Below are 1,068,049 nucleotides of genomic sequence, written 5' to 3'. Positions count from 1 at the left end.
GGAAAAGTAGCAGAAAAAAGTAGATACTGGACACGGTTGCACTTATAATGTAAAGGATTCCATGAATATATGAACATCCAGAAAAGCAATGGACTACTACATTCCCCCGACTCTTCTAGTTAGGAAATCACACATTATTTGTAATGTTTCACGAAACAAGCAGTGCCATGACGCAAAAACCAAGCCATGGTAGACAGTAGTTTTATGCAGATGCCCTAAACTGACATATTTATCATTTGAAAATAATGAAAAGCAATGTGGTTGAAGAATGCCAAGCATACATTTTTTGAAAGCGTACTGGCTGATCTTTTGAAGAATAGGTGACATGTGCAGGTCACACAAGCATACAGTGCCTAAAGCAGCAACTACATGTAGGACACATTTGGGAAATGAAAGTGTTGTGTAACAAACCGCAGTAGGAAATATATGAAAACGTTATCACAACCAAGAGAAAACAACAAACGTCCTACCTTCCCACAGTTGTCCCGATAAAAATGGACCTCGCATGTGGGTGCACTGACCTGGGTGCAAGCTGAAAAGGGTAAACCATTGGTACACCAAATGCCCTAGGAAGAGTGGATTAGACCTTGTGGACAACACACACATTTGGGCCTGGGGTGTTGCAGCCACCAAGGAAAACAGGGAACCCATGCATTTATGAAAAGAAGACACCTGTGGGAATCCAAACAGGTCTCACTTTCATGAATCGCGCTACAATGTATTACCCAATTTGCCCAGCAAAGTGCAACATGTAGGGGAAAAAGCACAATTTTGAGACATTTGCAACCAGGAAAACACTGAAACACGAGGCAACATCACATGTCCTACCTTCCCACATTCCAAAAGTCATTCCAATGAAAACGGTACCTCATGTGTGTGGGTACACTGACCTGGGTGCAATGGGAAAAGGCTAAACCACTGGTACACCAAACGCCCTCGAAAGACTGGATTTGGCCTTGTGGACAACACACACATTTAGGCCTGGGGTGTTGCAGCCACCAAGGAAAACAGGAAACTTCATCTTTTTCTTAAAAGAAGACTCCCGTGGGAATCTAAAGAGGTCTCACATGTGTGAATGACGCTACAATATATTGGTTGGTGAGACCCTATACATGGCCACCCTGCTCCAAAGGGGATGCCAGGCCATTGGTCCCAGCCCAGTCCGTTCATCTTCCTTCACATGGGCGATGTTCATCCGTCATCAGTGCGAAGCGGAAATAATGAGCATATATTCGCAAAACTAAACGATGCATCTCTACCTCCGTAATAGTGCACCTGGGTCAAGCAGACAGGGGCCGAGGGGGAAAACTGAGGTCACAGCAACTCACACACTTCACTCACTCCCAGGCGGGCAGGCTCATCTCCAAGGTCTTCCACCCTCATTTTTGGCTATATTGTCATCCCTCCCTGCACCTCGCAGCACAAATCACGTGACCTAGAAGTGAAGGCAGGCGGCCCTGCATTCTGATCTTTTTGATCGATTGGGGGGTTCTAACAGGTTTATAGACAGTGGTCTGGGGATGGCTGGTACCTTGAAATTCAGGGGTCCTAATGTTGGGGCATTGCAGTGCTATTACTTAGTATTGGGACTGGTGGGGTTCGGAGGCCTGTGCCTGCCTTCTTGTGGGATTGTAACATGCAGAGATGAGCAGCCCTCTTCCTGTGGCCTTGCAGGGAACATTCTTCCCAGGCCATAGCAGCAACATTTTAGAACAATTAACGGTTTATAGAACTGTGTGGCTCTGGCCTCTCATCAGTGTCTGGGATACAACCTGGTATTTTCCTCATGTTTGCGGCCTACGCCTGGGATGCTCACTGCCGCACTGTGTTTTAGGCCTTGTGTTCGAGTATTGCTACTAATTCTAAGATAGCAATTGTTCCAGTGTGTGTACTACATCTAAAAAGCATGCAATAATATGATTGTGTCAAGTCCTTAAGGGCACCCCCTATGGTCTCTTATATTGGCTTTTATGGTCATCTGTTTGGGCAGCACTATCTTTTGTACCCCAAGGTGAATTTGAACCCGCAACCGAGACTATAATCATGGCACTCTGAGGTACTTCTTTGGCACAGCATCTAAGTCCCAGTTGGCAGGCGCAAAAAGGAGAATGCGCTACAAAAGAGCTAGGTGGTTCTCTTTTTTTCGGGGGCTGTGTGGATGAGGACCAAATAATAATCGTATATACACAGGTTCTCCAAAGCAGCTTCCCTCCTTCAAAGTGATGTGTACCAACAGAGAACAAATTGAAAAAACACATAATTCATCAAAACCTTTCATATCATTTTAGAATGGGAGTGAAGTTAGTACAGGAAGGTGCTGGGATTTTGTAATCATCGACCCCTTAAACAATTCTTCCCAAACTTGATGCTTGTATTTCTATTTGTCAACACTTAATCGTGTTTCTAGGTCCACCATAAAGAACGTGTCTGGATTGATCTCAATCATGTAGTTTAATGGACCCGTCTTCAGGACGTTTCTTGTTTGTACAACTGATTCAAGACAATGGGCCTCATTACGGGTCGGGCGGTCCGGAATTAACAGTGGCGGTAAACCCGCCACCACTGTTAATTCCGGACCGCCCGATCCCGACCCCTGCAGGCGGAAGGTGATCTTCCCGCCAGGTCTGACCTGGCGGGTTGAACACCTCCCGCCTGCAGGTGGACGTGGAAACACCAGCACCATCATGAGATGGTGCCGGTGTTTCCACTTCCCCATTCCCATTGAGTCCTATCGGACTCAATGGGAATGGGGATTATAGGACTCAATGGGAATGGGGATTAACACCATTCCGCCTCCGTGACTCCTGGGACACCGGGGCTGTAATGCCCTTGTAATTCCGGGAGTCACGGAGGCGGAATGGTAATACGAGTCCGGCGGTAACCAGGTGGTTTTACCGCCGCGGTTACCGCCGGACTTGTAATGAAGCCCAATGTTACATAACATCTGTCCTTGTTCGTGTGATAGATTATAAAAAACAAAGATACAATATTGGTTACTAAAAACTAAAAAAGCATGAACATCTCCCTATCGTGTGCGTGATGGATATGTCACTAACCTTTTATTTCTTGAGTGGCATGTGAGGAACCTTTTCTGAACACGCTGCCTGCACAGTAGGCAGCATCTCATCTTTTCTAAAAAAGGTCTTAGGAAGATATCTACATAGATCGACAAAGGTTCGGGAAGTGCACCTATAGCAGCCACAGTAGGGCATCCTGGTGGGACACTTGCATTTTCGTGCATTTTTGGGAGGAAGAAAGAAAGAAAGAAAGAAAGAAAGAAAGAAAGAAAGAAAGAAAGAAAGAAAGAAAGAAAGAAAGAAAGAAAGAAAGAAAGAAAGAAAGAAAGGGATCTGGACTGAGGGGGATCCAGGGTGAATAGTGAATCACCTGAATTGAGTACTTGTATGAGGAAAATAACTGTCAGTTTGTTTTGTTGCATCAGGCCCTCTGAATCAAGAGACTTTGATAGTCGAAAGAGACTTGGGCACAGAAGGCCCTGATGCTAGTGATTGAACTGTATCCTCATGCCAAAGAAGCCAGAGATTGTGCTACACTCAAGTTAACTACCTTGTCCTTTGCTGAAACGTGGGGAAGGCAGGCCAATGGCCTCAGCATTCTGACATATCATTTTTGTGAACACCTCTTTCTTTTTTTTAAGAACACTACCCTCACACTATTTGTACTTAGGGGTAAGGATTGGCAAACTTTTTTTAACATAGGCCCTTTTATTTTGACAAGACACCACTAGGACTGCGTTATTATTATTTGATGGTCGTAGCTTACTCCCATCTGAAGATTTTGGATTAGATAGGCGTTTATCAAATCCTTTTTAAGTCAATAAACACCCTTGAACTGTGATCACTTGTGTCTGTCATCCTACTGTTGATACCATGGTTTCTTTACACCCCCTAGATGCTGACACCAGAAAAAATTCGACGCACTAGATAAAAACGCAAAAAAAACACCTTGTGGAAGGATAACAAGGTTTATTGCCACAAAAACGGATGTTCCAACAAGGAATTCTTCTGCTGCAGAACGCTCTGGCAAAATCTGCACAAGCAGAACCTTGCAAAGATACAAACCGTCAAAAGTGATGTAATTTCATGCACTGAAAACCTGCATGGCTGGTTGGTGAGACACTATAAATGGCCAGCCTGCTCCATAGGGGATGCCAGGCCATTGGTGCCAGCCAAGACCGTCCATCTTCCTTCACGTGGGTGATGTTCCTCAGTCATCAATGTGAAGCTGGATAATGAGGAGATATTCGCAAAACTAAACAATAAATCTCCATCTCTGTAATAGTGCATCTGGGCCAAGCAGACTGGGGACCGGGGGATGGGGTGTGGGGGGGACTGAGGACCCACTAACTCACACACTTCACTCGCTCCCAGGCAGGCAGGCACATCTCCAAGTTCTTCCACCCTCCCTTTTGGCTATAATTGTATTCCTCCCTGAACCTTGCAGCACAAATCACGTGACCTATAAGTGAAGGCAGGAAGGCCCTGCTTTCTGATCTTTTTGACCGATTGGGGTGGGGTTCTAACAGGATTATGGTCAGTGGTCTGGGCTGGCTGGTACCTTGGAAATTTAGGGGGGCTAAGGGTGGGGCATTGGAGTGCTATAACTTAGAATTTGGACTGGTGGAGGCTGGAGGCCTGTGCCCGCCATCTTGTGGGATTGTAAGCAGAGACGTGCACCCTCCCCCGTGGACAACAACATTTTAGTACAATGAAGGGTTTATAGATCTGCATGGCTCTGGCCTCTCTCATCAGTGTTGGGGATACAACCTAGTATTTTCATCATGTTCACAGATTACGCCTGGGATGATGGCTGCCGCGCTGAATTTTAGGCCTTGTGTTCCAGTATGGCTGCTAATATCTAAGATGACGATTGTGTGTACTACATCTAAAAAGGATGCAATAATATAATTGTGTCCAGTCCTTAAGGGCACCCCCCTAACCTCTGGTCTCTTAAATTAGCTTAAATGGTATTTGCCTTTTTTCTAAAGTGCTTGGGGTTGTGAGAAGATCGTGTCCCCTTCCTAACAACATGCGGGCAACAACACTTTATATGGTATATATCATTTATAACATGCCTGTACATAAGTGTTGCTAGGCACGACAAGACAAGGTAGGGAACAGAGGAAGGACACGATAAACGATCCTACTAGGAATTATGTAATTCAGATCGTGCAGGGGGAAGGGAAAGGTGGAAGTGCAAGGGAGAGGGAAGGGAAGTGCAATCAGGGCAGAATTGCTCTGAGTAAATGCAGTCAGGGCAACGCAGCTCTGGATATGTTCAAGGAGGCAGGGGACTGTAGAGTTTACAATTACAACCTGTAAGTGTGTGGCAGGCCTGGAGGCAGTGTGAGGGAGACTGATCATGAGGGAACTTGGTACCCAGTGAGACTCTGAGGGTAGCCAAGAGACCAGTCAGTGCAGCAGACAGGTAGGTCAGCAGGGGAGGTAGAGAGAGAAAGCAGAGGAGAAAAGGAATGTATTGAGTTGCTTACAGAACTTCAGGTGGTCCGGCTCAAGAATGAGAGGGGCAGGGAGGCCAGAACAGATGGAGGCAGCTGCAGTGGTGAGAGATCTACCCTCTATTCTCTGCCTGGAGAAGTATCTGACCCTCAGAGTGTTGGAGGTAGCTAAGTGACAGGCTTGAGTAGGAAGGTTGGATGTAGTGCAGGCCCCGGCTCCAGAAAGCCTTGTGGATGATGCAAAGGGTCTTTGATCCTTGCAGCCACTGGGAGCCAGTGGAGAGATTTCAGGGCTGGACAGATATGGTCCCTGGCTTGAGGCCAAGGATAAGTCTTGCAGTCCTGTTCTGGATTAGTTTCAGAGGGCAGAGAGCAGAGGATGGCAGATTGAGAAAGAGGCTATTGCAGTAGTCCAGCCTAGAGAAAACCAGGGCTCTGGAGACAGTGAGCTTCTGGGGGAACGTGAGAAAAGGAAGAATACCTCTGAAGTTGTGCAGCTGGTAGTGGACCTCCCTGCACAGTCTGTGATGTGAGCAGAGAAGGAGAGAGAAAGATTTTTTGCTTCACAGGAAGGCCAAGGAAGAGGGCCCAGGGAGGGTGGCCAGATTGAGAGAAGGAAAGTGGGAGCAAGGGTCCCAATGAGAAGGATCTCTGTCTTACTGGCATTAAGGCAGAGATTGTGTGATGTGCTACAATCCCAAATCGAAGACAGACAGTCAGGAATGAGCGAGAGAGTAGAGGAGGCTGGGGGAGACTAAAAGAGAGCTGAGTGCCATTCATATTAAAAACACTGAAAATGAGAGCAAAAGGTAGAGATCATATGGGCCAATGGGGCCACGTAGACATTAAAGAGCCAGGGTGAGAGGATAGAGCCCTGGGGGCACACCACATGTGAGAGAGGTGGTGGAGAGAAAGGACCCAAGTTCGACCTGGTAGGGTCAGTCCAGGAGGTCAACCACTACAGGGCCTGATCCATGATGCCCAGGTTCTCACAGAGTCGATTAATCAGGATGGTGTGATTGACCATGTCAAAAGCAGAGGAAAGTTCAAGGAGGATGAGGAGAGGAAGGCTGGAGTCAAGATTATAGAGCAGAATTTCACAGGTGTTCAGGAGAGCAGTTTCCATGTGTCTGGCTGCTCTGAAGCCAGACTGATGGTCATGGAGATAACCAACAGATTCACTCTGGAGAGTAAGCTTGGAGATGGGCAGCTTTTCCAGGCGTTTGCCCAGGAAAGGAGTAATAGAGATCGGGCAATAGTTTACCGGTCAGGTAGGATCAGAAGAGGGGGGTGCACAAGGGAGTGTTTGAGGAGAGAGGGGAAAGATCCAGTGGCAAAAGAGTGATTGCAGAAATCGTCCTAGGCTGGAGCGAGGGCATCAATGTGGTCTTTGATGGTTCTGGAGCATCAGGGGAGAACCTGTTTGGATGACACTCCCATAGATCAGACCTGTCTAGAAACATCATCTGGTGTTGTATGGTGTTGTCAGAGAGAAAGAGGAGAAAGGAGGAAGAGAGGGAGAGGAAGCCAGAGAGTGATATCCTGGGTTTTAATGGTGAAATGAGAAGCCAGAGCTGTACACAGGGTCTCAGAGGGAACAGGAGAGGTGAAGATTGCAGAAGGATTGGCCAGCTCCTTGCAGATTTTAAAGAGTTTGACTGTGTTGTTAGAGGACGCAGGCTTGGATGCAGACTCTCTTCTTGGACAGGACAGAGACTCTGTATTGCCTTTAGAGCAGTCGGCAGGTCAGTTTGTCAGAGGATGCCCCTGAAGTCCTCAACTTCCTCTCAGCCACCCTGCAATTGCGTTTCAGGACGGTGAGGTGATGAGAGGGTTAGAGAGGGGAATGTCTGAGGAGATGAGAACATCCAAGGTGTGTCCACCAGAGTGTGACAGACCAGAGGGTAGAATGGAGAGAGAGAGAGAGAGATAGAGAGAGAGAGAGTATTTCAGAGGTTGCGGAAGAGCCCAGAGGAGGGATTTTAAGCATCCCTGTGGATGTTGAGGTTTATGAGGAGTAGAAGATGAGAGGTAGAGGCAAGGAGAGAAGAGGGGAGCCTGGCCCGGTGGCGTGCATACTATGGCCACAGTGAGAGAGAGGCCACGTGAGATAGAGAGCCTGCACCAGGCATTCAAAGGAGGTGTAGGTCGGCAAAGGAATGGCTTTAGCAGACGCCCACTCCAGAAAGATCAGAACTACTCCACCTCCGGGTCGGTTGCTTCTGGGGCAGAGAGGATCTTGTAGCCATCAGGGAGGATAGTGTCAAAACTTGTGACAGATCTGGCGATCAACCATGTCTCAGTGAAAGCAAGGACATTCAGCTCAAGTATTTTGAGGAGGTGTCAGATGTCAGAGGAGTGTTTGACAGTAGAGCAAGAGTTGAGAGTGGAAACTTGGAGCTGTTTGCCACATTTGAAAGACTTGCGGGGTGGGGTACAGGCTTTAGGTACACCCAGCGGAAGTGGTAGAGGGGCCCGAGAGTGGGCAGAGGTAGAAGCAGGAGGTGACATAGTAGCTAGAGATGAGGAGGAAGGTGCCAAAGAGGTGGTGAAAGAAGGAGGTGGTGGCATAGGGCCCAGAGAGGTGCAGGTAGGCGTGGCGGGAGATGAACAGAAGTTGATAAGACACGGGAGACTACAATCAAAATGGGGGTGGATTTGGCTGAGGGTACTGGACCAAGATAGTTCCATTCATATAGACCTTAATGATGGTCTTGGAGGAGTGGAAGAAGGCCAAGAGGACCGGCCATCTAGTGCCACATTAATGTGAGAGAAGCAGTTAGTCGAAAGAGCCGATATCATATGTGGGGTCCATAGGTCTGGTGAGGGAACAACAAAGTATGTTGGTTAGAGTCTATCCTACCTTCCCACATTCCCAAAGGTGTCCCAATGAAAATGGTACCTCACATGTGTGGGTGTACTGACATGGATGCGAAGGGAACTTGCTAAAACACTGGTACACAAAACGCCTTGGGAAGACTGGATTTGGCTTTGTGGACAACCAACCAATTTGAACCTGGGGTGTCACAGCCACCAAGGAAAACAGGGAACCCCATACATTAATGAAATGAAGACACCCATAGGAATCCAAAGAGGTCTCACTTGCATGAATCACAATTTATTACCCAGAATGGCCAGCAAAGTCCTAAATGTAGGAAAAGAAACACAATTTTCTGATATATGCAACCAGGAAACCAACAAAACAAGTGGGGAACAACATATGGCCTACCGTCCCACGTTCCCACAGGTGTCTTGATGAAAACTGTACCTCATATGAGTGGGCATACTAACCTGTGTGCAAAGGTAAAAGGCTAAACCACTGGTACCCCAAACGCCCTGGGAAGACAGAATGCGTAGTGGATTTGGCATTCTGGACAACCCACATATTTGGGTCTGGGGTGTCACAGCCACCAAGGAAAATGGGACCCCATGCATTTCTGGAAAGAAGGCACCCTTGGAAATCCAAAGAGGTCTCCCTTGCGTGAATTGCGTTACAAATTATTGCCCAGAATGCCCAGCGAAGTCCAAAATGTAAGGGGAAAAAAAAACATTTTTAGATATTTGCCAATAGCAACAAACCGGAAAACGCAGGCAACAACACATTTCCTGCCTTCCAATGTTGCCACGGGTGTTCTGATGAAAATGGTACCCCACATGTATGTGTGCACTGACCTGGGCCCAATGGGAAAAGGCTAAACCACCAGTACATCAAATGCCACGGGAAGGCATAATGTATAGTGGATTTGGACCTGGGGTGTCGCAGCAACCGAGGAAAACAGGGAACCTCATGCATTACTGAAAATAGGACACACATGAGAATCCAAAGAGGTCTCAGTTGTGTGATTCGCTCTACAATGTATTACCCAGAATGCCCAGTAAATTCCATAATGTTGGGAAAGAAACACAATTTTAGATATTTGCGACCATGAAACCACAGAAACACATGGGCAACAACAGATGGGCTACCGTCCCACATTCCCACAGGTGCCCCGATGAAAACGGTACCACATATGTGTGGGTGCACTGACCTGGGCACATATGAAAAATGCTAAACCACTGGTACACCAAACGTCCTGGGAAGACCACACTTATAGTGGATTTCGACTTATGGACAACCCACAGATTTTGGCCTGGGGTGTCGCAGCCACCAAGGAAACCAGGGAACTCTGTGCATTTCTGAAAAAAAGACACACATGGAAATGCAAAGAGCTCTCACTTGCGTGAATTGTGCTACAATGTATTGCCCAGAATGACAAGTGATGACAGGAATGATGGGGAAAGAAATACAATTGTGAGAGATTTGCCACCAGGAAACCACCGAAACATGTGGCCAACAACAGATGTCCTAACTTTCCCACATTCCCACAGGTGTCCCAATAAAAATGGCAGCTCAGCTGTGTGGGTGCAATGACCTGGATGCAAAGGGAATATGCTAAACCACTGGTACACCAAATGCCCTGGGAAGACAGAATGTATAGTGGATTTGGCCTACTGGACAACCCGCAGATTTGGGCAAGGAAAACAGGGAGCCCCGTACATTTCTGAAAAGAAGATAGCCGTGGGAATACAAAGAGGTCTCACATGGATGAATTGTGCTACTATTTATTTCCCAGAATGCCCAGCATTGTCCCAAATGTAAGGAAAAAACAAAATGTTGAGATATTTGTGACCAGGACCCAACTGAAACATGTGGGCGCCTGTCTCTCATGAGGGACAATCGCCCCCCACTCCCAGCACAGACCGGGGTGCCTAGGCGGAGACACCATCCCTCCCTGGAGGGAAAAGATCCAACACGACCCAGCCAGAGCTCCAGGATGGCTGGGGATGGTACCCCCGGTTTAAGGCACCTGTCTCCCATGTGAGTCGACCGTACACAAGCCCAGCAGCAATCCCGTGGGGGTTACGACGGGGTCCCTATCCCTCCCCAAAAAAGCTCTAATGTGGCATGGCCACAGCTCCAGGTCAGCATGGGGGTGCTGCGCATGACCTTGGGTGCTGTCTCCAAACTGTGCCAACCATCCCCAAACCCTGCGGCAGTCCCAGGTAGCCCTGGCGGGGTCCCCATGCCTCCATGGAGGGAAAAGCTGTAATGCAGACGAGCCAGAGCTCTAGGATGCCTGGGGCTGCTTCCCCCGGCCTTGGGTGTCTGACTCACATGTGGGTCGACCACCCCCTGCCTACTGGTGGTCATGGGCACCCCGGCTAGGACCCAGTCCCTGACCGGAGGAAGAAGCTCTTATGCGGTATGGCCAGCAGTCCAGGACGACTGGGGGTGATGCCCCTGGCCTTAGCCACCTGTCTCTCATATGGGTCAACTGTACTCAAGCCCAGCAGCAATCACAGGGAGCACTGGCATGGTTCCAGTCGCTCCCCGGAGGGAAAAGCTGTGACATGGCCCGGCCAGAACTCTAGGATGGCTGGAGGTGCCGCCCCCAGCCTTCCGCATATGACTCGCATGTGGGTCGACAGCCCCCCAGCCCAGAGGTGTTCATGGGGAATCCATGCGCAGTCCCCATCTGTCCCCAGAGGGAAAGTCTGTAATGCAGCCCGGCCAGAGCTCTAGGCCTGCAGGGGGTGCTGCCCCCGACCTTGGGTGTCTGACTCATGTGGGTCGACTGCCCCTCAGCCAGTGTTGATCATGGGGCACCTCGGGTGGGACACATCCGTCCCAGGAGGGAAAAGCTCTAATCTAGTATGGCTGGAACTCCAGGATAGCTGTGGGTGCTGCCCTGGCCTTACAAGGCACTTGTCTCCCATGTGATCAACCGTACCCAGGCACAGCAGCGATCCTGGGGAGCATGGGCATGGTCCCAGTCCCTCCCCGGATGGAAAATCTCTTACATGACCTGGCCAGAGATCTAAGACTGCCAGGGGTGCTGCCCCCACCTTAGGCACCTGTCTGTCTCCCATGTGGGTCGACCATATCCAAGCCCATTGGCAAACCCTGCGAACCCTGGCATGGTCCTAGTCCCACCTGTAAGGAACCGATGGTGGCAACAATAAAGAGAGACACAAGTGATCACAGTTCAAGGGTGTTTATTAAACTGTATAATGGGTGAGAAAAATGCCTTATCTAAACCTAAATCTAAGATGGGTGCAAGCTATGACTATCAAATAATAACTAGGTAGTCCTAGTGGTGTCTTGTCAAATAAAAAGGGCCTATACTAAAAAAAGAACTATTGCCAATCCTTACTGCTAAGTTACAAAATAGTGTGGGGTAATGTTATTAAAAAAAAAAGAAGTGTTCCCAAAATGATAAGTCAGAAAGGTACGGCTGGGGACTCCCTTCCCCACGTTTTAAGCACAGGACAAGGCGGGACTTCTGAGCACAACACACTTCTGGGCCTCTCCAGCACAAGGTTCACAATTCCATTCAATGATACCAGAACTTTCAGGGGCCAAGACACTTTTCTACAAAGTCTCTTGCTTTAGAAGGCCTGCTGGGCCAAAAACAACAAACAAACAAAAGTTCCTTCGGTGATCTTGCACCTTGATTGATTTCTCCTTCTTGCAACGTGGGCCTCCCTCTGTCGGGTTCACTATGGTCTTTCACTCTGAATATCAAGACACTGTTCTCAGGTGTATCATGCTTCACCCTGCTTCACAGGCATCCCTCAACCGGGTTCACATTTGCCAATTCAAAAATTTTCTTTGCTTTATTATGATGCAGGACTTACTTCTCCTAGCTATTCCCTTGGCAATGGGTCAGAGACCTTCGATTGTACAAGAGATTGGACGTGACTCTTGTAGGACCCCTCTGACACCTCACGCCACACTTTTTTAGGGCCTTCTAGTACTTGTAGTTTCAATACAAAACAAAAACGGCCCAGCCAGATTCCTTGAATTAGCACTCCTGCAGTGCATGAGCACTCTTCAGCTGGCTCTTCTCTGGGCTCTTCCAATGATTCAAACAAACACACAAGTTCTTTGTTAACAAGTTCCTTGCGTTCATAGGATGTTGCCAATAGCAACCTTGGCCTCAACACAGTTCGGTTTGCTATCAGCTTTCTCTGACCCACCGGCTGTGCTGAACCCTTTGGCTTCATTTGCTTCTGGAGTCAATAACGGTACCACGGTAGCCAGCGTGCCTTCCTGCCTGTGCTATAATGCAGGAGGAGACCATGCACTGTTGACATCTGTTACTCATGATGTCATCTGTAAAGCCTGGTCTCATGTTTCCTTTTATGTTTCCTTTTTCGGAGCCTTCACGGGTCTGGGTTGAAAATGGCACGGGAAGTTCCCTCCTTGTTGTTCTTTCAGCTTTCGCTACCTTTCTTCTCTGTTTAAACTGCTGTCCTGGAATAGCTGCTTCCTCATGCCGTTGGCCATCTGTCTACCATGTAGGTCGACCGTCCCCAAGCCCAGTGGTGGACCTGGTGATCCCCGGTGGGGACCCCATCCTTCCCTGGAGATAAAACCTCTAATGCGGCCCAGCCAGAGCTCCAGTGTGGCCATATCAAATTGTACCCTCTCTAGGGGCAGATTATCCCGCTGATCTTCCCCCAGGGAGGGAAAAAATTGTATGCCATATCCCTTTTGCATCCAGAGGGGGGGGGCTGCTTATCTGCTAAGTGGCTCCCTCCCCCTCCCCTAAAAGTAATCTCTGGAGGTCTACTGGCCATTGCTGCTCCCCAGGGGTGTCAAAATGTTGGAAAATACTCACAATTGTGCCCCCTTTGGGAGGATTCCTGGGAGGGCTGTCCCACAGGCATGAGTTTGCCAATCTTTATACACAGATATGTTGTTTTGCCTTGCAAATCATCACAAAACAGCACCCACCTGCCCCCAAAAAAGGGAAAGCATCATTTTGCCACCTTTGTGGCAATTTTCAGGGTACGGGTGGGGTCTGTTTAGCCTTGTGGGGCCCAACCCCTAAAATCCTTTCCCTGGTGGACAAGTGGTCCTTTCTGCTTTCATGGGGTGGCAAAATTGGGGCAGACTCTCAATTGTGCCCCCCCAGGGAAGCAGCAAGGATCTGCCCCTTCTTTGGGGGATTTCTGAGAGGGCTGTTCAGTGGAAAAAATATCAATTCAGCTTCTACTAGTGCTAATTCGGTCTTTTCATTAGTTAATGCAATATGCAACACATATGTCTCCTCTTCTAAAACACCAACACAAAATGTAGCAGCTCAAATAGCCTCTGCCTTCTAAGACAAAATTAAAAAAATTAGGAATGATCGGTACTAATTAACTCTCAAAATTGTGACTTGAACAATACACAGTTCCCTCGAGAGTCCTTTACTCTATTTCTGAACTGGACAGTAATCATTTTACATGTTTTTTTTTTTCATCTGCTAAATGCTTTCAGTCGCCAGCCCAGAGGTGTTCATGGGGAATCCATGCGCAGTCCCCATCTGTCCCCAGAGGGAAAGGCTGTAATGCAGCCCGGCCAGAGCTCTAGGCCTGCAGGGGGTGCTGCCCCCGACCTTGGGTGTCTGACTCATGTGGGTCGACTGCCCCTCAGCCAGTGTTGATCATGGGGCACCTCGGGTGGGACACATCCGTCCCAGGAGGGAAAAGCTCTAATCTAGTATGGCTGGAACTCCAGGATAGCTGTGGGTGCTGCCCTGGCCTTACAAGGCACTTGTCTCCCATGTGATCAACCGTACCCAGGCACAGCAGCGATCCTGGGGAGCATGGGCATGGTCCCAGTCCCTCCCCGGATGGAAAATCTCTTACATGACCTGGCCAGAGATCTAAGACTGCCAGGGGTGCTGCCCCCACCTTAGGCACCTGTCTGTCTCCCATGTGGGTCGACCATATCCAAGCCCATTGGCAAACCCTGCGAACCCTGGCATGGTCCTAGTCCCACCTGTAAGGAACCGATGGTGGCAACAATAAAGAGAGACACAAGTGATCACAGTTCAAGGGTGTTTATTAAACTGTATAATGGGTGAGAAAAATGCCTTATCTAAACCTAAATCTAAGATGGGTGCAAGCTATGACTATCAAATAATAACTAGGTAGTCCTAGTGGTGTCTTGTCAAATAAAAAGGGCCTATACTAAAAAAAGAACTATTGCCTATCCTTACTGCTAAGTTACAAAATAGTGTGGGGTAATGTTATTAAAAAAAAAAGAAGTGTTCCCAAAATGATAAGTCAGAAAGATACGGCTGGGGACTCCCTTCCCCACGTTTTAAGCACAGGACAAGGCGGGACTTCTGAGCACAACACACTTCTGGGCCTCTCCAGCACAAGGTTCACAATTCCATTCAATGATACCAGAACTTTCAGGGGCCAAGACACTTTTCTACAAAGTCTCTTGCTTTAGAAGGCCTGCTGGGCCAAAAACAACAAACAAACAAAAGTTCCTTCGGTGATCTTGCACCTTGATTGATTTCTCCTTCTTGCAACGTGGGCCTCCCTCTGTCGGGTTCACTATGGTCTTTCACTCTGAATATCAAGACACTGTTCTCAGGTGTATCATGCTTCACCCTGCTTCACAGGCATCCCTCAACCGGGTTCACATTTGCCAATTCAAAAATTTTCTTTGCTTTATTATGATGCAGGACTTACTTCTCCTAGCTATTCCCTTGGCAATGGGTCAGAGACCTTCGATTGTACAAGAGATTGGACGTGACTCTTGTAGGACCCCTCTGACACCTCACGCCACACTTTTCTAGGGCCTTCTAGTACTTGTAGTTTCAATACAAAACAAAAACGGCCCAGCCAGATTCCTTGAATTAGCACTCCTGCAGTGCATGAGCACTCTTCAGCTGGCTCTTCTCTGGGCTCTTCCAATGATTCAAACAAACACACAAGTTCTTTGTTAACAAGTTCCTTGCGTTCATAGGATGTTGCCAATAGCAACCTTGGCCTCAACACAGTTCGGTTTGCTAGCAGCTTTCTCTGACCCACCGGCTGTGCTGAACCCTTTGGCTTCATTTGCTTCTGGAGTCAATAACGGTACCACGGTAGCCAGCGTGCCTTCCTGCCTGTGCTATAATGCAGGAGGAGACCATGCACTGTTGACATCTGTTACTCATGATGTCATCTGTAAAGCCTGGTCTCATGTTTCCTTTTATGTTTCCTTTTTCGGAGCCTTCACGGGTCTGGGTTGAAAATGGCACGGGAAGTTCCCTCCTTGTTGTTCTTTCAGCTTTCGCTACCTTTCTTCTCTGTTTAAACTGCTGTCCTGGAATAGCTGCTTCCTCATGCCGTTGGCCATCTGTCTACCATGTAGGTCGACCGTCCCCAAGCCCAGTGGTGGACCTGGTGATCCCCGGTGGGGACCCCATCCTTCCCTGGAGATAAAACCTCTAATGCGGCCCAGCCAGAGCTCCAGTGTGGCCATATCAAATTGTACCCTCTCTAGGGGCAGATTATCCCGCTGATCTTCCCCCAGGGAGGGAAAAAATTGTATGCCATATCCCTTTTGCATCCAGAGGGGGGGGGCTGCTTATCTGCTAAGTGGCTCCCTCCCCCTCCCCTAAAAGTAATCTCTGGAGGTCTACTGGCCATTGCTGCTCCCCAGGGGTGTCAAAATGTTGGAAAATACTCACAATTGTGCCCCCTTTGGGAGGATTCCTGGGAGGGCTGTCCCACAGGCACGAGTTTGCCAATCTTTATACACAGATATGTTGTTTTGCCTTGCAAATCATCACAAAACAGCACCCACCTGCCCCCAAAAAAGGGAAAGCATCATTTTGCCACCTTTGTGGCAATTTTCAGGGTACGGGTGGGGTCTGTTTAGCCTTGTGGGGCCCAACCCCTAAAATCCTTTCCCTGGTGGACAAGTGGTCCTTTCTGCTTTCATGGGGTGGCAAAATTGGGGCAGACTCTCAATTGTGCCCCCCCAGGGAAGCAGCAAGGATCTGCCCCTTCTTTGGGGGATTTCTGAGAGGGCTGTTCAGTGGAAAAAATATCAATTCAGCTTCTACTAGTGCTAATTCGGTCTTTTCATTAGTTAATGCAATATGCAACACATATGTCTCCTCTTCTAAAACACCAACACAAAATGTAGCAGCTCAAATAGCCTCTGCCTTCTAAGACAAAATTAAAAAAATTAGGAATGATCGGTACTAATTAACTCTCAAAATTGTGACTTGAACAATACACAGTTCCCTCGAGAGTCCTTGACTCTATTTCTGAACTGGACAGTAATCATTTTACATGTTTTTTTTTTTCATCTGCTAAATGCTTTCAGTCGCCACTCGGCATTCTTCCCCCTAGAATTGCACAAAACAGTGTTCCCCTTTTCTTCAAGAATATATTTCACCTTTTGAATTCTTTTCTTCCCACTGGAATTTTTCTGAATCTGTGGAAACAATCCATTATTAAGCACTTATTAAAGAAACCATCTTTAGACTCTTCAGACCTTAATAATGTTCATCCTGTGTCTCATTTGCCCTTCCTAGCTAAACAACTTGAAAACTTTGTTGTGATCCGGTAAAGGCCGGTAAAATAGCTCAGCGGGTTTAGGGCGTGCTGCTGCAATCTGAGCGTGATCTGCAGGTCACAGGTTCGAATCCTGGCAAGGCCAACTCAGCCTTTCATCCTTCTGAGGTCAATAAATGAGTACCAATTTAGGTTGGGTGTTATTGTATGTAAATATGTGCTCTGTAAAGTGCTTTGGATTAAGGAGCTATATAAATAACAGATCATTATCCAGGTCCAGATTTATTTCGAGAACAGAGCCCTTTTGGACAACACACAAATGTGTTTTAGGCCCTTGTGCACTACTGAACTAATCATTACTTATGTACGTGATCACCTACAAGAACATTCTGGCACAGGGGACATAAGCACACTGATCCGATTGGATCTATCGTCCACATTTGAGCAAAGTCAACCATTCAATCCAACTTAACAGATTTTACAGTATGTGGATCCAGCATTCTTAAAAAAATTTCCAACAAGTCTGACCTGCAATTTTTTATTCTGATTCTAAGCTATTACTGTCTGGGTTTACCCAAGATTCAGTGATATTGCCAAATCATTTTTATCTGTATCTCCTCCCTTTAATGTATATTTTACACCACTCTGGAGTATAATTTTTTAAGTACGAGTAGGATACCCAGATTTTGGTAGATTTAAATGAAGAATGAGACATTTGGCCACAATGATTATAAACTGTCTTCTATCTATAAAACATTGGATGGTTTAAAACCAGTTAAAAATTAATCCTGATAAAACAGAAATTCTTTTAGTGAATCAAAATCCTCTTTCTTGGCTGCACTCTTTCTGGCCTGATTCCTTTAGACATTGCCCAGAATATAAGGCAGAAGGTAAGAATTTAAGAATCCTAGTTGATAACAAACACAGAATAGTCAAGTAGCCTTGGTTATAAAATCATGATTTTTCACGATACCGTCAAAGTGACCAAATCTAATGTTTTCGAGGAAGAAGTTACCAAATTGATTTTTAAATTTTCTATAAAAAAACACTTTTTAAATAAAATAAATGGGGGGGTAAGGGATAGTAATAAAGGAAGGGGGAAGGAGGAGGGGGTGTGGGGAGTCTCCCCCGCAATAAAAATAATAATATTGAATAACATGGATTAGATCAAATCACCTACATCAGATTTTTCATGATAAGAAAATTAAAAGATGTTATTCTCTTCCTATACTTTCCACATCACTTTCTAGTAATGAACTCTCTGATATCACCTAGGTTAGATTTTAATAACAACATATACCTAGGAGTGCCTAACCATCTCATTACTTGTCTCCAGAGAATGCAATATACTGTGGCTAGAATGTTTACCAAAAAAAGAAATACAACCATATTGCTAAAGCTCTGTGTTCACTAAACTGGCTTCTGATTAGAAATCAGATTATAATTACAAGCATATGCCTGGTATTTAAGCGCCCTTAACATCCTGTTTCCAAGCCTTTTTACATAGAATTAGACTATACACTCTGCTCCAAATGCAAAGATCTAATTGAGATAGGAAATTGATCATGCCTAGGTATTGGGAGGAAAGACAAGTAGGACACTCATTTGCAGTGCATGCCCCCAGACTCTCCCTGCCCCCTTAAAACATAAGAAAATCTCTTGTGTTTCCAAAAACTTCTCAAGACGTTTCTTTTCAATAAACCTTAACAATGTTCACATATTACATCTCCCTGTTTGATGCTTATCTCAGTAAGACTGTATCTTACTATGTACTCTACAGTGCCTTGGCACCTACGAGTATTGGTTGTGCATTATAAAACAATATTAACATAACATAACAAAATAAAAATAGTGATAACATGTTGGAATAATTAGAGTAACAGGGAAAAAGATCTTGATAAATAGTCTTATAATTGAAGCAAATACATTGACAACTTTAAAATAGAAACTATGAACAAAAAAACAGAACAAACTCCACAGAGATATAGAAGAATATAACAAATAAGTAATCTATGCATATTTATATTCGGACTATGCTCAAAACATTTAGCCTAATTTCCAGTACAAAACGGTAAACAGCAAAAGAAATGGTTTACCTTTTCTGAAACATTGAAAAGGAGAGGAAGAACAATTGCCAAAAAAACAAAGATCAGAGGCAGAGTCTAATTTAGGGGTTGATCATTCAGCCCAGGAATACACTACCCTAATTATAGAACCCAGGGTCAATTCAGTGTAAATCACAGATCTTATCACAGATGAATAATGTTGACATATTTAATTTGCTGTCTATTAAATTGAAAGATCTTTAAAGATATTGGTCACAAGAATAACAAGGATTATCTTTCATACGTACTCAAAGTTCATCTATTATGTATATTGAGATAGAGCTGAGACAGAAAAATTAGGCACCAAACGTTTTTCTTGATAAAGAATACACTGGAGTAGAACGCGTAACTGGGTTGAAATTCCCATCTATGTTTATGCACACAGTGTTAGTAGATTGTTAGTACCTCATGTGGTATGATGCCACATGAGGTACTAACATTTGTATGAAGAGTCCTTCCATGAGTTCAACAGACAGTGAAGAAGAATATATCAGTTCCAAACAATCTATTTAAACATAATGGATCTGCGGTTAAACAACTGAAGATGCATGTCTACCTCATCAATGCAGACAAATGAGGGGGAATACAATTAATAGACAGTGAACAACACGATTGGGCAGTATGCAATTGCAATTAATAAAGCTATCGAGACCCTGGCTCCTGAAAAAGTCAAAGTCATTAAACATTCAAAGAAATGCCTGGTTCAATGAAGCTGTGCTTACGTTTAGACTACAGAAGAGGACTTGCGAAAGAAACTGGCATACATTTCCTTCCTCTGAAAACCACTTCCAATATAAAGACTCAGTTAACAACTATACAAAAGTTATTATTACAGGGAAGTCAAGATACTTTGACCAAAGAATATGAAATGCTAAATCAAGATCCCCGAGAACTCTTCAAAGTCCTAAAAGTGTTTGAAGGGAAAAGTAAAACCCTCAATGTCATGTCACAAGAGTCTAGATGTGCCAATCCATCCAAGATAAGTTTGCAAACAAAAACCTTGGTCATTAGAAGAAAATCCAAATGAAACAGCAACTTTCATCTGAAATTAATATTCTTACCTCTGATCCCCCTATGAACACCTGTACATCAGAGTTTAATTTTAAACTGTGCACAGAAACTGAGATATGAAAATTCATGAATCATGACCGATCTGAAACCCACCCCTTGCAGGGTTGATATTTACCCTGCAATCATCATTAAGGAATCCATGTAATTTTTTACCCCATGGATTTCTAAAATTGTCAATTTATCATTTCTGGAGGGAGTGGTTCCATCTAAACATAATGAAGTCTGGATAACTCCTCTGCTGAAGAAAAGCTCATTGGACCCAGTCCTAGCCAAAAATGATCCGCCTATTACAAATGTCCCCTTTCTCCTCAAGATCCTGGATATAGTGGCTTATCTTCAATTCCAGGATTTTGTGGAGCATAATAAAATCTTGGGATTATACCAGTCAGGCTTTAGGGAAAGTCATGGGACACAGACAGCCTTGGTAGTTCTGAAAACCACACAGGCAGGTATAGTGAATGGGGACCAACCAGCTTTGTTGATTCTGCTAGACCTTTCAGCGGCCTTCGACCTTGTTGACCATTCCAGTCTTGTCGACAGGTTGAAGGATATAGCTGGCAGCTCTAAAAGGACTCGCCCCTCGAATATAAAGAGTGGCAGTTGAGGAGGCTCAATCGGGCCCAGATGTCCTTAATGCAGGAGAACCTCAAGGCTCCTGCATTTCTCCATCTCTATTCAATGTCTATATACAACCTCTCTTTGACATGCTTTTTGACCTGCTTGAACATCTAGGTGTCTGGTATACCAACTATGCTGATGATACCCAGGTGGTCTTTGAGCTATCCAGGGACTTTGCACAGTACTCTGCAAGTATTAATGCAGTTTATATGGTCATTCAGTCATGGATGATTGCCAATGTGTTGGTCCTCAATTACACTAAAACAGAGCTACTTATAGTAGCTACTTCGCAATGGCTGAACAAACTTGACTCTTCCTATGGAAGCTTTAAGATTGCTGAATCCTTTATACCAGTGTCTACCAGCATAAAAAAAAAAACTGGGGATACATTTGGACCATTTGGACTCAGAGCTCAACATGAAAGCCCATATCCCTCACACCCGAGCAGCTTGTAGATATGTGATCAAACTTCTTAATCAGATTAGGCCATTTATTTCATTTGCTAATAGATCCATTGTGGCATCAGCCTTGATTAAGGCTTGATTATTGCAACAGCCTACTGTCAGGTGCTACTAAAACTAACATACAATTGTTACAACTTGTTCAGAATAGTGCTATTTGCGCTGTCCTTGGCCTATGTAAATTTGATCATCTCTCCAATTCCAGGAAGGCACTGCACTGTGGTACACCGCATATGACACAAGGTCATATCTATGGCTTATAAATGTTGGTGCTCCACCGCCCCAGTCTAACTGAAGAAACCACTGTCTGTTGATCTTCCTGCCTGTCACCTACGCTCGGGAGATTCCCACAAACTCAAACAACCCCGCTTTAAGTGGGCAAAATTCGTGGGCTGTAGTTTCCCGATGAGGGCTCCAAGTCATTGGGATTCCCCCCCCACTTGCAATAAGGACCATCAGCACACATTCAAGATTCAAAACAGCTTTGAAAACCCATCTCTTTGGGCTAATTACTGGTTAATGCTTGATACTACCAGCTCTCTCTGCGTCAACAACTAACTCTTTCTACTGATTTGACCATGGACCATTTGCTGACTTTATCTTTGCCCCATCTTACATCATACCTTTATGTTTTGTCTGTATTGTCCGTGTGTCCAAATCTTGCTTCCGCATTGAGGCCCATCGGCATGTGGTACCATACAAGAAATAAACCAAATAAAAAAGTATAAAAACTCCTAAATAATTATGAAGTCTATCAACTTCCTTCAACAGACCAGTAATAAGATTAAAAATTAAAGATAGAAGACATGAAAACTATTACTGAAAAAGAGCATGAATTTCTCTTAATACTATCTCACCCATGACTGACTCCAGTTTTGTACATTCTTCTGAAATTGCAATCACACTCCAGTCATCGCTGGGATTAGCCACACAAAGCTTACTATCCCGTAGGCTGCTGATGTAGCTGTGGTTATTCATTTATATTTATAAAATCATTCATTTCTTTACATATGTATACAAGTGATTATTTACTGCCCTTGGATTTTGTATTTTCAGATGTATACAGTATAATAGAAAATGGCAGAACAGTACAGAAACATGAATACATTCTGAAGTGGAAGAGTGGGCGGGTAGTGGTCAAAAGAGTGAAGGTAGGCTACATGAGGCTACATAAAGTGTGGGTAGAGTGTATGGATAGACAAAGTCATGGTGAGGGTACAATAGTAATACTAAAGCTGCAAATAGGGTGAGTACATGGGGAGAATCACGGTTAGGTATCAATAGTGAGAATAAAGAGAGAGCGAGTATAGTGTGTGGTTCAGGTAGTAAGGATGAGGGGACATTAGGTGAATGTACATATGTGAAACCGTAAATGCAATTGCATAGCCCGAATAGTATGAATAATATGTTGGGAAGAAGCGAATCGCATCATGTGACAAACATAGCAAACCATGAAACCTGAATGTGACCATTGGGAGTCAATTTTGTAATTGCCTGCCATTTTCTTTCTGTAAAGCTTTGCAAATATATGCTGTGCTTCAGATTCTCACATGGTGCGATGCCACAGCTTGAACTCTGAATACTAACATAGACAGGAATGTGAAACTCTGCAGAAATACTTTGTTTTTCTTATTCGGTAAAGCATTGAAGCTTTGCAAAAGCAGCGACTAATCAGCAGCCCAGGTACCAGCCTGTCTTGAAGGCGCTGTTGTAAAAGGCAATTAAATGAGAATTATATGCAACTTAGAGTGCTCCATCATGAAAGATAGTATTTTCTCTGCTTCAGAAATGGCTGACCCTTGGCCCATGAGCGCAGTGAACAGATAACGTTAGTTGGAATGTCTCCCTGGCAGAACATGATATACTTCCCTGTGCTGATGCCCGTGTTCCCCATAACAGAAAACTGTCTCTGCAGCCTCGGCTAGAAATACTAATGTTTAGACTGAATGAAGTTACATGCATAACTGTCAATTACCAAACCCAGGCTTGTATGTCACGTATAGGGGTGGACCGAATAATGCTGTAGAATGATGATGTATTATGCATATATATTACTGCTTTACCGCTGTTCGCTCTCTCTCATCTCACAGTGTCTTTGAACACACGTCGTGAGGTGTTGAGACCCGGTCGGCCGACTGAGACACTCTGAAAATAAACCAGACTTGTTTGGGAAATGAACCTCACGACTGGCGTGTCATTAGTATATGGTTATTGTGCCTTTATTCCATATATGTTCTTACAAAAATGGCACGCAAATAGGGACCCTGCGTGTGATGCTCCATCGCATACGTTTAAGGCATGGACGAGTCGAGGATGAAGCTGTCGGACCGGGATCGGAAGGTGTTCGGGGTGCCCCTGCAGAAGTGATTAGAGACTCCTCCACAGATCTGCACACAGCCGATCCCTGATTGATGAGCGGCGCCCAAAGGGCATCAAGGCGAGGGTCCTGGAAGCGATGCAAATTGTGCCAGACGCGTGGTTGTGATGATCCTTACTTGCGCCTGTATACGGGCAAATTGCATCCTGAGAGACAAATTGATTGATCAGGTGAGTCGTGCCCCGATTCTTAAACGTCCTGATATTGATTGATCGTTGCACTTGGCATTACAAACGCCCAGGTGAAAGAGGTAAGAGTTAACCATGCCTGAGACATTGTCTTCCTGTCTAGTGAGATTCTTTCACTGCGGTAGACAGTCTTTGGAACCTGGCCAGGCCGCGCCACCCAAGGGGTCGTCGGCATATGAAATGTACATTAAATACGGTATAGGGGCATTAGTGTTTAATGCGATTTGGCATAGGCAGACCAGAAGTGTATTAGACCTTCAGTGGCCGAATAATGGGAACTTTGAATTAGCGCGTATGGAACATTTGGAATCAATGTTGCTACAGAAAAAGGCCAGACCTGCAGAGTTCAACGTTGTAAGGGACTGGAGGAAGGAAGCAAATCAACGCTTGAAAAGTAGAGAGAAACACGCACGTAGACATATGTCAAATATAGAGAAAGATCTAGAGCATGATCAACAGAAGCAGACAGATGCCTTTAGGAACATGGATAGGGCCTTCCAATTAGACATACAGAAAATATATCCTTCACAAGATTTTCATACATCAGACAAATTGATAAATAAGATACCGAATGAGCGAAGGAATGATCATCTAGTACTGACCCAGTTGCACCAACTCCCTATGTATCTCCTCCTGCTGCTATTCCCACTCTTGCATCTGCACCTGCAGTAACCGTCCCATCTGCGCCAATTACATCATTTCCTCCACCTCCTACAGAGAATGAGTTATATGCTTTAGCTGGCAGTTCTGCATCAATGGGGCCTGAAAGAGGAAGTATTAGAATGACTCCTCGTATGATTAGTAAGGAACGAAAAGACAAACTAAAACAGTGGGCTAAGAAGTATATTGATGATGGCAATGAAGTGGCTGTGCAAAGTTCCATAGCTGATCAAAGTGGCCTTGGTGGTGAACAACAGGCATTGTTAGAATATATGGGAGATTTTCTTGTTAAGGTATGGAGTGACTAGACTGATACAGTGATACCGCAAGAGTTACGTGATTTGATTGTCCTTTCCAATTTACAAGATAATGCAATGAAAATACGAGAACATGTAGGGCGAATATTTGTGTTTAAGCGAGAACTTGATCGATTGCATAGAGATATGAGTAAGCGTGAACTGCATATGTCACATGTCCAGAAACGATTTCTTCCATGGTTGAAACCTGTTAGTGAAGAGATGCAAATTTGTACGCGAGATGCGCTTAGATGGATTACGGATGTTGCCATTTCCCCCATTGAAGTGCATGATATGTTAAGTCAATACACACCAGAAATGCAGAGAAAGGTGTTACAGGTTATGGTGGAATATTTACAGAATGAATGCATGAAGAAGGTTTGTTGTCCTGCTGATTTGATGACAATTTATAAAAGAGGACTGTTTCCCTGACACCAGAACTGCTGCTTTAGGAGTTGCTGCCGTAGGACAAACTCCAGCACGAACGATAGAAGCCCATGATATCGCACAGTTTGTACATAGCTCCTTTTCTAGACAAGAAGTGAATACTATTAAACAGAAGGTCCCTGATATTAGGAAAACTCCTGCTGGTTTTTATAAGGAAATTTAATCTGTTCTAAATGCATCTGTTTTTACACTGAGTGACATTGATTTATTGTTCCCTGTGATTCTTCCTGCTGACAGATGGAAACAAATTAGAGGTATAAATGATCTACCGATGCTAGGCGATACATGGGAAACTTTGATCAGAGTTGATAGTGAGAGAAAGGCTGGGGAGAACCCTCTGCAAGTAATTTTAACTTTACCCGCACGGATAGTAGCGAAATTGAAAACTTTAGTGCCTGAAAAGAGAATAGTTTGGGATAAATTAACTGCTTGCCTACAAGGCAAATCGGAAGGAGCAGTGGATTTTTTTAACCGGTTTGAAGATGTATTTGCAGATTTTAGTGGTGATGATCTAAGTTCCTAACCTGGGAAGAGATTATTTGTTGATACATTTGTGCAAGGATTGTTACCGGGAATTCAGACATTGATAATTACATCTGAAAGTGCATGGCAAGCAAACTCACAAAGTGAAGTATTACATATGGCCCAATATTATGAGAACCGAGTAAATTCAGAAAAGGATAAGGAAATAAGGAAGAAAGGAGATTTCAAAACAAGAGTGCTACTGCAGCAGGTAGCCAAAGGTAAAAGAGGTGGTGGAAACGCACCGTCTAGAGTCCAATTTGCATTATCATCCAACATGCAAGGGGGTCCGATAGGTATAAATCAATGTGCCTATTGCAGACAAGAAGACCATTGGCGAGCACAGTGCCCACAATTGCAGAGTTAAATGGGACTATTTTGAGAAGACAGTTTAGAGGTCGTCCAGGAATAGCGGGCCAGAACAGAAGTCAGATGCAGCCACAATTTCAGGATAATCAAGTTAATCAGAATCAACAACAGAACAACACCATGAATGGTGCAAATGTTTTTGATAATCTGGAGACTTTACATGTGATGATGTACTGTTCCACTAGGACAGTCCGAAGCAGGGTCTGGAACCAGTGCCTATTCCCATTGATCAGAAAGGGCCCTACGTAGAAATGAAGGTTGGGAATAGGGAGCACATTTTTCTCGTGGGCACAGGTGCACAGAAATGTTCGATCGACCATCAGCAGGTTCCAAATATACCACTGTCAGGGCATAGAAATGTTTCAGTAGGGTTTACAGGTACACCAGTAATTAGTCGAGTTTCACAAGCAGTGTCAATCACACTAGGTTCATTCACTGAATCTTGTCCATTTCCTTTGACGACAAACTGCGGCAAGAATTTGTTGGGATTGAATGCAGTAATTTATTGATCTCCTGATGGAGTGTGCTTGATGATTTCACCACAACAAACTCCTGTATCGCAATTTGTGTCTCTGCCATTACCGACTGAATTGAGTGAAGTACCGACTCATATATGGGCAGTAAATGATAACGATGTAGGATGTTTGAAAGTGGAACCAGTACAAATTGTTTTAAAAGAAGGAATTACATTACTGTGTATTCCGCAATACAAAATCTCGACTGAAGGTGAGCATGCTTTGAAATGCATTGTGTCTGAGTTAATTTCCAGAAATGTAATTGAGAAGATTTCTGGTAGTATTTGCAATAGCCCGATTCTTCCAGTATACAAGAAAGGAGGGAATTAAATCCCTTACTGTTTTATAATTGATTTACGCGCGGTGAACAAAATTGTTGCTCCACAATTCTCACTGGTCCCCGATGTCACCTCAATTGTGACTATGATTCCAGCTTCTGCATCACATTTTAGTGTAGGTGATTTGAAGAACGCATTCTTTAGTATTCCTGTTCATCTAGACAGTTGATATTTGTTTGCATTTACATTAGGAGGGTGCTCATTCACATTCACATGTATTCCACAATGTTACACTGAAGGTCCAAGTATTTACAGTAGAGCATTAAAGGAGCAGCTAGATATGCTTGAGCTAGCGACAGGCTGTATATTGTTTCAGTATATTGACGATCTGCTTATAGCAGCAGATTCAGAAGACATTTGCAAAGAAGGCACTGTCTTACTATTGACACATTTAGCGGCACATGGTCACAAGGCTTCGCTGAAGAAATTCTTATTGTGGAGAGGAGGTGGCCTATTCGGGCTACCTCCTATAGAAGGAGGGAAGAAGATTGACACCAGAACGTATAGAAAGCATCTCTGGTATGCCTACTCCAAATACGCAGAAGGAAGCCAGGGCTTTAATTGGCATGGCTTCATTTTGTAGGCAATGGATTCCAAATGTCTCTATGATTGTGAAACCCATAGTGGCATTGACAAGGAAGGATGTTACCTTAACTTTTCCATGGAACATGGAGTGTCAAAAAGCTTTTGACCTGCTCAGAGCTGCGTTATGCTCAGCTCCGGCTTTGGGCACGTCAAATTATGAGAAGTGTTTTATGTTGTTCGCACATGAGAATGATGGATGTGCTTTGGCTGTTTTGACTCAGGAACACAGGGGCAGAAACAGACCATGCAGTTATTTTTCTTACATGTTGGATCCTGTTGCATGTGCTTTGCCACGTTGCTTGTGAGCTGTTGCTGCTGCTGCCACGTCAGTGAAACAAACTAAGGGGATGGTTTTAGGTCACTCTTTAACCGTGATGATACCCCATTCAGTAGACATTCGTTTAAATAGAACAGACACAACATTTCACATCCGCCCGACTAACAAGGTATGAATTAATCCTATTTGCACCGCATTTTCAAATTAAGAGATGTTGCTCTTTGAATCCGACTGAGTTATTTCCTCCTCCAAGTGAAAAAGGAAGGCAAGAAAAATTATCACATGATTGCTTAATTATTACTGAGCAAGAGACGAAAGGAAGAATTGATTTAACTGATATACCCCTGAAAGAGCCAGATGGAGAATTGTTTTGTGATGGCTCTTGTTTTAAATTACAGAATGGCCTATCAATTGCTGCTTATGCCATTACTACACTGAAAACTATTGCAGCGAGCCAACAACTTCCACATAACTCAGCACAAGCTGCAGAAATAATAGCATTAGCCAGAGCATGTGAATTTTCTGAAAACCTTAGTGTGAACACACACTGACAGTCAATATGCTTTCGAGGTGGTCCACAATTTTGGCCGATTATGGGCTGAAAGGGGTTTTCTGACATCACATGGAACCAAGATTCAACATGGCACTTAAATAGTGAGACTGCTGTCAGCACTTGCGCTTCCCAAGCGATTAGCAATAATGAAATGCAACACTCATAAAAAGGTAATGTGTTACGTTGGAAAGGGAAATGCATTTGCGGACGGAATCACGAAACAAACTGCTGCTGATTTGCACACAAAAATGTATGCAGAAACAACAGATGGAGTGTCCTGCATGTTAGAGGATGGAATTGGGCCTGTTAAAGAAATACAAGCGAAGGCCATTCCTGAGGAAATAAAACAATGCTCCGAGGGTCCAGCAGAATTAGATCCCGATGGTTGTTGGGTAGACAAAGAAAACAGTAGATGGATGTTGGTGAATGCATATGTAATGCCAATGGTTACTATGTCCCATGGGCTAACACATACATGTGCAAAAAAGATTGATCAGCACCTTGATGTATGGTACAATGACGACATGCATGCAAAGACTGGTTGTCAGTCTGAAAAAAAAAAACCTAACCGTCGTCTGACTTGCCCCTCCCCCCCCCGGGCAAGCTCGCTCCGGTCTCAGACAATCTTTGACAACCTCCTAGGGGGTTATGGATCACTATACCCCCCCTTGCTGCATTCGTATCTCAGGCCCTATGTGCACTATGTTACTCCTAGATTACTACTTGTAACAGAATAACAAATAACATAAAACACAACACAAAGAAAACACAAAGAATCGATTCAATTTATAACAATGGGATACATTTGTTTATATACACACAGAATGCAAAGCATAACAATGCAAGCAATCCTAATGCTATGTCTAATTTGCACCTTTTATACTTCTGGTGCAAAGCAAATCTACCATGCAATATTTATTAGCCTTACCGGTTCCAAATGCATGTGTTTCTAATGCAGTCTAAAATACAAGCCTATCATGCAAGCGTCAAACATCCAACAATCCTCTCCTTCAGACAGAATCAAACCTCTCTTCAATCCACACCAATCCACACCATGCTTCACACTCTCACTCTACACAATCCCTGTCTTGGTCCCCTTCTCCTCTTATGTGAGTGTCTGTTCTAATCAATCAGTCAGTCCATACAGAACCATACTTCCAATTTGCATGTGTTTCCAGCTCTGTCTTTGCCAGGTCAGTCAATGACAGCCTCTCAAGATCTGGTAACTGCCAACTGCCAAGCTCTCGATCTCATCAGAGCCTCATCAGGTTCTGCTGCACCAAGACACCTCTCTCTCTCTCTCTCATCGCATCTCGTCTTGCACCATCTCCAGCCAACTCTCTGCAACTCTCTCGAACTCCCCTTCAGCAACCAACAACTTCGCAACTCCTCAGCAACTCTCTCTGTGGCTCTCTCCAACTCTCTCTGTTTCACTCTAGCCAGTCTCCACTCACCACTCAGTTATAGTCTCCCATGACACAAATATCTCTATGGTTACATACATTCTATAAGCCTAAAGAATGTCTCTCCCTTCATGTCAGAATTTAACAATGCCTGCCAGTCTGCTTGTGTGTTCCTGTTCTCGTGTCCTGTCACTACGTGTGCTGGCAGTGTGACATTTGAACATCACATCTTCTTTCATGGCCATCTGTGTCTGGTGCAAAACGCCATCTATTTCACCCTATTTCTCCTCTCCTGCACTGTAGGCTTCACAAAATTCTCTCTCTGTCCAGTCTCTCTCTCATGTAAAAGCACTCCCTCCATGTGTCCATGTCGCTCCCTGGCACAGCCCCCTCCCTCGTGTTGTCTCCGCGAAGCTCAGAGCCCAAGCTGATAAGCTTCCTTCTCGGACAAGGGTTCATGTTATCTGTCTGCCAAGCAAATGTTTACAAATTCCTTCTTTCAGTGTTAATTCAAAACAATCTTCGCACAGAGTGGCGCTTCTGTGTCTCCATGAGAAATGGCTTTCATAGGCCTCGTGTTAAATGCTTCCTAGCGTTTATCGTAAATCAAAGCACTATAATGCAAACTCATTCTAAGTGCATACTCAACATACATGCATACATGTCAGTCTCTAAATGTGTCTCTACAAAGCATACAATGTGTACTAAATGGCTCTTCATGTCATTTCAAATATGCCTGTGTATGTCATTCCAGGCCTAATTCGTTCTGCTCTCCTGCAAACAATATGTTTTTCTCAGCCTAAGCGCTATTTCTAATGCAAACATAAATGCATAGCATATCCTGGTGCAAATATATTGTGTCTCTAAAGCACTACCATGGCATTTCAAATATGTGCAAGTTTCATTCCATTGCAAATGGCAAAGTGTCTAGCATGTGTCTCTCCTATTGGAGCACTATAATACATAACATGTCATTCTAAAAGCATCTCTTTCTGTCATAACATAACTAAGCAAACCCTTCATATAACAAGGCAACTCTTCAAATGCATAACATGTCAATCTATAAGCAAATTGCAAATGCATACAAAGATGGTAGTCTAATAATGTGGATAGTGTCTACTTCAGCAATGTACTAATCAGAACTAAACAGAATGCAATAATGGAATGATTCCATAGCAAGGTAATGATGATTCTAATGATTCTCTAACAGTGAGTCTAATAATGGGCAATGGTTCTCTACAGAGAGTACTGATGGTTCTAATAATGGGTCTTATGATTCTTCTAATGAAAACAATCCCAGGATCCTCATTTTCACCAATTCCACAATTATCCCCTTTTATCATTAGATAAATCATAACATAACAAAACATATGTCATACATAACATAGCAAAAGTGGTATGCTAATACTAAGCAATATTACTGAAGGGAAAAAGCATATATTTCATGATGCAGAAAAAACCCTTCTAAAATGCAAGCATTTCACTCTATCAGTGGCAAGCTAAAATATCAAATGCAAAACGGCAAAAGTGTCAGAAATCAGAATAGCATAGCCAAATGCCAAAGGTCAAAAGTGTCTACAAGCCAAAGGTGTGAACGTGTCTCTACAAGCAGAAATTTCAAAATGAAAATGCAATGCATACAATCAATGCACAAGTACTGTGTATACAGGTGTTTCCATCTTTCAATGTTTCAAGCACAAAATATGACAATCGCTTTCACAGGTGTCAAAGGTCAGTACAGATGTCAGTAGCCAAACAGGCGAAACATTCCATAGATCAATGCATACATATCAGTGTATACATGCAGTGTTGGCCATATAGGCCAATTCAGTTGAATTCCAGTCCAAGGTATTTCCAGGTCACTCATGAGGTATGTGTGTCCTCACAACCGTGCACAGTTCCATGTCAGAACAAATCAAGTCTAATGCAAAAGGTTCAGCCAAGGAATGTCAACAAAGATGCAATGTCAACGAACCAAGTGTTCACAAATCGGATAATGTGTTCACTAAGCAAAGTTCAGATAGCAAGTTCTCCTCAGCAACAAAGTGTGAAAACAGCAAAGTGTTCAAGCCAATCAATGTTCAGATAGCAGAAGCGTGTACAAGCCATTTCAGGTCAGCCTGCTTGATAAATGTCAGCAAGCTAAATGAGATTTTCGCACAGGGCTCCAAAAAAAAAAACAGGAGCAAGCAAGTGTCTGTACCATATGTGCCCCACTTGTCCCCATGGGGTGATCAACATATAACCTTTCACTTTAAAGGTAGCACCGAGAAAAACTGTGTGTCAGAACTTTCAATTGATGCCAATTGATGCATACGCTCCCTTTTTCCCTAGGCCTTAAGCACAGGTGTACTCATTCAGAGTGTTTGCAAAACATGCCAATGCAGGTGGTTACTCTCCAGTGCAATTTCATGCACATTGCAATTTCATGCACATTGGCCCTTCTCCATAGGCCCATCTCCAGCTTCAAATCTCTCCTTCCTCGCCAGGTCATGCTGTTGCCATGCTGTTGCCATGCCAGCCAGTCCCATGCTCTTCAAATGAGGGACAGCCAGCGTTGAATACAAGTGCAAATTTCAAAAGCTTCACTGCTTTCAAACATTGATCAGGCAAGAAATGCTTTCAGAGCGTGTATCTTCCTGCTCATTGCTGCATTTTTCTCTTTCTCTGCTCAGGCACAAACTTGTCTGGTGCTGCTTCACAAAGTAATTCAAATTTATCTCTTCTCTCTGCCTAACAATTTTTTTTACTGCTCTTTCACTCTCACTTGGCACAGGATGCTGCAAGGTGTATTCTCTCTGCACAGTTGGTCACGATCTTCACTCTCCATGGCAATAGGTGTCATGCCACAAAGTTTCTTTAGTCTGGGTAGCAAGCAGAGTTTCTGGGTACATTCTCAGAGCACAGCCATTGGACAAGGCCACACCCTAAGGCCTCAAATCGGACGGTCGGCATTCCCCAAAAGTGCTGCTGCAAAGCATCAAATGGTCAGATGCGAGGGTCTCAGCATTGCTGCAAACAAACAGCCATGATGCAAAGTCACTTTACGAGGTGACAAAAGCCAGTCTCTTCCTGGTGCTGCTTCAAAACAGCCATGCAAAGTCACAAGGTGTCAGCCATCATCAAAGTCTGGTCATTTGATCTGGTCATTTCGGTCATCGGACATGCTGCTCTCAGGCGTCATGCTGCTCCAAATCATGGTCTGGTCATTTCATGCAGCGATGCCATCTGGTCTGGTCATCAATGCGATCTTGGTCTGGTCAAGGTGTCTCTCCAGATTTTATGCAAAGAAACAAAAGTGCAAGTATCAGTCTTATTCTGTTTCAGGTGTTTTCAAAGCCAAAAAATAAAACAGCATTTCTCATTGTGTGTTAAAGTGCACATCTATTCCTCTACCCTCTGTGCCTCATCAAAGGACATCCATGCTATCTCCCCTGTGGTCTAGCAATGTGTCAGTGCCTCTAACTACTGTTGTCTCTCCTGGCCTCATAATGCATGCATGCTTAATGCATGACTCCTGCCTCCATCCCTATCCTTTTCAAAACAAAACGAAACAACCAGTTTCACATGCTCCAAATTCTGCACATTCAAAAATGTCACAACTGCATTCCCTGTGTCACTTCCATGTCTTCTAGCCACAACACTCTCCCCATTTTTCATCACTGAGAATTCACAACATTGAATAATTCCATGCTGAAAAATCAAATCAGTTTCATTCAAACAGGCTCTCTCATATACAATGCAATTAACATTCAAACTACATTCCTGCAATCCTGGGAGAGATGCCCTGCTAACTCGTGCTTCAAATACACTTTCTGCCAGTACCGCGAGATCTCCAATGTCAACAAACTTTTTTTCCATGCACACATTCAAACTACAAAAATTCCAGGCTTTCAATCTTTTCAAACATCCAAATTTAGCACGATTCCCTTTATCAACGTTCTCTTGCAATGTTGTCAAAATATCTATGTCATTCGACAATATTTTTTTCTCATTGTCAAAATATCTATGTCATTCGACAATATTTTTTTCTCACTCGAAAACGTAGGAATCAAAATACTGATGTTACCACTGCTGCAAAAACTGTCATTATTCCTGTTCAAATCAAAGATCTTCACATAACTACCTTCATGCACATAACTCTTCTCATGCAAAAGTGTCTTCAATGCACAATGCCTCAAATATTCATAGGCAAACTCTCTATGCATTCCCCATGCCAATTCTCTAGGCTCACTGCACATGTCTATCAAATCTGTATTATCTCTCCCATCGTTCTGAGGTAACTCTTTCTCCCCATGAACAATATGCATTTATATAGGAACTATATTCCTGCCCATCACTGCTAATGAAATTGAATTCAATGGGTCTGATTCTGCTTTCAATGTGACATTTTCCCAGTTACTATTCATATCTCTGAGACGATATATTACTGAGTGCATATCAACAATATATGGGCTCCCCTCTCTCATAGCTATGTCACTTTTCACTTTCAATACAGTTGATTCCTGTGATACATCCCAGGCCTCAAGCATATTTTTAAGCCAATTTCTTATTGCCTTCAGGTCACTAAGAAATGAACTAATTCTGCAGTTTCAATTATTTCTAGTACCACAAGCGTCTTCAAGAAAAGAAAACTGTTTCTCTCACTCGGTGAATCAATGTACATTTATTCATAAAACATTGCCAGTCATGAAATACTGCTCTCGGTCAATGTCAATCAAATGTGACTAATGTCAACCAATTCCGGCAAATCAAGGTCAAACAATTACGTTCCCCTTCCTACGACGAACGAAATTGCAGACAGCATGCTCAATAACAATAACATAACATCCCCAAGACAGACAAAACATGAAACAAAACAAATCTCTATTCCCACGACGAACTAACAGAAAAAAAAACACAGTTGCACAAGATGTACAAACTTTGACCACTGCAAAACCCGATAAGTATACTAACAGACGAGCTGCAATCTATCTGTTATCAGTCCGCATTTAGTGAAGAACCGGGTATCCCCTCCATTTGTCAGTCTGAAAAAAACAAAACCCCTAACCGTCATCTTGCCCCCCCCCAGGGCAAGCTCGCAACCTCCTAGGGGGTTATGGATCACTATACCCCCCTTGCTGCATTCGTATCTCAGGCCCTATGTGCACTGTGTTACTCCTAGATTACTACTTGTAACAGAATAACAAATAACATAAAGCACAACACAAAGAAAACACAAATAATCGATTCAATTTATAACAATGGGATACATTTATTTATATACACACAGAATGCAAAGCATAACGATGCAGGCAATCCTAATGCTATGTCTAATTTGCACCTTTTATACTTCTAGTGCAAAGCAAATCTACCATGCAATATTTATAAGCCTTACAGGTTCCTAATGCATGTGTTTCTAATGCAGTCTAAAATACAAGCCTATCGTGCAAGCGTCAAACATCCAACAATCCTCCCCTTCAGACAGAATGAAACGTCTCTTCAATCCACACCATGCTTTACACTCTCACTCTACACAATCCCTGTCTGGTTTCCCCTTCTCCCCTTATGTGAGTGTCTGTTCTAATCAATCAGTCAGTCCATACAGAACCATACTATCCATTTGCAGGTGTTTCCAGCTCTGTCTTTGCTAGGTCAGTCAATGGCAGCCTCTCAAGATCTGGTAACTGCCAACTGCCAAGCTCTCGATCTCATCAGAGCCTCATCAGGTTCTGCTGCACCAAGACACCTCTCTCTCTCTCTCATCGCATCTCATCTTGCACCATCTCCATCCAACTCTCTGCAACTCTCTCGAACTCCCCTTCAGCACCAACAACTTTGCAACTCCTCAGCAACTCTCTCTATGGCTCTCTCCAACTCTCTCTGTCTCACTCTAGCCAGTCTCCTTTCCCCACTCGGTTATAGTCACTCATGACGCACATATCTCTATGGTTATATGCATTCTATAAGCTTAAAGAATGTCTCTCCCTCCGTGTCAGCATTTAACAATGCCTGCCAGTCTGCTTGCGTGTTCCTGTTCTCGTGTCCTGTCACTGCGTGTGCTGTCAGGGTGACATTTGAACATCACATCTTCTTTCATGGCCATCTGTGTCTGGTGCAAAACACCATCTATTTCCCCCTATTTCTCCTCTCCTGCACTGTAGGCATCACAAAATGCTCTCTCTGTCGAGTCTCTCTCTCATGCAAAGCACTCCCTCCATGTGCCCCTGTCGCTCCCTGGTGCAGCCCCCACCCTCGTGTTTTCTTCGAGAAGCTCAGAGCCCAAGCTGATAAGCTTCCTTCTCGGACAAGGGTTCATGTTATCTGTCTGCCAAGCAAATGTTTACAAATTCCTTCTTTCAGTGTTAATTCAAAACAATCTTCTCACAGAGTGGCGCTTCTGTGTCTCCATGAGAAATGGCTTTCATAGGCCTCGTGTTAAATGCTTCTAAGTGCATACTCAACATACATGCATACATGTCAGTCTCTAAATGTGTCTCTACAAAGCATACAATGTGTACTAAATGGCTCTTCATGTCATTTCAAATATGCCTGTGTGTGTCATTCCAGGCCTAATTTGTTCTGCTCTCCTGCAAACAATAAGTTTATCTCAGCCAAAGCGCTATTTCTAATGCAAACATAAATGCATAGCATATAATGGTGCAAATATACTGTGTCTCTAAAGCACTACCATGGCACTTCAAATATGTTCAAGTGTCATTCCATTGCAAATGGCAAAGTGTCTAGCATGTGTCTCTCCTATTGGAGCACTACATTGCATAACATGTAATTCTAAAATCATCTCTTTCTGTCATAACATAACTAAGCAAACCCTTCATATAACAGGGCAACTCTCTTCAAATGCATAACATGTCAATCTATAAGCAAATTGCAAATGCATACAAAGCTGGTAGTCTAATAATGTGTATAGTGTCTACTTCAGCAACGTACTAATCAGAACTAAAGAGAATGCAATAATGGAATGATTCCATAGCAAGGTAATGATGATTTTAATGATTCTCTAACAGTGAGTCTAATAATGGGTAATGGTTCTCTACAGAGAGTACTGATTGTTCTAATAATGGGTTTTATGATCCTTCTAATGATAACAATCCCAGGCTCCTCATTTTCACCAATTCCACATGATCTCTCCCCCTATGAAATCATTATGGGAAAACCAGCCAATGTATGGAATGTGGCACGTCCAAAAAGGTTGAAAGATCCACTACTTACTGAATATTGTAAAAAGCTGACACAAAACTTGCGTTTGATTCATCAGCAGGTGCAGGAGGCTCTTCCTGTCAGATACACGTACCGAGGCCATTGTCTGCAACTGGGGACTGGGTCCTAGTGAAGAACTTTGAGAGAAAATCTTTGCTTGCACCATGGTGGAAGGGACCGTACCAGATGCTCCTGGCCATACAGACTGTGGTACGAGTAAATATTTGAAAGCATTGGATTCATGCAACGCACATGAAAAGAATCCTGATTCCTTTGCCACATGAGAAAGAGACCGAGGATCCTAACTTCCAGAGTAAATCAGCCCCGATTGATCACAAAGACATCACCGAAATTCAGTCGGAACTACTTCCTGAGCCCAAGAAGGGGCCTAGGGAGATTGCAACGAAATTTGAAACATCAGTGTTATCTCAACCTTGTTTGTCTGCTGCCTCATCATCACCAATTGCATCGCCGATTGGCACTGTTTCTGCATCTGCTGCAAACAACGATAGTGCATTTTTCATTGATCACACTGTACCTGGAGCTTTAAGGTACGAACTGCGTCCACGAATTCGGAAGGACCATGGATGGAGCTGGAAATGGAGGCCTAGGGAAAAGGAGCCTATGAGCTGTATCGGATGAGAGCTCTGACATTCGATTTCCCGGTGCTATCATTGAAAGAGAAGGGCTTTGCAACCTAGCGTGGACAAGCAGGGGCAAAGGTACCGACTCTATGAAAAATTGATATTGGTACTTGCTCCTGCCTTTCGGAGCCTTTTAGGTAAATACCAGCATGCTGCCATCTTAAGCAGGCCGAACTAAACTTGCTTGAACTCTGCTGATTAAACGTGTGTTGCAGTGGGAGACATTTTCTTTCAACGAAGGTTGAGAAACTTTTGAAATAAGACTTTATATTTCATGCCTGCATTCGCTCCTGCTGCCGCTTGCGCTGATGAAGACATTAATAGAACTATAGACATTGACATTGAATCTGCTCCGAGAAAGACTTGGCCTACGAAGACTAAACTGCTCCTGGTAATCATACCTATCTGTATCGTATCTACAATAATTCCAATGTTTTGGTACTTAGAAGCTATACATCTCATGAACACCCTATTGCCTACTGTCAATCTCCCACTATGAAGATCCCAGCTCATGTGCTTTCTTACACTCTTCCTACACCAGAAGTTTAACAAAGAAAAGGTTATGATAACAATACTCTATTACTGATTATGAATATGACGCATGCAATCTTGAATTCATTCACTTGCTGGGTGTGTTCCCATTTACCGAAGCATTGGGAAAGAGGAATGGGTTGGTATATACATCCTCTACCCCTTAGTACTGCCTGTTATGCATCATTAAAAGCTCTATTTTTCAGGAGATGGAATGATAGTGTCACTGGAAGCTTTGGTGGAACCAACATAAATGAATTTGAAAGATTGGTATTGACACCTTTGGGTTATTCTGTGTTTACAAATATAAGCAAAATGAACACTGTATCAACCAGTCCCATTGATAGACTCTCTAGGCCTTACCAGTCCTTAATTACTTTCAAAATGGCTCTGGTAAGAAACAAATATGCCATGCCTCTCTCCTACCATAGTCCACATTATGTTCCATTTTGCTTGCGGGAAAAAGGTTCCCACCCGGTGGGAACGTTTACTAGATGTATGAATACTGCTGCACTTGAGCACGAAGAGAAACCATTATATATAGGAGGTTCTGTCTATTTTGTGTGTGGGGACCAAGCTTATCCATGGTTACCTAGAAACTGGGAAGGTACCTGTTATTTAGGGATACTTTTACCTGGTGTATTTCTCACCACACCCTCTTAAATAGCAAAAATATCCAGATCTCCGCCACAACGAGATGATACTGCTGGGCAAATTATTGGGGACATAGCTAAATCCTTTATACCTTTTTGGGGACAGGCAATACATTCATGGAATTTTAGAAAACTGTCCAGGGTGTTAGAAAAAACAATTAATGGAACCACTGGCATACTATACAATATGACACTGGAACAAAAGGCAATCAGGCTAGTTGCAATTCAGAATAGAATGGTTCTTGACATTATTTTGGCTGACCATGGAGGTGTATGCAAATTAGTGGGATCAGCGTGCTGTGTTTTTGTAAGTGACTACTCCCCTACAATATTTGAAGCAATTAAGAAATTATATGTCCTAAATTCTGAACTCCATGTTCCCACATGTGGCTGGAATCTAAATTTGAGTACATGATTCTGGTAACTGTTATGATCCTGGGGATGGAAATTGATCGTAATTTTGAACATGATATTTAGTATCCTCATATTCTGCTGTTGTTGCATACAATGTTTGCCAGCCATTTGCTCCATAATTACAAATGAATGTGCACAGTTATTTTGTACAAAGTTTGTGAAGCCCACACCTCATTTGATAAATGGTAGTCTCAGACATGAAAATGACATAATCAAAGACTTTATGGCAATCAATATTTCTGATAATGATTATGATAGTGACATGGGTAGTTCGAAAAATGACACTTGGTCTAATGAGGATGCAATGTTCGGATGGATGATGATACTATTGTCGTAAGGCCAAAAGGAGGGTCTGTGAAACCTTAAATGCAATTGCATAGCCCAAATAGTATGAATAATATGTTGGCCAGAAGCGAATTGCATCATGTGACAAACATTGCAAACCATGAAAACTGAATGTGACCATTGGGAGTCCATTTTGTAATTGCCTGCCATTTTCTTTCTGTAACGCTTTGCAAATGTATTCTGTGCTTCAGATCCACACACGGTGTGAGGCCACAGCTTGAACTCTGAATACTAACGTAGACAGGAATGTGAAACTCTGCAGAAATAAATTGTTTTCTTATTCAGTAAAACCTTGAAGCTGTGCAAAAGCTGCGACTAATGAGCAGCCCAGGTGGCAGCCTGTTTTGAAGGCGCTGTTGTAAAAGACAGTTAAATGAGAATTATATGCAACTAACGGTGCTCCTTCACGAAGGATGGTATTTTCTCTGCTTCAGATTTGTCTGACCCTTAGCCCATGAGCGCAGGAAACTGATAACGTTAGTTGGAATGTCTCCCAGCTAGAAAATGATATCCTTCCCTGTGCTGATGCCCGTGTTCCTCATAATAGGAAACTGTCTATGCAGCCTCGGCTAGAAATACAAATGTTTAGACTGAATGAAGTTACATGCATAACTGTCAATTACCGAACCCTAGCTTGTATGTCACATATAGGGGCGGACTGAATAATGCTGTAGAATGATGATGTATTATGTATATATATATATTACTGCTTTACCACTGTTCACTCTCTCTCATCTCACGGTGTCTGTGAACACACGTCGTGAGGCGTTGAGACCCAGTCGGCCGACTGAGACACTCTGAAAATAAACCAGACTTGTTTGGGAAACAAACCTCACGACTGGCATGTCATTAGTATATGGTTATTGTGCCTTTATTCCATATATGGTCTTACACATAAAGTATATGCGCATTGGTACAGACACCAGTCATGTCCATGGTAATATGTTCAGTGGTACGGGCATTATCTACCTCAACAGTAATATGTGCACAGTAATTATGTTATAATATGCACTTTTCAGTCTGTAAAAAAGAAACTATAATTACCTAGAAAACATACTTTATGAAACACAGTAGGTTACAGTTCTACACATGTTTCATTTTTCTGACCCTCATAAGTAGACATACTCCATTGAAAAGTTGCACTGAAAGTTTACAATAAGTGCAGACAAATGCACCTTTAACCTCAGTCACCTATGTACAAAAGGTAAATATTTAAGTGTAAATCATGTTATATGAAGCATATCTCTAAAATAACTTGTGCTAATTTTTTAGTCAACATACCCCGAGGTAGCCGGCTGCTTTCTCACAACTAGGCAGAGTCAGTCCTACTTACTTCATGGATAAGAATCCCAAATGCATGTCGCGTCAGTGGCCATGACCGATGTCCAGTGGTTTTTTACCTGCAAAATCACTATAGATGTAAATATATCTTTAAAAACAAAACCTGTAACCGCAGGTACTGCTCTACACATACCCTTGGCTATCATCTTATCGGTCTTATGAAACCCTGGTTATCGGGAAAAATTATTGTAGAAAAAAAGCTTCCATGCCCCTCCAGGCCCTCGCCAATTGTCCCCCTACTAAGTGCCTGCTGGCCACACACCCGCTGTGGCCTCCTCACCTCCCCTGCCCTCTCCCATTCCCCCATAACATACAGGGTTTCTGTGACACAGTTTGCTTTCAAATGCCGGCTATTTGTGACTATAGCCGAGGCTACAGAAAGCTTTGTGTTGCAAACTCAGTGCCCAGACAGCCTCCAGCTCCCCATTTTCACTTGGTCTCTTCTAGCCAGCCCTCCACGTCTAGCCTAATGACATTTGCATATTTTCTTAACTTGAAATTGCTTTTTTCCTGCATCTATTTTTCCAATATCCTCAGCTATAGCCAGAGCTATCTCTCGCATTGAGACAAAAAAAAGATGAGGCTGTCTCAATTCTAAAAAAAAAAACGGTTTTGGCAAATTACCAGCCATGTAGCTATTTATTTTGGAGAAGGGGTCACCCGTCTCGGTCTAATATTTAAAAAATGACTGCACGCAATAACCCCAACCTATAAAAAGTCCTCCAGTAAATGTTTTGTGCCCAAGTTGTTTTGGACCTGGTCCAAATCCGTCCAGCAGCTTGGGCTGTGCGGTCTAGCAAAAATGGACCTTGCTTGTCTATGGGAAAATGAATGCGAATTAGGACGCAACTGTGAATTATTTGTTGCTGTTTTCTGAATAACCTTTGACATTTTAAAAAATCTTTACCAAACTTTGCAGTTTGGGGGGGGCACGTGTTCCTAATTGACTTCAAAATGTCAGACAAATCTGTCACACAAGTCAAAAGTTATTAACAATATAATTTGTTGAGGTTCTTATGGGAGTCTGACACACCTGAACAATAAGGTGGCATCCGCTGCTCTATAATATATATATAATATATAATATAAATATATATATCCACGTGATCAAGCGAAACGCATCATTGCCTGCATATTTTACTCTTTCCACTGCATAACTAATAAAGTCTATTTTTGGAGTGATTTTGTAATGACTTTGTAGATGTTCCTTTTTGCAGCCTGTTAATCCTTTTCAGGCAGCTGCTCTCTGGAGTGCTATCCACCTCCTCATACTGTGGTAGTCTGGTTTTGTTTCAAATAGATATATTACACGACCTGCGGTAGCGGGCATGTAGTTATGGTTAAGTTGAGGTCTCATGAAGGGGGCAAAGTTGTAGGGGGGTCTCAAAACATAGTTTTTTTCCATCGACTTAATGGAAACATTTTTTGCTCACGCCTACAGTCCAACAGGCTGGACAAATTTTCACCAAATTTGCGGCAGGGGCAGCAGCTTAGTCCCGAAAGCATACTTTTGTAAATTTGTTGTAAATCCATTTTTATTTTCTTTTTAAAACAGGCAAAATGTAGGTCCCCAAAAATGTGTGATATCTGGGACCACGAAACAGGACTCTGATTGGTGCGCAGGCCGCGTGATATCAGCGGACGCGCCCGCTGTTTGGCTGGAGGGAAGCGTGAGGTGCATCATATTTTTCCAACACGCCCGCCATGTTGTATCTGTGGATATCTGCAGATAGCGATGTGGGGAACAGGGCTGGGAAACATGTTTTGTGGTGTTTGGTGTTGGGAAGAAGGTGCGGGAGTGAAAGATGGTTGATATGATGTATTTGTTTAGGTGGAAGAGACCATGTTGTATGCGCGGCAGTTCGCGGACAACGCGGTAGATCGCGGACAGGGTCTCAGGCAGCTGGCTTATCTGGTGACTGCAGGCAGGCTTCATTAGGGTAGGGGAGTGGAATGTAGATGATATGAGCATGTTTGCATAGGTTGCTTTATGCTGTGATGGTTGTGGCCTGCCCCTAGACTGTTGGGTGCATGATTGTCTGCCTACTGGTTGCACGAACTGCAATAGTATGTGTACAGAAGTGGACAGGACATCTGGTGGCTGCATTATATGTGTGAGTTGTGCCCACTGGCCAGATTCTTGGGTGCATGGCTATATTATGCTGTAGTGGTTGTGGCTAGCCACTAGCTTCCTTGTGTGTGTGGGTTGCGGCCATTGGCCAGATTCTTGAGTGCATGGTTGTATTATGCTGGGGTGGTTGTGGCCTGCCCCTACACTCTTGGGTGCATGGCTGGAGGCCATGCACCAAGAGTCTGCCCACTGGTTGCAAGTAATGCAGTAGTATGTGCACAGAAGTGAGCACAGCCTCTGGTAGCTGTTTTATGTGTGTGGGGTTTGGGTACTGGCCAGGTGGTTGGGTGCATGGCTGTATTATGCTGTGATGGTTGTGGCCTGCCCCTATACTGTGGGGTGCTTGAGAGCCTGCCCACTGGGTGCAAGCACTGCAATAGTATGTTTACAGAAGTGGTAGGGGGTCGGGCACCTCGATTATGTGTGTAGGCTGTGCGCACTGGCCAGATTCTTGGGTGCATGGTTGTATAATTTTGTGTTGGTTGTGGCCAGCCACTAGACTCTTGGGTGCATGGCCAGTCTGCCAACTGGCTGCAAGTATTTCAATAGTATGTGTATAGAAGTGGACAGGGCCTCAAGTACTGCAATAGTATGTGTACAGAAGTGGACCAGGCCTGTTGTGGTTGTGGCCAGCCACTAGACACTTGGGCCAGGCACCTAATAGCCTGGCCACTGGTTGCAAGTATTGCAGTAGTACTTGTATAGAAGTGGTCCAGGACTCTGGCGGCTGGCTTATGTGTGTGGGTTGTGGGCACTGGCCAGATTCTTGGGTGCATGGCTGTATTATGCTGTGATGTTTGGGGCCTTCTCCTTGACTTTTGGGTGCATGAGTATCTTCCCACTGGTAGTAAGAAGAATAATAGTATGTGTACAGAAATGGACAGGGCCTCGGGTGCCTGGATTATGTTTGTGGGTTGTAGCCACTGGCCAGATTGCTGGGTGCATAGCCATATTATGCTGTGGTGGTTGTGGCCAGACCCTAGACACTTGGGTGCATGGCCGGTGGCCAGCCCCTAGACTCTTGGGTGCATGTCCACAGGCGATAGGCCGTAGGCCATGCACCCAAGTGTCAAGGGGCTGGCCACAACCACCACAACATAATACGGCCATGCACCCAAGAATGTGCACACTGGCATAAGGATTGCACAAACATGTGTATAGAAATGCAATGTTCCCATTACAAAAAAGCATGACACCAATAAGTGTATAGTCACTGTACATATTGTTGAGGCACTGCATACTATTTGGAACACAGTGACACAATACCATTGAAGAGTAAATAGCACATTTCTGTATTATTACACTGCAGGAATACATTTTCTTTGTTGCATGTGGAAATGCAGGTGCAATCTTTGTTTCATTGTCTGTGAGAATAAATAAACATAACATGTTAGGAAAGGCAATTCATAATGTCGTATTGTACACAATTTCAGACATTCATGTACTTTGTGGACCTTCATAATTGGTACCTTACAAGTACTATGTTTCAAACCAGTGTACTTTGCAATGTGCTCAGTTCCTGTGTTTGGTTGCATAATCATTGGGTCTGTGGGAAAAAAAATCCATGGAGGATTAAACAAAAAAAACAAGTACATTTATTTGATGTTACATGTTACACTATATTTCATTGGCGTGTGCAGTACTTACAGGAATGCTTACGGTGCATATCTATGTGGTCCTGCTGTTACAAGTACTGTTGCAGTAGGAGGATATTGAATTGGTGTATGTGTTGTGATTTTTGGAAGTGGTGGTGGTATGGTTGCAGTTAGATACCAGTTGGCATATTCTAACTGTTTATCCGTTTCCACATTTTAACACTATCTGTTTATGCACCTTGATTCCTGTTGCTGTTTTGTAAGCGCTGTACTATGGAAAACTAATATTGCAGTATTGTGGGGCCATTTAGATACCTGTTGGGCGTATTCTAACTGTTGCTAGTTTGACAGTTCTTGAGATTATCTTTTGAAGCAGTTTCATTCTTGAAGGTGGACGTTAGCAGTTTGGCTGCTGGAAGTAACATTGTAGTATGGTGGGTGTACTGACATACCAATTGGTGTATTCTCCCTGTTGACACTTTATGAGTCTTGAAAGAATTCTTCAGAAGAAGTTTCATTTTTGCAGGTGGATTTTAACTTTTGTAGTAATGGGAAGTAGTATTGCAGTATTACGGTTGCAGTTAGATAACAGTTGGCGTATTCTAACTGTTCACAATTTTACAGTTGTGTAGGGTAAGTTTTGAAGCACCTTTATTCCTGTTGGCAGATTTAAGTGTTCCACTATTGCCAAGTGACATTGTAGTATTATGGGTTCCGTTAGATGGCAGTTGCCATATTCATTGCAGTGATATGGGCACATGTAACAGTTGATCATTTTACAGGTTAGTGAGCATAGCTAGTAGACTCTCATACTGCATACATTTTAAGTACTATGGGTGAAACAATATTAGTGTGTGTGTTTCCACAGATGTTGTTTATGTGTGTATAATCATTGGGTCATTGGGGAGAAAACAGTACAGCAGCGCAACTGGTGTAATCAAGGGCCAGTGGTGTATGCTAAGTTTTTACAGTTTACAGGTTAGAATGGTATTTTTGCTTTGCATTTACATTCCTGTTGGTGGCTATCAGGCTGTAGGCTATGCTAATTCTATAGGTCAGTGATTACATTTTGGTTTCAGGAATATTAAGTAGGCATTTACTAGATTTGCTGGTAAGCTCTGCTTCAGAGTAATGGAAGTATCATTGCATTCAAACCACCCCCATTTATTTTTAATGTATGCAGTATAGTGACCTGCACTGGTTGTGGCACCTGTGTGGTAGATTATGCCTACTCTTGTGAAGGTTTTCTTGCCAAGTGATACTTGCCTGTGTACGAAGCTAGTAAGCTTGCAGTTGTTTTTGGTACCATCTGCGTTGTATCTTGAACGCATTACTATGACATATTGGCTATGTGTGTTTATGTGTTTGATCGAACGATTGTCTAAATTGCAAACAGTGCATAATATGCCATGATTTGCATTTTGCAGTAGCTAATGAAATGGAATGGATTCACAATTGGCTATAGATACATACACACAGTGCTCATTAGGGAATTGCTCCTGCACCACATGGCTGCAGTGAGTGCATGTATATTTCCGCATATATGGAACCTGGCAGATTTCATTCATAGTTATCTTTTTACTTTCCAGCACTTGTAGTAAGTACATAAGATATTCTTGTGGATCTTCTTGTATGTTTATGGTGAATCTCATCATTGCCGCACAGTAGTTCAATTCCTGCCTTATTCCTGAGACAATGTAAATGTTGTCAGGATTGTTTGTTGCATTTCTATGAATGAGTAGCATTTGCAAACACAACTGGTCTGCGCCGTTCAAGTAAATATTTTCCACAATTGGTGGCAATTGCAACAAAATATTAATTGCTACATTTGCATAGCAATTTACACTAGTTGTGTTCGAAAATTTGAATGGACCTGACAGTTCTGTGTTTGAGTCATTTGTTGGAGTTCCACTTGACATGCTTCTCTTTGGTTGTGCTGTTGGATGTGCATTTGTTTCATTACATTGTTTTGTGATTGTGCTATTTGATGGAGTAGCAGCTGTTTTCAATTTCTTTGCTGGTACTGTTGGGAGATCTGTTTGCATTAATTTTCCTTTAACAAGTATTCCTTTTTGAGGAACAGGGTGCATATCGAGACGGGGTGTGTAGAGTGCACATAGTTTCTTGTACTCTATGATGCAAGGAATGTGAGCTTTGAATTTGTTTGCATCAGAATTGACCAAATATAGTCCTTCAAGTGTACATAGCCGTGTCAGTGCCACGTAACTCATAACTTATTTAAAGACTGTGCTGCCAATGTCTATCAATGACAGATCCAGGGTTAGACCATGCGATTTATGCATTTTATTGCATATGCAAGAGACAGGGAAAACTGTTCTCTGCGTACATACATGTCTTTAAAAGGAAGGAATGTGGCTGTTGAGCGTGCTATCCTATGAACTTCTGGAAGTTTGTCAAATTGGATGTTGACAAAATGAATGTTGTTGTCTAGTGGATATGTTTGGAAGCAAACAACTGTACCAAGTGCACCATTAACTAAACCTTATTCCACGTCAAGGTTATGTTTTAGCATTACTCTACAGTTCAAACACAATGTGAACATTTTCTCTGAAACAGCTATTTAATCATGCTGTGGCTTGTTGACACATAGGCAGTGTCATACCATGCACTTCCAGTCTGTCTGTGGAGTTAATTTGCACTATTGGTTGCATTTCTTTTTTTGAAAATTATTATTTATTTAATTATTGTACATATAACCGATTGGTTTTGTATATACAATATCAAACATTAGACATGAGTTATAAACATTATGTAAGAAGTGAACAAAGTTTTGCACATCTGTGATATCCATACAGTTAGTTCCCTTGATACAATCTAGTTATATTAATCTCTATTTACAGGACACTTTCAGATAATTGATTTAAAGTCTCAACACATTTCCAATAAAATATTGTAAACACATATATAAAATGTATATCCTGTCCCTCCATAAAAAGATCCCAACAATGTAGAATATTAGCACAATTGAACTGTTTATCATATGATTTTAAATATGATGTTCTAAGTCCATTCAGGCTTTCAGTGGTTTCAATAGCAAGTTGCCACAAAGGCGACACCACCTGATAGATCTCAGAACACCATAGAAGGCAACCCTCAGCTCCCAAGTTTCATAAAATTAACAAATACTGATGACTTACTTTTGGAGACCGGTAGACTTTGATGTATATAGGGGGCAATTTACGATTCAATCGGTACTCTAAATAGATGCCACTGTATTTAAGAGTCACCAGATTTACAAAATGTGCTTTAAGACTGCATTCCTTAATCTTCTTTTTTAACCATGTTTTAAAACTTTCTAGAACACTCCTCGAATTTGTGTTGGCACATTTATCACTCCATATTTTATGGGAGCACATCATCTTGCCCAGACATCCGATATTCAAACAATTGTCAACACCCCTAAACGCAGCTAAGAAGGGAACTCCAATTGTATTATTGTCCAGTAGTGACATTTTCTGATAACTCATCGTTCTTCTGCTATTAACATCAGCAGAGATACTCTTTAGATCAAACTCAAGAATGATATATTCTATTGAAACTTGTTGAGGGAGACACAACAATTTCCGCAATACTGTGCTTCTAATCTTTTCAGTTGGAGTAGATATTTATAACCCCAAATGTCCACACCATAGAGTTTTATAGATTTAACTCTGGCATTGTATAGGAGTAATATTGCCTCAATAGAAAAGGCCCTACTTTTGCCAATAAGACTACTAATTGTTCTAGTTACTTTTAAACATTTACATTTAAGATCAGTCCAGTGTGATTTCCAATTCAATCGTGCATCCACAAGCAGCCCAAGATATTTATAAGTCTCTACTTGTTCTAGGATCTTGCCATCAAGAGTCCAAACATTTTTTCTGCCTCAAGCGATTTTTAGCAAACACCATGATTTTGGCAAAATCTCCTAAGGTATTTAACAATGTCTGCAGTCCGTGTGGTGTGTGATCCAATAAATGCAAATCATCCACGTAAGCCAGCCAGTTTTAACATTGTTTCATTGAATTGTGCACAGCTTGCTAGGGTTGGCATTAAAGACATACACTTCACATTTGTGTGTGCTAATTGTTACATGACATCAGTAGCAGATGTGTTATGCCCATATAGCTCATGGAAGATAGACTTTGCAACCTTAGAAAGGACACCAATGCAAATGATTTTCAAAATGTTTGCATAGGTGAGGTCTGCAGACTGATGCATGTTTTCAGTTAGTTTTCTGTATTGGAAATGTTGTGCGAGATTTACATTTCCTATGCTGCCAACTGTGTTATCCTGCTCTTGTTGGGTGCAGTGTTAATATTCACACTTTTCTGCATGATCCTAAAAATGGCCTTGCAATCAGGAAGCTGCTTGTGGCAATAGTTGAACAGATCCTGCAGTTGCCTGACCATTTAACCGAGTTGCCTGATTAAAAAGTTTTTTCCTTCCTTAAAGCAGTATACAGGTACAATGAGGAACGTGGAACATAATACAGTTTTTGAAAGTGAGTAAACCCAACAGCGTGTGGAGAATAATAATTGGTAGGGATTCATGTATTGGTGCATAATATATGCATGCTCAGCATTTATTGTTGTTTTCCTGATTCTTTTGGTTCACGCTGTTTATTTCATTGGTCCATGCAAGATAGAAATCCCTTTGATTCTTCCCATTCAAGTGACTCACGCTGAGCTGTCCATTAGTGAAAGACCAAGATCATTTGTAATTTGTCCCACACCAGTAGCTCATGTAAGGTTGCCTCTTGCTAAATCGAATGTACTGATGAGCTCCCCTATAGGTAGGACCATAACTGATGTGCTTCTGAAAAAGTATGCAAACACTAATTTTTCAAGAGGGAGATACAAGAGAAGCACAGAAGAAGATAATAATGGGATTCACACATACTTAGTACAGCACACCTGGGCAACAGCATGTGGTATCAACACATAAAAAAGATGAGAGAGAGACATCTAAAGAGAGTTGCTACATTGTGCTCCCATACCTTGTGCCATGACTGCAGCCCGACCTTTCATTGTTAAAGAAATTCTGGAGTATGATGCCAGATGTCTTGTTCACCTTGCAGCATGCATGACAAGCGGCCAGTTTCAAGGGAATTGGGCCACTTTGCGATAGAGATCGAGATGGTTGTTCCCATTCCAGGATGATTATATCAAGACTACACAAATGAAAAAGTGCCTCCATGGAAAAACAAGATGCTTAAATATTCAGTGTCAGGACAGGATAAAGTGGCCATAGAGGAAATTAAGAGAATGGACTGTCCCGACAAGGAAGAAAGGCCTTGGACGCCTGGATACTGGGAACGAAGTCCGACGTTAGTCTACGGAAGAGTGAAAACAAAGAACGGATGGGGAGAGGGATTGATGTCCTGTCCATCTCATCTATTGAAGTCAGAATGCGTGCAAGAAGTACAGAAGGTGAATTATGAGTGTTTAAAGTCATAGGCTGAACATGCTAAATTACTGACATCGGTAGAAGATGAATCAGGTCCAATGACAGTGATCCCGATACTGGTTCTGTGGATCTAGAGCCTATATGAAGTTGTCCGAGTATTGGGGAGGAACATGCTCCATAGTACTTGTTCATGTTCCAGAATTGGTTATTCCGAAGAGTTACCTGAACATTGGAGAATTCCCAAAAGCAGATGCTCATGTGAGGAAGAGAAGATCAGCTGGATATCTCAATCGAACAAAAAGGGATAATTACCTTTCAGCTAAATCCATGGAAACCTTTGATTCTATTCTGTATGAACACAGGTTTTTCAGTCAAACTGTTGCACTATTCACGACTATCATCATGCCAGGGATCCAGACGATGGTGAATGCAAAGTGGTTGCAAATCACTCGCTGTGAGCTCCTGCAAATGATCAACACTACCATAAAGGGATTCAACTCTATCAAGGAAGAATTGAGAGCCATAAAACTGATGACCCTGCAGAACAGATATGTCCTGTACATGATTACGGCAATGGATGGAGGTGTTTGTGCCAAAATCAGAGAATCATGTTGCACATTCATACGTTCTCATGATGAAGAGAATGGGACCTTGACAGAGGCAATAACACTGCTAATGAATTTGCATACCAAGATGGAAGATGAAGTGGAAGATATTGCAGATGACAGCTGGTTTGCATCGATCTTCTCATGGGTTCCACAATGGATGTTAAATATCTTCAAGTTTCTCGGAGCGCTATTGGTGATGATCATGTTTGGATACTGTGTGATAATAATAATAATCACACAGTGCAAGAAGACAGCAAAGAAAGCAGTAGGAATGAAGACCATGATCGATGTCGAGTCTGGGTTTGGACGCAGGGAGCTGACAAATGAAGAAATCAGAAAATACATAGAAGCAATCATCCTAGCACATGAGGGAACAAAGTTCCTGTATCCATGGAACCACAAGATGTATGTGGGACAATGAATCTAATGCAGCACGAATGGACAATGTAGTCACATGACTTGGAGAATTGATAACCATGTAAAATCAGCAGGATCTCTGAATGGAGTAGGGAAGTTATAAACTCCAAAGAAGCACATTTTCAAGAGAGGATGTCTAAATGTGGAAGAAAGCGAAGGAGTGGTCAATGAATCAACCAGAGGGGGGACTGTTCAGGAGGAGCCAAATGCCTCCACCGGAAATCCCACCACGTCTTGCCTATATGTTGGGAATCCGAAATCATGACAAGCAAAACACCAGTGAAGATGGATAAAACAAGGAATCCATTGAGAAAACCGTTCTTCATGTATCCTCTTAGAGCTGACGGCGTCTTAGGAGAAGTTTTGGAAGAAGTGTAAAGATGAATGAAAGAGGAGATTGGTGATGTCACATGAAGCAAAGACGACGCGCCAAGAAGAGATGCCAAGAGAGAGGGTGAATAGACCTTATAGAATCTGATGATGAAATAAAGAGTCGAGTAACATTTCATGTACGGAATGAAGATTGCACGTGTGAAGAGCACTGAAGAAAATATAAGTGGCTTTATAACTGTACAGATGCTGTAACGCAAGTAGACTAAGTAACCACAAAGGCTGGCTACAGTGCAGGCTTTAAAGCCAAAATATATATGTTTATAGAATCGGGATGTTCCACTTCACATTTTAGCAAACCAGGACCTCAGTAACAAAAAGGCTGAAAGTGTGGCACAGCAGAAAAAAGCATGTGAAGATGGAGGAAAAATCAAGAAGGCTTGTCTGGCACAGTGACAAGGGTTGAGGCAGCCAAGAAACGGATTATCTATTCGAGAAGATACAATGAATGCGAGAAGCGAGGCATGCTCGTGTAGAGATGCAATAGAAAAACACTATGAGTGCCAAGTTTTATCCATTTAATAGTATTAAATGCGAGCAAGAATCTAAAACATGGTCTCCTGTCACATGGGGAAGATGGAAATAGACTTTGGGCAAGCTATATCGAGACTGAAGATAAGAATGTGCTTGCACTCCCTTCTATTCTTAGGCGCAGTGATACTTTGCAAGTCTGAGTTCAAAGACAAATTCGAATGGCAGGCAGCAGGAGTGATGGGCTAATTGTGTGGGGAGGCATTGTCAAGTCCATCCACAAGCACCTGGGGTACCAGCTTGCGTGCTGCTAGTGAGTGGAATATTCCAGAAGGGTACAAGTGTGCCAACCAATTATAGAGGGCCGTGTAGCAAAGAACCCTATAGTTTGAGAGCCAATCAAACGTTGTGTATTTGCTGACAGTGAAGATGACTTGCTAGGGGTGGGCATAGTTGTCAACCTGACTATAGAGACCCAACCATAATCCTATCACCCATAGAAAGTATACTTCGATGTTCCCCGTAGACCAACCACAACCCCAGATAGGTTTTCTTATTTTGCCACATAGTATGACATCAATGATGATGGGTTTTTACTACAAATGTGTATTTTTTCATGTAAAACTTTGAGAGATATGCTGTGAGACGTCTGTTGATGTGGTACTCCCTGTTTTAAACAATTGCTAATAAAACAGCTAACCTTTGCCAACTTCCTGAGGCAGTATTATTGTTTGTGTAAGAGTAAATTCTGCTTCCCCCTGCATCCAATAAAGCGCTACCTCGGTTAAAGGGCCTACGGGTTCAGAACCTTACAAAGCACTCGAAGGCAAGCATTGATTACCATTATCATGAAGAAAGACAAATCACCATCAGGTTGTGAAAATTACAGTCGCATTAGCCTGATTAATATGGATTGTGAGCTAATGGCTAAGTTACGAACAGAGATTAGAAAAGGTAATAACCTTGTTGATCCACCATAATCAATTAGGATTTGTCCCAGGGAGATTTTCGGTGGATATTATGAGGAAACAGCGGCTAACCATGGAAAGATAATGTACGAGTGCAGGCCCAGTGGCAGCTTTCCCCCTCAGTGCTGAGAAAGTGTTTGACAGGATTGAATGCATATATATCTTTGAGACCCTGTGGATGATTGGGTTTGGATCCAACTTCATCTGTTGTGTTGAAATGCTTTTTTATGGATCCTACTTCTATCTTTCTCACTAATGGTCTAGTATTGGATTTCTTCTAATTATGAGAAATAAGGAAGGGATGTCTGCTCTCTCCCTTGCTGTTCATTTTTGCTATGGAGCCATTGGCCATTCTGTTGTGAACAAATGAAGGAATTCAAGGAGTTGGACACAGAGGTTGCTTAGGCAAGATATGGCTGCATGTAGATGATTTTCTGGTGGTTGTGGAGGAACTTGATTAGAGTATTGCCTCCCTGATGCTGGTAATCAATGCCTTTTCCAGGGTCTATGGATATAAGGTTAACTAAAATAAATCTGAAATCCTTATTTTCTCTGCCTCCTGCACAAAGCATATGTTTGAGCACTACCAAAATGAGGTACTTATGAAAATTAGATTGGCACGGTTGTTGAACTTGTGAAACCTTTAAGGCCTACTGCCCAAATTCAAATCAGTCATGGATCGGTGGTCTCTCTTGAAAGGTTCCTTATGCGGAAAAGTCAATTGTATCAAGATGAATATGGCAACCATGGCTAACTATATTCTCTGCATGCTGCTGCTCAGAATGCTGAAACACATCTTCAAGGAGATAAATGCTCTTATGCACACATTCCTCTGGGATGGGGAACCTCCTAGACTTGCGCTCTGGAAAGTACAACTTCAATGAATGTTGGTTTGCATCAATCTACCAAACATTTTGGAATATGAATTGGCTTTATCTTTGTGGCATTATTATACACGGTCTCAGAGTATTTACGGATGAATAACCCTCTTACAGAATATTTGAGTGACTGTTGGTGCAAAATGGCCCATCAGTTAGGTTATGGCCTGTTTCTGTTCTCTGACAGGTCTGTATGGCTTAATCCTGCATTTTCAGTACAGGGGAATCCTGTCTTCTGGCTGTCTGGTACTTTGGAGGTGTTCAATATGTTATGGATCTGATTGACAAAGATGGATGAATACCTTTTGCCGATTATGTACGGAGCATGATATGCGAGACTGCTCCTGTACAGAGTATAGAAAGTTGAGAGGAGTAATTTCACAACCCTGCCATTTTATTAGAATGCGGCCTGGTCACAATTGGAATTATGTGCATGCACAACCCATGTGGCCGCGATGTTGTACTGGTTCTGTCTTCTGTGAGGAGGGTGACGCAGAGCTTGTACCCATATGGACCAGATAGGTGGGACAATACCTGGACCCTGGCTGCTGGAAGAAATGCTGCAATAACATTTGCCTGTCCAACATGTACTTGGGTCTGGGGGACTCACAGATTAAGTTGCTCTACAGACTTTATTGGTCTCCAGAGCGAATGTTCCAGAGGCACCTGTCTGATGATGACCTCTGCGGAAGTGCAGAAAGGAAAATGTAATGCTGAGCCATTTATTCTTGTCTTGCTGCAAAACTAAGGATCTCTAGAAGAGTGTGATGGAGGGACTGAGTCTGGTGCCTCGACTTGCTATGCCCGTGAAGGCTTGCCAGCTTGTTCTTGAATACATTGAACTGGTGGATGATTTGAGTTATGCACATAAATCCTGGCTCCTCCGCGGATGCATGCTGGCCAAGAAAATGACCCTGGGTGCTTGGAAATCTCCAAATTACTTTTGCATTTATGACTGGATGCATGAGCTATTGACTCGCGCAACCTACAAGCAGGTCAATTACAAAAATAAGGGTGAATTTGACATGTTTGATGAGATATGTGGTATGTTTTTGGACATGTACAACTAATATGGTCGTGAATTGAGGACATTACACCTTTCATTTTACCTGATGTACCTAACTGCTAAATATAGTGGCTTTGGTTTTGTGAACTTCTACTTGCCATGCGTGTTAAATGATTTTTTTTCTTGTCTTATGTTGCTTCTCTAGAGGTTGGATTTCCATGCTCATCAACTAATGTAATATGGTAGCATTTCTGAAGTGATGCACCTTTGTATTTTTGCACTCTATTATATAGCCCTTCATATATAGTTTTGAATGCTGTTATTTGTATTAAATTTGCATTTACACTATAAAAAATGACATAGTGATTAAAAAACGAATTTGAGGTTGGGCCAGTGTTCCTTGTGTGATGCCAGACCCCTGATACCAATGTTCGATTGTGTGCATGTCATGGAATTTTGGTGTTGTGGTGTTCCATGTCTGATGGTTGTCTTTGGCAGTTGGAAGGGCAGGCTGGTTAGCTGAATGGTGTGGGTGTACCAGTGTTCCAGGGACCACCTTAGTAAGGACCATAAAGCCTGTACTTACCTTGGCACTTGCCTGTGTGATGTGTCCTCAAGAAGGAGACGACCTTAAGACTTTTTGGCGACGAGTTGGTTTCATGACCCGTTGTGGAAGTCTCAAGTGCTGCTGGTGAACACTGCCCCCGAACAGGTACCCACATTTAGCAGGCAGACCAGTGATTGCAGCGCCGGGCCGACAGCATCTGCTAGCCCAGCAGAGCAGACGGCTGGAAGGGCTGACAGGAGTTGCGGTCAAAAGGGAGAAGGGGACGGCTTTGCAGATTTGTCACAGCACTATAAGTGGGTTACATTTGTGTGTTGTTTAAAATGGTAGCACCATAACAAGAACCATGGCAGGAATTTAATTAGTAATAGGAATGAATATCAATGATTTTGAAGCACAAACTTTGGAGTTGCAATTTTTCTTGGTTTGCAGAACTTGAAACTTGGGAGACATATATCAGCCTGGGAGATTCCCCAAAAGTGAAGGACGGAATGTCAGATGATATTAATTTAATTGTATTTTGCGAACTCATCTAAAAGAAGCTAGTTGAAGAATGGAAAAGAGCATAGGTATAATCTTGGCAGAACCAAACCTTGGCACCTTCACAGAGTGTGGGGCCTGTTCGTCTAACACATGATATGATATGATATGATATCGCATTTGTAACGCGCCTATACACAAGTGTTTCAAGGCGCGACGAGGCGGGGGGGGTGGGGGAACAAGGGGAGACAGACAACGATCCTACTAGGCCAGGTGTCATTCAGATCGCGCAAGTGCAAGGGTAGAGGGGAGGGGAAAAGTGCAAAGGGGAGGTGGAAAGGGGAGAGTGCACTACAGGGTTAAGAGCATACAGGATAAATAACAAGGGCCAGCTAGTGGCAAGTGCGAGATAAGTGCAGAAAAGTGCTGGGAAGGGGGGCTGTAGGGATACAGACACAGTCCCGTGGTGCGAGATAAGTGCAGAAAAGTGCTGGGAAGGGGAGCTGTAGGGATACAGACACAGTCCCACGGTGCATGGGGTTGCCAGGGAGGCAGTGCAGGGGAGAGTGGCTGGGGCAAGGACCGAGAGCGGTAAGTGGCCCAGTTACATATTCAGTGCAATTTCAGTAAGTTTAGCAGGGGAGAGGGGGAGAGAAGGCGGAGGCAAAGAGGAAGGTTTTGAGGTGCTTCCGGAACCGGAGATGGTTCCCCTCGAGTTTCAGGGAGGCAGGAAGGCTGTTCCAGAGGGAGGCCCCTGCAGCGGGGAGAGATCTGCCCCCAACTCTTTGTTTGGAGAAGCGGATGACCCTGAGGGAGTTGGAGGCGGATGAGCGAAGAGCTCGAGAAGGAAGATATTTAGGAAGAGAGAGTTGAAGGTATTTTGGCCCAAGGCCCCAGAAGGCCTTGTGGACAATGCAGAGGGTTTTGAACTTGATCCTCGCAGTCACTGGGAGCCAGTGTAGTGATTTCAGTCCTGGAGAGATACGGTCCCTGGGCTTGAGGCCAATGACAAGTCTCACAGTCCTGTTCTGAATGATTTGCAAAGGGCGGAGAGTAGAGGCGGGCAGATTTAGGTAGAGGCTGTTACAGTAGTCCAGCTTAGAGAGAATCAGGGCTCTAGCGACAGTGAGCTTCTGGGGGAAGGAGAGGAAAGGAAGGATACCTCGGAGGAGGTGGAACTGGTAGTGTGACTTCTTAGAGACGTCGGATATGTGAGGAACAAGGAGAGTGTGGAGCCGAAAATGACCCTGAGGTTTTTTGCCTTGCATGTAGGAGCAGGAAGAGGGCCAAGAGAGGCCGGCCAGAGAGCTGCAGGGAAGGAACTTTATTGGAGGGTGTTGACATCCAGTGCCTGACAAGTGGGGGTCTTCTGTTGCTCCAAGTCCTGCAGCAAGTCACAATTTAGTAAAGTCTGTATTGCAGAAGGCAAAGGAGGGAATCAAAAAGTGTCTGATGCACGGGAGCCTATATATTCTTCCCATTATTAATATTTGAAGCAATTATCTTGAATGTTGTTTAAAAATGTGTATTTATTTTATGACCTTTTGCAATCACGGCCTGCTGAACATTTTCATACCTGATGAACCCATGGAAGAGGGCTGGGAAGCTCCAAATATATTGGGCCTCATTACACGGACGCCGGTAAGGGTTAACGGTCACCGTTAACCCTTACCGCCTTACTACTAGGTCCCTTTGCGGGTTGGAGAATTTAACGCCTGCTTTTTGCAGGCGTTAAAAATCAACCCGCAAAGGGACCAGGGAGCTAATTACGGTACCGCAATTTGCGGTGCCGTAATTAGCACCTTCCCCATTCCCATTATGAACTATGGGGCAAAAATTGGAATGGGGAAGGGCAATAGGGGGAAGGGGGAATTACCGCCCCACCAACCTTGGAATAGGGCGGTAATTCCCTTTTCCACCAAGGCGGTGCAAGTATTTTACCGGCACGGACCAAGGTGCTAATAGCACCTTGGTCCACTGCCGTCCGTGTAATGAGGCCCATTATCTTTAATTTTGACTCACTGGGCACAATGTAAAGGTTCATGTATGAGCAAAAGAAATGGATGTTGGCTGGAAGGTTTAGAATTAATATTAACCTCTGGCATTGCTCTGGACAACCCTCCAGACCATTGTTTGTTGCCTGCCAAGTCATTTCAAAAGGGGAAAAACCATTTGCAAATCAGGCTTGATCTCACCCCAAAAAGGACAGTCCAGCCCGAACAGGTTGGTCATATCCCTGCTGAATGAGACCACAAGCATCCCCGAACATGTTTAGCTTGGGTCTCTTGGCCCAGCAAGCACAGTATCCACATCTGGACACACCCGTCCCACTCGGGGTGAACACAGCAAAACAAAAGAGATGATGGCTGGAAGGTTTAGAATTAATTTTAAAATCTGGCATTGCTCTGGAACGGTGGTCTGGAGGTCTCTCAGCTCGCTGAACTCTTCAACTTCAACTCTGTGTGCTTTCCCTCTGTTTTAAAAACAGCCATGGTCATCCCTCTCCTAAAAAGCAAGTGGCTGACCCGAACGTACCGGCTTACTTTCCCCCTGTGTCTCTCCTTCTGCATTACTACAAAGTGCTTGAAAGGTTATTTTCAACCGTCTTACCAGTTTCTTAGACATCCACATCCTTTGAGACCCCATACAAGTAGGTTTCCACTACTGTCACTCCACAAAAACAACTCTCTTGAATGTGCCCAACTTCTTTGCCTTTGCAAAGCATTCCAACCGAACCAACCTCTTTTCTAATTCGCCTAGACCGACTTGTTGCCGTTGACATGGTCATTCACATTGATCTCCTTAATACACTCTTTCGTCTTGGGATTCATGATCAATACTTGCCTGGATTGAATCATATCTTGCACCTCGTCAATTGTCTGTCTCCTTGAGCAACAACACCTCTCAACTCACTCCTCTAACTGTTGGCTTTCCACAAAGCTTTGTCTGGGGTCTGCTCCACCTTACACATTAAACCTCTGTTCTTGGGGCACTAATCTTCTCCTTTGGGTTCTTGTACCAACTCTTCACAGATGACACCCAAATCTTCTTCTCTTTTCCTGAAGTCTACTCTGATCTCTCTATCAACATTCCCAACTGTCTTTCTGCCATTAAATATTGGATGGCTTTGCACTCTCTGATGTTAAACTAATCCAAAACAGAGGTGTTATTCTTCCCTAGTATCTCATCTTTTCCTCTGCCTATCCAATTCCCATCTGACACTCCTCCCTACTCTTCTTCAGCTAGAAACCTCAGGGTCATCTATACCTCTTCTACACCTTCTCGACTTTCATCTCCAAAACTGGAGCAGCAGTTCCCATAGACCTTATAAATATTAGGAAAATCAGGCGCCTCCTTCCTTTCAACACTGCAAAGCATCTCATAACCATTCTTGTATTCTCTATACTGGACACTGTACCAGCATCCTCCTCGGTCACCCCAACTATGCTTTCTGTCCTCTCAAGAAGATCATTTACTTTGTTACCAGGACTCTTTTTGAACCCTCTCAATTCACTCCTACTTCCTCATACGGTCAGCAGGCTGTATGGCTGATGATGCAAAACAGGGCCAGAATTAGATTATTTCTCCTGGGTCACAAATGTGTCCATGGTAATGGACCACTGTATCTGCCCTCTTCTATCCAACTCTACAATCCTTATCGTAATCTATGCTCAGCCTCTTTGACTACACTTGTGGGTCCTCACCCTCATTGTGCTTCCTCTCATCTCCGTGCCTTCTCTCTTCTTGCTCCACTTGCTTGAATTCTCTTTCACTGTATATCCGAGAAACAGTCCACACATATTTATTTATTTATTTATTTATTGTTGTGAAGCTCCAATTCACCCATGGGCCTCAGAGTGATACAATAAATAGACAATTAAACCTAAAACATGAGAGTATAAAAAAATCCGGTATAAGACAAGAGAAATCAGTCAATTACAGTCTGAGCGATCCCAGACCACTCCTTGATTTGGACTCTTTGCAAGAATATGAGGTCCACAGTTCAAATACAAGTTTCTCCAAATTTAGATCGTAGCCAGGCCAGCACTTTCTTCTGCAAAGCTTCTCTCGCCCCTGGTTTTTCTGATTTGTTAACATTCACAATGATCACAAAAAATGGATCCATAATCTCAGGTATTGAAGATTTGCTAATATGTAAATCCCTGCTCAGTGAAGGACAGGACAATTTATTCATGGACTTCCAGGCTTCCAAGGGTTTAGAAGAGTCTACGGTCACATCACGAGTTGGGGTGATGGAACCATCAGATGTAACTGTACTGAGGAAACATGAAGAACTTGATTAGCATCCAATAAAAGTGTAGCATGTGTCAAATCAGTTTGGCAGCTTGCCTCCACCTTATTATTAATAGCAAACTGTATTTTACAGTTATCTGTTTGACACAATCTATCCCAACTAACTAAGGAATTGATTTATCAAAAGTCTACCCATACCCAAAAATCCACAACATTTTCACATGTACCCAAATCACAAATGATTCTCTCCTTTAAAGACTACCAGTCATGATTGACGTTTGTTCCCTGTACACCCCACTTTGGATTATAACAGGCTTCTGTTATAACATCATCCACATTTTTAGAATTGAAATTCATTGCATCATACAATGCAGAAGTCTAGGAAAGTTTGATTTCTGGAGAATGGTGAAATTGAGAGAACTCTGGGATCAACTGTTGTCACTTTGTTATCCCATGGCAGCCGTACAATCATTTTTTACAACTTGTCTAATAGTCGGCGAGACATAAAATTGACAGGGAACATCGAGCAATAATCCCCTTCTCTCATTTTGTACTCAGTCTTCTTAGGTTGCTTCTAACCGAATAAATCCAAAACACCGCCATCACCCATCATTAAAGAGACAACTAGCCCATCCCGTGAATACTGGGATGGGAATTGTACTACATTGCTGGCATTTTTAGGTGCATCAACAGCCCCAGACTGACCTGATTCCTGGAAAGCACACCATACATCTACTGATCTCTGTGCAACTTTGTGCATGCCTGCTCTGGTACCAGGTATTTTTAATGAATGAAAAGTGAATACACACAAGTGCCACAGGCAAGCAAACCGCCACAACACACTGTATCGTGTATGTGCATTTGTCCCTGCTCTATTCTATAATCTGTGTCCTGTATTATGAGGCACAGCGAAGAGGACTCACCAGGATTCTTGCTGGGTCATTCTCTCAGATCTGCCAGCGGCCTCTTGCCGAAGGCAGACAATTCCACTAGCAACCATTGCTTGGCCTTGCCATAGCTCCCGGTCCAGGCTCCACTGCAATTTCAAGGCACCAAAGACAGAGTTCCAAGGTTGATACTACGAGAGCTCTGGCAACAGCCACACACAGGTTGCTTCCTTATTTTAATGTGAGAAAAGTGAATATAATCACGCTTAGTAGGGCTCTACAAACCCCTGTCTCCACATACCAGGGAGGGGACGATAGATGGGTGGGGTAACAAATACAAGTTCGGCTGACTGCAGTTATCACTAAAGCAAGGAAAATGAATAACCCCAAGTGCCACAAGCACGCAACCTGCCAGAAAAAACTGCTTCATGTATGCACACTTGTTCCTGCTCTATTCTAATCCTAGCCCTGTATTATGTGGTACAGTGAAGAGGAATCACCAGGACTGTTGCTGGGTCAATCTCTTGGATCTGCCGCCGGCCTCTTGCCCAGGGCTGACAATCCCGCTAGCAACCACTGCATGACCTGGCCATAGCTCCCGGTTCAGGCTCCACTGCAATTTCAAGGCTCTGAGGTCGATACTCCGAGAGCTCCGGCAACAGTCACACGTGAGTTGCTTCCTGGAGGGTTAGAAGAAGGGACCCAGAGTGTTCAAGCTGCATCACCTAGAGGTTGCGACTGACTGCTCAGTGATCATTTGCAACAGAATGTTTTTCAAAACCGAACTAAAAGTTTACTTTCTCACCTCTGAGCAACCCTCTTAACCTATCTCTCATCTGCTTGCTAGCTAACATTTATGCCTCACCTCTAACCTGCCTCTGCCCCTCACTTCCTCAGCCTCCACTCCAAGACATCACCCATCATGGTCACGTTCCAAGCACAGCTGTCCTTACTGCGTGCCTGCACTTAAAAATATCCAATGTTCATTGTCCTCAATCTGTTCATGTCGACCTATGGATTGTCCCCAGTGACTGTTACACTTACTCCTCTCAACATCCTTTTCAAATTTTCACTCAAACTCACCCCTGTGTAAGATCCTCACCACTTCCTGCCAAGTCTGATTTCCTATCTATTGTACGTTGTTTTGTGATCAAAAGAGCCTTGTTCTTCCTGTATATAAATATAAATAAATAAATACATAGATATACTGTCAGCCATACTGCCAAAGGGTAATGTAATTTTTTCACTGCATGACTGATCCATCGATACATCAACCAAATCTCGCTAACACAGAGACAGCAGTGGGGATGATGATGACCTCTTCCCAAGACATAAAAGACCACGACAGATGCCATTTAAAAAAGAATCCTACAAAAGCGATGCATAGAAAATGCAACTGTTTCTGGCCAACACGTTTTAAAAATGACACGCAATTTGCAAGATGGGGCATATTTAGAGACTTCCATGCAGTACCTTATTGGCTGCAAGCAGTATCAAATAGATAATATTGTTGGGATGTGTTAAGGCAGCTGATACAAATCAAGGAAACATTGGCTGCCAGCATAACGTGAAAGGAGCTATGCTGCAGCTCAAACATTACTTGTGTGAGCAGGGACAAGCAAACTGTGGAGTTTTGACTTTCAACAATTTTGTGAAATTATGCATCTTTACGAAATTATTCGCCATCTTCATGAAATTGGCAAAGATTTTCAAAATTAAACAAATACCAACAGTAAATTTGAAGTAAATAAATAGAGCATACTAGATTTTACAGTTTTAAAGTCTGAACATGTCATACAAGCTAAGTCAAGAAAGTGCACAAGGGGTACATATGCAGAAAAATTGTATCCTCAGCTTTATTCTACAAAAAGGATGTGAACCCTTAAGAGAAACATTCGTTTTTTCAATGTTCTCTCCTGGGATAAAGTGCCCTCTACCACATAGTATAAGGATTTTGGAAGTCAATGAGCTGTTCTGTGACCAAGTAGAAGAACGAGGCTGAAGGGTGATCTTGAGGTGAATTGCAATATCCTTATAGAGCACTATAGGATGTATTGTATTCCTTATAATACTTGGCCATACACTGTCTTCCCATTGTGTACCTGGCCTCTTGCTTAATGTAATGCAACACATTTTCCATTTGCTGATATAAAAAATCTATGTAGTATGTTTTCATTTTAAAAATAAAACAACAAACATGCAGCTGTGTTGCAGAAAAATAATGTAAGCACTTTAATAAAATGCATGTAAAAGCTTTTTCGATTTAAGAAATAACATGCAGGTTCTTGCACTAATCTGTTGAACACTAGCAGTGCACACAATAACTCTACGCCCATAAACAGTTCCTTATCAGTTAATGTCAGTAAAGTGTTACAGACAGCTGTATTTGTTTCGTAAACAATTGCCAGTTGTTGATCTACTCTTAACCTGTTCTTTACCTATGTGTATTATATATTGAAATTTTGCGCACACTCAGCCGTTCACGGAATGGATGAGGTTTTGCTGTTTGCAACGGTCATTGATCAAGTGATCGCTGGGCTCCCCTCCCCGTCACTCTGTGTCCTTTGTTTCTTTGTCGCCTCCTGGAGTGTATGTCATCACGCTGTAGGGTTCGTGGTAGCTCTGTGTGTGCATTGTGCCTGTGTGGACCTTGATCTAAGGAAAACACTGCCAATTTTTGGCAGGCTCAGTAATCATTGCTCTACTCAACCCCTCTCCAGTGTGCCCTGATCTCACGACTGTGCATGCCCCTTTTGCACTTACCTGAAGTCAGTGGTCGAAGTGGGTGGGAGCAGTTGGGAGTGGCACTGCTCTAATTTTAAGAATTACGTGTTACTGTTCCTATACTTTTATTTTAAAAAGAAATTGTTTGGAATGTCATCATTTTAAAATCAAAGTGTAGGAAGAAGTTGAAACTTGCACTTTCAGTGCACATTCCCTTAAAGGGGTTTGTATGGCTCGTGGGAGGGGGCGTGGTGATGGGGTTTGTGGGCAGTGGGGACAGGCCAGCAGGCAACATAGTTCAACTATTTCTTTTCGTACACTTTGATGACTGCCTGCAGCGCGAAACGGAGCCACCCCAACATCATTTCATCCCTTCCCACCACCATCCTCTCTCGACGCGACCACTTAGTGCATGGTACTGTATAAGTGCCCTTTGCACTAACAACCAATCAGACCAGAGACTTGGGGTCTCAGGCAAAGCAACCAATGGCCACCTCAGAATTATGGCAATGGCTAAAGGAACAGTGTAGAGAGTCCAGGAATAACCCATTCACATCTAGACCACTCACACTTCGGGCTGTGCACGTTGTGCCCACCATCCTGTTGTGATGTGCGTTCAGCTTACTTTTAAGAGTGAGTGAGGGGAATGGTGTGTTGTTATTTACCTGAGCGAGGTGAGGGTGGGATGTCTCTTCTTCCTTATTCAATGTGACCAGCTTTAAAAGATGATCTTACAGGACCCCTTATATATTTGCCAATGGGAGCCATCACAGGTGCACTGTCTAGACAGCTGGACTCCACCATCGGACTAGCATCTACACAGCTGTTAGTGTGCCCTCCCTGTTTATACAGCAATGCTGTGGTTGGATATGACTATTGTGATGTTCCGCTAATCGGATTTCACCCAATTGAGGCCTTAGAAGCTGGCCTTAGAAGCTGCAATATTGATAGCCCCTTGTTGATGTCACAGAATATATGTGGACTGTGTGTGCTGTGGATGTCATGTCTCTGGAATCACATCCACTATGCTACCAATGTGCTCTTGATGTTTCCAAGAGCATGCTTATGATTCATTGAACACTTGTTCATTGAGATTACTTGGAAAGTGGGTTGTATCGGGCATATGGAATCCAATCTTTTATGCTCAAAGGACGGATAGAGTCAACAAGAGAGGTATTGGGTTCCTTACCTTATTGATATATGAGACATCGTTATTACCTATCATCAAACCACAATGCTGTCTTGTATGCGTGTTTGGTTGTTGTGCACATGAGTGGATGTTTACATCTCAGGAGAGGGACTTATATTTTCGCTTACGTCATTGGATCAGGACTCGCATGCAAATAAAACCTGGCTCATCCGTGGATGCATGTTGGCCAGGAAAATGACCCTGGGTGCCTGGAAATCTCCAAATTGCTTTTTCATTGATTACTGGATTCATGAGATACTGACCCTCTTGACCTATGAGTAGGTCAGTTAAAAACATGAGGGTGAATTTGACAAGTTTGATGAGATCTGTGTTCTGTTCCTGGACATGTACATCTAACATGGTTGTGAATTGAGGAGATTACACCTTTCATTTTACCTGATGTACCTATCTGTTACATATAGTGGCTTTGGTTTTGTGAACTTCTACATGATGATGTTTTTTCGTGTCTTCTTTTGCTTCTCTACAGGTTGGATTTCCATGCTCATCACCTAACTAATGTGTTATGGTAGCATTTCTGAAGTGCTGCACCTATGTATTTATGCACTCTATTATATGGCTTTTCAAATATAGTTTTGAATGCTGTTATTTGTATTCCGTTTGCATTTACACAATACAAAATTGCATATTGAGTAAAAAAAAGGAATTTGAAAGATGTGGTTTTCAGGTTGGGGGTTGCGCCTGTATCCTTGTGTTATGTCAGACCCCTGATACCACTGTTTGAATCTCTTACCCTGCACCGTGCAGGAAAGGAACTTGAGACGCCGAGCAAGACTGCCCCGAATCTACGAACCAAAAACCAATAGCAGCAGATCATCAGCCTCTAATCTTAGGCACACTAGCCACACCACTGCTCATAATCTTGCACCCACAAATGCACCTACCACCAAAACACCTCCTAAACTACAGACCCACATCTTTGCCCATTTTCAGTGCAATCACCCAGCGCAATCCCCCTTCTCCATGGACAAAACAAAATGACAACTATTTCAGGAGCACTTATCAACGCTAGATCGATTATGGCGCATATCACCAAAATTGCTGACATACTCACTAGCGACGCTCCAGACATCTTGGTTGTCACGGAAACCTGGCTACATGATGCACCAGGCCCAGCCCTCATGTTAGCTATACCAGACAACTATCACATACTCAGGGTTGATAGACCTCATTCCAAAGGTGGCGGCCTTGCTGTCATAGCTAAAACTAATCTGGCACTAAGGCTAACCACTCCCCCGAAAATTAAATCTTGTGAACTGCTCATAGCGAAACTCACTATCTCCAATAATAGCACAATTACTATCCTTTTAACATACAGACCTCCAGGCCCAATAGGGACATTTGAGGAAGACCTCTCCAGCCTTCTTTCCAACGACATCAAGGACACCTCACAAATCCTGATATTAGGAGACTTCAACCTGGGCTTCAATGACCCTAAGGACAAACAGTCCCATTCCATTGCAACGATTTTGTCTGAACACGGCCTGACCCAAAAAGTACTTACTCCTACGCACATGAAAGGACAGACCTTAGAATGGGTAGCCAATCTTAACTGCTCTATGACTATCACTAAAATAACCCCTCAACACTAGACTGACCATTACCTTATTGGTTTCTCGTCTGAAATTGAGCCCTTTAAACTGAAAAACATTAATATAGATCCACCCCTACCAACTAGAAGTAAAAAAGACGTTACAGTTGAAAAGCTACTCCCACTCCTCCTACCTACCCTTTCTATAACTGCCAATAATTCCAACCCTAGAGTACTTGTAGAAAGATTCAATAAGACCATGACTAAGGCCCTTGACACAATTGCACCTGTCAAAATACGCAAAAGCAAATAAAAGTCACATCTCAACTCCTGTTTCACTCCCCAGTTAAAAGAATTACAACTTCAAAAAAGGAAACTCCAGGCCACCTAGAGACACTCCCCCACAGCCGAAAACAAAACCCTACTCACTAATATTGCTAACCTGTACAAGAAAGAAATTGTCCGTATGGAAAAGAACACTTTCAATGAAAGAATTACCCAGGCCAACTCTAATTCCAAAGAGCTCTTCACCATTCTGCTTCAAATGGAAAACCCTATCCCACCAGTAGATAATATTTCAAAAGATAAACATTGGTGCACTGGCGTCCAAAAGGCCTTAGCCAACAAAATAACTACTCTGCAAACCAAAATAGCCAACAAAAAAGCCTCCCTACGCTCTACTGAGATGCACCTCACTCCTCCTATTGCCACCCCAACTAATGCCATACCATTCCGATTTACCATCATCTCAATACTGGAAACCGAAAAGGTCATACTTTCTCTGAAGCGCTCTAACTGCCAGGGTGACAGCTGCCCAGAACAAATAATCATGGGTGCAGCTAGAGACTTATCACCTTTTATCTCCAAGCTTATCAACACATCTTTCAACTCATGCACTGTCCCAATAAACCTCAAACAATCCTGGGTGCTACCACTTCTCAAAAAACAAACTCTAGACCCGGCCATCCCCACTAATTACAGACCCATCACCACAGTCCATTTCCTACTCAAATTCATTGACAGGGTAGCCTACCTCCAAATCCAAAGCTACCTTGAGGCCAACCTCCTACTCGGCTCGCGCCAATCTGGTTTCAGACCACAACATGGTAATGAAATAGCCCTAATTGACCTCAAGACACAAATCGACGAGCTGAAGGACAAAGGTAAAACAGCTATGCTACTCCTCCTCGACCTATCAGCAGCTTTTGACTTGGTGGATCATGTAGTGTCATGCGATCACCTAGCATCAGCTGCACATTTCTCGAGTGATGCTATAGACTGAATACAATCCTTCATAGCTAACCGTACAATGAGAGTGTTCTCCCCTTCAGCCTCAGCAGACCCAATCCAAATTACCTGCGGTGTACCACAAGGTTCCTGCGTCTCACCAACATTGTATAATATATTTACCAAGCCACTCTTCGACAAACCTGATAGGCTAGGTGTCACATACACTAACTATGCTGATGACACCCAGATCCTTATACCTCTGTCAGGCAACTTTGTCGAAGAGACAGCTCTGGTAAATAAAATATACCTCCTCATTCAGGCATGGATGGCCTCACATGGTCTCTGTTTGAATGACGACAAAACTGAGATTCTGATTCTGGATTCTGACTCCAACCCAAAGAAACTAAGCCCTGCGTACGTCACCTTCAATATTGACGACAATATAATCAAAGTAGTAACTGAGGTGAAGACCTTAGGTTTCTACCTTGACTCCACACTCACACTAAAAAAACAAGTTGGCTCTATGGCCTCATCAACAGCCTATACTTGTAAATTGATTAGGGCCTGCTGACCTTTTCTATCTATAGCCAGCTGCATCACGCTCGCTAATGCATTAATAATGTCTAAGGTAGACTATTTTAATGCCCTCTACATAGGCGCCAACAAAAAAACATAAACAAAATACAAATCCTCCAAAACAATGCCTTGAGAGCAGCTCTGAACATACCACACAGTGAACACATATCTAGCATTATAAGAGACCAGAACTGGTTAAAAGTAAGTGACAGGATACTCCTGAAAACGGTATCTCTCACTTTCAAATGCCTCAACAATGCCGCTCCACCCTATCTCTCTGCAAGACTAACCAGAAAACAATCCACTCACCACACTCAATCGTCTGACCACACATGCCTCGAAACCCCAAGATTTAGGCTTGCCAAAGCCGGCAGAGGCAGCTTCCCAGTTAAAGCGGCCCTTCTCTGGAAGCGCTCCCAGCCACCCTGAGAGTAGGACATCCATATTCCAGGTTTAGACGCAATTCACTGAACTGGATTTGCTCCAAGGACACTTAGAAATTGCCTCTCACCCTGGTCTCCTAGTAATCCGAGTACCCTCTCTATTTAACTGTACTCATGACTGCTGACCTGTACCCTCGACTTCCAATTATCATGTATTCTGTGACCCTGTTGCACTGTACCATCTACCTGTACATATATATTTTATAATGCTGTCCCCATATCTGTTTCCTCACCAGCACCAATCTACTATGCTGTGCATACCTAATGAACACACTGTAATTGCTTATGATATGTACTTACCTTTATGTTGTAACTAATGTTTGAATATCCTTGCAAATGCTGCGCCCAGCCACCTGAGGGTTTGGTGCGCATTATCAAATAAATACACAAACAAACAAACAATGTGTGCATGTCATGGAACGTTGGTGCGGTGGTGTTCCAATTCTGACAGTTGGTTGGGCAGTTGGAAGCACAGGCTGAATGGCGTGGGTGTACTAGTGTTCCTCAGACCACCTTACTAAGGACAATAAAGCCTGCACTTAGCTATGTGATGTGTCCTCAATAAGGAGACAACCCTACAACATTTTGACGACAAGTTGGTTTCATGACCCTTGTGAAAGAATCAAGTGCTGCTGGCGGGGTGGAACAGCATGGCCGGTGTGAACACTGCCATCCCCCCCCCCCCGAAGCAGTAACCACATCCGACAAGAAGACTAGTGATCGCAGCGTTGGGCTCACAGAATCTTATAGCCCAGCAGAGCAGACGGCTGGAATGGCTGACAGGAGTTGCGGTCAAACAGGAGCAGGGATGGCTTCACAGATTTCAGGGCTAATTGGCACACACCGGAAGGAGATAGTGAAGTTCCTGCTGTGCCGACAGGTAAAGATTGTCCCTGCAACAGCATCCAGTTGAATGAGGGGGCCGACAAACACACCAGTGAAAGAATTTGCTGCGAGAATCGGGGGAGTCATGGATCATAGCTGAGCTCCTCCTCCACAGCATCCAGTTCAATACAGGGCATTGTGGATTACAAGGGTGCAGGCAATCACTTCACTGGGAGAACCTCAAGGGAGATATGAATCATAGCAGGGCTCCTCCTCTGGCAGCAGTAGAGGCATAGTGATAACGTTCAACGGCGAGTGTCTGAGGACTCTGTCTCATGTGCCCGAATGTTGTGCTGTGATTGTTCACAGCATCACCAGTGGAATGGAACGATCCAATCTGGTGACTGGAGAGGGTCGCAGATTGATCGAGCCGGTGGTTGTGCCTGGGGCAGGGGAGAGGTTGGCTTTGAGGGCTTTCCAGCAGTCAAGGGGAGATTTGTGGAGATGGCGAGTGTGAGGAGCATGGTGGTGCAGGAAGTACACGCGTATCAGACAGAGCAGGCGTCCTCTCTATGTTGTGGTGTGTGTTTAATGGGAGATTGGATTGCTGGGGAGATCTGTTCCAGATGCCGACAGATCTCTGAGAATATGAGGCTTTTGGACCGTGATCTTTGGGCATGGTTCGTGGATCCAAACAGGTTTCATTGCGATGGAGAGGTGTAGCAGGTCAGTTGTTGAGGTGGGGCAAGTGTTTCAATTGCTGTTGTGGTATGTGTTGTGGCCCATTTTTGTGGGTTTAGGTCAGGTGTCCCGGGGTGGTATTGGGATTATATTTAGTTGTTACCAGCCTTGTTTACCACATTGTTGGTGCCATGTTCATGTTGATGCCTTTGTGGTCATTTGTGGGGTTTGTTCGCCTTGTTGGTGGTTTTTCCAGTATGGACATGAAGATGCAGGGTCTGCACAGAGGCTTTGGTGTATCACCATGGACATTGAGGTTGTTATGTTGTGGATTTTCTATTTTCCCTTACAGATTTGGACAGGAGCGACTTGTGGGTTTTTCTTGCGGGTTGCATTTAGGGTATGGGCAAATCGGACATGTGAGCATAGGGTGATGTGCATACAAATTGTGGTGAGGACTTTTAATGTTAAGGGCTCGGCATCGACATCATGCTACACCTTGGGGGAATCAGTCTTATGGGTGTGGGGTGATGAGGATGTTGGGAAACAATGTTTTTTTTTGTCCTTTTTCATGTTTCATGTGTGACATGTGAAACTCTTAGTTAGTGTTGTATTTGACACATGTGTTGGGGTTTTGGGAATGCCAGGCGGGTTTCAGTATTTTGGGCATGGTACTAGTCTCGGTTTTGACTGGGTGTCCGATGTTCGGGATCTTGGTCATGTGCAGGGGTGTAACATGTGCCAGGGTTCTATTGATATTCCTGGTTTGGTGGATTTCTGGTCACGGTGCAGGGATGTGCCATGTACTGGGATTTTACTTGACATTTCAGCTGTCGATTTTGGCCATAGTGCAATGACATGCCGTGTGCCAGGGTTTCAAGTGCTATTCCAGGTTTTGGGGATTTTTGATCATGGTGCAGGAACGTTCCATGTGCCGAGGTTTAAAGTGATATTATTGGCATTGTTTCTCCAAGTTGGATTGGCAACATTGCTTTCGTGTCAAGGTTGGGGTTCTGGGCCATTGTTTGTGGCTTGGGGCCCATCTATTCTGCGTTTGTGATGTGTTGGGTCGGAGCTGTGGCTTGGCGAATTTTCCTTTTGCTCTATGATGGAGCAGATATTTTCTACTGTCTGCATTGGTTGTGTTTATTTTTGGCAGGTGGTTGTACTTGCTTCGTTGGATGTTATGACAGGTCTCAGTTCGGATGTTAGCTTTCGTCTGGGCACTATGGCTATTTATTTTCTGGTACAAAAATAAATTGGAAGAATATGTATTTTTCACAAGGGTAATTTTTGAATCAATGCTAAATTGCACTTGTACTAATGAGGTGTCTTTAATATGGCTCATGTGTTTTTGTAAGTGAATAATGAACATGCCTTTGCTGTAGTTGACAGCTGTCTGGGTTGCCTGCCACAACCAGAGCGGATTCTGTGCAGTGTGAAATGTGTAATCTGAGTGACTGGTGAGCCACTTTCGAACTATCATACCTATAACCTACGGAAAAATAACAGCCACACCACAATCTATACGGAGAAGAACTCTTGTGTCATCACCATGAATGCAAGAAGACAACTCTGGAAGAAAACACAACATGGAGCTGCACAAATATGCATGATATGATATGATGTGACATTTATAAAGCACCTGTATACTAGTGTTTCTCAGCACAACAAGACAAGGGGGCAAGAAAGGGAGGGCAAAATAAGGATCTTACTAGGCCTTGTGTTATTCAGATCATGTAAGTGTGGGGAAGAGGGAAGGGAAGAGGTGCCAGGGTGGAGGGGAAGGGAGAAGTGCAGTTAACTCACACGTTCAGCAAGCGGGGGGCTCACAGGTGCAGATAGAAGGGACAGTAGGGTTGAAGATACAGACCCTTAAGTGCTGGGGAGCCCGGAGGCAGTGTGAGGGCAACTGGTCATGCAGGAGCATGGGCCAGAGTTCAGAGGGTGACCAGTTGACTAGTTTGATGAAAGGTGCATTAGCTGGGGAGAGGAAGAGAGAAAGCGGAAGTGAAAAGGAAGGTCTTGAGTTGCTTCCAGACCCGGGGGTGGTTCTGTTCAAGTTTGAGCGAGGCTGTTCCAGGGGGAGGCCTCAGCCGAGGAGATAGATCTGCCCCAAACTCTCTGATTGGACAAGCGTCTGACCCCCAGAGAGTTGGAGGTGGATAAGCAGAGAGCTCGAGAAGGAAGAGGTTTGGGAAGATAAAGTTGGGGGTAGAGAGTTCCCAGGCCCCAGAAATCCTTGTGGATGATGCAGAGGGTCTTGAACTTGACCCTAGAAGCCACAGGGAGTCAGTGAAGACCTTTCAGAGCTGGAGAGATGCGATCCTTGGGCTTGAGGCCAAGGACAAGTCTTGCAGTCCTGTTCTGGATAAGTTGTAAAGGTAACAGAGTAGGGGAAGAAAGATTTAGAAAGTGGCTGTTGCAAAAGTCCAGCCTAGAGAGGACCAGTGCTCTGGAGAAAGTGAGCGTCTGGGGGAAAATGAGAAAAAGAAGAGTTCCTCTGAGGAGGTGCAGCTGATAGTTTGACTTCTTAGAGACATCAGAGATGTGAGGAAAGAAGGAGAGCGTGGAGTCGAAGATGACACCAAGGTTCTTAGCCTCACAGGAAGGAGCATGAAGAGGGCCCAGAGTGGGTGTCCAGAGAGAGGAAAGGAGGGAGCGGGTCTCCCAAAGAGGAGGATCTCAGTCTTACTGCCATTAAGGCAGAGGTCACTGGAGACACACCATTGCTGAATTGAGTCCGACAGTCTGGTATGAGAGAAGAAGCAGAGGTGGCTGAGGGGAGCATGAAAGAGAACCAAGTGTGATCCACATAGCATTGAAAATTGGAGGATAAAGTAGTGATGCGATGGGCCAGGGTGCCAGGTAGTGGTGGAAGAGCCCGGGAGAGAGGTTAGACCCCTGGGTAACACAAGACCAGGGCCTGATCAGTAATACCAAGGTTGTCGCAGGTATTATAGGGTCAATGTGCTCTCAAATTTCTTGTTAAGGGTATTGATAGCAACTAGGGTTCTTCAGTAGAAGGGGGGGACGACTTTTTCAATATGGATCTTTTTAGTGTGGCTCCATACTAAGAGGGATATGGTGTTTTTTTAGCTTTGACTCAAGAGTTAACAATGGGCGCATGTGGAAAAAAACTGTAGGTAGTCTGTACTTACGTGGGCATGGTCCTTTCTGGCATTTTATTGGAGGTACACTCGCTAGTAGAAAATTCTATTTGATCTGAATTCTTGTCACATTCAGTTGATTGAAAAGTAATTTAGTAATTTCTATGAAAGGCAACATGCTAATTGAAGTTATTCAAAAGCTTCTTTGGTGTAATTCACTAAGAGCACCTTCAGCCACTTGCTCTCTAAGCAATGTAGCACCCCAACACAACCCTGAATAAATGTTCTTAGCTGGTCTAATTTTCATGTAGAAAGAGTAACCCAAGTAGTAAGAGGTTACTGCTTTGTCATGTAAAGAATAAGTTAACCCCAGCGGTAACAGGTTATTAATTTAATTGGGATGTGTACAACACTAATATGCAAAAGCGGAAATGTTAAAACTATAAAATGGGACGGGGGTGGTGTAGCCCTCCATGCTGTCTACTCTCCTCTGGCACTCCGACTGTAGCGGCTCTTTCTGGAGCTTCTACAGGGGTCCAGAGGCTGCGATAAGCTGTGGTAAGGGCTGTAAATTGTGACATGGGCGACAGTGGAAGTGCCCTCCGTTTTCTATGAGATGGGGGCTGATTCCCAGGTTTTCATCTACAATAACAACGGCACAGGATAATCAGTTTGCAGCGCTGCTGGGCTCGCAAGCTGTGACACCAGGCAGACACTGAGGAGCAGAGCACAATGGGGCAGCGCGCCAGGGCTGTGATACATTGGTTGTCAGGCCGTACTGTGTGAGTGATGGAGAGCAGACAGAGAGGAAATAGCTGGACTTGGAGGTGGTCACAACTTTCCCAAGTGAGTCACTTGAATAAACAATGGAGCCTAATAGACTGAGGGAAAGCACCTGCCAGCCCACTGGAGGAGTTTCCTAAACCTCGCAACCAGCCACCAGGTGGAGCAAAGGAGAAAGGAGAGAGTGGCACCTCTGGGCAACAACTAGCACTTAGTGAGAGTGTCTCAAGGATCATGGACATCCCCGAATGGCTTTTAGGACAAGGTGGAGATTAAGCTAGATGACACTGAAATGCCTTTGGGGAAAGCAGGGGTAGTATGCAAACATTACCTCACTGGAAACCTTGGCGGCTGAGAAAGATGAGGGAGCTATCAAAAGGCTAAAGGAACTAGGTGAGGGAATGAGGTTTAACACATGTGTGGGGAAGGTGATGCTTCCTGAAGGTCCGGGTGAGTTGTGCAGAGTGGTGCGCACTTTTCAGTTGCCAACTGGGGGTGGGTTCACTAGATCCTCCAGGGGCAGAGGTACCGCAATTACAGTGCTCAGTTACCCAGATGCCAGAGACGCTTAGTTACATACAGCAACCAGGAGGACATCTCTTGAAATTGATGTCATGGTAATCTCTGAGCACAGCCCTGCAGGTATTTAACCTGCTAATCTGACAGGAGTCGATGAAGATACAGTACGTCTTTTCTATTTATTCATTCCTAGAGTACGGGTAGTTACCTTTTCTTCGGATGGAGTTTTGTCCACAACATGGCCCAAATACTGAACCCTAAAAACAGCCCAGGTGGCAGCGCAACATCGCACTAGTGTTGGCAGGTCTCATGCTTCCAGCCACCTTTTTTTGGCATCACTGTTTCAGTGACAGGTGCGAGGTGGATTTGTTCTTTTGTTTTTATATTGTGAGAGGTTCACAAAACACAGGCATGACTTGGAGCTGAGTGATGGGGTGACAGAAAGGGTTAGGTGTTGCTTATTAGTTTGGAAATAGGCTTCTACATCCTCTGCCTAGGGAACTTTGTATTCCGTAGTGGTTTGATAAAACAAATGATTTAAGCCACAACTACCTTGAAAGGGGTGGAGGGGCACATGTGACTGTTGACCTTACCAAGGCTGGTTTCATAATTCAGGGGCAGGCAGCATTTCAAATTGGACAATCAGTGCAGGAACTCACTAATTTAGGATTTGCGTGGGCAGGGGACTCAGCCTCAGCATGGACCAAAAATGACTCCCAATCCAAGGCTCCCCGCACCATTTATATTTATTTGTGAAGTTCTCCATCGTTCTCAATTCCAAAGCATGTCTTCTTCCCTGTGTCTCCATCCCAACCCTCACTCTAATGAAATTATTACAGGGAAGATTTCTGCTTTCTAATATCCTTCTCAGTCCCACACTACTATTAAACCAGCACAGATCTCATTCCTAAAGTTGAAACTGGAAGACACCGAGATGTATGCCTATTTAATACCACTAGTATGGGCAAAGGGCAGTTTCGACTCTTCAAGACCGTGTGCGAAATGCAATGAAGCATCCAAAGCAACAATACTACTATTGTACCCAAATAAATGAAACGTCCAATCAAGGTTCTATACAAAACAATACAACTTTAATTGCATTTAAAGGACACATTATTACAAAACCAAGCAATCCACCCCTGTAAAGAAAATGCACAGATAATGCAGACGTTTGGTGAAACTGAGACTCTGGTTAGTGAAGAACAGGGTTATGCAGGAAAATATTATATGTGGTATGTTAGAGGCGGGGGAGATTTTGACAGTGGTAATGTGAACAAGTCACATGAGCTTTGTCTGCAAGAGGCGAGTGGTAAGAGCAGAGCTAAGATTCAGGGTTATTTGGACTCGTTTGGGACTTTTTTAAACGTGTTTCTACGACTCGTGCTTTGTGGGGCCTTTCATGCCTGCGGTGCCATTTATGAAATGCTCCATGCAGTTTTAGGATTGTCTGTGGCCCTCCCAACCTAAGTGTCGAGGTTATAGATTGTTGCCTGCACTAACACATTGACATCTTACATTCCAAGATACAACACTGTTAGAGAGAATTCTCATAAATGTGCTAATTCCCCCTTACCTTTAATTTTCACCTAGGAAGATGTACCCTGTTTTCCCCCACTCTTTCGTGTATTTTGATGTGTGTTTTACTTTTGTGTTCTTTGGATATGGAGTTTTAGACAACTCCATAGGCATCATCTTTTTCTTATGTGTCACACAGCACCCTCAGTGCAGTGGCACAGGAATGTCTTTCAGACTTCCCAAGGTTTAAATACCTTCTCTGGGACTGACTGCTGTCTCCCAGTGAATGTAAAGTCAAATTGACTTTGCTAGCCTTACAGCAGAGTGCTGGAGGGAATACCTAGTATAACCTATGCCTAGAAAACTTATGTAGCCCTCAAAAGCTACCTGGCTGGTGGCAGTAGTATTACCATGATTTTCCCGACCGTGACCGTTTAAATGCTCCGGTAGCTAAAATCTACCAGAGCCATGTTTTTCAAGATGGCGTGGGAGCCCCGTCTGTAAAAACAGGTTCTGATCGACTTTTTTTGACATTTCTTTTTGGAAAGGTCCTTCTAGTTTTTTTCTCTGCGCGCCAAACCATCTTTGGTCCATTTGTTTGTTTGCCTTTGGCGAACTTCAGTGCTGAAGCCTCCCTTTGGCGCCTGAGTATTTGGGGTGGACAGGATGTGAGGGAGGTGCCCGAAACTCCCTGTCTTCTAGGAGACCTGATTGCACTGTGGCATGATTGGCTGGCTGACCGTCCAGCAAGGACAGCCACCCTGCTGGGTGAGTGGCAGCTGGGCTGGAATGAATGGGAGAAAACTGTTTAAAAGCAGGTTTCTGGGACTTGGAATGCAGAGTCGACCACTGTAACAAAAGAACCGAAGATGAGCTGAAGGAAGGCAACTGCTGCAACTCCTCGACTGTTGGTTTGCCCGGTGAAGCCCTGCTGCAGGTCTGAATGGCCTGAAACTCCCTCGACAGAGAAGCCCCTTCAAGGACGACTTATTCCCTTGAGCTGGGTGGAACAACCAACTCACAAGCCACCTGGAAACTATCTCGATACTGGTCGAATTTTCTTCAGAGTGCTGTTGAAAACTGGATAGCCAGTGAGAAGGATACCAGTTTGTGGACTTTAGGGCACTCACAACTTAAAACAACGTTTTGGCAAGCTTGCAGATCCGTCCCCGTGCAGTGCAGGAGCCTCCCGACGTCCTCCCTCCTGTCCCTACGACTGAGGCTCAGGAACAGCGAGATCTGCAGGAACAACTGCCTCAGCTACAGCTTTTCTTCCTTCAAAAGGTACTGTGCAAATGCGGTTGAGAAATCCTCTCTGCCACAGTAAAAGTTTGTGAAACTTTCCCAACTTTGGAGTTTTGCTCGCTCCTATTCCGAGATATAACTCTTTTTCGTGCAAACTACTTCTAATAACATTGGCAAAGACTTAACCGTTTACTTACAGAGCTGTGCTATCCTATCCAAGACACTGATCCATTTACTTTTGCCCAGGCCTATTGAATTGAACTGCCACTTGTAGTGAACTGAGACTATTTGCCCTGACTAAGAAAGTAATTGTGTTTGATTCTTATAGCCTTTGTCTTTTTAGCCCCCTTTTTGAAAGTTAGTGAAGTGCCATTTTGCTCCCACTTCAGGGGAGCCTAACTTGTTCAGAAACGTATTGGTTTAGTATTGTAGTGCATTATAGTGTGATATCTAGCTGCTTATTACTAGTGGAATGTTTTCTAACTAACTGTGTACATAAATTAATATTGCTTTACCAAAAAACCTTGAGTAAGTGTTTGTTTGAACCACTGTGTCTGCAAGTCTATGTGTAACACCTTGTACTGCTCACATCCCTCTTGAGATAAGCCTGGATGCTCAGCCCTGCTACCACAAAACGGTGCAGTACAGACTTATACCAAAGGTGAGATTGTGCTTACACCTGTAGTCTTAATTATGTGTAGTGTTCATAAAGGGTACTACATGTAATTTTGCCTAACAAACACATATACCAGCTATGCTATCCACACATGGCAGCTGAACGCCCATCCATAAATCATTAAACATCACAATGTTACACCCCTGCACTCACATATAGCATCCTTGGCCTGTGCTTCCTAGCAGCACAGGCGCACAAGTCTCCCATCCAGGCACAAATGCCTCTGTGCTCGCAGCACAGAACACCTAGAAACTGACAGACACGTGACGCTGAAGGTACTCGCCTCCAGCACCCATCAACCTACCAGAGAAACTAGCTTGCATTTTCCTCTCTGATCCACACCCTCTTTTTTAATTTCCACCCGGGCACACGAAGACTATGCAAATGGCCCTTCCCAGTGAAAAGATAGGTTTCTTCCTATATTGTTCACATCACATGTGTGTTCTATTGCCTGGGTAAATCCTGTTGATTATAGGTGAAGCGTAAACATCAAACGTAGCTCAAAGGCGCTCTCTATATTCCAGATTATTGACAAAAAAGAGGGGACTTAAACTTTACTTCTGAAAAGTAGTTCATAAATATTCCTGTTCTATAAAAGGGTCGACGTGTAAAAACTAACAAATGCGGTCTCTAGTTATACAAATATACATACACTATTCAGGCAGGTGCAAAGATAGTAGAAAAAAAAAGAACAATGTAGTTCGCTTTACCTTTGGCTCATTATGTAACCCGGAAACGATCTACAGCCCGAGGTGGAGAAGGGTGCACAATTAAAAAGAGCCAATTGGTGAGGGCCACAGTCCGCTTTCCTTCATGGTTAGCGCTGACTTGCCAAAAATACTTTTTTAGAGATAGGAAATCAGCCACTGACTGCACTATTAACTGAATGTGTGGTGCTGAACCAGCCAAAAAGATAAGGTGGAATCGAAAGCACTGGAGTTTTTGGCCGGGACATGGAACTCTAGCCTCATCCTGATTCCATAGACTCCATCCACCATTGCTAGATATTTGTGTTTTTGTTTTCTTTTGCCAGTCATGGAGTTCTTGTCTGTTCAATGTTGTGCCCCTTTTGAGTCTGGCGCTTGGGCAGCATTGTGGGCCGCACATTGAACTGGGGATGGGTCTGAGGGCCCTTTTTCTGATGAGGCGACTATAAATTTGTCTGAATTCTCGAGTGAATACTAAGCCTAAGTTTGCCTTTTCATCTTTGAGGTATTTTTATCAATTGTACGGTTCGTGGGAAGGGTGGCTACTTTATTTGCACTTAAGTTGAGCATCAGAGGAGGGTACTGTTGGCATGACACAGGGGAGTTTTCACTTTATTCAGTATATGCATATTTTTTATTTCATGGCACTATAGGTGTGCCGCATGTCGGTGTTGTTTTAAAAGGTAACACTATAACAGGGACAATGGTGCGCTTCTCATTAGAAATAGGAATGAATTCCAATGAACTTGAAGCACATACTTTGGCGTGGCAACCTTTTGCTGTTTGCAGAACTTGCAACAGATCCTGTTCGGAAGATAAATACCAGCCTGGGAGATTCTCCAGAAGCGAAGGACGGAATGTCAGATGATGTTGTGTTTACTCATCTAAAAGCAGCCTGTTCGAATATAGCCAGCGGAAGAATGTTAAAGAACACGGGTATAAGCTTGGCAAAGCCAAATCTTGGCACCCTGTGATAGTGCGTGGCCCGTTCCTCTGACACAGGTGACTTTATTGGAGGGTGGCGGCACGCTGTGTCTGACAACTGGGGGTCTTGTGTTGCTCCAAAGCCTTGTAGCAATTCAGGATTTAGAAATGTCCGTGTTCGCAGAAGGCAAAGGAGGAAATCAAGACTTTTCGGATGCAGGGCAGCCTATAGAGTCTTCCCTTTTAAAAAATGTGCATTTATTTTATGCACCTTTGCAATCACAGGCATGCTGTACATTGTCCTACCTAATACATCCATAGAAGAGGGCTGGGAGTCTCCAAATATATTCTTATACATGTTGGCTCTCTGGACACAAGGTAAAGGTTCGTATATTGCCAGTGATACTGCCAAAGGGTAATGTATTTTTTTTCACTGCATGATTGATCCATCGATACATCAACCAAATCTCGCTAACACAGAGACAGCAGTGGGGATGATGATGACCTCTTTCCAAGACATAAAAGACCACGGCAGATGCCATTTAAAAAAGAATCCTACAAAAGCAATGGGTAGAAAAGGCAACTGTTTCCAGCCAACATGGATTAAAAATGACACGCCATTTGCAAGATGGGGCATATTTAGAGACGTCCATGCAGTACCTTATTTGTTGGAAACAGTATCAAATAGATAAAATTGTTGGGATGTGTTAAGCCACCTGACACAAATAAAGGAAACATTGGCTGCCAGCATAACGTGAAAGGATCTATGCTGCAGCACACATATTATTTGTGTGAGCAGGGACAAGCACAATTTTGAGTTTTGACTTTCGACAACTTTGTGAAATTATGCACTAAATTCACCATCTTCTAGAAATTGGCAAAGATTTTCAGAATTACAAAAATGCCAGCAGTACATTTGAAGTAAATAAGTAGTGCAAAATAGATTTCACAGTTTTAAAATCTGAAAACTTCATACAAGCTAAGTCTAGAAAGACAACAAGGGGAACATATACAGAAACATTTTATTTAATAATTTGTTGTTTTTAATGTTCTATCCTGGGATAAAGTTCCCTCTACCATATATTATAAAGATTTTGGAAGTCAACGAGGAGTTGTGTGACCAACTACAGAAATGAGGTGAATTGCAATATCCTTATAATGTACAGTAGGAGATATTTTATTCCTTGTAATATGTACAGTGGGTTGCATCCGAACTCCGCAATACAAAATTACAAAAGTAATCCAAACAGGAATGTACACCAAGCAAGAGGTAAAACTATTTATTCTGGGTCGAGTCACAGCTGGAACTGCAATATTCATACAGAATGCGGAACAGAACTGCATGAAAGGCGCTGTCAAAGATACACCCCTAACACTGAAGCTTTTATAATCGTACAAACTAATTAGAATGAAAACACATTGCAACATTAGGTTAGTCCTCCAAATGAGGCTTATTGGTAGCACTATGTCATTCCCCTATGCCATTCCCCTATAATGTCACATACATTATCCTAAAATGATTGGGTCCTGCACACCTTGCCACTCCACCCTCGACCAGCTCTGTCCCGTTGTCCCGTCATGGTCCAACCCACAATTCCCACATCATTGTGCCAAAACATTGAGACATCCGTTTCTCAGGGGAATACAACCGATCATGACAATGCAAGAGCCTTGAACCATTGACAAGTTGCCATTTTAATGTTGCATCTCAGGAACTATTTGAACCTCTTCCTAGGCTGAGATGTGCAAAGTGGCAATTTAAAACCCTGATGGGACATTTTGAAACCGTCAGTAGACCAGTTTCATTAAACTAATATGCCGAATTTTAAAATGTTTGTGCATTCCCTGTCTTTCCCCACACCCATGAACTTCGCTTCCTGACCTTGAAAGTATCAACGGCTGTTAAGTTCTTACCACCAGCATCTGTGTCTACTAAGCAAGTTAAGCAAGTTAATAAAATGTGGTGCGAGTTATGGTTGCTTAGCTTACCATAACTGGCACATTTCTGAGGTTTTTCGGTTTTACTTGTAACCATAACGTCCTTTTAACAACGTTTTTTCATTGAATTCCATAGGTTTTTATAGTGCAACTTAACCATAACATCCCTTTAACACATTTTTTTCATTGAATTTCATAGGTTTTTATTAGTGCAACTTAACCATAATGTCCCTTCAACAAAGTTTTTTTCAGTGAATAATATAGTTTTTTATTGATGTAACTTAACCATAATGTCCCTTTAAAAAAGTTTTTTTCAGAGAATCAATCTATATATATAAAACAGAAAATCTTATTTTTTTTCCTTATGCAATTCCACACTGTTTTGCCCATCTGCAACAAATTATGCATAGTTACCTCCGGACATTACTGGCTACATAACATTTGAACACCACACCCCTTTCCTTGTATTTCAGCCCCTTCACACATGCAGCGGTTGCCTGAAATTGGCGAAACATCAATGTGGTTGTAGAAAGACTGGACAAAGCTATTTTTATACCACTATGAGACCTCATGTTTCAAGGCCCTAGTGTGCACCGTTTCCAAGATATTTGCACCACAACACATTGCACCGCACCAGGTTGAGGTGACAAGTGGGTAGAACGCACAGAAGTCCCAGTATGCTGCAGCATGCCAACTCTCACCTCCCTACAACGTCTACTCTGGGATATGTCAGCGAGCCACACACGCCCATTCTCAGTTCAGTTTACTTCAGATTCCAAAGCACATCAAGTGATAAGTGATTCAGAACAGCGAACAACATGGTCTTTGATTTTTAACATTTAATAAGAGTGTTATCATATCTGTCTACATGAACCTGTGCAAAGTATAGGTACATTTCTCTAATATAATATATATAAAATAAAGAACCCCCTACTATATGCTATAAGGATATTACAAGTCACTGAGTAGTTCCTTGATGAAAGAGCTGAACAAGGCTGAGGGCCGTTTACTTTTATATGGTCAAATAACTCTGGGGTGATTTGCAATACATGTTTTAAAACAGCAGGAGATATTTTATACTTTATAATACATGCACATACACTATAATCCGCTTTACCAAAGTACCAGGGGACCTCCATCAGAAATAATCCCAAGGGAGAAGAAGTAATCCAAAAGGAGCATACACCAAGCAAGAAGTAATGCAATTTTGTTGGATCCAAAAATCTAAGAGACACAGTTCAGACAGCCCTGTGGAAATGAACTGAATGAAATGGGCTCTTGATGCCACCCACTGCGGCTAAACAATTTATTAACAAATTGCAGAATTACTGTACAACATTTTACTTGCATTTTTTGGGCAGGTCACAAGAGTTAATTGGTGGAACTGTGTAAAACTCCTACAGGAATATGTACCATAGCTGAACCTTATTAGGTTAACTAGTTCTTGGAACAAAATCACATTACCACCCTCTGTGACATAACAAACCTTCCCACAAACCTCGTAATTATGTCAGTTAAAAACATGTTTGCCACTGGTTGGCAATGCCCAATACACAAATGTATAAACTGCTGCATACTCATTGGACATGGTATCTTTAGATGGCAAGAGGTGAGACATTGATCTCTGCTCTTTTCCTTTGTTATCCATATCCTAGTTACCCTAGGCTCCCCCCTTGTGTCTTATACTCTTCTGGGGAGCGATCCAATATCAAACAGGCCTCCTCCTCAGCTGAACAATCTACCCAGAAGGCCTCGTGATTATCTACATCCAGGGCTTTCATTGTAAACAATCATGAGGCAATATTCAGGCAGTTCTGTTTGTGTTTGTGTGTATTATATGTGGGGTATCATTTCCCTTGCCTTGTCAACATTCAGTGGCAACATATATGTCCCCCCACCCCTGCTGCCCTTACAAATTCTTAACCCTAATTGACATGCAAAAAAAGAGATGAGTACCAAAATGAGGATTGGGACTGTTATCTTAAAAATGTTAGACAAACACATGGACACCCATGAGAACAGGCTGTCCAGACAGTTGTCAGGTGTTGTTGGGTGTTTCATTTGCCCTTCTCTGTTGAAATCGCCAACTGTAATACTTGACAGTGCATAATTTGAACCCAGTTCGAGTTTCCCGCTGCCTGAACTCCTGGAAGCAACAGAGATGAGAAAAACATTGACATCTTAGTAAACAGATGAAACTATGGTGGAATGGTGGTCAGTCTATCAGATGATTTCTGAGACCACTAATTACTGTCCCTGCATATTCTGTTAAGGTCCAGAGATCAGGTCGATCATATGTGCCCCCTTCTCGATGCTTTATTAGTGTGTTCATTTTTATTTAATAGTGCAGCAGGATGGCCCATTGGAATGAGCACTGAGTGCGGCACCATAAGGGCTGACTGTGCAAAAATACTAGGGAACGAGATTCTCTCCAGTCTGGAGGAAGCTGGAGTATGCCTGGGTCCCACATGCCTGCCATGTGTCCATTATATTATAACGGCAGTCCGGCTCCACAGTGACAGCGACATCATCACATTTTTGCAGACTGTGTTGGTCCCAAATATATTGAGCCATTACATCTGAAGCACAAACAAAAGTGTGTGAGTTTCCTTATGTGTAAAGGTTGTTTTTTCCCATCTATCCATGTTAGAGCATGAACATGCTTATTCCAAATTATGTAACAGCTATCATTCATCTTTCGTACCACATTTTCTTCAGACCCTACCAGTCCCTCTGCCCTACATTGCAACATTGCCCTTTTCCATCCCCCATAATGGAAAACTGACTTCTCAATGCTCATTATTGGTCTGGTACGGCACCACAGAATACTATGCCCTGTGGCATGGGGAACACTCTAATCTGCTGTGGGGTGTGAACAGTTGCTCCCCCCTTCCCATCTCCTCTGTTACATATTCTAATATAATGTGTGTTGTGGCCTCTACATTCGCCATCTTTGTGAGATTCATATAATTGCCAGTGAACATTCTCCCTCCCCTCGACTGTCTGTGGTTGGTCCTGTGTTGATTGTTGTTATGTGTTGTGGCCCCATTTAGTGGGTTTAGGTCAGGTGTCCCGGGGTGGTATTGGGATTATGTTTAGTTGTTACAAGCCCTGTTTACCATATTGTTGGTGTTGTGTTTATGATGATACCTTTGTGGTAATTTGTGGGGTGTGTTCCACTTGCTCATAGGTTTTCCAGTATGGACATGAATATGCAGGGCCTGCACAGAAGTTTTAGTTCATCACCATGGACATCGAAAGTGCTATATCATTGTGGATTTTCTATTTTCTCAAGCCACACTTTGGGGGAATCGGACTTGTGTGTGCGGGGTGATGAGGATGTTGGGAAACAATGTTTTGTAATCCTTTTTCACGTTTCATGTGGGACATGTGAATCTCTTTCTTTGTGTTGTCTTCATCACATTTGTTGGGGTTTTGGGAATGCAAGGCAGGTGTCAGTATTTTGAGCATGGTACTAGCCTCGGTTTTGACTGGGTGTTCGATGTTCGGGATATTGGTCATGGTGCAGGGATGTGCCATGTGCCGGGGTTTTAGGTGATATTTCAGTTGTGGATTTTGGCCATGGGGCAGGGATTTGCCATGTGCCAGGGTTTCAAGTGATATTCCTGGTTTTGGGGATTTGGTCATGGTGAGGGAATGTGCCATGTCACGAGGTGTAAAGTGATATTACTGGCTTTGTTTCTCCAAGTTGGATTGGAAACATAGTTTTCGTGTCAAGGTTAGGGTATTTCTGGGCCATTGTTTGTGGCTTGGGGCCCATTTACTCTGCATTTGTGATGTGTTGGGTCAGAGCTGTGGCATGGGGGCATATTCCTTTTGCTCTGTGATGGAGCAGATATTTTCTGCAGTTGTCCATTCTAATGCCTGCATTGGTTGTGTTTATTTTTGGCAGGTGGTTGCACTTGTTTCTTTGGATGTTCTGACAGGTCTCAGTTAGGGTTTTAGCTTTTGCTCAAGGAAGAGCGGGGTTTGTGCTTGGACTTGGAAGGTCTGAGGCTCTGGGAGTAGCATCCCAAGCAGAAAGAGGTTTGGTTTTCTTTGATGGCAAGGTTTGTGGATTGTTTCTTTGCTCGGCTGAGGGTAAAGGTTTGTACTTGGATGTGGCAGATTTGACGCCCTGTGGTGGCAACCACAGGCAAATGGTGTGGTGTTCCCTTTTGTTTGTTGAAATCCTGTTGAGTGGCAGGGGCGGCATTTTGTTTAGGGGCCCTTATGTTATTTCAGTGGGTGCCATGTTGCCTTTGTCTCTTATTGGTCAGGAGGGAGTTCTGTGGTTGGTCCTGTGTTGGCTTTGTTCGGGGAGGCATTAGCACGAGTGGAGGAGTGTGCTCATTGTTTATATTCTTGTTTTGAGCTTCTTGGAAGAATACGCTCACTGTTTATTCTTTGCTGTGAGCATTTTTACTTTGGTGGGAATTGTTACATGTGGAGTGCTTCATATTTCACGTTTTCTTTGTGGCAACTGTTGAGTTTAGCACTGTTGCGCTTGGCTCTTGTTGCAGGTAGGTTTTCTTCCCTGATGTTTCCCTGTCATGGGTCGTGGGCTTTTCCCTACTTTGGTGGCCACTTTGAGGGGAGGCCTTTGTGGTGGTGTAATGTGCCTGACGAAGAGTTTGAGGGGCTGGTCATCTTGGTTTTTTGTTCTTTTTGATTGTTGTAACGGCAACAGGGGAAGAGCTGTGGTATTCTGGTTGCGGGTTGTAACTTTTTTCCTTGTGTTATGTGAGACTGCTGAGACCACTGTTGGAATGTGTGCATCTCATGGAACGTTGGTGGGGAGGGATGCCAGGTCTGATGGTTGGCAGGGCAGTTGAAGCAGATTGGTTAGCCAAAGGGTGTGGGTGTACCAGTGTTCTCCAGACCATCTTACTAAGGACAATGCAGCCTGCACTTACCTTGGAACTTACCAGTGTGACGTGTCCTAAATAAGGCGGCCACCCTAAAACAAAATGCTTGTCACTGATTACGTGCTGCAGACAGCTGGAATCCTGCTCTCTGCTGACTCAAGCAGCTGGCATTGTGCTGTCACAAATTAAGCATAACAACTGATTACAGAGCGGTAGTGAAGTCCTCTTCCTTTTACACATCCGTAGTGATTTCCGAATTCGCCTGCAATAAGAACATTATTGGCAGGGTTTTATATGACTATTGAGGGTTACCATGTTTGAAAACATAATATTATACCACGTAATATATTATAATATATGGGTTAAAGTATCCCATACTATATTTTATAAGGATAGTCCCTAAGGAGTTCAATGAGCAAAGCACAGAACAAGGCCAAAGGCTGATTAACTTTCACTCAACTCAGGGGTGACTTGAATACATTGTTTACATATGGTAGGATGTTTTTTATTCTTTATAATATGTGGCCATATACTGTAATCCCCCTTACTACCTTACCTTGTGCTTAATGTAATGCAAGAGATCTTCCATTTGCTGATACAGATATTGTATTATCTGTTTGTATTACAAAAACAAAGATCATGCTTGTAACGTGTTTCAAAGAAATAGTTAAACCAGTTTAATAAAATGGTAAAAATCTTCATTTTGTTCTTTAAAATTAACAATAACATGCAGATTCTTGCTCTCATGTATTAAACTCTAGCAGTGCACACAATAAAGATACTACATTGAAAATGTGCTTATCAATTAATGGCTTTAAAGTGTCACAGAAAACTGGAACACAGTTTGAAAAGCTCTACGTGGTTTTTACTGCTGCAGTTCAGAGAGAGGTGGAATTCTGCTCTGTGATGGCTCACGCAGCAGGCATTGTGGTGTCACGACTGAAGCAAAATTGATTATATAGCAGTGCAATGTCATTTTCTTATAGAGGTCAATAACCTGTTATAAGAAAAGTATGCACAGGTTTTTGTGGAATATGTTATGCTGTCATGATAATAACATGTATCTTTTTGTGGGCTTTGTTTTCAGCAAACTAAGTGAAAAGAATGTACAGAAGTGTCTTACTTATTTTTCTGATAACACATTTCCCAAGATCATTTTTGCTGGATGTTCATGAGGGGCAATAGCAAAAACATTTAATAATGACTCATTTCTATTTTTCCCACCCTTTAGGGTGAGCAAGGTTACCTACTTTTCCTTCCATTGTGAAAAATCCACTGTTGTAATGTATGTCTTGTTCTGGTCCTATCCTGCTGGCCATGAAAGCATGTGGGTAGAATGTTGGTGAGCGTTATAATTGGCAGCTCAGGAGAATGTTAGGTTAGTGTTGTGTCTGAATGCTCCATGTGTGTCAGTTGGGGGCCTGAGCTGGTGATATGAGGATAGTGATGTGTCAGAACTCCACGCTCCCTGTTTTTATGGTTTTTGCCCTTATATGCCAGGCCTGCCAAAGATTGTTTGCCACAAAGCATACCACATTTATACCATCACAACTCTTAAAGAGCTGGAGTGCATTGCTTATTTGACGTGTACCATACGTATTACATAATGTTTTTAAAATCATGCATCGTGCTACGCGATAACTCTGGCAGAAAAAAAGAAAATGGTTCAAAGATTCTTTGGCATATCCACAAACTGGAAATATCTTGTTTCTATCGGATAACAATTTTTTTGTGTGGCATGCCAGGTTCAGGTGAGAAAATCTAAACCCCAATGAGAGGCTACATGCAACTGGGGTTCTGCGGAAGTCTAGATATTGATGTTGGCCAGGTACATGGGCGTAATTTTAGGGGGGGGACAGGGGTGTTTGTCCCCTCCAACTTTGATGGTACAGCATGCTGTCCCCATTCATTTGGCTGTGGCACTTTTTCGTCAGATGTTATGTCCCCCCACAACATTTTCAGCAAAGTTACTCCACTGGCCAGGTAGGTAATTCCTAGCGATAGGCCCATTCAACAATTGGCCAAGTCTACCTCAATCAGTCTCTGTGAGATGTTTTTAGCTTTTGGGAGATCTCCTGGGAAGATCTCCTGGGGTTATACCCTGGGGATTAAACCATAGGTCTCCCAACATGCTGAAACCAAGGCAAGGATCTACCACCCTCGGTCTCCAGTAAATAAATAGTGGCTTCACGATAGGTTTTCAACTCTGGAACTGACCACAACCTCAACCAGTAAAATACTGGTCTAATTGAGACTTTTTTCTGGATTGGTCTAAGGCCCAATACGAAATAGATTGAGGTACTCAGGCATGATTTTGGCAACCCTAAAGGTTTTTTTTTTTTCATAAAGGATCATTCTACCCTACTGTAATGCTCACGTGGTATCCACGGGGACGTCACTCAGCCTGTTCTGACCTCTTACGACTTTAAACCCTTCCCTGGAGTCTATTCGACTGGAGACTGGGCCTGAAACACAGGATTGGTAGGGTTTAACTCCCTATTGTCTCTGTGTGCTTGAACCCCTTCTTCCCCTGGGTCCAACCCTTCCCTTTGATCCACAGCTCACCTTGTTTTCTTAGAAAGTGTGCTCTCCGTCCTGCTTTCAGCGCAGGGGCGTGTTGATTGATGCGGGCTCGTTGCTGTCTAGTTACTTCACTGACAAGAGTCCAACAGTTAAGTATAATGAATCTTTTGAACAGTTCTCTAACTTCGTTCCTTTCCTTCCCTAGATGATGGCCGGTGTCCCCGATGGCGACGTGCTGCTGAGATGAGTAGCGCTGAAGGTGAGTGAGAGCGCGGTGCGCGATGCGACCCTTTCGTATTTGTATTGAACAGAGTTATTTTTCTGTGTCTTTTAGGTGCCGCGACGTTTTCAGCGTGGATGCCGGTTATGAAGAAGAAATGCGGTGAGTAAGCACGGTATGCAGCGCCTCTAAATGTTTCCACGCTAACCTGGAGTGTCTTTTCACTCTTGCAGATGGATGAGAAGTTCCGGAGACAGAGTTCCCCCAGAGTGGCTGGGATTCAGGTAAGCGTTTGAAGCTCGTACAGTCTTTAAAAATAAGCGAAGATTTGCTGAATGCTTACTAATGCCTTTTTTCTGTTCTTTTCCCTTTTCCTTAGGAAGTGGCATGCCGTGAGGGGAATGAAACCTCTGAAGAATCCCGCAGAACAGAAGAAGCGATGAATGATGGGCAGAAGCGCGGCAAGGTAAGGCTGATCCTAACGGTGTTCTTGTTCTTGCAGGAGCTGAGCGCAGAAGAAAGATGGAGGCCTACTGGAGACTGATCCGAACACAGTGAGTGTCACGCTGCAGGTGCAGAAAACACAAAGCATGTTTTTCATCATGGGCGTGGCTTAAATAGTCTCTGGGTATCCCAGGTGTCTCTGGGCTGAACCACACCCAAAAGACTAGACTGCACGTGCAGTTTTGGGAACCAAAATATGTGGGGGCATCCACCCTGTCCCCATCAATGCACTTCAAGTCCAATCCCCAATGTTATTCTATGGGAGTGAGTGAGTGTGGTGCCACAAGTGCCAAGTCTGACTCCAAGTGGGTCTTTGGAGGGATGGAGAGGCCCTTGAGGGCCATGTAGGTGATCGTGGCCTGGCTCCAGCCTGACATCTTGGAGGGCTGGGGACATGAGGGGCAGGAATCATGACACCTACCCACATTGTTGTTTGCCAAATTGCCCCAAATCGCAGCCCCATATATGACTGCTGCCTTAGCCTGGGCTATGTACATTGTGATGGCAGGTGCAATGGGGCATTGGCCATCTGTGTAAAAGAATTTCAGTACTGCTTCCCCTCCCCCATATTTTTCCAAGGCCGGACTATATTTTGAAATCTGCAATGGCCAGTTACTTTGGTCATTAAATCTCACACCTAGTTAATCATATTGTTTCACATACTCAAGCAGGGAGTTATTAATAGCTATCCTATGTTTCACAAATGAACTGAATTTTTGGCGAAAAACCAATAGTTTGCTTTTTTCATGTTGGTCTTTAGGTGGATTTCCAAGCATTTCTCTGCGAAAGCCTCACGGGCAGTCATGAGCCCATTTACAGATGTTGATAAGAGAACTGCATCATCTGCGAAGAAAAGTATTGGGGAGGCCTCTTGGCCCAACTTCGGGCAATCAAGGCATTTCATCCTGACATGGCAAACTACTTTGTCAATATATATCAGAAAGAGGAGGCGGGACAAGGATACATACCTGCCTCACTTCTGTAGTTAACCTGAATGTTTCTGTGAGTTCTCCCTCACCCCCCAGCAGACTGAGACAGAATTGTTGGAATAAAGTTGAATTATTATCCGTGGGAAATCCACAGGGACCCCTCTTTCTGTCAATGTAGCCCACAATGTCTCCTGTGAAATGCTGTCAAACACGGTCCTGAGGTCGACAAACGCAGATAATGCCTTCATCTTTTACAGGGACGCATATTTCTGTGTAATCATGTGAAGGCGAAAGACCTGGTCCATTGTATTTATCTTAGGGAGGAACCCAGCCTGCAGTAGAAAAATCACATTTCCCTTTATTGCCCAGTCTGCTCATAGATGGCTCTTGCAAAAACTTTCCCCACTCCATCTATTACAGAAATCGTCCCGAAATATACTGGGTTCTCCCTCCCTCCCTTCTTATGAATCAGGATTATTATTGCATTTTGCCAGGAGTGAGGAACTCTATTCAGCTTAAGGCTTGTATTGAAAGAAGCCATAGAATGGGAGCCCATAACATTGGTTAATTTTTAATTAAATCAATGTGGATTAGATCTGGGACAGGTGCCTTCTCCCACTTCTGGGTTGATATAGCATTTCAGACCTCCCATAACTCTAATGGATTGGGCCGATGTCCTTCCCTCTATCGTGGTTTTGTTGGTCAGTGCACTGCTCAGCTGGAAAGTCTCACCTACCATAGAGTTCCTGGAAATGTGTCTTACAGGTGTTAGGGCTTATTTTGGCCACCACACCTCTATCATGCCCCTCTTTATTCCCACTCACTAGCCTCCAAAACTTACCAGAGTCTCCAGCTTGTGAGGCTTCCTGCATTTTATCCCATTGATGATGCACATAACCTTCTTCCTTTGCTTTTATCAGGGATTTGTAGGATGCATGAGCAATCTCAACTCTGCCTTATCTGGGCCCTGGCGTCTTTTTAAACAGATCTGGATGATGGACTACGCTGACCTACAATCCTCGTCAAACCAAGGATGAGGTTTTGTTGCATGTTATTTTTACACTTTTGGTTGATTTAGTAACCCAAGTTTGAATAGACTGTACCACATTGTCAAAAGCAGGAAAGATATCGACGTCACCCAGTTTCATCTGGGAAAGGTACTCTAGAGGCATCAGAATGTTGTCATAGATGTGTGGTCTTAATTGTATCAGATCCAGGTCACACCATTTTATCCGCTCTTTATATTAGCCCTGCAGGTGGACAGGATAGCTGTGATTACTACAAGAATCATTCTTGTGGCCACCCATTCTAGAGAGCTTCCAAGAGAGTGGCTTATGATTACTCCCCTGTGTACTCATGCCTTCAAAGACTTTTGCACTACCCCGTAGATACATTGATAGAAGAATATAATCTATGTGTGAGGAACCACTGTTCCTCTCAAAAGTTGATTTTGACGACTGGTCCTTTTTAAACGGCCATTACAGGCCCTAAACCCCATACCCAATAATATGGGGGCACAGTTGAGGGCCATTGGATGAGCCCTACCCATCTGTGGGGATTCCAGTGAATATATATCCCATTCCTCGTCCAGGTCATCCCATGACCCCTCTAAGTCCAAGAGTGGCTTTATTTGGAGGTTTGTATGATTTGATGTTCCAGTTTGTCATGGTTCCGTCTTGTCACTACAAGATTCCTAACCAATTGCATTAGTTGGAGATTTATTGACGACCCGATTATACACATTGCAATGTGATATTGATTGAGTTGCCAGGAGCACCAAGTACTGAGCATCTGAGGAGCAAGATTCGATATTGGATATTTGAAAATTAAGGGCAGCACTAATCCATAGGCCCATCCCACCAAAGGGTCTGCCCTTTGGTCCCTTTGAGGCTGGCACCCGAAAGACCTCATAACCCTGGAAGGTGGTCGAATCAAATCCCTTGTTTCCTGGAAACATATCACATCATATTCTCAGACAAAGTTGCACCAATCTGGATCTACCGGGTGTTTGCCGAGGCCGGCTATGTACCATGAGATCAAACTAATGTCTCTCTGGATGGTCTGCTTCTTTTGTCCGGGGGCAGCAGTGTGTCAATCTACCACTTTGCGATTCCTAGTGGCCTAAGTGTTGAATGTGTTCATCATTCTCCTGTTTGCTGTTATAGGTGCACGGATGGGAAGCAGGTAATTAATCGTCCGCGTATGAAACAGCTGGAAGTCATCTGTCAGCCTGATTGAAATTATTTTGCCTATCAGGGGATATTATCATGATTCTATGGAAAGTAGGTCGTTCATCAGCCAATCATTTTTAAGAGGACCACAATCATATTGTCACCACTACTAGGCATAAGCTGCCTTACACACTTCACAATTTCACTTCTAATGACAGTTTTGCAACCTCTTGTAAATCTAAAGTAATGGATGACCTTATTTGTGAGGGACTCGTGTGTTTCATGTGACCCAAACGTCGCTGTCCCCAAATTTTAGAGTGTGACAGATGGCCACTTCCGCTGGCCCCTTGTGCTAGGGAATGTTGGTGGATAATTGGGGGGTGCCCCGCCCTGATCATAGGAATGGCTTCCCGTTATCCTGGTTGCAAGGGGTGTAGTGTTTGGTGCTATGATCCATTGCGGGAAATCATTTTGGGAGCGCAGGTTTTAAAATTGTATATTACCCGATTGACTGTCTGCATGCTCACCCCATTCCTTCTTGGGCCCTCCATGGGTGAAACTAGGCACATTCCTTTGTCCTCTCGGGATAATTGGGCAGCCTACCCACACCCCTATTATGCACCAGGCCACCCCCACAATTTTCATTGGTTTATCCATTATTCTGTTTTCCGATGTTTGGCATGTGAGCTGGTTGGGCGGTCTCTTAGCTGGGTGGCTTTAGGTGGTTGTTCAGTAGGACGGTCCCTAGCAGTCATATTCCCATTTAAGCTGCATGTGGACAACCTCTCTTTGATATATTCTATGTCAGATGCAAGGAGTCTACACTGGTCCCTAATGACTTTCTCCAATGTTTCATACACGTGTTCCATTGAACTAGGGACTCCCCATTATGATTCCACTTGACAGACTTATGATCTGGGGTACCCTGTGATGTTCTTGGAGCCCCTTGTGTGTGTATTTTGACAACACCAATCTCTTTGGGGGAAGTTGCTTTTCCTCCCTTTGGGGCTCTTACTCCAGAACCTGGTACCGGTTAGATGGTGTAACCATAACTTCCATCTCACCTTCTCTCTCTTCAATATTGAACATTGTGCCCCACTCTTTCCTCCACCCTGCCATTTTGTTGATCTAAATTACCTCCTATGTCATTTTTGCCAATTGGACTGGATGGGGTTAAGAGATCCTTGCTAGTCTTCTGGATTTCTATTACCTGGGCTCCTGCGTCTCCTTACGAATTGATAGGCAGGGCATCATTGCCCCCCTCCTGCCCCTCAAAAGCCTTATTTCATAAGCAAACATGTGATCTTTTTGCTTACCCTGTTGCCTAGAGATATGCATGTGTAATGTTGGCTTTAGAACAGGATCCACACTTTCAGATAGAATTTCAGTGTCTTCAATTACAGATATACAGTTTGGGGCTGCCACAGCTTTCCTGTTTGGTGGCTTTCTTCTTCTCTTGCTACTTGGACCTTCAATATCATGCAGGAGATCTTTTATTTCTGTGATAAGGACATTAACATCATTGATCGGTTGAAGCAATTTGGGTGCCCTTTTGCTAAAACCCGGCGAGATGGAGTCTACTGCCTTGCGTTTTAATATATTGTAAAATGAGTCAAGTTAAGGTATTTGTATATTCAGGTTGAAGGACACAAGTGAAAAATGTCTGCTGTGCAATTAAAAAGGACCTCTCTAAAAGTAAAATTAAAAATACACTCCTTTGTAGTTACTCAAATTGAAAACCAAGTGAGGCAAAGTAGAGAGGGCAATTCAATTGCTTCCTCAGTTCGGGAGATGCAGGGAGTAATGCAAGATCTACGTATGGGGCTCTCTAGCTGAAGATTGTAGAGCCAACAATGTTGTCAAACAAAACATTTCAGGCTTCTCAAAAGTTGCCCACTACAGTTGCCAAGAAATGTTCCCAGTTACAGGGGTTTCAGGGCATAAAAGGCAATCAGTGGTTAGCCCACATACTCTAAGGTTAGGGAGGTACGCCCAACAGCTCGAGGTGCACGCCTAGTCTGAGGCTCCCCCCTATGCCCAGGGTAATCGATCTACCTTCTCTTCCCAGGGAGTTTGATGTCTCCTTTGCCTGCAGAAATACAGTTCAAGGCCAACATCCTTTAAAAAGCCTGTACAGTGGAGGATGCAGGAGCAGATTCAGTTTCCATATAGGCCGTGAGGTGCTATAAAATCTTTCGGTTTAGCAATTGCGGGTGCCCCTTAGCATGCAGAAACTCGCAGCAGGATCAAACTGCTGCACCCTTGATCCACAAAGGCTTCATCCCTCGTGAGGACAGCCACAGAATTTATTGCATTAGTGGGCATGGCTTGGGTACAGAAGCTCACAGCATTCAGCGGGCTCTCGCAGGCACTACCAGCGGGATGAAACTCCTCTAGCATAGACCTCTTGAGAAACAATCAGGGATTCTGGTGCTTGTAAACTCCATTCGTCAGGCATTGCCTGATGAATAAGATTTGCTGCTTGAACTGGTGTTGTCCAGTGGGCAAAAGTGGCAGCTGCCCAGTGAGCAGAGTACCTAAGTTAGTAAGAGTGTGGTTTCTGGTGCCTCTCAGCCTGTCAGCTAATATATTAACAAACATGAAATGGTTGCCTCCCATATCTCTTAGCATGTAGCTAATGATAATAAATTGAGTCTCCAGACCTCTGTGATGCAATGAAGACTCCTTCTCGCATTGGCACAGATAAGTTTATTGTATGATAAACACGGCCCCTGCCTGCATCCGCCGCCAACCAGCCAACTCTCTCAACCTCCACTCAACGCTCTCTCTCATCCGAACCCTCTCCACATTCAACTCCAAACATTCTAGGCATGCGCATGCAAACAGGACGGACTACCTCACAATACACATAGGCAACAAAGACAGTAATAACAAGAAGCTTACCACGTAATAACATGAAGCTTACTACACTATCCCCCTACCTCAGAAATAAAAGAACAAAACAAACACAAAATTACAAAATTTAAAATTATAACTATAGAAGAAAAGAGAATTCAAAATGTATGCAACTTAATAATGTTCACAAAAGTGCAATTAACAACTCAATTCAGAATGTAGTCTTTGGACCACACTGGAAGCTTCTTGACTCTCATGCTCTGCACTGCTCTCTCATCTCTCTCATCATTCACATCATCAACTGCTGGAAATCTTCTCATTCCCTGCACTGCTCTCTCAGCATTCACATTGTCATCCAATTGAACATCTTCCCTCTTTAAATCGACATGAGCATCTTCATCAGATAACTCAATTGCCCTTCTGTTCTTCTTCCTAGCCACTCACTGAACTGCCCCACCACCCATCCAGTTCCACTTGCTGATGCAGTCTTCATTCCACACTGTACCAGAATGAATTCTAACAGCACGTCTAAATACCTCTAGCACTTTCACAGGGTCAGAGTATTTGGATTCTCCTTTTCTCACAGCACATCCTTTCTGTATCCACACAAAATCACCCAGGACAAGCTTCAAATTGTTCTCCTCTAACTGCCCATAGCTTCTTTTTATGAATACTTCTACCTTTCTTTTGTTGACTCAAACAGGGGTTAACAATGTGCTAGGTTCTCTACATTTCATTAATTAGAAAGGAGATTTGCCTGTGTCTCTCCTGACTGAAACCCTACTGCTCCAAATGTTTTCCTTGAGTGCTTCCTTCCTCTACAGACATATTGTTTCTCAAAGCTTGCTCAATTGCTTCCCCCACTACTCTATTACTGTTACGCTCACCTGATATCCACGGGGGCGACACACAACACCCGATGAGAGGTTGTGCACTATCCTGGACCACTTCTGCTTGTTTGTATGTTGGCTGGTGGACAGATCCTATGACAGGAGAATGGAGATTAGGTACCGAGTCTGTGATGAGGACCCCCACCTCCCACTGATCAAACCCCTTCCCTTTGAGGTTCTGCCTCACCTTGGTTTCTAGTATGTTCAGCTCTCCGTCCTGCGTCTCTGCGCAGCGGCGCATGCTAGTTGTGGGCTTTCAGAGGGCCTAGTTACTTCACTGGTCCTGTGCCCTTGTGTCGGGTCCAGTCCAGCTGTGACACAGACTCTGCTTATAGAGGTCAGGTAAGTCTTTTAGTTCAGTTTCTTCTCCTGTCTTTTCTTCGTTCCCTGTCTTTTCGATGTTGCTCAAAGTCTCTTTCTGTCTTCCACAGGAGTTATTGCATGCGGAGCTGCTGCACCGGATGAATAATGTTGAGGTAAGTAGTTTAGCATGAAGCGCCGCGCTGCTCAATGTGACTTAGTTGCTAACCTGCCTTTCTGTCTTTCTCGTCTTTTGTTTCATGATACAGTGTGCCGACGATCCGGAATGAAGTAACCAACGACCGTGTTATTCAGGTCAGTACATTTTGGTGTTTTTAGCTTGTCACCGTTGCAGAAAGCATTGCACGATGTAGGACCCGTTGCTTGACGAGTACGGTTATTAATCTGCTGTCCTTTTATTTTGCAGGTTGCAGAGCAATCTGGAGATGGTGAAAATGCCAAGTGCTGATGTAAGTGCGGATGTTCGTAGGAACTACTACTCACAGGTAAGCTCCCTTTGGTAATGCTGTTTGTGTTCTTGCAGGCTGCAAAGCACTCAGGAGATGGCGAGACTGCCGAGCCCTGATGGAAGTCCGTATGGAGTATCACAGGTAAGCTTCCTTTAATGCTGTTCTTGCAAGTTCCCGATGGGATCAAAGGTGATGACTCCAGGGAATTACCCAAACTGACCACAGTCGAATTGACCGCGGCTGAATTGACCATTTGTTTCTCAGCCAAACTGATCGAATATATATGTGGGGGGGTGGGTTTGGGTATTAAATAATGTAGGTGGATTTGGTGGGAGTTCCGGGGGGGTGTTCCCCCGCATATATTTTCGGCCAATTCGGACGCAAAATAAAAGGTCAATTCAGCCGCGGTCAGTTGTATTCGAACAATTCGTATACAACGGACTCCAGACGTACCCACCGGAAGAAGCTGATGAGCTGGAGCTGGACACGGTGAGCGTTACACTGCAGGAGTGAAGAATAACGCGAAGCATGAATCCCAGTTTGGGTGTGGCTTATAGAGCCAGCCACACCTGAAGATCGACCACACCCAAAACACTAGACTGCCAAAGTCACCAGGACTAACTCCATGTCCTCTGCAGATGGGTCTTTAAGGCCCTTGGAGTCTTTTGGGGAGGGGGGGGGTGTAGCCTCACGGCTGTCAGGGGGCTGTTGCCTCTGAGGTGGTCATGGATAGAGATCGTGACAATTACACCTTTCAACTTTTCAATTTGTCTGGGGATGATAATGGGATGAGAACTTCCACTCGACCCCAATTCATGGAATTAATTTTCAGCGCAAGCGTGCAAAAGCATGCGAATCGCAGTGCCAGTGCGAAAATCGCAGCGAAACCCGCGCACAGCGATTCATGGAAGTCTGTGTGCGTGTAAATTCCAGGATGTGCGCCAAAATTCTGTGTGGCGCACGCTGGCGCACACGTTTCCAAACAGCGTGCGCTACGCGCACAGCGAAATCGCACATAGCGTGGCGCACACAACAAAAGTAGGAGGAACAGGGGGAGTGACACGCGGAATGGGGAACAACTCTTGAAAATGTGGGCGTCACGGGGGAAGTACAGGAGGCAAGTGCGCGGAACGCCCACACGCACGTTCAAAACACGTATTCATGGACTCGAACGGGGCTAAGGTGTGTGCCAAAAAAGACACGCTAATCAGGAAACACGTACGCCAGCAGGAAGCAGGCGTACGTGGACCCGCGCAGCATAAAAGTGCACGCAAACAACAAACAAGCACAGACGCCAGGATGAATATACCGTTTCTAGCAGCAGTGGTCATGGGATACCGCAGGAGGAGGAGGAGGATAGTCAGGCCCAGAATTTTTATACCCAGAACCAGCCTTTTTGGGATGCCTGATGACCAGGTGTATGGGAGGTACAGGTTTCCACCTCACATAATACTCGACCTGGTCAGTGAGTGGGAGGATGACCTCACATCACCCACCCTGTGCTCCCAAGCACTCAGCCCCCTGAATAAGGTCCTAAATGTACTGCACTTCTTGGCCACTGGATCATTTCAGCGGACAAGTGCTATAGTGGGGGGGGTCACAGGCCACACAGTCACGCTGCCTACACCAGGTCTTGGCCATCATAACTGCACGCCCATCAGTCCGCAGGCACATATACCTGCCCAGAACACCTGCAGAAAGGCAGGCTGTCGTCCAGGATTTTTACGGGGTGGCACACTTCCCCAAAGGGCCAGGTGCCATTGACTACACCCATGTTGCTCTACGTCCTCCCAGGGCATCTGAGCACATCTACAGAAACCGCAAGCACTGGCATTCCATCAACATTCAGGTAATATGCGATGCGAAGAGAATCATCACCTCAGTATATGCCAACTATCCAGGGTCCACCCACAACAGTTTTATTTACAGAATGTCAACCCTAAACCGGGACCTAGAAGCTGGGCGGCATGGCGATACATGGCTGCTCGGTGAGTATAAATGCCACAGCACATGCATGCATGTCAGATACTGAGCAATGTCACAACCCCACTAATGATACCCATTACCACCTCCCCAGGGGACAGTGCCTACCCTCTGAGCACCCACATGATGATGCTAATTCAGAACCCCACCACGCCACCCGAGGTAAGATACAACACAGCCCGCATTGCAACCCAGGGCATAGTGGAGCGCACATTCGGAGTGCTCAAGTAACGCTTTCGCTCCCTTGAACGTTCTGGCGGGCAGCTGTTATACGCTCCCCCAGTAGTGTGCAGGATCATAGTACCAGCATGTATCCTGCACAATGTTGCAACACGCCGGGGCCTGCCCGTGGACATGGTGGTGCCCCCACATCCCCAACCACATGCACGCGTGCTGCGCATGGGAGGGGAAAGGGCACAGGGTGAGGCAGCCCGTACGCAGCTGGTGGCTAATTACTTCACCTAAAATCACACCCCTGTGGAGTGCACACAGCCCTGGCACATACCAGCTGACAATCAATGATGATGACATAAGGGACAGTCAACTGTCACAACCATACCAGCCTGAGATTGGTCACCTGGAAGTGTTATATTGTGTGCATCCCTACCTACACAAACACCACCAATGCTGTGTCATCAAAAGACACACTTCTATGCTGCTAAAATCATTACTCCCTTGCAAAATACAACATGACAACAGTGTCATGTCACCCAACCCCTCCTCAGCACCGCCATCCAACACCCCATGGCATGTCATGCTATGTGAGAGCAAACAAAGCAATCCCCAAAACATGACACAAGTGGCAAAGTACAGTGTCCCTAATGGAAACTGCCCACACACAATATGCTCCCAGTAATGTAGAACTAACAACACACATGACCAAATACTTACCAACAATACAATGCAGCTACACAACCTCAAACATAGCTTAAACATGAAAGTACTAAGTTAAAGTAGTGGTAGTCTTACAACCTGATCATGCCAGCACATCGGCCACTTCCAACTGTACAGTGCTGCTGCCACGCAAATGTCTAAGTGCACTGCTTACAACATGAACTCCATCTCCAAAGTAGACGGCCTTGTGAAGACATGAGGAAATAACCTGCAAATTAGGAGAAAGACATGGATGCACAAGCACATAGCAATACACCATGCAGTGTATAATTCAACAACAATATCCATTAGGAATGTATACACAGTATTGACTATAGACTGCCCACACAGCTCATGGGAGTCCTACGTCACCGTGTAAGTCACTGTCACTTGGGCACACCCTTTGCAAGCCCATGGAAAAAGGAAGCAGGAGGGGTGTGTGTCTCACGAACCCAAGCATCTAACCCAAACTCAGGCAAGCCTGCATGTGACCAGCCGGAATACAGTGGATGCCCATGGGAGCCTCACAAGGCAACACACTGTAAAAAAAAATCAAAAATCAAAAATGGCCATGTGCGGGCCGGGGGGGGGGAGGCGACCCAGGAGGTCCGAGGACAGGGTGCGCACCAACAGCCACCTGTGTGGATGTTGGGAAAAAAAAACATCTCCATGCGCTCATGGCCTGCACGGCTATGCCATTGTGGGAGAACTGCTGCTGTCGCTCTCATCACCCTCTGCTGCTGCCACAGGAGGTGGTGCTTCCACAGGAGGTGGTGGTGCTATGGGAGCCCACGCAAAGCCCTGGTATGGTCCTCCATGGCAGCAAGCATGCGGGTGTGGAAGGTCTCGTTCTGGAGGATTATGGTGCGGAGATCCCCATGCAGCACCTGACGTGATGCCCGGATCTCCTCCCGAGTTGCCTGCATCTCAGCTGCGAGTGAACGTGTGAGCCGCTCCAGCTGCTGTTCTGTCCTCAAGTTAGTGGAAGCCTCAAGGTCAAGAAGAGTCTCCGTGAGGTGATGGAGTTCTACCCTGAGGACTTCCCTGTGGCCCTGGGACTCTATTGATATCGATTGGCGTAGAGTCTCCAGTGCCGCCCATCTGTCCCTCTTGGACGCCAACATGTCCTCCCTGTGTGATTGGCAAATGGAGTCTGTTGCCTGCTGTAGTTGCTCCATCTGCCTTTCAGGGGGGACAATGGAAGTGGCCACCCTCTCCATTGCTTGAGCCATCATCTCAACTGATGCTGCCTGTTGGGTTGCCACACCGTACATGGATTGTTCCCATGCGGTATTGCCTGGTGGCGTTCAGCCACCACGTCGGCGGGCACCACACCTGTTTTGGGCAAGGCGATCTGCGCCTTGCTGTGCCGGCACTGTCTGAGGCTGTAGGACTGCATTCCCCCTCTGATCTGCTGGCCCAGGAACAGGATCAGATGTTGTGGAGTGTGACCCTGCATCTGTAACCGCCAAAGGCAGACTTACCAACACTGACATCCCCATAGAGGGTTCTACCCCTGTACAGGTGGGTTGGACAGAACAGAATCCCTGCCAGAAACACTTACCTGCAACGGCACATAGGTCTCATCATCCGAATCAGCACCTGAATAGAGGTCTGGGGAGGTGCATCCAGAGGCACCCCTCGACAGAATGTTCTGCAGCAAGATTGGGTTCTCACCCACCACCACACCACGTCCCCCACTGGTGCCCGGTCGTGCCTGAGATTCCTCCTGGGTCTGCACCATCTCCTCAACCTCAACAGCATCAAGTGCGTCATCCCCTGCAAAAACATGAAAGACAAAAAATGGAAACGGGCATTAGCACCATAGCACACAAATAGGCCTGACAAGCTACAGAACCAGTACATGATTTACACATGCCCCACATGACTATAACCCTCCCATGCATGCACTGTCACTGAGTTGGAATGGGAGACAAAAGGCAGACACTGATGACACCAAGATGGAAGAGCAACACATTTGATGCATGCTGGGTAGCACTGCCATCACACATTGGCCTGTGAGTGGCATGTCCAATACACATACATGACACATGCCATCACACAGATGGCATGTACATTCCACAAGTACATCCATATGTCAGTGAATGAATACTGTCAGCCATCCATGTGAGATGGACATGATGACACATCCAGTGTACAAAAATACAGTGATTGCAGGCCGAAGTACACATCAATGGTTGTGCACTTCAACATGACAGGAAACAACTATCATGTTCCACATTCAAACAGGCCCCAAAAATTCCTGTGATCAGGCCAGTACTCAATTAGCCTGAATGGTCAAATCATTCACCTAACAAGGTAACACATGTGGGCCAATGTGGGGTTCATCAATGACATAAGCATGTCACAAATGTGACAATAGAGCTGAGGAATGCGTAGCAAAACTGGTAGAATTGAAACAATCAGCCTGAACGAACACTGAAAAATACAAACAATGTTGTTGCAAGATGCCACTTCAAGGGCAACAGCCGTAATGTTGAGCAAAATTACTAATGTGGGCAGAAGGGATACTGGTCCATCCAAATCCAAGGCCGCTGAATGTTTTGGATGAAGCACATGGGTGACCCATACCACTCAGGCACACACACCCTCACCTGGCACTCAATCAGAACCCATCACCCAAACAACATACACATGCATTACACACACATGCATGGGCACTCACCGGACAATGCATCATAATCAGGTAGTCCTCCCACACCTTGGATCTGTTCCTCTGTGATGAAGGCCCTAGCAACAGACTCATGTTCAGTGAGTTCGTTGTCCTCTTGTGGAGACCCACCGCCAGTCACCAGAGTAGCGGCATGATTTGAGGCCAGCTTGTTCTTTGCTCTGCGTTTCAGGTCATTCCACCGCTTGTAGCAATCATCAGCTGTGCGCCTCACAAATCCAAGGGCACTTCTGCGGTCGGTGATGGTCTGCCAGTGTGCCTTACATTGACCAGGTGCGGTCTTGCACCCTGCAGTCACCAGCATTTCGTGGCTATGTGCCGACACATAGCCCACAAGTGCATCAAGTTCCTGATCATTAAAGCAAGTCTTCCTTGAGGTACCGGGGTGTGTAGCCGTGTCTGAGGTCTCAGCTTTTCGTGCCAGAGCACCCTTCTTCCTCTTCTTTAAAGGTGGAGCAGAGCCAGAGTGGCTTACGCCGCTCTGGTCAGTAGGGGCAGAATCACCGGTGGACTGGGTAGTAGGAGTGTGGGAATGCACAATGACCATAGGTCTTGATGCAGGCATTGGTTGCAGGGTAATGTTGGCAGGGGGAACGTCAGTTTGATGGACCGGGACTAACACTGTCCTGGCTGGGAGAGTCAGAGCTGGGGCGGATGGAGGTGCAGCTGCCCCTGCAGCCTCCCCACCCTGCATACTTGGGGCAGCAGATGACATAGCTGTCCCAGATCCACGTGGATTGGTGACAACAACTTGCACCGCCACACGTGGCCCAGACTTGCTGACCTGGAAGTCAGCCAGGGAGTCATCCTGTGCCAGGTCAGGTGCCACAATGGGCTGGTCCAACAGGGGCTGAGCTTGGATGGTGTCAGCCATGTTTCCCTCAACCATGGGGGGGGGGGAATGGGTGTCCCTGATTGTTCCTCCACACATGGGGGTATAGGGGCACCCTGCAAATCCCGGCCAAGTCCCCTACCGCGCCCACCACGCCCACCTTTTGAGTGTCAGCCACCTTTGCCTCCCTTACTGCTTGGTCGCCTCCCAACCATGGCACTGATGTTGTTGTGCGTATGGGAGTTGCAGTAAACTATTGTCCTGGGCAATTGGGGGTCAAAGGGGTAGGATACCAGATGGAATTCGTACCCTAGTGCTCTAACAAGGCTGTCTGTGACCTCTGGGGGAAGATGACTGGTCACGCAACGCACAGGCAGCCCAAAATCAAAAATTAACGTGCATGCAACCCCTCGTAGACCATGTGCATGAAAAAATGAACCCGCACTACGCTGTGGCACCCAGAAACACAAAAATAAGCGTACGCGTAATACACACAGCCTACAATGACCTCTGAAAGGGAACGCGACACACGGGGCAAGCACAGTTGCTAAGCACATGCGGAACTCACCGTCTGCCTGGAAAAAGAACGTGAAAAATACACGCGTGTGCATGCTGGCAACACCCCCGCCCAAAGAATTGTATGCTGTCTGAGGAGACAGGACAAAAGGAGACGTGAACTCTGTTTGAGGAAACAGGCCCAACAAAAATTCAGAAAAGAGCTGTCAGAGGTAACAGGGAGTACGAACTATAAATGCTGTGAAGTAATCACGTGTGAACCGACAAGAAGTACAGATTTCACCCACTCACTCTCCACGAAAAGCACGTACAAGGAAATGGCATCCTACACGTAGCTTTTAAACCGGCCCACACGTACACGTCAGATACGCGTGTATGCAGGCGCTCTCCTCCAATTAAACGCGATGACACTCGAACGTGCAGTTTTTCCACGTGTGCTCTGTCATCACGTGCTATTAGGGAAACGCCTGCGCGCGTAATGTAACTTACACGCTTACGCGCTAAGGGCCTTTGGTCCAATGGAATCATGTGCGTGTGCTGACGCACTTACGTGCTAAGGCCCTTTCCTCAAACTACACGCTGATGTGCAATTTTTTCACGTGCCAAATCACTCCGTATCAAGCTGGCCACGCGAAAACACACAGAAGACCACGCTCCTGCCCAGAAGGCTGAATTACTGCCCCCCAGAGCCCCGAGCACGCTCCCACCTGCCATCTGCTGCTGCCTGATGCCTGCTGCCCACTAGCCCTGCCATTTGCTGCCTGCACGTCAGCCAGGGGTGTAGTTGCTGTGACCACACCTGCTGGAACCGAAGACTCCCGACTGGGATTCCATCGCTCCACAGCCCAGCCCCAGGACCCAGTTACCCACCCACTCCTGCCTCTGGGGTTGCCATATCCGGCACAACACCATCTGGCAGCACTGGCAACCCCCAGCCAGAGAGGCAGAGGGCCACCAGCTTCACTGCCACCGAAGTTGGTGTCCTGGTGGAGCAAGTCCTGGGGCAGTATGATGCCCTCTTTGGTAGTTTGCGCGCCGAAAATGAAGGACGGACCAGGATCTGGATGGACATCGTGACTGCCAATAATGCGGAGGGGGTGGCAGTCCGCGACTTACATCATGTCAAGAAGCGCTGGGAGGACTTCAGGTCCAGGACCCTCAACAGGGCCCGACGACTAGCTAAGGCAGCGGACGCCAACGGGCGCCGGGGCCAGCTGTCGAACCATCAAATGAGAGTCCTGGAACGCATATGCCCAGCGCTCTACGTCCAGATCCTTGAGAGGCAGACCCGTCTGGAGTCGAGCGATAAGTGCACATGCATGTGTATAGTACGCTGTGCGTGTCGTGGTGTGCCAGTAGTGTGCAGGTTGCACATTTGTTCATGTAGGGGCATGAAGGGATGTGTATGAACAAGGGAGTGAGGCAGCCACATGTGAGTCCTCTCAGTTTTGAGACACATTGATGGTGTATGTGTTGGTAAGCATGCTGGGCAAATGCAGGTGTGGGTGCACACATGTTTGAATTTCTGTGTATGTACATTGCCATGGTTGTGGCATGGATGGTGGTTCATAATGCATGTATCTGCACTGTGTACATGTGCATGTATGTGTATCTGACAAGTGTGCATGTGTGATGCAACAAGGATGCACGTGACACTGATATGTAGAAGGATGAATGGCAGATGTGACATGTATGGCGATCTCATCACTGCAACAGTTGGAGGAGATGTAGACATGCATGTAGGTGTGGTGGCGTGTATGCATGTCTAGTGCACTCCTTGTGTTTCATGTGATGTCAGTCTCACCTTTGGCTGTTCATGCTGTTGTATGTGTATGGATGGTGCTGCCTGGTGCAATGTTGCTGTTGAAATGTTCATGTGTGTGAGTTAAAATGACATTTGTGTCGTGGAGTGTGATGCTGTGTCTGTAGTTAAACAATGCCAGTCTTGTGCAACTGTCATGTGTGTATCAGTCCATCGTACAGTGCTCTGATGCCTGTGTTTTATCTCTCTCTGTCTGCAGCATCAACTGAAAAAGAGGGCGGAGAGGGTCCTGTGGAGCACAGCGGCAGGGATCATCCCGCCAGCCGGAGACGCAAGGCCCGGCTCCCCTCCCAGGTTGTCATCTTGTCGGGGAGTGAGGAGTCCGGTGCCGCGTCCCAGGCCGCAGCTGCCAAGGGAAGGTCCAAGAGGCAGAGGTCAGAGTTGGACTCATCGGCAGCAGAAGGGGCAGCTGAGACCCCACAGGGTCCGGTGGAGGAAGATGGCACGGAGTCATCCAGGTTGGTGGGGGGTTTGGTGGAGGAGGAGGCCGTGCAAAAGGGACAGAGATGGGGTCTGGAGATGGGAATTCCACTGGTGCCAGTGGTGCAGTGCAGGGGCAGGGACAGGAGGCAGCACAGGGCACCGCGGAGGTGCCTGTGTGTAATCCTGTCCCCGATCCTGTGACTGCATCATCCTGCACCAGCAGGGGTGCCTACGTCCAGACCCGTTTTCAGGGAGGGGATCCACTTACAACAATTGGCCTTCCTTTCCCTGCGGACGTGGCTATCCGGGACCGCGTTGAGCCTGTCCTGGGTGGGGTGGCGTTGCGTCAACGGGCTATGCGAGCTGACCTGCAGTCTTTTCATGAGGAGACTGCACATCTTCTCGGATGGCTCGTTGACCACGTAGACCTACTGGGACAGCTCACCAGGGCCGGATTCCTCTGTTTTCTGGACCTTGTTCCGACCCCCTCCTCAACTGAACCCCCTATACCCCAGTCGTCCTCCATGCCATCTTCCCACCCATGTATCACCTGGGTACCCTGTGGAGCTGCCTCTGACCCTGCGGCCAGGCTGGTGGAGGACACATCCCTGCCACAGTCGTGAGTCGGACATCCAGCAGGGGTGGCCACCTCAACAACTGCACCCCAGCCGGAAGAGGATGTGCAGGCAGCAAGAGCCAGGGCACAGGCAGAGGCACAGCAGCAGCAGCAACAAGATGGGAGCCATCATGGCTCTGGGCCTTCGACATCGGAGGGGCAGGCATCGGCCAGAGGGCAGGAGGACCCAGGACTGGAAGTGTCTTCCGTGTGGCAGCGGTTAGGCCATGCTATAGATGCGGAGTGGCAGCGGGCAGAAGAGGCACGGCTCACGATGGTCAGGGTGGAGAACTCCATGCGGAGGGCCCTGAGGCAGGCCAAGTTCCTCGAGGCCATTCGCAGGGAGTTGGAGGAGAACATGTCGTCGTCCCTGCGAACCCTCGGGGCCATGGAAGAGGACCACCTCCAGGACATTGAGCAGGAGTTCGATGAAGCCCTGGCACGGGACACCCAAAAGTGAGCCGTCGGACTAGCCCGCTGCCCTTGTAAATAGTTTTTAGTGTTAGGGTTCCTTTACGTTTTCCTTTTATTTGTGGCCAATGGATAATGCCACCCAAATTTGTATATAGTTATATTTTTAGGTAGTTAGTTTGGTAGCTTTAATTTTTTGTTGGGATCATGGACCCTTTACATCCTTCGACAATGGATTGTATATAGTTTCATCATGTATTCATTATTTTTTTTTTTTGCATTATGGACATGGTGCAATGGATTTATTTTTTCCGGACAATGGATTGTAAATAGTAGTACTATAGATTGATTTCTCTTTTTTTTTATTATGAACATGAAATTATGGATTTTATTATTTACATTTCCTTTGGATTTGCGTTGCTGGAGGGTGACTTTGGACTGTTTTTCTTTCAAATTTATATGGATTGGTTATCATTTTCATTCAATCATCCTGCTGCCACACGGAAGACACTTCCAGTCCTGGGTCCTCCTGCCCTCTGGCCGATGCCTGCCCCTCCGATGTTGATGTCCCCGAGCCATCATTGCTCCCACCTAGAGCCTGCTCCTGCTGCTGCTGTCCATGTGCCTTGTCTGATGGTGCCTGCACATCCTCCATCAGCTGGTCTCCAGTTGTGGTGTCCACCCCTGCTGGGCCGCCGACTCCCGACTGTGGCAGGGATGTGTGCTCCACCAAGCTTGCTGTGTTGGTCGGGCCAGGTCCACAGGGGGCCCTGGTGGAATCTGGGCCGGAAGACGGTGTGGAGGACGACTGACGCATAGTCTCCACAGAGGAGGAGAGGTCCGCCAGATGTGCGACACATGTAGGGACCCACCAACCAGAATGGAGCCCATATGTTCGTTGGACCCCTCGTCCACAGGTAGTTGAGAGGCAGATGACATGGCACTCTCCCTTACCTGTGAACGGGCCTGGGACGGGGCCTCCCTGCTGGTGCATGGTGGTGCAGTCACAGGTTCAGGGACAGCGACATGCACAGGCCCCTCCGCGATGACCTGTGCTGCCTCCTGACCCTGGCCCTGGACTGCACCACCTGCACCAGTGGTACTACCCCCACCAGGCCCCACGTGCGGCTCAGTAGCGGGCTTCTCCTCCTCTGTGGAGACCACCAACCTGGATGTCTCCACACCGTCTTTCGCCATTGGAAGCCCCTGTGGGGACTCACCCGGCTCTTCCGCCACAGCCGTTGTGACAGACACAGCACCAGCCCCCTCGGTCCGGATGATGGTAATTCCTGGGAGGGTGGCTGGGCCTTGCGTCGCTGCCCAGTGGAGGCATCCCCGCCGCTTGGCTCCACAGCGCCATCTCCGCCCTCTTCTTCACTTGCCGCTGCGTAGAGGGAGACATAGAACACAAGCATCAGGGTACAGTACAAAATACCCTAGGCAGGAAGCAATAACACATGAGTGTCACTTTCAAATGTCACTTCCATCCTGTCATTCCACAACACATGGGTGAATGCACACAACACACATGCAGAAACAGTCCTGGCGCCTGCAATCAACATCAACATCCATGTAGAAGGGCCCCTGTAAACCAAGATGTTGCCTTCAAAGTCACATGCAGCTATGGCGTTTCAAAGTCACACACACACTTCTCTGGCACACACACACACATGTGCACCATACATGTACATGACATCAGCACCCATTCCTCAGCCCCCCTTCATGTCCAGGAACAGAGACAGCCATGCTTTCATGTGTGCATTCCGCATAGCGCTCCCCATGTTGCATTAAAACACATGCATCAACCATGTGGTTCACACATAACTGGTCTCACATGCATGACCATGATGTCCCTAAACCAACACATCCATACATGGCCTATGTCACACATACAGGCAAGCATCAGACTACCAGCACACTGCAACATCCCCTTGTTTCACACAGCAATGCCTGGCCACTTACCGCTCAACTGCGGACGGGTCTGCCTCCAAAGGATCTGGGCGTGGAGTGCTGGGCCTACGCGTTCCAGGACCCTCATCTGGATGTTACTCATGCATGCCCGGCCCCCCTCCGCGAGGTGCCAGGCCTTGTGGAGGGTCCTGGTCCTGAAGTCCTCCCAGCGCTTCTTGACGTGCTTGATGTCGTGGGTTGCCACCCCCTCCGCGTTGATGGCAACCACTACGTCATCCCAGATCCTCTCCCGTCCTTCCTTGTTGGCGCGTGATGTTCCGAAGAGGGCATAATAATGCCCCAGGACATGCTCCACCAGGACACCAACTTCGGTGGCAGTGAAGCTGGTGACGCTCTGCCTCTCTGTCTGGGGGTTGCCAGTGGTGCCAGATGGAGATGTGCCCGACATGGCAACCCCAGAGGCAGGAGTGGGTGGGCAACTCGGTCCTGGGGCTGGGCTATGGAGCGATGGTATCCCAGTTGGGAATCTTCTGTTCCAGCAGGGGGGACACAGCAACTGGACCCCTGCAGATGGCTGATGTGCAGGCACCAAATAGTAGGGCACATGGGCAGCAGACAGTCGGACAGCAGCAGATGGTAGGTGGGAGTGTGCTCGGGGCTCTGTGGGGCAGGTAAATGGCCTTCAGGGCAGGAGCGTGGTCTTCCGTGTGTGTATGCGTTGCCAGCTTGATACGGAGTGATTCGGCAACGTGAAAAATGTGCACGTCAGCGTGTAATTCGAGGAAAGGCCCTTAGCACGTAAGCGGGTCAGCACACGTACGCGTTTCATTGGACCAAAGGCCCTTAGCGCGTAAGCGCATCTGTGACGTATCGCGCACGGGCGTTGCTCTTTCACGAGTCAAACTTCACGCGAACCCCCGTAATACACGTACTCTGCTGAAATCGCGTGTGAAACTTCGCGCAAACCCCAGTAATACACATACCCCGCTCGCACAGGGCCCTTTCGCGTGTGAAACTTCACGTGAACCCCAGTAATACACATACCCCGCTCGCATAGGCCCTTTCGTGTGTGAAACTTCACACGAACCCAGGTATACGCGTACCCCGCTTGCACAGGGCCCTTTCGCGTGTGAAACTTTCCGCAAGCCCTTTGCGCTGGATTGGGGATTTTGATGGCTTTTCCTTGCGCTAGGGGCGTTCTTGGTGGCGTAACTGGCTCTGCTGCAGGGTCGCTGCACCACTCTGCGCCATGGCTGGTTTTGGAGGCTAAAATCCATTAATACGCTGTGCACGGAAATCGATTTTAGCGCACGCGGCTGGCACAGACATTTGCACGTGCACACTGTGCGCCATCCGCGTGTGCCACTTTTGTGCGAAATTCTATGTTTTGCAAAATCCATCATTTCCTTACTTTTAAATTGGACTCCATTGTGACTCAATATGGTTTTGGGATAACCCTTCCTTCTGAAAACTTCTAGTAAGAATTTGATTACTTCAGTGGTGTCGATTTTGTTCACTAATTTGACTTCCATCCACATGGAGCAATAATCTACAAGTACAATCACATATCTCTTCTCATGCATTAGATTTCCATACGGTCCCGCAATGTCAATGCCTAATTTTTCCCAAGGACATTCAACTTCAGACATGCTAATGGGTACATTTTTGAAACTCTTGCAACTCTTACCGCAATTTTGGCAAGGCCAACAATCTCTCACAAATCTCACAACTATTATATCCACTCCTGGCCACCAATACTTAGCTCATGTTTTGTACCTGATTACCTGGGTGCCCCTGATGAGCTTTTTCAACCAATTCCATTTGCAATGTATGTTGAGGAATCAGATTGTCTCCTCTAAGCAGTAACTGATATTCTACTGAGCACTTATCCCTGACTTCCCAGAATTTCAAACATTCATCATCCAAATTCTATTTTTCTGCCCATCCACTCCTAGTGTAATCAATGTCTATTTATAGAACTTGATCTTTTCTGAGTTCTTCTAACCACTATTCCTTAGAAGTCGCCTCAAAGGCAGCCGCTACTACCTCAATTTCTTCATTAGTATCTCTATTTGATTCAACTAAAGGTAACCTCACTAAAAAATCTTTCACCTGGTTCCTTTTCCCTGGGACATATGTCACTGCAAAATTGTAATCTTGTAATTTAAGACTTAAGGTGGGCAATCTCATAGATGCTTTGCACATACCGCGCACAGATAATAGCTCTACCAACGGTTTATGGTCAGTATGTGCAATGAATTTGTTTCCCCATAAGTACTTTCTAAAGTAGCCAATCACCCAAGCATTTCCCTTTCTGTTACTGAGTATTGTCTCTCCGTATCAGTAATTGCTCTGGAAGCATGGCTTATAATATTTTCTTGCCCAATTTCTGAAACTTGAGATAGTATGCCACCTAAACTGATTCGCATAGCATCTACTGTGAGTTTAGTTTGTCTCCCAAACAATACAAAACCTCCCAGTTTTACCGTCTCACAAATACTTTTCTTGATGTATTCAACTGCAGTCTTACATTCATCATCCCAAGTGAAATTCACATCTTTTCTCAATAATGTTCTCAATGGTTCCGTATAACTAGTAACATTTTCTATGAATCTATTGTAATACTCACATAAGCCTAAAAATGACCTCAGCTCATCTTTAGTGGTGGGATCTGGTGTAATCCATGATCGCCTTCATGGCTTCTACCTTGGGTTTGTAACCTTTACCATTCACATGTCCTAAATACTCGACTTCCTCAACTTTGAACTTAAATTTGCTACGTTCAACTTTCAAACCTTTAGGACTCAACCTAGTTAATACATTATTCAGTCTCCGATCATGCTCGTCAGAAACTTTGCCAAAAACAATGATATCATCTTGATATACCAAAGTCCCAACCAGTCCCTTCAAAGGGTGTGCCATAATCCTCTGGAACACATCTGCTGCAGATGCCAGTCCAAAAGGCATTTGTTTATAACAATATAAACCAAATGGTGTAATGAAAGCTGTGATGTCTCTGCAATCTTCAGTTAAAGATATTTGATGGTAAGCATTTGATAGGTCCAGAGTGGAGAAGGTGTCTGCACTTTCAATGCAGTTCAGCATTTCAGAAAGGATTGGTAAAGGATACATGTCTACAATGATATTCCTATTTATGTCTCTTAAGTCTACGCATAGCCTCAGTTTCCCATTCTTCTTCATGGCTACCACAACGGGGCTTACCCATTGCGAGGATTCAATTTTCTTGATGATGTCTCCCTCTTCAAGTCTGTGCAGTTCTTGTTCTACTTTGTCTATCAAAGCAATTGGTATAGGCCTGTCCTTTTTGTGAACCACTGGTTTGATCCTCGTTTTAATCTTATCCTGTGCGCAAAAGTCTTTAGTAACCCTAATTTTGTCTGGAACACATCTTCCGGATTTATTTCAGTCTTGTTCATCTGTTCACAGTTGCTCTTTACTAACAGAATGGGCTCCTCCTCACAAGGATCTAACTTGATCCACAACGCCGCTTGGTCTCTCCATCCAATTACATTCACTCCTTTCTCTGCTCTGTATACCTTTACTTGAACCTAGCGATCTTTGAATTGTATGATGCTCGTAATCCACCCTTTGATTTGAATTTTAGAACCTTCAAACCCTCCTGGGTTCTTTATGTTAGGTGTTTTTAAGGTACATTTCAGGCCCTCGCCAATAAGTCTCTGCCAAGTTTTCCTCATGATGATGGTGTAAGGTGAACAAATGTCCACCATGACTACCAACTTCCAGTTATCCAAGGTGATCTTGCATCGGGAACACTTTAGTACTTCTCCAGGGAATTTGCAAATCACTATAACTCTTTCTTCATCAGACTCTTCTTCCTCTTGCACCATTGACACTCTCTTCTTACATCTGCATGTTCCACAGTTCACACATTTCTGCCCAATTGCTGGGCAATTTCTAGAGTTTCCATAATGTCCTAACTTGCCACAGTTGAAACATCTGTCTCCATCTCTGGTTTGTGGTGAGTATGTTCTTGAATCACCTCTTGCCCAAAGCGTTTTGAAACTTCCTCTCACCTCTTTGTAGTCAGATCCTTTGGCTCTGTTGCTTCTGATCGTGACCTCATCTGCTCTTTCCTTGATGCTTACTGCATTTATTAATCCTTGTTCCACCACTACTTGTACCTGCCTACTGCTGTTTTGCAAAATATTCTGAGAGGCTTCTAGCTTCTTAGCTTTCATTTTCTTCGAACGTAAGTGGCTATATTCCACCCTTTTTGCTATTGCAATCATCTCAGGCAAGGACGGATTCCCCACCATCCATAGCCTTGAATTAAAGAATCCCTAGTGTGGATTATTATTTGGTCCCTTATCAACTTATCGAGAGTAATGCCATTTTCAAAATGACATGCCCGGGATAACATTCTTAAAGCTGACACATACTCTTCAAAGCTCTCTTGCTCCTTCTGTGCTCTAGTATAGAAGTTTATGGCCACATTGATCTCTGGTGTATAATATTTATCTAACTGCCTCAAAGCTCTTTCATGTTAATCGCTGTCTCCCGCTTCATCAACAGGTAGTTCAGGAGGCTCCCTATACTTCCTTTGACCTTCCAAACATAAAGCGTGTAACAATAACAATTTTTTCTTCTGTGGTGTTAAACCCTCCTGTTCAACAGTTGTGGTGTAATTAACCCAAAATTATCTCCATTCTCACCACGTTACGACTGGTTGGCCTGGGCCAGGTAAAAAACTTGCAGGTGGATGGATGCTGATGCCCTGCATATTCTACTTCTGCTCCTTGTTTCTTCCTGGTAATCCTTTACCACTATCCTACTATACCAAACTTCCTATTTGTCAAATAGGAAAGGCTTCCCAGCATTTCTTTGAGCCTTTTCTTGTGTGATTTCTTTTTGTGAAGGATTTGCGATGAATATGGAAAAAAAATATTTTTTTTTTAATGTGACGAGAAAGAGCTGCACCAGCTCGAATACAACAGTGATTACCGCCTGACTTCTTTATTCGAGACAAAATGGAGTCACACAATGAGAGGTCTTTATGTCCTTTCCTCTAATGTACCTTTACTTCGTAGTGTGATTGCCTTTCTGTTATCCCGACGTCCACACCGATAACAGTATAACATTGCCACAATAGCGATTAGCTCTGCCCTTCCCTCCTCACAGCCTCCAGGAATAACGATCTATCTGCACGGATGAACGAAATAACGTTCCTCAGAAGTTTCTGCTCTCTTCAATGTGGGTTCCTTGTATGCGCGCCGAGTTATCCTCATCGCCAAGTGATGCAATGAAGACTCCTTTTCGCATGGGCACAGGTAAGATTATTGTATGATAAACCCAGCGCCCTGCCTGCATCTGCCGCCAACCAGCCAGCTCTCTCAAACTCACCTCAATGCTCTCACTCTCATCCAAACCCTCTCCACATTCAACTCCAAACATTTTAGGTATGCAAATGCAAACAGGACTGCCTATCTGACAATACACATAGGCCACAAAGACGGTAATAACAAGAAGCTTACCACGTAATAACATGAAGCTTACTACACTCTGCTTCCCTCATATGCCAATTCCCAGCATCTTGTTGCACATGTGGTAAATGTAACTAGAGATGTGAAGTACGAAAGGGAGATAGAAATAGATAGCAAAAGACAGAGGCCCTCATTACGACCCTGGCGGAAATCGAAAAACGATGGCGGAAATGCAATACCGCCATCGAATAGCGCTCGGTGCGATTATGACCCGTCACCGTAAAGTACGATGCCATTAGCGACACCGTAGTGAACGCCAACGCTAACTGCACCAAGTACGCGCACGCGCGCCATGCCAAACCGTAATTACCACCATGGCGCAACGGTACGCAAATTCCGATCCAAGCGGACATGTACCTAACGCCATCAAGCATGGCGGAAAGTACCATTCCGCCATGGTGAGAAGTACGGCTTCGCGAATCAACCGTAAACGGCCCTACTGAGTGCCTGTACACCACTCCCTGGCCACATTGCACAACTCCTCGTAGGTGCAATGAAGACACAAATGCAACCAGTGAAATGTACAAGCCACCCATGCATGCCAACGAACAAATGAATCTAGGGGCTCCAAGTGCCTTGTGAGTGGCCATCCATTTATGCCATGGCACCATTGCCGCACTGATGCAGCACAGGCATGTGAAGGTTCAAGTACAGCAACATGAGCAGAAAAATGAGACAAACAAAAACAGGCCCCCCCATCGACTGACACCAGTGTAAGGCAACATACAAAGCAGTATCCTGAGGGAGACTGCACCAGCCCTGTACTCCTGCCAGTAAACCAACCAACCATCAGCATAAGCATGGACCACACAAGTTGGCAGAGTGACTGAGCAGCCAGGCACATCTCAAGAGGGGCCAATGGGAGCTGCAGGGCACAGATGGCACGAATACAGAAGCTATTCCAATGGACATGACCTCAGTCTCCCTCCAAGAAACGCACGCAAACACAGGCACCTGTGACCAGCCATATTCAGATAATCACATCATTCCAGCAATCCACCTGGCTGACCGGCATCTGTTACACAAAAGCAAATCCCCCGCCCATGAGCAGGACATCATTAAAACAGTCACAATGGTAGCCCCTATCCCTGACCACACTGGGCTTCGTAGGCAAACGCGGCCAGTACAGTACCACGCAACTATACTCAGAAGCCGGAACCCAATGCAGATCTTCTCACAAAACATCGCACCACAAATAGGAATATGCTACATTACTTGCAAAGAAGAACGCTACACGGTTAAAATCAGAATAGACATTTAATGCACCACAAAATCACCAAGCCCATACAGCCATTAGGTCATGAACCCCAAAATACATTTCATCATTGTGGGCTGCATCCGCAATAAATGACCAGCTTCTTCTTGTGTGACGCCCTGTTCCTTCATGGTACACAGGGGCTACATTCACGTTCAAAAAGGCAACATGGAAGCGCCTAGAACCGCAGGGCCGTCCCATTAGGTAGGCACTAGTCCAGCTGAAAGCTCAAAATGTTTCTCCTAGCCACTAGTACTGCGTAAGGGCATGTGGCCCATTGGCGATCGTCCCATAAGATCGTAATGGTGCTCCACTGATTAACTCGAAGCAGCAGGTGCCGGGAGTAAAAGCCATCTGCAGGAGTGGCATACAGATGGCAGCGGCAAAAGGGGAGGAGATACCTGTCACCCAAATGAAATGAAAAAGAATAGTAGGCCATCAGAACTTGATTCGTATTACTCACTTCAATGATCACACTAAATCTACAGCCATATGCATGCTAGCCCACTCCAAAGGATTATTCCCACCCAAAAATCACTTGCGAATCATAACTATAAAAATCGAGCTGGAAACACTATTACACACGAGTGCTTGTGTGCATGCGTCTGTCAAAACAGAATCCATTCGATGGGATTAGTAACGTGCATAGACACAAGTGTATGAAGGCGCGTCGAGACAGGGAGGGTACAACAAGGGCAGATAGACGATGGTCCCACTATGGCAGCTCTGCATCACATAGCGCAGGGGAGGTGGATAGATTCCAAAAAGCCCTGTACATGGCAAACTCTCCATTAAATCATCTGTCCATGCATCCATACATCATTTCCTCATCCCGGTATGAAAACGCCTGATTATTTACTCACATCACATGTGAAATTTCCATTGAGTCTGTGCGTAATGCAGTCTGCAAAATCCACTGTGCTCCAGGCCGGGATTCCAGTGTTGTGAAGTAAAATGTATTTGGGAACGTCCTGCCTCATCGTCCACTACGCTATTGCGCATCCCATACTATTCATATCAATCATTGCATTCTCGCCATGGCCCCTGTCCCAAGGACACTAAACAATAGAACGTTATATTTGCAGTCAGACCTGTGGGCGTCTCCTCGCCGCTAGCTGAAGACCGAAAGCGCCGTCCTTCGAATACCTCATTTGCAACATCACGTCGAAAAGGCATCTGTGACCGCTTGAAATCACAAATCCATCCATGTAGTGCGGCATTGTGTGTAAATGCAAACTGGCTTCACTCACAAATGGGACGCCCCGCCCGTCGGTGAACCGCGGTACAGTGCTGCATGAGGGTCCACCGTTAATCGAGTACTACATTCCACTGACCCTTCACAAGTTTGTTCGCGACTGCAAAGATAGTATGTGAAACAATGGGACCATAGCAAAATGAACATATGAACCAATATTTCACTGCCATCGGGATCATATACATGATTGTAATAGCAAGATGCCATGCGTCGAATTGCAGCGTTGTGTGCGGGACGTGCTCGCCCAAAGGGGATTGCAGCTTGCACAGGTGGAATGAATCACCACAGGTGGAGGCAATACAGCTTGAAAACACATAAATTGCACACCCAACCCCCTCCCACACCCACACCAAAATGCTACCGGCAGGACTAGCGATGTTGGCCCTGGGGGACCTGATTGCACTGCAAGTACTCCAACTTCAAGAAGAAGACGAACAGCAACTACTACAACAACCGGCCGCACAGAGGAGACGCAGGAGGAGGAGGAGGGCAAGGCAGGGCCAGCAAGGCCCGCCAGCACAGCCACTACCACCACGCAGGCAGCCCGCAATCCCACGCCTCCGAGCACATCCGTTCGACCTCACGGATGAGCAGATCCACACCCTCTACCGTTTGGACCGGGACACCATAACCGCCATTGTGGATATGACACAGGCTGACCTTGTCAGCATGATAGATAGCCCAACCGCCATTCCACCCCTACTGAAGGTGGTGTCTGTACTCCACTTCCTGGCCACAGGCACCTACCAGCACACAGTCGGACAGTTGCATGGCATTTCACAGCCAGTGTTCTCACAGACACTATTGCAAGTGCTCGATGCCCTCCTGAAGCACGCAGACGACTACATCTCTCTACCACGCTCGGAGCAGGAAATTACGAACACAAAAGTGGGATTCCATGCACTTGGCGGCATACCGGGTTGCATTGGTGCCATCGACTGCACCCATGTGGAATTGGTCGTCCCGCATGCCATGGAGGCCCAGTAACGCAACCGAAAACAATTTCATTCTCTGAATGTACAAATGGTGTGTGACTCCAACAGGATCATTACACATTGTTGTGCACGATTTCCTGGATCAACCCATGATTCTATGGTTTTGAGGAACTCTACAATACCACGCTACATGGAGCGACACGCAGGGAACAGATCCTGGCTACTCGGTGAGTCTCATTTCATGCATGATAATGTGGGGTATGTGATGCGGCAATGACCTGGCAGGAAGGGGGGGGGGCCGTACGTAGCAATGTCATTCCACAAACATCCTTTATTGTCCACATACAGGTGATGCCGGGTATCCACTGAAGAGATGGCTCCTTACACCACTCCGGAACCCACAGAACCAGCATGAGGAGGACTACAACCATGCCCACTCACGTACCCGTGTAGTCATAGAGCAGGCATTCGGCCTACTGAAGACTTGTTTCCGCTGCCTCAGCAGGTCTGGCGGGGCACTCCTGTACCGCCATGTGAAGGTGGCAAAGATGGTCATGGCATGTGTCATGCTACACAACATGTGCGTACGTAGAAATGTGCCCATGCCCCCTGACGCAGAACTGCAAGCACCTGTAGATGGTCATGATGAGGGTGGGGATGTGGCAGCACCTCAAGGAGTCCGCGAGGCACAGGAGGGCCGAGACATTCGTCAGATTCTCATAGATTCATGCTTCTAGCACTCACGCCTGGTGGCTGATACATGGACATGGGACTTGTGGCACTGTGTGTGTCTGGAACATGCACAATATGGACTGTACGCCTATAATGGCCTCGTACACAAAGATCAATGTCCACACATCTCATTGGATGATAGTGAAATGTTTATCGCATATGTGAAATTATGTTACACACCCCATCGACCCGCCACCCAAGTAAGCCCAACACACCACCTCCACCCTCCTACCTCCCCCCCGAACACCAGTGTCCAAAGATGCTCATTGTCAGTGGGCAGACGCTATTGCAAGCCCCCTCTCCGGGTATCAGGGGCACCCCTGCCTGTGGAGCGCAGGTTCCTCCCAGATCTACGTTGGGGGCTGCCCTGGACGGAACTTGCAACGGATGATGTCTCTGCCTGCTCACGTCCATGCATGTCCCTAAGGGTTTGTGAGAGCTCAGTGAGCACACGGCGCACAGCGGCAAGTTCAGCACATACGTCTTTGGACGTCGCATGCAGTTCCCCCCTCAGGCTCTCAGTGCTTCTCTCCATTTGTACTCTCAGGCTCTCGGTGCTTCTCTCCATTTGTACTCTCAGGCTCTCGGTGCTTCTCTCCATTTGTGCCCTTAGTGTCTCTGTACTTCTCTCCATTTCTGCCCTAAGTGTCTCAGTAGATGTTTCTATGGCTGACTTAGTACCCCCACATTCATCAGCATGGTCCTTGAGGAGCGTGGCCAGTTGCTGCTGTTGCACGATCACCTGGTCGAGGGACTGTTGCCTCTGCTGGGCCATGGCCATTTGCGGTGGTGTCACAGAGGGGCTGGTCACCTCATGTTGCCTTGCCACAGGGCTTGTGGGGGATGGCCAGTCGTCGTCTTGTGGGTGCCCCTGCGTGGTATCCTCATGGTGTACGGGATGGAACAAACAGGGGGATTGAGACAGGTCATGGATGGATCTTACTTCGACATCCCGTTTTCTGTGTCGGAGCATGCTGCCATTAATGCAGTGTCACCTATGGTGCTGCTGCCACCAGAAGCAGTGCCTTCTGTGGCATCCATTGGGGGGACCTGTGGTGGTGCTGTTGTGGGCATGCTGGCTGCTGGGGTGCCTGTTGAAGTTCCCTCCTGTGTGCTGTCACTTGATTTGTGCTGCTGCCGTGTCTTGATGCGTGCAGCTGAGGTGGAGGGTCTTTGGCCGTTGGTCTTGGCCCTCTTTGCAGGTGTGCTGGTAGGGGTGTCCTGGAGCTCGTCGTTTGAATCGGACCCTGTGGTGGAGTAAAGGAGGGCGAGCGTTATTAATGGGTCTGTTGAAATTGGAATGGCAATGTATCACATGCATTGGGGTGGTACCTGAGGGTGATTTGGGTCGGGGCCTTGGAGGTGGTTTCATTTTTGTGTGGATTGAGGATGCAGTTTTTTTGCAGCCTGCAGTTAGGGTGTGCATGCTGCACGTGTAGAGGGTGTTTTTAGGGTTTTTAATTATTTATGTATTTATTGTGAGTATTGTAGTGCGCTATCAGGCCGATGTATGTGGACGTTCTCCTGGACATGTGTTACTGTTGGACTATGTGGACACATGGTACTTCACATGATTGGACATTGTGGATTTAGCATTGTTTTATTTGGCCCACCTACCTGATTCTTCGGATGTCTGCACTCCTTTCTCCATCCCTCCGACTCCCTCTAGACTCTCCATTCCAATGGTGGAGGCACAGATTTCTTCCCAGGGGGTCAACTTGATGGGTGATTCCGATCCTCCCCCGGTAGCTGTGGCAATGTTTCGGTTGGCAGAAAGTATGCTCCGGACGCGTATCCGCAGGTCGTCCCATCGCTTTCTGCATTGCTGTGGGTTGCGGGGTGCGGTCCCCACCGCACTTACCCGCTGTGCCACCAGGGCCCATATGGCCTTCTTGTTCGCAAGTGCCGTCCTGGTCATTTGCGTCGAGAAGACGACGGCAGCATTCTCCTGGAGGGTCTCTGTGAGCACGGTGAGTTCCTCACGGGAGAAGTGGACCTGCCGCTTGCGGTCGCACGCTTTTTTCGCTACTTTTCCCATTGTTATTGTTTTCACTAGGGTGGATGACGGGTTGTGATGTGTCTCAGGGTAGTATTTTTAATAGTTGTGTGGGAATTCTGATTTTATAGGTGTACGGCGTGCTGTTTCCCGTTCCGGGACCATGTTTTTACATCCGTTTCCATATATTTACGGTCACCGTACTTTCCGATTGCCGCTCATTACGGTGACCGCTAAGATGGGTGGCGGAATTGCACCTAGGGCGCCGTACGACGGCGGTGGGGGGCGTTTTGGGGACATTTCCGCCATCGCGGACATTGCACTTCCGCCATGGAGTAGTGCTCGTGCCCGATGGGTCGGAATTAGCCGCACTTTGCTCCGTCGTGCAATGGCGGAAACGCTATTTACGCTGTGGCGGTCAGGTCAGTCACTTTCCGCCAGGGTCGTAATGTGGGCCAGAGAGTGATAAAGTGTGAGAGATAAAAAAAGAACGAGAGAGAGAGAAAGAACAGATTTTCATTGGTAATGTGGGGCAGTGAAATGGGACCTGTCTGCAAGAGGTCAGCAGTAGGAGTGCCTGGAAGACACCGGGATTGTTTGCCTCTTAAGGCCTGTTCACCTCTAAAATCGTATGCCACTTTACTTCCCACACAAATCCCCCACAGATGGCTGCCACAGGCCTAGCTCTTTTACAGTTACATTAATCAATCTGTGACAAAATTCTACTTTTCGTCCTGTAACACACCTCCACATCAGTAACTAATCACATCCTAAGCACTTCACCTTATCAGATTGTACATGCACCTTTTTGTAAAGCTACCGCAAGTGTACTCGTCGAACCACTAGAATCTGATCGACCTGGGTATTTCCAACCTCAACGCATCAACAACACAGGTTTTACATCAGCCTTTCCCACTTTCCCACTAACAAACCTCCTCATGCTTACAAATAAATAGGCTGCAAACTCAACTATAACGGCACAAAGGTGTTATTTAAGACAACTTTCTATAACATTAAATTACATCAGTATGTTGACCTCTGCATATGTTACACGTGTGTGTATGAGAGAACATGCATATTACACATTGCACACCTTTCTTTATTTCTTTTGCATAAATGCAATGCACAGACACTAATCATGATTTGCAAATACTTGTTCAAGGTAGGCTGGTGCCCAATTAAAGTATGGCATCAGATTGTGCTAAACTGGCTGCCATTTTGCATAATTTCAACCCATTGCCATTTCCAGAGACTTTAAAGCAGAGCAAGTACAATAAGCACCAAACAAGGAGTGTCCTAGTCAGATCACTGAGGCAGATTCTAAACAATGTAATTGACGTAGGTGATGAGCGCATCCCATTAGTTGCACCAATGCAGAGCATGGAAAATCGGTGCTGGAAGTGTGAGGAATCACCATCTGGCAAAGGTGCAACACTCTGTCTTTTTTTATTTGTATTCATACATATAATGTTGCGGGTGATTCTATTTCTCAAAAGGTACTCTGCTTACCAGATTCCCCTTTTAATGACCTCCATGCTAAAAGCATAGTATACTTGTGCCATCCTCCATCAGTAGCCTGCACACAGTGCCTGCTCTGAGGCAATGAGCAGGTTTGAAGGTCGAAAGATATGCACTCGACATCTGCTGCGCAGCCAAGTTTCTGTGGCATGGTGGCAGCATTTAAGATATGCCCCTGTACCAAAACTACAATGATCATAAGAACCCAATGCTTTTGGCATGGTTAACTCTAAAACAAATCTATGCACGAGTTTAGACATTGTGCATGGCAATGCTTATGATCATGATCATGACCACCACATCCCAATTGACAGCGCACCTGTGGCAGGTCCTGCAAGGTGATGTTTATTGTGGTCAGCCAGGTGTAGGATGCCAAATGACAGGGCAGGAGCTTGAACGCCAGGCCTCCTCTTTGATCTCTTTGTGAGGGCATGTAGCACCCTCTGCCTGAGACAGCTGCACAGCAGACAGCTGTCTTGGTCCTAATCATCAAAGTAGGAATTCCATTCAAAAGGAGAAGCCTCACACCAGGATGCTGCATCTCTCATGGCCTTCATTCTTAGTGAGAGGGGAAGGGGCTGGGAATATGATAGACAGCAGTATTCTGGTCAATAAAAGGAGACTTCCAAGGTTTTGTTTCTCTGTGTCTCCCTCTCTCTTTCCTGTTCCCTCAACGTCCTCTGGAGCAAAGCATTTTGGGTGCGACCGTTAGGTATGTTTTCTAAAGTCCAATTGGGAGTGGACTCTACAAGTCATATCTGTTGGTTTTAGGGCCGCAACTTATAATATTGGCCTGTACTACCTAAGGTTCGTAGAGTGGCAGAGTAGCAAAGCTTATTTTAGAAATAGGTATGTGAGCTATAAATTAGTACACAGAAATCAGAACATATATAAACCCAGCGAAACACTTACACACTTGTAGTTATATCAACAAAGGTGATTTATTTTATATATACAAAAGACAATTATAAACTACAGTAATATTGTACAAGTAGCAACATCAGACGTAAATCAGGAAAATAAGGAGAACTAAAAGAGGTGAATGAAGTGTTATGTACTTTTCCTATTCCCACACAGAGTGTCTTCAGTCACATAAGTAAAAGCACATATTTGAATTAACAATGCTTTATTAGGTTATAAGCAAGTTCAAGAATATAAAGAGAAACAATCACAGGTAAGCAATATTATAGCAACACGATATAGGCAGTCTTTTCCCTAACTAGAAAGGAGATCTTCTATTGAGGTTTGGGTGGTAAACAAGCATGGCCAAAGCCATGAGGTTCAGAAGATTTACTTTAAGGGAACCAGCAATGGCAAAGTCAAAAGGAATGCAACAGTTCTGGTGAAAATCTTCTTATTACAGGTATGTAGCAAGATAGTTGTTCTCTGTAAATGTACAGGAACTTAGTAGAAGCCTTCGTGTATGGGCACAAGCTGTTAGGCATGGCTGACTGAAAATGGGTGAACACCCAAACAATAGAAACAGTGCTCCAAAAACAAAGGAGAGACACAAATTGCTTAAGCTAAGTTTACCAAGATCTCCACAGTACCTTGAGAGTGAAGAAGATGATACAGCTGGGTGCCTCCCGGATGCACAGCTGCAAACCCGGTCTCCTAGTTCTTGGTCGCGATGATGAAATCCGGAGGGGCTACTGCAACAGTGGTAAAAGAGAGGGACTTGCCAGCAAAGAATTCTTCTTACTCCCCTGTAGGTTTGCGGTTTTGGTGCCTTGTTCTCAGCACCAGGAGCAAACGATCAATGGCGGTTACAATACTCTTCTTTCCTCGGTCCTGCACTCTGGGACACTGAGGAGAGGATTCATGTTTGTGGAGCTTTTCACGGATGACACCGAATTTCCAGCGAGATTCGTGAACGGAAAGGGAATGCACTTCAAAATGGTTGAGGTACTCCAGGTATTAGGATTATGTAGCCCTGGAAGGTCACAGGACGTCTGGGGGGCAGCTTAATTTTTTATTTTTTGTATTTAATTTGGATTGTTTAATAGCTCTTTAAACCAAAGCACTGTACATATGATCAATCGGTACACTAAATGATAATTAGCAAAACATACTGTCACATTTAGCCGGACTTCAGTAAATAGGATCTCAAAGAGTCATGAAATACAGAGTAAACAGAAATTGAAGAGTGTCTTGAGGCTGGTTATGCCTACTAGCCTGAAGGAGCAAGTTGTCCTTGGCGCAGCTTCCCTGTCAACTCAAACACGGGGTCAGGACAGCAGTGGTACTTCAGTGGCGCTTGTGTGGTTACTGGTGGTGCTGCAAGTGTGTCTGGTCCTCTTCTTTGAAGCTTCAGTTCCAGGGTCAACTTAGCCTTCTGTCCCAAAAGCCTTCCCTTTAATGCAGGAACCCATTCATTCAGTCCTATAGACCTGTCAATCACCTGTGGGTGGCTCTCCTTACAGAACAGGCAGTCGTCCAGTTCAAATAGATTCCAGCCAGGCATACCAAATGACAAAGGCCAGAGACGTTTCAGGCTCCTCCCTCACTTCCTGACTCAACAAACTGGAGCCTTGGCTGGCTTCACAAAGGGATCCTGCCAAAGGCAAAGCTTAAAGACGACTCACCCCCACCTGGAATGGTAGAAGAAGGCCCAAGAAGGAACCCACAAATGAGACATTGTGTTACAAGAAGACTGGGTCCATTTTAGGGAAATGGTCACCTATGAACGCTTTACTGCAGGTGTTAGAACAGCTTGTGAGTAGCTAACACACAAATACAGAAACGTATCCACTGGCACCAGCCACTTAAGTTTGTCTGTTAAATCAACTATAGACATTACAGGTGCAGTGGAAAAGGAGTTAGAGTATGCCACCTCTGCAAACCACATAAGGTGGTGTGTGCTGATCCCACAAAAATAAATGTAAGTGAGATATATGTATCCTACCATCTGTGAGAATAGTTGTTCCCATGGAAAAGTAATAAGAAATAAAAAAGAAAGACCAAAGGACCCTCAAAAACACTGCATATAGGTGCTGTGTTCTGCAACATTCCATGAGATATGCCTGTAGGTAAATACATGGAGGAAAGCTTTACTCTATTAAAAGGAAAAAGAATACCCGTCCCAGGTCATAGCAAACAGAATGAGTACAAAAAACTCAGATGTCCAGCAAAACAATAGAACATGTGCCAAGTCCTCCAAACCAGCCCCAAAAATAGGACAACCATCATGTATACTCAGTTCTGTTCTTTTTGCTACTACTTCCACCAAGGGCAGGGCCGTCACGAGAGGGGTCCAGGGGGGGCAAACTGCCCCGGGCCTCGCACTTGCAGGGGGCCTCGCGTCCCCCTCTCCTAAGTGGAAGGCAGCACAGTCTCCTGTGTCCATTATTCACACGGGGGACTGTGCTGTCTGCTCTCTGCCCCTGCAATGATTTTGCTTTTTGTTGCAAAGCCGTTTGGCTCCGCAACAAACAGCAAAATAATGGGAGACAGCAGGGCTCAGAAGTGGGCTCTGCTGCCTCCGTCATTCAGCTGACAACGTGGACATGCTGAATGACAAGAGGGGACTCCTCTCCTATCAGTCAGTGTGTTCACGTTGCTCAGCATGACCACGCTGACGGATAGGAGAGTTCTCTCTTGTCAGTCAGTGTGTTCATGTTGCTCAGCATGACCACGCTGACTGATAGGAGAGTTCTCTCTTGTCAGTCAGTGTGTTCATGTTGTCAGCGTAATCACGCTGACTGATGGGAGAGGAGTTCTCTCTTGTCAGTCAGTGTGTTCACGTTGCTCAGCATGACCACGCTGACTGATAGGAGAGTTCTCTCTTGTCAGTCAGTGTGTTCATGTTGTCAGCGTAATCACCCTGACTAATAGGAGAGTTCTCTCTTGTCAGTCAGTGTCTTCATGTTGTCAGTGTAATCACGCTGACTGATGGAAGAGGAGTTCTCTCTTGTCAGTCAGTGTGTTCACGTTGCTCAGCATGACCACGCTGTCTGATGGGACAGTAGTTCTCTCTTGTCAATCAGTGTGTTCACATTGCTCAGCATGACCACGCTGACTGATAGGAGAGTTCTCTCTTGTCAGTCAGTGTGTTCATGTTGTCAACGTAATCACGCTGACTAATAGGAGAGTTCTCTCTTGTCAGTCAGTGTGTTCATGTTGTCAGCGTAATCACACTGACTGATGGGAGAGGAGTTCTCTCTTGTCAGTCAGTGTGTTCACGTTGCTCAGCATGACCACGCTGTCTGATGGGAGAGTAGTTCTCTCTTGTCAATCAGTGTGTTCACGTTGCTCAGCATGACCACGCTGACTGATAGGAGAGGACTCTTCTCCTGTCAGTCAGTGTGTTCATGTTGTCAGTGTGATCACACTAACTGATGGGAGAGGAGTTCTCTCTTGTCAGTCAGTGTGTTCATGTTGTCAGCGTGGTCACGCTAACTGATGGGAGAGGAGTTCTCTCTTGTCAGTCAGTGTGTTCACGTTGCTCAGCATGATCACGCTGACAGGAGAAGGCTCCTCTCCTGTCTGTCAGTGGGTTCATGTTGTCAGCGTAATCACGCTGACTGACAGGAGAGGAGTTCTCTCTTGTGAATCAGTGTGTTCATGTTGTCAGCGTGATCACGCTGACTGATGGGAGAGGAGTTCTCTCTTGTCAGTCAGTGTGCTCACGTTGCTCAGCGTGACCACACTGACTGACAGGAGAGGAGTTCTCTCTTGTCAATCACTGTGTTCATGTTGTCAGGGTGGTCACACTGACTGATGGGAGAGGAGTTCGCTCTTGTCAGTCAGTGTGCTCACATTGCTCAGTGTGACCACTCTGACTGATGGGAGAGGAGTTCTCTCTTGTCAGTCAGTGTGTTCACATTGCTCAGCATGACCACGCTGACTGACAGGAGAGGGGTTCTCCCTTGTCAGTCATTGTGTTCATGTTGTCAGCGTGATCACGCTGACTGATGGGAGAGGAGCTCTCTCGTCAGTCAGTGTGTTCACGTTGCTCAGCAGGACCACGCTGACTGACAGGAGAGGAGTTCTCTCTTGTCAGTCAGTGTGTTCATGTTGTCAGCGTGATCACGCTGACTGATGGGAGAGGAGTTCTCTCTTGTCAGTCAGTGTGCTCACGTTGCTCAGCGTGACCACACTGACTGACAGGAGAGGAGTTCTCTCTTGTCAATCAGTGTGTTCATGTTGTCAGGGTGGTCACACTGACTGATGGGAGAGGAGTTCGCTATTGTCAGTCAGTGTGCTCACATTGCTCAGTGTGACCACTCTGACTGATGGGAGAGGAGTTCTCTCTTGTCAGTCAGTGTGTTCACATTGCTCAGCATGACCACGCTGACTGACAGGAGAGGAGTTCTCCCTTGTCAGTCATTGTGTTCATGTTGTCAGTGTGATCACACTAACTGATGGGAGAGGAGTTCTCTCTTGTCAGTCACTGTGTTCAGGTTGCTCAAAATGACCACGCTGACTGACAGGAGAGGAGTTCTCTCTTGTCAGTCATTGTGTTCATGTTGTCAGCGTGATCACGCTAACTGATGGGAGAGGAGTTCTCTCTTGTCTGTCAGTGTGTTCATGATGTCAGCGTAATCACGCTGACTGACAGAAGAGGAGTTCTCTCTTGTCAATCAGTGTGTTCATGTTGTCAGTGTGATCACGCTGACTGATGGGAGAGGAGTTCTCTCTTGTCAATCAGTGTGTTCACGTTGGGAGAGGAGTTCTCTCTTGTCAGTCAGTGTGTTCACGTTGCTCAACATGACCACACTGACTGACAGGAGAGGAGTTCTCTCTTGTCAATCAGTGTGTTCATGTTGTCAGCGTGGTAACACTGACTCATGGGAGAGGAGTTCTCTCTTGTCAGTCAGTGTGTTCACGTTGCTCAGCGTGACCACGCTGACTGACAGGAGTGGACTCCTCTGCTGTCAGTCAATGTGTTCATGTTGTCAGCCTGATCACGCTGACTGATGCGAAAGGAGTTCTCTCTTGTCAGTCAGTGTGTTCACATTGCTCAGCATGACCACACTGACTGACAGGAGAGGAGTTCTCCCTTGTCAGTCACTGTGTTCATGTTGTCAGCGTGATCACGCTGACTGATGGGGGAGGAGTTCTCTCGTCAGTCACTGTGGTCACATTGCTCAGTGTGACTACGCTGACTGATGGGAGAGGAGTTCTCTCTTGTCAGTCATTGTGTTCATGTTGTCAGCGTGATCACGCCGACTGATGGGAGAGGAGTTCTCTTGTTAGTCAGTGTGTTCACGTTGCTCAGCAGGACCACGCTGACTGACAGAAGAGGAGTTCTCTCTTGTCAGTCAGTGTGTTCATGTCAGCGTGATCACGCTGACTGATGGGAGAGGAGTCCTCTCTTGTCAGTCAGTGTGTTCACGTTGCTCAGCGTGACCACCCTAACTGATGGGAGAGGAGTTCTCTCTTGTCAGTCAGTGTGTTGACGTTGCTCAGCATGATCACGCTGACTGACGGGAGGAGTTCTCTCTTGTCTGTCAGTGTGTTCATGTTGTCAGCGTAATCACGCTGACTGACGGGAGAGGAGTTCTCTCTTGTCAATCAGTGTGTTCACGTTGCTCAGCATGATCACGCTGACTGACAGGGGAGGAGTTCTCTCCTGTCAGCCAGTGTGTTCACATTGCTCAGCATGACCACGCTGACTGACAGGAGAGGAGTTCTCCCTTGTCAGTCATTGTGTTCATGTTGTCAGCGTGATCACGCTGATTGATGGGAGAGGAGTTCTCTCGTCAGTCAGTGTGGTCACGTTGCTCAGTGTGACTACGCTTACTGATGGTACAGGAGTTCTCTCTTGTCAGTCATTGTGTTCATGTCAGCGTGATCACGCTGACTGATGGGAGAGGAGTTCTCTCGTCAGTCAGTGTGTTCACGTTGCTCAGCAGGACCACGCTGACTGACAGGAGAGGAGTTCTCTCTTGTCAGTCAGTGTGTTCATGTTGTCAGCGTGATCACGCTGACTGATGGGAGAGGAGTACTCTCTTGTCAGTCAGTGTGTTCACGTTGCTCAGCGTGACCACACTAACTGATGGGAGAGGAGTTCTCTCTTGTCAGTCAGTGTGTTCACGTTGCTCAGCATGATCACGCTGACTGACAGGAGAGGAGTTCTCTCTTGTCTGTCAGTGTGTTCATGTTGTCAGCGTAATCACGCTGACTGACGGGAGAGGAGTTCTCTCTTGTCAATCAGTCTGTTCACGTTGCTCAGTGTGACCACGCTGACTGATGGGAGAGGAGTTCTCTCTTGTCAGGCAGTGTGTTCACGTTGCTCAGCGTGACCACGCTGACTGATGGGAGAGGAGTTCCCTCTTGTCAGGCAGTGTGTTCACGTTGCTCAGCATGACCACGCTGACTGATAGGAGTGGACTCCTCTCCTGTCAGCCAGTGTGTTCATGTTGTCAGCGTGATCACGCTGAACGATGGGAGAGGAGTTCTCTCTTGTCAGGCAGCATGTCTACGTGTCGGCTCCGTGGATGCTTTTTAAGGGTGCATGGAGGTAAGGTAAGTATTTTTATTTTAAATTAAAAGTGTATATGTGTATTTAAATTAAATTAGTATGTATATGTGTATGTATGAATGCATGCGTGCATGTTGGTGTTTGTGTCAATGCTGTGTTTGGTTTTTTGTATACATGCATGTATGGAGTTGTGTAAGTGGTGGATGAATGCATGGGTCAAAGTGTTTTTTGTGAGTGTGTGTTCAGCACCACGCCTAAATGTAGCCGCCCTGGGGGCAACTTCATTAAGGGGTGGGTCCATGGCATCAGAGGTGCACCTAGGCTAAAATGTCAGGGGGGAAAGGGGACTAACACTTCAAATGTTGGGAGAGGCGCTAACGTCAGAGGCTGTGAGGAAGGTGCAAACTTCCTTGTGTGGGGGTGCCTAACATTTTTCCAAATTTCGAATGAGACTACTCTGCTGAAGCTTCAATGTTACAAGCAGCTACCTCTTGCCTTCATTTCTGAAACGTCACACTTAAGGACTGCTGTGAGAATGAGGTGTCTCATGTCACCACTTCCCTTCTAATTACTCCCCTAGCATGCAAGTGCTAACCCCACATCACGATTTCAATTACTTAAAAATGTATGGATATGAATGCAGGTGCTAACAGTGAAATTACTTCTCATGGCCATGCTAATCCCTATGGCAATTCTCACCCAGTTCCTGGCCTCCCCACTCAAAACACCTCCTCACTGGAACTCTTTGAGCTAGCTTTAAACATCCCTTGCCATCAAACTTTGCCCTCAATGTGCCTGCAAGTGTTCCTCAAAGGAGTCTTCTGAGGGTTCATGACTTCATTGGAGTTGTAAACACGCAACTGGTGTAATATAAATGTCTTAATCAGGTCTGCCTTCGGCCACTCAATTTAAAAACACCCTGCGTGTCTTTCACTGAAGTTCTTTTTAAAAAGAGCATTGGCAAAGCCAACAGTTTTGGCTTGTGTATAAGTATTAGGCATTTACCAGGCACTGCTATTGGCTGCGCAGGTACTCAAACCATTTTGCACCGGCACTATCAATGGCCAGCTAATACCAATAGAGAAGTGCCTTTCCCATGCCTACACGAATGCCCAAACTGTTGGCATTGCCAGTGCTCTTTTTGCTTTCCCTTGATGCACAGGACTATGCATGAAGGTTTAAGCAAACATACTACTTGGCTAAATTGGCCCACTTTGAATGTAGGCCATTCTAGCCAGTAATAACACTTATGGTACACAGTCAGCCTGGATATACTTTCTGTGGCTTGGCATTTTTACTGGCTGGGAGTCCTTACATGCTAATAATGGCATATAATGATGCAGCCTGCATGGACATAATTAGAACAACCAGCATGAATATATTTTTATACTAGCATATCTCGTGTGGAAAGGCGGCATGAAATGTGTTGGAAAATGCTCCTATGGACAATGTGTGATTTGCAACTATTGGGAATTTCCATGTGCTTCCATACAAAACCAATTGCAAATTGTATGAATTTGTACCCAATTTTGCAAAGCAAGTGCTCTAAAATGAATACTTTTAGCCCAATGTTTCAAACATTTTCTTGGGTGTGAGAACCCCCCTCAAGCCACCCTTATTTGGTTTGGGCTCCCTCACTGTGCTCTGTTGATCCTGCCTAATTGGCACAAACATTTAAGCCTCTTAAGTTCAGAAATGTACCAGCCTCCACTCTATATCATTTGTCACTGTGTATGATGTGTGTTTTAATGCACACACAGGGGCGGGGTGCTCCTTAATGATATATGGCATTTATAACGTGCCTGTACACAAGTGTTTGAAGGCACGACAAGGCAAGGAGGGAGAAACAAAACAGTAGGACAAAACACAGATCTTACTAGGCCTTGTGTCATTCAGATCGCGCAAGAACAGGGAAGGGGGGAGGGGAGAAGTGCCGAGGGTGGGGCAGGATGAAGAAGTGCAGTAACAAAGGAGAAATAAGAGTGCAGCCAACGGGTGGCAAGTGTGGGTACTCATAAGTGCAGCCAAGGGTGGAGAATAAGAGCTAGAGCGGGGAGTGTAGGGTTACAGATACAGACCACAAGTGCAGGGGAGCCAAGCGGCAGTGCAGGATTGCAACAGGACAGGCAGGGACCTGGGCCCGAATTCAGAGCTTGACCAGGTGACCAGTGCATGGATCAGGCAGGTGATCAGCAAGGGAGAGGAAGAGAGAAGGCAGAAGCAAAGAGACAGTTCTTGAGTTGCTTCCGGAACCAGAGATGGTTCTCCTCAAGTTTCAGCGAGGCCGGGAGGCTGTTTGCAGGGGAGGCACCAGCCGAAGAAAGAGATCTGCCCTCAACTCTTTGCTTGGAAAAGTGACTGACACTCAGAGAATTGGAGGTGGTGCAGTGGAGAGCTCATGCCTTCTTATATATATTTATTCATATGATAAAAAAGTTAGTCTGGCATGAACCTTTCTTCAGTAGAGAAATCTAACTTTGCTGTAGTTGATTTGGAGTTGTAGTAATAAACCATATTTGGGATCCTGCACACAAACTCAAGAGTAGATTTCTCGAGTCTCCTGTTTGCGGATGTGTCGCCGCTGCCGAGTGCAAAAAAATTCTAAGGGGGCCTCACCAAATGTTTTGCCCCGGGCCTCACCACATCTTCTGACAGCCCTGACCAAGGGTAAGCAATTAAAATGGGCTCTTGTAATGTGACATCTTTGGGATTTCTTAGACCAGACCAAATAATCCTTGAGTTCATTTGTTGCCAGTAACATAAAGTGTCTATTCAAGGGTTTTGTAATCTTACATTTGTCCTTTTCATCAGAGATCCAAGCTGTCACTCTCTTTTTCAAAACGCAGCTCATTGCCGTGGTCAATAAGCTTGGCTTCTCAAATTGCCCACCAAGGCACGTCATTTGGGGGTGGCCAGGGGTCTCACCTGCGACCTTTGAAGACTCCCCTACTTCACCTATGGTCTTCCCTGCTACCCCTAAAAAATATATCTTTTAAATTAAATTGAAGCTCCTGGGCTGTCGGCAGCACCATGTAGCTGTTTGTTTCCGGAGTGCCCGGCTTTCTTGTTCAGGCCTCTTAAAAACAGGGGGTTCCACAAGTTTAACACTTTGAGCAGTGACCAAAAATAAGAACAAATAAGAATAACAAATAATTTGACTTTCTGAAATTCTATACAATAATTGCTAGACACATTAAAGGTTTATTTCAGGGGTGAGTCACTGATTTAGTCTGTTCTTAAACAACTGAAGTTCACAATGCAGACAAAAACCTTCATAAAGCATTTAGAGTAGAATAAGCATCCATTTTGGACTATGTATTTTGCTTTTCCAAGTTGCAGATGGTGGCTCTGTTAAGATCATCACAAGACGTTCCATCTCGGTGTCCTTGGTCATTTGACAAAGTTCTTGCACATAAAAGCTTGTGCACAGTGTAGAAACGTTTGACCATAGCACACGAAGTGGCCCTTGATTCCATTGCTTTGTTATAATGTGTCTATCATTCCTATCTTCATGACATGCTGTTCAGGACGCTTGTTGCATGTATGAGGCAACAAGTGTCCAGAGTACATTATGCTGTGTGAGTGCGATGCTTTCCCTGCACTACTCTAAATTCTTTAATACACAGTTATGAACCCTGCCAATTGTATGTAGTTTGAAGCCTCTGAAGCCTGAAAAGTAGATCCATGCAGGCTTGACATGTGGCCAAATTTGCACCAGACCTGCAGAAGAACTGTCCTGCTGTTAGAGCTCATTTACCAGTTTAATTTTATCCACTACAGAGTGTAATTTGCTTTCTGACTTTCAGAACATTCAGGCATGTAATTGCTGATTTTACTGATGCCGGTAACATAGCTATAGCCGGTAAAATAGCTCAGTGAATTGAGCACTCGCTGCTGCGATGTGTGTATGATATGCAGGTTCGATTCCCGGCAAGGCCAACTCAGACTTTCATTCTCCTGACATTGATAAATGAGTGCAGTGCAGCACAGGTCGGGTGATATTGTATGTATATTTTTTTCTATATGACGCACTTAAGAGTAAGTGCTTTATAATAACACATCACTATCATTTGGCCTTGGACATCTGCTTGCATTCACAATAATGTGGTAATATGGGCCTATACACTGATATTAATGATACATATGGTGATCCATTCTTTTATGAAATATATATCACATTACAGTGATATTGTAACCATATTTTTCGTAGTGTACTTAGGAACAATGCTATGTGATGCCACTTCCTGTTTTGTGAAAAGTCGTGCTCCATCGCTTCCCGTGATGTCACGTCAGGGTGGGGTCAAATGACATCACTTACTGTGATGTCATCAGAGGTCAAGCGTAAAACACCACTGGCATTTTGGTGAAATGGGGTCCATGTGACCACCCAAATTTATATTCTGTAACATTTGTTTAATGTAGGAAAGCTATTTGATGTGCTTTGCGCCATTATACCTTTTCATATTTCTTATTAAATTCTAAGATAAGGAAGCATTAGGATTTGCGCAAACCCTGAGCCATAATGAAATCGGTTCTCTTGCTGCCTCATCTGCAATATAAGTCAATCCCTCTTCATTATGGACAGCAAAGTATGGGGCCAATAGTGGTAGGGCCAGCAACTTTTTAAAAAAGGCATTGGGGTCATTCTGACCCTAGCGGTAGGGGGTTAATGGCACCGGAAAGGATGCCGGTGCCGTTAACCCCCTACCGCCCTATTACGAGGTCCCTTAGCGAGTTCCACCAGGGCCGGCTGGTTTTACCAGCCGGCCTTAGCGGGACCCGTTAAGGGGCCATGGAGCTAATAACAGGCCCGCAATTTGTGGGCCCGTCATTAGCTCCTTCCCCATTCCCCTTGAGCCCTATAGGGGCTCAAATGGGAATGGGGAATGGTTTTCGAAATGGGGACTTTCCGGGTCCGCATAGGTCGGAATGTCCCGGTAAGTCTACATTCTGACACCACGGCCCGGGCCCGAGTTTGGAGGCAGCCATGGTGTGCCATGGTGCTAATAGCACCATGGCTGCCTCCAAACTCGGAACGACCCCCATTTTCTTCGTATTGAATAGCCTATTGGTTCACATAGCCCCAAATAGCATCACCATGTTGTACTATTCCTCTAGTCCTAGCCATGTAGATCGTTCTAATTATCTTCAATGGCTGCTACATGTGCTGCCCCATGAAGCGAATAATTCCCCTACAGACTGCCTCATGCCACACAATTGTTTTTTAAAGTGAGCCTCTGGAAAAAAGCCCCTGATAATTCGGACTCCCAAATATTCAAGTGAGTCGACCCGTGGAATTGGTTCTGCCTTAGACCACATGGTCCTAACCTTTCCCTTCTTCCTAGTCAAACCACAATACATGACTGCAGACTTTTTTTTATTAACCTGCGGATCTAGCACATCTAGCACTCCCATAAATGAAATAATAACAGATTCATCTGTGTGAACTAAAATTGTCAGTGACATTCCTCCTATTTTAGGAACTTGACAATCTATCAGGGCCTTGTACAACTTGTTAGTATACAAAGAAAACAGGATAGGGGCAAACACGCACACTTGCCTAACCCTGGTCTGAATTGGGATCCAAGGAGTACAATGAGCCTCAGACCCTGATGTTACACATGGCGCAATCATCTCATGCAGAGAAATAAGAAGGGGCAAAACACCTTATGAAAACTCATAAGACCTCAGTGCCTGCCATAACTTACTTCTGGTAACTTAATCAAAAGCAGTGCTAGGTGCACTGGCTCTTTTTTTATGTTTAACGAATGTGCAATTATCAGGTAAAGATTAAGGCTTTGGTCAATAGGACCCAGTGATGGATGGAACCCAAGTTGAATTGGGGATAGAATTGAATTTGCTAACACCCAGTGACATCAGAAAGGCATAGTTCACTCTGTTCAAGAGTAGGGTTTGGACCACTTATGCAAGCTAGATTTCGTCCAATCATCTGGGAACATGTGCTTTTAAAAGAAGCGTTCTTCCACCCCTTCAGATGTTCTCCCAGATCCTCTCCGATCCTCTTAAGGCCACAGATTTTCTCTGAAGATTCCAATGGACTTCCTTTGGGAAAGCTAAACTTTCCAAAGCACTCAGCCTAAGGTGAAGATGGAGCCATCCAAGGCAGATGGAAGATCTGTTGCCTAACCACTCCCATGGCACATCAGGAGTGTCATTTGCCGTGGACTAGGACATACCACTATGCACTGGCATCTCCTAAAGCTGGGAGAGCAGGACCTGAACTGAACAATCCTGTCCTCAAGTCGCCTTGTAGGGCCAGGCCATCAGAAGCTCCCAGTTTTACCGCACCAAACCGGTTGCTTCATGTTCATGGCAACTTTTCTGTGATCAGATTCTGAAGAAGAGTACACCAGGATGTCGTCAATGTAAACAATGACGCAGACATCGATAAGTTCCCGAAGAACATTATTCATAAAGTACTGAAAGGCGGCAGGTGCATTGCACAAACCGAAGGGCATCACCTGATATTCGAAGAGCCCAAATTTGGTGCGGAATGCAGTCTTCCATTCGTCGCCTTCTTTTATGCGCACCAGGTGATAAGCTCCTCGGAGATCTAACTTGGTGTACACACAAGCGTCTTTCACCTGGTCGATAAGCTCAGGGATCAAGGGCAGAGGATAACGATTCTTAATCGTTATTTGATTTAGGGCGCGATAGTCTATACACGTTCTAAGGTCGCCTTCTTTTTTTGGCACGAAGAACAGAGCTGAAGAGACAGGAGACTTGGACGGGCGAATAAAACCATTGGCTAGGTACTGATCTAAATACTGACGCAAATGCAGGTTCTCAGGTTCCATAAGAGCATAAATCCTACTACAAGGTAGTTGAGCATTGGGTACCAGATCGATCTGGCAATCATAAGACCTATGGGGAGGTAACGTGTTAGCCTGTTCTTTCTGAAAAACGTCTTGGAATTCTTGGTATTCTGACGGTAGCTGTACAGGGGTGGAAGTTGCTGTGGCTAGACCCATAGCTGGATTTCTTGGATAACAAGTTGGTTCACAATCAGGAAAACTTATCTTCTTTGCTCGCCAGTCAATTCTGGGATTGTGTTTCTAACCAAGGAATTCCAAGAATTACTTGAAATTGTGGGGCCTTGATCACATCAAACACGATTGCTTCCCGATGTCCATCCTGACCCACCAGTGTCACTTCAACAGTGGAATGCGTTACAGGCCCTGAGGCTATTTCGGTTCCATCTACTGTAGTAATGACATCTTGGGTTACTTTCGGGCGGAGAGGAAGCTTAATCCTGGAAGCCAATTCACGGTCTATGTAATTTCCAATAGCTCCACTGTCGATGTATGCTTTTATAGCATGCAACTGCTGAGGCTGTTTTGGGTCCACGAGCACCATTGGCATGACGAAATGCGAGGTCAAAGAGTTAGTTTTCAAGCTCGGCAAGCGGACCCCTACGCTTGCCGGGCTAGGTCGTTTCCCGAATCAGGTGTCACTAATTCGTTATCAGTAGCTCCAACCACCTTCTTAAGTGGTTTAACTGGACAATTTCGAAGAAAGTGACCGGAAGTCCCGCAAGACAGACAAAGTTGCATTTGCCGCCTTCTCTCTCGTTCTTTCTGCGTTAATGGTCCTTTAACACCACCGATTTGCATAGGTTCAGATACGTCGGTACTCTTGGAGGTAGCGTGGGTTTTGATCGGTGTTCGGTTTTCATACTTGAACCGATCTGCTTTTCTATTTTGAAGTCTGTGATCAAGTTGAACCACCAAGTCAATGTAGTCTGCGCAGACCTGGGGTGGGTTTACTATCTGAGCTAGAACATCCTTAAGCTCTCCGCGCAGGCCTCGATGAAACAATGTGATCCTTTTGCTTTCTGGCCATCCAGTTTCCACAACCAGTCTGTTAAAGACTAAAGAGTAGTAAGAGGTTCCTGCTTTGTCGTGTAAAGAAAAATGTAACACCAGTGGCAACAGTTTATTAATTTAATTGGGATGTGTACAACACTGTAATATGCGAAACCAGGAATTTTAAAACTATCAGATGGGACGGGGGTGGTGTAGCTCTCCATGCTATCTGCTGTTATCTGGCACTCCAGCTGTAGCGGCTCTTTCTGGAGCTTCTACAGGGGTCCAGAGGCTGTGATAACCTGTGGTGGGGGCTGTAAAGTGTGACAGGGTTGGCAATGGAAGTGCCCTGCATCTCTTATGAGTTGGGGGACTGTTTCCCAGTTTTTCATCTAAAAAAATATCGGCACAGGATAATCAGTTTGCAACGCTGCTAGACTCAGAAGCTTTGACACCAGGCAGACACTGAAGAGCAGAGCACAATGGGGCAGGGCTGTGAGACATTGTTTGCCAGCCTGCACTGTGTGAGTGATGGAGAGCAGACAGAAAGGAAATAGCTGGCCGTGGACGTGGTCACAACTTTCCCCAGTGAGTGACTGGAATAAACAATGGAGCCCAAGAGACCGAGGGAAAGCACCTGCCAGCCCACTGGAGGAGATTCTTATACCTCGCAACCAGCCACCAGGAGGAGCAAAGGAGGAAGGAGAGGTTGGCACCTCTGACCAAAAACCAGCACTTACTGTGAGTGTCTCATGGATCATGGTGTTACGATCTGGCGCTCGCCGATACACCCGCTTCGGCACCCACATCATGCCACTCTGACCCCCCATGCATAGAGGGCTGACTGGAAGCCTATAGTGACCCCAACCACAAAGAATAAGAAGGTTATAGCATTGCATAAAGGGTTACGGCGCTGTTATTCTCCCTTCTATTCCCAATGGAAGCTGCCGCGGAGAATTGTGTCTACTAACTACATTTCCCAGAAAACCTCAGGCTATATTGTAGTTTGAATGCAAACTACATTTCACAGAAAACCAGAGGCCATATTGTAGTTTGGATACATTGGCTGGAGCCTCGGTTTCCTGTGATACCGCCCTCTAGTTGTTTTAAGCAACCTTGGGATTCAAAACCCTGCTTCTGTTTAAAGTCAAAACAGGCAATTCTGAAGTTACGTCTGCTGTTCCTTATTCTTTACCTCTGTGTACCGACCTGGATTGTTTTCACAGACTTCTTTGGACACGTGTTTTTGCCTTTGTTACTGCCCGTCTGTGCATCAGAAAAACGTGCCTGTTTCACGGATTCCTTAGGACACGTTTTGCCTTTGTTACCGCCCGCCTGTGCATCAGAAAAACTCACCTGTTTCATGGACTCCTTTTGACACGTTTTTGTCACAGCTGCCAACAGCCTCTGCATCAGAGTATTCACCTGCCTCACGGACTCCTCTGGTAACGTTTTGTATTTGAACTAAAACACCCCCCCGCTCTCTTCCCCTGTCTACCAGTGCTGTCATTAACTACGGATCTTACCCATCTCTTCTGGTATTGTCCTCTGCTACCATCACCTAACAATTTCAACTACCTTCAACCTAATCTCCCAGTGAACACTGCTAAGACTCCTCTGCACCTTAAAATGGACTCTTACCTGACGGGTTTCTGCCACCTTGGAGTGAATAGTGCACTCAAGGACGCTCTGCTGCCAGTGTACCACCCCGAAACCAGTGCGATCCTCGTGCCGCCCGGGTGTAGCTTCCCTACTAATCATTTGTTTTTATTATTTTATACCTTACGTTGTGTTCTGTACTGAAATCCACAGTTCCACTTTAGGTCCAGTGGTAAAATCAAGCCTCTTCATCTTTTTACTTCATATCCCCTGTCTGTCTAGACTAGAGACTTATTATCTTTCTGTTCTTTAGGTCATTTCCAGTCTTGTCACTGGAAATAGGGAGACTTCTAAGGTATTTCGAGTCAGATAGAGGAAGTCCAGGGGAAGGGGGGTTTGTCTGAGCTCATACTCACCTCTTGTCTTTTCTTTGCAGCTGGGTCCGTGGCGGTGCATTCTCCCCGCTCTTTTGGAGATCAGTCCCCTTGTCTGGCCCAACTTCCAGCAAGTGGTCATATCACAAAAAACAGTTCTAATCCCTCACAGAGAAGAGACTTGGGTGGGGGCTCCAACCCGAGTTCTTCAAGCAACTGTCCTACCTCACACTGCTGGTCTCCTGTCTCACGTACTCTCCCGACCAGTGAGTAACAAAAACAGAAGCCATGGAAGAAGCGGATCCGCTGAACACTTTGGTGTCCGAACTTCGAGCCGATATGACAACGGCACATGAGGCCATCCATCACAGGATCGACAGTTTACGGACCTTTCCGACTCCCCAAAATCTGGGGATAGACACGTCCGCCGCCACCGCTTCAGGGTACAGTACCTCGTCAGCCTCTGCCTCGGGCTTCACTGAATCCCCGGTCCTTATGGCCACACAGTTTCCATTGGCCTCCCCAGAGCACTTCACCGGAGACCCCAAACAATATCGGACGTTCATAAATCAGTGCAAGTTGCATTTCCTGTGCCGCCCCACTGCCTTCCCTAATTCTACTACAAAGGCTGCCTTTGTTCTTTCTCATCTTGGGGGAACAGCAGCGGCTTGGACCAATCCTCTACTCGAATCCAATAGTTATGTCCTCTATGACTGTGATGCGCTCATCACAGCCATGAACAGGGTCTTTGATACCCGCTATAAGTCTCAGGCTACGGATTTAGAATTTCTGAACCTGCGTCAGGGCACTTCCTCTGTGTTCATGTATCTAACCAGGTTTAATCAACTTGCGGCCGTGACGGACTGGCCCAAAGAGAAAAAAATCTGCCGTGTTCTACAAGGGACTATCAGAAGAATTGAAAGACATTCTAGCTACGGTCCCTGTGGTTCCTACCACATTTGGTCAGTTATTGGAGCTGGTGTTGTAAATAGACGCAAGAAGGGCAGAGAGAAAGGGGGAATGTAAAACACCCATTCGAGTACCTTCCTCATTAGACTGTGTCGGTCCTTCCACGTTGGCTCCAGAACCTATGCAGGTTGGATCAGACTGAGGCCCCTTGACCCCAGCACAATGTGGGTATCGTAGATGACATAACCTTTGTATGTACTGTGGGTCGGCTGAACACCAGTTGAAGGACTGCCCTAAGAAACCTGTAAAGAAGGTGGGAAACGCCAGTACCCGGCGATAGACAGAGTCCCTAAGCCGGGGGTGCATTCGTTGGACTCACAAGGTGCTGCTTCTGCTCCCCTAAGTCTGCCAGTGTTTTTTTCCACTGCTCCCAACATCTCCTTCTCCTCTTTTGCCATAATTGATTCGGGAGCTCCCGGAAACTATATGGACTATGATTACGCCACCAGTAACAACATATCTCTGCTGAATAAAGTGCAACCCGAGACAGTTCATGCAGTAGACGGCACATCTTTAATATCTGGCCTGGTTACTCAAACCACGTCCCCTATCCGAATGCAAACGGAGGATGGACACACAGAGTCTATCTCTTTTGATTTAATCGAGGCTCCACAATTCCAGATCATTTTGGGTATTACGTGGTTGCAACACCACAATCCTGCCATTGATTGGGCAAAAAAAGCGTACAGTTCCCTTGTTCTGAGTGTAATGACAATTGTTTCCAGGACACCAGTGTGTGCCTGGGGTCTTCCTGCCAGGCTTTGGCTGCCTCCTTGTCCGTAATCAGAGCCATTACACATGTCAGTGAAGTCGACATCTCTACAGAATACTGTTCTTTTCGAGACGTGTTCGATAAAGGGGGGGCCGACTAGCTACCACCCCATAGGCCCCATGAGTGCTTCATAGACCTCTTACCGGGAGCTAAGATACCATCTGGCAGGGTCTATTCTCTTACTTTACCAGAGGACAAAGTGCAGAAAGAGTATATAGATAAGGCCCTGGCCACAGGATTTATTAGACCGTCTAGGTCTCCAGCGCCATCCCCTCTCTTCTTTGTGCCAAAGAAGGAGGGGGATCTCCGCCCAGGTATCGACTACAGGGCATTGAATGCCGTTACTGTGAACAATCAGTACCCCCTCCCTCTGATCTCAGTACTTTTGGACCAACTACGTTCTTCTGTACTTTTCACCAAGCTTGACCTCCGGGGTGCTTATAACCTCGTCTGGATTAGAAAAGGTGACAAATGGAAGGTCACCTTTAAAACCCGGTACGGGTTGTATGAATATCTTGTGGTGCCATTCGGTCTGTGCAATGCCCCTGCCACATTCAAGGCATTTATGAATGGCATCTTTCATGACTATTTGGATCAGTTTGTCGTGGTTTACCTAGACAACATACTGATATACTCCTCCACTAAAGAAGAGCATATAATACATGTACTTATGGTGTTGCAGAGATTAAGAGACCATCATTTATTCGTAAAGGCAGAAAAGTGCATATTCAATTCCAACCAGGTTTAGTTCCTTGGCTATGATTTAACCAGTCAAGGTATCAGAATGAGTCATTCTAAGATGAAGGCTATATTGGAATGGCCTGTGCCTACCTCGACTAAAGCCTTGCAGTCTTTTTTGGGGTTTCCAAACTTTTACAGGTGCTTCATCCATTCTTTTTCAGCCATATCTGCTCCTTTGAAGGCACTGACCAGCTTAAAAAAACCCTACGTTTGGAATCCGGAGGCACAAACGGCTTTTGAGACACTGAAGGCCGCCTTTTCAACTGCCCCGGTATTGCAACATCCGAATCCTCTGCTTTCCTTTCTTGTGGAAGCTGATAATTCTGGCTCAGCAATTGGAGCAGTGCTGTCACATAAATGTCTCAACTCGGGTGAGATACACCCAGTCGCGTACTTTTCAAGAAAGTTAAATCCGTATGAACGCAATTACCCTATCACAGAGCGCGATTTGCTGGCCATTAAGGAGGCCTTTCTGAATGGTGACATCACCTTCTGGGTGCTAGGCACCCTGTTTCAGTATTCTCAGACCATCAAAGCCTCCTTGCATTCAAGTCCATGAAATGCCTCTCGGCTCGGCATGCTCGTTGGCATATTTCTTTTCCCCTCCCCAGTTCCATTTTTCAATTACTTATCGGACAGCCCACCTCAACAAGTGCGCTGACGCTCTGTTGCACCACTCTACCAATCCTTGCAGTACCACGATCGAGCGCCCTCTCTTGCTACCTAACAGTGTGGTCTGTGCCTGCACACTTCAGCCCTCCCTTCGTACCCTAATTTTGGACTGGGTCTCTTCTCATGAGGAGGATTGTATGTCGCTTAACCTCAATATTGTGCAAGGATTGCCTTACATCCAAGGTCGATTGTTCGTACCTCCTTGGATGGCACGTCTTTATGCCCTTGCTTGGTCCCACGATTCGTTGATGGCAGCCCATCCAGGCCAACAAAAGACACTAGAAGCATTACATCACTGGGCTTGGTGGCCTACTATATCTATAGACGTGATTGACTATGTGGCATCGTGTTCAGTTTGTGCGCAGTGTAAAGTAACTCTATCCAAGCCTGTGGGTCTATTGCAGCCATTCCCTGTGCCTCACAAGCCGTGGTACATGATTTCCATGGATTTTATTGTGGATTTGCCTCCTGTGAACTGATTTCACAAAATCTGGGTGGTCATAGATTACTTCACCAAAATGGCATTGTTCATCCCATGTTCGGGATTACCTCCAGCTCCCGTCCTCGCTTCTCTCTTTCTCACAAATGTTTTCCAGTTTTTTGGTCTACCCTCCATCCTGGTTTTAGACCGTGGCCCTCAATTCACCTCCCGATTTTGGAAGGCATTGACCACGTCCCTTCGCATCGATGATCGGTTTAGTTCTGCCTACCATCCTCAGACTGATGGGCAGACTGAGAGAGCAAACGCTACTCTGGAGCAGTTCCTTCGATGTCTTTGCCTGCGTTTTCAGACATCCTGGTCAAAGGTATTGCCACCCACTGAATTCGCCTACAACAATTCCTTGCATACATCTTCAGGGTGTCTCCTTTTTACGCTCTGTACGGCTACCATCCTAGGTCTCTGCCTTTGGATACAGCACTTCCTATTGATAAAACGCTGCTCAGGATTGTGTTAGAGAACTGAGGTCCACCCGCAAGATGGTCCGGTGTCACCTTTTGTGTGCTCAGGAGAAGGCCAAGAAATATGCAGATCGGCATAGGGCTCCGGCGCCTGTTTATAAAGTGGGCATGAAAGTTTGGTTGACTACCCGAAACCTACACATTCCCGGCAAACGCCTTCTATTGCCAAAGTATGTGGGTCCTTTTGCCATCACTGGCATTGTGAATTCAGTGGCTCTGCACGTTTCCTTACCTGCCTCTTGGAAACATCATCCTGTGTTTCATGTCTGTCTTTTGAAGCCTTGTCCGCCTTCCATGCACCTGCCTGCCCATCCTGCCCCTGTCTGTGTGGATGGAGGTGTGGAATACGAGGTGGCCAATATTCTGGATTTCTGACTCTGCAGGGGTCGTACTTTCTATCTTGTTGGTTGGAAGGGCTATGGTCCCAAGGACAGGTCATGGGAACCTTTATGCAACCTGCGGTCTCCGGCACTTCTACATCACTTCCACGCCTTGAGGGGGTTGACGCCACCTTTGTGGGTGAATGCTGTTACGTTCTGGCGCTCGCCGTGCCACCCGCTTCGGTGCCCACATCATGCCACTCTGACCCCCCATGCACAGAGGGCTGACTGGAAGCCTATAGTGACCCCAACCACAAAGAATAAGAAGGTTATAGCATTGCATAAAGGGTTACAGCACTGTCATTCTCCCTTCTATTCCCAATGGAAGCTGCCGTGGAGAATTGCGTCTACTAACTACATTTCCCAGAAAACCTCAGGCTATATTGTAGTTTGAATACAAACTACATTTCCCAGAAAACCTGAGGCCATATTGTAGTTTGGATACATTGGCTGGGGCCTCGGTTTCCTGTGATACTGCTCTCTTGTTGTTTTAAGCAGCCATTGGATTCAAAATGCTGCTTCTGTTTAAAGTCAAAATCGGCAATTCTGAAGTTATGTCTTCATTGCTCTTCCTTATTCTTTACCTGCTGTGTACCGACCTAGATTGTTTTCACGGACTTCTTTGGACACGTGTTTTTGCCATTGTTACTGCCTGCCTGTGCATCAGAAAAACTTGCCTGTTTCACGGATTCCTTAGGACACGTTTGGCCTTTGTTACCGCCTGCCTGTGCATCAGAAAAACTCGCCTGTTTCACAGGCTCCTTTTGACACGTTTTTGTCACTGCTGCCAACCGCCTCTGCATCAGAGTATTCACCTGCCTCACGGACTCCTCTGGTAACGTTTTGTATTTTAACTAAAGCACCCACCTTTCCCCTGTCTACCAGTGCAGTCATTAATTACGGATCTTAACCATCTCTTCTGGTATTGTCCTCTGCTACCATCTCCTAACAATTTGAACTACCTTCAACCTAATCTCCCAGTGAACACTGCTAAGACTCCTCTGCACCTTGAAATGGACTCTTACCTGACGGATTTCTGCCATCTTGGAGTGAATAGTATACTCAAGGATGCTCTGCTGCCAGTGCACCACCCTGAAACGAGTGCGATACTCGTGCCGCCCGGGTGTAGCTTCCCTACTAATCATTCCTTTTTATTATTTTATACATTACGTTGTGTTCTGTACTGAAATCCGCAGTTCCACTTTAGGTCCAGTGGTAAGATCAAGCCTCTTTATCTTTTTACTTCATATACCCTGTCTGTCTAGACTAGAGCCCTATTATAGTTCTGTTCTTTAGGTCATTTCCAGTCTTGTCACTGAAAATAGGGAGACTGCTAAGGTATTTCGAGTCAGATAGAGGAAGTCCAGGGGAAGGGGGGTTTGTCTGAGCTCATACTCACCTCTTGTCTTTTCTTTGCAGCTGGGTCTGTGGCAGTGCATTCTCCCCGCTCTTTTTGTTGATCAGTGCCCTTGTCTGTCCCAACTTCCAGCAAGTGGTCATATCACCAAAAAGAGTTCTAATCCCTCACAGAGAGGAGACTCGGGTGGAGGCTCCAACCTGAGTTCTTCAAGCAACTGTCATACTTCACACTCCTGGTCTCCTGTATCACGTACTGTCCCGACCGGTCAGTAACACATGGACACCTCCCAGTGCAGGGTTGGACTCGGAAAAGAAATAGGTCCAGTCACCCAAAAATAAGTGGCCCACCGATCGCCTCAAAAAAGTGGCATACCCCTCACCTCACGACACCTGACCTCTGATGACATCACTGGAAATGATGTCATTTGACCCCACCCCAAAGTGACATCTCGGGAAGCGATGAAATATGACCTTTCACCACTTGACAAAACAGGAAGTGACATCAAATAGCATTGTCCCTAAGTACACTAAATTACTGTGATTCCAAGCAGATGTCCTATGCCAAATGATTATATGTTATTGTATTGCACTAACGCTTAAGCTCTTTTTTATAGAACAAATATGCACACAATATCACCCAACCTGTGCTGGTACTCATTTATCGACCTAAGAAGGATAAAAGGCTTTTTGAAAAAAGAAAAGAAAATGGACACAAAAAATATATTTTTCAATGTATTTTTCTTCCAAACCGGCCCAGGCATGGCCAGAAACCAGCCCCCACTCTCCAGGGACGATTTCGGCCCAGCCACGGCCCGAAAGGCCAAGGGGCCAATCCTACCCTGTCACAGTGGCATTTAGGACAAGATGATGAGTAAGCTGGATTACATTGCAATTCCTTTGGTGAAAGCAGGGCTAGTATGCCATGGGCATGTAGGCAAATATTATCTCACTGGAAACCTTGGCGGCTGAAAAAGATGAGGAGCAGAAAGATGCAAGGAGCTATCGAAAGTCTACAGGAACAAGGTGAGGGAGTGTTAGGCAGAATCATATGCAGTACCCTTTGGGAACACCACACACAATTAAGACTACAAGTACAAATTCACCTTGGGTAGAAGCCTGTACTACACAGTAAAGTGGTAGCGATGGGTGAGCAGCCAGACTTATCTCAAGAGTAAAGTGAGCAGTATCAGAAGTTACACAAAGGACAGCAATTACTATGGTTCAAACAAACACTGATTGAAGGTTTCTGAGTAAAAGAATATACATTTATTTACACATCAGTTGTAAAACAGTTCACTAAATAAAGCAGCAGAAAAATCAAACTCTTAATATACTACACAACCCCCCATGAATTCTGGACAAGTAAAGCTCAAAATGAAGTGTGAGCAAAATGGCACTCCAGCAATTAAAAAGGGAGGGAAAGACAAGGTTATACAAAATTAGGGGGGCGTGGCTACGAGAGCCATGTAAGGGGATGAGTTCTGGAGGAGCTCTCGAGATCCTGCAACGATCCGAGCAAATAAGTGCGTTAAGACGGACCGCCGACCACTGATAAAACACATGCCGGTGTGTGAAGGATTGGGCTACGCATGGTGAACTTCTGGATGGTGCAGAGTGACAGCGGCGGAGATCGGTGCGGTCGAGATAAAGAACACCGGAGACGGAGGACGACACAAAATGGCCGGCCAGGGTCCGGAACAAAGGAAGAAGTGAGCGCACGGTGACCCAGCAGAGGCGGCGCACTGCGTGCACATTTGTCACTTGAGCAAACTACAGGTTCCCTGGGTCATGTCGAATAGGACGGTGAGGCCGAAGGCGAAACAGCCCACCCTGGACGACTTCACTAAGACGTCCCCGGGTCAGGACATCACCAAGAGCAGGGACAAGCTGGCTGCGAGCGGCACGATGACTTCGGGCGCCAACCAAGAAATCCTGGCGGCGATTGCAGACCTAAGGGCGGCCTGGGAATCTAAGCTCGAACTAGCCGTCAACGAACTAAAAACGGCGCTGGACCTCAAGGTCGGAGAGGTTCAAGAGGACGTTAACCTACTCCGACAGGATGTCAGGGCCTTGGCGGAGCGCACGGAGTCCCTTGAGAAGGAAGTCGGCCCGAACACTGCGGATTGCACCTCCCATAAAGCCGAATTGCACGCCCTGATACAAAGAGTGGGCAACCTGGAGAGCAGAGCGGAGGAGGCAGAAGGACGAGCCCGTCGCAATAACATCCGCATCGTGGGCCTGCCGGAGGGGATGGAGGGCCGTGATCCCACGGAATTCATTGAATCCATGTTATTACAAGAGATACCCGGAGGAGCCCTATCCCAAGGATTTGCAGTAGAAAGGGCACACAGAGCCCTAATGAGGAGGCCGCCGCCCGGTAACCCGCCTTGGCCTATGATTGCCAAAATTCTCAATTACCGCGACCGGGAGAGGATACTGGAACACTTTCGTAAGGGAGGAACGATCACACGAGGAGCGGCAAACATCACGGCTTACCCGGATTATACCCTGACTGTGCAGCGTAACCGCATGAATTTTGGGTCAGTAAAGCGGAGATTGAGGGAGGCGGGCCACAAATATATGTTACTTTATCCCGCAAAATTGAAAGTCATTCATGCACATAAAACTCTGTTTTTTGAGACCCCGGAGGATGCCTTGGGATGGCTCGATGCACAAGGATGCCCCCAGGAGTCAGAAGTTCGGACGAGAAAGAGCTCGGAAGAGATACGTGAGGCATGAAGATGGCGCCGCAAGATGGCGTGGCACGTGGGACTTGAATATAGTTGTTTACGCAGCCTTCGATAGAGAAGGTCAGATGATTGTTTGTCATGAGCACTGTGGTTAATGTTTACTTAACGGGAGCCTTACGGAATGATTCTCTTTACCCCATGATAGTTTTAGTTGGGTGGCCATTAGGGCAACCTCACCCTACTGAGCTTTGTGCATCGGGCGGTGCTCGCAGGGCTAGATGTGGGGGTGCCTGAGCTCCGAGGCTGGAGCTGGGCAGCAGTTGGGGTGTGTGATGTTGGGGAAGGGACGGGGGGAGGGGAGGGAAGTTGGGGTTTTGCTGTGTACATAGTTAAAGGGGGTTTGAGCTGGCACGAGAAGCTACTAGAACGAGATGCTATCTGTATCACGTGGGCAAAGGGGAGTCGCTACATGGGAAGCAAGAAGATACTCATGAGCCATGGGAGACCTTAATATCATAACATGGAATGTCAGGGGACTTAACAGCTATTTAAAAAGGAAAAAGGTTATGATGTACCTTAAAAGACAGAGGATTGATATTGCGCTGCTGCAGGAAACACCCCTGACCCAACAAAAATTGGAACTGGTGGGGAAAAAGTGGAGAGGCACAGTAGTGGGCTCTCCGTACTCTGCCTATGCTAGGGGAGTGCTGATCTGGGTGGCACCGCATGTTCCGCTCCGACTCATACAGGAGGTGGTGGACACGGAGGGCAGGCTGGTCATGCTGAGGGCCTTGGTAGAGAATAGGGAGGTGTGCATTATAAATACATATGCCCCCAACCAAAACACTGCCACGTACTTCAAAACCCTATGTGCTCGCCTGGGCACGTGTGTGGGGGGAGCGGTTATTTGGGGAGGGGACTTTAACTGCTTGCTCGACCCAAAGGCAGACAGGTCTGATGAGAAGATTGATCGGCCCACCCCGGCGGCCAGGGTATTACAGGCATTGCTAGAGGACTTTGGGCTGGCGGATGTTTGGAGACTGAAACACCCTAATGACACGCAGTACTCTCACTACTCTGCTCCGCAGCACTTACATACGAGGTAGGATTATTTTTTTGCCACGCCAAATTTGGTGATAGAGACCACCCAAATAGAATATAGAGCAAGGGTCCTGTCGGACCACTCGCCCCTGGTGCTGACCTGGCAGTACTCACGCCCTAGGGCGCGGATACCGACGTGGCGCCTCCGTGCGGAGGCGCTTAGAGACTCAGTCTTCAGGGAAGACATCAGGGATGCGATCTTGCAGTACTTTGAGGTGAACACGGGCAGTGTGGATTCAGCGAGTACACTCTGGGAGGCTTTTAAGGTTGTGTTGCGGGGTACTGCCATTTCTAAGTCAAAAGGCCTGCAGGGTGGGGTCCTAATGGAACAAGAAGAGGCGGAGAAGCAACTGGAGCGCGAAAGCGACAGGGCAGGAGGGGACGCAGAACTTGTACTCGAGTTGCAGCAGAGGTGTGCATAGCTTTGGGAAAGGCTCTGCAACCTTAACTACAAAAATATGTCTAGAGACAACATGCAGGTGGGGACAAAACTGGCCGCTTGTTGGCGTGGTTATATAAGCGCGAAACCCCCAGCCCCCCGATTAGGATAATAACTAGAGAGGACGGGGAGGTGGTTGACACCCAGGAAGGAGTCAACGGGGCATTTTTTGACTACTATAGAATACTATATGAGGGCAGAGGAGGGGAAAATCAGGAGGAGATTAGAGAAATATTGAATGATATGGAACTACCCAAGATTAGTGATGAGGAAAGGGAGGAACTAGACGCACCTTTTACCCTGGATGAATTAGAGGAGGTGGTGAAACAGCTGCCCACCTGCAAGACCCCGGGCACGGACGGATTCCCTGGCAAGTTTTATAAAGTATATAGGGCAGAGGTACTCCCCCCTATGCTAGAGATGTTTAATGAGTCTTTTGAGAAGGGTCGGCTACCGGATACGCTTAGAGAAGCACTAATCGTACCGCTCCCCAAGCCCAACAAGCCAGGGCATTGCTGCGGCTCGTATAGGCCGCTGTCAATGTTGAACCAGGACAGCAAGATCCTGACGGCGGTCCTGGCTAATAGGCTATGAAGGGTCATCAGTAAACTGATACACCCAGATCAGGCAGGCTATGTCCCCAATAGAAATATAACTCATAACCACAGGCGACTCCACCGGGTGATTGAAGAGGGGAACAGAAGCGATGAGGAAATGGTGGTGGTGTCCCTAGATGCAGTCAAGGCTTTTGATTCGGTGAGGTGGCCATGCTTGCTGGCGGCCCTGGAACAATACGGGATGGGGCCGGGTTACGTTAGGTGGGCGGAATTGTTGTACAGCGAACCGCTGGCCAGAGTATCCATGGGATCAGTGATATCTAAGAGGTGGCAACTCAGTAGGGGCACTAGACAAGGGTGCCCCTGGTCCCCGATGTTATACATTCTAGCCCTGGAGCCCTTAGCAGTGTACCTCAGACAACAATATGACTTGGTTGGCATTGAAGTGGGGGGAGAGAAACACCTGATATCCCTATATGCTGACGATTTGTTACTGTACTTGAAATATCCGGAGGAAAATCTTCAGTATATTTTAGAGGTCATGGAAAAGTATGCGGAACTGTCCGGCATAGCGGTAAACCCCCAAAAATCGAGCATGTTTCCATTGGGGAGCTACATAGGAGCCCCTCTGGAGCAGTTGCCAGTGTTGTCCGTACCTTGGGCAGCTGATTCTTTCTGCTACCTCGGAATAGATGTATATCATACTATGGAGGGGGAACACTTGCACAATACCGAGGTGGCTGTGAAGAAAATCCGCATGAATATGAAGTTTTGGGAGAAGCTGCCGCTGGCGATGATGGGGCGGGGGGCGATGCTCAAGATGGTGGTCCTGCCTAGGCTGCTGCATTTCTTCGGTAATATACCACACCTGATACCCAAGAAGTTCTTTGCCAAACTAAACAGCATGTGTAGGGACTTCCTGTGGCAGGGCACCCGCAATAGAGTGGCGCTATGGAAGCTACAGAACTTCCATGATAGAGGGGGCATCAAGCTGCCGAACTTTGAGGCCTATTATGTAGCCAGCCAATTGCAATATGTAACCAAATGGCTTTCTGATGAAGAAACTCCTGAATCTAGGCTGTTTGGGCAGGACTGCGCCCCATTTTACCTAAAAGAGATCATCTGGGTTCCTAGACTTGAAATGAACGAACGCCCGAGTGTGTTGTTGCTTAGGTGGAAGATGTGGCACAGAGCATGCCAATTGATGGAGAGTCCATGCCCGTGTTCCCCACAGGTGCCGCTAATTGCCTTAACTAAGGGAGAAAGCCAGCTTAGGATGATAATCAGGACCTATTGGGAATCGGTTGGGCTAGCCACATTGGGAGACATATGGCAAGAAGGGGCTATTAAAGAATTCGAAGACCTGGGAGAAGAGACAGGGTTGCATGGGGGCCAATATGTTACGTATCTTAGGCTAGTGCAGACCATCCGTAAAACCTGGCCGGAGACTGTGCTGGCGGAAGAACCAGACGCTCTAATTGGAACGATATATGACATATCGGAGGGAGGGCACGAGATCTCCAGGTTATACGAGGTGGTGATGACCCGGGTGGGGAAGGACTTGATTGAATTGAGGCTGGACTAGGAAGCGGAGGTGGGGGCGCAGTTGACCGATGAGATGTGGGAACAGGCCATGGGATACCATAAGAAAGTGTCCAGAAATGCTAGATTGCAGCAAATACAGCTATATACAACGCATAGAGCCTATATGACCCCGAAAAGAATATCTAAGTTTGCGAACGCAGGAAGACAAGCATGTCCGAAATGCGATGAGGAAGATGCGGATATGGCACACATGTTCTGGTCTTGCCCAGTGATCAAAGCTTTTTGGGGGGAAGTGGCACGGAAACTAGCAGACAAAGGGGTCCCGTTACACATAGATACGGCCTGGGCCTGCCTGCTGGGAGGGTTCCCCAGACCACGGAACACTAAACACCTTGGGAAACTGAGGGACTTGGCATATGTGCTTGCTAAAAGAAGGATAGCCATGAGCTGGAAGCAATGCCACAAGCCACGGATAGAGGTATGGTGGCGGGACTTTCAGAAATGGGCGGAGGCTGAAACGGTGGTATGGCAGGAGGCATGTTGCAATTGCGGGGAGGAAGATGTAGGTAACCTGACGGCTTGGAGGATGTTAATTACAGGACTGTTTGGCACAGTGGTGGACCCTGCAGCTTCGGAAGGAAGCGATACCCAGCCACACGCAGTGGATACAGAACCGAAATGTTGATAAGCTCTTGAGCGGGGGGGGGGATTGGGGTGCAGTAACGAGTGTTAATTGATGTTTACGAGTCTATTATAATTAATGCTGCAAGTTTGATTTGTGTTGTTTATTTTCAAAAGAAAAATTAAAAAAAAAAAAAAAAAAGGTTATACAAAATTAAGCAGCACCAACAAGTAAGTAGGAAGGGAAATTTAGAAAAGGCTTGCTACAATGAGGTTTCAAATCAATAGGCCTGGGCCTATGTTAATGGTACAGAGTCTTTGCAGAGGATCACATAGTTCAGAGTAGTTTGCGGTTAAGTCTTTGCCAAGAGTTCGAAACAAAGTTGGTTGAAGGAAAAGTTATTTAAAATAGAAGAGAAGGACAAGCCCTTGGATTGGTGAAAGGTTTCAAACACTTTCATCACGGTCGGACAGAACCAACAACCGGGTTAGAATAGTACCTTAATTGAAGAAGGCTGTAGCTGAGGCAGAAGTTCCTGGCAGATCCTGCAGTCTCACGGTTCCTGAAGCGAATGTCAGACTGACATGAAGTAGGAAGACTTGAGTGTCCTGCACTGCCCATGGAAGAAACCAGCAGCAGAGCAAAGCAACGAATAAAAGGTGCGCTCCTTAAAACCCAAACAGGGTCCGAGCCTCCTGGCTATCCGGTTCACTGCAGCGATGCACAGCAAACTCGACCAGGGGAGGGAGGCCTTGCTTGGTGTTTGTTGAACTGGTTGGTCCCATCAGCTCTATGGAAGAAGATTACTTGCAGATCTTCTCTGTCATCGAAGTGTGGCAATTCGGACCCGCAGCAGATCTTCACCGGGAAGTTCAATCATGGTAGTGGTCCTCTTCTTTCAGCTTCTCTTCGGTTCTCTTGATCCAGTGGCTACTCTGCCTTCCAAGTCCCAGAGACCTGCTTTTTATGCAGTTTTGCCCCATTCACACAGCCTGGCTGTGAATCAAACAGCAGGGAGGCTGTCCTGGTGGGATAGTCACCACAGCCAATCATACAGAGTGTGACATGGTTCTCCAAGGAGACGCTGTGCAGGGAGTCTCAAACCCCTCCCTCACATCCTGTCCCCCTCAGACATTCAGGTGCCTAAGGGGTGCTTCTGTGCAGATGCCCACCAAAGGACGGCGAACAAAGAAACCAAACCTGGAGTTAAACACAAGAAAGACCTTTACAAAAAGATATGGCAAATGACCCAGCCGGACCCAAATAAAAGTAAATGGGGTCCAGCGGATTTAAGTTTGAGGCTACTAAGATAGCCTAAAACAGTACCAGGGCTATTTACATAGACCGTGGTAGGAAGAATACGGTAGATACCACTGCCACCAGCCAAATCTTAAAGAAAGGGGAACGAAATAATGTTCCATGAGAGACAGACAAAAAGGGATAACGATTAACCCTTTCCAGTACTCTATGGTTGTAATGGGTCTGTGAATTTGAAAAGACTAATAAAGTCAATGGCAACTTTACATGTTCAGGGAGACAGTAGTCAGTCCCAGAAAATGGTGTTTAGAATGGGAAATCTGAAAAAGACAACCCTGTGTCACTGCACTAACGGTGCTGTGTAACACACAGTAAAAAGATGATGCCTATGGAGTAGGTGAAGCTCCACAATCTATGAACACAAACATGTTAAACACACACAGCAAAACACATATAAGAGTGGGAAAAAAGGCTCACACTCTTACCAGGTGAAAAAAATAAACACTAGGAATCCAGCAAAGCTGCTGAGGGACTCAGTAGGTAATGGAAATGAGCCATTCTGGAGAATTCTCCCTAAGAGGGAATGAGGCTTAAAACATGTGTGGGGAAGGTAATGCTTCCTGAAGGTCCGGGTGAGTTTTACAGAGTGGTGCACACTTTTCTGTTGCTAACTGGGGGTGGGTCCTCTAGATCCTCCAGGGCAGGGGTATCGCAATTACAGTGCTTATTTACCCAGATGCCAGACAAGCGTTGTTACACACAGCAACCAGGAGGGAATCACTTGAAATTGAGGGGCGGGGGGAGAGTTCAATTTTCTGATGTCAAGGTAATCTCTGATCTCAGCCCTGCAGGTATTTAACCTGCTAAACTGACAGTAATCCATGAAGATACAGTACTTCTTTTCTATTCATTCATTCCTAGAGTATGGGTAGTTACCTTTTCTTGGAAAGAAGTTTTGTCCACAACATGGCCCAAATACTGAACGCTAACAACAGCCCAGGTGGCAGCGCAACATCGCACTAGTGTTGGCAGGTCTCATGCTTCCAGCCACCTTTTTTTGGCATCACTGTTTCAGTGACAGGTGCGAGGTGGATTTGTTCTTTTGTTTTTATATTGTGAGAGGTTCACAAAACACAGGCATGACTTGGAGCTGAGTGATGGGGTGACAGGATGGGTTAGGTGTTGCTTATTAGTTTGGAAATAGGCTTCTACATCCTCTGCCTAGGGAACTTTGTATTCCGTAGTGGTTTGATAAAACAAATGATTTAAGGCACAGCTACCTTGAGAGGGGTGGAGGGGCACATGTGACTGTTGACCTTACCAATGCTGGTTTCATAATTCAGGGGCAGGCAGCATTTCAAATGGGACAATCAGTGCAGGAACTCACTAATTTAGGATTTGCGTGGGCAGGGGAAGTTCTCCATCGTTCTCAATTCCAAGGCATGTCCTCTTCCCTGTATCTCCATCCCAACCCTCACTCTGATGAAATTATTACATGGAAGATTTCTGCTTTCTAATATCCTTCTCAGTCCCACACTACTATTAAACCAGCACAGATCTCATTCCTAAAGTTGAAACTGGAAGACATCGAGATGTATGCCTATTTAATACCACTAGTATGGGCAAAGGGCAGTTAACAAGAGCGTGTAATCAATGCAAGGAAGCATCCAAAGCAACAATACTACTATTGTACCAAAATAAATGAAACGTCCAATCAAGGTTCTATACAAAAAAATACAACTTTAATTGCTTTAAAAGGACAAATTATTACAAAACCAAGCAATCCACCCCTGTAAAGAAATTCACAAATAATGCAGAATTTTGGTGAAACAGAGACTCTGGTTAGTGAAGAACAGGGTTATACAGGAAAATATTATTTGTGGCATGTTCAGGACATCTATAATATAGCGGCAGGGGGAGATGTTGACTTTGGTAATGTGAAAAAGTGACATGAGACTTGTCTGCTAGAGGCAAGTGGTAAGAGCAGAGCTAGGATTCAGCGTTATTTGGCCTCGTTTGGGACCTTTTAACGTGTTGCTACGACTGGTGCATTGTGGGGCCATTCATGCCTTGCTGTGCCATGTTATGAAATGCTTCATGTGGATTTAGGATTGTCTGTGGCCCTCCCAACCTGACCATAGAGGTTATAGACTGTTGCCTGCACCAACACATTCAAATCTTACATTCCAAGATACAACACTGCTATTCACACATGGCCGCTGAACGCCCCTTCATAACTCATTAAGCATCACAATGTTACACCCCTGCAGTCGACTCACATATCGCATCCTTAGCCAATGCTTCCTAGCAGCACAGGCGCACAAGTCTCCCATTCAATGCCTCTGTGCTCGCAGCACAGCACACCTAGAAACTGACGGACACGTGAAGCTCAAGGTGCTCGCCTCCAGCACCCATCAATCTAACAGAAAAACAAGCTTGCATGTTCCTCTCTGATCCACACCCACATTTTCATTTCCACCCAGGAACACAAAGGGCCTCATTGCACGATAGGCGGTAAGGGTTTACCGGTACCGGTATTTTACTGGTACCGGTAAACCCTTACCGCCTTACTACAAGGTCCCTTTGCAGGTTGGGGAATTTAACGCCAGCTTTTTGCAGGTGTTAAAAAACAACCCACAAAGGGACCAGGGCGATACCGTAATTAGCGCCTTCCCCATTCCCATAGAGCCCTATGGGGCAAAAATGGGAATGGGGAAGGGCAATGGGGGAAGGGGGAATTACCGCCCCACCAACCTTGGAATAGGGCGGTAATTCCCCTTTCCACCAAGGCGGTGCCGGTATTTTACCGGCATGGACCAAGGTGCTAACAGCACCTTGGTCCACCGCCATCTGTGTAATGAGGCCCAAAGACTATACAAATGGCCGTTACCAGTGAAAAGATCCTTTTCGTCCTATATTGTTCACGTGTGTGTTCTATTGCCTGGCTAAATCCTGTTGTTTATAGATGAAGTGTAAACATCAAACGTAGATGAAAAGAGCTTTTTTATTCCAGATTATTGGCAAAAAAAATGGCGACTTAAACTTTACTTCTGAAGAGTAGCTTCTAAATGTTCCTGTTCTAAAAAAGGGTTGATGTGTGAAACCTCACAAATGAGGTCTCTAGTAATACAAATATGCACACACGATTCAGGGAGTTGCAAAGGTAGTAGGAGAAAAAGAACAATGTAGTTCACTTTACCTTTGGCTCAATATGTAACCCGGCCATTATCAAAAGCCCTGAGGTGCAGAAGGGGGCAAAATTAAAAAGAGCCATTGGTGAGGGCCACAGTCCGCTTTCCTTCGTGGCTGCCGCTTACATTCCAAAAATACTTTTTTAGAGATAGGAAATCAGCCACCCACTGTAATGTTAACTGAAGGTTCTGCGCTGAACCAGCCCAGTGTCTAAAGCATCAAGATAAGGCGGGATAGAAGGCACTGGAGATTGTGGCCAAGAAATGAAACTCTAGCCTCATCCTGATTCCATGCAAAACATCCGTCATTGCTAGATATTTGTGTTTTTGTTTTCTTTTGCCTGTCATGGAGTTCTTGACTATTCAGTGTTCTTCCCCTTTTGAGTCTGGCCCTTGGGCAGCATTGTGGGCCGCACATTGCACTGGGGATGGGTCTGAGGGCCCTTTTTCTGATGAGGCGACTATAAATTTGTCTGAATTCTCGAGTGAATACTAAACCTATATCTGCCTTTTCATCTTTGTGGCCTTTTTATCAATTGTACGGTTCGTGGGAAGGGTGGCTACTTTATTTGCACTTAAGTTGAGCATCAGAGGAGGGTACTGTTGGCATGACACAGGGGAGTTTTCACTTTCTTCAGTATATGCATATTTTTTATTTCATGGCACTATAGGTGTGCCGCATGTCGGTGTTGTTTTAAAAGGTAACACTATAACAGGGACAATGGTGCGCTTCTCATTAGAAATAGGAATGAATTCCAATGAACTTGAAGCACATACTTTGGCGTGGCAACCTTTTGCTGTTTGCAGAACTTGCAACAGATCCTGTTTGGAAGATAAATACCAGCCTGGGAGATTCTCCAGAAGCGAAGGACGGAATGTCAGATGATGTTGTGTTTACTCATCTAAAAGCAGCCTGTTCGAATATAGCCAGCGGAAGAATGGTAAAGAACACGGGTCTAAGCTTGGCAAAGCCAAATCTTGGCACCCTGTGACAGTGCGCGGCCCGTTCCTCTGACACAGGTGACTTTATTGGAGGGTGGCGGCACGGTGTGTCTGACAACTGGGGGTCTTGTGTTGCTCCAAAGCCTTGTAGCAATTCAGGATTTAGAAATGTCCGTGTTCGCAGAAGGCAAAGGAGGAAATCAAGACTTTTCGGATGCAGGGCAGCCTATAGAGTCTTCCCTTTTAAAAAATGTGCATTTATTTTATGCACCTTTGCAATCACAGGCATGCTGTACATTGTCCTACCTAATACATCCATAGAAGAGGGCTTGGAGTCTCCAAATATATTCTTATACATGTTGGCTCACTGGACACAAGGTAAAGGTTCGTATATTGCCAGTGATACTGCCAAAGGGTAATGTAATTTTTTCACTGCATGATTGATCCATCGATACATCAACCACATTTCGCTAACACAGAGACAGCAGTGGGGATGATGATGACCTCTTCCCAAGACATAATAAAAGACCACGACAGATGTCATTTCACAAAGATTCCTACAAAAACGATGGGTAGAAAAAGCTACTGTTTCTGGCCAACACGGATTAAAAACAACACACCATTTGCAAGTTGGGCATATTTAGAGACGTCCATGCAGTACCTTATTTGTTGGAAACAGTATCAAATAGATAACATTTTTGGGATGTGTTAAGCCACCTGACACAAATAAGGGAAACGTTTGCTGCCAGCATAACGTGAAAGGATCTATGCTGCAGCAGAAGCATTATTTGTGTGAGCAGGGACATGCACAATTTTGAGTTTTGACTTTCAACAATTTTGTGAAATTATGCACTAAATTTGCTATCTTCTCAAAATTGGCAAAGATTTTCAGAATTTCAAAAATGCCAGCAGTACATTTGAAGTAAATAAATAGAGCAACATAGATTTCACAGTTTTAAAATCTGAATACGTCATACAAGTTAAGTCAAGAAAGACAACAAGTGTTACATATACAGAGACATTTTATTTGCAGATTTTTTCTAGAAAAAGAAGTTGAACCCTCAAGTGAGAATTCATTTTTTTTCAATTTTCTCTCCTGGGATAAAGTACCCTCTACCATAGATTATAAGGATTTTGGAAGTCAACAAGGAGACTGTGACCAACTACAGAATTGAGGCTAAAGGGCAAGTTCCTTTATAGGGACACAACAATCTTGAGGTGAATTGCAATACAATATATATAATGTACAGTAAGAGATATTTTAATCCTTATAATATGTACAGAGGGTTTCCTCAGAACTCACCAATACAAAATTACAAATGTAATCCAAATGGGAGTGTACACCAAGCAAGAAGTAACGTAATTTATTTTGGGTCCAGTCACAGCTGTGAATGCAATATTCATACGGAATGCGGATCAGAACTGCATGAAAGGCCCTGTCAAAGATACACCCCTAAAACTAAAGCTTTTATAATCGTACAAACTAATTGGCATGAAACCACATTGCAACATTAGGTTAGTCCTCCAAATGAGGCTTATTGCTAAAACTACGTCATCCCCCTATAGTGAGACATACATTTTCCTAAAATGATTGGGTCCTGCAAACCCTGTCACACCACCCTCGACCACCTCTGTGATATCACAATCCAATGCACTATTCCCACATCATAGTGCCAAACCATTGAGATATTTGAGCTGACCAGCAGATGTTTATTCATCTGCAGCTGGTCATCTCAATCCATTTCTCATGGGAGTACAACCAATCATGACAATGCAAGAGCGTTGAACCATTGACAGGTTACAGTTTTAATGTTTCATTTTAGGAACTCTTTGAACCTCTTCCCAGGCTGAGATGTGCAAAGTGGCAATTTGAAACCACCATGGGAAATTTTCAAAACCGTCAGTAGACCAGTTTCATTAAACTAATATGACAAAGTATAAAATGTTTCTGCATTCACTGCCTTTCCCCGTTCGCTTCCTGACCTTGAAAGTATCAAAGGCTGTTAAATTCTTACCGCCAGCCTCTGCGGGTACTAAGCAAGTTAATAAAATGTGATTTTGTTTCTCGTGAAAAGCATACTCTGAGGCCTCTTTGATACTCTGAGGCCTCTTTGCAGTGCCTTAGTTGAATGTTCAGCCCTGTATACTTAACTGTAACCCAACTTTATCACCTATATGTTACTTGCTTGAATCATACATTCTAAGGGCATTCTCCAGCCTAGTGCATAGAACTGCGTGGCTATCAACAAAGCCTCCTCTGCGTTTAGTGGGTTACCCCAGCAGCTGATAAGTTCATGCCCTTTTAACATGCTGAACTTGGATTTTCACCACAAATACATGCCCATACACTGCTATTCATTTGAATACCCGAATACCAACATCCTGCTTAATGTAATGCAATATATCTTCCATTTGTTGATATATGATCAATGTAGGCTGTTCACATTATACAAAACAACTAACATGCAGCTGTGCTGCCAAAAAATAATGTGCACATTTTAATAAAAAGTATATACAACCTTTCAAAGTAAGAAATAACATTCAGATTCTTGCACTGATTTGTTAAACAATAGTGGTGCACAAAATAGACTACTATTACTACCATAAACAGTTCCCATTCAGTTAATGTCAGTAAAGTGTCCCAGAAAGCTTGATTTGTTACTTATACCATTGCCTGGCTGATCTACTTATAATCTGTTATTTAACTATGTGTATTATTGAAATGTGTGCACACTCAGCGGTTCACAGAATGGTTGATGTTTGGCCGTTTGTAACAATCGTGTTCTGCATGATCGCTGGTCTTTCGCCCTGTCCCCTCCCCCTCACTCTTTGTGGCTTGGTTTCTTTGTCGCATCATGATATATATACATTCACGCCATGGGGTGTGTCTCTCCTTGTCCATGCTTTGTACCTGCATGGATCTTGGTCAAAAGCAAATACTTTCAATTTTCATCAAGCTTGTGTAAGCAGCATTGGCAAGGACATTAATGCATGGTTTTGCAAATGTGCCTGTGTTTTATTTTTTGACAAGTGTCATAATGTAGGTACAAAAAATTGTGATATACCTTTGGTGACTGAGGTATAGCCTGTGGCCATGGGTAGCGTCCAGATTGTCCAGGTCATGGTATAAGGTCATGACCCAGACAATCTGCCTACTGGCCATGACTGTGAGGGATGAAAAATGGGGTTAAGGTGGCCATGTTCACCTGGGACCGGCTATGTGGTAAAGTTATTCGAATATGCTCATGGTAATCTAGTCATAAGGTTCTGTCTTTGCCTTATGCAGGCTGCCATGGAAAGGGAAGTGGGGCTATGTACAGAGCCCCACCTTCCCTTTCCATGGTGGCATTTTGGAAAAGGATTGTCCTTCCTACAGTGGGACACTGCGCTGTAGGAAGTCAAATCTATTTTTTAGTACCACAGGTTCCCGCTTCGGGAACCTGGGGTGCTAACGGCCTTTATCCCCCATTGCAGGGGCTGCAATGGAGGACAATGGCCCTGCGGCCCTTGTTATTTATTTATTTATTTATTTATAATGCGCCAAAGCCCGCAGGCATCAGGGCGCACACAGACACACTTCGCTTGGGCCGATAACTTGGGCTGCCGGGCCTTTATCCCTGTTCCTGTCCCTGGAACGGGGAATGAACACCACATTATTCCAATTAGCATAACACAAAATGCTAATGGAAATGATGAAAATTGTATTGAGTTGAGTCTATGGGCCTCATTACATGGTAGGCGGTGGACCAAGGTGCTTTTAGCACCTTGGTCCATGCCGGTAAAATACCGGCACCGCCTTGGAGGAAAGGGGAATTACCGCCCTATTCCAAGGTTGGCGGGGCGGTAATTCCCCCTTCCCGAATTGCCCTTCCCCATTCCCATTTTTGCCCCATAGGGCATAATGGGAATGGGGAAGTTGCTAATTACGGTACCGCAAATTGCGGTACCGTAATTAGCACCCTGGTCCCTTTGCGGGTTGGTTTTTAACGCCTGCTAAAAAGCAGGCGTTAAAGTACCAACCCGCAAAGGGACCTCGTAGTAAGGCGGTAGGGTTAACGGTCACCGGTACCATTACCGGTGACTGTTAACCCTTACCGCCTTCCGTGTAATGAGGCCCTATGTGTTTTACTGAGAAATGTAAAGAAGATGGAGTCTATAAGATTTTCTTTTCTTCTATTTTTTAACTGTGAAAGGTGGTTCCTAAATGAACCTTTCTTTTGCAGGAGAGGTTAGAACGTATGGTGAGGAGGGAAATGAGGGAAGAGGCACCAAGCACTAATATCTAGGGGCAGGTGGACATGGGAAGATGTTGCACGTGTGTTAATCCCAAGGTGGTGGGCAGTGTTTCTCATGATCCTTGACACAGCTTCAAAAGCACTTCGAAATTGCTTCCCCCTCTAGAGTGGTGTGTTACAGTATATACAGAGGAAAGATATGGATCAACAGCCTCTTTTTTTAGTTGCAAAGTAGCTGGTGGGATTTGGTGTCCCACAGAAGTAATCTGTGTGGTTACAGTATTGGTTGAGAAATATGATGTGGAGGAAAACAGCCTACTACTTGCTAAGGCAGGAACAATCTTTTTGAGAGCATTGCGGTAGTTGTATTTGGTGTGGTGGTGCATGGAGGTGGTCCCGTAGGAGTAATGACCAGTTAGTTTGCGACTGAGTGCAAAGTTGCACTTTTGTAGCTTTAGCCTTTGGTACATTCCCAACAGTGGTAAAGAACTGCCACACCCATGATTCTCTCGGGTTGCCAAAGGTAAGCACTTCGTCTACCTTATCTTCTTGGTCCTCTTCATTGACTTTGGAAATACTGTGCTTTCTTTGTTGTGTAGGTCCTCCTGCTGGTGGTGTTGGTGGCTCTTGGGGAGGAGGGATGGCAATAGCTGATGCCATTTTTAAGATAAATAGCTAGTATTCTTCCAGGTCTGTGCTTTTTACTAGATTGTTAATGGATAATGAGTAAGAATAGGTGTAAGAGCTGTGCAAGGGTACATTTTGAGCTTGAAAGTTCCTAGATTAGTAGAAGATGCAGTTCTGAACTGTCCTCGAAGCAAATACTCGAACGTGAAGTGCAAACACGTTCATGGACACGTCATCATGCCACGCATGAAACCATGGTCACGTGGCATTGTCCGGAAGGTTCGCGCAGATGTCGACAGAGGCAAAAACTGGAAAAAGTTGCTAAAAGTGCATAGAAGTGTTAAAAATGATGCTAGAAGGTGAGAAATTGCAGTGTTTTACAGTGAAAATTTGTAAGTTGGACAACAATGTTGCTATATTGGGTTAAGTATGGTATTAGTAAGTTGTAGGAAAATATCATGCACTGGTAAAAACCCATGAAATTATCTGAAAAATGTTGTTAAAGGGACGTTATAGTTAAGTTGCACCAATAAAAATCTACAAAATTCAAAGAAAAAACTTTGCTAAATGGACATTATGGTTAAGTTGCACTAATAAAAGCCTATGAAATTCAATGAAAAAACTTTGTTAAAAGGATGTTATGTATAAGTTGTACTAATAAAAACTTAGAAAATCAATGAAAAAACGTTGTTAAAGAGACGTTAAAAAGACATTATGGTTACAAGTAAAACCGAACAACCTCAGCAATTCACCAGTTATGGTAAGCTAAGCAACCTTAACTAGCGCCACCACCATGCAATGCTAAGACTAACACCCAGGACAATATCCAAGATATTTTCACCACAACACATTGCAGGGCGCCAGGGTGAGGCAACAGGTGGGGAGAATGCACAGAAGGTCCTTGCATGCTGCAGCATGCCAACTCTCACCTCCCTACAACGTCTGGTCTGGGATATGTCATCCAGCCACAGGCGCCCATTCTCAGTTCAGTTTTCTTCAGATACCAAAGCACAGCAAGCGATAAGCGACTCAGAACAGCAAACAACATGGTCTTCGATTTTTAACAATGAATGAGAGTGTTATCATGTCTGTCTACAAAACCTGTGCAAAGTATGGGTACTTTTTTCTAGTATAATATATATAGAATAAAGAACCCCCTTCTATATGCAATAAGGATATTACAAGTCACTGAGGAGTTCCTTGATGAAAGAGCGGAACAAGGCTGAAGGCTTTGTACTTTTATATGGTCAAACAACTCTGGGGTGACTTGCAATACATGTTTTGCATAGAGCAGGAGATATTTTATTCTTTATAATATATGGACATACACTATTATCCCCTTTACCAAAGTACCAGGGACCTCGATCAGAAATCATCCCAATGAAGAAGAAGTAATCCAAAAGGAGCGTACACCAAGCAAGAAGTAATGTCATTTTTTTGGACCCAAAAATCAAGGAGACGCAGTTCAGACAGCCCTGTGGAACTGAACTGAATGAAATGGACTCTCGACGCCACCAACTGCAGCTAAACATTTTATTAACAAATTGCAGAATTACTGTACAACATTTTAGCATTTTTTTAGCAAGTCACAAGAGCTAATTGGTGGAACTGCATAAAACTCTACAGGAATATGTACAATAGCTGACACTTATTAGGTGAACCAGTTCTTGGAACAAAATCACTTTACCACCCTCCGTGACATCACAAACCTTCCCACACAGCCCCGTAATTAAATAATTACGTGATTGTGTTGATCAGTCAAAAACATTTGTTTGCCTTTGCTTGGCAATGGCCAATACACAAATGTATAAACAGGTGCATACTCATTGGACATGGTATCTTGAGATGGCAAGGGGTGAGACTTTGATAAGTGTGACCAATATTGTGCCCTGCAGAGATCAGCAAGGACATTTTAGAATGTTTCACCCTAGGGACACTATATCATCTCTCCACTGATTGGCTCCTTGTCGCAGGCCTTAAACCCCTACCCCAGGGCTCTGGCCCCCCAGCACCCTTCTCAAGCATTTGCTGCCAAGAGTAATCTGAAAAAAACTGTACCAAACCGTCGGCTGGATTTTAATTAACTGTTTGTGATTTCTATTTCTCTGCCAATTCTTCTTGGACACTCAGGTGCCTAGCTCATTGGCCTTGAAAGTATCTCTTAGAAGTGATTTTGATGGGACTGCGTTCTCCTGCAAAGCTTCAGTCTTGCAAAATTTTGGCTGACTGTTTCTGCTGAATGTTCAAAAAATAGATACTGCTGTGACAGAAAGACTGCAGCCCTTTTCTTATAAACTGTCTGTGAGAATGCTTTCCTGACATGGGGCTACAAGAAAATGGCTTCCCTACTGTTCACATATTGCTCAACAGACCCCCTACCACATTACCCCTGAAGGCAGCTTGCATGCCTGCCCGGTGCCTGCGCTGTGCAAACTATCCCATTACTACAACAAATCAAAAAGCCCCCGATTGTGTTCCCCCACAGGACTTCTCTTGCTGTGCCTGCTCCTGTGTCTTAACACACTGCACAATGCCTATGCAACCTGCTCCACGTTCAATGACTACACCAGCCCCGATGTCACGCACCACATCACTACATCACTCTCAATATCATCACACCACTTGTGATATGATATATGATATGATATGGCATTTGTAACGTGCCTATACACAAGTGTTTCAAGGCCCGACGAGGCAGGGAGGGGGGACAAAGGGAAGACAGACAACGATCTTACTAGGCCAGGTGTCATTTAGATCGCACAAGTGCATGGGCAGAGGGGAAGGGAAAGTGCAAGGGGAAAGGGAGAGGGGAAAGTGCAGTACAGAGGTAGTAGAATAACAAGATAAATAATAAGGGGCAGCTGGTGGCAAGTGCAAGGTAAGTGCAGGCAAGTGCTGGGAAGGGGGGCTGTAGGGATACAGAGACAGTCCCGCAGTGCAGGGGTTTCCAGGGAGGCAGTGCAAGGGGAGAGTGGCTGGGCCAGGGACCGAGATCGGTGGGAGTGGCCCAGTTGCAGATTCAGTGCAGTTTCAGTCAGGAATTTAGCACGGGAGAGGGGGACAGAAAGCAGAAGTAAAGAGGAAGGTTTTGAGGTGCTTTCAGAACCGGAGATGGATCTCCTCAAGTTTCAGGGAGGCAGGAGGGCTGTTCCAGAGGGAGGCCCCTACCGCGGAGAGAAATCTACCCCAAACTCGTTGCTTGGAGAAGTGGCTGACCCTGAGGGAGTTGGAGACGGATGAGCGAAGAGCTCGAGAAGGAAGCTATTTAGGAAGAGAGAGAGTTGAAGGTATTTTGGCCCCAGGCCCCAGAAGGCCTAGTGGACAATGCAGAGGGTTTTGAACTTAATCCTCGCAGCCACTGGGAGCCAGTGCAGAGATTTCAGTCCTGGAGAGATACGGTCCCTGGGCTTGAGGCCAAGGACAAGTCTTACAGTCCTGTTCTGGATGAGTTGCAGAGGGCGGAGAGTAGAGGCAGGCAGATTTAGATAGAGGCTGTTACAGTAGTCCAGCTTCGAGAGAACCAGGGCTCTGGAGACAGTGAGCTTTTGGCGGAAGGAGAGGAAAGGAAGAATATCTCTGAGGAGGTGCAGCTGGTAGTGTGACTTCTTAGAGATGTCAGATATATGAGGAGAGAAGGAGAGTGTGGAGTCGAAGATGACCCTGAGGTTTTTTGCCTTGCAGGTAGGAGCAGGAAGAGGGCCAAGAGAGGCCGGCCAGAGAGCTGCAGGGAAGGAGGGAGTGGGTGTGCCGATGAGTAGAATCTCAGTCTTACTGGCATTAAGGCAAAGTTCATTGGCGGCACCCCATTCCTGGATAGCGGACAGACAGAGATGAGGGATGGAGAGGAGGAGGCCGAGGGTAGCCTGAAAATGAGCTGGGTATCATCCGCATAGCACTGAAAGTTGGGGGTAGAGAGCGCCGATGCGGTGGGCAAGGAGTGCCAGATATTGGTTGAACAGCCAGGGAGAGAGGTTAGATCCCTGGGGGACACCACAGGTAGAGAAAAATATGTCAGAGAGGAAGGACCCCAGTTGGACCTGGGAGGGTTGATTGGAGAGGAAAGAGGTCAGCCACGCCAGACCCTGACCAGTGATACCCAGGTTATCATGGAGGTTATCATGGAGACGGTTGAGCAGGTTGAGCAGGATGGCATGGTTGACAGTATCAAAGGCAGAAGAGAGATCGAGCAAAATGAGAACACGTGGAGTGTTACAGTCAAGGTTGGAGAGCAGGTCTTCATGGATGTTCAGGAGAGCAGTTTCCGTGCTTCTGGCAGCTCTGAAGCCAGACAGATGGTCATGAAGACAACCAACAGATTCAGCATGGAGATTAAGCTGGGAGATGGCCAGTTTCTCCAGGAGTTTGCCCAGGGAGGGAATGATGGAGATTGGGCGACAGTTAGCCGGGCAGGAGGGGTCGGAAGAGGGTTTCTTAAGAAGAGGATGCAAAAGGGAGTGCTTAAGGGGGGATGGGAAGACTCCAGAGGCAAAGGAGTGATTGGAGAAGTCAGCCAGGGCAGGAGCCAGGGAGTCGATGTCGTCCTTGATAGTTTTGGAGGAACAGGGGTGAACCTGTTTTGACGAGACTTTCATAGATCGGACTTGTCTGGAAACCTCGTCAGCAGAGAAAAGGGGAAAGGCAGAGAAGGAGGGAGGAGGGTGGCTGCAGTAGGGACAGAGGAAGAGCAGGGAATAGAGGGAGGGAGGTGACAGGAGGAGAGTGAGGACAGGATGTCCTGAGTTTTTGAAATGAAGTGAGAAGCCAGTGCCGTGCAGAGGACCTGGGAGGGGACAGGAGAGGTAGAAATTGCAGCAGGGTTGGCCAGTTCCTTGCAGATTTTAAAGAGTTCAGCCGAGTTGTTAGATGCCGCAGAGATGCGGGCTTGGATAAGGACTCTCTTCTTGGTGAGAACGGAGAGCCAGTATTGCCTTTGGAGCAGGCAGCAGAGGATGAACATGAAGCACGCCATTTCCTCTCTGCCAACCTGCACTTGCGTTTTAGGGTGGCGAGATCCGAGTCATACCAGGAGTTACATTTGGCTTTGGGCTTCAGGCGGATTCTCATGACAGAGGCAAGGATATCAAGAGTATCAGATGTAGCAGAGTGGAGAGTGGAGAGGGCTGTGTCAGTGTGGGAGTCAGCCGAAGGGGGAGGGGGGATGAGAAGGTGGCAGCGAAAGCCTCAACTGACACGCGCTTCATGGGTCGGATGACCGAGAAGGATAGTGGCAGTGATGAAGGTGGCTTTGCCTGAGGGGTAAGGAGGGTGAGGTGGGAGGATAGGAGAAAGTGATCACTCCAGGAGAGAGGAGTGGAGAGAGGGACAGAGAGGGGAAGGTCAGAAGAGATCAGAGCATCAAGAGTGTGCCCTGTAGAATGAGTCGGCCCACACGGGAAAATAGAGAGTGAGAGAGAGTTGCAGAGGTCATGAAAGTGACCAGAGGGGGGGGCAGGAGGCATCCAGGTGGATGTTGAAGTCTCCAGGAAAGAGGAGTTGAGTGGTTGAGGACAGGAGTGAGGAGGAGAGGTCCACCCACTCGGAGAGGAAGGAGCAAATTTGACAGGGTGGCCGATAGATAGTAGCCACAGTAAGGGAATGGCTAGGAGAGAGAGAGCGTCGGCAGACAAGGCATTCAAAAGAGGAGTAGATCTGCGTAGCAGTGACAGTGGCAGGAATCCACTCAGGGAAGATAAGGGCAACACCCCCACAGCACGGTTGGGCCTGGGCACAGAGAGGATCTTGTAGCCGTCAGGTAGGAGTGTGTCAAAGCTGGTGACAGAGCTGGCCATGAACCATGTCTCAGTAAGACTGAGGACATCAAGGTCCAGTTCCTCAAGAAGGCGACAGATATCAGAGGAATGTTGGACAGCAGAGCGAGAGTTAAGAGTGACAATGTGGAGAAGGTTGCCATCCTTGAAGGACTTCCGGGGAGGGGTACAGATCAGAGGTACCCCCTGCTGAGATGAAGAAGGAGCACAAGGTGGGGCAGGGAGGGAGGGGGAAGGCAAGGTGGCCGAGGACAAAGGAGGGGGGACAGCAGGAGAGGAAAAGAAGTTGATGAGGCGCGGGAGGCGTCTAGTAAAGAGGTGAAGGTTGGCCTGAGGGCCTTGGACCAAGACGGTCCCGTTAGAGTAGACATTAATGATGACCTTAGAGGAGTGGAAGAGCCAAGAGGGCATCCCAACGGGTGCCACCATTAATGGGAGAAGAGGAGAAAGGAGAGAGCACAGAGACCATATGAAGGGTCCTTAGGTTAGGTGAAGGCACGAAAAATAGGATGTCTGTGAGAGTTTCCTTGGAGGAGGCACTAGTGTAGGTGTCAGCGATAGGGAGGCCTGGGTTGGAGACCAGGATGTCCTTTTTAAACTTTTTCCTACCAGATTTAGTGAGGAGAGCAGGATAGTCAATGGAGAAGCAGTTAGAGAAGATAGGCGAGATAGAGAGCACCATAGAATAGGAGGGAGGGGGGTAGACAGACCAGAGCAAGCGGACAAGATAGCGAGCGGCAAGCCAGTAGTGCAGTAGGACGGATCCTCAGTGTTAAAGATCTCACATTGCTCAATAAGGAACCAGGGAGAAGCCACCTAAGATTGAGAATCCTGAGAGGGGAGGAAAAGGCCTAGTTTACCACAGTGCAGAACAACAGTAATGCGTATTAGGTAACCGGTGGAGAGGCCACCTAAGTTTGAGAATCTTGAGAGGGGAGGAAAAGGCCTAGTTTACCACAGTGCAGAAACAACAGTAATGCGTATTAGGTAACCGGTGGAGAAGCCACCTAAGTTTGAGAATACTGAGAGGGGAGGAAAAGGCCTAGTTTACCACAGTGCAGAAACAACAGTAAGTATTGGCAGAATGCGTAGTTAAGTGACACGGGTGTAGGAGGGGTAGCCCGGGAGAGCAGGTGGAGCTAACAAGGATGATAACTGGTGCCTGGCGTTCCCTGCGGACACCTGCAGACACAAGGGAGCCGAAACCTGAAGGAGCCGCCGTTTGCATAAGGGGCCCTTAGCCGAGGGGGCTGCCGGGCAGGGGGGGGGCTGGCCAGGAGGGTCAGTTTTAAGGCAGAAGGAGGTGAGGAAGGGGAGGGGTGTGGGCGGGTAGGTAGGCGGGAAGGGAGAGGAGGACCAGGAAGTGGCTGCAGGGGGAGGGGGCAGGGAGCAGTACAACGCGCTCGGAGCGCGAACAAAACAATTATTTTTAAAATTACACAAACAACTCACTGGAGGCCCACGGGACCTGGCAGGGCTTGACCTGCAGTCTTGGCACACAGGGCTACCAGCGACTGCTCGCACCCGCTCTGCTCTTCAAAGAAGCAAGCGGGGAGAGCAGCCGTCGAGAAGTCTCAGAGGGACTAGCAAGGCACCAATCAGAGGGGGGTGGGTGGACAGGGAGGCGGGAAGGGAGAGGAGGACCAGGAGGTGGCTGCAACTGGTACGTGCATCCCACTTGGCATTGTTGAACCTGGTCCTTTACAATATTCCCCCACACTTCTTTTACTAGCAGCTCTCTGCTTTTTTCCTTTGGTATCCATATCCTAGTTACCCTAGGCTCCACCCTTGTGCCTGATACTTCTACTGGAGTGCAATCCAATATCAAACAGGCCTCCTCCTCAGCTGAACAATCTACCCAGAAGGCCTCATGATTATCTATATCCAGAGCTTTCATTGTAAACAATCATGGGGGCAATATTCAGGCAGTTCTGTGTGTATTTATGTGTGTTATATGCAGGGTATCGTTTCCCTTTGCCGGTCAACATTCAGTGGCAACATATATGTCCCCACACCCCTGCTACCCTTACACCTAATTAATGTGCACAAAAGGAGATGAGTGCCAAAATGAAGATTGGGGCAGTTATCTTAAAAATGTTAGAAAAACACATGGACACCCAGGATAACAGGCTGTGGAGCCAGTTGTCAGGTGTTGTTGGGTGTTTCTTTTATCATAGACCCATGGAATGTGTGCAGATGTTCAATAGCCTCAGACAAAGTTCCATTTGCTGCATCATTTGCAGGCACGAAGGTACAACAGCTGCCTCCTATCTTCTTTCATACAACACCCTCCATTGCAGTTAACAAATCCAAAATACACCAGTTTTGAAGTGCAATCAGTCTTACCGCCCTTAGCTCCTCCTCACTGCATTCAGGCGCTTCTCCCTTGAATTCGCCAACTGTAATACTTCATAGTGGATAGTTTGAACCCACTTCGAGTTTCCCGCTGCCTGAACTCCTGGAAGAAACAGAGATGAGGAAAACGTTGACGTCTTAGTAAACAGATGAAACCATAGTGGAATGGTGGTCAGTCTATCAGATGATTTCTGAGACCACTAATTACTGTCCCTGCTTTTTCTGTTAAGGTTCAGAGATCCTGTCGATCATGTGTGCCCCCTTCTCAAAGATTTATTAGTGTGTACATCTTTATTCAATAGTGCAGGATGATGGGGAAATGGAATGAGCTCTGAGCGGGGCACCACAAGGGCTGGGCTGTGCAAAGAGTCAAGGGAGCAAGTTTTTCTCCAGTCTGGAGGAAGCTGGGAGTATGCCTGGGTCCCACATGGGTCCCACATGCCCTCCACGGGGACGGCGACTTCATCACATTTCTGCAGCCTGTGTTGGTCCCAAATATATTGAGCCATTACATATGAAGCACAAACAAAAGTATGTGAGTTACTTTATGTGTAAAGGTTGTTTTTTCCAATCTATCCATGTTAGAACTTGAACATGCTTATTCCACATTATGTGGCAGCTATCATTCATCTTTTGTACCACATTGTATTCAGACCCTACCAGTCCCTCTGCCCTACATTGAAAGATTGCCCTTTCCCATTCCCCATCATGCAAAACTGACCTGTCAGTGCTCATTACTGGTCTTGTATGGCACCACAGAATACTATGCTCTGTTGCATTGGAACACACTAATCTGCTGTGGGGTGTGAACAGTTGCTCCCCCCTTCCCCCCCCATTACATATTCTAATATTATGTCTTTTGTGACCTCTACATTCGCCATCTTTGTGAGCTTCATTTAATTGTCACTGTACAATCCCCATCCCCTCGTCTATCTGTGGTTGGTCCTGTGTTGATTGCCCCTTTTAGTGGATTTAGGTAAGGTGTCCCGGGGTATTATTGGATTATGTTTAGTTGTTACAAGCCCTGTTTACCATATTATTGGTGCCGTGTTTCTGTTGATGCCTTTGTAGTAAATTGTGGGGTGTGTTCCCCTTGCTCGTGGGTTTTCCAGTATGGACATGAAGATGCAGGGTCTGCACAGAGGCTTTGGTTTATCACCATGGACATTGATGTTGCTATTTCATTGTGGATTTTTTATTTTCATCAAGCCACACTTTGGGGGAATCAGACTTGTGGGTGTGGGGTGATGAGGATGTTGGGAAACAATGTTTTGTAGTCCTTTTTCACATTTCATGTGTGACATGTGAAACTCTTTGTTTGTGTTGTCTTCATCACATTTTTTGGGGCAGATTTCAGTATTTTGGGCATGGTTCTAGTCTCGGTTTTCACTGGGTGTTCGATGTTCGGGATATTGGTCATGGTGCAGGGATGTGCCATGTGCTGGGCCATTTAAGACATGGTTGTTTTGTTTGGTTATGGGTTTTTGCCAATGGTGCAGGGCGTGCCATGTGCCGGGGTTCTAATGATATTCCTGGTTTGGTGGATTTTGGTCATGGTGCAGGGATGTGCTATGTGCTAGGGTTTCAAGTGATACCCTGGTTTTGGGGATTTTTGACCATGGTACAGGAACGTGCCATGTCACAAGGTTTAAAGTGATATGACTGGCTTTGTTTCTCCAAGTTGGATAGGAAACCTCATTTTTGTGTCAAGGTTGGGGTATTTCTGGGCCGTTGTTTGTGGCTCGGGCCCATCTATTCTGCATTTGTGATGTGTTGGGCGGAGCTGTGGCTTGGCGAATTTTCCTTTTGCTCTATTATGGCATAGATATTTTCTGCAGTGGTTCATTCGAATCCGAGTGATTTGCCTGCGGCTGAAAGTACCGTTCGCTGAGAAAGGTGCGAACTACCAAAGGTTTGCACCTTTCTCATGCGAACACATATACATTCTCACACAACATAAACAAACCCCACTTACCGTCATCTTCATGCTGGGTTCCCTGCAGCTCCAGTTCCCTTTCACTTCCGTGATCGGGAACCGGCGCTGCAGGGTCCTTTTCTTTTCTTTTTTTTTTGTAATGGAAGGCTGCGGGGGTGTCCCCCGCAGCCCTCGCTCACTATACCATAAAGTATAGTGAGCGGGGCGATGCGGGGGACACCCCTGCAGCCCCTGTTTTTTTTTGGGTGGTAGCATTTTTAGAACTTTTGGTCAGTGCAACCATTTGTTTTAGGTAATTTCGACCTAAACCGTCCATTCTAATGCCTGCATTGGTTGTGTTCGGCTGAGGGCAAAGATTTGTGCTTGGATGTGGCAGATTTGATGCCCTGCTGTGGCAACCCAAGGCAAATGGAGTGTTGTTCCCTTTTGTTTGTTGAAATCCTGTTGAGTGACAGGGGCAGCATTTTGTTTAGGGGCCCTTATGTTATTTCAGTGGGTGCCATGTTGCTTGTGTCTCTTGTTGGTCAGGAGGGAGTGCTGTGGTTGGTCCTGTGTTGATTTTGTTGGGGGCGGCATTATCATGAGTGGAGGAGTGTGCTCATAGTTTATATTCTTGTTTTGAGCGTCTTGGGAGAATACGCTCACTATTTATATTTTGCTGTGAGCATTTTTACTTTGGTGGGCATTGTTACATGTGGAGTGCTTCATATTTCACGTTTTCTTTGTGGCAACTGTTGACTTTAGCACTGTTGCGCTTGGCTCTTGTTGCAGGTAGGTTTTCTTTCCTGATGTTTCCCTGTCAAGGGTCCTGGGGTTTTTCCTACTTTGGTGGCCACTTTGTGGAGAGGCCTTTGGGGTGCTGTAGTGTGCAGGATGAAGAGTTTGAGATGCTGGTCATCTTGGGCTTTTGTTCTTTTTGATTGTTGTAACAGCAACAGGGGGAGAGGGGTGGTATTTTGGTTGGGGGTTGTGACTTTGTTCCTTGTGTGATGTGAGACTGCTGAGACAACTGTTAGAATGTGTGCATGTCATGGAACATTGGTGTGGAGGGTTGCCAGGTCTGATGGTTGGCTAGGCAGTTGGAAGCAGACTGTTTAGCCGAAGGTTGTGGGTGTACCAGTGTTCTCTGGACCATCTTACTAAGAACAATGCAGCCTGCACTTACCTTGGCACTTACCTGAGCCACGTGTCCCCAGTAAGGCGGTAACCCTACAACAAAATGCTTGGCACTGATTAAGTGCTGCAGAGACAGCTGGAATTCTGCTCTGTGCTGACTCAAGCAGCTGGCATTGTGCTGCCACAAATGAAGCATAATAAATGATCACAGAGCGGTAGTGATGTCCTCGTCCTTTTACAGCTCAGTAGTGATTTCCCAACTAGCCTGTAATAAGAACATTATTGACAGGATATCTTATGGCTATTGAGGGTTACCAAGTTTGAAAACATAATATTATACAATATAATATAATATAATATAATATAATATAATATAATATAATATAATATATGGGCTAAAGTATTCCCTACTATATTTTATAAGGATGTTGGAAGTCCCTGAGGAGTTCCATGAGCAAAGCAAGGAACAAGGCCAATGGCTGATTACCTTTATAAGTTCACTCAACACAGGGGTGACTTGAATACATTGTTTACATATGGTAGGATGTATTTCATTCTTTATAATATGTGGACATACACTGTAATCCCCTTTACTTCCTAAGCCTTTGCTTAATGTAATGCAGGAGATCTTCCATTTGCTGATACAGATATTGTATTATCTGTTTGTATTACAAAAACAAACATAATGCTTGTAACGTGTTTCAATAAAATAGTTCAACCAGTTTAATAAAATGCTAAAATATCTTCATTTTGTTCTTTAAAATAAACAATAACATGCAGATTCTTGCTCTCATATATTAAACTCTAGCAGTGCACACAATAAAGATACTACATCGAAGATTTGCTTATCAATTAATACCTTCAGAGTGTCACAGAAAGCTACTTTACTGGAACACAGTTTGAAAAGCTCTCCATGGTTTTAAGTGCTGCAGTGCAGAGACAGGTGGAATTCTGCTCTGTGCTTGCTCACACAGCAGGCATTGTGGTGTCAAGACTGAAGCAAAATTGATTATATAGCAGTGTGATGTCATTTTCTTATTAGAGGTCAATAACCTGTTGCAAGAACATTATTTACAGGTTTTTGTGGCATATGTTATGCTGTCATGATAATAACATATATCTTTTTGAGGGCTTTGTGTTCAGCAAACTAAGTGAAAAGAATGTACAGAAGTTTCTTACTTATTTTTTGATAGCTCATCTCCCAAGATCATGTTTGCTGGATTTTCATGAGGGGTAATGGCAAAAAACACATGATAATTACTAATTACTGTTTTGCCCACCCATAAGAGTGAGCAAGGTTACCTACTTTTCCTCCATTGTGAAAAAGCCACTGTTGTAATGTATGTCTTGTTCTGGTCGTATACTGCTGGCCATGAATGCATGTGGGTAGAATGTTATTGAGTGTTATGATTGGCAGCTCAGGAGAATGTTGGGTGAGTGTTGAGTTGAATGTTCCATGTGTGTCAGTTGGGGCCTGAGCTGGTGATGTGAGGATAGCCGCTGGGTGTACTGCGTGTCTACTTACCTGTGATATGACTGTGAGTAACTGGAACTGTGTGAGCCCTACACTGCAAATTCCTTATTACAACAGCCACTTCAGGGTTTCATCATCATTCTGAACCAGAAGTTATGGAGCTGATTCATAACCAGGTGAGTGGGGCGGGTAGGACATGCTATCTTGGCCTTTGGTTGTGGGCATTATGAGTGAGAGAGGAGATTCAGCATGTTGCATACACAAGCAATTCAATTCAATTCAACTGGCTTTTATTCGGCAGTGTTGTCATTTGCCATAAACACAAAAAAGACATGGGGAAAAAACAAAATAGTTCAAAAGTCAATATTCATTACAATCCAATACAAGAGGTAAAATACAGAATACATTGTTAAAACCTAAAATTAGTTTCAGAATTCATGATACTCAAGTTCAATGAGCACAATTATGACACAATTGGCATATCATTTGATAGTCTTGTAAAGTGCATACAAGTAATAAAGTGCTTATGTGTCATAACTCCACGCTGCCTGTTTTTATGGTTATTGCCCTTATACTCTAGGCCTGCGCAAGATAGTTTGCCACAAAAAATACCACATTTATACAATCACTACTCTTAAAGAGCTGGAGCGCATTGCTTATTTGATGTGTCCCATACGTATTGCATAAGGGTTTTAAAAACGTGCATCGCGCTACGAGATAACCCTGGCAGAAAAAAGGAAATGGTTCAAGGATTCTTTGGCCTACCCACAAACTGGACATATCTCGTTTCCATCTGATGACAATTTTGTTGTGTGGCATGCCAGGTTCAGATGAGAAAGTCTAAACCTCAAATAGAGGCTGCGTGCACCTGGGGATATGATGAGGTCAAGATATTTTTTAAACCCCATTTTAGGCGTTTTTGGCCAGGCATGTAGTTCCTAGCTATAGGCCCATGCAACAATTGGCCAATTCTACCTCAATCCGTATCTGTGAGATGTTTTTAGCTTTTGAGAAATCTCCTGGGTGTATACCCTGGTGATTAAACCATAGGTCTCCTAACATGCTGAACCCAAGGCAAGGATCTACCACCCTTGGCCTCCAGTAAATGAATAGTGGCTTCACAATAGGTTTTCAATTCTGGAACTGACCACAACCTCAACCAGTAAAATACTGATCTAAATGAGACTTCTTTCTGGATTTGTGTAAGGCCCAATTCTAAAGAGATTGCGGTACTCAGGCATGATTTTGGCAACCAGCAAAGTTTTTTCTTAAAGAATCTTTCTACCATACCGAAATTGTTGTTTGCTGAATGGCCCCACATTTTAGCCCCATTTATGGCTGCTGCCTTAGCCTGGGCTGTGTAAATTGTGATGGCACGTGCAATGGGGCCTTGGCCATGTGTGTACACGAATCTCAGTATTGCCCCCCCCATATTTCTCTAAGGCTAGACTAGATTTTGTCTTCTACAATGACCAGTTACATTGTCATTAAATTTCACACCTATTTCATCATATTGTTTCACATATTCGAGCAGGGAGTTGTTAATAGCTATCCTATGTTTCACAAATGTACTGAGTTTTGGGCAAAAAAACAATAGTTTAGCTTTTTTCCATGTTGATCTCTACGTGGGGATCTAAGCATTTCTCCACGAAAGCCTCAATTGTAGTCATGAGCCCCTTTACAGATGTTGATAAGAGAAATGCATAATCTACCAAGAGTAGTATTGGGCAGGCTTCTTGGCCCAACTTCAAACAATCAGGGCATGTCGTCCTGACATGGCAAACTACTTTGTCAATATATTTCAGAAAGAGGAGGGTGGCAAGTATTCACCCCTGCCTCACTCCTCTAGTTGCCCTGAATGATTCTGTGAGTTTTCCCCCAGCGGACTGAGGCAGAATTGTTGGAATAAAGTTGAATTATTATCCGTCGGAGACCCGCAGGGATCCATCTTTCTGTCAATATAGGCCGCAATGTCCCCTGTGAAATGCTATCAAACACAGTCTTGAGGTTGACAAAGGGAGTGAATACTTTCATCTTTTATAGGGCTGCATATTTCTGTGTGATCATGTGGAGGTGAAAGGCCTGGTCCATTGTACTTATCTTAGAGAAGAACCCAGCCTGCAGTTGATAATCACATGTCCCTGCATTGCCCACTTTGCTCATAGGTGGCTCTTGCAAAAACATTCCACCCTCCATCTGGTAGAGAAATTGGCCTGAAATGTACTGGGTCCTCCCTCCCTTCTTATACCTCGGGATTATTATTGTATTTTGCCGGGAGTGGGGAACCCTATTCAGCTTAAGGTTTGTATTGAAATGAAGGCATAGAATGGGCGCCCATACCACTGGTTAATTTGTAATTAAATTGTTGGGGATAAGATCTGGGCCAGGTGCCTCCCCCAACATCTTGGTTGATATTGAACTGCAGACCGTCCATAACTCTAAGTGGATTGGGTCAATGTCCTTCCCTCTAGCCTGGATTTGTTGGTCAGTGCATTGGTCAGACTCAAAGGTCTCCCCTACCATAGAGGTCCTGGAAATGTTTCTTCCAGGTGTTAGGGCTTATGTCGGCCGCCACACCTCTATCATGCCTGTCTTTATTGCAGCTCACTAACCTCCAAAACTTGCCAGAGTCTCCGACTTGTGAGGCTTCCTGCATTTTATCCCATTGATGATGCATATAAACTTCTTTCTTTGCTTTTATCAGGGATTATTGGCATGCCTGAGCGATCTCATCTCAGCCTTATCTGGGCCCTGGCGTCTTTTTAAACAGATCAGGATGTCGGACTACGCTATCCTACAATCCTCGTCAAACCAAAGATGAGGTTTTGTTGCGTGTTCTTTTTACACTTTTGGTTGATTTAGTAACCAAAGTTTGAATGGACTGTCCTACATTGTTATAAGCAGTAAAGGTATCAACGCGTCCCGGTTTCATCTGGGGAAAGGTGTTCTAGAAGGGGCAGAATGGTGTCATAGTTGTGTGGTCTTAATTGTATCAGGTCCAGGTCGGACCATCTTATCCGCTCTTTAGATTATACCTGCATGTGGACGGGGTAGCTGTGATCACTGCAAGAATCATTCTTGTCTCCACCCATTCTAGAAAGCTTTAAAGAGAGTGGATTATGATCACTCACCTTTGTACTCATGACTTAAAAGTCTTTTGCACTACCCCATAGATTCGTTGATAGAAGAAGATAATCTATGTTTGAGGAGCCACTGTTCCCTTCAAAAGTTGGTTTTGACGGCTGGTCTTTTTTAAATGGCCATTACAGGCCCTAAGCCCCATACCCAATAATATGATGGCACAGTTGAGCGCTATCGGATGAGCCCTACCCATCAGTGGGGATTCCAGTGGAGGTATATTCCATGCCTTGTCCACGTCATCCATGCCCCCTCTGAGTCCAAGAGTGGTTTTATTTGGAGGTTTAGGTTGCCTACAAGTTTGATTTGATGTTCCAGTTTGTCATGGCTCTGTCTTGTCTCTGCATGATTCCTGACCAATTGCATTATTTGGAGATTTATTGACTACCCAATTATACACATTGCAAAGTGATATTGATTGAGTTCCCAGGGAGCTCAGCACCAAGTACTGAGCATCTGGCGAGCCAGATTCGATATTGGATATTTGAAAATCAAGGGCAGTGCTAATCCATAGGGCCATCCCACCAAAGGGCCTGCCCTTTGGTCCATTTGAGTCTGGCACCCGGAAGACCTCATAACCCTGGAAGGTGGATAAATCTAAATCCTTTGTTTCCTGGAAACATATCATATCATATCCCCGGACAAAGCTGCACCAATCTGGGTCTTCCAGGTTTTTCCTGAGGCCGACTATGTTCCATGAGATCAAACTAATGTCTCTCTCGATGGTCTGCTTCTTTTATTCGGGGGCAGCAGTCTGTTAATCTACCGCTTCAAGATCCTTAATAGCCCAAGTGTTTTTGATGTGTTCATCATTCTTCTGTATGCTGTTATATGTGCACTGATGGAAAGCAGGTTATTGATTGCCCGGGTATGAAACAGCTGGATATCAACTGTCAACCTGATTGAAATTCTTGAGCCTACTGGGGGAAATTATTGTGATTCTACGGAAAGTAGGCCATTCATCAGCCAATCATTTTTAAGAGAACCACAATCATATTGTCACCACTACCAGGCATAGGCTGCCTTACTCACTTCACAATTTCACTTCTGAGGACAGTTTTGCAACCTTTTGTAAATCTAAAGTAATCAATGACCTTATTTGTGAGGGACTCGTGTGTTTGCTGTGCCCCAAACGTCTCTGTACCTGCATTTTGGAGTTTGACAGATGGCCACTTTCGCTGGACCCTTTTGCTAGGGAATGTTGTTGGATAATTGGGGTGTGCCCCACCCTGATTGCAGGAATGACTTCCTGTCCCCAGGGGTCTAGTGTTTGGTGCTGTGATTAATTGTGGGATATAATTTTGGGAGCGCATGTTTTGAAATTGTATATTACCCGCTCGACTGTATACATGCCCACCCCAGTCCTTCCTGGCCACTCCATGGGTGAAACTGAGCACATTCCTTTGTCCTCCCGGGATATGTGGGCAGCCTACAGACACTCACATCACACACCTGACCACCCCACTATTTTCATTCGTTTCTCCATTATTCTGTTTTCCCATGTTTGGCTTGTGGGCTGGTGGGCGGCCTCTTAGCTGGGTGGCTTTAAGTGGTTGTTCAGTAGGACGGTTGTTCGCAGTCATATTCCCATTTAGGATGCATGTGGACAACCTCTCCTTGATATATTCTATATCAGATACAAGGAGTCTAAACTGGTCCCCAATGACTTTCTCCAATTTTTCATACATGTGTTCCATTGAACTACGGACTCCACATTATGATTCCACTTGACATACACCCCACCCCATATCAGGGGGGTTCTGCATACTGGTACCATCTGTTTAAGTCCCTATATCAATACCAATATTGGCAACCTTATGGTCTGGGGAACTTGTGATGTTCTTGGAGTCCGTCGAGTGTGTATTTTGACAACACCGATCTCTTTGGGGACAGCTGCTTTTCCTCCCTTGGGGGGGCTCTTCCTCCCGAAACTTGTACCGGTTAGATGTTGTAACGATAACTTCAATCTCCCTTTTTCTCTCTTCAATATTGGGTATTGTGCCCCCCTCTTTCCTCCACCCTGCCATTCTGTTGATCAAAATTACCTCCTATGTCAATTTTGCCAATTGGACTTGATGGGATTAGGAGATCCTTGCTGGTCATCTCGAGTTCTATTACAAGGGTTCCTGCATCTCCTTGCGCAATGATAGGGAGGGCATCATTTCCCCCTACTGACCCTCAAAAAGCCATATTTCATAGGCAACCACGTGATCTTTTTGTTTCCCCCGTTGCCTAGAGATATTCACTTGTAATGTTGGCTTTCGAACAGGAGACACACTTTCAGATAGAATTTCAGTGTCAGGGGCATGGCTTAGCACCCGGCAGTATGGCCACTTGACCGTATCTCTCTGGACCATAATTCCTTACTGTTAATGAAATAACTATTCAACACCCTTCTTTCTTGCTTACCTTCCTAGACTTACTCTTGAGCTGCACGCCTCCATGCTCTGCCGTGCTCCGGTGGCCCTGACAAGTCTTTTTGGCAGACTCCATTGATGAGGGAAGGCAAGCGCCCTCTCTGCCTTTCACCTGCCGCCTCACGTGAGGAAACGTTGGGCACGACGCAAGGAGCCGGCTCGGGCCTTGTCGGCTCATTGGATTGTGCTTGAAGTGTGCGCCACACCTGCCTCATTCGGTTGCTGTGGCTGAAGTTCAATTCATGCCATGAGCTAAGTGCTTTCTTTATTTTTCTTATTTCTTTTCTTTATTATATATGTGAATGACTGTTGCCACGCATGCTTCCTTGCCCTATTGTGACAATTTTTTCACAGAAAACACATTATATTTTTACTGCTTCTTGTCAAGATTCTGCTGGCCCATCCCTGATGAATTTTACTGCTGTTCATGACCAGTTTCTTTACACCTCGTTTACATTCACCTTTCACTGGATACCTTTCCGATGTTCTGGAGCCATTCTTCTGATACTGTACTATTCTTTGCGCCTTACCTGCTGTTGTGGCTGCTGTTACTTTTTTTTCTTCTTTTTTTTAATAATCCCTGCAAATATTGGGTACCGATCTTAAGAGTCTTGCTTTATTTCATCAAAGCTTTCCATTCTCATTTTTCTTTATCTTTGGATGCTACATTACTGGTGCTGCTTGCATATATCATTCTGATTACTCATATTGGTTTGGGTCTCAACACCTTTAAAGGTCAGATCTCTACTGCTGGCTGCTTGGTGGTTTGTCCTGCATTTGTGTTTTTTCACTGATTAGATTTTGGTCTCCTTCTACCGCAGAATCCCCTTACCTCGCAAGGAAGCAAAATCCATATTTCGCAAGACATGGCTAAAATCACTGCTCAATGTTGTAAAGAATTTCTGTCCTTTCGCCCAGCTCTGAAGCAGCTTAATGTAAGATATATCCTTTTTAATCCATGCTCCTTCAAGATTACTCATGATGGGTGTACTGCCATTTTTGTGAACCCGCCGATCTGAGGGCCTATATTCACACCATCAAAAATGAGGGCATGGACACATTGCTTCCCTTGGATTCTCCCTCCACTTCGAGACCATGATCCTCCTCTACACTTGGCGGTGCTATTCAACTAATTTTTATGCATTATTGCTACCAACTCTTGTTCTATATTATTGATTGTTTGTCTCCTGTTGAGGACTGTCCGTGTCAGGGTGAGGGTCCTGGTGGTGTCAGCTGCTCCTGATACTTTTTTCCAGATTTTTTCAATTGTTTTGACAGACCCTATTGCTTCATTTATTTGTATTGTTCTTTACCATTTGGAATAGTATATTTTTTTTCTCCCCATTACGCGTAAACACCCCTTGTTCATGGTCTGGCTTCCCTTTCCTTCCCCTTTACCCTCATGTTTATTCCCTCCATGTCTGGTCTTTGTTCCAAAGCCATATATCTTATTATTGCATGTGTTGAATTTTGCACACAAATTATTGGTGCTCTTCTCTCTTGATTACTTTCATTTTGTAATGTGTTTTGGTCCATATGGTGTAGATCTCTTTACCCACACTCATGTTTTATCATGGTTTTTAAGTGCATAACCTGGAACATCAAAGGGTACAACAACCCTATTAAGAGACACAAGATCACCTCCCACCTTAATATATTCAAACCATCTGTATCTTATATACAGGAGACTCACTTGTATCTTCCCGAAGCCATGAAGCTTAAATAATTCTGGATTAAAGATGTTATTGCTAGCCCTGCCGTCCGTAAGAAGAATGGTGTTGCTATACTCATCAGCAAAAAACTGTCCTTCAAAATATTATCAAATGATGCTGACACAAATGGACGCTGGGCTTGGGTTAAACTTTTGATCGGCTCTGACACTCTATCCATTATGAATGTGTATGGCCACACTCTCCCTGATCCTGGGTTTTGGGATTTTATTAAACAAATTATTCTTAGTTCTGGCCTCAGTAACTTCATTTTATGGGGATATGTTAATCAGGTACAGTATTCCTTTTAAGACAGTAAACCCAAGTGCATTTTCCAAAGCTCTAGCTCTCATAAGGCCTCTACATGTTGTTTAGCTGAGACTGGTCTTGTTGACACCTGGAGGCTTTCTCACCCTATTCTCTTGGATTATATCTTTTATTCTTCCCCTCATTATACTCTCTCACATCTCGATTATATTTTTTCATTAATGCCACTCACTGGTACTATATTTGACTCCTCTATTTCGAACATCATCATCTCTGATGATACCCCGGTCTCTACCACGTTTAGCCTTGCTGATATTAAAAAGCCACCTTCTCCCTGGAGATTTAACAATAGCGTGCTTCTTAATCAACAGTTCATCTAGTCATTTAATTCCTTCCATCAACAGTATTTTGCTAAGAACCTCTACTGTGACACTTCCCATTATTACCAACTGTGATGCCTTTAACACGATGTTACCAGGTCATGTCTTTGCTTGCTACTGTAAGAAAAGGAAATTACATAAAGCTCACCTTGATGACTTATACCTTCAGTTTACTGATGCGCTACTAAAATATAAAACTAAAATGTATCAGACTTCTAACCAGGCTAGCAGAGCCCTCACCTCATACCTTAAGTCCAAGAAGGAAAATACATTTATATTGTGCATCAGAGATAAATCTGCCATTCTCAATCTGGATGACATTCTCAACTGTTTTTAAACAATTCTGCTCTTAGTTAGATACCCCAGACACCTCCATTTCTCCTAATCATATTGACTCTTTTATAAATGAAATTAGTAGGGCATCATATCCTCAAACAGATCTCACCCATTTAGAGGGAGAGATCACACTTTTGGAGATCAATCGTGCTATTAAAGGATTAGGTAAAGGGAAGGCCCCAGGTCCCAATGGACTTTCCATTGATTTTCTCAATCACTTTTCTAGCTCCCTTTCCCCCAGATTAAAGACACTTTTTTCTTATTTTGCATCTCAGCAAGGATCATCTGGGTCCTTCTTCGAAGCACTTCTTATTCTTTTTCCCAAGGCTGACAAAGACCCCGATCTTCCCAAAAAGTATAAACCAATCCCTCTCATTAATGCAGAAAGCAAAATTTTTGCCAAAAGTGTGGCCAACAAGATTAAATCATCCCTTCCTGCCTTGATCAAGTCTGACCAATTTGGTTTTGTTAAGGGTAGGAACATATCTGCGAATGCCAGGCTTCTTTTGAATGCTGTGCACTTGGTGTCCAAGAACAGAAAAAGATCATCTAGGACAACTTGAGGAAAACCATCTCCAGTTCTGGAAGCTCCTCAAGACCCTCCACTTTGCTTCTGCTTTTGCCCCTTTCCTCTGCTGCTGATCTTCTTTCTCTTGGCACCATGCACCTGACCACTATCTGTCGTTCGGGTCTAGGTACCTGCTCATGCTGCCACCCTCCTGCACTGCCTCTGTGCCACCACTTGCAATGGGGTCTTTGTCTGTGCCCATACAGTCCCCCACCCACTTATCTTCTGCACTTATCAGATTTACCCTATTTGACTAACCTAGCACTCTCCACTTGCTGGCTGCCCTACCATTGTTCATCACCTTTGTTTAATTATTTATTTTATTTATTAATATTTATTCTGTTCTCTCCTCTGTTCAACACTTTCCACTTCTCCCCCCTCTATGCACTTTCCCCTTTTCCCTTCCCCATGCTATTGCGTGCTCTTAACGTCACTGGGCCTAGTAGGATCGTTGTTTGGTTTTTTCTCCATTGTTTCCCCTCCCTTTGCCTGGTCGTGCTCTGAAACCCTTGTGTATGAACGCAATATAATTAAAATGTCATTTCATTTCATATGCCACTATTGCACTGGATGCTGAAAAAGTCTTCGATCGGGTCAACTGGGATTTTATGTTTCAAACTTTACGATGGCATGGGTGTGGGGAAAATTTTATCTCTCTTACAAAACTTCTCTATACCTGCCCTAAATCTTCTATCTGTATTGAATGTCTACCCTCATCCTTGTTCCCTTTACTAAGAGGCACCAGGCAGGGCTGCCCTCTCTCCCCTATTCTTTACATTCTCTCTCTAGAGCCTCTGTTAGAACTCATCAGATCTGACGTAAACATCCGTGGAATCCCACATGGCACTTCCAGTAGGGAAATTGCTACGTATGCCGATTATATCTTGATTCTAATTAAAAACCCCAAGCTTCTTCTTCCTTTCTTGCTAGACAGGCTACAACAGTTTTCCTTGATCTCCGGTTATAAGCTTAACAGAGATAAGTCTGAAATTCTTCCCCTTAACTCCTTTTGCATTAAGAATGACTTAGATGCGTATGGATTTAAATGGTATCAGAACTCAATTAAATAGTAAGGTCTACAATTTTCTTCTACAGTGGCCAATACTTTAAAAATTGATGCTGAGTTACTAATCAATAGACTCAAAGAACTCACATTGAGTTTGCCACCCCTTTACCTTTCCTGGTGGGGTCGTCTTGATACCATCTGAAACCATATGAAATTTATACTGCCTTGACTTTGCCTCCTCCAGAACTATGGGTTAGTTCCCTCCTTATGGACTCGCTCCTACCGCCTCTGACTATCACTGTTCTTTCTGCTTGTTACTCCCATGTTGTCATCCTGATGCGCAGTGCTTCCTAATACCCTTTGCTAACATCTGATTCCAAGATTGAAAAGTCAAATCTTGCTGTTTTTGCTTTGTGCTAAAAAGTCAAATTTTGCTGTTTTTGCTTTGTTCTAAAAAGTCAAATCTTGCTGTTTTTGCTTTGTGCTAAAACTTCAAATCTTGTTGTTTTTGCTTTGTTCTAAAAAGTCACATCTTGATGTTTTTGCTTTGTTCCATAAAGTCAAATCTTGCTGGCCATTGCGGAATTCTCTGTATTTTGCTTGTATACTGTTTTTTCTCTGTAACTTGCTAGCCCAGTGACCTCACCACTCTCTTTTGTCCCACACCTACCTGCCTTAGCCCCCCCAGTATCTCCATCCTCTCCTCGCTTCCACCCCAATGGCACTTTCTGTTTCTCCTATCTTTTCCAACTGCTTTTCCATTGACTATCCTTCCCTTCTCACTAAGTCTGGTAGGAAGAAGTTCAAAAAGGATATCTTGGCCTCTAACCCTGGTCTTCCTATCGACACCTACTCCAATGCTTCCGCCAGACAGACCCTGACCGACATCCTCTTTGTCGTTCCATCGACAGATCTGTGGACTCCTCATTTGGACTCTGTGCTCTGCCCTAACTCCTCCTCTCTCATTAATGATGGCACTCGCTGGGTAGTTCTCATGGCTTCCTTCGACTCCTCTAAAGTCATCATTAATGTCTACCTAAATAGCACTGTCATGGTCCAAGGCCCTAAGGCCAATCTCCTCCTCTTTGATAGGAGCTTCCCTTGCCTCATCAATTTCCTTCCATCTCCTGCTGTCCCCTCCTCTCCCCCCTTGGCTACCTTTCCCTCTCTCTCCTCCTCCTCCTCTACCCCTCCTAGGGCTATTTCTCCTCTGCAGGGCGTACCTCTGATCTGTACCCCTCTCCGGAAGGTCTTTAAGGCTGGCAAGCTTCTTCATATTGCCACTCTCAACTCTCGCTCTGCTGTCAAACACTCCTCTGACATCTGCCACCTCCTTGAAGAACTAGACCTTGACATCCTTGGTTTTAATGAGACATGGTTCACGGCCAGCTTTGTCACAAGCTTTGACACTCTCCTCCCTCATGGCTACAAGATCCTCTCAGCACCCAGATCCTCCTGGTCCGGTGGTGGGGTAGCCCTGATCTTTCCTGAGTGGATTCCTACCTCTATCATTCCCACTCAGACCTACTCCTCTTTTGAATGCTTTGTCTGTAGCCTTTCTCGCTCGCCTACCCATTCTCTTACTGTGGTTACCATCTATCGGCCTCCTGGTCAAATCATCTCATTTCTCTCTGAGTGGGCAGACCTCTCCTCCTCCCTCCTGGCCTCTACCACTCAACTCCTCCTCCTTGCTGACCTCAATATACATTTAGACCTCTGCGACTCCCTCTCCATGTCCATCCTCCCCTCTGGCCTGACTCACTCTGCAGGGCACACACTCGATGTCTTGATCTCCTCTGACCTCCCCTTCGCCATCCCTCTGACCACTCCTCTCTTCTGGAGCGATCACTCCCTCCTCTCCTCTCATCTCTCCCTCTGTTCCCCCCAAGCCAAGCCTACCCCAACACTACCACCTACCTTCTCGGACATCCGCCCAATGAATCGTGTGTCAGTGGAGGCTTTTGCCGCCACTTTCTCCCCCCCCCCTCCACCTTTGGCTGTCTCACATCCTGACACAGCCCTGTCTCTGCTCTACTCTTCAATTTCTGATATGCTTGATGCTCTTGCCCCTGTCATGAGGATCCGTTTGAAGTCCAAAGCCAAGTGCAATTCCTGGTATGACTCTGACCTAGCTACACTTAAACGTAAGTGTAGGGCGGCTGAGAGGAAATGGAGGACTTCCTGTTCATCCTCTGACAAACTGGCCTGTCGGCTGCAACAAAGGCAATACCGACTCTTTGTCCTCACCAAGAAGAGAGTCCACATTCAAGCTTGTGTCTCTGTGGCATCTAACAACTCGGCCAAACTCTTTAAGATCTGGAAGGAGCTGGCAAACCCTGCTGCAGTCTCTACCCATCCTGTTACCACCCAGGCTCTTTGCAATGCCCTTGCCTCTCACTTCATTTAAAAAACCCAGGACATCCTGTCCATCCTCTCCACCCACACCCCTTCTCTCCCCTCTCCATCTGTGCTTGCTGACCCTCCTTTAGCCACCCCCCCACCATCCTTCTCGTCCTTTCCTCTTTTCTCCCTTGACAAGGTCGCTAGAAAAGTCCGATCTATGAAAGCCTCATCAAAACAGGTTCATCCCTGTTCCTCTAAAACCATCAAGGACCACATTGACACCGTCGCTCCGTCCCGTGCTGATTTTTGCAACCACTCCTTTGCCTTGGGATACTTCCCTTCCACTCTGAAGCACTCCTTTGTGCATCCTCTTGTCAAGAAACCCACAGCTGATCCTTCTTGTCCAGCTAACTATCGCCCCAATTTCCATTACTCCCTTTCTGGGCAAACTCCTGGAAAAGTTGGCCATCTCTCAGCTTAACCTTCATTCCAATTCTGTTGGCTGTCTGCGTGACCACCAGTCTGGCTTCAGAGCTGCCAGAAGCATGGAAACTGCTCTACTGAACATCCGTGAAGAGCTGCTCTCCAATCTTGACTCTAATATTCCCTTTGTCCTCATCCTCCTCGATCTCTCTTCTACCTTCAGCACGGTCAACCATACCATCCTGCTCAACCGTCTCTGTGAAAACCTGGGTATCACTGATCAGGCCTGGCTGACCTCTTTCCTCTCAGATCGACCCTCCCAGGTCCAACTTGGGTCCTTCATTTCATCTATCTTCCTCTCTACCTGTGGTGTTCCCCAAGGGTCTAACTTCTCGCCCTGGCTTTTCAACCAATACCTGGCAACTCTCACCCACTGCATTGCCACTTTCTGTTCAAATTTCCAGTGCAACGCTGATGACACTCAACTCATTTTCAGGCTGCCCTTTGCCACCTCCTCTCCCTCTCTCATCTCTGATTGCCTAACTGTCATTCAAGATTGGTGTGCCACCAATGATCTTTGTCTGAATGCCAGCAAGACGGAGATTCTCCTCATTGGCACACCTTCACCATCCTTTCCCCCTCACTCTCTGGTTGGCCTCCCTTGGCCCTCCTCCTACCCCCACCTGCGAGGCTAAAAACCTCGGGGTCATCTTTGACTCCACCCTTTACTTCTCCGCCCACATCTCCGAGGTCTCTAAAAAGTCAAATTTCCTACTGCACCTCCTCAGAGGTACTCTGCCTTTCCTCTCCTTCCCCCAGAAGCTTATGGTTTCCCAAGCTCTGGGTCTCTCTAGTTTGGACTATTGTAATAGCCTTTTTCTAAATCTACCTGCCTCTACTCTCCGTCCTCTGCAACTAATCCAGAACAGGACTGCAAGACTTGTCCTTGGCCTCAAGCCCGGGGATTGGTATCTCTCCAGCTCTGAAATCTCTCTATTGGCTCCCAGTGGATGAAAGGATTAAATTCAAAACCCTCTGCATTGTCCACAAGGCTTTCTGGGGCCTGTGTCCAAAATACCTTCAGCTATCCCTCAGCAAATACCTCCCCTCTCGAGCTCTTCGCTCCTCTACGTCCAACTCCCTCAGGGTCAGTCGTTTTTCAAAGAAACGAGCTGGGGGTAGATCTCTGTCTTCGGCTAGGGCCTCCCTCTGGAACAGCCTCCCTGCCACTCTAAAACTTGAGGAGAACCATCTCCGGTTCCGGAAGCACCTCAAGACCTTCCTCTTTTCTTCTGCCTTTGCTCTCACTCTCCCCTGCTGATCTGTTCTCTCTTGGCACTGTGCACCTGCCACCCTCTGTCCTCCGGGCCCAGGTACCTGCTCACCCTGCCTCCCTCCTGCACTGCCTCCGGGCCACCCCTTGCACTGGGGTCTGTATCTGTACCCATACAGCCCCCCCTTTTTCTTCTTGCACTTATCAGACCTACCCTGTCTGCTGCCTTAAACCTAGCACTTGCAAATTGATGGCTGCACTACCACTGTTTTTTGCCTTTATTATGTATTTATTGTTATTTATCTGTTTCTTCTCTGCTTCGCACTTTCCACTTCTCCCCCCTTCCATGCACTTTTCCCCTCCCCCTCTCCCATGCACTTGCACGTTCTCAATGTCACTGGGCCTAGTAAGATCGCTGTTTTGTTCTCCCCTGTTCCCCTCCCTTGCCTTGTTGAGCTCGGAAACACTTATGTACGAGCGCTATAGAAATAAAATATCAATATCAATATCAATACCATTAAAATGATGCTGTCCCCTATTGTTCTATATTATCTGCAACTACTTCTGACCTCACTACCTGCCTCATTTTTTATGTCCATTAACTCTTTTTTTCTCAACTTTCTTTAGGGGGCAGGGAAATGTAAAATAATTGCTATTAGGGAAGTAAGAGCCTTGTATGATGATGGGGGGTCAGATTTACCAACTTCAAACTCCATCACTCTGCCTTTTTACTCAAACAAACTAGTTGCTGGTTCACCTCTTCTCCTTCTCACACCCTCGCTTGGTGTATACTGGAAACAATCTGGTACTTCCACATAACATTACTGATTTAATTTACATCTTCAGTCATATCTCCTCTTCATTATCAGGCCCCACTAAGGCTTCTATTTCGGCCTTAATAATGTTTCTCTTTCCCCATTGTAGATCTCCTGTCCAGAACCTCTCTCCATTTTTGTGGCACAATAAAGCTATTACGATAATGGCAGGGCTCTTCACTGCATGTCCTGGTTAAATGAATATATCAGATTTTTCTATCAGATTATTGATAATGACTCCCCTCTATCATTTCAACAATTAAAATGTCAGTTTCCCATTCCCAATTCAGACTTAAATGTTTACATTCAATTGGTAAATGTGTGTTTGGATGGTCTGCTGAGCTCACCAAACTGTACTCTCTTACTTGATGCCTCTAGACTTCTGCCCTTAACCATGGCTTCCATTGCCCCTGCGGCTAAATTTTACAAAATCCTGTGCATTACGGCTCATCCTACCACCAAATGGTCCATGCAGTCCAATTGGGAACTGGACTTTGGTGATTCTTTGGACGATAAAACTTGGTCTCTACTATTCGCAAAGATTAAGGGTGTCTCCACCACTGCTAACATTATGCAACATTTGTATTTTTTTACTCATAGAGCTTTCATTACTCTGCTGAAAATATCCAAATCTAAATCTGGAGCTGATGACAAATGTTGGTCCAGTGGCAATGCCCCCGCCTCCTATAAACATATGTTTTATGACTGCCCCCATGTCCTCAAGTTCTGGAAAGAGGTGTGGCGATTCCTTCACTTAACTTTTTATGGCAATGTTCCCCTCTCCTTTCTCAATGTTTTTCTGGGTAGTCTTGCCATTATTACTATTGACTTACTGGAATCAGCTAAACTCCACGACCTTTTCATTGCTCTCACCCTCAATCTTGTCACTACCAATTGGAAAAATGTGCAAAATGCTTCTGTTAAAGGATGGTGGAGCAATATATGTCATATGCATGTATGGCCATTTACCTTGATACTATTCCCAAATATAATGCAAAATTGACTTTTTTTATTCGATACTTGGATCACTTCAGCCTGACCTCCCACGGTTCTTAAATCATCCTTTAATGTGCATTTGGCTGTTGCTGCACCATCCTTTCTTCCTCAAACTTAAGTGCACATTTACTATCGCTGACTTTTGCCTTAACTCAACTTCACAGTTTATAATGTTTTAATGTTATATGCTCCTTTCCCTCCCTTCCTTCGACTTGTTCTCGTGTTGCTTCTCTTGTCTGCTCCCCTGTTTGTCTATGATTTATTGTTTTGTATTTTAGATACAGAGTTTGTTGCATTTGGCTGGTTCTTGACATTTCTAGAACAATAATCTTTTGTTTTTCTCCAGCACTATTTGACAGTTTTGCTCAATTGTTGTTTATAATATATTTGCACATTCTATGTCTATATGATTACCTGTATGTTTTTGATTATAATGATATTGACACTCTCTATAACCTTAATAAAGAATATTATACTAGAGAATGTCAGTGTCATCAATTACAGATATACAATTTGGGGCTGCCACAGGTTTCCTGTTTGGTGGCTTTCTTCTTCTCTTGTTTCTTGGACCTTCAATATCACGCAGGAGATCTTTTATTTCTGCAATAAGGACATTAACGTCATTGATTGGTTCAAGCAATGTGTGCCCCTTTGCCACTCCCCCTGGCGAGATGAAGTGTACTGCCTTGCATTTTCATTTACTGCAAAATGAGTCAAGTTAAGGTATTTGTATGTACAGGTGAAAAGACACAAGTGAAAAATGTCTGCTGTGAAACTTAAAAGGGCCTCTATGAAAGTAAAATTAAAAATAGACTTCTTTGTAGTTAATCGAATTGAAAGCCAAGCGACGTGAAGTGCAGAGGGCAATTCAATTGTTTCCTCAGTTCGGGAGTAGCAGGGAGTAATGCAAGATCTACTTATGGGGCTCTCGAGCTGAAGATTATAGAGCCAAACAATGTCGTCAAACATAACATTTCCGGGTACTCAAAAGGGGGCCCCTGCAGTTGCTGAGAAATTCTCACAGTTGTAGGGGTTTCAGGGCATAAAAGTCAATCAGTGGTTACCCCACATACCCTAAGGCTAGGGAGGTACGCATCACAGCCCGAGGTGCACACTTAGTCTGAGGGTCCCCCCTATGCCCACGGTAATGGATTAACCTTCTCTCCCCAGGCAGTGTGATGTCTCCTTTGCTTGCAGTTATCCAGTTCAAGGCCAACCTCCTTTAAAACGCATGTAGAGTGTAGATGCAGGAGCAGATTCAGTTTCCATACAGGCCGTGAGTTGCTACAAGATATGTTGGTGTATCAATTGCAGGTGCACTGCAGCATGGTCGAACTTGCAGTGGGATCAAACTCCTGCGACCTTGATCCCCGCAGGAACAGACATAGAGTTTATTGCAGTACTGGGCATGGGTTGGGTACGGCAGTTCAGGGCACTCAGCAGGGTCTGCCAGGCACTCCCAGCGGGATGAAACTCCTCTAGCATAGACCTCTTGAGAAACAATTCCGGGATTCTGGTGCCTGCAAACACCATTTGTCAGGCATTGCCTGATGAATAAGGTTTTCTGCTTCAACTGGTGCAGTCCAGTGGGCAAAAGCAGCAGCTGCACAGTCAGCACAGTACCTAAGCTAGTCAGACTGTGGTTTCTGGTGCCTCTCCGCCTGTCAGCTAATATATTAACAAACGTGAAATGGGTGCCTCCCATATCTCTTAGCATGTAGCTTATGGTTATAAATTGAGTCTCCAGACGCTCCCTCATATGCCAATTCCCTGAATCTTTTTGCACTTGTGGTAAAATGTAACTAGAGATGTGAAGTGAGAGAGATAGAAACAGATAGAGATAGACAGAGAGAGATAAAGTGTGAGAGATAAAAAAAGAACAATAGAGAGAGAGTGAGATCGAGAGAGAGAAAGAATTTTCATTGGTAACGTGAGACAGTGAAATGGGACCTGTCTGCAAGAGGTCAGTAGTAGGAGTGCATGGAAGGCACCAGGATTGTTTGCCTCTTAAGGCCTTGTTCACCTCTAAAATCTTATGCCACGTTACACTTCCCACACAAATCCCCCACAGATGTCTGCCACATGCCTAGCTATTTTCGAGTTACATTAATCAAGCTGTGACACAATTCTACTTTTCGTCCTGTAACACACCTCCACATCAGTAACTAACCACATCCTAAGCACTTCACCTTATCAGATTGTACATGCACCTTTTTGTAAAGCTACCGCAAGTGTACTCGTCAAACCACTAGAATCTGATCGACCTGGGTATTTCCAACCTCAACGCATCAACAACACAGGTTTTACATCTGCCTTTCCCACTTTCCCACTAACAAACCTCCTCCTGCTTACAAAGAAATATGCAGCAAACACAACAATAACGGCACAAAGGTGTTATTTAAGACAGCTTTCCATAACGTTAAATTACATCAGTATGTTGACCTCTGCATATGTTACACGTGTGTGTATGAGAGAACATGCATATTACACATAGCACACCTTTCTTTATTTCTTTTGCATAAATCCAATGCACAGACACTAATCATGATTTGCAAATACTTGTTCAAGGTCGACTATTCAGTTGGTGCCCAATTAAAGTATGGCATCAGGTTTTGCTACACTGGCTGCAAATGTTGCATACTTTCAGCTCTTTTTCCCTTTTCCAGAGACTTTAAATCAGAGCAAGTAGAATAAGCACTAATCAAGCAGTGTCCTTGTCTGATCACTAGGGCAGATTCTAAAAAATGTAAATGACGCAAGTGATGAGTGCATCACATTAGTTGCACCAATGCACCATATGGACAAATGGTGCTGGGAGTGTGAGGAATCACACTCTGGCAAAGGTGCAACACCCTGTCTTTTTTTTTATTTGTATTCATACATATAATGATGCTGGAAATTCTATTTCTCAAAAGGTACTCTGCTTAGCAGATTACCCTTTTAATGAACTCCATTCCAAAGGCATAGTGTACCTCTGCCATCCCCCATCAGTAGCCTGCTCACAGTTCCTACTTTGTGGCACAGAGAAGGTTCGAAGGTCACAAGATGTGCACTCGACAAGTGCTGCACAGCCAAGTTTCTGTGGCATAGGGGCAGCATATAAGATATGCCCCTGTACCAAAACTACGATGATCATAGGAACCCAATGCTGTTGAAAGGGTTAACTCTAAAATAAATCTATCCTCGAATTTAGGCATTGTTCATGGCAGTGCTTAAGATCTTGACCACTGCATGCCAATTGACAGCGCACCTGTGTCAGGTCCTGCAAGGTGATGTGTATTCTGGTCAGCCAGGAGTAGTCTGCGAAATGACAGGGCAGGAGCTTGAGCGCCGGGCCTCCTCTTTGATCTCTTTGTGATAACTAAAACATGTGAGTACATTGTTATGTACTTTCCCTATACCCACCCAGAGTGACTTCCGTCACATAAGTAAAGGCACATATTTGAATTAACAATGCTTTATTAGGTTATAAGCAAGTTCAAGAATATAAAGAGAAACAATCACAGGTAAGCAATACTGTAGTAACAAGATATAGGCAGTCTTTTCCCTAACTAGAAAGGAGATATTCTATTCAGGTTTGGGTGGGAAACAGACATGGCCAAAGCCATGAGGTTTAGAAGATTTACTTTAAGGGAACCAGCACTGGCAAAGTCAAAAGGAATGCAACAGTTCTGGTGAAATTCTTCTTAGTACAGGTATGTAGCAAGATAGTTGTTCTTTGTAAATGTACAGGAACTTAGTAGAAACCTTCCTGTATGGGCACAAGCTGTTAGGCATTGGTGACTGAAAATGGGTGAACACCTAAACAATAGAAACAATGCTCCAAAAGCAGTTTACCAAGATCTCAACAGTACCTTGAGAGTGAAGAAGATGATGCAGCTGGGCGCCTCCCGGATGCACAGCTTCAAACCTGGACTCCTAGTCCTTGGTCGTGGTGATGAAATCTGGAGGGGCTCCTGCAGCAGTGATAGAAAGAGAGGGACTTGCCAGCAAAGAATTCTTCTTACTCCCACGTCGGTTTGCGGTTTGGGTGCCTTTTTCTCAGCACCACGAGCAAACAGTCAATGCCGGTTACAATACTCTTCTTTCCTCGGTCCTGCACTCCGGTGAAGGGACACTGAGGAGAGGATTCATGTTTCTGGAGCTTTGCATGGATGCCACCGAATTTCCATCGAGAATCGTGAACGGAAAAGCAATGCACTTCAAGGTGGTTGAGGTACTCCAGGTTTTAGGATTATGTAGCCCTGGAAGGTCACAGGACGTCGGAGGGGGCAGCTGCATTTTTTTATATTCAGTATTTTAATTGGATTATATATAGCGCTTTAAACCAAAGCACTGTACATATGATCAATCAGTACAATAAATGGTAATTAGCAAAACATACTGTCAAATTTATACAGACTTAAGTAAATAGGATCTCAAAGAATCATGAAATACAGAGTAAACAGAAATGGAATGAAGGGAAAGGGGAAGAACAAATTGAAGAGTGTCTTCAGGCTGGTTATGCCTACTAGTCTAGAGGAACAAGTTGTCCTTGGCAGAGCTTCCCTGTCAAATCAAACACGGGGTCAGGACAGCAGTGGTACTCCAGCAGCGCTTCTGCGGTTACTGGTGGTGCTGCAAGTGTGTCTGGTCATCTTCTTTGAAGCTTCAGTTCCGGGGTCAACTTAGCCTTCTGTCTCAAAAGCCTTGCCTTTAATGCAGGAACCCATTCATTCAGTCCCATAGACCTGTCAATCACCTGTGGGTGGCTGTCCTTATAGAACAGCCAGCTGTCCAGTTCAAATAGGTTCCAGCCAGGCATACACTATGACAAAGGCCAGAGACATGTCATGCTCCTCCCTCACTTCCTGACTCAACAAACAAACTGGTTCCTTGTGTGGCTTCACAAAGGGAACCTGCCAAAGGCAAAGTTCAAAGACAACTCACCTCCACCTGGAATGGTAGAAGAAGGCCCAAGAAGGAACCCACAAATGAAAAATTGCGTTACAAGAAGACTGGGTCCATTTTAGGGAAATGGTCACCTATGAGCGCTTTACTGCAGGTATGAAAACAGCTTGCGAGTAACTAACGCACAAATGTAAAAACGTATCCACTGGCACCAACCACTTAAGTTTGTCTGTTACATCAACTATAGCCATTACAGGAGCAGTAGGAAAGGAGTTAGAGTGTGGCACCTCACCAAACCACATAATATGGTGTGTGCTGATCCCACAAAAAGAAAGGTGAGTAAGATACACATATCCTACCATCCGTGAGAACGGTTGTTCTCATGGAAAAGTAATAAGAATTAAAAAAGGAAGACAAAGGAACCCCCAAAAACGCTGCACATAGGTGCTGTGTTCTGCAACAATCCATGACATATGCCTGTAGGGAAATACATGGAGGAAAGCATTACTCCATTAAAAGGAAAAAGAATGCTAGTCCCAGGTCATAGCAAAAAGAATGAGTACAAAAAAACAGATGTCCAGCAAAACAACAAAACATATGCCAAGTCCTCCAAACCGGCCCCACAAATAGGACAACCATCATGTATACTCAGTTCTGTTCTTTTTGCTACTACTTCCACCAAGGGTAAGCAATTAAAATGGGCTCTTGTAATGTGACATCTTTGGGATTTCTTAGACCAGACCAAATAATCCATGAGTTCATGTGTTGCCATTAACACAAAGTGTCTATTCAAGGGTTTTGTAATCTTACATGTTTCCCTTTCATCATAGATCCAAGCTGTCACTCTCTTTTTCAAAAGGCAGCTCATGGCCCTGGTCATTAAGCTTGGCTTCTCAAAGTGCCCACCCAGGCACGTCATTTGGGGGTGGCCAGGGGTCTCACCTGCGACCCCTGAAGTCTCCTTTACTACCCCTATGGTCTCCTCTGCTACCCCTTAAAAAAAATGTTTTTAATTAAATTGAAGCTCCTGGGCTGTCGCCAGCACCATGTAGCTGTTTGTTTCCGGAGTGCCCGGCTTTCTGATTCAGAACTGTTCTGCTGTTAGACCTCATTTGCCAGTTTAATGTTATCCACCACAGAGTGTAATTTGCTTTCTGACTTTGAGAACATTCAGGCATGTAATTGCTCATTTTCTGACTTTCAGAACATTCAGGCATGTAATTGCTCATTTTACTATAGCCGGTAAGATAGCTCAGTGGATTGAGCGCTCGCTGCTGCGATGTGTGTGTTATCTGCAGGTTGCAGGTTCGATTTCTGGCAAGGCCAACTCAGATTTTCATTCTCCTGACATTGATAAATGAGTGCCAGCACAGGTTGGGTCATATTATATGTATAATTTTTCTATATGAAGGACTTAAGCGTAAGTGCTTTATAGTAACACATCACTATCATTTGTCCTTGGGCATCTGCTTGCATTCACAATAATGTGGTAATATGGGCCTATACACATTGATATTAATGATACATATGGTGATCCATTATTTTATGAAATGTATATCACATTATAGTGATATTGTAACCATATTTTTCGTAGTGTACTTAGGAACAATGCTGTGTGATGCCACTTCCTGTTTTGTGAAGGGGTGAAAAGTCATGTTCCATCGCTTCCAGTGATGTCACATCAGGGTGGGGTCAAATGAGGTCAAAGGTAAAATACCACTGGCATTTTGGTGAAATGGGTCCATGTGACCCCCAATTTTATATTCTGTAACATTTGTTTTATGTAGGAAAGCTATTTAATGTGCTTTGCGCCATTATACCTTTTAATATTTCTTATTAAATGCAGAGATAAGGAAGCATTAGGATTTACACAAACCCTGAGCCATAATGAAATTGGTTCTCTTGCTATCTCATCTGCAATATAAGTCAATCCCACTTCATTATGGAAAGCAAAGTTTGGGGCCAATAGTGGTAGGGCCAACAACTTTTTCAAAAAGGCATTTTCTTCGTATTGAATAGCCTATTGGTTCACATAGCCCCAAATAGCATCACCATGTTTTACTATTCTTCTAGTCCTAGCCATGTAGATCGTTCTAATTATCTTCAATGGCTGCTACATGTGCTGCACCATGAAGCGAAAAATTCCCCTACAGACTGCCTCATGCCACACAATTGTTTTTTAAAGTGAGCCTCTGGACAAAAGCCCCTGATAATTCAGACTCCCAAATTTTAAAGTGAGTCGACCCGTGGAATTGGTTCTGCCTTACACTACATGGTCCTAACCTTCCCCTTCTTCCTAGTCAGACCACAATACATGACTGCAGACTTTTTTTTTAATTAACCTGTGGATCTAGCACTCCCATAAATGCAATAATAACAGATTCATCCATATGAACTAAAATTGGCAGTGACATTCCCCCTGTGTTATCAGGGCCTTGATAGTATACAAAGAAAACAGGATAGGGGCAAGCACGCACACTTGCCTAACCCCGGCCTTAATTGGGAACCAAGCCGTAAAATGAGCCTCAGACCCTGATGTTACACATGCCGCAATCTTCTCATGCAGAGAAATAAGAAGAGGCAAAACACCTTATGAAAACTCATAAGACCTCAACGCCTGCCATAACTTACTTCTGGTAACCTAATCAAAAGCAGTGCTGAGGTCCATAAATGCTAGGTGCACTGGCTCTGAATGTGCAATTATCAGGTAAAGATTGAGGTTTTGGTCAATAGAGTCCACTGATGGATGTAACCCAAGTTAAATTGGGGATAGATTTGAATTTGCTAACACCCAGTGGCATCAGAAAGGCAAGGTTCACTCTGTTCAAGAGCAGGGATTGGACCACTTATGCAAACTAGATTTAGTCCAATCACCTGGGACCATGTGCTTTTAAAAGAAGCGTTCTTCCACCCCTTCAAATTTTCTCTCAGATCCTCTCCGATCTTCTTAAGGCCACAGATTTGCTCTGAAGATTCCAGTGACTTCCTTTGGGAAAGCTGTACTGTTCAAAGCACTCAGCCTAAGGTGAAGATCGAGCCATCCAAGGCAGATGGAAGATCTGTTGCCTAACCACTCCCATGACACATCAGGAGTGTCCTTTGTTGTGAACCAAGACATACCACTATGCATAGGCATCTCCTAAAGCTGGAGTGCAGGCCTTGAATAGAACAGAAATACCCTGTCCTCAAGTCCCTCTTATTGGGCCCCACAACAACTGTAAGGCCAGGCCAGCAGAAGCTCAAAGTTCTACCGCACCAAACCGGTTGGTCCATGTTTATGGCACCAGAGGGAAGGTGCCAGTACTGGCTTTTGCGATGCTCCATCAAACCAAACTAGTGCTTGCACTTTGAACCAGCTCAACTGTGCATCGTGCCCTAGCTAAGCTCATCATCTGCTAGGCTAAATGTGACTGCTCGACAGCAGGACCTGAACCGTAAGTCACACGCCTACTGTGACTGTGGTTACAACCATGGCTCATCCCAGCTAGTCCTGGAACAGACACTTCATTGACATGCGCATTGACGCACCCAATATCACCACTTTGGTGACCATCGCCCACCTCCTTGACTGCTGGACTGTCACTTCTTGACACGTTCCCAGTGGCTAACGCGCGTCTCAGCCTGGCTCAACTGCAAAGCGGTCCTGGGAAAGCCCTGACCTGCATCTTTGTACCACACAGAGCTACTGCATTCACCCCTACTTGACGCCCGCTTACTGCTTGGGCCTACATGAACCTACACAATCCAATGTACCCGGGCTTATAAAGCCCCAAAGGGTAGCCCAAGGACTTCCTGGACTCAGTCCTGGCGCTGTTGGCACCAGGCTCATAATTTTCCATCTGGTAATGCACTACATGGGACTTCATACAGCCCAGTCAAAGGGGGCTGAATCATCTGGCTTATCCTGGGTGTGGCTGTGGGACTACTTTACCTGTGATTGCAGAATGAGGCTGGAGGGACTATTTTATTGGAACTACTTACAAGGCTATTTAAACCACACCCTACCGACAGAACACGCTTCGCATTATTCTGCACTCCTGCAGCGTAACGCTCACCGTGTCTGCTTAGCTCCAGTACCTGAACGCCAGCAGCCACGCCCGTTCTGGAACTTCCATCCATCAGAACCTGAGAACAGAAGAAGAGAAGAAAGAAACAAGAATTAATACTGAGTTTTCGACCTTACCTGAAGGATTGCATCCGAGCGGCCGCTCCTTCAGCTGCTCTTCAGTTCGCCGCACCTGCAGAAAAGAAAGCATCTGCAAGAACAGCTGATACTCACCCAGAGACCGCTTCCCTTGGGATTCCTCTGCAGCGGTTCCTCCGATCGCCGCTCCGGAGGCATGCTGCACCTGTTTGCAGGAAAGAAAAGAACACAGCAGGTTAGTCGCGCACGGGAAGAAACCATTATAGAGACATTCGGCGCCACTCACAAACGCTATACTCACCCGCATAGAATCTGCTCAGCGTTGAAGGACGAGTCAAAACTTCATTAAAGAACTGCTCAAGACCGCGCCTGAAAGAATGGTGAATACAAGGTTAAAACCTGGGTAATAAAGACATTTAAGCAACTATTACAAGCATCTATTGGTATAGAGACTTACCTGCTGAGTCAATCAATTCAAGACTCCGCTACACCCCCGCAGGATAAGTGAAGGAACTTGATCCAGGGAGAGACTGTCATATTGCGCCCCTGCAAGAGATCGCAGGACGGAGAGTCCACCACCAAACAAACCAAGGTGAGGCTGAAGCAGAGAGGGGGGCATTAGGAGATTACGGGAGGTGGGAACTCAACCCCGCTCCTCACGGTGCTAACATCCTATTTCGACCTTGTAGGCAAAAGCATTCGGGGAAGTGACAGGGAAGGAGAAGTCGCGTGCAAATTTCTCCATCCAGCCGTGTAACGCCAGGGCAGACATCATTCCTGCATCTTCGAACGACGCCCCCGAGGAGACCAGGTGAGCGTGACACCTGAATCCAGGTACTGTTTACCCTGAACTGTCCGTCAGTCCAACTGGGCTCTAGAGACTGGTAAGTCATATTCGCTCCTGGTTTTATCAACAACATATCCTTTTTGTACTTCCTTATTTACCTACCACCCTTGGAATTATGCTCAGAGTGCTACTTTCCCCAGTTTGTCCCATCTTCTTTATTCTTCTTTCGGAGTGGAGTTTTTGTACAGTAATTTCTAGTTCCCCTATTGCAGATGGTGTGTTTAATTAAAGTGTACATATTTATATGCAATCTTTATTGGACATTCCCTTTATTTTTAACTGTGAAACTGTGTTGTTTGGATCACTACTGGCTCACCCTCACAACTCTCTTGAGAACCAAGTCATCCCTCGGCCGACATTACCACAAAAGGCAAAGGAGGTATATCTCTTAATACTCCATTTTTTAACCTTTATAATTGATTTGTGTTTTGGTTAGTAGAAGTGTGAAGGTTGAGTGGCCCATTTTCCTACCATTTTCCCCAACTCATCTTTGCAGAGCAGAATTCAGTTTGTCAAAGGGAGCCCCCAATAAATGAGTGATACAATAGCGTGATGCCGATATTACTCTATGCAAGTGAGCTGGTCAGTGCAACTGTATCCAGCCCCACTGAAATGAACAGGTCAGACCAGAGAATATGGTCACAGGGGCACTTTTGCAAAGGAGTGCAATTGAAAAAACTGCATCATCTGCTCTTTTTAAATGTTCACTTGTTTATGAGAATGTGCCCCAACATTTTTCGTCAATGTATTTTTGCACCTTTGTCCGTGCACTATGGCTGATTTTTTTCCTGGTACAAAATAAATTGGAAGAATATGTACTTTTCACAGGGGTAGTTTTTTAACCAATGCTAAATTGCACTTGTACTGATGAAGTGTCTGTACTATGGTTGAAGTGTTTTTGTAAGTGAATAATTAACATGCCTTTGCTGTAGGTGTACTTGACAGCTGTCTGGCTTGCCTGCCACCACCAGTGGGGATTCTGTGCAGTGTGAAACGTGTAATCTGAGAGACTGGTGAGCCACTTACCTACTATCATTCCTAGAACCCACAGAAAAATAACAGCCACACCACAATCTAGACAGAGAAGAACTCTTGTGACATCACCATTCATGCAAGAAGACAACTCAGGAAGAAAGCACGACACAACATGGAGCTGCACAAATATGCATGATATGATATGATATGATATGATATATGATATGATATGATGTGGAATTTATAACGTGCCTGTACACAAGTGTTTCTCGGTGCAACAAAACACGGAGAGGGAAACAAAGGGAGGACAAAATGACAATTGTATGAGCCTTGTGTCATTCAGATCACATAAGTGTGGGGAAGAGGGAAGGGAAGAGGTTCCAGGGGGGAGGAGAAGAGGGAAGTGCAGTTAACTCACAAGTGCAGCCAGCGGGTGGCTCACAGGTGCAGAGAGAAGGGATTGTAGGGTTGCAGATACAGACCCTTAAGTGCTGGGGAGCACAGAGGCAGTGTGAGTGCAACTGGACATGAAGGAGCATGGGCCAGAGTTCAGAGGGTGACCAGGTGACCAGTTTGATGACAAGGTGCATCAGCAGGGAAGAGCAAGAGAGAAGGCGGAAGCAAAAAGGACAGTCTTGACTTGCTTCTGGAACTGGGGGTGGTTCTGCTATAGTTTGAGGGAGCAGGGAGGCAGTTCCAGAGGGAGACCCCAGCAGAGGTGATAGATCTGCCCCCAACTCTTGGCTAGGAGAAGCGCCTGACCCTGGAGGTGGATGAGCAGAGAGCTTGAGAAGGAAGAGGTTTGGGAAGAGAAAGTTGGAGGTAGAGTGTTCCCAGACCCCAGAAATCCTTATGGATGATGCAGAGGGTATTGAACTTGACCCCAGCAGCCACGTGGAGCCAGTGAAGAGCTTTCAGAGCTGGAGAGATACGATCCCTTGGCTTGAGGCCAAAGACAATCTCGAGGTCCTGTTCTGGATAAGTTGTAAAGGTTGAAGAATAGAGGCAGGAAGATTTAGAAAGAGGCTGTTGCAATAGTCCAGCCTAGAGGGGACTAGTGCTCTGGAGAAAGTTTGCTTCTGTGGGAAGGTGAGAAAAGGAAGAAAACCTCTGAGGGGGTGCAGCTGATAGTTTGATTCTTAGAGATGTGAGGAGAGGTGGTGGAGTGGAAATTGGCACCAAGGTTCTTAGCCTCACAGGAAGGAGCAGGAAGAGGTCCCAGAGTGGGTGGCCAGAGAGAGAAAGAGAGGAAGGGAGGTAGTGGGTCTCCCAAAGAGGAGGATCTCAGTCTTACTGGGATTAAGGCAGAGGTCATTGGCGGCACACCATTCCTCAATTGCAGCCAGGCCGTCTGGTATGAGAGAAGAAGCCGAGGTGGCTAAGGGGAGCATGAAAGAGAGCCGAGTGTCATCCGTATAGCATTAAAAATTGGAGGCGAAAGTAGCAATACGATGAGCTAGAGGGGCCAGGTAGTGGTTGAAGAGCCAGGGAGAGAGGTTAGACCCCTGGAGAACACCACAAGTAGAGATAGGGATAGAAGAGAGGAAGAACCCAGTTGGACCTGAGAGGGTCAGTCGGTTTCAAAGGATGTCAACAAGACCAGGGCCGGATCAGTAATGCCAAGGTTGTTGCGGGTATTATTGGGTCAATGTGCTCTCAAATTCCTTGTTAAGGGTATTGATACCCACCAGTGATTCTTTACTACAAGGGGGCGGGGAGACCACTCTTTCACTATGGATCTTTTTAGTGTGGCTCCATACTAAGAGGGATGTGTTCTTTTTTTTTAGCTTTGACTCTAGACTTGGGCACATGTGGGAAAAATATATAGGTATAGTTGGTACATACGTGGGCATGGCCCTTTCTGGCATTGTTTTGGAGGCACACTCGCTAGTAGAAATCTCTGTTTTATCTAAATTCTTGTCACATTCAGTTGATTGAACAGTAATTTCAATGAAAGGCCTATCCAAAAGCTATCCAACAGCTTCTTTGATGTAATTCACCATGTGCACCTTCAGCCATTCTCTCTCTAAGCAATATAGCACCTCAACACAACCCTGAATAAAAGTTCTTAGCTGGTCTAATTTTCTAATTTTCATGTAGAAAGAGTAACCCAAGTAGTAAGAGGTTCCTGCTTTATAACAGGTTATTAATTTAATTGGGATGTGTACAACACTGTAATATGCAAAAGCGGGAATGTTAAAACTATTAAATGGGACGGGGGTGGTGTAGCTCTCCGTGCTGTCTGCTCGCCTCTGGCAATCCAGCTGTAGCAGATCTTTCTGGAGCTTCTACAGGGGTCCAGAGGCTGTGATGACCTGTGGTGGGGGCTGTAAAGTGTGACAGGGGCGGCAATGGAAGTGTCCTGCGTCTCTTATGAGTTGGGGGCCGGTTTCCCAGTTTTTCATCTACAAAATCAACGGCACAGGATAATTAGTTTGCAGTGCTGCTGGACTCCGAAGCTTGACACCAGGCAGACACTGAAGAGCAGAGCACAATGGGGCAGGGCTGTGAGACACTGGTTGCCAGGCCGCACTGTGTGAGTGATGGAGAGCGGACAGAGAGGAGATAGCTGCTGGCCGTGGAGGTGGCCACAACTTTCACAAGTGAGTGACTGGAATAAACAATGGAGCCTAAGCGACCGAGGGAAAGCACCTGCCAGCCCACTGGAGGAGTTTCCTAAACCTCGCAACCAGCCACCAGGTGGAGCAAAGGAGGAAGGAGAGGGTGGCACCTCTGGGCAACAACCAGTACTTACTGAGAGCGTCTCAAGGATCATGGACATCCCCGAATGGCTTTTAGGACAAGGTGGAGAGTAAGCTAGATGACACTGCAATGCCTAAGGTGAAAGCAGGGGTAGTATGTCTGGGTATGTAGGCAAATATTACCGCACTGGAAACCTTGGTGGCTGATAAAGATGAGGAGCAGAAAGATGCAAGGAGCTATGGAAAGGCTAGAGGAACTAGGTGAGGGAATGAGGTTTAACACATGTGTGGGGGAGGTGATGCTTCCTGAAGGTCCGGGTGAGTTGTGCAGAGTGGTGCGCACTTTTCAGTTGCCAACTGGGGGTGGGTTCACTAGATCCTCCAGGGGCAGGGGTACCACAATTACAGTGCTCAGTTACCCAGATGCCAGAGACGCTTAGTTACATACAGCAACCAGGAGGACATCTCTTGAAATTGGGGGGATTGGGTGGGAGGGTGGAAGTTTCATTTTCTGATGTCAAGGTAATCACTCAGAGCAGCCCTGCGGGTATTTAACCTGCTAAGCTGACAGTTGAAGATACAGTACTTCTTTTCTATTTATTAATTCCTAGAGTATGGGTAGTTATCTTTTCTTGGGATGGAGTTTTGTCCACAACATGGCCCAAATACTGAACCCTAACAACAGCCCAGGTGGCAGCGCAACATCGCACTAGTGTTGGCAGGTCTCATGCTTCCAGCCACCTTTTTTTGGCATCACTGTTTCAGTGACAGGTGCGAGGTGGATTTGTTCTTTTGTTTTTATATTGTGAGAGGTTCACAAAACACAGGCATGACTTGGAGCTGAGTGATGGGGTGACAGGATGGGTTAGGTGTTGCTTATTAGTTTGGAAATAGGCTTCTACATCCTCTGCCTAGGGAACTTTGTATTCCGTAGTGGTTTGATAAAACAAATGATTTAAGGCACAGCTACCTTGAGAGGGGTGGAGGGGCACATGTGACTGTTGACCTTACCAATGCTGGTTTCATAATTCAGGGGCAGGCAGCATTTCAAATGGGACAATCAGTGCAGGAACTCACTAATTTAGGATTTGCGTGGGCAGGGGACTCAGCCTCAGCATGGACCAAAAATGACTCCCAATCCAAGGCTCCCCACACCATTTATATTTATTTGTGAAGTTCTCCATCGTTCTCAATTCCAAGGCATGTCTTCTTCCCTGTGTCTCCATCCCAACCCTCACTCTGATGAAATTATTACAGGGAAGATTTCTGCTTTCTAATATCCTTCTCAGTCCCACACTACCACTAAACCAGCACAGATCTCATTCCTAAAGTTGAAACTGGAAGACACCGAGATGTATGCCTATTTAATACCACTAGTTTGGGCAAAGGGCAGTTTCTACTCTTCAAGAGGGTGTAAGCAATGCAAGGAAGCATACAAAGCAACAATACTACTATTGTACCCAAATAAATGAAACGTCCAATCAAAAATCTATACAAAAAAATAGAACTTTAATTGCATTAAAAGGACAAATTATTATAAAACCAAGCAATCCACCCCTGTAACGAAAAATGCACAGATAATGCAGACTTTTGGTGAAACTGAGACTCTGGTTAGTGAAGAAAAGGGTTGTACAGGAAAATATGATTTGCGGCATGTTCAGGACAGGTACAATATAGGAGGCAGAGGGGGATTTTGACAGTGGTAATGTGAAAAAGTGACATGAGATCTGTCTGCAAGAGGCGAGTGGTAAGAGCTGAGTGTTAGGCAGAATCCCGTGCAGTGCCCTTAGGGACCACTACACACAATTAAGACTACAGGTGGCAATACAAGTTTTACCTTTGGTACAAGCATGTATGACTAGGTTATAGTGGTAGCAGTAGCGGAGCAGCCAGGCTTATCTCAAGAGTATATGAGCAGTAGCAGGGATTACACAAAGGGACACAATTACTGTGGCTCAAGCAAACACTGACTCAAGGTTTCAGGTAAAAAATATAAGTACATTTATTTTTAAACCATTTGTTATTAACACAACACTTCTATTAAAATTTAAAACCACACTTTAAATACACTACCCCTGACCAATTCACTTTGTATGGTATAAATCAAGGTAAGTACCCTGTGTTTGAGAGAACTGGCATTACGAAATAAAACACGTTACCTTGAATACGATTGCGATCACTTTTTGACAGTTCGTCTACTAAATAAACGCGTATCTGCGGCAAGAAATGCTACCGGGGCAAAAACACACTTAGCACCTGAGATGCCCAGAGAGAGTTGGGGGCAAAAATCATAGGCAATATGTTAGATAGGCAGACAGAATCGAAGAACACTCATAGACAAAAATACAAGAGTTAAGAGGCCGGAGCAAGTGTCAATTGGAACAGGGTTCTTGTGTCGAGAATCAATCGTCGGATAGTTCGGGATTCAAAGTTGACAAGAGTACTTTAGATATTGTCAAATGTTCGGAAGCAAAAGTTATAAGAAGGAGGGAAATATAAGGGCAGCCTTATAAGCGAGAAATAGGGATTTCACCCAAAATTCCTCAACCAGGACACAGTACCTTTTCAAAGAAGAAGCTGGTGCCAAGGCAGTTGTTCCTGGTAGTTTCCCATAGACCCACGATTCCTGGCTTTGGCACGAAGAAGGACGATGAAGGGGATCTACACCACACAGGGATGAGGCCGGCAGCAGCGACAATGATTAAAAGGTTTGCTCCTTAAAAACAGGAGAGGCTCTTCAGGTGGCTATGCGGACCACTACAGCAGTGTGCAGCGATTTCGACCACGAAGGCGACCTCTGGCTGAAAAAGACAAGCTGGTTATCCCCACCAGGCTCAAGGGAAGAAGACTCCGGACTGGATCTCCTCTTAGTTGAAGGTTAGATAGCTCAGGACTGCAGCAGGGCTTCACCGATACAGGATAGTTGCAGCAGTCGGCCTCTCCTCCGCTTCTCTTCGGTTCCTTGTAGTTCCAGTGACGACTCTCTGACTTCCAACACAAGAGACCTGCCTTTTGTGCGAAAATCCCCCATTCACACTGCCTGGCTGTCAATCACACAGCAGGGGGGTTGTCCAGCCCGGACAACCACCTCAGCCAATCATGAAAAAGTGCGACTTGGGTTTCCTAGGATACCCTGTGCAGGGGGTGACTACACCCCTCCCTCACATTCAGCCCACCTAGACACCCAGGCGCCTTGAGGAGGGCTTCTTGGCAGAATCCCGCCAAAAGACAGTGAACAAAGAAGGCAAACCTGGTTTGCCGTACAAAGTAAAACACAAGAAGGATTTTAACAAAAGGAAATGGCGAATAAACCGCACCGGAGCCAAAAGAAAAAGTATTTAGTCGAGCGGGTTTAAGTTCGAGGCTAACACAATAGCCTACAATATTACCACGGTTATATAAGTTAACCGCGGTAGAAAATTAGGGTAGATACCACTGCCACTAGCCATGTCTAAATGTTAAAAGAGAGAAACAATGCTCTACGAGGTACAGATAAAAAGGGCTAAGAGTTAACCCTTCCGGTACTCCATGTAAGATGGGGTGTACCGGATCTGTGGTTAATTTTAAGTAAAGTAAATGGTAACTTTACCCTTTTCTGGGGGACAGTAGTCAGCCTCAGAAATGGAGACGTGGGGAAGTCTGAACGACAACCCTGTGTCACTGCACAGAAGGTGCTGTGTGACACACAAAAGAAGAGGGCTACTGAAGTGGTGTCCTCCAGAGTCCACAATCATAAAAATAGGTAAAAACGCATAGCAAAACACAAGTAAGAGTGGTGAAAAGCTCACACTCTTACCAAGTGGAAAGAAATAACTCCAGAGATCCAGCAAAGCTGCTGAGGGACTCACTAGATAAGGGAAATTAGCCATGAAATGAGAATTCTCCCTAACAATGAGCTAAAATTCAAGGTTATTTGGCCTTGTTTGGGACTTTTTAACGTGTGGCTACGACTGGTGCATTGTGGGGCCTTTCATGCCTTGCGGTGCCATTTTATGAAATGCTTCATGTGGTTTTAGGATTGTCTGTGGCCCTCTCAACCTGACCGTGGAGGTTATAGACTGTTACCCGCACCAATATGTTGACATTTTACGTTCCAAGATACAGCACACATACCAGCTATGCTATCCACACATGGCAGCTGGACGCCCCTTCATAACTCATTAAGCATCACAATGTTACACCCCTGCAGTCGACTCACACATCGCATCCTTAGCCAATGCTTCCTAGCAGCACAGGCGCGCAAGTCTCCCATTCAATGCCTCTGTGCTCGCAGCACAGCTCACCTAGAAACTGACGGACACGTGAAGCTCAAGGTGCTCGCCTCCAGCACCCATCAATCTAACAGAAAAACAAGCTTGCATGTTCCTCTCTGATCCACACCCACATTTTCATTTCCACCCGGGCAAACAAAGACTATGCAAACGGCCGTTCCCAGTGAAAAGATCCTTTTCGTCCTATATTGTTCACGTGTGTGTTCTATTGCCTGGCTAAATCCTGTTGTTTATAGATGAAGTGTAAACATCAAACAAAGCTGAAAAGCGCTTTTTATATTCCAGATTATTGGCAAAAAAAATGGCGAATTAAACTTTACTTCTGAAGAGTAGCTTCTAAATATTCCTGTTCTAAAAAAGGGTCCACGTGTGAAACCTCACAAATGAGGTCTCTAGTAATACAAATATGCACCCACGATTCAGGGAGTTGCAAAGGTAGTAGGAGAAAAAGAACAATGTAGGTCACTTTGCCTTGGGCTCAATATGTAACCCGGCCATGATCAAAAGCCCTGAGGTGCAGAAGGGGGCAAGAATTAAAAAGAGCCAATTGGTGAAGGCCACAGTCCGCTTTCCTTCGTGGTTAGCGCTGACATTCCAAAAATACTTTTTTAGAGATAGGAAATCAGCCACCCACTGCAATGTTAACTGAAGGTTCTGCGCTGAACCAGCCCAGTGTCTAAAGCATCAAGATAAGGCGGGATAGAAGGCACTGGAGATTGTGGCCAAGAAATGAAACTCTAGCCTCATCCTGATTCCATGCAAAACATCCGTCATTGCTAGATAATTGTGTTTTTGTTTTCTTTTGCCTGTCATGGAGTTCTTGACTATTCAGTGTTCTTCCCCTTTTGAGTCTGGCCCTTGGGCAGCATTGTGGGCCGCACATTGCACTGGGGATGGGTCTGAGGGCCCCTTATCTGATGATGTGACTATAAGTTTGTCTAAATTCTCGAGTGAATACTAAACCTACATCTGCCTTTTCATCTTTGTGGCCTTTTTATCAATTGTACGGTGCGTGGGAAGGGTGGCTACTTTATTTATACTTGTGTTGGGCATCAGAGGAGGGTACTGTTTGCATGACACAGGGGAGTTTTCATTTTCGTCAGTTATGTGCATATTTATTTTTCATAGCACTTTAAGTGGGCCACATTTCCGTGTTGTTTAAAATGTTAACACTAAAACAGGGACAATGGTGTGCTTTTCCTTAGTAATAGGAATGAATTCCAATGAACTTGAAGCACATACTTTGGCGTGGCAACCTTTTGCTGTTTGCAGAACTTTAAACAGATCCTGTTTGAAAGACAAATACCAGCCTGGGAGATTCACCAGAAGTGAAGGACGGAATGTCAGATGATGTTAATTAAATTGTATTGTGTTTACTCATCTGAAAGCAGACTGTTCGAATAGAGCCAGTGGAAGAATGGTAAAGAAAATAGGTATCATCTTGGCAGAGCCAAACATCGGCACCTTCTGAGAGTGTGGGGCCTGTTATTCTAACTCAGGTGACTTTATTGAAGGGTGGTGGCCCTCTGTGTCTGACAACTGGGGGGCTTCTGTTGTTCCAAATCCTTGTAGCAATTCAGGATTTAGAAATATCCGTGTTTGCAGAACGCAAATGAGGGAATCAAGAATTGTCTGATGCAGGGCAGCCTGTAGATTCTTCCCATTAAAAAATGTGTATTTGTGTTATGAACCTTTTCAATCACAGGCATGCTTTAAATTGTCCTACCTAATAACTCCGTGGAAGAGGGCTGGGAATCTCTAAATATATTCTTATGAATGTTGGTTCACTAGACAGAAGGTTCGTATCCTGTCAGCAATACTGCCAAAGTGTAATGTATGTCTGACTGATCCATCCACACATCAACCAAATCTTGCTAACACAGAGACAGCAGTTGGGCTGATGATAACTTCTTTCCAAGATATAAAAGACCACGACAGATCTCATTTAAAAAAAGATTCCTACAAATGCGAGGGGATTAAAAATGACACGCCATTTGCAAGATGGGGCATATTTAGAGACGTCCATGCAGTACCTTATTGGTTGGAAACAGTATCAAATAGATAATATTGTTGGGATGTGTTAAACCAGCTGACACAAATCAAGGAAACATTGGCTGCCAGCATAACGTGAAAGGATCTATGCTGCAGCACAAACATTACTTGTGTGAGCAGGGACATGCGCTATTTTGAGTTTTGACTTTCGACAACTTTGTGAAATTATGCACTACATTCACCATCTTCTAGAAATTGGCAAAGATTTTCAGAATTACAAAAATGCCAGCAGTACATTTGAAGTAAATAAATAGAGCAACATAGATTTCACAGTTTTAAAATCTGAAAACGTCATACAAGTTAAGTCAAGAAAGACAACAAGGGGAACATATACAGAAACATTTTATTTGCAGCATTTTTCTAGAACAGGAAGTTGAACCCTCAAGTGAATCATTTGTTTTTTTTCAAATTTCTCTCCTGGGATAAAGTACCCTCTTCCATATATTATAAGTATTTTGGAAGTCAATGGCTAGATCTGTGACCAACTACAGAAATGAGGCTAAAGGGCAAGTTCTTTTATAGGGACAAAAAAATCGTGGGGTGAATTGCAATATCCTTATAATATACAGTAAGCAACATTTTATTCCTTCTAATATGTACAGCAAGTTGCCTCAGAACTCACCAATAAAGAATTACAAAAATAATCCAAACAGGAGTGTACACCAAGCAAGAAGTTACGCATATTATTCTGGGTCCAGTCACAGCTGCGAAAGCAATATTCATACAGAATGTGGAACAGAACTGCATGAAAGGCCCTGTCAAAGATACACCCCTAAAACTAAAGCTTTTATAATCGTACAAACTAATTAGCATGAAAACTCATTGCAGCATTGGGATATTTGTCAAAATAGGCTTATTTTTAGAACTATGTCTTTCCCCTATCTTATTCCCCGATAGTGAGACATACATTATCCTAAAGTGATTGGGTCCTGCAAACCTTGCCACACCACCCTCGAGCACCTCTATGACGTCACTGTCCAATGCACAATCATGTCATAGTGCCAAAACATTGAGACATTTGAGATGACCAGCAGATCTTTGTTCATCTGCAGCTGGTCATCTCCATCCGTTTCTCATTGGAATACAACTGATCATGACAATGCAAGAGCCTTGAACCATTGACAAGTTACCGTTTTAATGTTGCATCTCAGGAACTCTTTGAACCTCTTCCCAGGCTGAAATGTGCAAAGTGGCAATTTGAAACCGTCAGGGGACATTTTGAAACCGTTAGTAGACCAGTTTAATTAAATGAATATGCCAAATTATAAAATGCTTGTGCATTCACTGCCTTTCTCGGCACCCATGAGCTTTGCTTCCTGACCTCGAAAGTATCAGAGGCTGTTAAGTTCTTACCACCAGCCTCTGCGGCTACTAAGCTAGTTAATAACATGTGATTTTGTTTCTAGTGAAAAGCATACTCTGAGGCCTGTTTACAGTGCCTCAGTTGAATGTTAAGCCCTGTATACTTATCTGTAACCCAACTTTATTGCCTATATGTTACTTGCTTGAAACATACACTTTTAGGGCCTTCTCAAGCCTAGATAAATACATGGCCATACAGTGCTATCCCTTTGAATACCTGAATACCTGCCTCCTGCTTAATGTATTGCAAAATATCTTCCATGTGTTGATGCATATAATCAATGTAGGCTGTTCACATTATAAAAAACAACCAACATGCAGCTGTGTTGCCGAAAAATAATGTATGCATTTTAAAAAAAGCATATAAAACCTTCAAAAGTAAGAAATAACATTAATCTTCTTTCACTGATTTGTTAAGCTCTAGTAATGCACAAAAAAGACACCTACAACCATAAACAATTCCCTTTCAGTTAATGTCAGTAAAGTTTCACAGAAAGCTTGATTTGTTAGTTATACCATTGCGTGGCCGATCTACTCTTAATCTGTTATTTACCTATGTGTATTACTGAATTGTGTACACACTCAGTGGTTCAGAGAATGGCTGAGGTTTGGCCGTTTGTAATGGTCATGGTCTGCATGATCGCTGTTCTTTCACCCTGTCCCCTCCCCCTCACTCTCTGTGCCTTGGGTTCGTTGTCGCATCATGATATATACACCATCACGCCATGGGGTTTGTGGTATCCGTGTGCATGCATTGTCTCTGTGTGGATCTTGGTCAAAAGCAAATGCTTTCAATTTTCATCAAGAATGAGGAATCCATTACATTTCTCGTCTGTTCTCCAGTTTTTCCTGATCTCACCACTGCCTGCCCCAGCACACTCTCCATTATTTCTGTGCGTGCCCCTGCTGCTCTTTCCTGCAATACGAAACTGAGCCACCCCTGACATAATTTCATCCCTTTCTGCAGCCGTCCTCTCTCAACACAACCACTTAGCGCATGTTATAAGTAAGTGCCCTTTGCACTAACAACCGATCAAACCAGGGGCTCTTGGTCACAGGCAAAGCAACACTTGACTACCTCAGAATCACAGAAATGGCTAAAAGAACAGGGTAGACAGCCCAGGGCTCCCCCATTCACATCTAGACCACTCAATTGTCTTTTGGGTTCTGTGCGATGTGACCGCCATGATGCTGAGATATGTGTTAAGCTTAATTTTAATACTACATGAGTGAGGAGGATGGTTTGTTGTTATCTACACGAGCAAGGCAAGGATGGGATGTCTCTTCCTTATTTAGGGTGACCAGCTTTATAAGATGATCTAACAGGATCCCTAATATGTGTGCTAAAGTGAGCCATCACGGGCACCCTGTCTGAAATGCTGGACCCCCACCATTCGACCAGCACCGTCACGTAGGTTAGTGTGTCTTCAGCTGTTTACACAGCGATGCTGCGGTTGGCTATGACAAGTGTGATGGTCTGCTAATCTGATTTTACACAATTGAGGCCTTAGAAGGTGCGATATTGATAGCTACTAGTGGGTCTCACAGAATATATGTGGACTGTGTGTGCTGTGGATGTCATGTCTCTGGAATCACATCCCACAATGTTACCAATGTGTTCTTGATGTTTCCCAGAGCATGCTTACGATTCCTTGATCACTTGCTCATTGAAGTTACTTGGGAAGTGGGTTGAATGTGGGTTATGGAATGCAATGTTTATATGCTTAAAGGGATGGCTAGAATCAACCAGGGAGGTGTTGGGTCCCTTACCTTATTGCTAAATGACCAATCTTGATTATCTTTCATCAAACCACTATGCCATCTTTGCCCTTTGCCTTGTTCGTATGCTGGAAGTTAAGTTCAGACTCGCGAAGGGGGCACTGAGCCATTTCATCTGGTCTTGCTGCAAAATTAAGGAGCTCTTGAAGGGTGTGACTGAGAGTCTGAGTCTGGTGCTCCGAAATGTTATACCCATGAAGACTTCCTCACTTGTTCTCGAAGACGTTCGATTGGTGGATGATTTGAGTTATGCAAATAAATCCTGGCCCCTCCGTGGAGACATGATAGCCATGAAAAAAGATCCTGGGTGCCTGCTAATCTCCAAATTGCTATAGCTGTATTGATGAGATTCTGACCCTCTCGACCTATGAGAAGGTAATTTACAAGCATATGGGTGAATTTGACAGGTTTGATGAGATCTTTCCATTCCTGGACATGAACGGGTAATATGGTTGCGAATTAAGGACAATTAGTGGCTGTGGTTTCATGAACTTCTGGCTGCCAGGCATTATACATGATGTGTTTTTTCTTTACTTCTTCTCTGGTGGTTGGATGTCAATGCTCATTGTTTACCTAAAAGTGTATGGTGTTTTTTTGATGTGCTGTGCCTATGTATGTTTGCCCTCGAATGCTGTAATTTGTGTTCTGCGTCTATATAATACAATATAATGTAATCTATTTTCCATCTATATTACACGGCCTGCGGTAGTGGTGGTGTGGTTATGGTTAAGGTGCTCAACTTATAGGAAGAGCACTTTTTCTGCGGCTTATAACTTCACTCTGCCTGGACGAATCCTTACCAAACTTAGCAAAAAAAAGTGTATGGCATGCTCTGAATTCTTTTGGCAAGTGTGGTAAGGTATCGTGAAGGGGAGGTAAAGTTATGAGGTGTCCCAAAAACATTTTTTTTTCCATCGACACAATGGAAAAAGATTTTGCTCACACCTACAGCCCAAACCGCTGGATGAATTTTCACTTAATTTGTGGCGGCGTGATTCCGAAAGCATGCTTTTGTAAATTTGGTGTAAATCCATCCAGTATTTTTTTTTTTTAATTACCAAGAAGTAGGTCAAAAAAATTAGTGATATCTGGGTTCGGCTGCAGACTCATTTCCGTGTTCAGTTTGCGGACAGGCATACGATTGGCCTAGAGTGCGACGTGATGTCCGCGGACATCGGACGCGCCCCCTGATCGGATGGTGAAAAGCGTGAAGTGCGTCAGATTTTTTGGAAACACCCGCCATGTCTGATTCGCGGACATCCGCCGGTGTCCGCGGATATCGCGGTAAAACATATAAAAAAACACAACATTGCCCTTGTCAAACTTATCAAACAATCTTTGGGGAGTTGAGGGTTGATGAGGATGCGATGGGATATTACCATAAGAAGCCAAGAAACGGGTGTCTTTCACCCCAGAAGATATTTTGGGGTAGTCCTGTGATGTTTATTTATTTATTTATTTATTCGCATTTGTATAGCGCACTTGCAGCCCATGGGCATCGAGGCGCTGTTGCAAGTAGGTGTTGGATTCTTAATTCAGCAGATATGCATGAGACCGGAGGTCTTATGGATACACAATTACAGGCATAGTTGCAGGTGAAGCATGATATTCATAATACAGTGACAGAATGCCGTCAGGTATGTTTCATACAAAGAGCTTGGTTTTAACAGCTTTGCGGAAGGCTTGGTGGGATTCAATCATTCTGATGTGGGGTGGCAGTGCGTTCCAGTGGGTGGCGGCCCGAGTGGGAAAGCTGGCACCACCGGCGCGCACTTTGCGTGATTTGGGCGTGACAATCGTGTTGGAATAGCACATTCTTAATGGTCTGGTGGCGGAGTGCTTGGTGATTCTTTGGGTCAAGTAGGGTGGAGCAAGTTCATGGAGGCATTTGTGGGTAAGGGCGAGTGTTTTGAAAACAATCCTCTCTTTCACCGGGAGCCAGTGTGCCTGTCTTCTGACTTCTGAGATGTGGTCTTTTCTGGCGGTGCCTGTGGCCGCCCTAAGTGCATTATTTTGAACTAGCTGAAGTTTGGCCAGGTTCTTATTGGAGGTCCCAACGAGTAGGGCATTACAGTAGTCCAGCCTAGATCCAATTATTGCCCTAGCAATGGTGAGGCAATTCTGGCGAGACAGGAAAGGTCTGGCAGCGTTGAGGACTTTCGAGTAATAGGCTGAGGAGGAGGCGATGGCATTGACCTGTCTATCCATTGACAAGTCGGAGTCTAGGTAGACTCCGAGTGTCTTCACATGATTGGAGACCTTGATGGGAATGTTGTCAATAGTGAAGGTAGTGTACTGTTCACCGAGGTTCCCCAGCGTGGAGGGTGCTCCTATGAGGAGGAGTTCGATTTTTTCGCTATTGAGGCATAGCCAGTTATCTGCCATCCATGATTGGATAGTGGAGTAGATGGTGGTAAGGGTTTTAGTATCCGCCAGGTAGTCGCCTGTGAGTGGGATGAGGACCTGGGTGTCATCCGCATAGTTTGTATACGAGATGCCCAGGGAGTCAAGGATGCTGAACAGTGGCCTCGTGAAGAGGTTGTAAAGCGTGGGCGCGATACATGAGCCCTGAGGCACACCGCAGGTGATGTGGCTGGGTGTGGCACAGGCTGAGTCAGAGAAGACTTTCATGGCCCTTTCTTGGAGGAAGGAGGTAATCCATTCGCAAGCTTTGGGGGAAAAGTTAGCTTGGGTAGCTAGATGGTGACACAAGGTGTTGTGGTCCACCAGGTCAAAGGCGGCGGATAGATCCAGGAGCAGAAGGAGAGCAGGTTTCCCTGCGTCTCTTAGATCGTCCATTTGGTTCTTTAGGTCCAGGAGAGCCGTTTCGGTACCGTGTCGTGGGCGGAAGCCAGATTGCCGCAGGCCGAGGAGACGGTTTTCTTCAAGGAACTTTTGGACTTGCAGGTAAGCTGCTTTGTCCAGGATTTTCAGCAGGAAGGGTACAGTGGTGATAGGTCGATAATTCCCCGGGATCGTTGGGTCCAGCGAGGGTTTTTTGAGGAGTGGGCGTACCCAGGCCTCCTTAAGTCCAGTTGGAACGTGGCCAGACTGGAAGGATGAATTAATGAATGCTGTGAGGAATGGAGCTAGGATCTGTGCTGAGTCTTTAATGAGACTAGCTGGGCAGGCATCTCCCTTACAGTTGGAGGGTTTGATGGACTTGAGCAAGGCGATGACCTCGTGCTCAGTAATATCTTTGAAGTCAAAAGATGGAGAGGGATTAGTGGTGGAGGGCGTGGTGGGTTGACTATGCAGGTTAGCTATGAGGCGGGAAAGGGCTTTTTGGTGGCCACGAATTTTAGTTTGGAGAGTGTTGAGCTTGTCTAGCATTGCGGATTGAATGCTATTGCACCAGTTGTCATCTTTGATGAGAGCAGGAGGAGGGGAGGATGGTTTTTCCAGTTCCCTGAATATGGTGAAGATTTCCTTTGACCCCGATTTGGCGTCATAGATCCTAGCGTTGAAGGAAGCAGCTTTAGCTAGGGTGATGTTAGTTTTGTAGGATTTGGAGATGGCTTTGAACGCATTTTTGGTGGTTTCTGATGGGTTAGCTTTCCAGGTGGAGAGGGCAGTCCTCTTTTGCGCACGTTGTTCAAGGAGTTCTTTGGAGAACCATGAGTTAGCGTGTTTGGTTTTCTTGGCTTTTTTGAGGGTCAGTGGCGCAACGGCGTCAACTGCTTGGGTGATGACTTCTTTGAATGTGTTGGCTAGGGTTTCTGGGTTGTTGGAGAATGGGGCCTGCAAGGCCGGGTTGCGGAGGTAGGGTGCTAAATTCTCGACTGTGAGCTGGCGGGAGCTCCTGGCGAGAGTAGCTGGGCAGGGGGTGGGAGGTGAGTTGGTCTCTTTTTTGGTGCGAAGGTTGAATTGGATGTAATGGTGGTCAGACCATGGGATGGGCGTGTTTTCCGTGACAAGTAGTGAGCAGCTATGTTGACTGATCCAGTCGAGGGTGCGCCCTTTGATGTGGGTGGAGTCAGAGACAGATTGTGCAAAGCCCAGGGTGGATAGGGCGTTCTTGAGGGTTTTGGCATGGGGGTCCTTAGGGTCATTAAGCCCCAGGTTGAGGTCGCCCAAGAGTATGAGCTGGGAGGTCTTTTTGATGTTGTTGGACAGTGCGAAGATGAGGGTGTCATGGAAGTCAGTGCAAGGACCCGGAGGTCTGTAGACAATGTGCACAGTTATGGTGCAGTTAGGAGAAACATTAATTTTGAGTGGGAGGTAGTCACTATTGTGGTCAAGTTGCCCTGCCATTTCCCTTATAGCAAAGGTTTCCCTGGCGATGAGGGCCACGCCACCACCTCTCTGAAAGGTGCGGTCCTTCCTGAATATGGAGTACCCCGACGGAATAGCCAGAGATAGTGCCGGGCCTGAACTTTCGTTGAGCCAGGTTTCAGTGAGGAATAGGAGGTCAAGATTGTCCTTAATGATCAGGTCGTTGATGTCGAGGGCGTGGGCAGGTACGGAGCGAGCGTTGAGCAGGACGCAACTAAGGGTGTGGAACACTTCAGATGTTCAGGGACATCTGAGCCTATTTCTGCATTGCAGGGTTGGTGAAAAGCAGTTCTTGGATGGCTTCTAACTTTGGCGCCACTCAATGAAACAGCATGAAATTTTGGAATGTTATTTTTTTATTTTTTTTATTTTATGGATCTGTTACAAACCTTTAAAACATTACAACGAGAAACAAACAAAACAACCAGAAAACCAAATAACAGGCAGAAACGAACAAACAACCATCATGTGGCATAAGCTTAGTGCATGTAATTTTAGGTTAGTTACACATTCACCATGAGCTTCAAGTAATGTTGCATGACATGTGATAAGGCGTATTTTCCACACGTGCTGATTTAACTGGCCACCACTAATGGCTTTAACTACTAGTGTTCTAAATTAGTCTCTGCCTTTATAAGTTTTTCCATCATTGAATCCAGGAAGAAAGTTAGTTCTATTGTTAGACTGCGGTCTGAGTCTTGGAAGAGTTGTCTCCACAATGGAAAGGAAGGTTTTGCCAGTATGAATCTTCCAAAATGCTTTGTGCGTTCCTGTGTAAGATTGGAGCATACTAGCGTTAGGTGTTTCAGTGTTTCATTGTCTTCTCCACAAAGTCGACACATGGTGGGGCTTGATTCCGCACCGTTCCATATATTCATGTTTTCTCGTTTCGGAAATTGGTTGAGCCGGTATTTCATAAAAATCGCTCAACGATTTTTGTTAGGAAATCTATGCAGATATGGCTGAGACTCATTCAATTTTCTCTCACCAATAGGCATCAGCTTCATTATTCGATGTTTTCTGCACATGTCACCAGTGTCTATCCAATCTTGTGTCCACAACAATGGTTTTACTTTATTTGGATTTTCCTGTAGCATATTTTTGTCCGCTCCTATGTCACTCAGGATTTTTTCGCATCGTTGAACCCACATAGAAAGAATAGTATCATCCTTTTCTTTAGATGACACTTTTAGAATATTATATTTTGGGGTTGGATTTTCAGCAGATGCTTTGCGAAATTTGTTTAGTGAGTTCCACGTAATCCTCCCATTGATGGATAGGAGACTCAGTTCATGTCTTATACAGGCGGTTGGTACACCAGGAGGTAGATGTAAGACTTTGGACCAAAAAGAGTGCTCCAAGGAGGCCCATACTTCCGCTGGGCATCCGAAGGCACAGTCAGCACCATGGATTAAGACCGGTATGACTTTCGACTTGTAGAAGGTCAAGACAGGTGTTAATGAGTGCTTTCCATATTTCGTATTCACAATACATGCTTGCGCTGTCTGTTGTTTACATTTGGATTTGACTTTTTCTACCCATGGGGCATCATTGATACTTGCGCTCAGCAGCATACATAGATACGTTGATTGCTTTTTTAGCTCAATTGTACCACCAGCCAGTTTCCATGTGAACTTTTTTTTTCGAACAGGTTTTTTGTTCTTTTGAAGGTCTTGCAGGATTAAGATCTCTGATTTTTGCGTGTTTACATTTAGTCCATTTAAATTGATGTATTGAGCTAGAATTCCGAGTTTACGCTGCAGGCCTATTGGAGTCAGATCTAGGTGAACCAGGTCGTCTGCGTACAATAGCCAGTGAACGTATTTTCCATTCACTTTTGGTGAGAAGGTGTTGGCATTTGTATAGGCATCGCCCAGATCTGAAATGAAGAGATTGAAAATGATCGAAGCCAGTGGGCACCCTTGTTTTACTCCTCGATATGTTTTTATTGGAGCTGATAGGGTGCCCCTTTTGTCTAGTCTTATTTTTATCTCTGTGTTGGTATGCAATCCATTTATTGCTAGAAGCAAGCAATTTGGGCATTTCCAATCCTTCATTTTCTTCCAAAGTAGCTCTCTGTCAATACTATCAAAGGCCTGTGACAGGTCCACGAATGCCAGGTAGATCTTTTTTGTTTCTTTTTAAGGCATTCATCTTGAGTATGTTCAACAGAAGGAGATTTAGTCCACAACCTACCCCTTTGACAAAACCTGCTTGTCGGCAATCCAGGTGGTTTGAGTTTTGTATCCATTCAAGGAGTTGTTTCTGTAATTGGGTTGCGAATATTTTTCCCAATACGTCCAATAAGGCAATAGGCCTATAGTTTTTGGGTTCAGCTCTATTGCCTTTTTTAAATATTGGGATAACAATTGCTGTTTTCCAACTAGTTTGTACTTTTCCTTCACTGGCGATTGTAGCAAACAATTTTGATAGGAAATTGGCCCACTCTTCAGGGTTTTGTTTAAGTGTAAAGTTCGTTAGACCATCAGGTCCAGGTGCCCTAGAAGAGGAGCTTCTTTGGATACTCCATAGAATGTCTTCTCTATCAAATTGCAAATCCCATTTTGGAAGCTCAGGCAAGTTCGGATCCTCGGTGGTACTTTTTTTCTCATACACAGTATTGTAGTGCTTGATCCAGTCTCTTTCGCACACCATGCTTAATTGAATAGCATCTTGCGTGCAGTCAATGCTATTTATTAACTTCCAAAACTCAGCGGAATTTTTATTATCAAGGCTGGCAAACATCAGTTCACTGTCATTTTGGTACATAATTGCTTTATGTGAAATTTTTTGTGAAATTTTTTGTTTGCTCATTTTTATCGCCTGCTTTTGTTGTTCATCTTTAAGGAATCTATGTTGCCTCAATTCTTTTCGAAGTTGTTGCTTTCTTTCGCGAACTTGTTTGTCAAAATGGTGTTTCGGTTGAAAGGATGGTCTTCTCGTTCTGTTATCTACAGTCATAAACTGCTCAAGAAGGCAGTTGTATTCAACTCTCGTTTGTGTCGCATTCGTTGCATACCTGTCATAAGACTCTGTTAAGATCTTAACTTCTGGAGGTTTTATTCTCAATCGGGATCTACTAGGTTCAACAGTCACCTGGTTGTGCCATTGTTGAGGCTTCTTAATTTTCGCCATTTTTAACAACAATTTTAGTTGACTATGGTCACTAGTCGAGTTAGCTGTAATTACCAGAGACATTGTTTGTTGATGTAGACTATCAGATAGAAAAAAATAGTCTATGGTGGAAGACTGCTTCATGCCTCTCCAAGTTTTTTTTGGTGGAATATCGCTCGCGATGATCCCATTTAAAATGGTGACGTTTCTTTCCTCAAGATCAACCATTTTTTAGCCAATTTTTGTATTGGTGTCTTCGGTCCAGGTGTCTTCACTTCATTCACACAGTCTAAACTCAGGTCACCACAGCAGATAATGTTCGGATTGTGATGAGCGCTATTTATTTCATCGATCAAATTACACACCATTACTGTAAATTTGTATTTTCCCGCATTTTTATGATGCCAATATACATTAATGATGTGAATTTGTTTTATGGTATTATTCATCTCATTTTTTGTGGCAATAACGGAATACTGTATGAATGGAGATAGATTTGATGATTTCACTAGATTCCAGCCAGAATTTTTCTTGATCATAGTCAGTAGTCCAGATGACGGGCGACCCTTAGCTCTTGTTATGGCAGGGTTGAATGCTAGCTCATAAGCATCTGACAATGGACATTTTGCCATCCATGTTTCTTGCAAGCAGATGGCAGTTAAGTCTTCGCTCCAATTTTCTGTGTCATTGAATAAGTGTACAAAACCTCTTGTGTTCCAGGATAAGATGTTTGTAATCGGGCCATCTGGCTCTTGTTGGCATTAGCTTGAGTTTTCACCTAGAACACCAGCCAACCAGTTCCAATTTGAAATCTTATTTGGCTTCTCAGTGTCTTCTACTGCATTATTTTCGTTTGTTGCAGTATTGACATTTCCATTTATCGTGATTTTAATTTGTTCACTTAGCATAAAGCGTGAGTGCTTTTATCGTCACTCTCTTTTTCGAACTGAAGTATTTCCGACAGCTCGTCTGATTTTTTTGTCGTCGTTGCTGTTTGGGCCACATCAGTTTTGACAGCGTTTTTTTCTTGACCTTTAGTTGCTTCCGCACCTCCCTTTGTGTTGTCGCCGCAAACTACATGTATGTCAGGCGCGGCACGCTCTTCATGAATATCAAACCCCAGGGTCAGCAAAAAATGGATCGCGTTAGTAAGTAGATCACATATTGATCTGGAGTCAATGTGAAGTCGGACTTTATCATTTCGGTGGTCGTTTACAAATTCGACAGTTTGAATGTCATTTGATTCTATGGAGCGAAGGCCAGGCACATGGTGCAATAAGCGTAATAGATGATTTCTATTTAGTATTAAACAATCCTTTGTGTCCAAGATTCGTTCCAAAATCAACACATGTGTTTCAGGTTTTTTGTGTTTCTCAGGTCGGGGACTATTTTTTTGGATAGAATGTCTCTTTGTTCCATCATTTTTATTGGCAGTTGTTCTTATATTGAGATCCCTCGGACACGCTTTGTTTGACAGTTCACCAGATGGAATATGAAACCTGTGATTTTCACCGGGATCTTTCCCCTTCACTAGATCCAATGAAGGCCTTGTATGGATTCTGTCATGCAATGTTTCATCCACTCTGCTAGCAGCTCCTTGCCGTTTTCTTTTTTCATCCATAATCTCAAACTTAATCTCTTGTTGAGATGGCTTTGAGGCTTTTGTGTTTTCAATGAGTAAATTTAATTGACAGAATCTTCCACTTTTTACGGGATCTAGATTAGGCTTTACCACTGGATTATCCTCAGGTTGTGCAGGGGATGGTTTTGCACTCTCCTCAGCAGTTTGGTCGTCAATGTCTTCATAACAAGATTCCTCTTCACAAGTGGAGAAGCTAACTCTGAGGGCTTTCCGCACTTTCATCCACAATGATTGTTTCTTCAGTGATTGTTTTTTCATTTATTTTTGTATTTAAAGGTGCTTTTTTGTGATTTTCAGTCAACTGTTCAGTGTTTACGAAGACAATCACTGCCTTCAAATTTCTTAGGAATTTCCTGGACCCCAAATTATTTCATTTTCTTTTACATTTTTGGTTTTTAGGCTTTTTTCCCATATCTTGGTTTGAACTAGCCAATTCTGGTTTATGAAATATGTCATAGGTTTTATCCTTACTAGGGTTTTGATCAGATGAGTTTCCCGCACTTGATCCGATGCAGCCCACTTTGTTTACCACAACTGGGGTAGATGTGTCGGTCCCAGTTAGTTCTCTAGGGACATTTGCGGTCTTTTCCTTTTCACATTGTTCGAGAGGAATCCGATTGACTTGTTGGCCTTGCAAATGGGCATCACCAGACCCAATGATTCCGTCTGCATTGGCAGAAGTAGTTGGGATCACCTCAAATTGAGGAGCTCTACTGTGATCGACCACATTCCTCTCCTTTTCAGTATGATTGGAAATAATTGATTGCGATGATACAGGATAACAAGGATAGACTTTGTTCGTAACGTAAGGGGGTGGGCAAGACACGACTGTAGGTTGCTTCAAAGTAGGACATAAAATTCCTGAATTAGATTGATCCGTACCGTCCATTATTTCTGTCTGAGCATGCACCGTGACCTTGTCTGTTTGTCTGGCTGGTGTTAATATTTGGGTGATGGTAGATCTCACTGGTTGTTGAATCATTTCATCAGTATTTAGCTTTTGGGTGGCGTCTGACTTTGATGGGGGGGGCAGAATTGGAATCATTGCTGCTTCTACTTCATCTCTTCTCAGTTTTTGACTTTGTTTCAATAGTCCCAAAGCTTCTCTTGTCACTTCAGCTAGTACTCTCTTGTCTTCAGTATTGCTTCTCTTTTGATCTGCTAAGTCCTTTATGGACTGATCTATTCTTTGGATTTTTGCCCATAGTTTGTCAGTTGCCATAGCTCCTTGGGGATCAGTCAAAGGCAATTTTGAGTTCATCAAGGCGGACAGCGTTGAGAGATCTTTTATGTTCTCGCTGATTTGCTCATACAACTTAAGCATAGGAGCTATCGCTATTGTCAAAGAGGACATGACAAAAGGTCTTAAGTCATTTAGCGCCTCCTTGATTAATTTCTGAACATGAGCATCGCCCCTACTTTGATTTAATGGAACTCTATTGGGCATACATTTTGATTTTGAACTATTCCGTTCTTTCTCTGGTGAATTCATGAGAGATTCATCGTTGCTAGAAAACCCTGACCTCTTCTCAGCACTCGGACTAACAAGGTTCTTGGGAGAAGTGCTTTTCTCTTGGTCATTGCGGTTTGATTTTGGGGGGAGTTCTTGTCAGTTTGCCTGACTCTATTTTGTGAGCATTCAAACGGGGGTGACAGGCTTGATGCCACACGTCTTCTTTTTCTGACACCCAACAGCCATTGATACCGTGGAGTGGATTCCTTGACTGAGACCATTGGTGATTGCTGTGATGTACAGGATTCACCTTTTGAAGCCTCTAGGTTTGGTTTCATTTTGTTAGCTGCCAGAGTTTTTAAATTTAGAGACCCATTTAATTCAGTCAAATCTAGCAACAGTTTGTTTACAATGGCCAGCGAGTTTCGCCTTTTTGCGGGAGGTAGTCAGATTTCTCTCGAAGTATTGTTCTTTGTGGGGGAAGATGGATCATTGTCTTGTGCAACGTGACTCGGTGCATCCTCTTTACATTTTTCCGTTTTTTTCATGATTGAATTATTGATTATTATTGAATTATTGGTTTTTATGATTTGCGTCTGTCATTTCTGACATTAAGAGGTCTTCCATGCTCTCTTTGTTTACTTCAAACTTCCCTGTAAGGTCTGTGTTAATTTCACACAGCACTGAAGTGAGCGTGGAGCGTGGCGCAGGAGAGGTCTGCAACAAGACTTTTATGGGTACTCGCAAAGCCTCCAGGACAGACCATAGCGCATTCCAGCCAATTACCCGTGCACTCCGATGTCAAACGCCTCTCTCTCGGCACATCCACCCCACTCAATGGGTCAGCAACCAATCCTACGGGCAACGCCACGTGCACGGCCAGAACACGCAGCGGCAACAAAGCGAGCACGGCGTCATCTCCCTCAAGAGCCGCAAGCGGGTCAGCCACCTTAACCCGCCCCCGCGCGCTCAGCTCACGCTGCTCGCCTAGAACGCAACCAGGTGATTCAACTCCCGGCGCCTCCACTCCAGTACACCGGCAACCAGCCGCAGCAACAACACACATATCGTTATCGCCCACCATCGCCACCCCCAAAGCTGAGACCTCTTATAAGGGACTACACCCACAGTTTTTATGTGCGGGGTGCATTTGGGGTCGGCTGTCACTTGTGTGTAGCGTTTGTTTACCCCCGCTCGCTTTATCATTAGCATTTTCAATAACACTCATGTTCGAGTAACATTCCTGCGGCTCAAATGATGTGTGACGTGGTAAGGAGATTATGCGAGGGGCCGGGGAGGAGACGCCACATGGTTTGCTTACTTGGAGAGCCGCTGAGTCAACGTCATGTCGGCTCGTAGTGTCAGTCATTTTCAAGGATTCGCCACGCTCGGTGCGATGCAGCTGTAGATGAGTTAGAGGATGGTGAATTATTCGATTTGGATAATTCTCGCGGTTCATGTTGGTGCGCTGTGCCACGTACAGGAAGATGCCTCGCAAGCCTTGTGAGCCTCACGAGACTCACAAGACTCTGCACCGACTCCGCGCCGCTCCGCGGATAGCAGGGGGGTTTAAAGTCCACACGCCTCTCTCAGTTAGTGGAAACAGAAGAAGGCCAAATTCCACCAGCAGGAACTCCAGGAAAAGCACTCGGTCAGAGACTCACGAGACTCTGCACCGACTCCGTGCCACTCCGCGGATAGCAGGGGGTTTTAAAGTCCACACCCCTCTCTCAGTTAGTGGAAACAGAAGAAGGCCAAATTCCACCAGCAGGAACTCCAGGAAAAGCACTCGGTCAGAGACGCACGAGACTCTGCACCGACTCCGCTCCGCTCCGCGGATAGCAGGGGGTTTTAAAGTCCACACCCCTCTCTGAGTTAGTGGAAACAGAAGAAGGCCAAATTCCACCAGCAGGAACTCCAGGAAAAGCACTCGGTCAGAGACTCATGAGACTCTGCACCGACTCTGCGCCGCTCCGCGGATAGCAGGGGGTTTTAAAGTCCACACCCCTCTCTCAGTTAGTAGAAACAGAAGAAGGCCAAATTCCACCAGCAGGAACTCCAGGAAAAGCACTAGGTCAGAGACTCACAAGTCTGTTATTCTAAACTTGATTCCGAATGGTTTTGGAAAGTGTGCATCTGTTTTGTTAAGAGGGAACAAATTTAGAGGGTGGGTCCCTGAATACTGTAAAGGCGTATAAATGTGTGCCATTTTATGAATCTGCACAAAAGTTTGCAAGACAATTTTAAATCTAGATATACATGTTTATGCAATGTTTGCTGGGATTCTGTCAAGAGGGGGCAACATTAGAGGGTGGTATCAAAATATTGTAACGGCTTATAAATGTGGTGCCATTTGAAAAATCTGCACAAAAGTTTGCAAAGCAATTTTAAATCTAGATATAAATGTTTTTTGTAAAGTTTCGTGTGATCTTCTCAAGAGGGGGCTAAATTAGAGGGGTGGTCTTAGCATTTTTAGATGGCTTATAACTTTGTTGCCATTTGACGAATGTCGACAAAAGCTTTCAGAAACATTATAGACCCAACCTTCAATGTTTGTGTAAAGACTACATTGATTTTGTCAAGTGGGGGCTAAGTTATATAATATTGTATGTACATACATTTTGACACCTTTGAAAAAATAAAACATGGGCAGATTTTAAGCAAACTCCTTAAAGCATGGTTTTGCAAATGTGCCCGTGTTTTATTTTTTGACAAGTGTCATAATGTAGGTACAAAAAATAGTGATATACCTTTGGTGACTGAGGTATAGCCTGTGGCCATGAGTAGGGGGCAGATTGTTTGGGTTATGGTATAAGATCATGACCTGGACAATCTGGCTACTAGCCATGACTGCGAGGGATGAAAAATTGGGTTAAAGTGGCAATGTAAAATTATTCGAAAGTGGGATAGGTTTAAAAGGGAAAATAAAGCTCATGGTAATATGGTCATAGGGTTCTGTCTTCGCCTACTGCAGGCTGCCATGGAAAGGGATGCCTTACCTTTCCATGGTGGCCATCTTGGAAAAAGATTTTCCTTCCTACAGCGGGACGCCGCGCTGTAGCAAGTAAAATCTATTTTTCAGCACCTCGGGTTCCCACTTCAGGAACCAGGGGTGCTAATGGCCTGTTATCCCCCATTGCAGGGGCTGCAATGGAGGATAATGGTCCGGAGCCCTTGTTATTTATTTATTTATTTATAATGTGCCAAAGCCTGCAGGCATCAGAGCGCACATAGACACACTTTGCTTGGGCCGATAACTTGGGCTGCTGGGCCTTTATCCCCTGTTCCAGTCCCTGGAACGGGGGATGAACGCCACATTATTCCCATTAGCATAACAGAACATGCTATTGGAAATGTTGGAAAAACATATTGAGTCTATGTACTTTACTGAGAAATATAAAGTAGATGGAGTCTATAAGATGTTTTTTGTGTTCTTTTTTTAACTGTGAAAGGTGGTTCCTAAAGGAACCTTTCTTTTGTTGTTTTTAAACAAAAACATATTTGCAGGAGTGGTTAGAACGTATGGTGAGGAGAGAAATGAGGGAAGAGGCACCAAGCACTAATATGGAGGGGCAGGTGGACAGGGGAAGATGTTGCGCATGTGTTACTTCTAAGGTGGTGGGCAGTGTTTCTCATGCTCCTTGATTACAGCTTCAAAAGCACTTTGAAATTACTTCCCCTTGCAGAGCGGTGTGTTGCAGTATATACAGAGGACTGTTGTCTTCCAAAGATATGGATCAACAGCCTCTTTTATTAGTTGCAAGATAACTGGTGGGGTTTGGTGTCCCAAAAAAGTAGGCTGTGTGGTTACAGTATTGGTTGAGGAAGATGATGTGGAGGAACACAGCCTACTACTTGCTAAGAAAGGAACAATCTTTCTGAGATCATTGCAGTAGTTGGATTTGGTGTGGTGGTGCATGGAGGTGGTCCCGTAGGAGTAACGTCCAGGTAGTCTGCGATTGAATACAAAGTTGCACTTTTGTAGCTTTAGCCTTTGGTACATTCCCAACAGTGGTAAAGAACTGCCACACTCATGATTCTCTCTGGATGCTAGAGGTAGGCACTTCCTCTACCTCATCTTCTTGGTTCTCTTAATCGTCTTTGGAAATACTGTGCTTTTTTGTTGTGTGGGTCCTCCAACTGGTGGTGGTGGCTCTTGGGGAGGAGGCATGGCAATAGCTGATGCCATTTGTAAGATAAATAGCAGTTTTTCTACCATTCTTCCAAGTATGTGTTTTGTACTAGATTGTTAATGGATAATGAGTAAGAATAGGTGTAGGAGCTGTGCAAGGGTAGGATTTGAGCTTGAAAGTTCCTAGATCAGTAGAAAATGCAGTTCTGAATTTTCCTCGAACCAAGGACCCGAACGTGAAGTGCAAACGCATTCATGGACACGTTATCATGCCACGCGTGAGTGCATGGTCATGTGGCATTGTCCAGAAAGTCTGCAATGATGTCAGACGTCGACATACGCAAAAACAGTGAAAAAAGTTGCAAAAAGTGCATAGTAAGTGTTAAAAATAATGCTAGAAGGTGGGAAATGGCAGAGTTTTAAGGTGAAACTTTGGAAATTGGACACAAATGTTGCTATATTGGGGCTAGTACGGTATTGGTAAGTTGTCGTAAAATATCATGCACTGGTAAAATCCCATGAAATTCTCTGAAAAAATGTTGTTAAGGGGACTTTATGGATAAGTTGCGCTACTGAAAACCTAGCCATTCAATGAACACACTATGTTAAAGGGACGTTATGGTTACAAGTAAAATTGAAAAAACCTCAGAAATTCACCAGTTATGGTAAGGTAAGCAACCATAACTCACGCAACCATAGTGCAATGCTAAGACTAACAGCCAGAACATCAAAGATATGTCAGGCAGTCAAACGTGCACACTCTCAGTTCAGTTTACTTTAGATTCCATAGCACATCAAGCGATAAGCAACTCAGAACAGCGAACAACAAGTTCTTTGATTTTTAACAATTAATGAGAGTGTTATCATGTATGTCTACAGAACCTGTGCAAAGTATGGGTACTTTTTTCTAGTATAATATAAAGAACCCCCTACTATATGCTATAGGGATATTACAAGTCACTGAGGAGTTCCTTGATGAAAGAGCGGAACAAGGCTGAATGCTGTTTACTTTTATCTGGTCATATAAATCTGGGGTGACTTGCAATACATGTTTTACATACAGCAGGAGAAATGTTATTCTTTATAATACATGGACATACACTATAATCCCCTTTACCAAAGTACCAGGGGATTTCCATCAGAAATAATCTCACTGAAGAAGAAGTAATCCAAAAGGAGCGTACACGAAGCAAGACGTAATGCAATTCTGTTTGACCCAAAAATCTAGGAGACACAATTCAAACAGAAGCCTTGTGGAACTGACCTCAATGAAATGGGTTCCCGACGCCACCCACTGTGGCTAAACATTTTATTAACAAATTGCAGAATTACTGTACAACATTTTAGTTGCATTTTTTGGCAAAGTCACAAGAGCTAATTGGTGGAACTGCGTAAAACCCCTATAGGAATATATACCATAGCTGACCCTTATTAGGTGAACCAGTTCTTGGAACAAAATCAAATCACCACCCTCTGTGACATCACAAACCTTCCCACACAGCCCCGTAATTACGTAATTATGTGATGTGCTGATCAGTCAAAAACATGTGTTTGCCTTTGGTTGGCAATGCCCAATAAACAAATGTATAAACTGCTGCATACTCATTGGACATGGTATCTTGAGATGGCAAGGGGTGAGACATTCACAAGTCTGACCAATATTGAGCCCTGCAGAGATCAGCAAGGACATTTTAGAATGTTGCACCCTAGGGACACCAGAGAATCTCTCCATTGATTGGCTCCTAGTCGCGGGCCTTGAGCCCCTACCCCAGCGCTCTGGCCCCCCAGCTCCCTTCTCACGCCTTTTCTGCCAAGAGTAGTCTGAAAAAAATGGTACCAAACCTGCGGCTGGATTTTAATTAACTGTTTGTGGTTTCTGTTTCTCTGCCAATTCTTCTCGGACAATCAGGTGCCTAGCTCATTGGCCTTGAAAGTATGTCTTAGAGGTGATTTTGATGGGACTGCGTTCTCCTGCAAAGCTTCAGGCTTGCAACATTTTGGCTCAATGTTTCTGCTGAATGTTCCAAAAATACATATTGCTGTGACACAATGGTTTCCTGACATGGGCCTACAAGCAAATGGCTTCCCTACTGTTCATATATTGCTCAACAGCCCACCCTACCACATTACCCCTGGAGGCACCTTGCATGCCTGCCCAGTGCCTGTGCTGTGCAAACTATCCCATTACTACAACAAATCAAACAGACCCCGATTGTGTTCCCCATGGGCCTTCTCCTGCTGCGCCTGCTCCTTTGTCATAGCATACTGCAGAATGCCTATTCAACCTGTGCCACGTTCAATGACTACACCAGCACCGATGTCACCCACCACATCACTCTCAACATCATCACATCACTTGTGCAACTGGTACATGCCTCCTACTTGGCATCATTGAACCTGGACCTTTACAACATTCCCCCACACATCTTTTGCTAGCAGCCTCTGCTCTTTTCCTTTGGTATCCATATCCTAGTTACCCTAGGCTCCCCCCTTGGGCCTCATACTCTTCTGCGGAGCAATCCAATATCAAACAGGCCTCCTCAGCTGAACAATATACCCAGACGGCCTCATGATTATCTATATATAGGGCTTTCATTATAAACAATCATGGGGGCAATATTCAGACAGTTCTGTTTTTGTTTGTGTTTGTTATATGCAGGGTATTGTTTCCCTTGCCCGGGCAACATACAGTGGCAACATATATGTCCCCCCACTCTTGCTACCCTTACAAATTCTTAACCCTAATTGATATGCACAAAAGGAGCTGATAAGTACCAAAGTAAGGATTGGGGAAGTTATCTTAAAACTGTTAGAAAAACACATGGACGCCGATGACAACAGGCTTATGAGCCAGTTGTCAGGTGTTGTTGGGTGTTTCTTTTGTCATAGACTCATGGAATGTGTACAGCTGTTCAATAGCTCAGAGAAAGTTCCCTTTGCTGCATTATTTGCAGGCACACATGTACAACAGCTGCTTCCTTTCTTCTTACACACACCACCCTCCATTGCAGTTAACAAATCAAAAATACACCTGTTTTGAAGTGCAATTAGTCTTACCGCCCTTAGCTCCTCTCTTACTACATTCAGGCCCTCCTCTGTTGAATTCGCCAACAGTAATACTTTGTAGTGGATAATTTGAACTAACATTGAATTTCCCGCTGCCTGAACTCCTGGAAGCAACAGAGATGAGAAAAATGTTGTGTCTTAGTAAACAGATGAGACTTTGGTGGCATGGTTGTCAGTCTATCAGATGATTTCTGAGACCACTAATTACTATGCCTGCATTTTCTGTTAAGGTTCAGAGATTGTATGCCCCCTTCTCGATGCTTTATTGGTGTGTAAATCTTTATTCAATAGTGCAGGATGATGGGCAAATGGAATGAACACCACAAGGGCTGGGCTGTGCAAAGACACTAGGGAGCATGTTTCTCTCCAGTCTGTAGGAAGCTGGGAGTATGCCTGGGTCCCACATTCTGTCATGTGTCCATTATATCGTAACTGCTGTCCTGCTCTACAGTGACGGTGACATCATCACATTTTTGCAGCCTCTGTTGGTCCCAAATATATTGAGCCATTACATCTGAAGCACAAACAAAAGTGTGTGAGTTTCCTTATGTGTAAAGGTGTCATGGCTACAGGCCCCAGAACACAAAAACCACACCATCTAGTGATGGAGGCAATGGGTCACTTGACTCACTTATGTCCCTTTGGGACCTATAAACACAGGGGTCCTGGCTGGACTCAGTCCTGGCGCCTTTGGCACCAGGCTCATATAGAGATGTGAGCAGGAACACTTTATTTCAGTGCAGGAGTGCTTTTACTTTATTTTAGTGCAGGAGTGCTTTTATTTTACAAGAACGTTCCAGGAGCTGAAAGCCTTTATTCCAGAGAACATCCTCATGTGCTGACTCTTTGGGTGTGGCTCCCTAGGCCTGGTCTTCATGTGCTGACTCATCGGATGTGGCAAGGTGTGGCAGGCAGGCTGAACCTGGTGGGCGTGGCTTCAGAAGCTCAATTATATAAGCTGCTCCATCCTTAAGGCCGGTGCTTCACGTTAATGTGCACAAGCGTGCAACGTGACGCTCACCGCCGCTTGGACCAGTTTACTGATCTTTGAAACCAGGCGTTCTCCTGCATACTCACCTGCAGGAAAACGTTGCTTCATCGCTTCATCTGCAGACTCATCTCCTGACATCCAGTGATCTTGATCCCGACGCCGCAGCTACACACTCCGCATCCACGAACTCGGACCATGTGAAGAAGAAGGACAAGGTTACAACATCCGTCCTAGAGCCGCGCCACATTTGAACCCTGCGCGCCCCCTAGTTAACATTTTACCAGCTACTGTACCGCTGCAGCTTCGTTCCTCATTCCTTCCAGCTGTCGCCTCTAGCTCCGCAGCTTCTGCCGGGCCAGCAACATCACCTGCAAGGGAAGAAAGCAAAAGAGAAAACATCAAAAGTGGAATGGACAGCAATACAAGACAACAAACTTTACAATACAACAAAAACAGACGAGGAAAGACAAAGGCAAACAGGAACACTTACCTGAAGTATAGTGGCTTAGTCGCAGCAGGACTGGGCTACCACATGTAAGGGGCCTGTGAAGGAACTCGGTCAAGATCATACAAGCGCCCCTGCCAGAAGCAGCAGGATGGAGTGCTTGCCAAAACTAATCAACAGGTGAGCTTTCCAGGGACAGCGCATCCCACGGGTACCACGGTTTGGGAGAAGGGGTCTGGAAGGGATCAGGCGCACAAGCTGGCATACTCACACCCCCTATTCTCCATGTAGGAGCAGTCCAGAGCAGATCACCTATTACCACCAGTCACCACATAACCGTGGAGGGCGAAGTCGGACCCGAGCGGCCTCACCCCCAGGAGGGCTGCAACCGTGCCCCAACGCCTCCGCAGAGACAAGGTGAGCGTAACAAAAGGTTGTTTTTTTTCCCATCTATCCATGTTAGAGCATGAACATGCTTTTTCCAAATTATGTGACTAGCATCATTCATCTTTTGTACCACATTTTCTTCAGACCCTACCAGCCCCTCTGCCCTACATTGCAACATTGCCCTTTTCCATCCCCCATCATGGAAAACTGACCTCTTAATGCTCATTAGTGGCCTGGTATGGCAGCACAGAATACTATGCCCTGTGGCATTGAAACACTCTAATCTGCTGTGGGTTGTGAACAGGTTTTCCCTCCTTCTTACCCCCCTCTGTTACATATTCCAATATTATGTGTTTTGTGGCCTCTACATTCGCCATCTTTGTGAGCTTCATAAAATTGTCAGCGTAAACTCCCCCTCCCCTCATCTATCTGTGGTTGTTCATGTGTTGATTGTTATGTGTTGTGGCCCCTTTTTAGTGGGTTTAGGTCATGTGTCCCGGGGTGGTATTGGGATTATATTTAGTTGTTACAAGCCCTGTTTACCATATTGTTGGTGCCTTGTTTATGTTGATGCCTTTGTGGTAAATTGTGGGGTGTGTTCCCCTTGCTCGTGGGTTTTCCAGTATGGACATGAAGATGCAGGGTCTGCACAGAGGGTTTGATTTATCACCATGGTCATCGAGGGTGCTATGTCATTGTGGATTTTCTATTTTCATCAAGCCACACTTTGGGGGAATCGGACTTGTGGGTGCGGGGTGATGAGGATGTTGGTAAACAATGTTTTGTACTCCTTTTTCACGTTTCCTGTGTTACATGTGAAACTTTGTTGGTGTTGTCTTTATCACATTTGTTGGGGTTTTGGGAATGCACAGCAGGTTTAAGTATTTTGGGCATGGTACTAGTCTTGGTTTTGACTGGGTGGTCGATGTTCCGGATATTGGTCATGGTGCGTGGATGTGCCATGTGCTGGGCCGTTTAAAACATTGTTGTTTTGTTTGGTTATGGGATTTTGACAATGGTGCAGGGGGGTACCATGTGCTGGGGTTCTAATGATATTCCTGGTTTGTTGGATTTTGGTCATGGTGCAGGGATGTGCCATGTGCCAGCGTTTCAATTGATATTCCTGGTTTTGGGGATATTTAGTCATGGTGCAGGAACCGTCATTTAATTTCTGCGTGCACCTCAGGAATTGGCTACCGCACCGTTGTTGCTGTCCGGTTGCTAAGCAGCCTAATGCCCAAAGCAGCCTGCTGATTGGCTGCCACCTCTGATTTGTGTAGGCCAGCCCCACCACAAGGCGCGAGCAGGCCTACTTCCTAAGGGCCTCATCAAAAGGGCCAAGCCTGTCTGTGCCTGTCGTTCGCCGGAGGAGCTGAGGGGCCAGTACCCCTGTTCCACACCTCTTCTTTCATTTACAGGGTAAGAAACTTTACTGAAGGTGCACTTCAACCTATCCACCTTCACACTGATCAGCTAACATACCTACCTAACTAAATCCCGGCGCTTTCAGTCTACCTACATTTCTCATACAAACTGATCTGCCCAGTGAAAAGACTAGCGCATTGAGACACACATATCATAAAGCTCACCAACTTGCGTCTAACTCACTACCAAGCAATTGAATATTTCATATATTGTATCTTCGATCCTCAGCCTTTGTTATAAGCTATGCACTCTGTTTGATCCGACCATTGGCCCAATGCAATCGTAATATCAAGTCACCTAACTCGTCTCTAACATGTACTCGCCCTAATGCACTCTAGTGTACCTCAGATGTATATCTACTTTCTGTCAATGAGTGTACATCCATAAATGCAAAGTTCACTTATGTTAATTATTGTTTGCATGTAAATTGTTATGCAACTTTATCACTGCCACCGCTGCATTACGACTAACGTGATCTAACATTGCCTAGCCTTTCTGAGACCTAACCATATATTGCCCTGCTGTAGGCAGGGTCGGACTGGGACAAGAAATAGGCCCGGACAACAAAAAAAAAGTGGCCCACCCCTCGCCTCAAAAAAGTAGCCCACCCCTCGCCTCAAAAAAGTGGCCCACCCCTCGCTTCAAAAAAAGTGGCCCACCCCTCGTCTAAAAAAAAGTGGCCCTCAAACCATCATCCGTGAATCGCGTCAATTCATGACTTTTACAGAAAATGAAACATATGGAGGGTTCTTGTGTCTGTTACATTACAACACAACTCATAAAATAACATTACTTTGCATACAGTTCTGTGACAGGGTCCGTCCACAGCTCCGAGGCGCAGGAGTGGCATGAACCAACCACCCCCACTGCGGTTTTGGGATCTGCTGCAAGTCAATGCTTATACAGGGCTCCGCAACCCCAGCAGGGAAGGAGGGTTAGGGTGACGATGGTTGGATAGGAGGGGAGGGGGGTAGGGAAACCGGAATGAGGTTTAGGGAGAGGTTATGGATAGGTTGGGGATGTTAGGGTAAGGCTTTGATCACTTCGCAATGCAAGCATTTGGAGGTCGCTGGATATTCTGTCACTCGAGGGCCCACTTTCAACCTGCTTTTTAAAATTGTCCAACAGCCCCCAACCCTAAAACTTCTGAGGCCGGCTACGCCCCTGCTCCTGCGTGATTCGTGTACCCTGCCACTGGCAACTTCAGAGCTGTAGGAAATGGGTGCAGGGGGGCGCCTGCAGCAGGGGAGCTATGGGAAATGGGTGCACTTGGTACCCCTCATAGATCCCGGATACATGCTGATGTCCTGATCCACAAAGTAGCTTACGTACATGGTGTGCTGGGGCTGCCTTCAGAGTCTACACCTCCTCCTAGGACATACTGGGGGTGGAGGGGATGCCGCATCCTCTGTTGGAAATGGGAGTGGCTCCTTCTAGGACATACTGGGGGGCGGGGATGTCGCTTCCTCTGTTGGAAATGGGAGCTTCTGGGCGATACAGTATCATCTACAGGCCAGCTGGTTTGCCAATGGTAATGGTTTACCAAGTTCTTGTCTGATGTCAGCTTAATTGCCTGCCCAAAATGACATTTGCATTCAAAAGAACTACCGATCTTCTAGGTAGCCGCACCTTGCACATCTATTTCTCTTAAGAAAAAAGCCTGTTCTAGTTACTTTAACAACCATTGTGTTGGCAGCTCTCTAATGTAGATGTGCTGAAAAGATGAAATTAATTTAAACAAGCATACACGTGAATTATTTGTAAACATATTCATGGAAAACAATGCAAAAGCCATTTGCCTTCTCGGGCCTTTGAAGTTTGAAAACAAAAGAGAGGTTTCAAAGAATGCTCATATATACCGTTTAAAAAGACACACGTATTAAGAAATATGAGCTTAACTAATATACTTTTTAAAAGTCTGCGTTTATAACAATACAACAGTGTCTAGTATTTTCTAGGGTATTGAAATCATGTACTTTTTCGAAATGAATCATGCCCTATTATTTTGGTTTAGAAATTGTCATCTATTTTTCAATCATGTAATATTATCAAGCCCCCGCCCACCCGGCTCTTTCTTGCATGCAATTTAGTTTGGTTTCTGACTCATGTCAAAAATGTGTGCGTGTTCTATATGTTTCAACATAAAAAAAAACAATAGGTTTGCCTTTTCTTTGAAAAAAAACTGTGACGCGTACTATGCACAACACGCAAACGGTCACGTTTAGTGAAAGTGACAGTTCAAGAAAAAGAAAATGCCCCAGTGGGTATGGGCCATTTTGAAGCCACACACACTGTTCGTGGGGGGAACCCCCAGTGCTTGCCTTGGCATGCCGCTGAGCAGCATGATTTAAGCAGTGGGCAATTTGTAGAGGGATGTGCCTGCAAAAGAGGTGCGAATTGTAATGAGAGCGTTTATGAGGTGTGCTCGCTCATTCCAGGCACCGTGCACTTTGGCACCGTCTCTGTCACACGTTCCCTCTACTTCCAGGCAATCAACACACTTGGTTGTTTACTCTGGGAATAGGTCATGGGGGCAAACTGAACAAAGAGCACAAGCGACCCAACCCCAATTACGCGGGAAGCCTTGGAGAAAAATAGTGCCAGTTCGTTTGAAGGCGAAGGTTTCCAGTTCACTCTTAACTGCAAAAAACGATGTATAATAAATAAGATCCGAACTCAAAAGGGCAACACTGTGTGTAGTAAAGAGCTCGATTGTTGGAACGCCCTATTGTGTGTGCTTCGTTTCTTTCGAGAATCTGGCCTTAAGAGTTGTCATTCTAGACATCACTACTCAGACTCTGCAAGTTTAAAACGACGAGGTTCCAGCATGGGTGGGCTGGGAAACACAAGTAGCCCTGGAAATGTTTTTCAAAATGGCAATATTACATTGTGTGATGTCATTACAGTAAAGCATAGGCCAGCATAAGTGAGTGTAGGAGAAAACAACCACTGGCCCTCCAGCTAGTTACATATTTCTCACAGGTCTCACCCATTCAACTTCTAGAACCTCCATGTTGATGACAACCTGAGCTCCATTACAATTTGGCGACTACCGACTAGGTAAACTTGTGCTACTGTGTGTGGAAGCCAAACTGGCAGACACCACCCCAGAAGACCACCCAAACACCCTGTTGTTCAATTAAAATGTTGGCAAGTAAAATGTGGTCTCTGAGAAAATTGGGATGAAAATACCTTTGCTGTGAAAATGTTGCCAACAAAAAGGGTAGTAAAAAAATGCAGACGAAAAATAGCTAAAATGCAGTGCTGTTAGGGTATGCGACTGCGTGAGGGTTAAGGAGGATGTGGGGGCATTGTGATTGCCTGGTATAGTGTCAGGATGGGGACACTGGTAAGCCACTGCGAGGGCAGGGCACCTGGCAGGACACTGTACTCCAGGGGCACCGCTGGTCATCAGTGCAGGGCATTATGGTTGGATGGGGGCATGTTCTTAGGTCTGTAATGGGCTTTTAACCAGGTGAACCATGCATTTCCCGTTAGAATTCCCTGCGCTGCAAACCACGGGCGTGCACGGTGCACCATGTGCACTGCCATGTTGGAACGCCCATATTCGGGAAATGTGCAAGGGGGAGGTTATAGCCGAGAACAGGATACTGGACACAATGATCACGTCTTTCGCGTCCTGGAATCCTAATTCAATAAGGGCAGAAGCCAGCCTTTGTCCTCTTGGATTCCCACAAGAGCAAGGCTATCCCAGAAGATAGAATAATTCGATTACTCCAGCTGTCATCCCAGGGTCCCTTTTATGTCACCATTCAGAAATGCTCTTATCCAAGATTGGACTTCCAAAGATGAAAGGAGGAAAGAGTAATGAGCTTTGTCTAGAAATGCATGGAATGGGATTCTAATGTATTCAATTAAAAACAAGCCATGGTAAAATATGGACTCAAATATTGACGAGGAGCCGGCCTGGTGGCATCATTAACCTCCAGAGTAAAGGTTTCAAGCAGTTTCAAATGTCAGAGCTCTGCTGTGACATTCCATTTCACATATTTTATTTTACATAAGTGGTGAGTAGAAATACCATGTTTCTGACACCTCTGACATACTGCAGTGATTGCCGTCAGCTCGGAAAGAAGTTCCTGGACGCTTGAGGCTAAGTCCCAAAATATATATTTCTGTTTAAAAGGGCCTCTGAGTTTAAATGGCAAGAGGGAAAAAAATGTACACATCAAAAGGAAAATCCGTTAACAAATCAACAAAGTAACACAACTATGTGCTTCTCATCTGTGCTGGACATGTTACTTGAATTACCACACACATTCTCTGAGGCATCAAACAAAGGACCGTTAGCCCAAAAATGTATGTTGCTTAAAAAGACATGAGTTTTTCCAAATGTCAACGAAACAATCAAAAAGTAATAGATGGAAAGTTTTAAATCAACTGAAAGCAGTCAAATGGCCTTAAGGGGTGGGCAGGTCCATGCATGTGAAACAAAAGTCATGACTATCCCGTTTAAACAGTTTGACTTCTTCTAATACAGGCCACTCTGTCACACATGGGAGATCCCGGCGATTTGTTGACATGTACATGTGCAAAACATCCACAGAGGACAGGTCATAGACGCTCCATGCACGCAAGGGAGCGCATGCATGTACACACGGGATACGGGCTAAGTAGAGCAAGGGTTTTGGTTAAAAAGAGATAGGGAGGTTGGGATAAACTTAGGGGTTACGGAAGGGGACGCCTGCAGCAGGGGAGCTATAGGAAAAGGGTACAGGGTGCGCCTGCATTTGAACCCACTATACGAATATACTAGTCTGAGTCCTTACCTGATTGATGGCTGCTGTGGCCTGGGTGGGCAGGCACTGTCTGTCTGGCGGCCGCTCTGCCTCCGTCCGACTCGTCGCCGGCCTCGCCTGCTGCCTGGCTGGGTGGTGGTCCACTGGTCCTCCTCAGTCAGTGTGGCTGTGTGTTGGCAGTGCCAGTGCACTGCCACTGGGCACTGGGATGGCACCTGGCGGCCTCCAAGTTGTGGTGAGGACGGTCCACTGGTGTGCTTTCACTCTGTGGTGGGGCTCAGCTGGTGCCTGGTGGCTCTCTGTCTCTCTGCCCCACTGCGATGTCACATCATGTGCTGCCTGCTGCTCTGTGTGGTGTGAGCGGCCGGCGTGCCCATAAATCATGCACAGGGTCAGGGTGGGTCAGAGGCCCAAGGCAATTAGCATGGCGGCACAGAGTCTATTGGGCGGGCGGGCAGGTGCAGCCTGCCCTCCTCCTGCAGCCGAATTTACATTGGCTTGTTCCGTGGCGGTCCCCCCAGGAGGCACAAGTTAACTTCAATTTTGCAAAGAAGTGCCAACAACTGTTGTTACTTCCTGCAAACTAATTGAAGCAACTGTGTGAAATGTTGCTGCCGGGACCCAGCTCAGCCCTGCAGGCACGCTGCCCCCAGGGTCAGGACTCGGAGGGAGGCAGGTGTTCACTTGCTTTAGTGTTTGCAATTGCTTCATCCTGCCTCCCTCCACAGATCAAAGTAACTTTACTCAGGCCGCCGCCGCCCGAGCAGAACGTGAGCCGAGCACACCACACGGCACCGGCCCCCTGCAGTGGCGGCACGGCCGCCGGTGACCCACCGCCGTGATGATGCACGTCCATCTGCATCTGCATGCATCATAAATTATGATGCATGCATGATGCAGATGCAATCTACAAAGCAAGGTAACAACATCTAGTGTTACCTTGCTATGATGAATTGTGTGCAGTCTGCAGACAGTGCCGCTGGCGCGCGCCTCTCTCCTGGCTCCTGCCCTGCCCAGCCCAGCGCAGCGGCCGAGCCCCCCCCCCCCCATTTTACTTCCCGGCCGCGGGCGGCCTGCTGATGAGTGACTGTGAGTGTGAGCCTAGCGAGCTGGAGCTGCTCGTGCGGGCCGCGGCGCCGCACACACACAGACAGTGACACTGTTACTGTGGTGGGCAGGCCGGGCCTGCCAATAAAAAAAAAAATGACATTGTAATTTTTTTTTAAAAAACGTGACATTTTTTTTTTTTTTTTAAAAACGGCCCAGAGGTGGCTGCCGAAAAACCGGCCCCCTGGGACCTCAAAGTTGTTCGGCCACGGGCCGAAAGACCGAAAGGGCCAGTCCGACCCTGGCTGTAGGTCGCTCCACATGCGATATCGGTAATTTAGCCATTGAGGTATGCATAACGAGAGTCACACTATGTTAAACATATTTAGCCTTACTTGATTCTTGCCAGGATACATCACGGCACTTAACTCGAGTTCACCATGATAGTTACAATAATTTCGCCTACGCCTCATATATTATATCTCAACATAATATAACTTGATATTTGGTAAACTATGAATTAACTGCGTAACGCATATCGAGAGCTGTACTGTGTTAAACATGTTAGCCTTACTTGATTCTTGCTAGCATATATTACGGTACTCACCTTAAACTGCACACCGTGTTGGCTATTCTAGCTCACCTGTGCCTCATATATTATATCTCAACATAATATAATTTGACACTTGGTATACTATGTATTAATTGCCTAAACATAACATGTACAAATCATGTATGCCTATATATAACATGTACGCTTTAGTATCATTTTCATTGCTGCTAGGCAACAACTGGGTCCCCTTCCAGTACTCTTTATCCCCACTCCTAACATCTATACTCCACTCTTGCCCAACCATGAATACGTACCCACCGCCAGTGATAAGGCCTAATCTCTTCCTACCACCACTTAAACGCAACCATCTGGATGCCACAATCAGACCTAGTAAATGTCTTCCAAAGCTATGGCCAGAATCCAAGACCCCCAACAGAGCTTCTCTGATTACCAACAACCCACTATAGCCAAATAACCATTGCACCAACCCAGCCCACACCCATTAGACTCCCATGCCTCACTGCAGTCAGAAACTACAGGCTCCGCTCTTGATTCTTAACAGACAACATGCCTGTGTGTAATGTCTCATTTATGAAATTACTACCGACCACTCTCAAAAATCCCCCTGCATCCAATAAAGACCCTACTAAAACCAGGAACAACGGTAGGAAGACTCCAAAACAGTCTATACTGAGTGTCACTCCTACCAATGCCACTACCAAAACCATTAATGGAGCATTAATAAATGCGAGATCCTTGGTAGCCCATGCGACTGACATTGCTTACTTAATCACAGCCAAAAATTTCCACTTCTTGGCCATAACCAAATCCTGGCTGCATGCGGCAGCAGGACCCTCACTCTTACTTGCCGTACCTGATAACTACTCGATCAGAAGAGTTGACAGGCCTGACTCCAGAGGAGGGGGCATTGCCATCATATCTAATACCAACCTAAACCTAAGATTAGCCACATCGCCATCATTCTCCTCCTGTGAACTACTCGCAGCCAAATTACCTGTCTCAAAAACAAGTACCATCACGATCCACTTAATCTACACACCTCCAGGACCCCTCGGATCATTTGAAGAGGACATGTTGACTCTGCTTTCAGACAATACTAAAACATCTTCACAAATACTAATACTAGGAGATTTCATTCTTGGATATAACGACCCCAATGATCACCAAGCACTAACAATAGCCAACACCCTTATGGAACACAGCTTTAATAAAACACTTACCCAACCTACCCTTGACAAAGGGAGGACCTTAGACTGGGTAGCTGAGCTAAACTGCGATATAGCAATTACCTCTATTACACCACAATTATGGACAGACCACTACTCGTTCTCGCTTTCGCTCTTAGGTAATATTCAAAAAATGAAATCTATCCCCATACCGCCACCCTGCCCCACGAGAAATAAACAGAGCATCACAGTGGAAGGCATCATGCCACATGTGATCCCTACCCTAAATTCCTTGGAGAATATCACAGATACAAACTTGCTAGTGGACATGTACAACTCTACAATGACTAAAGCCTTAGACATCATCGCCCCCTTTAAAATGCGCGAAGGAAAACCAAAAGCTCACCTGAACTCATGATTCACCCCGGAATAAAAAACTCTACGCACTGAAAAACGAAAACTAGAAACCTTATGGAGGCACATCCCCTCTCCAGAGAACAAAACCAAACCTTGCAAACTTATCTGCTAAATATAAAGATGAGATACTTTGAACTAAAGGAGAGATCTACAATAATAAAATCAACCAAGCGAGCTCTAGTACTAAAGAGCTCTTCAACATCCTCAAAGAAATGGAAAAGCCTAATCCTCCTACCGATCCATGTCTAAAAGATACATTTTGATGCACGAATATTCACCAATAAAATGTCTACACTGCAAACCAAAATTGCTGACAAGCGTCGGAATCTTCCTAATACAGATACGGCAGACCGCAGCCAAAAGTAATCTACCAAACTGTCCCACGGTTTCAAATTCTCCAAAATCTCCATCCCGGAGGTACAAAAAATGATTACCTGCCTTAAGCCATCAAGGTGCCAAGACGATAGTTGCCCGGCCCAAATTATCAAAGACGCCGCCAGAGACTTGGCGCCACTCATAGCCAAATTAATTAACGCCGCATTAATTTCAGGTATTGTACCCACTAACCTAATGGAGTCCTGGGTACTTCCACTCCTCAAAAAACAATAATTGGACACTACAATACCCACTAATTACAGGCCTATTGCTACAATCCCTTTTATATTGAAGATCTTAGACTAGGATCGCTTATGTGCAAATACAGGACTACATAGAGGCTAACCAGCTCTTAGGGATTTGGCAATCTGACTTTAGACCTCAACATGGCACTGAAACGGCACTGATTGTCTTAAAAAGCCAGATTGACAAACTCAAAGATAAAGGGAAAATTGCACCACTATTGCTGCTGGATCTATCTGCCGCGTTTGACTTGGTTGGCCACAGAGTACTTTGCAATCACCTTGCTACAGCAGCTCACTTCTCCCAGAACACAATTACATGGATTGAATCCTTTCTAAATAATAGGACTATGAGATTGTTCTCACCATCTGCAGCAGCTGACCCAATTCCCATTACTTGTGGAGTACCCCAAGGCTCTTGCGTGTCTCCCACTTTGTATAATATATCCATAAAGCCTCTATTCTATAAGTTGGATCTTCTGGGTGTAACCTACACAAATTATGCAGATGACACCCAGATCCTCCTACCCCTAACAGGTATCTATGATACGGATGTGCGGCTAGTGAACAAAATGTATCTAATCATTCAGGCATGGATGGCCACACATGGTCTTTGCCTGAATAATGATAAAACTGAGCTCCTGCTCCTAGGCTCACTTACTAACTTGAACAAACTCAACACAGACTATACCTCCTTTAACATAGATGGGAACATCATCCCAGTGGCTAAAGAGGTAAAAACGCTTGGTTTCTACCCAGATTCCACATTAAATGTAAACAAACAAGTCAACGCTACTGCCTCAGCCACAGCCTACAATGGCAAACTAATAAGGTTCTGTAAACCACTGCTTTCCACCGAAAGTTTTCTTGCACTAGCTAGAGCCCTCATCTTGTCCAAATTGAACTATTTTAACAGACTCTATCTAGGTGCTAGTAAGTTTGTTCTCAATAAACTACAAATTATGCAAAATAATGCTCTTAGGACTGTGATAAGTATCCCAAGGAGAGAACACATCTCAGGAATCAGAAGACAACATAACTGGCTACCCATCAAGGATAAGATACAGCTGAAAACTATGCCTCTTAGATCCTCGAATAAGGCCGCCCCACCCTAACTAACTGAGAAATGTACCTTCAGATCTTCCTCACGGATCACCAGGTCTAACAAAACCTCTAGCCTGGTAGTACCGAGGTACAAACTAAAAAAGTCAGGGGGGAGTAGCTTCCCAGTCATGGCTGCCAAGCTGTGGAATACACTCCCACCTTTTCTCAAGACGACCCAATCCTTCACAAGCTTCAGGAGAAAATCTATCACTTGGCTAACAACAAACAACCTACCAAGATAACAGGAGTGCGACATGTCCAAGGGTTCCCTTAAGACTCTAACTCCGTATCAGCATCCATCTCTTAACCATGTCAAAACTCTGTAACTGATGTCTTCTTATATGTAATTCCTACTACTTGTAATACCCATTCCTATTTGTGCAATACTGTATTCTACATTGTGTGACCTGTTTATCTATATCATTGTTCTAACTGTACTGTACAGTTCTAATTGCAAGTGTAACCATGATCTAAAAGCGCCCAGATACCTCCGGGTTAGGCGCGCTATAGAAATAAATAAAACAAACAAACAAACAAACAAACAAACAAACAAACAAGGTTTAAAGTGATATTACTGGCTTTGTTTCTCCAAGTTGGATTGGAAACATTGTTTTTTTGTCAAGGTTGGGGTATTTCTGGCCTGTTGTTTGTGGCTTGGGGCCCATCTACTCTGCATTTGTGATGTGTTGGGTCAGAGCTGTGGCTTGGGGTCCATTCTAATGCCTACATTGGTTGTGTTTATTTTTGGCAGGTGGTTGCACTTGTTTCTTTGGATGTTCCGACAGGTCTCAGTTAGGATTTTAGCTTTTGGTCAATGAATAGCAGGGTTTGTGCTTGGACGTGGGAGGTCTGAGCCTCTGGGAGTAGCAGTCCCAAGCAGAAAGAGGTTTGGTTTTCTTTGATGGCAAGGTTTGTGGGTTGTTTCTTTGCTCGGCTGAGGGCAACGGTTTTGCTTGGACGTGGCAGATCTGACGCCCTGGCATGGCAAATCCTGTTGAGTGGCAGGGGCGACCTTTTGTTTAGGGGTCCTTATGTTACTTCGGTGGGTACCATGTTGCTTTTGTCTCTTGTTGATCAGGAGGGAGTCCTGTAGTTGGTCCTGTGTTGATTTTGTTGGAGGCGGCATTAGCACAAGTGGAGGAGTGTGCCCATGGTTTATATTCTTGTTGTGAGCATCTTGGGAGAATACGCTCACTGTTTATACTTTGCTGTGAGCATTTTTACTTTGGTGTGCATTGTTACGTGTGGAGTGCTTCATATTTGATGTTTTCTTTGTGGCAAATATTGTGTTTAGCACTCTTGCGCTTGGCTCCTGTTGCGGGTATGTTTTCTTTCCTGATGTTTCCCTGTCATGGGTCCTGGGCTTTTCCCTACTTTGGTGGCCACTTTGTGGGGAATCCTTTGGGGTGGTGTAGTGTGCAGGGCAAAGAGTTTGAGGGGCTGGTCATCTTGAGTTTTTGTTCTTTTTGATTGTTGTAACAGCAACAGGGGGAGAGGTGTGGTATTTTGGTTGGGGGTTATGACATTGTTCCTTGTGTCATGTGAGACCGCTGAGACCACTGTTGGAACGTGTACATGTCATGGAACCTTGGTGGGGAGGTATGCCAGGTCTGATGGTTGGCTGGGCAGTTGGAAGCAGACTGGTTAGCCAAAGGGTGTGGGTATACCTGTGTTCTCCGGACCACCTTACTAAGGCCAATGCAGCCTGCACTTACCTTGGCACTTACCTGTGTGACGTGTCCTCAATAAGGCGGCAACCCTACAACAAAATGCTTGCCACCGATTAAGTGCTGCAGGAATCTTGCTCTATGCTGCCACAAGCAGCTGGCATTGTGCTGTCACAAATCAAGCATAACAGCTGATTACAGAGCGGTAGTGATGTCCTCTTCCTTTTACAGATCAGTAGTGATTTCCCAACTAGCCTGTAATAAGAAGATTATTGACAGGGTTTTATATGGCTATTGAGGGTTACCATGTTTGAAAACATAATATTATACCATATAATATATGGGATAAAGTATTCCCTGCTATATTTTACAAGGATATTGCAAGTCCTTGAGGAGTGCCATGAGCAAATCACGGAACAAAGCCAAAGGATGATTAACTTTATAAGTTCACTCAACTCAGGGGTGACATGAATACATTGTTTACATATGGTAGGATGTATTTTATTCTTTATAATATGTGGCCATACACTGTAATCCCCTTGACTACCTTATCTTTTGCTTAATGTAATGCAGGAGATCTTCCATTTAATGATACAGATAGTGTATTATCTGTTTGTATTATACAAAGATAATGCTTGTAACGTGTTTCAATAAAATAGTTCAACCAGTTTAATAAAATGCAAACATATCTTCATTTTGTTCTTTAAAATAAACAATAACATGCAGATTCTTGTTCTCATGTATTAAACCCTAGCAGTGCACACAATAAAGATACTACATGGAACATGTGCTTATCAATTAATGGCTTTGAAGCGTCACAGAAAACTACTTTACTGGAACACATGCTTTTAAGTACTGCAGTGCAGTGACAGGTGGAATTCTGCTCTGTGATGGCTCATGCAGCAGGCATTGTGGTGTCATGACTGAAGCAAAATTGATTATATAGCAGTGCAATGTCATTTTCTTATTAGATGTCAATAGCCTGTTATAAGAAAAATATTTACAGGTTTCTGTGGAATATGTTATGCTGTCATGATAATAAAATATATCTTTTTAGGGACTTTGTTTTCAGCAAAATATGTGAAAAGAATGTACAGAAGTTTCTTATTTATTTTTCTGAAAGCACATCTCCCAAGATAATTTTTGCTGGATGTTCATGAGGGGTAATAGTGAAAACATATAATAATTACTCATTTCTATTTTGCCCACCCATAAGGGCGAGCAAGGTTACCTACTTTTCCTTCCATTGTGAAAAAGTCAGTGGTGTAATGTATGCCTTGTTCCGGTCCTATCGTGCTGGCCATAAATGCATGCGGGTAGAATGTTGGTGAGTGTTATGATTGGCAGCTCAAAAGAATGTTGGGTGAGTGTTGTGTCTGAATGTTCCATGTGTGTCAGTTGGGGACATGAGCTGGTGATGTGAGGATAGCCGCTGGGTGTACTGCGTGGGCTGAGTATCTACAACAGCCACTTCAGGGTTCCATCATCATTCTGAACTAGAAGTTATGGAGCTGATTCAAAAGCAGGTGAGTTTGGCGGGTAGGAAATTTCATCTTGGCCTGTGGTTGTGGGCATTATGAGAGAGGAGATTCAGCATGTTGCAGACACAAGCAATTAAATTCAATTTAATTCAATTGGCTTTTATTCGACAGTGCTGTCATTTGCCATAAACACATAAAAGGCATGGGAAAAAACACAATAGTTCAAAAGTCAAAATTCATTACAATACAAGAGGTAAAATACAGAATACATTATTAAAACCTCATGGTACTCAAGTTCAATGAGCATAATTGTCATATAATTTGATAGTCTCATAAAGTGCAAACAAGAAATAAAGTGCTTATGTGTCATAACTCCACACTCCCTGTTTTTATGGTTTTTGCGCTTATATGCCAGGTCTGCGCAAGATAGTTTGCCACAAAGAATACCACATTTATACCATCACAACTCTTAAAGAGCTGGAGCGCATTGCTTATTTGACGTGTACCATACATATTTCATATTGTTTTTCGAAACATGCATCGTGCTACGTGATAACACTGGCAGAAAAAAGAAAATGGTTCAAAGATTCTTTGGCGTATCCACAAACTGGACATATCTCGTTTCCATCTGATGACAATTTTTTGGTGTGGCATGCCAGGTTCAGATGAGAAAATCTATACCTCAAATAGAGGCTGCGTGCAACTGGGAGTCTGACGAGGTCTAGATATTTTTCAAACCCCATGGTAGGTGTTTTTGGCCAGGTATGTAGTTCCTAGCGATAGGCCCATGCAACAATTGGCCAATTCTACCTCAATCAGTCTCTGTGAGATGTTTTTAGCTTTTGGGAGATCTCCTGGGGTTATACCCTGGGGGACTAAACCATAGATCTCCCAATTCCATTTGCATCAGTGTTTTTTTAACATGCTGAAACCAAGGCAAGGATCTACTAACCTCGGACTCCATTAAATGAATAGTGGCTTCACAATAGGTTTTCAACTCTGGAACTGACCACAACCTCATCCAGTAAAATACCGGCCTAAATGAGACTTCTTTCTGGATTGGTCTAAGGCCCAATCCTAAATAGATTGGGGTAATTGGGCATGATTTTGGCAACCCTAATATGTGTGAAAGAATCCCAGTACTGCCCTCCCCCATACTTTTCCAAGGACAGACTAGATTTTGACCTCTGCGATGGCCATTTACATTGGTCTTTAAATCTCACACCTACTTAATCATATTGTTTCACATACTCGATCAGGGAGTTATTAAGATCTATCCTATGTTTCACAAATTTACTGTATTTTGGGTAAAAAACCAATATTTTAGCTTTTTTCCATGTTGTTCTCTAGGTGGAGATCCAAGCATTTCTCCACGAAAGTCTCAAGGGTAGTCATGAGCCCCTTTACAGATGTTGATAAAAGAAATGCATCATCTGTAGAGAGATGTATTGGGCAGGCCTCTTGGCCCAACTTCGACAATCAAGGCATTTTGACATGGCAAACTACTTTGTCAATATATATCAGAAAGAAGAGAGTGGCAAGTATACATCCCTGCCACACTCCTCTAGTTGCCCTTAATGTTGTTCTTCAAATGGCTGTTGGGATCGCTTTTGGCTATTGTTTGTATGTCTTTGTATGATTTAAGTACTCTTTTTCTGGATGCAGCAGTCCCAATGCTTAGCCACACTATGTTGTCAGATTTCCCATGTAAGGCTGTGCTGGCTAAGTGGTCAGCAGCTTCGTAGCTGCCACATTCTCTATGGGACAGCATTTTAATGCCAAAGCTGTACAATTTTTGTTGCAGTGTTTTGTCTGAGGATATGTCATCCCAGATGTCTTTGAGCTCTGTTTTCTCTGCGTTGGTTATGTAGGCGGTGACATATCGTGCAACAACAGTGGAATTGTCTGCAACGTACTGTAAATCAACATTGGCATTCCATAAGAGGGCAATATTGCATTGTAATCATTGATGTACTTTGATGCTTCGCTCTTTTTTATGCATTATGTGTTTTTAGGAGATTTTCATTTCACACTGTGTCGAACCGAAGACATGGAGCTGTTTACTTGGCCTGTTGTTGAAACTGAACTAGGGAAACCAAGCGGCATTTCATGTAGTATTTGCCTCTGTTCTTATATTTACGTTGACAATATTTGCCACACTTGTGTCTTTGGAATTGCAAAATCTGTGCTCGTATCTGACTATGGGTACTTTCCGAAGGGATTTCGCAAGTGACATATTTGTGAATGAACTGCACAACAGTTTCATCACTTTAGTCACCAAATTTAGGAGCATTTTTAATCCACAAAAGCATGTTGATGTGTGGTCCTCCACTGGCTTGATTTTCTTTCCTCCAAAAGAAGTGTTCCACTTCTCCGATGGGAGGAAGTGCTTTATTGCAAATGAAGTGCAGCATGTCAAGGAAGCGATGATGAACCATTTACTGTTTCGTGAGAGCACAGCCCTCCTGGTGTTTTCATGTCTACACCTGTTTTGTTTTGTTTGCTATGCGTAGGAAAGTCTTCCCATGCATACTCAGCTCAATTTAAAGTGACAAACCATGTGGGAGGGCCAAGGTTGCGTGGCATACACTGTACATCTGCGTGCCGTCGGAACCAGTACTCTTTGGTACCATGCATGTTTGCCAAGAGATTTGTAACACTTGACTGTAAAACTTTGTCCTTCTCTTGCACCTTTTGAAGTAGTTGTGTAGCAGACATGTTTTGGAAATGGGAACCTGTTTTAATGTGTGGGCAACTCCATAACATAGCGTTGCTAGTTCACTTTCAAAGAGCAGGTGGAATATGTTATCCACGTTCTGTCTAAATCTAGGGCCTTCAGCATACATTTGTAAACAGCGGTATCCTGATGCTGTTATTTGTGTGCTTTCCTTCATCATATCTTCCACCTCTTCCTGTGGGGAAGAGTAGAAGAAAGGCTTGTGCTTTCACACTTTTTTCCGATATACTGATTGGCGCTCCTTTGGCTTACTGCATTTGATATGTTTGTAGTCCATCGTCTATGGGGTCTTTGGAGTGCAGTGGGTGAATTGTATAGTGGTCTAAAATACTGGAGGCTGCACTAGGATCTAGACGTTCAAATTGGCCACTTGTTGAGGAGTCCTGAATTATTTTGGTTGTTTCTCTCAGGTTTTCTTGAACGTTATGTTTATTTCCTTGTAGTATTCATTGTTTTCTTAAAGGTATTGCAACGCCTCTCTAACTTTGGTTTAAGTCCACTAGGTGTTGCCAAATTCTTTTGTCTTTTGTAGGTACATCATTTACCAGGATAATCAAAGATTCTTGTATTGGCCTTTGCACTCGTAGAGTGTCTACATTTTCTTTGAGATCTAATGGTAAATAGACTACTTTACCACAAATGCCTTTCAGTAATTCGGTGGGAGGTAATTTTGCAGTTTTTGGTTGAAGACGTATTATTGCTTGAAATGGGTGCACTATTTGTATTATAATGCTCTCATACAAATTAAGCTGCTGCAGTGCGTTTGCCAGTGGAAATCGTTCAAAATTATACTAATTGCCCGTGAAGGCCTTTGGTTATTGTCAAGTTTTGTAGTGCAGTATGTGCACTGTATGGAGGTGTTGGTAATGTCATACTTGTTTTCTGCTAGAAGGTACAGAGCTAATTGAAACCATTCGGATTCCTCATTGCCTTCTATTTTCTGCATTATATCTACAGTTTTTGTGCTCTTTTTATAGAATGTTGTAAACAACACACACATACGTGGTTTGGCATTACAACAGACGTGCTTTTGAACGTTTGTATTTCTTTTCTGTATGTGTGATATAACAAGTTGATAGCTGCACTGTTGTCAGTACTGTTGTCTGAAAAAGTTGGAGTGGGTAAGTGCTGTTCAGTTACACAGTATTTCCTTTGGATGTGCTCAATTTCATCGAGCACTTGTTTGGCTGTAACATGTAGGAGAATATCATTTAAATGTTGGAGTGCTAAAGTTGGAGTTTTTGCATAGTACAGTTTGTACACTAGATTTCTGACTGTTGAGTGGCGGGTTGCTAACATTTTAATACGGTGGAAGGTGCTTTTGCAAGCTATTCCAGAAATACAGGCTAAGGAATATACTCGTATTCCAGTGTAGTTGCGCACTGGACAGGCGTCCATAGTTTGGAGTATTTTCATTTTTCTTTTATCGTTGCCTTTGAAATACTGATTGAGGAATTGCTGCAAATTTTTGATTAAGCATTGCCGAACGTTGCACATCATTTGTAGGTGAGGCGTGTTGGTTTTGTGGATTGGAGAGTGACATCTAAGTTTGATGGGGATATTTCTGAAAGCAGTGTTTCCTCTTCCATTATGGTATTGTGTATCTTTTCATACCCTTGTCCACTCTGATATAAGGCAATTTGGTTAGTTTGTTCTTGTTTGTATGATTCTTCATTGAAGTATGGCTCTGTGCCGGTGGTGTGACCCCACTCAGCTGTACAGATGTGGCCAAAGGTATCTATGGTCACATTGCATTTGTTCTGAAGTAGTACTTGCAATTTACTAATTGATCTTGTCAGTGGTTTGAGATTGTGTTCAAAATTACTAAAAACAATTTCCACTTCACACTTATAGCACTGTCTACAAGAGCTTCTAGGATGGCTTTTCTGCGGAAGGTTTTGAGGGTTGAGCGTGATTTCTGCCCTACTTGTAAGGTTCTGAAGGACTCTGGGTGGTATTTTTTTTGTAAACTTACTTTTTTAGATTGCTTTCTCGTGATTACATTAACATTTTTATGTGCTCTATTAGCAGTAGTGTGCGTTGCACCATATTTAGTGGTTTTCTTTACATTCTCACATTTTCATTGGTCTTCATTGGTAGATGCATTAGTTTTCCTTAATGACTGAATTACCTCTGCTCCTTCAGCTTTCTGTTCACATTGAGATTGCAGTGGATGGCTACTTTCTGTGTTTGTAGGTTGTGTGGCTCTCTTTCTGTGTTGCTTTCTACGGAATTGCTGTTTGGTAGGCATTGTGTAGTAGCTGTTGGCGAAGAAAGGAAAGTGTGGGTATGCAAATGTTCACATGTATATGTGTGCAATGTGTGTTAGTGGGTGAATGGGAGGGTAGTCAGCTATTTAAGTGCAAGTGTGTGGCTGTGCAGTTGTGTGTAAGGTTAGGTTGGGGACACTATGTTAGAATGTGGCCATTATTGTAATGGTGGCGACATAACAAACACTTAGCACCTGTTGAGGTGTGATCAGTAACAGTGAAGTACATACTGCTGGATGGGCACACGCCTATATGCTACAGTACAACAATAGTGCACTCGTTGTCATGACCCACTTCCTGAAACCCCCCCGGCAGGCCCATGGGCCAGGATGGGTCTCGGCTCCGGCCCCCAACAAGCTTAGGCATCCTTTGCCTAGGCCCTCTTGGGGCCAGTCCTGGCGCCTTTGGCGCCAGGCTCATACTTAATGGAGACTTGTGCTTGGGGACTACTTTATTTCAATGCCAGTCAACATGGAGGCATCCACATAGCTTGGCTCTTTGGAACCAAGCTATACGGTATAGTGTTTTGGGGTGTGGTAGCCTAGGGACTATTTGACCTGGACTACTTTCTTGATGCTATTTAAACCACACCCGACTTGGAGAACACGCTTTGCGTTACTTTGCAATCCTGCAACGTGACGCTCATCGTGTTCAGCAGCATCTGCGAACCTCGGAAGAACAGCACCTGAAAAACAAAAGGGACATCGTTATTAGCAGCAGCTTACCTGTGATTCCACTGCTAGCTGCCCTCTGCACCTGCAAACAGCATCCAAGGAACAGCGAGCCTCCCGGACCTTTGGATCTGCAAAAGGAGAGAAACAAGACATTCGACATTTACAATTGTGTCGGCAGCTTACATCTCAAGTCGCCCATCGATCAGCACTGCCTTGGGACTTCTTGCTCCGGGTGAGCACTGCAACCTACGGGAACAATAGACAACAGGTTAGCGAAGACAAGGCATCATAGCGCTGTGCATAGCGCCTACTTACCGCATCAAGGCGCTCTTTAAACACACCATCACCTGCCTGTGAGTCCAAATTCAGCCAACGTTCCTCAGCGAACTTCCGCGAACCTAAGGAGAGAGAAAAGACATTATTGAATCCAAGAAAGGCTTACAATATAACAGTAATAAGACCTACCTGAAAGTCTCTAAAGGGCAGCATCAGTGGAGGAACTAGATCGCACTCGCCCACAAAGGACAACGCGCCCCTGCCAAGAAGGCAGGACGGAGAGCACGCCAAAATCCATAACAAGGTGAGGAAAGGTCCGGGGAGGGGCTGCGGGCATACGGGGCGTTGGGAGGCTCTTACCCCAGTTGCCCAGTCTTGAACATTGCCCACCTGTTTTCCAGGCAGAACTTCCCCGCTGATTATACCAGGGAGCGGCTGAGAAGGGCACCAGAGTCCCCGCAGCTGGGTGGCATCCCCGTGGATACCAGGTGAGCGTAACAGAACGTGAAGACTGCCAAACCAATCCACCTGGGCGCCATGGAAACATCAGAATTAGACCAATTGGCCCAATTGTTGGGAGAACTTCGTGCCAAGGCTCACTCTGCCAGACAGGAGACTAACGCTCTCCAGAGAGACTTATTGGTGACTAAAGAGCGTACCGAAGATATCGGCAGGTAAGTCTTGCAATCACAAGCGGGTCAGACGCCTCTACCTGGGAACAAACCACAGATGCAAAATCCCAGCATGTCATCCACTGTCTCTACTCCGGTACAAGTTGTGTTACCAGGTACAGTTCCTTTGGCACCACCGGAGAGGTTTGCTGGTGATCCACGAAAATACGCAGCTTTCATGAATCAATGTCGCCTTCATTTTCTTTGCAGGCCGGGAGCATTCCCAAATGACCAAGCCCGGGTAGCCTTTGTTTTATCATACCTAAGTGGCAGCGCCGCAGATTGGTCTGTACCATTGGTGTCCCATGATGACCCTTTATTACATAACTTTGGAGACTTTCAGAGGGAAATGGAAAAACTCTTTGCTTGCCATACCCGAGAACAAGCTGTGGACAATGAACTCCTTTCCCTCCGACAGGGGAATCAGGATTTGTTAACGTACATCGCTACTTTCAACCGATTGGTTGCTGAGGCTAGGTGGCCTGAAAACAAAAGAACCACGTTGTTTCATGGGGCTTACAAGGCGAATTAAAAGACGTTTTAGCTCAAGTGGTTAATCCTCCCAGAGATTGTTCTGAATTCATAGACTTGGTTGTGCAGCTGGACCACCGGTTGCAAGACCGAAAAGCAGACCTTTCTAAAATGGACCCTCGGCCAGTGTACGTTCAGTCTAGAGACAATGTAACTCGAGTGCAAGAAAATACTGTGGAGCCCATGCAAATCGGAGGGGTACGACCCCCACTAACAAAACAAGAGCGAGAGAAAAGGAGACAAAAACAACTATGTCTGTACTGCGGAAAGTCAGGGCATTTCCTGAAGACTGCCCAGTGAAAACCTCCGAGGAAGATCGTTGGAGCCACGGAAAAAGATGAAGAGAAGGAGTGTCAGTTGGGAAACTGCCCAGCTCGGCAAACGCAGAGGTCAGTTTGTCAAGTGAGGGAAAAGAGCCACCGACCTCACACTTTGCAATTCCGGTGATCTTAATTAATAACCAACGGTCGTCAAGAATGCATGCCATTGAAGCATACATCGACAGCGGAGCAGTTGGGAATTACATAGATCAGGACCTAGCTGCAGAGATGGGGCTTCCCCTGTGTTCCAAGCCGACTACAGACAAGGTAACCATGGTGGATGGGACAGAAATCGCTTCCGGAACCATAACCCAGCGCACAGCCGAGAGAACCTTGCTGTGCCAGGACGGACATCAGGAACTTATTTCTTTCGATCTCATCAAGGCACCTCAATTCCGGCTCATACTAGGGATGCCATGGTTAGATGCTCACAACCCTTTGATTGACTTGCGGGCAAGAAAATTAACCTTTCCCAGCGACAGCTCTCCAGCCTGTTATTACCAAGAACAGAAACCTGCTTTCAGTATCTCTACGACTCCTGAAGTGGCAACTTTGGGAGTGACTAGTACCTTGCCTGAGGAATACCAAGATTTCCAGGATGTATTCCAGAAGGAACAAGCAAACACGCTGCCGCCGCACAGGCCCTATGACTGCCAGATTACCTTGTTCCCGGTGCTCAGGTTCCTTGCGGCAGAATCTATGCTCTCACGGAACCCGAAAACCTTCATCTGAAGGCTTATTTAGACCAGTACCTCGCAAATGGATTCATCCGCCCATCCAAGTCCCCTGCAGCTAGTCCTTTGTTCTTCGTACCGAAAAAAGAAGGGGACTTAAGAACCTGTATTGACTGCCGCACATTAAACCAGATCGCTCTAAAGAACCGTTACCCCTTGCCGCTCTTCCCAGAAATGCTGGACCAGGTCAAAGATGCCCAAATTTACACCAAACTGGACCTTTGAGGAGCATACCACCTGGTGCGGGTCAGAAGCGGAGACGAATGGAAAACTACTTTCCGCACCAAATATGGTTTGTTCGAATATCAAGTCATGCCCTTTGGGTTATGCAACGCTGCTGCAGCGTTTCAGTATTTTATGAATGACGTTTTGAGAGAGTTAATTGATGTTTGCGCCCTAGTGTACATAGATGATATCTTAGTGTACTCAACTTCAAAACAGGATCACATCAAGCACGTCCGTTCAGTCCTCTCCAAGCTCCGGGAACATCGTTTATATGCAAAGCTGGAGAAGTGCTTTTTTCACGTCACCGAAGTTGAATTTCTGGGTTTTATTCTTACTCAGGAGGCATCAGAATGGACCTGCATAAAGTGGATGCCGTTTTGAAATGGCCATCACCAACGTCAGTAAAAGGGGTACAGAGCATGTTGGGCTTTGCGAACTTCTATCGCCGGTTCATACCAGACTTCTCACAGGCCGTACACCCGATCACCATATTGCTAAGAAAAAATAACAAGAAATTTGCCTGGACCGAAGAAGCAGAGAAGGCTTTTCAGGAACTCAAGAAAAGGTTCACCTCCGCGCCAATCCTGTGACATCCTCGCCCCGATCTTCCTTATATCGTGGAAACAGACGCTTCCAGCATAGCGATGGGAGCTGTCCTCTCGCAAAGAGATCCAGTAACAGGCCAGCTACATCCAGTGGCCTTTTGGTCGAAGAAATGTTCTCCCCCGGAGATGAATTATGCCATCACGGACAAAGAACTCTTGGCGATCAAATCCGCCTTTAAGGCCTGGTGGCACTACCTTCTAGGGGCCAGACACACCATTACAGTTATCACAGACCACCGAAACCTGCAATACCTTAAGACAGCTAAAGCCCAATCTCCACGCCAATTGCGGTGGGCCCTTTTCTTCTCCGAATCCGACTATGTCATCACTTTTCGACCAGGGGTCAAGAATGGAAAAGCTGACGCACTCTCACTTACAGGCACTGATGACTTGGTATATACACCCCAGATCCAGTCCCCATCATACCGGAAGACAAGCTCTTGGGCCTCACTACGGCCTTAACCCAAGTTGAACTGAGAGAGAAGATTCAACGAACCATGAACCCAGATGCCTTCCTCGCATGGCAAGCGCAAGGAGAACACTATTCCATTAAAGATCACTTACCCTTTTTTAAGGATCGGTTGTATGTACCCACCAAAGACTTACAACAACAAATTGTTGCTAGTTATCATGATTCCCTAATCAAAGGGCACCCAGGAATCACCAAGACTCTAGCCAAGGTAAAACAGAACTTCTGGTGGCCTGCCTGGCGTAAGGATGTCATCCAATATGTTCAGTCCTGTGGAGTCTGTGCGCAAAACAAGTTGCAAAAACAAAAACCATCCGGTCTTCTGCAACCTTTAGATATTCCTCCCACTCCCTGGCACACTCTTTCCCTCGACTTCATCACTGACCTACCTCCCAGTCAAGGGATTAACACCATTCTGGTGGTCGTGGACTTGTTCTCAAAGATGGTGCACTTTTTTCCACTCAAAGGCCTCCCTGACGCACCCACTCTATCCAAAGTGTTCCTGGATGGTATTGTAAAACTACATGGCTTCCCATCAGTCATGATCTCCGATCGAGGTAGCCAGTTCATCTCCAACTTCTGGAAAAAATGTTGTGCAATGGCACAAATTGACGTCAGGCTATCCACTAGCCATCACCCCCAAACGGACGGTCAAACCGAGAGGACCACCCAGACCCTCGAACAATACCTACGGTGCATGTTACACCATGAACTAAGAGACTGGAAAGATTTGTTATGGATAGCCGAGTACGCATATAACAATTTCTTGCACTCCAGTACCGGACAAACACCCTTTTATACCCTTTATGGTAGACACCCACGTACCTCAGAACTAGATGTCCCAACAAATTTGGATATGCCAGCAGTAAAATCTCTTCACACCAACATCACTCAGGCTTTCAAAAAGGCCAAAGAACATCTTATTTTCGCCAAAGAAAAACAAAAGCAATTTGCCGACCAACACCGGAAAAAGGCCCCAGACTATCAGGTAGGAGACAAGGTTTGGCTGGCTGCCAAGTTTGTACCCATCAAGGGAACCCGGACTTTTCAACCCAGGTACTTAGGACCTTACACCATCAAGCAAATTATCAATCCAGCGGCCGTCAAACTAGACTTACCACCTAACCTACAGATTCACCCAGTATTTCATGTGTCTCTATTAAAACCAATGTAGCCCGTTACACGGATTGGGACACCACCAAAACCCATACTTATTGACGGAGAACCAGAATTCGAAGTCAGAAGCATCTTGGATTCCAAGTATTCGAGGGGAAGGTTATACTACCTAGTTGATTGGAAAGGATTTGGACCCCAAGACAGATCCTGGGAACCCTGTGAAAACATTCATGCACCACGTCTGATCAGAACATATCACCGCAACTTTCCAACTAAACCAGGGCCGGACAGAAGGAAGACCTGGAGAGGGGCCTTGGGGGGGGAGTGCTATCACGACCCACTTCCTGAAACCCCCCCGGCAGGCCCAATGGCCAGGAGGGTTCTCGGCTCGGGCCCCCAACAAGCTTAGGCATCCTTTGCCTAGGCCCGCTTGGGGCCAGTCCTGGCGCCTTTGGCGCCAGGCTCATACTTAATGGAGACTTGTGCTTGGGGACTACTTTATTTCAATGCCAGTCAACATGGAGGCATCCACATAGCTTGGCTCTTTGGAACCAAGCTATGAAGTATATAGTGTTTTGGGGTGTGGTAGCCTAGGGACTATTTTACCTGGACTACTTTCTTGATGCTATTTAAACCACACCCGACTTGGAGAACACGCTTTGCGTTACTTTGCAATCCTGCAACGTGACGCTCATCGTGTTCAGCAGCATCTGCGAACCTCGGAAGAACAGCACCTAAAAAACAAAAGGTACATCGTTATTAGCAGCAGCTTACCTGTGATTCCACCGCTAGCTGCCCTCTGCTCCTGCAAACAGCATCCAAGTAACAGCGAGCCTCCCGGACCGTCGGATCTGCAAAAGGAGAGAAACAAGACATTTGACATTTACAATTGTGCCGGCAGCTTACCTCTCAATTCGCCCATCGACCAGCACCGCCTTGGGACTTCTTGCTCCGGGTGAGCACCGCAACCTACGGGAACAATAGACAACAGGTTAGCAAAGGCAAGGCATCATAGCGCTGCGCATAGCGCCTACTTACCGCATCAAGGCGCTCTCGAAACACCATCACCTGCCGGTGAGTCCAAATTCAGCCAACGTTCCTCAGCGAACTTCCGCAAACCTAAGGAGAGAGAAAAGACCTTATTGAATCCAAGAAAGGCTTACAGTATAACAGTAATAAGACCTACCTGAAAGACTCTAAAGGGCAGCATCAGTGAAGTAACTAGATCGCACTCGCCCACAAAGGACAACGCGCCCCTGCCAAGAAGGCGGGATGGAGAGCACGCCAAAATCCATAACAAGGTGAGGAAAGATCCGGGGAGGGGCTGCGGGCATACAGGGTGTTGGGAGGCTCTTACCCCAGTTGCCCTGTCTTGAACATGGCCCACCTGTTTTCCAGGCAGAACTTCCCCGCTGATTATACCACGGAGCGGCTGAGAAGGGCACCAGAGTCCCCGCAGCTGGGTGGCGTCCCCGTGGATACCAGGTGAGCGTAACACTTGTTTAGTAAGACATACAAGAGTATGCTGGTATTGTACTTACTTTGTTGATTGCAGAGAGTAGGTTTATTGTAGGCTGTATTTTGAAGTGCACACTCCAGTAGCTTCCCAGAGACAGATGGGTACTGCTCCTGTATAAGAAGATGGTAATAAAACATGTTGGCTAATGACATAGTGCTTACATTTGTAAATTACATTCTTTTGAACTATAGGGGGATGGCTTGGCAGGAAGACAAAGTGTGTGTGTATAAATTGACGGTGTACAATCTGAAGGGCGCTTGGGAGCATACGCATGTTTGTTCAGGGGGTAGGTGGCCTATTTGGGAGTTTACTGTATCACTGGTTATGAAAAACGTGTGTGTATTAGTGTAGTCCTGTTTACTTGACAAATGCAGTAGTGTGCATTGTGGAAGGATAACACAAAGGTGCAGAAAGATGTACACAGTGGAAAGCACTATGTTTTTGGGGGTCCATTTGCATGCCGTTCCTTGCATATGTATGGTTAGTACATGAGTGCAGGCAATGCTTTGAGGTTTTAGTTTCATTATGCACATTTTCGAATGTTATTGTTGCGAATGTGGCGATAACTTATGTTATTGCTTAACTGCTGTTATTATGTCTGACGTGGGGGTGGAAACTGTTGTGATGCTTAAAATGTATGCACTTTGAATACTTTGGCCGGAAAGGCTGCCAGATAGTTTTGTGTGTGATTTGTACAAATTTGCTAGGAGGTGCTTTAATGGGGGAAATCAAATCATTGTATAAATGACGGAACAAAAGAACAAAGTAACCATTTCCGTATACCAATGCCTGCTGTGGGCAGATGGAACCTTTGGCACCACCTACCACTGTAGGAGAGATTTAATGGTAGGTGATGGGAGACATAACAGTACAAAATGTGAGTACATTGTGGAGATTTACTACTAGGTACACTGTTGCTATGCACGCATAGCTCTCAACCTTTCATAACCCTAGGTTGGCGGGTGAGAGAACTGCCTAAGCGGCGGGTGACACCCGCCAAAAGCATGTGAGTTGAGAGTTATGCGCACGTATAACACAGTTGGCATGGTATTGTAGAAAAAATAGTAATACCTACTGGGTGTGGTGATGGGTAGCGATGCTGATGTTTGTGGGTGCAGAATGTGTAGATCGTTCTACAGTACTTTCTCGTGGAGGTGCTTTTGATTTACAGGATATGTCACCTCTGCGTAAGTAACGGCTGGTATGCACTGTTCATTAGATGTGATAGCATTACATGCACCGTTGTTGGCTGTGATTGGTGGATGTGCATGATATACTTTAACAGTAGCCATTCAGGGAGTGCTCTTGAAACAGTACTTGAAAGGGAAGAACGACTGGCCCTGCTTTACTGGGCCGCGGCCCATGTGGTCATTGGGGAAATCTCACGTGCTACATGCTGCCCTTCGTAATGTGCTTGCTATGGAAATGGGACTACGGTTCAGCGTTTCACGTGTATATCTGCTTTTGTGTTCCATGGTAGGATGCTCTTTTGTGGGCATGAGAACGTTAGTGCTTGTAGTGTGACGTTTGTCAGTGGCAGTGAATTTTATATTCCCTAACAGGGAGCACAGAAAAAGGTGTTTCTTTACACGTCACTTTAGCAAAATTAGAAAAAAAACACTTTGCACAACGTCTACGAAGACGCCCACTTTCTATGACGCTTACAATGTGTTTGTGTATCCCCGTACACAGGGCAATATGTTGGCGAAAGCCGTGCCTTTTCGGGGTGCGCACGTGCTACATCCAGGTATTTTGAGGGTGGCTGAAATGGAAATGGGACTGTGCAGGAGTTGGGATTGGTCAATATGTATTTGTGCCAGAACGTCTGTTTGTGAATAGCAGTGAACATGGCTACGGGGACGGGTGTGCCATTCAGTAGGCAGACTATATGGCTGTTGGGTGACTCATGGATACACTGGGTACAAGTTTACGCAGAGTGTTGTGCACTAGCAGCACACCTTGGTTTCCATAATGTCGATGTGCACTGGTACGGAATACGTGGGATGCAGTGGTTCAATGTGGCTCCTTTTTTTGCCAGTTTGGTGACGCTTGCTCATCCAGACATTATTGTTGTTCATTGTGGAGGGAACAGTTTAGGGCATCTTATCGGCATTTCACTGCAGTTTGCAAAGAAGGGAGACATTTAAGCAACTCATAGAAATGTTTATGAAATCACACATATTTTTTTCTTGCATTGCCCACAGACAGATGTGGCTTTGTTCTTCCTTCTGTGGCCCACAAATGGAGAAAGCGCGGCGCAATGTGAACAAGGCTGATTGCACTTTTTTGCACAATGTTGGCATATTCTCCTTCCACAATGACAATATTACGTTTCGTAGTAGAAACATTTTTCGTTCAGATGGAGTTCATCTGACTGATGCTGGCAATGAGATCTTTCTGCGTAATATCCAAAATGCTGTGCAGTGCTTCCTGCAAGTGTAGGATGCATTTTCCCTGTGGTTGGTCACCACTTTTAACGTTGAAAATGCAAACCCCACAAAAAGGCTCTTTTAATGATAATGATGTGTTATTTATATAGCGTCTTAATCCAAAGCGCTGTACAGAGCACATATTTACATATAATATCACCCAACCGAAATTGGGACTCATTTATCGACCTCGGAAGAATGAAAGGCTGAGTTGGCCTTGCCGGGATTCGAACCTGCGACCTGCAGATCACGCTCAGATTGCAGCAGCGAGCGCTCAGCCCGCTGAGCTATCTTACCAATCCACCACTTGTTTTTGCAAATGAGTACAATGCTTTTGACGGCATCCCGCCACCCATTGTTGCCATCTCTGTACACGGTGATTATAGGCAGCGTATCTGCCTGCATGCCTGCATTCAATTTCTATTTTTGAACAGTGCAAGGTGGCTCTGAAAAGAGCCTTTTTGTTCCCCCTACCTTCTGGCTGTGTAGCATTTTTCCTGTTCTTATAAGAGATACCAGAAAAGCCAGCAGTGGAAGGGAGATTTGGCAAAGGGTACCAACTACAGGGATAAGAAATGGTACGTGGAGAGTAAAAGATGTGAGGTGCACCTCATTGGGTATGGGGCAGTGTTTGTCATAGTCCCGGACTGCAGCCTCAAAAGCACTTCGCAAATGTTCTCCCCTACACAGTACTGCCTCACAGTATATGCACAATACAGTGACCTTGGAAAGGTAGGGGTCTGTTGCACTGCGTATGTCCTCCAAGGCTGCCTGTGGGATGCAGTGGCCCACTGGAGTGTCCCTAGTGGTGGCAGGAGCAGATGCGGAGGACGCTGCACAGGCAAATAACCTACTGCCTGCTTGGAAGGGGACAACCCTCCGAACAGCTGCTAGGTGGTTCGCTTTCACGTGCCGTCGCATGGAGGTGGTGCCATAGCTGTACAAGCCAACTCCGTACATTGCAGAAAAATGTCCTCTTTCGATGTGTACGGATCTGGTTCGTGTCGGCCATATAAGGGACCATGCGCACCATTGATACGTTACCATGGTGACGTCACCATTGTTCTCCATGTGTAAGCTTGTCTGCTGGACATATATTGGACATTATACTTTGTGGCATGTGCACAGTTCTCCTGCTGATGCTGTTGCCATCCCCAGCCTAATTAAATATATGGTACACGTACATTGCACATTTCTACCTACGCTTGCTGTGAGCACGATGTAGAACGTGGAATGTTTCCATGGAAAAATACTCACAGGAGGTGTGTGCACGATTCCAGCTAGTACAACTACATCACACATTTATTCGCATATGTTCACCATGGACAGTGTTATCCGGCGTCACAGGACAATATACACATGTGAGCAGTTGTGCCACAGATAAACGGACGCTCCTGCAACTATTAACAGATGGATGTGTGCATTCAAACATGCGGCCCTTAGTGGCGTCCAACAGATGCTTTTATTGTGATTGCGCATAGGGCACCAAGGTGCAGCGGTTGTCCGCCTCCTCCATTTTTCTCACTTGCAATCATCCCCACTAGTGCTGTTCCCTTCTCACTTACAATGGCATTGTTAAACAACAAAAAAAGGGACATACACAATCCGTACAAATTATCATATCAATCTTTATTAGCACACATTCATAGCGACTATTCAGAAAGGTAAGGGGGACAAGAAACAGATACATATATTGGGGATATTTCCATTTCAACAAGCTGCTGCTGAGGGGAAGAAAGGATTGAGGTCTCATTGAAGCGTCTTTCATGACACTGAATTTGTGGGGATGGTGGGCTGGGAAATGGGGAAGGAGGACAATTGCAAGTTGGGCAGTGATATCTTATTTCCCCCCTTATATGTTCTTCTACAAACGTTCTCAAGGCAGCAAATTGGAGGAGCAACTGATCGATTTTGGCATCCAGGTGGTCAACTTTTATATGCCCAGTGTTTAGTTCAGTTTCAGTGGCCGTATGTTCCTGTGGAAAAGGTGCCGCTTCTGGTGTACTGCTTTGCATTCTGGTATGTTCTGTTAAAAGACAACAGATATGCTTAATTGACATGAAATGTTACATTTTGATTGTGTTCTTCTTGCCACCACGTTCCCTACTTATGGGGTTACTATGCTCACTCATTTGGTCATGGAAGAAATTCTCCTCCAGCCATTCCAGGGTGCTTGCCCTTGCGGTAACTTTCCCTTTTCACAGTGTGGTTGGTAACAATGGGCCTATCGTCATCACTCATTTCTTATGCAGAAAATTCTCCTCCAGCCACTCTAGGGTGGAAGCCATTGCTGCACACAAACAGAAAACATCATTCTTTGCTTCTATTGTACACTACCGGACCTGTGCAATTACAACATGAACTTTCGTGTACTTACCACGTTGCTCTGATGTTTTGTTCTTGGTAGTTGCTGTGTGCTCCTCTGCCTCTTCCTTCTTTGTTTGATTGTGCAGCAGGTGTACGGTAACATTGATAAAGGCAAATGTCACTTCTCTTGTTGGTGCTTTCCATTATGCTGCATACCCTATGGCTTGTGCACTTTGTTGCGAAAGTACACATTTTTTATAGCTATGGCATTTTCCCTTCTCATTCACGCACTTGCTGCTGTTTGTATATGTGTTTTGTCTTTGCTGCATGTTACAACTTTTTATGACCACCCCTCTCTTCCTGGCCACGTTGGACTCCACCCAATCCCTGCAAACAGATGCAGTGTTCCCAACCTTTGTGTCTATTACTATAGAGCCTCTGGCTTTAGTATGTTGTACAGTACACCTTTACAAACCAGATGTATCCTGTTAAAATGTATTCTAATTTTGTCAAAGCCACTTTATTACAGGGGCGCTATGGTTCACTTGTGCAACTCAAACCCTATCACCTTTCCTCATAAAACTATAATATACAAACGTTATGGTTAAAGTGCCCTACTACAAACCTATGAAATTCACTAACAAAAAACATTGTAGAAGGGACGTTGTGGTTAAGTTGCGCTACCAAAAACATTTCCCCTTTTATTGAAAAAACAAGCCTAAAACAACATTATGGTTAAAGTGCACTATTAAAAACCAATGAAATTCACTAACAAAAAACCTTGTTAAAGGGACATTAGGGTTAAGTTGCACCACTAAAAACCCTATGAAATTCAATGAAAAAACATTGTTACAGGGACATTATGGTTACAGGTAAAACCCAAAAACCCCAGAAATGTGCAAGTTATGGTACAGTACGCAACCATTACTTGCACCACCAGTGTGCACTGCAAGGACTAACACCCATGACATCAAAGATGCCATCACAAATCTCATTCATGACATCACTGATGACATCATATGTGTGGCTCCCTCTTTTTTGTTCACTGACATAAGTAGGCCAGGTGCTTTTCTTCACTAACAGTCAGTAAGTAAGAGTTTCTCTCTTTGTGTAAGGCAACTTTCTCATATGTTATTAGACTACTTTCCCTGGATATGCTCATATTGGTATGCATTGTGGTGTCTTTATGTTTTCTGTACAGTAGCGCAATTATGTAGTAATTGAGAGAATGGTAGCTACTTCTTACATGTTTCACACTACCCAAAACTGTAAAAGGAAAGCATCCATGATGTCACTATATGACATGGGAACATTTTTAATATTACACTTGAATGGGGCATGGTGCAGAGAATGGCTTAAGTTCCACATGAGTTGGTTCATTTACCGCAAAGAAGTGTGTAGTACAATGGTGTGTATAGCTATGCATTGCTATATAAACTACTTCTCTCTTGGTAGTTCTTCCAATGACGTTTGATAGTTTTTTGCCACCATAACAATAACAATCCCTTTGTGCAGGCTTCCCATGAAAACTAAATGCACATGTCGTGTCAACAGTGATGTCATGAATGAGATTTGTGATGGCATCTTTGATGTCATGGGTGTTAGTCCTTGCAGTGCACACTGGTGGCGCGAGTTATATTTGCATACCATACCATAACTTGTGCATTTCTGGGGTTTTTAGGTTTTACCTGTAACCATAACGTCCCTGTAGTAAAGTTTTTCCTTTGAATTTCAAAGGTTTTTTAGTGGTGTAACTGAACCACAACGTCCCTTTAACAAGGTTTTTTGTTAGTAAATATATATATATATATATATATATGTATATATATATATATTCAATGAAAAACCTTTGTTAAGGAGACGTTATGGTAAGTTGCACTAATAAAAACCTTTGAAATTCACTGAAAAAACGTTGTTAAAGGGACGTTATGGTTTCAAGTAAAATCTAAACCCCCCAGAAATTCGCCAGTTATGGTAAGCTAAACAACCATAACTCGCGCCACCACTGTGCACTGCTAAGACTAACACCCAGGACATCAAAGTTGACATCACAAATGTCATTGATGACATCACTGATGACATCACATGTGAAATACATTTTGTTGAAAAGTCCCTACAAGGAGTTGTGTTTATATTGTTGGTAACAAGATGTCAGGGGTGATCGGGAGACCTATCATGAACTACTTAATCTATTAAAGAATGTACTCATCTAATATCATTGTATTGGAGTGTTGTCGTTAATACAGAAACCTAATCATATGTAAACATAGGCAACGACTGCAGCATGCACCATAGAAGTACACTATTTATAATCTTGTAATTTTGGTTAGTACAATAATGAATGCTACTGTATCAGAGTTTTGAGTAATGTTAAACATGTAATAACTAGCTAACAATGCAAGACTTACAGCACTTGTGCTGGTACAAACAATACATATGAAGAACCACAATGCATACAAATCAGAGGCACATACAGGGAAACCAAAGTAAGGAAGAAAGAAACTGCATCATCAGAAAATGTTAATGACATTGAATTTTATCTTCATGTATACAAATGAATTGTATGTTTGAGGCCTGCTCATTTCCCCATGTATGTGCACCATGAGCTGAGACCAAACCCTAAGGAAAGTACTTAAAGAACATATGACAAGGTTATCGTCTAGATATATAGCACCTTTTTCAATTTTATTAGTCTGACTGCCAGTGAAAAAAAACACCTGGCCTATATATGTCAATAAACAAAAACAAGTGGCCCAGATATGTGATGTCATCAGTGATGTCATCAATGACATTTGTGATGTGAACTTTGATGTCCTGGGTGTTAGTTTTAGCAGTACATGGTGGTGGCATGAGTTATGGTTGTTTAGCTTACCATAACTGGCGAATTTCTGGGGTTTTTCGATTTTACTTGAAATCTTAACGTCCCTTTAACAAAGTTTTTTCAGTGCATTTCAAAGGTTTTTATTAGTGCAACTTAACCATAACGTCCCCTTAACAAAGTTTTTTCATTGAATTTCATAGGTTTTTATTAGTGCAACTTAAACATAACGCCCCTTTAACAAGGTTTTTGAGTGAATTTCATAGTTTTTTACCAGTGCATGCTATTTTCCTACAACTTACTAATATCATACTTACCCAATATAATTCCATTTTTTGCAAACCTTTGTGCAGATTTGTCAAATGGCACCACATTTATAAGCATTTACAATATTTTGAGACACCCCTCTAATCTTGCTCCCTCTTGACAGAATCCCACCAAACTTCGCAAAAACATGTATATCTTGATCTATTATCAGTTTGCCAAATGAAGTGTAGATTTGTCAAATGGCACCTCATTTATAAGCCTTTATATTATTTTGGGACCCCCCTCTAATTGTGTTCCCTCTTCACAAAATCCCATCAAACTTCGGATAATCATTCATATCTAAATGTATTATCAGTTTCCCAAATTAAGTGTAGATTAGTCAAATGGCACCTCATTTATAAGCCTTTACATTATTTTGACCCCCCCTCTAATTTTGACCCCTCATGACAGAATCCCACCACACTTTCCATACTCACTCAGAATGAGCTGAGAAATATACATGCAAAATTGCATGCAGTTCCATTCGGTGGCACCAAAGTTATAAGCCATCCAAGAACTGCATTTCACCAACCCTGTAAGGGGGGGCAAAGTTATAAGGGGGGTCCCAAAATGTCTTTTTTTCCCATAGACTGAATGGGGAAAAAACATTGCTCATGCCTACAGCCCGAATAGGACGGATTTTCACCAAATTTGGACCAGGAGCAGCGGCTTGGTCCCAAAAGCGTGTAAATCCGTCCAGTAGTTTTTTTTAAAATGACCAAAAAGTAGGTCACAAAAAATGTGTGATATCTATGTTTGGTCCACGGACACACTTCCCTGTTCGCTCCGCGGACAGTGTCCTGATTGGCCAACCGGCTTGCGTCATACCCGCGGACATGCAACGTGTTTGCTGATTGGACGGTGAAGAGCGTGAAGCGCGTCAGATTTTCGGGAACACCTGCCATCTTGGATTCGCGGACGTCTGCGGACAGCGCGGTGAAACTTGCTGGAAAAATACTATTTAGTAGAGTGTGTTGGTTTTTAAGACTGTTTGGGGAGGGTAGAGGAGTAAGAGATGGGTTAAATGTTGTATTTATTTAGGTGGTAGACCCCCCCTGTTGTGTTCGCTTTGTCCGCGGACAACACAGATGTCCTGAAATGTTCTAAATAAACGAAATGGGGGTGTCCTGAGGACACTACGCCTGTACGTATGGTTCATAGGCAAGTTGAAACTGTTCTAAGAACCCACGCGGTGTCCTGAAATGCTCGAAAATAAACTAAATGGGTGTGTCCTGAGGACGGTATGCCTGTCCGTTTTGTTCACAGGCTAGCTGAAACTCTTCTAAGAACACATCATGTGTCCTGGGATGTTCGTCAATAAACAAAATGGGGGTGTCCTGAGGACGGTGTATGTTCCTCAATAAACAAAATGGGGGTGTCCTGAGGACGGTATGCCTGTCCGTACTGTTCGCAAGCAAGTTGAAATTGTTCTAAGAACACATGAAGTGTCCTGGGATGTTTGTAAATAAACAAAATGGGGATGTTCTGAGGACGCTACATCTGTCCGTATTGTTCGCAAGCAAGCTGAAACTGTTCTAAGAAAACTTGCGGTGTCCTGAAATGTTCGTAAATAAACAAAATGCGTGTGTCCTGAGGACGCTGTCCATATTGTTCGCTGGCAAGTTGAAATTGTTCTAATAACACATCATGTGTCCTGGGATGTTTGTAAATAAACAAAATGGGGGTGTCCTGAGTATGCTATACCTGTCCGTACTGTTCGTAGGCAAGTTGAAATTGTTTTAAGAACACATCAAGTGTCCTGGGATGTTCATAAATAAACAAAATGGGAGTGTTTTGAGGACGTTAGCCCTGTCCAAATTGTTCGCAAACAAGCGGAAACTGTCCTAAGAACACACGTGGTGTCCTGAAATGTTCGAAAATAAACAAAATGGGTGTGTCCTGAGGACGGTATGCCTGTCCATTTTGTTCGCAGGCAAGTTGAAACTGTTGTAAGAACACATGCAGTGTCCTGAAATGGTCGTAAATGCATGAAATGGGGGTATCCTGAGGACGCTGTCCGTATTGTTCGCTGGCAAGTTGAAATTGTTCTAAGAACACATGAAGTGTCTTGGGATGTTTGTAAATAAACAAAATGGGGATGTTCTGAGGACGCTACATCTGTCCGTATTGTTTGCAAGCAAGCTGAAACTGTTCTAAGAAAACTTGCGGTGTCCTGAAATGTTCGTAAATAAACAAAATGGGTGTGTCCTGAGGACGCTGTCCATATTGTTCGTAGGCAAGTTGAAACTGTTCTAAGAACACTCATCATGTCCGCAGACATTAAAAGTGCCCATATGGCATAGTTAAAATGTTTGACTCTATGGGTGTGATATGCTGTGGTGGTTGTGGCCAGGGCATAGAGTCTTGGGAGCATGGACAAGACCAAATTTATAAGCACCGAAGTTATAAGTCACTATGGGTGTGATTTGCTGCGAGGGTTGTACTTATTATAATATACTTACTGTTTGGTTTAGTAACTGGAGTACATGTATTTCTTGTTCATTTCTGTGATAAAAGCAAAGATCTTGTTAGTATTGGTATTTTGTAACGATTTATAACATTGAATAATCAACATTTTTTTTTTTACCCTCATATTTAGTAGATTACAAACCAGTGTACTGTGCAATTTGCTCAGTTTCTGTGTTTGTTGCTAAAATCATTGGGTCTGTGGGAGAAAAAAAAATCCATGTTGGATTAAAAAAAAAAACTTTTTTTGTTATGCTACAGTCTATTTGTTTGTTTGTTTTCAGTGTTCACTTGTTGTTTCTGGCGAATGCTCTATATATTGGCTAGTTGCAGATTTTTGGAGCAGTTAGATACCTGTTGACATATTGTAACTGTGCATTTATTGTTATAATGAAGTGATATTGATTTATCTGTTTGGATATTGTAAAATTTTGGGGCTGTTAGATACCAGTTGGCGTATTCTAACAGTCTATTTTTTGTTATAATGAAGTGGTATTGATTTATCTGTTTGGATATTGTAAAATTTTGGGGCAGTTAGATACCAGTTGGCGTATTCTAACTATCTATTTTTTTATATAATTTAGTAGTATTCATTTATCTGTTTAGTTGTTGTAGAATCTTGGGGCAGTTATATAGCTGTTGGCAGATTGTAACAGTTTATGGTTTTTTAATAGAAGTTTTGTTAATGTTTAAGTACAGTTTAGTTAATAAATTTGGGTTTTAAGAAGATTAAATAAGCGTTTGTAAGATTTGCAGGTAATCTCTGCTTTAGAGTAATGGTACTATCATTACATTCGAACCATCCACATTTTTTTTTATATATGCAGTATAGTGACCTGCATTGGTTGTCGCTCCTGTGTGGTAGATTATACCTATTGTTGTGAAGGTTTTCTTACCAAGTGATACTGACAATGTGTGAATCCAGTCAGCTTGCAGTTGTTTTTGGTACCATCTGCATTGTAACGTAGAAGCATTAGTATTACGTATTTACTATGTGTTTGTATTAGTAAGGTGGAGCGATTATCCGAATTGCAGGTAGTACATAATCTACCATGGTTTGCATTTTGTACAAGTTGCTGAATTGGAACGGATTCACAATTAGGTATTGATACATACACAAAGAGCTCATTGGGGATTTGTTCTTGTGTCACATTGTTGCAGAGAGTGCATGTATGTTTCCACATGTATGAAATCTGGAAGATTTCATTTATAGGTATGTTTTTGTTTTCCAGTACTTGTAGTAAGTACATTAGAAATTCTTGTGGATCTTCCTGTGAGTTTATAGTGAATTTCACCATTCCAGCACAATAGTCCAATTGTTGTCTTATTCCATAAACACTATACGTGTTGTCAGGATTGTTTGTTGCGTTTCTATGAAGTACTAACATTTGCAAACACAATTGGTCTGTACTGTGTAAGTAAATGTTGTCAACAATTGGTGGTAATTGAAATAGAATATTCATTGCTACATTTGCGTAGTAACTTACACCAATTACATTTGAAAGTATAAATGGACCAGGTAGTTCTGTATCGGAGTGCTTTTTTTTGAGTTTGTCTTCCTTTTTTGAAGAAGTACCTGGTTTACTTTCCCTAATAGTTTCTTTTTTGTTTGTGGTACTTGATGAAGTATTAGATTTTGTTATTCTCTTTGGAGGATTTGCAGTTACATCCTGTTGCATTTCTGTTTCATTTAGTTTTCTTTTAGAAGATTTTACTTTTTGTGGAACAGGATATGTTTTTAGATGGGGGGTGTATAGTGAACGAAGTCTATTGTATTCTAAAATGCAAGGAATATCAGCGTTTACTTTACTTGCATCAAAGTTGATTAGAAATAGACCGTCAAGTGTACGTAACCGTGATAGTGCTACGTGGCTCATGCCTTCTTTAAAGACTGTGTTACCAATGTCTATCAATGCTTTGTCTAGGGTAAGACCTTGTGATTTATGACTCGTGACTGCGTATGCAAGAGTTAGAGACAATTGTTATCTGCGTAGATACATGTCTTTGAAGAGAAGGAATCGAGCTGTTGAGCGTCCTATCCTTTTCACTTCTGAAAGTTTGACAAAGAGAATATTGACAAACTGAATGTTGTTGTCACGTGGGTATGTTTGAAAGCCAACAACTGTACCCAGTGCTCCATTAACTAGTCCTTGATCCACGTCAAGGTTACGTTTAAGCATTACTCTGCAATTTAAGGATAATTTTAATATTTTTTCCAATCCAGCTGTGTTGGAGATTGAATTTTCTAAACTATTTAGTCTCGTTGTGGCTTGTTCACACATGGGTAGTGTCATACCATGTATGCTTAGTTTGTCTGTGGCCCTAATTTCAATTATTGGTTGCATTTCTTTTTTTAACATTATTTCATTGAATTTGAAACAGCTTGCAAGAGTTGGCATTAAGGCAATACTATTGACTTTTCTGTGGGCTAATTGTTCCACAACACCCGTAGCACATGCATTATCGCCATGAAGTGCATTAATGTGCCGGGTTTTCAATATTGCTTGTGCTTCTTGAGATAATATACCAACTCTAATACTTTTTAAGATGTTGGCATAAGTGAGATCTGCAGATTGCTGCATGTTTTCTGTTAATTATCTGTATTAGAAATGTTGCCAAAGGTTGACATTTCCAATGCTGCCAACAGTTTTAGGGCAGAGTTTGTGTCCTAAGGTTTTAAAAATAGGCGCACCTTTCACCTGTGTCAATTGAAGAAGATCTCCGAAAACAATAATGTGTTTTCCTGCAAAGAGCGCTTCGTAGTTTGTTTTGAGTACTTCTTGTAATCTGAGGTGAATCAAAGCCAACCTAAGGTTGGAGACCATGCTCACTTCATCTATTAGTAGCATTTTCATTTGTTTTAATACTCTGCGTAGTTCCATTGCAGCTTCTGTAGAAAGTTTGTAATAGTCTAATTTGTTTTGGTGTTCTACTGGCAGGAGTAGTAATCGTTGTAAAGTGGCACCGCCTATGTTGCAGGCAGCTAAACCTGTGGGGGCAATGACAACAGATGACAGTTTGTTGTTTGTCAATTGTTGAAGGAATTTACTGATGATTTTGATTAAGAATGTTTTGCCAGAACCAGCTTCACCACTGACGTACAGTAGTATAGGTTTGTAATTTTGGCAGGTGCATTCTTTGTTTTCATGTTGTACACCATGTGCAATTTCTTTTGTTACTTCTTGAAAAATGCTATGTTGCTCATTGTTTAATTTTGATTGTAGTATAGTTAAGTCTTCTTTATCTTCATACTGACACATGGTGTTTTCTACTTCCGTCATAGCTAATTCTGCCTCATTTGTTATTAGTGGCTCTCACAGTGGTTCTTGGCTTCCTGTTACTGTAGGTTGACTACTGTCAGGAGTGTCCTTATCTAGTTGTGCCTGGAGTTCTTCTTCGTGTTGCTGTTCATTGTGCAACATTGTTTTGTACTGTGTAAAGTTTACATCGGTTATAGTGCTTTCATTTGCTTTGAAAGCGTCTTCATAGGAGTCATAGTTATCTAGTATTTCTTCTTCTTTTCTCCATGGTTTAAAGAGTTATAGCAGGGACATGTAATATAGTTCTTTATGTTGAGGAGTCTTTAATGACAATTTGATATGATTAATTAAATTTGGTTTGGTGAGTTTTACTAAACTGCCTTCACAATTTGACACTCTGTATTTACCTTTTTTTCATCAGGTTTTATATTATTTTTGTATGTGAAGTTTTGGGCTATGTGGTATAGACACTTGGTTTCCAAAGTGGTACTTCTATTTGGGTAGTGTATGTCTAGTAAATTGTTTTTTAAAATGTCTTGACTGTTGGGATCATGTTGCTATTGTTTCTATATCGTTATATGATTTTAGAACTCTTTTTCTAGATTTAGCAGTACCAAGACTTAGCCATACTATATTTTCAGATTTTCCATACAAAGCAGTACCAGTTAAATGATCTGCTGCTTCATAGGAGCCACATTCTCTATGGGAGAGCATTTTTATGCTCAAGCTGTATAATTTCTGAGACAGTGTTTTTTTCTGATGACAGGTCATTCCAGAGGTCTTGGAGCTCTGTTTTTCTGCTTTGGTTAAGTATTCTGTAACATATTGTGCAACTGCAGTGAAATTGTCTGCAATGTACTGCACATCTATGTTTGCATTCCATATTGCATTGTTTGCATTGTAATCATTGATATATTTTTCTTCTTCTGGTCTTTTTATGTAATATGTATTTTTAGGTGATTTACCTTTAACACTATGTCTAACTGAAGACATGAAGTTGTTTACTTGACATGTTTTTGTAACCGGTCTAGGGAAACCAAAGCAGCATTTGGTGTAGTATTTCCTTTTGTTTTTGTATTTGCAACGACAATATTTGCCACATTTGTGTCTTTGAAATTGTAAAATTTGTGCATGAAGATCACTATTTGTTGCTTCTGAAGGAATTTCACAAGTGACATATTTTTCAATAAACTGTAACACAGTGGCGTCATTGTCTTGACCAAATTTACGAGCATCTTTAATATATAAAAGCATGTGGATATGTGGTACTCCTCTGGCTTGGTATTCTTTTCTCCAAAAGAAGTGTTGCACTTCTCTGAGGGGAGGAACAGTTTTATTACAAATAAAGTGAAGCATAGCAATGAAGCGATGGTGAAAATATCTTGAAACATTAACAGGATCTAGAGAACAATGTTCTCCAGGTGTTAGTATATCTATGTTTGTTTTGTTTTTGTTTGATATACGTAGGAAATCATGTAAATCTTCTCATGCATATTCTGCACAACTTAATGTAATAAACCAAGTGGGTGGGCCATGGTTTCTTTTCATACAACGTATATCTCCATGACATCGAAACCGTACTCTTTAGTACCACGCATGTTTGCTAATAGATTTGTAATACTTGATTGTAAAACCTCATATTTTTGTTGCACTTTTTGTAATAATTGTGTAGCTGACATATTTTGAAAGTGGGATCCTGATTTTAATGTGTGTGCAACTCCGTAACATAAAGTTGCTAGTTCACTTTCAAAGAGTAGGTGGAATATGTATTCCACATTTTGTCTAAATCTGGGATCTTCAGAATACATCCGTAACGAGTGGTATTCTGATGCTGTTATTTGAATAGGTCTATCATCGTATCTTACTCCTTTGCCAGTAGGAAAGAGTAGAGGAAAAGCATGTGATTCTATACTTTTTTCCTATATGCTGATTGGTGATCCTTTTGTTTGTCGCTTGTCATTAGAGTGCAATGGATGAATTGTATAATGGTCTAAAGTATTGGATACTGTAGCAGGATCTAGAAGCTCAAATTGACCAGCTTCTGGTGACTCTTGAATTATTTCAGTGGTTTCCTTCAAGTTGTCTTCAATATTAATTTCTTTGTAGTATTCATTATTGTCTTTTAGATATTGCAAGGCTTCTCTATCTTTATGTAAGTCTACCAGTTGTTGCCAAATTTCTGTTGTCTTTTGTAGGTACACCATTTACTAAGATAATTAAAGATTGCTCCATTAGACGTTGCGCTCCCAGAGTGTGTACATTTTGTTTTAAATCTAATGGTAAATACACTACTTTGCCACCAATGCCTTTCACCAATTCAGAGGGAGGTAATTTTGCTGTTTTTGGTTGAAGGCGTATTATTGCTTGAAAGGGGTGCACTGTTTGAATTATGATGCTCTCATATAAATTGAGTTGTTGTAGGGGTTTTGGTAATGGGAATAATTCCAAATTATTTGTGATAGCACGTGAAGGAGTTTGGTTGTTGTTAAGGTTTGTAGTGCAGTAACTGCACAGTATTAAGGGGTCCCTTATTTCGTATTTGTTTTCTGCTATAAGGTAGAGAGCTAATTCAAACCATTTAGAATCTTCATTGTCTTCTATTTTGTTTGTTAGGTCTACAGTTTTTGTGTTACTTTTATAAAAAGTTCTGCGGCAACATACACACACATGGTTTGGTACTTCAGCAGATGTACTTTTAAATTTCAGTATTTCTTTTTTGTATGTGTGTAGTAGAAGGATGCCATGCATAGAATTGTTGCTAATTTGTTTTAAAGCTATTTCATTCTGTAAGTGGCTTTCACTTCCAAAATATTTTTTCTGGATATAGTCGATTTCTTCAAGTAGGTCTTTTGCTGTACCATGTAGAAGAATGTTATTTAAATTGGCTAGTGCTAAAGCAGGACTTTTAGCAAAGTACAGTTTATAGACTAGATTTCTTATAGTTGAATGATGTGTTCATATCATTTTGATATGATGGAAGGTGGTTTTGCGAGTAGGTCCTGAAATACAGGCCAATGAATGTCCTTGTAGTCCTGTGTACTTGCGCACTGGACAGGTATCCATATTTTGTAGTAGTTTAATGTTGATTTTGTCTTTGCCTTTCACATACTGATTGAGGAATTGGCATAAAGACTTGAAAGATGTTTTGGGAATGTTACACATTGACATGCATGGCCATTTGTATGCTAGACGTTCTGGTTCAGATGAATTGAGAGGTAATTCTAAGTTTTCTGGGGATATTTTTGTAAGCAGTATTTCTAGTTCCATTATGGTATTATTAACTTTTTCATAACCTCGTCCACTGCTATGTATGGCAATTGTATTTGTTTGCTTTTGTTTGTATGCTTCTTCATTAAAATATGGTTCTGTGCTTGTAGTGTGACTCCACTCACCTCCACAGATATTTAAGAAGTTATTTCTATTGACATTTCGTTTATTGAGAAGTCTTTTTTGTAATTTAGTCATTAGTTTTGTTAGTGGTTTCATTTTGTTTAACCCTAAAATAAATAACTTTCTTTTGAGAAGGATTGCACTGTCTATCATGCTTCTAAGATTAATTTCCTACAATAGGTTTTAAGGGTTGTGCCTGATTTCTCTCCTGTTTTTATAAGATTTTGAAGGACTCTGTGACGTAACATTTTTGCTAAAATACATTTTTTGGTATGCTTACTTGGCACTAAATCAAGCTATATAGGAGCAGTTTTATCAGTAGTGATAGCTGAATTTTTCTTAATTGTTTTCTGTTTCGTTTTACATTTTGATAGAGGAGGCAAAGTTTCTGTACTTGAAGCTTGTTTTGTTTCTCTAAATGACTGTATTAGCTGTTTTATTAGAACTTTTTTTACACATTCTGCTAGAGGTGGATGCTTATTTTGGACACTTCTATTTTCATTTGCTCTACTTCTGAGTTGCTGTCTACAGACTTGATTTTTGGTAGGCATTCTTTAGGGTCTGTTGAAAATAATAAAGAAGGTATGGGTTGGGGTGTTCTGCAATGTTTGTGTGCTGTGTGCATGAGTGTCTGAGTATGATGATAAAGATGTATGTGATGGTGTGTGATTTTGCAATGGGCAACTACAACTAGTTGGGATGGGTATACTTGAATTTATGTGCTACTAAACTGGGGTTCAGATGACAGTAGAAAGTAAGCTAGTGGTGTGGAGAAGTACAAATAGTAAATCTAATGGTATACAATTAAAACAGTTATTTGTTCTATAATATCAAAATTCTAGGGGCTGAGTTGGGTCATTTGTGCGCCGAAAAAAGGGAATTTGTGCGCCATTCTGCCTGTAAATCTCTGTTTAAGAAATGGGGATTTGTGGGCAGAATGGTGCACAATCTCTATTGTTGGGCGCAGAAATAGCATGAATTAACCTTACAGTGTGTTTGAGTAATAGTACAAATATTATGGTGGTATTTAACTTACTTTTTTTCTGGAATGAGCAGGTTTCTTCTTAGTTGTTCTTTGTACTTCAAATTTGGCTGCTTCTTTTCAGGAGAGTGGTCTTCACTACAATTGTAAAGGAAACAAATTAGTAATTTTGTTTGTATATAGCACTGATTTTAATTTAGACATTGATTGTTATGTTTTTGTGCAAGTACTTTGTTTGAGTATGTTAACTCTTTATATTGTACTTTAAATATGTTAGTTGAACATGCTTTCCAAATGTGTGTGTAAAAAGAAATTAAATAGCAGATAGGTTTAGAAGTGACAGTTGATTATAGGAGGTTATACAAGCTAAAAGTCAGTTCATTTGTTTATATGAATCTATAAGAATTCTACATGTACTATACAGAAAATATGTATACCTGTAGTTTGTGTTCATGCATATGGATATGCATGAAGCTACACGTAGAAACCTTGAAGATTTGAACAGTATTTCTTGTAGAAGGTGCTTTCCAATGATATGACACTTGTACTCAGAGAGATTAACAGTACATTTGAAGTGCTGATCTATGATGATGCAGTTAGATGTAGAGGTCTTGGATGTGATTGGTGGATGGTCGTGTGACTGCTTAGCTATATCCAATGAGGGAATGGCACAGAAAGTGAAATGGAAATGGTAGAAGGACTGTCTATGTTACGATATGTCCGCGGACATGGCGGTAGTCCGCGGACAACGCGTGTTACATCCGGGGATTTTGGGGTGGGGAGGCATGCAAATGAGAATGAGCAGAGCAAAGGTTTGGTTAGTAAAGTTTAGTGGGTGTGTTGTGCCAGGAGAGAGTTTCTAAGATACTCTTTTTGCATAGAGAAGAACAGATAGCTATGGCTGTGTGTTTCAGAAAACAGATTGTTTGGATTTTGGGAGACTCGTGGATACATTGGTTGAAGGTGCATGCAGAAAGCCGTGGAGTATCTGTAGATCTTGGATTCCCACATGTGGAAGTGCACTGGCATGGAGTACATGGAATGAAGTGGTTGGACTTGCTACCTCTCTGTGCTACTTTGGAGACAGAGCAACATCCAGACATAATTGTAATTCATTGTGGAGGGAACAGTTTAGGACATGTGTCTGGAATTTCTTTGCAATTTGCAATGAAAGAATGACTTGGGAAGGTCATGGACATGTTTCCAAATTCTCAAGTAATTTTTTCACGGATTGTGCAGAGACAAATGTGGCTTCGTTCTTCTTCATTTGGTCCACAAATGGAGAAAGCAAGGCGCAATGTCAATAAGGCTGTTTGTGCCTTTCTAAGAGATTTTGGCATGTCCTCTTTTCACAATGAAAATATTATGTTTCGTAGCACATACATTTTTCGCAGAGATGGAGTCCATTTTACTTATGCAGGCAATCAGATTTTTCTGAGAAATGTACAAAATGCAATGCAACCTTTTTTGGAATTACAGCATACATTTTGTAGTAGGTGTTGAGCATTTCAAATTTTTCAAACACAAACACCACCAAAAGGCTCTTTTCAGAGCCACCACTTCCTCCCAGACAAAACTGCAATGGTTATGATAGGGCAGCACCCCAAAATTTTAGATGTTCGCAGACTGTCCGCGGACTTCTGAGAAATACACATGGTCCTGCTTCATTTATTTTCACTTCTATTTTTAAACTGTGAAAGGCGGCTCTGAAAAGAGCCTTTTTTTTGTTGTTTTATATTTCTTTTGGTTTTTTATACACGACACACTAGGAGAGGAGGGAAAAGGAGGGTAGGGGGGGACACCAACCACGGGGATAAGAAAGGGTGGGTGGAGAGAGGAAGATGTAGAGTGGGTCTTACTTGAGTAGTGAGCAGATCTTCTCGTGCTCTGAGACCGGAGTCTCAAAAGCACTTCGAAGTCTCTCCCCCTGCACAGTACTGCGTCGCAGTACATACACACAACTGTGACCCTCGAAAGGTAAGGGTCATCAGCATTGTGTATGGCGTGTGAGGCAGCTTGAGGAATACACTGTCCCACAGGAGTGTTCCTTGTAGTGACAGGATGGGAAACGGAGGATGTAGTAGAGGAAGTCAACCTACTACGCTCCTCGCAAGGTACAACCTTGCGAATGGCCACAGTGTGGAATGACCTTAGGTGTCGCTTCATAGTAGTTGTCCCAAAGCTGTATGAACCAAGCCTCCCGCGACAGAGTACCATTTTGCACTCGTTGCAGGTGACTTGGTTCACACGCGCCTTAGGTACATTACCATGAACGGTAAATAACCGCCACATCCAGACTCACGCGGAGTGCTGGTAGTAGGGACTTCCACTACCTCATTCTCGTAATCCTCTTTATCCTCCTCTGCATCCTCACTCCTGTTCCCCTCTTCAGGCTCTTGGGGAGGTGGTGGTGGTGGAGGGGATGGGGGTGGTGCTGAGGCAGATGTAGCACCAGGTGGCAGTACTGTAGCCATGGATGCCATCAGGTTTCAGATGAAAATCTGGAAAGTTGGCAGCAAAATGCACTGTGTTCTGTAAGATAGCCAGAAACACAATGAGAATGAGCTCTAGGGTGTGGCCTTTTATAGGGGTGCTTGTGCGCGGTTCACGGACACACGCGCTGTACGTGGACAAATCGAACACCAAAAAAAGGTTCAAAAAGTCCCAAAAAGTATGTAGAAACTCAGGATTACTTTCTGGGACTTGTGCTATGGTGATTTATTATTGAAGAATATTGTGGATTGCTTGAAAAGGTAGTTTTAAATTGTTCGGGGACACAAACAGTGTCCGCAGTCAGAACACACGCTCAGCGTGGGTGCGGTCATATGATAGCTTCGCAAACATGTCCGCAGGACACCAAATGCACAGAAACTGTTTTGCGCATACGCGTTGGTGTTCTACGGACACTGTTCGGGTCCTGAAACTAATTAAAAGTGTGTCACAAGCGAAACGAACAGTTACGAACATGCGTTTGTTCTTAGAACAGTTTCAACTCGCTTGCGAACAATACAGACAGGCATAGAATCCTCAGGACACCCCCATTTTGTTTATTTGCGAACATCCCGGGACACTTGATGTGTTCTTAGAACAGTTTGAACCTGCTTACGAACAGCACGAACAGGTCTAGTGTCCTCAGGACACCCCCATTTTGTTTATTTACGAACATTTCAGGACACAGCGTGTGTTCTTAGGACAATTTCAGTTTGCCTCCGAACAATACGGACAGGCATGGCGTCCTCAGGACACACCCATTTCGGTTATTTATGAACATTTCAGGACACCGCGTGTGTTCCTAGAACAGTTTCAACTCGCCTGCGAACAATACGGACAGGTATAGCATCCTCAGGACACCCCCATTTTGTTTATTTACGAACATTTCAGGATACTGCCTGTGTTCTTAGAACAGTTTCAACTAGCCTGCGAACAATACGGACAGGTTTAGCGTCTTCAGGACACCCCCATTTTGTTTATTTACAAACATTTCAGGACACCGCATGTGGTAGTTTGATTGCGGACATCCCGAACACCAGGTGTGTTCTTAGAACAGTTTCAACTTGCATGCGAACAGTACGGACAGATGTAGTGTCCTTAGGACGCCCCCATTTTGGTTTCTTTATGGACATTCCAGACACTTGCGCTGTCCGCGGACACTTGAACTGCTTTTTAAAAAAAGACAAGAAATTAATTAGGACACAATATAATAATTTTACTTTATTTTATATGGATGTTAAATTTATGACAGAGAAGGTGAGGCAGAAACTGAAACGAAAACAGGACAATTGGGGGTTTCAAGAGGATTCATATGAGGTGAAGAAGGGATGGAAGTCTCATCAAAACGTTTTTGTTCATGGAGAGGATTTGGGGATAATTGAGTGGGATATGGTGAGGGGGGACAAGTACATGTGTGACAATGGTATCCAGTTTTTTCTTTCAAGTGATCCTCCACAAAGTTTTTTAAATTGTTGAAATTTTCCATGAGTATGTCCATTTTTTCTTCCATGTTCCAGAGAGTCTTATCTAATAATTCTTTTCGTTTTCTAATTTCAATGTTTGTATGGTCTGTACAGAAAGAAAAATGTATATGTTAAATATATATAAAATAATATGTATTAATTGGTTTATACAGAAAAGTGTCTACCATTAGGTTCACTATCTTCAGACATTTCCTCACGAGAGAAATGCTCCTCTAGCCACTCCAGAGTACTAGACATTTCTGTGAGAAAATAAAATTATATCACTTTTTTGTATCTAATACAGACATTTTAGAAATATATGAGTAAAATGAAGTACACTTACTAGCTTCTGGTAAGGTGTGTTCTTACTGGTCTATACATCTGCTGTTGCTCTTAGTTGTGGAGTTTCTGTGAGGTAATCATGTTGGAAGACTATTTTTCTTCTTTTGGTATATTCCATTTTAGAACACATTGTATTTAAATGAATGGTTGATGTGTTAGATATATAGGTTCCACTTCTTATTTATTAGTACATATAATGTGTTTGTGTGCTGGTTTTTGAACTTAAGAAGTAATAATATGGCATGATATAACAATTTAAGTTTAAATTTTGAGTTTTTGGGTAGTATTTCTGTTGTCCGCGTCCGTCCGTGGACATTCGCACAGTCCGCGGACATCAAAATCACTAGCTGGGGTTCAGTATGTTCTATGTAACATGTATATAAAGTCAGGGATATTATGGTTAAGTTGTGCTATTAAAAACGTATGAAATTCAGTAAAAAAATGTTGTTAAAGGAACGTTATGGTTAAGTTGCGCTACTAAAAACCTATGAAATTCAGTAAAAAAAACTTTGTTAAAGGGACGTTATGGTTCCAAGTAAAACCGAAAAACCCCTGAAATTTGCCAGTTATGGTAAGCTAAGCAACCATAACTCACGCCACCACCGTGCATTGCCAAGACTAACACCCAGGACATCAAAGATGACATCACAAATGTCATTGATGACATCACTGATGACATCATATGTCTGGCTCCCTCTTTTTTCCTATACTGACATATCTAGGTCATATGGTTTTCTTCAGTAACAGTCAGGAACTAAAAATTGTCCTAAGGCACAAACTCCTATGAAAGACAGTGTTACGACACACAGTGTTACGACACATGCTCCAATGACACACACTTCTTTTACCCACTCTCCTATGGCACACAGTACCACAACAGATGCTCCTATGACACACAGTTCAACGACATAGACTCCTATGACACACACAACACACAGGGCCTAATTCATGTTAAAGTGCGCATTGATCCTGAAAAGCCTACATGCTGAGAACGACGCTGCGCGAGTCTGCGCATATAAGTTTATCTGCGCGCTCCGCCTATTCAGGGATCCAAATGTGATTTTCAACTTGACCGCAAATCAAAATAAGCTGCGCAAAAAACGCCCATGACACGCCCCCAGGCAAACCAAAAATATAGCCAGAGACCAACCATCCCACAAACCTCCACGTACATCATTGACTTAACACTCAGCACGCCAGCCAATCTGTGCGATCCCTCACACAAGTAACCGCTGCACCCCTGCAAACCTGCCCAAGCTCCCCCATAAGTAATGTCAGCATTCCAGACAATCTGTGCAATGCCCCACGCAAGCAACGGCTGCAACCCTGCAAACCTGCGTGAGCTTGCTCGTAAGTAAGCACCCCAGCCAATCTATGCAATGCCCCACACAAGAAACAGCTGCATCTCTGTGAATCTGCACCAGCTCTCCTGTAATTAACGTCAGAACCCCAGCCAATCTGTGCGATACCCCACGTAAGTAACGGCAGCACCCTGCAGGTTTGATGAGTCTGAGTAGTAGGTGGACAGGTATGGATGGGGGAAGTATGTCTGGGCATGTATCATAGTTCTGAGTTAGGATGAATTATTAATTTGATTGATAATCAGATCTGAATATATGGTGTTTAAATACCTTTTTAGTTATTGTTCTTAACTGTGATTCATCAGAGTGAGGGCTGCCCAAGCAAACATGGAGGAGGTGGTGCTGGTTTCTGATTGGAGGGTTCAGGAAGTTCAGACCTCTATCAGAGTTCTTGACTGCCTTTCATTGTTCACCTTCATTAAGGAAGATCCTGTTAAGATTAGGCTCCTGTATTAGGCCCCTTTTGAGAAGTTCTTCAGGTGGATAATCAGAATCAATCTGTTTCCATCCTTTCCTGTTCTGCATGGGACAAGCTCAGCTGTTTTACTGGTGGGAGCGCAGCGTGAAGTGGAAGAAAAGGAATTGATTTAACTATTCAGATTTGGTTAATTTAGGTACTTAGTTAGTTAGGTATTTAGGTTTGTGTTTTGGATTTAGGTACCGTTCAGAAACGGTTCATTTTCAAAGAGACTTTCCAATGAACTTTCTGACATAGTCATTTTAGTCAAGTGACTGCCAGCGGTGATCTACTGAAGTGGAAGGACGTTATGCTACAGTGTGATCCCTTGAAAATCCTTCTTAACAGTCATAAAACAACTTGCAAAAAGTAAATATTTAGTCAGGCTTTGGGGAGTCTGGACGAGCGTTACCTACACAGCAACTCCGCAACGCAGAAAACCGAAGTTCTCATTAATACGCTGCTGTGCATAAGCAAACGATCAGTGCCGGACTAATAGCACTGTTGTTTTCATTGATGTATTGCGCTTGTGCAGACAGTCAGCATCTAAACAAAAGTTACGTTCCTACTATTTGTGGTCTGCGCAAGTGCGGGTGATTAGTGGCGTGGCCTGTCTGTCTCCATGAAGCGTGATTGCAATCTGCATCTAAGCAAAGGCAGTGTTCAAGAATTCGCAGACTGCGCAAGTGCGGGGAATTAGTGAACGAGCAGCTTTCCTCTCAGAAACGCGACTCCAGTCATTGGTCAAGAGAGCCTTCGTAAAACTTAAGAGACCGGAGCACATTTGGACGCTGCTGTTCTACTGCATGTGTTCATTTGCTTCCCCGGAATGTAAATGACATTTAGTAAAGGCAAACGCCAGTGGGAATCTTAGAACCATGTTAAATCAGAATGGGAGTGACTGAGAAGAGGAACTGATTGTAAGCAGTTCCATATTCAAGGCGGTTGCTGGGGTAAGTTGTGACAGTACACAAGGAGTGTTTAGGACAACAGAGGTTTTACAGTTATTCAAACATTTGCCCTTTAAGGTTGACATGGAGTGATGGTTTAAACCTTAAGGAAGATTGTTGATAGTGCAACTACTCACAACTAGAAAATATAGTCCTATCACATGAACTGATCGAGGTAATCTATCACAAAGACTCAATTTTCAGATTGAGTGAAGAGCTGAATTCCAATCTCCAAGTCTAGAAGGAGGTTTGGCAGGTATTGAGTTAACCATGAAAATGACAAAACATTTAATGTGAGTGAAGGTTTCATGTTTTCTGCTAATCTTTATTTCTCCTTCTACAGATTCACGTCCATCCAGAGAAAGGAGTCTGCCGTTTTTTATTTTATCCACTTCTCCTTTTCCCTTGGGAGAGTTTGTTTAGCAACTGGTCTTTAGAACTGTTGTTGATCAGACGTTCTTAAAGGATCTTTGGGGCTCAGCATCTTCCGTGGAGCAGAGAAGCAGGACCGGACACACCCCAGTGATCCTGTAAACTCTCCACCCTATGCCCTATGCACCAAAATAGCTGACAAATATCCAGGCCTGACAGCAGCACCCTCAAGCCTAGACACCACCCACCAACTCCCTCACCTCTGCCACTACCCCAGGCAGCCCCACAGGTCCTCACCCCACCCACCAGACCATTGCCATCTTAACAGTTTCTGGGGCCCAGGGCACAGACAGCCTTGGGGCTCCCTCCGAAACACATGACCTACAGTTGTGATTGTAGATCTGGAATCATGTGTTCATACATATTACACAATGAAGTAAAGCAGTCTCTATAAAAGTAATTTTAAAAAGTCAGAACTCAGAGGCCACTGAACAATATTGTCTGTTGCAATCTAGTGAAGACCCACGCCCTTGTTCATTTCACACAGATGACGGACCAGCATATGTTCTATTCTGTGCACGCCCGTCAGCATGCACAGTCTCTATCTTAACCCAGGGCCACACTCTCATGTGGGTCAGAGTGAGAGTATTACATGGGATCAGACCAACAATAAATTTGACATTAAGTTATTGCAGAAGTTGGCTGCAGATCAAACCAGGATTAATGTGGGCTAGTCCCAATCCAATTCACTGCTGCTCCTGAACAGTACGTAGAAGAAGAAAATAAGGCAAATTGCTACTTACCGGTGGCGGGCGCAGCTGGCAGCAGAGCTTCGAGTCTCCGGGTTCAGAACTTCCCCTAGTCAGGGCCTGAGGTACACTGGGGGCGGGGGCTTGGCGTGGCCGGTTAGGTGAGGACCCAGGTAGGTAAGGTGAAAAAATCTTGATAGGCCTCGAGAAGAGCAGCACTTGGGGCCTTGTGCAGAGCTTGACTGTTGCATGCAGAAGAGCCTTGAAGAAGACACGCCCACAAATTTGAATCGACCAAATACCATTGGCTCACAGAAGCTGCTGCATGCATGGAAAGAGACTTTTGATTCCTCATTGGTTGATGTGTTGTAAGGCAGAGCCAGGGCAATAGGAGCCCCATCAATCACAATTGTTTTTTCTTGTCATAAAAAAAATGTGTTCCGTTGAATCCAGACAATCTGGCACTAGAGTGACCACGTGCACATGCACAAATCTGTAGTTGAAATGTCGGTGGGGGTGGGTGCACTGGCAGAGCGCAGAGCAGCAGAATCCGATTTGCTCATTTACGTTGCTTGAACTTTAAAGTCACTGGAGGAGTGTGTGGAGCTCAGCTGTGCCCACCGTGTGCCTGCCTCCTGCTGCAGGCACGTGTTGTGTCTCATGCTCTCACTGTCTCAGCACATCATGTTGTGCCCAGCCCACCCAGCCCAACCAGCAAATTGACACGTGGCCCCGGCCCCCCGCTCCAGGATCCATGGGTGCACCTCTCCACGTGCTCCAGGCCTAGAGCATGTGCCCCATTTGCCCTCCCATAGAGACGTCTCTGCACCAGCCCCTTTCACCTCTACCACAATCCTAGGCAGTCCTCTGACAGTACGCCCCTTCCCCTCATCCCCTGACATCTGCCACCACCCCCAGGTAGCCCCCTCAAGTACAGACACGAGCCCCCCTCACCTCTGACACCAACCCCAGGCAGCCCCAAAGGTCCACACACTACCCACAAGCACCCCTCACCACCGACACCATCCCAGGCAGCCCCACAGGTCCACATACCACCCACCAGTCCCCCTCACCTCTAACACCACCGCCAGGCAGACCCCTCAAGTACTGACATCACCCACAAACCCCCCACACCTCTGCCACAACCCCAAGCATCCCCCTGACAGTACATCTCCTTCCCCTAACTCCACTGAGTTTTGCCACCACCCACAGGCAGCCCCCTCAAGTATTGACACCACCCACCAGCCCCTATGACCTCTGCCCCGCCCAGGCAGTGCCCTGACAGTACAGTCCCTTTCCCTCAACCGCCTGACCTCTGCCACCACCCACAGGAAGACCCCTTAAATACTGGCACCATCCACCATCCCCCCTCACCTCCAACACCACCCCCAGGTAGCCCCACAGGTCCACATGCCACCGACCAGCCCCCTCACCTCTGGTTCCCCCTCAAGTAATGACACCACCCACCAATCCCCCTCCCCCTTGCCACAACCCCAGGCAGCCCCCTGTCCGTACACCCCGTTCCCAAGACTGTGCTGGTTGCAGGCATGCACTCACTCTCGATCAGGCAGCAGCAGTATGGGAGTGGGGGAGGCAAAGCAGGGTCGGAGAAGGCAAATGCAGCAGTACATAGGCAGGAGGAACAGTGGTGTGTGTCTTGCATCCGCAGCAGCTGATAGCAGAGTAAAGGCCCATACACATAAGTTACATCCTGTGTGCAGTGATGCAACGCACCTACGTGGCACGCCTACGCGGCTCATGGCAATGACAGGGTGATATAAGGCACACGACTCGCATCACTGGTTGTGCATGTGAAGGTTACTATCCTGATGAGTTTTGCAGATGTATAGTGGGGTGCTACGCAATCCTTCCCTTCAGGTACCGCATACTGCATTTATTTTGGCAGGGGTTTGCCTCTGTGGGTATGCTCATGTTTTTGTGACCTTTTTGAGGTCTACGGTGTGTTGCGTATGCAATTTTTCGATCTCTTTGTGCCTCTGTTTATCACGTACCACTTTTTTGACTTTACTGATGCTTTTCGGATATCACGTACGCAATTCTTTCGTTTTTGGGTGCCTCTGCGTATCGCATGGAACTTCTTTTACTTTACAGAAGCGTTGCTCATATTGCATATGCAATTTGCCTCCATGCGTGTCTCTTCCTATCGCATACTGTATATTTTCCCTTTTGGGGTGCATTTGAGCCTTGCTGGATGACACATTTATGTCACATATCATGTAGACTGTTCCGACACTCATATTGCCCAGGACAATAACTTGTTGTGCCTTCCATTCACCCCTTACACCTGTGACATGAGTGGAAAGGCCCAAAAAGGGAAAGGAGCAGACAGGGTCGAGGCAGGGGACATGGTCAGGACACATCTGCCCCAGCCGCAGGGGGTTGGGGACATGGTGTAGAGACATCTGCCCCAGCCCCAGGGGGTCAGAGATGTGATGTGGAAACATATGCCCCAGCCCCAGGATTACATGGCAGGCCCCAGTCCACCGGTGGCCCGGCACCTTGGCGCCAACATGGTCCCAGCCAGACAGGGAACCCAACACCCTGTGCCACTCAGGGCAAGAAGGCATGCCCTGCACTGTAGGAAGAGGCTCAACCCCAAGACATGGCACAGGACACTGGCATGCAGAGGAAGAATACCTTCACTGATGAGGAGCTCCAAATCCTCATTGACTATGTGACCGATCACCATCGTGACATGTGCCTGTATATGGGGAGCACCCATACACCTGCACAACGTATTGTGCATTGGCAGCGTGTCATGGACCATATCAACACCTTAGGGGTGGAGATGCGCAAGTCTGAACAGGTTCAGAAGCACTACAATGATCTCACCCATCGCACTAAGCACAAACTGAGTGTCAACCTGGCCTCTGCACTGGCAAATGGAGGAGGGCCACCCGAGGAGGAGCAGCTGACACGCATGAAGAGGCCATGAACCAACTCATCCTCCTTAAGCAGATGCAAGGCATGGGAGGCCTGGAGAATTATGAGGAAACATCTGGTGAGAGGCTGTCATTGTGCATTGTATGTTGTGCATTGTATGTTTTGCCAGTCATGCAGGACCCACCTTATTTGTGTAGGTGCACATGTTGCTGTAGTTGTATGAAATCCCTGGGTAATGCATGTTTTCTGACATACAGACTCATGTCACATGGCCATCATACTGCGAGCACCCTGTGTGGCGGACATGTGTGGCACATGTTTTTGTGACAGTACACATCCCCCACAGGGCACTTCCATGGTACATGGGCACCATGAGACACCTACATGAACTGATGTGTGCTACATTCTTGTGGATTGTCACTCTGCACCGCTAGACAAGTTCATGCGATCGATGTTGAACTATCGCATCATGTCATGCTGAGTTGCATGTTCCATTTGTCACCATGTGTCACCATTTGTCACCTGCTCCTATGGGATGCCTTGTCATGATGCATATCTGAGCTGTCTGTCACTATGCCTTGCTGTGTGCCCAGAGTCAAGGTGGATACGTTTTACGAATTAAAGTCATGATGTTGTTGCTCATTCAAATGAGTGTAGTAAGGTGTCACGCCATTCACTAGATGGTGGAAAATAGCTGATGTTGGGTTGTCATGCAGAGTCTGGCATCCTTGCAACATTAACATAACATTGCTGTAGACAGCACATGGGGCTAGGTCATGTACATCATGAATGGCAATGAGTGTCCCTGGCTGCATTACATTCTATGCATGTGCATGGTGGTTGTTCAAACATGTCAGGGAACTTAGGCCTGTAGGAGTCTGTCAGGTGATACATGACAGGCACATGCCTTGGCACTTCCAGCATTGTGCTGTGCAGTTGCACAGAAATTGACACGTTTGTGAACTAGATAAATGCACAGTTCCCTACAACTGTGTCATCTGTCGTATGAGGTCAGATATGCTAGCTATATCGCACACCCATATGTGGCACCGATGCCTTTGTTGCAACATGTGTAATGTAATAGGTATCTGAGGCAGTGCTGGCTCACAGTCTGGGCATGCACTGCCATGAACTTTTGACCCATCATTGTGGAATGATGTGTATATAAAGGGACTGCATTGCAAACAAGAACACCCACGCGGGAGGCATTGCTGTAGAGATTGATTAGTGCACATATATGCCAGTCATGAACCCTGTATGACCTTCATCACCATGTCAACATTCTGTGTCTCAGGATATGTTCTATGTTCTCCACATTGCGCATACACAGCCTCCCCACCAGCATGGTTTGAGCGGGAGGAACAGGGCTGGGCCAAGCCACTGTAATGCAGATGACATGCAGCGCTCAAAAAATCCTCACTACCTGCCTCCCCCTCATCCTCTCTCATGCATTACTGGCCATCTGCTATACAGGCATGGTGTACTGCGGCCAATCTCTGCCTTAATGCCAGAGACACAGAATGTCTACTCATTGGGACACATGTTCCCTCTTACCCTCCCTCAATCTGCCTGAAATCCATGGACCCACTTCCCTCCCCCTCTTTTGGGTCCATGGATCTTTTTGTCATCTTGGAATCGTCTCTCCTTCTCTCTTCACTTCACAGACCTTGCCCAGAGGTCCCACTTTCAGCTGAACCTACTCAGAGCCATTTTCCCTTTCCCCACCTTGCCCCAGGACCTAAATGTCTCCAGTTCTATGTCCCAATACTCATGTGTGTGTCATGTGTTGACCGTGGTGGTGTCTGTGGATATGGGTGGCTGACTGTTGACATGTGATGTCCTTCAGCATTACAATGTCACATGTGCAATACGTTTGCCTGGTATGTGTGGTGACATGACAATTGCAAGGCCCATCATTGTGTGTTCAAGCCCCTTTTTTTATGTCAATGTGTCCACTGCCGGCATGGAAATGACCAGGAGAGGGGGACACTAGTCAGGAGATTCCATGCATCTGTTGCTTACAGCTCATAGTGTGTGAATGCACAATGTCTGATGCCTGCATGTCCTGCCATTTTTTTGTTTTAGTGCACTTTGATGCAAATGAGCATTTGTGTCTCATTGCACATGGCTCAATATGTCTTTGTCTCTGTGCAGGCGAGGATGCACCAGATGCAGAGGAGGAGGAGGAAAAAGAGTTAGTGGTGCGTCAGACTACCAGTGGAGGATGTGGTTTTGTTTGCCCTGAGAACCCACTGGTGCTCCAGACTAGCCTTAGTCGTGCTTCAGACTCCTTGGACTCGGCCTTTGATGCTGAACCAGATGTGTATGTCTCAATGAGGGCAAGGTGAGTGCCCCAATGAGCGGATCAGATGGGGCCTATGACTCTGCAGCGGTGCAGCTGGCCTCACAAGGCCAGTCAGTGGTGGGGCCCCCGTCTGCGGTGGTTTTGGCTCCCCTCCCACCCTCCCATGAATTGGCATCAGGTCCTGGGGCTTATGTCCAAGGGAGGGTTGTAGACCCTTGCATCAGACCACTGTGGACCCCGCACATGTGGTGGATGTGTGCATCTGACATGGCAATGTGTGGGACACAATCTCAGAGGGCATAGATAAGATGGCCAAAACATGACCCCACCAGCGGCCTCAGTAGAGCAACAGCTGTAGGTCACGCAGTCCACATGCTGCTCCCACAGACTGCATGGAGGCCAACATTGAGGACTGACGGCTGATCTGAGTTGTCTTCAGGGGTCGCTGCATGCAGATGCCCAGGCACACAGAGAGGCCCGAGGCTTGAGATGCAGGCCATGAGGACTGCAATCCATGACAGACTCACAGCCACAAGGACACTGATCCACGAGGAGATGGATGCCTTCAGTTAGACACTCTCCAAGCAACTCAATGCATCATGGGTGAGTGTGCATAAAGACTCTGCAGCCATCCATGAGGAAATGCATGGAGACCTCACTGCCCCTTACTGTGCTGGTGCATTCAACCATGTCACGAATGGCTGTGGCCCGTGAAGACCAGGTCTCTGCATTGTATGATAGAGCTCCAACACCACAATCAGCTGCAGATCAGCTGCAGGAAGGTGGTCTCAGCACAGACCAGCCTCCTAGTCCACCATTGCTGTGAGGTCTATGAGCCCATGGAGTGGGATTTATTTTCTTTTTTCCACTCATGTGGACATTGACATGCACCCTCCCCCTTCCAGGGGGGACTCCTCCCTCCCCTGTCCAGGATGGACTTTTTTCTTGGTTTTTTTTGGACATGAGCAGTATTGTCTTTTTTTTCTGGCCCGTTGATTCAGCATGGAAACGTTTTTGTTGTTTTTCAATACCCCTGGCCCGGATGGTGGCATGTGTTTTTGTTTTGCCCTTTCCAAGGTGGACTGTTCTTTGTTTTTTGTTTTTTCCCTTGAGATGTGCAGTTGCCCTCTCAAAGGCATGATGAATGCAGTTGGGGACATACAGCCATGCACAGTGGTGTCAACTGCCATAGCTGCCTTGAGTTTGACAGGATGGGATGTGCAGAAAATGATGAGTATATGGAATATTGACACACGTATGCTGTATGCATGCTTGTGAATTATGGCTATTGAAATGCAATGTCCCATGTTGTTGCAGTGATCCTGATTCATCCAGAACTGCACTCCATGGGACGTCCACCCTGCACCCTTTCACGTCCTCGTCTCCTTGCCCTCTGCCAGGCACTGGCCTTCCTTTCACGTATTTGGAGGTACAGTTCCTGGTGGAGGTGATGAAGGAATCACATCATGCTAGCTTTGTGAGCAGGTAAGCATGTGCACTGTCTCTCGTGATTTGTCTGTATTATTGGTCGCCATGGACTTTGCATGCATGACACATTTTTACTAACTGGTGGGTAGACCTTTGTCACGGTGAATATCTATCCAGATGTGTGTGTCCACATGCATGTGTGTGTATGTGCAGTTACAGCTCTATGCTGGCGCATTGTTTTGGTTGATGCACTTACACAAATTGATGCAATTAATGGAATTGATTGGGCAGCATTTGTCGCTCTTTGGTCGTTGGCAGTATTTCATTAATTCTGGATGTTTGTACTAATTGACTGCATGCATTCTCTGTGCATCTGCACTCTGTGTATTTTGGTTCTCCAACACTTGCCTCACTGACTGTGATGATATCTCCTTACTTCCACCCTTTTACTCGCCCTGGCCCCATGTGTCCAACCGGGCCCTGCAGGTGTACTTCCTGTGCACTACTTTTTGACCTGTGCCACTTCCCAACCCACTCTATTCTCCGCTTCCATGACCTGCCTTGCCCTGCCACAGATCCACGTGTACCACACATGTTGATTGGCAGGTATGCTCATCCTCCGCTGCACCACTTCATGACGTAGCCTCTGGTGGCACAATTCTGGCCATTTTTGTACATTGACTACACAATTGATGCATGTAGGTTTGGACAGAAAAGTGCATTTGTACCCCTGACAGACTGCTTCTGTGTTACCCAATGAGGCCACTTTTTGTAAAGTGTTTGTTTCTGTTGGTAATCTACACCGGGTGTGTTGCATGTTTTTTAATTTCCATTCCTTATTCATATCATCTGGCACTGCCTGTGAGTGCACATTGTGTGTACACATTGAGTGCCCATACATGTGTAACATCGCCTACTCCCCGCAGCTTGTCTTCATCTGTTCTCTCTGTGTGAGTTGCGAGTGCAGCCTGGGATCCATGCACACTTACTGGGTCAGTCTCACTCAGGGTGTGTGGTCTGTTGGTGGGTGAGTGAACAGCTGCTTGTTTTCCTGAGGTCCATTTGCAGTGGTGTCCAACAGGGGTGAATTTTGGTTGGTGTGCGGTATGGGTATGTGGTTGTCGGCACTTCTTTGTGGGCATGTAGCGTACATGGGTCTTTTTCTGATTTGCATACCATGGTGGTTGGTGCCGGTGGTTTGTCTGATGTAAAGCTTATGATTGCCCTTTCGTTGCCAGTCTGCCTTCACCGACACCCACTTTTGTCATTCATGGCCCACTATATGTGGTACTTTTCCATCTCTGTTCCTTCAAGGCTCTCGGACCGGGCTGCTTCTTGCAAAGGTGTCTCCATCTTCCTAGCTTGGACAACTTCTCTCTGCCCACTGTGGTTTCAAAAGTATCCATCCTCTTCTCTGCTCCAGTCTCCTCCTTGCAGTGCTTTTCACCTGTCTCTCTCTCTCGCTCACTCTCGACTCCACTGCTGTCGGAATGTCCCATCAGCATGATAATGGGTAAGTGATACCTGGTCCTTCACTGCATGCTATTCAGGGGTAAGGCAGTGTATGTGTTATGGTTGGGTAAGGTCTCATTGTGTGGGGTGTTCATGTTGCATTGGTGGGAGGTGGGCGGATCTGGCTGCATGGGTGCTGGGACACATGGTGATAGGTGGCTGTTGAGTTCTTGTTTGCATTTGTTGCATGTCACTCAGCGAGGCACATGTTGCTGTATTTTTGGGTACATGTATGTGTTGCCTACCCTCACATTGTTTTGTCTTTCTCTACAGAGGCATTCTGCATGTGAATATGGTTGCTGCAATAGAAGGTGAAGTTGCTACTGTGTACCTGTACAGGACACAGCATCATGGTTTGGTGGTTTCCAGGCTGACAGAGGGGACATCAATTTATTTTACAGTCCAGCTAGTGCAGGCACACAAGTAATAAGGTGAGATGTGCATATTTCTTGCAGTGCACCTTAATTTTTCTGGATCGACATGACAGCTTTGATGTGACTGTGTATTGTGAGCATAGTTTTGGTCAGGGAATGGGTTGGCCATTGAACCTGTTTATTGTTGTGGGACACACATAGTGGGTCCAGGTCTGTCCTTGCATGTATTTTTTGTTTGCTTCCATTTGGTCCTATGCCTTTCTACTTGTGATCTTATATGTGTGTTTTTTGGTGTCTACATGCACAACAGTTGATGTTGTCCATGTGACGGTGGTCAGGGACTTTGTTGCTTGTGCTGTTTGCTTTTGGGTGTACTACATGGACACTGTTGGTTCAAGTTGCTATGACTTTGTGGGGATTTCTGCACAGCCATATAGATTAGGAGCATGGTTCACAGAGCATTTCACCATGGGATAGCGCCATTAGTTGTCGCTTTTGTGACTGAGGCCCTTGGGGTGTATCAACCACTTTATCTCCCTTGCAAATTGGCTCAGACTCAGTGGTAATTTTGACATGGGGTGCAGAGTCTCCCTAATCACAGTATTTTATTTATTTATTTATTTTATTACATTTGTTATACGCCCAGACCCGGGGGTAACACGGCGTAGTTACAGACAATGGGAGAATGCAATCTTAGAAAGTACACAAAGGCACACAGGAAAAGCAGTCAATAATATACAATAATATGCAAGGGAGTCAATAATAAACAATAATATGCGAAGCAGTCAGATATGTACAGTTAATTGGAGCGGATAAGTGCTCTAGTTCAGTTAGAACTTATTGAAGAGCCAAGTCTTCAGGAAGCTTTTGAATTTAGGGAAGGAGGTTTCGTTCATAATGTGGGTAGGTAGCGCGTTCCAGTGTCTAGGTGCCAGTGTTTTGAAGCTACTGCCTCCTGCTTTCCCTCTTTTGTATCTGGGGGTTTCAAGGTATGCGTTTTTGTTGGACCTGAGAAGTCTAGTCTGGGACTTCATCATGACTATGTTGTTGAGGTATTTGGGAGCTTTGTTAGCCCTGCATTTGTGGGTGATGCTCAGGGTTTTAAATAGAATTCTGGCTTGGATGGGGAGCCAGTGGTGGTCTCTTCTGGTGTTAGAGATATGTTCAGATTTTTTGATGCCTAAAGCTGCTCTGAGGGCTTTGTTCTGCATGAGTTGGAGTTTGGCTATGTTGGCTTTGGAAGTGCCCAGGAAGAGGATATTACAATAGTCTAGCTTAGACAGTATGAGTGCTCTGGCTAGAGTAACACAGTTTTTGGCTGAGAGGAATTTACGGCTGAGGGAGATGAGTTTGGAGGTGTAGGAAGTGGACGAGGCTTATGTGTTTACTTGTTTAGACATGTATAGTGTTGCGTCTAAGTAGACGCCAAGGGTCTTGACTTGTTTAAGAACAGGGATTGTGGTTCCATCAATGGTGAATGATTTGAAGGTGGGCTCAAGGGTGTTGATTTTGCTGGAGGAGCCTAGTATGAGGAGCTCCGTTTTGTCGTCGTTGAGACAGAGGCTGTTATTAGCCATCCAGTTTTGGATGAGTGAGTAGATTTGGTTAACCAGGAGGGAGTCTTGATCATGATTGCCTGAGAGAGGAATGAGGATTTGGGTGTCATCGGCGAAGTTAGTATAGATGACACCCATGGCATCCAATGCTGCAAATAATAGCTTAGTATAGGCATTATACAGGGTGGGGGATAGGTAAGAGCCTTGCGGCACACCTGCTGGGACAGGCATTGGGTCTGCTGATTCTTTGCCGATGGACACTCTGGAAGTCCTATCAGCCAAGAATGATTTGATCCAGTTGGTAGCGCTCTGAGCTAGGTTGAAATTGTTTGCTAGAGTGTTGCAGAGTTTGTCATGGTCAACCAGATCGAAGGCCGCTGAGAGGTCCAGGAGCATCAGCAGACAGAGTTTACCTGCTTCTTTAGTGTCATCCATTTGGATCTTCAGGTCAAGGAGGGCTGTCTCTGTGCTATGGTTGGGACGGAATCCTGACTGACGGTTTCCTAATAGTTGATGTTGTTCCAAATGGTTCTGAATTTGGCAGTAGGCTATTTTGTCAATTATTTTTAGGAGAAATGGGACCGTTGTAATAGGTCGGTAGTTAGTGGGTATTGATGGGTCCAGGGATGGTTTTTTTAGGAGTGGTGTCACCCAGGCTTTTTTGATACTGGTGGGGACTGTGTTTGTGAGGAAAGAGGCATTGATGAATTCGGTGATTATGGGTGTGAGAGTGGGGGCACAGAGTTTCACTAGATGGGAGGGGAATTGGTCTTCTTTACAGTTGGAAGCTTTGAGTTTCATTATGGTGTCAAATACTTCTTTTTTAGACACTGGTGTAAATTGAAATGGGGGGCCAATAGTGGCATTTGGTATGGTCGTTGATATGGTGGTTGACGTTTTGTCGGCTAGGAGGTTTTTTTTATTATCAATTTTATTTTGCAGTAGGAGAATTTTAGATGAGAGTGCGTTTTGCATGGTGGTGCACCAGTCTTTGCTAGCGTTAGAAGGTGCTGAAGTTTGACAGGGGTTTTCGAGCTCTCTAAGGATGGTAAACAATTCTTTGCTGTCGGAGGACGCTTTAGTGATGTATTTGCATACATAGTATGTATGTAACATGTGGAATCTTGCGTTCCTGCTTTCACACTCAAATGAACATGGATAGGTTTGAGCCTGTAGTGTACGTAGTCCCACAGGAGTACATTAGTATTTAGAGTAGCTGATTGGAATTAGTGAACATGTTGCTTTTGATGTCCATGAATGACTAGGTGCTATGAATTGAATGTTGACAAGTTGATGCATTTTTCAGTTCCAACATGTTTTTACTTGTTTAGGTATTTTTCACATGTGTACATTTGTTCTGCCTCCAGAATCATTTTACTCCCAAGTTTGCAAAGTATACTCCCACTTAAAAATCTTATCTGAGGCCCATATTGTGCATGATGTTTTATGTCTAGTGAACACACGCAATGTTGCCCTCCCAGAGGCACATTCACAGGGTGTTGTTGTAGGCACAGACGATAGACCCCAATTCATCATTGATTGGCACCTGGGATGTGGCTTCAGTGTGTATGCTCCACAGGGGCTGGATTTTATGTGAAGTATGATTGCACCAGCTGTGTGCATGCAGCCTCTCCACATGCCATTTGGCCAGCCATCAGCAAGGGTTGTGCCTATGGGTGTTGGCGGTGTCCCACCTGCATTTCCATTGGTACATCATGCAGTGTGGTGACATGACATTGTGCAGTACAGATTAATCCACAATGATTCTAAATACTACCGGTGGTGCATATAGCCACATTACACCAGAGTTGTCAAGGAAGCGGCACCTTGACTTCAGCACTCCGAAAGTGTGCTACTCTTTGGCCCTAGTGGCTACATGTTGTGTATTATATCTCACCTCAGTTGGTGTTGTAGGATTCCGGATTGGTGTCATCATGAAAGTTGACAGTGGGTAGGCACTGTCCCCTGTAAATGTGTACATGGTTGTCATTGACATTTATTATAAGGGTCTATTGGTCAGTGTGTCACATGCATGCATGTGCATGACCGTTCATACTCACCAATGAGCCATGCATTGACATGTTTTCCAGATGCCAGGGCCCGGTTCAGTGGTGACTGATGGAAGATGTAGCTATCATGGGTGCTGCCTGGGAAATTGGCATACACTTCCATGATGATTCGATTGGCATCACACACTACCTGCACATTAATGGAGTGCCAGTGCTTACAATTCCTGTAGATGTGCTCCGTCATTCGGGGTAGCTGTAGCACAACATGTGTTCAGTCAATTGCACCTAGTACTTGGGGGAAGTGCTAATGCATATAATTCACTGCCACTGTTGAGGGCATATATATGTGCTTACGAACACATGCATGTGCTGTTATGCATGCCAATACCTGGTGTAGACAGTGGGATTGGGTGGCCTGCCATATCCCACCAACTAGTGCAGTAGTTCGCTGGAAGGACGCAGTTGCAATTAAATGAAGTGCAGTCAGTCTAGGGAGCAGATGGTGGGTGATGCTAAGCCATCTTCCCACTCCCTGATGAGGTTGAGGATTATATGGGGGGGCTCCTGTACCTGGCATATACCTGGTCCTCCAGCATCCCAAACAGCATGGTGTGCGGTTCGAAGATCCAGGCCCTGGGCATCTACCTCCTCCTGCAGTGTCCATGCACGATAGCTCCTACTATTGCTCAGATCATTGTGTCTGTACACATTGCTTTGATGTGTGTTGCGTGCCTTATATGCATTGGTTCCTATGCGCGTTGTAGTTTCTGCCTGCTATCATGTGGCAGATGGATCACAGGATGTGCGTGTGTTTTTTCGCAACATGACATTCCGTGTTGAAATCCATAAATACGGTTGGATTTGTGTTGGGATGGGCGTGCCATTGCTTAGCCATGGCCCGTCCCTCAAGACGCCCACATGTTCACGTGTTCTTCCTCATTCTGCATGTTCCACCCCATATTTGGGTCGCTGCATGGACCCGGCCCACACTCTGCTTGGAGGCTCGCGCAAGTTACTCCTCCACCTGCAGCGACATGCTGGGCCTGTGCGAACTCCACGCAAGTCCCGGTAAAGTCACTCAGTTGGTTCCATGAACCGACAAACAGAGATTTGCGCGCAGATTGGCACACAAAGTCCTGATTTTCCATAAGATTATTCCATGAATCAGGCCCACAATCTAGCAAGGCACGCTCTTATGACACACATCTACAGCACAAACCTTTACTCACATACTTATGACATGTGATGTTACACAACATTCTCTTACGTTACACACTATTGCAACAAATGCTCAGAATGAATCTACACCTTCCATACAAATTGTACAGGTACATGTAGAAGATGTACATTTTGTACATGTACGCTACAATACATATGAAAAATATCGCGTACATGTAAAGTGTATGACTCATATGCCTCGTTGCATTGCCTTGTTGCATTGGTTTTCCTTAAGGCAAAATGTTCAGTCATTGAACAAGCACACAGCTTAAATCACATGATAGGTTTGATTCAAAATTCTTTCAGTGGTAGCACAAAACAGTGCAGGCGTGACATTTATTGGCTTGGTGGAAACACGTCTAGTAGTTTCTTTTTTAAATAATTTGTTGGAAGTATTCTCGTGAGTAATTTAGCATGAATGGCAGACTGACAATGTACAATGTACTTCATATGACTCGAGGAGAGGTTGAAGGAGATGTTTCCTTTCATGGTTGATGTGCGGCAGGGGGAAACAGCGTTTTTGCTGCAATTTTGCAATTTGTTACTGACTTTTACCGATTGTTTGTTGCAATCTCTGAAGAAAGAAGGCCCCCCACAACCTTACCCACCTAAACACCATCTAAGCAAAATTCTGCTGGCACTTTTCTGCGATAAAAAGACTGGCTCCAAAGCGAATGATGCATTTCAAGCAGGAGGTGCTGAGAATTTAATGGCATGAAGTGATTATTCATATGAAGCAGGTACATCTTATTCCAGAGCAGCTACTGCTAAAGAGGGATAGGGGCAGCCAGGGAAAAGATAAAGGGCAACAGGACAGTAATCCTAGTGCACACAGTCTGCGGGGATGCTCACTGTCAAAGATACAGTAACGGAGTGTCTGGGCCTAATTCAAGGAACGTTTAGCACGGAGCAAAGTTACTTTGCACTGCAAAAATAAACTTTGCACTAGGCCTAATTCACAGAGCAGAGCAAAGTGACTTTGCACATCAAAAGTACTCTTTGCACCACACTAAATAGGCCTTATTCATAAAGAAAACACTAAGTAATGCAGACATAGTGCTTTATGTGTGAAATAGGCCCATTTAGCGCAGTGCAAAGTCACTTTGGTCCCCGAAAATACACTTTGCACTGCTCTGAGAATTAGGCCTGGTGGAACGTGTTTTTTGGCCGTACAAAGTCACTTTGCTCTGCTCTCTGAATTAGGCTTGATGGAAATTGTATTTTTGCAGTTCAAAGTCACTTTACTCCATGCTAAACGTTCTGTGAATTAGGCCCTGCTTCTCCTGGCAATGTTTTTAAAACTCATCTTAGTGCTCATGGCAAAGCAACAAAGTATGTGTTGATTTTATCTGACGCCATCTAGCCATGTGTTTTCCTTCACACACATTTTTCTATTGGGTACACATGATTTCGAAAATAAAGAGGAACCATATGTCAAGGTAATTTTACAGTCAGACCCAGAACTATTACATGTGATCTTATATCTTCCTACAAACTGTGCAATAACCTTAGTCTGGAGAATAAGCGATTAGGGGTTGTACCCCCATACATCACCAAATCTGCTGATGGGCGAGTACTTTCTTAGATTTAGGCTGAATCTTTTGCATGCTGAAGATATACTATTCTCTAGAAAGCTTGTTAACGAGAATACAGGCAGATTCTGCCACCAAGAAGTGGAAACGCTAGATCATATTTTTACACATGTTCCATACTGCAACCTGTTAGAATTAAGCTGTTTTTAAGTATGTACATGATGCAGCTCAATTGAACGAATTCTCATTTTGGTCTAGACTTTTAGTGGTTGCTCAATTTTGCTTTCAATAGCGGCTGTTTCATTTCAATCTCAGTTGAATTTGATTGAAGAATTTTAATTGATGTACTCAATTGTATGGTCTATGCTTTGATAAGTGCTGAGGACGAGTATGTTTTTCTTATTTGCTTAGACATGAATAATAGCCCGGCAGTTAAGGGGTTAAGTATATGTGAGTAAAGGTTTGTGCTGTAGGTGTGTCTCATAGGAGTGTGCGTTGCTAGATTGTGGGACCCATACCTGCAAGGAAATCGTGACTTTGCGCGCCAATCTGCACTCAAATCCCTGTTTGTCGCTTTTCCGGGACTTGCATGGAGTTTGGGCAGGCCCAGCACGTCTCTGCGAGTGGAGGAGCGCCTTGCGCGAGACTCCATGCAGAATGTGGGCCGGGCCTGGGCAGCGACCCAAATAGGGGGCGGAAAATGCAGAATGAGGAAGAACATGTAGAAAAGTTGGGCGTGATGAGGGACATGCCACGGCTAAGCAATTGCACGCCCATCCCAATGCAAATAAAATCTGCATTCATGGATTTCAACATGGAACGCCACGTTGCGAAAAAAGCACACGTAAACCCTGTGATCCATCCGCCACATGATAGCAGGTGTAAACCGTTTAAACTATCTTTTTCTGTATTATCGCTGTTCAAAAGTATATGAAGTGTGGGATTTCTAGGAGCCAGGTAAGCTTCTCCAAAAAAGTATTTTCATAAAGAATGAAGCCCTCGTTTGCTCAGACACCTATACAGTGCATTGGAACGTTGTGGTAGATTCTATATCTCCAAGGAGATTACAAAATAAGTTTATTATGATTTGCCACCAGCATGGCAACAACAGAAAGATGCAACTTTAAAACAGGCATGAGAACACAACATGTTTATCTGTACAGTTGTAATACAATGTTACAAAAATATTTGGGTATAGCCCTCTTTTTTGTTATGGGGGCCTGGCTCATGAGGGATGAATAAACTCTAATAAAAGCACAATTGAGCACAGGCTACCCCGTCCTTCCACACTATATGGTAGGGTATCAATCTACAACCAACCAGAGTCTCAGTTCTCCCATTAACTTAATCAGAGCTTAATCGAATTATTTAAAACAAAATGTATTCATATTTCATAATTGAAGAAACAGCATAATCAAAATAGTCCATATCAGAAATGTATCTCTCAAAACAACTGTTACATGTACAATCGTATCTGTGCAGTTAGTAACAGTGTGAACAAATACACTATATTGATCAAAAGGCAGTGTAGTTTGATCAAATACACAGTCTTGGTCAACACAGTAGTGTTTCCCAGTGGTCGAAGTGTATGAAAAGAAGTAGTGGAACTATGTTCCCTACTGGCCTCCACCGCTCCCCACAAACCCCATCGCCATCCCCCTCCCACGCACAATACAAACTCCAAAACACATGTGCCTGCTGTTTAGAGGAACGTTCAGTGCAGTGCACTGTAAGTGCAAGTTTCAACTTCTTCCGACACTTTTATTTTAAAACAAAACCATTCCAGAACGGTTTCTTTTTAAAATAAAAGTATAGTAACAGTAAAACCTAATTAAAAGAAGAATAGGAGCACCGCTCCTGACCGCTGCCGCCCACTTCGACCACTGGTGTTTCCAGCTCAGAGATAAACTTTTCTTCTTTCAGTTTGAATTTACATCAACTCCTCCGGGCCTTCTTCAGGACACTTAGCCCAACGCGATGTGATATATTTCTCAGCTCCCTAAGCATTGAAGAGTTTTCCCAAAACTACATGTAAATAAAGTGAAATACATAAACAAATAATGACAATGTACTATAAGCCCACCTGCATCAAAGATCAGTTACATATTTTTGTTTGTAATGTCCTCTGTTGTGTATTATATAAAAAGCTCTTCACTGCACGTTTTAGAGGAAGGGCTGCACCAAAGAGATAATAAACGATCAATTATGATCAGTGGTGACCACTCCGCACTTTTCTCCAGGCCCTGCTTCTCCAGCCAGATCGCCAGTCCATATTCACTGGTGTATTTTGCATGAAGTTGGTCCTGGTCACTGACTTGTGACTTGTTATCCTAATTATAGAATTTGTAAGGCCCCTCTGTCAATGAATAAGCAAATGAGTAACCCTTAAATAAGGTGATACAAGATTGAATTACACCAAGAAACGTTTTAAAAAACCTAGCGCAAATCATATTACAGCAATCTATTTAGGACACATTGCCCATGTAGTCATTGGCCTTATGGACCGTTCTAAAGTTGAAATAATGTGTTTTCGTTTTCTTATTGTATTTGGTTTGAAAAACAAAACCTTATACGAATACAAAGCTAGCATGCATTCCATAGGTAACAAATAAAAATAAAAACATTTAAATTGCAATTTCAAACAAAAGTTATCTTAGCATACATCATAAACCTTATCTTCCATGCATATTTCTAACATTTTAACCAAGGCTCTAAGGTGGCTCTAAGGTGGTTTTATAGCACATTTTCATTATTTGTTTTTGTATGAGCTATCAGCGTATACAATGGCGGTGCCACCATGTTGTGCAAGAAGAAAGTGCTCACATGCTTCGAAAAAGAGTGAATATTTTTCAGGAGTCACAGGAGCAGGGCCCGAGGGATTCAGATCCCTGTGGGTTACAATGACAATGTTTTCTGTTGGCAGAACTTGAAACAAATCTCATCTTCGAGACAAAGTAAAGCCTGGGCGGTAAGCCAGGGGCATAGAATGAAATGTCAAGTCTCAGCAGTGGGGGCTTATGTAGGGAGTGGGGGCGCTGCCCCCCCCCTCCCCCCCCCGCTCCCACAGTCCCGAGGAGAGCAGAGAAAATAGTGTACTTGCTTTGTGCATTCATGATTTCAATTAGGAAAGTAGTTTACTCTCTAACAGGCTGCGTAATGTTTAAATAAATAACTATCGTGTGATTCCAGTCGAGTCACGAGCTGACCGAGGTTTACTCTGATTGACACACAAGCAGAAGCCGGGGGCTTGTCCCATTTCACGCAGTTACCGTATTACTACACTGCATGCAGCTCATAGGGCTCCACACAGTTGACGTAATACACTTGTGTTAAGAGGCTGGCGGGGCGCTAGATCTGTGGCCCCCGCCAATATTGATGAATGAGTAAACAGCGCAGTGTCAGACATGGGAGGATCTGAATGGTAGCATTGGGGTTAACATTTGTTTTATTGGCTATTTGCCAGCCAATGAAATGTCTTTGTTATGCTGAGTGGGTGGGGTCAGGTGGGCTCAAGAGAGCCAGAAAGCTGAGTTTGGCGCCACCTTCTCAGCTTGGAAGTCCCTCCTTGCTTGCTGCAAGTCAGCCAGGGCGTGGCCAGTCGACTAGCTGCCTTACACTTAGTGTTGCAGAGTCGAGGCAGGGCACGTGCGTGCATTGCCAGGAGCCATGACTTTCATTTTATATTGTGGACTATTCACCGATAAGGACTGGTAAATAATGTGCCCCCAGGCTACACGATGCTCTACCATGACTGAACTAATGGTCTGGACCTGGTCCACTCCATTCAATGGACCCATTAGTGCAGCCACGGTAGGCCCAGGCCTCCATTCCCTGTCTTCAACTTTTTGCTGCATCTCCCTAGCCCCTCCTGTGACGAGATGGTCATGCTGGGACTGGAGAGGAAAGCAACAAACGGAAGTCTTGACCCGGCGGCCCGGCCCTCATCCATTCAAGTCCGTTCTGCCTCTATGACGTGACTGTGGGCCTCATCACGACTTGGGCGGTAACGGTAATGCTATTAGCACGGGCGGTATTAGCCCTACCGCCGAACTCCCCCGCGCTAATAGCGCTGGATCACGAGTTCGGCGGTAATGTAAGTCCCCATTCCCCACTGAGCCCATTCGGGAATGCCCCATTCCCCATTGGGCTCAATGGGGAATCTTCGCGCTAATACCGCTGGCGGATTTCCCACCAGCGGTAATAGCGCAAATTTTCGGCAGATTTCCCCCCAGCTCAGAGCTGGGGCGAAATCCGCCGAAGCCTTGAAGCCCTGATTCGGCGGACCCTTAAATCCGGCGGTAATAGCGCTAGCGCCGGATTTAAGGGTTACCGCCGAAGTCGTGATGAGGCCCTGTGTCTGTTCAATCCAGCCAACCAGGACTGGACTTGACTGGACCAAATCAATGTCACTCACAGACAGGACAGAGAGTAGGAGGACTTGAATTTGGGGGGCTCTGGTCCGGCAGTAACACTGACACCCACATGGCACGAGCCAGGGATCTAGCAAAAGCTGTAGTGCCACTAAAAGTGGCATCTAGTTGTTGTGGACATCTATGTTCTTGCAATGGGGCACTTTTTTGCTGCTTAGTTATTTATGTTGCACGCTGCAGCCTTTCTTATGTAAAGAATCACGTTTGCACAAGAGCGTCCTTTGTTACTGCTGCAGCGGGCCCATTTATGGGGAGCTCGTTAGTCTTTCGGTGGAGGCAGGTTCACCTGATTTAGACAGGCGTCCTATTGCCACTTTATCTAGCCACGCGGGCCTGCTCTAAACAGTGCTTTCAGTGCTATTTTACTGGGGCCCGGGATTGCGAGTTCAGCAGGCCCATCACAATTGATCTTCTGGCCCTTGTGCTTTTTTGGGCAATCTCCTGCCCTAGGTTTGCTGTCTTGCAACTGTCCATGAGACTTGGGATCCGCAGCCCTGCGTTTCAGTGGAGGGGGATGTGCTGCTCGGCTGACACTGCTTGTTTCTCTACCCTAGGGTGGCAATCACTTGCTGATGGCTGAATGAAAGTTGGGAATATATAACACACCCCGTCTTCTCTGAAGGGTTCCTTCAGAAGGTAAGGAGGGGTTTATGAACTTTGAAAGCATAACCATAATACAGTTAGTGAGGTTTGTAGACGTTTCTTAAAAGTTGCTCTGGTGCTGGGGACTTTTATTCATTCAGGAACGGTTTGAAATGTGTATATAGTTATTAGCAAGAGCTGAGTCGGTCAGTGGCAGTGATCATATGTTGGCCAAGTTGGGTGGATATGAACACCGATTTTTCTGTTACCATTTTTCAATGAAAAGGGGTTTTCATACTTTGAACCATAATGCTTTATTTCGAAGGATGCTTTTGTAATTAAGGTACAGTGGGGCAGGAATTAACTTTTGCTGCTGAGGTCTACAGCGGCAAGGAGTTAGGTTAAGTCTTTTCAGTTTGGGCGATTAGGTGTTGCGTCAGACACCTATATGTCAAAGCTATTGCATTCTAGTTCAGCTAGGGAGAAATATCATATAAGAAGGGGACAACAAAGCGTTAAGGTACTGTTTGGTTATTTGCCCACACATTGACTGGCCATGGTAATTACTATGGCCAATCACAATCAGTTCCTGACTCTCCCTGCCCAAAACACCTCCTCATTGGAACTCTTTGAGCTTGCTTTATTCAAGCCTTACCATCAAACTTAGGACTTTAAGTGCCCCCCAGTGGTTTTTCAAAGCAGTCTTCTGAGACTTGATGACATAATTAGAACTATATACCCACTACTGGTGTAATTAAAACGTCTTAACCAGGTCTGCCTTCAGCCACTCGATTTATATACACTCTGCTTCCCTTCACTGCATTCCTATTAAAAAAAAAGCATTGGCAAAGCCAAAAGTTTTGGCTTGTGTATACATGTTAGGCGTTTGCCAAGCACTGCTGTTAGATGTCCAGGTATGCGCCTGCTACATTGAATGGCCAGTTAATAGCACTAACGACTATTTTGTTTTTTTTCTGGTAAGTGCTTTTCCTACACAAAAGTCCAAACTGTTGACATTGCCAATGCTTGTTTTGACGGTTGTGGGGATTTCTCGGGTGCCCTGAGGGTGAAGGGTGGTGGGTGAGGCAGCTAAGATATACTGCATTCAGTGCAGGTTCGCAAGGGAGGGCACTGGCAGGCATCGCATAACTGTTCTAATGCTCAGTTGTTGAAAAAATGCTCCCAGGTAAGCAGTGATTTTCCAAGCCTCTGCTTTGTTTCCATCTGTTCTGGTGTGAATGATTTACTTATGGGAAGGACGTGCGTTGGCGTATAAAGTTAAATGTATTTTGGGTTCCGATGCAAATGTATGAGTAGTTCGTGCAGCACTCTAGCCTCATTGAGCATTGCAAACCATCCGATGGTGTGCTTTTACCTATCCGCTCCTTTGGAACTTTTTTATAGAGGCTTTCTAGACTCACCAAAAGGAGCTTGTGTCTGGGTTTAGCATTTGGAACGTATAATATATATCCCAGTGTTGGTCGAAACAGGCGTGTTTCCAATAGTGGGCCTTGTACAAGGTAGTTGTGCAGGTGAGAATGCCTCGCTGTTTGCTCCTTGGCATATTTCCTCTGATGACTGGAAAGCGCGGCCGCGAATTGCCGTGCACTGAAGAGAGGACGGGGATCCTCTCTCTCGTCTTGAGCCGAGAGTTAATGCATCTGGCCTGGCCTGGAACATTTGCGCACTTACAGCACTATGTATTCTGAAACAGTCTGCACGTTCGTTTTCCCATAATGTCCGTACTTATTATGAGAAACAAACGTGCAGTTTCAGAATTCATCGTGCTGTAGCAATGGGCTTGACACTCACACAGGAGTCCTGAGGCTCATTGACCAATACACTGTACTGCACTCTGTTGAGTTCATCATCCAGGAATTACCAACACATGTGTTTCGGTTCCTTCCCACCTGCTCCTGATCATTTACTGTCTAATTACTGAGACTTTATTTTGATTTTACGAAGGCGGACCCTTGTTGAAGAGTGTAATCTGCATGTTTTTAACATTGGAGTTTCTGATCATCTTCGCTTCGGCTCCCGCAGACTCCAAATCCTTTGCCATCCAAATCCCTCTCCCTTTGGATCCTTCTGGCAGTCCCAGACTGGAATATAGGGCAATGCTCAAAGGGTGGCCTGAAAGCCTGGTGTCGCCCAAGTTTCTGGGCCATTTTGATATCCTGATGTACCGTGTACCTGATCATTTTGGCTATTTCTATGAGCCCAATGTGCTTTAAAATAGGCCACTTGCACCATGTTCCTAAAATGCACCACTTAGCACCATTCAATTGTGTAGAGAGAAGTAATCAATTAGAATGTTTTAGTGTGGCCTCTTTGATTTTAGGAGTCCAGGGGCCTCATTATAAGTCAGGCGGTAAGGGGTTAACGGCGTCGGTAAAGGTGCCGGCGCCGTCAACACCGTACCGCCTGATTACGAGGTCCCCTCATGGGATCCGCTCTGCACGTCTGGTTTTATCAGACGTGCACAGCGGGTCCCGCGAGGGGAAGAGAGAGCAAACAACGGGCTGCTCGTAATCGACCCGTTGTTTGCTCCCTCTCCCATTTCCATTGAGTCCTATGGGGGCTGAAATGGGAATGTGGAAGGTCCGGGCCCGGGTTCCTGAAGGGAGGAATTACCGGGCCCTCCGAACTCGGAATGGCCCGGTAATTCCCCATTCTGGGAACCCAGATCAGATTTTGGCGGCAGCCATGCTGCCAATAGCGGCATGGCTACCGCCAAAGTCGTAATGACGGCCCAGGTCTATTTCTTTTGTTCTGGCTTTTGGCTCACCTGTGTCCTTGAGCATTCCTCTTTTATAGGCACAACAGACAGGCGTACACACACACATGTAGAAATACATAGGGCCTCATTACGACCCTGGCGCTGACGGAACGGAGGGGGCTGGTACGGGACCAGCTCCCTTTATTCTGTCAGGCCGATTATGAGGTTCCCTTTGCGGGACCCGGATCAGACGTCTGGTAAAACCAGACGTCTTTTCCGGGTCCCGCGAGGGGAAGAGGGAGGTAACAATGGGACACTTGTAATGTGCCCGTTGTTACCTCCATTCCCATTCCCATTGAGCCCTATGGGGGCTCAAATGGGAATGGGGAATGGTTCCTGCAAGGAGGAATTACCGGGTACTCCTATGTCGGAATGACCCGGTTATTCCTCATTGCAGGAACCCGGCAATGGAGCCTGGATTGGAGGCAGCCATGGAGCTAATAGCACTTTTAGCACTCCAAAATAGGTCAATATATTTCAGGTAAATTGCAAAGAAACCAGGAGTTTATAAATGAAACAGCCAACATTTTTCTTTCTCAGTGCAAGAGATAGCCATGGCTTTAACCTCAGTGAGCAGAACATGAAAAAACAGGAAAATGCCATTTCCAGGAGAAAAAAACAGGTAAATGCATTTAGGGTGGTGGTGGAGGGGGGGGGGCAATAGGACAACTAGTTACATTTTGGGGGTTGGAGGAGGTGTAGGGACTGAGTTTGTAACACAAAGTTTTTCTGTAACCTCGGCTATCAGGTAGAATAGCCGTGAATAGCCTGCATTTCAAAACAAACTACGTCACAGAAACAGCGAGTGCTGAGGTGGAATGGGTGAGGGCAGGGGGGGTGAGGAAGCTATCAGGAGAGTGGGTTGAGCAGGCACACACGAGGGGGAAACTTGATGAGGGTCTGAGAGGCTAGAGGAGCAGTTATGGGTGTTGCCGTTTTGCCCGATAACCGCGGATATAAGAACTACAAAATAATAATCAAGGGTGTAGCCAAGGGTATTTGTAGTTCATAGCCACAGTTATAGAAATATATATATATATATATATATATATATATATATATATATATATATATATATATATATATATATATATATATATATATATATATTCAGTGAAAAAACTTTGTTAAAGGGACGTTATGGTAAAGTTGCGCTACTAAAAACCTATGAAATTCAGTGAAAAAACTTTGTCAAAGGAACGTTATGGTTCCAAGTAAAACCGAAAAACCCTTTGAAATTCGCCAGTTATGGTAAGCTAAGCAACCATAACTCGCGCCACCACCGTGCACTGCTAAGACTAACACCCAGGACATCAAAGATGACATCACAAATGTCATTGATGACATCACTGATGACATCACATGTGTATGTACTTTTCATGAAATATGTGTACAAGGGATTCTTATTATAATGTTGCGAAACAAGTGTCAAGGATCATTGCAATAAATATCATACCCTAATTAGTGCATTGAACGATGCATTGATATAAATAGCATTCTATTATGGGGTTCTATCTAGTATACTAAGCTACTGATACAGAAACATAACATGGTGTGCAGTGTACAAGATGAAGGTATAATATTCGTAATGTTAATATGTTGAATAATGAAATGATAATTGTTTTCTTATTTTTGTGTACTGTGAAATATGTAATACGTAGCTAATAAAACATTACTATAGACAAAACACAAAGACAGAAGAACACATACCAATATGGGTATATACATGGAAAGTGAAGTTAGCAAAAAAGCACAAGTAGTAGCAGAAACAATTCATAACTTAACTGATTATTTTCATGCAAATAAATGATTGCTCTGTTTCAAAGCTGCTATTCACCCTATGTATATGTATCACTTGATGTGATTGGACCCACAGGGAAAGTACAGCCATAAAAAAAAACAACAGAACTATCAGAAAGTGCTCATAAGTTTATTGATTATCTTTACGCACAAAAAGGATTGCTATCTTTCCAGCTTGTGTCTGCCAGTATGTATATGTTTCATATGATGTGACTGGACTCTAACAGAATTACTGTAAGAACCTACTTGAAGTATACGTCTACAAATAAAATAAAATGTTTAGTTTCTGACTGTTACTGAAGAAAACCATGTGGCCTAGATATGTCAGCAAAAGAAAAAAGAGTGAGCCAGACATGTGATGTCATCAGTGATGTCATCAATGACATTTGTGATGTCATCTTTGATGTCCTGGGTGTTAGTCTTAGCAGTGCACGTTGGTGGCGCGAGTTATGGTTGCTTAGCTTACCATAACTGGCGAATTTCAAGGGTTTTTCGGTTTTACTTGGAACCATAACGTTCCTTTGACAAAGTTTTTTCACTGAATTTCATAGGTTTTTAGTAGCGCAACTTTACCATAACGTCCCTTTAACAAAGTTTTTTCACTGAATTTCATAGGTTTTTAGTAGCGCAACTTAACCATAACGTCCCTTTAACAAAGTTTTTTCATTGAATTTCATAGGTTTTTATTAGTGGAACTTAACCATAACGTCCCTGTAACATTTTTTTTTTACTAAATTTTAAAGGTTTTTATTAGTACAACGTGACCATAACATCCTTTTCAATAGATGAAGACCACTAACATCTTATGTCCTCAAAGTGGGAATGCCGGGTGGTAAAAAAAACAAAAAGATTTTCCTTCCTACGCCGGGACGCCTGCGGCGTCTCGGTGTAGGAAGGAAAATCTTTTACCAAGATGGCCACCATGGAAAGGGAAGGCGGGGTGTATAAAGAACACAACGGCGCATGAGCGGGGTTGGGGGGGCACAGGGGAGACACATAGGCATGAGCGGGGGGTGAGAGGGAACAGGGTACAAACGGGGCATGAGCAGGGGGTGGGGAGCGAAAGGAAGGAAACACAGGGCATGAGCGGTGGTGGGGGGAACACGAGAGAGTCACGGGGCATGAGCAGCGGGTGGGGAGGAACATGAGGGAGACACGGGTATGAGCAGGGGTGGGGAGGAACACGAGGGAGACACAGGGCATGAGCGGGGGGGTACAGGGCACATACGGGACATGAGCGGGGGTGGGGAGGAAAGGAGAGAGACAAGGGGCATGAGTGGGAGGTGGGGGGAACACGAGGGAGACACGGAGCATGAGCGGGGGGCAACACGAGGGAAACACGGGGCATGAGCGGGGGGTGGGGGGAACACGAGGGAGACACGGGGCATAAGTGGGGGTTGGGGGGCAACAGGAGACAGACACGGGGCATGAGCAGGGGGTGGGGTCAACAGGAGAGAGACACAGGGCATGAGCGGGGGGTGGGGAGAACAAGAGACAGACACGGGGCATGAGCGGGGGGGTGGGGAGAACAGGAGACAGACATGGGGCATGAGCGGGGGATGGGGGAACAGGAGACAGATACGGGGCATGAGCGGGGGTGGGGTGAACAGGAGACAGACACGGGGAATGAGCAGGGGGTGGGGGGCAACAGGAGAGAGACACGGGGCATGAGCGTGGAGTGGGGGAATGCAGGAGACAGACACGGGGCATGGGTGGGGGCAACAGCAGACAGACACGGGGCATGAGCAGGGGTGGGGGGAACAGGAGACAGACACGGGGCATGAGCGGGGGTGGGGGAACAGAAGACAGACATGGGGCATGAGCAGGGGAGTCTGGGGCAACAGGAAAGAGACACGGGGCATGAGCTTGGGGTGGGGGTACAGGAGAGAGACACGGGACATGAGTGGGTGGGGGGAACAGGAGACAGACACGGGGCATGAGTGGGGGGGCAACAGGAGACAGACACGGGGCATGAGCGGGGGTGAGGGGGTACAGGAGACAGACACGGGGCATGAGCAGGGGTGCGGGGGTACAGGAGACAGACACGGGGCATGAGCGGGGGGTGGGGGGAACAGGAGACAGACACGGGGCATGAGCGGGGGTGGGGGAACAACAGAGACAGACACGGGGCATGAGCAGGGGGTGGGGGGGCAACAGGAGACAGACACAGGGCATGAGCGGGGGGTGGGGGCCAACAGGAGACAGACACGGGGCATGAGCGGTGTTAGGCGGAAACCTGTGCAGTTCCCTCTGGGACCACTGCAAAAGATTTAGGACTACAGGCGTTGGCGGTGAACCCACTTGGTAGCAGTCTGTACCACACAGATTCACTTGGTAGCTGTGGCTGAGCAGTCAGACTTCTCTTAAGAAAAGTAGAGCAGTATGTGGAGTATACAAAATAGGGCAATTCTTCACAGCAAGACAAGCAAACACGCAACGAGGCTTAGTGTAAAGATATTAAGGTATTTATTTATAGCAGAACATCTATGAAAAACACTAAAGCAAATCACGGCAAACAAATCAAACACAATTACTCTACGGAGTAGAAAATGATCAATCCCCCTAGCAAAATATCAACAACTCTAGGTTCTACCGGTACCACTTATTTTCAGACAGAGGTGTATACCTCAACCTAGATGACACTCAAATATTAGTTAGGACGGAAGAGAAAAAGATAGGCAGGTTATGAAATCAACACAGTTCGATCCTAGCGGATAAAATGCAAGGCAGGAAGGCAAGAATCACAATAGATCGTAAAGTTCAGAGGCCAGGCCCACTCGGAGAGAGGCAAGGCGCGATGGTCCAAAAAGTCTCTAGTGGAGATGCATTCAAGTCTTTATAGCAAATTGTTATCGGCAGATTGAACCAGTTCAGAACAAAGAATGAGCAAAGCTTGGATGCGACCCAGCGGAACGGAGAGGATTAAGACACCTCACTCGAACCGAACGAAAGGGAAGCCAGGCGGACACGGTACCTTGTTGTGGAGGGCAGCTCCGGCGGGGGCAGTTGTTCCTGGTGGTGGATGCACGTCGGGTCTTGGCCAAGAGTAGAGATGATCTCGTCGTCGAAGGAAAGTGAAGTCCGGTGCACCACCAGGGAAGAGACCAGCCGTGGAGTGCTCCGTCACAAGGCACCACCTTTAGGTCGCGGTACAGGGGTAGTGGCTATCCGTTTGCCGAGGTGCTCTGCACGGGCAATTCGACCACTGCGTCCTGAGGCGAATAAAAAGCAAAGGGGACTGGTTGTTCCCACCAGTCGGGGGAAGAGACTCTCCGGCAGGGAGATCTCCTCTGTCGTCGGGAAGTGGTGAGTCGGCTCAGCAGAGCTCCACCGGAGGTGTCGTCGTTGCAGGTCGGCTCAGCGTTACCCTCGTCGGATTCTTAGGTCCTGTGGCGACTTCTGAATATCCAGTCCCAAAAGCCCTGCTTTTATGCAGAAGACCCCCATTCATTCAGCCTAGCTGTCAATCAATACATGCTAAGTGGTGAGCGGGAAGGCTGACCACCTGGGCCAATCACTCCAGAGTGCGACCGGAGTTGGCAAGGCAACTCGGTCCAGGGTGCCTAAACCCCCTCCCACACCCCTGTGGTAACCCAGACAGAATGGCACCACTTTGGAGGGTCTCTGTACAGAGGCCCGCCAAAAGTGGAACAAAGGGCTCGACCTTTGGTTTAGGAGTCACAGAGACGAACACAGATGCCATTTTAAAACTGAGTTCTGGCAGAAAATACCACTCGATAAACTTATTTAAGATAAGTAGATTGGTGGTACGTCAGAGATTAATGAGAAAAAGTATCAATCTCCAACAATGGGACGAATCCCATTGGGTTATGTTCGGGGTCGAACATAACAAGTAGTTTCCACTGCCACCAGCCAAAACTCGACGAGGGGGGACGGGACAGTGCCCCCTCGAGTAACAGATGCAGGAGTAATCGAATTACCCCTACTAGTACGTCCACAATAAGATGGTTGGTACTAGTTCTGTTAGTAAATTTAGGTCTAGTAAAGCCAATGGTGACTTTTCATGCCCGGGGAGACAGTAGTCAGTCCCCGGGTATGGAGTGTATGGTGGGGGACCCGCTAGGGCGCCCCCGTGTTACGACACGTAGGGTGCGGTGTAACACACATAGAAAAACATATGAGACCCTATGGAGTAAAAGACCCCATAGCCCATCGAACACATTGACATTTCAAAGGAATTACACACATACATGTCCAAGAGTGGGAGAAAAGAGTCTCACTCTTGGCAGGATGGAAAAAAACAAACTCCAGAAATCCAGCAAAGCTGCTGAGGGACTCACTAGGTTAGGAAATTCAACCTAAACAGAGAATTCTCCCTAACAAGCGGGGGGCAACAGGAGACAGACACGGGGCATGAGCGGGGGGTGGGGGGAACAGGAGACAGACACGGAGCATGAGCGGGGGTGGGGAGAACAGGAGACAGACACGGGGCATGAGCGGGGGGTGGGGGGCAACAGGAGACAGACACAGGGCATGAGCGGGGGTGGGAGGAACAGGAGACAGACACGGGGCATGAGCAGGGGGTGGGGAGAACAGGAGACAGACACGGGGCATGAGCGGGGGTGTGGGGGGCAACAGGAAACAGGAGAGAGACACGGGCATGAGCGCGGAGTGGGGGGTACAGGAGACAGACACGGGGCATGGGTGGGAGCAAGAGGAGACAGACATGGGGCATGAGCGGGGGGTGGGGGGAACAGGAGACAGACACGGGGCATGAGCGGGGGGTGGGGGGTACAGAAGACAGACACGGGGCATGAGCGGGGTAGTGGGGGGCAACAGGAGAGAGACATGGGGCATGAGCGGGGGTGGGAGGGGTACAGGAGACAGACACGGGGCATGAGCAGGCGGTGGGGGGCAACAGGAGAGAGACACATGGCATGAGCGGGGGGTGGGGGGGTACAGGAGACAGACATGGGGCATGAGCGGGGGGTGGGGGGCAACAGGAGAGAGACACGGGACATGAGGGGGTGGGGGGAACAGGAAACAGACATGGGGCATGAGCAGGGGGGCAACAGGAGACAGACATGGGGCATGAGCGGGGGGGTGGGGGGGTACAGGAGACAGACACGAGCATGAGCGGGGAGTGGGGGGTACAGGAGACAGACACGGGGCATGAGCAGGGGGTGGGGGGCAACAGGAGAGAGACACGGGGCATGAGCGGGGGGTGGGGGAACAGGAGACAGACACAGGGCATGAGCGGGGGGTGGGGGGAACAAAAGAGACAGACAAGGGGCATGAGCGGGGTTGGGGGGCAACAGGAGAGAGACACAGGGCAGGAGCAGGGGGCAACAGGAGACAGACACGGGGCATGAGCGGGGGGTGAGGGCAACAGGAGACAGACACGGGGCATGAGCAGGGGGTGGGAGGAACAGGAGACAGACATGGAGCATGAGCGGGGGGTGGGGAGAACAGGAGACAGACACGGGGCATGAGAGGGGGGCGGGGGGCAACAGGAGACAGACACGGGGCATGAGCGGGGGGTGGGGGGAACAGGAGACAGACACGGGGCATGAGCGGGGGGTGGGGGGAACAACAGAGACAGACACGGGGCATGAGCGGGGGGTGGAGGGCAACAGGAGACAGACACGGGGCATGAGCGGGGGTGGGGGGCAACAGGAGACAGACACGGGGCATGAGTGGGAGGTGAGGGGCAACAGGAGACAGACACGGGGCATGAGCGGGGGGTGGGGGGCAACAGGAGACAGACACGGGGCATGAGTGGGGGGTGGGGGCAACAGGAGAGACATGGGGCATGAGCGGGGGTGGGGGGCAACAGGAGAGACACGGGACATGAGCGGGGGTGGGGGGAACAGGAGACAGACACGGGCATGAGCGAGGGGTGGGGGGGGAACAGGAGACAGACACGGGGCATGAGCGGGGGTTGGGGGGAACAACAGACACGGGCATGAGCGGGGGGTGGGGAGAACAGACACGGGGCATGAGCGGGGCGGTGGGGGGCAACAGGAGACAGACACGGGGCATGAGCGGGGGGTGGGAGGAACCGGAAAAAGACATGGGGCATGAGCAGGGGGTGGGGAGAACAGGAGACAAACACGGGGCATGAGCGGGGGCAACAAGAGAGAGACACGGGGCATGAGCGGGTGGGGGGAACAGGAGACAGACAGGGGACATGAGCGGGTGGGGGGAACCGGAGACAGACACGGGGCATGAGCGGGGGGGGCAACCGGAGACAGACACGGGGCATGAGCGGGCGGTGGGGCGTACAGGAGACAGACATGGGGCATGAGCGGGGGTGGGGGGCAACAGGAGAGAGACACGGGGCATGAGCGGGGGGTGAGGGGAACAGGAGACAGACACGGGGCATGAGCGGGGGTGGGGGGAACAACAGAGACAGACACGGGGCATGAGCGGGGGGTGGAGGGCAACAGGAGACAGACACGGGGCATGAGCGGGGGTGGGGGGCAACAGGAGACAGACACGGGGCATGAGTGGGAGGTGAGGGGCAACAGGAGACAGACACGGGGCATGAGCGGGGGGTGGGGGGCAACAGGAGACAGACACGGGGCATGAGTGGGGGGTGGGGGCAACAGGAGAGACATGGGGCATGAGCGGGGGTGGGGGGCAACAGGAGAGACACGGGACATGAGCGGGGGTGGGGGGAACAGGAGACAGACACGGGGCATGAGCGAGGGGTGGGGGGGAACAGGAGACAGACACGGGGCATGAGCGGGGGTTGGGGGGAACAACAGACACGGGCATGAGCGGGGGGTGGGGAGAACAGACACGGGGCATGAGCGGGGCGGTGGGGGGCAACAGGAGACAGACACGGGGCATGAGAGGGGGGCGGGGGGCAACAGGAGACAGACACGGGGCATGAGCAGGGGGTGGGGGGAACAGGAGACAGACACGGGGCATGAGCGGGGGGTAGGGGGAACAACAGAGACAGACACGGGGCATGAGCGGGGGGTGGAGGGCAACAGGAGACAGACACGGGGCATGAGCGGGGGTGGGGGGCAACAGGAGACAGACACGGGGCATGAGTGGGAGGTGAGGGGCAACAGGAGACAGACACGGGGCATGAGCGGGGGGTGGGGGGCAACAGGAGACAGACACGGGGCATGAGTGGGGGGTGGGGGCAACAGGAGAGACATGGGGCATGAGCGGGGGTGGGGGGCAACAGGAGAGACACGGGACATGAGCGGGGGTGGGGGGAACAGGAGACAGACACGGGCATGAGCGAGGGGTGGGGGGGGAACAGGAGACAGACACGGGGCATGAGCGGGGGTTGGGGGGAACAACAGACACGGGCATGAGCGGGGGGTGGGGAGAACAGACACGGGGCATGAGCGGGGCGGTGGGGGGCAACAGGAGACAGACACGGGGCATGAGCGGGGGGTGGGAGGAACAGGAAAAAGACATGGGGCATGAGCAGGGGGTGGGGAGAACAGGAGACAAACACGGGGCATGAGCGGGGGCAACAAGAGAGAGACACAGGGCATGAGCGGGTGGGGGGAACAGGAGACAGACAGGGGACATGAGCGGGTGGGGGGAACCGGAGACAGACACGGGGCATGAGCGGGGGGGCAACCGGAGACAGACACGGGGCATGAGCGGGCGGTGGGGCGTACAGGAGACAGACATGGGGCATGAGCGGGGGTGGGGGGCAACAGGAGAGAGACACGGGGCATGAGCGGGGGGTGAGGGGAACAGGAGACAGACACGGGGCATGAGCGGGGGTGGGGGGAACAACAGAGACAGACACGGGGCATGAGCGGGGGGTGGAGGGCAACAGGAGACAGACACGGGGCATGAGCGGGGGTGGGGGGCAACAGGAGACAGACACGGGGGATGAGTGGGAGGTGAGGGGCAACAGGAGACAGACACGGGGCATGAGCGGGGGGTGGGGGGCAACAGGAGACAGACACGGGGCATGAGTGGGGGGTGGGGGCAACAGGAGAGACATGGGGCATGAGCGGGGGTGGGGGGCAACAGGAGAGACACGGGACATGAGCGGGGGTGGGGGGAACAGGAGACAGACACGGGGCATGAGCGAGGGGTGGGGGGGGAACAGGAGACAGACACGGGGCATGAGCGGGGGTTGGGGGGAACAACAGACACGGGCATGAGCGGGGGGTGGGGAGAACAGACACGGGGCATGAGCGGGGCGGTGGGGGGCAACAGGAGACAGACACGGGGCATGAGCGGGGGGTGGGAGGAACAGGAAAAAGACATGGGGCATGAGCAGGGGGTGGGGAGAACAGGAGACAAACACGGGGCATGAGCGGGGGGCAACAAGAGAGAGACACGGGGCATGAGCGGGTGGGGGGAACAGGAGACAGACACGGGACATGAGCGGGTGGGGGGAACCGGAGACAGACACGGGGCATGAGCGGGGGGGGCAACCGGAGACAGACACGGGGCATGAGCGGGCGGTGGGGGGCAACAGGAGAGAGACACGAGGCATGAGCGGGGGGTGAGGGGAACAGGAGACAGACACGGGGCATGAGCGGGGGGTGGGAGGAACAGGAAAAAGACACAGGGCATGAGCAGGGGGTGGGGAGAACAGGAGACAAACACGGGGCATGAGCAGGGGGGTGGGGGGCAACAAGAGAGCGACACAGGGCATGAGCGGGTGGGGGGAACAGGAGACAGGCACAGGGTATGAGCGGGAGGGGTGGGGGCAACAGGAGATAGACACGGGGCATGAGCGGGGGGTGGGGGGAACAGAAGACAGACATGGGGCATGAGCGGGGGGTGGGGGAAGGGGAGAGAGACACACGGGGCATGAGCAGGGGTGCTGGGAGGGAGAGAGACACACGGGGCATGAGCAGGGGTGGGGGGCGATGGAGAGAGGCACACGGGGCATGATCGGGGGTGGGCGGGAGGGGGAGAGGCACAAGGGGCCTGAGCGGGGGTGGGCGGGAGGGACAAAGACACGGGGCAAGAACGGGGGTGGGCGGGAGGGAGAAAGACACGGGGCAAGAGCGGGGGTGGGCGGGAGGGAGAAAGACACGGGGCAAGAGCGCGGATGAGCGGGAGGGGGCAAGAGTGGGGGTGGGCGGGAGGGGGAAAGACACACCGGGCAAGAGCGGGGGTGGGCGGGAGGGGGAAAGACACACGGGGCAAGAGCGGGGGTGGGCGGCACGGGGAAAGAGACACAGGGCAAGAGCAGGGTGGGCGGCAGGGGGAAAGAGACACGGGGCAAGAGCGGGGGTGGGCGAGAGGGGGAAAGAGACACGGGGCAAGAGCGGGGGTGGGCGGGAGGGGGAAAGAGACACGGGGCAAGAGCGGGGGTGGGCGGGAGGGGGAAAGAGACACCGGGCAAGAGCGGGGGTGGGCGGGAGGGAGAAAGACACGGGGCAAGAGCACGGGTGAGCGGGAGGGGGCAAGAGTGGGGGTGGGCGGGAGGGGGAAAGACACACCGGGCAAGAGCGGGGGTGGGCGGGAGGGGGAAAGACACACGGGGCAAGAGCGGGGGTGGGCGGCACGGGGAAAGAGACACGGGGCAAGAGCGGGGTGGGCGGCAGGGGGAAAGAGACACGGGGCAAGAGCGGGGGTGGGCGGGAGGGGGAAAGAGACACGGGGCAAGAGCGGGGGTGGGCGGGAGGGGGAAAGAGACACCGGGCAAGAGCGGGGGTGGGCGGGAGGGAGAAAGAGACACGGGGCAAGAGCGGGGGTGGGCGGGAGGGGGAAAGAGACACAGGGCAAGAGCGGGGGTGGGCGGGAGGGGGAAAGAGACACGGGGCAAGAGCGGGGGTGGGCGGGAGGGGGAAAGAGACACGGGGCAAGAGCGGGTGTGGGCGGGAGGGGGAAGGAGACACGGGGCAGAGCGGGGGTGGGCGGGAGGGGGAAAGAGATACGGGGCAAGAGCGGGGGTGGCCGGGAGGGGGAAAGAGACACGGGGCAAGAGCGGGGGTGGGCGGGAGGGGGCAAGAGGCACGGGGCAAGAGCGGGGGTGGGCGGGAGGGGGAAAGAGACACGGGGCAAGAGCGGGGGTGGGCGGGAGGGGGAAAGAGACACGGGGCAAGAGCGGGGGTGGGCGGGAGAGGGAAAGAGACACGGGGCAAGAGCGGGGGTGGGCGGGAGGGGGAAAGAGACACGGGCCAAGATCGGAGGTGGGCGGGAGGGGGAACGAGACACGGGGCAAGAGCGGGGATGGGCGGGAGGGGGAAAGAGACACGGGGCAAGAGCGGGGGTGGGCGGGAGGGGGAAAGAGACACGGGGCAAGAGCGGGGTGGGGGTGAGGGGGAAAGACACACGGGGCAAGAGCGGGGGTGGGGGGTAGGGAGACAGACACACGAGGCATGAGCAGGGGGTGGGGGAAGGGGAGAGACATGCGGGGCATGAGCGGGGGGTGGGCGGGAGGGGGAGAGACACACGGGGCATGAGCGGGGGGTGGGCGGGAGGGGGAGAGACACACGGGGCATGGGTGGGGGAGGGAGAGAGACACACGGAGCATGAGTGGGGGGTGGGGGGAAGGAGAGAGAGACACATGGGGCATGAGCGGGGGTGGGCGGGAGGAGGAGAGACACACGGGGCATGAGCGGGGGCGGAGGGGAGAGAGACACACGGGACATGAGTGGGGGGTGGGCGGCGGGTGGGGAGAGACACACGGACATGAGCGGGGGTGGGCGGGAGGGGGAGAGACACACGGGGCATGAGCGGGGTGGGGAGAGATACACGGACATGAGCGGGGGGTGGGCGGCAGGTGGTGAGAGACATACGGACATGAGCGGGGGTGGGCGGCGGGTGGGGAGAGACACACGGACATGAGCGGGGTGGGGAGAGATACACGGACATGAGCGGGGGGTGGGCGGCAGGTGGTGAGAGACATACGGACATGAGCGGGGGTGGGCGGCGGGTGGGGAGAGACACACGGACATGAGTGGGAGGTGGGTGGGGAGAAACACACAGACATGAGCAGCGGGTGGTAGAGACACACGGGGGTGGGAGAGACACACGGGGCAAGAGCGGGGGGTGGGCGGTTGGGAGAGATGAGTGGGGCACGAGCGGGGCATGTGCGGGGGGTGGGCGGGAGGGAGAAAGACACACGGACATGAGCGGGGGGGTGGGCGGGAGGGAGAAAGACACACGGAAATGAGCTGGCAGTGGGCGGGAGGGAGAAAGACACACGGACATGAGCGGGGGGTGGGAGGAACAGGAGACAGACACGGGCATGAGCGGGGGTGGGGGACTTACTGTGCAGGCGGGATACAAAGCCTCTCATGCGAGGAACAAAGATCGCGGGCGTCTCTGAAGCCAGACGCACTGCACGCTTTCACGCATCCAATGAGAGAGCACGTCAGATGTCCGCGGACATCACACAAGCTGCTTGCCCAATCACGGTCCTGTCCGCGGAGCGAACAGGGAAGTGTGTCCGCGAAGCGAACACAGATATCACTAATTTTTTTCACTTACATTTTTGTCATTTTTTAAAAAACTACTGGACGGATTTACACCAAATAAAGCAAAGCACGCTTTCGGGACCAAGCCGCCGCTCCTGCCGCTAATTTGGTGTAAATCCGTCCAGCGGTTTGGGCTGTAGGCGTGAGCAAAGTTTTTTCCCATTATGTCTATGGGAAAAAAAAGTTTTGGGACCCCCCCTATAACTTTGCCCCCCCTGGACGAATCCTCACCAAACTTTGCAAAACAATTCAGAGTGACCCAAATACTTTTTTTTGCAAGGTTTGGTGAGGATCCGTCCAGGGAGAGCGAAGTTATAAACCACCCAAAAAGTGCTCTTCCTATGGAAACAGCAACTTAACCATAACTACATGGCCACTACTGTGGCCATGTAATATATATATATTTTCTACAGCTACAGTAAATTTGGGGTTGAAAAAAGTGCATGGGACTGCAATCCATGCAGTAACCGGGATCGCCCCTGCTTAGCTTCAAAGCGAGGAGGCCATGCTGCGTAATAAGTGTGCACAAGTTACAAGACCACTTAGAGCACAAGGACTGAGGGGGTCGGAGCCTTCCTCACTTTGAAGCTAAGCTGGGTTGTCCCGGTTACTGCACGGATGGGCGACAGTCCACAGTCCTGAATGCAGTATGTTTTCTTAGTTTTAAATATATTATAACACACCAAGAAAACAAATATCTGCATTTTTTTTAAACCGTGCTACTGTCAGTACTTGAAAGTACTGCACACTAAATGATATTTTGTATGTTTTTATTTTATTTTTATATTTAGGTTTATTGAAAAAAATTCCATTAACCCATCACATACAAGATACAACATATTTTCCTTAAGAAGAGTAAAAAGAATAGCGAAACAAGATATAAAATCCGAATTTTAAAAACAGTTTACCTTAGTCAATTTCATATTTCTTAATAACAATAAATCACATCTAAAAATAAACTATTCTCTAAAATCAATCCTCAATTTCCAAATGCAGTTTCAGAATCAGGTGCCATAAATAATACACAGCAAAGTACAATTTAAGGGTTTCTCAGAATAGATTTGGGACCAAGATTGGTCGCTCTGTAACTGCTTAAGGTTTGGAGCAAAATCATTATAACCTTTGACATAGTAATTCTCTAGTTTTGAACATGACTTAAATAAATGCAGAGTAGTCTCAATGTCATCATTACATACATATGGGGCAGAGTCTTTGAGAGTCGGGGATCTTTATCCACGCTCCTCTACATTCATATGTGGGTAATTAATCAAAACATAGTCTCATAATGAAGCGTTGTATCTTAGAATTTCTTACTTTGCAAATGTCATTCAATGCCGTTCTGATTGTGAAACCCTGGGAAGCATTATTAGAATAGGACAAATGCTCAATATTTTTAATTCAATCCCATTCTTCAGCCTTATACTTTATTTCTCTAATGCCCAGGCCAGTGTTAGTTGGCACTTTTAGAACAAAATCTAGGTTTTGAGTGCATGTTTTAATATCTTTAAACCATTCACCCATAACTGTAGGTCCATCAAGTCATAATACATGATCACATTAATAAAATGGGGATTCTCCATTCTTACTTTGTTCAAGCATTTGAATGAAGTGTACGCTGTTGTCCAATTCCAAATGGGTCAACATAGTTCTAACTCCAAATTCATTATTGATTGCCTCCAACGGGGTAGTAGAAAAAAAAACATATTGTGCCTAAGTTGACTGTACATGGTCTTTATTCAGTTTGATTTGAATTGTATAGTTTAAGTAGTCCTTGAAGGGAGTAATCACCACTGTGAGAAATAAAAGATCGTATCATATTCAATTTCTTGGTAACTTTTGTTTTAGTTGCCCCGGCCAACAATTTGTGATCAAAGGAGTCAAAAATAGGGATTCCCAAATGCATATAGATTTTTACTGTCTCAATGGGAATTCCTTCTAATTTCCAAGTAAAACGTTTATACTTGTTCTTACTCCCATTAATTATCATTACTTTAGTTTTTTCAAATTAAGTACCAACTCATTCTCCTCAGCATATTCGTATAAGTCGGTTAAAATCGGTTGAAATCCAATGAGTGTGTCATGATTCCTGCCCCTCATGTCCCCAGCCCTCCAAGATGTCAGGCTGGAGCCAGGCCACGATCACCTACATCGCCCTCAAGGGCCTCTCCATTCCTCCAAAGACCCACTTGGAGTCAGACTTGGCGTTTGTGGCACCAGACTCACTCACTCCCATAGGATAACATTGGGGATTGGACTTGTAGTGCATTAGTGGGGACAAGATGGATGCCCCCACATATTTCGGTTCCCAGAACTGCATGTGCAGTCTAGTCTTTTGGATGTGGTTCAGCCCAGAGACACCTGGGATACCCAGAAACTATTTAAGCCACACCCAGGCTGAGAAACATGCTTTGCGTTTTCTGCACCTGCAGCGTGACACTCACCGTGTTCGGATCGGTCTCCAGTAGGCCTGCATCTTTCTTCTGCGCTCAGCTCCTGTAAGAACAAGAACACCGTTAGGAACAGCCTTACCTTGCGGCGCTTCTGCCCATCATTCATCACTCCTTCTGTTCTGCGGGCATCTTCAGCGGTGTCATTCCCATCCCGGCACGCCGCTTCCGAAGGAAAAGGGAAAAGAACAGAAAAAAGGCATTAGTAAGCATTCAGCAAATCTTTGCTTATTTTTAAAGACTGTACGAGCTTCAAACGCTTACCTGAATCCCAGCCGCTCTGGGGGAACTGTGTCTCCGGAACTTCTCATCCATCTACAAGAGGGAAAAGACACTCCAGTTTAGCATGGAAACATCTAGAGGCGCCGCATACCGCGCTTACTCACTGCATTTCCTCTTCATAACTGGCATCCACGCTGAAAACGTTGCGGCACCTAAAAGACACAGAAAAATAACTCAGTTCAATACAAATACGAAAGGGTCGCATCGCGCATCGTGCTCTCACTCACTTTCAGCGCTACTCATCTCAGCAGCACGTCGCCATCTCCAGACGCCAGCCATCATCTAAGGAAGGAAAGGAACGAAGTTAGAGAACTGTTCAAAAGACTCATTATACTTACCTGTCAGACTCTTGCCAGTGAAGTAACTAGGCAGCAACAAGCCCGCATCAATCAACGCGCCCCTGCGCTGAAAGCAGGATGGAGAGCACACTTTCCAAGAAAACAAGGTGAGCTGTGGATCATGGGAAGGGTTGGACCCCGGGAAGAAGGGGTTCAAGCACACAGAGACAATAGGGAGTTATACTCTACCAATCCTGTGTTTCAGGCCCAGTCTCCAGTTGAGTAGACTCCAGGGAAGGGTTTGAGGTCATAAGAGGTCAGAACAGGCTGAGTGACATCCCCGTGGATACCAGGTGAGCGTTATAGAGTGTGAAGTCTAAAATATGTGTCATTGGCGTATGATCCATCACTGTGTCAACACCCCCACTCACAATAAAGATAGGACTCTTGACTGGATCGCTGACCTCAATTCCCTGGTATCTCTCCTCTATAACAACCCCTGCCCATGGTCAGTCCACAAAATTGTGCAATTCTGCATCTCGCCAGTCACCCAATCACCACCCATCCTCACCCCACTGCCTGCTACCCTTTCCCGCAGCTCCAGAAACCTCACATCAGAACACTTAGCCCCCCTGCTGAGCTCACTTCTACCCAATCCCCCTTTCACCAATGACCCGACCACGCTTTCCATCCTATACGCAGAAACACTAACTGCAGCCATCAACACCATAGCTTCAGTAAAGCTCTGTAAACTTAAACCATCTGCTCATAGAAAATTGGTTTACCCTCAAAATCCACACAATTCACACCAACAAGCGGGCAGCTGAAGCTAACTGGAAGAAATCTCCATCTGAGGTCAGTAAGCTCATGTACACAACAGCCACTAATTTATACAAAAAAAACATCACCACTGCCAAATCTTCTACCTACAATGCACGTAATGCAAATGCCAATTCTAACACTCGTGAGATCTTCATAATTCACAGAGAATTAGAAACTCCTCCCATCCCTCCCACCACCTAAACTAAAGATGCCATATGGTGTTCTGATATCCATAATGCCATGCTCACCCAAAATTGAAACCCTGCTAAAGAAAATGGACACCAAACAAGCCATGATCTAACCCTCTCTAAGTCCCTCGACAGTCCCCATCCCATCCACTGACATCCGCCGTGCCCCTCCTTTGTTTCACTTCACTAATGTCTCTGAAGATAAAGTCTAAGCCATCCTTAAAGGCCTCGAGCCTTCTCTCTGCAAAGGCGGCATCTGTTCTGCAAGTCTCATAAAAGATTGCTCAGACCACCTAACCCCACTCATTACCGCCTTTATCAACGCATTCTTCTCCACTGGATTGGTCCCCAGCAGCCTCAAAGAAGCTATCATCCTTCCTCTTATCAAAAAACCTAAACTGGATCCGGCAATTCCTACCAACTACTGCCCAATCACAACCGTGCCCTTCCTATTTAAAATCCTTGACAGAGCAGCCTACTTTCAAATTCAAAGACACCTTGAGGCCAACCAAATACTGGGCATGCACCAATCCGGCTTTCGCCCAGGCCAATGGACTGAATAGGCCCTCATCGACCTAAAAATCCAAATTGATGAAATAAGGGATGAAGGTAAGCCTGCCCTGCTACTTCTTCTAGACCTCTCAGCTGTGTTTGACTTAGTCGCCCACACAATCCTAGGTCAGCACCTATCTACCTCTGCCACCTTCTCTCCAGATGCCTCAGCCTGGATATCCTCCTTCGTAGGAAACAGATCCATAAGGGTAATTGCAGAGAATGTCTCCTGCGGGGTCCCTCTGGGATCTGTGTCCCACCCACTTTATATTACATATTCACAGAACCACTATTCATACTCCTTGACTCGATTGGCATATCCTATACAAATTCTGCTGATGACACACAGATTTTACACCCCCTCTGTGGAAACTACCAAGAAGATTCTGCCTCTCTCAACTTGGGAATTTTGACAATCCAATTGTGGATGGCCACGTGCCTACTATGCCTTAAGGATGAGAAAACTGAGCTTTTCACAGTAGGTCCCCCCTCAGTAATAAAAAAACTAAGCTCCCTATACTCATCCTTCAACATTGCCAAAGTAACAACCCTGGTCTCTCCAGTAGTGTAAACATTTGGAATATATGTGGATGCGTCAAGATAGCTAACACGACAAGTGAGTGCCATCACCTCCAGCACCGCCTATGCAACCAAACTAATCAATGCTGCCAGATCTTTCCCCTCCCCAGACAACTGCATGACTATACCCCGTGCCACCATAGGATCTAGACTTGACTACTGCAATGCCCTTTTTGCAGGTACCGCAGATACTTGTATTCGTAAAATGCAGGTCATTCAAAATAATGCTCTTAGAGCTTCACTCAACATCCCCAAAGCTGACCACATTACTGCAGCAAGATAACGTGCCCATTGGTACCCCGATTCATGAACGTATCATCTTCAAAACTCTCTCTATCACGCATAGATGCCTGTCCAAAGTTGCCCCCCTACTTATCCCAAAAAATAACAAAAGCATCCTCTGCCAGAGCAACCAGAGTAGCCTACACCCACCGTATCACCCAACCTAAATTCAAGCGGTAGAAAGCTGGGGGATCTAGCTTCCCAACATTTGCAGCCAAGCAGTGGAAGCTAGTACCGCCCACCCACTGGGCTGAACAGTCTTACCGGACCTTCCGGGAAAGCGCTAAAAACTATGCTGTTTACCTAACGCTGACTCCCACTGCTCCCCCCTTTTGAGGCTGGGAAACAAACAATGTCAATCAAGAACTACTACCATGAGCCTGTATTGATCACAGGTGCAACTTGTTTTATGTATTTTATGCATCTTTGGATTCATATGTTCTGGTTCTTTTATGTGTAACTGGTTTTATCTAACAGCGCCTTGATGCTCAACAGCTTAGCGTGCTATACAAGTGGAAAAATAAATCGGTAAATAGCCAACTTATTGCCATCCAATTTTAGGAGAGTATTTGTTTACTTTGTCAAATGCCTCATCCAAGTCTGCAATATAAATGTTGAAAAGTACTGGGGCCAAGATACAGCCCTGCTTTAGGGCATAATTCATTTTTATCGAATCACTAAGTTGGCCATCCCTATTAATTTGTACTTTATTTATTTATGTATTGGATATTTGTAAGGCGTCTATACAACAAATGGTGTTTCACGGGGTATTCCCCAAATTGACCTTTTACAATTGACCTTTTGCACAATTGACCTAATTATAGTGGTCCTAATTGACCTTCTGCACAATTGACCTTTATATTATTTTAGCTATTTTATATATGTATTGGGTTGGTTTTGGATTATAAATAATATAAGGGGATTGGGTGGGGGTTGCGGGGGGTTTTGGATTGGGTGGGGGCTGCGGGGGGTTTCCTTCTAAATTAGGTCAATTCTCCCGAGGTCAATTCTCCCGAGGTCAAATGTGAAAAGATCAATTAGTATACAACCGTTTCACGGCACCACAAGACAAAAAAAGTGTGAGGAGGGAGGTTGGACTGGGCAGGTGCCCTGGTGCTCTGTAGAACTCATAGGGAACCAGGCAGACAGGGGTGTTAGCAGGGAAGGGGGAGATGGAAGAAAGAACAGATAAGGAGGGTCTTGAGGAGCTTCCATAACTTAAGAGGGTCTGGCTCTAGCCTGAGAGGGGCAGGGAGACCATTCCAGAGGGAGGCTTCTGGGGAGGAGAGAGATCTACCCCCCACTCTCTGCTTAGAGAAGCATTGGATTTGCAGAGAGTTGGAGCTGGAAGACTGGCGGGCTAAAGCAGGGAGATTTAGGGAGAGATACTTGGATGTAGCAGAGTCCCAGGCCCCAGAATGCCTTGTGGATGATGCAGAGGGTCTTGAACTTGGCACTAGCAGCAACCGGGAGCCAGTGGAGAGATTTTAGAGCTGTAGAGATAAGTCATGCAGCCCACACCACAGGGGACTAGCCTACAACCCTCAACATGCCCTGCAGGCAGCCCACATGGCACCATACACTTGTGAGCACACTTGGGAGCCCCGACTCATGTCCCCCGGCACCCCCTCACCCACCCATCAGTGAGGGGCACCTGCCAGCAGGCCCCGACTCATGTCCCCCTGCACCCCCTCACCCACCCATCAGTGAGGGGCACCTGCCAGCAGGCCCCGACTCATGTCCCCCTGCACCCCTCACCCACCCATCAGTGAGGGGCACCTGCCAGCAGGCCCCAACTCATGTCCCCCTGCACCCCTCACCCACCCAGCAGTGAGGGGCACCTGCCAGCAGGCCTCGACTCATGTCCCCCTGCACACCCTCACCCACCCAGCAGTGAGGGGCACCTGCCAGCAGGCCCCGACCCATGTCCCCCTGCACCCCCTCACCACCCAGCAGTGAGGGGCACCTGCCAGCAGGCCTCCACTCATGTCCTCCTGCACCCCCTCACCCACCCAGCAGTGAGGGGCACCTGCCAGCAGGCCCCGACTCATGTCCCCCTACACCCCCTCACCCACCCAGCAGTGAGGGGCACCTGCCAGCAGGCCCAAACTCATGTCCCCCTGCACCCCCTCACCCACCCAGCAGTGAGGGTTCATGTCCCCCCACCAACACGTCATCACGATCCACAATCACAGCCCTTATGGCCACCCAAATCCCACCCCATGCCACCCCAGTCCAAACACCGAAACAAGTATTCCATCCACCCCACATTGAAATCCCCATTACATGATACATCCCAAATGGCAAGTATGCGCATCAATACATGTCCGTCACACACACACAATGGGTGCAAGTGAATGAGAGAACCCACATCGTGACATGCATAAAACCAATGAGAGAATACCACATATTGAAGTATGAAAAAAAATGTATTAAACACAAAAGCAAGGGAATGAAATTAAATCACACAATAATGGAAATAATAAACAAAATGCTGCATGTTCCAAAAAAATTAAATAAAAAACATGAAAGCAGAATCAAAATAAATCCAAATGAAAATGGGTCCAAAGTGTCCATCCAGCAAACCAAATCCAAAGAAAAAAACCCTGTAAAATCCATTGCTCCATGGTAAACACAAAAAAAGAAAATGAGAAAAGCAGTCTTCAACTATATACAAAGAACAAATCCAGGGTCCATGAGCCCAACAGTTGAAAGGAAACCTAAAAAAAATCCATACCTAATAAAGAACTATCTACAAAAAGGTGGGGCATAGTCCAAGCGCCCCAAATGAAAGAAAAACATAAATGAAACCTAACACTAACTAACTATATGCATGGCGGCGGGCAAGTCCTATGGCTCACTTGTCGATTTCCAGGGCCAGGGCATCATCGAACTCCTGTTCTATGTCTTGGAGGCGGGCCTGTTCCATGGCCCCGAGGTTTCGCAGCCATGTCCACCTCCAACTCCCTGCGAATTGCCTCGAGGCACTTGGGCCGCCTCAGCGCCCTGCGCATGGAGTTTTCCGCCCTGACCATAGTGAGCCGTGCCTCTTTTTCCCCAGACGCCGCTCCGCATCTATGTGCTGGCCCAACCGCTGCCACACGGAAGACACTCCCAATCCAGGGTCCTCCTGCCCTCCGGCTGATGCATGCCCCTCTGATGTTGATGGCCTGAGCCATCATCGCTCCCACCTTGAGCTTGCTGCTGTTGTGCCTGTGCCCTGCCTCTTGATGCCTGCCCGTCCTCCTCCAGCTGGGGTTCAGTTGTTGGGGTGGCCACCCCTGCTGGACCTCCGACTCCCGACTGTGGCAGGGATGTGTCCTCCACCAGCCTGGCCGCTGGGTCAGAGGCAGCTCCACAGGATACCCAGGTGATACATGGGCCGGAAGATGGCATGGAGGATGACTGGCGCATAGGGGGTTCAGTTGAGGAGGGGGTCGGAAGAAGCTCCAGCACACGGAGGAATCCAGCACTGGTGACACGTCCTAGTAGGTCAACGCGGTCAAAGAGGCTTCCGAGATGACGTGCAGTGTCTTAATGAAAACATTGCAGGACATCTCGCATGCCTCGTTGATGCAACACAATCCCAGCCAGGACAGGCTCAACACGGTCCCGGATTGCCACGTCCGCAGGGAGAGGAAGGCCAGTTGTTGTGTGCTCATCCCCTCCCTGAAAATGGATCTGGACGTAGGCATCCCTGCTGGTGCCGGATGATGCAGTCACAGGATCGGGGACAGGGTTACACACAGGCACCTCCGCGGCGGCCTGCGCTGCCTCCTGTCCCTGCCCGTGGACTGCACCACTAGCAGCAGTGGAATCCCCCCTCCAGACCCTGTGTGTGTCCCTTCCAGGGCCTCCTCCTCAACCAAACCTCCCACCAACCTGGATGACTCGGTGCCATCTTCCTCCATCGGACCCTGTGGGGTCTCAGCTGCCCCTTCTGCTGCCGAGGAGTCCACCTCTGACCTCTGCCTCTTGGACCTACCCTCTGAAGCTGCGGCCACGGACGCGGCACCAGACTCCTCACTCAACGATGAGATGACAACATGGGAGGGGAGCCGGGCCTTGCATCTCCAGCTGGTGGTGCGATCCCTGCCGCTTTGCTCCACAGCACCATCTCCGCCCTCTTCATCAGTTGACGCTGCAGACAGGGAGAGATAGAACACAGGTATCAGAGCACTGTACAATGGTCTGATACACACCTGACAGTTGCACATGAGTGGCAGTGTCAAACTTCAGACATGGCATCACACTCCCCAACACACATGTCATTTCAACTCACACACATGAGCAAATCAACAGGAATGTTGCACCAGGCACCACCATCCATACACAAACAACAGCATGAGCAGCCGAAGGTGAGCCTGACATCACATGCAACACGGGGAGTGCAGAACACATGCACACACACCACCAGACATACATGCATCTGTACATCTCCACCACCTGTCGCAGTGACAAGATCGCCATCCACGTTACATCTGGCAATCAGCCTCCCACATGTCAGTGCCACATGCATCCATGGTGTATCACAGTTGCACACTTGTCAAATACACACTCATGCAAATGTACATAGTGCAGATACATGTAGGTGGAAGCATCATCCATGTGTGACACCACAGCCATGCCAAAGTACATACACAGAAATTAAAAAATGTGTGCACCCACACATGCATTTGGCCAGCATCCTTACCAACACATACACCATCGATGTGTGTCACACGTGAGAGGACTCACATGCAGCAGGCTCATGTCCCTATACATACATATCCATACATGGCCCTACAAAGACATATGTGCAACCTGCACACTCCTGCCACACCTCAACATGCACTGCGTCCAATCAGTACGCATTTACACTTACCGCTCGACTCCAGACGGGTCTGCCTCTCAAGGACCTGGAGGTGGAGTGCTGGGCGTATATGTTCCAGGACCCTCATCTGGTTGTTGGTTAGGCGGACCCGGCACCCCTCAGCATCGAGAGGACCTGCTCTCGAACCTTGACTCTAACATTCCATGTGTTCTCATTTTGCTTGATCTCTCTTCTGCCTTTGATACTGTCAACCATACCATCCTGCTCAACCGTCTCCATGATAACCTCGGTATCACTGGTCAGGCTCTGGCGTGGCTGACCTCTTTCCTCTCAAATCGAACCTCCCAGGTCCAACTGGGGTCTTTCCTCTCTGACTTCTTCTCTACCTGTGGTGTCCCCCAGGGATCTAACCTCTCTCCCTGGCTGTTCAACCAGTATCTGGCACTTCTCGCCCACCACATCGCCGCTCTCTGCCCCTACTTTCAGTGCTATGCGGATGATACCCAGCTCATTTTCAGGCTACCCTCGGCCTCCTCTTCTCCTTCCCTCATCTCTGACTGTCTGTCTGCTATCCAGGAATGGTGTGCCGCCAACGACCTCTGCCTTAATGCCAGTAAGACTGAGATTCTACTCATCGGCACTCCCACTCCCTCCTTCCCTGCTGTTCTCTGTCCGGCCTCTCTGGGCCCTCTTCCTGCTCCTACCTGCAAGGCAAAAAACCTTGGGGGCATCTTCGACTCCACACTCTCCTTCTCTTTCCTCTCCTTCCCCCAGAGGCTCACTGTCTCTAGAGCCCTGGTTCTCTCTAAGCTGGACTACTGTAACAGCCTCTATCTAAATCTGCCCGCCTCTACTCTCCGCCCTTTGCAACTCATCCAGAACAGGACTGCAAGACTTGTCCTTGGCCTCAAGCCCAGGGACCGTATCTCTCCAGGACTGAAATCACTACACTGGCTCCCAGTGACTGCGAGGATCAAGTTCAAAACCCTCTGCATTGTCCACAAGGCCGTCTGGGGCCTTGGGCCAAAATACCTTCAACTCTCTCTTCCTAAATATCTTCCTTCTCGAGCTCTTCGCTCATCCGCCTCCAACTCCCTCAGGGTCAGCCGCTTCTCCAAACAACGAGTTGGGGGCAGATCTCTTTCCACTGCAGGGGCCTCCTTCTGGAACAGCCTTCCTGCCTCCCTGAAACTTGAGGCGAACCACCTCCGATTCCGGAAGCACCTCAAAACCTTCCTCTTTGCCTCCGCTTTCTCTCCCCCTCTCCCCTGCTAATACTACTGAAACTGCACTGAATCTGCAACTGGGCCATTCACCGTTCTCGGCCCAGCAACTCTCCCCTGCACTGCCTCCACGGCAACCCCTGCACTACGGGACTGTGTCTGTATCCATACAGCCCCCCTTCCCAGCACTTGTCTGCACTTACCTCGCACTTGCCACCAGCTGGCCCTTGTTATTTATCCTGTATGCTGTATGCTAATAACCCTTCACTGCACTTTCCCCTCTCCCTTTACCCCATGCACTTTTCCCTTCCCCTCTACCCTTGCACTTGCGCGATCTGAATGACACCTGGCCTAGTAAGATCGTTGTCTGTCTCCCCTTGTTCCCCCCCTGCCTCGTCGTGCCTTGAAACACTTGTGTATAGGCGCGTTACAAATGCCTTATCCTATCATATCATATCATCCGCTGCCTTCAAGAGGCACCGGGCCTTGTTGAGGGTCCTGGACCTGAAGTCCTCCCAGTGCTTCCGGACGTGTTGAATGTCACGGACTGCCACCCCCTCCACGTTGATGGCAGTCACAATGTCCATCCAGATCCTCTTCCGTCCTTCATTGTCGGCGCGCAAACTTCCAAAGAGGGCATCATACTGCTGCAGGACTTGCTCCACCAGGATACCAACTTCATTGGCACTGAAGCTGGTAGCCCTCTGCCTCTCTGCTGAGGGCGTTGCCACTGGTGCCAGGTGGTGTTGTGTCCGACATGGCAACCCCCGAAGCAGGTGTGGGTGGGCAACTGGTTCCTGGGGCTGGGCTGTGGAGCGATGGTATCCCAGTCGGGATTCTTCTGTTCCAGCAGGGGTGGTCACAGCAACTGCACCCCTGCACATGGCTGATGTGCAGGCACCAAACAGCAGGGCACGTGGGCAGCAGGCAGGCAGGCAGCAGCAGAAAATGGCCTTCTGGGCAGGAGCCTGGTCTTCTGTGTGTTGTTGCGTAGCCAGCTTGATACGGAGTGATTTGGCACGTGAAAAAACTGCACGTCAGCGTGTAATTCGAGGAAAGGCCCTTAGCGAGTAGGCGCGTCCGCGTCTGTGACGTTACGCACACGGGTGTTCCCCTGTGATGGGTGCATAGTGATTCAGCACAAGAAAAAACAGCACGTCTGCGTGTTAATGCGTGTAATTCGAGGAAAGGCCCTTGGCACGTAAGCTGAAAGGTGTTGCTCTCTGCACGGGTTAAAGGTGAACGCAGGCCAGCAAAATACTGTACATGCTGTCCGTGGAGACCGACACGTGTGTTTCCTATGCTGGAATTACACACGATTACTTCACAGCGTCTGAAGCCCATACCTCTTCTTTTGGCGGGGTGTTGCCTACGCGCAGAAGCGTGTGTGTTTTTTTTTCCACGCAAGGCAGACGATGAGTCGCATACGCTTTTTTCCCACTGTGCTACCCCCTGTGCATGCGTACCATTTAGAGGTCATTGTAGCCCGCGTGTTCCATGCGTACATGTTTTTTTTGTTCCTGGGTGCCACACTGTACTGCTGGAGGTAATATACACGCACGTGGGCTACCGGGGTCGCGTGCACACATTTTTATTATTTTTTTTTCTAATTTGGTGAGCATAATCTCAATTGAACTTTTGATTTTTCATTTTTTTTTCATTTTTTTTTTCCTCAGGGGGTGCCTAAGCGTTGCGTGACCATCATTTCTCCCCAGGGGTCACAGACAGCCTTGCAAGGGCACTTGGGTACCCATACCATCAAGTACCCTGCCCCCTTCTAGCCAATTGCCCAGGACAATTGTTGAGTGAACCTCCCATAGCCCATTTTCCATCGGTGCAATGGTTGGGAGGCCACCAAAGGCTAAGGGTGGCAAAGTTGGCCGTCCTCCAAGGGCTGGACGTGGTAGGGAACATGGGTGCGGAGACCAGGGAGGACGGGGAGTCCAGGGTGGCCAGGTTGGCTACAGGGGTGGAAGAGGCAGGGGTGCCCCTCTGGGACAGGATGCATGTGCTGGTGCAGACATGCCACCACCCCCTGTGTTTCCTGGTGATGCAGCTGTTGCATCACAACCTGGCACCCATATCACCCAACAGCAATCTACTTCTTCTGTCACAGGCCTACCGGTGGTGGTAGCTGCAGGTGCAGCTGTGGACACCTCCACCCGGGCTCTGGGTCAGGCAGCGCATGTTTTGTTGTGTGAGGAGGACTCCCAGGACGATTTCCTTCTTGTTCGGAAGGTGGGCTCATCTGCGTCCACTCTGGTTGTGACTGTGGCACACATATCTGGGGCAGTACTGACATCTGCTGCCCCAAGCAGCCGGGTGGTGGTAACTGCATGTGCAGATGTAGCCAACACTACCCCGCCAGTGACTCAGACCAAGACCTTCTGTCCTCATACCAACACCCACTGCATTGGTCCAGTCAACCAGTGCCACTGCCCCCACTGAACAGGGCCACATTGCCCCCTCAGGGTCAGTACCACCGTCCAAAAGGAGGAAGCGTGCTCCTGCACAAATGCTTGTGGGCCCACAGTGCCATACAACACATCACCAGTGTTGGGTCCACTGGCAGCGTAGTGCGGATGGTGTGACATCCATGGGATTCCAGGTGCGCACAGCTCAGGACTGCTACAAGCGCTGGAATGACCTCAAAGGCAGTGCTAAGCAAAAGCGTGCCTCCAATTACTCCATGTCTCTGGTGACTGGTGGTGGGCCACCATCAGAGGAGGATGAACTCACTCAGCATGAGGAGATCACTTCAGAGTTCATCCCAGAGGAACAAATCCGTGGAGTGGGAGAGAGGATGGACTATGATGCATCATCTGGTGAGTATTGATGCGTTCAACTCAATGACAAGTGTGTTTGGCACGTGTGACCCGACCAGCTAAAAGGTGCCTCTTACCTATCCTCAATCTCCCTCTCCACCTGTGTTGTTCACCAGGGGTCTGAACTTTCGGCCTCAATTCACAAAGAGAACCTGGCAGCTCTTGACTACTGCATTATCATGTTTTTATACCAGTTCCGGTGCTATGCTGATGACAACCAACTCATTTCCTGGCTGCTCTTGGTCCCCTCTTGTCCTTCCCTTATTTCAGATAGCCTCATTGCCATTTGCATTTGGTGTACTACCAACGGTCTCTGTCTGAATGCCAGCAAGACTGACATCCTCCTCATTGATGCACCTTTTCCATCCTTTGCAATCAATCTCTGGCCAGCCCCACTTGGCCCCCCTCCTGCCTCCACCTGCAAGGCCATGAACCTCTGGGTCACCTTTGACTCAACACATCCCTTTTACACACACATTTGTGATGCATCTTGGAATGGATTAACTTATTGCTCCACCACCTCAAGGGTACTGTGCCCTCCCTAACATTCGCCTACATGCTCACAGTCTGTCAAGCTCTGGTTCATTCAAGGTTGGGGTACTGTGACAGTCTCATTCAATAATCGACCGGCCTCCACCCTCCACCACTAATCCGGTACAGGACTGCAAGACTTGTCCTTGGCCACAAGCCTTGGGATCCCATCATTCCAGCTATGTGACCCCTTCAGTGGCTACTAGTGGAAGCAAGGATGTTACTTCAGACCCTCTGCATTGTGCACAAGGTTTCTTTGGGTCAGGGTAGGAGATACATTACACAATCCATCTACCAATTCATCCACCCTTGAGTCCTTTCATCCTCTACCCCACACTTCCTCAAGCTCAGTCGTGAAATATAATGAATGAGGTAGGAGCAGATCTGTGTGTACAGCTGGGAGATCAATTTTGAACTGCCAACTGGCCTAGTTGAATCTTGAGGGGAGATATATCTGCCTCTGGTAGAACCTCAATACCTTCCTTCTTGCTCCTGCAGTAGCCCCTCTTCTACCCAGCTGAACAGTTTCCTCTGTTGGCATTGTGCCCCTGCACACACTCTGTCCATCGGATCAGGTACCTTCTCACCCTGCCTCCCTGCTGCACTGCCTACAGGCCTCCCATTTCAATGGGTCCAGTGCTTGTCCCCATACAGTCCAGCACTCTTTTTCTGCACTCATCTGATTTGCCCTGTCCAAATCATCTTGCACTTGCCACTTGCTGGCTGCACTACCACTATTTGAATGGACATTCTATCATTGCACTTCATTTGCCTTCTTTGGTCTGTTCTGTTTGGCATGTTCCCCTTCTCCCCCTTCCTGGGTCTTCAACCCTTTATCCCTTCTCCATGCACTAGCGAGTTCTGTTTGTCACTGTGCCCAGTTTGATAGTTGTTTTGATTTAGTTTTCTCCCTTGTTCCCCTCCCTTTGCTTGTTTGCGCTCTCATCCACTTGTGTACGTGTGCAATCATGATGGTGCTGTGTGATGTTGACCTGACATGTATGTTACCATGTCCCTCCCATCACAGTTTTGAAATGCACTAGCGTAGATGCCTCCTATGACACATGTACTGTGCATAGTTGATTGTAGTAGCGTGCTACACATGAACATGCATGTTACATGTATCATGGTGTGTTCGGTTACATTTCTAGCTCTGTCTATCTGTGTGGTAACACATGCTTATGCTAGGTGCCAACTATTTGTTACCATCTCTCATTTTTGATTAGCATGTATGCCCTTTAGAAGTTGTGTGTGATGCAGGTGATGTGCAACATCCAATACATGTGTTGCATTCACATTTTACACACATCCTTTACTGCTTTTGGAATGGCCTTGCATCGCAATGCTACTGGATGCATGGTGGGTTTTGATTTGCCTGAGACATGGCTGTGTCATTATTTGTCTGTCAATGTTGTGAACTGGATGTGTGTGGTATGTGCTACTGACGTGCGTGATCTTGTGTTTCTTTTTATGTTGCAGGTGATGACGCACTGGCGGCGGAGGATGAAGATGTCATACCAGACACAGTGGTCAGTTCACGTGACCAACCAGGCACCAGTGGGGGTCGTGTGGTGGCAGCCCACGAAAACCCACAGGTGCTCCAGGCCATCGTGTCCAGAGCTGACTCTGAGTCAGGCACTGATGTATCCTCTGACCACTATGTTGAGCCAGATCTGCATCATGACGTGTCATCGCCGGTAGGTGATCTGGTGTCGGGTGGTCTTCTGTCTGCAACATCTGCAGTAGGGGCCTGGCAAGGTTGGAATGTCCACCTGTGGTGGTTATGGGTGCACGGTCACACTCGACATCAGTTGGCCATGTTCCTGGGACATCAGGTCGACGGAGGAATGCAGTCCTGCAGCTGCAGGCGGCTCCGACCCAGCAAGGCCCACGTCTCCTTGGGCCCTGTCATGATCTCTGCTTCCAAAAGGTCAGGGTTTTCCCAACTCCCTTGGAAGCAGATCCATAACCCAGGTTCCGAGGGCCAACCAGTCCCAATTGGGACCTTTTGGACCCAGTCCTGGCGCCAGTGGCACCAGGCCCATAAATGTGCCCAGTCCCAGCGCTGGAAGCGCCGGGCTCATGATGCTTGGGTGGACTTACCTGCAGCAGACCATGCTGCTTACTTGCCTGCCAGCTGAGCCTCTGATCCTCTTCTGTTTGGAACTACTTTTCCTGTTGGGTGGGGCAGGAGCCACTCCCTAGATTCAGAACACTGGAACTCTTCTGGAAAGCAGGAACTCTTTTCTTACCTAGGCGTGGCTGTGGAAGGAGACACCTAAGCACTACAGGAGGCTATTTAAACCACACCCGGTGGATGAATCTTGCTTTGCGTTATTCTGCATCCTCTGCAGCAGAACACTCATCGTGTCTTCTGCATCGGATCCTGGGCCTAAGGAAAAAGGCTTACCATCCTGAATCCAGTCTTCAGCAACACCTATAAAGACAAGAAAGAACAGGTTAGCATTCCGGCATCTGAAAGACAAATGCTTACCTACTCTTCGTGCGCTCCGGAGGTCTTCACACTGCATTCCGGCATCTGAAAGACAAAAGCTTACCGACTCTTCGCACGCTCCGGAGGCCTTCGGCGCTGCATCCTGCATCTGAAAGACAAAACAAGGTGCGTTTAAAGACATTGGGGAACTTTGATACTCACGTGCCATTACTCCTTTCCACATCAACCCCAGTGGGTATTCCGGCACCCTGCAGCCGCTCCGAACTCGTACCTGCAAAATAAAAGACAGTTAGAGCGCATCGTGAAGCAGGCAACAAGCGCTTACTTACGTGCTTCCAAGCGCTTCTATTCATCATACGGACTCCATCTTCAACTCACTTCAGCCCGTCATCCGCCATCGCCGGAACCTGCAAAACAAGAGACATCATTGCTAAAGACTTTAAAGACAATACAATTACTCGAAACTTACCGTTCGTGCAGTAAACGACGGACAGCAGTCCTCTGAAGTCAAGAGGCCTGCGCTACCGATCCAGTGAAGAAACTGGTTACAGCACCCTGCCCCGAGGCAGATGGAGAGCTCGGCATTCACTTACCTAAGGTGAGAGCGTTAACCTTTGGGGGTCTACAGGAGAGCAAAAAAGGGAAGAGATAGGGACACCCCAATAACCCCAGTTCATTAATCCCATATTTTCTGTCTGCAGACATCTTACTCTTGAAGTCAGGCATACAGTGCACAGAGGTCCAGCCCAAAGAGCCAACCGGGTGCTACACATCACCTTTGAAGATACGGTAGTCGCCCAGTCAAGACCGGCGCCTCTGCGAGAATCAGGTGAGCGTTACAGGCCCAGCAGGTGTGGTGTCTGGCAACGCGGTGGCCGTGTGGCACCGGGGTCAACTGAGTGGGAGCGTTCCATGATTGCCATAGCACTGCAACAGGGGGGAGCAGTTTAGATGATTGCTCAAGGTATGGAAAGTGTGGCCCATTCCATCCTCCCTTCTGTTAGGAAAATGGTGCTCCATCAGCGGGCTACGCAGTCCACGTGCCGCTCACTCAGGCTGGGCATAGCGGCATATGATAGGGCGCGCCGGGCTGAAATGGCAGTGCTGCGTGAAACACTTAATGTTCAAGCAGAGGCACACCGTGAGGCCCTGAGGGTGGAACAACAAGCCCTCCGATCTACTCTAGCTGACCTCATGATGGATTAGAGTAGGCAGACAGAAGACAGGTTTGCACAGCTTGAAAGAACCATCTCGGCTGAACTCTGTGCAAGCCGGAAGTCACTCCGTTTGTCATGTGGGGCCATGCAAGCAGAACTCCGACTCACACGTCAGTCCCTGCAGGAGGAAGCACGTGTGACACGTGAGGTAATGCATGCTGACCTTGGTCTCATTGCCTGCCAGGACCTGGCTTACCAGACCCGCATACTTGCTGCCATTGAGGGGCAAGGCGTGGCTAGGTGTGGTGAGTCAACTGCACCACCTCCACCTTCTGATTCAGATCCAGATGGTGACGATGACAACCTATCTCCCACATAGGTCGGGCCGTGCAGGCGCTGAGCCTAGTGAGATTAGTGAGAAAAATCCTGCAAATTTTTTTTTTCTTTTTTCCAGCACTATTTAATCTGAATATATTTCTGATTTTTCATCAAAATTGTATGGATTTTGGTAAGTATGTTATCTTTTCATTTTAATTTTTCATTTGATTTGAATTTTCAGTTGTTTTGCGATTATTTTTCAATTATTTCACTTAGGTTTATTTTTGTTATGTTTTTTTAGGTTTTCTTCTAGTTTATTGATTTTGGTTTTGTTTGATTCGTTACTCTTTTCATTTTATTTCTTCCAATACATTGTTTGAATTTATTTGTATTTTCTTTCAAATTCTATTATTTTCTTTTTTATTTTGTCTATTGTGCGTACATGTGACAGTGTGGTGCTTTGTGGCATCGGAAGGCATCCACTGTATGTTCCTGCTGGGCCCATTCTGGCTTGTCTTGTGTATGTGTTTTGCTAGGGGTCCTGACACTTATGCTACTCCTGCTTCCCTTTTCCATGGGATTGCAAGGGTGGCTCGGTGTAACAGCATATCACACATGGGCATTGGGCTTCCGTCATATCTGTGGCCGGCCTGCAGTTCTACTTGTGTGTACACCCCTAGTGAGTATTCCAGATGGGTTCTCCTATACATGTCTGCAGTTCACTTTGGTGAGTATTAAGCTGACTGTACATTTCATCATGTTGCTTGAGATGTTTTGTTATGTATTGAATGTGTATGTTGATGCACTTCCTGCACCCTTTGTCTGCCTACTACACACTGATGGTGGGAGGGGTCCATGTGCTGAGAATGTGGAATTGGGACAGTTTTGCCACAGTGATTTTGATATGCCACATGAAGGCTGCACGCTGAGTCACCCCTGTCACCACGCATTTCCACAACCGCCCATTCCTTGCTAGCACCACTTTGGCCATTTCCCAGCCCTGGCTGGTGTTTGGATGTGACATCTGAGTTATGATTATGTTGTTTGTCATTTTAATTATCAGTTTGTGTCCTGGACCTGATCCCCCCCCCCACTGTTTGCACTTGGCCCTTGTGACAATCCGGCCAATCAGGATGTTTGAGCCTGCCACCACTATCAAAAGGCCACTAAGGTGCGCCTGTCTAGACCTGTCCACATGCCTTCTCAGTCACCTGAAGACTGCCCTGTCTCCCCTGCCCCTGTCAGTGTCCCTCTGTCTCCCCCCCTTCATCATCACATCCCCTACACTCCTTACTGGCAGGTTTCCCTCTGCCCCCTCTGAGTGCTTTCTTTCACCATCACCCCCATTGGTCATTTTGAGCTTGGCCCCCGCCTCCCTTCTCTCCTCCCTCTCCCTCTCCACCCCCCTTTGGCCTCCTCCTTGTACTCTGGCGTCATTTTCTACCACTAACCCAATTGTCATTGACCATGGTGATACATAGGCGCTTGTTCTTTGCAGACATTTGCCCTTCTGCCTCAGTCCTTCCACGCCCCACCTTCACCATTTTCAGTATTATTTTGACGGCTTATTTGATCATTAGTCTGTCCACCACTGATTACAGGTCATCTCGTCCCCCTTTCCCTTATTTCCTTCTTCTCCACCTCCCCAGCACTATGTTGAATCTTTGTCGACCTACCATAGTTTGTCACTTGTTTTGTTACTCTCCTCACCTCTTCCAGCCTCTTCCGTCACTCCCCTCCTTATGTGACTCCTGCACTGCGACTATTCCCATCAGTCCCTTATTGGTCCTGGCATTTATTATATGTACTTTGCTTTTCCAGTTCATTCTCACACTGTGGACTGTTTGAAGGACATGTAGGAATGTACTTTTCTTCTCCCTTATTCACACCCTCATTGATGCACTTTGATGAAGTTTGTGTGTTGTTCATTTCATCGATTTCAATGATTCAGTGATTGGTCACAGTCTGCCATTGCCGATGTGGTGTACTCTGTACATGATATGTTCTGCTGGTCAATGGCTGATGAAATGTGGTGATTTATTTTGACGTGTTAGGGGATTGGTGAGGTTTGAGAAACAGGGGGGTCCTTGGTGCTATGTTCATATGTGCTGTGCACGGGACACTGGCATTCACTTCATTTCACAATCATGTATTCTAGACATGTCCATATGGACAAATACACTTAGGCAACACCGCCCCCAGATACATTGCACCCAGATTGCCTTCTCATGCATGCTGTGTCACGACAATCCATGTTCACTTCCGAGTCATTATTCGTGAACATGCATGGAAGGGTGATATTTGGTTGTATGCCTTTTTTGAACTGATGCAGAGGTGTTTTCACAAATGCAATGCACACTCACTGTGCTGTGCAGTGTGCGGTGTTTGATATGGCCATTTGCTATTGGACAGTGTGCATGGCGAAAGGTATTCAGACTTTTGTTGCTTAAACGACTGGTGGCATGCATTTGTGGCACCATTTTCTGGGTGTGAGATTTTGGTCACTCCTTTCTTCCGATTCCAGGTGAGGTATCATTTTCTGGTGACTACTTACATTTCTCACATGGCACTTCATGACTATTGTGTCATGTGTGGTGCATATTGTTGGATGTTTTCACGTTGCATGCCATGGTATAGTGTGGCAGTCAGGGTCGAGGAGTGTTGGGAGAGTTTGGGTGGCATGCCAGTCTTTTCATGCCCTGTTTAGCAAGGGGGGGGTGCCTTGAATGTGTTCCCTTTGGTCACATGGGATTGGTTGTGTTTAAGTATCTAGGGATGCACACAATGTGGCACTTCCATGGACACATTCTCAGGGTGGTAAGGTAGTGAAAGTTAACTGTCCCTTTGTCATCATCGATTGTTACCTGGTATGTGCCAGGCCTTTGTGCACTCCGCAGGGGTTGGAGTTTAGCTGAAAAATGTGGCCACAAGCTGGGTACGGGCTGCCTCGCTACATGCCCTTTCCCCTCCCATGCGCAGCAGCCGTGCGTGTGGTTGGGGATGTGGGGGCACCACCATGTCCACCGGTACGCCATGCCGTGTTGCAACAATGTGCAGGACACATGCTGCCACAATGATCCTGCACACTACTGGGGGTGCATATAGTAGCTTCCCACCAGAGCGGTCAAGGGAGCGAAAGCGTGACTTGAGCACTCTGAATGTGCGCTCCACTATGGCCCTAGTTGAAATATGGGCTGTGTTGTATCTTACCTGGGGTGGTGTGGTGGAGTTCCGTATGGGCGTCATCATGTAGGTGCTCAGAGGGTAGGCACTGTCCCCTGGTAAGGTGATAATAGTTGTCATTAGTGGGGCTTTTGTATTTGTCTGTGTGTGACATGTATGCATGTGCACAGGCATTTGTACTCACCTAGGAGCCATGTGTCGCCATGCTTCCCAGCTTCCAGAGCCGGGCTCAGGGCAGACATTCTGAATATGAAACTATCATGGGTGGGCCCAGGGAAGTTTGCATATACAGAGGTGATGATCCCCTTGGCATCACATACCACCTGCACATTGATAGAATGCCAGTGCTTGCGGTTTTGATAGATGTGCTCTGTGGCCCTAGGTGGAAGTAGGGTTACATGGGTGCAATCTATGGCACCGAGCACTTTGGGGAAGTGTGCCATCCTGTAGAAGTCCAGGACCTCGGCCTGCCTTTCTGCGGGTGTTCTGGGCATGTATATGTGCCTGCGGACTGAGGGGTGCGCAGTGATGATTGCCAACACCTGGTGTAGGCGTCATGACTGCGTGGCCTGTCAGAACCCCCGCCCACTATGGCAGTTGTCCACTGAAATGACCCAGTGGCCAAAAAATGCAGTTCATTGAGCACCATCTCCAAGGGGCTCAATACTTGGGAGCACAGGGTGGGCAATGTGAGGTCTTCCTCCCACTCCCTGACCAGCTCTAGGATGATATGAGGTGGAAACCTATACCTACCATAGACCTGGTCATCAGGCATCCCAAAAAGGCTGGTCCTGGGCAAGAAAATGCAGGGCTTGGATATTCTCCTCCTCCTGCGGTGTCCCACGATCACTGCTGCGAGAAACGGGACATTCATCGTAGCTGTATATGCTTGTTTGTTGTTTGCGTGCACTTTTATGCTGCGCGAGGGAGCTTCCGCCTGCTTTCGTGTGGCGGACATAATAGTGCGTGTGCGTGTGTTTTGACGTGCACAGGTTTTCCCTGTTGGATTCCATGAATATGTGTAGTTTGCGTGCATGTGGGCGTTCCGTGTACTTCCCAGCGGTACTTCCCCTGTTATGCCCTTATTTTCACGCGTTGTTCCCCATTCCGCGTGTTCCGCCCCTTTTTGATTTGTGCGCTGACGTTGTGCGCTTTTGCTGTGCGCGTCGGCGCACAGCGTTCGGGATGCGGAAAGGACGCATGCGCCGGTGTGTGCCACGCGTGGATTTGGCACATATCCCGAAAATTACACGCGCAGATCCTTCCATGAATCGCATGCGTGCGATTCGCACGCGTGAGTTGACTTTTTCACGCTTGCGCATCATTGCGCCACTGATTTCGGCGCACATTTATTCCATGAATTACCCCCTTGATGTTAATTTCAAATTCAGAAGATCAGTATTGTGATTGTTTATGCAGTTTAGGAATGTGTCGATTTCCCTACTTGTTTCTTCAAACTAATTATTCTAATAAAAAATGACTTTTACACAAAATGGGCCTCATTACACGGACGGCGGAAACCATGGCGCTATTAGCGCCATGGTTGCCGCCGGTATTTTACCTAGTCCGCCATGGTGAATGGCGGAATTACCGCCCTATTCCAAGGTGTGTGGGGGCAGTAATTCCCCATTCACCATGGCACTTCCCCATTCCCATTTCTGCCCCCATAGGGCTCAATGGGAATGGGGAAGGCGGTAATTACGGTACCGCAAATTGCGGTCCGTAATTACCTTCAAGGTCCCGTTGCGGGTCCCTACTTTAACGGCTGGTACAGACCAGCCGTTAAGGTCGGGAGCCGCAAAGGGACCTCGTAGTAAGGCGGTAAGGGTTTACCGGCACTGGTACCCTTACCGGTACCGGTAAACCCTTACCGCCATCCGTGTAATGAGGCCCAATGTTGTTCTTTGTCTAACAGCACCCTGTTACCCACTCTATTAGCTTGTTGTACAAAGTGCGTTGTTCTGGGGACATATATGTTTTCTAATAATGAAATCAATCAAGACATTATGCTTCTTTAAATCAATTAAGATTTTTGATGTTACATTTTGAAATCTGAATATCAGTTTCTTGACTGTCTTTGCAACTCAGAAATTGGTCCATTTCCCGTCTTATTTCTTGAAGTTAATTACTTTAGTCAAAATGAACTTTTATACAAAATGTTGTTCTTTGGTTAATATCATTCTGTTAGCCCCCATTTCAGCTTGTTGTACAAAGTGTGTTCTTTTGAGGATATCCATGTTTTCTAATAATGGAATCAATCTAGACTCTTGATGGTAATCTTGACCTCTGAAGATCAGCATCTTGACTGTAATCTAGGAATCTGTTAATGTCTTCCCTTTTCTGTTTGAACAAATAAGTCAACCAGTTTGCTTATGACTAAGCATATATTTGTATCTTTACATTATCAGTTTTGATATCCACTATGAAATTAGGGTAACTGTTTTTTACTTCTCCTCTAAGGAGAATCAAAATATAGTACTATCTGTTGAGTACTTACCTTATAGTGTAGTAACACGCCAATATTGGTGCATGAATGTCATCATATAGATGAATTTAAGAACAACCCAACCATATTTTTATGCAAAGGTTTAGTCAAATAAATAATGTCATGAGAGTATAGAAAGAGTTTTCCGCCTAGAAACACTTGTGTACAGGTGCGTTATAAATGCCACATCATATCATTATACAATACCAAAAAATGTACATAGGTAACCTTGGCCTACAAATAGCTGAATAAGGATCAGGCTGAGAATTACACATACTGTGTTATCCAAAATACAAACAAATAATGGGACGCAATGACAATATGAAGCTGGTCATGACTACCCACATCCACTGAATTTCAAGGGCTTTGTTGCGTTAAAAATGCTCAACTTAACTGCATGTTAACTAATGTTTTTTCAGTCAATTTTAAGGGTTTTGCTATACCATCGTTTTTTTATGGGCCACTAGTCATGGCCTTTGGCCTCATTAAACAAAAATAATGAGCCTAATCATGTCAGTAAAAAAAACGAGTGGCCCAGATATGTGATGTCATCAGTGATGTCATCAATGACATGTATGATGTCATCTTTCATTTCCAGGGTGTTAGGTTTACCAGTGCACGGTGGTGGTGTGAGTTATGGTTGCTTAGCTTACCATAACTGGCGAATTTCTGGGGATTTTGTGGTTTTACTTGTAACCATAATGCCCCTTTAACAAAGTTGTTAAAGGGACATTTTGGTTGAGTTGCAATAACAAAAACCCATGAAAAACGCCCAAATTCACCAATTATGGTATGCTAAGCAACCATATGTTGCACCGCCTCCATGCACTGCTAATACTAACACCCAGGACATCAGAGATGACATCACAAATGTCATTGATGACATCACTGATAACATCACATATCTGGGACACTTCCTTTTGTTCACTGACATATCTAGGCCTTGTGATTTTGTTCGCTGATAGAGAGATTTTTGCATATGTGACATTAAGCCTTTTGTATGTTGTTTACAAACTTTCTTTATGATTTGGCCTCAGTTCATGGTACACATACATGTGTAAATAACCAGGCCTCAAACACACAGTTAATTTGTGCACTTGATGATAACGTCTTATGTTAATATAATTGCTTGGTGATGTTGTTTCTTTCCTCCTTACTGATGTTTCCCTGTATGTGCCTCAGATTTGTATGCATTGTAGGTCTTGATGCGTTTTGTTTGTACTAACACAAGTATGGAGTAAGTCTCCAATTATTAGCTATCAGCTATTTATTTAATTTGTATAATTCCTAAATACTCTCATACGGTACCATTCATTATTTTACTATCCAAAATTACCAGATTAAAAATATTGTAATTCTATAGTGCATGCTGCAGCCATTGCCTATGTGTATGTATGAATCGGTTCTTTTATTAACAACAACACTCCAATATTATGTTTTGCTCAGATGAGTACATTCTTAATCCCAACAGCATCTTCATAGGCCGTACAGAAGACAGTTGACCCGTACCTTTCGAGGGTCCCAGTGCTATGTTTGTACTGTGAAGCCCGGATCTTTAGGGGGGAGCAGTTTCAGAGTGCTTTCAAAGCTGCAGTCAAGGAGCATGAGAAACACTGCCACTCACCTGATTAAGGCCCGCCCAAAATCTTTCTCTCTCCACATGCCCCTTCGTTCCTGTGGTTGGTGCCCCTTCCTTCGCTTCCCTCCACTACCTTGCCACTCCTGAAAAAAAAGGCAAAAAGAAGAAACAAAATCGAAAAAACACAGTAGTCCACAGGCATCTGAAAAGGTCCAGTTGTGGGGCGGAAGAATTGAAATCATTTTAACTGTTTCACACCCAAAAATGGTGCCTCCTTAAATAATCTTTTTTTTGTGTTTTTGGCTTGTATATATATATTTTTAAAATGTTTGGTTTTACAAACAAAACTAATAAAACATATCACTGAATTTAATTATTTCTTCTCACTTTCACAAAAACTGTTTCAAAGCATTTTTAATGTTTTCCACAAAAATCTGATTACCCACATTAGTTAGATGGACTCCATCTCACTGAAAAATGTTGGAAGTGTCAAATTTAATGTTCTCATTATGAAAAAATGTCATGCCAACATCTCGCACAAAAGCACACACAGCTTTATTGACATTGCATCTCGCTTTTCCCATTTGCGGAGCAAGTTAACTCGAACGCATCTGTCTCTGGGCAATGTGTGAAAAAAGAATCTTCGAATTAGGGAACACTTCGTTCAACTTTCCCGCCTTCCCCATATTGTTCCACAATGAACAATAATAATGTCCAGATGTTTCCATTCAACCATATTTTCACAAATGGTAGCAAGTCCACCCACTTCATGTTCCGCACTTCATACCAGAACACTTCCAATTTAGCGAACTCAAGATTTCTGTCTATTCCACAATTCTCAGCATACACCTTCAACCAATGAACCCAAGAGCCCCCCAAAATCCAAACACTATGCCTGCTGAAAGAAATTGACATGACCATTTCCAGTCCTCTCACAACTGCTACTAACAAAACTCCTGCTACCCTCTCTTCCTATACACCACACTCAGGAAATCTGATTGTCTGCTCCCCGATGTCCGCAGGCACCATAACTGTGTGTGGTCTCCAAAGTCCCCTTTACATGCCAGATAACCTTAAAAGACATGAATGTGGCACGTGCCGTCTGTGGACTACCGTGGTGTCTGCAGACACCGCGGCCACTCAAAGGGGTGGGGGAAATAAACACAATTTAAGTTATTTAATATTTAGTGCTGGCTCTGAAAATTACATTTTTGGGGGGGATTTTCTCACAGGAACTTGTTCAATGTGTTCCTAACATTGTAAAGGAAAATTGCATTTCTGACATCTGTGAAATGAACTCCATCTTGACAAAAATAATTCACACCATCAGAACTAATATTGTCATTCCAAAAGATGATATTTCTGCAGCATTTAAAAAAACAGATACAGATTTATTGACAAACTGCCTTGAATTTTTCATTTGTGGACTGAAAAAGTTTTTTGGACATCTCCATATTTTCCTCTGATTTATTTCAGAAAAAATTATCTTGGCCGCAGGAAACTGTTCCATTAGGCTTGTAAAGAAATCCTTTAGTGCAACCTGCAAATACAATGGAGTCACAAACTCCAAACTGTTCCTTCCACAATGCACAATTACAATGTCTGGACTTTCACAGAATGAAAACAAGCTCGCCCTGTTCAAGCCACAAACTGTTTGCCACAAAACTTCCACTTCTGCCGATCCAATGCTTCTAAAGATGCCATGATTTTCAACATACACCTTCTATGACTGAATTGAAGAATCCCCCAAAATCCACACAATCTGCCTTCTCAAACACATAGCCATAGACATTGTCAGTGCTCTTAAAACTCCTGCAAACAAAACGCCACTACCCTCCCTTCCTGCACACCACTCCCAGCAAACCTGATTGGCTAATCCCCACAGTCCACTTTCCACGGCAGACATCCACAATAGACCTGAATGTGGCATTTGCTGTCTGTGGACTATCACGCTGTCAAGGGACCTCGTAGAACAGGGGCAACCCTTCCATGTTCTCAACACTTCCTCATTGCCTGCTTTCAAAGAGTCACACATCCATCCACCAATCACATCCAAAACCTCTACTACTATCCCTGTCATCTCACTTCAAAACTTCAGATGTACACTCAAACTCTCATAGTATATGTCCCCTGTTAATGAAAGGCACCTGCATCAAAAACTACTGTGCAGCTGTCCAAGATTTAGATTTCCAGATTCAACAATATCTACATCTAACAATATATATTGAAGGTATGCTTATATTAAAAAAAATATTTTTTCAACTCTTTCACAAATATATATATATATATTAATTTTTCTTTTATGCATATGAACCTACATAATGCCACACCATTATTCTGTATAACAAATTTTTCTGTTATGTAGCTTTTTGTAAAAGAGCTTGAAATACCATACCATACCTACATGTGTCCTATTAACAACGTCACTACAATGCTTATTTAATGTTGAATGCTCAAATCTGACCAGGTGTACTACACCTTGATAAGATTTTCCGAATTATTTTTGAAATTAATATGGAATGTATATCTATACAGGGACTATCTGGAAAAATCTAAAAATCTATAAATTCGTCAGGCTTTGAGTAACATTGTCTATATGCAGACTTGGATTTCGAATTGCATTTTGCATTTTACAAGATGGCCGAATGGAAAAACGTCATCTTTGTTAGTCACCTTTTCTATGTTCATGCTATGGGTTAAAAGAGCTCCCACAACAGGGTGGAGCTACTGTGAACAAGCCACAGGAGTGTGGCGAAACGCGTCAGGTAGCCTTCTCTCTGCTACTGGGAAGCCGTTTTTCTACTGCATATTATTTTTTGAATAAAAATGTATAACTTTTTAAAAAAACAAACTTTTGGCAGTGCAGTGATTTATTTTTCGGCGTGCACTTGTTGCTGAACATTGATGGATTTCGTTTACCAAAAGGGAGTGCAACTTCTAAAGGAACTCGACCTCGCGGTCTGTGTTTACCTTACCTTTATATGAAGAGGATTCCTACTATTTACCCTGTAATAAGCTTCTCAGTAAGCATATTCTCTTTTTTACCTAATCTAGCAAATGCCATGCATTGCAGCATTCATCACCTGCTCCTATAAAGCAGCAAACAATTAGAATGTCTGCTTTTCAATTTTTTTTCTTTTTTCAAGCATTGTGATGAAAGTAAAAAAATGCATATGTGCATGTACAGCAGCACTATGTAACTTTTTCATAAAAGAAAGGAAAAACAGACGAAATACATCTATAGACCATTTTTAAGTGGCATGTAGTGTCTGCCAGCATGTTGCTCAAAACAGTGCAATGTCCTTACAGATTTCAGCACACCACCGCTCCCTTACCCACTAACCCAACACCATCACACCTCTGCAGAATCTTACTCTCACAACCTTCCCAACCACACCTAATATACCACCTCACAATCAAACAGCCCTCTAATCTTCTCTACAATCACATCCACAAACCCATGCACCATACATGCATACATTGCACCACTTTCCAACCCAAACTTTCTCCTCTCCCAACAGACACAAAAAAATGCCTACTAAAAAGCAACTCCATATAAAAGAAAGAAAACATAGAGTAGATAAGAATAAAACTACACCATATAGTCAGTCATCCACCGCCAAAAGAATGTAGAGAAAACCTTAAAACAAAAGAGCTAGTAACCACACTGAGCAAAATTAAACCAGCCATGACTAAAGACCCTCTCGCAAAAACTTAAAGTAAAAAAATATGTACAAAGAAAAGTATACTTACAAACAAACCTAACACTGTATCTACCAATGTTAACATCGTCATGATAAAGCAGTCCAAAAAATGTATGTTACAGAAAAATGTTCCACCGTAGAGTTCTTCACAATCTTATTAAAACAACTGAAAAAGTCACGATCTACCCTTAAAAACTACCACAGGAGACTAATCCTAGAAGCTATAATTGACAGTGTTTTTCTACTAAAGAGAACATTGATTATATTGATTTTAAACAGAATGAAACCACTAACTAAATTAATCAATACATTAGAAAAGTATTCTAAACATGCACAGTGTCAATATACAGACCTTTTCAAACTTCTGTGATGGTGAATGGATTCACACAAGCAGCACAGACCCATATTTCAATGAAGAAGCTTACAAACAAAAACAACAAAAACAATTGCCATAGACAATAATGGTCGAGGTAATGAAATGAGGGAATACACCATTATGGCAAAAGAAACCCTTATAGAAAAAAGTCCACAACAAACTTTGAACCAAATGCTCCTTCCAGTGGATATGCAGCTCAATGTGTAATGTACACCAACAATCCGTAACATCGTTACAGCAATTCTTCAATCACTATGTGAAAATAAAAGACAAAAGTAGAATTAAAACATTTGTTAAAAGAGCACAAAAATAGTACATAAGGCCTACAAAATAGAGGACAATGAGGAACTGCAATGGTTCCAAATAGCTTTATATCTAACAGCAGAAACTAAATACAAGATAACGGACCCCTCAACAGTGCGCACGTACTGCAACACAAGCCTTGAAAATAACCAAATGCCATCATGTACTTTACATTACCTTAAACCCATCTGACAGCCAAGATGGCATCCAAGACCATAAGTAGGAAACCCAGCTACTATCTCTCTTCACACCCTTTGCTTCATCTTCCATTTTAGCGTGCATCTTGGCAAGTTGTGAAACTGCCTCAGAAAGCGTACCATTATCTGCGTTGTTGGCAGGGGTAAATGTGCAACACGATCTTCTAATTTTTGCACAAACTCCTCCTTCCATTTCTGTAAGGAGATCCAGCACATACCTATTCTGGAGTGCTACCATCCGTACTGCTCTCAATTCTTCTTTTATGGCATTGAATTCATTGACGGTGGAATTTATTGTCATCATTAGCTCCCATCTTGTTATCTGGAGCCACTTCGCATTTGCATACGCCTGCAGTCCTGGATGTATTATTGATGAAAAGAACATTGCTGCCCTGCTGAATAGTCTGTGTCCCAGTGGAATGTCACTAAGTGCTGTTTCCGATCTTCGCCACAGGTAGTTCCCCGTCAGTGGTTCTCCTTGTCTTTTTACTCTCAACAATATTGTTGTGTTGTTCTTTCCCTGTCCTCCTCCAATCTTCAACAATCTTTTCTTCCTCTTATTCCCTTCGTCCATTTTAGGGAGGCTCCCCAGGTTGACATGTTTCTGTGGCACTACTAGGGATGGTACATTTATGGCGGCAAGCTGTGGCATGCCTTTTCTCCGCAGGCCCAATAGTGGTCCATTAATACTGCTGTACCGGCACCCTCCTCATTTATCATTACTATTCTTTTGCAGTTGCTGTTTCTTCCAACATGAACGTCTTCGTTGTGTTGATAACAAAGTGGAGGTGCAGTTAGTGGGAGTATTGTTACTGGATCCTCGTCCTTCTCTAACCATGTTACCAGTCCTGCGTTCTTAATCCATCCGTCGTAACACTTGTTGTTTACTTTATCCATCTTCGCCACTGTTGCCGTCGCCATATTGCTCCCCACAACCCCATCCGACCATCCTTCCTTCATGTACACCTTTCCCTATATTACTAGCAGTGGTCTCTCCCAGCACCCTAGTACTCCAGGAACTTCTCTTGCACGCCATTCACATGGTAGGTAATTCAATGTAACGTCCTTTGTTCCCTTTTTTCTTGACCATCCTTCACATACTGGAGCCCTTGTGTTAGTTGCCAGTAGTTATGTACATAGGGAGTGTCTTGATGAAGTTATTTTCATACGGGTATGTGTCACTCGTCTTCCACTGTATTATTGCCATTCTGCCTTGAAATCGTCCTTTTGTTTGGAACAGGGCCAGGTATATCAGGCACTCTACTGATGTTGCAGGTACTTCAGTAGCCACAAATGTTCTGGATGCGCTCATGGCGTATGGTATCAGTGAGCACACATAGCAGTTGTCCTTAGTTGTCCCCCTACCAATTTTGGACATGTGCTGGTACCACATGTTGTTTGAGACGTGTGCGGACTCTGTAAGATATGTGTCTACCCCATTTTTATCAATATCTGTGCTAAGTTTAACCATCTTCCCTTTTACTCTTATGTTACTTGTACCACCTGATACCGTACCTGTTGCAGCCGTGGTGGGGGGTTTATTAGTAGGAGGTGCAGCAATAACATCGGAACCATAGTGTGTCTGCCAGACAGTGGCAGCAAGTCGACCAGTGATAAACAACAAGCATTCTCTTCTTACCTGTGCTGCGGTCCTGCAGCTTGTTGCCTTTGATGATATAGATGCCCGCCTGAAAATGTCTAGAAAATGTGCATTAATTGGTTAGTTCAAGCTCTCCCTATCATGTAGTCGTTTAATGCCCAGGCGAAAAGCTTTTCCCACGCGTACCTTAATGTCCTACCTCTCAGGGCTGGTAAGTGCTCGTGGAGATGTGGGAATGATTGCTCTATGGCCAAAATGAACGTGTTATAATACACACGTATTTTCCTTTTCTTTAGAAATTTTGGTCTTTTTATGGCGTATACAAATTGGTGCAATAGTGCTTCAGGGGTATCGTCATCTGTGGGCAGCATTTACCCCGGGGCAAAACGTAAGTGTTTAATTATTGCACTTATCTTTACACATAAACAGTACTTTGCGATACCTGCATGTGCGAGACAAAAAGGAAAAAGAGAACATGCACGTGTTTACAAGTGTGGTGTAATTTGGCAGTTTGTTAGGCAAAGTTCTACAGTGGACATCTGGACCCTGTAATGTTAGGCCACTTCCCGTGCGAACAGAGTTTGGCTGCCGCAGCATTCGCTGTAGAAAAATCATCCTCCATAACAATGGGCTGCCCAACCACACTGTATGTGGAGCATGCCCTTTTTGCAATACTGAACAAACCAAAATCAACCTTGACCACTCAGAGGGCGTCAGGGTATGAAGAAATGTTGTCCAGGCCAGAGTTAACAATTGTAAGATGTAATAACGTGAACCCAGCGAGGTTCATAGCAGAGGTAGTGGAAGATGGCAAATACGCTCATGATTGCACACAGGCCATTGACACTTACTCCAGCACAAGAAAGGTTGAGGAAAACGCCCTAGAGGGGGGAGAGATACTGTACATTGATGGGTCATCAACAATTGACCAGGGTGATGGGATACGCAGAACAGGAGCGGCAGTGGTGAGACTGACAGAGGATTTAACATATGTCCCAGTGAAATGCATCCAGTTGCCACAACACTACTCTGCCCAAGCAGCAGAATTAGTGGCCCTAATTTTAGCACTAAAAGAAAGCATTGACAAAAGAGTAACCATATATTCTGATAGCGCGTACGTCACATCAACTGTACATTCTGGATTAATTAAGTGGCAGCAAAGAGGGTTCAGAAGAGCAGATGGCACACCAGTGCAACATGCCCTACTACTTGCTGAATTAATTGAAGTAATTGAAGATCCCAAGGAAGTAGCCTTGGTGAAGTGTCAGGCCCATGCAAACAGAGATGATCCTATTTCCAAAGGTAAAGAAACAGCAGACACACATGCTAAACATGCTGTGTATTTCGGTGAGATTTGGACCCCCCCAGAAAAAGGAAAAGATAAGGGGAGGGTGGGGGCAAGACAGATGTTGTTGAAGGATGGGTACACCCACATCCTTGAAAATCAAATTATGGAATTGCAGGCAACAGCACCCATGGCAGCGAAGGAGCTATGGGTAAAAAGGGGATGCACAATGTCCCCCACAGACGCATTATGGCGACAAAACAATACAGGCAAAATAGTGATGCCCCTGGTCCTATTGAAAAAAGCCCTGGCCCAACTACATCATCCCGCACACACAGGAAAAGAGGTGATTGCAGCAAGAATAAAGGAGGGGTGGTTTTGTCCCGAGCTAAATTCACATGTTGCGAACTTCCTTAGCAACTGTCTCACTTGTCAACAATTCACGGCAGGTCACACGCTGCAAGTGATAAAAGGTGTCATACCCCGGCCGGAAGGTCCCTTCCTGCACCTCCACATTGACTACGTTGACATGATCAATGCATGTCAAGGATACAGGTACATGATTGTGGTAGTATGCCCATTCTTGAGGTGGATAGAGGCCGGCCCATGCTCCCATGCAGACGCCTTCAGAGCTACAAAATTCTTAGTGAGGGAGGTTTTCCCAAGGAGGGGGCTATGCGAAGTGTTGCGGTCTAACAATGGCCCACACTTTGCCAATGTGTTAAGAAAGGAAGAAGGCAATGAATATGGCAAGGGAAATGTGCACGGAATCGCACAGTGAACAACTTTGAATCTAACAACGTACATACAATACCCAAGACTCGTGTATACTAAAACCCAGGAGTGCAAATAGAGTGAAACAATAATACCAATATATGAAAAGGCATGTGGGGTAAGCACTTAGAACCTCCTTATGACTGAAAGGAAAGTCTGCAAACTCCTTACCCACTATGCTATTACAGATACTGACAGCGCTAAGCCCACGTAGAGGGCAAGCAAGGACAGGATCTGTGAGCTGACTCTCTGGATAATACTGAATAGGGAACTTTAGAAACAGTACTCACGAGGACCGGAAAGACCACTTGAATGTCAGTAAATTCACGAACCCAGTAGATCAAACAGGGACCCAGAAGGCTATAACAGCAATGGGTGGAGGATAACTAAATTCATAAGACCCAAGTCAAGGGGCAAGTAGGAATTGTGATTGTAGAATAGAGAGGAAAACAAAAGGCATTCACACAGGGACTAGTTACAACAGCACACCACACCTAATAATCAAATGGGAAATAAATGCAGAAGTGCAATGGAAAACATGGAATGGATCCCAATAGGAAGTAAGGATCAGGAGCAGGGAAAATGATATCACAAAAGGAAACCTTTCCCACCCATCCAAGGAGAAAAGGCAGGAAGCTAAATCTATAAAGGGAAAGACTAATGCATCAAGTTTTTAGTAGCAAAGGACAGCATCAAAGAAACAGAGAACACAGGCAAACTGGGCTGCATCAAAGGGTAAAGCACAGAGAAAGTCTGCCTGCAGACAGAGGAAGACAGAAAGGGTAATCCAGAAAGCAGAAATCAATTAAGCACATGAATCCGAAATCCAGGGCAGAGGAACAAGAAACAGGAACTAGGAACTAGGCAAGAAAGCTAGGAACAAGGAACAAGGGACCAGTCAACAACAGGAACACTGCAACAATGACCAGCGCTGGACTGAAGCAAACTGAGGCTTTTAAAGCTGCTAAACGAGCACACCCCTCAGGTGTGCCGCCTGCTACACCTGCAGCCACAGGTGTTGCCTATCCTCCATCCAACCTTGTCCTGCAAGGGAGGAGGTGAAGCAGTGAGCCAGGCATTCTGGGAAGCATAGTCATTTGATTAAAGTAGCATGCTGGCTGCCAAAAACCTGGAATGGATCCGGAAGGGAAGTAACATGGAAAATAAGGTTTTAGCGCTCCCAATTCATCACAACACTGTAACATAAGGTTCGGAGGAAATGTCCAGTAGGGAATAAACCCCAAAACATGCCCCCAAGTGGCGGGAACGGGAGCGAAGGGAGCGAGCCGTGACACAATGAAATGTTCCAACACATCACTGCTCTCCTTGGTATAAAGCACAAGTTTGCATGTGCGTACCACCCACAGGCGAATGGCGTTTGTGAACGCCTCAATGGCCTCTTAAAAGAATAAATAGCAAAAATTCAACAATCAACCAAGAAAAGCTGGCTGTACTGTCTCCCCTTGGCCCTATTTGAGTTAAGAAACAGGCCAGGGCCAGATCACCACCTCACACCCATGAGGTGGTGATCGGATGCCAAATGCACCTCCTACTGACACCTCCATCAAGGGCTATAACAGACTGTCATTCGTCTCAGACTGTTTTTGGTGATGAAATGTACAAATACGTCTCTTCCTTGATTACTAGTGTCGCCTTTATCTCTCAACAGCTCCAGCTGACGCAGGGTGGGTCGAAGAACACCCAGCAAGAAGAAGGAGCAAATGAAGAACAGGAACAAGCAACACAGTGGACAGTAAGTGAAGGGGACAGAGTACTCCTGCGAAATTATAACTGCCGGTGGAACAGCCCCCGTTTTACTGGGCCCCACCTGGTGGAAAAAGCAGCTCCTAGAGCGGTCCAACTCTGAGACAAGAACGTGTGGACACATTTGCACGACATCAAGCCCTACAAAGATCAGACCCGCCCTTGCGTTGACGACAGGGCCAATGCAGCAGCAACAGCAACAAGGTGCTTGTAGTGGTGGTAGTTGTTGTTGTGTCCCCTGTTGTTGGTAAACTCGCTGTTCCCCCATGGACCCTTGCTGTCCTTGCTCCCCCCCAAGCTGTCTGTGCCGGTCTCATTCTGCATGTGCGTGACATGTGTCCCACCAACCCACATATCCAGCATGTCGGTGGTTCCCGTGCTTGCCACTGAAGTCCCTCCATATTGTCCTGGTACCCCTGTTGTCCTGGTTGACTGTAACCCCGGAACCCTCCCCCTTGTTGTTGGATGGGTGGGCCATATCCTCTCCCTCTCATTTGTCCGCCCCACCCTCTGTAGTTATTCGAGTACCCATTTCCCATTTGCATATAGCCCCCTCCCGTGTATGGGGGGTGGAGGCATTTGTTGTGTCATTACTTGTGCATGCTGCATTGTTGATACCTGATGTTGTGTTGTGTTTTGCGTCACTGTGGCCTGTGTGGGGGCGGGTGCTGTTATCAGTACTCCCTCCATGGCGTATTTTGATAACTTCTTTTGTACCAATTTTGCTTCTTCTGCCTTCCTATCTTCCTCCTTTTATTTAATCTTTTCCTGCCACATCCTGCAGTAGTGCATTATACTCAGTTGTATTTCTAGACATGCTTTAGCTTCCATCCCCACCAACTTCTTCAACTGTCTTTGTACCTGCTCCGAGAGCCCTTGTACTAGTATATGATAGAAAATTGCTAATGTTTTATCCCACGGTTCCCGCGTTTCTAAGCGCCACTTCTCCTGAATCTCCTGGATGTAATCAACAGGATCTTCATTCTCACGCATCTTGCGTGATGTTATTGCTCCTATGTCTGATGTGTCTGGATATTGGACCCTCAATGCCTGCCATAGTGCATGTCTGCAGTTAGCGAATGGGGCCCCATCATGTGCCGTGTCGTGTATTGTCACCCCTGGGAATCCCGCCCTTTTCCAAATGTCATCAGCAGCATCCCCCAGTATGGAAATCAGGAGGCCCTACACGTCTCCCACCGCTAACGTTTGCCCTGCAGTTTGCTTTTCCATCTCATATATCCACTTCCCAGCTCCAGCACTCAGGGACGGAAACCTGCATTTTATATTTTCCTTGTCGGCATGTTTCCAGGGGATACATTGTGGTCTGGCTCCTCCCCTCTGTAGTAGTGGCATTAGATTGTACTCTCTCTCTTCTCCCCTAGCCGCCTATGTGTGGTTATGTTAGTATATTGATCATCTTCCTCCATACCTGGTAGCTCTTCAATACTGTCAATGTTACAGGAGTTTATCCTTTTGCCTCCTATATCCTTCCTTCCCCTCTTATTACCTTCTTGTCCTATCTTTGGTGTGTTTGCTCGTTCTTCCTGCCTGCATCCTGGGAGGTCCCTAAGTCTGCCAACATATGGGGTGTGCACGGGGGTTGGTGTCAGCGGGCGTGGTGTTGGTGCAGGTGTGTGTGTTAGTGGGCGCTGCGTTTTCTTGGTTGCCTCCCTCACCTTTGTGTCACCTGCGCTTTGTTGTCTCCGCCTCTCGCATGCCCATGGTGACTCGCAGTTAGTGCGCGTTATGTACAGTTTGTCTAAACTTTCCCTATTGCCATCTCTTCCACTGGTGCTCAAACTGTCCTCTTCCTCGCTGCAAAATCCGTCTGGAAATGGCAATCCCCACTCTGTGCTTTTCCCTCCTACGGTCACTGTTCTTAAATCTATTAAATCCACTTCTGCGTACTCACCTTCTTCAACCTCAACCCCCTGCGTTGATGTTGATGCCACCTCCTTGTCCTGGTGCGTGTACTTCCTTGCTCTATGCTCCATCCTCCTATCCCCTCTCTCCTCTTTCTTCTTCTCCACTACTTTGCCACCTATTTCTGCTCGTTTCCTGTGGAGCTCTTCCAATACTTCCGCACTCACCTGCTTTCTATAACCTTACCTTCTTCATACTTTTGTTCGCTTTCACATATAGGGCCTCATTACGAGTCCGGCGGTAACCGAGGCGGTAAAACCACCTGGTTACCGCCGGACTCATATTACCATTCCGCCTCTGTGACTCCCGGAAATACCAGGGCATTACGACCCTGGTGTCCCGGGAATTCCGGAGGCGGGATTAAGTAAATCCCCATTCCCATTGAGTCCCATAGGACTCAATGGGAATGGGGAAGTGGAAACACCGGCACCATCTCATGATGGTGCGGTGTTTCCACTTCCGCCTGCAGGCGGGCAGTGTTAAACCCACCAGGTCAGACCTGGCGGGAACATCACCTCCCGCCTGCAGGAGTCAGGATCGGGCGGTCCGGAATTAACAGTGGCGGCGGGTTTACCGCTACTGTTATTTCCAGACTGCCCGACCTGTAATGAGGCCCATAATCTTCTTTTTTCACAGTCCCATTTCCCTATCATTCTCTTCCCTCTCCTCCTCCTTCCTTCTCATTTCCCTGTTCTCTGCGCGTGCCATTCTCTCTGCTATTGCTCTTATGCGCTCTTCTTCCTTCTTCCTTTCCTCCGCCTGTTCCTTCATTCTCGCCACCTCTTGCTTATGTGCCTTCTTTTCCTCCTGTCTCTTCCGTGTTTCCTTCTCGAACTGTCTGATCAGTGCGCTTCGTACGTTCCTCAATTCTGCCAACCCGTCCTCCAATATCTCTTCCTCCTCCTGTGAAAGTCGCCCTTCTCCCTCTTTACTTACCTCGTTCCCTGTTTGTGTGTCATCCCCCCCTTCCTTATTTACCTTTCTCACTGCGTCGTCCTCTTCCTTTGTTAGTGTTCCCCGGAGCTTCAGAAGTACCTGTGCCGCTACCCACTCATCTTGCCCTATGTTTGCAAAATTCCCCAGGGCGTTCTTGTCGCCCCCCGTTCCTACCAGTGCTGTGGTAGAATCTACCGTACCTGCCGCCCCATCCTTTTTTGACAATCGTCTGGGGGTGCATATGGTGGGGGGCTGTACGTGGGGTTGGAGTATCCCTCAGCAGCCGTTAGCGGCTGCAGCGCTGCTTCTCTAAGTTCAGTTATTGGGTACAACCCCCCTTCCTCCTTCTTCACTACCTTAGCCATTGGCATGTCCTCTGCCCCTTCTTTTTTAACTTTTACCTCTGCTACTGCAAATGATCCTTCTGTCTCCTCCTCACTTTCTTCAGCGCTGGGTGAGTGTTTTGTTTCCTTACACCCACCCCCCCTTTCACCTTCTCTTCTTTTACCGTTTTTTCCTCCTTTATCCCCTTCTCCTCCTTTACCCCCTGTATTGTAAACATACTCGGGTCTCCTGGTCTAGTTCCCTGGAACATCTTCCACAGGTTAAAAACTTCTAAATGGTTTGCCAATTTCTTCCCCTTGTATGTATTGTGAAGATATGTTAGCAGATAGCATTGGGTAAACGTATCGAAGCTGCAGTTGGGCGGCCACGGTACCCCTACTTTGTTGACCGTTCCTGGTGTCCATTCAATACTATACTTTATTATTTTCTCCTTGTGTGGTGGCAATGTCCCGCAGATGTGCTGGAGTGGTGTAGTTAAAGCGTTTGCTCTGAACCCCAATCCTGCTCCTGCCCACGACCCATAATACGTTGCCATGTTACACTTTTATTTTTCTCAACGTTAACCTTTTACCTGGCCCCATAAACTGGGGACTTCCGACTCTCCGCTGAAAAGGGAAAACTCTTCTAATGTTACACTAGTATGGTTTTGTTATTCCTTTCTTTCAGACGTTACACTATGGCCCCCTTCGGCCGTGGCGCACAAAGCCCCCTGCGGCTCTGTGCCCTGTGCGGCGTGCCTCTAGGCTGCCCCACCTTCCTGTGTCTCCTGTACTCGGCACCACTTGAACTTAGCTTCTCCTTCTCCCGTCCCCGCTGTCTGCTCATGCCACTCCCCCTTCTTGTGCAACCCCTTGTAGAGCGCGGCCGGCGTTCTCCGTGCGCAGCCACCTCTCCCCTTTTGCCCTTCCCTCTTCGAGCGCAGCCGGAATTCTTGTGCACGGCTGCCTTTCCCCCTTTTCACCCAACCACTTTTTACCCCCTATCCTTGACCACCCCCGAATGGACGCGAGATGGTTGCGGTGTCCTATACAATCCTTATGGGTGACGTCACCAACCTCTACAAGATCCTGTAAGTACATACAATTTCCAAAGCCTTACAAATGTGCGCTATTTCTCATACTTGAATCCCCCATTAACACCACAGCTGTCTTCCCACCTCGTCTGGAGCAAGGTAATCAACAATAAACTTTTATAATCGGACTGTGCAGACTGCGTCGCCTCGCGTGTGATACGCCCCCTCTCCAGTGGAGCTTAACCAGCCAATTATCATCCGCACTCGGTAAATAACCTAGCTACTCCCTGCGGGAAAACGTCACCTACTAAACGAGCTTCAACACTCAATTAGTAGGGATCCTCATCTATTCATTGATCTACAACATCAACTCATAGGAAAGCAAACCCCCCTCTTACACTGGTGTACGCGATCTCAAACCAATCCGCGCCCTCCAACAGTCGTACGTGGGTGCCTGGAGCCCCACCCAATTCGCTTAGCAATGCCGTAGGGGACGGCTCTCGTGCTTGTCCCGCTACACCTCACACCTCTATCGCCGCTGACCAGTCAAAATCAATTTCCACACACTGCTACAACCGCCCGCCTCCCTCTTTACAATTCCTCCACCCTCCCGCACAACATTACGTTGCTAGTTGGGTGTCCCGTACTCACCAAGTCCTCGTGAGCCGGGGCCGCTCGACTGCGGGCACCCCTCCAAAGCGGCTCGCCACCTCCCCTCATCTGGACCACATCTGGACACTCGCCAACCGCGGGCGGGATACTTCTCAAGTCGGCTCCCGAGGGCCAATGTCCGGATTGCGCTGTCCGGTCTTCTCACAGTTCCGCGATGGTCCTGCAGTCATCAAAAGGGGGCAACGCCAGAGGGGGCTGCGCTGCCGGGCTGCCTCGTTGCAAGAGGCCTGGTAGTGATGCCCTCAGGTTAGGTAGACCTCAAACAGATCTCAGCAGTGCCTCCAACTTGTCAGGGTGATTTCCCGGGGGAGCAGTCCGCGGACCTCCGGGGCTGGGGAGGCCCCGACTCCTCCCGCGTCCCAAAAGGAGTATGAGGCACACACAAGAGCAAGTAATTACTGCTGTTTATTTGAATAACGGCACGTATTGTTCTCGGCCCATATGCATCCGGGGAGACACTCTCGTCCTTAGAGGGGCTTGCAGGCCCTTTTTACCGTAGTGTGACGCGCTACTCATGTCACCTGGGAAAAATTGTCACAAAACCTATTGCCACTTCGGGTTGGCTCCCCGAGTGGTAGGGTTAGTATAGATACCTATATTAAGGGATAATAGTGGATAATGACGGGTCAGGTGGTACACTTGGGTTGTCCCTGAAAGTTGCTACAACAAATTGGTTACAAGGGGACACTTGGTGATTGGCTAGCTGAAATGGTGTCAGTGAGGTGCCCCTTGTACTCTGATTGGCCCCCTCGCGAGCCCCCAAGCCTGGGACCATCGCCGTTCCCAGCTCGCGATGTATCTGATGCTGGCAACAATGTGCAACTATGTGTTAATGGTGGACAATGGACAGGTCTTGCTTGTGGCTGATGATCACGTCTTTCCCATCGGTGTAGGTGTCCAACTTGTCACCTCGTTGTTGCAACTTGTGTCCCAGACGTGGGACCCCGGCGACTTTCTGTCGCATGAGCTTGGCATTTCAGTTCGGCTTGGTCAAGTGTGGAAAGACCGTAGCTGAAGCAGGATTATGAGCATTTGATTTGTATTTTGGCTCTGAGGGACGCTTGGCGGTGGCAGGTGTAACCTTGGGACTGAGAGCACGGCATGTGGGTTGCAACATTGCGGCCTTGGCGGTGAGCTCTCGTTAGTGCTCGTTCTGCGTGGTCAGCACTTTGCTTTTTGTCTTGGGAGGACTTTCGTCTGAGAGGCTCCTGTCTGGGGACTATTGCTTGCGGCCTACTCAGGCCTAGCTTCTGGGTGGTGGTACAGAATCCATAATGTGGGTGTCGCAGGATGATAGAGTGTCACAAGCAGCATTATACGTATATGATGGCGTCTCTATTGGTATGGGGTGGCAAGCGTATACACAAGCTCTTCAGGCATCTTGCGTTTCTGCGGTGCGGTAGGAGGCCTATGTGAAAAGTAACAACGATGCATGTCCGTGAGTGTGCCAGTCTGCTATGTCATAGCACTATGTTCATTGTGTAGATTGGTGTGTGAGTGACCAGTGTGCATGGTGGCATGTGTGCTCTTGTCAGTTGGCTATGTCGTCATAGCATCTCTAACGATGTTTGGTTTCGTGGTTCTTGCGTTAGTGAAGCTGGTCCATGCTGCAGACGTCGGCTTGACCAGGGCATGCTATTGGGCATGCTCCTCGTTTGTGAGGACCGTGGACACATGGTACCTTGTCGTCAGGTAAGGAAGGGAATGGGTCAAACTCCTCTCGTGTGGGGTGCTTGGGCCGTGATCCTCTAGGCCAGGGTCTGGATGAAAATGGGGGGAGGGTGCTTTCCCATTTTCCCACTTCAAGTCATGTTCTTACGGGAGACTGGCGCGAACAGATACAAGTCAAACACTGTATCTCTCACCTTCCTCCTTCCATCACTGACCTGTGAATGACCGGGCAAGAGCTCGGGTCTGGAGAAAACAATCCATCTCCACAAACAGGCCACATGAATTGCAGACCCGATCCTAAAGATATATAACGTGTATAACCCCCAACCTCACACCCCATTTGATATAACAGATGCATGTCCCATGTCTGTATGCCACCCTGATTCACCCACAACACTAATCCCCTTCTGAGTTTGGGTATGAGATAATGTAGAACGATCAATAACTAACCTGTTTAAATGTATCATAATGAGCAAGATATCATGACCCGCACGTTGATGTTCTATAATGTTGGTCACCTATCGTTCACTATCCAAAGGTCCCTGCAAATGCATGAGATGTCAAGTGATTTGTTTGATATGACGCCAAATGCATAGTTCACATACTCACTGGTGTCCCGATAATATGTATATTTGCGAATGTATTCAAATGGTATAAGATTTGTATGCATACAATATAAATGGTGAGGCCACATGGCTAATGTAAATAGAGCCATTGTTGTAACACAATGACCATAGTAAATGTGAAGACCTACTTCACATATTACCAGAATTTGCTTATTATTTCTTGTAACAGAAGTGACAGCAAACATGGGATTCTACTGGTTCACTTATAATTCCACTAATCAAACTGGGCCAAAATCAACGAACCATAGAGCCTTCTCTCCCCACTCGAGCAGCGAGTAGTGCCGCACACGAAGGGCGCACAGCCTCCACCCGTTTTCCCCTTCCTACTGACAGTACTGTAGCCAGAGGCCATGTCTCACTGATGTCTTAATGCAACAAATGTGGCCTCTCACCCTCCCCGCTGAACCCGCACAGAACATTCACCTCCCTGCCCCCGACACACGATGTTTCCACAAACCTGCCTCACACCCACACACTCCCTTTTAAGAAATATGGCTACAAGCCTCCTGACACCAGAGTCTTTTGATGTAACAGCCGCATGCCCCTCAGACGTGTGCCACCCCAGTTCACCCTATTCTACTAATCCCATGTGTGGCAATACATTCTCTTCATACTAACAAGCAATAAACCATTCTCTCATGAGATCTAAGGGAATATCTGATGAATATGTCAATGAAATATTGTGAATAGATTAGGCACCTGGAGCCATGTAGTCTCACTTTTATTGTCCAGGTCAAACGTTTAGTAATATAACTCTTATATGTCAAAACGTATAAATAATGTTCAAGGTATGTGTGGCTACAAGGGCAAATGTCAGACTATGGGCCTCATCACGAGTTGGGCGGTAACGCCGGCGCTATTAGCGCCGGCGCTAATAGCCCTACCGCCAAACCCCCCGGCGCTATTATCGCCGGATCACTGGTTTGGCAGAAGGGTTATTGCCCATTCCCCATTGGGCCCATTCGGGAATTCCTCATTCCCCATTGGGCCCAATGGGGAAAATTTGCGCTATTACCGCCGGCGGATTTCCCGCTGGTGGTAATCGTGCCGAAAATCGTCAATTTTACCGCAGATTTCCCCCCAGCTCAGAGCTAGGGGGAAATCCGCCAAAGCCATGATCTGGCGGACCCTTAAATGTAACGGTAATAGGGCTACCGCCGCATTTAAGGGTTACCGCCAGACTTGTGATGAGGCCCTATATCTTTACAACGTGGACATCGCCTGACCCTGCATCCTTCCCAGATGAGCCCAGCTGACCCGCATGCTCCACGAAGTAACCAGTACTGTCCCAGCCAATCCGGGAGCACCACCCCTACAGTTTGGATATAGTCCTGTCCCCTTCGTCCAATGACCACAAATCTATGTATCCCCTATAGCACACATCATAGATGACGTTATTGTGTAATATAATGTGCATTTTCTGATGTTTGGGCAGAGCGCTCTCGGAGTTTGCAGAGTTCTCTGCTTGCCCTCTTTCTGGTTTTAGATAAACTTTACTTTTACTTTCACCCGCACTTGGTCGTGGTCTCATTCCCTCCTGGGGTGTGTCCATTACTGACTCTCATTGGGGAGTTTTGATTGCATTGTCTGGGGACTCACACTTTCATTTGTTACTTGAATATGTATTTCCATGCATAGGTAATGTTTGTAATGTGTACACAGTGGAGGGTGTGTGTGTTTGTTGAGTGTGTTTATTATGGGGTGAGTGTGTATTGGGTGACTGTTTATCTTGTGTGTGGATATGACAGTGTGTGTGATATGGGGTTGAGTGCAGTACAGGGCCATTTTAACAGTTTTAGGGGCCCTGGACGCAGACAACCTTGTCTCCCCAAATTAACACACGTCCTCCATTTTCCCCCCAAGAGCCCTGCTCCCCGGCAGCCCACCAAATGAAGGGATGTCTTGCGTAAAGTTCAGTAGAAATTTGTAGAAATGTGTCTAGGCTTTAAATGGATTATCTACTTGTTCATAAAATGTAAATAAAAATTATATATTTCTCTGACCTTTTTCCCTAGGAGGATGCTATATTGAAGAGATTTTCACTTTTTTTCTCGACTAATATATCATTTTTGGAAGAAAATAAAGGGAAACATTTTTAAAGCAAGTATTTATCATTATTTGTACATAGATTTTAATACCCAGTTTCATGGCACTCAGTTTGTCGGCCTCTGAAAGTTGATTGGCTGACTATCATGTTTTACGTGGATTGATCTGGAGACTGAGCAGCCATTTGTTTACAGTATTACTGTTGGAGATCGGTGCTGCAGCCCAGACAGTGTAACAATGGAGTATGTATTCATGCTAATAAAGCATCACGTCTTGACTAGTCTCGGTTAAGGCAGTCCCGGGTTTGTTGTTGGGCAATGGTTGAAGAGTGGTGATCACATGCAGCGGTGCATCATTGCATCTGCAGGGCAGCAGCCCTCAGTTTTTAGATGCAGTAGGCCAGCTGTGCAATTGACCTGAAAAGTTAGTGGCCAGTCCTTCCTTGCTTGGAATTTAGTTGCTTTTTGATTGACGCCTGGCTGAAGGGTTGTTGACAATAACACTCCCTATGGAAACGAAACCCAGTTGAGGTTTGTCTGAATTGGAAGCTGAAGAAGAGCCTCAGGGCTAGTGCAGGTATATATAGCGGTTATCATGGCGAAGGCACAGATGTCATTATTTGCAGAATTTGCTCGTGTGAAGTGCAGGTGGGCACCACAGTAGAGGTGAATGCTTGACCCAGCCGTTAGTATTATAGGGAATATTCTTAATATTATGAAATCATGTTCATTTCTAATTTAGCGTATCCAAAACATCAGGAATATTGCAGCATTAAATAAATAGTGCAAAAAGCCACCTGTTGTCGATGACAAGCACTACAAAACAAAACAAAAAAAAAAGCATATTCATAAATCAGGATACCAGTAGACCAAGTGATCACCAATGGCTGGTAAAAATAGCTTTAATATTGGTGTGTGTGCTCATAGAAGCCTGGAACTCAGAGATCACATTATAGAGTTCTCAGGACAATCAGGATGTCGCGCTGGGATGGATATATGACAAAGCACAACAATTATGGATTTCTCTGATGAGGCATTTTTTGCAGGTGTTGCAAGGGTTCAACGAGGCCCATTGAGAAAGTTCACAGGTATGGCAAGCTCGCTGTGGGTTTTTCTTGTGCACTACACATGGTGCATAAATGACAACAAGCCCAATTACAGTCGGGAGGACATGCTATATGAAAACCCCAATATTCGATTTGAATTCACTCAGCAACTAGAATAATTACTTTTATTACTGACACAAGTTTAATTTCTGATCTTTAATGGGCATGCATTGAACCTTTTTGAACTGTTTGTTTACTTTGGCGCACAGTTTCGTGATTTTTGACTTTTTACTCACCCACTTACCACCCATAACCATGCCAATCCCTGTGTTAACCCCCACCAACTATCTGCTCCTCCTTACTCATTGTCAGGGGTATTGACCCACGTTGGAGTCGTTAAGCTGCAACAGTTGGTGCCGTGGGCTTAGAAAATCCAAGATGGCCGAAAAGCCCACGTTGCGCCAGAATCCAGGAGAACCGCGCAGTTTTGCGCACACCAAAATGGTCGCCTAACCTGCCACCCACCAGTGCGAGTGTGATGGGCCAGGAGTGCCATGAGTGAAATGTGTGCCAAAGGAAAAATAGCAGTGCCGGTTGGCTCAAAAAGTGCTTTGAAATCACCTTTGTTTCTCTGAATACAAGCTCAAAATGCCCATTTCAATCATTGCAAGATATTCAAAAATCTCACTGAACACCAGCAGACATTTGGCAGAAGGAAGTCTTGTGTGCATACAAAATCTGGGAAAAGAAAGAGCCTAAAATAATGTACATAATGAAACGGGCTGAGCTGTGGATGTCAGCAGCCTAAGTTAAATTGGACTGAAAGACACTAAAATCTAAATTTTTAAAATAAATGAGTGACCTACTGTTGAGTGTCACATAGTTTGCAACTGTTAAATGTCATAGTTTTGAACTTAGAATCAGCGTTCTAGCTGCATGTGTAAAAAATGTCAGTTTGATTTGAATGTAGAAAACTGGGAACGAAAGTGACATTTAGCTGAAGCCTGGCTTAAAGAGATTGAATTCTGCCCGGCAACTACCCGCGACAGGAGTTGAAACTTGATCAGCAGCTGCATTCCCAGGCCTGGCTGCATTCTGCTGCCCCTGCCAAAAGGAGATGGCACCTCTATGATTGAATTAGGGGAGTGGCACCTGGGGACTGCAGGAAACTGAACAATGAGCCTTCCTTGGCTCAGGCAAATGTTATATTGGGGGGGTCGTAAAATAGCTTCCTCTTGGGAGAAACTGGGAGGGGCAGTGCCTCTGTGAGCATGCTGAGCTGGAGGAAGTGGACAAACCAGAAATTCCACCATGTGCTTTGGGAAAGCCACACCCCTCTGGGCCAGTGTATAAATTTAAAAAGATGGATAATTCATAGTACGGACTTGTCAAAATTATATAATTAATATCATTATTCTTGTGATTTTTCTGTGCACATTTTAAGAGGTGTTAGGACTCTGTACCATGTTCTGAGGCAAAACCCCATGAATTATGGAGCTTGCAGACACAGGGTTCACGCTAGAAAAATGAAAATTTACTGGAATTTGTGTAGAAAGGCATTTGTGTAATTTTTGGTAAAAATCCAATATTGGAAAACCAAGCAAAACGCGCAAAGTGTTATGTTGTTATCATTTCTTAATCCAAGCTCTTAGAAACATTAGAGTTGGAACAGAGACCTACCCGAAGTAATATATGAAATGTGTATGTAATTTCAATGACGTGTGTATCTGGCAAAGGTGTTTAGTTATGAAAATGATTTTCTAAGGTAAAAGCAAAGGGGCGTTTCTTCAACAGACTGTAAAACTCTGACTCACTCTGACTCACTGCTCCCTTCTCAAATCAGGTCAAAGAGAAATCCTTCACCTATCAAATCGTGAGTGGGTTGGGCATAGAAAGTTAGCATTCACACCCATTTTCAAAAGACATAAAAAGAGCCACTGGAAGCCAGACAGGGACATTCATTTTCCATTTCTGCAGAGCATTTTGACGGACGACTTCACATCCAGAACTCCAGAACTTAAAGCAGAGAGGCCTGGACCACCAGCTAAATACTTTTTCAGCAAGCCTCAAAATCATTTGCAAATTATTCAAACAGCCGGGCTGTGCTGTCTGATTCTGGCAAGAACCCTGTGCCTGTACCCAGAAAGCAGTGCTACATCCAGAATCCACTTGATCCAGACCATCAGAACCAGGGAGCTGTATCCAGAACCGAGACCAGACCAGACCAGAACCAGAGATCCAGAACCGCAGACCAGAGCTGACCCAGATAGCTGTGACTTCAGAACCACCCGCCAGACGCAGCTAACCCTGACCAGATCGGTGACGAAGTCGCATTCCTGTCCAAATTTATAGTGTGAGTACTCAGCCAGAACTGTACAAAACCAATCTCTTAGTTTAAAATAATCTAATTCAAACTATTTTAACCTATTGAAAACTGCATCATAGGAATCGTGTGTTCATTCTGTCATTTCAAAGCTGCAAAACTGTCATCTGTCATTCTGAGCTTGACTTTTATTTTGAGAATCTACCTTCACAAAATCGTCCGTATCTCTTGAACCGTTAGTGATAGCTACTCCTTATAGTTAGTGATTAGCTACTCCTTATAGTTCCTCCGTAATTGCGCTTGACGCACGTGACTAAATTGCCGCAATTTGACATTTTGCTTCATTTCAGCCACGTGTAAAATATTTGTTTTTTGCTTCCATTACGGAATTCCGTTTTCAACCTGATAACCATCCCTGAATCATTGATAGGGCTGGCCTGAACTGATTTAAAGTATCTCTCACTCACCCTGAACCTCTAGAGGGAATTAAAAGCATTTTAGCATATTTTTCACTTCATTGCCACCACATTAAAGTATTTTGGGCCTGTGTTTAAAAATCATCCCTGGTGCTCTCAGCTTGCTAGGGGGGAATTGGAACTTTGTATTGCATTTTTGTTGGTATTCTTGAAGACTGTGTGCTCTCCTTCCATTTCCTTATATTGCATAATGGGGGGGAGTGAATCGTCAAAAGAAAAAGTGATCACATTATCTCTTGTTGAAATCATATCAAATTATTTCTGTGTTGCATTCTGTCCCACCTTGCATTTCCTTGAACCATATAAAGCATTCTCTGCTACCTTAGTCCTCTGTTCTTATTCATAAGTAACCAAGAACTGTGCTACTGCAGGATTACCTATTGCTGATTACTGCCCATATTCACAAGTGTGCTATCATTTATCAATTTATTTATAAAAGTGTGATATATATATATTGTCTAATTTTTCAAATACACCTTTTAATTTGCAAAACAAACCTACTTCTTGGCTGAGTGGGGTCAGGGGGATTCTAAGAGAGGGGTGTTATATAAGGGTTGTCATCCAGAGTAAACAAACTGGACATAAAAATCCAACAATAAGGGTTTCCATCAGCATCCCAAACAAGGCATTGACTTAGCTGTAGTGTTGAATTGAAGCCGTTAACAGAGTGGGGGCTCGAGCCGGGATATTCTGGATCAGATCTACCATTTGAGCAGCTTAACTACAGTGTACTAACTGACGGGAGATATACATCCGGTCGGATCACCACGCTGTGGTACGCTGTAAAGCACTCCTCAAAGGGACGCTCTAAGGAGACGGTCTGTTTTGCAAAATAAAATACTAACATCTGTAAGTAAGGAAGGAAATCAATCTCCAGAATGACGACACTGGTAGACATCAAAATAGCCAGAGTACACCTCTTACATAAGCTATTTGTGAGAGGCGAATGGACTCATCAGGACCAAACAGTCTGGTTGCAGGCAATCGCGCAACAGGTCACTGTATCTGGGTCAGATACATGGAGAGATCAGGGTCCCTTACATGTGGCCCTGAGTGAACTATATATGGCTCCTAAAGCTAAAGATGAACACGACAACATTGTCAGGGTAGCGGCATATTTGTATCTATATATGGGAGCCATGCAGGACAAATGTGCTGAAGGCCAAGATCTGGCAAATAATCAATAGATGGCGTTAGAAAAGGCCCAATCTGACCTGGTCTCTTCTGAGCAGAGGCTGCACAGGAGCCAGGAGTCAGAAAATGAGAGTAGACAGTATCTCAGTAAAATCAAAGAGGATATGGGTATCCTACAACAGGAAAAGTCTGACCAGGATACCAGATTTTGGGCCCTGCAGAAGGAGTACCAAGGAGGTTGGACTCCCTACTGCAGAGCCAGAAAAATCTGGAGCAACAATTGGACTTCAATAGGGCATCTGCAGAGCTGGTAGTCACCCTGCAAAGCCACCTAGATGGGGAGAAGGCAGAGAGCAACAAACTGATTCTGAAAGACCTGGACACCCAGACAGAATTTGAGGAGCAGTGCCAGAAAGCTGGTGCCTTTCAAAGGCAGAGGGACGACCTGGCGGCACAGATGCAGGCTCTTAGTCAGGAAAGAGACACCTTAGGCCAGGAAGTCTGTCACTTAAGAGAAAGAATTGAAGAAAATCACTTGGCCCTCCAGGGAATGGGTGAACTCCAAAAAGAACATCAGAACTTGTTAGAGCACACCAGTAGGGTGGAGGAGGCTCTGGCAAGAAAGGAGCAGGCCAGTAGGAATGGGACTCAGGAGGTAACCCTCCTGCAGCAAAGACTGGCCCAGTACTCCAGGACCAACCAGGAGGCACAGAGAGAAAATGAGGCTCTCTGCCAGCACAATGATAGGCTCCAGCAACAGGTAGCCATGCTGGAGAGACGGATAGAGTCTAGTAAGGCCTTGGTTGAGGAACTGAAAGCCCAGGCTCTTGCACTGCAACAGGGAGCAGGGGCTGATAGAGATGAAGTTCGCTGGGAAAGGGAAACCCCTGAGCATAACCTCAGGAGCCCTAGTACCAGAGGCCTTCATCTCTCCCAGTCCCTGGACTCTGCCACCCCCATGTCCCCTGGCGCACATGAGCACAGGGCCACAGGGATTGCAGATTACTATCCAGCCAAAGGTATGGGGCTCATAGGCCAGTACCACCCAGGAATGGATGGGCGGGCATCTGGGTATGGGCACCCAAGTACAGTGCAGTTTAGTGGGGAACCCCAGGAGAGTAGGCCCACTAAGGGCATCCTAAAAACCTCTTTCCAGTTAGGTCAGTGGGTGGGGTACCCATCAAATCCGGGCAGCAAGGAGGGATCTGAAGACTCCTCTGAGCGTCACAGGACACAGGAGACCAGGTCCCCACATTCTGCCAGCCATTCCCAGGCTCACAGAATCTGGGAAAACCTGGAAGATCAGACGGGCACCTCTGGGTGCAGTGCTTCTGAGTCAGAGGATGAATGGACCAGGGTTACCCAAACCAAAAAGGCCAATAAGGCAAAAAAGGGCCTTGCTTAAGGACCCCTTAAAACAGATTAAGGCAATCAGGAGTGTCATCACACCTTATCACAAGAATGCCAAGTATTCTGTTTGGAAACACTTGGAGCTCTATGAGCAAATGATGGAGACTTTCCATTTGAAGGACAGCAGTAGCTGCATTCAGTATGTCAAATGGACATTCTCCCCAGAATACTCCAGTTTCTTTGCGGGGCTGGAGGACCAAAACAATTCAAGATGGTCCACATATAGGGTGGCCATCTTGAAAGATTTTTCTTTTTCATCGGAATCCCCAAGAGCCTCTCAAGGCAGCCTACAATTTGCAATGTGGGGAGGATCAGGCCCCACAAGAATTCTTGCAAGAACTGAAGCGTGCCTTTGCGCAGACCACCAGAAGGGTGCGCACGGACAGCAGAGAATTCATCAACACATTTTTCCATGCTCTCCCCAAATACATAATGACCCAGCTCGTGAGAGACTTTCACGAGAAAAGATCTTCGGACTGGGTCATTGAGCAAGCCACCTGCATCTATGAGGTGCAGAAACCGGTAGAAAATAAGAATCAGCCCAAAAACCCCAAAACCAACAGCACCCCTGCTGCTGCCAAGGTGGCAGAGGTAAAGGTTGCCCCTGTTTTAGATTTGGAGATGGGGGGGCCTAAAAACCTGCCTGCACCAAATAATTCTAAGCCCAGAAGGCCCTCGGGCTAGTCACAGACAGGGAGTCAAGGAGGTAGTCACACAAATGGGGTCCCTCGTTCCCCTGACTACGTAAGTCCCCGCTATAAGGGAAACAGTCCAATCCTGGGTTATGTGTGGACTCCTCCGGCCCAAGGGGGGGGATCCAACCAAACACCCAACCCAGGGAACTTCCCTCCGCACTTCCCCCAGGAGGGCAGAAATTCACCAAATCCTGGGCAGAACTTGTTCCCCAGGTATCCACCCAACTTCCAGCCCCAAAATCATCCATCCTTCTTTCCCCGATTCCCTGAGCCCAGACAACCGAATCCGAGAGAGGGGAGTCCAAGGGTGTAGGGGTACCCAAATCTTCCCAACCCAGGGTACTACCAGAGAAGGGATAGCTACCCTTCCCGGGATCAGCCCAGGGGAGAAAACAGAACCCCGTATAAGCCTGAGCGGGTTTCCCAACTTGAGCGCCAGGTCCAAAATATGGCACGGGATCTGGGTCACATACTGAGGGCTCAACAGAACCCTCAGATGAGCATGCCACCGCAGAATGCCCCAATCTCTGGGCCTGGTGCTCCAGAACAATGACGGGGGCAGCACCCCAATAACCCACCGGTTCCCAGGGAGGAGGCACAAGATGAAGGGGGGTGTAAAGCCTGGGAGGAAGCTTCCTTTCACACTTGTAAACAGCCTCTGGAAACCCAGGAACCGGAAACAAAATCCCCTACCCTTCAAAGTCTGCCACCCAAGGAGCAGAGAGGAGGTAGGAGAAACAAAGGACCCAAACAGACCCATTTTGTGGAGGAGGTACAGGTCTTCCAATTTGAGGGAGAGGGATCCTCTGAGGATCCTGGGAAAAGGATCTTCTCATTCAGAGATGGGGGAACTCCTCCCAAGGAAAAATAGGTAACAAGGGATTCCAACCTAGAGTGGGTAGATGTGGGGATTGAGCTGTGGCCGCCCATCATCCTATCCCAGATCCAACAGCATCAAAAACCCCTGGTTCAAACCCCTCCTGGTGACTGCCTCCAAAAAGGGGGGGGGCGGCCCAGAACCGGAACCAGGGGAACCTAAAACCGAATCAATAGACTGGGTAGATGTGGGGATCGAGCTGTCGCTGCCCATCATCCTATCCCAGAACCAACAATACCAAAAACCCTGGGTTCAAACCCATTCTGGTGACTGCCTCCAAAAAGGGGGGGCGGCCCAGGACTGGAACTAAGGGAACTCGAATATCCTCTTTCAAGTTGCCAACTTTTTCTTTCAGATTCCCGAGACTCTCCACAGAATTTTGCCCAAATTTCTTCTCTCTCAATGTCCAAAACCAGAAAGTTAGCCCAGCAGTTGTCCAAAAATGTGCATTATCTGTGCCCCCTTGAGGAGAAGGAGGGAAGATATTATGCCTCGGTACAAGAACAGGGGCAGGGTACAATGTTGGCACTGGTGGACACTGGATCCCAAGCTACCCTTCTGTCCAGAAGGGCCTTTGACAAACTAAATGCAGGAAGGGTGGAGAATTACCGTATTCCTCTCAGCTCTCTCCCTGGACAAGTCCAGACCTTTGACGGGAAGGAAATTCCCGTCGAGGGGACTGCAGATTTGGACATCAAAATTGGGCGACACAAGGTGAAACACCCAGTCATAGTAGTGACTCCAGAGGGCACCCCTTGTTTACTAGGGAATGACCTCCTGAGAAGGTTGTCACCCCTAATAGATTGCGTAAACAAGGTCCTCTGGACCCAGACTAGCCGACCAATAAAATTAAAACAGAGTGTCAACCATATTAGTTTAAACGGCACCTGCCACATGGTTGAACAAAAATCTGACCAAGTAGAATTTCACTTCCAGAATAACCAAATTCCAGATGTGACAGTAATAGCAGTAGGACAACAGACTGGTGATGGGGGGTCCTCTCTATTTTTGAAAATCAACCTTCCCTCCAGTTTAAGGTGGTATTCCACACTGGAAGGAAACACTCTGAAATTCTTTACAAATCCACAATCAGACATTCCCACTCCGATAGTCCAGAAAGATGTGAAATCAGCTCAGAGCCTGGCTGATATTCAGCAAATTGGAGAGCAGTTGTTCATCCCTGTTCAGTTAAATGATGGGAAGGACTCTGTTCTCGCTCGAGTGTGTGTGAACAACGGTAAGAGCTTCATCAGCGAAGCCATGTTCCGCCAACTCCCAAAAGATCCAGCCATTCCCACATTCAAACTGATAGACAAATGGGAAATGGACCTGGAAGCACCCAATTCCAAACATCTCCTGCCAAGCAGGTGTATGCTCAAAATCTCCATTGGCAACAAGAGCATAGTCCATAATTGTTGGGTCGTGCGAGACGTCACTGCCTCCTTTTACTTGGGCAGTGACATTCTCAATCGCTTTGCCATTAGTTTGGACCTAATAAACTTCAAAGCTTGGTTCCGATTAGCGGATAATCCCATGGGCTTTGATGATCCGGAAAAAGCATTTAGGTCAGCTCAATTGCTACCTTATGCAGTTGAAATTCAGATTGGAGAGGAAGTCACCATCCCAGAAAGGACCTGACAATTCTCCCTGGAAGTGAAACTTAAAAGAGGACAAAAATTGAAAAACCCTGATGCTTATATTCATCTAAATGCTTCTCTACAACAGCAAGGGTTGGGGGTAAACCCAACACCATTAGTCAACATAGAACATGACACCATTCCAATAGAGGTGGATAACAGCGACTTAAAGAGTATTACTCTAGCCGCAGGCACCATTATTGGAATGGCGGTTGATGACCGACATTTCTCCATTGATCTAGGAAATGAACTGTTAGGACCAATCCCCAAGGACTGTTTTGACAGTGACAGTGATGACAATACAACACCAGACAGGATCTTTACCCGGCATGGGGGGAACTTCCTGGTGTACACTTCTTGCCCTTATGGTAAGGAAGATGTGACTTGTGACTTCCGAGGGGATGAGGTGATTTTCCAGGTCCATGAGGGCTGCCTTTCCCACCTGAAGCCTCCAGTCCAAATCAGCACTCTGACCACGGACTTCTCCACCCAGCTGGAGGAGGCCGCTGAGATAGCAAAACCAGAAGTCTTTCCAGGCTTCAGGCAGATGGTGGAAGAGAGAGTCAACCTAGCTGATGCCTGCGTGACTCTGGAACAGAAGCAAAAGTTGAAACAAGTTTTCTTGGATTTCCAAGATCTCTTTGCGGTAGACTCATATGACTGTGGTTGCACCGACATCCACACAATAACAATTCCCACGGACCCTGGCATGACTCCAGTGTTTGTGAAGCAATATCGTTTGCCCCTCGCATCCATGGAGTCCTTTACTGAAATAATTAAGAACCTTGAGTCCCGGGGAATAATCTGTCCAGTACACAGCACCTTCAATAATCCGGTGCTGGGAATATTGAAGCCAAACGGCCAGTGGAGACTCTGCGCTGACCTTAGGGAGCTCAACAAACGGGTCCATACTTCCCGATGGCCTCTTCCCTACATTGACCAAGGGCTGGCCCAGATTCAGGGGTCACAGGTATTCACTGCAATAGACCTGACCAATGGATATTGGACCGTTCCTGTCAGTAGGGAGGACCAATACAAGCTGGCTTTTACCTTCGGGGGCCAGCAGTACACATGGACCCAGACTCCCTTCGGATACCTCAACTCCGGAAATGAATTCAACATTTTCCTAGACAAGGCCATGCCCGACCTGGGTGCGAGGGGTAACCTGGCTTATGTAGATGATGTCCTCATCCAAAGTTCATCTGTGGAGGAACACATAGCGGAGATCCGTTATGTTCTGACACAGTTGAGGGCCGCCGGAGCAAAACTTTCCTTTCAGAAAGCACAGTGGTGTAGAACCCGTGTTAATTTCTTGGGGCATGAGATTACTCCTCAGGGTCTCTGTCCCCAGGAAAAGAAAGTGGAAGCACTTCAGAAACTGAAAGACCCCACAACTCTGCGGGAACTAAGGAGCCTCCTTGGACTGACTAATTACAGCAGAAAGTTCATTGAGGGCTACGCAGAGATCACTAGACCCCTGATTCATCTTTTGAAGGGGGGTCAAGTGGGAATAGGGTCCAGAACAATCTGAGGCACTAAGACAACTCAAAAGAAGCCTCTCACAAGTGCCTTGCCTAGCTTACCCTGTCAGAAACAAGGAGTTCTTCCTGGAGACAGGGTTCTCTAATATGTGCTTGACGGCAGTATTATACCAAAAGCATGGCAAGGTCAATAAAGTAATCTCCTATGCGAGCAAAACTTTATCCTCTGTGGAGGAAAAATTCAACGATTGTGAGAAGGCACTCCTGCCAACGGTGTGGGCATTGAAGAATTACCGCCCATTTATCCAGGGGGAACACATCATAGTGGAGACTCCACACCAGCCTCTGCAATATCTCCAAAGTGACAGAATCCGGGCCGGAAATGTGAGTAATTCCCAAATTACTTCCTGGATTCTGTCAATGCAAGGCTTTCCTGTGGAGGTCAGATATGGCCAAAACAAGAAGAGTCCCCCCGCGCAAGGTCTGGCTGACTTGCATGATTGTGCCAGAGAAAACTGTCTTGAGGACGAAAGTCTAAAAATCAAGGACAACATGGAGGCATACCTTAATTCCCCACACAAAGTATTTGAAGAAGACAATTGTGAGGGGATGCCCACTGTCTATGTGGACGGATGCTCTTACCATGTTGACAACAACGGGGAAAAAGAACTGGTGGCCGGCGTAGAGAATGCATGGGTGAATGAGTCCCCAGAACCCTCCGCTGGGTACAAAATTGGTCCCCGAAGTAGTCAGGTGGCAGAATTGATGGCTGTGCATCAAGCCATCCTCACTGCTGTCCAACATCAACTCCACGAACTGGTCATAATCACAGATTCAGATTATGTACGGAACGGGTTCGTGGAGCACCTGGTTAATTGGAAAACCAGAGGCATGTTATGTGCTAATAACAAAACCCTGAAACATGGGAAGTTAATCCAAAATATTGATGATCTGGTCACATCGAATGGGATGACCATCTACTATAAAAAGATCAAGGGTCATTCCAAAGTAGAGGGACCAAACAAAACTGGGAATGAAATAGCTGATCAGCTGGCCAAAACCGGGGCCATCCAAGGGGATCTAATAGAAATAGAGTCCCTGTTGGGGGAAATCCAGGTCACTGCTATCACTAGGTCCCAGACAAATGCTCACAATGATCTTTCAACTGCACAATGGAGTAAGGAGGATGGCAATGGATTGTGTTTTTAAAGATGGCCGCCGGCCCATTTCCCGTTCCTGCGTGATGACATAATTTCCGGGTCTGTTTTTTGCCGGTATTACCGTGCCGGTATTTAGGGGTTGTTATGAGGCGGTTACGCAATGGGCGGGCCCTGCAATGCCGTTATAGGGGGGTTGGTGGCCCTTTACCGGCATGGCGGTATTGCCACTACCGGCATGGGGGAACGCGCGTGCTCACGCACTTGTAATCACCCGCTGATAGCGGGTTCATACGAGCATGGACTTGCACGTTCCGGCATGCCGGTAATGAACCCGCTTTTACCAGGCAACTCGTAATGAGGGCCATTGTTTAAACTATAAAGCTGTTAATGTCAAACTTAGCCTCCAAGTATTACTCAGGAATATTTTCAGATGTTTTCATGCTGGCGTTCAAAGGTTTTTAAGAAGTCATAGAGACTTCGTCTTAACCTTAACTTTGCCTTGCATTAGCACACAGGCATAACATTTACATATGTCTTTTTTTCTGTATTTTTTTATTTTCTCTCTCTTAAGTGAATGACCACAATGAATATTGACATGATCCTAAACAATTACCTCTTGGTTATAATGGTGTACTTTAAAAACATAAGCACACTAAACAAGAAAGGGAGAAAGAAGAACAGAAGGAAAGAAAGAAAGAAAGAAAGAAAGAAAGAAAGAAAGAAAGAAAGAAAGAAAGAAAGAAAGAAAGAAAGAAAGAAAGAAAGAAAGAAAGAATTGGAAAGAAGGAGAAAGGAGGAACGAAAGAAAGAATTGGAAAGAAGGAAAGAAGGCAAGAAACAAAGGAAGGAAGATGGACAGAACAACAAAACAAAGGAAGGAAGGAAGGAAGGAAGGAAGGAAGGAAGGAAGGAAGGAAGGAAGACAACGAAGGAAGGAAAGAAGGAAAGAAACAAAGGAAGAAAAGAAACAAAGGAAGAAAAGAAACAAAGGAAGGAAGAAGGAAAGAAAGAAAGAAAGAAAGAAAGAAAGAAAGAAAGAAAGAAAGAAAGAAAGAAAGAAAGAAAGAAAGAAAGAAAGAAAGAAAGAAAGAAAGAAAGAAAGAAAGAAAGAAAGAAAGAGGAGGAGAGAAGGGGAGAGAAGGAAAGAAAGAAATAATTGGAAAGAAGGGGAAAGAAGGAACAAAAGAAAGAATTGGAAAGAAGGAAAGAAGGCAAGAAACAAAGGAAGGAAGAAGGAAAGAAGAACAAAACAAGGGAAGGAAGGAAGGAAGGAAGGAAGGAAGGAAGGAAGGAAGGAAGGAAGGAAGGAAGGAAGGAAGGAAGGAAGGAAGGAGGGAAGGAAGGAAACAAAGAAAGAAAGGATTAGAAAGAAGTGGTAAAGAAGGAAAGAAGGGGGAGAAGGAAAGAAAGAAGGAAAGAAGGAAAGAAACAAAGGATGGAAGAAGGAAAGAAGGAACGAAACAAACACACAAACAAACAACCGAGGAGGAAGGAAAGGAAGAAACAAAGTAACAAAGAAAGAAAGAAAGAGAAGGAAAAGAAGCAAGAAAGAAAGAAAGAAAGAAAGAAAGAAAGAAAGAAAACGAAAGGAGGAAAGAAGGGGAGAGAGGGAAAGAAAGAAAGAATTGGTAAGAAGGAAAGACGGGAAAGAAAGAAAGAAGCAATTGGAAAGAAGGAAAGAATGAAAGAAAGAATGAAAGAAAGAAAGAAAGAAAGAAAGAAAGAAAGAAAGAAAGAAAGAAAGAAAGAAAGACTAAGAAAAAAAAGGAAGGGTGCAGGACAGAAAGAAAGAAATAAAAGAAAAGAAAGAAAGGAAGAAGGAAAGAAGGAAAGAAAGAAAGGAAGAAAGAAAGAAAGAAAGAAAGAAAGAAAGAAAGAAAGAAAGAAAGAAAGAAAGAAAGAAAGAAAGAAAGAAAGAAAGAAAGAAAGAAAGATGGAAAGAAACAAAGGAAGGCAGAAGGAAAGAAGGAAAGGAACAAAGAAAGGAAGAAGGAAAGGAAGGGAAGAAAGAAAGAAAGAAAGAAAGAAAGAAAGAAAGAAAGAAAGAAAGAAAGAAAGAAAGAAAGAAAGAAAGAAAGATTGTATAATATATGTGCAGGTACAAGCTGCATGTGTCCTCAATTAATATGATAGCCAGGCTTATTGGCTTTGTCAATGATTGCTTGTATTGAAATCTTTTTGAGTTAAAGGGCGGAGCAGTTTTAAAGCGAACTATAACCAACAACTTTGCATTTGCCAATCACATCATTACCTCAAACCTTCCCTCAGGGCATGGAGTGAGCACATAAATAGCACATCCCCAGGTGGGGTGAAGGCAGATGAAGCACACTGCACGGTACCTTCTTAACCACCATGAGTGTTTTCATTGCCAGCCTCAGCCTCCTCTTGGCTTTTGTAGCCTCAGGTGAGTCTGTTCTTTTTTTTTATTCCCAATGTGTAAAACCAAGGTGTAATGATTTCCGCATTCCTCTACCACTCTGGGAGATTATCGTTCCAATTGAAGGCGGAGTAGGGGCTTGCAGTAGAAGTATTATGTTAACCCTTCATTCCTCATGCAACTTCAAAGTGTACATGGTTTAACGCCGCATGTATGTTCATGCAACAGGCATGTTCATGCTGGAGTTAAATCATTGTATTCCTGTAGAACCTGCCTGGATTTAGCACCTTCTACAATCAGACAGATTCGATAAGGGAATGGGGGTCCTTTTATAAGGGCTAGAGAGGTAAAGCAAGGCATACAATGAAAGTGTAAAGTTCTTTATGACTTGCTTTACTACCCGGCAGATGTTCCTACTGTTTAAAGGCAGATCAGGTGCAATACGTGGACAGCATTCCTTTTCTGCCATGCATTCCTGCTCTGTCCTCAAATAGCAGACGGATTAATGCCAGCATGTAAAAACGTAAATGCTGCCTTCAAATAACGCTTTGCAGACAGAATTCGCAATGGATTATTATGGAATCCACCTGCTTCTAGCAAGTGCTAAATGCAGCGGAATGCCATAGGAATCCATTCGTAAACGTCACCGTTAAAGCATATTGTGCAAGCAGCAATTACTTTTTTTTAAAGTGAAGACTAAAACTGAAGAGAAAAGATGAGTTTCCCTGGTGTCACACCTCAGTATTACACTATGCGCGAAGTGAAGGGGGGCCTAGCAGCATGCAAGTGTGGTGGCCTTCTCGTGTAATGCGCACCTTTACAAACGGATGGTGGGTGGGGTTGCAGGGGGGGGTAAGTCAGCCTCAGGTCCCAGCTCTTACACAGAGCATTAACCTGAAGGAAGCCTCCAGAAATAGTGCTAGGTTGCAGGAAATCTGGCTCTTCTCGATCACACGAACCATGGCCTAAGTGTCACTGTCCCCTTATAGGTGAACAGAGCAGTGCTGGGCTTGTATGAAGGGCATATTGAATACAGCAACACTCCGCCAGTCTTAGCTCCGGCATACACGGCAGACGCCCTATCAATTAGCAGACCCGTATTTGTGGAAAGGCACAGGAGCGGTGTACTGCAGGGTGCCTCTGCAATTATCCACACGGGTGCCCACTGACCTGCCCCCCAGTTGCTGATCCACTGTTGTGTTCAGTGTTAGTGGTGAGGATCCACGCGCTGCTTTTTTTCTTTCACGGATGAGAACGGTGGCACTGCTATCCAGTGGGTGGTTGAGAACGGTGGCACTGCTATCCAGTGGGTAGATGAGAACGGTGGCACTGCTATCCAGTGGGTGGATGAGAACGGTGGCACTGCGATCCAGTGGGTGGATGAGAACGGTGGATGAGAACGGCGGCACTGCTATCCAGTGGGAGGATGAGAATGGTGGCACTGCTATCCAGTGGGTGGATGAGAACGGCGGCACTTCTATCAGTGGGTGGATGAAAACGGTGGCACTGCTATCCAGTGGGTGGTTGAGAACGGTGGCACTGAGATCCAGTGGGTGGATGAGAACGGCGGTGCTTCTATCAGTGGGTGGATGAGAACGGTGGCACTGCGATCCAGTGGGTGGATAAGAAGGGTGGCACTGCGATCCAGTGGGTGGATGAGAACGGTGGCACTGCTATCCAGTGGGTGGATGAGAACGGTGGCGCTTCTATCAGTGCGTGGTTGAGAACGGTGGCACTGCTATCCCGTGTGTGGATGAGAACGGTGGCACTGCTTTCCAGTGGGTGGATGAGAACGGTGGCACTGCTATCCAGTGGATGGATGAAAACGGCGACGCTTCTATCAGTGCGTGGATGAGAACGGCGGCACTGCTATCCAGTGGGTGGATAAGAAGTGTGGCACTGTTATCCAGTGGGTAGATGAGAACGATGGCACTGCTATCCAGTGGATGGTTGACAACGGTGGCACTGCGATCAAGTGGGTGGATGAGAACGGTGGCACTGCTATCCAGTGGGTAGATGAGAACGGTGGCACTGCTATCCAGTGGTAGGATGAGAACAGTGGCACTGCGATCCATTGGGTGGATGAGAACGGTGGATGAGAACGGCGGCACTGCTATCCAGTGGGTGGATGAGAATGGTGGCACTGCTTTCCAGTGGGTGGATGAGAACGGCGGCACTTCTATCAGTGGGTGGATGAGAACTGTGGCACTGCTATCCAGTGGGTGGTTGAGAACGGTGGCACTGCGATCCAGTGGGTGGATGAGAACGGCGGTGCTTCTATCAGTGGGTGGATGAGAACGGTGGCACTGCGATCCAGTGGGTGGATAAGAAGGGTGGCACTGCGATCCAGTGGATGGATGAGAATGGTGGCACTGCTATCCAGTGGGTGGATGAGAATGGTGGCGCTTCTATCAGTGCGTGGTTGAGAACGGTGGCACTGCTATCCCGTGGGTGGATGAGAACGGTGGCACTGCTATCCAGTGGGTGGATGAGAACGGTGGCACTGCTATCCAGTGGGTGGATGAAAACGGCGACGCTTCTATCAGTGCGTGGATGAGTACGGCGGCACTGCTATCCAGTGGGTGGATAAGAAGTGTGTCACTGCTATCCAGTGGGTAGATGAGAACAATGGCACTGCTATCCAGTGGATGGTTGACAACGGTGGCACTGCGATCCAGTGGGTGTATGAGAACGGTGGCACTGCTACCCAGTGGGTGGATGAGAACGGTGGCACTGCGATCCAGTGGGTGGATGAGAACGGTGGCACTGCTATCCAGTGGGTGGATGAGAACGGCGGCGATTCTATCAGTGGGTGGATGAGAACGGCGGCGCTGCGATCCAGTGGGTGGATAAGAAGGGTGGCACTGCTATCCAGTGGGTGGATGAGAACGGCGGCGCTTCTATCAGTGGGTGGATGAGAACGGCGGCGCTGCGATCCAGTGGGTGGATAAGAAGGGTGGCACTGCTATCCAGTGGGGGGATGAGAACGGTGGCGCTTCTATCAGTGGGTGGATGAGAACGGTGGCACTGCTATCCAGTGGGTGGATGAGAATGGTGGCACTGCGATCCAGTGGGTGGATGAGAACAGTGGCACTGCTATCCAGTGGGTGGTTGAGAACGGTGGCACTGCGATCCAGTGGTTGGATGAGAACGGTGGCACTGCTATCCAGTGGATGGATGAGAACGGCGGCGCTTCTATCAGTGAGTGGATGAGAACGGCGGTGCTGCGATCCAGTGGGTGGATAAGAAGGGTGGCACTGCTATCCAGTGGGTGGATGAGAACGGCGGCGCTTCTATCAGTGGGTGGATGAGAACGGTGGCACTGCTATCCAGTGGGTGGATGAGAACGGCGGCGCTTCTATCAGTGGGTGGATGAGAACGGCGGCGCTGCGATCCAGTGGGTGGATAAGAAGGGTGGCACTGCTATCCAGTGGGTGGATGAGAACGGCGGCGCTGCGATCCAGTGGGTGGATAAGAAGTGTGGCACTGCTATCCAGTGGGTAGATGAGAACGGTGGCACTGCTATCCAGTGGGTTTATAAGAAAGGTGGCACTGCTATCCAGTGGGTGGATGAGAACGGCGGCGCTTCTATCAGTGGGTGGATGAGAACGGTGGCACTGCTATCCAGTGGGTGGATGAGAACGGTGGCACTGCTATCCAGTGGGTGGATAAGAAGGGTGGCACTGCAATCCAGTGGGTGGATGAGAACGGTGGCACTACGATCCAGTGGGTGCGCCGGGTTCAGGGCAAATTAGCTTTTGTTCTATCTTGAGTTTAAAAATGCTGCCAGCAACAATACGTGAACGTTTTAAACATTGTCATTATTGTCGGTTATTGCCTGTCTGGATAGCTCCCAAGTTCAGCACTCTCCTGAATTCGAGTCTCAACAAAGCCAATTTACCCCTTTATCCGTTACGATGGCAATACGTGCATTACCAGTACATGGGGAATAACTCCAATTATTGCAACATTTAAAAGCGAGAGGTGCCTGGCGTGAAGCACTTAATGAACAGGTGACATTATTGCCGATTGCACAGCCGGCGAACAAACTGCGACTCGATTGGAGTATATGTGTTTGTAAAACTGCCATCCTTTGTATTTTTTATATACATCTAATAATACACCCGTTTACATTGGTATACGGCTGCTGACCTTACAGTGTGGCAAAAAGGGTTGGGGTATGGTGGGGTGGGTTCTGTCAGTAGCAACGTCCAAGGGTTACACCCTGATCCCCTGCTGTTAACCTGTCTTACCCCACTCCCAATCACCAGCATGTTACTGTCTCTTACTCCCCATGCTCATAGCTCACATCAAGCCGCCCCCATCCCTCCACTGCTGCTAACTCCAAGCTGAGCTCTCCCAACTATTAACACAGGGCTGAGCTCTTCCCATTGCTAACACCAGCTGAGCTCTCCTCACTGCTAACTCCAAGCTGAGCTCTCCCCACTATTAACACAGGGCTGAGCTCTTCCCATTGCTAACACCAGGCTGAGCTCTCCTCACTGCTAACTCCAAGCTGAGCTCTCCCCACTATTAACACAGGGCTGAGCTCTTCCCATTGCTAACACCAGGCTGAGCTCTCCTCACTGCTAACTCCAAGCTGAGCTCCCCCCACTATTAACACAGGGCTGAGCTCTTCCCATTGCTAACACCAGGCTGAGCTCTCCTCACTGCTAACTCCAAGCTGAGCTCTCCCCACTATTAACACAGGGCTGAGCTCTTCCCATTGCTAACACCAGGCTGAGCTCTCCTCACTGCTAACTCCAAGCTGAGCTCTCCCCACTATTAATACAGGGCTGAGCTCTTCCCATTGCTAACACCAGGCTGAGCTCTCCTCACTGCTAACTCCAAGCTGAGCTCTCCCCACTATTAACACAGGACTGAGCTCTTCCCATTGCTAACACCCGGCTGAGCTCTGCCCACTGCTAACCCAGAGATGAGCTCTCCCTGCTACTAATACCAAGCTACGCTCTACTCAGAGGCAATACCAGCTCCCCCCGCTGTGACTACATGGTAGCGCCCTCCTCGATAAAAATGTGAAGCCGGGATCTCCCCACAGCTAACCCCAAGCTGAGGTCTTCCCACTGCTAACTCCAAGTTGAGCGCTCCCCATTGCAAAAACCCATGCTTAGCTCTCCACACTGCTAAACCCAGACTGATCTCTCCCTACTGCTATCTGCGAGCTGACCTCTCACCCTACTAAACCCAATCTGTGCTCTTCCCACTTCTGACACCAACCTGAGCTCTCACCACTACAAGCACCATATTGGGCTCTCCTTATTGCTAACACCAGGGTGAACTCTTCTCACTGCAAATCGAAGTTGAGCTCTCCCGATTGCTAACACCAAAATGAGCTCTCCTCAATGCTAACACCTGGGTGAGCTCTTCCCATTGCAAAATCGAAGTTGCGCTCTACCCATATATAACGCCACTCTGAGCTCTCCGCAACGCTAATCCCAACCGCAGCTCTGCCCATTGTTAATTCCAATATGAGTTCTGGCCACTTGTAATCCCAAAATGAGCTTTCCCCACTACTAATTCCAAGCTAAGATCTCCCCAGTGTTAATAGCATGTTCAGCGCTCCCCGTTGTGAACACCAGGCTCAGCTCTCCCCATTGCAAAGTGTAATCTGAGCTCTCCCCAATGGTAAACCCAAATGTGGCTCACTCTACTGCTAAACTCAAGCTGAGCTCTTCCCATTGCAAACCCCAAATTTAGCACTCCCCGCTGCTAATGACAAGATCAGTTTTACCCACAGCTAACCCCAACGTGAGCTCTCCACACTGATAAAACCAAACTGAGCTCTCCGCACTGCTAACTCCGAGCTGGACTCTCCCCCTGCTATGCCCAAACTGCACTCCTCCCACTACTAACGCTAAACTGAGCTCTCCCCACTGCTAATGCCAACCTGAGCTCTCTTCCCTACTAACACCAGGCAGAGCGCTCCCCATTGCTAACTCCAAATTGACCTCTCCCCACTGATAACACAAGGCTGAGCTCTTCCCATTGCAAAATCGAACATGAGCTCTCCCCACATATAATACCAATGTGAGGTCTCTGCAGTGCTAATCCCAAAATGAGCTCTGCCCATTTCTAAAGCAAGCATGAGCTCTCACTACTGCTGAAACCAAGATTGCCTCATTCCACTACGAATCCCAAACTAATCTCTCCCCAGTGCTAATTCCAGGCCCGGCTCTCCCTGTTGGGAACACCAGGCTGAGGACTCCTCATTGCAAAGTAGAAACTTAGCTCTCCCCATAGATCCCACGGAGCTGGGATCCCTCCAATACTAATACCAAACTGAACTGTCTCCACTACCAACCCGGAGACAAGCTCTACCCACTGCTAACGCCAGGTTGACCACCCCCCACTGCTATTCCCAAGCTGAGCTCTCCCCAGTGCTAACTCCGAGCTGAACTTCCCCTGTTAAACCCAAGATGAACTCTCCCCACTGCTACCGTCAAGCTGTGGTCTCCCCATTGCTAACAGCAATGTGATTTCTCTCCATTGCTAACATTGAAGTGTGCTCATCGCCTCCTAAAACATACATCCAAATCCCCTCCACCCCCCGACATAACTGAGACTGGGCAGTCTGCTCTCCCCCCCCCCCCCCCAGAACCCCAGGCGTTTCCTCCCCTGGGTGCTTGTAGATCTAGTGCTCCCAAATTGCCCGCCCTCCTCCTCCCCCATTATTAGCTCCTCACTTCCATGTATCTCTGCTTTCCCTCGCTGTGTAGTACGACTTGTAAAGCGCACTGTTGCTTCCTGAAGCTATGTCTACACTCAACAATAATAATATTATTATTAATAATAATAATAATAATAATAATAATAATAATGGTGGCTGGCTGCATGAGCACATTGTAATGGGCAGCCTGTGCATTGAGAGGTCGAATTACCTGCTTAGCCGTTCAACTTTCAGAGGTTGATAAATAAGACTGGCCATTATAGCACATAGAAGCTGGAGGAGTCCAGCAGGATGCACGGTGCAGGAACACAACATTATTGTTAACACTAAGCTGAGCTCACATCATTGCAAAGTACAGCCGGAACTCCCTCAACGCAGCCGCAACTCTGCTATTCCCTATCACAAGCAAACCGAGTTCTGCCTCTAAAATCAGGACTCAGCCTACCTCACTCACCCATGCTGAGCTCCATCCCAGCTAATAGCTGAGCTCACCCCAGTGCAAAATCCCCAAGGCGAGCTCTCAGCAATGCGCAGCAGTGGAAACGCGAGGTTGCGCTTCCCAACTGCAGACACTGCCTGAGCTCCTCACTGACGGCCAGAAGCCAGAATATAGACACTTTGCACTGGCGCAATGGCAGATGTTCACCTCACAACGGCAAACGTTGCCTTGGCCCATAAATGCATTGACAACACAGGATATTTCCACTGGGGCAAGGTTGGCCCTAGTGCTAATACCGAGCAAATGCGTACTCCCACATGTGTGAAGTGTCTGCAATATTGCCCGCGTAATCCCACTTGACAGTGATTTGCCAAAAGGAACTGCAAAAGCCGAGACTTGTATTTTATGGCAATTTATTTTCGAAATGCTGAATTATTTTTAAAAGTGTGTATCTAAAGATGAATTCAGCACAAGCAACATACGTGACTGCACATTCACGCATTTAAAGTACGCTAACAAATTTCTAAAGTCATCTTTGCGATTACGTGGTTTACAATGGGTTGAGCAGAAATGATATGTGCTGGTACCCTCTGCATTTGGGAGCGTGGACGCTCGAGCAAACGGTGCCAGCGCGATCGGACATGACCCCAGAGTCGACGACCGTCTCGCTGTCCCTCCGCTCTCTGGATACAGAGGTGGAAATATGCGCGAAGGGTTCGTTGCAAGAGATGCCGTCATAGCACGTTTTTCTTTTCTTTTTAGGAAACTCCTTGGAGTGCTACAACTGCGCCAGTCGCAATACGCCGGACTGTACTGGGGAGCTGATAACCTGCCCCGAAGGGACGACGAGCTGCATGAATGCAATCGTTCGATATAAATATGGTAGGTTCGGTTGTACAGGGCGTGGTTCATCAGAAAGCACCTAAGGTGCGGATATTGGCCTTAGGCAACAGAGTGCAGGGGCTTTAAACGTGTTGCTAATCAGCCTTCGAATGACAACTTCACAATACATGTGTGACATGAAATATAATACATTGAGCATAATATCTTCTAGTGCATGAAGCATGACATGTGATATTGACGTTATAGATTATACGCTTACGCCACATCTCGTATCAGAGAGCACAGATGAATTATTGAATGGGCGATCAGGAGGCGACCATCTATTAGATGGAATAAAATACCCCCTCCTCTGCATTCAATATGGATTAACATGCCCCCTTCTGGGCATTGCTGGGATATTACACGTCATGGAGGATCTCCTTATTCAAATAGAGGAAGGAGGCCGAAAGCCAAGGCAATGCAACCCGAAGGGAACTAGCAATATCTCATTTATGTACAGTGGGCCATATTGTATTCTTACTAGTGCCACACACTGCCATTCCCTTTAATACATGGGCCACTAGCTTAATATGTAAGAGATCTTCCAGTTGTTGATGAATATAATTAGTGTAGAATCTGGATTTAAAAAATAAATAAGACTAATATGCAGCTTGCATGTGTTGAAGCATTGCAAAAAATAAACATACTAATGTGCTAAAGGAGCAAATTCAGCACTGCCAGGGGGGCGGGCGGAGGGACACCTACCTATTATGTAACTGATGGGGGCAATGTGTGCAAGGGGATGGGGCACTTTTAAGGACATCTTTGACCGCTGCCCTGTGTAACTTAGGGGCAGTGTGCGCGGGTGCAACCCGAGAAGACTGTGGGGAACAGAGGGATTGGGTGCACCAAGTGGGGCACGGGGTAGAAGGGCGCGCAGGGGATAGGGATAAGGGGCTGGGGTAGTGGATAGAAAAGGTAGTCTAGCACGATGTGAAAAATATAACAGCAATTTTGCAGTACAGGCCACAGGTAAGTAAAATATGTTTCTTTTCGCAGCCTTGTGTCCTGGGCAAACATGAATTTCTAGAGCGTTAGAGCGCTCAGCTACAGCAGTGTACTGGAGACATGTTGCAAGTTGGCTGTTCCCAGGAGAACATAGCCGCAGGGGATTGGGACCAGTACACACTTTCGAGGCCAGTAAACCAAGCACCTGGGTGCTCGCTGGGAAGTGCACAGAATTCTAAAGTAAACACAGGCAAATCAAATTCACACCACAGTGTCGTAAGCGGTTTCAAAATCGCCCTTTAGCCGGTGCACATGGGAAGAGGGCTGAGGGTGAAGGGCTGAGTCAAGGGTAAACAATCAGCAGAAGAGCTTTCGGTGACTGTAGGGTGCAACAGTTTTTGTGTCCTTGCTGATGTCCGCACGGCACCTCATTGGTGTGAATGTCTCCCCTTTGCACAAGCTCCGTTTGTCTTGTGTGTTCAATGTAAACTGACCAAGGGCAAATAAAGTTCCAGTGGTTAACACAATCACATAATGCTGTGTCACTTAATTGTGGGAAGGTTTGTGATGTTACGATGGGTGGTGTGGGAGAATCGGGGCCATGATGGCTTGAACCAATAACAATCAATCTCTGTATGCCTGGAAATAGGAGACTGAAGCAGTCCCACAAATAAGCTTCTGTAAGGTGTTTAAAAAAAATCAAAACATGTGTATGCACATTTTGGTGTTTGTGTATGAAAAAGTTTATTGACAGCTCTCTTCATTCAGTTCAATCCACGGTGCTATTTGAACTCTGTTCTCCCAGTTGTGACTCAGCCTAAATACATGGTTTTACTTCCTGCTCGGTGTACGCTGCTTTTTGGATTCCTTTCCTGTTCCAGTCATTGCTTGCCTTGAAGGACCCCTGATACACTACACAAAACAGTTGCTTTTCAATGAATGTCTGTAAAGTGTCACAGAAGAAATTTGAAAAGCTTGTCAAGACTTTCATTTAGTTGTGAGTTGACAGCTGGAATTGTGCGTTGGGCTGGTTCAATCAACAGGCATTGTGACATATTCATGTGAAATTGATTACAGTGCAGTGGTGATGTAATTTCTTATATCAGTAGTTATATCACAATGAGCCAGTAATATACGAGATATGCAGAATGAGACTGAGTTTGTTCCTCCGCAAGAGAATAGACTCTGAAGCAGGCGACAAACCCAGCAGGGCAAGCTCCTGCAAGTGACACTGAGTTATGGCCACATATCACAATTGCCCGCAGACCAGATAAAGACTAGGAATAGGGAAACATCAATTCCGATGGGACTGCCAAGCAGCGAAAGACAACCTCAAGCCTGGTAATTCAGAACAAACTCTGCGCTAGGCAGAGAACTCGCCCTGGAGAAAATGCACTGAACCATTAGTATAGGTACAGTCAGCTCAGCCCGCATTTGAAGGAAATCAGGAACAGGGATCTTCCACCATTCTGTACAGACACTCACACACACGAAGAAGTTCGCTCTCTCCTCGACATCAGCAAATAAAAGAATGCAGCTATAACCCTAAATCTATTTCAGCCTAGCTGCACAAATACCTGCACACCTCCATGAACACCTGAACAGTCTTTAGAACGCAGCTATGACCCACAAAAATAATCGGCCTAGCTAAACCCATAATCCCATACACAAGCTCCACCACTGCCAGGATGCAGACTCCAAGCAAGGTTTTACGGCTTTGCTGCCCACACTCTACTGATCGCACGCAAACAATGCGCCATGCCTAGCATTAGAATGTAGCTACACACCTTGTAAACTGCACTGGCTGCACACATGCTGAGTCACCCAAGCACTACTTCCCACCCTAGCCTCTCCACTGACCTGGACTATGGTCCCCGAGGGCGTTCAACCCACAGCGCTTTGAGAACATATCAATGTTATAAAAGGCACTATAGAAATGCACAATAACATAACTTAACCGGCCCCCTATCATACCTTATAAGGATATTGCGAGTCACCAAGTGTTCCTTTATAAAGTCACGGAATTCCGAGGTGACTGGCAATATCCTTTTCACTGCCAACTAAATCCAGGTGAATCCGAGGTGCGCTGCGCTCTATTATTTAGTCAACTTTTTATCTATCAATCATCCTTCCTTACTTTACAAATCAACTACGGGCTGCAGAAAAGTTGTGCCTCAATACTGCGCCCGCAAGTGCCACATACAATAAACACATTCAAACAAAGGCACTATTGTTTTTCTGTGCTTGATTTATCAAATCTCCCTCAAATATTCCCTTCAAAACACAAATTGTACATCAAATGACCTAAGGCACAAGTACACCTTTCTAAGCAAATGATTATATTCCCTTAGTCACAATGCTAAATGTATATCATATCAAAAGTAAATACAACCCTTAAACGAAAATACAGTTACTTAACATGCCGATACTGAATTGTCCCAAGTTTGCCTACGCGTGTTCACGAAGCGGGTCAGGGTATAGATATCATTGCTGTGAGCGTCTTCGGGGATTTTTAGTTATTAATTCAATAACTATTTAGTTTATCCTACTGTTACAACTTTTATTTTTGTATTACAAAAATCACTGTACAAAATTAAATAAAGAAACCAATAGAATGCACAGAAAAGAGAAAAGACAAGAACAATTGTCATTGCTAGGAGTGCATCCTGCAGTAATTACACGTACATACTGTTGTATCTATTTAACCAACAAATAAAAAAAAAAAAAAAATCATATCCACTTGCAGTTTAATTATGTACCTGATGTGTGGTTACATTTAGTACAGTTGTTTATCCTTTTTACGCACGGTAGGGGGCATCTTATTCCTGCTTCTAAATGGCCATGCGCTGTCACTCTCTCTACTACCTGGCATGTTGCTTAAAGCAATGTAAGATGAGGTCTTCGAGTTGCTGCTGCATAAAATCATTGCAGAATTTGTTTGCATGAAACATTATTTGCACCCAGGGAAGGGCGCTCAGCCAATCAGGTGGCTCGAAGAGTGGGTGAGAATACAGTCTGTAATGCCCGATCTTTCCAAACATCGGAGGCCCTTCCCAGGGTGGAACCGTCTGGATTGTGGGGAGACAATAGGGAGCCTCTTCCTGTTGCCTACCATATCCCCCTTTCCCCGTCCCCCAAAAGACATTAACACCCTTTCCCCACCCCGCCACCACCGTACTTACCTGCTGTGCCGGAACGTTGTGCTCCTCCCACCCGTGGCCACCATGACCATTTAAAAGGGACTGTTTCCAATGGTGGCGGCAATCTTTGTTTTTTTCTCTCTCGAGATTTGGGTCGCAAAAGAGCACGGAAACCATCTTTCGAGAGAAAAAAACACAATTTGCATCCAGGGCAAAAACCCACGGTGCGAATTGTAAACACACACCAGCAGAGGGGCCGGGGGGCATAGGTGCTGACACTTATGCCCCCGGCTGAGGCATGATTGCTACATTATACAGTTTGCAATGTATGAAAACAGTTCAAGCAATTGTATAAAATGCATCTAAAAAGGATTGTTTGCCGAGTTAAATTATGTAATAACACGGCGATCCGTGCTCTCATGTGTAAAACTATAGCAGTGCACAAAATAAATGTACTATCATAAACAGTACCTTGCCAGTTCCTGCATGTAAAAGAGAAAGCTATTTTTCAGGAAAGGACATTGAAAACCTTGTCACAGCTTTACTTCAGTGTTGCAGTGACTGTGGGCTGGCTCAAGCAGCAGGCATTGTGATGTCACCACTGAAGGGCAATAACTGGTTACATAGCAGTAGTGATGTCATTTTATTATTGCAATAACTGATTACAGAGCAGTAATTCTGTTATTTTTTATTACAAGCCACTAGTGATGTCACAAGTAGCCTGTAATAAGCAGATCATTTTCAAGCCTTTATACATGTATTGCAGACCGACATGTCTTACAAGGGTATTGCATTTCAGTTCCATGAGACTTTAAAAGATGTCTGCTTTCAGCCTTGTTCCGCTGTTTAGTCATGGAACTCCTTGGCCACTTGCAGTATCCTTATAACATGTAGGATGGCACGCATTCCCCCATAGACTAACGCTGTAATATATGAAGTACTGTTGTAAAAGTAGAAACTCTGATTAATGTATGTTATGTTAATAAATGTATAAAGAGGCCCAGAGGCATAAAGGCGCAGGGCGTGGATGGAGACGACAAAAAACAAAACAAATACACACGCAAAGACATACAGGTTAAGAAAGGGGGTGAGGAAAGACCGCAGGGCCACACGTGGAGTCCAGAAAGGTTTCTAGATTTTACTTGAATTGCTGTGGATCGTTTTCCAATTACTGACTATTTTGGAGTTCAGACCCATCCTCTAAGAAAAGTGAGACATTTGAAGTCCATTGTACTAACTGGTTACGCGGGTTTTCTGATGGCACCATGCCCAGAACCTGTTCATACCTTACACAGTCAGCAGATCGCTTGCTTAGAAACGGAAACATTCTGGAAACCAACAGATAAAGCATCCTAGAGCGAACTGCTACCATATTTCCATACCAAAGGGTTTATTTGCTGGCCTCAAAAGAGATCAAAATAGATCAGTCTGATTAACAAAACAGTCCAATGGACGAACATCTAAAAGTAGTGTTTCAGATAATTATGGAGGACAATCTGACTGAGCAAGTTATGTCCAGGAGGACTCTTAAAAAGTAAAGACTCCACGCTGTTTTCTGATTTGTTTGCGGAGGGGCAATTGTGATGCTGGCGGATGCTCGAAATCATCAATCCCGACCTCTCGATAAGATATCCGGGGTGGGGGGAGGGGTGCATGCAGTAAGCTATGAATTGTTTATGGTCTGCCTATGTAAAGATTATTTAGTCTGGGAAGGAATTCATTATAACAACAAAAGGCAAGCCTAGGCGATGCCTATAGTGCTGGCCTTTGCTGCTGTTCTTTGCATTATGCATTTATAGGCACCAGGGTAGAAGGAGGAGAGAGCACAGTTTCAAAGGAGGATGTGATAAGGGGGGCAGGTGTGCAACTGAGTGAGAAGGGGCATAGAGCAAGGAAGAACACCAATGATAGAGGGTGCCATTGATGGTGAGCAAGAGGAAATATGAACGAGGAATGGTGAGAGTGAGAGGGTGAGAAATAAACACAGAGTGTGAGGGGAAGGATGAGCGGGCAAAGATAGAGGGGCTTGGGTGTGTGGGGCTAGAGAAGGGGTAGTGTGGGTGTGTGGAGGAATAAAGGGTGTAGGGTGCATGGGGTTAGAAAGAGAGTTGGGTAGGTGTGTGGTGGTGGTAAAGAAAGAGGGGCTAAGTTTGAGTAGAGAAAGAGGGGGTCTGATGGGTGGCGGTATGGAGAAGGTGGTAGGGTTGGTGGGCATAGAGAGAGGGTAAAGGGTGGGTGGATGGGGGAGACACAGAGGGGGTGTGGTAGGTGAGGTATTGAGCAAGGTGGTAGGGTGAGTAGGAGTAGAAAGTGTTGGAGGCCTGGGTGGGTTGGGGTATAGAGAGTTGATGAGGTGGGTGTGTGGGTGGGTGTAGAGAGTGTGGGGAATGATATAGAGAGTGGGGGTAGGGTGAGTGAGTGGGCTAGCATGGGTGGGGTACTAAGAGTGGGATTGGGTGTATGAGGGTAGAGATAGTTGGGGTAGGTCGGGTTTGTTGGGGTAGAGTGGGTTGGGGTTGTTTGGGCAAGAGGGTAGAAAGAGTGGGGATAGAGGTAGTGGGGTTAGGGTGGGTGGTTGTTTGTAGAGAGAGTGTGGGTATGGTGAGTGGGATAAAGTGGGTGGGGTAGAGAAGGTGGGGAATAGTAGAGAGAGTGGGGGTAGGGTGGGTGAGTGGGAGTTGGGTGAGGTACAGAGAGTGGGTTTGGGTGAATGAGGTTCAAGAGATTGGGGTAGGTTGGGTGAGAGGGTTGTGCTAGTGGCCCTAGTGCGGAGAGGGGGTAGAGCAGGTGGATGTTTTTAGCATGAGACTGTGGCTAGGATGGGTGAGGGTAAGGTGGGTTGGGGTAGAGAGAGTGGGGGTAGGGTGGCTAGAGTGGGGTTATGAAGATAGAGTGGGTGTTGGGTGAGTGGGTGTAGAGAGAGTGGAGGTAGGTTGGGTGCGTGTTGGCAGAGAGTGTGAGGGTAGGATGGGTGAATGGGGGAAGAGAGATTGGGTTTAGGTTGGGTGTGGGTAGAGAGAGTGTAGTAGGGTGGGTGGGGTAGAGAGAGTAGGGTAGGGTGGGTGGGCTAGAGAGAGTGGGGGTTGGTGGGAGTGGAGCTAGTGGGTAGAGAGAGTGGGGGTAGGGTGGGTGGATTGGGGTTAGAGAGAGTGGGGGTAGAAAGAGTGAGGGTAAAGTGGTGGGGTAGGTAGAGAGAGTGAGGGTAGGTGGAGGTAGAGAGATGGGTGTGGGTAGACAGAGTGGGGTAAGTTGGGTGGGGGTAGAGAGAGGGTTAGGGTAGGTGGGTGTAGAGAGAGTAGGAGTAGGGTGTTTGGGTAACGGTAGAGGGAGTGGGGGTAGGGTGGCTGGGGATAGAGAGAGTGGTGCATTGGGTGGGTAGGGGTAGAGAGAGTGGGGATAGGGTGGATGGGTGGTGGTAGGGTGGATGGTTTGGTGTTAAGAAAGGGTGGGTTTGGGTAGAGAAAGTGGCGTAAAGGTGGGTGGCTTTTGTTTTACTCTAAACCGACATCCTGCTGATTCGACTCCTGTTACCTGCAACATCAGCGGCTGGCACTGCGAGTCCAGGGGGACTCTTGCCTTCTCAGCCCGCGCTCGCTTCCTGGAGGAGGCGGAGCCCATCGGCGGTCACGTGACCTATCACGTGACTTGATCACATTTTAAAAAGCAACCCCGCTCACCCTTGCGGCGTTAAGCCCGGTGCGGAGTAAAGGGCGTTGCCTTCTTATTTTTACTAGAACTGTTTTGCTGCTGTTTGGCTCTGAGAGGCATAGACATCGAGTTTCGTCACACAATCAAACTCACTGCACCTCCCGCCACCTGGAACCAAGGTATCTTGATAATTGAACAAACTGTGAATTCTCGAGTCCTTGACTCGGATGAGCTAGTAGAAGTAAGTGAGCCTGTTATTAACTATTCTCAATTTAAATTATACAACAAGGTGCTCATTCTAAAAACTCTATTTAAAAACCACTCTATACTTAAAAGCGATGAAACTTCGTAGCAATCCGACTGAAAATGATCTGAAGACACCTGAATGGGAAGAGCCTATTATATCAACCATGATACCCGATGATATACCGATGAGCACACAACTAGATTTTGCGCCATCATCTTCCTCTAATATAGTGCCTCCACAAACTACAGCACACATTCATTTAGAGTCGCCTATTTTAACTCCTAATAGAGCACACACAACACATGAAGCTTGTCCTCTCCTAACTGAAAACTGGAAAAGAGGACTCGAATTCACTGTTACAACATCAAAGATACAGAAAAAAATCGACGATCACTTCGGTGGAAAAATAACTCTCAAAGAAGCTGCCCCGGTGATCACTCATGGTGAATCCGCATCCATTAAAGCCGTTCCTGCTTCAATATCACCAATTTCTAATACAACCATCCGTCCCCTCGAGAAGATAAATCAATCAAATTTAGATGGGAGTTCAGACTCCTTATCTTCTGCCCAAGACATCAATTTACTAATGCCTCATACCCCATCTGAAGTTCAAATTTTGCAGGGCGAGCCTCTTCAAAGTCCGCCTGGTCCTTCTGCACATACTTTACATGCTCTTAGTTATGTTCTAAATTCCTTAGTCTCAGTCTTTGAATTGCTAAAGGGTGAAGTTCAATCACAGACAGGCTCCCTTATTGAATTAACCAAAGAAGTTGCTGTTTTGGATGGTGCGATGGTAGGTTGTTGTAATCTTATCAACAACAATCTTTTGCAACAAATACAAGAACTCAAAGTAGAATCAGCAAAACAAGGAATAGATATCTCTGCCATTCAGAGATCCATGGCTCTTAAAAACACTTTAGAAGAATCCAACAAAAATTCACTACAGGAGCTTCTCAATCATATACAAAATTCTGCCATCACAGCTCCGTCTTTACTCACTCAAACCATTAATAATGACATATGCCAGCCTTTAGACGATACTCCCTTGTCCGAGTCAATTCTTGATGAATTTCGAAGACTGGCTAATGTAAGTATTGAGTGTGAAAATGAGAATATTTTAAACATACATATAACAAATGATCCGGTCCCCATCAATGAAGAGCAATGTGTGGTGCATACTCCATGTCCACAACAATCTTCGTCATCAGGAGGAAAGAAACAAAGAAAAAAAGAAGCGAGAAGGAAAAAAAGATCACGTGACCAAGGCAGCAACATGAAACACAAGAAAAAGCACACCTCTCAAAAAATTGTTAAGAGTAATACTACAATCAATAAACAAAATCAAGAGGTAGTTCTCTCAAATGATATGGAGAGGGTAAAGAAAACAACATTGATGACGTCAACGAGTTCGCAGACCACTAAAGTGACCTTTGATCAATCTACAGGATCTTCTACATCATCTCCACAGAAGACTTTAAAAATAGCTCCAATTTTCCTACGGAAAGGTTGTTTAAAAAATGTTTCATCATCGTCACTTAATAGTACTGTTAATCAAACCAAAGAGGCCCCGCGGACCATTGCCCCCATTTTCTTAAAAAATCATCCTTATGGTCAAAATCAATCACCAATACTTGATCATAAGATAGAAATAAAACTTGGCACTGGTAAATTCAAAACTTTACCTCCACTTGGCTCAAATGAAGTATATGTTGCAAACGCAAGCCAAAGACCAGGTGCGATTTCAACATCACTCACTCATGAGAGAGAACCTGTTGTCTCTAATTCTCGCACGACCCTCGATTCAAACAAAAGTATAACTTCCTTGACAGACAAGAAAGAAACAAAAAACATGGTCCACCCAAAAAATTGTGGTATCTCTATGGCGAAGCGACCGATCAAGCCCACAGTCAATTCGCAGAAACGCATAGTTTTGGCATCAAAAGCAATATCTAAAAAATACCATTTACAGACTTTAGCACGTCAAGATAATGTTAATAACGATCAAGGGAAAATCTCCATTGCTGCTAAACATCATGTACAATCCAATCTAGACAGCCTGGCTACCACTGTGGATAGTTCAGAGTACACTCTACCATCTACACAAAATAAATCTGAAAAGCAAAGCAATCATAATCTTCTTTCACACGGATCTTCCCAGCAGACTTTAGAAGAACATAGAAAGGAGATTCGGTGTGCAGTAGACGCATATATGTCAGCACAACCAGCACAAAAATACTTTAGACACTATGACCCAACCAGCAATCTCTCCCTCCATGGTCAAGAAACCTCTATTCCTAGACTAGAAATCCCTCGTCAAGCTTGTGAGGCTGAAATTGGGACTGCTAAGACTCAACTCGTATCCCAGCATTCTCTTGGACTAAACTGCATCAAGGCAAACAATCAAACCTCCATAGTCGATCCACCACTAATGGAAAGAAAAATGCCTGATATAAACAATGCGCTACAAGAAAAACATCTTTTAACAGCACTGGGACCACAACTACAACGACTAATTGAGACAACCATAGCAAATTCTCTAGACAAACAAATCTCATCAGAATCGATTCCAGCTAAGTCTGACCCTGCTCTACTACAGAACAAAAGATTATTCAAAAATGATCCCAAACGACCAGCATTGCATTCATTGACCATTGCTTGTCGTCAACCGCCAAATGTGCGATACGATCTAAATCGCAGCTCCATACTTACCATCTTTGCTGAAATCCCTGATTTAGAAGATATACACTCAAATGACATTCAGTTGGTAGAGTTTGAAAATGCCCAGATTCTCACTTCAGTAAAACTGTGGATAAACTCTAGAGTGGTTGTCAATACCATATGGTCAGCTAAGAATCATCTATATGATTTAGGTTTTGTCGTCGAAGTCAGTCATCTCTCATCTAAAACTCCAACGACAAAATCCTCGCCTCTAAATGACATTCATGAGAAGAACATTGACATAACTACCACCCAGGACTCCTCAGTTGTCTCTAGAAAGTCTTGCAATTGCCAGTTAACTCATAATGAGTACTAGCTTGATACATCTAAGCCTCGAACTCATGTCTCTCTTACTAGTTGGAATACGAGAGGGTTTCGTCATTTATTGAATACTGTTGAATTAAGCCTTGATGACGTTGATATAGCTACGCTTCAAGAAACTTGGCTTACTAGTGCCCCAACTTGGGACAATTATAATATACACACAAATTCAGCCCACAAATCAAATCATGGACGACCGACGTCAGGGCTTCTAATAGCGGTTAAACAAAATCCTCTCATAGAATCTGAACATTGGTCATCTCCAAATTGTTTCCAGCAGATGATAAAACTTAAGATTGGTGAATCAATATATGCCTTAATAAACGTATATTGGAACCCTGCTAATATTTCCGACCACTTATTCATGAGAGACATGAATTCCTTAATGCATTTGGTGAGTCTTGACAACACTATAAAACATATTATCATAACAGGGGATTTAAATTTGCATTACTTTGATCGTCATAAATCTTGTAATAGATTGATATTATCGAACCATTTCATCGAGGCTCATAATCTTCAAATGCTAAATGGGTCATTTATAGATGACATTCCCCCACAGCCAACGTGGCATAGAGGTCAGTCCTCAGCAATTATTGATTACATTTATGTAAGTCAATCTCTCATTTCACAAGTTTCTAAGTTTGAAGTATATCCCTCAATTTTGAGTGATCACAATTGCCTCTCTATGCACTGGAATATAATTGACTCGATAAGCGTTCAGGCCTCTAATAACACCTTAGATTTCGTAACTGTCAATTATGGTGGTAATCGCCTATGCTGGAGTGAGACATCTCTAAAAAGATTTAATCATTTCTATGCCAGGTTAACATCTGAAGCTAATATACATTCCATGACACAAACGCCTTACCATAAAGTAATGCAACTTTTTCAACATAAAGCTAAAAAATGTATGTTGTCTAGTACTCGCACTATGCACGTTTTCGATAGGGTCGTAGAAGCTGTAAAAACATTATACCGCTCGAAAAAGCGACAAGCTTTGAAATTGTCGCCCAATTTAAGAACTATTGTCAACTCCAAACTAAGGACAAACTATAAAAATTGGCTAAGATCACATCGAGCGATTCTATATCAAAATGACAGCTCCAATATGCTAAACATGATAGCAGGAAAGAATACTTCACAAATTTGGTCGATAATTAATAAGGTGACTACAAATCACCAAATAAATCAACAATCTAACAATGTGTCTGAACAAGCATGGATCTCGCACTTTTCAAATTTATACATGCCATGTCCAAACATAAACAGTCGGAACCTGCCAGATTTAATAAACCATTTTACTTTAACTTTTGATAAAGAAGACATACTATTTTTCATAAATAAAGCAAGCGCTTCTCGAGCTCCGGGTCCTGATGGGCTTTCGAACTTCACGTTAAAGCAACACCCTGAAATTTGGTCTGAGATATTATACAATATGTTTTCTAATATAATTCAGACACAATTAATCCCAGATTCATGGAAGCGTTCAATTATTCTTCCAATTTACAAAAAAGGAAATAGATCTGATCCAGCAAGTTACAGACCCATCGCCTTGTTGGATGCCCCGGGAAAGATCTTTAATCGCATTGTACTCCGGGACCTAAATAATTGGGCTTCTAATTTAAAAACGAGAGATCCCTTTCAAGCGGGTTTTGTGGCAGGTTTAGGAACAGCCCCAAACATCATGATATTAAATATGTTGAAATCACAGAGCATAGTTCGAAATAGCCTACTATATTTGGCCTTCATCGATTTCAGGGTTGCTTTCGACTCAATTGACCGTCATTTGCTTTATCAAAAATTGATTCGCTTTTCATGTCCCTCTTCTTTAATCTCCATTATAAAACAACTTCATACTAACACTTCGATCCAAGTTCGCCTCACCATGGAAGGCCTGCTCTCTAAATTAATTCTTACTGGCCGAGGCCTTAAGCAAGGCTGTATTCTGGCATCCTTTTTATTCAATTTGTTTATTCTTGATCTTGGTGAATCTTTTGTAGACATAATTAGTGATGCACCGAAATTGGGCCTTCAACGCATAGCCTGGTTGTTATATGCGGATGACTTAGTCCTCTTATCTCAAACCCCTAAAGGGTTACAGAATCTATTAGATAAATTATATGCATACTCAATGGAAAACAATCTGACAATGAATCTAGAGAAAACACAAGTAGTTGTTTGTCAAAAAGTTAACAACAGCTCTAGTGCGAAGAAATATAAATGGCATTTAAACAAGGTCACCTTAATGAATGTTGAAAACTATAAATATCTAGGCTTGACCATTTATAACACACAAAGTGAAAAAGCCTATGTTACCACCCTCAATTCCAAACTTGACACATTGAAATCACAAGCCAATATACTTGTATATCGTTATGGTAAGTTTTCATACACTCACATCATGACCTTTTATCAAACGAAAGTAGTTCCGATTTTATTATATGGAATTGACACCAAACTCCCTATTAGAAGCAACATATGGGAATTATGTGAAGCACGGTTTTGGAGATCTGTTTTAAAACTACCGAATTGTGCCCCACTCCCCATGATTCGTTTTGAAATGGGTTTGATATCACTATTCTCACAATTAATATGGAAAATGTGCGCACTATTCAGGAAATGTTTGTTAGGGTTGGCTAAAAATAACATCTTAAGCACTGTAGCATTTTATCTTGCTAATTCCCAAGATCTTTTCCCAATTAGATGGCGAACTTGTGTGTTAAACGCCCTAGCAGACGCAAGTATATCGCTTGAGACACTCCTCACAAACCCTGATCGAGCCAAGTTAAAGCTGTTCCAATATGATTGGATACGCAATACGGCCAAATGTTGCGCATACAAAGATTTTAATGAACAATGCTTTGGACAAAAAAAGCTGCGCACTATGGCAGACTATTTAATCAAATTTCCAGCACCACATACGAGACAACAATATTTACGATTTAGGTTTAACTTATTACCGACAAGAGAAATAATGGCAAGGAGAGGGTTGATTTCAAAACATTTAAATTATTGTCGTTTTTGTGAAAACTCAGACGCTCCTGAGACTTTACAGCACCTGTTAGTGACCTGCCCAGCTTTAATATTAATGAGAAATCTTTTTTTTACTAATTTATTGTGTGCTTATGTCCCTATGGATGAGAATGAAATTTGGATTAGATTATTCAGGAGCACAAAATTATCTATTAGAGTTGCAATAACACAATTCTTAAATGCTATTCTATCTAATGATAATAATGACATTGCATTTTATGATGAATGATCTAATGTGGAAGTGTAATTGTATATTGTTAATTATGTTTTCATATATTTGAAAGGTTGATTTTATCAGCTATACCAAATAAAAAAAAATAAAAAAAAAGGTGGGTGGCAAACACATTCATGTCACTATTCTCAAAATGTGCTAACTACATTACAATGACAGGCTCAAAGTTATCTATGCCTATGATTGCTGAGCAACGTTGAGAGATATGTAGTTTGAAAGTATGCATGCTGCTTCAAAGGGTCAAACACGTGAACTAATTATGAGCTAATGCTTGGGACCATTGGAGTTCAAGAGTGGCACTGAGGAGGGGAATCCCCTTGATAACGGAATGCAGAGCTCCCAAGATTCCCAATGTCATGCTCGAGTAAGCCATCAATGCCGATTTTTGTTTATTGGAATTCTGGAACTTGTAGTTTTGGCTCTTGCATTTTAAATGTAGCACTACAAATCACAGAACTTTGAGGAAAAACAAGACCGTGTGGCGTTCTCACACATGCAATTGGGCAACTTGAGAGCTTGCAAGAGGGCAATATAGATTGTTTATGTATTTCTTAATGTATTTCATTTATAGAGCACGCAACAACCCGCAGGCATCGGGGAGCTGTTACAGTTTACCAGTTACTTGCAGATGCATGGGAAAAGGTACAAACACAGAAGAACAAGCAGTTAGTAGGTAGGGCAGTGCAAAGCAGGGTAATGTGTGATGGGATGGTTTAAGTAAACAACCAGGTTTTCAAGGATTTCTAACAAGCCCAGATGGAGGGTTTCACGCTCAGGGAAGGATCAGAAGTCACAGCACTCATAAAGTCCATTAAGCAATCTAACTGTAAGGGGGACACCTGTCCAGCTCACATCATCAAAGACTGTGTGCCAGCCCTCGCCCCATTTGTTACTGCTTTCATCAACTCGTCCTTCTAATCAGCTCATGTACCCACTTCCTTTAAAGAAGCCTGGGTCAGACCACTACTAAAAAAAAATCTCTCGACCCAGTGTTACCTGGGAATTACAGACCCAATACCACTGTGCCTTTCCTCTTAAATATCCTGGACAAAGCAGCTTTCCTACAAGTTCAAAAATGTATTAAGGACAATCACCTTCTTGGACTTTGCCAGTCCAGCTTTCGTCCTCGTCATGGCACCGAAACGGCACTACTTGATCTGAAAAATCAAATAGATGACCTGCGAGACGCAGGCAAACCTGTGCTCCTTCTGCTCCTAGACCTCTCCGCGGCCTTTGACTTGGTAGAGCACAAAACCTTATGCCACCATATCTCTTCCACGGCAAACTTCTCCCCAAAGGCATGTGAATGGATCAACTCGTTCCTTCAGGCGAGAGTAATGAAGGTTTTTTCGATATCCTCTAATGCCACCCCGAGTCCTATTAAATGTGGAGTCCCACAGGGCTCTTGCATAGCCCCCACCCTGTATAACCTCTTCACCAGACCCTTGTTCAAAATCCTGGATTCACTGGGCATCTCATATACTAACTGTGCAGATGACACCCAGGTGCTCATACCTCTCTCGGGGGATTATCTAGCTGACACGAACACCCTCAACTTCATTTACTCCACCATTCAATCCTGGATGGCAGACAATTGGCTCTGTCTAAACAGTGAAAAAAGCGAACTCCTGCTGATTGGGTCTCCATTCACACTGAGCAAAATCGCCAAGGAGTATCACACCTTCACTATTGACAACATCTGATTGGGTCTCCATTCACACTGAGCAAACTCGCCAAAGAGTATCACACCTTCACTATTGACAACATCTCCATCACAGTATCACAAGCGATTAAGACACTGGGCGTGTACCTCGAACCAAGCCTGACCATGGACAGGCAGGTCAATTACCATCGCTTCCTCTGCAGCGTATCATTCCAAATTGATCAACACTGTCATTCCATTCTTGGCCCAACAGAACTGTATTATCATAGCTAGAGCCATCATTGGCTCCAGACTGGATTACTGCAATGCCCTCTTTATTGGTACCTCCCAAAGGAACCTGGATAAACTCCAGATAGCACAGAATAATGCCTTAAGGGCGCCAACGGGCATATCACGCAAGGAACACATCTCAGCGCTCAGAAGGCAGGTACATTGGCTACCTATCAAGGAAAGGATTGTCTTCAAAACTCTAGACCTAACCCACAAATGTCTTCACGGCCTTGCACCTATGTATCTAGTGCAAAGGATCTCCAAACAAACAGCGTCTAGACCTTCTAGGTCCGCCTATGCCAACCACATCATGGTTCCTCACACGCGTAAAGTGCGTGCTGGAGGCTCGAGTTTCCCAACAATGGCTGCTACTCTTTGGAACAAACTCCCAGACCAGATTAGATCAATCGAGTCTCATGCTGCCTTCCGCAAGGCCTTAAAAACAAGGCTCTTTGTCTAAAGGGCTTATCCCCCGTGTGCAATATTTTACATATGCTACCTCACTGAACTGGACACACTATGCAATGTAGAATACTGTACTTTGTAACTTAACCCTGTTAGCAACTGTCTGTAAGCGTTACTCCTGGGCCGCTTTTTGTAACCCGCAAGCAAGCCTTCTTAAGTATCCTTATAGCGCCTCGATGCCTGTGGGCTAAAGGAGGGAGGGAGATCCATTGTCTGACTGCGATGAATGGGAGGCTGGAGCCTCTGGCTTTAGTGCCTCTTACTTTGGGCTGTTGGAGGCATTTAGTGTACATCAATCTGGTGGGTCTTGATGACTGCACCTTTCTGAATTTCTGAGAGAGGTAGGGGGTTTCTGTGTTTGCCAGGCATTTGTAAGTGATGGACATGGTATTGAAGATGATCCATTCATGGATAGGCAGCCCGTGGGCTGCCTTTCTGGCTGCAGAGATGTGAGACAGTTTGTGAATGTTGAGGGCTGCTCGGAGTGCATCGTTTTGAATGATTTGAAGCTGTAGAATGTTTTGGGATTAAGTTCCTGTGAATTGCACAGTACAGTAATCCAGCCTTGCACCAATGACAGCTTGTGCTATGCTGAGCTAACTGTCAGGGGATAGGAAGGGCCTGGAAGCATTTTTCTGCTTCGAAGTGTAGGCTGTGGAAGAGGTGATTGCATTCACTTGGTGCGTCACAGAGAGGGTGGCATCTAGGTAGACCCCTAGTATCGTCACTGATGTGAAGATGGGTATCATGGTGTCGTCAATTTTTAAGGCTGTGTATTGGTGGGTGAGCTTGTTGAGCTTTGTGGGAATACCAATCAACAAGATTTCCATTGTATCCCCATTTAGGCAGGGGTGGTTGGTTGCCATCCAGGCTTGGATGGTGTCGTAGGCATGGTCAAGGGTGTTGGAGTCATCTGTGTAACTGCCAGTCAGGGTTAGGAGGCTTTGTGTATCACATGCATAGTTGGTATAGGCTATGTTGAGTAAATCGTGGATGACAAATAGGGATCTTGTGAAAATGTTTTATAATGTGGGTGATATGCATGATCGTTGGGGGACACTGCAAAGGATAGGTGCAAGTTGGGCGTTGGCATTGTCGGAGAACACTTTCATGACCCGTCCTTTTAAGAGGACGGTGATTCATGCTGTAGCTTCTTTAGAGAAGATGGATGAGGTGGTGAGTTGATGGCAGAGGCGTTTGTGACCCACCCGAACAAATACTATTGATAGACCAAGGGCGGAAGCCAGATTGGCGGATTCCTAGAATGTGATAGGTTTCCAGGTAGTTTTGGATCTGTAGATAGGCTGCTCTATCTATGATTTTGAGAAGGAAGGGGACGGTGGTGATAGACCAGTAGTTGTTAGAGGCTGTGGGGTCTAATGATGGCTTTCTCAGGAGTGGGAGGACCCAAACTTCTTTTTTTTTGTTGATAATAGTATTTTAGTGAAATTTAAAATAAAAATTAAGAATTACATTTACTCATAGGCAATGCCAAGTTCAACATCACTGAGATTATGAAATGTTACAGAGAAAGTAAATCTGTTAGGCCGATCAGCCCTGACATTGAAGAGATGCTGTACAATCCAACCTTTTAACTTCGTAATTTGTAATTTAACCAGCAAGGGTGCTTTCCCATGAGTAAAAACAAACAAATCAAAAAATCCATCCCCTCGCCTACCCCGCCACTCCTCCTGACACATCAAGTAAGCTTTCCACAAAGCTCACCTGCTCATTAACGCTGCACAATTTTCTGTCTGATATTTGCAATATTCAAGTCGAGGTAACCAAATGAACCAATCTCAAAATCCCGTTGATTCCATGCAAACTCTTTTGAGTACGTCTTTACTTGAACAAGGCATACACTTTCAGATTGATGCTGCATTTGCAGTTTGTTGCAGGGTCACTTTTTATGTCTCAGAACACCACTTATGACAGGGCGTTACTCTGTTTGGAATAAAACTCTAAGAATGGCAACCATGCTGTATCGATGTGTGGATATGATTCCATTAATGCTGCTGTAAGGCTTTCCATGACACACATTTCGTAAGCTTTGCCTAACCACTTTTTTTTCGTGGGTAATGTGTCACTTTTCCAGCGGATTGTGAGGCAGACTCTAGCTGCTAAAATAAAGTTTCGGGGCATATGTGACAATACTCTACAACCCCCCCCCTCAGTGTCTGTCTCAACCCCAAACAATACTAATAGATAGGTTAGATTTCTATGTATCCCATCAATGGTATGTATCCAACCTAAAATTTCCTTCCAATAGGCCTGAACCTTTGCGCAACTCCACCATTGGTGCCAATAATCACATATCACTGGGAAGCCCTTCCAGCAGTGTGTACTTACCCCCCTGAGGAGTCAGGTGCCACCGCATGAGCAGTCTTCCGTTGTGCATCTTATATTGCATTGAAATTGATGAGGATCTGCATTGAAATTGATGAGGACCAAACTGCTCTATTATTGCAGTCCAGGTCTCCTGATCGTTTGCTATGCCTAAATCTGTGTCCCAAGTGGCGTGTGTGTGTGGTGACTGCAAGTGTTCCCTGGTAATCAGGGAGGTGTACAACGCTGCAACCATTCCTTTTGAACCATGGTGTTCATTCAAGGAGCATTCTAAAGGAGTGAGGGGGCGTCGCAGGCAATCGCCCCATTGTGGGTCAGACAATGCACTTCTTAGCTGCAGTTACTGCTGTGGTTGTATGGTGGTGCCCTGCTGTGCCAGCTTCAATTCATCTCTTGTGATAAAGGTTCGCTCTTTCCACATCTGTCCCCTTTTAATTAGTCCATTCTCGTACTGGGGCTGAAAGCGGATCGGATCTACCATAGGGGCCGAAATGCAGCTGAGTGGTGAGGGCCTTGATGTGACACCATTCATATTGTGCGATGGTCACCAGAGAGACCACAGGACCGTAGGCACTGAATGTTCGTTGGCTCCTGTGGGGAAGAGATTTCCGAGGGACCCACAACCACTCTCCCAAAGACAATGGGGTTAAGAGGCCATTCTCTAAGCCCACACACTGCTTTTCCGCGTTATTCCATAGGCAATCTGAGAGAATGCGTAGTTGTGACGCTCTATAATATTCCAAAATATCTGGGCAGCCCATGCCCGCTTTGCTTCTGGGCAATATCATTGTTTTATAATTCACCCTTGGTCTTTGGTTAGCCCAGAGAAAATCCAATAGTGATTGTCTTAATTCTACAAAGATTGATTCCTGGATCATTGCTGGAAGTGATTGGAAGAGGAACAACAGTCTCAGTAATATGTTCATCTTAATGGATGTGAACCTTGTGGCCCAGGAGAGTGTCATTTTAGCCCATCTATGTAAGTTGATTCTGAATCTGTTCCATAGAGGGGGGTAATTAGCGCAGTACACCTCTTCTAATTGCCTTATTATGATCCCTCCGAGGTATTTGATCCTGTCTGTTTGTAGCTGAAACCCCCAGTTATTCACCAAATAATTGGGAATGACGGAGTTATACCTCAAGGAGAGCGCTTCTGTTTTTTTCAGATTGGCACGGCCTCCTGATAAGGAGCCATATTCTGCTGCAGTCCTGAAAAGAGCTGGAGTAGATAATGCGGGTTTAGTAATGTATGCTAAAATATCACTGCGAATAACGCCAATTCATATTCTTGCCCACATTTTACAAGTCCACATATTTGGTCATTAGCTCGTATGTGCTGAGCCAGAGGCTCTAGGACCATGGTGAATAAGAGTGGTGACAGAGGGCAACCCTGACATGTGCCACAAGTCAAGGGGAATGTACCTGATGCAATACTATTAATCACTACCTTTGCCTTAGTATTTCAGCACAGTGCCTGGGCACCTGATATCCAATGTTGACCCAACCTAGCCTGCTGCATTACCGCACACAAAAAGCCACTCCATCCTGTTAAAAGCCTTTTCTGTGTTGATCGATATCAGTGTTGGGTTATCATCTTGATCATCAATCGAGGCAATCAAATCGAGGGTTTTGCAGATGTTGTCAGCACCCTGTCTGCCCCTGATGTATCCGACCTGGTCTGTGTGGACCAGTTGCAGAAGTACTTTTGAGAGTCTACCTGCCAAAACACTTGCATAGACCTTGACATCTACATTTATGAGTGAAATGGGTTGATAAGAACCACGAGATCCAGAAGTGGCGCGGGCAGTAGCCCCCACCAGCAGCCACCCACGCGCTCCAACTCCTGGAGGCAGCGCAGCGACCGCAACCACGACCACGACCGCAACGGGCCATCCCTCCCAGGCTCGGAGGTGAAACCACCAGCCCTGCCAGGGCCCCTCCATCTGCCCACACTGCCCCCACATCAAGGACAAGCACCGGTGACCCATCTGGGCACGAACCGCGCCGACATTTCTTCCTGAAACAAAATGTCGGGCGCGATGCGGCATGAAGTCGAGGCTCGGCTTCCCCCGGACGCCTAGCAACGAGTGCATTTAAACTCGAACTTCCGCCGGCAGGCGGAATAGCCGGCGGCCAGTCGAAGGCCAGTATAAGGCCCTGTTTTGCCCCTGTAGGGGCTACACGAGATCCAGAAGTGGCGCGGGCAGGAGCCCCCACCAGCAGCCACGCACGCGCTCCAACTCCTGGAGGCAGCGCAGCGACCGCAACCACGACCGTGACCGCAACAGGCCATCCCTCCCAGGTTCGGAGGTGAAACCACCAGCCCTGCCAGGGCCCCTCCATCTGCCCACACTGCCCCCACATCAAGGACAAGCACCGGTGACCCATCTGGGCACGCACCGCACCGTGCCGACATTTCTTCCTGAAACAAAATGTCGGGCGCGATGCGGCATGAAGTCGAGGCTCGGCTTCCCCCGGACGCCTAGCAACGAATGCATTTAAACTCGAACTTCCGCCGGCAGGCGGAATAGCCGGCAGCCAGTCGAAGGCCAGTATAAGGCCCTGTTTTGCCCCTGTAGGGCTACACGAGATCCAGAAGTGGCGCGGGCAGGAGCCCCCACTAGCAGCCACCCACGTGCTCCAACTCTTGGAGGCAACGCAGCGACCGCAACCACGACCGCGACCGCAATGGGCCATCCCTCCCAGGCTCGGAGGTGAAACCACCAGCCCTGCCAGGGCCCCTCCATCTGCCCACACTGCCCCCACATCAAGGACAAGCACTGGTGACCCATCTGGGCACGCACCGCGCCGACATTTCTTCCTGAAACAAAATGTCAGGCGCAATGAGGCATGAAGTCGAGGCTCGGCTTCCCCCGGTAGCCTAGCAACGAGTGCATTTAAACTCGAACTTCCGCCGGCAGGCGGAATAGCCGGCGGCCAGTCGAAGGCCAGTATAAGGCCCTGTTTTGCCCCTGTTTAGCGCATGTGATCGCAACACCCAATCTACATTCCCGACCAAAAACATTCTGTTGTGTTGGAGCCCTCACACCCGGAAGCATCTCCGACTGCACCAAGGAGGAGTAGGAGCTCTTCTCACTCACTACAGAAGCAGCAGGCGATAGGATCGAGACCGGGTTCCTTTCCATATTCAAGGTAGGCCAGCTGCCTCTCTCTGCTGCACTTTAGATCTCGGCAACACGTCTGTTTTCCCTACCTTAGATAATTGAACCTTAGCATTCTAACCTGCCAGCATGTACCGATAAATTTGCGCTCTGGCACACTATTACCGTCTTCACTCATGGCACTTTTAGCTCATCAGCCTCAGGCACGTCTCGGAACCCAACTGCTGGCCTATGGCATTTTTGGCCTAAGTGTCCTACCCGAACCCAGGCGCTGCCCAACCTAGCCTATGTTCTATTCTGGACTCAGGCGCTGCCTCATTGCATCACGTGATGCACCTAGGGTCTACAACATACCACACCTTATCTATGCTGTGCCTTATGGTCGCCAATAGACCACAATTGTTTTGCGCTGTGCCTCTGATTTGTGTTGTGCCTTATGGTCGCCAATAGACCACAATTGTTTTGCGCTGTGCCTCTGATTTGTGTTGTGCCTTATGGTCGCCGATAGACCACAATTGTTTTGCGCTGTGCCTCTGATTTGTGGTGTGCCTTATGGTCGCCAATAGACCACAATTGTTTTGCGCTGTGCCTCTGATTTGTGGTGTGCCTTATGGTCGCCAATAGACTACACCTGATTTGCGCTGTGCCTCTGATTTGTGTTGTGCCTTATGGTCGCCAATAGACCACAATTGTTTTGCGCTGTGCCTCTGATTTGTGTTTTGCCTTATGGTCGCCAATAGACCACAATTGTTTTGCGCTGTGCCTCTGATTTGTGTTGTGCTTTATGGTCGCCAATAGACCACAATTGTTTTGCGCTGTGCCTCTGATTTGTGTTGTGCCTTATGGTCGCCAATAGACCACAATTGTTTTGCGCTGTGCCTCTGATTTGTGTTGTGCCTTATGGTCGCCAATAGACCACACCTGATTTGCGCTGTGCCTCTGATTTGTGTTGTGCCTTATGGTCGCCAATAGACCACAATTGTTTTGCGCTGTGCCTCTGATTTGTGTTGTGCCTTATGGTCGCCAATAGACCACAATTGTTTTGCGCTTTGCCTCTGATTTGTGTTGTGCCTTATGGTCGCCAATAGACCACAATTGTTTTGCGCTGTGCCTCTGATTTGTGTTTTGCCTTATGGTCGCCAATAGACCACAATTGTTTTGCGCTGTGCCTCTGATTTGTGTTGTGCTTTATGGTCGCCAATAGACCACAATTGTTTTGCGCTGTGCCTCTGATTTGTGTTGTGCCTTATGGTCGCCAATAGACCACAATTGTTTTGCGCTGTGCCTCTGATTTGTGTTGCGCCTTATGGTCGCCAATAGACCACACCTGATTTGCGCTGTGCCTCTGATTTATGTTGTGCCTTATGGTCGCTAATAGACCACAATTGTTTTGCGCTGTGCATCTGATTTGTGTTGTGCCTTATGGTCGCCAATAGACCACACCTGATTTGCGCTGAATATTTGTCCATTTTGGGATTTGACCCAGCTACTTATTATATTTTTTGCAACAGGTTCAATCGACCAGGACCGGGAGTGCGCGCCTCACCCACCTTCTTTTTTGTACTGAATGCTATGGGAGTCCCGGGCTCCAGAGGCAGCACCACGGGGTGACTGTGCCCCACTTTGGAGAATCATAAAGATGGTTCTCTCCCCTCCCCCAAATTTGGGAAGGACTTGTGCTTTGGAGGGGTGTCGGTTGCTGGTCACCTGAACAGAAAAAAACGTTTTCACTACAGCTACCAGAATCCTTTGAGTCTAATTAGACACACCTGCTCAACAGCCTCCCTGATGATTATTTGAGATAAGAAAGCACTAGGAGGAGAACAACTACAGACCACAGAACTGCAGCTCAGGGATTTAACCCTGTTATTACTGAGTACCTGATTTGCAGCAAGGGATCTAACCCTGTTATTACTGAGTACCTGATTTGCAGCAGAAGGGATCTAACCCTGTGAATATTTGTCCATTTTGGGATTTGACCCAGCTACTTATTATATTTTTTGCAACAGGTTCAATTGACCAGGACCGGGAGTGCGCGCCTCACCCACCTTCTTTTTTGTACTGAATGCTATGGGAGTCCCGGGCTCCAGAGGCAGCGCCACGGGGTGACTGTGCCCCACTTTGGAGAATCATAAAGATGGTTCTCTCCCCTCCCCCAAATTTGGGAAGGACTTGTGCTTTGGAGGGGTGTCGGTTGCTGGTCACCTGAACAGAAAAAAACGTTTTCACTACAGCTACCAGAATCCTTCGAGTCTAATTAGACACACCTGCTCAACAGCCTCCCTGATGATTATTTGAGATAAGAAAGCGCTGGGAGGAGAACAACTACAGACCACAGAACTGCAGCTGAGGGATTTAACCCTGTTATTACTGAGTACCTGATTTGCAGCAAGGGATCTAACCCTGTTATTACTGAGTACCTGATTTGCAGCAGAAGGGATCTAACCCTGTGAATATTTGTCCATTTTGGGATTTGACCCAGCTACTTATTATATTTTTTGCAACAGGTTCAATTGACCAGGACCGGGAGTGCGCGCCTCACCCACCTTCTTTTTTGTACTGAATGCTATGGGAGCCCCGGGCTCCAGAGGCAGCGCCACGGGGTGACTGTGCCCCACTTTGGAGAATCATAAAGATGGTTCTCTCCCCTCCCCCAAATTTGGGAAGGACTTGTGCTTTGGAGGGGTGTCGGTTGCTGGTCACCTGAACAGAAAAAAACGTTTTCACTACAGCTACCAGAATCCTTTGAGTCTAATTAGACACACCTGCTCAACAGCCTCCCTGATGATTATTTGAGATAAGAAAGCGCTAGGAGGAGAACAACTACAGACCACAGAACTGCAGCTGAGGGATTTAACCCTGTTATTACTGAGTACCTGATTTGCAGCAAGGGATCTAACCCTGTTATTACTGAGTACCTGATTTGCAGCAGAAGGGATCTAACCCTGTGAATATTTGTCCATTTTGGGATTTGACCCAGCTACTTATTATATTTTTTGCAACAGGTTCAATTGACCAGGACCGGGAGTGCGCGCCTCACCCACCTTCTTTTTTGTACTGAATGCTATGGGAGTCCCGGGCTCCAGAGGCAGCGCCACGGGGTGACTGTGCCCCACTCTGGAGAATCATAAAGATGGTTCTCTCCCCTCCCCCAAATTTGGGAAGGACTTGTGCTTTGGAGGGGTGTCGGTTGCTGGTCACCTGAACAGAAAAAAACGTTTTCACTACAGCTACCAGAATCCTTTGAGTCTAATTAGACACACCTGCTCAACAGCCTCCCTGATGATTATTTGAGATAAGAAAGCGCTAAGAGGAGAACAACTACAGACCGCAGAACTGCAGCTGAGGGATTTAACCCTGTTATTACTGAGTACCTGATTTGCAGCAAGGGATCTAACCCTGTTATTACTGAGTACCTGATTTGCAGCAGAAGGTATCTAACCCTGTGAATATTTGTCCATTTTGGGATTTGACCCAGCTACTTATTATATTTTTTGCAACAGGTTCAATTGACCAGGACCGGGAGTGCGCGCCTCACCCACCTTCTTTTTTGTACTGATTTGCGCTGTGCCTCTGATTTGTGCTAAGCCTTACGGTCGTCAATAGGCGAAACTAGCTACCTCATGTATCCCAATGTGTTTTTGGGCTGCACTATGACTCTCGCATTTAGGTGATACACTGCCATAGCTAGATCATCCTTACCTGCCTAGTCTGCCTCTACCTGCACTTGCCTAGTTTGCCATTACCTATACCTGTACTAGCTATGATAACATGCTGCACTCTATGCTGCACTCAGCCCGCCTATGATAGCTACATTTAGCCTTCCTAGTGAAAGATGTACTTATCAACTGTACTGCCGAATGTACTCTAGTCAACTGCCACCGTCCCAAACCTAGACCCCATCTACTATACCTGAGCTATCTGCCTTATCTGCACAGGCCCCAACCCTGATCAGGCCGGATTACATAGCCTCACTCTAGTTCAATCTGCCACCCTCCACGGTGAAGTCACAAGATGCAAACCCTACAAGCCACACTAGCCTTTCTCACTCTAACTATACTCCTTGTCCACATACCTAGACTCATTCCCACCACTGAATACACCACCCCCAACGCTCAGCTCACTCCCCGGCCATGACACAGACTCCACCTCAACCATTATTGAGTCGGAACTGCCTAACCGAAGAACCTCAACCACATAGAACCCTCGAATCTAAAACATGCAACACCATATCTAGAAATGCCAGACTCCGAGTCAGACTTGCAAAACTATGCGAACCACGCGCCAGAACACTGACCACATCTAACCGTAGCAAACCCTTACCTAATAAGGGCATAGAAAAACCACACAGCCCACACCCAAAGACGCAGAATGCACGTATGCACACTTCTGCCACAACCCATGAAAAGACATGCACTCCCCCATCCACCAACCCAGCTCTAAAAGGCGCACTAGTTAATGCTAGGTCCTTGATTGCTCATGCCATTGAGATTGCTGATCTTATCCAGACGGAAACTTTTGACTTTCTGGCCATCACGGAATCCTGGCTACATGCCACCGCAGGACCAGCCATTATGCTAGCAACCCCCAACGGCTACACCATCCTAAGGGCAGACAGAGGTGAAGCCCGTGGAGGGGGCATAGCCCTTATCATTAAATCCAACCTATCCATCAGGCTACTGCCCCCGAACGACACTAATTCATGTGAAAGCCTAACAGCTAAACTAGCCATTAACAACTCCCAAACCCTTACTATTCACCTTATTTATAGACCTCCAGGCCCTATTGGAACCTTTGAGGAGGACATCTCTACCATCCTATCGTACAACCTAAAACAATCATCACAAGTCATCCTGCTAGGGGATCTTAACCTAGGCTTCAACGACCAAAATGACCCACAGGCAACTAGAGTAGCCAACCTACTCTCTGAACTAGGCTTCTCACAAAAAGTACTTCACCCTACCCACAACAAGGGTAGAATACTCGATTGGGTGGCAGACCACAACTGCAATGCCTCCATCCTATCGATCTCCCCACTAATTTGGACAGACCACTGCCTTATAACATTTGCTCTAGATACAATCAGACCTACGACCTCCCCAGTCCAGCCAGCACCATCCATCCCAACCAGAAACAAGAAAAACATCACCCCGGACAACCTACTCCCGCTCATCCTCCCCACACTTAACTCACTACCAGACAATCTGGACCCTGAAACACTAGTGAACATGTACAACAAAGTCATGTCTTCTGCCTTGGACACTATTGCACCACTCAAAGTGAGACGCAGCAAACCTAAAGCCCATTTCAACTCCTGGTACACCCCCCACCTAAAAACTCTTCGCACCAAAAAAAGACAAAGCGAGGTTGCATGGAAATCACAACCATCTGAAGAAAATAAAAGCACCCTGAGAGATATATCCACCCTCTACAAACAGGAAATACTGGCGGTCAAACGGGAAACATACAACACTAGAATAGCCCAAGCTAACTCTAGCATGAAAGAACTCTTCATCATCCTAAAGGAAATAGAATCCCCCATCCCAGGGCCTGACAACTGTGTCAAAGATAAAACTTGGTGCACCAACATTCAACAAGACCTAGCCAACAAAGTAACAACTCTCCTAATCTAAAATTGCCACGAAAAAATCCTCAGTCAGTCTCGACACTAAGCCCAAAACAGGTATCACCCCTCCCAAAAATAACACCAACTACCCTTGCTTTAAGTTCTCTAAAGTATCGACTATTGAGACAGAAAAAATCATACTGTCACTCAAACCTACCAATTGCCAGGGGGATCAATGTTCACCTCAACTGATAAAGGACGCAGCCAGAGATCTGGCTCCCTTTATCTCAAAAAGTATTAACGCCTCTATCTCTACAGGGACCATAACGAGCAAGCTAAACGAATCTTGGCTAATCCCATTGCTTAAAAAACAGACACTAGACCCTGCCATACCCACGAACTACCGCCCAATCACCACCGTACCATTCCTCTTAAAAATCATAGATAAAGTGGCATACTCACAATTACAGAAACACCTTGAAAACAACAATTTACTAGGAGTACGACAGTCTGGCTTCCGTCCCCAACATGGAACCGAAACTGCCCTCTTAGACCTAAAAGCGCAAATTGATGAGCTAAGGGATCAAGGCAAACTAGCCTTACTCCTCCTCCTGGACTTATCAGCCGCATTTGACCTTGTTGACCACAAGGTCCTTTGCAGACACCTAGATATAGCCGCGCACTTTTCAGAAGAAGCCACAAATTGGATCCAATCCTTCCTCAATAACAGGACAATGAGAGTCTTCTCCACCACTGCGGCAGCAGACTCCATCCCCATCACATGTGGAGTGCCCCAGGGATCCTGTGTTTCGCCTACACTCTACAACATCTTCACTAAGCCCCTTTTCGATAATCTGGACCTTCTTGGCATCACCTACACTAATTATGCAGATGATACCCAGATTCTCCTACCACTTACCGGTGATTACGACAAGGATTTGGCCTTGGTGAACAGAGTGTATCTCATCATCCAGGCATGGATGGCCACACACGGTCTATGCCTGAATGATGACAAAACTGAAATCATCATCCTGGTTACACCCTCCACCCTCAAAAAACTGGGCCCCAACTACTCCTCCTTTAATATCGACAACAACCAAATCACAACCGCCCACGCGGTTAAAACCCTGGGTTTCTACCGGGATTCCACCCTTTCTTTCAACAAGCAGGTCAATGCGATGGCTTCAGCAACTGCCTACACCTGCAAATTGATAAGAGCAGGCAAACCCTTCCTATCAAACGATAGCTGCATCACACTTGCGAGAGCGCTCGTGCTATCAAAACTGGAATACTGCAACTCACTCTACATTGGGGCTAACAAGGAAGTCATCAAAAGAATCCAAATTCTGCAGAACAACGCGCTCAGAGCAGCACTTTGCATTCCTAGGAGAGCCCACATCACCGCACTCAGACGAGCTAACAACTGGCTCTCTACGCAGGAGAAAATCCAACTAAACGTTGCCTCTTTGGTCCACAAATGCCTTAACAACGCCGCACCGCAGTACCTATCTGCAAGATTCACCAAACTAAAACCAACAAGACTTACTAGATATGATAACTCTAGTAACCTATCCATACCTAGAGTCAAACTGACTAAAGTCGGTGGCTGCAGCTTTCAGGTTAAGGCAGCTCAACTCTGGAACGCCCTACCATCCACCTTAAAGTCTGACCAACCCTACCCCACCTTCAGACACAACCTTATAACGTGGATCAAAAACGCAGACACACCTTAGATCTTCTACTGCCTGGACCTACCCAAGCCTAGGAACTCCTGTTTAGGACTGTAAATACATGCTTTTACATTCTTTACATGCTGTATATTTTTGTATATTTTTGCATATATTTCTGTATATTTTGCATATATTCCTGTATTTTTTGTTGTATATTATTCTTGCTGCTCTATTTGACCATGTAATCTTGTAACAAAGCTTTGAGCTGTCTTATAAAATGCGCCCGGTTAAGCTTGGGTCTGGTGCGCAATATAAATAATAAAAACAAACAAACAAAACAAACACGTTCCGTCCTATCTTTGCTTACTTTTGGGAGGATTATAATGCGTGACTCTGAAAATGAGTGTGGAGCCTGACAATTCTCAAGTATCTTATTAAATAGCTTCAACACGAAGGGGGACAATGCGTTGCTGAATACCTTATAAAAGGATGGAGTGAAACTATCCTCCATGTCAATGACAAAGGCTTCCGATTGGAGGCTTTGCAGGGCTCCGTAGACTTCCTCCTCTGAAGTTATCCAATAGACCTCTACTCGATGTTCAAAGTTCAGTGAAAAAAGGAACCCCCATCTATACCGAATTTCTTGTTCCTTCAGCTAGGTCGTAAGTGGCCGGCAGCTTTTCCACTTTGAAAGGGTGATCGCAGACAAGTCTTGCAATATCCTCATTCGTGACCCTCCATATTCAATGGATTCCTTTTCTCTTGCTCTCTGAATTATTTAAATATTTTGCTTGAAGTATTGGCACTTAACCAGGACAGACTTCGGGCCATTTGGCGGACCCCCAGCTCTATGGATTCAGTAAAATTCAATATCAGTGGTCACGTGGGTGTCGAAGAGCGAACCGATCAATGCCTTCACTTGATTTTCAAGGGACGACATAGTTTTTCCTGGCCTCTCCTTCAGACCCATTATACGGATGTTGGTCTGCCTCTCGTGATTTTCTAGGCCATCAATCTATCAGGCCAAGCCCATTTCCTTCTGTTCTAGGTGCAAAAAACAGCTTTCTGTTTTCATCACATTGATGTCACCAGACAGCTTGTAGTTTTCTAATGCTTCAAGCTTATCTTCTACTTTGACCATCATAGACTGTAAATCGGTCACTTTAGCCCTGATGCCAATCTTGATGGATCTAATCTCTTCAAGTAGCATGCAGATGTCCGCTTTTGTCGAACTGTATTGGTCTGCGCCTCAAATGTCTGGCAGGCTCGCTGTCTGATCTTGCACCATTATCCACCGTTGTACGGCAGAAGCTATGTAGTTCAGATTTTGTTGTCGGGTCCAGTATGTATATGGGTGCATGGGTTCCGGCGTGTCGTAGTGTTTAGACCTATGATCCACTAGTGACCACTTAATTTGCTACCAGCTGGTTTGTCGGGGGTCTTTCTTGCATTAGTTTCTAACTGCGGTCTGACCAGTGTTACTTAGGCACCTGGGATTGCATAGGTGGTTGTGCACTCACTTGAAGGACCCTCGGTCCGTTGTCAATTTCTGTAAAATGTCTGCAGGTCATTTGCGTCCCACTTTTGGTGATGGCTTAGTTGGTGCCCTACTTCTGTGAGCGCTGAAGAAGAGAGAAATTGTTTGCGCTCCTTGGGTTGGTTACGTTGTGTGTTCAATTGATGATGTGCTTTGAGGTCTGGTGGCTGCTTTACTAGGGTTGTAGCATACGCACCACTGGGCAACCAGTTGTTGCCTGGCCCTCATATAACTGACCCCTGTGGCCTCATACCGTTCCGGACCAGTTAGTATGGAGAGATTGCAACCTCTCTCATTTTGCAGTGTGCTTTTAAAAGATCCCCATATAAGTCTTGTGCTCAGGTTTTCAATGCCTGTGTTATGGTGCTCAGTCTCGTGAGTGTTCCCCATCCTGACTTGCTGCCATGCCCGTTACACCTGAAGGCCATTGCCGTGTGTGTGTACACTCACTGGCAACGCTGCGCATTGATCCTTTTGTTGTAGTCCGTGGCTGGTGTCGCCTTTATTCTAGTGCACATTGACTATTCCCCGGCTTGGGTCTGCCAGGCATTGCCGTGCTCTGAACGCTTCTCGCTGAGTCACAGCCTTTTCAGTCCGGAATTGTGGGGTCGACTGATTCAGGCTGCTACATGTCCTGTGCTTCCGTTTCCTCTGCCGTACAGTGCTTGATTCCGCCTCTGACACAGATATGTTATTACATGGCCCGGGCCTCCCTGTGCTGCAGTAACTGCGAGCCTTGAGCGGCCAGCATGGCTCTTTTCCATTCTAGCGGTGTTCAGGGTGAGAGAGCTCAATGAAGGGTTTTCGATCAGGTCTCCACATGCTAGGCTGCTTCCAAAATCTTCTGATGGCTTTGGTGCATGAGATGGCGTTTTCTTTGTGCGTTACTCTGCCATTATTCCTGCTTAGCCTAGGCCATCATTTCATCTGTGACCCCTGGTGGTCTCGCACCCAAACTCTTTAAGGCTAGTGGGCATTATACCTGTGGCGTAGAAGGTGTTGATGAAGGCGGTTATGAAGGGTCCCGGGAATAGGCGCTATCCTGGATGATTATGGCTGGGAATACATCATTGTCGTACTTGATGGTTTAAGCAATTTTAGAATGGCAAGGACTTCAGGTTCTCAGACAGGCTGGAAGTGAGATTGTGGGAAGGTCAGAGTGGTAGTGGATAGAGTGGCAAGGGGTTGAGAGGTGGCTAGTTTTGTGTGAATTTACTTTTGTATTGTGTCTAGTTTATTGATCATTCCATTGTGGATGTTCAAGCACCAGGTCTTGTCCTTAATGATTGGGAAGGGAGGGTTGGAGGGTCTTTCGAGCTCTCTGAGGATAGAGAACATTTCCTTTGAGTCTGATTTTGCATTGGCTATTCTGAGGTTGAATGTGGTAGATTTGGCAGAGATGATGGCTAGTTTGTAGGTTTTAAAGGCTGAGATGCACTCCAGTTTGGTGGCATCTCAGGACTTCTTTTTCCAGCATGATTCAGCTATTAATTTTTTGTCTCTGAGAATTTTTAGGGTGTCTCACGGGTTTTGCCTTTTGTTGTGTAAGCGGGCCAACAGTGTCTACTGCTGATGTTAAGATGGATGTGTAGAGATCAGCCAAGAGGTTTGGGTCCTTTCAGTGGGAGGGTCCCAGTGTTAATATAGGCAGTAGTTGCATGATATGGCCTTTGGTGAGCTTGCATGAGCTACGGGTTAGGGATGGAGGTAGAATATGAGTGGAGGTTTTGGTTTTTGTGTGTTGAGATATGGTGAAGATAATGATGTGGTGGTCTGTCCAGGGGCATGGGGAGTGAAGTTTGATGGTGATTTGGCAGTTGAGGGCTGAGATACAATCCAGGACGTGACCCTTGAGTGGGTAGGATCAATAATCATATGTTGGAAGTTTAGTGCTTTCACGGAGTTTGATAAAGCAGCGGCTGGGAGGTCGGCGGGGTCGTTGAGGCCTAGGCTGAGTTTGCCAAGGATGACTATTTTTGAAGTGGTCTTAATATTTATTGTCACCAAGGATGTGGAGAAGGTTTTCTTTGAAGGTGAGTGTATGGCCTGGTGGGTGTTAGATGATTTGAATGGTGGTATTGCTGATGGGAGAGGTGGTGAGTTTGAGTGAGAGGATGTCTCTGTTTTTCTCTAGGGATGTGTCAAAGGCCCTTATGGAGAGGTAGTCTTTGGCCAGTAGAGCTACTCCTCCTCCTCTGGCATTTGGTGTGTATTTGCTATATATTGGTTCACCTGGGGGGATGGCTAGATGTAGTGCTGGGCCTGAGTCTTTGTGGAACCACGTTTCTGTGATGGCCAGGGTGTCTAAATTGTGGGTTGTCAGGAGGTCATAGATATCTAAGGCGTGGGTGGTTACAGAGCATGCATTGATCAGTGCAAAATTGAGCGAGGGGTTTTATTAATAGAGGGGTTGTGATGGATCTTGTGTCCGTGGGTGACATGTGAAGGCACTTTGCTAGATGGTGCAATGGGGTGATTGGCTTTTAGAGTAGAGGTGCAAGTGTTTGATATCTTCAGCATGGTATTGTGGGTTTGCTTGATGGAGCAGTTTGTCGAGCCTAGGGTTTTGGCTGGCTCTTTCTGAGAGCTTAGCACTGGTTGTATTGGTAGTGATGTTGATGCAACAGTGGTAGCACAAGGTGAATCATTGACAACAATATTCAGGGGGGCAACAGTAAAACAGGCTATGTCATTGGCAACAAATTGCAGGGGGACATCAGAAAAACGAGCAATGTCATTATCAACAAATTGCAGGGGGGCATGAGGAACACTGGCTATGTCCTGGCAACAAATTGCAGGGGGCATCAGAAACACAGGCTGTGTCATTGGCAACAAATTGCAGGGGCCCATCAGAAACTCAGGTTATGTCATTGGGAACAAGTTACAGGGGGGCATCAGAAACACAGGCTATAACATTGGCAGACGTTATGGGATTGGCAGCCTATATACCGGGTAGGTGACATTTACAGTACATTATTTTGCATATACTCATGCAAATCACCTGAGCAGGGTGGTCAAGTCTTGTGGTATCGGCAGTGGGGCTGACAGCCATTGCTTGTGAATGAGTGAGACCTGCAAGGCCAGTAGATGAGCGAGTTGCCGGCGGGGGCAAGCAGTATCAATAACATGTTGTGGACATTGTCTACGGAGACCGTTGCGATGACATCAAGCTGTGCCGATGTTCGCAATCTTAGGAATGAAAGCCGTGTAGTGAGGGGGCATGGGCGGGCCAAGAAAATCTGAATGATTGTCTGTCTCTGGAGTGAGGTGGTCCTGAAGGCTATGGCGCATGGCATAGTAAGCGGAGGACTGAGAGCCGGCTCCGTATGATTCTCAATGTGCTCAATGGTGGTATGGAGAGCATGTTTCCTGTGGCGGTGCACTTCCAAGGGGCGGATCCTACTCTAGAGGCGACCCCGGTAGGTGTTTTCTCAGCGCACCCATTGTGTGCGATGTGCCCCGATCGGGTGCAGCCTGTGCCCACTCCTGGGCAGCGGCTGTATAACTTTTTGGCATGTGATCGGCTGGCTGACTAGCTGTGGCGACATAGAGGTTGTGTGACCGCCCAATGCATTCTGACTGCCTGATAGTCATGGGAGCAGCGTGAGTTGTGATGCAGCAATTTGCAGAGGTCATTAGCCTCCAGCAACAAGTTATTGCAAGGGCACGCCAGCACGAGAAACGTGGTAGGCAATGGTAACAGGATACAATCTGTGCACACTAGGTTAATGTTCCATTTAGGAACTGATACAAGGGTGTGTTTAATGGTCAATATGGCATGGGCAGGTTTGATAGGTGGCTTACCCTTGAACATGGTAGCAGGCCGCATTTTGGAATGCATAGCATGTGCAGCTTTGCGCCGAGCGCGGCTGAGACCGGCAGAGACCACAGACTCCAGCCTTGTGTGTTGCCCTTCTGTGGGGACTGGCTTTGTCTTCCGGCTCAGGGGTGTGGGGAGTTCAATTTCAGAGTTTAACCAATTATCAAAAGGAACGCATCTTACTGCAGGCTGCCAGTGTGAACATTATATTTCAAGGATTGTCTTGTGGCCTTACAAAAAAGGGTCATTTTCCTTCCATGCTTCCCATGGACACTGGCTTCAGAACAGTCTCTCAGTCAACACATCATGCTGGCATATCTGAGAGTCACTGGGAGGCCTGGCCTGCACCCCTCCAAAGCCTCTACATTCTTTGCATTCCCTTCTTTGCTGTTCTCATGTTGTACTTCAAATTTAAGATAACAAGAGCAGTACCAGTGGAAGGAAAGTCTCCCAGCCCAGGCAGAGGAATCATAGACCGCATAGCAAGACACTGGCCCTCATTTCGAGGTTGGTGCTAGTCATGGCGCTATTAGCCATGACTAGCGCCATGACTAGCACCAATACCGGTACCACCACCGACGTGGTGGTATGGGGACTTACCGGTCCATTCCGCCCTTTGTGGGACCGGTAAGTCCCCATTTGAAATGCCATTCCCATTCCCATTTGAGCCCCCATAGGGCTCAATGGGAAGGCAGAAGGCGGCAATAACGGTACCGCAAATTGCGGTACCGTTATTGACCCCGGTATCCCTTTGTGGGACCCGTCCTAACGCCTGCTAAAACCAGGCGTTAAGGGAAGGACCCGCAAAGGGACCTCGGAATAGGGCGCAAAGGGATTACCGGCACCGGTGTCATTACCGGTGCCCGGTATCCCTTTGCGTCAAACTTGCAATGAGGGCCACTGTAGTAATTTGGTGACCCATCACCTTCTACTCCTCATACATATATTCTGAAGTTCACAGACAGAGTCCTAAAGCAGCCAGAGCAAAATTAGGCTGCTGCTGCCTATGGCACCATATTAATGTGGATAGTCATCCCCAGGGGTGGACTGGCCTATTGGGAACTCTGGAGATTTCCTGGTAGGCCTCTGCACTCTGGGCCTCTTTTGTGTGGTATTTCCAAATGTTCTCATAGGAAAAGTGTTGGGCTTGCTGAAAATGTGTAGCGCCACTCCGAAAACCAGGACCTCTTTTGGTTCCCAGTCGACCCCGGACGTGCCCACGCATCACTTGTAAAGGCATCTGGAAACATGCCTGCCTCCACTGAGGGTTTGATCATGCCAAGGGTATCCAGCAAACAAACATGCATACACTTTTTATTGCAGACAAAAAGATGCTTTATTTTGAGGAAGGTTTACTTTCTCAATTTTACATTGCTAGTCCTTTTGCTGTACATACTAAGTTAGGTTGACCACATTGTGGGCACCCACGTAAGCGCTGCAACAAAGTCGATGGAGCGCCAGGCCGTAAGAGAGAAAGTACGAAAGCAAAAGGTCTCTAGTAAACAAAGCGAGTCAGGAATAGTTTGCTGGAGCTGAGGGGAGGCACCCAAGGGGGCTTGAAGGAATAAGCCTGGGTATAAATGTCAGTGGTGTATTCTCACCTCTCCTGCTATTACCGAACAAAACGGATCGCAGCTTAAGGTAGCTCAAACATAGCCAGTATTACTTGAAATAGCCCAAAATAGCCCAATAGAGCATGGTTTTTACAAAGCTGCAGATTGGAGCAAATATTTTTAGGGAGCTCGTCATTGGGTAGTATGGCGGGGGAATTTGGAAAATACATTATAGTGAGTTGGGCATTTCATTCTGTGGCACTGCTGGTTGCTATGCAAACAGGATATTCTCAGTTCAGAGCACTGTTAGGGAGAAATTATCATAAATGGCTGATTTCCCTTACCTAATGAGTCCCTCAGCAGCTTTGCTCGATTTCTAGGGTTTATTTTTTTCCACCTGCTTAGAGTGTGAGCCTTTTTCCCCACTCTTACATGAGTTTTACTGTGTGTGTTTTCACTTTTTGTATGATCTTGGGCACTGGAGCCTCACCTACTCCATGACCTCATATCTTCATGTGTGTTACACAGCACCTTCAGTGCAGTGACACAGGGTTGTCTTTGAGACTTCCCCCTGACTCAATTTTTCTGGGGCTGACTAATGTCCCCCAGAAAAGGTAAAGTTGCCATTAACTTTATGTTAATCACTTTAAACCACAGACCCAGTACACCCCATTTTACATCGAGTATTGGAAAGGGTTCATTTGTATCCCTTTTTGTCTGTGCCTCTTGGAGCATTGTTTTGCCCACTTTACACTAAGACTTGGCTGGTGGCAGTCGTAACTACCCTATTTTTCATACTTAGTTATCTTATATAAATGTGGTACTGTTTTAGGCTATTATATCAGCCTCGAACATAAACACGCTTGACCATATATATTTTATTATGGTTCCGGCTCGGTTCACCATTTCTTTTTGTAAATGTCTTTCTCGTGTTTTACTCTATGCGCCAAACCAGGTTTGGTCCCTTTGCTCTCCGTCTTTTCGCTGGCTTCAGCACAGAAGCCCTCCTTAAGGCGCCTGAACGTCTGGGTAGGCAGGATGTGAGGGATGTGAGGGGGGGTGTCTTAGGACCCCTGCCATGGGTTCTATTGGTGACCCAAGTCGCACTCCTGTTTGATTGGCTGGGTGACTGTCCTTGCCAGGACAGCCACCCTGCTGTGTGATTGACAGCCAGGCTGTATGAATGGGGGAAAACTGCATAAAAAGCAGGTCTCGGGGACTGGAAAGGCAGAGTCGCCACTGAAACAAAAGAACCAACGAGGAACTGACAGAAGAGGACCCCTACAACAGCTGAACCGCCCGGTGAAGCCCTGCTGCAGGTACAGATCTTCAGAATCCGACGACAGAGAAGATCCTCCAGGAAACTTCTTCCTTTGAGCTGGTAGGACCAACCAGTTTTCCCAAACTGCAAGCCAGGACCCCTCCTCTGGTCAAATTCACAGTACAGAGCTACAGTGGGCCGGATAGCCAGGAAGGTCGGACCCTGCTTGGGTTTTAAGGTGCGCACCTTTTATTTGTTGCTTTGCTCTGCTGCTGGTTTCTTCCCTGAGTAGTGCAGGACCCTCTAGTCTTCCTACTTCTTGTCAGTCCGACAGTCGCTTCAGGAACTCTGAGCCTGCAGGAACTACCAGGAATATCCGCCTCATCTACAGCTCAGTCTCCGTTTTAAGGTACTGTGCAAATCAGGATGTGCGTTTCGTTCTGCCGAGGTGAAAGTGTTTGAAATCTTTCTCCAAACCGACGGCTTGTCCTTCTCTTCTCTTTGAACTAACTTTTATGCCAACCAACCTCGTCCGGAATCCGTGGCACAAACTTTACTGCGAACTACCCTGAACTGTATTATCTTGATCAAAAGACTTTTGACCCATTGACTTTGGCCCCAAGCCTTTTCTATCTGATTTTATCATTGTAGTTCCTATTGCTCACTTAACCTGTGTACTTACCTGTTGGTGTGGTTCAATTTCTGTTAACATTGTCTTTCCCTCCCTTTTTAAATTGGTGGAGTGCCATTTTGATCCCACTTCATTTTGTGAGCTTAACCTGTCTGGAATTTAAGGGAAGTGGTGTGGTGTATTAAGATTGTGATTTTTAACTTGCTTATAATAGTGAAATGTTTTACAACTGAAGAGTGAAATAAATGTATATTATTTTACTTGTAAACCTTGAGTCAGTGTTTGCATGAATCATAGTAATTGTTGTCCTTTGTGTAACTATCTGACACTGCTCACTTACTCTTGAGATAAGTCTGGCTGCTCAGCCATAGCTACTACTTTAACTGTGTAGTACAGGCTTGTACCAAAGGTGAATTTGTACTGTCACTTGTAGTCTTAATTGTGTGTGGTGTACCCAAAGGGTACTGCATAAAATTCTGCCTAACAAGCACCCACTCCCTCTCTCTCTCTCTCTCTCTCTCTCTCTTCTATAATAGTTTCTGAGATTTTGTGGCACCTTAACCAAAACCAAAATGTCTTCAAGAAAAACAGCACAGCTGGATAACCCCAACAGTTTCTCTGTGTGGGTGTGATTTGTGTTTGCAAAGGAGGAGGCTCTATTGTTTGTGGCAGAGGAGGATGAGCAGATAACAAAAGAAAAGCAAGGCAGAGATAAACAAGCATAGACAAAGCCAATAGGTTGGATTGACTGATTGGTTTATTAAGCACACTGGCCCTCATTACGACCCTGGCGGAAATCGAAAAACGATGGCGGAAATGCAATACCGCCATCGAATAGCGCTCGGTGCGACTATGACCCGTCACCGCAAAGTACGAAGCCATTAGCGACACCGTAGTGAACGCCAACGCTAACTGCACCAAGCACGCGCGCGCGCGCCATGCCAAACCGCAAACACCACCATGGTGCAACGGTACGCCAATTCCGACCCCAGCGGACATGTACCTTACGCCATCAGGCATGGCGTAATGTACCATTCCGCCATGGCGAGAAGTACGGCATCGCGAATCAACCGTAAACGGCCCCACTGAGTGCCTGTACACCGCTCCCTGCCCACAAAGTACAACTCCCCGTAGGTGCAATGAAGCCACAATGCAACCATTGAAATGTACAAGTCACCCATGCATGCCAACGACCAAAAGAAACACAACAGGGGCCAATGGGAGCTGCAGGGCACAGATGGCACGAATACAGAAGCCATCCCAATGGACATGACCACAGTCCCCCACCAAGAAACGCACGCAAACACAGGCACCTGTGACCAGCAATATTCCGAAAATCACATCATTCCACCATTCCACCTGGCTGACCGGCATCTGTTACACAAAACCCAATCCCCCGCCCCTGAGCATGACAACATTCAAACTGTCATATTGGCAGCCCCCATCCCAGACCTCACTGGGCTGCGTAGGCAAACGCGGCCAGTACAGTACCACGCAACCAAACCCCGAAGCCGGAACCCGATGCAGATCTCCTCACAATACATCGCCCCCCAAATTGGCATATGCCACATCACTTGCAAAGAAAAACGCTACACGGGCCAAATCCGAATAGAAATTTAATGTACATCAAAACACCAAGGCCATACAGCCATCAGGCCATGAACTCCAAAACACCAATAACCACTGTGGGCTGCTTCCGCAAGAAATGACCAGCCACTACCTGTGTGTCGCCCTGTTCCCCCATGGTACACAGAGCCACAATCACGTACGAAAAGGCAACATGGAAGCGCACAGAACCGCAGGGCCGTCCCAATGGGGAGGCACTAGTCCAGCTGAAAGGCCGAAATGTTGCTCCGAGCCACCAGTACTGCGTAAGGGCATGTGGCCCATTGGCGATCGTCCCATAAGATCATAATGCTGCTCCACTGATTAACACGAAGCAGCAGGTGTCGGGAGTAAAACCCATCTGCAGGAGTGGCATACAGATGGCAGTGGCAAAAGGGGAGGAGATACCTGTCAACCAAAAGAGAAGAAAAAGAACAGAATGGCCATCAGAACTACATTCCAACTACTCACTTCAATGATCACACGAAATCCACAGCCATATGCATGCTAGCCCAACCAAAAGGATCATCACCACCCCAAAACCACTTGCGACTCATAACCATCTATATCGAGGTGCAAACACCATCACAAACGAGTATACCTGTGCATGCGTCTGTCAAAACAGATTCCATCAGATGGGAATGTTAACGTGCATGGACACAAGTGTCTGAGGGCGCCTCGAGACAGGGAGGGCTCAACAAGGCCAGATGGACGATGGTCCCACAATGGCAGCCCTGCATCACATAGCGTAGGGGAGGCGGATAGATCCCAAGAAGCCCTGTACATGGCAAACTCTGTATCAAATCACCTGCCCATGCATCCATCCATCATTCCCTCATCCCGGGATCAAAATGCCTGAATAATTACTCACATAACATTAGAAACATCCATTGGGTCCGTGCGTTATGCAGCCTGCTAAATCCACAGTGCCCCAGCCCGTAATTCCTGTGTTGTGCAGCAACATGTTTTTGGGAACGGACGGCCTCATCGCCCACGTAGCTATTGCGCATCCCAAACTATTCATATCAATCATTGCTCCCTCGCCATGGGCCCTGTCTCAAGGACATAGTACAATAGAACGTTACATTTGCAGTCAGACCTGTGGGCATTTCCTCGCCGCAAGCTGGAAACCGAAAGCGCCGCCCCTCGAATTCCTCATTTGCAACATTACGTCGAAAAGGCATCTGTGGCCGTTTGAAATCACTAATTATTCCATCGAGTGCGGCTGTGTGTGTAAATGGCAACTGCCTTCACCCACGAATGGGACGCCCCGCCCGTCGTTGAACCTCGGTGCAGTGATGCATGAGGGTCCACCGTTACTCGAGTACTACGTTCCACTGACCCCTCACAAGTCAGTTCGCGACTGCACAGATAGTATGTGAAACAATGGGACCACAGCAGAATGAACATATCAACCAATCTTACACGGCCATCGGGTACAAATACATGATTGCAATAGCAAGATGCCATTCCACGAATTGCAGCGTTGTGCGCGGGACGTGCTCGGCCATAGGGGAGAGCAGTTTGCACAGGTGGAATCAATCACCACAGGTGGAGGCCATACAGCCTGAAAACACATAAATTGCACACCCAGTCTCCTCCCACAACCACACCGAAATGCTACCGGCAGGACTCGCGATGTTGGCCCTGGGGGACCTGATAGCACTGCAAGTACTCCAACTCCAAGAAGAAGACGAACACCAACTACAACCAGCCGCACGGAGGAGACGCAGGAGGAGGAGGAGGCCAAGGCAGGGCCAGCAAGGCCCGCCAGCACAGCCACTACCACCACGCAGGCAGCCCGCAATCCCACGCCTCCGAGCACATCCGTTCAACCTCACTGATGAGCAGATCCACACCCTCTACCGTCTGGACCGGGACACCATAACCGCCATTGTGGACATGACACAGGCTGGCCTTGTCAGCATGATAGATAGCCCAACCGCCATCCCACCCCTACTGAAGGTGGTGTCTGTACTCCACTTCCTGGCCACAGGCACCTACCAGCACACAGTCGGACAGTTGCATGGCATTTCTCAGCCACTGTTCTCACGGACACTATTGCAAGTGCTCGATGCCCTCCTGAAGCACGCAGACGACTACATCTCTCTACCACGCTCCGAGCAGGAAATAACCAACACAAAAGTGGGATTCCATGCACTTGCCGGCATACCGGGTTGCATCGGTGCCATCGACTGCACCCATGTTGAATTGGTCGTCCCACATGCCATGGAGGCCCAGTACCGCAACCGAAAACAATTTCATTCCCTGAATGTACAGATGGTGTGTGACTCCAACAGGATCATTACACATTGTTGTGCCCGATTCCCTGGATCAACCCATGATTCCATGGTCTTGAGGAACTCTACAATACCACGCTACATGGAGCGACACGCAGGGAACAGATCCTGGCTACTCGGTGAGTCTCATTACATGCATGATAATGTGGGGTATGTGATTCGGCAATGGCCTGGCAGGAAGGGGGGGTGTGTGCGTACGTAGCAATGGCATTCCACATCATACGTTTCTCGTCCACATACAGGTGATGCTGGATATCCACTGAAGAGATGGCTCCTCACACCAGTCCGGAACCCACTCACGTACCCGTGTAGTCATTGAACAGGCATTCGGCCTACTGAAGGGTCGTTTCCGCTGCCTCAGCAGGTCTGGCGGGGCACTCCTGTACCGCCATGAGAAGGTTGCAAAGATGGTGATGGCATGTGTCATGCTCCACAACATGTGCGTACGTAGAAATGTGCCCATGCCCCCTGACGCAGAACTGAAAGCACCTGATGATGGTCATGATGAGGGTGGGGATGTGGCAGCACCTCATGGAGTCTGCGAGGCACCGGAGGGCCGTGACATTCGTCAGCATCTCATTGATGTATGCTTCTAGCACTCACGCCTGGTGGCTGATACATGGACACGGGACTCGTGGCACTGCGTGTGTCTGGGACATGCACAATATGGACTGTACGCCTATGATGGCCTAGTACACAAAGATCAATGTCCACACTTCTCATTGGTTGATCGTGCACTTTTTATGGCATATGTGATATCATGTTGAACACCCCATGGACCCGCCACCCAAGTGAGCCCAACACACCCCCTCCACCCTCCTACCTCCCCCCCGAACACCAGTGTCCAAAGATGCTCATTGTAAGTGGGCTGTCGCTATTGCATGCCCCCTCTGCGGGTATCAGGGGCACCCCTGCCTGTGGAGCGCAGGTTCCGCCTAGATCTACGTTGGGGGCTGCCCTGGACGGAACTTGCAACGGATGATGTGTCTGCCTGCTCACGTCCATGCATGTCCCTAAGGGTTTGCGAGAGCTCAGTGAGCACACGGCGCACTGCGGCAAGTTCGGCACATACGTCTTTGGACGTCGCATGCAGTTCCCCCCTCAGGCTTTCGGTGCTTCTCTCCATTTGTGCCCTTAGCGTCTCTGTACCTCTCTCCATTTCTGCCCTAAGTGTCTCAGTTGATGTTTCTATGTCTGCCTTTGTGCCCCCACATTCATCGGCATGGTCCTTGAGGAGTGTGGCCAGTTGCTGCTGTTGTTCGATCAACTGGTCGAGGGACTGTTGCCTCTGCTGGGCCATGGCCATTTGCGGGGGTGTCACAGAGGGGCTGTTGTCCTCATGTTGCCCTGCCACAGGGCTTGTGGGGGATGGCCAGTCGTCGTCTTGTGGGTGCCCCTGCGTGGTATCCTCATGTAGTACGGGATGGAACAGACAGGGGGATTGGGACAGGTCATGGATGGATCTGACTTCGACATCCCCGTCTTCTGTGTCGGAGCATGCTGCCATCAATGGGGTGTCACCTATGGTGCTGCTGCCACCGGAGGCAGTGCCTTCTGTGGCATCCGTTGGGGGGACCTGTGGTGGTGGTGTTGTGGGCATGCTGGCTGCTGGGGTGCCTGTTGATGTTCCCTCCTCTGTGCTGCCACCTGATTTGTGCTGCTGCCGTGTCTTGATGCGTGCAGCTGAGGTGGAGGGTCTTTGGCCGTCGGTCTTGGCCCTCTTTGCAGGTGTGCTGGTAGGGGTGTCCTGGAGCTCGTCGTTTGGATCGGACCCTGTGGTGGAGTAAAGGAGGGCGAGGGTTATTGATGGGTCTGTGGGAATTGGAATGGCATTGTATCACATGCATTGGGGTGGTACCTGAGGGTGATTTGGGTCGGGGCCTTGGAGGTGCTCTCATTTGTGTGTGGAGTGAGGGTGCAGTTGTTTGGCAGCCTGCAGTTAGGGTGTGCCTGCTGCACGTGTAGTGCGTGTTTTAGGGGTTTTTAATTATTTATGTATTTATTGTGGGTTTTAACGTGCGCTATCAGAGTTTCTGTTGCACTATGTGGACGCATGGTACTTCACATGGATGGACTTTGTGGATTTGGCATTGTTTTATTTGGACCACCTACCTGAATCTTCGGATGTCTGCACTCCTTTCTCCATCCCTCCGACTCCCTCTATGCTCTCCATTCCGATGGTGGAGGCACAGATTTCTTCCCAGGGGGTCAACTTGATGGGTGATTCAGGACCTCCCCCGGTGGCTGTGGCAATGTTGCGGTTGGCAGAGAGTATGCTGCGGACGCGTATCCGCAGGTCGTCCCATCGCTTACGGCATTGCTGTGGGGTGCGGGGTGCGGTCCCCACCGCACTTACCCGCTGTGCCACCAGAGCCCATATGGCCTTCTTGTTTGCAAGTGCCGTCCTGGTCATTTGCGTGCAGAAGACGACGGCAGCATTCTCCTGGAGGGTCTCTGTGAGCACGGTGAGTTCCTCACGGGAGAAGTGGACCTGCCGCTTGCGGTCGCACGCTTTCTTCGCTGCTTTTCCCATTTTTCTTGGTTTCGCTAGGGTGGTTGACGGGTTGGGGTGTGTTTCAGGGTAGTGATTTTAGTGGTTGTGTGGTTTTAGTGTATTTATTGGTGTACGCCGGGATGTTTCCCGTTCCGGGCCCATGTTTTTACTTCCGTTTCCATATATTTCCGGGCACCGTACTTTCCGGTAGGCGCACACTGCGGTGACCGCTAAGAGGGGTGGCGGTATTGCACCTAGGGCGCCGTACGGCGGCGGTGTGGGCCGTTTTGGGGTCATTTCCGCCATCGCGGACTTTGCACTTCCGCCATGCCCTGGTGCTCGTGCCCGATGGGTCGGAATGGGCCGCACTTTGCTCCTTCGTGCAATGGCGGAAACGCTATTTACGCTGTGGCGCTCCGGTCAGTCGCTTTCCGCCAGGGTCGTAATGAGGGCCACTGTAACCAACAAGCTGTTTTAAGGTGCTTGGCTTAGTGTTATTATTTGAAAGCCTCAGTACATTGAATGCAAAAAATTGCATTTGTGATTTTATCTAAGATTGTGATTCAGCATTGTGTGTTTTTGCTAAGGACAACATTGGTGTATGCATGTTCTTTTTCATCATATAAAAAGCACTAATCTATATAGTGAGCGCTGGCTGAGGTCTCATTCTGCCAGGGAAAACCGTGTTTTAAATTTTTTCTTCAAATTCATAGGAACTGTAGTGCTGTGATTTTCCCTCGGCGAAAACAAGAGGCGTTCTATGAATTAGAATAAATCCGATCACGGTTGAGTTTCTCGACAGTTGAACTACACAAGAGTAAAATTAGATGCTGATTGTAAATACCATGTTGGGTGGTGAGGCCAGCTTGTTCTTTAAGAATACAAGACAATGGGCCTCATTTACAAAATTGGTTTAGATTACACAGTGGTCAATAAAATGGCAATACATATGGAAAAAAACAAATTGTTATTGCCCCAAAAACGATAATATGTCCAGTGTTTAACCCCAGTCTTGGTGTTTTAGAAAGGGTGGGAAAATATCTGTACCTGGGGTTGGAAATTATCCCCTCTAGATCATACAGTTACATAAAGGAAATTAAAAGTATGAACCAAATGCCTGGCACATTCGATAGGCAAGTTTGCGAATTATACAGCATATTATTACCTTGACGGAGTATTGACACTTTATACCCAATGTCCGTGTACAATGGTGCTCTATGGCCTTGATGCTTTGGCAATGGAGGATCTACGGTGGCTTGATAGTATTGAAGGATACTTCTAGAAAAGAATCCTTAACCTGCCACCATCAACGCCAATTGAGTTCATCAGGCTGGAGCTTGGTCTGATATCTTTAAAAGGCCAGGCTATGACAAGACAGGGAATGTTACATTTAAAAATTAATACTTATCCAAGATGTCAATTACCTGTCTGATGGCTACCTCAAAAGCTTTAGTAAGAGAAACTAAAGGAACAGATTGTGGTAATCTGATGGATAAGCATTTCGTTAACATGGTTTGGACCCCTGATTTTAAACGGGGTAATAGTGTCCTTATTTTTAAACAAATATTTAAAAGGAAATTATGGCAGTGCGATTGGACCAAAAATGAATCTCATCCGTCTACTTTAAGATCATATGTGGATCTGGTAAATGAAACACATACATACCTTAGGGCACAAAGGTATGTGCTAGGTTGCCCGAGCCCTGCCGTTAGACCGTTCCTATTGAAACTAAATATTAATCAACTTCCTTTGTTGTGAATTTGCAGGCAAGATATAATATCCCGTGCCAGGAACGGACAACCCGTATTTCTAATAGTGGTGTCTCGTTTGAGACAGCAAAACATTTGTTTACGGAATATTTATGTATAGGCCCTGCAATTATGACTACGTTAGGTAGATTTGTGCGTAGCTACGATACTATAAAACTGGATTCCTTCTGGACTTATTGCCTAAATACTGAGATTGAAAGGGTGCTTTTAGCCCTGTATAGGTTATGGGGCATTATTAGGAAAGTACTACCTAAGGACTAACGTATGGCTGATTCTCTGTGTATTAAGAAATCAAGAACAAAATACTTGGCATTTGGTCACCCTCAGTTGATAACTCTTTTAGTTTATTTGATCTTAACGTACAAGCCAAAGGTGACTTGTATTTTTACTATTTATTATATTAAACTTCAATATTTTTTAAATATCTTTTTTTTGTTAGGAGTGTCTTCTGAGGAAATTGTCCTTTTTGATAGACTCTCAGAGGGTTGGCTGTAAAATGATTATATCTGATAATTGTGCTAATGTATAATAGAAATGCTGTTTTGAGAAATGAAGATGGATGATTTTTCTCATGTTATTATGTCGATCTAATCTATTAATTGATTCATTGTTGAAGTTATTTACTGCCGTGATTAAGACATTTTTAAATGTGAGTAATGTGATGTGTTTTTATAAACTAACATTTTTGTAAAAGTTTAAGTACTAAATACGAATACTTTTTTATAAGTGGTTTACAAGGGTGCATTTTCATTGAAACACACTTTGTAAATGAAGCCCAATGTGTGCAAATACACTCAGAGTATGGCAAATCTACTAAAAGGCAACACAGAATCTAATAGCTAGCCGTTGCGCCTGGGTGAGTGCTAGAGTGATATGTTCAAGGATGGATTAGCCATCAAACAGAGAGAGCAGGCCATCCCCCAGCTGGCCTACAGCATCAAAGGCTCCAGGACTGGTCTCCTGCTGGCTTTGGGCTTCCTCACCTCCTACCTTCCCCAGGCATTGGGCCGCAAAGTTCCCTAAAACTAGTGAAACTATTCCACCCTGTCCCACCTAACTATCTCCATCTGCACAACCTCACCACACCCCCTCTGCCACATCTGGTGTTCTGCCTCTGCTTCACTCTGCCCCCACAAAACAATACCTAACTGGCATTCTGGCCCACCTTCATCATACCTTCACTCTTTATCCCACACAAATTTCTCCTACCTGGCAATCTGCCTCTCCTTCAATTCACCCCTCAACATGATCCCCCTTCAGTACTGGAAAACTTAAAAATCTCTGTGCTTTAAAACTGCACTATTAAGAAGAGAATTATCTCCTGCTGGTTGTTATTGTTCCCCACAGCATGCACCTTTCTGCACTCCTCCCTTTCTAATCACCCACCTTTTATACTTCTTAGGGGCATGCCACAGACCATAGCCACTCCCCGTTACCCATACACAGCTATGCCTGCAGCAATCTAATGTTGCTCATGCATACATGCAACAAAGAATGCCCTCCAGAGCTCTTCTTAGCTAGGAATCTTGTCACCCAGTACTGCTAACAGCTTACAATTATTGGTCCAGTGTTGTATAGCAGCTCAGGAGCGGGTCCCATGCAAGTAATGACAATAAACCGACTCTGTTGGAGAGATAGCCCAGCAAGCAATACCAAGTGCGTTACATGCAGGACACAGGTTTGCATTCAGCTTTGCTTTCTCCCACAGCCACCATTGTTAGTGGCTGCACTCTAGTTCTCTACATCTACACAGTTTAGGTTTGCTTTCAGGAAAGACAGGTCACTGAGTTGGGTATTTGGTGCTTGCTGAGTTACGTGTTTAAAGACAGCAGTTAGATGTTCAAGTACCACAACAAACAACTCTGTGTGTGTCATCCTTCTGCGATTCATGCATCGTATACCATCTAAATGTCTAACATTAACCACAGTGCTAATAAGTAGCGTAGAAAGCAATATTTGTTGAGCAGGACCTCCTTATGTTCTGGAAAAGCCTGCAGAACTTTCTCTGTACCTCTTCCCTCTCTTCCCTGCTAATCATCCAGTAGTGTGACTGATGTGCAGGGCCCTGATGTATCCTCGGGGCCCTGACCCCCCACATCTCTCTTCCCAGCGGCTGTCTATTTACTGCACTTGCTTAGGCTCACCTTCCCCACTGGAGGTTTCAATTACGTTTTTCTCTTCTTAGCACTTCTCCATGAGCACCACAGCACCTATCGCTTACCCTTTATACCCTCTGCACTTGCACGTTCTAAACACTCACAAGGCATAGTAGGTTTGTCTCCCCTTCCCATTATTCTTCTGATTTGTGTGTACTATTAATTCAATTATTTATCTTGTTGTAATTCAATGTCTACCTTCCCTTGTCCCCACCCTGTTGCCCTGTGGGCGATTTGAAACAATTTTGCTAATTGTATAAGTGCCAAACAAGTGGCCAATAAATAAATAAATAAACACATACAATCTAGCTTCAGTTATGTTCATCTTTACTTTGGCCTCTGCACAGTGTCTTTGTGCATTGATTCACGGCTAAGTGCTTAAAAGAGAAAGCATGAATCTATTGCCAGTAGTGACACATCTGTTTTACCCAGAGGAATGTGAAGTCACTTTCTGTGGAAGTGCTTCTGATCTCTCAGTGGTCTTCACATTGTTGTGTGTTGAGGGAAATATTTTAAGAGTTTAAAATCTGGGCTACAGACTCATACTGCATCCCAGTTCTTCCCTGTGCATCCCACATGGCCGACCCCTTAATAGCACGCAATCTGCAGCACGTCCAATGTGCTGCGTGCAGCCTTCACAGCTTGTATTTTGGAAGTCCCAAGTACACATCCGTATAGTCATCGAAACGTGACATGGGGCCTCATTACGACCCTGGCGCTAAGTGGTTAACTGCGCCATAAAAGGCTGCGGCGCCGTTAACCATTTAGCGCCTTACTACGAGGTCCCTTTGCGGGACTCGACCTGAACGGCTGGTCTGGACCAGCCGTTAAAGTAGGGACCCGCAAGGGGACCTCGCAGGCAATTATGGTACCGCAATTTGCAGTACCGTAATTGCCGCCTTCCCCATTCCCATTGAGCACTATGGGGCAAAAATGGGAATGGGGAAGGGCCATGGTGAAATGGGGAAATACCGCCCCGCCAACCTCGGAATGGGGCGGTATTTCCCTATTTCACCATGGCGGACTTGTTACTTCACCGGCACCAACCATGGTGCTAATAGCGCCATGATTTAGCACCGGTGTTTTAATGAGGGCCATGGACTAGGAAAGGAAACAATGCACAATTCTGTGAAGTTGACTCAGCAAATAGATACAGATTTTTGAATGTTGTGTTAATTTGTGGAGCAAGAATAGCTTCAGTAATCGTTACTCGAAGGTTTTCACCACAGAAATCTATGTCGGCGGTTGCTGAAAATCCTAAATGGAGACATGGTGGCAGTCAAAAGACGTGAAGATAGCTCAGCAAGAGATCTGGGTGCAGTCTGCAGTCACAAGCTGGAATTCTGGCAGGGCTGACGCTCCCACATTGGGTAACCTGAGTATGAAGTACTTAAATAATAGAAAAGCTCATTATGTTAGCAGCGCTTTAAGTGGGATACAAGATCGAGGGAAGGGTGTGTGATCAAGATATACTGGGAGTGGCCTAAAGGATGGACAAGTGGATTAGCAAGCCACAAACAAATGCAAACAATACACTATGAACCCCCCTGCAAACATGTACTTTGGGCCACCCAGCATGGCCCTGGTGGTCGTGTGTGCATCCAATATGCATACTATAGATAATCTCTTTCTGGATCCGTTTCTGACTATACTGCCATCTGTAAATAATTTAGCAGGAAGGCCGCACCCCTGTGCATATTGTTTCCACATTGTGTTCATTTTAATTTCTGTGGACCTAATTTACAAAATGTTTAGTGTGGCCCAATGTGACTTTGCAAAGCAAAAGTACGCTTTGCACTGCGCTAAATACAGTTTATTGAGTCACAGATCTGATTTTGTTTGCGCTGGCCCTTCCCACTTAGGGGCCGATTCATGGAATCTATTGCACAGAAAATAGGCTACTTGTGCCCAATCTGCGCAGGCAACTCTGTCGATACATGGAATCGAATGCACTGCATCTTTCCTGGACTTGCATGGAATTCGCGCTGGCCTGGCACGCCTATGTGAGTCGTCAAGGGCCTTGCACGAGACTCCGAGCAGAGGGTGGGCATGGCCTGTGCAGAGGCTTGGGAAGAGGCTGCAACACCAGAAATGGGGACTAACTTGCACGCCCACTTTGCGCGGCACGAGACGTATGCATGGAATTGATTGCGCAGTGTCTCAACTGGGAAATGCCCTCACAAGTCCTTCATAGCTTCTGCCTCCCGAAGGCTGGCGAAAGTACACTTGCACGTAGGATTTTCAGGGCGCAGGTGGGATCACATGTCAGATTTCAAATTGTGTGTACTCAATCGGGGTTTCGATGTAACATAGGGGTGCACATAAGCTGTGTAGCGGGGTACCAGAACATTTTACGTGGGTTCACATGCAGATTTGTTATTGCTGAGTTACGAATTTTCATTTGCATGTTGTTGGGGTGCAGGGTACAGTTACAGGGGACCCCGCACAAGCTCCCGGAGTCACAGGCCTGCTTATGGGGGACCCCACGCACTGTTTAAATGGTGAGTGTATTCGCGCCCACTGGAGTGCACAAACTTAGCTGATCTGGCAGTTTCCTGCTTTGCTTGTGGGTGTGTTGGGGGCATTCCAGCCTTGACTTGCAAATACGGTTACTTTGCGTGAACATTTCTATGACTACGTGTTGCATGCATTTTTCTTTCTGCAGGCATGCTCGTGCAGTATCCCTCTCGGTGCGTGGCCCTTGCGCTATTTCTGCGCTAAATTCCATGAATCGGCTTCTTAGTGCCTTGCGCTAGCACTTTGCATGGGATAGAACTCAGCGCACGGGGTATCAGCGTAAGGAAGGAAAAGAGTGTGGAACATGCAAATATCCTCATCAAAGGAGGAAAATGAGTAATAAAATGGGCCTCTAGTGGCCCTCTTCCTGCTCCCACCTGTGAGGCTAAAAACCTCTGGGACATCTTAGACTCCACACTCTCTTTCTCTCCTCCCATCTCTGACATCTCTAAGAAGTAACACTACCAGCTGCACCTCCTCAGAGGTATTCTTCCTTTACTCTCCTTCCCCCAGAAGCTCACTGTCTCCAGAGCTCAGGTTCTCTCTAGGCTGGACTACTGCAACAGCCTCTTTCTAAATCTGCCTGCTTCTACTCTCCGCCCTCTGCAACTCATCCAGAACAGGTCTGCGAGAATTGTCCTTGGCCTCAAGCCCAGGGATCATATCTCTCCAGGACTGAAATCTTTGCACTGGCTCCCAGTGCCTGCAAGTAGTATGTTCAAAACCCTCTGCATTGTCCACAAGGCCTTCTGGGGTTGGGGCCTCAATACCTTCAACTCTCTCTTCCTAAATATCTTCCTTTTCGAGCTCTTCGCTCATCCACCTCCAACTCCCTCAGGGTCAGTCGCTTCTCCAAGCAACAAGTTGGTGTTAGATCTCTATCCTCAGCTGGGACCTCTGGAACAGCCTCCCTGCCTCTCTGAAACTTTAGGAGAACCATTGCCGGTTCCGGATGCACCTCAAGACCTTGCTCTTTGCTTCTGCTTTCTCTCCTCCTCTCCCATGCTGAACTCCCGAGTGAAACTGCACTGGTCACTTGGCTACCTTTTCATCTCGGGCCCAGGTCACCTCCCCCATCAGTTGCACACCTGCACTACATCCCTGGCAACACCTGCACTTCCGGGCTGTCTCTGTATCCCTACAGTCCCCTACCAGCTCTTGACACTTGATGTCTGCACTTACCCCTGCACTTGCCAGCCGCACTTTTTACCTATTGTTCTTATTTATTTTATTTTATTTATTTGACTGTTGATCATATGCATTGCACAGCCCCTCCCCGTTTCCACTCTGCACTTTTGCCTTCCCCCCCTCTCCTGCACTTGCGCGATCTCAATTTCACTTGGCCTAATAAGATCATTGTCTTTGCCTTGCCTCTGTTCCCCCTCCTTTGCCTCACCACGCCTTGCAACAGTTTTGTATAGGTGCGTTATAAATGCCATATAATATCATATCATATCATGGGAAGGGAGTCACCATGCAAACTACAAACACGTCCCATCAAGTGCTAAGTAAACCATATTCACAAAAACAATAGCACAATCACGTTGACGTCAAAGGAGAATAATCCTAGCGCCACCCGTTGCCCATCACAAAACACAAAAGCACTATGAAACCCAACATATGAAGAGCAAAGTGCAGTCCCAATGAACAATCTATTGCCACAGTGATGGATCCTGCATTGAAGGAACTGATTTTACTACGAGGAAGGAGGAGAAGGAGGCTCAGAATCTTCCAGCCACAAACAACAATATTTAGGATGCCAGTTCAGGTGGTCTATGGAAGATAGCGCTTCCCTCCCCACATCATCCTAGACCTAGTCGGGGAGTGGGAGAATGGGTTGGTATCAACTACCATGTGCACACAAGCTGTGACATCTCTGGTCAAAGTGCTATCAGACTTTCACTTCCTGTCACTGGATAATTCGAGCATACCACAGCCAGTGCTAGGTGTATATCACAGCCACACAATCAAGATGCCTCCACCAGGTATTGCACTGCATCCTAGCATGTTTGCATAGGCACATGAACATGCCACACACACTGCAGGCAAGGAGAAGAGGGTGTCAGGAATTGTATGCAGTTCACACTTTCCCTGGATACTGGGAGCATTCAAATGCACCCATTTAGTGCTGCAACCCCCCAAGAAACTGAGCACATATATTGCAACAGAAAACATTGGCATTACACAAATGTGCATACATAAAAGTGCAGATGATCCGTGATGCCAAGGGACACATCATGCACGTGAATTCCAATTACCCAGGTTGCACACATTATAGCTAAATCTTGCATCCTGCTCCCGTATACAAGGCCCTGAAATTGGGAACCTTTGGAAACACCTTGCTCATAGGTGAGTATCAACTATCATGCACACACAAGCAGTCACATGACACAGAGAAAAACAAGAAATTACACTAGATGCAAATAATACCCATTTACTCCTTTGCAGGGGACAGTGCCTACCTGCTGTCACCATTCCTACACCGATCAGTAATCCAGCAACTCTAGGTGAGGTGCACTACAGCGCAGCATACATAGCCACTAGGGGCATAGGTGGCACTCATTCAGAGTTCCTAAGTCACGCTTCTGCCTCCACGACCACTCAGGGGGGTATTGCTATATGAACCCCCCCAACATTCCACATCATTGTTGCATGTTGTGTCATGCATAATATTGCCACATGTCATGGCATAGCATTAGAGGTGCAGGAGGGCTTCCCCCCTCATCCACAGGCACCACCCATTCCATTAGCAGGCTAAAGGGCACAGGGACTGGACACACACAACCAGGTAGTACAAACCTACTTCACATAAATCACAACCCCTGTAGAACACACACACACACACACACACTAACGCCACATCCCTAATGGCCTTCTTTTATGAAATTGGGGGTTAATTCAGCTTACCCATAAAAACAAACTGAAAATGTGTCTCTTGGATTGGCAAATACTGTGTACCCCTTAACAATCAAAATGCACTGCCGCCTCATTGACATCATTGCCATAAAGTGCCCAATCTACGTCCACACTTATGTGAAGTAGGGAGAAAAGTCGGCACCTGGTGGGGCATCTTCACCTCTAGTGCCCTTTGTTGTGCCTCCTCCAGTCTCATTCCTGCACGTTGTCTTATACTAATGAAAAATTCAAGTATATCTTCTAGTGTCTATCCTGATCCTCTTGATCCGCCTCTTCCGTTTCTCTCTCCATCGGACCTTCCTTCTCCACCATCTTGGAACATAATTAAGCCCCTTTCATCGCTATCCTGCTTCTCAGAAATTCTATTTGTCCCCTTAGTTGGTCATTAGTGCACCTCAGTCATCTAAACTTTCTGTCGCAGCTCCTAGCTGTGGCCTCTACCAGCCACATGTACTAATGGTATTTTAGTCCCCTCATTCTCCAGTGCCCTTCTAAGGGTGTGCAGCGTTTCCATTGGGAATGGCACCTGTCTGTTTTGTTCAGTCAATTAATGGCATGAGTCCAAATAATCACAAGACAAACTTTTGAACTGCCTAAACATATTATGGACAGGCAAACCCTTTGGGGGTTCCACTGCCTATTTTTAATGCTGTTTGCCTATTTCCCTTTCCCTATTTACCTCGTTGTTCGCTTGTGTCTTGCCCCATACCCAGTCACCCTGCTCCATGCATTCTTATGACTCTACTCAGTTAGGGTACTGAAAATGAAAAAGGGGTTCAGAATAACAAAATACACTGCCAAGTGGCCCTGACAAGGATATGTGCTCTCATCATGCACTATCCAAATTTAGTTGCAGGCTTTAGCCTGTCCCACACTAACTTGTTACTCTAACAGGTACCCATGTGTTGTACCAGGCTCAGTCCCTAACCTTGATATTTTTCTAGGTTAATCGCTGGATAAATGACAGCACTAAAGGAATCGTAGTTATAACAGAGGCAAAACCTACTATCAATACTACATATGCAACCCAAAATCTCCATCCCATTTCACCACATTACCTAAACACATCCCGTCCCAGGTTGTCCATTCCCTGGCCCAAATGAGACCCTTGGTTGCCAGTGTGGCCTTGCATGCACTCTCACCAGCACTGATCTTCTTCTCAGGAAGCCCCCTGTGGAGATTTTCAAGTAGGTCTTCTACCATGTCGTTTCAAGCGCTTGTGGGTGTGCCTGGATGGAGACCCAGGGGTTTCAGTGGTCTACAGCATTGCGCGACAGGTCCAAGTTGCAGACGCCATCTTTGAATGAAAAATCAGATAAAAGTACTCAGGAGTCGTATGGGAAATGGACAAAGCAAGACATCCTTTATGGCTGGTTTGCAAACCATATAAGCAAATAACACCCTATCAGTCTACTGCCCAAACTAACCCAACCCTCCTCCAAGTCACCTTCTCCTTATATTCCCTCATGTTCTGGCCCTTCATAATACGCACCTTAACATTTTGACCTCCCCTGCCCCCAAGGTATAACAAAAATGTTCATTGTGTAGATCAGCAGTCTGTCCTCTGCTTCCATCTCATCTCCCGCTATCAGGTGATCCTTCACGAATCCGAGTGATTTGCCCGCGGCTGAAAGTACCGCAGGCTAATCGTTCACATGAGAAAGGTGTGAACTACCAAAAGTTTGCACCTTTCTCATGAGAACACACATACATTCTCACACCCACACACACACACAACACACCCACAACACACCCATAACACACACCCCACCCACACCCTCAGCACACCCCCACCCACACCCCCAACATAAACAAACCCCACATACCTTCATCTTCACGGTGGGTTCCTGCAGTGCCAGTTCCCTTTCACTTCCGTGATCGGGAACCGGCGCTGCAGAGTCCTTTTCTTTTCTTTTTTTTTTGTAACAGAAGGCTGCGGGGGTGTCCTCCGCAACCCCTGTTCACTATACCATGAAGTATAGTGAGCGAGGCGATGTGGGGGACACCCCCGCAGCCCCTTTTTTTTTTTTTTTTAAACAGAAGGCTTTTGGCGTTCGAACCTTTGGTGGTAGCATTTTTTAGAATTTTTGGTCAATGTGACAATTATTTTTAGTAATTTCAACCTAAACCATCCTTCGCTTCTGGGTCAGTCACTGGGTCAGTCACTCTAATCTGACGATATCTGGAGTCGTCCTCGCCAGGTGAGGGGTGTGGTGTCACTGCCCCCTGGAGCACATCCTGCTAAGAATAAGGCCCTATTATTTTAACCGGTTTAGGCCAGCACAATTTAAGACAGATGCGTAGGCGGTCTTCCCCCAGTGCACATGAGGGCCTTTGAAAGCAATTTTTCAGCAGTACTACAGCGCATGACAATTTTTGGGAGCTCTTGGGGCAGGTATTGCCTAAAGACAATAAGTGGTGTTTTCCCTGGTATCCGTAGAAATAAACAAAATGTTGGGACTTTTTTTTACATATAGGTGTGCGGTAGTAAAGTGGGGGTAGAGGTGGCGTGTGTGGGATGTTCCCCCGCATTATAAATAAAAAAAAGTTTCCGTCATTTCTCCATTCAGTATTTTCATGGACATCCGTTTTCCATATCCATTGTTCGCTCTAACAAAAGGAAAATATAAACTCTATGGCATATATGTAATACGAAACAACACTACAGGTATTCAATACTATTCCAAAACTTCTCCCATTTTGTGGTTTACTATCCTCTATGATCCCAGTCATCTTATTGCCTTCATGGCGTCATTACAACGTGAATATCATTCCCATCCCCCAGGGGTCATCAGCGTTCACAGAATCCCCTGTTGAGCTTAGTGCGCAACTAATCCAGCTGATCTTTCTATACCTCTGCACTACATCCCCAATTTACCTGTTTGCAGTTTTGCACAGGGAAATCTATCCTAATTTACACCGAAATATAGTCCATTCCTTCTTTTCGTTTGTGCGGGTAAACCATCTACTTTTTCCACCATACTTTTACAATACATACTATCATCCTCGTGGTGTGAAAGGGTTTGTAACAATTTACCCACGTCCTGCTGCAGCATTTTACTTTCTTTCTGCATTTCTAGCAGGACGAAGGGGTGGGGGCGGGGGGCGGAGTTTGGGGCCAAACCAAAGATGATCCAAGCTGGAGGGTCTATTTTGTATTACCATGACCACTGACTGGCAAAAACTCAGTTTACAACACCAGACTACCCCTGTCAAGTGAAGAGAAAATGCTGTAAGAGAAATGTGATTGTATTGTAAGATTGTTCAGACACTTCTTTATTTACTGGACATAGAACATCTCTGTTGATACACATAGTGAACGTTCGATGGGTTGCCTCAAATGCTTCTTCTCTTCTACTATACGCAGTCTCGAACACCTGCAAACTCTTGGTTACATCTGTCACATGTCTTTCTGCTTTTTCTACTTCCTCTAAATCCCTAAATATCTGTAGCACCAGCTCTGGCCGCCCCCTCAAAAACTAACATACACCATTATCATTCTCTTCTTTATCGATGGTCAGAAAACAGTAAAATGCTTGTATTGATATTAAAATTCTAATTAGATTCTGATTAAACTGTTAATTCTATGCATCAATCCTTTCCTCGAAAACAAGATTCTCCCTACCAACCAATATCCTGCTCCCTCACCTTCCCAACACACTGTATTTCTGACCAACACTATTTTACCCTTGCTTAATTTGCTCAAGTATTGCAACGGTGTGGGTTGTAAAGGCCATAGATCCCAATTTGAACCGAGACTAAACCACAGATCAGGTGCCATACCCAGGGCAGAAATCAGGTATCTAGAGGCATTGTTGGGTAGTTTGATTTCCCAAACTTCATGGTGTGTGACCCATTCTCAGTTGCATTCTACCCATGATCCTGGCAGTATTCTGCTGGCCCACGCCCAAAGTGCTTGTATATGACCATGTGCTGTTAATGAACACTCTTTATCTTTATAGTACCGACCACTGTACTTCTAGCAATGTCTCCATATCCCTAGAAGTATGGGTATCACAGAATCATTCTTCAGTGACCGTACCCAACTATTGTGTTGCACATCTCCTCTGATTGATATCAGTTAGGTTTTCAGCTAATCCTGCACCTCTTCGCATGCCATATCCTGCTCCACATTTCTTCCTGCTTCGAGCACACCATTTATCGGTTTCTACAGGACCCCTTTATTCAGCTGAATTAAGAACCCTATAATGTAGAGCTCACTGATCCATGCCTCACAACCTTTCAGCTATGCCCCTGATATGAGCCTGTGGCCTTCTCAAGTCAGTACATTCAATCTTCTAAATGTGTGCCTTTATATATACCCCAGGTTGCAAGTGCAGTATTAGCCCCCTCCACATTTCATCTAATACTTCCCCTTCCTGCCAATCATCCGACAACTCCTCACATTGCTTAGCCTATCGAATTGAAGCCCCACAGGTGCAGTAGGGTAATGGGCAGTCACCTGGAAGGGGCACAAAGAAACAGTGAACAAACCATTGTTACAGTTGCATGTAATACTATATATCTGTGTGCGGCTCTATCTGGATTCAATACAGTGTTGTACCACAACAGCTTATTATACACCTTGGTGAATTCTCTTATCTCTATGTCTGGTGACAGTAAATGCTGAATCATAGTACAGATTGTATTGTCTAGGCTGGCTGAAAAATGACACTGGGCATCAGTAGATTTCGAGCTTACACTCACCTACCTGGTACTATTGTTCCCATCTACTATTATTAATAAATAACACTACAATTGCACTGGCCGTTCCTTATCTATACCTACCACTGCACTGAGATCTTCCATCTAACAATGTCCTGGCACCACTACTCTGTGTACAGCCATTGTAAAATGTACCAAGTCAGAAACTACGCTTCCATTACCACCAAGTTCTCTACTTGCTGTCACCACTGTGCTTCCTGTCCATTGCTTATACCAATTGATGATTTTAGAAATAATTGGGTTTCTGCTCCTATCAAATAGAACAGAGTGACACTAATATATCAGATCAGAAACATGTGAAGGCTCTGGATACAACACAATCAATGTGATTGCACTAACGTTCTCTATTTTTAAGGTTAGGTTGTGGCTTCGCTGTGGGCTACTCCCATTTGGAATTCAATACTTTCAAATAATCTTCCACACTCATCCAATTCTGTAGATTCTAACAGGGAGATGGAACAACCTGCACTGAAAATCTGGCTGGCTGTGGTATAAATCCCAACCAAAGATCCACCCACATTCCCACAATCCTTTTAGATGACATGTTACCCCTTGCCAATGTACTATCCAGAATTTCTTATACCTTGGCCAGGTCTTGACATCATCCAATCTCAAAGTTAGTCAAGATCTATATGGTTAGAATAGCCAACAGTGTCATGTTTCCTGCAACTACATTAGTGTTAGCCACCACAAAGAAACACATCTGCCAGCCACTAGTAACTACGCTGTGTGGGCTGTCGCCCATTTGCAGTGACTCACATGCACCCTTTTGGGTGCCCATGACATTTTACAGCTGAGTTAGAGGTGAGTAGAATGAGATAGGGCACCTTCCACATGGGGGCCAGAGCAGTCTTTTTCTTGGTGGACCTTTATCATGAAAGTGTTTCCTTGCAATAAGGAATGACCTGGACAGTCTGGTTCTGTTGCTGGGGCAGCTTGAAACTGATTGTGGGTAAGACTGAAAGAAGGCATTCATGGTGGGGGCCAGTACAATCTTTTTGACTACAAAGATTCTCTTCCTGCCATCGATCTTCTAAAGACGGTGATAATTCTTTCTACTATGTTTAACTTGTATCCACTCTCCACTCCCACACTCAGGAGACAAGCTCTCATGACCTAGGTCATTCCTGACAGCAAGCCTTGCTACATGTTCTCCTTTGGCTCTTTTGGCAACATTGCCTCTTCTCAAATATCAGACAAATAGTAGACACTGTGTTTATCCTTCAGCCCCTCCATCCTTCTCAACATCATCCTCCACTCTCACTCTATTCCCCATAACACTTCTCTCCTACCTATGGAGCTATCCCATCAGGTGTGGTAATTTACACTTTTGCATTACAAACCTTCAGACATATCTACTTCGCTGCAATTTCTCAGTCTATCATCCTCTTCCAGTTTGGCTATGTAAAGGGTACATGGATTCCTCTGTGATCTCTCTTTGCCATATCTTTGATTGCCTCATAACTGCACACAGAACATTTTCTGTAGAAGAAAACACATTAGCACTCCCCACAGTATTCCTGGATGCTAATGGCAATAATGCTGAGTTTAATGGGCTTTACTAAGTGGTAACATCCTGTAATTACTGTTAAAGGCACTCCCTACTCTGGGGCTCTATTGACTTGGGCAGTGGGCTATTACCTCCTGGTTCACTTTACTGTCCCATTGTTATTATGCCTGTGCAGCACTTTGGTGAAAGCACTTTATTAATCTGTAAATACAAATAATTATTGTAAGCTTTATTTCGGCATGAACTCCATAAAAGTGATAGAAAGATGAAAAGTAAAAAATAGAACACAGTACAACATTATAAAAACACAAGCTATTCTAGATCATATATTAACATAGCACAATTTGTTTACCTGACAAAATAAGGATCTTATTGCTAAAGGCAACCATTTTTCAACAATAAACATATTGCTTAATACATAGCGAATTGATTCATTCTAATATCATCAATAGTTCATTGTTTTAATGAATGTGTAGAGTGACTTTGCCAAAATCCCATTGATAGAGCAATCCCAAATAGGCCAAATAATCAATGCACCGTTTGTAATTAAAACAAAGATATATGACATGTATAAGGTATTAGACGGTCCAGTAGAAATGAACGGACACAAAGCTCATCACACCGCAAGATGTTACTGTTTATATAGAGAAAAACCGCAAATTAACAAAACTATGCATAAAGAATTATACAACATAATCCTGCAACCCTCTTTGGCTAGCACCTACATACATTGATAATATTGCCCTATAGGCCATTAGCCTATTAGTCACACATTATCCCCCAAACATGTGATCTGTTATATCATCAATGTAGACCTTAAGAGTTATACATTGTTACAATAACACATTTCTCTAATGGGTAAATATTCTTGACCATCACATGATGTGCCCCCTCCATCGGGACCTGATCAAAATAAGAACAGCATGGCCAATTCTGCTTTGATAATACAATGGGCCTCCTCATTATATCAGTCACTGTGGAATGCAGGAAAGGCTCCCTGTCCTTGTAGGTACATTTATTGGCATCCCCTCTACTCATCCCTACTGAATGACATGATCGGGGCACCACTCTCATGTATGAATTTTGAGTATTTATTTGTCCCTAAAGGGCAGCACCTGCAGTTTAAATGTGAGGGCCGCTCTTCAGCTGAGGGCAGTAGTGCTCTAAGTCTTGACCAGGCCTCTTGGCATCACATAACCCAATGCCCTGCTCCCATGAATTTAACCTTAAAGGGCAAATCTCCAACCTTCCTCATCCATGCCGGACGAACATTCCATTCCCAGTTCTTCAACCTGTCCCAATTAACTGATATCGACACATTGTGGCTGCCTCTGACCTTGGCAGCATAAGTTCTCTCTGGGGGGATGGGAGGTGGACTAGCTACATGATTTGATTGAACAGACCTGTAGTTCCACATTTAGGATTTCTGAAAACACATCCTGTACCAGGCCCTGAATCCAATATGGCGATACTCCTGCTATCTTGACCCGTGGACCTCGTTTTCACTACAACACGTACTACACTACCTCTAACAACATGATACATCACCCTGTCTTTCACCTCAGCAAACGCAATGTAAATACATTGTTGCTCTTCGTGTATTGCTATGAGGTGTTTCTAATATGTGTCAAAACTAACTACAAGGCATATATGCACATTCTGTGATGCTCAAAGTAGACTGCTAACACTAAGATGCTGGCTAATTAATTTTTTGCAGTCTGAATCTCTTGACCTGGCAGGGACACTGCATCTGTATCCTAACACTCCCCCCTTTAATTAATACTCCATCAATTTACTCTGCTTCCTTTCCTCTATACTTGTCATCCTTAGGTACCAATACCTTAAACACATGGCTTAAGCTTCCCCCATCCATGCATATTCTTCTGGGGTACACGTCATAAAACAACATCCCACATTTCCTGCCCAATCTACCCAGTGCTCCACATAGTTTTCCGAGTCAGGTGGGAGTATTACGGGGGACCAACTGGTTGTTTCATTCTCACCATTCTGTGCTCTATTTCACTCTTCCACTTATCTGTCTCTGTGAACATGTTTTTTGTGAGGGGGGGAGCTTTGCCTGCTGTGTCTGGACACTGCCATCATGACGCCCTTAGGCAGTGTCTTGGAGCAGCATCGTAGAATCATCTGACAAGCACAAAATAATCAAAGAAAAAATACTATGATAGGAACCAGCATTTTGACTGCTGTCTCCAACCATGACGGTGCCCATGAAAACATTGAATCGAAGCAGTCTTCAACATTCACTCCAGCTTAATTTTCCATTGCAATCCGCATGTAATGGAGGGCCTGTTACGCTCACCTGGTATCCACAGGGACGCCATCCAGCCGGGTTACTAGCTGGTATGCTTCTCAGCTTTGCCCAGATGTGGTCTGCGGGAAGGGTCTGCCTGAAAATACAGGAGGACTGTGTTCAAGACTGACCGACCGGGGTAAGTATCCTCCCTCCACCCCCGTATGATTTCAGCCCCTCTGGGCCCTCTCCTCACCTGGTGGTAGAATTAGGCATGCTCGCCGTCCTACCTTCTTTGCAGCGGCGCGTTGTCTTTCTTGGGCATGTGCGGTCCAGTTATTTCACTAACGCAGGCCCGTTTGATATTGTTCAGGTAGGTCTTATTGCTGTACTTTAGTTTTGTTGCTATCCTGCATGCCTTTCTTTGTTTTAGAATGTCTCTTTTTCCTCCCTTAGGTATGCAGAACTTCAGGGCGGCGAACTGGCTTGGTTGAGCCCCGCTGGTAAATGATGGCGGATTAAGAGCGCTATGATGTGGTAAGTAAACGCGATGCGCAGAGCTGCAAAGTCTTGCCTTTGCTAACCTGTGTTTTCCTTCCTTGTAGGTCGCGGTGTTCTTCAGCGCGAGTAGAATGTCTGGAATGGTGCCAGCCGTGAGGCGACCAGCCAGGTAAGTCTTTTGAGCAGTTTGTAATTTACAAATGTCTCTACTGTTTTCTTTAATGTTGCCTCTATCTTCCTCTTTCAGGTCGTACTGTCCGGGAGGCGTGCTGATTCAAGGAGCTGTTCTCAGAACCTGCGAGTTGTTAAAGATGAAGACTGCAGGTAAGATGCTGCTGCTAATGATGTTCCTTTTGTCTCCTTGCAAGTTCTGCTTCTCCGAGGTTTGAGGGAATAGCTGGACACGGTGAGCGTCACGCTGCAAGCTGCAGAGTAACGCGAAGCATGTTGTCTTGCTCGTGTGTGGTTTAAATAGCCCCAACAAAATAGTCCAGGTAAAGTAGTCCCTAGGCTACCACACCCAAAACACTAGACCGCATAGCTTGGTTCCTGGGAACCAAGCTATGTGGATACCTCCATGTTGGCTGGCAAAACAATAAGTAGTTCCCAAGCACATGTTTCTCATGGTGTATGAGCCTGGCACCATAGGCGCCAGGAGTGGCCCCAAGAGGGCTTTGGAAAAAGATGCCTGGCTCTAGAGGCCTGAGTCCTGACTCCACCTGGCCAATGGGTTTCCCAGAGGGGGTTTTGGCGAGGGTCGTGACAGCACTCCCCCTAAGGCCCCTCCCATGGTGTTCCTTCTGTCTGGCCCAGGTTTGGTTGGGAAGTTCCGATGGAATTTCCTGATTAAACGTGGTGCGTGGATAGTCTCACTGGGCTCCCAGGATCTATCTTTTGGTCCAAATCCTTTCCAATTGAAGAGATAATATAGTTTGGTCCTAGAATATTTAGAGTCCAAGATATCTTTGACTTCGAATTCTGGTTCTCCGTCAACAAGTATGGGCTTAGGTGGTGTCCCAATTCGTGTGCCGGGTTTCATTGGTTTCAAGAGGGACACATGAAATATCGGGTGGATTTGTAGATTAGGTGGTAAATCCAGTTTCACGGCTACTGGGTTGATAATTGCCTTAATGGTATAGGGTCCCAAGAATCTGGGATGAAAGTTGCGGGTTCCCTTGATGAGTACGAATTTAGCGGCTAACCAAACTTTGTCTCCTACTTGATAATCAGGGGCCTTTTTCTAGTGTTGGTCGGTGAATCTCTTTTGTTTTTCTTTGGCATGAATAAGGTGTTCCTTTGCCCTTTTGAAAGCTTGGGTAATGGTTGTGTGTAGAGTCTTTACCGCTGGCATTTCCAAGCTGGCTGGAAGGTCTAGTTCAGAGGTACGTGTATGTCTGCCATAAAGGGTATAGAAGGGCGTTTGTCCCGTGCTTGAATGCAAAGAATTTTTATATGCATGTTCGGCTATCCATAGTAGGTCTTTCCAATTCCTTTGTTCGTGGTGCAGCATACACCGTTAATATTGCTCGAGTGTCTGATTGCTTCTCTCAGTTTGGCCGTCCGTTTGAGGATGGTGACTGGTAGATAGCCGAACGTCAATCTGCGCCATTGCACAACATTTTTTCCAGAAGTTTGAAACAAACTGGCTGCCTCGATCAGAGACCAGAACCGAAGGGAAGCCATGTAGCTTAACCACACCCTCCAGGAACACTTTCGCTAAAGTGGCTTCATCTGGAAGGCCTTTTAAAGGAATAAAATGGGCCATCTTCGAGAATAAGTCCACAACTACAAGGATGGTGGTGAACCCTTGGCTTGGAGGTAGATCAGTGATGAAGTCAAGGGAAAGAGTGTGCCATGGAACTGGAGGAATGTCCAATGGTTGTAGGAGACCAGATGGTTTTTGTTTCTGTGATTTATTTTGTGCGCAGACACCGCAGGACTGAATATACTGAATGATGTCCTTACGCCAGGAAGGTCACCAAAAGTTCTCTTTCACCTTAGCTAGGGTTTTGGCGATCCCAGGATGCCTTTTGATCAGTGAATCGTTATAGTTTGAAATAATAAGCTGTTGTAATTCCTTCTTGGGTACATATAGGCGATCCTTAAAAAAGGGTAGATGATCCTTGATAGTATATTGTTCTCCTTGAGCTTGCCATGCGAGGAAGGCATCAGGATTCATTGTCTGTTGGATTTCTTTTCGTAGTTCTGCTTGTGTTAAGGCTGTTGTGATACCCAAGAGTTTGTCTTCAGGTATAATTGGTACTGGGTCTGGAGTTGTATATACCATTTCATCTCTGCCCATGCGAGATAAGGCATCTGCCTTTCCATTCCCAACTCCTGGTCGAAATGTGATTACATAATCATATTCGGTGAAAAAAAAGGGCCCACCGTAATTGGCGTGAGGACTGGGCCTTGGCTGTTTTGAGATATTGCAGGTTTCGGTGGTCTGTGATGACTGTAATGGTGTGTCTGGCCCCCAGAAGGTAGTGCCTCCAGGCTTTAAAGGCGGATTTGATAGCCAGGAGTTCCTTGCAGGTGATGGCATAATTAATCTCTGGAGGTGAGAACTTTTTTGACCAAAAGGCCACAGGATGTAGCTGGCCAGTTTCCGGGTCTCTCTCTGCAAGGACAGCCCCATTGCGAGACTGGATGCATCAGTTTCAACGACATAAGGGAGGTCTGGATGAGGATGTCGCAGGATTGGAGCGGAGGTAAACCTTTGTTTAAGTTCCTGAAAGGCTTCCTCTGCTTCTTCAGTTCCAAGAAAACATTTTACTGTTTTTTTGTAATAGTACTGTGATTGGGTGCACAACTTGAGAGAAGTCTGGGATGAAACGGCGGTAGAAGTTCGCAAAGCCCAGCATGCTTTGTACCCCTTTCAGAAACGTCGGTGAAGGCCATTTCAGAATGGCATCTACCTTGTGCACGTCCATTCTGATGCCTCCTGGAGTAAGGATAAAACCATGAAACTCTACTTCGGTGACGTGAAAAAAGCATTTTTCAAGCTTTGCAAACAGGTGATGTTGACGGAGCTTGCTGAGGACTGAACGAACGTGCCTGACATGATCTTGTTTCGCGGCTGAGTATACTAGGATGTCATCTATGTACACTAAGGCGCACACATCAATTAACTCCCTTAAGACGTCATTCATGAAATATTGGAATGCCGCAGGAGTGTTGCATAACCCAAAGGGCATGACTTGATATTCAAACAAGCCGTATTTAGTACGGAAGGCGGTTTTCTATTCATCTCCTTTTCTGACTCGGACCAGGTGGTATGCTCCTCGAAGGTCCAATTTGGTATAAATCTCAGCATCTTTAACTTGGTCTAGCATCTCAGGGATAAGTGGCAAGGGGTAGCGGTTCTTCACGGTAATCTGGTTCAATGCGCGGTAGTCAATACAGGTTCTCAAGTCTCCTTCCTTTTTCGATACGAAGAACAAAGGACTGGCTGCGGGGGACTTCGAAGGACGGATAAATCTGTTTGCAAGGTACTGGTCTAAATAGGATTTCAAATGAAGGTTTTCCGGTTCTGTGAGAGCGTAGATCCTGCCGCAAGGGATTTGTGCACCAGGAACAAGGTCGATCTGACAGTCATAGGGCCTGGGCGGCAGCAATGTATTGGCTTGATCCTTTCGGAAAACATCCTGGAAATCATTGTATTCACTTGGCAAGATATTAGTTGCTCCCAGGGTTGATACTGTCGCTCCAGGAGTCATGGGGATACAGACGTCGGGTTTCTCCTCTTGGTAATAGCAGGCAGGGGAGAAGTCACTAGGGAAGGTTAATTTTTCGTGCCCGCCAGTCTATCCAAGGTTTGTGCACAACCAACCATGGCATCCCTAGTATTAGCCTGAACTGAGGTTCCCTGATGAGATCAAATGAAATAGACTCCCGATGTCCAACCTGGCACAGCAAGGTTACCCTGGCTGTGCACCGGGTTACTGGTCCGGAAGCGATTTCTGTCCCATCCATGGTGGTTACCTTGTCCATAGTTGGCTTAGAACACAAAGGAAGCCCCATCTCTGCTGCCAGTTCTTGATCAATATAATTTCCAACTGCTCCGCTATCGATGTATGCTTCAACGGCATGCATTCTTGACAACTGTTGGTGATTAATTAAGATCACTGGTATTGCAAAGTGCGAGGTCAGCAACTCTTTCTTCTCACTCGACAAACTGACCTCTACGTTTGTCGAGCTTGGCATTTTTCCAATTCCTTAGCTTCATCCTTCTCTGTGGTCCCGACTATTCTTCTTGGGGGTTTTACTGGACAGTGCTTCAAGAAATGTCCTGGTTTCCCACAATACAAACAAAGTTGTTGTCTTCTTTTGTCCCGCTCTTGTTTTGTTAATGGAGGCCGTATCCCTCCAATCTGTATGGGTTCTACAGCATTTTCAGGTTCACCGGGTGTGTTTTCCCTTGGTTGAACATACACGGTCCAAGGGTCCGTCTTAGACCGGTCTGCTTTTTGGTCCTGCAACCGGTGGTCTAACTGCACGACCAGATTTATGAATTCGGCACAGTCTCTGGGTGGATCAACCACCTGGGCTAAGACGTCCTTTAATTTGCCTCGTAAGCCTCGATGGAATAACGTGGTTCTTTTGTTTTCTGGCCACCTAGCTTCGGCAACCAGTCTGTTGAAGGTAGCAATGTACGTTAACAAGTCCTGATTCCCCTGTCGGAGGGACAAAGGTTCATTGTCTACTGCTTGTTCCTGGGTATGGCGAGCAAAAGGTTTTTCCATTTATCTCTGGAACCCCCCAAAGTCATGTAATAGGGGATTGTCATGAGTTACCAATGGCACCGACCAATCTGCTGCGCTACCACTCAGGTATGATAAGACAAAAGCTACCCGAGCTTGGTCGTTTGGAAATGCTCCAGGCCTACAAAGAAAATGAAGGCGACACTGATTGATGAATGCCGCATACTTCCGTGGGTCGCCTGAGAACCTTTCTGGTGGTGCCACGGGAACTGTTCCAGGTAACGTGATCTGTAGCGGAGTGGATGATATGGCAGGGTTTTGCATCGTTGGATTGCTTCCAGGTAGAGGCATCTGTCCTGCCTGTGATTGCAAGTATTAAATGCTAATCTCTTCAGTGCGTTCTTTTGTCACTATTAGGTCTCTCCGGAGGTCATTTGTCTCTTGTCTGGCAGAAAGCACGAAGCTCTCCTAGTAATTAGGCCAATTGGTCCATTTCTGATGTCTACATGGCGCCCAGGTGGATTTGTTATGGTAGGCTTCGCGTTCTGTTACGCTCACCTGGTATCCACAGGGACGCCACCCAGCCGGGTTACTCGCTGGTATGCTTCTCAGCTTTGCCCAGATGTGGTCTGCGGGGAAGGTTCTGCCTGAAAATACAGGAGGACCTTATTCAAGACTGACCCACTGGGGTAAGTATCCTCCCTCCACCCCGTATGATTTGAGCCCCTCTGGGCCCTCTCCTCACCTGGTGGTTGAATTAGGTGTGCTCTCCCGCCTGCCTTCTTTGCAGGGGCGCGTTGTCTTTCTTGGGCGTGTGTGGTCCAAATACTTCACTGATGCCGGCCCGTTTGATATTGTTCAGGTAGGTCTTATTGCTGTTGTTTAGTTTTGTTGCTATCCTGCATGGCTTTCTTTGTATTAGAATGTCTCTTTTTCCTCCCTTAGGTATGCAGAGCTTCAGCGCGGCGAACTGGCTTGGTTGAGCCCCGCTGGTAAAAGATGGCGCATTAAGAGTGCTATGATGTGGTAAGTAAGCGCTTTGCGCAGCACTGCAAAGTCTTGCCTTTGCTAACCTGTGTTTTCCTTCCTTGTAGGTTGTGGTGTTCTTCAGCGCGAGTAGAATGTCTGGAATGGTGCCAGCCGTGAGGCGACCAGCCAGGTAAGTCTTTTGAGCAGTTTGTAATTTACAAATGTCTCTACTGTTTTCTTTAATGTTGCCTCTATCTTCCTCTTTCAGGTCGTACTGTCCGGGAGGCGTGCTGATTCAAGGAAGCTGTTCTCAGAAGCTGTGAATGGTTAAAGATGAAGACTGCAGGTAAGATGCTGCTGCTAATGATCTTCCTTTTGTCTCCTTGCAGGTTCTGCTTCTCTGAGGTTCGAGGGAATAGCTGGACACGGTGAGCGTCAAGCTGCAGAGTAACGCGAAGCATGTTGTCTTGCTCGGGCGTGGTTTAAATAGCCCCAACAAAATAGTCCAGGTAAAGTAGTCCCTAGGCTACCACACCCAAAACACTAGACCGCATAGCTTGGTTGCTGGGAACCAAGCTATGTGGATGCCTCCATGTTGGCTGGCAACACAATAAGTAGTTCCCAAGCACATGTTTCTCATGGTGTATGAGCCTGGTGCCATAGGTGCCAGGAGTGTCCCCAAGAGGGCTTTGGAAAAGGATGCCTGGCTTTAGAGGCCCGAGTCCTAAATTCACCTGGCCAATGGGTATGCCAGAGGGGGCTTTGGGCGAGGGTCGTGACAGCGCCCCTATGGCATGTGTTATGGAACCATTATCTGCATCCTTAGGGGGTGTGTAGGTGCAACAGGATGAACCTTTCATCATGCACATGCCCCCTTACATAGCCGTGAGTAAATCCAGAACAAATTGGTTCTGTAGGGTCATAAGACGAATAACCAGCAGCTCCGCTTTTATCGAATTGGGCCCCTGTTCTGTCTGGTTCACTATTTGTAGCAATTCCCACCTGGTTACTTGTAACCTTTCGCGTTGGCTGCAGTTTGGATACCAGGCACAAGGAGGGAGGTGAAAACCACTTCAATCTTTGTGAATAGATGGACCTGCTCTGGGATCACTTTGAGTTTGTCAGACGACTCCTGGGACCAATAGTTAAATATTTTCTGCTGGCTGGTTCTTCATGAACCGTGGGCACGCTTCTTTGGTGAGGGTTCGGCAGCGATTGGGGTGGTACATTTATGAAGGTCAAGTGTGAGTCGGGCACTTTCAGAACAGATGCATGTAGGGTGGTGAGTGAACATACACCTCTCAAAGATGGAGGGAGATGGAGATAAGTGTAAGGCCCATACACCCATTAAAAGCCTGTTAATGCAGATGTGCCTTTTGTCAGGATGGGAATGAATGGAGTTTTATTACACTTTTTGTTTACTCCTTCATGTACAGTGACATTTCCATTAATTAAAAACGAAAACTGTGACAACATCTGCACCTTCACACGCTTCTCATTAAGTTCAATCCATGTGAGTTTCGGCACATAGTTACTCCAAGTTTTAGAACATTTCTTATTGACATGTGCCACAACATCCTCCGAGAACCCCAGTAAATCTGCCCCCTGCACAGCTCCCTAGTCCATTCTCCCATTTATCGTTGGATGATTTCCCATATCTTTCGCAGCCAATCCTGCATCCTGGGTATCTCTGTGCTTTTCCATCTCTGTGCTATTAGCGTCATAGCTGCCAGTGTTAGGATCACCCTTGCTTTCTCTCGAGCTCTGGTTTCCCCCCTTGTGGAGCCCTCTCTAATCCCCAACAGAATGTATCCGGCGGTCGAGCCTCCCCAAGACCAAAGGCCTGGTCTTGTGCCCTCTGGACCTCTTGCCAAAAGGGCTCGATTTTTGGGCACCCCACCAGATGTGTTCTGCCGTACCTATCATCCTACAGCCCCTCCAACAGTCCCCTGTGGTTCCCGGGTATATCCTGTGCAGTCAGGCTGGTGTGTAGTGCCAGCCTAATAGGATCTTGTACCATGCTTCTTGCAATTGGGATGCTCTCGCCAATTTAGGAATCTTTCTCCACAGCCTTTCCCACTCCTCCCTTCCTATCTCTCTCCCCAAGATTTCCTCCCATCTCCTCATATATGGCCACTGTTGCCTGTCATATGTGTAGTCCAATATTTTGTATAAATTGGAGATTAATCCCTTAGACCCGTTGTTTGATAGGAGGAATTTTTCAAATTGCGTTGTATCTCTATTTGCCACTTCCTTGTTCCCGGGATTTAGTACCCAATGCCTTCTTTGCGCATACCAGAGTTTTTCCCCCTCCTTCACCCCGATTTCCCTTTTACAGTCTACAAAGGATAGTATTTCCCCCCCCTCTGAACATGTCTCCCAGCTTCCTACACCCCGTTCTGCCATTGTTTAAATGCCCCCTTCTCCACCCCTGATGTAAAGTCCCCATTATTGAAGATGGGCATGAAGGGGGACGGAAATGTCGTTAACCCCTTGGTTCTCACTAGCTTGTCCCAATTATCAGTTACTAGTTTGGTTATAGAGCTTTTATATAGATGCTTTGGCCTGCAATATTTCGGTAGCCACAGGACTTCCGCAAGATTGTGATGTGTGACCACCCTATCAATTTGAACCCACCACTTATTTTGCACTCTCTCCCCTTCCTGAAGCCATTCTCTAATTACCCTCAATTGCACAGCTCTGTAGTACTGTTGAAAGTTTGGTAACGCCAATCCCGCCTCCCGTTTGGGTGCGACCTTCAGGTTCCTACTAACCCTCGCTCTTTTTCCCTCCAATATAAATTTTTTGGTCAGGGTTTTTAGCTCCCTGAAGAGGCTTGCTGGCACCTCTTGGGGTATCGCTTGGAATAGGTACAACAACCATGGGAAAGTAACCATTTTCACTGTGGCTAGTCAATGCAGCCATGAGACCCGGAGGTTCCTCTACCTGTGGAAGTCCCGCTTAATGTCCTTCAACAGTGGGGGACAATTGAATGCGTACCAACCCACGAGGTTCACCGTGATTCTCACCCCCATGTATCTAATTCCCCTGGGATCCACACAAAGGGGGTGCTTGCCCTCAGAGCATCCCGTTCCCCTGCCTTCAGAGTTAAGCTTAGTATTTCAGATTTACTAATATTCACACTCAGACCAGAGACCTCCGCAAATTCCTTCAGCAGGGTTCTACTTGCCCGGATAGACTCAATTGGTGTTGTCAATGTGAGCAGCATGTCATCTGCGAAAGCTGCTACTTTTTGCTGTTCCCCCCCAAACGGGATGCCCCGTCTCCCTTATCGCTTGTAAGAGGGTCTCTAGGTAAAGTGCATATAACATTGGGGAGAGTGGGCATCCTTGTTTTGTCCCTCTGCTCAGCCTAAAGGGTCTTGATAGTGTGCCCTTCGCCGCCACTCTCGCCGATGGTGTCTGTTAGTTTTCCTGAACCATTGTCAGGTACTCTCCTTCGAAACCCATCTGTTGCATCACCCGAAATATAAAGGACCACTCCATGCGGTCGAACACCTTTTCTGCATCCAATGCCAATAAAAGCGCAGGAGTGTCAGTTTCTGTTACCTTTTCCACCCGGTGCGCCACCCTTCGGATATTGTCCGCCGTTTGCCTGCCTTGAATAAAACCCATGTGGTCCGGATGGACCAAGTCCGGGAGGTATGTTTCTAGCCTATTTGCCAAGATCTTTGTGTATATCTTGGCATCAACATTTATCAGTGCAATGGGCCGGTAGGATGTCCTCAACTCCAGTTCCTTAATTGGCTTAAGGATAAGGGTTAGCTTGGCTTCCTCCATGGATGGAGCTATCTTGCTTGTTGACCTGAATGTGTTGAAAAGGGATGTCATGTGTGGGATAAGGGAGGTTGCAAATGTTTTATAAAAGGTAGCGGTGTAGCCATCTGGGCCCGTGGCCTTATTTGGCGGTAGATTCCCTATTACTCTTCTCACTTCATCCTCTGAGATTTCCCAGTTTAGAGCCTCCTGCGCCTCCCTCCCTATCTTTTGCAGCTTCACCCTCTCCAAGAACTCTGCTTGGGTACTCGGCTGGGGGTTTTGTGATGCGTAGAGGGATTAATAGAATTCTGCCAGCGTTTCCTGAATGTCCCCGGACCGCGTGACCCGCTCCCCTGTTATCGTTTTTAAGGCCGGGATTGCATTAGTCGAGGTCACAGCACTCAGTAGATGTGCCAGAAGAGCGTCTGCCTTGTTTGCTTTGGCGTTATACTTTTGACGGACGGAGAGTAGTGCTCCCTCTGCCTTTTGAGGACTTCCAATTGTCCTATTGCCCTCCTGTATTCCCTCATGGAGTGTCTAGTTGGGGTTGACCCAGCCTTTTGTCTAGCCGCCTCTACCTCAGCCTCAAGTTGTTCCTCCAACACCCTTATTTGTTTCAACCTCTTCTCTGATGCTGCTATTAGTTCCCCCCTGAGCGTGGCTTTAAAGGCGTCCCACCTTGTGTCCTCCCTCGTCTCCCCTTTCTTGTTATCTTGAAGAAGTTTTACATTTTTTCTTTCATTTCCTCTCTAATTACTGGATCCCTAAGTAGGGACTTCAGGTATTTCCAACCCCACACACCTCTTTCCTTGCGCCCCAGCTCCATGTGAATGGCCACCGTCTTGTGGTCTGCTATCCCAATAGGGCCCATTTTTGCATCACGAATCTGGCCCACCAGGCCCGCTGATACCCAAATGTAATCAATCCTTGACTGAGACCTGTGTACTCCCAATAGAAAAGTATAGCCCTCCTCGTCCCCCTTCAGCTCCTGCCAGGCATCCCGTAGTTCCGCCCTCCCAATCCTGTCTCTTAGATCCACAGACATCACTGCTCCCCTGCCTCTAACAGGGCCCCTAGACCTATCCCGCTGACTGTCCCAGGTTATGTTAAGGTCCCCCATCAGGACGATATGGCCCCATGCTTTCTCTTCCAGTATCGTCAGGACTTGCCTCAGGAACTGCTCCTGTCTAGTGTTTAGTGCATACACCACTGCTATGGTGTGGGGGATGCCCAGGTATGTTCCCTTGGCTATCAAAAATCTAGCCTCCTTGTCCCTTAGTGTCTCTGTGACTCTACAGTCAAACGTGTTTTTAATAGCCAGGGCCACCCCCCCCAGTTTTGCTCTGACCGGAGGCTTGAAATATTTGATCAAATCCCCTCAGTCTCAACCGCCCTTGGTCCTTATGTAAGAGGTGCGTTTCCTGCAACCCCAGAATATCCGACCCTTCCTTCCTCGTGAACTGTTCCAATATCTTCATTTTAAGGGGGGAATTAAGCCCCCTAACATTATGTGTTAGCCACTTGAATGACAGTAGCTCCGACCTTGTTCCTCACATGTTGGTGACCCCCCCTCTCTCTGAGCTTCCTGATGTGCCCTTCCACCCTCACCACCCAAACTCCCAACCCCAATTCTCCCTCCCTCCCTCCCCCTCACTTCCCCTGGAAGATCTGGTTCTTCAAGCTCCTTCTCCCCTACTTCCTCAGGCATATTCCCCTTCCTGATCCCAGATGGTTGCTTCCCCCTCCTCCCCTTCCTGCTCCATTGTCCCCATTAGAGGCCCACTACCCCTATCTCACCCTTGGATTTAGGGCTCTTCTTGTTTCCCCGTCACCGTTTCCCCATTCCTCTCTTTTGGAAGTGGCTTGTTCCCCTTCTGGCCCCTCCTTCTTTTCTCCCCCATGTTGACGCCTCCCACAGTCTCGATCTGGGTCTGTGATCGCTTGTTTGAGAACTGCTCTGTGCGGGAGTTTCCTCTAGGTCAATTTGCAGTATGTCGGCTCCTTCCTGTGCCGTAGTGATGAATTTTTAAATTCCTTCCCATTCGAACACCAAGCCGAATGGGACTGTCCAGTTATAGCTAATGCCTTTCCTGTTGAGAGCCTTCAGTATGGGGCCCATCTGTTTCCTCTTTACTAGTGTGCTGCTTGCCAGGTCCTGATTGAGGGCTATTTGTTGGCCCTTATACATGATTGGTTCCCGTTTCCTTACCGTCCGAAGGACAGCTTCCTTCTGGGCGTATCTGGTAAAGGCAGCCAGCACATCCCTTGGTCTTCCTGCTGCACCTCTGGGCAGTCTTCCTACCCTGTGTACACGGTCCAGTTCAATCTTGTCTGGGATCTCTTCTTCCAAACTCTCTGCAAAGATAGCCTGTATTTCCTCTTTCAGTTCCTTATCTTTCACAGTTTCCGGCAACATTTTCACTCTGATGTTGATCCTGCGGGATCTGTTTTTCAAATCTTCCATTTGGGCTTCCGGATTCCGGGTGGCTACATCTAGTCTCTCAATGGCCTCACTGTTGGCAGTCATTTCCTTGTCCACTTCTTGTAGACCGTTCTCCAGGAGGTCAGTCCTTTTCCCCCATTGTCGCATGTCCTGCCTAATCTCCCCCAGGGCCTCGTTCAAGTCTGCCCGCATGAGCTGAAATTGGTCTTGGAATGTTTTGGCTAGATCGGCCTGCAACATGTGGACTTCCCCCAGGAAATCCTGTTTCTACATCGGGGCCTACCCCTCCCACCTTCCAAGGTTGTGCGGTCCATCTTCCCTTCTTGACTGTTCTTGGCTCCTTCCCTAATGTCCTGAGTATGCCACAAGGAATGACGGGTACCTGGTGTGTCATTTGAGCTCTGGGGCGCCCTTCCCCTTTGTTTTTGTAGTCATGTCTGGTTTACATTACTGCCAATTTCAGTTTCTCAAATCTTTCTGTCCTCCCCACTTCTTCCTTTCTTTCTTGTGTTTTTTGGGACAATGTTTCATGGTGACTTTTTGAATAATATATATTTAGGTTTGTTTGTTGAACTATTTCTTAATCAATTCATGATTTATCTATCAATACACATTATCTGTATGTAAGTTATTTTGTTTGTTGAATGTCTGATTTTACTTTTGGTTTACTGTTATTGTTTTACAGTTATACATTTGTTTATCTATTTGCTTACTAGATTGAATACAGAATGATTTAGAATTCTCTTTTCTGTGTTGATTCTTTCTTCTTGTCAATAGGTTTGAATGCGATTTGTTTCAATACAACAGAAAGTAATTTAATTAAACTTTGGGTATATAGAGGTTTGACAAAGAGTGGTTATTAAAATAAATTAACCCCTCTGGCACAGCAACAAGGTTCTCCTCGGTTCAGAGTCCTGCTTCCCGATGCCAGAGGGGCCCTTCTGCCCAGCCTCTGGAGCCGGCCCGTTGTACGCTCTGCCTGGCTGCTCCGGTGTCGCATATCTCACTGTGTGGGCTTCACTCCCCTTCTTCCTCCCTCTCAGGTACAGGTTCCTCGCTGCCGACTGTGAGGCGAGGCTTCTTTCGTTGCTCACTCCAGAGTACTCCTGCTCGGGCCTCTCCTGGCTCCCGGGGTCTCCTCAGTCCTATGCCCGGGGGCACTACCGTCTCCTCACCTCCACGTCAGGTGGCAGCAACCAACTTCTCCTCCCTCTGGTTGCCGGGCAGGTTCCGCTCATCCTCTGGTCGTGCCGTTTCTCCGGGCTGGTGCCCGCCTCGTGGTGCTTCCCTGCCTTCGGATATACTGCTGTTGGGGAGGGTTATCCACATCTCCTAACGTCCCCCACCGGGCTTCGGGTCCTCGCTCGGGGGGTCTACGATCAGCACCTGGCCATGGTGGTGCTTCTACTCCGGTCCCGCTGCCGTCCGCCAGCGGCCTTCTTGGCTTCTCGGCCTATCGGGAGTGCTGCAGTCCGGCGATGGGCTTACGAGCCCCAAGCAGCTTGCTCCTTACTCCCGCAATGTCCTCTCCCTGCGACGGTCCCTCTGTGCGTCTTGTTCGGCGGGGTGGTGGGCACCCTTTTTACTGCTGGGTTCCGGAGAGCACCGTCGGCACATATACACTGTTCCAGCGGCCATCTTGGAATTTGTTTGTTGTTCTGTGAGTCCAGGCTTCATACTGTGCACAGGGATCAGTGCACTAAACATTGGGCTATAAGAGGTGGCATGTCTTGTTGGATAAACAGTTTGGGCATGCCTGTAGCCTGGGTATAAGAGAGCAAATATAGCAGCTCTCATTTGTGCTTCCCAACTCCCTCAAATGATTGTACCACATGTTATCTGTTTTGGGGTGGTGCACATCCACAGCAGTGTCTTAGACAACTCCTTTATATTCATTATACTGAATTTCACCCTCTGTCTCCTTCCTATTTCTTAACATTCCCATGTTCAGTGTTGTTGTGCCAGTGCCATATTTTGTGTTAGTGTTGTTACTATACCCACCTTTTATATGGCCCACTCATATCAAATTAGCTGCAACAAAGTAAAGAAGGGGGCAGAAACAGAAGCACACAATAAACAATGTATATATAGATATTGATAGAGTTTGCTGTCTTTGGCTGCTATTTTTGCTGCTATTATCTGTATCTTAATAGCTCTGGTGACTATGAGCAATTACATCATCGAGAGCATAGTGGGATGATCTGGCATTAGCACTTTATTTGCAAATTTTGCACTTCGACGGCCAATTACATCCTTTCATTCTGCATGTAAAGAATTACATTGTGGGATTGAGCGCTTATGTCAACGCTATTTCAAGATTTCAGTCAGACATCGTATTTCTTTTGTGATCAGCATGTTCAATCACATTTGTGGAATTGAATATTGTGTGTAATATGACTCAGAGATTGTTAACTCTGTTGCGATACATTTTGGTAATAGTGCAGGAATACGTACAGTAATCTCTTACCTTTGGTATTTGGTTATGTTTTCACTTTGTCTGCTTATACATTACACACATGCAGTCCATGCAAAATCTGCAATCCTCAGTCTATTTGTCTGAATGCTGAACACTCAAAGATGTCTGACTTCGTTTTTGATTTATACATGCTACTCCCTTATAGACGTTTTCTATGTTTACTTTTCTCTGTAATCATAGAGATGAAATCACTGTTTTAAATATCTTGTTTAATCTGACATTCCTCATTGTGATCAAGCGGCTGGATAGCGGTGAAACACGTTATTTCCTGTACTCTCTACATTTTCCAATGCAGAATTAATAAAGTCTATTTTTGATTGGAGTGACTTTGAGGTGCTCCTTTTTTGCAGCCTATTCATTTTGGAAAGGCAGCTGCTCCTTGGAGTGCTGTTTCCCCAGTACTTCAGTACGCTGGTTTTTGCTTTATATTCATCACGCCGAGGGAAAACGGCGTTGGATATTGCACCCGTCTTTTATCAGTAGTGCAGAGCTGTGCTTCCCTGTTTTCTTATTGGGAGCCTTTGGCTGCGCTCCGGAGTGACCCAGTGCATTGCATGTAGAATTGCCTGAATCTGCTGGTAGCTTGCTGAACGAACCGTGTGTAAACAGGTTTTCCACATTGGAGGGTGTGGGAGGACCGCTTTAGTCACGGTAAGTCCGGCTCGACCGGTGTCTTCGCTTCCCTTATCTTGGCTTTGCTACAAATGGTCATCCGTTTTTGTGTCAACATTTACCGAGCATAGTTGCCGGTTTCTATTGAGCACAAAGAGCGAACATTGTTTTTGTTAAAAGGACACCCTTATTTTTCACTCAGTCATGTGCATACTGATTATGATGTCACAAGTGGACCGAGAGAGTGCGTGCAGAGAGCAGGGGGCTTGCCTTTTTTGTGAAGAGCAATCTACTGCCGATGCCAGCAAATCTAAAGTGACCGCATCTGCGGTTCCATCTAACAATGAAGTAAAATTATTAAGAGAGCTGGAAAAATTGCAGAAACGTAAGATCAGCAAATGTTGGGAAGAACACTCACTGCAAAACTACATTGATGTGTCTAGAGTTCCACGAGGTATGCACATTCTGACTACTCCATCATTTGAAGAGAAAGACCCTGTCATGTTGCAAGAATGGGGTGAAGCAAGCAACTCATGCTCAGTGACTTTCCTGAATATTTTAATAAAATATGCACAAACCGACAGACAAAAGTCATTGGTAAAAATTCAGGAAAGCGAGGATCAGTTAACTTCAATCACCCCCAGCAAAGAGCGGAACCCTTTCTCACTAACATGGAAAAGGGCTAGATAGCCTTTGAATAAAACTAAGGAAACAATACAATTTCTTTGGGACAAGGAAAATTATGAAAAATGAAGCCTCTTGACCTTTCCCAGACCCTTTGACACCTTACGGCAGAAACTTCCTGTCCTTCAACTTCAGCCAGAGAAGCAAAAACTGCAGACTCATCTTCGGAAACTGAAACTACAGAAATTGAAAGCGAGCAGCCTCAGCGCAAATTACATTTTTTAGAAGAGATGAGACTGTTAGGTTTAGATGGCAGAAACAACAGCAACAAAAAAGCAAGAGGCACAGGCCGAGGAAAGAACACGGTATACAGAGGAACAAAAAAACAAGGCGAGGGCAACGCCTCAAGCACTTCAGATACGGACAGGTCTGAGAGGCTCACACACTCTGGAGTGAAGAAAACCTAACGACAGGCACTGATTTATCTGATATGTCAATTGTTAATTTGTCCTCACATTCGTTTTTCCTCTGATGAACTTAAAATACTCAAATTGGGCCTCAACTTCTGTCCCACTGCTTCCTAAAATTATGTTGAGACCAGAATTGACTTGTTCAAATATATGCGGAACGTCTGACGTAAACATTTTTTATGATGAATCTGCCTAAATTATGCCCACTAGAACCTTTATTTGGACATACATCTGTGCCTATCCATAACGTAGAGACTCTTACTGATCGCATGAATTTGGAATCTGAAAGTCAAGATCCTGTTAGTGCTCAAGATCCAGAGTGGGATTTATCAGACATTCAAAGTAATTGGCCAGGCAAAAGCAACCTTAAACTCAAATCCAGGTTTAATCCCACTTTTAATCCTGGTGGCCATATTGAGGCCTTTCAGGATTTAGTAATTGATGATCTGAAGAAGACAATAAAGAAAATAATTTCTAACAAACATAGCCTTATCCTCAAGAACAAAAAACTCTAACCAGGTTGTGCACACTCTCGGATTGCATTATCAAACCTTCTGATGAAGGCACAAATATTCTGATCATGGATCGGCATGACTACATCAAAGAGGCCGAAAGACAACTCAATGATTGAGCCTGTTATGCCAAACTTGCAGGAGAGCCAACCAAATATATGAACACCAAACTGGGAGAGCTTCTTAAAAAATGGTATGACAAAGGCTTACTTGATGAGGATATGTGTACATGTCTACATCTCAGATTTCCAGTAATGCCAACTATTTATTTTCTACCCAAAATGCATACAAATATGACAAAACCTCTAGGCAGACCAATTGTCACCCTATGTGGAGCTCTTCTTGAAAATACTTCTAAAATCATCGATGAAACCCTAGTGTCCTTTGTCACTGCTCTGCCTTCATATTTGAGAGATACCAAAGATTTCTTAAATAAAAGTTATGGTATTCTTTGGGATCGATTTTATTACTTGTCACACTGGATGTGGTTTATATCTGTACGTCCATCAAACACATCAATGGTTTGCGAGTTTGTGAGTATTTCTTACATACCAAATCTATGAACTATTTGGAAAAGTGATCCTGGAAATGATAGGTCTGTGTCTCAACAACAACACTTTCCTGTTTAATACAGAGTTATTTATTCAGCTCTAGGGGACCGCTATGGGCTCTACTTTTGCCCCTGCTTACGCCAACCTCACCATGGGCTGGTGGGAGAAGTTTGAGGTGTGGCATCCGAAAAAAGAAAAATACACTGATAAGATTGCTCTCTGGCTACAATATATTGTTGATTTGTTTGTCATTTGGGATGGAACTACTACAGAATGGTAAGAGTTTGTGAATATCTTGAATGTGAACCAGCTGAATTTACAATTTACTGAACACCACAGCATGACTGCTATTGTGTTTCTTGATATTCTTGTTACAGTGGTGCAAGAGGAGCTGGTCACTGAACTGTATAGAAAACCTACCAGTTCTAACACACCCCTTCATGCCAAAAGCAACCATCCTGCAGCCCTTAAGTGGAGCATACCTTATGGTGAATGTATTCGTAAACAGAAACTGCTCCAGAATTGAGAGCTTTGATATAAAATGTGCAAGCATGGCTAACAATTTCACAATCATGGATATCCCAAGAAAATTCTGGAAAGGGCTTACACCAAAGCTTGTGAAAAGGACAGTACATCACTCTTGATATCCAATCCTGTCTCTCAAATTGGATTGGTTGAGAAAGATTCATGTCTTGTTCTAACTTATGGCAATGGCTCCAATGTAATACATCGTATTATCAGTAAACATTGGCATGTGCTCAAACTAGACGAGCATTTGAGTGGAACATTAGGCGAGAGAGCTAATATTACCTTTCAGAAAACTGCATCACTCAAAGACAATCTCGTGTCTAGCTACATGAGGCTAATTGCTTGCTCACAGGCTCAATGTCTGATAAATACTCGTATTCCTGGGTTTTACAAGTGTACCAAATATAAAGCATGTCAATATGCTACTAATATGAACAGTTTTTGTCATCCCATCTTAGCCACTGACATTCAAACCATGTCCAGAATTGCCTGTGACACAGCCTATGTGGTTTACATTCTTACCTGCTCATGTAAGAAATTGTATGTGGACAGCACCTTAGGCAAACTAAAATTGAGGATTTTACAACACATTCAGGCCATCAAGAATGTTGGCCCCACATATCCTATGGCTATTCATTTTAAAACTGTTCAAGCCATCAAACTTGATGGCTTTAGATTGTTTGGGATAGAGCCCATTCCATAACCACCAAGAGGCAGTAACAGAGAACTTTCTTTAAGACAATTCGAGACTAAATGCATTCTGGATTTCAAGACGAAAAAACATAGAGCACACAACATGGATGAAGAGTTTTATACCTTCTTGGGAACTTGAGCTAATTATGACTTAATTGTATTTGTTTGTTCTTTAATTGGTACTTTTCTTTTTTTTTTTTAGGATCTTCTCAGGTTTCTTCAATATTGTTAAACTGGTTATGAGTTTTTTAGACTGTGCGATTACTTTTTGATAACAAGTTTTTTCTTCTGGTTCTCTTCCTCATTTGAGGCTGCTACTCTTCTTTGTATTTTACTCTTGTTTATGGTTTATATTGGTTTATGTTCTGCTTCTTTCTTTTATCCCTTATTATTTTTTGCTTTTATTTATGTACTGATGAGTCTGTTCTTGTTGAGGATGTTTGCAGTGAATGGATCTCTGGTTTTAGGCTATTATTGCCTTTTTTATTATATGACATTGGTTGGTAAATCCTTTTTTAACGTCTTTTAGGGTGTACTGTGCTTTACTTTTTGTATTTTAATAAGTCTGTTCCCTATGTCTGCTACCACTGCTAAGCACTAAGCACTTTAGCACTCTGTATTGCATTGCATTTTTTGCGCATTTATCTTTGTGTATTGCTGTTTACTTGCATTTTTGCACACTTTTTCCCTACCCTCACTCTTTTATCTTTTTCAAAGGTTTATTTTAGATAGAGATTTTGTTTATAAATATGGTTTATTTTATACATGCTAGCTCTATTTTTGGTGCTAGTTTATGCACAACTGTTCTTGACACCTGTACAATTATTGTTGATAAAACATAACAATTACCAGATTAGCACTATGCTTTTTATGGATATTGATTTTGATTTTGTTATGTTCTTACATTGATATGGTGCCTAGAGTTTGCTGACTTTGGCTGCTATTTTTGTTGCTATTGTTATCTGTATCGTAATAGCTCTGGTGACCATGAGCATTTACATCATCAAGGGCATTGTGGGATGAACTGGCACTTAGCACTTTATTTGCAAATGTTGCACTTCAGCAGCCATTTACATCCTTTCATTCTGCATGTAAAGAATGGCATTGTGGGATTGAGCGCTTCAAAGTGATTTCAAGATTTCAGTCATACATTGTATTTCTTTTCTTTCTGCATGTTCAATTGCATTTGTGAGATTGGATATTGTGTGTAATATGATTCAGAGATTGTTTACTCTGTTGCGATACATTTTGCCACTAGTGCAGAAATACGTAGGGCTCAATGGGAATGGGGAGGGAGCTAACAACGGGCCCGTTAATAAGGGGCCCGTTGTTAGCTCCATGGTCCCCTCGCGGGACCTGGTAAAGGACATCTTGTCTGACCAACTGTCCAGAGCAGGTCCCGCACGGGAACCTCATAATAGGGCAGAATGTGTTTAACGGCACCGGCACCTTTGCCGGCGCCGTTAACCCCATTCCGCCCGCCTCGTAATGAGGCCCTGAATCTTAATACAGTATGTTAAATACCTCAAATACCCCTGAAACACCTTCCCCAAAATCTCAGCTGTGCGGATTTGATGCAGTGCATGCCAGCGTGAGTGGTGTGTGCAACATTTTCCCCATCACTATCTCCTGCAGGGACAAGTGATGTTCTTTGCTTGGCTGGTTCCTAAGGCTGAACAAAGCCAAAGGGAGATAGTGCAGCCAATTTCCTCGTAACATACAAAATAAGTTTTGTAATTTATTCTTCAAGAAACTGTTCAAACACTCAATAATTCTGTTGGCTTGAGGCTGGTATACCGAACACAATTTATGTTTGATACCTAGTAGGGATGTAATCTCTTTAAATATTTTGTTTTAAAAAGTGAGTCCTGTTGTCTGACCTTAGGACCTCACAAACACCCCAGCAAGGAAATACCTTGCGTAATAAGAATTTGGCAGCTGATTTAGCATCTGGTTGTGCACAAGGCCCCCCTCAATCCAATGGGAAAATGGACACACAACAACATATCTGATAATCAATGTGTAGTTCTCGATAATATCCTGTTGGTCTGAGCAATGTGCTGCACAACATCCTGAGGGTATGTCCAGTATTGTAGAGGTGACAAGTGGTACAGTTTGCACAAAACATTCAACATACCCTTTAAGGTTGGGGACAAATCAGCCCTTCTGAATATCGGTTGCTTAGACATATGCGCAGGGTAATGCAGTTGCTCAAGAGCAACCATAAGCAATTCCTGTGGCATTACTATTTTACCTATAATGTTTTGTCCCCAAATGAGATCTTTTGTCAAAAGGTTGCATCCCCTTTCGACCCACAGGTCCTTCTCCTTTTGAGGTGCCTGGCATTGTAATTCAAATATTTGTGTAAGCAGTACTGAAGTGTAGGAACTGCTAGCTGTAAAAGGAACTGCTAGCTTCCTCAGGATATGCTATAACATCCAGAACTTTCAAATACGCTGCTTCTTTGGCCGCCTGTTCTGCAGCATCATTGCTGAGTGAAATAGGGACTATATCTTGAGTGTGGGCGGAGCACTTTATAACCGCTATCACTTTTGGGTGGAATAGGGCATACATTAACTTTTCTAATAATGCTGCATGCTGCACAAGTATCCCATCAGACCTCCTGAAACCCCTCTTTTTCCATCTGGACAATGCTGAACGGACAGTAGATGTTACATATGCTGGATCAGAGAAGGCTGTTACTAAACAGCCTTTAGATGCTTCTAGTGCTTTAATTAGTGCAATGGTTCTGCTGCTTGTGCTGAATAATGTACTACTAGCCTCTTTTAACAACTACCTAGTATTTCCCATCTACAAGGTGCACCACCGTAACACCTGCATGCCTCTGTCCCGTCTCTTCATCAATCGTCGATGAACCATCAATGAAAAGCACCTTCCACTCTGTGGGTGCATCCGCTCTCACTTGAATTGAGTCTTCCCCAGGGCCTTCATATGTGACAGTCATGCACCTCCTCCCCTGGCTGAATGGATACTGCAATACATTTGGCTAAGGTCACTGTACAACAACTTACAACATGAACGGAGGGATTGAATGAAATGCCCTCATAACCTGGCTCTCAATGTGCAAAGAATTTGAATTTGGACCACTGTATTATTTTGAAAATGCATGATTTGCACATAATGTTACTGAGTAACCTTTGGTAATTGTGGAGGATTTTTCAATTACAAAAGCTGCAGCTGCTAGTCCTTTATTACAAGGGAAATGGCCCTGCATCACTACATATGGGATCCTGCTGTAAGAAGCCAAAGACTTGTGTCCCATACATGTTATCTGTGTCAACACTGCTGTCATCACTTCACTACTGGAATGTGAGAACAAATAGAACTATTTTGTATAATCAGGGTTTGCTAACACTGGTGCATTAATTATAACATTTTTCAGTTTTTGGAAACGTGTGATAATTTATCCTATCCATGTGAGTGACCTTTTAACTTTCTGTGTTTCCTTGAATCCCTGCAACAAAGGACTTGTGTATCTAGAGTAGTCAACAATCCCCACTCTACAATAGTTACATAGTCCTATAAACTGCTGCATCTCTTTCACGTGGTAGGCTGGGAGATATTTCTGGCAATACTACATTTGATCCTTGTCCACCTTGTACCCCTTTTCTGCAAGCAATATTAATAGCATCACTGAATTCTTTCTCCACTGTTCTTTGGTTTTACTACACACTAGAAGGACATATACTTACTGAATGATGGTGCTCTGAAGGGGTATGTTACTTAATTCCATATGTTGTACTCTGTTAAAAATACTCTGGGACTCACAATACCTCTGAGGAAGTATTGTGTATTGAAATTGCTGCCCACAATAAGTAAACACTGTAAGATACTGAGAATCAGGGTGCAATGGAATGGAAAAGAAGGCATTTTCAAGTCAATCAAAGTAAAGTGTGTCACTTCAATGGGTATATTACAAAGAAGCTTGGCGGGATTTGGCACTACTGTAAATACTGCCTCTACAATCTTTTTTTAAAGGGCAAAGGTCATGTGTCAATCTCCAACTTGACCCCTTCTCTTTGTTGACAGGGTACATAGCCGTGTTACAAATGGATTCTGATGGCACTATTATCCCCTGCAGCCATAGAGTCAAAATGGTGTTGTGAATTCCTTCATATGTCCCTCTCAATATCACATCCTGGCTAATATTGCAACCTGCATCAGCTTTATATTAACAGCCCCAATGTTTTTTAGTAAACCTATATTGTGGGTGTTACTGGTCCACAGAGTACTGGGTATTTTTGACATGTCTTCCTGAAATTGAGCAGGCACTAGTCAAGCAGTAAGTGTCGCGTGTGGTACTTCTCTGTACTGCACCATGACCTGACAAGAAATACATTTTTCAAAAATGAATTTCTACATCATTATCAACATCTTAAAACTATTCTTTATCAGACACCCCCATCAGCGACTGAATGGGAGCTACACACAAGACCAAATGCCACTCACCTCCTTCTTTGTCAGTGTCTAACAATAATACTTTTTCTTTCTTAATAATTGCTGCTTCTAGATTTAGTTTGCGGATAGTGCCTGCTACATGTTCCTGAGGTACTGCTAGTCTAAAGAAAAACTCTACTGGCACTCTCCATGTTTTATCTTTCATTCCTGGTATCCATCCTAGCAATACTGTTACTCCATATAAAAACAAATCTGGATGTAGGGGCACCCTCTAGTAGTACCATCACTATACATTGCTTGTATTGTCACAGTTGCCCTAGCATAACATATTCCGGGTGTTGAGAACGCTATACCATCCTCAATAAATTAAATAGTCATATTTAGCTTGCCCAGGAGATCCCTAACTAGTGTCATGATGCCTACCCCCGGAGCACCAAGCCAGGCCCAGCACCCCCGGGAGCAGGCATCATGCCCCCGGGTAAAAGCCCAGCGGCCCCTTATAGGGGCTCTTTGGACTCTGTCCTGGCGCCTTTGGCGCCAGGCTCATGTTGGACATCAGTCCTGGCGCCATAGGCGCCAGGCTCATAAAGGAATGTGTTTTGTGCACTTACCTGATGCAGACCATGCTGCAAGATCCAGGCCTCCCTGAGACCTGAAAGGGACTATTTTTTCATTTGGACTATTTTGCCACTCGGGCGTCGCCAGGGAAGGATACTTACCTGGAACTACTTTGGGGGCTATTTAAGCCACGCCCAGACAGTAGCTCACGCTTCGCGTTGTTCTGCATCCAAGCAGCTGAACGCTCACCGTGTCTGCTCCTGCATCTGGTCTCCAGCCATGCCCGCCTCGATCCTGGAACACCTGTAAGGAAAGAAGAGAAAAGAAAGGTGAAAACCAAGAATTTTAACAAACTTCTCACCTGCATCCGGAACCTTCACGCCAGCGTTCCTGAGAAAAGACTTTCATTTAGAAGCACCGCGTTGCTCGCTGCAGCACCGCGCTTCACTCACCTGTCCTCGGGAGTTCTTCTGGCTCCACCGCGATTGTCTGCACTGGTCGCCACATCTCTGCGCCTAGGGGAGAGAAGAAGAGACAAAAGGTGAGCAGAAGGAACATATGAGGAAAGCCTAATTTTCCGCCATAACACTTACCGGCCTTCTGTTGGTGGACCATTCCTCATTTCGGGTCGGCGCCGCTTCGTTGGCAGGTACCGCACCCCGGCCCCTATGGGGAAAGGACAAAAGACATTACTGGAGGAATATAAAGACATTAAGAGGGATCGCCCCCATCGCTAACTCACCTGAGTTTACCATCGGCAATTCAATCCCTCAACGCATCGCCTTCATTCTGCACCTGAAATAAAGGACACATCACAGGTTAGGAAGGCAACAGAAAAGGAAGCGCAACACTTGAACTTTTGTAATCTTCATACTTACGGCGATCCGCTCGGAAAAGTCAAGTGGATTTTGCCAGCGCCATTCTGAAAACCAGTGAAGTAACTGGACAAACACGCGCCCCTGCACCAGAAGCAGGATGGAGAGTTCATCCTTTCAAACCATAAGTTGAGCTCCAACCGGGGATTTCGGAGGAAGTTAGAGAAGAATGAAGGGGGGAAGGGGGGAGCAAGCACACTATTCTGCAGACTGTTAATCCCCTTTCTCATCTGCAGAAGGATATTCCTACGGGCCAGACAAGCAAGATTTGAGGGTCCTGTTCAGTCGGTGTTCCGAGTTCTGCGCATCACGCTCGAAGAGGCCACAGCAACCCAGACTAGACCAGCGCCTCCGTGGGAGTCAGGTGAGCGTTACAGAACGCAAAGTCTTCCTACAAATTCCCACCCAGGCGCTATGGAAACTTCTGAGACTGATCAGTTGGCCCAACTACTGGGGGAATTACGTGCCGAAGTACACGCCGCTCATCAAGAGACTAATGCTCTCAGGAGGGAAGTGATTGTATCAAAGGAAAGAACTGATGACCTGGATAGACAGTTTTTGCAAGGTCAAGCTGGACACACTCCTCTACCCGGTTCCGGGGGCAACCCCGCTCCTGTGATTCCCAGTAACCCTGTGCAGATTAATCTACCTGGAAACATGCCGCTGGCCCCACCCGAACGCTTTGCTGGGGACCCCAAACGATTCGCCGTATTCATGAATCAGTGTCGTTTGCACTTCCTATGCAGACCTGGGGCAATCCCTAATGACCAGACCAAGGTAGCCTTTGTATTGTCATATCTCAGCGGCTGTGCTGCCGATTGGTCAGTTCCACTGGTTACTCAAGATGACCCGATTCTCCGTGATTTTCAAGGATTTCAAGCAAGTATGGAAAGGTTATTTGCTCGACACTCTCAGGGGCAGGCTCTGGATGACGAACTTCTATCCCTGCGACAGGGCAATCAGGACCTCCTATCCTATATTGCAACCTTTAATAGACTCATTGTGGAAACTGGGTGGCCAGAGGATAAAAGAATCACGTTATTTTATCGAGGTCTACGCGGAGAACTTAAAGATGTCCTGGCCCAAGTTTCAAATCCGCCCCAAGAATGCACAGAATATATAGACTTAGTGGTCCAATTGGATCACAGACTTCAAAACAGAAAAGCAGATCGGTCCAAGTTTGAGACCCGGGTGTTGGTCAAGACCCACGCTAACCCGAAGGGTGATGATGTCTCTGAGCCTATGCAAATCGGAGGGGTTAAAGGACCTTTAACTCAAAAAGAACGTGAAAGAAGACGACAGATGCAATTATGTCTTTAGTGTGGGTCCTGTGGACACTTTCTACGAGATTGCCCGGCAAAACCGCCCAAGAAGGTGGTAGGAGCCGCTGATAAAAACCATGAAGACTCTGTTTCGGGAAACGACCACGCCCGACAAGCGTAGGGGTTCGCTTGCCGAGCTTGAAAACTAACTCTCAAACCTCGCATTTCATTGCGCCAATGGTCCTCGTAGATCCGGAACAGCCTAAGCGGTTGCATGCAATAAAGGCATACATCGATAGTGGGGCTATAGGAAACTATGTGGATCGTGAATTGGTCTCTAGGATTAACCTCCCTCTGCTTCCTAAAACCAGCAAAGATGTCATCACCACAGTCGATGGAACCGAAATTGCCTCTGGACCGGTAATACATTCCACTGCTGAGGTGACACTTATAGGTCCGGACGGCCATCGGGAGGCAGTTGTGCTTGATGTAAGCAAGGCTCCACAGTTTCAGGTTATTCTCGGAATCCCTTGGTTAGAGACGCATAATCCTCGAATTGATTGGCGAGCAAAGCGAATAACCTTCCCGGATTGTGCACAAACCTGCTACCCAGAAAATCTAAAGATTAGTCTAGCGTCTGTAACCTCTGTCTCCATGCAACTACCTTCGGAATACCAAGACTTTCAGGACGTCTTCCAAAAGGAACAGGCCAACACGTTACCTCCCCACAGATCGTTTGATTGCCAAATCGATCTGGTGCCCGGTGCACAACCCCCTTGTAGCAGGATTTATGCCCTTACTGAACCTGAGAATCTGCATTTGAGACAATATTTAGATCAATACCTAGCCAATGGTTTCATTCGCCCGTCAAAGTCTCCGGTATCCTCGGCTTTGTTCTTCGTGCCCAAAAAAGAGGGCGACCTTAGAACTTGTATCGACTACCGCGCATTGAACCAGATAACTGTTAAAAACCGTTACCCTCTGCCTCTGATCCCTGAACTCCTTGACCAGGTGAAGGACGCTTGCGTATACACCAAGTTAGATCTCCGGAGGGCTTATCATCTGGTGCGAGTAAAAGAAGGCGATGAATGGAAAACAGCCTTCCGTACAAAATATGGATTATTCGAATACCAGGTGATGCCTTTCAGGTTGTGCAACGCGCCTACTGCCTTCCAATTCTTCATGAACGATGTCCTTCGGGAACTCATCGATGTTTGTGTTGTCGTATATATCGATGACATTATTGTGTACTCCTCTTCGGAATCTGATCACAGAAAGCATGTCAGGGCAGTCCTTGAGAAATTGGGCCAGCACAAACTGTTTGCAAAGCTGGAAAAGTGCGTTTTCCATACCACCGAGGTTGAGTTTCTTGGATTCATCCTGACACCTAAAGGGGTAGGAATGGACTCACGAAAAGTGGATGCCATCCTCAAATGGCCATCACCTAGTTCGGTGAAAGGTGTCCAAAGCATGCTTGGTTTTGCCAATTTTTATCGTAGATTTATCCCGGAATTTTCACGCGTGGTACAACCCATCACTGCACTCTTGCGGAAAAATAAACGCTTTGAATGGACCGAGGAAGCCGAACAGGCCTTTCAGGAATTGAAAGCTAAATTCACGTCCGCACCTATTTTGAAGCACCCACGTCCCGATCTCCCATATATAGTCGAAACCGACGCATCCAGCTTAGCCATGGGAGCTGTCCTGTCTCAGAGAGACCCTGAAACCAACCAACTGCACCCCGTAGCATTTTGGTCCAGAAAGTTCTCGCTGCCTGAGGTAAATTATGCAATCACTGACAAGGAATTATTAGCCATTAAGTCCGCCTTTAAGGCTTGGCGGTATTATCTTCTTGGCGCCAGGCATACCATCACCGTTATCACTGATCACCGAAACTTACAATATTTAAAAACTGCCAAGGCTCAATAGTCACATCAGCTCCGATGGGCTTTGTTCTTTGCTGAGTTTGATTTTGTAATCACTTACCGCCCCGGCTGTAAGAATGGCAAAGCGGACGCGCTATCTCGAATAGGAATGGGAGAAATAGACACAAACTCAGAACCTGTGCCGATAATTCCCGAACAAAGAATTTTGGGGATAACCTCTTTACAAACCCTTGAAGACATTCAAGCACGGGTAAAACAACTCCTGGACTCTACAGCCTTGCAGGATTGGATCCAAAGGGGGTCTTACTTTTCAGTCAACGATGGCTTAGCTTACTTCCAAGGACGCTTATTTCTGCCAGAAAAGGAATTGCAAGAACTGGTTATTTCCCGTCATCATGATACCATGATGGAAGGACATCCTGGCATTGCCAAAACTGAGGAAAAAATTAAACGACAATTCTGGTGGCCTTCCTGGCGAAAGGATATTAAATCTTTCGTGATGTCCTGTGGAGTTTGCGCCCAAAACAAAGGCCAAAAGACAAAACCCGCCGGTCTTCTTCAGCCTTTAGACATTCCACCAGCACCTTGTCACACCTTGTCATTAGATTTTATCACGGACCTGCCCCCTTGTAATGGATACAATACTATTCTGGTTGTGGTGGATTTATTTTCCAAGATGGCCCATTTTATTCCGTTGAAAGGATTACCTTCAGCTTCTGTCCTTGCCAAGGAATTCCTCGAAAATATCATCCGTTTGCATGGATTCCCGTCCATACTAGTCTCCGACCGGGGAAGCCAGTTTATTTCTCATTTTTGGAGAAAGTGTTGTCAACTGGAACAAATCGACGTAAGACTCTCAACCAGCCACCACCCACAGACCGATGGTCAGACAGAGAGAACGAATCAGACCCTTGAACAATGCCTAAGATGTATGTTGCACCAATTGGATGGTAATTGGAAGGATATTTTATGGGTGGCCGAATATACATACAATAACTCAGTACACTCTGGAACTGGACAAAGCCCCTTTTATACCCTATATGGACATCACCCTCGTACTTCAGACCTGGACTCACCTCTGAGCCTTGAAATGCCCGCAGTCGACCATTTGCATTCCACGATAACTCAAGCCTTCAAGGATGCAACTGCACATTTGCAACAAGCGAAAGGGAAATACAAAAAGAATGCAGATCTGCATCGGAGTGAGGCGCCTCCATACCAAATAGGGGATCAAGTATGGTTGGCTACCAAACACTTATTGCTCAAGGGACCTCAAACTTTTAATCCAAGGTATTTGGGCCATTACTCGATCAAAGCTATAATTAACCTAGTGGCAGTCAAGCTCGATCTACCAGCTAACATGCGGATTCACCCCGTTTTCCATGTGTCACTTTTGAAACCAGTGCAACCAGGAACCAGATTAATAAATCCACCAGAACCAATCCAGATAGACGGGGAGCCTGAATTCGAGGTGAAGAACATTTTGGATTCTAAGATCTCAAAATCAAAACATTTCTATCTAATTGATTGGAAAGGGTACGGGCCTCAGGAAAGGTCTTGGGAACCCACTGACCACGTACATGCACCTCGGCTGGTAAAAAGGTTCCATTGGAATTTCCCAAACAAACCGAAACCTCCAGAGGGAACGACCTTGGGAGGGGTCTTGGGGGGAGTGCTGTCATGATGCCTACCCCCGGACCACCAGGCCAGGCCCAGCACCCCTGGGAGCAGGCATCATGCCCCCGGGTAAAAGCCCAGCGGCCCCTTATAGGGGCTCTTTGGACTCTGTCCTGGCGCCTTTGGCGCCAGGCTCATGTTGGACATCAGTCCTGGCGCCATAGGCGCCAGGCTCATAGAGGAACGTGTTTTGTGCACTTACCTGATGCAGACCATGCTGCAAGATCCAGGCCTCCCTGAGACCTGAAAGGGACTATATTTTCATTGGGACTATTTTGCCACTCGGGCGTGGCCAGGGAAGGATACTTACCTGGAACTACTTTGGGGGCTAGTTAAGCCACGCCCAGACAGTAGCTCACGCTTCGCGTTGTTCTGCATCCAAGCAGCTGAACGCTCACAGTGTCTGCTCCTGCATCTGGTCTCCAACCACGCCCGCCTCGATCCTGGAACACCTGTAAGGAAAGAAGAGAAGAGAAAGGTGAAAACCAAGAATTTTATCAAACTTCTTACCTGCATCTGGAACCTTCACGCCAGCGTTCCTGAGAAAAGACTTTCATTTAGAAGCACTGCGTTGCTCGCTGCAGCACCGTGCTTCACTCACCTGTCCTCGGGAGTTCTTCTGGCTCCACCGCGACTGTCTGCACCGGTCGCCACATCTCTGCGCCTAGGGGAGAGAAGAAGAGACAAAAGGTGAGCAGAAGGAACATATGAGGAAAGCCTAATTTTCCGCCATAACACTTACCGGCCTTCTGTTGGTGGACCATTCCTCATTTCAGGTCGGCGCTGCTTCGTTGGCAGGTACCGCACCCCGGCCCCTATGGGGAAAGGACAAAAGACATTACTGGAGGAATATAAAGACATTAAAAGGGATCGCCCCCATCGCTAACTCACCTGAGTTTACCATCGGCAATTCAATCCCTCAACGCATCGCCTTCATTCTGCACCTGAAATAAAGGACAGATCACACGTTAGGAAGGCAACAGAAAAGGAGGCTCAACACTTGAACTTTTGTAATCTTCATACTTACGGCGATCCGCTCGGAAAAGTCAAGTGGATTTTGCCAGCGCCATTCTGAAAACCAGTGAATTAACTGGACAAACACGCGCCCCTGCACCATAAGCAGGATGGAGAGTTCATCCTTTCAAACCATAAGGTGAGCTTCAACCGGGGATTTCAGAGGAAGTTAGAGAAGAACGAAGGGGGGAAGGGGGGAGCAAGCACACTATTCTGCAGACTGTTAACCCCCTTTCTCATCTGCAGAAGGATATTCCTACGGGCCAGACAAGCAAGATTTGAGGGTCCTGTTCAGTCGGTGTTCCGAGTTCTGCACATCACGCTCGAAGAGGCCACAGCAACCCAGACTAGACCAGCGCCTCCGTGGGAGTCAGGTGAGCGTTACAACTAGCAATTTCACTGGGCTATATTTTGAAAACAAGAGCGGACTATCACCTCTTGGATACCTACCTTAATGGGCTACTCTGTGCATAAATAGGTGTTAGAAAAGGCATTTATATAAAGTTTCATCTTATGTGGACTGCCTGTTCTATAGATATAGTCTCTACTGGTGACCTTAGCTGCTAAATTAGTCCATGCCTGAATCCTATCCAGCTCGTGTAGATGCCGCTTGATGATTTTTTTTAAGGAGATTCAAGACATGTTCGCTGGATTGAGGTGCAGTTGATGGTCTCACTTGTGGCCTTGTGCTATGATAACAGTGCACAAATGGAGATCACATGCACTTGGCCTATTCCTCACCTCGCTCAATAGGAGAGTATGTAGAGTGTGGCTGATAGCTCTCTTTAGTTTACAATGATACATCGCTTTCATTTGGTACTATTTTTTATAGACAGTTATCAAGGCTTTCAAAGAGTATCGTGTATTTTGTTTCCCAAATATGTTTAGACTCCAGTTTGCTGAGTCAATCCCAATTCTAGATTTTCCACATGAGCACGCCAGTTCAATCAATCATCGATCCTAACTCCCAGATAATTATATTTGCTTACTTTTTCCACAATTGTATCCTGGATTCGCCAAGTAAACGTTTTGAGGGCCTTTCTATTTTCAGGGATAAATAACATTTATTTAGTCTTAGATGTGTAAATTATTAATGTATGCTCCATTGCAAAGTGCGGCAACGAGTTTAAGAGAGCTTGTAGTCCCTTCGGTGTCGGCGTAACCTAACCACGATATTCGCGTTTTGCTCAATTTTGGGGAGTCATTGTTTTTGGACTTAGTGTTCGGTCTGCCATACATAAATTAAAAGGTACAACATTGTCACATCGCCAGGTATTTTTTCGTTGAGTTTTATGCTGTAAATATCATGTCAAAAAAATGAATCGAAAAATTTGGGAGGAGTAAGGGGATGTAAGGGGCTAGGTGTGTCGGCGAATAGGGACTAGATAATAGCAAAGGGGGACTTTGGGGCGTGAACCCCCAGTATAAAAAAATAAAAATAAAAATCAATGAGGTTTTTCAGTCAAAAATGTCCAGCTAATAACCTGGCGATGTAAGAACATAGCACCTATTGAAGAGTAAGAGTGCAAGTATGAAGCTTTTCTTCGGGCCTTGATAGCAAGTTATTGAGGTTAAAGACCGCTCAGCATTCAGTCTCACTCTTACCATAGTTTTGTAATTAATACTACTAATGGTGTCTAAGAGACTTCCCGGTATATCACAGAAGTGACGTTTTTTCCACATTTTACGGCAATCCCCCATTTCAAACACTGCAGTAATGTCAATGTAGATGGCATATATAGGCTGTCTCGGATGTTTCCAAGTGCCCTCAATCAAGTGCCCTCAATCAAGGTGATGAATGCCATGATGTTGTCGATGGTGGCATAGGACTTGGGAAATCCAGTTTGATTGAAAGGAAGGAGATCCTTTTCCACAACCCATGTAGTCAGCTCCTTCAGCAAAATCCTAGCAAAGGCCTTAACTGGGGTATCTAGCATTGCAAGAATGTTATACCTTTTACGATCAGTGTGCTGGCCCCTTTTGTGGACCGGAACTAACAATCTTGGTCCAAGTTTCAGTGATCCAGTTTGTCCCACTGATTAATCGCAACAATGTGGGAAGGGCTCGGCCCGAGCCTAATGAGTTTTTCTTCATAAACAAGTTACAAATGCTGTCAGGGACAGGGGCACTAAGGACCTCGCCTTTTTTTTTAATCAAGTCAACATGCACACATAGGCTGTGTTTAAATGGCCAGCGCCCTTCTATTTCTTGAGGAGACCATTTGGTTCCACTGGCCACTCCCAAAGTATTAGCTAGATGTATCTCCCTCCCATGCTTCCTTCAAGGCACTCACAGCTATTTTGGTGTCTTTGGTCTACAAAAGCCTTATTATAGTTTCAGAACCATCTCCCGTAGACCCCTTTAATATCCTGACAAACTCTAGGCACAATAGCTATTTTGTTCCATGAGTTACAAATAGCCATGAGATGTTTCTTCCTCATCACTCTTTTTTTATTCCAGATGTTTACATGAAACCGGAAGTTGTCATTCTTATTTTTACTCTGATCGCTGTGAAAAAGCTTTGTACATGGATCACTCTGTGTTGGAAAGGACACTGCATTTAACTTGTCAATGAGTAGCATTTTTCCCATTCACAGATCAGCAGCATTTTGCCATTCTCGGTGGACTGTTTGTTTGTTGTGTTCAATTTCAATGATTCAATGTCCTTTTCCAATGATATTAAGTTGTGGCTGTATCTGAAGGAGCAACTACTGCCCTCCTCTAGTTTGTTCTGTTTCTAGGTGATGCGCTTTTCTCCCTGGTTTGACTCATGTTATTAATAGGGTTTATGTAGGTGTGCCTGACACCCTCGTTTGAGACAGTGATGCTTATGGGTGCTACATTGGGTGATCATGCCCCATGGCATCATGTTCTGTCCTCAAATGAGGGGTCTTTTCACTTTAGTTTGTTAATCACAACACATTCAGTTTCAGGAACTCTTGGACAAGTCTTAAGACTACGCTTCTACACACGCTCCCACCAGCCTCTCATCTTCCATTTGGTCTACTATGTGAATGTCACTAGACTCAATGAAGTGTAAGGGAAATATTAGATGGAATACATCCAGTAACGCCCCAAGATTGAGTGTGTACAGATTCATGGGACAAAAGAGGCTTTGAATTTTCACTCCCATAGATGGGTCAAGATTGCTGTTTATCACTAGTCCCTGCATGTTCAGGTTACTCGGTGCCTTATAAATTCTAGCACTAGTGACATCATCTTCACTGCCACAACTGTTATCCTGTGTTATTTATAGGCAGTGATGTTGACTTCAGCAGGATGTTGGCTGGTGTTACTGATGAGATGGAGTCATTCCTCTGAGTATGCCTTCTCCTAGGCTTCCCTACAATTGTTTCATCAATAGATTCGATGAACAAATAGGCTGATCCACTCTAGGTCCAGAGTGTCATCCAGGAATGTGCTCCTTGTGTTTGTTCTATCACAGCCATTCTCAGTGGTAGAGTTTGTAACGAACTCTCCAATATCATGTTGCTTCCACTTGATTTGCTTTATCTTAACACTTGAGGACATGACTGCACCCTTGGGCTAATTTTCTCGGTTAATTGGTGACTCATTTGTCTTTTCAGTCTCAGCTTGCCTATGGCATTTTTGGTTCTTATTTTTGTTTTTTGCATTCCTTAATAGGCTTGAAGTTGGTGGTTTCATGCCTTTCATCAATGTCAGCCTCCGATAGAATCTGATTTTTGTCAGTGACTGATAACTGTTTAGGGTTGTGTTTGATTGAACGTTCCTTACTTTTTTCAGTTAATGTTGTTGCAAACCTCAACATTTTGTTATTTTTATTTTTCCTTTTGAGTACTTTGTAGTTGACAATGGCTCTGGCTTCCAGGCAGGGCAAGCCAAGAACATTGGTGGTCGGAGGGTCATAATCCAATTTCTGTTTCTCATGTTCGTTTTGTGAGCTTCTGTCTAGAAAGGAATTTTCTCTATACGTGGGTCTTTTTCTCCATTAAGGGAACCAGATGTTATAGTTTTATCTTGTGCCTTCGCAGATGCAGAAATATTGTTACACATCTGTGGTGCCTGTCTCGGATGTTGATGGTATGCCGAGTCATCTCCATGTATAAATTCTTCTATGATACATGCCGCATTAGATGTGACTGTTTTAATTTCTAGGTTATTCATAATTGCATTGAAATCATCTTTTTTCTGTATTCTCTTTGAGAGCATCTCACAGTGGTTCCCCAGAGATGTCAGTTGGAAATCCAGAGCCTGTAATTTGAGCGTAGATGATAGTGAGTTGTGATCATTCATAGTATCCTCCAAAATGGTTTAGTTGTCAATAGGGCACTCCTGGGGACCCTCAAAGTCAATACCATTAGCAGGTGTCTGACACAAATCCCTACAGTGTTTCACCCAGTAAACCTCTCTTTCAGCTCCTCAGCCTAAAGGGGAAGGGATCTCTACACAACCCATTCAATTAAATCCACTGCTGGTGCTTGACGTTAGTATCAAGTTTCATGAGGTCTCTCCACCACTGTTCTTCAGGGCCCGCAACAAACCAACCAGATTAATCACATGCAAACATGCTAATGTTCCCCTTGACGTTCAGAGGGGGGAAGCTTTTGATCCCAGTTCCGCCTTTGGTGTTCCACAGCCGCAAAAGAGCCCCCCGTGTGGCAACCAGGGTATACTAGGCTTCTTTGTCTCTGCCTCCCAGGGGTAGGGCATTACGCCTCAATTGGGTGCTTGCACCCATGCATCCCCAAGTGGTCTTCAATGCAACTGTCCTCTGGCAATGACAAGCAGCACATTTGTGTTACCTGCAGAGCAGCTCCAATGTCTCATAGGCGTCTCAGCCGCATTGCGAACACTGTCTCATTGTTGGCATGGTGTCCAGCCTTGCGCAAGATGACACCCTCCTCTTTGTCAGTATGGTCAAGGTGAATAGACTTTCATGATCGTGGCATCTTTAAGAAACACTTCCATTTCCTTCCCTGCATCAATGAGGCTAATGGCCCTGAAGCATAGTTCTGGAGTCTAGCATTTCCGGATTTCAAGTTACCGGGTGCAGAGCTCTTGGCTCTCATGTCATCATCCACCGGCTCCTGGGCTGGCCCCCCACTTTGTAATCTTACCCCCCCCCACATCCCTCTTCCTCCTCCAAGTACACAATGTCAATATTACCTTTGGCCCCACATCCATTTCCTTGTCCCGTCCCCCACAAACCCCGCCTCACTCTTCCTCTTCACAGTACACCACTATCACCAACTCAGTCTTCCTTGTAACAGTCCCAACTACCACCGTATCTCTATTCTTTATCACAGTCTCCCAGTACCACCATCTCACTCTTCCTCGTCACAATCCCAAACTACCAACACACCACTCTTTCTCATTACATTACCAACAACTCCCTCTTCCTCCTCACAGTACCCCACTATCACCAACTCACTCTTCCTTGTCATACTAACCCACTACCACCAACTCAATTTTTCTAGGCACAGTCACCACCTCACTCTTCTTCATCACAGTCCCTGCTACAACCATCTCACTATTCCTCATCACAGTACCTCACTACCAACAACTCACTCTTCCCCATCACAGTAAAACACCACCAGCACATAACCCTTCCTCATCACAGTCGCCCACTACCACTACCTCCCTCTTCATAGTAACTCTCACCCTGAACCTCACGCAGCTTCCTACTCATCTGAAGACCCCAGGGCTACAACAAACACTTTGCTGGCACTCTCTGCAAAGCACTGGCAGAAAAACTCAACCTCGATCCAAGACTTACCATATTACGAAATCTCAATATCTGGTTTGACTCACCCTCAAACTCTATGCCCGATCACTCACAGACAATTGATAATCACTCAACCTGACAAAATACATCTCCACACTAGCCACATGGAGGTCACATCTTCGATGCGATCTTCAGCACTACAAACATATCTACCCTGCTGCCTTGCCCCCTATCATGGACTAATCACTCAGTAATGTTCTTCTCTTTACCACTGAACACAGCGGACGACAGCCAAGGACACGCACAACCACAACCAACCCTCATTCGTCTCATTCCACTATGGAATAAAGTCATTATCACACCCATATCTAGCAAACTCCCTACTCAACCCTTTCCCTAAACTTTCACTCCAGGAAGGTCAACCACTCATCAAAGTCTTCAACCTTTGGCTTTCAAACGCCCTTACACCTACGGTGCAGAACAAAATCACCCAAGCAAGAATAACCTGAGAATACAGACTGGAAATCAGAAAAAAACAAAAAAGCATTCTATGGGAACCCATGTGGGTGGGTGTGGAGATGTATTGTGTCAGGTTGAGTGATTATCAATTGTAATTCTAAACGCTTGAAACCTGAGCAAGGAACTGCATAGAATCATCTCCAAATTCAACTCCCTGGCCTGCTCCACCCCCCTCAGCCCCCACTGGTCTTGCAAGCCCTATGTGACACCTTATCATTACACTTCCACAATGTAGCTATTGACAGACACTCCGGCATCATCTCTAAATTGCAATACATGCCCCCGCCCTGTACCCACCCACAGGCTGACCCTCATTAAACGCCCCCCTCGATACAAACCTTGAACTCTTTCTCTCCCATTTCACAACAGGAGTTCCTCTTGCTCCTAGCACAAAGCCACCCATCAGGCTGCCCTGAAGACCCCTGTCCACCCAACCTCCTCAAACACATCCTAGCCTGAACCTGTGCAGGCAGTATCACACTCTCAATCCTCAACCACTCATTTACATCGGATCCTTCCCGGAAGCCCTAAAAACCTCCTAATTAAAACCCCTCCTCAAAAAACCTACACTCGAGCCACTCCTCCCTCAGAATTACGGGTCAATCTCCAACACACGCTTCATGGCCAAACTCACGGACCGCACAGCATACAAGCAGATTGGCCTATTCACTGAAGCCAACACTCTCCCAGACCCTGCGCAATTGATTGGGATTCAGACCGCTCCGAAGAACAGAATCCTCCCTAGTGTCCATCTGGGATGACCTAAAAAGAACAACTGATGCAGAAGGCTGGGCTGTACTCATCCTCCTTGACCTCTCTGCAGCCTTTGAAACCATTGATCACACTATCCTACTAGACAGGCCACAAACACTATGAATCAAAGACACAGCCTGCTTGTGGATCTCCTCTTTCATCTCTAATTGCTCACAAATTATGCTCCTCTGCCCATTCACCTCCACCTCACGAACAGTTACAAAGGGGGTCCAACAAGGAGCACCCCTATCCCCCTAATCTTCAACCTCTACCTAAACCCTCTGCCTGCAATCATCCCATCCCACAATCTTACTTGCTACAACTATGCAGACAACACCCAGATCATCCTTAAAATATCAAAATCTTCAGGCTCCTAGACCTGTCATCATGCCTCTCGGAAGTTGACCAGTGGGTGACGACCAACCACCTCATCCTCAACCCTGGGAAAACTAAAATCCTAGTCTGCAGAAAAACAGCGCTCCTTCCCCAACCACTACTGTGGCCGCAATCCCTAGTACCCCCACCAGCAACTTCCAACTTGGTGAAAAACCTTGGATGCACATTGGACACGCACCTATCCCTCTCCCAATACACCACCTTCATATCTAAAACATTTTCTTCCATCTATGGATTCTCAGGCATATTTTCCCCTACCTTACATATCCTCATCATTTCTCAGCCATCAACTCCATCATCCTCTCCCGCTTAGACTATACAAACTACTGCAAATAATCCAAATCGCTGCAGCACGCTTACTCATTAACCCACCTCCCAGAGAACATATCAGCCCTACACTAAAATCCTCCATTGGATCCCGATTGCTTGATGCACTACTGTTAAAGCCATGGGCATCACCCACTGGGCCATCCACAACACCGGCCCAAAATTCATTCAAGCCAAAATAAAGTGCTACCACCTCTCAAGGAGTCTCAGATCTCGCACAGCATATCGTCTAGCGGTACCAATTTACAACTCCTCCAAACTGGGTGGATCCTCGTTCTCCGTCCAAGCACCGATCATCTGGAACTCCCTACCCCAACACATTTGCAATATTAAAAATAACCTGAAATTCAAAAAGGCCTTTAAAACCTGGCTTTTCCCTGCCTCCTCTTGAAACCCTCCCCTTTCTAAACTATGCTGCTGAACCCAGACACAACATTTCTATCCACCAATTACTGCACAGATGCTGGCAGCATATGCAGTGACTCACCCTGACAAACTATCGCCCTCCCCATGCACAACAACGCTCCTACCCATCAATACCCCAGGAATGCCAGCAGCATTTGCTGAGGCACACCGAAATAAACCTCGTTCCTCCAAAGAAAAACACTTCTAAAAATCAATGTCTCTGGAATGTCTGCAGCTTCACAGAGGCACTCCATGACACGTTTATGCCCTTCCTGTTGTTCTCCCTCACCCCCATCATCCTCCCTCATTTCCTGTGCCCTTCGGATCTGGGACCCGCCCTCGCCGCTCAGACCTTCATTCCAGCAAGACCACAAATAACGAGACCAGCCATGCCCATTGGACAATGAAAAAGACCACTACAGCGGAACTTCATCCAAACATATGGTACGTATACCTTACACCACGTCTGTGGACAGAGGCCGCAGGCAAGGCCACCAAGCCATGCACCATGTAATACAGCTATGGCTATGCCATTCTGGTATAGCAGCACACATAGCCGTCCACACTGAAACTCCTGACGTATGTCAACACCTCTGCCACTAGTATACAGCGATAACCAACACAAATAAAATGTGTTCTGGCTGTCCTCACATCAAATCTTCAGCAATAGCACTTTATCCTAAACCACCAACAGCACCCACCCATGTGTCTGACCTTTTGGCTGCTTACTGGAGCCTAGCCAGCCACCTACGTCCTAATCCTGTGAACATGCACAGAAGCATCTCTTAATCTTAACCCTTAGAACCTCCTACACATGGATTGCGGTCACCAAGGGCGTTCCAACCACAAAGCTCATTGAGGCCATACAAATGTTGAAAGAGCGCTATATAAATAATGAATACAATACAATATAACCACCACACCACTCTTTTTCATAACAGTGCACCACTACTGCAATCTCACTCTTCCATGTCACAGTACCCCACTAACGCCAACTCAGTCTTCCTTGTCATAGTACCCCACTAACACATCTCACTTGTTCTAGACACACACCCCTACTACAACCACCTCACTCTTCCTTATCAAAGTGCCTCACTACACCATGTCATTGTACCCCACTACCACCAGGTCACTCTTCCTCATCACAGCAATCCACTACCACAATATCACTCTTCCACATCACAGTCCATGACTACCACCACATTCATATTTTTCATCACAATACCCCACTACAACCAACTCACTCTTCCTCTTCAGTCCCCGTTACCACATGCCACTCATCATTCTCTCCCACTACCACCATCTTACTCTACCATGTCACAGTCCCCCACAATCACCACATTTGTCTTCCTCGTAACAGTAACCCCAATACCACCACATCACTCTCTCGTCACAGTCACCCACACTCTACCTCTTCAGTCCCCTACTACCATCAACTCAATATTCTTCATCCTGGTACCCCATTACCACCAAATCACTCTTCCTCATCAAAATCCCCAATACCACCATCTCACTCTTCCTCATCTCAGTCCCACACTATGACCATCTCAATGTTCCTTGACACAATCCCCCACTATCACCGCCTCACTTGTCCTCTTTACAGTAATTCACTAACTCCATGTCTCTCTTCTTCAACACAGTGCCCTGATACCATCATCTCACTCTTCTTCATCACAATACCCCGCTACCACCACATCACTCTTCCTCGTCACAGACCCCCACTAACACATCTCAATCTTCCTCATCACAGTTCACCACAACCACCACATCACTCTTTCTTGTCACAGTACCCCACTACCACCACCTCACTCTTCATCATCACATTCCCACACTACCCCCACTCTTCCTCATCACAGTCCGCCACAACCTCACCTCTTTCTTCCTCATCACAGACCCCTCACTACTGCACCTCCCTCTTCCTTGTCACAGTTCCACACTACCCTCACCTCACCTCACTCTTCATCACAATTGCCAACCATTCCACTTCTGTATTCCTCTCACAGTGCCCCACTAACCCCATCTCACTTTTCATTGTCACTGTACACCTTGGTAATCCCTTTTTATCTAGTATACACAAATAAACGATGGAATACCTGATAAACCAGTTGTTGTGTAGCTGAGGAACAGATACTGATAATGTAACTGATGCCATATTATTGTTATCAGAACAACAATGCAGAATGACAGGTGGTGGGAGGTATAGCATAACAAAACCCTTCCAATTCATTGGAAAAATCTTCAGTTAACGGACAGTTTAGGTGAATAAGTGTAGCACAGAAGACTCTTGAAATACAGTGAAAAAACATTAGTTGATGTATAGTTAAGGTGAAACAATTTGATCCAACAAAACCCTTGAAATTCAGTAAAAAATACTTTAGTTGATGTCACTTTAAAGTGCTGATTTAATGTCACGAAACCCATGAATTTCAGCTGGTGTTGGAAGCAACGCCAACATAACCATATGGACCCCAAAGCACTTTGCATCACCAAGTATAGATGCCCCCTTAATCGTTCTGTCCAGAAAGGACAGTTAAGCTACACTTAGAGCCCTCCCCAAAAGGGTTTAATGGCCCAGAAGTCAATCTGTCGGGCTTAATACAGAGGCTCCTACCAGAGCAAATGAACCAGGGCACATGCAATGGTAACTACAAACAACTGAATGACCCCTGCCTAAGTATGGGGAAAATGTAACTGTTCTAGACTTCACAGTAGGAACGCTGCCTAACACTACAGAAGATCCACACATGTTCTAGTATATACTGTGCCTGATCATGGAAGACAAGTCACAATATTACATTTCCCCAATCTCATTTCCCTGCAAATGATGCCATTTTGTTGTGCCATGCATAGGAAGTTAGTGCAGTAAACCATCCCCCAATGTATCAGGATGAGAAGATGAAATGCAAAGGCTGTTCTTCTGTATACAAACCTGTGACCTACAGCTAGAAGACACACACACCTCATCCTTCCCCGAGTGTTAAACTAATTGTACTAAAATGTCTACTTACTCTTCTCATCTTAATGATTTCCCCAAAGCCACTGATGTTCTTTGAAATTCTACAAAATGCTCTTCAAATTTTCCCTGAAAATAACCCTCACATTTTATCCAAATTATTGGAACTATTTCCAAATTCCACCCATTGAAAGCCACACATTAAAAAGGCTGCTCATATTGGGCCAATTTGATGGATCCTTCAAATGAAAGGATAAGGGGCATTTTTTCTTTTTTACCTCCAAACTCTCTGCCCATTCCCTACCACTTGTCAGGATTTGCTTGTTCTCAGGGCTTTAACGCCCTTTCTCGCCCCACCCCTCACAACCCATGTATTGTTGGTACTCTTGTTCAGAGGAGAATTGCCTAGCATTTCGGTGCTGGACTGCCCCAGGGCAGGACAAAGACTGATATGTTTAGGATATTTCTTCTCTGTGAAAGATAGTGAGCTAAAGACTCTGGGTAAGTCTCTCGCAACCAGAACTAATGTCTGGCAGAGGGACTCCCAGGACCCCCCTTGTTAATTTGCATATGCAAGTAACTTTGGGTCTCACCCTAAGTTACTAGGGGAATCCAGACGTGGACCCCTTGCTCACTATTCTTAGAGAGGCACAGCTCCTCCCTACTGATGAGGTCCAACCAGACCGAAACACGTGTCTGGGGATGCTGTTGGTACTCTTGTTCAGAGGAGAATTGCCTAGCATTTCGGTGCTGGACTGCCCCAGGGCAGGACAAAGACTGATATGTTTAGGATATTTCTTCTCTGTGAAAGATAGTGAGCTAAAGACTCTGGGTAAGTCTCTTGCAACCAGCACTAATGTCTGGCAGAGGGACTCCCAGGACCCCCCTTGTTAATTTGCATATGCCAGTAACTTTGGGTCTCACCCTAAATTACTAGGGGAATCCAGACGTGGACCCCTTGCTCACTATTCTTAGAGAGGCACAGCTCCTCCCTACTGATGAGGTCCAACCAGACCGAAACTCATGTCTGGGGATGCTGTTGGTACTCTTGTTCAGAGGAGAATTGCCTAGCATTTCGGTGCTGGACTGCCCCAGGGCAGGACAAAGACTGATATGTTTAGGATATTTCTTCTCTGTGAAAGATAGTGAGCTAAAGACTCTGGGTAAGTCTCTCGCAACCAGCACTAATGTCTGGCAGAGGGACTCCCTGGACCCCCCTTGTTAATTTGCATATGCAAGTAACTTTGGGTCTCACCCTAAGTTACTAGGGGAATCCAGACGTGGACCCTTTGCTCACTATTCTTAGAGAGGCACAGCTCCTCCCTACTGATGAGGTCCAACCAGACCGAAACTCATGTCTGGGGATGCTGTTGGTACTCTTGTTCAGAGGAGAATTGCCTAGCATTTCGGTGCTGGACTGCCCCAGGGCAGGACAAAGACTGATATGTTTAGGATATTTCTTCTCTGTGAAAGATAGTGAGCTAAAGTCTCTGGGTAAGTCTCTCGCAACCAGCACTAATGTCTGGCAGAGGGACTCCCAGGACCCCCCTTGTTAATTTGCATAAACATTTATATAAACATACACACATAGACATACATAAACATAAACATGTACCTTTTCTGCATGCATCTTCTGTTTTCCGGGCCACTCTGATCAACAGATCGCTGGCAATAGAACAGAAACATAATTATCACAAACATCCCAAACAAATCATTCTGCTGAGCCAGACACCAAAACAAATCCTATTTTTGTAGTGCTGTGGGAATCGTGGGCGAGCAGCAAAGCTCTCAGGTTTCACAATGCCATGTGTGACAAAGTCATCCATTTCCGTTTTTTTCTTACACATCCCAGAATTCCCCCCAAACTGGAATGAATGAATGAATGTCTCAAGGATGGAATTGGGTGACTTGAAAGCCATGGACCAGATGACTGGAGTTTAGTTTCACTGAGTGCTTGGTGACGTAGTTTGCTGTTAGCTGTAAGTGATTTCAATCCGACACTCCAACTAAGTCAATGGGCCTCATTACGACCCAGGCGTTAACCATGGTGCGTTAGCGCCATGGTTGACGCCGGTATTTTACCGATTGCGCCATGGTGGATGGCGGAATTACCGCCCCATTCCAAGGTTGGCGGGGCGGTAATTCCCCATTCACCATTGGCCCTTCCCCATTCCCATTTTTGCCCCATAGTGCTCAATGGAATGGGGACGGCGGTAATTACGGTATCACAAATTGCGGTACCGTAATTACCTCGAAAGTCCCTTTGCGGGTTCCTTCCTTAAAGGCTGGTAAAACCAGCCGTTAAGGTGGGGACCCGCAAAGGGACCTCGTAATTAGGCGGTAAGGGGTTAACGGCGCCACCACCTTTAACGGCGCCGTTAACCCCTTACCGCCTGGGTCGTAATGAGGCCCAATGCCTAGTATGGGATGCCCAATGGAAACCCTTATTTATATATTTTTATGTCAAAGTTCGTTTAATTCTGGATGATGTACCCTTATATAACACCCCTCTCTTTGAATCCCCCTGGCTTCACTGAGCCAAGAAGTAGGTTTGTTTTGCAAATTAAAATATTTATTTGAAGAATTGAACAATATTTAGATTACACTTTTATAAATATGAATAACATCTGAATATCACACTTATGAATATGAACAATGATCAGCAATGGGTAATATTACAATATCAACAACCTCTTTAATCAATTAGGAGTAGGGATAGGAGGATTAATGTATCAGAGAATACTTGGTGCGTTTTAAGGAAATGCAGTGATGTGAAAGAATGCAACACAGAATTAAACTTGATAAGAATTTAACCAAAAGACAATATGATCACTCTTTCCCCCTGTTGTTACTCACTCCCCCCAACATGCAATATGAAGATATGGAATGAGGGCACACAGGTATCGGGAATAACAATGAAAAATGCAGTTCAATCCCAATTCCCCCAGCAAGCTGAGAGAAACAGGGCTGATTTTAAACAGGTCAAAATGCTTTTAAATGTGGTTTGAATTGAATGGGAAAAATGATTTTAATTCGCTAAATTGAATTCAGAACTAGTGAGAGTTGCTTTGGATTGGTTCAGGTCAACACTAGCAATGATTATAGAATGATTAGCAGATGGAAAACGAAATTCAGAAGTTGAAAGCAAGAAATAGCTATTTATACATGTGGTGAAGTTGAGGCGAATGCGAAATCGCGGCAACTTTTCTGCGTGCGGAAAACGCGATTGCGGTAAAACTATAAGGAATTGGAATGTCATGTTGGGTTTGTTAGAAAGCTGAGGATTTAAGCTTCAAAATGACATTTGTTTCTAGGAGGTACGGTTCAAAGATTACAGAGGTTTTTGTGAAGGTAGATATTTCAGAAACAGAGTCAAGATTTCAAAAATGAAATATGCGCTTTAAACATTAGGAACCAAGATGGACTTATACTAAGGAGCTATGAAATTGCAAGATACCCAACGGGACAACCACCAGAACAGGGTGCCTTCCGCTCTGATTGCTTTGCGCCAGGACACTTTACTTTCTTCAGAAAATATCAGCGCACAGATGATTATCGCTACAATGATCACAGACTACATAATGAGAAGGATTCAGGATGGACACAATATTCTATAATGCAATTCTGGATAGGTTAAAATGGATTGAATAGGATTACTTTAAACTAAGAGATGACTATGGATAGTTCTTTACTAAATACTCACTCCTATGGCTTTGGAATGGAATGGGCCCGTCAAAGATCTCGTCAAGGGTTTGGACTTCACTCGCCACTGGACAGGATCAGGGCACCTGGACTCTGCTCTCAGCAAGGCACTCTGGTCTGCGCGGCCTCTTGGACTGGATCTGACGGGTTGGTTCTGGGTACAGCTCTGCTCTATGGGTCTGGATCTTGATTCTAGCACGAGGTTCTTAGCTAGAACAGCAACACAGCTCAGCCAGGCTGTTGGATTTTGTGGGGCCCCTTGGAAGTTTAGGGTTTAAAATCAGGTTGCTAGATTTTACAGGCCTGCTGAAAAGGGTTCAGCTTTTTAGATTAGGCATCTGCTTCAGGGGTCTAGAGTCTGGTTCTAGAGTCTAGATCTGGAGTCTGGTTCTTCCTGCAGGGTGCTTCGCCAGGGGATCAGTTGATGAGTGAGAAAGTGTGTCTGTTGGTCCTCAACTGCCCCTATTTATCCATTTTCCAAAGTGAGTGGGGAGGCTGATTGTCTATGCCCAACCAACTAAGGATCTGATAGGTCGGAGAATTCCCTGTCCCCTGATTTGAGAAGGGAACAGTGTGTTATCATGTGTCATAGTGATGCTGCCATTTACAATCTAGAGAAGAACCTCCCCTTTGCTTTTACTTAGAAAATCTATTTTTCACAAGAAACATATTTACACTATGCACTACTTGTTCATAAGACATGTTTACATGATAGATTAATTAAGGCACGTCTCTGTTCAAGTCCCATGTTCCTACGAGTTTTGGTTCACATTTTCGGATCTGTACAATTTTTTACATATACATGCACATACCATCTGGTCATACTTCTGTCATTTTTCATGTTCCTAGCACAAACACACTAGCTACAATATTAAAAACATTTGTGGTTCAGTCTCAGAACATCGCACAGATTCCAGATTAGTTTTAAAATGTGAGCACATTTTTCATTTTAATAATCTCTAAATTTCATATTTTTGCAGTTCGGTACAATATTTTAGAAGTATTTTCCTGAAACATATATTTAATCCAATGTCAAATCCCCATTTTCAGTCTGGCCCGCCTCCAAGGTCTTGGCTGAGTCAGAGAGTCACATGGCTATCTTCCTGCCAGGGCAGTTTCTTCTGATTCCCCAAATTAGCATTTCCATTCAGCTCAAGGAAGCCCTTTGTCTGCACTCAGAGCAACAGGCCAGTGTGCCCCTCCAAGTTCCTTTTCACACCAGCCTGCCAGTTTCTTAGCAGAGCACAGGAGAACAGGTTCCTTTGTTTAGGGAGGAGGTGTGGAATGTGTTTGAAGCCCAGTGTGGGAAACCTTAACTTTAAACACAATGGGCCTCATTACAACCCAGGCGTTGGACCATGGTGCTAATAGCACCATGGTCCATGCCGGTAACTTACCGACTCCGCCATGGCGGGATGGGGAATTACCACCCCATTCCGAGGTTGGCGGGTCAGTAATTCCCTATGCCGCCATGGCCCTTCCCCATTCCCATTTTTGCCCCATAGGGCTCTATGGGAATGGGGAAGGCGCTAATTACGGCACCGTAAATTACGGCGCCGTAATTAGCTCCTAGGTCCCTTTGCGGGTTGTTTTTTTAACGCCTGCTAAAAGCAGGCGTTAAAGTGCAACCCGCAAAGGGACCTCGTAATCAGGCGTTAAGGGTTTAACGGCGCCAACACCTTTTGCGGCGCCGTTAACCCCTTAACGCCTGGGTCGTAATGAGGCCCAATGTCTGAAATTGTCTTGTCTTAAAATATAACTTACATTTGTAACAAATACATCAACCAATTTCTTACTTCAAGCCTTTTTAGAATATAGTTATGAATTGTATCCACCTCTTAGGCTTCTGATAGCAAGTCTTTCTTTGGCATAGTTTGAGTTCAATGTACGACTTTACACATGACAAGTTTTAAATCGCCGGCTTCTGACAGAGGTGAGTAACGGTATTACACCCTTTTTGACAGATTTCTTCCGGCTCAACCATCCTCAAAAGTGGACTTTGTTCAGATAATATATACTTCTGTGGACATTGAATTTATGTGGCTTCTGGAAGTAGAATGATGTTCGCCACCCAACAAGGAGGTTGGATCTTTCTGTGTGGTTTGTGAGCCATGATTTTTGCAATTTTGACAGCCAGGGAAAAAAAACAGATTTTTAAAACAGCTCTGTGTTTCTTTTGCAATGATTTTGCTCTGTGGGCAGCCAAATGATGGGTTTTGGCAGTGGTCTCCTGGGTTACCACTAACATAGGCAAAAGTGGATGGCGGCCTATTTTTCAGATTTTGACTGCGCACTTTCTGGTAGTTTTAGCGAGCAGCATGCTTTCCGGCAGCCATTCTGATGTTTCTACTGCAAGCGATGTAGAGTAATGTTGCAGGGCCTGGACTAGTGAGTTGAAACATCCCACAAGCCCCCCTCTTGCGATTGGCGTTGATCGATCATCAATGGGAATTCGTAAGGCTGGGATGTCAGTTTCATCTCTTCTGATTCCACAAATGGCAAAGTTCATCATCTTTTCCGCCATCAGGGGTGGATCGATCGGTTCTCCTCGCCAGTCCTGATGGGAGTATTGAGCGATACTCCGGGCCCCTCGGATCTTTGCTCCCGGTCCCCGGGAAATCCTCCTTGGTTAGTCTCCATGGTTTTCAATCAACTATAGGTTATCTCCTAGGATAACAAAGCAAAAACATATTTGTAGACATTTCCCCATCAATGTTAATGTAGTGGGGCTGACACATATATTTGATAAATCAGAACACATTTGTATTATTGTATTTTATAGTCTATATATGGACTATTTAGAGTTGGAATTTTATGGAGCTGGAGTGGCTGCCTCTGGGGTTCCAGAAGACTCCTCCAATTGCTGCGGAGTGTGCCTAGAATGGCAGCACTTTAGCTGATTAATATGGACCCACTTATCTTTCCCCTCTGCCAAACTGCCTTTGGAGATGCAGATCTTGTAGGCGACTAGTGAGATTTTGTCTACAATTTCAAAAAGACCCCTCCGGGTAGGCAGAAATGTTTGCTGTTTGGCCTGGTTCCTTTGGAAATTGTATAATCAACCAGGTCTCCTACGTTGCATTCCTTTCTGGTAGTCTTTAAGTCATAGTGGGTCTTCATGCTGTCTGCAGATCTCTCTAGATTTCGCTGAGCATAGGCAAAAGCATGTTGAAGGTGTTGATTTTCAACATACTCATGAGTTGTGGAGGCATTGATCAATGTCTGCTCTTGGGTCCTGTAGAGCAGATGCTGGGGAAGCACCATCCTGCGTCCAGTCATCAGCTCAAACGGTGACATTTTAGTTGCAGATGAAGGGGTAGATCTGATGGCCACTAGGACAAGAGGTAATCGAATATCCCAAGTTGGCCCACAATCTGCCACAAACTTTATTTAATATGCTCACAATGGTTTTGTTGTATCTCTCCACTGCACCACTAGAGGCTATCCGGTAAGCAATATGTAGCTTCCTTTTGACCCCAAGTATCTCCCACATCTTTGTCATTACTTCGCTGGTGAAATGGCGACCTCTGTCTGACTCAATCCTTTGTGGTAGTCCAAAACGCAAAAAGATGTGGTTGATCATCAGGGCAGCTGCTGTTTCTGCCTTGCAGTTTAGGGCCGGGAGACATTCCACCCATTTAGTAAACAAGCATTTCATGGTCAACATGTACTTGTTCCCCCTAGAGGAGCGAATCACGGGCCCAATGAAATCTACTTGCAAATCTGACTATGGCAGTGTCATCCCCATCATTTGGAGAGGCGCACGGTGTGTGAGGGATGTTGGCTGAAATTGTGCACACACAAGACACCCGTTCAAGTATTGGTCGAGGTCCTGCCCCATGTGTGGCCAGTATGCAACCTCTCTTAAGATTTCAAGTGTTGTATGAAACCCCCTATGACCGGCTGTGGCCGCATCATGGGCGTGACTTGACATCAGGCTTCGGAATGAGGTAGGAACCACCCACTGATCATGGCCAGCTAGGGATTTCCTCACCAACAAACCGTCTTGGATTCAGAACATTTTTGGACATTTCATCAACACTCTGAGGTCCTCTTTCCCTATGTAATCGGTATCCGTCAGGGGAAAGTTCTCAGGGTCCTCAATGTGTTGATAAAACTTACCAATTATTGGATCCCCTTTTTGAGCCGTAATCAAATCAGCATCTGGGGTCTCCTTACTCCATTGTGCAGTTGAGAGTTCATTGTGAGCATTTGTCTGGGACCTAGTGATAACAGTGACCTGTATTTCCCCAACAGGGACTCGATCTCTATTAGATCCCCTTGGATGGCCCTGGTTTTGGCCAGGTGATCAGCTAAGTCATTTCCAGTTTTGTCTGGTCCCTCTACTTTGGAATGACCCTTAATCTTTTTCCAGTAGATGGTCATCCCATTCGAGGTGACCAGATCATCAATATTTTGAATTAACTTCCCATGTTTCAAGGGTTTGTTATTAGCACAGAACATGCCCCTGGTTTTCCAATTAACCAGGTGCTCTACGAACCTGTTCCGTACATAATCTGAATCAGTGATGATGACCAGTTTGTGGAGTTGATGTTGGACAGCAGTGAGATTGCTTGATGCACAGCCATCAACTCTGCCACTTCACTACTTCGGGGACCAATCTTGTACCCAGCGGAAGGTTCTGGGGTCTCCTTCACCCATGCATTCCCTACGCCGGCCACAAGTTCTTTTTCCCTGTTGTTGTCAACATGGTAAGAGCATCCATCCACATAGACAGTGGGCATTCCCTCACACTTTTCTTCTTCAAAGACTTTGTGTGGGGAATTGAGGTATGCCTCCATGTTGTCCTTGATTTTTAGACTCTCGTCCTCGAGACAGTTTTCTCTGGCACAATCATGCAAGTCAGCCAGACCTTGCGCGAGGGGACTCTTCTTGTTTTAGCCACATCTGACCTCCACAGGAAAGCCTTGCACTGACAGAATTAACAGTAATTTGGGAATTACTCACATTTCGGCCCGGATTCTGTCACTTTGGAGATACTGCAGAGGCTGGTGTGGAGTCTCCACTATGATGTGTTCCCCCTGGATAAATGGGTGGTAATTCTTCAATGGCCACACCATTGCCAGGAGTGCCTTCTCACAATCGTTGAATTTTTCCTCCACAGAGGATAAGGTTTTACTCGCATAGGAGATTACTTTATTGACCTTGTCATGCTTTTGGTATAATATGCAGTCAAGCATGTATTAGAGAACTCTGTCTCCAAGAACAACTCATTGTTTCTGACAGGGTAAGCTAGGCAAGGCGCTTGTGAGAGGCTTCTTTTGAGTTGTCTTACTGCCTCGGCTTGTTCTGGACCCCATTCCCACTGGATCCCCCCCTTCAAAAGATGAATCAGGGGTCTTGTGATCTCTGCGTATCCCTCAATGAACTTTCTACTGTAATTAGTCAGTCCAAGGAGGCTCCTTAGTTCCCGCAGAGTTGTGGGGTCTTTCATTTCGGGAGGGCTTCCACTTTCTTTTCCTGGGGACAGAGACTCTGAGGATTAATCTCATAACCAAAGAAATAGTCACGGGTTCTACACCACTGTGCCTTTTGAAAGGAAAGTTTTGCTCCGGCGGCCCTCGACTGTGTCAGAACATAACGGATCTCCGCTATGTGTTCCTCCACAGTTGAGCTTTTGATGAGGACATCGTCTACATAAGCCAGGTTACCCCTCTCACCCAGGTCGGGCATGGCCTTATGGAGAAAAATGTTGAACTCATTGCCGGAGTTGATGTATCCGAAGGGAGTCCGGTCCATGTGTACTGCTGTCCCCCAAAGGTAAAAGCCAGCTTGTATTGGTCCTCCCTACTGACAGGTACAGTCCATTATCCATTAGTCAGGTTTATTGCAGTGAATACCTGTGACCCCTGGATCTGGGCCAGCCCTTGGTCAATATAGGGAAGAGGCCATCGGGAAGTATGGACCCATTTGTTGAGCTCCCTAAGGTCGGCGCAGAGTCTCCACTGGCCGTTTGGCTTCAATATCCCCAGCACCGGATTATTGAAGGTGCTGTGGACTGGACGGATTATCCCACGGGACTCAAGGTTCTTAATTATTTCAGAAAGGGACTCCATTGATGCGAGAGGCAAACGATATTGCTTCACAAACACTGGAGTCATGCTTGGGTCCGTGGGAATTGCTATTGTGCGGATGTCGGTGCGACCGCAGTCATATGAGTCCACAGCAAAGAGCTCTTGAACATCCAAGAAAACTTGTTTCAACTTTTGCTTCTGCTCCAGAGTCTCACAGGCATCAGCTAGGTTGACTCTCTCTTCAACCATCTGCCTGAAGCCTGGAAAGACTTCGGGTTTCGCTATCTCAGTGGCCTCCTCCAGCTGGGTGCAGAAGTCCCTGGTCAAAATGCTGATTTGAACTGGTGGCTTCAGGTGGGAAAGGCAGCCCTCATGGACCTGAAAAATCACCTTATCTCTCCTGAAGTCACAAGTCACCTCTTCCTTACCATAAGGGCAGGAAGTGTACACCAGGAAGTTTCCCCATGCCCGGTAAAGATCCTGTCTGGTGTTGAGTTGTCATCACTGTTACTGTCAAAACAGTCCTTGGGGATTGGTCCTTACAGTTCATTTCCTAAATCAATGGAAAAATGTCGGTCATCAACCGCCATTCTAATAATGGTGCCTGCGGCTAGAGTGATACTCTTGAAGTCACTGTTATCCACCTCTATTGGAATGGTGTCATGTTTTATGTTTACTAATGGTGTTGGGTTTACCCCCAACCCTTGCTGTTGGAGAGAAGCATTTAGATGAATATAAGCATAAGGGTTTTTCAATTTCTGTCCTCTTTTAACTTTCACTTCTAGGGAGAATTGTCGGGTCCTTTCTGGGATGGTGACATCCTCTCCAATCTGAATTTCAACCGCATAAGGCAGCAGTTGAGCTGACCTAAATGCTTTCTCTGGATCATCAAAGCCCATGGGATTATCCGCTAATCGGGACCAAGCTTTGAAGTTTATTAGGTCCAACTAATGACAAAGCGATTGAGAATATCACTGCCTAAGTAAAAGGCGTCAGTGACGTCTCGCACGATCCAACAATTATGAACTATGCTCTTGTTGCCTATGGAGATTTTGAGCATACACCTGCTTGGCAGGAGATGTTTGGAATTGGGTGTTTCCAGATCCATTTCCCATTTGTCTATCAGTTTAAATGTGGGAATGGCTGGATCTTTTGGGAGTTGGCGGAAACATGGCTTTGCTGATGAAGCTCTTACCGTTGTTCACACACACTCGAGCGAGAACAGAGTCCTTCCCTTCATTTAACTGAACAGGGATGAACAACTTCTCTCCAATTTGCTGCATATCAGCCAGGCTCTGAGCTGATTTCACATCTTTCTGGACTATAGGAGTGTGAATGTCTGATTGTGGATTGGTAACGAATTTAGGAGTGTTTCCTTCCAGTGTGGAATGCCACCTTAAACTGGAAGGAAGATTGATTTTCAGAAATAGAGAGGACCCACCATCACCAGTCTGTTGTCCTACTGCTATTACTGTCACGTCTGAAATTTTGTTGTTCTGGAAGTGAAATTCTACTTGGTCAGATCTTTGTTCAACCATGTGGCATGTGCCGTTTGAACTAACATGGTTGACGCTCTGTTTCAATTTTATTGGTCAGCTAGTCTGGGTCCAGACGACCTTGTTTACACAGTCTATTAGGGGTGACAACCTTCTCAGGAGGTCATTCCCTAGTAAACAAGGGGTGCCCTCTGGAGTCACAACTATGACCGGGTGCTTCACCTTGTGTCACCCAATTTTAATGTCCAAATCCGCAGTCCCCTCGATGGGAATTTCCTTCCCGTCAAAGTTCATAAGTTATCCAGGAAGAGAGGTGAGAGGAATTTGATAATTCACCCCCCTTCCTGAATTCAGTTTATCAAAGGCCTTTTTGTACAGAAGGGTAGCTTGGGATCCAGTGTCCACCAGTGCCAAAATTGTACCCTGCCCCTGTATTTGTACTGGGGCATAGTACCTTCCCTCCTTCTCCGCAAGGGGGCACAGATAATGTACATTTCTGGACAACTGGTGGGTTAGCTTTTTAGTTTTGGACACTGAAAGAGAAGAGATTTGGTTAGGATTCCGTGGGGAGTCTATGGAATCTGAAAAGAAAAGGTGGCAACTAGAGATGGGAGAAGTTTTGAGTTCCCCTGGATCTGGTTCTGGGCCACCCCCCCTTTTTGGAGTCAGTCACCAGTATGGGTTTGAACCAGGGGATTTTGATGTTGTTGGTTCTGGGGGTGGATGATAGGCGGCGCTAGCTCAGTCCCCACATCTACCCAGTCTGGATTTGAATCCTTTGGGACCCATTTTTTGGGGGGGGGGAGTTCCCCCATCTCTGAAGGAGAAGATCCTTTTCCCAGGATCCTCTGAGGACCCCTCTCATTCAAATTGGAAGATTTGTACCTCCTCCACAAAATGGGTCTGTTTGGATCCTTTGTTTCTCCTACCCCCCCTCTGTGTCAGGAAGCACCAAAGTATTGACTGAAAAGGATACGGTACTCAAAAGGATACAGATGGTAGGGTCTTCCGGATCCCTGTTCACGTTTTGATAGTTGTGAAGTCAAGTTTAGACCTTCCAAATGATACAACTCTCTGACTGACAAAACAGGCAGAGAGATGGATCACTGGAAAGGGCGTGGGTAAGGTATAGGAAGTCAGCCTAGAACAAAATAAGGTATCATAAGGAACTGCCCCAAAATGACTATGATAGAACAGAAATAGACATTAATGCACACACTGACCTTAAGTCTAGGGCAGAAGAATCCAGCAGAAGTCTCTTGAGGAAAATCCAGAAGTAGAACAAACGACAAGGAAGGGAAGATTAGTAAGGGAGACTTATCCCGAACGGAACGAGGCTCACGCTAGATACCGGGTTGATGCACCACAGGATAGCGTCCAAAGTACTGTTCAATGTCACCTTCCAATAACCCTTGAAAATCTTCCTTCCCACGTAGAGAAAAGTATAGAATGAATTGATTCCCCTGTTAATATCACAGGTGCAGGAGTTGGAAATAGCGCCCCTTTTATGGTATAATAAAGTACACCCGGTTCTGAACAACCACGAAGAAGATAGCGTGCGCTTGTGGATTTGCACGCGAACAGGATTCCCGCAGCCCAGGCCAGCAGCACTTGAAGACAACGTGTGCGTGTGGATTTACACGCGAACAGGATTCACGCAGTCCAGGCAAGCAGCGCTTGAAGACAACGTGTGCGTGTGGATTTACACGCAAACAGGATTCACGCAGTCCAGACCAGCAGCGCTTGAAGACAACGTGTGCGTGTGGATTTACACGCGAACAGGATTCACGCAGTCCAGGTCAGCCGCGTTTGAAGACAACGTGCGCGTGTGGTTTTACACGCGAACAGGATTCACGCAGTCCAGGCCAGCCGCGCTTGAAGATAGCGTGCGCTTGTGGATTTGCACGCGAACAGGATTCACGCAGCCCAGACCAGCCGCTTTTGAAGACAACGTGCGCGTGTGGATTTACACGCGAACAGGATTCACGCAGTCCAGGTCAGCCGCGCTTGAAGACAACATGCGCGTGTGGATTTACATGCGAACAGGATTCACGCAGTCCAGGTCAGCCGCGCTTGAAGACAACGTGCGCGTGTGGATTTGCACGCGAACAGGATTCACGCAGCCCAGGACAGCCACGCTTGAAGACAGCGTGCGCTTGTGGATTTGCACGCAAACAGGATTCACGCAGGCCAGGACAGCCGCGCTTGAAGATAGCGTGCGCTTGTGGATTTGCATGCAAACAGGATTCACGCAGCCCAGGACAGCCGCGTGTGAAGACAAAGTGCGCGTGTGGAAGGACACGCGAACAAACAGCTCCAGGAATCAGCGTGTGGCGGAAAACACGCTGTAGAAGGCCCAAGAAGCAGCTGAAGAAACCTGCAAGGATGCAGATCGGAGGTTTAAGCTGCACAACGCCAAATGATTCGATCAGAAGCAGCGAGTGAAGTTTCCACGCTGCTTATATACGTAATGCCGTAGTTCACGTGACGGAGCGGAATACACGTGAAGTTAGCGACGTGAAAAGTGCAAACGTCGTTTTCCTGGCAACGTATCGAACAACCGCCATTTGGAATAGAACGGTCTAGCTGTTCTGTGAGCGTAAGAGGTAGGACCACATCCAGCATGCATGACAGTGCCATCCCCCAAAGGGGCAACCTCTCCCCTTCTTGTGTGAAAACGCATCAATAAAGCAGGAGCATGAATATTGGAAAGAGGTTCCCAGGACCTATCTTCGGGACCATAGCCCTTCCAATCCACCAGATAAAACCGCATACCAGCACGTAGTCTCATATCCAGTATGTCCTGTACCTCGTATTCATCTGAACCCCGCACAGAAATGGCAACAGGCCGTACAGGCAATATGGTAGCTTCAGAACACGGCTTAATGAGTGACACGTGGAATACGGGATGCACTCGCCATCGTTGTGGCAAAGCCAGACGGACAGCAGCTGGATTAATTACTTGGAGCACTGCATATGGACCAATGTATTTAGGCAAATATTTATTTTTGCCTGGAATTCTCAAGTTCTTAGTGGACAACCATACTTTCATACCAGTCTTGTAGACAGGTCCGGGTATTCTATGAGCATCGACATAGAACTTGTCGCGTCTTTTAGCTTGCTCCAATTGCTGCTTCACTTTCCTCTGTAGGTTCTTCAGATCACAAAAAGTACGGCCTGCGGCAGGAGTATCCAAAGACAAGCTGGAATCCAAAGGTATTGATCGGGGGTGTTGTCCATAAAGAGCATAGAAAGGTGAAGTGCCTATGGCACTATGATAGGAGTTGTTATAGGCGAATTCTGCTGCCGGCAGGACCTTGAGCCAATCTGATTGGAACTGCAGACACAAACACAGCAGATATTGTTCCATAGTGCTATTGACTCTTTCGGTCTGTCCATCAGTTTGAGGGTGATAAGCACTGGACATTCTGTCATCAATCAGTAATGCTGATGTTAGTGCTCTCCAAAAGCGTGACGCAAACTGTGAGCCCCTGTCCGTAACGATTACTGACGGTAGACCAAAGAAACGAAATACATGTTGAATGAATAGGTCAGCCAGAACAGCAGCGGTTGGTAAACCAATACAGGGGATATAAAGAGCCAATTTAGTGAAGTAATCCACTACAACCCATATGGTATCGTACTCCTGGTTTTGTGGGAGTTCTACCACAAAATCCATAGATATCATGTCCCATGGTTTGTTAGGGACAGGTAGGGACTGGAGTAAGCCCACTGGTTTACCAGGAGTGTTTTTGCATTGGATGCATACAGAGCAAGTCGATACATGATCTATGACATCTTTTGACATGGATGGCCACCAGCACCATCTTTTGAGCAGTTCTAGTGTTTTCTTCCGTCCAGGATGGGCTGCGATCAAGGAATCATGATTCCACTTGAGGGCCTTATTCCGCGTCGAAGACGTTGGTAAGTAGAGCACTCCTTGTGTGAAAGGCAGACCGTTATGTACGTCCAGATTCATATCCTGGATAACTTGTGGATGATTTCTCACCCACTCTTGTACTTCGGTTTTTAAGGATGGTTGAACAGAACAACTACATATCACATGATCTGCCAACAATTGATTTTGCACTTGTGCTTCTTCTTTCGCCTCTTCACCCATACGAGACAACGCGTCTGACTTAACGTGTTCTCTGGCAGGACGATACGTGACCTGGAAATCGTATTGGGCAAAAAAGACATGCCATCTGGCCTGTCGGGCCGTAAGACATTTCATAGATTTGAATGCTTGAAGATTTCTATGGTCAGAGTACACCAACACATGATGTTTGGCCCCAAGAAGATGATGACGCCATTCTCGGAAGGCATCCTTGATAGCCAGCAATTCCCGCTCTGTGACGGTGTAATTCCGTTCATATGGGGCAAGTTTGCGAGAGAAGAAAGCCACTGGGTGCTCCTCCTTGGTTTCTGTGCAAACTTGTGAGAGTACCGCTCCAGTAGCGACACCGGATGCATCCGCTTCAACGATAAACTGGTGATCTGGATGTTGAAGCATGGGTGAAGTGGTAAATGCGTCCTTTAACTTTTCGAATGATGCTTGGGCATTCTGGTTCCAACAGAAAGGAACTTTGGAACTAGTTAAAGCCGTCAAAGGAGCTACTGTTTTGGAGAAGGAATGTATAAATCTGCGATAAAAATTCGCAAAGCCTAGGAAAGACTGTAATGACTTGACATTGTGCGGAATAGGCCAATTCAATATGGCCTTCACTTTGGAACGGCTCATTCGAGCACCAAGATCGGTAATGTCATAACCCAGGAATTCCACTTCCTGTGAATGAAAGACGCATTTCTCGGCTTTCACAAAAAGAAGGTTCTCCCTGAGTCTTTGTAAGACTGTAGAAACATGTTTGACGTGTTCTGAAAAAGATGATGAATAGATCAGAATATCATCCAAATAAATCACCACGAATTGGTCCATTATATCCCTGAATATATCATTCATGAAGAATTGAAAAGTGGCGGGAGCGTTGCACAGACCAAAAGGCATCACCAAATACTCGTAAAGACCATACCGTGTCTTAAAAGCGGTCTTCCATTCGTCGCCCTCACGAATGCGAAATAAATTGTATGCTCCTCGCAAGTCCAATTTGGTGAAGTACCTGGAAGTACCTAATTGATCCAACAGAACGTTTATCAGTGGTAAGGGATATTGATTTTTTATGGTGATGTCATTTAGTGCCCTGTAATCAATGCAAGGCCTTAGATCTCCCTCTTTCTTCGGAACAAAGAATAGAGGAGACGCAGCAGGTGATTGCGATGGCCGTATGAAACCCATCGCTAAAGCTTTATCGATGTATTCTTTCAACACCACGTCTTCTTTTGGGGTCAGTGAATATAAACGACCTGTAGGAATTTTAGCTCCAGGAATCAATTCAATTGGACAGTCATACTGTCGATGTGGAGGCAATTGTTCTGCCTGGCCTTTATCAAAGACGTCAGCGTGCTCAGCGTATTCGCATGGGATGGTAGTATCGCTTTGATGTACCACGCTAATAGATGAAACTCCCTCCATAGAGGCCAATATGTGTTGCTTGTTTGACACCTCCTGACTGGTAAAGCAATGTTCATTGCAATGAATCGAAGGATACTGGAGCAATCCCGAAACCCAGTCAACGGCGGGATTATGAAGGGTTAACCAGGCAAGACCAAGTATGATTTCGTACTGTGGAGCAGCTATGACATCGAAGACGATGTCTTCCGAATGATTATTCGATAATGTCATCTGAACAGATTCCGTCTCCTGGGTTACCATACCAGAAGTCAAAACAGATCCGTCCACGGTATTAACCGTTTCAGGTTTGTTCTTGTTTACAAGGGGAATGGAACAGTTCTTGGCATATGTGATGTCTATGTAATTGTTGGTGGCTCCGGAATCAACCATGGCCTTGGAAACCAATTCTCGGTCATCACAACGTAACGTCACCTCAACAGTTATGGGTGCGTGATTAGGAATGGTACTGGAGTCCGATGAAACACTCGACACAGGGACTCCTGCTACTGTCGAGTTTTGGCGTTTCCAGAACGCTTGATGGGTTTCTTAGGACACGTCGCTAATAAATGCTCGGATGAACCGCAATACATACATAGTTGGTTCTTTCTTCGGTTCTCTCGTTCTGCATTGGACAACCGGCCTCTCACGGCACCAATCTGCATTGGTTCAGGGTCGTTCGAGAGGACTGTCGGTGTCTCTGAACGAACCGAGGCTTGCATGAAGGGCTTTTTCTCTCCTTTCCGAGCACTTCTTCGGGAATCGATTTGTAGAACCAAATCGAGCAGCTCTGTGAATCCCGCAGGAACCACCGGAACTGTAGATAAGGCATCTTTCAGTTCTTCCGAAAGACCCTTGTAGAAAACAGCCGTTTTCTTGCCGTCAGGCCATTGAGTTTCGGCTGTTAGTTGATTGAATCGGGCAATGTAAGGCAAAAGAGGTTGATTGCCTTGTTGTAGATTAAGTAACTCCAGATCCATGGCTTGAGTAGCATAACGCATGTCAAAGACTTTACTCATAGCAGCCAAGAGATCGTCACAGTCGTATAACAAAGGGCTATTTGTTTCCAACAAAGGGTTAGCCCAAGCAGCAGCTGTACCCCCTAAATGGGAAAGCACGAATGCTGCTTTTGTGGTTAGGTCAGGAAAAGATGTAGGACGACAAAGAAAATGGAGTCGGCACTGATTAACGAAGGTTCTATAGGTTTTGGGATCACCAGTGAACCGTTCCAGGGGGGCCAAGGGAAACTGAGTGGGCATAACCACATTAATAGTTTCCTGTGGGGGTGTCATAGTCCCAGATCCAGATGCAGTGGCCATTGGAGCCTGTGCTCCCTGAGGACTAGCGTGCATGGCGTCTTGCATAACGTCCATACGGTGCCGTAACATGTCCTGTGCCGTAACCATTTCATTTCTCAAGTCGCTGATCAACTGAGTCAAACAGCTAAAGGATCCGTACCCTCCATGGCTTCTGATTCTGTCAGGAAGCACCAAAGTATTGACTGAAAAGGATACGGTACTCAAAAGGATACAGATGGTAGGGTCTTCCGGATCCCTGTTCACGTTTTGATAGTTGTGAAGTCAAGTTTAGACCTTCCAAATGATACAACTCTCTGACTGACAAAACAGGCAGAGAGATGGATCACTGGAAAGGGCGTGGGTAAGGTATAGGAAGTCAGCCCAGAACAAAATAAGGTATCATAAGGAACTGCCCCAAAATGACTATGATAGAAAAGAAATAGACATTAATGCACACACTGACCTTAAGTCTAGGGCAGAAGAATCCAGCAGAAGTCTCTTGAGGAAAATCCAGAAGTAGAACAAACGACAAGGAAGGGAAGATTAGTAAGGGAGACTTATCCCGAACGGAACGAGGCTCACGCTAGATACCGGGTTGATGCACCACAGGATAGCGTCCAAAGTACTGTTCAATGTCACCTTCCAATAACCCTTGAAAAGCTTCCTTCCCACGTAGAGAAAAGTATAGAATGAATCGATTCCCCTGTTAATATCACAGGTGCAGGAGTTGGAAATAGCGCCCCTTTTATGGTATAATAAAGTACACGCGGTTCTGAACAACCACGAAGAAGATAGCGTGCGCTTGTGGATTTGTACGCGAACAGGATTCCTGCAGCCCAGGCCAGCAGCGCTTGAAGACAACGTGTGCGTGTGGATTTACACGCGAACAGGATTCACGCAGTCCGGGCCAGCAGCGCTTGAAGACAACGTGTGCGTGTGGATTTACACGCGAACATGATTCACGCAGTCCAGACCAGTAGCGCTTGAAGACAAAGTGTGCGTGTGGATTTACACGCGAACAGGATTCACGCAGTCCAGGTCAGCCGCGTTTGAAGACAACGTGCGCGTGTGGTTTTACACGCGAACAGGATTCACGCAGTCCAGGCCAGCCGCGCTTGAAGATAGCGTGCGCTTGTGGATTTGCACGCGAACAGGATTCACGCAGCCCAGACCAGCCGCGTTTGAAGACAACGTGCGCGTGTGGATTTACACGCGAACAGGATTCACGCAGCCCAGGACAGCCGCGCTTGAAGACAGCGTGCGCTTGTGGATTTGCACGCGAACAGGATTCACGCAGCCCAGGACAGCCGCGTGTGAAGACAACGTGCGCGTGTGGAAGGACACGCGAACAAACAGCTCCAGGAATCAGCGTGTGGCGGAAAACACACTGTAGAAGGCCCAAGAAGCAGCTGAAGAAACCTGCAAGGATGCAGATCGGAGGTTTAAGCTGCACAACGCCAAATGATTCGATCAGAAGCAGCGAGTGAAGTTTCCACGCTGCTTATATACGTAATTCCGTAGTTCACGTGACGAAGCGGAATACACGTGAAGTTAGCGACGTGAAAAGTGCAAACGTCGTTTTCCTGGCAACGTATCGAACAACCGCCATTTGGAATAGAACGGTCTAGCTGTTCTGTGAGCGTAAGAGGTAGCATGCATGACACTCTGCTCCTTGGGTGGCAGGCTTTCAAGGGCAGGAGATTTTGTTTCCGGTTCCTGGGTTTCCAGGGGCTTTTTACAAGTGAGGAAGGAAGCTTCCTCAAAGGCTTCACACCCCCCTTCCCCTTGTGCCTCCTCCCTGGGAACCGGTGGGTTGTCGGGGTGCTGCCCCCGTCATTGTTCTGGAGCACCAGGTCCAGAATTGGAGGCATTCTGTGCTGGAATGCCCATCTGAGGGTTCTGTTGAGCTCTCAGCATGTGACCCAGATCCTGTGCCATATTTTGGACCTGGCTCTCTATCTGTGAAACCTGCTCAGGCTGATACAGGGTTCTGTTTTCTCCCCCTGGGCTGATCCCAGGAAGGGTAGCTATCCCTTCTCTGGTAATACCCCGGGTTGGGAAGATTTGTGTACCCCTCCACCCTTGGCCTCCCCTCTCCCGGATTAGGTTGTCTGGGCTCAGGAAATTGGGGAAAGAAGGATGGATGATTTTGGGGTTGAAAGTTTTGTGGATACCTGGGGAAGAAGTTCTGTCCAGGATTTGGGGAGTTTCTGCCCTCCTGGGGGAAGTTGGGAGGGAAGTTCCCTGGGTAAGGTGCCTGGTTGGATCCCCCCCCATGGGCTGGAGGAGTCCACACATAACCCAGGATCGGTCTGTTCCCCTTGTAGCAGGGACTTACATAGTCAGGGGAGTGAGGGATCCCATTTGTGGGACTACCTCCTTAGCTCCCTGTCCGTGACTGGCCAGAGGGCCTTCTTATTCTGTTGTGTGGGCTTGGGATTATTCTGTTGTGCAGGCAAGTTTTTAGGCCTCCCCATCTCCAAATATAAAATGGGGGCAACCTTTACCTCTGCCACCTTAGCAGCAGCAGGGGTGCTGGTTGTTTTGGGGCTTTTTTGAGTATTCCTGTTGTCTATGGGCTTTTGAACCTCATAGATCCGGGTGACCTGTTCAATGACCCAGTCTAGTGATCTTTTCTCATGAAAATCTCTGACTAGCTGGGTCATGATGTACTTTGGTAGAGCGTGGAAAAAAGTATTAACAAATTCTCTGCTGTCCGTGCGTACCCTTTGGGTAGTCTGCGCAACGGCATGCTTTAGTTCCTGCACAAATTCTTGTGGGGCCTGATCCTCCCCACATTGCAAGTTGTAGGCTGCCTTGCGAACCTCTTGGGGATTTCTGTGTACAGAAAAATGCTTCAAGATGGCCGTCCTATAGATGGACCATCTAGAATGATTTTGGTCCTCCAGCCCTGCAAAGAAACTGGAGTATTCTGGTGAGAATGTCCATTTCACATACTGAATGCAGCTACTACTGTCTTTCAAATGGAAAGTTTCCATCATCTGCTCAAAGAGCTCTAAGTGCTCCCAAACAGAATACTTAGCGTTCTTATGATAAGGCGTGATGACGCTCCTTATTGCCTTGATTTGTTTTAAGGGGTCCTTAAGCAAGGCCCTTTTTGCCTTATTGGCCTTCTTAGTTCGGGTAACCCTGGTCCATTCATCCTCTGACTCAGAGGCACTGCTCACAGAGGTGCCCATCTGATCTTCTAGGTCCTCCCGGATTTTGCAAGCCTGGGAATGGCTGGCAGAATGTGGGGACCTATTCTCCTGTGTCCTGGGGCGCTCAGAGGAGTCTTCTTATTCCTCCTTGCTCCCAGAATTCGATGGGTACCCCCCACTGTCCTAGCTGGGCAGAGGTTTTTAGGATGCCCTTAGTGGGCCTACTCTCATGGAGTTCCCCCCTAAACTTCACAGTGCTTGGGTACCCATACCCAGGTGCCCGCCCATCCATTCCTGGGAGGTACTGGCCTATGAGCCCCGTACTTCTGACTGGATAATAATCTGCCATCCCCGTGGCCCTGGGCTCACGTGCGCCAGTGGACATGGGGGTGGCAGAGTCCAGGGACTGGGAGAGATGAAGGCCTCTGGTACTAGGGTTCCTGAGGTTATGCTCAGGTGTTTCCCTTTCCCAGCGAACCTCATCTCTATCAGCCCTTGCTCCCTGTTGCCATGAAAGAACCTGAGCTTTCTGTTCCTCAATCAAGGCCTATATCAGTCTCTCCTGCATGGCTACCTGCCTGTGGAGCTTGTCATTATTCTCACAGAGAGCCTCATTTTCTCTCTGTGCTTCCTGGGTTGCTTTTGAGTACTGGGCCAGTCTTTGCTGCAGGAGGGTTACCTCCTGAGTCCCGTCCCTACTGGCCTGCTCCTTTCTTGCCAGAGCATCTTCCACCCTCCTGGTGTGCTCTAACAATCTATCATGCTCTTTTTGGAGGTCACCCAGTCCCTGGAGGGCCAGGTGATTTTCTTCCAGTTTCCCTTTTAAGTGACAGACTTCCTGGCCTAAGGTGTCCCTTTCCTTTGCAAGAGCCTGACTCTGTGCCGCCAGGTCCTCCCTCTGTCTTTGAAGGGCACCAGCTTTCTGGCGCTCTTCATCAAACTCTACCTGGGTGTCCAGGTCTTTCAGAATTCATTTGTTGCTCTCTGCCTTCTCTCTATCTAGGTGGCTTTGCAGGGTGACTACCTGCTCTGTGCATACCCTGTTGAAGTCCAGTTGTTGCTCCAGCTTTTTCTGGCTCTACAGTAGAGTCCAAACCTTCTTGGTACTCCTTCTGTAAGGCCAGAATTCTGGTATCCTGGTCCACCTTTTCCTGTTGCAGGATACCCATATCCTCTTTAATTTTAACTATATACTGCCCACTTTCATTTTCTGACTCCCGGCTCCTCTGCAGCCTCTGCTCAGAAGAGTCCGGATCAGATTGGGCCTTTTCTAATGCCATCAGTTGCCTACTTGCCAGATCTTGGCCTTCAGCAGATTTGTCCTGTATGGCTCCCGTAGATAAATATAAATATGTCGCTATCTTGGCAATCTTATTTTGCTCATCCTTGGTCTTAGGGGCCATATATAGTCCACTCAGGGCCACATGTAAGGGACCCTGATCTCTCCAGATAGCTAACGTAGTTGCAGTGATCTGTTACGTGATTGCCTGCAACCACACATTCTGGTCCTGCTCAGTCCACTCACCTGTCACAAATAACTTATGTAGAAGGTGTTCTCTAGCTATCTTGATGTCTAATAATGTTGCCATTTTGGAAATATTGATTTCCTTCCTGACTTACAGAAGTGTTTTATTTTATTTTACAAAACAGACTGTTTCCCTAGAGCGTTCCCTTTTGAGGGGTGCTTTTACAGTGTAACACAGCGTGGTAGCCCAACAGGATTTATGTATCCTGTCAGTTAGCACACTATATTAAGCTGCACAAGTGGTAGACCTAATCCAGAAATCCCAGACGAGCCCCCAATCTGTAAGTGATTTCAATCCGGCACTCCAACTAAATCAATGCCTTGTATGGGATGCCAATGGAAACCCTTATTTATATATTTTTATGTCAAAGTTTGTTTAATTCTGGATGATGTACCCTTCTATAACACCCCTCTCTTTGAATCCCCCCGGCCTCACTGAGCCAAGAAGTAGGTTTGTTTTGCAAATTAAAAGATGTATTTGAAGAATTGAACAATATAAAGATTACACTTTTATAAATATGAATAACATCTGAATATCACACTTATGAATATGAACAGTGATCAGCAATGGGTAATATTACAATATCAACAACCTCTATAATCAGTTAGGAGTAGGGATAGGAGGATTAATGTATCAGAGAATACTTGGTGCGGTTCAAGGAATTGTAGCAATGTGAAAGAATGCAACACAGAATTAAACTTGATATGAATTTAACCAAAAGACAATATGATCACTATTTTCCCCTGTTGTTACTCACTCCCCCCAACATGCAATATGAAGATATGGAATAATGGCACACAGGTATCAGGAATAACAATCAACAATGCAGTTCAATCCCAATTCCCCCAGCAAGCAGAGGGAAACGGGGCTGATTTTAAACAGGTCAAAATGCTTTTAAATGTGGTTTGAATTGAATGGGAAAAATGATAAAAATGATTTTAATTCGCTCAATTGAATTAAGAACTAGTGCAAGTTGCTTTGGATTAGTTCAGGTCAACAATAGCTATGATTATAGAATGATTAGCAGATGGAAAACGAAATTCAGAAGTTGAAAGCAAGAAATAGCTATTTTTACATGTGCTGAAATTGAGGCGAATGCGAAATCGCTGCAACTTTTCCGCGTGCGGTAAACGTGAATGCGGAAAAACTATAAGGAATTGGAAAGTCAGATTTGTAAGAAAGATGAGGATGTTAGCTTCAAAATGACATTTAAATTTCGTTTCTAGGACGTACGGTTTGAAGGTTACAGAGGTTTTTGTGAACGTAGATTTTTCAGAAACAGAGTCAAGATTTCAAAAATGAAATATGCGCTTGAAAGATTAGGAACCAAGATGGATTTATACTAAGGAGCTATGAAAGTGCAAGATACCCAACAGGACAACCACCAGAACAGGGCGCTTTCCGCTCTGATTGCTGTGTGCCAGGACACTTGACTTTCTTCAGAAAATATCAGCGCACAAATGATTATCGCTACAATTATCACAGACTATATAATGAGAAGGAATCAGGATGGACACAATATTCTATAATGCAGTTCTGGATAGGTTAAAATTGATTGAATAGGATTACTTTGAACTAAGAGGTGACTATGGACAGTTCTAGACTAAATACTCACTCCTATGGCTTTGGAATGGAATGGGTCCATCAAAGATCTGGTCAAGGGTTTGGACTTCACTCGCCACCGGACAGGATCAGGGCACCTGCTGGACTCTGCTCTCAGCAAGGCACTCAGGTCTGCGCGGCCTCTTGGACTGGATCTGACGGGTTGGTTCTGGGTACAGCTCTGCTCTATGGGTCTGGATCTTGGTTCTAGCACGAGGTTCTTAGCCAGAACAGCAACACGGCTCAGTCAGGCTGTTGGATTTTGTGGTGCCCCTTGGAAGTTTAGGGGTTAAAATCAGGTTGCTAGATTTTACAGGCCTGCTGAAAAGGGTTCAGCTTTTTAGATTAGGCCTCTGCTTCAGGGTTCTAGAGTCTGGTTCTAGAGTCTAGATCTGGAGTCTGGTTCTTCCTGCAGGGTGCTTCGCCAGGGGATCAGTTGATGAGTGAGAAAGTGTGTCTGTGGGTCCTCAACAGTCCCTATTTATCCATTTTCCAAAGTGGCTGGGGAGGCTGATTGTCTATGCCCAACCCTCTAAGGATCTGATAGGTCAGAGAATTCCCTGTCCCCTGATTTGAGATGGGAACAGTGTGTCATCATGTGTCATAGTGATGCTACCATTTACAATCTAGAGAAGATCCTCCCCTTTGCTTTTACTTAGAAAATCTATTTTTCCCAAGAAACATATTTACACTATGCACTACTTGTTCATAAGACATATTTACATGATAGATTAATTAAGGCACGTCTCTGTTCAAGTCCCATGTTCCTACGAGTTTTGGTTCACAAAAGACAGTTTTATCGCACTTTTGGTTGGTTACACATTTTCGGATCTGTACAATTTTTTTACATATACATGCACATACCATCTGGTCATACTTCTGTCATTTTTCATGTTCCTAGCACAACCACACTAGCTACAATATTAAAAACATTTGTGGTTCAGTCTCAGAACATCGCACAGATTCCAGATTAGTTTTAAACTGTGAGCACATCTTTCATTTTAATAATCTCTAAATTTCATATTTTTGTCAGTTCGGTACAATGTTTTAGGAGTATTTTCCTGCCACATATATTTAATCCAGTGTCAAATCCACATTTTCAGTCTGGCCCGCCTCTAAGGTCTTGGCTGAGTCAGAGAATCACATGGCCATCTTCCTGCCAGGGCAGTTTCTATTGACGCCCCAAATTAGCATTTCTATTCAGCTCAAGGGATCCCTTTGTCTGCACTCAGAGCAACAGGCCAGGGTGCCCCTCCCTGTTCCTTTCACACCAGCCTGACAGTTTCTTAGCAGAGCACAGGAGAACAGATTCCTTTGTTTAGGGGGGAGGTATGGAATGTGTTTGAAGCCCAGTGTGGGAAATCTTAACTTTAAACACAATGTCTGAAATTGTCTTGTCTTAAAATATAACTTACATTTTTAACAAATACATCAACCAATTTCTTACTTCAAGCCTTTTTAGAATATAGTTATGAATTGTATCCACCTCTTAGGCTTCTGATAGCAAGTCTTTCTTTGGCATAGTTTGAGTTCAATGTACGACTTTACACATGACAAGTTTTAAAACGCCGGCTTCTGACAGAGGTGAGTAACGGTATTACACCCATTTTTGACAGATTTCTTCCAGCTCAACCATCCTCAAAAGTGGACTTTGTTCAGATAATATATACTTCTGTGGACATTGTATTTATGTGGATTCTCAAAGTAGAATGATGTTCACCACCCAACAAGGAGGTTGAATCTTTTTGTGTGGTTTGTGATCCATGATTTTTGCAATTTTGACAGCCAGGGAAAAAACAGATTTTTAAAACGGCTCTGTTTCTTTTGCAATGATTTTGCTCTGTGGGCAGACAAATGATGGGTTTTGGCAGTGGTCTCCTGGGTTATCACTGACATTGGCAAAAGTGGATGGCGGCCTATTTTTCAGATTGCGCACTTTCTGGTGATTTTTAGCGAGCAGCATGCTTTCCGGCGGCCATTCTAATGTTTCTGCTGCAAGCAATGCACAGTAATGTTGCAGGGCCTGGACTAGTCGGTTGAAACATCCCACACAGCTGTTTGAAGATTGCAATCCAAGTGATTGAAGTGAAAGAAAAGATGCCACCATAAAGCAGAGCCTCCACAACAGTACATGTCTCAAATCTATTTATTACTTCTTGTAAATGTCACCATTTTACACATTTGTCTGATGTTACCTCTCATTGAAGCTGAACATTTCACATTCAAGTATCAAGGCCTTACTTACCGTGGACCAGTATGGTGCAATATCCAGCATCATTGTGGGAAAACTGTATGTCATACAGCATCATGCATCATTGTCTCTGGAAGGACAAATGTGCAGATCATATTGCAAGTATTTCAATAGAGCAGCATTGTGCATGTTGGTGAATGTCATTCTGAAAAGTGCATATTCTTTTTCCAGGTGTTCCAGTGGACCATCACAGTGCATTATGGGGATTGTGGATGGAAGATATAATTTGAAGCAGTTTAATAGAAGTTGTTGATAGTAATTCTTTGTGTACCTTACAGTTTCGTGGTGTTCCACCACGATTTCATTTTTCCCCCATAGTGTTAGTCGTGAAGTTCTGCATGGAGGGTTCCTGGCATGGTGCAATCTAGATTGCTGGCATTGCCAAGGATACGGTGCTGTTGGGTGGGGCTTCAGTTTTCTTCTTGTGCTGTTGTCACATTGAGTAGATCTTGCTGCTCATGACATGCTGGTGTTAGTTGTACAGCCAGCCTTTGACAGGTGGTCTTCTTCTGTTTGCATGTGTTTGGGCATAGAGTTCCATAGTTTGATGCAAGGAGGGAGGAGGAAGATCCTCCATGCCATTTATGGTTGAAGCTTGGCAAAGTCACTAGTCCATTGCTGCTGGATGGCATATAGTTTGTGAATTGTCTTGTGATGGATTAAGGGCACCTGCCGTTGAAGTGAATCCGCTTTTTGATCAGAATCCAGTTGAATGTTGGGGTCAAGTGCTTGACTCTCTTTTTAGCAATCTGGACTCTATGTAGTTATTATTACAATTTTTTTTTATTACACGCTTAATACCTGGGGGATCCGGGATTCGAACCTCTGTTACTCTGTGTGGTCTTGCTTCCAAGACCAGTACGTTGCCCCTATGCTATCCAGTTCAGTTGAATAGATGATAAGGGAATCAAAGGAAAAGGCTGTTGGTGAAGTCTAGTATTGAGAGCACACGTGTGGTAACTGCCATGGTCCTGTGCAAGATTGTTGCGTAGGACAAAATTAATTGGATAGTACAGAGTTGTAATAAGCAGCTCTTAACAATGACTTTAATATGGGATTTTAGTGTAAAATCACCATCTATCGTGATTCAATGGTCCTTCACAGTTGTCGAGGTAATTGGCAAGTGGCTATGATATCAGGCCCGAGGATTGGTCTGGGCATTCGTGGTTACATGACTTAGATCATAGGCTCAGTTTTCTTTGGGCTGAGCTTAAGTCTGTTTTAAGACATCCAAGAGTCCACATGCAATAGTGTGTTAGTTGTTGGGTCATTTGTGAGTTTAAAAACAATGTCCATGTAATCTGCATAGTTAAACCATGTTAGCCTGACATGTTAATATGATCCAGTAGCTGGTCATGTTGATGTTAAAGATGAAAGGCGAGGAGAGACTGGATTTTTTTGCGTATTCCACATATCAGGTTGCAAGAACATGATCTGTATCTGTTGAAATCCTCTGTGAGATCTAAAGGGTTATTTAATCTGCACTGTTTGGATCCATGTCACACATCATTTAATCGTTTTAATCATTATTGAAACGTTATTTTTCTTTACTAAATGCCTCAAAGCACCACTGTTTTAAGTGATATACACGAAAAATGACAGGCAAATGAATGTAAGTAATGTAATATTGAGATTGTTGTTATTCTTAGAATTTGGAACTCATCCCAAATATTTCAGGGGCGTCATACTGCATTCGACACAAAGGATTTCGAGGTTTGTAACTATAATACAAAATGAAATGTGCAAATTCCCATTGCTTTATTAAGGGGTAAATTGATCATCGACACACGTATGAAAATGTAAAACGGCTGAGGAATAGGTCACTTCAAAACAAAAGTACCTTTTATTCGCGTAGGTAAAATGGCCTGAGAATAGTTTCTTTCAAAATACTTAATTCTCTATGTTGGAAAGTCTCCAAAAAAGAGTGTGCAATGCCTGTCTATTAAAGCCGCTAATGCGTCTTCCCCAGTATATTTAACGGTTGCATTATACTGAAGGAAGCAGTATATGGCGCTGTCAAAAGTGCTTGGGAGCGCTGCTGAGTCGGGCATGTGTCCAGCAGAGACAAGGTTGTCGGCTGCCTGGGACCAGGTTGGAGCAGGACACACATCCGAATGCTTGTAACAATGCAGACATTGAAGGGGGAGTTTTGTAGTCCAATGAAAGTTGAAGGGGACAATACATGGCACCCTTCTAAAATTATAGCTAGGAACCGGTTCCCCATTACTTCGAAGAGGGATTTATCTGCAATCTGGAGAACCAAGAAGACATGTGTCTCTTGACTCTCACCTGCTGATCATTACACCCCGAATCCACAAGGTAGTGTTGCTTCCTATCTGAAAACACGTCCACGCTGCCCCTGCATCCGCCAGAGAATAGTGTAGCTGCTGCTCCCAGTGGAAACATCTTCAGAAGTGGTGAGACGCTGTTTGCATCCTTTCCAGCATACTAAGGAACGCGATGGTATTTTCTGTTTGAAAAACTCAATAAGTTCAGACTGAGAGGTTGGTCACATTTTCCTAAAGTTTCTAAATTTATGAAGAGGTTCATCGATCTGTCCAGTTTGATCAGAATGGAATTAATTTCTTTTGATTTCCTACCTTAGAATTGTTCAATCTTACGAATATTAAGTTTAGGCCTGAATGTTATTGTGTCTTCTGTTGTACTCATGGGATGGCAACCTTCACAACACTTCCAATGTAACACACCCAACCACCTGGACTACGCTAGCTTAAGAGAACAGTACTACACACAGAGTTGCTTTGTACCAAAGATAGATTTTCTGAGAGAGCAGAAACTGTAATGGACAGGAAAAACGTAGCATTGGGAAACAAAATAGAATGGATGGCTTAGATGGAAAGAGCAGAAGGAATGCCGACCGATGTCTGAACACATTTGTATTACAGGCCCCAGTGAGATGTACATTTGGCCCATATCTACCATCTCTTTTGGTTGAGTTACCATTGCCACTCAATTTAAAGACGAGTTCTCCTTCTATGCCAGACATGGATAATGTAACCCTGTGCCAACATTATTTAACCTTCAATGCTCAAACTGACTTGTGTGTTTTTTTCTTCAACAGCTGGCGAGGATACAGGATACCACAGCTTCAAAAGCTGCTCAGAGAAAGGAGATACGAATATTGCATACAAGGAGAAACTGGCAGGTATTGACTATGAGCTGATGAAGGTCTGCTGTCATGGAGATGGTTGCAACAAGGACGACATTCAATGTAAGGCCCATGTCTATAATTCACCCGTCTCTCCATCTTTGAATTGTCCCATCCACATCCGGTCTATTTTTCTTAAATTATTTCTATCACCCTCTCTTTGTTTCAGACCCAACCATTGTGATTCTTGAGCCCCCTTCCTAGTCCTTAACCTTCCTTTGTCATAACTTTCTTTCTACCTCATTTCCACCCTCTTAACATATCTCTTTTGCTTCTAGTGAATTGTCACTCATCCTAATGTAATTGTATCTTGCCACTTTGTTTTTTATTTATTTTTAGTTCATTGTGATCTTTTCCTTTAGTGTATACCTGGATATCAGTTTTTTCTATGGTTTGTTTTATTTTAAGTATTATTTTGTTATGCTAATTTTGTTCTGTCACATATTTGCATTGAGTGTCACGTACACCACAGCTGCGCTGTTGGTACCAATAAACCATTTTACTGCTGCAGGTGCTTCCAAAACATCAAGTGTTTTTCACAGTCTCTGTGATTGAGAGTAACAGTGTTTTTTCCAAAGCAAGGAAGACAGAAATGGGAAGGTGCAGCCTCCAGATCTGCTCTTTGTATTTACAGCATCACATCAGCTACAAGGCTTTGAAGGAGCGTAGATGTATCATCTGTCAGTATTCGGTCATCCCTTTCATAAGGAATGTTGTCCATAGCAGGGATGATGAACCATGCAGAACACCTTGAATTGGATGTATATTCTCTACTGCAAGTGAGTGGAGAGCCCTGTTGGCTGCTGACATTTCTACCCTTACCTATGAGCACATGCACAGCTGCATTTTCCAGCCACTGAAGCCTACAATTAGGGACCATGTGAGCACCTAAATATATGCCATTCGTAAAATCGAATTGTGACATCACTAATCTTATTAGAGCTTTAGGTTTGTTCAGTTGTACTCTGTGTGGGAAGAGGACAGAAGCTTGTCTTCATTACCTGTGTTAATTTTGTTTGGTCCTATGAAGAATTTATTGTTTATCACTACTCCAAGACTTTTTTACAGGGGCAAAACAGGAACTGAGTGATGGGGCAAACATGATCCCTGAGTAGTACATTTGTTATATCAAAGTCATCTTTTAAATGAAATATTAATTTGATGTGCCTCATTAGATGATCAATGGGAGAGAAACGTGGTCCACCCTTTAGATGCAATGCTGCTGACTGAGAAATAGTCAAGTCTAAATGGTAATAAAGGATAATAGTAATAAGATGGATGATATGGTTTGGTTTGAGGTACCCAATTAAGAAAGGTAAGGACGGTAGTATAAGCAGACCTGAGACTCTAGGCAGTTTGAAACGAAAATGCCACATTGCAGAAATGTGTGTCCAAGATTTAGAATATTCTCATATGGTTCTGAAGAGCCTGTAGAATGAAAGTATGAACATAATGGCTATAGAGAGTAAGTGAAGGATGCTTCAATAGGAGTTCTCGGTTCAAATAATGAAAAACTAAGACATGAAAAACAATAAATGAATGTACCTTAAACTTAAACTTTCATACGGTCGGTTGTCAGATATTCCCACTAAGGCAGTGAACGAACAAAAAGGAGGCCGGAGGTGCTTAGGAATGGAAATGTCACAATGTTATTAAAGGTACATGATATACACAGATGGACAATCAGGACATATTGTACCTTAAGGTTATGTGAACGGTAAGATACAATCTAGCGGATCCACGGATGATTCAGCAGGGCACCAGCACTGGAGGTGTCCTAAAATGTCTGCTTTAAATAGAACCTGAGCATGTAAATGACGTGCCGACGTAATGATGGCATAGCGTACGCTATGTGCCTCAAAGGAATACTGTTAAAAAAACAGGCACTCTGCAGTGATACAAAACCAATAGAAAGGAGTTGAGAAGGGCTCAAAAACAGGTGATTTATAGAAGAATACATGTGAAATAATCAAAAACATAAGGACGTGGGAGACATGAAAAAACACTTACATTATCAGTTGTGTGCAGAACATAAAGAATGCCACGTTCTAAACAAATAGATAGCAAACATCAACTTAAATATGGGTGATCGTATTAAACTAGTGTAGAGGAGGAGCCAATTACCCCTACTCCAACTGCCCCGCCCTTATTACCTATATAGTGGGAGCCAAAGTATGTGACATATTCGGAACAGTTGAACCAACAAAGAGCAGAGGGTGGACTCTGTGCAGTACCAGTATCTAAGAGAATCTGCAAGGCAAGGTACCCATTGAGAAAACTGTACCTGCATTCAAGGCAAAGATGTGTGAAAATGGGGTCCTGTTAGACGAGATGCATCCCTCCCACTGTCCCCCTGATCCCTCTGCCCCCATGGTCCATCATAGCGCCTTGAATGCATCTGTCCTCACTTTAAAGCACCTTGGCTTGGTGGGACGGGGCTGTCCCCTTCCCAACTTGTTCGTATTCATCCTCAGATTTAAAATGCACATTTCGAATTCCAGAATCAAATACTATTATGTTCTGATCTAATGAACTCCTTCCTTTCAGTTTGCATCTTATGGGAACTAACATCAAAGCCCATGGTCCACAAGGAATCTCTCTGTGCAATTTGAACTTAGCAATAGCAGGTTCAAGTGTAGATTCACAATGTTCAATCTAAAAAAATCCCAAAACACTACTTGTTCCTGAAATATGAAACATTCAATCTAAGAGTTAGAATTTGATGCAAACTCTGCAATGTAGTTAGTTGATTTAGCATGAATGACGCATCATCACTCCTCTTAACAGCAGCCACTTGTAGACAATACATTAGGCATATTGTGGACAATACATTAGGAGTTAAAGATATTTGCCATTTTTTAAATTGCAAAAGGAATGGAATCTGAAGCAGTTTCTTGGTTAAATCAATGGCCCTCATTACGAGGTTGCCGGAAGGCCGCTGGACCTATCTGCAGCCTACTGGCAGCCTCAGCTTACCACTTCCACTGCCAGATATCCTGGGATATTATGGGCGGCAGAGGAACGGTAAGTTCCCAATCCTGTGGAATTCCATAGGACTCCACAGGAATGGGCACATTGAAGCACTGGCACCGTAAGTAACGGTGCTGGTGCTTCTGTGAAAAATCTGCTGGTAGTGGCCTGAACTAGTGGCAGGTCGGGCCTGCTGGTAGTTCAGAGCCCCTACCAGCAGACTTAGAGTATGCTGGTCCAGAAAAGGTGCCGGTCCAGAAGAGGTGCCAGTAACCGTTTTTATCAGCACTTTTTCCCAGACTGGCATGGCTGTAGTGAGGCCTATTGCCATTTATTAAGGAATGGCTGTTAGATAAATCCTCCTCTTCCATAATATTGTGCAAACTAAAAGATTGTTCTAAAGCCACTGTTTTCTTTGTTAAGTGCTGGGGGCCGTTTAGGATTGTTTTCTACAAGAAAAATAAAGATTTCATGAAGGGTCTGAAATCCTGGCTACTTGACTTGAGATGGATCTTTTTATGCCATTTTCTTTGGTTTTTCAAATTATGTTCTGTGAGGGTGTATTGCCAATGCTCATTTTCAATCAAATACCATTGGTCTCGTTAATAATACAATTCTGTTTCCTTTTCGTATATCTAGATGTTAGAGTATTACTTTTCATCTGCTATGTACAGTGCAGGGTTTGCTTATGGCTATTTTTAGCAGAGGGGTGGTCAGCTGCCCCTTGTCTGGGTTTTGAGAGAAAGCCTCCAATGGCAATTTAGCTTCCTCCCATTGTGCCATTAGTACAAACGACAATAGCATAACCTCCTCCCGCTCTTGTATGATATTTATTTCTAAATCACTTGTCCTGCCCAGCCCCCATCTGCCCAAGTCAGGCTGGGGCACTGTCCAAGCAGAACTCAATATTTACAGATGTTGCCTGCTGCTCAGGCAGAGACTAGGTAGAATCCACCTTTCCCGATTAGGAGAAGCACATACCATCCCTGAACCAGGAGAGAAGAGAGTCCCTACCTCTTTACCCATGAACTCAGTTGATTTGACTTTCACAACAAACTTACATGTGTGGGGTATCAGGTTTCGCTTCTAGCATGCCATTATGAACAATCACAAAGCCTGCAATATACTCTTGGATGAAGCTATTTTCCAGTCAACCGTTTGATGTGACTTACACCACAGAGGAGGCAGAAAAGAGGAGAGAAAACATTACTACGGCTTGGGTGTTTCATTACGTCACTGACATGCACCACGCCTGCATCTTCACCACTCCTGCGTCTGCAAGAGGGGGAAGAAAACTACTCATTCTTTGTACAAAAATAGAACAACCTTATATGCAAGCTTCACAAACTAGAAACTCACTTGCTTTCAAGAATTCCCACAAACACAATCCACTGAATGGATTTAACACAATCCAGCACATCATGAAATGAATCGCAAAAAAAGTAGAATCTTCACCTATATCCAATAAAAATATATTTAAAGCAACCTGCATTTTCTGTCTGTTAGTACTTACATCTCAAGGAGATTCACTTTGCTTCCAAAATGGTTACAAAATCAACTATAACAATTCATGGTACTAGAATGTACAGGGATTTACGAGCCCCCCCCCGCCCCCCCACCCACCCCCACATCCAGCACTGGACTGGAAACCAGGTCTTGGGAATGACGTATTTTCTTCTAAATTCTTAACCTGTGACATTCCCTTTGTACCTAACATCACATGACCAGACACCACACACATCAAAGGTCTCATTGCCGAGACCCTCGGCCCTACTTCTGCACATGTCACGGGAATTAGTACCAATAACACAACACAGAACTTGTTGACACAGTATATATGGAATATGGTGTCTCTCTGGTCATATTGTTGTCTGATTTCTTAGGTCTTGTGAATAACAATATTCCTCAACAAGCAACGCAATCTGCATTGAACACAATACTTCGAGTTGCTACAATAAAATGAGGCCTGATATGCAAGAACACTGAATGCTAGACATTTTGAATATCTACATGGAAATACACACCCTTATCACAACTAAAATACATATATTTGTTTCATGATGAACTGCTTAGGCTTCACTACCTTCCATGAGCTTAATGGTTAGACAAATGCTAAGTAAGAAACATATTCCTCAGAGTTTGAAATGTAACATAAGAAAACATCATTATTCTGTCTAGATTCTTCTCACTACAAATCTAATAAACCTATAGGGGGCTCTCTTGCTCATTAAGCACTTTAATGCGCATTTAAGCACTAATCTTTAAACTGATATCAATTTATACATGATATGATGTCATAATATGGCTTTCATGACATGATGGCATGGTAGACATGGCCTTTAACGGCCATTAAAGGTAATGTCCACCCAAATGGCAGGGCATAAAAGCCATTCTCACAGCGGGGTTCGTCAGGTGTGCAAATGGTTTTCACAATTTTTCATCGGCAGATCGGTACTGCAAGTGCAGCTGATCTCCGAATGAAAAATTAAGAAAAAAAAAAGATGGCCACCAACTTTTGGAAAAGGGACCAAGTCCTTTTTGCATGTGTATGGCGGCAGCAAGACAGGAGGTCCGCCGGGACCGGAGCACAATGCTCTGGTCCCGCAGGTTAGTGGAGGGGCTGAGGAGGGTGGGAATATGCTCATTTTGGGGTGGGGGGACAACAGGGAGAGGCCCCTGTGGTCTCCCTGCATTGAAAGAAAAAAAAGATGCCACCGGGTGAAGGATGTCGTGTGGCTGGGAGAGCGGGCAGGAATTGTGTATTCTCGCCCGCTGCTCCAGCCACCTAATTGGCTGAGTGCCCTACCCTAAGTGAGAATGATACTTCTAATAGAGATGAAATTAAAAATACACAAACATAATAAATACATCTGTGGTTTTCATACTCCTCGCAACCCATTGGGGTAAAATCCTGTTACACGTTGAGAACAACCGGCACATTTCTGGTAGAAACATATAAAAGCCAGGCTTTCCTGTAGAGCAGTGTAAGACCTACCATCTTCTAATAAGATTTTATACAGCTTGACTAAAGATTGAAGATCTGCACATTTAGAAGTTGCACTTGCTAAAAGAAGCTGGCCGTCCTGATAAATGCAGCCATGTAAATGACCTACATTTTCCATATCTTTCTGACAATGTGTTCGTAATACTTTAGGCTAGGGAAGCTGGCATTGTAACAGAATCCTCTACTTCTTGTACAAGGTAATTAAAAAGATGGCTGACATCCTTTTTAAAGGCTGGAATTACAGTCATGGGGATTGTGAAAAGGATGTTAAATTGGCCAAATTAGTGTCATTATCTGGAATTGTCAGTGGCATAACATTTGAGGCCAAGTGTTTTCATGTTTACCTTTGGAAGACTTTCGGAGTTGGATTATGAAGAATGGCTCTGTTATCTTCCGAAATTTCAATTGCCTTTTCCTTGCTATTGCCAATGTTTTCCTCACATAGCACAGATGTGCAAGCGCCCTCAAAATCACTTTGATCAAGTACAATTATGTTTGAAGTTGAGTCCTGTTGTAGGTCTTGACAAGACTGACTTTGCACAATTTTTGCCATTCACTTCAATTTTAGTATAACAATAAAGTTTCTAAAATGTCAATACTTGCAGACTTAAGCTGCAAAGACTGCTAAGACTGGACAATGTTCTCGTCATTTGGCGCAGTACTTTCACGTGTCTAAGAGATTTAAAGAGACACTCCTATGTTGACAGTGAAAACTCAGTCCATAAATAGTAGATATTGAAGATAGACTCTGAGTCCCACAGTTACAGAGTTCCTTTGTAAGACAAGACACTTTTCTTGTTGCTTCTAGCAGTGCTTTAGCATACATGAGATTTAAATAGAGACACTTCTGTGTCTGAAGTGTAAACTCAGTTCTGAAAATGGTACATAGTGAAGATAGGCTCTAGGGGTCTGATTCACAGAGCGTTTTCCTATGGGATTGTGCCATTATAAAATGCTTCTGTTAATTAGACCCTAAGTTCCACAGTCAAAATGCTTATCTATGAAACCACCAAGTCCAGACACTTTTCTTTCCATTTAACTTTGGGAGAATTACAAACTGCACCACCTGTGCGGTTGTGTCAGGCTACTTCATATCTTCACTCAGATTGGACCCTCACAAAGCTGTCACTGTTGTCGAGAGACACTGACAGTTTTGGCAGAGTCAAATATGCTTATGGCACTATCAGCAAGCTCTGCTGACTCCAAAAACGTTTTCCTAATTTAGGAACATGGTTATAGGTTGCAACCTGGGGATTTGCACTGTATTATCCATGTGAAATGAAACTTTGAGCAGCAATAGGTTTAAACCAGACCATATACTAGAGCAAAGATGCAACCAGCCACTTCTTTTGGGGTGGGAGGGGAATCCACTATTTGCAGCTTCTTAATACTCCCTGATTAACATATGGGCGAGTCAAAGATCAGAAGCAGCCTTTAAAAGTGGCTTTAGTGTCTTCTGTCTAAGCCTCATTCAGTTTGTTAGGTCTCGGTCTTTGATTTTCCCTAACTTCCTTCATGTTGTCATTTTATTTGATTTAATATATCGTTGTTTTCTTTGTGTTTTGTAAATGCCTTATAACAAACCTTTAGTTGATACTTTGTTGTTTAACTTTTTTATTGACTTTTATAAATGTCTTTGCTCGGGCATTCACCTGCACTGCACTGGTATGCTCCTGAATTCTATCCCTCTTTTGAAAGAACAATCTTGCGCAACTTGGCTAAGGTGATGACCTGTCCAATAGAGATGCTGCTGTCAGACCGATCTGGGACTGAAGCAGGGCAAGCATTGGATATTCTAGCAAAGAGGAAATTTACAGTGCTTTACTGCTTTATGCAGACGCTCACCTCAAATAGAAGCTCTTATGCACATTAATAGGCCCTTTGTTTACTGTGAGAATTCTATTAAAAGAGCAATCAGAACGTTGACTTAACTTAAGGAATCAAGGAGCAAAGGTTGACTAACTTTAGCAAAACAAATTGGGATGAATGGTAAGTGATACGAATGGGAAACACGATTGCAAAGGAAGAAGAGTGGTAAGGCGGTGGGTGAAAATGGGAATATCGTGGGAATGTGCCATTACAAAAAACTTAGAAAAACAAACATAAAAAAAGAAAATGGATGTTTTTAGAAAATGTCAACATTTAGCAGTCCCATGAAAGGAAGAGGAACAGTTTTCTGCAATCAATTTCAGAACTAGTATCATTTAGCCCTGTGCACATAACCAGCTGCATGCTTAGGCATGTTCTCCCTTTAGAGTTTCTATACTCCCTCAGGTACAAAATATATCAGTAGGACCAGAAACAATGGAACACATTTTGCAGTTTCCCTACATATTCATCTCCATTCTGTTCAGCTTCCAACCCCCATCCTCATGGAGGAAATGGAGGTGTACAACATAGTAATACATAGAGATGCCTTCATTATGCACCAACAATTATGTGAATCCGACACAGAACCTACCACTGCACGAAATAACTATAATAAGAAATGTTTTGAAAGCAAATGTAAGTTTTAAGCAAACTTCTCACATTGCTTGAAGTGCAAAATGATGTGCAGTAGGATGCTGTTGGATTATTTACTTCCAAAGAAAAAGATGTTTATTAATCCAGGTAAATGTGTCTCAAGTTAGTTTATACTCATAAGTATCGACCGCATGATCAAAAACATGAATTAAGTGTGATCTGAGCTACATATAATCCAACATTTTTTTGGGGGGTTTTGAAGTGCTTCTTCAGGGCTCTGTCATGTGTGGATCTGCTGTTTTTTGCAACTATTCAACAAATACCTACCATACTTTCTGTGGGTAATTGCAAAGGTTTAATAAATCTCATATTGCTTGACAAACCACTGTCATAAATTGCATTCTATGCCTCCGTGTGAACAGATCTAAACTCCCAGCCCGGCCACACAATGTCTGTACCGATGAAACCTTCCTCTTGTCTTTTGCAGGGAAGCATTTCACAAATGCCCATTCAGATCTATTGGCTTTGTCAGCCTTCTCCTTTAAAGCAATATTCAAATAATACAAAACATTGTTAAAACTTTAGAAAGGCATGGCAGGGTTAATGAGTCCACAAACAAAAGCTTAATGCATTTAAAACACATGTGAAAATATTGAGAAAATAGTTGTTGCTTATTTTCTAGCTATGTGTTGTCTGAACTTCTTTTCCAAAACAAATTATCTATCTGCATTGTTAAATATAGCATGTGCAAATGTGTTTGTATTATTATTAAAACATAGAAAGGCCAACACTAATTAAAAAAAACATATTCAATTTCGTGTTAAATGTTTTGAAAAGATTTAATTGCAAACTTTATAGCTGGGAATGTTATGGATAAAGTACTGATACTCTTTTATCATATTCACAAAGACCCATCTGGATCAGACATGCTAGTTCTTATGCAAGAGGCAGATAATGATAAGATTGCAGAGTTGGCTGCTGAGTTGCAGTCTGTGGCAGTCTACTCTACTCTACAGTCTCTCTACTGTTTCCTGCTTCTTGTGGGTTGGACTTAAAAACCCCTCCAAACCGCGGAGCGGACGCGGAGTTGGCTGCTGAGTTGCAGTCTGTGGCAGTCTACTCTACTCTACAGTCTCTCTACTGTATCCTGCTTCTTGTGGGTTGGACTTAAAAACCCCTCCAAACTGCAGAGCGGCCGCAGCGTTGGCTGCTGAGTTGCAGTCTGTGGCAGTCCGTGGGCAGGTGGGGCAGGCGCCCCTAAACCAACACCAACATGGAAGAAAGGTGAGGGGAAACGTCCGCCTCACCAACATCAGGAGGAGAAGACAATGAAGCTCGGTGGATGAGAAGCTCAAGCCAAAACTCAAGGCTTGCATCCCTCCGTTCTGACCTCCCCCACCCGCCGGTGCGTCCCTCATTAAGATCAAAGCATTCACAAAAACTGGGACTTTCAAACGTCAGCTCTCTGAAACGTTTAGACTTTACGTCCGGCAAAGATGACTTGCAAGAAAGATATGCATTTGTACAAGGGCGTAGTTCAAACGCTTCGCCCGGAAAAGACGGTCCCAGCGAAGGAGCTGGGCAACTTGGAGTCACCGCCATCAAGGAGGCTAGCGGGGCCAAAGAGAGAAAATCGGCGACGGAGCCGGGAAAACCGCATGCATCCAAGTTCCCAGTGCAGCGGACCGAAGAGTGTGCGGCGAGAGAACAGCATGCGGTTCCCCGACCCCGATCGCCGGCCATAGCCCATGAGGATTCGCAACAAACCGCATTGCCAAATGGCCCTGAACTCACCGGGGGCTTGAAGTCTCCGGTGCCGGGACCTGCGCAAAACAGCATTCCGAGCCCCAATCAGGGGCTCCCTGGTCGCAGAGCTGAAGAGCCGCTGACGCCTGTCGCCCACGCTGCAAACTCACGGTAGAACGAGCCGGAGGAAAGCCTGACGGCAAAAACGTCAACAGAGCACAAGGAAGTCCGCGCTGAAGTTCACGCGGATGAAAGCGAGGCTCCACTTCCTCAAGGGGGTGGAGCCAAAGATCAGCTGGCAGCAGAGGAGAGATCAAATGAAGACGTTCAGTTTGACACGCCAAAACCTTACCAACGAGAAGTCAGTGCAACCTCTCCCTCAGATCAGCTGTCTATTTTCAACTTCTCGAAAACCACTGCAAAAAACTCACACTTTTCAAAACAAAAACAAAAAATTAAAAAAAAATCAGAAGAAAAAGAAAGGAACACTGGGCAATTTGCCACATCAAAAAAATAAGAACTCTTCGGACAAACTTTTGACTAACGCAGCAATCTGCAACTCGTTAAAAGCATACTTTGCCAGCCAAGGAAAACGGAAATATGACGTCCTCCTTGAACTGACAGATGCAGAAATGCTGGACACAACGCTAGACTTGGCAGGAGGTCCAAAAGCATGCAAGTTCCCCTATACACCTAAAGAGGGTATGTCAGACTTTGGCTGCAAAGAAAATATCCAGGAGGATTTTTACTCTCATGAAAGTTCTGGGTAAGACCAAATCGGACTACCGGATAGCCAGAGACCTGAATCTGTCAACCATTCTCCAACGAGTCAGTCACCCCCCTTTCAAAGAGTCCATTGACAAACAGCACAAAGGGGCCCCCGTGCCCCCCACTTGCTCCTCGAACTAAAGAGACCCAGCCAACAGATAAGAGCACAAATGAGGGACCCAAAGGGTCTCCCGTCGAGAAGCAACCACTGCTCCCTGCCCTGTCACCAGTCAGAGCGCAACCACCACAGGGCCTACCAGCAGCCTCACCAGTAAACAAATTCCCGCAACCCAAATCTCAATCACTGCTTTCTATTCAACCTTGTTGTCCCACACTCCACCTAGAAGGAAGAGTACAAGGGCGGGTCAAACAGAGGAAGGGATAAAGGAGACCCCACCTGAGAAGCGAGACCTGACGACACTGATGTCAGCATTGACAATTGAGCTCGCTCCATTCGGAAAGCTATATGAAGCTATAAACGATACTTTAAAGGATCAAACTACACTGATCGCCATGACTCGCACCAAAATGACCTACTTTTAAGGCTACATAACCGCCAAAGAAAAAGTCGACAGTGTAATATACGACAAAACCATAGGAGACCCAAAACGAACCAATCCCGCAATCCCAATTCCTCTACCACATTCTATTCTAATTAAAGACTCAAGAGACTGTGCATCACAAACAGACCCAATTATTGAAAAAGAAACAGTAATGAGTATACAGACACAGTCAGTCGACAAACGACCTTCAAATAAAATCTGTTTTGATTTTGGGAAAAAGTCTACCATAAACCTGAAAATAAAAGAAAAACTTGAACCCCCTCGTCATTTCCTATTTAAAGGAGCAAAAAAGGGAACGGTCAAATCATGTCTGAAAGAGACAGCTCCGAAGCAAACTGATCTACCACTTATGATCTGTACATCAAAAACTCCAACAAAAGACACATCAACTCAGCCAAACAATCTGAAAAGAGCAAAAAATAACTTCAAACTTCAATCCACAATGGAAACCCCTCCGTCCCTGTGCCTCGCTGGCCAAGTCCTGAGAAAAAACCAGACACCTTAAGCGGAAAACAGAAAGTTGGCTTAGAAATTAAGTGTACCTACTGCTTCGCCAAAATCGCCAATCCAAGTCTGCCACTTTGTCAGAAGTCCCTCAGAAGTCTCACAGACACACTCTCCAGTCACAGTCGAAGACTTTCTACGAGACGAAGCGTCGATGAACATCACTCTCCATTCATCCCCTGAAAGTGGCAGTCCATCTCACACTGAAAAAGGCGACGGGGAAAAATCGCCTACAAACAAAAACTATGTAACATCCCCTACATCCAAAAAATGCAGGACGAACAGTGAGCAAAAGAAGGTTGATTTCAGTCCAAACCAAAGATATCCTAGAGGCCCGGATGCCACAAGAACGAATCCATTAAAAAGAAATCACGCAGAACTAAATTCACCAAAAAACACGGACAACAGTCGGAAAGATGGTCTCAATTGGCACAAAAAAAACAAGAGAACCCACTGAGCAGAAAGGAGAAGCCACTCTAGAGATAGCAGCTGGAATCAACAAACAGCAAAACAACAAAGGCTCGCTCTTGCGACAGTTCTCAAACTAGAACAGATCCTGGAAAACTTTGAAAAGACAACCTTAAATAGGGGCACAATTTTGAAAATCTTGAAACATATCAGAAATCTCGAAGATTTAAAGAGCACCGGCCTGATATTAGTAGAGCCTTACCAAAAAGACAAAAAAGTGAAGGTGTATTTACATGTAAACGCAGAAGCCAAAAGCAGATGGTCTAAAGAAGGAGAAGAAGATCTCCTGAGAAAAGGGTATTTTATCACAGAGATAAAAAGAGGGTCGACTAGAGAGAACTTTGAATTTAAAGAACACACTCATCCATCTGAGAAAATTCATTAGAGATCAAGATCAGAGCTCAAAGTGCAAAACCGGCCTCTGTCCCCAAGGAGATATTCACCCCAACAACTGGACAAAACAGGCAAAACAAAAAATCGACTCTCCCCGAGCAGGAAACCTACAGAAAGAAACGTATAAAGAGCAATAGAAAGGCAAGAAGGAAGATTGCCTACCAAGAAAAGAGCTCTGTCTTATTCAGAAAAAAAATCCGAACAAAAACTGTCTAACAGAAGTCAAAAATCTTCAAGAAACCGGGAATCTCCAGAAGCCAAAACCAATCTGTCAACATTCGCACCGATTAAACAGCTCCTCGCATGGCTTCCGAAAACGTCCTCAAGTCAAACAAAGAAATAGCAACAAATACCATCTAGTGCCAGGGTGGATTCCATCGAAGACGGAGCGAGCCTCACAGAGCAAAGGCCGAAACGAGATCTTCAACTTCAAACACTAAAAATGATGTCCTGGAATACCAGGGGCTTTGCTCACCTTAAAAAACCTGGAGCAGTAAACCTCAGAGAATTCAACATTATTACCCTCCAAGAAACATGGCTCGTCACCCCTCTGACAATTGACGGCTTCGCAGTTGCAGTCTCTCCGGCCAAGAAAGGTCGCTTGAGCCGTCCATCAGCCGGTCTTCTCGTGGCAGTCCGATCCGGCACGGGCCTCTCAATTCAGAGGAAGCTGGCGGCAACTCAAACCCACTTAGCAATACTAATAAAGTGGGAACAATTGGACAGGAAGAGCCTTTCTACAACCTCCTCTATGATAACTGTAATTGCAACTTACTGGAACCCCCAAGTCATCTCAGACAGACTCTTCCTCGCAACCATTGAAAGCGAGATTGACAACATTATGTCCACCCAAAACAACCCACTAATAATCCTAAGTGGAGACTTAAATGCTAAATGCCCGATCAGACTATCAAGAAGTATTCCATCGCGTCCAATAAGCCAGGTGGAATCTCGTGGAAAAAAATGGCAATTACTTATGGACTCTAGAAATCTTCGTAATATTGACCACTCACTCCCTCAGGCGGTCTATGTCCCGACCTGGGAAAGAGGAGCCCAGAATGGGACCATAGACTACATACACGTTTCAGAGGCTATGTTGACCCTAATTACAGCCTTTGAGGTCATAAGGGTAGAGGCAAGTGACCACAATATCCTGAAAATTGCATGGCCAAGTGAAGGTGAGGACAAAATGAAACTGCCAGAAAAAATGGAACCAAACACCCAAGGAAATCGTCTAAGGCTCACTGCCAAACGAATCGAGGAACTGTCCAGAAACTACAAAACGCATTGCCTACGGGAAAACAGGGAGTCACTAAAATCTACTTATTATCAGCCCTTACTGATCCCCTTCATGATACTTAGGAAACTAAACCAAAAGTCTACTCAGCAACCATTACACACTTATGATAAAGAACTGGTAATGAAACGCTGTATCCTGAGGAAGCTAAAGAAATTGGCAGTATCTTCAAATTCAGAAGGACCAAGACAACTCTATCTGAAGGAACAAAAGCAGTACAAATCGTGGCTACACTTCCGAAGAATCTTTCTCTACCAGCAGGACTCAGAAGAAATGCTTAGAAAACTGGCAGATAAAAACTCAGGTGCCTTTTGGCAACTAATAAGGAACACTGAAGCAGGGACAATCACAAAAGGTCTAAACAAAGTCCCGGAAGAAGCCTGGAAACAACACTTTGCCAAGATTTTCCAACTTCCCAGGCAAATCACAGATGCTCCCAAGCCTGAGGCAAGATCTATTACCTGGGAAGATTTTTCAAATGAAGAAGACATCGTACTGGCCATCAAGCGTCACTAACATAGACTTGAAAAAGCATCCAGAGGAGTGAGCAATTTCATTGGGCAGGTATTTAAAAAATGCTGCACCACAAGATCGATTCCAAACTCCTGGCGCACTGCAGTGATCACCCCAATATACAAAAAAGGAGATAGAACTGACCCAAGAAACTCCCGTCCAATTGCGCTCTTGGACACAATTGGCAAACTCTACGGATCTTTCCTCCTAAAAAGTTTTCAAACTTGGGCAAAAACAGCCACGTGCCGAGACCCATTCCAAATAGGGTTTATGAAAAATTTGAGTACCACAGCCAACATCATCATAAAGACCATACTTACGTCAAGATCGGGGAAAGTATACATGGCTTTTATAAATCTCAGCCAAGCTTTTGACCGAATAGATAGAACTTTACTATGGTCAAAACTAAACAAATGGAAGTGCCCAAACAACATTCTTGACCCAATAAAGGCCTTTCATGACAAGACATCAATTATGGTCAAGTTGGACCAGGCAGGCGAGCTCTCAGAAGAAATCTCGACCCTCAGAGGGGTGAAACAGGGCTGTCCCCTGGCCCCGGTTCTATTCATCTCCTTCCTTGGCGACCTTAAAGAAAACGGCGAATCGATAAGAAATTTTCCTTCGAAAATTGGAGACACACCTGTGACTCACCTATTATATGCCGACGACCTCATTCTCCTCGATCAAACTGAAATTGGACTTCAAAGGCAGCTTGACAACTTGGCCAAATATATAGCAAACCACAATTTAGAAATAAACAAGGAGAAAACAAAAATCCTGATACTCGGTCAGCCGCCAAGAAAGAACACAAACATTTACAGATGGCACATCGAAAACTCGTCCATAGAAGTGGTAAAACTCTTCAAATACTTGGGGGTGATTTTGGACAACTCAAAATCAGAAACTTCGATGCAACATCATCTATGGGACAAGACCGGAAAACTCACCACTCAGGCAAGAATAATCGACAGAAAATATGGCCGTTTTTCGCTAACATTTTATAAAGGCAACGTTATACCGAGCTTGACTTATGGATGTGAGGCAATGCCAGCGATCCCGCCCGCAATTTGGCCAAAGCTGGAAGCATATTTCTGGCGCAAAGTCCTTCAGCTTCCAAGTTCCACCGCCATCTCGATCATCAGAAGAGAATTGGGAACTCTGTCCTTGAAAGCAACAATTGAAGCAGGGGAAATGGCCCTTTTCAGGAAAATAATAATGCAGGACTCACCGCTGTTATACAACATAATCAAATCGGAAAAGGCTGAAGGAAGGAGCAAGCCTATTACCATCTGGGCTGCCAAGGAGCGAGCAGTCCTGGCCAACAGTGGATGCTGCGAAGATGAATTAATCCAAAACCCCACGAAAATCAAACGCAAAATGGACCAACTGGACTGGATAGAGACTCTTACATTAGCAGGAAAGAACAAACTCCTCACTCACTTGAACTTTCAACCAAAAAATCTACATTCGCTGAATGAAGTCCTAAAAAGATTCCCGGACAAGGTTTTAAGATCTACCTTCCTGAGATCTCGCCTAAACCTACTTCTGACCAACGAAGTAAGGGCCATCAGAGGACAATCACAAACAAATCTCTGTCGCCTATGCAAAACGGAACATGAACCTGAAACAATAAAGCACCTCCTGTTACATTGTCCCAAAACGTTAAAATGGAGAAGAGCGTACCTGAGACAGTTGATCGATCCCAATTCGCTGTACGAAGACAACTTGGACATTAGCAACTGCCAAAATATTAAGGAATGCCCTAGAGGCTTGCTCCCTCAAATCTGATGAGTACCCAGACAACGACCATTCGAAGGTCTAACTGAATTGGAAACCTGAATCCAAAACTCAGAATGCAAGATGGAAACTTCAATCTTAAAGCTGCTTCAGGCTTGGAAAAGAAAGAAGAAAAGAAACACTGACACAATTGCTCTTCGTCTTTGCAAAATCATTGAATTGATAGAAGCAAATAATAAAAAATAAAAATAAAAGATCAGATTGGCTTCAGTTCAAATGTAAGATGTCCCATTATAATGATCCTATTACATCATTGTGCTAGAATATGATTGCCTAATAGGGAAACAGGGCTCACACTTAGCCTTTTAGATAGAAGGGAGGACCTAGAGGACACTGCTGACTCAGAATAATTGTGCATGCTTTCCTTGACTGCTAATTGACAATTACCTAATGCAAAAGTGAACAGTAATAGCAATTCTGCCTAATCTGTGCTCCCAACTTTTCCACAGCATGGTAGAAACATTGGAAATTGCACAGAGGGGACCGTTTGCTTTAAAGTGGAATCAGAAGTGGTCCACTCCATGCAATTTACTATTGTGATAAAATAACCCACTCAATCACTTTCCTCTATTCATGTATAGCATTAATACCAGTTTGCCCTAAGTAAAGACTTTTACATTTGCACCACTACTGTCTTTAAGCCAGACATTCCCTTTCTTACACAACCATTTCTCCTTCGGATATTTCAACTGTGGATACATTTTTAAGCATAATTTCTGACTCTTGTCATATCAGTCTCCTTGCTACTTACCAAGTCACATAGAGCTGTGAATATGAGTAATATGGTCACTGGGTTAGGTCGAACCAGGAGGCAGGTAAGGGATGAATGCAATGGTTGTGTTCTGCCTCTCTTGAAGTCTGCACTCTGTGGGTATTGTTTTCCTCCTGTTGATCCAGTGCTTTCTCATAACCTTCCCCAAGCCTTTATATGTACTCATTTACATTCAAGCAGCATTGGTAAGCACTAGAAGGACTCCACACAGAAAGATCCGAAGGAACAAATGAACCAATTAAATGCACCAGACAGTGCCATATATAGAAACGCATTCTATCGAACCTAAATTGGCCATGATATACTGGGTTAGTTAACATAGAATTCAAGCAGCCTCCATATTCCTACATCCAGCTTTGCGGATGATAATGGAGGCACATTTGTCCCACTAAATTAGGTGCTCGTTTGGGGATGCCACCTCACAAAGCACATACACAGGGTTTATTCAGTAGCAGTTGGGTTGATGAGATCATTTCAGAGTAGATTTAACATTAAACATGCAAAGGAAGGCAAGAGGCATGGACCTGCAGGCGCATGAAATAGATACATTGGAAAAAGCAAGATGGGAAATTCAATAGAGCACACAGCCAGCTGCCATTGTTTTGTTGCAAAACTTGTGTTTCTTTGGAAAAGTGAATTGGTCATCAATTGGTCAGCAATTAGTGGACAGCATGTGGACAGATTGGGGCAGGCCTTGTGAAGTATTGGTGCACCCATGAGGAGGTGGAGGCTATCACAGTGTTGCCAAAGTGAAGATATGGGCTAGATACCTGTACTGAGGCTATGGGAACAAGGAAAGGAGACAAAGAAAACTGGTACTGAGTATTGTACAGTACAAAAGTCCCAGAAGCAGCACTGACAGCTGTGGCAACAGATCTAACTGCTTGCAATCGATCCTTCTGAAAGTTATGGTAAGTGGTAATGGATGGGTACTCTGAAGCTGAGCACATTTTAATGCCATTTTACATAATTATGTCACTGTCCTTTTATAGCTGTACCCCAGTGATCATTATTGCACAATAACTCCTCTGAAGGAGAGTCTTGGGGTCTGCCCTTATTTCATGGAACTTCCAGAAGCCAAGGTTATGCACACGCATTTGAATGTAGCTCTCAAAAAACAATATAGCCAAAAGAAGCAGAATCTCCCTGATCTGGAAAATCTGATTCCTGATCAAAATGTACATCCCATGAACAACTAGGAAGCACATTGTTTATGGTTTAGGTTAGTGTACGTAGGTGGTAATTGAAATATATTGAGTTTATAAGGGGATGAATCAACCAATTAAAAGAAGGGGAAAAGGGTACTTAAGTGTACATTTGTCACTCTGAAATTTGGGAACAACCGTTTCTTTGAAAGGTTGTAGATCCACTGACATAGCTGCTTGTTCCAAGGACTTCTTTACTAGCATAAAGATGATACATTGTGAGTCCAGGGCCTAGAGGGAAGTGCATTGTATTTCAGGAGGGTTGAAGCCCTGTAAATGGTGCCGGGAAACAGATGGCAAAGGGACAATACATGTGCCTTCTGGTACAAGAGGAAGGTAAACCCACGTGGGGTCCTATCAAAGAACCAGCAGAAGGCAGTAAGCAGTATTTATGTATTGCTGAATTATAAGGAGCCAGCTGCACTGGAGAAAATGATTCATCGTTTCCCAAGAGGAATGGGGCATTCAGACCATAAAAGAGCGGGGGCCAGAATAAAGGGTGAAGTGTTAAGAAAGATGGACCAAGTGCAAAATCAGCCAGCTAATAATTGAAAGGTGTCCTGTAAAGTGGTCTGAGGGGAAAACACAGCTGTGGGACTGAGGGAAACCCCAGGAGGAGATGATAGTACTAGTCCAAGAGTCGCCCAGCCTGGTCAGTCAGCCCCTGTCAGCTGAAAATTCTGATCTCAGCACCCGAATAATGATGGTGGAAGGGGTGATTTCATTTTTAAGCATTGCTCTAAACTAAAGGTGTCTGGTTTCCCACTTTATGATCAAAGGTAGAATGCCTTCTGAGCGGATGGATTTTAGACTGTTTCTTTTCCCTATTAGAAGGGGCTAAACTATAACATTTTTGCAGCAGTGTATATCAGCTCTCAGCATGGACAGTATATTTTTTAAAGTAAGGTCTGAAGTATAAAGGCCATTCAGATGTGACTACCTTGTGGATGATGCACAGACCCTTAAGGTCAATCGTTTCCCTCAGATGGTGCTGTGAAGTGTTTTCAGTTCTGGGAATATGATCTTGGGGTTTTAACCCATGATAAACTGAACTGCTTTGTTCTGGATCAATTGGAGGGTATGGGCCAGCAACCTTGGGAGGAATAAATACAGACTGTTGCAATAGCCCCGTCTTGCCAGCAGCAGAGTTCCAGTGACTTGCACCTTATTCTGCATATTGGGGGTAAGGTTGTATGCATTGAAGAATTTGGAGTTGGCAATTACAGGGTTAAGAGACCTCTCTGATTTGCAAAGTGAAGGAACTCTCAGGGTCAAAGAAGAAACCATGGTTTTCCCTATAGTTGCCAGAATAGCTTGAGGGCCTCTAATGGCGAGCCAGATAAATGGAGAGTATTGGAGGTCTTGGGACCAATGACCATGTAATGGTAACATGGCTTCAGAATAAGTTCCACCTGGATGGGTACAGTCTATTAATGAACCAGTCCACCAAAGATGATAGAGGTCGGCCCAAGGGTGGCATGATTATGGGCATCAGGAAAACATTTAACAATGAGGTCATAAGTCCTACTAAAACGTCCCCTTATGTAATTTCAGCGTTGGTCACATTTTGGAAGTAAAGGCAGATTTTTCTGATTAATGTATAAACCCCCCCAGGTTGTACATTCCGGAATGCCATGCAAGAGGATATTGTGGAAACTCTGACTGTAAGTAGGAATTGCTACTCCAATAATCATTAGAGGAGAGTTCAATGTGCACTGTCGACAGCCTTTTGAAGTAGGGACCTGTAACAATTTTGCTGGCATCACTGTAATGTGGCAAGGAGGATAGCTTGGGCTCAGTTGCAGAGATTTATGGCCGGCTATGAGATGGTCATGTTGAATGGTAGGGGTAAGGGTGAAACTGCAGGCAACCCCAATTGGAGAATGGGGCAGCCTGAAGCCATATTGGATTATATGTCCATTGACATCAATAACCTAGGAACGGTGGAGAGTAGGTTTATTTCAAGGTTTGGAGCATGGTGAACATGCTCTGGTGGGAATTAATTTACTTACAAACATAGAAGACAAAGAGATCCACTTGCAGTGAATCGGTCACAGTCAATGAACAGGGTAGCTGATGCTACTTTTCCAGAAATAGTAGAAGGTCACTGAATAAAACAAGTAATTATGACTGGAACAAAGGTGGCACTGAGGAATGGTCCTTACCATTATTTCTAATAGTTGGTGAAAGAAAAAGCCTAATGGGGATATTAAAGCTAAGAGAGACACTTACAACACAACATACTCATAGCCAATAGAAAGCAACAACTTAGGAGAGATATTCGTAATATAGTGAAAGGCTGAGGGCAGATTTCATTGGAGGTTTAGTATGAATGAAATAGCAGAACAGTAAATATAAAACCTGCTTAAGATTGCAAAGGAAGTCCATTAGAAAAAAAAGAATGCCAGAATATGTTGTTAATTCTTGTCTCTAAAGACTATAAGCATGTTGAGACCTGGCAAATAACAGAGTGAGCAAATCCAGCTGCTAATTGCCAGGCTATTATGCAAGTCTATGCAAAAAGGACGAGCATACTCGTCCTTGGCACTTAAGGGGTCCAATGCAATAACTAATGATAAATGAGTTACAAGCACACCTTTTGGCTATAGTAAATATGAGGAAGATATTGAAGTGCTGATAACTAAGCTGAAAAACTCGGGAGCCCCTGACCGTGATGGTCTAACTACCAGAATTATGAAAGCAGATCCTCAACCTTGGGTCTAAATATTACATCACTACTTTGCCCTTATCACTGCACAGAATAAAACACCCCAATCTTGGAAACATTCCTTATTAATACCAGTGTTTAAGTGTGGTGACAGAGACGATCCTGCCAATTAAAGGCTATTAGCCATGCTAGAAACTTCTAGGGAATACTTTATAGAACACAATAGGATTGGATACTGAAAGATAACTTACTGAATGTGGCACAGACGGACTTCCGTAGATACTGCTCAAGAACACAGAATATTCCATTACTTAGAGTCCAACTTGGCAGGGAAAGGTTTGGCAAAGTCCCTCAACTGTATGTAGCATATATCGATGACAGCAAGGCAACAGACCTATCCTTTTTTGACAAACTCAAGAACTGGGGCATTAATAAGGGGCTGTGCAATAGGCTGTGCCAGCTGCACTCAGATAATGCGGTTAGGGTCCCACGTGATGGCGAGGGCAGGTTTATTGGACTTTTTTTTAACTAATAGGGGTCTAAAACAGGGGTGCATTTTGACACACCTGCTTTTTTACCTTTATACAGCAGAGCTAAAAGAGGCTTTATTCAGTGCCAGATCCTTTCTGCCCAAGTGGGGTAATGAACATCTGAATCTGATTGCATACGCTGATGATGTAATACTTTTGGATGATATGCAGATTGGACTAAAAAAGTCAATGGAGGCACTATTGAGGTACTCGGTCAAAAATGTGCTCCCTATGAATCCCAAAAAGACACAAACATATTTTGGGACTAAGAAGCAGGTCTCATCTCTAAAATGGAGGATCTAGGATTCCAGTATAGATGTAGTCCGATAGTATACATATGTGAGTGTTTTCTTTTCTAGTAGGAGATTGGATGATGGACACCTTGCAATTACAACCCAGGCGGTAAGTGTTTAACGGCGCCGTAAAGAGCGTTGGTGCCGTTAAACACTTACCGCCTGATTACAAGGTCCCTTAGCGGGATGGTGACTTTAACGCCTGCTTTTTGCAGGCGTTAAAAACCAACCCACTAAGGGACCTTGGCGATAATAATTTACGGTGCCGTAATTATCGCCTTCCCCATTCCCATTATGCCCTATGGGGCAAAAATGGGAATGGGGAAGGGGCCATTGGTGAATGGGGAATTACCGCCCCACTCACCTTGTAATGGGGTGGTAATTCCGCCATCCACCATGGCGGAATCGTAACCTTAGCGGCATGGACCATGGTGCTAAAAGCACCATGGTCCTCCGCCAAGGTTGTAATGAGGGCCATTGAGTTGAAAGCTCAAAGTAACTTAGGCACAATCAGAAATTTCACCAACACGTGTAATGGGTACAGCATAAAGAGTATGGTATTGACATATAAGAAAATTATAGTGCCCACTGTAATGCATTATATGAGTGTTGTGAGGCAATGAAGGAGGTCTGCTTACAATGTCTGGAGGGGACCATAATGAGAAGGATATTAGGTGTCTCCATTTGCTTGCCAGAATGTGTATTTACATTGGAGTAGGTGCTAATTTCACTTCAATCTATGATCAACATTAGGAGCTGTGCCCCTTGGTTGAAAATGTATAAAATGATGGACATACTGATAATCAAACTACTGGGTGAGGAATTGATTAAACTAAACAGTATTGTGCTGACTAGATTGAGTGACAGGTGTGCCGCTTTTATAGAGGAAATGGAGTGGCACATTAACAGGGAAATGGATTTACCCTTCTTAATTAAACAAATGGTGGACAAGGCCAACATATGGGATTCTTGAAAAAACATAGAAAGGTTAAAGAGTTATAAACAGATGTAGGAAGGGGTTGATCCTGCCCATTAGACGGGGTGTCTACAGCCGTACCTGCTCAAGTTTCCCTCTCCTGTGATCAGGAGACACTTTATGCTCCTGCGTTTTAACGAGAGTCCATGCATGGCGGTAACGGGAGCACATACAAATGCTACCTGTGGAGTGCAACATTGCTGAATTTGCCAAGATAAAAGTAATTCTGAAACAATATGCCACCCCATCCTGGCATGTCTGGCATTGGCTAGTAGGCGAAATGCTCATCTGAGTCAATGTGTACATCATTGTGACTTCCTTGACAACATGACCTCTTGTGGAAGGTGCCTGGTGGGATCTCAGCCAGCATTAATAATGGCAATTGTGAAGTTCTGGGAGGAAATAATGGCACTGATTTCCAATAAAATCAGGTAGATATTCATTTGGGACATGGACTTAATTAAATTGGCATGCTGTCATGATCAATTAATCTTAGTGAGGGAAAATAAGGGAGTATGAGCAGAGATAGTTTGGTCAAATGTCGTGGTTTAATTAAAGAACAAGCTACGGCACTTTTATCTTTGCACAGGGAACTTGTCTGTTTTATAAATCTTCTTGTGACTTGACTCTAAAGAGATTTGTAGGTCATAGTTTTTGTCTAATTTTATCTAAATTCATGATGTACTATAATTGTAAAACCGTAAACTGTGTTTATATGTGTAAATGCTTTATGTGACTGGTTTTATGGCTAGCGCTGCATATATTTCGTTGATGATGATGTGATGATTTGTTGCCTATAATTAATTAATTTATTTTTATTTATATGTATTTGTAAAGCGCACTACAGCCCACGGGCACCGAGGCCCTGAGAACTTGGAGAATAAGAGGGCTTACTTAAAGGGTTACAATGAAGCCGCCCAGGACACATTCATAGCTCCGGTACATGATTACACAGATAGATAGATACTTGGCCACACAAAAGAGTGACTAAAGGTACAGGCAAGTTACACGAACAGGCAGGTTTTGAGGAGGGAATCATGGGGGTCAATTTGCCTGATGTGTGGTGTAAGGGCGTTCCAGGTGGTGGCAGCCACTGCAGGGAAGCTAGAACCACCAGCGCGTACTATCCGTGTCCTGGGTACAATTAACGATTTGGAGTATGCAGATCTGAATGGTCTGGTAGCAGAAGGTTTGGAGAACCTATTGGCAAGGTAAGGGGGAGCTAAATCGTGGAGGCACTTGTGGATCAGGGCAAGAGTTTTAAAGATAATTCTTTCTTTAGCGGGTAGCCAGTGGACCTGACTTCTAAGCCCTGATATGTGGTCCCTGTGAGAAATGCCTGTGGCTGCCCCGAGGGCTTTGTTTTGGACAAGCTGGAGTTTAGCAAGATTTTTGCTGGAAGTACCTATGAGAAGGGCATTGCAGTAGTCCAACCTTGAGCCTATTATTGCTCTGGCGATGAGGAGGCAGTTTTGTTACTACGTTAAGGAGTTTGGAATGATAGGCTGAGGTTGATGCAATGGCATTGACCTGCCTGGTCATGGTAAGGCTGGGATCAAGGTCGACATAGACAAGGTAGGATAAGTATGACAGACACATTGATGAATTCTGTCGATGTTGCAAGTGTGATGCCATAAATTGCAGGATTAGCGGAGGGTAAAATGTGGCTGTGAGAGAGATGTGACATTATTGGCAAATATACATTCTGTGGAAAGTAGATCCTAGAAAGGCACAGCAGAGCGCATAGCAAGAGTAGTCGCTATGGACATGTGTCAAAGTTGCCCTGGCAACAGGTGTGAGGTCATGAGAACGGAGTATCGGGAATCGCAGCTCAGCACTGATGAGGGAAGTTTGAGCCAGATTGTTAAAAACAAGATGTTACTTGCAGTGTGATTTTGTTTGGGTGCCACCCCATATGTGAGCATGGAGGCACATTATATGCACTTTTAAGAGGTACTAGGATAAGGGGTAAAAAGAACAAGAAGATGTGGCGATGGGGAATTTCTGTCTGGAAACAACATTCTGTTGCTGGTGGATATTCTCAAATCTTGGTCATTTACAAAACAATGTAATCCCTGCGCCACCCTGTGCTGCTTGGTTTGCGCCCTTTCCTAATGTGTGTAAAGCCATTTGTACTGTTGTATATGTGCGTATGCAACTCTTTATTCATTCTGTGGGGCTCCTTTTGTAATGTTTGCAACTTCATCTTGATTCATAGTCAGTGGGTTGCACTCTACCCCTGTGTCTTATCTCACTCTGTGTAAGTAGAGATCTTCTCTCTTTTTCAGTCCCACCCAAAGACGACAATGAGAATGGCCTAAAGTGCCTTTCCTGCTACGTAGAAGGTGAAAGCTGTGTGCCCAACGAGCCTGTTAACTGCACAGGGGACATGACTCATTGTATCTACATACAAGCAATGGCGCGACTTGCTGGCGGTGGGTGCAATATCCAATAGTTTCTGATGGCAAATACATGTGTCTCTAACATAGCAAAATGTTTTGATGAACAAGCAACTGGTTTTGTGAGGGTGAGTCGGGTTGACGATATCTGTGTTTATGCAGCTGGTACCATATCCTGCACACAATAGTCAAACTGCTGAAATGTCCTGCAATGTTATGCAACAGGGGAGAGAGCCAATCAAGGACCCTTAACCTGAGAATATTGCTGTGGCTAGAAGAATAATAGAGCTTCAGTGTTAACACTTTAAATGCAGCTGTCACCGGAAACAGTCTCTTTAAGAAAATTAAGTATCTTGGGTGTCAGGTCACAAGGTAGGTGTATGACGGTCAAAATCCCTCAAAGATTGTTTCAAACATTTGTCAGTGACTATTAAACATATGAGAGAATCCCCATTAGATCCACTAGATTATACACCATTCACAGAGTGTTTTGCTGCATAAACACATGTAACACCCCGTCCTTCTTCCTTCGACTGGTCCTTACACAATGAGGCGATAGAGAGAGGACCCCTTTTATGTGTGGCCTCACAATGGCATACCTCTGTTCAAAGCTCCTGTTTGGTCTATCTAGCAGATGGCAGGGTTACTGCTGCTGGTCAGTGTTTCCCAGATCAAGAAGCTCTTCTCTGCAGGGCAAATACAGAGACAGGATAATAAGATTGCAAAATATCTGCCCATTCAACAGATGTTTGCTATTGGGGAACTACCCAACTTTGGGAGCTGCAATAAGTACGGTGTGCCATCTTGAGGTCAGGCAGCTTCCAGGACCATTGTTCCCTGGATGCTTGGTGTGAAAGGTTTCCATCTGCAAGAGAAAACCTCAAAGGCATTTTTGCCCCATGTGATTGGATTCTGCATTAAAGTTAAATCTGTCAAACAGCCTCACTTTCAGAAAACGTTTAATGCTTTAAAAAGTGGTGTTAGAGTTATCTATCCACATGGGCCTGACAGCCCTTAAGGCATGATCCTTGATTATTACTACCCTTCTATATATACACATGTATACTTTCTGCTATGCACAGTATACTGGCACCCCAGGAACTGTTAGGGATAATGTCCACCTTTCAGGTAAAGTTGGCTTTAATAGAAAATGTGCAATTGAACTTTGAATAGGAGATTCCATTTACATGCCATTGTCACTTGGCTTCCCTGACCCTATTAGCACCAGCAATATTAGTCAGAGAAATAATATATGGAATGGTAGGTCAAGGACTTTCTGTCCTCAGTATGGGGTGAATAAAGTGCAGCACCCTGGTAAAACCACATTCGCTTTTTGGTTAGTCTGTGATATCTCATGGCAGTGCCCTAGCAGAGACATTGCTCAACGTTGGGCAGGCATAGAGATAAAGCAGCCTACCTGCAAAGGATTATGACGTGGTATATACAGGGCTAAAGTTATGGACTAATTCCCGTTTATCTGTTTACAGTGTGAACACCCGCCACTCTGTGATTGACGATGAGTTAGTGGTGTAATGAATCATACTAATGCAGACGGTCTCACAGAGGGAAACATGTCTCATTCACATGTGGCAATGGGAGATTCAAAGATCAGATTGAAGCCACAGCAAGAAGTGGGGTCTTGAAAGTTCAACGCGATTAGACAAGTCAAGGAATTTGCAGTTAGAAGCCCTTCTTTCTGTGGAGGCAGGCTAAGCGCAAATCTAAAGAAATATGAGACCATCAACACTGGACAAATATTGTCCACCATTTTTTAAATTCCAAACGTGCCTAGTTTCTGCCCAAAGGGACCTTCTTTGAACCAGGCACTTCAGGTGTCTCTGTAAAAGAAAGCAGACATGCCAAATGAAGAGTTCTAAACTTTAATTCTAGCAGGAGGCTTGGAAACCAACAATTTCGTGCTTGGTGTCAACTTTAAATGGAAAATAAAGCCCCGCACCGTTGGTCACCTTTTGGAGCTGCTCACAGTTCATCCATAGGGGATAAAGCAGCTGAGCAGAGGTGGATGAGAGACCCTTTCCATAACATTACTGGGTAACAGAATAAACACCCTCTGGAAAAACTTCAAGCTTGTTTGTGGCTGTACATCAAGAGGCCAGTAAACCTAGGGGAACATTCTGAATGATTGCACCTGGAGGTGCTTCATTTCAGTTCAGTCTGAGGGTCAAGTAGCAGAACAAAGTTTCAGCCCTCTATGTTTCTCTGGTTGAGACCCCACACACAAGTACTTCCAGATTAATTACCTCTGGTATCTGCTTGTGTGAGACAAAAATGACTTTGAGCCCGTTTCGAGCTATAAAGCTACTACCAAACCTCCACCAACTCAGTGCCTCCTCATGCAACAACTTGCTGAGTTTACAAGGTACTCCCCCCATCAAACTGAACGATCGAGTTGAGTCAAGTTAAATGGTTTGGTGATACAGCCACTTGGATGAGCCTGCATAACTTCCTTGCCATCTTTGTGTATTTAAATCGATCCTTTAGCTTTCCTCGAATTAAGCTGCCAATCAGACCACAGCTCAGACCCATATAACACACCTATGAGACTTGTTCCATGCAGAGGATCCGTCAAAGAAGGCTATGCTACAAAACCTGTTGATGACTAGCTGTCCTTTCACAACCTCCTATGCCCCTGACCACCCTGGAACTACTGTGTGTCCTGAAGACTATACAGGACCCCAGTTACTGATCTTGACCAAAGACAATAAAGTAGTTGTTTTAATTTTCTAATAGCACCCTTGTTGTATAAATGCATATTTTCTTTCCTTCCTGTACATTTATTATAAGCCTGCATTACTATGTGGGTTGCCTTGCGGGCCCTTAGTGTGTTTTGGAACGCCCAGAACTTTAAGCACCATGGTTTTTCTAGTGGATATAGTATTGCTGTTTGTTTGGAAGCTTCTGCTGCAGATCTACATCTTTGGAGACTGTAGCCTTTCATCAACAGATGCTATCAAAATGCAGATGGTGGTTGTAATGTACCTACTTTTATCTGTTTTGCCTTTATGACTGAAATACCTCTGAACCGAGTTATGGTTCACATTTGGGAACAGTGCATAGAACCCTTTAATCCCCCCTGTACCTCTTCTGGTCAGAATACAATTATGTCAAGTGGCAGTTGCATGCTTTTGTTATGAAAAATGAACTTCAATTGATTACATATTGGCGTTGGTCATGTTGGGGTGAAGCCACCAGTAAGACCATAAAGTTGTAAAGAATCATGTCTGCTATAGTGGGGTCAAGCCGACTGCAATGCTTTGAGATCCTGTATCCCACAGCCGCTATGCATAGGTAGATGCAGTAAGCAAGACTCTAAATGTTTCTTCAATACTGGCTCCCTATTTCAGGGATGCGGTATCTGAAGTGATGTTGGGGAAATACTGAGAACAATCTAAAATTCTCTATCCTAGGCAGAAGGCAGAGTAAACCCCTTCTTCTGACAAGAACGAGGAACAGAGGAGACTCTAAGCCCATCTCATTCCACAAATCGAGAGCCCTGTTGCTACTGCTGGAAACCATTGCTTTATTTAGAAAAGAGAAGCGGGCATTAGTGAATTTGAAGCATTTGAAGAGGGGCTCTCTTTCCTCATCCCTTTGCATCTCCTCTAGAGAGGTCTCCAGAGATCTCAACAACAACCCCATCCCTTCTCGATTAACAGATGGGGACCCAGACTTGGTTGTTGGAAAAAATGATCATCCTCCCCCAGTTTTTCTTCCTATGGACTCTTTTGTCTCGAGCACCATTCACATGGAATGGTGAGATGCAGTTGATGAGCTCAAGAGGGAATTATTGCATGTGCGGGAGTGCTGTGAGTGTTTTGGTATGAGACACAGTGGGTCTCATTATGAGTTTGGAGGCAGCCTCGCCCTTAATAAGGGCATGGCTACCCCCAAACCCGGGTCCGGGTCCCGCAAAAGGGGATTTACCGGGCCATTCCGACCTTGGAGGGCCCGATAAATCCCTTTCACAGGACCCGGTCCCGGTACATCCCCATTCCCATTTGAGCCCTCATAGGGCTCAATGGGAATGGGGAGGATGGTAACAACGGGTTGATAACAGGGCCGTTGCTACCATCCGGTACTGCTCGTGGGTGCCGTTCTGCACGCCTGGTCTGACCAGGCGTTCCAGAGCGGCACCCGCAAGCATACTCGTAATGTTCCAGAGAGGTAACAACGGCGCCGGTAGCACTACCGCCGCCGTTGTTGCCTTTCCGCAACACTTGTAATGAAGCCCTGTGTATTCTGCATTTCCAAGATTCAGAGCATGAATGGATATGGAATTGGAAGTCTTTCTACTGTTTTCACCCAATAATGAGGGCAAAACCATTCAAAACCTCCTGCAGCATAGTGGAAGTGTAGCAGGAGTGTGTGAGTGTTTCGGTGTGAGACACAGTGTATTCCAAATTTCCTAAACTCAGAGTCTGAATGGATTTGGAATTGGAATAGTCTTTCAACTTTTTTCACCCAAGAAGGGCACGAGCATTCAAAACCACCCCCAACATACCAGAAGTATAGCAGGATTGTGGCAAGTGTTTCAGTGTTCTGGTGGGTCAGAGGAGCAGAGGGGCAGCGGACACCACTCCGCGCTTTGCTGGAATTCACCAATAACAGGTATTTCATGGGGGGACGTTGTTCCATTGTTTCATTTGCACTCTGCATCTCGTCCATAATTCTGGACCCCATAGTCGGAGGCCAATGGTTTGTGGAATGGCCCGGCGGTGAGACCTGGTTGTTTGTGGAGGCTATGGGAGGCCACCTTGGGAAAGGGAGATCTGAATTACTGTGAATACCCTTGGTTAAAGTTTGCATATTGGGCTTGACAGCATTAACTACTGACTATTTAAGGAGGGAACTGAATTCTTTATTTTTGAATTCTATTAGTTCATGACCCTTCTTGAAAACAATACTCTAAAGAAACGGTTTATGAAGCTTCCCCACTCAGACCTACGCGCTCAGGAGTCGAGTGAAGCAGCAACATTTGCCAACATTAGCCACCCCCTTTCCCACCACTAGTAACATGGCCCTGCAACGCCACTACAATTATCATCCAGACGAGAGGTGTAATAAGCCCCAAACACCTAGCCACCCCCCCCCGGGATCACCCCTTCCATCATCCCCGCAACCCTACCAGGGTCCTCTAGTCCATGCATAGGAACAACAAGGCACAAGTGCCTCAGTTCAAGAACACCAACATCCGTTCTATCCTCCACCCGCCCTATCCTTGGGACCATAAGGCTTTCAAGACTAACATCACAAACCTGCCAACACCACCCCCACTGGTACACCTCCGGTCTACCACCCCTTACCCCCGTTCTACTCCACAGTTGCACCAGGAACTCACACAGCCCGTGAGGCAGTCTTCAGCCGCCAACACACCACTGTGTGTCCAAGATCACACATGGCTCAAGGCGCACACTCCTTCCATCACCCCTGCCACTCTCACAAATCTCTCCTCGCCCCTGCCAGTGTCCAATCCCAACCTCAAAGGTGCTCTTCTAAATGTGCGTCCCCCAGGAGCACATGCTATTGACATACATGATCTACTCCTTGACCACCATATAGATTTACTAGTCATCACAGAAACTTGGCTACACCAAGCCTCTGGACCTCTTCTGGCCCTGGCCATTCCTCCTCACTATACCATTTTTAGGGCTGACTGCCAGGATACCATAGGAGGAGGAGTAGCGATCATAGCCAAAACCACACTACAATTTAGGTCTTGCTCACTAGACCCAGTGGACGGATATGAACTCCTACTACTCAAACTTACTACCGACCCCAAAACCACAACCAACTTTCTCATCATCTACAGATTGCCAAATAATGCCAGCCACCCTGAATCAGATATCCCTCTGCTCATCACCCCTTCCTCAAACCCAATACTAAATGTATTATCCTAGGTGACATTAACCTTGGATTTAATGATAAACTTGACCACAAAGCTACAGAATTTTATACAGCCCCCCAAGAATTGCATTTCACCCAAATTGTTAACTCACCCACCCACTCCAAAGGAAGAATCCCGGACTGGATCTTAACACTAAACGTTAATCTTTCATTAGATTCCATCTCCAAAATCATTTGGTCAGATCATTATCTAATAGGTTTTAACTTACGGACAATGGCCACTCAGGGCACGCCTCTACCCACACCCTGCCCCATTGCGGTTAGAAACACCCGCAAACTTACACAAGAAAATCTTGTCCCCATTCTGTCCGACACCCACAATGCCTTCCCAACTTCAAATACGAATCCAGACAGTATCTCCTCTATCTATCACAACTTCCTGAAATCAACCATTGATGCAGGAGCCCCGACCATGCTCAAAATACCTGTGTTGATAAACAAACTAATTTCTGGTTCAATGAAGAGCTCAGTGCCCTTGGTCACAACAAAAGAGCATTGGAGCATTCAAATAAAAAGGGCCCGACCACAGATTTGGCTAACTCACTTGTGATAGCGAACAAAACGTACAAATCAGCTGTCATAGCGCACAAAGCAAATGCTAACGCCTCTTCCAATTCCAAAGAATTATTCTCTATACTTATAGAACTGGAAGCCCCCATCCCCTCCACCACCCCCCTCAACTCAAGTAAAGCCTGGTGCACTACTATCCAGAATGCACAAGCCTCTAAAATCCTCACACTACAAAAGAAAATCTTATTGAAAAGGAAACTATTAGCCAGTAAATGTCCACCCTCCCTTGCACCTGACTGTGGTGTCAAAAAACATCCACCCATTCAAATTCACCTTTGTCTCCCAAGAACAGGTCCTGAACACCATGTCTACATTGAAACCCTCCAATTATAAAGGTGATAGCTTCCCCGCGTGCCTAGTCAAACTTTGTGCCTCCATTTTAGCACCTATCATCACCAACTTAATTAATGCTTCTTTCACCACTAACGTTGTCCCCGCAGGATCAAAGAAGCCTGGGTAACCCCACTTCTTAAAAAAACCCTCTGTTTACCCTGCTAGTCCCACAAATTACTGACCCATTACCACAGTGCCCCTCTGCTAAAAATAGTAGACAAAATAGCCTACACCCAAATTCAAGAATATCTAGAAAACAATCACCTACTAGAAGCCAGACAATCAGACTTCCGGCCCAAGCACAGCAAAGAAACAGTTCTACTAGACCTTAAAATCCAAATGGACATCATAAGAGACTCTGTAAAACTGTGCATCCTCCTTTTACTCGATCTGTCTGCTGCATTTGACTTTGTGTACCATGACAACCTATGCGAGGCTCTCTCAGACAACTTCAACTTCTCCACAGAAGCCACCTTATGGGTCAACTCATTCCTTTAGGAACACACCTTGAGAGTATCCATTGGCTGCCCACTCTATCCCAGTACCCCTAAGGGTCCAGCAAGGTTCCTGCCTATCTCCCACCCTTTATAATGCATGTACAAAACTGCTATTTGCAGCCCTTGACGCCATGGCTGTTATTTACACAAACTTCGCAGACAATACCCAGATCCTTATCCCCATCACGGGAGACCATGAACAAGGCTCTGCCCCCATGAACACGATCTATGCCATCATTTCGAATTGGATTGTCTCCAACAGTGTGTCTCAACAATGAAAAATCTGAGATCCTCACTGTAGGACCCCCATCCGACTAAAATCGCCTCATGCCAACTATTCAGTCATTTCCATTGATGGAACACCCATCGCAGTACTCAAACAGGTCAAAACATTGGGTGTCTATATAGACTCCAGCCTCACTATGACTAAACAGATTATTGCCCTCTCATTCTCTACGGCTAACACTGCCAAACTAATCGCACTCAGCCACCAATTTCTTACCCCACATCCTCCTACTAGAAACTACAAACATGAATCTGGCTGAATTGCAACTGCTACAAACTAAAGCCTTACAAGCAGCCTTTGGTTTTAAAAGAAGCGCCCATATTTCTCGCATTAGGAGGGAAGTACACTGGCTACCTGTCCAAGCCAGAAATGTATTCAAGACCCTCATCATCACGCACAAATGTATCACCAATGATGCTCTTTCATACCTCAATAACTGTGGCATCCAAAAAAGGTCAACTTAATCTCTCAGATCGGGCTCTAGCACACACCTATTTTCCCAAGGTTTAAGAGCTATAGAGCAGGGGTGCCAGCTTCCCTGTAGCTGCACACAAGATCTGGAACTCCCTCCTCATGCACATTAGAAATCAGCCCTCCCACCAGCACTTTAAGAATCTCATCAAAACATGGCTCTTCAACAAATTTTAGCTAGTAGTGTCTTTACTACACCTCAGTGAATACACCGCGACCACTCTATGTTCAAGGCTCCGCCTGTAATGTAACTATTTTGTAACCTAAACTGTCAGTTTCTGTTTTGCAACTTATTTCTGTTTTTAACCTTACCAGTATTGTAACTACACTGTAAACAGACATGCACTTTTATGTAACCTATGCTGTGATAGCTCCGGGTTTGGGTGTGTAACAAATGCTAAAATAAATAAGATAAATAAACACACATGCGACAGGCAGTCAAGCCAAGAACAGGGACTTTAAAAATATCGTATAGAGACCTGAAGGCATACGTGGAGGGGAAGGGACGGCACTCCCCATGTTCTATTGAGCAATAACCCAAACTAAAAACTAATAATCTGAGGAGCTGAAAATTACAAATGTTTTTTCTCCTGCTAACGCGAAGAAATTAAGTACTGCGTTTACGCCTGCCTCAACTAGTGCTTTGTTAATATAAGCTGTGCTCTTGTCATGCCATGCAATTGATGTTAACAACTTGTTGCTCGAAATGTGTCTTGACTTAAGCAGTAAATCTTTTGGTGACCTACACAGCCATAATATCTGTCAATCAGGGATAAGAGCAACAAACCTATCAGCCAACCCGGACCTGACCGAAATTGCTGCAGAGGCTGACAGCAATTTGGACAGATCGATTACTGTAACATCTGACCCTTCAAGTGCCAGATGCCTGGAACGACACAATCTATCTTTCTTACCTACTACAAGCTCCATTGCAGTTACAGTGGATGCACGAAGGCTGAGCAAAATGACATAAACATATATTGGCCAGGGTTGTGGACATTATCCTGGCCACATCACCCCTCAGCCCAAAGACCCTATGAATTATACCCAAGAAAATGAGGCTGAAAATGAGGGTGTTATTTGATGATGTTAGCATGCTTTATTCGCCCCTCACGATGTCTGCCTCAACCCCACAGGCAGCAGCATTGGAAATGTCACAGTTCAATAATAATACTTTCCATTTAAATGCCAAATTAAAAAAATCATGAAAGAGTGACTCATAAAGGCGCAGTACAGAGGCCAACGGAAGCAAGCAGATAAACTTGCATCATCTATAATTGTCTTGCCAATTCCCTGGCAATTAATGACATTGGGCCTCATTACAAGTCCGCCGCTATCCGTGCCGGTAAAAACGGCACGTTGCCTTCGGGCTTGTACATTTTTCCAGGACCTGGCTTGCCGGAAACACCTAGGCATTGCAAACCTGGTGATCTGAGAAGTCAGGCGCCTGTAAAATGTTGTTCCCAATTCCCATAGAATCCCATGGGACGCTATGGGAGTGGGGAACACGGAAGCACCAGCACTGTTAATAACGATGCCAGTGCTTCCGTGAAAGTCTGCCTACCGTGGCTGCTGTGCCCGGGAGGGTCAGACCTGCTGGGCATAGCAACTCCGACAGGCAGACTTGTACTTTGCTGGTCCGAAACAACAGTGCAGTAAGCTGTAATGAGGCCCCTTGAATCTGGGGCCCTGGAGTGCCAGCAGTGCACAAAATGTCCAACCAATCTCAGGAAAAACGAGGCCCAATTTGGTTCCTGCTTTGGCGGAAAACACTGGCAAAAAGTCCTCTGACAGTGGATAAATGGCTGCAATTTTCTGAACAAAGTGCCACAGCAGTGCGTGGGATTGGCAAATTGTGTCCTTTGTCGAGCCCTCGTTTCTGGGTGTCCAACATCAGCTTGTAATATGGCATCAATGTGCTAGGCGCTTCCCATGCTTATGGCTTTCCACATGTGCAGTTTTCTCAAACTCCACTTGAAGCCAATTTGTGGTGATCTCTACCAAACCAGCGCTTGAGGGGTACCTTGGAGGTGCAAGACAGAGCCCATTTGATACATGGCCCTAAGTCATCTCAATCAGTTTATGTAAATTCACCTTGGCCCCCAGGAGTCAGTAACTCCAGTAGTCAGCTACAATCTATTCTCCTGGGGAGAAATTGGGATGCCACTAGGCTTGTCAATACAAAGTATCATTTACTATGATTTGAGGAGATGGCGCCTACCAATGTCAGTGCTTTCCTCAACAGAAATACTCTAATGTCCAACTTTGGCAATATCCAGGGCTTGCAGATTGTGTCTCCATTGAATTTGTGGAACTGCCAACATTTTACAAGTCCACCAACTGGGCTATTGTATCTTTTGTCCCCCTGGTGGTTGTGGAAAGCATTCTACAGGCAGCCATTGGAACTCTGCAACCTTTGAATTGACATTCAGCCTCTCCAAGTTGATGATATTAAGGGAGTTGAGGCTTTGGCTGGCCCTAGGAAGATTGAGATCAGTGGGCCATCCTTTAAACAGTCAAAGGAGACATTTGCTTGTTAATCCCAAATGCAGTCAAAGCCCAATTATAGGCATTTGAACTCAGAGATCTGGCAATCGGCGAATGAAGCTTCTCAGCATTGAAGTCTGGTTGAAGAATTTGGATGTTACATATTATCTTGTAACACACAGGGCTATAACTCCTTTTCTCTACTTACAGATGTTGTTGAAGCATTGTCCTAAATTGACATTTTCCCCTTACAAGAGACTTGGCTGAGGTCAGACTTCGTGATAGATGGGTTTAATATTTTCACATTCGCTGCTGCATCTAAGTTAAGAGGTCGCCCGAAGAGGGGGCTCACATTTGGTGTGCGGACCTATCTCAATGCAAAAAAGGCACTCTATTGCTAGCAAAACATTAAGAACCATGGGCTTTATTACGAGTCCGGTGGTAACCCTGCCAGTGCTTCCGGTGGGCTGCCACCAGACTCGTAACATTTTACCAGCACCTAGCTTCCCGGTGCTGCCGGGACATTACTAATGTCCTGGCGGACCGGTAGCTAGGTGCCAGTAAAATGTTAGTACCCATTCCCTTGGAGTCCTATAAGACTTCAAGGGAATGGGCACTCGGAAGCACCATCACTAACAGTGCTGGTGCTTCCATGAGGAGTCTGCGTACCGGGCCCACTGCGCCCGGCAGGGCCAGACCTGTTGGGCGCAGTGGCCCTGGCAGGCGGACTCGTAGTGTGGCGGTCTGGAAACAAGGGTGCTGGTAAGCGTACGGTATGGGCACGGGCAAGGGAACCCCACAAATTATTTCTACTAGTGCTAATTATTGACAGTATTTAACCTTTAGTCAGGGGTTAGAGTTAAGAATGTTTGAAAAATGCTGTTGATTATGATTGGAAAGACATTTGGATTTGTATTTCTTTTACTATCTATTCTTTGAAAACTTTTATGTTTGCATTCAAATGGGGTACTTTCTTTTTTTATCTGAGCTATCGTTTTGTTTTGTTTTGAGGATGAAATAAGTAAATGGTTTCTATGTTGGGGCACTATGTACATTTTGTATAAGATGTAAAAGGCTACAATTAGCCATGCACATTAAATAATAAAAAAAAAGAATAGTTATACACAGAAATAATAATCAACATAGAGATTTTACATCTAGTACACTATTGCCATATCTGGAGCATTCATGCTTGTCCCTATGAGATGTTTGAAGTAGCACTGCTCCCTTGAAGGGACTTAAACTCCATAGAGTATTCCCAGGGTGGCAAAACACTGCCAGATAGTGTCACCCACTTGATCCTGGTGGCATGGCCCATTGGACTTTAGAACCCACATGTGAAAATCAAGTGACCTTCGTGTTTTTAGTATCCAGTAAGTTTCTTAAGGAAATTCAGCCAGGAGGTTTCTATAAGACCTTCTTGGTTAAAATGCAAGAAGTTCAAAACTAGGCTGTCCACATCCTTTTCTTCATTAGGACATTTAATCATATTTCTAAAGAATGGCAGGATGTGTGCTAGACTATTAGAGAGCAGACTGGAGGGTACAAATAGCTTGTGTCCTGTGCCAGCTCTCCCTACCAAGTATGTGTAGTCCATTGTGCCCCCAATGCTACATTGTGTGGGCGAATGCTGCATGGGATGGGGTGAAGTACTCGTATTACTGTGGATAGGGTTAGAAAATGTAGTCCTATTGAAGTTACATTGTTATATATGTACAGTGGTCAGTAGTAATTTTGGAAACAAAGAAAAAGAGAAAATGCATCCTTTTCAAACCATTCAACATTTAATCCCCAGAGTTATAATGTATAGAAACAATGTTACATAAGTACATAGCATCACACCTCCTGTCACCAGAACAGTCATAAATTAGATTTTAAATTTACAACAGTGGTATAGGATTCAAGACCTCAGATCTGAATTTCATTTCAAATTTCAATCGTGCACGAAATATCATCGTTCTAATAAATATGCCCGCTCACATGAAAAACTGTTTGTAAATAACAGTCAAGAAATGAAAAGGTTGTAAACAATCTTCAATAATAGATCTGAGTCGTTTAGTGATAATTCTATACAAGGGACTAATATAATTATTTACATATACATAGGTTGCCTCACATGTATTACCTCACTCCAGCATGTTTATATCTCTAATAGCATTAATGGCATTCCTCGGAGAGAAACATAGGAACCAAAGTCCAGATTCATGTGTACAAATAGGCACTCTCTTAGTGTTGTGATTCTCAAAGTGTCAGTTCCAAAATACAAGCAGTGGTATAGAAGGTGTGCTTGAGATATTTGATCAAGAATAATCAGTAATTGGTAATATCCACAATCCACAACAAGGATAGGCCATTATTTGCTAGACATGAAACACTGAAACATATGAACAAAGGGACTAGCATCAGAATTACTTTAAATGCCACAATTGCAAAAATGATAGGTATAATTGCAAATGGGAAGATGTATTAACTATTGATTATGTTTGAACAGGATACAACTTTATCCTCCGTATGTCCTCTGGAATGTTAGAGGGCAACCACTGTGTAACCTGCAACAAGAAAAAACCCCTATAAGTATTAATGGTATATTTTCTGTGGACTATAATCAAACACATATATGAGACAACATTATAAGACCAAAAAGGTTCGAAACATGTTCTACTTGCACTTCCTTTGTACATTGTCCTCTTTGGGTGAGTATATCTGTTCTATGGGAAATCAGGGAGACATTAATTAAGTGAGAAGCCAGTTGGTGGGAAAGGGAGAAGATAAATAAAATAAAGATAGTAGACACTGAATAGAATGTAATGGGTTCCCAGTAGGTCATGGGAAACCTTCTTATTATTGTTGCCAAATATGCATCTCGCTGAACCATGCGTGTGGTTCAGTGCCCTGTAATAGTGCTTAAAGGTTTATGCAATGATGTCATCACGCCCCCTCGCATCATAGGTCCCCTCATACTGTTTGTGTGAATGTGCTGCCTCACAACCTGGCCGCATGTGCTCCCTTGCTTCTCTAGCCACGTGCACTCTCATGCATCGTAGATCCATGCATCATGTTCCGTTCCCACCTTCCTGTCCCTTCATGTCTACCCCAAGAAGAGAGTCCACATTCATGCCTGTGTCTCCGCTGCATCTAACAACTCGGCCAAATTCTTTAAACTCTGCAAGGAGCTGGCCAACCCAGCATCAGTCTACACTCCTCTTCTCGCCCCCAGTCTCTGTGCAATGTCCTTGTCTTTCACTTTATTTCTAAAATCCAGGACATCTTGTCCACCCTCTCCTCTGCTCCCCCTCCTCTCCCCTCTCCTTCTTGGTGTGTTGACCCTCCCTCAGATCCCTCTTTCTCCTCCTTTCTTGTTTTCTCCACTGATGAGGTCTTTAGACAAGTCTGTTCTATGAAAGCCTCATGAAAACATGTACATCCCTGTTCCTCTGAAACCATTAAGGACCACATTGATACTTTTGCTCCAGCCCTTGCCAATTTCTGCAACCTCTCCTTTGCCTCTGGATCTTTCCTCTCCTCAAGAAACCCACAGCTGATCCCTCTTGTCTGGCTAACTATCACCCTATTTCCATTAGTCCCTTTCTGGGTAAGCTCCTTGAAAAGCTGGCCATCTCTCAGCTTGACCATCACTATGACTCTTTTGGCTCTCTCCATGACCACCAATCTGGTTTCAGAGCTGCCAAAAGCACGGAAACTGCTCTCCTGAACATCCATGAAGACTTGCTCTTCAACCTTGACTCCAACATTCACTCTGGCCTCATCCTACTTGATCTCTCATCTGCTTTTGACACGGTCAACCATACCACCCTGCTCAATCATTTGTGTGACAACCTGGGTATCACCGATCAGGCTCTAGCCTGGCTGACCTCTTTCCTTTCTGATAGACCCTCCCAGGTACAACTTGGGTCCTTCCTATCCTCCATCTCCCTCTCTACCTGTGGTTTTACCCAGGGGTCTAAACTCTAGCCCTGGCTTTTCAACCAATACCTGGCATATTCCCTTGTTCTGCTCACACTTCCAGTGCTACACTAATGACACCCAACTAATTTTAAGGCTTCCTTCAGCCATCTCCTCTTCTTCCCTCCTCTCTGATTGTATAATCGCCATTCAAAATTGGTGTGCTGCCAATGATCTTTGTCTAAATGCCAACAAGACCGAGATCCTCCTCATTGGTACACCTTCACCATCCTTTCCCCTCACTCTCTGGCAGGCCCCCTTGGCTCTCCTCCTACCCCTACTCGTGAGGCTAAGAACCTCGGGTAATCTTTGACTCAACACGTTCCTTCTCCGCTAACATCTCTGATGTCTCCAAAAAGTCAAACTTTGTATTGCACCTCCTTAAAGGTACTCTGCCTTTCCTCTCCTTCCCCCAGAAGCTCACTGTCTCCCAAGCTCTGTTTCTCTCTAGGGTGGACTTCTGTAACAGCCTCTTTCTAAATCTACCTGCCTCTACTCCGCCCTTTAAAAATAATCCAGAACAGGACTGCAAGACTTGTCCTTGTCCTCAAGCCTTGGAATCGTATCTCTTCAGCTCTGAAATCCCTTCACTGGCTCCCAGTGGATGCAAGGATTCAATTTAAAGCCCTCTGCATTGTCCACAAGGCTTTCTGGGGCCTGGATCCAAAAAACCTTCAACTATCCCTCTGTAAATACCTCCCCTCTCGAGCCCTTTGCTCCTCTACTCCTAACGCCCTCAGGGTCAGTCGTTTTTCCAAGAAACAAGCTGGGGGTAGATCTAGGTCTTTGGCTGGGGCCTCCCTTTAGAACAGCCACCCGGACACCTTGAAACCTGAGGAGATCCATCTCCGGTTCCGGAAGCATGTCAAGACCTTCCCCTTTGCCTCTCTAGTCCTTGGCTGATCTGTTTTCCCTCTCTGCACCGTGTACCTGGCCACCCTCTGTCATTTGTCCCCACTTACCTGCTCACCCTGCCACCCTCCTGCTCTGCTTCCAGGCCACCCCTTGCACTAGGGACTGTACCGGTACCCATATAGTCCCCCTCCCACTTTTCTTCTGCATTTATCAGATATTACACTATATGACTAATATAGCACTTGCCACTTGCTGGCTGCACTACCACTGCCTATCACCTTTATTTATTTTACTTATTATTTATTCTGTTCTCTCCTCTGTTCCGCACTTTCCACTTTCCCCCGCTCAATGCACTTCCCCCTTTTCCCTTTTCCATGCACTTGCATGTTCTCAATGTCACTGGGCCTAGTAAGATCGTTGTTCTTGTTCTCCCTTGTTCCCCTCCCTTTGTCTGGTCACACTCTGAAACACTTGTGTATGAGCGCAATATATATGATTTAATTTCATTTCATTTAATTTACTCTCGCATCTCAGCCCTTCCCTCTGTGATCTAGTGTGTACTATTCTGACACTGCCTCGTGCTTCACTGTTTATCTGGCATTACGTTGCACTGCCTGCATTCTTCTTCTAGACTCATGTTGTGTTCTGTGCCTTGTTGACTGTTTTGACTTTGTGTTTGCTCTCTTTGGTTCTTGATATTGTGTTGCAATCCACGGTTTGTGGCATCACTTTGCAATTGGCTGCATTCTTTACTTCCAGGTTCCCTGTTGTGACTTTGTTCTTTGCCTTGGTTCTGTGCTACATCTGCATTCCCTACTTATAGGTTCCTTGTTGTGCTCTTTTCTTTGCTGATAGATTTGTACTGCTTCTGATTTCCTACGGTACAGCAGAATCTGCAGCCAGCTTCACGCTGATAATACACACTCACTGAATCTACTACAATTAGATCAGCATTGATGGAACATGGAGCCCTTTATCGCCCTAAAACCTCAACTCACCTCTAAATCTCTTCTATGATGATTCTAAGAACAAAAAGGCCAGTCCCCTTGTGACTCACCTGTCATGTTACAGCAGTCCCCCACTTGAGATTGCATTCATGTCGTTATAAGAAAAAAAACACCAAACATGATTATAAAATAAATGGTGTGTTGGGATCCTGATAATTGTTTATATTGAGAGACTCACTATTCATCAATGCAACTTTTAACGATATAGAGAAAATACCTCCTAAGAGAAATTGCCTCCACCCAATAGCAGCCATTATCGATTGTGTACCTTGTTGGTAAATTGGTTAAACTCACAAGCAGTGATATCCACAGACAATAATATCAATGATAGAGCAAAAAACATCAGTGTAACAAGATGCATTGAAACAAACAAATTCTTGTAAAATTAACATTGAACAACTCACTTTAAAAAAAATGTCTGACACCATGACAGAGATTTCGCCATGCTGTTCCCTTTCTGCATCATGCAAAAGCTAATTTACACCAGATCTCCTTTTCATACTCCTCCATGAGATCTGGCAAAGATCAGACAAAAGGCCTACTGAACAAAAAACCTTCCTCAAAGCATGTTAGTGTAATTTACCTGAATTTGACTTTAAAAGAAATTAAACATTTCATAAATTCCATGATTGACCTCAAGTGTTTAAATGCTTTTCCATCATAATTGAAAAAAGACAAATAAGGCTCAACAACTCTTGCACCATTCCTCATCCTAATTCTCACATACTATTGACTTTTAAAATCACTTTTAAGAATGCCCGAATTGGCGGATGACCGGAATGGCAGAACCAGGCAGCACCTCGCTGTGCATCTGACTCTCTCCCTCTCCCGATCCACACCACTGTTGCAGACAGTTAAACCACCCCTCCAACAGACCTTGCTCTATCAAACACACGACACCCAAAAAACCTGCCCAGAAATGAGACCAAAGATGAAGAGGGAACCCCAAAGTCTGCAGGCACAGCAAGCGAGGAAGGGAGAGAAGAACAACGCTTTGAAATGATCTTCCTGCCCACACAAGAGATGTGGCTACTTAAACATGCCATGTCTACATTTGAAAAAGCACAGCTCAGTGTCAACTCCAGAATTACTGAGAGGAAATGCAGGTTAAAAGTGAGGAGAAATAATTTGAGTTGGAACTGAAGGTGGGTTAAGCTGTCCTTAGACTTGACCATGCCAGGATGTCTGGTCAGGAGAACTAAAAATAGTCCTAAAAAGTGCTGCCTGGGCTATCAAGTCTCCCTTAGGGGGCCAACCTTGCCCTATCGAGAGCCCACAAATGTCTGTCATCAAAGCCATCCAACTGGCAGAGGCCGCCGCCTTTTATTGTGAGGTTACTCCATTTCCAGGAAAATAGATTGATACTGAAAGCTGCAAGGGTGATGCAAGAAAGAATATGGTGAGATGGAGATGTAAGCACAAGGAGTAAGTCATTTACACCTACATGCCCCACTCTGCCTTATTTTCGTGCCAAAACAAGATGCAGGTGGGGTACGGGGTGGAAATAAGATTTTATCCATGCTCACCATCTCTGCATTGTGTGAAAACTTAATTCTAAGCCTTCATGACATTTTCATGCAGGTGTAAAACCAATGGATTCCTAAGGAATCGGTCTTGGTTGTTCACCTGGTCAAAGCCAGGCATATTCCATATGCCTGAAAATCGTATTTTGGAGGGGCAAATGAAAAGAGTAAGAGCAAGTTTGCCTCCTTTTTTGCCCTTTGCATCTCCCCTGCACCTTGTGATGATTTAAAAAAATGTTATTTAAGTGTAAGCCTTTTTCTCACTTAACTAGCTGCATAGCATGCTCTTTAGTAAATGGATCGGTGCTTGAAAAATGAAAGATTAATGTGAAAAGCACTAGGTGCTTTTAAGCGCTAATACAGGGTTACCGCACCCAAGGAAATACATGTGATAGATACCTTTATGAAGCAATATGTATGATATGCAAGAGACGGCTACATGGCCACTGTAGTGGTCTAGCAGATTTCTTCCTATAGGTGTGGCTGTCACTCCAGGCACCCTTGGTAAAATGTCACAACTAGAGAGAGTCAACATCCTGCACAAATAACAGTTGGAAAACCTCAACATAATTGATGCAAATATAAACCTAGATTTCTTCAGCTCCACCTGAAAATTAAAGAAAGATTAATCCAGGAGGGAGAAAGAGAATCTCGTGCAAATAATACTAATAAAACGTGCCGATTTGAACAACCCCAAGACTGGGATCCTTTGCATTCTGCAAATAAATTAAGAGTATTGAGCACTCAAACCGAAACTGGAAAAACACATTCTATCTTCTTCATAATTAACTTTCCCTAACAACCTCCCAGCAATAAGGGATATTGGGCCTCATCACAAGTTGGGCGATGCGGTCAAAATGCGGTGGAAATAGCGGTACCGACGCATTACCTCACCACCCAATCATGAGTTGGGGGGAGAGTGGGAGGATTCACGTTCAGCTTTGAGCTGGAGGTGAATGCGCCAACTTTCCGACCAATTTTCGCGCAATTACCATGGCACAATTACTGCTGTGGTAATTGCGATGAAAATGACTCATTAAGTCCTATGGACTAAATAGAAAATGGGGACTTATACACTGCCACCAAGCGGCGTTAACGGTTATTATGTTGGGTGTTATTCCAGCAGATTTACTGCCGGGATACTGCCCAACTCCTGATGAGGCCCAATGTCTGAAGAGAGCTCTTTAATCCTTGCACATCATTATATACCATTAACAAACTTGTGGTGGCATCAGTGCGCCAAAAATATAGAACAATTTAGGGCCCCAAGAACACAAATATAACTGTCCTGCTTGCTGGTGGCCCTGGCGTGCATGCTTCTTTCTTTGCACCTGCTATGCCACGGGTGGCTCTGATGAGAGGGTAGCCGCTCATGCCCTCAATGGACAATGATGCCAGTGAAAAATTGAGGCGTTTCGCAAAGATTTTATCTTAATTACTAAATACAAATGTGGTTCTAATAAAAAAAAAACATTTGGTTTTCTAATTGTGCAATTCAGAAAATGATTTATTAATCATCAGTGTATAGTACAAAACAATAATAAAGAAATGTAGAACTCAACGCGTTTCGGGATAATGTATCGCTTCATCAGGAAAAAATAAACTTTACCTTCAATTAATTCAATGGTGATTCTTTAAACTCCAAAGGTATCTACAAAGTAAAGGGCAAGGTGGTATCAGTTCGTTGTATAACATTTAATGTTTATGGTAATGTATAAGAGGGAAGCAACTGTATTAAAAAATCACCTCTGTGTTAGGATGTTCAACTATGGTTCACATACATCTGTTTCTTACGTTATTTCTGTAATGCAGCCGTTCTAGCTCATTACTGGGTCTGTTTAATACAAAAATGAATAAACCAAGGGTTGTCTCACTGTCTTGACCATCTATCAAGTGGAAATCACGAACGATAATAATGAAAATATACCTTTATGGGGGTACCCTCGGTGGGGAAGAAGTGCTTATGCAGAAGCAAAGTGCTCTGAGCGGGCGCCACCTCTGTCAATTTCCGCATTGGACTATGACAAATACATAGACTATGTTATAATAATTGAATTCTGCATGATTTTCAAATTGTAAATATATAATGCTATGGCATACTGGTGGGTAGATTAGTCTGTTTTTGTATTAATGCAGTTCAAGTTTGAACTGGCATCTACCAGTAAAAGGGTGTGCAGGGGACCGGAGTGTCCGTCAATTGAGGACACTTACAGGCCGATTCATGTAATTCCACACGAAAGTGTCGCACGTGGGTGGCGCACAGCGTGCCCGTGTGAATGTCTGCACCAGCCGTGTGCGATAAAATCAATTTCTGCGCACAGCGTATTCATGGATTCTCGCCTCCAAAAGCAGACGTGGCTCAGAGTGGCGCAGCGACCCTGCAGCAGCGCCAGTTACGCCCCCAAGAACGCCCTTGCGCAAGGAAAAGCCATCAAGATCGCAAAACTATCGCAAAGGGCTGCGCCAACCCTGTACCAGTTTACCGGACTGGCAAACAGCAAACGCAAAGCGGGGAACGTGTATTACGGGTTCGGGAACACGCGTGCGCGAGAAGTCTCACACGCGATCTGGCCTGGGGGAGCGTGTGCATGTATTTCAGGGGTGCGCGAGAAGTTCCACATGCGATTGGCCTGGGCGCGTGTATTCCAGAGGTGCGCGAGAATTTCCACATACGATCGGGCCTGGGGGAGCGTGTGCGTGTAATTCAGGGGTGCGCGAGAAGTTCCACATGCGATCGGGCCTGGGGGAGTGTGTGCGTGTATTTCAGGGGTGCGCGAGAAGTTCCACACGTGATCGGGCCTGGGGGAGCGTGTGCGTTTATTTCAGGGGTGCGTGAGAAGTTCCACACGCGATTGGCCTGGGCGCGTGTATTTCAGAGGTGCGCGAGAAGTTCCACACGCGATTGGCCTGGGCGCGTGTATTTCAAAGGTGCGTGAGAAGTTCCACACGCGATTGGCCTGGGCGCGTGTATTTCAGAGGTGTGCGAGAAGTTCCACACGCGATCGGGCCTGGGGGAGCGTGTGCGTGTATTTCAGGGGTGCGCGAGAAGTTCCACACGCGATCGGGCCTGGGGGAGCGTGTGCGTGTATTTCAGGGGTGTGTGAGAAGTTCCACACGCGATTGGCCTGGGCGCGTGTATTTCAGAGGTGCGCGAGAAGTTCCACACGCGATCGGGCCTGGGGGAGCGTGTGCATGTATATCAGGGGTGCGCGAGAAGTTCCACACACGATTGGCCTGGGCGCATGTATTTCAGAGGTGCGCGAGAAGTTCCACACGCGATCGGGCCTTGGGGAGGGTGTGCATGTATTTCAGGGGTGCGCGAGAAGTTCCACACGCGATTGACCTGGGCGCGTGTATTTCAGAGGTGCGCGAGAAGTTCCACACGCGATTGGCCTGGGCGCGTGTATTTCAGAGGTGCGCGAGAAGTTCCACACGCGATTTCAGCAGGGTACGTGTAGTTCAGGGGTGCGCGAGAATTTTCACACGCAATTTCAGCAGGGTACGTGTATTTCAGGGGTGCGCGAGAATTTTCACACGCGATTTCAGCAGGGTACGTGTATTTCAGGGGTGCCGGGGAGTCCTACATGTGATTTGGCAGTGTGGGTCCTCCCAGGTGTCCCCTGTACACCCTCCACTGCCCCTGCAGGCAGCCCACACCACAGTGGACTACCCTGCATCCCTGGTCATGTCCCGCAGGCAGCCCACCCAACATGGGCATGCCCCCCAGCAAAGGCACATGTCTCCTTGCACTACTGATCACCAACTCATGTCCCCTTGCACCCCCACCCCCAGCATTGCGGGGCACCTGCCAGCAGGCCCCCACTCATGTCCCACTCATGTCTCCCTGCACCCCCACCCCCCAGCATTGCGGGGAACCTGCCAGCAGGCCCCCACTCATGTCCCACTCATGTCCCCCTGCACCCCCACCCCCCAGCATTGCGGGGCACCTGCCAACAGGCCCCCACTCATGTCCCACTCATGTCCCCCTGCACCCCCACCCCCCAGCATTGCGGGGCACCTGCCAGCAGGCCCCCACTCATGTCCCACTCATGTCCCCCTGCACCCCCACCCCCCAGCATTGCGGGGCACCTGCCAGCAGGCCCCCACTCATGTCCCACTCATGTCCCCCTGAACCCCCACCCCCCAGCATTGCGGGGCACCTGCCAGCAGGCCCCCACTCATGTCCCACTCATTTCCCCCTGCACCCCCACCCCCCAGAATTGCGGGGCACCTGCCAGCAGGCCCCCACTCATGTCCCACTCATGTCCCCCTGCACCCCCACCCCCCAGCATTGCGGGGCACCTGCCAGCAGGCCCCCACTCATGTCCCACTCATGTCCCCCTGCACCCCCACCCCCCAGCATTGCGGGGCACCTGCCAGCAGGCCCCCACGCATGTCCCACTCATGTCCCCCTGCACCCCCACCCCCCAGCATTGTGGGGCACCTTCCAGCAGGCCCCCACACATGTCCCCCAGCCAACATGTCATCACAATCTAGATCCCTGGACCTTATGGTCAGCCTCCAAATGCAAAACACCCACTCGAGTATTGCATCCACCCACTTAGAAATGGCAATGACATGATAGAACCCCAATAGCAAGTTTGGAAATGAACACATGGCCCTCACATACACCCAATGGGTGTCAGTGAATCTCAAAACCCATATCAGGATATGCATGATACCAATGGGATGATACTACACATTGAAGTTTGATGAACAAAATGTATTAAAAACAGCATAAATGGAATAAAAAATAAACAAATGACAATGGGAATCAAAAACCAAAAGCAGCATGTCCGTAAAATAATGAAAAACGACAAATCATAATCCAAAGGAAAGGTGTCCAAAGTCACAGTTCAAGAAAGTAAATCCAAGGTAAAAACAAAACCGAAAACCATTGCTCCATGGGTAAATCAAAAAAAATAAAATAAAATCCAACAGTCAACTATATACAGATAAACAAACCAGGGTCCATGATCCCAACTGAAGAAATGAAACCTACATAAAAATACTACCTAATAAAATAAAATTATATACAAAAATGTGGCCCATTGTCCAAAAGGTCCAAAATAAATAAAAAAGCAAGGGAAACCTAACACTAACTACATAACTATTTACAAGGACAGCGGGCTAGTCCGACGGCTCACTGGTTGTTGTCATGGGCCGGGGCATCATCGAACTCCTGTTCAATGGCTTGGAGGCGGGCATGTTCCCTGGCCCCGAGGTCCCGCAGGGATAATGCAGTGTCCAGCTCCAACTCACTGCGAAGACCCTCGAGGCACTCAGCCCGCCCCAGCGCCCTCCGCATGGAGTCCTCCGCCCTGACCATTGTGAGCCGTTCCTCCTCTGCCCGCTGCCGCTCCGCACCTATCTGCTGGCACAACCCCTCCCACACGGAAGCCACTCCCATTCCAGGGTTCTCCTGCCCTCCGGCCGATGCCTGCACCCCTGATGTTGATGGCCCGAGCCACGATGCCTCCCACGTTGAGCCTGCTGCTGCCTCCGACGCAACTGCCTGTGCCAGCACGACGGCATCCAGGCTGATGGAAACCACTGACGCCGTCGTGCACGTGCCCTGCCCGATGATGCCGTCACATCCTCCATCTGCTGGGGTCCAGTTGCTGGTGTGTCCACCCCTGCTGGACCTCCGACTCCCGACTGTGGCAGGGATGGGATCCCCACTGAGGTGGCTGCATTGGTCGGGGCAGGTCCACAGGGGGCCCTGGTGGCATCTGGGCCGGAAGACGGCATGGAGTACGACTGGCGCATAGCCTCCACAGAGGTGGAGAGGGTCGCCAGAGTGCCCGACACATGTACGAGACCCCCGACCATGACCGCTCCCAACTGGGCCACGTTGGCACGGTGCTCTTCGTGATGATGTGCGTGCTCCCCCCGGGAAGCACGCACCTCATCACGAATGACAGCCGTGCGCAACGCGACACCAATCAGGACCTTCTCCATACGGCCAGGGGTCCCCTCGTCCGCAGGTGGAGGGGAGTCAGATGACATGGACATCCCCCCTACCTGCGGACGGGCCTGGGATGGGGCATCCCTGCTGGTGCATGGTGGTGCAGTCACAGTGTCAGGGACAGTGACATGCACAGGCACCTCCACGGTGACCTGTGCTGCCTCCTGCCCCTGCCCCTGGACTGCACCACTTGCACCAGCAGGGATGCCCCCACCAGGCCCCATGTGCGGCTCAGTAGCGGCCTCCTCCTCCTCTGTGGAAACCACCGACCTGGATGGCTCCACATCGTCTTCCGCCATTGCAAGCCCCTGTGGGGGCTCACCCACCCCTTCCGCTGCAGCCGTGGGGGCATCCCCGCCGCTTAGCTCCACAGCGCTGTCTCCGCCCTCTTCTTCACTTTGCGCTGTGTAGAGGGAGACATAGAACACAAGCATCAGGGTACTGTACAATGGTCCCCTAGACAGGAAGCAATAGCAGATGAGTGGCACTGTCAAAGATCACTTCCATCATGTCCCTCCACAACACATGGGTCAGTGCAGGCAAAACACATGCAGTAACAGGCATGGCGCATGCTATGGACATAAGCAAACATCTCCAAGGGACTCTTGAAGCATACAATGTTGTTTTGGACAAACATGCATCATGGGTCATGCCTATCACATGCACACACTTCAACGTACTTTCATCCATCTGGACTCGTACACCCCAGACACAGTGGATGCAAGGATAACTAGGCTGCATCAGTGAATCTGAACATTGTCACAGACATGTGTCATGCATCCATGGCATCCACAAGTCACAGACACGCAGGTCAGAAACACAGACATGGACACCATACATGTACATGGCATCAGCACCCATCCCTCACCCACACCCATGTCCAGGAACAGAGACTGGCATGGTCTCATGTGTCCATTCCGCATAGGGCTCCCCATGTTACATTTCAACCCATACACCAACCGTGTGCTTCACACATTACTGGTCTCACATGCATGGCCATGATGTCCCTGCACACACACACGCGTACATGGCCTATGTCACACATATAGGCAAGTATCAGAAAACCAGCACGCTGCAACATGCCCTGTCTCACACAGCAGTGCTTGGCCACTTACCGCTCGACTCCAGACGGGTCTGCCTCTCAAGGATCTGGGCATGGAGCGCTGGGCGTACGCGTTCCAGGACCCTCAGCTGGATGGTAATCCACGAGGCGCCGGGCCTTTATGAGGGTCCTGGACCTGAAGTCCTCCCAGTGCTTCTTGACTTGCTTGATGTTGCGGGTTGCCACCCCCTCCGCGTTGATGGCAACCACAAAGTCATCCCAGATCCTGTCCCGTCCTTGTCGGCGCGTGGTGATCCGAAGAGGGCATCATAATCCCCCAGGACAAGCTCCACCAGGACACCAACTTCCTTCTGACTGAAGCTGGTGGCCCTCTGCCCCTCTGGCTGGGGGTCGCCAGTGGTCTCGGATGGTGTTTGCCCCGACATGGCGACCCCCGAGGCAGGCGTGGGTGGGCAACTGGGTCCTGGGGCTGGGCTGTGGAGCCATGGTATACCAGTCGGGAGTGTTCTGTTCCAGCAGGGGTGGACACAGCAACTGGACCCCTGCAGATGGCTGATGTGCAGGCACCAAATGGCAGGGCACGGTGGCAGCAGGCAGGCAGGCAGCAGCAGATGGCTCGTGGGAGGCTGCTCGGGCTCTGGGGGGCAGTAATTCGGCCTTTTGGGCAGGAGCGTGGTCTTACTTGTGCTTACGCGTGGCCAGCTTGATACGGAGTGATTTGGCACGTGAAAATTCTGCACGTCAGCGTGTGAATCGAGGAAAGGCCCTTAGCGCGTAAGCGCGTCAGCACGCATACGCGATTCCATTGGACCAAAGGCCCTTAGCGCATATGCGTGTCTGTGACGTATCGCGCATGGGCGTTGCTTTTCGTGGGGTGCGGTGCGTGTGTTTTGCAGCCGTTGGGGTTCACACGCTATTACTTCACAGCGGGTGGGTGTTGGCTAAGCATTCTTCTACACGCAAGGCAGACGGTGAGTGGTACCCTGCTCCCCCAGGCCCGATCGCGTGTAAAAACACCAGTGAGCCCCTGAAATACACGTACCCCGCTCCCCCAGGCCCGATCGCGTGTAAAAACACCCGCGAGCCCCTGGAATACACGTACCCCGCTCCCCCAGGCCCGATCGCGTGTAAAAACACCTGCGAGCCCCTGAAATGCACTTACCCCGCTCCCCCAGGCCCGATCGTGTGTAAAAACACCCGTGAGCCCCTGAAATACACGTACCCCGCACCCCCAGGCCTGATCGCGTGTGAAACATCTCGCGCACCTCTGAGATACACGCACACGCTCCCCCAGGCCCGATCGCGTGTGAAAACACCCGCGAGCCCCTGAAAGACACGCGCCCAGGCCAATCGCGTGTGAAACTTCTCGCGCACCCCTGAAATACACGCGCCCAGGCCAATCGCGTGTGGAACTTCTCGTGCACCTCTGAAAGACATGCGCCCAGGCCAATCGCGTGTGGAACTTCTCACGCACCTCTGAAATACACGCGTTCAGGCCAATCGCATGTGGAACTTCTTGCGCACCCCTGAGATACACGCGCCCAGGCCAATCGCATGTGAGAAACTTCTCGCGCACCTCTGAGATACACGCACACGCTCCCCCTGGCCCGATAGCGTGTGAAACTTCTCGCGCACCTCTGAGATACACGCACACGCTCCCCCAGGCCCGATCGCGTGTGGGCCTTCTCTGGCGCACATTTTTTTCCTGCCAGGGACGCTACCGCCTGCTTTCGTGTGGCGGACATGTATGGGCCTGTGCGCGTCTTTGGCCGTGCGCTGTTTTTCCCTATTCGATTCCATGAATACGTGTTGCAGGCGAGCGTGTGGGCGTTCTGCGCACTTGCCTCCTGTACTTCCCCCGTGACGCCCACATTTTCACGAGTTGTTCCCCATTCTGCGTGTGTGCCCCGTGTTACGCCTACTTTTGTTATGTGTGCCGCGCTATGTGCGAATTCGTTGTGGCCTTATCGCACGGCGTTCGATGACCTGTGCGCCAGCGTGCGCCAGCGTGCGCCAGCGTGCGCCGCGCACTTTTTCAGCGCACATCCCACATTTTGCGCGTGCACAGACTTCCATGAATTGATATGCGATGTTTTCTGTGCGATAATCGCACTTGCACTGCGATTTTCGCTATTTCACTGCGAATCGCACGTTTTCGCACGCGTGCGCCGTTTTTTCGGCGCACATTGATTCCATGAATCGGCCTGTTAGTTCTTTACAATTATTCTGTTGACCCATAGGCCCTCATTACGAGCATGGCGGTCCAGGAAGTACGATACCGGTAAGCATGCCGTACCGTACTTCCTGGATCACCATACTACAGGCTCTGCTCGCGGGAACTGTTTCACCTGCCAGGTTGTGCCAGTGCAACCGACGTCCCCATCCCCATTCAGCCCTATGGGGCAAAATGGGGATGGGGAGGCCCTTGATTCTGGCACCCGAAAATGGGCAATTACCGGGTCCACCGAACTCGGCATGACCCGGTTCTTGTCCATTCACGGGTGCCGGAAAAAATGCATCTCCGGAGGCAGCCGTGTTGTTTTTAACGGCACGGCTACCGCAAGGGTTGTAATGAGGGGCATAGTGTCAGGGTTGTTTCTTTTTCCCCTGCACCCTAAAAGCATAATGAATCCACTATCCTCAAACCAAATGACTACTATTTTTTGTATAATCAAGGTGTGAGTCAACCTATCATTTTGGCTTTCACTCAATGGACAATCAGGCAGGTCTCCCTGAGTTGGGGATTTTGAACTTATTTATGGTTTAATTTGAAGGAGGACACCCACAGAATGTGGATGTTTTTAATGAAAGGATTGTTTGCAGGATCTCATGAGAAAGGGCCTTTATGGGTGCAGCTACTAGGGGGTAAAGGTTTTCCTGACTCCCTCAAAATATGCAAGATGACTTTTTGGACCCCCAAATAGACCACATCACCCTTTGCCTCACTGTGGAACAATCCCTTTACAAACTGTATACAGACGTTTGTTGTTTAAACAGGACAGGTCAAGCGTCACACGCGAGCGTAAAGACTTTCCAAGCAGGTATATATGTCTCATGGCTTGCAGAGATTTTACTGTTAGGGTCAGTATTGCTATAAATGAAAGAGCAACACGCTGAGATTGCATCATGTGCTTAGAAGGGTTTCGCATAAAACCACTATGACTGACATATTTGTCAAATATAAAGCTCTTCTTAGGTTCATAATGTGCTCTATGATTTATGCAAAAGCAGCTCTGTGCTACTTGCAACCCTCCCCTCTTCCATAGGTGATTTGTTTGCAGGTTGTGGGTAATTTGCTCACTGGGGATCATTTTAAAAGCAGCATTACAGTGAAATAAGTGTACAAATTAAATGTAAAAAAGGCTTACATAGGTATTTACACGTTTGTTTGTTTATTTATTTGTATTGCGCGCCAGACTCAAGGGTAACCGGGCGCAGTGAAAAGAATATACGAAGTTTACAATGTTGCATAGAAATTAGTGTTACAGCAAATTACAATGTTGCATAGGTAAAAATTTACAGTAGTGATATATTTTGATGGTAAATATATACATTCAGATAGATAACATAACACAAATTAAAGTCTTTCAAGCCTTACATGTTGTTGTCATTGAGGTGTTTGATAAGATTCGTTCTAAAGTGAGGGAAAGGTTGGTCTGATCTAAGGTTCTGTGGCAGGGCATTCCACCATTTAGCGGCGAGCACAGGGAGCTTGTGCCACCAATTTTGGCAAGTTTAAATCTTGGAATTACCAGACAGTTGGAGTTGGGTGTTTTTGTAGGTCTGCTAGAAATTTTTCTTTTTATTTTGTCCATCAGATAACTGGGAGCAGCGTTATTGAGGGCTTTGTGCGTCAAGGAGAGCATTTTTAGGTGGATTTCATTGTCGGTGGAGAGCCATTTGTATTGTTGTCTAGTGGAGGAGATATGTTCCATTTTGTTTATGCCTAAGGCAGCTCTAAGGGCATTGTTTTGTAGGATTTGTAGCCTTTTGGTGATGGTTTTGTTAGCGCCGCTGTAAAGGGCATTGCAATAATCGAGTCGTGATAGTATTAAGGCTCTCGCTAGGATCATGCAACTGTTATTAGATAAGAAAGGTTTACCTGCTCTTATTAATTTGCAGGTATAAGCTGTTGTGGAAGCTAAGGAGTTAGCTTGTTTGGCAAAGCACATGGTGGAGTCAAGATAGAAGCCTAGTGTTTTTACTTCACTCGAAACCTTGATGCTATTTCCATCTATGTTAAACGTGGAATAGTCCTTGTCTAGTTTGTTGATATTGGCCTGCGTGCCCAGAATGATCAGCTCAGTCTTACATTCAGGCAGAGGCCATGTGATGCCATCCATGCCTGAATAATGAGGTACACCCTATTCACCAACTCCCTGTCCTTGCTGTGATCCCCAGAAAGCGGGAGGAGAATCTGTGTATCATCTGCATAGTTAGTATAGGTGATACCTAGAAGGTCCAGATCATCGAAGAGGGGTTTAGTGAATATGTTGTATAGGGTTGGTGAAACACAGGAGCCTTGAGGGACGCCGCACGTGATTGGAAGAGGGTCGGCTGCTGCCGAGGGGGAGAAAAATCTCATTGTTCTCTCGCTCAGAAAGGATTCAATCCATTTGGTGGCATGCGTGGAGAAGTGTGCAGTGGTGTCCAGGTGTTTGCAGAGGACCTTGTGATCCACCAGATCGAAAGCAGCTGAGAGATCAAGTAAGAGGAGGAGTGCCGTCTTACCTTGATCTCTCAGTTCGTCTATTTGGGTCTTTAGATCAATGAGTGCAGTTTCAGTACCGTGGAGTGGGCGGAAACCAGATTGTCTGGCTCCCAGTAGGTTGTTTGAGTCAAGGTGTCTTTGAATTTGTGTATAGGCAACCTTGTCTAGTATTTTCAATAGGAAAGGTACGGTAGTGATGGGCCGATAATTGGTGGGGATGAGGGGGTCAAGAGTCTGCTTTTTAAGCAGTGGGAGCACCCATGATTGTTTTAGGTTTGCCGGGATATTACCTGTGGCGAAGGAAGAGTTGATCAATTTTGAAATGAACGGTGAAAGGTCTCTGGCAGCGTCTTTTGTTAGTTGTGCTGGGCAGATGTCACCTTTGCAGTTCGACGGTTTGAGGGAAAGGATGATTTTCTCTACCTCTAAGATGGTGGTTTTAGTGAAGGAGAATTTGTTGGTTGGGTCGTTGATGGTGTTGTTGAGTGGCGGCTTGTTTGTGAGGTTTAGGGAATCTTTTTTTAGTTGGATTTTGTTTTGTAGAGTGGTAATTTTATTTTCTAGGGCTGTTTGGATATATGTGCACCAGGTCTGGTCTTTAGTGCAGGTATCTGGTTTGGCAATGGGGGACTCTAGTTCTTTCAAGATGGAGAAGAGTTCCTTCATACTTGAGTTGGCATTGGCGATGCGAGCATTGTAGGAATTGCGTTTCGCTAGACAGATTTCATTTTTATAATGCCGAGAGATATTAGTTAAATTAGCTTTATTCTCTTCGGTTGGAAATAGTTTCCAGTCGGATTCGCATTTTTTTTTGTTTAGGCGCAAGGCCTTAAATTCTGGCGTGAACCACTTGTTTAAATGTGCCTTGGATTTGCTTGTTCGCATTTTGAGCGGGGCGACTTTGTCCATAGTGGTACGCATGATGTTGTTGAATTTGTTGACCAATGCACTGGGGTTGAGGTTGTCTGGCAATGCATTTAGGGTAGGAAGGATCAGGGGAATAATATTATCCGCTGTAATATTCTTTTTGTTTCTTGTAGGGCATGGTGGAGCTGCCTGTGGGACAGGGCTGGTTGGTTTGATGGTTAGTAAATTAAAGGACACCAAGGAGTGGTCTGTCCAGGAAAGGGGCATAATAGAGGATACTGTGGCCGAGCAATTGGAATCAGAGATCCAGTCAAGTATTCTACCCTTTACATGTGTGGGGGTGCTGACTTTTTGGCTAAGTCCTAAGGTGTTAAGTGTATTGGCAATAGTGGATGCATGGGCATCTGCTTGGTCATTGAAGCCAAGGTTAAAGTCCCCTAATACCAGCAATTGAGAAGTAGTTTTGGTATTGTTGGACAGAAGGCTGTGCAAGTCCTCCTCAAAAGTTCCAAGTGGACCCGGTGGTCTGTAAATTAGGTGAATCGAAAGAGTTTGGGTGTTGTTTATGGGCATTTTGGCACTGAGAGTTTCACAGGATTGCATAGTTGTGGTAGGGACTAGGCGTAATGATAAGTTTATTTTGGATATAATGGCGATTCCACCTCTGCGGGAGCCTTCTCGGTCCTGCCTGGATATGGTGTAGCCGTCAGGAATGGCTAACATGAGCGATGGAACTGCCGCATTGTGTAGCCAGGTCTTAGTTATAGCAATAAAGTCTAGATTTGCTTCTGTAATTAAGTCAGCTAGATCAATGGCGTGTGCCACTAGGGATCTTACATTTAGGAGTGCTCCCTTGAAGGAATGTCCTTTAGGGTCCATTTTGGTTATGGTCGAGTTGGATGAGTTGGTATTTGTCTTAAGCATGTTTGTGTTCACTGATGGGGAGGAGTGAAGGGGTGCAGTGCATATTCTAATGTGTTGGTCTTTCATAGTACGTTTTATAGTGGGGAGGGATCTTCAAAGAGGTTCATAGAGTTTATTAAGTCTGGCGCGTAACTTAAGGTTTCTCTCGTGGGTTGGGGTAGGCTGAGAGATGTAGGCTAGTTGGCCTGGCATGGCCTGGTACACGGGACTGATAAGGCCAGGGTGGTTGAGTATCTTGGGTGTGGTGAGTAGGAGAGGAGACGCGAAGGCTGGCTTGCAAGGGGGAACTTCAGTGTGGCTGTTCTTAGGGGGGGCGTGCAGTGTGGCCATGATCATTAGGAAGTAGATGTTGAGTAAGCTGGACATAGTGCTAAGCTATTCCTGGTAGCTAGCAATGCCACTTGGTGTGTGTGGACTAGGATAACTGGCCTTCTAGGTACTATCTGGTAAATCTTCCTTGCCTGGTTCAACTCCAGAACTTTTTGCTTTTCTAGTGAGATATTTTCCATTAATACCTCAGTGAGTGGGAACCTTTTTCCACACTCACCTGTCTTTAACTCTTTTTATAGGTGTCATTTTTAAGACTTTGTTGCAGTTCCTGATAAATACTGGAAACCTGGAAGCTGAAGTCATGTCGACCACTGGAACAGAAAACCGAAGAGGATGATGAAGGAAAAGCGGCGGGAATGATTTCCAGGGCCGGAGAGCCTGCTTTGTAACCAGAGCCTGCTGCAGCCCTTCCTTCCAATCGACCTGGGGTCTCCGAAAACAACGACCCCAACCCAGAGCCTAGTGAGACCCACTAGACTCAAGACGACCTGCATTTTGAGCCATCACACGGGTTGCTGTGACCTTGCGTTCTTGCAATACCCCAATACCCTGGGACCTCCTGCCACTGTGCGGTGCACGGTCTTCCGAATTCCGAATCGCGCTGAAACTTCGTGGGCATCTTGGTCTATCTCCAGAGACACGAATCGAGTCCAAAAAGTCCCCTCACCAGAGTGCTGGACCTTTTAAACGACAAGAATTCAACCGCGATTTTCTGTCTTCTTCTGTGCTCCTTGAAAAGGTGCCAAACCCGCAGAACCGCATTCAGCCATGAGAGAAATCTTGCCTAGAGCCTTCTTCATCGATCCCTGCTGCAAAGTCCCTTCTGAGGTCTTGTGTTCAGTCTCCAGGACAAGGAATCCAGTGACAAGGTATTTGGCTGCAGTCCCTGAAGTTCTCCTGCTGCAATCTCTTCTTCATTGCTGAGGTACTGTGTTGGCTTGGGTATATACTTACCTTAAGCCTGTTGGGATTTCTGTGTAGTCCTGGGGTGTTTTCTGTGATTGGGAGGTCCCTCGTCCAGTACACCCAGTCCCACTGCTAGAATCCTGCTGGGGTGTCTTCTGTGAAGCCCGTGGACCCTCTTCTAACCCTAGAAGTAAAGTACTCACTTGTTTGCCCAGTTTTCCTAAGGAAACTCTGGCTTTTGCTACTAAAGAACTTATTCTAACACTGCCTGTTGGTCACTAGTCCTAGTGACCCCCCTTCTGCCACTGAGAACACTCATGCTCTAAGGGAAAATACTTTGAAGGGATTGGGACTTCTGCCTAGAAAAGAAATCAAGTGTTTTTACTTACTTGTAAAGAGTTGGTTGGTAACTGTAATTCTAAGAGTGAACAGTTACAAAAGTTCTTACTGATCTTGGATGTGTGATGCACTATTCTTAAAAGTATGGTTAACATCTTTCCTTCCTTAGCCACTGTTTTGCCAGTCTAAAAGAAAGTAGATGTGAAGGTATTTTACTCTCCTGTGACTGGGTTGTGCCTCTTTACAAAAGTAATGTGTTGGTTTCACCAGATTATTCCTGAAGGGTAATTGCATGAGTGTCCTCCAACTGTTGGTATCACCAGGTTAGTCCTGTTGGGATAACTGTATGAGTGTCCCCCAACTGGGTCTTGCTTCCCCTGACTTGCTGATAGCTGTCGTTAATAAGTCTGCATTAGGTTGTTGCCTACCTAGAATACCTATTCAGTAAAGTGTGACATTGGGTTTTACTTTCCCCTTCATTGTGAAGTTAAAGTAAGTGGGCTTTACTTACCTTGTGTTAGCTGTGTGCCATCCAAAACAAGTTACAAGAGTTATTGCTTACCTCAATCTGGGGTTCCCTGATTTCCAAAGCATCTGTAATTGTACATTACATCCATAGGTATTACTCACCTGGTATAACTGTGTGTTATGACAAAAGTAGTTATAGGTTTTTACTGCACCTAGAATAAGTGTTTCACTATTCACCAAAAGTATATTGTCCAGTTGACTGTTTATGTGATTTGTTCCAAGAGTCACTGTACAACTGGAAGGGCCTACTGTCCTTGTATTACCAAAAGTAATCTAAAAGTAACCATTGGTCTTTTACTCCCAAAGAATAGGCTTGGCCTATACTAAATGTGTAAAACAAGGTTTTGACTTCCCTAGAACTACTGTTAGGTGTTCCAAATAAGGTCTATACTTGGGTCTGTGTACTTTCAAGTATAGTGTTGTGTTTTATATTGTGATTTCATATAATGTTTCAGTATTTACTTAACCCCTAGATTTATCTGGGCCTACCTGTATTTAAATAAATCCTTTATTTTTATAATACATAGTGTTTCAGTGTTTCTTTGGATCTTTTGTATTACAATGTTCACTTGTACTGTATCTACTGCCCTCTCTCCCTCCTAAGATAAGCCTGGCTGCTCTGCCTACGCTACCATGTACTCAGGTGGTACAGTCTTATACTAAGAGTGGAGTCCTGTACTGCCTCAGTTGAATGGTTTTACTAGGCCCTTAACTGGACTTCAGAAAAACTGTCCTAACAGTGTGGACTAGGATAACTGGCCGTCTAGGTACTATGTGTCGGTAACAGTGTCTGAGGTTGTGTAGCTAGAACTGTATGGTCTAGGTACCAATCACTAGTAGGGGCACAAGTATATGAGGCACGAATGGGCAGTGTCTAGAGTACATATCATGGGAGGCACCTAAATGTGCCTGTTCCGACAAGGCTAAGATATAGAGACTGAGGGCACCTAGATGTGGCAATCAAACAGTGACTAGAGTACATAGCATGGGAGGCACCTAAATACTCCTGTCCGAACAAGGATAAAATACAGATACTGAGGGCATCTAGATATGGCAATCAAACAGTGACTATAATGCAAAGCGTGGGGGGCTAAAATACAGAGATCTAGGTATGGCAATCAAACAGTGACTATAATGGGGGCTAAAATACAGAGATCTAGGTATGGCAATCAAACAGTGACTATAATGCAAAGCGTGGGGGGCTAAACTACAGAGATCTAGGTATGGCAATCAAACAGTGACTATAATGCATAGCATGGGAGGCTAAAATACAGATCCTGAGGGCACCTGGATGTGGCAATCAAACAGTGACTATAGTACATAGCATGGGAGGCTGAGATACAGAGACTGAGGGCACCTAGATATGGCAATCAAACAGTGACTATAATACATAGCATGGGCGGCACCTAAATGCATCTGTCCCAATGAAGCTAAAATACAGAAACTGAAGGCACCTAGATATGGCAATCAAACAGTGACTATAATACATATCATGGGAGGCACCTGTGTGCGCCAGTCCCCACGAGAGCAGGGTACGAGGGTCATAGACAGTCATAAGGTCATAGGCAGGCGGTATAACACAAAATCAGAGGTCAGAGCAAGATATGGCAATACACAAGCAATACATACAACAAGGTGGAGTCTGTAGACAGTGTGCGCCGGTAGCGGTCGACCAAACTCTGTTTGGCAATATTGATGTAACACAGTACCTGATTGCGGGCGGGGTCACGGCATCAGAGTGTGGGTGGATCCAGTATAATGGGGAGGTCAACATTGTGGATGGGCGGAGTGGCGCTTAATCAGCAGGTTACAAGGGGATGATGGTGAAGGCAGTGGGTACTTTTGAATACCACTCCAGTGAGACAGTTTGGGAAATGTTTTCTTCACCTCGCCCTTGCTCCAGCTACTAGACTATCAAGTTTTACACCTTTTGAGATTGTCATGCAGCCATAAAACGAATGGATTCATGTGCAATATGCCTGCAATTAGCAAATGCTAAGTAGGTACATGCCATAGGAAACCATTGTGTAATGCCATCTTTTGCTGACCGCTTTTACATATTCTACAAAATAAAGAGTAAATGCGATTTCACTTGGATATATACTCATTCTTTTAGCACTCTTTTAGCGTTTTGTAAAACTGGGAAATAGCATACATGCGAGCCACCAGCACGTTGGCCTTCCCTGCATGCATACCGGCAAAACTGCCTTACCGTCTCTGCCGCCAGGTATCTCTGTATTACCGGGATATTACGGGCAGTTGAGGTGACGGTAAGTCCCCCTTCCATATAGGACTCCATGGGATGGAATTGCCTGAATCACTGGTGGTCAGTCATTTCTTTGCCGTTAGGGGCTTGATCTAACGGCAGGTCAGGCCTGCAGTGAGACCCCTGGGCCCCACCGGCAAACGTTTGTTTTACCGGTCCAGAAAAAATGCTGGTGTTGGAACTTTATGACATTTTATCCAGACTGTCCAAGTTTTAATGAGGCCCTATAAATCCCAGAACACAATTAGTGGAGACATGAAAGCCCATCACTGGGTCATCGCGTGACTCTTATTTAGTCACCTGGTAACATAGTACACTGTGGAGCTACTGGGAGTCATAGTTTTTTATTGAATTTACTCCATTGACTTTGGCACGTCTTCAGAGTAAAAGTGAATGTTTGAGTGATTTGCAATCCAATGGGTGCATTCGGTCTCGAAGCACAGACACACCCAATTTAGAAATATGATCTCCAAGAGAAAAAAATTAATAATAAAGGGAATCCCATGTATTTTTAAACTGCTTAGTTTATTCCCATAACATTTGTCTGTTAGGCAAAAACAGTTTGAAACGTATTCAAATGTCCAGGCAGACAATAAGAAGCAGCCCTTGTAAAGCAGTGATTTCAAGCAGGTACCTTTTAAACGTATTTGTTGTCTTGAAAGTGCAGCATTAACATTCCCATTTGTGTTGGGCTCACTTCCATTTCCGCTCTAGTAAAATGGAAGTTGTCATTTGGTTGAATTGTGCCTTTAAATCAGTCAATAATGTCGCTTGTAATATTGCAAACCATGGTCTTGTCTTCTGGAACATGCCAGCTAAAATAAATATATCTCCCAGTTGCAAGGCCCCTGTACTAAGCCCATGTATATATTCTTCAGGCCCACTGAGGAAAAGTGTATACATGAAACAGATGCAGGGCACAAGGAGGATAGTAAGCACAGGGTGGCAGGAGGAGGATGAGTGCAAGACAGCAGATTGGGATGAGTACAAGGAGAAGACGGACAAACCTGTTACTAGTGTCTTCCATCCATGGGAGGTGGCAAGGCAGGTTGGAGAATGGTAAAAAAAAAAACTGACCGCTCCAGCACTTTCTAAAATGGGTTCCTTTTCAGCTGTGAATAAAGTTATTTGTCAGCTTTGCTAGAATAATATGTGGCATTATAGGAACAGTGCTCTTTAAGCATTAGGCATGACTGCAATGCTTAACCAGATTCAGCTCTGGTACAGACAAAATGTATCAGCCCTGCTTTGGCTCCCTGCCCCATTTTGCACAAGGTTTGGCCTTGTCTACATATTGGTGCAGCCAATGTGATTTCCTGTTGTGGCACGTGGGCTCATTGTCTGCTTTGCAGAATAGTGTCCGGAAAGGGAAGCATTCCAAGATGTCCTGCAAGGTCAATTATATGCCCTTCTCAACAACATCTGAAAATAAATTGAGCTAAAGTGTGGAAAGACCCACAGTGGCTTTGTGAGGATATGGTAAGGAAGAAGATTAATTATATATATTTTTTTCATAACGCACTTAAGCGCAGGCCTGGGATTCGAACCTGTGTTGCTCTGCGTCCCCAAGACGAGGCCATTGCCACTGACCTACTGAGCTATACTACCCAACGTCATGTATTAAAGAGACCCTTTGAATTAGGTGCAGTTGCAGCTATTGCATAGCAGCGAGACTCTGAGAACAAAATGTCTGTTTTTTATTAAGCTCAGAGAACCAAACCAAGTTTATTGTTTGTGTCTATAATGTAACAAAGACAACTAAAACTTCCTCATGTTGGCAGCTTTTTTGTAGCTGGGAAAATCCAGAATATTCTCATGTTAGTAGATCTTATGTTCTGGGGAGAACCCAAACAAATCTCTAAGGAGCTTTGTATACAGTTGAAAGGTTTATCTCCCCTCCGCTACTGAATTTCTAAAATATGAGGAAGGGGCAAAAGGACACAAAAGCAGTAACTAAAATGCTAAAATCTTCTCATAATGTTAATACATTCAGCCACCAGCAGTCAGTCAATAAAGCTAACCGTTTCACAACCAAAAGACCCAATAAACAATCACATTCCACTTCTTGGTGTGTGATTTGAAGCACACAACACATTTTTATCATACCAAAGCTGGTGTTCTAGGTATGGTTGGGTGTCTTGTCATGATTTTCCTCAATGTAGTGATCCCTCATTTTAATGAGTTTTACTTTTACAACATCCAACGTTCAGATAGCCTGGCAGCACTGAAGAATCATTCCAACTGTACTTGACAGTGGGACATAGTAGTGCTTCTATGGCATCTTGCACAAGTGCTGTTGGCCAGATGCAGTGGGTACTGAACCACTACTGTATTGGATCATGTGAGATGCATCAAATTGGTAAGCATTGACCATCTCACCATCACAGCTGCTGAAGTCCCGTTGTATGTTTTTCTTGACCCATCAACATTGGAGTTCTCCCTGGCCAGCCTATCACTATCATTGGTCATATTCACAGATGTTGGGTCTTGTGGTATACGTAATGAAAGCAGAGCACTTGCTGGGGATAAAGAAGACAATGGGGGTCATTCCGAGTGTGGCGGTAGGGGGTTAACGGTACCAGTAAGGATGCTGGTGCGGTTAACCCCCTACCGCCACATTCAGAGGTCCCTTAGCGGGTCCCACCAGGAACGGCTGGTCTGACCAGCCGTCCTTAGCGGGACCCGTTAAGGGACCATGGAGCTAATAACGGGCCCGCTATTTGCGGGCCCGTTATTAGCTCCTTCCCCATTCCCATTGGGCCCTATGGGGGCTCGAATGGGAATGGGGAATGGTATTCAGAATGGGGACCTGCCGGGTCCTCCAAGGTCGGAATGACCCGGTAAGTCCCCATTCTGTCCACCCGGACCCGGACACGGGTTTGGCGGCAGCCGTGGTGCTATTAGCACCATGGCTACCTCCAAACTCGTAATGACCCCCAATGATATTGATATCTCCGTTGGTTTGTTGACCATGGGGTTTTTAGATTTTCTTCCTGCTTCTTTTGTCCTTGCAATTTAATTTCCACAAGTGCATCTTTCTTTCTCATTCTGATTGTTTCCTAAAGTTCTCAAGCTGCTAATAAGCAGCATCATTGATCTTGAAATATGGTTTGAAAAATGGCTCCAGACGTTGTTCTGTGTTATCTTTCACTGAGGAGAAGCATGGATCACCAAAGAAGCCGGACAGAACATGCCTTGCAACCTGCATAATATCTACCTCGAGTTCCATCAGGTGCACTAGTGTAAGTACCTCACTAAGTAATGCACTGTGCCATCTAACATGTTTGGTGAAAGGTCCATAGCACACATCAGTCAGCACCAGCCATAGGGCCTCATTACACGGTGGGCGGTAAGGGTTTACCGTTACCGGTAAACCCTTACTGCCTTACTACGAGGTCCCTTTGCGGGTTGGAGAATTTAACGCCTGCTTTTTGCAGGCGTTAAAAACCAACCCGCAAAGGGACCCGGGTGCTAATTACGGTACCACCATTTGCGGTGCCGTAATTAGCACCTTCCCCATTCCCATTATGCCCTATGGGGCAAAAATGGGAATGGGGAAGGGCAATGGGGGGAAGGGGGAATTACCGCCCCACCAACCTTGGAATAGGGCGGTAATTCCCCTTTCCACCAAGGCGGTGCCGGTATTTTACCGGCATGGACCAAGGTGCTAATAGCTAATAGCACCTTGGTCCACCGCCGTCCGTGTAATGAGGCCCATAGTCTTGGTATAAATAAAGCCACTTCTAATATTCAGATGTGTGTGTTGAAATTATCATTGATGGCACTGCCTTGTTCACTTAGCCAGTCAAATATACTTATTACAAATCCAGCTGTATTCCTCAAAGTGTACTATGGCATCTTGTTGCACATCTACAATTGGTGCCATATTATGCTTGCACTGTTGACTTAGCTTAAAGGAGCTAGTCTATTGGCCCATTGGAGTAATTTCCTTGAAAGATTGGTGATTGATGATGAAAGATAACAGCACAACGTGAAGGACATGTGCAAAGGAAAAACAGGCATGGTCTTACCAATTAATGGGCAGTCTGGATATTAGACCTATTAATAATACCTACAATAATGAGTATACAATCACAGCACCAATCCGTGAATAAACAAAGTAGCCTGGTGATAAACTGGATGCAATTGTGATCCTCTGTAATTATTTTGGGATCAGGGTCACTTTCAAGTGACAGGGGAAGATAAAAGTCTCCACTGTGCCATCACAACCAGGCTGTAGTCACTTGTGCACATGCCCATAATGAAGTGGAATTACTTCCTCTAGGAATGATATAGTGGCTCACTTTGAAAAGTACATTGGGGCTCATTATGACACTGGCAGTAGCTGTGCCGGTAAAAATGGCACGGCTGCCTCCGGAGTCATTTTATTTCTGGCACCCGGCAATGGCCACTTACCGGGGCATTACAGCTCCGGCGGTCCTGATAATTCCGCATTGCAGGAAAAATTACAGGGAGGACAGACGCACCGGCACTGTGTGCAACAGTGCCGGTGCATCTGTCAAGGTCTGCGAGCAGGTGCGGTTCCGCCTGCCAGGTCATACCTGGTGGGCTGAAAGGCAGCCGCTCGCAGAACTCGGAGAATGCCGGTCCGGTAACACTGGTGCCGGTAGCTTACCAGCACCAGTGTTACCGGACCGGCATACTTATAATGAGGCCCATTGATTTGATTTGGTATTAGTACCACACTAGGGACCCTCAGCCCTAAACCATATGAGACTACATAAAAGGGCACTAAAGGGGCAACAGAATAATTAGGTGGGAGAAGAGGAGCTGAATCTTGAAAAGCATTCCACAACCTGGCTGCGTGAGCTGCAGAAGATCGGTCCAGCACACCCACTATACAACGTTTTGTACGATTGGAGTAAAGACTTGCATGAAAAGTAACATAGTCTGGGAATTTCTAAGCAGTGATGAACTTTACTCGTGAAACCAGGGGTTTCTTCAAAAGAATGTGACAAGGTGTCCATATACAACATTATTCCATAATCTTTCATATTACCTGTTATCTCTTTGCCCATGCTCAAATGCCTCAGACACCCTGACCAGGTGAATAGTAGTTTCACTAAAGCACTTTGTCTGGAACAATGTTGGCAAATCAGCTATGTTTTAAGGGATGACAGGGATGTGCTGGTGTGGATTGGCGATTGGCTGGTTATGGGAACGCTGCACTTGAGGCCCTGGGTAGTCATCCTAATCTTGTGCATGGTGTTGATTCGTGCAGGACCACAAGGACGTGGTACTCAAGTTATTCCCAGGTTTGACCATGCACACTGTTCTGCTTTTGCACAAAGTCCAGTTGGCCTGATGTCAATCACCTTCATCCAAGTAGGCAATATTCTCCATTTTAGATGTTTCATGGTGGACTAAGGCATAACCTACTACAACACTCTGACTGCGAAGGTGGTGGTGGCTTTGGTGGTCTTGCTGTGATGTAAATATTTTTTGGACTTCTACTGCTTAGGTGTTCTGTTTCACAGAAAATATACAAAGGTGGAGGACTGGCTGTTTATTTCCCTCATTTCACTGTGACTACCATTGTCCTTGTCCTTGGTATAAGTATTTTTCAGAGTCGTGTGCAGCTGCTGCCTGGGCCAGGATGTGCCATAATCTGTGTCTTGCTCATCATCATTATTATCATACTTTTTGGATGTGTGGGGTGTTGTAAAAATTGAACTACCTATGGCTGTTTGCATTGTGTGATGTTTCCCTTGACTCAGTTTGCTGCTGTGATAGGATCAGTGAGCTGACCCAGTCAAGAGTTATGAGGACCCCTTTCAGCCTGGCATCGGAGGCCTACCAGTGTGTAAGCCAGAGCCATTCCTACCACAGAGAGGGCGGGAGGCAGTTGGGAGGCCCAAGACCCTATCCCTTCACGATATGCCCAATGGATTGCAGAAAACATCATACTTGCTCACGCCTTACCTCTGTTTGAAAATGCCAGCCAGTCTCTTTATTTTAGTAGCAAACAACATGTATGTGCATTCCTGGCAGATAAACTGCAATATTGTGGCTCATTGTAGAGAACTGGTTATGCCACTGTGTTCTGTGTTCCTGTTCCGCGAGATACATGTCATCGGTTTCCTTTCACTGGCGACGAGGACCAAGCCAGTAGCGGGCACGCCGACCGCAAGATATTGTTCTATGTCCACTGCAGCTGCGCCTTGCCAGAAGACTGCTGGTCGCGAGGTTGGAGAAGCCCCTGCACTCTCAGCACAGAGCCGTTTCAGGCCATGAAGAGGCAGCCGTGACATTGGTCGCGGTACAAGCCACTCCACCTCGCCCAGGGTGTAGCAGCGGCCAATGCACACAACGGGCAGGGGCACTGCTGAGCGTTTGACGCGGCCAGCAGGGCGCCACTTGCCTCGTAGGGTTGGATTCACTACTGTATTAGCCGTAATATAAGGGCACCAGTTGAAGCACATAGAGCAGTACCATATGTTCCATAAATGACTGTCAAACAACTATTAGAAAATAGATTCTCTACAGTATTAACAGTAATATAAGGGCACCAGTTGGATACACAGGAAAAGTACTGTATTTGCTAGAATAATCAGGCAAGGCAATCAGGAAATGGGCTGCCACTAAGGTGTAAAGCTGCAAATAAGATCCCTACTTGTTGATAAGATTGTGCAACATTGGGAGCAAGGGATTTACGGTTGCTGGAGTAGAGACTGATAAAACCCTCAAATTAACTCACAGAACAGAGTCTATGACTGTATGCTATTGGGGGGAGGACTATCTGGGCACCAAGAGTAAGGACATTAGCCTGTATTGAGACAATGGCAGTGGCTAGTATGCCGCCTCTCCCACCTTTCTTATCTGAGCCAGGTACTCCACCAATCCGGTGGGACAGATGGAAGAAATTATTCAACACTCATCTGGTTGCCATTGGGGGAGACAAATTTGCTCCGGCTAGGAAAGAGGCTGCATTGCTCCACAATTTAGGGACGGAAGGACGCAGCGTCTTTGATAGCCTAGCAGAACCCACGGAAATTGGCCAAGGGGAAGAAGATTAGTTCTCTGTAGCAGTCAAAAAATTGCAGCTACATTTAGAACCAAGGAAAAATGTCACATTTGAAAGACATACATTCTTTTCCAGAGGTCAGGAAGCTCATGAATGGGTAGAAACATTTATAGCAGCACTCTGCACTCTAAGTCGCTCGTGTGAATTTGGACATCTCGCAGACTCGCTCATCCGAGATCAGTTGGTGCGCTGCACTAACAACAGCAGAGTGCAGGAAAAACTGCTATCAAATGACCTGTCCCTGGAACTTACGGTAGAAGTGTTAGGGAGAATTCTCTGTTTAGGCTGAATTTCCTAACCTATTGAGTCCCCCAGCAGCTTTGCTGGATTTCTGGAGTTTGTTTTTTCCATCCTGCCAAGAGTGAGACTCTTTTTCTCCCACTCTTGGACATGAATGTGTGTAATTCCTTTGAATGTCAATGTGTTCTATGGGCTATGGGGTCTTTTACTCCATAGGGTCTCATATGTTTTGCTATGTGTGTTACACTGCACCCTCCGTGCCGTAGCACTGGGGTGTCCTAGCGGACCACCATCATAGACTCCATACCCGGGGACTGACTACTGTCTCCCCGGGCATGTAAAGTCACCATTGGCTTTACTAGACCTAAATTTACTAACAGAACTAGTACCAACCATCCTATTGTGGACGTACTAGTAGGGGTAATTCGATTACTCCTGGGTCTGTTATTCGAGGGGGCACTGTCCCGTCCCCCCTCGTCGAGTTTTGGCTGGTGGCAGTGGAAACTACTTGTTATATTCGACCCCGAACATAACCCTATGGGATTCTTCCCATTGTTGGAGATTGATACTTTTTCTCGTTAATCTCTAACATACCACCAGTTTACTTATCTTAAATAAGTCTATCGGATGGTATTTTCTGTCAGAACTCGGTTTTTAAAATGGCGTCTGTGTTCGTCTCTGTGACTCCTAAACCAAAGGTTGAGCCCTTTGTTCCACTTTTGGCGGGCTTCTGTACAGAGACCCTCCAAAGTGGTGCCATTCTGTCTGGGTTACCACAGGGGTGTGGGAGGGGGTTTAGGCACCCTGGACTGAGTTGCCTTGCCAACTCCAGTCGCACTCTGGTGTGATTGGCCCAAGTGGTGAGCCACCCCGCTCACCACTTAGCGTGTTTTGATTGACAGCTAGGCTGAACGAATGGGGGTTTTCTGCATAAAAGCAGGGCTTTTGGGACTGGATCTTCAGAAGTCACCACAGGATCCGACGAGGGTAAAGCTGAGCCGACCTGCAACGACGACACCTCCGGTGGAGCCCTGCTGAACTGACTCACCACTTCCCGACGACAGAGGAGATCTCCCTGCCGGAGAGTCTCTTCCCCTGACTGGTGGGAACAACCAGTCACCTTTGCTTTTTCTTCGCTCCAGGACGCAGTGGTCGAATTGCCCGTGCAGAGCACCCCGGCAACCGGATAGCCACTACCCATGTACCGTGACCAAAAGGTGGTGCCTTGTGACGGAGCACTCCGCGGCTGGTCTCTTCCCTGGTGGTGCAACGATCTTCCACTTTTCTTCGACGACGAGGTCATCTCTTCTCTTGGCAAAGACCCGACTTGCATCCACCACCAGGAACAACTGCCCCCGCCGGAGCTGTCTCTCCACAAACAAGGTACCGTGTCCACCTGGCTTCCCTTTCTGCCGGATAGAGTGAGGTGTCTTAATCCTCGCCTTTCCAATGGGTCGCCTCCAAGCTTTCTTTAACTGGCTGTTCTGAACTGGTCCAATTTTTCCATAACAATTTGCGATAAAGACTCAAAGCGCATTTCCACTGAGACACTTTTTGGGACATATCGCCTTGCCTCTCTCCGAGTGGGCCTGGCCTCTGAACTTTGTGATCTGCAGTAGACCCTGCCTTACTTGCCTTGCATTTGTCCGTAAAGTATTAGTACCGAGTTGATTTCATAACCTGCCTTATTTTTCTCTCCCGTCCTAACGAATACTAGAGTGCCATTTAGGTTAACGCATACACCTCTGTCTGCAAATAAGTGATGCCGGTGAACCTAGACTTGTCGAAATATTGTTAGGGGGATTGATCTTTTTCTTCGTATAAGTACTTGTGATTGAAGTTGTTTGCCGTATTAGTGCCAGAGTGTTTTCCATAGATGTGTTGTTATAAATAAAGACCTTTATATATTTACACCGAAGCCTTGTTCCGTGTTTGCTTGTTCTACTGTGTACATTGCCCTATTTTGTATACTCCACATACTCCCTAACTCTTCTTGAGGGAAGTCTGACTGCTCAGCCACAGTTACCAAGTGAATCTGTGTGGTACAGACTGCTACCAAGTGGGTTTACTGCCAAACACCTGTAGTCCTAAATCTTTTGCAGTGGTCCCAGAGGGAACTGCACAGGTTTCCGCCTAACAAGAAGTAGCTAGAGGGATGGAAAAGACATCCAAATATATGGCTAGCATGAAAATGGACAGACAGGTGAATTAAGTAGCAGCGATTCACAATAGTAAGAAGACCAATTACACCAAGAATATAAAGTGTGGGAGCAACCGCCATGTGTCGTCAAACCCATTTTGCACAGCACGCAATGCAAATTGTTTCAAGTGCAGGAAGAAGGGACATTTTGCGAAGGTTTGTTGGGAGAACTCTTCGGTGGAGAACATTAAGGCTATCACCAATGTTAGATGTCTGGAACAAGAGGAAAGTGCAGGAGAATATCAACCAGCTAAACATATGTTAGAAATCTGAGATTTGTGCAGTCAAGAGAAAGGACCGATTGATGTGTTCATGGTCAATGGTAGGGTGGTCACTATGAAAGTGGACAGCTGTTCCCCATGGACCATTATGTTGAAGAAAACATTCGAGAACTGTGTGAATGGAGATGTCCAGAAATTGCAGCTTCCGGGCATAGAACCTTATGCACAGGGTAATCTTAAAATAGAATTACTAGGAAAGTTTCCCGCCACCATTACGTTTAAAGGTGGAAGCTGTGAAGCTGATGTGTTTATCACCAAGGAAGGATCCTCATTGCTTAGCTGGTCTGACCAGAGGAAACTTGGCATAAGAATCCAAGCGAATGCTGAGAGCCCAGCTACTGTTGCAGAAGTGAGAGACCAGTGGGAAAAAGAATGTTTCCAGAGTATTCACGGAGGATCTGGGAAAAATAGACGGTTACGAACATCGCATCAAACTAAAGAAGGGAGCTGTCCCCAGAATACACACAATTAGACCTGTTCCACAGAATCTCAGACAAAACGTGAAGGAAGAAATTGAAGTGTTGCTTCAGAAAGGCATCATAGAGAAAATAGAAGGATCGGAGTGGTTGTCACCAGTCGTGGTGGTCACTAAATCCAGTGGTGACTAAAGACTTTGTGTTGACCTAGGAGACCTCAATAGGAATATAACATTGGATCGCCACCCTTTGTCTATCATCAGCGAGGAATTAGCTACATTGGGCAAAGCAAAGTGTTTCTCAGTAATTGATTTATCACAGGCATATCACCAGATACCGCTTTCACATGATTGTCAACACCTAACTTCATTTATTACCACTTGAGGGACATTCAAGTACTGCAGGATGCCTTTTAGGTTGGCTTCCGCAGCCGCTGTATTTCAGAAGGTGACGGAGATGGTGTTGCAAGGGATTAAGAATGTGATAACTTTCCAAGACAACATATTAGTCTATGCTGAGTCTGGTGAAGAGCATGACAGATTGTTGAGAATGGTGTTGACAAGGTTGGGGGATGCAGGTCTTACTGTGAAAAGGAGTAAATGTAGGATGTCCGTGAACAGTGTTGAATATTTAGGTCACGTGGTGTCCGCACAAGGGATCAAACCCAAGGCAAGTCTAGTGGATGCTATCCAGAAAACTCCATGCCCCAGTTATAAAGATCAAGTCAGGTCCTTTTTAGGGCTTGCAGAATATTACCATACATTTGTGAGGGACTTTGCCTGCATATCGACTCCACTAAGGGCTCTGTTGAAGAAGGGAGTAAGATTCCAGTGGTCCACATAGTGTAGAGAAGCATTTGAGTTAATAAAACAAGCCATTGTTCAAGATCTCTCTATAGGAAAATGTTATTATAACGATAATACTGTGATGGTAGTTGATGCTAGTACCTTAGGATTGGGAGCTACATTATTGCAGTATGATTCTAACAATGTAGAGAGGGTGATTGTGTTTGCTTCGAGAGCACTCAGGGGAGCTGAGGAGAGGTATTCAGTAATAGAACGGGAGGCGTTGGCCATGTATTGGGCAGTAAATCATTTCAAATATTTCCTGTGGGGAAGGAAATTCACAGTAAGGTCAGATCACAAGCCCTTAGTGCAGCTATTTAATAGCGGCAGGCGGGCTACTGGGTCACCTAGAATAAGCAGGTGGGCTTTGGGTCTTCAACCATATAATTTTGAGGTCTATTATTTGCCTGGAAAAAATATTTGGTGGCAGATTTAAGAAGAAAGAGTTACTTGAAAAAGAAAAAGATTTTAAATATGTTGGGATATACGTGATGAAATGAGTCTAGTGGGAGACAAGTTAAGGAGGGGTAGTTGCATTGTACCCCCTGAAGCGGTGAGGAAAAGCTTACTTGAACTAGCACATCAAGGTCATCTTGGAGAAGGTACCACTAAAAGGAGGGTGAGGCATTGCTATTGGTGGCCCAAGATAGACAGAATGGCAGAAGATCTTGTAAAACAGTGTAGGGCTTGTCAACTGAGTGACAAAAATAAAGTGGTGCGGGAACTGCCTTTGATGCCAGACAGTATACCAGATCAGCCATGGCAGAAACTGGCAGTTGATATTTTGGGACCGGTGTCTGGGTTAGGAGATGGGTTTAAGTACATTTTTGTGCTAGTGGGCTTTCATTCCAAATGGGTGGAATGGGAAGTGGTGAGAGAAGTGACAGCAACAGAGTTGGTATCTTTTTTGGAAAGAGTGTTCCTTAAGGAAGGTTGCCCCGCCATATTGGTGTCAGACAACGGGGTGCAATTTGTGTCTCAAATTATGAGGAAGTTCTGAGAGGATTATGGCATTATACATGTTAGGGCAGCTTTATACCATCCTAGAGCAAACAGATTGGTTGAAAGAGTTAACAGATACATTAAAGGAGGGATCAAACTAGCAATGCGCAATAGGCAAACTTGGAGAGAAGTTTTGAATCACATGATGTGGAGCTACCTGACCACACCTCACTCTACTACGAAGGTATCTCCATGTGTCTCTCTTAAAGGTAGGGAGCCTGGAACCAAGTTGTGCCCGGGTTGGTTGGGGTTGACAGGCACAGTGACAGTCGACAGGGAGGCCATAATGAGGTGGATTGCTAAGAGTCAGACTAACAATAAGGAGTCATTTGACAAGAGGGAATGTGCCAAGAGTAGAGTGTGGAACATTGGAGACTGGGTGTAGGTGAAGAAGCCCAGAGCCACACAAAAATGTGTAGAGAGTAAATATTTGGGTCTTAAGAGAATCGCTTCTGTGCGTGGAAGTGTTGTCATCATGGAAGGGGTGAAGTCTGGTCACAGAGCAGATTAGCTAAAGCTGGTGAGTGTGGAGCTGGTGTAAGTGGTGAAGTACAGAAAGAGAGGGAGGAGAGTTTGGATAGGAGTCAAAGTAGAAGTGATGAGCCTCATGTATATGTTCAGCTGGCTAAAATGAGTGTCAGGTCAGACAACAATTGTGGTGACAACAAGAGAGTCACATGTAAACCTAATTGGTTAAAGGACTTAACTCAGTGAATTTCAGCATTATATTTTAGAGTTGGTTGTATTCTGAATTTCATTATTTTCTTCTTTTCTCTATTCTAGTTTCAAATTTATAGATTTATGTGTAATTGTGTTTACTGTTATTACTTATTTTTGGGAAGTTGCATTTAATTGTTTCCTTTTTTTGTTATAAGGGGAATGTGTGTAGAGAACTGGTTATGTCACTGTGTTCTGTGTTCCAGTTCCGCGAGATACATGTTCGTGTCTCGCAGAGCTGGAATACGAGGTTTGAAGGGATTACAGTTGGCGGAGGGAGCGGAGGTGGGCCCACTGAATAAAGCTCAATCTCAAAAGCTACCTGGCGTTGGTTTCCTTTCACTCACCCAAATCTCTAGAGCGATGCATCGGCAAAAGAAAGAGAGTGAACCACTAAGCAGCACCACCAATTACAATGAGCTGCAACATGGTTCTCTCCACATAGCTGCAGTCTAGCCATCGAGCTGCTCCATAGTGGCGCCCTGATACAAAATTGGATATTGGTCAGAGCAGGTCATCATTGGCAAAACCCAGGAGACCCAGGTTAGGAAAAGGTGCTGGACTTAGCTCCCTTTTTATGCATTCATATGTTTCTGATACCTCAAGTGAGGGAAAGATGCTAACTTATTGTCCCAGGAAACCAGAAGAGAAACATCAATAGGAGAAGGAGGGGGAAGATGAAAACAGGAAAAGTAAATAGGAGGTTGTGGGTGATTTAAGTCAGGTCTGAGGAGGTGCACAAAGAGACCAGATGGATGAAGATTGGTGTTGAGGAGTGAGGAGCGCAAGTGATTTCAACCCGGCACTGCACCTAAGTCAATGCCTAGCATGTGATGCACAGCTGGAACCTTTAATTATATATGTGTGTCTATAATTTCTTTTATTTCTGAATGATGTACCCTTATATCACACCCCTCTCTTTGAATCCCCCCTGGTCTCACTGAACCAAGAAGCAGGTTGTTTTGCAAAGTTAAAAGATGTATTTTATGGATTTGAACAATACATATATCACACTATTATTATTTATACAATAATCACCAAGGGTGATGTTACAATCAAGAATCTCTTTAATTAAAAGGAGTATGGATAAGAAAAATAATGTAGCATAAAATAAAACTTTGTGTGGGTTCAGTCAAATGCAATGATAGGAAATTAATGCAGCACAGAAATAATATTTTTGTGTGTTCAATCAAATGCAATGTAATCACTCTTTCCCCCTGCACACTACTCGATTCTCCCCCAATACGCAATATCGAGATGGAAGGGGAGAACACAGGTTTCAGGAAATACTCAACAACACAGTTTCAATCCCAATTCCCCCCAGCAAGCATAGAGAGAAACAGGAATGGATTTCAAAACAGGTCAAATGCTTTTGAATGTGGTTTGAATGAATGGGAAAAACACTGGAAAATTGGATAGTTTCAGGTAAACACTAGCACTGATGGTTGAATAACTAGCTGATTGAAAACGGAATTCGAGGTCAATTGCAAAGAATAGCTATTTTACACATGAGGAAATTGAGTCAAATGCAAATTAACGGCAAACTGTTCAGCGTGCGAGAAACGCGATTGCGACAAAACTATAAGGAGTTGGAATGCGGTTTTAGATTTGTTTGAAAGCTGAGGATGTTAGCTTCAATTTGATTTCTAGCATGCATGGTTCAGAAGTTATGAAGGTTTTCGTAGAGGTTTTTTTTTTTAGAAAGAGTCAAGATTTTCAAATGGAAGATGTGCTTTTGAATTACAAACAGGATTTCTTTTACACTAGGGAGGCTATGAAGATACAAGCTACCCAACCAAAACAGCCACCGGAACAGCGGCGCCTCTGTTCTGACTTTTGTCTGCCGAGACACTTGTCTTTCTTCAGCAAATATATTAGCGCAAAGATGATATTATCACTACTATTATCAGAGAACTATATGGATGAGGGAAAGATTCTGGAAAGACAAAAGAGATTCTACAATGCAGTTCTGGATGTGATAGAATGGTTTGGATAGGATTACTTAAGGATAATATACTGGCTCTGGCCAATTCAATGCTATAGATACTCACAACTATGGTTTGGAATAGGCCCGTCAAGGATCTGGTCAAAGGGTTCTGGACTGGAATTCTGCTAGCCCACCAGACAGGATTCAGGGCACCCGGATTCCGCACTCAGCATGGCACTCTGGACACTGCATGGCCTCTGGACTTGATCTGACGGGTTGGTTCTGAGTTGCAGCTATCAGGTTACAGCTCTGCTTTGCTGGTTTGGATCTCTGAGTTCTAGCAAGAGTTCTTGGCAAGAAAGCAGAAACAGCTCAGCCAGGCTGTACTTTTTGTGGTGTTCCCCTTGGAAGTCTTGGGGTAAAATCAGGTTTCAAGATTTTAAAGGCCAAGCTGAGAAGGGTTCAGCTTTAGAATTGGGCCTTCTCTGCTTTCAGAGTTCTGGAGTCTTGGATCTGGGTTTCTCCTGCAGAGCGCTTCACCAGTGAATCAGTTGATGGGTGAATCTGTGTGTCTCTAGGTCCTAAACTGTCCCTATTTATGTATTTTCCAAAGGGGTGGGTAGGCTGAATTATACTAAGCACACCCTCTAGGAATCCTATTGGTTAGAGTATTTCCTGTCTCCTGATTTGAGAAGGAAATCTAGTGTCATAGTCATGCTGCATTTTACAATCCAGGGAGTTCCTCCCCTTTGTTTCTGTACAGTATATCTATGTTTCACATAAATCATATTTACAATATCACCAACTTGCTAGCAATACATATTCACATCACAGATTTAGTAGAGCAAGTATCCGTCGAGTCCCATTTTAGTGAGAGCTTCGGTTCAAATTTGACAGTTTTTCGCCCTTTTGGTTGGTTATCCAGTGTCAGATCTGTACACATTTTCTACATATATGGGTATAATCCTGTGAAGTTTCATATTTCTAGCATTTTCACAATTGCTACAAAGTCAACATTTCGGTAATCCTGTCTCTGGAAATCGCAGTTCTCTATGAGTCTTTTTCAAAAAGATATTTTCTTGTGGTTTAAGATACACATATCTGTCTGGTCCCGCCCCCATGGTTTGCTGGGCCCAGAGCAGTCCAGGGCTCTCTTCCTGCTGGCAGTTGGTTTCTGTTGACAGTTGAATCTGCATATCTTTTCAATCAAGGGAGTCTTGGGTCTCTCCTCAGAGCAACAGGCCCACCGCCATTAACAACTCAATGACAGTTCCTGAGCAGAGAGCGAGGGAAGAGGCCTTTGTTTGGGGCAAACTGTGGAATGTGCCTTTGAAGTACTGTGGCTAACATTAGTTCACTTTTAAAACACTTTGTTTAAAATTGTCTTTTCGAAAATAAACTTTACATTTTCAACAAATATACACACAGATCTCTTTTTCCAGTCTTTTTAAAACATAGAAATTGAATAGTAGCAACCTATATTGCTTTTTATGGCAAGTCTCTTGTTTTCCACAATTTGATCTTAAGACACAAGTTTTAAACTAACAGTGTAAGTAAATGACAGCTCTGACACAGGCAAGCGGCGATACTGCGCCCATATCTAACATATTTTCCCAGGCAAGCACATTTTTTAATGTGGATTTTCTTATGATGAAATGTGCTCCTCCTGACATTGTACTTATGGGGATTCTTTAAATAAGGTGATGGTTAACACCCAACAAGAATGTTGGATCTTTTCTGGTGTTTGAAACCATTATTTTGCAATTTCCACAGCCAAGGAAAAACAGATTTTAGAGCACTTCTGGGTTTTCCTGGCAATGCAGCACTGCCTTTTCAGATAGTTCCATTTCACTCTGTGGGCATCCCAATGACAGGTTGTGGCAGTGTGGTCTAGTGTTCTACCACTGACATAGGCAAAATAGATTTGGCAACCTATTTTTCCGGTTTCCCTGTGCACTTTTCAGATATTTTTAGGGTGCAACTGGCAAAATTAATCATCTTTTCTTATAGTTCCAATAGCAAAATTCTTCAGCTTCTCCCATCAGGGGTGGATCGACCAGTTCTCCTCGCCAGTCCTGATGTGAGTATTGAGCGATACCCCGGGCCCCTTGGATCTTTGCTTCCGGTCCCTGGGTGGTCCTTCTTGGTTTTAATATCCATGGTTTCCAATTCTAGGATGACAAAGCAAAAGCATATTTGTAGACATTTCCCCACCACTATTAATGTAGTGGGGCGGACACATACATTTTGACAAATCAGGACACATTTTTCTATTGGCGATTTATTGACTATATAGATGGAATATTTTATAGATGGAATTCTAGGGAGCTGGAGTGACCCCCTCTGGGGTTCCAGAAGACTCCTCCAGTTGCTGCAGAGTGTGCCTAGGATGGCAACACTTCAGTTGGTTAATATGGACCCAATTATTTTCCCCCTCTGCCAAACTGCCTTTGGGGATGCGGATTTTGTAGGCGACTGGTGAGATTTTGTCTACAATTTCAAAAGGACCCCTCCAGGTAGGCAAAAATTTGCGCTGTTTGGCCTGGTTCCTTTGGAAATTGTATAGTAGACCCGGCCTCCCACATGGTATTCTTTTCTAGTAGTCTTTAAGTCATAGTGGGTCTTCATGCTGTCTGCAGATCTTTGTAGATTTCGCTGAGCATAGGCAAAAGCATGTTGAAGGTGTTTTCTTAGATTTTCAACATACTCATGAGTTGTGGAGGCATTGATCAATTTCTGCTCTTGGGTTCTGTAGAGCAGATGCTGGGGAAGCACCATCCTGCATCCAGTCATCAGCTCAAACGGTGACATTTTAGTTGCAGATGAAGGGGTAGATCTGGTGGCCAATAGGACAAGAGGTAATCGGATATCCCAACTTGGCCCAGAATCTGCCACAAACCTTTTTATTATGCTCACAATTGTCTTGTTGTATCTCACCACTAGAGGCTCGCTGGTAAGCAATGTGTAGCTTCCTTTTGACCCCAAGGATCTCCCACATCTTTGTCATTACTTTGCTAGTAAAGTGGCTACCTCAGTCTGACTCGATCCTTTGGGGTAGTCCAAAACATGAGACGATGTGGTTGATCATCAGGGTAGCTGCTTTTTCTGCCTTGCAGTTTGGGGCCGGGAGACATTCCACCCACTTAGTAAAGAAGCATGTCAGGGTCAACATCTACTTGTTTCCGCTAGAGGAGTGAATCATGGGCCCGATAAAATAGACTTGCAAATCTGACCATGGCAGGGTCATCCCCCTCTTTTGGGGAGGTGCACGGTGTGTGAGGGATGTTGGGTGAAATTGTGCACACACAAGACAACCCTTCAAGTATTGGTCGAGGTCCTGCCCCACGTGTGGCCAGTATGCAACCTCTTTTAAGATTTCAAGTGTTGTATGAAACCCCCTATGACCGGCTGTGGCCGCATCATGGGCGTGACTTAACATCAGGCTTCGGAATGAGGTAGGGACCACTTACTTATCATGGCCAGCTAGGGATCTCCTCACCAACAAACCGTCTTGGATCCTGAACATTTTTGGACTTTTCATCAACACTCTGAGGTCCTCTTTCCCTATGTTATCGGTATCCGTCAGGGGAAAGTTCTCAGGGTCCTCAATGTGTTGATAAAACTTACCAATTATTGGATCCCCTTTTTGAGCCATAATCAAATCAGCATCTGGGGTCTCCTTACTCCATTGTGCAGTTGAGAGTTCATTGTGAGCATTTGTCTGGGATAACAGTGACCTGGATCTCCCCCAACAGGGACTCAATCTCAAGTAGATCCCCTTGGATGGCTCCAGTTTTGGCCAGCTGATCAGCTAGGTCATTTCCAGTTTTGTCTGGTCCCTCTACTTTGGAATGACCCCTGATCTTTTTCCAGTAGATGGTCATCCCACATTTTGAATTAATTTCCCATGTTTCAATGGTTGGTTATTAGCACATAACATTCCTCTGGTTTTCCAGTTAACCAGGTGCTCCACGAACCCGTTCCTTACATAATCTGAATCTGTGATTATGACCAGTTCGGAGAGTTGATGTTGGACAGCAGCGAGGATGGCTTGATGCACAGCCATCAACTCTGCCACTTGACTACTTCGGGGACCAATCTTGTACCCAGCAGAGGGTTCTGGGGCCTCATTCACCCATGCATTCACTACGCCGGCCACAAGTTCTTTTTCCCTGTTGTTGTCTACATTGTAGGAGCGTCCATCCACATAGACAGTGGGCATTCCCTCACACTTGTCTTCTTCAAAGACTTTGTATGGGGAATTGAGGTATGCCTCCACGTTCTCCTTGATTTTAAGACTTTCGTCCTCGAGACAGTTTTCTCTGGAACAATCATGCAAGTCAGCCAGACCTTGCGCGAGGTGACTCTTCTTGTTCTGGCCATATCTGACCTCCACAGGAAAGCCTTGCATTTACAGAATCCAGGAAGTAATTTGGGAATTACTTACATTTCCGGCCCGGATTCTGTCACTTTGGAGATATTACAGAGGCTGGTGTGGAGTCTCCTCTATGATGTGTTCCCCCTGCATTAACGGGCAGTAATTCTTCAATGTCCACACCGTTGCCAGGAGTGCCTTCTCAAAATCGTTGAATTTTTCCTCCACAGAGGATAAAGTTTTACTCGCATAGGAGATTACCTTATTGACCTTGTCATGCTTTTGGTATAATACTGCAGTCAAGCATGTATTTGAGAACCAAGAAGAACTCCTTGTTTTTGACAGGGTAAGCTAGGCAAGGCGCTTGTGAGAGGCTTCTTTTGAGTTGTCTTACTGCCTCGGCTTGTTCTGGACCCCACTCCCACTTGATCCCCCCTTCAAAAGATGGATCAGCGGTCTTGTGATCTCTGCGTAGTCCTCAATGAACTTTCTACTGTGACCAGTCAGTCCAAGGAGGCTCCTTAGTTCCCGCAGAGTTGTGGGGTCTTTTAATTTCTGGAGTGTTTCTACTTTCTTTTCCTGGGGATAGAGACCCTGAGGAGTAATCTCATGCCCCAAGAAATTGACATGGGTTCTGCACCACTGTGCCTTTTGAAAGGAAAGTTTTGCTCCGGCAGCCCTCAACTGTGTCAGAACATAACGGATCTCTGCTATGTGTTCCTCCACAGTTAAGATTTTGATGAGAACATCATCTACATAGGCCAAGTTACCCCTTTCACCCAGGTTGGGTATGGCCTTATGTAGAAAAATGTTGAATTCATTGCCGGAGTTGATGTATCCGAAGGGAGTCCGGGTCAATGTGTACTGTTGCCTCCGAAGGTGAAAGCCAGCTTGTATTGGTCCTCCCTACAGACAGGTACAGTCCGGTATCCATTGGTCTGGTCTATTGCAGTGAATACCTGTGACCCCTGGATCTGGGACAGCCCTTGGTCAATGTAGGGAAGAGGCCATCGGGAAGTATGGACCCGTTTATTGAGCTCCCTAAGGTTGGCGCAGAGTCTCCACTGGCCGTTTGGCTTCAAAATCCCCAGCACCGGATTATTGAAGGTGCTGTGAACTGGACGGATTATCCCACGGGACTCAAGGTTCTTAATTATTTCTGTAAGGGGCTCCATTGATGCGAGAGGCAAGCGATATTGCTTCACAAACACTGGAGTCATGCCAGGGTCCGTGGGAATTTTTGTTGTGGGGATGTCGGTGTGACCGCAGTCATATGAGCCCACCACAAAGAGATCTTGAAAATCCAAGAAAACTTGTTTACATTTTTCTTTTGCTCCAGAGTGTCTCAGGCATAAGCTAGGTTGACTCTCTCTTCAACCATCTGCTTGAAGCCTGGAAAGACTTCTGGTTTTGCTATCTCAGCGGCCTCCTCCAGCTGGGTGGAGAAGTCCCTGGTCAAAGTGCTGATTTGGACTGCTGGCCTTAGGTGGGGAAGGCAGCCCTCATGGACCTGGAAAATCACCTCATCCCTCCTGAAGTCACAGGTCACATCCTCTTAACCATAAGAGCAAGAAGTGTACACCAGGAAGTTCCCCCCATGCCAGGTAAAGATCCTGTCTGGTGTTGTGTTGTCATCACTATCACTGTCAAAACAGTCCTTGGGGATTGGTCCTAATAGTTCATTACTTAAATCATTGGAAAAATGTCGGTCATCAACCGCCATTCCAACAATGGTGCCTGCGGCTAGAGTGATTCTCTTTAAGTCGCTGTTATCCACCTCTATTGGAATGGTGTCATTTTCTATATTGACTAGTGGTGTTGGGTTTAACCCCAACCCTTGCTGTTGGAGAGAAACATTTAGATCAATATAGGCATCAGCGTTTTTCAATTTCGGTCCTCTTTTAACTTTCACTTCCAGGGAGAATTGTCGGGTCCTTTCTGGGATGGTGACACCCTCCCCGATCTGAATTTCAACTGCATAAGGCAGCAGTTGACCTGACCTAAATGCTTTGTCTGGGTCATCAAAGCCCATGGGATTACCTGCTAATCGGAACCAAGCTCGGAAGTTTATTAGGTCAAACTAATGGCAAAGCGATTGAGAATGTCACTACCTAAGTAAAAGGCAGCAGTGACGTCTCGCAGGACCCAACAATTATGGACTATGCTCTTGTTGCCTATGGAGATTTTGAGCATACACCTGCTTGGCAGGAGATGTTTGGAATTGTGTGTTTCCAGATCCATTTCCCATTTGTCTATCAGTTTAAATGTGGGAATGGCTGGATCTTTTGGGAGTTTGTGGAACATGGCTTCGTGGATGAAGCTCTTACCATAGTTCACACACACTCGGGCGAGAACAGAGTCCTTTCCTTCATTTAACTGAACAGGGATGAATAACTGCTCTCCAATATTCTGAACATCAGCCAGGCTCTGAGCTGGTTTCTCATCTTTCTGGACTATAGGAGTGGGAAGTTCTGATTGTGAATGTGTAAAACATTTCAGAGTGTTTCCTTCCAGTGTGGAATGCCACCTTAGACTGGAAGGAAGGTTGATTTTCAGAAATAGAGAGGACCCCCCATTACCAGTTTGGTGTCCTACTGCTATTACTGTCACGTCTGGGATTTGATTGTTCTGGAAAAGAAATCTACTTGGTCAGATTTTTGTTCAACCATGAGGCATGTGCCGTTTAAACTAACATGGTTGACACTCTGTTTCAACTTTATTGGTCGGTTAGTCTGGGTCCAGAGGACCGTGTTTACACAATCTATTCGGGGTGACAGCCTTCGCATGATGTCATTGCCTAGTAAACAAGGGGTGCCCTCTGGAGTTACAACCATGACCGGGTGCTTCACCTTGTGTCGCCCAATTTTAATATCCAAATCCGCAGTCTCCTCAACGGGAATTTCCTTCCCATCGAAGTTCTGAAGTTGTCCAGGAAGAGGGGTAAGAAGAATTTGGTATTTCTCCCCCCTTCTCGAATTCAGTTTATCAAAGGCCCTTTTTGACAGAAGGGTAGCTTGGGATCCAGTGTCCACCAGTGCCATAATTGTACCCTGCCCCTGTATTTGGACCAGGGCATAGAATCTTCCCTCCTTCTCCTCAAGGGGACACCGATAATGTACATTTTTGGACAACTGGTGGGTTAGTTTTCTAGTTTTGGACCCTGATAGAGAGGTGATTTGGGCAGAATTCTGTGGGGAGTCTTGGGAATCTGAAAAGAAAAGGTGGCAACTAGATATGGGAGAAGTTTTGGTTTCCCCTGGTTCCGGTTCTGGGCTGCCCCCCATTTTTGGAGGCAGTCACCAGGATGGGTTTGAACCCGGGGATTTTCATGTTGTTGGTTCTGGGGTTGGATGCCTTTGGGTGCCATTTCTCCTTGGGAGGAGTTCCCCCATCTCTGAAGGAGAAGATCCTTTTCCCAGGATCCTCTGAGGATCCCTCTCCTTCAAATTGGAAGATTTGTACCTCCTCCTCAAAATGGGTCTGTTTGCGTTCTTTGTTTCTCCTACCCTCCTACCCCCCTCTGTTCCTTGGGTTGCAGGCTTTCAGGGGCAGGAGATTTTTGTTCCGGTTCCTGGGTTTCCAGGGGCTTTCTACAAGTGGGGAAGGAAGCTTCCTCCAAGGCTTTACACCCCCCTTCCCCTTGTGCCTCCTCGCTGGGAACCGGTGGGTTGTCGGGGTTCTGCCCCCGTCATTGCTCTGGAGCACCAGGTCCGGAGTTTGAGGCATTCTGCACCGCATGCTCATCTGAGGGTTCTGTTGTCTCGGCATGCGACCCAGATCCTGTGCCATGTTTTGGACCTGGCGCTCTAGCTGTGAAACCCGCTCAGGCTGATACGGGGTTCTGTTGTCTCCCCTAGGCTGATCCTGGGAAGGGTAGCCATCCCTCCTCTGAAAATACCCCAGGTTTGGAAAATGTGGGTACCCCTCCATCCTTGGCCTCCCCTCTCCCGGATTGGGTTGTCTGGGCTCAGGAAATTGGGGAAAGAATGATGGATGGTTTTGGAGGTGAAAGTTTTGCGGGTACCTGCTGAAGGAGTTTGGTCCTGGATTTGGGGAATTTCTGCCCTCTTGGGGGAAGTTAGGAGGGATGTTCCCTTGGTTAGCTGCTGATTGATTGGATCCCACACCCTTGAGCTGGTGGAGTCCACACATAACCCAGGATGGGTCTGTTCCCCTTGTAGCGGGGACTTGTGTAGTCAGGGGAGTGAGGGATCCCATTTGTGGGACTAACTCCTTGGCTGTGAAGGAAAAGACTAAGTATGGCCAACTTAGTCACACAGCCGCTCTCCGTTATACCCAAAACAACGGGTTATGAAGTTAAAAAGACTTTCTTCAAAATATTCCTGCATATAGGTAAACGTGCTTGTATCCAATTTCAAAAATGATAGTCAAAAAGAATCCAAGTCAGAAATAAATTCAATAATAATTTATCAAAAGATCATTGATGAGAGCACAACACTAATGGTATCTTAGTGTGGATGCAGCTACACATCACATGTTAGGTATGGACTTAATATGCCAATGCATTTCGGAATATACAAACTCCTTCATCAGGGCAAGTCTGTATTGAAATAATGTGAACACACAACATAAAAACACATGCATAAATCAATAAAGACAATTTAAACACATACCAGAGTGTAGAATGTTCATATGAGCGTTGGAATATATGTTTGGAAATAAACAACAAAATAAATGTAGTAAGGAACAAGTAAATCAACAACATAATAAGGCTAAAGGAGTAAAAAACAAATAACAAATGGTACCTCTATACCGGTGTGTAGCCAGTGTAGCTTTTTTTAGGAGTGTCAGGCTGTCAGTAACACCCGTGGTCCAATAAAGGACAGCGGTCACAACGGCTTTCTAAAAGCATGAAAGTTAGAGTAATCAGAAGGCTACATGTGTTTAAGTGAAGCAGTTTATCTATTACAATCTAAAATGCAAAGATACCTGTAAACGCAGCACGGCCGTGAGACAAGCCGTCTGAACGCTGCAGTGCATCGCTGTATTGTGGTGTTGCTAGGAAACAGGTTATTTACATAACCACGTGACCGCATCGCGTCTATAAGACGGGGCGAAGCGTGTGACTTTCAAATAGCTATGCTATCTCGATTTGTAAGTCCCCAAGGTATAAACTAAGTAATTATATAGTCTAATGGTGGTCAAGTACTAATTCTAGGGTGCATAATGTCTAAAATAAAATTATAGAATCAGCATAGAAATGAAAAAAATACTCTGTGAAAACAACTATGTTGTTTACATACAAAATGGCAAATATAAACACAATCAACAAAAATAAATAAAATCTGCCGCTAATGGTGGCATTGAAAACAATGCCACCTTGTGTCCCAGACTGGACATCCGGGAGGCCCGGCAGCAAAGTGTCTACATCTATGTAAATATAAATCAACCAATTTAGCAGATTTAGAGCGACATGAACATTTCTCAATCAGGGAAACAAACATAAATATTATATGTCACCTGGAAACCCAGGCATCAAATACAGACAACTTCTAAAGCAGATGAAATAGCACAAGACAGTGGAATACTGTCATACGTAAAGCATGATGTCCATGTACAACAAATCTGAGGTTCAAGGAAAAGTCTATAGAGTATACTGAACCTTCAATATTGGTTGCCACTGAATCACTATGTCATAGTTAAATGTAGCAATGATAGTTAATCTCTTCATTGAGTCCATGAGGAGATAAACTACCAAGTTTATCTATCCAAAAGGTTTCTCTCCTATTAAGCCGCAGTCCAAGGTCCTCATGTGGATTTTTCTTGCTCAATACCTCTAAGATCAAAAACTTAATTTGGGTTAGGTTATGTCTATTTTCGATCCAGTGGCGGGCCACCGCTGAATTCGAATTGCAGTTCCGGATACAAGAACGATGTTCATTCCAACGTACTTTCGCTGCTCTTGTGGACTGACCTACATAGTACTTCCCGCAGGGACACTTGATACCATATATAATGTTCGTGCTATCGCAAGTTCCAAATGTTCTCAACAGGATTTTTTGACCTGTACGGGGATGGTATATTGTGTTCCCTTTCAATATTAAATTACAGTTGGCACAATGAAGACAAGGATATGTCCCCGTGCGTTGGGTAACAGGTTCTTTCAATCTCACGCCTGTATGTACCAGTTCATCTCGCAAATATCTGCTCCTTTGATATGCAAAAACCGGAAGTTGGTCAAACAGATTCTGTACTCTTGTGTCATTTCTGAGGATGTTCCAATGTTTCTTAATTGCATTTTTAATTTTATTGCTCTGTACAGAAAATTTTGAGACGTATACTGGTGATTTCAATTCCCTTGGCAATTTAACAGTGTCCGATAACAAAGTGCTGCGATCACATGCATTCACTCTCTGGGATGCAGCATCTAGTTCTGATGATTTGTAGCCACGACATAAACATTTTTCTTTCATCAATAATTGTTGGGCTAGACAGTCTTCGGGATCACTCACTATTCTTTTCACACGCAGTAATTGACTGTATGGCAGATTTCTCAGGAGACTAGGTTGATGGAAACTCAATCTGTGCAATAGATTATTGCGATCAGTAGGTTTGCGGAAAAGTGTAGTCTTGTAACCAGTATCATTCTTGAGTATTTGAACATCCAGAAATGTAATCCTGTCTTTGGATGTTGTGCTGGTAAACTGGATCCGCTGGTCAATACTATTCAAATAATTAAAAAAAGCATCAAAAGTAGCTTCTGTGTTCGTCCAAATTCCAAAAACATCATCTATATAACGAACCCATAGATACATGTGCTTGTTCCAATCTGGCTTATGAAGTACGTTGTCCATTTCAAATTTGTGCATAAAACAATTTGCATAGGACGGTGCCATAGTCGCACCCATGGATGTTCCGGAAACCTGTAGGAAGAATTTATTGTGAAATTGAAAGTATGAGTTTTCTGCTACAAACTGGAGAAGAGCCATTATGAATTATTTTTGTGCACGGACCTCAGGTGACTCCAACAAAAGCCATTCTACTGATTCCATTCCCAAATCATGAGGTATCGATGTGTATAAACTTTTGACATCAATCGTGAATAGTAAGTATTCTGGTTGAAAAGTGGCAGTATTCAGCTTTTGTAGAAAGTGTGTGGTGTCCTTCATATAAGTGAAAGTCTTTTGAATCAAAGGTTGGAGAAAAAAGTCAATGTACACACCTAGTGGTTGATTTATGCTATTCATACCAGCAACAATGGGTCTTCCTGGTGGTCTGACTGTGTCTTTATGTATCTTAGGTAGTGTATAAAAATCCAGGATTCTTGGGTGGTTATTGTATAGAAATTTACGAGTGTGTTCATTGATCCATTCAAGTTCCATAGCCTTGTCAAGTAGGACTTCAAGATTTTGTTTAATGGACACTGTGGGATCTTGATCCAAAGGTGCATAAATGGTGTGATCCTGTAATTGCCTGTTACATTCAGCTTCATAATCAATGGTGTTCATGATCACCAGTGCACCTCCGTTGTCCGCAGGTCGTATTGTGATGTTCTTGTCACAGTAAAGATTCCTATTAGTTTTCATTTCATGGGGTTTGAGGTTCTTATGTGGTGAAGTCTTGTAGCTGATGCGTTCAAGATCCCTGGTCACTAATTTCTGAAAAATGTCAATAGATGGTACAGAAATAGGAGGTATAAAGCCACTCTTGGCTCTAAATTCTTGAAAGTCTGGTGCATCTGATGTTTTTTCATGGATTTCTAACTCATCAAAGAAAACTTTTAATTTCAATTTCCTCACAAATTTGTATAATTCAATTTTGGTGTCAAACAATGTAGTACTGTACGTCGGGACAAAACTCAAGCCTTTCTGTAGTATGTCTTCTTCCATCTTATTTAAGGTCCTGTGGGAAATATTAATAACTAAATTTTCTTGAGTTGTAGTCGTGTTTGTGGTTTGTTTCTGGGGTTTCCTCCTCCCCCGGCGGGTTCTTTTGGTCTTGCGCCTAAAAAAGCTGAAGTTGTAGGTGTTTGTGTCGATGGAGCCCTCATGTGGCTAGAATCGCTGTCCTGTGGCTGCTCTTCTTGGGTATCGGAATCTTTTTGTGCTTCTGAATCTGAGCTCGATGTGTTGTCCGAAGGGTGTTTATATGGCCTTTTAGGAGCTAGAGATCCGTATTTCTCCATCCAAGTATATACCTCCTCATTGATGTAATCGTAGGTATCTCTTTTGAACTTTTTTACTTTCTTCTGCTCAAGTTCAGTTTTATACTCTTCTAGTTTAATGTTAATGTCTGCTAGAATAATATCATATTCTTCTTTGCCCAAAGAGTCTACAAGTTCTTTCTCAATTTCTTTGATCTCAATGTTGAGGGAGACCAAATTCTTGGATAATTCTTGTATCGTTAACAGAATTAGGTCAAGACTACACTTGTTCAAAATGGCTTCCCATCTGCGCACAAATTCTTTACTTTCTTTACACAGCGTGGGGCGCAATTGGATTCGCAAGCCTCTGGGAATTCGTTGGTTCTTAAAATAACGTCCCAATGTAATAGCGTGAAGCTTTCGATTAATTTCTTTACGTATTAAGTATTCAAGTTGTTTAATCCGTTTGGCCGGATCTTTGGTCGTAGTCGCATGTGTGCCAATGGTGGTTTCACCAATAAGTTCAAGTATGGCAGCTGCCTCCTCGTTGGAAAACCCTAGGGTTTCTGCACATTTATTTGATAGTCCTTCGATATCCTCAAAGGACATGTTTGTTTCTTATAGTTCTGAAAATTAATAGTAACAAAAGAGTTTGTCAACAAATGTACATAGGGTGTGTGCCTCCACTTGTGTATGTCTTCACAAAGGGCGGAGCAATGATAAAGGAAAGGAATAAGTGGGCACCACTTTGTATGATGATTCTTGAAATGAAGTAACAAAGTAAACAGAAGAATAAAGCTTCTCAAAAAATACTTTTAGGGAGCTGGCTGTGAAGAGTCTGGAGACACCCTGACTCGAAAAGTAACAGTGAAGGAAAAGACTAAGTATGGCCAACTTAGTCACACAGCCGCTCTCCGTTATACCCAAAACAACGGGTTATGAAGTTAAAAAGACTTTCTTCAAAATATTCCTGTATATAGGTAAACATGCTTGTATCCAATTTCAAAAATGATAGTCAAAAAGAATCCAAGTCAGAAATAAATTCAATAATAATTTATCAAAAGATCATTGATAAGAGCACAACACTAATGGTATCTTAGTGAGGCTGCAGCTACACATCACATGTTAGGTATGGACTTAATATGCCAATGCATTTCGGAGTATACAAACTCCTTCATCAGGGCAAGTCTGTATTGAAATAATGTGAACACACAACATAAAAACACATGCATAAATCAATAAAGAAAATTTAAACACTAGGCTGATTCTATAATTTTATTTTAGACATTATGCACCCTAGAATTAATACTTGACCACCATTAGACTATATAATTACTTAGTTTATACCTTGGGGACTTACAAATCGAGATAGCATAGCTATTTGAAAGTCACACGCATCGCGCCGTCTTATAGACGCGATGCGGTCACGTGGTTATGTAAATAACCCGTTTCCTAGCAACACCACAATACGGCGATGCACTGCAACGTTCAGATGGCTTGTCTCACGGCCGTGCTGCGTTTACAGGTATCTTTGCATTTTAGATTGTAATAGATAAACTGCTTCACTTAAACACATGTAGCCTTCTGATTACTCTAACTTTCATGCTTTTAGAAAGCCGTTGTGACCGCTGTCCTTTATTGGACCACGGGTGTTACTGACAGCCTGACACTCCTAAAAAAAGCTACACTGGCTACACACCGGTATAGAGGTACCATTTGTTATTTGTTTTTACTCCTTTAGCCTTATTATGTTGTTGATTTACTTGTTCCTTACTACATTTATTTTGTTGTTTATTTCCAAACATATATTCCAACGCTCATATGAACATTCTACACTCTGGTATGTGTTTAAATTTTCTTTATTGATTTATGCATTTGTTTTTATGTTGTGTGTTCACATTATTTCAATACAGACTTGATGAAGGAGTTTGTATACTCCGAAATGCATTGGCATATTAAGTCCATACCTAACATGTGATGTGTAGCTGCAGCCTCACTAAGATACCATTAGTGTTGTGCTCTTATCAATGATCTTTTGATAAATTATTATTGAATTTATTTCTGACTTGGATTCTTTTTGACTATCATTTTTGAAATTGGATACAAGCACGTTTACCTATATACAGGAATATTTTGAAGAAAGTCTTTTTAACTTCATAACCCGTTGTTTTGGTTATAACGGAGAGCGGCTGTGCGACTAAGTTGGCCATACTTAGTCTTTTCCTTCACTGTTAATTTTCGAGTCAGGGTGTCTCCAGACTCTTCACAGCGAGCTCCCTAAAAGTATTTTTTGAGAAGCTTTATTCTTCTGTTTACTTTGTTACTTCATTTCAAGAATCATCATACAAAGTGGTGCCCACTTATTCCTTTCCTTTATCACTAACTCCTTGGCTCCCTGTTTGTGACTGGCCCGAGGGCCTTCTGGGCTTCGAATTATTCTGATTTTGTGTGGGCAGGTTATTAGGCCCCCCCATCTCCAAATCTAAGATGGGGCCAACCTTTACCTGTGCCACCTTAGAAGTAGCAGGGGTGTTGGTTGTTTTGGGGCTTTTTGTATTATTTTTGTTTTCTATGGGCTTTTGCACCTCAGACATTCATGTGGCCTGTTTAATGACCCAGTCTAGTGATCTTTTCTCATGAAAACCTCTCACTAGCTGGGTCGTGATGTACTTGGGGAGAGCGTGGAAAAACATATTGACAAATTCTTTGCTGTCCCTGTGCACCCTTCTGGTGGTCTGCGCAATGGCACGCTTTCATTCCTGCACAAATTCTTGTGGGGCCTGGTCCTCCCCACATTGCAAGTTGTAGGCTGCCTTGCGAGCCTCCTGAGGATTTCTATGCACTGAAAAATGCTTCAAGATGGCCGCCCTATAGGTGGATCATCTAGAATGATTTTGGTCCTCCAGACCAGCAAAGAAGCTGGAGTATCGTGGTGAGAAGGTCTATTTCACATATTGAATACAGCTTTGGCTGTCCTTCAAATGGAAAGTTTCCATCATCTGCTCAAAGAGCTCTAAGTGTTCCCAAACAGAATACTTAGCGTTCTTATGATAGGGCGTGATGACGCTCCTTATCGCTTTGATTTGCTTTAAGGGTGTCCTTAAGCAAGGCCCTTTTTTGCCTTATTGGCCTTCTTGGTTCGTGTAACCCTGGTCCACTCCTCCTCTGACTCAGAGGCACTGCTCCCAGAGGTGCCCGTCTGGTCTTCTAGGCACTCCCGGATTATGCAAGCCTGGGAATGGCTGGCAGAATGTGGGGACCTAGCCTCCTGTGTCCTAGGGCGCTCTTAGGATTCTTTTGATTCCTCCTTGCTCCCAGGATTTGATGAGTACCCTCCCCACTGGCCTAGCTGAGCGGAGATTTTCAGGATGCCCTTAGAGGGCCTACTCTCATGGAGCTCCCCACTAAATTTCACAGTTCTTGGGTACCCATACCCAGATGTCCACCCATCCATTCCTGGGAGGTGCTGGTCTATGAGCCCCATATTTCTGATTGGATTGAAATCTGCCATCCCCGTGGCCCTGGGCTCATGTGCACCAGTGGACATGGGGGTGGCAGAGTCCAGGGATTGGAAGAGATGAAGGCCTCTGGTACTAGGGTTCCTGAGGTTATGCTCAGGTGTTTCCCTTTCCAAGTGAACCTTATCTCTGTCAGCCCCTGCTCCCTGGTGCCATGCAAGAACCTGAGCTTTCTGTTCCTCAATGAAGGCCTTGCTAGTTTCTTTCAATCTCTCTTGCATGGCTACCTGCCTGTGGAGCCCGTCATTGTTCTCACAGAGAGTCTAATTTTCTCTCTGTGCTTCCTGTGTTGTTTTAGAATACTGGGCCAGTCTTTGCTGCAGGAGGGTTACCTTCTGTGTCCTGTCCATACTTGAGTGGTCCTTCCTTGCTAGAGCCTCCTCCACCCTCCTGGTGTGCTCTAACAATCTTTCATGCTCATTTTGGAGGTCACCCAGTCCCTGAAGGGCCAGGTGTATTTCATTTATTTTCTCTTTTAAATGACAGACCTCCTGGCCTAAGGTGTCCCTTCCTGAGCAAGAGCATGCCTCTGTGCAGCCAGGTCGTCCCTCTGTCTTTGGAGCGCACCAGCTTTATGGCGCTCTTCATCAAATTCTGCCTGGGTATCCAGGTCTTTCAGGATTAATTTATTACTCTCCTCTTTTTCTCTGTCTAGGTGGCTTTGCAGGGTGACTACCTGCTCTGCGCATGCCCTTTTGAAATGTATTTGTTGCTCCAGATTTTTCTGGTTCTGCAGTACGAAGTCCACACTTTCTTGGTACTCCTTCTGCAGGGCCAGCATTCTGGTATCCTGTTCTGCCTTTTCCTGCTGCAGGATCCCCATGTCCTCTTTTATTTTGATTAGGTACTGCCTACTTTCATTTTCTGATTACTGGCTCCTCTGCTGCCTCTGCTCAGAAGAGTCCAGATCAGTTTGGGCCTTTCCTAATGCCTGCAGTTGTTTGTTTACCAGATCTTGGCCCTTGGCATATTTGTCGTGTATTGCTCCAATATATAAGTATAGTTATGCCGCTATTTTGGCTATCTTGTTTTGCTCTTCCTTTGCCTTAGGGCCATATATAGTTCACTCAGGGCCATATGTAATGGACCCTGATCTTGCCATGTGTCTAACCCTGTTTCAGTGTTCTGTTCTGTGATTGCCTGCAACCAGACATTCTGATCCTGCTCTGTCCATTCACCCCTTACAAATAATGTATGCAATAGGTGTTGTTTAGCCATATTCATTTCTATCAAAGTCGCCATTCTGGAAATATTGATTTCCTTCCTGACTTACAGAAATGTATTTTATTTTTGCAAAACAGACCGTCTCGTTAGAGCGTTCCTATTGAGGGGTGCTTTTCACAGTGTAACACAGCATGGTAGCCCAATAGGGATTATGTACCCCACTAGTTAGCACAAGTGGCATATCTAATTCAGAAATCCCGCTACAAGCCCCCAATCTTGTAAGTGATTTCAACCCGGCACTCCGCCAAAGTCAATGCCTAGCATGTGATGCACAGCTGGAACCCTTAATTATCTATTTGTGTCTATAAGTTCTTTTATTTCTGAATGATGTACCCTTATATCACACCCCTCTCTTTGAATCCCCCCGGTCTCACTGAACCAAGAAGCAGGTTGTTTTGCAAAGTTAAAAGATTTATTTTATGGATTTGAACAATATATATATCACACTATTGATATTTATACAATAATCACCAAGGATGATGTTACAATCAAGAATCTCTTTAATCAAAAGGAGTATGGATAAGAAAAAGAATGTAGCATAGAATAAAACTGTGTGTGGGTTCAGTCAAATGCAATGATAGGAAATTAATGCAGCACAGAAATAATATGTTTGTGTGTTCAATCAAATGCAATGTAATCACTCTTTCCCCCTGCACACTACTAAATTCCCCCCCAATATGCAATATTGAGATGGAAGGTGAGAACACAGGTTTCAGGAAATACTCAACAACACAGTTTCAATCCCAATTCCCCCCAGCAAGCATAGAGAGAAACAGGAATGATTTCAAAACAGGTTAAATGCTTTTGAATGTAATTTGAATGAATGGGACTAACACTGAAAAATGGATGTAATTCTCTAAATTGGATTCAAAACTAGTGGTAGCCGCTTTGGCTAGTTTCAGGTAAACACTAGCACTGATGATTGAATAACTAGCTGATTGAAAACTGAATTCTGAGGTCAATTGCAAAGAATAGCTATTTTACACGTGAGGAAATTGAGCCAAACGCTCATTTGCGTCAAACTTTTCAGCGCGCGAGAAATGCGATTGCGTCAAAACTATAAGGTTTTAGATCTGTTTGAAAGCTGAGGGTGTTAGCTTCAATTTGACACTTAAAGTTATGAAGGTTTTAGTAGAGGTTGCTTTTTTTTCAGAAAGAGTCAAGATTTTAAAATGGAAGATGCGCTTTTGAATTACAAACAGGATTTCTTTTACACTAGGGAAGCTATGATGATACAAGATACCCAACCGAAACAGCCACCAGAACAGCGGCGCCTCTGTTCTGGCTTTTGCCCACCGAGACACTTGCTTTCTTCAGCAAATATATTAGCGCAAAGATGATATTATCACTACTATTATCAGAGGACTATATGGATGAGGGAAAGATTCTTGAAAAACAAAAGAGTTTCTACAATGCAGTTCTGTATATGATAGAATGGTTTGGATCGGATTACTTAAGGATAAGATACTGGCTATGGACAATTCTATGCTATAGATACTCACAACTATGGTTTGGAATAGGCCCGTCAAGTATCTGGTCAAAGTGTTCTGGATTGGAATTCTGCTAGCCCACCGGACAGGATTCAGGGCACCCGGATTCTGCACTCAGCATGGCACTCTAGACACTGCACGACCTGTGGACTGGATATGATAGGTTTTCTGGGTTGCAGCTATCAGGTTACAGCTCTGCTTTGCTGGTTTGGATCTCTGGGTTCTAGCAAGAGTTCTTGGCAAGAAATCAGAAACAGCTCAGCCAGGTTGTTCTTTTTGTGGTGTTCCCCTTGGAAGTTTTGGGGTAAAATCAGGTTTCAAGATTTAAAGGCCAAGCTGAGAAGGGTTCAGCTTTAGAATTGGGCCTTCTCTGCTTTCAAAGTTCTGAAGTCTTGGATCTGGGTTTCTCCTGCAGAGCGCTTCGCCAGTAAATCAGTTGATGGGTGAATCTGTGTGTCTCTAGGTCCTAAACTGTCCCTATTTATGTATTTCCCAAAGGGGTGGGTAGGCTGAATTATACTAAGCACAGCCTCTTGGAATCCTATTGCTTACAGTATTTCCTCTCTCCTGATTTGAGAAGGAAATCTAGTATCATAGTGATGCTGCATTTTACAATCCAGGGAGTACCGCCACTTTGTTTCTGTACAGTATATCTATTTTTCACATAAATCATATTTACAATATCACCAACTTGCTAGCAATACATATTCACATCACAGATTTAGTAGACCCGTCCGAGTCCCATTTTAGTGAGAGCTTCGGTTCAAATTTGACAGTTTTTTGCGCTTTTTCTTGTTTACCCAGTGTCAGATCACTATACATTTTTCTACTTATATGCGCATGACATCTGGGCATAATCCTGTGAAGTTTCATATGTCTAGCATTATCACAATTGCTACAAAATCAACATTTCGGTAGTCCTGTCTCTGAACATCGCACTGAGTCCAGAGTAGTTTCAAACTGTGAGCAGAATTTTCATGTTAACAACCCATAATTTACAGATTTTTCCAAATTTTGCACAGTTCTCTATGAGTCTTTTTCAAAAAGATATTTCCTTGTGGTTTAAGATACACATCTGTCTGGTCCCGCCCCCAGGGTTTGCTGGCCCCAGAGCAGTCCAGGACTCTCTTCCTGCTGGCAGTTGTTTTCTTTTGACAGTTGAATCTGCATATCTTTTCAATCAAGGGAGTCTTGTGTCTCTCCTCAGAGCAACAGGCCAAAATCTCCTCCCACCGCCATTAACAACTCAATGACAGTTCATGAGCAGAGAGTAGGGGGAAGATGCCTTTGTTTGAGGCAAACCGTGGAATGTGCCTTTAAAGTACTGTGGCTAACATTAGTTCACTTTTAAAACACTTTGTTTAAAATTGTCTTTTCTAAAATAAACTTTACAGTTTCAACAAATATACAAACAGATCTCATTTTCTAGTCTTTTTAAAACATAGACATTGAATAGTAGCAACCTATATTGCTTTTGATGGCAAGTCTCTTCTTTTCCACATTTTGATCTTAAGACACAAGTTTTAAACTAACAGTATAAGTAAATGGCAGCTCTGACACAGGTGAGCGGCGGTACTGCGTCCATATCTGACATATTTTCCCAGGCAAGCACCTTTTTGAATGTGGATTTTCTTATGATGAAATGTGCTCCTCCTGACATTGTGCTTATGGGGATTCCCTAAATAAGGTGATGGTTAACACCCAACAAGGATGTTGGATCTTTTCTGGTGTTTGGAACCATTATTTGCAATTTCCACAGTCAAGGAAAAACAGATTTTAGAGCACTTATGGGTTTTCCTGGCAATGCAGCACTGTCTTTTCAGGTAGTTCCTTTTCACTCTGTGGGCAGCACAATGAAAGGTTTTGGCAGTGTGGTCTCCTGTTCTACCACTGACATAGGCAAAATATATTTGGCAGCCTATTTTTCCAGATTCCCAGCGCACTTCTCAGATATTTTAGCACGCATAGGGCTTTTCGGTGGCCATTTTGTTGTTTTTGATGAAAGCAGCGCACAGTGATGTTGCAGGGCAGAGCCTAGTGGGTCAGAACATCCCACAGCAGGGATTCTCTAGACAAAATGAGCTGTTGGTGAGAGAAAGTGATATTCTATTGCGAATGTGCGTGCACAATGTGGTAGTGAGGGTAGTCATGGGAAGATATGGAGTGGGTGATAGGGTGACTGACAGAGTGGAAGGAGAGTGACTGAGTGGTGGTGGAGGTAGGAGTGGAGGGAGTAGTAGTAGTAGAGTAACGGTAGGAGAGTAGTAATGGCATGGAAAGTGGTAGTGAAGTGGAGAGTAGTAATTGAGGGATGGTAGTAGGAATAAAGAGGGGAGAAGAGTGGTGGAGTGGAAGTGGGGAGTAGCAGTAGAGTGCTGAGGGAAGAGTACTAGGGGTATGGAGGGGGAGAGTCATGTTATTGGGAGAAAGAATAGAGGATAGCAAAGCTGCATGTATCTCGCACTGGTGAGCTGTCCCACGCTACCAATTTATGCAAGGTGTAAGGCAGGGCTGTGTCCCTGCACCCCTGTTGGTCAACCTTTATATTAATTTGGTATTGAGCGATTTGCATGCCATAACCTCAGATATGCCAAGCTGCGGAAGCAGACATATCTATGTCTTGAGCATGCAAATGATGTTGTATTACTTGCCTGCACACCATGCATTGCAACTTCTGGTTTCTTGCTTTGTTGATATTATGGCAGCACATGATCTGATTCGTGTTACTGCTAAATCAAAGGTGATGTCTGTTGGTTGTCACAAGGGCAAACTACCAGTAATGTTTGAAGTTACTGAGAGTTTGTAATGGGTGAGTAAATCATCCCATTTTGGTATTGCTTTTAAGAACAACATCGATTGGGGCTCTCAGATGTCTAATTGTGAAACTAAATGTGCACAAGTGAATAGTGCTGGCTTTACTAAAAACCTAGGTCACAGCTCTTTTGACACTATTCATCCCATTTATATTGCTAATGCCATGCCAACTGCTAGCTATGGGGCTGAAGTGTGGGACCACTTTCTCATAGTCCCAAGCCAATGAAAAGAGAATAATGTCCTGCATTGTTTGTTTGGATTATCGACCAGTGCTATTACATACTTGCTGAACTTGGAAGTCGACTGGGGCTATATTTCTGATACCTTAAATCTGAAACCGCTGATACTAGGGCCAAGACTGAGGTGTACAAGGCAATGCATCATCTTATACATCGGATCATACAGGATATGCTAACGTCATAAATACCAATGAATGCCATAGTAAAGAGTGGAGCAGCCATAGCCTAAGCTGCAATTTATAAATCAGGTCTTGTCTTAGATGGGATTTTGTAATACACGATTTAGGCCCTTTGAGGAAAGGGCCGTTGCTTTCCCACAAAATAAAGGTGCTTTTATACAGGAGAAAGATTTAACTCGGCGAATCCCACGGTTCTACATTTCCTGGAACATAGTCCACAACTGAGTCTGGATACCTGCACAAGCTGGTTTTTTAAGCCACATAGGGTGGCGCATTTTATTCAATTTTAAAGTAAACCACCTACCACTGGCCTTTGTAGTAGCTAATTAGTCTAGAAGTAAGAAACAGCCCATGTCTTCCTTTGGTGGCTATGATGGCATTACAGTGGAATATCTAACTCGTGTTTTATAATTTTTTCCTATTTTACATATGCCTAGAAGAAAGTTTATTCTTCCTATTTTTAGATTGTATAATTTTCGTACATTAGCCTAGGCCAAGATGTTGTTTTTTTCCCTTCCCTGTAAGAACGTGGCCTATTCTATTTATGGTTATTCTAGTAGTTATTATGTCTAACCTTTTTATGTTTACTTTAAACTTTTGTGAAATGAAAACATTGAAATAAAATTTTCTATGACCTGACTCGCACAATTATTTTTTTTGTTGCAACTACTTTTGTGTCGATCACAAAAATATGGCACTCTCAGTTACAGACAGCCTCATTACAAGTGTGGCTGTCCGGAAATAAGGGTGCCGGTAAGCTTACGGCACCCTTGTTTCCAGACCGGCAAACTACGGGTTTGCCTGCCAGGGCCGTCACGTCCAGCAGGTCTGACCTGCTAAGGCGCAGCGGCCCAGGTAGGCAGACTTCTTACAGAAGCACTGGCACCATTAGCAATGGTGCCGGTGTTTCCATCCCCCCTCTCCCATAGAGTCCTATGGTACTCTGGGAATGGGGATGTACAAAATCCGGCACTTGACTTCCCACGCCGCGTGGACTTGTTATGTCCTGGTGGCACCAGGAAATCAGGCGCCGGTGTTGGCTGACACCTGCCGGTCGCACCGGCGGGTGGCCGCCAACCTTGTAATGAGGCTTAATCAATTTAATCTTCTACCTGCCACCAAACAATTCTGGGATTTTCTCCTCACGCACCAGTCACTTGAAGAAATGTCACATATTTGTATGACATGCAAGGTGATCAATGGGATGCTATTCCTCCCTAATAGACAGAAGAAAAAAGGCGTTTCCTATTTTGGCTCCCTCAAATAAAACCTATTTTAATTTCCTAGCCCTCCCTCAACTCAACTCTATTTTAATTGTTTAACTCGCTCTCAAATAATCTAGAAACTACCTGCCTTTGCCTTTTTTCTCCAAGACTGATCATGAATTCGAACCATGAATTCTCTATTTAAAATATTTTACCCAGAACGTGGTCAAATCTCCTTGACTGAATCTTGAAAGAAGTTCCTGAAGCTTGATCCAACCACAACAGTCTGATTATGTTCACACCGGGCTTAATTTATGTGTCTAATTGCTTTTGGCAAAGCAAGTCACTGCCGCAAACTGCACATAATTATGATGTATGAAAAACAGCTGTTTTTTAATTAAATAAATAAATAAATAAATAAATACATACATACATAAACAAATACTGCTTATTTTAAATGATGTTTTGGTGGGTTTTTATTAAATTTGACACTACCTTTCATCAATGGATTCGGGGTACATATTAATGACTATATGCAATTATACTTTAATATTAAACAGTAGATCATACATAATTATGAGTATGTTTTGTGTCTTTTATTTTAAATTACTTTATATGAATATAACTTTACATTTGTGTAACTCTGCAAGAAAATTGCTGAACTAATTGACTTGATTGTATTATACACGACATTTTTGGCTTGAAGCGCATCTCTCAATCACATGTTTTTGATTTTGTTCTCTTTGCAGGGCCTTTCCTAATGGCATACGCTGCCTGTGTTAACATAGAAAATGTGAATGATTTCCCAAAATTTCCTGACCAAACAATGGAAAATATCACTGCGCTTAACGTTACCAGGGCCACAAAGTTGTGAAGCAAATTGGCCCAATGTCGACCGTACACTGGACAGCACGACCTGAAACAAACCTTGACTGTCCAAAGAAATAACCCGCCTACACAATGATTAGAACATGTGCTGGGTGATATGTCATATGATTTTGTTTTTTTCGATTGTGCAGAATCCTCTCTGTTTCGAGAAATATTTCAATTAAAAACAAGCTTGACAACATCAGATAAGTGCCTTGTCTCCGTTGAGCTGTACAAGATGGTTTGTAGTCTATTCCGTGTTGATCTGCGAGAGATCAACAAGTCAGAAATTATCTGTTCAGAAGTTATCTGTTCCATTTAGGATTATTACAAGATGGGATTATGACTTTGATGTGTGCTGTGATGCATGAAGGTTATTTGCTGTCTAACTGATATGCGAGTTGTTGGATGATGTATGCACTGTGAATGCTTGCGTGGGAAGTTGCTGTTTCTTCTTTATACAATGCATCTTTTAGAGAAGGCTCAGTGCCTAAGGAAATTAAGAAGGTAACTATTACGCCCTTGGTCAAAAAGGCTGGTCTGGATCCCAAGGACCCTGGTAATCTTCGTCCGATCACTAACTCTAATTTCATCCTTAAAATACTAGACAAAATAGCAACCAATCAACTACAGAAACACATAGAAGACCAGGTAGCACTTCATAAACAACAATCAGGTTTCAGGGCCGTCCATAGTATGGAGACGGCCATGCTAGACCTGCAAAGCCATATGGTAGAAATAGTAGACAGAGGCAAAACTGGGATGCTGATGTTGCTGGACCTTAGCGCTGCATTTGATCTGGTAGATCATCAGCTCCTAGTAAAAGTGTTAAAGGGAATAGCCGGGTGTTCCTCGGTTGCTCTGGACTGGCTTACATCCTTTCTTACTGAACGCCAGGCCAGAGTGCACTGGGGGAATATGTTTTCTGAGGCCATATCTATTATTTTTGGAGTACCTCAGGGAGCTAGTTTATCCTCCTTACTTTTCAAGATATATATGAGAAGCCTCTGTGACCTGTTGGGTGATGTCAGCGTCTTTTTTTTTACTAATTACGCTGACAATACACAACTGGTTATTGAACTGGAGAGAGAGTACACTAGGGATAGTGCTAAAATACCTGACGTGTACAGCATAATAGACTTATGGATGCAGCAAAACTGGATGTGTTTAAATAATATGAAAACAGAGCTCATGATCTTTGGAACCAGCGCTGCCAGAGCCAAGTTGGCAGAGGAGTATGAAACCTTCCCAATTAAAGAGGCTAAAATTCAAGTCATGAGCCAGGTTAAGACATTGGGGATGATGGTCAATGCCACAATTAGCTCAGAGGCACAGGTGAATTACTTGTATAAAAACAATGCATATTACCTGCGTCTCATGAGAGCAATTAGACCGTACTTGAATGAGGAGAATACAGCAACAGTTGCGAGGGCCATAGTATTGTCTAGGCTGGATTACAGCAATGCCTTGTTAATAGGAGCAACAAGAAAAGATCTTGCCAGGTGTCAAGTCATGGAAAATGATGCAGTACGTATAGTGAAGAGAATAAAAAACAGAGATCACATAACAACAGCAAGAAAGTCTCTACATTGGCTACGAGTAGAGGATAGAGTGAATTTTAAGTCAATGACCATCATACATAGGTGCTTCTCTGGAGACGCCCCCCCATTATTTCAAGAATCAATTTGTAAGATACACACCTCGGAGACAGCTATGCTCAGCAGATAAAGGACTGCTCAATGTACCAAGATATAAACTTAAGACAGGCATGGGCAGATCCTTTGCCGTGCCTGCTGCGCAACAGTGGAACAAACTTCCACTTACCTTGCAGCTGGAAGAGAATTATCATGCAGTCAGGCAAAGCCTGAAGACGTGTCGCTTTAAATAAATACACAGCTAGGAAATAGAGAGCCTTTTGGGACTACTAACGGTGTCCCTTGTAGATCTAGTTTATGTTGTATGTTACAAGCGCCCTGATGCCCGCGGGCTGCCGGCACTATATAAGTAGACATAACATATATAAGACTGAGGTAGATGGTGGTGATATCAGATCCGTCTAATATCGAGACAGGCTGCAGGCTGTCCTCTGAGTTTTGGCTATAGAGGTGGGTAGTGGTCTGGTCTGTGTTAGACTGTGAGCTTTGGGTATCTACTGTGAGTTGTATGCACTTTTGTGGAATGTGAGGAAGTAAGTTGTTTGATGGACTTTGAGTGCTTTAAATATATCTCCTCATTATCGGAATTAAGTAGGTTAGTTGTTACCCACAATAGGGCTTTCAGAAGTTAGGTATTATCAGTTTTGTGCTGGATGATGAGTTGTTATCTGAAGTTATCTGATGTGTGTTGTTTGATAACATTGTGTTGTTATCTGAAGTTATCTGATGTGTGTTGTTTGATAACATTGGCCTCATTATAGGTTTGCCGGTCCAGGAACTACGGTATTGGTAAGCTTGCCGGTACCGTAGTTCCCAAACCGGGAAACTACGAGTTGTGCTCGCGGGTGCCTTTCTGCCCACCAGGTCGCACCAGGCGGGCAGAGCGGCACCCTCGAGTACAGCATGTCGGATGCACCGTCACCGTTCATAACAGCACCGGTGCATCTGGCTTCCCCATTCCCATTGAGCCCTATGGGACTCAATGGGAATGGGGAAGAATTTTTCCCGGCGCCCAGGAATGGGCAAATACCTGGTCCGGCAAGGCTGTAATGACCCGGTAATTGCCCATTTCTGGGTGCCAGAAAAAATAAAATACCAGTGGCAGCCAACCGTTGTTGCCTTACTACCACAATCGTAATGAGGCTGATTGTGTTGTTATCTGAAGTTATCTGATGTGTGTTGTTTGATAACATTGGGAAGATATCTGCACTTTGAGATGCTTGATCTTATTCACCATATGTTCCATCAGATTCCATGGCAGGATATCTGATTTGTGTTGAAATGCGAAAACTGTGAGGTTGTCTCTTATGTTTTGGATAGGGGTGGCCTGGAGTTTATTGGTTTTGTTTTGGAATGCACATTGGGAACTGCCAAAGGTTGAGATAAATTCTAAACCTTCCAGCCACCATAATTTGAATTATATATTCAGCACGAGTGGAATGGGTATGCCCAGACGTGGGTGCCGAGTCAGTTGGAACAAGAGACCCAAGGTACTCCTCACCGATGATGCTCAATGAGGTCAAAACATGTCTGGGGATGCTTGTAGTCTGGTGCAGAAGGGATGTCACCTAGTAGTTCAGGTTGAGCTGCCCCATTTGGGGTGTGACCAAGCCTGATTTGCATATGGCCATTTCCGCTTTCTGTGATGGCTTGTCAGTCTAAAGTGCGATGATTTGGATGATTGCCGAGAGCTGAGCCAGAGGTTCAGATTCATTCTAACCCTTCCAGCCATCACCTTTTGTTTTGCTATATTCACCCTCACTTTGGACTCACAGGTGTCTCCCAATGTACTAAACGTTACTCATGCACGTATTTAGCAAATAAGCCAGAAGTCATCATACAAAGCACATAAGGCAGCAGAGGAAACTCTACCAAACCTCACAGACTAATTTCACAGATGGTATGTATAATTCACAGACACAAAATTTCCAAGGGTTTTTATTGAAATACAGCATACAGTGCTTGACTGTAATGAATATTCCGTTTGATAGAGACAGACTGATGGTTCCTTGCAATACACCAGCTGGAGAAGGCAAATTGGAATGTGATTCAATGGCTATATTTGTCTCTCTCATCTCTTGTGGTATCTCCTTGATAACCCAGACATCTGTAACTCCTGGATGATGCTATAGATCTCTACCTCTACTATATTTCTGCTGTCTTACCCTATAGATGGTTGCCCTAAATTCAGGCTCACTAAATCCCTTAGCTACTTCCTAACATTCCCTTCTATCACTGGAGGTTAGTGTTCTAATTGGAACAGGGTTGTGCCTTGGAATTGCTCTGTAATATTTACTTGTTTGCACCAATGACCACCATTATCTTGCCCTTCTACTCCTCCACTTCTTGTCTCCTCCCCACCAACCGTACATCTCTCCCATGTTTCACTCTGCCTTTCTCCTGCCACCACCGTTTGATGTTAACTCTACTCCCTCTCCAATGCTCCTCCTCACACACTACTACTGCTTACTACTACTCCCACACTACGACTCCTCTTCCCACACCACTACTCCTCCTCCTACAGTATTAATACTACTCCTTCTTTCACACTGCCACTACTATACTCCTCATACTACTACTACTCTCCTCCTACCACTACTGCTGTCCTCCCACTCCACTACACAAACACCATCCTTTTACTCATTACTGTTCAATTAGCATTCACTCCTTACTCCAACTTCTCTTCACCTGCCACACAAATGCACACACTAACACTAAAGTATCCATTGCACTCCCTAAGCCACTACCACACCGTTTTGTAATAACCACGTTCACACTCTGCCGCTCCTTCCTTCCACCTGCAGGTCTCTTTGGCTACCACCTCCACGTCCTCTGATGTTACCTGAACAACCTACTCCTTACTGTTTCTTGTCTCCTCCTGTATACTTCCCCTCTTCCTGCCATTGGCCAGCTTCACATAGCCAATTTGTTTCCTTATCCCAGGAAGTGTCTGTCCACTTTCTCCTCCCTAAGCCAGCACAGTTTACCCATGGTGAGTCTGCAAGCTCAGTGTTGCAATCTGTGGCTGGTTCCCATGGTGATCATTCGCCCCAGTAAGTATAGTATCTGGAGGGTGGGGGGAGACATTCCCCTCTCTCAGATCCCAGGTGGTCCAGTATTAAACAAAGGTCTCTGACGAAGCGCCAGCCTGGGTCCAAAATTAGCTGCTAATTGCTGTGTGCTCATTTGGGTCCTGCAACACTGCTCTCTCTTTCTAAGGCTCTCCTGGCTGTTTCAGGACCCTGGATTTACAGTCTTACAGGTTTCTACTGCTCACAAGTTTCTCTCTCCGTGTGGTTTTGTCATGGAAAATGGGCGCTGGTTGGGGTTTGGCGCTCTGCTACTTGTATGCTTCACAGGCTATGGATATAAAGATACAGGTGAGCATCTTGACACAGAGGTTTGGCGTGAAACAAAGGTGTAATGCACCACATTATTCTGGCATAGGAGGAAAGCAGTGGGCTTTGGGTTTCTGTCACTTCTGCAGCCAAATTTAGACCAGATACTAGCTTTTCAGGAGATATCCCATTCTTTCAACCTTCTGCGGACAGTGGGTCCCACCCCCTCCGTTTTACAATTTCATGTTACTGGCCCCGTCGCACTAACACATTGAGAACCTGGGGACTGTATCCCTTAACAGATACATAGTAATAGTAATTAAAACATTGAAAATTAACAAAGCTTCCAACCCTGACAGATAAGAATTGTATTTTTTTTTTTACAAATCAGTACTATCTAAATTAACCGCAACATGAACAAACATATTTAACTCTGTAAAGGAGACAGCTGGATTTACTGACAAACCAATTGCACAAATCACTGTCAATGTCAAGGTTTACATCACTTTGCTATCCACTATACTGAAGAGAATCATGCCATAACTGATCAACGTAGATCACTCAGGGTTCATTCAGGGAAGACAGACAACTCATAATATCAGATGGACGGTACTCCTGATAGTAAAAAAAAGGCATTATCCGTGCCTATTTAGTGTCCATGTATGCCAAAAAAGGCTTCAACTGCATTGACTGGGTATTCCTATTTCAAACCTTGCAGGCCATGTGCTTCAGATAAGAGATCATTTTAATTGTTTGTGCCCAGCAGGTAACTGGAGATGGTTTTCGATGTATACCGTAAGATTGTGTCACTGCGCTTGTCCACCTCTGCTACAGAAGACCACATTGTTCAGCAGCACACTGGCAGGGATGAAGAGAGAGGCTTGCCTCAATAATAAGGCACAGGACCGCATCCCTGCAACAACGGCATCAGAGAGTGACTGTACCTCGGCCCCAAGAACCACTCTGTGCAGTCTCCCAACCAAGAACATCATAGGCAGAGGGCCAGAATATAGAAACAAGCAGTGGAGTGTTCATCAACTAGGTATTCAAACACCCAAACGGAGGTAAATGCTGCACCCAGTAGAGGAGACTGCAACATAATGTGAGGCCACTGTCATCAACCAAGGGAATCTGAAGATCTTGCTGGATGGCAGAGAACAGAGGCGTTGCTAGGGGGGGCTAAAGGGGCTACAGCCCCTGGTCTTTTGGTTGTAGCCCCGGATACAATCTCAGGAGCTACAGCCAAAAGGCTGGCTAGCCCCCAGACCTGACAGCTCTGACATCAGCGTAGCCCCGGGTCTTTTCCAGACCTAGCAACACCCCTGGCAGAGAAAGCTTATAAACATCTAAATTGCAGATTAGAGGGCAGGCAATGTATACATCCATTGGGCAACACTAAGAAAAAACCAATAGGGAGGACTTGAGGTTATGACCGATTCCCAGGTAGGGGAACAAAAGAGCCAAGGAAGGCACCAATCACCAGATCATCATGCCTATACTAGGAGATGTACATTGTATTCATTATCCTGGACCTGGTGGAAGCAGTCATGACTGCTGATAATCCCCTGCTGTAAACAGAGTCTGTTTGAGGGAGGACACTTGGAAGGACTATTACCTGGAGGAAGGCAGTGCCAGCATGGAGAGGCTGGAAGGAGAAGTGTGGCGCTGTTAAGCCCTGGAAGCCCTGTAGGTAGAATGGCACCACAACCCCTCTGCACCCTGTACTCCTTGTGGGAACTGGAAGACCACAGCTTGGGACTTTCCACCTGTAACCCCTGTGGAAGATAACAGGTACCGGCCCTGAAATGAGGAGCTCAGGCCTCGGAGAGAGGCGCTGCAGGTAACTCCTACACCCAAAGGCCTATGTGAGCGACTGTCAGAGTATCTTGTGCTCTTGATACAGAGGATGCAGAAGACTACTGATAAAAGGGGAACCATGAGTCCTGCAATTCAAGGCTCAGCAGAGAGGCCACTTTTGGATGACCAAGCTCAGATCTATGAGCAAGGCTTACTGCGAATCCTGTACCCAAGGGCTAATCAGAGGGGCCAATTGTGAATAATACCAAGAAGACAGACCTCTGATATAAGGTAAGACAGAGGATGTTAGGTCGAGGAGAGACCATTAGTACATCCTGAAACAAAGGTCCACGGGGGCCTGTCGTGGATCCTGAAGCCATAGTCCTGGAGGAACTAGTCGCAGATCCTGAAGCCATGTCTAGGAGGGACATGTCTTGAATTCCGAAATCCAAGTTATAGGACGGGCCACTGGAAAACCCTGATGATACAAAGGGAAAAGTCCTTTGTTTGTCGATTAGGGATGGACTTTGAAGATTAGCATTGTGAGCTCTTTATTTAGGCCGTTCTTGGAACTTCAATTTATTAGCACAAGGTATCCGGGAGGCTAAGGTCTGAGTAAGTTTAGGAGGATGATGTTTCTGTTGACCAATTCTTTGGTGCTTTCCTCTATTATATGTTAGGTGTCTCTGGAGGGGTGAAGACATATTAGAATTTTTTTTAGACATTTAGGTTTCTTTTTACATGGGAAGAACTAGCAACACTAAGTGATCACAATTACTTTAACCCATGCTGACATATTTTGATTTAAAATCCCTTTTGATTTTTTCAGTTTTCCATTGTAAATGATGGGCATTTATATAACCTGCGTTATTGTGCTATTAAAATAAAGATTTTTTGAACCCCAAAACAGAACTGACATGCATCATTGCCTTGAGATACCCATAGCATGCGTTCAGTGCTTGTTGGCTAAACTGATCATGTCGTTGAAGTGAACTGTCTCTTTTTGCCTTATGAAATGCACCAAGCGCTACATCTTTTTCACTTTGAGTCATGAAACGTCAGCAGATAGAACAGGGACTAATATCAGAAGCATAACTTCTAGGCACCTCACACATGACGTCCATATATTTTCTGTTGACATCTTACTTTCTGGGACAGACCTACTCCAATCTCTACCAACACTACTGGAAGAACCCAGGGACTACCAATCAGTAGCACATTTCAAGTTATTTTGCATAAATCAGAAAAGTTCACTCTAACTTTGAGTCTGACTTGCCCAACCCGTTTAAGCAGATATCGCCTTCTGAAGGACTCATCATAACTTTAAATACCTTGAAATTCTAATATCACTGACCCAGGAATCCCTACACGCAGCTCCTCACTCCTGCAACAATTGGCAACAGACTGCAGATGACGGTGACTGCTTGTGCTAGCTTGGGTGGGTTGCACAGAAACAATCAAACTGATAATTTTGCCTCAACTATTGTTTTTTTTATAGGTCCTTCTGATAGCAATCCACAGATAATTGTTTATGCAGCTTAACATGATGACACTAAACTGAATTTGGAGTGGGAAGAAATTTCACATCGAAGGAACGTGATGAAGGCCACAAGGGCGAGATGAGGGTTGGCATTTTAAGGCATTGGTGTGCATTTCAATAAAGCTCAACTTCAAATAAGCTCTTATAGAGGTATGGGGAGATGCATATATAATGTGATAATATACTAATGGACCATGCAGCAGTGCATACCTCGCTTTCGGGAGTCATGTGGCTGGAGAAACAACCATTCCTCAAAACATATATTGTAGCAGGATAACGGTAGTAGTAGTTGCCAACAGGTTGGATTACTTGTTAGATAATTATCTGAATACCTAATTTCTCTCTCCACTCCCTACGTTATAATCCCAACGTCACCCCGGTAATGAACAGATGTGTATTCAACACATTCAAACAAAGGCGATCCAAAACAATTAAGGACATGTGGTTGAGACGGAAGAAAAGAGTCTTTCAAAACTACAAAGGATGTTGTGTACTCAACTCAGGCATTGGGTAATACAAACGTTTTTACATGATGAGGACATCATACACCTCAGCAGCTTTGTGAAGCCCTGCTAAACTCAAATAATGACAACAAATTTGATCTTCTGACTTTACAGAATCTTTAATGGCCTCAGAGATTCACTCAATATGGGGTTTGTGGCATAGATGGGAAGTGACCCTAACTTAACAAATGACACACAAGAGTAGGAAACTACTCATAATGTGCACATATATATACTGGATAGAGAAGAGTGGATCAAGATTATCAATAATTTCACCTAAGCCCTTTAAAACTGCACAATGGGCCAAATTACGAGTGTGGCGGTGCCGTAGAAACGTATCAGCACGTGACTCCCAGAACCTTCCTGGTTTGCATATTAAGTAACTTTGGGTCTCACCCTAAGTTACCAAGGGAATCCAGACATGGACCCCATGCTCACTGTTATTAGAGAGGCACAGCTCCACCTCACTGATGAGGCATGACTAGGCCGAAACAAGTGTCTGGGGTTGCTGTTGGTACTCTTGTTCAGAGGAGAATTGCCTAGCATTTCAGTGCTGGACTGCCCCTTGGCATGGCAAAGACTAATATGCAGGGAAACTTCTCCTGTGTGAAAGGGACAGTGAGCTAAAGACTTGGTAGAGTCTCTCCCAGGGGCCATTGACCCAACAACAGGTCAATGGGCTGTGTTTGTGCTGGTAGAGGGACTCCCAGAACCCTCTTTGTTTTGCATATTAAGTAACTTTGGGTCTCACCCTAAGTTAGCAGGGGAATCCAGACGTGGACCCCTTGCTCACTGTTCTTAGAGAGGCACAGCTCCACCTCCCTGATGAAGCCCGACTGGGCTGAAACACGTATCTGGGGTTGATGTTGGTACTCTTGTTCAGAGGAGAATTGCCTAGCATTTCAGTGCTGGACTGCCCCTGGGCATGGCAAAGACTAATATGCAGGGAAACTTCTCCTGTGTGAAAGGGACAGTGAGCTAAAGACTTGGTAGAGTCTCTCCCAGGGGCCATTGACCCAACAACAGGTCAATGGGCTGTGTTTGTGCTGGTAGAGGGACTCCCAGAACCCTCTTTGTTTTGCATATTAAGTAACTTTGGGTATCACCCTAAGTTACCAGGGGAATCCAGACGTGGACCCCTTGTTAACTGTTCTTAGAGAGGCACAGCTCCACCTCCCTGATGAAGCCCGACTGGGCTGAAACACATATCTGGGGTTGATGTTGGTACTCTTGTTCAGAGGAGAATTGCATAGCATTTTGGTGCTGGACTGCCCCTGGGCAGGACAAAGACTTGTATGCAGGGAAATGTCTCCTCTGTGAAAGGGGCAGTGAACTAAAGACTTGGAAGAGGCTCTCCCAGGGGCCATCCACCCAAGAACAGGTCAATGGGCTTTGTTCGTGCTGGTAAAGGGACTCCCAGAAACCTCCTTGTTTTGCATATTAAGTAGCTTTGGGTCTCACCCTAAGTTACCAGGGGAATCCAGACGTGGACCTCTTGCTCACTGTTCTTAGAGAGGCACAGCTCCACCTCACTGATGAGGCCCGACTAGGCCGAAACACGTGTCTGGGGTTGCTGTTGGTACTATTGTTCAGAGGAGAATTGTCTAACATTTCGGTGCTTGACTGTCCCTGGGCAGGACAAAGACTGATATGCAGGGAAATTTCTCCTCTGCGAAAAAGGGACAGTGATCTAAAGACTTGGGAGAGTCTCTCCCAGGGGCCATCCGCCCCGCCCAAGAACAGGTCAATGGGCTGTGTTCGTGCTGGTAGAGGGACTCCCAGAACCCTCCTTGTTTGCATATTAAGTAACTTTGGGTCTCACCCTAAGTTACGAGGGGAATCCAGACGTGGACCCCTTGCTCACTGTTCTTACAGAGGCACAGCTCCCCCTCACTGATGATGCCCGACTAGGCCGAAACACGTGTCTGGGATTGCTGTTGTTACTCTTGTTCAGAGGAGAATTGCCTAGCATTCGGTGCTGGACTGCCCCTGGGCAGGACAAAGACTGATATGCAGGGACATGTCTCCTCTGTGAAAGGGACAGTGAGCTAAAGACTTGGTAGAGTCTCTCCCAGGGGCCATCCACCCAAGAACACGTCAATGGCCTGTGCTCGTGCTGGTCGAGGGACTCCCAGAACCCTCCCTGTTTTGCATATTAATTAACTTTTGGTCTCACCCCAAGTTACCAGGAGAATCCAGATGTGGACTCATTGCTCACCGTTCTTAGAGAGGCATAGATCCACCTCACTGATGAGGCCCGACTAGGCCAAAACATGTGTCTGGGGTTGGTGTTGGTACTCTTGTTCAGAGGAGAATTGCCTAGCATTTTGGTTCTGTACTGCCCCTGGGCAGGACAAAGACTGATATGCAGGGACATTTCTCCTCTGTGAAAGGGACAGTGAGCTAAAGACTTGGTAGAGTCTCTCCCAGGAACCATCCATCCAAGAACAGGTCAATGGGCTGTGTTCGTGCTGGTAGAGGGACTACTAGAACACTCCTTGTTTTACATGAACTTTAACATTGCAAGATTGAACAACGCATTATAGGGAAACTTCCCATTGAAGTGACTGAACACATTGAACAGCGAACTTCAAAATGCTTTAACTTTGAGACAACACGAGTGTACAGTAAAACTTGAATTTAATTAAGCAACATAAGAATGCTTTTTCACTCTGAACTGAAACCCAAATCATAGCAAACCTATGTTGCACAACAAGTTACATTTAACCTTACATTTCATTACATTAAAGGCTAAAGAAAACGTGAACAATTAATTTTAATGAGAGAATGCAGTGTGGTAAAACAACAACTTGGTGAAGGGTGTGTGATACATGGTGGAAGGGTCACAAGGCAACCAAGGAGAAGCCAAAGGAATATAAGATTGCATTCTAAAGCCTGGAGGCCAGTACAAAAAAGCCAAGTCAAAGTAACTTGGCACACAGGAGTCAGTGCCAAGGAACTTGTGCGTGGGGTTGAGGAGTCCAGGAACCCTGGTTGTGCAACCTATGATGGGTGTACCATGTGGTCTGACAACTGCACCTAGACCAGAGGACCCTGAATGGTGAAAGCTAAGGATACCCCGAAACAAGCTCAACAAAACTACTGCAACACTTTCAAAAAGACTAAGGGGGTAATTCATAGAATTCAGCGCACAAGTGTCACACGCGGCTGGCGCACAGTGTGCTCGCGCGACTTTATGCGCCAGCCGCGTGCGCTAAAATCAATTTCCGCGCACAACGTATTCATGGATTTTAACATCCAAAACCAGCCGTGACGCAGAGTGTTGCATCGACCCTGCAGCTGCGGCAGTTACGCCCCCAAGCCCTCCCCATGCGCCATCTACAGCGCACAAATCCTGTACATGGCGCACAGACTCACAACCTCGAAAACGTGTGTAAAACTCCCCGTGCACCCCTCCGAATACACGTACCCCGCTGCGCAGGTAGTTTCACATGTGATTGTCCCTGTGCGAGTGGGGTACGTGCATTACAGGGGGTTCGCGGGAAGTTTCACACGCGATTGGCCCTGCGCGAGCGGGGTACGTGTATTACTGGGGTTCGCGGGAAGTTTCACACGCAATTGTCCCTGTGCGAGTGGGGTATGTGTATTACTGGGGTTCGCGGGAAGTTTCACACGCGATTGGCCCTGTGCGAGCGGGGTACGTGTATTACTGGGGTTTGCCGGAAGTGTCACACGCGATTGGCCCTGTGCGTGTGGGGTATGTGTATTACTGGGGTTTGCCGGAAGTGTCACACGCGATTGGCCCTGTGCGTGTGGGGTATGTGTATTACTGGTGTTCGCGGGAAGTTTCACACACGATTGGCCCTGTGCGAGCGGGGTACATGTATTACTGGGGTTTGCGGGAAGTTTTACACGCAATTGGCCCTGTGCGAGCGGGGTACGTGTAATCGCGGGAAGTGTCACATGCGATTGGCCCTGTGCGAGCGGGGTAAGTGTATTTCTGGGATGCGCGTGAAGTTTCACACTAGATTTTGCTGTCAGAGCGGGGTACGTGTATTTCGGGGGTGCACGTGAAGTTTCACACGCGATTTTGCTGTCAGAGCGGGATACGTGTATCCAGTGTGGTGCACGGGAAGTCCTACACGTGAATTGGCAGTGTGGGTCCTCCCAGGTGTACCCTCTACCCCCTCCACTGCCCCTGCAGGCAGCCCACACCACAGGGGACTACCCTGCACCCCTGGTCATGTCCCGCAAGCAGCCCATCCACCATGGGCATGCCCCCCAGCCAAGCCACATGTCACCTTGCAATATGATCACCAACTCATGTCCCCCTGCACTCCCACCCCCCAGCAGTGAGGGGCACCTGCCAGCAGGCCCCCACTCATGTCCCCCTGCACCCCCACCCCCCAGCAGTGAGGGGCACCTGCCAGCAGGCCCAAACTCATGTCCCACTCATGTCCCCCTGCACCCCCACCCCCAGCAGTGAGGGGCACCTGCCAGCAGGGCCCCACTCATGTCCCACTCTTGTCCCCCTGCACACCCACCCCCCCAGCAGTGATGGGCACCTGCCAGCAGGCCCCCACTCATGTCCCCTAGCACCCCCACCCCCCAGCAGTGAGGGGCACCTGCCAGCAGGCCCCCACTCATGTCCCACTCATGTCCCCCAGCACTCCCACCCCCCAGCAGTGAGGGGCACCTGCCAGCAGGTCCCCACTCATGTCCCCCTGCACCCCCACCCCCCAGAAGTGAGGGGCACCTGCCAGCAGGCCCAAACTCATGTCCCACTCATGTCCCCCTGCACCCCCACCCCCAGCAGTGAGGGGCACCTGCCAGCAGGCCCCCACTCATGTCCCACTCATGTCCCCCTGTACCCCCATCCCCCAGCAGTGATGGGCACCTGCCAGTAGGCCCCCACTCATGTCCCACTCATGTCCCCCAGTACCCCCACCACCCAGCAGTGAGGGGCACCTGCCAGCATGCCCCCACTCATGTCCCACTCATGTCCCAATATACCCCCACCGCCCAGCAGTGATGGGCACCTGCCAGCAGGCCCCCACTCATGTCCCCCAGCACCCCCACCCCCCAGCAGTGAGGGGCACCTGCCAGCAGGCCCCCACTCATGTCCCACTCATGTCCCCATGCACCCCGCCCCCAGCTGTGAGGGGCACCTGCCAGCAGGCCCCCACTCATGTCCCACTCATGTCCCCCTGCACCCCCACCCCCCAGCAGTGATGGGCACCTGCCAGCAGACCCCCACTCATGTCCCCCAGCACCCCCACCCCTCAGCAGTGAGGGGCACCTGCCAGCAGGCCCCCACTCATGTCCCACTCATGTCCCCCAGCAGCCCCACCCCCCAGCAGTGAGGGGCACCTGCCAGCAGGCCCCAACTCATGTCCCACTCATGTCCCCCTGCACCCCCACCCCCCAGAAGTGAGGGGCACCTGCCAGCGGACACCTGCCAGCAGGCCCCCACTCATGTCCCACTCATGTCCCCCTGCACCCCCACCCCCCAGCAGTGATGGGCATCTGCCATCAGGCCCCCACTCATGTCCCACTCATGTCCCCCCACCCACTCACCCACCCAGCAGTGACATGCCCATCTCATGACACAAACCAAAAGTCAACTATGTACATCAACACATGTCCGTCACACACACACACACACACACACACACACACACACACAGGTTGCCATTGATTGAGTAAACCCACATGTCAACATGCATGAACCCAATGAGTGAATCCCACACATCTAAGTAAAAGATCAAAATGTATTAACTCGAAAACCAATTGAAAGTACTTAAAGCATAAAATAATGGCAAACATGAAATGAAATACATGTCCAAATAAAAATAAAAAAATCCTCAGAAAAACCCAAGTAATCCAAAAGAAAAATGGCCAAAACTCTCTGTCCATCAAACCAAATCGAAATGAAACGCAAAAAGGTAAATCCATTGATCCATGGTGAAATGAAATTAAAATGTCCAAATAAATCCAACGTCCAACTATGTACAATCCAATTTTCAAGGGTGCATGAGGCCAACGAAACAAATGAAACCTATCTAATAACCTACCTAACAAAAAACTATTTACAAAAGTGTGGGGCATAGTCCAAAAGCCCCCCCCAAAAAAAAGGAAACCTAACACTATAAACTATTTACAATGGAGACGGGCAAGTCCTGCGGCTCACTCTGTGATGTTTTCGGCCAGGGCATCATCGAACTCCATGTCTATATGCTGGAGGCGGGCCTCTGTCCTGGCCCCGAGATCTCGCAGGGAGGCACTCATGGCCTGTTCCAACTCCCTGCGAGTCGCCTCGAGGCACTCTGCTCGCCTCAACGCCCGACGCATGGAGAACTCCGCCCTGACCATGGTGAGCCGCGCCTCTTCCGCCCGCCGCCGCCCGCCGCCACTCCGCCGCCGCTCCGCACCTATACGCTGGCCCAACCGCAGCCACACGGAAGACACATCCATTCCAGGGTCCTCCTGCTCTCTGGCCAATGCCTGACCCCCTGATGTCGATGGTCCTGAGCCATCATTGCTCCCACCTAGAGCCTGCTCCTGCTGCTGCTGCTGTCCATATGCCCTGTCCGATGATGCCTGCACATCCTCCATCAGCTGGTCTCCAGTTGTGGTGTCCACCCCTGCTGGACAGCCGACTCCCGACTGTGGCATGGATGGGATCTCCTCCAAGCTGGCTGTGTTGGTCAGGCCAGGTCCACAGGGGGCCCTGGTGGAATCTGGGCCGGAAGACGGCAGGGAGAACGACTGGCGCATAGTCTCCACAGAGGAGGAGGGGTCCACCAGAGTGCGTGTCACATGTAGGAACCCACCGACCAGGGCGCCTCCCAACAGTGCCATGTCGCAACGCTGCTGTTCGTGATGGCGTGCGTTCTCCGCCCAGGAAGAACGCACGTCATCACGAATGTCACGCGTGCGCAACGCAACACCAATCAGGACGTAGCCCATACAGTCATGAGACCCCTCGTCCACAGGTAGTGGAGAGGCAGATGACATGGCACTCTCCCCTACCTGCGGACAGGCCTGGGATGGGGCATCCCTGCTGGTGCATGGTGGTGCAGTCACAGGGTCAAGGACAGGGACATGCACAGGCCCCTCCGCGGTGACCTGTGCAGCCTCCTGACCCTGGCCCTGGACTGCACCACTTGCACCAGTGGTACTACCCCCACCAGGCCCCATGTGCGTCTCAGTAGAGGGCTCCTCCTCCTCTGTGGAGACCACCAACCGGATGACTCCGTACCGTCTTCCGCCATTGCAAGCCCCTGTGGGGGCTCACCCGGCCCTTCCGCCACAGCCGTAGTGGCAGACGCGGCACCAGCCCCCTCGCTCCCAGATGATGGCAAGTCCTGGTAGGGTGTCTGGCCCTTGCATCGCCACCCAGTGGAGGCATCCCCGCCGCTTGGCTCCAAAGCCGTCTCTGCCCTCTTCTTCACTTGACGCTGCGTAGAGGGAGACATAGAACACAAGCATCAGGGTACAGTACAATATTCCCATAGACAGGAAGCAATAACACATGAGTGGCAGTGTCTAACGTCACTTCCTTCCTGTCCCTCCACAACACATGGGTGAATGCATGCAACACACATGCATAAACAGGCATGGCGCCTGCAATCAACATCAGCATCCATGTACAAGGGCCTCTATTAATCAAAATGTTCCCTTCAAACTCACATGCATCATGGCTCACACTGATCCCATGCACACACATCACCGGAGGGTCATGCATCATGCCTTGTACACCACAGACACAGTGGATAGACACAGTGCATACAACGGTGACCGCACTGCATGAGTGAATGTACACATCATCACGGACATGTGTCATGAATCCATGGTGTATCGAAGTCACAGACACACTTCTCAGACACACACACATGTGCACCATACATGTACATGACAGCAACACCCATCCTTCACACCCCCACCATGTGCAAGAACAGACACTGGCATGCTTTCATGTGTGCATTTGCCATACAGCTCCCCATGTTGCATTGGAACTCATGCACCAACCATGTGGTTCGCACATTACTGGTCTCACATGCATGTCCATGATGTCCCTGCACACACACATACATACATGGCCCATGTCACACATACAGGCAAGTATCAGACTACCAGCACACTGCAACATGCCCTGTCTCACACACCAATGCTTGGCCACTTACCGCTCAACTCCAGACGGGTCTTCCGCCGAAGGATCTGGGCATGGAGTGCAGGGCATGGGCATACGTGTTCCAGGACCCTCATCTGGATGTCACGCATGCTGACCCGGCCCCCCTCCGTGAGGCTCCGGGCCTTGTGGAGGGTCCTGGACCTGAAGTCCTCCCAGCGCTTCTTGACGTGCTTGATGTCGCGGGTTGCCACCCCCTCCGTATTGTTGGCAACCACTATGTCGTCCCAGATCCTCTCCCATCCTTCTTTGTTGGCACGTGATGTTCTGAAGAGGGCATCATAATACCCCAGGACATTCTCCACCAGGACACCAACTTCCTTCACACTGAAGCTGGTGGCCCTCTGCCTCTCTGACTGGGGGTCGCCAGTGGTCTCAGATGGTGTTTGCCCCGACATGGCGACCCGTGAGGCAGGTGTGGGTGGGCAACTGGGTCCTGGGGCTGGGCTGTGGAGAGATGGTATCCCAGTCGGGAGTCTTCTGTTCCAGCAGGGGTGGACACAGCAACTGGAACCCTGGCTGACGTGCAGGCACCAAATAGCAGGGCACGTGGGCAGCAGGCAGGCAGCAGCAGATGGCAGGTGGGAGCGTGCTCGGGGATCTGGGGGGCAGTAATTCAGCATTCTGGGCAGGAGCGTGGTCTTCCGTGTGTTGTTGCATGGCCAGCTCGATACGGAGTGATTTGGCACGTGAAAATCTTGCACGTCTGCGTGTAATTCGAGGAAAGGCCATTAGCACATAAGCATGTCTGTGCCGTTACGTGTGCGGGCGTTTCCCTCGTGACGTGGGCATAGTGGTTCAGCGCGTGTGAAAAAACTGCACGTCCACGTGTGAATGTGTGTAATCCGAGGAAAGGGCCTACGCGTAAGTGACGTGACGCGCGCGGGAGTTTCCCTCAGCACAGGTTAAAGGTGAGCGGGGCCAGCAGTTCGCTGTACGTGCCTTTCGTGGAGACCGACGTGTGTTGCTGCTTCGTATTGTTTTGCGCGCCATCACAACTTCACAGCGGATCAGGACGTATCTCTTCTTTTGGCAGGGGTATTGGCTACGCATGTTTTTCATTATCACGCTAGTCAGACGGTGAGTCGCGCACGCTATTTTTCCCACTGCGGGTGCCCCTGTGCATCACACCCGTTTTCAAGGTCATAGTAGCCTGCATGTCCCACGCGTATTCGTTTTTCATGTTACTGGGTGCCACCGCGTACTGCGGGAGGTTGATTCCATGCACATAGGCTGCAGGGTTGCGTGCACGGTTTTACTGCAGTTTTGGGGTGCCTGAGCGTTATGTGACCCGTCACTACTTCACCGGGGTCACATACAGCCTTGCAGGTGCAGGGGGGCTGTTAACATCTTGCATCCCACCCCCTTCACCCCAATTGCCCAGGAAATGTTGGTGTACACCTCCCATTGGCACTCCTCCATCTGTGCCGGCACTACTCCATCTGTGCCATGGTTGGGAGGCCACCAAAGGTGAGGGGCGCCTCAGCTGGGCATCGTCCTCGTGTGGGCGTGGTCAGGGACGTGGCCGGGTTGACCAGGGAGTAGGGGGACTCCAGGGTGTCCAGGGTGGCCGCAGAGGGGGGAGAGGCAGGGGTGCGCCACTTGAGCACGATGTTGTGCCATGCGTCGGTGCAGTCTTGCTACCACCTGCTGTGGTTCCGGGAGATGCAGCTTCTGCATCTGACACTGGCGCCGTGTGACCCGGCAGTCTGTTTCATCGACTGCCACGGGCTCAAGGGCAGTGGTAGCTGCAGGTGCAGTTGTGGACACCATCACCCAGGCTCAGGGTATCCCAGCGCAGGCTGCGTTGGCACTTGAAGAGCCCTTGGAAGATTTCCAACAGGGCAGGAGGGAAACCGTAGGTGCACGCAGGGCTGCCCTGACCAAGACACGTGTCCCTGGGGCAGTAATGTCATCTGCTGCCCCGACCAGCCGGGTGTTGGCAAGTGCAGGGGTTGTGAGTCTGCCAACCAGGACAGTCGCGGTCAATGACCCAGCCACAGCGAATGTTGCTCCGCAGGGCCCATTAGAGGGCACCCAACTGCCACTGACGCAAGTCAGGCCTTTGGTCGACCCTCCACCTGCCACTCCCTTGGATCAATCCAACGGTGCTACTGGCCATAGTGATCAGGGCGGCAATTGCCAGCCAGGTTCTGCGCCACAATCCAAAAGGAGGAAGGTTGCACCTGCAGCACAGGCTGGGACCCCACACACAGCCACAACCTCCAGCACATTGAGGAAGAAGCCTTTCTGCAACCAGGAACTGGACTGTCTCGTGGACTACGTGCTGGGCCACAGCCATGACATGCTAGTGGGTCCTAATTGTCAGACTACGGCTGCCCACCGTGATACCCACTGGAAGCAAGTTGCAGAACATGTGAGTGCATTTGGCCATGAGGTGCGCATGGCGCAAGAGTGCAAAAAGCTTTGGAATGACCTCAAACGCAGCACTAAGGCTAAGCATGCCTCAAATTACAACTTGACTCTGGTGACTGGCAGTGGGCCTGCACCTGAGGAGAAAGACCTCACTCCTCATGAGTCACTCGTTGCGGAGTTCATACCATCTGAATGGGTCGAAAGAGTGGGAGAGATGCCAGACTTTGATGCCCAGTCCAGTGAGTGTTGCTGCGTGTCTGTTGTGGACATGTGTGTTTCACTTGTGTGATGTGTTGTGCATGACTACCACTACATGTCACGTGTACATGGTTCTGATGTGCAAGTAATGCAACGCTTCCCTGATGCATGTCTGCTCTGCTGGATGGTGGACATGTGGAGCAAACGGGGACTGTCCGCATCACCACTATTGCACCCTGCTCACATGCTGGTCACCAGGATGCCCCTCAAGTCCATGTTCCAGCTCACCGGCCCTTCAGCATGTAGTGTGGGGTGACCTTCCTCTCAGCCCAGGGACTATGTCATAGCATGACTGACGTGCATGTGTCCTGTGCCTGCATGCGGGTACTCCATGTAGGCATGCTCCCTTGCCCCTCCACCACCCCTCTGCACCCCAATACCACCTTAACACTGGTATGCTTCAATTTTGCTGTTGAGTACCTCCCTGTTCATGCGTCCTGTGTACAGGCTGACTTCCAGCAGCCAATCTGCCAGACATATGCTGTGTGGTACATCCTTTGTACTTGATGAAGGGTGTCTCACGTGGACTGTGCAGAGGTCAGATGCCCAGCAGGGACATGAGTGCCCATTCATGCTCCATGTGTATTCCACTCATGCCCCTATCTGTCCTTGACTGGATGATCATTGTGGTAGGAGTCCAGGTGGACCTACCTTGCATGGCATTTCATCAGCCTTCCCATTTCCACTGTGGCTCAGTCCTGCGTCACACACATGTTTAGGGTGTGACGGTCTGTGTGGGTCACAGACCTCAGCCTGTTTAATGGCCAATGACTCTGTCCAACTGGTGTAGTGTCTTCTTCACACGTGGGTGTACTCCAAAGGTTTCATCATGTGTCCTGCTTACTGTCCCATCATCATTTGCTGTGTCGTCACTTGACTCACATGATGCAGTTGATGCTAGTCAACACTGTCTGTCAATACACAGGTGTATGTTCAGCCTTTTGATACCATGCTAGGCATCCCTGCATTTGCACTTGGGGGGAGGGGTGGTTTACTTGTAGACATGCGTCCCATTGAATGCACATTGCACGTGATGCCTGAAGTTGACCCTGCACTGCCTTCACATTTTCTGACACACATCATGAAGTTCTTGTACATGTAGATAGTGAGTAACGTACATATTTGCTGTACTGCATCTACCCACTTCAGTGCAAACTGACACCTTCCGACATGCCTAATCACAGAAGCAATTTCAAGTTGACCCAGCATGCATGGCAGGTTCTATTTTGTGTGTGACATGTCTGCTTGATGTGTTTGGTGTCTGTGTGTGTGTGTGTGTGTTGTGTGCTTCTAACATGTGTAGTGACCTTTTTTCTCTCTACTTTTCAGATGATGACGCAATGGAGCCAAAGGATGGTGTTGTCATGGCAGGCACAGGGTTGTCATCACTACATCACTGTCGTGGGGTGGTAGGCCACGAAAACCCACATGTGCTACAGTCCATCTTATCTCTGGCTGGCAATGAGTCCAGCCATGATGACCACTCTGACGTCCATGTCGAGTTGGAGGAGCATCAGGTCTATATGTCAGGGGTGAGTGATTCTGATGTGGACACTCCTCTGTCCGTGACACCTGCACTGAGGTGTCAGACAGTCTTGGAACCTCTGCCTGTGGTGGATCGGGATGCAGGGTCACCCTCTACACCAGTCACTGATGTGCCTGGGTCATCACGTCGACAGGGGCATGTAGTCGTGCAGCCGTGGGCAATGCCAACACAACGAGGACACGCAGTCCTTGGGTCCCGCAGGGGTCAAGCCCAGCAACGCGGTTGCCGCGCGCAACCGTAGTATACTGAGTGGGAGCAAGACATGACTGCCAATTCTGAATGGCAGGGGCAGCAATGGAGAACATCGCTGAGAGCAGGGAGTGTGTGGCCCAATCTGTGCTCCCCCCTGCTAGGCAGGTGCTTCTCCAGCAGCAGGCGGCACAGTCCACGGCCCGCTCGCTCAGGCTGGGCATGGCGGCCTCAGACAGGGCACGCCAGGCTGAAATGTCATCTCTGCGTAAAGCAATTGCTGCTCACGCAGAGGCACACATGGAGGCCCTGAGGCAATAGTATGCTTCCCTCAGATCCACTCTGGGGGTCCTTCTGATGTCCCAGAGGGAGCGGTCAGAGGAGAGGTTTGCGCAGCTTGAGCGTACCATCTCGGCTGAGCTACATGCTTGCCGGGAGGTGCAGGAGCTGTTCAGCCAGGCCTTGCAGGATGAACTCCGTGTTACATGTGTTACCTTGCAAGAGGAAGCACGTGTATCATGGGAGGTTCTGCATGCAGACCTATGTGTGATCGACGCACAGAACCAGGCTCACCCGTCGGCAGACTTGCTGCCAACGAGGGGCAAGCTGTGGCTAGGCGTGGTCAGGCTCCTGTGCCACATCCTCCTTTCCAGGAAGAGCCAGACTCGGACGACAATCTATCTCCCACATAGGTCGGGCTGTGCAGGCATTGAGCCCATGGAGTTTTTTTTTCCTCAACATCATCGCATGTGGGTGTTGAGCAGCACCCTGTACCTCCCCCCTCCAGGGTGCCCCCCCCGGGTCGTATGTGGCCATTTTTGATTTTTCTTTTAGTTTAGTTAGTTTAGTGTCATTTTGATAGTTAGTTTAAATAGGTAATGTAGGTTTTTCATAGTTAGTGAAATTAGTTAATATAGTTTGAAATTGTTTGTCTATTGTGCTTTCATGTGATGGTGAGGTGCTTTGTGGCTTTTGAGAGCATCCACTGTCTGTTCCAGCTGGGCCCTTCAAGCTTGTCTTGTGTATGTGCTTGCAGCTTGGGGTCCTTGACTCACATATGCCACTCCTGCTTCCCTTATCCATGGGCTCGCAAGGATGGTTCAGTGTAATTAAAGCCTATTACACAAGGGCTCTGGACTGTCATATCTGTGGCATGTCTGCTGCTGTGAAACTTGTGTTGACACCCCTAGTGGGGATGATAGGGGTGTTAATGACCACTGTTCTTCATTCGCTAGATGGAGGGTTTCATGATTGATGTGTACATTCATTGATATTCATTGTGTAGTATGTTTATTATCTATACTGTACATGTGCTTGTTGCAATTCATGGCGTAGATGGTGTGTTCAACAGTTTTCCTGTGAAAGACGGACTGATGGTGTGATTTGTGTTGTACGTCTCTGACATGGTCCAGTCATGTAATGCCTGAAGAGACACACACAGATTATTTTAAAGCATTAATCATGTGTTTCATGCCCTTTCTGCAGGGGGATGAGCCTCCAGACCACCTTTGCCAGCAGACATGGGCTATTGGACGTCTGGAAGCTGGACACGTTTGGTGGTGCCGACATGCGCATGTGTGCGCAAGCAGAGGCAAAGGGATTGCGCTCATACATCTGAAAACAGCTGACATATTTCAAGGGACTCCAGGCAAGGTGGGCAGGACAGGAGGGCCACAACGCAGCAGACCTTCCACCTGGCCAGTTGCACATGCATGCTTAGTAGCAGCACTGACGGTGAGCTTGGACAAATATTGGTGTTGAAGCGCACAATAGAGCTGAGATGCGTTGGTGGACTAATGGCTAGTTGATGGGAAAGTTGTCTGGGGCACCTGCAGGGCCAGTGGCACATACCCTCCGGTCCACCATGGTCCATTGAGGGACTTGTATTAGCCATGTAGAATTCAAGGCCATGGAAAGAAGCAGCTCACAGGGACAGACAGCAACTAGGGACAGACTCATGTGCAGTGCATTTCACTACCATGTAGAATTTGACACATGCACTACCTACTTTTTTTGGGTCATGGTGGAACACAACTTGTTCTGAAGTCATTCCTTCCTATATGCGTCTGGCTGTTTACCCAGGGAACTTTGCATGTTGTGTGATTCGTGACACATTGGTCTTCCATTTGCAACGCACCCAGCGGCGCATGACTTACTGCATTGACTGTGTATGAACCATCACAGGGGTTAAGTTACGTAAGGGTACGAAGCATCCACACCAGATTGTTTGTTTGTAGAGTATTTTGTTACTTTGGGGCATATATGGTGGTGTGTTTGTGTGTTATAGGCACGCACAGATTAGTAACTGTGGCTCTCTTTGCAGCATTAAACTGCTCCTGTTACCGGACCTGAGAGTGCGCAGGCATGAGGCCAGCACTCACCCCAGAGATAAGTTTCTGTTTGTCTTCCATTTGAGTAATTTGTTACTATGTGCATGATGATCAGCTTTGGTGTACTTGTGCATGTGTTAATGTGAGTGGTACAGTTTTGTGCATTTCCTACTTTCCCATGTGAATCCTACTCCCCTCTCCTGCCCCTCATTCCAGTTATCCAGTATAGCAATGCCTGTCCCGATTGCATATCCCTGACCCTCCTTCCCCACCAGGGTTTCAGAGGCCTGTGTGAGTTGGACCTTGCAGGCACCCAGCCACGGTGGGGGTGGTTGGTTCGTGCCACTCCTGCACCTGTACACAGGAGTAGTGACAGTACACATCAGTTCGTGGTGCATTATTCTGTGTTATGTACCACACATGGTACACATCCTGTTGTGAAATTGTTTTACTGTGCTACCTTGGTTGTTACGTCATTGTGGTAGTACTTTGGCTTTGTGACGTACTGCTACTTCAAGTCATCTACTGGAGGGTCTTCTGGTTTGTTTTGCTGCCTGCAGGCTTTTTGCTTGGCTTCTGTGTTGGCCTGCTTTGAGTTCTCTTTGATGTGGTGTTTTTGCAAGTCAAGGTGGCCTCTGAGGGTGCTGGACACTTTTTGCACACAAGGTGGGAGATGGTGACAAAGGGGAAGGATGATGGCCAGGTGAACTTCAAGGATGAAGGCTAGAAAACCCAGGTGCAGTTGTTCAATGGGTTATGGTGATTTGTGAGGGGGGGTGTTTTGTTGTTGACAGTTGCCTTGCCCTATAGTGTGATGCACACCCTGATATTGTAATTGCAGTATCCTATGTACATGATGTATTCTGCTGATCAATGCCTGTTCATGTGTTGTGTTTACCTTTCAGGTGTCAGGGAATAGTTGTGGCTTGACATGCTGGGGTGTACACATGGTGAATGTTCAGATGTGATGTGTAGAGGAAACTGATGGTCACTTGATTGCACATTCATATATTCAGTGCATGTCCCTACTGACCCACACACTCGCTCTATGATCCACTACATGTACAACCACCCTTCCATGTCCACATGTACACTCTGTTTGCCTTCTGGTGTCCACTGTGTCCCTGCAGCACATGATCTATGACCAATTGTGGATCCTGTACATGCGTAATTTGCTTTTTGATGTATTTTGTTGCTTGAATGTGATGCTCAGGGTGTGCGTCACACACAATGGCTGTTCACTATGCTGTGCGCTGAGCAGTGTGTTGCATGAGGTGGGCACACAGAAGCTGCAGTGTTGATTTTGCAATGCACAATGTGCATGTAGACAGGCATTCATTGTTATGTTACAACTACAACTGTTGGAATGCATTTGAGTATGACTTCTTTTGGGTGGGAGGTTGTTGGTCAGTCATTTCATCTGATTCCATGTCAGGCATCATTGTGTGATGCCACTTTACATTTTTCACATGTCAATGTGTACCTTATGGCTATTGCTTGCCATGTCATGTTGTAGTTTGGGAGGGTTTGGGTGACATAGCAGTGATAGTCATGGCTTGTTTTGCAGGTCTGTGTGATTCACACCTTGCATGTGTGCCTTTTGGTCCCAAAGGATTGCTTATGTTTAAGTAGCTAGGGATGCACACAATGTGGCACTTGCATGGCAACATTTTCAGGGTGGTAAGGTTGTGACAGTTGACTGTCTCTTTGTCATCATCGATTGTCACCTGGTATGTGCCAGGCCTGTGTGCACTCTGCAGGGGTGGGAGTTTAGGTGACAAATGTGGCAACAAGCTGGGTCCGGGCTGCCTCGCCATGTGCCCTGTCCCCTCCCATGGGCAGCGCCTGTGCCTGTGGTTGGGGATCTGGGGGCACCACCATGTCCACCGGTACGCCCTGCCGTGTTGCAACATTGTGCATGACACATGCGGCCACAATGATCCTGCACACTACTGGGGGTGCATAGAGTAGCTGCCCGCCAGAGCGGTCAAGGGAGCGGAAGCGTGACTTGAGCACTCCGAATGTGCGCTCCACTATGGCCCTGGTTGCAATATGGGTAGCGTTGTATCTTACCTGGGGTGGTGTGGTGGGGTTCTGTATTGGCGTCATCATGTGGTTGCTCAGAGGGTAGGCACTGTCCTCTGGAGAGGTGATGATGGTTGTGATTATTGGGCTTTGTGTATTTATGTGTGTGTGTTACATGCATGCATGTGCACAGGCATTTGTACTCACCTAGGAGCCATGTGTCGCCATGCTGCCCAGCTTCCAGGGCCCTGCTCAGGGCGGACGTTCTGTATATGAAACTGTCATGGGTGGAGCCAGGGTAGTTTGCATAGACAGAGGTGATGATTCCCTTTGCATCGCATACCACCTGCACATGGATGGAATGCCAGTGCTTGCGGTTTCGGTAGATGTGCTCAGTGGCCCTACGTGGACGTAGGGCCACATGGGTGCAATCTATGGCACCGAGCACTTTGGGGAAGTGTGCCACCCTGTAAAAGTCGTAGACAACGGCCTGCCTTTCTGCGGGTGTTCTGGGCATGTATATGTGCCTGCGGACTGAGGGGCGCGCTGTCATGATTGCCAATACCTGGTGTAGGCAGCGTGACTGCATGGCCTGTGAGACCCCCCCCCACTATGGCAGTAGTCCGCTGAAATGACCCAGTGGCCAAAAATGCAGGACATTGGGCACCTTCTCCAAGGGGCTCAATGCTTGGGAGAAGAGGGTGGGGGATATAAGGTCATCTTCCCACTCCCTGACCAGGTCTAGGATGATACGAGGTGGAAACCTATACCTGCCATAGACCTGGTTGTCAGGCATCTCAAAAAGGCTTGTCCGGGGTGAGAAAATGCGTGCCCTGGCTATTCTCCTCCTCCTGCAGTGTCCCACGATCAGTGCTGCGACAAATGGGGCATTCATCGTAGCGGTATATACGTATTTGTTGTTTGCGTGCACTTTTATACTGTGCGCGGGACGCTTCCGCCTGCCTTCCTGTGGTGGACGCGTTGACGCCTATGCGCGAGTTTTGCCATGCACAGGTTTCCCGTATTCGATTCCATGAATACGGGTTGTTCGCGTGCGTGTGGGCGTTCCTTGTAGTTCCCTGCAGTACTTCCCCAGTTACGCCTTCTTTTTCACACGTTATTCCCCATTCCGAGTGTTACGCCCACTGTTCCACCCACTTTTGTTGTGTGCGACGCGCTATGTGCGCTTTCGCTGTGCACGTAGCGCACGCCGTTTGATGACGTATGCGCCCGCGTGTGCCACGCACAGATTTGGAGCACAACCAGTGGTATACACGCGCAGTGCCTTCCTTGAATCGCACGCGTGTGTGTGCGCTTGCTTTCTCACGCTTGCGCCACCTTGCACCTGCTTGCGCTGGGATTTTCGGCGCACGTTTGTTCCATGAATCGGCCCCTAAAGCGGGTGAAGGCTTGGGGAAGGGAATCCCCGGACCTTGAGAAACTGTACTTCCTGAGACCCTTTTTGTTTTGGATTGTACAACATAAAACTTTGAGAAGGGAACCCCAAAGATTGGAAGTGAACCATATTGCCTTGAACTAGAGAAGGTAACCTTTAAGATTTTTCATTCATGGAACTTTCTTATGCTTGGGGAAGGGAGCTGAAAGAAAGCTGTTAGCTGGAAGAAGCTCAGAACATTGAGTTGAACACTGTTTCTTTATGATTTTGACATGCCTACACATTGGTTTAATATAGTTGTGAGGGCAAGGATAGTTTTTGGACATGAATAGACTTTTAAGTTGAACTCTTTGGCACAGACTTTCCTTAGTTTAATTCAGGTAGGCAAAACCCACTTTATGATAGGGTAAGATAGGCTGTCAACCATCCTGACATTTCAGTTAAATAAATACTGTTTGTTTAAACTTGAACTCTGTTGTCGGTGTTGTACTTCCTGATGCCTTCATACTACCCAGACTTGCTAGTGCTCTTGTTTCATTACGATCTAAAAGACTACCAAATACTAAATGCATGACCTCCAGACACAACCTCAGAATAAGAATTTAAACCCATAAAGTATCAGTCATCACTGTCCTTAGGTGTCTCTTCACCTCAGTTTTATTGCTCGCCCACGAAAAGATGGCCGGACCTATCTGAACAATGAAAAACAAGCTCTCATGCATTTCAGAAGATTGCATCTCCTTCTTGCAAGAATGCCAAGCCATTCAAAACCCACTTGGCTGAACTGACCATCTGATAATGCCACAGCTACTCATTACCTCCCATCGACCTCCAATGTTGGAGAAAAAAAACTGTTTTCCCAGTCACACAGAGTTCACTTCACAAAACCCTGACCACAGGGCCTGCCCAAACTATGAAAAAGCACAAGGCATACACATCTGTACATTTCCATAATGTGCCCAAAACTGTCCCAGAAATATGTCCCTTGAGACCTCTGTGTATGTATGTTGGAGCATGCATGTTTAAAAACTACTGTGTCCTCGTCACAGTGCTCCTTCATGACAAATCTACTTTTTTTGTATACGCATTATGAAGCTACTCGCAGTCAAGTTTCTAGGTGCTTTGTGGCACATCGTACCTATATTGCATTTATATATTTACTGCATTTTGGACATTTATCTTGCTGCGTGCATGCAAATCTATATATATCAACTTAAACACAAAGTAACATTAAAGTAGAACATATCACACTCTCATTAACTACGCTAGAAACATGTAAAATTGCAACATTCTGCCAACGTCGCTGCTCCCCAATTCACCAACATGGCACCTGCAATGTGAACCCCTCTTTCTCATAGGTACCTTTCCTGACCACCCCATCATTCCCCCCTTAAGTCAATACTTTAAATAATAAACCAAGTTGTTGTTCTTTAAAACCTTCTTCTCCTGGAAAGATCCTACAACCATCTTTCACATTGGTCCCAATATGGGCATATGCCTTCACTGAACAAGCCCAACTTTCCCACTGAACAAGCCCAAAGTGATATGAAATGGTAGTGGTTCTAGCTTTGGACAGGGTCACAGTCGCCATGGCAGCTTCTTTTGGTCCATGGGCAGAACAGCACCGTAAGAGCATTTGGCAAGAGCAAAAGAAAAAAAAAAAGAGTAACATTGGCATTAAAATCTCGACAACTAGGTTAATCCAAGACGGCATATAAGGAAAAAAATAGAGTATAACCAAGGGTCATTTTTGATTCCTGCTCCTTCTCCATGAACGACCTCAGCTTGTGCAAGGCAGTGATGGTTTGTGGCAGGGTCCCATTCTATGAATCATTATGAAGCATAAATATACAGCAAGTACTCCCTATCTTCTGACAGACATCTCCCTCCATAGCTGTTAGGAGGTTGAGTATATACCTATTCTGCAAGGCAATGAGTCTCAGGGCCCAAAGTTCTTCCTTAATGTCACTGAAAGCTGATTTGGAGGAATTCACAAATAACAGTACCGAGTCACCTGAATCCACTTTGTGTTTACAGAAGCTTGGACACCAGGCGCAAGGAGGGGAGAGAAAATTGTCTCTGTCCGACTAAACAAATGAAATTGCTCAGGGATGTCCATTACATTTTTTGAAGAGGCCACTGATATGTAGTTTGACCGCTTGGTTCTTCATAATGGTCCCTCTTTTCCATGATCAGGCATAGTCATTGGGGTGTCCAGGCTGGAGGCAATTGTCTTTAGGCATACTATCCACAGGTGCAGAATACATCAAGAAGTGCAGCTATACCTCCGGCCTGATCAGCGATGTGAAGCGTGCGGCTGCAGTTCCCATTTGTGCCAACAGGCACCATGCCATCACCCTTAAAACACAGAGGAAAATTGTTAATTTTCTGTCTCTTAACAGGTTTTTCCGGCTCCTTGAGCCATGTCAGACACTCTACATATTTCTGCCACACATTTTGACATTCTTGGTTTACACGTCACCTCTTCTTCTGAGAATCCCCTCATCCCTCCAGCTTTCCAACTCTTTACTCCTTGCTCCGAACGGTTGTAGATGTAATGAGGCCCATTATCTGCTGAAAAAACCATGTGGATCTACTATTGGGTTTAACTTTACATTGTCCTCACTGCCCAGGAAATCAGTGTCAACATTCCTTTATGACTATAATAGTATGTGACCCCGAGTTGGAACGGTATGCTCAGACGTCGGTCTCATGCCTGCTGGGCCTAGAGACCCAAGCTACTCCTCACTGATGAGGCCCAACAAGGCCAAAACATGTTTGGGGATGCTTGTCGTCTCGTGCAGAAGGGATGTGACCTAGCAGTTCGGGCTGGACTGCCCCTTTTGGGGTGGGACCAAGCCTGATTTGCATATGGTTTTTCCCTTTCTGTAATGGCTTGGCAGGTTAAGAACGGTGGTCTGGAAGGTTGCCCAGAGCAACGCCAGTGGTTAAGATTCAGTCTAAACCTTCCAGCCATCACCTCTTTGTTTTTGCTTTGTCACCCCGAGTGGGACGGGTATGTCCAGATGTGGGTCCCGTGCCTGCTGGGCCTAGAGTCCCAAGCTACTCCTCACTGATGAGGCCCAACAAGGCTGAAACATGTTTGGGGATGCTTGTGGTCTCGTGCAAAAGGGATGTGACCTAGCAATGCGGGCTGGACTGCCCCTTTTGATGTGGGACCAAGCCTGATTTTCATATGGTTTTTCCCCTTCTGTAATGGCTTGGCAGGTGAAGAACGATGGTCTGGAAGGTTGCCCAGAGCAACGCCAGTGGTTAAGATTCAGTCTAAACCTTCCAGACATCACCTCTTTGTTTTTGCTTTATCACCCCGAGTGGACGGGTATGCCCAGACGTGGGTCCCGTGCTTGCTGGGCCCAGAGACCCAAGCTACTCCTCACTGATGAGGCCCAACAAGGCCGAAACATGTTTGGGGATGCTTGTCGTCTTGTGCAGAAGGGATGTGACCTAGCAGTTCGGGCCAGACTACCCCTTTTGCGGTGGGACCAAGCCTGATTTGCACATGGTTTTTCCCCTTCTGTAATGGCGTGGCAGGTGAAGAACGATGGTCTGGAAGGTTGCCCAGAGCAACGCCAGTGGTTAAGATTCAGTCTAAACCTTCCAGCCATCACCTCTTTGTTTTTGCTTTGTCACCCCGTGTGGGACGGGTATGCCCAGACGTGGGTCCCGTACCTGCTGGGCCTAGAGACCCAAGCTACTTCTCACTGATGAGGCCCAACAAGACCGAAACATGTTTGGGGATGCTTGTGGTCTCGTACAGAAGGGATGTGACCTAGCAGTTCGGGCTGGACTGCCCCTTTTGGGGTGGGACCAAGCCTGATTTTCCCCTTCTGTAATGGCTTGGCAGGTGAAGAACAATGGTCTGGAAGGTTGCCCAGAGCAACGCTAGTGCTTAAGATTCAGTCTAAACCTTCCAACCATCACCTCCCTGATCCCAACAAGCAAATTGATTTCTGAGAACAAGGCATTAAAGAACTGGGTTCCATTGGCAGACTTCGGGAACTCACAAATTCCCGACCATGGAAATAGTTCCCTCACCAAAAATGTTGCTGCAGATGTAGCATCAGGGTGTATGCAGATACCAACCTCAAGCCATCGGGAGCATGGCAAACACCAACTATGAGGTCATGATAATGATTGCAATTTATAATCATGTCCACAAAATCAATATGGAGTTTGATTAATCTGGACAGCAGCGCAGTATACTTGTCAGGGGTCCAGTCAGATCTCCAAAACCCTAATCTATGCCAACTTGACAAGCCTGAAAGCACAGCAGAAGTTACATACGCAGAGTCTGAATAAATAGTGACTGTCTTCCCCTTACTCATTTCTATAAGCGCCACTAGTTCCCTAGCTTGCGTGGAGTAATGCAAAGGAAACCGCTTCTTCAGTCTGACCTGGTATTCTCATCCGCAAAGCCCACAATGGCTGTACCCGTATGCCTCTCATCAGTTTACTGATTTATTGTCCAGGACCCATAAAAAAGCACCTCACCTTCCTCCAAGGCATCCTCCACAACACTCGTCCTCTCTTCCTCTTCTATCTCATACATTGCACAATCATCAACAATCTCATCAGGTTTCACTGGCTTGGCGAAAAATGTCACAGGATTGACTAGGTGACACTGTACGGGATGTGTGGATGCCTTCAATAGAATAACTTCATACCCTGAAACTCTTTGGGTCATCAAAAATTGGCTTAGATTTTTCCAAGATCGCCAATACTGCATGCCCCATGTACAATGTCATTGGGAAACCCATATTAATAGTTGAAGACCTTTGAATTGCAAAAGTCGCTGCTGTTAGAGCTTTCTTACAAAGGAACTGTCCCTGCATCACTGGGTCTAAGAGCCCTCTATAGTGTGCTAAAGGTTTATGGCCTAGAGTTGTTTGCTGGGCCAGGACTGCTGTCATCACCTGCCCATTGGAGTGAGAAAACAGATAAAATGGTTTCTTAAAATTCGGGGTCGCCAAGACTGGAGCATGACTGATCACAGCCTTGAGTTCCAGAAAGCAAGTCACAATCTCTTCAGATCATTCTATCGGACTGTTTGCCTTTTACAATAGTTACAGCGTCCCAAAAACTGCTGCTTTTGTTTCACTGTGAATGGCTAAGGACATATTCTGAACTGCAGTGGCTCTTTCTGGCATTACCTTCCTTCCTGCGGGCAATATCACTTGCCTCTGTCTGGCAGTATTGCAATTTTTCTTTGTCTACTTTGTACTCCTTCTCCACAAGCAGGGTGAGGAGCATTATTGAATATCCTCAACACTGTTCTTCTGAAATTGTGACAAATCACTCTTCCTGGAGCCTGTGGAGGAGGTGGTGCCTACAGCGCCATTAACTTCCCCTCCACGTTGTTCTTAGCAATGTCTCCTGCAGTCTAGTCTTTTTTGCCGGCAGCTGCACGTGATGCTTCTGAAGCGTGTTGCCACCCCATTAACTCAGAGCTTTGGGAGAGATGCTGTGTTCTTTTCCATGTGCTTTTTGCTCTTTGCCCTACTTGCCTTGGTGCCTTTTTTCCTTCCCCACTCCGGGCACCTCTATACCTTGGGGGTCCCTCCTCTCGATTTCCCCTGCTCCTGCTTGGTCTTTCTTTTTTTCCCTTTTTCCATTCTGGATGCTTGACATTGCTATTTTTTTTCTCACCCCTTTCTTTTCATTCATTTAATGAGCTGTTGCTTTGTGGCTTTTCGTTTTGTTGCCAATTGTGTCCTAAGACTTTCCTTCCCCTTGTAGACCTTTTGGTACTCCAGTATCCCATGTGACTGCTTTCTGCTCTTGCTCCCATTGACTTGTTTCAGTCATGACTGGAGATCAGTCCTTTAAGACACTGCCACCTTTACATTGGACCCCACATATCTTTCTGCTTCCCAACTCTATGGAAACACCATCCATACAATGGAACCTACAGATCTTTTGCTTCACAACTAGTACCTGCAGGTCACCGGAGAAGGGTTTTTTACACTAGCCAGACTTTTTCCCTTCACAAGGTCTTTTCAGACAGGAGCCTTATTCCTGGGCAATCCCACTTCAGGCATAGTTTTTCCCGAGATCGGCCGTATCTCTTCAAGGACAGGAAGTCCTCAAAGAAGAAGGGGACTGCTCTGCCTACAAAAGACACCATGTCACTACACAGAACCGAAGATTCAGGTGAGGAAGGGGCAGTTCAGGATATGGTTGACAGTTTGCAATGCCCACAACTCATTACCAGCATGGTTACAGCTGAACAAGTCCAGGAGTTACTTGCCTCTGTACAGGGACTGTCCCTGGAGGTCCAGGGATTAAAGACTGAGAATGCCATTCTCAGACAATTCGTCTCAGCTTGGGAGGAACACTTTCCTGTCTTCTCTCACATGGGGTTCGCCTCTGGCAAGTTAGATGGTTCTCCAAAGAAGCTCAATGAATTCATTGATGCTTGCATCATAAACTTCACGTTCCATCCTACTATGTTTGCAACAGATCAAACAAGAGTAGGCTTTATGTTTACCAACATGGTGGGAAATGCCTTGGCTTGGGCTACCCCACTGGTCACAGCTGCCAGTCCAGTCGTGCGGGGCTTTAACACCTTTGTCACACTTCAAAAGCAGACCTTTGAAAGGCTGGAGGTGACCTACATAGCCTGTGAAATGCTTTTGGACATTTGCCAAGGAACGTCCGACTTACTGACTTACATCAGCAATTTCAAGCAAGTCTCCACCAAAGCCAGATGGCCCAAAGAAGCACAATTCTCTGTGTTTAGGAGGGTTTTACACGAAGATCTAAAAGACGAGCTTGCACATAGAGCACGTCCTTCCACATTGTCATCTCGATGTCTTTGGTTCTCAAATTGACTTTCATCTACAGTAGAGGCGAGCAGAGTGGAGGAGACAGCAAGGCAAGATCCATGGATTCCCCTTTCAAGGTCAGGCACCCCCTGTATTAAGATAATCACCCAGAGAGGAAAAGATGCAGATCGGCACAGCCCATGGACCATTATCCTCTGCTCTGCTGAAAGACAGCAGACATATGTCACCTGTGAACCGCTCCTTTTATCATACATGAAAGACTGGTCCCCATAGAGAAGCCCCAGAGCCAAGTTATGCAGACAGGAAATATGCAACTCGCATGTCTAATCAGCTTGTGACCCAACATATGATTCTTCTTTTTACAAATTACTTCTAAGAACTTGTGCAGAGACTTTTTCATTTACTTACCAGAACCACTTTATCATATCCAACAATTTAGCCCATTGACATTAGCCTAGCCTATTGAATTGAATTGACTCTTCTGATGAACTCAAAGTATTTGCACTGTCTAAGAATAATTGTAGTCTTTTATGTTCTGATAACCTTTGCCTTTTACTCCTCTTGAAAAGTATTTTGAATGGCAACAGTAAGATATTAATGTCCCCAACACCCTTGTTACTAAAGTCACCTGTGGGTGTAGGTTGTGTCTGTGGGCCATCCCAAAAGGGTCTTGTCTGATTCAGAAAGTTAGAGTGTACAGTATTGAAGTATATTTGTGTGTTAATATACGATTGCCTCCTTCTAATGAATGCTTTATAACTGACTGATACATAACGTATTAATTGTTTATGCAAGAAACCTTGAGTCTAAGAGTTTATTTGAATACCTGTAACTATGATTCTTTGTGTAACTCCACTACAGCTCATATTTCCCCTCTTGAGATAAGCCTTGCTGCTCAACACACTACCAAAACTGTGTAGTACAGACTTATACCAAAGATTGGTTTGCTAACACCTGTAGTGATAGTTGTGTGTAGTGTTCACAGAGGGTACTGCATACAAACTTTGCCTAACAGTTATTTGCAAAGGATAAATTTGAACGTTGAATGTTCTTTGTTTTCTTTATCTGTGGCACAATGTGGTGCTTTTTCTTAGGCCATACTTTTGGTAGTTTCAGTTGCCAGTCATTCTTTGCTGCAATTTCAAAATGGTTCAACATAGTGGGAGCAGGTATGGAAGCACTATCAGGTTCTAAGCTAATCCATGATTTATTAATTGCATCCATGTGGGCACTACCCTCGATGTCAGTCGCGGAAGCGCCCACAGGACGAATAACGTGATCAAAATGAGGAAGCATAAATGGCAAACCAGGAGCTTTAAAGGGATGAAAGCACGCAACAGTCGGAGCTGCAGCAATAGATGTGTTGAAAGCGTCCAACCTTTGGACTTTATAAGAATTGCTCAACGGTTGTTTGGCAATCCAATCAGCAATTTGATCTATCTTAGTTGACTGCACAATAATTTTAGCATCGAGAGATTCAAACAACTTATGTAAGCTTGATATGGTCATATTTACTGCTGTCAACGCCATGGAAATTGAAATTGGCATACTCTTGTGGGGATCGGTAGAAATGCATTTCCATGGCGTTGGTTGCGCATATGTTACCCGAACCAAGCAGACCAAAGAGTTCATCGAGCATTGGGTTCCAGTAATCATCCGGATGACTATAGGTAGGAGAAGCTTCGCTTACGCTGGCGTGTATTGAAATGCTATAGAAAACTAGGCTCAAGTTCATCTGAAGTGGCTTTTAGGGAGTTGCTGTATGAGGTCGGTGCTTTCAGAGGAGACTGTGTATTCAGGGGAGACAGAGCAGATTTCAGTATATTTTGATCAGAGATTGAATGCACCGGAACTTTGAGAACAGGTGATCGTTTTGTATCTGAAGTGACGCAGACCGCTCCCTGACATAAACATATTCGGGGAGCTTTCGGCGGCACTTTAATCTGATTACTTTCATTACTTGCATTGGTGAGCATAGCAGTTGCCATGGGAGGTCTTGGTAAGCAAAATGTACGGATATCTTCATTTGTCGGTAGAGATTTACATAAGGCTTCCGGAGTGAGTGTAATTGTCTGCTGCGATACCATGACTGGTGAATTTCACAGGTTTTTTCGTTTTTACTTGTTACCATAATGTCCCTTTAAAAAAGTCTTTCAGTGAATTTCATTGGTTTTTATTAGTGCAACTTAATTATAACGTCCCTTTAACAAATATTTTTCAGTGAATTTCATGGGTTTTTACTATTGAACCCTACTAATATCATACTTACAACATAGCAACATTTTTCTCCAATTTAGAAAGATTCACCTTACAACTCTGTCATTAACCCACCTTCTAGCATAATTTGTAAAACTTCTATACACTTCTTGCAACTTTTTCCACTGTTTTTGTGTTTGCCAACGTTCACGAAAGTCTGACATCATCGCAGACATTTTCTGACAGTGTCACGTGACCACGTGCTTGTGTGCATCATGATGACGTGTTTGTGAACCCGTCCGCACTTTACAAATGGGTCAGTGCTTCACGAACAGCTCAGAACTGCATTTTCTGCTCATCTAGAAACTTTTGTAGCTCACAATTTACCTTGCCCAGCTAATACATCTACTCTTACTCATTATACATTAACAATCTCGCACACAGCACATACTTTGGAGAATATTAGGAAAACTGCTATTTATCTTAAAATCGGCATCAGCTATTGCATTCCCTCCTCCCTAAGAGCCACCACCACCACCAGCTGGAGGACCTACACAATGAAAGAAGTTCAATACTTCAAAAGACAATCACGAAGGCCAGGAAGCTGAGGTAGAAGGAGTGCCTACCTCTAACACCCACATAGAATCATGGGTGTGGCAGTTCTGTATCACTGTTGGAAATGCACCAAAGGCTAAAGCTACTAAAGTGAAATGCATAACAGTCACCGACAACCTGGGCAGTACGCCTACAGGACCACCTCCATCCGGTGCCGGACCACCAAATTCAACCACTGCAATGCTGTTAGAAAGTCTGTTCCTTTCTTAGGAAGTAGTACGCTGTCTACCTCTACCTTATCCTCCTCAACCAATGCTGTAACCAGACAGGCTACTTCTCTGGGACACAAAAACCCAACAGCTACCTTACAAGCAATAAAAGAGGCTATTGACCCATATTTATCGAAGCTGTAATAAAGGAGAGTGAGAAACACTGCCCTCTACCTTAGATTTAACACATGTGCAACATCTTCCCCTGTCCTCCATTTGTGTGGTTGGTGCCCCTTTCCTCATTTCCCTCCCCACCTTACTGTCTGGCCTCTCCCGCAACAAATAAATAAAAAAAAGATTTAAAAAAGTTCCTTTACGAACCACCTTTCACAGTAAAAAATTAGAACTATAAAAATAATCTTATAGACTCCATCTCCTTTACATTTTTCAGTACAGTAGTTAAATTCTCCAACATTCCCATTAGCATTTTCTACTATGCTAATGGAAATAATGGCCAACAGTATACTAAAGAAAAAGAAAAAAAGCACAGCAACACATTTCTGTACAAAATTCTTCTCTCCCATATACAATAAACACCATAATCCATTGCCATTTTCTAACTATCTACAGTCTCCTCATTCCTCTGTCTAGCCCATGCCTTATTAGAAAACCTGGATTGCACAGCCATACCATCACAAAAAACAGCCCTTCTACTCTTTTTACTGTTATGTTTGTAACACTCCCTCATTACCTGCTTTAAACCATTCACACATATATCCACCAATCACTTAAAAAAACTCTACATATAGTCTATCAACCTATTAAACTTCCACTCACCAACTGCCACTTAACAATGATCTACACATTGTTTGCATCTACATTTCCCATACGTATACAAACCATTTTTACATAGTGCTCCTATAAATACACATATTCAATGTTCAGTGACAGAAGTGCATAAATAAAAGGGTCAGTACGGATGGACAAGTGCTCATGGGAGCCCAGGCGGGAAGTGCCAAAAAATCACAAGATGGGTGGCCACTACCTAACTGCTGGGGCAGAGCAGTCCCAAGGGTGGGTTACATCTTAACCATAACCTCTCTTTAACAGAGTATTTTCTGTCAATTTAATAGGTTTTTATAAGTGAAAATGTTTCATAATGTTACATCACTGTATATAAGTTATTAATAATTACTCTTTTAACATATTTGAAAGAACTATAAACCTTCTTTACCAAACATATTTTTTCAATGCATATTTATGTGAACCATTATTAGCAGAGCATACCCCAATAGGCAAATCATTTGTCCTTGTCGAAGGCCAGACCTTCTGCCCACCCAGAAAAACTGTATCACTATTTGTTGTATTTACGTTTCGACAATTTCAAAAAAGTAAAACACAGGACAGATTTGCAAAAGCATCCTTTCAGGCTCTTGCTGACGCTCCTCGCACAACTTGGCTGCAATCCCGTGCAGCACTCCGGGCTGCAGCCGTGAACAGATTTTGTTCCCCATTTAAACCTACAGCTTCGGCCAAGCCTCATGCCCCAATAAGTAAATCAGAGAAGGCATTTGAAACGTATTTCACTATTTTTCGTGCAACTGCCTTGGAAGAAAAGTTACATCACTATTTTTTGTACTTACGTTTCCACACTTAAAAAAATGAATAAAACACAGGACAGATTTGCAAAAGCATCCTTTTAGACCCTTGCTGATGCTCCTCACGCAGGTTTGCTGCAATCCCGTCCAGCACTCTGGGCTGCAGCCACAAATCAGATTTTTGTTCCCCTTTCAACCTAGAGCTTCAGCCATGCCACATGCCCCAACAAGTAACTCAGAGTAGGCATTCATCCTTGCTGATGGCAAGGCCCATTGTCCATGCACCAAACTCATATCACAATTTTTTGTGCTTACATTTGGACACTGGAAAAATAAATTACAAAACAGATTTGCAAAACCATGCTTTCAGGTGCTTGCTGATGCTCCTCATGTAGGTTTGTTGTCATTCAGTACAGCACTTCAGGATGTAGCCACAAGCAAAATATGTCTTCCCATTGAAACCTAGGGCTCGGCCATGCTGCATGCCCCAATAATCGAATCAGAGTACATGATTATCAAGTAATTGCAGGGCGGTAGAAAGGGTAGATCTTTGCACTTCAATTAGAATGTGAAACTGATTACCCTGCTGCCGGGAATAGGGTTCTTTTGTGAAGATGCCCTTCCTTCTTCAAGTGTTAGCTTTTGAATAAGAGAGTGAGCCATGTTCACCTCAGCATGCAGTTATTCAATAAGTAACTGTTGTTATAATGAAGCAGCATTCAAAACCATTCTTGATGATATATTTATTGTTAGAATTCAGCAGACACGTAATTTAACTCTCTACAGTCTTTCTCATGGCATATGGATTGTGGGCCAGTCATTGCTGTGAGGTTGTGGAAATGAGTCCAGCATCCAATCCCAATATCTTGTCCAACTATGGTCGCAAATAAATGTGGTTAATGATTTCATGGGGTGGCCTGGTGACCATATAGGCACCTGGTTCAAAATGCTTGGTAATTATCTGCTGATTAGCATTGTCTCTGAGTCTATGCAGCGATAGGCACAGAGATCGGTTGATGCAATCCTGCGCAGAACTCCGGGCTGTAGCTACAGAAAGAACTTTAGCCACGGACAGAATGTATTTGTCCCATTCAACTCTATCCCAATTTTCAGAAACTTCACCACATAGCCAGTCCCTCGTGGCCATGCCCACTTTAACCCCATTGCCGGTCTCTTGTGGACATGACTTGGACAACCTGGCCACTGCCCATGGCCACCGGTTATACATCAGTCACCAATGGTATATCACTATTTTTTGTACCTGCATTATGACACTTTTAAAAAAATAAAACACAAACACATTTGCAAAACCATGCTTTCAAGTACTTGCCAGTGCTCCTCGCACAACTTTCCTGCAAATCCATCCATATAATTTAGTTCCCAGCTGACAAAATCCATTCAGACTTTGTAGAGAAATTCAAGGTTGGTCTATAATCTTACTAAAATCTTTTGTGCACATTTGTCAAATGACAACAACGTTATAACCCTCCCCCCTTTAATTTGGCCCTCTCTTCACAAACTCCCACCAAACTTTGCAAAAAAACATTCAAATTTTAATCTTATTTCGTTTTGCAAACATTTGTGCAGATTTGTGAAATGGCACCATCTTTATAAGGCTATCAAATATTTTGGGACCCCCCTCTAATGTTGTTCCCTCTTGTCAAAACAGCCCCAAACTTTGTAGAACCATTCCATGTCACATCTAGAGTAATATCACAAAATGTCAGTATCATTGAGTAGGGCAAAAGTTATTTGCCATCCAAAAAACTGCCTTTCACCAACGCTGTAATGCAAAAATATATATGGGTGCCCCTGAACATCTGCGATTTTTGCGAACATTACGGAGCAGTCCCCGAACTGTTTGCTGACATCAGAGATGAAAAACCGCCCGTTTTGGGGCTTTTTATGGCCGTATCCCATTCCATCTTCATCACCCTTCACCTACCCAGAGATTGTTCCATTAGTTTGATAAGTGCAATGTTCTGTCTTTTAATACGTTTTTACTGCGATGTTCGCAGACAACGGGCGTTGTTTGCAAATCCAACATGGCGGGTGTTTCCCAAAAGTATGATGCATCTCACACTTTTCACCATTGTAAGGAACTCATGGTGGAAACAGTAAAGACAGACACAAGTGATCACAGTTCAAGGGTGTTTATTAAACTGTATGCATGGGTGAGAAAAACACCTACTCTAAACCGAAAGATTTGATGGTAGAAAGCTATGACCATCAAATAATAATAAGGCAGCACTAGTAGCGTCTTGTCAAATTAAAAAGGCCTATACTAAAAAAATGATTGCCAATCATTACCCCTAAATTACAAAAAGAACGTGGGATAATGTTCACCAGAAAAGAAAGAAGTGTTCACAAAATGATAAGTCAGGATGGTATGGGGGAAATCCCTTCCCCATGTTTTTCACACGGGACAAGGCAGGACTCCTGAGTACAGCACACTCCAGGGCCTCTTCAGCATGAGGTTTGCCAGTCTATTCCACGATACTAGAACCTTCAAGGGTCAAGTCTCCTTCCTCAAAGTCTCTTGCCTTAGAAGGCCTGCTGGATCAAAACAGCAAACACCTTGGACGATTGGTCTTCGCCATTTGGACCTCCCTCTGCCGGGCTTGGATCCTCCTTGCAAAATGGGCCTCCCTCCGTCGGGTTCACTACGACCTTTCAAATACAGCTTGTAACATTCATGAGCCTTAATGGCTTTTTAGACAAACAACACTGTGGACAACCCTCAACCGGGTTCACTCTTGTCGACACAATGTTTCCGGTTGTATTACTCTTCACACCAACTCATAGGCACCCCTCAGCCGGGTTCACTTTTGCCAAATATACAGTTCATTCTGCTTTGTCTCAATGAGGGATTCACTCTCAGTAGCTTTCCCCTTGGCATCCCTCCATCGGGTTCATATAGCCATCTTTAACACAGTTCATGAATTTCTAGCACAGTTCATGATTTGCTCATTTTCATCAGAAAGCGTGTGGTCCCTTCTCCTAGCTTTTTTTCAGCATCCCTCTGTCGGGTTCACACTTGCCTTATTCCACAGTTCAATCTTATCAGAAAGCGGGGTTCCCTTCCTCAGGATTTCTCTCAGCCAAATGGGTCAGAGACTTTCGATTGTACAAGTTATTGGATGTGACCCTTGTAGGACCACTCTGACATCTCATGTCGCCCTTTCCTAGGGCCTTCTGGTACTTGCAGTTTCAACACAAAACAAAAGGGGCCAGGGAGAGCCCTTCGAATGAGCACTCCTACGGTCCCTGACCACTTTTCAGCTGGCCCTGGTCTGGGCTTTCCAAAAGTTCAAACACACACACAAGTACTTTATTCTCAAGTTCCTTGCATTCATGTAATATTGCCACTTGCTCAACACAGTTCGGTTTGCTATTAACTTCCTCACACTCACCGGCTGTGCTGAACCCATTGGCTTGTCTTGCTTCTGGAGTCAAGGACAGTACCACGGTAGCCAGCATGCCTCCCTGCCTGTGTTATCAATGCGGGAGGCTCCTGTGCACCATTGACATCTGTTCTTCTACATGCCAGCTGTAACTCCCGGTCTTTTGATTTCCCTTTAGGAGGCTTTGCAGGTCTGAGTTGAAAAGGGCAAGGGCAGTGCCCCCTTCGTCGTGCCTCCAGGTCTCACCGCCTTTCTCCTCTGTTTAAACAGCCGGTTTGGTATAGCTGTGTCCTCGTGCGTTCGGCCTTGCTCGTAGTGTCCTCTGCCTTTTATCCCTGTGGGGAAAGTAAAAGGCCATCAGGTGTGCATGGTTACTGTCAATTGCCTGACTCCGTCTGACCCTTGTGTTGGGAGATGTAGGGTGAACGGCTTTGGTGTTAGTCCATTGTCTGTCAAGGTGTGAGAAAGTATTTTTGTTGGAAAGGTAAGATTTGTAGGGTTGGCGAAATGAATAGGGGGGACTGTGGGAACGGTAGTGTTCTGTCCGGCAGACTGGGAGTTCAGAAAATAATAACCAGGGAAACGTGGAGAGCAATGACTGGGAGCGTTCCAGGAAGGCAGAGACTATGGGAGATGTGGTCTCTGAATGCAACAGGCTCTGGGCTTCTAGGAGATGTATTAGATGTGGAAGCTTCATCGGATACAGATAAGGGAGATTCTTTGGGTGGAAGGGAGGTAGATGTAGAACAACGTACAAAGGCCTTTTCGCCTTCGCCCCAGGTATAATACTGTGTCTCACCTGGGGTATTCGCCCAAGCATAACCCTGGGTTTCCATACCCAGGTGATCCTCCTTTGCTCACCTGCCCCCAGGGTTGGAATCTGAGAGCATCTGTCCTTCCCTGGGCACCTGAATAAGGGATTCTGCAGGTTCATTTGGGAGAATACCCTCAGGTTTCTCACACCATCCAATCAGTAGACACGTCCAATGTACGCGGATCTCATGCCACCCTCTGGACCAATGGACCAATCGGAAGCCGGTCTGCGGACCAAACAGGCAAGTGAGTCCACGGACCAAACCCAGGTATCCCTAATATTTTTTAAACCACTTTTGGCCCTTGTTTTAAAAACTACTGGTCGGATTTACACCAAATGTACAAAAGCATGCTTTCGGGACCAAGCTGCTGCTCCTGCCACACATGTGGTGAAAATCCATCCAGTGGTTTGGGCTGAGGGCGTGAGCACATTTTTTTTTCCATTGTGTCTATGGGAAAACCACACATTTTGGGAGACTTTGCCCCCCGGATACACCTAACCTCGCCAAACTTTGCAGAATCAATCTGACGGGGCCATATGCTTTAAAAAGTGCTCTTCCTATGGGTTGAGCAACTTAACCATACTGGCGGTGTGATATATATTCACAGAAAAAACATTGTCAAAGGGATGTTATGGTTACAAGTAAAACCATAAAAAAAACAGAAATTCGCCAGTTATGGTAAACTAAGCAACCATAATTCACGCCACCAACGTGCACTGCTAAAACGAACACCCAGGACATCAAAGATGACATCACAAATGTCATTGATGACATCACTGATGAAATCACATGTGAAATTAATTTTGATGAAAAGTCCCTACAAGGGGTCGTGTTGACCATGTTGTTAATAAGATGTCAGGGGTGATCGGGAGAGCTATCATGAACTACTTAATGTATTAAAGAATTTACTCATCAAAGCAAAACATTATATTGGAGTGTTGTTGTTAATACAGGATCCTAATCATACATACACATAGGCAATGGCTGCAGCATGCACCATAGAAATAAAACAATTTTAATCTGGTAATTTTGGATAGTAAAATAATGACTACTACCTAATCAGAGTTTAAGTAATGTTAAACATGGAATAAATAGCTAATAATTCAAGACTTTCTACATACTTGTGTTAGTACAAACAATACATATGGAGACCCACAATGCATACAAATCAGAGGTACATACAGGCAAACGAAAGTAAGGAAGAAAGAAACAACATCACACGGACATGTCAAAAACGTTAAAGTTCATAATGTATACAAATTAATTGTGTGTTTGAGGCCTGCTTATTGCACCATGAGCTGAGACAAAAACCTAAGGAAAGAACATACAAGATGTTTAATGTCTAGATATATAACACATTTTCATATTCTGACTGTCAGTGAACCTACCCTGCATCCTAGTTCAGTGTCAGGCCCACTGCCCAGGCAGCAAAGTTATATCATAATTTTTTTGTACTTACTTTTTGACACATTCAAAAAAGTAAAATACAGTTGAGATTTGCAAAAGCATGCTTTCAGGTCCTTGCTGATGCTCCTCGCACAGGTTTTTCCCCATTTTCAATGATCGTGTAGGTTGCTGTTCTGATTTGCTTATCGCCTGATGTGCTTTGCACTCTGAAGTAAACTGCACTAAGAATTGGCGTATGTGGTTGGCTGACATACCCTGTAGCAGATGTTGTGGGGAGGTGAGAGTCGGTGTGCTGCTGCATACTGGGACCTACTGTACTCTTTCCCCACCTGTTGCCTCAGCCTGGCATGGTGCAGTTCTTTGTTGTGCATTGCAGTGCAAATGTCCCAGAAACCATGAATTCTGGGGTTGAGGACCAGTCCTTCTACCACCACACTGATGTTTCGCTGATTTAAGGAAACCATCTGATGTGTGAACTTGCTGAAATCCAGGGAAAGTGGTTGGGTTTTCAAATGTTACGTAGCCAGTAGGTTGCAGAGGGTCATAACAGGTAACTATGCTAAATTTGGTGCAGATTTGGGAAACAGTGTGGAATTGTACAGGAAGCAACGCTTCACCAAGCCACAAACCCACAAGCAAATTTAGACTTCTGTTGAAATCCGTGGAAAGGGGTTGGGTGTCCAAATGTCATGTTGCCAGTAGTTTCCAGATTGTCCTAACAGGTAATTATGAAAACTGTTGTGAAGTTTGATGAAAATGGTGTGGAATTGTATAAGGGACAATGCTTCACCAAGCCACTAGCAGACAAACACATTTTTGAATTTTGCTGAAATAGGGGGAACAGGGTTGGGTGTCCAAATGTCATGTAGCCAGTATTGTCCAGAGGGTCCTAGCAGGAAACTATGCCAAATTTGGTGCAGATTGGTGAAACAGTGTGGAGTTTTATAAGTAACAACGCTTCACCAAGCCACAAACCCAGCCACAAATCCACACATTTTCACTTTGATAAATATAGATAATTGCATACAAAAGAAGTACATGCCCATGTGCATTGTGATAATATATAATCTAAGAATTTGAAGTTTAGTTAGTATGCAAATAAAATCAGTTACTTATACTACATAATTCCATTTATAGAAAATAATTGAAGATTAGAAAGCAACTATTTAATTATGGACATAACAAAGGTATTACTAACATTTTTAGTCATTCCTTTGAAAATAAATGATGAGCTTTTATTTCAATGTAACCGATTACCTTCCAAAGTACATGAATACTTTCATAGTATTCTTCTTTGTAATAATGTCTGTATTTACCTACTTTTGTATACTGTTTGTTACATTTAAAGAAGCGAGGGCAGAACACATTGTACTGTGTAAGTATGAAATGTTTACATATTTGTTACGTTAAAAAAAGAGTTGTCAATTTCAAAACGTAATTAATCAAACCAGTGACATCAGAAATGTCATGCATGATGCAACCTTTGAGGCAATCAGTGATATCATGTATAAAGTAATTAGCGAGGTCACCAGTGATGTCACCTGTGTTGTCATCTTTGTGGTCATAACCTGCGTAACAGGGGATGCACAGTCACGGTGGACACGCTCAAAATGCTGATTTTTTATTTTTTTTGGCCTTAAATCTGATCATGGTAACACTCTCTTATCCAAGGTTTTGTTGAGTGAGTTTCAAATGTTTTGTTGCTATGTATTTTTCACATTGAATCTGATCACTTTATCTGTCTCCTAACTAGTGTTTTTTTCACTAAATTAAAAGGGTTTTGTTATACTATAGTTTCTTCGAGCCCACTAGCCATGGCTTTCGGCTGTGACCTCTGTACATGTTGCACCAATAGGTTTCTTTGGGGGCCCTTTAGCCATGGCCTATGACCACGGCCACTGTACATGTTGCACCAATAGTTTATTTTGGTCTCACTATCCATAGCCTTTGGCCATGGCCACTGTACATGTTACACTAATAGTTTTTTTTGGGGCCTATTCATGTGGCCAGTGATATCATCATTATGGTCATAGGCTGCGCAACAGGGGGGCGCAAAGTTAAGGTGGCTTTAGCTGAATTTCAAGGTTTTTGTTGCGTTAGTTCTCCCCTGTCCCTCCAACTAAATGTTGTCCTTGAATTTTAAAGGTTTTGTTACAAAGTATTGCTCACCTTAATGTCACTACTATTAAACGTTTTTCTTTGAATATATATATATATATATATATATATATATATATATATATATATATATATATATATATATGAGTGCAGCGTGGTTATATATATAAATTATAGTGCAGTGGTCGCTGCACTATAATTAAGGTGACTATTGAGATACATAGGAAACTCAAAAAATGAATTGCTGATAAGCTTTGACTCGCATGATGGATTTAGCTGAAATTTTCCAAACAGCATGTTTGCGATGGGCCCCATCCCAGACTCGACATTTTGGGCTCGATGCATTAAAAAATATAAAAGTTATTAAGAAAAGCACGTTTTCCGGTATAGCCCCCTTTCATTTTCCCATAGTGAAAAAGTCAAACGTTTTCTCAAGCCACAGCCCAAACTGCTGGACAGAATTGAACAGGTACAAAACAATTTGGTCATGAACCATTGACTCGATTTCCACTAGGGGTCTGGGGTTATTTAAATGAGTATTTTTTTAAAATATATGATGGAGAAGGGGTGCCCCATTCTCCTAAATGTATAGCTATATCTCCCATGGTGCATTGCAGCAGAGAACTGAGGGGTTTTACAGAAATTTAAAAGCAGCCATTCTTTCCCAAAATTCTATTACTAATAACCTTTGACTTGATGGAATGATTTGGTTGGAATTTTAAAAATGAAAAGTTTGTCAATGGCCCCCGAACTGCAAATTTTCGGGAAAAATACATTATCAAATTAAAAAGTTATGAGGAAAACGAAACACTCCAGTTTCACAGTTTTCAGCAAATTCATTTTCCCATATAGGAAAAGTGTAGTTTTTGAAAAACAATAGCACGAAAACCGCTGGATAGATTTTGACCAAGTATAAAACAACTTGGGCACAAAGTGTTGACTTAAAATTCTTAAATGGTTTTGGGGAAATACATCCCATAGATTTTAAAATGTTAGACGGAGAAGGGGGATCCCCATGTTTCTTAAAACCTTAATATCGATCTTGGTGCTTTTTACAGCAGAGTAGTTCAGCAAAGCTAATGTTGACTTGCTCTATGAATTTGTATGACATTCTCCATATAGTTTGTCAAAAGTTCCACTAAACTGGACATTTTAGGAACAATTCATTTGAAAATGTAAATGTTATTAAGACAGCATGGAAAATAATGTTTGGGTCTACTCACATTAATTGTCCCAGAAACACAAAAAGCAGTTTTTGAACAGCATTAGCATAAAAAACGCTTGGCATATTTGGACCAATTAAGAAACAATTTAGGCGCAAAGCATTGACTTAATTTCTTTGACTGGTTTGTGATAAATCCATCTAGTCGTTTTTAAAATATTTGACAGAGTACATGGTGACCCCTCCGCCATAAAAACTTTTTTATCAGGCTTAGTGCTTTGCAGCAGAGAGGCTGAGAGAGGCTAATAACTGAAAGTGAGCGTTCCCCCAAAAATACAGTGATAATAACTCCCCAATGAGAGTCAGTAATGGACACACCCCAGGAGGGAATGAGACCAGGACCAGGTGCGGTGAAGATAAAAAGTAAAGTTTATCCGAAACCAAATAGGGCAAGCAGAGAACTCTGCAAACTCTGAGAGCGCTCTGCCAGAAAATAGAAAAACATTCATATTTATTACAAAATCACGTCATAGATGATGTAAACTTTAGGGGGCACATAAGTTGTGGGGATTGGACAATGCAAACCAGACATTATGTATTCTTTAGGGATGATGCTCCAGGATTGGTGGATGTCCATGTGGTGCCGGCGCTGGGTGCACGGGTCAGCTGGGCTCTTCTGGGTGGAGCGCATGCTCAGATGATGTCCGTGCTGTTACAATTTATGCTACTTAACGACAGCCCTTGTGGCCACACATACTTGGAACGTTAAATATGCATTTTGACATTTAAGAAATATATTACTCAACATCTGACCTGGACAATAAAAGTGAGAACACATAGGTCCAGGTGCCTAAACTATTCACAAGATTATGTTGTCACATTCATCAACCATTCCTTTAGATCTAAGATGACAATTATTCATTGTTTGTTATCGTGAGGGTAATATATTGCCACACAGGGGATCAGGGGTCTAGGGTGAGCTGGGGTGGTACATTGATGAGGGGCATGCAATCATTACATCAAACAGGCTTTGGGGTAAGTGGCTTATTGCCCATATTTCTTTAACCAGAGTCTCGGGGTGTGAGGTGGGTTCATGGTGACATCATGTGTCAGAGGGCTGAGGGGAGGGTGGATCATGGTGTGGGTTCAGCGGAAGGGCGGAAGGGTGAGAGTTTACATTTTAGCATCAGGGCATCAGTGAGAAAAGGGCCTTTCGCCATCAGCCCAGCATGAGGGGGTGGGGGCTGAGTGCGCGGCGCTGCAAGACAGGGAGAGAAGGCCCTGAGGCTTGTTAGTTTTGGTGCTGTTCGATTTGTGGGATTATGTGTGACTCATTAAGATGAGGTAAACCCAGGTTATCGTTACTGCACGTACAACAAATAATAAGCAAGCTCTGATTATATTGCAGGTTATGTCTTTGTAGTTATCATGCTGTGAAATGGCTCTTATTCACATTAGCCTCGTGTTCTTGTCGTTTATAATGTACACATGAGAAACGTATACACTTTTGAACACGCTTAAGAATATACATCGTATTGAATAAACCATTGAGCACTCGGGTCATATACTTCACATCAAATCGAGCGATCTACTGGGCACATCATACATTAGTGTGGGTCTTTTTTAGGGAATGATATGTAACCAACAATATAGGCCCCAAACATATGGAGCGTAACTTTGTGCTTTGGGCAATCTGGTAAAGATCGTTTTATTTCTTTTCATAGAGTCAGCCCCTTAGTACACAACCACAGTGGGGGATTTATAGCCTTTACAGTGGGGATTAGCAGTGTGGGTGAAACAGGGTGGCACACAGGCGTGGGGTATGTATCTGGTACTTCAAAAGAGGAGTGAGGTTGGGGGGTTATCCACAGCATATGTCATAAATGTAGGGTCTGCAAGGGACGGGACATGTTTGTGGAGATGAATTGTTTCTCTCAGACCCAAGATCTTGCCCGGTCATTCACAGGTCAGTGATGAGGAAAGCGAAAGATACAGTGTTTGTCTTGTAGCTTATTCGCGCCCAGGACTGCTGCAGAGAACTGGCCCACTGTGCGTGGTCTCGAAGGGAGAGCTGCAGCCCTGCAGGCGGATTTTGCTCATGAGGCCTGTTTTACCAGGTACAAAATGGAGTCGGAGTGTGCTACAAAATGGAGTCTGTAATCAGCCTTCTGGTTGAGTTTTGCACCCATATGGGTCGTCGCGCGGCTATCCGGCATCCCTGGCCACAGGTGCATGGGTAGCTGTTGGATGAACATAATATGCAAGCGGTTGAGAATGGAGGGGAGGGGGCCTAAAAGACCTTTCCTTCCATACATTCCCCCTTTCATTACTTAAGTAATGAATATGGTAGTTCACCAAGTCTTTTATGCTCCTCCTCCTCGCCCACTGCCTCATCCCATGCAGGTGTTCCATTTCGTGGCATCCATGCTCTACATACTGCTCTGAGACTCTCACCGGCCCTAGCATACTCATCTGGAGTATAAGTCATATAAATACAGCCCCCATATCCCTCCAGGCCCACCCACAGCTCATCGTACCAAACTAGCTCACGGGCTCTTTTATTGTGGTGTGATATAGCCTATATACAATTACCCATCGTTTTATATGGCCACTAGCCTATATTTTGGCCCTGAGTCATCCCCTGTTTGTACTTGTGCCTCATGCGTCATATGTACCACTCTTTTTGCACTTCCCATTTTCACCATCATCATTGCACTGTTAGGTACTGCATCTGCGCAGCACCAAAGGCCTAATTGGCACACACAAAAAATCAAAAGCAAGAAAACAATGGTGGGTATTAGTAGTTTGACAGCCATCCCAATCCAGGACGTTACCCACGGAAACAGGCCGTCGAAGTAAGTGTTGGGGTGCACCCCTCCTTCCTCTTTCATTCGCTTGCTAAGGTTGTGCTGGCTGCTATTACATGTGATAATGTTCCACTGTCCGTGTCTGCATAAGGTACGAAGGTGCAGCATGCGCTTCCGATTTTTCGGCACAAACCTCCATCCATGGCTGTCAACAGGTCTAGGAAATACCTGTTCTGCATCGTCATCAACCGCAGGGCCTGCACCTCCACCTTGATCACATTAAATCCTTCTTCTGTGTCATTGGCCAGTTGGATCAGCTCCCAGCAGGTGAAATGGAGCCATTTTGCACTGGCTCGCACCTGGATGCTTGGAACGAGGGAGGCAAAGAACCTTTCAGCGTAATTAAGAAGTCGGAACCTATCTGGGATTTGCGGCAAGATTTCGAGGATGCCTTGGATATATAATTTGACAACCTTCTTTTTCTTGAGACTGTGCTTTGCAGTTTTTCCCCCGGATAGCGCATAGACAGGGGCAGTGGCTTCAGTTGGTTGCAGGGACTCTGGATATTTGATGACCGAATGGAATGCAGCATTGCCAGAGAGCACGTGCCCCTCCACGACTGTGGAAGGTGTAGGTACACTTGTTTGCCGCAAACCCAGTAAGTGTCCCTTAGTGAAGCAGTACCTTTTTCATGTCTGGGATGATGAGTGTTTTGTTACAGTTCTTGTTTGTGCCCATATTTACTTTTCCCTCACCATGAAAGCACAGTTCATATGATATTTGTTTATGCAGTTTGAATGGTTTTTCAAGAGCCGTCACCCATGTGAGCTTTGCAATGTGTTGGGTCCATATCGGGGCGCACGTTCTCTGGATCCATTGCAATTTTCCATCTGCCAGTCCTCGTAGTACCTCTGCTCTGCACGTTATCTGCTCCTCTTGCCACTTGTTGACCGAGTATAATGTTCCTTTTAGAACTAAAAAAGCTTCTTTCAGGCATATTACACCTTGGCGTTTTGAATAGCACATCTTTTTGTTCTGCAGCATTTCAAAAGAAACATTGTGTGCTTGAAAAGTATTTTTTATTCTGCATAGTGCAAGATGAAGGAGACAATGTGCCTCTGCAACAGGTGACTCTTGTGGTAACAGCACTTTAGGAGTACCCGAAACATGGGGTATTAGAGAGCAATATAACAGCTCTCATTAGTGGTTTGCTTTGCAGTAGAGCTCATGTCTGCGTACCGTTTATTAGACTGGTGGGGGTGTTGTGGGTCTTCTATTGTGTCTAGTCCTAGCCCATGGTATTAATCATATTTCTTCCATCCCTCCCCCTTTTTTTGTCTTCTATTACTTCTCGGGTGCCCCAACGCTTTCCTAGCATCATGCTGGCTTAAGTGTGTTCCGCCTGCCCCCCCTTTTCCCACTCGTTATATAGCACAATAAATCTCTCGACAGATTTTTCATTATTTACTACATTTTGTTCAGTTGCGTCAGGTAGAAGTGATACAGTTGGATCAGAATCATCATATAGCCAGGGTATTTCAGAGGGGCTGGGTCATACATGTCATAAGCATTGAATTTGGATTTGTTATATGGGGCAGTGGGGCGTGCTGATGCAATTATGCTGGTTGTGTGATTTTCATGCTGTGTGCCATTTCTCTGTGTCCCGTGTTCCCAGATAAGTTTCAACCCATCCCATATGAGGTGTGTGCCTTGTTTTACCAAGTTGGTCCCTCCTGCTCCCTCATTTAGATCGATAGATATAAATGCTATGGCCCAGTACACTACCAGGCCAACCAACATTGAAAAGAAAATCACTGCACAAAAGAAAAGTCCACACTCGTACGAGTACTTCCTCAAATTAAATCCACTATTTCCATTTCTATCTAATCTAACATTGTTGACATCAGGGGCCCCATCTGTTGCCATGGTTACTCCTACAGAATGAGATATAAAGGCGGGTTAAGCATACATACAATATATATAATTTCTTGCATTTAACTATATACATTTTCTTTTCATTGTAGGCATTATTCTTATTAATTGTTGTGCCTTTTACCAATACTTGAAAATAGGAAAGAGCGGGAAAGAGAGAAAGAGAGAGAGAGAATTCTCATTATCACTTTTTTATTGTACTCTTTTTATATTCACTCTTGTCCCTTCAATTTCTTCACAATGTTTACACTCCAGAATACATATTTTGTTTCAGTTTAGTGATTTTATTTCTCTTATGCTTTAGTTTACCAATTTCATCAGTTGCGTACTTTGCTTTTCATGTTTGTGTCTCTCCTTCTGACCTATCTGTGTCCTCATTTTGACCCACACTATCATATGCTTTATGTAAGTCGGACAAATGTATCCAATATCTCAGCCCTTTTACTTTTACGGCTGTAGGTGTGCAATACACAACTTCATATGGGCCATTAAACCTGGGTGCATTCCACCGACGTACGAAACTCCTCACGGAAACCGTCTCCCCTGGCATGAGCTGGCCTCTAGGGCTATCTGTGGCTGCCATTTACGTATCATTTTTGGTTTCTTGTGTGAATGGTGGTGCTAGCTGTCTTGCAATCATACACGCTGGTTTGGAAGTTTTTTCAGATACTCATGGAACTCTTCTCCTAACACTGTTGCACTTCTGTGTGCATGTGATAACCTCCGTAGTGAGGAGTGTGATGTGTGCATTTGTCTACCTGTCATTATCTCGTGGGCGGACAGATGGTGGTCCTTGCTGGGCTGGTTTCTTAGTTCAAACAGGGCCAGGGGCAAACAATATACCCTGTTTTTTTTCAGAGTGTAACATAGTTTTGAAAGTCTGATTTTAAGAAGTATGTTTATTTTCTCAACAACACCATTTGATTGCGGGTGATAAATCGTGCATAATTTGTGAGTAATCCCTAACATTGTTGTTACTTCTTTGAACAGATCATTGACGAAATGCGTTCCATTGTCGGAGCATATTACATCACATATTCCCCGGCAGGGGAACACTTCCTGCACTAGGAACTTTGCTGCACACTTTGCGTCTGGGAGGGGTACATGGGCCTGCTTCTACCCACCTAGAGAAGGGGCACACTACCAGTATCATGTATCGAGATCCATTACATCTTTCTCCCATATCTGCATAATCTATATGCAGCTCTCTGAATGGTCCGATTGGCTTAGGTAATGTTCCTCGTAGTGTTCTTAATGTCATTCCTGAATTGTATGTCTGGCATGTAGTACAATCTATCACCATTTTGGATATTTGCTCTTGCAATTCTGTCACAAGCCAGTTTTCCTGTATTTCAGCTGCAATATGTTGTTTGGCATTGTGGGATGGGAAGTGAAAGCTATTTCTAGTAGTCTTTGGGTCATAACTACTTTACCTGTGTTGTTCTGTTGCCACAGAAGGTCATTGGATGATTGGTTACACTCTCTTTTTTTCCCATAACTCCTTCTCCTCTGCTGACGCGTCCTGCTGTAATTCTAATATCTGGGAGATTGGCATAGAGTTGTACCCCTTCACTAGTTCTTCTTCCACATGTTTTTGTAAGATATTCTCACCTGTTTTTTCCATAGTAAAACAAGACGCCTCTTTGGCTGTGGCATCCGCTGCCACGTTACCTGATGAGATGACATATTTGTGTGGGCCTGGTACTTTACCAATGCCACAACCGTTGGTTCTTTTAGTGCTTCAATCAATTCCGTTAGTAACTCAGCATGCTGTACTGGGGAACCATCTGCTCTTCGAAACCCTCTCCTTCCTCAGCGGGCCAATCCCCTATGCACGTTTGTGGTCATGTATGCGGGCGGAGTCAGTGGATATAGTTACTGCACTTACTTTTGCTGTTTGTAGTGCTTCAATCAGTGCCACTAGTTTGGCTGCTTGTGCTGAAAAATGGGCGGGCAATCTTTTTTGGACAATTCCTTAATTCCTTCATATTAACCTTCTTATAATCGTACCACTGCCACCACCACATGTTTTTCTCCTGTCTCACAATTGATCGATGCTGACCCATCTATGAAATATACCTCTCCATCAGTCAAAGCATCTTCATTAGCAGTGGGTGTACCATCATCTTCCCCTCTGTAGGTGGCGCAGTCGTGTGTTTGCATGTCTTCCACTGTGCATGCTTCTGTAAGAAATGTGGCTGAGTTCACTGTTCTACACCTTACTATGTGTATATTTGCACTGGATAATATTATTTTGTATGCTGTGGCTTTCTGTGTTGTTAGTGTACTCTTGGACCTCTCTAATATGGCAAATATTGAATGCTCCACATACAAAGTCATGGAGCATCCATCACAATTGTTGCACTCTTTTCAATTGCAAATGCTGCGGCTGAGAGAGCTTGTTCACAAGCAAAGTGCCCCTGCATTACTGAATCTTGTATACCACTGTAGAATGCCAGAGGCTTGTGACCCAATGATGTTTTTTGTGGCGGTACTGCTGTCATGATTGTTCCATCACAATGCGAAAATAAATAAAATTTATGGTCATAGTCTGGGGTTGCTAGAACACATGCCGTTGATATCAACTCTTTCAGTGTGCTGAAGGCAGTGTGATTTCTGGTGTCCATTATATTGCTACGTTCTCCCTTTGTGCTTCTTTCCGGCCCTGTAGGACAGGTTTTGTGTATTCTGCGTATTCTGAAATCCATGCATGGCAACAATTGCACATACCAAGACATTTTTGCATTTCTTTCACTGTTCTAGGCTCATTCACAGCTCGTACTGCAGCTGCCCTATCAGGGATATTTCTTTTGCCATTTTTTGATATCAGCTGACCCAAATACAACACTTCTGTCAAGCAGTATTGTAATTTTTTCTGTCCACTTTGTAGCCTTTGTGTGCCAACAATGTCAATAGTGTTACATAGTCCTGTCTGCACTCATCCTCATCCTTCCCACAAATAAAGAGATTGTCTACATATTGAATGATTGTGCTCTTTGTGTCAATAGTTCCAAGATCTTCATGTAATATTCTGCGAAATATACTTGGGCACTCACAGTATCCCTGGGGCAATCTACAGTGTTCATATCTTTTTTCCCCCAGTGTGAATGCTGTCAAATATTGTGACTAGTGGCACCGAGAAGAAGGCATTCTTCAGATCTACCACTGTGAAACATGACACAAATTTGGGTATACTACACAATATTGATGCAGGATTTGGGACAAGTGGGAATTGTTTTTGTATGATGTTATTGAGGGGGCGTAGGTCCTGTATCATCCTCCAAGCCTCTCCCGTTGCTTTTTTTATAGGGTATATACAAGTGTCACAAGGTGCATTTGAAGGCACTATGATCCCTTGCTGTAGTAACGTATGTATTATTTCTATTATCCCTTCTTCTGCTTCGCGTGACAGGGGGTACTGTTTTACCCGGGGCAATAATGCCCCTGGTTTGAGTTTTATTTTTACTGGTGTCACTTCACGCAACAATCCCACGTCATGTGGGACTGTTGTCCATAATTCTTTTGACACCAGTTTCATGTCATCATTAAAAAATGGGTGTGGTGCACTCACTATGGCCATAAGAGGTAGTGGCACTTGTCTATTCTGAATCATTATATCACAGGGAATTGCTATCTCCATTACTATTTCTCTGTCACTGTTTGAGTCAGTGAAGAGCTCGTCGTCAGACAAATCTCGCAGGGCTATGTTAGCATTGATACACAATACTGTTCGACATTCACATCCATGTATGTCTAGGCCGATCACTGCTATTCTTAGTGATGATACCTGCACCCCTTGTAAATCTAGGGACACCACTGATCCTGGCATTATCTCGGGGTGTGCTACAGGGCGGAACACAAATTCAGTTGGCACTCTACATTCTTGGCGCTTCAGTTCAGGCACAACCTGCGCTAGTGTCTTCAACCCCTGGATGAATATATCTGGGTCTACGGGTATTCCACATACCTGCTGTGCCGTGGCTTGCGTGTCTATCACTAGCATTGCTCGCATTGGACAGATCCCAGGAGTAGAACACACTATCACTCTTTCTGTAAATGAAATGGTCAATTTACCCTACTGTTACGTCCAATTATTCTGTGTATGGAACCTCGAACACCACCCCAGAGAAGCCCTGCGTCTCCATTTTACGATTAAATAACGGAAACCTGCCTTCTCGTAGGCACGATTTTTCTGCTCCAGAGTCTACCATAAAAATGAACTGTTTGTTTCCTATCTGCATCCCCACCAGTGGTTCCTCTGCTGCATCGAGGGTCGTTGATAGTACTGGACACGCAAGTGCTCTATGTGGGCTGTCATATGCTGAATACATCGTGTTCTCCCCATTGTCAAAAACATTGCCTGACACCACTGCTGTCCCTCTGAAAGGCACAGGGGCACCATTTGCTGTTGCAGCAAAAGGATTACCATGAACAGGGGCCATGTGCTATCAGGCCTGTGGGTGTTGTTGTACACTCTGTTGGGGTGCTCTGTGTTCATCTATGTACCTAGGATCGGGTTGCTCCTCTCTCCTGCCACCAACCATGGGCAGCCAATGTGCGTGTCCTGGGCGGGGGTGACCATACTGCTGTTAATTCTGATAGTTATTCATGGGGCGACTTCGACACTCTCTTATAAAATGTCCCCACCTCCCACAGTTCCAGCACGTCCCTTGACCTCCTCTGGGACCCTGTCCTCCATACGCTCCGTACCCATATCGACCACCTCTGGATCCTCTGTACCCATCTCTTCCTCCATGGGCACTCCTTGCTTGCCATTGTGGCCCTCTGTATTGTTCCTCACCATTCCACTGTTCCTTCCCATTTCCTGCCCAGTTTGCTGCCATCCTGGATTGTATTGCTATTGGCCGTTCCTCCTCCTCCCGTTCTCTTTCTGTAGGGAGCGCGGCTACTGCTGCTGCGACCTTCACTAATTTTGTTTAAATCATCTAAGCTTTGCCTGCCAGTCTCTTTTGCGCTATCTCTCTTTCTCTTTCTTTAATTAATTTGCAATGATGTACTGTAATACTCTTTTTTTCGTGCCAGCCTTTGGCTTCTATCCCAGCTATTTTATCAAGATCCTTCTGAACTTCCTTCGGGAGGCCTCTTTTGATTATGAAGTAGAACATGGAGGTTGATTGATCCCACGCCGTGCCCGTTTCCGCCCTCCACATCTCCTTCACCCGTAAAATGAAGGCCATTGCATCCTCCTCCTCACCCATGGCGCATTGCATTACAGACTGCAAATCTGGTGTATCTGCAAATGTCTCTCTTAGTGCATCCCATACTCTTGCTCTTACTGTATTAAAGGATGCCCCATGGTGGCCGTCACAGTCCAGTGTTATTCCAGGGAAACATGCCTTTGCCCAACCCTGTTAGCTTGGTCACCTACTGCAGACACTGATAAGCTTTTGATATCCCCTACTGCCAAGGGAAACCTGGCAGTGTTTTTCTCAAACACGTATATCCACTTACTTGCCCCTCCTAAAAGTAGGGGCAACAATTTTAGTAAATTTGCCTTATCCATTTGGGCCCAGGTTATGTAATTGGGTCTTCCTCCCCCTGTGTGTATCAGCGGTAACTGCAACTTGCTTCTGGCTACCTTCCCTGTACTTATCTGCGTTCCCTTTTCCCCTAGTATTGCCATTCGCCCAATTCTATTTCTCAACCTTCCATTCCATTCTATCTCCATCACCCTCCCCAAGGGAGTCTGTTCTATCCCTGATGGTACCCCACCTGATGCGCTCACCAGTCTCCTCTCTTCCTGTTCCTGCTCCTCTCTATCTGACACCATGCCCCCTCCTTCTGCCCCCCCCCTCGTTTGTTTCCTGACCTATCTCTATTATTCTTTTTGGTGCATCATTTATCCGGAACAGTATTTCCCCCTTCTTCCACCCCTCTTCTGTGGACCTGTCAAGTGATTGTGACATTTGTGTCTGTTCTGCTCTGGAGGTGGCAGGGCCCCTTGTTTGCATATGTCTCTCAATCGGGATAGTTAATTTCGGGCCATTGTTAATCATGAGTCTAGATCTTGTGTGAATTTCTCAATATCTATTGCTGGGGTACTCACCTGTCCATCTGGTCTTGGACACTCGTATGGGGGAGGTGGTGTGGGTTGGGGTGCGGACGGGGAGGTAGGATTTGACACATACACTGGGTCACTATACCCTTCAGCTGCTGCTGGTTTTGGCAGGAGGTGATATAGTAGTGCAACCTCTATTTCCTTCCCCTCCCCCTCTGTACCACTACTACCTACAGCCAGGGGAGATGAGCTCTGTTCTTTGCTGGGTTCTTTTCCCTTTCTTGGAGGTACTTCCTGGAAGAGCCTCCATAAATCTAATATTTCTCATTTTGTTATGTAACTGTTTACCTTTATATTTCCCAAACAAGCAGGTGGCTATCATGTCTAGGACATTTTTGTCAAAGGAACCTCCTTTTGGCCATACTGGGGTAAGATTTCCCCTTTTAACTATGTGATCCGTTGATCATGGTATTTTGTGATCCTTTCTGTGTACCCTGGCAAACTTTGACAGATATGGGCCAATGGTGTTTCTGCACCCATTATGTCTTTAATGCTTCCCTTCCCCACTGTATGAATCTGTGCAGCAAAAAATATGCATTTCACAACACTTCAATATTTCACACCTGCATGTACCACTTTGGTGTCACAATATTTAGTACTTACCAGTTTGTCACACTTACTATGACAAAGTAAATAAAACAACAGTGCAATACTTGTTTCGTCACGGTTTGCCCGTGCACACTATGCAACAAACACAACAAGACAATTACATAACACCAACCAGAAAACATATCACATGTACCATTTAACATAACTCATACATATATGTCTCTTTTACCCCTGTAATGAGTCCCTTGATACTCTAGCCCCTTTTCTGTATTAGTCCCCTATGTATTCCCCTTTTGCCCAAAGAAAAGAATAAAGCATTTCTAAATTGTACTCTGTGTCTTCCCTTTATGTACGCCTCCTACTGATTCCACTTATTTTCCTCTTTATATCCAGCACTAGTCAAGATAGCACTATGTGGCGCCACCTTCCACCCCCTCGTGGAGCTAGGTTCCCGTACTCCTTTTTTCACCTTGTAATCTCCTTAGCTTGTCCTAATGGCCATATGCAGAAAAGAATACAAAAAATAGATTAAACCCACAAGACCTCCCTTGGTTATGTTAACCTTTACCCTTTTTTAATCCCCCTTCACTTTGTCTGACTCCGTGTACTAAACCTGCAACCCATCTGTAGCTTCTTTTAACGTCGCTCGCACTTGATACACACGTGTCCGTCTTGATCCGAGACCCTCCAGACCCTGTCTGTCCAGGCGCTACCCTGCACTCAATGCCCGCACCCGGCTCTGGCGAGCGGTACAGTGGGTTTTTCCAAAGACGGGACCTGTACCCTCTCGCCATACTGTGTGCGCACGTCTAGGTGCACCAGTTGCCGTAAGCGAGCAGCTCTCTTGAGGGGGCGTGCCCTGGGTCTCTGCTTTGGCTGGGGACGTCTCATGGCAGAAGGAATGAAAAGAACACTATTGCGTCAGGGTCACCACTTGAAAGTGAGCGTCCCTCAAAAATACAGTGATAATAACTCCCCAATGAGAGTCAGTAATGGACACACCCCAGGAGGGGATGAGACCAAGATCAAGTGCGGGTGAAGATAAAAAGTAAGGTTTATCCAAAACCAAATAGGGCAAGCAGAGAACTCTGCAAACTCAGAGAGCACTCTACCAGATAATAGATAAACATTCATATTTATTACAAAATCGCATCATAGATGATGTGAACTATAGGGGGCACATAAGTTGTGGGGATCGGACAATGCAAACTAGACCTTATGTATTCTTTAGGGATGATGCTCCAGGATTGACGGAGGTCCACGTGGTGCTGGCGCGGGGTGCACAGGTCAGCTGGGCTCTTCTGGGTGGAGCGCAGGGTCAAATGATGTCTGTGCTGTTCCAATTTATGCTACTTAACGACAGCCCTTGTGGTCACACATACTTTGAACGTTAAATATGCATTTTGACATTTAAGAGATATATTACTCAACATCTGACCTAAACAATAAACGTGAGAATACATGGGTCCAGGTGCCTAACCTATTCACGAGATTATGTTGTCACATTCATCAACCATTCATTTAGATCTCACACAAAAATGATTTATTGTTTGTGTTAGGCTGAATTATATGCAGTACCCTTTGGGAACACCACACACACTTAAGACTACAAGTGACAGTACAAATTCACCTTTGGTACAAGCCTGTAATACACAGTTAAAGTGGTAGCGATGGCTGAGCAGCCAGACTTATCTCAAGAGTAAGTGAGCAGTATCAAATAGTTACACAAAGGGCAGCAATTACTATGATGCAGGCAAACACTGACTCAAGGTTTTCAAGTAAAATAATATACATTTATTTCACTCTTCAGTTGTATAACATTACACTATTATAAGCAGTTTGAAAATCACACTCTTAATACACCACACCCAATAAATTCCACACAAGTTAAGCTCACAAAATGAAGTGGGAGCAAAATGGCACTCTAGCAATTTAAAAGGGAGGGAAAAACAAAGTTAATAGAAATTGAACCACACCAACAGGTAAGTACTCAGGGCAATTGAGCAATAGGAACTACAGTGATAGAATCAGGTAGAAAAGGCTTAGGGCCAAAGTCAATGGGTCAAAAGTCTTTTGCTCAATGTCACACAGTTCAGGGTAGTTTGCGGTAAAGTTTGTGCCACGGATTTCGGACGAGGTTGGATGGCAGAAAAGTTAGTTCAAAGAGAAGAGAAGGACAAGCCCTCAGTTTGGAGAAAGATTTCAAACACTTTCACCGCGGCTGAATGAAACGAACAACCGGATTTGCACAGTACCTTAAAACGGAGAGGAAGCTGTAGCTGAGGCACACTTTCCTGGTAGTTGCTGCAATGTCATGGTTCCTGAAGTGACTGTTGGACTGACAAGAAGTAGGAAGGTTGGAGGGTCCTGCACTACCCAGGGAACAAACCAGCAGCAGAGCAAAGCAACGAATAAAAGGTGCGCTCCTTAAAACCCAAGCAGGATCCGACCTTCCAGGCTAACCAGCTCACTATAGCTCTGTACTGCGAATTTGACCAGAGGAGGGGTCCTGGCTTGCAGTTTGGGTGAACTGGTTGGTCCCACCAGCTCAAGGGAAGAAGTTTCCTGGAGGATCTTCTCTGTCGTCGGATTCTGCAGGGCTTCCCCGGGCAGTTCAGTTGTTGTAGGGGTCCTCTTCCATCAGCTCCTAGATGGTTCTTTCGTTCCAGTGGCAACTCTGCCTTTCCAGTCCCAGAGACTTGCTTTTTATGCAGTTTTACCCGATTCATACAGCCTGGCTGTCAATCACACAGCAGGGTGGCTGTCCTGGCAAGGACAGTCACCCAGCAAATCAAACAGGAGTGCGACTTGGGTTTCCAAGGGAACCCATGGCAGGGGTCCTAGGACCCCTCCCTCACATCCTGCCTACCCAGACTTTCAGGCGCTTTAAGGAGGTTTTCTCTGCAGAAGCTCACGAAAAGACGGCGAACCAATGGACCAAACCTGGTTTGGCGCACAGAGTAAAACACGAGAAAGACATTTACAAAAAGAAATGGCGAATAAACCCAGCCGGAACCGTAATAAAATATATATGGTCAAGTGGGTTTATGTTAGAGGCTAATATAAAAGCCCAAAACAATACCATGGTTATTTAAGATAACCGTGCTATACAAAATAGGGTAGTTACCACTGCCACCAGCCAAGTATTAGTGTAAAGGGAGCAAAACAATGCTCTAAGAGACACAGACAAAAAGGGATAAGAATTAACCCTTTCCAATACTCCATGTAAGATGGGGTGTATTGGGTCTGTGGTTTAAAGTGACTAAAATAAAGTTAATGGCAACTTTACCTTTTCTGGGGGACAGTAGTCAGCCCCAGAAAAAATGAGTCAGGGGGAAGTCTCAAAGACAACCCTGTGTCACTGCACTGAGGGTGCTGTGTAACACACATGAAAAATGGAGTGGGTGAGGCTCCAGTGCCCAAGATCACACAAAAAGTGAAAACACACACAGCAAACAGATGAAAGAGTGGGAAAAAGGCTCACACACTTACCAGGTGAAGAAAATAAACCCTAGAAATCCAGCAAAGCTGCTGAGGGACTCATTAGGTAAGGGAAATCAGCCATTTATGAGAATTCTCCCTAACAGTTTGTTATCGTGAGGGGAATATATTGCCACACATGGGATCAGGGTTCTGGGGTGAGCTGGGTAGTACATTGATGAGGGGCATGCAATCGTTACATCAAAAAGTCTTTGGGCTTAAAAAGTCTTTGGGCTTACATCAAAAAGACTTTGGGCTTAGTGCCCATATTTCTTTAACCTGAGTCTTGGGGTACGAGGCGGGTTCATGGTGACATCATGTGTCAGAGGGCTGAGGGGAGGGTGGATCATGGTGTGGGTTCAGCGAAAGGGCGGAAGGGTGAGAGGTTACATTTGTAGCATCAGTGAGAAAAGGGCCTTTCGCCATCAGCCCAGCATGAGGGTGAGGGCGGTGGGGGCTGAGTGCTCGGCTCTGCAAGACAGGGAGAAAATTCCCTGAGGCCTGTTAGGTTTTGGTCCCATTCGATTTGTAGGATTATGTGTGACTCATTAAGATAAGGTAAACCCAGGTTATTGTTACTGCATGTACAACAAATAATAAGCAAACTCTGGTTATATTGCAGGTTATGTCTTTGTAGTTATCATGCTGCAAAATGGCTCTTATTCACATTAGCCTCATGGTCTTGTTGTTTATAATGTACACATGAGAAACGCATACACTTTTGAACACGTTTAAGAATATACATAGTATTGAATAAACCATTGAGCACTCGGGTCATATACTTCACATCAGATCCAGCGAGCTACTGGGCACATCATACAATAGTGTGGGTCTTTTGTAGGGAACAACATGTAACCAACAATATAGGCCCCAAACATATGGAGCGTAACTTTGTGCTTTTGACAATCTGGTAAAGATCGTTTTATTTCTTTTCATAGAGTCAGCCCCTTAGTACACAACCACAGTGGGGGATTTATAGCCTTTACAGTGGGGATTAGCAGTGTGGGTGAAACAGGGTGGCACACAGGCATGGGGTATGTATCTGTTATTTCAAAAGAGGAGTGAGGTTGGGGGGTTATCCACAGCACATATCATAAATGTAGGGTCTGCAAGGGACAGGACATGTTTGTGGAGATGAATTGTTTCTCTCAGACCCAAGCTCTTGCCCGATCATTCACAAGTCAGTGATGGATGCAGGAAAGCGAAAGATACAGTGTTTGTCTTGTAGCTTATTCGCACCTAGTCTCCCGCAAGAACAGGACTGCAGCAGGGACACAGAGGGGAGGAGGTTGAAGGGTCTCGAAGGGAGAGCTGCAGCCCTGCAGGCTGCTTTTGCTCATGAGGCCTGTTTTACCAGGTACAAAATGGAGTCAGTAATCAGCCTTCTGGTTGAGTTTTGCATTCATGTGGGTCGTCTCCCGGCTATCCGGCATCCCTGGCCACAGGCGCATGGGTAGCAGTTGGACGAACATAATGTGCAAGTGGGTGAGAATGGTGGGGAGTGGGCCTAAAAGACCTTTGTAGTTATCATGCTGCAAAATGGCTCTTATTCACATTAGACTTGTGGTCTTGTTGTTCATAATGTACACATGAGAAACGTATACACTTTTGAACACGTTTAAGAACATACATAGTATTGAATAAACCATTGAGCACTCGCGTCATATACTTCACATCAGATTGAGCGCAACTTTGTGCTTTGGGCAATCTGGTAAAGATCGTTTTGTTTCATGATTTGCTGGATGGATTCCGATGACATGTTTTAAACCAATGGTTTCTCAAGCCCCCCCTAAACAGGACATTTTGGGAACAATTAATCAAAAAATGAAAAAGCTATTAAGAAAACAGAAAAACACACAGTTTTCAGCCTACTCCCATTTATTTTCCTCATAGAGAAATAGTGCAGTTTTTTAACAGCCATAGCTACTGGGCACATCATACATTAGTGTGTGTCTTTTGGAGGGAACGTTATGTAACCAACAATATGGGCCCTAAACATATGGAGTATAACTTTGTGCTTTTGGGCAATCTGGTAAAGAATGTTTTGTTTTGTGATTTGCTGGATGGATTCGGATGACATGTCCTAAACCAAGGGTTTCTCAAGCCCCACCCTCCCTAAACAGGACATTTTGGTAACAATTAATAAAAAAAATGAAAAAGCTATTAAGAAAACAGAAAAACACAGTTTTCAGCCTACACCCATTCATTTTCCTTATAGAGAAAAAGTGCAGTTTTTGAACAGCCAAAGTTTAAAAACCAGTGAATAGATTTAGACAAACTTTGGAATGAACTCTCCATGACCTTACAGAGACTTATAACGTTCTTGACATCAGAAAGAAACTCAAAACACATCTTTATATTTAGTCATTCCTAATGGAACACTGATTGTTTTGAATGACAGTGCTTAGATGGCGTGGCTGTAGGCGTTCTATAAAAATATAAAAACCAATACCAATAGCAACAGCAATCAGTTCAAAGTAGATGTCAGGAGTGGGTTAGAAGACACCATGTGAAGTTGAGGGATTTAGAGGTGGGTTGGTGACCCATTTACAGGTAGAAAATGTTCATTTTCTCAGAGGAAGACTGTGTGAATCTCACGAGATTTCAGCAGCAACGCCTCAAGACGTGCTCAGAAAACAATGTGCATCACATGAAGCAATGACGGATGGGATTATGGGAGAGGGTTAGGTAGGGATAAAGCAATTGAGTGTAGTGAGGGGACCTGGAAAAAAGAGGGGAGACACATGTTGTCTGTAAACACATGGAAGACGTTATGATTCTGAGCAATTTATCGGGTTATCGTCGGAATCACTGAACAGCCACTGTATTGCATGAATTTGTGTTATTGGAAATGATTATTGTAAAAATATCACGGGAATAAGGATTTAGAAGAAAAAGGTTTAGAATCTACAATGCCTACATCTACTGGGCAGGGGGCAATGGGTGTTTGGTAAGATATGAATGGTGTCACATGGCCAGTGGCCATAACTAGTAGGCCCAAATGAAAGATATTGGTGCAACATGTAACAAGGCCATGGCCAGAGGCCATAACTACTCTGTTGGTACAATATGTGCAGTGGCCAGAGCAGAAGGCCATGGCTAGTGGGCCCTGGGGAAACTAAGGTATAGAAAAACCCTTGAAATGAAGTAAAAAAACATTTGTTAAATGAAAGTTAAGGTGATCAGATTTAACTCAACAAAACCCCTGAACTTCAGCACTTGCATTGCAATTAAAACCACCTTGGAGAAGAAAATGCATCATACAAACTAAACGGTGATAGGGGGTAATGGCCAGGAAAGGGTCATGGAGGAAAAAGCAATTGAGGGAGTGGGGGACTATGAATAGAGGAAAGGGGCACTTGGTGAGTACCTGTGAAAACAGGGAAGAATTTTGGGATTTTCAAGCATTATCGAGGGAAAACTGGGGGAATCCCACATGTATGGGCAGTTCAATGCCGCTCAATGTGTCGTTTGTTGACATTATCAGGGGAATAGCAGGGAAATCCTGTGGGAATGGGGAGAGAGTGAAATAATATGTACACCTGCAGTGATCACATCTCCTAGGCAGGGGGCAATGGGTCTCCCGTACCCCAGGTCATGGCTCCTATTGGTGTAACATGTACGGAAGACACGGCCAAAGGCAGTGGCCACTTGCCATGAATAAAGACCATGTCTAGGGGGCCCCAATGAAACCTATTAGTGCAACATGGCCAGTGGCCACGGCCGAAGGCCATGGTTAGTGGGCTCAGAAGAAACCTAATGCTGTAACATGTACAGTGTCCACGGCTGAAGGTCATCGCTAGTGGTACCCAAAGAAACCTGTTGGTGCAACATATACAGTGACCACGGCTGAAGGCATTGGCTAGTGGGCCCAAAGAAATCTATTGGTGCAACATGTACAGTGACCACGGCTGAAAGCTGAGTGGCCATGTAAACGATAACAATAATTAATTGCAGTCAAAGGGACTGATTCTGGTAAATCTTTTTAAGGTATTTTAAATATAATATAAGTATATGTAGAGTAAAAAAAAAGGAATAGATATAAGTAGAAACACGTTTAATAGTAAGTTTTATGAAAATAGTCAATGTTCATATTTACATTTACAATTCTCCTCACTGTAATGACATTAGATGAACACATTATTTTCTAAATTAATTTTATAAAAATGTATGACATACAAAAGAAAGTATGTGTGCATTGTGCTAATATATATTCTAACAATTCAAAAATGTGATTCATATGAAATAAATCAGTTACTAATGCTACATAATTGTATAGTGCGAATTATATTAAAGGAAACAAGGACAGAATACATTGTACTGTATACGTATGAAATATGTACACATATGTGATGATAAAAACAGAGTTGTCATATTTCAAAATGTAATTAATCAAACAAGTGACATCTGTGATGCCATGCATGATGTAATTAGTGATGTCATCATTGTTATCATCAGTGATGTCATTATGATGTTATTAATGATGTCACCAGTGATGACATCCGCAAAGTCATCTGTGTGGTCAAATGCTGTGCAATAGGGGGTGCATAGTTAAGGTGGACATGCTCGAAATGTGATCAGTGAGTTTCAGGGGTTTTGTTTCATTAAATGGTATCACCTTAACTCTCTCTTAACCAAGGTTTTTTCACTGAAATTCAAATGTTTTGCTGCTGTGTATTTTTCATGTTGTATCTGATCAACTTAACTCTCCTAACTCATTTTTTTCACTGTTTCACTGAATACACATGTTCTGAACACACGTTGACTTAATTATTTATCCAACACACAGAGATGATCATGAAGATGATTTCCTTTGGTCTGGCCAATAATATTTTCCTCTTGAGGATTCATACTATCGACAAGTCAGAGGTACGGTGATGGGCGTGTTCTTTGCCCATGGGTTGGCGGGAGCCTACTAAAGTCTGGTCCCATGAGAATGAGTCTTACACTGAACATGTAATCACCTGGTTGCATTTTATCGATGACTTGTTTATTATTTGGAATGGAGATGGGGACGACTGACTGGCTTTTGAGAGATCTTTGAATCAAAATTACATTATTTTAAGGTTCACGGAAACAGACAGCAGAACCAAAATAGTATTTGTTTATCTAGATAATGGGGGCCTACTTACCACTGTTCATAGAAAACCAACCAGTTCTTCTAAATGCCAATATTGACCATCTTGGTTCCTGCAAGAATAGCATTCCTTATGGCGAATTAATTCACCTACGTTGAAATAATTCTAACATACAATACTTTGATAAGGTCTGCTACTTTCGGCACAAAGCTGTGCCTCGCAAGGGTATTCAAAAAGAGCAATTGAAACATTTGTAACAGATTGAAGTCAGAATTGTGATGCATTACTTCACGGTGAGAGGATTACATTGCAGGATGACAAGGATGAGGTCAGAATGATCCTTAATTTCTGTACAGAGTCACTTGCTATTGGCACCATCATACAAAAACATTGGTATGTATTGAGAACTGATAAAGATCCCTCACAGATTCTGTTAAAAGGCCCATGTCTCACCTTCCAGAGACCACCTTCCCTTCAGTATCGATTGGTTTTGAGCTTTGTAAAACCGATCACAAACACAGAGGCTGAGAACTCATGATTTAAGAAACTCAGAAATGCAAAGGCCCTCATTAGGACCTTGGCGGAGGACCATGGTGCAATTTGCACCATGGTCCATGGCGCAAAGCTGCCAACTCCGCCAAGGTGGTTGGCGGACTTACCACCCCATGCCGACCTTGGCGGGGCGGTAAGTCCCCAATCCCCATTTTACCCTTCCCCATTCCCATTCTTGCCCCATGGGGTATAATGGGAGTGGGGAAGGCGTTAATTACGCTACCGTAGATTACGGTGGCGTAATTAACAACAAGTCCCGTAGCGCCATGGATTTTTCCGCCTGCAAAAAGCAGGCGTAAAAATCCTTCCATGGCGCTACGGGAACTCGTAGTCTGGCGGAGAGGTACGCCATGCACTACGCCGGCGTAAAACCCTCTCCGCCAGGGTCCTAATGAGGGCCAAAGTGTGTAATTATGTAGTTTCCTCTTCTACTTATTTCCATCCTGTTCTAGGTATCTCTGCACCATCGAGCATAACATCACATGTAATACTAAATATGTTGTGCACATGCTTTCTTGTCCCTGCAAGTAGTATGTAGGTAGCACTGCCTGCAAACTCAAATTGAGGATTGTACAACATGTGGGAGCTTTTAAGAATGCTGATTACACATTCCCGGTGGCAAAGCATTTCCATGAAAGGCATGGTGAATTATTAGATGGTTTCACCTTCGGAATTGCTTATGTGCCCAAACATCCCCGAGGAGGTGACAGGAATTTGAAAATATGTTAACTTGAGAAGAGAACAATTGTTGACCTTAGAACAAAGATTCCCAAAGGTCATAACATTGATGAGGAATTGTATATTTTCATTGAAAATTAATTTTGTAATATGCTGTTTTTTGGTCTGTTCTCTCTGTATTCGGATTTAGTATTGTCTCTTAGCCTAGTGTTCTTTCTGTTAAATCATATGCATTTGTGATATTATAAGCACTTCATTGACTGTGATTGCATGTTTGCAACATAATGTGTTTCTATCTGTACTGCACACTTTAGGAATCCACATTGCTGCTGTTTACGGTCCATTTATTTTGTGACCCATATTTTGAAATTTGACACATTTCTGCATTGAGCGCCCGCATTTTACTAATTGCAATTTGTACATTGTTGATACTGCTTTTATTAAGCACTCACACCTTAAATAGCTGCTGAAATCAGCGTGTTAAAGCATTAACATTATACTGAGCACGACTAGCTACCCATGAAGACAATTTGCTGGCAGCACATATTTTGTCTCATGTGGGACGTTGGGCATGATATTTTCAATTTCATATCCTCTTCCTTTTCTGGTATTTTATATAGTCTGTTGTACTGGACATGATTGCATGATGTGGTTCCATTTGGTGTGATATGTTGTTTGGACATGCAAAGGGTATAACTTTGAATTGTTTGGTGCACCTGTGTATCAGCATGGATTTCTATCTGGTTATAATTTCATTTGGTTTTTAGTGTGTTAAGGGTTTGTTGTATGGTGTGGCACTTATTACCAAGGGCCTCATTACGACCCAGGCGCTAATGGGTTAACGGCGCCGTAAAAGGCTGTGGCGCCGTTAACCTATTAGCCCCTAATTACAAGGTCCCTTTGCGGGACCCGACCTTAACGGCTGGTGTAGACCAGCCGTTAAAGTAGGGACCCGCAAAGGGACCTTGGTGCTAAGTACGGTGCCTCAATTTGCGGCACCGTACTTAGCGCCTACCCCACTCCCATTGAGCCCTATGGGGTAAAACTGGGAATGGGGAATGGCCCATGGTGAATGGGGAATTACCGCCCCGCCAACCTTGGAATGGGCGGTAATTCCGCCATTCACCACGGCGGACCCCGGCATGGACCATGGTGCTAATAGCACCATGGTTTAGCGCCGGGGTCGTAATGAGGCTGCATATGTTTTTGTACAAGCAATAGACACTTTACACTGTTTTCCAAGGTATTTCAAGATTGCTGTCATTTGCAACATGTTTGCATAGGTGTCGTACACCCGATTATTGGGTCACTGTGCTGCATTTATTTAAGGATGATCAAATAGATGTTTTGTTTGTTGTGTGATCAAGCACCAGGAAGTGCAAAAAGCATTACTTCCCATGGCTCCCACAAAGCATTTTCTGGGATTCATTTAACAAAATGCTGTTTTTCATCAGATGACGACATTCTGTGTGGTGAATTATTTGTGGCACAGCAGAGTGCGATCCAGGCACTTTTCTGCCTTTTTCTAGTTATATATATTACAGGGCCTGCATTAGCGGCCCTGTACTTATGGTTAAGTTGCTCAACTCATAGAAAGAGCACTTTTTTGGCAGTTTATTACTTTGGTGCGATTCAAGGAATCCTCATCAAACTTTGCAAAAAACGTATATGGCCACCTGGTAATGAAGTTTGTGCGGTTTCATCCAGGGAGGTCCATGCCTTTTTGAAATCCTCATAGACTCAATGGAGAAAAAAAATATGCTTGTCCCTACAGCCCAAACCTGCGGGACGGATTTGCACAAAACTTGCAAAGTAATGGCAGAATGGTCCCGATAGCGTGCTTTTGCAAATTAGTTGTAAATCTGTCCAGTCATTTTGGCTAATAAGTAGGTACAAAAAAATGTGTGATATCTGGCTCCGGTCCGTAAACTTATTTCCTAATTTGGAGTCTGTTGACAGTTCTGGACCAATCAGAGAGCAGCGTGATGTTCGCAGACATCATACACGCCCACTGATTGGTCAATTAAACATGTGAGGTGCGTCAAAACTTTTAAAACAGACGGCATTTCAGATTTGCTAACTCTGCCCATAGTCTGCAGATATTGTGGTAAAAACATAAAAAAACAAAACATTGCACTTGTAAAATGAATGAAACAATCTCTGGTGAGGTAAGGGTGATGAGGATGGAATAGTATAAGGCCATAAAAATCAAAAAATCTTTTTTTTTTCTTTTTTGAAGTCCGTGAAAATCTCAGGTCTTAGGGGACACCAATGCATATTTCTGCATTACTGGGTCAGTGAAAAGTAGTTTTTGAATTGCTTATAAATTTGGCGCCACTCAATGCGACTGCATTAAATTTTGCAATATAATTTTAGACCTGACCCTGAATAATGGTTATGCAAAGTTTGGTGCTGTTTCGCAAAGAAGGGGCAAAATTAGAGGTTTGGTCCCAAAATATTTGAAAGGCTTATACATTTGGTGCAATTTAACAAATCTGCACACACGTTTGCAAAATGATTTTAGAACCAGATTTGAATGTGTTTGCAAAGTTTGGTTGGATTTTTTCAAGAGTGGGCAAAATAAGAGGTGGGTCTCAACAATTTTAGACAGCGTATAACTTTGTTGCAGATTGACAAATCTGCACAAAGTTTTCAGAAAGATTATAGAGCCACCCTTGTTGTTGTTTGTGCAAAGTCGGAATGGATTGTGTCAAGTGGGGGCTTGGTTATATGAATATTTTCTGTACATACGTTTTGATACTTTTCAAAATAAAACATGGATGGATTTGCAGCAAACTCGTGCAAGGAGCATTGGCATGGACCCGAAAGCATGGTTTTGCAAATGTGACAGTGTTTTATTTTTTTAAAAGTGTCATAATGTAGGTACAAAAATAGAGATATACCTTTGGTGACTGAGGTATAGCCTGTGCCATTGGGCAGTGGCCAGATTATCCGAGTCATGACGAAATGGCCATGACCCAGACAGTCTGGCTACTGGCCATGGCCACAAGGAACCAGCAATGGGGTTAAAGTTGGCATGCCCACCAGGGACTGGGTATGTAGTAAGGTTTTTTCACAAATCGGGATAGCTTTGAATGGGAAATAAAATTCTGCTTGTGGCTACAGCCCAAAGTGCTGGACAGGATTGCAGCAAACATTTGCGAGGAGCAACAGCAATGAACTTAAAGCATGGTTTTGCAAATCTGCCCATTATTTTATTTTTTCTAAAGTGTCAAAATGTAAGTACAATACATTGTGATATAACTTTGGTGCCTGGGCAATGGGCCTAGCCCTGACCAATGACAAAAGTGTACTGTGATTTGCCTTTTGGGGCATATGGCAAGGCCGAAGCCTTAGGTATGAATGGGAAAACATATTCTGCTTGCAGCTACATGCTGAAGTGCTGGACTTGATTACAACAAACCTGCATGGGGAGCATAAGCAAGGACCTGAAAGCATGCTTTTGCATATCTGTTTTGTGATTTATTGTTCCAAAGTGTCCAAATGTAAGTACAAAACATAGTGCTATAACTTTGGTGCATGGACAGTGGGCCTGGCCCTCGGCAAGGACTAATGCCAACTCTCATTTATTTATTGGGGCATGCGGCATGGCCAAAGCCCTAGGTTTAAATGGGAAAGAAATATTCTGCTTTGGCTGCAGCCTGAAGTGCTGGACGAGATTGCAGCAAACCTGCTCGAGGAGCATCAGAAAGGACCTGAAAGCAAGTTTTTGCATATCTGTCCTGTGTTTTACTTTTTTGAAAGTGTCAAAAGTAAGTTAAAAAAAAGGTGATATAACTTTGCTGTCTGTGATTTGCCTATTGGGGAATGTGACATGGCCAAAGCCCATGCCCCATGGATTGTGGAGACTTGCCATGGCTGCAAGCCATGAGCACTGTCCATTGGCCACATTATGAGGGTATAGTGGACACTGAACCAGGATGCAGTAGTGCAGTGGACAACTGCAATGGTTTGGTGGGGCTGGGGTCATGGTCGGGCCTCATGCACTAGGCAATTCAACCATGACTTGCATCCCCAGCATGCGCTGCTGATAACGACACACATCAGTATGCTCGTGGCCCACTAGTCACATCACTATCATACACCCATTGCCTCATGTCCAGTAGATGTTAAATCGTATTTTCCTAACTCCGTATGTCCATGATAATTTCACAGTAAAATTTTGTTTGTGAGTTTCATAGGTTTTTGTGAGTGAAAATGTTTCCTGATGTTACATCACTGTATATAAGTTATGGATAATACCTCCTTTAACAAACATGGATTTCATCAATGAGATTTGTGATGTCATCTTTCATGTAGTCGGTTTTTGTCTTAGCAGTGCCATTTGGTGGTGCAAGGTATGGTTTCTTAGCTGAACTGGCGAATTTCCTGGCGTTTTTCAGTTTTACTTGTAACCATAACATCCCTTCAACAAAGTTCTTCCACTGAATTTCATTGGTTTTTATTAGTGCAACTTAACCATAACGTCCCTTTAACAAAGTTTATTCAGTGACTTGGTGAACGGACTTGGCTGATATTTTCCTTATTTGTTAAAAAATTAAAAAGCTAAGAAAGCAAAAAAATACTGTTTTCAGCCTATTCTCATCCATTTTCCAATCGAGAAAAATTCAAATTTTGGGAAAGGCGAAGCACAAAAACTGGTGGGCAGAATTGCACCAAATGAACAAGTTGGGCATGAAGCGTTGACGCAATTTCTGGGGCTGCTATGGGGTAAATATTGTATGGGAGGAAAGGTCTCTAGGACCCCCCCATACATTTCCCACCAACATGGGGCTTATGACTAGCCAGCAGCCATCTATGCACCTGGGCCCAGGATGCGGGATGGCTGCGGGACGACGCTTGGGACCACACAGCTCACCCTGTAGCATGATACATACTCCATTTTGTGATACACCTAGACTCCATTTTGAGCACAATAATCTAGGCCTCAATGGCACAAGCGGCTTCAGAGCTGCAGCTCTCCCCACCCGATCGCGCACAGGGAGCCAGCACCTCCCTCACCCTCCTCCCCATGGCGGCTCAGCTGAATGCCTGTTCTCACGGGAGACTAGGCGCAAACAAGCTACATTACAAACACTGTATCTTTCACCTTCCACAGTACATCACAGACCTGACGGACCAAAGCTGGGATCTGTGAAAACCAAGGTTGCCTCTATAAAACTTGTCCTATCCCCTCACAGACCCCCGCATTTATAATATATGTTTTGAATAACCCCCAATCTTGTTCGTCTTGTGCCAGACATGTATGCTAAGCCCGTGTGCCACCCAGTTTCACCCATACCACTAAGCCTTCTGTATGGACGATAAAATAGCCTCAAGTCCATAAGATTGATCGTTCATATTAAAATGAGATGACCCTCTCCCATCCAAGAACACCCACATGTGAAGTTATAAAATATATGCATATTCCAACTTGCCATCACTAATCAAGGCTTATTGTTGCTGCACAATATTTAAAAGCAATGTGTGATATCCCTATGTACAACATGATTTCCCAAAGATATACAAGTTCATAAGTAGACAATTAAGTGTTGCAATATGTATGGGTTTTTTAAGGTAATAAGTACCGCCCTCAAAGCATTTAGACATGTAAGATTATAAGTAGAATGTTGCAGACTCTTGCCTATGCTAATGTATACGCCAACCTGGTTCTACCTCATGTTTGAATGCTAACTTTTCTTATGTGTCCCGCACCCATATGTGAAACCTTAGCCCTGTGAATGATGTGATGCTAACAAAACCTTTATTTATTTTGTAAACATGGTGCCCATGAAATACGAAAATGTGTAATACATATGGTGTTCATAAGCTCGCATGATCATCGATATACATGCAATTATACTGGCATAATTCAGTTTCTCATTTATAATGATGTGAATGCAACCCTGTAACGCAGGTGCGCGAGAAGCTATGGGGCCATCGCTCCCTTGCCCTGCAGAGCCGCCTACTCAGCCCCCACCTTCCTCCCTCAGAGGCTGGGCTAACAATTGAAGGCCCTTGTTTTATTGAAGTTAGAATACACAGAATCACTTCCTCGCCTCCCTGCTGGACCCGCACAAGGTATTTGCCTCACCCCTGTCCCCTGACACACAATGCCACCATAAAACCACTGTGTACCTCCATGCTCTGGTTAAAAGTTTTTTGTGCAGCAAAACCCCACATCCCCCCGCTTTTTTGGTGTACCAGCTATGTCCCCCCTGACCCAATGGTATTCTAGTTCACCCCAACCTTGACTGGTCATGGTGGCAGTTTATTCATTCTTGTACTAACATCCTATAAAGATGTCTCCTACTTAATCTAACAAAGCAGAATGATAAAGGTATCCTGACACATGCCCCCTGATAAGGCACCTGGACTCGTGAAACTGCCCCTTTAGAATAACGTCTTTATAAAGGGTGAATTGAGAGCACTTAGAGTTATGTGCTATTCCTTGTGTGATGTTAGATTAACAACCCATATTTTTTACAGGGAAGCATAAACTATAATGAATAGTGAATGGGTATGTGTGGCCACAAGGCCAAATGCTAGCTTAGTCCAAGATGTATCAATCCATCATCGGCTGACCAGAGCTCCACCCTGACAAGTCCAGCTGACCTGATCGCATCATCATGACCCGTCAAGGAGCCTCGCCAATCCAGATACTCTGCGCATATACACCTATGTGTACCCGTCTTCATTGCCCAATCCCATTGAATCATGTAATCCCTAGCCCCCACGTCATAGATGACGTGGTTTTGTAACAAAATGTAGACGTTTTCTGATGTTTGGTTAAGCGCTCTCAGAGTTTTCAGAGTTCTCTCCTTGCCCTATATTGGTGTGGATAAAACTTTTAACTTCACCCGCACTTGGTCTTGGTCTCATTCCCTGCTGGGGTGTGTCCATTATTGACTCTCATTGTGGAGATTTAGATGCCTTTTTGGGGGACGCTAACTTTCAATATGCCCAGCAGTTTTTAAAGTATTCAACGGGGAAGTGAATGCCCCTTGCAGCAGAGAGGATAAGAGAGGTTAAAAGCTTTTGACTTGTTGGATGGATTTGGATTACATTTTCAATATAAATGGTTTGTCACAGCCCCCACCGCCCCCCGAACTCGTGCCTTTGGTAACACTACATTGAAAAATGAAAAACAAGTCATTAAGAGAACATAAAAATACAGTTGTCGGCCTACTCCCATACATTTTTCCATAGAGGAAAAGTGCAGTATTTGAACAGCTGTACCACGAAAACTGCAGCTTGAGACCAAATAAGAAACTATTTGGGCACACATCGTTGACTTGACTGGTTTTGAGTAAATCCATCCAGTAGTTTTAAAAATCTTTGACAAAGACATGGGGGTCCCCGGGCTCCTTGAAAACTTAATATAGGCATTGGGGCTTTGCAGCAGAGAGGGTTTTCAGAAATGAAAACATGCAAGGTTTTGATTTTGCTCAATACAAGCCATTCCCGCAATAAAACCGGGAGAAGGCAAAAATGAAAGAACTCAAAACGCGATAAGGCGAAATAAAAAGGATGCCCTCCAGTTTTGTAATTAAATCCCCCATGATCTTAGAGAGTCTATTGACCTTGTCGACTTCAGAAAGCAACTCAAAACACTTCTGTTTATGCAGTCACTGATTGTTTTGAGCAACTGCGCTTAGATGTCCTGACCATAAGTACTATATTTAAGCAATATGACCCGAGCGGCAGGGGCATTACCAACTCAGGTAATGCCCCGGGGCCCATAGTTATAGGCCTGAGCAAAGCGAGGGCCTTAACGAAGGCCCCGGGGCATTCCCAGAGTCGGCAATGCCCCCGCCGCGAGGGTCATATTGCTATTAGTACCCTAGCCTGCATTATATGCGTGACCGGGGCACTAAAAGCATTTTTTTCTGTCCCGAAAAGCCACGGCGTTTCGGGACAGGAAAGAAAAGAAAAAAAAACGACCAAGAAAATGGCCGCCGGGAAAGGGAAGATGGTAGTCAGTTTTCTCTTTCCATGGCGGCCTTCGGGAGCAGACGCGCTGGGAACACAAGTGATCTCAGCGCGTCCGCTCCGAAAAAAAAGAAGCAGAAGGTAAGTGGGGTTGGGAGGGCGGGAGGGCGGGGAAGGGGGGAGAAGAAAAAAAAAACGTACCTTCGTCCCTGCCTCCCCACCGACGACAAGGCAGCTGGAGTCCCGGCCGAGAATCGAAGGATTCTCGGCCGGGTAAGGACCCGGTGAGAGCCAATCAGAATGCGTGTTGCATTCTGCTTGACTCTCGCCGGGTACTAATAATATAAATACCAGTAGCAATAGCAACAACAATCACATCAGGCTAGAGGTCTTGAGGGCGAAAGAAGGCACCATGTGAAGTTGGGTTGGGGGCCAGTTATGGGTAGAAAATGTTTGGTTTATCTGGAGAAGACTGTGAGAATCTCCTGAAATTACAACGGCAACGCTGCAAGACATGCTCAGGACAAAAAGGGGCATCACAAAACCTGATGAGTGATAGTTGGTAATGGTAGAGGGTTGGGTGGAAACAGCAATTGAGTGATACGATATGATATGATATGAGGGTTGGGGTGGAAAAAGCAATTCAGTGGATGGGGGCACATGTTGAGTGGCTGTGAGGACATGGAAGACTTTTTAATTCTGAGAATGTTTTCCCGTTATAGTGGGAATCAGCGAACCACCTCTCCATAGAAGGAATTTTTGTCAGTGTAAATGATTGCTGTGAAATTATCATGGGAATAAGGAGTTAGGAAAATAAGATTTAACATCTGCAGCCCTACATCTTCTGGGCAGGGGGGAATGGGTGTTTGGTAATGAATTAGTGATGTGGCTAGTGGGCGCACAAGAAAGTTGATGCAACATGCACAGAAGGCAAAGCCAAAGCTAGTGAGGCCTCAAAAAACCATGGCCATAGCTCATAGGCTTGAAAGACAACTATTGGTACACCATGTACAGTGGCCACTTCCAAAGCCATTGCTAGTGAGACCTCAAGAAACTATGTAACTTGTTCAGTAGTGAACACTGACCATGGCCACTGGCCATGGCTGATGGCTAATGGGAATATAGGAAAACTATTCGCGCAACATGTACAGTGACCCTAGCCAAAGGACATGGATAGTGGGCCCTGAGGAAACTATAGTATAAAAAAACCTCGGGAGGATAGACGGCACGAGCATGACAGGTTCGATCCCTGGGTCCGTGCTTAGAAACCTCTGGGTATTAAGCGCGTTATAAATAACGCATCATATCATGATCAGGTTTAACGCAACAACCACCATAAAATTCAGCAGTCGCATTCCAAGAAAGTGCATGTTATCCATGTGACCCTGGTTGCGCAGTGTATGTCCACAATGATGACATCAAAGGTGACTTCACTGATGACATCACTAATTACATCACACTTGACATCAATGATGGCATCACTGATGGAGTTATTAATGACATCATACATGACATCAATGATGAGATCCATTATTACATCATATATGACATTATTGATTGCATAGGTTAGTATATCTTTGTTCCTCTCTTTTAATGTATATTTTATTTTATTAATCTTCACAATAATAACAATGCAACATGGAACAATACATTGTCCGTGCCTGTATTCTACTGTGGATTGCTGAGACGAGAGTAAGGGCAGGAGCCCTGGCTTCCATGAGACCGCCACGGAACACCTAGCCCCTCTCTGATGCATCCGACATCACTTGATTTATTTATCACGGTGAGACTGATGAAATCCGCACACTGCGACTACCCATCTTTATTGCACTCCTTGATGTATATGTGCATTCATCGCTTAATACCATTGTGAATCCATCTGCAGAACTGGCTTCCAAGCGTTTTTGCCTACTTTTTGAATTACTCTCTTTGAATTGCGCCAGAATTCGCCATTACAAAATTGCCACCGATTTCTAACACCTATCTAGGTGTAACATTTACCCATTTGCTTGCTTAGGATTGGCCAGCATCCCCTACAATAGCCAATCACTGTGGCTGGTAGGCGGAAGCCGGCACAACCACACAAAGGCATAACATCATCAAGGCACTGTCTGGGCCTGTCCGTGACATTCCGTCGACTGTCTCCAGGATTCCCTGCCCTACCCTCGACCTACTGTGAGTAACCTATGCCTCATAGCCTATCCGTTTCTCCTACCACCTGTTTCACATTTGCCTCAGGTATATGATGTCTACCTAGTCAGGTTGTGAGTACCTAACTCCAATAGACCTATCAACGTGACTCACTGAACCAACAGTTTCCGACTCGCATCTATTCCTATTATCGCAACTACCATAACTTCAGCCTTGTAACTCTGATGTCCCAGTTATTGCTTGCCTTCAGCCAATCGTCATCAGCGTTAACCATTCCAAAACACTGGAACTCTGCTCTATATTGACGTATTCTCTTAACTAATTGCTTTTCAACTATAGCGCGTCTACAAGGCACCCATGTGATCCCTCACTACATTTGCAACCTGCATGAGCCAGCTCGATACTGTCTGCTGCTAGCAATCTTCTGTGTTTTGCGCTACTTACATAATATTATTTCTGTTTTACTGCATTGCTGGTGTTTCCCACTCAAACTAAATATATGCTGCACAACCCTTCTGTACCATACTTTTACTATACCTACCTGCCAGTTTCTATCCCTACTGCCTACTAGCCTATACATGTTTAAGCTAATTGTGTACTGCCCTACGATAATCATAACTATTTTGTTACCTATTGCAACCGTAGGAGGCGTATTAGCACAAACACTTCTAATTACTTGTGTTGCCTTGTGTGAAGACTACACCTACATGCTAATATCTAACCATACTACTGCCTGTTAACCTTGTGTAAGCTAATTGTGCGCTGCCTGTCGCTCGCGATTACTGTACTGTTACCATATTGTACCGGCAAGAGTCATACTAGCACAAACACTTTTAATTACTTGTACCGCATCGCGCAAATTAGCAGTATATTAACACCAACTATTACCCGTGTTGCACATGGTGGCCACGTAGCGTTGCCCTTACTACCAGCCACGTCATCGTGCCTCTTTCTCCCATTGTATTGTCTCTGTACTGAATCAGGCCGAACAGCCCCTGACACTAACCATTATTAACTATTGGCCTCCTAAGCACTAGTCACCTGTACTGCCACAACCCAACTTACTCCACCATTGCACTCACCCCTAACCATGTCTTATCACGTTAGTCTATTCAGTGTTGCCTGAACCAGCCTTAACTGTATGGCATAGCACCACCCATTAACAGTGACACCCGGTACCTGGCCACCTGAAACACTACCCAACCATCCCTGGCGTTTGTAACTACCCAGATTAATACATAGTACTTTAAACCAAAGGATTGTAACGTCAGTTACTCCTGCTCAAGTGACTATGATTAACTACTATGATGGCATTCAGTCCACTACTGTCTTGCATCACACTTAGCCTTCCACAGCCACCCACGCAGTCCTAGTATCGGCCTTAGCTTACCAAATGACCCTAGTCATGACCTACACCCTGACCATAATTGCAACTGCCACAGCACTTATCTCCATTTCCCTTGCCCCTCCACAACTAATTCGCAACCACAAAATGCCATCCAGAATCACTCAGGCACTCACCTGCCACAACCTCTCATTAGCACTAGACTTCAATATGAACAGCGAAGCCACTACTAAATTCTAACCTCATCAAACCTACCTACTTCCTGCCTTCACTCCTCCTGACTCAGAAGCAAACCTACAGTCCCAACGACAATATGCATCTGACCTCTGAACACATGAGACCCACCGAATGGATCCAACGTTTCGCCAGCAGGCCTAAGCCCAACCAACCTTGTGCCACTAGCTGGAGAATCTATAGACTAGGCTCTAGACTCGCTAACAACAATCTATGTACCGTCAATCCAATCTACTGCAAATCTAAAATGACCCAGCAACATAATCTCACCTGCCCCAACCTCACAAACTTAACTAAGAGCATAATCCAGGACACTTTCACTTTCAAGGGAGCCCTTATCAACTCCAGATCCCTAGTCACCCATGCTACAGAGATAGCTGACATCATTACAGCCAACTATTACATATCCTAGCGGTTACGGAAACATGGCTACACAAAGCAGCCGGTCCCACCCTCTCCTTAGCGGTCCCCCATACCTTCTCCATCATAAGACGAGACAGAGTAACCTCCAAAGGGGAAGAGGTGGCTTTCATCTTCAAATCCACTCTGGCCTTAAGAGAAACGGAACTCATGACATTCCTATCGGCAGAACTACTCTCAGCCAAGCTAAGCCTATCGGCCACACGCACCATCACGGTGCACTTGGCTACAGGCTCCCTGGCCCTCTGGGATCTTTTGAAGAGGACAAAAACTACCCTATTGAATACTAACTCTAAACCCAGCACCCAAACTATTATACTTGGTGACTTTAACTTAGGTCTGAATGATCCTATGACCCAAACGCCACCTTACTAGCAAATACTATCACAGAGGCAGGTCTCACTCTCAGGAGCTTGGGACCCACCCACATAAAGGGTCGAACCTAGGATTGGTTCGCAGATATCAACTGCAACTCCTGCATATCAACCACCAAGCTTTGCCCTTGGACTGATCACTATCTGATCTCGTTCAACATTCAGGACTGTCCACAAACCAACTTAACTAAACCCATGGCCCCTCCTGCCCTAAAGAGATGTAAAAAGAACATCACAGTAGCCAACCTCCTTCCTCTATTCCACCCTATAACTAACGCCAGACACCTGCCTCCAGACCCAACAGATCTTGTTGATCTGTTGAACAACACAATCAACTCAGCCATTGATACCATCGCACCCCTGAAACTTAGTAAAGAAAAACCTATTGCTCACCTAAACTCATGGTTCACCCCTGACCTGAAAGCCCTTCGTAATAAGAAAAGACAAGCCGAATCCAACTGGAAAAAAAAACCTTCGGAGCAAAATAAAAACCTTCTCACCTCCTTAACCGAGAAATACATGAAGACATTATCAACATTATCAAGAAACCTTCAATGAAAGAATCAAAAAAGCTAGCTCATGTACCAGGGATATCTTCTCTATGCTAAGAGAATTAGAATCCCCAGTCCCCCCTATTGACTCATGCATAAAAAACAAAACCTCGTGCACGGGCATCCAAAATGCCCTTTGTAACAAAATATCTATGCTCCAAGACAAGATTGGAGCATAGTAAAATCCAGAAAGTCTAACTTGCATAGTATTGCATTAAAAACTCAAGAAGCCATCTTGTAAGAAGTAACTAACAACCAAACTAAACCCTGCTGCCAATTTTACTTCAAATCTGTCTCCACTAGCGAGGTCGTAAACATCATTTCATCCCTTAAACCATCCCGGTGTCTGGGGGATACATGCCCAGCGCCAATTATCAAAGAAGCAGCAAAGGACCTGGCTCCCTTCATCACCACCCTCATCAACTCATCCTTCAAATCATGCTCAGTCCCTACCAACCTTAAGGACGCATGGGTATTACCACTATTAAAAAAAAAAATCTTGGATCCCAGTATCCCCACTAACTACAGACCGATTACGACAGTACCATTTCTCCTCAAATTTCCTGCAGAGCCGCCTACCTCCATATCCAATCCTACCTGGAAGTAAATAACCTACTAGGCACCCGCCAATCGGGCTTTAGGCCAAGACATGGGACTGAGACTGCCTTACTTGACCTTAAGAACCAACTGGACGACCGCAAAGACAAAGGAGAAGCATCCATTCTCCTCCTATTGTACTTATCCGCTGCATTCGACTTGGTTGACCACAAAGTCCTTTGCAACCACCTGAAATCAGCCACCCATTTCTCTAAGGATTCTACCACATGGATAACATCCTTTTTAGACAACAGATCCATCAGAGTATTTTCACCCTCATCTGCAGCAGACCCAGTACCCATCACCTGCTGAGTTCCACAAGGATTCTGTGTCTCCCCACTTTCTACAATATATTTACAAAGCCCTTATTCAACATACTTGACAATCTGGGTCTCGCATACACTAATTACGCTGATGACACACAGATTCTCATTCCCATCCAAGGAGACTATGACAAAGATGTAGAGTTGATCAACAAAATCTACCTAATCATACAGTCCTGGATGGCCACACATTGATTATGTCTTAACGACAAAAAAACTGAGCTCTTAATCGTAGGCTCCACTAACAAACTGAATAAACTCACCCCTCGATACAAATCCATTACCATCAACGGAATCAAGATTAAGGTAGCCAATGAAGTAAAAACCTTATGTTTTTACCTGGATTCGGATCTTAACCTTAATAGGGAAGTAAACGCCACAGCCTCTGCCACTAGTTACACATGCAAACTGATCCATGCATGCAAACCCTTCCTGACTAATGAAAGCTGCACTACGATAGCACTTGCACTAGTATTATCCAAGCTGGATTACTGCAACGCACTTTATTTGGGCACCAGTAAACACAATGTTAACAAACTCCAGACACTTCAAAACAATGCTTTAAGATCGGCACTAGGTATTTCCAAATCACAACATATCTCGCATGAGAGGCGCACCATCAACTGGCTCTCCATTAATGACAGAATTAAGCTTAAATCACTAAACATCACACATAAATGCCTTTCCAACAAGACCCCCGCTTATCTAACAGACAGATTCATCAAACACACATCCGAATGCCCGATCAGAAAGGCCCAATCTAACAGTATCAGAATTCCCAACTTCAAACTCACCAAAACAGGAGGTGCCAGCTTTCCAGTCAGGGCAGCCCACTGTGGAATTCCATCCCTGATACATTAAGAGCTTTACCCTCCTTCCATCTATTCAAAACCAACGTCAAAAGATGGCTACATTCATGCGGACAAGTGACTACTACCAATGCCCTTCTTACTACACGCATGACTGCGCAACATATGACTTGCCTGTATGTTTCTGTATATTATTGTATATTTTGCATATATGTATATATTATTTACTGCGACTACAAACCTCTCATGTATGTATGTAAGTGTAATTATTATCTGTAACCTGTAACCTAGTATCCGTAAAGCGCCCAGTTACCTCAGGGTCCGGTGCACTCTACAAATAAATAAACAATACAAGAAACAATGCAATTGATACAGGAGTATCATGTGATTACGTGGAGCATTCATTTGTAGTACATGTACATTTAAAATGAAAATACGCACTTTTATACAAATGGTTTAAATTTAATGTATTAGTAAGCAATTACAATACTTAATTGCAGGAAAAGTATTTGATTCATATACATATATTTAAGGTATTTCAAGCATAACATAATAAGTATTTGCAAGAGTAAAGAAAATAGGGTTAGACATAGATAGACGTAGAAACATGTTTAGTAAATGTACACATTTTAATTTACAATTCCTCATACTCTAATAACATTACAAGGACACACTATTTTCTGAATGACACCTCTTATCAAAAAAATAATCATACATAAAAGAAATTATGTGTCCATGTGCATTGCAGTAGTTTAGGATCTAAGAATTCAAAGTTTGGTTAATTTACAAAATAAATCAGTTACTTATACTACATAATTAAATATATAGAAAAGAAATTAAGATTTCGAAAGGACATATTTCTTATAGACATGGCAATTTTATTACTAATATTTGTAATCATTTTTGAAAATAAATTATGAATTTGTATTTCAATATAGCAGATTACCTTCCAAAGTATGTAATGCTTATACACTACTCTTCATTGTAATAATCTCTGTTTGCACTGTGACAATTCTGGACAATTAGTCCCTTCTCCCGAGAGGGGAGCCTTCCCCATTGAGGCAAGGGAGGTGAGCCCACTATGCATAGCCCTCCCTTGGAGGAGTGGAGCAGGACCTCACTGGGAGTGACTCCTCTTTTAGGGCCAAGGAATTCCATTCAGGAATGCAACTCCCCATCCAAACCAACTTGTTTGAATATATACCTCTCTTGGCTGCAGGTAATGCTGAACACAATCTGACTGCCCTGGTCAACAAGGAAGGAAAACGTTTAAATTGTTGTCGTGATGTGTATAAGAAGAGGACAGATTGTAAAGTAAGGGAGACGCATAAGGAGGTAGTGGGACTGCTACGCAGAGGCGAGTCTCCACAGAATTGTCGTCCTAGAGGGACAGAGCCAGCACGAGCAAGGAGGGCGCGCAAAGCGCTAAGCAAATGCCTAGGGGTTGGTGTTCTCTCAAATCTAGAAGCCAAGGTCAGAACACAAGCGGAGTTGGCAAGACACCCATCTAGTCTGGTTGCAGGACCATGAAGGACTTGTGGTGCCATGGGAGGCCTCTAACAGATGCCGAGATCAGACCATATGCGGGGACCCGAATCCACAAGCTCTCTGCATGTCACACCGTAGATACAGAGATACATAGCGATGGAGAAAGCCATCAAGGTTTAGGGAACCTGAGAAACCCGAAGGAAGACATACCACTACAAGATACAAACATTGTGAGTAACAGCTGGGGAAACTATCAAGGTTATGACAGCCTGAGAAACCTGAGTGTCCAAACACCCTTTAAAAGGTGGATTAAGAGAACAAGAACATTGTGAAAGACAGCAGGAAAAACTATCCAGGTTATGAGTGCCTGAGAAACCCAAATGAGCAATTACCCTATAAAAGGGGGATTGAGAGTAATATGAACAGTTTGAAAAACCATTGAAAAGTGTGTAAACATCCTATGAAAGGGGGAGATGGTGAGTAACAATACTATTGTAAATAATGGTTGGGAAAAGCTACAAAGGTTGCGTTGACTTGAGAAACATGAGAGTGGACAGTCCTATATAACGGTGTATTGACAAGAATACAACCCCTATGAATCAAAGATTGGGAATGACGTCTGAAAAAGTTACTGAGATTACAGGAGCCTGAGAAACCCAAGCATGGAAAAATCCCTATGAAAGGGGGATTGAGAAAAAGTACTAACACTGTGAATAATGGCTGGAAAGATGTTATGGGTAGCCGCGACTACTGGCAGTTCACTCAATCCAAAGCTATGCGTGTTCCATTCGCACATCGTACTTTGTGGTGGGCTTTGGTAGCCGCGGGCATTAACCTGCTCGTTGTACCCATGGTTATCAGTGTTTGTATTTTGATGCAGTGATTATATTATTTCATGGATGTTTTAGCACCGATATTTACATGTGTTTCTGTTTGAATGTTCTCTCCTCATGGCATGTGTGATTTAAATTTGAAACCTTTGCAATATGTGTTTTTCAGCGCATTTGAAAAATGTGCGTGTACCCGCATCTATAAGAGGGGCCTCTCCATCTACCAGGGTTATAGCAGCGGTTAAGACCTGTGGAAGCCACAGGTAGAACCCCTGCAGTCGTTCCTGCACTTAGCCACGCCTGTATCTTGATAGCTGCGACTAGAAAAACATTTTATTTTAGAGAAATATGTACATATATATGTGTGTAGTAGTCTTGTAAAGATTTATACATTAAGTGTAGTCATTACACACAGTTAATGTAACACTTAAATAACTTTCTATTCATCAACAGCACATATGAATGTAAACATTTTCAAAAGTTAAGTAAATATGCAAACACATTTTTGGAAGAAACAGGTTTATTTTGGGGGAATGTGGTTGCACTATTTCTTTTTATTTTACTTTCTACACATGCATGATACATCATTTTCATTAGCCCAAGTGTCTGTAGTATTAATGTCAATTGTTTATCGAATAACAAAACCCTTGAAATTCAAGGAAAACACGTTAGTTGCAGGGATGTTAAGGTGAGAACCTTACAGAACAAAACCCCTAACATTCAGCTAAAGCCAACTTAACTTCTTGCCCCCCTGTTGCAGCCTATGACCACAATGACCACAATGATGATATCACAGATCCAATCACTGATGAGATCACTAATTAAATGTTGTATGGGAACACTGATAACACTGATAACATTACAAATCACATCACTGATGCCATCACTGGTGACAACACTAATTACATTGTATATAACTGATTACATCAATAATGGAATTAGACATTCCATTCCATTATAACATCATTTATAAGTAAGCTTATGAAACCTTCAATTAACTCACATTTTAAATTGACTAATTAGTGGACATATATGATGTCTGCGAATGTCACACTGCTCTCTAATTGGTCTACAGGCATCTGCGGACTCAGAATCAAGAAATGAGTCCCAGACCAGACTCAGATATCACTATTTTTTTTCCTTCTTTTTTGCCTTTTTTTTTAAACTACTGGACAGATTTACACCAAATTTACAAAAGCATGCTTTCGTTAACAATCCGCCACTCGTGGTGCAAATGTTGAAACATGTGTCCTGTGGTTTGGGCTGTAGGCACGAGCAACATTTTTCTATTGCGTCTATGAGGATTTCCAAACATTTTTGGACCCCCGATAACTTTTCCCCACCTGGACAAAACCGCACCAAACTTCATAAAATCATTCTGAGGTGCCTTATACTCTTTTAGGAGAATTTGTTGAGGATTTGTACAGAAGGGGCACATTTGTAAGCTGCCGCAAAAGTGCTTGTTTTATGAATTGAGCAACTTAACCATAACTACTGTGCCGCTACCACAGGCCCTGAGTTACTATGTATATATACCAACAAAAACATACATTCTGAAAATGTAAGAAATAATAAAGTCAAGGTAACAACATAATAAACTGTATTAATATATTTAAAACTATATTATATTGAAATAAAAAATCATGTAACCTTAACTCACCCATTCACTTAAAATCATACAATAGTACCATAAATTCATAACAAAATCACACTTAAAAGGACATTATTCTATAAAATGTAAAATCATTCAAAAGTACATTAAATGTAGAGCTATAATATATTTTAAAGGACATTAAGGGGCCAATTCATAGAATTCGGCGCACTAGTGGCGCACGCGGCTGGCGCACAGTGTGCGCGTGCGGTAGTCTGCACCAGCCGCGTGCGCCGAAACACATTCAGGCGCACAGCGTATTCATGGATTCCAACATCCACAACCAGCCGTGGCGCAGAGTGGCGCAGCGACCCTGCAGCAGCGTCAGTTACGCCCCCAAGAACGCCCCTCGCGCAGGGAAAAGCCATCAAAATCCCCAATCCAGCGCAAAGGGCAGCAGCAAACGCAGAGCGGGGAGCGTGTATTTCAGGGGTGTGCGGGTGTTCCCACACGCGATAGGCCTGGGTACGTGTATTACAGGGGTGCGCGAGAAATTCTACACGCGATTGGCCTGGGTACGTGGATTTCAGGGGTGCGCGAGAAATACTACACGCGATTGGGCTGGGTACGTGGATTTCAGGGGTGCGCGAGAAATTCTACACGCGATTGGTCTGGGTACGTGTATTACAGGGGTGCGCGAGAAAATCTATACGCGATTGGCCTGGGTACGTGTATTCCGGGGGTGCGCGAGAAATTCTACACGCGATTGGCCTGGGTACGTGTATTACAGGGGTGTGCAAGAAATCCTACACGCGATTGGGCCTGTGCGAGTGGGGCAGTGTATTACGTGGGTGTGCGGGAAGTTGAAGAGGTGAATTGCCAGTGTGGGTCCTCCCAGGTCTCCCCTCTACCCCCTCCACGACCTCTGCAGGCAGCCAACACCACAGGGGACTACCCTGCACCCCTGGTCATGTCCCGCAGGCAGCCCATCCACCATGGGCATGCCCCCCAGCCAAGCCACATGTCCCCTTGCACCCCCACCCCCCAGCACCGTGGGGCACCTGCCAGCAGGCCCCCAACCATGTCCCACTCATGTCCCCTTGCACCCCCACCCCCCATCACTGTGGGGCACCTGCCAGCAGGCCCCCAAACATGTCCCCTTGCACCCCCACCCCCCAGCAGGCCCCCACTCATGTCCCCCTGCACCCCCACCCCCCCGCACTGTGGGGCACCTGCCAGCAGGCCCCCAACCATGTCCTCTTGCACCCCCACCCCCCAGCACTGTGGGGCACCTGCCAGCAGGCCCCCAACCATGTCCCACTCATGTCCCCTTGCACCCCCACCCCTCCAGTCACCAGGGGCAGCTTCCACCAGGCCCCCACCCATGTCTCCCACCACCCCCACCCCTCCAGTCACCAGGGGCAGCCTCCACAAGGCCCCCACCCATGTCTCCCACCACCCCCACCCCTCCAGTCACCAGGGGCAGCCTCCACCAGGCCCCCACCCATGTCTCCCACCACCCCCACCCCCCAGTCACCAGGGGCAGCCTCCACCAGGCCCCACCCATGTCTCCCACCACCCCCACCCCTCCAGTCACCAGGGGCAGCCTCCACCAGGCCCCCACCCATGTCTCCCACCACCCCCACCCCCCAGTCACCAGGGGCAGCCTCCACCAGGCCCCCACCCATGTCTCCCACCACCCCCACCCCTCCAGTCACCAGGGGCAGCCTCCACCAGGCCCCCACCCATGTCGACCACCACCCCCACCCCTCCAGTCACCAGGGGCAGCCTCCACCAGGCCCCCAACCATGTCGACCACCACCCCCACCCCCCAGCAGCCCCCACTCATGTCCCCTTCCACCCCCACCCCCCAGCACTGTGGGGCACCTGCCAGCAGGCCCCCAACCATGTCCCCTTGCACCCCCACCCCCCAGCAGGCCCCCACTCATGTCCCCCTGCACCCCCACCCCCCAGCACTGTGGGGCACCTGCCAGCAGGCCCCCAACCATGTCCCACTCATGTCCCCTTGCACCCCCACCCCCCAGCAGGCCCCCACTCATGTCCCCTTGCACCCCCACCCCCCAGCACTGTGGGGCACCTGCCAGCAGGCCCCCAACCATGTCCCACTCATGTCCCCTTGCACCCCCACCCCCCAGCAGGCCCCCACTCATGTCCCCCTGCAACCCCACCCCCCAGCACTGTGGGGCACCTGCCAGCAGGCCCCCAACCATGTCCCACTCATGTCCCCTTGCACCCCCACCCCCCAGCAGGCCCCCAACCATGTCCCCTTGCACCCCCACCCCCCAGCAGGCCCCCACTCATGTCCCCCTGCACCCCCACCCCCCAGCACTGTGGGGCACCTGCCAGCAGGCCCCCAGCCATGTCCCCTTGCACCCCCACCCCCCAGCAGGCCCCCACTCATGTCCCCCTGCACCCCCACCCCCCAGCACTGTGGGGCACCTGCCAGCAGGCCCCCAACCATGTCCCACTCATGTCCCCTTGCACCCCCACCCCCCAGCAGGCCCCCACTCATGTCCCCTTGCACCCCCACCCCCCAGCACTGTGGGGCACCTGCCAGCAGGCCCCCAACCATGTCCCACTCATGTCCCCTTGCACCCCCACCCCTCCAGTCACCAGGGGCAGCCTCCACCAGGCCCCCAACCATGTATCCCACCAGCCCCACCCCTCCAGTCACCAGGGGCAGCCTCCACCAGGCCCCCAACCATGTCTCCCACCACCCCCACCCCCCAGCAGGCCCCCACTCATGTCCCCTTGCACCCCCACCCCCCAGCACTGTGGGGCACCTGCCAGCAGGCCCCCAAACATGTCCCCTTGCACCCCCACCCCCCAGCAGGCCCCCACTCATGTCCCCCTGCACCCCCACCCCCCAGCACTGTGGGGCACCTGCCAGCAGGCCCCCAACCATGTCCCACTCATGTCCCCTTGCACCCCCACCCCCCAGCAGGCCCCCACTCATGTCCCCTTGCACCCCCACCCCCCAGCACTGTGGGGCACCTGCCAGCAGGCCCCCAACCATGTCCCACTCATGTCCCCTTGTACCCCCACGCCTCCAGTCACCAGGGGCAGCCTCCACCAGGCCCCCAACCATGTCTCCCACCACCCCCACCCCCCAGCAGGCCCCCACTCATGTCCCCTTGCATCCCCACCCCTCCAGTCACCAGGGGCAGCCTCCACCAGGCCCCCACCCATGTCTCCCACCACCCCCACCCCTCCAGTCACCAGGGGCAGCCTCCACAAGGCCCCCACCCATGTCTACCACCACCCCCACCCCTCCAGTCACCAGGGGCAGCCTCCACCAGGCCCCCACCCATGTCTCCCACCACCCCCACCCCCCAGACACCAGGGGCAGCCTCCACCAGGCCCCACCCATGTCTCCCACCACCCCCACCCCTCCAGTCACCAGGGGCAGCCTCCACCAGGCCCCCACCCATGTCTCCCACCCCCCCCACCCCACCAGTCACCAGGGGCAGCCTCCACAAGGCCCCCACCTATGTCTCCCACCACCCCCACCCCCCAGTCACCAGGGGCAGCCTCCACCAGGCCCCCACCCATGTCGACCACCACCCCCACCCCTCCAGTCACCAGGGGCAGCCTCCACCAGGGCCCCAACCATGTCACCCACCACCCCCACCCCCCAGCAGGCGCCCACTCATGTCCCCTTGCACCCCCACCCCCCAGCACTGTGGGGCACCTGCCAGCAGGCCCCCAACCATGTCCCCTTGCACCCCCACCCCCCAGCAGGCCCCCACTCATGTCCCCCTGCACCCCCACCCCCCAGCACTGTGGGGCACCTGCCAGCAGGCCCCCAACCATGTCCCACTCATGTCCCCTTGCACCCCCACCCCCCAGCAGGCCCCCACTCATGTCCCCTTGCACCCCCACCCCCCAGCACTGTGGGGCACCTGCCAGCAGGCCCCCAACCATGTCCCACTCATGTCCCCTTGCACCCCCACCCCCCAGCAGGCCCCCAACCATGTCCCCTTGCACCCCCACCCCCCAGCAGGCCCCCACTCATGTCTCCCTGCACCCCCACCCCCCAGCACTGTGGGGCACCTGCCAGCAGGCCCCCAACCATGTCCCACTCATGTCCCCTTGCACCCCCACCTCCCAGCAGGCCCCCAACCATGTCCCCTTGCACCCCCACCCCCCAGCAGGCCCCCACTCATGTCCCCCTGCACCCCCACCCTCCAGCACTGTGGGGCACCTGCCAGCAGGCCCCCAGCCATGTCCCCTTGCACCCCCACCCCCCAGCAGGCCCCCACTCATGTCCCCTTGCACCCCCACCCCCCAGCACTGTGGGGCACCTGCCAGCAGGCCCCCAACCATGTCCCACTCATGTCCCCTTGCACCCCCACCCCCCAGCAGGCCCCCACTCATGTCCCCTTGCACCCCCACCCCCCAGCACTGTGGGGCACCTGCCAGCAGGCCCCCAACCATGTCCCACTCATGTCCCCTTGCACCCCCACCCCTCCAGTCACCAGGGGCAGCCTCCACCAGGCCCCCACCCATGTCTCCCACCACCCCCACCCCTCCAGTCACCAGGGGCAGCCTCCACAAGGCCCCCACCCATGTCTCCCACCACCCCCACCCCCCAGTCACCAGGGGCAGCCTCCACCAGGCCCCCACCAATGTCTCCCACCACCCCCACCCCTCCAGTCACCAGGGGCAGCCTCCACCAGGCCCCCACCCATGTCTCCCACCACCCCCACCCCTCCAGTCACCAGGGGCAGCCTCCACAAGGCCCCCACCCATGTCTCCCACCACCCCCCAGTCACCAGGGGCAGCCTCCACCAGGCCCCCACCCATGTCTCCCACCACCCCCACCCCTCCAGTCACCAGGGGCAGCCTCCACCAGGCCCCCACCCATGTCTCCCACCACCCCCACCCCTCCAGTCACCAGGGGCAGCCTCCACCAGGCTCCCACCCATGTCTCCCACCACCCCCACCCCTCCAGTCACCAGGGGCAGCCTCCACAAGGCCCCCACCCATGTCTCCCACCACCCCCACCCCACAGTCACCAGGGGCAGCCTCCACCAGGCCCCCACCCATGTCTCCCACCACCCCCACCCCTCCAGTCACCAGGGGCAGCCTCCACCAGGCCCCCACCCATGTCTCCCACCACCCCCACCCCTCCAGTCACCAGGGGCAGCCTCCACCAGGCCCCCAACCATGTCTCCCACCACCCCCACCCCCCAGCAGGCCCCCACTCATGTCCCTTTGCACCCCCACCCCCCAGCACTGTGGGGCACCTGCCAGCAGGCCCCCAACCATGTCCCCTTGCACCCCCACCCCCCAGCAGGCCCCCACTCATGTCCCCCTGCACCCCCACCCCCTAGCACTGTGGGGGCACCTGCCAGCAGGCCCCCAACCATGTCCCACTCATGTCCCCTTGCACCCCCACCCCCAGCAGGCCCCCACTCATGTCCCCTTGCACCCCCACCCCCCAGCACTGTGGGGCACCTGCCAGCAGGCCCCCAACCATGTCCCCTTGCACCCCCACCCCCCAGCAGGCCCCCACTCATGTCCCCTTGCACCCCCACCCCCCTGCAGGCCCCCACTCATGTCCCCCTGCCCCCAGGTCCTGACGAAACGCAATCATGGCAGTAATGGGCAGCATACCCAGCACAAACACCCAGCCAAGGATTGCATCCACCAACATAGTAGATGCAATTACATGATACAACCCCAATGGCAAGTATGTAAATGAACACATGTCCGTCACACACACATACACAATGGGTGCAAGTGAATGTCAAAACCCATATCATGACATGCATGAAACCAATGAGAAAATACCACAAATGTAAGTAATAAATATATGTATTAAAGATGAAAATGAAGTAAAGAAATAAAACACACAACAATGGGGATGACAAAACAAATGGTCCATGTCCGAGAACTAATAGAAAAAATCAAAAAACAAAGGAATCCAAAAACTAATGCAGTCCAAAGCAAAATAATGGGTGGAAAAAATAAGGAAACACATTGCCTCATGGTGAACACAAATATAAATCCAACATATGTTTTCCAAACATCAAACTGTGTACAAGAATATCCCAGGGTCCATGAGCCCAACACCATAAATGAAACCTACTACTACTAACTAATAAAAAAAATATATACAGAAAAGTGGCCATTGTCCGAGCGGTCCAAAAAAAACTTAAAAAATAAAGGAAACCTAACACTAACTAACTAAAGAACTATATACAATGGCAGCGGGCAAGTCCTGCGGCTCACTCTGTGATGTTGCCGGCCAGGGCATCATCGAACTCCATGTCGATGTCCCGGAGGCGGGACTCTGTCCTGGCCCCGAGGTCTCGCAGGGACAACCCCGTGTCCACCTCAAACTCCCTGCGAGCTTCCTCGAGGTACTCAGCCCGCCTCAACGCCCGACGCATGGAGAACTCCGCCCTGACCATGGTGAGCCGCTCCTCTTCCGCCCGCTGCCGCTCCGCACCTATCCGCTGGACCAACTGCTCCCACACAGAAGACACTGCCATCCCAGGGTTCTCCTGCCCTCCGGCCGATGCCTGCCCCTCTGATCTTGATGGCCCCGAGCCATGATGCCTCCCACGTCGAGCCTGCTGCTGCCTCCGACGCCACTGCCTCTGCCAGCACGACGGCATCCAGGCTGATGGAATCCACCGATGCCGTCGTGCACGTGCCCTGCCAGATGATGCCGGCACATCCTCCATCTGCAGGGGGACAGTTGCTGGTGTGTCCACCCCTGCTGGACCTTCGACTCCCGACTGTGGCAGGGATGGGGTCCCCACCGAGCTGGCTGCGTTGGTCGGGGCAGGTCCACAGGGGGCCCTGGTGGCATCTGGGCCGGAAGACGGCATGGAGCACGACTGGCGCATAGCCTCCACAGAGGAGGAGAGGGTCGCCAGAAGGCCACACACATGTAGGAAACCCCCGACCATGGCGGCTCCCAAATGGTTCACGTACGCACGGTGCTCTTCGTGATGATGTGCATGCTCCTCCCGGGAAGCATGCACCTCATCACGAATGCCAGCCGTGCGCAACGCGACACCAATCAGGACCCTCTCCACACGGCCAGGGGTCCCCTCGTCCGCAGGTAGAGGAGTGTCAGATGACATGGACATCTCCCCTACCTGCGGACGGGCCTGGGATGGGGCATCCCTGCTGGTGCATGGTGGTGCAGTCACAGTGTCAGGGACAGTGACATGCACAGGCACCTCCACGGCGACCTGGGCTGCCTCCTGCCCCTGGCCCTGGACTGCACCACTTGCACCAGCGGGGATGCCCCCACCAGGCCCCATGTGTGGCTCAGTAGCGGCCTCCTCCCCCTCTGTGGAAACCACCAACCTGGATGTCTCCACGCCGTCTTCCGCCGGTGCAAGCCCCTGTGGGGGCTCACCCACCCCTTCCGCTGCAGCCGTGGCGGCATCCCCGCCGCTCTGCTCCACAGCGCCTTCTCCGCCCTCTTCTTCACTTGCCACTGTGTAGAGGGAGACATAGAACACAAGCATCAGGGTACTGTACAATGGTCCCCTAGACAGGAAGCAACAGCAGATGAGTGGCACTGTCATACATCACTTCCATCATGTCCCTCCACAACACATGGGTCAGTGCAGGCAAAACACATACAGTAACAGGCATGGCGCATGCCATGGACATTGGCATACATGACCAAGGGACTCATGATTCATACAATGTTGGTTTTAAACTCACATGCATCATGGGTCTTGCCATCACATGCACACACCTCACCGTAGTTCCATCCATCTGGCCTCGTACACCACAGACGCAGTGGATACAAGGATGACTAGGCTGCATCAGTGAATCTGAACATTGTCACAGACATGTGTCATGCATCCATGGCAGTTACAAGTCACAGACACGCAGGTCAGACACACACACATGGACACCATACGTGTACATGGGACCATCACCCATCCCTCACCCCCACCCATGTCCAGGAACAGAGACTGCCATGCTTCCATGTGTCCATTCCGCACAGAGCCCCCCATGTTGCAATAGAACACATGCACCAACCATGTGGTAGACACATCACTGTACTCACATGCCTGACCATGATGTCCCTGCACACACACACATACGTACATGGCCAATGTCACACATACAGGCAGGTATCAGACAACCAGCACACTGCAACATGCCCTGTCTCACACAGTAATGCTTGGCCACTTACCGGCCAACTCCAGATGGGTCTGCCTCCGAAGGATCTGGGCGTGGAGCGCTGGGTCTACGCGTTCCAGGACCCTCATCTGGATGTCACTCAGGCGTACCGGGGCCCCTCCGCGAGGCGCCGGGCCTTATTGAGGGTCCTGGACCTCAAGTCCTCCCAGCGCTTCTTGATGTGCTTGATGTCGCGGGTTGCCACCCCCTCCGCGTTGATGGCAACCACTACATCGTCCCAGATCCTCTCCCGTCCTTCCTTGTTGGCGCGTGGTCTTCCGAAGAGGGCATCATAATGCCCCAGGACATGCTCCACCAGGACACCAACTTCCTTCTCACTGAAGCTGGTGGCCCTCTGCCTCTCTGGCTGGGGGTCGCCACTGGTCTCAGATGGTGCTTGCCCCGACATGGCGACCCCCGAGGCAGGCCTGGGTGGGCAACTGGGTCCTGGGGCTGGGCTGTGGAGCGATGGTATCCCAGTCGGGAGTCTACTGTTCCAGCAGGGGTGGACACAGCAACTGGACCCCTGCAGATGGCTGATGTGCAGGCACCAAATGGCAGGGCACGGTGGCAGCAGGCAGGCAGGCAGGCAGGCAGGCAGCAGCAGATGGCACGTGGGAGGCTGCTCGGGGCACTGGGGGGCAGTGATTCGGCCTTCTGGGCAGGAGCGTGGTCTTCCGTGTGTATTCGCGTGGCCAGCTTGATACGGAGTGATTTGGCACGTGAAAAATCTGCACGTCAGCGTGTAATTCGAGGAAAGGCCCTTAGCGCGTAAGCGCGTCTGCACGCATACGCATTTTCATTGGACCAAAGGCCCTCAGTGCGTGAGCGCGTCTGTGACGTGTCGTGCGAGGGTGTATCCCTCATTGCACGTGATGACAGAACACACGTGGATTTCAACCAATCGCGTGTGAAAGTTCACGGCACCCCGGAACACACGTACCCAGGCTAATCGCGTGTGGAACTACCCGCGCACCCCGAAACACACGTACCCAGGCTAATCGCGTGTGGAACTACCCGCGCACCTGGAAACACACGTACCCAGGTTAATCGCGTGTAGAACTACCCGCGCACCCGGAAACACACGTACCCAGGCTAATCGCGTGTGGAACTACCCGCGCACCCAGAAACACACGTACCCAGGCCAATTGCGTGTACGCTCGCTCCCCTCCGATCACACGCGATGACACCCGAATACGGGAAACACGTGCACGGCAAAAGACGTGCACAGGCGTCAACGAGTCCGCCCACACGGAGGCGTCCCGCGGACAGCATAAAAGTGCGCGCAAACAACAAACGCGTATATACAGCGACAATGAATGCCCCATTTGTTGCTGCACTTATCGTGGGACACCGCAGGAGGAGGAGAATAGCCAGGGCACGCATTTTTGCACCACGGACAAGCCTTTTTGGGATGCCTGACGATCAGGTCTACGGCAGGTATAGGATTCCACCCCATATCATCCTAGACCTGGTCAGGGAGTGGGAAGATGACCTCACATCCCCCACCCTTTGCTCCCAAGCATTGAGCTCCTTGGAGAAGCTGCTCAATGTCTTGCATTTTTTGGCCACTGGGTCGTTTCAGCGGACCACTGCCATAGTGGGGGGGTCTCACAGGCCACGCAGTCACGCTGCCTACACCAGGTACTGGCAATCATGACAGCGCGCCCCTCAGTCCGCAGGCACATATACATGCCCAGAACACCCGCAGAAAGGCAGGCCGTTGTCCTGGATTTTTTCAGGGTGGCACACTTCCCCAAAGTGCTCGGTGCCATAGATTGCACCCATGTGGCCCTACGTCCACCTAGGGCCACTGAGCACATCTACCGAAACCGCAAGCACTGGCATTCCATCAATGTACAGGTGGTATGCGATGCAAAGGGAATCATCACCTCTGTCTATGCAAACTACCCTGGCTCCACCCATGACAGTTTCATATACAGAATGTCCGCCCTGAGCCGGGCCCTGGAAGCTGGGCAGCATGGCGACACATGGCTCCTAGGTCAGTACAAATGCCCTTGCACATGCATGCAAGTCACACACAGACAAATATCCCAACCCTAATAATCTCAATTATTATCACCTCCCCAGGGGACAGTGCCTACCCTCTGAGCAACCACATGATGACGCCAATCTGGAACCCCACCACACCACCCCAGGTAAGATACAACGCCGCCCATATTGCAACCAGGGGCATAGTGAAGCACACATTCGGAGTGCTCAAGTCACGTTTCCGCTCCCTTGACCGCTCTGGTGGGAAACTACTCTATGCACCACCAGTAGTGTGCAGGATCATTGTGGCAGCATGTGTCCTGCACAATGTTGCAACACGGCAGGGCGCCCCGGTGGACATGGTGGTGCCCCCACATCCCCAACCACATGCACAGGCGCTGCCCATGGGAGGGGACAGGGCACGTGGCGAGGAAGCCCGGACCCAGCTTGTGGCCACATTTTTCACCTAAACTCCCACCCCTGTGGAGTGCACACAGGCCTGGCACATACCAGGTGACAATCGATGATGACAAAGTGACAGTCAACTGTCACAACCCTACCACCCTGAGATAGTTGCCATGGAAGTGCCACATCGTCTGCATCCCTAGCTACTTAAACACAAGCTATCCTGTGCAACCAAAATGCACACATATGACATGTGACATGACATGGGCCATACACAAGTATTCCAAGGCGCAATGAGGCAGGGGGGGGAACAAGGGAACACAGAGAACGGTACTACTAGGCCAGGCGTCATTGAGATTGTGCAAGTGCAGGGGTAGGGGGAAGGGAAAAGTGCAAGGGGAAGGGTGGGGGGGAGTCCAGTACAGGGGAAGTAGGCCCAAAAAATAATACATAGGTCGCCTGGTGGCAACTTCAAAGGTAAGTGCAGACAAGTGTTGGGAAGGGAGGGCTGTAGGGATAGAGAGACAGTACTGCAGTGCAGGGGTTGCCAGGGTGGCAGTGCAAGTGGACAGTGGCTGGGCCAGGGACCGAGGTTGGTGAGAGTGTCCCAGTAGCAGCTCCTGTGCAGTTCCAGTGAAGAATTCTGCAAGGGAGAGGCAGAGAGTAAGCAGAAGCAAAGAGGAAGGTCTTGAGGTGCTTCCAGAACTGGAGATGGTTCCCCTCAAGTTCAAGTCAGGCAGGAAGTCTGTTCCAGGGGGAGGGCCCTGCTGCGGAGAGAAACCTACCCCCAGCTAGTTGCTCTGAGAAGCGGATGACCTGGACATGCAAGGTGTGCATCACACACACCTGCAAAACAGGCCATGGCCATCACTGTCATGTCACTCAAACCCTCCCAAACATCAACATGACATGGCAAGCAATACCCATACACCGACGCAGTAACGATAAGGTACACATTGCCATGTCCTAAATGTACAGTGGCATCGGACAATGATGCCTGACCCGGAATCAGATGAAATGACAGACCAACAAAATGTCCCACCCAAAATAAGTCGTTTCCAAATGCATTGCAACAGTCGTAGACGTAACATCACAATGAATGCCTGTCAATATGCACATTATGCATTGCAAAATCAACACTGCAGCTCATGTGTGCAGTGTCCCACTCCTGCATCACACTGCTCAGCGCACAGCACAGTGAACAGCCATTGCGTGTGATGCACACCCTGAGCATCACATCTAAGTGACAGACTACATCAAACATCAAATTAGGCATGTACTGGAACCATAATCGGTCACAGAACATGTGCTGCCGGGACACAGTGGGCACCAGAAGGCAAACAGTGTACACGTGGATATGCAAGGGTGGGAGTACATGGAGTGCATCCGAGTGCAAGTGTGTGGTTCTGCAGGGACATGCACTCCACATATGCATGTGCACTCAAGTGACCATCAGTGTTCCCTACACATCACATGTGAACATCCACCATGTGTACACCCCAGCATGTCAAACCACAACTATCCCCTCGCACCTGAAAGGAAAACACAACACATGAACAGGCATTGATCAGCAGAACACAACATGTACATAGGACAACAACATTACAATGTCAGAGTTCCCATCACACTGCAGGGCAATGCAACTATCAACAACAACCCCCCCTCCCGCGCAAATGACCATGACCCACTGAACAACTGCACCTGGGTCATGGAGCCTCCAACCCTCATTTCCACCTGGCCACAGGATCACCTTTACCCTTCGTGTCCATCTCCCACCTTGTGTGTAAAAAGATGCCTGAACCCTCAGAATCCACACTCATTTCCAAAATCACAAAATCCAAGGCATGAAAATGAACCCAAACACCCTCCAGTAGATGACTTGACGTAGCAGTACCTCACAAACGCCAAGTACTACCACAATGATGCAACAACCAAGGTAGCACAGCAGAACAATGTCACGACAGGATGTGAGACATGTGTGGTACATGACATATGATGATGCACCATGAATGGATGTGTATTGTCACAGGTCCCCTGTACAGGCGCGGGAGTCTCATGAAACAACCACCCACACCATGTCCCGGGTGCCTGCAAGGTCAAACTCACACAGGCCCCTGAGATCATGGTGGGGAATGAGGTTCAGGGATATGCAGTCGGGACAGGTGTAGACACACTGGATGACTGGAATGAGTGGCAGGTGAGGGGAGGAGGAATGACACATGAAACTAGGGAATGCACGAAAATGTACAACCTGCATGAACACATACACAATCCAAACAAACTTGGACATCATTGTCATGGCCTTCTGTAGTCCAGGCTCAGGAGTGGTACGAACCAACCACCCCCTCTAGGGTTTTGGCGCCTGCAAGTTCGGGGCTTACACAGGCATCCGCAACCCCAGTGGGGAAAGAGGGTCAGGGAACGTTGCTTGGATAGGCACGGGAAGCAGGAACACCGGGTAGAGGGTACAGGTTTCATAATTGCATAGTGTCACGGGTGATTAGGGAAAAAAACATACCAAATAGGACCACACATACATCCATGCATCAGTACACTCCCCAGCAAGCCTATGCAGGGCAGTTTGTAAGGAAAACAACAAGACACTTAGCTCTGGTTTTGAGTGCTGGCCTCCTGCCTGCGCACTCTCAGGGCCAGTTACAGGAGCACTGCAATGCTGCAAAGAGAGACACAGTCAACAACCTGTATGTGCCAATTACACAAAAACACAACACAAAACATGCCCCATAGCAACAAACTACTCTACAAACAGACAATCAGTGCTCGATGCTTCGTACCCATATATAACATCACCCCTGTGACGGGTCATACACAGTCAATGCAGTAAGTCAGGCGCTGGTGGCTGCGTGGCAAATGGAACACCAATGTGTCACAATTCACACAACATGCAATGTTCCTTGGGTAAGCAGACAGACCCATATGGCAAGCCATGACTACAGAGCAAGTTGCGTACCACCATGACCAAAACAAAGTTGGCAGTGCATTTATCATGAAGTACGTGGAATAGACATGCACTGCACCCAAGTATGTCCCTTGCTGTATGTCCCTGTGAGCTGCCCCTTTCCATGTCTCGGAAGGCTACATGGTTGATACAAGTGCCTCAATGAACCTTGGTGTACCGCAGGGTATGTGCCACTGCCCCTGCATGTGTCCCAGACAACCCTACTATCAACAGCCATCAGTCCACAAACACATCTGAGCTGCATTGTGTGCTTCAACACCAATATTCGTCTAAGCTCACCCTCAGTGCTGTGACTAAGCCTGCATGTGCAACTCGCCTGGTGCAAGCTTTGCTGTGTCGTGGCCCCCCTGTGATGCTCACCTTGCCTGGAGTTCCTTGGAACATGTCAGCAGTTCTAGGATGTGGGTCTGCAATCACTGTGGCTCTGCTCGTGCACACATGTGCATGTGGGCACCAACAAACGGGTCAGGAATTCCGTCTTCCAATGGGCCATGTCTGCTGGCAAAGGTGCTCTGGTGCCTCATCCCCCTGCAGAAAGTGCATGAAACAAATGATTAATGCATCAAAGTGATCTGTGTGTGTCTCATCAGGCATCTCATTACTTGACCATGTCAGAGAGTCGCATCACAAATCACACCATCAGTCCGTCTTTGACTTCCAAAGTGTGGAACACTATCTACAGCATGAATTGCAACAGGCACGTGTACAGGAAAGATATGAGACATAATACACAATGCATAGCAATCAATGTCCACATTAATCATGACACACCCCATCTAGCAAAAGCTGAACAGTGGACAATTACACCTAAATCATCCCCACTAGGGTTGTCAACACAAGTCACAAAGCACCAGACATGCCACAGATATGACAATCCAAAGCCCTTGTGTAAAATTCTGTAACACCGAACCATACTTGCGAGCCCATGGATAAGGGAGGCAGGAGTGGCATATGTGAGTCAAGGAACCCAAGCAGCAAACACATACACAAGACAACCATGAAGGGCCCAGCTGGAACAGACAGTGGATGCCTTCAAAAACCACAAGGCACCGCACTGTCACATGAAAGCACAATAGACTACAAATTTTAAACTAACTCAACTATTAACTAATTACACTAACTATGGAAAACCTACATTACCTATTTAAACTAACTATCAAACAGAAACTTAACTAACTAAACTAAAAGAAAAATCAAAAATGGCCACATACGACCTGGGGGGGAGGGGAGGCACCCAGGAGGGGGGAGGTACAGGGTGCTGCTCAACATCCACATGCGATGATGCTGAGCCAAAAAAAAATACCTCCATGGGCTCAACGCCTGCACAGCACGACCTATGTGGGAGATAGATGGTCGTCCGAGTCTGGCTCATCCTGGAAAGGAGGACGTGGCACAGTAGCCTGGCCACGCCTAGCCGCAGCTTGCCCCTCGTCGGCAGCAAGTCTGCCGGACAGGTGAGCCTGGTTCTGTGTGGCGATGTTACATAGGTCTGCATGCAGAACCTCACGTGATACACGTGCTTCCACTTGCAAGGTAGCACGTGTAACACGGAGTTCCTCCTGCAAGGCCTGGCTGGACAACCGCTGCACCTCCCGGCAAGCCTGTAGCTCAGCCGAGATGGTGCGCTCAAGCTGTGTAAACCTCTCCTCTGCCTGCTGCCTCTGGGACATCATAAGGACACCCAGAGTGGATCTGAGGGAGGCATACTCCTCCCTCAGGGCATCCATGTGCGCCTCTGCGTGAGCAGCAATTGCTTGACGCAGAGACGACATTTCAGCCTGGCGTGCCCTGTCTGAGGCCGCCATGCCCAGCCTGAGCGAGCGGGCCGTGGACCGTGCCGCCTGCTGCTGGAGAAGCACCTGCCTAGCAGGGGGGAGCACAGATCGGGCCACACGTTCCATGCTGTCAGCGATGTTCTCCATTGCTGCCCCCTGCCGTTCGGAATTGGCAGTCATGTCTTGCTCCCACACAGTATACAGCGGTTGCGCGCGGCGACCGCGTTGCCGGGCTTGACCCCTGCGGGACCCAAGGACCGGGGGTCCTCGCTGTGTTGGCACCGCCTGCGGCTGCATGACTACATGCCCCCGTCGGCGTGATGTCCCAGGCACATCAGTGACTGGTATTGAGGGTGACCCTGCGTCCCGATCCACCACGGGCGGAGGAACCAAGACTGTCTGATCCCTCAGTGCAGGTGTCGCAGACAGAGCAGTGTCCACATCAGAATCACTCACCCCTGACACATGGACTTGATGCTCATCCAACTCAACATGGACGTCAGAGTCGTCATCAAGGCTGGACTCATAGGCAGCCAGAGACAGGATGGACTGCAGCACTTGGGGGTTTTCGTGGCCTACCACCCCATGACCCCCACTAGTGCCGGGTTGATGTGGTCTTACCAACCCTGTGTCTGGCATGACAACACCATCCTCTGCATCCATTGCGTCATCACCTGAAAAATAGAGAGGAAAAGGTCACTACACATGTCAGAAGCACACAACACACACACACACACCGACAGCAAAGTCATCCGGCAGACATGTGACACACAACATATGACCTGGCATGCATGCTGGGTCTACTTTGAATAGCTACTGTGATCAGACCTGTTGAAAGGTGGCAGTTTGCATGGAAGTGGGTCTATGCAGTGCTGAAAATGTGTACGCCACTCACTACCTACATGTACAAGCACTCCATGGTGTGTGCCAGGAAATGTGAAGGCAGTGCAATGTCAAATTCAGACATCACGTGCATTGTGTATTCAATGTGTACCATTTCTAGCAGCCAAGCACCCCTCCGCCCCAGTACCAAAGCAGGGATGCCTAGCATGGTATCAAAAGGCTGCCCATACACCTGTGTATTGACAAGCAGTGTTGACTGGCATCAACAGCTTAATGTGATTCAAATTACAACACTGCAAATGATGCTGGGACAGTGGGCAGGACATATGATGGAAGATCCGGAGGCCAGCCACGTGTGAAGAAGACACGACAAGAGTTGGACAGAGTCATTGGCCATTGAACAGGCTGAGGCCTGTGAGCCACACAGATTGTCAGAGCCTAAACATGTGTGCAACGCAGGACTGAGCCACAGTTGACATGGGGAGGCCGATAATATGGCAGGCAATGTATGTAACCAAGGACTCATATTACAGTGATCATCCAGTCAAGGACACATAGGGACATGCGTGCAATGCACATGGAGCATGAATGGGCACTCATGTCCCTGCGGGACATCTGACCCATGCACAGTACAAGTGGGATACCCTGCATCGAGTACTAAGGCTGTACCACACGGCATATGTCTGGCAGTTTCTAAGCTGGAAGTTAGCATCTACACAGGACACATGAACAAGAAACTACACATTGGCAAGAATGTAGCAGACCAGTGCAAAGGTGGAACTGGGGTGCAGAGTGGCGGAGGAGGGGCAAGGGAGCATGCCCACATGGAGTCCCGCATGCAGGCAGAGGAGACATGCATGACGGTAGCATTGCATTACTTACACATCAGAACCATGTACACGTCACATGTAGCAGCAATCATGCACAACACATCCCACAAGTGAAACACACACGTCCTCAACAACTACGCATCAACACTCACTGGACTGGGCATCAAAGTCCAGCATCTCTCCCACACCGTCGACCAATTCTGGTGGTATGAACTCCGCAACGAGAGCCTCATGCGGAGTGAGTTCTTCCTCCTCTGGTGCAGGCCCACCGCCAGTCACCAGAGTCAAGTTGTAATTTGAGGCACGCTTAGCCTTAGTGCTGCGCTTGATGTCATTCCAGCGCTTTTTGCACTCCTGCGCCGTGCGCACCTCATGGCCGAATTAACTGACATGTTCCGCAACATGCTTCCATGTGGGTGTCACGTTGGGCAGCCATAGTCTGACTATTGGCACCCACTAGCATGTCACTGCTGTGTCCCCGCACGTAGTCCACGAGGAAGTCCAGTTCCTGCTTACAGAAAGGCTTCTTCCTCGACGTGCAGGAGGTCGTGGCTGTGTGTGGGGTCCCAGCCTGTGCTGCAGGTGCAACCTTCCTCCTCTTGGACTGTGGCGCAGACCCTGGCTGGCTAATGCCGCCCTGACCAGTATGGCCAGTGGGTTCGGTGGATTGAGCCGAGGGAGTGGCAGGTGGAGGGATGACCAAAGGCCTGACTTGTGTCAGTGGCATCTGGGTGCCCACTAATGGACCCTGCGCAGCAACATCAGCTGTGGCAGGGTCATTGACCGCAACGGTCCTGGTTGGCAGACTCACAACCGGGGTGCTGTTGGGTGCATCTGCCCCTGCACTTGCCAACACCCGGCTGTTCGGGGCAGCAGATGACATGACAGCCCCAGGGACACGTGTCTTGGTCTGAGCAGCCCGGCGTGCCCCTATGGTTTCCCCCCTGGCCTGTTGGAGATCTACCAAGGGCTCTTCAAGTGCCAACGCAGCCTGCGCTGGCAGACCCTGAGCCTGGGTGGCGTTGTCCACAGCTGCACCTGCAGCTACCGCTACCCTTGGGCCCGTGGCAGTCGATGGAACGGACTGCCGGGTCATACGGGTGCCAGTGCCAGATGCAGGAGCTGCATCCCCCGGAACCACAGGGGGTGGTGGCATGGCTGCACCAACACATGGCACAACATTGTGCTCAAGTGGCGCACCCCTGCCTCTTCCCCCTCTGTGGCTGCCCTGGACACCCTGGAGTCCCCCTACTCCCTGGTCACCACGGCCACATCCCCGACCACGCCCGCCACGAGGAGTACGCCCAGCTGAGGCGCCCCTCACCTTTGGTGGCCTCCCAACCATGGCACAGATGTAATAGTGCTGGCACAGATGGAGTGGTGCCAATGGGAGGTGTACAGCACAATTGACCTGGGCAATTGGGGTGAAGGGGGTGGGAAGCAAGATGTTAACAGCCCCCCTGCACCTGCAAGGCTGTATGTGACCCCGGTGATGTGGTGACGGGTCACATAACGCTCAGGCACCCCAAAACTGCAGTAAAACCGTGCACGCAACCCTGCAGCCTACGTGCGTGGATTTAACCTCCCGCAGTACGCGGTGGCACCCAGTAACACGAATAACGCATACGCGTGGGACACGCAGGCTACGATGACATCGAAAATGGGTGCAAAACAGAGGGGCACCCGCAGTGGGAAAAGGAGCGTTTGCGACTCACCGTCTGACTAGCGCGATGCAGAAAAACACGCGTAGCCAATACCCCCGCCAAAAGAAGAGATACGTCCTTGAGAGCTGTGAAGTAGATGGCGAGCGAAACAACTGGAAGCAGCAACACACGTCGGTCTCCACGGAAGGCACGTACAGTGAACTGCTGGGCCCGCTCACCTTTAACCCATGCTGAGGGAAACGCACGCGCGCGTCACGTCACATGCGGACGTGCAGTTTTTCACGCACGATTACGCGCATTACACACGGACGTGCAGTTTTCCACACGCGATTAGCCTGGGTACGTGTGTTCCGGGGTGCCGTGAACTTTCACACGCGATTGGTTGAAATCCACGTGTGTTCTGTCATCACGTGCAATGAGGGATACACCCTCGCACGACACGTCACAGACGCGCTCACGCGCTGGGGGCCTTTGGTCCAATGAAAATGGGTATGCGTGCAGACGCGCTTACGCGCTAAGGGCCTTTCCTCGAATTACACGCTGACGTGCAGATTTTTCACGTGCCAAATCACTCCGTATCAAGCTGGCCACGCGAATACACACGGAAGACCACGCTCCTGCCCAGAAGGCCGAATCACTGCCCCCCAGTGCCCCGAGCAGCCTCCCACGTGCCATCTGCTGCTGCCTGCCTGCCTGCCTGCTGCCACCGTGCCCTGCCATTTGGTGCCTGCACATCAGCCATCTGCAGGGGTCCAGTTGCTGTGTCCACCCCTGCTGGAACAGTAGACTCCTGACTGGGATACCATCGCTCCACAGCCCAGCCCCAGGACCCAGTTGCCCACCCACGCCGGCCTCGGGGGTCGCCATGTCGGGGCATGCACCATCTGAGACTAGTGGCGACCCCCAGCCAGAGAGGCAGAGGGCCACCAGCTTCAGTGAGAAGGAAGTTGGTGTCCTGGTGGAGCATGTCCTGGGGCATTATGTTGCCCTCTTCGGAAGACCACGCGCCAACAAGGAAGGACGGGAGAGGATCTGGGACGATGTAGTGGTTGCCATCAACGCGGAGGGGGTGGCAACCCGCGACATCAAGCACATCAAGAAGCGCTGGGAGGACTTAAGGTCCAGGACCCTCAATAAGGCCCGGCGCCTCGCGGAGGGGGCCCGGGCACGCCTGAGTGACATCCAGATGAGGGTCCTGGAACGCGTAGACCCAGCGCTCCACGCCCAGATCCTTCGGAGGCAGACCCATCTGGAGTTGGCCGGTAAGTGGCCAAGCATTACTGTGTGAGACAGGGCATGTTGCAGTGTGCTGGTTGTCTGATACCTGCCTGTATGTGTGACATTGGCCATGTACGTATGTGTGTGTGCAGGGACATCATGGTCAGGCATGTGAGTACAGTGATGTGTGTACCACATGGTTGGTGCATGTGTTCTATTGCAACATGGGGGGCTCTGTGCAGAATGGACACATGGAAGCATGGCAGTCTCTGTTCCTGGACATGGGTGGGGGTGAGGGATGGGTGATGGTCCCATGTACACGTATGGTGTCCATGTGTGTGTGTCTGACCTGCGTGTCTGTGACTTGTAACTGCCATGGATGCATGACACATGTCTGTGACAATGTTCAGATTCACTGATGCAGCCTAGTCATCCTTGTATCCACTGCGTCTGTGGTGTACGAGGCCAGATGGATGGAACTACGGTGAGGTGTGTGCATGTGATGGCAAGACCCATGATGCATGTGAGTTTAAAACCAACATTGTATGAATCATGAGTCCCTTGGTCATGTATGCCAATGTCCATGGCATGCGCCATGCCTGTTACTGTATGTGTTTTGCCTGCACTGACCCATGTGTTGTGGAGGGACATGATGGAAGTGATGTATGACAGTGCCACTCATCTGCTGTTGCTTCCTGTCTAGGGGACCATTGTACAGTACCCTGATGCTTGTGTTCTATGTCTCCCTCTACACAGTGGCAAGTGAAGAAGAGGGCGGAGAAGGCGCTGTGGAGCAGAGCGGCGGGGATGCCGCCACGGCTGCAGCGGAAGGGGTGGGTGAGCCCCCACAGGGGCTTGCACTGGCGGAAGACGGCGTGGAGACATCCAGGTTGGTGGTTTCCACAGAGGGGGAGGAGGCCGCTACTGAGCCACACATGGGGCCTGGTGGGGGCATCCCCGCTGGTGCAAGTGGTGCAGTCCAGGGCCAGGGGCAGGAGGCAGCCCAGGTCGCCGTGGAGGTGCCTGTGCATGTCACTGTCCCTGACACTGTGACTGCACCACCATGCACCAGCAGGGATGTCCCATCCCAGGCCCGTCCGCAGGTAGGGGAGATGTCCATGTCATATGACACTCCTCTACCTGCGGACGAGGGGACCCCTGGCCGTGTGGAGAGGGTCCTGATTGGTGTCGCGTTGCGCACGGCTGGCATTCGTGATGAGGTGCATGCTTCCCGGGAGGAGCATGCACATCATCACGAAGAGCACCGTGCGTACGTGAACCATTTGGGAGCCGCCATGGTCGGTGGTTTCCTACATGTGTGTGGCCTTATGGCGACCCTCTCCTCCTCTGTGGAGGCGATGCGCCAGTCGTGCTCCATGCCGTCTTCCGGCCCAGATGCCACCAGGGCCCCCTGTGGACCTGCCCCGACCAACGCAGCCAGCTCAGTGGGGACCCCATCCCTGCCACAGTCGGGAGTCGAAGGTCCAGCAGGGGTGGACACACCAGCAACTGTCCCCCTGCAGATGGAGGATGTGCCGGCATCATCTGGCAGGGCACGTGCACGACGGCATCGGTGGATTCCATCAGCCTGGATGCCGTCGTGCTGGCAGAGGCAATGGCGTCGGAGGCAGCAGAAGGCTCGACGTGGGAGGCATCATGGCTCGGGGCCATCAAGATCAGAGGGGCAGGCATCGGCCGGAGGGCAGGAGAACCCTGGGATGGCAGTGTCTTCCGTGTGGGAGCAGTTGGTCCAGCGGATAGGTGCGGAGCGGCAGCGGGCGGAAGAGGAGCGGCTCACCATGGTCAGGGCGGAGTTCTCCATGCGTCAGGCGTTGAGGCGGGCTGAGTGCCTCGAGGAAGCTCGCAGGGAGTTTGAGGTGGAAACGGGGTTGTCCCTGCGAGACCTCGGGGCCAGGACAGAGTTCTTTAGTTAGTTAGTGTTAGGTTTCCTTTATTTTTTAAGTTTTTTTTGGACCGCTCGGACAATGGCCACTTTTCTGTATATATTTTTTTTATTATTTAGTAGTAGTAGGTTTCATTTATGGTGTTGGGCTCATGGACCCTGGGATATTCTTGTACACAGTTTGATGTTTGGAAAACATTTGTTGGATTTATATTTGTGTTCACTATGAGGCAATGGTGTTTCCTTATTTTTTCCACCCATTATTTTGCTTTGGACTGCATTAGTTTTTGGATTCCTTTGTTTTTTGATTTTTTCTATTAGTTCTCGGACATGGACCATTTGTTTTGTCATCCCCATTGTTGTGTGTTTTATTTCTTTACTTCATTTTCATCTTTAATACATATATTTATTACTTACATTTGTGGTATTTTCTCATTGGTTAGATGCATGTCATGATATGGGTTTTGACATTCACTTGCACCCATTGTGTATGTGTGTGTGACGGACATGTGTTCATTTACATACTTGCCATTGGGGTTGTATCATGTAATTGCATCTACTATGTGGGTGGATGCAATCCTTGGCTGGGTGTTTGTGCTGGGTATGCTGCCCATTACTGCCATGATTGCGTTTCGTCAGGACCTGGGGGCAGGGGGACATGAGTGGGGGCCTGCAGGGGGTGGGGGTGCAAGGGGACATGAGTGGGGGCCTGCTGGGGGGTGGGGGTGCAAGGGGACATGGTTGCGGGCCTGCTGGCAGGTGCCCCACAGTGCTTGGGGGTGGGGGTGCAAGGGGACATGAGTGGGGGCCTGCTGGGGGTGGGGGTGCAAGGGGACATGAGTGGGACAAGGTTGGGGGACTGCTGGCAGGTGCCCCATAGTGCTGGGGGGTGGGGGTGCAGGGGGACATGAGTGGGGGCCTGCTGGGGGTGGGGGTGCAAGGGGACATGGTTGGGGGCCTGCTGGCAGGTGCCCCACAGTGCTGGGGGGTGGGGGTGCAAGGGGACATGAGTGGGGGCCTTCTGGGGGGTGGGGGTGGTGGGAGACATGGTTGGGGGCCTGGTGGAGGCTGCCCCTGGTGACTGGAGGGGTGGGGGTGGTGGGAGACATGGGTGGGGGCCTGGTGGAGGCTGCCCCTGGTGACTGGGGGGTGGGGGTGGTGGGAGACATGGGTGGGGGCCTTGTGGAGGCTGCGGGGCCTTGTGGAGGCTGCCCCTGGTGACTGGAGGGGTGGGGGTGCAAGGGGACATGAGTGGGACATGGTTGGGGGCCTGCTGGCAGGTGCCCCACAGTGCTGGGGGGTGGGGGTGCAAGGGGACATGGTTGGGGGCCTGCTGGCAGGTGCCCCACAGTGCTGGGGGGTGGGGGTGCAGGGGGACATGAGTGGGGGCCTGCTGGGGGGTGGGGGTGCAAGGGGACATGGTTGGGGGCCTGCTGGCAGGTGCCCCACAGTGCTGGGGGGTGGGGGTGCAGGGGGACATGAGTGGGGGCCTGCTGGGGGGTGGGGGTGCAAGGGGACATGAGTGGGACATGGTTGGGGGCCTGCTGGCAGGTGCCCCACAGTGCTGGGGGGTGGGGGTGCAGGGGGACATGAGTGGGGGCCTGCTGGGGGGTGGGGGTGCAAGGGGACATGGTTGGGGGCCTGCTGGCAGGTGCCCCACAGTGCTGGGGGGTGGGGGTGCAAGGGGACATGAGTGGGGGCCTGCTGGGGGGTGGGGGTGGTGGGAGACATGGTTGGGGGCCTGGTGGAGGCTGCCTCTGGTGACTGGAGGGGTGGGGGTGGTGGGAGACATGGGTGGGGGCCTGGTGGAGGCTGCCCCTGGTGACTGGAGGGGTGGGGGTGGTGGGAGACATGGGTGGGGCCTGGTGGAGGCTGCCCCTGGTGACTGGGGGGTGGGGGTGGTGGGAGACATGGGTGGGGGCCTTGTGGAGGCTTCCCCTGGTGACTGGAGGGGTGGGGGTGGTGGGAGACATGGGTGGGGGCCTGGTGGAGGCTGCCCCTGGTGACTGGAGGGGTGGGGGTGGTGGGAGACATGGGTGGGGGCCTGGTGGAGGCTGCCCCTGGTGACTGGAGGGGTGGGGGTGCAAGGGGACATGAGTGGGGGCCTGCTGGGGGGTGGGGCTGGTGGGAGACATGGTTGGGGGCCTGGTGGAGGCTGCCCCTGGTGACTGGAGGGGTGGGGGTGGTGGGAGACATGGGTGGGGGCCTGGTGGAGGCTGCCCCTGGTGACTGGGGGGTGGGGGAGGTGGGAGACATGGGTGGGGGCCTTGTGGAGGCTGCGGGGCCTTGTGGAGGCTGCCCCTGGTGACTGGAGGGGTGGGGGTGCAAGGGGACATGAGTGGGACATGGTTGGGGGCCTGCTGGCAGGTGCCCCACAGTGCTTTGGGGTGGGGGTGCAAGGGGACATGGTTGGGGGCCTGCTGGCAGGTGCCCCACAGTGCTGGGGGGTGGGGGTGCAGGGGGACATGAGTGGGGGCCTGCTGGGGGGTTGGGGTGCAAGGGGACATGGTTGGGGGCCTGCTGGCAGGTGCCCCACAGTGCTGGGGGGTGGGGGTGCAGGGGGAAATGAGTGGGGGCCTGCTGGGGGGTGGGGGTGCAAGGGGACATGAGTGGGACATGGTTGGGGGCCTGCTGGCAGGTGCCCCACAGTGCTGGGGGGTGGGGGTGCAGGGGGACATGAGTGGGGGCCTGCTGGGGGGTGGGGGTGCAAGGGGACATGGTTGGGGGCCTGCTGGCAGGTGCCCCACAGTGCTGGGGGGTGGGGGTGCAAGGGGACATGAGTGGGGGCCTGCTGGGGGGTGGGGGTGGTGGGAGACATGGTTGGGGGCCTGGTGGAGGCTGCCCCTGGTGACTGGAGGGGTGGGGGTGGTGGGAGCCATGGGTGGGGGCCTGGTGGAGGCGGCCCCTGGTGACTGGAGGGGTGGGGGTGGTGGGAGACATGGGTGGGGGCCTGGTGGAGGCTGCCCCTGGTGACTGGGGGGTGGGGGTGGTGGGAGACATGGGTGGGGGCCTTGTGGAGGCTGCCCCTGGTGACTGGAGGGGTGGGGGTGGTGGGAGACATGGGTGGGGGCCTGGTGGAGGCTGCCCCTGGTGACTGGAGGGGTGGGGGTGGTGGGAGACATGGGTGGGGGCCTGGTGGAGGCTGCCCCTGGTGACTGGAGGGGTGGGGGTGCAAGGGGACATGAGTGGGGGCCTGCTGGGGGGTGGGGGTGGTGGGAGACATGGTTGGGGGCCTGGTGGAGGCTGCCCCTGGTGACTGGAGGGGTGGGGGTGCAAGGGGACATGAGTGGGACATGGTTGGGGGCCTGCTGGCAGGTGCCCCACAGTGCTGGGGGGTGGGGGTGCAAGGGGACATGAGTGGGGGCCTGCTGGGGGGTGGGGGTGCAAGGGGACAAGAGTGGGGGCCTGCTGGGGGGTGGGGGTGCAAGGGGACATGGTTGGGGGCCTGCTGGCAGGTGCCCCACAGTGCTGGGGGGTGGGGGTGCAAGGGGACATGAGTGGGGGCCTGCTGGGGGGTGGGGATGATGGGAGACATGGTTGGGGGCCTGGTGGAGGCTGCCCCTGGTGACTGGAGGGGTGGGGGTGATGGGAGACATGGGTGGGGGCCTGGTGGAGGCTGCCCCTGGTGACTGGAGGGGTGGGGGTGGTGGGAGACATGGGTGGGGGCCTGGTGGAGGCTGCCCCTGGTGACTGGGGGGTGGGGGTGGTGGGAGACATGGGTGGGGGCCTTGTGGAGGCTGCCCCTGGTGACTGGAGGGGTGGGGGTGGTGGGAGACATGGGTGGGGGCCTGGTGGAGGCTGCCCCTGGTGACTGGAGGGGTGGGGGTGGTGGGAGACATGGGTGGGGGCCTGGTGGAGGCTGCCCCTGGTGACTGGGGGGTGGGGGTGGTGGGAGACATGGGTGGGGGCCTGGTGGAGGCTGCCCCTGGTGACTGGAGGGGTGGGGGTGGTGGGAGACATGGGTGGGGGCCTGGTGGAGGCTGCCCCTGGTGACTGGAGGGGTGGGGGTGGTGGGAGACATGGGTGGGGGCCTGGTGGAGGCTGCCCCTGGTGACTGGAGGGGTGGGGGTGCAAGGGGACATGAGTGGGACATGGTTGGGGGCCTGCTGGCAGGTGCCCCACAGTGCTGGGGGGTGGGGGTGCAAGGGGACATGGTTGGGGGCCTGCTGGCAGGTGCCCCACAGTGCTGGGGGGTGGGGGTGCAGGGGGACATGAGTGGGGGCCTGCTGGGGGGTGGGGGTGCAAGGGGACATGGTTGGGGGCCTGCTGGGGGGTGGGGGTGCAAGGGGACATGAGTGGGACATGGGTGGGGGCCTTGTGGAGGCTGCCCCTGGTGACTGGAGGGGTGGGGGTGGTGGGAGACATGGGTGGGGGCCTGGTGGAGGCTGCCCCTGGTGACTGGAGGGGTGGGGGTGCAAGGGGACATGAGTGGGGGCCTGCTGGGGGGTGGGGGTGGTGGGAGACATGGTTGGGGGCCTGGTGGAGGCTGCCCCTGGTGACTGGAGGGGTGGGGGTCGAAGGGGACATGAGTGGGACATGGTTGGGGGCCTGCTGGCAGGTGCCCCACAGTGCTGGGGGGTGGGGGTGCAAGGGGACATGAGTGGGGGCCTGCTGGGGGGTGGGGATGCAAGGGGACATGAGTGGGACATGGTTGGGGGCCTGCTGGCAGGTGCCCCACAGTGCTGGGGGGTGGGGGTGCAGGGGGACATGAGTGGGGGCCTGCTGGGGGGTGGGGGTGCAAGGGGACATGGTTGGGTCCTGCTGGCAGGTGCCCCACAGTGCTGGGGGGTGGGGGTGCAAGGGGACATGAGTGGGGGCCTGCTGGGGGGTGGGGGTGGTGGGAGACATGGTTGGGGGCCTGGTGGAGGCTGCCCCTGGTGACTGGAGGGGTGGGGGTGGTGGGAGACATGGTTGGGGGCCTGGTGGAGGCTGCCCCTGGTGACTGGAGGGGTGGGGGTGCAAGGGGACATGAGTGGGGGCCTGCTGGGGGTGGGGGTGGTGGGAGACATAGTTGGGGGCCTGGTGGAGGCTGCCCCTTGTGACTGGAGGGGTGGGGGTGGTGGGAGACATGGGTGGGGGCCTGGTGGAGGCTGCCCCTGGTGACTGGGGAGTGGGGGTGGTGGGAGACATGGGTGGGGGCCTTGTGGAGGCTGCCCCTGGTGACTGGAGGGGTGGGGGTGGTGGGAGACATGGGTGGGGGCCTGGTGGAGGCTGCCCCTGGTGACTGGAGGGGTGGGGGTGGTGGGAGACATGGGTGGGGGCCTGGTGGAGGCTGCCCCTGGTGACTGGAGGGGTGGAGGTGGTGGGAGACATGGGTGGGGGCCTTGTGGAGGCTGCCCCTGGTGACTGGAGGGGTGGGGGTGGTGGGAGACATGGGTGGGGGCCTGGTGGAGGCTGCCCCTGGTGACTGGAGGGGTGGGGGTGGTGGGAGACATGGGTGGGGGCCTGGTGGAGGCTGCCCCTGGTGACTGGGGGGTGGGGGTGGTGGGAGACATGGGTGGGGGCCTTGTGGAGGCTGCCCCTGGTGACTGGAGGGGTGGGGGTGGTGGGAGACATGGGTGGGGGCCTGGTGGAGGCTGCCCCTGGTGACTGGAGGTGTGGGGGTGCAAGGGGACATGAGTGGGACATGGTTGTGGGCCTGCTGGCAGGTGCCCCACAGTGCTGGGGGGTGGGGGTGCAAGGGGACATGGTTGGGGGCCTGCTGGCAGGTGCCCCACAGTGCTGGGGGGTGGGGGTGCAGGGGGACATGAGTGGGGGCCTGCTGGGGGGTGGGGGTGCAAGGGGACATGGTTGGGGGCCTGCTGGGGGGTGGGGGTGCAAGGGGACATGAGTGGGACATGGTTGGGGGCCTGCTGGCAGGTGCCCCACAGCGCTGGGGGGTGGGGGTGCAAGGGGACATGTGGCTTGGCTGGGGGGCATGCCCATGGTGGATGGGCTGCCTGCGGGACATGACCAGGGGTGCAGGGTAGTCCCCTGTGGTGTGGGCTGCCTGCAGAGGTCGTGGAGGGGGTAGAGGGGAGACCTGGGAGGACCCACACTGGCAATTCACCTCTTCAACTTCCCGCACACCCACGTAATACACTGCCCCACTCGCACAGGCCCAATCGCGTGTAGATTTTCTCGCGCACCCCTGTAATACACGTACCCAGGCCAATCGCGTGTAGATTTTCTCACGCACCCCTGAAATCCACGTACCCAGGCCAATCGCGTGTAGAATTTCTCACGCACCCTTGAAATCCACGTACCCAGGCCAATCGCGTGTAGCATTTATCGCGCACCCCTGAAATCCACGTACCCAGCCCAATCGCGTGTAGATTTTCTCGCGCACCCCTGTAATACATGTACCCAGGCCAATCGCGTGTATCATTTCTCGCGCACCCCTGAAATCCACGTACCCAGCCCAATCGCTTGTAGATTTTCTCGCGCACCCCTGTAATACACGTACCCAGGCCAATCGCGTGTAGCATTTCTCGCGCACCCCTGAAATCCACGTACCCCGCTCAATCGCGTATTTAACTTCCCGCGCATCACTTTTTTGATGCGCTGGGACTCTACCGCCTGCCTTCGTGTGGCGGCCGTGTTTCAGCTTGTGCGTGTCTTTGGCTGTGCGTGGCTTTGCCCTATTCGATTCCATGAATTCGTGTGGTTCGAGTGCGTGTGGGCGTTCCGTCTGCTTCCCTGCAGTACATCCCCAGTTACGCCCTTATTTTCGCGTGTTGTTCCCCATTCCGCGCGTTACGCCCCATGTCCCGTCCACTTTCTGGTGTGTGCGATGAGGTTGTGCGCTTTCACTGTGCGCGTCGCGCACGCCTTTCGCGATGTTGCAGTGACTTGTGCGCCATGCACGGGTTTGGCGCACATCCCGCGGTGAACACGCGCAGGGACTTCCATGAATCGCACGCGTGCGCGTGCGCCTGTTTTTTTCCGCTTACGCATGCTTGCGCATGCTTGCGCGGAGATTTTCGGCGCACGTTTGTTCCATGAATCGGCCCCATAGTATGTGCTTGTAATACAGATGGAGAACTTTTAACAAACTTAAAATATGATATACACAACCATAATTCATCCAGAAAATTGCAATTAAAAATACACAGCTGATTTAAAAAAATGTATCTACAATACCAAAATGTACTTAATCATTCAAGTGTCATACTTTACATATACAACAATGTCAACTAACAAGTTACATATAATCATTGTAAATGCCTATATTTTGCTAAACAATAAAAATAACATTATAACAAAACACCCACACTAAACAACAAACAAATTATTAATGCATCTAAAAAGTAAAAGCTTAGAACAGTTACTTCTACAAATAACAATATATATGGAATATTTATAGTCATTACACTGTGCATACAAAATTCAAATATGTAACATTTGAGCTGAATTAAATTGAGTAAATAATGCAACTGTAAATGGTAACAAAAGTAGCACCAATGTAATACACATTACAAACATGAAGAAATCAAGACAGTTACAATGTTTATTAAAAACAAATATTCATACAACCCATTACATTACTTTTGCTATGAAGTGTTTTGGAGCAAACACAACATACTGCAAAACACAAATAGGGTGAGCTAATGTTACCATGACATTTGATTTTAATATAATATTTTTGAAATGTATTAATAACGTTTATTATGTTGTTACCTTAACTTTATTATTTCTGATATTTGTAGACTTTACATTTTTGTTAGGTTAACCTTAACTCTTTTGTAAAAAAAAAGTGTATATATAAATATATATTTGAAAAAAGGAGAAACACTTCTGTCTCCCCATGGGGGACGGCACACCTGGAAAGCCAAACTCCAAGAAAAATGACCTCAAATAAAGTTGACATAGGTGGATTCCTTAAAATGTGTATTATATTATAGGGTGACGATAGACGCCCTATAGTTAAGGTGAGTCAGACTCCCACAGGAACCTCTCAAAATGCTATTGTTCATAACTTTTGATTCAAGTAACGGATTTCAATGGAATTCCGAAAGTGACTAGGGACTTGCAGCTCCCTCACACCCCAGACTGCAAAGTTTCATAAAGATACGTAAAAGATTTGACAGTTATTAAGAAAACAACACATTGCTTTTCCAAAGATGCGGCCTAAATTCCATTTATTTTCCCATAGACAAACCAGGTCAATTTTTGCCAAAGTGCACAGCCCAAACTGCTGGACGGATATGGACCAGGTCCAAAACAACTTGGGCATGAAGCATTGACTTGTGATCCATGGTTTGGGGTTATTCCGTCCAGGAGTTATTTAAATATTTGATGGAGAAGTGGGTGCCCCCTTCTCAAAAATGAATATTTATATCTCCCATGGTGCATTGCAGGATCATGGTTTTCAGAAATGAAAAAGCTGCCTCTTGTTTTTCTCTCAATGCGAGAGTTATTCAAGGTTATAGCGGTGGATATGGCAAAATGAACTGCAGTAAAAACGCTATTTGCAGGTCAAAAAACATGCAAATGCCATCAAGCTAGAGTTGGGGAGTGGCTAGAGGGCACCAAGTTAAAGTTGGGAGTTGGACTAAATTTGCACCACAAAGCTTTCTGTAGCCTCGGCTAGCCCGGCTTCTCAAAGGAATCTGTGTCACAGAAACAGCATGAGTTCTGGTGGAAAAGGGAGAGGACAGGGGAGGTGAGGAGGTCATATGAGGAGTGGGGGGAGCTGGCACAGATGAGGGGGTACTTGGTGAGGGCCCGAGGGGGCAGGAAATACATTTTGTGGGTTTGTCTGATATTTGCTGCTATATTTGAGGCTATAAAGGATAGCCAAGGGTATTTGTATTTCAGGATCAGCGGTTATAGTTGTCTTTAAAAAATATATATTTTTTTGCAGCTATTGTGATGCTGGGAGTGAAAAATCATGGCCAATGACACAATTGACATCCAGGTCTCCCATCCAAGCAGTAACCAGAACAGACACTGCTTGGCCTCAAAGTGAAAAAGGGGGCCAGCCTCTTCAGGCCATATTGCCCGATAAAGACGCCAAAGTTACAAGACCACTTAGAGAAATGGGCCGGTTCTATCCTTGATTTGAAGTTAAGCAGGGTCATTCCCACTTTGAAGCTAAGCAGGGGCATCCAAATTATTATATTTTTTAAACTGTGCTACTGTCAGTCCTTCAAAGTTTGGCACTCTGAGACAATTGTTTTGCCTTTTGCTGAATTGCATTCTGGTATTTGTAGTCTCCCAGTCAATATTTTTAAAAAATAGATATGTTTACAGCAACAGTGAGTTTCCCATCCCTGCACTAACTGGGACCGACCGACCCTGCTTAGCTTCAAAGCAAGGAAGGGGCCATCTGCCTCAGGCCATTTTGCCTAATAAATGAACCACCTTACAAGACCACTTAGGGCCACATGGCCACAAGGGACCAGATCCTTCCTTGTTTTGAAACTAAGCAAGGTCCTTTCTGGTTACTGCGTGGCTGGGAGACAGTCCACAGTCCGGAATGCTGTGTGTTTTCCTAGTTTTAAATATCTCATAACACGCAGCATCCGCATTATTGTTTTTAAACCATGCTAATGTCAGTCCTTGCAAGTTTTGCACTCCGAGACCATTTTTATGTATTTGTAGTCTCCCCTAGATTATAATAAATACAGGAAAAAAGCCATTTGCAGGTCAAAAAACATGCAAATGCCATCAGGCTAGAGGTGGGGGGGGTGGATCAAGGGCATACATTGGAATGTGGGCATTGGAAGGGGTCCACAGACTGAGTTCGCATCACAGAAACTGTGTGTGTTGTGGGGTTACGGGAGAGGGCAGCGGAGGCCATTAAGGGTTTGGGGGGAGCTGGTACAAATGAGGGGGGCACCTCATGAGGGCCAGGGGTGGTAGGAAGCATTTTTTTTTTCTGACATCATGTCCAGTGACATGGTTGCCATCCAGGTCTCGCATCCATGCAGTAACCAGTACAGACCCTCCTTTGCTTTAAAGTGAGGAAGGGCCCAACCTCCTCAGGCCATGTTGCTTGATAAATGAGCCACAGTTACAAGACCACTTACATAAACAGGCCGGCCCTTTCCCTGCTTTGAAGTTAATCAGTCTCATTTACTACATGGATGGGTGACTGAATGGGCATCCAAATAATTTTCTTTTAAACCGTGCTACTGTCAGTCTTTGAAAGATTTGCACTCACAGACAAGTTTTTGCCTTTTGCTGAATTGCATTCTGGTATTTGTAGTCTCCCAGCCAATAATAAAGAAAATTGATATTTTTAAAGCAACCGTGGGTTACCCATCCCTGCAGTAAATGGGACGACCCCTCCTTAGCTTCAAAGCGAGGAAGGGGTCAGGACCCTAAGGCCATGTTGCCTAATAAATGAGCGTGCCTTATAAGTCCAGTTAGAGAAACAGGGCATTAGGGGGCTAGATCCTTACTCGCTTTGAAACTAAACATGATCGGTCCAGGTTACTGCATGGGTGGGAGACAGTCCACAATCCCGAATGCTGTTTTAAATTCATAACACAGGGCATCCGCATTATTTGTTTTTAAACCAAGCTACTGTCAGTCCTTGCAAGTTTTGCACTCAGAGACAATTGGTTTGCCCTTTTCTGAATTGCATTCTGTTATTTCTAGTCTCCCAGTCAGGATGGGGTGAATAATGCCACACTTGTACACTTTTTGCATAACTTAGTTCTATAAGGATGTACATATTTGAATGACACTATGGTATGTGTAATTTTCAAGTTATCTTTATAAAGCAGAGTATTTTTGAAAGCCAAGCATGGGGGTGAGGAGGGGAAATGATGAGAAGTCAAGTAAGTCATGAGTATTTGCCCACGATGTGGCAAGAGAGTTTCCAATCGTGGACACTGGTGCAGTTATTTTCCCTTATATGTGGCTGCTTTTCAGAGCACAACTAAAGGACACATCTTGGTTGACAGCATAACTTTTCTTCAGAGGGCGGACACAAACTCTTGTTTTTTTTTTTTTTAGTTTGGCAAGCTTGCTCAATTATTTGTCTACCAGGATTATACTCAGGTTGTCATGTTCCCAGTGCAGATGCTTACTCACAAGACCTCAAGCACTTGTTTTCGTATTGGGATTTAGTTTTCCAGGGAATATTTAACGACAGATTGCTCAATTTACTAGGTTATTTTTCAGGTGTTCATTACTTTTTTTAGAAGTCCAGTGCTATTTTGTCCTCTGCACTTTTATTTTTTCTATGTGGGCAAATGTACCTGGGCATATGTTAATTTTACAGCTGGTCATTTTTTCCCCTTTACGTGCTGCTTAAATGTGGTCAGTTGGTGTTGTGCAATGTATCACCACGGTCACCAAGATACCGCCCATAAAGCAAGGGGCTTCTTGCACACTGCTTAACCAAAGTGTGTGATCCTCTGAAAATAGTTTAATCACACAGGGCATTAACTAAAAACATTGGGAGTTCCCAAAGCCTGCATTTTTTATTCAAAATAAAAAAAATTATATTTTTACAGCTACAGTGAAATCGGGGGTGAAAATTCACTGTTGGCCCACCAGGACCATCCATGTTTAGCTTTAAAGTGAGGAAAAGACTTGCCCCCTCAGGCCAAGGTGCCTAATAAGTGAGGTGAAGAAACAAGACAACTTAGAGCAACATGGCCTGAGGGGATAAGTCTCTTCCTTACCCTGAAGCTAAGCAGGGTTGGTCCCAGTTACTGCATGTTTTCCTAATTTTAAATATCTCATAACACACTAAGAAAAAACATGGCATCTGCTTTTTTTTAAAAAGAACGTGGCTACTGTCAGTCCTTGAACATTTTGCACTCAGAGACTATTTGTTTGCCTTTTGCTGAATTGCATTCTGGTATTTGTAGTCTAACAGCGAAGATGGGGTGAATAATACCAAAATTGTACACTTTTGCCTGACATAGTTCTTTAAGGATTTATGAATTTGAGGGACACAATGGTATGTGTACTTTTCAAGTTAGCTTTATAAAGTAGAGTATTGTTGAAAGCCAGACATGGGTTGAGGAGGGAAAATGATGAGAAGGCAAATAAGTGCTGAGTATTTGCCCACGATGTGGCCAGAGAATTTGCAATCCTGGTCACTGGTGCAGTTATTTTCCCCTGATTGTGGATGCTTTTCAGGGCACCAGCAAAGGTCACATGTTGGTGGACAGTGTAGCTTTTTTTCAGAGGGCGGATGCAACCCCTTGCGTTTTTTTTAGGTTGGTAAGCTTGCTCCAGTATTTGGATACCAGGATTTTACTCAGGTTGTCATGTTCCCAGTAAAGACGCTTACCCACAAGACCACTAGCACTTGTTTCATACTGGCACTTTGTTTTCCATGGAATATTTCACTACAGATTGCTGGCCTTTAAAGGTTGAACACCTTTTATACTTTGCCAGCATATGTATTTGAAGATTTCCTCTCTCAGTTTATATTTCTGGTGTTCCTTATTATTTTTTAAACGTCCAATGCTATTTTGTCTTGTGCACTTTCTTCTAAGGAGAAACATACATTTGTATATTTCACTTTACAATAAATGGTCACTTACTGTAGATTTATTCATGGGTGCCAGCTTTTGATTTTCGCTATTGGTATAGAAAGTACCTGGGCATATGTCATTCTTGCAGCAGGTCATTTTTTTCCCATTTCCGTGCTGCTTAAATGTGGTTAGTTGGGGTCATGCAATGTATCACAACCGTCACCAAGAGACCGACTATAAAACAAGGGGCTTGGAGTCCAGAACAGGACATTTCGGCATAGCCAGTTAGGCGCATGCTGTTATGGCACAATCGTTTTGCCGCAGGTTCCGTTAGCGCATGCCCCGTTAGATGCAGCCAGTTGGGCGCAAGGAACTCTCAGGGCAGGGATGTTTTGGCGTGAGAGGTCGCAATTGGCACAGAATGAACCTACAGACACTTTGCATTTTGTATCTCTCAGAGCAAGGATGTTTTGGCGCAAGAGGTTGCAATTGGCATGAACCTGCAGGAACTTTGCATTTTTTTATTTTTTTTATTTTTCTTATTTGATTTAATTGAATTAACAATTTTTACAAACACTTAGGTCAATAAAAGATCCCTCCATCCACCATGAGAGGTCCGGCCTGTTGAAACCGACACGAAAATAAGTCGTCTCATTTAGTTCATCAAAGTCAAGCTTTAGCCCCCTAAGATCCCTTGAGTCATGCTCGGTGAACCCCCGAACATTCGGTTGATCAATGAGGTGGTATAGGCTTCTAATTCACAAAAGCCAGCGGAGTCCTGAAGGCTCGGGGGGCAACTCATTAGATGTTTTTAAGCCTTTTATCTCTAGCCCTCCATCTTTCATTTCAATTTTTTTCTCCAAATCAATGGTTTTAAAAAAAGAGGTTACCCCGATCACACAAGGGACGTCGTCACCATTTGACAGGACCCTCCACCAATCATCTTCTGTTAAAGTTGTAAATGCCGTCATTGTTTTCCCCAAAACTGTGTTTCTTACTTGATGCGTCCCGTTACAGCTCAAAAGCAGATGTTTGCTTGTTTCCACTTCGTCTTTCTTGTTACAAAATCTGCACTTGTCCGTTATGGATTGTTTTTTATGAAGAGTACTTCATTTGTTTTTAGTTGGTTTAGGCGAAATCTCAGAAAAGTCCTGCTTTGAGTTTTGTCTGGGAATTTTTCCAAGTAGCTTCTGGTGTCGTTTAATTTCTTGGCTGCTGTGGGGAATTGTTTAGTCAAGCTCTAGCTGTTAGCAATCTCATCAGTTGCTAGCCAATCTAGTTCAAAGAGTTTTTTGGAGACACTATCTGGGTTTGTTAGGAGCTGCTCTGCCGAGGCGTAGATATCGTTCAATAAGGAGATGTTCTGGTTTTTACAATCTGTCAGTGCTTGGATGCTGTTCTTCTCCATTTCTTTCCCAACCAAGTGCAGGACTTTTGGCTTGATGTCTAGTAAGATTTTACGATACAGCATTTTGTAAGATGAATTAAACATGAAAAACATTATTTTACTGGAACATTATAAAACATGATGGGACATGTATTAAACCATTGTTGCAGAATTGAACACATATTAAAAGTGAAACACATTTATTTACTGCAACATTATAAAACAGAATCTAACATGTGTTACACCGTCCCTGGGCAACATTATAAAACTGAAAAAACACATTTCTTTCTGAACACTGCCTTCGAAAACTCTGGCCTGCAGGAGTTTGCGACGCAGCACTTATCCATTAGGCTACAATGATATTATTGCTTTGATTCTCACAAGTTTCATACTTAGCCTTTTACCATTGGACACATTAAACAGTAGGCTAAGTATGAAATATATGCACCTTGAAGCACTAAGCCATTCTGGCATAGTGGTTGAATGCTGGTCGTTCAGCTATGGCAGACCAGCGATCAAGACCTTTTATTTATTTGGAACAGTATATATTGGCAAACACTCTGTATTCTGGACTATGTAGTCTAACAGGCATGCATTTGATCCATGTGGCCTCCTTCATGGAAACGTTCACCCAATCACTGCATAATTTTAAGAAGGTCTTTTGAGCTGCACTACCACTTGGTTAATAATAGTTGCATGTCTTCCATTGCATGTGAGCCAGCGCAAACAAGACTTTCTTTGCAGCTCAAGGGAGGGGCTTGCCACACAGTCCCATTATTCCCTTAATATATGGCACTGCTTTTAGACTTTGAAAATGGCAGGGGCTAGTAAACATTAATCCTCTCCAGCCCCTTAATCTCACTTTCCCTAGCTGAAAAAAACATATTTTACTTTCCCCCCTTCTCTGATTGTACACTATGTACCTCCTCCTTCAATAACATGCAGATCCCTACTGCCAATCAACCCAAACAAATGGAGGTTCAGGAGAAATCATGAATACAGCCAAGTTGCATGTCTTGTATATATTGTTATATGCCACATGTCCCTTGTTATTTGTAAGATGATCATTCAGATTTCCTTTTTACTTTGCATTTTGAAACTTGTAGTACAGGAAACTTGACGTACAAAACAAATCTACAAGTCACAAAATGCAACAAAAAGAAAACAAGAACTGGATGGGCATCTTCCGAATTACATGGAGCCATGCACACACACACACACACACACACACACCCACACACACTGACAATTCACACTCGATGTGTCACAATTCTCACATACATACACGGGTGCACACTAACACTTGCCTTCACGGAGCAAATGCACACTGCACTCACAATCCCTCACAAACAACTTCACACCATGTACACACACACACACACTCACATCAAACATTGTATGCACACCCTCTCAGATGACAGGCACACCCTCACACCACACATTCACCCCTTACACTCCACATATATTCAAAAAGAGGACTACACTGTCTCTTGGCAACATTATAAAACAGAAAAAATGAAATAAAAAAAAATCACCTTTATGCTGATAATGATGTTATTGTTTGGATTCTCACAACTTTCATACCTAACCTTTTATCATTGAACATATTAAATATAGGCTAAGTATGAAATGTATGCCCAATGAAGCACCAAACCTTCGTGGGCTAGTGTTTAAATACTCAGCTTTGAACTCTGGCAGACCAGAGTTGAAAGCTGTATTTTTGTAAAAAGAAAATGTAACTAATTTAATTGAATTGAAAGAAAAGAAATACAACTGTGCAGTCCTGTGATGTTATTTGTGGTCAAAGGCTGTGTGACAGGGGGTGCAAAGTTGAGGTGGCTTTAGCTGAATTTCAGGGGTTTTGTTGCGTTAAGTTCTAACCTTAACGTCCCTGCAAATAATGCTTTTACCTTGAATATATATATATATATTCAGTGAAAAAGCTTTGGTTAAGGGACAGTTATGTGAACACATTTTTTCAAATAATTGCAACTTTTTTTAAGGTTATGTGATTATTGATTTTGAGTGTTTGTGGTAATACTAACATGTGTTCTTGTGTGGCACAAGAGCATGTTGCATAACACTGCCTGGCAGATGTTTATGTCTTGTAAGTGGGTGTGTTCTACATTACTTTGAGATTGTGTTTCGTGTGTGTTCTAGATGCATGTGTTGAAGGAGCATTTGGTCTAGGTGTGTTGAAGAAGCGTGGGTCGTAGGAGCACATGTCACAGGAGTGTTTGTCATCAGAGCACATGTTGATATATACGTGCATGTTGTATGAGCATGGCCAACTAATGAAGTACTATACAAATGCAAACTAATATCTGAGCACGAGCGCTCTTGTCGTTTTTGTAAAGTCTCTCCAGAAACCCTGAAACATCTGTGTTCAGACTGTCCTGCGTTACTTATGCAAAGAATCAAGTATTTTAAACCATTATTAATAGATTACATCATACCCACTAGTGACATATTGTGGGACCTGTTGTTTCATACTAATAGACAGTCATTAAGATATGCCATTCTGAATTTCTTGTACAGTTTAAGATTGATAGATAAGAGATCCATCCAGAGCAAATTATGATCATATGCATTTCTCAATTTCTGAATAAGGTTGGATATCTTATCATTTGTCATCATTACTGTCTTTAAAAGAAAAGTTGTTTTGTTTGGATTTAAGTTGAATTGCCAAATATACTTTATTTGTTTATCGTTTTAGAAATGTTTTAAGTTATCGTAATGAATTTTTAACAACATTTTGTAATTGTATTTGTTGAAAAATCAAGTTTACTTGATTAAAACAACTTTCAATAAAAAAAAATATGTGCATGTTGTATGAGCATGTGTTCTTAGAGGGTGCATAGTAAGAGCTTGTGTTATTAGTGTTCATATACAAACATTTTAATCTTACCCATCTATGTGTAGAGTTTTAATATAAAATGTACCTCCATTCTGCTCATGCATTGTATGCTTCCTATCCATATGAAAGCTCACATTAAAGTCAACTTTAACTTTAATGTGCATTTTTAATATGCATGTGAGGCATATATGAGTGTAAAACTCATATGCTCTGTGTACTTAATTGCAGCACATGCTGTAGCAGTCTGTGTGGTAGGAATATGTCTAGTAAGAGTGTGTGTTATATAACTATGTGTTGTAGGGGTGCATGAAAAATGATCAGTTAAGTGTGCATTTGAATAGTTTGCATCTTAACAGTCTGTGTCATAAGAGTGTATGTTGTTGGAGCATGTGTTGTAGAAGCAAGTGCTGTACATTTATTTATTTAATGTATTGTTTACTTGTTAGGCGCTTATAGAGTAAATACATTCTGTTTCAAAGCTCCCACAGGGCAACAGGGACTGAACATGGGATTGAAGTACATTAAAATACACAAATATAAATACAGTGAGTTGAAAGAATGGACAAACCGACTATGCCTTGTTAGTGTTAAGAATGTGTAAGTGCAGTAAGGAAGAGGGCAGTGGGATATGTGCTGGGGTGTATGTGCTCGTGGGTGAGCCACAGATGAAGTGCATGTTAAAGTAAGTGCTATACAGCCTGGAGTCGCATTGGGTGGAGGTTGAGCCGAGGCAATTGCTGAAGGTAGACAGAAGGTAGGGAGATTGGGTGTGAGTGGTCAGGGGCACAGAGGATGCAAAAGGGTCCAAGACACCAATCACAGCAACTATGAGGTTAGCAGAGGAAGGGAAGGAGGAGAAAAAGAGGAAAGTCATGAGGTGCTTTTGGAATTTAAGAAGGTCCTGCTCAAGACGTAGAAGGAGGGGGAAGCTGGAGAGGCTGATACAGCTGAGGAAAGTGAACTGAAGTTCCTCTCAGGCCTTAAAGATGAGATAGAAATATCCTTGAGACAGGTGGGGATGCAGAATTGTATTCAAACATCAATAATCTAAACAAGTCAGGTAATTGGCAAAAGGATAACTGTTTTAATATCAATTATCTAAAACAGGGAGTATAACGGACATAAGCAGACGTCCCTTATCACAATCTCTCTCGAGACTTCTCAAAGCATTTGGAAAAAACGTACATTTTTATAGTAAATATTCGTCATTAATGACGTTAACCTGCGTATCACTAACGTCATCCTACGTGGCAAAACTTAAAACTTATGAGTGAATGTGATAGGATCTACACGGATCGTCTAGATATACGATCCATACTCATCTAGGCAGTGAAGAAAAGTAATAGGTTCCTTAACATCAGGTGAGGCAACTAAGCCCTTCCCGAAAATGTGTCACTACGGTCACTAAATATATGATGTTTAATTGGTTATACAACTATAGGACCCTTGATCATACAGTCCTGTATCATTGGTTGCTTCTGAACCTCCGTCAGTACCCTCCCAGCCTACGTTAGCAGTGCGCAGGCTGAGCGTCCAGGTGAAGATAAGCTAGTCTTAACCATAGCTTTGCACCAATTACCATGACCATCCATCATCACTTCAGTGGTCTGCCATCAATTAGAGCTTTGAACTCGGCCTTGGAAATGTCTCTTGCTACTGAAGAATGCAGGGGAGTGCAGGCACACTCTGCCCTTGTGCATAGGTGTGACCATCATGCTCGTCTGATTTCTTCTCCCCTTGGGACCAAAGACCATGAAATCGAGTTTTAAGTATTTTAAAATGCTATTTTCTAATAGATCTCTGCCGTCTTCATGTTTTCGTCCATGTCTACTGAACAGACGCTTCGTTCTTTCACACGATTTGCATCCAATGTCAGCTCACCTCAGACTGATAAGGCCTTGGCTTTTTGGCTCATCCAACCTTGCTTTTCAGAGTTTTCTCCTGCAAATCACTTGTTTTCTGACTGCGATAAATGAAAACGTAGTCTTCTTTCTTTCGCTCAGCACTGCTATTATACATAGTGGGAGCATCCATCCTTACTGACTCCAATATATATATATACTTTCTTGATGCCTCATAGACTTGCTAACATACTTTAGTCTCTGCATTTCTTCTCTTTATTCGTCAGCTTCATATTTATATGACATCATCATTTCTCTTCGGTATTCAATTTGTCCAATTCTCTTCTGGATTATCACTCAGACAGCCATCATATTGCCTCATATGCGCATATGGTTTCTTCAATGGGAACCTTGCTTCTAGGATTCCTTTTGTCCTTTGTCGTTTCAGTTGTTCCACATATGTCACATACTCTGGTTTCCAACATATAGGCATTCTGGGCAAAGTGGTTGAGGTGGGGGTGCTTAGCTCCTTCTCTACAAAAGCAAACAACCTCCTGCTCTGTATTTAGCCAAACACTTTACACACAAGGAGTTGGTGCAAGAGGAACGTAGAGGTCTAGGAGGAAAGTATTTTGTAAGAGAGAGTAGTTGCAGACAGTGTGGTCCCCGGCCCCAGACAGCCTTGTGGATGATGCAGAGGGATTTGAATTTGATGTGTGCAACAACCAGGAGCCAGTGAAGACTTTCTAGGGCAGGAGAGATGTGGTCCCTGGGCTTGAGGTCAAGCATAAGTCTTGCTGCTCTATTCTGGATTAGCTCAAGGGCTTGCAGAGTGGCAGAAAGAAGATTGAGGAGGAGGCTATTGCAATAGTCAAGCCTAGAGAGAACCAGGGCTCGGGAAACATTGAGCTTCTGGGAAAAAGTGAGAAAAGGGAGAATTCCTTTAAGTTGGAAGAGTTGAAAAGGGACTTCTTAGCAATGCCCTGAGTGTGCAGACGGAAGGAGAGGGAGGAGTCAAAGATCACTCCAAGGTTTCTGGCTTCAGAAGAAGGAGCAGGCGGAGAGCCCATTGAGGGAGGCCAGAGAGAAAGGAAGAAGGAGGGAGCAGGTGTCTCAAGTGGAAGGATCTGTGTTTTGCTGTCATTGAAGCACAGATTGTTGGAAGTGCACCAGGACTGGAAGGCATATAGGCAGTCAGGGATGAAGGAAGGTGTGAGTGAGTCAGCAGGAAGTCTGAAAATAACTTGAGTGTCATCTGCATAACAATGGAAGTTGGGGGAGAAGGAAGAGGTGAGGAGTGCCAGCTGAGCAAGTTAGATGTTAAAGTGCCAGGGGGAGAGGATATAACACTGGGGGACACCACAGGTGGAGAAGGAAGTAGGAGAAGAGAAGGGACCCAGTATGACTTGGGAAGAGCGGTCCATTAGGAAAGAGGTCAGCCACTCCAGTGCCCATTCTGAGATACCAAGTGTATATGGAGCCTTTGTATGAGGATGGAATGGTTGACAGTGTCAAAGGCAGAGGAGAGATCAAGTATGATGAGGACAGCTGGGGAGTTGGAGTCCAGGGATGCGAGCAGTTCTTCACAGGTGTTCAGAAGAGCAGTTTCCGTGCCTCTGGATGCTCGGAATCTAGACTGATGGTTGTGGTCACCACAGACAAGTTCAGTACGCGAGTTGAGTTGGGGCAAGGCCAGCTTCTCCAACTGTTTCCCCAGGAAGGGGGTGATTGAAATAGGGTGCTAGTTGGCTGGACAGGTCTGGTCTGCTGAAGGTTTTTTCAGGAGGGGGTGCACAAGGGATTGCTTGAGGGAGGAGGGAGGAGAAAGATCCATCTGAGAAAGAGTGGTTGCAGAAATGGGCGAGTGCTGGGGCAAGAGAGCCAATAATGTTGTTAGTGGTTCTGGATGAGCAGGTGGGAACCTGTTTGGAAGAAACTTTCATGGAGCGCACAACTCTGGTAACTTCTTCAGGTGTGACAGGGGCGAAGCAGGAGAAGGTGGACAGAGGAGGCCAAAGAGGCAGGGGGGTGTTGGATAGGAATGGTGGGTGAGTAACAACAAATTTGGGAGTCAGTAACAAGGGTGTTTAGGATGTCCTGAATTTTGGTGGCAAAGTATGTGGCTAGTGCGTTGCAGAGGGCTTGGGATGGAAGAGGAGAGGAGGAGATAGCGGAAGGGCTGGCAAGTTCCCTGCAGATTTTGAAAAGGTTCAGCCATGTTTTTGGATGCACCAGATACCGTGGACCCTTTTCTTGGCATGGATGAAGAGTCTGCATTGCCTTTGGAGCAGGCGGCATGCCAGTTTGTCAAAGGGTGAGCCTGAGGTTTGCCACTTCCGTTCCGCTACTCTGTACTTACGTTTCAGGGCTGCACGTTCAGAGTCGTACCAGGTGTTATGCGTAGAGACAGGTTTCAGGAGGATGCTGATGACTGGGGCAAGGATATCAAAAGTATTAGTGATGGCCAAGTGGAAGTTGCTGAGAGCAGAGTCAGCGGAAGAGTGTGCACTGGGGGGAAAGGTGCGATAAAGGTAAAAGCAAAGTCAGCAGCTGACACTCGTTTCATCAGGCGGATGTTTGTGAAAGAGGTTGTCAGGGCTTTCGAGGGTGCGGTAGGAGGGCCAAAGGGACCCAGGTGGGAGGAGAGGAGAGAATGGTCTGACCAAGAGAGCTGGGTGACCAGAGGGGGGCCGCGAGAAAGGTCAGAGTGGATGATAGCGTCCAGAGTGTGTTCAGCTGAATGGGTTAGAGCAGAGGGGAGAATGGAGAGGGATAGAGAGGGGCAGAAGTCAATGAAAAGAGTGGATGCTGAGACAGGGGAGTCCAATTGAATGTTGAAGTAACCTAAGAAGAGGAGGTTGGAGGTGTTTGAAAGTAAGGAAGAGCAGAAATCAGCCCATCCATGGAGGAACAGCGTGGTAGCGCCTGAACGCTGGTAAATGGTATCAATGGTCAGAGTGGAGGAGGGAAAGATGACCAACATACATACCAGGCTCTCAAAGGAAGAGTAGAGCTGGGTGGATAAGATGGAAGAAGGAACCCACTCAGGATAGATTAAGGCAACCCCACCCCCAGCACTTTGTGTTCGAGGCTTGGAAATATCTTGAAGCCGATAGGGAGGAGGGAGTCAAAAGCAGTGACTGTGCTGGCATAGAACCATGTCTCGGTGAGAGCGAGGACATGTTATGTGTGGTAGGCATTTGTGTAGTAAGTGTGCGTGTCACCGGAACATGGATAATAGGAGTGCGAGTTGTAGGAGTGCATGTAATAGTAAAATGTGTCATAGGAGCACATGTTGTAGGAGTGTGTGTCTTTAAAGCATGTTTTTAGAGTGTGTGTCATGTGCGGTAAGAGTGTGTGGCAAAAGTGTGTGTGGTAAAATGGTGTGTGACAACAGTGTGCACGGTATGAGCGTGTGTTGAAGGAACATTTTTTTGAATTATGTATTTCCCTGCTTTAGTGCATAATTGTAATATGTACGCAGTGGGTGTGAGTGCATATGCTGTGCATGGTAATGCATGTTAGCTGCCTATTATTGCTTGAATTATGTTTTTGCTAACTTAGGCATATGTGTGGAATGTGTACACAGTGGAGGTGAGTATGTATGCTAGGTGCTGTCATGATAATGCTGACTTAATATTGCAGCTTGAAGTATGTATTTTCTTGCTTGAGATAATGTTTGTAATATGTAGGAAGTGGGGCAGCGTGTATGCTGTGTGTGGTCATGATAATTTTGACTGCATATTGATTCTCAAATTATGTATTTCCATGCTTTAGTATATGTTTGTAAGGTGCACGCAGTGGGGCGAGTGCATATGCTGTGTGTTCATGATGATGATGATGACTGCACATGTTTGCTTGAATTATGTATTTCCTTGCTTGAGTGTATGTTTGTAATATGAATTCAGTGGGATTGAGTGTGAATATTTTTGGATGCATATTGCTGCCGGAATGATGTTTTTCTTTGCCTGAGTGTATGTTGGACTTTGTGCGCAGTAGGGGTGAGCATGTATTTTGTGCGTGGTCATGATACTTTTGGCAGCATAATGTTCCTTGCACTGTGTATTTTGTAGGTATGGATCAAAAACTGATAGATAAAAAACAATTCCAAGAAGGTCAAATAAGCAGTGCACAATTTGCAAGAAAAATGACCTTTATTATATGCAAATATGATATGATATGGCATTTATAACGCGCCTATACACAAGTGTTTCAAGGAGCGACGAGGCAAGGAAGAGGAACAGAGGGAAGACAGAGACAACGATCTTACTGGGCCAGGTGTCATTGATATTTGCCAAGTACGGGGAGGGGGAAGGGGCGGGGAAGTGCAGCACATAGGATAAACAGTAAATAAGTAAAAACAATAAGAACAATAAATAAGTGCGCCAAGTAGTGGCAGGTGCAAGGTAAATGCAGACATCGGGTGTTGAGTGCTGGTAGGGGGCTGTAGGGATACAGAAACAGCCCCAGAGTGCAAGGCTTGCCAAGGGGGCAGTGCAGGTGTGCAATGGACCGGGAGGGGACCTGGGCCCGAGAACAGATGGTAGCCTGGTGTGCAGTGAAGTTTCAGATTCAGCCAGAAATTCAGCAGGGGAGCGGAGGAGAGAAAGCAGAAGCAAAGAGGAAGGTCTAGAGATGGCTCTCCTCGATTTTCAGAGAGGCAGGAGGGCTGTTCCAGAGGTAGGCCCCAGCCAAAGAAAGAGATCTACCACCAACTCGTTGCTTGGAGAAGTGACTGACCATCAGGAAGTTGGAGGCGGTTGAGCGAAGAGCTTGAGAAGGAAGATATTTAGGAAGAGAGCGTTGAAGGTATTGATGCCCCATGCCCCAGAAGGCCTTGTGGACAATGCAGAGGGTTTTGAACATAATCCTTGCTGCCACTGGGAGCCAGTGCAGAGATTTCAGTCCTGGAGAGATATGATCCCTGGGCTTGAGGCCAAGGACAAGTCTCGCAGTCCTGTTTTGGATGAGTTGCAGAGGGTGCAGAGTAGAGGCGGGCAGATTTAGAAAGATGCTGTTGCAGTAGTCCAGCCTAGACAGAACCAGAGCTCTGGAGACAGTGAGCTTCTGGGGAAGGAGAGGAAAGGAAGAATACCACTGATGAGGTGCAGCTGGTAGTGTGACTTCTTCGAGACGTTAGAGATGTGAGGAGAGAAGGAGAGTGTGGAGTTGAAGATGACCCCAAGGTTTTTAGCCTCACAGGTGGGAGCAGGAAGAGGGCCAAGAGAGGCCGGCCAGGGAGTGACAGGAAAGGAGGGAGCAGGTGAGCCGATGAGGAGAATCTCAGTGTTACTGGCATTAAGGCAGAGATCATTGGCAGCACACCACTCCTGGATATCAGACACACAGTCAGAGATGAGATAAGGAGAAGAGGTGGCTGAAGGGTGTCATGCGCATAGCACTGAAAGCTGGGGCAGAGAGCGGCAATGCAGTGGGCAAGAAGTGGCAGGTATTGGTTGAAAAGCCAGGGAGAGAGGTTAGATCCCTGGGGAAAACCACAGGTAGAGATAGAGGAGAGGAAGGACCCAAGTTGGACCTGGGAGAGTCAATCGGAGAGGAAGGAAAAAAGTCAGCCAAGCCAGGGCCTGATCGGGGATGCCCAGGTTATCACAGAGACGTTTGAGCAGGATGGCATGGTTGACTGTGTCAACGGCAGAAGAGAGATCCAGTAAGATGAGGACACAAGGGGTTTTGGAATCACGGTTGGAGAGCAGGTCTTCACAGATGTTCAGGAGAGCAGATTCCTTGCTTCTGGCAGCTCTGAAGCCAGACTGATGGTCATGAAGACAACCAACAGATTCAGTGTGAAGATTAAGCTGGGAGATGGCCAGCTTTTCCAGGGGTTTGCACAGGAAAGGAGTGATGGAGATTGGGTGATAGTTAGCCGGGCAGGATGGGTCGCCAGAGGGTTTCTTAAGAAAGGGGTGCACAAGGGAATGCTTCAGGGGGGAAGGGAAGACTCCAGTGGCAAAGGAGTGGTTGCAGAAGTCGGCCAGATCGGGAGCCAGGATGTCAATGTGGTCCTTGATGGTTTTGGAGGAACAGGGGTGAACCTGTTTGGACAAGACTTTCATAGATCGGACTTGTATAGAAACCTCATCAGGGGAGAAGAGGGTAAAGGCTGAGAAGGAGGGAGGAGAGGTGGCCGAAGCAAGGACAGAGGAAGAGCAGGGAGTAGGGGGAGGAGCGGAGTGAAAGAGAGAGAGGACAGGATGTCCTGAGTTTTGGGGATGAAATGAGAAGCCAGAGCCGTGCAGGTGGCCTGGGAGGGGACAGGAGAGGTAGACACTGCAGCAGGATTCGCAAGCTCCATGCAGATTTAAAAGAGTTTGGCCGAGTTGTTAGATGCCACAGAGACACGGACTTGGATGTGAGCTCTCTTCTTGGTGCCGCCAGAGAGCCGGTATTGCCTTTGGAGCAGGCGGCAGGCCAGTTTGTCAGAGGATGTACCGGAAGCACAGCATTTCCTCTCAGCAACCCTGCATTTGAGGGTGACGAGGTCTGAGTCATACCAGGAGTTGCAATTGGCTTTGGGCTTCAGGCGGATCCGCATGACAGGGGCAAGAACATCAAGAGTATCAGATACATCAGAGTGGAGCATGGAAAGGGCTGTGTCGGGGTGTGAGTCAGCCAAAGGGAGAGGAGGGGGAGACAAAGGCGGCAAAAGCCTAAACTGACACACGCTTCATACGGCTGGGAGTTTCCGTCAGTCCAGCAGAACTGAAAAACTAAACTAAATCTTGGCTTGTCTATTTCAGGTTACATATTTTATAGTGGAAAACAGCAAATTAACATAAGCTAAGAATATTAGTTTACAACTTAATCCCACATTCCCCATTGGCCTATACAAAAATCGAAGCATCTTCTTTTGTTCAATGCCCTATTGGTCACACTCATCTAAATACAACCCACTACAAAATGACCTAATGTGCAATCATTGAACAACACTGTGATATGATTGGTTTCCTTATTGCTTAAGGTAACATTGACCATCATGTGATGTGCATAACCCCGACAGGACCCAATCATAGAGCATATGTGAACCAGGAGGTCAACCCTGCTCAGTAATACAATGACTTCCACATGATACCAGACACTTTAGCATGCACAAATGGCTTCTTCGAACTTGCAGCTGAACTAATTGGCATCACCTCTTGCTACTCCCACTGCATAACTTTGTACATCCCTAGTATGTCTCCTACCCTATCTATCTGGGAAACTAGGTGCTTATAAAAAAATGCAGTTGAGTCAACGCTTCTTGGATCTGAATTTCCCTTATTTATTTGGTCTATTTGTACAGCCACCTGTAGTTCAAATGAGCTGGCCGCTTCTCAATGGGGGCAATATTGCTCCAAAATCTAGTTGGAACCCTTGACATTCCAGACACCCTGCTCTGTTCTCTTAGATTCAACCTTTGCAGCTGCAGCCGTAATCTACAGGCTCTGACCCAACATTCCGTTCCCAGCTCCTGTGAGCTACATAGCTTGATACAATTAGCTAATATCTGTTCAGAGCATCTTCCTGCAACCTTGGTTGTCTGATCACTCACTGGGGGAAGGATGAATATCTTATAATCAATTGGAGAGAGCCACAGCTCCAAAAGGGGCCTGCTTCTCACACTATCAAAAGGCACAGATTGTAACAAGGCCTTAAAGTGGCTAACTCACCACATAGCCCTTGCATTACCAAACCACGATACTGACCCCCTCTTGCTGCTGGACACTTAATATGTCTGTTTTCCTTTTACCAACAACCCCAAGATCTTCTTAGAACAAACAAAGCACAACATAAGTCGCAACTGCTAGCTATAAAACTATTAAACATCACCCAGGCTCTAACCTCTAAATAAGCATATCATTATATTGCTGCTCTTTCTATCATTGTGTAGGCTTTGTGATGTTTCTATAGTGTGTCAAAACTAACTTCACCTAACACATGCACATAACCACTATTCTAAACAGCAACCTACAGACACTAAATGACCAGTTCTTTCTGCTAATACACTGAGCAGCCTAAACCTTTTTCCCCAGTTGGGACGTTGCACCTGCATCCCAACACTCCCCATTAGTTAAGTTATTAACTAATCCTGCTTCCCTCCTTCTATACTTATCATCCTTGGGCACACACACTTTGGACACATAACATAGGCTTTCCTCGTCCAGACAAGTTTTTCTGGGGTACATGTCATAAAACAGCATCACCCATCCCATGCCAGATCTACCCAGTGGTCAACATCATTTTCAGGATCTGGTGGGGGTGAGACAGTGTCCCTAGTGAACCAAATGGGTGTTCTACTCTTCCCATCGTGTGTTCTATTTTGCCAGTCCATTTCTCACTCTGTATGTATATGTGTTTTGTGAGAGGAGTAGCTTTACCTGTTGTAAGGAACATGGACATCATAATCGCTTCTTTATCTAATGACTGGTGGGACCGGTTATGCAGCACAAAATCATGCCCCCTACAGTGCCAGCCCTGGAGCTTGTAGACCATGGCCCGGTCAAAGTAAAATAGATACCAAGGGAAGGGGGAACACACAGGGGTACAGTATTTTTGCATGAGTTACCCAAACTAGCCCCAAATCATCTGGAAACTGGGGATGCACTTATAAACAAATGCACACATTGGTTCTGTGCAGTATGCAGTTGCCTATCTGTAATTCGAGAAGACATTGTTAACTGCACCAGACTGCACTATCAGGGGGAGAACGCCTTTGACTTCCTACAGATAGAACTTAAGGACCAGAGAGTGGCCAACGGCATTCAGGGCATCAACATGGGATGTTGCCCAAGACCCAACAGTACCACTGAAATCAGGGCCCATACTCAGTACAACAAGGACAGTATTTCTGAAACCAGGCTTTAGCATCCTGTGCTAACTGGCGCTAATAGAGTACCATTGGGAAAAGGGCCTGGGGCAAGTCCAGATGGCCAGGGGATCCTGGACCTTTTTCTGATTGGAAGCAAAATTAACTAAGATACATGCACGTTGGTCAATAGTTGAGCCCTGGGGCCTTGGGGTTGCAGTTGTTATATTATCAAATGGATGGATGTACTGCCATCGATATTTGTTTAGCATGTTATTGTATGTGTTAGGATGTAATTGTATGGCCTTATGGGTGAAAGAAAGTTATTGACTGACTGTAATGTAGGAAAAGCTGGCAGGAGCAAAATATGACAAGCAAAAGGAAAATGATAGAAACAAGCACGTTTATATAGCGAGGAAGGAGCACATGAGAACAATGAATCAATGAATCAAACCAATCTCGCTCTCCCACTTTAGCTTCCTTCTCCATAGCAATCCACAGGTTGTGTAGGGCCCCAAAGTGTGGGTGAATGACCCATTGTCTGAATCATTGGGTAGAATGTATCTTTTTACAACCTCCCCCCTCTGTAGCTACGAGGTTGACGATGTATCTATTCTGCAGTGTCATTAATGTAGGGCCTGCACCACCTCCTGTACAAAGTTAATGCTCTGCTCAGTCTGGTTGGCTATTTGGATCTTTTATCACCTTGTGATGTGCAGCCATTTTTTAGTTGGCTGCCCGATTGGATGCCCGGAACAAGCAGGGACCAATAATTTCACTGATTATAGTGATAGGGCCTTATTGATCGCTGGGCATGCTGGTTCGGAGGGGGTGCAGCTGTGACTGTGGGTGGCACATTTATGACAGTGAGATGAGCGTTGGGCATAATGAGAACTAGAGAATACAAAGTGGTCAGGGAGCACACACCACTACAAGACAGTGGGAGGTGGAGGCACACAAAGTTCACAAAAGTACATAACTGATCCTTGAATGCTGCTGTGGTTCCAGTTAAGTCTGGGATGTACAAAGTTTGGTTGCAGCACTCATTGGTGCCAACAGACATGGTGCTATTGCCTCTGAAACAGAAGAATAAGAGTGTAAGTGTACCGTTCTGTACCGTTGAAGGTTTTTTATTAAGTTCAATCCATGTAAGTTTTGCACATATCTGCATCATACATTGTAACAAGTTTTGTTAACATATGGCACTAAATCCTCAAAGAACCCCAGTAGTCCCCATGCTTTGCTACTCATCAGCCCTTCCTCTCATCTGTTGTTAGAAAACACTGCACCTTCCACTGTGAATAGTGGTCTTATTTGACATCGCCTTTGCTTCTTATTATCAGCACATTTACTTGTGTATCTTTCTAGTACGGTTGCTTGAACACTGTGTCCTTGGAATAACCCTTGTAGTCTACATAGGGCTAGGTGCACTAAACCTTTTTGCTATCTGAGGTGGCATTTGTTTGAGAATGAACAATTTGGGAGTACCAGTTGCATGAGCTATCAAAGAGCAGATATAGAAGGACTCCTTGAACCTTGCTCTTCCCACCTCCCGTACATGGCTTTACCAGAGATTGTTAGTGTTGGGCTGATGCACATCCGCAAGAGTATTGAAAATATTCCCTTCTAATTCAGTTTCCCTTCTGTTTCTGGTCACTATCACATACTGTACTTCAGTGTCATTATAACCTCTTTATATGCCTTAACCATATAACTCTTGCCACAAAAAAGTAAAGGAGGTGAAAGAGAAACAACAAATGCATAACATTATATTCTTGAGACACCACTTTGATCCCAGAGGTTGTGAAGAAAAGTCAATATTTGTCTGTCCACGAGGTCGCACCGCTTGAAACAATGGAAACATTAGCACTACACTCACCTTTTAAAGTTGATCCTCTTGTGTGTCCTCGGGTGGAAGACCTGTGCTGGTATCTTTCCTGACATCAGAGAGGTGGATCCAATACCAAGTCCTTCCACCTTTATCGCAGACGGGATAGCATAGACAACCTTGCATGGTCCATGGTACCGCTTGTCACTCCACTTTCTCACAAATGATGGGACAAACACTGAGTCTCCTGGGAAGAGCTGAGGCTGTTGCAGAGATGTTAGGTCGACCTTGTCGGTAGCAGCCGGCTGTTATCGACGTGGTGCAAGCTGTTGAGAGATAACTATTAGACATGTTGTTAAAACCCTAAAATAGCCCTGACACTCCTCCCCTAAGATGTCTTCCACCCTGTGTGCATCAGAGGCTGTGTTTGCAGGTATGCGTGGTGTGTGAGCCTCCTACCCATCACGATTTTGTGCAGGGACAAGTGGTGTTCCTTCCCTGGCTGTTTACTAATATTAAATAATGCTAACGGAAGACAGCCAATTCTTCAACAGTGTGTGACAAATTTTAGAGAGACACTGTTTTAATAGACCATTTAAATGCTTAAAAATTCCAATGGTTTGTAGGTGGTAAACTGAACATACGTTGTGATTAATACCTACTAGATATGTCATTTCCTTGAATATCTCATTTAAAAAGTGTGTCCCATTGTCAGATTTCAGTACATCACATATCCCCCATTGAGGCAATACCTTGCATAGCAAAAATATAGCTGCTAATTTGGCATCAGGATGGGCAGAGGGTCATACTTCAAGCCAACGGGAGAATTGGCATACAACAACAATTAGATAATGGTTGTTACTGCACTTGTTAACCATGTACATGTAGTCGATGTGAAGCTCGCGAAAGGGCCCTCTGGGTCAGGGCAGTGATCCTTTTAACATTCTATAGGAGTGGCCTATACTGTAGAGGTGGCAGGTGGTGCAGTTTTCTACAAACTTGTCAACATGTTCTTGGAGATTGGGGACAAACCCATGCTCGTGAATTTCTGCTGCTATATATTGCTTAGACATATGCATCAGATAATGCAGCTGCCCAAAAGCAACCTTGAGCAACTCTTGAGGTATTACTATTTTACTATGTTGTCTCCAAATCAGGTCTGTTGGTGAATGTGAACATCCTCTTAAGACCTACACATCCTTCTCCTTTTAGGGTGCTTCCCTATAGTACAATAATTTGAGTAAGGGGAACTGCAGTGTACGCTAGTGACAGCTGTACTTGCTGGAAAGCCACCTTTGGGTATGCTGTGACATTTGACACTTACAGGTAGGCTGCTTCTTTTGCTGCCCTGTCCATGGCATCATTGCCATGGGCATTTGGATCTTTATTATTAGTATGGGCAACATGTTTTATCATAGCTACCACTGAGGGGCGTGTGAAAGCATCAATCAATCACCTTGCATGCTGTACGGGGGTTGCCTCTGATTTCCTAAACCCCCTTCTGCGCCATCTTGACAAACCTGAATGTACAATGGAAGTGACGTATGCTGAATCAGAATAAATAGTAACCATAGTGCCTTGTGACATTTCTAATGCTTCTGTTAATGCTATGAGTTCTACTGCCTGTGCTGAGTAGTGTGCAGGCAATCTTTTTCACCATGACATTGTACTCCTCATCTATCAAGTGTGCCTGGCATGCCAGCATCGAAGCCTTCCATACATGTGCTCAACAATTGTTATAGGGTTCTCCATCATGATCGTCACTATTCATCTGTACCCTGGGATACCCCACCTTCCTCAATATGTCGTCGGCCTGTTCCCCTAACCACGTGGCAAATAAACTCTTCATATCCCCTATTGCTAATGTGATCCCTGCTGTTTTTCCAGTGCATATATCCATTTGCCTGTTCCCGCTGTGAGTGAGGGTAATGTCTTCATTATGTTGTTCTGATCCATATTTGGCCCTGGCACATAGTGTTCCCTACCTAGCCCCTTGTGTAACAAATGGAACTGTGCTCCCTTCTGCTTAGTCTGTGGCATTCCCCCTCCTGTCTTACCTTTTGCTATAGCCATTCGACCCAGTCTTGTCCTAAGCCTCGGTCCCAATAGGGTCCTGGCCTGCTACACTACCTCTTCAGTTGCGCCCTGCTCCTCATCTATTGCCCATTCCTCCTCTCCGACCTCCGCTTCTCTTTCTGCACACTCCGAATCACAATCTACACTAATGGCACACTGCAGATCCTGTGGGAGGCCCTCTGAATTGGGGCGATGCTCTCCTGTCGATACCCTGCTATCTTCCCTAAATTAAATCTCACCCACCATCCGGAGAACTGTTTCTCTCTGTGATGTATTCTCTACTTTCATAATCAATGGATCCCGTGCTGGAAAAGCTGGAAAGGAAAGCACCAATATGTAGGTGGGGCAGAGGGGGTGATGCTGAGTGCGGGCACTGGGTATGTTCTCTCTTTGCTCTCTTGAGTGCCATCCTCTAAAACGTCTAACATTTTTCATAGCTCCAGTATGTTCTGTCTACTGTTTAGTTTTCTCCCTTTATATTTTGAGGCCAAAAAAATGTACATGTGCTCAAGCACTGCTTTGTTATTTGTTCCTTTTTCTGGCCTAATCAGTGAATAGTGTGTCCAGATATGGTTATCCTCCCTGCTGGGTCTAGAGACCCAAGCTACTCCTTACTGATGAGGTCCAACGAGGCCAAAACATGTCTGGGGATGCTTGTGGTCTTTTGCAGGAGGAATGCGACCATGCTGAACTGCCCTTTTGGGGTTGGACTAAGCATGATTTGCATATGGTCTTTCCTCTTTTGTAATGGCTTGGCAAGCAAAGAACAATGGCCTGGAAGTTTGCCCAGAGTAATGCGAGAGAGTAAAATGAATTCTACACTGTCCAGCCATCACTTCATTTGTTTTGGTGTATGTTTTGTGTGTTCATGATAATGTAAAGTGCATATTGTTGCTTGAATTATGTATTTCCTTGCTTGAGTGTAACTTTGTAATATGTATGCACTAGCAGTATGTGCATATGTTGTGTGTGGTCATGATAAGGTTGGCTGCATGTTGCTTGAATTATATATTTCCTTGCATGAGTGTATGTTTCTAATGTTTATGCAGTGGGGGAGTGTGTGTATGTTGTGTGTGGTCAATTTAATGTTGGCTGCATTTTGTTGCTTGAATTATGTATTTACTTTCTTTGGTGAAGGTTTGTATTGTGCATATAGTGGGAGTGGGGATGAGGGTGTCTGTTTTGTGTGGTTATGATAATGGGGTGCGTATTTATGTTGTGTGTGGTCATGATAAGGAGTCAATTTGTATGTTGTGTGTGGTCATGATAATGTGGTAGGTGTGTGTGGTATGGGGTGAGTGTGTATGTTTTTTGTCATAATGATGATAGGATGAATGTTGTGTGTGGTCATGATAATGGGGTGAGTGTTTAAGTTGTGTGTGGTGTAAGGAAGGAGGGGGTCGGTTGAGCCCCCCATACATTCTATGTGAAAAGGGACCACTTGCTCTTGTACTAGTGGAGGACGCCTCCATCGCGCCTCTGTCGCCATAGGGAATAAGGCCCTGGCATGAGCAGAGGTGGCCTGGCATGCCAGCAATGAAGCCTTCCATACATGTGCTCAACAATTGTTATAGGGTTCTCCATCATGATCGTCACTATTCATCTGTACCCTGGGATACCCCACCTTCCTCAATATGTCGTCGGCCTGTTCCCCTAACCACGTGGCAAATAAACTCTTCATATCCCCTATTGCTAATGTGATCCCTGCTGTTTTTCCAGTGCATATATCCATTTGCCTGTTCCCGCTGTGAGTGAGGGTAATGTCTTCATTATGTTGTTCTGATCCATATTTGGCCCTGGCACATAGTGTTCCCTACCTAGCCCCTTGTGTAACAAATGGAACTGTGCTCCCTTCTGCTTAGTCTGTGGCATTCCCCCTCCTGTCTTACCTTTTGCTATAGCCATTCGGCCCAGTCTTGTCCTAAGCCTCGGTCCCAATAGGGTCCTGGCCTGCTACACTACCTCTTCAGTTGCGCCCTGCTCCTCATCTATTGCCCATTCCTCCTCTCCGACCTCCGCTTCTCTTTCTGTACACACCGAATCACAATCTACACTAATGGCACACTGCAGATCCTGTGGGAGGCCCTCTGAATTGGGGCGATGGTCTCCTGTCGATACCCTGCTATATTCCCTAAATTAAATCTCACCCACCATCCGGAGAACTGTTTCTGTCTGTGATGTATTCTCTACTTTCATAATCAATGAATCCCGTGCTGGAAAAGCTGGAAAGGAAAGCACCAATATATAGGTGGGGTAGAGGGGGTGATGCTGAGTGCGGGCACTGGGTATGTTCTCTCTTTGCTCTCTTGAGTGCCATCCTCTAAAACGTCTAACATTTTTCATAGCTCCAGTATGTTCTGTCTACTGTTTAGTTTTCTCCCTTTATATTTTGAGGCCAAAAAAATGTACATGTGCTCAAGCACTGCTTTGTTATTTGTTCCTTTTTCTGGCCTAATCAGTGAATAGTGTGTCCAGATATGGTTATCCTCCCTGCTGGGTCTAGAGACCCAAGCTACTCCTTACTGATGAGGTCCAACGAGGCCAAAACATGTCTGGGGATGCTTGTGGTCTTTTGCAGGAGGAATGCGACCATGCTGAACTGCCCTTTTGGGGTTGGACTAAGCATGATTTGCATATGGTCTTTCCTCTTTTGTAATGGCTTGGCAAGCAAAGAACAATGGCCTGGAAGTTTGCCCAGAGTAATGCGAGAGAGTAAGATGAATTCTACACTGTCCAGCCATCACTTCATTTGTTTTGGTGTATGTTTTGTGTGTTCATGATAATGTAAAGTGCATATTGTTGCTTGAATTATGTATTTCCTTGCTTAAGTGTAACTTTGTAATATGTATGCACTAGCAGTATGTGCATATGTTGTGTGTGGTCATGATAAGGTTGGCTGCATGTTGCTTGAATTATATATTACCTTGCATGAGTGTATGTTTCTAATGTTTATGCAGTGGGGGAGTGTGTGTATGTTGTGTGTGGTCAATTTAATGTTGGCTGCATTTTGTTGCTTGAATTATGTATTTACTTTCTTTGGTGAAGGTTTGTATTGTGCATATAGTGGGAGTGGGGATGAGGGTGTCTGTTTTGTGTGGTTATGATAATGGGGTGCGTATGTATGTTGTGTGTGGTCATGATAAGGAGTCAATTTGTATGTTGTGTGTGGTCATGATAATGTGGTAGGTGTGTGTGGTATTGGGTGAGTGTGTATGTTTTTTGTCATAATGATGATAGGATGAATGTTGTGTGTGGTCATGATAATGGGGTGAGTGTTTAAGTTGTGTGTGGTGTAAGGAAGGAGGGGGTCGGTTGAGCCCCCCATACAATCTACGTGAAAAGGGACCACTTGCTCTTGTACTAGTGGGGGACGCCTCCATCGCGCCTCTGTCGCCATAGGGAATAAGGCCCTGGCATGAGCAGAGGTGGGGACACACTTGGAATCCATTTTTGTGTGCCCTCGACTCCATCTTTGGAGTAGGCTGCATTCTGGCATTACAAAGTCTCCTCTCCCCTCAGCAGCGCCGCGCACAGTGAGCACAAACATCCCCCACCTTTTTCCTCCGATGCCTTCACCTCCCATGTCCCTTTCTCACGGATGCTCTAAGACAACATGTAACAACTAAACAATGTATTCTTCTCACTCTTCCTCTCAGATCACTGTCCTGTGTGCGACCTAGCCGAACCATGACTTGTAGCTCATCCATCTCAACAAACCTGCTCCTGCACCCCTCACCCCTGGTGTTGGAGAATAACTTCTTGTTCAACCTTGTGCCCCTCCAAAGCTATTCGTTTGATGTACCAGAAGTATGACCCTTTCCTGCTGACCACCCGAGAGTGCCCTCGATAAACCTGGACCCCTGTCACTGTATATTCTGTGCTGAACTAACATCTGTCACTCCACCCCCTCCCTGCTCTGATGTGCCAGACATGACAGCTATCAATTCAGACCCCCAGGTTACCTCAGAGGCAAGACCCCCGCACCGTTCACCTCACCAATGACCCTAAGTGAGACAATGCAAACACACGTGTACAATTTATAGGCCTCTAAGATTTACTCAAAGGTATAGTGATGATTTTTATTTACTGCATGTCTAGGATAAGTGTGTAGATAGTGTAGCCAGATTCAACTGCCTCTTCGGATCTGCCCCGACCTTCACCTCACATGGACTGGCCCAGCTGAACCACGTGATGTCCGCCCTCCCGCCAAGTCATCAGCCAATCCCGTAGCGCCGGCCCATAAAGAACTATATGTGCACGCCCTTTCTAAACAATGAAACTGTAACTTGTAGCATGTATAGAAATCATCACTGATGATGTTGTAACCCTTCAAAACATATTGGGCCTCATTACACGGTAGGCGCTAAGGGATTACCGGCACTGATAAGGGCACCAGTGCCGGTAATCCCTTAGCGCCCTACCACGAGGTCCCTCAGTGGGTCCCATCCTTAACACCTGGTCTGACCAGGTGTTAAGTACGGGACCCGCTAAGGGACTTCAGAGCTAAAAACGGTACCGCAAATTGCGGTACCGTTATTAGCTCCTTCCCCATTCCCATTGAGCCCTATGGGGCCTCGAATGGGAATGGGGAATGGTATTTGGCATGGGGACTTACCGGGTCCTCCAGGGTCGGAATGACCTGGTAAGTCCCCATACCGCCTACCCGAACTCGGTATGCGGTAAGGGAGTAGCCATTCCTCTAATAGCGGCATGGTTACCTCCTACCGTGTAATGAGGCCCATTGAATCTGTATTGTTTGCCAGAGCGCTCTCGAGGAATCAGAGTTCTCTGGATGCTGAATTTTATATAAAAACTTTGACAACTTGCAACCCAATCTCTTGATCTCATTCCCTACTGGGATGTGTCCTGTATTCTGAGTTCTTGATTGGTGAAGAGGGGAGTGAGTGCCTTCGGTGGTCAGGATAATGGGGCAAGTGTGTATATTATGGGGAGAGTGAGTATGTTGTGTGTGGTCATGATAACAGGGTGAGTGTGTATGTTGTGTGTAGCCATTACATTGTTGGCTACATATTGTTACTTGAATTATGTATTTCCTTGCATGGATGTATGTTTGTAATGTGTACACAGTGAGGGTGTGCGCAAATGTTGTGTGTGGTTATGATAACATTGTCTGCATACTGTTGCTTGAGTTATGTATTTCCTTGCATGAGTGTATGTTTGTAATGTGTATACAGTGGGGGTGAGTGTGTATGTTTTGTGTGGCCATGATTATGTTGGCTGCACATTGTTGCTTGAATGATGGATGTCCCTGCTTGAGTGAGTGCATGTTTGTAATGTGTACGCAGTGGGGGTGAGCGCATATGTTGTGTGCGGTGGTGATAATGGAGTGAGTGTATATGTTGTGTATGATCATGATAATGGAGTGAGTGTGTATGTTATGCGTTGATAATATATGTTGTGTACGGTCATGACAATTTTGGCTGCATGTTACCTGAATTAAGTTCTTTCTTGGGTTAGTGCAGTTGCTGCGTGTGTTTTATTTGTGTGAATTCTGTATTTCCTTGCTAGAGTGTATGTTGGTGTGTGGGTGTGGATGTTGTGTGTGCACAGTGTGGGTCTGTATGATGTTTGTTATGTGTGAATTTTGCATTTCCTTGCTTGAGTATATGTTTGAATGTGTATGCAGTGCGGGACGGTGTGTATGCTGTGTTTAGTGATGAGAATGTTGGCAGCATATTGCTTGAATTATTTATTTTCTTGCTGAAGTGTATGCTTGTAATGCCTACGCAGGGTTGGTTGGTGGGTATGCTGGCTGTGTGCTGTGTGTGGATTCTCTATTTATTTGCTTGAGTGTGTGTTTCAATGTGTACTGAGTGTGTGTGTGTGCACATGCTGTATGTTGTCATGATAATGTCAGCCACATATTGCTTTAATTATCTATTTTCTTACTCTAGTGTGTGTTTCTAATGTGTATGCAGTGTGGTTAGTGCGTATGCCGAGTGTGTTTTGTGTGTGAATTCGGTATTTCTTTGCTTGACTGCATGTTGGCTTTGTGATTGTGTATGTTGTGTGTGCACAGCACGTATGGGGGTGTATGTTGTTTTAGTATTCTGTATTTCCATGCTTTTGTCTATCTTTGAATTTGTACAAAGTGTGGGTGGTGCGTATACTACGTGTGGTTATGATAATGTTGGCTGCATATTGCTTGAATTATGTATTTTCTTGCTCAAGTGTATGTTTGTAATGTGCCTGCGGTGTGGGAAAATGAGTATGCTGGGTGTGGTTATATATGCTGTGCGTGGTGTGGTTGCTAAGGGAATGGTTGGCATGTATTTTTCACTCATTTTGTATTATTTTGGGTGGAAAACGTTTCAGTCTGGATATCTCATAGATGAATACATTTTCAATCCTTAATATCTTAAAGTCGATTTTCCAAATGATTTTGAAGTGCACCAATTCGAGCTAAAATCTAGACACCTGCAAATAACTAGGAAAATCAAAGTTTCCAATTTTGAGATATTTGGGCTGAAAATTATGATTTTTTCCTAGGGGAAAACTGTTTTAAAAGCTGTTCAAAAACACGGTTAAAGTAAACATTGTTCAAACTATGAAGCTGTTAATGTAGAAATCAGCCTCCAAATATTACTATGGAATGTCTTTAGATTTTTTCATGCAAGTGCTTAAAAGTTATTAACACAATACACTTAGAGATTTTTATTTTCTGTTGCTTTATTTTCCTTATCTTAAGTAGATGACTACAATGCATATTGATATAAACCTAAACAATGACCTCTTGGTTATAATGGTGCACTTTAAAAACATAGGCACACTAAACAGGAAAAGAAAGAAAGAAAGAAAGAAAGAAAGAAAGAAAACAAAAGAAAGAAAATAAAAGTAGGAATCGTCTTATAAAATAAGTTCAGATACCAGCTGCATATGTACTCAATTAATATGAAAGCCAGGCTTATTGGCTTTGTCAATGATTGCTGGTCTTTACATTTCTTTTCGTGCTGCAGGGCAGATCAGATTTGAAGTGAAACATAACTAACAACGTTAGCATCAGCAAATAACATCATGACGGCAACTCTTCCCTGGGGGCATGGAGAGAGCAAATAAATAGCACATCCTCAGGTGGGGTGAAGGCAGATGACGCTCAGGTCCTAAGATCTGCACACTGCATGGTACCACCTTAGCCACCATGAGTGCTTTCATCGGCAGCCTCAGTCTCCTCCTGGCTTCTATAGCCTCAGGTGAGTCTGTTTTATTTTTTTTAATTTGTTTATAATTCCCAAAGCGTAACACCAAGTTGTAAGTGATTGCCACGTTCCTGTACCACTCGGGCAGATTATCGTTATAATTGAAGGCAGAGTAAGACATTTCATTGTTGCCGTTCATTCCTCCTTCAACTTTAAATTGTACATGATTTAACACCAGCATCTATGTTCATGCTTGAGTTAAATCAATGTATGTATATAGAAACTGCCCGCATCTAGCACCTTTAAAAGCAGACAGATTCAATAAGTGGGGTTGGAGGGTCATTTCATAAGGACAAGAATGGTTAAAGCAAGGCATACAATGAAAGGGTAAAGTTGTTGATAACTTGCTTTACTACCCGGCAGATGTTCTTACTTTTTAAAGGCAGAGCAGGTGCAACACGTGGCGATACCTTTTCTGCCGTACATTCCTGTCTGTCCTCAAATAGCAGCCAGATTAATTCCAACACGTAAATGCCACCTTCAAATAACGCTTTGCAGACAGAATTCACAATTAATTGTTATGGAATCCACATGCTTCTAGTAGGTGCTAAATGCGGTACGACGTCCTTTCATCGCGGGATGTTTTTTCGCAGGGTTTTTTACCGCATATTTTTTTCTTCAGCAAAACCCATCGAACCCCCTCCCCCCCAAACAAACAAAACAAAATTCGATATAATTGCGGTAAAAAAACCTGTGAAAAAACATCCCGCGATGAAATGACATGGAACCCTAATGCAGACGAATGTCATAGGAATCCATTGGTAAAGGTCAACTTTAAAGCATAATGTGAAAACAGCATTTACTTTTTTTTTCAAAGTGGAGACCAAAACTGAAGAATGAAGATGATTTTGCCTGGTGTCACACTTCAGTTTTACGCTATGCTTTGTAAATGTTCGAAATGACATGAAGGGAGTTCAACAGCTTGTAAGTGTTAATGGTGGAGTTCAACAGCTTGTAAGTGCTAATGCTGGTGGCCTCCTCGTGTAATGTGCACGTTTGCAAACTGAACACCTCTATGAGCTGATTTCACACCTGCTTGCTTCTGATACTGTTAGAGCACTGGAAAAAAGAAAATCGCCTCCATTCCAATGCGACTCAGGAAAGTGGTAGAGGTGAGTCAGCATCAGATCCCGGGTCTAAACCAACAGAAATACTAAAGGGTTGCTGCAGAGGAAATCTGTCTCTTCACCATCACATGACCTGTGCCCTAAGTGTAACTGCCCTCTAATAAGTGAGCAGAGCATTGCTTTGCTTGTATAACGTGTACATCAGGGCTGGACTGGCCTATAGGGACCTCTCGAGATTTTCCGGTAGGCCTCCAGACCCTGGCCCTCTTTTGTGTGGTATTTCCAAATGTTCCCATAGGAAAAGTGTTGGTCTTGCTGAAAATATGTAACATGGGGCCACTTTGAAAAAAATGTCCAGGGCCTCTTTTAGGTCCCAGTCCACGCCAGGTGTACATTGAATACAGGTACACACCAGAGCTAGCTCAGAAATATAAGGCAGATGCCCTATCAATTTGCTCAATAACACAAAATGGACGCATTCAACAAAGGGTCATGTAAATGGGTCTCACAAATCGGTGCCTTTGTTCCGATTGAAGCAGCAACTAATCTAAACCTCCAAGTCTATCCAATACAGTGTACTCTTAATAACAAAGAGAAAACGACATGGACCGGAAATATGATCAATACAAAAAATATACTTTATTCACATAAATAATAAAAAAAAAAAAGAAATGCATGAACATCATCAATTAGCAGCCACTTATTTGTGACAAAGGCACAGCAGCGGTGTAGGACTAGTTGCCTTTGCAACTTTATCCAAAAGGGTGCCCACTGACCTGCCCCACATTTGATTTTTCACTGTTGTGTTGAGAGTTAGCCGATGAGAATCCATGCGCTGCTTTTTTTCCTTTACGGATGAGAACAGTGGCACTATCCAGTGGGTGTGCCGGGTTCAGGGCAAAGGAGTTTTTGTTCTATTTTGAGTTTAAAAACGATGCCACCAAAAAACCTGAACACGTCGAAAATGGTCATTATTGTCATTGTTATTGCCTGCCTGGATAGCTCCCAAGTTCAGCACTCTTCTCAATTCGACTCTCAACAAAGCCAACTGAACCCTGTATCCATCATGAGGCCAATACATTCATTACTAGTACATTGGGGAATTACTCCAATTACTGCAACACTTAAAAGCGAGAGGTGTCTGGCATGAAGCACTACATAAACAGGTGATATTTTTGAATATTGCACAGTAGGCGAACAAACTGAAACTCAGTTGGAGCTGTGTTTGTAAAACTGCCATCATTTGTATTTTTAAAATAAATATATTAATATACATGTTTCTATTGGCACAATGGCTGCTGCACTTAGACATATGGCAAACAAGCTTGGGGTATGGTGGGGTGGGTTGTTGGGATGCAAATGCAACATCCTAGTCAGGCAAAGAGATTTAGACTGCAAGAAATGTATTAGCAAGCCTCTTAGCAGTCCAATTTGGACACAGCAAAAGCCACATGCATCCCTTGCAGTTAGCTCTGACACATATTAGAAAGACCATATAGCCATGCAGAAACAGCATATTGTGGTTGCAGAGGTTAAGGACAGGGTGCTGTATATAGTATTTAGGGGTAGCAAATGGTGTTATGCTGTGAGGGATCTCTGAGTAGGTAACTGATATTGGTAGGAGTATGGAATAGAGTCAGAGAAGAGTGTGGTAAAGGTGAGGTCCTTGGGCCAAGGTAGCAGCAGTGTCACAATGTTGGATTCTAGGGCATGTTACAAGATGTGTTTTTGGAGATCTCAAATGTGGAGTTGTGGCTCTGTTCAGTCAATCCTGAGACAAGTCCTCCTTCCTTCCGCTCAGAGAGATGATGCTGTCAAGGTGACAGGCAGCTGCACTGCGCCGGTCACAGTTGATTGGGACAAGCTGCTGAGCTCAGAAGAGCTGGGAATGGAATGTTGGGTACAGAGAGGAAGGGCAGGGATGCGCCTCTGAAGGGTAAATTCATGTGATCAGGGCATGGGGGTTTGTGATGCCAAGAGGCCTGGTGAAGATTTAGAGCACTACTGCCCTCACCCGAAGAGCGGCCATCCTATTTGAACTGCAGGCGGCTGAACTTTAGGGATGAAGTAAATATGCATATAGAGCGGTGCCCCTATCACGTCATTTATGTGCGCCTGGGTTCCCAGAAAGATAAGGAAGATGTGCTAATACATTTATCTTCAAGGTCAGGGAGCAGTTTGTGAGTGCCACTGTGTCTGGTATAATGAGTAGCCCATTGTATTATCAAAACAGAGTTGGCCTGGCTGTTCATACTTTGATCAGGTCCCGATGGAGGGGGCACATCATGTGATGTGATGGTCAAGAATAGTTTACCCATTAGAGAAATGTATTATTGTATCAATGTACCAGGTAACCAATCAAATCTTAAGATTAAGAGTGATGATACCATTGGTCACATGTTCAGGGGAATGTGTTTAGATAATGTCTGACCAATAGGGTAATGAACTATAGGGAATAATTATAATTGTATATAGCCAATGGGTAGTGAAGGATTATGTTGTATTCTTATTAATGCAAAGTTCAGTTAAATTGCGGTTTATGCTATAAAACATGTAACTTCTTTGGGTGTGACAAGCTCCGTGTCAGTTCGGTTCTACGGACCATCTGAGACTTTTGCATGTAATAAAATGTTGTTTTCCTTGCAAATGGTGCATCGATTATTTGGCTTATTGGGGATTGTTTTATCATTTGGGTTTTGATTAATTCACCCTACAGAGTTGTCCACTAACAACGTCCCAGTCTTAAACCTGTTCTCTTGCTCTCAGCTTGCCTTACCCCACTCCCAATCCCCAGAATGTTAGTGTCTCATACTCCCCATTTTCATAGAAAATGCCAAGGTGTGTTCCCCCCACTGCTAACTCCAAGCTGAGCTCTCCACACTGCTAACATCAATCTGAGCTCTCCTCACTGCTAACACAAGGCTGATTTCCTCCCATTGCAAAATCGAAATTGAGCTCTCTCCATATATAAAAATGAGCTAAACTCTGTGGCATGCTAATCCCAAACTGAGCTCTGCCCACTGCTAATGCCAATATGAGCCCTCACCACTGCTACCCAAAAGATGAGCTCTCCCCGCTACCATTACCTAGGTAAGCGCTCCTCACGTCTAATACCAAGCTAAGCTCTCCCTGTGAACGCCTGGCAGAGCTCTCCTTGTTAAAAATGTGAAGCTCAGCTCTCCCCACAGATAACCCCAAGCTGAAGTCTCCCCACTGATATCTTCATGTTGAACTTTCCCCACTGCTAACCCCAAGCTGAGCTCTCCACACTGCTAAAACCAGACTGAGCTCTCTCAACTGCTAACTCTGAGCTGAACTCTCACCCTACTGTGCTCAACCCACTTCTGAGCCCGAGCTGTGCCCTCCCCATTCTAACACCAACCTGAGCTCTCACCACTACTAGCACCAGGCTGTGGTCTCCCCATTGCTAAGACCAGGCTGAGTTCTTCTCATTGCAAAATTCAAGTTGAGCTCTCCACATATATAAAACCAAGTTGAGCTCTCTGCAGTGCTAATCTCAAAATGAGCTCTCACCATTTCTAATACCAAGATGAGCACTCCCCACTGTTAACAGCAATATGACTTCTGATCACTTCTAACCCAAACATGAGCTTTCCCCACTACTAATTACAAGCTAAGATCTCCCCAGTGAAAATACCAAGCTCAGCTCTCCCTCTTGTGAACACCAAGCTGAGCTCTCTTCATTGCAAAGTAGTAACTGGACTCTCCCACTAGATAACACGGAGCTGCAATCTCTCCAATGCTAATTCCATATTGAACTCTCCCCACTGCTAACCCCGAGATGGGCTCTCCCCACTGCTCATCCCAGGTTGAGCACTCCCCACTGCTAACCCCAAGCTGAGCTCTCTCTACTGCTAAACCCAAGCATTGGAAAGCATGTGTCCTCCTTCCTAAACCATGCTTATCGTTGCTCATCACTTGTGTCTTGATTTTGATGTTTCTGTCCAATGTGTTATGTGCACCCCGATGCCTGCAGGTTTATGGCACTTTATGGGTATATAAATAAAAACAAGCTACGCTCGCCACACTACTAATACCAAGCTGAGATCTCCCCACTGCTAACTCAGAGATGAACCACCCTCCCCCTGTTAAGCCCAAACTGAATTCTCCCCACTGCTAAAACCAAGATAACTCTCCCCACTGCTACCATCAAGATGTGGTCTCCCCATTGCCAACAGCATTGTGATTTCTCTCTATTGCTAACATGGAGGTGTGCTCATCTCCTCCTAAGTATGAATAGCTCCTCCCTAACACATATTTCCACACACCCTCCGCCCCCAACATAACTGAGACTAGGCAATCTGCTCCCCCGTTCCCCACCCTCCTACTCCTCCAGTTATTAGCTCATCACTTCCATGTAACTCTTCTTCCCTCGCTGTGTAGTACGACTTGTACTGCGCTCTGTTGCATCCTGAAGCTATGTCTACACTCAATAATAATAATAATAATAATAATAATAATAATAATAATAATAATAATAATAATAATAATAATGGCGGCTGGCTGCATGAGCACATTATAATGGGCAGCCTGTGCATTGAAAGGTCGAATTACCTGCTTAGTCTTTCAACTTTCAGAGGTTGATAAATAAGACTGGCCATTATAGCGCATAGAAGCTGGAGGAGTCCAGCATGATGCAGGTGCAGGAACATAATATTATTATTAACACCAAGCTGAGCTCACACCATTGCAAAGTACAGGCGGAACTCCCTCAATGCAGCCACAACTCTGCTATTCCCTATCACAAGCAAACCGAGTACTGCCTCTAAAATCAGGACTCAGCCTACCTCACTCACCCATGCTGAGCTCCATCCCAGCTAATAGCTGAGTTCACCCCAGTGCAAAATCCCCAACTGCAAACACTGTGTGAGCTCCTCACTGACTGTCACAAACCAGGGACAAGAATATAGAAACGTTACACTGGTGCACGGGCAATTTTACACCGCACAAAGTCAAACTTTGCCTTCTTTTAAACATTCTTTGAAAGCATAGGATCTTTCCACTGGGCAGTTTGGGCCATAGTGCTAACACCCAGCACATTTGCACTTCCACCAGTGCAAAGTGTGTGCAATATGGCCCCAGAAATCCAATGTGATTTGTAAAAGGCTCTGAAAAAGCTGAGATTTTTATTTTATGCCAATTTATTTTCTGAATGTTGAATTATTTTTAAGTGTGTATTTAAAGATGACTTGTGCATATGCAACATACGTGGCTGTAGATTCATGTATTTAAGTTACGATAATATAGTGACATTTCTAAAATCATCTTTGCCCCCGAGTCTATGACTGTCTCGCTGTCCCTTCACTCTATGGAAACATTGGTAAAAACATGCGTGAAGAGATGACGTCATTGCACTGTTTTCTTTTTCTTTTTTAGGAAATCCTTGGAGTGTGCACCAGTCGGGTTACACAGAGCTGCACTGGGGAGCCGGTCACCTGCTCTCCAGGTGTGAAGAGCTGCATGAATGCAATCGTTCGATATACATTTGGTAGGTTGTACAGGGCGTGGTTCATCAGAAGGCACCTATGGTGCGGATATTGGCCTTAGGCAAAAGAGTGCAGGGGCTTGAAATGTGTTGCTAATCAGGTTTTGATCGACAACTTCACAAGTGTGACATTAAATATAATATAATACATAGAGAATACTGTCTTCTAGTGCCTGAAAGCATGACATGAGATATTGACATTATACACTCATGACATCTCGTATCAGAGAGCGCAGGAGAAGAATTATTGAATGGGCGATCAGGGACCATCTATTGCAAGGAATACAATATCCCCTCCTCTGCATTCAATATGGGATCACGAGTCCCCTTCTGTGCATTGCTGGGATGTGACACGCCATGGAGGAGCTCCTTAAATAGAGGAAGGAGGCTGAAAGTCAAGGCAATGAAACTCGAAGGGATCTTGCAATATCCTTTTATGTACAGTGGGCCCTATAGTATTCCTTGTCCTACTGCCGCACACTGCCATTCCCTTTAACACATGGCCTTTTGCTTAATTTAATGTAAGACATCTTCCATTTGTTGATAAGTATAATGAGTGCGGAATATGAATACAAAAAACGAATATGCAACTTCCATCTGCTGAGAAATTGCACAAAATACAATGACTTTTCAATGAATGTCTGTAAAGTGTTACAGAAGAATCGTGTAAAGTTTGTCAAGACTTTTATTAGATTGTGAGTTGACAGCTGGCATATTCATGTGTAATTGATTACAGTGCAGTGATGATGTCATTTCTTATTAAATGTCAGGAGTTATATCACAAGTAGCCAGCAATGTATGAAATACCGTGCCCCCTATCTTTACTGCCAACTAAATTCAGGTGAATCCAGGGTGTGTTGCACTCTATTATTTAGTACACATGTATCTATCAATTATCCTTCCATAGTTTATAAATCAACTACGTACTGCAGAAAAGTTGGGTCTCACCACTTCACCTGCAAGTGTCATACAGAATAAACAAAATCAGAAAAAGGTAAAATTATTTTCCTGCGTTTGATTTATCAAAACTCACTCAAACATTCCAATGAACTCAAAACACAAATTATACAGCAAAATCCCTAAGGTAAACCTTTCTAAGGAAATTCTTCCATTGCCTTAGTTACAATGCTAAATATACACCATATCAAAAGGAAATACTTAAGTCCCTTAAACTAAAATGCAGTCACTTAACGTGGCGATACTGAATTAAACCTAGCTTTGTCTTCCAATGTTCATGAAGCGGGTTCGGGATATAGATATAATTTCTGTGAGCATCTTCAATAACTATTTATTTGATCCTACTGTTCCAATTTTTATTTTTGTATTTAAAAAAATGACTGGTATACAATTAAATAAGTAAAGAAAAAAGAGAATAACAAGAAAAGAGAAAAGAAAAGAACACATTGTCAATGCTAGGAGGGCATTCTCCTGTAATTACACTCACATATGGGGCCTGATTCATGGAAGCGTTTTATAATGGCGCAATCTCATAGGAAAAAATTCTGTGATTCAGGCCCATAATGTCCACAATTAAATAGTCTTTCATGTAGCAGCATTGTCATACCAGTGCATGTTTTTAACCAACACATTTAAAAGCAACACTAAAGAAGCATATCTAATTGTAGCTAAACTATCTACCTGATCTGTGCTTAAGTTTGTTTTACAAGTGTCTATAATTTTTACGCCTGGGGACCAACTCTGTTGGTAACGGTGCGCGGTACAAATACCTTTAACATTTAACATTTAACATTTAACGTATGTTAGGGGATATCTTTTCCTTATAATGAATGGCCATACACGGTCACCCCCTATACACTGGCACCCCATCTACTACATGGCATCTTGCTTCAAGCAATGAAAGATTAAATCTTCCAGTTGCAAATACATAAAATCAGTGTAGAGTTTGTTCGCATTAAAAATTATTTGCACCCAGGGAAGGGTGCTTAGCCAATCAGGTGGCTGGAAGACAGAGTGTGAATACAATGTGTACCACCCACTCTTCCAGCCACCTGAGGCCCTTCCACAGGTGGCATCATCTTGATTGTAGGGTGGCAACAGGAAGCGTCTCCTTGTTGCCTCCCTACGTCACTCCTCCCTCCTCACACTGATGAAATGAACACCATTTCCCCACCCCTTTCTCCCCACCCACCAATTACCTGATGGACCAGAGCTTTGTACTACGGTTCTGGCACTTCTCCCACCCACGACCATCATGGAAATGGAAAAAGGACTAAATCTCTTTTCCAATGGTGGCGAGAATAATTTGTTTCTTTCTCTCTGGAGATTGGGTTCAGGCAATAGTGCAGACCTCATCTCCTGAGGGAAAAAAACGATTTGCATCGTGGCCAAAACCTGGTGTGTGTGTATGGCAATCACTCCTCATCTGGGGGGCGCACTGGATGACCAAGTAGGCCCCCCAGCTGGGGCGTGATTGCTACATTATGCAGCTTGCAATGTATAAAAAGCAGTTTACGCAATTTTATAAAATGTATCTAAAAAGGTTTTTGTTTCGTGATATGAATCAAGTAAAAACAAGTTGATCCATACTCTTATGTGTTAAACTCTACCAGTGCACAAAATAAACATACTATCGTGAACAGTCCCTACTCAGTTACTGCATGAAAGGTGTCAGAGAATGCTATTTTGCAAGAAAGTAATTTGGAAACCTTGTCAAAGATTTAATTAAGTGTTTGCAGTGACTGTACTGGATCAAGCAATAAGCATTTTGATGTCACAACTCCACAAACTCCTCTGTACTGTACCCCACAACTACCACCTCACTCTGTCTCATCACAGTACCCCACTAACACCATATCACTGTTTCTCATCAGAGTACTCCACTACCACTAACTCACTCTTCCTCTTCACAGTCCCTCACTAACAGCATCTCACTTTTCCCCATCTCAGTACCCAGTTAGCAATCCTACCTTTGCCTTCACCTGCCTCATCTTCATCGTAGTAACCAATAGTAATACATATCATCATCCCCCCATTACTCTTCTTCGTCCCAGTACCCAATAGTAATCTTAACTTTACCCCCACATCCTGCTTCCTCATCAAAGTCACCAGCTATCCCACCTCAATCATCCTCTTTGCAGTCACCCACCATTCCACCTCACTCTTTCATGTAAAAGTCCCCCACTACCCCACCTCACTCTTCCTCCTCACAGTCCCCTATTAACCCCATCTCACCCTTCCTCATCACAGTCCCCCTCTAAGACCATATAATTGTTCCTTGTCACAGTACCCCACGACCACCGACTTACTCTTCCTCTTCAACCCCCCCAAATAACAGCATCTCACTCTTCCTTGTCCGAGTATGAAATTAGTGATCATACCTTTACCTTCACCTCTCTCTTCTTCATCCCAGTACTCAATAGTAATCCATATCATGACACCACCATTACTCTTCCTGTGGGATATTTTGACCCATTCCAATGTGCCCCACTACATCACTATACTGAAATGGTGAAGGAAACAGCCCAAAATGACCGGGCTTGCTCCAGTGTGCGCCAAAATTTTCAAAACTGCGTTTGGGTCACAACCATAAGAAAGATGCAAACCCTGTCACATGCATTCGGGGGGTGAAAACAGAGTTCTCATTGCAGGAGCATGCCAGTGGGCTCTGCCACATTCAACTTGGAGCCAAGGAAAGAAACAGCATCATTGAGCTGAAAACCGAAAATGCCTTTTAAAAGGTTAGCTTTTCAACCTTAAAAAGTGCTGTTTTGGTGCTAGATCCATTAATTGCTACTGAATCATTGAGATTAAAAGGGACCTGCAATGCCCAGGATCATCCAGTGTGGCTCACAGAAACCGGGCCTCATTTAATGACAGCTGCTACAAAATGTCACTTTATAAAAGCAACCCAGGAACCCTTGTTTTCATTTTCCACTGGAAAAATGTGGCTAAACTTTGCAACAAATATCAGAATCAGCTGTGCAGAGAGAAACTCTAAACAAATGCTTGATACAATTATCCATGCTGCAAACCATTCCAGCACTCAAGGGAAGAACTGATGCTGACTTAAAGGTGTATTTGTTGCAGAGGAAGGATTTAAAGAGATCAGTTTAATGTGCTTTTTCCTGAGTGAAAGGCAAAATCGCCGGTTTTAGAGTATGTTCTTGTTTAAAGGCTTAATTCTATAAGAATGTCAAAGGATTGCTAATGTAAAAAAATCCACCTATAAGCTATGTTCATTTTATATGTTTAAATGAAAGATTTAGGTGAAACTTAAAGCTAAGCCTAGTCTGACTATATAAAAAAAACCAACCCTGTTCTGAGCCTGAGAAAGGTTGACACCTCCACTGCTGGCAGGAAAGGCTAATGGTTTCATTTGCCTGTGCCCCAGGTGAAGACACTGGCAGGCTTGGACACCCACCCTTCCAGGGGAGGGGCAGAATGCTCCACTCTCCTGAGAGAGGACCATTATTCAATTTCAAAGGACTTGCCATGTGCTCACACTTGGGAAGAAAGAAAAAAAAACGGACATGTGATTTTTGGGTTTAAAATGCTTATGTTGCCACTGAACTTCAAGACATTTAACTTGGCAACAAGAATAAGAAAAAGAGTGAAAAGTACATACATCTAGATCTGAATTTCTGCTACTCATTTGAAAACTTTGTAGAAGTTCTTACTGCATAAGGAACTGGAGTTATGAAGAATGCCCAATTGCGCAAAAACTATTAATGTTGCAAATGTAATATTGTGTACCCATGTTTTAGGGGTAATTGGGCATATATGTACAGAATTGGGAAATGTTAGGTCAAAACTTTTATGGTTACATTTTCCAAATTTCAACAGAAAGACTAAACCAGGTCCCACTGACTTGGGATTTGGATTAGAATGTGACCCACTAAATAGGTAATTTATGTATCCAATTTTCTTAGAGGGCATATCTATATTAATATGTATTTGTGGGAAAGTGTCATTCGCCGTCCTGTTTGGCGTTTGTATCCGCGTTGGCGGTTACGCGCTGGAAGGGCGTGCAGAGGTTCCGCTACGTGATTTCTCTGTTACGCACCCTACGGTCTAGTGGTTTTCCAACATGGCGCCGCTGGTAGTATTTCTTTCCTCCTCTCCCAGCGATCGCCGCGTTGCAACCCCCTTTACTGCGCTAGCTGGCTCCTTTGGGTTTACACGCTAGTTTTCCAGCCTTGACCACCTCGGTCACTTATCTGTACTTTCGGTCCGCCTTCCCCGGACTACCTCTCTCTCTCTCTTCCTTTCCTCGCCTCGCCTCTTTTCTCAGCTCTACGGTGCGCTTTTCTCCACGCCCGCCTTCTCTGCCTTACCTTTCGGCTGCGCTGTCATTCAGCCGCCCTGGTTCCTGTTGCTCCGGAGTTGTTTTCTCTGTTGGTACCCTTTCCGGTAGCTCTCTTCCTCTCCGGATCCTTCTTGCTTTGGATGTCCGGCTTCGCCTGCTCCCATCAGCTACCTGCCTCAAGAACTCCACTACAGCTCCACTACAACTGCTTGCTCCAGATCCTCTCAAACCGCTGCACTCCTCGGAGGGTTTTTTCTGCCTGAACAGGCTTTTTCCCTTCGTACTGTCTGGTCTCGGGAAGGGGGCCCCAGGTTTGCTATACTTTAGCACTCACTGTGGCTTCCTCTCGAGACAGATACTTTCAACACAAAAAGGAGAAGGACTATCTCTCTCACAGGCAACTGCAACCAGAGGACTTTGAATCAGGTGAGGAGAGTGGGGAGGAACGGGAGTTAGTGGAATCGGCCAAACGGGACAGAAAGTTAGATTTTGTTCCCAATAACTATGGGAGGTTTCCAAATCACATCATAAAAATTCATAACCCTTTCTGTCATTCAACCAGCAAAGAGCAAGGCGGGAACTGTGCTCTTGCCCAATCAAAGCCTTGTGGGTGTGGGTAGTAAGTCTGCCCCTACCATAAACTTCAGTGATGACATTTGGCAGGATAAATAAGGGAACCTCAAAACACACAGACACTGATTCCTGAATCCATCCTAACTTCCGCGTGGCGCCCTGTTCCTGAATTCTCCATCTTTGTTCCTTATTCCAGATTTCTTTACAAAGCCAAGGCCTCAGCATTGCTGAACTCCTTTTCAGCCAGGCCCAAATTCTAAAACAATCCCAAAATGTAAGAGAAGCATATCGATCCAGTTTGGCTTGCTACCATTAATGCTTGCCTGCTCCAAACTCGCCATCCCACTGATCTACAGAGTCCAGTAACCAGAAGGGCCAATCAATCCAGTCCAGTCCGAAGTGCCAGTCCAGTTGACCAGAACCGCCCAGCTGACCTAATTCCGCCAGATGTGCCCTGATGTCCTTCAGACCCGATCCATGTGATGACCAGAGCCGGACGGTCCAAAATCTTAAAATTAAAGTGCACTGTAAGTATAAGTAGGAATCATAGTAAACCATAGCATATCTTGCCTTGCCTTGTCCTATCCCAATTTATAATCCATCCCGTCTTTACCTTAAGAACCTATAATCTTGTCAGAACCATTCTTGCAACTCTGTTTGTGATTCCTACTGTTAGCGCCAATGTTCTCTTCATTCTTGTTTTATTAGACCATAAGCCATTAGTGATTTGGATTGCATCAAGTAATTCCCGTAAAAGAAACAGGATATCCACCACGTGAAGGGTTACAGTGGCCATGTACCTTTGGAGATTCATGGGTGGGATTCTCTTTTTCTTAGCCATTAATCTAGTTTAAGTAAAAGTAACCTGTCATTGTAAACCCGATTTTCTGTTTTCTCTGTTCTATTTTTCTAAAAACACCTCTCATTCAACCTTGCATAACTTCCTCAAATTAATAGCTAGAGACTTCTGACTTAAATATAAGACCTTTAGCTACATCACCAAAACATCCTGCATCCAGAAACAGTATATTTCACTAATTTGTCATAAAAACCGCTTAATGCAATGTAGGCTGGAATTCACATTTCCGCAAAGTTTTGCACATGTGATTTCCATTTCAATTATTTCCAAACTTCCATATAGATTCAAAGTGTGTAATTTTGCTCATACTATAGCTTATTATTGTTGGCATCCTTCCCGTGTTGCTCCCATATACATTTACATTGATTTAAGGACTTTTACACACTTTTCTTTGTTTCACACAGCCATTTGTGAATGTCATTTTATAAGTGTCAGATTTCCAAACCATTTTTCTTTCTGATTTGGGGACGGAAGATTGTATTCCAAACCTTTACACTGTTCTTTATTCCTGAATACCTGCTGTTCCCTTACATCTGTGTAGAATTGCTTAGTTGTGAGTTGATAATTTTGCAGGGGGAAATCTTAACTCAAGCCCTATCTTTCCAACAAGCCAAAACTGTTCTTTTCTCTGTGTTTTCTATTCTGTGTTGCTAGAAGTGAATTCAACTGCCTTACCTACTTTCTTATTTGTATTGTCACCACATTTGTGATTGCTGCCCCATATATTAAAACATGTGTTTGATTTGAATTTTAAATACATAAATAAATATTACCTTTACCAACCAGCCTGATTCCTGGTCCATTGTGACCTGGGGGTATTTTGAGAAGGGGTGTTATATAAGTGGTATAACACTCAAAATATTGAACCTATAGACATAATAAAATAATTATTTCATTTGTGCACTGCATGCTAGGCTGAGACCCAGGTGTATTGCCTGATTGAAATCCTTAACATTCCTCATTCTAGTACTCAATTGAAATCTTACCATTACCCCATATTCCTCTTCCTTGTCCCAGGACCCAATAGTAATCATACCTTTACCCCCACATTTATCTTCCTCAACACAGTCCCCAACTACCCCACCTTAATCGTCGTTGTCGCAGTCACCCACCACCCCACATCACTCTTCCTCGTCACTGTACCCCACTTCCATTACCTGTCTCTTCACAGCACCCCACTACCACTACCCCCATATCACTCTTCCTCATCACAGTACACCAGTACCACAGTCTCACTCTTCCACATCACAGTCCCTCACTACCACCACATAAATCTTTCTCATCACAGTACTCCAATGCCACCAGCTCACTCTGCCACTGCAGTCCGCCACAACCACCAAGTCACTCTTCCTAATCAATGTTCCCCATAAGCTGTGCGCAAGTGCTCTTACCAGCTCCCTTCTGGGTGCAGCTGAGAGGATTTTTAGCAGTGCACACAGACAATTATTACCTATTAAAAAAGATGTAATATTAATAAGTCACAAGACACAACAATTACATGACATTTGCTTTCTCTTAAAATAATTAACTAGCCTTGATATTCTGGCCTAGCTCATTTGCATTACCCTGCTATGTACGCATGACCTTAACAAACTCCACAAGAGGTCAAAAACAACAATGAAAAAGTGGCTCTATGAACAGAACATCTAGATATACCTGCACACAATAACTAAACAATGTGCTCTCCCCACCCATGACTCATATACTTGACTCTACCATGCCTTTACCGTATGACTAACGTCAGCCCCAGAACACATTTAGATGTTATCAGACAACCTCCCTCTTCCTCTCTTCACTCTGCAAAAGGTTACCAGACATGTTCCGGCATCCATTTGTTTTATGATTGTTGCAATATTAATAACATTAAGGTACCTGAATTTCTGCTAATCACGGTTCCTTACCAAAAGCATTACCTACATTATGTAACCCAACTATCAGCTCAAATATTGGCTACTGTCTCTAAGTTAGCAATCTACCTGGAGGTGAAGTCTCATCCCATTCTTCTTCTTCATTGTACATATGTCCTTTGAAGTGATCCCCTTGCAAGTTGCTCAGCATCTCCTACTTTAGCATTGCTAACATTACCCTATATGTGGAGAGCAACTTAGCAATATCATTTACTTGGCCTTCAAGGGATGATGTGTATGGACTACACCTGGCATTATTTGTATATAATATTGGGGCATCATATTTGCAGACAGTAGAATGTTTTTCTACTGTCTGCAAAATATGCATCATTGTCAAGTGTTTAGAGTTCTAGTGGGCACAGACCTTAACAAATTACATGGCAACATGCTGCCAATCCATAAACGATTTCACTGAGCACTTGTATAATCCTACAAAATAGCAAAGGGGTGGGGTATGTTGCAAACAGCTTTTTTTGCACTGAAAAATAATTGTGTAAATGCATATTCACTACATGTTTGTAAAATGCACATAATATTATGGTGAGAAATTACAAATATTTTGATTGGGAAGTATTGAGGTAATGTAAATATCCCAGTGACTGTTTACTGCTACAATCCCTCACTTTTCACAGTGCTATGTCAATTAATATTGGAGGTTAGTACAGGATCTTGGGAGGGGTATGGATGGAAGGGCGCAGGAGAACAATCCTTGAGGGTAATGAACAAATGAGCACATTTCAAAAACCAAGTCAGAGGTGTCAACAGTACAGTGAATAAAATGTGTTTATTTGCAAAAAGGGTAGGAAACTCAAATAACAGTCTAGAAAACTGCACCTTCTGATTCTTTCTATGCTCAGCTGCTGAGAGCTGTTCAATATAATCATGTGTCCTGCGTTTATTGACCGTCGCATCCCCTATGTTATTTATTTATTTAGAAGGCACCGGAGCTCACAGGCTTTGGGGCACCGGGAACAGGAACACAAGTGGACAACAGAAGAACGGGACATGTACAAAGGGCCACAGATGTTCATGAGGGAGACCTTATGTGAATAGTAAGGTTTTAGTTGTTTGTGAATATTTTTACAATACTTTTGTTGACTCAGCCCTAGTTGTAAAGCTTGGCTGATACAATGGGAAATGGCCTCCCGGGACTGCTAGTATGTTTGAAACTTAGGTTACTGACTAATGATAGTGTTGAGTATCAAAGTGTTCTTGTGGGCTCGTAGGTGCACATAATGTTTTTAAGGTATTTAGGCATGGTACCATGTAGGCATCTGTGAACCAACATTACTGACTTAAAGTGTACCTGTGCTGAGATCTGAAGCCAGTGCATAGCCTGTCAGCAACTGGTTATGTGCTCTTTACTCGTTTTTCTTTTAACAGTGCGTACAGCATTGTTTTGAATCACCTTTAACATTTGCAGGCTCTTTTTATTTGCACCCATCAGTAGGGCATTGCAATAATCGAGTAGTATTATTGCTCATGCAATCGATACACAGTTTGGCTTTGAGAGGTAAGTCAGATGTTCTTCAGGAGGGAAAGATATTAAGTGCAGTTGGCAACCTGGTTGCTGTGAAGGTCAGTGTTGAGTGGGGATTCAAGGTGGAAACCTAAGGTCTTGACTTCCTTTGAAACTGAATCACTACAGTCATGGATCTTAAAAGACTGGTCTCTGGAGTCCAGTTTAGCTTGGTCTGATGAGAGCCAAAAATCAGCAATTCTGTCTTGTTACCGTACAGGCACATACAATTATGATTCATCCCGGTCTCCACCAGAGAATACAACTCCTCAAGATTTGTCATGTGGTGGTCACTGAGGAGTTCAAGAACCAGCTGAGTATCATCAGCATAGTTGGTAAAAAAAGGTTCCAGACTCTCCTAGGAGGCCACATATAGGTTTAATGTAAAGGTTGAAAAGAAGCAGGGGCATACAAGCCCCCTGTGGAACACCATAAACAGTGGGTACTGATGGGGAGGAGGCATCTCCCCAACAGATTCTAGACGTCTGGTTTGACAGAAATGATTGCCGCCAGATAATAGTTTCTGTACTAAATAGTCCTATGTTACTCAAAGTGTGCAGGAGGCGTTTGTGGTCTAAAAGATTGAACGCAGCCTACATGAGTAATACAGTTTTGCCTTTATCAGTAATACTCAATAGGTGCGTTTGTAGATAGATTAAGGGTGTTTCTGTACTTTGATCAGGGCCAAAACCAGATTGCCTGGGATGTAAAATGTTAGTGGCTTCAAAAAATATTTGGAGTTGTGTTTTTGCTGTTTTGTCCAAAATGTACACTAAAAAGTTGCAGTTCGTGATAGGTCTCAATTTGTTTGGGTATTTACAATCTAGGCCCGATCTCTTGACCAAAGGTGTAATAGTTGACTCTCTTAATAGATTCAGGGAACAGGTTATTGTGAAAAGATGAGTTTACACGTTTGACTAAAAATGGGGTGAAGATCAAGGAACAATTTTGGCTAGATAATATTTTCTGGGCATGAAGATGGGTGTATTGAAGCCAACATTTTGATAATCTCGGGAGTAGTAAAAGGTGAGAAGTAACATTTTGGTGGTGTTTTTATTGATCATGGTTTTCAGGGCATATTTTTCATTAAGTTATTTCAAATCTTTTCTCTGGCTTTTTGTATTTTAGCTTCAAAGGCCATTTGTGTTCTGACACAGTCTTGGTCAGTAGGTATACCAGGTAATAGTTGGGCTTTTGGTTTTTCTAGCATTTTAAAAATCTCGAACAGCTTTTTAGAGTTGTTTCTAGTCTCCTTGATCTGTTTGTAAAATGCATTTCTTTTGGCCTCGATTTTTGTTGACCTGTATACTTTTTTAGACTTTTTCCAGCTGTTTTTGTTCACCTCGGAAGGACATTTAAGCCACTTTGCTTCTGCGTTCCTTTTACCAAGATGGAGTTCTTGGGTGAACCATTTCTTGTGTGACACATTGTCCCTAACTAATTTGACCCGAAGAGGTGCCACTCTGTCCAGCATTGGTGGATTTAAATACGTCAACTAAAATGGAAGGCAAATCTAAATTTGAGGTTACAGACAAAACCTGATGCAGGCATTCCTGCAGGTCAGTTGTGCATACTTTATTAAAGTTGTGACTCTTGATTTTCTTTAGTGGATTTTTTTATTGTCAGGGGAGGGTTTGGAAGATATATTTGAAAGACTTTGGCATAATGATCAGACCAGAAGCAGGGAGTGGTGCTGTCAATCTGTACTAGTAAATTTCAGGAAGACACACAATCGAGCATGGTTCCTTTATCAGTGGTATGATCACTGTTCTGGACAAATATTCAATGTTGTTGAGAGTTAATTCTAAGTCTTTGTCTGTACTGTTATTATGCCACCGATTGAAGTCCCCAACCAATAAATTTGAACAGTTTGGACCATTTATATCACCAAGAATGTATATAAATTCATCATTAAAATTCAGCATGTCTAAGGGAGGACGGTAGACAAGAATAATATTCACACAACTACAAGTGGTTTGGGTCATTTTCAAATGTAGAATTTCATAGTCATCTTACTGAACAAATGTTACGTGATTTTTAGCAATAACTGCTACTCCCCCATGACCTTTGACCCAATTTTGACAAGTGATGTAATATCCCTCAGGGGTGGCTATCAAAATCATGGGACTGCTGGCTTCCGTGATCCAAGTTTCTGTTAGTTATAGCAGGTATAAGTCTACAATGTACAAGGTGTGCTTGTTGAGTAATTGTGTGTTCAGCAAGGAACACATTAGTAGTCTTGGTAGGTGGTGGCCGGGAAGAATGGCCCCCGGGTTTCCACATGAGGATTATTATCGGTGATAATTAATCCTACAGTGGCATTATTGAGATTAGTGGAGTAACTCAAGCAAGGAGGAAAACAAGCTGGGTTTACAATGGGGGCGTAGTATTAACGTCTACCTTTGATGTCCTGGGTGTTAGTCTTAGCAGTGTACGGTGGTGGCGCAAGTTATGGTTGCTTAGCTTACCATAACTGGTGAATTTCTGGGTGTTTTTGGTTTTATTGTAACCATAATGTCTCTTTAACAAAGTTTTTTCATTGAATTTCATAGGTTTTTATTAGTGCAACTTAATCATAACGTCCCTTTAAAAATCATTTTTCAGTGAATTTCAAAGGTTTTTATTAGTGCAACTTAACCATAATGTCCCTTTAACAAAGTCTTTTCAGTGAATTTCATGGATTTTTACCAATGCCTGCTAATTTCCTGCAACTTACTAATATCATACTTACTCCAAAATAGCAACATGTTTGTCAAATTTACAAAGTTTCACTTTAAAACGTGTACATTTCCCACCTTCTAGCATTATTTGTAACATTGCTACACACTTTTGGCAACTGTTTCCACTGTTTTTGTGTCCGTTGACATCTGCGAATATCTGACGTCATAGCACACCTTCCGGACAGTGTCACGTGACCATGTGCTCACACGCGGTATGATGACGTGTTCCCAAAATCATCCGCATTTTGCAATCGGGTCCCTGCTTTGCGGACAGTTTGGGACTGCACTTTCTACTGATCTTTCAAGCTCAAAATGTTCACCTTGCACAGCTCCTACACCTATTCTTGCTCATTATCCATTAACAATCTACTACAGAGCACAAACTTGGAGAAATATTAGCAAAACTGCTATTTATCTTAAAAGTGGCATTAGCTATTGGCATCCCTCCTCCCCAAGAGCCACAACACCACCACCAGCTGCAGGACCTACACAACAAAAAAATTGCAATACTTCCAAAGGCAATGAAGAAGACCAAGAAGATGAGGTAGAGGAAGTGCTGACCTCTAGAACCAAGAAAGAATCATGCGTGTGGCAGTTCTTTACCACTGTTGGGAATGTACCAAATGCTAAAGCTACCAAAGTGAAATGCACTGAGTGCAACGTTGTACCCAGTCATGGACTACCTGGACAGTACTCATACAGGACCACCTGCATGCACCGCCACACCCAATCCAACCACTGCAATGCTCTCCGAAAGGCTGTTCCTTTCTCAGCAAGTAGTAGGCTGTCTTCCTCCACCTCATCTTCCTCAACCAGTACTGTAACCACACAGTCTACTTCTGTGGGAAACAAAATCTCACCAGCTACCTTGCAAGCAATAAAAGAGGTTGTTTATCCATATCTTTCCAAGACAAAAGTCTTCTGTATATACTGCAACACACCACTCTGCAAGGTGGAACAATTTCACAGTGCTTTTGAAGCTGTAATCGAGTAGCATGACAAACACTGCCCGCACCTTAGATGTAAAACATGCGCAACATCTGCTGCCCACCTGCCCCTCCATATTAGTGCTTGGTGCTTCTTCCCTCATTTCCCTCCCCACCTTATGTTCTAACCTCTCCTGGAAGAAAAAAAAAGGTTCCTTTAGGACCACCTTTCACAGTTAAAAAGTAGAACGAAAAAAGAAAATCATGTAGAATCCATCTACTTTACATTTCTCAGTAAAGTACATAGACTCAATAAGATTTCCCAACATTTGCATTAGCATTTTGTGTTATGCTAATGGGAATAATGTGGCATTCATCCCCGGTTCCAGGTACTAGCATGCGTCCCAGTGTAGGAAGAAACATTTTTTTTTTTTAGCAACCTGGGGTGCTAATGGTCTTCGTCCCTCATTGCAGGGGCCCGAACATGGTCCAGCGCTGTTGTTATTCGCCCTTGCTTCGCTAGGTCTGATAACTTGGACTGGCGGGCCATTATCCCCTGTCCCAGTCCCTGGAATGGGGGATGACTGCCACATTATTCCATTAGCATAACACAAAATGCTAATGGATATGTTGGAAAATCTTATTGAGTCTATGTACTTTACTGAGAAATGTAAAATAGATCGAGTCTTGAAAAAAATGGATTTCCAGCAAACTTGCATACTGAGCATTGGCAAGGACCTGAGATCAATTGAGGCAGTTTAATCGACATTTTTATAGTATTTGTTTGAGTTTTTTTCAGTTGCATGGCGTTCGACCTGGATAAGCATTTTCCCCAAATTGTTAGTTGGCTATATGTACATGGCTTTGTGACATGTTCATAATATTTCAGTTAGTTCCATCCAGATGGATGGCATTGCCAAGGATAGAGTGCTATTGTCTTGAGGATTCAGTTTTTTTCTTGTGCTGGTGTCACATTGAGTAGATTTTGTTGCTAATGACATTCTGGTGTTAGTTGTATAGCCAGCCTTTGACTTGAATTTGAATGCCGGGTAATCTTTTTCTGTGTGCAGGTGTTTGAGCATAGAGTTCCAAAGTTTAGATGCAAGGAGGAAGAAGATCCCTCATGGAATTTATGGTTGAAGTTTGGCATAGTCACTAGTCCATCGCTGCTGGATCAAGGCGTTCTTGATGGGAGATAGTTTATGAATTGTCATATGATAGATTCAGGGCCTCTGCTATGGAACGTGAGGTCAGAAATGCAGAGAGTTTTGAAGTGAATCCTCCATTTGATCAGGAGCCAGTCAAGGGTTGGGGTCAAGTGTATTCCTCTTGTTAGCATTTGGATCAATCTGGCTGTCAAATTTTGGACTCTGTGTAGTTCAATTTAATAGATGATATGGGAATCCAAGGAAAAGACTGTTGGCAAAGTCTAGTCTTGATCGCACAAGTGTGGTAACTGCCATGGTCCTGTGCATGAAGATTAGGTAGGACACAATTAAATGGATAGTACAGAGTTGTTTCAAACAGCTCTTAGCAATGGCTCTAACATGGGATTCTAGTGCAAAATCCCCATCTATCTGATATCATTGTTTTCACAGTTGATGAGCTCAATGGGCAAGTGGCCATGATGTCTTGCTAGGGGATTTCTTGGTTCCACATCTCAGATCATAAGCTCTGTTTTCTTTGGTCTGAGCTTAGGTCTGTTTAAAGTCATTCAAGAGTGCAAGTGAAAGAGGCATGCACTGAGATGTGAGGTATTAGCTGTTGTGTGATTTGTGTATGTCATCGGCATAGTTAAAGTGTGTTAGGCCTGACATGTCAATGTGACCCATTAGCTGGTCATGTCAATGTTAAAGAGGCCAGAGACTGGATTTTTTTGAGTACTCCACATGTCAGGTTGCGAGGACGTGAACTGTTGAAATACTCTGTGAAATCTAAAGGTTTATAGAATCTGCACTGTTTGTATCCATGTCACAACTAATTTAAACGTTGTAATCAGTATTTGTTTATATTAAAGTGTTAGTGGTTATAAAAGATATAACCTTTCAACACTGACACAATAAAATGTGAACAACATGTAGGGAAATGTATTCTGAGGTTCAACTAGGGCTCCACATTTCGACATCCACATTTTAGCAAAGGTATGAATTTCAATTAGATCTCCACATATCAACAGGGATCAGAGTTGGTCCTATTCTTAGTGAGAGCATATGTAATTTTGTAAAGCATAAGGCACATGCCAGTTAAATGCTGAATTCGAGATTGTTTCTGCACAAAATGCATTTTGCTCATGGACTGGGTTGCAATTGGGAATATGTTAACATGTATTGATTATTAATGATTACTAATCTTTATCCTTCTAACTACTAACGTGCATTTCATATACCCTGGGCAAACCAGTCCATGGCTTCTATATGCAAGTTTTGGTGTAATTTGAAAAATTGAATGCGCAATGTTTGAGTGTGCTATGCAGGGTTAATTCAAAATGCAAGCCAATGCAAGCAAATACATGTGGAAAATTATCTTTTGCAGTCGATCTCTAAGAAGGCTCAACAGGAAATACAGAGTGGTAGAAATGTTACTTTCACATCCGTATTAAGCCGGCAGATTGGCCATGTGCTTCAGAACTATCTAGTGGGCTGGTCGGATGACAATCGGATGTGACATCTCAGAGAAAGGCAGGAAAATTATGAATTTTGTATAAGTAGGACCTACATGGTGGGCAGTCTTAGTTCGTAGAATTTAAAAAGGCTAGCAGGAGGGAGGACTGGCTCTCACTCACTCTCTAGGGTTCCTGGGCTGGGAGAAGTGTTTGGCAGTAAGGCTTGCAGAGGACTCTGTGGGCTTGTTACAAGCACAAAGGGAGTGGACCAGATAAAGAGTTCTTCTGTCCGACAACTAGTCTGGGGTCGTGAGCTGTTCAGGACGCATGTACGATCAATTATTATCCTTGGTGAGTTCAGTTAATTGAGGTGAGTGTGATGATCGAATAATTTGTGATCAGATAGTGTAGAGTGGCGAAATCATTTTTTTTACGTGTTGCCCCGAAATTTTAAACATAGGCAGCTGTATTCATGGTTCTCTATTAATGTGATAAAATTCAGATGTGACAGAAACTCGTACTCCCCCAAGTTTAGTTTTGAAGTTCACGGCTGATGTTGGCAGAACTTTGTCGCAAATAGAATGCTTTGAACCCCATTGCAGGAAAGCCTTAGTTTATGTCTGAAATACAACATGGATGCTGTACATTGCACGTGTCATTCTGTCCGATAAAGAATACAAGAAAAAAGGGTGAAATAGCCTCTGTGTAATTATTCTATGTTCAGTTTTCTTGGGTTGGCATACAGATAGATGAAGAGGAGGTAGTAGACTAATTTTATGTTGCAGTATTTCATTTATCACGTGTGGGAAAATGCAAAGCAAAGTTAGTCACTGTAAACTGTGTTCTTCTAAGAGGCTCTGAATGATTGTTCATGTTTCATTTACATGGCAAATGTATTCTAAGATGCAAGTCAGAAAGGCATAATGTGGTATTGCATTTAAATACTGAAAGGGCATAAAGTCATCAGTGAGAGTGTACTAAGTCCAGAATGAACTTACTGTTAGTGATCCCAGTATATGAACAATTATCTCTAAAGTTAGGCTCACCACTATACCACGAAATACCAAAAATACCACAAAATACCAACAATATTACCAAACAAAAATACAGCCAAAAATACCTCTAAAAAGCATGTATATAAATGCCTCTTAAAGTTAAAAAAGTACATAGACAATATGTCCAACACTCATACAAATAGTGTAAAAGAATACATCAAACTGTCCCCAAATTTAAATTAAAAGGATAAACTTGTTGTAGAGGAAATCACATACAAATCTCGGCAATAATACATTACATACATGATCATTTAAGTCTCTTAAGACATTTTTGACATATGTAAAATGTATTAATATTAAGCTTTACATTTTCACCGGAATATATATAAAACCAAGACTGGTCACTAAAAAGGTACTTAACATTAAATGAAGGCTTGTAAACCATTCCATACAATTCACTTCGCTTTTCACAGTTAGTTAAAATGGGTTAGGTGTTTGCAAATACAGAACAATCACTCATGCTGTGGTATACCTGACCAAGCTCCTAAGTGGTCAAAAGTAGGGAATTGTGATGAACGGAATTGTAAAATAAAATGTCTCTTAGCATTATTAATCTTTTTGATGTAAGCAAAATGAGCATTAATCCGCAAAAACCTTGTTTCACATAGAGAACGTAGGAACTCATTACGATTCTGGCGGCAGCCATGTCGGTAAAACCGGCAGGCTGCCGCAGGACTTGTGATGATTTACTGCCACCTGATTACAGCCCCAGCGGTCTGGTAAGTCAGGCGGCAGCATTCATAAATCCCCATTCCCATTGAGTCCCTTAGGACTGTGTAATAACAGTGCCGGTGTTTCAGTGAAAGTCTGCGGGTGGGTGCCGTTCCGTCCACCAGGGGAGACCAGGCAGGCGGAAAGGCAACCCGCCTGCAGACTCGTAGTTTGCCGGACCAGAAAACTTGTATTGAGGCCCACAGTCTTCATAGATAAATTAAAAATATTATTATTCCGATCTGAGGTACAAGCTTTCTGCCCAGTCTCTTTTAAAGCAAGGTCCAAATTCAGTGTAAACACCATGGAATAAGCAATGTTCACCAAGAAGGTTTTCACCTCAATGATCCAAACTTTTCATGATTTATGTGGATGCTTTAAACTCATCTTATCTACAAAAATAGAATATATAGAGGAGGCATTGTTCTTTTCAGAGAGTATTTTTTTCAATATATCACAACTTGGAATTTTCTTCAGGGTGAAGCGTGATATTAGGCCTAATTCATGCATGGAATTAAGAGAGATCCAGTGCGGAGCCTCCAGCTTGGTTAACCATTGTGTTTCCTTGTTGGTAAATATATCCATGCCATAGAGTGCACAAGGCATAATATTTGCTCTATAAATGACTTTGCTACTTACATCACTATCTAGAGAACCAGCAGGAGGTGTATATGAGATGGTCACTCCCAGATACAGGTATTTTTTAACCATGTTTATGTCTTCATTGTTTAACTTCCATACAAACTTGGTACACTTAGTTTTACCAGCTGTAACATCATGATTTTAGTTTTCATTTAGTTAATCGCAAGGTTATTCCAATTTATGTGTTGAAATGAAAATAATCTTTGCTGAAGCCCAATTGCTGATCAATCCAAGAGTATGGTGACATCAGCGTAAGTCAGCCAATCGTTTGGAAAAGAACCCTCACGCGAAAGAACATTTCTACATTTACTTAAAACATCTATGAGATCAGCAACATGTAGGTTTATAAGAATGGGGGATAACGTGCAGCCTTACTTTATGCCATGCTTGGTCTCAATAGCATTATTAAGAGTTCCATCCTGACTTAACCTTATTTAGAACAACGTATGAGTATATTGCAGTTTCATAAAGTAAAGTATTCATGTATTCAAATTGCACTCCATGAGCTTCGGCCAGAGAATATCATGGTTGACGGTGTCAAATGTTTCAGCAGAATTTTCAAAGCATATATGTATCGTGGTGCCCTTAGATATCAATGTGTCTCTTGTAAAATGAGTTAAGACCCACAAGTTGGCCAATGTGCCACTGCCTTTTTAGAAACCAATCTGTTGGCAACTAAGGATACTATACTTTCTTCCACTTTCCACTTGTTTACCCTGTCCAACCAAAAGGTACAGAAAATCTTAGCACTTGAGCATAGCATTGTTCGAAGTAAATAACTCCCAAGCAGGTCACTGGCACCCTTTTTAAAAATTGGGATTAAGATCGACTTCCTCCAGCTAGAAGGGATAACTCCAGATTCCACGATAGATGTAAAAAATGTTTGCAATATTAAGAGTCACTTTTTAGGGTTTTCCATAATTAAGATGTTAGCAAGACCATCTGGCCCGGGGGCTCTAGAAGATTTATTTTTTATTATGGCTGAACCGTGAAATACTATACATTTCTCTCAGCCATGTTTCCATATTCTAAACCCATGGCAGGATCAGACAAGTCAACCTGATACAATTCCTCGATATGCAGAATCTTATTCTCTTCAGAGATGGATTGACTTAAATTTTAGCGTTACTCAAAGCGGAATGATATGATATGATATGATAGTTTATTTATATAGCGCCTATACACAATGTGTTTAAACGCGCTTCAAGGCAAGGGAGGGAACAAGGGAAAATACAACGACATTCTTACAGGCCATGAACAGTAAGGATGTGAAATTAACTATCGTACTCGGCCTGACGACATTTCAGATAGTGCAAGTGCTAAGAAATAGATAAGGAAGGGAGCAGGAGAGTGGGAAGGAAATGGAAACAGACAGGCGACTACTGTACTAGGCCTGGCGACATTACTGGTAAAGCCGGAGGAAAACAAAAGGTGAGGCAGAAGGGTGCAGAAAAGGAGGAGAGGAACAAAACAAGCGACTATCGTACTAGGCCTGACGACATTTCAGATAGTGCTGGAGGGTGGGAGGGGAACAGTAAGGGGATGGGGGAGTGACAGACGAAGTTGCAATCATACTAGGTCCAGGGACAATTCTGATAGAGTAAGTGCATAGAATAAAGTAAGGGGAGGAGGGGAGGAGATAGGAAAAGGTAGAGGGGAGGGGAGGACAGAACAAAGAGTAAGCGGTCAAAAAGAGTGGAGAAGCAAGAGGGGAGAGCGAATACAATAGCAGAAGTCAATAGTAACAAATAATGTTGCAAGTCTGGATACAAGATGAAGATGGGAACAGCATGATTCAGGGTCACCATGAGTACAAGATGCAAAGGAAGTCCAGCATGAGAGTTGAGAAAGGGTGACACACAGTAAATCAATGAAGTCCATAAAAGTAAAATCTAGCATTGGCCACAAGATGGTGATGGTGAAACCAGAATGTATCAGGACAGACTCCTGTGTGCAGGAAGGGGGGCACTAGGGAACAACATGGGGGGACCAGAGAGGGTTGGGATGGCCTGGCGGGACAGAGGGTGTAAGCACATGTTGGTGCATGCTTACCTGCTGTCTTTGCAGGGGGTCAGACCCTGGATCCTCCTGGTCCGAACAGGTCCAAACAGGAATTGCCCTTTTCGTTGACTGCCCTTCACTTTGGACGCCCGGGCAAGACGCCCTTGATCTAAGAGTTAAGAGCAGGAAAGAAGAGGCAGGGCTAAGAAGGTGGGTGGTGCTTAGGCCAGGTGACCTAGATCCACTTACACCTGCTCCCCAGCTGTAAAGGTAAAGAGGCTGGAGGGCTCCTTAAATAGGGAAAAGAGCAGCAAGCAGGAAGGCACCAGGTGGGCGGGGCGGTCTTAGTGGTGAAAAAGAGCGGCAACCAGGAAGGCACCAGGTGGGCGGGGCTTAGTCCAGGTGACATAGATCCACTTACACCTGCTCCCCAGCTGCAAAGGAAAAGAGGCTGGAGGCCTTCTTAAGTAGGGAAAAGAGCGGCAAGCAGGAAGGCACCACGTGGGCGGGGTTTGCTAAGTGGTTAAAAAGAGTGGCAACCAGGAAGGCACCAGGTGGGCGGGGGCTTAGGCCAGGTGACCTAGATCCAATTACACCTGCTCCCCAGCTGCAAAGGAAAAGAGGCTGGAGGGCTCCTTAAGTAGGGAAAAGAGCTGCAAGCAGGAAGGCACCAGGTGGGCGGGGCTTGCTAAGTGGTGAAGAAGAGGGGCAACCAGGAAGGCACCGGGTGGGCGGGGCTTAGGCCAGGTGACCTAGATCCACTTACACCTGCCCCCCAGCTGCAAAGGAAAAGTGGCTGGAGGGCTCCTTAAGTAGGGAAAAGAGTGGCAAGCAGGAAGGCACCAGCAGGCTCGGACTGGCCTTTAGGGCAACAGGGCAATGTCCAAACCAAAAATGGAAAATGCTAGTCTGAGCCAGTTTTTTGGGGTGAAAGTGGGACTCTTTTTTGGCCCACGTGTGCCAGTTTGATGAGTTACTTCACCATGCGGCTAGTAGTTTTGACCAGTGTTACTGATTTTTTTTTCTTTAAAATGCACAAATTGCATCACATTTTATCAAAAACCTCCATCCTTGGGTACTAATCAAAACAGTCACAAAAGGAATGAAATGCCATTTGCAACTGTGGGCCACTTTTTCATTGGTGCCCGAGACCAGTTTATGCCCCAGTCCGACCCTGGGCACCAGGTGGGCAGGGCTTGCTAAGTGGTGAATAAGAGCGGCAACCAGAAGGCACCAGGTAGGCGGGGCTTAGGCCAGCTGACCTAGATCCACTTACACCTGCTCCCCAGCTACAAAGGAAAAGAGGCTGGAGGGCTCCTTAAGTAGGGAAAAGAGCGGCAAGCTTGAAGGCACCAGGTGGGCGGAGCTTGCTAAGTGGTGAAAAAGAGCGGCAACCAGGAAGGCACCCGGTGGGCAGGGCTTAGGCCAGGCGACCTAGATCCACTTACACCTGCTTCCCAGCCAGAATGATTTTTCATAATAGACCAGAATGTTCTAGTATCAGTGGAGCCAAGGCATTACGCACAATATGTCTCTATTGTTCCTTTATGGACTCTAATTCCATTTTTATGTCTGGTCTTGATTTGCAAAATCGCATGCTCTATTTCGGTAGATAAACAATACAATCTTTAAATTTCTGCCCTAATGAGAGCGTTATTGACCCGATTTGTGCCTGTTTTGTCGTAGTAGTGTTTCTTCTGCATTGCTGTTACATATGAAAAAACAACCTCTAAAGTTTCCTCATAGACCTTACTTTTATCAGCATTTAGCATCTCGTTTCTTGAGTAATTATTAAAGGTGAAATTATTGAAGACAGATTCTGCTTAGTCCAACCAACACAGCTACCTGCCACACATTACATTTAAAGGAACACTGTATTATTACATGATCACTCATGTCTGTAGCTGCCTGTCTAAATCGGTAAACATTCGCAAACATACCATTAGGGGTTAATGCATAGTCGATGCAAGACCAGGAATTAGTGTTAAACCAAGTAAAGGGCAAAGCCTCTTCAGCATAGCGCTGTTTAATTGGTTGGACAAGATCATGGGCAACAATGTATCCAGTTCAATCTTCCACGTTATGAACTAATTCATCTTCTGATACCATCATGGCTCTAATGTTATGCTGGTTATTGTTGAGATTACCCCCTCGAAGGCAAAGGATGCTCATAAACAGGGAAACACTGATAGTTGAGATCTCCCACAATTAAACAGGTCCTAAAATCATTATTGAAAACGTTATTTTTCTTTACTAAATACCTGAAAACACCACTTAAAAAAGAAAGAAATATATGAAAAATGCCTGGTAAATAAATGTCAATCCTGGAATATTGAGATTTCTTTGAATATCTAGGCATTCTAGTGTTATTCTTTGAATTTGGAACTCATCATATTTATTTTAGGGACGTCATGCTGCAGATGCTATTATTGTGAAATATTTAGAAAAGTGTTCATTCGACACAAATGATTTCGAGGATTGTAAGTATAATACAGAATGAAATTTGCAAATTCCCATTGTTTTATTAGGCCGTAAATCGAGTATACACACAATTATGAAAATGTGAAACAGCTCAGGAGTATGACACTTTTTAAGAACAAAGGTTCTTTTTATTTCAGCAGGTAACATGGCCTGAGCGCAGTTCTTTTCAAAATAGTGAATTCTCTATGTTGGCAAGTCTTAAAAAAAGAGTGTGCAATGCCTGCCAATTAAAGCCGTTAATGCGTTGTCCCCAGCATATTTACCAATTGCATTACACTGAGGAAAGCAGTATATAGCACTGTCAAAAGTGCTTGGACGTGCTGCTTAGTTATTTAAAAGCAGTCTGGCATGTGTCCAGCAGAGACAAGTTTGTCGGCTGCCTGGGGCCAGGTTGGAGCAGGACACACATCAGAATGCTTGTATTTGCGAGTTGCAAATGTAACAATGTGGATGTTAAAGTGGGAGTTGTGTATGAAAGTTAAAGAGGGCAATGCCCATCAGCCCCTAAAAAGATAGCTAGAAACCATGTCCGCCTTACTTCAAAACAGGGAAGTATCAGGCAATCTAGAGAACCAAGATGACGTGTGTCTCTTGACTCTCACCTGCTGATCATTGCACCCCCAGTCCACAAGGTAGTGTTGCTTCCTATTTGATAACAGGTCCACGCGCTGCCCCTGCATCGGCCAGAGAATAGTGTAGCTGCTGCTCCCAGTGGAAACATCTTGAGAAGTGGTGAGACGCAGTTTGCGCCCTTTCCAGCATCCTTAGGAACGTGTTGATGTTTTTCAGTTTGAAAAATTCAATAAGTTCGGACTGAGAAGTTACATTTTCCTAAATTTTCTTAACTTTTAAAGAAGTTTATAGATCGGTGTTGTTCGATCAGAATGGCATTGGTTTCTTTTGTTTTTCTACCTTAGAATTTCCAGGATTGATTTCTTGATTTTCTTGTGGGTTATTACATCTTATGAACTTTAAGATTAGTCCTGAATGTTATCGTGTCTTTATTTTGTCTTATGTTGTACTCATGGGGGGGCAACCTCCAGAACACTTCCAAAGTAACACACCCAAGCACCTCATCCACCCTAGCCTAAGAGAACAGTTCTACAAACTGAGCGACTTTGCTCCAAAGATACATTTTCAGAAAGAGCAGAAACTGCCCGTGACAGGAAAAACTTAGGACTGGGGCAAAACAAGTGTGTGAATGGCTTAGATGGAAAGAGCCCAATGAATCTCGACCCATGACTGAAGACTGTTGAATTACAGGCGCAGGTGAGATCTAAATTTGGCCCGTATCTACAGTCTTTGTTGGTTACCATTGCCACTGCAATTTAAAGACTAGTTTTCCTTCTATGCCAGATCTGGCTAATGAAACCCTGTGGCAACAATATTTATCCTTCAATGCTCAAACTGACTCATGTGTGTCTTTGTTTTATTCAACAGCTGGCCAGGATACAGGATACCACAACTTCAAAAGCTGCTCAGACAATGGAGATAAGAATGTCGAATTCAGGGAGAAACTGAAACGTATTGACTATGAGATGATAATGAACCACTGCAATACAGATTTATGCAACAAGGAGGACCTTCAATGTAAGGCCCATGTCTATATTTCACCTGCTTCTCCATCTTTGAACTGTCCCATCCATATCTGGTATATTGTGTTAAACAATTTCTATCATCCTCTCTTTGTTTCAGACCCAACAATTGTTATTCTTGAACCCGCTTCCTAGTCCTTCATCTTCCTTTGTCATAACTTTCTTTCTACCTCTCCTATTTTCACTCCCATAACCATTTTCTCTTTTGTTGCTAGTGAATTGTCACTTCTTGGAATGTAATTTGATGTTGCCACTTTGTTTGTTTTGTTTTTTTTTTAAAGTTCGGGATCTTTTGGTTTAGTGGATACCTGGACATCAGTTCTTTCTATGTGTTGTGTTATTTGTATACATTATTTTGTTATGCTGGGTTTGTTATGTTACATATTTGCATAGAGTGTCATAAATGCCACAGCTGCCCTCTTGACACCAATAAAACCACTCTACTGCTGTAGGTGCTTCCAAAACATCAAGTGTTTTTCACAGTCTCTGTGATTGAGAGCAGCTTTTTTCCAAAGCAAGGAAGAAAGAAATTAGAAGATGCAGCCTCCAGATCTGCTCTTTGTTATTACAGCAGCCCACCAGTTACAAGGCTTGGGCATTCCTTTCATTAGGAATGTTCACCATTGCTGGGATGACGAACCATGCAGAGCACCTGGAATTGGATTTTTCTTCTCTACTTCAAGTGAGTAGTGATTTGGTGACATTTCTTCCCTTACCTATCAGCAGATGTGCAGATGCGTTTTTCAGCCACTGAAGCCTACCAAGAGGAAGGTAATAGTTGATTACCTGTAACTCAATTTATCCAGCATTGGTATCTTTCATAGATTCACATGCTGTGAATGTTACCGGTTGTCAGGCTGGGAATCCTCAGTCATTCAAACAAAAGAAAGAGATAGAGGGATAAGGAGTAATCCTCAGTTACTTATATTTTATCTTATTTCCTTAAGGAAAAACTTCAGCATGTTTTGCAGCCCATGCACCTTGCCTTGTTATGGATGCTTTAGGTCTCCACGGGACGTCAAGTGCATAGCTTGGCCCTCGAGGTTACCCTCAGATTTTTATCAGCAGCTACTGGGATGTGTACCTCCCCCAGCTAAAGAGTTTTTACTTCTGGGGAAGGCTGGTGGCGCAGGTGAATCGATGAAAGATACCAATGCTGGAGAAATAGAGTTACAGGTAAGCAACTATTCCCTTCTCCAGCATTGGAAAATTCACAGATTTACATGCTGTGAATAGATTGTACAGCAATATTACATTTGCCAGGAGGTCAAGGCAGATAGAAACTCAGTAACAGATATAAATAGAGATTAAAGATGGATCTCTGAAGCAGTAGGGCATACCTTGCAGATACAGCTGCTGTAGGACTGTCCTTCCCATCTGAGCATTCACTGCATGCTGAATTCGTAGACAGTAATGACTTGTGATAGTGTGGGGCACTGCCAATGTAGCTGCTTGGCAAATGTCATTGATGTGCCAGCCCATAGCACTGCAGAGGCAGCTGTGGCTCTTGTAGAGTGTGCTCTGGCTGCTGTCTGTAGTGTTTTCGTGGCCTTTGTATATCAGAAGGAAATATTGGTGAGTTCTACCTTAAAATGCCTTGCTTCGTAATCACCTGTCTGGAGACTATGGGGTAGCTGGCGGCGCCATTACTAGTTCCACCACATTACAGACCATACTTCTTTCAACGGTCTAGTTGTTTTCAAGATGGCCGCTGCTAAGAATACACAATCACAGCAGCAGCAGCGACGCGCGTTGCACCTTGGATTCCTCCGTGCTACACGCTCGCTTTGCTGCGCTTCTGCCTGACGCGGTGCATTTTCCCCCTGTACTGTCTTCTGGTTTCTGCCTTTGTCCTTGTGTTCTTTTGCCTCTTTTTCGGGCCTTTTTGTGGTCCTTTCTTACCTCCCTCGATTTCCTCCCTCTTCTATTTACGCTACTCTCAGTGTGGTTTCTTCTCTGTCTTCTCGTTTGCCTCCCCCTCCTCTCTTCTTCCGCCCTGTCGGGGACTTCACTTCCCCGTACCTGTGTCTGGCCATCGCCTTTCTCCCTCCTTCTTGTCCCACTCAAATGGACTTCTCCTCGTGCTCTGCGGACTAGTGCCTGCCCTCTTCATCATCTGGGCTCTGGGTCCTAGCCGTCTTAAGGTCTCACAGGACCAAGTATCCTTCTGCTACCTTCGCTGCCTTACAGTCAGTTTACGGTGGTAACTTCCTGGCTCCTGAGCACCTATGAACTTGCACTCTTGATTCAAGGAAGGATTCCTTGTCCCCTCAGCTGCTGCTGCTCTTCATCTGGACTTGACATCTACGAGCCAGAATCTGCAGGGTTTTTATGCCGGTAGGCTTTTCCCTGATATTTTTGGGGGTAACTCCTGGGGAGGTCACTCTGTCGGGGAATACCCTACCGACAGGGTGGCATCCCGGGGAGAGAGAGACCCTATCTACTCCAAGAGATGCAAAGGAAAGGAAGAAACAAACAGAAGAATACCAGGAGAAAGAAGAAGAGTCAAGAAGAAGAATCAGTGGAAGAGTCAGGTGAGGAGGAAGGGAGGGAGGAAACAGCAGGATTTGACAGCGTGCAACGCCCAACGGAAACCATGGCATCCTTAGAATAGTGGGTATCCACGTGTTGGACCTGAAGGGCGGTCAAGTACCCAGATCTTCCCTTATTTATGATATTATCACAATTGGATATGGGTATTTTTATTCTGACAGATGTTCTAAAAGACAAAGTTTTTGCAGAGCTTTGTTGATTGTCATAAAAGGACTGTCCTCAAAGTGAAACAATATTGAATTTATTGGGTTTCCCTTGGGGACAGATTTTTCTTAAAAGGGCCCACTATTCCCTATTTGATTTTTATGGCATTTTCACCGTTGCACCCATGGTGCTAGGGAGTGGGTATAGTTGGTACATGTTGGACCAGAGGTCCTCGTATCGATTTCTTTTTTATTCTTCTTTTGTTTTTTATTTAATATTGAAGATTTTGAGCTTTTCTATGTCCCTGTGTGTTAGGTGCACAGTGAAGATCCTTGATCAGTCCTTGTCTTCATTTAGATAGATCAAACTGTAATTTGGCATGTTGCATTTAATTTGTACACATACAGTATTGTGATGAGCCGACCGGTTTCAGTGGTGGGTACCACTTTCATTAGGGCTGAGACAGTGGACAAAAAATGACGCTGTTGTTGTTAAAGGAGGCTAAGTATAGCTCATAATTTTCGGGTGGACCAGTCTGTAATGATACAGAATGGGGTGGGGGCGGGAAGGGAGGAAAGGGAGGGAAGAGAGAAACCATATTCACAAGTTGTGGCAGGGATGCGAAAAATACCCTTGGATTGCCTTATGTGGGTGACATCTTACCCTCAAAATTGGTGTCTTCCCTCTCTGGAGTGGTCCTAGATGTGTGACTGTGGAACTCCAGTCCCACTGCAGGTGCTGACGGTGTCCAGCCTTCTGCAATAAAGCACCTAGATGTAGGACCACCAAATGGTTTATATCAATCAAGGTACCTAGTTTTATGACATAGCTTCTTAGCCACAAACATTCCTTTGATTGGCAGTGTTCACAAGGAACATAGATGTACAAACACAACTATAGCTGGATGCGTGTGTATTGTACATATACCAGGCCAGGTAGTTGGCAACACAGGGCTGCTGTACCCTGATGCAAGCATTACAAAAAAGGGGGCATCCACAGGGCACAGTGCGGCTGACTAAAAAGCTGCAACATAATGTGTGACTTTTGAGAAATCAATAAGTCAGAAAAGGGGTGACTAGTGGTCAGAATGGGATCTAGTCTAAAAAGCAGGAAAAACAGGGTAAACTGACCTGTAGTGCCTCTAGCTGTGGTACAGCAAGTAATTCAGGAGGGCAATTGTAGGTGAGCAGCAGTTCAAAGATACACTAAATGAAACAGAAACAGAAACAGAAAAAATGGCAGACACGGTTTATAAGTGCCTATTTTGGAATGCCTGATTATAACGTGAGTGCAATATGCGTGGTAACCAAGCTTACCTAGATCTATATAAATGTCCTCCACTCTGCATCCGAGAACGGGAGGCAAATGCCTCGTACACTCCTGGTGCCGGAATTGAGTGATCCAGCAGATGGCGAGTCACGTGATAAACTACATATCCCATACCTCCGCGCCATGTGTAAGTCAAGCTCCGCCCATGGATACTTATGCCCACAAACGGAACGGTGAACCAATTGATGAGCTTGCGTCACGTTTACCATCCGGTGTCCGTGTAGTAAAGTCAGAAATATATATCTGAGATTTAAGCTCAACCAGTTCTCCACCTTGGAACGTATGCAAAGGTGGGATCTGGTTACATTCCTGGAAAGAGATTTAAGTTGTCGCTTCTGCCTATGTAAAAAACGGATAGAAACAATAAAGCACCTACTGGTTTATTGCCGTTACTTTGAGGAAGTGAGGCGAACATTTTTGGGAGAATTTTGTCCAGACGAAACTGAGATTGCCCGAACTTTTTTTTGGCAACGATGTATGTGTGGGAATAGTATGAGGCTGATTTTGGCATTGTCTAGGTTATGTTGGGTGTCCTGACCCACGTTTAAGCTATCCTGCTACAACATTTGGTGCTGTGGGCTTAGGAAATTCAAGATGGCAGAAAACCCACATGTGCGCCGAAATCCAGGAAAGCTGCGCAGTTTGTGCGCCCACCAAAATGGTTGCCTCACTTGCCACCCACCAGTGCGAGAATGAAAGGCCGGGTTGCCATGAGGGAAATGGGTTGCCAAAGGAAAAACAGTAGCGCCGGTTAGCTTCAAAGCGCTTTAAAACCACCATTGGACTACCCGCACAGTAGTCTGAAACCATTGGGAATGGCAATGCTGATTGCCAAATGCAACCTAGAATTGTGGGGAATTCATTTCTTAAATCCCAAAAATGGGTGCAGTACCAGTACTCACCACTATCCAAAAGCCGGCGTTTTAAAACCACTCTGTGTGTTTTTCTGAAGGCAAGCCAAATGCCTATTTCAAACCTTGCAACATGTGCAAAATATTTACTGAACACCAGCAGACATTGGCAGAATGGAGTTTTGTGTGCCTACAAAATCTGGGAAATGAAGAGCCCAAAAACAATGCTTATAACAAAAATGCTATGGAGTCAGCAGCTTAAGCCTAACTACAACTGGATTTAAAACCACCAAAATCGAAAATGTTAAATTAAATGAGTGACCTATGTTTGGTGTCACATGCCTTTGTAACTGTTGAAATGTCATAGTTTTGCACTTAGAATCAGCATTCTAGCTGCATGTGTAAAATTACAAGTTATTTTAAAAGCAACAAAAAGTTAGCTGAAGGTCTGGCTTAAGGAACTTGATTTTGCCTAGCAACGGATCCCATCAGCAGTGAAACTTGAGTCACCACTGTGTTCCCAGGCCAACCTTCCTTTTGCTGCCCAGGCTAAGGATATGCCATCTATCTGATAATTGAATTATCTGTGCTCTGCAAGAGAGTGAACAAAGCCCTCTTCAGTCAGGCAAAGGTTTTTATTACCGCAGTCGTAAATTGTAGCTTCCTCTTGGCAGGAGCTGGGAGGAGCACTGCCTGTGAGAGCAAGCTGGCTTGGCAGAACTGGAAAGAACCAGAAATTCAACCTTGTGCTGAGGGTAAACCACACCCCTTTGGAGCCAGAACATAACTTTAAAAAGATGAATAACTCATAGAGCGGACATGTGAAAATTTTATAAATGATACCATAATTCTTGTGATTTTTCTGCCCACAGTTTAAGACGTGGTAGGAACCGGTGGTATGTTCAGGGGGGTTTTAGCGGAAAAGTGGATATTACTCTAACTGTGTGCATGTTAAAAATCTGAAACTTCATCAGTTAATGTCCCTACCCCCTGCACACATGTATGTAAAGTTGGGTCCATGTCGGAAATTGAAAAAGCAGTTAAAAAGTGAAATATGTGCCAGTTCTGAATGCAAGCTCCCAGGAAGAGCAGAGTTTGAACAGGGGATACCTCCTGTAATGCATGATGGGTGCATATGATTTTAAAACAATATGTACCTCTGCAAATATGTATTTGTTTCAAATCTAGATTTGTGTGTAAGTTGACAGGAGGAGTGGACTTTCTGCAGGCTGTAAAATGACATCAATCTGACTCACAGTTCAGTTTGCCAATCAAGCGGAGGAATGGAAGTTTGACAAATTAGAAGCTGAGAGAGAGGTAGGGTCAGTGATGCTAGAACACACCCACATTCTAAACACATAAAAGCAGACAGACAGGACAGATAGGGACTTTCCAAATCCATCTGCCGCTGAAAGCTCTGCCGGAAAAATCCATACTTACCTCCATCAAACTCCAGAAAGCCAAACTAGAGACTTCAATCTATCCAGAGCAGAGAGACCCAAAGAACCGGTGCCTAGCAGAGACCAGACCCCTGTGAGCAGTTCCAGAGGCCAGGCGCTGTGAGCAGAACCCGGAAAGACCTGACCAGACTGAAGTCCGTGACCAAGTCGCTTTCCTGTTCAAAATCTCTTGTGAGTACTTAGCAAAACTCAGAACACATCTCTTAGATTAAATTCATCTAATTCAATCTATTTAACCTAAGTAGAACTGCCTCCTAGCTGTCACCTGTCATTCTAGCTGCAAAAAAAATTTGTCACTTGTCATTTTGAAAAAGTGTGCGTTTAAAATTTACAAAACCAAAAACGACCTTTACTAAATTACTCATATCTCCGCAACCGTTTGGGCTAGAGACTTGCAATAACTTTCATTTGGAAGCTGAGATCCCAGGCTTTTCTAGGACCCCAAAACGGTAGAGATAGTCCTTGCGGTTCCTTTGTAATAGCGCTCGGCGCATCCGCGAATTTTACCGCGATTTGCAATTTCTTCACATGTAAAAACTGCTGCTGTTTGCTTTCCATTTGCCAGAAATTCGTTTGACCTGCTAACTATCCCTGCATCATTGCTAGTGTGAGCCTGGACTAATATTAACTAGATACCACTCACCCTGAACCTCTGTAAGGGAATTAAAAGCGCTTAGCATATTTCTCATCCATTGCTAGCACATATCAAAGCATTTGGGCCTGTGTTTTCAAAACTCCTATCTGTTTTCTGTTGTCTAAGCTTGCTGGATTGAACTGATTACATTGATTGCATTCCTGAGAACTGTGTGCTTTCCTCCCATTCCCTTGCATTGCATAAAGAGGGGGGGAGTGAATAGCCAGAGAAAAGTGATTACATTGTTTGGTTGAAATCATATTGAGTATTTTCTGTACTGCATTCATTGAATATTGCATCCACCTGAGCTACATAAAGCATCCTCTACCACATTATACTTTTGTTCCTATTTACCAGTGTGCTACCTTATCCATTTCAGGTCAACTCATTAGTCATTATAAGAAGTGTGCTAGTGCCAGATTCTCCATTGTTAATATTTACCATATCAGATTAAGTGTGATATTCAATTATTAATTTATTATAAAGTGTGATATATATATTTTAAATTATCAAATAAACCTTTTAAACTTGCAAAACAGAACTACTTCTTGGCTCAGTGGGGTCAGGGGGATTCCAAGAGAGGGGTGTTATATAAGGGTAGTCATCCAGAACGCATGAACTGGACCTAAAGATATATCAATAAGGGTTTTCATTCAGTCTTCTAGACTAGGCGTTAACTTAGCTGTAGTGCTGAATTGAATCCTCTTACAAAGTGGGGGCTCGTATCCGGGATTCTGGGTTAGAATACCACTTGTGCAGCTTAATACAGTGTGCTAACTGACGGGATACATACATCCAGTCGGATCACCACGCTGCATTACGCTGTGAAGCATTCCTCAAAAGGGACACTCCAAGAAAAGTTCTGTTCTGCAAAACTAAAATACTAACTTCTGTAAGTCAGGACAGAGACCAATCTCTAGAATGACGACCTTGGTAGATATGAAAATAGCCAGAGAGCACTTCTTACATAAGTTATTTGTGAGAGGTGAGTGGACTCACCAGGACCAAACAGTCTGGTTGCAGGCCATCATGCAACAGGTCACGGAAACAGGGTCAGATATATATAGAGATCAGGGTCCATTACACGTGGCCCTGAGTGAACTATATATGGCTCCTAAGGCCAAAGATGAGCACGACAAGATTGTTAGGATAGCGGCATATTTATATTTATACATGGGAGCCATACAGAATAAATGTGCTGAAGGCCATGATCTGGCAAAAAGGCAACAGATGGCGTTAGAGAAGGCCCAATCTGATCTGGACTCTTCTGAGCAAAGGCTGCACAGAAGCCAGGAGTCAGAAAATGAGACCAGACAGTACATCACTAAAATAAAGGAGGATATGGATGTGCTGCAAAAGGAAAAGTCAGAACAGGATACCAGATTTCTGGCCTTGCAGAAGGAACACCAAGAAGGTTTGGACTCCCTACTGCAAAGCCAGAAAAAGCTGGAGCAACAGCTAGACTTCAATAGGGCATGTGCTGAGCAGGTAGTCACCCTGCAAGGCCACCTAGATAGAGTGAAGGAGGAGAGCAATAAACTGATTCTGAAAGACCTGGATACCCAGGCAGAGTTTGATCAGGAGCGCCAGAAAGCTGGTGCCTTCCAAAGGCAAAGGGACGACCTGGCGGCACAAATGCAGGCTCTTAGTCAGGAAAGAGACGCCTTAGGCCAGGAAGTCTGCCATTTAAAAAGAAAAATGGAAGAAAATCACCTGGCCCACCAGGGGCTGGGTGATCTCCAAAAAGAAAACCAGAACTTGGTAGAGCACACCAGAAGGGTGGAAGATGCTCTAGCAAGAAAGGAGCAGGCCAATAGGGACATTGCCCAGGAGGTAAACCTCCTGCAGCAAAGACTGGCCCAGTTCTCCAGGACCAACCAGGAAGCACAGAGGGAGAATGAGGCCCTCTGTCAACACAATGATAGGCTCCAGCAACAGGTAGCGATGCAGGAGAAACTGATAGAGTCGAGTAAGGCCTTAACAGAGGAACTGAAAGCACAAATGCAGGCTCTTGCATTGCAGCAGGGAGCAGGGGCGGATAGAGATGAGGTCCGCTGGGAAAGAGAGATTCCTGACCATAACCACAGGAGCCCTAACACCAGGGGCCTTCATCTCCCCCAGTCCCTGGACTCTACCATCCCCATGTCCCCTGGCGCACATGAGCACAGGGCCACAGGGATGGCAGATTACTATCCAGCCAGAAGCATGGGGCTCATAGGCCAGTACCATCCAGGAATGGAGGGGTGGGCATCCGGGTATGGGCACCCAAGTACAATACAGTTCAGTGGGGAACCCCAGGAGAGTAGGCCCATTAAGGGCATCCTGAAAACCTCTGCCCAGTTAGGTCAGTGGAGGGGGTACCCATCAAATCCTGGCAGCAAGGAGGAATCTGAAGACTCCTCTGAACTGCGCAGGACACAGGAGACCAGGTCCCCACAGTCTGCCAGCCATTCCCAGGCTCGCAGAATCCGGGAAAAACTGGAAGAACAGACGGGAACCTCTGGGAGCAGTGCCTCTGAGTCCGAGGAAGAATGGACAAGGGTTACCCGAACCAAAAAGGCCAATAAGGCAAAAAGGGCCTTGCTTAAGGACCCCTTCAAGCAGATTAAGGCGATCAGGAGCGTCATCACGCCTTACCATAAGAACGCTAAGTATTCTGTTTGGGAGCACTTAGAGTTGTTTGAACAAATGATGGAGACTTTCCATTTGAAGGACAGCCAAAGCTGTATTCAATATGTAAAGTGGACATTCTCCCCGGAATACTCCAGTTTCTTTGCGGGGCTGGAGGACCAAAATCATTTAAGATGGTCCACATATAAGGCGGCCATCCTGAAACATTTTTCTGTTCACAGAAATCCTCAAGAGGCTCGCAAGGCGGCCTACAATTTGCAATGTGGGGAGGATCAGGCCACACGAGAATTTGTGCAGGAGTTAAAGCGTGCGTTTGCGCAAACCACCAGAAGGGTGCGCACAGATAGTAGAGAGTTTGTCAATACATTTTTCCATGCCTTGCCCAAATATATAATGACCCAGCTCGTGAGAGATTTTCATGAGAAAAGATCTTTAGACTGGGTCATTGAACAGGCTACCCGGATCTATGAGGTGCAGAAGCCCATAGAAAATAAAAGCAATGCCCAGAAAAACCCCAAAGCCAACAGCACCCCTGCTGCTGTCAAGGTGGCAGAGGTAAAGGTCACCCCCGTTTTGGATCTGGAGATGGGGGGGCCTAAAAACCTACCTGCACCTAATAATGCTAGGCCCAGAAGGTCCTCGGGCCAGTCACAGACAGGGAGCCAGGGAGGCAGCCCCACAAATGGGGTCCCTCGCTCTCCTGACTATGTAAGTCCTCGCTACAAAGGTAACAGACCCATCCTGGGTTATGTGTGGACTCCTCCAGCCCAAGGGGGGGGATCCAGACAAGCACCTAACCCAGGGAACTTCCCTCCAAACTTCCCACAGGAGGGCAGAAATTTACCAAACCCTGGGCAGAACTTTTTCCCCAGATATCCACCCGACTTCCAACCCCAAAATCATCCATCCTTCTTTCCTCAATTCCCTGAGCCCAGACCACTGAATCCGGGAGAGGGGAGGCCAAGGGTGGAGGGGTACCAAAATCTTCCCAACCAGGGGTACTACCAGAGGAGGGACAGCTACCCTTCCCGGGATCAGCCCAGGGGAGAAAACAGGGCCCCGTATCAGCCTGAGCGGGTTTCCCAGTTAGAGCGCCAGGTTCAAAACATGGCGCGGGATATGGGTCATATACTGAGGGCACAGCAGAACCCTCAGATCAGCATGCCGGCGCAGAACGCACCCAACTCTGGACCTGGTGCTCCAGAACAATGACGGGGGCAGCACCCCGATAAATCACCGGTTCCCAGGGAGGAGGCACAAAGGGAAGGGGGGTGTAAAGCCTTGGAGGAAGCTTCCTTCCTCACTTGTAAACAGCCCCTGGAAACCCAGGAACCGGAAACAAAATCTCTTGCCCCTGAAAGTCTGCCTCCTAAGGAGCAGAGGGGGGGTAGGAGAAACAAAAGACCCAAACAGACTCAGTTTGAGGAGGAGGTACAGATCTTCCAATTTGAGGGAGAGGGATCCTCAGAGGATCCTGGGAAAAGGATCTTCTCCTTCAGAGAGGGGGGAACTCCTCCCAAAGAAAAATGGGTCCCTAGGGATGCAAATCCAGACTGGGGAGATGTGGAGACTGAGCTACCGCCGCCCACCATCTCATCCCAGAACCAACAGCAAGAAAATCCCCTGGTTCAAACCCATCCTGGGGACTGCCTCCAAAAAGGGGGGGGCGGCCCAGAAACAGAGCCAGGGGAACCCACAATGGCTCTGATCTCCAGTTGCAAATTTTTTCTTTCAGATTCCCAAGACTCTCCACAGAATTCTGCCCAAAATTCTTCTCTCGCGATGTCCAAAACCAGAAAATTAGCCCACCAGTTGTCCAAAAATGTACATTATCTGTGCCCCCTTGAGGAGAAGGAGGGAAGATATTATGCCCCGGTACAAGTACAGGGGCAGGGTACAATCTCGGCACTGGTGGACACTGGATCTCAAGCTACCCTTCTGTCCAGAAGGGCCTTTGACGAACTGAATGCAGGAAGGGGAGAGAATTACCAAATTCCTCTCACCTCTCTTCCTGGACAACTGCAGAACTTTGACGGGAAGGAAATTCCCGTTGAGGGGACTGCAGACTTGGACATTAAGATCGGGCGACACAAGTTGAAACACCCGGTCATAGTTGTGACCCCGGAGGGCACCCCTTGTTTACTAGGGAATGACCTCCTGAGAAGGTTGTCACCCCTAATAGATTGTGTAAACAAGGTCCTCTGGACCCAGACTAGCCGACCAATAAAATTGAAACAGAGTGTCAACCATGTTAGTTTAAACGGCACATGCCACATGGTTGAACAAAAATCTGACCAAGTAGAATTTCACTTCCAGAACAACCAGATTCCAGACGTGACAGTAATAGCAGTAGGACAACAGACTGGTGATGGGGGGTCCTCTCTATTTCTGAAAATCAACCTTCCTTCCAGTCTAAAGTGGTATTCCACGCTGGAAGGAAACACTCTGAAATTCTATACTAATCCACAATCTGAAACTCCCACTCCTATAGTCCAGAAGGAGGTGAAATCAGCTCAGAGCCTGGCTGATATTCAGCAAATTGGAGAGCAGTTGTTCATCCCTGTTCAGTTAAATGATGGGAAGGACTCTGTTCTCGCTCGAGTGTGTGTGAACAACGGTAAGAGCTTCATCAGCGAAGCCATGTTTCGCCAACTCCCAAAAGATCCAGCCATTCCCACCTTCAAACTGATAGACAAGTGGGAAATGGACCTGGAAGCACCCAATTCAAAACATCTCCTGCCGAGCAGGTGTATGCTCAAAATCTCCATTGGCAACAAGAGCATAGTCCACAATTGTTGGGTCGTGCGAGACGTCCCTGCCGCCTTTTACTTAGGCAGTGACATTCTCAATCGCTTTGCCATTAGTTTGGACCTAATAAACTTCAAAGCTTGGTCCCGATTAGCGGATAATCCCATGGGCTTTGATGATCCAGAAAAAGCATTTAGGTCAGCTCAATTGCTACCTTATGCAGTTGAAATTCAGGTTAAAGAGGAAGTCACCATCCCAGAAAGGACCCGACAATTCTCCCTGGAAGTGAAAGTTAAAAGGGGACAAGAGTTGAAAAACCCTGATGCTTACATACATCTAAATGCTTCTCTCCAACAGCAAGGGTTGGGGGTAAACCCAACACCATTAGTCAACATAGAACATGACACCATTCCAATAGAGGTGGATAACAGCGACTTAAAGAGTGTTACTCTAGCCGCAGGCACCATTATTGGAATGGCGGTTGATGACCGACATTTTTCCATGGATTTAGGTAACGAACTGTTAGGACCAATCCCCAAGGACTGCTTTGACAGTGACAGTGATGACAATACAACACCAGACAGGATTTTTACCCGGCATGGGGGGAACTTCCTGGTGTACACTTCCTGCCCCTATGGTAAGGAAGATGTGACTTGTGACTTCAGGAGGGATGAGGTGATTTTCCAGGTCCATGAGGGCTGCCTTTCCCACCTGAAGCCTCCGGTCCAAATCAGCACTCTGACCAGGGACTTCTCCACCCAGCTGGAGGAGGCCGCGGAGATAGCCAAACCAGAAGTCTTTCCAGGCTTCAGGCAGATGGTGGAAGAGAGAGTCAACCTAGCTGATGCCTGTGTGACTCTGGAACAAAAGCAAAAGTTGAAACAAGTTTTCTTGGATTTCCAAGATCTCTTTGCGGTAGACTCATATGACTGTGGTCGCACCGACATCCACACCACAACAATCCCCACGGACCCTGGCATGACTCCAGTGTTTGTGAAGCAATATCGCTTGCCTCTCGCATCAATGGAGTCCCTTACCGAAATAATTAAGAACCTTGAGTCCCGGGGAATAATCCGTCCCGTCCACAGCACCTTCAATAATCCGGTGCTGGGAATATTGAAGCCAAACGGCCAGTGGAGACTCTGCGCCGACCTCAGGGAGCTCAACAAACGGGTCCATACTTCCCGATGGCCTCTGCCCTACATTGACCAAGGGCTGGCCCAGATCCAGGGGTCACAGGTATTCACTGCAATAGACCTGACCAATGGGTACTGGACCGTGCCTGTCAGTAGGGAGGACCAATACAAACTGGCTTTTACCTTTGGGGGCCAGCAGTACACATGGACCCGGACTCCCTTCGGATACCTCAACTCCGGCAATGAATTCAACATTTTTCTACACAAGGCCATGCCCGACTTGGGTGCAAGGGGTAACCTGGCTTATGTAGATGATGTCCTCATCAAAAGCTCATCTGTGGAGGAACACATAGCGGAGATCCGTTATGTTCTGACACAGTTGAGGGCCGCCGGAGCAAAACTTTCCTTTCAGAAAGCACAGTGGTGTAGAACCCGTGTTAATTTCTTGGGGCATGAGATTACTCCTCAGGGCCTCTGTCCCCAGGAAAAGAAAGTGGAAGCACTTCAGAAACTGAAAGACCCCACAACTCTGCGGGAACTAAGGAGCCTCCTTGGACTGACTAATTACAGCAGAAAGTTCATTGAGGGCTACGCAGAGATCACCAGACCCCTGATTCATCTCCTGAAGGGGGGGGTCAAGTGGGAATGGGGTCCAGAACAAGCCGAAGCAGTAAAACAACTCAAAAGAAGCCTCTCACAAGCGCCTTGCCTAGCTTACCCTGTCAGAAACAAGGAGTTCTTCCTGGAGACGGGGTTCTCTAATACGTGCTTGACGGCAGTATTATACCAAAAGCATGACAAGGTCAATAAAGTAATCTCCTATGCGAGCAAAACTTTATCCTCTGTGGAGGAAAAATTCAACGATTGTGAGAAGGCACTCCTGGCAACGGTGTGGGCATTGAAGAATTACCGCCCGTTTATCCAGGGGGAACACATCATAGTGGAGACTCCACACCAGCCTCTGCAATATCTCCAAAGTGACAGAATCCGGGCCGGAAATGTGAGTAATTCCCGAATTACTTCCTGGATTCTGTCAATGCAAGGCTTTCCTGTGGAGGTCAGATATGGCCAAAACAAGAAGAGTCCCCTCGCGCAAGGTCTGGCTGACTTGCATGATTGTGCCAGAGAAAACTGTCTCGAGGACGAAAGGCTAAAAATAAAGGACAACATGGAGGCATACCTTAATTCCCCCCACAAAGTCTTTGAAGAAGACAAGTGTGAGGGAATGCCCACTGTGTATGTGGATGGATGCTCTTACCATGTCGACAACAACGGGGAGAAAGAACTGGTGGCCGGCGTAGGGAATGCATGGGTGAATGAGTCCCCAGAACCCTCCGCTGGATACAAAATTGGTCCCCGAAGTAGTCAGGTGGCAGAATTGATGGCTGTGCATCAGGCCATCCTCACTGCTGTCCAGCATCAACTCCACGAACTGGTCATAATCACAGATTCGGATTATGTACGGAACGGGTTCGTGGAGCACCTGGTTAATTGGAAGACCAGAGGCATGGTATGTGCTAACAACAAACCCTTGAAACATGGGAAGTTGATCCAAAACATTGATGATCTGGTCACCTCGAATGGGATGACCATCTATTGGAAGAAGATCAAGGGTCATTCCAAAGTAGAGGGACCAGACAAAACTGGAAATGACTTAGCTGATCAGCTGGCCAAAACCGGGGCCATCCAAGGGGATCTAATTGAGATTGAGTCCCTGTTGGGGGAAATCCAGGTCACTGCTATCACTAGGTCCCAGACAAATGCTAACAACGACCTTTCAATTGCACAATGGAGTAAGGAGACCCCTGATGCTGATTTGATTACTGCTCAGAAGGGGGATCCAATAATTGGTAAATTTTACCAGCACCTTGAGGACCCTGAGAACTTTCCCCTGACGGATACCGATTACATTGGGAAAGAGGACCTAAGAGTGTTGATGAAATGTCCAAAAATGTTCCGAATCCAAGACGGTTTGCTGGTAAGGAAATCCAAAGCTGGCCACGATCAGTGGGTGGTTCCTACCTCATTCCGAAGCCTGATGTTAAGTCACGCCCATGATGCGGCCACGGCCGGTCACAGGGGGTTTCACACAACATTGGAAATCTTAAGAGAGGTTGCCTACTGGCCACACATGGGGCAGGACCTCGACCAATACTTGAAGGGGTGTCTTGTGTGTGCACAATTTCAGCCATCATCCCTCACGCACCGGGCGCCTTTACAAAAGAGGGGAATGACACTGCCATGGTCAGATTTACAAATCGACTTTGTAGGCCCTGTGATTCGCTCGGCTAGGGGGAATAAGTACATGTTGACCGTCACATGCTTGTTTACCAAGTGGGTGGAATGTCTCCCAGCCCCAAATTGCAAGGCAGAAACCGCAGCTGCCTTGATGATTAACCACATCTTTTCCCGTTTTGGTCTACCTCAAAGGATTGAGTCAGACAGAGGTAGCCACTTCACCAGTGAGGTAATGACAAAGATGTGGGAGATACTGGGGGTCAAGAGAAAGCTGCATATTGCTTACCGGCCAGCTTCTTCTGGGGCAGTAGAGAGATATAACCGGACAATTGTGAGCATATTAAAGAAGTTTGTGGCAGATTCTGGGCCAAGTTGGGATATCCGATTACCTCTGGTCCTAATGGCTATCAGATCTACCCCTTCATCTGCAACCAAAATGTCACCATTTGAGTTGATGACTGGGCGCAAGATGGTGCTTCCGCAGCATTTGCTCTACAGGACCCAAGAGCAGACACTGATAAATGCCTCCACTACTCATGAGTATGTAGAGAATTTAAGGAAACACCTTCAACATGCTTTTGCTTATGCTCAGCGGAATCTAGAAAGATCGGCTGATAGCATGAAGACCCATTATGACCTGAAAACTTCCAGGAAGGAATATCAGGTGGGAGACCGGGTCTATCTATACAACTTCCAAAGGAACCAGGCCAAGCAGCGCAAATTTTTGCCTACATGGAAGGGACCCTTTGAGATCGTCGATAAGATCTCCCCTGTGGCCTACAAGATCCGCATCCCCAAAGGCGGTTCGGCAGAGGGGGAAGACAAGTGGGTCCACATAAACCAGTTGAAATGTTGCCATCCCAGGCACACTCTGCAACAACTGGAGGAATCCTCTGGAATCCTAGCGGGTACTGTATCAGACTAATTCAGTCCAATCATAAAACATACCACATCTAGTCTCTAAAATATTGTGATTTACATGAAACTGTCTCTAGTGATACTGTTTTTTTTTTCTCAAAATAAGAATGTAATGTTTCGTTATGATAAAATGCATATGCTGCCCCACTACCTCAACAGTGGTGGAAAAACGTCTATGAGTAGATATTGCCGCTTTTGCTTTATCATCCTAGGAGAGATGAAACCATGAAGGATGACCAAGAAGGACGATCCGGAGACCGGGAACGGAGATCCAATGGGCCCAGTGGACCGCCCAATACTCCCATCAGGACCGGCGAGGAGAACCGATCGATCAGTACCGGATGGAGAAGAAAATGCTGAACTGTGCCATCTACAGAAGAGGAAGAAGATTATGCGGACAGACCGGTGCATGGGTCAAAACCCTTGTGCACGCGACTCCCCATCGACTCAAATTCAAAGTGCAGTCGCGTGGGGGGGACTTGTTGGGTGTCCTGACCCACGTTTAAGCTATCCTGCTACAACATTTGGTGCTGTGGGCTTAGGAAATTCAAGATGGCAGAAAACCCACATGTGCGCCGAAATCCAGGAAAGCTGCGCAGTTTGTGCGCCCACCAAAATGGTTGCCTCACTTGCCACCCACCAGTGCGAGAATGAAAGGCCGGGTTGCCATGAGGGAAATGGGTTGCCAAAGGAAAAACAGTAGCGCCGGTTAGCTTCAAAGCGCTTTAAAACCACCATTGGACTACCCGCACAGTAGTCTGAAACCATTGGGAATGGCAATGCTGATTGCCAAATGCAACCTAGAATTGTGGGGAATTCATTTCTTAAATCCCAAAAATGGGTGCAGTACCAGTACTCACCACTATCCAAAAGCCGGCGTTTTAAAACCACTCTGTGTGTTTTTCTGAAGGCAAGCCAAATGCCTATTTCAAACCTTGCAACATGTGCAAAATATTTACTGAACACCAGCAGACATTGGCAGAATGGAGTTTTGTGTGCCTACAAAATCTGGGAAATGAAGAGCCCAAAAACAATGCTTATAACAAAAATGCTATGGAGTCAGCAGCTTAAGCCTAACTACAACTGGATTTAAAACCACCAAAATCGAAAATGTTAAATTAAATGAGTGACCTATGTTTGGTGTCACATGCCTTTGTAACTGTTGAAATGTCATAGTTTTGCACTTAGAATCAGCATTCTAGCTGCATGTGTAAAATTACAAGTTATTTTAAAAGCAACAAAAAGTTAGCTGAAGGTCTGGCTTAAGGAACTTGATTTTGCCTAGCAACGGATCCCATCAGCAGTGAAACTTGAGTCACCACTGTGTTCCCAGGCCAACCTTCCTTTTGCTGCCCAGGCTAAGGATATGCCATCTATCTGATAATTGAATTATCTGTGCTCTGCAAGAGAGTGAACAAAGCCCTCTTCAGTCAGGCAAAGGTTTTTATTACCGCAGTCGTAAATTGTAGCTTCCTCTTGGCAGGAGCTGGGAGGAGCACTGCCTGTGAGAGCAAGCTGGCTTGGCAGAACTGGAAAGAACCAGAAATTCAACCTTGTGCTGAGGGTAAACCACACCCCTTTGGAGCCAGAACATAACTTTAAAAAGATGAATAACTCATAGAGCGGACATGTGAAAATTTTATAAATGATACCATAATTCTTGTGATTTTTCTGCCCACAGTTTAAGACGTGGTAGGAACCGGTGGTATGTTCAGGGGGGTTTTAGCGGAAAAGTGGATATTACTCTAACTGTGTGCATGTTAAAAATCTGAAACTTCATCAGTTAATGTCCCTACCCCCTGCACACATGTATGTAAAGTTGGGTCCATGTCGGAAATTGAAAAAGCAGTTAAAAAGTGAAATATGTGCCAGTTCTGAATGCAAGCTCCCAGGAAGAGCAGAGTTTGAACAGGGGATACCTCCTGTAATGCATGATGGGTGCATATGATTTTAAAACAATATGTACCTCTGCAAATATGTATTTGTTTCAAATCTAGATTTGTGTGTAAGTTGACAGGAGGAGTGGACTTTCTGCAGGCTGTAAAATGACATCAATCTGACTCACAGTTCAGTTTGCCAATCAAGCGGAGGAATGGAAGTTTGACCAATTAGAAGCTGAGAGAGAGGTAGGGTCAGTGATGCTAGAACACACCCACATTCTAAACACATAAAAGCAGACAGACAGGACAGATAGGGACTTTCCAAATCCATCTGCCGCTGAAAGCTCTGCCGGAAAAATCCATACTTACCTCCATCAAACTCCAGAAAGCCAAACTAGAGACTTCAATCTATCCAGAGCAGAGAGACCCAAAGAACCGGTGCCTAGCAGAGACCAGACCCCTGTGAGCAGTTCCAGAGGCCAGGCGCTGTGAGCAGAACCCGGAAAGACCTGACCAGACTGAAGTCCGTGACCAAGTCGCTTTCCTGTTCAAAATCTCTTGTGAGTACTTAGCAAAACTCAGAACACATCTCTTAGATTAAATTCATCTAATTCAATCTATTTAACCTAAGTAGAACTGCCTCCTAGCTGTCACCTGTCATTCTAGCTGCAAAAAAAATTTGTCACTTGTCATTTTGAAAAAGTGTGCGTTTAAAATTTACAAAACCAAAAACGACCTTTACTAAATTACTCATATCTCCGCAACCGTTTGGGCTAGAGACTTGCAATAACTTTCATTTGGAAGCTGAGATCCCAGGCTTTTCTAGGACCCCAAAACGGTAGAGATAGTCCTTGCGGTTCCTTTGTAATAGCGCTCGGCGCATCCGCGAATTTTACCGCGATTTGCAATTTCTTCACATGTAAAAACTGCTGCTGTTTGCTTTCCATTTGCCAGAAATTCGTTTGACCTGCTAACTATCCCTGCATCATTGCTAGTGTGAGCCTGGACTAATATTAACTAGATACCACTCACCCTGAACCTCTGTAAGGGAATTAAAAGCGCTTAGCATATTTCTCATCCATTGCTAGCACATATCAAAGCATTTGGGCCTGTGTTTTCAAAACTCCTATCTGTTTTCTGTTGTCTAAGCTTGCTGGATTGAACTGATTACATTGATTGCATTCCTGAGAACTGTGTGCTTTCCTCCCATTCCCTTGCATTGCATAAAGAGGGGGGGAGTGAATAGCCAGAGAAAAGTGATTACATTGTTTGGTTGAAATCATATTGAGTATTTTCTGTACTGCATTCATTGAATATTGCATCCACCTGAGCTACATAAAGCATCCTCTACCACATTATACTTTTGTTCCTATTTACCAGTGTGCTACCTTATCCATTTCAGGTCAACTCATTAGTCATTATAAGAAGTGTGCTAGTGCCAGATTCTCCATTGTTAATATTTACCATATCAGATTAAGTGTGATATTCAATTATTAATTTATTATAAAGTGTGATATATATATTTTAAATTATCAAATAAACCTTTTAAACTTGCAAAACAGAACTACTTCTTGGCTCAGTGGGGTCAGGGGGATTCCAAGAGAGGGGTGTTATATAAGGGTAGTCATCCAGAACGCATGAACTGGACCTAAAGATATATCAATAAGGGTTTTCATTCAGTCTTCTAGACTAGGCGTTAACTTAGCTGTAGTGCTGAATTGAATCCTCTTACAGTTACTATATAAAATTGAAGATGCCTTGTCAAACTACAATATGAGTTTAAAGCAAAACACTAAGATTGACACAGTATAATTGTTTCTATGTTGGAGATCTGGATGGCCTTTCAGTTGATTTTAGTTGCATATAATATTCTTTTGAAGTCGGCAATGGTATTTTGATTAAATACGTGACAGTGAAATTGTGTACAAAAAAAAAATATATGCAATGTCAGCCGAAAGAATATGTATGAAATTTAATGAAAACTTGTTTTAAGAATCAAATGTTTGATATGTTGTGAAAGTTTAACATTTATGTAAACTATATACAACTTAAAAAAATAAAGTAATTGCTGGTTCGGGTTGGTGAGACTGTGTTCTTAACTTCATTTTATATTGATTCCATTTGTCTGATTTTATACATTTTCTTTTCTGTCTAGAGAATTTACGAATGCAAATATGTTTAATTGTTTTGTAATAATGATGCTATTGAATGTAATTGTTTTATATTTTCATATTGTGAAAAACCAAATTGGTTGTACCACAATAAAAAATAATAATAAAAGAAATATAAGTGGGAGTGTGGGTGTTTATAGGATCCTAGAGGGACCTGGCACATGTATCTGGTGTGTACATTGATATACTTATTTAACATATGGGGGATTGTGGGTGTTTAGAGGTTCCTACAGGGACCTGGCACAGGAACCTGGATGTATCTGGTGGGGACATTGATATACCTATTTAACATAAGGGGATTATGGGTATTTAAAGGTTCTCAGTTATACCTGGCACAGTATGTGCATTCGGTGAGTACATTGATATACCTATTTAATTTATGTGGGGATGTGGGTGTTCATACTTAGAGAGGTAAAAAAGGCTGGGTTTAGAGGTTAAATACCACACACAATGAACCACTGGTGCGTTAGTATCCTGTGCCAGGGTTGTAGATTGCTGTACTTTTTATGCACATTTTTATCCTATTAATTGATATTGTTTTGTTCTGTGCTATAGGGCGATTCCGAATGAAGCTTTAAAAAAATGACCTTCCTGTGTCAGTGTTGCCAACTAAGTGGGGAGGGGCAAGGGTGATGAGGGCTGCATTTTATCCTCCTGTGTACCCTGTCTCCACACCCTGTAAACATTTGCGGTGGAGCAGAAAATGCCTAAGGGGCTGCATTCGAACTAACCGCCAGAATCACTTTAACTTTTTTCACCTAATCATTGATCTAAGCAGTGATTTATTTTGACCTGATAACTTTATAATCAAACACAAAGAGGGATTCTGACCACTAGGCTGTATGTTTGTCTCAATTAAAGTCATACATTATTGACTTGAAAAATATTCCCCAATTGCTTGTGAAACTGTATTTTTGTTAGTGTGCTGAGGGACGATGCTATGTGATGCCACGTCCTTTGATGTCAAGTGGTGAAAGGTTGTGTGCCAATACTTCATGTGATATTTTGGGGCAGGGTCAAATTACATCACTTGTTCATCACTGTCATGAGGGAGGTCAAGGGTCGTGTGATGTCACTTCCACTACCACTGGCATTTTGGGAAAATGACGTCCCTGCTTGGCACCATATTCTGCATGTATCAGGTGGGGCCATTGATACATCTAGTTAATATATAAGGGATTATGGGTGTTTATAGGTTCGTACCGGCACCTGGCACTTTATTCTGCAAGTATCTGGTGGGGATATTGATATATCTATTTAATGTATGGGTTATTATGGAATCCCCCTGGTTGCAATCAGGATATCATGAGTCTATTACCCTAGAGTGGCTGATGTTTAAGTAGGAGAATGGAAGGTTATATTTTCTGAAAGGTGGTATTCAGCACTGATGCAGACTTTGCTGTATGCTATCCAACTAACTTATTAATGAAGACCTTTGTGTTATAGTGGATAGTGTAATCTTAAAGGAGTGAGCTCTTCTTTAATGTATGCAATACAATATAGTACTAGATGTGGAGTGGGAGTTGCCCATGAAACATACAGTTCCCAAAGGGCCCTTGTCCGCAGAATAGGACACGTTGAGGCACTATAGCATTCTCAAGACCATACACATAGTGTTAAGTAAGACCTGCATTAGGCGATTGTATAGAGAGAAGCTAAGGATATCATAGGTTACCCAAGTGGGTCTGGCCTGTCACCTGTGTCCCATCAAAAGATGCAATTAGCACCTGTCCAAAACAGAGTTACACTATGGAGGCAGAGGATGTTGTCTTGTTGTGTTTTTTCCATATTTCCCAAAAGATGACATTTTCAATTGCAACTCATTAGCATAGGAACTAGTCGGAGCGGATGGTGGGCCTAGATATTTATTTGACTTGGTCTCCTGAGAGTAAAGATCCAAGACCGTTATTGGTGTGCATAGCAGTAATTGCTTTATGTTCCGGTGAGGTGGAGTGGGCTTATCCTGCTATAAATCATCAGCTGCACCAGCCACCTAAAGGGGGTGATCGAGGGGCAGCTTACATAGAGGGGCACCCCTCTGGCCCCAAGATCCTTTCTGGCCCCCACTCCTCACAAGGGGAGGCCCTGCTAGCCCTGTCCACTGCTGGCCCGGATATCACGATTAGCAAGGAAGAGTAGAAGAAAATACTTACACGCCAGATTGAAATATAGAAAATTGGACAAAGGCCTTCTCCTTATTATCAGCAGTAAGTAGTGATGGAAAGGTTCCCAGAATGTGGGGATGGTATGAAAATACAGCGATAACATAGTAGAAGAGCCTGTGAGGTATGGGACAACAGGGTGGCTGGATTATTATAGGGGTTTTCGGTCTAAGACGGCACAAGTGCCCGAGATGACTTGGAACCAGAAGGTCAGGAAAGTATGTGTAGCATGCATTAGTGGAAGAAAAAGGACTAGCCAGGACTGTAGTGAGACAGGAAGGGTACAGAGGTTCACATGGTACAACAAGAATACAAACATGAAGAATGGCATATGACAACTTGCTTTCCTTGACTTGCTTTGAGTTCTACTACAGAAATACGATTGGTAAAGGAACCATGTGTTCTTTTTAGGTTGAATGAACCAAGATGATGGTTCTGTCTGCACTGTTAACTGTTATCTTACCCCTCTTCTTACCTTGCTATAGCATTCTTGCTGCTACTTTTGCTTGCACTCTTACATTGCTCTCTTCTCTTCACATAGGCCAGCTGTGTGCTTAATGCTACACCTTGTTATGTGTGAGTCTGAGCTAGATTTGCAAACAGTTTTATAGCATGGATAGGTCACGGTTATGGGCTCAATGAATTTTATGCCTGACTTTGTTACTGGCAGGATCAACTTCACTGTCAAATTGCCAAACCTTTGGAGTTTGAGCCCAATTTATCAGGATTTAGTTTCAAGTTGGCACTTGTTTTCCCAATTACTATTATCACCAGAGATGTTGCTAGGTCTGGAAAAGATCAGGGGCTAAGCTAAAGTAGGGACTGGTGGGACTCGGGGCTAGCTAGCATTTTGGTTGTAGCACTAGAGATTCTATCCTGGGCTACAACCAAGAGACCCGGGGCTATAGCCCCCTTACCCTCCCCCCTAGCAACGCCTCTGATTATCACATTATGATTACACTATTACATCATAACATTGTTATTCGGTTGGAAAATTGTTAAGAAGACAACACTTTTCCATAGGTCTATTTTTTGATGACTGGATGTCCCTGTGTGGAGACTTGGCACCTTGAGATTTGGTTGAACTGCTAATTTTTTCTGGTTGACGTCTCTGACATAACTGTTTAAAGGTAGCTAATGTGCTGATAGAAATACCTTTTAATTGTCTTAATGGTTGACAAGGGGTACCCTATGTGGTGACTTAGAGTCCTGAGTTTCAGACAACTCACATAATGTATGTCTTCAAAACAACATTGTTGTGGGTAGCTAACGTGTTAAGAGGAAAATCCCACTTTTTATACCCCCACAACTGAGTGCTCTATTGTGTCGATGTGGAATCTGGATATTTTTGGAGGAGTTGTTTACCTAAGCTACCTTAACATAAAGAAGGCTGATTTTAACTTTGTGATGTCGAAATGCAATGCAACCACTTCTGTAAGGGGTAATCAGTTTGACAAAAGGAAATATACTAGTTCTATTGACGCCTTTGATTCATTTGAACATTTCATTACAGTGTTTAAGGATGCTTTGGGAACTTGCTGGTTGAAATAGCATGATAAGAAGGAGAGCGGACTGTCTGTTATATCCGACATGTGTGTAGTTACTAATGGTCAGAATGAATCTTCTCTTAGGGACTTCTCTTACTCTTTGAGAAGGTTGAAGGTTTGAAATAGATTCTACCAGATATCAGAAGTGGACTCAAGAACATACTAACTCTTGAATGTGATTCAAGTGTTCTTATTAGAATGTTTGAATAAGGTCTCAGAAGGGGCTGTCTTTTGTCTCCTATGGGCTTTGACCTCCCTATCCTAGGTGTGCCTAAATACCAAGGTATTACTTATAGAGTATTACGGGTATTACTCGTGTTATCTAAAGGTCTGGCTAGCGAATGGTGAGAGCCTCAAGGCCACTGCCTTTACTGGTGTGCAGTCATAATGTCGACATCAATAATGTCGACAGTCAAAATGTCGACAAATTAATGTCGAAAAACAATAATGTCGACAAACAAAAATGTCGACATTATTCGATATTTTTTCGAAATTTAATTTAGTGTATGAATAAATAAATAAATATATATATATATGATGTGTTGAGTATGAGGGGTGGTTGGGGGGGTGTGGGGGGGTGGCAGGGGGGTGTTGGGTGAAGGGGGTTGGGGGGGACCCCCCCCATAGTAAATACAATTTTTATTTATTTAATTATTGAATAAATAAATAAATAAATAAATAAATAATTGGTATGTGTTGAGTATGAGGGGTGAAAGGGTGGTTGGGGGGTGTGGGGGGGTGGCAGGGGGGTGTTGGGTGAGGGGGGGTTGGGGGGGACCCCCCCCATAGTAAATGATCCTTTTTTAGGTTTTTTATTTATTGAATAAATAAATAAATAAATAAATAAATAAATAAATAAATAATTGGTATGTGTTGAGTATGAGGGGTGAAAGGGTGGTTGGGGGGTGTGGGGGGGTGGCAGGGGGGTGTTGGGTGAGGTGTTGATAGTTTTAAGGGTTTATAGTTATAATGTCAAAAAAAAAATGTCGACATTTTTTTTTCGAAAAAATGACTTTTTACATTATAAGTATAGGATGTCGACATTATTATTTTCGACATTCTTTTTTCGACATTTTTGTCTGTCGACATTTTTTTTTCGACATTATGACTATAAACCGCCTTTACTCTCTCAGCCCCTCCTCTCCCAGTCCCTCCTGGGTCAATCTTGGTGGATCCTAACCTGGGGTCCCCAACAAGAATGTTATCAAGAAGTGGGGCCTTCCAATCACCCAGGTGTCACTCAGCCTTTGTCTTTCATGCTTGTGTGTGCCTTGCCTTGATGTTGTTTCTTTCCTTTATATTCGTAATACTTCCCTGACTTCTCTTCCCACTCGCTACCTTCTCTCCCTCTTTATTCACTCTTTCTATCTGTATTAGGTTCCCCTGTCTACTACTACTCTCCCTCTCTCTCTTTCTACTACTCTCAACTCCCACTCTACATAATTCTCCACTCCCCTCTTCACTACCCTCCACACCCTTCTCACCTCCTCTCTCCTCCTCTCTCTACTACTCTCCGATTCTGAGGCTTGTTGGGTAGCTGGAGAAAATAATGGACATAGAAGTCTCCTTTACTGATTCAATAGATGTGCAGCTTTATCTAGTGCACTGCCCATGGATGAGGAATAATGCACTCTCCCACAGAAATGATCCAATTACCCTGGCCCTGAGTGTTGTGAGTGCCCTTAATATCCAGAGATGTATTAGTCGCTGCCTTTGGTAGGGGCTAACAATCCATAAGATTACTAGTTGCTGCAACCCCCTGAGAGCAAAGGATACGCAGGTTGAAAGTTCAATATATACTCTGGGCGATAAGGCCAAATGCCCCATTCTATCAAGTAATATTGCAGGAGGCTCAAACATCTTGAGGTTTGCCAAATGGAGATTGCAACTGCCAGAGCACTTTACAAGTAGAATATCATGGGAGGCACAGTCAATGCATATCAGAATAGGTGGGATAAAATTAAGTGATAATGTACTTTACAAAAAAAACTAAGGAATCTTTGGACATTGGTTGCAAGAGGAACTTCATATAGTTCGATTGTAGAGCACCTAGCAGGGAATGTTTCAGGCGATGAATGTTTATGACATTTTAACAAGCCCCCAGATGATTTCATACTCGTAGACTCAATGGGTGAGTTCCCTTTGCCATGCTATGGGGACCCTGTATTTTCATGGCACTGGGACAGTGTGAGGCACTGATAGGTATGTACTAGATCTCAGATGTTGTTATAAACTGCTGGCAGATCACCAGATTCAAGGATGAGGAAGGGAACCAGCAGGAATGCAGAGGTGAAAGTGGATTCCACAGGAAGATAAGATGCAGGGCCCAGATGAGGCAGCAATAGTAAGATCACAAAGGCAGACAGAAAAACAAAGGAAGAACCCAAGTGGGGTACATAGATCCAGGAATGAGGGCCATAAGGAGAGCATGCAGGACAAGGAGAAGAACCAAGGCAAGCTGGGAAATAAGCAACAGACTGTATACCCAGGGTGAAGGCAAGAGAGGGCAGGACTGAGGAAAACTACATGGCTGGAAGGGAGTATTCAAATGCACTGGCCTCCAGCCTTTCAATGACTTCTATTGGTCAGTGCTCAGGTTCCCATGTCACAGCATGGAAAACATTGCCCTATCCAGGGACACTCAGCCATATGTGCCATGGCTAGTGGGCAGGGGTCTCCTCCGCAGTATGGTCAGACCTTCATCGTGGCACCCGTATCAACCCAACTGCCCAATGGCCCCTCCACGGGCTGTATCCTTGCTGCCGCCTGCCATTGATATACTGCCATGGGAGGAGCCGCCAGTGCTGATACAGGTGTCAGGGATGTCTCGGTGAGTAAGGCAGAATCTTGTGTGGTGCTGGCTTGCACACAGCATGCCTAACCCCCATCAAGTCCCAACAGCCCAACAGGATGAAACAAGTCACAACAAAGCATACATTACTCCTAATATTTATGCCATCCATGTCTTCATCAACTCACTGATGGTCCTGCCTACGAAAGGAAGCTCAGTGGACCTACAACACCCAGGACTCGGTCTGAAAAGGTGGAGGCCATCTGGAACACATTGATCGGTTCCCAAAAAGACATGTGACTGTCTGTGTGTTAGTCAATACAGTCTTTTTGCTTGTTTCTGCTTGTTCCTTTGCCACACCCTGCTTTGCCAGAGGACCATGTCTCCCTTATTCAGACTCCCATGTGCAGCCCAGGTGTATTCAACCAAGGGTGAAAGCAACCAAGGGTAGCTCCCTATGAGGGCCTGTTGGGGCTGGGAAGGGCCTATAGCCAGAACCCCCGCACAACCCAGGAATTCACAAATCTCACCCTTTACCTGAATTGTGCATCCATGCATAGGGATCATTCCACACATTGACTATCCATTCACCGCTAAGTTTTTACTAATGCACAGCATCAACGAAAATTGTTGTTTCTTGTTTGTAATTGTCATTTGGTTACCTAGAGCTCCATTCAAGCTGAACTCAGAATGTACATCTCCTTCTTCCCAGCCAGGCATCCACTCATTCCCTTTCTGTTCACACCCGAAATCTCTACACATGCTCCCAGTGGCTGCGAGGATTAAGTTCAAAACCCTCTGCATTGTACACAAGGCCTTCTGGGGCCTGGGGCCAAAATACCTTCAACTCTCTCTTCCTAGATATCTTCCTTCTCGAGCTCTTCGCTCATCCGCCTCCAACTCCCTCAGGGTCATCCGCTTCTGCAAGCAACGAGTTGGGTGTAGATCTCTCTCCGCGGCAGGGGCCTCCCTCTGGAACAGCCTTCCTGCCTCCCTGAAACTTGAGGAGAACCATCTCCGGTTCCGGAAGCACCTCAAAACGTTCCTCTTTGCTTCTGCTTTCTCTCCTCCTCTCCCCTGCTAAATTCCTGACTGTAATTGCACTGAATCTGCAACTGGGCCACTCTCACCGATCTCGGTCCCTGGCCCAGCCACTCACCCCTTGCACTGTCTCCCTGGCAACCCCTGTACTGCGGGACTGTCTCTGTATCCCTACAGCCCCCCTTCCCAGCACTTGTCTGCACTTACCTTGCACTTGACACCAGCTGGCCCTTATTATTTATTTTGTTATTCTACTACCCCTGTACTGCACTTTCCCCTCTCCCATTCCCCTTGCACTTTTCCCTTCCCTTCTACCCATGCACTTGCGCGATCTGAATGACACCGTGCCTAGTAGGATCGTTGTCTGTCTTCCCTTTGTTCGCCCTCCCTGCCTCGTCACGCCTTGAAACACTTTGTATAGGCGCGTTACAAATACCATATCATATCATATCATATGATACTATACCTTCCCTCTCTCTTATGCTGTACACTTTCGTCATTGTCTTCCTTTGCCTATTTCTTCTACCATCCATCATGCAGCTTGATTTTGCTATATGTTTACTTCTAGTCACGCAACTCAACTTGGAATGTAGAGAACTGTGACAGGTACCTACAGGAACCGCTGAACACCCATAACCCCCATATATATCATATAGCTATATCAATGGCCCCGCCAGATACATGCGGAGTACTTGGACAAGTACATGTAGAACCTATAAACACCCATAATACCCTGTGTATTAAACAGATGAACACCCACATAAATTAAAGAGGACTATCAATGTTCTCACTAGATACATGCATCATACTGGGCCAGGTATATGTGCAAGCCTTTATATACCGAGAATCCCCCTTATGTTAAATAGGTATATCAATGTTCCACTCAGATACATGCAGAGTACCTGGCCAGGTACCTGTAAGAACCCACACACAGCCATAACCCCCCACATATGTATATATTTATGTCATGTATGATTTAATTAGTGATGTCACCAGTGATGTCATAAGTGAAGTAATCACTGATGGCATCTGCAATGTCATCATTGTGGTCCCCTTAACACTCTCTTAACTAAGGTTTTTTCAGTGAATTCCTAAGCTTTTATTGCTGTATATTTTTTAGGTTAAATTTGATCACCTTAACTCTCTCCTAACTAAAGTTTATTCATATATGTAAATATATACAGCCTTTAAACACCCGTAATATCTTTTACATACTAACTTGCTTTTTCGAAGTTCTCAACACAACATTCAGAGTACAGTGGAATGCATTTGTGACAGGCTTTGCACCCACACAATCCTCAATTTCATAAACATGCATGTCAATGTTCCCATCAAAAAATATATGGTACAATGCCAGGGACGTATGTTCATTGTGAGCTCCAATGTACAGTATCAGGTAAATGTAACTATGTGTCCACACCAACAATGCCTATATATAAATGATTGTTTGTCTATTTTACTACTAGATACATGTGCAGTGTAACATTAAATATATATAATACAGCCCTTGCTCTTTGATAATCACACAAAATGATGCATGTACATGTTGTCAACAGAACCAGATATAAGTGATGAACTTTAAATGCCCCTAGATGGGATGAACTAAAAGAATTACGGTGGTGATGGGATGATAATCTGCATTTACACCAAATTCTTCATATGATCACATCAATGTTCATGTTTCATTAAGAACCATGCAAACTACATTCAATTGTTAACATAATTGTCATTGAGCATCATTAAACCCTAATGTTCAATACGTGCATTCCTACTTTTCAAGTTGAAATATGTAAAATGCATAGCTAAGCATGAGCAATTGCTCTTGAAGGTTCTCCAGCAATATACTAGGTAAAGAGTTGCACTTTTAAGCGTGTTAAGTAATGCATTTAATTATAAACATAATAGTCATTCAAGATCCTTAAGCAGTTAAGCATGTCAAGTAAGGCAAAATAAAGCACATTTCCCAAATGTGTAACTTATATTTAGTAAATTGCAAGTGCTTCATTGTATGACTTTTTTCAGCAATTAAATAGTTAAACAAACTTGTGATTGTCAGCCGTTGGTACAGCTTCTGCTACATTGACTTTTATCCAGCAATGAAATAGTTATATAAACTAATGATTGTCAGAAGCTGGCACACATTTCACTTCATTATATGACTTTTTTTCCCAGCAATAACAGCTGGAAATAGTTAAAGACATTGGGCCTCATTATAACCCAGGCGGGATGGGGTTAACGGCACCGGTAAAGGTGCCGGCGCCACCAACCCCGTCCTGCTGACAGACGTGCAGTGCGGGTCCCGCAAGGGGAGAAGGGAGCAAACAACGGGCTGCTCGTAATCGGCCCGTTGTTTGCTCCCTCGCCCATTCCCATTCAGCCCTATGGGGGCTGAATGGGAATGGGGAAGGTCCGGGTTCCTGGAGAGAGGAATTACCGGGCCCTCCGAACTCAGAATGGCCCTGTAATTCTTCATTCTGGAACCCGGACCCGGACGCGATTTCTGCCGCCGAGGTCGTAATGAGGCCCATTGTGATTGTCAGAAGCTGGCAGTTTCACTGAATGACTTTTTTTTCCAGGAATTAAATAGTAAAATAAAAGTGTAATTGTCTGAAGCTGGTCCAACTTCTGCTTCACTGTATGACTTTTTTTCCAGCAATGAAATAGTTAAATAAACTTGTGATTGTCAGAAGCTAGCATGCTTCTGCTTCATTGTATTACTTTTTCCAGCAATTAAATAGTTAAATAAACTTGTGACTGTCAAAAGCTGGCACAGCTTTTCCTGCAAAGAAATAGTTAAAGAAATGTGTGATTGTCGAAGCTGTAACGGCTTCTACTTCATTACATGGCTTTTTTCCAGCAATGAAATAGTTGTGACAGGAACAGAAAACAGGAACAATGACAATGAGAAACCAACATCAAGTAAAACCTAAGTACCTATTAAAGTGTACTATATAACACTGCCATCTTTAGGCAGAAAAGTGAAATGCAGACAATCATCCTGTCCTCTCATCATCCCCTGAAGCCTTTTAGAAAATCCTGCTATTTTGGCCTGATTCCGGTTAAGGAAATGTTTTCCCTTTCAATTTTCTATGTCAGGGATGCAGTTTATTTTTATTTACAGAGATGTAGACAGCGCTTTTAACCAAACCGCTTAACAAAAGATACAATTGCAGTACAACAGGAGAAAGTGACAAAAGCAGGATCACAAGCCAATACTGCAACAGTGCTACCTAGTAGGATTTAAGAAACAGATTGAAGGTGCTATATTTTTAAACGTTGTTTGAATTGAGAACGATTATAGTTGGAGCACTTCGGAAGGGGAAGAGCATGTCAGAGAGTAGGAGCGAGCAGTTGAAAGGAACAGAATCGCGAGGCAGCACAGGGAGGACTCAGAACAGAAAGACAAGCTGAGAAGCAGAGCGCAAGTCCCTACAGGGATGATGCAAATAAATCAAGCAGCATTTATGTTAAAGTGGATTAAGCAATGGTCAGACCATGTCATCTTAAGGATGTTTACTATGGAGACAGCAGTATTTAGGGTGAGTATCCAGTCGAGGATACCCTTATGAGTGGGTAGAGGCATTAACAATTTGCGTAAATTGCATTTCTAGCAATGCATGGTGGAGGGCTGTGGCTTTGTTGTTCATTGGTCAGATAGCACAGCGAGTAGAGCGATCGCTTTGACATCCGTGCAGAGCCTGCCCATGCAGGGTTCGAATCCTGGCATAGCCCAACTCAGCCTTTCATCCTTCCGAGTTCAATAAATGAGCACCACACACCGTGGGTAATAAGCAGCGCTCAGATGCCTGAGGATTCGTAGCGCTATATAAAAATACTAATTATTGGGTCGTTGTAACCTAGGTTGAGGTCTCCTAGGAGAATGTATTTAGTTTTAGGTTTGAGTAGATTTGTAATTAGTAGAGGTAGGTCTATGTCAAGATTATTAGAGGTGCTTGGTGCTCTATTTACTTTTAAGAAGTTGATAGTTACCTTAGGATTAATGGCTAGTTTAAGCAGATATTGAGTTTCCCCAATTATGTACCAGTATGTGTACTTAGATTGGAGTTGCTCATTTCAATTCAATCTATGCTCAACATTAGGAGCTATGTATTTGACGGACATACCGATAATCAAACTATTTGGAAGGGAATTGATTAAACCAAACAGTAATGTACTGTCTAGATTCAGTGACAGGATAGTGGCTTTTATAAAGGAAAAGGCAAGGCACAATTCTGGGCAATGAATTTACCCTTATTAAATAAGCAAGTGGTGGACAGGGCCAAAATATGGGGTTACTGTAAAAACATAGAGAGGCTAAAGAGTTATAAGCAACAAGAAGGGGTTGGCCATACCTATAGGGCTGGTTGTCTAAAGCCATACCTGCATGGCAGCATTGGGAGCGCGCGCTAAAGCTGGCCATGAAGCAAAAGAAGAAAACTTTGCCAAGACAAAAGTCATTCTGAAACAATACGCCACCCATCCTGGCATGTCTGACATTGACTAGTTGGTGAAATATCCGGGTCGATTTGTACATCATTGTGACTTCCTTGACAACATGTCCTCTTGGGGTAGGTGCCTGGTGGGATCTCAGACAGAACTCATTATAGCAATGGTGACGTTCTGCGAGGAAATAATGGCACTGATTTCGAATACAATCAAGAACATATTCATTTGGGACATGGATTTAGTTGAGCTGGTATGCTGTTATGATCAATTCATCTTAGTGAGCGAAAATAAGGAAGTAGTACTGTGGTGTGAAAAGTTACTTTGTAGCTGTAACATGCCAAGTAAAGATTTTAATAACAGTGTCCCGGGGCACTGGCCTTTCAAAACCTTACACACACAGATTTTTGGGGTATTTTTGGAAGTGGTGGTCATTTTGAAGTCGACTTGTGCATTTTCAGAGTGCATCTGGAAATCACAGGAGGGAGACTTCAGGATTTCCTGCCAGGGTTTCACGTGTGATCATGCACTAGGAAGAAAGGTGATCGGAGAATACAAAGAGTAGAATAACAATAATTTAAAACGGGTAACATACATTTGAGAAATTGGAAGGAAAATAATGTGTACCAAGTATGCTCTAGTGCAGTGGTAGCTGGGCAGCCTTTCACAGCAAGCCAGCACATATCCTGGCTTAACGTGTCAACTCCAGCAACACATCGGAATGCTTGCAATACAATAGATGCATTGCGGGAATGCTGATTGGAAGTGCAAATGACAAAGATACTCACTCATTGATTACTGTTTATGTCATTCCACCAAATTAATAATGGACTGATGTTTTGCTAGATCCCGTCCAAGCCCCAAACATCATGTGGCACAGGCAATAGTGAGGAGGAGGGTAGCAGTCAGAGTGGTGCTGTTATAGCTCCAGGGATGGCAATGCGCCACTGTTATGGTAATAACGTTTGGTCCAGCAACATCTTGATAAGAGACAGATACTCTTTAGAACAGAAACTTCAAGTGAGATGCCATGAAGTGCAAAAGTGTGAGTGGACGCTGCAATGGGGCTGTGTGAGAGATGTGGCATTATTGGCAAAAGTGCATTCTGTGAAAAGTGGCAAGCAGATCCTAGAAAGGCACAGCAGAGCACATTGCAAGTCTGGTCGCTGTGGACATGCGTCATCGTTGGGATGGCAACAGATGTGAGGTCATGAGGATGGAGTGTCGGAAATGGCAGCTCAGCACTAAAGAGAAAAGGATGAACCAGAGTGTTAACAAGATATTACTTGCAGTATGTTTTGTTTGGGTGCCACCCCACATGTGATCATGGATGCACATTGTATGCCCTGTTAACAGGTATTAGGGTAGAAAAAGAGAACACTGTAAGATGTGACATCAGAGAATTTCTATCTGGAATCAACATCTTGTTGGTGGTGGAAATTCCCAAATCTTGGTCATTTATAGACATTATAATCCCTGCGCTGCATGTTTTGCATCCCTATGCGGCTTGCTTTGCGTCATTTTCCAAGGTGTGTAAAGTCATATGTACTGTTTGTATATGTGTGTGTGACTTAATCTTGATTCATAGTGGGTTGCACTCTACCCCTGTGTCTTATCTCACTCTGTGTAAGTAGAGATCTTCTCTCTTTTTCAGTCCCACCCAAAGACGACACTGAGAATGGCCTAAAGTGCCTTTTCTGCTACACAGAAGGTGAAAGCTGTGTGCCCAACGAGCCTGTTAACTGCACAGGGGAGATGACTCATTGTAGCTACGTACAAGCAACAGTGCGACTTGCTGCCGGTGGGTGCAATGTCCAATAGTTTCTGATGGCAAATACATGTGTCTCTATCATAGCAGAATGTTTTGATTAACAAGCAACGGGTTTGGAAGGGTAAGTCGGATTGACCTTATCTGTGTTTATGCAGCTGGTACCATATCTTGCACACAATAGCCAAACATACTGTAGAAATGAAAAAAAGGGGGGGGTGGCGAGGCACGCACTCCAGTTCCCAGTCAAATTAAACCTGATGCAAAAGTAACTGGGTTATATCCCCCCAAAAAATTTAACAATTATTAACAGGGTTGAATCCCCAAAAATGTTCAACAAATATTAACAGGGTTGGATCCCATCTGTTGTTCAGTTGCTCTGTTTTTCTTCTCCTCCTAGAGTTTTCTTGTCACAATCATCATGGAGGCTGTGCTGATATTCATGTGATTCCAATTAGCAGCTCTTTTAGTCTCTGGGGATTCTGGTAGCTGTAGTGTTAATATGTTACCAAATCAGGTGACCAGGAGCCAACACCCCTCCTAGTGCACAAGTCTTGCCCAAATTTGGGGAATGGGAGAAAAGCATCAGTGTGGTTCTCTAAAGTGGGGCACAGGAACCACTGTGCTGCTGCCTCTGCAGCCTGGGACTCCAACATAGTAAGAAAAAAAGGGGGGGGGGAGGCACGCACTCCAGTTCCCCGTCAAATTGAACCTGATGCAAAAGTAACTGGGTTAGATCCCAAAAAACAATTTAACAAGTATTAACAGGGTTGAATCCCAAAACTATTTCAACAAGTATTAACAGGGTTGGATCCCACCTGCGGTTCAGTTGCTCTGTTTTTCTTCTCCTCCTAGAGCTTTCTTGTCACAAACAATCATCATGTAGGCTGTGCTGATATTCAGGTGATTCCAATTAGCAGCTCTTTTAGTCTCTGGGGATTCTGGTAGCTGTAGTGTTAACATGTTACCAAATCAGGTGACCAGGAGCAAACACCCCTCCTAGTGCACAAGTGTTGCCCAAATTTGGGGGAGGGGAGAAAACCATCAATATGGTTCTCTAAAGTGGGGCAAAGTAACCTCGGTGCTGCTGCCTCTGGAGCCTGGGACTCCAACATAGTAACTTACCTGATTTGGTAACATGTTAACACTACAGCTACCGGAATCCTTAGAGACTGAAAGAGCAACTAATTGGTAACACCTGAATATAAGCACAACCTCCCTGATGATTGTTTGTGACAAGAACGTGCTAGGAGGAGAAGAAAAACAGAGCAACTGAACAGCAGATGGGATCCAACCCTGTTAATACTTGTTAATTTGTTTTTGGGATCTAACCCAGTTACTTTTTGCATCAAGTATATTTTGACTGGGAACCTGAGTGCACGCCTCGCCATCCCCCTTTTTTTCTGACTGTTGAAATGTCCTGCAATTCTATGCAACAGACAGTGCTTTAAATGGAAAAAAGAAGTGTAGGTATTCACCAAGCTACGAAGCTGGCCATTCCGGCAGAGCTTTCAGGGACGGCTCTTTTGGCGCGGCATCTAGGACACAGTGGCATAACACAAAATATGAGGGCCCCCCTGCGAACCATGTTGAGGCCCCCCCTAAAACAAATCACGGGTCATGCCACACTCTGGGCGTGCTTAGATTACACCGCTTGCACAATACGCACAAACGTGCTGCTTAAGGCGTATGCTGCACACTGTACTAGGAGAAAGATATAAATGGGCCTCATTACGGGTCTGGCCGTAACCCTGCTGATGATACCGGCAGGTTGCCACCAGACCTGAAAAAAATACTGCTGCCTGACTCCCCAGTAACACCGGGGTATTACAAGCTTGGCGGCCTGGAAGTCAGGTGCTGTTAATTCTGCAAATCCCCATTCCTATAGAATCACATAGGACTCTATGGGAATGGGGAACACGGAAGCACCAGCACTGTTAATAGCCTCCATTACGGTCTGCTTACTGTGGCCGGTGGCACAGCAACTCTGGCAGGCAGACTCGTAGTAGTGCTGGTCAGGTATAAATGGTGCCGGTAAGCTTACCAGCACCGTTGTTACCGGACCGGCACACTTGTAATGAGGTCCAATATGTGTTTTACTGCAATATACAGCACACTTGCTGAGAAAAATTGGCTAAAAAGCAAGAGTGTTTGCAATTGTTTTGTAGGGTAACACCAATTCAATACAAGCATGTCACCAACAATGCACAGGAACATTAATGCTTTTCTATTAAAAATGTCATGCCATATTAAAAACGGTGGACAGTCAAAGGGTCGAATACATTGGGCCTCATTACACAGAAGGCGGCAAGGGTTAACGGTCACCGGTAATGCTACCGGTGACCGTTAACCCTTACCGTCTTACTACGAGGTCCCTTTGCGGGACCCGACCTTAACGGCTGGTGTAGACCAGCCGTTAAAGTAGGGACCCACAAAGGGACCTTGGTGCTAATTACGGTACCGCAATTTGCGGTACTGTATTTAGCGCCTTCCCCATTGCCATTATGCCCTATGGGGCAAAAATGGGAATGGGGAAGGGCCATGGCGGCATGGGGAATTACCGCCCTGCCAACCTTGGAATGGGGTGGTAATTCCCCATTCCGCCTTGGCGGAATCGGTAAATTACCGGCATGAACCATGGTGCTAAAAGCACCATGGTTTAGCACCTACCGTGTAATGAGGCGCATTGTTTCGAACTGCAATAGTTTCAATCAAAAGGACCGAATGCCTTTTTTTTAAATGTATTATTTTTTTTGCCTTCATATATGAAAAAATACTCGTTTTTCCCCAAAAAAAGTGCATTCAAATTTCTTTTCCAGTCCTTTTGATTCGAAACTATTGCATTCAATCCTTTTGTATTTGAACCATTCACTATAAACCATTAAAAACATGCCCCACTGGCTGCACAATGTAGACACGTAATTACATCTAATTCTCCTGTTCCCTCCCTGGCCCTCTGTATGGCTCTGGCTAAAACGCAGGACATCCTGTCCTCTATCGCCTCTTCCTCTCCCTCTTCCTCTCTCTGCCCCCATTTGGCCATCTCTACCTCTCCTCCTTTCTCCTCTTCCTCTCTGACAACACCTGACAAGGTTTCAAGACAAGTCCGATCTATGAAAGTGTTGTCCAAACAGGTACTCCCCTGCTCCTCCAGAACCATCAAGGATCATATTGATACAATTGCTCCAGCCTTGGCCAATTTCTGTAATAATTCTTTTGCTACTGTAACGTTCCTCTCTCCCATTAAGCACTCCCTTGTGCACCCACTCCTCAAGAAGCCATCTGCTGATGCTACCTGCCGGGCAAACTATTGCCCAATCTCCATCAGCCCTTTCCTGGGCAAACTCTTGGAAATGCTGGCCATCTCCCAGCTTACTCTCCACACTGAATCTGTTGGTTGTCTCCATGACCATCAGTCTGGCTTAAAAGCTGCCAGAGGCACAGAAACTGCTCTCCTGAACACCTGTGAAGATTTGCTCTCTAACCTTGATTCCAGCATTCCTTCTGTCCTAATCCTTCTCGATCTTTCCTCTACTTTCGACACAGTCAACCACGCCATACTGATCAATTGACTAGGTGAGAACCTGGGCATCATGGATCAGGAACTGGTGTGGCTGACCTCCTTCCTCTTGGACTGCCCCTCCCAGGTCCAGCTTGGTCCCTTTCTCTCTGCCACCTCTCTCTCTACCTGTGGCATTCCCCAGGGCTCTATCCTCTCAACCTGGTTTTTCAACCTCTACTTGGCCCCTTTAGCCATCTGATCTCTACCTTCTCCTCTAACTTTCAGTGTTATGCGGATGACACTCAGCTTTCCTTCAGGCTCCTCTCTTCCCTCTCTCATTCCTGACTGTCTGTCCGCGATTCAGGTTCAGGATTGGTGCGCCTCCAACAATCTCTGCCTTAATGCCAGTAAGACAGAGATCCTTCTTACTGGGACCCCTGCCTGTGCGCTTTCCCTCTATCAATCTGTCCACCCACCTTGGGCCCTCTTTATTTGCCTTCCTGCAAGGCAAACAACCTTGGTGTCATCTTCAACTCCACTCTCTCTTTCTCTCCTCACATCTTGACTGTCACCAAGAAGTCCCACAACCAGCGGCTCCTCCTCAAAGGGCCTTTTCCCTTTCTCACTTTCCCCCAGAAGCTCACTGTCTCCAGAGCACTGTTTCTCTATAGGCTGGACTACTGCAACATACTCTTTCTCAATCTGCCTTCATCTAATCTTTGCCCTCTGCAAATAATCCAGAACAGGACTGCAAGACTTATCCTTGGCCTTCAAGCCCAGGGATCGTATCTCTCCGGCCCTGAAATCTCTCCACTGGCTCCCAGTGCTGAAAGTATCAAGTTCAAGACTCTTTGCATTGTCCACAAGGCTTTCTGGGGTCAGGTTCCACACTAGATCCAACACTCTATTCCAAAATACCTTCCTAATCAAGCCCTTCCCCCAGCTACCTCCAACTGTCTAAGAGTGAGACGCTTCTCCAGGCACAGAGTGGCGGGGTAGATCTCTCATCTGCAGGTGCCTCCCTCTGGAATGGCCTCCCTGCCCCTCTCAAACTTGAGCGGACCACCTGAAGTTCCAGAAGCAGCTCAATATGTTCCTCTTCTCCCCTGCTTTCTCTCTCTCCCTCCCCTGCTGACCTACCTGTCCTTCCTGTCTGTTGTACCAACTGGTTGCTTGGCTATCCTCAGAGTCTCACTGAGCCCATGCTCTTTCTTGATAAGTCACCCTTGCACTGCATCCGGGCCTATCATGCACCTAGGGGCTGTCACTGTAACCCTACAGTCCCTTGTTCTCCTTGAATTACCCAGAGCCGCACTGCACTTACTCAGAGCATTACTGCCCTGTTTTCCCTTCCCTCTTCCTTGGACTTCCCCCCCTGCTTTTCACCTTGAATTTCTTGCAGTTGCTCAATCTGAATGATACAAGACTTAGTAAGATTGCTTGTCTTGTCCTCCTTCTGTCCTGTCTTCCTTCCCTTGTCTTGTCATGCCTAGAAACACTTGTGTACAGGCATGTTATAAATGACTCATATCATATAACTTTATCGCAGATGCCCAGAAAAATATACAATGACGGAGTAATAAATGGCTAGACTGGTAGTACCCAAATGCCATTCTAGCCAGGTACTTACACTTAGCAGGTCTGCTTTATCATAAATGCACAGTAAAATAAAAAAAGTCATACTAAACTAATACCACATATCATGCCTGCTTAGCCTGCACATGGACAACCATTATGATTTAACACACAATCCTAAACTCCACACATCCCCTCTCCCTCCCACCCCCTACCCCAACCTCCAAAATCAACTCCTTGGCCCAGAATTACCTTCACGTCCCTCTTCCTTGTCCCAGAGCTTACATATTAGGCTCCTTGCCTTATAGGTAAGTACTTGGATGAGGAAGAGTGGGTCTTGGAGTAATGACGATTACAGGTATTACCTCCATGCACCTCTACCTCATCCCAGTACTTGTGTATGAGGCAGAGTGTCTCATACACAAGTACTGCCTCATACACAAGTACAGGGACGAGGAAGAATAGGGCTAGGAGTAATGACGCTTACCAATAAGTAATCAAGGCATTAAACACAAATAGTGGCGTGACACCATTGAGTTGACTGGGCTTCAGCACTCCCCCCCCTGAAATTGTGGGCTATGTTGACTCAACCTGGCTGACCTTCAGAGCAGTTGCTGGACAGAACAGGACACAGATGTTAAACGGCACCTGGGTTTCGCTGTTAACAAGGGCCCAGCAATTACTAACATAACGTTTTTCACTGTTAGTACCTGCATTCAAACACCACGTTTTTTAGGCAATTTAAATCGTGATTTGGGTTTAGTGCTTGCATGCCAGGGGAGTGATTGGAAAGGTAGAGGGAACAGGAGACCGTTCATCCTCACAGCAGTACATAAGTGTGTGCTTTCAGACTTAAATAGAGAGTTAACTGCTTGTAACATTGAAGTTGCACTAGAATAGTCTCATTCAAATGCATAAAGAAGTTTGATGTGCCCACACAAATAAGTTTGTTTCTCCCCACCACCCGTGAAGTTAGTGCCTCTCCCAACATTTGAAGGATCAGCCCCCTTGAAATGTAGGTTTTGTTGCGCCCCTGAACACAGGCGCACACACCATTCACAATACACACACACACACACTCAGCCATCAATACATTTAAGTGTGCACTCCTTCACCATACAGGCACACCCAGTGTACACCCTTTCACCGAACAGGCACACCCAAGCACCCACCCATACATTTAAATGTGCACCCTTTCACTATACACTCATAGGCAGCCACCTATACATTGTATTGTGCACCCTTTCACCATGCAGGCACACTCAGGCAGCCAACCTAAGGGTGCACCCGTTCACTGTACATGCATGCACGCATACCCATCCACCCATACATTTGGGTGCACCCTTTCACCAGACACTCACACAGGCAGCCACCTACACAATTACGTGTACACCCTTTTAAAATACACACACACACACACGTCATGGGGTTGACAGTAGCCCTATTACTTCAAAAAGAAATGGTTTCTTTTTGAAGTCACTCTGACTTCATAAAGAAATGATTTCCATTAAGGACCAAAACATAACGGAAATAATTTCTTTATGAAGGCAAAGGGACTTCAAAAATAAACTATTTCTTTGTGAAGTCATAGTCCTTCCCCCACCCCATGAAATAGAGGCCTCCAGCCTGGGGTCTTCCATGTAAAAGGGTGTGGGGAGCCCTCGGACTTCAAAAAGAAAGTTTCTTTTTGTAGACACTCTGCCTTCATAAAAAAAAAATCTTTTACAGAAATTATTTCTTTATGAATGCAGAGTGAATTCAAAAAGAAATATATATATGTAAAAAATATTTTTTCTTTTTTTTTCTCCAAGTGGGGCCCCCTCCCAGGACATGTGCTAGCGGGGCCCCCTGCACTGCAGGGACTGTCGGGCCCCCGTTACGCCAGTGCTTGGACACCGGTCCCTTTTGTTTGCAGGCAATGCCCAGTGAGATTAAAATGTGTGCCGAGGAACACACACTTTGATAAACCAGTGTATCTGGGATCCGGTCACACAAATATCCAGTTTATTTGTATGGATTGTGTGAAGAAAGTTTGAATATCTATATTAAATGAGACTTTATTTTTTGCGTAAAGGCTAGCAGATATCATAGCTGTAAACTAAGCTTTAGAAGGGGAGTTATTTTATTGCTTGTTTTCACTGACTAATAAGAAATTTGGTAGGTAACTGCAGCTGTAGGCACTGCTAGTAACATAAACAATTTCCCAGGCTTTCCAAATCAATCCGTGCTCCATCAAAGGACACCAATGGTAACAGGTGAAGCCCACTTAGCGAAAGAGTGTTCCCGCCTAGTGTGCTGAGAGCAGAGTAGATGCATGTCGGTCTCTCCTTTTGTTCTGCCCGGTGGGCCCTGAATGAGACATTGTGGGCACTGCGGGTGCTGGAGAGAGGAGGAGGCAGAGGGCACTGCTTTCCCCAGCAAAGGCTGCAAAAGTTAGTCCTTTAAGATGTGATAAAGTGAAATCAAAAGCTTTCATTTTCACTTCGCAACATAGTTGAGTACCAGTACTCTCTTTCAGGCATTGAGAAGTGCAAGTACTGAAGTGCACAACAATAAGACGTGTATGTACTCAGGGCCTGGTAGGACCAACCTATTTAAAGCACCGGCAACAGGCCGAAGAGTACGCTTAATCTGAGCATGTTACTCAGGATAGATGCTCAATAGATAATCTGTGTAAAATGCTTATCATGTAATGCGTTTAATGCAGTTGTCACTGAAAACAGTCTGTTTATGAAAATGAAGTACCCTGGGTGTCAGGTCACAAGGTAGATTTATCCTGTTCAAAATCACTCAGAGTGTGTTAAACATTTATCAGTGTTTGGTGATGATTCTTAAACATATAAAAGATATCCCATTTAATTTTACACAGTGAGAGATGATACCACGTCCACCAGATGAGTGTTTTGGTGTGTAAACAAATTTACCATACCACCCCTCTTCCTTCAACTAGTCCTTACATGATGAGTTGATTCCCTCAGCCCATAGAGTGAGGACCCCTTTTCCTGGTTGCCTCAAAATGGCATACCTCTATTTACTGATCCTGTTTTGTCTATCTCACATATGGCAGGGTTTCAATACAGAGTCAGGATAATCATATTGCAAACTATCTGCCCATGCTGGTTTTTGGGGAAGGGCGTTGGGAGTTGCAATGAGTACAGTTTGCCATCTTGAGGTCAGGCAGATTCCAGGACCAATGCTCCCTGGGTGCTTGGTGTGAAAGATTTCCACATGCAAGAGAACACCTCAAATACATGTTTGCCTCTGTGATTGGATTCTGTATTCAAGTGAAATCTGTCAATTTCATAAAATGCTTAATGCCTTAAAAAGTGGTGCTAGGGTGTGAGCCTTGATTATTGACATCTTTCTATATACGAACATGTGAATGGGGGATAGCACAGTGGCAACACGCTGGTCTTGGAAGCAAGAGCAACATAGGTTCAAATCCCGGATCCTCGCATAGAAACTGAACTCGTGTACGGTGTTAGGTGTGTTGTAAAAAAACAAATAAACTTCAATGTGTACTTTCTGCTATGCACAGTCTACTGACACCCCATCAACTGCTAGGCATATTGGCCACCTTTCAAATAGTGTTGGTTTTACTAGAAAAAGTGAATTTTGAATAGGAGCTTCCATTTCCATGCCATTGGGCCTCATTGTGAGTATGGAGGCAGCCATGCCCTTAATAAGGGCATGGCTGCCTCCATACCGGGTTCCAGTACGGGTTCTGTGAATAAGGAATTACCGGGTCATTCCGACCTTGGAGGACCTGGTAATTCCTCATTCACAAAACCAATTCCCATTTGAGCCCCCATAGGGCTCAATAGGAATGGGGATGGAGCTAATAACGGCACGTTATTAGCTCCTTGGTCCCCTTGCGGGACCCGCAAAGGACGTCTGGTCTGACCAGACGTTCTGTGCGAGTCCCGCTAGGGGACCTCGTAATAAGACATCCTGTAATGAATGGTGCGGTCCCGCACCGGCACCCTTCATTACGGGAGCGCCATGGCCGTAATGAGGCCCATTGTCACTTGGCATCCCTGATGCTATTAGCACCAACAATATTAGTCAGAGAGAAAATGATCTTAATTCACAGGACTGGTATGTCAAGGACTGTGCGTAAATTGTACAGGGTTAATTTTAAAAGTTCAGCCCCCTGGTAAAACTATATCATCTTTTTGGTAAGTCGTTATATCTCCTGGCAGTGGCCTAGCAGCATCTTTGCTGGATGCCGGGCAGGCATTGCGATAAAGCAACGTATGTTCAAAGGATTATGATGTGTTATGCAAAGAGGTAGAGTTATGAACAGGTTTACATGTATCTGTGTAAGTGCAACAACCTGCCACTCTGTAATTGAAGCTGAGCTAGTGTGCTAATGAGTCATACCGCTGCTCTTCTCACAAAGTCAAAAACATCTCATTCATATGTGAGGATTGGGGAATTCAAATAACAGGTTGAAGCCATAACAAGACGTGGGGCCTTGAAAGGACAGGGCGATTAGGCAAGTGAAGGCATTTACAATCAGAATTTCTTCATTGTATGCAGGCAGGATAAGGACAAAGCTAAGTAAGTATGGGAACTTTTCTAGAATGAAACATCGTTTCCACCATTTTCGAAATTCCCAACTTGCCTAGTTTCTCCCCGTTATGACTCTTCTATAAAGCTTTTATAAGCCAGGTACTTCAGGTGTAATTGTAGAACAAGGGGGGCAAACCAATTGAAGAGTTCTAAACTTGAATTGTAGCAGGAGGCTTGGAAAGCAACAATTACCTGCTTTAATCCACCTTTAAATAGAAAATAAAGCCCCCACTCTGTTACCTGTTGGAGTTGTTCACAGTTCAAAGTCCCCATCCATAGGGTTTAAAGCAGATGGCCAGAGGCGGGTGTGAGAAGCTTTCCTTTACATCACTGGGGAACAGAATAAACACCTGCTGGAAACGCTTGAAGCTTGTCTGTGGCTGAAGATCAAGAGGCCAGGAAACCTAGTTACCCAGTCAGAATGATTGTACCTGGAGGTGCTAAATTTCACTGCAGTCTGAGGGTGAAGTATACGAACAGAGCTAGAGCACGTCTGGCTGAGACCCCAAACACACATACGTCTGGAGTCATTACCTATGGTATCTACTGTCGCTAAATTGGACACAAAAGACTTTGAGCCAGTTTGGAGCTATCAAGCTACCACCAAGCCTCCACCAACAGAGTGCATGTTCATTCAACAACCCACTGAGTAGCCCCCAGGCAAACTGAATGATCGAATTGAGTCAAGTTAAATGCTTTGTAGATACAGACACTAGGATGAGCCTGTAGAACCTCCTTGACATCTTCATTTTGCTGGACCGATCCTTTGGCCTCCCCGGCATCAAGCTGCCAATCGAACCGCAGCTCAAACCCATATAATGCACTTACAAGAGCTTCTCGATGCAGTTGGCTAGTTGTCCTTTCTCAGCCTCCTATGCTTCCTGGAAACCCTGGCATGACTGTGGGTCATGAAGACTAGGTAAGTCCCCTTACAGCCTCTGTCAGACCACACCCTCTGCCCAATAGTGGGTGGGTTCCAGAGTACATGTTTTCCATTTCGAGCCCTACTGATTCATTGTGCAAGTTGCTCTCTTATTTCCCCCACAGAAAATGCCTCTCTCCCATTTGGTGTCCATGAAAGTGCGCTGGTACATGCACAGTCGAGAGAGATTTGGTCTTTGAAGTTTCCATCACTTCGAGTCATGTGGAGTGTAGCTGATTCTTGGGCTAAACATCCACGTGGTGTGATACAGCCTTCCAGAGGGACTGTGAGTATATACACAGCTTCTACCTCTTCAGGCAGGGGTCAAGTCCTAAAGCAAAAAGTGAGGGAACCCATCACAGACAGGCCTAACAGAACCGCTTAAACCAATATGGTCACCATTTACAAATAAATGAGGACCCGTGCAGGAGGATCCAGCTTCCTCTTCATCGATGCGACTCAATGGAATTCTCTTCACCTAACATAAGAATCACACACAGCCTTTAGCAGCCTTTAGGAAAGCCATCAAAACATTGTTGTTCATATAAAGGGGCATCTAAGATTGTTGTCTCCTCCCCTCCTCTGTTATCACTTCGCCCTTGCACTGTAACATCGTTGCTATGCCACAAGTTTGGATTTTGTAACGTTATTTGCCATGTACCTGTTTCAAGGTATTATGCCCAGGTTGTGCTCTCTGTAACCCACGAGCAAACCCTCGTACCCTGTAACTAAGACACCTTCTTGCAACAGCGCCTCGATACCCTTGGGCTGTAGTGCGCTTTACAAATACAAAAATACAAAAATAAAAAGCCCCCAGTTACTGATCTCGACCAAAGCCATTTTAGTGGTTATTTTTATTCTGTTTCTCTTTGTCCTTCCAGCGTTCAGCTATTTTTATATCACCCTTGTTGTTCAAATTCGTATTAGCCCTCCTTCCTAGAAGTTTATGTTCAGTGTTATAAAGTCTGTTAGAGGTAATTCACACTGGCACTCACACACATACCTGCTGTGGAGTCTCAGGTTGATCCAGGAAAGCTTTATTGTACATTTTGTACAGTATATACAGTATCCTGTTACTCTTGCTGTATATATAGTGATATGGAAGAAAGGACAGCGAATGGAATTGGACTCTATATACATAGGAGAAAACCCACCGGCCATCCTACCATCCCAGCTCGGGCCCCCAACTGACACTCTCAGAACATTCACTCACAGATCCACCCAACATTCTCCTGAGCTGCATTCATGCATCAACATTCTGACAGCAAGCACTCCAGGCCAGTGACATCATATAACAAAACTACATTACAACATCTCCCTTTCATACCCTGACACAAACCACACTTCATCAAAACCTCTTCCTTTCATACCCAGACACAAACCACCACATCTCCCTTTCACACATCAAAAGCCTTCCAACACAACAACATCCTTCCGTCCAGACTCGCCACATCCAGACACAAAGCCTGCCACACTCTGGAACAAACCAAACCATCAGGGGAATATCAATCAACCATACAGGTGGGGAAAAAAGACGGGGGTGTCCACAGATTGCCTCACAACGGACCCGGATGCAACATAAACCGTGAAGCGCAGCCAAACGGAAACTTGAGCCTGAGGAGTCCAAACACACCAACATAAGGGAGAAGGGTGTTGCCACAACTAGGGCAACATTTACAAGAGGGATACATCGATCACACTCTTTCCACTCTCACAGCCAGAACTCATTCAACACAATCAGCTCCCACTTATCACCCTGGAACACATCCCACAGAACAAGCGAGCATTCATACCCACCGGCCCACGTACATCCTTAAACCTGTATGCACAAACATGCGTCAAGTAAACCACACACTACCAGACCCACGCACATGAAACAACATTGAACATCTAATGTGCTCCTGGTAGCACTGAAAACCTTAAAATGAACCAAAAACTTAACTTAGAGAACATAACTAACAATGGTACAACTTGCCGGCATAAACTTCATGTGCACATTTTTACATTTTTTATCTATCTGCTAGCCATTAAACTCTATCTCAGCTGAATGTATCTTTTTTTTAGCAATCACTTTAAGTCATATTCACTTTAAACATCAACCTTTTACATTAGTGCCTTTTTCCTTGACCTCAATTGTCCATGCACTTTTCCCATTTGGTCCCTATACTATGACCTTAATTTCCATGCCATTTATTTATTATCATATTGGCTTATACGTACTTCAGAAACTGTAACTTCTTCTTTTTTTAATTTTTGGCACTTTTACCATGTGTACCTGAAGTATGAGCGTACCTATTCACTTTCTTTGTTTTACCTGCACCTCCTATTAGAGCGTACTTCTTCACTTATCAACTATGACAATGTATAAACCCTCACTACAAACATAAACTTTGGTACACGAGTTATGTTTGGATGAAATACATTTTTCCAATGTTGGGGCCACAACACATCACACCACTGCCACAAGAGAACGGCCCAACATAACCATACGGTTACTCTCAGTTATGTATAACATTCTCTATAAAATTCATTGACATTAATACTATTCTCCATATGATCCATTGTCATTAATACCTCTATGTTATGTAATCTTCACTCATATCCTAATCTCAAAATGTCAGCTTAACTTGCATTAAAATGCATTGAAACCCTTTAAATTATTTTAGTTTCATCTCTAAACATTTGCATTATTTACCAAACATTTGCATCATTCCACATTTCCTGCAATATCTTGGATGCAATTTCCGAAATTCACTTAAGAAAAAAATGTCCTTTAAAATACCAAAAATGCTGCAATATTTCTCATTGTTGCAACAATCTAACATTTGCTGGCTTGATCAGGGCCACGGACCATACATATGCTGAAACCCCAAAATCAGCAACACCTACATAAAAAATTATCGTTTAGCAACATCATAGTGCATTATTGCGTTAAATAAATAAACCCATCCATTTTCCATTTATCCTGCAGTGCACTACATAATTTCCCTCTTCATTCTATAATGTTCATTTGACTTGTAATAAATATAAAAGCAGAAAAAAACAATATATCCGCCTGCACATTTTAAGATTGTGTGTAAAACCTTCCTGAGACCTAAGCTTCTGAGTCACGTTGTGCTGGCATAACATCTTCTGTTGTTCAGTTACATAAACAAAAAGGACCATTCATACTTGGCCCTATCGCTGCCACAAGAAACATTCCGCATGCAGTGTCTTTTACCGTACTAAAAGAAACCACTCCTGTTGCAGTTCCGTGGGAAAAAAATGTAAATAATCTTCCAAATGAAGTTCCCTCCGCCGCGTAATGGAAGAACGAAGCATATTTCCGGTGCAACAAATGCACCAAGTTCATTTCCTCATCACGTCACACGGCACGTTTCAGGGCGCGTCATTCAAATAGTAGATCTCTTCGCCAGCAGAAGGCAACAGAAAAGATGGCAGCGCTGTACCCACTCCTGAAGAGCAAATCCATGCCCCTCCGGACAAAGATCAACGTCTACAAGGCGATCATCAGACCAACCCTGACGTATGCCTCCCTAGCATGGATGACCTGCCATGAGCGACACCGGAAGAGTCTTCAGATAGTCCAGAACAAGGCCCTGCGGATATCGTCTGGAGCTCCACTCTTCACAGGGATAGCAGACCTTCACAGAGACCTGGGCATCGAGATGTTGGACGAACATCTAGCGAAGCTGAGTAAGAACTTCTGCCAAGGACTGGATCAGAACTCGAACCCTCTGATCAGAATACTCACTGCCACCACTGCAAACCCCTTCGACCGCTACCCGCGGCCCATCACTGCAAAGACCCTGTGAAAGCAGCCCTACTGTGACAAGACCACACAGACCAAGAAGAATACAAACCCACGACTACATACTCAACCAGAGAAGATGGAGTAATGAGCCTCAAGCCTCGGTATCCAAAAATCACTGCTGATGGATAACAATCTATCAGCAAGAAGAAGAAGAAGCGCCGCTTGCACGAGAAAGCCATTCCATTCTCGGGCTTTCATCAGCAGCATTCTTTCGTTCTCCAACACCAACCGAACGTTCACACACGTCATCATTTGTTTGCCAGCAGCAGGGAGGTAGGGTCGGATTGAGCCTCCCATATCAACTGTCATTTATACTCATGCTGCAGCCTATGAATGCGGCAAGCAGGACCACGATTCATCCCGTTTGAAAAATTACAGGTAACGGAACACAATAATGAATTTTCTGTAAATGATAACGAGAAAAGTCCCAATGTCACAATTCACTGATTTATTTTGTATTACTTATGAAAACACCAGAGTCAACACACAATTACTATCAATGGCGCACTAGCCATCATTTCAGTTTTGTTTCCCCATGTTTCTTGACAGCTACATGGAGCACTGGCGCCACCTGCTGGACTTTAGTAGGCGCTAATAAGTCATTTATTGCATCTAAAAATGGTGCCATTCTATTAATATACGCCGATCCTTCTCTGCTCCTTACTGTTCTTATTTCTTTCTTTCTTTTTTTTTACCTGAACTTGCTATATTCACAATCCCATAACCAGACATTAAGTTATTCATCGGGATATTGGATTCTTGGTCATAACTGTGAGATTGAATGAGGGCCTCTCTCCCAGAGAATTCTTTTATCTCATTACTCATTTTGCTGGGTAGAATGGTTTTATTATGGACTTTGGAGAACGGTGGGTTTCTCTTTAATGGCTGTTCCCCACCCCCCACACAGCTCTCCTTACTGTCTTTGAAGTTGCTGAAGCTTCTCCTTCTGTGTCTCTGTCTTTGTTATTTCTTTATTTCTTCACTCACAGGCTTCTTTGAGCCTCATCACCAATTGTTATAAAGTCTGGAGGTGGTCATTCATTCTGGCACTCACACACAGACCTGCTGTGGAGTCATATGTTGATCCGGGAAGCTTTATTGTACAGATTTACATATTCATGCATCAACATTCTGACAGAAAGCACTCCAGGCCAATGACTTCACATAACAAGACTACGTTACAACATGATGGATGCCGCTCTTCTGGACCTTTTCCTTTCCACTTCGTGCCTTCCAGTTTCAGCTTACTTACTCCTTTACTCCTGTTCAGTATGTTTCTTACTACTTTACTCCTTTTCTGTACCCTGTTTTATTTATGAAATTCCTCTGAACCCAGTTGTGGTACACATTTGGGTACAGTGCTTAGATGCCTTTGCTCACCCTTGTACATTTTCGGGACAGAATAGCATTGTGTCATACTGGTCCTAAGGAGGTGAGCAAGCAGCAATATCATGCCCTGGTTACAAAATATTAATTTCACTTGATTATATATTTGGGTTAGCCATGCTGGGATCAAACCACCAGTAAGACCATCAAGTTGTAGAGAAGGGGTTGGCTATCATGGAGCCAAGCTGACCGCAATGCTTTGAGATCTAGTAGCCCACAGCTGCAATGCATACATAGATGCAGTAAACCAGAATCTAAATGTTTCCTCAGTATTGGGTCCCTATTTCAGAGTTAAGGTATCTAAAGTTATGATGGGGAAATACTGAGTAAAATCTAAAAATGTCTCTCCTGGGTAGAAGGGAAACTATACACCTTCCTCTGATGAGACAGCCAGGAAGAGAGGATACCCTACACCCACCTCAATACACAAATCGAGAGGCCTAATAATATGGCTACTGCTGGAAACCATTGCTTTATTGAGAAATGAGGAGCAAACATTAGTGCATGTGGGACATCCTTCCTGCTCACTTTCCGTCTCCCACAAAGAGGCCTCGAGAGATCTCCTGATTCATTTCAACAACGACCTGGGATTACCCATCCCTCCTAGATTAATAGATTGGGATACAGACTTGTTGGAAAAAAATGATCAAACTCCCCCAATGCTAATATCTATGCACCCTTGCATTGTGAGCACCATTCACATTGAATGGTGATATGCAGTTGACAGGTTCAATGGGAATAATTGCACATAAAATCTAAAAATAAAATAAAAATCAACATGACAATTTGATATGTAGTACACTAGTGCCTCAACTGGAGCATTTCATGTTATCCCTATCAGCTGTTTGAAGTAGCACTGCTCCATTGAAGGGACCCTGGCTCCAGAGGGTATTCCCAGAGTGTCAAGGCATCGCCAGATATCACCACCCACTTGATCCTGGTGGCATGGCCCATTGGACTTTAGGACCCAGGTGTGAAAGTCAAGAAACTTTGCTTTTAGTATTTAGTAAGTCTTGTTAGGACATTCATCCTCAAGGGGTTCTTAGGGGGAGTTATGTGAGGATTTATTAACAGGCCCATTGCCTGTATTATTTCAGTTCAATGTAATATCGCAGTTACTGCAATTGAAGATGTCCTGCCCAGAATGCAATACTGAATTTCCATTTAACTAACTAACTATGTCTATGGCTTTCTTAGCTAAATTGCAAGAATATAAAAACTGGGCTGCTCACATACTTATCTTCCTTAGGGCATTTGATAATGTTTTTAAAGGATGGCAGGCCTTGGGCTTGACTATTATGAAGCACACTGTAGGGCATGAATAGCTGCTGTCCTGTGCCGGTTCTCCTGTGAAAGTGTGCACTGGTTCTTTATGCATTTGTAGTCCCATTTCCCCATCATGCCACATTATGTGTGTGGTTGCTGCATGGCATGGGGTTAAGTACGCAATATCACATAACTCCTGTTATTGCAAAAGGTTCTTGTCCTCTGTATATGTAGTTCGTCTTGTAATTATGAAACCTATTGGGTGTCTTCCTCTCTCTCGCTGGTCTGGCTGCATTAACTACTTGGGAAATGGAAACACCTGCATGGGGTGTATTGTGGCCATTTGCATGTAATAATACTCATATACTTGGGGAGAGATTTGATTGTTTGTTTCATCTTTAAGACAAATAGTGCCACTGCCCTGAGTCTGTTCGTCGTTTGTGTCTTTCCAGCTACTTCATTGGTGATTAGTCGATCTGATAAATTATATCCCTACATGTTGGTTTAGGGAAACCTCTGATCAGTGTTAAAGCATAGTGCCACTCTTCCCAAAGTGCACACTTGGCTTTCATTGGTTATATAGACCTACTTGAGTACTTCATTGGTTGTGTTGAATTTGAACAAAAAACATTGGTGTCGTCTTCGACTTCACTCCCTCTTTCTCTCCTCACATCTCAGACGTCGCCAAGAAGTCCCACTACAAGCTGCAGCTCTTCAAAGGGACTCTTCCCTTTTTCACTTTCCTCCAGAAGCTCACTGTCTCCAGCTGGCTCTAGGCTGGACTACTTCAACGGCCTCTTTCTCAATCTGCCTTCCTCTACACTCCGCCCTCTGTAACTAATCCAGAACAGGACTGCAAGACTTGGTCTCAAGCCCAATGACCATATCTCTCCAGCCCTGAAATCTCTCCACTGGCTCCTGGTGGCTGTAAGGGTCAAGTTGAACACCCTTTGCATTGTCCACAAGGTTTTCTGGGGCCGGGACCTGCACTACATCCAACGCTCTCTTCCAAAATACCTTCCTTCTCGAGCCCTTCACTCAGCTACCTCCAACTCTCTAAGTGTTAGACTCTTCTCCTGGCAGAGAGTGGGGGTTAGGTCTCTCTTCTCAGCAGGCGCCTCCCTCTGGAATGGCCTCCCTGCCCCTCGCAATCTTGTGCCGGACCACCTGAAGTTCAGGAAGCATCTCAAAACTTTCCTCTTCTCCTCTGCTTTCCCTCTCTCCCCCCCTGCTGATCTACTTGACCTACCTATCCGCTGTACCAACTGGTTGCTTGGCTACCGTCAGAGCTCACTAGGAACCAGGCTCTTTCTTGATCAGTCGCCCATGCATTGCCTCCTGGCCTGCCATGCACCTAGGGGCTGTAACTGTAACCCTACAGTCCAAGGTTCGCCTTGCGCTACCCAGAGCCGCTCTGCCCTGGCTGCACTTACTCAGAGCTGCGCTGCCTTGTTTTCCCCTCGCCTCCCCCTTGCACTTCCCTCCATCCCTTTCTGCTTGCACTTCTCATTCTCGCACTTGCAGGATCTGAATGACACAGGGTCTAGTAAGATTGTTTGTCTTGTCCTGCCTCTGTCTTCCCTCCCTTGTCTTGTCGCGCCTAGAAACACTTGTGTACAGGCGCATTATAAATGACTTATATCATATCGGTGTAATGTCTTCCTTATGCTTGAGTCTGATATTACTGAGTCTCCTTCTTCTATTCTCAACTCTTGTGCAGCAATGTGTTTATCTTATTATTATTTACATTTTTGTTGCATTCAGTATAACTTATGTATGGGAGCGAGGGGCCCCCAGGCCCCCTCGCGCCATGCACTCCTCAGTACAAAGCTTGGACCACGTGCCTCCGGTAGTGGGTTTGCCCCTTGCCCTTATGTAAAGTTAACCACGGTTGACCGCTACATAGATGGGACTACTGAGCAGGACACGGGGCATCCATCTTTTGTGCCCCCTTTCGACTCCATCTTGGGTAAACAGGACTCACTTCGATAGTACAGCAAGGCTCAGCTCCCCTTCCACTGCAACAGCCAAGGACAGAGACACACACAAGGCGCACAGGCAGCTGACTGGCCCCCACCCTTGCACTCCTCCTGCGAAGGAAAGCTCTGCGCTCCCATTCTCACGCTGAAGCTGGAGAAAGTTGCACCTACCAATATGATACAGTTTTCTTCCTCTGAGATCACTGCTAGCATGAGAACCAGCATGTGAACCAGGATGAGCTAAGCACTTTTTGCTCGTTCGCCCCCATAAACGTGCAAGCCACCCACCCCCATTTAGAGCAATTTATTGCCATCCTGACCCTGCGCTCCCTGTAAGGTATTTCTTTCAAGTGCCAGACCCTCGCCTGTGCTGCGAAACCCACCCAACACACCCACTACTAACCTTAAGCACTTTGCCACAATATATGTTTTTACTTATACTAATAGGTCTAAAGCTTAGGAGATATGTGAAACACAGCTTGACTCTTTTTACATGCACAATAAAGGTCAAGGCCTCCAATTAAAGCCACAAATGACCCAATTGTACTGACAATAAATACTATGTGTGATTTGTGTACAAATATGAAAAGTAGCATAAAATGTTTAGATAATTTGTTATTTAGTGTTTTACGAATGCAACATATTAGCTTAGGTAGTGACCACAGTGACCGGACCCTGACCTGCGTGGTACACAAGCTATTTGACGTCCATCATCTCGTCAGCCACTCAGCCAATCAGAAGGAAGAGATGCTACCCACACCTACAGCACAACACCGCCTGGCCAATCGGGTCCATTTATTATTTTTTGTTAGAGATACTTTAATTGATATATATATGAGTGATGATGTAAATGTTTGGAAAGGGTTTTTGGGTTATTTTCTAGCTGGAGAAATAAACCATCCTTTGAACTCTTGCAGCCGGGTCTCAGTGCCTCCTTCCCCACAGGGGTTGTGTTGGTTATTTTATTTTCTCTCACACGTAGTAAGCCAGGGAAAGGCACCTACACTTCTATTGGTAGGGATGTGTCTACTCTTAAACGTGGAAGCAATGGTGTTATTAGTGATGACTTTTCTAGCTGACCTCTCATACATAAATGGGTGACACCCCTGTAAATGTAGTTGGAGGGATTCTGTCAGCAGGGACCGCCTCCTTGATGGTGAAAATCCTTGCAGGGGATGAGATATTAGTTGTCCAGTAACTTCGAAGGAGGTCTTCAAGGGGACTGTCAGTTTTCTTTTTACCGAGCCAGGAGCACTGAAGCAACTGGTTCGGGGGAGAGGAACCATTACATGATTTGAGGAGCAGAGGATGGCCAGCTGCTCTGATTTTATTATATTTGTAGTAGTGTTTGACAATGTGGAGCACGAAATCCGGATCCACCACCAGTAGAAATTCATGAGCATTAAAGGATCAGCTTTAATCGAGATTGCATCTGTTTGGTGGAGAGAAGGTAAAAGGTTAATCTTAGTATCTCACCAAGTTGTCCAGTTGCATGTGGTTCATTGTTCATCTTTTTCCCTCTTAACATTTATATATACCATCTTGAAAACTTTATTCAGATAATATTCAGACCCAGGTCAACATCCACAGTGAGTCAGGAGAGTCTACGAGAGTGGTCAGTAGCCCGGCAGCAGTGCAGCATGGGATGCTGGTCATCTGGCCGCACCTGAATGCTGAGAGAATGGAGGTCCACTTCCTTGGCACTGCATCCTTGGACTTGCCGCCCTTCCTTTTGCCCATACATCTTGGTCAACTATTTACTCGTTTGGGGGCCACCTTTCACAGCTGTCTTTTCTTTTTACCCCAAGTTGATGCAGTAGTTAAAATAACTCATGAACAACGCTTTATCTTTAAAAATATCACACCTTACTCTCCGAGAGCCATTACAAAGTAATTACACAAGCAGTTGTAATGTAAGAATGCAACAGTGAATTTCCATTTATGCAAGTATGTCTAGTGCAAGCAGTGCAAAACTGGTCTCTCCACATACTTGTCTTCCTCAGGATATTTGATCATGTTTATAAAGCATGGCAGGCTTTAGGCTGGATTATTATGGAAGATCAAGTGCATGCCTCAGTATAGATTTAAATTTGGAAAGTGCTCAATGGGATTGCACAAAAAAATCTCACTAATCTGACTGAACATTATGTTCCAGTTCACAACCAATTCTCGAGTACACCCTCCAAGCAAGTAGGAAACACATTTGAGAGGGTGTGTTTAGTTGGAAAATCCTTGAAGACACTAGATGGTATTCTCTGAAACTTCCTACTCCTGAAAATGTACCTCATTAACTCACTAGATCAATGTTTGCAGCTAGAGTAACTCATTGTGTAGCTAGAATAATCTCCTTTTGTAGTGTAAGGTGTTTCTCCATTGGATGTTATCCTCCTCTATAGGAATGAGTGAGTAGCTACCTGTAGGAGACCTGAGTCAGGAGTTTGGCACATTACTGCACACCTGTGCAAGGAAAATGATTAGCCCAAGGGGGGGAGTACAGTGGCTGAAGTATGGAAGAGACCTAGCAAGGGTTCTCAGTGGGTTTTTCTTCCTTTGAGGACTGGCGGCAGCCCTGGTATCGTTGACCAAACCAAATAAACAGACACAGTATTATTTGTTTTAAGCATGATCCGCTTTTGCTTTATGTAGTGGAATATGGTAAATAAATAATACATACACAGGATACCTTTACACCATAGACCCATAACAGAGTTGCTCCCTGCTAGCACAAGAAAGAAACTATCCTTTACAGTTGTCATTTGCTCCCTTCACATAGTATTGGATACACTTTGGTTAAACAGAATGTATCATGGATCCATGAGGATCACCTGAAGTCCTACACAGTCATGTGAAGTTCACAACTAATCTAGTCTGTCATGAAGAGGTCTCTGATAATTAAGACGTTCACCTTTGATAACTAAATAAACATCTCTGTCACAGAGATCTCCTGAGAATGAACACTTTCACATTTGATAATTCAATAACCATTTCTCTCACAGGGATCCCCTGAGAATGAACGCTTTCCCATTTGATAAATAAATAACCTATTCTGTCACAGGTATCTCCTGAGAATGACCATTTTCACATTTGATAAATATATAACCATTTCAGTCACAGGGATCTCCTGAGAATCAATGCTTTCACATTTGACAATTAAATAACCTCTTCTGTCACAGGTATCTCCTGAGAAGGAACGCTTTCACATTTGATAAATACCTTACCCTTTATGTCACAGGGTTCTCCTGAGACCGACCGCTTTCCCATTTGATAAACACGTAACCATTTCTGTCCCACACAAATTATCTAAGCACCCAATCCTTCTTTGCTATTGTGAGAAACAAAACTGACTCCACAGAGTCCCCCGCCCTGAGCGGTAAATATTGCTTCAAGTATTCTCATCCAATCTGCCAGTGTGTTAACCAGGGTTTTAACACACAAAGGGGTACTATCCCCCATTTCACTTCTTCCTTCTCCTACCTGCCGGGACCAGGCAACACCGCACCTCACCCCACTCTCCTTGGCTCTCAATAGCGGGGGCAGATGTGAAGCCGCGCCCTTCGGGTACCTCACAGCTCTCAACACAGAGTACACTCTCTGGACCCCAGGGTGGGGGAGAGAGAACTGCCTTCCACCTGATAGGCGGACGGCCTATGGATCAAGGCAGGGGTCCCCTATTCAGCAAGGGCCTTGGTGCCCTCTGTGACAGTGAGGAACTTCTGCCTCTTCTCCGCGGGTCCCTCTCAGTGTCTCTCGGCAGCGAACCCCCTTGGGCAGTTATGCCCACCAGGAGTTACCATTAGCGCTCAACAGCAGGGGAGCTTGCGCAGCTCGTGAGGTGAAATCACCTCACCGGCGGCCCTGCTCCCCCTGCTGGTGGAACCTACCGTCTCACAACTTTGCGCACCCCAAAACACACCGTGGGGAGAAATGGACAAAAAAGGACTATGAAAAACTCAGCCTGGATAACAGAACGGGACACAGAGTCCATGCATATTTAACCTCACAGGAAATGGGGGGTTTACACTCACCCCCTCTTCCTAAAAAACTCTTGTCCTTAAGGGTTTCTCTACTCCCGAAGAGCATACAATATAATATGACATTTCTCATTCCACAGCAATGGCACAGTCCACCACTGTCGTGAACAACTCATTTGCTCCTTAGTATACATAACTGCACATGTACTTGTGTGAACAGACAGTCCTGGAAGATTGATTACTGTTTGAGCTCCAGGCGCATCGTAGCTCAATTTTCTGACTGGCCTAACTTCTCGTTGAGATCATCATAGTTCCTGAAGAACCTCTGAATGATCCTCAGGCACTTTTCTGTGAGAGTCTGTGGATGCAGGTGATCAGTCCCTAGTCTCTCAGTCTGGCCTTGGTAGACTTTCCCCTTGAATGGGGAGGACTTTGCCGGAGTCCCCTAACTCTGGTACTTCTCCCCTTATCTCGTACTATTCAGCAGAAACTGGATGTGTATCCTTGCTTCCATACTAGTAGCCAAAGTATAAGCCCCAGCACCTCCGTCTTCTTCCTCTTCCTCTGTACTAGTCGAATTGTCTGAGGGCCTTAGTACTACTTTAATGGTGAAAGGTTCTGTACCTTCTGCATCCCTCTTCTTTCCTGATGTGGATACTACAGATGGTACAGCAGGTGGGCCAGTAGGTTGTCGGATTTCCCTGTGGAGGGACTCCCATTGAAGACCTCTGGTGTTCCTCTTACTGGGGGAAAAAGGAACTTCTGCAACATTCAGATCCATTTCTACACCATCCCCTAAGGGCAGGAGATGATTTCTGTGGAGGGTCTTCACATCCCTTGGGTGCCCTTCCTTTCTTCGTTTGAACACGGGCAACCCCATCAGAGTCCCAGTGGTCCCCCAGCTTGTTTTGCCCTCTCTTCCCTAGATTCCTGATGGTTACCCGATCCCCAGGTTGCAGGTGGGGGAACCAGACTTTCTCATCATACCTCTTTTTGTTCTGCTGTGCATTAAGTTCTGCAGAGGCTTGTGCTAGTTGGAAAGCTCTGGACATTTGTTCTTAAGGTCCTTCACATACTAGCTTTCTATCCCTGTGCCATCAGAAGAGACCCCAAAACCCAGCCGAACATTAGAAGATTTGGGGTGCACCCGGTGCTCTCTTCCTGGTGCAATTATAGGCGTGGACTAGAGTGGATACATGTTGGCTCCATTTCAGTTTTTCTGTGGTACTCAGTGACCCCAGCATACCCAACAATGTTCAATTAAAACGTTCGGCTTGGGCATTTCCATGTGGATGGTAGGGAGAGGTTCTGGTTTGCTTCACTCCAATTAACTGTATAAACTCTTTGAGCAGTTTGGACGCAAAATCTCGCCCTTGGTCTGAATGTAGGGGAGCCGGCCAGCCATAATGCACAAAAAACTTGTCGCAGAGTACTTTTGCTATTGTCATTGCCTTCTGATTTCTGGTGGGATATGCTTGGGCATAGCGGGTGAAGTGATCAGTTACTACCAAAATGTTCTGAATCCCTCCGGTATACGTTTCAAGGCTTGGGAAGTCAACACAAACTAGGTCCATGGGTACGGAGCTCTGTAGGTGTTGAAGGGCTGCAGCAGGATGACTGAGGTTTTTTCGAACAATGCATTGTGCACAGGTGTGGCAATACTCCTCCACTTCTAGGCCTAGGTGAGGCCAGTAAAATCTATTCCGTAACAAATCTAATGTCCATTCACTTCCCAGGTGCCCATGTTGGTCATGCAGAGCGCATAGGACCAGGGGCTGTAATGAGTGTGGCAACACAAGTCTATGTATCGGGTGCCCCTGGAGTTGATTCTCCTTGTACAGCATTCCTCCCTCCATTATCAGCAAATACCATTCCTTGCGATATATCTGATAGTTTGTTATGTTTCTGCTTTCTCTTTGCCCAGCAGCTCTTCTCTTAGTTCCTCATCTTGCAATTGCTTTTTGACTCAGTTCCGTCTGGTTTAGGTGTGGTAGTTCCGGAGCCATTAAACTTGTGGCGTCACAATAGCTCGCAGGGACACCTTCTTCATTCCCGCCTAGCCAGTCGATACAACGTGCTGGTTCAACGTTCGGGCCAGCTCCTGGTTAGACGATAGCTTTCATGGAGGCCACGGAGGCTATTTTGGCAGAGGTGGCTACGGGGCTGTCGTCGTTGGGGGGGTCTTAGGGACAGTGCACCAGCATCAATGTTGTTGACTCCAGGGCGATATTCTAGCTGTAAATTGTACTTGGACAAGGCCGCTAACCATCGGTGGCCGGCGGCATCCAATTCTGCAGACTTGAGGATGTATGTTAGTGGATTGTTGTCTGTACATACTGTAAAAGCAGATCTGTACAGCTAGTTGTGCAATTTCTCAGACACGGCCCACTTCAGGGCCACAAACTGTAACTTATGGGCAGGATAGTTTGATTCAGCAGGGCTCAGCCGGCGGCTTGCAAACTCCACGGGTCTAGCAAGACCCTGTTGCTCTTGATAGAGTACAGCACCCAGTCCATTGGAACTGGCATCCACATGTAATATATATGGTAGGTGCAGATCAGCTTAGGCCAGTACCGGCACCTCAGTAAGAGTCTTCTTTATCTGGATGAAGGCCTGTTCACACTTCTCATTTCAGCGCAGTTCGAAACCTTCTTTAGGATGATACAGGGCCATGGACTGATTTCCCCTTAGAGTCATCTTCTTCTGTGAAGCTGGATAACCTTTGGTCAATTCCGTGAGTGGATGGGCTATTTTGGAGAAGCCAGTCACAAACCTTCCGTAATAATTACAGAACCCCAAGTAGCTCCTAATCTCTTGCAGGTTCTGCGGGCAAGGCCAAGTCTTGAAGGCTTCCATCTTGATGGGATCCACACTCACTCCATCAGCTGACACCACATGGCCAATATACTTCACAATGGTGTGGTAAAACTGACATTTATTTAGGGAAACTTTCAGTCCTTGTTGTTGAAGACGATCCAAAACATTCAGCAATCTTTAATGGTGTTCCTCTAGTGTCCTCCCAAACACGATCACATTAAAAACTATCACCTCAAGCAGGTTCATGCCCCCACTGTTCTTTCCATCAAGTGTTGAAATATGGCAGACGCCCCCGATATCCCCTGTGGCATTCGGATAAATTGGTAAAATCCCAGCTGGCAAATGAAAGCCGCCTTCTCCGTATCCCCAGGCAACATGGGAATCTGGTAATACCGACTCCGGATATCCAGGACTGAAAACCACTTGCTCCCAACTAGACAGTCTAAGGCCTCATCCACTCAGGGGTGGTATATTGATCTGGTACGGTCCTGCTGTTTAGCTGTTGGTAGTCGATGCACAGCCGCACATCTTGGTTCTTTTTTCACGCCGCCACTATCGGGGAGGCATAGGGGCTTCTCAACTTCTGGATTATACCGGCACAGTGAGTAAAAGCAGTGGCTGCGAACTCTCAAGTGGTTAATAACCACTGAACAGGTTATCATGTCTGTTCTTGCGAGAGAGGGGCGCCCGCTACCTTTGTAAAACTATTTTTTAAGGAACCTGGGATTGGTAACCCTAGGTCTCCTGGGGGCAACCAGACGTGGTCTCCCTCTCACTGTGCTTAGAGAGGCATCAGCTTCACCTCACTGATGATCCCCAACAAGGGTGAAACACGTGTATGGGGTTGCTGGTGGTACTCTCGTTCAGATTGGAATTGCCATTGTATTTCGGTGCTGGACTGCCCCTGGGCAGGACAAAGACTGATATGCAAATGGATATTTCCCATCTGTGAAAGGCACAGTGAGTAAAAGCAGTGGCTGCGAACTCTCAAGTGGTTAATAACCACTGACCAGGTTATCATGTCTGTTCTTGCGAGAGAGGGGCGCCCGCTACCTTTGTAAAACTATTTTTTAAGGAACCTGGGATTGGTAACCCTAGGTCTCCTGGGGGCAACCAGACGTGGTCTCCCTCTCACTGTGCTTAGAGAGGCATCAGCTTCACCTCACTGATGATCCCCAACAAGGGTGAAACACGTGTATGGGGTTGCTGGTGGTACTCTCGTTCAGATTGGAATTGCCATTGTATTTCGGTGCTGGACTGCCCCTGGGCAGGACAAAGACTGATATGCAAATGGATATTTCCCATCTGTGAAAGGCACAGTGAGTAAAAGCAGTGGCTGCGAACTCTCAAGTGGTTAATAACCACTGAACAGGTTATCATGTCTGTTCTTGCGAGAGAGGGGCGCCCGCTACCTTTGTAAAACTATTTTTTAAGGAACCTGGGATTGGTAACCCTAGGTCTCCTGGGGGCAACCAGACGTGGTCTCCCTCTCACTGTGCTTAGAGAGGCATCAGCTTCACCTCACTGATGATCCCCAACAAGGGTGAAACACGTGTATGGGGTTGCTGGTGGTACTCTCGTTCAGATTGGAATTGCCATTGTATTTCGGTGCTGGACTGCCCCTGGGCAGGACAAAGACTGATATGCAAATGGATATTTCCCATCTGTGAAAGGCACAGTGGGTAAAAGCAGTGGCTGCGAACTCTCAAGTGGTTAATAACCACTGAACAGGTTATCATGTCTGTTCTTGCGAGAGAGGGGCGCCCGCTACCTTTGTTAAACTATTTTTTAAGGAACCTGGGATTGATAACCCTAGGTCTCCTGGGGGCAACCAGACGTGGTCTCCCTCTCACTGTGCTTAGAGAGGCATCAGCTTCACCTCACTGATGATCCCCAACAAGGGTGAAACACGTGTATGGGGTTGCTGGTGGTACTCTCGTTCAGATTGGAATTGCCATTGTATTTCGGTGCTGGACTGCCCCTGGGCAGGACAAAGACTGATATGCAAATGGATATTTCCCATCTGTGAAAGGCACAGTGAGTAAAAGCAGTGGCTGCGAACTCTCAAGTGGTTAATAACCACTGAACAGGTTATCATGTCTGTTCTTGCGAGAGAGGGGCGCCCGCTACCTTTGTAAAACTATTTTTTAAGGAACCTGGGATTGGTAACCCTAGGTCTCCTGGGGGCAACCAGACGTGGTCTCTCTCTCACTGTGCTTAGAGAGGCATCAGCTTCACCTCACTGATGATCCCCAACAAGGGTGAAACACGTGTATGGGGTTGCTGGTGGTACTCTCGTTCAGATTGGAATTGCCATTGTATTTCGGTGCTGGACTGCCCCTGGGCAGGACAAAGACTGATATGCAAATGGATATTTCCCATCTGTGAAAGGCACAGTGAGTAAAAGCAGTGGCTGCGAACTCTCAAGTGGTTAATAACCACTGAACAGGTTATCATGTCTGTTCTTGCGAGAGAGGGGCGCCCGCTACCTTTGTAAAACTATTTTTTAAGGAACCTGGGATTGGTAACCCTAGGTCTCCTGGGGGCAACCAGACGTGGTCTCCCTCTCACTGTGCTTAGAGAGGCATCAGCTTCACCTCACTGATGATCCCCAACAAGGGTGAAACACGTGTATGGGGTTGCTGGTGGTACTCTCGTTCAGATTGGAATTGCCATTGTATTTCGGTGCTGGACTGCCCCTGGGCAGGACAAAGACTGATATGCAAATGGATATTTCCCATCTGTGAAAGGCACAGTGAGTAAAAGCAGTGGCTGCGAACTCTCAAGTGGTTAATAACCACTGAACAGGTTATCATGTCTGTTCTTGCGAAAGAGGGGCGCCCGCTACCTTTGTAAAACTGTGATTACATAACAGTTCATGATGAACCAAGTCAAAGGGGGCTGACAGGTCAAGGAGGAGTAGCATGGCGGTTTTCCCTTTGTCCTTCAACTCCTCAATTTGGGTCTTTAGGTTGAATAGGGCCATTTCAGTACCATGTTGTGGTCTGAAGCCTGATTGGTGGGCGCCTAGGAGATGGCAAGTTTCAAGGTATTGCTATATCTAGAGATACGCAACTTTGTCACGTATCTTCAGAAGTAAAAATGCAGTTGTAATTGGCCTTGGAGTAGATGGGTCGACTGTTTGCTTTTTGAGTAAAGGTAATACCCATGAATCTTTCAAATTACTTGGGATGGTGTTAGAATCGAAGGATGCATTTATAGGTTTGGAAATAAATGGAGCCAGGTCTCTAGCTGCATCTTTAATTAATTGTGCTGGGCAGTTGTACCCTGGCATCTGGAAGGTTTAAATGAGGAAATTATCTTCTCTACTTCTAATATGGACATTTTTGAGAATTTGAATTGCTCTGGTCTGTGAATGGAATCCTCAAGGATTGAAGTTTGAGTGTCCTGTTTAGGTATTAGGGATTTCTTATTGGCTATCTTGTTTTTGAGGAGTACTATTTTGTTAGCTAGTGCATTTGTATGCTGGTGCACCAGATTTTGTTGTTGACTATATTGTCGGCTGGTGGGATAGGTGCCTCCATTTCTCATAGGATAGTGAATAGTTCCTTTGTGTTGGATCTAGCTTTGGAAATCCTGTCATTATATAGATCTTTCTTTGTGCGTATTATTTCTTTTTTATAGTTATCAGCAAATTTCGTTAGGGTGTTTTTATTTTCTACTGAAGGAGTATGGCGCTATGTGGCTTCCAATTTTCTCTTTTCCTGTCTGAGGGCTTTTAAGTGTGAGGTGAACCACACATTCAAGTGAGCCCGAGGTTTACTTTTACGTAGCTTAAGAGGTGCACTATGGTTTACAGCTTTGGCCGTAGCGTTGTTGTATACTTCGACTAGGACGTCAGGCTTGGTGGTGGATGAAAGAGAATTCAGTGTAGGTAGGATGTGAGGGAGTAGTTTGTCACTAGTATGCGCTGTGGAGGGGCTATGACCAGATTCTGTTGTTGCTGTTTATTTATTGCCATAGTGAAAGAGATCACATGATGGTCAGTCCATGGTAGTGGGTTGGAGACATTAATGGATAATTCACAGTTCAAGTTGGCTACGCAGTCAAGGGTCCTGCATTTGTTGTGCGTTGGCTGGGTCACTTTTCGGTAGAGTCCCTGTTCTGAAAGCATGTTGAGGATCGCTTTGGCATCTTTGTCAGATGGATTGTTAAAGCCAAGGTTAAGATCCCCCAATAGTAGTACCTGTGAAATCTCCTTAGTGTTGTTGGATAGAATACATGAGATGTCATCCTCGAAGGTACAAATGGATTATGGGAATCTTTACACTAGATAGATTGTTAGGGTACTGGAATTAGAGATAGGTACTTTGGCTGTGAGGATTTCACAAGATGCGATTAGAGGTGAAGGTACTAGTATAATTGCTAGATGAGATTTAGCAATGAGGGCGATGCCGCCTCCTCTTGCATCAGATCTGTCAGCTCTGATGATTTGGTAGTTTTCTGGGACTGCTAACGAGAGGGCTGGTCCCGCTGCAGGGTGTACCCACATCTCAGTGACTGCTAGGATGTCAAGGTTATTCAAGGTGATTAAGTCTGCTATTTCTAGGGCATGTGTCACTAGGGATCTAGCATTTATCAATGCAGACTTCATTATCACAGAGCTCTCTAGGGTATGGGCAGTTATGAATTCAGTTGCTCTAGGTTTGATTTTAGGTAGTTTCTTATTGGTCGGATTCTGTATTATTGGGGAGGAAGCCTTAATTGGGTGGGGCGAGGAATTGCATTTAGAGCGGTTATTATTAAGAGGTTGGTTGAGGTTAGATAGGTGACTAGTTGGTATTTCGTATAGTCGCGGTAGTCTAGCTCGGAGTTTGTGATTTCTTGCAATGAGAGGACAAGGTAAGGTCGGGATGTTTGCCATAATTGGTGAAGGTAAGCCTACTTGGAGTTGGACAGAGAAGCAATTTGAAACATCTGACTTTTGGATGATTGTTGGTAATGTGATTAGTATGATTCTGTTAGTCATATGGTAGCCTGGACTAGAGTTAGGGTAAGCTGGCTTATTAATAATAGGTTGAGAGAACTTACTGGCCTCAGTTTAGCACAATTACAATTTTATCCATGTAGGGAATACATGCACAGCATTCAAGTCGGTATTCAAGTCACATTAGTAATGGGGACTTGTGTGAGGGTCATTTCTGAACCAGTAACACGTATCAATGTGCGTTGGACGATCAAGCCTCCAGGCAGTTCTTCATCTTCAGGAGCCTCCATCACAATTCTTCGGTAGCGGTTTTGTCCTTGGATTCGTATATTACCAGGCACCATGATGGTCTCATCATGCGGTATGTCAAGTTGACTGTGGTTAGTGGTGTTCACTTCTCCCATGGGACCATCGGGGTGTACCACCTTCTCCCTACTTTTCTTAAGGTAGACTCACTGGCAGGCGGGGTGCATTGAAAGGGAATGTGCAAACTGTTGCCCGGCCATCTCCATGCACATCCGAGCTAAGGTACCAAACAGGGCAGAGTTAGTGCCCATGACCAGAGGTACCTCGGGATACTGGTTCTTGGTGGTGCATACTAAGGCCAGTGCAGTCAAAGTGCTGCTTACTCCAGCCACCTCTGGATCTAGGTGGATCTTTACACAAATGTACCCTAGATAGCGGCAAGCTAAATCACCGACTCCCATCGGGTTTAACCCCGCAAGTGGTTCTACTGGCATATGTGACATATATTTTCGATGTTAGGGCTCGTATACGATGGTGACCTGGGAGCCACTGTCCAATAGTGCTGTAGTCATTCACCCTTCAAGCTCAACTGGGATCATCATGGGTGGTCCAATCAAGCCCTCAGGGATGCCTCTGGAAGAATTTGTCTGAGTTTGTAGTCTGTTGCATGATGCCGGTGACATTTTCTGGGTGTTGCAGAGCTCACGGACTAAAAGGAGAAGGTCAGCTGTGGGACCCTCCTGAACCTTAACTGGGTGCTTGGTAGTCAGCACATCATAAATTGGTGCCTGTAGAAATACACAGAGGTTATTATCAGAAGAGGATACTCCTGTACTTGAGGTTCTAGCTTCTCCTCCGCTACAACCTCCTGTGCATTTCCTGACAATGGTCGGGCTGGAGTTGGTTTTGGGGCCGTAAATCGAGCAGCTACTCGAGCATAGTCTTGGTCGCACAGACGAGTTGAGTGGCAGTGATCCCCACATCGATTGCAAAATCTCCAGGGTCGTAAAGGAGCAGACGTGGAAGTAACATATTCTCGAGGCTCTTGAGCTCGTCTAAATGCTTGATGTTCTCTGTCATGTGATGAGTGTAAAAAGTCTCTGCCCCACTGTGGAGTTACATTCAGATTTTCCCTGGGTAATAACTGGGTCTGTAATTTCCTCACCAGTTATTGCAGGTCCTCAATCTGTTTCTGCTGAGCAAGGGCATAGTTTGGAGCTGGGATCTTGCTTTGGACAGTATGACTCTGTCAATTGACATTGCCGGTTTCTTCTTCCAAAGCTCATATTGACCTAAGTAGCTCTTCATGCGGAGGTGGTCAGTCCAGCTTTTCACACAGTCTCAGTTGGAGGATGGGTATGGCAGCATCTTTGGCCCCTCTGAGGGTCTGCTTCAAGCGACACCGGTTCAGTTGGGAAGTCTCTAATCCTCCCCTATGGAGTGCCAAGCGTAAAATGTGTTCATACCTCACAAGGAATTCAGGTAACTTCTCTGCCGCTTCAGTGAGGTGACATAGAACCTCATCATCAAATGTTCCCCAGGCTCGGTTGTGCCGAAAGCTCTTTGCAGTGCATTCATCACTTGCAGTGAAGTTAGATCCAGACTCAGTGTGCGCAGGAACTGTACCTTCTGTAGTTCAGGTCCTAGCAATTCCTCTATTACACGCCTCCTTTTATCTTGATCTGACACTTTCCAATTATAAAGCATAAACTGAGCAGGATCAGCCCACACTTCATACCCTTCTTCTCCTTTGGGCACCGGTCTTTTGCTGAAAAAGGGGCACAGCCGGGTGTAGGCTCCATGTTCATTAATCAAGGGCAATAGTGATTGTCTCTCCATAGTTACCCTAACTGCTTCAGACACCACAGCAGCGATGACAATGGCATCTTTCGTGGGATTTGTAGCTTAATGGTGTTGGGGGAATTCCTGGCCAAGAGTCTGGCTGCCACACAGGGCATGTAACCACAGGTTTTCCGCCTTGGATTTCGGTGGGCAGCTATGACTCCATCATAAAATAGCATTTAACATTTGGTATCATGGCCTGGTATTCGGCTGACACTTTTCACTTTACCAGTGATGGATTCTAAAGGACCAGTCATGGCTAAAACTTTATCTGTGGTTATGTGTAAGGGAACGTCACCTAGGATGAAACAGGCCTGGGGGCTAATTCCTTCAGCTCGAATCCATTGTAACACATAGTACTGTGCCATCTTGACTATGAGTAAGTATTAACTAATAGGGATTTTATTTTGTGTGTTTAAAAAAAAATCTTTTTTTTACACCCAGTTGGGCGATTCTTCCCCCCCCTAATGGGATCTCAGTAGTGCCTCCAAAAAAAAAGTGTAAGGTGTTTCTCCCTTGAATGTTATCCTCCTCTATAGGAATGAGTGAGTAGCTACCTGTAAGAGACCTGAGGCAGGAGTTTGACACGTTACTGCACACCTGTGCAAGGAAAATGATTAGCCCAAGGTGGGGGGTAAGGTGGCTGAAGTGTGGAAGAGACCTAGCGAGGGCTTCAGTAGGTTTTTCTTCCCTTGAGGACTGGCAGCAGCCCTGGTATCATTGACCAAATAAACAGACACAGTCTTATTAGTTTTAAGCATGATCCACTTTCGTTTTATGTATTGGAATATGTTAAATAAATAATACACAGGATACTTCTACACCATAGGCTCCTAACAGCGTTGCTCCCTGCTAGTACAAGAAAGAAAATATCCTTTACAGTTGTCATTTGCTCCCTTCACATAGTGTTGGATACACTTTTGTTAAACAGAATGTATAATGGATCCATGAGGATCACCTGAAGTCCTACACAGTCATGTGAAGTTCACAACTAATCTAGTCTGTCATGAAGAGGTCCCTGAGAATTAAGACTTTCACCTTTGATAACTAAATAAACATCTCTGTCACATGGATCTTCTGAGAATTACCATTTTCACATTTGATAAATACATAACCATTTCAGTCACAGGGATCTCCTGAAAATGAACGCGTTCACATTTGATAATTAAATAACCTTTTCTGTCACAGGTATCTCCTGAGAATGACCATTTTCACATTTGATAAATACATAATCATGTCAGTCACAGGGAACTCCTGAGAATGAATACTTTCACATTTGATAACTAAATAAGGTCTTCTGTCACATGTATCTCCGGAGAAGGAACACTGTCCCATTTGATAAATACATAACCTTTTCTGTCACAGTTATCTCCTGCAAATTAGCATTTGCACATTCAATAAATACATAACCATTTCAGTCACAGTGATCTCCTGAGAATGAACCCTTTCACATTTGATAATTAAATAACCTCTTCTGTCCCAGGTATCTCCTGAGAAGGAATGCTTTCCCATTTGATAAATAAATAACCTTTTTTGTCAAAGGTATTTCCTGAGAATGACAATTTTCAGTTTTGATAATACACAACCGTTTCAGTGACAAGGATCTCCTGAGAATGAACGCTTTCACATTTGATAATTAAATAACCTCTTCTGTCAAAAGTATCTCCTGAAAAGGAATGCTTTCCCACTTGATAAATAAATAACATTTTCTGCCACAGGTATCTCCTGAGAATAACCATTTTCACATTTGATAAATACATAACAATTAACGTCACAGGGATCTCCTGAGAATGAGCGCTTTCACATTTGATAATTAAATAACCTCTTCTGTCACAGGTATCGCCTGAGAAGAAACGCTTTCATATTTGATAAATACGTAATCCTTTCTGTCACAGGGACCTCCTGAGAGTGACCGCTTTCCCGTTTGATAAATACGTAACCATTTCTGTCAAACACAAATTATCTAAGCGCCCACTCCTTCTGCGCTGCTGTGAGAAACAAAACCGACTACACAGAGTCCCCCACCCTGAGTGGTACAAATTGCTTCAACTACTCTCATCCAAACTGCCTGCATGTTACCCTGGGTTGGAACACACCGGGTGCGGTATCCCCCGTTTCACTACTTCCGTCTCCTACCTGCCGGGTTCCAGGCAACACCGCACATGACGCCGATATCCCTGGCTCTCACAAGCGGGGGCGGGCAGGAAGCCGCGACCTCCGGGAGCCTCACAGCTCTCAATTCGGAGTACACTTTCTCGACCCCGGGGTGGGGGACAGAGAACTGCCTTATACCTGATAGGTGGACAGAGTATGGATCGAGGCGGGTGTCCCATACTCAGCAGAGGACCTGAGTGCCCTCCGTGGCACTCAGAAGGAGCTCTTCTCTGCTGGTCCCTCTCAGAGTCTCTGGCGGCAAACCCCCTGGGCAGTTATGCCCACCAGGAGTTACCATTAGCGCTTGCTAGCAGTGCAGCTCGCGCAGCTCATGAGGTGAAATCACCTCACCGGCGGCCCCGCCCCCCCTGATGGTGGAGGCTAACATCCCTCATTCTCACAACTTGGTGCGCTCCAAATACACGCTGTGAGGAGGAATGGACAAAAAGGAAGGACTATGAACAACCCAGCCTGGACAACAGAACAGGACTCACAGTCCATGCATATTTAACCCCACAGGAAATAGCTAGATGAATTATTCATACACGGATAGATACATTTTTGGTGGACAGCTAGACGGATTGTTGATGGAAGATCAATCACATTGGGTAACAAGATTCATGCCTGTGCAGAATTTGTATGCACTTCTACATTGATTGTTGCAGCTAGATTATCTCATTTTCTGGACTTTCTTTTATTGCAGTTAAATGTATTTTGTTATGCTCAGCATTATTATCTTTATGTACATATATAATGGCTGGTGTATTTAGATTAAGACGCTTTGCAGCACAAGTAATTGATTGTTGTAGCTACAGTAATTCATTGCGCAGCTAGATTTTCTCATTTTAAAGTTAGAGAAATTAATTCATAGAGTGAGTCTATATGCACGTAGACTGACTCTTACAACTAGCTCAAGATAGATAAGTTATAGTCAGACAAACATGTAATCTTTGCACAGTTATATCAATTCTGTGGTACAACCAGACTGTTGAAGTTAGATTAAGATGGGTTAATTAATCTGCTAAACACAAGAGAAGTTCTTAATATAAGGAATAGGAATGATTTTCCCTGGGCTTCTTGTCACAATTGTAATAATACTCAGGCCAGAGAAACACGTAGGCATATAGTGTGTGATTGCCCAGTCCTTTATTCTAATCGCTCTCATTATTGAGGGGACGTTCCTATAGGAATGCATGGCTGGGAGCCCAATATCGCGGGGAATGTTGTTTTGAGGCTAACTAGGTTTAAACACATAATTAAGGTGTAAAGGTGATTGGATTAATATAAAATTGAACTGGCTATATTGAAAAAGAAATCTTTTAACTTTTAACTTTGAAGAATATAATGAGTTAATATTGTCATGTCTGCAAGAAGATGGGATGTATGTTGTTATATCTCTGTGTGTGCTCATTTTGATACCTAAACTGTGGTAAATTTGATGTTTTTAACTTGAGTGATGATGAACTATCTTTATTGTACTTTGTAAATGTTTTTTTACATTTTTGAATTGTGAAAGGTTTATATGTATAAACCATAGAGCAATCAAAATATATATATATATATATACAAAATGATTAAGGGTAATTCTTGTGTGGCGGCTAATAGCTGCACAGCTATAATAACCCTCTGGTACAACTATGTTATTATTGCACAGTTAAATTAGTTCATTTTTTTAGCTGGGTTATTTCCTTATTCAGGCACATTCATTCTTTTTTACAACTTGATTGTTTATTCCATGTGGAGGAAATTTCTTTGAATCTACATCAAATACTTCATAGCTTCACTAACTGCTGCATAGATTGCTTTGCACAGTTAGATTGTGTTTTCCCCGACAGATATATATGTATTGCATAGACAGACAAATCTCAACTCTTGCACTATCCACACTCTCTTGAAATGTGACTGGGTATCTTAACCTAGTGTGCCTCTCTACAAAAATCAGATGTCTCACTACCTGAGAAAAAGGTAAAGATCTGACTGACTTGACAGTTGAGGAAATTAATAAACTTACACCACTGAACCATATCACTCTTTAAAAAAAAAAAACCTGAAGAAAAGAAACAACCAGGAACTATTTTACACTGTGAATGAGCAGTTCACTACTTAGAAAGTATCAGAACAGCAACTCTCCTGGAGAAAGACATTTATTTTCAAAATCATCAAGGAAATGAAACATCTTACCTGCTGCAACAAACCATCCCCACCATCCCAGAAACTGTGCAATGATATCACAATCCAGTTCCAAGATAAATTGGAAAACATCCAGCAAACCTTGGTCACTGCACAGATTTACGGAAATGATAAAGCTTCTCATGAAGACAACCCAATAACCACTTGATCACTGAACTAATTCAATCCAATCAATTAATCAAATTTTAATACACTTGAAAAAGAAATTAACAAAGCAGACTTCCCAGCAGAGCTCTTGTAAAATATCCTCATCAAAGAATTTACTCCACCATATTTCCACCAACTGATGAACTCTTCACTTGAAACAGAAATTGTACCAGTAAATTTCCAGATTACCTACCATAAATTGATCCTCAAAATACCACCAGAAATCTGTATAACCCTGCATACTACCAACCATTCCCCAAAATAACATTTCCATCTAAAATCCTTCAAATCTACATATGTTTCCAAATGAACATCTAAAAGTTCAACGACATCCTAGATCACGCACATTTAGCTTTTAGAGAAATAAAGAGGCCATAACTCGAACTCATATCTATTTGGTACAACCTTAAAAACATTGCACACTCTACCATGAGGCTGGCACTCGCATGCCTAGATATCCCAATGGCCTGTTACTCCATCAACAATGACATTTTATTAAGGATAATGAAAAAGTGGGCCGGCAAAACACAACAGTATAGTGGATGAGGTCTTTCTGCAAGGATGGAACAGGCATAACTTGGCTGACGCTTTTAGTTCCAGCAAACACAGAACAAACCGACGGAGTCCTGCAAGGATCAAGCCCATCAACTCTCCTTTTCAACATTTACATGGCCCTGCTTATGAGGCTCTTCAAAAAAACATGGACTCACCTGCTACAATTCTGTGCAGATGACACAGAAAGAATGTTCAAAATGACAAACAACGATAATGCAAATGCTACCCTAACAAACTGTCTCACTCCTGTGAGCATGTGGATAACAAAGAAGTACCCAAAACTATACCCAGAAAAAACAAACTCATGGTTATTTCACCCAATGTCGCATCAGAAAAAACACTCCCTACTCCTAGGACAAATTGTACCCTCACAGGACCATGGTTACCTACACAAAACCCAACAATCTTGGGATTCCTATGGATTTACCTGGGTACCAAAAATCAAAGCTTTATTAAAGAAATGCTTGTACCATCTTTGCTTACTCAGATGGATAATTACATTCATTAACGTCCTGCGCAGGACACTTAACATCACATCTCTGATATATCTTGGCATGCCAGACTACATACTTAAACACTTAAGTGCAGCCAGAATACTGTGCAGACTGGATGGAAAATAATTCCTAAGAGCTCTCCACCAGCAACCAGTCAGAAGATCTAAACTTATCCAATGAAAAATCACCCAGTACGAACAAAAAAGAATGTTAACTTCCAATGAGTATGTTGAACATGTACTGATAGAGACTGTGTGTTGCTCGAATGAGAAACATTGAGGATTGACGTTCTCAAACATTTTGGAAAAACTCTGGATCATACTGCCAAAGTAAATCTGCTGAATCCTGGAACAGCTCAGCTTCAAAAACACATTAATGAGCATGCTTTTTAATGCATAATGAACTAAATCTACCAACCAGCCATTTGAGACCACTCAGTATTCTACGCCAACGGCAAATTCAACGAAAGCTGACACAAAGTATATTCACCTTTTGAACCTTGGTCAATCATAAAGAGAATGCCACGACTGCACCCACCACCACTATCCAATTCATGCCATGATGTGACTTCTGCTTCTGGCTTTGAACAGAATATTGCACTTTAGTCACACTGCAGCATATGACACCAGCACGCTGCCCCAGTTTACAAGTAGGCCTAAGCCCATTGCTATTCGGGACTACTTCATTATTTTTTTTTTTTAAGGAGAACTTCCCTTTCCTTTGAATCCAGTTGATATGTTTCATTAGAGTCCCCATTTTTTAAATCATTTACTGTACTATATTTTCATTTTCCTGTCATGTCCAGCTATGTACTTGTGACACGCCAGGGAACACAATTGCAGTAAATCTGTTTCATACTTCCTCATACATGGGAAAAGTTGGAAATGCATATTATGTTCCTTGTTTCCTTTGCGCCCTACTTCCTGTTCTTATGTTTTCATAGTTTTGCTTGCTATTCTACCACCGTATGCCTCTATTGCCCCTGAAGATGGTTGCACACTTCAACAGGGACTGAAACATGTAGGTCTTTTTTGCATGTATTGAAATTTTTGTTTTTCATTAATCTTGTTTATGCTTTGTTATTCAGCATGATTAGGTTGTGTTACATTTGTTGTTTTTGTGTTGTGTTTTTTGACCCTGCAGTTCAAACTATTTGTCATCACTGATATCTGATCGTGGAATTCCTCATTTGTAGCCTTCCAAAGATTTGGAATTGTGTTTCTCTTACTACCTTTCCACACTAGTTAACAGAATTTCAATAGTTTTATTGGTTTCAGTTCCCTTCTCATAAGTTTTGCTTAAATCCCAATAACCTAACATACCATATCTATTTAAAGTCAGACTAAAGCCCAATTTCTTTGGTTGTAGAGTTACTTATATTGTTCACTATTACTTTTGAATTGATGCAGTGCTCTGTTATACTCTTTTAGTCTTATTGTTAAATGTTTTGTATTTTCTACAAACCTTCCTGGCACTTCATTCCAGCAGCATGGATGCTAATGGGACTGTGGACCTCATACGCCCCAGGATGATGGAATATGGAGGATCCCTTTTGTCTGCAGTCTGCGGTCCAGCAGACATGTCACATGACAAAACTGAAATTCCCCAAGCAAGCAGTGCATGGGCCCTTATCCCAGTGGGAAGCTGGTCCTCTCTACCGTGATCTCCTCACCTCTGGCCACTTCTTCTTGGGGCTCTATTCACGCTCTTTCTCTTAATGTCTGAAGCCTCTAGTGAAATAAATCATTCATTTAATTCTTGTTGCCACTTTGCAGTGTATTAAAATCATGTATTGCATGTTGACATAACTCAGGCCTAAAGACACGTTTTTGAACACTCAAACCATGTGATTTGTTTCCAAGCAGCACCATCAAATGCAAATTAATCTGTGATTTAGTCATTTGAACAGTTCCTGATGGGAACATTTCTTGTGTACTGGCAGCTCTTTTGTAGCTAGGAGAGTCCAACATATTCTCATGTTAGTGACTGGTATGTTCTGGGGAGAACACATGTCTATGGGGCTCTCTATACTGTTGAAAGGTCTATCTCCCTTCCACTACTGCATTTCTAAAATAAGAGGACGGGGACAAAAGGACAAACATTTTTAACCAAAATGCTAATTGCATCATATCATGTTAAGACATTCAGTCACCAGCAGTCAATCAATACAGCTAACCATTTCACAACCAAAGCATCAAATAAACAATCCCATCCCACTTCTTTCTGTGTGATTTGAAGCACACCACACATTTTCATCATACCCAAGCTGGTGTGTAAGGTATGGCTAGATTTTCCTCAATCTAGTGATCATTCACTTTAATGAGTTTTCAGTTCACAACATCCTACGACCAGATAGCCTGGCAGCACTGAAGACTCGTTCAGACTGTACTTTGACAGTGGGGCAAAGTAGGGCTACTATGGCATCTCCCACAAGTACTGCTTGCCAGATGGAGTGGATACTGAACCACTACTGTATTGGATCATATGAGATGCATCGAATTGGTAAGCATTGACCATCTCACCATCACAGCTGCCGTAGTGCCATTGCATGTTCTTGTGTTCCCGTCAGCATTGTGGTTCTCCCTCGCCAGCCTATCACTATCATCAGTAATATTTACAGATATTGGGTCTTGTGGCATACGTGACAAAAGCAGAACACTCCCTAATGTGAAGGAAGACAATATTATTAATATCACTGGGGGTTTGTTGAGCACTGGGGTTGTTGAATTTCCTTCCTGCATCTATTTTCCTTGCAATTTAATTTCCATAAGTGCATCTTTCATTCTCATTCTGGTTGTTTTTAAAAGGTCTCAACCTGCTAAAAAACACCCTCATGGATCTTCAAAAGTGGGTTGAGAAATGGCTCCATGAGGTATTCTGTGTTACATTTCACTGAGGAGAAGCATGAGTCGTCACACAAGCCTGACATAACATGCCTTGCAAACTGCATTATATCTACCTCGTGAAAGGTTGAGTTCCATCAGTCTCACCAGTAGAAGTACCTCACTAGGCGATCGACTGTGCCAGCTAACATGTTTGGTCAAAGGTACATGGCACGCAACATACATCAGACAGCACCATCCATAGTCTTAGTATAAATAATGCCCCATTAAATATTTGTACGTGTGTGTTGAAATTATCATTGATGGTATTGCATTGTTCATTTAGCCAGTCAAATATGCTTATTAGAAATACAAGGAGTGGCAACTGTGTTCTTCAAAGTGTGCTATGGCAACTTGCTGCACATCTGAAATTGATGCAGTACAGTTCTTGCATTGAAGACTTAGCTAAAGTGGAGCTAGTCTATTGGCCCATGGGAGTCATTTCGTTGAAAGATTGGTGAATGATGATGTAAGATATCACCACAAAGTGAAGGACATGCACAAAGCAAGAGCATACATGGTCTTACCAATTAATAGGCAGTCCAGGTATTGGACCTATTAATAATAGTTACAAAACTGAACATACATCCACAGCACCAATCCGTGAATAAACAAAGTGGCCTGGTTCTAAGCTGTATCTACTTGTGATCTTCTGTAATTATTTTTGGATCAGAGGCACTCTCGAGTGGCAGGATAAAAGGGCACACATGGGGCCACAGAATAATTCAATAAGGAAGGTTTTGGAAAAATAGAGGGGTCTTCTATTAAGCAAATCTTCTCTTGTAAAGTCTTCCAGAACCTGGCTGCATGAACTGCAAAAGATTTGTCCAACAAACCCACTATTCAGCGTTTTGTACAACTCGAGGAAAGACTTGCATGAAAAGTAAAACAGACTGCTGGTTGCCTAGCAGTGATGAACTTTACTCATGAAACCAGGATTTTCCTCAAAAGAATATGTCAAGAGGCCCCTTTACAACATTATCGCATACTCCTTCATGTTACTTGTTATATATTTGTCCATGCGAAATGCCTCAAACACACTGACCCGGGGAATAGTAGTTTCACTAAATCACTTTGTCTGGAACAATGATGGCACATCAGCTATGTTTTAAGGGATGACAACATGTGCTGGGGTTGGTTTGGTTTGGTGATTGGCTGGTTGTGGGAAAGCCTCACTTGAGGCCCTGTGTAGTAATCTGAATTGTGTGCATGGTTTTGCTTCATATGGCACCACAAAGATGTGGTACTCAAGTTATTCCCAGGTTCTTCCCTGCGCACTGTTTTCTTGCACATACTCCAGGTTGCACGATGTTAATCACCTTCATCCAGGGAGACAATATTCTATATTTTGGATTTTGCATGGTGGGCTAAGACATAGCCCACTACACTCCTGAGACTGAGATGGCGGTGGTGATCTTGGTGATCTTTTTGGACTTCTAATTCTTAGATGTTCTGTTTCAAAGAAAATGCAAACAGGTGGAGGAGTAGCTGTTGTGTTCCCCCATTTCTCTGTGACATTGTTCATGTCCTTGGTATAAGTATTTTTTCACAATCATGTGCAGATTCTGCCTGGACCAGGATATGTCATAATCGGTATCTTGCTCCTCATCATTATTATCATACTCCATGGATGTGTGGGTTACTGGGAAAATAAAATTAAACTTCCCATGTCCTATGCTGCAATGTGTGTTGTTTCCCTTGACTCACTTTGCTGTTGTGAAAGGATCAGTAAGCTGATCCATTCAAGAATGATGGGACCCCTCTCAGCCTGGGGTGGGAGGCCTACCAATGTGGAAACCACAGGCATTCCTATCACAGAAGATACAGTGGCAGTTGGAAGGCCCCCCATTCCCGGCCCCTTAACCTTGTGCCCATTGGATTGCTAATAGTACCACTCTTGTTCGCCCCTTACCTCTGTTTGAAAATGCCAGCCAATCTCTCTATCTTAATAGCAGAAAACCACATCTACCTGCATTCCTGGAAGCTCACCTGCAACAAAGCAGCCAACAGAAATCTCCATATGGATGCATCAGTAACAGAAAGTGAACCACTATACAGCACAAACAATTCCAATGAGCGGTAGCAATGATGACTACACATTGCTACAGACGAGCCATGGAGCATCTCCATACTGGAGCCCTGACACAAAAGTGGATATTGTTCAGTGCAGGCCACCATTGACAAAAGTCACGAGGGACCTTGAGAGGAAAAGGAGCTGGACTTAGCTCCTCTTTATGTATTCACCTGTTTCTGATACCTCGTGGGTGGGAAAGATACTAACTGATTGGTCCAGGGAACCAGAAGGGACACTTCAAGAGGAAAAGGAGAGAGAGGATGAAAAAGGTAAGAAGTAAACAGGAATGTGTGGGTTATTTAGGTCAGGTCTGAGGAGGTACACCAAGAGACCAGATGGAGGAAGGATGGTGTTGAAGAGGGCGAGGCATTTCCTAGAATATTTAGCTGGTGGTTGATGAGCAAAAGTGATATTCTATTGTGAATGTGAGTGCATGTTGTGGGAGTGAAAGAAGTAGTGGGTGTATAGGGAGTGGGTGAAAGGGGGATTGACAGAGTGGAAGGAGAAAGGGTAGAGGAGGAAGGAGTTGAGGGAGGATTAGTATAGGAAAGAGGAGAGAGCACAGCAGTAATTATAAATAGGTTCAACGTCATGAACGTAAGAGGAGGTATTAGCTTCATGAATATTATTAACGTGAGTTTTCTGCCAGTTTGCTGCAGAGGAGGGCAGGTTTCACTCTTCTTACTAAGTGCACATGATTAGGTCATCTGCGGTGGGATGCATATAGAAAGTAACATGCTACTGTACTTACCAATCAGAGTAGGACAATGTATGCTGACTTAAATAGATGTGTATAGGCAGGAGCTAGAAGGTGGGGTGGAATCAGCATGTACCTATTGTCTCAAATGTATTCTAATGTTGTGTTTTTTAGCTTGAAATGCTACTGCCTGATGTGGGCGTGTCGAGAGTTTATGTTTTCCAGTCTCACGAGGCTGGCTGACCTCCCGGAAATTATTTGCATTGCATTAAAGCTGTGTTTATGCAATCTGTGCCTCATCACTGTTCCCCACTTCCTGGGATTACTGGGCCATTATGGAGTGGAATAGTAGTAGAAGAGTGGAGAGTAGTAATGGAGGGGAGCGTAGTAGGGAAGTGGAGAGGGGAGACTAGTAGTGTAGTGCAAGAGTGAGGTAGCAGTAGAGTGGAGAGGGAAGAGTATCAGTGGTATGGAGGGGGAGAGTTGTCTTCTTGGAATAAAGAATAAAGGAAAGCAAAGCCGCGTATATCTAGCACCAGTGAGCTCTCCCAGGCTCTCCAATCCACATGAGGTGTCAGGCAGGGTTGTATCCTGGCACTGCTGCGGTTCAACCGTTATACTAATTCTTTATTAGGTGATTTGCATGCCGTAATCTCAGATACTGCAATGTGCGCAGGCAGACATATCTGTGCATTGGACAATGTCGTATTACTTGCCCACACACCTTACCTTGCAGCTTCTGGCTTCTGGTTTTGCTGATGTTGTATTACTTGCCCACACACCTTCCCTTGCAGCTTCTGACTTCTGGTTTTGCTGATGTTGTATTACTTGCCCACACACCTTCCCTTGCAGCTTCTGGCTTCTGGTTTTGCTGATGCTGTATTACTTGCCCACACACCTTACCTTGCTCCTGGCTTCTGGTTTTGCTGATATTGTATTACTTGCCCACACACCTTACCTTGCAGCTTCTGGCTTCTGGTTTTGCTGATGTTGTATTACTTGCCCACACACCTTCCCTTGCAGCTTCTGGCTTCTGGTTTTGCTGATGCTGTATTACTTGCCCACACACCTTACCTTGCTCCTGGCTTCTGGTTTTGCTGATATTGTATTACTTGCCCACACACCTTACCTTGCAGCTTCTGGCTTCTGGTTTTGCTGATGTTGTATTACTTGCCCACACACCTTCCCTTGCAGCTTCTGACTTCTGGTTTTGCTGATGTTGTATTACTTGCCCACACACCTTCCCTTGCAGCTTCTGGCTTCTGGTTTTGCTGATGCTGTATTACTTGCCCACACACCTTACCTTGCTCCTGGCTTCTGGTTTTGCTGATATTGTATTACTTGCCCACACACCTTACCTTGCAGCTTCTGGCTTCTGGTTTTGCTGATGTTGTATTACTTTCCCAACACCTTACCTTGCAGCTTCTGGCTTCTGGTTTTGCTGATGTTGTATTACTTTCCCACACACCTTACCTTGCAGCTTCTGGCTTCTGGTTTTGCTGATGTTGTATTACTTTCCCACACACCTTACCTTGCAGCTTCTGGCTTCTGGTTTTGCTGATGTTGTATTACTTTCCCACACACCTTACCTTGCAGCTTCTGGTTTTGCTGATGTTGTATTACTTGCCCACACATCTTCCCTTGCAGCTTCTGGCTTCTGGTTTTGCTGATGTTGTATTACTTGCCCACACACCTTACCTTGCAGCTTCTGGCTTCTGGTTTTGCTGATGTTGAATTACTTGCCCACACACCTTCCCTTGCAGCTTCTGGCTTCTGGTTTTGCTGATGTTGTATTACTTGCCCACACACCTTCCCTTGCAGCTTCTGGCTTCTGGTTTTGCTGGTGTTGTATTACTTGCCCACACACCTTACCTTGCTCCTGGCTTCTGGTTTTGCTGATGTTGTATTACTTGCCCACACACCTTACCTTGCAGCTTCTGGCTTCTGGTTTTGGTGATGTTGTATTACTTGCCCACACACCTTCCCTTGCAGCTTCTGGCTCCTGGTTTTGCTGACGTTATGGCAGCCCCTTATCGGAATCTTGATACTGCTAAATCAAGGGTGATGGGTGTGTGGGTGAAGCGTGTGTGGGTCCCCACAAGGGCAAACTACCAATGATTTTTTAAGCTACGGGGAGTCTGGAATGGGTGAAAGAATTCCTGTATTTGGGGATTCATATGAAGAACATCATGGGTTGGGGCTCTGGGGTGTCTAATTGTACCACAACATTTACACAAGTGGTCAGTGCTGTCTTGCAATTTACTAAAATCCGGAATGACTGCTCTTGTGAGACGATTCATCCAATTTATAATGCTAAAGCCATGACAACTGCTGGATTTGGGGCAGGAGTGTGATGCCACTCTCCTATATTCCCAAACCAATGAAGGGGAATTATTTCCTGCGTTGTTTATATGGATTATCGACCGGTGCTCCTGCATACTTGCTGCACTTGGAAACCGACTGAGGCTATATTTATGATACTTTAAATATGAAACTGCTGCTACTATGGGCAAGATTGTGGCACACTCGGGAATGTGATGATCATTTTACACATCAAATCATACAGGATCTGCTGACATCAGAGGTGGGCGGCCGTAGCCCATGGCTGCAATATATAAAGCAGGTCTTGTCCTCGATGGAATTGTGTAATACACTTATTAGGCCCTTTGAGGAAGGGGCAGTTGTCATACCAAAATGTAAAGATGCTTTTATACATGAAAAAGATTTAACTCAGCAAAGTTGTGAGCTTGAATAGCCCATGGTTTGATATTTCCTGGAGCATAGTCCACAACCGAGTTTGGTTAACTAGGCCAGCTGGTTTCTAACCCATTATAGGGGCATTTTAGTTTAGAGTAAACGGGCTACCACCAGCCTCTGTAGTGGCTAATTGGTCTAGCAGTAAGACACAGACCATGGCCCTTTTTGTTGTTGTGATGGCATTACTGTGGAAGATCCAACTCATTCTTTTATTTTTTGGCCTATTTTGAACATGCCCAGAAGAAAGTTCCTTCTTCCTATTTTTAGATTGGGTATTGTTCACACATTAGCTGAGGCCAAGATATTGGTGTTTTCTGTTCCCTGTAAGAACAGGACCCCCATTCTATTTGTGGTTTTATCGAACATGCTTTATCCTTGAGAAGATCAAACGTTTTTTTAAAAACCATATTCTAGTAGATTGTATTTTTAACATTGTTATGTTTATTTTGTACTTTTGTGAAATAAAAACTTTAAAAAAAATGTCTATAACTTCCTCTATTACTTTTTTCACTGCAACTAATATTGTGTCTCATTAAAAAAATATGGCTCTCTGGGTTATTAAAATAACAACAATAATGATAATAATAATAATAATAATAATAATAATAATAATAATAATAATAATAATAATAATAATAATAATTTGCATTTATATAACGCTACAAACCCACAGGCATCTCAGCGCTGCCTATTATCACCCACGTTGTGTGGTGCTCATAGCTTATAGCAAATTAATTTAATCTCCTACCTGACTCCAAACAATTTTGGGATTTTCTCCTCACTCCCTAGTCACTAGAAGACATGTTATATATGCGTATGGCATGCAAGGTGATCAATGGGATTCTTTCCTTCCTAATAGAAAGAAGAAGATGGCCTATCTGATTTTTGCCTTCCTCAAATAAAAACTATTTTAATGGCCTAGCTCTCCCTCACATCAATTCATTTTGATTGCCTAACGCTCACTCAAATATTCTAGAAACCACCTGCCTCTACTTTTTCCTCCAAGACTCCAACAATGATCATGAATTCGAACAATGCATGCACTATTTAAAATAGTGTACATAGAATGGGTCAAATCTCCCTGACTGAATCTCGAAAGAAGTTCCGAAAGCTTGATCCAATCAAAACATTCTGATTATGTTCACACCAAATCTTGATCCAATCAAAACAGTCTGATCATGTTCACACCGGGCTTACACTTAAGCGCCTCAGTGCTTTCGGCAAAGCAAGACACTAGCACAAAGGGCCTCATTACACAGACGGCGGTGGACCAAGGTGCTATTAGCACCTTGGTCCATGCCGGTAAACTACCGGCACCGCCTTGGTGGAAAGGGGAATTACCGCCCTATTCCAAGGTTGGTGGGGCGGTAATTCCCCCTTTCCCCATTGCCCTTCCCCATTCCCATTTTTGCCCCATATGGCATAATGGGAATGGGGAATGTGCTAATTACGGCCCCGCAAATTGCGGTACAGTAATTAGCTCCCTGGTCCCTTTGCGGGTTGGTTTTTAACGCCTGCAAAAAGCAGGTGTTAAATTCTCCAACCCGCAAAGGAATCTCGTAGTAAGACGGTAAGGGTTAACGGGCACCGGTACCATTAACGGTGACCGTTAACCCTTACCGCCGTCCGTGTAATGAGGCCCAAAGTCTGTGTTAGGAAGAATTATATGCAGTACCCTTTGGGAACACCCCAGACAATTAGGACACCAAATTGACAGTACAAATTCACCTTTGGTACAAGCCTGTACTGTAAGAGGATTCAATTCAACACTACAGCTAAGTCAACGCCTAGTCTATAATACTGAATGAAAACCCTTATTGATATATCTTTATGTCCAGTTCATGTGTTCTGGATGACTACCCCTATATAACACCCCTCTCTTGGAATCCCCCTGACCCCACTGAGCCAAGAAGTAGTTCTGTTTTGCAAGTTAAAAGGTTTATTTGATAATTTAAACAAGAGATGTATATATCACACCTTATAATAAATTAATAATTGAATAGCACACTTAATCTGATATGATAAAGATTAACAACGGAGAATCTGGCACTAACACACTTCTTTATAATCACTAATGAGTTGACATGAAATGGATAAGATAGCACACTGGTAAATATGGACAGAAGAATAATGTGGTAGAGAATGCTTTATAGAGTTCAAATGGATGTAATTTTGAATGAAAATGCAATACAGAAAATACTCAATATGATTTCAACAAAACAAGGTAATCACTTTTCTCTGGCAATCCCCTCCCCCCCTTGATGCAATGCAAGGAAATGGAAGGAAGCACACAGTTCTCAGAAATGCAATCAACTGTAATTCAGTTCACCCCAGCAAGCTTACACTACAGAAAACAGATAGGAGTTTTGAAAACACAGGCCCAAATTGCTTTGATATGTGCTGGCAATGAATTAAAAAATATGCTAAAATGCTTTTGATTCCCTCTAGAGGTTCAGGGTGAGTGGTGTCTAGTTAATATTAGCTCAGGCTCACTCTTGCAATGATTCAGGAATGATTAGCAGGTTAAACGAATTTCTGGCAAATGGAAGGCAAGCAGCAGCAGCTTTTTACACGTGAAGAAATTGCAAATCGCGGTAAAATTCGCGAATGCGTGTTCCGCGATTGCGGTAAAACTCTAGGGGGTAGGAATGCGGTTCTAGGTTCGTAGGAAAACCACGATTCTAAGCTTTCATATGAAAGTTATTGCAAGTCTCTAAGACAAACGGTCGCAGAGATATGAGCGATTTTGTGAAGGTCGTTTTTCCGATTTGAAATTTTAAAGTTCAAAAAGACAAGTGCAGCTTGCAACTAGAAAATGACAGGTGACAGCTTTACAAATGACAGGTGACAGTTAGGAGGCAGTTCTACTTAGATTAAAATAGCTTGGATTATATTATTTTAACTAAGAGATTGGTTCTGCACAGTTTTCTAGGTACTCACACTATATTCTTGAGTGAAATGGGCCTCGCCATGGATCTGGTCAGGTTTTAAACTCGCCTCTGGTCTCTGCACTTCACAGTGATCTGGGTCAGCTCTCTCTGGTTCTCTGGTCTGGGTCTCTGGGCACAGCGTCTGGTCTCTGGAACTGCTCGCTCTCTGGTCTGGTCTCTTAGTTCTGGATAGATTAAAGTCTCTAGTTTGGCTTTCTGGAGGTTGATGAATTTGAAGTCTGGATCTCTGGATGTTGTATGGTCCGGCAGAGCGCGTTGCAGCAAATGGAATTGAAGGTCCCTATCTGTCCTGTCTGTCTGCTTTTATGTGTTTTGAGAGTGGGTGGGTATGTTGGTCATAACTAAACTTGCCCCTCTCACTTGTCATTGGTCAAATTTCCATTCCTCACTTGATTGGCGAAGCTAAGTTGTGTCAGAGTGATGTCATTTTATGGCTTGCAGATAGGACACTCCTCTGTCAGATTGCACACATTCTATATTTGATAACAAAAGACATATTTCACAGTTACACAGTTGCTTGAAATTACATATACATGGTGTGGCTGAATTTAGCCATGTCTCTGTCCAAATCTGTTGTTTCTAAGAGCTTGCATTCAGAAATGGCACATAATTGACTTTTTAACTGATTTTTCAATTTCTGACATTGACCCAACTTTACATACATGTGCGCAGGGAGTATGGACATTAACTGATGAAGTTTCAGATTTTTAACATGCATACATTTAGAGTAATATCCACTTTTCCGCTGACACCCCCCTGAACATACCACCGGTTCTAAAAACCTCTTAAACTGTGGGCAGAAAAATCACAAGAATTATGGTATCATTTATAAAATTTTCACATGTCCGCTCTATGAATGATCCATCTTTTTAAAGTTATGTTCTGGCTCCAAAGGGGTGTGGTTTCCTCTCAGCACAAGGTAGAAATACTGGTTTATCCAGTTCTGCCAAGCCAGCTTCTGTCTCCAGTTTCTCCCCCTCCCAGTTTCTGCCAAGAGTAAGCCACTTTTACGACCCCTGCAATATAAGATTTGCTTGGGTCCTGAAAGGCTCATTGTTCAAGAGGAAGCCATTTATGATCCTCTCAATAAACCCTCTGCCTGGGTGAAGGGAGTTGCATTGTTCACTCTCCTGCAGAGCACAGGTAATTCAATTATCAGATAGATGGTATATTCTTAGTGTGGCCAGCAAAAAGGCAGATAGTCCTGGGAACACAGCTGTGACTCAAGTTTCACTCCTGATGGGGGTAGTTGTCAAGCAAAATCAAGTTCCTTAAGCCAGACTTTCAGCTAACTGTCATGTTTTTTGTTGCTTTTTAAATTAACTTGCAATTTTACACATGCAGCTAGAATGCTGATTCTAAGTGCAAAACTATGACATTTCAACAGTTACAAAGGCATGTGACACCAAACATAGGTCACTCATTTAATCTAAACATTTTCGATTTTAGTGTCTTTAAATCCAGTGCAACTTAAACTGCTAACTCCATAGCTCAGCCAGTTTTGTTATAAGCATTGTTCTGGGCTCTTCATTTCCCAGATTTTGTAGGCACACAAAACTCCATTCTGCCAAATGTCTGCTGGTGTTCAGTGAATATTTTGCACATATTGTAATGTTTGAAAATAGGCATTTTGAGCCTGCCTTCGGAGAAACACAGGGTGGTTTTAAAACGCCGGCTTTTGGATAGTGGTGAGTACTGGTACTGCACCCATTTTTGGGATTTAACAAATGAATTCCCCACAATTCTAAGTTGCATTTGGCAATCAGCATTGCCATTCCCAATGGTTTCAGACTACTGTGCGGGTAGTCCAATGGTGGTTTTAAAGCGCTTTGAAGCTAACCGGCGCTACTGTTTTTCCTTTGGCAACCCATTTCCCTCATGGCAACCCGGCCTTTCATTCTCGCACTGGTGGGTGGCAAGTGAGGCAACCATTTTGGTGGGCGCACAAACTGCGCAGCTTTCCTGGATTTCGGCGCACATGTGGGTTTTCCGCCATCTTGAATTTTCTAAGCCCACAGCACCAAATGTTGTAGCATGATAGCTTAAACGTGGGTCAGGACACCCAACAAGCCCCCCCCACGCGACTGCACTTTGAATTTGAGTCGATGGGGAGTCGCGTGCCCAAGGGTTTTGACCCACGCACCGGTCTGTCCGCATAATCTTCTTCCTACTCTGTAGATGGCACAGTTCAGCATCTTCTTCTCCATCCGGTACTGATCGATCGGTCCTCCTCGCCGGTCCTGATGGGAATATTGGGCGGTCCACTGGGCCCATTGGATCTTCGTTCCCGGTCTCCGGATCGTCCTCCTTGGCCCGTCTTCAGGTTTTCTTTCTCCTAGGACGACAAAGGAAGAGCGGCAATACCTACTCATAGACGTTTTTCCACCACTGTTGAGATAGTGGGGCAGCATATGCATTTCATCACAACGAAACATTACATTCTTATTTTGAAAAAAAAACAGTATAACTAAGAGACAGTTTCATGCAAATCACAGTATTTTAGAGACTAGATGTGGTATGTTTTATGATTGGAACTGAATTAGTCTGAGACAGTACCCGCTAGGATTCCAGAGGATTCCTCCAGTTGTTGCAGAGTGTGCCTGGGATGGCAACATTTCAACTGGTTTATGTGGACCCACTTGTCTTCTCCCTCTGCCAAAGGACCTTTGGGGATGTGGATTTTGTAGGCCACAGGGGAGATTTTGTCTATGATCTCAAAGGGTCCTTTCCATGTAGGCAAAAATTTGCGCTGCTTGGCCTGGTTCCTTTGGAAGTTGTATAGATAGACCCGGTCTCCCACCTGATATTCCTTCCTGGAAGTTTTCAGGTCATAATGGGTCTTCATGCTATCAGCTGATCTTTCTAGATTCCGCTGAGCATAAGCAAAAGCATGTTGGAGGTGTTTCCTTAAATTCTCTACATACTCATGAGTAGTGGAGGCATTTATCAGTGTCTGCTCTTGGGTCCTGTAGAGCAAATGCTGAGGAAGCACCATCTTGCGCCCAGTCATCAACTCAAACGGTGACATTTTGGTTGCAGATGAAGGGGTAGATCTGATGGCCATTAGGACCAGAGGTAATTGGATATCCCAACTTGGCCCAGAATCTGCCACAAACTTCTTTAATATGCTCACAATTGTCCGGTTATATCTCTCTACTGCCCCAGAAGAAGCTGGTCTATAAGCAATATGCAGCTTTCTCTTGACCCCCAATATCTCCCACATCTTTGTCATTACTTCACTGGTGAAGTGGCTACCTCTGTCTGACTCAATCCTTTGAGGTAGACCAAAACGGGAAAAGATGTGGTTAATCATCAAGGCAGCTGCAGTTTCTGCCTTGCAATTTGGGGCTGGGAGACATTCCACCCACTTGGTAAACAAGCATGTCACAGTCAACATGTACTTATTCCCCCTAGCCGAGCGAATCACGGGGCCTACGAAGTCGATTTGTAAATCTGACCATGGCAGTGTCATCCCCCTCTTTTGGAGAGGCGCACGGTGTGTGAGGGATGATGGCTGAAATTGTGCACACACAAGACACCCCTTCAAGTATTGGTCGAGGTCCTGCCCCATGTGTGGCCAGTATGCAACCTCTCTTAAGATTTCCAATGTTGTGTGAAACCCCCTGTGACCGGCAGTGGCCGCATCATGGGCGTGACTTAACATCAGGCTTCGGAATGAGGTAGGAACCACCCACTGATCGTGGCCAGCTTTGGATTTCCTTACCAGCAAACCGTCTTGGATTCGGAACATTTTTGGACATTTCATCAACACTCTTAGGTCCTCTTTCCCAATGTAATCGGTATCCGTCAGGGGAAAGTTCTCAGGGTCCTCAAGGTGCTGGTAAAACTTACCAATAATTGGATCCCCCTTCTGAGCTGTAATCAAATCAGCATCAGGAGTCTCCTTGCTCCATTGTGCAATTGAAAGGTCGTTGTGAGCATTTGTCTGGGACCTAGTGATAGCTGTGACCTGGATTTCCCCCAACAGGGACTCAATCTCAATTAGATCCCCTTGGATGGCCCCGGTTTTGGCCAACTGATCAGCTAAGTCATTTCCAGTTTTGTCTGGTCCCTCTACTTTGGAATGACCCTTGATCTTTTTCCAATAGATGGTCATCCCATTCGATGTGACCAGATCATCAATGTTTTGGATCAACTTCCCATGTTTCAAGGGTTTGTTGTTAGCACATAACATGCCTCTGGTTTTCCAATTAACCAGGTGCTCCACGATCCCGTTCCGTACATAATCCGAATCTGTGATTATGACCAGTTCGTGGAGTTGATGCTGGACAGCAGTGAGGATGGCCTGATGCACAGCCATCAATTCTGCCACCTGACTACTTCGGGGACAAATTTTGTATCCAGCGGAGGGTTCTGGGGACTCATTCACCCATGCATTCCCTACGCCAGCCACCAGTTCTTTCTCCCCGTTGTTGTCAACATGGTAAGAGCATCCATCCACATACACAGTGGGCATTCCCTCACACTTGTCTTCTTCAAAGACTTTGTGGGGGGAATTAAGGTATGCCTCCATGTTGTCCTTTATTTTTAGACTTTCGTCCTCGAGACAGTTTTCTCTGGCACAATCATGCAAGTCAGCCAGACCTTGCGCGAGGGGACTCTTCTTGTTTTGGCCATATCTGACCTCCACAGGAAAGCCTTGCATTGACAGAATCCAGGAAGTAATTCGGGAATTACTCACATTTCCGGCCCGGATTCTGTCACTTTGGAGATATTGCAGAGGCTGGTGTGGAGTCTCCACTATGATGTGTTCCCCCTGGATAAACGGGCGGTAATTCTTCAATGCCCACACCGTTGCCAGGAGTGCCTTCTCACAATCGTTGAATTTTTCCTCCACAGAGGATAAAGTTTTGCTCGCATAGGAGATTACTTTATTGACCTTGTCATGCTTTTGGTATAATACTGCCGTCAAGCACGTATTAGAGAACCCTGTCTCCAGGAAGAACTCCTTGTTTCTGACAGGGTAAGCTAGGCAAGGCGCTTGTGAGAGGCTTCTTTTCAGTTGTTTTACCGCCTCGGCTTGTTCTGGACCCCATTCCCACTTGACCCCCCCCTTCAGGAGATGAATCAGGGGTCTGGTGATCTCTGCGTAGCCCTCAATGAACTTTCTGCTGTAATTAGTCAGTCCAAGGAGGCTCCTTAGTTCCCGCAGAGTTGTGGGGTCTTTCAGTTTCTGAAGTGCTTCCACTTTCTTTTCCTGGGGACAGAGGCCCTGAGGAGTAATCTCATGCCCCAAGAAATTAACACGGGTTCTACACCACTGTGCTTTCTGAAAGGAAAGTTTTGCTCCGGCGGCCCTCAACTGTGTCAGAACATAACGGATCTCCGCTATGTGTTCCTCCACAGATGAACTTTTGATGAGGACATCATCTACATAAGCCAGGTTACCCCTCGCACCCAGGTCGGGGATGGCCTTATGTAGGAAAATGTTGAATTCATTGCCGGAGTTGAGGTATCCGAAGGGAGTCCGGGTCCATGTGTACTGCTGGCCCCCAAAGGTAAAAGCCAGTTTGTATTGGTCCTCCCTGCTGACAGGCACGGTCCAGTATCCATTGGTCAGGTCTATTGCAGTGAATACCTGTGACCCCTGAATCTGGGCCAGCCCTTGGTCAATGTAGGGCAGAGGCCATCGGGAAGTATGGACCCGTTTGTTGAGCTCCCTAAGGTCGGCGCAGAGTCTCCACTGGCCGTTTGGCTTCAATATTCCCAGCACCGGGTTATTGAAGGTGCTGTGGACTGGACGGATTATTCCCCTGGACTCAAGGTTCTTAATTATTTCAGTAAGGGACTCCATTGATGCGAGAGGCAAGCGATATTGCTTCACAAACACAGGAGTCATGCCAGGGTCCGTGGGGATTGTGGTTGTGTGGATGTCGGTGCGACCACAGTCATATGAGTCTACCGCAAAGAGATCTTGGAAATCCAAGAAAACTTGTTTCAACTTTTGCTTCTGTTCCAGAGTCACACAGGCATCAGCTAGGTTGACTCTCTCTTCCACCATCTGCCTGAAGCCTGGAAAGACTTCTGGTTTGGCTATCTCAGCGGCCTCCTCCAGCTGGGTGGAGAAGTCCCTGGTCAGAGTGCTGATTTGGACTGGAGGTTTCAGGTGGGAAAGGCAGCCCTCATGGACCTGGAAAATCACCTCATCCCTCCTGAAGTCACAAGTCACATCTTCCTTACCATAAGGGCAAGAAGTGTACACCAGGAAGTTCCCCCCATGCCGGGTAAAAATCCTGTCTGGTGTTGTTTTGTCCTCACTGTCACTGTCAAAACAGTCCTTGGGGATTGGTCCTAACAGTTCATTTCTAAGATCAATGGAGAAATGTCGGTCATCAACCGCCATTCCAATAATGGTGCCTGCGGCTAGAGTAATACTCTTTAAGTCGCTGTTATCCACCTCTATTGGAATGGTGTCATGTTCTATGTTGACTAATGGTGTTGGGTTTACCCCCAACCCTTGCTGTTGGAGAGAAGCATTTAGATGTATGTAAGCATCAGGGTTTTTCAACTCTTGTCCCCTTTTAACTTTCACTTCCAGGGAGAATTGTCGGGTCCTTTCTGGGATGGTGACTTCCTCTTTAACCTGAATTTCAACTGCATAAGGTAGCAATTGAGCTGACCTAAATGCTTTTTCTGGATCATCAAAGCCCATGGGATTATCCGCTAATCGGGACCAAGCTTTGAAGTTTATTAGGTCCAAACTAATGGCAAAGCGATTGAGAATGTCACTGCCTAAGTAAAAGGCGGCAGGGACGTCTCGCACGTCCCAACAATTATGGACAATGCTCTTGTTGCCAATGGAGATTTTGAGCATACACCTGCTTGGCAGGAGATGTTTGGAATTAGGTGCTTCCAGGTCCATTTCCCATTTGTCTATCAGTTTGAAGGTGGGAATGGCTGGATCTTTTGGGAGTTGGCGGAACAAGGCTTCGCTGATGAAGCTCTTACCGTTGTTCACACACACTCGAGCCAGAACAGAGTCCTTCCCATCATTTAACTGAACAGGGATGAACAACTGCTCTCCAATTTGCTGAATCTCAGCCAGGCTCTGAGCTGATTTCACATCTTTCTGGACTATAGGAGTGGGAGTTTCAGATTGTGGATTGGTATAGAATTTCAGAGTGTTTCCTTCCAGCGTGGAATACCACTTTAGACTGGAAGGAAGGTTGATTTTCAGAAATAGAGAGGACCCCCCATCACCAGTCTGTTGTCCTACTGCTATTACTGTCACGTCTGGAATCTGGTTATTCTGGAAGTGAAATTCTACTTGGTCAGATTTTTGTTCAACCATGTGGCAGGTGCCATTTAAACTAACATGGTTGACACTCTGTTTTAATTTTATTGGTCGGCTAGTCTGGGTCCAGAGGACCTTGTTTACGCAATCTATTAGGGGTGACAACCTTCTCAGGAGGTCATTCCCTAGTAAACAAGGGGTGCCCTCTGGGGTCACAACTATGACCTGGTGTTTCAACTTATGTCGCCCAATTTTAATGTCCAAATCTGCCGTCCCCTCGACGGGAATTTCCTTCCCGTCAAAGTTCTGGAGTTGCCCAGGAAGAGAGGTGAGAGGAATTTGGTAATTCTCTCCCCTTCCTGCATTCAGTTCGTCAAAGGCCCTTCTGGACAGAAGGGTAGCTTGAGATCCAGTGTCCACCAGTGCCGAGATTGTACCCTGCCCCTGTACTTGTACCGGGGCATAATATCTTCCCTCCTTCTCCTCAAGGGGGCACAGATAATGTACATTTTTGGACAACTGGTGGGCTAATTTTCTGGTTTTGGACATCGCGAGAGAAGAATTTTGGGCTGAATTCTGTGGAGAGCCTTGGGAATCTGAAAGAAAAAGTTGGCAACTGGAGATCAGAGCCATTGTGGGTTCCCCTGGCTCCGGTTCTGGGCCGCCCCCCCCTTTTTGGAGGCAGTCACCAGGATGGGTTTGAACCAGGGGATTTTCTTGCTGTTGGTTCTGGGATGAGATGGTGGGCGGCGGTAGCTCAGTCTCCACATCTCCCCAGTCTGGATTTGCATCCCTACGGACCCATTTTTCTTTGGGAGGAGTTCCCCCCTCTCTGAAGGAGAAGATCCCTTTCCCAGGATCCTCTGAGGATCCCTCTCCCTCAAATTGGAAGATCTGTACCTCCTCCTCAAACTGAGTCTGTTTGGGTCTTTTGTTTCTCCTACCCCCCCTCTGCTCCTTAGGAGGCAGACTTTCAGGGGCAAGAGATTTTGTTTCCGGTTCCTGGGTTTCCAGGGGCTGTTTATAAGTGAGGAAGGAAGCTTCCTCCAAGGCTTTACACCCCCCTTCCCTTTGTGCCTCCTCCCTGGGAACCGGTGAGTTATCGGGGTGCTGCCCCCGTCATTGTTCTGGGGCACCAGGTCCAGAGTTGGGTGCGTTCTGCGCCGGCATGCCGGTCTGAGGGTTCTGCTGAGCCCTCAGTATGTGACCCAGATCCCGCGCCATGTTTTGAACCTGGCGCTCTAACTGGGAAACCCGCTCAGGCTGATACGGGGCCCTGTTTTCTCCCCTGGGCTGATCCCAGGAAGGGTAGCTGTCCCTCCTCTGGTAATACCCCGGGTTGGGAAGATTTGGGTACCCCTCCACCCTTGGCCTCCCCTCTCCCGGATTAGGTTGTCTGGGCTCAGGGAATTGGGGAAAGAAGGATGGATGATTTTGGGGTTGGAAATTGGGTGGATACCTGGGGAAAAAGTTCTGCCCAGGATTTGGAGAATTTCTGCCCTCCTGTGGGAAGTTGGGAGGGAAGTTCCCTGGGTTAGGTGCTTGGCTGGATCCCCCCCCTTGGGCTGGAGGAGTCCACACATAACCCAGGATGGGTCGATTTCCCTTGTAACGGGGACTTACATAATCAGGAGAGCGAGGGACCCCATTTGTGGGGCTGCCTCCCTGGCTCCCTGTCTGTGACTGGCCCGAGGACCTTCTGGGCCTAGCATTATTAGGTGCAGGTAGGTTTTTAGGCCCCCCCATCTCCAACTCTAAAACGGGGGTGACCTTTACCTCTGCCACCTTGGCAGCAGCAGGGGTGCTGTTGGCTTTGGGGTTTTGCTGAGCATTATTTTTGCTATCTACCGGTTTCTGCACCTCATAGATCCGGGTAGCCTGTTCAAGGACCCAGTCTAAAGATCTTTTCTCGTGAAAATCCCTCACGAGCTGGGTCATTATGTATTTGGGCAAGGCATGAAAAAATGTATTGATGAATTCTCTACTGTCTGTGCGCACCCTTCTGGTGGTCTGCGCAAAAGCACGTTTCAGTTCTTGCACAAATTCTTGTGGGGCCTGATCCTCCCCACATTGCAAATTGTAGGCTGCCTTGCGAGCCTCTTGAGGATTTCTATGAATGGAAAAATGTTTCAAGATGGCCGCCTTATAGGTGGACCATCTTAAATGATTTTGGTCCTCCAGCCCCGCAAAGAAACTGGAGTATTCCGGGGAGAAGGTCCACTTTACATATTGAATACAGCTTTGGCTGTCCTTCAAATGGAAAGTCTCCATCATTTGCTCAAACAACTCTAAGTGCTCCCAAACAGAATACTTAGCGTTCTTATGGTAAGGCGTGATGACGCTCCTGATCGCCTTAATCTGCTTTAAGGGGTCCTTCAGCAAGGCCCTTTTTGCCTTATTGGCCTTTTTGGTTCGGGTAACCCTTGTCCATTCGTCCTCGGACTCAGAGGCACTGCTCCCAGAGGTTCCCGTCTGTTCTTCCAGGTTTTCCCGGATTCTGCGAGCCTGGGAATGGCTGGCGGAATGTGGGGACCTGGTCTCCTGTGTCCTGCGCAGTTCAGAGGAGTCTTCAGATTCCTCCTTGCTGCCAGGATTTGATGGGTACCCCCTCCACTGACCTAACTGGGCCGAGGTTTTCAGGATGCCCTTAATAGGCCTACTCTCCCGGGGTTCCCCACTGAACTGTACTGTACTTGGGTGCCCATACCCGGATGCCCACCCCTCCATTCCTGAGTGGTACTGGCCTATGAGCCCCATACTCTTAGCTGGATAGTAATCCGCCATCCCTGTGGCCCTGTGCTCATGTGCGCCAGGGGACATGGGGGTGGTAGAGTCCAGGGACTGGGGGAGATGAAGGCCCCTGGTGTTAGGGCTCCTGCGGTTATGGTCAGGAGTCTCTCTTTCCCAGCGGACCTCATCTCTATCCGCCCCTGCTCCCTGTTGCAATGCAAGAGCCTGCATTTGTGCTTTCAGTTCCTCAGTCAAGGCCTTACTAGACTCTATCAGTCTCTCCTGCATCGCTACCTGTTGTTGGAGCCTATCATTGTGTTGACAGAGGGCCTCATTTTCCCTCTGTGCTTCCTGGTTGGTCCTGGAGAACTGGGCCAGTCTTTGCTGCAGGAGGTTTACCTCCTGAGTCCCATCCCTACCGGCCTGCTTCTTTCTTGCCAGAGCATCTTCCACCCTTCTGGTGTGCTCTACCAAGTTCTGGTTTTCTTTTTGGAGGTCACCCAGCCCCTGGAGGGCCAGGTGATTTTCTTCAATTTCCTTTTTTAAGTGGCAGACTTCCTGGCCTAAAGTGTCTCTTTCCTGACTGAGAGCCTGCATCTGTGCTGCCAGGTCGTCCCTCTGCCTTTGAAGGGCACCAGCTTTCCGGCGCTCTTCATCAAACTCTGCCTGGGTATCCAGGTCTTTCAGAATCAGTTTATTGCTTTCTGCCTTTTCCCTATCTAGGTGGCCTTGCAGGGTGACTACCTGCTCAGCACATACCCTGTTGAAATTGATCTGTTGCTCCAACTTTTTCTGGTTCTGCAGTAAGGAGTCCAAACTGTCTTGGTGCTCCTTCTGCAGGGCCAGAAATCTGGTATCCTGCTCTGTCTTTTCCTGTTGTAGGATGCCCATATCCTCTTTTATTTTAATGATATATTGCCTACTATCATTTTCTGACTCCTGGCTCCTCTGCAGCCTCTGCTCAGAAGAGGCCAGATCAGATCGGGCCTTCTCTAATGCCATCTGTTGCCTATTTGCCAGATCTTGGCTTTCAGTGCATTTATCCTGCATGTCTCCCATATATAGGTACAGGTATGCTGCTATCCTGGCCATCTTGTCTTGTTCATCCTTAGCTTTAGGAGCCATGTATAGTTCACTCAGGGCCACATGTAGGGGACCCTGATCTCTCCATAGGTCTGACCCTGTTTCAGTGACCTGTCGCGTGATGGCCTGCAACCAGGCATCCTGGCCCTGTTCAGTCCATTCACCTCTCACAAATAGTTTATGTAAGAGGTGCTCTCTGGCTATTTTCATGTCTACTAAGGTCGTCATTCTAGAGATTGGTCTCTGTCCTGACTTACAGAAGTTTGTATTTTATTTTTGCAAAACAGACCTTTTTCTTAGAGCGTTCCTATGAGGAGTGCTTTACAGCGTAACACAGCGTGGTGATCCGACCGGATATGTGTATCTGGTCAGCTGGCACGCTGTATTAATCTGCACAAATGGTAGATCTAACCCAAACGTCCTGCACGAGCCCCCACTTTGTAAGAGGATTCAATTCAACACTACAGCTAAGTCAACGCCTAGTCTATAATACTGAATGAAAACCCTTATTGATATATCTTTATGTCCAGTTCATGCGTTCTGGATGACTACCCCTATATAACACCCCTCTCTTGGAATCCCCCTGACCCCACTGAGCCAAGAAGTAGTTCTGTTTTGCAAGTTAAAAGGTTTATTTGATAATTTAAACAAGAGATGTATATATCACACCTTATAATAAATTAATAATTGAATAGCACACTTAATCTGATATGATAAAGATTAACAACGGAGAATCTGGCACTAACACACTTCTTTATAATCACTAATGAGTTGACATGAAATGGATAAGATAGCACACTGGTAAATATGGACAGAAGAATAATGTGGTAGAGAATGCTTTATAGAGTTCAAATGGATGTAATTTTGAATGAAAATGCAATACAGAAAATACTCAATATGATTTCAACAAAACAAGGTAATCACTTTTCTCTGGCAATCCCCTCCCCCCCTTGATGCAATGCAAGGAAATGGAAGGAAGCACACAGTTCTCAGAAATGCAATCAACTGTAATTCAGTTCACCCCAGCAAGCTTACACTACAGAAAACAGATAGGAGTTTTGAAAACACAGGCCCAAATTGCTTTGATATGTGCTGGCAATGAATTAAAAAATATGCTAAAATGCTTTTGATTCCCTCTAGAGGTTCAGGGTGAGTGGTGTCTAGTTAATATTAGCTCAGGCTCACTCTTGCAATGATTCAGGAATGATTAGCAGGTTAAACGAATTTCTGGCAAATGGAAGGCAAGCAGCAGCAGCTTTTTACACGTGAAGAAATTGCAAATCGCGGTAAAATTCGCGAATGCGTGTTCCGCGATTGCGGTAAAACTCTAGGGGGTAGGAATGCGGTTCTAGGTTCGTAGGAAAACCACGATTCTAAGCTTTCATATGAAAGTTATTGCAAGTCTCTAAGACAAACGGTCGCGGAGATATGAGCGATTTTGTGAAGGTCGTTTTTCCGATTTGAAATTTTAAAGTTCAAAAAGACAAGTGCAGCTTGCAACTAGAAAATGACAGGTGACAGCTTTACAAATGACAGGTGACAGTTAGGAGGCAGTTCTACTTAGATTAAAATAGCTTGGATTATATTATTTTAACTAAGAGATTGGTTCTGCACAGTTTTCTAGGTACTCACACTATATTCTTGAGTGAAATGGGCCTCGCCATGGATCTGGTCAGGTTTTAAACTCGCCTCTGGTCTCTGCACTTCACAGTGATCTGGGTCAGCTCTCTCTGGTTCTCTGGTCTGGGTCTCTGGGCACAGCGTCTATTCTCTGGAACTGCTCGCTCTCTGGTCTGGTCTCTTAGTTCTGGATAGATTGAAGTCTCTAGTTTGGCTTTCTGGAGGTTGATGAATTTGAAGTCTGGATCTCTGGATGTTGTATGGTCCGGCAGAGCGCGTTGCAGCAAATGGAATTGAAGGTCCCTATCTGTCCTGTCTGTCTGCTTTTATGTGTTTTGAGAGTGGGTGGGTATGTTGGTCATAACTAAACTTGCCCCTCTCACTTGTCATTGGTCAAATTTCCATTCCTCACTTGATTGGCGAAGCTAAGTTGTGTCAGAGTGATGTCATTTTATGGCTTGCAGATAGGACACTCCTCTGTCAGATTGCACACATTCTATATTTGATAACAAAAGACATATTTCACAGTTACACAGTTGCTTGAAATTACATATACATGGTGTGGCTGAATTTAGCCATGTCTCTGTCCAAATCTGTTGTTTCTAAGAGCTTGCATTCAGAAATGGCACATAATTGACTTTTTAACTGATTTTTCAATTTCTGACATTGACCCAACTTTACATACATGTGCGCAGGGAGTATGGACATTAACTGATGAAGTTTCAGATTTTTAACATGCATACATTTAGAGTAATATCCACTTTTCCGCTGACACCCCCCTGAACATACCACCGGTTCTAAAAACCTCTTAAACTGTGGGCAGAAAAATCACAAGAATTATGGTATCATTTATAAAATTTTCACATGTCCGCTCTATGAATGATCCATCTTTTTAAAGTTATGTTCTGGCTCCAAAGGGGTGTGGTTTCCTCTCAGCACAAGGTAGAAATACTGGTTTATCCAGTTCTGCCAAGCCAGCTTCTGTCTCCAGTTTCTCCCCCTCCCAGTTTCTGCCAAGAGTAAGCCACTTTTACGACCCCTGCAATATAAGATTTGCTTGGGTCCTGAAAGGCTCATTGTTCAAGAGGAAGCCATTTATGATCCTCTCAATAAACCCTCTGCCTGGGTGAAGGGAGTTGCATTGTTCACTCTCCTGCAGAGCACAGGTAATTCAATTATCAGATAGATGGTATATTCTTAGTGTGGCCAGCAAAAAGGCAGATAGTCCTGGGAACACAGCTGTGACTCAAGTTTCACTCCTGATGGGGGTAGTTGTCAAGCAAAATCAAGTTCCTTAAGCCAGACTTTCAGCTAACTGTCATGTTTTTTGTTGCTTTTTAAATTAACTTGCAATTTTACACATGCAGCTAGAATGCTGATTCTAAGTGCAAAACTATGACATTTCAACAGTTACAAAGGCATGTGACACCAAACATAGGTCACTCATTTAATCTAAACATTTTCGATTTTAGTGTCTTTAAATCCAGTGCAACTTAAACTGCTAACTCCATAGCTCAGCCAGTTTTGTTATAAGCATTGTTCTGGGCTCTTCATTTCCCAGATTTTGTAGGCACACAAAACTCCATTCTGCCAAATGTCTGCTGGTGTTCAGTGAATATTTTGCACATATTGTAATGTTTGAAAATAGGCATTTTGAGCCTGCCTTCGGAGAAACACAGGGTGGTTTTAAAACGCCGGCTTTTGGATAGTGGTGAGTACTGGTACTGCACCCATTTTTGGGATTTAACAAATGAATTCCCCACAATTCTAAGTTGCATTTGGCAATCAGCATTGCCATTCCCAATGGTTTCAGACTACTGTGCGGGTAGTCCAATGGTGGTTTTAAAGCGCTTAGAAGCTAACCGGCGCTACTGTTTTTCCTTTGGCAACCCATTTCCCTCATGGCAACCCGGCCTTTCATTCTCGCACTGGTGGGTGGCAAGTGAGGCAACCATTTTGGTGGGCGCACAAACTGCGCAGCTTTCCTGGATTTCGGCGCACATGTGGGTTTTCCGCCATCTTGAATTTTCTAAGCCCACAGCACCAAATGTTGTAGCATGATAGCTTAAACGTGGGTCAGGACACCCAACAGTACAACACAGTAAAGTGGTAGCAATGGCTGAGCAGCCTGACTTATCTCAAGAGTAAAGAGAGCAGTATCAATAGTTACACAAAGGACAGCAATTACTATGATTCAAAAAAACACTGACTCAAGGTTTCTGAGTAAAAGAATATACATTTATTTACACATCAGTTATAAAACATTTCACTATTATCAAGCAGTTTAGAAATCACAATCTTAATACACTACACCACCCCCATTAGATTCAGGACAAGTTAAGCTCAAAATGAAGTGTGAGCAAAATGGCACTCCAGCAATTTAAAAGGGAGGGAAAGACAAAGTTAGGCAAATGTTTAGCAGCACCAACAAGTAAGTAAGCATGACAATCTAGAAAAGGGAACTACAGTGAGGAAAGTCAATGGACCAAAGGTCTTTACAGAGGATCACACATTTCAGGTAGTTAGCCAAGGGTTCAGAATGAAGTTGGTCAGGCAAAAAGTTACTTTAAAGAATAGAGAAGGACAAGCCCTTGGATTGGCGAAAGATTTCAAACACTTTCACCGCGGTTGGATGGAACAAACAACCGGGTTTGAACAGTACCTTAAAAGAAGAAGAATGCTGTAGCTGAGGCAGAAGTTCCTGGCAGGTCCTGCAGGCTCACGGTTCCTGAAGCGACTGTCGGACTGACACGAAGTAGGAAGACTGGAGGGTGCTGCACTGTCCAGGGAAGAAACCAGCAGCAGAGCCAAGTGATGAATAAAAAGTACGCTCCTTAAAACCCAAACAGGGTCCGGTCCTCCTGGCTATCCGGTACACTGTACCTGTGCACAGCAAATTCGACCAGAGGAGGGAGGCCTGGCTTGCAGTTTGGCGAACTGGTTGGTCCCACCAGCTCAAGGGGAGAAGATTCCTTGCAGATCTTCCCTGTCACCGAAGTTCGGAGATTCGGAACCCGCAGCAGGGCTTCACCGGGAGATTCAGTCTTGTAGAGATCATCTTCTGTCAGCTTCTCTTTGGTTCTCTCGATCCAGTGGCGACTCTGCCTTCTCAGTCCCAGAGACCTGCTTTTTATGCAGTTTTCCCCCATTCACACAGCCTAGCTGTCAATCACACAGTAGGGTGGCTGTCCTGGCAGGAGAGGCACCTATCCAATCAAACAGGAATGCGACTTGGGTTACCAACGGAACCCATGGCAGGGGTCCTGAAACCACTCCCTCACATCCTGCCTACCCAGACTTTCAGGCGCCTAAGGAGGGCTTCTGTGCAGAAGCCCGTCAAGGGAACGGGGAACAAAAGAACCAAACCTGGTTTGGCGCCCAGAGTAAAACACGAGAAAGACCTTTACAAATAGAAATGGCGAATAGACCCACCCAGAACCAAATTACAACAAATATGGCCCAGCGGGTTTAAGTTCGAGGCTACTGAGATGGCCTAAAACAATACCACGGCTATTTAAAATAACCGCGGTAGGAAAAATCGGGTAGATACCACTGCCACCAGCCAAAACTCAATGAAAAGGGAACGAAACAATGTTCCATGAGAAACTGACAAAAAGGGATAACTAGTAACCCTTTCCAGTACTCTATGTAAGATAGGTTGTACTGCGTCTGTGGTTTTCAAAAGACTAATAAAGTCAATGGCAACTTTACATGTTCTGGGAGACAGTAGTCAGTCCCAGAAAATGAAGTCTGAGTGGGAAGTCTGAAAAGACAACCCTGGGTCACAGCACTGAAGGTGCTGTGTGACCCACAGTAAACATATTATGCCTATCGAGTAGGTGAGGCTCCACAGTGTGTGAACACAAGCATTTTAAACACACACAGCAAAACACATGGAAGAGTGGGAAAAAAGGCTCACACTCTTACCAGGTGAAAAAAATAAATCCTAGAAATCCAGCAAAGCTGCTGGGGTACACAGTAGGTAAGGGAAATTAGCCATTTTGGAGAATTCTCCCTAACAGTCTCCATATAATTATGATATTTGAAAAACAGTTGTTTTGAAAAAATAAATACATACATAAACAAATTCATTTTATTTGAAATTATGTTTGGTGGACTTTTATTAAATGTGACACTACCTTTCATCAGTGGAGTTTATTCGAGGTACATATTAATGACTATAGGTAATTATACTTAAATAATAACAAATGTGATTATAGATAATGTGTATGTTTTGTGTCCTTTATTTTAAATGATTTTATATGAATATCACTTTACATTTTTGTAACTCTACAATTAAATTACTTAATTAATTGACTTGACTTTAGTATACACAATTAAATGTTTGGCTTGAAGCGCATCACTCAAATCACATTTTTTATTCTCTTTACAGCGCCTTACCAAGCTGCATACGCTGCCTGTATTAACGTTAAGTGTCTGGAAGATTTCCCATACCTTCCCGGACAAAACACTAGAAAATGTCACAGAAATGACCATTACAGAGGCCATCGAGTTCTGAAGCAAATTGGCCTGGGTCAACTGTACACTGGGCGGCACGTCCTGTAACAAACCTTGATTAGGCATAGAAATAATCTGCATACAGAATGATTAGAAAAGTAGCTGAGTGTGATGTCTTATACTTTTTAATTCCTTTCTATTTCGATTGTGCAGAATCATCTTTGTCTTTTCTTGCTTCAGAAAAAAAGGGAGATATTGCAATTACAAACAATCTTGATAACTTCAGATACGTCTGTGGTCTTCATTACACTGTAAAAGAAGGGTTGTTGTCTATTCTGTGTTGATCTCGGAGAGGTCAGAAGCTATTTGTTCCATATAGTAGTATCAGAATCTGGGATTATGGCTCTGATGTGCTCTGTGATGTGTGAAGGTTATTTGCTGTCTACTGAAATGTGGGTTGTCGGTTGATGTGTGGTGCTTGCGTGGGAAGTTGCTGTATCTGCTTTCTATTGGACTGACATAGATGAGGGTGGTTTCAGCCCTGTCTAATATCGACACAAGTTAGTTTGGCCTATATAGGTGGTTAGTTAATTGGTCTGTGTTAGACTGTGAGCGTTGATTGGGTATCTTCTCTGAATATTCTGCACTTTTATGCTATGTGAAGTAGTAAGTTGTGCACTCTTTGACGGACTTTAAGTGCTTTAAATATATCTCCTCTATGCTATACTTAAGTATGTTGGTTGTAACTCACCAGCAATAGGGCCTTCAGAAGTCAAGTATTATCAGTTTTGTGATGGACTGTGAGTTGTTATCTGATGTGTGTTGTTGAAACACATTTGTGAAGGTCTCTTTCCTTTAAGATGCTTGATGTTATTCACCACATGTTCAATCAGATTGCATGGCATGATTTATGTTGAAATGTAAAAACTGGGATGGGGTCTGTTATGTTTTGGATACTGGTCACAAGGGATTTATGGAATTTGTTTTGGTATATTTGGGAAGTGACAAAGGTTGAGATTAATTCTAAACCCTCCAGCCATCACATTTCGTTTTGCTATATTCACCCGGAGTGGGTCCCGTGCCTGCTGGGCATAGAGACCCAGGCTGCTCCTCACTGATGATGCCCAATACTGCCAAAACATGTCTGGGTATGGATGTGGTCTCGTGCAGAAGGGAAGTGACCAAGCAGTTCGGGCTGAACTTCCCCATTTGGGGTTGGACCAAGCCTGATTTGCACATGGCCTTTCCCCTTTCTGTGATGCCTGGTCAGGCTAAAGAATGATGGTTTGGTGGGCTGCCAGAGCTGAACCAGAGGCTGAAATTAATTCTGAACCTTCCAGCCATCACCTTTTGTTTTGCTGTATCTACCCTATCTTTGGACAAACACACTGCCTCCCAATGTACTAAATGTTACTCATCCACTTACACAGAAAATGACCTGAATGCCATCATATAAAGCCCATACCGTCACAGATAATTTGTATAATTCACAGACACAGAAGTTCCAAGGGTTTTTATTGAAGTACAGCGTAACATTGTTTGACTGTCCAATGAAGATTCTTTTTGATAGAGACAGGCTGACGGTTCCTTGCAATGCACCAGCTGGAGGAGGGATTTGGAATGTGATTTAATGGCTGTCCTTGCTTCCCAGACTTCTGAAACTCCTGAATGATGCCACAGATTTCTACCTTTACTATCTTTGCTATCTTGGCCTGGAGATGGTTTAACTAAATTCAGGCTCACTAACTCACTCAGGGACTTCCTAACTTCCCCTACTCTCACTGGAGGTTAGTGTTCTAAAGGGAACAGGGCTGTGCCTTGGAATTGCTCTGTAATATTTACTTGGTTCCACTAATGACCACCATTATCTTGTCCTTCTACTCCTCCACTTCTCGTTTTCTCCCCACCAAACCTTCTGTTTCTCTCTGCCTTTCTCCTGCCACCACCCTTTAATGTTAACTCTTCTCCCTCTCCGCTCACTCCAAAGCTCCTCCACCCACACTACTACTAGTTACTACTTCTGCTCCCCCACTGCTAATACTCCATTTCCCGCACCATTACTACTCCTCCTCTAGCACTAATAATACTCCTACTTCCAAACTACCACTACTTTTCTACTCATACTACTACTTTCCTCCTACCACTTCTACTCTCTTCCTACCACTACTGCTGTCCTCCCACTGTACTACAGAAACTCCCTCCTACTATTGTACTGTTGAATTCACATTCACTACTTACTCTAACATATATTCACCTGCCACTCCAACTCACACTCACACTGCACTACCCTTGCACTCCCTAAGCCACGATCTCATAATTTCTAGTAACCACCTCCACACCCCCCCTGTGTCTTCCTTCCTTCCACCTTCTGATATGATATGATATGGCATTTATAACGCGCCTATACACAAGTGTTTCAAGGCGCGACGAGGCAAGGGAGGGGGAACAGGGGGAAGACAAGACAATGATCTTACTAGGCCAGGTGTCATTCAGATCGCGCAAGTGCATGGGAAGGGGAAGGAGGAAAGTGTGGGGGGAATTGGGAGGGGACAGTGCAGTAGATGGGATAATAAAACAAATAAAAGTAAAAGTACGGACAGCAGGTCGCATGTGCAAGGGCAGACATCAGGTGTCAAGTGTTTGTATTGGGACTTTAGGGATACAGAAAACAGTCCCCAAGTGCGGGGGTTGCCAGGTGGGCAGTGCAGGTATGCAACTGGCAGGGGGAAGGACCTGGGCCCGAGATCAGAGGGTGGCCAGGTAACCAGTGCAGCTTCAGTATCAGCCAAGAAGTCAGCAGGGGAGAGGAGGAGAAAAATCAGACGCAAAGAGAAAGGCTTTGAGGTGCTTCCGGAACCAGAGATGATTCTCCTCATGTTTCAGGGAGGCAGGGAGGCTATTCCAGATGAAGGCCCCAGCCAAAGAAAGAGATCTACCACCAACTCGTTGCTTGGAGAAGCTAATGACCCTGAGGAAGTTGGAGGCGGATGAGTGAAGAGCTTGAGAAGGTAGACATTTAGGAAGAGAGAGTTGAAGGTATTGAGGCCCCAGGCCCCAGATATATTCGTCCACCATCTCCACCTCCTCTGACATCACCAGAACAACACACACCGTACTGTTTTGTGTCTCCTTCTATATACTTACCCTCTTCCTGCCATTGACCAGCTTTAGTAAACCAACCTGCTTCCTTCTATTCCCTGCAAGGATGTGTTTGTGCATGTAAAAGCTTGAAAATGGGACTAAGCCATGCCCACTTTCTCCTCATGAAGCCACCACAGGTCAACCATGGTGAGTCTGCCAGTTCAATGTCCCAGTCTGTGACTGGTTTCCATGGGGGTCGTTCTGCCCAGTTAGTATACTCTCTGGAGAGTGAGAGGGGGTGGGGGTTGGGGGGAACCAGCCCCTTTCTCATGTCCCAGGTGGTCAAGGATTACACATAAGTCTCTGATGAAGCAACAGCCAGGGTCTGAAATGACCCACTAATTGGTGTGTGCTTGCTGTGCTGCAGGACACTGGATTTATGGTCTTACAGGCTTCTTCCACTCACATGTATCTCGGTCTCTGTGGTTTTGTTATGGAAATGGAGCACTGGTTGAGATTTGGTGCTCTGCTACTTGTCTGCTTCACAGGCTATAGATATAAAGAGACTGGTGAGCATGCTCAATCTCAATGTCACCTGACCTAGTAAGATCGTTGTCTCTGTCTTCCCTCTGTTCCCCTTCCCTTGCCCCATCGCACCTTGAAACACTTGTGTATTGGCGCGTTATAAATGCCACATATCATATCATATCATATCGGTTTGGCATATGACAAAGGCTTGTTGCACCAGATTATTCTGGTGAAAGGGAAACACATAAGGCTTTGGGTGTATGTCCCTCCTGCATCCAACTTTAGGCCGGTCTCTGACATATAAGGATAGCTCCCATTCTGTCAACCTCCTCTAGAGAGTGGTTCCACCGCCCTCTTGCCTCATTTGCAGTGTCAGGTTACTGGCCTTGTTACTAATAAATTGAGAATTTGGGGACTGGATCCCTTAAAAGAGGAATAGTAATAGTAATTAAAACACTGACAATTCACAAAACATCAAACCCTGACAGATTTTATTTTTTACAAATCAGTAATTTCTAAATTAACCCCAACATTAACAAACCTATTTAACTACTTTAAGGAGACAGGTTGATTTACTGACTCTATGGTGTAATCTAACATAATAATATTAGTGAAATTGAATATCATACAAATAAATAGCACTAATCACTGTCAATGCCAAGGCTTACACCACATTGCTATCCACTATACTGAAATCATGCCAGAACAGATCAATGTAGACCACTCAGGGTTCATTCAGGGAAGACCGACAACCAATAATATCAGATAGTTTGTACAACTGACAGAAAAACACAAATATCCAGGCATATTAAGTGTCTATTCATGCTGGGAAGGCCTTCACCTGCATTGACGCAGGATTCATATTTCAGACATTGCGGGCTGTGAGCTTCAGAGAAGAGTTAATTTAAATTGTTTGTGCACAGCAGGTCATTGGAGAAGGTGTTCAATGTATTCCTTGATCTTGTGCCACTGCATGTGTACACCTTTGCTACAGCAGACCATGTTGTCCAGCAGCAGACTAACAGGGAAGATAAGAGGAACTTGCCTCATGCATAGGGGACAGGACTGCATACCTGTTCTAAGGGCCTCAGAGTGTGACAGTAGTTTGGATGCAAGAAACACCCTGTGCAGTCTGCCATTCAGGAACTCCATCTGAAAGACAACAGCATAGGCAGCAGACCAGAAAATAGAAGCAAGCAGTGGAGTGTACATCTACCAAGTATTTAAACACCCAAACATAGGTAAATGCTGAACTAGACAGCTTAGAAACACCTATATTGCAGGCTAGAGGGGTTGAAATTCATACATCCATTGGGCAACGCTAAGAGAAAATCAGTAGGGAGGAAGTGAGGTTCTGAGTGACTCTAGCCAATCCCAGGTAGGGAGACAAAGGCGCCAAGGAAGGAACCAATCACCAGTGCCTCAGCCCTATAAAAAGAGATGTACATTAAATTCAATATCTTGGACCTGGTGGAAGCAGTTGTGACTGCTGATGATACCTTGATGCAAGGGGAGGATGCTTGAGGGGGGACACCTGTAATGACTGTTGCCTGGAGGAAGACAGTGCCAGAATGGAGAGGCTAGAAGGAGATGTTAGGTGATGTTAAGACCTGGAAGCCCTGGAGGAAGAATACTGCACGGAGAGCACCACAACCCCTCTGCACTCTGCACTCCTTGGTGGAACTGGAAAGCCAAACCTGGGACTTTCCACCTGTGACCCATGTGGAAGATGACAGGTCCCAGGCCCTAAAAAGAGGACTTTTCATAATGTACATTTACTTTCCAATTTGTCTCTTATCTCAGAATTAAAACCAACCGAGAATTACATCATTTTAATAGCATAAATCCATCTCATATTATTCCTTGTTGTTAAAAAGTACATGATTTAAAAATGTCATTCCCACGCATATCATACAAAACTTTTCCCCACTTAAAAACATATTCCACCAGTCCTCAACTGACACTATTCATATCATTAGTAATGTCCAACAGAAATTGTGTTCGCCTAGATGTTAGGCCTGTACTTTCCAATAATATGTGTTTCCCTGACTCAATCAAATTTTGCCAAGTACAAAATCTAAAATGTGCCTCGTCTCTTGAAATTTTACACCTATCAATTAACACCTCTCTAGCAGGTAATACATAAGCGAAGACGCAAAAATAAATCACATATAGTGGCACAGGGACATTTTGATAGATACCATGGGATTTGGCCAATAGATCTCCTTTCAAGAATCTAAGTTATGGGATAACATATAGGTACTCAGTTTAATCCAGTCGTGTTTTATGATCTTATTTTTGACCTTTTCTGGATTAATCGTTAGCGCCTTATCCGTTAGGTCAAAAGATATTAACCAACCTTGTCATTTCTCCTTCCATTTCTCCAAGAGCCATTCACTTCAGATCTTCTGATTGATTCTCAGGATCTCAAAAGGAGGAAGGTATGTTGTATACATTTGCGTTAGAGAGCTATGGATTTCTAAAGGACTATAGATTGGAAGGATTGTATCCTAATTCATATCTGTACAGGGCTGTAGGAAGACTCTTAGGAAGATGAAGTACCTTTTTTCCCAAAAATACTCTTCTAAGAGATCTCTAAATTGCCATGATAATTTTAAAACTGCTTCTGCACCGTAGGTTACGATAGGGATCACCTTCTGCTTATAGAAGGTGACTAGAGGACTTAATGTACATTTTCCATATCTTCCCTTCAGCACTTGGCTAAACTAGCAAGGCTTTTAGTTTCAGATCTTAAACTAACTTCCAGCCTCTTTCGTCAATGTTCTCATTAATACATTTGAAGGTTAATGACACAGTTTTAAAGATGATCCTACCGCTAATTTTCAACCAGCGATGGTTTCTACTAGCATTAGATATGTGCTCTCTAGTGGGGAAGTTCAGGGCTGTTCTAAGCGCATTATTTTTGTATTGTTTGTAATTTGTTAATGATATAATTATTGGCTCCTAATTACAGTGCATTACAGTAGTCCAGTTTTGATAAGATGAGGGCATTAGCTAAAATAATCCAGCTTGCTAGCGAGAGGAAGGGTCTGCATACTCTAATGAGTTTGCCAGTCTAGGCAGTGGATGAGGCCAGGGAGTTTACCTTTTTTTTTTTAAAGTTAATGTGGAATCCAGATAGAAGCCAAGTGTCTTCACTTATTTGGTGACTGTAATTATGTTGCCATCAATATTGAAGGCACTATAGTTAGTTTTTTTTTAGGCTATTGACCTAGCCAAGGGTCAGGATCTCCGTTTTATCATCATTCAGGCAGAGGCCATGTGTTGCCATCCATGCCTGAATGAGGATGCATATTTAATTTACTAAGGCTGTACCTGTGGTGAAATTGCCCGAAAGGGTAATGGGGATCTGGGTGTTGTCTGCGTAATTTGTGTAGGTGACACCCAGTCTGTCCAATTTGTCAAATAAAGGCTTAGTAAAGATATTATACATGGTTGGTGAGACACATGAGCCCTGTTGGGGGCGCCACATGTTGTTTGAATTGGGTCTGCTGATGCTAAAGTGGAGAAGACTTGCATACTTCTGTTATCTAGAAAGGACTGGACCCAGGTTATGGCTTCACTCGAAAAGTGGGCAACCGATGCTAGGTGTTTGCATAATATTGCATGGTCCACCAAGTTCAACGCTACCGACAGTTCAAGGAGGAGTAGCATAGCTGTGTTTCCTTTGTCGTTAAGCTCGTCAATTTGAGCTTTATGGTCTATTAGTGCTGTCTCTGTGCCGTGCTGAGGTCTGAAACCCGATTGGCGGGAGCCTAGAAGTTGGTTGGTCTCAAGGTACTTCTGAGTTTGAAGATAGGCCACTCTATCTATTATCTTAAGGAGGAATGTGACCGTTGTGATAGGCCTGTAGTTTTTAGGGATGGACAGCTCTAGCGTTTGTTTTTTGAGAAGAGGTAGAACCCAGGATTCTTTTAAGCTGCTTGGGACAGTATTAGATGAAAAGGAGGCATTAATGAGTTTAGAAATAAAGGGGGCTAAATCTCTGGCAACATCCTTAATTATTTGGGCCGGACAGTTGTCACCTTGACAGTTTGACAGTTTTAGGGAAGCAATGATTTTTTCAGTTTCATAAATGGAGACTTTACAAAATTTAAATGGAACTAAATCAAGTTTGTCATTAGGAGTGGTAGTAGATGGTGTATCAGCAAAGGGGAGAGAGGCTTTTTTACTGCAATTTTAGTTTGCAGTGTTTTTATTTTATTTGCTAGGGCATGTTGAATGCTAGTGCACCATTGCTTGTCTTTAGGTACATTGTACGGTGGAGTTATGGGCGATTCTAATTATCGCAGGATCACAAATAATTCCTTGGTATTGGAACATGCTTTGGAGATTCTTTCATTGTAGACTTCTGTTTTTGTTTGGATAATTTCTTTCTTCTAATTATTGGCACAGAGTTTTATTTTTAGTTTATTTTCTTCCATTGGGGAATGTTGCCATGTGGTTTCTAACTTCCTTTTTTCCAGTCTAAGTTCTTTAAGGTGAGGGGTGAACCAGGTATTAAGGTGAGTCTGTTGTTTACTTGTGCGTATCTTAAGTGGGGCAATGGTATCTAGGACCTTAGCCATAGTGTCATTATAGGAGTCCACCAGCATATCTGGGTCAGAATTGCTTGCAAAGGCATTAATCACTGGAAGGAGGAGAGGAAGGATGTTGTCTCGTGTGATGTTTTTCTTTGATCTAGTGGGAAGAGAGGGTGCCATAATTTTTTTCTTTTTTTGTTTCTTTGTTAAGTGTTAGGCTGAAATCAATTAGGTGATGGCCAGACCAAAGTTGGGGTATAATTTTAGTGATCTTTGTTGGGCAGTTTAAGGTGGCTACCCAGTCTAGGGTCCTGCCTTGATCATGGGTAGGGGCAAGGATTTTTTGGATGAGGCCATATTCATCAAGCTTGGTAGCTGTCGATTGAGCTTGTTTGTCGTCCGGATCATTGAATCCTAGGTTGAGGTCATCTTGTAGTCATTAACATCGAGTCTCCCACTTCCCGATCTCCTTTCTCCTCACAGAGCTGACGAGGAATCAAAGACAGATGCACGTTCAGCTGTTGTTCCTCACCCTACTCACCTTAACTTCCATGGCGACTGCTTTACTCTGCGCGCTCCATCCTGCAAAGGGTTTTAAAACAGGAGACAATCCCACTCGACATAGGCATGGCAGAAAGACTGGCAGCACCTGGATGACTGCTGTGACTGCTTCACTGCATGCGAGCCCTTATGTAAAATCTGCACCCAAGGGACTTTCAAAGAGGACGACAGAGTATCCTGTGCTCTTGATACAGGGAAGACGGAAGACCACTGATAAAATAGGAACCATGAATCCTGCAAGCCAATCCTTAGGAGAGTGGCTGCTTTGGGTGTTTCATCTCAAGCTATGGAAGAGGCTTACTGTGAATCCTGTACCCAAGGGTTAATCAGAGGGGCCAGCTGTGAATAATACCAAGAAGAAAGAGGAAAACGGAACTCTGATTTAAGGTAAGACAGAGGATGTTACGTCCAGGAGACACCAGTAGTACATCCTGAAACCAAGGTGTAGGAGGGAGGAAGTCTGGATCTTGAAGTTACAGGGATCCTGAAGCCAAGCTCCAGGGGGGGCCAGTCGCAGATCCTGAAGCAAACTCTAGGAGGGTCCAGTCTTGAAGTCTGAAATCCAAGGTTCAGGACTGGCCTATTGGAATCCCTGATGATACCAAGGGACAAGTCCTTTGTTTTAGTCAATAAGGGATAGACTTTGAAGAGTTGGATTGTGAACTCTTTGTTTGCCCATTCTTGGAACATAATTCTATTAGCACAGAATAGCCAGGAGGCTAAAGTCTCACTTGATGTTTCTGTTGACCAATTCTTTGGCGCTTTCCTTTATCAGATGTTGGTTGTTCCTTGGACGAGGGGGGGGGGGGTCAGGTGAAGTCATATTAGAAATTGATTGGTCTTTTCTCATGGGAAAACTAGCAGCATTAAGGAATCACCATTTACTTTAACCCATCCTGACACATTCTGATTTCGAATTTCTTCTTTATTTGTTGATTTTTCCATTGGAACTGATAGGCATTGTTATAACCCTCAGTACTGTGTTAATAAAATTGAGATTTGTTGAACCCCAAGTCGCAATTGATGGCGCATCATTCCCTTGAAATACCCACAGCATGCTTTTAATACTTGTTGGCTAAACTAATCATGACTAGTCAATGAACTGTCTCTTTTGGCCTCATGAGATGCACCAAGTAGATACCTCTTTTTCACTTTGAGTCTTGAAACGTTATGATATGATATGATAGGATTTGATGAGTCATTTATAACGTGTGTATATAATATATATATATATATATATATATATATATATATATATGTATATATATATATATATATATATATATATATATATATATATATATATATATATATATATATATATATATATATATATATTCCAACAGTGTTGCTAGGGTTGGAGTAGGCCTGTCAGAGACAGTGAGATGTCAACAGAAAATATATGTATGTCATGTGATAGGTCCCTCAATGATATATATAAGCCCATGTTCTATATATATATGTATATATATAGAACATATATATATAGAACATGGACTTATATATATCATTGAGGGACGTATCACATGACATACATATATTTTCTGTTGACATCTCACTGTCTCTGACAGACCTACTCCAACCCTAGCAACACTGTTGGAACAACTGGGGGACTCCCAATCAGTAGTGGGTTTAAAGGTAATTTTGCATAAGTAAGAAACGTTCATCCTAATCTTGAGTGTGACATACCGGAAGAGTTTAAGCAGATATCCCCTTCTGAAGGGCTCATCATAACTTAAAATACCTTGAAATTCGAATAACACTGACACAGGAATACGTACATGCAGCTTCTCACTCCTGTAGACAACAGGTGGTGGGGACAGTTAGAGAGTGCTTGGCTGGGTGGCACAGAAACAATTAAACTGCTCATGTTGCCCCAACTATTGTATTTCGTTCAGGTCCTTCTGATAGCAATCCACAAATTATTTTCCGGGCAGCTTAACAAGATGATGCTGAGCTCTGTTTGGAGTGGGAAGAAACTGCACATCCAAGGAAAGCGATGAAGGCCACAATAGCGCGAGGAGGGCTGGTATTTCAAGACATCTGTGTGCATTTCAATACAACTCAACTTCAAATAAGCTGTTATAGGTATGGGGAGATGCATATATAATGTGGGCAATAATGGGCCATGCAGTAGTGCCTACCTCGCTTTTGGGAGTCCTGTGGCTGGTGAAAAAAACATGCCTCAAAACATATAATTTAGCAGGATAACGGTAGTAGCAGTTGCCAACAGATAGCATCACTTCACATCATTTCTAATCATCTGATTACCTGATTTCTCCCTCCATTCCATACATTATAGTCTCTGGCAATGAAGAGATGTACATTCAAATAAATTCAAACAAGGGCAATGCAAAGCAATTAAAGAAATGTGGTTGAGATTCAAGTACCGAGGATGTTGGTCTTTCAAAACTACAAAGAATGTCATACATTCAACTCAGGCATTGGGTGACACACACCTTTGTTCATTCAGGATGAGGACATCAGGCACCTACCATGCTTGTGAAGCCCCACCCATCTGAAATAAGGACAAAACATTTCATCTCCTGACTTCACAGAATATGTTATGGCGTCGGAGAGGTACATGAAATGGGGGTTGTGGCATAGATGTAAAGTCATACTAGCTTAACAAATCACAAAGGAAAATTGGACACAACTTTGAAAGGACATATACAATATGAACAGATATTTAAAGAGAAGATTGGATCAAGATTATCTATCAATTCACCGTAGCCATTCAAAACTGCACAATGTGTATTCAAATGTCTAAGACAATTGCTTGATGAACTGGGGGCACACAGGAGATGTTGTCCACATATGGTGGCCACGTGCTCTGATCATAACAAACTCAATATTCAGCACATTCGTGTACAATAGTATTTCCTATTCTGGGGTATTGTGCTCCTTGGTTTCAGGGATGATAATCTCACAGAGATAAACAATAAAGATTAAAAACTACTAGTGGCTTTTATCAAACCGTATAGTAATCGTCGGCTGGTTGTGAAAGACTGACACTGCTGCGTATGTTTAAATTCTAATATTGTGGAGCTAATGGTGTAAAGTAGATATCATAATCAATTCTATCCTTGCATGTTTCTTTCTTGTAACATTGCCAACATATTAGGGCTCATTACGAGTTGGGTGGTGTACAGTAAAAGTGGTGGTACCATAATTATTGACACTTTTACCACACCACAGAATCAGCAGCAGTGGAATTAGTGCCAACGTGTGGCAGAACTGGCTACGGCGCTAAGTCCAGCAGCGGAAATAGTGCCAAGATGCAAAATTGTATTTCTGACGTATCACAAGTTAAAATACTGCTGAAAATAGGCAGCAATTCTACCAAAAAACACAGTGCATTACCTCCCCCCGGAAGGTATCGGTAAATGCATACAGGTGACGAAAATCAAGGTACAGATGCACCCAATACACTCTGAAAGAGCACATAATTCCCATACCTGACCCAAGCACGCTTTCCAAAACCATGCTTCTCTAGCAATTGTGAACTGGGACATTCAGCACTTCCTGCTCTACGTTGAGATGAAGAGGCAGGAAAAGCACCTCTGAACACATGGAGCAGAGAGTAGGAAACACCATGCAAGGTGAGCACCCATTCCCTGAGTCAGACTCTCACCCTGGGCAACAACGGATGAACAGCTGATAACCTTCTAACCATTAAACACAAAAAGAGGCTGAGGGAGTGGTACTACCCACTACTAACGGACCCGCATTCCGGTTTGACACCTTTAACAACACACATTAGGGTTAGGTGGGAACAAAACACTGTTTTCACGATAAAGCAGACCGGTTAGACCAGTGAGTGCTTGCGAAACATTAAATTCAAAAGCACACAATGGGTCTGAAATAAAAATAAAAACAATTTTATTAACATATATAGGTAATCATAACAAGATATATAGATACACTTAAAAATATGAACACTGGGAGGGCATACACAATTATGGTAATGGTAGAAAAAACAGTAAAAAGCAGTAGAAACCAGTGCAAAAGAAAAGTCGCCGACAGTAAAGGTCACAGGTATTCAGTCAAATGGCCTAAAAGATGTCAGTGGTATTATGAAAGTGTCTTGTGCTGTGCAAAATACGCATGTAAACTGAATCTGACACTCCATACTAGTTCACTATATCTCATTCATCCACATACATACATAACATTCCAACATGTTTCTTTCTAAGATTTTCCAGAAATAGTGCATGGAAATTCGTCAGGGACCGTCAATTTCAAATCACAAACAAAACACTGTTAATACAAAAATAGCCATCCACTTGTGGTACACAAACGATCAGGTAAATAACCTGTCGCTACAAAGACAATATTATTTAGACAATAACACTCATGAGAGTGTAGCTGGAGGGATCATCACAGGCCTCAGGATGTTCAATATCCGGTTGGTGATTTGTCAAAGGTATGGCCGCTAGAATGCACCATAGAGTACCTGAAAACAGTAAGACAACGGGGAAGTTATACCCTTTGTCCAATACAATCATGTGATACAACTGACAAATGATTGCAACTAGTGGTGTAAATACCATGCCTTCCACTGAAAGGGAATCAAAAGAGCCCAATGGGCTTATGTCAACGGAGTGTGCAAAAGCATTGTGAACAAGGAAAGGAATCGGAATTACAAGGTAAGTGTAGAGACTCCCATTAGCCACCTCATGTTTCAAAGTCCAGCAGATATTCCGAAAATGTAGCATACACCAAACGCATTTGTGTTAGTCTAATTCAAGTCTTCCGTCACCCCAAATGGCCCAGACAAAATAGAGCAGCATATAGCAGCCAAAGCAGATAGCAACTACTACAAGCCGTTCCCCAATGTAGTGTAAAAAAGAGGAACACCGTCACTAGCTCTAATATTCTGGAAGTGACTTGCTTACCGTAGATAGTACAAGCACAGCCAAATACGATGCTAGATTGCAGGAGCACGGGATGAATGTGGGCATCCTATTGCAGTGTGAAGTCCGTAGTCAGGTAGAGAGCCTGGGCTGATAATTCACCACAGTTCTCCCTAGTCGAGCTGGTAATCAAGACGGAAAAATTGAAAAAGGAAACACAGTTGTAGTCACGGTATCGGTGTGGCTGGCCTTATAATAGGTAGTCACATTGCCACAGGGCTGCACTGCAGCATTGCACTCATAAGACTTACGTTTATATAGTCTCGCTCATCCGCGAGCATAGATAGATGCTGGTTCTGGCAAATTGGTAAAAGGGATGCCGTCCAATGGACTGACGGAGTGGCGCTGGTGTGACCCGGGGCCTGGCTGCACATACCGTAGAGAATGATGGTATACCAAAACGCCGCTGAGAAGGAAAGTACAAAAATAAAGGATCAGCGGGACCTAAATGGACGTGGCAACAACTGTCTAAAGACTAGTGCGATAGTACTAGCATGGTGATTAACAAAAGCCATGGACACCAAAGCTTTTCGCGTATGTCTGTGGGTGCCTAAAAAACGTTCGCCCTGGGTAAGCATGAAGCGTGCAGTCTCTACCGTATTGGGGGACCCAAACGTTTGAGAAGTGGGTCCGGAGGGCGCACGTTAAGTTAGGCCAAGGTAGCGGAAAAGAAGAGAGAGTTGTAAACTTACTAGTTGAGGATACCCGGTGTTGCGCGACAGACACTCCACAGCCCCTGGGTCCAACGAGTTGTGGTCATGTGACACGCTATTCTACGTTAAATTAGATGAAGCGTGTGAAAACGCGCCTTCTCATTGGGTCACGATGGAGTGCGGGCTGTACTGCGAAGGGGCACGGGGTGTGGCCACTCTTCACCAAAGCGGTGGGGAGATGGGATCCGAGGCCACTGAATTCAAATGAGCATCGGCACTATGAAGTAATTTGAAAACGAGCCGATCGTAGTGCGCTGTCACTACGTGGACAAGCTGAATACACACATGCCCGTAGATCGCTTATGAGTCCTAATTATAATCGTGTCTGAGGTGTAATACTGTGTGCTGGGAGTAATAAGTTACAGCTATCTCGAACTAAGACTAGTTGTACAATTTTTCCTGATGGAGCCTATAAGTAGCTCATGGAGTAAGAGACAAATCCATTACGCTTGAAGCCAGTCAACTTTTTCATTGAGGCCGGTTACTGCACTGTTTGTGAGAAAAATTATCTGTTGCTCTTTGCGATATAAGGTACATGGAGCAGAGAGGAGGAGACACCATGCAAGGTGAGCACCCATTCCCTCAGTCAGGCTCTCACCCTGGGCAACAACTGATGAATAGCTGATAAACTTGTAACAGCTTAACAGGCAGACATTGCAGAGCTACTCTCCCTGATCCACCATGACAACCACAGTAGGATTAATATCAGAACTGACTTACCCCGGGTGGTGAAGCCTGTGTCAGTGCTTCATTTTCTCCACCGACCAGCACACTGTGGGCATGCTTTATGGCATGTCTCAGCCCACATTTTCAGATGTGATTGGGCAGGTGCTGGAAGCAGTCCTGCACCATGCATCCTAGCACATCTCCCTGCCCACCACCCGGCATGATAAATGCCACAAAGGTACATTTGTATGCAGTAGCCTATCTGCCCAACTTAATTGCCTCTCTGGACTGCAACCATAAGGCGCTGGTTGCTCCCCCCAAGGATCTGAAGAGGCATACTGCAACAGGAAGTAGTATTACTCAATAAATGTCCAGGTCACCTGCAATGCTGACCTCATGATCACACACTGCTGTGCCCGCTTTACTGGTTCCACCCACTATGCAATGGTCCTACAGAAAAGCACACTGCCGCATGAATGGAGAGCCACAGAGGCCACCGGGCATGAATAATGCATGAGTAGAAGTGCCATCACACAAAATAATCTCACTGCACAACTGAAATGCTATGAGAAGGGGGGCAATACCACTATTGGTGAATGAAGGCCCTGTACAAGGACCTTTCCATGAATTACCTGCCCTCTCACACTGCACATGACCTCCACAATCTGACATGCCTAGGCCCTGCATGATAATGCTGTAGTATATCAGTAATGTATATTTCCCCAAAAAGTAAGTTATACACAAACAACGGAATACAGAAACTACAATGCATATGGAACACAGACCTACACAGCCAAGGCCACAGTAGTGCACAATGACAATGCAACACTGAGAGACAATGTTGGCATGTATCTGCAAACTATATATGTGCAGATGGATGGAACATAGAAACTGCAAACATGCATAACCACAACCAATCACCCATCAGGGCAAATGCAAGATAGCAATGAACCGGCCAAACACAGACAGCATGCACATTGCATATGCAATCACAGTCCATGCTTCTCACAACTGGTGTGTGTGAGCTGTGTGCCTATTGTATCTCAAAGTGACAAGGCATTGATGTGATTCTTATCACTCCTCCACCCTCAAGAGTGCCCAAGACACTCCACACCTCAGCAGGGACTCTGGTAGGAGTATGGGTAAAGAAAACCATAATCCTGTCACTGTGCATCAGTAAAGAGAGTAAATAACACCCCCCTGTAGTGGGTGACTACTCTCATTCATCCGCACAGGAGAGGTGTACTAATGTCACATTACCTTATATTGGTGGTCCACTGCTCATGCGTTCCAATAACCCTTTGTGTGTGTAGTAATAACACTTTGTGTGTGTAGTAAAGACATACACCATATATAACATGTCAATACATAGTACATTCAAATAGATGACCCACACACAATGCTAATATTCAAATGCTGCTGACATGATTCTGAGCAATGAACACTCAATGAATGCCCTACACTCTCTTGCATAGTGTAAATCTTTTAATTATGAGAAATAAGTAACGGAGAAAAATTACTACCATTATAGACACTAAACACAATACACATAATATGCAAATGAGAAAGCAGCTATCATTGTCACTGCTTCTATATCTATGCATGATTAATCAATCACATCAGAGGCATAATAGCCACTTAAAATGTAATTGTCTACCTCCTCGGAACTTTCTAGGCAACCTCATATAATGATCTGGCCTCTCAATACTCAATACATCTCCTCTTTCCCAATGTGATATTAAAGATAGGTAAAACAATTCATACTCACTATTCCACAGAAGATAGCAAGTAGGAAGATGGATGGGGGTGGGGGGAGCCCGGAAGCCTGTAGACTTCACAATCCGAAACAATCCACAAAATATAAAAAATCACCTATCAAATCACCATGGTCTCTTTTATGAAAAAGCAACAAAAAGAAAGAGTTAATTTCAATTGGGATCAACCATGGTGCCAGCATCAGCCAATTAAGAATATTTCTATTCATAACTAGGTGATGAGCTATTTTGACTAGAAAAGTGGAAATATTCCTCATACAGATCAGTCAACAATAATTCTGAAACGTAAAGGGAAAACGTCCTCTTGCTACCCAAAGAGCCATTAGGCAGAACAAGTGAGGTAGTTAGCCACTCCCCCTCCATAAGGTTTGCATGGAAAGAGGTTCTATCCAGCTTCTGGGAGTAAACCAGCCCTTGTTCGTCCACCTCCTGTCTTCTTCCAGCCATGGTCAGAACAGCAGCCCTCTCTCTCAGAGCCAGCCTAGTCATAGCCAACTGCATACCTCACTTTCTACCAATCAGTGTAAGGAGCAGGGGGCAGCTGAGGTCACTTTCTACCTATCAGTATCAAGAGTAAAATGCAGCTGAGGTCAGCCTAATACTTCAGCATTTTACAGGAGTATGTTGCTTGCTTATTTCTAGAGCCATGCCAACTGTAAATTGCTGTTACATTGCACCCAATTACAGGATGATATGCTTCCTTATTGCATTATGGCATCACAGTAAGTGCTGTAGTTTAGTTCACTGTAGTTCTTGCAGTAACAACGGTTTTAGTTTTGCTTACTATTACCAAGACACTTAGCACACTTCCCAGAAAATCTGTAATGTTTCTCACAACACCGTTTACACTTTGTCTGCAACGTTTTTTAATTGTTTTTTTATTTATCATGTAGTTAAATTAATAAACTTTTAATACATCACATCATATAAGGTAAAGAAAAGGAAGGGAAAGGAAAGGAGAATGGACATTCACAGACATCCATGTATGACATTGACCAGTTGGTTCATGTTTCAATTACTGTTATTGTCTGGGCAATTTCATTCCATAGCCTAGAAAAATAAATGAAGCATCCCTTATAATTCCCAGACATGAATAAGTCCCAAAGCCCGTTAGGGTTTGTTATCATCTGGATGCCAGAGGCTATAATTGCTTTCCGCCGCAGGGCCATCATTGCACCACAATCAAAAAGAAGGTTTCGCACTCTTTCTATGCACGAGTCACCACAAAAATGGCAGAATCTAAAGTGTCTTTCAAGATTGTTCCAGCGGCCAGAGATCTCTAATGTGTTCATCACATTGAATTCAATAAGTAAATAGACCCATATGATATATTTTATTTGTATCACACTCATACACAAGTGTTACAGAGCGCACCGAGGCAAGGGAGGGGAACAAGGGAGGACAAAACAATGATCTTACTAGGCCCAGTGACATTGAGAAAGCTCAAGTGCATGGGTGAAGGGAGGGGGAAAGTACAAAAGAGAGGGGAGGAGTGGAAAGTGCTAAGCAAGGGATAAAAAAACAACTGGTAGTGCATCCAGCGAGGTGGCAAGTGTAAGGTTAAAGGGCAGACAAGGTGTGTCTGAATAAGTGCAGGTAAGGGGACTGTAGGGTTACAGACTCAGGCCCAAGTGCAAGGGTAGTCAGGAGGCAGTGCAGGTGTGTGGCTCGGTGGGCAGGGAGCAGGGACAGGGTAGAGGCAGAGCGAAGGCAGAAGCAAAGAGGAAGGTCTTGAGGTGCTTCCAGAACCGAAGATGGTTATCCCCATGTTTCAGGGAGGGTGTTCCACAGGGAGGCCCAAGCCGAAGAAAGAGATCTACCACCAACTTGTTGCTTAGAGAAGCAACTGACCCTCAGGGAGTTGGAGGTGGAGGAGCAAAGAGCTCGAGTAGGAAGGCATTTACAGAGGGCGATTTGAAGGTATAGGTTACCCAGGCCCCAGAAAGCCTTGTGGACGATGCAAAGAATTTAATCCTTGCAGCCACTGGGAGCTAGTGAAGAGATTTCAGGGTTGGAGAGATACTATCCCAGGGCTTGAGGCCAAAGAAGTCTTGCAGTCCTGTTCTGGATGAGTTGCAGAGGGCGGTGAGTGGAAGCAGGAAGATTTAGAAAGAGGCTTTTGCAGTAGGCAAGCATAGAGAGAACCAGAGCTCTAGTGACAGTGAGCTTCTGGGGAAGGAGAGGAAAGGAAGAATAATGCTGAGGAGGTGTAGTTGGTAGTTTGACTTCTTAGAGTCATCAGAGATGTGAGGAGAAAAGGAGAGTATGGAGTCGAAGATGACCTAGAGGTTCTTAGCCTCACAGGTGGGAGCGGCAAGAGGGCCAAGGGAGGCCGGCCAGAGTGCTATACCAGGTGATTTCCAATAAAGTTCTGTATATAATTTGGAATTAACTGTCGTTCCAGTGTATATATGGAAAGAAGCAATCAGCAGTTGATTTGTAGGCCGAATATGTACATCCACCAACCTTCTCATTGTGTTACGCTCACCTGGCTCCCACAGGGGCGTCCATCTGAACTGGACAGCTGCGGTCTCAACCAATGTGACGCGTAGTGCCGAGATGACAGACTGGACTGGCCCACCTAGCTTTGTTTGCTTGGCCCGTAGGAATATTCTTCTGCAAATGGAGAAAGGGAATTAACCACCCGTGGAGTTGAGCGTTAACCCCCTCCTCTCCCGCTGTTCTCCCCACTGATCACCTTTGATGTCCCCTCTTCTAGTCTCACCTGATGGTTTGGAAAGATGAGCTCTCCATCCGGCATTGAGCGCAGGGGCGCGTAGATAACCAGTTGCTTCACTGGCTCGAAGGAATTGATGAGTTCCAGAACAATATTGACTCCGAGATTTCCGGCAAGACGCCGTAAGTATGTAGTTCGTAAGAGTTCAAATGTCTGACTTTCACTCTTGTCCGATTCCTTGCAGGTTGCAGCTTGACCCTAGCGAAGAGTTCCTCGTGGCAACCACTAGAATTCAGGTAAGGATTTGTATTATCCAACCCAGTTCGATAAAATAATGTCAGTATGTAACCTGTTGCTTTCTTCCTTATTCAGGTGCTGAGAGAAAGTATGAAGTCTCGGGAATAATGCCTCTGGCGGTAAAATCAGGTAAGTCTATTGTGGTGAGGAGGATTCCCCTTGTTTGTCCCTTTGTTTCACCTTGCTGTCCTTTTGTTCCCCTTAGGTGCCGGGGTACGGCGAGGATGCAGTGGAGGCTGCGCCGACCCGTGAAGAGGAATTGTACCCCTGGTGGTAAAATCAGGTAAGTCTATGGGGGGTAACTAATATTGCCTCTGTTTATTCCCTTGACTCACCTTGCTGTTCTTGTGTTCCCCTTAGGTGCCAGAGTGCGGCGGGAACATGCAGAAGGATGCGGTGGAATGTGAAGATGTTACAAAGGCCAGTGAGATCAGCGCGGCGCTGCAGCAGGCGAAGCGATGCGCATAAAATAACTTCTTTCTTCCAGCTCGAAGGCGCGGTGGATCGGGAATTCAGGTAAGGATCAAAGGTATTGCTCTTGTTCTAACCTTTTCTCCTTCTTTCTCCCTTTTTCTAGGAGCTCCAGACTCGATGCGGGCGTGGCAGAAGACTGGATGCAGACTTGCAGGCATGGTTAGCGTTACGCTGCTGGATGCAGAATAGCGCGAAGCGTATGCTGCTCTTCGGGCGAGGTTTAAATAGCCTCCAAAGTAGTCCCAGGTAAGTATTCCTCCCGAGCCCCACCTGAGTTAAAAAAAATAGTCCCTAGGTAAAGTAGTCCCTTCCAAGCATCTTTTGGCTTGGAGCTTTTGCAGCATGGTCTGCATCAGGTAAATTTGCTGCATGGTCTGCATCAGGTAAGTTTTAATCTATGAGCCTGGCGCCTATGGTGCCAGGACTGACTTTCTATATGAGCCTTGCACCATAGACGCCATGACTGCACCCAAATAGCCCCTAGCAGGGGTTGTTGGGCTTGCTTGGAATAACTTGATGCCTGCTTCCGGAGTTGCTGGACTGGGTCTGGGTCCCCGGGGGTAGGCATCATGACACATTGTACGTTTGTAATTGCCAAGGTTAATTTCAATAGGGTCCAATTTGAGTTTCCTGAAACATTGCTCAGACAAACGTTTAAGAGCTCCCAGAGATGAGGATTTCATGTACTCGAATTTTGTATGAAACACCTCATAGAGCAAGCCCATGAGAGTACCACTCACAGCATGTGCTAGCTTCCAGTAAAAGACTAAACTCAACAGCATGATACATTTACTTAGGGGCATTATGTCAAATTCAAGTAACAGCATTTCTAGTGACACATAAAGCAGTAGACGTAGTAATCATTTGAGGGTTATCGACTCAATTCTGGAGATCGTCTCCATAGAATCGAGAGCCCATGCCTCTGCAGCGTAGCAGATGATAGTTGCGATCTTCATTGTCTATAGGTTGCCACAGATCCCAATGAGTATCGCCCTCCTTTCTAAGCAAATGCCCGTATGGCTCCCGAGGTTTGAGCACTGAGAATTTTAAGCCTACTCATGTGTGGAGTACCCACTAGTTTAGCATCGAATAGGATGCCCATGTTGGTGTATTCATTCAAGTCTTCGATGGGGACCCCTTTGAAATTTCAAGCAGCAGATGTCACTTTTTTATGAGGTGGCTTAAACACCATAATTTTGGTTTTAGTAGTGTTTATTCTTAGATAGTTTGCTTCAGAAAAAGAAAGGAGATTGTCTAGTGTAAGTTGTAAGCCACCAGGTGTTAGGTCAAGTATAAAAATGTCATCGGCATAGCCAAACCACTGTACTTCTTGATTACCCAGGTGAGGTGGTAAACATCTGGATTTCGTTAGTGCTTGCCCATGTCAGAAAGATACAGGTTAAATGGCAATGCAGCCAAAGCAAAACCTTGTTTAAGGCCCAATTTTGTGTTTATCCAACAAGAGGTACCACCGTTGCTATCAAGCCGTACTTTAACTTGTGTCTCCTCATGCAGCTTCATGATCATCTTTAATAAGCCTGTCGGGATCCTCCAACTAGCCAGCTTTCCCCATAATCTTCCACAGTTGACAGTGTCAAAGGGGGCACTATAGTTGACAAATGCCACATAATTTAGGCGTCTCAGCCAAGCCTGTTGAATTATGGTGGTCAGTGGCAATACATTGACAGATGTGGAGCAACCCTCACGAAACCCTGTTTGGTTCCATGGTATTATTGCAATCCCCTTACCCCAAGTTGTCAGCTCTTCAAGTAGAATCTTTGCAAATATTTTAGATGGAACATCCAACATAGCAAGGAGTCGAAAGATATGTGGATCACTGTGCGGGCCCTTCTTTAATAAAGGGACCAATATACTATCTCGCCATGGCTGTGGAAGTGATTGGGTGGTAGCGATGCAGGAGAAGAGATAGTGTAGGACGTTAGTCCACAGTTCAATGTCAGTTTTTATCAAGAGTTTTCACAGCCCATCGGGGTCCGGAGCACGCAATTATTTACTTTGGTGTATCAATCTGGACACCTCTTGTTTACTTTTACTAAAATACCACAAACCAGACACTGCTGGAATTATTGGTTGGTCCAACTCAGTGCCTCCCAGCATGTTATTGATGTATACAATACAGCCAGTCTCAAAAACGCCATTGATTGTCAATGAATTATGATTATTCCGTTGATTGACAATTTGCCAGAATTTTCGGGAGTTGTTAGTTTGAACACTCCAGACTAGATTCTTCAATTTTTCGCATTCCCGTAACAGGCGGTGTTGTAGTAGCCACTTAGTATAATTTTCCCTTATTGTTCCCCTGGGCATGGGCATATTCCATGTGGTCAGCTTTATTTGTGGCTAGGGTATGCAACGCTCTACGCATGGCTGTTTCTTGTCACTGATTAGTTTCTCATAGCAATTCTCATGTTTTTTCCCCATGGCAAAGGCATGGCGTTTGTTACTCACATTGTTAGGGAAGTTTGCTTGGTTTATGGCTCGAACACACTCTTCGTATTTAGCCAGTGAAAGTTGGTCTTTTAGCACATCATTATCCTGTTGATTGGGAGGATTAGCAGGACAGATTTGGCTAAATACTGAATTCACTAACACTGAGGCAGCTTCAAGTTTGGTGGAGGTCCATTTAATTCTGGGGTCAAGGCGTTATTATAAGAGACTGTCCCTGTGGTTCGATTGGCAATTTTGGGGTACTCAATTTTGAGGCTCAGCACATGGGCAAATGATCACTCTCATGTGCCCTCATTACAACCTTGGCGGAGGACCATGGTGCTATTCGCACCATGGTCCATGCCGCTAAGGTTACGATTCCGCCATGGTGGATGGCGGAATTACCGCCCCATTCCAAGGTGAGTGGGGCGGTAATTCCCCATTCACCATTTGCCCTTCCCCATTCCCATTTTTGCCCCCATAGGGCATAATGGGAATGGGGAAGGCGCTAATTACGGCACCGTAAATTCCGGTGCCGTAATTAGCTCCAAAGTCCCTTTGCGGGTTGAATTTTTAATGCCTGCTAAAAGCAGGCGTTAATCACCAACCCGCAAAGGGACACTTGTAATCAGGCGTTAAGGGTTAACGGCGCCGACAGCGCCGTTAAACCCTTAACGCCTGAGTTGTAATGAGGGCCATGGTGTTGGATTGTGACCATGTCTGTTATCAGCGATTGTGTGTTTGTGGCAAAGACATAGTCAATAGTGCTAGAACTAGAAGCGGTAGACCTCATAAACAGAGGGGGAGTCAGAACATTGTGCTCCATACATCATAGTGTACCCTTGAGAGTATAACAGGGTTGCCTATGCTATACTAGGAGGACAAGAGTGTCTAGGCCGGGTATTTTCAGTTGGGCTGGAGGATAATAGATCGTTTGACATCTTGTCTTGGTTATCGTTGCTCGGAATACGTGAGATAAAGTTACCACACATCATTATAGGGGAGTTGATTGCAGCATATTCAAGTTATTCCTCAAATTCTTTAAGCACAGCTGCATGAGCTTCAGGGTACGGAGGATCATATATTGTGATGATATACATTTATTTCTGCTCAGCAGTATTTGTGGGAGACATCTTTCCAACCAGGATGTTCAAAGATGAACAATGTACTTCTGTGGGCAAATGTGGATTTTTTACGCCAATTAACAAGCCACACTTTGGCCTTCCCTTGTTCCCATTGGATGGCTATTTTTGAATAATCGACCAGCCTTCCATTGTTAGTAGATCAACCATCCATGTCTCCTGTAGTGCTATTAGGTGAAACCCATCAACGTTAGCAAAAAGACCAACATGATCATACAATTGGGAGTGGCCTCTGGTGTTCCAGTTTAGAGCAAGAAAGATGTTATCAGGGACATTGCTGGTACCGCTGCTTATCAGGCCAGAAAGCCATTCCCAGTGGGCTGTATCATTACCAGAACCATGGGCAACTCCCCCCAGGTCACTGGTGACCACCTTAGAGGTTTGATTAACAGTGGGGGCTCAACAAGCCATTGGGATGGATTGATGGGCATCAGTAGGGAGCATTCCTGTTTCCTCATGAGTCATCAAATCTGGTACTCTTTTGCAGGATAACGTAGATGCTTCGTATCTAGCTCGGAAGAAGAGCTGGGAGTATTCATCCCATCTGGAAAGAAATATAATAAGGAGGTTACTTCTTGGAAATCTTCACATCGGTAGACAATTGTAATGTCGGTGGGGCGGATAATTTGCAGTGGGATGATAGATTGGAATAGCTCCATTACCTGTGACCGATTTATATAATCATGAGGTTCTTTCCGGAAGAGGCTCTTTATTTGCAATGCCATTTCAGGATATGCATGCTGTGGGCGAGAAGGTGGCCCTAATGCACCGGCCTGGAAAGGTCTTGTAAGGCTGCTGAAACAGCCACTTGCTTCTCTGGTATCAGCAGTTCTGGCTGGGTCCACAATTGCCGCAGCAGTCGGCTTAGTAGGTTTAATGGGGCCATCCTTAGGGTCCATAGATGTTCCTTCGAATGTTGTGGTAGTTGGCTCTAGTATATTGAACAGATGCTTCAGATTGTATACTGGGACGTTATTTGGTCGGCTTCTCTCATCAGCCGGCACATACTTTTGTTGCTTTTTCTGTGCGCTCTTTTTTTTCTTGCCCATGTCCTCAACAACAGGAGGGAGGAAGAACTTAGGCTGTGTTGCAGATGTAGCAGCCTGGGTAGACATCTGGGATCCATCCTCCCCAACATTCATCAAGGTGTTGTTTATGTTCATGACAGAGAAGGACGTTTGAATTGCACAGTTGGAAATAGTTTTTCCTTTGAGCGTTACAACATTCTTAGGCACCAAGTCAGCATGGATAGACCTCGAAACTGCCCCATGGGCCAATACCGGGTTTTGTGGAGACACCTCTTCTGGGTTTTTTACAGCATTGTTCAGTGCTAGTAGGAGCCAGGCTGGAAGTTGCAACTAGTTTGGGGTAGTACTATTTCTCTGCGTGCTTGTCCCTCGAAAGATGGAAAACAATCCACCTTTCCCAGCTCCCACAACAAGGTCTGTCAGTGGGGTGACAGGTCGTTTTTGATTGTCTGCAGTTTTATTTGTGTATTTTCTGGCTTGGAAGATGACTCTCCTTTTTTTTCGTTGGTGGCGGGCTGCAGGTGCACGTGGCACACAAATGTCTGCTGAGAGGGCTGTAGTGTCAGCAGGTATATCCAAAGGTGCTGGCGAGTGGCCAATAGGTTATTGTAGAGCCCGCAGCTGTGTACTGTTGGTTCCAATTTCTGTTAACTGGGTTGCATGTACCTGATGCAGAGTTTCCAAAGACATTACAGACCGTGAAAAAGTAGCGTAGTTGAGGTCTTGACATTTGGTATGAGTCAGTATTTCTTCAGTGTGAGAAAGTAGGGTAGTGAGGAGATTCTCCAGTACAGCAAACATGGCAGCAGAGCTGAGGCTGCTGGTCGCACCACGTGAGTGGTTCCTTCGTATCACAGATAGGTTTGAAGAAGCAGAGAAGGAGTCATCATGATGTGACCCAGTTTTACAGAAGAGAGCTGAAAATGGGTCAGTCATATTATTCAAAAGATTCAAGTCGTGCATAATGGTAGTTGGATGTATCACTGCCAGTATTACCACTCTGTTGTGTGAGACAGTATCTATCAGTGGAGGACAGGGGTTTGTATTGACATCCTGGACCATGTTAGAGGAAGTATCGGAATGGATATTTGGATTCAAATAATTGCTGGTTACTTCTTCACTGTCGATGTTACATCCATTGAGCTCAGTGTTGGAGGGAGCTCTTATTATAGAAGTGTCTTAATTCATATTAGTCAGCGAAGTTGACTGAGTGGTCCCCAATAAAGCCGTAGACACATACTTGATTAGCTTTGATCCTAAGCAGGGCACAGCGCTAACCAGTTCTGTCATCCACTGAGTACTAGAGTCAGTAGCAGCCCTCATGTGTGACTCTACAGGGAGAGTAGATATAGGATTATCCCTGGGCTCATGTTGTTAGCCTGGATAGTGAATCGAGGGTGAGTCTGACCTAGGGCTCAGCGGGAATGTCTTGCGTGGGCAAGATTTGGGCGAGCTTGTAGAAGTTGCAGTTTATCTCGTTAATTCAGCTGCTACAAAAAGCAGATCATTTAACTGTGGCAAGTCATTAGGTAAACTAGAGTTAGTTTCTTTTGCATTAAATTGTTTGTTCAATTTTACATCAGTTCTTGATGTTGGTATTGTGCCAAGCTCAAACCCAGTAGTGGATTTCGCTATAATAGCAGAGCATGAGCAGCTCGAACTGCGAGAGGCCCAAGGCATTATGTTTTGGTTTGATCTTGCGCCCTCAGATGTATATAACGTGGGAGCGGAGAAGTGTAATGTTACTGTAAGTTTTTGGCAAGCTCCAATGTAGAATGAAGTAGGATGAAGAACTCCACTGGTAAGAAGCTGCAGCAACAAGCATATTTTCGCTTTGTAGGCAGCTAGGAAGCCGCACCTCCAGGTAGTAGAAAAGGCAGACAGACTCCACAGCAAAATCCAACAAATACAGCAGACTGTCCAGGCAGTAACAAAACACTCAGCACACTCTGCGCGCTCCGTGTTGAGTGTGGCTTTTGTGTATTTTCACTTTGTAGGCAGCTAGGAAGCCACACTTCCTGGTAGTAGAAAAGGTGACAGACTCCTTTGCGAAATCCAACAAATCCAGCAGAGTGTCCAGGCAGTAAGAAAACACTCAGCAAACTTTGCACACTCAGAATGGAGTGCAGCTTTTGTGTATTTTCACTCTGTATGCGGCTAGGAAGCCATAATACCAGGTAGTAGAAAAGGTAGACAGACTCCTTGGCAAAATCCACGCAGAGTGTGGCTTTTGTGTATTTTAGCACTGTAGGCAGCTAGGAAGACGCACCTCCAGGTAGTAGAAAAGGTAGACAGACTCCTGGGCAAAATCCAACAAATCCAGCAGAGTGTCCAGGCAGTAAAAAAACACTCAGCACACTCATGAATCTCAGAACACTGTTTATGCTTTGTCTGCAATGTTTTATAACATTGGCACACATCCCAGACCTCCAAACAAACATAATTCTCTTTTCTTAATTGTGAATTCCTGCACATCATGTGAGTACATTCCAAAATGCGTTTCAAACAGTGCTTGCATTCATTAAAGCATACATGACTTGGAATTAAGCTCAGAACCCATGCCCTAAAAATGGCTAAAGATGGCTAAAGATGGCGAAAACTGAAAATACATGTCAGCATATGTACCTGTGTAGTACTTTAGATGTATACGAAAGAGAACAATCTGATGTACTATTAGTAATGGCTGTCGCCCACTTCTACATATATGTTCACTACACAAGGTTATTACAAAACATATACTTTTATTATAAAATTCATCAAATTTCTAAAAGACAAGATCAAATTGTCAAAATTGAATTATCCATCCAGCATCCACTAAACATAGGAAATTCTACAGACACATTTGACACACATTGACATCAAAATATTTATGGTTACATACAGAACACATGGGCCACAGCATAAATCAATGTTTGTCCCAATTGTATTTTAATATGAACAGCCTGGGATGTTTAGTGGATGGAATTATCCATCCAGCATCCACTATGTATGCTGGATGGATAATTCCATTTTGACAATTTTATCTTGTCTTTTAGAAATTTGATGAATTTTATAATAAAATTATATGTTTTGTAATAACCTTGTGTATTGAATATATGTAGAAGTGGGGGACAGACATTACTAATAGTACATCTGATATTTCTCTTTCGTATACATCTAATATTTGGTGATCCAGCCAGTAGAGAAAACGATTGTGTCACTTGTGCTACGGGTCGATCTGAGTGGTGTTTGACCATTCTATAAATCATGTCTCATACATATCACTTCATTCAATTACTGGGATGGAAAACTATGTTTTACAACAATGTGCTATAACTGCTGTAAGAGAGTGTCCATAAACATGACATGCAACATGCTATGTATTCCTCAATGCACTGTGACTGACATCTTTGTACTTTGCACTTACAAGTGACTCTGACTACCCCAGCTCCCATAGCTGGTGACACCTGTGCACAACCCACTTATGGCACAGTATGTGGCCTAATGAGGTGCAAGGCAAGACAAGGCTGTGCATTAAACATACCTTTGGCCTTCTGAAAGAACATTTCTAATGTCTCCACCAGATCGGAGGGGCTCTGATGTACAGGCCAGAGAAGTTGGACAAATATTTGTTGCCTGTCCCATGCTGTACAACATCAGCCAAAATGTTTCCCTTCCACTGATGAGGACATGCCTCCCCCAGCGGACAATGATGGACTCTCTTCAGATGAAGCACTGCTACACAGTGAGCATGAGGAAGGCAGGGGTAGATGTCCGGTGTGGCAATATCTATTTGACAATTATTTCTAGACGCATTACTTTTCACCTGCTTCTCACTTTTTTATATAGTTACACGTTGAATGTATCACCTTCAAAGAGTTGACCGTGCAATTGTTCAAGTAAACTCGTATTTTATTGTGAACTGTGCAAATCATCCATCCCCAACGCACGCACCCACCCACCTCCCACATCCCCAACACACATGCCCTCCGGATGTTTTGCAGTGTGAGGAACATGCTGACATGCATAGACATGCATAGATTCAATAAACACCAAAATGCCATCTGTGAGCTCCCTCACCATCTCTGTCATAGTTGTTCTTGCAGCAGACACAATTGACAAATGGTGCCACTGCTGGTCCAATGATCAGGCTATTCTCTGCAAGGAGCCCTGCACACAGTCTCATATGACCTGCAGATGCTGTACCTGCATCTCCACTCATGTTTTATATGTTCATCTGGCAGCGCTCCACGGTATCCAGCCTCCTCCAGATAGCTGCTAGTGAATTCTGCGGCACACACTGTAGGCTGTAGAGAGCGACGAGGCTGAAGCTGGAAAACGAATAATAGGACTGATCAAGGACTTTTACTGTGTACATATGACACAGGCATTGAGATATTAAGTGAAAAATAAAAAGAACAAAAAAGAAACCGAATCAAGGACTCCCAGTCCTTTTGCACTAACTATACTCACCACCTAGCACAACGGTCACAGTGGTCAAAGTGCTACAATTAAAAACTAGGGAACTGTGGGTCTTTTTAAAGCATACCTGTCCTCTATGGAAACCAAATAAAGTTATAATCTGTTTCATTTAGAGGACAGCCCCACTTTTATGACACGCAATGGAAATGTTTCTAGAAATTGACCTCCTTTTAGTAAAGCATTAAATAAAGAATACCCAAATCCTAGTGTGGTATCTTCATAACCAAGGGAAGATTTGGGTACTTACCCCCTTCAGGTCCAGTACGTGGATACCCGCTCTTGAGGGAGCACCACAGGGACCGGTTATGGTGTGGTGGTTGCAGCTGCTGGGTCTGCTGCAGCTGTGTGTAGTGTGCCTCCATTAGGTGCTGTGCCAGCTGTGCCATGTGCACTGCTGGTGTAGAAGCCACTGGGTACACTTGTGGGGACTGTGGTTGTCTCACCACTTGGCATAGCTGCCAAGGTGCTTCTGTGCTCTGTTCCTAGTGCATAGTTTCTGCTCTTCCTCCTGCTTTTCCCATGGCTGGCCTGTGCAGGAGTGGAGGTTGATATGCTTCCACAAGTGGATCTCCCCAGGGAAATAGTGTCCCACCTCATCAGCTCTAGTTGACTGTGAACATGGTGGGTTGACAATATCATGCTATCAGTCATCATGCATGCTTGTATGTGGGCTAGCAAGATGCTCATGCAACATGGTGCATGGTCATCCTACAGGAATTTTGTCTGATGGGCCTACAACCAATAAGAACTTCTCATTCGAGGTGAGAGTAGTGTCTGATGAAGGTGTACATGTCTCAAGCGTGGACTCATTGCCTGTGGCCTGCCAGTATGGTTTGTACATGTGGTGGAGAAGGGGGTACACTTTGCCACTTGGCTGTTCACAGCACACATGTTTTTCCCATGGTTGCACGGTGGCACATGCACATTTCCCATCAGTGCATGTGTATTTGCAGAGTAACCCACCTTCCCTTGCAGACGCCTGCGGTAGCAGTGCCTTTGTATACACTTTGCCATGTGGTTGCCCATTCACATGTCCATTGGTCTCATCGTTGTTGGGGGACACATGCATGGGATACTTTTTTGGACAGTGCATTCTCATGGGAGAGGGAACATTTATTCTCACTAGCATCACCTTGGATATTTGTTCCCACTTCTGCACTCCCAAGGCCCTCTATCCCTTCCATTTGGAGGATGCTGAAGGTTTTTCCCTCCCATGGGGGCAAGAACAGGGACTGAAATGTGCCACCTCCTGTGGCAGAAGTCTCACACCTGTGTTTTGGAAGGAGGCTGCAGACTTGGCCTTCAGGTCATTCCAGCGCTTCCTGCAGTTCTCGCTGTCCCATGGGACGTGGCCCGCTGCCATGACCTTTTCCCAGATGTTGACCCAGATGGCAGCCTTCCTCTGGACAGAGGTCTTCCAGTGTCTGGTGCTATAGAGCTCATCAGCGCGAGCAACCACCTCATCTGCAGGCACCTGAAGCTCACCCTCACTGAACTTCAGCTTGCACAGTCTCATGTGTGGCACCTTCCCATTGCCATTTTCCTTTATCATCTTCGCTGGGTCTCCTGTGTTGACATGGCAAAAGGAAATAGGAGACACAGGGGGGGGAGTTGGATTTTTAAAGTTGAGCAATATTTCCTGTTTCCTCAATGTTGCTATTTCCGCCAGTGATCACTCTTCTGGAATTTCTGCCGAGTTGACCATTAAAAATAGTAATTCTGCCAATGCCGGGTGGAATTACTGTCCCAACTTGATTTAATTCAGCCAGATGGAATTACTGTTACCGCCAATGGTGTCCGCGTGCTCTTGCCACCTTGTAAAGCGTCAGTAATTCATCTGGTCACCACAGTGGTAACAGTAATTTCTTCCGGGAGAATTACTATCATCATCACCCCCCAGCTCATCTCTCAAAGGAATATAATTTCCTCTAATTCCACCATTGGTAGTCATCATTGAAGACCAAGAGTGACTGCAGTTTACATTAGCAGGTGAAAGTGGTATGCAGAGATTCACGACTTTACACAACACATGTAATTAACCTAAAGGGGGTAAGAGTGGTTGAGAAATGTATTTACATGTTGATTCTTCTGTTTTTGTTGTTAATTATTGACCATTTTGTTTTCCACTTTTATTGGTTTCTTTCTTTTGGTTCTTGAGGGAAACAAAAAGGAACATGAATTTGATTTGGTAATGCGTTGCAAATATGGCCTCTGCTGTGTTTTATTTTACTTTTAAATTCAATAATAATATAGGAAATAAAAATAAAAATGAATTTCTGCAGTATTGCTTGGACTTGTGTACAGAAAAAAATGTTTCAGAGGACCACTTTCTTTTTCATTTGGCAAAAGTATTTTTATTTCCTTCCATGCCCAAATGGAAGGGCATTGTTTTTAAAGTAACACATTGGGCCTCATTACAAGGTTGGCGCTAGAACCGGCCGGTAGGCATCAGGCTACCGCTGACCCGATAACACTGTTTCTGCCACCTGTCATCCTGTTGCGACTGGGATATCATAAGCAGTGGTTGAACAGTTAATCCCCATTCCCATGGCGAACCATAGGATTCCACGGGAATGGGGACACTGAAGCATCGGCACTGTTGCTAATGGTGCTGGTGGTCAATGAAAACACTTCCAGTAGGGGCCTGAGCTCCCGGCAGGTCAGACATGCCAGGAGTACCATGCCCCTGCCGGCAGACTCGTAGTTTGGAAAAAAAGGTGATGGTACTTTGCTAAAGACAGCCTTATTTCCGGGCTGCCAAACTTATAACGAAGCCCATTGGTCAATGCATGGTCCTCTATCATGGAAATTAGAAAATAGGAAAATCTTCCCTTTGACGAGAAATCCTGTACTTTTTTATGTGTTCTTCCACTATGCTATTTGTCTGCAAATTTCTGTCTGTCTAGTAAGGAGTCTGGGATTCAGACTTGTAATTAAGTCTGGAAATAACTTTGCTACTCTCTGTTTGAAATGTGTGTGCCGCTCTTAAGTGTGGGCGCTTTATTAGGATTAGTAGACAAGGAGATGAGACACTTTTTACTGTGTGGTTTCGAAACAAATAGGTATTTTCAAACTTTAATGATATGAAACCTAACCGACTAAACGACCTATGGCTAAATCACTTTGTTTAGTCCTGAATGTACAGGGCCCTTTGTATGCCATGAGTCAGATAGTGCCATGCTTCTTAGGATATACAAGATATTTTGATATTTTTTGTATTTCTATAAATAGTTTGAGTCTCTGTTTTGTACCTGATGGTGGTTTACACCAGCCACATTAGTGATTTCACATATTTAAGATTGAGTCTGCTTTGTTTGATATAATTACATATTATGTAATTATATCATATAACAGCGCCTCGATGCCCGTGGGCTGTGTGAGCGCTTTATAAATGTTAAATAAATTAAATTAAATATTCATTTTGCATTTTGTTCATTAAATCATGTATTTGTTCATGTTTCTGTGTCTCGTATTTTGGACACAGCTCCTCTTTACACACTTACAATTGTGACCCATTTAGGCAATATGTATTAGTTAGATTGTTGATATCTCTTTATGCTCAAGATTATCACTTATTTTTGACATGCTTCTTAGTATTGGCTGGTTTGGCAGTGTTTGTATCAATATATTACATCTATTTACACTGCCTAGTATTGCAGGTATGTAGTTCTTCCATCTGCCAATAATGCTGTGCTGTTATACTTTCAAGATTGATTACACGTGAACTTTGCACAAGGATTTCTATTGGAGCCATTATCTCCTGCTGCTAATTTACAAGCAACTAGCCTGTTCAACATAATTGTTGGAGGCACAATGTTATGGATGTATTTTTTTTTTACTTTTTTTCTAAACTTATTTATTTATTCATCAATTCATTCATTGGTAATTTGTAAGGCACCATCTGATGCAAGCTTCTTTGTAGCACCTCCAAAGCAAAGGGAAGCAATACGGTACAACTGATCTTTCGCAGACTTGTAAGATATTTTGATGAGGCAAGCATGATAATGTTGTTAATATAAAGTGCTGAGACTTTATACATGACAATAAGTGTAGTACAAAAGCAAATATAAGGGGCAGAAGCGCAGTCCATAGTAGGGGGTGGAAACAAATAAAAAATAAGTGCAAGTATACAGTGAATCAAGGGAGGAATTGTGGGATATTTTGACCCATCCCAAAGTGCACCACTGCATCACTTTACAAGAGGGAAAGAAACAGCCAAAAATGGATGTTCTAACCCCTGTGTGCGCAAAAATCTGCAAAACTGCATTTCGGTCACAACCACAGAAGGCTGCAAACCCTGCCACACACAGTCATGGGGGGGTGAAAACAGTATTCTCTCTGCAGGAGCATGCCAGTCGGTTCTATTACATGCAACATGGAACAAGGCAGCAGAATTGTGCTAAAAACTGAAAATGCCTTTTAAAAGGTAGCTTTGCAACCTTCAAAGTGTTGTTTTGGCATTAGATCCATTTATTTTCCAGGGAATCCTTCAGAGTAAAAGGGTTACAGATCATCCACTGTGGCCAGAGGAAGCGAGCCTCATTGATTGACAGCAGCTAAGAAAGGTATGTCATGAAAAAGGCAGCCCAGCAACATTTGTTTTCAGTTCCACAGGAAAAATGTGGCTAAAAATGGCAACATGTAACAATTTCAGCTGTGCAGAGAAAATGTCAAACAAAGGCTGGATGCAAGTATCCAGACTGCAAAGATATCCAGCACTTATGGGAAGTAATGGTGCTGAATAAAATTTGTGTGCTGCATAAGGAAATCTGATTAAAGTACTCAGTTTAAGATGCTTTTACCTGAAGAAAGCGCAAAATCATCTGTTTTTAAAAGCATGTTTTTGTTGAAAGGCCTAATTCTGTAAGAAATGTCAAAGGATTGCTAATGTCAAAAACCACCTACAAACTGTGTTCAATGTATATGTTTTAATGAAAGATGTAGGTAAAACTTAAAGTAAACCAGTTTGGAGTTAATTATTTAATTCTGATCTGACATATTCAGCATGGGAAAGGTTGACATTTCAGAGTGACACTCCACTGATGGCAGGAAGGCTTAATTGCTGTGGGGAGGTTCACATACTCACTTTTGTCTGTGGCTCAAGCCAAGGACTATGGCAGGCTTGAACACCCATCCCTACAGGGGAGGGGCAGGAAACTTCCCACTCAAGGCAGAGGACCCCCACCCTGATCAAAGGAATTTGACAGCTGTTGCTAGTTGAAAGAAAAGTTTTAAAAAAATGCTAAGGACTTTTGGTGGTTAAATGACTATTGGTAATTAAGCTTTAAAGACTTTTGACTTTGCCACAAAAAGGAGGATAAATCTAAAATTTGGTAGTTGTAAATCTAATTTTATGTTCTTTCTTTGAAGACGTGATTGAACCCTGTAATGCATAAGCAACAAAAGTTAGACAAAAACACTAATTGCGCAAAGACTATTGATGCTACAAATCTAATATTGTATACCCGTGTTCTAGGGGTGATTGCACAGTTATGTACCGAATTAAGAATTGTTAGGCCAATTCTTTATGATTAAAAATGTACAAAAATCCACAGAAAGACAAAGCCAGGTCTCATTGACGTGGGAGTTGGATGTAAATATAACCCACAAAATCTGTAATGTATGCATCTGGTTTTATTAGAGGTCATAATTATAGAAATGTGTATTTGTAGGAAAGTTACATTTTGGTCCAAAGAACTGTGTGAGTTGCTCAAGTCACATCATAAATATGACAGCCCTATCTGTCTTCCAACCAGAAAAAAATCAAGTGCCTCTGACCAATCACATCCTTCTGGGTGTGGATTGTTATTCTGCCCTGCCATAAACTGAGTAATTTCATTTGGCAGGATAAATAAGGGACCCTCACAACACACTGACACTGATTCCTGACTACATCCTGATTTCCACGTGGCGCCCTGTTCCAGAATTCTTCATCTTGTCCTGATCCAGACTATTTTGCAAAACTAAGGCCTCAGCATTTGCTGAACTCTTTTCAGCTAGGCCCAAATCCTGAAACCATCCCAAAAACCTCAAGGAAATAATTCTGATCCAGTCTTGCTTGCTACCATTCATGCTTGCCTGCTGAAACTCACAATCCCGCCGATCTACAGTGTCCTGTGACCAGAAGGGCCAATCCAATCCAATCCAATCTGAGGTGCCAGTCCAATTGACTAGAACCGTCCAGCTGACCATCCCGCAAGAAGTGTCCTGCTGCCTGTAGACCCGATCTGTGATGATCACACCCTAATGGTCCAAGCTTAAATTACAGTGGACTGTAAGTATAAATAGGAATCATAGTAAACCATAGTCTATTAGCCTTACTTATCCTATCCCAATCTATAACACATCCTCTCTTTAACTTAAGAACTTGTAATAGTGTCACACCAGTCTTAAAACCTTGCTTTGATTTCTTGTGCCAGTGATAATTTCTTTAAAATACTTTTGCCTTGTGAAATCCGAAACCCTTAAAATCATCCCACGGGTAATCCGACTGAGTCCTCCAAGGCGGACACAAAGGTGCTGGGGTTGTTTTCCGTGGGCCACTCTGGAGCGTACTGTGTTTTAAACTGGTATCTAGCCTGAATACCCTAGTTTAGAGCATAATTGTCATTGTAAAAACGAATTCTGTTTTCATTTCCACGCCTTTATTTTCAAAAATACTTCTCATTCAAACGTGTATAACTTCTTCAATTCTATAGCTAGAGACTTAATTTCAACTCCAAGTTAAACCTAAGACCTGTAGCTACAACCACAATCAAAAACCGCACCACGAAACAGTGTATTTTATTAAAAATCGCATTGTGAAATTTAGGCGGGAATTCATAATTTTGCAAAAGTTTTACATGTGTGTTTTCCCATTCAAAGTATTTCTTTACTTCCATTCTGATTCTAAGTGTGTTTTGTTGCTCATACTGTAGCTTATATATGTTAGGACCTGTTCAGTGTTGCTCCCATGGGAATTTATATCAATTTAAGGATTTTTGCACACTTTTCATTGTTTCACACAGCCATTTTCAACTCTCATTTTAAAAGCGTCAAATTTCCGAAAACGTTTTTCTCTCTTGTTTGGGGAGGGAAGATTATATTCAAACACAGTACTCTGTTCTTATTCCTGAATACCTGCTACTTACTTGCATGTGTGTATAATTGCTTCTTTGTGAGTTGAGAAATTTGCAGGGGGATATCTTAACTTAAACACTATCGTTTCACAAGCCAAAACGGTTCTTTTCTCTGTGTTTTATCTTCTCTATTACTATAAGTGAATTCAATTGCCTTACTTACTTTATGAATTGTTTTGTCACCACATTGGTGATTGCTGCCCCATATATTATTTTGTGTTTGATATGAATTTTAAATAATAAATAAATATTTACCTTTACCAACCAGCCTGATTCCTGGTCCACTGTGACCTGGGGGGTATTTTGAGAAGGGTTTGATATGAGTGGTATATCACTCAGAATATTGAACCTATAGACACATTAAATAAGTATTTAATTTGCACACTACATTCTAGACTGAGACCAGGGTGTATTGCCTTATTGAAATCCTTAACACATTTGGGGGCTCGTGCCGTGACTTTGAGTATGAGTTACCACCCATGACAATCTAACAGAGCATACTAGCCTGCAGGGTACAGACACCTTGCTGGGTTGGTGTACTGTTCTACACTGCACAAGCACCTCACAAAATAAATACTCTAAAATCAGGCCTGTTTGTAAAAGTAAAAGCAAATCAACCCTAAAATAAGTCATAAAGAAATTAACATTTCTAAAATGGTGATCCCAGTAGAAATCAATATGGCTAGGGAACACACTCATGCACAAACTGTTTGTCAGGGTGAGTGGCCAGAACAGAATGAACAGGTATGGCTGCAGGAAATCAAAGAACAGGTCACTGCCAAGGACCTGGATAAATGGCAGAACAAGGGCCCATTACTCTAAGCTCTTAGTGAACTGTACATGGCCCCAAAAGTGAAAGAGGAGCAGAGTAACATTTCCAAAATAGCAGCCTACCTGTACCTCCACATAGGAGTAATGCAGGAAAAGCATGCCGACAACATAGTTCTGGCAAAGAATCAACTGGAAATACTAGAAAGGGTCCAGACTGATCTAGACTCTACAGAGCAAAGGCTACTGAAGAGCCAAATATTAGAGACAGAAGCTAGGCAGTATCTGACAAAACTAAAAGAAGATCTGGCTCTTCGACAGCAAGAGAAGGCAGAGCAAGACACCCATTTACAGGCACTGAAAGAGGAGTGTCAGGAAAGGGCTCACTCTTTACAACAGAGTCAACAGACACTGGTACATCAATTAATTATAATAGAGTCTGTGCAGAAAAGATAGTCACCTTACAAAACCACATAGAATCCTTGAAAGAGGAAAATAATACATTAATTATTAAAGACCTCCACTCTCAAGAGAAATTTGATGAGGAGTGCCAGTCATCCTATGCATTTAAAAAACCAAGGGACGATCTGGCGAACAGATGGGCACCCTAAGTCAGGAGAGGGACGCCTTAGGCCAGGAAGTCAGCCAATTAAAAGCCAAGCTATATGAAAGAAAGCTGGCCCTCCAGGAGCTCAATGAAGTAAAAACAGAATATGAGGAGCTACTAGAGCACACCAGGTCGGTGGAGGATGCTCTGCAAAAGAACACCCAGACCAATAATGATAAAACTCAGGAGGTGAGTCTACTGCAGCAGAAATTGGCCCAGTATTTTCAAACCAGGCAGGAAGCACGGAGAGACAATGAGGCTATATGTGAAAAGAATGATGTGCTCCATAAACAGATAGCAATGCAAGAGCGAATTATTCAGACCAGTAAGGTCCTGATAGAGGAGCAACAGATTCAGATTTTGGCATATCACCAGGGAATAACGGCTGAAAGAGAAGAGGTAGGGAGGGACAGAGAAACCCCTGAGCATAACATCAGGACCCCTGTGATCAGGGACTCTAACCCCTTCAGTACCATGGACTCTACCAGCTTCATGCCCACTGGCTCATATGAACCAGGGGCCATGGGGATGGTAGACTTCAACAAAATGGGTAAGATGAGACTGACAGACCAGCGCCTCCCAGAAATTGATGGACGGTGTCTCTGTACAGATCCCCAAATGTTAGAGCTAGCCTCTCTGATCAGGAAGACTCTTATGAGGGGAGAGTCAGGGAATTGGATCCTGAAAAATACCTCCTACCAAAACATCAGTTTGTTAAATTTGGTGGGGATCTCCAGGAAATGAAGCCCAAAAAGAGTATCCTCAAGACCTCTTCCCAGGTAGGGAAGTGGGGGGAGTACTCTGCCAATCCTGAGAGCAGGGGAGAGTCAGAAGACTCTTCTGAGCACCACAGGCATAAGGAAACCAGGCCCCCACATTCTGCAACCCCTTCTCAAGCTCGCAGAATCAGGGAGTGCCTAGAGGATCAGATAGCCACCTCCAGTAGTAGTGCCTCTGAGTCAGAGGATGAGTGGACTTGGGTGACTAAGACCAAAAAGGCCAACAAAATCAAGAGGGCTATGCAAAAAGATCCCCTGAAGCAGATCAAGGCCATTAGGAGTGTTATTACTCCTTATCACAAAAATGCCAAGTATTCAGTCTGGGAACACCTTGAATTATACGAGCAGATGATGGATACCTTTCATCTGAAAGATAGTCAGAGTTGCATCCAATATGTGACATGGACCTTCTCCCCTGACTACTGCAGCTTCTTTGCGGGCCTGGAGGATCAGAACCAATCAAAATGGTCCACCTACAGGGTGACCATCTTAAAACAATGTTCTGTCCATAGAAATCCCCAAGAGGCCCGCAAGGTGGCCTACAATCTGCAGTGTGGGGAAGATCAGACCCCACAAGAATTTGTGCAGGAACTTAAACGTGCCTTTGTGCAGACCACCAGGAGGGTGCGTACAGATAGTAGGGAGTTCATCAATACCTTCTTCCATGCACTCCCCAATACATCATGACTCAACTGGTGAGGGTCTTTCATGAAAAGAGATCACTGGACTGGGTCAGTGAACAGGCGACACGTATTTATGAATTGCAGAAACCTGTAGATAGTAAAAACCCCAATAAAAACCCCAAACCAGTCAACACCCCTGCTGCTGCTAAGGTGGCAGAGGTGAACGTTGCCCCCATTTTAGATCTGGAGATTGAGGGGCCTAAACATATTTCTGCACAAAATCCATCTAGCCAAAGAACCAGAAGGCCCTCGGGCCAATCCCAGACAGGTAGTCAGTGAGGTAATCCTACAAATAGGACCCCTAACTCTCCTGATTACATAAGCCCCTGATACAAGGACAACAAACCGATCCTGGGCGGTCCAACCAGGTAGGTACCAACCCAGGAAACTTCCCTCCTAACTTTTCCCAGGAGGGCAGTAACCCCCCAAATGCCGGGTTGAGCTTCTCTCCCTGGTACCCGAAAAACTTCAACCCACGAAACAACCCTCCTTTCTTTCCCCACTTTCCTGAGCCCAGACAGCCCAATCCGGGAGAGGAGAGGCGAAGGGTGGAGGGTTACCCGAACTATCCAAACCCAGGGTACTATGCGAGAAGGGATAGCTACCCTTCGTGTGATCCAACTAGGATGGACCAGAGACCCCTTACCAGCCAGAGCGGGTGTCCCAACTGGAGCGCTAGGTCCAGAACTTGTCCCAGGATCTGTGTCGCATGTTGAGGGCTCAGCAGAACCCTCAAGTGAACATGGCGGCATAGAACACCACAAACCAAGGGTCTAATACCCCAATACCTCACCGGTTCCAAAGGAGGAGGCACAGGGAAAGGGGGGGTGTAAAGCCTTAGAGGAAGCTTCCTTCCCCACTTGTGAAAAGCCCCAGGACACTTAGAAACCAGAACCAAAATCTCCTGCCTACGACAGTCTGCAAACCAAGGTACAGAGTGTGGGTAGGAGAAATAAAGAACCTAAAAAGACCCATTTTGTGGAGGAGGTTTGCATCCTCCAATTTGATGGAGGGGGGTCCTCAGAGGACTCTGGGAAAACAATCTTCTCCTTCAGTGATGGGGAAACTTCTCCCAAGGAAAAATGGGTCTCGAGAGACTGGATGAATGTGGGGACTGAGTTAGGATCACCCATCATTGAACCCCAGAATGATGATCCAGAAAATCACCTTGCCCAAACATATTCTGGTGACTGCTTCCAAAAAAGGGAAGGGTTGCTCAGAATCAGAACCAGGGGCGTCCAAAGTCCCCCAATATCCAAGGGGATCTCCTTGATATCGAGTCCCTGTTGGGGGAAATCCAGGTTACTGCTATCACTAGGTCCCAGACAAATGCTCACAATGAACTAAAGAGACCCCAGATGCTGATTTAATCACAGCTCAAAAAGGGGATCCAATCATTGGAAAGTTTTATCAACACATTAAGGACCCTGAGAACGTTCACCTGACGGATACCGATTGCATTGGGAAAGAGGACCTTAGAGTGTTGATGAAATGTCCAAAAATGTTTTGAATCCAAGATGGTTTGTTGGTGAGGAGATCCATATCTGGCTGTGACCAGTGGGTGGTCCCTTCCTCATTCCGAAGCCTGATTGTAAGTCATGCCCATGATGAGGCCACAGCCGGTCATCAGGGGTTTCATACTACATTAGAAATCTTGCGAGAGGTTGCATACTGGCCACACATGGGGCAGGACCTCGACCAATACTTTGTCTTGTGTGTGCACAATTTCAGCCAACATCACTCACACACTGTGCTCCCCTCCAAAAGAGAGGGATGACACTTCTTTGGTCAGGTTTGCAAATAGATTTCATCAAGCCCGTGATTACTTCCTCTAGGGGAACAAGTACATGATAACCGTAACATGCTTGTTTACTAATTGGGTGGAATGTCTCCTGGCTACAAATGGCAAGGTAGAAACAGCAGCTGCCCTGATGATCAATCACATTTTCTCGTGTTGTGGACTACCCCAAAGGATTGAGGCAGACCGAGGTAGTCACTTCACCAGCATAGTGATGACAAAGATGTGGGAGATAATTGGGTTAAAAAGGAAACTACACATTGCATACTGTCAGTCCTCTAGTGGTGGAGTTGAGAGATACAATAAAACCATTGTGAGCATCTTAAATAAGTTTGTGGCAGACTCTGGGCCAAGTTGGGATATTCGATTACCCCTTGTCCCGATGGCCATCGATCTACCCCTGCTTCTGCAACTAAAATGTCTCCATTTGAGCTGATGACTGGATGAAGGATGGTACTACCCCAGCATTTGCTCTATAGAACCCAAGAACAGACATTGATTAATTCCTCCACAACTCATGAGTATGTTGAGTATCTGAGAAAACACCTTCAACATGCTTTTGTGTATGCTCAGCAGAATCTAGAAAGATCTGCAGACAGTATGAAGACCCACTATGACCTTAAGACAATAAAAAAGGCATATCAAGTAGGAGACAGGGTCTACGTGTACAATTTCCAAAGGAACCAAGCCAAGGAGCGCATATTTTTGCCCAGCTGGTGGGGACCTTTTGAAATTGTGGAGGAAATCTCACCAGTCACCTACAGAATCCGCATCCTCAAGGGCGATTTGACAGGAGAAGACTAGTGGGTCCACATTAACCAGCTAAAGTGTTGCCATCCCAGGCATATTATGTAGGAAATAGAAGAGCCTACAGAAAACACAGAGGAAGAGAATGATAAAACATAGGAAATTTGAAATTGTCACGAAATACATCCGCGCAATATTGTAAATAGTCACTGAATACATATGTATATCCCACGGCTGTCATCCCTATTGGGGGCAGAAGTGGGAAAATGTGCATAACTGGGTTATGTTCTGTTGTCTAGTATTGACACTGAGTGCACCTAATAACCAAAGAGGACCTCCTTGTGGACCCAGGAGGAAAAACCAAAGAGATCCGGAGTGTCGTTCCACACACCAGAAGATAAAGCATGATACAAGATGGGGCTATTGTTCCTATTCCATCCAGAGCCATTGAGGAGAGCATGCTGCATCCATCGCTGAGGGAAGAAGAACCTACACCTGGTGAAATATGTGTTCTTCACATGGACAGAAAGAAAAATCCCACGTGCCTGACTTCTCCACAACTGGAAGTCAAGCTGAAGTTGGGGGGGGGGCTTCCATGGGATATTTTGACCCATCCCAATGTCCACCACTGCATCACTTTACAAATGGGGAAGGAAACAGCCAAAATTGATGTGCTAACCCCTGTGCACGCAAAACTGTGTTTGAGCCACAACCACGAAAGGCTGCACACCCTGCCACACACAGTCAAGGGGGGGGGGGGTGAAAACAAGATTGTCACTGCAGGAGCATGCCAGTGGGTTCTATTACATTCCACATGGAACAGGCAGCAGAATTGTGCTAAAAACCGAAAATGCCTTTTAAAAGGTAGCTTTGCAACCTTCACAGTGCTGTTATGGCATTAGATCCATTTATTTTCCAGGGAATCATTGAGAGTAAAAGGGTTACAGATCATCCAGTGTGGTCAGAGGAACCAGGCCTCATTGATTGACATCAGCTAAAACAGGTATGCCATGAAAAAGGAAGCCCAGCTACATTTGTTTTCGGTTCCACAGGAAAAATGTGGCTAAAAATGGCAACATGTAACAATTTCAGCTGTGCAGAGAAAACTCCAAACAAAACTGTATACATGTATCCAGACTGCAAACAAATCCCAGCACTTAAGGGAAGAACTGGTCCTGAATAAAATGTGTATGCTGCATAAGAAAATCTGATTAAAGTACTCAGTTTAACGTGCTTTTCCCTGAAGAAAGTGCAAAATCGCCTGTTTTTAAAGCATGTTTTTGCTGAAAGGCCTAATTCTGTAAGAAATGTCAAAGGATTGCTAATGTCAAAAGCCACCTACAAACTGTGTTCAATGTATATGTTTTAATGAAAGATGTAGGTAAAACTTAAAGTAACACAGTTTGGAGTTAATTATTTAATTCTGATCTGACATATTCAGCATGGGAAAGGTTGACATTTCAGAGTGACACTCCACTGATGGCAGGAAGGCTTAATTGCTGTGGGGAGGTTCACATACTCACTTTTGTCTGTGGCTCAAGCCAAGGACTATGGCAGGCTTGAACACCCATCCCTACAGGGGAGGGGCAGGAAACTTCCCACTCAAGGCAGAGGACCCCCACCCTGATCAAAGGAATTTGACAGCTGTTGCTAGTTGAAAGAAAAGTTTTAAAAAAATGCTAAGGACTTTTGGTGGTTAAATGACTATTGGTAATTAAGCTTTAAAGACTTTTGACTTTGCCACAAAAAGGAGGATAAATCTAAAAGTTGGTAGTTGTAAATCTAATTTTATGTTCTTTCTTTGAAGACGTGATTGAACCCTGTAATGCATAAGCAACAAAAGTTAGACAAAAACACTAATTGCGCAAAGACTATTGATGCTACAAATCTAATATTGTATACCCGTGTTCTAGGGGTGATTGCACAGTTATGTACCGAATTAAGAATTGTTAGGCCAATTATTTATGATTAAAAATGTAGAAAGTACTGTTTGCTGTCTCTGCTCACTGCCTGAGTTTCTGCAGCTACCGCTAGCGTTTCATTGACTGCGCTCTCCTGGGACTCGACCAGCTTCTTCGGCTGGAGGAATCATTTTGCAGTGACACTCGTTTGTGCCTACTGCTTTAAGAAAAGCTTCTGGCTGCACTTGATCCCGCCTCCTCATCTTGTGGTTGGGCGGCATAAATATTGCCGCTCTTGCGCAATCGCGCGCGCACCGCGGAAGTACTAGAAAGTACTGTTTGCTGTCTCTGCTCACTGCCTGAGTTTCTGCAGCTACCGCTAGCGTTTCATTGACTGCGCTCTCCTGGGACTCGACCAGCTTCTTCGGCTGGAGGAATCATTTTGCAGTGACACTCGTTTGTGCCTACTGCTTTTAGAAAAGCTTCTGGCTGCACTTGATCCCGCCTCCTCATCTTGTGGTTGGGCGGCATAAATAGTGCCGCTCTTGCGCAATCGCGCGCGCACCGCGGAAGTACTAGAAAGTACTGTTTGCTGTCTCTGCTCACTGCCTGAGTTTCTGCAGCTACCGCTAGCGTTTCATTGACTGCGCTCTCCTGGGACTCGACCAGCTTCTTCGGCTGGAGGAATCATTTTGCAGTGACACTCGTTTGTGCCTACTGCTTTAAGAAAAGCTTCTGGCTGCACTTGATCCCGCCTCCTCATCTTGTGGTTGGGCGGCATAAATAGTGCCGCTCTTGCGCAATCGCGCGCGCACCGCGGAAGTACTAGAAAGTACTGTTTGCTGTCTCTGCACACTGCCTGAGTTTCTGCAGCTACTGCTAGCGTTTCATTGACTGCGCACTCCTGGGACTCGACCAGCTTCTTCGGCTGGAGGAATCATTTTGCAGTGACACTCGTTTGTGCCTACTGCTTTAAGAAAAGCTTCTGGCTGCACTTGATCCTGCCTCCTCATCTTGTGGTTGGGCGGCATAAATAGTGCCGCTCTTGCGCAATCGCGCGCGCACCGCGGAAGTACTAGAAAGTACTGTTTGCTGTTCGCGGTGCGCGGCAAAGCGAGGGTGCATTTCTAACTTGGTTTAACTCGTGGGAATCACTATAAGTAAGTCGGCTCTTCTATTTTTCAAGCCAAAAGAGATCGGCGAAAAACAACCTCATTACTGCGGGTGTATTAAATTCTTATTCCACAAACATGAGAAACTTATACACACTAAGCACTGGAATGCCACTGCTTCCTAACGTTTGGAGACTAGAACACGAACATGCTAAAACTAAAACGAGTGAAACTTCCACCAACACCAATACTGCTCCTAGTACTGCTCTCGCATGCTCTACACCCAGATTAGTACATGGGAGCCGAAGGTGTGTCAGCAAGAGGGCCTCTGTTGGTAACGCATCAGATATTCGATCTTTTTGCTTTCCTGCTGTTCCTCCCAGTATTGGTCCTGCTCTCCAAACTTCCATATCGATTGTCGACACTATTAGCTGTTTGCCCAATGACAAAGTCATCGAAGGTTATGATGAAGATGCTGTGATAGAAATAACTGGATGTGACATCTCCCTTTCAGACAGCACTGTTTTGAGAGAGGTATCTAGATCTCACACCAACGCTGTGTTGGGTAGTTGTTCTTCTCCTCCCCATAATGACGTGCTAATGACAATTGACTTAGTTAACCCTAGAAGTGATACCTCCAATCATGTGTTAGAAGAAAAACTATCCTTTTCACCTAATATCTCTGCAATCACTTACCAGAATCAATGTGTGTCATCCTCTGCATTCATAAACCCTACACCGCGCAGGCAAATAGAATCACAAAGTCACCCAGTGCAAGAGGGTGTGTCTAGGGCTGTTATCGTATCATTCGAAGCTATGCAAACGACAATGAACATCTTACTTAAATTATTTGACACTTTGAATGATAAGATAAAGACCCAAACTGACTTACTTAATTTAGTGGTATCTTGGCAAACCAAACATGATGCTGCACTTGTAAAACAGGAGGTTGTAACAACCTCTGATTCAAAAGTAATAAAATACCCAACAATGGCTGCTTCGGCTGCATCATCTGTGTCTGAAGGGAATGATAATTTTTGCCCTGACACTGGTTTATGGACTCCAGTACTCCCTTGCTTTCCTAACATCATTGTTGACCAAGGTACCAATGCCACATTAGACTTGGCCTCACTGGACAAACAAAGGATTAAGACTCTTCCTAATACAGTAGTTAACGACCTCTACACTATCTTTTCTAAAAAGAAACATCTGTTAAAGCAATTAAGCCCTAAACAGGTAGTAAACAGAGCGACTAAAATATCTAAAAACATCAAGAGCTCCAAACAGCCAATTACAGCTGCTTCTAAACAGTTTTTTAAACAACTTACAGTTACTAATAAGAGTGCTCAGGCAGCTTCTTCAGCTGTAGCCAAAAAATATCAGTTACTAGCTCAAACTCGTAAACAACAATCTATTGCTGCCTCACTTCTTAAACAGAAAGCAACTCACTACGAGCCTCTCGATGATTTGATTAAGGCAGTAGATTCCCATGCTAGCTTGCACAAAGACACTACACCAAAAGCTGCCCCAGCGTTCCCAACAGGTGAACAATTGAGTCACCTGGCAAATAACTCAACTATTAATGCTGCAACTCGTCGTGATGAGATTAGGAAAGCTGTTGATGCTTATATGGCCTTATGTCCAGCTCAAAGAAACCTTACAACTCCTGCATCCACAATCTCACCCCTCTCGTCCGTAACATCTTGTGAGCTCCAAGTTATGAGTGATCGATCAGACAAGGGTGATGTTGGTAAATTCATAAATACTGATGCCACAAATACCAAATCCCCTTGTTCTAGTGCTCACATGGATGATCAGTCGTCCGCTTCTAATTGTAAAGGTAAACTTGAATCGGAGATAGCCCAAATGGTTAAAGCACTTCTGCCAACCAAAAAGAATGGTGAAACAAGCACCAAGCTCTCGATACTATCGAATCACAACACGTCTATTCTTCAAGAAAAACCACAACCAAAACCTAGCCACCCCAATCTAGGATCACTGGTATTGAGTTGTCGTCCAAATTCACACCCCCAATACACACTAAACCGCCAATCCATTCTAGAATTATTCTTTGATATAGACTCTTTGAACGATGTCATTAGTTCTGACATTGAACAAGTTGAATTCATAATGCCCAAACAACAGAGTATAGTCAGACTATGGTTTCGATCTAGAGTAATCAAAAATCTCGTTTGGCAGGCAAGGGAGGTCCTCTTTTCCATGGGCTTCCTGGTAATGTGTGAATCGCAAAGAGAGACCGAGTATGGTCCTTCTGCTCAAGACAATGTCAAAAAGAATGTTACTTGGAGCAGTGATGTTGACAATCATGATTTGAACCGTGCTATAAGTCAGAAATGTAAATGCCTTTGCAAAATCAATGAAAGTTAACTAGAGCAAGAGAACGTGAAAATTGTTATATCTCTTGTTTCATGGAACACACGTGGTTTTGGTCATCTACTGGGAAACAACAATAAATCACTTTTGGAGTTTGATATTGTAATGTTACAAGAAACCTGGATTACGAAACAAATTTTATGGGATAACCATGAACTTCACTCCACGTTAGCCCTGAAAAATCAAAGAGGCCGTCCCATGTGTGGCCTGCTGACTGCAATTAAAATCAGTGTAAACATATCCATCATACACAAATACTCTCCCAACTTTTTCTCTCAACTAACGATTGTGTCTATTAATTCCGTTTTATATGCTCTGGTTAACCTTTATTGGAATCCTCTTAAAACTGATGACTCAGAATTTTATTCTTGCTGTATCAACATTGTTGGACTATTTAACTGTTGTACCTAAAATATCACATATTATTGTAGCAGGTGATTTAAACCTTCACTGTGTCACAAAATTGCAAGTATCTGAGCAAAATCGGAGAATCCTATGGGCTCACCTTATGAAGTCAAGAGGCTTCCTGATGATGAATGGGTCAGGGCCGAGTGATCAACCTCCACAAAACACATGGTCACAAAGAGATAGCAGTGGAATCATTGACTATATCTATGTTAACGATTCACTATCCTTGCTCTCACCTGAATTCAAAATTAATCAAACTCAAAATAGCGATCACAACTTGCTATGTTTGCAATGGAAGATACCTCATTGACAATTATCGATTAGTGAAATAAAATGGGATCATTCTATAATGATAAATAATGGTGCCAACAGAGTACGATGGACACCAGACACCATTACGCAATTTGGTATGTTGTTGGAATCCGCCTTTGACAGTACTCATAGTAGTACCGTTCCAAGTTCAGTGTATTATGACATTTTACAAAAAATGACTCAATCCCACAACAAGCCGAGACTCTATAAGACGCGATCCCATGTGTTTGATTGTAAAATTAAGGATAAGAAAGCTTCCCTTAGGAAAGCAAAGCGAGAAGCTATGCTTCTACCTCCATGTGTTCGTTTTCAAAAACTTAAACAGTTAAAAACAAATTACAAAAATTGGATTCGGCACCATAAAGCTCAAATGCTTCAAAAAGACGGAGAGCACATGTTGGAACTCATAAAAAACAAGAACACATCGTGTACATGGAAAGCCATAAATAATTCATCTCTAACCTCACAACAGTGTAAACAAATTCAACAGGTCTCTGAATCCACATGGGTCGAATATTTTCAGAGAATTCTTGCGTCTCCTAATTATGATACCCCAGTTTCCACCCAAATTAAGGGCAATCCGTTCTTTCTTAAAATAGAGAAATCTGACATTCTGTATTATATTCAAACAACTAGCGCTTCAAGAGCTCCAGGGCCTGATGGGTTGTCCAATTACATCTTCAAACAAAACCCAGAATTGTGGTCTGATATTTTATTCTCTTTATTTCAGCAAATTAACTATTCTCAAATATTACCGAGCTCCTGGAAACATTCCATCATAGTTCCATTGTATAAAAAAGGCAATCGAGAGAAACCTGAAAGTTATAGACCCATTGCGCTGCTTGATGCGCCAGGCAAAATATATACCAGGATCGTTCTAAAAGAATTGAACACATGGATGAACCTAGTTAACATGCGTGACCCTTTTCAAACTGGGTTTGTCTCAGGTCTTGGCACGACACCGAACATGCTTGTCCTCAATCTACTAAGAACTAAATATATCAATTGTAACCAAAATCTTTTTATGGCATTTGTCGACTTTCGTGGTGCTTTCGATTCTGTTGATAGAAGTCTGTTATTTTCTAAACTTAGAAGGTATGGCTGTCCTTATTCACTATTACGAATCATTGAAGAACTTCACTCGGACACATCGATTCAGATTAGATTATCTACAGAAGGACTATTGTCCAGGAGAGTTAAATCAGAAAGAGGGGTTAAACAAGGTTGTATCTTAGCCTCAACGCTCTTCAATCTGTTCCTTTTAGATCTTGGAACAGATTTTGAGGAAATAGAAAGTGATGCACCTAAACTAGGATCCCAAAGAATCAAATGGATCCTCTATGCTGATGATTTAGTAATGGTATCTCAAACTCCCAGAGGCCTCCAGAACCTGATTCAATGTCTTGAAAAATACAGTAGAGTGAACAATTTGATAATCAACACAGAAAAAACGCAAGTGGTGATTTGTCAAAAAAACAATTCTAAGGTAAAATTCAAACAATGCAAATGGACACTAAATAATGAAAACCTTTGCTCAGTTAATACTTATAAATACCTAGGCCTACACTTTGCTGGAAGCCCGGTGCCTTTGTTACAGCCGTCCATCCTAATAGCAAAAATTCAATCTTTAGCCTCACAAGCTTCCATTATCCTGCGAAAATATGGGAAATTCACAACTAAACATGTGTTGCTTTTTTACAAACAAAAAGTAATTCCCATAATAGCTGATGGGGCTGATTCCCAACCACCACAACCAAGAAAATATTGGGATAAGCATGAAGGCACATTTTGGAAATCGGTTCTCAAATTACCCACTTGTACACCAACGGAATTGTTGAGACTAGAAATTGGCTCTAATTCGATCTATTGTCATGTCCTATGGAAAATGTGTTGTTTTTTCAGAAAATGTCTGATAGGTGTCTCCCAGCAAAATGTGATGAACACTATTGCGTACTACTTGTTAACTTCTGCTGACAGATTTCCAAAAGCTTGGCTCCAACATGTGATTAACATACTCACCGAAGCTAATATTTCTTTGCAAATGCTAATCTCAAATCCAACTAAAGCGAAGAAAACACTGTTCTTATATGACTGGATTCTGACCCAAGATCTGTGTAAAAATTTAGTTGATTTCTCTTGGACTACCTTTTATCCCAAAAAACTGGGTACAATGGAAAAATATTTACAAAAATGTCCTTCACATTTTGTACGAGCCCAGTTGTTAAGAATACGTTTAAATCTTTACCCCACACATGAAATCTTGTCCAGACGTGATAAGGTCCAAACGCAAAGTAAACGATGTCGGTTTTGTAATGATAATAACTGTATTGAAACCCTTAAACATCTAGTAGTGTCATGTTCTGCATTAGAGACTCTACGGCAAATCTATTTTAAAAACTTTTTGCAGTTTTATTGCTTTCGCACTGAAGAAGAAATTTGGGGCTTAGTAATTAATAGTGAACGCCCAGCAATTTTAATTGCTTTAGTTAAATTTATATCTACTATCTTCCATTAACATGGAAGTGTTGTAAGTACAATGAGGTGTAAGATATTCTTCATTGTTCATATGTTGAAGATGAAATGCACTGAATCTTTTAGTTGTTATGTATCGAATGACTTAGAATAACTTTCTCTTTTGTGCTTTTTTTGTTCTTTCTTAATTTTCACTTCTTTTTTTTACGTTGTTTTATATTAAATATTTGAAAGGTTGATTCTCAGCCAAACAAATAAAAAAAAAAAAAAAAAAAGTAACACAGTTTGGAGTTAACTATTCAATTCTGATCTGACAGGTTCAGCCTAGGAAAGGTTGACACTTCAGAGTGACACTCCACTGCTGGCAGGAAGGCTTAATTGCTGTGAAGAGGTTTGCATACACAAAACAAAGGAACTCCTCAGACTTTTGTCTGTGGCTCAAGCCAAGGACAGTGGCCCTATTGGTAATTAAGCTTTAAAGATTTTTAACTTTGCCACAAAAAGGAGGATAAATATAAAAGTTGGTAGTAATAAGTCTAATTTTATGTTCTTTCTTTGAAGACATGATTGAACCCTGTAATCCATAAGGAACAAAAGTTACACAAAAACACTAATTGTGCAAAGACTATTGATGCTGCAAATCTTATATTGCATACCTGTCTTCTCGGGGTGATTGCACAGTTATGTACCAAATTAGGAATTGTTAGGCCAAATCTTTATGATTAAAAATTGACAAAATTCCACAGAAAGACAGAGCCAGGTCTCACTGACGTGGGAGTTGGATGTAAACATAACCCACAAAATATGTAATGTATGTGTCCGTTTTTATTAGAGGGCATAATTATAGAAATAAGTATTTGTGGGAAAGTTAAATCCAGTCCAAAGAATTGTGGGAGTTTCCCAAGTCACATCATAAATATGACAGCCCTTTCAGTCTTCCAACTGAAAAAGGCAAGTGCCTCTGACCAATCTCAGCCTTGTGGGTGTGGATTGTAATTCTGCCCCTACCATAAACTGAGTGATTCCATTTGACAGGATAAATAAGTGAACCTCACAACACACAGACACTGATTCCTGACTATATCCTGATTTCCGCGTGGCGCCCTGTTCCAGAATTCTTCATCTTGTCCTGATCCAGACTACTTTGCAAAACCAAAGCCTCAGCATTTGCTGAACTCTTTTCAGCTAGGCCCAAATCCTGAAACCATCCCAAAAACTTCAGGGAAATAATTCTGATCCAGTCTGGCTTGCTATCATTCATGCTTGCCTGCTGAAACTCGCCATCCCTCCGATCTACAGTATCCAGTGACCAGAAAGTCCAATCCAATCCAATCTGAGGTGCCAGTCCAATTGACCAGAACTGCCCAGCTGACCATCCAGCCAGAAGTGCCCTGCTGCCTGTAGATCCGATCTGTGATGACCAGAACGTGACGGTCCAATCTTAAATTACAGTGAACTGTAAGTATAAATAGGAATCATAGTACGCCATAGTCTATTAGCCTTACTTTTCCTATCCCAATCTATAACCCATACTCTCTTTAACTTAAGAACTTGTATTAGTGTCACACCAGTCTTAAAACATTGCTTTGATTTCAAGATAAGAGACCAACAGTTCGCCCGATTTGTTTGCATCTCATTCATATTTAGATCTATGGAGTGAATAATGTATGCATTTCTCATGAAATAGATTGAATACATTTCAGTGCATGTACCTAAGAGCTCTTGATATGTTCCATCTGAGTAAACACCCATGTGCAACATCTCAAGAAGGTTAATCTTATGCCATTGATGATGTCCCTTTTTTCAGTATGTTTTTCTTTTTGATGCATCCTAGTTGATCGCATGATCCATCAGAGTTTCCTTGTAACCCTCCAAAGTTGTTTTTCAAACCCATCCCAGGCGGATCATGTACTCAGAAAAACACTTCAATGAACTGAAAGAAAGAATTCTTAAAGGCATCATCTTTCAGAAAATCTAAGTTAGATCTTCACCTATTTGAACACTCTCCCAGCCCAGGGAACTCATCTTGGATACTTCATGTGCACAATTCGATATTAACATGGATATTTACATGGAAAAGATCTGGGCATCAGTTGCAGGGCCTACATGAGATTATGTAACTGGAATATAGTCTAATTGGGACAGGGGCACAGGGACTGGTGAGAGGAAGCTAAAGTTCTTGTCACCCAGATGGAGCAATCTCCATATGTCATCCAGGGAAAGGTCAATGAATAAGTTATGTTAAAGCCCTCCAGATGATGATGTTGTTCAGGAGGATTCTAGACTTTTTCTCTGATACAATTCCCATTATCTCAATAAGGTCTCCTGTAATTAGGAGTTTCTAGGAATCCATATATGACAGAATGCCATCTGGTGAGGGTGGAATATTGTGTGTTTTTTATTTTTATTACATACAATTATTCTGGTAATTCGTTTTCTGAAAGGGAGGTCTGCTAATCAGACTCCCCTTTCATAAATGCTGCATGTCAAAATGATAGTCCAAAGATATGCCTTTGCTGCAATAGCCTACAGGGGCGTTTCAGTCACAGCTCTGCAGTGCACAGGGCAGGTTTAAAGGTCACATGTGCAATCCAGAGAGCTGCTGAAAACAAAGTTCCCACAGCAGTGGTGGCTTTTTAACCATCTGCATCACTGATTTAAATTATAATAATGACATGCCTTATTCTGGCTAGTGGCATGTCAATCTGTGAAATATAAGCAATGTCTGATTATGGAATAGTGACTGCTAGAGGCACATAATTATACAGCGACAACAATTTTATATCATACTGCTGTCAGCTCTTTGAGCAGTACCCAGCTATGACAGGACTGGTGTGTATTTATGTCTGGTCTGACTGTCGCTACAGATGTTATGTTGATCCCCAACCTGGAAGAGTGACACCTTCCTTCAGTGCACAGGAACCTCCACCAGGATATGTCATGGGAACCTGTGTTTCAAAGGCAGAATTGACATAATACAGCAACTCTCACACCAGGGTGCTGCTGAGGAGAGGCCCTTTGAAGTCAGCAGCAAAGGAGGGGCTCTGTGTTAGATTTGTCAAAGAGGAGAGCTGGGCTGAGAGAAGGTTCCACTACCTTGGTTTTGTTGGCCTGAATGTCCTACACCCCACTTGTGAGTGAAAATACAAGTTGAGAAGACCTGTGAAGCCTAAGTCAGTTAGCACATCAAAGGCCAGAGGTACATGCCAGAAGCAAATTATTTTATCATTCCGACCATGTCCGTTCACTGAGAGGTAAACTAAAAACAGCCCAGGCACACATGCATTCACTGCAGGGATGGAGGTGTTAACAGATAAAAGGCATCAGAAACCAGCATATATATGCCAAAAACCAAAGTGGCACATGCATAAGCACAGGTGTTATTAAATGAGTTCAATAAGCAGAAGCGCGATAGTAACTAGCACAAACATGCATTAGACAAGCATGCTGACTTAGACCAGGGAAACAGCCAATTAGTTGTAGGGATGGAATACACTGATAGACACAAGGAATAGCACATAGCAAACCGAGCATATGTAGATAGACACCCTTATAGTCAGGATAGATCAAACATGCAAAGGCAAGGATAAATTAATATAGAGAACGATAGCAGGCCCTAACTAAAACATGCATATACATGACAGTATTGACTACATGAACCAGAAGATGGATTAAGTAGTTAGGAGTGTGTGATAACAGCACCAAGTACCCTAGGATATAGACTGCAGTATATCCATATATTACAGAGGCTGTGGTAGCAGCCCTGTAGTTATGGTTAAGTTGCTCAACCCATAGGAAGAGCACATTTTGGGCGCCATATAACTTATCCCCCCCTGGACAAATCCTCACGAAACTTTGCAAAAAAAAAGATTATGGCCCCATCAGATTGGTTCTGTGAAGTTTGGTGAGGTTTTGTCATGGGGTGGGGCAAAGTTATAGGGTGTCCCCAAATGTGTGTTTTCCCATAGATGCAATGGAAAAAACATTTTGCTCATGCCTACAACCCAACCCTTTGGATGGATTTTCACCAAATTTGTGGCAGGAGCAGCAGCTTGGTGTAAATCCGTCCAGTAGTTTATTTTTATAAATGGCAAAAGTAGGTCCCAAAAACGGTGTGATATCTGGGTTCGGTCCGCGGACTCCCTTCCCTCTGATTGTTCCAGGGGCTGACGTGATGTCTGCGGACATTGAGCGTAAACTGCATCATATTTATGGAAATGCCTGTCATGTTGGATCAGTGGAAACAGTTTGGAAAACACATTTTGCGTTATTTGGTGGTGAAAGGAGGGTCTGGGAAGGTTGGTGAAGTGGAATAGAGATGATATGTGCGTGGTTTTCTAGGTGAAGAAAGTGGGTGTGGGTGCCCTTTGCTCTGCGGACACCATGGTAGTCCATGGACAGCACCAAGAACGAATAGCTTGGAAAAGACATTTGGGGTTATTTGATGGGTGAAAGAGGGCATAGATATGGTAGGGGGTGGAATGAAGGTGACATGGAGCTGTTTTTATATGCAAAAAAGCGTTTGGAAATGTCACCGAGTCCACAGTTTATTTCAGTGTTGGCAGACATCTCTTTGATTGCAGGGGGATTTTGGGTGTGTTTAGTCATTTGATGGTGTATTGTATGTACTTTTGATATGGTTTATTGTATTGTGCTGGTTGTGGCCAGTAAACATATTCTGTGGGGCATGGTCGTAGGCTATGTCCCCAAGAATATGTCCACTGGACACAACCACCACAGTACTCATATGTGTGTAGTATTTATAGGTAATGTGGTAGGAGTATGGTCAGGATTACCACAGTAGTACTATGTGTATAGTAATTATATGTAATGTAGTGGGAGTACAAAGTGTTTGTAATATGATGGAATGATTCAATTGAACTGTACATTGTACTTATGATTGTAGTACAGATGAGGATACTGCATGTAGAATGTGTATTTGATTATACTTGGTACAGTTACTTAGTTCAATAGCGTTACAAAGCTGGAATTTCAGATTTATTTTCTGTGGAAAAAATACAGTACAATTTGTTAAGCAGAATAGTTTAAAAGCTTTAGTTGTATACAATTTTACATATACATTTACTTTTTTATTCCCTCATAAACAGTACATTCTAAGTACTTTGTTTGGTACAACTTTAGTATATGACACACTGCTGTTATATTGACAATAAATAATCATTGGGCCATTCATTGGCAAAAGAAATGCATACTGGATTAATACAAATGATTACAATTACGTGAGTTTAAGGGTCATAGTATGTTTGTTTGAAGTATGTTGTCATTAAGGGAATGGTTAAAATATTTAGATACGTGTTGGCGTATTGTAACTACATTAGAGTTTAGAAGATGTTTTATTGTTTAAAAATTAAGATGGTGTATTTGAAGTGTTTTGCAATGCAGGTTTTTTTTTAAAGTTGTTAGATCCTGTTTGCGTATTCTAACTAGAGTGTCTTTTTATTACTCTTATATTATTAGATGAAGTTAAGTAGTTTAGATTTAGTTGGATTGTGTAGATTGAGTTTTATTAAGTGTATGTATTAGTTGTTGTATTGAGCAAAAGGTCTGCCATGTTGAAGCACACCATTGATAGATGCTGCAGATCTTGCCATTCTAGGATGCTATTTTTATTAATCTAAAATTCCATGTTGCTGTTGGGCTGTTCGGATGCACCCAACCAAGGTTAGAATGGGAAATGGATGTCAAACAGTGTTCAGTTAAATGTGGTGAGGGGGGATGTTTTCAGGAGCCTGAAATGCGGCTTGAGGCAGCAGGTGCCCTACCAGACGATAGCCAAATTAATACATAAGGGTTGTGAAGGACAGAGTGAGACATGCAAGAAAGGTGTTCAATGAGGAATAACCAATGAAAAATGTTTGGATTGTAATCAATGTTGTATTTTGAAGGAGGCACGATGACTAGGATGAGAGACTAAGACAATGGTCTGGATGAGGAATTAGGACGAGGGAGATGGAAGAACATTGGGGCCTTGGACTAGGACTAGAATGGAGAACTAAATGTAAGAATTAGGATTCAGAATTGGATGAGTAACTATGATGATGGACTAGGACTAGAAGGTGGAGGTATGGCTAGGGTGAGGAACTAGAATGAGACACCAGGATTACGATGAGATACTGGCATAAGGACGAGGAACTATAATGAGACAGGAACTAGAATGAATGATTAGTGTGAGGTAGAGTCAAATGGATCAGGACTAGAATGAGACATCAGGGCAAGATGCAAGAAATAAGGTTGAAATAACAGGTCTGACTAACTACATCTTCGCGCACAAATGCCATGCGAATCTACAAACCTACAAATGTAAACTCACGATGTCATCCGTGTGACGCTGCGCGCACCTGGCCAGCGTTGCGCGTGACATCCTATGCATGACCCATCATTACAAAACAGTGGCGGGTTTGCACAGCACTTGTGCTCGAAGATGTAGGTAGTCAGACCTGTTATTTCAACAGAATTGTGGTAAGTGAATATACATCAATGCTATATGGGGCTACTGTTAACGAGTTATAAGGACTTATTTGGGGGTCAAAGAGGCCTAAGCATACCATTTGTTTCACTTATATAGGTTGTGGAACTTAATTTGTTGGAAAGTTCGAGGGATTACACCCATACAATTTGGAACATGCGCAACTGAATATTCCATAATGCAGCGCTAACATGATAAGCGTCATTAATAACGTTAGATCAAGATTTAATGACTGGTTCCCAACAACCAGTTAGAGCATAGCTATGCTTGCATACTGTTTGCTTTACCTGTACAGGTCATGGACCATATTAGATGAGTTAATTTGAGGGATTTTACCCATACAACACTGAATACGTGCACCTGAATAATGTCTTTTCAACGCATAAACCGTAAGCGTTTAATATCAATTAACCTGAGTTCATGTCATTTCAAACTGGCCTTTAGCAATAGGGACAATATAATTAGAGCAAATATTTTCAAATTTTCAACATGATCGAAGACACTCCAAATGGGATGGGACTTATTTAGATTGTTACGACGCATTGGAAGCAGTTATGGTAGGTATCGAATAGCATGTATTTTGGCTCCTATGTCCAGGCTATACAATCTAAAAATAAGATAGAATGGCAATAATTAAATTTAAATTTCAATTGCATTTTGTCCTATAAGGTATGCGTAACAGTTTTGGATTAAGACTAGGTGAGTTGCAATGGCATATCTATTTGCAATCATCACTGGATGAGGAAATGCAAATGGTGCCAATACGCTCAAAAGAGTTTGGGCTTATGGCAGCATGATGGGTCACACGTGGCAACTCATCACCGAGACACAGGAAATTTCGAATTGCAAACACAAATGTATCATATGGTGAACACCCCAATTAAGTAGAGAGCATGCATGCCAAGCAACACAAAGGTGATAGCCTGAGTCTTAATTGGTGTAATGTGAATGAGGTGTATCACTCTGCTGATCCTAGGTAATTCATGCAAGGACAATAATAATAAGATTGAATCTATTTTAAGAATGTGGGCTACCCCCGCGCTGACACAATTTGCATGGGTATGTAATCATTTTACATAATACTTAAATTCTTGCCATGCTAATGCATATATACATTTGTTTCTAATTGGTACATGACAAATACGCACAATAACGGTTTTCATTCTATCAAAAACATTCTTAAATTTCCTGTTTTGTAATGTGATTTCATATACGTTTATGCTTCATCATGTCAGCCTTGAGGACGACAAAGGTCGAAACACGTGTCGGCTGACCTTCCATGTGAATACATTGTCTATTTGAAGACTTTGGGATATAAAGAACTCATTATTGTACCTAATATATGCCCACTAAAGTGCAAGAGGCAGAGCGCGAAACACCATTTCCCAACACTTTGTTGTACTATTGCCTTCTCTGACATTCTTAACATGCGTCCTTTGCCACCCGCAACCTCCAACTGCTCTCTCAGAATCCCTCACATTTAGCACTTTATATGACTGCACACCCAGAGCTGGGTGAGAGACATGACCCTGAGAAGCAAGCATATACTTAGAACAAGTGACAAATAGTTCAACAAGGACATGTAACATTCAACAGAGAGACTAGGATTAAGGTGAGATACTAGGTTTGGGTAAGATAAAAGACTAGGGCCCAAGCCTAGGACAAGGACTCAGATTAGGTGCAGGACTAGGACTATGACATGAACTATGATAAGGGAATAAGATAAGAACAAGGCATTAGGATTCAGGATGAGGGACTAGCCCAAAATCAAAGCACCAGGAAAAGTACTAGGATAAGAGACTAGGATGAGATACTCGGATGGAGTACTAGTGCCAGAGTTAGAACAAGTGACTAGGGGAAGTGGGCAACAGTGATTAGGTTGAAGAACTAGGATGATGGATTAGAATGAGGAATGAAGGGTTAAGGTTAGAATGAGGGAGTAGTACGAGTATGAGAGAATAGGTTGAGGCATTGGGGCCAGTAGTAGGGACATATGAAAAAAGAGACTGTCACCAGTAGCTGATTTTCCGCAAGTCATCAGAGAGAACCACTTAAATAACAGCAACAGAGCCTAAATGGATGGATTAAAATAGAAACTCTTCAGAAAAATCCAGAACCCAGAGAGCCTAGAAATATACCACATGATTACAGTGGAAATCACTAAAGGGACCAACAAATTTCTAAACGACTGGGCCAATACTGAAAAGCTCACACTGCAAGAACTATCGTGCTTTGAAGAAGAACTAATCCAAAATCCATTAAGAATAAAATCAAAAATGGAATGGCTCGACTAGATAAAAACCAACGAGAAAGCGGTCTCAAATAAACTTCTAGCCCACCTACCACCAGTCTTCAAAAAACTCAAAGAGCCAATGGGATACTGCACAAAATACCCCAGTAAACGGCTAATGAAAACCCTACTGAAAGCTCGCTTAAACCTCCTACCGATCCAAGAAATCTTAGCAATTCGTACAGTGTCCGAAGAAAAATCATGTAGACTTTGTAAAGATCCACAATCTACAGAATCAATCAGGCACCTCTTGATGGTTTGCCCGACAGTATACCAAGAAAGAAAAGCTTTCCTCGGCCCCCTGTTTATAACCTCTTACGTCGTTGATGAAAACATTTGGTGGAATTGTCTTATTACAGGAGCCCAAACTAGATGGCTAATAGCAGTGACCAAACTTCTAACCATCGCCTTGGAGAAGGCCTCCCAAAACCTACAGGAGTAGCTTACAGAAATAGCCATCTCAACCAAAAGACGAGGATGATACCAGGACTATTCCTCTGCCTGAAGTCTTTTCTTTCTTTTGCAAAATCCTGTCCTTCTTGGTCTACGTCGAGAACGTTGAGAAGGCATAGTAAAAACACTAAACACGCCTCTTCAATGAACAAATGTCTTTGTAAAAATCTAAACAGATTAAATGCAAATACATTTTTTAAAAAATAGAAAGGCAAACAATGCGGTGACAAGGTAAATGCAATTGACCAAATAAATAGATGGAAATAAAATTGCTACTTTCCTTTTAAGCAAAGACAAGTAAAATCACATTTCTTTAAGCAGACACCTCGTAAGAATTAGGAATAATGTATAAAGCGAAATGGTGAGTGCAACAAGATCCACAATAATGCCCTATAAAACATCATAGTTGCCTGAAACATACCTTTACAATGATGCCTTGCCTGAAACCTGTTCAATATGAAATCATTATTTAACTGCCAGCTTATGTTCATTTGGAAGTCTTGTACAATGTTCTTGGTTTGGTGTATTTTTACACAGTTACTTTAGAAGGGCATTACAAGCTTGCATTGCATTAAAAACTCAAATCTCAAATTTGCAGCACAAAACTATATTAATGACGTGGTTTGATATACAGCTCCTCCAAACTCGCCAAACTCGCTACTATTTTCCAGGGTTGTATTTTAAACAGACATTTCTGCAGTGTGCTAGTGACAGGCTGACAGACTAACTGTATCAGGCATTCCTTCACCGATAATATTGCACTAAAGCAGATTTCTCTACTCTGCATCTATTGTTACCATAGTGCACACCATTTTCTGATGGGCATGTACATCATTTTTTGCAGTGAAATGCTCCCTGCTTGGATTGGTAATGTGGCATCTAAAGTGTTGTAGTATTTTGTGTGTTCTCCTAGAAGAATCGTATTATTTCCAAAAGCTTTTTATCCTGATTCTCCCGTCATCTGTGTTGGAAAATACACCATTTCAATCTACTATTTTTATCAAAATGTCAGCAGGAATAAAAACTCCTCTCAGTGTTCAGGGGTGATTTCAGGCTGGTTTACTTTGCTCGTGCATTGATAATTTGCACTAACCGCTGTGCAAATTAATCAGCCTCTGTGTATTGTTATAATGCTTGCTTTTCGTAGATCCATTGGTGCTGCCCTCCTGAGATGTTTTTGAATGCAAACTGCCCATGACTGATTGAATTTCTCACCCTGGTGCTAGTAGGAGTCTAGACTGAAGCCATGTAATCACATGTATGTTTTATTTACTCTTGATGGAGAGTATAAAAATGTCATGCCACATTAGGGTATACGGCCAGCCTGGCATCACCAAGTATGCCAGTCTAGCCTCACAATAACACTTTATATGTTTGTGTTAACCCTGATGCCCAATGCAACAATGTCATGTAAGAGTTGACCTCAGATCTCTGCACTCTAAAATAGCCTACTTCTTAAAAAGAAGTGAATGCACATTGTCATTAAACCAAGTTTATTTTCACAATGGCTGTTGGGAGAGAGGCTAGACAACTCCTTGGCGTTTTAACTACCTTGTGTCTCTCCTCAACCATAGAACAGATACAGTATATATCCATGTTCAGAACACGTAACACACTCCCCCATCTCCCTAATGTTTCATCACAAGGCATTACCCAAAATGCAAATGGTTTGGCCCTATAGAAGGACATCTAATCCCCATAATCCCATTGGCTACCTTTCACTGCTGCACCACTTTCTTGAACATACAATGTTCATACCATTGCAGATACAAGTCCATTCTTCTTCTTTAGTTACTCCCTGCAAGACACACATTCCTAACATGATATACAATACCTGTTTAGTACAGCTTTCACTTGGTCACGGACCTGTAATGCTAAATATGACATGCATGTTTTATGTATGAACACATTTTTTATGATGCTAGATAGTTTAAGAAAGGTTTCATTTAACTGTCCCTAACTCTTTTCTCCAGACACTCTGACACCCTACATATTTATTGTTGGCCTTTCTCTCGCCTTTCCATCGTGCACAACCATTTACATTCACTTCATATGGCCTCTGTTCCCACTATAATATTGTTAACCTTCTCATAGGACCACAGTCATTTCTGTTCCCAGTCACCCTGTTCCAAATTTAGCTACTTCACCCAGATTGATGCTTCTCAGCCACTGTTTAACAGTTTCCAAGCTGAAAAAGCCAGGGCCATCTCTGGGCCCCAAGCAACCATTCCCATGTGGTTTCAGCTATCACCCTGTCAACCTCCTATGTTCAAGACTCCCGCATGTGAAAACGTTTATGTTTCCATGTTATATTCATATGATTTCTAAAATGTTTCACACTGGACACACTATTAATGTTTGTAGGCTTTTCAGCGAAAGAATGCATTAAAAAAAAATCAATCAAAGTAAAAGCACTGAAGTAAGTGTATCGAAATGCTATCTTTTACATTTAAAAGTACATAAACATTGAAACTTGTCCATTCCTATATTAAGGAATCCTTAACAAACCTCTATTGACTATTCTTAACAAATGCAACATTATAACAATATTGCATCCATTCTTAATGTTAGTATTATGTGTGTTCTCTTCTATTTCAATGAAATGAATCTATCCCAACATTCCACTGGTTAATTTATTAACTAATGAATTTCCTAGACCCAAATTAAAAACACCAATTAACTTCCAATTTTCAGTTAGAGTAACCATATCACATGAAATGGTGGTGGCCTCTAGCCTTGGACAGGTTGGCAGACTTTACATTAGCAGTTTCTGGCGTGTGAAAGGAACAGCATCTAGAAAACACTTGACAACTGCAAAACATGCATAATACAAAAATGTTGATTAGTATCTGGATATTCAATGCAAGGCTCATCCATCACAGAATCCAAGTGAATCAAGAGTCAATCCATGCATCTGTGGGGATGCCAACCTTACTTTCCATGGCCTATTTCAGTTCATGCAATGCAGTAATAGTTTGTGCAAGTGTTCACCCAATACAATTCGACTCAGGTAATTTGGAGCCATTCTGTATTTGCTATGGCTTGAACACCCGGTGGCAGGAATGAGGCAAACACAATCTCAACTTTCCTATTGCTCAGAAGTCCTGCTAAGTGCTTCTGTAGATGCAGCTGAAATATAATTTGAACGCTTGATCCTACCAACAAGGTTCCATCATCATGGGCTCAGAAAGGTTTAATGCACTCTACTGATCTGGAAACTCAAATTATGCAAGCTGCATGGGGCAATGTAGGCACAGACACAGTTATGGACACTGCACCTCCAAACGTTGAATGATTCTCTGGAACCACGTAGATGGGCGCATGCAGTGTAGTCAAACTGCACACACCCTGCCAGGCTGGAGGCGGTTGTCGATGGGAATTTGGTCCACAAGTCCAACCTGTTAGGAATCAGCTACTTACAAGTTTTTGTCAGTGTTTTAATGGTGATGGCACAGTGCTTGTGTGCACTAATGGAAACTGCAGTCACATAATACGCCTTGCTGTCCTGGCTCGAGAAACCTAGTTTAAAGACTGGTGGGGGGTTTCTGTACTCCTTCCCTCTGTATGGCAGAGTAGAAGCACGGAGCACCCCAACAAAGATTCTCTAGCGGTAGTAATGGAAGAACAATCAAGGATTAAGCTCTCAGGAGGTGATGCGAGCTGGTTCTTAAGTACACTGTAGTCCACAAGCCCACACAAAGGAATGTCCACACCCAATGTTAGGTGATACAACAGTCCTTTATATAAATAAGGTTCAATATATACACACAATTAGTAACACGCTTTGTTCAATGTCAATTCTAATATGGTAAATATGTACAATGTCTTTGTGGTACCACAGTTCACTCTTGACTCTGTTAAAATGCACCAACTGGTGACAGTTCAAATGGCATAAAAATAAAACAGTAATATGTATCAGCATCAGACATAGGAAGGAAGACAAGTTAGGTTAAACAATGACAGTATAGTTTATCCCACTACCATGAAACAGTTCTGTGTGAGGTTCCCCCCACCTGGGCAACCTGTAAATAAAGTGTATTAGCAAGCCCAGTCCATATATGTTTAAGATAGCCTTGTTTCCTACTCAAATGTTCTACGACTGCAATGTACCTGAGTTTAGCAGAGTTCTTTTGATGGTTTGTCGACAGGCCCGTCTTGAGTGGGCTCCCTTTAAGGCAGGAGCCACGGGTCGTTGAGATTCCTTACGAAGGAATGTGAGGAGCTTCGACATTGTTAGGTAGAATTCTGTACAGTGCCCTTAGGAACCACTACACACAATTAAGACTACAAGTGGTAATACAAGTTCACCTTTGGTACAAGCATGTACTACTATGTTAAAGTGGTAGCAGTAGCGGAGCAGCCAGGCTTATCTCAAGAGTATATGAGCAGTAGCAGAGACTACACAAAGGGACCACAATTACTGTGACTCAAGCAAACACTGACTCAAGGATTCAGGTAAAAAATATAAGTACATTTATTTTTAAACCATCTGTAAAACACAACACTTCTATTAATTCAGAACCACACGGAAAATACACTACAAACAACCAATTATCGTGCTACAGAATAGCTCAAGGTAAGTACCTTATGTTTTGGCGGACCGGTGTTGTGAAACAAAAGATGTTACCGGGAACACATATGCAATCACTTTTTGACAGCTCGGTCATATTAAAGAAATGCGTATCTGCGGTAAGAAACGTTAACGGTGAAAAAACACACTTAGCAACTGGGCTAACCAGAGAGAGTTGGGCGCAAAAATCATATGAAATACTTTTGTCAAGGCAGACAGAATCAGAGAACACTTGCTGACAGAAATACAAAAGTCAATAGGCTCGAACCAGTGTCAAGGGGAACCGGGTTCCTGTTGTCAAGGATCACACAGTCAGGCAGTTCAAGATTCAACTTTGCCAGGAGTACTTGGATATTGTCAACAGAGGAAGCAAAAGTTATAAGAAGGAGGGAAGACAAGGGCAAGCCTTGGAGGAGGAGAAAAGGGATTCACCCTAATTCCTCAAGCAGAACACAGTACCTTATTCAATGAAGAAGCTGGTGCCACGGCAGTTGTTCCTGTTGCTTTCCTGCAGACCCACGGTTCCTGGAGCTTCGGCAAGAAGGAGGTCGTCTGGAGGGGTCTGCACCCCACAGGGATGAAGCCAGCAGCAGCACGGTGAATAGAAGGTGCACTCCTTTGAAACAGGAGAGGCTCTTCAGATGGCTATCCAGACCACTACAGCAGTTTGAAGCGATTTCGACCACGAAGAGGATCCTCTGGCTGTGGAAGATGAGCTGGTTGACCCCACCAAGCTCAAGGGTAGAAGACTCCGGACTGGATCTTCTCTGGTCATTGAAGGGTAGATAGCTCAGGACTGCAGCAGGGCTTCACCGGGACGGGGTAGTTGCTGCAGCCGCCTTCTTCTCTGCTTCTCTTCGGTTCCTTGTAGTTCCAGTGGCGACTCTGACTTCCATCCCAAGAGTCCTGCCTTTTATGTGAAAATTTCCCATTCACACAGCCTGGCTGTCAATCACACAGCAGGGGGGTTGTCCAGCCCGGAAAACCACCTCAGCCAATCATGGCAAAGTGTGAATTGGGTTTCCTAGGATATGCTGTCCAGGGCGTGACTATACCCCTCCCTCACATTCAGCCCACCTAGACACCTAGGGTCGCAGAGAACAAAGAAGGCAAACCTGGTTTGACGCGCAAAGTAAAACACAAGAAGGACTTTAACAAAAAGAAATGGTGAATAAACCCAACTGGAGCCAAAAGAAAGAGTATTTGGTCAAGCGGGTTTATGTTCGAGGCGAATTTAATAGCCTAAAACAATACCACATTTATATAGTATAATCGCGGTAGAAAAGTTAGGGTAGATACCACTGCCACCAGCCAAGTCTAAATGTTAAAAGAGCAAAACAAAGCTCTACAAGGTGCAGATAAAAAAGGGTTAAGGATTAACCCTTTCCAATACTCCATGTAAAATGGGGTGTACTGGATCTGTGGTTATTTGACTAAGTAAAGTAAATGGCAACTTTAACCTTTTCTGGGGGACTGTAGTCAGCCCCAGAAATGGAGTCGGGGGGAAGTCTAAAAGACAACCCTGTGTCACTGCACTGAAGGTGCTGTGTAACTCACAAAAGAAGGGGGCTACTGAAGTGGTGTACTCCAGAGTCCACAATCACAAAAACAGATGAAATACACATGGCAAAACACCGGTAAGAGTGGGAAAAAGAGGCACACTCTTACCTAGTGGAAAAAATAAATTCCAGAGATCCAGCAAAGCTGCTGGGGGATTCACTAGGTGAGGGAAATTAGCCATAAAATGAGAATTCTCCCTAACAGACATTCGCAGTGCAAGTCGACGATCGGTCGTAGACAGCCTGTGAAGATGAGGCATGCGGTGCACCTTGACAACAAGAGTTAGTTGCCGCAAAGTAAACTGATGAAGAACGTAGGCCCAGCAATGGAGTCAGTTTGTCAGCCTTTGGCATCGGCAATCGGGACTCGACCACGGCTGGCTTTTGTATCTTCGTTGGCGTCTTTGTGGACTTCAGGTGGCGGGAAACCCACCGGTGGATTCTCCTCATTCGCCGACAACCTTGACTTTCTCCGGCGGGACAAAGCGCTTAACGGTGATGACAAGGGAGTCCTTGATTTCAAATGTCTTAGGCAATGGTGGAGCATTGCGTCTCCAGTAGTCAGCAGCACAGCATCAAGCTGTCCCTCTTCTGGGCAACACGACTCGATTGGCTTCCAGCGGTCACGGCAGTCCTCTGGACTCTGATCGACAATGATCGACTTCAATGTCCGGGTGCCTCACTTCAGGTTCTTGGCGGACCCCGTCTCCAGTCGGCAGCCTTTGGAGGACTGACTTCCAGGGCTCCTTGAAGAATACTTGCTTGGATCAGTTCTTGGAGACACAACAGCTTTTAGATTGGTGATGGAAAACAGCAGCAATTCTTCTCTTCCAGCTGGGCTTCAAGGTTAAGCATCAAGTTTTGACATCAGCTTCTGAACGATTCTAGTCAGTGAGAGGTCCCCAGATATACTGTTCTGTCTCTGATTCACATTGCTAAGCCAGGCTCAGGAAGCCAATCATTCAGAAGGGCATTCAGCAGGCAGGCAGCAAATCAGGCTTACAGTGCATTCAGGAAATTCTTCTCCATCCAGACACTCACAACAAGGAATGTGGATCGGGGCAAGCACGCAGCCTTTCAACACACCAAACTGCATTCATACCAGTTTTGGGCAGGGCTCTCTCATTCATTGTGTCACACATACACACACAGAACCAGACACCTGTAACATGAGGTGCATATTGGTCACACACTCCATTCACACAGGTACCACCCCAAGAGTGTACCCATAACATACAGTCATTGGGAAGGCTGCAGCCAGTCTGGCCTGGACTTCCCCACAATGCCATATATGGAATTTCCACCAAACAGCCAGTCAGGGGAAGTGACAGAGTCAGGGCTTTCCCGGACTTTGGGAAAACATGGTAACAGGTAATATAAAGCAGGAGCCCACGGGGGCAATCTTGTCTCCTAAAAGGAATCAACTGATTCCAATGGCAGGGCCTGGGTATCCCAAAATGGCGGATACTCAGAGCACCTGTCAAATTCATCATGGAGCTGCCACTAGCCCATACCTTGCTCTGTGGGCCACACACAGATGCCCAGACACATACACTAGGGGTACAGGGTTGTACCCCCACCCACGGGTGCCAAAAGGGTATCCCCAGGGTCTGTTCACCACAACCAAAAAGAGGAAGAGCTACACCACCAGGACTCCCACATGGACTCCTGTGCAGAAAACAACACAGAACACACATGATAACGGAGTACAGGACAAGGACATGGAGACTCTGTCCGTCCAATGCATTTCCATAATCACATATAGAGGCTCACTGGACTTGTGCAACAAAATCCTATCGCAACCACCGGGCTTGGCGGGATGTGTGCAGTTTGACTACACTGTATGTGCCCATTTATGTGGTGTCAGAGAAACATTGAACGTTTGAAAGAGAGGTTGGATGAGCTGTTTGATTAAGAGAAAACAAAGTTCTGACAAGTACTTTTAAAACTCTAGAAATCTTCCATCAATGATGTTCAGGTAGAGATTGATTAAGATAGTGCTGCTTTAAGGCTAGGGTTTGAACACGAAGGGAGAGAGATGGATGCAGCCATAGATGAGGAAGATGAGGATTGGGAAGATGTGACTGGAGAGGGAGCTCTTGTTTCAGCAGCCCTGGTTTTCCCCATAGCAGCAGGCACAGAATCTGCACCATAGGATCTTAGGACATGCTGTGGTGGGAGCATGGCGGTTGTAGGTAAAAGTGCAAGAACAGCAAAAATAAGAGCAATTCCATTTCCGTTAGATCAGGAAGGACGCGGAAAAGTTTATTATGTCCCCTGGTCATACATGGACTGGAATAACTTTATGACAGCACATCCTCTGGTCAGTGCAGGAGTAGGAAAGCAGACTTATGCTTTAGAAAACCATACTGCTGAAGTCAAATTAGCAATTGGGGCATGACAATTTAGTTTAGCTATAATTAGGGAATAATTAGAAGATCTGAGTGGAAATCAGGGTTCCCAAAAGTTAGATTAGAATCAAATGAATACGATGGATCACCTTTTAATAATTGGACAGATGTGTTGAAGGCACAACAGGTAATATACCCTCATACACCACATACTAATTCAATTTTAGTTAAAATCATGAAATTGGAAGATGATCCTACTATACATGTTAGGACAATTCAGGATATGCGGAGAGCAGAAGCAGGAGAAGCATGCAATAAGAACAGCAATTTCGTTGTCATATGCTGAAAAAAGTGTTATCTAAAGAGGTTCAGCATGATTTGCATACATTTGTAGGGATAGAGGTCAATGGTGGCCAGAGATACAGGAACATATTATTCATTTTTGTAAACGAATATTGCAAAAAAGTAAAAGAGAATGCTGAACCTAGTTGTTGTGATTTCCCCTGCTATTCCACTGTGGATCCTGTAATCACTTCTCAATTTTAGCTAATTTCTTCTGGCTAAATTCAAAGGCTAAGCTTGTCCAGAAGAAATTAGCTAAAATTGAGCAGTGATTACAGGATCCACAGAGGAATAACAGGGGAAATCACAACAACTAGGACAGTTTGAATCAGGATGGACAGATGTATATCCCCCTGGGTTAAGGCAAATTAGAGGATTTATGAGGGTAAGAAGAGCATTGTCAAAAGGTGGTGGTGCATTTGGTGGGTTTGGAGGGATGATGCCCTGGATGATTGGACAGGTGGGAGGTCAGTATGGAAGGTTATATGGAGTGCTATGCTGGTCTTAATGAAAAATGGGATATGTGTCAAGAAATTGTCAAAAGCAACTTCCATATTTTTCCAATCCACTTGCTAATACAGCGGGACATGCAGGTAGGTTTTCATGAAAGGAAGTACGGAAGGTTATATGGAATGCTATGCTGGTCTTGATGAAACATGGGATATGTGTTAAGAGATTGTCAGAATGGATTTCCATATTGTTGCAATCCACTTGCTAATACAGGGGGACATGCAGGTAGGTTTTTATGCAGTCCTTCACAACCGATGCAGGCCCCTATCCTTCCCTTTGCCTAGGATCTGTGCAACCACAGCAGGTTTGGTATGGTCAGAACCCAGTGACTGAAGTTGCACAGAACAATATACTTCAGTCGGTCATGCCAGCACAGGCATCTATGCAGACATTGGATAAGAACCATTTGCCTCAAGGAACAATGGCACATTACTCTGGACTCTGAATTTCCCGCTCCAGGTTACCAATGTCTATCCAGATTAAGAAAGCACACATACATCTCTAGCATGTCCAGTCCTGTCTGTTATTGCTGATCCAGAGGAGGAACACCAGGAAAGGGATAATAGGAAATCAAAACCTTTTCATTTATGATAGACACAGGTGATACAAAATGTGGAAGGAAGGAGAGTTTCCCTTATTTTGTAAAATGATGGACATGCAAGGATTTTCTGGGGCAGTCATGATGGCTCCATACACAGAGGATCCGTGTATCAAGGTGGGTAATAAAAATGTATCTGCTTTCTTGTTATTTTATAGTATACACCAGTGAATTGTTTGGGTACATTCTCAGAAAAGCATATGACTATGGAATTCACAGACAAATGTATTGTATTCCCAACTCTAGGGTTGTATCCAGTAAGAAAAACAACACTTTTGCATGCATGTTACGCTGATAATGTGATAAGGTGGGTGCCTCTGCATGCAGCATTGTTCTTTTATGGGGTAATGGTTTGGGCTAGGATAGGTCTCTGGGATTCAAGACAGGACTTGGCAAATGCCACTTGGACATTCTTTTTAAGCCTGTAAATTCACAAGAAATATCATTAAGTACCATTAGTACTATAATATTAGACGCAGAAAATAAAGGCAGGGTAGTTCTTTCAGGCTTCAGCGAGGAATGTGAAGAACGGTGCACGGCTCTGTACATTGAAAGTCACAGGGCACAGGATGAGTACACCACTTACCACTTGGGAGGACCTTAGGGCCTTAACCAAAGTTGTCAGAATGATATCTTCACAGGTTGAGTTCATTCATCAACAGTTGACTGCAACAAAAGACAGCACCCACGGATCTGAAGAGTGAAAGCATCAACCATTGCTCCCTGGGGACCATATATTAATCTGAACATTTGTGCAATGGCGGTCTGAGAGGAGATTTCATGGCTCCTGTAAAGGTGATTCATGCCACTCTAATAACGGAATCCCTCCACCGACATAGGAAGGATATAACATGTGAGTATGGCCTAGGAAATTTTCTTTCACTCCTGTTGACCAGTACAGGATGGACTAAAAAGTCAAACTATATTACAAAGAGATTAAGAAGTAAAAATTAATACTAGGATGCTTTGTTATGTAGGATTTCTTCTTCGTTTAGTTTTGTGTTCTATTGGATAAGGAAGAACAAATGTAAATATGTATGAGTTGTCTAGGGGTATAACAACGAATTAAGTGTTGTAACGGTCAACAAGACAACTGGAAATAGAACTGTATGAACCACATTTTAATAATATTGTAAAAGTGCATGGTTTCACAGCAGAGAACATCTGGTATGGACATATGAAGGAGGCAAGGACAGAGAAATCAGCAGGATCTTGACACTTTCACTTGGTCACAGACCTGTTAATCTGACATGCATGGTTTATGTATGGACACTTTTTTCATGAGGCTAGACAGTTTAACAGAAGCGTCCTTTAACTGGGCACTTACTCATTTCTCCATGCACACTGACACCCTAGATAATTATTCTTGGTGTTTCTCTCGCCTTTCATTGTGCACGACCATTTCAATTCACTTTCTATGGCCTCTGTTCCCATTATAATCTTGATAAACATCTCATAGGCCCATGGACATTTCTCTTCCCAGTCAACCTGTTACATTTTTAGCCACTTCCCCCAGATTGACAGCACCAGGTGGCAGATGTTTCTCAGTCACTGCTTAACAGCTGCTCGGACGTAAAACCGTGGGCCCCAAATAGCCATTCTCATGTGGTTTAGGGATTGACCCCACCAACCTTGTATATTCAAGACTTCCGCATGTGAAAATGTTTATGTTTATAAAAAGTTGCACAATGTGTTTCATATGGTTTTTATGTTGCTACATGTATGCATATATAAAATGTATCACACTAGACACAAAAATACCATGAAAAATAACCTTTAATAAACCACTCTTAACTACCCTAAACATATGCAAAACTGCAACATTATAACATTATTGCATCCATTTTTAATGTTAATATGATATGCATATGATAAATTGCTCACACAGTTTGCAAATGGTTTTGTATAGTAGCACAGGAAAAAATACAATAGATGAAAATCACAACAGTGCATTTTTTCACACAATTTCATAATGCCTTTGCACATAATATATACCAGTATATATTGTTTTATGCTATCTGTACCCATGCATGTCTTTGCAGGCTGTTCAACTGTAAGTCTGAATACCAGCCAGTAGAAATTTCCATGCCATAGAAAGAAAGTATATCCAGACTGACTGTACCAAGGTAGGACAGTCTAACCATGTAATCACACTGTGGGCCTCATCATGAGTTTGGGGTATCAGGGTGCATATACCACAGAGCAGTATTTGCGTTAATGTCATAAGTTGTGGCTCAAACAACGCCCCATCACAAGTTGGCGGGCACGCAAACACAGCCTGGACGGTAACGCAAATAGCATTCAGCAGCAATAGTGTGAAAATTCTGCGAACATTGAGTTACCACTAGCATCTTGCATTATTAGCGTGCGCTAATAGGACCACAGGAAATACATCACCACCGGAACGGGAAACAAAGTGGCAGCCATTTTGGAAATCACAATCCAGCCAAAATAGGAGCCCCTGGAAGCCATCCACATTAAAAAAAAACACACACACAAAATGTCTCAGGAGCATGTGAGGGGCAGGTCTGCCCTGGACAGGGTGTGGAAACCAAAGTTCTCGGACACAGAATTCACTATACTGGTGAAGGAGGTTATTTACCACCAGGAAGAACTCTATGGCCCACAACAAAAAAGAGAAGAGCTCACAGCGGCGCAACCACATCTGAGCAGACATCAGGCAGAAGGTCACTGCGGCAAGGTCATGTTGACTGGGATGGGGAGGACTGCTGCAAGCACTTTAAAGACCTGTGTGTCCTTGTCCAGGGTCTCCATGGCACAGCACCGGAGTGAGAGCATGGCGACCGTTGGAGGGCCACCACCACCGGAGCTGGCACCATGGGAGGAGCAGTGCACCACCCTCATCAATATGGCATCCATCGAGGGAGTGGGAGGAGCGGAGACTAACACCGGCACCCAGGAGGCTGGAGGTGAGTCACCCCCCCCTTGCAAATTGCGTAGTAAATAGGCCACCACTCCATCCCCAGTGTGAATGACCGACAGCCAGGCACTATGAATGGGTGCAGTACGTGTGATCTACTACAGCCATCAACAACTGCACCCTTGTACCAGTGCACTGAGGTGTCCCCTGGGATCCAGAGTTGTGAGAAGAACAGTCAATGGACACATGCAAGCACCATGGCACACAAATCCATGGTGGGGGCACAACAACGTCAGGTGGATGTGTGTAGTACAAACCCCCTCACTGACTGTGGCATGCCAGCTGTGCATTTGCATAACATGAATGAAAAGGTTCTGCCAACAATTCCAAATTGCCCCCCCACGTAGTATGCCCCAGTAATACCAACATCGTGAATACTAAACAGGTCACAATCAAGCATGATATAAACTGTCCTGTACACCCTCCCTGTAAGCCTTGAAAAGCATGAAAATTATTTGAGGGGCCCTGTCCTCATTCCATACCCTATGTCCCCTACAGACACGCAGGTGTCATTGAAGTACAACGTGGATGACGAGCAGGCAGGCCCATCCAGAAGCCCAGATGCGCCTCAGCCATCACCCCGCGAAGGGCCCGGCGGGATACTCCAAGGCGGAGGCCCCACCCCACTGCACCAGTGGCTCAGCACCTCCGCACCCACAAGCCAATAGTGGCTCACCACCTCGGCGCCCACAAGCCAGCAGGGGCTCACCACCTCGGTGCCCACAAGCCATGAGGGCTGCCTCACCAAGCCCATCCCAAGCTACTGTGGGCTCACAGGATGTTGAAGTTTCCACAAGTGCAAGCATCCCATTTGAGGGTGTCTCATCCGGTCAAGAGCAGCATGCTGCACCTTTGATCATGCCAATACACCATCCAGTGCAGCAAATTGACTCACCCAAGGGGACCCCTGAGCATGTGGAGACTCCAAGCCACAGGCCACATGTCTGTGGACGCTGACACTGTGCACACACACCAGTGACGGATGAGGACATACCTTCATATGGGTCATATGCTGGCATCTCCTCCACCCACGGATGCCCCACAGGACAGCCGAGTGCCACAAGCAACAGCAGCCCCACCACCCCACAAAGACCTGCCAGGCACAGCAACCCCACCACCCTGCAGAGACCTGCCAGGCACAGCAGCCCCACTACCCTGTGCAGACCTGTCAGGCACAGTAGCCCCACACTCCTCAGAGCCCTGCCAGGCACAGCAGCCCCACATGGGATACAGGAACAGGTCTGGCCAATGCAGACAAACTTAGATGTGATAGAGGCATGCCAGATGAGGATAGAAGGTATGGCCAGTGAACACAACCGCAATATCAAGGCCATTAGCAGTGCGATTAGGGGGGTTGAAAAAACCATCGTGCGTGACAATGCCCGCACATGGAAGGTTGTAGAGGGAGGCACTGCAACACTTACAGGATTTGGCCAGCGAGTACGTGAATTTTGTGAGGTGCATTCAGTGCATGCCAAACAGATGCGTGAGGCAAATAACGTCCTCTGCCAGCAGCTGCAGTTGGCTGCATCGGTGCCATCCACCTCAACCACCCCCACAGAGGGACCCTTACAGGTGTCACCCAGGCGTAGGTCACTGCATCATTCACGGCAGAGGTCACCTGAAGGCGGAGCATGTGGGAAGCAACAGCATCCTTGTTAGATGGACAATGAACTGTTGGCTTGAGGGCCTGGCACATGGACCCATATGTACTGCGTTGGGGGAGGGGAGGAGGTGTGCTGGGGAATTGTTGGGGCGAGGGGGTATATGTGCTGGGGAATTGGTGGGGGAGAGAAGTATGTGTGCTGGGGAGTTGGTGGGGAGGGGGTATTTGTGCTGGGGATTTGGCTGCGGAGAGGGGTTTGTGTGCTCAGGAGTTGGTAGTGGGAGAGGGGTAGTTCCACTTCAATTAAAGCATGTTCAAACATGACAGAAAGCAAGGACATTCATGATTGTGTACAAGTGAGATTTATTTTACAAGTGCTCTTCGTGACATGTGCCCATCCATCAAATCAGAAACAATTCTCAATCAACGCCTGTCTGGCCAACCTCCCCTCCCCTGTGTTCATTAGCCCCGGAAACAAGCATATGGTCATTGTCGCTCCCATCCCCTGGGTGTTGTGCATCATCATCATCGGGGGTAGTGGCACATTCCTAGGGCAACAGATGAGATAGGTGCAGCATGGCACAGGCAAGTACAATCTTTCCAACTTCATCTGTTGCATACACCTGTGCCCCTCTAGTACGGGTCCAGGCACCGGAACCGTGCCTTCAACAATCCAAATGTCCTTTCCACACATATGCCGGTACCACTGTGGGCATTGTTATATGCCAGCTCAGCCGGTGTTTGTGGATTCCGCACAGGAGTCATTAGCCATATGAGCTCCAGGTATCCTGAATCACTTGCATCAGTGTTAGGCAGAATCGCCTGCAGTACCCTTGGGGAACACTACAGGGAATTAAGACTTCAAGTGTCAGTACAATTTCACCTTTGGTACAAGCCTGTACTACACAGTTATGTGGAAGCAGTGGCTGAGCAGCCAGACTAATCTGAAGAGTTGAGTGATCAGTAGAACAAGTTACACAAAGGACCAACCAAATCAGTGATTCAAATAGACACTTACTCAAGGTTTCTTGGTATAAGAATATACATTTATTTACTCAGTCAGTTAGAAAGCATTACACTAGCACAAGCAGATCAATATCGCACACTAATACACCGCCAAAAATCCAACTGGTAAGTAAATTAACAAGTTTAGCTCCAAAATGAAGTGGGAGCAACATGGCACTTCAGATACTTAATAAAGGAAGGAAAAGACAAGGTTATAAGAATAGACAGTCCAAATACATTCATATGCAGGGCAAAGGGTTTCAGTTAACTACAACCAGCAATTCTTCTCAATAGGTCTGGGCCAAAAATCAATGGTTCAGAGTCTTTTGTATGGGATAGTACAGTTACAGTAAGTGATGGTTAAGTCTTTGCCACAGATTTTTGAAAGGATTTAGCTAGGTGCCGAAAGGTTTGATGAATGTTAAGGGAAGGAGAAGCCTTCGTAGTTGAGGGAAGTGTCACACACTTTCTCGATGGCCGAAAAGATTTCCGGACCGCGTTTTCACAGTACCTTGTCAATGAAGAAAGCTGTAGCTGAGGCAGTTGTTCCTGGCAGTTCAAGCAGATCTCGCTGTTCCTGAGCCTCAGTCATGGGGACAAGAAGGAGGACATCAGGAGGTTCCTGCACTGCCCAGGGAAGAGGCCAAAAGCTGTAGCAAGACGTTGGTTTAAGGTGTGAGTGCCTTAAAGTCCACAAGCCGGTTTCCATCCCTCTGGCTATCCGGTTTTCAACAGCACTCTGATGAAAATTCGAGCTGATGGGGACAGTGTCGAGGTGGCTTGTGAGTTGGTTGTTCTCACCAAACTCAAGGGAAGAAGTTAACCTTGAAGGGCTTCTCTGTCATCAGAGTTTCAGGCAATTCAGACCTGTAGCAGGGCTTCACCAGTCGTCCAGGAGTTACAGCAGTCCTCTTCCTTCCTCTCCTCTTCAGTTCTTTCGTTCCAGTGGTCCCAGAGACCTGCTTTTAAAAAGTTTTCCCCCATTAATTCCAGCCTGGCTGTCACTCACACAGCAGGGTGGCTGTCCTTCCTGGACAGCCAGCTGGCCAATCATGCCAGAGTGCATCCAGGTCTCCAAGAGACTAAGCACAGGGAGTTTTGGGCACCTCCTTCACATTCTATCCACCCCAGACACTCAGGCGCCAAAGGAGGGCTTCAGTGCTGAAGCCTGCCAAAGGCCAACAAACAAAGGGACCAAACCTGGTTTGGTGCGCAGAGACAAACACAAGGAGGGTCTTTCCTAAAAGAAATGGTGAAACACTGAAGGTGCTGTGTGCCACACAGAAAAAGATGATGCCATGGAGTTTGTTTGAAACACCATAACCAAAGAACACACAAGTAAAACACATACTTGTGCAAGGTTTTAGGACATTGGATTTGCAGATTTACAATCCGAGTCCTTCAGCCAAGTCCTGTTCAAAGTCTCACATCCTAATACAACCCTCTCTTCTTAGTGCCTTATCTTGGTCCTTTTATCTTGCCCTAGTCTCTTGTCCTAAAGGTGGTCCTTTGTATTACTCCTTACTCCTAGTCCTTCTTCCAAGTCTCTTCTCCTAGAACTTTTCTCTTTTCCTAGAGTTTCCAGAGAGTTCTACACCTTGTATTTGTCCCACAAACGAGTCCCTCGTTTTATTCTGTCACCCAGGTCCTCATCCTAGGCCTCGCCTCAGTTTTTAGCCAATCTTTCAAGTACCTCTTCCAAGTCCAGCATCCCAATCCCTTGTCCTAGTATCTCATTCTAGTCTTTCTTCCTAGTCTTTCATAGTCGTCCTCCATCCTAATCCTTAATCCAAGGCTCTCATTCTTGATCCTAATCCGAGTCCATTTTCCTAGTCTCTGCCACTCATTCTTGTCTCTTACTCAAGGCTATCATTTCAGCCCTAGGGCATTGTCAAAGTCCCTCATCCTATCAAAATCATCATTTTCACTCATTTTAGTCTCTCTTCCTAAACCTGTGTCTGAGTTTCTCTTCCTAATCCTTCTCTCAGTACGGTTCAACACACTTACCCTTTTATCTTGTCCCAGTGGTTCCTCCTCATCCTAGTTACTTGTTCTAATCCCCCATTCCTGTTCCTCATTTGATACCAAGGTCCTCATAGTAGTCCCTCGTCCTAATGCCAATCTCTCAAATCTGTCTCTTGTCAAAGTTATAATCCTAGTCCCTCTTGTGAGTTCAAATCCATCAACCTAGTATTGTTCCTGGTCACTCATCCGAGTCCCTCATCTAATCCCAATCTTTCACCATAGACCTAATATCTTGTCCAATACCCCATCCATATCGCTCTCTTCCTAGCTCCTCAAAGTAGTGCCTGGCCCAAGTCTCTCCTCCCAGTCCTTCATCGTATCACCTCCTCATAGTCCTTGTATCTCTACTAATCCTTTACCCTGCTCTTTCATTCTGCTCTTAGTCCATGTCCCTCACCCTAATCTCTTGTCTGAATCTCTTTTCATAGTCATAGTGCTAGTCTCCCATTCTAGTCCTAGATGTGCATCCTAGTCACATAGAAATCTAAGACCCTAAATGCAGTCACTGGTCCAAAGCCCACATCATCATCCTTGATCTAGCTCCTAGTATATCATCCTACATGTACTCTATTATCTTTGACAGTCCCTCTCCCTTGTATGTGTCCCTTATTTTAGTGTCTCATCCTAGTCCGGGTTCATACATAAATCCCTCTTAATAATTCATCAACCTAGTCCCTCATCCAAATCCTTGTCTTTTGCTCAAGTCTCTCATCCTAGACACTTGTACTAGAATCTCATACTAGTGCCTCATAGTAATCTTTTGAAACATAGTGTAGTCCTAGTCTCTCATCTTAATCACTCATGCTACTCTAATGCCCTAGTCCCAAATCTTAGTCTACTGCACTAAGCCTAGTTCATTGCCCTGGTCAAAATGAATAGTTCTTGCACTTCACCCTTGTCCTTTGCACTCACCCATCAGCCTCATCCTAGTACTGCCTCCTAACTTGTTGATTTATCTCTAGTCTTAGCTCTTGCGATTTGTCCAAGACCTAGATCCTAGTTCCTTATCCTAGTCCTTGTCAAAGTCTGTCTTTCTTTTCCTACTCTCATATCCTAGTACCTCATTCTAGCCCTTGTGCCTTGTCTTGCCCCATTGCCTCCTCTGTGTTTTAGTCATGTGTACTAGTCTTGCTTCCCAGACCTTAATACTACACCTTAATCCTAGTCCCTGTATCTTGTTTTAGTGCCTCTCGGAACTCGTAATCCATTGTGCCAGTCCCTTATCCTAATCTTGTGTCCTTATCTATCAGCCTAGTACAATTGTGCATCCAATTATCGCATCCTACTACCTCATCCAAATGTTGTGTCCCTCTGTCTAGACCCGCATCAAGTTATGTGCCTTTTCGCTTGTCCAAGTACCTCATCCTCATCTATCATCTCATTCTCTCTTCTTAATCCTTCATCCTACTCCCTCATCCTAGTCCAAGTACCAAATTACAGTTCCAGTCCCTGGCCAAAAACCTTTGTCCAATTCCCTTGTCCCAGTTTGTAATCCTACTATCCCATCCTAGTACAAGTTGCTTGACTGTGTGCTAGACCCTCATTATTGTTCCTCATCTTAGTCCCCCCTAGTCCCATTTCTACATTTTAGTCCTATTCCCACATCCCAGTCTGTCACCCTTGTCTCTCATCCTACTTCCTTGTCCTAGTCCTGCATCCTAGTCCTTATCCCTCAGGCTAATCCTAGACTCTTATCCTAATCCCTCATGTGTCTCGTGCTAGTTATAGTGCCACATCCTAGTCCTAGTCTCTTTTCCTAACCCCAGTCTCCCATTCTGGTTTCTTGTTCTAGTCCAGGTTCCTTATACTAGTTCTAATCTCTTTTGCTAGTGCAACCTTAGTCTTAGACATTCAAGAAAGTACCTTGCCTGATACCCAGATCTTTGACCTAGTACCTTCTCCAGGTTTCTCATTCTAATTCTACTATCTCAACTTAGTCCCTTTTCCTTGTCTTTTGACCTAGTGTCTGATCTGTGTCCCACTCCCTTCCTTTATACCAGCATAATACACCCTATTCCAAATCCCTCCTCTTAATCCTTGTGATTTATCCTAGTGCCTCATTCTAGTTGTAGTCCCTAGAATCTCATCCTAGTCCAATATCATGTTCTTTTGAACCTCGGCCTAGTCCTATCCCCTATCCAAGTCCATTGACCTAGTCCGTCTTTCGACTCTCCTGTCCTAGTTGCTACTTTTAATTATCTTCATAGTCCAAAGGCCAAGTTAAAGTTTCTAATCCTTATCACTGATCCATGTCCTTTGTCCACTTTACTCATCCCCTGCATAGGTTCTCATCCCAAACATTTGTCTTTGTCGCTCATTCTAGTCCTTGAGATTTGTGGCAGTCCCTCATCCTAGCCCTCATCAAGGTCCCTCATCCTAATCCTACTCTCATATCGCAGTCCCTCAGCCTAGCCTTCATCCTAGTCCCTAGCACTAGTCTTCGTCTCTTGTCCTATTTTCTTTTGCAATTCCTAGTCTTTTGTACTATACCTCAAGGTCCCTCAACCCACTCTCTCATGCTATTCCTAGTCTGGCATCAGACTGCCTCAAACTAGTCCTTCATCCTATTATGTCATCAATCATCCTGATCTTGAAAGCAGGTCCTGCATCCTAAACCCTTGTCCTAATCTCTCATCGTAATCCCTCATCCTAATCTTTCATCCTAGAGATTTACCCAAATCACTTCTCCTCCTAGACATGGTCCTTTTTCCTAGTCCAAATCCCTCATCATAGACCCCACCTACTAATCTTGCATCCAAGTTTGGTGCATGTCCCAATTGTAGTCTTGTATAGAGGTTTCAGTGTTTAATCCTGTCCCTCATCCAAATATTTTGTCCCATTTCCTCTTTCAAATTCCTAATCCTAGTTCACCATTCTAGTCTTAGCCAGGTGTCCTGCTCCAGGTATACACGCATGTCGCCGAACAAAATTTCATCGTGGGACATTTCATCGCCAAAACACTCATCGCCAAAAACCCTTTTTTAAAAAAATAAATTTGGGGGGTGTTTTGTAGGGGTTGGGGTATGATTATAAAAGTAGGGGTGGGGTCTTGGGGTGAGGAACCCCCTCAGAAATAAAAAAAACAGGGTTTTTGGCGATGAGTGTTCTGGCGATTAAATGTCCCATGATTAAATATCGTTCGGCGAAATAACGTAGAACCCTGCTCCATTATCTTTGTTCCTCGCCCTATTCCCTTTCCAACATCATAGTCTTATCCCATCACCCCAGTGCTTTGTTCTCATCCCTCATCCTAAACCCTCACCCTAATCTTTTGACCATCGCCCTAGTCCCTCATCCTAGTCCTTCATCCTCATCCCTTGTCCTTGTCCAAGTCACAATCATAGTAACTTTTCTTAGTCGTGGACCTATGTTTTGTACTAAAACACCTTCCTAATCACTTAATTGTGTTGTTTAATGCACAAACCTAGCTCAATAGCATCTTAGCGCTCTATTGAGTGTGAGTATCCAGCAGTTGGGTTGCCATCTTTTAACAGTAGCGCAGTACTGTGAGGTCTGTGCGTCAGTATGTGCATCCATTGGAATTAGTCCTTGGTCAGGTGTAGATGAAAGAGCCATGTTTTGAGATATTTGCGAAATTGGAGTATTGTGGGGAAATGTTCAAGCCTACACCGGGATTGAGTTCGAGAGTGTGAGTGCTTGACAAGAAAAGGATTCTTTGAAGTTACACTCTTTGCGGACCAGTTGTGATTAGTATCCTGGCTTGGAGTGGAAGCCAATGTAGTTTGCATAGGATGGGGGTAATTGGGTCAAATGTCCATGCTCCTGTAATAGGATGTGCTGCAGTGTAGTGGACTGCTTTTAGGGGAGCCTAGTGAGCAAATGAGAGTCCTGTCAGGAGAGCATTTCGCCTATCTGTGTGCAAGACCACATGGGCCTGCACTACAGACCGGAACTCCTGTGGCGGGATGAAGGGTTTAATTTTTTCATGGGTGGATATTCTGAGCTAGGATATTTGGGCCTTCTTGGCTATCTGTTTCTGGAAGGACAGACTGCTGCCAATGGTAAAGACTAAGGATTTTGCCCAGTCTGGGGGTTGAGGATCAAATCCTTCTAGGTGCATATCATGGAGCCACTGTTGGACAAGTTGATTTTTAGCGGGCAGACTGATGAGGATGAATTCAGTCTTGGATGGGTTTAGTTTGAGGTCGTCATTCAGGACTGGATGATCTCTAGATAATTGCAGAGACAATTGATGTCCTGCACGCTATTTACTCTCATGTATAACTGAGTATCATCCAAATATTGGTGGATGGCTATATTGGGATCTTTGAGGAGAGTGCCCAAAGGCTCCATGCAAAGGTTTAAAAGTATTGGTGAGAGGATGGAGTCTTGGGGGACTCCACAGGAGACCTGATGTTGGTTGGAACGCAACATGTTCATTTGAACAGCCTGGTGTATGCCTGAGAGGTAGCAGGTAAACCAAATAAGGACAGTGCCAGAGAATCCCATCCTGTCAGCAAGGAGGGAGAGAAGGATGCCATGGACGAAGGTGTTGAATGCAACCGAGAGGTCAAGCAGGATTAGGAAGCATGAGTCGCTCTTATCTATGATTTGGAGTGCATCATATACGACCTGGATGGTGACTGTCCCGATGCTACACTTGGGACAGAACCCTGAATGAAAGTCATTTCGCAGGTGGAATTGTTTGCTTCTGATCAGTAGTTGTTTGGCAACTTCTTTTCCAAGATTTTGTCAATAAATGGGAGGTTCATAATGGGTCGGTAGTTAGGTAAGAATTTGTATGATACCAGTTTTGAGGGTGTCTAGGAATGATCCTTCTGTGAGGGAAGCATTGATGATGCCAAGAAGCGGATTGAGCGATGGGCCCGTCAACTGTTTAATGATGGCGGCCAGAATTATATCATCAGTGTGAAAAATAGGTTTGAGGGATGCAATACTTTTTAGGAGATCCAGGGGAAAGAGAGGAGAGAATTCGGTCCAGGGGGACAGTGTGTGTGCCAGATTGCAGGGGATGCTAATGCTGAGAGAGGTTGATTTGATGGTCTCTCGGATTTTGACTATTTTTTCAATAAAAAAATGTGTTGATTCCATCGCATTCTTCCTGAGTTGCTGTTATCTCGTGGTCGGATGAGGTTTTGGTATAATGATTTATTACTTCAAAGAGGCCTTTGCACCTTTTGGTGGCTAGCCCAATGGTGGTGGAGTACTATACAGCTTTGGCCTCGGTAATCAGAATCCTACGGTTTCCGCAGAGAGATTTGAGGTTGTTGAGGTCTCCTCTGTTATGGTTTTTGCGCCACCATTTCTCTAGGGCCCTGATTCAAGCATGTGCTGGAGGCTAGCTAAGTCTGTACCTTGGGGCAGATGGTTTGGTCTTTGGCCAGCTGGATTTTAGGGGGGCATGAGTATCCACCAGTTTCATAGTACAGTTGCTGAAAAATTGCAGCATGCCTGAGGCATTCCCTCTGGTGGGGAAGCCTGCAAAGTTTTCTTACAGTTCATTGAATGGGAAGGTTTTGAATGAGCAGCATTGAGTGAGGGGGTGTTTATGGAAGCATTCAGTGCAAAAAGTGTGCTTTGATTGTCATTGTCAGCCTGTCAGCCTGTGACTCAAGGATGTTATAATCACCAAGAAAGACATTAATAGAATGTGCTACTTTAACAGAGGAGAGTACTTTGAAGATGTCTGCAATGAAAGAGTCACTCCTGGTAGGTTGTCTGTAGATGAGGTGGAAGGTGATGGATTCCTTGTGTGATAGATGGAACCGGCAGGTGTGTGATTCAAATGAGCTTGTTCTGGGAGAGGGGATGAAGGAGCATAGGCAATCGCTCCTGTGGATAATTGCCACTCTGCGTCCTTCCCTTCCTGCCCAGTCAGCATTTTGGATGCAGTAGCCTTGGGGTTGGATGATGCCGAAAACATATTTCATTGATGAACAGGGCATCAAGTTTGTTGTATGAGCTAAGGTCAGCATTCCCTGTAGCGTGAGTGATTGCTAAGCGAGCATTGATCAACATTAGAGGGCGTGTGCATGTGGTTCGTGCATGTTGGATGGGGTCAAGGACAAAACTGATGAGGTTTGCTAGGGTATCTTGCTGGGGCTGCCCAGGCCAGTTGGCCATTCGAAGCCTTATAAGAGTGTGGATTGGCTGTGGAGGAAGGAGACATATTTTGATGTATTTTGCTGAGTGGCAGTAGAATTCATTCGTTTGTCTGTGAAATGTAGTTTAGTGGGCCAGGCCCTTGGCCCTATCAGGCCTGAACCGCCACAAACAGGTGAGTTCCTTGTCTTCACCAATCCTTTGCCTAGGACGCTGGTAATGAGGACGCCTTAGGGGGACTGATTATATAGGTGGTGGGAGGAGCATCTGAGTGGCAGGGCTTGTTCACATGCTCAGCAGCCTACTCAATGCTGTCTGCCTCGACCTGGCCCAAAGTCTTTTAGTAGAAGCTTTCTAATTTAAAAGCATTTTCGGAGTTTAGATTAGAATTCCCCAAGGGTCTACTTTTAAGGGCATGTGTCTTGGAAGGACGCTCCAGGCGTGCAGGACTGCACCTGTGAAAGTGGTAGCACTTGTGTTATGAGACGATCATAATGTTTTTGTTGGAACTCAAAACGTTGTATATTTGCTCTGATATGTGCATACTCTGTAGTGACAAGGTTGAATCCCATCCACGCTGATTCAGAGTGGTATTCCTCTGAGGGCAATCCCTTGAATATCATTACATTGGTTAATAATAACACTCACTACTACTGTGTAAAGATGGGGGCGGGACTCTAGCATTAAGTATCACGTACACATCTACATTGGCCAATGCCTTGTCATTTTCCAGGATTGAATGCATTATTTAATCTCCCACTGTCACCGTATACTGGATGTTTTCCCCGTTTGTCACTCATCATTGCATTCAAACTGGCATTAGAATATGAATTATGCACTTTCAGACATTATTTCTCAATTTAACGTCTGTTTTTCCTTCCAAAACGCTGATCCAGAACCTTATCCATGTGTTCATGGTTTATTGAATTTGCCCATCACCTTCCCCCCGCCCCCCGCACCAAACACATGACAATTTGAAGACAAGACATGACAAATATTATTGATTACAAAGTCACCATCTCTACAGAATAATATGACAGATTGAAGAAAGGTGCAGAATTTACGTAAGTTACAGCACGGTTCTGGAGACGAAGATCCAACTTCTGGCCTGGATCATAATACAAAGGTGACTCACACCTGATGGTCTAAATCGAGTTACCTTCAGGCTCTGGAGCTTCCCCCCTATGTCAAAGGTTGGCTTGCTGCCTTCATCCTTTATACCATCCTTTTCCAAATGCTAACTTCTATCAGAGAAAAGCTACCTAGAGTGTTCCCTTTTTCCTACCTTTTAGCTACATCTCAATGGAAATGCCCGTTTGGATGATTTAGTTTTCAGTGGAAAATACATTCCAAGGTTTCTTTTTGTTTAAGAAACAAAGAAAATTATGAATGGTGCTTTTGGGAGAAGCCATCGAACATACTAATCAAAGTACTCGTTAAATTCATTGAAGCATAGCTGCAAAGATGAACATTTAAAGGCCTCTCTTCCAGTGTGCTGGGGAAATGTGCCAAGATTAGAATATTTACCTAGCTCACTCTTCAGACTCATGCCTTTAACCAAACTGCAACTAAAAACCTAAATGTTGAAAATGACATGCAAGTGACCATGAAATCGCCCTTTCATGATAGAATCTGACCTAGCCCTGAGACTCAGAGTGGCACCCAGGGGTGCTTGCGTCAAGTTGCGCTGCTTGATAGCAGAGCTGGTGGAAGTTTCAATGCTGCATAGAGGCAGTCTGGTCCTCCCCCCCCCCCCCGTCGCCTCCCTACTGGTAGTGGCGAAGAAGCCCACTTGGTATTGCCTTGCTCTTGGCTCAGCCCTGCTTGGGAGCTCAGAACTGTCTGAGACGCATGTCCATCCTGACGTAGGACATATGTTTCCACCTGGCAACGATCCTCAGCCTATACTACCACAACCATAATGGTCTCGATGTGACTAGTGGAAGAAGAACATTGCATGCACATCACTGCGTCACCCGTACAGACATCATCTAGCCCAGTTCCAAGGTGGGAGATGAAACATTACTCTAAGAAGAACAATAGGGGACCAGGCCTTCTTATCCCACATGCCACCAGAAAAGGTGCCCCACAAACACAATGGCATCATCAATGGTGAGAATTGAACAATGCCAATGTCTCCACAATGGTGCCTTAGATGACCATTAGAAGAAACGTATAGATTTAAGAGTACTAGCCCTTCCAGAGGTCACAGTTAACAAACAAGTCTTTTTCTTAGAAGGAAATTACATTAATATTTGGAAAATGTAGTGCCACATGCATAGCCTAGCCACTGCCATGAAAATAAGGACACGTCCATTGCTTAGGAAGGTTTCTTCTCACTGTCGCTGCATTTGTAGTGCTCAACTGATGCTACTGGACCACCGCGATAGGAAAACATAGGACTTGTGCAGGGATCTTCATTGACACAGTAACGGGCGCCAGCGGTTACTAACCTGTCTGTGAAGAGAAAAAGGCATTGGTCAAAATCGGGATTGGGAGATGCGATGCATACAAGGTGCTGTAGACAAGTGTAGTGGAGCCATCTCAATAGCAGGAATGCATCTTCCTCGTGCTGCACCCGAGTGCTGCATCCGAGTGCTGCATCCTAGTGCTGCATCCTAGTGCAGCATCCTGGTGCTGCATTCTGGTGCTGCATCCTAGTGCTGCATCCTAGTGCTGCATCCGAGTGCTGCATCCTAGTGCTGCATCCTAGTGCAGCATCCTGGTGCTGCATCCTAGTGCTGCTTCCCAGTGCTGCATCCTGGTGTTGCAGCCTAGTACTGCATCCTAGAGCTGCATCCTAGTGCAGCATCCTGGTGCTGCATCCTAGTGCTGCATCCTAGTGCTGCATCCTAGTGTTGTATCCTAGTGCAGCATCCTGGTGCTGCATCCTAGTGCTGCATCCTAGTGCTGCATCCTAGTGCATCATCCTGGTGCTGCATCCTAGTGCTGCATCCTAGTGCTGCATCCTAGTGCTGCATCCTGGTGCTGCATCCTAGTGCTGCATCCTGGTGCTGCATCCTAGTGCTGCATCCTAGTGCAGCATCCTGGTGCTGCATCCTAGTGCTGCATCCTAGTGCAGCATCCTTGTGCTGCATCCTAGTGCTGCATCCTAGTGCTGCATCCTAGTGCTGCATCTGAGTGCTGCATCCTAGTGCTGCATCCTAGTGCAGCATCCTGGTGCTGCATTCTGGTGCTGCATCCTAGTGCTGCATCCGAGTGCAGCATCCTGGTGCTGCATCCTAGTGCTGCATCCTAGTGCTGCTTCCTAGTGTTGCATCCTGGTGCTGCATCCTAGTGCTGCATCCTAGTGCTGCATCGTAGTGCAGCATCCTGGTGCTGCATCCTAGTGCTGCATCCTAGTGCTGCATCTTAGTGCAGCATCCTGGTGCTGCATCCTAGTGCTGCATCCTAGTGCTGCATCCTGGTGGTGCATCCTAGTGCTGCATCCTAGTGCTGCATCCTAGTGTTGCATCCTGGTGCTGCATCCTAGTGCTGAGCACTGGCAGAGGGCAGACTCGCGAAAAGGTTGAGAGTTAGGAAAGTGCATTGATCATAGTGCCTCATGCATGGCTAGACCACATGGCTGGGTGAATTTGCTGCTGTCCATGCATTTCCATTGGGTGATTTCATCCCACCACCAAACTCTCGCCCTACTGAAGCAGAGGTATCGCGAGGGCAGCGTAGTTGGAGACACCACACAAACATCTAAGACGAATGGCACCTACAGAAACTATGGAAGAATATCTCACTTGAGCTCAAACAAATGAGAAGCACTAACTAAGCTTACAACGTTGCCATACTTGTGATCATAAGGGCACGAGACAGATGCTGCATCCGATGCCCGTCCTCGATACAGTCTCTTCTGTTAATGCATCCTGGCGTATTTGTGTGCAGTCAGTGTGTTCAGGGTGCACCGAAGCTCAAGGGACACCCCCCACCAAAGAACCTTAACTTCATGGTGGACAAAACCAACTCAAAGCCTGTAACGCAACCAGACAAATTCCCCATGCAAATCAACACAGTCATGCCCTTGCAGCTCTTTACAGCGGAGTATAGGGGAACATATTCCAGCTGTGGGTTTATGCCGCATACTGAACTACAGGATAGGGATTAAACTCTCATTTAGAAATTGCCCAGGGTTGGAAAAAAATTGTGACATGGAATGTGGAGTATTTCTGTGTCTACAATTTGACTGCATCCTGTTATCTGCCAAATAAGGCACAGAGTACATGACACTCATCAAAAGAGGATAACTTTGTGCTACCAGATCAAGGGCCTTGGTGCAGTTTTATATGTGTGTGTTTTATGACAGTTCAGGGATCCCTAGGGTAGAGTTCCTCTCGCTCTACATGCCTCATCTTGTCTATGAACAAATAGCATGCAGTTTCCAAGAGGACCACTGAGTGGAGCCATTTCATCTCTAATGCTGAACAAAATAAACTTGGCCATGTACGTTTGCCTTGAAATCTAGTTGATTCCTTCGTAGCTGCTTTGGAAAAGATCCTGTTTTCTAGCTCATTTAAACAGCTTGAAGATAATGTTTCATGGACAAAGCTTAAAGGCGGCATTAGCTTGAAATATTGAATTTGAAAACATTGAAGTATTCACCAGTGGCATCATGGAGAACACTGACAGACTAGCAAAACAAAGGTTCCTAAAAGTGAGCCCCTCTCGGGCTGCTAGAGAGCAGAGTCTCCACTGCTTCACATAGAGCCATGACACCTGTTACACATTATCAATAATATATTCCACTGATCACTGTGGGACACAGTTTACAACATTGTGAGACAATTGTTGCTGATACAACGTATACATAATTGCCTCGACGATTGGCAAAATGTTTCTTTTCTGAGTGCAATGCTACAACTCTGAAGTTGACGAATTCACAATAATATTTAGATCCACTTTTTACCAAGCTTTCCTTCTTATTATCATTCTGCCTATTTATGTTCTCCTCTTTTTCTTTATCTTTCTCCTGATGGTGTTCTTTCGTTTCTTCATTTTATTTATAATTCTATTTTCATTCCACCTTTCCTATCTGATTGACTCTTCCCTCTATACTTATTATTTCTTTCCTCTATTCCTATCCTTCTCTCTGTCCTCCTCTTTTTATTCTCCCAAACCTTCTCTCTCTCCTTCCATTTCATTTCGTACTATCCTTTTCTGTCTACTTCTATTTAATGTCTTCCTTTTCAAATACACTGCTCTTCATTCCGTATCTTTTCATTCCATTCCTTCTCTTCCCTCTATTTCCCTCCCTCCCTCCCTCCGTCCTTCCCTTCCTTCCTTCCTTCCTTCCTTCCTTCCTTCCTTCCTTCCTTCCTTCCTTCCTTCCTTCCTTCCTTCCTTCCTTCCTTCCTTCCTTCCTTCCTTCCTTCCTTCTTTCCTTCTTTCCTTCCTCCCTTCCTTCCTTCCTTCCCCCTCCCTCCCTCCCTCCCTCCCTCCCTCCCTCCCTCCCTCCCTCCCTTCCTTCCTTCCTTCCTTCCTTCCTTCCTTCCTTCCTTCCTTCCTTCCTTCCTTCCTTCCTTCCTTCCTTCCTTCCTTCCTTCCTTCCTTCCTTCCTTCCTTCCTTCCTTCCTTCCTTCCTTCCTTCCTTCCTTTCCTTCCTTCCTTCCTTCCTTCCTTTCCATGCAGAAACTACTGAAGGGGTCTTAAAAACGAGCAAAAAGATATTCTCATTACAACCCTGGCGGGGCTGCCGCCGGAGTTGCACTTTTTCTGGCGCCCAGAAATTGGCAATTACCAGGTCATTACGGCCTTGCCGTACCCAGTATTTGTCCATTCCTGGGCGCCAGAAAAAAATCTTCCCCATTCCGATTTGATCCCCATATAATTGGCAATGCAGCTTCAGGGGTGAATAGTTCAAGCAAATCTAATACAGCCACATCAGTCAGCTCCCAGACATCTGTGGGGTGCATCAGTGGTCATCCCTGTCGCCATTGGTGTGTAGTATGTACATGGAGTCGCTGGGAGGACTTGGTGGAGTGGGGGGGGGGCATTATACAGACAATACACAGCTGTACTTAAAAGTTGCTTTAAAAAAATTGCATCGATTATAGATACTCATTGCCTGGTTGTATGTTTCTCTCCTGAATTGAGTCCTGGTTGGCATTGGTCTCTCTTAAGCTAAATCCGCTTAAAACCGCCATCTTGCAGCCGATAATTTCCGAATTATGGTTCAGCCACTTTTGTTTGAACATATTGATGGAGGTTATGCCCTATTGGTAGGCATCACTGGAACTGTTTTGTTCCATAAGACAACTGTGTTTCATGCAGCACTTAAACGGGCAGCAGGTAAGAAGAAATGTGACCCCATGGTGCAATATTGGTAGCCTTGCATCGGCTACCTCTGGAGACCTTCATTTTTGAGGGAGAGCTGCCTTATGTATAAGGTACCAGAGATTTTGCAGACCCCCATATTTAGTTGAGAAACTGAAAATATCTGCTTGGCAGTGACTTATGCACAGTAGCAATGTTATCTTGTATTTGAATAGCGCCTCCTGCCACCTGTCACGGTGTTAAAGAGCTGTTAGTAGGATGGTCCCTCGGAAGAGTGCTGTCTGAGAAGCTGAGAGAACGGAGCATAGCAGTGCATGCAGCAGTAATTGCAGTTTGAGGAGCTGTTCAGAACTGTTCAGGAAGCACAGAAATGTCTAGTGCAGACATGTGGAAAGACAAAGGGTGGAGAGAGAAGCAGGCGAGTTGTTTTGAAATGGTAAAAGTGAGGTTGTGCGCGTAAATAAGGATAAAACAAGGAAACAGACATGTTCACATGGTCCCCAGTTCTTTGGAACGCTTTCCAATTGCCTTACGCTATGCCCCACATTGCGAGGGTTCTGGAAGTAGGTGAAGATATTAGGTATTAGATCAGAATAGAATGTTTTCATTTCTAAGTATTACTATCTGTAGTAGCATCTATTGATGTATTGATGTTATTAATGGATTTCAATGGAATAGAAGAAGGGAAGAAGACAGAGAGGAAAAGAAGAGCAAAGGAAAAACACATGACGATGGCCAGAAAAAAGGAAGCAGGATGGAAGATAAATGGAAAGAAGGAAAGAAAAAGAGGAAGGAAAAAGGAAGAACGACAAAAGAAGAAAGGAGAAGAAAGAAAAAGAAAGAAGGAATGAAGGTTGAAGGTATGAAGAAAATGTTCAAGAAGGAAGAAGGGAAGAACATACAAAGAAAGAGGAAAAAACAGGAACAAAGAACAATTTACAAGCAATGGGGGATGGCATAAGGAAAGAAGGAAAATGGGTAGATAGAAAGTAGAAGGCGAGGAAGACAAAGGAGAAGTAAGAAGGATGAAGGAACGATGATGGAAGAAGGAAATGACAAGGAAGGAAGATGGGAGAAGAAAAGAACAAAAGAAATAAAGGATGATGTAAATAAAAGGATTAAGAAATGAAAAATAAAGGAGGAAAGTGGAGGAAAATATGGTAAATGGAAGAAGGAGTCCAGAGGCGGACAGAAAGACGAATGAATATAAGAAGAAAAAATAATGAAATAAGGAGGAAGACGGAAGAAGAAAAGGAGGCTAATAAAGCATGAATGGGAGAAGGAAGAAGGAAATACATAGTAAAGAAGCAAAATGGAAAGAAAAAGGAAGAAAATGAAAAGAAGAAGGAATAACAATGGAGGTAATATGTAAGGCAAAAGTAAATAACATTGAAGACAATGAAAACAGGAAGACGGTGGAAAGAAAATTATTATAGAAAAAAGGAAAAATGATGAAAAAAAGGAGAACAAAGGAAAAAGGAAGAGGGGACGAAAAAAGAGGACAAATAAGGAAGTAGGGAAGAACATACATGAGAAGGAATGGGGCAGGAACAAGGACATAATTAAGAGGGAAAAATGAACAAGGACAGATGGAAGGAAGAAGACAGGAAAAGGAAGGATGGATGAAAATGTAAAAAGAAAAAAACAAAACAATGAAAGAAGAAAAGAAAATGATAAATGAAAATGTAAAAGAAGAATAGAAAGAAGGGCAGAAAGAGGGACACAATACTGTGAAAAAGCATTAACATGAATATAGAAATTGGGAGAGGGTGTGTGGGGGCTGGATTAGCCGGAATAATACACCGTTCCACCAAATCCTGTCGGCGAATTTACTCAGCCTGCCATTATTTCTCTGTATCCTCCCTTCCCCGGCCCCTCCCTGCTGCCACTGCTGCCTCTATTGGCCTTGTTCCACCCCCTGGGTCCTGCAGCAATGGACAGACAGTGGAATCTATAATCGATACTTTATAACAGGATACCTGACGCCGCTCGAGAACAGACGGCAGCCTCCATGAGCTAACTTCAAGGCCTCCGTTAGGGACTATTTAAAATGTTGTTACCAGTCTGTTAGTGTTATGCAAGATACCGCTGGCAATTACTGTATTTAATGTTTACAAAGTTTTTCATAACAGTTCCCCATTTTGAACGTTAGGCAATGACAGGGATGCCTAATCATTCTCTTTTCTTTCAGCGACAGGCACAGAAGTCCCTGAGAGGTTTTAAGGCATGAAGATGCAGCAGCAGGTTACTTACAGGGATGCCTAATCATTCTCTTTTCTTTCAGCGACAGGCACAGAAGTCCCTGAGAGGTTTTAAGGCATGAAGATGCAGCAGCAGGTTACTTACAGGGATGCCTAATCATTCTCTTTTCTTTCAGCGACAGGCACAGAAGTCCCTGAGAGGTTTTAAGGCATGAAGATGCAGCAGCAGGTTACTTCCGGTTCTGGCGATGGGGTGCTCCACTTGATGAGGGAAACTGTGCTGGTTCTCCACATCAATTGTTCCCATAGGATTCACCGTAATGCAGGGAATGTTCTGCTTGTAGGTCTATTCTTTTACTTATATTGACAGTTTTTAAGGCCAACTGATGCCCTAAAATGGGCTTTACCGGGTTTGTTCTCATTAAAGGCTTGGTTTTGAACGTTTTCCGAAAGAATGTTAATCTCTTTTTAGCAGAAAGGGCATTTTGAATTAAAAAAGCAACGCCAAACAATATGTTTTTCAGCTTATAACTGGGTCTTTACCTCATTGATACATGTCCGGGTAATGCCCCTCGCCCCAGCTCGGAGTATATTGCGTATGGGTGGTGTAACAGATATTCACTCACGCTGTTTAGAAGCTACCATGAACAACGTCACTTACTGTGTGTGTAATATCCCATTCCCACACTGGAATTTGACTAAAAGCTCTGTGAGTTGTGTCTAGGAACATAGAAGCGAAGCCAGGTTACATACCAAGTTATAGGGACACAGAGTGAAGCCTCTTTGTGTAACAGATGCCATCTTACACTTATTAAATGTAATTGATAGTGAGAAATATGTCTCCAGTGGAATGCAGTATGAGATTGCATAATGAGGTGCTAGTTTCCACCTGGAAGTAATGGCACTTTCTTGGACCAGTGTACAGCCACTGGGTGATAACCATGGTTAGCATAAGGCAAAGACTGCTGACTATTAATGGGGGCACAGAACCTTATGACAATAACCCCACATTCTTAGCTCCGTTGACAGCTGCAGTTCAGCCACTGCTCCCCTGCTTCCAAAACAACTCCAACCACATTCATCTATAAGTTGAACCTTTTCTCTTGCCTGCCTCTTCTACTACACTTCTCACTACGAACGATTCTACCAGTGCCCATAGGTTTATAAGTGAAATGGAAAAGGGACCTGTGCATCACACATGATCTGTTATGTCTCTAAGAAAAAGCATTTAACCCAAATGTTATCCTCAAATGTTGGCAATAATGCATTCAGTGGTGGACATTATCGGGATGTGATGGCCCACCCCCCTGGTCAACGGCTCTCACTGCAGCAGTGCACTCGGGTCTATTAACTCAGCAAACAGGTGGTTGCTATCTAGTACAGTCCACAATGAAGGCATTATTTCCTAATTAGAAACTGGATACAGAGCTGACTGGACTCCCGCCCAGCTCGGCCATGGATACTTTGAGGCAGTCTCTGCATGATGAAATGTGTGCCACAAGCGACATGCACCACCACAACATGGCTGACTTGAGGCAATATCTCAACATTCCGTTGGAGACATCATGGGTGAGCATGCATAATGACCCTGTGACCACTCATGATGTACATCACCAGGACCTTGTAGCGAATGGGACCCTCATACACGCATGCGTCTCACAAGTGGCTGTAGAAAATGAGGACCAGATTTTGGCACTGCATGGTCATAGGATTCACAACAGGATGACGGTGCCAGTTGAACCACACAACTGTTTCCTTTGGCCATGTCCACACACAAACCTGTGTCCTCATGTCAATGCCACCTCCTCTTCATGTGCCCAGGTGCCCATGAGCCCATGAGCCCATGGAGGCGGCATGCATTTTAACAATATTTTAACTAAATTTTATTTACATTTTTGTCCTCAGCCACAACTCTAGGGTGAACTATTTTTGTTTTTTTATTTGGATTGTTGCTCCTATCCAAGACTGTATTTGATTTTTACCCCCCATCTAAGGTCTACTAACTTATTGGTTGTCCTCGTCCAGGGTGGTCTGTATTTGTTTTTTTTTTTTTGGTTTGTTACAAACCTTTAAAAAAACATAAAATTAACTCACACTTTCTACATTTCTATCAATACATTAAATCGGATCGATTTTTCTCTTTAAAGAAAATTACAAGAGAAGGCGCTGAGAATGAAGGAGGCAAGGAGAAGGATAGGGAGAAACAAGTAAATACAAGCAAGGAAAAGAAAAGGAGGATTTGCATTATACATTTAGTTTCTGTAAGATTTGCATTATGAAAGGTCAAAGCAATTGTCAATTTATGATCCGATTCATCGAAGCATAAAGACCACCAATCCTCAGCATCTAGCGACTCTCTTTTCTTTATAATATTCCCCAATTGCTTAGTTCCTTCACCCTGTAGGACTGGGCAAAACAATATTAGGTGTTTCAAACTTTCATCCTGTTTTTGTTTTTTACACCATCCAAGGTGGACTGTTTTATTTTTTGTCCTTGTCCAGGGTGGACTGTACTTGTATTGTACCCCCGTCCAAGACGGACTATTTTATTTGCTGTCCTTTTCAAGGGTGGACTGTGTCATTATTATTTCCCCTCATGTCTGGGCTATTGCATTCTTGAGGGCATTTCCAGCTGGAGGATTTATGTGGCCATGCTCAGTGGAGTCAACTGACATGGTGCTGTGGACTGCTACAGCTTCCCACATGCACATCCAATTCTACATTGATGTGTATATGTGCGGTCTGTATGATTGACTCCTTTATCTGGTCCAAACAAATGTCCTATGTTATTAAAGGTATCTTCCCTCATCCAGTGCCCACGCTCCCCGAGAGGACCCCCAGCAGCCTATTTCCACCCAAGTCCCCATTCAGTCTGCTGGACACTGACCCTCATAGCACCAATGTGGAGGGCCAGTGTTAGGTTGAGATGGTGAGGGATTCACGGAACCACAGCTGTAAAAGCAGGTAAGGTTGTGCATTGTCAATCTTGTTCATGGCTGGTTACATATGCACCCTAATAGTGGCATGATGTGACATTGGGCACTGTGGCATGGGCATGCATGCATGATGTGATTTGGTGATGTTTGGGTGATGGTTGCTGTCACTGAAGATGTGAGTTGGCCTGCATGACTTTGTGTGTGCATGTCTCCTTGATCAACTATGTGTTGGCTTTGGGTTGCTGGTTGCACATCCACATCTTGTTGCTGGGAGAAAGTCTCCCCTGAATGTTATGGTGCAGATGATTTAGGTGAGGTCCAAAGAAGAAGTTTCATTTTTTGTGTTGCATTCCATTTGCACTCTTCTCATATCAGCCTTGCATGCCGTCTCGGCCATGTGTCATGTCCAGTTGCCACTCTATCCATGATCTGGGGAAGACTGGCCTATTGGGTACTCTGGTAATCTCACAGTAGGCCTCTGAACCCTGAGCATTGTTTGTGTGGGTAGTTGGCATTTACATTTGACATGCATGATGTGTCCCTTGGCATCACAGATCACCTGTGCATTGGTGCAATGTCAATGTTTCCTATTTAGATACATGTGCTCTGTCTCTCAGGGAGATGGATTGCTACATGTGTGCAGTCAATGTCTACCAAGACCCATGGAAAGTGTGCAACTGCATAGAATTCTTGGCACACTCTCTGAATTGCCTGCAGTGTGTGTGGCATGTATATGTGCCGATGCACACGCGCTAGGATCCTGCACAATACCTGCTGGAGGTACCACCTGGATTGTGTGGGCTGTGATATGCTCCCGACAATGGCTTTGGTGTGGTGGGATTACCCAGGAGCCAGGAGGTGTAAGGCCGATAGTAGTTTTACAAGGGGGGGAGCACTTGGGGGGTGATTCTAGGTCATTCTCCCACTCTCGGACCAGGTCTAGGATGACAAGGGCAGGAAATTGGTATCTTCCATGCACCTCCTCATCTGGAATCCCAAGTAATGTAGCTTGTGGATGGAAGATAAGATTCTGCCCCTCCTCCTCCTTCTTCCATGTATTAGGATCAGTGCTAGCAATGCAGGGTGCAGCATCCTGTGTACCAGAGGGGATAGAGGGGATGGAGGTGCAAAACTTGTAACAGCAAACACAACCTGCATTCCGAGCAACTTACCCGTCTGCACCCCTTGAATACAACCTGCCTTCTGAGCAACCTACCTGTCGTAGCCCATGAATACAACCCACGTTCTGAACAACCTGCCTGCACCCCAAGCAGTGGGTTAAAATGCAGGTAATGATGGATTCTGATGGGGGTACCAGCTAATAACTGCCCTTAGTCCTCAAAGAAGGCCCTCACTGTGCTCACGCCTGTTTACTAAGCCAGGCAGGCTGTTCCCAGTTGGTTCAAGCACTGTTTTGTACAAACAAAAATATACAACATAGCAAACTAGATACATGATAAGAATGTTTTGAGGGTTGTCTCTGATGCTGGAATACACGTCATCTCATAGTTGGAGCTGTCTCTATGAAGAAGTGAGAGCCATTTGTACTTTATTGAATTTGTAAAGTGCTGTATGCTCATGTGCTGTAAAAACTGCAGTAAACAAATGTGTAAATTATGTCAGTTGCCAAAACATTCAAGCAAAAAGGATAAATGTCTTAAAAATAGTGTGAAAAAAAAAGAAAAGGAAGAAGAAGACTGAATATCAAGAAGGAGCTTCTTCCAAAATGTTGTGAGGAAGAACAAAGGCGGGAGGATGGGGAAGAGAATGAAGATACTGGGTCTAGGAACAAAGGAACGTGGAAGGCGATTAGAAAAAAAGGAGAGCACAGATATAAAGAGCCGCCATTCCATGCAGACTTTTAAACACGAAAGAAATAAAGTGAAATAGCCGAGACTCAAAAGAAAGCCATTGAAGAGATTGGAGAGCAGGGGAAAGAGAGTGAAAAGGAGAGGGGCGAAAAAGAAGGCAAGTAGAAGAATACAGATGGACCTGCGAGGTGCTAACTGAGAATCAGGGAGGACACAGCTTGCATGTGGTGTGAGTGGGGTTTCCACGTGTCAGAGATGTTATAGTGGACGGACCTGTCTGTTGGGGGAAGAGGAAATCATCTCTTGATGGGAAGATTAGTAGGCCATGACATCAGTGGCGGCTGCTATTGTAGGGCGTCAGGGCCCCACCCTCCCAAAAAGAAGAGCAAGAGAAAGCAGAGCAGAAGCACAAAGATTCAGAAGTATCTCTTCTGAATCCTCTTGCATTTGCGGCTGCCAACAGCGCGGGGGCACTGTGGGAATGACATTGTCCACTGGAACTCCTACGGGCGTCGGGCCGGCTGCCACAGCGGGGCGCGTCCCGTTTTACTCTGCTTTTTACTATAGCAGAGTGCGTGGAGCTCGTAGCTCCACGCACTCTACATAAGCCTTTTCATTACTGGGCAGGCGGGGTGCCTCAGGGGTGGCCCCGCCAGTATAAAATGTGCGCAAACAGTGCACTGAAGATTCCCTCCCTCCCTAGCTACAGTAATGTCATTGGCTGTTTTCCAGCCAATGGAAATCCTTGCATTGGCTGGCAAATAGCCAACGACATTACTGTATCTTTGCAGGTGGTGGCGCAGGGTGTGTACGTGCACCTGCGCCACCTTCACACTTCTCTCTGCCTGACGATGAGTGGACAACAACCTGCTGCCCTGCCCAGACTAGAGACGGACTGGGGCCTTGTCGGCGGTAAGTACCTACTCACATTGGACATTGTTATGAGGTGTATTTGTTGAGCGCAATGTTTTGTGACTACTGGCTTTTCCAGTAAATAACATTTACAACGATTTAATACGCACAAGTTATTTTTTTTTAAATTGTGGCTAAATCTTCAGCTACTTAGCAAAGTGTGATAGAGAGCTTGGCATACCTACCCACTGTTTCGGGCGTGTGTAACACGGCCCCTACAGTCAGCACTAAAAGATGTGTAGGCCACGGCGTACACGTCTTTAGTGCTGACTGTTGAGCCGTGTAAGCAACTTGGGGCCTTGTGTCACACAAGGCCCCAAAGTTGTGTCGGAAAGCTCGGCCAGCTTTTTCTGTGCCAAGGAGAGCTCAGAAACCTCTTGGAAAAACCTTTCAATCAAAGAGGCTGTGGTTTCGTTTTCGTGGTCGCCGGCCACGAAAACGAAACCACGGCCTCTTCAATTGAAAGGTTTTTCCAAGACGTGTCCAAGGAGCCGGTTGGGGAGGGAGAAAGACACTGAAAAGTTGTGCTAGTAAATGAAGAGCAACCTGTGTCTCAGGGGATCAAAGGGGGGGGCCCTAGGATTGGATGTTGGGCACATAACCAGGCGGTCAGTACTGCACGTGGGTAGGGTCGCCTATTGGCAGGCGCAAACTGATATGCCACCAGCAGCCCTGGGTGACTTTTTGAAACTTTGTTCCCTTTAATTTACCAATGTTACAGGCACTGTCCACAAGTTCTAGTATACCGATTCTTTGGCTATAGTGCTTGCTGCCCTGCTTCTTAGCACACATGTTCAGCCATCGTAATGGTAAACAATCAATTCCAGAAGGATGAAGGTAGTTCTTTCTGGCTTGAACATGATGGGATGTATTGTGAACTTTCACCAATGTGTCTTGAAAGTAGGCTTGAATGCGTGACTGTGGGTTGGCATTCTCTTGTATAGTAACTTAAAATAAAGCATTGTGATTTCACTTAAAAAGTGTACTTTTATGATCCATGCTTTAGGTCACTCAATCAAAATAATATCTTGAAAGTAATGTTATGATTTTGTTTTGTTTCTGTCGAGTCAGCCCTTAGCTTCGTGCGGGTAGGGAGAAGGTTAGCCAGCGCATTCAGCGAGGCAGCCCTAACGCAGCAGGCCCCCAGCAGTCAGGTGAATGCCCACTCACTAATTACTGGTCAGTCTGCACCGTGTTGGATTTCACTCCAGGTGGGGTAGGTCTGGGCTTTTCATACGTTCACGGTCGATATTTTGGGAGCTTTGGAGGATTTTGGCAGATGATTTTGTTTTGACTGTGTTGGACTTGGTTTCAATTGAATTGGTTATTTATAGCGCGCTTATTGCCAAAGAGATTTTTAAACGCAGACCTGGGATTCGAACCTGCGTTGCTCTGCAGCATCTTGCTTCCAAGAGGAGCCCGTTTCCACTGAGCTTTACTACCTGTGTTGGTTGTGTTCTTTGGCATAAATCCTTGATGTGGAGCTTGATAAAAAGCTTACCAGCCTGACTTTCCAGGGAAGGAATTGGGCTGGAAGGATAACTCGGGCAATGTCCTTGTTTTGGAAGCAAGTTAAAGCAGAGCAACACAAGTTTGCATCCAAGTTCTGAGTTCAGAGGCTGGTCTCCGGTATTGCTCGCGTTATAAAAGATGATTTAACTAATTAACAGCAAAAACTTTCTTGCAAGTTTCCTTTGTTTGGATTCTCATTACTAATTGCATCTGAAAGTCGTCCTTTGCTCACCAAGGCAGCCCAAACTCAAACAATGGAACAATCCAAAGCTGTATGTATGTCTCGTGCTTTGCACACATTTCACTATATCATGCCGAGTGTGCATTGCATGCTCAGAAGGAATGTACATTTGAATTACTCTCCCAGACATGTTTGATAAATTGATGGTCATTCTTATGTTCCCAAAATGCACTTTGTTTTTATGCAAAGCAGCCAGCATTCTATATTCCTGGCACCCACATTAATCGACACCTCGCTCCCCCTCTCAGTCCTACCCACGCCACAGACAATCCACCTGCCCTCCCACCCCCAACCTGATACCCCCAACCCCTGCATGCGCAAAGTTGGCAAGGGGAGGGAGTTCCCACAGTAAACTGTGTCACTTTCCAGCTGTGGGCTCTACTACTTAAAGCCTTATGATGAGGTACACTGAGATGCAGAAGGACTGCATTCACCCCTTTACAGGAGACTGGAAGAGGGGAGGGTTGGCTGACTACCCTTAGTCACTCATGGCCATGGGCCCTGTGGTGATGAACTATGTTTGTATGCGCCAAGTGATTCTTGTGGCCTATATTCTTCTCCTTCCTCTTGCCCAGTCCGGATGGAAGACTTCTGTGAAGTGCTGCAGCTATTTCTAATGTCAAAAATTATGCAGGCCAGGGTTTTGCCTGGCAAAAGCTTAAAACGTATGCACAAGCCAAACATTTTGGCAGTCAATGCTTGTGTTTGAACAGGACCTCAGTGGCTTTGCCAATGCTGTTTTTTATCAGGACTTCAGCGAAGAACATGCAGTGTGCTTATAAAATCGGGTGCCTGAAGGGCTGCAGCAAATGAATTTTGTAATGTGAGTTCCGCAAAGCGCACATTTAAAGCCCCAGAACGAAAACATTATAGAAATGTATATATTGGCGTTGTACAACTGATGACTGGCACATGGTGGTAGTTGCTGGTACTTTCTTGTCACATTGTACTAATGAGTATTCTGATGCAGCTTCAATGTTACAAGCAGTTAACTCTCTCCTTCATGTCTGAAAACCATTTTAATACTGCTCTGAGCCTATGTTGCCCTTTCTCAGATCAGTCTCTCGCTTTCTCTTTACAGACCATCAGCAACACCTTACATGAACAAATCCAACCAATCCCACCTTAGTAAGAGGATGAACGCATATGCCAGTAACAGCACGACAAACATATGTTTCCATCATTACTGACTATATAATGAATTTCTTTTATGCATACACCATAGTACCAGCTATTCTCAATACAAGCTTCTGTAAAATACACAATCACACTTGCACACGTAAGACTAATGTACCACCAGTAATAATAATAATTTAGCATTTATATATAGCGCTATAAACCCTCAGGTATCTGAGCGATGCTTATTATTACCCACAGTGTGTGGTGCTCATTTATCGACCTCGGAAGGATGAAAGGCTGAGTTTGGCCCTGCCGAGATTCGAACCTGCGTCAGCAGGCTCTGCACGGATGTCAAAGCGAGCGCTCTACTCGCTGTGCCACTTTACCTACTTTACATACAGTAGTATGTAAAACCTAATGCTTTTTGTCATATTTCGGTGGGTTTTTTGGACAGCAAATTGCACATTTTGGAGGCCATTTTCCCAAAGTTTTCACGGGGGAGAACCCCACCGCACCCCCCTTGGGGGCTGTGGGCTCGCGCGCTGCACTCGCTCGCACAGAAATTCACCTGGGGAAATTTACGGCCCACCGATTTTCAAACTCACCAGCCGCCACTGCATGCCATGTGGATCAGGCCCCTTCACTGTGTAAGAGGAAGTCTTTCATTCGCGCCACAGTGCCAGTCTGGGCTTTTTATTGCATTAAAGGACTCCATGTGGATTTTTCTGCATTAAAGACGGTATCAAATGCCTTTACACCATTGGCCTGGAATGATTTGCTCTTCATATTCAACTTTTTTTAAAAAAAAGATTACATTTTTTAATGCCAAATGACCCAGCGTATGCACCCCTTCCTTCGCCGTGATTGGTTCTGCCTCCCTTATTTTAAACCGTTCTATTTTTGTGGGGGTTGTTTTGAAGTGATGCCTGTTAAATGTTTACAGTGAAAAAGACAAGGAGAAGTGAAAAGGCACGCCCCTCAAAGAAAGCACGGTATAGGTGCACCCCACAAATAAACTTGAGATAACATACCGAATATTTGTAATTGTCCTCCAAAATCCATGCACTTTGTCTCCAGGCCAGTGCACTTCATGGTCGTGCTTGCCACACAGTTAGTGATGTTTTCAGCATAACAGACAGGACATATTACTCCATTCTCAGTGGTATTCCTGGGCAGTACTGAAACAGAAACGGAATGATATCTGAGATTGGGAAAATCGTTTTCTTTCTTAGTTCGTTTACTTTTGGGACCTGATTAGAGAAACGCTCCACCATGCAGGGGCAATTGAGCAAGGTGGGCAAACACTGTGACGTAGTACGAAAAACATATCCTTGCGATTAATATCTGCACCTGGAGAATGATTGCCGAAGTGCTAATGACGAACAGGCATCAGAACGCAAACCTTGCCATAGTGACAAAAGGGTATTACAATGAATACATTGTTCGCAATAGAACCATGTTTGCCTAGTGTAACACTGTGCAAAATTGCACTTGCACATGTGAAATGTTTCTGTAAAACGGCCTTGAAGCCGAATTACATAAACTTTACATATGTGCACGTGTAATTAGCATTAGGGCAGAATTTGTCGTCCTAGTGCACAAAGTATATTTGCTCACTGTAGTTTTGAAACAGGAAACATGTTTTACTAGTCATGGGATAGGGCAAACATTGCTTGGAGCAAACATGTATTGAAGGAATATGTTTTGATAATATTTTGACTTGTTAGTGGTTCTCAGGTAGGTTACTAGAACGATAGGCAATGAGGCACACTTAGTAAACGTTGCATTGGGTATGGGGCCAGATTACAGAAACTGCAACGTTGCACGTTATTAGCACCAGTGCAAAGTTTGCCCTATTTCTAAAAACACTGGAACATATTAGAAAACTATTGTACCATGAGAATTGCAGTTTAGCATGGTATAGGCACCTAGGCAAAAATTGCCCTAGTGCAAAAAAGATACCTTTTCACTGCATTTTTGCATCAGGACAACATTTGCCCTAGTGCTAATACCATTCTGCAATAGCACTAGGGCAAACCTTGGACAGGTGCAAAACTGTAGTGAAAATGCATCTTTTTTGCACGAGGGCCATTGTTGCTCTGGTGCTTTTAATGTTTCAAACTGCACTTGTTGAGGTGCAATGGTTTTTTAATGTGTTCTAGTTTAAAAAAAAATAGGGCAGACTTTGCCCTAGTGCTAATACTGTGCAAACTTTGCCCTTGCAACGGTGCAAAGTTTTTGTCATCTGAGATGCATGTGTGAATTCAAACCCACTGTGCATCTCTTTCTGAGATAATGGATTCTGCTTTTTTGGGAATGTTGGAATTTGCACCTTTTCATGGATGAATGAATACTGTATTACAACAGCATCGTAAGCTATCGTGGCTTAGTAGAACGTTATGCATTGTATTTCGCTTCAGTTTCTACATGCCGTTATCTTCTCGCTTTTCCCATTACCCACGCCTGCTTGCAGTAGCTGAGCCTTAACATTGCAAACCATCTCCCCTACAGACCACTGCTGAACTCTAGATTGTTCACCTAGTTCCTTTTATTTTGTTTGTTAAATAAACCAGCATGTTGTATCCATAATGTGTGCACTCATTGGCGCACAAAATGGGGTTTAGTGAATGTGTGCTTTTCAAACCGAAATGGAAATAGTAAAAATGTGCTTAACAGCAATTTCAGTGGGCACCGAAAATTTGCAGATAACAAAACAAACAGTAACAGCCTATACCTACGTGCAAACTAATCCATAATTAACAAACTACAGGTGCTCCAAAATAATGCGCTAAGAGCATCACTAAACATCCCCAGGCGAGAGCACATCTCCACCACCAGGAAATCGTGCAAATGGCTCTCTATACAACAAAAAATCAACCTAAAAACCATCTGTTTCACGTACAAAGCCTTAAACCAGCTAGCCTCACCTTAACTCACCAACAAATTCACCCTGAAACCTGATACCAGAGTTACTAGATCCTCCAATACCTTATGCCTAACAGTGCCCAGATTTACCTTAAAAAGAGCTGGAGGCTCCAGCTTCACGGTCCTTGCCTCCCAACTTTGGAACACCCTACCACTTAACATCAAATCTATCGAGTCCTTTCAGTCTAGCATTTACCATCTTCTCTGTCCTATGTCTGACGATACTGCCCATACTCTAACTGTACTGTTTTACCTGCAAACTGTATAATGTATAACTGTAATCTGTATATAATGTACTATGTAACTGTGTCCGGAAGCGCCCTTTTACCTCCGGGTCTGGAGCGCTATATAAATAAACAAAACAAACAAACGTTGTTGCCTTCATCTGAATCTGGAGTAAAATGTTGTGCTTTGCAAATCTTTCAAATGTCCAAAACATTTGAGCATACAAAAAACATCTCTTAAATTACAATTAGTTAATTTAAAAATCTACCATTAAATCATATACTTCACATGATCCTGATAATCTGATTCTTCATCATTTGTCATTCAGGGTGGTATATTGATCTTAGATTCAGGTCAAAATGCAAACTTTTGGAAAACGCCTGGTTTACATCTGGTAATCCCTATTACCCCGAATCTCCCCCCTCATCAGTTTACTCACTATAAAGAGGCGCCGTCTACCTCAAGACAGTCTACACTAAAGAAACCAAAGAACGGGCCTGCATGAACCCGCCGCCCCCCCCTTAGTCCCTCCCCTTAAGGGGGACCAATAAGAAGAGGCAGACCACAGCCAGTCCTCCTGGATACAATCGCATCACATGATGCTGTTGCGACATTCATGGAGGGAAGGGTGGGGAGGCAGGCATGGGGGTTTACATGCATCATCTCGGCATTCACTCATACTCCTCCCCCACATGTCCTGCCACACTTTCATGATTCCTTGAGAAAGAAGAATATATGTGCCTGGCATATAAGCTACAACAGTCCAGAAGTGCAGCACCTTATTCCGTGTGATGAAATACGTGAAGCCACGCGCTGAAGCTACACTGGCCGGATTCGCCACAGTAAAGCCCTCTCAACCCTCAGAGCCCTCAGTGGCCATATCAACTCCAACCAGCAAAGAAGTGCTGAGGCCTGCATGCGCTGCTGCCCTGCCGTCCAGGGGTACTCCCCATGTCTATGCCCCAAATGCTGCCAGACCTCTAGTAGAGTGCACCTGGACCAACAGCAGCCAAGGCACATTTGCCAAATCCTGAAGCGCAGATATCATCACTCAAATCCAGCGACTCCGAGCAGCTCATTCTCCTTCAGTCCCTTTCTGCTCCGTTCAAATGAGGCACAGATATCATCATTATTTTTAAGTGACTCAGTCTTTTCAAAACATCCAACTAAATAAGAGAAGCCAGCCCATTCGACATCCAACAGGATCAATTGAAAGTCTTCCTTTTACATAAGTGATAAAAAAATCTTAAGCAGGTGGCCAGGTGGGAAACCAGGGCATTAGAAAATAACTGGAAGCAAGAAGCCGAAAACAGACGGCCCCATTTCCCGCAAACTCTTCAAAGAAGAGACTCCCGCAGTAACAATGTCGTGATGCACAACCAGTATAACTCATCCTCCGACAGGAGTTTGAATGGAGCGAAATGCAGCTCTTTCATCTCAAGGTCTCCCTAGGGGCATCTAAACGCCTTATTAACCCCCCTTAATACCTTCACTGTAGCAACAGCTTATGCTCTTTGAAATCCTTCTGACAGGTCAGGAATCCTAAATTGTAGATTGCTGACAATATAAAGGATGCACAAAATTGCACAAACAACACTTCTGGGAAGAATGACAATGATGCATGGAAATCTCATTGACAAGGGATCTGCAGGTTCTTTGTACAGCTTCTGCTGTCACACAACTCAGATCTAAGTTCTGTCAGCCTTGCTTTTCAAACCCCATGATTATTGACTGAGCTGGGCCAATTTCAGCCTCACAGCATACAGGATGCAATAGGTGGGGATTCATGGCTAAAATTAGAACTTCACTCACTGAAAGGTCCACAAAGACCAGGAACCACAACCTGCTGGGTCAAAAAGACCTCCATCCTTACATTGGATACTGGGCACCGTTAAGGAGACCGATGCCGGTAATACCTTACCGCCCTACTAAAAGGTCCCTTAGCGGGTCCCTCCAGTAACGCCTGGTCTGACCAGGCGTTATGGACGGGACCGGTTAAGGGACCAGGGTGCAAATAATGGACTTGACATACGCGAGCCCGTTATTTACGCACTCCCCATTCCCATTGAACCCTATGGGGGCTCAAATGGGGAATGGCATTTTCAATGGGGACTTACCAGTCCTGCAAAGGTCGGACTACACCAGTAAGTCCCCATTGAACCAAACCGGATTCGGTACCGGTATGGGAGGCAGTCATGGCGCAAGTAGCGCCATGACTACCACCATACTCAGAATGACCCCCCCCCCCGTGTGTATTTGAGGAAAAGGCAGGCAAGCATACATCCGATCTTGGACCAATGAATGGAAAGAGAATTCAGTTCCCTGCCAGATGATTTTGCGGCTGGCAACAAAAAACTTGAACCACTGCAGTGCTGTGAAAAGTTCCAGAATAATATGCTTACTCCCACTTACTCCCACTTATCCTTTCTTTTAAAAGTCCCCTCGGGGTTTATTGCAATCAGGGATAGTAGGGCCTTTTCCACACAAGTAAAAACCAGTTTGGTCAGATCTTTCTTTTTTCCCCACCCCGCGGTTGATGTAGGTCATGCCCACAATATTGTTTGTGCGAATCAACATGGGTGTGCCCTTGATTGAGGGGGTAAACACCATAAGAGCCTGGACGATGGTAAAAAGCTCTTTCTGGTAAGAGGGTAACACACATTCTTTCCTTAAGTCCATGGGACAACTGTGCCCTATATGTTTCTCCTGAGCCAATTGGACTGGCTCTGATTGTCAAGACCTCATTGACCAAAGGATACAAAACCATTAATTTTCCCACTGCTCTGTCATAATCCACATTTGGAGATATCTTCTGATGTATTTTCATACGGAAATCTTGGGTCTTTAAATTAAAACGTTTGCATTGAATCAGAAAAAAAACATTGTCACCATATCTTATTGAACCTTGAGCCAGAACCTCACTCATGATATGTGTTGCCTTGTGACAACAACGACTGTAAACTGTCTCTCAATTTCTAGAACTGCCTTGTATGAAAAGAGTGCAGACCAAAGTGTGTGGCCAGAGATGCAACCAGAAAATCCATTCTATGGACAAAGTGGAGCTGAGACTTCATGTCCAACTGACTCAAGCAGTACCCCCGACAGCCACATTCCTACAATGGGCAATGATGAAGTGATTGCCTGAACATGGATTCAGATGAATTCCCTACAGATGTAGAATTCCAACAATCACAGTGACTTGCTTTGCAACACCTAACATATAGGTCCACACACCATCTACCCCCCACCAAACCGGATACTCTGCAATATCCTCTCACTTTCCCCTCCCCTGGTTGCTTGTAGATCAATAGCTGCCAAATGTTATACTCTGACCTTCTTAGCTCCCTTCTCCCTTGTATCTCAGCTTTCCAAAGCTAGGTCCGTGCTCAATTAGTTGGCCAGAGATGCAACCAGAAAATCCATTCTATGGACAAAGTGGAGCTGAGACTTCATGTCCAACTGACTCGAGCAGTACCCCCGACAGCCACACTCCTACAATGGGCAATGATGAAGTGATTGCCTGAACATGGATTCAGATGAATTCCCTACAGATGTAGAATTCCAACAATCACAGTGACTTGCTTTGCAACACCTAACATATAGGTCCACACACCATCTACCCCCCACCAAACCGGATACTCTGCAATATCCTCTCACTTTCCCCTCCCCTGGTTGCTTGTAGATCAATAGCTGCCAAATTGTATACTCTGAAATATACTCTAAATAATAATAATAATAATTAATAATATTAAAAATAATAATAATAATAATAATTAATACTATGGCAGTTGTGAGACAAAGTGGCAAGACATCATACTGAACATTCCATCTTTGTGTGGAAAAGCAGATAGTCTTCTGTTGACAATCAATAATTGGTAAATGGTGATATACATCTTCTAGAACCAGCTGTTTCAATGCCGTATAAGGGGACATCCCCGTGGACGAATCTTCTCCTGTGGACAACTTAGGCATCGACACTGTCTCATTGTCGGTAGAGAGGAGTGTCCCTTCGTGGATGAGTGTCTCGTAGAGGGGGCCTTTCATCCATCAGTTGTGCCGGAGGAGGGATTGGCTACCACCCGCTCCGTGGACGAGGATTTGGGATCGGGCCACTTACCTTTGGTCCCCATGGCCTCCAGATGCCGGCTATTGTGCCTCTTGGATGCCTTGCAGCCTGCCTCAGACTCCTTGACACTCCTTTTCTTGACCTTTTAGTGGGTGACGATCCTCTTTGAACTGATGAAGCTCTTATTTTAGGAGCTTACTTCTCAGTGGCCCCATGAGATGATGCATGGGCTGTCTTCACAGATTCTTCATCTGAAGAAGCACCCTTACTCTCCAAGTGGAGGAGGAGCCTTCTGTGTCTGTCTTGGAGGGTCTTCTGAGTGAAGGTTTTACAAATATGACATTCATGAATGGCATGTGGCTAGAGACAGTAGATGCACTCTGTGTGTGTATCCCTGACAAAAATAAGCTTCTTTTTGCATTTCAAGCAGTCCTTAAAGAGAGAGGTCTTCCTCTTGGAAGTACCTCCTATGCCTGGGTCTGCCATGGACATGAGATACCTTGTGGAGGTCCTTCTCTCGATGAATTCAGGCACAGCGAAAGAGACCTTGCGCTCTAAAACATAGAATGTGTTGAGCAAGTGGGGCTCTTTCAGGAAATCGTTTTCTAGAAAAGATAAAACTACAAAAACTGCTCACGATTAAAGAAAGCTCAGAAAGCTGATGTGGATTCCCATAGCCTGCTAGACTGCGGTGAAAGATCTGTAGATGGCTGCCTGGGGTGGCACGTAAGCCCTGCCACCTCACTGGCTAGCGTCATAAAGGACCAAAGTGAGTTGGAGAGACTACATAAGCGAGTAACTGTACAGGCAGAATAGGCAATCTGTATTGCTTTTTCCTATATATAGTTTTAAATAACCGAGGATTACGATGGGGAATATACGAGCATGTGAATCAATAGTGATTGGTTGGCATTCTCCCCCAACCTTGGACATTCGGCTCGTTAACAGCACGTAAGAAAAACAAAACTGCCGAGAACAATGTCAGACAACTGCCTACTTGCCCAATTAGTCTAACATCTCTCATCAATTAAGCCCGCAGCCAAGGCTTCTTCTTTGTACTTGGCCTTGCTGGATTTTCTCTTCTCTGGAACATTAAAGGGAGTTAAGGTACATCGTTATCTTCATCTAGAGCTTATGAACATGCCTTGTTTTCTGGTCTTGCACCACGTGTGAAGAGACCATGATTTTGTCCATCTCACTTTTCTATTTAGTGCTATTTGATTCAATTAACCTAGGTGTCATTACTCTTTTCGGCCTCTGCAGACTTGGTTGCTTCGTCTTACATAGGCTTTCTATCTTTAATTGTTCAATACTTGGCATTCGCATATGTTCACTCATTTACTTAATCTAAGAGAAATATGTTCTGCGTACATTGCTTATCCTTGTTGACTCCCTATGTACCCTACAGTTGCTTCTTACTGTGGCATCCTTGATCCTTGGCCAACAGTTATTCTTTGTTCATGCACAAATTTGTATTTCCAGCGTCTGTCACTTCTGCTGCCCTGGTCGCTCTCCTTCAAGCTTTTCACTTACTTTTAGTGAGAGCTGACATCCATCTTTTCAGCATGGCAGCTTTACCCGTGTTATATTTTCTACTGCAGCAAGCTTCTATATAACTCATCTACCTTCTGTTTCTGCTTATATACATTTACTACACATCTAGTTACTCATCTTCTTTGTATATATGGTTTCTTATTACTCGTATATATGCTTGCTCTCATTTCTTCAGTTACATCTTCATTCTTCTGGCATTCACATGTTGTTTCAGTGTGTCATTGTGTCTTCTCCTTATGACATCACTTTGCATCTGTCAAATTTCCTTTTCAGCTCTTCAATATCCATCGGTGTCTGTAGATTTCCAGCTACCACTTCAGTTTGAGGGTACATTCCGTACATTGTCTGAGTGCATAGCGTCTCTCATATATTCGATGTGGTACAAGCACAGTGTCTTCTTGCTCTTCATCCGAATGTCGGAGGTGAGGGGGCAGGTTCTATCAATGAAATACACGTCCGCTTCTCTACAGCACAATGAAGATTCATGTGCTGTATCCCAACTTCCCAAAAAAGTACTCACTCACTTCGTGCCTAGACACACTTGTGTACAAGTGCGTTATAAATGCCCTATCATATCATATCATCTTAACCACAATACTCGTATTAAGCCTTATTAAGCTTCTTCAATCACCTGCAATGTGAAACTGCCAGACCCCCATGAACAGCACATCAGTCTAATTACACACCTGTGTTCATTTCAATTTTATTCTGAACCAAACCAATACATGCTGACACGTGGTCCAATCACAATAGATGATGGATTCAAAATTTCCTAACTAGTAAACCTCTGTGTCTCTTGCACGTCATCTTGATTTTCCCAACATACTTCTCATTTAGTAACGTGATCCTTATTATATGCTCAAAATAAAGCTACTTCTCAGGTATAACATAGACACTCGCAACGTTGGGCCTCATTACAAGTTTGGCGGTAGCCTTGCCGTTAAAACCGGCAGGCTGCCGCCAAACTTATGAAATTCTCTGTCGCCCGCGAATGGGCAATTACCGGGTCGTTACGGCCTTGCCCATTCGCGGACGTCTGCCAGAATGAAATGCTCCCCATTCCCATTGAGCCCAATAGGGCCCAATAGGGCTCAATGGGAATGGGGAGGTCGGATGCACCGGCACCATTCCGAATGGTGCCGGTGCATCCAACATGCTCTGCTCCCGGGTGCCGGTACACTCACCAGGTCAGACCTGGTGGGTGGGAACGCACCAGCCAGCAGAACTCGTAGTTTGCCGGTCCAGTAACAACGGTAACGGCAAGCTTACCATTGTTAGCGGACTGGCAAACTTATAATGAGTCCCATTCTATTCATATTAAGTAAACGTCTACCTCTCCTGGTCGCTTTGTTCCAAGAAGAACGTAATGTATTGATTCATCTGAAATTTTCAATAATTAACGATTGATGTTCTGATTATGCAACTAAACCTTTGAAAAAATGATGTCCTAATGAATGTACCACGCTGATGCTGCAAACTTAGGTGGCCTCTGTACCTAATACGCACTCACTGTTCTGAAATGGGGTAAACCAGGGATTTTCTCCCATCGCAGGTTTCTCAAACTTAGGTGGCCTCTGTACCTAATACACACTCACTGTTCTGAAATGTGGTAAACCAGGGTTTTTTCAACCCTCGCAGGATTCTCAAACTTAGGTGGCCTCTGTACCTAATACGCACTCACTGTTCTGAAATGTGTAAACCAGGGTTTTTTCTCCCCTCTCAGGATTCTGAAACGTAGGTGGCCTCTGTACCTAATACGCACTCACTGTTCTGAAATGTGGTAAACCAGGGTTTTTTCTCCCCTCGCAGGTTTCTCAAACTTAGGTTGCCTCTGTACCTAATACGCACTCACTGTTCTGAAATGTGTAAACCAGGGTTTTTTCTCCCCTCGCAGGATTCTCAAACGTAGGTGTCCTCTGTACCTAATACGCACTCACTGTTCTGAAATGTGGTAAACCAGGGTTTTTTCTCCCCTCGAAGGATTCTCAAACTTAGGTGGCCTCTGTACCTAATACGCACTCACTGTTCTGAAATGTGGTAAACCAGGGTTTTTTCTCCCCTCGCAGGTTTCTCAAACTTAGGTGGCCTCTGTACCTAATACGCACTCACTGTTCTGAAATGTGGTAAACCAGGGTTTTTTCTCCCCTCGCAGGATTCTCAAACTTAGGTGGCCTCTGTACCTAATACGCACTCACTGTTCTGAAATGTGTTAACCAGGGTTTTTTCTCCCCTCGCAGGATTCTCAAACTTAGGTGGCCTCTGGTAAACTAGGGCTTCCCGCTCACTTCCTGCCTGCGTGCAGTCGTATCGTCTGTCTTCCCCCCCACTCCCTCCTACTCCATGGTGCTCTCTATCTCGCCTATCTTCTCTAACTGCTTCTCTATTGACTATCCTGCTCTCCTCACTAAATCTGGTAGGAAAAAGTTTAAAAAGGACATCCTGGTCTCCAACCCAGGCCTCCCTATCGCTGACATCTACACTAGTGCCTGCTCGAAGGAAACTCTCACTGACATCCTCTTTTTCGTGCCTTCGCCTGACCTATGGACCCTTCATATGGTCTCTGTGCTCTCTCCTTTCTCCTATTCTCCCATTAATGGTGGCACCCGTTGGGATGTCCTCTTTGCCTCCTTCCACTCCTCTAAGGCCATCATTAATGTCTAACGCTAATGGGACCGTCTTGGTCCAAGGCCCTCAGGCCAACCTTCACCTCGTTGATAGACACTTCCCATGCCTCATAAACTTCCTTTCCTCTCCTGCTGTCCCCCCTCCTCTGTCCTCGGCTACCTTGCCTCTACCCTCCCTCCCTGCCCCCTCTCTTGCTCCTTCTTCACCTCCCTCTACTACACCTCCACAGGGCGTACCTCTGATCTGTACCCCTCCCCGGAAGTCCTTCAAGGATAGCAACCTTCTCCACATTGCCACTCTTAACTCTCGCTCTGCAATCAAGCATTCTTCTGATATCTGTCACCTTCTTGAGGAACTGGACCTTGACGTCCTCGGTCTCACTGAGACATTGTTCACGGCCAGCTCTGTCACCAGCTTTGACACACTCCTACCTGACGGTTACAAGATCCTCTCCGTGCCCAGGCCCAACCGTGCAGGGGGGGTGTAGCCCTTATCTTCCCTGAGTGGATTCCTGCCACTGTCACTCCTACGCAGACCTACTCCTCTTTTGAATGCCTTGTCTGCCGCCTCTCTCTCTCCTAGCCATTCCCTTACCGTGGCTACTATCTATCGGCCATTGGTCAAATCTCCTCCTTCCTCTCTGAGTGGGATGACCTCTCCTCCTCACTCCTGTCCTCAACCACTCAACTCCTCTTTCTTGGTGACTTCAACATCCACTTGGATGCCTCCTGTCCCCCCACGGGACTCTTTTGTGACCTCTGCGACTCTCTCTCACTCTCTATTCTCCCGTCTGGGCCTACTCATTCTGCAGGTCAAACTCTTGATGCTCTGATCTCTTCTGACCTTCCCCTCTCCGTCCCTCTCTCCACTCCTCTCTCCTGGAGTGATCACTTTCTCCTATCCTCCCACCTCACCCTCCCTACCCCACAGGCAAAGCCACCCTCATCACTGCCACCCACCTTCTCGGTCATCTGACCCATGAAGTGCGTGTCAGTTGAGGCTTTCGCTGCCACCTTCTCACACCCCGTCCCCCTTCGGCTGACTCCCACCCTGACACAGCCCTCTCCATGCTCCACTCTGCTATATCTGATACTCTTGATATCCTTGCCCCTGTCATGAGAATCCGCCTGAAGCCCAAAGCCAAATGTAACTCCTGGTATGACTCGGAGCTTGTCACCCTTAAACGCAAGTGCAGGGTGGCAGAGAGGAAATGGCATGCTTCATGTTCATCCTCTGACAAACTGGCCTGCCGCCTGCTCCAAAGGCAATACCGTCACTCCGTTATCATCAAGAAGAGAGCCCTTATCCAAGCCCGCATCTCTGCAGCATCTAAGAACTCGGCTGAAAATCTGCAAGGAGCTTGCCAACCCTGCTGCAGTCTCTACCTCTCCTGTCCCCTCCCAGGCCCTCTGCACTGCACTGGCCTCTCACTTCATCTCTAAAACTCAGGACATCCTGTCCTCACTCTCCTCCTATCACCTCCCTCCCGCTCTTCCTGGCTCTTCCTCTGGCCCTTCTGCAGCCACCCCTCCTCCCTGCTTCTCTGCCTTTCACCTTTTTTCTGCTGACGAGGTTCCAGACAAGTCCGATCTATGAAAGTCTTGTCTAAACAGGTTCACCCCTGTTCCTCCAAAACTATCAAGGATCACATCGACTCCCTGGCTCCTGCCCTGGCTGACTTTTGCAACCACTCCTTCGCCTCTGGAGTCTTCCCATCCCCCCTTAAGCACTCCCTTGTGCACCCTCTTCTTAAGAAACCCTCTTCTGACCCCTCCTGCCCGGCTAACTATCGCCCAATCTCCATCACTCCCTTCCTGGGCAAGCTCCTGGAGAAACTGGCCATCTCCCAGCTTAACCTCCATGCTGAATCTGTTGGCAGTCTTCATGACCATCAATCTGGCTTCAGAGCTGCCAGAAGCACGGAAACTGCTCTCCTGAACATCCGTGAGGACCTACTCTTGAACCTTGACTCCAACACTCCGTGTGTTCTCATTCTGCTCGATCTCTCTTCTGCCTTTGACACTGTCAACCATGCCATCCTGCTCAACCGTCTCTGTGATAACCTGGGTATCACTGGTCAGGCTCTGGCGTGGCTGACCTCTTTCCTCTCCAATCGACCCTCCCAGGTCCAACTGGGGTCCTTCCTCTCTGACATCTTTTTCTCCACCTGTGGTGTCCCCCAGGGATCAAATCTCTCCCCCTGGCTGTTCAACCAGTATGTGGCACTCCTTGCCCACCACATCGCCGCTCTCTGCCCCAACTTTCAGTGCTATGCGGACGATACCCAGCTCATTTTCAGGCTACCCTCGGCCTCCTCCTCTCCTTCTCTCATCTCTGACTGTCTGTCTGCTATCCAGGAATGGTGTGCGCCAATGACCTCTGCCTTAATGCCAGTAAGACTGAGATTCTACTCATCGGCACACCCACTCCCTCCTTCCCTGCAGCTCTCTGGCCAGCCTCTCTTGGCCCTCTTCCTGCTCCTACCTGCAAGGTAAAAAACCTCGGGGTTATCTTCGACTCCACACTCTCCTTCTCTCCTCATATATCTGATGTCTCTAAGAAGTCACACTACCAGCTGCACCTCCTCAGAGGTATTCTTCCCTTCCTCTCCTTCCCCTAGTAGCTAACTGTCTCACGAGCCCTGGTTCTCTCAAAGCTGGACTACTGTAACAGCCTCTATCTTAATCTGCCTGCCTCCACTCTCCGCCCTCTGCAACTCATCCAGAACAGAACTGCGAGACGTGTGCTTGGCCTCAAGCCCAGGGACCGTACCTCTCCAGGACTGAAGTCTCTACACTGGCTCCCAGTGGCTGCGAGGATAAAGTTCAAAACCCTCTGCATTGTCCACAAGGCCTTCTGGGGCCTTCTGGGGCCTGGGGCCTAAATACCTTCAACTCTCTCTTCCTAAATATCTTCCTTCCCGAGCCCTTCGCTCATCCGTCTCCAACTCCCTCAGGGCCAGCCGCTTCTCGAAGCAACGAGCTGGGGGTAGATCTCTCTCCGCGGCAGGGGCCTTCCTGCCTCCCTGAAACTTGAGGAGAACCATCTCCAGTTCCGGAAGCACCTCAAAACCTTCCTCTTTGCTTCTGCTTTCTCTCTCCCTCTCCCCTGCTAATTCTTCGCTGAATCTGCACCGAATCTGCAACTGGGCCACTCTCACCGACCCCGGTCCTGGGCCCAGCCACTCTCCACTTGCACTGCCTCCCTGGCAACCCCTGCACTGCGGGACTGTCTCTGTATCCCTACAGCCCCCATTCCCAGCACTTGTCTGCACTTACCTTGCACTTGCCACTAGCTGGCCCTTTATTTATTTTATTCTACTTACCTTGTACTGCTCTTCTCCCCTCCCCTTCCCCATGCACTTTCTCCCTTCCCCCTACCCCTGCACTGGGGGATCTGAATGACACCTGGCCTAGTAGGATCGTTGTCTGTCTTCCCCTGTTCCCCCCTCCCTGCCTCGTCGCGCCTTGAAACACTTGTGTATAGGCGCGTTACAAATGCCATATCATATCATATCATACCGTCTTTTAATTACCAGAGCCATATTCACAGATCCTTTACTAACTCTCTCTCAGCATGATAACGCAAGGTGATACAGTTTCAAATATTTATATCGTATTGCTGCTAATATAATCCTGGTTTATTTCAACCAATTTAGGACATCCAATCATACCTTTGATCTCAAATCGCTATAAGATTATTTTTTAGTAGGGTCAATTGTGAGGTAGGAGATACATCATTAGAAACAAACGGGTGATGTCAGAGGTGACTAGGAGGCAATTATTCCCAGGAAATGTATTCTAACCTTAGTTACCAATTGGTACAACTTTTAGCATGTGAATGTAAGTTTCTGTTTGGTGCGGGTCACCTTACTGCGGTCTAAATACTGTTGTAAAGGGCGCCAGAGCCCACGTTTTACAATAAAGGAATTAAGAAAATCTGGGGTCACAAGGGGTGTCACCTATGCAGTTGGGAAAAACAATGGACTATGACCCCACAGAAGTTCCAGGGAGAGCTTCCAGGCAGGCACCAATAAGCACCCCTCCAAACAAAGAGGAAATGGACTCACCCATCAGAGCCCGGGAGTTCAGAAGTGTAGGTAGAGGGGGGAACAGGACATGGTGGCAAGGAAATCGGAGGGTAGAGCTCTGGAGTAAGAGGGTGGGGGAGGTAAGTGCCTGGGGTATCATCAAGGGAGACCTATGCCACAGAACGTAATGCTGTAGTAAGGAGCCCAGCGATGAGGAAACCCTGATCCCTTTTATGTTTTAGCCTTTATGTATGTTCACAGTTATCCAGGAAGCTGTAGACTGTCTGGGTGGAAAGTCAATTCTGTACAGGCCTAGCTTCACACACAATTTCAGGCTTGATGTGTCACATGTGCAATCCGTCATGGTCCTTAAATAAATTATGGCATCATTTCATTTGGATTCTTTCAAGTTGAACTCAATCAATAGACGAGCATTGTCGGAGGATGGCAGGAATAATAGCTTGAGCAGAAAGGCCAACCTTTCGGCACTACCCATATGGGCAGTTGTCAACATTCAAAATCTATGCTCGACTCTTAAGTTTCAGACCTACACAATTTTGATTGGATGATACGGCCAAAAAAAGAAGCAGAAAGGAAGGGAGGCAAGAAAAAAGGATTTATCGTCAGAGGAAACTTGAAGCACGGGAAGAATCTCCATTTCAGTATCTATTTATTTTTCTGACCATTATTCGATTGCTTCTTTTCCATTAAAGGTAATTTTATAAGCACAATATTGAAGGAAAGTCAAATGTAAAAGTAATGTAAATCGGGGATGAAAAAAGTCAAAATAGAATTGCAATCTATTACATTAAAACCATAATAACACTAAAGATTGCAAATATAATGGTTAAAAAAGATTCCAAAGAGTTATGTACTTTTTAAAAAACAAACAATGCTTCACAGTAGCCCTACCCTGCGTATCACTGCCCATTCTGAACGTCTTTATGCCAACGTCGTAAATGGGGTGGGTGAGGCCTACACCCACATGGTTCCCTTTGACCCAGAAGCACTGATCCTGTCTGTTTTCCCACTTATTCAGGTTTCTGGCTGCTTATTCTAAAGTTCAACTTATTATCTGTTCTGCATTTTGAAATTAGAGATGCCTGGGCCAATTCACATAAAGTGGCACAAGTAAAAAAAAAGAAAAAAGCACAGGGATGTGCTTCGTTCTCTTGTGAGACTTTAGGAACCGTGCGGGGCACATTATACTCAAAGATGGTCTGCACATCTCAGGGAGACTGCTGTAGCACCAAAGATGCACTGGACAGCCACCCTGTAAACATTACTGTTGGAAGAACTCTCCCAACACTAATGTATACCGGGCTCCCTGCACCCACGAGGGAGCTGGGAGCTTATACCTCCTACAGGTATAGAAATGGAAGTGGGACAACAGCAGTTCTTACTGATTTTCTAAATGAAATGCACAAACGTGTCAGTAATTGCCCTGTCCTCCGTTGTGGATCCCTGTGTGTCAGGTCTGAACAGGCAGCTTTGTGTACTGCTCATCCGTTTGTGAATACATGATGTGCTTTAAACTACACCAACATGCCCCCAGATGTGTGTAAATGTGAAAAAGAGGGATCAAAGCAGGCGAGTGCATCTGGGCCAACATATGTCTTGAGAATTGGCCCCTCTGTATTTCTTTAGCGTGTTCATGGTCTAGAAGCAAGGTAGTAAGGATCATTCAGATCCCAGGGTTATACCAATCCTCTCAAACGAGTGTGCTACCTGATTGGCGTCAGAAAGGGTCATTGTATGTCTTTAAGGGCCAGCACTTGGATCACACCTTCCTGGACTGCGACACCATTTAGGGACGGGGAGGACTTTGTGATTCACCACCCAGCCCATTTCTTGAAACGTGGCCACAGAGGGGAAACCATCTCTGATCCATATACACACCTGTTTCTCCATCCAGTGCCTTAGACATTCCACAGACAAATAAAACATGCAAGCAAATTGGTCAAACAAGAGAGCATTTGGGTCGTATGGGTCATACCCCACTGAGCTATCAGTGATATAATGGTAAGAAGTTTGCATACAAACGACTGGACCAGCATTGCAGTTGTCTGTGTTGCAGCACTTCCTCGTCATCCGGACCTGGACATCGAACAGGCTCTGGGAGAAGTTGAATCCTTTGCATCCTTTGTCCGGCGAGCATCTCTTGTAAGCCATCAATGTTTGCATACTTCCTGCCAAATCAGAAGTAAAATGTGAGGTCAACTGACTCAGATCCCACCGCGACCCTTGACTTCCCTTGCCCATGGAGGAAAGGTAGTGTCAGACTGATTAGTTTTCAATCGTTTACATTTCCACTTGCAACATACCATAAGTTATTTCAATTCTTAATTGCGAGTGCCAAAAAAATGAGAAGGTCTTCACACTTGTTATCTCATATATGTGCTTTTCTCTTTTGTTATGCTGTTCTTTCTCTCAATTGCAGGTGCCAAAAAAGAAAGGGTCTTCACAATTTCATACATGTGTATTTCACTTTTATTGAACAGTTCTTTCTCTCTACACGTGTTTCACCCCTGTTTGAATCACAGGGGATCATCAGGAGGGATTTTCGTGCTTTTATTTAAAAAAGAAATATTCAAAACACATGTATTATATGATTCAAAACAAGAAAAGTAAAAGAGAAAATAATCTATTCCCAAAACGTTAAGAGAAAAAAAGACACTGGTAATTTGTTCTCACCTTTGTGGTTACTACAGTGATTTGTGTCTAGATATCTTTCTTTTGTCTTATTTGGTTCCATGCAGTGTATTGATTTGTTCTACTATTATTTTACCTTAATTATTAATGTATTCCAATTTTCAGTTTCACAAATATGAATTATTAATGTATTCCAGTTTTCAGTTTCACAAACATGAATGATTGACATGATTTGTCAAAAAAAAAATCTTTTAACTCTGATTCTATGTATTTTCTTTGGATATAATATAAATAGTTTCTTTTGGATGATTGCCCTATTCAAACAAGGAAACAAAGAAATAGGGCACAAAAACAATATAACATGGTTTAATCTAGTCCTGTTTTGCATTTATTGCATAAACGGTATCTAAACCTTGGGGGAATCCAAGGGATTTTAGCGCTTACCTTTAGTTTCCCTGGCAATCTGGGTTTCGCTTCCTGGCTCCTTGTTTCGGCGCGATATCGCGCGTGTTAATATACATCTATTGCGTGTGATGTCATCGCGCTCACGTTTCCGCGAGTGCAATGACATCATCACGCATTTGCGTGTTGCGTGGCGCCCATTTTAGGCGCCCGAACCTAGTGTGCTACATATGTGCACCAAAAACTCACTATTTTTTGTAATAATAGTGTTTGTTAATTTTACAAATATTTCCGGATTATAGTTATTTTATATTCTAGAGTGGCATCAGTACATTTTCTTCGCATTTTCTTTGCTATGATTAATCGCAGGCAAAGTTGCAGTTTTTTGACTTGTGTTATACGCTATATTTCATTGAAGCAGTATTGCTTAGATTATAACTTAAATGAGATAAAAATAGATAAATACATACAAGAGTATATAATAATGAAAACTAGGAGAAATAAGATTTAAAGATGGTAATCAGAAAAAAATAAAAAGAGAGAAGAGGGGAGAAAAACAAATTTTTAAGAGCTAAATAGATCCTGCATGATACGTTTTTGTGAACAAACAAATGCTATTAAATCCAGTTACAAAATTCATTGTCTGAATTCAGTCCAGTGTCACAGGTGTCCATTAGACAAATCCATTTGGAATCCCTTTGCCCTAGGATTTGTTCCTTGTTTCCTCCTCTTGGCAGTTCTTCTATTTTGTCGAGACCAGACTTTTTCAAATGGTCCGTTTTGAGCCCTTGAAGTGCCGTCATCCAATGAAGCGATAGCGGGTATTTCATATCTTGGTTCCTGATGACACGCAAATGTTCAAAAATCCTAATCTTCAAGCTTCTAATTGTACTACCTATGTAAATTTTGGAACAGATACATTCAATAGCATATACCACAAATTTGCTGTTGCAATTGATAAAGTGTTTCATCTTGTATTCTCTTCCATTTGGTAATTCAATTTCTTTCTTTCCATTTTGTACATGAGGGCATAATCTGCAGTTATCACATTTAAATGAACCATGAATAGGCTGCTGATGGAACATACTTCTGATATCTGTTTTTTTAATAGATTTTAGGTGACTAGAGCTCAATTTATTTCGAAATGTTGGAGCATTTCTATAGCATATACCTGGTTTCTCATCAATATGTCTTAATAGAGTATCATCTAGTTTTAGCATAGTCCAATGTTTTTTTAGAATGTTTCTTAGTGTTGAGGAATCTGTACCAATAGATTATTTTCTCTTTTACTTTTCTTGTTTTGAATCATATAATAAATGTGTTTTGAATATTTCTTTTTTATATAACAGCACAAAAATCTCTCCTGATGATCCCCTGTGATTCAAACAGGGGTGAAACACGCGTAGAGAGAAAGAACTGTTCAATAAAAGTGAAAATCACATGCATGAAATTGTGAAGACCCTCTCTTTATTGGCACCTGCAATTGAGAGAAAGAACAGCATAACAAGTGTGAAGACCTTCTCATTTTTTTGGCACTCACAATTAAGAATTGAAATAACTTATGGTATGTCGCAAGTGGAAATGTAAACAATTGAAAACTAATGTAATCCTATCTATGGCAACCTAGATAATATTACAATACCACAGCTGAGATCCAAAAGAAATAACCAAAAATTAATGAACTGGATTTCGCCCAGGGTTAAAGTCCTGTCAAAGGTTGCAATAAGTGTGTAAAACTAGTGTCAGACTGATGGCGAGGGTGAAACTTGGGATGTAGGTCAGACTCATTCATGTACTGAAGGCTGATTTCACAGAGGTGTTAGATGAAGGCTTGTTGGATGCCTGTGGATCCTTGCACTGTCTTGTGTTTAATAATGCTTTAGGTGCAAGTGTTTCGTTGTATAGTGTTTCTTTAGTTTGTGGTTGGTTGGACTTATGTGTTTCAAGGTGTCATAGCTAAGTCAGGGGCTCTCACTGACAGTGATGCCATCGCAGTGTAGAGCCACCAGTGCGTAATTTGTAAGAAAATAAGTCCCAAGGCCCAAAAAATCTTGGCTCACTAATGCCGGCCCTGGAGGCACTGCAGCGCCTGCAGCCCGGCCCAATGCTAGCTTGACCCACCAGCAGTGGCGTCGCTAGGGCGGTGTGGGGGGTCGGGACCCCCCTGTGAAAACCCTGTCCCCCCTCTTGTGCCCCGCACCATTATGAGCAGTGACCATGTTCTCCCCCTACTACTTTTGTCTGTGCCCCCCTACTTTTGTCTTTGGCCCCCTCTGTGCCCCTTCTAAAATTGATTCCTGGCGATGCCACTGCCCACCAGCAACCCATCACACTGCTGCTGCTCCATGTCACATGTTTGGCATGCAGCAACTGCTGGCACACGCTAGTAGGGGATGGATGGGGAAGGAGCACACATGGGTTGAGGAAGAATAATGCTTTTAAAGTTGGAAAAACATTGTTATGGTAGATTTAGTGGTTCTGGCACATCCAGAGGCAAAAGACTGCATTTGAACACGCTTCTAGACCATACTTGTACCTTTACTTCAGAGGCTCAAGAAATGTGCCCTTGACAATTTCTCTTTCTCCTGAGCCAAAATAAAGAATCGGCTCAGGCCGGACATTCAAGCACTGCCGTTTCCCAAGTCACAGCTAGGCAGACACACCCACACAGCGTCCGTGGCTATGCAGGTTGTTAAGGTGCTCAGGTTACAAACACATAATAGAAGCTGCACTAGAATAGTGTCATAATTATAATGCAAAAAGAAGTTATTGCCCCCCACAAAAGTAGGTTTGTACCCCACCGTCTCTGAAGATAGCGCCTCTCCCAACATTTGAAGGGTTACCCCACCGAACCCCATCGAAATTTAGATTGTGTTGCGCTCCTGGTGCTCTACCAGGCTAACCTGTCGGGCACTAGGCCAAGAGCTGGCCGGACATGACCTCAACTGACTGGCATCCAATACTGCCTGTGCTTAAGGGAGCTACCAGCTCCAGCGAGCAGGCTCTTGAGTAGCTGTGCACGGCGCTGGAAGAGATGCAACACCACTGTAGTGAGGAGCAAACGCTCACCATGGTTTCAGGCAGATGTGGGTTCTGTGACACTGAGCCTGCCAATTCACATTCCTGTAATCCATTTGCCACAGCCTGAAATGGCTTTCCATTCAGAAGACAGGGACATTCCTACATTTAGTTTCACACATTTGCCCAAAGGCAGGAACAATGAGGAAATCATTGCTTGAAAGCAGAGCACCCATATACCAATGACTCCATGCGTGGGCTCCTTATTTAAAGGGTAAGGTTTTCTTTATTAACATGTGAATACTAATGTAAAGATCCATATAGTACAATCATGTTTCTGTCTATAGCGTGTGCTTAGAATATGCAGACATGGACTGAACTAGAGCTTACTTTAGTTTAGTTTTAGCCACTTAATAACAACGTTATTAAAACAGTTGTTGTTGCCTTCCTTGCATTTCATTTAGCCAGTTCCTGTTGCAACCCAAAGTGTTTCATAGCTTCATTGTTAGGCTATTAATCTTATGAGGCTCGCCAATTTGTCTTTAATGGTGCACAGCTTGGTCATGGACTGTATGTATTAAAAATCTACAATTCCGAGTAAATAACCAAAAGGTGTGTTGTAGCCTGTAAATAGATTCCACGTGTATCCCATATTACAACAAGTAGGCGTCTTCTCACCAGGTGCAAACATCTGTCTGCATCAGAGAGGCCAAAAACTAACAGGGGCAGAGTGAGGCCGGTGTATGCATGGGGTAAAGAGCCTAATGCTTGACTGGGGCAGGACGGACAGTAGTCAGCAGAGAAGAGAGGCTAGTCTCAAACAGGTAAAGAGAATCCAGGATTTGAAAAGGACATAGGCTATAGGATTTGACAGGTTGCCAGCAGAGAGGCCAATGGCGGAGGCAGAAGAGCCAATGTTAAACAGATCCATAGAGTCCAGTACCTGACAGGGGTAGTAGATATTGCATTGACCGACACTGGCAGAGACTTGCGTGCCACCTCAGAGGCAAGTGCCTTACTGGGGCAGAGAGTCCAGTGTTGGACAGGGACAGGGGCAGAGAGGCTAGTGTTTGATAGAGCAGAAAGGGCGCCATGTGTCATAACAGGACAGAAATTATTCGGCCGAAGTGGGGCAGAGATCCCAGAGTCTAAAAGTGGAAGGAAGTCTGCAGTCCGTCAGGATGTAGAGTCCAGTGCCTAACCGAGACAGCAACTTCCATGCGTGCCATGGGAAGTGACTAGGTTATCATCAAAGGGACCGTAGACAGACCTTTGGGTGGGGGCAGATGCTAACATCTGACAGGGGCGGAGAAAGAGGCACTGAGTGCCCCGCTGTTTTAGAGCAGTGAGACTATTCAGAATATCTAAACAATTACACTTGTGTGTGTCTGCAGAAAAGCTTGGGGGTCTTGTTTTGTGCTAATGCTTGTCTGTGCCAGGTTCATCTGCGATGCCAGTGTGTTATTGCGTGCATGGGATCTATATGAGGTGCGAACAGAGCGCCGGGCGCCCATTGTAAATTAATCCCAGTACACTCCCAGCAACAAGTAATGACATTAATCGAAGCACTTTTGTAAACATTCCGTGTGCATTGTATTCAGATTGCAAGAGCCCTGTAGCATATGAAAAACGGTGAGAAAAGGAGCAGCCGGCCAGCCATCACTCCAGCGTGCTGTCCACACCTGGCTTAGGAACAGACAAAACTGGGCTTGGCAAGGTTTAAAGATCAGGGCTGTTGATTAGTGTGTGCGCCACAGACTCCACTTACACTGCCTGTGGCCTGCCCATGTGGACCAGCCAGTGCCAGAGTGTGGTCTCAGACTCACTGAGTGTGCGCCCCCCTGCACCACGTCGGCACCCTGCAGGCCAGGCAAGAAAAAAAATAAGCTAGTGACCGTGTGCTGGAGCATTACAGGCAGCGCGCTGCCTCGCACGGGCAGGCTGCAGAGTTTTAAATGATTAGGCAAGTTAGGGAGTTCTGCTGTTGTGCTGTAAAAATGAGTGCCGGTGCCCAAAAAAGAGTGCTGCTGGTGATGCCCACCAGCAAACACCGGCGCAAATTAAGCATTGGCGGTACTGAACCACCAATCCTCTGCCAACCTGAAATCCTGTTCTCTGCAGTGGATACTGCAGATAACCAGCAAAAGTCGCCTGTCTGCACTGGGGAGGAGGAGTCTGTGAACCCTAGCGGCTCCAATTCCAGTAGTAGCTGGAGGGCCTGCTTTAGTAATATGGTTATCCGTGTTACCAAAGTGCTTTCCGCAGATATGGATTTTCCAAAGTAATGGACTAAGGAAGAAGGGATACTGAATGTCAGTGGGAACAGGGTATTTTGTAGTTGATGACAGTGGGATAGCAGGGAAATTCTCCCAGGGAATCGGGCTGATATATAGTCAGTCCTTTGAATTGGCTAGCAAGGTGAGCCAAAAGAGCTGCAGATGGGTCACCCCTGAACATCATATGATTGCAATGGTTTAGATACCAGGTGGAATAGTGTTGGGCACTGGGTCCAAGGTGCATGAGCATGATATGTGCCCTGCAATGGGTGTTGTGGAGGCCTACCACTCTCCAGGGTCTCTCCTTAGGAGACAGGATGGCAGTTTGGGTGCCGGAAGCCAGTAGTGAAACGCGAGGTCTTCATCAGTTTAACAGCATGGCCATGAGGCTACAATGACTGTTGTTATCCTGTGCCGTGACATTTCCATTGTTCTAAATGTTAACAGTGAATACTGATCGGTCTGTGGACTTTGATGGAATGTCTGATGTTTGGCCAACAAGCACCCCTAAAACTTGAAGAGGGGCTAGTGCCTTTTGAAGTCTTCAGAGCACACGTGCCTATCGTGGTGCAGAAAGGGGAGACGCTTTTTTGAATGTTCTGTGCGTGCATAGCATTGGTCACAGCAAAGGATATTGGGCTTTTGATCCAGATTTAGTTTTTGAAGCGTTGCAAGCTCATCTGCAGCATAATGAGTTGTGATGGGTAATGTGCCAGCACCTGGCACCAGATGTAACTAGGATTCTATCACTGGGGCACGGTATGGTAAGTAGCAAGACCTCTCAACCCTGAAAAGTAAGTATAGTTGGATGGTGAAAGAAGGTGTAAGGTCAATGGATGTGAGAAGCAGGGTGACAGGTGATTGGCGAGTTCAGGGGTCAGGAGGCCAGATCATCTTGGTTAGCAGTGCTTATGAAGTTCCGGGTCAGCATATTCTTTTGTCTGCATTATTCCTTCTGACAGTTGTGCCCATGCACCTCTAGGTCTCTTCACTGTCCTGCTCAAACCTGTGCCTTTGTCTATCCTGGAGCTTAAACATTCACTCACATAGATACAGTCACTCACTTGCAAGCTTATTTTCTGAAAGTCGGCCCAGTAATTTTAATACTCGTAAATGCTTTATCTTTGTACACATGTCCACACTGCTCTTTGATTTGCTTTAAAAGGCATCAGATCGTTCCTAGACTTGCCCATAGAGCAAATAAGGTATATTGGTCATTCACTGACAAATGTCTAGGGAGGTGATTCAGTGTGAGTGCTGCACTCGATCCCTTATTTCACTGGGCCCAGGGAAATGTATTACAGGATAGAAGCAGCCATCTTGGTCTCCTGCCTCTTTTCACCTTTTTTCCCTCATCTAAGTCCCTTCCTCAGGTCACGTGCAGCAATGACTCCCAGACAACTGTGCCTCTCATTCAGTCAATTTACTTTTAACACTTGTAGACAGGGTCCTAGAGTCTTCAGCATCCAGAATCCAGTGCACCCACAGTACCATAAAGACCTCTACAAAACAAAACTGCAGGGACAAAGGACAGCACAGGGGCAATGCGTTTTTCTTGGAAGCAAGACAACGTGGTGCAATACGGGTTTGAATCCCGAACCTGCGCTTAGAAACCACTCACTGGTATTAAACTCGTTAAAAATCAACAATAAAATAAAACACTGCACTGGTAGTTGCTAATGATGTAGAGCGGATGCAGAAACAGGGACAGGGGAGGTGTTGGCCAGAAACCAGGAGGAGTGTCACTATGATAATCCAGAGGATGGTTGAAGACAGAGCCATGATGTGGGAGCAACAGGGGTGTGTGGGTGACAGAGGTGGAAGCCACCAGCTTCTGGCATGACCTGAGTCTACCACTAGGCAGTGTGCAGAGGGCAGGTATTTCACTGCAACTCTCAGGCTGGTTGACATGAGATGTCATAACTGGTCCTTTTGCTGGGGCATGGTGGGAAGCTAAATCTATAGGATGAGGACCCAAAGAATGAGGCTAGGTGTGACATTTTAATTGTGGATGCAAGACGTATGGCACCCCTTTTTCTAATTAGGAACTACTATTGCCTTGTCCATATATTTTTGTGGTTTTCTCTACATTGTTAAATGTGGCTATAGCCTCTGACCACCAGCCGGGTGACCCTCTTCAGCCGACTTGAGGTTCAGACAGCTTGGCAACATGAAGTTAATACTGACTGAATTTTCAGTCTGGTTTTATATTGGCGCTTTGTTTCACTATGCACTTTATTCTACAACAATATGCTGCTATTTAGAGATGAGCTCGTAACAACATTTAAAATTTAATATGTATGTTTTAAACAAAAGAAATTTAAATAAAATATTCATGTTTTTCAATTATTGTTTAGTTCATATGGCCTGATCTGTGATTCCGAATTTCGGGGGCCCCCTCTCTCCCCAACCCATTGCCGGTCACCACTTTAACTTGAATTTTGTTTCCGCTGACACACTCTTTGTTCACTGCAAGAGGAAACAGTCATGTTGGCAATGGTGGGACAAGGGAAGCTAAAGGTCCAAGGGACAAGGGTTTTAATGGTGGTTGAAGGGAAGGTTTTTGTTGAATAAGTGCAACAAATAGTGGGAGGGACAAGTGGAAGCATTTGGGAAAATCGAGGCAAGTAGTCAGAAGGGCTACAGGTACAGGCCACGGGGGGGAGGGGGAGAGAGAGAAGAGAGAGAGAGAGAGATAGAGAAGAAAGAGAGAGAGAGAGAGAGAGAGAGAGAGAGAGAGAGAGAGAGAGAGGAGAGAGAGGGGAGAGAGAGAGAGAGAGAGAGAGAGAGAGAGAGAGAGAGAGAGAGAGAGAGAGAGAGAGAGAGAGAGAGAGAGAGAGAGAGAGAGAGAGAGAGAGAGAGAGAATGGTGGCTGCCAAGTCAGAAAGGGTATCAGGCAATTCTTGGGGTCAGAATCTACAGCAGTATGGGGCCAGGTCAGACAGGGTGGGTGGGCAGGTTTGTTCTCCTTGGCATCAGGAGTATGGGCAAAACCAGTGACCTATGGTGACAGTTCAGAGGGTTTCAAAGATGTGGGATTTAATGTGGACTGTTGGAGGTTCAGAGGCATTCCTGTGAAAAGTGAATAGCAAAGCGGTCTGTGAGGGGGCGTGGAGAATAGGCCAATGGCAGGTACGGTGCATAATAAAGGATACAGAAGAAGCTGGTGTTGTAAAAAAGATGCCAATGTTGTCTGGGAGGCATCGGGACACTGGCATTGTGGCCCAACCACCATATAGAAAGTTCAGGAAGTGTAGGCTTGAGAATATTGACCGAAGGTATCATGTAAGCCAGAAGGAGAGGCGTCTACAGTAGGAGGTCGGGGGATTTAGCAAAGTATATTGGGCTCTATGGAGTTCAGTCAGAGGGAGACTTTTCAGCGGAAACATGATCATGTGGACCAAGTGGTGTCGGATCTCGAAACAGGAGGATTCAAGATCTTGGTCCTTTCTGCTCTGGTGAAATGGAGGCAGAGGAGTTGTGCACTTGATGGCTCTTTTCGGTTTTAATGAACAGATTTCAGATCAGTAGGGTAGGGTGGCACAGGCTGGCTGTCATCTACTATCCATTGGGTCCAAAGGACAAACAAAAGAAGGCCTAGGGGAATATGACATTTCCAGAGAAATCAGATCACATGAGGGTGGCTATCTAATTGTCGGTCAGAGTGATTGGATTGTCTGGAATATAACAGTAGACATGTTCATAGGCTGAAAGGACCAAAGCAACCAATAGACATGAAGGAGAGTGTCTAAAGGCAGGGCCTTGGGGGACTTCCCTTTGGGAAGCAGGGAAAGAAAACCAGCAGAAAGGCAGTGCCAGAGGCATAGACTGTGACTGGGACTAGGCAACAGGAACTGCATGGTGTCGACCTCAATGTACTACCCTGGACTTCAGATGTCAATCATACTACACCTGTGGTTCATACAAGCATGCTATCCTCCCAAGTGTGTTTGTAGCCCAATGGCTGATGATATAAGATGACTCATACCATTTAGAGTAAGGCTGATGGAAGGCTCACAAGGTTGGTACCAATACAGTGAGCTAGAACTATCTTTGGTCGCCTCTGCAGGGGTGTAGTCCTAGGGCAGGAGGCAGGTAAAGGCTGTAGCAATCAGCCAGTGCTGGATGGTGGGGTGGGCGAGTTGAGGAAGGTGGGAGATAACTCATTCACTTATGCATTGTATCAGGTAATGTGTGAACGACTTGCTGTCAAAGCTTCGAATCTTAGCTGGGTACTTTATTCTTCTGTAGTCAGTGAATATAGTACCCTGAAATTGGGTAATAATAACAGCAAATATTGCAGAGCAGGAGTAGTCTGCCAGTAAGCAACATGTGAAAACCTGATCTTATGATACTTTATATCTTTCGGATGGAGAACCCTCACAGAGCTGATGCTATATTGCAGCTGTTTACCTTCCTTTTGCTTATAATGGAGCTCTGGGTTTATCCTCCACCTTCCAAATATATTTCACAATCCATGTAATTGCGTCTTTTCAGTTTCTGTCGTGAAGGAGTGTGATTGGACCTGCAGCTCTGCATTGTCTAACAGGTGCCTGTGAACCTTTCCATTGCCTGCCAATGGTCCTCTTTGAACGGACCATTAACTCTTCCCATTGACAATCACGGGGCCATGATTGGACCTGCATCTTTCCATTGTCTTTCATCAGGCTACTGGGGGGGGGGAGGGAGAGAGAGAGAGAGAGAGAGAGAGAGAGAGAGAGAGAGAGAGAGAGAGAGAGAGAGTGTGTGTGTGTGTGTGTGTGTGTGTGTGTGTGTGTGTGTGTGTCCTTCATATTACTTGTCATGATGTCCTTTCATTTGACCAACATGGTACCTTTCATTCATTAAAGCTGCAAGTCACAACCACCATTCTTCACACTCGTTAACCAATGCACTCCTGATAATAGGAACAGTAAGATTGTTAGAAGGTATAAATAAGTATGTGTAATCAATGTATATGTGCGAGGGAGAAAAGTCCACCCTCGCACAGGGTTTTGAAAAACTAAAGCAGAACAAGATACAGTTCCTAACTAGGGGACTTCCATCCCTCGCACATCCCTCGAAGTGTGCGAGGGATGGGTGTTCTCTAGTTGGGAAGTTGATCTTATTCTGCTTCCGCCATTCTTGCCAGCACAGATACTGGGTTTCCTGTAAACATTTTGCCAGATTTATGAATTAAACATAGTTCTGGTTTGTGTCTTCAGTGTCTCCCCTCCTACCATATCCATTGCATAGCAGAATGGCCACAGACACCAAACATTCACAGAACACTTTGCGCGGTGACGGTTTTCAATGTAAAGAAGCCCACAACCAAAATCAACCCCAGCTCATTGACCTTAGCGTTCACATGCATCGCTTTGAAAAAGGCCTGCTAGACATACCGTTTGAAAACTCGACTAAATTGTGTTCACAGCTGGTTGCGTTATAGTCGCAGGCTCGCGGGACTCCAGAACAGACTGTACCATTCGTGTTTTTGCAATGATGACACGTCAACGATTCTCCTACAAGGATGAAAGAAACAATTAACAACTGGAGTGGGGAGGGGGGAATTTCAACTTACATGTTATGTGAAGAGTCTTTTAAAGGGCATACATCACCTAAGTAGTGGTTTTACAGCTCTGAGACTTGTCCGAATGGAGGCAAATTGCGACCACGCCCAGGTAAGCAACCTGACCATGGTCGGTGTTGCGAATGAGAACACCAGGAGAAAGACTACTGGGAAGGACAAGAGGGTGAAGACAAGAGGCAAAACAGAACACATAAATAGAGGGGGTGCACGATAATGAATACTAGGCTGCATGTAAACATATAGCTGTTTTGATAAAAAGAAAATGTAGAAGAAAGCAAGCCACCCAGGGTGGGCAGACTTCATTTCAAGGAGACATACACTTGTGCAAGGAATTGTACGATCGGACGAAAAAAAAAGGTCTGACTGTACAAAAAGTCAGAAAAATGCTACCACCAAAGGTTTGAACGCCAAAAGTTCGAACCTTTGGTGGTAGCATTGTAGGTAAGTAAGTATATTTAAAAAAGAGAGCAGGGTGTCCCCGGCAACACACCTGAAAAAATAAAAATGGGGGCTGTAGGGGTGTCCCCCGCAACACCCCGCTCACTATACTTTGTGGTATAGTGAGCGAGGGTTGCGGGGGACACCCCTCCAGCACCTGAAAAAAAAAAAAAGAAAAGGACCCTGCGGCACTGGTTCCCGATTACGGAAGTGAAAGGGAACTGGTGCTGCAGGGACTCAGCGTGTAAAAAAGCTAAGTAGGGTTTCTTTATGTTGGGGGTGTGTTGAGTGTGTGGGTGGGGGAGTGTTGTGTGTATGTTGTGGGTGTGGGTGGTGGTGTGGGTATGTAGGGGTTTTGAATGCGTGTCCTCATGGGAGATGTGCAAACCTTTTGTGGTTCGCACATTTCTCATGAAAACCTTTCAGTCGCAGACTTTTCCGCGATGGAAAAATCACACAGATCCCTTATGCAATGCTAGTGGTTCTGGTTTATGGCATGTTCTTGGTGTCTGATGGCCTTGAGATGTACTAGAGAGTGCCTGTGTGTTGTGTAGGCCTTTAAACCAGTAAACCACAGTTAATTCCCTCCTGATGAATGCTGGGAGGGGTCTGGTGGTGCTGAAGTGTCAGAGTCAATAGTCTGTGTGCAGAATGAATACTGGGAGAACCCCAATAGCGTGAGTTTATGTAGGAGGTGGACAGAATTTCACCCACCCTGAGCCAACCCAGTGTGTGCATTGAAGGAAAGGTGAGAAAGAGTGGCAGACCTGCATGTAGAAATGTGGTAAAGGGGTCTGACTATTCCTTCCCCCAAACACAGGCCAGACCTCTTTCTGTATCCCTCCCATCTCTTGTCCAGAACTCAATTTCTCCCCAGTTATGTTCACACCATAGAAAACCACAGAGTTATAAAGTTGCTCTTGTTCACTTTATTTTATATACGTTTACCCATTTCTACATAACAGGAATCCATTTTGCTGCTGGGCAAGCAGGGTGAAGTTTTATATTTTATTTAACACAGTTAAACAACCCCCATTAGAGATTGAACATGTCTTCACATTAACATCAAAGAATAAAGTCTGACGTGCCCGTCATGGCAAGGCTTGCAGTCTGCAGCATGAATTCAATGATATTGGCAGGGCATTGAACGTGCATCTACGCAATGTTTAGTCAGGACTATGGGCCTCATTAGGACCCTGGCGGTCCCGTAATGAACGGTGCCGGTACGGGACCGGCACCGTGCATTACGGCTGCCCTATGACGAGGACTGCTGCGGGTCCCGCTAGCAGTCCAGGATGCTAACAACAGCCCGTCATTAACGGCCCCGTTGTTAGCATCCTCCCCATTCCCATTGAGTCCTATGTGGCTCAATGGGAATGGGGATTAATTTTTACCAGGTTCAAGAAAAGGACAATTACCGGGTCCGCTAAGGCATGACTCGGTTATTGCCCTTTTCTTGGACCCAGTAAAAAATCATTACCGGCGGCAGCCGTGCCCTTAATTAGGGCACGGCTACCGCCAGGTTCGTAATGAGGCCCTATGTATTTGATGTGTTTAGCATTCGAAATCAACATACTGAGACGACTCAGCAAGACTTGGTTCATGCTGCCCACCTTTGTGGCTGGAAATGTCACTCACCCCTAGGAATAAGGTTGCGCAGAATTCAACGCGTACCCCTTGTGAACGAATTTATCATCAGAAATCAAACATTTTGTCAGAAAACAGCACATTCTAAAGATTTCATGCATATTGTTCACACATTCAGAACAAAGTATGCACAACTTCACAAGCGATGTTAACAACGTCCTCACTAAATTGATTTACATCAAAAGGACGCCCATTATAAAAAAAAAATGAAAACATGAAACACAGAAAGAACCCTCAGGAAACACTATTACGTCAGAAGACTCACCTGCCGCTATGAAGGCAAAGAAAATGCTGACGCTGGTAAGTGAAGCCCTCATGGTGACAGAAGGCTGCAGTCTGTATGTGGCTCTTCTGAGGTTCTGGGTGATTCTGCCGGATCAACGGCCCAGGGCAGGCTTTTATAGCCTAATGTAAATGTTGGAAGATCGTATATTTCCACAACGCAATTCATACTTGCCCTAGCACGCCTGTTCCAGTGTTCCGCACCCTCTGCGGTGGAAATACAGGCTTTACATGTCCACATGATGGCCTTTAATTGTGGCCACAGCAATGTGCATTAATACAACATGTTCTTGTTCCCAATGAGCGGTGCATATTATGTCTCATTAGAACTAAGTGACACATTGAGGCCACAACCTATTTCCCTTCTTACTGATATCCTTGCATGGCGGCTCAAAGCAGCATTTAGCATGTTTTTGCAAACTCCCATTATTGTCAATTATACAGGCAAAGCACTTTGCCAGGATCTCATGACTCTGCCCAAGTGTAGGAGCTGGGACTAGAACCCATGTCTCTAGTATCAAGACTAGTTTGAAATGCAGGCTTGGGCCGACACCGCAATGGCCATCAGCTTACCCTTCCACAGGGATCACAATTGGAAACAAAAAACAAAAAAAACTTCAGAGCCCTAATTCTTTCTAGCACTTCTGTGTCACATTGGTCCGGCAGGTTGCACACACACACATTGCTACGCTTAGTGTTGAATTATTTGGGGTTGCAACTGTAACAGCCACCGGATCACTGGGGGAGATGGGGCAATATTCAAGGCAAATGTGTCTTTTGCAACTATCAATCAATATGAAATAAAATAACATAACATACTAATTATTTCTTGAAATGGGCCCCCAAATGTTTGTTTCTTTAAATAAATAATCTTCCTTTAGCGTTTTCCTCTGCTTCTATAGACGGCAGGCAGTAAATGTTGAACGTCTATCAAAATGAACTTGTGGGATTTCCTCCCAAACTAAAGTGACCGACAAATGCAGACAAGATCATTCCTGAAGTGATGCCCTTGCCTATTAAACGCCAAGTCAAGATTTTATGTAGGTCAGCACTCTGAACAAGCCCTCCACCTCATCAGTGACATTTTCAATGGCCTTGCCCGTGTAGTGATGTATTTATTTATTTATTTATGTATTCATTTATTTCTATGCTGGAGAACAATGCTCTTTTGAGCACAAAAGAGCGTACAATAGAAATCAGATTTGACGGGACGCAGTGAGCTTCTTACAATGGGGTGAGGTTGAAAGACATTCTCACTAGGTTGTGGAGGGGGGCAAATGGAAAACTTAAGTAGACATACATAGATTAAGGACAACCAACATTGGACATTTTTAAGAGCAGCTAGGCGGTACAGCCAGCTGAGCTCGGGACATGACCATGATAGGTGAAGTGCTAGAATGAAGGCAGAGGAAGTGAGAGACAGTGGCAGGTTAGAGGTGAGGGGAAACTGTTAACTAGCAGGCAGAGCAGAGGTTTGTTAAGAGGGTAACTCAGATGCAAGGAGGTAGGCTTTTTGTTTGGTTTTGAACAAATCCGTGTGGACTGTTTCTCGGATGTATGGGGGGAGAGAAGGCCATGCAAGTGGAGCAAGAAGAGAGAAAGAGCGGAAGTGAGAGGAAGCTCAGGGAGGGTGGTGAGCCACAAGGGTCGTCGAGGAGGTAGAGCAGAGATTACGAGAAGGCTAATTGAGTTGGATAGAGGAGGATAGATACAGTGGTGCCATATCGTGGGTAGATTTGTGAACCAGCAGAAGACATTTAAATCTGACCCTGTTTTGCACCATCAGCCATCAAGCCTGGTGACACTGCAAGAAAGTAGGTGTGAAGTGAGGGAGATCAATGGGGGTCCTGGTAGCAAAGTTAATGATCTTGTCGAGAGGACAGAAAGCATAGTTGGGGCACCAAAGAGGATACTGGCACAGTAGTCTAGTTAAGAAAAGACAAGAGTGGTTAAGGAATGCTTGGCGGTTTTGAAAGGAAGAAGGTGCCTGATTTTCATAATATTTAGTAGGATGAGGCGAGCTGCTTTTCCAGCTTTGGAGATGAAAGTAGTGAAGGTGTGAGAAGGGTCATAAATGACACCAAGGTATCTAGTTGAAGAAGAGAAGGGGAGAGTGTCAGGTGGGAATTAGATAGGCAGAGGAAGAGATGAGAGAAAGCTTTTGGCAGGAAAGAAGAGTACCTCTGTTTTGGTAGAGTTTAACATCAGAAGATGCAAAGCCATCCAATATTTAATGGCTGAGAGACTGTTGAACATTTTGAAAGAGTATTGCCATGTTATATCTTTTTTTTTGATAATCAATACTGGACTGTATAATGTTAGTTCATAAATGTGTTTTTAATTTTGAAAGCAATAGGATGTCATATATTTCCACAATGATATATAGCCGGCATAGGTTTTGCGCAAACCTGCGATTTATCTCTGCTTGAATGTCTAGAATAGGGTGCTTTGTTTTGCTTTGGGTCATCTGTTCTCATATATTGTAGGTCAGGTCTGTCTCTTCTTTGTCAGAGGCGCTGTTCTGTTATTTCATCTGGTGTGATCTTGTTTTCTATGTTTCAGTGCTTGGTTCCTAGTTGGTGTCTTTAGTAGCATTATTTTGGACCCATTTCATTGGTGAAGTTCCCAAGTTTATTGTTTCGCGTATTCCTTATCTTCCATCTATGTTACATCTGCTGGCTTATGCAAAGAAGAGGAGGAGGTGTCTCTGTGGGCCTCTCACAGCTTGTGGGTTAGTACAATCCTATCCTTCCAAACATGGAATACAAAAAGCTACACCTGACAAGAGTTTTGGTCTCATTAGGGCTCATGCCAGGAAAAGGGTACCTGGACAAGTAAAACCAAAGTGCCTGGAAGCATAAAGTGACAGAAAAGTTATGCAAAGCCAGACAAAATTCCAGGGAACTTCCCATCTTAAGGGGGGAGCATCCCACTTCAGATTATTTGATCAAACCAGCAACAAGCTATTTTTCCTGCTCATGTGTCTGTATTCGGGAAAAGTTACTAAGCATTGAATTAGTGAAGTACACATCGACCTTATAAATTGAAAAGAAGGAACGTGCTTAACATAACTCATGATAATACATAGAATCTTCGTAGATAGAGAGTTAAGACTTGCCACACTGAACTTTGTGCTACCTCTTCCTTCTGTGCCTCCAACTGCGCATACTTTGCTTGTGTGATTCAAACACTTTTCTCGCCCTCTACCCTTTCTTAGGGGCATGCCCGATACTGACTGATATCACATGGAATGAATGCCTAGACCCTTCCTCTCCATGCCTGATGTGCTGACATCTACTCAGCCTCAAACTACACTGATTTGTCCTGACCTGCTGAATCCCACCACGACATGTGACTATCAATCTTGACATACAGTCCCGTATTCTTCCTCAAGCCAACATTGCTGTCAGGTGGGGTCTCAGCTCTCTTGGACACATTTGGACCTACTCTTCCATCTCTCATTTTCCCCGTCCCCTATGGTCACCTTACTGCTGCCCCTTAATTGTTCCCCCTATGCTTCACTGCAGCTGTGCTTCTGTTCATCAACAATGCCCTCTTCCCTCTTGTTTTCCACATCTCTTCTCTCTTACCCTCTGTACTCCCAGTGTTCTTCCTCCCCCTTTTCACTCTGAAAGCTCTCGCTAGGGGCAAGGAGTTGCTGTTTCTATCTGATGGTAAATTAACAGTCCTGATTGTGAGGATAGCTGGTTGCATGGAAGGATATTTTGCAGGCGAGTTGTCAGTGATGGTAGAGAGGTTTATGGGGAGGTCCTTTCTTTGCCTCTGTAGACAGATTGAGTTCCTTCCTCCTGCTTTAAGTCCCATTTGGTCTTGTATTGCTTCCAGGTCTGATGTCCACAGTCTGTCTGTCTCTCTCTCTCTCTCTCTCTCGCCCTCTCTCTCGCTCCCTCTCCCTCTCTCTCTCTCTCTCTCTCTCTCTCTCTCTCTCTCTCTCTCTCTCTCTCTTTCTCTCGTTCTCTCTGTCTTTCTTTCACTCTCTCTCGCTCTCTCTCTCTATGCCTCTGTCTATCTCTCCCTCTCTCCCTCTCTCTGCCTCCCTATTCACCCCTCCCTCTCTCTTTCATCCTTCTCAACACCCCCCTCTTTCTTTCTCATTCATCCCAATCTCTTCTCCCCATATTCTCAACCCACCCGCACACTCACAGCCCCTATAGACCATCCTAGCACTCCCCCTTCCCCCTCACTCACCTTATACCTCTCTCTCACACACACACACACGCACACACACACACACATACACAGTTTCCCTTACCTCCATTCACCATTTAAGATCCTCCCCTGCCTCATCACCTCTCATCCACCCACTCTTCCCATTTCACTATCATCCTTCTCCTTCCCCACTCTCTCTCTCCTTCCCTCAAGGAGAGGTTATTTAACAACACTTTACTTCTCCTCCTCACGCACTCTTCCCCGCTCTCATATACTCTTACTACCTTTCTTTCTATTCACTCACGACACATGACCCTCTATCTCCCCCACCACCCCCCCACACTACATATCTTTCTCTCCCATTATCCCACAACTTTCTTTAACCAATCCACCTTTCTAGCTTTCCAGCCCATTCCCCCCATTTCTATATCTTTCCTCTCCCTTCCTTACACCCCGCCTTTCCCTCTCTACCCCACTCCGTCAGCTCTCTATCATGTTCCCTATTCTTTCCTCTTGTCCCTCATAGCACATTCAACTCACTTCCCCACTACCATCATCTGTGTTCTTCTCTCTGTCTTGCAGCAAACCCTTCTCTTTCTTTACCTCCTTCTTTATCATCCCATCACAAACACAATTTCTCCCTCAGTCCTCTAATTCTCCTTGTTCACTTCTGCCCCATCCTCACTTTCTCTCCCCTATGAACTCTACGTCTATCCCTCTGTCTTCTTCACCATCTCAGTTTGCTCCTCCTCTTCAGTGGAAATAATGAACAGACATGACCACCATTAACCACTTGCCTCCACTTCCTCTCCGCGCTGCACTGCGCTCCACGCTATACTGGGGGCTTTATGCAGTATTCGTGCAGGCAGGCAAACAGTCTCCTGCTCTTCAGTGGAAATAATGAACAGACTTGACCACCATAAACCACTTGCCTCCCACTTTCTGTCTGCAGTGCACTCCACGCTATACTGGGGTTGTTATGCAGTATTCTTGCAAGCAGGTAAAAAGGCTCCTCCTCTTCAGTGGAAATAATGAACAGACTTGACCACCATTAACCACTTACCTGCCACTTCCTCTCCAATCCATAGAATGCAGATGCCAATGACAGTGAGGGACATGCAGCAGTTCTTGGACATTTTCAATTATTGCAGAGCATGGGTGTTTGACTATAGCACATATACGAGACCCTTGTTGAGCAGGTTTAGGGAGGCAGGGAGAGGGAATGGTAAGTTAGTATGGACCCATGATATGACTGATGTCTTTGAGGAGCTGAAGAAAGCTACATGCAAAGCTCCAGTACTAGGGATTGCAGAATACCATGAAAAATGCAATTTGTTCTCACACTCCAATGCATTAGTGATGACTGCGTTACTCACAGAGAAGGCTATCCCAGGGCACAAACCATTGGTTTATTATAGTGGATGTTTAGATCCTGTAATGAGTGTACATTACCCTTGTAAAATTACTGGACGTGATAGGAAGAATATTTGCAGGTATCTTACTAATAGGGTTGAAAGAATGGATAACAACAACGGGAAACTTTGATTACCGGCAAGTCGGATTTGTAGAAAGAGTAGACTGTGGATTAAACCTGTTGCTACTCAATCTACTAAAAATGAAAATCTTACATGAAAACCAAAAGTTGTTCTTAGCATGTATCGACAAGGCTGCTGCCTTTGACAGAGTGGACCACCAAATCTTGTGGGATAAAATGAAGCAAAAAGGTTGCCCACAAGATCCTGTTGCAGCCATCAAAGCACTACACCCAGGCACTTCCATCCAAGTGTGGCTAGACCAGAACGGCAATTTAAGCCAGGAAATTACAACAAATAAAGGCTTAAAACAAGGGTTCCCCTGGCATCTGTTCTTTACAACTTTTATATCTCAGACATAAAAAACAGGCTTGAATCACCAAGATCATGCTTGCCTCGACAAGGTGAGACTGCTGTAGGTCACCTGCTTTACGCAGATGACCTTACACTTCTGGACATGACTGTGCTCAGCCTGCAATGAAAGCTAGATATCCTCAAGAAATATGTCAAAGAAAATTAAAAATAAAAAAATATTGGGAAAACACAAGCAAAAGTCAAAAAACATTCAACTTGTGTTTAGGCAATAATCCTATTCCAATAACAAAAAGCACTAAATACCTGGGAACCATAATTATTGCTGACTGGGGAGACAAACCATGGATCGAGCACCTGCAACGTAGAACGGGCCAATTAACAGCACAGTCATTATTACTCAAAAGGAGATTTTGTAAATTCTCGATGCAACCTATAGTGGACTTTTACAACTCAAAGGTAATCCCGACGATAACCCATGCAGGAGATACAGCCTTGAGAATTCCCTAGGAAACCTGGGATAAACTCAATGTAAGGTTTTGGAGGAGAGTCCTAAGAATACCAAACTCAGTTGCAATGAGCATTATTCGTCATGAACTGGGCTTATACTCGATGCATGTAAATGTAGTCTGGAAAGCTTTGTCCACATACAGGAAAGTAGTCACCTGATTGCCCGCAGAAATACAAAATCATGAAAACCGAAACTGAGAATCTTGCCTTCTGGCCATTAATTGCATGGAGAAAAAGGTGCAGTGATATCCTGCAAAACTTGTTACCGCAGCTACCCTTAGTAACAACCCAATGCAGGTAAAAAGATTACTCCTGTCCATTGATTGGGCCCATACTGAAAGTGCCCTCTCTTCTTCCAAATCTAACACTCTTTCAACAAAAATATCTATCTTTACAAAAACAGTGCCAGGATACTTGAGAAAGAACGCAAATCCCAAACACAGGGACCTGATTCTACGATTCAGACTCAGGGGGTAATTCATGGAATAAATGTGCGCCAAAATTTGTGATGCAAGCTGGCGCAAGCGTGCGATTCATGGAAGGCCCTGCGCTTGTTTTTCCTGGGATGTGTGCCAAATTCACGTGTGGCGCACACGGGTGCACACGTCACTGCGACATCCCGAACGCTGTGCGTGATGCGCACACCGAAAGCACACAACGTGTAGCGCACACACCAAAAAGGGGGAGGAACACGCGGAATGGGGAACAACGCGTGAAAATGAGGGCATAACTGGGGAAGTACCGCTGGGAAACACATGCAACGCCCACACGCTAGTGAACAACACGTATTCATGGAATCAAATAGGGAAAATCCACGCAAGTCAAAACACATGCACATGCACAAATACCTCTGCCACACAAAAAGCAGATGGAAGCGCCCCCGCGCAGCATAAAAGTGTGCGCAAACAACAAACAAGCATATACAGTTATGATGAATGCCCCATTCCTCGCAGCAGCGATCGTGGGACACCACAGGAGGAGGAGAATAGCCAGGCCCTGCATTTTCTTGACCAAGACCAGCCTTTTTGGATGCCTGATGACCAGGCCTATGGCAGTTATAGGAATCCACCTCATATCATCCTAGACCTGGACACTGAGTGGGAGAATGTCCTTACATCACCCACCCTGTGCTCCCAAGCATTGAGCCCCTTGGAGAAGGTGCTCAATGTACTGTGCTTTTTGGCCAGTGGGTCATTACAACGGACAACTGCCATAGTGGGGGCGTCTCACAGCCCACGCAGTTACGTTACCTACACCAGGTGTTGGCAATCATCACTGCGCGCCCCTCAGTCCGCAGGCACATATACATGCCCAGAACACCCGCAGAAAGGCAGGCCGTTGTCCTGGACCTCTACAGGGTGGCACACTTCCCCAAAGTGCTTGGTGCCATAGATTGCACCCATGTGGCCCTACCGCAACCGCAAGCACTGGCATTCCATGAACGTGCAGGTTGTATGCAATGCCAAGGGAATCATCACCTCTGTCCATGCAAACTATCCAGGGTCCATCCATGACAGTTTCCTATACAGAATGTCCACCCTGATCCGGGCCCTGGAAGCTGGGAAGCATGGCGACACATGGCTCATAGGTTAGTACAAATGCCTGTGAACATGCATGCATGTCACACACAGACAAATACACAAACCCAACTAATAACAACCATCATCACCTCCCCAGAGGACACTGCCTACCCTCTGAGCACCCACATGATGATGCCAATATGGAACCCCACCCCCCCACGTAAGATACAACACAGCCCATATTGCAAGCAGGGCCATAGTGGACCGCACATTCAGACATTCAGAGTTCTTAAGTCATGCCTACGCTCCCTTGACCGCTCTGGTGGCCAGCAACTGTATGCACCCCCAGTAGTGTGCAGGATCATTGTGGCAGCATGTGCCCTGCACAACGTCGCAACACAGCGGGGCGTACCGGTGGACATGGTGGTGCCCCCACATCCCCAACCACATGCACAGGCGCTGTTCAAGGGAGGGGAAAGGTTACACATTTTACACCTAAACTCCCACCCCTGTGGAGTGCACACAGGCCTGGCACATACCAGGTGACAATCGATGATGACAGTCAACTGTCACAACCTTAACACCCTGAGAATGTTTTCACGGAAGTCCTACATTGTGTGTATCCCTAGCTACTTAAACAAAACCAAAAGGAACTCATGCAAGGTGCATATCCCACCACCCCCTGCAAAACAGGCAATGTAAATCACTGGTATGTCACCCAAACGGTCCCAACAATCATGACCCCTGTCCTGCAAGCCATGCCATGGCATGTAACAGCTGAACAGCCAACCAAATGCACAACACATGACACAATCGTTGTGAAATGCAACGTGAGAAATGTAAACAGGCATAAGACATTCACACCTGACATGGGACCTGATGAACTCACTTTGCAAAAATCTACCACACATACAAAGGGGGTCATGATGAGTATGGCGGTATGCCATAGATGGTGCCAGTACATCACTGGCACCGTCCATACCATACCACCATATTACGAGTAACCCTGGTGGGTGTCGGGCTTTGTGGTGGTCGCCACAGCTGCACCTGCAGCTACCACTACCGGTGGGCCCATGTCAGCACATGTTACTTACTGTCAAATCGCAAGGGGGCCAGGTTCGGATGCAACAGCAGCATCAACTGGAGCCACAGGGGTTGGTGGCATGGCTGCACCAGCATGTGCCTGGACATCCTACCCCTGTGGTGCACCCCTGCCTCTTCCCGCTCTACGGCCACCCTGGCCACCATGGACTCCACGTACTCCCTGGTCACCCCGGTCATGTAGCCGACCACTCCTAACACTGGCAGGACACCCAGCTGAGCCCCCCATAACCTTTGGTGGCCTCACAACCATGGCACAGATGTAACAATGTCAATGGGAGCTGCACTGAACAGTTGTCCTGGTCAATTGGGGTGAAGGGGGCAGGGTACGTGATGGTAGACGCACCCCTGTGCTCCTGAAAGGCTGCCTGTGGGCCCTGGGGATAAATGACCATAATTCACGCAACACTCAGGCACCCCAAAAATACAAGAAAAACATATATGCAACCCCTGTAGCTCACGTGAGTGTAAAAATACCTCACGCAGTATGCTGTGGCACCCAGGAACACAAAAAAGTGTATTCTATTAACATGCGGGCTACTATGACCTCAATAAATGGGGTACGCGACAAACAGGGGCACCAGCAGTGGGAAAAATAGCGTGCAATAGCGTGCGCGACTCACCGTCTGCGTGGAAAAGAAAGCTCTGAAGTCATCGCGTGTCAACCCCAAAGTAGGAAAAAAAAATGCGTCGGTCTCCACTGAAAGCACGTACAGCGTGCAGCAGACACACGTGGACCATTAACACGTGCAGGAAGAAATGCCTGCGCGCATTACGTCACTTACGCACTTACACGCTAAGGCCCTTTCCTCGAATTACATGCTGACGTGCTGTTTTTTCACGTGCCAATTCACTCTGCATCAAGCTGGCCACGCAACAACACACGGAAGACCACGCTCCTGCCCAGAAGGCCATTTTCCTGCCCCCCAGATCCCCAGGGGAGCCTCCTACAAGCCATCTGCTACTGCCTGCCTGCATGCTGCCAACAGTGCCCTGCCATTTGGTACCTGCACATCAGCCACCTGCAGGGGTCCAGTTGCTGTGACCACCCCTGCTGGAACAGAAGACTCCCGACTGGTATCCCATCGCTCCACAGCCCAGCCCCAGGACCGAGTTGCCCACCCACACCTGCCTTGGCGGTTGCCAGTCTGACCCAACACCATCCGGCACCAGTGGCAACCCCCCAGCAAGGAGCCAGAGGGCTGCCAGCTTCAGTACTAATGAAGCTGGCATACTGGTGGAACAAGTCCTGGGGCATTATGTTTCCCTCTTCACACCATCGCACGCCGACAAGGAAGGACGGAAGAGGATCTGGAAGGACATAGTGGGTGCCATCAACGCGGAGGGGGTGGCACCCCACGAAATCAAACAGAAGCGCTGGGAGGACTACAAGTCCAGGACCCTGAATAAGGCCCGGTGCCTCTTGGACGCTGCAGATGCAGTGGGGCACCGGGTCCACCTTACCACCCAGCAGATGAGGGTCCTGGAGCGCATTCGCCCAGGGCTTCATCACCAGATCCTCATGATGCAGGCCTGTCTGGAGTCAAGCGGTAAGTGCCCATGCATTCCCGTTTTAAACAGTGCATGTTGCAGTGTGCTGGTAGTTAGCTACTTGGCTGTATCAGTGACATAGGTCATGTATGGATGTGTGTGTGCAGGGACATGATGGTGCTGCATGTGAATCCAGTCAGGCGTCACCCACATGGATGCTGTATGTGTTACAATGCATCAAATGGAGCAGCATGCAGTATGCACACATGTATGCATGCCTGTGTCAGTACTTGGACATGTTTGGGGTATGAGAGATGGGTGCTGCTGTCACAGACATGCATGCTGTACTTGTCCATGTGTCTGAGTAATGTGTGAGTGACTGGTCAACGCCATGGATGCAGGACACATGTCCATGACGATGTGTTGATGCACTGATACAGCCTAGTCATCCTTGTATCCTCCGGTGATGTGTGTGCATGTGATCAGCATGACCCAGGATGCATGTGAGTTTCAGCCCACCATTGGATGTTTCTACGCTGCCTTGGACATGGATGCAAATGTTTGTTGGATGTGCCATGCACGTTGCTGCATGTGTGTTGCCTGCACTGACCCATGTGTTGTGGAGGGACATGATGGAAGTGATGTTTGACAGTGCCACTCATGTGCTATTGCTTTGTGTCTAGGGGACTATTGTACAGTACCCTGATGCTTGTGTTCAATGTCTCCCTTTACACAGTGGCGAGTGAAGAGGAGTGGAGGAAAGTGGCAGGGATGCCTCCAACGGCCAGGGGAGGGGGGGAGTTGAGGTCCTGCAGTCAGACAATGGGCCTCATTTCGTGCATGAGACTTTTGAGCACATCACAACCCTATTGGGGATACAGCAAAATTCTCCTGTGGCTATCACCCACAAGCGAACGGATTGTGTGAGCGTCTCAATGTCATGCTCAGAGAAAACATTTCAAAAACAAAAGCCACTTTAAAACAGGATGGCTTCACGGTTTTCCCTTAGCATTGTTCACATTGCGCAATCATCCTGGTCCGACCACCACTTAATGCCCAATGAGGTGATAACAGAACGGCGCATGCGACTACCCCTACTAGGGCTTTAACAAATGCAAATGCATTCTCTAATGTTTTGTTGAAATTAAATGTATGAATATCTGCCTTCTTTGACGACTAGTATGTCTTTTATTTCTTGTCAACTGCAGGCAGAGGTAGAGGTCAAAGAAAAGTGAGGAAGATATCCAGCTGCAAGTGAAAGACTCCTCACGCAACCACTACTTTATCAGGGGGACACAGTCCTTCTCTGGAATTTTGCAAGGCCCTAGTTTGAACCAAGGTTCGAGTGCCCCTATACAGTAGAGCAAGCCAGTAAAACTGAATGGCAAAAAAGCATGGAACTACATTGGAGACGTTAAGCCCTGCAGAGATGAGACCTCTTCCTGTTGAAAAGAAAGTGATTTGATGGCAGAAGAAGACAAAAACAAAAAAGAAGAACAAAACCTGCTGATAACATGCTCCCGAGCAAGAGAGTTAGGGAAGGACAATATGCACACCTAGAATAGGCACACTACCTTTTCCTTAGAATAGGTATTGGTTGAGAAAATAAGAACTGTCCAAGCCATATGGTCTTCAATAGACGTAACTCATTTCAGGAATACTTCATCTGCTTTGTAATATGGACAGAAACTGAACAAATGATTTCTCCACAACTGTTTTTCTATGCCTTTTTGCTTTATGTAGCCCAGATATACCCACAATTGACTCGTGGAAATCCGTCTATAATTACTCTGCTTGGTGAGTCAATAATCCATATAGTGTGGGAGTGATTGTTGTTCGCAGCACTCTCCCAATACTATAGTCGTAGAGCTTGATCTAACACATACTAACACGATAATAATGTATTTCTCAGGCTTTTCAGGTGAATTGCACAACACTTGAATCAACACAAAGAAGCACTCAAGAATACCAACATGGCAAATATAATTCTTAATGTCGTGATCATGTTTTGTGCCTTCTGCGGTCTCTACCTATTTACACTCCTTATTCTAGGAAGGTTGAGGTTTTCCAAGCACAAGCTTTGACCCATACTAATGTAACCCCGATATATGCTGTTACAGAAGCCATATCTCGGCAGGCAAAAAGCACTGCTAAGGAAGTAAAAAGGTCTAGGAGCAGTGCAGGAGCCGATTTTAACCAGGTAAATTCTTACATAGCTGATTCAGCCCATGTATCAACAACCTGTGGTATAGCCACATGGCCAAAGTGGGAAAACAAACAACAAAAGAGAGTTGTTATTCCTGCGCTCTCATCTCCTATGCCATGAGTGCGTCCTGAATGTTTGTGGCTACTGAAATTCCTGCGGCAAGTGCACAATGCCTTGTGCATTCATCGCTATGCACCACAAGGGACGATTTCAAGGGCAGCGTGACACACTAAGGTGAATGTCCAAGAAGACATTCCCGTATGAAGATAACTACATAAAGACTCAGGAAATTTTGGACGATTACTAGAATACAGATAAAAGTATAGACTATATTGCATAGGGTGTAGGTAAGGGGGAAGTACAGGCAGTGACAGAGAAGGAGTTACAGTGTCCCAAGACAGGATCCAGGAAAATAGGAGGAATGCCTGAATGCTGGGAAAGACTGCAGATGCTGGTGTATGGCCACGTATACACAAGTGAGGGTTTGAAAGAAGGAGAAGTTGGGAGCAAAGCACATGCTCTCCTAACAGTTCCAGTGGAAGTAGTACAGAAAGAAAATGACAAGTGCCTCAAGGAATGGGAACCGAGTGCCAAACTGCTCACGTGGGTAGAAAACGAAGCAGGGCCCATGCCCATCGTACTGCTCAAGCAAGCAGATTTTTGTTTCCAGAACAATGGCGAAGTGGAGGTTGGGGAAAATCAAGAATGTAAGCAGATTTTGAAGATACCAGACATGAAGTTCGGAATTGCAGTGCCCATGGAACACTATTGGGCCCGCGGGTCAAAATCATACATGCAGCTGCCACCCAACTGGGGAGGATTATGTTCACTTGTACATCTGAACACCGCATTATTATTAGTGCCTCAGAAGGACATACAAATAGAAAGGTTCCCTAAAATGGATACCAGCAAAAGAAAGAAGAGATCTTTACGGTTGACTATAGCAAAAAGAGGGAACTATGCCTCATCAGATATGGAAACTGCATTGGATGTGATACCACCAGAGCACAGGCTGTTCAGAAGAACTGAGCTGGTCTTTGCATCTCTTGCTCCAGCAGTACAGACAAGCACAAATGCTAAATGGCTCCATATTACATGGTGGGAGTTGATGCAGATAACAAACTCAACCGTTAAGGGGTTCAACGCCATCAGGGAAGAGTTGAGCGCAGTTAGACAAATGGCCCTGCAGAACAGATACATTCTAGACCTCTACACAGCTATGGAGGGTGGTGTTTGCGCCAAGATCGGGTCTTCTTGCTGCACATTCAACCTGCCAATGATGAAGGCAACAGACGCTGACAGAGGCCATCACCCGGCTCTCTGAGCTGCACACGAAGTTGGTGGCAGAAACTAAAAAAATGTAGGAGAAGATGAAGGTTGGCTGTCATATATATTCTCTTGGATTCCAAAATGGATGGAGCAAAAGGACGTAGAGTCAACAAGATACTCCTCTCTTTGATGCACAGGAGGTGGTACAAGAACTACAGAGGACTAGATACTGTTACAAACTAGTCATTTGATCACACAATTAGAGTTAGAATAATACTGGTAAACCAAAATGGATTCATGTTAAAGATGCATATTAAAAAGGCAAAAAAAACACAGAGACCAAATTATTAGTCATACATTGAGCGAAAAGCCATACAATTCTGTACGTGGTGTGGTTAGAAGCACAAAGGGTGATATTTCATGTACTGTCAACACATTAACAGCACTTATCTACTGTAGACACAAACAAATTGTGTTTCTGGTTCAGAGCAGTTTTACAAAACAGTTTTTCTAGATAGCATAGAATAAACGATGTTCCAAACTATCTTGGGGACACTGTGGGGTACTGTTAGTGAGAGACTTTGTAGAGGCAGATTGGTCAATTCATATAATAAATGTGAGTAAAATGTTGTTTTTAAAAGAGGGCTTGTAAAAGAGGTGTGATCAAAAACAACCTAGTCAATGCAATTGAAGGGAGGACTGTAGGTTAGCACCTACCTATAGTGGTTGGCTAGTGTCTTGAGATTCATTATTTTGGTGCTGTCTCGTGTACAGGCAAAAGACTTAGATGCTGTTCTAAGTCATTTAGATAAATACCACATGAGGTACCTGAAATACCTGAAATATCAAGGTAATAATGCTGGTGCTAGCACGGAAACGTGAAGGCTAGAACCAAGGAGGCACTAGGAGACAATAGTTCTTCAAACTGGTGCTGCGGACGAAATGATTTTTTTTTTCAGAAAAAGAACTGCTATGCTATAGTGGCTGCAGTTAGATACAGTCCATGTTATGGTAATTGATGGCATGCCACGGTCAAGGAAAGGATGTGGGAGTGGACGCCTGAAACGTCTATTTCCAATTAGCTCTTGTGTCATTATGAGTTAGGGCTGGTGACTATTACGGTGTCATAGTGTGATGCATGCGATTCAGTTTGAAAACAGTTAAAGTGCATTCAATGTCTAAAGGAGTCAGGCTTGTGTGGTTGTTTGGCGACAGAATAATAAACACACTTCGTAGCATTTCTGAGTCGTGATGCCTAGTGGATCAAAAAGAAGAGGGCCTTATTAGTGCCATGGTGTCTCGGGAAGCGCATATATGACACTAAATGGAGTGCCTATTCAAAGCATGCATTGTCTCAAAAAGTTGTGAAGACGCCTGGTGTTGCTGAGCAACAAAGTGTCACAGCACTATGAGGCATCAAGAGGAGATATCAGAGCGAACTGTCTGAAAAGGGAACAGAGTTGATGTCTACACAATTCCACAGAGATTTCTAACCGGATGATCTGGGGCAATTGCGAGAGAAGTTTCCCATGCGGCCAGTGAGCTGCAGAGTTTTGGAAATCAGTGGCTCAATGTTTGCACATGCGCATGGCCTAGCTATTTGTTTTATAGTTGAATTTAACTTTATTTACGTGAACACTGACAGTGTGGAAGCTGTATACGTGCTATGATTGCCTCTAGTTGTTGCTGCACAATTCTGCCGGGTACGGTAGTGGGACTGCATGTAATAAAATGAGCAAAATCTTCCTGTGCCTTGTTATTAGCTCTCACCAGATGAAGTATGGTAAACAAGGGGCCTAATGCAGTGAATCATAGAAAATACAGTACAAAGAAAATACATTTTATACATTTCCTGCTGATGCAAAATTCAACGGAGGTGCTGTAGGCAAAGGACATTTAGATACCAGCATTTTGTTAAGTCCATTTCCATCAAATGCAATTTAGATGTTCATAAACCGACAGGAGGATGTTGTACACATAAGTATATTTGTGAGGTGCGTGACCTTAGCGTTGTCCATTGGTAGATTATACAGTCCCTGTGCAGTAGAAAAGGGTGCTGTAGGACAGGCATGATGTTGAAAAAGAACTTATTATTTACAGTATAGTCCAGTATTGTGCAGACTAACAATTGGTCAAAGGATACATATACAATATCATGCTGTCAATGTAGTGTAAAACCTACATAATGAATATGAGTCTGTGGTGTGGTCTTCCGCAACAACAAACATTGTTACACTAAATGTCGTGACTCAAACACCATGGGATATTTAGGGGGCTGACAGTTGGTCAAGGGATGAGTATGCAGTGTCACGCTGCCAACGGAGTGTACAGCCTATGTAATATAGATGGGTATATGGTATGGTCCTGTGTAACATCAATCATAGATGCACTAAGCATTGTGACTCAAGAGACAGGGGATGATTTGCAAAAGGGTTTATGTATTTGTATTTGTATTTGTTTATTTATAACGCGCAGATCATCAGGCCCGGGGGCATCAGGGCGCAATGTTTACCAAGTTACAGAAATGCATATATACAGACATAAAAAATACATTAACAGAAATATTAACAGGGTTTCTATCTACAAATATTACAGTGGTTTCAGTGCCGCTGAGGCATAGCAGTGGATATACCCATAGGATGTAGGAAAAAATAGTAACGAAGGTCAGAGGGTCAGTGTAAGTAAGACAAGGGTGCTACATGTCTTACTGTCTTACTGATGTCATGAATAAGGAGTGTCTTGGTTGAAAAAAGGAAGAGCCTTAGTTGAAAGTATGGCTTTAGTTGAAAAAAAGATTCCATTCTATGGAAACATTAAGGCCTTTCTTAACGGAGTCCAGTTGGTATATCCACTTTTGCTCTAGCTTACACTCTAGTCACTCTAGCTTTGAAGTGAGCAACCATAGGTTTGTCATCGATTTCGTTTTTGATGCACGATTTGTGCTCGCAGATGCGTTGGCGTATTTCCCGCATGCATTTACCTACATAGATCAGGCCACATGGGCATTTGATTCCGTGTACTGACCATTTGGTCTTGCAGTTAGTGAAGGTGCTGAATTTCCATATTGTCCCATTGAGATCTATCTCTTTCATGTCTTTTGTGAGACAGCAGACCGAGCATGTACCGCATCTCTGGTGGCCTAGAACTGGAAGTAACTGCCATAGCATGGTTTGCATACTGGCTGGTCATTTGGGTTCCTCATAAGTGCGTACTAGGTGGTCATTGAGATTTCTACTGCATTTAAAGGCATAACTTGGTTTCACAGGTATGAAGCTGTCTTTTTGGAGAATGTCCCAATTCTGTAATATCGTCTTTCTTAGGCCATTGCTGAGAGGGGTGAAAGTGGTGGCACACGTGATCTTGTCAGCTGGTTTTTCTCTCTGGGATGGAGACAGACAGAGATCTCTATTTGTATGCCTGACTCTCTTCCGTGCTCTCCATATGATATGTGGCAGGTAGCCGCATTCTTTGAGGTGACTGGACAGATCTTTGCTGGTACTGTCATAATCATATATCGTCATGCAATTACGTCGTAGCCATAGAAATTGGCCACAAGGCAGGTTTTATTTTAGACCAGAGGGATGAAAACTAGAGAAGGCTAACAGTGTATTTCTAGCTGTAGGCTTCCTATATAGGGTGGTACCTAGGGTGTTATCACTGGTCTTGTGGATTTCCAGGTCCAGGAAGGGTGTGCTGTCTTATCAAACTGCATAGTGAATTTGATGCAGGGGTTATGAGTGTTAAGCCAAACTAGGAAATCTTGTAAAGTATTCTCTGTGCCTTTCCAAATCATAAAAACATCATCTATATATCGATGCCAGTATGTCGGGTGGTTTGTGAATATGTTGTTCTCGTTGTAGATGGATTGTTGTTCGAAGGCGTCCATGTAGAGATTTATCACATCAGGGGCAAAGGTGGCCCCCAGGCTGGTCCCATGGCATTGTTTGTAAAAAGTGTCTTTGTAGAAGAAGAAGTTTTCCATCAGGGTGAGCCTGGTGCATTCAAGTAAAAATGCAGTCGGTGGTTCAGTATTTGTTCTTTGATCCAAGTATGTTTTTAGTAGCTTGATGCATCTTTAACATAAATACATTTTGTTTTACCAGTATTATTCTAACTCTAATTGTGTGATCAAATGACTAGTTTGTAACTGTATTTTGTCCTCGGTAGCTCTTGTAGCACCACCTGTGCTTCAAAGAAAGGGGTGGACTGTTGACTGTACGTCATTTTGCTCCATTGCTTATTTACCAAGCACAAGGCACCCAGCCAAGCAAAAGTGGAGACAGAAAGCTCCATTCACCTAGACAATGAGCCACCTGCAGAAAACGAGGATAAAATCCTCATAATTACAAGCAGGACAGATTAATTGTGTGGTCTCAACACATGTGGCCCAGCCGAACAGGACAATGCCCATTGCATCAAGATAGCCAAAGTGGACTGTTCCCTTAGAATCAGCTGGGAAAAAGCTACAAGTGTTGCCCACAAACTGCTAACTGACTGCACTCTCCCAGGCTTAGGTGATCAGAGATGGCAACAATAGGGAACACTTTGCACCTCCATGTTCATTCCATTGTCTTGAAAAAGTACACTGAGTCTGTTAACCGTCCATGGTCCTCGGGATGGCAGGACACATTATGTCCAATCCAGATTCACATTTCATGTGGGGATATAATTTGCTGCAAGGGGCAATGGTCTCTCTGCAACCCTGCAACATTGTGGATTGATACTAGTAGAGCTGGTCCCAGGAGGAGCAACTAGATATGGCTATCCAATTGTAGAACTAATCCGTATATCTCCTATATGTAAACATGTGATAGGTTTCTGGGATGGAACCCGAACTTGTGACGTCATTCTGGGATAAAACCAGGGGAAACATGCTTAGAAGACGAGAGCTCTGGAGGAAACTTGTGTTTCTGGTGCGATCCCTGCTATTTTGTTTGCTAATAAAAGACAATAACATTGCAACAAGGCAGAGTCTTATGTTCTTGTGTTGGGGAGTCTTTGATGGGTCCAAGTGTTCTCTGCTGATAATTGGGGGGACTGCTAGTAGATCCTGGCAACACCTATACAGTAGTTAAGGAAAAAGGGGTTTCACCGGGCAAGGCCCATCATTCCCAGTCCCGTAAGAAGCATAGAAGGGGTAAGGATACTTCCTCTGGGTCCTCCTCTTCCTCATCACATGATTCAGATTCCAAGGCTAAGCACAAGAAGGTAAAGAAGGAGGCACCCTCTAATAAACAAAGGTTGTTTAGAGATAAGCTTGGGGAGCCTTTCTGCTATCCTATGGATAACCAACATCTGCGGTCTGTGTTTGCTTTTTTGGGATAGGTTTGTTAAGGAGTTATTTTCCTTGGTACATTCATTCACAGATTTGGATAAGGCCCAAACAAACATCCGTAAGGCCTTAATCCCAAGGGTTGGGTAGGGCTGGAAGAGGGTGAGCCCGCTCCACTGGCCATCCATTTCAGGGCTCCTTCTGTCCAGTGCTATTTGTATCTAGATGGATGCACGCAGGGTCCATTGCTTCCAGAGGTGCACAGGAAACCTTCTTCCCTCAGCACGGGAGTCAGTGGTCACCTCGGCACAGGAGCTGGACATTCTCGTCCTGCAGCACGTGAGCCTTTTCACATTTAAATGTTTCTTCCAAGTCAGACTTGGGGGGAAGATTAGCTTGTTTTGTTCACAACTGGTCTATCCTGACTTCAGATGTATGGTTTCTCCAAATAGGGATGGATTTTTGCATTCAGTTTTATTATGTTCAGTCAAGACAAACAGATTTTAGTGGACTCCAATGTGCGGGAGCCTATTCAGAAGGGTGCGGTGGTCCAGGCCTCGCATGAAGCATACCCCTTTCTCAGTTCCATTTTTCTGATCCCGAAACCAGGCAGAGGGTTCTATTAGGTTCTCAAAATCAAGGCCCTCAATTCCTTTGTGGTCTATCCTCATTTCAAGATGGAGGGCATTCATCTGTTAAGAAACGTTCTCTTTCAGGGAGATTCGATGTGCAAAATAGATTTGAATGACGCCTACTTGCCAGTCCCTTTTCACCATCCTCATCAAGATTACCTTCAGTTTCAGTGACAGGGTTGCTGCTGGCAGTTCATCTCTCTTCTGTGCAGTCTGTCCTCAGCCCCATGGTGTTTCATGAACATTCTGCACCCAGTAATTACATTCCTCGGGGTGAGCGGTGTTTGGATAATAGTGTACTTGGATGATATGCTCATTTTGGCCCAGAGGACAGGTTTCTTCCCATCTCAGGGTGATGATTTCCCTCCTTCAGGACCTGGGATTTGTTATCAATCTCACGAGGTCTATTTTCATCCCTGCATGATGCATCACATGTTTGGCCTTTGTTATATATTCCCAGCAGAGTCAGCTGCGTTTACCTCAGAAACGAATAAAGGGTATTCGGCTCCAGTAAAAGTCCATTCTAAAGAAGGGGTTTCTCTCTCTCAGGGTCATTGGGATGTTGTCGACCTAGATTCAGGTGAATTTTCCAGCCCCTTTGCATTTCAGGGCCATTCAGAGGCTAAACACCAGTCATCTCCAAAGAGGGGCTCTGTATTTGCAGGTAGTGAGCTTGTCCCTGGGTGCAACTGAGGATTTCAAATGGTGGTTTCAACACATGGAAGCCTGGAACAGGAGAGCTATCTTCGGATTTGTTCCTGATATGGTGTTGGAGTCAGATGCCAGTATGACAGGTTGGGGAGCAGGAAAACAGGTGATTTCTACCAGAGGGGAGTTGTCTTGCAGTGAGGTGCTGAGCTGTTTAATGTTTTCTGAAGTCTGGTTATCTGTTGATGATGTTACATCATCAACTGAGAAAATGGATATCATTTACAAGGCGCGTGGGGCTGAGGTGTGCCACAGGGTAAGTGTGTTCCTATTCCTAATTAAACACCTTTGGCGCTTGCATGCTGATAATTGTACTTAATTTTTTTTAAAGTATGGCCTTATTGTGTGCTGTTGGTTTAAAAAAAATGAAATGTACGTGTTTGTGACAAATTCCATGCCTTTTACATTTTATACATATCATATATACACATTAATTTCATACACATCATTTAAATGCTAAAATGCCATTTCCATATAAAAAATGTACGAAATTTGAACATTCAAATTCAAATTTTTCTTTTCAAACTCATGATATATATGATTTTATTCTAAATCTAAAAATCTATTTGCTTATTAGTTTATCAATTGTTGCAGGCCAGCCTTCAAATTAAACAAAAAACGATTTTAGTTTGCCTGTGAATTCAATCCATATATGGAAAGCCACAGCCGTAATGGCCAATGAGATACCCATGCAGATCGTGGACCAGAATTGGTGAAAGAGATAGCCATTTTCCCTACTTAAAAACTCCTGATAACCTTTCCTATACTGAAGAAGTAATACTTAGCAACCAGTAAGGACATGTCACAGGGTTTATATTTGGGCAGAACATAGTCTGCATAGCTTTTTGTCTCTGGGTATTCCCTCCCATGCCCCAATATGATCTTGCACAAGCAGTATATTTAAGAGCAGGTAAATTATGAATCTTCGTAATTTTATACTGGACCATTTTGTCAGGTAACTCTGTGTGGTGTTTAGAGGAAAAGCCTGTTTTACATATGCATTAGATCTCCACGTTTTAATCAATTGTTCCACGATTTCCACTTTGTCTTTATAAAATGACTTCAACTTGAGGTTTTTTTTTTAAACTGATCTGTGTCTTCTGCCTCTGCTAGTACAAGATCTATTTAGTCAAATTGCATAATAACTGTAGAGCTTAACTCAGCAGAGACACAATTAATCAATGTTCCTTTGGTTGTCCCAGTTAACCATCTTAAGAGGTCGACCAAGGTGTTTCTTAGAATGGGGCCCTCCTGTACTTTATTCATTGGATGAGGCACCTCGTAATCTTCCACCATGTTTTCAGTGACATTAAGCCCAGTTTGAGGTGCAGGGCCTCTATTGCGATTGACTGGGGGACTCCTAAAATAGATTGTAAAACTCTGCCCTCTATCTGGTCCAACTATCCCACATGTCTTTCCGGAAAGGTTTCCAAGGCATTCGTTACTGCTGGCCCCATACTTTTCATATATACCTCACGCATGGGCTCAATGTTTCCCCCACAATTCCAGCACACATAAGTTTTAATGACCTGCCATCTACCAAGGATCTTGATCTGTGCCTGCGACTTATAAGCACTAATCTCTGAGATGTCAATATGGGAGACCCCAAGTATATGTATGAATCAACCACTTCCAACTTCATCACTCCCAAAAACCAAGTACATTTAGGGCTTCTTTGATGCTACATTCCTAGTATCATAGCCTTGGTTTTATTTTGGTTGATGGTTAGTCTATTTTCCTCTGCATATTTTTCTAATCCTGTCAATGATCTTTGCAACCCTAGAGGGGTCTGATCCATAACAACTGTATCATTGGTGTAGCAGAGGAAAGGCACGGGTTGGCCAGCTAGTTTCGGGGGATCATTCTGACATTGTGCAGTGCAGTAGGGACATCACTTACATAAAGCTTATATAAGGATGGTGTAAGGGCAAAACCTTGTTTCAACCGCAAGTTGGTGCTTATTGGGGAAGTAAGTGAACCAGCTAGATTAGTTCGAACTGTTACTTTGGTGCCACTATATAGTTGCTTTATGAAATGCAAGAGTGCTTGATCTATACCCCACAATGTTAATTTTCACCACAATCTAGTTTGGTCAAGCCGATCAAATGTGCAGGAATAGTCCACAAGGGCCACATATAGGCATGCCCCTAATGTTTTCCCAATCTCGGCTGATATAAGCTTAATAGCACAAATGCAATGGACAGTTACACAGCCCTTGCGAAATCCTATTTGGGTCATATATCCAGTAAGCCTCTACTTTCACTCCATCTGTCTGAATTACTCAAGAGTATTTTTGCAAAGATTTTGCTGCTGGCATCCAACATCGCCAGCAGCCTGTAATTCTTGGGGCCGTCTCTTACACCTTTTTTGTGGACAGTTATAAGAACAGAGGATCGCCAGCTGTCAGGCACCATACCAGATCTAACAATGGCCCTGAAAGCTCAGAAAAAGAATATTGACCATAATGTCAGGTCCACTACATTTAGCACATTCTCCAGACCCGGAGCCCTGGAGGATTTTTATTTTATGATCAGTTGATAGATGTACTCCTCATCAAATATTAAATGTCCTGATCAGGGAAGGTCCTGTCCTATGCATAGTGGCTCTGTGTACTCAGAATGTACATGAAAGTTTTCACTAATGTGTTCTAACCAGGACACATTTGTTACATTCACCAGTTCTTGCGAGGAGCCCTTTGCTAAATAAGAGCTATATAGCTGCCAAAAACAGTTCGCATCCTTGGCCCTGATCAATCTGTAGATCATCAGCCAATTTCTAGAGTTTATGTGTAATGTATGGTGCCTATACAAGGATCTGTATTTTGTGTAGAGTTTTTTAATGCAAGTGTCTTCCCCTAATAGTTTAGGGCTATCAATGTCCTTACCTGGCGCTGGCTTCTACAATGTTGTTTATCTATCTTGTTTGTTACTACATCGTAGAGCTTCCTTTTATGGTTTGTAATAGAGTGAGTTATTTTGCCTAATTTCACAGCATCAATGATCCTTTGTGCAAAATCTGAGATGGCTTCCGAATTGTCTGCAACCCCCTTCCAACCTCTTGAGATATTTTATTCAACAGTTTATTTGCCAGATCTATATTAGAAACAGGACATCTTATTCGGTTGTCTTGAAGATTGAATGTTGCTAATGCGACTGAGGACTCTTAAACCCTCAACTCACCCTGTGAAATGCCAGAGTGGCTCTTAGTGCCGCGTTGTCACTCATATTGTTAAACTTTGCCTCATATTTAATTTTCTTTGTAATTATGTTTTCAGTTGTAAAAATGGCATCTAAACTGGATCCGTGTCCTCTGGCACACGAAGTACGAAGTATGAAAATTCAGAAGATCCAGACCCTCAGTTGGTTCCAACGGGTGCATATTGAACTTCTTTAAAGCAATGGACCATGTATTTACCTTTCTCTATAAGAGTAAGTTGACTATGAAAAATTTAGTTCATATTTGGGATTGCATTTCCATCCCCAAAAGTTCCAACCTCTAAGTCTTCCATCGATAGGCAGTGGGCATTGAAGTCACCCATCAAGATCATAGCCTTCTCCCCTGAGCCCTCTTCCATCATCCATCTCACTATTAACTTGCTGCACCCTCGAGCAGGACGCTGGATAGGTCTCCATTCGGAGGATCATACAAAGTCATGATCAAAGTTTTAGCTTTGGGAAAAGGTATATGGTTAATCACCACTGCAAGCAGATTCTTCAAGTGTGTATCACATTCAAAAAGAGTCACTTCATAGTTTGCTCTAGTTCCTATGCATAGTCCACCAAACGGTTAACCTTCTTTCCCCTTGAGCGCCAGTAGAGATGTTAACTTAAAGCCATCAATCAATAAATCCCTAATCAACCAAGTCTCTTGTAAGGCAAAGATGTCTGCAGAATATAATAAGGATCGACCTTGGGGATTCACCATGAAAGAGTGGAAAACTCTTGCATGCCATGACATAAGTTTGATACTAATATTTAATGGGCTTGGTGAGTGCTTCAGACTCTGTATTGACTTGGTTGAAGCACTATATCTGGTCTCTCCATTTGTTGCTTGTATCTGCATATGCAAGTAATTTATTTGGGCAGGAGTTGATGTTGGTCCAAAGTTTGTCAAATTAACCTCCATCTCAAAGCCCAACTGCGCGAACTGTTCACCAAATACTGACATCAGTTGAACAATGATAGGTGAAACTAATGTTACCACCACCCAGTTGCTGGTTCTTCCCAATTTTGGCAGGTCTACTTTCTTTATATCTCCCGATATTATAATATTTAGTTCAGGGATCAAATGTAGCAACTTTAGGAAGTTTGATCTATTCAAGAAGGGACTATTGGCAGAAGTATCTATTTATGATAGAAGGATTGCATTTATGGGAAGCCACGTATTCAGCATGGGGTGTATTGTCACCTTCTGGGGTGCTGCCCCTATTTTGCAGTACCAACTATCCTTCTATGTGCTATAATTTTGTTGATCACCGTTGGGATGGGAATTGTGTTGTAAATGTGTGTTAGAATTATAACCTTCATAGTTCAACACCTGTTCCACCATATTTTCTGTTACCCCTCTTGTTATTTATAATGAAGATATCGTCTTAGGTTGAAGCTGAGAACCACCATTTTCCATGACAAAGGTAGGCATCTGCCCCTCACATACGGCCTCCGGCTGTAATGCCCGATCAGTCTCTTCTGGCTTGAGCCATTTATCTAGTCATTGATTAACATGTGTTTTGCATGCTTTCAAATATTTGCTTTGTTAATGATGGTTTGGGTGATTATATAGCAGTCTTTACCTTCAACACAGGTCTGTCCTTGGCTCTTATTCTGTGCTAGAGCCGGGGTGTTTATCCTTTCTGTTTTTTGCTTCTTGGCTTGACCTATCCTCAAATTATTATTTTTTAATGCAGTGTGCTTCTTTTTTGCCTTCTATGTTTGCACTCTGTTTTGTTTCCACAATTATCCTGTGTCGTCTCTAAATTCAATCCGATTGGCGCATTGGAACCCTCCTGTATGTATGAAAAACTCGAGGGTAATGATGGCGGTGTACCATAGTCCGAGAGTAATGATAGATCACAGTCCTGTGCCTAGTAGTTATGGGACATAGGGGGTGCGACTCCCCGGCTACTAGCCTGTATAATGTCTACAACTCGCCCCAGTCTGAATTTTAGATCCCGTTGTTCTTGAAGCAGTGTGTTGCACGCAGCAAATGTAAGATCTGTAACAGCATATAATGATGTTCATTTAGAGATGTTTACGTCAATGCCTGTATCTCGTTGATAAATACCTCGATTTAGGAAATGAGAAAAATCACCAATAAAGAAGTCACCCGATGAGGATGATTGAATTCTTTCCAGGACTGGAGTAAGGGAAAGATTTGTATTTGCAGTACTTTCAGGGTCCGAAAGCTCCAAGTAAGTTCAGATGTAGTTTTAATAAGGATTTTTTTATTATTGATGGACGTAGATGGAGTTGGGGAAGTCGTACCAACTTTTTTTACTGCAGCCCTAAAAATACCTGTTGTTTGTTTTTTGGCCACAGTTGGAAAGAAACCTAGGATCATCGATGGTCTGCCTTTATCTAAGCGTGTACGAGCACTTATTGGACAGCCCATGTTTTCCAACATGTGTAAGTCGACTTCTGGTCTTAACCGGGCGTCCTCAGTGGTGTCCAGAACAGTTTCAGAGCAATCCTTTTGGTTTTTGTGGGGATTTAATGAAGGCATCCTCTCAGAATTTCCTTCAGTAGTCAATGGCTTTTTTAGTTGTTTCCCAGATCTAAGGCAAACGTGGCAAGGGGGGCTTACTTAAGCTCTTCCTTCGTCCCTATATCATGTTCACAGTATTGATTTTCTTTAGCATAATTACTGTGAGATTATCAGAGTTCAGTGAAAACAAAGGGAAGCCTAAGTTACAAGGCATTACCTTATTGCATACAGGATGCTGATTTACAGCCAGCTCCCCTGCTGTGACCTGCCAGTCACTGTAGGCGGGTTTCCTTGTCAGCAACTCCTTATAGTTTTGCTTTCCCGCTGTAATGGTGGAATCTCCTCTACCCCGCTAGTCTATGGATTTCAAAATAGGGCTGCTCCTCATGCACCTCCAATCGCAGTTATACGAAATGTTCAATGCACATAAGATACAAAGGCCTCAGCCGCCTCACGCTGAACACCGAACACCTAACACTCAGCACTCCACTCCCTCAGCTAGTGCAATAGTGGTTTTAAGGTAATGGCTCCTCCTTTCAGGCACATCAATGGAGAACAGACTGCAGCACGGCACATTCAGCAAGGGGTATTCCCAACACCTAACACTCAGCACTCAGGTGTGCTGTTGTACCATGCCGTACTTTCTGTCGTCAGTTTCTTTGTTGATGATGTCATGGTCATTAACAGAGAACATTGATTTTAAGTACAACAAGGCACTGTAGTATGCCGCAAGGTAATTGTGTTTTTTTCTTCTATTTATCCACCCTTAGCACCTATATGATGCTAAGGGTGTTTAATTAAAAGAAAAGAAAAACTTGCTGTGTGAAGTTGTGCTGTGTCACATTTTCTGAAGTCCATTTATCTGTTGATGATGCCATGGTCGTCAACTGAGAAAATGGATTTCAGGATCTACGCCGTGGTGCTAAGGTGTGCCACAAGTTCAGTGTGTTTTTTCCCCCCAAATAAACACTTTTGGAACCTGCATGGTGCTAAGGGTGTTCAATTAAAAATATATATATGAACTTGTGATGTGGAATTTTGCCGTGCTGTACTTTCTGAAGTATGTTTCTTTGTTGATGCTGTCACAGTCATCAGCAAAGAAAATTAATTTTAGGAAGTATGGCTTTGTGCTGAATTGTGCCACAAGGTATGTGTGTTTTTGCCTGAATTAAATTATCTCAGCAAATGCAGGGTGCTAAGGGTGCACACATTTAAAAAGAAAAATATGATTTCGCAGTGTGGCATTGTGTCATGCTGTACTTTCTAAAATCTTTATCCTTTATGATGATGTCACAATCATCAACAGGTGAAATGGATTTGAGGAAGTACGGTATGATGTTGAAGTGTGCTGCATGGTAATGGTGTTTTTCTCCCAATTAAACCCCCTTACCACCTGCATATTGGTTGCTAAAGGGGTTAGAAAATAGACTGTGTGAGATATTCTGCAGTGGTAGGCCAAGACTACTGGTAGCGGTACTGCTGCGTGAATTAAGGGAATCTAAATTCATTTGGGTCTTTAACTTGGGCAGCGGGTAGTTACCAGTAGGCTGGGTCCATTGCTGTGGTGCTAAAATTTAAACCCACTTCCCCACAGCTTAGAACTTTCTTTGAACTTTCATGGAGATTCTGAAAAGAACCATTGAGGGTTTAAGGAGGGAATGGGAGCGGGAGAGAGTGTATGTGGATAAGATAGGTGGAAAGTAGATACCTTTTAAGTTTTTTTTTTTTTTTTAATTAACATTCAGGTAAAAACAAACCTGAAAAAATTGATTAAAAACTCTCAAAAAATGCCAATGCTCCACCGAAGCATCCTCAGCTGCCTCAGAGTTTGTTGTATTTAGTGCTGTTGGCATACATCACTTCCTGCAGGTGAAAACACCACCTACTGGAGAGCTACATTGGCTTTGAGGGTCCAACGCTGGGGCGGCAGAGGCAACACGCCCATCATTGGCACCAGAGGAAGTCAATGCAAAAGGTCCAGCAGATGACACAGCTGGTGATGATGGTCCTACTTCCTCCTGTGGTGTTGTAGATCCGGCGGTGGGTTGCAGGGCATTACACCAAAGGTGAATTTGCTATTTCTGGAACCTGTTCCTGAAACATTCATCCACTTGCCACCAATAGTAATGGATCAGGTGGATGACGAATGACGTGGTGCCCAAGATTTATGCAGGTACCTGGAAAATCCTCTCCTTCGGAACCTTGCTGCAAAATGTACACTGTCTCCTCTTGATGTCCGATTTTAGAGTGTCTTTATGCACCTTACAGTACTACCAGCACAGGAAAGGTGTAGAGCTCCTGCAGTTGTATTTCTTGGGTGGAGTTGGCTGCTCTACCCACTCAATGTCTTCAGGGAAAATGACAAGTTTGATCTCTTCATCACTGGAGGAAGCCTCAGAATGTTGTGTTGCCAGATCCATGAAATAACCAAAAAGAAAAAACAAAGACAAATTAAAAGAAAAAGGATCAACAAACCCTGAAAAAGGAATAATAAAAAAAAACAATATAAGCAAACAGACAGAAAGCAAGGTACAACAAAGGGAAAATGCACAGGGAAAAGGTTTGGATATGAGATAGTGCCAATGAGGAATTTTGGTAGACAAGTGTTCATTATGTCTACCCGAATTTGTCTCCTAAGTAATTAGGAAATGTATGGATTCTGGCAGTATTTATATGTGATTCGCAATCTGTGTGTCTATGAATCAATGAGCTCTCAAATTTCATACCGTTCACGTGCCCTTAGGCCGCTCCACAGAATTTCTGTACTAGTGAATCACGAATCCGAAAGAAAATAGTCAATTATTTCTCTGTTTTCATTTAACATTTTCCAAAAGAGAGTTCAATTATCAATGATTTTTGTAGTTTTTACATCCTTCCTTCATATAAAATAAAGTTAATGGAAGATCAAGATGAAGTTTGTATTTCATTGGTTGTAACCTGATTCTTGATCTGCATTGTTCAATGTACTGTTCCTCGTCTCACTACCATCTGAATAATGTGTAGCATTATGACTTCTTGATTCACATAGTGTCTTCATATCTTCCCTTTTTTTGTTAATTCTCAATCTCTCAGGGAGCATTTTGATACCAAAGCTGTACCATTTTTGTGACTGGGTTTTGTCAGATGAAATGTCATCCCAAGGTCTTTTAGCTCAGTCTTAGCTTTGGGAAGATAAGGTTTGTTGACATATCTTGTAACTGCTGTTGAATTGTCTTCAATGTATTGAATGTCTATATTTGCATTCCACGAGAGGGCAATGATTGCATTGTAATCATTGACGTACTTGGATGCCTCATCTCTTTTAATGCTGCATGTGTTTTTAGGGGATTTGCCTTTTACACTGTACCTAACATAAGGCATCAAGCTATTTACTTGTCCTTTGGTGGAAACTGGTGTAGGGAAGCCAAAACAGAGTATTTAGCTTTGATTTTCTTATCGACGTCAACGTCAGTAGTATTTGCCACACTTATGTCTTTGGAAGCTTAAGATTTGTGTATGTAGGTCACTATGTCTGGTTTCTGAATTGATGTCACAGGTAATGTATTTTTGAATACATTTTAAAACAGTGAAATCACTGTCATGGCCAAATTTGGGATCATCTTTTATCTACAAAAGCATGTGGATGTGTGGCGCTCAACTGGATTGATATTATTTTCTCCAAAAGAAGTGTTCTACTTCTCAGAGTGGAGGGGTTGTTTTATTGCAGATGAAGTGCAGCATGGCAATGAAGGGATGGTAAAAGTATCTTGAAACATTGACAGGATCAAGGTAACAGCGTTCTCCTGGACTTTTTATGTCCATTCCCTCTTTATGTTCATTTGCAGTGCATAGGAATTCATGCAAGTCATCGCAGGCATATTCTGCACAACTTAAAGTAATAAACAATGTGGCTAAGTCTAGGTTCCTTAGCATACAATGTACATCAGCATGATGTCAGAACCAGTATTCTTTTGTACCACACACATTTGCCAAGAAAGGAGTTGGGTAGCTGACTTGTTTAAGAAATGAGAGCCTGTTTTTAGTGTGCTTGCAACTCCGTAACACAGAGTTGTTAGTTCTCTTTCGAGCAAGAGGTAGACAATGTATTAATGTTGTATGAATCTTGGATCATCAGAATACATTTGTAAAGAATGGTACTCTGATGTACTCATTTGTCTAGCCCTTTCATCATATCGTACTCTGTGTCCTGTAGGAAAGAGTACAGGAATACCACATGCTTCCACACTTTTTTCCCACATGCTCATTGGAGATCCTTTGGCTTGGCGTATTTGATGTGTTTCAAATGCATCTTCCAATATAGTGGCTGGATTGTATACAGGTCTAACATGTTTGCTGCAGTAACAGGATCCACATGTTGAAATTGGCCAGTTTGTGGTGACTCTTCAATTATTTGGATTGTTTCTTTTAAGGTTTCTTCCATGTTTATATCTCTGTCATATTCATTTTTTTGTTTACAAACTTCTAGGGCTTGTCCAACTTTGTTTAAGTCAAGGAGTTGTTGACAAATGTTTTTCTCTTTTGCTGGTACACCATTAACTAGTACAATCAGAGATTGTTCTATTGGTCACCCTTCTCCTAGAGTTTCTACATTTTTCTTTTTAAGATCTAATGGCAAATATACTATTTTGCCATGAATGCCTTTGAGTAACTCGGATGGGGGCAAATTGGCAGTTTTGGGTTGAAGGCAGATTATAGCTTGAAATGGTTGTATTGTTTGAATTATGATGCTCTCATGCCTGTTAAGTTGTTGGAGAGCTTTTAGAAGAGGGAAGATTTCTAAGTTATTAGTGATATCCTGTGATGGCATTTGGTTATTGTCAAGATTTGTATTGCAGTATGTGCAAGCTATTGAGGGCTCAGTTATTTTGTATTTTCTTCTGCTGTTAGATAAAAAGCTAATTGGAAGCATTCAGATTCGTCATTATCTTGTATTTTGTAGGCCAAATCTGTTAGTTTTGTATGCTTCTTTAAAAATGTTCTGCAACAACAAACACAAACTTCGTCTGGTATTTCAGCAGATGTGCTCTGAAACTGTGCTCTCTTTTGTATGTGTTTTTAGGAGGGTTTCTGTTGGTGAAGTGTTTGCTGATGTTTTCTAAAGTAGCTGAATTTTCTAAGTCAACTTCAGTTCCAAAATATTTAGTTTGGACGTGTTCTATTTATCCGTTCTTTGGCTGTTCCATTTAGGAGAGGATTATTTAATTGTTGGAGTTCTAGAGCAGGACCTTTTGCATAGTACAATTTATGGACAAGATTTCACATAGCAGAATGGTGTGTTGCTAACATTGTGATGTGATGGAAGGTGCTTTTACAAGCAGTACCTGAAATGCATGCTAATGAATGTCCTTGCAGTCCAGTGTGGGTGCGTACTGGGTAGGAGTCCATACTTTGTAAAGTTTTTATTCTACTTTTGTCTTTTATTTTAACATAGTGATTGAGGAATTGTTGTAACCATTTGAATGACGGTTGGCACACTTTACATATTGAGCCTCATGTCCATTTGTAAGCTGGGCGACTGGTTTGGACTAAAGGAACATTTGGTTGAAAGTTTGTTGGGGAATATTTTTCTATTAGCATTCCTTTTGCCATAATCGTGTCTGCTGCCAGTTCATAGCCTTGCCCATTATCGTCTATGGGAATTGCGTTTCCATGGTCTTGTTTATAAGTGTCTTCATTGAAGTATGGTTCTTTGCTGCTTATGTGAAGCCATTCACCTGCACAGAAGTTGGAAAAGATATCTATATTGACATTGCACTGCTCCCAGACCCATTCTATGTTGATCTGCCAACTTTTAAAAACATTTCAAGGCCAATTTTCAACTCGATAGTTTGCGGACAGTACGACTGTCTGCAGACGGTTCCTCAGAAGGGACTCACCCATTACTTTCCTCATTCTCAATCTGGCTATCCAGGAGCGAGCACCTGCTTCACTGCTGTGCAGATTTCTTTTGCAGACGTTGTTGTTGGAGACCATGAGATCTCTCATGGACATTGCTTCTTCCCAGCCACCCCCACCATCACTAGCACTATCATCTGGAGGGCCTGGATAGGGGAACAGGTGCAGTGATACAGAAGACGA

At 45.3% G+C, this 1,068,049-nt stretch overlaps 1 protein-coding gene and 1 long non-coding RNA gene across 5 annotated transcripts; one reads left to right on the top strand and one right to left on the bottom strand.

Annotated features, from left to right (window-relative positions):
* The first annotated feature begins 381,711 nt into the window (after positions 1-381,711).
* Positions 381,712-903,880, top strand: LOC138529468 (uncharacterized). 4 transcript variants are annotated; one of them, XM_069640828.1, is made up of 6 exons: positions 381,713-381,814; positions 389,677-389,796; positions 523,505-523,654; positions 548,810-548,956; positions 601,423-601,492; positions 623,310-623,629. In XM_069640828.1, the coding sequence occupies exons 1-6, from the start codon at positions 381,763-381,765 to the stop codon at positions 623,341-623,343; spliced, it is 573 nt and encodes a 190-aa protein (XP_069496929.1). In that variant the 5' UTR covers positions 381,713-381,762; the 3' UTR covers positions 623,344-623,629. The 4 variants fall into 4 exon arrangements, with proteins under 4 accessions (XP_069496927.1, XP_069496930.1, XP_069496929.1 ...); XM_069640826.1 differs by lacking the exons at positions 548,810-548,956; positions 601,423-601,492; positions 623,310-623,629 and adding exons at positions 836,592-836,738; positions 903,531-903,880 and having other exon boundaries at positions 381,712-381,814; XM_069640829.1 differs by lacking the exons at positions 601,423-601,492; positions 623,310-623,629 and adding an exon at positions 580,940-581,456 and having other exon boundaries at positions 381,712-381,814.
* Positions 903,881-988,610: 84,730 nt separating this feature from the next.
* Positions 988,611-1,021,425, bottom strand: LOC138521608 (uncharacterized). The gene is made up of 3 exons (XR_011283082.1): positions 1,021,304-1,021,425; positions 1,004,871-1,005,017; positions 988,611-989,283 (listed from the first exon to the last, which is right to left on the bottom strand). It is a non-coding gene; the product is annotated as an uncharacterized lncRNA (long non-coding RNA).
* Positions 1,021,426-1,068,049: the final 46,624 nt, after the last annotated feature.

Source organism: Ambystoma mexicanum, chromosome 1q, assembly GCF_040938575.1.
Source record: "Ambystoma mexicanum isolate Mex_15411 chromosome 1q, UKY_AmexF1_1, whole genome shotgun sequence".
Lineage (NCBI taxonomy): Eukaryota > Metazoa > Chordata > Amphibia > Caudata > Ambystomatidae > Ambystoma > Ambystoma mexicanum.
This window is presented reverse-complemented; position numbering and strand designations above follow the sequence as displayed.

Bases quoted from the DNA above. Each gene is read 5' to 3' on its own strand.
- LOC138529468 (XM_069640826.1), top strand. From the start codon at position 381,763: ATGAGTGTTTTCATTGCCAGCCTCAGCCTCCTCTTGGCTTTTGTAGCC. The intron at 389,797-523,504 runs GTAGGTTCGGTT...TTTCTTCAACAG, and splicing joins AATCGTTCGATATAAATATG to CTGGCGAGGATACAGGATAC. The intron at 523,655-836,591 runs GTAAGGCCCATG...TCTCTTTTTCAG, and splicing joins CAACAAGGACGACATTCAAT to TCCCACCCAAAGACGACACT.